General features: G+C 43.2%; 16 protein-coding genes, 8 non-coding genes and 2 pseudogenes across 55 annotated transcripts; 13 read left to right on the top strand and 13 right to left on the bottom strand.

Annotated features, from left to right (window-relative positions):
- Nucleotides 1–10731: 10731 nt before the first annotated feature.
- LOC135228364 (zinc finger protein 19-like) lies at nt 10732–20950 on the top strand. 2 transcript variants are annotated; one of them, XM_064273806.1, is made up of 5 exons: nt 10732–10830; nt 12438–12502; nt 15711–15837; nt 16343–16456; nt 19966–20950. In XM_064273806.1, exons 2-5 carry the CDS (start codon nt 12467–12469, stop codon nt 20727–20729), a joined length of 1041 nt encoding a protein of 346 aa, XP_064129876.1. In that variant the 5' UTR covers nt 10732–10830; nt 12438–12466; the 3' UTR covers nt 20730–20950. The 2 variants fall into 2 exon arrangements, with proteins under 2 accessions (XP_064129876.1, XP_064129877.1); XM_064273807.1 differs by lacking the exon at nt 10732–10830 and having other exon boundaries at nt 10844–12502.
- A 5578-nt stretch (nt 20951–26528) lies between these two features.
- On the top strand, nt 26529–39652 carry LOC100667522 (zinc finger protein 19). 4 transcript variants are annotated; one of them, XM_064273805.1, is made up of 6 exons: nt 26702–26957; nt 30259–30322; nt 31086–31323; nt 33128–33254; nt 33762–33875; nt 38148–39652. In XM_064273805.1, the coding sequence occupies exons 4-6, from the start codon at nt 33221–33223 to the stop codon at nt 39242–39244; spliced, it is 1245 nt and encodes a 414-aa protein (XP_064129875.1). In that variant the 5' UTR covers nt 26702–26957; nt 30259–30322; nt 31086–31323; nt 33128–33220; the 3' UTR covers nt 39245–39652. The 4 variants fall into 4 exon arrangements, with proteins under 4 accessions (XP_010595102.1, XP_064129875.1, XP_003417117.2 ...); XM_010596800.3 differs by lacking the exons at nt 26702–26957; nt 31086–31323 and adding an exon at nt 26529–26666; XM_003417069.3 differs by lacking the exon at nt 31086–31323.
- Nucleotides 39653–45241: 5589 nt separating this feature from the next.
- Nucleotides 45242–56971, top strand: ZNF23 (zinc finger protein 23). Of its 7 annotated transcripts, none has more exons than XM_023556661.2 (5): nt 45242–45297; nt 47047–47111; nt 48230–48356; nt 49013–49126; nt 52389–56971. In XM_023556661.2, the coding sequence occupies exons 2-5, from the start codon at nt 47088–47090 to the stop codon at nt 54182–54184; spliced, it is 2061 nt and encodes a 686-aa protein (XP_023412429.1). In that variant the 5' UTR covers nt 45242–45297; nt 47047–47087; the 3' UTR covers nt 54185–56971. The 7 variants fall into 7 exon arrangements, with proteins under 7 accessions (XP_023412429.1, XP_023412430.1, XP_064129872.1 ...); XM_023556662.2 differs by having other exon boundaries at nt 45271–45297; nt 48180–48356; XM_064273802.1 differs by having other exon boundaries at nt 45282–45297; nt 47047–47252.
- A 9668-nt stretch (nt 56972–66639) lies between these two features.
- TLE7 (TLE family member 7) lies at nt 66640–70560 on the top strand. Its single transcript, XM_064273485.1, has 9 exons — nt 66640–66953; nt 67075–67097; nt 67310–67365; nt 68303–68515; nt 68602–68843; nt 69067–69208; nt 69356–69512; nt 70064–70137; nt 70456–70560. The coding sequence occupies exons 1-9, from the start codon at nt 66640–66642 to the stop codon at nt 70558–70560; spliced, it is 1326 nt and encodes a 441-aa protein (XP_064129555.1).
- Nucleotides 70561–75975: 5415 nt separating this feature from the next.
- Nucleotides 75976–76048, bottom strand: TRNAM-CAU (transfer RNA methionine (anticodon CAU)). The gene has a single exon. It is a non-coding gene; the product is annotated as a tRNA-Met (tRNA).
- Nucleotides 76049–114927: 38879 nt separating this feature from the next.
- CALB2 (calbindin 2) lies at nt 114928–144173 on the bottom strand. The gene is made up of 11 exons (XM_003417070.3): nt 143723–144173; nt 129780–129856; nt 127217–127306; nt 126112–126192; nt 120450–120506; nt 119801–119878; nt 119279–119334; nt 118918–118957; nt 118714–118767; nt 117809–117880; nt 114928–115551 (listed from the first exon to the last, which is right to left on the bottom strand). The coding sequence occupies exons 1-11, from the start codon at nt 143814–143816 to the stop codon at nt 115435–115437; spliced, it is 816 nt and encodes a 271-aa protein (XP_003417118.1). The 5' UTR covers nt 143817–144173; the 3' UTR covers nt 114928–115434.
- A 46797-nt stretch (nt 144174–190970) lies between these two features.
- On the bottom strand, nt 190971–192465 carry LOC100671116 (elongation factor 1-alpha 1-like; annotated as a pseudogene).
- Nucleotides 192466–216853: 24388 nt separating this feature from the next.
- CMTR2 (cap methyltransferase 2) lies at nt 216854–226084 on the top strand. Of its 2 annotated transcripts, none has more exons than XM_003417155.4 (2): nt 216854–217092; nt 220767–226080. In XM_003417155.4, the coding sequence occupies exon 2, from the start codon at nt 220786–220788 to the stop codon at nt 223111–223113; it is 2328 nt and encodes a 775-aa protein (XP_003417203.2). In that variant the 5' UTR covers nt 216854–217092; nt 220767–220785; the 3' UTR covers nt 223114–226080. The 2 variants fall into 2 exon arrangements, with proteins under 2 accessions (XP_003417203.2, XP_023412432.2); XM_023556664.2 differs by lacking the exon at nt 216854–217092 and adding an exon at nt 217099–217250 and having other exon boundaries at nt 220767–226084.
- A 111951-nt stretch (nt 226085–338035) lies between these two features.
- On the top strand, nt 338036–740942 carry HYDIN (HYDIN axonemal central pair apparatus protein). The gene is made up of 85 exons (XM_064273799.1): nt 338036–338769; nt 340514–340639; nt 343566–343685; nt 356622–356756; nt 374201–374400; nt 384722–384846; nt 392977–393178; nt 405038–405221; nt 418303–418402; nt 442471–442589; nt 444429–444652; nt 458747–458814; nt 460710–460945; nt 463311–463411; nt 466865–467000; nt 469266–469430; nt 470765–470917; nt 517240–517478; nt 520778–521048; nt 522670–522813; nt 526937–527080; nt 528623–528936; nt 562734–562874; nt 563544–563625; nt 566704–566823; nt 567061–567270; nt 569549–569686; nt 575781–575958; nt 578630–578751; nt 581661–581794; nt 582246–582382; nt 582626–582753; nt 582914–583105; nt 583436–583585; nt 587191–587430; nt 592182–592350; nt 602495–602674; nt 604555–604728; nt 608716–608889; nt 612978–613192; nt 614629–614766; nt 624441–624624; nt 627284–627425; nt 629447–629609; nt 636042–636668; nt 643981–644202; nt 646542–646750; nt 646969–647151; nt 651480–651599; nt 652480–652639; nt 652743–652915; nt 654176–654374; nt 658566–658665; nt 660270–660369; nt 662034–662202; nt 662719–662957; nt 670569–670686; nt 685347–685551; nt 686407–686642; nt 689027–689178; nt 689282–689471; nt 691253–691355; nt 691581–691868; nt 693760–693902; nt 696116–696334; nt 699061–699221; nt 701608–701705; nt 702452–702659; nt 703881–704093; nt 704586–704724; nt 706595–706760; nt 711744–711891; nt 712334–712541; nt 713434–713655; nt 714244–714413; nt 716396–716594; nt 719731–719893; nt 722763–723036; nt 724315–724534; nt 730989–731201; nt 732056–732219; nt 733093–733243; nt 735490–735720; nt 738895–739119; nt 740284–740942. The coding sequence occupies exons 1-85, from the start codon at nt 338635–338637 to the stop codon at nt 740764–740766; spliced, it is 15363 nt and encodes a 5120-aa protein (XP_064129869.1). The 5' UTR covers nt 338036–338634; the 3' UTR covers nt 740767–740942.
- Nucleotides 672925–673527, top strand: LOC111752575 (ATP synthase subunit g, mitochondrial-like; annotated as a pseudogene).
- A 2991-nt stretch (nt 740943–743933) lies between the features above and the next one.
- Nucleotides 743934–847206, top strand: VAC14 (VAC14 component of PIKFYVE complex). Of its 3 annotated transcripts, XM_010596806.3 has the most exons (19): nt 743934–744304; nt 761226–761376; nt 761683–761850; nt 762689–762751; nt 763264–763371; nt 764074–764183; nt 764462–764568; nt 765564–765698; nt 766201–766353; nt 777530–777593; nt 783905–784049; nt 784320–784385; nt 798151–798307; nt 806449–806581; nt 836079–836253; nt 837583–837701; nt 839098–839177; nt 841354–841504; nt 846578–847206. In XM_010596806.3, the coding sequence occupies exons 1-19, from the start codon at nt 744201–744203 to the stop codon at nt 846738–846740; spliced, it is 2352 nt and encodes a 783-aa protein (XP_010595108.1). In that variant the 5' UTR covers nt 743934–744200; the 3' UTR covers nt 846741–847206. The 3 variants fall into 3 exon arrangements, 2 of the variants coding, with proteins under 2 accessions (XP_010595108.1, XP_023412433.1); XR_002787469.2 differs by lacking the exons at nt 839098–839177; nt 846578–847206 and adding an exon at nt 840434–840580 and having other exon boundaries at nt 743935–744304; nt 841354–841467; XM_023556665.2 differs by lacking the exon at nt 841354–841504 and having other exon boundaries at nt 743936–744304; nt 846578–846596.
- On the bottom strand, nt 756786–756856 carry TRNAG-GCC (transfer RNA glycine (anticodon GCC)). The gene has a single exon. It is a non-coding gene; the product is annotated as a tRNA-Gly (tRNA).
- On the bottom strand, nt 757450–757520 carry TRNAG-GCC (transfer RNA glycine (anticodon GCC)). The gene has a single exon. It is a non-coding gene; the product is annotated as a tRNA-Gly (tRNA).
- Nucleotides 758011–758081, bottom strand: TRNAD-GUC (transfer RNA aspartic acid (anticodon GUC)). The gene has a single exon. It is a non-coding gene; the product is annotated as a tRNA-Asp (tRNA).
- Nucleotides 766728–766798, top strand: TRNAG-GCC (transfer RNA glycine (anticodon GCC)). Its single transcript has one exon. It is a non-coding gene; the product is annotated as a tRNA-Gly (tRNA).
- TRNAG-GCC (transfer RNA glycine (anticodon GCC)) lies at nt 768215–768288 on the top strand. Its single transcript has one exon. It is a non-coding gene; the product is annotated as a tRNA-Gly (tRNA).
- Nucleotides 847207–848642: 1436 nt separating the features above from the next.
- On the top strand, nt 848643–869109 carry MTSS2 (MTSS I-BAR domain containing 2). Of its 4 annotated transcripts, none has more exons than XM_064273797.1 (14): nt 848643–848780; nt 853660–853721; nt 853812–853885; nt 854722–854806; nt 854897–854988; nt 855088–855162; nt 856395–856552; nt 856926–857033; nt 857857–857954; nt 859469–859688; nt 866215–866289; nt 866593–866769; nt 866954–867119; nt 867309–869109. In XM_064273797.1, exons 1-14 carry the CDS (start codon nt 848712–848714, stop codon nt 868082–868084), a joined length of 2235 nt encoding a protein of 744 aa, XP_064129867.1. In that variant the 5' UTR covers nt 848643–848711; the 3' UTR covers nt 868085–869109. The 4 variants fall into 4 exon arrangements, with proteins under 4 accessions (XP_064129867.1, XP_064129868.1, XP_023412435.2 ...); XM_064273798.1 differs by having other exon boundaries at nt 848644–848780; nt 859565–859688; XM_023556667.2 differs by lacking the exon at nt 848643–848780 and having other exon boundaries at nt 848856–853721.
- Nucleotides 869110–870383: 1274 nt separating this feature from the next.
- On the bottom strand, nt 870384–879460 carry IL34 (interleukin 34). The gene is made up of 5 exons (XM_003417073.2): nt 878281–879460; nt 877351–877428; nt 876894–877055; nt 872228–872357; nt 870384–871946 (listed from the first exon to the last, which is right to left on the bottom strand). The coding sequence occupies exons 1-5, from the start codon at nt 878392–878394 to the stop codon at nt 871756–871758; spliced, it is 675 nt and encodes a 224-aa protein (XP_003417121.2). The 5' UTR covers nt 878395–879460; the 3' UTR covers nt 870384–871755.
- Nucleotides 879461–952688: 73228 nt separating this feature from the next.
- On the bottom strand, nt 952689–1007343 carry SF3B3 (splicing factor 3b subunit 3). 6 transcript variants are annotated; one of them, XM_023556672.2, is made up of 28 exons: nt 1007255–1007343; nt 1004880–1005030; nt 1001309–1001635; nt 1000428–1000600; nt 999766–999907; nt 996499–996611; nt 994388–994525; nt 993230–993333; nt 985051–985216; nt 983076–983171; nt 979550–979622; nt 978406–978436; nt 977114–977142; nt 973784–973935; nt 973122–973277; nt 972167–972322; nt 971347–971490; nt 968167–968289; nt 967085–967239; nt 963897–964071; nt 962926–963131; nt 962669–962825; nt 959779–959904; nt 959166–959378; nt 958253–958351; nt 957193–957336; nt 956212–956316; nt 952689–955445 (listed from the first exon to the last, which is right to left on the bottom strand). In XM_023556672.2, exons 2-28 carry the CDS (start codon nt 1004947–1004949, stop codon nt 955305–955307), a joined length of 3714 nt encoding a protein of 1237 aa, XP_023412440.1. In that variant the 5' UTR covers nt 1004950–1005030; nt 1007255–1007343; the 3' UTR covers nt 952689–955304. The 6 variants fall into 6 exon arrangements, with proteins under 6 accessions (XP_023412440.1, XP_010595112.1, XP_010595111.1 ...); XM_010596810.3 differs by having other exon boundaries at nt 1007175–1007304; XM_010596809.3 differs by having other exon boundaries at nt 1007141–1007292.
- LOC100669495 (large ribosomal subunit protein uL30-like) lies at nt 988244–989157 on the bottom strand. Its single transcript, XM_064273795.1, has one exon. It carries the CDS (start codon nt 988898–988900, stop codon nt 988370–988372), a length of 531 nt encoding a protein of 176 aa, XP_064129865.1. The 5' UTR covers nt 988901–989157; the 3' UTR covers nt 988244–988369.
- Nucleotides 994724–994814, bottom strand: LOC111752579 (small nucleolar RNA SNORD111). The gene has a single exon (XR_002787474.1). It is a non-coding gene; the product is annotated as a small nucleolar RNA SNORD111 (small nucleolar RNA).
- Nucleotides 1000945–1001025, bottom strand: LOC111752580 (small nucleolar RNA SNORD111). Its single transcript, XR_002787475.1, has one exon. It is a non-coding gene; the product is annotated as a small nucleolar RNA SNORD111 (small nucleolar RNA).
- A 190-nt stretch (nt 1007344–1007533) lies between the features above and the next one.
- Nucleotides 1007534–1037583, top strand: COG4 (component of oligomeric golgi complex 4). Of its 3 annotated transcripts, none has more exons than XM_003417158.4 (19): nt 1007534–1007728; nt 1009383–1009465; nt 1010164–1010278; nt 1011921–1012095; nt 1013084–1013277; nt 1015304–1015409; nt 1018035–1018192; nt 1019288–1019346; nt 1021143–1021276; nt 1023229–1023347; nt 1023953–1024119; nt 1025445–1025610; nt 1029377–1029439; nt 1031412–1031528; nt 1032316–1032408; nt 1033189–1033272; nt 1033501–1033602; nt 1036637–1036765; nt 1036998–1037583. In XM_003417158.4, the coding sequence occupies exons 1-19, from the start codon at nt 1007570–1007572 to the stop codon at nt 1037130–1037132; spliced, it is 2358 nt and encodes a 785-aa protein (XP_003417206.4). In that variant the 5' UTR covers nt 1007534–1007569; the 3' UTR covers nt 1037133–1037583. The 3 variants fall into 3 exon arrangements, with proteins under 3 accessions (XP_003417206.4, XP_023412447.1, XP_064129860.1); XM_023556679.2 differs by having other exon boundaries at nt 1007535–1007703; XM_064273790.1 differs by lacking the exon at nt 1007534–1007728 and adding an exon at nt 1007735–1007995.
- Nucleotides 1037574–1081178, bottom strand: FCSK (fucose kinase). Of its 5 annotated transcripts, none has more exons than XM_064273785.1 (24): nt 1080367–1081178; nt 1053295–1053399; nt 1052794–1052945; nt 1051928–1051978; nt 1050197–1050322; nt 1049784–1049856; nt 1049261–1049358; nt 1048780–1048860; nt 1048026–1048145; nt 1047644–1047815; nt 1047131–1047243; nt 1046152–1046253; nt 1045863–1046033; nt 1045315–1045379; nt 1044250–1044620; nt 1043460–1043670; nt 1043120–1043286; nt 1042805–1043026; nt 1042268–1042411; nt 1041990–1042109; nt 1040114–1040301; nt 1039930–1040029; nt 1039169–1039392; nt 1037574–1038992 (listed from the first exon to the last, which is right to left on the bottom strand). In XM_064273785.1, the coding sequence occupies exons 1-24, from the start codon at nt 1080629–1080631 to the stop codon at nt 1038906–1038908; spliced, it is 3528 nt and encodes a 1175-aa protein (XP_064129855.1). In that variant the 5' UTR covers nt 1080632–1081178; the 3' UTR covers nt 1037574–1038905. The 5 variants fall into 5 exon arrangements, with proteins under 5 accessions (XP_064129855.1, XP_003417207.1, XP_064129857.1 ...); XM_003417159.4 differs by lacking the exon at nt 1080367–1081178 and adding an exon at nt 1060368–1060431; XM_064273787.1 differs by lacking the exon at nt 1041990–1042109.
- ST3GAL2 (ST3 beta-galactoside alpha-2,3-sialyltransferase 2) lies at nt 1080116–1139317 on the top strand. 4 transcript variants are annotated; one of them, XR_010318851.1, is made up of 8 exons: nt 1080116–1080236; nt 1116276–1117699; nt 1119760–1119953; nt 1123185–1123364; nt 1125028–1125073; nt 1125344–1125463; nt 1126512–1135107; nt 1135884–1139317. XR_010318851.1 is itself a non-coding variant. In XM_064273792.1 (7 exons), exons 2-7 carry the CDS (start codon nt 1117361–1117363, stop codon nt 1126683–1126685), a joined length of 1053 nt encoding a protein of 350 aa, XP_064129862.1. In that variant the 5' UTR covers nt 1080116–1080236; nt 1116276–1117360; the 3' UTR covers nt 1126686–1139317. The 4 variants fall into 4 exon arrangements, 3 of the variants coding, with proteins under 3 accessions (XP_064129862.1, XP_064129864.1, XP_064129863.1); XM_064273792.1 differs by having other exon boundaries at nt 1126512–1139317; XM_064273794.1 differs by lacking the exon at nt 1080116–1080236 and adding an exon at nt 1081302–1085155 and having other exon boundaries at nt 1126512–1139317.
- Nucleotides 1136075–1153198, bottom strand: LOC100672835 (ATP-dependent RNA helicase DDX19A). 2 transcript variants are annotated; one of them, XM_003417160.4, is made up of 12 exons: nt 1153046–1153198; nt 1150654–1150702; nt 1149844–1149894; nt 1148685–1148820; nt 1145865–1145957; nt 1143805–1143907; nt 1143314–1143428; nt 1139994–1140171; nt 1139358–1139595; nt 1138432–1138594; nt 1137708–1137899; nt 1136075–1137315 (listed from the first exon to the last, which is right to left on the bottom strand). In XM_003417160.4, the coding sequence occupies exons 1-12, from the start codon at nt 1153100–1153102 to the stop codon at nt 1137254–1137256; spliced, it is 1437 nt and encodes a 478-aa protein (XP_003417208.1). In that variant the 5' UTR covers nt 1153103–1153198; the 3' UTR covers nt 1136075–1137253. The 2 variants fall into 2 exon arrangements, with proteins under 2 accessions (XP_003417208.1, XP_010595115.1); XM_010596813.3 differs by lacking the exons at nt 1149844–1149894; nt 1150654–1150702; nt 1153046–1153198 and adding an exon at nt 1148331–1148391 and having other exon boundaries at nt 1148685–1148798.
- Nucleotides 1153199–1153433: the final 235 nt, after the last annotated feature.

Genomic DNA, 1153433 nt, shown 5'->3' with positions numbered 1-1153433 from the left:
ATGTAGAACAAAATTGAAATTCACAAAGACCAGGCTTACTGGTCTGACAGAGACTGGAGGAACCCCTGAGACAATGCTTCTGGACACCCTGCTAACTTAGGACTGAAGCCACTCATGAAGTTTACTTTTCAACCAAAGATTTGACAGGCCTGTAAAACAAACAATAACACCTGTGAGGAATGTGCTTCTTAGATCAGTCAAGTATGTGAGACCAAATGGGCAACACTTGCCCAAAAGAAAAGATGAGAAGGCAGGAATGGACAGGAAAACTGGACGAATGGAAACAGGGAATCCTGTGTGCAAAGGGGGAGAGTGCTGACACATTGTGGGGATTGCAACGAATGTCACGAAACAATTTGTGTATAAATTTTTGAATGAGAAACTAATTTGTTCTGTAAACCTTCACCTAAAGCACAATAAAATTTTTAAAAAATAAAAAAGGTTTACATTCATTTTTTTGAGGTAAAATACATTTAACGTAAAGTTTGTCATTTTAACCATTTTTAAGTGTATACTTCAGTGACATCAATTTCATTCACCATGTGGTGCTACTGTCACCATTATTCATTACCATCAACTTTAACTTTTTCTTTTAAGCTTTTGTGAGTATATATAGAAGAGAAAATAATTTTTCTAGTACTCATTTCTAGTTTGATTTCATTTTTTACACTTAAGTCTTTGACTAACTTAAAATTTGTTTAGCTAGATTTGGTGGTATAGTGGTTAAAGCTCGGCCGGTAACCAAAGGGTCAGCAGTTGGAATCCATCAGCTGTTCCGTGGACACACTATAGGACAGTTCTACTCTGTCCTATAGGGTCACTATGAGTTGGAATCAACTCGAAGGCAACAAATTTGGTTTTGGTTTGTTAAGAAGCTTTAGTTTTTAATAAATTTCCGTAATTTTATAAAATTCACAATTATCCTCTGAAGTTAATTTAGAAATTAATTTTTACAAGACAGAATGCTATTTTCCAGTAAAAAAAATACCTTAAGTGGTAGTTGAGGTCCCACCTAATAAATGAGTTCCCACCTGATAAATAAAAATCTGTTTCTTACATAATGGAGCAATTTTGCTGAATATGTGTAAAAAAAAGACAGTACAGGAAAAAAAACACAATGTTAATAAATAACAAAACTATTTCCTCTATTTCATTTTTTTTCTGGGTTTAAATCGTTTTTTTTTTCTTAATTGTGCTTTAAGTGAAATTTTATAAACCAAGTCAGCCTGTCCTACAAAAACTTACATACACCTTGTTATGTACTCCTAGTTGCTCTCTCTCTAATGAGACAGTACACTACTTCCCTCCCCTCTCTATTTCCGTGTCCATTTTGCCAGCTTCTGACCCCCTCTGCTCACTCATCTCCTTTCCAGACAGGAGCTGCCCACATAGTCTCATATGTCTACTTGATCCAAGAAACTCACTCTTCACTGGTATCATTTTCTATCCCGTAGCCCAATCCAATGCCTGTCTGAAGAGTTGGCTTTGGGAATGGTTCTTGTCTTGGGCTAACAGAAGGTCTGGAGACCATGACATCTGGGGTCCTTCTAGTCTCAGTCAGACCATTAAGTCTGGTCTTTTTACAAGAATTTGAGGTCTGCATCCCACTGCTCTCTTGCTCCCTCAGGGGTTCTCTGTTGTGTTCCCTGTCAGGGGAGTCATGGGTTGTAGCCAGGCACCACCTAGTTCTTCTGGTCTCAGGCTGATGTAGTCTCTGGTTTATGTGGCCCTTTCTGTCTCTTGGGCTCATAATTACCTTGTGCCTTTGGTGTTCTTCATTTTCCTTTGCTCCAGGTGGGTTGAGACCAATTCATGCATCTTAGATGGCCGCTTGCTAGCTTTTAAGACCCCAACGCCACTCTCCAAAGTGGGATGCAGAATGTTTTTTTTAATAGATTTTGTTGTGCCAGTTGACTTAGATGTCCCCTGAAACCATGGTCCCCAAACCCCCACCCCAGCTACACTGGCCTTCGAAGAGTTCAATTTATTCAGGAAACTTCTTTGCTTTAGGTTTAGTCCACTTGTGCTGACCTCTCCTGTATTGCGTGTTGTCTTTCCCTTCACCTAAAATAGTTCGTATCTACTATCTAATTAGTGAAAACCCCTCACCCTCCCTCCCTCCCTGCTCTATTAATGGTCAAAGAATATTTTCTTCTCTGTTTCAACTGTTTTTTGAGTTCTTATCATAGTGGTCTCATACAGTATTTGCCTTTTGCAACTGACTAATTTCACTCAGCATAATGCCTTCCAGATTCCTCCATGTTATGAAATGTTTCACAAATTCATCATTGTTCTTTATCGATGCATAATATTCCATTCTGTGGATATACCATAATTTATTTATCCATTCATCCTTTGAGGGGCATCTTGGTTGCTTCCATCTTTTTGCTATTGTAAACAGTGCTGCAGTGAACATGGGTGTGCATATATCTGTTTGTGTAAAGGCTCTTATTTCTTTAGGATATATTCCAAGGAGTGGGATTGCTGGATCATATGGCAGTTCTATTTCTAGCTTTTTAAGGAAGTGCCAAATCAATTTCCTAAGTGGTTGTACCATTTGACATTCCCACCAGCAGTGTGTAAGTGTTCCAGTCTCTCCACCTCTCCAACATTTATTATTTTGTGTTTTTTGGATTAATGCCAGCCTTGCTGGAGATGGAATCTCATTGCAGTTTTGATTTGCATTTCTCTAATGGCTAATTATCATGAGTATTTGCTCATGTATCTGTTAGCTACCTGAATGTCTTCTTTAGTGAAGTGTCTATTTATATCCTTTGCCATTTTTTAATTGGGTTATTTGTCTTTTTATTGTTGAGTTTTTGCAGGATCAAGTAGATTTTAGAGACCAGACACTGATTGGAAATATCATAGCTAAAAACTTTTTCCCAGTCTGTAGGTAATCTTTTTACTCTATTGATGAAGTCTTTGGATGAGCATAGGTGTTTGATTTTTAGGAGCACCCAGTTATCTAGTTTCTCTTCTGCGTTGTTAGTAATGTTTTCTATACTGTTTATACCAGGTATTAGGGCACCTAGTGTTGTCCCTATTTTTTCTTCCATGATCTTTATTGTTTTAGATTTTATATTTAGGTCTTTGATCCATTTTGAGTTGGTTTTTGTGCATGCTGTGAGGTATGGGTCTTGTTTTATTTTTTTGCAGATGAATATCCAGTTATGTCAGCGCCATTTTGTTAAAGAGACTCTTTTCCCCATTTACCTGACTTTGGGCCTTTGTCAAATATCAGCTGCTCATATGTGGATGGATTTATGTCTGGATTCTCAATTCTGTTCCGTTGGTCTATGTATCTGTTGTACCAGTACCAGGCTTTTTTGACTATTGTGGCAGTATTAATAGGTTCTAAAATCAGTTAGAGTGAGGCCTTCCACTTTCTTCCTCTTTTTCAGTAATGCTTTACCTATCAGGGGCTTCTTCCCTTTCCATATGAAGTCAGTCATTTGTTTCTCCATCTCATTAAAAAATGTCGTTGGAATTTGGATCGGAATTGCGTTTTATCTATGGATGGCATTTTGTAGAATAGACATTTTTACAATGTTAAGTCTTCCTATCCATGAGCAAGGTATGTTTTTCCACTTACGTAGGTCTCTTTTGGTTTCTTACAGCAGTTTCTTGTAGTTTTCTTTGTATAGGTATTTATGTCTCTGGTAAGATTTATTCCTAAGTATTTTATCTTCTTGGGGGCTACTGTAAATGGTATTAATTTGGTAATTTCCTCTTCAATGTTATTTTTCTTGGTGTAGAGGAACCCAACTGATTTTTGTATGTTTATCTTGTATCCTGATACTCTGCTGAACTCTTCTATTAGTTTCAGTCATTTTCTTGAGGATTCTTTAGGGTTTTCTGTGTATAAGTTCATGTTAGCTGCAAATAGAGATACTTCTACTTCTTCCTTATCAATGTCGATGCCTTTTATTTCTTCATCTAGCCTAATTGCTCTGGCTAGGACCTCTAGCACAATGTTGAATAAGAGTGGTGATAAAGGGCATCCTTGTCTGGTTTCCGATCTCAAGGGTAATGCTTTCAGACTCTGTCCCTTTAGGATGATGTTGGCTGTTGGCTTTGTATAAATGCCCTTTATTATGTTGAAGAATTTTTCTTCTATTCCTATTTTGCTGAGAGTTTTTATCTTGAATCGTTGTTGAACTTTGTCAAATGCCTTTTCTGCATCAGTTGATAAGATCATGTGGTTCTTGTCTTTTGTTTTATTTATATGATGCATTACATTAATTGTTCTTCTATTGTTGAACCATCCCTGGATACCTGGTATGAATTCCACTTGGTTATGGTGAATTATTTTTTTTGATATTTTGTTGAATTCTACTGGCTAGAATTTTGTTGAGGATTTTTGCATCTAAGTTCATGAGGGATATAGGTCTATAATTTTCTTTTTTTGTGGTATCTTTACCTAGTTTTGGTGTCAGGGATATACTGACTTCATAGAATGAGTTTGGGAGTATTCCAACCTTTTCTGTGCTCTGAAATACCTTTAGTAGTAGTGCTGTTAACTCTTCTCTGAATGTTTGGTAGAACTCTGCAAGTTCTGTGAAGCCGTCAGGGCCAGGGCTTTTTTTTGTTGGGAATTTTTAAATTACCTTTCCAATGTCTTCTTTTGTTATGGTTTATTTAGTTGTTCTACCTCTGTGTTAGTTTAGGTAGGTAGTGTGTTTCTAGGAATTCATCCATTTCTTCTAGGTTTTCAAATTTGTTAAGAGTATAATTTGTCATAGTAATCTGATATGACTTTTAACTTCAGTTGGGTCTGTTGCCATAGCGCCCATCTCATTTCTTATTTGGGTTATTTGCTTCCTCTCTTGTTTTTCTTTTGTCAGTTTGGCCAATGGCTTATTAATTTTGTTAATTTTTTCAAAGAACCAGCTTTTGGTCTTGTTAACTCTTTCAGTTGTTTTTCTGTTTTCTATTTCATTTAATCCTGCTCTAGTTTTTATTATTTGCTTTCTTCTGGTGCCTGAGGGTTTCTTTTGTTGCTCTCTTTCTATTTGTTCAAGTTTTAGGGGTAGTTCTTTGATTCTGGCCCTTTCCTCTTTTGTATGTGTGCATTTATTGATTTAAATTGACCTCTGAGCACTGCTTTAGCTGGGTTCCAAAGGTTCTGATATGAAGTGTTTTCATTCTCATTGGATTCTATGAATTTCTTTATTCCATCCTTGATGTCTTGTATAACCCAGTCATTTTTGAGCAGGGTATTGTTCTGTTTCCAAGTGTTTGATTTCTTTTCCCTGCTTTTTCTGTTATTGATTTCTATTTTTATTTATGGTCATAGAAGATGCTTTGTAATATTTCAATGTTTTGGATTTTGCTAAGGCTTGCTTTATGACCTGATATGTGGTCTATTCTAGAGAATGTTCCATGTGCACTAGAAAAGAAAGTATAGTTGGTTGCTGTTGGGCAGAGTGCTCTATATATGCCTATGAGGTCAAGGTGGTTGATTGTGGCATGAAGATCTTCCGTGTCTTTATCGAGCTTCTTTCTGGATGTTCTGTCCTTCACTGAAAGTGGTGTGTTAAAGTCTCCTACTATAATTGTGGCACTGTCTATCTCACTTTTCAATGCTGTTAGAGTTTGTTTTATGTATGTTGGAGCCCTATCATTGGGTGCATAAATATTTAATATGGTTATATCCTCCTGGTATATTGTCCCTTTAATCATTATATAGTGTCCTTCCTTATCCTTTGTGGTGGATTTAACTTTAAAATCTATTTTGTCAGAAATTAATATTGCCACTCCTGCTCTTTTTTTGATTGTTGTTTGCTTGATATGTTTTTTTTCTATCCTCTGAGTTCTGGTTTGTTTGTGTCTTTAAGTCTAAGGTGTGTCTCTTGTAGGCAGCATATAGATGGATTCTGTTTTTTTTTTTTTATCCATTCTGCCACTCCCTGTCTCTTTACTGGTGCATTTAGTCTATTTACATTCAGCATAATTATGGATAGGTATGAGTTTAGGGCTGTAATTTTAATGTCTTTTTTTGTGTTAATGACAGTTTCTTTTTCCCACTTAATTTTTTGTGCTGAGTAGTTTATCTTCATATATTGTCTTTTCGTCTTATTTGTTTTTGTTGATTTTGTTTCTGCTGAGTCTGTGTTTTTTTCTTGTATTTTATTTTGATGAGTGGGATAGTTAGTCTCCTTTGTGGTTACCTTAATATTTACCCCTATTTTTCTAAGTTTAAACCTAACTCTTATTTCTGTATATTGCCATGTCTTTCTCTCCATATGAAAGATCTATGACTACATTTCTTAGTCCCTCTTTATTGTTTTAATGTCGTCGTCTTTTACATAATGACATTGCTGTTTGTCCCTGTTTTGAGCTTTTTTAATCTTGATTTATTTTTGTGATTTCCCTATCCGGGTTGACATCTGATTGCTCTGTCCAGTGTTCTAGTCTTGGGTTGATATCTGATATTATTGATTTTCTAATCAGATAACTCTCTTTAGCATTTCTTGTAGTTTTGGTTTCCTTTGTACAAATTTCCTAAACTTCTGTTTATCTGGAAATGTCCTAATTTTGCCTTCATATTTTAGAGAGAGTTTTGCTGGATATATGATCCTTGGCTGGCAATTCTTTTCCTTCAGTGCTTTATGTAAGTCATCCCACTCCCTTCTTGCCTGCATGGTTTCTGCTGAGTAGTCCAAGCTTATTCTTATTGACTCTCCTTTGTAGGTGACTTTTCATTTATCCCTAGCTGCTCTTAAAGTTCTCTCTTTATCTTTGGTTTGTCAAGTTTGAGTATAATGTATCTTGGTGACTTTAAGATCTACCTTATGTGGAGTTGAATGAGCATCTTGGATAGGTATCTTCTCATCTTTCACAATGTCAGGGAAGTTTTCTGCCAACAAATCTTCAACAATTGTCTCTATATTTTCTGTTTTCCCTCCCTATCCTGGTACTCCAGTCACTTGTAGGTTATTTCTCTTGATAGAGTCCCCCGTGATTCTTAAGGTTTCTACATTTTTTTAAACTCTTTTATCTGATTTTTCTTCAAATATATTGGTGCCAAGTGGTTTATCCTCAGTCTCACCAATTCTGCCTTCTGCTTGCTCAATTCTGCTTTTCTGACTTTGTATTGAGTTGTCTAATTCTGTAATTTTATTGTTGATCTTCTGAATTTCTGATTGCTGTGTCTGTATGGATTCGTGCAGCTTATTAAATTTTTCATTATGTTCTTGAATAACCTTTTTAATTTCTTCAACTGCTTTATCTGTGTGTTCCTTGGCTTGTTCTGTGTATTGCCTGATCTCCTTGCTGATCTCATTCCTGATGTCTTGAAGGGTTCTGTATATTAATATTTTTTATTCTGCATTCCAGGAAGACACCTTCATCCAAGAGATCCCTTGATTCTTTGTTTTGAGAGCTTGTTGATGTGATCATGGTTTGCTTCTTTATGTGATTTGATATTGACTGCTGTCTCTGAGTTATGTATAAGTTTATTTTATGTTTCTTACTGTATTCTAGCTTCTCATTTTTTTTTGATATGTCCAAATAGGTTGCTTGTATGACCTAGCTTGATTATTTTCGCCTTTGAAGCTCTGTCGTGTCACCAGATGGCTAGAGCTATTATCAGGCATATGAGCCTAGGAGTCTATTCACTTTTCTTGTATGGATTCAGCTCAGGTATCCAGGTAGTTGGTCATGAGGTCTGTGGTACAGGCTCTGTCCTACAGACTTAGAGGGGCAGGGGTGATTGGTTTAGGCACCAGTATCTGGTTGCAGCAGGGGGTCACACTCTGAACAAGGCAGGGGGCTGACAGCTGCTCCCTGAGTGTCTGTGAGGAAAGCACATCCCTGTTCATTCCCTAGAGTACACAGGTGGGTGGTTTCTACAGACAGACCGTGGGTACCCAATGCTTTTTGTTTTAAGGACTGGGAGTTATCAGTTATCCTTGGACCCCTGTCGCAGGTGGATAGGTGACCTGAGTGGAGCCACCAGTCCTTAGGCCCCTGATGTGGGTACGTGAGGACCCTGTTTAATAGGGAAAGCAGTGTCAAACATCAAACACCCACCTCTCCACCGCACTGTTTAAACAGCTGCAGTCTGCCAACAAGGACCTGTTCTCCTGAAATAGGCTCACACAGGTCCATGCAGGGGGGAAAGGTATTCAAAGTCCACAGACAGTTTATACCTGGACAGGAGTCGCTTCTGTCCTGAGTTCCCAAGGTTAGTGGAGCTGGCAGATTATCTTTTCCCCAGTTGTGAATTTGTGCCTTCTCCAAGGCCAGGAAAATGGCTCAGGGTGCACAGCAGAACCTATCTTAGGCCCAGAGAAATCGACAGCCACCGAAGCCAGCTTGGGGGCTGGGGGCATGGTAAAATATACACAAGTACTTAGCTTTTGCCGAGAGCACTGTTCTTCTCTGTTTCTGGAGGTATGAGTAGGCTGTGCAACTTGCTGTTTCTCCGAGGAAACTGGCCGAATGCTTCCACCAGCTCACCACATTCTGAGGGTTCCCAGCAATTCATGTCTGACAACTCCTCTCCGCTTCTGAACCGTCTTTCCCTCCCCTGCCACTTAGTCTGTTTTGTAACTTTGTCTTTGATGTTCAGGGCTCTTAGTTTGTCATAAATATAATAATTTCACTTTTTTTTTTTCAGGTCTTTGTTGTAAGAGGATTCACAGGAAGCATCTGACTATTCTGCCATCTTGGCCCCACCTCTATTTCATTCTTTTTAAGCCGGCAAGCATAATGTGAGGAAAATTAATTCCATTATAAGGCAAGTTCTATAAGGGGAAGTTTTTTTAATCTTTTTTTTTCACTGCTGTATCCACAGAACAGTGCCAGGCACATAGCAGGCCCCCGGTAAATGTTTGTTGAATAAGTATTTGTTGAAGAGTTCAGAGTTTATTGAAGATGTTAGTGGCAGGACCTTCTGGGAATTTTTAAGGGCTTTTTAAGCAGCTGAGTGCATGAACTGGGACTCTATGTTAGAATAAACCAACGGTAAAAAATCATATTTTTGAGGCAACCAGAGAAAACTTATCGTGGACTTGGTATTAAGGGATATTAAGAATTATTTTTAATGGTAATATAGTTGTGTTTCCTTTAAAGCTCCTGCCTGTTAGAGATACACATGGACATACTGACAGGAGAAATTATATGATATCTGGGGTTTACTTTAAAATACTCCAGCAAAACAAAAACAATAACAACAAAATGTGTGTGTGTGTGTGTGTGTGTGTAGTAAATACAACAAGTAGGGCTTCATTGTTGAAGTTGGTGATGTGTATAAGGGGATTCATTATACTACCCTCTCTACTGTGTGATTTTTGAAATAAAGATTAGAAAATAAAAAAATAGCAACAGGCAACTCCAAAATAAGTATACACACATATGTACATGTAGATATATTTAGATAAAGAGTATGTGTGTATTTGTGAGAAAGAGACCACCAGAAGTGAGACCTCAGAGCTTTCGGTTATGCAAAGCCAAAGAACACAGGCTGACCAGACCTTAAGAAATGAAAAGCCAATTATTATGCTTCCCAGCATTTTCCATTAGGTGGTGCTCTTGCAGTCCTTATTTTATTAATACAGTATTTTTATTCACCAACCATCTGTAGTTTGTCTGCTGTGGTGGCTTGTGTGTTGCTACAATGATGGAAGCTATGCCACTAGCATTTTACATACCAGCAGGGTAATACATGGTAGACAGTTTTCAGCAGAGCTTCCAGACTAACACAGACTAGGAAGAAAGGTCTGGCAATCTACATCTGAAAAGTAGCCAATGAAAACCTTACGGATAACAACAGAACGCTGTCCAATTTGCTTGCTTTGGAAACATCATCAGGAGGGAATAATTACTGGAGGAAGACGTCACGTTTGGTGCAGCAGAGGGCCAACTATGGATTGGTACCATAGCCTCAACGATGGACTCGAAGATACTGGCGGTTATGTGGATAATGCAGGGTGGCTGGGAAATCCAAGGTTGCCATGAGTCAAGAGCTGACTCAAAGGCAGCTAAAACAATGTATTTTTATCTAAGTCCCTGGATGGTGCAAAGGGTTCAAGCTCTTGGCTGTTAACCAAAAGGCTGTAAATTCAAAGTCAATGCTGATGTGCCTTAAAGGCCTGGCATCTAATTAAAAAAAAAAATCAGCCATTAAAAACTTGATGGAGCATCAGTCTACTCTGGCATATATGGGGTCGCCATGATTTGGAACTGACTGGATGGCAAACGGTTCTTTTGGTTAACTGTGCCTTTGCCCTCTTAAATCCATTATCCGCACTGCAGTTACCATGATCCATGCATGTACAGTGAAATCTGACCCCATCCAACCCTCGTTGGATGGGGTCAGATTTCACTGTACATGAGGGGAGCAGAACCAGTTTGAGTACAGTCCAAAAAAATGGAAACCAAACCCACTGCCTCAAGTCGGTTCCAAATCATAGCCACCCTATGGGACAGGGTAGAACAGCCCCACAAAGTTTCCAAGGAGCGCCTGGTGGATTTGAACCGGCGACCTTCTGTTTAGTAACCTTAGCACTTAACCACTATGCCACCAGGGTCTATGTTCAAATGAAAGAATTCCCAACTGCTAGAGCTAATCCAGGTTGGCCTTTTGCTTTCCCAGTCCCGCCGAAGGCTGAACGGTGGTCTGCCACAGGCTTCAGATTAGGAAGGACCGAGAGAAGTATCCCGGAGTGGCCGCTTCCTCCTCGTAGGTGGTTAAAAAAAAAAAAAAAACAGCAAAAAGCGGGAGAACCAGCAACACGGTCCAGCTTCCTAGAGAGGAGACACCGAAGGGCCAATTAGGCGCGATGAGTGGTGACGCACTTCCGGAGCGCAGCGCCGGCGGAGGTGAGTGCGGGGTGGGAAAGCTTGTGTTTGCACCTCAGGTGAAGTTGGGATGGAGCTGGTGCACTGCTTCCCAGCGCTTCTGGGAGGCCGAGCCCGGGGAGCGAGCAGCGGCACCCAGGAGAGTGGGGGCGGGCGGCGGGTGGGTATCCCGCCCTTACTTGGAATTTCACTCCCCCGCTGCGACCGCCTTGAGAAATGGGGTCTGTGGATGTGGGCCGCCGCGTGAAGGTGGCCGTGTGTGACCGACGCAGCCATAGAACCTCTCGTTCACTTAGTCCGATACCTTTCGAGCACCTACTAAGTGCGGTGTTGTTCTAGGTTCCAGGGATGCAGCTGTGAATCAGACAGACCCAAGACACTTTCAGCCTAATGAGAAAGTCGTATGTTAAGTTCGATCGTTACTCTCTCCCGCACCACAACTTTAATGATGCGCTGTTGTGTTTAGGCTGAAGGCGAACCTTCGTAACGTTCGGAAGGCCTTGCATGTCGAGTGTATTGCAGCTTCTTCACTCTTGTCTGGCAGCACACTTCCCCTTAGCTCTGATACAGCCTCTTTGGCCATTTTACTTCTAGGACATGTTCTTTCAGCAAAGATTCCCCCTTGACCTAGTTAATTCCTCTACTTAAATGTCCCTCGACTAGGGCAACTCACCCTGGTTTCTGTGGCACAGCCTACCTCTTTAGGTTTTTCAGACCACTTTATGCCTCTTTCCTAGCACTTGACAAAATTGTAACCTCACAGTTGTTAAAAGAGAGAAACTGAGGCCCAAACTGAGATTCCTCTGAGTGTATAGGGGCATTCACAAAGGTCACTGACCAATGTGAAATGCATCCAAGAACAGATGGAAATAATGTAGAGACAGATAATCATAAAATCGCAGCTTCCCTCTGGGACAGGACAACTGTATAGCCATGAGGTCGTTTGAAGTTTATCTTCTGCAAAGAGTTTGACTTTAGGCAATTTCAGGTGAATGGAGGCCACAGAAACGAATGTGGCCTGATGTCAGCTAATCTCAGAAAGGAGGGCTTGATTTCAATCAGTCATGTTTAGATTAGCTGATAGTTAATTTCCTACTCCGTTTCCTCCTCTTTTTAAAAATGTCATTGTAAGTAGCCTGCACTGAGCCATTTGTTTTTTAGAAACATAATCGTCTCCCTGTATGCATACAGAATAACCGCTCAAATAAACCCTATATACTTTAACTTATTTGTGCTTTGGATGTATTTTTTAACAGTTATTTCAGTACAAGTTATAGGAGAGCAAGAATTTTTTTCCTTCAGTGTTTGAACCCCTAGTGCCAACCACATTGCCTGTCACAATATGCATCAAAAAATACTTACTGAATGAAGAGGTAAATAAATTTGTAATTCCAGTGTGACATACTTGGTATAAGGAAAGGGAAAACATGCCCAGCACATGTGATTTAATTTGGATCCTCCTGGATATTAGATATTACTTTCAAATTGAGGTCTGAAGGGTGAGCAGGAGTTGTTTAAAAAGGGGCATTTAGTAAATGATTGCTGCTGCTGTTATTGGCAGGTTTGTTGGTTCAAAGGAAAGCCTTTCATTAGGCTGGGCTCACTCTTGGTTCTCTTTGCCTCTTCAGCCCCTGCCCTTCTCTGAAAGGGAGCCCGGATGACAGCAGCTATGACCCTGAAAACCCGGCACCAGGTGAGCTGTGGATCCCTCAGGTCAGCCTTAGATCTGATTTGAAGGAAGTGGGCAATGATAGGGACGATTTTGGCAGGCCTTAGAGCCAACATAGTAGGAAGACCCCTATTAATTACTTCCATTGGGACTGGATGCTAGGGAGAGAGAGAGCTGGTGGTGAGGACCTGAGCAGGCAGAGACCCCAAGGTCCATGAAGTGGTGAATGGAGACAGCTGGAGAGAGTGTCCTGGGAATCAGAAGTGCATCTTCCTACACTCTGAGAATCTCTGCTGAGCCACAGGGTCCCCAGGTCCAGTAGTTCTTCCCAGCAGAGGGATCTGTGTGTATAAGGGACTCAGGGCGGTGATGTAGGTTATCCAGTATATAGAGGGAACAAGGTCATAAGGTTCTTGGGGGTTGAGGAAGTGAAGGCAGAGGAACAACAGGCAAAAGATAGGAAATAGGGGGTAAAAATGGTACAACCACTGTGGAAAATGGTATGGTTCTTCCTCAAAAAGCTAGAAATAAAAATACCTTATGATCCAGCAGTCCTATTCCTAGGTATATATCCAAGAGATGTAAGAGTAGGGACATGAATAGACATGTGCGTACCTATGTCCGCTGCAGCATTATTCACAATAGCAGAAAAATAGAAACAATCTAAGTGCCCATTAATGGATGAATAGATAAATTGTGGTACTTACATACAAAGGATTATTTTGCAACTATAAAGAAAAGCAAGGAGTTTGCAAAACATCTTATACATGGAAAATCTGGAGGACATTATGCTGAGTGAAGTAAGTCAATCACAGAAGAACAACTGTTGTATGGTCCCACTATAATAAAAAGTCAAGACTACATATATACACAGAAAGCGATGTTCTTTGATGGTTCCCAGGGATGGGAGGGGAAGGGAGGAGGAATCACTTGTCTTTTTTTTGAACATTTCATTGTTTAGGTGAAAGTTTAGAGAGCATATTAGTTTGCCATTCAACAATTTGTATGCAGCTTGTTTCAGGAATCACATTCTAGATAGTAGACACATGTTATTTTTGGTGATCGGAAAGGCAATACCATGGATGGGTGAAGTCTGCACAACTTGACCAAGGTAAATGAAGATGCTAAGAAGTACACAAGACAAAGGGATAATTTTGGTAAATGCCATAACATATACAATTTTGCAACAACAGTATTAACAATCAAAAAGTATGTGTATGGTTACATAGATATGTATGCATATATGTGTATGGGAGGGCATATGCGAGTAAATGCACGTGCATGTATAGTCGTATGTGTAGACGTGTGTATATATGTGTGTGTGTATATATATACATATGCACACACGTATATATTTATATATGTTTGTGTGTGTTGCATACGTATCCATATATGTAACAGAGCACATAGGGGGCACAGTCATGGAGGCTTCCTAGGCATTTCCAAACAACTTGTGGGATTGGTTTACTGGGTTAAAATGCTTAGGACCATAGTCTTGTGGGACAAGTTAGTCAATTGGTATAACATAGTTCATAAAGATAATGTTCTACATCCTGGTTTGGTGAGTAGTGTCTGGGGTCTTAAAATCTTGTAAGTCATGATCTAAGATACAAGTATTGGGCTGTACTTGTTTGGAGCAAAAGACAATGAAGGAAACCAAAGACTCAAAGAAGAAACCAGTCCATAGGACTAATAGGCCACACGAATCACACAGCTTCTTCTAACCAGAGACCAGAAGAACTAGATGGTGCCTGGCTATCAGTACCGACCGTCCTGACCGGGGACACAACGAAGGTCCCAGAGAGAATGGGACAAAAATGTAGAGTAAAATTCAAATTCCTAAAAAAAGGCCAGACCTACTGGACCAATAAAGACTAGAGGAACTCCTGGGACTATCGCCCTAAGGTACCCTTTGAACTTGGAACTGCGTCTATCTCTGGAGGTCGCCGTTCAGCCAAATAATAGATTGGCTTATAAAATAAACAGTACCACCTATGAGTAATGTGCTGCCTTAAACAATCAACTAAAAACAAACCCAGCAACTATATGAGACCAAATGGTTAACATTTATCCAAAAACAAAAATGAGACAGCGAGGAGGGGGAAGGATGCTATATCAATGAAAACAAACGGAATGAAAATGCTGACAGATTGCGAAAACTGAAACTTATGTCACGGAACATTTTCTATAAAAATTGTTAAATGGGAACCTAATTTGCAGTGTAAATTTTCACCTAAACCCAAAAACCATAGCCAGTGCCATCGAGTCGATTCCGACTCATAGCGACCCTGTAGGACGGTAGAACGGCCCCATAGAGTTTCCAAGGAGCACCTGGTGGATTCGAACTGCCAACCCTTTGGCTAGCAGCCGTAGCACTTAACCACTACGCCACGAGAGTTTCCAAATTTTCACCTAAACACAATAAAATATATATATTTTTAAATTCCATGGCAAGGAAAAAAAAAAATAGGGGCTTATACTACTTGTTCTCTGAAAAGGGGGCAGAAGTTGGGGGTTCAGGATCAAAGAGGGAAAGCATTGGTCAAAGAAGAGCACATAAATATCTTTCTTGTGAGTGAGTGCTGCTGGAGGTACTTGAGCAGAGGCAGCATAGGCCTACTGTTTTGGAGTGGGTAGGTGGCCTAAGAGGGTTCAAACATCTGATGAGGGTTGTTACAGGAGACCGAGGTCTATTTGTACAAACTATACCTCTGTTCTTAGTAGGTGGGAATGAAGATTGAGTAGAACGGCAGGTGTGGGAACACCCCAGGGCTCGGGGTCAGTGTCGGGAGCAGGATGGATGGGCTGGGCCTCCGGTCAGCAGGCAGGTCCTGAGATGGCACCAGTGAGAAGGGCAGTTGGGGGCCAACTGCTTCTAAGTGGAAGATCTGAAAGGCTAGAAGGGCATATGCAGAAATGAAGAGGCTTGCTTCAAGAAGGTGAATTCCTGAAAAACTTTCTCTGTTCCACTTTTCTATGATGTTTTCCTGCCCTTTGTAACAGTAAATCTTCTGTGCATATAGAAGCTTCTCTGATAGTGACAGGAGTTTCAGATTTTTTGATTGTAGATGTAGTCATTTGTCTAGTACTCATGTCCACATCCTTTCACCCTTTCTTCATGTCCTACTCCTCACAGGACCCTATCCCAAGCCCTCATACTATCCCCTCTGCCCCACACTCTGGCCCTGAGCCAGAGAATTGGCTCTGGGACAGCAGGAATCTGTTGTTTTAGGAGGTGGTGACCTTTGAAGACGTGGCTGTGCACTTCTCTCGGACAGAGTGGGCTGGCCTTTCTCCCACACAGAGGGCTCTGTACAGAAATGTGATGCTGGAGAATTATGGGAACTTGACTTTCCTGGGTAAGGCACTTTCTTTTTAGGACTCAAATCTGTGCTTTCTGGTTCCTTCCTTCTTTTCTTCTTACAGGCTGGGGTGTGGTGTGGTTATCCTCCACTGAATGGTGGCTCCAGGGCTGAGACTAAATGACCAGCCTCAGAGGCTGCTGAGTAGGGAGAGGTGTCAGGTTAGTTTGGTCCCAATGTAGGGAACTGGTGTTCCTGGTAAGAGCACGGCCCATTCTCTAAGAGGCTCTGCATGTGTTTCTAGTGCCAAAGACAAGTTCTCAGCTTGTTGCTACCCTCCTCATTGTCTAGAGAAGGGTGTGACCCCTTCCCTGGGTTTGCAGATGCTTTGCAGGATTTCACTGACTTTCCTACTCTTGAGTGGAAGTCACAAATATTCAGTTTCCTCTTGATCTAAATCTCTTTGGCTGTCCCCAGTGTTGAGTCCTGAGACATTTGGGTTTTCCTTCTTTTGACACTGCAAGCACAGGGCTGAAAGATGCCTTTTCTTCTCCCTTTTCAGGATACCCAGTTCCCAAGCCTTCTCTGATCTCACTTCTGGAGGGAGGGGATTTCCCTTGGGGCCTGGAGACACAGGATGATCTACCTGCAGAGCAGACCAGAGACATCTGTAAAGGTAAGCAAAATAGGCTCAGAACCTGCAACTGTAGAGCTTTCCAGAGCAGTGTATTTGAAAATGATTCATGCTGGGCAAGATTTGAATAAAATAGATGTTTTCTGCTCATGGGTAGAATTTGAAACCTTTCCCACAAATCTTAACTCTTACCAACATATTATCACCTAATACCTCCTCCGTACAGTTTGTGAATCCATTGCTCTTTCTGAGTTTTAATATGGCCTTAGTGTCCCTCCATCCTTGGATAGGAACAGTTTTTGAGTGTTTGCATGTGCCAAGCTTTGTTTAAGAAGCTCTGGAAAGAAGTCTGCACACCAATGTTCATTGCAGCACTTTTCATAATAGCCAAAAGGGGGAATCAACCAAAGTGTCCATCAACAGGTAAATGGATAAACAAAATGTGGTATATACACACAATGAAATATTACTCAGCCATACAGAGAAATGAAGTCCTGACGCATGCCACAACATGGATGAACCTTGGAAGCATGCTGAGCAAAGTAAGTCAGTTGCAAAAGAACAAATACTGTATGATCTTACTTAAATAAGCAGATATGTAGAAACCAAAGATTATTAGTGGTTGCCAGGGATAGGGAGGGGGAAAGAGGGAGTTTTTGCTTAGGGAGCAGTGAGTTTATGTTAATGATGATAGAGAAACTTGGAGAAGGGTAGCAAGAGTAGTTGCACAACTTGAAAAATGTAATCAATGTCACTGAATTATGCATGTAGAAATTTTTGAATTGGCCTATGTTGTGTATATTTTCACCATAATAATAAAAAAAGAGAAGACAGCCTGGAGGATTCTGGTTATGGAGACAGGTGTGAAGAGTTACAAAAGAGAACGTGTTAAGTGCTATTGCTGGTATATAAGCAGTGGGCTGTGGGAGCACAGCAGAAGGAGGGATTGGAGTGAGTTCAGTGGAGAAGTTTCCGATTTAGTAGATTACAGTGATTTCAGATGGGGACAAAAAAGGAAGCTAGTCTTCCCTGAGAAAGGGAATAGATGATCCAATAAATCATGAAGGATTTAGTAGGAGAATCCCCTGGAGAGCATGTTGAAAAATGGGTATCTCTGGAGGGCACTGGCAAGCTTTCTTCTGTCTTTTTTAGTAAGCTGTGCAAGAGTGAGAAGCTTAAGACTAGAAGCCAAGCAGGATTATATTTTCTTAATTTTCTCTATTTCTGTTATTAATGTCCCTTTTAATGTGGAGCACATGAAGTGGGGCTAATTCAAATTGAGTTGTACTGTAAGAATAAATCACATACTGGATTTTGAATGATTAGTATCAAAAAATGTGGATTATCCCAATACTTCTTATACTGATTACATTTTGAAATGATGATATTTTGGATATACTAAGTAAAATAAAATATATTATTAAAACTTATTTCACCATTTTCTGTTTACTTTTTCTAAATGTGGCTACCGGAATATTGTAAATTGCATGTGTGGTTTGCATTTATGGCTCACATTTTATTTCTCCTGGGCAGCCCTGCGCTACTACAGAGCATACTCATAAGCCGCCTTACTTAGCCAACCGTGGATAAACATCTTCGGTGCATCTTACTCAACCAGCCTTGTGTGGAAAGTCTAGATCACAGAGATCACAGAGCATATGGCAGACCTAAAGAGCTCTGTCCTAGTGAACTCACTGCAGGGAACAGGAAATGAGAAAACAGGCAAACAGACTTGGGGCAGGAGCAATGACCCTTACCATAGTGACTTTGCCACTAGTGACAGAGGCCCATAATTGCTGCGTTTTACAAATATTAATTTGACAAAATATATGGCTTGATTGGACTGAGGGGGAAATGAAAGCATAAAAACCTGTTTTATATATATATATTTTTTAATTTTTTTGTGCTTTAGATGAAAGTTTACAGAACAAATTAGTTTCTCCTTCAAAAATTTATACATAAATTGTTTTGCGACATTGGTTGCAATTCCTGCCATGTGTCAGCACTCTCCCTCTTTCCCTTTATATTCCAGGCTCCCTGTGTCCATTCATCTAGTTTTCCTGTCCCTTCCTGCATTCTCCTCTTTGCTTTTGGGCAGGTATTGTCCATTTGGTCTCATATACTTGATTGAACTAAGGACCAAGATCCTTACGTGTGTTGTTGTTTTAGAGGCCTGTCTAATCTTTGGCTGAAAGGTGGACTTTTAGATTGGCTTCAGTTCTGACTGAGCAGGGTGTCTGGGGGCCATAGTCTCGGGAATTCCTTCATTCTCTGTCAGACCAGTAAGGCTGGCCTTTTTTTGTGAAGTTGAATTTTGTTCTACATTTTTCTCCCATTCTGTCTGGGACCCTCTATTGTAAAACTTATTACATTGTTGTTATACTGCAGTTAGTAACTTTGAGGCCTCCACTAGGGTAATGACAGGGTAACATAGGGACGGAAAGGATCGTGAGGAGTGTGTGGTAGCACTGACAAAGCTTAGCAGTGGAAACGAGTCAGATAACATAAGGAAGTCATGGTATAAGAATAGCTTTTATGATGAAGATGACACAATAGATTTATCACATGAAGTTTGAGGGTTCTTTGGGACACACCTATCTGGGTTTAGCAGGCTGTTGAGAATGCAGGTCTGTAACATGGGGATGAGGTTAGGCCTGGAATTGGACAAGCTGTCAGAAAGTCTGGAAACAGGCAAATATACGTAATGGTGTCAAGGACACCTTCAGTCTATTTAAAAAATATATTTTTATCTGGGTTTCCAGATTTTATGGCCACCCTGTATATATGGGAGTCTTCTATGTCAGTAGTTCTCAACCAAGGGTGATTTTGCCCCCTAGGCACATTTGGCAATGTCTGGAGACATTTTTGGTTGTTTAAAACTGGGCCGGGGAGTAATGCTGCTTCAGCAGGGATGCTACTAAACATCCTACAATACGCAGGACACTTGTCTACAGCTAAGACTTATCTGGCCCCAAATGTCAGTGGTGCTGAGGTTGAGCAACCCTGCTCTATATAAAGGTCTCATGTAGCTGAAATTGCCCCAGAATAGAGTTGTTTCAGCACTTCCTCTCTGCTCTCCCACAACCCAGTGCCTTCAATGCTTAGTGTCTCAAGTCTTTTGGAAAATCTGTAGGATGTGGAATCTAAACAGACAAACAAAAGAACAGCATGTTCATTGCTCTTACCTCCTGATAACTTTTATTTTTGCCAGTGCCAGTGTTTCCTCTTGTTCTTAGATCCTGTGTCCCTTCTTCCGAAAGCATTTTCAAGCACTTAAGTACTAAGAAGTCACAAGTTACTAGGTATATATTAGGCATACATAGGAAGTAATCATCTGTGTTGAAAGTAGAGTGACCTGGGGTTCAAAATCTAGTTTCCTGTTCCACCTCTACCACTTTCTGCCTCTGTGATATTTGGCACTTTGATTTCAATAGCTTCCTATTTCTGGCAGGCTACCATGGAGATTGGAAAAGTAATCTCTAAAGCCCAATGCTCTATTGTTTCTAGTGTAATTCTCAGGTGACGTTTGTGGTTTCTCTTTCTCATGTCAGACGCTGAAATCAACATTGACAATGAGTCCACATCAACACAGGGAATCTCTGGAGAGAAAGACATGATATCATGTGGGCTGCAGAAGAGTGTTCCTCAGGGAACTGACCTTCCGGAAACATGTGAAGTGGAGAGGCATCAGGAAATCCCCACAGTGAAAAGTATTAGAGGAAAGTTTGGGAGAATCCACTGTGCAGGGAAACCCTTCAGATGTGACGAGTGCGGGAGATGCTTCAGCTCTTTTTCTTACTATGTTAGACACCAGAGAGTCCACACTGGGGAGAAACCCTATCCGTGTGAAGAATGTGGGAAATCCTTTAATGAGAGTTCTTCATTAATTCGTCATCAGAGAATCCACACCGGAGAGAAACCTTATCAGTGTGAGGAGTGCGGGAGAGCCTTTAATAATAGTGCAAGTCTGATCAGGCATCAGAGAATCCACAGTGGGGACAGACCCTATCACTGTAAAGAGTGTGGAAATGGCTTCCCCAGTAGTTCTGAGTTGGTTAGACATCAGCGAATCCACACGGGGGAGAAACCCTATAAGTGTAATGAGTGTGGAAAAGCTTTCACTGTTAAATCAACATTAAGTCGGCATCAGAGAATCCACAGTGGAGAGAAACCCTATGAATGTAGCAAGTGTGGGGAAACCTTTAGGACTTCCTCCCAGCTGTGTCATCATGAGCATGTGTACCCTGGAGAGAAGCCTGTGTTGGACCTTGGTTCGTTTGACCTCCCAGCATTTTTTACTCCTTTTTCATGGTAATACTGCCCTACTCTGTTTTTTTTTAATATATCTATCACACAAGTTTTGCGAATTCAACTTTTTACAGGTGTACAACTTATTGACAGCAATTAGAATAACCAGCTGTGCAACTCTACCCTTAATCAGTATGATATTTCCATCACCTTTAGACCATTAGTCCCCTTTTCCCCTTCCTCCTGCCCCTGGTAACCACTAATAAACTTTGTTGTCTATACAATTGCCTTTTCTTGTCTTTTTATATAAGTGAGGTCATACAGTCTTTGTCCACTTGGAATCGACTTATTTCACTCAGCATGTCTTTCAGCTCTGTCCATATTGTAGCATGTATATCAAATCTTAATTTCTCCTACTGGCTGAGAAGCAGTCCCTTGTATGTGCGTACCACATCGCCCTTCTCTTTTGGGAAGCCACCCTGCCCAAATTTAACAGTTCATGTCAGTTTAGGTGGGGCTCTATTCCCCACTGCATGGTGGGACATACGGCCTAGACTGGTCCATCTACACTGTTCCCTCTGCCTAGCCACAATGATGGTGACCTAAGCTTGTCCAGCCAAAATGGATCCTACCAAAACCAAACCCATTGCCATCGAGTTGATTGTGACTCATAGCAACCCTATAGGATAGAGTAGATCTGCCCCAGATGGTTTCCAAGGCTGTAAATCTTTATGGAAGCAGACTGCTATGTCTTTCTCCTGCGGAGCAGTTGGTGGGTTCAAACTGCTGACCTTTCGGTTAGCAGCTAAGTGCTTAACCACTGCACCACCAAAAAAACAAAAAACCCAAACCTGTTGCCTTCAAGTCTATTCTCAAGATGGATCCTAGGACCATATAAACCCTACCAGGAAGTAACATGCCTTTCTGCTAGACTTGGATGTTAGGCTTGATCCACATGAAGGATGGGAATGAAGCCAATCCTGCAGATGACAGACTGAGATGGAAAGAACTAAACACTACCTCTGGATTTTTCAATAACATGAATCAGTAAATTTTCTTTTTTTGCTTAAGTAGTTTTGATTTGGATTTTCGGAGGCATTTTAATGTCTCAAATGTTTCAGAGCTTTCAGAGGTAACATAAACCTGATTTGGCATCATTGAGTCCATTCTATAAAGAAACCTTTCATATGTGTGATGTGTCAGAAAGGATGTAGCAATGATTTTGATGGTTCACACGGTTAAACCCTTAAGTATTGTGGGAAAGCCATTGACACCCAATGAAGCCAAGTCAATGTGCAGGTATCCCAAGTAGGTGGAAGTTACAATTTAAGTTCTGTAATGGAAATTTCAAGTTGTTATAAAACTAAATATCAGTGACTATTCTGTAGAGAAGAACCCAGTGAGTTCGAGGGACATTTCAGGGGCAATCAAGAAAAAGATGACCATGAGGTGGTGGTAGTGCATGATGAGCCCAAAGCGAGGGGCAGTACTTGGACAGGTTTGTGTGTGAGGGAAGTCCCTCACTGCATAGGGCCTTTCAAAGGCAACATGTGGGGAGTAGGAGGGGCACCACTCAGAAGGGGAGAAGAGCAAGGGAACTTCTTGGGGAGAGAGGGACTGAAGAGCAGTCTTAGGTGTCTAGGTGATACCAGTCAGCAGCACCATGGAGAGCTGTGGGTCAAGAGAGCTCCAAAGGGCAGCAGTAGCAGCTTGGGGCCTTTTATGGCCCTGGGATTTATCTTACCCATGTTTTTTTTATGGCTAGCAGGGAAACCCTAGTGGCGTAGTAGTTAAGTGCTACGGCTGCTAACCAAAAGGTCAGCAGTTTGAATACACCAGGCACTCCTTGGAAACTCTATGGGGGCAGTTCTACTCCGTCCTATGGGGTTGCTAAGACTCGGAATCGACTCAATGGCAGCAGGTTTGGTTTTTTGGTTTGGTTGGCTAGCAGGTGTTGAGTGTAGTTTCATGGGGTATGGAAAGCAGGCAGACTCTAAATGGCTAAAAATGTGCTAATGTGGGCTATTTTAAAAGCAATTGGATGTGTAAAAATTGGAGCTTGGCACTGACGGGCTTTTGAACTAATAGGTCCCAGCCTTCTGTGAAGAAATGAACAACATAGGGTCAATATACAGAGTCCATCTTTGGTTCATTTACGTAATAAAGATGAATGTATTAAATAGAAAAGACTTTTAAAAGTTTTTATTTCCTATTTGGTTTCTAATGGGAATGAATGCTTCATGTTATATCTCTTTAGCTCTTTCAAGATGATATTTCTTTTTTCACCTATTTAGGTAATTAATTGGGGGCAGTGGTGGTTCAGTGTTAGAATTCTTGCCCTCCACGCAGGAGACTGAGGTTTGGTTTCTGGTGAATGCGCCTCACATGCAGCCACCACCCATCCACCAGTGGAGGCTTGCATGTTGCTAAGATGCTGAACAGGTTTCAGCGGAGCTTCCAGACTAGGAAGAAAGGCCTAGAGATCTACTTCTAAAAATCAGCCAGTGAAAACCCTCCAGATCACAATGGTCCAATCTGTAACCGATTATGGGGATGGCGCAGGATCAGGCAGTGTTCCGTTCCCTTGTGCATGGGGTCATCATAAGTCAAGGGCCAACTTGACAGCAGCTAACAACAAAATAACAGCATATGAGTAATCATATTAATGTTTTTCTTAATATCAAGCCATCATTATGCTCTTAGAATTTTAGTTGGATATGGTGTTTTAAATTTCTTTAAACCCTGCTGGATTATATTTAATATGCTTAGTATAGTGACATATGTATTCATAAGTGTGATTGCTCTGTATTTTCCATTTTTCTCAAGATCTGGGAACTGGATTATACCAGATTACTAAAAATAGCTTGGAGGCTCTTCTTTATCTGTGCTCCAGAACAGTTTAATCAGCCTAGCAGTTATCTGTTCTTTGGAAGCTTGGGGGAAAAAATCCACCTGTAAAGCTGTCTGGGCCACATGCTTTTGTTGGGGGTAGAGGTGGGGAGGAGTGTCTAATAAGGGGGCTTTACCTGGCCCGGGTCGGCAGTTCGAATCCGCCAGGCGCTCCTTGGAAACTCTATGGGGCAGTTCTATTCTGTCCTATAGGTTCGCTATAAGTGGGAATCGACTCGACGGCACTGGGTTGGTTTTTGGTTTTGGACCTGGCCCATAGAGGTGGGGGAGACTTCTGTGACTAAATGACCTTTAAGTTGAGATTTGAAGGATGACTAGGACACATACATTTAGATGCTGGACAGGCACCAAACACTCAGTATTTGATATTGTATAATATTGTATGATATTTATCACAAATTGTATGATTCCATTTATACTGGATTTCCAGAATAGGCAAATTTATAGAGACTGAAAGTAGGCTAGTGGTTGCGTAGGATTGTGGGAGTGGGGACGTGGGGGGATATTTTCTACTGCTGCTGCAACAAATTACCACAAGTAGCTTAAAACACAAATTTACTATAATTCTGGAGATCAGAAGTCCAAAATAGGTCTCACTGGGCTAAAATCAAGGTGTTGGTAGGACTGTGTTCCTTCCTAAGGCTTTAAGGGGTATCTTTTCCCTTGCCTTTTCCAGGTTCAAGAGGCCATCCTCTTTCCCTGACCCATGGTCCCCTTCCTACATCTTCAAAGCCCAGCAATGTTGGACCAAGTTGTTCTTTCACTGCTGTCTCTCTGATTCTCTCTTCCACTTCCCTCTTCCACTTTTAAGGACCCTTATGATTATACTGGGAAAGCCCTGAATGAGGCAGTTAAGCGCTCAGCTACTAACTGCAAGTTTGGGCACCCAGAGGCACCTTGGAAGAAAGCCCTGGCAATCTGCTTCCAGAAAGGTCATAACCATGAAAATCCTATGGAGTGCAGCTCTACTGTGCAATACATGGGGTTGCCAAGGGTCAGAATCGGCTCAGTGGTAACTGGTTTATGATTATATTGGGCACACCTGGATAATCCAGGACAATCTCCATTTTCAGATCCACTATTAGCAATATTTGTTTTTTCTGCAACCTCAATTCCTCTTTGTCATTTAACTTAACAGTCACAGATTCTGGGGATTAGGACTAGACATCTTAAAAAGGGCATTATTCCGCCTACCACAGGGAAAATGGGGAGTGACTGCTAATGGGTATGGGGTTTCTTTTTGGGGTGATGAAAATGTTCTAAAATTGATTATGGTGATCATTGCACATACTAAACGCCATTGAATTGTATACTTTAAATGAGCGTTTTGTATATAGTATGTGAATTATATCTTAATAAAGCAGATGTATGTCCATTTTATAAGGAGCCCTAGTGGCATAAACGGCTAAGTGCTTGGCTGCTAACTGAAAGGTTGGTGGTTTGAACCCACCCAGCAGCTCCTTGGGAGAAAGACCTGGCGATCTGCTTCCATAAAGATTATAGCCAAAAAAACCCTATGGAGCAGTTCTGCTCTGTCACTTTGGGTTGCTATGAGTCTCAATCAAACGCACCTAACAACAACAACATATCCAGTTTATAATATCGTGGGTATATAAATCCATTATATATTACAGTCATAATATAAATACATCTGTATATATATATATATATTTGTATTTCTAAACCAGATTCTGTAATCTTCCTGCTTGAAACCAGCTCCTCTTCCTGAATTTTTAAAAATAATATTTTATCGTGTTTTAGTTGAAAGTCTGGAAACCCTGGTGGTGTAGTGGTTAAGTGCTACAGCTGCTAACCAAAAGGTTGGCAGTTCAAATCTGCCAGGCGCCCCTTGGAAACTCTTTGGGACAGTTCTACTCTGGCCTATAGGGTCGCTATGAGTTGGAATCGACTCGATGGCACTGGCTTTGGTTTGGTTTAGTTTAAAGTCTACACAGCAAATTAGGTTCTCCTTTAACAATTTTTATACAAATTGTGCCATTGGTTATAATTTTCACAATGTGTCCACATTCTCATTATTTCCATTCTGTTTGTTCTGTTTCCATTGATCCTTCCCCTCCTTGCCTTTTCATCTTTGCTTTTGGGTATATGTTGACTATTTGGTTTTATACAGTTAATTGTTTAAGGGAGCACATTACTCATGGGTGTTATTGTTTATTTTATAAGCCAATCTATCATTTGGCCGAGAGGTGGACTGCAGAAATAGCTTCAATTCCAAGTTGAAAGTTTATCTCAGGGCAGTAGTCTCAGGGGTTCCTCTAATCTCTATCGGATCCCCCTGAATTCTTTATCTCAGTTAATGGCACTTTTATCCATCATATTATTCAACCTTTATGGCTGTTATAGATTGCTCCCTTTCTCTCATTTCTCTTTATTAAATAATTTATTACATCCAGTGTTTTCACTTCCTAAATAGTTCTTTAATGTGTCCCTTGTCTGTCCTGGTTTTACTTAACATAAATGGATTTTAGTCCTCCGGGGACAGCTTTTTTTGTACAATGATCTCTTTGACAGTCTGGTGACACCTGTAGACTCCCTTCTCAGAATAAGGCTTGTAAATGCATAATACGCATCAAATTACAAAGGAAACCAATTGTATTAAAATACAGTTAAATTGTTTAGAAATTTAATTTGTTCTACAGTAATATATGTGCTTCTTCAACAATGAGATGAAATGAAATGACAATATCTAAAAGTATATCTAATAACAAGGATGACAATGTCGAATTAGTGGTGAGATGAGCCCATTATTTTGAGATATCTGCATCAACTGCAACGTGATATGAAAATGCCTGTGATTTCAGTTGGCAACGTCACAGGAACTGCTGATACCCCTGCGGTTTGTAGCTAGGAAATGCTAAATTTCGGTTAGAGATTCGTGAAAACAATGATGGACTTTTTCTCCCTGACAAGATCTCTAAGGGTTCCAAGGTAGAGAGCCCAGCCTGCGATAGGCAGTAAAGGTAAAGCACCACTGAGATGAGCCCCCCCCTGGCATCCTAGAGCGCGAGGCTCCTGCGGCGCTGCCGACCTGGTGACGCACTTCCGCTCACGCTTCACGCTCTGTTTTCCTGAGGTGAGTGTTGGGGTTTGCCACTCGGGAGTCCCTGCTAGGCGCGCGCCCTGCACCCTGGGAGGAGGGTGTCCACTTCGTCGTCCCTGGTGCCGCGGAGAGCCGAGGGAGGGAGGCAGGGAGACGCCTTCGGGCCTCGGAGAGAGGCGGCGGCCTGCGGACCAGTCCCCCCTAACTCATGTGCCTTCACTCCCCCACCCCGCGGCGGCCTCTTCGGGAAATAGAGGCAGAAAATAGGGGTGGCTGAGTGGAAAGGACACGGCTGTAAAGCTCCTCCTCTCACTTGGTCAACAGGTATTTATTGAGCGGCTATAGGCCAGTTGCTGTTCTTGGGTCCGGGGATGCACTTAAAATGAGACATGACGAGGGCTTTCAGCCTAATGGGGGAAAAAAAAATGGGAAAGTCACGTATTAATCAAATCTGATAATTTACCTCCACCTACTCGTAACTCTGTAGAGACAGCCTACCGCTTTTAGTTAGAAGATGAAGTCCTTAGCGTGTACAAGGCCCTGCGTGGTATGATCTCTTGCAACTTAAGCCTCATCTTGCAACACACTCCCCTTGGCCCTTCATTTTTTTTTTTTTAATATTTTATTGTGCTTTAGGTGAAACTTTACACAGCAAATTAGATTCCCATTCAACAATTCATACACAGATTGTTTCATGACATTGGTTACAGTCCCCACAAGGTATCAACACTTTCACCATTTCTGCCCCACCTGCCGGGTTTCCATCCATCCAGTTTTCCTGCCCTTCCTTCTCTTCTCATCTTTGCTTTCCAGTAAATGTCGACTGTGGTCTCATATAGTTGATTGTATAAAGGAGCACGTTCCTCACGGGCATTGTTTATTTTATAGGCCAATCTATTATTTGGCTGAAAGGTGACCTGTGGGAGTGGCTTCAGTTCCAAGCTAAACGGGTATCTTAGGGTGATGGTCTCAGGGGTTCCTCTAGTCTGTATCAGTCCAGTAAGTCTGGTCTTTTTTTTATGGATTTGAGTTTTGTTCTACATTTTTCTCCCATTTTAACTGGGAACTTCTATTGTGTCCCTGTACTGGAGAGAATGATTGGTAGTGGTAGCTGGGCACCATCTAGTTCTTCTGGTCTCAGGCCAGTGTGGGCCATTAGTCCTGTGGACTAATTTCTTCCTTGAGTCTTTGGTTTCCTTCGTTCTCCTTTGCCACAGGTGAGAAGAGAGCAATAGTTATATCTTAAATTTGGCCCTTCATTTCTAGAACATGGTTTTTCATACTGTGTTATGTCTGTAAAGATTTCCCCTTTAACCTAGCTAATTCCTATTCTTAAGCGTTACCTGATTAGGATGGTTTCCCCCTTGCAGTTATCACAGTTGTGATCTTGAAGTTATTTGTGAGAGTCTTTGATTAATGTGTGCTTCTCCTTCAGTCTAGACTAAGCTTCATGAAGCTGTCCCTGGGTGGTGCAAATGGTTAAGTGTTTGGCTGCTAACCGAAAGGTTGGCAATTTTAGTTCACTCAGAGGCACCTGAGAAGAAAGGCCTGGCAATCTGTTTCCAAAAAATGAGCAATTGATAACTATGGAGCACAGTTCTACTCTTACACACATGGTATTGCCATAAGTTGGAATCGACTCCATGGCAACTTCCTGGTTTGGTTTTAAGCTCCCTGAAGGAAGGGACCATGTTCTTTTTTTCTCTCTCAGTTTCTCTCCCATGTCTCATACATGGCATAGCATGAAATATGTGTGCAATAAATGTTTATTAAATAAAGAAAGCCCAAATCAATGTATAATCTCAAACTGCGATAACTGGTATACAGGGAATACAGCATTGGTGAAGTGTGTAACAGAGAGTTGAGGTCTGAAGAATGAGTTGGCATTATCTAGGGAAAGACAGGCCAGGTTGCTGGAGAGTATTAGAGGCAGACAGAGTAGCAGTCACAAAGACTCTAAGGTTGGAGAAGGGTTCATACAGAGGAAACAGCAGGAAGACAGTTTCTGAATTAGCAGAGTAGAGGAAGCTGAAAGAAGGTTAGGGTGGCTGAAGGAAGAGAGGAAGGTGGCACAAGGAAACTATCATGCTGTGAGTCTCTGGTGAGGATGCTGACTTTTTGGTAGAATGTGACTGTAAGAAGTATACAAAGTATCTGTAGTGGGTGATGTAGTTAAAATAATAATCCAGACATTTTGGCATGTTGAGGTGGCTTTTGCTAATCGGTTTCTGGATGTCACTGGATACTAGAATGGGCAATAAAAAAAAAATGCCTCTCCCCAGGTCTAAGAAAAGAAGAATTTTACTCCGAGATTCTTTTTTTTAATTTTCTTGGCTATGGAGCCCTGGGGACGCAGTGATTTAAGCAATTGGCTGCTAACCAAAAGGTCCGCACTTCAAATCCACCAGCCGCCTCTTACAAACCCTTTGGGGCAGTTCTGCTGTGTCCTGTGGAGTCACTGTTAGTCGGAATTGACTCGACAGCAGTTGGTACTCTTTATCTATTCCATATTAACCTTAGAATCACTTTGTTGTTGTGTGCTGTTGAGTTGACAGCGTAGAACTGCCCCGTAGGGTTTCCTAGGCCGTAATCTTTATGGGAGCAGATCATCAGGTCATTTCTGCTGCAGAGCCGCTGGATGGATTTGAATTACTGACCTTTGATTAGTAGTCGAGTGCTTAACTGTTGTCCCACCAGGGCCCCTTAGAATTGCTTAAAACAAAACTAAACCTACTGCCATCAAGGCGATTCCAACTCATAGTGACCCCATAAGACAAGGTGGTTGAACTGCCCCATAGGATTTCCAAGGCAGTGATCTTTATGGAAGCAGACTACCATACTTTCTCCCAGGGAATGGCTGGTGGGTTCAAACTGCCTACCTTTCATTTAACCACTGTGCTACCAGGGCTCCCTAAAATCACTTTACCAAGTTGTAAAAAACCTGCTGGGATTATGATTAAAAGCAATATGGTGTAGTGATTAAAAGCAATATGGTGTCGTTATTAAAAGCATGGGTTTTGGAATCTGGTAGATCTGGTCTGAGATCCAAGCTCATTCATCTACCCTCTGAGAGAAAAAAATATTCTCATAGATTCAGTTTTCTCATTTGGGAAAAAGAAAAAAAAAAATTAGAGGATTATCGTGGAGACTGAATGAGGGGATAGATATTTTTCATCCAAAATGTGATACTCCTTCCTAATTTTTTTAACCTTTGATGTTTCTCAGTAAACTTTCACTTTTAAAAATAAAAATCTGGGTTTCCTCTTAAATTTTGCATAAGTTTTTTGGTGCCTTTTACTTGTTTTGCCCTTTGTGTACTCAGCTCACTCTCTCTCTCCCTTCCTCCCCCATATTATTTTACTAGGAAAGGTAACATTACCTGATGTTCATGAGTACAGGTTCTGGTGACCTAGGCAACTTACTTATGCTTTCAAAATCTCAGTTTCCTCAGAATTACAAACCTCATAGTATGGTTTGGATTAAAAGTGGAAATACTTATAAACCACTTTCCCACTGGGTGTTTAGTAAATGATTGCTGCTGCTGTTACTGGCAGGTTTGCAGGTTTAAAGAAAAGTCTTTGGCTGGGCTGGGCTCACTCTTGGTTCTCTTTGCTTCTTCCCTCAGCCCCTGACCTACCTGAGTGAGAGCCCAGATGATGGCAGCCACGCCCCTGCAAGCCCAGCACCAGGTGAGCTGTGCATCCTTCAAGTCAGCTTGAGAGAGATATGATTTGAAGGAGAATGATAGGGGCAATTCTACGGCCAGAATCTTAGAGCCAACACAGTAGGAAAACCCCTGTTGATTCCCTCCATTGAGACTGGATGCTGGGGAAAGAGGGCTGATGGTGAGGGACTGAGCAGCTAGACACCTCAGGACCCATGAAGTGGTGGATGGAGACAGCTGGAGAGAGTGTCTTGGGAAGCAGAAGAACAGCCTCCTGCACTCTGAGGATTTCTGCTGAGCCACAGGGTCCCCAGGTCCAGTAGTCTCCTCAGCAGAGGGATCTGTGTGAATGAGGGTGGTGATGTATGTTATCGAGTATGTGGCGGGAGCAAGGTCACAGAGTTCTTGGGGATTGAGGGAGTAGAGGCAGAGGAACAACAGGCAAAAGACAAGGAAAAGGAGTCTTCACCACTTGTTCTCCAAAAGAAAGAAGGATAGGTTTCAGGATCAGGGGAAGAACATATCCTTTAGGCCCTTATTGCTGGCTAAGGGAGGCTCTGGAATGGGGTGGAAGAATCTGCACTAGGAAGCAGGACAGCTGAAGTTTGGGATCCCATCAAGTGGCATTATAGCCTTGAGCCCATCACTTAATCTCTTTGTACCTTAACTAACTTCATTTGTAAAGCAAACAGAAGTACCTTGCATTTTTGGGATAGTAAAATTTATTTCTTGAGTTGTATTTTACTTTTTGAGATTGGTGAGTTGCATTACTGTGTCCTTTTTCCTAGGTGTTCTCTATCCAGTGGTTGTGCTACAGTAAAGAAGAGTCAGATTCCAGAAATGTTTAGTGTCCATGAACTGTATCCCAAGTCCCAATTCTGAATTTCCCACATCTGTCAGCTCCCTCTCCCTGACTACGTCACCGATGCATTGTCTTCCTTGTAGCTTCCAACCCTCTTCTGAATTTCTGCAGCTTCCTGGTATCACCGTATTGCAGTCCTGATCACTTAGTTCCTAGACTGCTGAGTAATTATTGACTCTGTTCTCCCTTGATAACACCTCCAGAGAGTCACCAAGACCCATGGTTTCTGCCCCCATCTCCTCCAATTGTCCTGTTTTATATATCACCCTCATTCATGGTTTGTCTTTCCTTCCTGGTATTTCGTTTGCACAGCTTCCCAGCTTTCTCCGGATACAGTCTTGTGCCTTCCCATCACCTTTGCCACTTACCTGATACAGCTCAGTTTATGAGTTTGAATTTTATCCTCCAGTTTAAGGTTTCCAAACTTCAGTGTGCATGAGAATCACTTGGAGGACTTCTTAAAAGACAGATTACTCTCAAGTGGGACCTGAGAATTTGCCTTTCTGACAAGTTCCCAGGTGATGCTGCTGATGGTCTGGAGACCACACTTGGAGAACCACTGCTCTAGTTAGTGATGATTCAAGCGGTTCATTGAGGAGCTGGCTGGGTCAGGTTGTCATTTTAAATAGATAATTGTCTGTGCTGGGCAGAGGATGGACTCAGTGCAGGATAAGCCTGGAATTGGAGCTCTTGAAGGATATAGCTGTTGAACTAATGTAGTGACTCTACCATGGTGAAGAGAAGTCAGATTCCAGAAATATTTAGGATATAAAACTGCTTGTAAGAAATGAGCTGTGATGGGGACAAGAAAGTCTAGAATGAATCTCAACTTTCTGGTATTGGAGACTAGCTCAAACTGGTGCTCTTAACTGAGATAGGAGGAAAATTGTCACTTACTGTGCAAATCCGTTTATATGAATTAGAAAGGGGATCTAGTTTGGGGGGTCTGAGGTAGTGCTGGAGCTAGTGGAATGTGGAGATCTGCAGAGTGAAATGGAATTGGGAGTTGGGAGGATATTCACTGCACCTTAGGTAGAGTAACCAAGGTGGATACTGAAATCTGAGGAGTGAATAGAGGGTCTAAACCAGTTTTCTGGAATGGCAAAGTTGGGACCAACAGGGAGGGGAAGGGTTGGCTATTAAGAAAGCATGAGGCTCGGTAGACAGGAGCTGTTACGGATTGCCTTTGAGGTGATAGTGGTTGCACAACATGATGTATGTAATCAATGCCACTGAATTATACATGGAAAGTTAATGAATTGGCAGATGTTTTGATATGTCTAGTGTTACCCCCCCCCACACACAGACACACACACAGACACACACACAGACACACACACACTACCCAGCAGCCATACGATTTAAGTAGTGCCTTCGACTCATCAGGAAGCAGAATGGACTGCTGCAGGTGGCATGGAGCTCCCTCTGCTGGAGGTTCTTGAGCAGAGGCAGCACAGCTTATTCAAAGTTAAGGCGGGGGTCGTTGGATGGAACAGGCTCATCTGGGCAAATCATAACTTTGTTCATGTTAGGTGGGCATGAGTTTTGGGGTAGTGAAGTGGAAACAGGTAGGTCCTGAAATGCAACCTGTGAGTGGGTGTCTGGACAGATTGAAGCTAATTGTTCACCTGTAGGTGAGACAGTGAAAGACTGAAAGTGCGTTTACAAAATCCAAGAGATTTTGCTCTAGGAGGTGAGTTCACGGGAGACTTTTTTCAGGATTTTCCAAAATACTATGCTTTGTAACAGTAAATCTTGCATCCTTGTGAAAGCCCTTATGGTAGTGAGAGAAGTTCCAGATTTTTGATTGTAGAAATAGTCATTTTATGGTCTAGTTCCTTTCACCTTTTCTCATTACCCATCCCTTATAGGACCCCTCCTTCAGGCCCTCATACTATCCGCTCTGCCTCACACTCTGGCCCTGAGCCAGAGAATTGGCTCTGGGGCAGCAGGAATCTGTTGTTTTAGGAGGTGGTGACCTTCGAGGACGTGGCTGTGTACTTCACTCGGACAGAATGGGCTGGCCTTTCTCCCACACAGAGGGCTCTGTACAGAAATGTGATGCTGGAGAATTATGGGAACTTGACTTTCCTGGGTAAGGCACTTTCTTTCTGGGACTCGGATCTATACTTTCTGGTTCCTTCCTTTTTTTCTTCTTACAGGCTGGGGTGTGGTGTGGTTATCCTCCACTGAATGGTGGCTCCAGGGCTGAGGCTAAGTGGCCAGCCTCAGAGGTTGCTGAATAGGGAGAGGTGTCAGGTTAGTTTGGTCCCATTGTAGGGAATTGGTGTTCCCTGGTAAGAGCACGGCCCATCCTCTAAGAGGCTCTGCATGTGTTTCTAGTGCCAAAGACAAGTTCTCAGCATGTTGCTACCCTCCTCGTTGTCTAGGGAGGGGTGGGACGCTTTCTCTGTGTTTGAACATGTCTTGCAGGATTTCACTAACTTTCCTGCTCATGAGCAGTTTTCAAGGAAGAGGTCACAAATACTCAGTTTCCTGAGTCCTCTTCTATGGGTCTTATTGTTATTGAGAATTTTGGGTTTTTCTTCTTTTGAGACAGCAAACACAGGGCCAAAAATACCGTTTTCTTCCCCCTTTTCAGGATACCCAGTTCCCAAACCTTCTCTGATCTCACTTCTGGAGGGAGGAGATTTACCTTGGGGGCTGGAGACACAGGGTGATCCACCTGCAGAGAAGACCAGAGACATCTGTAAAGGTAAGCGAAGCAGGGTCAGAACTGGCAACTGTAGAGCTTTCCAGAGCAGTGTATTTGAAAATGATTCATGCTGGGCAGGATTTGAATAAAATAGATGATTTCTGCTCATAGGTAGAATTTGAAGCCTTTTCCACAAATCTTAACTCTTACCTATATATTACCACCTAATACACCTTCTATATGATTCTTTTTTTTTTTTTAATTGCGCTTTAAGTGAAAGTTTACAATTCAAGTCAGTTTCTCATACAAAAACCTGTAAAAACATTGTTATGCGACCCTAGTTGCTCTCCATACAATGTGACAGCACACTCCCTCTCTCCACCCTGTATTTCCCAGGTCCATTCAACCAGCTCCTGTCCCCCTCTGTTTTCTCATCTCGCCTCCAGACAGGAGCTACCCACATAGTCTCATGTGTCTACTTGAGCTAAGAAGCACATTCCTCATCAGTATCATTTTATGTCTTATGGTCCAGTCTAATCTTTGTCTGAAGAGTTGGGTTCGAGAATGGTTTTAGTTTTGGGCTAACAGAGAGCCCAGGGGCCATGATCTCTGGGGTCCCTCCAGTCTGTCAGACCATTAAGTCTAGTCTTTTTACGAGAATTTGAGGCCTGTATCCCACTTTTCTCCTGCTCCATCAGGGATTCTCTGTTGTGTTCCCTGTCAGGGCGGTCATTGGTGGTCGCCGGACACCACCTAGTTCTTCGGATATCAGGCTGATGAAGTCTCTGGTTTATGTGGCCCTTTCTTTTTCTTGGGCTCATATTTTCCTTGTGTCTTTGGTGTTCTTTATTCTCCTTTGCTCCAGGTGGGTTGAGACGAATTGATGCATCTTAGGTGGCCGCTTGCTAGCTTTTAAGATCCCAGATGCCACTCACCAAAGTGGAATGCAGAACGTTTTCTTAATACCTTTGTTAGGCCCGTTGACCTAGATGTCCCCTGAAACTGTGGTCACCAGACCCCCATCGCTGCTACTTTGTCCCTCGAAGTGTTTGGTTGTATTCAGGAAGCTTCTTAGCTTTTGAATTAGTCCAGTTGTACTGACTTCCTCTCTATTGCATGTTGTCCTTACCTTCACCTAAAATAATTCTTGTCTACTAACTAGTTAACTTTCCTCTCCCTCCCTCCCTCCACACCCTTGTAACCATTGAAGAATGTTTTCTTCTGTGTTTAAACCTTTTCTTGAGTTCATATAATGGTGGTCTCATATAATATTTGTCCTTTTGCAACTGACTAATTTCACCCAGCATAATGCCTTCTAGATTCCTCCATGTAATGAGATGTTTCACAGACTCATCGTTGTTCTTTATTGATGTGTGATGCATTGTGTGAATATACCATAGTTTGTTTATCCTTTCATCCATTGATGGGTGCCTTGGTTGTTTGCATCTTTTTGTTATTGTGAACAGTGCTGCAGTGAACATGGATGTGCTTGTATCTGTTCTTGTGAAGGCTCTTATTTCTCTAGGATATATTTCAAGCAGTGGGATTTCTGGATCGTATGGTGCTTCTATTTCTAGCTTTCTAAGGAAGCGCCAAATAGATTTCCAAAGTGGTTGTACCATTTTACATTCCCACCGGCAGTGTATAAGTGTTCCAGTCTCTCCACAGCCTCTTCAACATTTATTATTTTGTGTTTTCTGGATTAATGCTAGCCTTGTTGGGGCGAGATGGAATCTTATTGTAGTTTTGATTTGCATTTCTCTAATGGCTAATGATTGTGAGCATTTCCTCATGTATTTATTAGCTGCCTGAATGTCGTCTTTGGTGAAGTGCCTGTTCATATCCTTTGCCCATTTTTTAATTGGGTTCTTTGTCTTTTTGTTGTTGAGGTTTTGCAGTATCTTGTAGATTTTAGACGCTGATCAGATTTGCCGTAGCCAAGAATTTTTTCCCAGTCCGTGGGCTGTCTTTTTACTCTTTCGGTGAAGTCTTTGGATGAGCATAAGTGTTTGATTTTGGGGGTCTCCCAGTTACCTAGTTTCTCTTCTGGTGTTTGTGCACTGTTAGTGATGTTTTGTGTTTATGCCATGTATTAAGGCTCCAGGCATTGTCCCTATTTTTTCTTCCATGATCTTTATTGTTTTAGATTTTATATTTAGGTCTTTGATCCATTTTGAGTTCATTTTTGTGCATGGTGTGAGGTATGGGACTTGTTTCATTTTTTGCAGATGGATACCCAGTTATGCCAGCACCATTTGTGAAACAGGTTGTCTTTTCCCCAATTAGTGGACCTTGGGCCTTTGTCAAATATCAGCTGCTCACAGGTGGATGAATTTACGTCTGGATTCTCAGTTCTTTTCCATTGGTCTGTGTATCTGTTGTACCAGTACCAGGCTGTTTTGACTACTGTGGCAATATAATAGGTTCTAAAATCAGGTAGAGCGAGGCCTCCCACTTTGTTCTTCTTTTTCAGTAATGCCGTAGTTATCTGGGGCTTCTTCCCTTGCCATATGAAGTTGGTGATTTGCTTCTCCATCTCATTAAAAAATGCCATTGGAAATTGGATTGGGATTGCATTGTATGTGTAGATGGCTTTGGGTCAAGTAGACATTTTCACAGTGCTGAGCCTTCCTATCCATGAGCCAGATCTATACGATTCTTGAATCTGTTGCTCTTTCTGAGTTTCAACATTGCCTTAGTGCCACTCCTTCCTTGGACAGGATGGATTTACTCAGGAGCAGTTTTTGAGTGTTTGCATGTGTCAGGCTTTGTTTAAGAAGGTCTAGAGAGAAATCTGTACACCCATGTTCATTGCAGCACTTTTCACAATAGCCAAAAGGGGGAACCAACCGAAGTATCCATCAACAGATAAATGGATAAACAAAATGTGGTTTACACGTACAATGAAATATTATTCAGCCATAAAGAGAAAGGAAGTCCTGATGCATGCCACAACATGGATGAGCCTTGAAAACATGCTGAGCAAAGTAAATCAGTTGTAAAAGGACAAATACTGTATGATCTCACTTAAATAAGCAAATATGTAGAAACCAAAGATTATTAGTAGTTGCCAGGGATGGTAGGCAGGGGGGAAGGGAGTTTTTGCTTAGGGGACAGTGAGCTTATGTTAATGATGATAGAGAAACTTGGAGAAGGGTAGCAAGAGTAGTTGCACAACTTGAAAAATATAATCAATGTCACTGAATTATGCATGTAGAAATTTTTGAATTGGCCTATGTTCTGTAGTGTATATTTTCATCATAATAATAAAAAAAAGGAGAAGACAGTCTGGAGGGTACTAGTTATGGAGACAGGTGTGAAGAGTTACAGAAGAGAGAACGTGTTAAGTGCTATTGCTGGTATATAAGCAGTGGGCTGTGGGACCACAGCAGAAGGAGGGGTTGGAGTGAATTCAATGGAGAAGTTTCCAATTTAATAGATTACAGTGATTTCAGATGGGGACAAAAAAGGATTTCAGATGCGGACAAAAAGGAAGCTAGTCTTCCTGAGGAAGGGAATAGAGGACCCAATAGATCGTTGTAAAGGGCTTTGCAGGCGAATCCCCTGGAGAGCATGTTTAAAAATGGGTATTTCCAGAGCCTACCTGCAAGTATTCTACTCTCTTTCTACTAAGATGTGTGAGAGCAAGAAGCTTAGGATGAGAAGCTTAAGCAGAACTTTCTGTTCTCTACTTCCTAGGATCTGTGGGTGGTAGAGCCTGCAGGGCATACCCCGGAGCCTCCTTGCTTAGCTAATGGTGTAGATGAGTGTGGTTGGTGCATCTTACCCATCCAGCCTCATGAGGAATATCTAGAATGCAGAGTTTGTTGAAGACCACTGTCCCGGAGAAATCACTGCATGGGAATTGGAAATGGAAGAGCAGGCAGAACAGAACGTGCAGCAGGAGCAGTGACCCTTACCACAATGATCTTGCCCCTTACCACAATGATCTTGCCCCTTACCTGCAGCAAAGAATGTCTGGACTAGTAGATCATGGAGTGTATTGGGGGTAATATCCTCTAAGCCCCTCTGTGATTTTCTTTTCTCTCTGCTGTGCCACAGCCTTGTGCCCTTAATGCTCAGTGAAGCTTAGGAAGCAGTCAGATGTGCTGTGTAAACTGGAAAGTATACTGTCAAAACCTAACATCCTGTTTTGTCTCAAACATTTTCTGCCTGAGTGGTATATGGCACTTTCATTTTAATAGCCTCATTTTCCCAGCAAGCTGCCATGGAGGTTAGAATGTTATCTCTAAAAGCTCTGTAGTTTTCAACGCTCTGTTGTTTCTAGAATAATTCTTAGCTGGCATTTGTGTTTTCTGTTTCTTGTGTCAGATGCTGGTAACAACATTCACAGCAAGTCCATATCAACACAAGGAATCTCTGGAGAAAGAGACATGATCGCATGTGGGCTGCAGAATAGTGTTCCTCAGGGAACTGATTTCCCAGAAACATGTGAACTGGAGAAGCACCAGAAGATCCCCACTGTGGAAAATATTGGAGGAAAGGTTGAGAGAATCCACTGTTCAAGGAAACCCTTCAGATGTGAGGAGTGTGGGAAATGCTTCAGCTATTTTTCTTACTATATTAGACACCAGAGAGTCCACACTGGGGAGAAACCCTTTGAGTGTAATGAGTGTGGAAAAGCCTTTAATGGCAATTCTTCACTAATTCGTCATCAGAGAATCCACACCGGAGAGAGACCCTATCAGTGTGAGGAGTGCGGGAGAGCCTTTAATGATAACGCAAATCTGATCAGGCATCAGAGAATCCACAGTGGGGACAGACCCTATCACTGTAAGGAGTGTGGAAATAGTTTCACCAGTAGTTCTGAGTTTGTCATACACCAGAGAATCCACACCGGGGAGAAACCCTATGAATGTAATGAGTGTGGAAAAGCTTTTGTTGGTAACTCACCACTAATTCGGCATCAGAAAATTCACACTGGAGAGAAACCATATGAGTGTAATGAGTGCGGCAAAAGCTTCGGAAGGACTTCCCATCTTAGCCAACATCAGCGTATTCACACAGGGGAAAAGCCTTATTCTTGTAAAGTATGTGGCCAAGCCTTCAATTTTCATACAAAACTAACTCGGCATCAGAGAATCCATAGTGAGGAGAGGCCCTTTGAGTGTGTGGATTGCGGAAAAGCCTTCAGTGCTAAGGAACAGTTAAAAAGGCATCTCAGAATCCATATTCAGGAGTCTTCCTATGTATGTGATGAGTGTGGAAAAGACTTCACTAGCAAAAGAAATCTTATTCAGCATCAGAAAATTCACACTGGTGAGAAACCCTATGAGTGTAGCAAGTATGATAAAACCTTCAGGACTTCTCAGCTAGGTTGTCATAAGCATGTCCAACCAGGAGAGAAGCCTGTGCTGGACATTTGTCGTTTTGGCCTCCCAGAATTTTTTACCCCTTTTTATTGGTAATAATATATACTAAATCACCTTTTGGACTCCATCCTCTAGTCAGGAGTAGAATGTGGGACACAGGCCTGGCTCAGCTACAAGTTTTTCTGCTTAGGCCAGTTATTGGTTCTAATGTCAGTGAGTGACCTAATATGGTACAATTAGAGTGAGTCCCAGGACTTGGCAAGAGCTAACTGGAATAAATACTCTTCTTTATGCATTGAACTTGAGCTGTGAGGAACTCCTTGGATTCTAGTAGAGTCTGAGAATAACGTCAGCACAGCAAAAGAGGTATCTGAGAGTTGAAGAGCAACCACATCTTGAAGACATTGTTTGAACAACTACATTAAACCATATCTGAGGCTAGAATTACATCTGGGGTTTTGAATTCCAGTAACCAATAAATTCCACTTTTGTTTTTATGCTTCATCAAGTCTGAGTTGGATTTTTCTTTTCTTGAAAGAGAATGTTGACTTATACAGAGCCTTATCAGTATAACAATTGTTTAACGTCTGCAGGGGTAAGAAACCTAATAATGGACAAATGATTTGTGTGTTTGTGTGTGTTGTATGGGAGGGTTTTTAACTATAGTCCTGGCAGTCCCCATAGGAGGAAACCCTGTGATTGTAATGAGAACGGGAAACCCTTCCATTGTAAGACTCAAGAGAACCCAGGCTGCATCCAGGCAACACCAGTGGATAGAAGTTCTAACCATTTAAGCTCTGTGACAAGAGTTTCAGTGTTACTATAAAACTATGTCTTCAGTGAATCCTTTCTCAAGAAGTCCTACTATGAAATTGAAACCCATCACTTCAAAAGCTTTCATTTTCTGTTTACTCTGTTCTTACTTGGAGTGGTTGCTATTCTGAAATTCAGCTGGTAAATGCCAGGCTCTTGTACCTTTTATAGCTTGGCATTTGCCATTTTTAATGCTTAGAGTAGCATGCCAACCCTGCCCTTTGACCTGGTTAGTGGACTGTTAAAACCAAGGAAATGCTCAGTGGAGAGGTTTCAGTAGGAAAACAAAGAGCTGGCCCTTTTCTTTGGATATTGAGTATAATCTGCACCTTTTTCTCCCACTCACCCTTCTGCTGCCAACCTGTTGGAATTACCCTACCTGGTTCCAGACTTCACCTTTTTACTAAGTCTATCCCCTGGGTGGCTTCACCACCTCTTTCTAACTTGTCAGCAGTTGGATAAGCAGTTCTATCACGTTTAGATTAAACAATGAAAAATAAGCCATGGAATCACTTTTTAAGTAAGCATTTTTTTCTTTATTGAAATACACCATATATACAGAGAAGTACACAAGTCATAGTTGTGCAGCTTGGAATTTTACAAAGAACATAGCCTTATAATCAGCCCCAGGATCAAGAAATAGAACATTACCAGCAATCCAGAAGTCTCTGCACCCTATTTCAGTCACTACTATTCTAACAATAACCTCTATTTTGACTTGTATCATCATAAATTATTTTGCCTGTCTTTGTATTTTATGGAAATGGAGTAATCAGTGTAGATTCATTTTCATTGCTGCATAGTAAGGTAGGTAGTCTTTGAGTTAGGACAAACCACACTTATGACCATCTCTTTTTTTTTTTGGTACATCATTAGTAATATGTACCATATACAATGTTGTGTGTAATTTGCTGACATTATTCTCAAAGATCAGATTTATAAAGACACTGATTAAAAAAAAGGCAAAAATAATGACTATTCAACTTATGTCAGAACTGACTTACAGTGGAGTCATTGGAATGGATCCTCATAAGTTGGGCACTACCTGTATTACGTTACGTGAATATACCATTGGTTGTAAACAGTACATAGTAATGCACTCTACTGTTAGTGAACATTTGGGTTATTTCTAGGGGATCATTTAACCAAAACTAAAACCAAACCCATTGCCATCGAGTTGATTCCAGCTTATAGTGGCTATAGAACTGAGTAGGACTGCCCCATAGGGTTTCCAAGGAGCAGCTGGTGGATTAGCCACTGTACTGCCAGGGCTCCGGGAGTCATTTAGAGGGCAGAAAATGTAAAACTCACTCAAAAGAAACTGAATAAAGTAACCAGAGAGCAGTGGGTTTGGTTTTTGGTTTGGTTAGTTTTACATGTTGCTGCACCAGCTACAGCTGCCCTTTAATAAATGGTAACAGCTGTAATATTTTTTTGATGCCACATGCCAGGCACTTTACTAATCACTACACTTAACCAATTCCACAACTTTACGAAGTAGTGCTGTGATAATCTTCATGTTACAATTGAAGAGACAGACACAAAGAGGTTAATTAGGTTTCCGAAAGACAGTGTAGTAGGAAGAAAAGTTTACAACAATGTCTTTATTCAGGTGCTGATTTATTTAATGCCTATCTTCCCCACTACACCCTAAGCTCTACAACAGCTGTAATCTGTAAATTTTGTTTTAACTCAGCTATAAAAGGGCTATAATACCTTCTGTACCCCCCTTCAAGATGATGTGAAGGAAAAAAAGCACATAATATACATAAAAGTGTTTATAACTAGTAAAGCATTTTTCAGATAAAAGGTGTTTTGTGGTTTACAACATCTGCATAAAGTAACTTGTTCAGGGAGAGAGTTTAAGGTGGTTGAATAAAGCCATTGAGCATATGAATTCTCCAGTTTTATTGTATTTTTATTACATTTAAACTGTATCGAGGTAATTTATAATTTTTATTGTTAGAAACAATACCCAACCCTCATCTATTCTTTTTAACTTTTCAAAGTGTGTGTGTGTATTCTGATGCATTTTATAACAACTTTTAAAGATGTAGTAAAATTCCCAGATGCCCCCCGTGAACATCTGGATCCATGATAAATTCCTTGAATTCTCTGGATTTTGAGGCAAGGAGAAAAGAAGAGAAAAACAGGGGCTGTGGCACTAGGTGATATTGGTCAGGTTCAGCCCAGTTGGGTTCAAAGAAAGAGATAGGGTTGAGAAGTATCTGGAGACCAGGGTTAAAATAGAGGACAAGCACCAGACTGGAGAGCAATGGTTCTGAGGTCAGATGCAGAACCTTGGAGAGCTCTGTAAACAAATGTCTGAGACAGAGCTAGCACCTTGGATAGCACCAAAGCTTACCTGTTTTCTACTGTAGTCCTCTTGTCCTTGGACAGTTCTGTAAACATTTATACTTTGGGGTGTTGCTAATTCCCTGGGACTTCTGACTCCTGTGTGCAGGGACTACTCCAAGGGTAACATCTTGCAAACTAGAGTATAAAACTAGAACCAGGATATTGACATTGATAAAGTTAAAATACAGAACGTTTTTATCACCACAATGATCTCTCATGTTTTCATAGCCACACCCATTTTTCTCCCACCCCATCCCACCCAGCCTTCTTCTTCACCGTGGAAACCACTAATCTTTCTTTCTCCACTTCTATAATTTTGTCATTTCGAGAACATTATATAAATAATATCTGACAGTATGTTCAAAAGTTGGATGGGCTTCTCTCCCCCCCCCCCCATTCAACATATTTCTCTGCAGATTCATTCAGGTTGTTGCATGTATCAATAGTTGACTCCTTTTTATTTCTGAGTAGTATTCCATGGTATGACTGTACCATAGTTTGTTTAGCAGTTTACCCATTGAAGGGCATCTAGATGGTTTCCAGTTTTGGGCTATTATGAATAAAGCTTCTATTAAACATTCATGTATAGATTTTTGTATGAACATAAAATTTTCATTTCTCTGGGATAAATGCCCAGAAGTGCAATTGCTGGGTTTTATGGTAGTTAGTTACACAGCCCTGGTGGCACAGTGGTTAAGAGTTTGACTGCTAGCCAAAAAGGTCAGCAGTTTAGAACTGCCAGCCACTCCTTGGAAACCCTATGGGGCAGTTCTACTCTGTATTATATGGTCACTGTGAGTTGGAACCGACTCAATGGCAATGGGTTTGGTTTGGTTTTTTTTTTTTTTTTTTTTTTTTTTGTCGAAACTGCTAAACTGTTTTCCAGAGTGGCAGTATCATTTTAATTTCCACCAGCAATGTATGCATGACCCAGATTCTCCACACCTTCACCAGCATTTGGTGCTGTAACTATTTTTTCTTTCAGTCACTTTGATACTTGTGTAGTGATATCTCATTGTGGCTTTAATTTGTATTTCCCTAATGGCTAATGAAGGAGCCCTGGTGGTGCAACAGTTAAATGCTTGGCTGCTAACTGAAAGGTTGGCAGTTCAAACTCACCCAGCCACGGAAAGACCTGGTGATTTAATCCTGTAAGGTTACATCCTAGAAAACTCTATGGGGGCAGCTCTGCTCTGTCACTCTGTTACATGGGGTATCTATGAGTTGAAATCAACTCCATGACAGCTAACAGCAAGAATGGCTAATGACCATCTAAGATGCATCAGTTGGTCTCAACCCACCTGGATCAAAGGAGAGTGAAGAACACCAAGGACACAAGGCGATTATGAGCCCAAGAGACAGAAAGGGCCACATGAACCGGAGACTACATCATCCTGAGACCAGAAGAACCAGATGGTGCCCGGCTACAACCAATGACTGCCCTGACAGGGAACACAACAGAGAACCCCTGAGGGAGCAGGAGAGCAGTGGGATGCAGACCCCAAGTTCTCATAAGACCAGACTTAATGGTCTGACTGAGGCTGGAAGGACCCCGGTGGTCATGGCCCCCAGACCTTCTGTTGGCCCAGGACAGGAACCATTCCTGAAGCCAACTCTTCAAACATGGATTGGACTGGACAACGGGTTGGAGAGGGATGCTGGTGAGAAGTGAGCTTCTTGGATCAGGTGGACACTTGAGACTATGTTGGCATCTCCTGCCTGGAGGGGAGATGAGAGGGTGGAGGGGGTTAGAAGCTGGCGAAATGGACACGAAAAGAGAGAGTGGAGGGAGAGAGCGGACTGTCTCATTAGGGGGACAGTAATTGGGAGTGTGTAGCAAGGTGTATATGGGTTTTTGTGTGAGAGACTGACTTGATTTGTAAACTTTCACTTAAAGCACAATAAAAATTGTAAAAATTAAAAAAAAAGAATGGCTAATGATGTTGAATATCTTTTCTTGTGCTTATTTGCCATCCATACATATTCTTTGGTGAAGTATCTTTTTTTTTTTAATTTTATTGTGCTTTAAGTGAAAGTTTACAGCTCAAGTTAATTTCTCATTCAAAAATTTACACACATATTGTTTTGTGACATTGGTTGCAATCCCCACAATGTGACAGCACCCTCCCTTTCCAGCCTGGGTTCCCCATGTCCATTTGTCCAGTTTTCCTGTCTTTCCTGCCTTCTTGTCTAGATTTTGGGCAGGCATTACCCATTTGGTCTTGAATATTTAATTGAACTAACAAGCACATTCCTCATGTGTGTTATTGTTTGTTTTACAGGCCTTTCTAACCTTTGTCTGAAAAGTGGGCCTTGGGAGTGGTTTCAGTTCTGAGTTAGCGGAGTGTCTGGAGACCATAGTCTCAGGTGTTTCTCCAGTCTCTGTCAGACCAGTAAGCCTGGTCTTTTTCTTTTTGTGAATTTGAATTTTGTTCCAAGTTTTTCTCCCACTCTGTCTGGGACTCTCTGTTGTGATCCCTGTCAGAGCAGTTGGTGGTGGCAGCCGGGCACTATCTAGTTCTGGGCTCAGGCTGGTGGAGGCTCTGGTTCACGTGGTCCTTTAGTTCTTTGGGCTACTATTTTCCTCGTGTCTTTGGTTTTCTTCATTCTCCTTTGCTCCCCATGGGATGGGACCAATAGATGTATCTTAGATGGCCGCTCCCAAGCTTTTAAGACCCCAGACACAACTCACCAAAGTAGGATGCAGAACATTTTCTTTATGAACTGTTATACCAATTGACTTTGATGAAGTATCTCTTCATGTTTTTGGCCTATTTTATAATTTTGTTGCTTACTTTTCTTACTGTTTACTTTTTAATGTTCTTTATGCCTCTAGGCCATGGATTCAAGCCTCCCTCTGAGAGAGGCTTTTGCGGGGGGGAGGTACCACCGAGAGGGAGGGACTCAGCTCCTAGAGAGGCTCGGCAGCGGCCTGGTGACGCACTTCCGGCCGCGCCGAGGAGCTGCTGGCTGCGGAGGTAAGTGCTGGGCTGCGGGCTTCGTGGGCGGTGTCCTGATGCCACGGTTCCTGTGGTTGGGACACGCCTCCACCCTGAGGAGGCTGTGTTTCCCGCCGTCGGGTGGCCGAGCCTGTGGGAGGGAGCTAGGCGGCGGCCCAGGGGCTTCTTTCGCCTCTTCTGGACTCCGGCTTTGCACATGATTGTCTAATAGGTTCCGTGTTGTGGAAGACGGAGCCTGTGTTACTGTCACAGCCATAAGGTCCCGAGCATTTAGTGTTTGATCTGTTCAGAGAAGATGATGCCGACTTTTGGGAAGATGTGTCAGTGCAGCCAGAGGGTGGAATATTTGCAGGCGTGAAGAGGTCTGAGGTAACATCACATGCCTTTTGACATGTTGAGGTCGTGCAGGGGCTTTTACCCAGGCGTTTCAAGTTTGGACAGTGTGCTCCCTGGTTCCTGGCATAGGGTTGTTAATCAGGGCCGAGACTGAGGGCAGAAAAAGCAGAGCCCCTCCCAGTCACCCGGGAGCAGAAGCCTGATTTTTGGAGGGCACTGTCCCCTGGAGCGGTGTCAGCTCCAAAAGGTAACTTCACCCTGCTTCTCTCAGGCTGTGGGGTGACAGTGACCTGGAAATGATTTGGCCTTTCCACAGGCCATTCCTGAGGGGATATGGGAATACTCTCCTGAGAATGTTCCATCCCCGGACAGAGGTTTAGTTCCAGGTAAGTGCGGAGGCTACGTCAGCCAGGCCATGTCTCTTGGACAATCCTTTGGTTAGTTTCCTTTCCTGAAAATGTTACTATTCTCCCACCTCACACTTATCTATTCTTCACTCACAAGATCTGTATTAGCTGTAGGCAATTAAGTCTATACTGTGTCCATTATTTCCCTCCAGAAGATATGTAGACCTACTCTTATCCCTGCCTCTGCTCCAGAACTAGTGGTCTCTTCTGTTCCCCCTTCCTCAAGATTCTGGGTTTTTTTTTTCCTTCTGTCTTCTCAGGATAACGATGTATCAGTTATCCTTTTTTACTTCTAACTGCCATTTTACTGGATCCTTTCAGTTTGTATATTTCTTATTTGGCATTTTTCACTTCTAAAAATTCTAGGAACCTATTATGCTAAGCAGGCATTTCTACATGGCTTACTATCTCTTTTCCAACTCTGCTAAGGTTTTTGAAAGCATACCTAGGGAACATAGCCAAGGTCTCCACAAAGGCATTAAGACCCTTGAGGACACCCAGAGCTCTATGAGGGAGTGGGGCAAGATGTGAGGAAGCAGCTGCCCCTTCTCCAGAAGCTGCCTCCCTGGGCTGACTTTGTAGCCTCTTTGCTGGGACTGCAGCCCAGCCAGCCTAGCTTCTCTTACAGTGTAGCCAAAGATGATGATGATTTAGAAAATGAAAAAGAAAAAAGTAGAGATATTGGTAATATTCTTTCTTGAGCTGAGTTGTGGATATATGAGTCTTTGTTTTATTATTCTTTATTCTCTGCATACATTTTACATATACTCTTTTGTATGTATGGTATGTGTCAGGATTGTAAAATCCCAGGGTTCCTGGCAGTGAGCATCAATGAATGTCAGAGCATCATTGTCAATGTCAGGGGCTGAGCCTGTGATGAGATCACTTCCCTCCTCCTGCTGCAGCACCTGGTCTCACTGCCATTTGGATATAGGCCACCCGCGTCTCAGATGTTCTGTGAGAGGCTGTACCACCCCTGATGGCGGTGGTTTGCCTCACATGTGTGTCTTTTTTTTTCCCTCAGCTGCAACCCTTCTCTGAGAGGGAATCCATGTGGCGACAGACATGCTCCTGACAGCCTGGCCCCAGGTGAGCTGTGGGTCCTTCAGTTCTTCCTCTAAGCAGCTTCAAATGGAGGAGAACTGAGAAGGGGAGCTGGTGAGCCTCAGGATGAAAGCTGGAGGTGGCTCCATGCTTCCGCCTGCAGGATTGGAGGCTGTGGAAAGAGAGGTGATGTATACAGAGACCCTGGACAGTGAGAGATGGAGGCCGCAGGAGAGTGTACTGAGAAGCACGCCCTAGCTGAGCTGAGGGTCCCCTCTGGTATAGGAGCTTCCCCAGCAGAGGGACCTGGGTGAGAGGGTATAGAAGTGTCCTTGCAGTCTGTTCTGTGTATGGGCCTGAGTGAAGAAGACTAGCAGAGCACTGGGACTCAGTAATGGACATGTAGGTGAGTGGGGTTGGCAGGGACAGATCAGTGTAAAGGAGAGCAGGGCTTCTAATTCGGAGAAAGAAGGGACAACAATGGGGAGTGGGGTCAAGTAGGGGAAAGGCAGGGAAGTCCTGTGGGACAGAATATCACATTGTGTCTTTGACAGGCTTTCAAGTACTGGGGTGCAGACCTTAATTTTTAGGTTTATGATAAGAAGGCTGGATCCTCTCCCCAGAAAAATAAACATGCAAGGCAAGTTTTCCATGCAATTTCAGGGACTTTGCAGACCCCCTGAGTAACTTGCCACAGGTCACAGTTATCATGTGATTCTTAACTGTTCAGCCAGATGAAGCTAGTGACGTTAATTTGGTCATATTTGTGATAACTATGCGTGGGAGGATTTTGAGGAGAAGTTCAAAACCAAGGTGACCACTTCAGAAAGTATTCCACTGGTCCAGGTGATGTGGACTTCAAGAAAAGTAGTTGTTAAAGGGGAAGAGTAGCTTCAAACAATATTTAAGACATAAAGATCTTTGGGATGCAGTCAAACTTATGTTAACTTTTATAAGTGAAAAATGGCATGAGGCTTCTTTGCTGAAACGGAATTTGGATATTCTGTTGTTCAGTTTCCAGGTGCCTTTTCTCAAATCTTTCCTGTTATTAATGTCGCGCTCTTCAAAAGCTCCCACCCCAGGCCCTTATACTGCCCTCTGCCCCTCACTTAGGGCCTGAGCCATGGAATTGGCCCTAGGGCAGCAGGAACCTGTTGTTTCAGAAGTTGGTGACCTTTGAGGATGTGGCTGTGTACTTCACGCAGACAGAATGGGATGGCCTGTCCCCCACACAGAGGGCCCTGTACAGGGATGTGATGCTGGAGAATTATGGGCACGTGGCCTCCCTGGGTAAGGCCTTCTTCCCCCTGGGGCCCAGATTCTTCATTTGGGATTTCCAGCTTAACTTCCCCCTTACAGGTTACAGGTAGGGTCTCTGGTAATTCTTTACCAAGTGGGAGCCTCAGGGGTGGAGAGTTCTAATTCCCTAGACTCAGAGGAAGGGCGAACCCCAAGTGCTTTCTGGGCCAGTATAGGACTTTGCTGGGACTGGTATGCACTTTTACTCTACCCTATAGAAGCTGTGTTTTAGACACAGTGTGGGAAAAAAGTAACTTCCTGTTACACAGCCATGCTTTCTACGTTTCCTCTCACTGTACCTATATTTTTCCAAGGATCTCAATGTGCCCCAAGAATATCTCAGGCCAAGGCCACAAAGTGGTATCCCTTGGAGCAGAATTTCCCTGGTTTGCCCTGCCTTAGGTCTCCAAGGCCAATAATCTGGGCTATTCCCCTCTCCCCCACACCTACCCAGGACCCCCAGATCTTCACAAGACCACTCCCACTTGCCCAAGACACCTTCCCCCATCTTTCCATAGTCCTTATGCATGGGGCCCCCTGGACTCTTACCTTCCCTCCCCATTGCTAAGACAATCTAAGAAGCAGCTTAGGAACTCACCTGTGGGGGATTATTCACCTGTCTCTCCTGTTTTCTTCCTCTGAACCAGGATTTCCACTTCTCAAACCTACCGTGATCTCACAACTGGAGGGAGGAGGTGAGCTGTGGGGCCCACCTCCAGTGCCCACTGGAATGGGAATTGGCCCTCAAGACCTCTGGACTGGTAAGGGAACACACATTGCCCTTATGTTGGAAAATTTAGCTCTGTAGGGAGAAAGCCAACTTAAGCAACATATAAGCATGCCACATTTTTCTGCTAGCCATACAGAGTGTAATATAAATAAGTTTCGATGATTTACAGACATAAGTACAATTGAGACCTTTCTTATAAACCCTATCTATTTTAGAAGTTTGCTGTTTCTTTCTAATCCCAAGAATAGATCGTTTTTTAGATGCCTCATTATAACTCTTTTTAATCTTACCTTTGGAATCCTACCTTTCTCAGACAATATTAATGGGTTCAGTAATTTTTTGGGTCATTGCTATTTTCTAAGTATTGTCCACTTAATGTGGAGGATACAGAATAAACAGTCTCACACAGACAGGAAGAACAGCCTGGTGGTTAAAAACAGTCTTTGCAGTGGACTTTCCTGAGTTCATATTCCAACTGTGCCACTTCCTGGTTGAATGGCTTTGAGCAGGTCACTTATTTGAGTTCCCAAAGACTCAATGTCCTCATCTCTGAAAATTTGATAATAAGTAAAATGAGGTAGTAGTACTAGTCTTAGAAATTGAGGATTAAATGAGATAACATCAAGGGCCTAGCTTATAGTGTGTGCTCAATTAAGTATTATATTTTATCATTATAATATTTTGGAAGGAGACAGCTGTACATAGTAAAGTAAGGTAGAGAGGAGGAAGTCCTCTAACTCAGTGATTCTCAAATGCATATGTACACACGAATCACCTTGGGGTCTTATAAATATGCAGATTGTGATTCGGTAAGTCTTGGATGTGGCCAAGATTCTGCATTTCTAATAAGTTCCCAGGTGATGCCAATGCTTCTGGTTCCCAGACTACACTTGGAGCAGCAGGGTTTTAATTGGTTTAGGTAGAGAAGCTGCCAGATGACTTCCCATACCCCATGATGGACAGCTTTCTTTCTGGCGTGTGGCATCCATGAGATGTTCTTATATCCTTTCAGTGAATCCTTTTTTTAATAGATAATTTCAGTGGATTTTTGTTCCTTTTTGACCATTTAACTATATGATCCTTAACAAAGGAAGACATATTTTAGAAATAGAGGGGTTGAAGGAAGTATAATGCGTTTGACAGTTAGAGGGGGAAATGCAGTATTGTGGAAGTCTTTGATCAGAGGAGGCTGGATTTCACCCTGTAGACAGCAGACAGTCCTGAAATCTTTCTGAAGTATTTAAACAGCCTATTATGATCTTGGGCCCTGGTGGTGCAGTGGTTAAGAGCTACGGTGTATTATGGCTGCTAACCAAAGTGTAGGCAGTTCAAATCCACCAGCTGCTCCTTGGAAACCCTATGGAACAGTTCTACTCTGTCCTATAGGGTCGCTATGAGTCGGAATCAACTTGACGGCAATGGGTTTTTTGGTTTATTGTGATCTTAGCTGAGGGTAAAAATAAAAAAACAAACCCTTTGCGGTCAAGTCAATTCTGCTTCATTGCAACCCTATAAAACAAAGTACAACTGCCCCGTAGGTGGGGCTGGTGGATTCGAACTGCTGACCTTTTGGTTAGCAGCTGAGCTCTTAACCACTGTGCCACCAGGGCTCCTAACTGAAGATAGGAAAGTTAATCTAGTCAATTTGTGTAGGTTAACTGGGGTGAGGAGTCAAATTGAGTTCTAGGCAGGCAGAAGGGGGAAGGGCAAAGGACAAAAGCTCATGTCAACAAAGTGACCTTTTTAAAAGCTTTCCTAGAATCTCCACCCAGTGGCTTCTGTTTAAATCTCAGTTGCTAGAACTGTGTCAAATGGCCATCACTCACTGCAAGAGAGGGTAGGGAACATAGCTGGGCATATTGCTATGTAGAAAAAAAAAAAAAAGATGTGCTAGTAAGGAGGAAGAGGAAAATGGATATTGGGTAAGCAACCAGTAACATCTGCCACACCATGGGATCTGATAAATAGGTCACTAGGATAGAAAAATTGGCAAAGAATATAAGTGGTTGATCCAAATGAGAAATACAAATTCTAACCAATGTGATTGAGGAAGGCGATACATCAGAAGATTAGCTGTAGTTATCATTAGTTGGTTGTAAATTCAGGTAATTTTAATTTTCTTTTTTGTAACTTTCTGGTAGTATAGATGAGTATGTATTCACTTTTTATAATTGGGAAAAGACTCATTATTTTGAAAATGGTTGCTATGGAAATCCAGGTCATTTGGGTCTACTGAGGGCAATGATAATGAAATACTGGTATGGGGGCATATTACACATAGTTAAGGAGAGAATGACAGACAAAAAATAGAGGCAGCATTTTGGGACATTTTTTGAGAAATTTGGGAGCAAATGAAGAAATCAGTAGCTCTAAAGAATATTGAGGTCATGGAAAGAATTTTATGGAATGATCAATTTTAGGTTTGGGGGAGAGAAAAGGAAAAGGCAGGAGTATCCTGGGAAAGGTGGAAAAGGTGAGATCGAAACGTCAGGGGGACCTTAAACAGACCCTTTCTGAAGTAGAGAAAAAAATTTGGAGGAATTTTGGGAAGTCTAGAGTTTAAGTTCTAAGGAAAGAAACAAAATTCTTTCCCTTTTGCTTCCTGGTGCTGCTCACACTTGCCATTCTCCTTAAGCATTTTTTATTTTTATTAACAAGAGACTCAAGTACATAGGGACAACTGAGAAGAAACTGCAGAGTGTAGAAAAGCATGGTGTGATAGAACCAGAACTGGTGGACAAGACCTGAAGTTTTATTCCACTGCTCTCACCTTTAACCTTCATGTTATTGTTTATGTCCTTTACAATGGTCTTGCCTTAGATTGCAAGAGACTGGTGATCTTTTTTAGTCATTACTTTAAGAATTATAACACTGACATGTATTCAAAATAGTATAGAAAGTGTACAAAGTGGGAACAATGTCTATCAAACATCCTGTTCCAGTTTGCCCAGTTTCTCGTGTATTCTTCCAGAAATTTTCTAGATTTTTTCTTTTTTATTTTACATAAACAGGATCTAATTTACATATTGTTTCTCAACTTGTTTTTTCACTTAACAGTGTATTTTTGCCATTTTTTTTTGGTGTGTGTGTGTCAGCATATATAGATATATTTCATTCTTTTACCAGCTATATATTATTATACCTTATGGACGAACCTTAGGTTCTTTAACCTAGTCTGGTGATTTTAAAGAGCCCCTAGATTATTATGATCCTTTATTCTTTCCAGCACAGTTCTTTTCTCTTTCTGATATGGTTCTTACATGATATTTTATGTTTTCTATTTTTTATTACAGATACTGATATCCAGACTGACAATAACTTGAAAAAGAAAATGTGTGAAGAAAAAGGCAGTACATCATTTAAACTTCAGAGGGACTTTTCCCAGAAAACAGACTTTCCAGAAGCTTATATTCCAGAGAAACAGCAGGAAGTCCACTCAGTAGGAAGTGTGAAGAAAGAAGATAGTAGTTTCCTTGATAGGACAGTGAAAGATGAGACAGGCCCCTCGGAGGAATGTTTCTTTATTCAAAACCCAAATTTGTATCACTGTCATACTGTCTCCACTGGAGAGCAGCCTCCTGAGTATACAGGATCAGGGAAAGCCTTCAGTGCTGACAGGAAGTTTACTCAGCATGAAATTGATATTGAGGAAAGACCTTTCAAATGTGAAGAATTAGTGGAAACCTTTAGGTGTGACTCTCAATGTAACGAACATCAAGACAGTGACACTGGAGAGAAGCCCTATCAGTGTAAGCAATGTGGCAAAGCCTTCAGTGTTAATGCAAAATTAATTTGGCACCAAAGACTTCATAGTGGGGATAAGCCCTTCAAATGTATAGAGTGCGGGAAAAGCTTTAGTTATAGTTCCCATTATATTACGCACCAGACAATCCACAGTGGGGAGAAGCCCTATCAGTGTAAGGTGTGTGGAAAAGCCTTCAGCGTTAATGGGAGTTTAAGTAGGCATCAGAGAATCCACACTGGAGAGAAGCCCTATCAGTGTAAGGAGTGTGGAAATGGCTTCAGCTGTAGCTCTGCATATATTACACATCAGAGAGTCCACACTGGAGAGAAACCTTATGAGTGTAATGACTGTGGGAAAGCTTTCAATGTAAATGCAAAATTAATTCAACATCAGAGAATCCATACTGGAGAGAAGCCCTATGAGTGTACTGAGTGTGGAAAAGGCTTCAGGTGCAGCTCCCAGCTTAGGCAGCACCAGAGCATCCACACTGGAGAGAAGCCCTATCAGTGTAAGGAGTGTGGGAAAGCCTTCCACAATAATGCGAAACTCATTCAGCATCAAAGAATCCACACTGGGGAGAAACCCTATGAGTGTACTGAATGTGGAAAAGCATTTAGTGTCAAAGGGAAATTAATCCAGCACCAGAGAATCCACACTGGGGAGAAGCCTTATGAGTGTAATGAATGTGGGAAAACCTTCCGGTGTAACTCCCAGCTTCGGCAGCATCTGAGAATCCACACTGGGGAGAAGCCCTACGAGTGTAATGAGTGTGGAAAGGCCTTCAATGTTAATGCAAAACTAATTCAGCATCAGAGAATTCACACTGGGGAGAAACCCTTTGAATGTAATGAGTGTGGGAAATGCTTTACTTCTAAAAGAAACCTGCTTGATCATCACAGAATCCATACTGGAGAAAAGCCATATCAATGTAAGGAATGTGGGAAAGCTTTCAGTATCAATGCCAAACTGACTAGGCATCAGAGAATACACACTGGAGAGAAGCCTTTCAAATGTATGGAGTGTGGAAAAGCGTTTAGCTGTAGTTCTGACTATATTGTGCATCAGAGAATCCACACTGGAGAGAAGCCCTTTCAATGTAAGGAGTGCGGAAAAGCCTTCCATGTTAATGCCCATTTAATCCGGCATCAAAGAAGCCACACTGGAGAGAAACCCTTCAGATGTGTGGAGTGTGGCAAAGGCTTCAGCTATAGTTCTGACTGCATTATACATCAGACTGTCCACACTTGGAAGAAACCCTATGTGTGTAATGTGTGTGGGAAAGCGTTTAGGTTTAGCTTCCAACTTATTCATCATCAGAGTGTCCATAGTGAGGGAAAATCCTAATAATGAGAAAGATACAGTGAACTCTCAAGGTTAATGCTGATATGGATCAAGTATCAGATCACCCTGGTGGAAAACCCTGAGAGGGAAATGAATTGACAGAGCCTTCACTTGGAAATATCTTCTCTGTTTGTTCAATATATAATCAGGGATGGATGACCAGTTAAAAAGTAACATCCAAAAATAACTTTGCTTTATACCAACAACCAATAGAAAATCTATGAAAGAAAATGTCCCATTCTCAGCAGAATCAAGAAAATAGGTTTTCTAGGAATAAACTTAATAAATACGCAGGACCCATATGGAGAAAATGATGAATCTCCACTGATGATCACCAGAGGAAAAACCCGAATAAATGGAGAGCGAGAAGGAGACAAACCTTGTTCTCAGATTGGAAACCCCATAATATAAAGACATTAACTATCTAAATTAATTTATTTCTGGTTAACTTTTTACAAGCATGCGTTACTTTTGTAGAGGAAAAACAATAAAAATTTCCTTTAAAAAGGAAAAATGATTTTATTATGCAATAGGGAAAACTTTTTCTAAGCATTAGATGAAAGAAATCATAAGCGAAAATATTGATAAATCAACTACTTAAAATTTAATCTTATATTTTTTAATAATCCCAAATAAGGCTAAAAGATAATGGGCAAAAAGTGGAAATACCTTTGTAAAACGTGATGTAAAAGTACAGGCAGTCCCTGGATTACGAATGTCCCACGTACAACCAGTACTTATGAACCAACCCCTGTAAAGCCTGTTAAAAATTTGAGGTACATAAATGGTTTGTAATAACAAATGGGTGCTACCTTGTGATGCACATCAAAACATTGTTATTACTGTATTATGTTAAAGATGTTTTAGAGTACCTGGAAGTGTTTAAATGCATGGAAAGGTACACTAGATACTATATACTAAGACATTTGACTGACATTAGATATGAATCATATCTGTTTCGATTTATGTACAAATTCGACTTAAAGATAGATTTACAAACGGAACTTTGGTCAAAATATTCAGTAATGGTAGCCAGGTACCATCTGGTTCTTCTGGTCTCATGACAAAGGAGGCAGTTATTCATGGAGGCAATTAGCCACACATTCCATATCCTCCTATTCCTGACTGCCCTTCTTTCTGTAGCTCTAGGTGAATAGAGACCAATGGTTGTGACTTTAATGGACGCTTGCAGGTTTTGTGACCACAGGCACTATGCAATGAACTAGGAGGTAGAAGCACTGAACACGTTCTTAGGCCAGTTAACTGGGATGTCCCTGTGGTGTTGTGGCTTAGTGAGATGAGTCACTGGTGGCCTATTTATACAAGGTTGAGGGCCCTTTGGGAGAAGATGTCACACTGAAGGGAGTCCAAGCCAGAGCAACAGAGACCAGTGTCGGGCTGCAGCAGTCACTGCCAGAAGGGCAGGTTTGTGAGTCCATATGCGCCACTCCCTGGGGATATGGGGGGAGGATTTAGCATGGTAGGAGGTCCTACAGCAGCAAGCAGGCTGGAGCCCCGGAGGATCGAGTCATTAGTGTCACCGAGACCCCTCTGTCCCATGCACAGGCTGAGGCAGCCTGGGGAATGCTCCCAACACCCTGCCCCACCCAACCTACATAGTTAGAATTGCCCTTTGGTTCTATGTTGCTTAAAAGGCATCTCCACATACAGAGATTCTGCTTTTCCTGTGGGCGCAAGGCTTCTCCGGCTTAGCCCAGGGCCACTGAGGGCATGGGTGCCTCCCCAGGATAGCCCATCACCTCTGGCCTGGCAGGTATGGGAAACCCTTGGATGCTTCTCTGATGAGCAGAGATTGCCCACCCTCTGCAAGCTCAAGACTGGCAACACGGGTGTATTTGCAGAAAGCTCCCGACACCACAACAAACCACAGACCACAGCTTGTATGTGCACACATGCCACACACACATGCAGCCCATGGGGCAACCAAACCCAGGCCCAAGACATGCAGGCCCATTCACAGTCCCCACATGTGACCCACAGAGTGGGTGCTTTCTGTCACACCCACAGCTCCCAAATATCCATCTACAGTGTATCAGACAGTCCTCTTTTTTTTTGCACACAGACGAAACTGGTCCTCCATTTTATCATCTGTAAAATGGAGTCATATTAGTACTAATGATACCCAACACCCCTACTAATGATAGTAATACTAATACTACTACTACCCATTGCCATTGCGTCAATTCCAACCCCTAGTGACCCTATAGGACAGAGTGGAACTGCCCCATAGAGTTTCCAAGGAGTGCCTGGTGGATTCAAACAGCCTATCTTTTCGTTAGCAGCTGAGCTCTTAACCACAACACCACCAAGGTTTCCAGTGATAGTAATGATAGGACTGAATGACTTGCGGCAGGTAAAGAGCTCAGTCAGAGCCTGGTCCAGAGTTAGTGCTTGGTGATCAGGGGCTGTTATCTGAACGTGAGCACACAGTCATTCACACACACAGACACACTGATATACACACAGCCCTACAAATATTGATGCACACACACAAACACCAATGGACACACAGTCCTGCACACACACACACACCGATGCACACACAGTCCTGTACACACACACTGATGCACAAACACACTGATGCACACACATGGACACAAGGTCAAACACAGGACTTCCCAAACCCCTGTTCCACAAACGCAAACAGGATGCACATACAGACCTTCCCATAGACACACAGAGAACCACCTAAACATAGACATACACAGACACACATAGTCACACACCCAGTACACTCCACAGGATTTCCCCACCCCTTTTTATACAGACACACCTGCTGCTGCTTTTTTTTCTCTCTAGCTCGAGTGATCAGTGTCAACCTTAAGTACTGTATTGAGTACTTCAAAGGAGTCATTCCTATCAGAAAGCTGACCTCGTGGTACTGGACCTACGCAGTGTTCCAAAGACACCATCGTGTAAGTCTGCCTGCCCAGGGCTTCTGGGAGCCGAGCATGGTGGAGGTGGGCCCTGGGGCACTCAGAATGCACACTGGGGACAGGGGAGAGGAGAGAGCTGGATCTTCTCCCCTTGACCATCCAGCCTTGCTTCTCTGGACAGTTCCTGCACCACGCACTGTGAGACCCAAGCTCTTCATTTACTTATGGAGAAACTGAGGCCCAGAGGACACCACCTGGTCACATAGCAGTCAGTGACTGATGCAGTCTCTCGCTTAGCCGGGGGAGAGGTCAGAGGCCTGCCTGGCCCCACCTTCCAGGTTCTTGATCAGCCCCTAGGTGGTCTCTGGGAGGTGGAGCAGGAAGTCCTGCAGCCCTGGCTCCAGGAGGGTCCATAAGTTTCTCTGCTATGGCAGGACTGAGGCAGGGACCCTGGGAGGTCGAGCATCACTGAGGACAGAGCCTGATGTCCCACGTCTGACATCCTGTGTGACCTTGGGCCTCTCGGGGCCTCAGGCTGTGGTCAGCGCAGGGCTGGGATGGCCCCAGAGTACTGGAAAGACCATCCTGCCCTGACAGTCCGTGACCATTTTCTCCCTGTGCACAAGTTTGTGACTGTCCAGGGCAGAGCCATCTGTATGGACCCAAAGGACACGAGAGTGAAGAAGGCAGGCACTTCAAGAGCCTCATGAAGTCATGTGGCCCCACCACCCAGGTCTCCTGATTTCCTCACTGGTCCTTCTGCAGACTTTCAGCTTCCGTGCTCACTACCCTACCCGTATCTACCCTAGTCCAGTGGAGGCCTTAGGAACACAAAGAGGACTCCCCTGTGGCTTTCTGGTCCTGTCTGTGGTCTGAGCCTTCTTCCTGCTCCAGCTTCAATCCCCTCTGCCCCTCCGCCCCCTGCAGTGGATCTAGAGGAAAGTTTTCCACAAAGAGCTCAGACCAGGTGCAGCTCGTTCAAGGGATACTACTCTGCATTAGGGTGGGGGAAGAGCCCAGTCTTGGCAGAGGGACCCCTGGGCAGCCTCATTACTGTCGCCCTGGTGGTGCAGCGATTAAGGGTTTGGCTGCTAACCAAAACGTCAGCAGTTTGAATCCACCAGCTGCTCCATGGAAGCCCTATGCAGCAACTCTACTCTGACCTTTGACCTATAGGGTCACTGTGAGTGGACTCCACGGCCATGGGTTTTTTTTTTTTTCCTACTGAAAAGTGGGCTTGGGTTGTCATTGGCCCTGCAATGAGCAAACTTGCCACAAGGTAGCAGCAGAAGGCAAAAGCTTTCAGAAAGTTCTTGAATTGCTTCCCTCTGTCAACAGGGCAGAAACACAGGGCTCAACATCCCTACCCATTTTTTTTTTTTTTTTTCCGTGTCCACCTGATTTAATTAGCTCACTCTTCATCAGTATCTCTCTCCCCCCCACTGACCAGTCCTTTTCATGCCTGATGATTTGTCTTCGGGGATGGTTCCTGTCCTGTGCCATCAGAAGTTCTGGGGAGCATTGTCTCTGGGATTCCTCTAGTCGCAATCATACCATTAGGTGTGGTCTTTTAATGAGAATTTGGGGTCTGTATCCCATTGGTCTCCTGCTCCCTCAGGAGTTGTCTGTTGTGTTCCCTGACAGGGCAGACATCGATTGTGGCCGGGCACCAACTAGTTCTTCTGGTCTCAGGATAATGTAGGTCTCTGGTTCAAGTGGCCCTTTCTGTCTCTTGGGTTCTTAGTTGTCGTGTGACCTTGGTGTTCTTCCTTTGCCTTTGCTCCCGGTGGGTTGAGACCAATTAATGTATTTTAGATGGCCGCTTGTTGGCATTTAGGACCCCAGGCGCCACAATTCAAAGTGGGATGCAGAGTGTTTTCATAATAGAATTGTTTTGCCCATTGACTTAGAAGTCCCCTCAAACCAAGTTCCCCAGACCCCAGCCCCTGCTTCGCTGACCTTTGAAGCTTTCATTTTATCTTGGAAACCTCTTTACTTTTAATCCAGTCCAATTAGGCTGACCTTCCTTGTTTTGAGTGTTGTCTTTCCCTTCACCCAAAGCAGTTCCCATCTACAGATTGATCAATAAAAAGCCCTCTCCCTCCCTCCCTCCCTCCCTCCCCCCTTTGTAACCACATAAGTATGTGTTCTTCTCCGTTTTTTCTATTTCTCAAGATCTTATAATAGTGGTCTTATACAATATTTGTCCTTTTGCAACTGACTCATTTCGCTCAGCATAATGCCTTCCAGACCTACCCATTTTTATACAGAAGCCAAAATTGAGTCCAAGAGAGAAAAGCCATGTGCCCAAAGCTGGCTGCAGAGTGAGACAGATGCAGAATGCAAAGACCCTGACTCTTCCCTTCAGAACATTGTGCCTTAGCCCTGAGCGGGGCCTCAGCAGAAATGGCAGCAGAGGGACCTGGGGTGGGATCCAGAACCTCCTGTCCCTACCCCTGTGAGCACATGGTCTGTGGGGCTCCTGGAATGGCTCCCAGTCTAATGCAGCAGTCAGAACTGACAGACGCAGGAATCAATGGCAGAACGACCCCCACCATAGTGGCTTCCCTAACTTCCCTAAGGGCTGGAGGAGGAGAGAGAGAACCAGGTGGGAAGCTGTAGTTGGGGTAGGTTTCCTGGAGGCTGGGCTTGGGGCTGAGAGTGGGTGGGATTTCAGTGGCTAGTAGGGGGTAGGGGCCATGCTTTAGGAGCAATGGGACTACTTGGGTACTAGCATGTCCAGGGCACAAGGCGAGGGCCAGGGACCAGTCATCACATTCTCCTGGGAAGGGGACATGTTAAGGAATCATGAGTTGGAGACTCCCCATGGATGTGGAGAATAGGGAGGGAGAAGAGAAGAAGCAGCAGGGACCAGTGAGGAGGGGCCTGGCCAGGCATTGTCCCTTTTCTCTGAGCTCCACACTGAGATCAGCTCAAATGCCACCCTGAGCCTTGCTGTCCTCCCTGGTCTCCTTGGTTTGCACTGGCCCCCAGCTCTGCCTCCGCCAGCTCTCTGCTGTCCCCAGGTTAGTCTTTACCAGATTCCACCCCATACCTGGAGCTGCTTGTATTCTGACTCCTGAACAGACCGTAAGCTTCCAGGGCAAGCTCACAGGGCAGGTGGTGCTACACCCGGCTCAGGAATAAATTTCACTTGAGTGGATGATGTGACTTTGTAAGGGAAAAAGTGCTTTGTGCCTGCGCGTATATGGTTTAAGCATTTTCAACAACAAGCACCCAGAACTGGGAGATGAGCACCAACCAACACCTTAGAGAAGGAAATCAAAATTGGGCTGCGCTCCAGGTGGCCACCAGAGGGCGGTCCAGCCCCAAATAAAGATCCGGAGGCTGCTGTTTGAGGTCCTGCCTCGAGAAGCCAGATTTAACGTTGGCCCCATAGGGCCTGGTTCAACACCCTCCCCTCCTCTATTTGACTATAGTTGCTAAGGGCCTCCAGGCAGGATCATCTGCAGCTGGCTGGCTCTTTTCCAGGGGGAGCAAAGATAAGGAAACCCCCAGCTAAACTGCCTGGAGTTTGCTGATAAAGAGGATGACGGAAATCTGGTGCTGGTACTGGTCCTGCCTCCAGCTCAAGATATATTGTCTTTTAACTGGTCTCCAGGCCTTCAGTCTTGCCCCCTCCCCCAGTCTATCCACTGAAGGGCAGAATCCTCCTCCTAAAACCCAGTTCTGATAATGTCATCTCCAGCTCAGAACCCCTGGGGCCTCCCCACTCTCCCTAGGACAAAGTCCCGCCTGCCCCCTGCCTCACAGCACAGGCCCTCTGTGCTCCAGCCCCTAGAAAGTTCACCCAGTTCCTAAAATGTACCAAAGACTCTCCTCGAAACCTTACACCTGCTGTTCTCTCTGCCTGGAATATTCTCCTCTGCTCTCCACCCGGTGCCCTCACCAGCTCCTTCCATCCTTAATATTAAGTCTCAGACCTCACTCACTCCCCACCTAGTCTCCTGACAACTTAATTCTCAGAAATCTAGTGTCAGCTCCAAGAGTGCACAGAAGTCACCCCTCCAGCTTGTTCAAGCCAAATGGCCCCACCTTCCTCGCTACCTTCCTCCATCTCTCTGCAACCTGGTGGAGCCTGCGTGGTTCAAACTCCAACTCCAGCACTTCCTTGCTGTGTGGCCTTGAGTAAAGTACTTAAACTCTGAGTCTCAGTTTACTTTTATGAAAACTTCCTCCTGGGGCAGTTGTGACAATGGGCTGTGACAATGCAGATAAGGCACACTCAGTGCTCAACAAGTGCTCACGTGCCTTCTAGAAACCCTCTCCTCCATGGGCTGCAAGGACCTACCACAGGGGTCTTCCCTCAGGCCTCTCTCATGACTTCTTTTCTCTCCTCAGGCCCCTAAGAATTGCTAACCATTAGTGAGCATTTGGAGCCCTGGTGGCCCACTGGTTAAGAGCTATGGCTGCTAACCAAAAGGCTGACAGTTCAAATCCACTAGCTGCTTCTTGGAAACCCTATGGGGCAGTTGTACTCTGTCCTGTAGGCTAGCTATGAGTCAGAATTGACTCGGTGGCAATGGGGTGGAGTGAACATTTGGAGTCCCTGGGTGATGCAAACAGTTAAAGTGCCCACTGCTAGCCGAAAAGTTGGAGATTCGAGTCCACCCAGAGACATCTTTGAAGAAAGGTCTGGTGATCTACTTTCAAAAAATCAGCCATTGAAAACCCTGCGAAGCACAGTTCTACAATGGGGCTGCCATGAGTCGGAATCTATTCAATGGCAACTGTAAAAAAACGAAAACAAAAATTCTTCACTTTCAGATATTTGGTAAAGAGGCAGGCACATTCCAGCCAGCACCGGGGAGAGAAAAGGTAAAAGTGCCTCCACTGGCTTCCAATAATCGCCATGATTGTCTTCAGCCTGAGACCAGCCTTCACGAGCAAAGGGGATCACCAGAGACGAGAATTTGAAACAGCCCTTGGGAACCTCAACGCAACCCTCCATCTCTGCCCAAACACTGGCTCTCGTAAGGCTCCTTAAACCCAACTCAAAGACTTGTTTCCCGAAAAATGTCTCACTCCACGTCTGCCTCCTGCCACGAACCGAGTTGTAGCTCCTTATCTTATCCTCTATCCAGGAGTTGGCCATCAGGAGCAGTTGTGGGTGTGGAAACAGCTGAGGTAGCCCAAGCAGGGTGATCGGCAAGCCACTCAGAGCTAGCACCTGACACAGGTTCAGCTTATCACCAGTGAGGGCTTGATTCTCAATTAGGCTATGGCTTAAAAATGGCAGCATCTGTGGGATAGGGCAGTGCCTGGGTGAGGAAGGCTGTGTCTGGGGTTAGCCGGGCCTTAGATCTGTGGGCCACCTGTCTCCAAGGCTTTGCCTTCTACCTTCAGAGGTGAGCTGTCACACCATGGGGGTCTGTGAGTGCTTATCTTGCTGGCAGGGTAGACCCAACACTAGCATTTTGTGCTGAGTCTTTGGAAAGAGAACTGCCTGGTAAGGGGAGGGGTCTCTGTATTCCCAACTGTAGGAAGGAGCAGAGGGGCAATTGGTGATATTGGCTCTAGCTTCTGCTCTTTCTAGAAAGCTTTGCTTATTCTTTTAGTGAAAGTCTTGGTTAAATGGCCTGGCTGCCTTAAAAGTGGCCTAAGTGGGCCTGGGCCACTTGTCCATCAATCTTTTGCTACTCTCATCACACTCTGCCCTACCCTTTCATCCTCACCTCCTTAAGGAGGACACAGAGCCGAGTCAGCCCTGGTGAACTCTGTTTAAGGAGGCCTGATGTGTGTCAGGGAGAGTTTGTTATTTAAACAACTAGTTAAGAATCATGAGGCCCCTGAATTATCATTTATGGGGTTATGAGAAAGGGCTTAGCTGAGAAAAAGGCTCAAGGTTTAACAATTTTTAAGCCAGGTTCAAATAACCCCAACTATGCAAAAACTATACCAAGTTATGCGATGACAAATCTCCCTCCTATCCTTGTTTCTCATCTGCTGACTTCCATTCCCTAAAGGCAGTCAGTCTTAATTTCTTATGTGTGTACAAACACATACAAAGATAGATTTTGATTTCCATCCTTCTTTTACACAGAAGTTGCGTATTATGCACACTGTTCCAAACCCTATTAACACACACTGAACTTTTCCATATCAATGCATAAGTGTGCTTGTTATTTTTAACAGCTGCACAGTATTCCACTATATGCATATACTATAATTTACTTCACCAGTCTCCTCCCTCCCCACCACAGCCATTTGTGTTTTATCCAATCATCTCTCACAAAAAAATTCTCTGAAAGTTTCAGCTTGTATATATGTTCTTTTGCGTATGTCCAAGTGCATCTGCAGGATGAATTCCTAAAAGTGCAAGTGCCAGGTCAATTATGGTAGATATTACCCAGTTGCCTCTGTATGTTTCAGCTTGGCCTAGAAGACATGCCTTGAATGAACAGTAAATGGAGAAAACATTCAAGAGTGAGGGTTTTGGGTGCACTGAGTTGGAGCTGAGACAGGGAGAAAGTTTGTTTCAAACTCCCCTTGCTGTGCTCCAAGGGACTGGGAAGAAATTCAGACTTGTTTCCTATTCTGGAGGATAGGTGGAGACTGGGAGGAAAGAAGCATTGATTGACACAGGCGAGTAGGTGGGATTTGAGGATGGTAGTGCATGGGCAGCTTGAGAGGGAAGAAAGCACAGAGGGAGCTGAGGGCCTGGGCTCAGTGTTTGGGTTATAGTGTGAGAGATGGAAATGAAGACAGTCTGGGAGGCTGCAGGGCTAGTACTGCAGGGGTACCATGTATGAATGTACAGGTTGTGCACTGTACCACTCCAGAGGTGACATTAACTTTATGTCCTTCTGCATGGCGCCTCCTGGAGTTGTGCGATATGGCAGCCCTTGAGTGTGTGCGTGTGGAGGGTAACCTTGTTTCGTCACTCTTACCAGCTTTCCACCTCCCCCTACTATTCGATTGATTACTACCCCTTCTAATCGTCAAACCAGGAAGACTTGTTTCACAATGTTCAAGTGGTGGAACTTTGCATCACTTTCTTTTACCTTTCTCTCCCACTCCCAATTAACATACCTTAATTTTTTTCTGATTATGTTCTTGTAAAACAAATTCAGGAAAGTATAAGGAAAAAAGTAAAAATGCCATGACTCAGATATAATCATCTTTGTGATTTTAGTGACAATCCCTCCTGCATCTTTCTGGGCTATATATAAATATTATACCTGAGGTTTTTATTTTCAACACCTTGTTTTCTTTTCACTATATACGTACATGTATATGCACACATAAATGTTTTTGTAATGGTTTATTTTTTCAAAGATGGGAACCTATTATACATATTGGAAACCCTGGTGGCGTAGTGGTTAAGTGCTATGGCTGCTAACCAAAAGGTCAGCAGTTGAAATCTACCAGGCGCTCCTTGGAAACCCTATGGGGCAGTTCTACTCTGTCCTATAGGGTCGCTATGGGGTTGGAATTGACTGGACGGCCACAGGTAATGGGTATTATATATATTCCTCTGTGTCTTACTTATCTAGTGCTGCTATAACAGAAATGCCACAAGCGAATGGCTTTAAAAAAGAAAAATTTATTCTCTCATAGTTTAGGAGGCTACAAGTCCTAATTCAGGGTGCCAGCTCTAGGGGAAGGCTTTCTCTCTCTGTTGGTTCTGGAGGAAGGTTCTTGTCATCAGTCTTCTCCGGTTGAGGAGCTTCTCAGTACAGGGATCCTAGATCCAAAGGACTTGCTATTCTTCTGGCTCTTTTTTCTTGGTGGTATGAGGTTCTCCCATCTCTCTGCTTGCTTCTCTTTTACATCTCAAAAAAGACTGATTTAAGACACAACCTAATCTTGTAGATTGAGTCCTGCCTCATTAACATCTTAGAGGTAGGATTTACAACACATAGGAAAATCACATCAGGTGACAAAATGGTGGACAGTCACGCAATACTGGGAATCATGGCCTAGCCAAGTTGACACATATTTTGGGGGGACACGATTCAATCCATGCCACTCTATATCTTGCTTGTCTCCTTTAAAAATACACTTTGGAAGTTCCTTCCAGGCAGCTTTCTAAGAAGGAGCCCTGGTGGCACAATGGTTAAGTGCTCAACTGCTAACCGAAAGGTCAGGAATTCAAACTCACCAGTGGCTCTGCAGAAGAAAAGACCTGGCAGTCTGCTCCCGTAAAGCTTACAGCCTAGGAATCCCTATGGGGCAGTAGTAGTCTGTCCTGTAGGGTTCCTGTGAGTTGGAATGATTTGATGGCATCCAGCAACAATAACAGCCTTCTAAGAGATGCATGTCATTCAATTATAGGACTGTAGTAAAGTATATTTGAATGTCTCCTTAGGAAAGTGCATTCAGACTGTTCTAGGTTCATAGTTTTCTTTGCAATGTGAATTAAGCATCCTGGCGTAGCTCTATTTATTTTCTGATATGTAAAAAAAAAAAAAATTTTTTTTTTATCGATATGGAATAGATTTCCAGGAGTGGAGCTGCTTAATCAAACGATATATATTATATAATTTGAATAGGTATTGAATAGGTTGAATTAGTTGTCACTGAGTCAATTCCAACTCATGGTGACTTCATGAATAGGGTTGTTAGGTGCCATCAAGTCAGTTCTGACTTGTAGCAACCCTATGTACAACAGAAAGAAACACTGCCTGGTCCTGTGCCATCCTTACAATTGTCGCCATGTTTGAGCCCATTGTTGCAGCCACTGTGTAAGCCTATCTCATCAAGGGTCTTCCTCTTTTTCACTGAGCCTCTACCTTACCAAGCATGATGTCCCTCTCCAGGGACTGGTCCCTCCGGATAACATGTCCAAAGTATGTGAGATAAGGTCTCGCCATCCTCGCTTCTAAAGAGAGTTCCGGCTGTACTCCTTCCAAGACAGATTTGTTTGCTCTTCTGGCAGTCCACGGTGTATTCAATATTCTTCACTGACACCATAATTCAAAGACATCAATTCTTCTTCAGTGTTCCTTCTTCATAGTCCAGCTTTTGCAAACATAGGGTAGGAAATATATCACCATAAGCCAAGTCCTTCATCACTATGCAATCTTACCCATCCAAATTGAACATCTAATATTGGCATGACCTCTTCTGGTTCCTGCATACTATCCCCTCCAGCAGGCAGGAGACCTTGGGATATGTGTGGGAAGTATCTGGTTGCCTCATGTTTCATTTACTTTGGGGATGAGCCTTCACTAAATGTATGTGGCCGGATTAAAGGGCGAATTGATTTTATATGGCCTAAAATTCCCTCCGTTTTTCAAAAGGAAAAACATAACACCTGGTACCAATATCTCAAAATGTCTGGAGAGAAACTTTCACCTTAACATTGTTGCTGCCAACATTTAGTATAAAAAATTATTTGGCAACAATTATTTTGAATCCTGTCACCAAAGGATACATTCTCTGATCCTTCTAAACACAACCCAAACAATACATATGCATATCCGAATCTGTTCTCTTTTTTGCTACAGGGGACCCAGATGCATTGGGATCCTAGAATCTGTTTGATGGCCCCATTTCTCAAACCCTAGAACTCAGGCAATTTGTTGATCTAACAACATGAGTGGAGAGAAGGAAGAGGCCTCCTCATTGAATGCACCCAGGGCTTATGGTGACCCAGAGGAGAGGAGGGATGTGCCAGAAAGCTCTGGCATTTCCTCCCAGCATGAGCGACAAGTACAGTACCAACTGGAAAGTCTACCCGGTATGTCCCAGCAGTCCCCAGGCCCCTCAGTGCAGTATGGCCTGGTTCACGAGGAGATGGGCTCTGTGGCCCAGCAGCAAAGGGCTTTCCAGACCCTAGAAAGATTTGAGCACCAGGCCACAAGCCTCTCTGCTGCGGAACAAGGAAAAGCAACAGAGCCTGGCCCAAGGTAGGTCTCCCTTGAGCAAGATTGGGTGGGGAACAGCGAATTGCCCTGGGGAGAGTGGATCCCAGCACGAAGTCACCCATTTCATGCTCTATTTCCTCTCTCTCTTCTCTATTTCTCATAGCTTCCTACCAGGATCCGAGTGTAGTAAGTACAGGCTGTGACAGGTGCAGGCGGCTCCATTGCCTGCCCCTTGGGGGTGTGGGGGTGGTAGCCCAAGGCTAGGCTACAGAGGTGGGCTAGGAATGGGTGCCAGGAGGCTAGCCTCCCTGAATCATATGACTTTCTGTTATTGCTAGATGCCCTGTCTGTCCTGCCTGCCTCTTTGTGAGCAGATGGGTCTTAATATTCTCCTGCAGGTCAGCCTTGCTCTTCATCCCTTTCCAGTGAAGGCCAGTCACTCCTCAGAGCACTTGTAAGTGTTTTTGTTTTTTTTTTAAACTCAGGATCCTTTCCGTTCCCTCATCTCCTTCCCCTCCCCCCCCCCCCCCCCACCAAGTAAGAAACCACTAGAAAGAAGTCAAGGGCACGGAATGTATCTTTGTTCTAGTTTCCTAGTGCTGCTGTAACAGAAATACCACAAGTGGTGGCTTTAAAAACCAATTTACTTTCTCACAGTTCAGGAGGCTAGAAGTCTGAATTCAGAGTGTGGCTCTAGGGGGAGGTCCTTCTTTGTCGATTTCAGCTTCCAGTAGCCCCAGCATTCCTTGGTTCCTTGGCAATCTTCATGGGGCATCTATCCCCCGCCCCACACCACCCCCAGTTTGTGTTTGCTTGTCCCTGTGTCTATGCTGCTCCTTATAACTGAAACAATTAGGTTTAGGACATGCCCTATACTAATAAGGCCTCATTAACATAATGAAGAAAGACCTATTCCCTAAAAGAATTACACCACAGGTATAGGGGTTAGGAATCCAGTACATATTTGGGTGGACATAATTCAATGCATGAGTCCCCGTTCTTGTTCCTCTGTGGTGGTGGGGACTTGGGGCTCCTGCTTCTTTCTTCTTTCAGGCTGCCTTCCTCCCACCATCCTCTATGTAGGGTCTTCAGCTCAGAGCTACTCCTTCAAGAGATCTGCCCTACGGATCTCTCAGACAGTCTCTGCTCTGATTGCTGGCACTCAGAATTATCTCAAAATGTGGCCCTGCTTATCGGGAAAAGAACCTGAGCACAACCTGGGCTAGAGCAGAAGGATGTTCAGTTGTCTGGGGAGCCCAGAGAAGGACATGGCAATGCTGTCTGGGGGTCAAAGAGGAGTTGTTGGATGGTTGGTTAGGAATTCAGTCAGGGGGTAAAGGCAGGCTATCCCTGGATGATGGTAGGCTAGGGCGTGCCTCTTTCCTTGGTAGCCCCCCATTCCAGAAGAAGCAGTGGTCAAGCACAGGATCCCACATGGGTCCTGGAAGGTTGGCACACTCTGCCATGGAGGGAAAGTCTATGCTGTTGCCATCAGCCGCTCTACCCAGCATGTGTACACGTGTGGCTCCAGATACATCAGGGTGTGGGATGAGAGTGCCCTGCATGCTTGGAACGAGACCCCTCTGGACCAGCTGGACTTTCAGGTGAGGGGTAGGGCTTGGGGAATCCCAGACAGGCCCTGTCATAAGACTCAGTGTTTCAAGGAGGTGATACAAGAATGTATCTACAGGACCATCGGAGCTGTGTTCTCACCTGCAAACTGCTTCCCGATGAGCAGAGCCTGATCACAGGGGGTTTGTTCCAAACGCTGACTCTTTGGGATCTGGCACCCAGCCCCCGCATCAGGGCACAGCTGGCCTCTACAGGCTCCAAGTGCTTTTCCCTGGTGATCTCCTCTGATGCCCATATCTGCTTGGCTTGTTTCAAGGGATTTGTTGAGATTTGGGATTTGCAGAACCAAATCATGATCAGGTATGACCTCTTTCCCCAGCCCTTTGGGTGCAATTGGGGGAGGAAGGCTTGATGGTGAAGCTTGGGGAAAGCATGTGTCTGCTTCTGGATCTTGCTTTCCTCTCTGTGCAGTAGAGGCAGGTGAGTTAGTCTAGAAAATATATGAGATATTCCTCAGGGCTCCTTGCCCTAAAACTTCCAGAACTCAGACGCAGACCCAGCCTCTGTGTTGTTTTCTTGCCAGGAAGCACCAAGTCCCTGTAAATGGGTCCAGATGTGTTGATATCACAGGCGATATGTTCTGGACAGGAGGTGAAGATGGAAACCTGTATTCCTGGGATCTGAGGACCTACCAGAAACTGCAGAAATACGATTTAAACCACGAGGTGCCTGGCTGGTTACCACTGGGGCCAAGCTCAACCTCCCTGTAGAATTGTAGATGAAGGCAGGAGTGGGGCCCACATTTGACAAGGTGCGCATGGATGATGGTATTGGTAACTTTGCGTGCTGACTCCACACCTTCTTCCAAACAGATTCTTGGCATCACCCATGACCCCAGTGAGGAATGGGTGTTAGTGGGTTTGAGAACAAGTGATGTAATAATCCAACACACTCACCGGGAGGAGAAGTTTAAGATGAACATACATTTAAGAGATAGCAGCCACTACAACCTCAAGTTTGCCTCCTGTGGTGAGTGGGAAACCAGGTGATACCCATAGATGTCCTGCTTTGAACTGTCTTGCAGAGTCTGGGCCCAGCCTTACTTCAGACTTTTAATTTCTCCCTCTTCAGCCCCAACGCTAGCCAAATGGAGATCCAGTGTCCACTTGACCCAGCCTGAGGGTAGAGCTAAAGGCTCTGGCCTTTGCATTAACTTTCTCCTCCCTCACCAGCATTTCTCCCTCTCCTGGCCTGGTTGCCTTTCCTATTTTCTTTCTCTACTCCCCTCTACTTTTCTGGCTGTCTCTGTAACCAGGAACTTCCTATGTAGACTGCTAATCTAAAGATGCAGGCAGACATGAGAGTCACAAGGCCACTTCTAATTGTCTTTTTGTTTAATGATATTCACCATGGTCTTGTGGGGGGGGGGGGTCAGATAAGGGAATGGCATGGGTAGTGTCTCTGATTTTTATAAATGGAGGAAACTGAAGCAGAGAAAGCCGTGCCCTTACCCCAGTCAGGGACAGAGCTGGACTAGAATGCAGACTTGGTCTTAGCTCTCCACTCCTTTCCTTCACCAGGGAGCTATTTTGTGGCTACAATGGACGAGTCAATCTACAGCTTGTCGGCACCTTCTCTTCAAAGGTTGTTTCAGGTACTGGAAGGAAGATGCACAAACCCAGGCATTCAGTGCTTATACCCCCAGATCCCAGTTGGCTGGATCCCAGAGATAATTCTGAATACTTCTGAGGTGGCATCCCGGGCCATTTTATCGATTGGGAGGAATGTGGATTTAAAGGTTGTGAACTCATGGGCTCCACCTTGAGCCCTAGGTTGAGATTTGGGGAGATGTCTCCTGTCTCTAGACCAACCCTTAGGTCTATGTTAAGCCTTTGAAACAGCCCCAAGACTTCGCTTCTGGCTTGTCTTGCCCCTGCATGCTGTCCCTCTTTGGTTCCCTCTTCCCCCTTAGGTAGAGGAGTCTTCAGAAATCCTGTGTTGTGATATGTCCTCGGACAACCAGTATCTGATCACGGGCTCCAAGGAGAGTGCTACTGTTTACCAGTTCTTATATTGAAGGTTTCATGACATGGCCCTGCCAGTGGAAGCCCAAGAAGGCAGCCACGTATGAGAGGATAACCTCCAAGTGCTGGACAACTTTAACACTCCCCTCCCCCTCTGCCCATCCAGCCTGCACTCCCAGGTTTTTATTATATGGCTTGGGGCTTTTCCTTTTGTTATTTTTCTACCACTGATTTCTGGGGTTGGGCTGGAAACATTTGTGAGATCTGGCCTTTGTAATTAATAAAACAGCAAAGCAAAACAAAACCAAAGTGGCTGGGATATGCGGCCAGTTCTTTCAAATAACAAACTCTTTGTGATTGTTTATGTCCTCATTCGGCAAATTCCAGAGTGGGGAAGAAATTTTAGACCATACAGTCTTGTTGGTAACCTTTTCCTGGGTCAGGGAATTCTTGGAATCTTTAATAAAGCTCAAGAAAAAAAAAATGTATGTACAAATAGACACTTGCAGATTATATCAGGTAGTCGATAGACAAACAAAGCCCAACCAACTCTTGGCATAGGTTAATAACTCCCATGAGCTGGCCTAATGATATCTTGAGGATGGCCTCTCTCTCTCTCCCCATTGGGTGCTGTTGTGGATTTAATTGAGTTCCCCCATAATGTATTAAAGTCCTGGCCCCTGTGCCGGTGGGTGTGATCCTGTTTGGAAATAGTTTTTCTTCTATTATATTAATGAAGTCATGGCAGAGTAGGGTGGGTTGTAACCTGAATCAATTCTGAGTTATAAAAAGGGCAGAAGAGACAAAGGTACACACAGGGGAAAGAGACTGAGGCTCCATCTATAAGCAAAGGAATGCCAAGGATCCCTGGCAAACACTAGAAACTAGAGATAAGCTCACAGAAGGAATTGACATGGTTGAGACCCTGATTTGGACTTTTACCCTCCAGAACTGTGAGAAAATAAATTCTTGTTCTTTAAAGCCACTCACATGGAGCTTCTCCGTGCAGAGACCCTGGGTCCGAAGGACATGCTTTGTTCCCAACACTGCATTCTTGGTGGTATGAAGTCCCCCCTCTCTGCTTGCTTTCCTTTCCTTTTACCTCTTGTAAGATAAAAGGTGGTTCAGGCCACACTCCAGCGAAACTCCCTTTACATTGGATCAGGGATGTGGCCTTAGTAAGGAAGTTACAATCCCACTCTAATCCTCTTTAACATAAAATTACAATCACAAAATGGAGGACAACCACACAATACTGGGAATCATGGCCTAACCAAGTTGACACATATTTTGGGGGGACACAATTCAATCCATGACAATAACCAAGACAGGTACCTAACTTTGGTAATAGAAGAGTTCCTTACCACACAAAACCTCGCTTTATCTGACTCTTCAGAAGCCCTACTTTGGATTATTACATGAGAGGGAAATAAACCTCTGTTGTATTTTTCCTTTGTATTTGAGCTGTTATAAGTTTTGGGACCTATTTGTCATTATAGCCCAGGAAATGACAAACTTTCTTAAAGGGCCAGATACCAAATATTTTAGGCTTTGTCATACAGTCTCTGTCACAACTACTCAATTCTGCTGTTGTGTATCTAAATCACACAGGACAGTGCCTGGTATATAACATCCTCAACAAGGGGAGGCTGTAATTATTGGAGGAGTCTGAGGCTAAGTCAGGAATTAAGACCTTTCTGGGAGATGAGGCATACATAGTACATAACTAAATGACTATGACTGTTCAAATAAAATCTTACTTACAAAACAGGCAGTGGGCCGGATGTGAGCCACTGGCTGTAGTTTGCTAAGCCATACTATAGCAGCGTGCCTCTAAACAATATAATTAGCATCCACTGAGTCAGAATTGACCCAACAGCAATGGGTAAGGGTTAAGAATAAAATACAGAGGGTAAAAGCCAACAGTAGATCTATTCTACTGGGTCCAGGCATTGGAAAGATGTGATCTAAAATGCACTTTTTGCGATTGTCTTTTACCCTTACATGGTTTGATTTTTGTCTGTCTCCGTAAAGATGACCAAGAAGGTCAGTGGTGAGGATAATCTGTTACTGATTCCAAATTATGTTTGTCTGATATAGAAGTCTGAGCCAGGACCATCCTATGCCACCTCCCAGAAAGGTCTTAATTCCTGACCTAGCCACAGGGTCCTCCAATAATAACAGCCTCCCCTTGTTGAGAATGTTAAATACCGGGCACTGTCCTTTGTGATTTAAATACATGTCTTCTTTTGTCCATTTTAACAGGACACCTAAAGACCTCTCCCTACTGAATATTGAATTTTAATACTGAACAATTTGGAACAAAATAGCTGGGGCTTAAAAGCACCTGAAAAGGCCTCTTTCGGTTTCTACTCCTGAGATTTCTGGAGCTTCCCTCTCTCCTGATTTTTTAAGTCTCGCTCTTTAGACATACTCTTGAGCCTCTGAACTCTGTTTTAAGATGAATTCCCTTTTCGCTTATATTAGAGCGAGTAGGGTGAGAAGGTGAACTCAAATGGCCACTAAAAACCAAAAAAAAACCTAAAAAACAAAAAACCCAAACCCATTGCCACTGAGTCAATTCTGACTCATAGCAACCCTGTAGGACAGAGTAGAACTGCCCCTAAGCAGGTGACAACGTGCTTGACCTCATGAGTAGTCTTGTTGTTAGGTGCTGTCGAGTTGGTTCCAACTCATAGCGATCCTATGCTCAACAGAACGAAACACTGCCCAGTCCTGAGCCATCCTCCCAATCGTTATGCTTGAGCTCATTGTTGCAGCCACTGTGTCAATCCACCTCCTTGAGGGTCTTCCTCTTTTCCACTGACCCTGCATTCTGCCAAGCATGATGTCCTTCTCCAGGGACTGATTCCTCCTGACAACATGTCCAAAGTATGTAAGACGCGGTCTCACCATCCTTGCTTCTAAAGAGCATTCTGGTTGAACTTCTTCCAAGACAGATTTGTTCGTTCTTTTGGCAGTGCATGGTATATTCAATGTTCTTCGCCAACACCACAATTCAAAGGCGTCAACTCTTCTTCGGTCTTCCTTATTCATTGTCCAGCTTTCACATGCATATGATGTGATTGAAAATACCGTGGCTCGGGTCAGGTGCACCTTAGTCTTCAGGGTGACGTCTTTGCTCTTCAACACTTTGAAGAGGTCCTTTGCAGCAGATTTGCCCAGTGCAATGTGTCTTTTGATTTCTTGACTGCTGCTTCCATGGCTGTTGATGGTGGATCCAAGTAAAATGAAATCCTTGACAACTTCAATCTTTTCTTCGTGTATCACAATGTTACTCATTGGTCCATTTGTGAGGATTTTTGTTTTCTTTATGTTGAGGTGCAATCCATACTGAAGGCTATGGTCTTTGATCTTCATTAGTAAGTGCTTCAAGTCCTCTTCACTTTCAGCAAGCAAGGTTGTGTGATCTGCATAGCGCAGGTTGTTAATGAGTCTTCCTCCAATCCTCATGCCCCGTTCTTTTTCATATAGCCCAGTTTCTCATATTATTTGCTCAGCATACAGATTGAATAGGTATGGTGAAAGAATACAACCCTGACGCACACCTTTCTTGACTTTAAACCAATCAGTATCCCCTTGTTCTGTCTGAACAACTGCCTGCTGATCTATGTAAAGGTTCCTCATGAGCACAATTAAGTGTTCTGGAATTCCCATTCTTTGCAATGTTATCCGTAATTTGTTATGATCCACACAGTCGAATGCCTTTGCATAGTCAATAAAACACAGGTAAACATCCTTCTGGTATTCTCTGCTTTTAGCTGGGATCCATCTGACATCAGCAATGATATCCCTGGTTCCACGTCCTCTTCTGAAACCGGCCTGAATTTCTGGCAGTTCCCTGTTGATACACTGCTGCAGCCAATTTTGAATGATCTTCAGCAAAGAATTGCTTGATTTTTTTTTGATTGATGAAGTAAAAGAACTGAACAGAAGATTTCAAAGGGTGTCTCGAGAAGACAAAGTACTATCGTGACATGTGCAAAGAGCTGGAGGTGGAAAACCAAAAGGGAAGAAGACGCTCGGCGTTTCTCAAGCTGAAAGAACTGAAGAAAAAATTGAAGGCTTGAGCTGCAATAGCGACGAATTCTATGGGGAAAATATTAAAAGATGCAGGAAGCATCAAAAGAAGATGGAAGGAATGCGCAGAGTCATTATACCAAAAAGAATTAGTCGGTGTTCAACCATTTCAAAAGGTTGCATATGATCAGGAACCGATGGTACTTAAGAAGTCCAAGCTGCTCTGACTGCATTGGTGAAAAACAAGGCTGCAAGAATTGATGGAATATCAATCGAGATGCTTCAACAAACAGATGGAGCGCTGGAGGTGCTCACTCATCTATGCCAAGAAATACGGAAGACAGCTTCCTGGCCAACTGACTGGAAGAGATTCATATTTATGCCTATTCTCAAGAAAGGTGATCCAACCGAATGTGGAATGAGTAGTCTAAGCAATGTAATTACACCAATGAGATTAAAAAAATTTTTTTCTTGTCAACAATTGTATTTAAAGAAGATACTAGATGTTATTTACAGAAGATGTACATACATACAATTCCCACACCTTAAATGTAGCATAAATTTTGAAAACAGGAAAAAAATGTACTCCAAAATTACATACTAAATAAAAGAAATAAAAAGTAGTTATTTGGCACAATATCTACTATATAGCAAATAAATAACTCTATACTGTTGATTGAATGTACTAGTTACAGTCTATTTGAAAGTGTAAAACAATGGCTGAAAATTAAGATATTTGTAATAACATTTAAGTTCAGAAAATATGTTTATTATTATTATTTTGATAATTCCAGGTACCGTCAGGAATGTGGAGAAATGGGAACTGAAGGTGTGGACACCCTGTGACCCAGCATTTCCATTCCGCAGCTGTAGCTACACTGCATGTTTTCTCATTGTGGGTTTTTATTCCTGGGATAGGGGGCAACGGTCATTCCCTGGGGCTGTGACTTCCCTGTCTTTTGTCATGAGTGAGGTGGGACGGTTTGTGTGTGGGATGTAAGCATTTACTTACGCAGTCCTTTGGCGGCAGCCTACCAGGAAATTGTGTCCGCTGTTCATGAACACCTGGGTCCCAGGTGACTGACTACACTGTCATCGCTGCAGCGGGATCCCCTGCCCCAGTACCAGGGATACCTGAGAAGGGGCTCACGAAAGGGGTCGCCTGTTCCAGGCTGGGGGGTCTCGGGGGCTCCTTGAGCCTTCGGGCAGCCCCTTCCCCGTGGACACCTGCTGTTGCCCGAGGATAGGAAGTCTTCCACGGGTGAGTAGAAGCGGATGCTTGGTCTGTAGAGGCAAACGTCCCTCTAGGATGCTTGGTATGTAAAGGCAAAAGTCCCTCTCCTTGTTGGACCCGCGGGATCTCTGGACACCTTCGCTGAAGGTTCATTATATCTGTTAAATTAAATTGTAATACAGCAAAAGAGCTCTGCCCTCTCTGAGGCTCGAACTCAGGACCTTCAGATTATGAGACTGACGCGCTACCCGCTGCGCTAAGAGGGCCGCTAGGAAGAGGTTTTCTTCATATACTGAAAGGAGAAGGCCTCACTCCCCTTCCGCTGGCCGAGCTGCTCCGGGGTGTGCCTCTCTCACATCTGAGACCGGCAGACGCTCAACCCTTCCTTAGAAGCCACGAGGCTCCCTGTTTCCCGCGGGCGGAGGGCCCAGTCCCCTAGGCAGGGCCGGACCGGAGAATGGGTCTAGTGGTCTCCCTGTGGGCAGAAAAGTCACTCTTCCCGGGTAGGGGCGGCCCCAGCTGAGGGAGACGTGCCCGCGCTGGGAGACCTAAGCCGCTGTGGGGCTCGATTGCGCCTGCCCGGACCGCACCCCCGTGTGGGTACCCGGGAAGAGGATGGGCGCAGCGCCTCCGGGCATCACCTGGGCCCTGAAGAGGGGGCGACGCCCAGCACGCAGACTTCTGAAGAGAGGGAGCGGCCGAGGTGGGGTTCTGAGCCGTGAACAGGAGTTGGTAGGGCCAGCAGAGTGGGGAGGGCGTTCTAGGCAGGGGCCCCCCAGGAGCAAAGGCTCCGAGGTCTGGCCCAGCCTTGCGCGGGGGAGCTTCGAGAACACTGGCCTGCCTTTGGCGGAAGGGGCTGGGGCTGGCACGACGGGACGCACGAAGGAGGATTCTGTGCGAGCAAGTCCGAGCTGGCGCGAGCTGTCCTTGCTGCGATGGTGGCTTGAACGCCTGGGAGACGCGCTCAGGCCTGCGTTGCTGACAAGTGACGGGTGTCCAGGTGGAGGAAAGCTAGAGGGGGTGAGGCCAACTGCGGTGGGCATCAGGGGGAGACCTCCGAGTGAGAAGTGGGTAGAGCCCTTGGGAACCAGGGGCTGGGGAGGAAGCAGGGTGAGCAGGAGAAAAGTGCTGAGAGTGGTTTGGGGCGTTAAATCTCCAGGACCTGGCTCTGGACTGCGGGGAGGTGGGAGGAGAAAGGGGAGATTTCAGATGGACTACTGGATGTGCGACTCATCTCATATAGGGTCGCTATGACTCGACGGCACTGGGTTTGGTTTTTTTGGTTTACTGGATGTGAATGCAGTAGGAAAATGGAGACAAGAAATTATGGTTATCTTGACTTGCCAATTTATTCCTTTACTAAATCCCGGTTTGTTTTCTCTGTACTTTGAAATAAGTTTTGCTTTCTCATACTCTTAGGGTCGTCTCATTTTGAAGGGCAGAAGAGTAGCCAGTGTTGTTATTGTTGTTAGGTGCCCTAAAGTGGGTTCTGACCCGTAGCAACCCTATGTAGAATAGAACAAAGCACTGCCAGGTCCTGTGCCATCCTCACATTGTTATGCTTGATTCCATTGTTGCAGCCACGGTGTCAATCCATTTCCTTGAGAGTCTTTCACATTTTCACTGACCCTCTACTTTACCAAGCATTATGTCCTTCTCCAGGGACTGGGCCCTCCTGATAACATGTCCAAAGTACATGAGATAAAGTCTCACCATCCTTTCTTCTAAGGAGCATTTTGTCTGCACTTCTTTCAAGACAGATTTGTTCGTTCTTCTGGCAGGCCATGGTATAGTCAATATTTTTTGCCTGCACCGTAATTCAAAGGGGTCACTTCTTTGGTCTCCCATATTCATTGTCCAGCTTTCACATGCATATGAGGTGATTGAAAATACCATGTATTGGGTCAGGTGTATCTTAGTCCCCAAAGTGGCATCTTTGTTTTTTTAACACCTTGAAGAAGTCTTTTGCAGCCGATTTGCCCAATTCAACGTGTCGTTTGATTTCTTGACTGCTGCTTCCATGGCTGTTAATTGTTGATTCGAGTAAAATGAAATTGTTTAAAACTTCAGTCTTTTTTCCATTTATCATGATGTTTGCTTATAGGTCCAGTTGTGAGAATTATGTCACGGTACAATCCATACTGAAAGCTATAGTCTTTGATCTTCACCAGTAAGTGCTTCAAGTCTCCTTCATTTTCAGCAAGCAAGGTTGTGTCTTCTGCATATTGCAGATTATTAATGAGTCTTCCTCTGATTCTGATGCCCTGTTCTTCTTCATATGGTCCAGCTTCTCAGATCATTTGCTCAGCATACAGATAGAATAAGTATGGTGAAAGAATAGAACCCTGACACACATCTTTCCTGACTTTAAACTATGCAGTATCACCTTTTTCTGTTCGAAGGACTGCGTCTTGGTCTATGTACAGGTTCCCCATGAGCACAACGAAGTGTTTTGAAATTTCTATTCTTCGAAATGTTATCCATACTTTGTTATGATCCGCACAGCCGAATGCCTTTGCATAGTCAATAAAACACAGGCAAACATCTTTTTGGCATTCTCTGCTTTCAGCCAAGATCCATCTGACATCAGCAGTGATACCCCTTATTCCACGACCTGTTCTGAATTCGGCTTGAATTTTTGGCAGTTCTGTGTTGATGTACTGCTGCAAATCTTTTTGAATGATGTTCAGCAAAATTGATATTAATGATATTGTTTGATAATTTCTGCATTCTGTTGGATCACCTTTCTTTGGAATGGGCACAAATATGGATCTCTTCCAGTTGGTTGCCTAGGAAGCTGTCTTACAAATTTCTTGACGTAGACAATTGAGCACCTCTAGCATGGCATATGTTTATTGAAACATCTCAGTTGGTATTCCATCAATTCCTAGAGCCTTGTTTTTCATCATTCCCTTCAGTGCAGCTTGGACTTCTTCTTTCAGTACCATCAGTTCTTAATTATATACTACCTCCTGAAATGGTTGAATGGTTGAACATCAACCAGTTCTTTTTGGTACAGTGACTCTGTGTATTCCATTCATTTTTTTTTTTATGCTTCCTGCAGCATTCAATATTTTCTCCATAGAATCCTTCAGTATTGCAACTCGAGGCTTGAGAAATGCCGAGTGTGTTCTTCTCTTTTGGTTTTCTAACTCCAGGTCTTTGCACGTTTTGTTATAATACTTTACTTTGTCTTCTTGAGCTGCCCTTTGGAATCTTCTGTTCAGCCCCTTTACTTCATCATTTCTTCCATTCACTTTAGCTGCTGTGCGTTCAAGAGCAAGTTTCAGATTCTCTCCTGACATTGATTTTGTTCTTTTCTTTCTCTCCTGTTTCCTTAATGACATTTTGCTTTCTTCACATATAATGTCTGTGATGGTTAAGATTGTGTGTCAAATTGGCTAGGCCATTATTCTCAGTGTTCATGTGTGATCACCCCCATAATGGGATCTGCTGTTAGTAGCCAGTCAGTTAAAAGGGAGTTTTCTTGGGCGTGTGACCTGCATCTGAATATAAGTAGATGTTCTGGCTTTTGCCTGCTCTGGATCCTTCAGCTGGCTCCTGTTCATCTGACCTCCGGTTCCTGGGACTTGAGCTAGCAATTTACCTACTGATTTTGGGATTCATTGATCTTCACAGCCTGTGAGCAAGAGCTCTGCCCTCTGACCTGCTGATCTTGGGTTCGCTAGCCCCTGTGGCTACATGAATCAGGAGAAGCCTCTATCCTGATCCATGGACTTGAGAGGTTCAAGCCTTTACAACCACGTGAGCCATTTCCTTGATATAAATCTCTGTCTGTATATATTTATACGCTTTACTGGTTTTGTTGGTCTGGGGAACCCAGCCTAAGACAGTGTCCTTAGGCTGATGTCATCCCACAACTCATCTGGTCATCGATCATTAGTGTCCAGTGCATCAAATCTGTTCTTGAGACGGTCTCTAAATTCAGGTGGGATATACTCAAGCTCATATTTTGGCTCTTATGGGCTTGCTCTAATTTTCTTTAGCTTTAGCTTGAACTTACATATGAGCAGTTGATGGTTTGTTCCCCAGTCGGCCTCTGGCCTTCTGACTGATAATATTGAACTTCTCCATTGTCTCTTTCCACATATGTAGTCTATTTGATTCCTGTGTATTCTATCTGGCGAGGTCCATGTGTATATAGTTGCCATTTATGTTGTTGAGAAAAGGTATTTGCAATGAAGAGGTCGTTGGTCTTGCAAAATTCTGTCATTTGATCTCTGATGTCATTTCTATCACCAAGGCCATATTTTCCAACTACTGATCCTTCTTTGTTTCCAACTTTCCCATTTCACTCACCAGTAATTATCAGTGCATCATGATTGCATGTTTGGTCAATTTCAGGCTGCAGAAGTTGAGAAAAATCTTCAGTTTCCCCATTTTTGACATGACTGGTTGGTGCATTAAAACAAACAAACCTGTTGCTGTCAAGTCAATTCCAACTCAGCAACTCTATAGGGCACAGTAGAACTTCCCCGTAGGGTTTCCAAGGAGAACCTGGTGGATCTGACCTGCCAACCTTTCGGTTAGCAGCTGTAGCAGGGTTGGTTGGTGTGTAGGGTTGTAAAATTCAATGTTATAAGAACATGCAATTAAAAAAGGGAGAGGGGTGGGTGGACAGATGACAGAACATATAACCATTTTTAAGAAGTCATTTCCTCCTTGCCTATTCAGGGAATGTTCTGCCACCACTGCCCAGTAGAAATGACTACCAAGGAATCTCTACCTCGTTCCATTTACTCAACAGTTGTTATGGGGGTAAGTTGACTTCCTTGCCAGCTTTATTTTCTAAGCCCTCATGAGTTTTTTTTTTTTTTAATTGTTTTTACCAGATTAATAATATATTTTAATATCTGGTAGGACTAGTTTCCCCCACCTGCCTTTGCTCTTCTTTTCAGGGTTTTGGTGCTTGACTGGAAGCAGGTTTCAGGATTATCCCTTTTGCAGCTGCTTACACTGAGTCTCTCTCCTTTCTCTGATTTCCTAGGATACTTAGTGACTGTAGCACATCCCATGTTTTGGAGTTGTTCTCAATTGTTCCCTGTGTGCAGAGAGTCTGTTTTTCTTGTATAAAATGGCAGGGTCATTCCTTTTCCAGTCCATTCTAGGATACCAGCATCCCATAAATCCACCCTGGGCTATGGCTATGCAATATGGAGAGTGGGGACTCAGTTACATGCTATTCTACCTCACACAGTGTTCCTAGAAGACCAGAGTGTTGGAAACAACCATGAGTGGTCTCTGGGGTGATATGCCTCTGCTCATTCCCAGGTCTGCCCATGACTGGCTGTGTGACCTGGGATAAGTTGTCTTAACTGAATCTACCTCACTGGGCTGCTGGGAGACTTAGGGAGATATTACAAAGTGCCCATACTACGCCTAACATGATTTTTATTGATTACGGGCTATTGTGACAACTCTGAGCCGCTCAGCTGGATGACCCCTAGCCTTGCTGGGCCCTCCCTACCTCACTGCCTGGTGCTGAGGGTTAGTTCTCAAGGGCCCCATGCTGGGGATTTAGGACAGCCTCCAGAGCTTCCAAATCCCAGTCTCCCTCTTTTACATTCCCATGGCTCTCAAACCTGGCGCCATATAAGAATAACCGGGGAACTCATCCACAAAAAGGATTTATTTACATTGTTAAATTTGTCATAAATTTCTAAGTCATTTATACTTATACAGCTGGTATGAATTAATTAAAAATAGATCATTCTGTAGGAGGAATGATTTTTATAGTGATCAAAACAGTTTTTTAACACTCTAAACCTCAGATTGTTGCCTGCATATACCTTCTTTGGCAAAAAAAAAAAAAAGTTCTTATTTGGGAAAAGCATAGATTCTATTTCCTCTAAGGGGAACCATAGGTAGGAGGAGGTGAGGCACATGAAGTTCCCCTGGGTGAGGCGGTGGTCTGAAAGGTCCTGGTGGGGTGGGCATCTTCACCTCAATATCATCATGAAAATAATGGAAATGACTTGGTGGCCTGTGAGGTCTAAATCTTTAGAAGAGAAAGGTTTCTTGCATCTATCGATATTACATAAACTGTCCCAGATACGAGGTACAAACTGTACTTGAGACCTCACATGACCACTTAGAATTGATGTAGGGGCTTCCAATCTCAGCCCACCTCCTCCATGGAGAGAAGAGAAAGGCCTTGCGGGTTGGCTCTTTGTTGGTGTTAGGAGGAAGATTTCACTTGCTTTGGTGGTTGGACCAAAAGGAACTTTCAGTTCTTTGAAGGGCCTCCTCCAGGAAGAGTGTGATGACTGGTTACTTCCTAGAACTAGTTTTAGGGACATGGTTTGTTGAAGAGTCTCTCTCTTTTGGTGTGCTTGCCCTAAAATGTATCTCCTTTGGCAGGACCTATCTCCTCTGTGGCAAGAGTTCTTTTAACATCCTGTGTATGAGTGAGAATTCATGGGCTTTCCTGTTTAGAATACAAATGTAAGTTTTATAGGACCTTTTTTCTACTTCTAGTTTTTGTTTCAGGTCTTGAATTTTTTGATCGTATATTTGCATTTTTTGGAAAGATTTTGCTATTTTACTTGCTGATCTTTTCCTCTCTAAATAAGCTTGTTTTGAAGATTCCATGTTTGCTGATGACCTTCATTAAGACTCTGCAGATTTTTTACATCAGTTTTCCAGGAGAGTGTTGGTCTGATGAAATAAGTAAATGCCATCTTTCAATTACGTCATTTGTTCTTTTAGCTCTTGCCTCACTGGCACTCTCCTCAGTGTTGTTTGGAAGGCTGCATCTTGCTCCTTTCTTTCTCTTCCAGGATCTTGCCTTGCAGACCATGATTTTCTGCTGGTGGCCTTCATGGATGGTCTGCAGGGATTCACATCTATTTTTCAGAAGAGTGTTGGCCTCGTGCAGTGAACAATCATCTCTTTCCAGGTGCTTTATTTGTTCTTTCAGGTGTTGCTTGGCTGACACATCTTCTCTCCATTTTACCTGGAAATAATTCTGCTTCCACCAGGGTTAACAAAGATTTGGTCTGGGAGACATGGGCCCTCTGACTTGTTAGACCCTCTGACTTGTTAGATGTGTCTTCTCACTCTCCTGATCTGACAGGTCTTCCCATGACGTAATGTAACCTTTCAAAAGTGCATTTTCTTTTATTTCATCAGCAAGGACTTCTAGGACCCTGAGATTGCTTATAGCGTTTGATCAGGTCGTGGCAGTAAGTGTGTTGCTTTCTCCACTGATCTTTTTCCTGTAGGATTTGCCCCTATAGCATTCTGAAGCCTCATATGTTGTTCCTGAGCCCAACAGAGGCCAGATCTGTTTCTCTCCTCTTATTTAAGGTCTTTAAGGCTCTTCTTACATTAGAAAGCTTCATTAAATCTTATGTAAAGTCCTATAATATTTTTATAGATTCCTGACTTTTCAACATCTCTATTTTCTTTTATTCTTCTGGCTCCAAATTAATAAGCAAGCCCAGACTCCTGAGATGAATTCCTGCTTTGTATCCTGATGACCTTAAAGAATGTCCCTGCATTTTTAATCTTTTGTTCAAAATCTGACAATGTATCTAGAACATGTCCTATTCCTTTGGAAATGTTTTTAAAAATCAGTTCATTCTAGGGACTACACTATGGATATCTTCTCCACCAGGAAGCAAGGAAAGTTGTTTCCCTGCCCCTCTCCCTTCTAGCTGAAGCTCCCCTCCTCTGAATCTGCAAAAGAGTGGGGCCATTGGTTTAGCACCGTAGACAGGTAAAAGAGGACATAGGTCCCCCTCTGCCTCAGTTTTGGCTGCTCTCTGTTCCGGGGCACTGTCTGAAACTAAAGAGTGTTGTTTGTCCATGGCCTGAGTGGTAATGGTCACAGGAGTAGAAGAATCCCTGAGTCAGTATCCTGTGGCCCAGCTTTTCTTCCTAAGAGTTGCATTGGTGGGCTAGGACATAGTAGAAGCCACTGTAAGGCTAAAGGAAAAACAAACAAACAAACTACACAGAGATGTACTTTCATTAGTAAATTTGTTTTTCACAGGGAAATAGTATAGCAATTCTGTAAGTCTATTTTTGTATATTTTAGGATTAAGCAAATAAGTGAATGCATTGTGGATGTGAGGACATAAGGGAAGTGAAAACCTCGTTTATAACAACTAAGAAAATTAAATACTTAGGAAAAAATTAAGAACTATACAAAATCAACAAAAGAAAAATTTTATACTTCTGAAAGACACAAAAGTACACTAAATGGAAAGAGATCCATGTTTTTGGGTATCATGACTCAATATCATTAAGATGCCAATACTCACTGCTAATTTATAATTTTAACTCAATTCCTATAAAAATATCAGCATGCTTTTTTTTATGGGGTTGATAAGTTAATACTAAAATTTGTATGGAAATAAATATGGTAGAATAGCCAGGGAAACACTGAAAAAAAGTAGGGGTGGGACCAAGTCCTATCTGACATTAAAGCAAACTATAGAGCTTCTATAATTAGAACAGTATAGTATTGGAACATGAACAGGAAGATAGACCAATGAATAGAAATTGACCTAAGTACAAATGGAAATTTAGTATATAATAAAGATGGCATAAGAAGCCCTGGTGGTTCAATGGTTAAAGGCTTGGCTACTAATTGAAAGGTTGGAGATTTGAACCCACCAGCTGCTCTGCAGGAGAAAAGACCTGGCAATCTGCTCCTGTAAGAGTTTCAGCCTAGGAGACCTTATGGGCAGTTCTGCTCTGTCCTAGGCTCTCTAGAAGACAGAATCAATTTGATGGCACACAACAAAGATGGCATCTCAAATCACAGAGGTGATGATAGACTTTTTAATAAATTGTGCTGGGACAACTAAGTACCCATTTTTAAAAAGATAAGATTTGATTCATACCTCACATCATACATAAGAATAAACTTGTATGGATCATGGACTTAAATATAACAAATGAAGCCACACAAGTACTAGTAAAAACCAACCAAACAAAAAAAGCAGATAATTCCTCTTTAACCCAGTGTAAGGAAAGGATTTCAAAACATGACTTGGACTCCAGAGGCAATTAAATAAAAGATTGGTAAATTGGATATGGAAAAAATACCATAAGCAAAGTCAGAAGGCAGATGAAAAACTGGGAGTAAATATTTACATTTTAATAAAATATTTAAATATTATATTCCAAGCAGATAATCCCAGAAATTGGGCTATATGAAGAAGAATGAGGCATCAGGATTGGAGGAAGACTCATTAACAACCTATGATATGCGGATGACACAACCTTGCTAGCTGAAAGTGAAAAGAACTTGAAGTACTTACTGATGAAAATCAAAGACTACAGCCTTCAGTATGGATTATACCACAATATAAAGAAAACTTAATTCTCACAACTGGACCAATAAACAACATCACGATAAATGGAGAAAAGATTCAAGTTGTCAAGGATTTCATTTTACTTCAATCCACAATTAATGCCCATGGAAGCAGCAGTCAAGAAATCAAATTATGTATTATTGCACTGGGCAAATCTGCTGCAAAAGACCTCTTTAAAGTGTTAAAAAAAACAAAGATGTCACTTGGAGGACTAAGGTGCGCCTGACCCAAACCATGGTATTTTCAGTTACCTCATCGTGTGCGTGCAAAAGCTGGACAATGAGTAAGGAAGACTGGAGAAAAACTGATGCATTTGAATTACGGTGTTGGCAAAAAATATTGAATATACCATAGACCGCCAGAAAAATAAATCTGTCCTGGAAGAAGTGCAGTCAGAATGCTCCTTAGAAGCAAGGATGGCAAAACTTCATCTCATGTACTTTGGACATGTTATCAGGAGGGCCCAGTCCCTGGAGAAGGACATCATGCTTGGTAAAGTAGAGGGTCACTGAAAAATGAGGAAGTCCCTTGAGGAGATGGATTGATACGTGGCTGCAATAAAGGGTTCAAACATAGAAACAATTGTAAGGATGGCACAGGACTGGGCAGAATTTCATTCTGTTTTTGTTGTACATAGGGTCACTATGAGCCAGAACCAACTCCATGGCACATAACAACAACAGCAACACAAATATTTGCAACATATACCACAGACAAAGCACTGATATCCCTAAGACATAGAGAGAACTCTTAAAAATTGAGGGACAGAGGGCCAAACACTCAAAAGAAAAATGAGTAAAACACAGACAATTCACACACACAAATATAAAAATATATGAAAAGATTCACATGTGCACTCATAATTAGAGAAATGCAAATCAAAACAACATTGAGATACCACTTCTATCAGAATGGCAAAAATTAAAAGTATGACATCTTTCTGTTGGAAAGACTGGGAAGAAACACATTTTCAAAAATCACTGGTGGGAATGTGAACTGATACAACCCTTTGGAAAAGGCAATATCATAACAAAACTACAAACATGCTTACCTTTTGACCTGGCCATTCAACTTCTAGGAATTTACCTTGAAGATACATCTTAACCAATATGAAAATACATATGCACAAGGTTATTCATTGCAGCATTGTTTATAATACTGGAAATAACTGAAAGGCCCATATGTAGGCAGTGGTTGAATAAACTATGGTATATCCACACAATGGTGTACTATGCAGGTGTAATAAAGAATAAGGAAGATTTCTATGAATTGATACGAGCTGAATTCCAGGATACTGATATTAAGGGAAAAAGACAAAGTGCAAGGGTATAGTATGCATGTAAAAAATAAAGGATAATAGGAAAATATGCATGTTTCTGCTCATTTGTGCAAAAAGAAACAGAAATGATAAACCAGAAACCATGAAGTCGGTTACCTATAGGATGGGGGTGGAAACAGTGGAAAAAATAGGTGAATGGGAATGGGGAAGAAGGGGTGAAGGCAGAGTGACATTTTTCCTTGTGCACCTCTTAATATAGTTCCAACATTTAAAAACATGCTGATGTTCCATATACCCCAATGCTAATCAAAATCGAGCAGAATGTGGAGGGAATCAAAAAGGGATAAAACAAGTAACACATGAACCTAACTGTATGCCAAATGAATAATTTGACCGTACTGAAGGGGGTGAGAAAAAGGAACACATCCAAGTTAACTTGTGAAAACAGTATTTGACCAGATGCTGTAAAGCTAAAGACAAAAAGAACTGCCCAGAGATGTTGTACAATAGTTAGTAAATTTGTTTACCGTGAGGGGAATGGTGTAGCAAGTCTATTTATGTATATTTTAGAATTAAGCAAATAAGTGAATGCATTGTGGATGTAAGCTTCTCACTGATGGAGGAAGGCGTTACCAATAAGGGAAGGAGGAAAGCTAGAGCGAATCCTTGATGTTGGATTGGAATCAGAGGCATTTGTGTGTTTTTGTAGTGCCATCAATTTAAGAACTGCTTACCTGGCAATCTGCTGTCCTAAAGATTATAGCCTAGAAAGCCCTATGGCGCAGTTCTGCTCTGTCACATGGGATTGCTATGAGTGAAAATCTACTCAACAGCACCTAACGACACCACCACCACGAAATGATGGGGATGTGCCAAAAGGATGTTGGACCTAACTTAAGAATGCTCCCAAATCTGGGATAATTTTAGTAACAAAACACTAATAGTAATGGATTATAACTCATATAATATTTTTTACTGCATTTTGGTGTAAATAAATAATTGAATGTGTACACACATTTGTGTGCATATGGTGTTGGGTGCTGTCAAGTTGACTCGGATTCACAGCAACCCTATATGACAGAGTAGAACTCCCCTATGGGTTTCTTAGGCTGTAATCTTTACAGGAGCAGGTCACCAGGTCTTTTTTCCTGCAGAATGGCTGGTGGGGTCAAACCCAGTAGATAAACTCAAACTGAGGGCCATTCTGTAAAATTATTGGTGAGTTCTCTTGGAAAGTGTCACGGTCAGGTGAGAGGCAGAATCTGTGGGGGAGTCTAAGGACACATGACAACTAAATATAGGATCCTGAATTAGATCCTGGAACAGAAAAAGGATATAAATGGAGAACTGGCTAATTTTGAATAAAGTATGTAAATTAGTCAACAGAGTCAATAGTATAATATCAGTGTTAATACAATTAATAATTGCCAATATTAATAATTTACTAATAGTAATAGTTGGTTTTGGTAATTGCATTATAGTTATGTAAAATGTTATCATTTGGGGAAGCTGGGTGAAGGGCGTATGGGAACTCTATTTTGTAAGTCAAATTATTTTAAAAGGAAGTTAAAAACAAATTAATAAAATGGAAGCCCTCAGGCCTTATACTAGAGATTCTGATTCAGCCCGTCTTGGAAATGGGCTTGGGGATTGTACTTTTAATAAACTTCTTACATGTTTCCAATATTCAGGTGTAAACTTCCCTGGATTAAGTGACCTTTAATATCTCATTAATTCATTCAAAAACTATTTGAATAGTCACCACATTTCAGTGGATGAAAAGAGAATAAAAAAATCCATAAAAATATGGCAGGCATGGCAAGAAGCAGTGATCTGGGCTGTGGTTGTGGGCAATTTTGTAAGTTTTCTTTGACAGTAAATACATATAACCTCCATGTTGTTAATTTTTTTTTTATCCAATGCCCACTATGTACCAGATTCTTTTTGCTCTAACTAAATTAATGGCTCTGTAGGACAGTCATTGGACGTTGTGGTGACAAAAAATAAGACACAGCACCTACCCCAAAGAGTTTATGGTTCTTTGGGTTAGGCAGTCACACTGAGAGCTATAATAGGGCGCAGAGTGTGGTAAAGATTCTGTGGGAGCAAAGGACAAGGAGAGAAGGGTGAAAGGAGGAGGTCTTCAAGGGGAGCTGGTGTTTGACCTGAGCTTATTGGAGTGCCGGATGAGGGTTGGCCTTTTGCAATGTGGGGGATGTGAAGAATCTAAGAGGCAGTTGGGAGGCAGCTCTGAGCAGAGAAGACTGTTGGGGGAATGAGGAGGATGTTGGAGAGAGATGGGCAAAGGGCAGAGTTTCAGATCACAGAGGACAGGATGAACAATAGTGCCATGAGTAGAAATAGGGGAGCTTTGAGAGGACGCAGGTTTGAGAGAGAGGTGAGTCTTGTATTTACTGTGCTTGGGTCTGTGAGAGGTACTGAGGACAGATTTCTGCTCTCTAGGATTCCATGGTCCAGGGTGGGAGACTAGCATGGCCACAATTAGCTAGACTTCTGGGTAGAATGAACTTACTGCTGTAATTGGACAAACTGTCCTAGGCTCAGGCTAGAGGAAGGTGCTAGAAGTTTGAGGGAATGACAGATATCTTTGTGGATATAGCACGCTGGCCTTCGGAAATGTGGGTCTGTTGATTAAAGGAGGGGAAAAGGCTCAGAAGGAAGAATTGAGATTTGTCCCATGACTGTTAGAGGAAGAGTTTAGGGCGGAGAAAGTGTGGCCTGAGGGCCACAGAGAGGCTGAAGACAGAGCCCTGGGTGGTCTCACAATAGGAGGCCAAATGAAAGAGTGGTCAGGAGAGGGGTGCTTGAGTCCTGTAACTTGATTCAAATTGTTGTGCTCATGTGCAGGCTTTGTCTTTGAGTTTTTTTTCCCCCCATCAAGTCAATTCTAACTCAGCGACCCTATAGGGCAGGGTAGAACAGCTCCACAGGGTTTCCAAGGCTGTAATCTTTACAAAAGCAGTTTGCCACATCTTCCTCCTGTGTAGTGGCTGGTGAGTTCCAATTGGTAACATTTTGGTTAGCAGCCAAGCACTTAACCATATACCACCAGGGCTCCTTCCTTGAGTTTAAAAAAAAAAAGGGGGGGGGGATTTTAAAACCTCTCTCAAAATGTTATTGTAGGATTTAGTTTATATATGTAAAGTGCTTTAATATATGTAAAATACTCAACAAATGCTACCATTAATTAGGGGGCAAGAGAAGATGGAAGGAGCAATTTAAGGGGCTGCAGAAAATGCCAAGATGGTGCAAAGGCACCAAGGCCCTGGGGAGAACAGGTCTTAAGTAGAATGGATATGTCATGATACTGAGCACCAGCTAGATGCCAGGTCCCTGGCATGTATTATCAGACAATTTTCACTATAATCTTATGACCTAGTTTTTATTATCATCCCCACTCTGTGACGTAACAAGCTCAGTCATAAGAGTAGGACTTATGTTTCCTTTTCTGAGCTGGACTTTGACTATTAAATGGTTCTTGGCTTAAAGACTGGTCTCCCTTAGAGATGGCCATGTGGATGCCACCTTTCAAGGATCAGGGCTTGGTGACCTTGAGATGAATGACCTTCAAGCCACATCCTCCATGAGCTCCTAGGCCTGAGGGTTCTTGTAGCCCTTTCCTCCACTGCTCCATGTCCAATACACATGATAAACAGGGCTGACCACAGAAGATCTTTCTAAGGCCTGGACTCCTACCCTGGCTCAAATACCTTCCATGGCTCCCTGTAGCCTACAACCCAGGGTCTGAACCAATTCTACTGGGTTATGAGTCCTCTGTCTGCTTTCAGGGTCTTGTCTGCCCTTAGCCTCCATCGCATTCCAGCTTCATCTTCCTCCCCTGTCTGGCCCTCACCTGGTGCCCCAGTCATGCTGACCTCTTTCCTGCCCTAGCAATACCCTTGGTCTTTTGTCCACTAGCCACCCTTCTCACAAGTCCAGCCTGCAGAAAGCCTTCCCTGGCTGCAGCTACCCACTCTGATCCCTTTCTCCTTTCTTTGTTTTTCTAGATTTAGAGACAGTATCATAGCCTAACATAAGGTAAGAGGTTGTTCTCAGCTGATATCATGGGTGTCTGTCCTGAGTTATATGTTAGAATGGAAGCTCCCTGATCCAGGGACAGTGTATCAGCCATCCCTGGGATTTCCAAAGACCATGTGTTACAGCTATGTGAGTTCCAGGAACCTACCAAACTCCTGCCACCATTTATTACCATATGGTGCCAGGCCCAGCTCAGGGATGGAGGAGCAGCGTTCTGTGGGAGAAAGAGCACTGAACTGGGAGTTAGGGCCTTGATGTCTGTGCATCCCACCCAACACTGGCCAGAAACTTTGAGCAAATTAATCCTTCCCTCTGATCCTTGATCCCTGTATCCAGAAACTGCAGATATGGCACTGGACTCGAATCTCCCCAAGGAACCTTCTGGTTGCTAGGATTGGTGATTCTCAGACCTGTGTACATGAACCCTCTGAAGATCCTGTTAAAATGCAGAATCTGATTCAAGAGGTATGGGCTGGGTCTTGAAGTTTTGCAGCTCTAACAAGTTTCCAGGTGATGCTGATGCTAGATTCAGGAACCACACTTTGAGTTACAAAGGACTAGCCCAGTGGTTCTCAACCTAGCTCAATAGTAGAATGGTCTGAGAGGTTGCTGCTCCTCTTTCTCCTCCTACCCCGCTTTTTAAAAAAAGTTCTTCTGGGGAATGTTTAAAAAGTGTTGCATCCTAGGCCAATTAAATCAGAATTTTGGGGGATGGGAAGCTGGTGTCGGTAGTGTTTGAAGCTCCCCAGGTGAATCCCATGTTTATCCAAGGTTGGAAACCATTGCTCTACCTCTTAATCGAAAAAAAAAAAAAAAGAAAACAAAACCCTATTGCTGTCAAGTCAATTTCAACTTATAGCGACTGTATAGGACAGAGTAAAACTGCCCCATAGAGTTTCCAAAGAGCACCTGGTGGATTCAAACTGCCAAACTTTTGGTTACCAGCCATAGCTCTTAACCACTGTGCCACCAGGGACTCTGCTCTACCGCTTAAGGACAAAATTTAAGACAAACTGAGTTTCAGGTAAAGTGGTCAGCTAGTTCACTCTCAGTCAGATTTCAGAATGAAACCGATTTCCTGGTAGAGGTAGGAGTATCAGAAAAATAAATAATGCTGCTGCCCGTGGTGACTGGCTTCTTCCTAGGACTCACCCTGACATAGGTGAGCTCCTCCCTCTGCTCTGCGGCTGAGGAGAATCTTTTTATTTTATTTTTTGTTGTTGTTGAGAATATTCACAACAGAACATACACTAATTTAGCAAATTCTCCATGAATAATTCAGTGGCATTGATTACGTTCCTTGAATTGTGCGACCGTACTCAACCTCCTTTTTCAAATTGTTCCTCCTCCATGAACATAAACTCACTGCCCCCTAAGTTTCCTATCTAATCTTCAGAGTTGCTGTTGTCAATCTGATCCCATATAGAGAGTTCTCGGGGCCCTGGTGGCACAGTGGTTAAGGGCTACTGTTTGCTACAGCTGCTAACTAAAAGGTTGGCAGTTCGAATCCATCAGTTGCTCTTTGGAAACCCTATAGAGCAGTTCTACCCTGTCGTATAAGGTCGCTATGAGTCAGAATCAACTGGATGGCAATGGGTTTGGTTTTGGTTAGATAGTTCTTGAAAGAGCATGGTGCTCAAGGCGGGCACCTTTACTAACTAAGCTAAACTATTGTTTGGTTTAAAGAAGATTCAGGTGATATTTTGGTTTAAGGTTTAAAGATTATCTCAGCGCAGTTGTTTGGGGGTTCATCTGATGAGAATCTTAAACAAGCGCCTCAGTCTTGAGTCCTGAGGGTAGCCAGAGGAACTGGAAAGACTGCGGTCAGCCTGGGGGGCAGGGAGGGTCAAGGAAAACAGTGAGGCCTAGAGGAGCAAAGCAGAGGCAGAGGCTGGAGCCTGGATCTCTGCTTCAGCTCGGGCCAGAGCTGAGGGGTGCAGAGGGTGGAGTGCAGGAGCTTGGCAAGTCTTTGTCTTTGTTTCTGTTTCCAGTGGCATTTTATGGAGAGCCCATGGTGTAATCCATAGCAGTGTAAAAGGGTGCTCATTGACTTTGAGCAGCTGGGGTACCTGTCAGCCGTGGAGACTGAGAAGAAAAGGGTTTACTAAAAGGTCATTTAGTGGTGAGTGGCAGTTTCAGGGTGAAGATCCAGCTGTCAGGGGCCTGCCTGGTGCTTCACCCCAGCTTCCCCTTCATTGGAGCCCTGAAGCCCCCAGTGAGGCTTCTTGGTGGCTGGGGCCAGCTGGGCACTGTTGTTCACTCACCCTGGGAAGCAGGGATGCTGCCCTCTGAAGAACTAGAGGCAAGGTCTGAGGGAAGGGGCGCAGCGCCCCCTCCCAGCAGGGAGGGACCCTCATGGAGAAGCTCACACTGAAGCTGTGGGCCCAGGACTGCCCTGCCCACCCCAGTTGGAGGTCTGTTTGACCACAGATGCTGCGGAGGGCCAGAGACAACCTTTGTTTTGGGATCTCTATAAGCACATGTTTTACGTCACTTTCCTTCTCTCAACTTTGAGTGGCTCTCAACTGCCCACCGGAAAATATTCCTCAGGCCCTCACAATGACCTTAGTGACCCAGCCCTACCACCCTGATAAAACCCGCCACAGACTCCTGAGCCTTCATGCTCCAGGCCTTTGCTGCCAACTCCCCTCTCTCTATCCCACTCATCCAAATCCCACCGCCATTGCCCGTGGAGTTCAAGTCCTTTTTTCCCTCCTCCCCTTACTACAGAGGCCCTGAGTGAACTTGTTACCTTCCCTGAACTTGAAGAGAAACTTCTCAACACGGCTCTCTGGCACCTTTTCTCCTTGCCTGAGATGACTTCTCTTTCTTAGGCTCAAAGGGTAGTTAAATTTTAATGAATCTTTTGAAGCAGGTGCACAAGAAATATTTTCTACTTAATTGAATTCTCCAATGTCTAGATTATGGACAGCCTCATGCAGGATTCAGGAAACCAAGTGTTCAGTGGCAGGGTTAGTGTAGCAGGGCTGGGAGAAATCCGGCCAGAGGAGGACATGGCCAGAGAGGGGAGGTCGAGCCAGTAGAGAACAGTGGGATTCATGAGGTTGAGGGTTGCTGTGACCGGTGGTGAGCTAGTAGGGAGGGACAAGGGGAATAGTGAGGAGGGGCATTGGCCGCGCTTTTTCCTTGCTCCATAAATGCCTCTTTCCTCTCTTCCCTGGCTACTTATATTTCCCCTCAAAGCTTAGCTCAAACCCCATCCTCCCCATTACAGCCCCTCTGATCGATTTAGATTTCGTTGACTGATCTTTGCCACACTCTGCTTGGCTGTCTGCCTCACTCATTAAACCCCTTGCTGGGCAGGAACAGGGTCCTCTTGTCATTTCTAGCCCCCAAAGTGCCAGTCCCAATACCTGGCATGCAGAAAGCCATCAGTAGGTGATGTTGAGTGGATACATTTAGGGATGCAGTAAGAGAAAAAAGGGTCAGGGCATTTTCCCCCCATCCACAGAGACCATGGGGATTCCCTGGAGGTGGTCTAGAGCAGAAGGAGAAACTCCCAAGGAGAGACAGTACCCTGGACCCAACCCTCAGCTCTACTGAGCTGGACCACAAGAAATCCTAGAAGTAGATGTTAGATTTGGATAGCTTAGCAATTAGCCAGGAGCCCTGGTAGCACAGTGGTCAAGAGCTACCACAAGCTATAGCTGCTAATCAAAAGGTTGACAGTTCAAATCCATGAGCCACTCTTTGGAAACTCTATGGGGCAGTTCTACTCTGTCCTATAGGATCACTATGAGTGGGAATCAACTCAGCATTAACGGGTTAGCAATTATCCAGCAGGGGGCACTGTGGCCCCACCTGGAGTTTCTGTCTGATTTTCTAGTCAGGCCTTCTTGATGACAAGCGGCTTTGTAGCTGCTCAGAGCCTCGGCATGGTTCCTCTGGGGAGGGTTCACAGCCTGCTTTGTATAGGATGAGAGATAAGGTTCTGACAATTCTGCTGACTCAAATGCGGTGTCAGCGCCCCATGTTGAGAGCGAATCACCAACAGGCTTACATGATCATGACACACTTACTTCCCCTCTCTGGGTCTGTTTCTCTTCCAACAAATAACAGGGTTCATCCCTTTCAGCCTGTTCTAAGATTTAGAGCATCTTCTGCCAAAACCATCCTGGGCTGTGGTGCTACCGAATGAACAACAGGGAGTTGGACCCAGGCTTTGTGCCATTTCAGGTTGCCCTTAGGGGAGTAGAGTCATGGAAATCAACCTCCTCCTGCTGTAGGGACTGGCCCCAAGCTGGGCATTTCCCATCCCCTTCCCTTTTTTTTTTTTTCCCGCCAAAGCCACCTGTGTACAACTGCAGGAATGAGATAACCTGGGGCCTCCTCAGGAGATGTCCCCACACAGGACCCAGATATGGACAGGATGACGTCTTTTCTGTAGAAACACACAGCAGGCGGTAATGACATACTGATTCTGGCTCCGAGACTGTCCTGTGAAAGCAGGAAATATTCAGGAAAGGGGTGCACATGAGGCTTAGGTAGTACCCGACAAGAAAGGAATGACAAGGTGGGGGTAGGGGACTTAGCTTTAAAGCAGTGCTTTACTTAATTCAAAAAAATTGGTCTGGTGCACATATGGCAAGTGAGTAACATCTGTTCAGTCTGGTTGGCTAATTTTTTCTAAAACCTTTTGGATTTCTGTAAGTGTTTTTTGTAAAATACAAGAAAAACGTGCCTCTGGACACAGTTTGGTGCAATGCAGTTTCTTCATGGTCACAGGCCTCCAGAGAAATGCAGGTCTCTTACTGGGTGGTTTTCAACAGGAAACCGGTGATCAGACCAAAGAAAAAAGCCATCACCAGAAAACGAGGACAGAGGACAAGACCTGGGGACAGATGCCAGGGCATTGGATGCTGGGTCATTCTGTCCACTGACCTGCAGGAGGTTGAAAGTGAAGTTGGTCCCTGCACAGCCGCAAACCTACTCTGTCCACATGTAGCCTCTTGAAAGCAAAGAAAGACTGAGGAAACGGTGAAGAGGTTCAATGGAGGAAAAACAACGAAGCCCTAGGAACTTACCCTTAACTCCTGTTTCAGCGATTAACAGATATCACAGGGCACTGGCTGCTGAGGGAGCACTGAGGGGTTTTCTGGACCCTCTGAGCAGACAGGTCTGGGCTCTGTAAATGCACGTGTGGCAGGCCTTTGAACTGACTTACTGCTCCATGAATCAGCGTTGGCGCCACTGCGCGTGTTCACTCTGAGCATGGTTAGAGATGAAAAAGAGCTGAACAAGGCTGTGAACACTCTGCTCACCCACCTCACCTCCTGGGGGTGGTGAGACAACCAGAATGGCACCTGCATGAGACTCAGGGCATTTACTGTGTCCCTGCAGACACCTGCGGCCTGTGCAGCTGCTGTGGCCTCTCGCCTGGTCTTGGCCACCACATTTGCCCAGAAGTGCCACTGTTGCCAGAGAAGGCAGTGTGGTAGGGATGGCCCAGCACATTTAATAACTCCTCTCAGCCTGGGCCTTCCCACCTCTTCACTCAGCAAGAGGGAGGCAGAGAACGGGTGGGGGAGGCCGAGAAGATGGAAAGCTGGGACAGAGTCAGAATATCTCATTTAGGAGGCTGTGGTCTTACTGCAGGGGTTCTACATGTGGTCTCCGAACTGGGGATGCCTGTGGACATTCCTGAATCTTGACCACTTACTGGCTGTGTTACCATGGTAAACCGCTCCGTACTCCAATCTTCTCTATCACATGGTGATCATTGTAGTACTCACCAGATTGGATGGATGTGAGGGTTAAATGAGATAATATGTGCAAAGGTTTATCTGGAATAGGGTTTCTTTTATTTGTAAGGATGAAACAAAACTGGAATGCTCCCTAAAAAGAGGGTACCTAACCTCAGTATCCTTTTGTGCCTGGGATTGGCAAAGTGTTCATGAACGGCATGAGGGATTGATGAACCCCCTCTCCCTTAAAGTGCAAAGCTTTGTGTCTGTGTATGCTTGTATAAACACTATTGTTTCCTAGGGACAGGGTCCATGGCCTTCCTAAGATGCTTGAGGGAGTCAATACTAAAGATTTGCATGCCTAGGAGGTTTCAAGTGACTTTATACCAGGCCAGGATTTCTCAGCCTGGGCACTATTGACATTTGGGGCCAGAAAATTCTTTGTTGTTGGGGGAGGGGCACTGGGGCTATCCTGTGCATGGCAGGGTGTTTAGCAGCATTCCTGTCTTTACCCACTAGATATCAATAGCACCCCCTCCCCCGAGTTGGGACAATCAAAAATGTCTGCAGATATTGCCAAATGTCTCCTGGGGTAGGGTGGAGCAAAATTGCCTCTGGTTGAGAATTACTGCTTTGCAGGGATGCCAGTGGGGTGAGCCTTCAGTGAGTGGTTATTATTAGTAGTGCTCAAGTTTAGCAAGATCACCTTTCTGAACCTTGGTAATCTCTGCCTACCTCTGTGTACTGTCTGGAGGATCAAATGAAGTCATGGGAAAGGATTTTCCAAAGTTGGTGGACCCCGGACTTTCCAGACCTCCCCCCACCCCCACCATTGATGTAACTCACTGGTTCCCAAATCTGGCCGGGCAGCCGAATAAACTGGGAAGTCAGTTTTTATTGTATTCTCTTTTACTTAAACCTAAAGGATTTTTTTTAAAGCATTAAGTATAGTATAAATTTCTAAGTCCTTTACTATTAATTAAACTATGAGCTACAATTAAACAGTTAGTTCTGTAGGAAGCAAGATCTTGAGGTAATCTCCTTTTATAGTGAATAGTTAAAAAACCAAACCAAACCAAACCACAAACCTCAGAATTGTCAGTTTTTCATTCAGAGGAAAGACGAGAAGGGTCTTAAGGAGCAGGCCCAGCAAGAAACAGAGGCAGAAGAAGTGTTGAAAGTATTTGAGGTCCCCACAATTGAGGAGGTAGTCTAAAGACTCCAGAGGTGGGTGGGAGTGGGCACTCTTCTTTTGGTACCCTCATGCCGAGGAGTCCTGGATATGATGAAAATCTTTGGCATTTGCAGAAACGTGAGGAGTTTCAGCAAAGCATAGGTGTGAAGTCAGGAGAGACCTCAGATGGGCCCTAGGACAAGGTGTAGAGGCTTCCCCAGCAGGTGCAGTCCTCTGCCGAGGCTGAACTCCTAAGGTGAGCGAAGAGAAGGACCTTGCAGTTTGGTTTATTGTTGGTAGTAGGGGGAAACAATATGGGGAGTGGTCTTTATAGTGGTCAAAATAGTTTCTTTAAACCCCAAACTTCAGATTGTTGTCTGCATATACCCTCTTAGGAAAAAAGAAGTTCTTATTTAGGGAAAGCACAGATTCTATTTCCTCAAGAAGGCCTTAATAGGAACTGTAGGTGAGAGGAGGGAAGACACATGAGGTTCCCCCAGTGAAACGGGCATCTTCACCTTGGTGTGATCATGAAAATGATGGGAATGACTGGTGATCTGGGAGGTGCAGCTTTTAGAAGAGAAGGGTTTCTTGCACCTATTGGTGTAACGTCAGCTGTCCTAGATATAAGCAGATACAAGGTACAGACTGCACTTGAGACTTCAGATGACCCCTAGGAACTTGGTGTAGGGGCTTCTAGTCTCGGCTAAAGAGAAAGGCCTCTCAGGTTGGCTCACTGTTTGTGGGAGGAAGACTTTACCTGCTTTGGTGGTTGGGCGGGAAGAACTCTTGGGTCTTTAAATGCATCTTCCAGGAAGTTTCTGATGAATGCTTACTTAGAGCTGTTTTTAAGGGACATGGTACGTTGAAGAGTCTCTTTTGGTGCACTTGTCCTAAAGCGTGTCTCAAGTTGGCAGCTCCCATCTTCTCTGTGGTAAGAACTCTTAACATGCCATGCTGTGAACGAGGGTTTGTGGTTTTTCCTGTTTGGAATGCAAATGTAAGTTTTATAGGATCTTGCTTGTTTTTCCAATTTCTCCTCCAGGTCTTGAGTTTTCTGCTTAGTCATTTTTGCTTTCTCAGGCAGCTTCTTCTCTTTCTACTTCCTGACTGGTTGGCTGTGCTCCGCATGGCTTGTGGCTGCTAGTCTTCATTAAGGCCCTGTGTGGTCTTGGCTTCGTGTTCCAGGTGAGCGTTGACCAAACGCAGGTCAATGACACTTGGCCTCCTTCACAGCTCTTATTCTTCCAACTCTTGCCTGTTGACATGTCGCTCCACTTGTGATTGGAAGACTGCATCGTTCTCCAAGCACTCTTTTTCTTCCTGACCCCGTTCGTTTTGCAGAGCCGTGGCTTGCTGCCGATGGCCTTCATCAAGGCTGTGTGAAGTTCCTGTTGATTTTTCAGTAGAGCGTTGGCTCTACACCTTCCCTTTTCTCCCTGCCAGGGTGTGGTGATACCTCTTCTCTCCATTTGGAAGGGAAAAAAAAAGGTCTCTTTTGAACTTTTGTGAACAATATTCTTTCCTGGGAGAGTGATGATATGACTCATCAGACTTTGTATCTTCTCACCCTGGGATTCAAATGCTTGCTGACTTGTGGTGCATTGGATGCTGGGGAGGTGGTGGGGCAGGGGGGATGTGAATGATAGCAAATGACACCAGAAAGTTGGGGTACTTACCTCTTGGCTCCAGTCTCTCATTGGTTGAGGGATTCTCTGGGGATGTTAACCCTTTAGAACTTTTGACCTCCTTGTGTGTTTGGACCTTTTCTTCACCTCTTTATACCTGTGCCTGTGGCTCTTCAGCTCCTTAGCTGTTAACCAGGCTGTGGTTTTAACTGCTCAGAGTTTGACGACATGTCCTGGCTTCTGAGGAGTGTATCCTGACTTCAGTGACTTTCATGAAACCAGGGGTAAAGAAAAGTTACAACTGGATGGGCATCCCAAGCCCCCCTCCTTCATGACCTCAGAGGCCACCTGGTAAGATGAAGATCTCTTGCTTGGGTTGTGTCCAGAACAGGTCATCCCTTAGCTTCTCTTTTCAGTGTGCTGACAGAAGCCCCCGCAGGTGCTCAGTGCTGGCCCTTCGGTTCCTGCCTTGGAGGCATCTGATGGTGCCCATGAGCCTCCAGACTTCCAGGAAGACTGGGGCTGACGTGAGGGCTTTTGTGATTTAGAGAGGAGTTTTGTGGCAAGAAAGGGTTCTTCAAAACTTTACTTTGGTTTTTAGAATTTTACGATGCATTTTATTAATGTTAGAGATTTAGAAACTTTGCTTTTGCTTCGCCTTTAAGTTCAATTTGCAATTTCTGCTCTAACAAATTTTAGCAGCCACTCTTAGGGGGAGTTGGTGAGATTCTGAGTGGCGTTTGGAGCAGTTGGTGATGAGAGTACCTTCCCTGCTCATGACCGGCTAAGAGATTCCAGGCTGGGCGGCGGTGCAGACAGGTGTGGTTCTGTTGTGCCTGGGGTTGCTTGTTGATAAGCTCCTTTCCCTGCACTCTAGTCAAGGCAAGTGGAGTCAGCTTTGTAGGTATGCAACCTGTGCAGTCATACAGGGCCCCTCGCTTGGGCTAATGCTTTGCTGTCACCATCTTGAAATTCTCAATTTTTGAAGAAGAAATTCTGAATTTTCTTTTAGCATCAGGTCCTACAAGTCAGGTAACTCATCCCAAAGAGGGACGGTCATAGACCAGCGTGTGTCCAGGGAAGATTAACGCAGGCAGTGAGAAGGAAGAGCTGTGGAAATAGCCTGAGGGTGAGCAGAGAGTGAGTGGAGGGTCGGTGCCGAAAGAAAGACGAAGAGGCTGCCTTAAAATGAATGAGATAAGAAGGATGAGAGACCAGGCACTTTGTATAGGATTCATGGAGGCAGAACTAGGGACCCATAATGAGGCATCCACTGACGTGATTATTTGCTTAATGTAGTCTCATTGGCCTGCTTTTGCTCGTCACTTTGACCCCCAGGATATGGGTAGCATAATGTGTGGCCTGTAGTAAATGCCCCCAAAATAGTTGTCAAGCTCAAGGAAAAACTTCACAGCTGAGCTGAATGACTGATGGTGGACTGGGTTTCTTTGACCAGCAGCAAGTTTCTAGTCAGCAGCCCTGGTTAAGCAAAAACCAGGGGATTATTTGGTGTTAACCACTAGTGTGTCTCATGAGTTTTAAGTTATGGAACACACACCTAGTGGGTTTGACCTCGTGGATCACCCTGTGCCTTTTGAAGGGCTTTTCTTTTCTCGGCTCCTGGCTCTCCACACTTGATTCTTTGTATCCCTGCTGTCCTCCTTTTTACTCCTTCCCCCTGACCATGGTCCCTGTGGCTCTTCCAACTCGTATGCCTTAAAAGTGTCCACTTGCCAAGGTGATGGCGTTGTTGGCCCTGACAACTGCTTTTGTTACTTTCTGTCTATTTTTGCATTACATACGATGATTCCCACTCGGCCAACACTCCCACCCCTATCCCTGCAGCTGAACGAACAAATATACTTGGGTGACCACTGTGTGTTGGACCCAACCCCGCTTGCCTTCCCTGTTCCGTGGAGCTGCTCCCTCCATGGGCGACACTTCCCCTGCATCTTACCTGCAAGCATTTGCTGGAGAAAATCCCCCAGGGTGAGGCATCTGCAGGCAGGTGATGATGCTGGGAGCCCAGGAGGGCATCTCTGGTGGCATCTCTGGCCTGGGCAAGCTATAGCTAAGAGCTGGTTGAAGCAGCTGTGGCAGAGAGGTTTGAATTAATCATACTTCTCAGTTCTTGACAGATCATTATCAACCATCATTGATATTTACTGTATTGGAAATTAAAACAGAGACATTTAAAACATACTTGTTTATTGATTCATTTGAAAACAGAAATGGTGCATACATTGCATGTTAACATAAATAAACATCCTAACATTATTATGAAAATAGTTTTGACTTTGCAGACTCCCTGTCCTAAAGTAAAATGTTAGTTTGTTCCAGAATATGAACGAGCATTATGAAGGACAAAAGTTGGAAAGTGAAATTTATTTGTTTCAGTGTATAATACCTGAGTCTGAGAAGAAATTATGAAATGTGTTAAAATTTTAGCAAAGTTTGTTCACTTTAATGGGCTTGCTTCTAGATAGCAGAGATTCTGTGTCTTACCAGAATACTTTTTGGTGCTTTATGTTAAATTTGTGATGTCCTAGGATAGATGATTTTAAAACACAAAGATCCTCACTTATGAAAGAGCTAAGCTTCTTTACAATTGTGCATGCTTTTCTGTTTCTCTTATTTACATAATATAAGCTTTTTAATATTAAGATATAATTAACCTTTTCAGAGAGTACAATTCAGTGAGGTTTTTTTCTTTTCATCCTTCTATTTTTTTTGGGGGGGGGTAAAATCTACATAATAAAACTTAACCTTTTTAATCATTTTTAAACATGTACTTTAGTGGTATTAAGAACAGTCATAATGTTGTATAACCATCGCCTCTATCTAACTCCAGAGCATTTTTCAAAATGAAACTCTGTGCACGTTTAGCAGTCACTGCTCTCCCACCCAAGTCCCTGGCAACCACTAATCTGTCTCTACGGATTTGCCTGTCCTGGACATTTCATATGACTGGAATCATACAATAAGCGGTCTTTTGCGTCTGGCTTCTTTCACTTCACATAACATCTTCAAGGCTCATCCATGGTGTATTAACATATATGAGTAGTATATCATTCCTTTTTATACCCAAAAATATTCCATTGAATGGATGTACCACAGTTTATCTTTTTATCAGTTGATGCACATTTGAGTTTCTACTTTTTTGGCTAGTATGAGTAATGCTAGTATGAAAATTTCTCTGTAAGTTTTTATGTGGACATATATCTTTAATTCTCTCAGGTTCGTTTATTCTTTAGTGTTTTCTTATCACTTGATTAAATAGGTAACCAAGGATTGTTTCTCAGGCTCCCATGATCATGTCTTAATCAAGTATCCAAATCTCCTCTGAAAACTCTTCAAATTTTACCTTCCCAAAATCAGATTATGCATATAGAAAAGAGGTTAAAAGGGAGCTTTCAGGATATCTTTTACACTTGCAGAGATCTTTGAAATTTCTTAGAGGACACTCCTGGGAAATCGCTAAGATTTGTTCTCTCGCCTTATAAAAGGGGAGACGCTAGGAGTAGTTAGATTTGTTTGACGTGCTGCTGTTTTAAGATTTGGATGAGAAGAGTTGTCAGACCAGAGGAGCCGCTCTGCCTTCCCGTGGTTAAACTGATGCAAGTAAAATGCCATTTATGTAAGTATTTCAGAAATTTTATGTTTAATGTATCAACTGTATAGAGATTTATCAATGCCTTCACTGTCCCTGGAGCCCTGGTGCCGTAGTGGTTAAGAGATTGGCTGCTAACTGAAGGGTTGGCAGTTCGAATCCACCAGCCACTCCTTGGAAAGCCTATGGAGCGATTCTACTCTGTCCTGTAGGGTCGCTATGAATTGGAATCAACTCGATGGCAACGGGCTTGGGTTTTTGGTTTTGGTTTCACCATCCCTAGTGTTTTTACCCTCTGGGGAAACTAATCAGAACTCTTGTGGGATAGTTCTGTACTTTATCCTGATAGAGAAATTTATTCCCCTCCATTCTGATGTATTAGTTACAGTAATAAATTAAGCACAGCTATTAAGTTCCTAAGGATCCCTGGCGGTGCAGTGGTTAAAGCACTCTGCTGCTAACCGTAAGGTTGGCTGTTCAAACCTATAGCCTCTCTGTGGAAGAAAGATGTGACAGTCTGCTTCTGTAAAAATTACAGCCTTGGAAACCCAATGGGGCAGTTCTACTGTGTCCTATAGGGTTGCTATGAGTTGGAATTGACTCGATGGCAACAGGATTAAGTTCCTGCCATCTGTAGATAGATTTTGGCTTACCCTGGTGCTTGCCTTAAGATTCTTCAATGAAGAGCCTTCTTTCATTGTGTCTTCGATGGAAAAGGCCAGCCTCAGAGCCTTGGGGAAAATAACAGTATCATGTACTTCAAATTGTCAACCCTCTAACGAGTAGACTGTTGGGTACGTTTTCAAGCAGGCAACTTTCAGATCATACCAGTGGACTGAGCCAAGATCTCCAGGATTCTTCAGAAGCAGATGGCGTCACGAAAGCAGACTACACATCCAAGCTTGAGTGGAAAAAGAATTAATTACATGGGACTGTATGAAGTGACATGGCATTTCATCGTGGTTATCTGTTTAAGATGTTGTTAATGTTGTTTGAATGTTCTACCTTCTGGCCATATGAGGAAGCCCTTTCTCTACTTAAGCTTCCTTAACCCACAAGAATTTAACAGACTGTGCTTTTGTAAACTAAAATAAAGTGTTTTAAAATGAGATTTGACTATTTTCATTGGCGTGCAGTGATGTCTCATTGTGGATTCAATTTGCATTTCTCAAATGGCTAATGCTGTCAAGCATCTTTTATGTGTTTATTTGCCATCCATGTGTCATTTTTGATGAAGTGTGAAGAGGTAGTTTTTTTTTTATCGTAGCAAAATATATAAAAACATTTGCCATTTCAACTGTTTTTGCATGTATAATTCAGTGACATTAATTACAGTCTCCATGTTGGGCAACCATCACCACTATCCATTCCCAAATGTTTTCATCACCCTGAACAGAAACTCAGTATCCCTCAAGCAATACCTCCCCATTACCCACTCCCATCCATCCTGATAATCACTAATAATCTTTGGTCTGTATGCATTTGACTATTCTGAACAGTTTATGTAAGTGGGATCTTATGGTTTTTGCCCTTTTGTGTCTGACTTATTTCACTCACATAATGTTTTCGAAGTTCAGTGTGGTAGCATATGTATTAGGATTTCATTTCCAGGAGGTAAGATTTTGAAGGACATTTGCATACCACCCTACAGATGGGAACTTGAGACCTTTAAAGGGATGTCTGCACAAGTTCTCACAGAGACTGTGGTCTCTGAATGGAAATAAAGGACAGATGTCAGGAGGACAGAACACTCACAGCCAGGCCCTTGGGTGGTTACCAGGATCCCCATCTCTTCAACTCCCTGCCCTACCATAGGATCAGTGTATGCAGGCCAGCTCTTAGGCAACTGTGGAGACAGTTGTCCCTAGGGGTCTCTGCCATGTTCAGAGGATTCACATCCCCTAAGCAGGAGGGAGAGCACCATGCAGGCTCTTGTTGAGGTGAGCACCTTCTTTGAGGGGCAGCAAGGATGAGTAGGACTTCCTGACCTTGGAATCCCCTGACTGATTCCCGGGGCAGCCACAGAGCATCCACCTAGAGGTACAGGAGGCACTTGGGACTTCAATCTAGCAGCAACATTACATGTCATCCCCATAGCTGTCAGTTAGTGACACTTTGTACTAGGTACTGTGCTAAGTGTATAACAAAGATGGTCTCGATCATAGAAAATACATTTTGAGGAAGAGTCATTCTTAAGCCCCGTTTCACAATGTGACGGTAACAAAAATGTTATGCATTTGTTTGTGTATTTGTTTCCCGTTGCTGCTGTGACAGATCACCATAAACTTGGTTTATGGCTTAAAACACACATTATCTTTCAGTTTTGGAAGTCAGAAGTCTGAAATGGGTCTCACTGGACTAAGGGTGTCAGCAGGGCTGGTTCCTTCTGGAGGTTCTTGGGGGGAATCTGTTTCCTTGCCTTTTCCAGCTCTGGATGCTACCCTCTTCTATCTTCAAAGCCAGCAATGGAGGGTTGAGTCTCATACCACTCTGACTCTTCTGCCTCCCTTTTCCACATTTAAGGACCCCTGTAATTACTGGGCCCACCTGGGTAATCCAGTATAATCACCCTATTTAAGGTCAGCTGATTAGCAACCTTAATCCCCCTTTGCCATGTGCATTAGTTTCCTAGGGCTGCTGTAACAAATTACCACAAACTGGGTCATTATGAATCAGGCTTATAGAGGCTAAAAGAGGAGCAGTCCATCTCTTGGAGCTTATTAGTTTTGAGAATTTGCATTCCTAAAAGGTACTCCAAAACCAAAACCATCCCCATTGAGTAGATTCATAGCAACTCATAGCAACCCTGTCGAACAGAGTAGAGCTGCTCCTTAGGGTTTCCAACGAGCAGCTGGTGGATTCAAACTGCTGACTTTTTGGTTAGCAGCAATAGCTTTTAACCAGTGCACCATTAGGGCTCCAACAAACTCCAACAAGTTATGGAGTAGGGACTAATTCTGAGAACCACTAGTAGAGCAGCAGTTCTCAAAATGTTTTATACGTAAGAATCACCTGGGGATCTTGTTAAAGCATAGATTCTAATTCAGTCTGACCCCCTGATTCTTGTGTGTCATAAATTTTGAGAACTGCTGCTGTGCTAATGGTTCTCAGAATTAGTCCCTAATGCCTAACCAGCAGCATTAGCATCACCTGGTACCTTGTTAGAAATGCAAATTCTCAGCAGGTGTGGGAAGTGGACCTCACCAGTTCAAAGCCCTGCTTAGAACTGGGTTTTTATCACTTCCATTCAAAGACCTGACTAATGCATGGATAATACAGTCTGAGTGGCTTGTATCCCAGTGTTCTTGGAGCAATTATTATTCCATTATGCCCTGAAAGATTTCCCAAATTAAGTTCAGACTCACACCCAGCCTCTTGCATGATGATGAAAGCATTCATTTACTTATTCACACATTCACTCTTGCATTCATGTTCTGTTAAGAAGACATAGCTCCCACCTCAAGGAGCTCCCATTGTCCTTGAGGAGGACTTGGACATGGGAAAAGTGGTCATTTAATTTTCATCCCTTATATATCTCAGCAGCAACTGATACCTTTGATTACTTGCTCCTTCTTGAAACACCTTGTTCAGTTGTATTTCAGGAAACCACACCTTGCTGGTTTCTCTCTACCTCACTGATCACACCCTCTCTCTGGCAGAGCTGTAATTTTTGGAGGACCTAGAGATGCTTTCTCAGGCCTTCCTGTCACTTCCTGGGTAATCGCATTGCATTCCCTTGACCTTCAACCCTATCTTTGAACTGATGTTTTACAAATTTATATCTGAAATCCCAATCTCTTTCAGAACTTCATATTCATATATTCAGGGTCTACTGAATATGTATGTTGTCTGAGTGTACCGGACATCTTCCATTTGCCCCTCCTCATCACTCTCTACCCTCCCCTAACTTGCTTTCTGTCCCTGAAGGCTGACCTGTATGGACTCCATCAGTAGGCTCCTGGCCCTCTGTTTTTGGGCTGGATTCAGCAATGGGGAGCCCTAGAAGGGAATGGGCGGGAAGGAGGGGAGAAGTGGAGGGTGGGGGGCTTAGTATTTACTTCCCATAAGGTGATTTCAAGTTGGCTGTGTGCCTTGGACCAAATATATGACATTTTCTACAAAATTCCTTTTGGGTTCTGGTTACCTCTTCCTTCTCTCATTCCTTCAGGCCTAGGATTTGTAACAGCAACTCCACTACTACTTGTTAGTTGCTGTCTAGTTGTCTATGACTCATAGTGACCTTACGTATAACAGAACAAAACACTGTCCAGTCCTATATCATCTTCAAGATTGTTGGTATGTTTGAGTCCATTGTTGTAGCCACTGTGTCTGTCAGTTGAGGGTTTCCCTCCTTTTCGCTGACTCTCTACTTTACCAAACATGATGTTATTTTCTAGTGACCACTGTTACTAGTCTCCAACTGTTTACTATCCCTTATGATCCCCCTGTATTTCACCCATAATTTGTAAAAATACTTTTGTAAACAAATTCTCCTTGATTGTATAATTTGATGGAAACCCTGGTGGCATAGTGGTTAACAGCTACAGCTGCTAACCAAAAGGTTGGCAGTTCAGATCCACCAGGCGCTCCTTGGAAACTCTATGGGGCAGTTCTACTCTGGCCTATAGGGTTGCTATGAGTTGGAATCGACCCGACAGCAATGGGTTTTTTTTTTTTTTTTTTTAAATATATGTTTCCTAATGAGACCTCTGCTGAATTAATTGACTAGAAATGGCCCTAGGAAACAGGACCCTAATATTCTGGGACCAGGTTGATCCGTTATCTGAGAAGGGCAGAGATAACCTCCTTGTCAGAGGGAAATGGAACATGGATTATCCATAGTAGCTGGTGACCTCACAATTTCTCAAATTATTACAGGTAGTAGACTGAGATGATATGCAGGTAGAGGGTAAAGCTTTGAGGTTTCAAGTGGCTGAGGCACTTAGTTTCTATGGTAACATAAATGAATTTTAAGATTTTGGAGTAACCTGGTATCGTGCATTGAATTGTGTCCCTCAAAAATATCTGTCAACTTGGCTAGGTCATGATTCCCAGTGTTGTATGATTGTCTACCATTTTGTCATCTGATGTGATTTCTCTGCGTTGTAAATTCTATCGTTATGATGTAATGAGATGGATTAGTGGCAGTTATATTGATGAAACCTACAAGATTACATAGTGTCTTAAGCCAATCTCTTTTGAGATATAAAAGAGAGAATGGAGCAGAGAGACGTGATGACCTCATACCACCAAGAAAGCAGTGCTGGGAGCAAGAGTGTCCTTTGGACCTGAGGTTCCTGTGCTGAGATGCTCCCAGACCAAGGCAAGACTGATGACAAAGACCTTCCTCCAGAGCCAACAGAGAGAGAAAGCCTTCCCCTGGAGCCAGCACCCCGAATTCAGGCTTCTAGCCTAGTGGACTGTGAAAGAATAAACTTCTCTTTGTTAAAGCCATCTTCTTGTGGTATTTCTGTTATGACCACTAGATAACTAAGACACCTGGCTTCTTCTTATGGCCCTAGAAAGCACACATAGGGAGAAAGGAGAATTAAAAAAAACTGTGAAATACAATTAAGAACACATGTAAAAAACCAAAAGACCTCTAGGGAGGCTTTAAAGGAATCTCTCATCTTTAATGGTTACAGGGCAGATATGGCTGACAGCCAAGCCTAGGCATGGATTATAAGGGTTGCATATTTGCAGAGCCAGGTTTCTTACACGAAGGTAAGGGCACCAGTAGGGAAAGAGTAGGACCCTAGGACATATGGTAGGAACATTTGAGCAGACATGGACAAGGGAATAAAATTAAATCCCCAATTTCCTTTGAATCCTTTGAAAGGTAGCCCTTTCTCCCCTCCCATCCTATCTGTGGGAACCAGCCCTCCCCTCATAAAACCTTTAAATGGCTGCACATGGGTCATCATCTCATCTACAAATGCCAGCCCCTGGTTACTGCACCATCTTCTGTGGTTCCCATATATCCACCTGTACCTTAGTAAATAGTCCCCATGTAAACAAGCCCTCCTCAGATTACCCTAATGTGAATGTTCCATCTGTTTTTTCTTGGAATCCCAAGAGATACACAAAATACCAGGCAGCATGTCCAAAATCCTGATTCTCCACCACCGTCTCCCAGTCTCCCCATCTCAGTGATGGCCCTCATTATGCACCCTGTTGCTCAAGCTAATAGCCTTGAAATCCTTCTTCACTCCTTTTCCCTTACTCATCTTTTATACAACCCTTAGCAAGTCTTTTTAACTCTTAAAAATAGATCTAGAATCTGGTATTTAATACCACTTCCTCTGCTACTTCCCTGGTCCATGTCAACAACACTTCTTAACTGTAATAGTACATCAGCCTCTTAACTAGTTTCTCTGCTCCTTTCTTGTCTTCTATAGTTTAGTGTCCACACAGAAGCCACAGTGACTTTAATAAGTCAAATTGTGTTGCTCCTCAGTGGCTTCCCTTGACATTTGTAATGAAATCCAAAGTCCTTTTTATTACGGTCTACAAGGTACCACATGACCTTATCTCACCTATTTCTCTAACCTCATCTATAGTTCACCCCTTCCTTTATTCTGCTGTAGCCCCAGTGACCTCCTTCCTGAGTAGGCCATGAGCTCCTCCCCTTGGAGCCTTTGAACTTGCTGTTTCCTCTGTGTGCACTCTTTCCCCCAGATAGCTGAGGCTCACTTCCTCACATCTTTCATGTCTCTGCTTGAACAGCACCTTTTCAGAGAATCCAAAGTAGTAATCCTTCCTTTCTGACTGCTTTCTCCTGTTTAACTTTTTTTTTTTAGAGCACGTATCACTACTTTACATTATGTGTATTTTGATTTATATGTTTGTTGTGTCTTCTACATTAGAGTAGCAACTCCATGAGGGCACACAGTAAATATTTGATATTGAATGAAAACAATAGAACAATACAAGGTGCCCATGGGTGTGGCACTCAACTAGTCCAGGGAAGGATTCCCAGTTGTTGTTGCTGTTGTTCAGTGCCACCAAGTCAGTTAATGACTCATGACTCATAGCAACCCTATGTACAGCAGAGTAAAACACTGCCCAGTCCTGCACCATCATCACAATCATTATGCTTGAGCACATTGTTGTAGCCGCTGTGTCAGTCCATCTCACTGAGGGTCTTCCTCTTTTTCGCTGACCTTCTACTTTACCAAGCATGATGTCTTTCTTCAGGGACTGGGCCCTCCTGATAACATGTCCAAAGTATGTGAGACAAAGTCTCACCATCCTTGCCTCTAAGGAGCATTCTGGCTGTACTTCTTCCAACACAGATTTGTTCATTCTTCTGGCAGTCCATGTTACATTCAACGTTCTTTGCCAACACCATAATTCAAAGGCATCAAATTTTCTTCAGTCTTCATTATTCATTGCCAGCTTTTCCATGCATAGAAGGTGATTAAAAACACCATGGCTTGGATCAGGTGCACTTTAGTCCTCCAAGTGACATCTTTGCTTTTTAACACTTTAAAGAGGTCCTTTGGAGTAGATTTTCCCAATGCAGTACGTCATTGGATTTCTTGACTGCTGCTTCCACGGGCGTTGATTGTGGATGCAAGTAAAATGAAATCCTTGTCAACTTTAGCCTTTTCTCTGTTTATCACAATGTTGCTTATTGGTCTAGTTGTGAGGATTTTTGTTTTCTTCATGTTGAGGTGTAATCCATACTGAAGGCTGTAGTCTTTGATCTTCATCAGTAAGTGCTTCAAGTCTTCTTCATTTTCAGCAAGCAAGGTTGTGTCATCTTCGTATTGCCGCAGATTGTTAATGAGCATTCCTCCAATCCTGATGCCCCATTCTTCTTCATACAGTCCAGCTTCTTGGATTATTTGCTGAGCATACAGATTGCATAAATACAGTGAGAGGATACAACTCTGACTCACATCTTTCCTGATTTTAAACCACTAAGTATCCTTTTACTCAGTTTGAATGACTGTCTCTTTGTCTGTACAGGTTTCTCATGAGTACAATTTAGTGTTCTGGAATTCCCATTCTTCACAATGTTATCCATAATTTTTTATAATCCAAACAGTGGAATGCCTTTGCATAATCGATAAAACACAAGTAAATATCTTTCTGGTATTCTGAGCTTTCAGCCAAGACCCACCTGACATCAGCTTGATATCCCTCATTCCATGTCCTCTTCTGAACCTGGCTTGAATTTCTGGCAGTTTCCTGTCAATGTACGGCTGCAACAGTATGATCTTCAGCAGAATTTTACTGCGTGTGGTATTAACGATATTGTTTGATGATTTGTGCATTCTGCTGGATCACGTTTCTTTGGAGTGGGCACAAATGTAGATCTCTTTCAGTTGATTGGCCAGGTAGCTGTCTTCCAAATTTCTTGGCATAGATAAGTGAGCACCTCCAGCACTGCATCTGTTTGTTGAAACATCTCAATTGGTATTCTGTCAATTCCTGGTTCCTTGTTTTTCACCAATGCCAGCAGTATAGCTTGGACTTTTTCCTTCAGTACCATTGGTTCTTGATCACATGCTACCTCCTGAGATGGCTGAACGTCAACCAGCTCTTTTTGGTACATTGACTCTGTGTATTCCTTCCATCTTCTTTTGATGCTTCCTGTGTCTTTTAATATTTTTCCCATAGAATCCTTCAATATTGCAATTCGAGGCTTGAAATTTTTCTTCCGTTCTTTCAGCTTGAGAAATGTTGAGTGTGTTCTAACCTTTTGGTTTTCTAACTCCAGGTCTTTGCACATTTCATCATAAAACTTTGTCTTCTTGAACTGCCCTTTGAAATCTTCTGTTCAGCTCTCTTACTGAATCATTTCTTCCCTCAGCTTTAGCTATTCTATGTTCAAGAGAGCAAGCTTCAGAGTCTCTTCTGACGTCCATTTTGGTCCTTTTCTTTCTTTCTTTCTTGACTTTTCAGTGACCTCTTGCTGTCTTCGCGTAAGATATCCTTGATGTCATTCCATAGCTTTTCCAAGGAAAAGTGCCAGTAATCTCTTTGGTACTACTGTCATGGGGGTCTGTGAACCACTCATTCAAGGTTACCAGGGCACACCCAGGGGGTTCTTCCTCATGGGATCCTTGTGTTCCCTGTGTGGTCACAGACATGCCTAGGCCACTAGACCTGTCCACTATGTCTTCATCTTCTCACTGTTTTCCTATTCAATATAAGGTAGAAAGTAGATTGTCAGGAAAACTTCTTTATTATTGGCATGTTTCCTTGGAAAAAAGAATTGCAGTGGTCTAAACCTTTTAAAGTTCTTCTGAGTGACCTGAATCTTGTGGTTTTGGTCACTTTACTCTAGGAATAGTCTCATCTTGGCCTTGGGTTCTAGAGGACACCAACTAGCTCCAGCTTGTTAAATTAAGGTCCTGAGCACTGTCTCCCTTGTCAGAACTTACTAAGCAGAGTTGATGGCCCTTGGTACTTTTTCTTTCTCTGAATGGTTTTTGTTGACCTTTTTTGTTTGAAGCTGGGGCAGTTGGTGGGTTTGCTGACAGAAGGTTAACACTCTTTAAAGGAAGTTTTGGCCATGGGGCCTCAGCCATTCCTGAGGTGAGCCTGAGAGTCTTGAACAGAACATACTGTTCTCCTCTCCAAAATAGAGAGCTATATGGATTTGTACCTGGCTTTCAAAAGAGAGTTGTGCCTGAGAATGTGCCCTAGAGACAATTGCCTTTAAGTTTGAAATCTTTGTGTTTGCATGTGGTGCTTAATTCCCTATCAGGTCCCAAGCTTCTATTTGGAATGGGAGATGTTAGAATCCTGGCCACTCTCAGGAATAGAACTGGGGTAGGATTTTTCCTCCGAAGGCTTGTGTTTGGAGTTCCAGGAACAGATAAGCCTACATGTGTGCTCCTAATACACCTGTGAATTAGGCAGTAACAAAGTCTGGTGTTCATGGGAGAAAAAGAAATGGCTAAAATAATCACAAATGCCACTCCATGTTCCTGCTTACTCCAGTCCCTATTCACCAGCATGGCCTCCTTAACACAGGAGAGTCTGGAGGAATCAGTATGTTGTGATTGTCTGCGGGATTGCTTTCCTCTCTCCCTTTGTCCCGATGGACAAAACACAACTACCTGCGCTCAGAATGAGCTAAATGGGCTCATTAAAAAGGACCAGCTCTTCTTGGGGCATGAGTCTCCTGGCTCCTCTGACCAGAAATCATGCCTGGGAGGAAGGACTCCAGCAAACCTGGGTCTAAGAAGCTTCACCCAGTTAGAGAAGGGCCCACCTCTGCCCCACCATAAATCCCAAACCATGGCAACTGTTCACCCATTGTACCTTGGGAGTCTTTGCCCTGAAGCACAGAAAGAGCAGTGTGTGTCTTGGAGGGGCAGGGGTGAAACCCACAGACTGGGGATGGGCACTAGTTGAAGACGAGGATGAAATGACCTCCTGTTCTCCTAGCCTGTGGGGACTGTGCGTAGTGGAGAAGAGATACCCTCTTAAGCTAGCTTTGTAATCAGGGATCTGTTGTAGAATACACAGAGATTGCAGGGAAATTGGTATTAGGAGCAAGCAGAGTCGCACAGGGGCTGGGATGCTGTCAGATGGCGTCTCTTTCTCTCCCACATGCATATAGTTGATGTCTCTGTGTTTCTCTGTCTCTGTCACTCATTCTGTCTCTCCCTCTCCCTCTTTGTCACTCACATTATCTCTCTCTCTGCCTCTGTCCCTCTATCTTCCCATCTCTCTCTTTTCTCTCTTCTCCCTCCCTCTCTCCTACCCTCCCTCCCTGGCATTTGGTTTCCCATCTGTGTTTTTCTCTGCACATCTTCTTCACTATTATCTGACTAGCTTCCTCTTTGAGGGTCTTAGTTTCTGTTCCTCCCTGCACCAGTTTGGGCCTGGCTTTTGGTTGTCATGGTGCTGTCTTAGTCTCCAAAGCCATGTTAATGCACAGCTTCAATGTCACCCCTCTACCTCACGGCCCCTGGTATCAATCCCAAATACTGAGAGAATCTTATTGTCCATCCTTGGCCCAGTCAGCTGTGTCAGGGGAACAGCGATCAGAAGGTTGGCTGGGCTGCATCATCCAGTCTGTGAGCAGGGCAGGTTCCCTCAGAAAGGGATTTGGCCAGGAAAGAAATGAGGGCTCTATCTGATTCAGGTGGTCAGCACCTTTGGATAGGCTCCAAATAGGCTCCTGAATATCAAATAGAGAGGGACATTTCCAAAGGTGACTTTGGAATCAGATAAGCCTGCATTTGAGTCTTAGCCCTGCTATTTAGGAGCTGTATCACCTTGAACAAGTTTTTTTAACGTGTTTGAGCCTTAGTTTCTTCATCTGTAAAACAGTGTCCATCTCATAGGATTGTTGTGAGTTTAAAGGGGGTAATGTATAAAAATGCATTTTGTAAACAATAAATAATTAAAAAAAAATAAGTTATCTATTTTAGGATCTCAAAGAGCTCTGTAGACCTAGAGGTTGAGCTGGCTCTATACCAAAGGCCATCTGGTCAGTTGTGGGAGAAAAGAAGTTAAGTTCGTGGTGGTCTAGCACTCCTGGCTGGAGCTCCCCCATTCTGTGGTGATTACTTAATCCCATCATCACCATACCCATTGGTATCTCTACTATAGAGGGAGGCTGAATGTGGTCTCAGTCTGCTGAATTCATACCCTGGCTCTTCCACCAAATGGTCACCAAACCTCGGGCTCATATCAGTTGCCACTGACTCCGACTCATGGTGACCCCATGTGTGTCAAGGTAGAACTGTGCTCCATAGAATTTTCAATCATTGATTTTTCAGAAGTAGATTGTCAGGCCTTTCTTCTGAGGTGCCTCTGGGTGGACTTGAACTTCCAACCTTTCGGTTAGTAGCCAAATGGGAACCAGCCAAGTGAGATTAACCATTTGCACTACTCAGGGACTCTGGGGCTCATACTCAATTTCTTTAATCTTCATTCTCCTTATCTGTACAGTGGAGATAATCACAGCACCTTTCTCAAAGGAGTAACGGAGATGCTCCATGTAAACTATTCAGCACAATACATGAAACTAAGTTAGCTTTCAATGAGTTGGTAACTTGCTATAATCTTGGAGATGTAGAAACAAACATGGAATAAGAAGTGACTCAGGTTGGTGAAGAGGCAGGTGGTGAACTGGGAGTGAAAGCCATAGAGTCCTGGGGTCTCTGCCTCTGCTTCTAATGACTATATCCCAGTTGGGTGGTCCTGGCCCCCTCCCCTACCCACATGAGAACAGGCCCTCTCTTTGTCAAGAAGAGCTGTTACCTGCAGAGAAAAAATTGACCATTTGGCAAGAACTGGGTGGGTTTACATGGCAGAATTTTTCATTTTATTGTGTGTAAACTCTTCTTTGGTAAACAAGAAGACAAGAAGCCAAAAGAGAAGAGGAACACACCAAATAAAGAGGGCAAGTTAAGGGTCAGTGCTCTCCACAAACAGGAACTCTGAGAAGACAGCTACACCATTAGCAAGGTGGCTGATGGAACTGGGAAGTTTGGGGTGGGTGGTGGCATAGGGGAAGGGCAGAGGGGGGCGAGAGGGAAGAGTCCACTCTGCTGAACATAGAAGCCTAAATCATACAGTGAATGAGTTCATGCATCACAGCGAAGAAGGTTAGGGAGCCTCCACCCGTGCCCCACACACCTCCCATGCAGTTGGTGATCCAGGCTGCAGGTTGAGCAGTATGTCTGGTCAGGATTGGGTTAGAGGTGCTCAAAAGAGGCCCATCAGTGGTCCATCCTCCATTTCTCCTTTCCTGCTCTGCTGGCTAGTGTGTGCGGGTTACAGGGGGGTGGGGGTGCTCATGATCTCTGGGTGTGGGCAATGTTAGGGCAGCAGGGGAAGGATTTGGGAAGGCGGAGAAGCAACACCTGTCCTCCCTTTACACAGGGGGCTCGCTGCAGAGCACAATCTCCAGGTCCTTGCGGTAGAGCTTCCCCGCCTCAGCCAAAGACATGACACTCTTCCTGTAGTTGGTGAGCTCTTGGATGTTCATTTCCTAGGAGACATAGAGAGAGGTAAGAGCAGGCTCAGTGGAGGGACCCAGCAACACACTCAGATATCTGCCTGAACCTCTCTCCTCCCACCCCAGTGTATGTGGTTTAGAGTGATACAAGGCGTGGGCCTTGGAGTTAGACCTACTTTAAAACTCTGTCACTTACTGGCTGCACTGCTTTGGGCAAAGTAGTCAACCTTTCTGAGACTCAGCTGCCTCACCTGTAAAATGGGTACACTAATAGTACCTGGAAACTCTGGTGGCATAGTGGTTAAGAGCTACAGCTGCTAACCAAAAAGTCAGCAGTTCAGCTCTGCCAGGTGCTCCTTGGAAACACTATGGGGCAGTTCTGCTCTGTCCTATAGTCCTATAGTGTTGCTATGAGTCAGAAGCCATTCAATGGCAATGTTTTGTTTGTTTTTTTTTAATAGTACCTACCTCATGGAGGTGTTATGAGGAGTAGATGAAGAAACAAATGAAACAACATTTAGCACAATGCCTAACACATAGCAAGCACTCCAAAAATGGTAGCTATTGTGATGATTAGTCATTATCTGTGCATAGCTTGTTGCCTCAGTCATCTAGTGCTGCTATTACAGAAATACCACAAGTAGTTGGCTTTAACAAAGAGAAGTTTATTTTCTCACAGTCTTTTAGTAGGCTAGAAGGCCAAATTCAGGGCTCCCAAGTAAACAAACTTAATTAATATCCTGTTCTTTAACCTTCATAGTTTCTTTCAAATCCCAGTACCTGGACCATTAATTTTGTTACCACATCTGGAGTCAATCTACACGAGGTGTCCTTTGTGTTAAGCAAGAGAGAGCCTAGTTAGTTGATGACAATGAACTTCAGGTCACTCTGGAGATTAAATGCAATGCCTTCAGGGTTTATCAGCCTCAGGTGGAAGGCAAGACCATATGAAGAATAATTATGCCTCCTTAATAGAGTTACAGTTAAAGATATTCTCCATTATGGCGCCTAACATTCTTGGACACATTAAAAAAACCAAACCCATTGCTGTCGAGTCGATTCTGACTCATAGTGACCCTGTAGGACAGAGTAGAACTGCCCCATAGAGTTTCTAAAGAGCACCTGGTAGATTCAAACTGCCAACCTTTTGGTTAGCAGACATAGCTCTTTACTACGCCACCAGGGATTCCTTTTGGACACATAAAAAAGGACACATAGGGGTGCTTAATAATTTTCTCCTAGAGTTTGGTGCCAGGAAAAATTTTGCCAAGTTCAAACATTGTAACGAATACTTTCTTCTTCCCAGAAAGTATTTGTTTACTTATAGTTTATTTTTTGCCTCCTTCAGTAAACAATTTTAGGTAACAGAAAAGAAAATAAATAAGTTTAGGATAAAATAAATGAAGAATGATACTTAGGATAAAGATAAAGAGCTCAGAAAGCACTTGGAAAGGAAGACAGATAGACCCAGAGGCTGCAAAGAATTTATTCCTGAAATTGAGCATTAAATTTAGCTCTTGCCTGGCAGCCAAGGCAATTAGGCAATGCAAGGAATTATAGAACTTTCATCGTCTAATTAAAGAAAGTAGACAAAACCATTTGCTGAGACATTTTCCAGGAGTGAAGGAAGCTGGCTGCAAAGACTTGTCTCTTGGTTCTTATCCCTCCCTGACCTCTCTCACCGGTGCACCAAGATGAGCCCACTTGAGGGTCTATGGAGGATGTCAGAGGCAACACGAAGGGCAAAGTGATGAAGTTCAGTACTCTGTCTTTTCCTCAAGGGGAACAAACATTTTGGTGGCTCCTTTTAACCCTTCTCCAGTTCCAGATTCTGCAGTTACCCAATTCAGAATAGCCCTCCCCTCCCACTGGCTCCCCGCCCTCCAAAATCTCTCCTTGTATAGCAAGTCTTTTTTTGTTGGCAATTTAGCTGATGATTCCATGAGATGTACCATGTTAAAACTACCATTGCCTTATGGCTGATCAAGGAGCCCTGGTGGCGCAGTGGTTAAAGCACTAGGCTGCTAACCAAAAGGTTAGTGGTTCAAACCTAGTAGTGGCTCTGCTGGAAAAAGATGTGGCAGTCTGCTTCCGTAAAAATTACAGCCTTGGAAACCCTATGGGGCAGTTCTACTCTGTCCTATAGGGTTGCTCTGAGTCAGAATTGACTTGTGGGCAGTGGTTTTGGTATGGCTGATCAGAGAGGAGCAAACTGCAGTTCCAGTGCACTCCTCTCCACTGCCTCCCTTCCCTGGAGACATCGCCCAGTCCCCTGGGTAAAGTCACTCACCTTCTTGTTTTTCTCATACAGATCCTTCAAAAGGGCATCCAGCTCATTCTCATCAATGTAGCCACTCCCGTCCTGGTGATGGGGAGCAGAGAATGAGCACAGAGCTCTGACCAGCGACCTTGACCTTACTCCTTCCTTCCACCCATCCCAGGGAGATCTAAGTGTCCAACTTTCCCATTGCTATGTACAAAAGGAGGTATTCAGACTGTGCGATGTCAAAATAACGCATCACTGCTGTCTACACTAGTTGACACAGGAACAAAACAAACTGCTCTTTTGGTAGCTTCTAGTTGTGCTGTCTTGTACTTGCATTAAAAATGTAAATGAATTTAAGAAGCATTTAGCTAACTCCCTGAGTGCCACATCCAAAATAAGGTGTCAGGGTGAACACAAGGGTTCTTTAAAGTTTACCCCCACCGCTTTGGTTGTAAAGAACATCTCCCACCATAACAGTCACATGAGCAGGAACAGGTAAGAAAGGGATGAAGGTATGTGTAAGGAGGTCAGCTCACTCCCACCTTCCTAGAAAACCAACTGGCTCTAGTGCAAAATTATGATGGCACCAGGGGAGTAGTACTGAGCACTTCCGTCCTTCTGCCCCAAACAACATAATCAAACCTTGATTCTAAGCATAACCATCTTCCTCTTTCACCAACTATTCTTTGTTGCATTTTTTAGAAACCAAAACCTTGGCCTCCAAGGTGGTGGGCCATGGATTGTAAATGACATTTATATTCTTACATAGCATAAGATGCTGCAGGGAAGGGACAAGAGGAAACCATGTGGCCCAAGCTGCCCCTCTGACTGCTGTTCCCTTCCTACCGATGAAGTTGACCCATTCTGGTTGGGGGCTCCCCTGTCTTGAAGACTCCAGCATTTCCAATCTGTAGTGTCCTCCTTCTTACCTTGTCATAAAATGTGAAGATCGCATTGAACTCCTCTGAGGTCAGCTTCATGCCCTATAAGGACCAAGGTAGTTAACAGAGAAGGAAAGGCACTGAATGTATTTGTGATTATGGTGGATTTGGGTGTATGTGTGTGTGGAAGGGCAGAGCTCAGTGGGACGAGGGGAAGGGAAGAAGAAGAGGAAAGCAAAGTGGGTCTTTTACCTGAAATTTAAGCAGGAAGTTTTCCTGAACGGGCAAGAGTCTGGAAAGGAAATGATAGAGCAGAGATTAGGAGGCAGAGCACAGGCAAGAGCAGCTTGGACTTAGTGGGGATGCAGAGGCAGGCTCTGTAGTTAGACAAAGCTCCCTGAGCACTTAATAATCAGGAGTTCATGGAAAGTTCAAAAAAGAGGGACACAGACAAATGGAGGTATTGAAGTTCACAATTCTATCTAGCTTTGTCTTGAGCTTCTTGACACCTGACCTGTTACTTTCACCACTCATTGATCTCAGAGATGGGGACAGTAGCACAGGAATGATAGCAGGAATCTTATTTTAAGTGACGCTGTCAGCAGGTACTTACCGGGACATCTCTGAGAGGCCCAATTTGCCATCCCCGTTTAAGTCAAACATCCTTAGCTGTTGGGGACAGAAAGAGGTGTCTGGATTATTTGCTTTGACCTTACATGTTGGGCCTTGACCTACTACCCCCTTAGTGGAAAGGAGAGGAAGGAGGACAGGAGGAGAGTTCTCCTGGTCTCCTCTGAGGTCACCTGGAGGCCAGGGACCACCATGGTTGAAGTCAGTCACTGGGAGAGACAGTGGGACTCAGTTACTGCTCCTTTCTCCCCTTTTTAGGGAGAGGGGTAACAGAGGCACTGCAAGCCAGCATCAAAGGCTCACCCTCTCCAAGTTCATCCTCTCCTAGAGCTACAGTGGTTGTCATGGGAACAAATGCTCCCCAGTCTCACACTGGTCTGGGAATCAGCTCAATGGGGATCTCAGAGAGAGGGTGTGTGGGGCCATGAACTAGCATCCATCTTTGCTATCTGTCACCATGAGTCACCTGCACTCCTGGGGAGGAGGGACACTTCTGTCTACTTACAATGGTCTGGGTGTACTCTTGGAGCTTGAATTCATCATAAGGCCGGTTTGCTTTCTTCAGCAGGTCTGACAGGAATCCCTGGAATACAAAAGGCCTCTTTCAGAGCTGATAAATCTTTCGTTCGTTCCCTCATTCACTTATTTATTTCCTGAGGTCTACCACTAGTGTAGCTCATAATTCCCTAACTGCTTGATCCTTGAAGCCCTAGAGGTGGCTCTGGGTACAACTTCACCCCACTGGAGAAGTGGTAGAGACTGGATCTACCTCCTCATAAGCACAGCACACAGAGGTAGCACACAGCACACAGAGCAGTGTCTGAGGATCACTGGTCAGTCAGACGAATTTGAGGGTAGACATATAAGCCTGAAGGCCAACAAACTACAATGAGCTGGAAGTGCCTCAAGCATGTCTGTCCTAGGCATGTGGTTTGGGTGAACTCTACGGCCCTGTAGCTCCATGTTGCTGATTTCACATGGCTGCCCTGAAGAAGTTCAACAATTCAGAGCCAGGCCTGGGTTTTCCTGAGCAGACTGCAAACCCATATTTCTCACCCAACTTCTGTTCCCTACTTAGGTTCCTTAAACCCACTGCCACTCGACCTTAGTCCCACTGTCCATGCCCTCCATACCCTTCCCAAGACCCATCCTACCTTGAGCTCATTGGCTTCAATGTAGCCACTTCTGTCTGTGTCATACCTCCGCCAAGCCTGTAACAGGAATGCCAACTTTTTTGCAAAGACATATCAGCATCTATACTCCTTCCTTCCATTTCCCTTTAGTATTCCTGGGCAGGTTTTGGTATTCAAGAATTAGAGAGGGGTGGCTTATGTGGAAATGGTCTAGTCCAGTCCCTTCATGTCACAGATGAGGAAACCAAGTAAAGTATCTTGGCCAAGGTCAAACAGAAAGGAGGAAAACTGCTGGGACTAGAATCAAGGCATCCTTACTCTAACTTGCTCCAGGAATGGGTCTCTTTTGGATCACCTTGTAACCAGGGGTGAGGTTTTCTAAGGTTCAACAGGCAGCTTCACCCAAGGCTAGAACAAAGATCTCGTGGTTCTACTTTTTGCTGTGGCAAAATAAGGTGTTCTTTCATTGTTCTAGAAACTTCTGTTACTCTGGGTAGGGGCTGGGAGGCAAGGGGAAGAACCCTCTGGAAGAACCCTTGGAATCAACTCAATGGCAATTTTTTTTTAAAATAAATAAATGTCACATATGCCATATATACATATATGTATATATTATATATATATAAAACTGACACAGTAGGAATGGGCTTTGGTTACTCTTCACTGTACTCACTTCTTCATCCCATTGCTTATGGTTGTCATGTCTGGCGGTGAGGCAAAATTGGTAGTGTAATCAAATTTTTAGACTCTCCACCACATTTCTAATAAAAAAAAAATCCCATCTCCCAATCTCCAAGTCTCAATCTGTCTGGTTCAAAGGAGGTTGATCCATCTCCAGAGACAGACATGTGACCTAGGCCTGGCCAGTTAGATCCCTTCCTGGATCCTACCCATACTGGTTCTGGGACCTGATCAGAGTCCCAATTATTTGGTGCATGCATTTGATCCCTTTAAGGAGCCAGGGCACAGTCTGCTGACCACAGCATTCAGAGGATCAAAGAGAATGAGAGTTTCAGCAGGTGATATGGTTCTGACTGCCTCCTTCCTCTCTCTTCTGGCTGTGTCTGAATAAAGGCAGACATTACACACGAGGAAGAAGGAAAAATAGTTGTAGTAGTCTAAAAATGTCCACAAATGCTCCAGCACACTCCCCTTCAAAAGGTGGAGTATAAGTTCCCTCTTCTTAAACGTGGGCTGGACTTAGTGACTCATTTCTAATGAATAGAATGTGACAGTGTGTGACTTTCGAGGCTAAGTCATAAACAGCATTGCAGCTTCCTTCTTGCTCTCTCTTGGATCACTCACTCTGGAGGAAGCCAACTGCCATGTCATGAGAATGCTCAAGCAACCTATGGAAATGCCCACGTGGTAAGCAAATGAGCTCTCCCGCCAACAGCCAGCAAGGAGCTGAGGCCTCTTGCCAACAGCTGTGTGAGTAAGCCATCTTGGCAGTGTACCTTCTGGCCCTAGTCAAGCATTCAGATGACTGCAGCCCAGCTGACATCTTGACTGCAATCCCATGAGAGACCCTGAGCCAAAACCACCACCTAAGATGTTCCTGATTCCTGACCCACAGAAGCTGTGAGAAAATAAATGTGTGTTGTTTTAAGCTGCTAAATTTGATGTGATTTTTTACACAGCAATAGGTAACTAATACAATGGTCCTGAGAAAATATGGTCCTCCTTTTTTTTTTTTTTTTTATACAACTGCCTTGAAACCTCAGCTGTTTCCCCAAACCATTTGGTGCAAAGAAGGGAATGCCACTTGGGGTGCTGCCTATATTTGTGGCTAAGAGGCCCAGGGAATCCCATTCCCTAAATCTTTGGTCTATTTTGGTGCCTAATCATATTTCTTGGATTTTCTTTCAAGATTCGTTCCTTGGACTTTTTGCCCAAACTGCACACCTGGACATCAGCAACATTGTCAGCAAGCACTAATCCTTTTCCTACATTTTATTCCTTCCTCCTCCACTTTTCCATACCACATCCCTGTTTTATTGCCAGGAGCGTGAGAATTTATGGCCACTTTAGGAACTTTCTTTCACACCAGCAAACAAGACTGTGGAATGCTCTTGGTAGGAGAGTAGTGCCAGGGCTCAGGAAATTTGGCCCTGATTTTCTTTCAGTTATGAGGCAAGAGAAAGTTCTAGCAAAAGGGTGGGCAAATATCAAATATAGATGGTACTTGATTAGGGGAGTATCTTTCCTCCAGTGAAAAAATGCTTTGGTGTCCATTATAATACTTCTTCCCTCTCCCAGAAAGCACACCCTTGGAAAAGTACTGGGAGAGGGATGCACAGGTTTCCAAATATGACTTCACCAACCACCTGCATAATCTAGTGCATTAGAAATTAGTTCATCTAAGTTGAGTCTTGGCTGGGAAAAGAAGATGTCTAAAAGGAGGATAATCCGAGTGGGCCCCAGTCCTCTCGAGGCAGGCCTAACCCTCCTCCCTCCCTGAGGCCACTCTCCCCACTCCCCCACCCCCCAGTGCTGGCTCTGGGGTCTTACACTAGATTTCTCTACCCTTCAGCACTTTGTGTTCAGCCATCACTGGGTCATTATTCTCTTCCCATTCAAGGAAAAGAGTTCAAGAGACTGAGCTTTTTGAAATCCCGAAGAAATCCTGAGGCTTCACTAAAATTAGAAATCAAAATGTCTGGCTAAGGGGTGGGATGGGGGAAATCTGAGAGCATGAGGCTTTCAGGGCTGCCCAGGGACTGTTGCATGTTTTCAGCTGATAGACATGGGACAAATGGACTGTAGGAGGGATGGTACTGCAGGAGTATGGGGTCTCAGGAAGCTGGGGAGGGGGTTGTTTGCTTTGTAGTTATGCTGGGACTTACAAATATAGAGGCAAGAATGAATAAGGACTTATGTCAACCACACACAGAGGAACTACTAATGATTTTGAGAGAGAGAGGAGAGAGGAAAGAGAAGAAGGGAGCAAGAGGGGGAGGGGGAGAGAGGAGAAGAAAGGGGGAGGAGAGGGGAGGAGGCGGGGGAGAGAGGAGAGGGTGCAGTGGGAAGGGGAGAAGGGAGAGACTTGAGGGGAGAGGAATGGGGGAGGGGAGAGGGAGAAAGAGGAGGGGAGGAGAGAGAGAGGGAAAGTTTCATTGAGTGCTAGATAGAGATGGGGAGGGGAAGGGGAAGAAGAGAGAAGAAAACGAGGGGAGAGGAGAAAGAGATATGGGGGAGGAAAGGGGGGGTGGAGAAAGAGAGGGAGAGAGCTGTTTTTTCAAGCACCTCGGACCTTGCAGGCTATCACTACCCTGGTTTTCCAGACCAGCTGTGGAACAAATATCAGTTTTTGGCTGCCGCCCATCAGGAAAAGCAGGGTCAGGCATATCACTCCCTTTTCTGTAGACAGAGAAACTGACACAGTAGTACCCTGACAAGTTATAAGTATATGCAGGACCCTACCTCCCCACTACCTCCACCCCAGAGAGACAAGAGAAGAACTAAGAACAGAGTCAGAGTATCAATTACCAGTTTATGGAATCTTGCCATCTTGTAAAAAACTGGAGAAAATCATTTAAAGCACCTTAAAATTAAACCCATTATCTGATGCTTAACTACCATTTACAAAAGGACTCTTCTGCCCTGAGAAATGGTTATTTCTAACCGACTTTCTATCCATGAGGGAGAACTCACTGCCATGTGGGTTTCTGGGCTAGCTCTCCAGATACTTCAGGCAGTGAGTCACGGAGAAGGGATTACCGGTGGCTGGAAATATATTTAACACGACAGAATGACAGTACCAGTCACGTGGAAGGCCAGTCATTATTTAACACAGCAGGCAGTGTATATGATGGGTATGGGTTGAGTTTCACTCTGAGGAACACATACACAGAATAGCTAAGGTGGAGAGTCCCAGAATAATTGCAAGAAATAACTGATAGTGGTCTCAACCCACCTGGAGGAAAGGAAAATGAAGAACACCAAAGACACAAGGTAATTATGAGCCCAAGAGACAGAAAGGGCCACATAAATCAGAGACATCACCCTGAGACCAGAAGAACTAGACAGTGCCCAGCTACAAGTGATGACTGCCCTGATAGGAAACACAGCAGAAAACCCCTGAGGGAGCAGGAGGGCAGTGGGATGAAGGCCTCAAATTCTCGTAAAAAGACCAGACTTAATGGTCTGTCTGAGACTAGAAGAACCCCAGATGTCATGGTCCCCAGACCTTCTGTTAGCCCAAGACTGGAACCATCCCCAAAGCCAACTCTTCAGACAGGGATTGGACTGGATTATAAAATAGAAAATGATACTGGTGAGGAGTGAGCTTCTTGGCTCAAGTAGATACATGAGACTATGTGGGCAGCTCCTGTCTGGAGGGGAGATAAGAAGGCAGAGGGGGACAGAAGCTGGCTGAATGGACATAGGAATACAGGGTAGAGAGAAGGAGTGTGCTGTCTTATTAGCAGGAGAGCAACTAGGAGTGTATAGTGAAGTGTATATAAATTTTTGTATGAAAGACTGACTTGATTTGTAAACTTTTACTTAAAGCACAATAAAAAAAATTGGTAGTTTGCTTGACATCAAGATTAATGTATTTGGTTGAACCATATGAAATCGCCATATTTATAAGCAAAAAAAGGTTGAATATAGGCAATTTCATATGGTTCAACCTAATACTATCTGGTTGAAGTAGGACATGGTGAATATTACTTAAAAGACACTTGAAATTGATGTTGTATTTCACATGAGGATCTCAAAAAAAATTATATTGCAAGGATGGTAATGTTCATTTTAAAGGGGAACACCGAAGCCCAGACCACAGTCAAAGATCAAGCCTGGAAGGTGTTGGAATTCTCACTGGGCATTCCCAGCATTGGGATGGGTACATTATTCCTTCTTTTCTTCATGGCAAATGTGGTAAAGGACGATGTGGTGTCAGCAGTACTCTGGCTACCTCAAGCAACACTTCCCCAAGCACACTCCTTGGAATTCTGACTCTGAGGGACAGTAATGTTATTGAGGAAACCCTGGTGGCGTAGTGGCTAAGTGCTACAGCCGCTAATCAAGAGGCAGTGGTTAATGTTATTGAATCCCTGGGTGGTACAAATGGTTAACACACTTGACAGCTAACCAAAAGGTTGGAAGTTGGAGTCTACCCAGAGGTGCCTTGGAAGAAAGGCCTGCCGATCTACTTCCCCCCCAAAAAACAAAAAAACACACATTGAAAACCCTACAGAGCACAGTCCTTCTCTGACACGCACAGGATCTCCATGAGTTGGAATTGACTGAATAGCAACTGGTAATGCTGTTGAATGAGAAGAAAGTATGGGAGATACCACAACCAAACCAAGTGAAACAGGTTCCTTTACTGCAGGATTTCTCAGAGCCTGTGATATACAAATGTCTATGACAAATCCCCAAAAGGGAGATAGTGTGTGTACAGCATTTCCCATGTTCTCGACTCAAGCTTCCTTCTCACCTTACTCCTCAGACTTTAATGTGCACACAGATCACCTGGGCTCTTGTTTCAATGCAGATTCTGATTTGGTAGGTCTGGGGTTCTGTATTTCTAACAAATTCCCAGGAGATGCTGATGCTGCTGGTCCACAGACCAGACTTAGAGTAGCAGAGTTCTAAGGGGTTAGGGTCTCCCAGGAACAATTCCTAGGGGAGGAAGGCAGGTCTCAAATGCAGAGAGAAGGCGGTGCCTTGGCCTCACCTCCATAAACTCAGCGCTGGAGCCCACGTGCTGCCTGAAGCATAGAAGGAAGTTCTCCTCGGTCGGCAGGATCTGCGCCAGCTGTGGGATACAGAGACACTAACATTACCTGCCAGGGAGCAGAGCAGTTTCCTGAAGGAAGGATGGTAAAACGGCTATGGAGAGGCAGCGTGGGAGTCACGTTTTGCTTGTCATATATACATCACAGGAGCCCTGGTGTGCAGTGGTTAAAGGGGCCCAGCTGCTAAGTTTGGCGGTATAAATCCACCAGCTGCACCGTAGGATAAAGATGTGGCGGTCTGCTTCCATAAAGATTTACAGCCTTGGAAGCCCTACTATAGGGTCATTGTGAGAATCGACTCAATGGCAACAGGTTTTTTGTTTTAAATAAACGTCACATATGTATCCTACATAAGCATCTATGTGTATGTATATGTATATATGGCTCATCACTTGTGTACAACACCCTGAAGGCATTTGAGCTCTCCACCCCTGCCTTAAACCATTGTTGGTTGCTTCCTCTTTTCTTGGGAAAGTAAAGTTCACACAGAAAAAGCCCCACTTGTTCTCTTGGTCATCCTTAGCGCTGGTGGCCAGGAGGAGAGGGTTGTTCGGGTTTTTTGTTTTTTTTAAACTCCCTCTTCCCCCTCCCCAATTCCCTGGTAACCACTAATCTTTTTTTGTCTTGATGTATTTACCTATTTGAGATTTCATATAAATGGGATCATACTATTTGTCCTTTTGTGTCAAACTTATTTCACTGAGCATAATGTTCATTCGCGTGGTGGCATGTATCAGAGCTTAATTTCTCTTTTAGCTGAATAACACTCCATTGTATGGATATAGCACGTTTTGTTTATTCACTCATCTGTTGATGGGCACTTGGGTGATTTCCACCTTTGGCTTTTATGAATAATGCCGCAAGGAATACTAGTGTACCTGTGTCGGTTTGAGTCACTGCTTTTCAGTCTTTTGGGTATATTCCTAGAGAGAGGGTTTTACGGCTCCTCATTTAGACCCCTGGAAGGATGCTTGGGGCATGGGGGAGGCACAGGGGAAGGGTGGCCCTTCCCACAGATCCCTCAGCCAGGACAGCAGGACTCACTTCTGCCATCTCGATTTTCCCATCTGAGTTCTTGTCATACTTCTGCATGAACTCCTTCATCTTCTCCCCAAAGTTGTCACTCTTTGACACCTGTAAAAAAACCACATGTGAACCATGAGTCTCACACCCTCTCAGTGTGGAAGTGGCAGGGGTCATTTTGTGTCCTGAATCCGTGGGCACGGAACCAGGCTGAGCCGATGCTCTGAGTGATAGGGCTGCCATCTTTTTCCTATTGCAGACTGCGCCAAATCCAAGTCATCTCTTCTTCAAGGCTCATCACAGAATTTTCAAAGGGGAACAGGATATGTAGGCATGCTTTCTACCATGTAATCAAACATGCACCTCTGCCTTGGAGATGGAGTAAACCACTACTGTATCAGAAGGGCGGGACTTATTCCCATTACTCAGATGTGAAAACTGAGAAGTTCTAACCACTCTGCTATAGCAAGGTGAATTGCTCATCTTCTTTAAAGACTGATCACCAACTCTGCAATATTTTTTCACTCTGATTTTATACCAAGGAGAATATGAAGAGGAGTAATTTAAGAAGTCCATTCAATTATTGTTACTAGCGACAAGGCAGTGAACTTTAAAAAAGTTCCTTTAGCCCATTGTTGCTTATCTTGAATCTTAGACTCTCTTGAAGTTCTAAAACCTTCCCCTGGTTTGGGGATGCTGCTGATGAATTTTTTGCATTAACGGGTTCCTCCTTACCGTGAGGTAAAGATGTATCCACCTTTGGTAGCCAATGCCTCTGCTTTACTTATCTGATGACTTCCGGGTAGTTGTGTGCTTGCTAGGATTGGGCCACAGAGAATTCTACCAATTCTTACTTTTTTCTGCATCCCTTCTATGCTTTATACCATTGGAGCTGGTCTCAAGTTTGCCAATATTTATGTGGTTATCAATATTTATTGATTTACGGTTACTAAGTGCTCACAATGTTCCTGGTATGGTCCTAGGCATTTCTTAGTAATGAGGTTGTCCAATTTAATTTTTACAATAGCCCTGTGAGGTTATGGTTCCTCCATTTTACACACAAATGGAGTATAAGATGAAGTGACTTTTCCCAAGGTCACCCAGTGAGTAGAGCCAGGATTTGAACCCATGACTCCCAGTTCCAAGTCCAATATTCCTTCTACCATATAACAGCTGCTCTGAGCATCAGTCCTGGATGGTATCAGCTGGGATTGTTGTTGATGGACTTGAAAATCACCCCTGATGCCACCTGAGGAAGGGGATGACTAAGAGATGGGATTTCAGATTTGAAGCACTTTGTGAAAACACACTCCCCTGCCTACTGATCCCAGGGTCAGTTTTGAAGCCTGTGTTTTCTGTGATCCAGGCTTCATTATCCTAGTAATGAGGGAGGCTGAGGGAGCTGTTGATAAACAAAACCATGAGTCACCTCAAACCCTCTTAAGCCCACAGCTCTGACCTCCTCTTGGTAGGGCACACTGCCGAGCTTGAACCAGGAGCTCACTGGTGCATTTGTGACTCATCTCCCGAATTGCTCCCTGAAGAGTTGCCAGTAAGTATGGAATTGGCCAACAGACTCACAGCAGGGGAAAGGAGAGAGACCCCCAAAGGATTCATGGGAGCTTGTAGGAGGGAGTGAGTCTGACTCCACATATTGCAGAACCAGACACGGGAATCACAAAGACCAGCTTCAGTCACTGTGGCACTCCAGTATTTCAAATACCCCCGCAAAAGGCCTCAGCAAATTTTATAATGTCAGCTGGGCACCAGGAGAAACGCCTTCTCTGCCATTAAGGGGCTGGGGTGTGATTTGGAGTCACTTAACTAAGGCAGGTCAACAAGAGCAGAGTGCCCCCTTCACAAACGAGACCAGCCAGTACCATCTGGCTCAGATACGGGTTCAGGACAATCCTGTTTTCCTTTAGGCTCTTGCTGAGGATTGGTCTAGAACAGTGGTTCCAACTGGGGTTGATTTTGCCACCACCCCCTGACCCCCACCCCGGGACATTTGGCGGTGTCTGAGAAGTGTTTGATTGTCAGAACTTGCACAGGGGAGGTGCTATTGCCATCCAGTAAGTAGGAGCCAGGGATGCTCCTGAACATTCTACAGTGCACAAGACAGCCCCCCTTCACAAGGAAGTTTCTGCCTCCAAACACCAATAGTGCTGAGGCTGAGAAACCCTGGTCTGGAATAAAGACACTAGAAACTAGCCTAGGCAGCCAATCTTGAGTTATGACCCTTTGAGTATCTTAGGAAGGCTGTGGACTCTTTCCCTAGGAAAAAACAACATTTATACTTGCATACACAGATACAAAGTTTTGCACTTTTGGGGGTTTATAAACCCCTGATGCCCATTCTTGAACATTCCCAATCCCAGGCACCCAAGGATATTAAGACGACGTATTCTTTTTAGAGAATATTCCAATTTTTTTCTACACTTACACATAAAAGAAAGACTCCAAGTGTCAAGACCAGTGATGTCAGGCCTGCTGATGGGATGCATATCCTGGGATAGACAGTGCTCAGAGGCAGAGGTCAGGGTGACAGAAAAACCTAAACAATAGAAAAGGGGGCTGGGCTTACCATGCCAGAGCCTTTTCTTGCTTTCTCCAGCTCTTGGAAAAAGTTTTCTAGTTCTTTGCCTTCAATATATCCATTTCCTGCAAAGATAACAAAGGGGGAGGGGGGAAAGCAGTGAATCTCCAAGCTAACAGGTAAGACTAACGTGGGGCAGGACAGGATGGGGAAGCTGGGGCCTCGGGGAGAACTTCTCCCCATTCTCATGTGTCAGAACCAGCCCTGGACTGCACAGTTCTAGGGATGTCGTTCCTGCATTTGGGGCATTTGCTGCCATAGAGATCCAAGACTGATAACAGCATGTTCTCGGAGTATACATTCAGCAGTCAGAGGATGCTGGGAGGTGCTAGCGTCTGGGATACACTGGCAGAAGCTGGGAGCTGCGAGGTGTATCCAACAGCGTCCAGGCAAGTAGAAAACCTGACAGGAGACAACAGATCATCAGGATTGATGGAGGTTTGTCAGCAGGTGGCAGGCAGGCCCTAATCCCCAGGGAGAATGTGGTCAGAGGCAGAATTTGGGTCTGCAGGGTAGGAAGCCAAGAGCGAAAAGAGAAAGGCAAGACCTCTGTTCTATGGGGTGGGGGCATGAGAGAGATTTGGTCACTGGGATCAAGCGAAGGGGAGGCAGGCCCAATGTAGGTTCAGACCCTGATTCTGCTGCACTCACCAGCTGTGTGACTCTAAAAAAGCAAACAAACAAAAAAAGCCGTTGCTGACTCAATTTTTGACTGATAGTGACCCTACAGAACAGAGCAGAACTGCCCCAAAGGGTTTCTAAGGCTGTAAATCTTTACAGGAGCAGACTGCCACATCTTTCTCCCATGGAGCGGCTGGTGGGATCAAATCTCTGACCTTCTGGTTAGCAGCTGAGAGCTTAACCATTGTGCCACCAGAGCTGCTGTGTGAGTCTAGGCAAGTTATTTAACCCATCTGAGCCTCTGTTTCCTCATCTGCAAAACTGGGGTGATAACGGTACCTCATAGGATTATTATAGGACAGTGGTGGTTCACTGGTAGAACTGCCTTCCATGCGGGAGACCTGGGTTTGATTCCCAGCCAGTGCACCTAATGTGCAGTCATCACCCGTCTGTCAGTGGGCTTGCATGTTGCTATGATGCTGAACAGGCTTCAGCAGAGCTTCCAGACTAAGACAAACTAGGAAGAAAGGCCTGACAACCTACTTCTGACAATCAGCCAGTGAAAACCATATGTATCACAATAGTTCCATCCTGTTGTGCATGGGGCCACCATGAGTCAGGGGCCACCTGGAAGGCACATAGTACCCAACTGGGGCTTATAATAACTGAAACCAAATCCGTTGTCGTCAAGTCGATTTCGACTCATAGCAACCGTATAGGACAGAGTAAAACTGCCCCACAGGGTTTCCAAGGCTGTACATCTTTGCGGAAGCAGACTGCCACATCTTTCTTCAACTGGGGCTTATAATAGTGCACCACAAGTGTTGCTATAGTTTCAGTTCAATTACTAGAACCTGTATAAGATGGGAATGAATCTGGGGAAAAAGTGCCATTATCATAACCAGGACCCAAAGTCAAAGCCTGAGTCGCAAGAAGAGTCCATCAATAGTGAGGGCTTGTTTAGATTCTCAAGCCTCAAGCCTGGATGGCCTAGAGTCTAGGGCTGAGCTGAGTTCTCAGCCAAGGGTTGCTGTGATGGCGAAGCAGCATTTGTGGGAGGGAGAGAAGACAGGGATTAAAGTAATGCTTCCCAGACTTGGCTGTACTATGCAATCTCCTGGGGGATCCTTAAAACATGGATGTCTGGCTCCTACCCCCAGACATTCTGACATTGTTAGTTTGGGGTGTGACCTAAGCATCATGATTTAAAAAAAAAAAAAAAAACTCCCCAGGTGATCTCAATGTGCAGGAAAGTTTGGAAATCACTGGCTTAAAGTCAAGTTCCAAATCTGGTCTAAAGCAGTTGAGGAAGGTTCCCATAGAGGATACTGAACAGAAAAGTTGGGGAGCAGGGTGAAGGGTGGTAGCTCTCTTCAGGGGCAAATGAAATTACAAAGCAAACAAAAGACAAAAAAAAAAAAAAAAAAAACTGGGAGAATTTACCCTGTCCTTTAGGGTCGCTATAAGTCCGAATTGACTGGATGGCAGTGGGTTTGGTTTGGTTTTTTTTCTAGGGAGAGGAGGAGTCTCCTTACAGCCTTTCTTCCTAGTGTCTCCTTGAGAATTTAAATTCTGAGCAAATAACTTTAGAAGAGCCCTCTAGTGGAGAAGACTCCCCTGTATAGAGAGAATCGCATTAGGATGAATTACGTATTTTTGTCCACAGGGAAAAAATGTGACTATAATATTGTAATGGGGTTGGGGGCATACCTGAGTGGTACAAATGGTGTTTAACACTCTGCTGCTGTTGGCTGTTTAAGTCTACCCAGAGGCACTTTGGAAGAAAGGCCTGGTGACCAACTTCTAAAACGTCAGCCATTGAAAACCCTGTGGAGCACAGTTCTACTCTGACACACACGGGGTCGTCATGGGCTGAAATCAACTCAATGGCAAATGGTTTTTTAATGGGGTGGGGCAAGACTTGTGTGCCTTTCTTTCCTAGGTGGGGGGGGGAGTCATCTTTCTTCTGAGATGTCCTTTAAAGATTTGTAGGAGAGTCAGAATTTCATGCATGTGTGACATCAGGTAGGAAAGGGAAGGAGGAGGAATGAGGGAGTAGAAAGGAGGAGGGGCTTTCTAGGTAAAAAGGCAGTTGTCTAGTTGATGATGCCTTTGAATTGAAGGAACGAGTGATTTTTTTCTCCCTGTCACTGTCAGGTGGTACAGTGGTTAAGCACTAGGCTGTTACCCAAAAGGTTGGCAGTTCAAACCTACCAGCCACTGCACGGAAGAAAGATGTGGCAGTCTGCTTCCGTAAAGATTACAGCCTTGGAAACCCTATGGGGCAGTTCTACTGTGTCCTATCGGATCACTATGAGTTGGAATAGACTTGATGACAGTGAGTTGATTTTTGGTTGGTTATCCCTTGCCATCATCTAGCTATTCTTCCATTTCTTCAGTGAACTTTCCTCTTGACTTAGAAGGCAAAGTCACCTCTGTCTCCTTGGAGGCATTGCAGGGTCAGACAGGGAGCTTAGCTCTGGGCCATCTATAGCTTCCAGAAGCCTGATGTTGGGGGCTCAGAGGTGGCACTGTAAGCTTGTGTCATGGTTCAGTGAGGTAGGGGCCACAAAGGCTGAGCGGGGAGCCGGGACTCAGGGGACACATGAGGTGAGTGAGTGCGTGGGTATGTGTCTGTCTCATGAATGTGTTAGGAGGCAGCTGGAAGGCGCTCAGAGGGGCCCAGCCCCAATGTCAGCATGCTACAAAGAGCAGCCACTCAGAGATGAATAATTCCCACCTGCCAATCTACGGGCCCCTGTCTTTGCACCAGGACTTTGATGCTCTGCCATGTCTTCTTCAGCCCCTTCACCTACTATTTAGAGGCTGGCAGAGTTACTGGCCCTTCTTGTTGATGCACTGACACCTGGCTCTTCTCCTGCCTCAGTCACACACACTATGGGACTCTGAGCCGGTCATATCACCTCTCTGAACCTCAGGTTTTTCATCTACAAAATGGGAATAATGATAGTGTCTTCCTCATACCTGTAAAATGTTTGCACATAGTGAGCCTCAACAGGACCAGCAGTCATCACTACCGTGGCTGGGGTTTCTGTCTGCTGCCCATGCCGGGGGACACCCTGGCCTTGGCTTCTTCTTTCTGGCTGGGGATATTTGGGGGTGCAGAGGGAGGCCAAAGCAGGCAAGGCTGGCATTGAACTATGCCCCAGTACACAATCTGAACAGCAAGAAGAAAAGTAGTAAAGTGCAGGAGCCACCTTTTCCATGGGCTTTTTCTGAGACTCACAAAGAATAAATACATTTATTTTTACCCTGCCTTGTTCTAGAAAGGTTTAAGGTAGTTTAACAACCTCAAGAAGCTCAGACAATCAGCCAGTGCCCTGCCCAGCAGGAAAGCATGGCCATTTCCTAACATCAAAAACTCCCTTACAGATATAACACCTCTAATTTTTTTTAATTGAGGTGAAATTCATATCAAATTAACCATTTTAAAGTGCAAACAATTCAGTGGCATTTAGCTCATTCACAATAATTGTGAAACTACCACCTCTATCTAGCTCCAAAATATTTTCGTCACCCGAAAAAGAAGCCCCATACCCATTAGTTTGCTCTCCACTCCCTGCTCCCACCTAGTCCCTGAAAACCACCAATCTGTATTGTCTCTGTGGACTTACCTATTCCAGATATTCCTATAAATGGGATCATACAATATGTGACCTTTTGTATCTGGCCTCTTTCACTTAGCATGATATTTTCAAAGTTCATCTACATTGTAGTGTGCATTAGTACTTCATTAAGAAAAAAAAAATTTTTTTTTTTTTTATTAGCACCTTCAATTTTTCAAAGCACTTTCACCCTCTTTTAAATCAGCAGATGAGTTGAGGCCTCACTTTATGTAAGGCCCTACGTGGGTTGCCGTGGAGGATATGAAGAGGTATAAGATCCAGACCTTGCCATCTAACTGGTCACAGTCCTTTCAGAATCACGCGATTACAACATGGCAGAGTAGAATCCTCTCCTTGTGACAGAAGAAGAAACTGAGGCACAGAGAATAAGCAACTTGCTCAGGATCACACAGTAAGGTGGAGGCAGAAGTGCGGAGTCCTAATTCCTGATCCAGGCTTCATTTACTCCTCTATTCACTTTGTGCTGAGCTCTGTGCAGGCATTGGGGATGCAAAGGTGAGCTAGACATGGTCTCATTATGGGGCTTATGTTCTAAGTGGGCAGAGGGGGCAGGAGGGAGACAATAAACAAGGACATGAATTTAAGCACTATATTTCCAGATAGCATCAACTGGCAATGAAGGAATGATGGTGTAATAGAAGAGGGGTTGCCTGGCAAGGCTACATCGACAGGACAGGTGGGGAAGTCCTCTCTGAAGCCCCAGTCACAGGGCAGAGGGAAGAAAAAGGGCAGGGAGAGGGTACCCAGAGCTGGGATGGTGACACTCTCGAAATAAGCTCCCTACTTCCAGAAGCTGGATGAGCCCCTTTCACCATGCTTACCTCTTTTCTGTCCACCCCCCAACAGAGGGACAGAAATGTGGTTAAAATCAACAAGTCTTTACTTGAACAAAAGTTCAATTCTGTGCCCTGTGCTACCATGTTTTCGAGATGAGCCTGTTCCCTGAGAGCATTTAATGGTCTACTGGGGTTGACGGCACTGGGTTTTTGGGGGTGAGAGGAAACCCTGGTTGCGTAGTGGTTAAATGCTATGGCTGCTAACCAACAGGCTGGCAGTTCAAATCTGCCAGGTGATCCTTGGAAACTCTATGGGGGCAGTTCCACTCTGTCCTACAGGGTCGTTTTAAGTCGGAATTGACTTGATGGCAGTGGGACTGGGGTGAAGCAGCCAGACAGGAATGGCCAGAGCCAACCAGTTCAAGGCAGAGGGTGAAGAGCAGAGATTAGATAAGTAGGCAGGGGCTGTGGGCTAAGAAGGGGGAAAAAGCCTTCAGTACCTTGGCCTCTCTCTCTAAGCAACTACCTGCAGTCTCCGACTATTATCTGAGGCTAGGGAAGAGGACTGGTTGGCCCACATCCTTCTAGGGAAGACGTCAGCATTGGACAAGGGGCTTGTTTTTTTTTCTATACCTGTCTTTGGCGGGGGGGGGGGGGGTGGGAGGGAGTGGAGCTTGGGATAACTGGCTACCAAGAAAATCTCATGCGGATGGGCATTGATAAGGATATGGTTACCATAGCAACCATCACTCCTAACCTCCTAATAAAACCACATCCTGAGAACCTTAGGAGGAGAGGGGGCTGGGCTGGCATCCAGGAACCTTTCATCCTTCTTTATTCCATTCTTGCTACCATTCTTTTTTTTTTTTTTTTATTCTCCATCTTTAATGTACAAAGAAGCACCCCAGGGAGTTTGTTTAAAATGCAGATTCCTGGAGCACAGCAACAGAGATTCTAATAGATTGGTCTGGAGTGGAACTCAGAAATCTACATTTTTTTTTTTTTTTAATTGTACTTTTATCTTGCTTCCATTCTTCACCACCACCGTGTCTCGGTTTCCCTAAATTTAAAATGAGACACTTCTTTCCAATTACTTTGATTGCAGACACCTGGAAAACCATAACTGAAGGCTGTTCCATCACTTGACTAAGTGCCCCCACAGTGGAAGGAGGTCTGCTTGTTTCTCCCTGAGACTGGCATTTACAGATCTTCTAAGAGTTGAACAGGTAAGAGGTTATCTGAGTAAGACATATAATTCTACCACCAGCTTTACCATTCTCCCTGTTGTGCTCAGGAAGTCAGTCTCTCTGAGTCTCAGTTTCTTTACCTCTAAAATGGGCATAACTATGTCTTCCTTCTCTATAGGGGTATTGTGAAAGCCATACAAGTTAATGCCGTGAAAACACTCTGGAAAATGTAAAATCTCACATAAATGGAAAGCATTTTTATAGTCTGTTCTCTTACAGTCTTCTGGATCAGTCCATGGCAAAAACTCTTCAGCCCGAAGAGTTCCAGCAATATTGCTTTCCCTAGAGTAGTGGTTCCCAGTCCAGGCTGTGTATTAGAACACTTGATGAGCTTGTACAACACCATTGCCTGGGCCCCACGCCCAGAGTTTCTGACTTGGTGGACAAGGTGGGGGACTTTGCGAGGTTTTTTTTGCAAAGCTCCCCAAGTGATGCAGTCAGGGTTAAGAACTGTGTTAGAGCAGCGTGTCTAAGGTGCCTAAGAATTACCTAGGGGATCTTGTTAAAATGAAGATTCCGATTAAGAAAATTTGGAGTATAAAGGCTTGCTGCCCAAATTGCGGTCCGTGGACCTGTAGCATCTGAATTACCTGAGAACTTGCTGGAAATGCATAATTCTAGGCCCCGCTCTAGACCTGCTGAATTAGAACCTGCATTTTAACAATGTATGAACATTGAAGCTTGGGAACTACTACTGCTTTTGAACATTTTCTGGGGAAGGAACTCTTAAGGGTTCAGATCCAAATGAATGAGAAATGGAATGTGGGGGTCCTTGAAGGTTTTAAATTAACACCCAATCCTATGGATTCTAAATCTTCCTCTATTTCTCAGTTTTTGTCCGACAAGTCCTTGGTGAAGGGACCATTTATGGAGGAAAGTGGTTTGGTGACTGAGGAGGAGCAGGCAAGCTTTCGCCACAGGGCTGATGAGCTTTAGGAAAGGAGGATGTGAAAACAAGCCAGAAGTGGTAGTTACCTGAGTGTGTATTGGAGCCCTGGTGGTGCAGTGGTTAAGAGCTTGGCTGCTAACCAAAAGATCGGCAGTTTGAATCCACCAGCCGCTCCTTGGAAACCCCATGGGGCAGTTCTACTCTGTCCTACAAGACGGCAATGGTTTTTTTTTTTTTTTTTGTACTTTGTGATAATTCATGGAACTTATGATTTGTATACATTTCTGTACATATGTTAAAAAACAAAAACAGTTGCCATCAAGGCAACTCTGATACATGGCAACCCCATGCATCTCAGAGTAGAACTGTGCTCCATAGGGTTTTCCATGGCTGATTCTTTGGAAGTAAATCGCCAGACCTTTCTTCCAGGTGCCTCTGGGTGGACTCAAACCTCCAACCTTTCTGTTAGCAGCCGAGCGCTTAACTGTTTGCACCACCCAGGGACTCCATGTACATGTATGTAGTACTTCAATAAAAAGTTTATTTAAAAGAAGTCAGAAATGACTCAAAGACATTGACATGTCTTTAAAGCTAGCAAGGTTAGTGTCTTCATTTTAGAAAGACAGTGCCTGTGGCTTCAAACATGTGAGGTTGAGGTGGCGGACCAGCATGAGCCCTGAGATGGGCAACTTGGGTTCTCAGTGTTGACCAGGGACTATACCTGTCCTGACTTGGGGGGCTTAGATCAGTGCTCCTCCAAGTGTAGTCTGGGGCCAACTGCATCAGCATCACCTGGTAGCTTATTAAAAATGCAGAGTCCCAGGCCCCACCTGGGACCTACCAAATCTGACTCTTCAGGGCAGGGCTCACCAAGATTGTTTATTTGTTTGATCTTGATTTCTAGGTGATGCTTCAGCAAGCTAAAGCCTGAGAAGCACTGATTTGATAGTTCTCACAGTGTGCAAATTCTCAGGCACCATGCCAGATGTACTGAACTCGAATCTCTCGGGGTGGGGCTAAGAAATTTGTGTTTTAACAAGCGCTCTTGGAGATTCTCACGCATGCTGACGTGTGAGAACTACTGGCCTAGATGTAGCTCACCAACCTGTGTAGCACTCTATAATGCACAGTTTAGAGAGAATCTGGTAGGGAAGCTATGCGGGTTTGAATGTCCTCATTCAGTTGCACAAGAAAACATTCATGAAGCCAGGCCACTTGGCGACTGTGTGGAGTTCAGACTGATCAAAAGGCAAATAACCCTCTACCCTCTGCCTGAGTACCCTCTGGGACAGTTAAATTCCACCTTTTTGGGCAAGAAACTGGTTGCCTCAGGCTCTGCCCTAATATTAATGTTACTTGACATGGTGCTCACCATTTACAAACAGCTTTCCATTTCCCTTCTTACCTGCACTTCACAACTCTGTCAGATAAGCAAGACAGGTACTATTGACCCCATCTTTGGAGGAATTTCAGGGGTACAGGGATTCAGTCACACAGCTAGCAGAGGTCCTGGACTGGCCTGGTTCCCTTTTGCTCATCCACAGGACAACCTGTGTCCGTGTCTGTTTTTGTCCCAGCTTCTTTCTGTCTCTTTCTCTCACCCCTCTCCCAGGGGCTCCTGGCGAGGGGGTTGGAGGGCGAGAACCCAGTGTAGGCAGCTAGTGGGTGAATGTTCAGACATTTGGATTTGAATCTGTGTTTCCAGCCTGTGCTGCTTCTGGACTAGGGGCTCTGGAGCCAGGCTGGGTCGTCTGAACCTGCAGACATCTGACAGCCTGATGCTGGACTGGTTCACAGGCCTGGGGGAAGCCAGAGGATGGGCAGATGGGGTGAGAGAGGAGGGGAGACAGCAGAGGGCCGAAGGGGAGGGGAGAGGGCTGAAGTCAGAGGCCCTAGATGGGACCAGCCTGGCAAAGGAGGGCACATGATGCAAACCCCCAGCAGAGCGGCCAGGCTGGGGCGGTGCTGTTCTCCAAGAGCTACATGCCTGCTCTATTAATTCTGGCTCCCTGAGGTTGAAGTAGATTTCCCTGAGGGGTCTCCTTAACCCTGGAAACCTCCCCGCACCGCCCCCCCCCCCCGCCCTGGGCTCAGCTAGTAAAACCCCTGATGTCTAGAGGGAGAATAAATGCGTGAGCTGGCCAGGGCCGCCCGGATTGACTGGGCTGTCGGCTGCCCTGGCGAAGCAGGCTGAACGTCTTGTTTGTAAAAACTTGTCCTCTCAGCTGCCTCCCCAGGGGAACCCAGGCTCTTCACAGACACAGCCACCACCCCCTGGCTGGTGCAATCACTGTCAGAGAGGCAGGATGCAGGGCATGAGATCCGAACCGAAGGCGCTTAGCATAGGCCAGCACTCCACCACCCAGGGGAGACTGTCTGGGCACAGGGTTCTGGCATGTGGTCCTCAGTGGTGTGTGAGTTTGAAGGGTACTTTTTTCTTTTTTTTTTACCATTGGGTTTAGGAGGACAGAGGCAGGAAGACGGGGCAGGGGCTTCCTTGGCCCTTTGTGGTCCTTCCTTCACTAATTTTCAAAGTGCTCAAGTGCTGGGGCCCTCAGAGATAAGGAACAAAGACTCAGTCCCTTGAGAGGCTTGGAGAAGGCCCTGCTTCACCAGGTACGTTTAGATGTGGACGAAGGCCCAGAAAAGTCTGGACAGATTCCCACACCTGGAGACCCAACATACAAACACACAGAGACATTTGTAGGGGAGGGTATCCATAAAATTATTTTCTTCTTACATCTTCATTGTTTTGCTGATTACAAGAGAAACACAACCTCCTGTAAAATTTTCAAACACTACGGAAGTTAGAAAGTAGAAGAAAATGTTCTTGAGTTTTACCTAATCTGCCCTTCACAGTAGATAACCAGCACTGCTCAGTTATATCATTTGAAATATTTTCCAACATCCAAATTTGCTAACAATAAAAAATAGGCTCACGTAATAGTGTTCTGCTACAGTTTTCTTTTTCTCTTACATCTTAGCCATTTTCCCATGTCAGTGCAGAAGCTCCCCATTCTTGATTTCATAATATTTCATTGTAGAAATTACTACAATGCCTAAGTGATAGGCATTCCCACCCCTTAAATTTTCAATATTTCAGAAAACACTGTAATAGATCCCCTTGTTCATATAACTTTTTGTGAGCATGTCTATGCAGGCTAGATTCTTAAAAATGAGTAGGATTCGCTACATGGTCTTGCTCCAAGGTCTTATGAACGTCTGTTGGCCTCTGGGGAGAACCACTGGCCCATCTGGCCCCTACTCTCTTACTTGATTCCAGAGGAGTAACAAAAGGTTAAGGTATTTCTCTTATGAGTCACAACCTCCCCCTTGCGTGGCTCTTCTATTGATGGCCCTCAGAATAGAAGCCCCTCGGCTCATCTAGTGGGGACCACGTAGCTGTCTGGATCTTGCAGAGTAAGAATGTTCCTGACAAAGACATGGCCAGGAAGCAACAGAACAGACTCAGGAATATAAGGACGTGTAAGCGTCAAAAAAAAAAAAAAAATTTTTTTTTTAAGGGTCATTCAGGAGTTTTGGTGGTACAGCGGTTAAGCACTCAACTGCTAATGGAAGGTCAGTGGTTCGAACCCAATAGGTACTCACTCCATGGGAGAAAGATGTGGCAGTCTGCTTCCATAAAGATTACAGCCGAGGAAACCCTATGGGCAGTTCTACTATGTTCTATAGGGTCACTATGAATCAGACTCCACTCAACGGCAACAGGTTTAAGGGTCATTCAGAGCATGGAAGTGATACGTGGAAGAGTCCCAACTCTCAACTCAGTCATAGAGTAGGGTTGGCTGCCACCTTCCCTATGCTTGCCTTTGAGAGACAACATCTGGATCTTTCCAAAGGCATAACCTTGGCTGACCCCTGAGCAAGAGTCCATGGAATAGTATAGGGGGCTGGGAGATAGGATTCCTGGGTTCCCTTTCCTGCTTTCCTGGGTGATCTTAAGAAAAGAACTTTGCCTCTTTGAGTCCCAATTTCTCACTCTCAAAACACCTGCTCCTTTCTCCACAGCAAGGCTCATGATCGTTTTGAAAATAATGTAATTCTTTTCTTCCTCCTGCTTAAGAATGGGCTGAGTTAAGGGCTGTACCCTCTTCCCTCCTGGCTCCCCTCCTTCCCTGGAGTCCAGCTTTCTCCTAAGGTCTCCTTTATTTACTACAGGATGTGGCAGTCCAGAGGGGTGGGGAAGTGGCTCTCTCTCACAGGTGGCTGTGATTAATTGGGCTCCAGTGAGCTAACTCCAGGGGCCTGGTAAGCAAGAAAGGCGAGTTCTCCCAGAGGTTTTTAAGGTTTTGAGTGGCAGGGCTACTCTTGGAGACGGAGAGAAAAACAGAAGCCAGAGGTAGTAAAAGAGAGGCCCAGAGTAGGGCAGGGAGCACAAGTGGTGAGGGGAGGGCTTGCTGGGAGCCTGCAGGTGGTCAGAAGGGGAAGGGAGAGAAGGAGGAAGGTCAGAGAGAAGGCACAGAGCAAGGCAGCCCAAAGCCTTGTTTTGGATCCTTCTGTGGAATTCTCAGTTGGCTGTGTCTGTATTTTCTTAAATCACCTTTCTCTTCAACCTTATTGGCATTTTCATTCTCTTTGCCTTTCTTCTCTGTTAGCCCCTGGTCCCTCCTTGGGACTTCCCTGAAGGTGTGACCCAGAGAGGGCAATGGGGAGCCCAGTGGACAAGAATGCCAAGAAGCAAGCTTTTAGCTCTCCTTTCAGATAGCATCAAGGGAAAGCCACAGGCACAGGACCACCTGTGGGGATCCTTAAAGACTCTTGGGTCTATTCTAGCTTAGCCATGCTCTAAGCCACAGACCCCTCTGGGATAAAAGAACTGCTGGTCACCTTCAAGGCTGGGTTGGGGCTCTTCTTTGGGAAATGGAAGGGAGACTTATACCTATCGTCATAGTAAACCCTTCTCCCAACCCAATCAAGTGTCCAGAATCCAGAGTGTGGGAATAAGCCCTGGTCAGAAATCAGCCCCTAACCTCCTACATGACCTTGGACAAGTCACTCCTTGTGTCTGTTTCCTTGTCTGTACAAGGAGAATCATAATCTTCCCAGCAGCCTTACAGGGTGAGACTCAAGAAGGTGCAATTGTGTTTTGAAAACTATGGCGTCTCATATAAATGTAAGGATTTGCATGATTATGGACAGCCCTACTTGTTGTCCCTATGAGAACAGAGAAAAAGTAGAATTGTAAAGTTCTGTTTATAGCTGACTCATCTGGCAGGAGGCTGGTGGTATAACCTTGCCACTTGGTAACTTTCCTTGAATCATGCAAGGTGCAGATAAACTGGCAGGAGCATCCTTAGGGAATGTGCATGTCATCTGGAATACTAAGAGGCTGTAAGTCTATTATAGCCCTTTTCACCAAGGGAGTTTTAGCTGCATGAGCCAGGGACTGGAAACACAACCCCTTCTTGGCCCCATTTTACAGATTTAACAATCTACCCAACCTCCTTCAGTAATTCATAGGCAGATGGGGGTCTTCAACCAGGTATCCAGCTGCCCAGTCCTCTGCCCCTCCAGGTTTTTCTCATGGGGGACAAAGCTTCACTGATTAGTGTCCCTAGACATTAATCCATACCTTCCCACTGTGCTGTGAGCAGAGGGCCTCTGTTTAGCCACTTCCACACCTCACTGAGGTGAGAAAGGTAGGCGGGAGGGATCAAGTAAACCACCGCCTGATTTTCTCTCTTATTCCCATCCCCCTCACTCTCAATCTTAGGATAAAAACTGTGAGCCACCACCCTGCCATTGGGCCAGAAATGCCAGAACATTTAGGATGCTCACCCCAGCCAAGGCCTCAGAGAAGAAGAGCAGATCACCTGTTTTTTTGGAGTAATGGAGAAAGACTGTCTAGTGATAGGAGAAGCCTCCAAACAGGGCCTTCCTTTATGCTCGAGTCGAAGCATCACAGACTCTTGGAATGCCAGTGCTGGAAGCCACCTCTAAAGGCTATTCAATCCAGCTCTTGCTCTGTGGGTGAGTCAGTGTCAAAACCACACAGAGAAGAGGGGCAGTCACTGATGCATTTAAGATTGTGCCTCCCCTTACCCAGGAACGGGGTCACCAAAAACATACAGGATCATCACCACAAGGGAGCAGGTCTGGGGCTGGAACCCCAGCCCTGCCTTCACCACACCCACTGCTGGGAAACCCAAATGTCTATAGAAATTGGAAAATGGGCAAAGGAAGCCTATGGGTTGCAAGGCCCGGAATGCCCTTCTCCACCCCTGCTCTCAGCCAGTCAGGCTGGGGAGGCCGAGGGTTTCCCTTCAGAGTCCCCAGCTTCCCTCAGCCCCCAAGGATGGTGATGGGGCTAACCTGGTATTAACAAAAGGAGAACCTGAGGAAAGATTTGAGTGGGCTTCTGAGACCTGTGGCTGCGGCAGCTGAAACCAACAAGTTACCTTGAAGAAAAGGGTGGGGAGATGGCAGGGAGAGTAATGGGGAGCCCTCCCAGCCCAGGCCTCCTCTCTGGGAAAGCTCCAACTTGCCCAGGATGGGGCTGCAAGAGCGGATGGGCTCTCAGTCGTCTATGTCAGGGAAGAAAAGTTACTGACAATTGTCATCTGAGCACCCAGATGTCTCCCAAACGCGAGACCCTGACTCCAGCAGACTCTGTGGCCAAAACCCCACCTGTGGCAAAGATGTACCCGTGCTTGCATTGAGCACTATCCCTTCCCCTCCACAGCAAGTCCCCTGGGGGCTGATGGGCACAGAAGTTGAGCGCTTTACTGACCGTCTGCGTCAAAGTGCTTCCAGATTTCCAGGAACTGGGAAGCCGTCAGCTCCGCAAGGTGCAGGTAAGGGGGATGCTGAGTTGCGCCAGCCATGGCGAGCCGCTCGGAGACCTCGGCCAGCACAGCGCTCTCCCTCCGCGCCGGCTCAGCTCTCGCTCGCGTCTTGGTCTTGCGCCCCACGCTGCCTTTATATACAGTCTGGAGGCTGTACCCGTGCCCAGCCTCCAGCAGGGGGCGTGCGGGCTCAGAGAATCGTGGCTTGGTCGCGGCGGGGCAGAAGAGGCTGGGGTCTGGGCCCGGTTTCGCGGGGCCCAGCACATCTGCTTCGAAGCCTCGAGACCGCTCAGCGCCTGGCCAGGGAAACCCAGATGCTGTTCAGTGAAAGTGGCAGAGAGGCCGCCTCTCTCCTCCCTCCCTCTCCCACCGTCTTTAAGTAAGGCACCACTTACATAGCAGTACCAATAGTAATAACAGTAATGATAATGACAGCAACAACAACATTGATTTTACAAGTATTTAGCATCTTAGTTCACTAGGTCCCCTGCCTGCTCTAATCTGACCCTTCCACAGCAGGAAGATAAGGAACCACTCTTCTGAGGAAGGACATAAAGCTTAAAATGCCTAAATGACTCAAAGTCGCACAGCAAATAAGTGGCAGCCTGGATTTCAACCCAGCTGTCTTTCCAGGAGCCACATGGCCCCTTAATGAGGTCCAGTCTTGGGGAGAGGCCGTGCATTGTCAAGGTTTCGCTAGGGGGCATCTGGAATCGGTGACCCCCACGGTAGAATCTGGATGGCAGTGGATGAGTGGCTCCCACTTCTCCTTGTGTCCTGGTTGTTGCTGTCCCCTGGGGGTACCTCCTCCCACCCACTGGTATCTGCCTCACTGTAGACATTTGTCCATTTTTTTTTTTTAGTAGAACTAATCCTTCCCTACCGGGTCTTTAACCACGCCCACCTAGGGGCTTCATGGCAGTTTCCCTACCCGGTCTTTAACCACGCCCACCTAGGGGCTTCATGGCAGTTTCCCTAGCCCAGTGAGCAGAGAATGTCCGACTCTGAGCAAAGGATGTTCTAAGCTAGTTTCAAAGCGAAGAGAAGCAGCCCCTGAAAACTCCTCCCGGGCACAGCAGAGCGGGACGCCTCCAGCTGGGAGCTGGGACGCCTGCCAAAGCCTCTGGCGGCCTGAGGCCCTGGGCTTGTCCTGGCCTTGTGGATTCCTTACCCCCAAAGTGGCAGCTTCATCCCTCCTGGTCCCCTCTCTGCAGAGTGGTGGAGAAATGAATGGATGCTCATTAACATGTGCTTGAGTGTTAGCTGAACTGCCTTCCAAAGGGAGAGAGAAAGGAAAGGAGGTAAGTGAGAATCAAAAGGAGGTCGCTGGGGAATGCCAGGAGGAGACCAAGAGGGGGAAGATTATCCTTTAGGGGGAGGTAAGGGACTCGAGTGAGCGTGGACGGGGCGATTAAAGGTGGTAGTTCAAAAACCCCTTGGCTTTTGGCCCAGGGCAAATGTGTAGGGAGAGAAAAGCGGTCATAAAAAGCCAGCGGTAGAGCCTGATGTGTGAGGGGGAGTTGCCTTTGGTATTAGTGATACGGTGGAGGTGGAAGGAAAGAGTCCTGGGCTGAGGAATTCACCAGAGCCACTGGGTCTGTCTTGCCTGGTTTGGGGACACCACCTCCCTACCTCTTGTTATTAGTTGCTGTTGAGTTAGCTCCAATTCTTGGTGACTTTATGTATGACAGAATGAAACCTTGCCCAGTCCTGAGCCATCCTCACGGATCGTTGGTATGCTCGCATCCATCGTTGCAGCTATCGTGTAGTGGCTTCTAACCTAGGGGGTTCATCTTCCAGTACGATATTCGGAGAATATTCTGTTGTGGTCCATAGGGTTTTCATTGGCTAATTTTCAGAATTAGATTGCCAGGTCCTTCTTTCTACGCTGGAAGCTCTGCTGAAACCTGTCCACTATGGATGACACTGATGGTATTTGAAATACCTGTGGCATAGCATGCAAGCCACCACAGTACTACAGACTGATGTATGAGCGGTAGTCCCTATCTCCAGGGGGGCAGAATGGCTCAGGATGATTAGAACTAAACTGCTTGGGTCCAGATCCCAGAATAAGCTGTGTGAACTTAGGCAAATTATGTAACCTATCTGTGCCTCAGTTTTTCTCTTCTGCAAAATGGGAAGGCAAGTATTTACCTCATAGAATTGTTCCTAGAATTAAATGAGTTCGTGTGCTCACTCATTTCATGATTCTTTGAGCTCCTGCTGCCCTTCATGAGCCAGCAATCAGTAGTAAGCTTGGCAAGAAATCCTTGACCAGCATTCTTTCCTGGGGCAGACAGATGCTGTCTCCACTGTGTTACACAGCCTCTCAAGGGGCCAGGCTAGCCCCTTCCAGCCCTGATGCCAGTCATCTGGACTCCTCTGACCACCTCCTGCTCCAGCCCCTGCCCCAGATCTGCGGGCTAAGGGCTTATCCTGGCTCTCTCAAGACCAAAGCCAGTATCTTCTTGCTTCTTCAGTTTTTCTTTGAGGGAAAGAGAATGGGGTTCCTGCCGTCTACTCTCCAGAGCTGCCAAGACCAGGGGGAGGATGTCGGCTTGACTGGGGAGGCCCTGGGTATGAGTGCAGGATAAACACAATGACCTCCAAATTCTGCATTTTCCAAACCTGCATCGTTTATTTTAAATGCATGGTTGGAGTCTCTTTCTGGAAGGCCCATCCCTGGCTCTCCGAAACACAGGCCTGAAGACTTAAGCAATTTCCCTTTTCACTTTGACCCCATGCTGAGTCCTGTAGAAGCAGTCAAGGTTAAAAGTTACAAGTCCCTGTTCTGAAATCAGGCAGACATGGGTCCAAAACCCACTTACTGGTTGTGAGACTTCGGGCAAGTTATTTAACCTCTTGAATCTTAGTAAAAGTAGAGGAAATGATACTATTAGTCTCACAAAGTCATTGTAAGAACCAAAAATAATATAATTAAGAGGTTTGTTAGCAAAAAGCCTGGCAGTGGTAAGTGCTTAATTAAAAGATAGTTGTATTAAAGTTAGCTTAACTAGTAAAAAATGTCTGCCTTGAGCATAAGCTCTTTTTTTTTTCTTAGTTTTATTGAGCTTTTGGAGAAAGTTTACAGCAAATTAGATTCCCATGTGACAATTTCCATGCAAATTGTTCAGTGACATTAGTTACATTTATTACAATGTGTCAATTCTCTTTAAATATGTTCTATTTGCTCCATTTCCAGTACCCTAATTTCCCTGCCCCTTCTTTTTTTTTTTAATTTTTATTATGCCTTAAGTGAAAGTTTACAAAAATGTATATACACCTTGCTATATACTCCAAATTGCTCTCCCCCTAATGAGACTTTAATGAGACAGCACACTCCTTCCCTGCACTCTTTATTTTCATGTTCATTCAGCCAGCTTCTGACCCCCTCCGCGCTCTCAACTCCCCTCTAGACAGGAGATCCCAACATAGTCTCATGTGTCTACTTGATCCAAGAAGCTCACTCTTCACCAGTATCATTTTCTATCCCATAGTCCAGTCCAATCTCTGTCTGAAGAGTTGGCTTTGGGAATGGTTCCTGTCTTGGGCTAACAGAAGGTCTGGGGACCATGACCTCCAGGGTCCTTCTAGTCTCAGTCAGACCGTTAAGTCTGGTCTTATTATCAGAATTTGAGGTCTGCATCCCACTGCTCTCCTTCTCCCTCAGGGGTTCTCTGTTGTGTTCCCTGTCAGGGCAGTCATCAGTTGTAGCCGGGCACCAGCTAGCTCTTCTGGTCTCAGGCGGATGTAGTCTCTGGTTTATATGGCCCTTTCTGTCTCTTGGGCTCATAATTACCTGGTGTCTTTGGTGTTCTTCTTTCTCCTTTGTTCCAGGTGGGTTGAGACCCATTGATGCATCTTAGATGGCTGCTTGCTAGCATTTAAGACCCCAGAAGCCACTCTCCAAAGTGGGATACAGAATGTTTTCTTAATAAATTTTATTAGGCCAATTGACTTAGATGTCCCCTGAAACCATAGATCCCAAACCCCTGCCCCTGCTATGCTGGCCTTCGAAGCGTTGAGTTCATTCAGGAAACTTCTTTGCTTTTAGTTTAGTCCAGTTGTGCTGACCTCGCCTGTATTGTGTTGTCTTTCCCTTTACCTAAAATAATTCTTATCTACTATCTAATTAGTGAAAACCCTTCTCCCTCCCTCCCTCCCTGGTCTTGTAACCATTAAAGAATATTTTCTCCTCTGTTTAAACTATTTCTCCAGTTATTATAATAGTGGTCTTGTACAATATTTGTCCTTTTGCAACTAATTAACTTCACTCAGCACAATGCCTTCCAAATTCCTCCACATTATGAAATGTTTCACAGATTCATCATTGTTCTTTATCAATATGTAGTATTCCACTGTGTGAATATAGTTTTTGTGCATGGTGTGAGGTATGGGTCTTTTTCATTTTTTTGCAGATGGATATCTAGTTATGCCAGCACCATTTGTTAAAAAGACTGTCTTTTCCCCATTTACCTGACTTTGGGCCTTTGTCAAATAGCAGCTGCTCGTATATGGATGGATTTATGTCTGGATTCTCAATTCTGTCCCATTGGTCTGTGTATCTGTTGTTGAACCAGTACCAGGCTGTTTTGACTCCTGTGGCAGTATAATAGGCTCCAAAATCAGGTAGCGTGAGGCCTCTCACTCTGCTCTTTTTCAGTAATGCTTTACTTATCCGGGGCCTCTTCCCTTCCATATGAAGTTGGTGATTTGTTTCCCCATTTTGTTAAAAATGCTGTTGGAATTTTAATTAGAATTGCATTGTATCTATAGAAGGCTTATGGTAGAATGAGTTTTTTTGCAATGTTAAGTCTTCCTATCCATGCGCAAGGTATGTTTTTCCACTTATGTAGGTCTCTTCTGGTTTCTTACAGTAGTGCCTTGTAGTTTTCTTTGTATAGGTCTTTTACATCTCTGATAAGATTTATTCCTAAGTGTTTTATCTTCTTGGGGGCTACTGTAAATGGTATTGATTTAGGGATTGCCTCCTCGATGTTCTTTTTGTTGGTGTAGAGGAATCCAACTGATTTTTGTATGTTTATCTTGTATCCTGATACTCTGTGAACTCTTCTATTAGTTTCAGTAGTTTTCTGGAGGATTCCTTAGGGTTTTCTGTGTATCAGATCATGTCATCTGCAAATAGAGATACTTTTACTTCTTTTTTACCAATCTGGATGCCCTTTATTTCTTTATCTAGCCTAATTGCTCTGGCTAGGACCACCAGCACAATGTTGAATAAGAGTGCTGATAAAGGGCATCCTTGTCTGGTTCCTGATCTCAGTGGGAACGTTTTCATACTCTTTCCATTTCGGATGATGCTGGCTATTGGCTTTGTGTAAATGCCGTTTATTATGTTGAAGAATTTTCCTTCTGTTCCTATTTTGCTGAGAGTTTTTATCATGAATGGGTGTTGACCTTTGTCAGATGCCTTTTCTGTATCAATTGATAAAATCACGTGGTTCTTGTCTTTTGTTTTATTTATATGATGGATTACACTGATTGTTTTTCTAATGTTGAATCATCCCTGCATATTTGGTATGAATCCCACTTAGTCATGATGAATGATTTTTTTGATATGTTGTTGAATTCTATTGATATGTTGTTGAATTCTATTGGCTAGAATTTTGTTGAGGAGTTTTGCATCTAAGTTCATGGGGGATATAGGTCTGTAATTTTCTTTTTTTGTGGAGTCTTTACCTGGTTTTAGTATCAGGAATACGCTGGCTTCATCAACTGAGTTTGGGAGTATTCTGTCCTTTTCTATGCTCTGAAATACCTTTAGTAGTAGTGGTGTTAACTCTTCTCTGAAAGTTTGGTAGAACTCTGCAGTGAAGCCATCTGGGCCAGAGATTTTTTTGTTGTTGTTGTTGGGAGTTTTTTGATTACCTTTTCAATCCCTTCTTTTGTTATGGGTCTGTTTAGTTGTTCTACCTCTGTTTGTGTTAGTTTGTGTTAGTTTAGCTAGGTAGTGTGTTTCTAGGAATTCATCCATTTCTTCTAGGTTTTCAAATTTGTACAATTGAGTACAATTTTTCATAGTAATCTGATATGATTCTTTTCATTTCAGTTGGATCTGTTGTAATATCACCCATCTCATTTCTTATTCAGGTTATTTGCTTCCTCTCCTGTTTTTCTTTTGTCAGTTTGGCCAATGGTTTATCAATTTTGTTAATTTTTTCAAAGAACCAGCTTTTGGTCTTGTTAATTCTTTCAATTGTTTTTCTGTTTTCTATTCCATTTAATTCTGCTCTAATTTTTATTTGCTTTTTTTCTGGTGCCCGAGAGTTTCTTTTGCTGCTCTCTTTCTATTTATTCAAGTTGTAGGTATAGTTCTTTGATTTTGGCCCTTTCTTCTTTTTGTATGTGTGCATTTATTGATATAAATTGACCTCTGAGCATTGCTTTCACTGTGTCTCAAAGGTTCTGACAGGACTTGTTTTCATTCTCATTGGATTCTATGAATTTCTTTATTTCATCCTTAATGGCTTCTGTGACCCAGTCGTTTTTGAGCAGGGTGTTGTTCAGTTTCCAAGTGTTTGATTTCTTTTCCCTGCTTTTTCTGTTATTGATTTCTACTTTTATGGCCTTATGGTCGGAGTAGCTGCTTTGTAATATTTCAGTGTTTTCGATTCTGCTAAGGCTTGCTTTATCACCTAATATGTGGTCTATTCTAGAGAATGTTCCATGTGCACTAGGAAAAGAAAGTATACTTGGCTGCTCTTGGGTGGAGCGTTCTGTATATGTCTATGAAGTCAAGTTGGTTGATTGTAGCTGGTTGAAAGTTGACTTTATTGAGTTTCTTTCTGGATGTCCTGTCCTTCATCGAAAGTGGTGTGTTGAAGTCTCCTACTATAATTGTGGAGCTGTTTATTTCACTCTTTGGTGCTCATAGAGTTTGTTTTATACATCTTGCAGCCCTGTCATTGGGTGCATAAATATTTGATATGGTTATATCCTTCTGGTATATTGTCCCTTTAATCATTATATAGTTCCCTGCCTTGTCCTTTGTGGTGGATTTAACTTTAAAGTCTATTTTGTCGGAAATTAATACTGCCACTCCTGTTCTTTTTTGATTGTTGTTTGCTTGATATATTCTTTTCCATCCTTTGAGTTTTAGTTTGTTTGTGTCTCTAAGTCTAAGGTGTGTCTCTTGTAGGCAACATATAGACGGATCATGTTTTTTTTGTCCATTCTGCCACTCTCTGTCTCTTTATTGGTGCATTTAGTCCATTCACATTCAGCATAATTATGGATAGGTATGATTTTAGTGCTGTCATTTTGATGTCTTTTTTTGTGTGTTGTTGACAGTTTCTTTTTCCCACTTAATTTTTTGTGCTGAGTGGTTTATCTTTATATATTGTCTTTTCCTCTTCTTTGTTGTTGTTGATTTTGTTTCTGCTGAGTCTATTTTTTTCTTGTATTTTATTTTGATGAATAGGGTAGTTAGTCTCCTTTGTGGTTACCTTAATATTTACCCCTATTTTTCTAAGTTTAAACCTAACTTTTATTTCTTTATATCGCCTTGTCTTCCTCTCCATGTAATAGATCTATGACTGCATTTCTTGCATTTCTTAGTCCCTCTTTATTGTTTTAATGTTGTCTTTTTTTTTTTTTCTTTTATAGAATGACATCCCTGTTTCCCTGTTTTGAGCGTTTTTTATCTTGATTTATTTTTTTGATTTCCCTGTCTGAGTTGACATCTGATTGTTCTGTCCAGTGTTCTAATCTTGGGGTGATACCTGATATTATTGTTCTTCTAACCAAAGAACTCCCTTTAGTATTTCTTGTTGTTTTTGTTTGGTTTTTACAAATTCCCTAAACTTCCGTTTATCTGGAAGTGTCCTAATTTCACCTTCATATTTGAGAGACAGTTTTGCTGGATTTATGATTCTTGCCTGGCAGTTTTTTTTTCCTTTAATGCTTTATATATGTCATCCCATTGCCTTCTTGCCTGCATGGTTTCTGCTGAATAGTCTGAGCTTATTCTTATTGATTCTCCTTCATAGGTGACTTTTTGTTTATCCCTACTTGCTCTTAAAATTCTCTCTTTATCTTTGGTTTTGGTGAGTTTGATTATAATACGTCTTGGTGACTTTCTTTTAGGACCTATCTTATGTGGAGTTCAATGAGCATCTTGGATAGGTATCTTCTCATCTTTCATGATATCACCAAAGTTTCCTACCAACAAATCTTCAACAATTCTCTCTGTATTTTTTGTTACCCCTCCCTGTTCTGGTACTCCAATCACTCGTAGATTATTTCTCTTGATGGAGTCCCACATGATTCTTAAGGTTTCTCCATTTTTTTAAATTCTTTTATCTGATTTTTCTTCAAATATATTGGTGCCAAGTGCTTTATCTTCAAGATCACCAATCCTGCCTTCTACTTGCTCAATTCTGTTTCTCTGACTTTCTGTTGAGTTCTTTTATTCTGTAATTTTATTGTTAATCTTCTTGATTTTCTGATTGCTGTCTCTCTATGGATTCTTGCAGCTTATTAAATTTTTCATTATGTTCTTGAATAACCTTTTTTAATTTCTTCAACTACTTTATCTGTGCATTCCTTGGCTGTTCTGCCTATTGCCTGATGTCCTTCCTAATCTCGTTCCTGATGTCTTGAAGAATTCTGTATATTAGTCTTTTGAATTCTGCATCTGGTAATTCCAGGAAGGCACCTTCATCCAGAAGATCCTTTGCTTCTTTGTTTTGAGAGCTTGTTGAGGCAATCATGGTCTGTTTTTTATGTGACTTGATATTGACTGTTGACTCCAAGCCATCTATAAGTTATAATATTAGTTTATTTTATGTCCGCTTACTGTATCCTAGCTTCTTGCTTTGTTTTGTTTTGATATGCCCAAATGGGTTGCTTGAGTGAGCTAACTTGATCATTTTCACCTTTGAAGCTCTGATGTCCTGTCACCAGACGGCTAGAGCTGTTATCAGGTATATTAGTCTAGGAGTCCGTTCACTTTTCTTGTATGAATTCAGCTCAGGTGTCCAGGTAGCTGATCATCAAGTGTGTGGTACAGGCTGTTTCCTACAGTCTTAGAAGGGCAGGGGTGATTAGTATAGGTAATGGTATCTGGTTGCAGCAGGGTGTCATGCTCTGAACAAGGCAGGGTGCTGATAACTCTCCCCCTATTGTCTGTGAGGAAAGTGCATCCCTGTTCCCTAGAGTGTACAAGTTGGTGGGTTCTACAGACGGACCGACCACAGGCACCCAGTGCTTTTGGTTGTAAGGACTGGGAGTTACCAGTTATCCTTGGACTGCTGTTGCAGATGGCTGGGTGACCTGAGCAGAGCTACCAGTGCTTATACCCCTGATGTGGGTAGGTGAGGACCCTATTTAATAGGCAAAGCAGTGCCACCTCTTCACTACACAGCTGAAATGGTTGCAGTCTGCCAACAAGGGCCCATTCTCCTGAAATAGGCTCACACAGGTCTGTGCAGGGGGGAAAGTATTCAAAGTCCATGGACCGTTTATGCCTGGACAGAAGCTGTTTCTGTCCCGAGCTCCCCCCATTGGTGGAGCAGGCAAATTATCTTTTCCACCAATTGTGAATTTATTACTTCAAGGCTGGGAGGATGGCTCAGGGCACTCAATATGGCTTATCTCAGCCCCAGGGAAATCAACAGCTACTGAAGCTGGCTTGGGTGCTGGGGGTGTGGTAAAATATACACAGGTACTTAGTTTTTACCAAAAGCACCATTCTTCTTTGGTTCCGGACGTGTGAGTAGGCTGTATGGCTGGCTGCTTCTCCCTCAGGAGACTGCAGCTGAACACTACCACCAGCCTACCATAACCACTCCTGGGAATGGTGCCTAAGGGATCCTGTGTTTCAGGTCTGATAACTCTTCTCCACTTCTGAACCATCTCTCCCTCCCCCTGCTGCTCAGTATGTTTTCTAACTTTGCCTTTGATGTTCAGGGCTCCTAGCTTGTCGTAAATGTAATCATTTCACTTGTTTTTTCGGGTCCTTGTTGTAAAAGGGATCACAGGAAGCATCTGGCTATTCCGCCATCATGGCCCTGCCTCCCATCTTGCTCTTTTAAGAACTGTCTATATGGGATCAAATAGACAACAGCAACTAGAAAGGTTAGATAGGAGCCTTAGGGGGCAGTGAGTTTATGTTAATGGGGGAGGAACAACTCGGAAAAGGAGGGTGAGAAAGCCTGTACAACTTAAAGAATGTAATCAGTGTCAATGAATTGGACATGTAGAATCTGTTGAATTGGGGTATGTTTTGCTGTATATATTCTCAACAACAGCAGCAAGAAAATAAATAAAAATTTTAAAAAGATGGTTATTAATATGAGATGTTAGGAGGAATTTTTCTTGAAGTCATGGCACTTCGAATGACAGCTGGAAACAAAAGGGACCCAATACCCTGCTTGTAAAGCTAGTCTTTCAGGAGCCACACAGCTCCCATCTGCTTGGCTTGCTAAGATGGCCCTCTACTTCCAATCATGGCCTTGCTGTAGACAAAAAGAAGACTGGGTAGGAGAGAGAAGGAGGAGCCTTAGCCTTTGGGGGTATAGCATTTGTGGCTCCCCTGAAGCCAAGTGTTATTGGGGGACCTCCAGAAAATCCCTGCAGGTCATGGAGAAATGCCTCAATAGGAGCACTGGAAGGCCCACCTGGTCCAGGAGTGGAAGAAGCTGGGGTGAGCAGAATTCTTGAGTTTGGTACACATGTGAATATGGAGCTGTGACTTGTTTCTGACTTAGAGCTCCCTGAAGGCTGATGGGGTGGCCCATGTTGGTGGGACTTGAAGAGACTATCCTGTGCCTAAAAGGAAGGTGAGGGCGACCATGCCCCATTCCAGGTCTCTGCAGACCTTGGAGGGTGCTGTGGCTCCTGGGGAAGGTGCATGAGTTTAAAGAAGGACCAGAAGCCAGGTAACTGCTGGCCAATCCTTGGTGTTGAAGGAGTCTGGGGTGAAGCTGACAACTGCTCCAAGAAAACTTCTACCTTGCTATGCAGAGACCCTTCCCATTTCTCCCCCTGCCAACCCCACACCCCCAAGGGAAGAGAAGTCTCAGAGCCAGCTCATCCATCTTCTCCATGCATAGCCCTGAAGCCAAGCAGCTTGTCCCATTTGCAGTAGGGGAGAATGGGAGCTTTACACTGGAGAAGAGATTGCAGTTTTAAACTGGACAGGACCAAGTTTAAATCACTGAATGTGAGAGGAAAAGTATGGTCTCTGACCAAGAAATCATTAAGGGATAGGAAAGGGAGATTCAATGAGCATATTTTAAAGTGGTGATGGTAAAACAAAAAACAAACAAACAAATAAAAAACCTCTTTTATGTTTGTCTCTCAATGAATTGAGACTTCTGCGATCATTTTTAGATATCTGACATTTTGCTATGTCTCCAGGACCCCTTCCATCAACAACAGTGATGATGAGAACACTTTCAAATGCCTTTAACGAGGACTTTAATGTGCCTCATGTTGTTTGGTTTTCCCAACTAGCCTGCCAGAATTGGACCCATTTTAAAGATGATGAAACAAAAGTCAGAGAGATTGATGCCCAGTCCAAGTCCTGGCAAAGGTGGGATATTGAGAATACTTTGGTTCCTCCAGTTTCCAGTATATATGGAGTCCTCATAGATGTGTTGCCAAACCCCTGGGTAATATGTACAAAATTCACCCCAGATTCTGGCCACCAGAGTCCCATAGTCCTCCCAGTGGTTTCCATGGTACCCATGAGTTTAGCTGATTACTAGTTCCTCCTTTCCCCAGAGGGAAAATGGAATACCCTCCTTACTTTCCCATCCCCAGCCCATCAGCTGCATCCTGAGTGCTGTGATTCAATACCAATGATTGGTGAAAGACTTGCTGTCTGTCCCAGGTGCATACTCTGACCCCCAGAGTCACTCTCCCAGGAGGAGGGGAGCCCTGGTGGTTGTAGATGGTAAGATGCAAGAGAACAGATGACAAACAACTTTCCAGCCAGGATCCAATGAGCCACAGTAATTGGCAGAGCTCCTCAGAGCACCTGGTGTTATTTTGGAGGACATCAAAGAAAAAAGCAGAAGCCCAACCTCGTTCCTTTCTCTGCCTGGAAATGTTTCTTGTGGATATTGCTTCTTAGGTCTTTATAATGGTCAGGCCTGGCTACTGAGGGTGCCAGAGAGCTGGCCTTGCTTCCCAGGAAAAAGGATGAAAGGAACGCAGGAGCCCAGCAGTTTCCATGGAAACGGATGGGAGGGAGGATGGATTGAGAGTTCAGAGGAACTCAGAGGTGGGAGCAGGACTTTTGAGTAACTCAGTCTGAGGCATGAGAGTCTGTGGACAAAATATGTCTCTCTTTGCAAAGGATTTGGGTTAACAGGATAGCAACAGGAGGTGGAATAACAGTATTTAGGGGCTGGGTGGAGACCCTTCCCCTAATAGGCAGGGTGCAGTTGATAAGAGCTTGGGTTCCAGAATCCCACAGGCTCCATTCAGCTCCCAGTTCCACTGCTTATTGGAAGTTCTGTCACCTGATGGTTGTGTGACCCTGGACAAGGTGTCCACTCTCTCTGAGCTTTGATTTCCTCATTGGTAAAATGGGGCTAATTCTAGTAGCTACCTTGTATGGCTTTTGTGAACATTAAAAGAGGTAAGGTATGTAAAATGTGACCCAGGTTATGTCTTTGAAGGTAACCAATTTACAAGGTTAAGGGCACAGTCCTCCAGACTTCTGACACCAGCTATAAGTTCAAGGGTTTTCTAAAATCACCTTTAGGTTCAACAATTCAGTAGAAATACTCATTGAAAGCTATTATACTCATGGTCACATTTATTACAAGGAAAGGAAACCAGTTAGAACCAGCCAAAGGAAGGGATGCATAGGGTAGAGTCTGGGAGGGCTCCAGACACAAAGCTTTCTATTTTCAGCATTTTTACCCTCCCAGTATCGATGTGTGACAATGCACACGGAGTGTGGCCAACCTGGAAAGCTCACCTGAGCTTCAGTGTCCAGAGTTTTTATTGGGGCTTTGGTACGTAAGAATGATTGATTCCCCACCTGGTCAAACTCAATATCCAGGAGCCCCCTCCCTGAAGATTGGGCTGCTATTGTGTGGCCCAAGGAGCCTACCATGAGTCACCTTGTTAGCATAAACTACCAGGTATGGTCCCAGGGACTCACCTTGCATAACAAAAATACTCCTATCACTTGGGAAATTCTAAGGGTTTAGAGGTTGCCTTTCAGAGCCAGGCTCAAACACCAGACCTCTCCTTAAAAAAAAAAATTGTGAGGCCAAATTCTTTACTACATAGCCTGGAACATAAAAAGCACTCAAAAGCTGTTACTGCAGGTGAGAAAACTGAGGCAAATGATGAGGAGTCTAATCTAATCAGTGCAGGCCATCCCCCTGGCCACAGTGATCGGTTCAGGAATAGGCATGTAACAAATTCCATCCAATGAGAGAAATCATATCCCAGAATATGGAGGAGGTACTGGGACTCCCTGTCTTCTTGCAGACATTCAGGTATGAATCTGGCAGGTCTGGAATTGCTTCAGCCATCTCAACACCATGAGGGAAGAATCTAGGGTTGCTAATAATGGGGTAGGGCACAGAGAGGAGACTGACAATGAAACTGATATTTCAAAAGTCAGGGCAGAGGGACTGCAAGAAACAAGGTCATGGGTGACATCATTTGAACTACTGGATCAAGCTGAACCTGGAGTACCGTGGACTTTTCAATTACAAAGCCAATATATACCCATTATTGTTTAAGCCCATTTGAGTTGGGTTTTCTGTCACTTGCAACCAAAAACTCTTAATCCAAGAAGACACAATTGTCTACAAGGGAGCTGGAATTGGGATACCTTTAGGAGCCAAGGCTTTTCTCTCCGTTTCTCTGTCAGGGCAGTAGGGCCTCTCTCACACGCATTCTGTCACCATCTGCATGACTCCTTCGTTTTCTTCTCTCCTTGCCAGCAGGCATCCTCACAACTCTGCCTTTTCCTGACCTAGCATAGTCTCCCAAACCTCAACTTGTCATCAAGACTTTATAGCTTCCATTTCCTTTAACAGTTCTGGTCTCTCTGTTTCCTTATTCGAATTCCCAAGAGAGGAATCTGTTTAGTCTGTTTCATCTTTTTATGTCAGGCCATTCAAATCCCAGGTTGCTGTCCAGTTGTGCATGCCCACTTAGGGTCTGCACCCACCCCTTGATCCAGTCAGCTATGGCTGGTGGTGGGGGTGAGGGGTGTGCTGGTCAGAAAGGGGCCTATTTCTTTTAGAGGGAGTTGTGGCCACTGCAGCGTTAATTGACACCTTTAGTATTTGTTATTCAACATGGAAAACTCAAAGGGGTAGTGGGACATGTTTGCTGTAAACCTGGGCAAAAATCACTCTGAGCAATGAGTTCAAATGTAAAAGGGAGAGCCTGGGGAGGGGGTATCATCTAGGACAGAGGTCAGCCAACTTTTTCTATAAAGGACCAGATAGTAATTTTTTTGCACCTGGTGGGCCACACGGTGTCTGTCTCAGCTATTCAATTCTGCTGTTGTAGCACGAAAGCAACCACAGATGATACATAAAATGGATGAATGTGGCCTTGTTTCAATAAAACTTTATTTACCAAAAGATACAGTAGGCCAGATCTGGCCTGTGAGATGCAGTTTGCTGACCTGTGATCTGGTAAAATGGATTCTAGTCTCTAACCTCTCCAAGTCCCAGTGTCTTCTATGAAATGCAAACACTGATAGTCTACCTATATGGAAGGATCGTTGTAATGATTAAATGAAATAACCCACGTAAATTACTGAGCACAGTGAACCGGCACAGTAGATAAACACAGATAAACGTTTGCTGATTTTGTTCCCTTTACTATTGGTTTAGAACTCAATATAACTGGATTCTAGATCTGGCATTACTCTCAATTTGCTTTGTGAGTCTGGGAGACTCCCTTCACCTTCTCCAAGCTGGAAGCTGGTAATCCGCCTTACTGTGGGGTGAGACAAGGATCACTAAAGAAAGGGGGTGGAGGAACCAGAGAAAGACAAAGCTCAGGTAAGGAGGACAAAGGGAAAAATAGCAGCAAATGAATCCAAACCTGCAGGGCCTCCAGTAAGAGCCTGGCTTGGCCCCTGCTTGGCAACCTGGCAGGGAGCCCTGGGCTTGATTTGCAAACCAACCTGCTCCATTTCCTGCCGGAACAGGACTTCCTGGTGGCCAGGAATTTGGATTCTTTCACCAATGTGAAAAGAGTCCCTAGAGGGGCAGTGCTCCATTTCTAGGATTCCCCAGGATAAAGCAGGGATGTTGAAATGGGGCACTAAATGATAGGGGCTACATTTCATTCATTTAATATTTTGTTCATTCATGCTGTTAAAAACATATTTATTAACCATATACTTTGTTCCAGGCACTGTACTAGTCCCTGGAGATTCAATGGTTAGCGAAACAGAAATGGTCCCTACCCTCAGAAGTTTAAAGTTGAGTGAGGGAGATAGGCTTTGGTCAAACCATGCAATTGAATATATAAGCACAAATTGAGTGTCTGACAGTGTTCTGGTCTTACCTAGCAGTTTCAGGAAGCCTGCCTGAGGATGAATTAACCAGGGCAAGGGAGGTGGTGAACATTCCTGGGATTTAAACCCTATGTACAAAGTCTTGGTCATGGAGAGACTTTAAGAAGGCTAATGTGACTGGAGACCAGAGCAGGTGGGGCATGTGGTGGGGCCACCCTGGGGAGGTACAAAGTCTTGGTCATGGAGAGACTTTAAGAAGGCTAATGTGACTGGAGACCAGAGCAGGTGGGGCATGTGGTGGGGCCACCCTGGGGAGGTAAGTAGGCAGGTATAAATCCTAGAGCACCAGGGATCCTTGAAGGGTTTTCTGTAGGAATAGACATGATCAGAAGTGCCTAGTGCTAGTAGTGGCACAGGTAACAGGTATTCTCACTGGACTAGTTCTTTGCACAATTTGAGGTATTATTCTCAGCTGTGTAGCCCTTAGCCTTCTGGAATTATGGGAACCACCCAATACCCTTTTAATAAATTTCTTCTTTGCATAAATCAGCCAGAGTAGGTTTCAGTTGCTTGCAAGTAGGAATCCTGACTCAATCTACAAAGAGTAAAACATGGACTAGTCAAGTACATACTTGCCATCACTCCTCCCCAGCCTGTCCACAGTAGACATCACTAATCAATCACAGTATTCTGTCTCCTGAACCCTGGGCCCGGCCTCAGAACCATTCTCAATCAAGGTCCCAGGCAGCCATTACCAATAAATTAGACTCATCATAAATGAAAGCTGTTTCCCATGCCTGGTTAGGCAGTGCTTATCTGAGAATCACTGAGAGCTGGTATTGGAGAGTTTAGCAGTATCAACATATGCAAGTCTACATGACTTCAAAAATTGCAATGTTCATTTTAAGCAGGTTCTCACACAAGGCAAGCTTGACATAAGTAGCTTGAGCCAGAAAACCTACCGAGCAAAATACAAAGATAGAGCTTCTTCCAGCTGGGAACTATTGCCCTTTTCTGATGTGGTTGCAGAACTAGGCTGGCATTTGGTGGCTGACAGGGTAGCCCGTGTGAGAGGAAGTTCCCAAGACCTTATCAGTCACCAAGTGGGTGAGAAGTGTGAGCTTTCCCAGGACATAAGGTTCAGCAGGTCAATAATTCTTCTCTCCAGCCTCACTGCCCCACCCCAGACCAAGCCACCATGGGGTCTCACCTGGATGACTACAGGAATGCCTTTAAGTGCAAGGAACAGAAAACTGGACTAGAGTGGATGAAACAAAAAAGAGCTTGCTCTTTTCACCTGACAATGAGTCTGGTGCTGACTGGGAAGCTCAGCCTTGCCAGTGGCCAGCACGTCTCCAACTCTCACGGCCTTTCGCCTTCCACGAATCCCAGCCACAGCAGTACTTACCTCTTTTACCAAGAAAGTAAAAGCATTCCCAGAAGTCTCCTCTCTTAAGTTCCCTGAGTTGAGGATTCCTGTACAAGTGATTTATTGAGGGAGGGCACTCAGGAGAAGCCTCTAAGGAAGGAGGGAAGCAGGATTGGGTGGGGAAGAAGCCAGGCAAAATTGTGGAATCAGCTGAAGTCTAGCCTTAGCCTGATCCCATGGAGCTCTGGAGCACCCAAAACTTTTCCTGCCCAAAGGCAAGAGGGCCAAGCTATTATACCCTGTTCCTTTCCTGTAACCCCTCACCCCCACCCCAACTGTGTATCAGCCACTGGCCAGAGTCCATCCTCAAGGATGGAGGGTGCCTCTGTTCCACTAAGGGTAAGCCCCTGAAGAAGGGCACAGGTGTGACAAGTTAGCAGCCAACTGTGTAGCAGCTGGAAGGGGGTGCCCTGGCCAGTAAAAAGGCGGATTGGGGCAGGAGCTTGAACAACAGAAGCTGCATCCCAGACAGGACCAGGTTTATCTCAGCAGTCCACACAGGGAGAGGTAAAACCAGCCACTCTGGAGCGGTGGCCAATAAGGAGGACCTGGGCTGCCCCCAAGTAACCCCTGCCCCTGCCACTAGTTGTCTAGTAATTCCCACCCTGCCTCACACTCAGAACTACCCTGGAGATGAAGGTGAGGAGAAAGTGGAAGAGACTGAGCATTTACACCATAGAAACCAAACAGCCTGTTTAAGCTAAATAACACTGTGAAACCATAAACTGGCAAGTTTGGAGTGTGTTTCTCCACCTCCCACCCCCACTTCCCAGCAGGGTGGGGGCACTTGAGGCAGATTAGACCAATTATGGAAAACAAAGGAGCTATATTTTACTTGCACATCTGAGTGAATTTGTAACCCACTACACTTAGTTCTTGTTTGTCTCCCCCACTTGTCTATCTTGTTTATCCCTTTTCCTGACTCTCAGCACCGTTCATAGGCCTGTGCACTCCGTGAATAATTGTTGGATGAATGAATGAATGCAGGGCAGAGGAGTGGAAGAGGATGTTTCTGCTTATAGAGACAGGACCCCTCTGGAGGCTCCAGAAATGACCACTCACGCTGACCTTGCCAGCCCAACTCCTGGCAGTCAGATGCCAGGCAGCGTGCCTACTTGGGTTGCCTCAAGAGGACAGCTGCTAGCGCTGCTGGGTGCCATAGCACCGGCTGGTGAGAGGGAGCTGCCTGGCTCTTGGTCTCTCTCTCATTCATTATCCACTAGGCCTGGCTCATAGCTGCTCCCCTGTCCTGCCTTCCAGACCACGTCAGTGGGAATCCCCCCACAGGCAGGCAGCAGGATGGGGCTCAGAGTGAGCAGGCCTAGGCCGAAAGGGGCCAAACTGGGACATTTCCTGGAGTCTTCAGTTCTGGCTGCAATTGCTGATGGCCTGACACAGAAGCCAGAAGCCTGGGCCAAGCCCTGGCCAGCCCATGCTGGAGGGTGCAAAGGACAAGGCTCGGAAGGGAGTAAGGAAGAGAGACAAGGGGAGAAGGGTGGGAAAGGGAAGGGAATGGATTTCCAGGAGTCGAAGAGCCAGTCACTGTTGTCTGGCCCTCCTGGGTCTCTTGCTCTTAGAAGATGCCAATAGTGCCGGCCAAGATCCCCTCTCTCTTCATTTCTAGAGGCTGGCAATCCTTGGAGTTCCTGAGCTTGTAGATGCATCTGTCTCCATTGTCAGATAGCATCTGCCTTCCCTCTGTTTGTACTTGTGTGTCTAATCTGCTCTTTTTTATAACTCAGAAGTGATTGCATTTAGAACTCAACTCTACTCATGTATGGTCTAATTAACACAACCCCAAAATACCCTTTCCAAATAGGATTATATCCACAGGTATATTCTCGTTGCGTGTGGTCAAGTTGATTCCGACTAATAGTGACCTGTTAGGGCAGAGTAGAACTCCCTCATGCAGGTTAGGATTTCAACACACATTTTGGGGGGACACAATTCAACTCATAACACTCTCTAATAACAATGTACCATTCACCATCTTCTGGGAGTGTTGACTGCTCAGACTCCAAGTTGGACTTTTCTTCAGAGAATTGCCACCTTGCCTAGAAATGCTCCTCCCCCCCACCGTGGGGCAGCTCACATTGGCTAAATGGCTGACCCTTATAGGTAGGGGCAGATTACCTAATAAAAAAGTAGGCACGGCATTACTTGTGCATACTTACTAATCTGTAGTGAACAATTTCACCAGTTTTTCATCACATTTTTGTGTGGTGAAACCCATGTGAAATTGTTCACTGTTGTTGTTGTCGTTAGGTGCCGTGGATTTGGTTCCGACTCATAGCGACCCTGTGCACAACAGAACAAAACACTGCCTGGTCCTGCGCCATCCTTACAATCATTGTTATGCCTGAGCTCATTGCAGCCACTGTCAATCCACCTTGTTGAGGGTCTTCCTCTTTTCTGCTGACTGGGTACTTTGCCAAGCATGATGCCCTTCTCCAGGTACTGATCCCTCCTGGCAACATGTCCAAAGTATGTAAGATGCAGTGTCGCCATCTTGCTTCTAGAGTTTGCTTGTCTAGAGTTTTTACATTGGGGCCTCATTATGTAGGCATGATTGATTGAATCACTGCCCACAAGGCTAAGCTCAATCTCCAGCCACCCCCCCATCCTGAGATCAAGGCTGATATCACACAGTGGGTCTTTCTGACCTGGCCGGCCCCCACCCAATAGTCACCTCATTAATATAAATTCTCAGGTGTGGTCCGGAGATACCATTGATAACAAAGACTCCAGTCACTGGGGAAACTCAAAAGTTTTAGAGGTTATCTCTTAGGAGCTGTGGACAAAAGACATATTCTTTGGGTAAAGGTCATTCATTATTAACCCCATAGTCACTTTCTAAGTTTCCAAGTGGACATGAATTTTGGGGGGACACTATTAACCCAGTGAGCTGAACAGAAGATTTCAAAGGGCAGATTGAGAAGACAGAGTAAAGTATTATAATGAAATGTGCAAAGACCTGGAGTTAGAAAACCAAAAGTTAAGAACATGCTTGACATTTCTCAAGCTGAAAGAGCTGAAGAAAAAATTCAAGCCTTAAGTTGCAATTTTGAAGGATTCTATGGGCAAAATATTGAATGATGCAGAAAGCATCAAAAGAAGATGGAAGGAATGCTCAGAGTCACTGTACCAAAAAGAATTGGTTGACATGCAACCATTTCAGGAGGTAGCATGTGATCAAGAACTGATGGTACTGAAAGAAGAAGTCCAAGCTGCACTGAAGGCATTGGTGAAAAACAAGGCTTCAGGAATTGATGGAATACCAATTGAGATGTTTCAACAAAGAGATACAGCACAGGAGGTACTCACTTGTCAATGCCAAGAAATTTGGAAGACAGCTGCCTGGCCAAACAACTGGAAGAGATCCATACTTGAGCCTATTTCAAAGAAAAATGATCTAACAGAATACGGAAATTATCAAACAATATCATCAGTATCACACAGAAGTAAAATTTTGCTGAAGGTCCTTCAAAAGTGGTTGCAGCAGTACATAGACAGGGAACTGAACTGCCAGAAATTCAAGTCAGGTTCAGAAGAGGACGTGGAACGAGGGCTATCATTGCTCATGTCAGATGGATCTTGGCTGAAAGCAGAGAATACCAGAAAGATGTTTTCCTGTGTTTTATTGACTATGCAAGACATTCAAATGTGTGGATCATTGCAAATTAAAGATAACATTGTGAAGAATGGGAATTCCATAACACTTAATCGTGCTTATGCAGAACCTGTACTTAGACCAAGAAGCAGTCACTTGAATAGAACAATGGGATACTGTATGGTTTAAAATCAGGAAGGGTGTACAACGGGGTTATATCCTTTCATCATACTTATTCCATCTGTATGCTGAACAAATAATCCAAGAAACTGGAGTGTATGAAGAAGAACACAGTAATAGGATTGCGGAAGACTCATTAACAACCTGCGATATGGAGGTGACACAGCCTTGCTTGCTAAAAGTGAAGAGAACTTGAAGTACTTGCTGATGAAGAGCAAAGACTACAGCCTTCCATATGAATTACATCTCAACATAAAGAAACAAAATCCTCACAAGTGGACCAATAAGCAGCATCAGGATAAACGGCAAAAATATTGAAGTTGTCAAGAATTTCATTTTACTTGGATCAACAATCAACACTCATGGAAGCAGCAGTCAGGAAATCAAACGACACATTGCATTAGGCAAATCTGCTACAAAAGACCTCTTTAAAGTGTTAAAAAAATAAAGATGTCGCTCTGAGGACTAAGGTGCGGCTGACCCAAGTCGTGATATTTTCAATCACCTCATATGCATGTGAAAGCTAGACAGTGAATTATGGTGTTGGCGAAACATATTGAATATACCATGGACTGCCAGAAGAAAGAACAAGTCTGTCTTGGAAGAAATATAGCCAGAGTGCTCCTTGGAAGCGTGGAGAGTGAGACTTCGTCTCACATACTTTGGACATGTTATCAGGAGAGACCAATCCCTGGAGAAGGACATCACGCTTGGTAAAGCAGAGGGTCAGTGAAAAAGAGGAAGACCCTCGATGAGACAGACTGACACAGGGGCTGTAACAATGGGCTCAAGGATAATAATTGTGAAGATGGCACAGGGCTGGGTAGTGTTTCATTTTGTTGTACATAGGATTGCTAAAAGTCAGAACCCCACTAGATGACACCTAACAACAGCATTAAGCCAGTACTAGCCACAGAAAGTTTGAATGGCACCTGACACAGCCTAAGTACTCAGTAAGAAGCAAGTATTATTGTTATTATTATTAATGGGGATGATATGTCTAAAGTCAGGTAGTGATTATAATAATAAATACCCTTGGTAATTTGGAAGAGGTGCCTAAAAAGTGCCCCAGAAGTGTGGCAGATGGAACCCATGCAGCCTGATATGTCAGGTGTGGGGCTGGGGAGGGGTAGACAGATGGAAGCCACTTGGTCTCGAGTCTCAGTCAGCTGGCATGAACCCTAAGGCCACAGTTCTGCAGCAGCCTGCTGCCTAGTGACTTGCCTGCATGCCAGCCCATTTGTCACCCTGTCATCTCCTCCACACTCGAGAGCAGATCCCCAGGGATCATAGACAAAGCACACAGAACGAAGAGCTACTATTTTTCTCTAGGCCAGGAGAAGGGGAGGCTAGGATGGTAAACAGCAAGGAAAGATCAAGGACGTGTCCTTGTGGAGGGGATGTTTTGACAGAATGTGTAGGGCCCAAGTTCTATATTTCTGTAAGAGGAGGGGTCAGCAAATGATGGTTTGGGCGCCAAATCCCCTGCCTGCTGTTTTTGTACGGCCTGCAAGCTAAGAACGGTTTTTATATTTGTAAATGGTTGGAAAAAAAATCCAAGGATAGCGTTTTATGATAGGCGAAAATTATTTGCAACTCAAATTCTTGTGTCTGTAAATCAAGTTTTATTGGAACACAGCCATACCCATTCATTTACTTTTTGCCTGTGGCAGCTTTTGCACTACAAAGGCAGATTTGAGTATTTGCCACAGAAGGCTGTATGTTGCGCAAATCCAGAAATGTTTACTCTCCAGCAGCCCTTTTCAGAAAAGGTTAGCTGACCTCTGATTAAGGGCATCAGGCTGACCAAGACTGGGTAGAAAGAAGAGTTGCTTCTCCCCTACTTAATTTTTTTTTCTTTTTTTCCTGCTATTTCATCTCTTATCAGCAAGCTTTCCTTTCAAATGCTTGGTGCTTTCTTAACACCTGGCTAATGCAGAGGGAAGAATATGATTGCTAAAGTCACACTAAGGTGTTGGTGACTTAATGTATTGCACCCTCCTTCTCCCAGGAGGTTGGACTAAAGGAATGAATCTTTGAATGCTGAAATTTTAGGAACTGTGGGACTTGTGTGTGTGTGTGCATGAGAGAAAAAAGATAGTGTGGAAAATGAGAGAGAGATGGGTTTGTAATCACAAAGCGTGGGAAGCTGCAGGGCCTTGACCCAAAGGAAATAGATAAATAGATTCTTGGGGGGATGAAATGAACCATCTGGAAATGAACCCTATGAAGTCCACCATTGCCAGCCCCCGGAACCTCTGGCGACAGGTTAAAAAACGTGGTGCCTTTCTGATGCGAACTCTAAACCTCTATGGTACAAGTCTCCTTTGATAACCAGGTAGCGCTGGGGAGAACACAGAATCTGCAAACAAGTCAGAACAGTGGGGGTGCCACTGCTCTCCCACAGCGCTGCCCAGGGGCTAACCCCCCTTGGCTTGGCCCAGAGGGTAGGTGACAGCTGGCTTTATGCCTTTGCTGGCCTTTACCCTTGCTCTCCAGGCCTTTGGTACTCTGGGTACCAGCTGCTTGCCTTTATTGAGCAGCATACCTTTGTCCTCCCAGTTTCTCTGCTCCCTGGATCTGAAGGTCAGGTGCAGCCAGAAGAGCAGGACCAGTTTAGCTACCCTACAGACTATGCAACATCCATTCTTACTTCAGGCCTTAATTGTCTGAGCAGCTACGATAGGCTTTCGCTCAGCTTCCTTGATGGTCTCTGTTCTCCTAGCTGCTCTCTCTATCAAATCCAGGGGGCACTTTCTGAAATGCCAGCCTAATCTGCCTATATTCTTCAATGGCACTCCATCATTTATGATTAATTCTCTGTACAGCCCTCCAAGAGCCACCCCAGCCTGTCCCTCTGGCCTCATCTCCTATCTCCAACCCTCTTGTCCTTCACTTCACCACCCCAAACTCCTTGTGGTTCCCAGAATGTAACACATTGTTCCCCATCGTCACGCCTTTGCTGTGCTGTGTTCTCTGTTGGAAAGCTCTTCCCTCTAACCTGGCAACTCCCATTGCTCCTTCCAGACTCCCTCCCAGAGCCTCCTTCTCTGACCTCCCTGATAGCAGCACCAACTAGAGCTCTGTTGGAAGTTTCTTCCTTTCATGCCAACTTCCCTAGCTACCAGCCAGATCGCTCTTGGAGGACAAAACTGTGCTTCATTTAGCTCTGTGTCCCCAGAGCTCAACACAGGCTAGATTCATGACATATTTAGTTTCCTCTAGTGAGTGTTTTCTATAAGGCGGGTGGTGGGTGAGTACCTCACCTGCATTATCTCATTTAATTCTCAGCTGTAATGCGGGCATCATATATGTCCCATCTCCAAGGACTGTGGTGAGGAGTAAACATTGTATGGCATGTAAAGAGCTTAGCACAATGCCTTGTGCATGTAAGAGCTAGGCCCAGAGGGCAGGTGGCAGCTGGCTTTATGTCTTTACTGGCTTTGGCTCTTGCTCTCCAGGCCTTTGACACACTGGGTATCATTTTTCGGAAGTGGAGGTACAGAGGTTAAGTGGTGAGCCTAAGGTCACACACTAGTGAGTGGCAGAGCAGGGCTTTGGAGCCAGCAGACTGGCTCTGAAACCTCTACGCTGAGCTGCTCTTTACGCAAAAACCAGCCCCTTGCATCAGGGGCTTATTAAGCATTGGGCCTGTGAATGGCTCCAGGTATCTTCCAGGAGGTGAAAGAAAATGGGGGTGCAGGTGAGGGGATGCATCTTCCCCTAAGGTTCTGCATGATTTCCACTAAATTATTAATCTGTTCAGTTGCCATCCTAAGGCACTGGATGGACTGAGGACTCCTGCAATCCTTTGTGAAACTTACCTGTTGGAAAGATTTTAAAAATAGCACCCAGTCCTTTGACAAGTTGAGTGCTAATTACCTTGATGCTCTGTCAGCCCAGCCGATGTGCCACTGTGTCTGTGCAAGCCCTCCCCACCGAGTCGTATCGTGAAGTCTTTGTTGCCAAGAGAGGTGAGGCTTCCAAGTATGCTCCGAATTTCTAGCGTTGGCCAAGGAGCTGCCACATTATAAGCATCTCCAACATGAAAGTGATTGTAACAGAGATGTGGTTTAACCTCAAATTCTTTGCACCTGCAGGAGTAGGGAGGACTCGTGAGGGGCCCATACGTGTCACTTTGAGAACCTCTGATCAGTGGTCAGACAGCCTGGGAAACTTTCTGGCCACCTTTATGGGTGTGTGTGTGTGTGTATGTGTGCACGCACGCCCATTTTTTCTTAGCAAAGCTCATTTATATTCATTGTAGGAAATGCTGCTAAACAAAAAAGAAAAACCACCCACAGTCCCACCCATTATTAAGGTTATTAACATTTTGGTGTAATTTTCTCTCTATCTTATGCCTATGCAAATATCTACACATTATTTATTTGTTACAAAAATAGGATTATACTGTGCAAATTGTTTAGTTTCAATGGTGTGTTTTGATGGCTTTCTATGACACTGCACACTCTTCTACAATGTCTTTTTAAATGACCGTGCATGATACATAGTTCACATGGATGTACCATAATTCCTTTATCTACCCATTCTTTGTTATTAGAGAGAAGGTAATGTTTCTGGCCATTTTGCTATTGTAAGCAAAGTAGCTAAATCTTTGTTCATGTCCTGATGATGCCCTTATATTTGTAGTCATGGAATTTCTGGGTTGGGGGTAACCTGGCTTACTTTGAATAGGTTGGAATCTTATTGAAATGTTATAAATTATGTACAGCTCCTTGACAAGAGTTGTAGATAACTATATGGGAATGATTATAAATACATTCTAGAGAACATGTTTTAGAGACTGAGTGGCTGGGTTTGAATCCCAGCTTTGCCTAGAAAAGGTCTGGGCTCGTGACTTATTGTTTAACCTCAGTTTCTTTATCTTAACATGGGACTCACAATAGTTTCCTACTTTGTTGTGTTACTGTGATAATAATCGGGCTCCCTGCCACTTGTCTGACCTTGTCCCCTCCTGTTCTCTCCCTTGCTCCTGCTCCCCAAGCCTCACTGGTCCTGTGGCAATTCCTGAAACACATCAGTGGCATGTCTACCACAGGGGCTTTGTACTTGCTGTTTTCTTGGTAGGTTACATGCTTCCCCCAGATTTCCACATGGTTCACCTCCCCATTTCCCTCAGGTCTTAGCTCAGATGTTTCCCCTTTCTTTACTTTCTTCAGACCACTTATGACCTCCTGACATATTACATGTTTATTTGTTTTATCTATGTCACCCCCAAGAATATAAGTTCCTTGAGATTAAGGAGTTTGCTATTTTGTTCACAGACATATCTGCAGTATCTGAATGATATCACTTGTTGCACAGAAGGTGCTCAAGGATAAATTTTGAGTGGATAAAATTTGCATCTAGAGTATTGAGCACAGTGCCAAGCCCAGGTTGGTGTGCAATAAATGATTCTTATTCACCTACTGGAATAGCCAAATGGAGTGGCTGGGAAGATGACATAGTGTGGTCCCTGGGTCTGAGCAGCGGTGATGCTCTGAGGGGACCGGAGGTAGGAGGGATGTCCTGTTGCGGCTGCTCCTCCAGCCTTTGGATGCGCTAGGCTTAGCCCCCGTAGCTGATGGGCAATGGTGAGGTGTGGCCGTGGTGCCGTTTCCTCTCCCCTTTCAGCTCCCTTCCTTCAGGGATACTGGCCCTCCTCTCCCAGACACAGAGCTTCCTCTCAACTAGTTCTCAGTCTCTTCTTGGGCTGTTTGATTTTAAACAGGAGCCTGGCAGTGGGAAGCCTGTGAAGGCCTCAAGCACCTTCCTTATCCCACACTTGCTTCCTCCTGAGCTGCATTTCTCCTCTCTTTCACCCTCTCTTTCCCTGCTCCAGCCACATGGGACCACTTGCTGTGCCCTGAATGTTCTCTCCCACCTCTGGGCTGTTGCACACTGTTCTTCCTGCCTGGAGCACTTTTCCTCTTTCCTAATTTTTTTATCCTCTCACTCACCCCATCCCCGTAACTCCTGCTCATCCTTCAAGGCTCAGGTTAGGTTGCACCTGAATAATATCCGTGACCTCCTCCCTAGTCTGGTCCCTCCTCAGCCCCCACCCTTCTGCTCCCGTAGATTTTTATTGCCAGTTGCCATTGAGTTGATTCCTACTCATGGCAACTCCACGTGTGCCAGAGTAGAACTGTGTGTGCTCAGTAGGGTTTTCAATGGCTGATATTTTGGAAGTAGATCACCAGGCCTTTCTCTAGGCGGACTCAAACCTCCAACCTGTCTGTTAGCAGCCAAGTGTGTTAATCATTTACACCATCAAAGGACTCCAGTTTTTATCACACTGAGTTGTAATTCTGTAAGCTGCCATGATGAACACAGGCATTGCTCACTATCCTCATGCTTTGCCTGACACAGAGAAGGTGCTTGGTACTGTTGAATGATAAATGAAAGAATGAATGAATGAATCCTTGATGATGAAATAGGGAGCCTAAGGGTCAGTGGGGAATGTCTCCTGGGTGGGACATCTGCTCACAGTCTTGTGGTAAATGGGTGCCAGGGCCTGGAGTCTCAGGTTCTGTCTCCTAGGCCAGGTGCTTTCTGGATACATTGTCCTTACGTGTCTGGGAGAGCAACAGCTTCCACTTTGTGCCTGGCCCCATCAAATGCTTTCAGCCAGTTTCTATAAATGGGAACATTTCAGTGGGGCAGCAGCTGCCATGGTAACTGGCTGAATCTTAGAACTGGGGTACTGGGACAGATCAGAGACCAAATAACTTTTAAGAGGCTCTGTTCAAACTCTGCTGGTGTTTGGAAGCTCACTAATAAGAACTGATTGGTCAAGTGTTCCCTCCCCCACCATGCCAGCCCTCAGTGCTCCCCTTTGTCTGGGACAGGATCTTCAAGGGCTTTCACTGGTTGTATGTGTGGTGTCTCTGATGTATCTTCTTGGGTTCTGGATTGTTTGGAGCTCAGACGAGGCAGGCTGAGAGATTTTCCTTGGTATATTGAAGTGTAAAAATTGGATAATGAATAAGAAAGACTGAAGAAAAATTGATCATTTGAATTATGGTGTTGGTGAAGAATATTGAATATACCACGGACTGCCAGAAGAACAAATCTATCTTGGAAGAAATACAGCCAGAATGCTCCTTAGAAGCAAGGATGGCGAGACATTGTCTCACTTACTTTGGACATGTTATCAGGAGGGGCCAATCTCTGGAGAAGGCCATCATACTTGGTAAAGTAGAGTAGAGGGTCAGTGAAAAAGAGGAAGACCCTCAATGAGGTGAATTGACACTGTGGCTGCAACAATGGCTCAAGCATAGCAATAATTGTGAGGATGGTGCAGGACCAGGCAGTGTTTCATTCTGTTGTACATGGGGTCACTATGAATTGGAGCCAACTCCACGGTACCTAACAACCATTATCAAGGTGATAAGATTGGGGCAGGGGCACAGTGAAGCAGGGAAATGAAGGTTGTACTGATTTTTAATGTTCTGTTCTAGCTGGACTTCCAAGTAACCACCCAGACTCATGGGCACGTCCTTCCCTTGACCTTTTCTTAAGAGTATGGACAGTGTTTTTGAAAACCTGATGTAACTTCCCCCTGGACATTTTTTTTCCTCCCCATTCAGACTGTCTAGCTGTGTGGTGAACGTTTCAGCAGCACATACATACACATACATACAGCTGTTCATGTTGTACACTGCATAACTCCACACAGATGGGTTCCTGGAATTGTGCAATGTGATAGCCCTCAGAAAGGATATAACAGCAAAGAAAAGGGAGATGCTGCTGGCTTTTACATTTGAAAGTCTAGGCGTTAGGGGAATAAAAGGTACCTGGAGACCAGATCAAAAGACAAGAAAATGTTGGGTACGTAAGAACAAGGACTTTCCACTTCTAGTCTAAGTAAAGATTCCTTAGGCTGTCAGAGGGAGAAGCAACAAGTGCATACAAGTCAGTGGCTCTCTGAGAAAGAGGCCCTGCACTCTGCACCCTGGGACAAGCCTCGGATGCAGCAGGGGTACGTGGCAGAAATCCTTAGGTCAGTTTGCAGAATCAAAGAGTCACGTGTGCCCCATTTCCCAGGTGGAGGTTAGATAAGAAAGGCCTGCATGGTGAATCTAAGCAGACAGAAACTCAGACTACTCCACAGAGCTCCCTGCTTTCTGTGCTGTGGGCATGGCATCAGAGCCAGCCACGGAGCTGCTAAAACTAAAGGGGTCCTGTGGCTGGGTTAGCCACGGTTTGGCAGCTTTCTATGTGGACCAATGATGAGGGGTCGATGTGGGTGATGGCTTCATCTAAGAAGGACTGAGTGGACAGGTGGTGGCAAGAATAAGACCCACCCCCCCACCCTTGATTCTCCTGGAAACTGAGATGCAAGTGTGTGCGGAAGAGGGGCTGGGGGTGTGTGTGTCTCAAATTGGCTAAGATTTAGTGTCTGCTTCTCTGATAGGAGAAGAGATTACAACAGAGATTATGTTGCATTAAAGAAAAATAAGGTAATGTTTCTTGCAGCCTTGAGTCTGTGTATAAGATTTGTTCCTGCTACAAGAAATTGCTTTGAGATTCTCACAAAGAAGCTTGATTGGCTGTCACTGGTTTATATTGGTGGTTATTCTCGGAATCACCTGGGGATTAAAAGTAGGGCCTTTTAGATTTAGAGAATCAGAATGTCTTGCTGATTCAAGGGCAGGGTGAGGGGGCAAGGGCAGGCTGGTGTGTACACTCCGTTGGGTAGATCAGTTCCTAAAAATTAGCCAGTGAGAATCTTAGCTGAATTTGCTGTGTGCTTGTGGGGAAGTTTTATTCCTCATTCTCTTGTTTCTCTACCCACAAAAATCCCCTCTGTTTTTGTGACTGACTCTGAAGACTCAGAAACTCTGAGAGGAAAGATCTCAAAAGACACATATAGCAGTGATTTCCATTAAAACTATTCCATGACTGTTATTTAGGAGGGAAGTCTTTGCCATTTAGAAATGCATTCCTAAGAATTAATAGATAAAATAGTAATAATGATGATAGTAACAATAATAAACAACTAGCTACCCATAGTTGCTATGATGCTGGAAGCTATGCCACTGGTATTTCAAATACCAGCAGTGTCACCCATGGTAGACAGGTTTCAGCAGAGCTTCCAGACTAAGACAGACTAGGAAGAAGGACTTGGAAGTCTACTTCTAAAAAAATTGGCCAGTGAAAACCTTATGAGCAGCAGAACATTGCCTGATATAGTACTGGAGGATGAACGCCTCAGATTGGAAGGCACTCAAAATACGACTGGGAACAGCTGCCTCCTCAAAGTATAGTCAACCTTAATAACATGGATGGAGTAAAGCCTTTGAGGCCTTCATTTGCTTATGTAACATGACTCAAAATAAGAAGAAACAGCTGTAAACATCCATTAATAATTGGAACATGGAATGCATGAAGTATGAATCTAGGAAAATTGGAAGTCATCAAAAATGAAATGGAACGCCTAAAGACTGATAACCTAGACATTAGTGAGCTGAAGTGGACTGATATTGGCCATTTTGAATCAGACAATCATACAGTCTACTATGCTGGGAATGACAAATTGAAGAGGAATGGCATTGCATTTGCTGTAAAAAAGAATATTTCAAGATCTGTCCTGAAGTACAACCCTGTCAGTGATAGGATAATATCCATACCTCTACAATGAAAGCCAGTTAATATGACTATTATTCAAATTTATGCATCAACCACTAATGCTGTAAAGGGGAAACAGGTTTTGTGAGGCTGAACATGGCTGTTCTCACACTGTTAGTTCACTGCTGTTTCTGTTAGTTCACTGCTATTTTCCATGCCTTTTGTTATGTGACCTTGCTAGGCAGCCTTATGTAACTCTCTGGCTCAGAATCACCTTTGTCCTTGACCACTATAAAACCTCTGCCATCCTACTGCTGGGTACTGAAATCTGCTTTGGTCCTCCTGCCACTAGGGACCACTGCCTTGGTATGTAAATCTCCCTAATAAAGACTCCTTTGCCCGTACACTGGAGTTTCCCACCTCTTTCTTTGGTCTCTTGGCACCCTCCAATTTCGGAGGCAAATTTCACATTACTGGTCCATGCCTAGACTTCCAAAGATGAGGAAATTGAAAATTTTTACCAATTTCAGCAGTCTGAAATTAATTATACATGCAATCAAAATGCATTTATAATTACTGGTGATTGGAATGCAAAAGTTGAAAACAAAGACGAAGAATCTGCAGTTGGAAAATATGGCCTTGGTGATAGAAATGATGTCAGAGATTGCATGGTAGAATTTTGCAAGACCAACGACTTATTTATTGCAAATACCTTTTCTCAGCAATGTAAATGGTGATGACACACATGGACCTTACCAGATGGAAAACACAGGAATCAAATCGACTACATCTGTGGAAAGAGACAATGGAAAAGCTCAATACCATCAGTCAGAACAAGGTCAGGGGCTGAATGCGGAACAGACGATCATCTGCTCAAATGCAAGTCAAGTTGAAGCCAAAGAAAATTAAAACAAGCCCATGAGAACCAAAATATGACCTTGAGTATATCTCACCTGAATTTGGAGACCATCTCAAGGACAGATTTGACTCATTGAACACTAATGACTGAAGACGAGATGAGTTGTGGGATGATATCAAGGGCATTATATGTAAAGAAAACAAAAGGTCATTAAAAAGGCAAGAAAGAAATAAAATACCAAAATGGACATCAGAAGAGACTCTGAAACTTGCTCTTGAACATAGAGTAGCTAAAGTGAATGGAAGAAATGATGAAATAAAAGAGCTGAACAGCAGATTACAAAGGACAGCCTGAGAAGACGAAGTAAAGTATTATATTGAAATGTGCAAAGACCTGGATTTAGAAAACCAAAAGGGAAGAACATGCTTAGCATTTCTTAAGCTGAAAGAACTGGAGGAAAAATTCAAGCCTTGAGTTGCAATATTGAAGGATTCTATGGGTAAAATATTTGAACGACACAGATAGCATCAAAAGAAGATGGAAGGAATACACGGAGTCACTGTACTGAAAAGAATTGATCGATGTTCAACCATTTCAGGAGGTAGCATATGATCAGGAACCAACGGCGCTGAAGGAAGAAGTCGAAGCTGCACTGAAGGCACTGGTGAAAAACAAGGCTCCAGGAATTGAAGAAATACCAATTGAGATGTTTCAACAAACAGATGCAGTGCTGGAGGTGCTCACTCATCTACGCCAAGAAATTTGGAAGACAGCTACTTGGTCAACTGACTGGAAGAGATTCATATTTGTGTCCATTCCAAAAAAAGATGATCTATCAGGATGCGGAAATTATTGAACAATATCATTAATGTCACATGCAAGTTATATTTGGCTGAAGATAACTCAAAAGTGGTTGTAGCAGTACACTGACAGGAAACTGCCTAAAATTCAAGCCAGGTTCAGAAGAGGACGTGGGACAAGGGCTATCATTGCTGATGTCAGATGGATCCTGGCTGAAAGTAGAAAATATGAGAAAGACGCTTACCTGTGTTTTATTGACTATGCAAAGGCATTTGACTGTGTGGATCATAATGAGTTATGAATAACATTGTGAAGAATGGGAATAGCACAACACTTAATTGTGCTCATGCAGAACCTGTACATAGACCAAGAGGTAGTCTTTTGAACAGAACAAGGGGATATTGCATGGTTTAAAATCAGGAAAGGTGTGCGATAGGGTTGTATCCTTTACCATACTAATTCAATTTGTATGCTGAGCAAATAATCCAAGAACCTGGACTATATGAAGAAGATCGGGGCATCAGGATCGGAGGAAGACTCATTAATAACCTTTAGTATGCAGATGACACAACCTTGCTTGCTGAAAGTGAGGAGGACTTGAAACACTTACTGATGAAGGTCAAAGACTGCAGCATTCGTTAAGGATTACACCCCAGCATAAAATGAAAATCCTCATGACTGGACCAATATGCAACATCATGATAAATGGCGAAAAGATTGAAGTTGTCAAGGATTTCATTTTACTTGGATCCACAATCAACACCCATGGAAGCAACAGTCAAGAAATCAAATGATGTTTTGCACTGGGCAAATCTGCTGCAAAAGACGTCTTTGAAGTGTTAGAGAGGAAAGATATTACTTTGAGGACTAAGTTGCGCATGACCCAAGCCATAGTATTTTCAATTGCTTCACGTGCATACGATAGCTGGATAACAAATAAGGAAGACCAAAGAAGTACTGATGACTTTGAATTATGGTGTGGTCAAAGAATATTAATATACTGTGGACTGCCACAAGAATGAACAAGTCTGTCTTGGAAAACATACAGCCAGAATGCTCCTTGAAAGTGACGATGGAGAGACTTTGTCTCACGTATTTGGGGATGTTATAAGGAGGGCCCTATCCTGGAGAAGGATATCATGCTTGATAAGGTAAATGGTCAGCAGAAAAGTGGAAGACCCTCAATGAGGTGGATTGACGCAATGGCTGCAACAATGGGTTCAAACATAGCAATGATTATGCAGATGGCAAAGGATGGGGCAGTGTTTTGTTCTTTGTACATAGCATTGCTGTAAGTTGGAACCGACTTGATGACACCTAACAACAAGTTACCTATAGTGGGAGGGAAGGAATAGCGCCAGGGACAGGGATGAAAGCAGGAATTTTTTGTAGATACGACTTTGTAACAGCGTGTTTTATATAATTATAAAACAAAAATTAACTGAAAAATGAAAATAACAATCTCTGGACATTGAAAAAACAGGAAACAAGTTAACCTAACTGTGTATCAAGTCAGAGGCTAACCTCACACAAAGGGAAATTATTTTAAATTAACGTTTAATAACACAGTAACTTACTTGTTGTTATTGTGTGCCATTGAGTCAGTTCTGACTCATAGTGACACTATAAGACAGAGTAGAACTTCCACCATAGGCTTTCCTAGGCTGTAATCTTTAGAGGAGCAGCCTGCCACATCTTTCTTCCTTGGAGCAGCTGGTGGGTTCAAACTGCCGACTTTTTTGGTTAGTAGCCAAGTGCTTTAACCCTTGGGCTATCAGTGCTTGTAACTTACCTACCACTGTATATACCTAGTGGGATACAACCTAAGGACAAAAGGACTGAAAACAAATCTGTTTTCAGTAAAAGCATCGCTAGAAATAATATTGGTGTAATTATTCCAAAACTATTTCACACACACACAAGTACAGTAAAATAAGGCAAATAAATAATGATGTTATTAGAAAACCAAGAGGTACAAACATAAAATTAGAGACTACAAATAAAAATTCTGTAATTTAAAGTTTGAATTGAAAATATGAGCATAAATTTTTTATGTATTTCCCCTTTGAAACACACACACACGCATGCGTGCACTTTTTGTACTTCCTACATTGTGAACCCCAAAAGACCTAGAAGCAATGACCAACTCCACAGCAGTCAGAAACCCAGCGCCCAGATTATCATCTCTAAATGTCACTCCCCACCAAAAGCGGGGGATTTTAAAATGCAATGTATGGACCTTGGTTAGACCCTCATTTGGACAAAACAACCGTAAAGGCAAAAATGTATAAAACATTTGTGAAAATGAGTACACTAATTTGATATTTGATGAAATTGAGTTCCGATCATTATATTGTGGCTATGTTTTTAAAAGGAAGCCTTACCTTTTAAATATGTATGCTGAAGTATTCATGGATGACAGATCTGAGATTTGCTTCAAAATAATCCAGTAGGGATGGAAGAAAAAGTGGATGGGGATAGAGCATAAAAAAGATTAGATATGCATTGGTCATTATTGAAGCTGCAAAATGGTTATGGGGGTTCAGGTTCATTATAGTATTCTCTTTGTTTATGTTTGAAAATTTCCATCAAAAAATTTTACAAAAGTAGGAAGAAGAAGAGAAAAGAGGGGAGCGGAGAGGAGAGAGAAGCATTCTGTAGGTCTCTCAAGTCACAGGACTCTTAGGTTACCCTCGAAGAGAGAAGCCCAGGCTCTTCCAAGGAGCACAGCAACTTCCCTCTGCCCAGTTGGGCCTAAAGGCCACAGTGTCCATGGGGCAGATAAACACCTGGTTGGTGACCCAGGCAGTGATTCAGAAACCATGGCAGTGAATTAGATAATCCATTTAGAGGTAACTTGCTGAGCTGGCCTGGTGGAAGGGCAGCTGTGAGCCAGACACAAGCAAAGAGAACAGAAAGGGGACCAGCTATGTGCCCTGGTCTCTCTTTTTTCTGGCCATGGCATTTAAAGTGAACAAATCCTAGTATTTTAGGTAGTTCCTTCTGCTTGGAAGACATCAACTGGAATCAAGAGTAAGGCTCTGATTCCAGGTTTAAAATATTTTATAACAATAATTTTTTTCCACATTCTCAAAATAATGTATTCTTAAGAACATAATGTTGAATGAAAGGAGTCAGACTCAACAGAATACGAACTGTATTATTCCATTTATATAAAATTCAGAAAGAGCAGATTTAAACTACATTGTTCTAAGATACATGATTAAGTAGTGATTTTAAAGAAAAACAAGGAAGTGAACAGCATAACAGTGAGGATAACCATTATCTTAGGATCACTATGAGTTGGAATTGACTGGATGGCAGTGGGTTTGGTTTTGGTTTAGGTGGGAAAGGGGGAGTTGTGACCAGGAAGGACAAGTGTAGAGCTTCTAGGGTGCTGATATGGGTGGTGGTTAAAAAAAAAATTACATGGGTGTTTATTCTACAATTTAAGCTATAAATTTATGTTCTATGTACTTTTGTATGTGTTATATTTCACAAAGAAATATAAAAATAATATATTTTCCTTGTAGAGAAGTAAGGAAATGGAAAAAGAAAAATCATTCATGATCCCTCCACCTAAAAGTAGCCACTGTTAACATTTTGGTGTAAATCATCTGGAAGGAGTCAAGCTTGGTGGTTAAGAAGATGGGCTCTGGAATTAAACAGACCTGTGGTTTAAACCCTGGCATTGAGACTTACTAAATGTGAGAATGTGGGCACGTTACTCAAGTTCATGCAGTCAAAGTAAGGGATAAAAACAATGCCTGTCTCAGAGGGCTCTCATAGGGATAAAATGAAATAATGCATGAAGAACACTGACATGGATTGAATTATGTCCCCCCCCAACCAAAATGTTTGTGTCAACTTGGTTAGGCCATGCTTTGCAATACTGTGTGGTTGTCCTCCATTTTGTGATGGTAATTTTATATTAGAGAGGATTAGGGTGGGATCTAACAACCTTATCAGGTCACATCCCTGATATGAGTAAAGGGAGTTTCCCTGGGGTGTGGCCTGCACCACCTTTTATCTTACAAGAGATAAAAGGAAAGGAAAGCAAGCAGAGAGTTGGGGACCTCATACCACCAAGAAAGCAGTGCCGGGAGCAGAGCGTGTCCATCGGACCCGAGGCTCCTGTGTTGAGATGCTCCCAGACCAAGGGAAGACTCCTCCAGAGCCAACAGAGACAGAAAGCCTTCCCCTGGAGCTGGCGCCCCGAATTTGGACTTCTAGCCTACTGAACTGTGAGAGAATCAATTTCTCTTTGTTAAAGCCACCCACTTGTGGTATTTCTGTTATAGCAGCGCCAGGTGACTAAGACAGACGTGCAGAATGAAATAAATGTTCAGTCGGTGGTAGCCTTTTTTATCTCATTCCAATCTTTTAAAAAGATTATGCATACATGTATTTTATATGGGTGTGTATGTATTGTATATATAATCTATATTTTTAAATAATTTTTAATATTCTGGATTAAGACAATTAAAAGAAAAAGCAATGATCCCTTATGGAACTTCGCAGAAGTACAGTTCTATATATTAAGCCCAAATAATCTGGTACAACTTCCAAAGGTACGTGTAGCCTGCTCTACTCCACCATTCTCCAAAACCTGGCTATCTGTCCTGTAGCTTGACTTACACTGTTCCCTTTGTCTAGCACCTCTTTTCCTTTTTTCTGGTTGAAATTCTACCCATTCTTCGAAATCTAGCCCAATTATTTCTCTGTAAAACTCTCCTTGATTCTTCCAGTTGGGACAGGAGAGAGTAATCCTCTACACAGGACTTTCCTGTGTTGTAGAAACCTTAGAAGAGAAGCCCACACTCTCTCCTACCTCCAAGGCACAGGTGAAGTCTTAGTCAATGCTTACCAATAAAAAAAAAAAAAAAAATGAAAATGTACCAAACTTGCTTTCTGCTGATCTGAAAGGCCCTGAAAATGTATCTCAGGCTGGGAATAACCTACCCAGATGCTTGGCCCTTGAATGGAATTTTAAACAGTTCAAGCTAGCATGACTCCTTTCCATCTTCTAAAAGCTGAAAAATAAATGCAGATTTAAACATACAGGGATTTATTCTCTCATAGATAAACAGTCCAGAAGTGTATAGTCCAGGCTTGATAATGTAAGCTCCACAGTACCATTAGACAGACTTCCATCTCTCTGCTTTGGCACCTCTAATGACTGTGTGCGTGGCTGTCATCTTTAAGATCACCTCATGGTCTAAGATGACTGCCAGTGCACCAGCCATTAGCTATCCATGCCAGGCCATATGGCAAGTCATAGAGGAAAATAAAACAGCATGCCTTCCTTTTTAAAGAGTCTTTCTGAATGTCTCCACAATACTTTCACTTACATCTCACTGGCCAAACATTTGTCACTTGGCCATAACTAGATTCAGGGGAGTCTGGGAAATATTGCTGCCCAGATAAAATCATCAACCTGTTATAAAGGAGGACGGTGAGATTGGCTGTTGGAATACTCAACGAGCAGTCCCTGCCACAGCCAGAAGTTTCTACTGGCAGGCAGTGTTACCTGCATGGCCCTTACCTGTAGGGGGAGTAGGTATGGTACAGTAGGATGAGGTGGGGAACATCAGTGTCACAGTCACATACAAAACACACAGGAGTCCTGGAAAGTCACCTGCCCTGCACTGTGGTGGTTTCTTGGGACCTGCTGCATCTTGCTCTGTCCTGCCCTTCTTTTGACCTCTCCTTGAGGGACACCCTCCCAAAGAATCTCCCAGCTCCAAAATGTGGATTGTGATATCCAGAAAGCTTTAGAGTTTTTAGTACTTTGTACATTTCCTAGTGCTTTTACATGCACAATTATCTTTTATGCTTACCGAAGCCCAATTTATGCTCATATAAGTCACAATGACCCTATTAGACTGGAACTGCTGGGAGCCCATTTTCCAGATGAAGAAATGGAGGCTTAGAGAAGCAAAGTGACTTGTCCAAGGTCAACATAGGACACAGATGGAATATGAACCCAATTCTGTTTGATTCCAAAGCCCCTGCTTCTTAACCAAAAGGCTAGATACCTCTTATCCCCACTTGATAATCGAGATAAAGAGATCTCAAAAAAGTTTAAGTGTCTTGGAAAAGGTATAAACTAAGGAGGTGGTAATGCCAACATTAGGACCCGAGCTTCCAGCCCTCTTGCCACTGAGCCGGATTGCTTTACCACCCGGCACCTCTGAGCACCAAGCATGTCCAAGCACTAATGTGGCCCCGATTACCCTCAGATCCCTGCCTGCTCCAGACCATTTCCAACCAAGAGGCATCCAGGCTAATCAAGGCTGAAGGAGGATTTGTGAGGTGTCTGGGAGAGGCTGCAGACTTAGCAGGAGGCAGAGATAAGCATCTTTTGATTTGTGAGCTGAACCCCTTTGATCTGAAAATCAATAGGAGTAAATTGGTTACAGCCAGGGAAGCCTTTCCCTGCCATAGCCCTGCTTACCGTAGCTCTTGAATTTGCTGCTATCCTCGAGCATCTTGACCTCCCCCCAAGGATGGCCCCTGCAGTGATCGCTGCGGAAATGCAAGCATCAGATAGAGTTATCATTCTGCCAGCACCAAATGGGCAGGTTTTTGCTAGTTTCAGCCCATGGTAAGACTTTGCTCTTTCTTCCCTACTTTTGGGCAGGGACAGCTGTCCCAGAGGCTCAGCTGTAAGATAAGGGCCTAGATTTAATAGATCTTTATAGCAAATGCAAACTGGACACTATCAAAGCTGCCTGGAGACCCTGCAGGGAACACCATGGGGCTAGCTCAAGACTCCTCAACCCCATTCAAGTGTGGAAACCAGGCTGAGCACTGGGGCCAGCCAGGCATCTGGAATGCATAGGCTGCTGTGTTCAAATGCAGTCCTGGAGCTTGTCATTTGCCCAGTCAATCACTCTGAACAGAAATTATAAGAAGGGCAGCAGGGGTGGCTTTCATGGCCAGTTTAACAGTTTCAGGAGCACCCAGGATCACCAGACCCAAGGACTAGAAGGTATTGCTGTATTGTCATCGTGTCCACTCCTGGATCTCCAGGTTGAACCATGGCAGACCAGGCCTACTAGGAATACTTCCCAGTTGTAAACAATTCTGCAGAGGGCCCTGTATCCTGTCTCAGTGTCTGGCACATACTAGGCACTTAATGGTTAAATGTTGAATGAATGAATACATGGATAAGTTGCCTCCGTAACTAATGACTTTAAAGCCAGAAAGTTCTGCAGGGAGCTCTTAAGATTTAATCATCAGCTGTACAGGAGTAAAATGCAAGCTCAAGCAATAGCATCTAGGTGTTCTCAGCACTCTCCCTCCTGACTATTGATCTGTTGCTTTATTTCCTCCCCCATTAGATAGGTGTCTTGGACTCTGGTGCCTATAGCATGACGGTCAAGACCAAGAGCTTTAGCATTAGATAGATCTGGGTTCAAGTCCAGGCACTTCCACCTGTTAGCTGTTTTACCTCAGGAAAATCACTTTATCTTTTTCAGACTCACTTTTCTCATCAGAAGAATGGGGAATAATTATACCTAACTCTTGGGCTATTTACGGGATTGTTTGCGACAATGCATATGAAGAGTCTTGCCACCTAGTAAGAGGGTTGATAAATGGTAGTGGTTACCATGACACCACCATGACAGTAGATTTCTGGGTCACCCTTTACTCCCCACCCCCAACTCTAATCCAGCCAGACTCTCCTGGCTTCCTTATAGACCTTACCATTTCTCATTTTCCTAAGGCCAGACGTTTCCTAATGAAGTTGCTTATTCCTTGACTAAGAAAAGAAGGGCTGATGAACTCTCTGGTGACTCACAATAAAAAATTAAGGAAATAAGCGTTTGTCTCTCATAAATTGATTTGGCTGGCTTAGCTTACCTGATTTATATCCCAGGAATTCTTCTCTCTTTTCATCCTTGTCTGAGGATCTTTAATAAAAATGATTTATTATTCATGGATTGATTTATTATTTATTGTGTGTCTACTGTCTTCTGAGCATGGAGGATGCAGTGCTGGGTTAGGCAGATAATAAGCAAACAGTTAAATATTTGGAACATCAGATGGCTCTTGATGACCTTCAGTCAAAGACCACCAGGAACACATCTCTATTTTGAACAAAGTTGGGTTTATTGGCTCTTGGCAATGAGGGAGAATGCAAGTTGTGGGGAACCATGGAGAATTTCAGTAAGATGTTAGAAAGGACTTATTATAGGATTTCGGATTGTGTTGGCTGGTTTTGGATGCTGCCAGGAAGCAGAAGTAATTCTTTACTGGGGTATCTAAATAATTCTTATCTAGAAGGCAAGAAGAATGGATTGAGGCTACAGCTGTAGTTGGTAAGGCAAGAGCAGTCACTCATATTAGCCAGAATATAGGATGTTTGGTCATTTTTGTGCTTTGAACAATGTGCATGTTTTTAACTGTGTTCAGACATGATTATGAAGTGGTATTGCTTTTGTATTGATCCATGGTGGTCACAGTGGCTGTGTCTTAATGTTCTGTGAAGTTACTTATTTCAACAGGAGAGCACTATACTCCAGCTGATAGTGTGAAGCCAGTTCCCAGCTGTCAAGTGCTGCTTTTCTCTTTCTGATGATGATGAGTGAGATGAAGAAAAGTAAGGCATTTGGAGGGGGAGAGGTAGTACTTTCTATCATCCATCTGCCAGTTTGTTGTACTGTGGTGGCTTCCATGTTGCTCTGATGCTGGAAGCTATGCCACCAGTAATATAAGTACCAGCAGGATCACACGTGGTGGACAGGATTGAGAAGAGTTTCCAAACTAAGACAGACTAAGAAGAAAGGCTTTAGCAGTCTATTTATGAAAATTGTTATTAGGTGCCGTCAAGTCAATTCCAACTCATAGAGGCCCTCTGTACAACAGAATGAAACACTGCTTGGTCATGCACCATCCTCACAATCGTTGCTGTGCTTGAGCCCATTGTTACAGCCATGTGTCAGTCCACCTTGTTGAGGGCCTTCCTCTTTTTTGCTGACCCTCTACTTTACCAAGCCTAATGTCCTTCTTTATGGACTGGGACCTCCTGATAACATGTCTGTCATGGATTGAATTATATCTTCCAAAAATATGTGTATCAATTTGGCTAGGCCATGATTCCCAGCATTGTGTAGTTGTCCACCATTTTGTCATCTGAGGTGATTTTCCTATGTGTTGTAAATCCTGTCTCTATGATGTTAATGAGATGGGATTAGTGGCAGTTGTGTTAATTAGGCAGGACTCAATCTACAAGATTAAATGTATTTTAAGGCAATCTCTTTTGAGATGTATAAAAGAGAAGCAAGCAGAGCGACAAGGGAATCTCATTCCACCAAGAAAGCAGCACTGGGAGCAGAGAGTGCATCATTTTGACCCAGGGTTCCTGCATGGAGAAGCTCTCAGACCAGGGGAAGATTGATGACAAATACCTTTCTTCAGAGCTGACAGAGAGAGAAAGCCTTCCTCTGGAGCTGATGCCTTGTATTCAGACTTCTAGCCTACTGGACTGTGAGAGAATAAACTTCTGTTTGTTAAATCCACCCACTTGTGGTATTTCTTTTATAGTAGCACTAGATAACCCAAGACATTATGTCTCAAGTATGTGAGATGAAGTCTCACCATCCTCACTTCTAAGGAGCATTCTGGATGTACTTCTTCCAGGACATTTGTTTTTTCTTCTGGCAGTCCATGGTATACTTAATATTCTTCACCAACACTGTAATTCAAAGGCATCAACTCTCCTTTGGTTTTCCTTATTCATTGTCCAGCTTTCACATGCATATGTGGTGACTGAAGATAGAACAGCTTGGGTCAGGTGTAACTTAGTCCTCAAAGTAACATCTTTGCTCTTTAACACTTTAAAGAGGTCCTTTGGAGTAGATTTTCCCAAAGCAATATGTCATCGGATTTCTTGACTGCTGCTTCCATGGGCATAGATTGTGGATCCAAGTAAAATGAAACCCTTGACAACTTCAGTCTTTTCTCTGTTTATCTCAATGTTGCCTATTGGTCCAGTTGTGAAGATTTTTGTTTTCTTCATGTTGAGGTGTAATCCATACTGAAGGCTGTAGTCTTTGATCTTCATCAGTAAGTGCTTCAAGTCCTCTTCACTTTCAGCAAACAAGGTTGTATTTTCTGCATAATGAGGGTTGTTAATGAGTCTTCCTCCAATCCTGATGCCCTGTTCTTCTTCATATAGTCCAGCTTCTTGGATTATTTGCTTAGCATACAGTTTGAATAAGTATGGTGAAAGGGTACAACCCTGATGCATACCTTTTCTGATTTTAAACCACACAGTATCCTTTTGTTCTGTCCAAACAACTGCCTCTTGGTCTATGTACGGGTTCCTCATGAGCACAATTAAGTGTTCTGGAATTCCCATTCTTTGCAATGTTATCCATAACTTATTATGATCCACACAGTCAAATGCCTTTGCATAGTCAATAAAACACAGGTAAACATCTTTCTGGTATTTTCTGCTTTCAGCCAGGATCCATCTGACATCAGCAATGATAGCCCTCATTCCACATCCTCTTCTGAATCAGGCTTGAATTTCTAGCAGTTCCCTGTTGATGTACTGCTGCAACCATTTTTGAATGATCTTCAGCAAAATTTTACTTGCATGTGATATTAATGATATTATTCTAATATTTCTGCATTCTGTTCAATCACCTTTCTTTGCAATGGGCACAAATATGGATCTCTTCCAGTCAGTTGGCCAGGCAGTTATCTTCCAAATTTCTTGGCACAGGTGAATGAGCACTTCCAGCACTGCATCTATTTGTTGAAACATCTCAATTTGTATTCCGTCAATTCCTGGAGCCTTGTTTTTTGCCAGTGCCTTCAGTGCAGCTGGGACTTCTTCTTTTAATATCGTTGGTTCTTGATCATATGCTACCTCCTGAAATGGTTGAACATTGACACATTTTTTTTGGTACAGTGACTCTGTGTATTTCTTCCATCTTCTTTTGATGCTTCCTGTGTCAGATTGAACCTATTGACACTGGAGGAGTCCCCAAGACTATGGGCCTGAGTTGCTCTTCAAACTTTGAAAATTGAAACTAGCCCCTGAAGTCACCTTTAAGTAACTGTTTAAGAGTTTAGCCCAAGAGTAAAAATTATCACCCTTGAGTACTGGTTTAAATATATATATATATATATATATATATATATATAAATGAAAGAGCCAACAGCTATTTTAAAGCATAGATGAGGTGGTTTGGGTATGGTGGTGGAGGGGAGATTAAGTAAATGGGAGTGAAACAACTAGAACAGAAACAATGAGAGAATGTTTACACAATATGAAGAATGTTAACCACTGTCGCTGATCATTATGTCTAGAAATTGCAGAATGGGAGTGGGTTTTGCTGTGTGTATTTTTACCAAAAATTAAATTTAAAAAGCTGAAAATTAACATTTTTTAATGTGAGAGCTCCCAATTTTAAAATTTGGGCAATTAGTTCTAATAAATCCTCCCCTGTCTGCCTCTTTCGTTTGTCACACACATCTATGCTTCTGATCCAAGTCTTGGGATTTTGGTTTGCAATTTTTGCTGAATAGAAGTCTAGCGGATTAGGTTAGAGGTCTCATTTTACAGATGAGGAAACTGATACTGTTTAGCTTTGTTCCTCTTTGGTCTTCTTTAAACTTCAGGTCTGGGACTTTAGCCCTGAAAGTATCACCTCTTAAAATCACTTCTCTCACATATGCCTTCTGTCTGGAAAGAGTACAGAGGAATGCCTAGAGAATGGGTGCATAAACATGCATTTAGCTTTGTTGGTGTTACTTTAATTTTTAAAGCCATCTTGTTTAAAAAAAAAAAGTTGGAGAGAAATGTATTATAGGGAAACTCTCTGTATTATAGGAAATAATACAATGTATTATAGGAAAACTCTTTTTGGGGGTCCCCTTTGCTATGAACAGTAAGAGCAGAAGGACAAGAAATACAACTCAGACACTTAGAACTGGGACACAGACAGTCTTTCATGTCTAGGTCACTGAATTGAATCCAGCCCAAGGCAAAACTGTCTAAAACTTGTGCGCATCAACAGCTGCTCAGTGGACCATGTGTAAAGGACTCAGGATCTCAATTTGTTATCATAATTGGGTTTTCTGTATCACTTTGTGACTGTGCTTAAGTGCTGCTCTTCATAGCAAATATATGAATACTGCCAGCATTGCCATTCCCCATTTAGTGGGTGGAAAGACTGAGGTAGAGGGAGGCGGGGATAGTATGCTTAGAGGTCCAAGAAGAAGCCAGAGTTCAAGTTCTGGTCTTGAGTTTAGGTTCTTTGCCTGCCATGTGTAGTCCCCGGGCAGTGCAAACAATCTGCGATTGTCTACTAACCTAAAGCTTGGCATTTCGAACACCCCCAGTGGCACTATGGAAGAAAGGTCAGGTAATCTGCTTCTGTGAAGATTGCTGTTGTTACACGCCGTTGAGTCAGTTCCAATTCATAGGGACCCCATGTATAACACAACGAAACGCTGCCTGGTCCTGCGCTATCCTCACAATCGTTGCTATGCTTGAACCCATCATTGCAGCCACTGCGTCAATCCATCTCATTGAGGGTCTTCCTCTCTTTTGCTGACCCTCTACTTTACCAAGCATGGTGTCCTTCTCCAGGGGCTGGCCCCTCCTGATAACATGTCCAAAGTATGTGAGATGAAGTCTTGCCATCCTTGCTTCTAATCTCACTGTGAAGATTACAGCCAAGAAAACCCTATGGAGCAGTTCTACACTGTAACAAATGGGGTTGCAGTGAGTCAGAATTAACTCAACAGCAATGGGTTTGGTTTTTTGGGTGTTTTATGTACCATGTGTAATACAATGTTTCCTAAGTGTCAGGTATTCCTGCCATATGAATCTTACTACATCTTTGTACCACTCATGCTTTTATTTACACAATTAAAAAAATTGATCCATACTTGTACTTTATTTTATTAGGAAAATTTGTCCCACTACCATTAATGGAAAATCAATATCACCTGCCATAAGTAGAAGGTAACAATGAAGTATGATAATAGGTTACATAACCATTACCCTTTTATGGATGTTTATCCATGTATTACTTATACTTATCTTGCATGCCTTTAGTAGAAAGCAGTCCACATTTTGGATGGCATGTATGTAATAGAGTGGGTGGCCTTGATCCTTCTGTAAGGAAAGAAGAGTATGTCTAGCTCTGGATTATACATAGGCAAAGGTCAGGTTCACCATTCATCTATATCTTTCTCTGAGAAGCTTTTAGTTCATTAATTCATTGACTCGACATTCATTAAACTCTGTGTCTGACAGAGGTTTCTATCATTGTGATCCCTCTTAAATGAGATCATTTCTGTGGATTGTGAATACCAGGGTGTTCTGTCCTGGGTTTTGGTTGGGTTTCTTTGGCTGCAAGCTGGAATCGTCTTCAGTTAGAATACACCAGAATAGTCACACCAGTTGTTTCTGGCTGATGCCTAGTCTGTCCCCTTAGCGCATCTGTTTGGATGGGTTAGTTGTTAAATGTTTTGAATGACACACTTAGGGGCAGGCATCGGAAATGGGTTCAAGCTAATTTAAGCAAAGGGGAGTTATTGGGAGACACTGGGAGCTCCCAGAACTTTTTGGAGCCTCAAGAACCAGGCTGGGGATGGGGCAGAATGAAGGCCAATCTGGAGTGCAGCAATGCAGGAGACACCGGCATGGTTGGTCACTGATGCTGGCAGGAGTGGGCTTCGCGAGGTTCAGTCTCTCTGCTTATGACTAAAATCACGGGAATGGAGTCTCTGGCTGCTCCTGGCTTTGGTCACATTGACGCACCTTGAATAAGAAAGGACAAGGTCCCTATGGTATTGCAAAGAGAAAAAAGGTAAGTTATCGAAATGAAATATGGGTGCTGTTAGAAAAGGAAGTGAATCATAGGTAGTCAAAAGGCAACAAATATCCAAATATATTGCCTTTTCGGATCTGGAGGAGAGAAGCCTAGGTCATTTTCTAATTAGTAGAATGATCAGTAGAATTTATTGTCGTAAATAATAAAGCTGGGAAATGTTGGTAATATTTACCATCTAATCACTTATAAGGAATAAGTGCCTTGTCTTTTTCTCTCTCAATGACTTCCTATCTTCATATTTCATGATTGTATTTAATGAGAAGGATCAAAGTACCTGAAGTGAAAGTTTTCTCATTTTGTCTCTATGCTCAACTCTGAGCTTAACATAGGTAAAACAAACAAACATTAAAATGTGGGATATAATATACAGGAGATTTAGCTCCAAATCCCATCTCTTTCACTGAACAACTGGGTGAGAAGAGATCTCTGGCCAGATGCTTTCTAAGTGCCTCTACAGTAATCTAAGACCAAGACAAATTGTTAAGGTAGAAGATGACTGTGTAGAGCCCCCCCTCCATTAATAAGCAGCCCACTGATGCCTGAACATAAGCCAACTCTTAGGAAGTACTCCCTAGTTTATCAGTTTTGTGTGAGGAAATAGTTCAGTTGATTATTTAGCATCAAGTAGATCAAACTTCAGGTATATGAATGAATTTTTAGCTCAATATTTTTTATATTTGGGGTACTATCTTAAGCTTTCTAGAGCTTTCTGGACCATTGGGGCTGTTTTGTTCATTATAGACAGACCAGGAGAAATGGTATATGTCACTTTAATCAGAGAGAGACAGCAATAGTCAGTCAAGCCAGAAATAATTTGGGAATGGGTTTTTCTAGAAAAAAGTGATTCAATTGATCAGTGGTTTTCTAGATTTTGACAGCTATACACACACACACATATGGAGTCCTGGTGGCACAGTGGTTAAGTGCTCATCTGCTAGCCAAAACGTCGGCAGTTTGAACACACCAGCCACTCTGCAGAGAAAGATGTAGCAGTCTGTTCCTATGAGGATTTGCAACCTTAGAAACCCTTGTGGGACAGCTCTACCCTGTCCTATAGGGTCGCTGTGAGTCAGAAGTGACTCGATGAAAATGGGTATATTTACGTATTTTAACTTCACTACACACAATCACACACAACAAAAGGTTTATGAAACAATACTTACCCTATGTGTAAATATACTGTTTTTTTTTTTTTCTCATTAAACATTGTTTTAATGGGTCTCAAAATTCTGTGCCAGATTTTTGGTCAAGTTGTTTCCATTTAAAAAGTACTGATTTTAAAAACTAATAACTTAAAACTGCCACACAAAAAATGAAACAAATGGTCCACCAAACATCCCTTTCCTTCCGAAGGTTTTAAGATGCCTTGTTATCATTAACCAGTCTTCTGCTATTAAACTTAAATGGCCAATTGAGACAAACAGTTCTGAGACTGTTCTTCCACCACTGATTAAGATTGGGGTGGCAGGTGTTATGGGTGACATTCATTTAGCCTTCTGAGCTTTCTGAGCAGACTTGGTGACCTTGTCAGCTCCAGCAGCATTTTTGTCCACTGCCTTGATGACACTCACAGCAACTGTCTCATATCACAAACAGCAAAATGACCCAGAGGAGGGTAGTCAGGGAAACTCTCAACATACAAGGGCTTGCCAGGAACCATGTCAATGATGGCAGCATCACCAGACTTCAAGAATTTGGGGCCATCTTCTAGTTTCTTACCAGAATGGTGATCAATCTTCTCTTTGAGCTCAGCAAACTTGCAAGCAATGTGAGCTGTGTGACAATTCAGCACAGGTGCATAGCCAGCACTGATTTGGCCTGGGTGGTTCAGGATGATCACCTGAGCAGTGAAACCAGCTGCTTCCATTGGTGGTTCATTTTTGCTGTCACCAGCTACATTGCCACAACAAACATCTTTGGCAGAGACATTCTTGACATTGAAGCCTACATTGTCCCCAGGCAGAGCTTCGCTCAAAGCTTCATGGTGCATTTCAACAGACTTTACTTCAGTGGTGACATTGACTGGAGCAAAGGTGACCACCATGCCAGGCTTGAGAACACCAGTCTCCACTCTGCCCACAGGGACAGTGCCAATACTACCAATTTTGTAGACAGCCTGGAGGGACAGACACAGGGGCTTGTCAGTTGGATGAGTTGGTGCCAGGATGCAATCCAGAGCTTCAAGCAGCATGGTTCCACTGGTATTGCCATCCTTACAGGTGACTTTCCATCCCTTGAACCAAGGCATGTTAGCACTTGGCTCCCATGTGTTGTCCCCATTCCAACCAGGAATTAGCACAAATGCTACTGTGTCAGGGTTGTAGCCAATTTTCTTAATATAGGTGCTGACTTCCCTAACGGTTTCCTTGTATTTCTTCTGGCTGTAGGGTGGCTCAGTGGAATCCATTTTGTTAACACCAACAATTAGTTGTTTCATACCCAGAGTGTGAGCCAGAAGGGTATGCTCATGGGTCTTCCCATTCTTGGAGACACCAGCTTCAAATTCACCAATGCCAGCAGCAACAATCAGGACAGCACAGTCAGCCTATGATGTTCCTGTGATCATGTTTTTGATGAAGTCTCTGTGTCCTGGGGCATCATGATGGTCACAAAATACTTGTGGGTCTCAAATTTCCACAGGGAGATATCAGTGGTGATGCCTCGCTCATGTTCAGCTTTCAGTTTATCCAAGACCCAAGCATAGTTGAAGGAGCCCTTTCCCATCTCAGCAGCTTCTTTCTCAAATTTTTTGATGGTTCTTTTGTCAATCCCACCACATTTGTAGATTAGGTGACCAGTAGTGGTGGACTTGCCTGAATCTACATGTGCAGTAACGACGATATTGATATGGTCTTTTTCTTTCCCATTTTGACTTAGGCTTTGCGATAGTTTTCACCAACACCTGTGTCCTGGCAGCAAAGCCGTTGCAAAGAAGCAGTTTTTTTTATTATTCCATTTTTAATCTTTTATTTTGTCTTTTTAAGCTGCTGGCCACAACCCCCTAGAATTGATTTTGCAAAGACTCATAGTTTAAAAAATACTGATATAGATGGTCCAAGTTCAACGCCAGCACCTTTAGACAGGTCGCTGTCTATGGAGCTGTCCACAGTGCTGATTTCTGTTCTCTAAATCGACGTGGTCTGTAAGAAAAAGGATCCCTAAGACCTCTTGAATTAGCCACCAGAGGATATGCTTTTTCTTTCTTTCTTTCTTTTTTTTGGTGAAAAAATTTATATTTAGAATTAGCCAGCTGGACTCAGTTTAGATGATCCAAATTTTGTTGGCAATATTCAAAGCATCACCACCAGGAGCCAGTCAAACCTATACCTTCTCTCCATCAGGCCTGATTAGGGTGTTGACCTTGGCCACATCCATGCCATAGAGCTTCTTCACAGCCTGTTCCATCTGGTGTTTGTTGGCGTTGACATCCACAACAAACACAAGTGTGTTGTTATCTTCGATCTTCTTCATGGCCGAGTCAACAGTCGGAGAAACTTGATGATGGCATAGTGGTCAAGCTTATTTCTCCTGGGGGCTCTCTTCGAGAATATTTGGGCTGCCTTCAGAGCTGCGGTGTCTTGGGCCACTGGAAGACAGGTGACATGCGGATATTTTTGTGTGTGTGGCTGTGAATGCCATTCAGCACTGCCCTCTTGGCCTTCAAAGCCTTTGCTTTGGTTCAGTTCTGGGAGGAGCAGGGGCTTCCTTCTTCACTTTTGGTGCCATCTTCATGAAAAGAGGAGATACACTTTTACGCTCAGTTTCTCCTCTTTACCACCCTGCAAAATATTCTCCAGCTGTAGGGCTGGATGCATCAATGTGGAATTATGTGCAACAGCACTTGTTCATGGCCAGCCACTGTCCTGAGCACTTTGTGTATATTATCTCTTCCAATCTTTGTAATAACTCATGATGTTAGGCATCATTCTTATCCTCATTTTTCAGATAAACTGATGCTTAAAGAAATTTTATAACATGCTCAAAGAAATTTTAAAACAAAATAACATAGTAGCAGTTGAGTTGAGATTTAAATCCAGATCTCTCTAACTTTGAAATTTCTTAATAAAATGTTATTCTTAAGATGTGCATGTAGGGGGGCTGGATAATTTCTGATTAACTCCAGAGCATTATATTTACTTGTGCAGGAAAGTTCTTAGTTTCCTGCCCAAATAACAGTGCCCACTCCCAGGGCCCAAAGCTGCTGGCAGATTGTCACAGTGCACAACTGCACGTGATGCTCAGTGTGGGTGACTGGCCAGCACTGACAACTAAGTCTTGCTGACGCCAAAAGTACATTCCCCTGGACTTCAAGCACCCCACCATCTGGAGAAATGCTTCTCTTATGTTATGAGGGATTGCTAAGCACAGCAGGCCCTGCATAGCAACAAGATATACTTTCCACATGCCTGTATGCTGGCTTACAGAAAATCCAGTCAAAGAGAAAATGCAGCCAACTCAAGAGAGTAGGAAGAGAGCATTCATGTTCAAAAAGCATCTATATTTGCAGTCCACATAAATACGCTCTCTAGGTCAAAACAGAGAGTTTAGCATATCTGTGTAAATGGCCAATAATATACCAGTGCAACATTTTCCAAGGTCACCTAGGCATTGCAATAGTTTACAGTCCAGACAACGGACATGAACCAGATGACCCTCTGCTTTTTTCATAATAATGTGTTTGCTTCTTCTCATTCTTTATCTGACATTTATGGAGTACCTGGTCAGATGAACAAAGAAAAATAAAAGAAGGCTCACCTGCTGTTGATGCTGATGCAATCTCCTACCTTCCGGAACTACCTATCATGGGGATTTGTGCATTGCCCGAGGCAGCACCTATCTATTTCTGTTTCTCTCTTCTCCTGCAAACTCCTCCCTACTCACCCTAGGGACAAATATGAATTAATGTATGCATTGGAGACCAGCACATGGTGACATCAGGACTTTAAGGAAGCCAGTTTTCCCTGTGTAGAAACAATAGGCTCAGCTCCTCATAGTTCCTTGACTTCTAATCAAACGTACTACTTAGAACCCCCTAAACAAGCATAGATTCAGAAGAGGGTGCTTCAAACAGGATTAAGGTGGGAAGCTATTCTGAACTCCACTTAAGTTGATTAATATTTCTTACCCTTTGTTAGTCATCAATAAGTATTTTCTGCCCTCTCAGCCTGAATTCTCTTACTTACTATGCAGCATAATAATCTATACTCCTTTTGTTTTTTAAAATATTTTTGCCATCATCTTTATCATAGCTAATAAATAGTATTCACGTATTTTTGGTGTTTGATTGGTTGATACTCCATAAGATCAGGTATTGATATCTCCTTTGACTGTACCTAATAGGTGCTCAATACATGTCTGATGAATCAATTAATTAAAAAATGATGTGGGAAAGTACACAAGTACTTGGTGCCAAGATGTTGAATAAAGCCCAGATCCATCTAGGAATCTTTCATTCTTTCTGCTTGGGATGGAAAGTTCTTGAGAGAAAATACTTACAACATGAAGATTTGACAGTAAACAAACATTAGCCAGTGGGCTGCTGCTGTCTTTTCTGATAATGCCCCTGCTGCTTGCCATGGAATGTGGAGTACTATGACGGTATAAGAGAGGTGAGAAAGCTGAACCCAAGAGAGGGTTGCTAAATATTATAGTGAGAGAAGTTTTTTGGGCCATTTGGAGAAAATGTATGTTTTTGTTTGGAAGATGACTATAGCCTTTTCCCCATTATCTGGCAAACATTGGTTATCAATAACATCTCCTAGAATTCCACAATTTAGACCTCTTTTCTCTACATTGTCTCAGGACCCCAAGGTGCCCCCAAGGTGATTAGAATTTTAGAGCTGGAAAGGACTTTTAATATCACCGAATCCAAATACTTTGTTTTATAATGAATCTTGGGCTAACTGAATTCACTCATTTATTCACTAATTCAGTATCTATGTATCAGAGATTTACTAGAAGCCGGACACTAAGATCATGGTGTACTACAAGGCTACAGTGGTTAAAAAAAAAAAAAAAGTTCTCCTACCTACACTCTTTAATCTTATATAGTTTACATTCTGGTGGAATGACACAAGTAAACCAGTCAATAAATAAATGAGCAAGATAATTTCGGATGATGGTAAATACTGTGATGAAGATAAAGTAAGGTGATGTGGCAGTGCCTGGGAGAAGGGATGAGCATGCTAATAAGTGAACATTACCTCCCCAAGGAATGATATTTGTGTTGGGATCTAAATGACAAGAAAGAACCAGCCTTGCAAAGTTCAGGGTGAAGAAATTTCTGGCTGTTTCTCTGGCAAATGCCACAGGTGGAAACGAGTTGTTATATTCAAGAACAGAAAGAAGGCCAGTGTAACTGGATCCCAGTGAGGGAGGATGAAGGTAGAGTGGATGTAAGGTGGGAGAGATGGGCAGGCGTCATATCATGTAGGGCTTTGCAGGTCATGGAAAGTGTTTTGGATTTCATTCACTGGGCAATGAGAAACCACTGGAAATCTCTAAGCAGGGGAGTAAAGTGATTCTATATTTATTTTTAAAGGACTACTCTAGCTGTCTATGGAAAATAGCCTATCTGGAGTAGTAAGGGAGAAGCAGTAAGTACAGGTTAGAAGCTGCTGCTATGATCCAAATGAGAGATAACGCCTCTACCATATAGTGAGTTAAGGGCAGAGCTAAGGGGGAAAAATTAGGTTTCTTCCAACAGAAATGGAATCAATACAGCCAGAAAATGTTAAAAGAGTAAAAAAAAAGAGTAGATATCATTTATTAAGAGCTTACAGTGTGCCAGGCCCTGTGCTAAGTACTTCATCTGCATAATATTTTTGTCTTTGTCCTAATTATCTGAAATAGGTTCTTCTATATTACAGAGGAGGAAACTGAAGCTTCAAGAATTTAAGTGTATTGTCCACAGATCACACAGATGACAAATGACAAAGTGGCAGAGTGGAGGTTAAAATCCAAACTAGTGTACTCCCGGAGCCCATAAGTCACAAAGATCAGTCTCATTACTTACAGTTAGGGACATTATAGCATAATGGTTTTGCAGGTGGGTGTTGGAGCCAGAAAGCCTGCATTCAATCCCAGCTCTCTTGCTTACTAACTCTGCGACATTGAGCATGTTGCTTCATTAATTTCCCAATGCCTCTGTTTCTTCCTATATAAACTCAGGATAATAATAACAGATTCTACTTCATAAGGATATTGAGTTAACAGAGGTAAAGTGCTTAGAACAGTGCTTGGTTCTATGCGCATAGTAAGTATTCAGCACATCTTAATTTTTACTTAGTCACACCACACGTGTGTGAGTCTCATTGTAGATTATAACCCAAGGAGGGCAGGGTCTTCTTCTTTGTAACCGAAATGTTTAGTGCAATGCAGAGGTTCAAGGGAGGTTTGTTGGAAGTTATAGACAAATATCTCACCCATTCTGACTCCAAAGGAGCTGGGAGAGGGTACCCCAAGTGATCCCTCCTTCTCGGCCAGAGTTTCCAAAGAATGGGCGTGTCCCTCCTAAGAGATCTACTCTAGCTAGGCAACAACTGAGGGTCAGCCATAGTCGCATTGTCAGAGCACGTGCTGGGTAAAGGAGCCATTTGAGAAAGGCAGCCCTGCTGAAATGTACTAAAAGTCAGATTTGAAAAAAAAAAAAAACAGCAGTTGCTATTGAGCCGACCCTGACTCGTGGCAACTCCATGCATTTCAGAGTACAGCTGTGCTCCAGACTGGGTCCCATGTTTACGCCACAGTTTATAGAGTGATGGGTGCCAGTGCTGAGGTGCTGATTCTTCGGATCCGCAAGAAGGAAGGAAAAGTGGGAGGAGGGTTGCTGAACTAGGCCTAAGAAATGGTCTTGGACTAGGAAGGTAGAAGGTCCTCAGAGGTTCCTTTTTTTTTTAAGAGACAAAAGGCCGGCCAGCCTTCCCATTCCCTTGCCGCCTCTGGAGAGCTCTGAAACACAAGTTCGTTCTTTTTAAGGGCTGTTCAGCGTCTGTGCTGTTACACGTCATGCTCAGCAGGGGGCAGTGTAGACAACACAACGTATTACCTACGAGTGAGGGGCTCTCTGCTTTTCACCCAAGGGTCTGGGGAAGAGTTTATTAATCTAAAACTGCACCTTTCCGAGCTGGTTCTGAATAGAATGCTCCACCTATTCACTTTTCTCCAGGATCCTATTCTTCCCTCTTTCCTCATCATCCTTGTTCTATTCTGCTCCCTTGTACCCGCTTCTCCATTCAATATCCCCATGCCTCAAATTTTATCTTTGTAAAGCATGCTCACACCTATTGCCTCCTTGAGTCCTTCCAAATATTCTGTGAGAGAGAATTGGATTAAATTACTGCCATTTGCAGATGAAAAAACAGAGACCTAGAGAAGTGGAAGATACAACCAGGTGCCTAGTCCCAAGCTCTCATGCTTTCTTCCAGTTTCCTAAAAGCATGTACTCAGCACACTTTCAGGATGTGAAAGCTGACAGCTGAGGCTCATATTGTTTATCACTGTAGGGAAGGCTATTATATCATCAGGCACCACACACACTTTGGAAAGGAATTAGAACAAAAGCTGCCAAAGCAATAAACGGAGAAAGGGTCTGTGCAGAGGCACAGGCTCTGGGGCACTATTGCATCCATGAGGTACTCCATGGAAAGGGTGAAAAGTCAGAGGGCTAAGCCCTTTGGATACACACTTGAGACCAGGTGAGAATAGATCTTTCTTTGTGCTTTTTATGAAAAGAAGCCACCAGAATTCCTGGATCAAGACCTAGTTGTCTGGGCCGAGCAAGCCCAAGCTAACTAAGACTAGCTCCTTTGTGAGAAATAGGACAGTCGTGGGAGCAACCTGGTGTTGGTGGGTTTATTCCCTTTGCCATAACACAGAACTGGATTTAAATCCTGGCTGTGCCACTCATGGCTGTGGGACCATGAGCACATTGCTTCAACTCTTTAAGCCTCGGTGTCCTGTCCTATAACGGAGACTATAATAGTGTCTATCTCATTGTGCAGTTGTGACAAAGTCCAGCACATACTCTGCACTCAAACAGTATAGCTATTGCTATCAAACTAGGAGATTTGCAGTTTCCACAGCTGCTCGTTGTGGAGGGAGTCCCTGGGTGGTACCATGACTAATGTGCTTGGCTGCTAACCAAAAGGCTGGAAGTCCAAGCCCACCGAGAGGTGCCTCCAAAGAAAGGCCTGGCAATCTACATTCAGAAAATCAGCCACTGAAAATCTTATGGAGCACAGTTCTACTTGGAGACACATGGGGTTACCATGACTCAGAATTGAATTGACAGCGACTGGTTTTTTTTCCCCCATTGTGGAAGACAGATAACACACCCTTTGCCGTGAGAATTTCTAATCCCTGCCCACTCTTAACTCTGGGCTGGTTGCTCTGGCCTATACAATGTGGCTGAAGTGATGGTGTGTTCATTTCAAGCCTTGGCATCAAAGGGCCTTGCTCTCTTCTGCTTGCTCTTGCTTACTCTTGCAACACCACAACTGTGTGAAAAAACTTCCAACACCACGTGAAAAAGCTCAGAGAAGCCTGCTGGAAGATGATAACCACGTGGAGCAGAGCCCAGTTGTCCTAGCGGACATTGTCCAAACCAGGCTACAGCCAATGGACCCCAAACATGTGAGAGAGCCCAGCTAAGAACAGAGAACAGCTCCATAGTTGACTTCAGGTACGTGAGTAACCCCAGCTGAGACAAGAACTGTTCAGCTGATGCCATGGGGAATAATTCTTATTGTTTAAGGCCACTTAGTTTTGGGGGAGTTTATTATGCAGCAATCGCTAACTGATATACTGCTTAAAGTTTTATATTAAGGCTAATTAAAGGAAGAGGGTGAGACTATTTGAGGGTTACTGACTATACAGCTGAATATTTAAGCCAGTGTAAAATTTTTGGAGTCTCAAATTTAGTGATAGTACATGGTGGTTCAGGGTAAACACCAGAATAAAACAGACCTGGCTCCAAATCCCTGCTCCACCCTTACTAAATATGTTCGTTTGGGTGGATTACTGAACCTCTCTATGCCTCAATTTCCTCTTCTGTAAAACGGAGAAAATAATAGCTGTTGGAGGGTTGTTGTGAGGATAAAATTAGATAATGTATGTAGAGTGTTTAGTACGGTGCCTGGCATATAGTGAGCTCTCAATTAAGCATTCTTTTTTTTTTCAATTGTGCTTTAGGTGAAAGTTCACAGCTCAAGTTAATGTCTCATACAAATATTTATACACATGTTGTTATGTGACCTGGTTGTAGTCCCTATAATGTGACAGAACATTCTGCCTTTCCTCCCCGTGTTTCCTGCATCCATTCAACCAGCTCCTATCCCTTTCTGCCTTCTCGTTCTGCCTCCAGACAGGAGCTGCCCATTTAGTTTTTTGTATCAACTTAAACTAAGAAGCACACTCTTCACAAGTATTATTTTATGTTTTATAGTCCAGTCTAACCTTTGTCTGAAGAGCTGGCTTCGGGAATGGTTTTAATTCTGGCTTAACAGAGGGTCTGAGAACCATGTCTTCTGGGGTTCTTCTAGTCTCAGTCAGACCATTAAGTCTGCTCTTTCTACCCGAATTTTAGCGCTGCACCCACTTTTCTCCTGCTCTGTCAGGGACTCTCTGTTGTGTTCCCTGTCAGGGCAGTGATTGGTTGTAGCCAGGCACCATCCAGTTCTTCTGGTCTCAGGCTGATGGAGTCTCTGATTTATGTAGCCCCTTTGTCTTCTGGGCTACTATTTTTCTTGTGTCTTTGGTATTCTTCATTCTCCTTCACTCCAGGTGGGTTGGGACAAATTGATGCATCTTAGATGGTCGCTTGCAGGCTTTTAAGACCCCAGATGCCACTCACCAAAGTAGGATGGAGAACATTTTCTTAATAAACTTTGATATGCCATCTGACCCAGACGTCCCCCAAAACCATGGTCCTCAGAGTCCAGCCCCTGCTACTATGTCCCTCGAAGTGTTTGGTTGTGTTCAGGAAACTTCTTAGCTTTTGGTTTAGTCCAGTTGTGCTGACTTCCCCTGTATTGTGTGTTGTCCTTCTCAATTAAGCGTTCTTGTTAATAATGATAAGTAAATCTCAAAAGGTCATCTCTACATACAACTGTGTTGTTGCTGCAGGTGCAATCGGTAATCCAGGACAGAATTTTGCAATTAATTCATCTAAAGCTTTGAAAACAGAAGAAATGCACGTATATTTTTTCCTTTTTTCTTCGATTAGAAAAGTAACACATACAGTACACCTTAACCCAAAATCTGTTCTAGGGCAGAAGTCCTGATTCAAAGAAAATTTGGATTGTGAGTTATGGCTTATAATTATGAATATTGAACTCTACTTCAGTGCATGGAGATAGACATTATTTTCTTAGGAAGGAAATGTGCACACTACGCTCAATTGTGAGGCAAGGGCATAGATCTCTCTCTGTTGCAAGTTGTAACAACTTACCTCATATTTTGTTGAACAAGGAAGGCAAGCAATTATCCACAATATCTAAGGTGGAAAAAAAATCATCTGACTATATAGCTCTGATGAAAAGGTTTAATTCAACAGGCAATCTCAAAAGGAAACCAGATTTAGATTCCATGTTCAGGTTGAAACTTCAATGATCAATTTCTTACCAGCTTTCAGATTGTATTCGTTGATGTTTATTCCTAATGGAGAAAGAAACTTGTCAGGAGGTGGGGGGAGTCAGGTTGGGAAATTCTTCCCAGTCTAGAGAACAATGCTATGTCAACTCCTTGTCCCTGAGCAGCGTTAGGATACATGAGCAGTCTTTGAATTTACTGACTCTCAGTTGATTTAATAATATATTTTTTAAAAACCTAAAAATAAACTTGACCTTTTTCGCCAAACACTGGTTCTTAGCTGGCTATCTATTTATTTATCTCTGTATCCATCCATCCTTCTTCGCCTTCTTCATCATCATCATCACTATTATCTATCAGAACTACCCCTGGTGGCGCAGTGGTTAAAGCACTCAGCTGCTAACTGAAAGGTCGGCAGTTCGAACCCTCTAGTGGCTCTGCAAGAGAAAGATGTAGCAGTCTGCTTCCGTAAAGATTACAGTCTTGGAAACCCTATGGGGCAGTTCTACTCTGTCCTGTAGGGTTGTTATTAGTCAGAATCAACTCTAAGGCAATGGGTTTGGTTTATGCATATCTATTTATCTACCAACCTACCTACCTATTCTGGTTATGCCATTGGAGTATGTGATATGAGCTACCAAACCAAATCAGTTTCCGTTGAGTCTATTCCAACTTATGGCAACCCCATGTGTGACAAGGCAGAACTGTGTTCCATAGGGTTTTCAACGGCTGTGATCTTTTGGAAGTAGATCACCAGGCCTTTCTCCCAATGCACCTCTGGGTGGATTTGAACTACCCGCCTTTCAGTTAGTAGCTGAGCACTTGACTGTTTGTGCCACCCAGTGACTCTAAGCTCAGCTACATAGCCCCAGAAAAATACACAGATGTGAATACCCACAAAATTTTACATATAATGTCAAGGGGTTCACAGTCCCTTGAGCTCATCAAGGAGTTCCATGGACCCAGATTACAAATCCTGTTTTAGACGAAGCGGCAAGTTTCCCAAATCCCATGGCTCAATGGTGGATCTTTAGAGCACTTTCTCACACAGATCAGATGTGGGCTTTTTATCCCTGCATAGGTCACTTGTGTGCATTCTTCTAGGGATCACAGTGAGTGAGCCAGAAAAACACTTGACCTTATCACAAAAACCTCATCTGTGAATTAACTGGCAGAGCCCACTGGACGGCCTAGTGGGCTTCTGAGGAAATCTGCAATCACACCACGGTTTCTGTGTCAGGCTGCCGCCATGACTCCACTCCTGGTAAGCCTGAGGTTCTTGGGTCCAACTTTCCTCCGGCCTCACTCCCTAACCACTGAGGGCAGTGGTGTGTCAAGGCCAGATTGGTGCAACTTGGAGTGGCAGACAGAGCTGGAGGGTACCCAGCATCCAGCACAAACCAGTTGCTTGTAATAAGTGACCTTCTAGAATGGTTGCTGTTTGGAACTTGTTAGGTACTGTCAAGTCACCACAGACTCATGGCAACCAAAATGTTGCCCAGTCCTGCACCATCTTCATGATCATTGATATGCTTGGAACCTACTGGTTGTTAAATAATTTGAATATCACCCCTGGTTACAAGTGACAGAAACCTTCTAGAGCTAGAATAAATCTTTATTATAAGGCTACATGGTACCTCGCCAAACTCAGGGGAGGCTCTATAGCCAATGTCTCTTTCTCTCTCATTCTCCCCTCTTCCTTCCATGTCCGCTACCTCTGAGTCTGCTTTATTCCTCTGTGTCTTGCTCACATCTTGTTCTCGCTACTCATCATTGAGCACAACAGAAGATGGCTGCTCCATAGCTCCTTATTGCAAGTTTCTAGGAGAAGCCAACCAGGGTCTCTGGATTGCAATTCAGAATTCCTGGAGGAGAGACTCTAATTGGTCCAGTTTGGGGCAGGTGCCCATCACTGGTCCAGTCAGCTATGGCTTGGGGGTCACAGTCATGTGGTACAAGCATACTATTTACCCTGCACCTGTGAGTGATGGGGAGCGGGGAGAAGTTATCTGAGAAGGAAGGCTTCTGAAATTTCCCCCACCTCCTGTATTATCTTCTTCCCTTAAGTAAAAGCTGAATCTAGTGACTTAATTCTAATGAACAGAATATGCCAAAAGTGATGAGATGTCACTTCCAAAATTATGTTACAAAAGACTGTGACTTCTGTCTTGCACAGACTCTTTCTTTCTGGTTCTTCTTGTTTTCTTGCTCTGATAAAGCAAGCTTCCAAGCTCTGTCCTACATGAGCTGTGCCCTTCCAAGCTTGCTACTTGAGGTCCATGTAACAAGGGGCTGAGGGTGGCCTCTGCCCAAGGGCCAGCAAGGACCTGACTCCTGCCCACAACCGCAGGAGTAAGCTTGGAAGAGCATCCTTCCCCAGCTGAATCTTGAGATGACTGCAGCCCTGGCTGACACCTTGGTTGCAGTCTTGTGAAGGACCTTGAAGCAGAAGCCCCAGCTAAGCCGTGCCCAGATATCTGACCCACAGACACTGTGAGATAATAACTGCTGTTTTCAGTCACTAAGTGTTACTCCATCATTCTTGAACTCTCACCCCAAAGCCATTAAATTTGTTATGCAGCAATAGATACCTAATACAGGTACCTCATGATTGGACAGGCTCTGGGGTCAGACGACCTGTGTCTTGCCCTTACTTCACTATCTACCAGCCATGTGGTCTTGTGCAAGTCATTGAACCTATTCAAGCCACATTCTTTTCTGTAATATAGAAAAAATGGTAATTATAAAGTTGTCTTGAGGACTAAATGGTATAATTAAGCCCAGTGCCTGCACTTAATCAGCACTCAGTAAAATGTAGCTGTTGCTACCGAGCTTTCACAGCTCTGCTAACCCTGTACCCTGGGTCATTGGTGCCTCAGTTTCTCCTTCAAAGAAGCCTGGTGAATTCAATGCCCCTTGCAGAGATTATATAGTGATGAACATAAACATGCCAAAATCTTCTTGAAGCAAATGACAATTACTGACTATTAAATATAGAGAATTATTTTCATTTTACTCATTTTGGTCGCAGTAAAAAATGATTTCCTATCATGGAGAAGTCATATAGAAACAGGATTAATGCTCTCAGATTCGAGATATCAAAAATGTTTGAATTGATAGAAGAGAATTCATTTTTACAGTTTCTTTCACACAAAGGCATCCAACAACCTTCTGTAGCCAGTTATTTTGTGTGTGGAAATGCCAGGGCACTATGCAGGTGGCAATCCATCACAGAGACAGAACCCAAAGATGAAGGCACGGTATAATCATTGGCGCTTAAAAGGCTTCTGCTTTCTGAGGCCCAAACCTGTGGTGTCAAACTTTTGATGGGATTTGCTCATTAATTCCAAGCTCATATGCTCAGTTACTGTTTTCATTACTCATTGGGGAAGTTGTTTTTTTCCACTGGGAGTGGGAGAAAGTCAGAGGTACAGATTGCCCACCCATCTTACCTGTATCTTTTCACCGCTCCATCCCAAGGCCACTGCTCAAGCTCAGATTTCCCACCTGCCTACTTCTGCCATCATTGTGCCTTTATTACAGGCACCAGGAGCTAAGCCTGCCTGCCCCTCTTCTCCATTCACTCACACTCCTAATCTCCTTCCTTCCTGGACCAGGCTGAGTGGCAGGCAGCTTCCTGAGCTTCCCCACCTTTGCTGCCTGAAGGTCAAGCACAACAGAAGTCCTTTCTGTTAAGGGTGACACTACTCCTTGCCGAGCAAACAAAAGGCAACAGAAAGAAAAAAGGAGAAGTGTGGTGGTCAAACATCCTGGGCAAGGCTTGCTGCTGCCCTGAGGCTGGGGTCTGCTGGGTCACCACATTTCATCTTCTCCCCCACCCCAACCCTGTCTCTATGGATGGTAGGGGGGAACTGCCAGTCTCCTCACAATTAAAAAAAAAAAAAAAAATTTTTTTTTTTGCTTCCAATGAACCGTTCTAAAAAATTACCAGTGAAAACCAAACAAGGAAAGAGGTTGTCTTTGTGCTATAATTTGAGAAGTGACCAAAAAGAGGAGAAACAGAAGATTTTGGTGTGACTTAGCTCCTACATCACCCTTTTCCCCAGAAGAGATACAAGGGGAAGGAAATGAGTTGAAAACCCTGGAGAATTCTCACCAATCTCCCCTGATTTGGATAGAAGCTGATGAACCTTTAAGTAGGGAATTGTTTTAGTTATCTAGTGCTGCTATAACAGAAATACTACAAGTGGGTGGCTTTAAAAAACAGAAACTTATTTTCTCACAGTTTAGGAGACTAGAAGTCCAAATTCAGGGTGCTGGCTCTGGGAGAAGACTTTCTCTCTCTGTCAGCTCTGGAGCAAGGTCCTTGCCTCTTTGTGCTTCGGTTCCTCTGCGACCTTCTTGTGGTGTGGCATCTATCTTCTTACATCTCTGCTTGCTTACTCAGTGGCTTGCTCTTTTTTATATCTCAAAAGAGATGGACTTAAGACATATCCTACACCAACACTGCCTCATTAATGTAACAAAGAAAACCTATTCCAAATAGGATTGTAGCCACAGGTATAAACCCCCCAAAATCAAACCCATTACCTTCAAGTTGATTCTGACTCATAGTGACCCTATAGGACAGAGTAGAACTGCCCCATAAGGTTTCCAAGGCCGGATCTTTATGGAAGCAGACTGCCACATCTTCCTCCCAAGGAGCGGCTAGTAGGTTTGAACCACCAACCTTTTGGTTAGCAGCAGATTACTTTAAACAGTATGCCGCCAGGGCTCCTTAATGAAAGATATAGGGGTTAGGATTTACAACACAATATTTTGGGAAACAAAATCGAGTCCATAACAGGAATTTAGAGAAAAGTCAAGGAAATCTCCCCAAGAGCAGGGGCTCCTACCTATGATTTCAGCATCACAGCTGAGCCAGGAAAAAATTCAAGGTCTTCCGATTTTCCAGGATACCTTGCTGGATCTGAAGACCAATTGAAAGTCTGTGGATATCCACCTATTGAAGAGAAGATACCCTAACCTGGACATTAGCAAAATCTTTAAAGAGAGGGTATGCCCAGTCCTGTACCTAAGACTAGGTGGGTACTAAAGTGGGTAGAATGCAATCCCTAGGCCCCAAAATGTAGCTGGAAGGGAAAAAAGAGTCCCAGATAAGGTGAGGAAGATATCAATGAAAATCCATCTCATTTCTATCAGAGCAAAAAGAACTGGGCAGAACTGTCTACTTAAAACATAAGCAAGATGAAAAGAAGAGACATGATAACTAAGCAAACATTCTGCAAGAGGATAAAATGAAAGAGAAGAATTAAATGAGCATTGCAGGCGTAAGACAGATGAAAGAATCCAAGAAAAAAAAAAATCCAAGGAACCTAAGAAAATTTCCCTGCAATTGCTTTGAGCTATATAGAGGAGATTAATAAGAACATGAATTCAATAAGACAACAACAAAAAAGAAAAATCCAGAACTCTTCGGTGATGAAATTCCGTCAACGAAAAGATTAATGGAGAAGTAAAAAAAAAAAAAAAAGGACTAATGTAACACTCATTTCCAGATGATCATGGAACAGCTTCGACAAACTTATGAGGGAGGGAAAGTATAAATGTCCTTTGAGGATGAAGGTTGTAGGAGATCTTTTAAGATTGCGCAAACTTGGGACCTAATGAGCCCTCTTGAAAAAAAATTATTGAAATCATGGTTTAAAAAAAGACATAAATGGAGAAACTATAGAAAAAGGACTCAAAATTATTCGATTTACATATAATAACACCAAGATTTTGACCTGCATTAGTGGGAGAATGAGGTCCCTTCTACTGACATGTGGGAGGCTGTGGGTGGAGGAGGTGTTTGGGACTGGAGTTTTATTTCAGTTCAATTTGAGATGCCTATGAGGCATCCCAGAGGAGATGTTGAGTAGGCAATTGGATATAAGAAGTTAGAGGTTGGAAGAGAGGTCAGGAATGAAGATAAACATTTGGGAATCATATGTGTACAGATGGTATTTATGGCTTGAAATTGGATGAGATTACTTAGGGAGTGAGTGAAGAGCCCAAGTAATGAATGTTGATTTACTCCAATATTAAGAAATCAGAAAGAAAAGGAGGAAACAACAATGAAGACTGAGATGGAAAGCCAGTGAAGTAGGAGGAAAGTCAGGAGAGGATGGTGTCTGGAAAGCAAAGTGAAGAAAGGGTTTCAGGAAAAGTAAGTGATCAGCTTTGTTAAATGCTGCTGAAAGGCAAAAATAAGAGGATACCTGAGCATTGTCCACTGCATTTAGCAATGCAGAAGTCATGGGTGACTTTGACAAGAGCCATGTCTGTGGACTTGTGTAGTTGAAAGACTGGAGAGCATTAAAGAGAGACAGTTGGAGAGAAATTGGAACAGTGGACGCAGACAATTTTTTTCAAGAAGTTTTGCCACAAATGGAGCAATGAGTTGGAGCAGTAGCTGACTAGGGTGGTGGAGTCAAGATATGTGTATATATATGTATGTATATGTATTTTTTAATGGCTGAAATCTCAGCATATTGCTAATGGTAATAATCCGGTAGCAAGTGAAAAGTTGATGACTTAGAAGAAGGGAAAATGCTGGAGTTATTCCTTCAATAGGTGAAAGGAGATGAGATTAAGTTAGCCAGTTGAAGGGTGGACTTTTTGGTTTTTTTTAATAATATTTTGCTGTGTTTTTGGTGATAGTTTACACAGCAAGTTAGGTTCCTGTTTGACAATTTCCACACGAATTGATTAATGACATTAGTTATATTTTCTACATTGTATCAACATTTTCCTTAATTGTATTCTGCTTGTTCCATTTCCAGTACTCTAGTTTCCCTGCCCCCTTAACCTCTCATCTTTCCTTTGGAATAATGTTGACCGTTTGGACTCCTGCAGATATTCTTTTAGTAGAGCACTGATCTAATGGGTAATATCCTTTATTTTGTGTATCGCTCTGCTTTTCTGCTAAAAGGTGGCCTCAGGGGATAGCCTTGGTTAAAGGTTTAAAGTACATCTCAGGGCAATAGTCTCAAGGAGTCCTCTTGTCTCAGATGGTCCAGTTAGTCTGGACTTTTCTAAGAATTTAAGTTTTGATCTGCATTTTTCTCCCATTCTAATCAAGATCATCTATTGTGCCCCTGGTGTGAATGATCGGTGGTTGTAGCCAGGTACCATCTAGTGCTCCTAATCTCAGGGTAGTTGAGGTTGTGGCTAGTGTAGGCTATTAGCTTTGTAGACTTGTTTCTTCTTGGTGATTTTGGTTACCTTCTTACTCTTTTGCTCCTGATGAGTTGAGACCAACAGTTATATCTTAGATGGCTGCTTGCAAGCTTTTAAAAGCCCAGATGTTACCCACTTCGCTAGGATACAGAACATGAGCTTTGTGAGCTCAATTATGCCAATTGACTGAGTTGTCCCATGATATGATAGTTGTAAGCTTTTAAACCTAGAATACTGATCTCTGAAGGTGTTTGATTATGTCTGAGGAGTATCTGTAGTTGTGTCTTCAATGAATGTATGTGTCTGCCCAGACATACCTGTATTTACACATACATATAGATGTGTAAATAGTCTGTTCTCATATATGAATACACCTGTATCTATCCACATACATATATACCATTACCCATCCATATGTGATCCTATACTCATTTTTTGTTCTTTGTTGGAGTCGTTGCCCCCTTATATATGTAAAATTCTTTGGTACAGGCATCCTTTTCTCACGAGTGCTACTCAGCGTCATCACTTACTTTGGTCATGCTATGTTTATTACACTCACATTCAGTGCCACTGTCTTAGGCAGGGTTCTCTAGAGAAGCAAAACCAGTAAAGTGTATAAATATATATATACACACACACACAGAGATTTATAGCAAGGAAATGGCTCACGCGGTTGTAGGGGCTGTAACGTCCCAAGGTTGTGGGTTAGGAAAGAGGCTTTTCCTGATTCACGTAGCTGCAAGGGCCGGCAAACCCGAGATTGGCAGGCTGAAGTGCAGGGCTGTTGCTCACAGGCTGTGAAGATTGATGAGTCCCAAGATCGGCAGGCAAGACCCCAGGTAAACTGCTAGCTCAAGTCCCAAGAACTGGAGGTCATATGAACAGGAGCCAGCTGCAGGATTCAGAACAAACAAAAGCCCCCCCAAGCACTGCCTAAAGGTCCTTCCACACTCAATGCAGGCTACAAGCCCAAGGAAACTCCCCTTAAACTGATTGGCTACTCACAGCAGATCCCATCATGGGGGTGATCATGTAACAAATCTCAACAGGGGAGTGATCACAACATTGTACAACTGCCAAAACACTGAGAATCATGGCCCAGCCAAGTTGACACACAATCTTAACCATCACAGTCCCTTTTTCCAACATCAACAATAGTGTCTATAATCTAGACCGTGCTTCCCCTTCCCTCCCCTCCTTGCCCTAATAACCACCAACAAACATTGGTCTCTTTATATATATCCATTCTTATTTTCTTATAAAAGAGGGATCATACAATATTTGTCCTTATGAGCTTGATTTATTTCACTTAACATTATGCTCTCAAGGTCCATCCATGTTAAAATATGTTTCATGGACTCGTCCTTGTTCTTTATGTTGTATAGTATTCCATTGTGTGTATATACCACATTTTGTTTATCCGTTCATCCGAGGGACTGACTTTTCATAGGACCGTGCAAGACGAGACCAGAAGGCCAGATGGGCAGATGGGTGAAATTCTGTGGAAGTTCTATTCTGATTGCTTTTCTTTGTATAGTGAAATAGAAAACAAGGTCATTTGCTGAGAGTGAGGATAGGGGAAGGAGGTCTTGGGGTTTGAGGAGGTAAAAAATAGCCTCTAAGGAGAATAGGGATGTGGATGTACTAAGAAAGTTCCAGATACTTACCTGGCAGCAGTAAAGAAAGTAAAGTAGCTTACATATTTCAGGGCTATTAAAAAAAATTATTTGAGACTGCGTTTAACCAAGATTGTTTTCCTTTCCTTCAAGAAAACATAATCTGGCTTAAAAAGTTGGGCAGTGTAAATTTCTGAGGTCCTATCAATTAATTAAAATTCTGTCCTGTTCCAGAATAATCCCATCTGGCCTTTTTCTTACATAATATATATAGTGCAAGTTGGGGTTTTGTGGCTTTGACTCTTCAATGATTTTTTAGTTCAGGCTGGCTCCTGACATAATTTAGTTCAATTCAACAAATATTGAGTTTCTTCTACATGTCAGGCACCATACCAGTTATCAGAGATTCACTGGTGAATAGGACAGAGCTGTCCTCTTGGAGTTAGAGTCTGATGGTGAAGAATAGGTGACTCAGAATGATAAAGGAATTTTAGTGTACTGTAGAAATAGATGGCTTCTATTCCTTTGCGAAGTAGGAGGTGAAGTCATCTCCTGCCAATGAGTGAAAGAACCTTGGTGTAGGATATATGAGAAGAATGGAATAAGTCTGAAATTGTCCCTATGAAGAAAATGGTTATTAGTCATTTGGAAACAGGGGTACGGGAATGGAGGGGAGTTATTTGTTCTACCTTCTTCTTTGTCTACTGCACCCAAGAAATGGACCCCTTTTCTTTTTAAAATGTTGCTTGAGAGTGTTCAAAATGAGTGGATAAAGGATCAGTGAATAAGATGGGCTTGAATTTGTCTATGTCTCTTAAGAGCTATCTTCAACAAATTGCTTTTCACCCTTCTAGTCTTAGCTTTGAAGCCAGTTCTTTTGTGAGTCTTTCTTAATTCTTTGGGAGTTTATGAGGGGATTGCCAATCTAACTCGAACTGAGGCTGTGGAAATATTGGATTGAGTCAAGGTGGGATCAGACGGGATGTTCAATGAAGAGACTAGACATGTAGGAGTGTTTTTTTTTTTAACCATCTTCTACAGTTTTTTTTTTCTACAGTAGGGTCCACAAACTATGGCCCACAGGTCAAATCCAGCCTACTGTTTTTGTAAATAAAGAACCATGTTTTTGTAAATAAAGTTTTATTGCAACATAGCCATGCCCATTTGGCTGCTTTTGAGCCAAACATCAGAATTGAGTAGTTAGGACAGAGACCTTATGGCTCCCAAAATGAAAAATATTTATGATCTGGCCCTTTACAGAAGATATTTGTCAACCCCATTCTAGAGGGAAGACGGGAAGGCTTGAGAGAGAGGATAACCTTGAAGAATATCCCAGCTTCTGAGTTTCTTTTCTGCAAAATAAGGAAACAATTCATTTAATCATTCTTTCATTTAACCAACATTTATTGATTGCTTACTGTGTGCCAGAAGCTGAGAATGCAGAGATCAATAAGACCCAGCCTTGTCCTTTCAAAACCCACAGTCTAGTAGCAGAGATTGATGGGTAAACAAATAGTTGGAATGCTTAGAGATAAATGCATTGGGGATGAAGGGAAGATGTCTCACCAGGCCTGGATAGGGCTTAGAAGGAATCAAAGAAAAACAGAACAAAAGATTCCCAACCAATGTACCTCCACTGCAGCCACCACCTGTCCCTCAGTGGAGGCTTACATGTTGCTATGATGCTCAAGAGGCTTCCGTGGAGCTGGGACTAAGGATGGACTAGGATGAAAGGCCTGGCATCTACTTCCGAAAATCATACAATGAAAACCCTATGGATCACAACAGTTTGATCCTGGGTTGGGGGCATCTCGAAGGCAGGGAACAAACACAGAGAGTCATCAGCATGTGGGGTTGCTGTGGTTGAGAATGAAATTGGCCAGAGATTGCTGTGATTATCTAGAAAGATGATCACTGTGTAGAAGTTGATGGGAGCCCTTGTGGTAAAGTGGTTAAGAGTTCAGATCCACCAGTCATTCCTTGGAAACCCTATGGGGCAGTTCTACAGTGTCCTATAGGGTCGCTATGAGTTGGAATTGACTCCATTGTATACAACAAGAAGTTAATGTGTATCCCCTTCATCCAGGTTTTTATATTTTTACTACCTCTGTATCAACAAACATCAAATAGAATTTTTTTAATATTACATAAATGGCAAGGTAGTGTAAAACTGTTATGCAACTTGCCTTTATCATTCCACATTTTTTAAATGCATTCATGTTGATTCGTGTGTTCATTGATTCACAGCCGGTCTTCTTTCTACTCTTTGAAATGTGCCCAAATTGTTGGAGACAGAAAGCAGATACCCCTGACAGCTTCTCAGTGGCAGCTATGAAATCATTTGGCTTCAATTGTCTTTTCTTTTTTCCCCTTTCTTCTCCTTATTCTCCCTCCCTCTTTTCCTCTCTTATTCTATTACAGATTTTGAAAATAAAAAGCAACAGCAGAAGAGGGAAAACTGCAAAGAGGGTTTGAATTTAGTGATTTCTGTTTCAGAAAAGAACAGACATTTTTTCAGGAGCAGCTAACATTCATCAGATATTGGCTAAGTGCAGGAGCAAATGGTTAACACACTTGGGTGCTAATTGAAAGGTTGGAGGTTCAAGTCCACACAGAGGCACCTTGGAAGAAAGCCCTGGTGATCTACTTCTGAAAAATGAGCTACTGAAAACCCTGTAGGAGCACAGCTGTACTCTAACACATACTGGGTCACCATGAATCAGAGTTAACTCCAGGGCAACTGGTTGGTTTTTTGGGCTAAGTGCAAGAACCTGTGCTAAGCACTTTACATTCACTTGGTAATCTTCAATAAGACCCTTGGAGGTCTTCACTGATCAAGGTCACATAGCTAGTAGTTGGAGGCTTTAACCCAGGCCCTCAGATGCCAGAGCTCATGTGCTTAACCATTCAAAAAGAGAAGCCCTATTTATCCCAATATTCAACAGTGTTAGGTAAGCTATTCACACTTGCTGAGTTCCCATGGCTGGGGCTTTTACCAACTTTCAGTATTGATTCCACTGCTAAATTAAGTGTCATAATGACTGTTCATAATAAATAAAAATAGATACTTGAAAATTCACAGAGTTGAGTGTTACTTGAGTTTAGTTTTCTCACCTGATCTGAAGTCAACCATTGATTGCCAACTCCCACCTGGATATTTCCACTTGACTATTCTACTTTCGGAAACCCTGATGGTGTAGTTGATTAAGCGTTTGGCTGCTAACCAAAAAGGTCAGCAGTTTCAATTCACCAGGCACTCCTTGGAAACACCACGTGGCAATGCTACTCTGTTCTATAGGGTCGCTATGAGATAGAATCGACTGAACAGCAATGGGTTTGGTTTTTGGTATTCTACTATCTTCCCTAACTCTGTGAGAACCAAACTTAGTTATTTCTTCCCCTCTTGACCATTTCCTATTGCAGCAAATTCTCAAGCCTGTCTGGCTTCCATGGCCCCCTACACCCTAACTCTTCACTACCTATGCAGCATTTTTAATCTTATTAATTTCCCAACCCCCTTCCCTTCTTTTTTGCAATCTACATCACCCTTCCTCTTGTCTGTTTTTCACCAATGTTATTTTCCTGAGATAGGCTGGTACTCCTCCTCCCCAAAGAACAGCAGACTTTTAAGACAAAAATTAAATTCCTCCTTTTCTCTAGTTCTTCCCCATCTTTTTCCTACTAATTCCCCCCTTTTTAGATTCTGTATTACTTTCCTAGGGCTTTTGTAACAAAGTACCACAAGTTGGGTGTCTTATAAAAGCAGAAATTTATTGTCTCACAGTTCTAGATGGTAGAAGCTAAATCAACATGTTAGCAGGTCCATGTTCCCTCTGAAGTCTCTAGGGAGTGATCTTTCCTTGTTTCTGGTAAAACCTAAAACCTAGTGCTGTCGAGTCGTTTCTGAATCATAGCAACCCTATAGGACAAGTAGAACTGGCCCAGGTAGCTACAGGTATTCCTTGACTTGCAGCTGCAACATAACCCCACCATCACAAGACCATCTTCTCTCTGTCCGTGTCTCTTCTCATCTTTTATAGGACACCATATGTAAAAACATACTTAATTTTGTACGCCATCAATTCCAGCTCATACTGATCCTGCGTGACAGAGTAGAACTGCCCCATAGGGTTTCCAAGACTGTAATCTTTTACGGGAGCAGATTGCTAGGTCTTTTCTTCCATGCTTGGAACCGATGACTTTGCAGTTAGCATCTGAGCTCTTAACCATTGCACCATCTGGGCTCCTTAAACACATATTTAGATCAGTATGCTATTAATGACTTTATTATAAAGTTTATTTTAAATATAATCTTTAATAATATTCATAACATATAAAAACGCATTTTGGCTTTTGCCCATTTAGTAACTGACTCACATTATTTAGTTAACTTTAACTATGTAAGGAAAAACATGAATTATTGAGAAATATATTTTAAGAAAGACATTTTGTTGTGCATTTTAGTCTTGAATATATAGTAAAACGCAGAATGAAGTTTAACTGTATTACAGCATCAAAAATAGACAAAACTGCTTTCATGACCTGATGTTTACGATTCTTGCATTACGCTTAAAAATCAATTGATTCATTTACATAATTTTGTTTAGTTTCTAAACAGCAAGAAAAATGATATTTCAGGCTACTGTAGGCAAACACTTCCCCACAAATATCATAGTATCAATGTTCTACCCAATAGTTGAATTGTTTTTTCTTTTTACTGTATGTTCTCTTAACATTATGTTTTGATATCTTAAGATGTTGGCTGGGAATTTCGATTGGATGAATGCTATTTAAAGATCTAGTGAGAGCATCTTGAGGGAAAGTAGAATTACTATTATCATGTTTATGACCTTCATCAACTTCTGAAATTTCATGGTCAGTGTTCCCTTTGGTTGCCTACCTTGAAGCAACAAAAGAAAAGAGTAAGTGGAACACTATCTGACAAAAAATAGGATCCATGTAAGATTGTGTAATAGTCAAAACCACCAAGACCACTGATGATAAATTGTTTGATTGAATGACTGAGTCAGGAGAACTTTGGCCTGGTCTCCACCTAGTCCAATGAGGCTCACTCAAAGGTCACACAGAGTCTCTAAGTTCCCTGTGTTAATGAGAAGTACAGGATTATCATTGTATTTTTTAAGCGGGAAGAGACGCCATTCCTCCCTTTCATGATGTGACTCTCTAATTCCCCCCAACATTTTTACTACAAAAAAATGTAAACGTAGAGAAAAGTTAAAAGAATTATACACAGCTTTGAGTCAGAATCGACTCGATGGCAACAGACTTGGGTTTTTTTGGTTTATCTAGAATTTACAATCACTAGCATTTTACTGTGTTCACTTTATCACCAATTCATCCGTCTATCCATCCACCAATCCATCTTATTTGTGATGCATTCCAAAGTAAGGCGCAGATGTCAGTGCACTTCTCCACCAAACACTTCAGCATGCATATCATTAACTAGAGTTCAATATTTGCTTATGGTTCTTTTTTTTCTTTTGAGGTAAAATTTATACACAGGGAAGTGTACTATTTGGTGAGTTTTGACAAATACATATACCTGTTAATCTAAACACCTACCAACATACAGAACTTCCCCGACCTGAGTGTTAGAGGTTTTCTTGGCTGTAATCTTTATGGAAGCAAATTGACAGGCTTTTCTTCTGACGCACAGCTGGGTGGGTTTGAACCACCAACCTTTCAGTTAGCAGCAGAGTGCAAACCATTTGCGACACCCAGAGACGTATATATGCATTTGCTTATATATGTTTACATAATGGTTGAACTCTGTATTCTATTTTTATGCAAAACTGTTTATCACCCAAGACTTTCCTTGTGGATACACACAGACATTAATCATTTTTAATGGCTGCATTGTATACCATTATATGGGTGCACCATAATCAATCCCCTTAAAGTGGATCTTTAGAGTGTTTCAAGTTTTTATTAAGGTGCTGAGATGAACATTTTGTCCAAAATGAGTGCCACCGTCTGATTATTTCCTAAGGGTAAATCGGTAGGCATGGGTTACAGTGCACGCCCATTTTAAAGGTTGCCTTCTGTAAGGTTTATACACCCCTGGCATATGAATTTATTTCTCCAAGACTTTTTGTCATTTTCAATTGCAATTTTTTATTTATAATTAAGGTTAGACAACTTTGTATAACCTTATTGTCTGCTTTCATTACTTTTCTGTAGACAATCCTTTTCTACTAGGTTGTTTTTTTCTTATTGGTTTGTAATTTATCTTTTATATATACATGTAAAAAAATTTTGGAAACCCTGGTGGCGTAGCTTTTAAGTGCTACAGCTGTTTTTTTTTTTTTTGGCCCAGCTGTTAACCAAGAGGTTGGCAGTTCAAATCCGCCAGGCGCTCCTTGGAAACTCCATGGGGGCAGTTATACTGTGTCCTACAGGATCGCTGAGTCGGAATCGACTCGACGGCAATGGGTTTTATGTAAATAACTGAGTGTTATCTTGCAGAGTTTCCAAGTTTGTCTTTTAACCTTTTCTTATCTTTTGAGGGACAGTTTTAACCCAGGCTGCACTTGAACTAATGTTTGCCCAACTGCACTGAAAGCCTCCTGGATCCACTTAGGTGGGCGGAGCCAGCATGTCCTGGACAGGTCTGCCCCTCCCCGCTTCACTTCTCCACCGTCTTAGGAGGAGGAGCCAAGAAGCGCTCCGCCTACGTGCACAGCTTCCGTTGCAATAGCAGCCGAAGGGCGGAAAGCTGGCGACTCCCAGCTCCAGTTCTCAGCGGAGAAACGAAACCTACAGAGGAAGACCTCGGCCCCGCGAGAGCCCCCGACGTGCGTAACGCTGACGTACGTGATGCCGGACCGCCCAGAGGGCGCGTGCGCAGTGTGTGTCAGGGTCCTCGGGCTCTCGTCCGGCGGAGGCGCGGCTTGCAGGTCGGCGCACGTTCCCTGGGTCGTGGGGCGCGTGTGGGCTGCCTTTCCGGCCTTCCGGCCCGCCGCCTCGCTACGCCGTGGCTAGGGGCGTCGCAGAGCCTAGGAGTGGCCACCCCAGGAAGCAGCCGCGGAGCGGAAGTGGAGCATGGTCCCCTCGGTTGAGGAGGGCTGGTGAAGCGCCTCGTCCCTAGACCCTGGGGGCCGAGGTGGGCGTGAGTGAAGGTAATCTAGGCTCGGGTTCTGAGGAGGCCCTCCCTTGACTTCCTAGTGGGTGACACGGGCTGGAGCTGAGTTTCTTTACCGTCAGGGACCGGGCCGCTGGAATGGAGCTGGAGACTCACTTCTAGATGAAATGAGAGCTTGGGTACCGCAGTCACAAAGTAAGCCCTCGTACATATTAGCCATCATTTTCAGAGTTGCTGAGAGAAGGAGTTGGCGGAAGCGCTTCTAAAACTCTCTGTTAACTGCAGAGGGATCAACTGTTAACGAGATTTTGTGTTAGGCCTACAAATTTTGTAGGAATTCTCTTTGAGGCTTTGGGCCCATGGCTGCAAACTTACTACCCTACTTTGCAAAATCAGTGTGGTAATACTGACTCATTTAACAATTGTGATGCCACAAAGCTCTCTAGAGTGTTTAGTGAGAGACTGGAACATATACTGAGAAAGTTTCCAATACACTCTGTAAACCACATCCATTTTTTTTTTGGTCACAAAGTGCTGAAGTGGAGTTGAAATGCATTATTACGACTCGTTCATGATCAGAGAAGTCATGGCCTTTTGTACTAGCTAAGTGTGATATCCATTCACACTTCTTGAGTGTACTGTATACTAAGCCCTGTTCTTAACCTCTTGGGATGATAGATGAGTAAATGAAACAAAGATTCCAGCGCTTGTGAAGCTTAGCATTATAGTTAGGGGAACACAATAAACAGTATATGTAAATACGTTAATTTTGTCAGAAGGAAATAAGTGCCATGGAAAAATGAAAAAAGGCACAGCAAGGTAAGGGACATTGGGAGTGCAAGGTGCCGTTTTAAATAAGCATGTCAGGGTAGGCTTCACTGAGGAAATTACGTTTGGGCAAATACTTAAAGGAGGTGGAGTTAGTTCTTCAGAGCATTCCATGCAGAGGAACTGACCAATGCAAAGGATTTGGGATGTGCCTGGTGTCTTCAGTGAAAACTAAGAAGGCCTGTGTGGCTGGGGCAGAATGAGTAAGGGCTGGGTAGTAATAGGAAAATGATCCCTGGTGGCACAGTGGTTAAGCACTGGGCTGCTAACCAAAAGGTCCCAGGTGTGAACCCACCAGTCCCTCCACCAGAGAAAACACCTGGAGATCAGCTTCTGTAAAGATTACAGCCTAGGAAACCCTATGGGACAGTTCTCTGTAGGGTCACCATGAGTCGGAATCAGCTCCATGTAACACAACAACAGTAATAGGAAAAAGGTTAAAGATAAAGGATGGGCCTGGAAGGCAAAAATTTTGTTGGCTCATAGGGTCGCTATGAGTTGGAATTGACTTGTTGGCAGTGGGCTTGGGTGGATCCCTAGTAGTGTAGTGATAGAGAGCTGGGTTGCTAATCAAAGGTTGGCAGTTCAAATCCATCAGCTGCTCTTTGGAAACCCCATGGGGCAGTTCTCCTCTGTTCTTTAGGGTCGACTATGAGTCAGAATCGACTCAACGGTAACAGGTTTGGTTTTTTTGTTCTGGTAGGCAACGGTAAGGTCTTTGGAATTTACTTTGAGTGAAATGGGGAGCCATTGCAGAAATTTGATCAGAGGAGTGCTGCAGTCTAAGTTTTACAAGATTACTGTGCTCATTATGTTTCAAAATAGACTGTAGGAGGCAAGGATAGAAACAGAGAGTCCCTATGGCAGTACTCTATGAAAGAGATAACAGTGTTTACGACCAGGAGTCTGGTAGGTTGGAGCTGAGTGAGAGGTGGTTGTGTTTGATAGTATGAAACATAATGTTTGGATAAGTACACATACAGTCATGGATTGTCAGCCTTTATGCTCTTCAATACAATTCATAATTTTGGTGTGTGTGCCACTGCTAAAGTATACTCAGGAAGGAGAATGGACTATTGAGTCACCTCAGTTCTCCTGTGAAGATAATTACCTATTAGCTTAGGTAAGACTTCAGAGCTTAATTTCAGTAATTAATTAGTATGTGAAGTTAGTGACTAAAATCAGACCTTTTCTGAAATAGAATGTGGTTGAAATCTAAACATGGTTGTAAGTTTCTAATAAGACAACAGACCTTATAATAAATAGAAGAGCTTATTGTAATAAACTTTTGACTATGTATAGGATTGTAGTGAATATGAATCTCCTCTTTGCCTTCCTTCAGAAATTTGTCTAAATATAACTTGTAACAGAAAAAAAAAGAAAACCTGATCTAAGGTTAGAAAAAGATATTGTGGAAATTAACCTCTATTTACAAATATTTAATAATTTGGAAATTTACTAAATAGATACTGTACGGCAAACAGAAATGACTAAGAAGATTCTTGTTGATTTAAGGAGTTTAGAAACTAGTGGACAGACTTGTAAATAATTTAAACAAAATAAGAAAGGATGAAAAAAGTGTGTTAAAAGAACAATACAAAGTAAATACCAGTAGAATGAAGACATCTGAATATTACTATATTTATTGTGGTGGTAGCATCTTTAATCATGAAACATCAACTTTTTGTGAGATGGTAATTTGTCAGTGTTTTCATGAAAATTTAGCTTTTTTGGAAAACTTGTAGAATGCATTGAATATGCTAAATAAAGGTAGAATTCATTAAACAGTTGATTAACAGTGCACTAACAGGTACCATGTAATTCTCATTGCTCTATCTGCGGGAATTTAGAACTTTTCCAACATTTTGCCATTAAGCCATAACTCCTTTCTCTTATGTCCCTTTCTCTCAACAGGCGACAGATGTTTTTGTTACCTTATGTAGTGTTAGAACACAGAATGCAGGGTGACTATTTCAATTTGTATATTCAGTAAGGATATTTCTTCAGTTTAAAATCCTGCTATCAAAATGTGTTAAGTTTTAGTGGCAAGAAAAAATAGTGATATTTTTAGTGTAAGCATGGAGGTTAGGAATTTAGTTGGTGGTTGTCTGAGCAGACCAAATGAGACATGAATCTGTAGTTTAGGTACATGTCAGTGCAAACCATAGGTCAATTTCAGCATCAAACAGGGGGAGGCTAGCCAGTCAGGTGAAGCACAGTACCCAAGCAGAATGGTGATGAATGTTAGTTGGTGGCCTAAACAGGAGATTGGCACCACCAAAGCACTTAGCATCAGAATGAAATCTGGATAGAGGATATATTCAGCAATCCTGGTACATGAGTGGGTGAGTGGTGGCAGAGAGGCCTGGTAGCAGGACCAGTCCTGGTTCGTGTGCAGGCTCCTGGCCCAGAGGGAAGTGAGGTGCAGAGGAAACTAAAAAAAGTTGGAGGTCAGTTGTTAGAACTTCATCAGAGATTATGTACATTGATGAACTTCTAAATAAGTGTATGTGTGGAGCAGTGTGGTGGTGTTACAGCCGTGGGTAGAGGAGAACTTCGGGGAGGAGCTAGATGGGTTAATATGGTAATAAGAGCTGCCATACACTGGTGACTCTTCTGTGTATGTTTTTTATATACTAGTATGTTTTATGTTTATTTAAAAAAATGGTATCTTCATTTTTTTAATGAAAAGAAACAGACTCAGAGATGTAGTCTGCCCAAGGCCACTTATGAAGCTGTAAGAAGCAAAGCTAGAGTTTGAACTCAGGGTAGTTGGATAACAAAGCCTATGCTCTTTATGGGGTTTGTCGCGAGTGTGATCAGGTTTGCTGCTGATTTCACTCACTAATAAATTCAATTTATTTATGTGTTTTCTTTTCCTAGATTTTAATTTAGTTTGAAAATGCGTAAGTGCAGAAAGCCACCAGTTCATCAGAGAGCAAGTCCTGAGACATTTAGCCCAGATGTTCCTGCTGACATTTTTGAACTCTTCACCAAGAACTTTTCTTATGGTAAGCCATCTAATAATGAATGGCAGTTACCAGATTCCAGTGAGATTTTCACCTGTGACCATGTGGAATTTAATTCATTTCTTGATTTGAAGAACTCTTTGAATGAAGTAAAAAACCTACTAAGTGATAAGAAACTTGACGAGTGGCATGAGCACACTGCTTTCACTAATAAAGCTGGAAAAATAATTTCCCATGTGAGAAAATCTGTGAACGCTGAACTTTGTACTCAAGCATGGTGTAAGTTTCATGAGATTTTGTGTAGCTTTCCACTTATTCCACAGGAAGCTTTTCAGAATGGAGAACTGAATTCCCTCCACCTTTGTGAAGCTCCTGGAGCTTTTATAACTAGTCTTAATCACTACTTAAAATCCCACTGGCTCCACTGTGATTGGAGTTGGGTAGCCAATACTCTGAATCCGTACCATGAAGCAAATGACACTCTAATGATGATTATGGATGATCGGCTTATTGCAAATACCTTAGGTTGCTGGTACTTTGGTCCAGATAACACCGGTAATATCATGACCCTGAAATATCTGACTGGACTTCAGAATTTCATAAGCAGCATGGCTGCCATTCACTTGGTCACTGCAGACGGGAGTTTTGATTGCCAAGGAAACCCAGGTGAACAAGAAGCTTTAGTCTCTTCTTTGCATTATTGTGAAGTTGTTACTGCTCTGACAACTCTTGGAAATGATGGCTCTTTTGTTCTAAAAATGTTTACTTTGTTTGAACATTGTTCCATAAACCTGATGTATCTGCTAAACTGTTCCTTTGACGAAGTCCACGTTTTCAAACCTGCCACTAGTAAGGCAGGAAACTCAGAAGTCTATGTGGTGTGTCTCCACTATAAAGGAAGAGAGGCCATCCATCCTCTGTTATCTAAGATGATGCTGAATTTTGGGACCGAAATGAGCAGCAAAGCTCTCTTTCCCCATCATGTGATTCCTGAATCTTTTCTTAAACGACATGAAGAATGTTGCGTGTTCTTTCATAAGTATCAGCTAGAGACTATTTCTGAGAACATTCGTCTGTTTGGGTGCATGGGAAAAGAGGAGCAAGCAAAGCTGAATAATTTAAGGGACTGTGCTGTACAATATTTCATGCAGAAGCTTCAGTTGAAGCCTCTTCCCAGAAATAATTGGTTAGTAAAAAGATCTAATATTGGTTGTAGTACAAATACAAAATGGTTTGGGCAGAGGAACAGGTATTTTAAAACCTATAATGAAAGGAAGATGCTGGAAGCCCTTTCATGGAAAGATAAAGTGGCTAAAGGATACTTTAATAGTTGGGCTGAAGAACATGCTGTATATCATCCTGGGCAAAGTTCTCGTTTAGAAGGGACAGGTTCCAGTCTTGAGTGTCCCTTATGGCATATCTTAGAGGGAAAGAAACTGCCAAAGGTAAAGTGTTCTCCTTTCTGCGATGGTGAAATTTTAAAGACTCTTAATGAAGCAATTGAAAAGTCATTAGAAGGGGCTTTGAATTTGGATTCCAAGTTTAGGCCGAAACAGCAGTATTACTGTTCTTGTCGTGTTTTTTCTGAGGAACTGATACTTTCTGAGTTGTTTAAACTTACCAAATGCCTGCAGGATGAGCATGTTGTAGGACCCAGCAGCCAAATAAAGTGCCTGCTTGTGGGTTTGCCAGCTCTCTGTGATAGCAAAACGAATGTACCTTTGGAAGTTCAGTTCCTGGAATCGGCTGAACTCATGACTTTTGGCTGCTCATTGCTTCATGATGGAGACCCAAAATACCAGCAGTTATTTTTGGATTGCCTTCTGTATTCATTGCAACAGCTTCATACAGGAGATGTTTTGATTTTGCCTATACTTTCTTGTTTCACAAGATTTATGGCTGGTTTGATCTTTGTACTCAACGGCTGTTTTAAATTCATTACATTTTTTTGTCCTACATCCTCTGAGCCTCTGAGGAGTTGCGCAGTCCTGCTATGTGTTGGTTTTCAGGACTTTCCAAGTCCGGTTTTCCAGTATCTGCAGAATGTGAATGAAGTGCTGAGCACATTGCTTAACTCTGAGGCACCTCAGCAGGTTTTACAGTTTGTGCCAATGGAGGTGCTTCTTAAAGGGGAACTACTTGATTTTTTGTGGGATTTGAATGCTGCCATTGCTAAAAGGCATTTGCATTTGATTATTCAAGGAGAAAGAGAAGAGATCATCAATGGCCTTCAGTTAGGAAATAGAGCATGTTCTTTCTGAGATTTAACTATGGCTGCTTACAGTTTGTAATATTATTTCATCCTTTTGCTCTGTTAGTTTAAAGCCTTAGCAGTTTTCATTTTGAGGAAGGACCAAATCACATCATTCAGAGTCTTACCAATTCTGAAAAACCACCAGCTAGTTCTGATTTCTGGCATATGCATACCCATAGCGTTCTTCCATGTGGTGGAATCTGTGCAGTGATGATATTCAGCCTCTAAACATGAGGGGTGTGTGTGTGCTTACGGTGGGCACACCCATGTTGCATATGCAGTTTCGTTGATATTATTTATCAGTTTAAGATTTACCTGTGTGCCTTCATTTGGGTTAGATTTTTTTCCCCAACTGATATTGTCTCAATATGGCACAATGGCTAAAGCTGTTAATGAATCAGTTTAGGTCATTGATGAAAGGAGGTGAGTCACTCAATACTACTGACTTCCTTTAACACTCAAAATATCAGTTGTGGATTTCAGGGAACTCATCTTGCCAGATTTCATGAAATGCACCGTTTATTGCTCTTAGGCCATTGACCCAGTTTACCTTTATGGTTCAAATGAAGTGTATGGTTTAATGAATATTTTATTAACTGCAACCATCCAACAAAAAGGATACCAGGACAGCTTGAAACCAGTGATCATGTTTAAAACAATGGAAAATTGTTTGCTGTGTTTAATACACTCCTGTATTGTGAAAAGCTTCATTTAGCAATGGTGTAATAATTTTAACTTCCAGGAAATAATCTGGGAACTAAAAGATTTTTTTAAATTGCAAAATAGTGTTTATGACCCCATACTGGGGACATAGGGATGTAATGAACAGTGAATACTGAAGACAGTTTCAATGCTTTCAGGAATGATGGTTTGGCATTTAAAAAATTTCTTTGATCTTAATTGTCTCTCTCAGTATGAAAATAGCACTTTACCAAGAAGATCAGCCATGAGATAGTTATTTTATCAGTTACATTTAATTGCCTTTGAATTATATGTATTTGACAGTATAATGATGAGCTTTTTGACAAACTATATTGAGCAAATCTCCACTACCTTGAAGTTCTACAAATGGAGAATATTTATATTGTCATATGTGTACTGGGTTGGGATGTGTATTTTAGACATTTTTGTTAGTTATATGAAAAATAGATGTATTCTTTGATGTATTTGTTTGATAAATGTTAAATCAGAAATTTTTTCGTGTTCTTTGCCATTTCGAGTTCCATTATAGATTGGAATAAAATCTGCGAATAAAATGAGTAAAATCATTAGCAGAGAGATTGTTTTCATCTTTTCTTTTTAAAAGGGAATCATGGGGGGAGTTAAAAATAATTTGAGAATAGACTTTTTAAAGAAAGGTTTGAATGGGAGCTAATAATTCCTCTGATTTCTATTCATTAGAATTTAGTCCTTAATATTATTTATAGAGATCTACTTAGGGAGAGAAATTAAGAACTTGATGGAACGGTATGGATTTAGTTCTGGCCACAGTGGGCATGGAGGCATGGAAGTAGATTTCCAAAGGAAATCTGTTTCCCAGTGGTGTTTTACAGGAATTTCTTTTTTGAGAAAAAGGGAAGGAAAAATACTGTCCAAGAAATGAATGAAAAAGTAGAAGAGGACAGTAAAATGTGAAAGATGATTTGTATAGTTTATCAAGTTACTGCTCTTTTTTTACATTTTTTAGTTGAGATTTTTAACTTAATTCTGATGCTTTCTGAAGAGTTTTTAGCAGCCAGAAAATTTAAACTTCACAAATGTGTTTCTTAAAAACTTGGGAGAAAAAGATGTTTTACAGATTTAATTTCTTCAATATTGACTTTTTTTCTCCCTGAGAAAGAAATTTAGTTTTGTATATTAGGGAGGGTTTTTGTGTATTGCCCCAATGTTGTGTAAATATTTAAATGTATTGACAATATCTTTTCTGAAATAAATTTAAAATACCAATTTATGGATTTTACTCCTGTCTTTAAGACTGTTGAAGGAGATTTGTGCTAAGATTTTTTTTGCGGGGGGGGGTGTTAGTTATTGAGTGTTGCTTTAACAGAAATACCACAAGAGGATGGCTTCAACAAACAAAAGTTTATTCTCTCACAGCCTAGTAGCCTAGAAGTTCAAATTCAGGGCATCGGTTCCAGGGGAAGGCTTTTCTGTTGGCTCTCGAGGAAGGTCCTTGTCATCAGTCTTCCCCTGGACTAGGACCTTCTCCACGCAGGAACCCCAGGTCCAAAAGACATGCTGTGCTCCCAGTGCTGCTTTTTTGGTGGTATGAGGTCCACCTGTCTCTCTGCTCGCTTCTCTCTTTTATATCTCAAAAGAGATTAGCTTAAGATACTAATTTTGTAGATCTCATCAATGTAACTATCACTAATGAATCTCATTACATCATAGTGTTAAGATTTACAACACATAGGGAAATCACATCAGATGACAAAATGGTAGACAGTCATACAATACTGGGAATCATGACCTAGCCAAGTTGGTGGGTATTTTGGGGGGACACAATTCAGTCCATGACAGTGGTTGTTTTTTATTCTTCTAATCCAAAGATCTTGGAATGCAATTAGAGAAGCAAGATTGCAATATTGGAAGAGATGAAAGAAACGTGACTATTGATACTGTTATTTTACTCAACTTTGGTTAGAATATGAAGTCTTTAAAAATATTCAAACTTCGTTTTCCAGATGCAGTTGTTAATTGAATACTTTTAGTTACAGTGCTTTGGTGAGGGTATATGAAATCAGTTAATTCCTCAACTTTTAGAAATGGAAATGTTGATTGTAAACACAAAATCTTATTTTCTGTTTAAATACTGTTCATTGATTTTTAAGAGGGCAACATTGGTAATTTCGTTTAGTATAATTTTGCTTTCTAAATTGAAAGTAAGAAATAGGACAGTTTTAGTCTTGTGTCAATTTTAAAAATTGTTTTAAATGATAAATGGTAATTGTTTTAGTAAAAGTTATGTTTGTAAAAGATTTTAAGTGAATCAAAATATGTTTTTGTTAATTTTTACATTCTAAAAAATAAAAACTTATGCACAAGAATATAATTGTCTTATTTAGGTTTCTTTAGTAATCTGGTTAAGATCATATGAACAATTTAGACAATGTAAATATCCTCTATTAAAATGATGAGATATTATTATATATAGGTGGTACAGATGTGGAAGGCCTGGCTCAGAATTTGTTTACTCCATAATTACTATTGAAAAGAGTTCAGTTCGATACTAGTCTCCCCCTTCTTTTATTATTACTGGATTGAAAACTCATTTCAGACAGATCTTAGGAGCAGCACTAACTACAAAACAACTTTCAACTTTCCCTAATGGATTTCCATTTGGATGGTAAACGTTCTTGAACTTGACCTATTGGCCAAGTAGCAAATAAAAAAACAGATGCTACATATTGTGGCCCACAGTACGTTTTGAATATGTAATTAAAATAATAGTACAGTTATAATGAGTTGCTTATTGTTTTGGACTTATAACCAATCTACTCTTCATAAAAATTGCGATTTTTAGATGAGTTTTTTTTCTATTCTGTTTTTACTAAATCTTGTACTGGAATGATACGGAAAGTGGTGAAGCTTCTCTATGACCACAGATAACATAATGATGCCTGTTGTTCTAAGCATAGGTTAGCATTTAATTTCTTTCAAGTGAAAATTTTATTTATAAGTCCAATCTGCTTGTATTCACCTATAGTTTGCATACTTTCTTACAGATTGTACCTGCAATAGTGCTTCCCTGATTTTCTTGAGATCTTGATCTTTCCGTCTTCCCACAGTGAAAGTACTAGTCTTAAAAGGTCAAGTGGTGTAATAATTCTGTGTTCGTTTATACCGAGTGCAGCAGCATCAGTTTAGCTTGTTATTAGGCATTGGTATTATTTAATATTTAACAATACAGCTGTACTGTTGATTTATGGCTTAAAGTTTTATTGTGATATAATACAGAAAAACACTTGCAAAGATTGTTCTTTTCCTCTAAACTGTACATTAGGTTGAGAAGATGTTTTTATTAAAAGAAATTCCCTGTTTTTGTGGACAAACCTCTTTGCACGTTTATCTGCATGTTTTTGCCGTTTAAGGTTGTGCTTAGCCACCAGATTGTTTCACTGGGCAAGGCAGAAGTGCTTTTTGCTGTCTATACTTTTGAGGGTTTCTCTTCTGTTTCCAGTGAATCTCAGAATTGAAAAAGAGTCTGCATACTAGATTAGCTGAGAAAAACGAAAACAAGCATAAACATTTCCTAGTGGATTTCTTTAAGCTTCAGTACTATGTACTGATCTCTTCCTGGACCTATTGCACTTAACTGTTTGTATTATTCAATATGAGCATTACTTTAAGCAATCTTATATGGTTCTTTTTTAATTCTCATATTTTTCCACCAGGATTATAAACTCATCAAGGGCAGGCACTATGACATGTACTTAGTTTGTACGCCATATTTTCAATATAGGTGTCTACAGAACACTTTTGTTTTGTGTTTTTTGTTATAGAAAAATTTCAAACATACAAAATTTTAAATTGTGTAACAAATCCACATGTACCCTTACCTGGGTTCAGTAATTAGCATTTTACTGAACTTGCTTTATCCTCCTACGCTCTTCTTGAGTATTTTAAAGCAATTTCATGAAATTCATATGTATGTATCTCTAACAGGACTTCATCATACCTAACAAAAATTACTCAGTATTACCCAGTGTTCAGTCCATGTTCAAATTTTCCAGATTGTCTCAAAAAATGCCTTTTTATACTTCATTTGTTCAAATAAGGTTCCAAATAAGGTTGACATGTTACATTTACTTACTATCTGTTAAGTTTCTATCTATTAACTGTTTTCCCACTTTCCACCCAACCCTAATACCTCTGACATTTTCTGTGCCATTTTAACTGTTGAAGAACTGTAGCCTTTTCCACATTCTGGATTTGGCTGATTATTCTTTTTATCTCTGTGCCACAAATTTCCTATAAATTGGTAGTTAGACCTAGGGGATTGATTACTTTTGGCAAGAATCCTTCGTAAGGGATGGTACGTACATCCTATCACATCATGAAACACAAGATTAATTAGAGGTTTACATGTTGTTGACCTGATTGATCTATTAAGTTTCATATGTCTTTCACTTAATAGTTTCAGCATCCGTTGAATATTGATACTTAGCTCTATTTACTAAAGTTGCAAAGTTATTTTCTAGCCATATTTCTTCTTTATTAGCTGGGCTTTTATGAAGATGTACTTGATATCAACTATTTACCCTGAAATAGTTTTTTTTTCCCACAAAAAGCAAACACTTAAAAAAAAAAATCCCTTATCAATTTTCAGAAAAAGAGTTGGTGCCTTAGCAACCTCCAAAGGTAACCAGTGAGGTTTTTTGTTTTTTTATTGTTATTTTTTAAGTATCTTTAGAAACTTATGGATGGTTATGTATTTGATGTATTTTAATCAATCACATTTTTCCATTTGGTGTGGATGGGGGGTTCCTTCAAGTTGATGCCTATGTCATTTTTACATGATGCAAACAGTCTGATAGCTTCCATACATTTTGGCCCACTATGTGCCAGTTGCATCTTGTGTATTTCCTGCCCAAATCTGATGTCATCCTGACATTAGTGGGAATGCAATAGTTCTCAGACTTTGAGGTCAGTATTGTTTTATCCTCTTAAAAATAATCGAGAAACCCAAAAAGCTTTTTTTTATAGGAGTTATAGCTATTGATATTTTCCATATCAGAGTTTAAAACAGAAAATACAAGTTTTATAGATTAATTTAAAAAGTAGCAATGGTATAACCATTACCTAATTTTGCCGAAGATCGTTCCAAAACGTCTGCAACAGTATATTCACAGGGAACTGCCAGAAATTCAGGCAGGTTTCAGAAGAGGACGTGGAACCAGGAATATCATTGCTGATGTCAGATGGATCCTGACTGAAAGCAGAGAATACCAGAAGGATGTTTACCTGTGTTTTATTGACTATGCAAAGGCATACGACTGTGTGGATCGTAACAAATTATGGATAACATTGTGCAGAATGGGAATTCCAGAACACTTAATTGTGCTCATGAGGAACCTTTGCATAGATCAAGAGGCAGTTGTTCAGACAGAACAAGGGGATACTGATTGGTTTAAAGTCAGGTAAGGTGTGCGCCAGGGTTGTATTCTTTCACCATACCTATTCAATCTGTATGCTGAGCAAGTAATCTGAGAAGCTGGACTATATGAAAAAGAATGGGGCATCAGGATTGGAGGAAGGCTCATTAACAACCTACGTTATGCAGATGACACAACCTTGCTTGCTGAAAGTGAAGAGGACTTGAAGCACTTACTAATGAAGATCAAAGACCACAGCCTTCAGTATGGATTGCACCTCAACATAAAACAAAAATCCTTACAACCGGACCAATGAGCGACACTATGATAAACGGAGAAAAGATTGAAGTTGTCAAGGATTTCATTTTACTTGGATCCACAATCAATGCCCATGGAAGCAGCAGTTAAGAAATCAAATGACTTCGCAGGCAAATCTGCTGCGAAGACCTCGTTAGAGCGTTAAAAAGCAAAGATGTCACCTTGAGGATGAGGGTGTGCCTGACCCAAGCCATGGTATTTTCACTTGCCTCATGTGCATGCAAAAGCTGGATAATAATAAAGGAAGACCGAAGAAGAATTGATGCCTTTGAATTGTGGTGTTAGTGAAGAATATCAAATATACCATGGACTGCCAGAAGAACGAATAAATCTGTCTTGGAAGAAGTACAACCAGAATGCTCCTGAGAAGCAAGGATGGCGAGACTGCATCTTACATACTTTGGACATGTCAGGAGGGATCAGTCTCTGGAGAAGGACATCATGCTTGGCAAAGTACAGGGTCAGCAAAAAAGAGGAATACCCTCAAAGAGGTGGATCGACACAGTGGCTGCAACAGTGGCCTCAAGCATAGCAACGATTGTAAGGATGGCACAGGACCAGGCAGTGTTTCGTTCTGCATGGGGTCACTATGAATTGGAACTGACTCGACGGCACCTAACAACAACAACAACAGCATTAACATAAATAACACATTTTTTAAGTGTTGCTTCCAATAACTTTTTTTATTGTGCTTTAGATGAAGGTTAACAGGGCAAATTAGTTTCTCATTAAACAATTAATACACATATTGTTTTGTGACATTGGTTGCCAACCCCACAACATGCCCTTGGGATCCCCATTACCAGCTTTCCTGTCCTTGCCTGCCTTCTCGTCCTTGCCCCTGGGCTGGTGTGCCTGTTTAATCTTTGCTTGAGAGGAGTAACTTCAGTACTGAGTTAAAAGGGTGTCCAGTGGTCATATGAGTGTGTGGTGGTGAAGAATACAATCACTGCTAATGCAGTTTGATGCCATTACCTTGCTTTGTGCTAAGGCATCAGCAGTTTGGGCCATCATTGCTTTTGCACCATCAGTGGGACTAGCAACTCAGTGAAAAGGGGAAATAATGTCTTGGTTTTGTCTTGAAGATAGTGTGGGTCTCAAGGGCCCGTTGAAAGAATCCATAGACCATATTCTGAGAACTGCTGCTCTATATCAACAGCATTGCTTGTTTTTTAGTTGCTAAACTTTTTTAGTTGATTCTTATTATTATTATTTAAAAAAAAAAAAAGAGGCATTAATTCCCATTAAGGGTTTTTAAAAACTTAAATGGGTGTTTAATTTTTCCATTCTTTATATTAGTGGAGATGAACATTTTTCTCTTTAGTTCAATTAATATGATTAATTGTATTAATAGATTTCCTAATATTGAACTACTCTTACATTTCTGGAATAAGCACAGCTTGATCATGATGGATTGTTGGTTTCTGTTTGCTAATATTTTATTTACAATTTTTGCACCAATATTTTTGAGTGAGGTTGGTCTACAGTTTTATTTTTCGTGTGCACAGTCTTTGGTTTTGGAGTCAGTGTTAAACTTGCTTTACAAAAACAGCTTAAACATTTTCATTTTTTTCTATTCTCTGAAATACTTTAAGTAGCATTTGGATATCTGATTTTTAAAGGTTTGATAGAATTCTTTGTGAAACCAGCTGAGCCTGATGTCTTTTGGGCAGGGGAGCTCTTTGACCTCCTTATTTCCTTTTACAAAATTCTTGTGTTTAGAGCTTTTATCTCTTATTAGTGTTCAGCATAGCTCATGATTTTTAAAACAAAAGAAATTGTTTCTTTTGTGTGTCCTTTCACCTCATTTTTTAAAAATTAGGTTAACTATTAGTTTTTTATTTTATTGATTCATTTTAAAAGAATCCACTTTTTGGCTTACTAATTAATTTCACTGTTTTCTAACTCATTAATTTCGGTTTTTAGTTTTTATTCCTTCCTTCTCCTCTCTTTTAGTTTTCTTTGTTCTTTAGTTTTAAAAGTGAGATAGTAAATTCATTTATTCTTTCTTTTTCTTTTTGTGATAAAATATTCATCTCTTCAGCTGTTACCCATAGATTCTGATATATCATGTGTTTATTATTATTTTCAAAAAATTCTACACATTTATACTTTTCCTTTGATCCAAGAATTAATTATATAAACAGTGTATACATGTGCTTAACTTCCTGGTGTCAGGGCCCATTGGTTTTTATAGTTTTGGTTTTGATTTCTGGTTTTGTTGCATTGTGATCAGTACATCCTATTTGTAGAATCTATTTTTTAGAATTTATTAAAGTTTTACTTTGGGCATAATACGTTGCCAATTTTTTGGCAAGTGTTCCATGTGTACTTGAAAATAAGGTGTATTCTGTATTATTGGGCTGGAATTGTGTATTTATTTAGCTTGTAACATCTATAATCTATTGGTTATGTTACTTAGGTCTTGTATATTCCTTCAGAATTTTTTCATGTATTTGACCTGTCTTGGACTGAGAGAAGTGTGTAACAGTCTCATATTTTAATGTGTTTAGGTCTGTTTCTCCTGCATTGCCTAAAGTTTCTGCTTTTGAAAGTTATTGCTGTGTTATTGGATTCATCGTTGCCGTTAGTTGCTGTCACGTCAGCTCCTACTTATGGTGACCTTATGTATAACAGAACTAAACACCGTCCAGTCCTATGACATCTTCATGAGTTGGTATGTTTGAATCCATTGTTTTGACTATTGTGGAAAATCATCAGGAAAGATCAGTCACTACTTTCGGTAAAGCAGAGGGCCAAAAAAATGAGGGAAACCCCCAATAAGATGGATTGAAACAATGGACTTTAACATACCAACGATTGGACTCATAAAAGACTCATAGATGTTAATAATTGTTATATCTTTACCATGAATATTAGCCTTTAGCAGTATGAACTGTCCTTTTATTGTACGTATGTATGTGTAAATGTGAAACAAAATTGTAACCCATTCTTTTTATTTGCATTTGCCTGATATATCTTTGCCTGTTTTATAGTATTAATCTCTGAATGCCTTTGTTTTAGGTGTCTTATTCATACATAGAGCATAGAGTTGGATTTTACTTTGAAGCCAGTTTGAAAATATTTTTCTTTTGCTAGGTGAGTTAAGCTCATTTACATTTATTTATTTGACCGATATATTTGGTCTTAATTCTGTCATGTTGATATTATTTCATGATACATGTTTATGTACATAGTATCTTTCACTATGCTGTCTGATTCTTTGCACTTGAACTTTCTCCTCCATGACCCTTTCTTATTTTATTTTGGTACTTAGAACAAATTTACAAACCTTCCTAATAGTTGTTGCTGTTGGGTGTTGTCGAGTCAGTTCCAACTAATAGTGACCATATGTGCAACAGAACAAAACACTGCCTTGTCCTGCATCATCCTCACAATCATTGCTACGTTTGAGCCCATAGTTGCAGCCACTGTGTCAATCCATCTCGTCAAGGATCTTGCTCTTTTTCACTGACCCTCATCCTTACCAAGCATGATGTCCTTCTCTAGGGATTGGTCCCAAGTATTTGAGACAAAGTCTTGCCATCCTCACTTTCAGTGAGCACTCTGTATGTACTTGTTCCAAGACAGACTTGTTCGTTCTTCTGGCAGTCCATGGCATATTCAATATTCTTCACCAACACCATAATTCAAAGATGTCAATTCTTCTTCAGTCTTCCTTATTCATTGTCCAGCTTTTGCATGCACATGAGGCAAGTGAAAATACCATGGCTTGGGTCAGGCACACCCTCATCTTCAAGGTGACGTCTTTGCTTTTTAACGCTTCAATGAGGTCTTTGCAGCAGATTTGCCCAATGCAGTACGTCATTTGATTTCTTAACTGCTGCTTCCATGGGCATTGATTGTGGATCCAAGTAAAATGAAATCCTTGACAACTTCGATCTTTTCTCCGTTTATCATGATATTGCTTATTGGTTCAGTTGTGAGGAATTTTGTTTGCTTTATGATGAGGTGCAATCCATACTGAAGGCCATAGTCTTTAATCTTCATCAGTAAGTGCTTCAAGTCCTCTTCACTTTCAGCAAGAAAGATTGTGTCATATGCATATTGCAGGTTGTTGATGAGACTTCCACCAATCCTGATACAAAGTTCTTCATGTAGTCCAGCTTCTCAGATTATTGCTCAGCAGACAGATTGAATAAGTATGGTGAAAGGATACAACCCTGTCACACACCTTTCCTGATTTTAAACCTTAAGTATCCCCTTGTTCTGTTTGAGCAATTGCCCTTTTGGTGTATGTACAGGTTCCTCATGAGCACAGTGAAGTGGCATTCCCATTCTTCGCAATGTTATCCGTAATTTGTTATGATCTACACAGTCAAATGCCTTTGCATAGTCAGTAAAATACAGGTAAACATCTTTCTGGTATTCTCTGCTTTCAGCCAAGATCCAACTGGCATCAGCAATGATATCCCTTGTTCCATGTCCTCTTCTAAATCTGGCTTGAATTTCTGGCAGTTCCCTGTCAATGTACTGCTACAACCCCTTTTGAATGATCTTCAGCAAAATTTTACTTGTGTGTGATATTAATGATATTGTTCAAAAATTTCCACATGTTGTTGGATCACCTTTCTTTGGAATGGGCACAAATATGAATTTTTTCCAGTTGGTTAGCTAGATAACTGTCTTCCCAATTCCTTGCCATAGACAAGTGAGCACCTCCAGCACACACCTGTTTGTTGAAACATCTCTATTGGTATTCCTTCGATTCGTGGAACCTTGTTTTTTGCAAATGCCTTCTGTGCAGCTTGGACTTCTTCCTTCAGCACCATTGGTTCTTAGATCATGTGCTACCTTCTGAAATGGTTGAATGTCGACCAGTTCTTTTGGTACGGTGATTCTGTGTATTCCTTCCATCTTCTTTTGATGAGTCAGGCGCCATTCAATATTTTGTTCATAGAATCCTTCAGTATTGCAACTGAAAGCTTGAATTTTTTCTTCAGTTCTTTCAGCTTGAGAAATGCCAAGCATGTTCTTCCCTTTTGTTTATCTAACTACAGGTCTTTGCACATTTCATTATAATACTTTCCTTTGTCTTCTTGAGCTGCCGTTTGAAATCTTGTATTTAGTTCTTTTACTTCATCATTTCTTCCATTCTCTTTATTTATTTATTGTACTTTAGATGAAGGTTTACGGAACAAACTAGCTTCTCCGTTAGTACACATATTGTTTTGTGACATTGGTTGCCAACCCCACGACATGTCAACACTCTCCCCTTCTTAACCTTGGGTTCCCTATTGCCAGCTCTCCTGTCCCCATCCTGCCTTCTCATCCTTGCCCCTGGGTTGGTGTGCCAATTTAGTCTTGTTTTGTTTTATGGGCCTGTCTAATCTTTGCCTGAAGGGTGAATTTCAGGAGCGACATCATAACTGAGCTAAAAGGGTGTCTTGGGGCTATATTCTCATGGTTTCTTCAGTCTCTGTCAGAACAGTAAGCCTGGCTGTTTTAGTCATCTAGTACTGCTATAATAGAAATACCAAAAGTGGATGGCTTTAACAAAGAGAAATTTATTCTCTCATGGTCTAGTAGGTTACAAGTCCCAATTCAAGGTACCAGCTCCAGGGGAAGGCTTTCTCTCTGTCTGCTCTGGAGGAAAGTCCTTGTCCTCAAACTTCCTCTGGTAGAGGAGCTTCTCAGGCACAGGAACCCCATGTCCAAAGGATGTGCTCTGCTCCTGGTGCTGCTTTCTTGGTGGTATGAGGTCCCCAACTGTCTGCTTCTCTTCCTTTTATCTCTTAAGATAAGGGATGGTGCAGGCCACACCCCAGGGAAACTCCCTGTATGTTGGATCGGGGAGGTGACCTGAGTAAGGGTGGTGTTACAATCCCACCCTAATCCTCTTAACATAAAATTACAATCACAAAATGGTGGACAACCACACAATACTGGGAATCATGGCCTAACCAAGTTGATACACCCATTTTTGGAGGGACATGATTCAATCCCTGACACTGGCCTTTTTTTGGTGTGCGTGTGAGTTTGAATTTTGTTCTTTATATTTCTCCAGCTATGTCTGGGATCCTCTATTTCGATCCCTGCCAGAGCAGTTGGTGGTGGTAGCCAGGCACCATCTAGTTGTGCTGGACTCAGTCTGGTGGAGGCTGTGGTAGTTGTGTTCCATTAGTCCTTTGGACTAATCTTTCCCTTTGTGTCTTTGGTTTTCTTCATTCTTCCTTGCTTCAGCTGGGGTAAGACCAGTGGAGTAGCTTAGATGACCACTCACAAGCTTTTAATACCCCAGACTCTCCTATTCGCTTTATCTACTCTACGTTTCAAGAGCAAGTTTTAGAGTCTCTTCTAACATTTTGGTCTTTTCTTTCTTTCCTGTCTTCTTAATGGCCTTTTTCTTTCTTCATATATGATATCCTTGATGTCATCTGACAACTTGTCTGTTCTTCCGTCATTAGTGTTCAGTGGGCCAATTCTATTCTTGAGATAGTCTCCAAATTCAGATGGGATATACTGAAGATCATATTTTGGTTCTTGTGAACTTGCTTTAATTTTCTTCAGCTTCAGCTTGAACTTGCATAGGAGCAATTGATGGTCAGTTCCATAGTCAGCCCCTGGTCTTGTTCTGACTGATTATGTTGAGCTTTTCCATCGTCTCCTTCCACAGATATAGTTGATTTGATTCCTGTGTTTTCCATCTGATGAGGTTCATGTGTATCATTGCCGTTTATGTTGTTGAAAAAAGGTATTTGCAATGAGTAAGTCCTTGGTCTTGCAAAATTCTATCATGTGATTTCCAGCATCATTTCTATCACTGAGGCCATGTTCTCCAACTACAGATCCTTCTTTGTTTTCAACTTTTGCATTCTTTTCATGAGTCATTATCAATGCATCTTGATTGCATGTTTGATCAATTTCAGATTGCGTAAGTTGATAAAAATCTTCAATTTCTTCATCTTTGGCCTCCGTGATTGGTGGGTAAATTTGAATAATAACTGTATTAACTGGTCTTCCTTGTAGGCTTGTGGATATTATGCCATCCCTGACAGCTTGGTACTTCAGGATAAATCTTGAAATGTTCTTTTTGACAATAAATGCGATGCCATTCCTCTTCAATTTGCCATTCCTGGTATAGTAGACCATATGATTGTGTGATTCAGAATGGCCAATACCAGTCCAATTTAGCTTACTAATGCCTAGGATGGCAATGTTTATGCATTTCATTTCATTTTTGATGACTTCCAATTTTCCTAGATTTATACTTTGTGCATTTCATGTTCATACTATTAGTGTATATTTGCAGCTGTTTCTTCTCATCTTGAGTCATGCCATATCAGTAAATGATGGTCCCAAAAGCTTGACTTCGTCCACATCATTAAGGTTGACTTTGAGGAGGCAGCTCTTCCTCAGTGGTATTTTGAGTGCCTTCCAACCTGAGGGGCTCATCTTCCTGCACTATATCAGTGTTTCATTGCTATTCATAAGGTTTTCACAGGCTAATTCTTTTCAAAAGTAGACCTAGTAGACCTTCTTCCTAGTCTGTTTTAGTCTGGAAGCTCCACTGAAAACTGAAACCCGTCCACGATGGACAGCCCTGCTGGTATTTGAAATACCGATGGCATAGCTTTGAGCACCACAGCAACATGCAAGGCACCACAGTATGACAAACTGACAGACATGTGATGGTCCTAATAGTTACCTTTGTAATAACACCTTTAAATAATACACTAAGGCCCCCCAATTTTTTGAGTCTGTCTATTGGCATTAAGCAGTAGTGAAATTAGATATTAATCTATTCTCCTGTATCCTCTTATTGTCCTCCAGTATGATTAGCAGGTTTTTCTGCTTTTCATATACTTGTCCCCTTATTTCATCTTTTTTTTGGAAAGTTGTGTTTATTGAAATTAACAAAGCATATATAACAATTTCTTTCTATTCTCCCACCTTTTAGTCTTAGTTCTACTGTTAGGTATTGTGGATTGAATTGTGTCCCCCCAAAATGTGTGTCAACTTAGCTAGTCCATTATTCACAGTATTGTGTGATTGTCCGCCATTTTGTCACTTGATGTAATTTTCCTGTGTGTAGTGATTCCTACCTGTGTGATGTTAATGAGGTGGAATTAGTGGCAGTTAATGTTGATGAGGTAGGACTCAGTCTAAAAGATTAGGTTGTGTCTTAAGTCAGCCTCTTTTGAGATATAAAAGAGTGAAGGGAACAGAGAGAGATGGGGACCTCATACCACTAAGAAATAAGAGCCAGGAGAATAACATGTCCTTTGGACCCCGGGTCCTTATGCTTAGAAGCACCTCGACCAGGGAAGATTGATGACAAGGACTTTCCTCCAGAGCTGAGAGAGAAAGCCTTTCCCAGGAGTTGGCACCCTGTATCCAGACTTCTAGACTACTAGACTGTGAGATGATAAATCTCTGTTAGAGCCATCCACTTGTGGTATTTCTGTTAGAGCAGCACCAGATGACTAAGACAGGTATATTTAAATGATAACCACCAGTCTTCATACTGAAACTTATCCAAATATTTCTTGATTGCCTAAAACTTGTTCTGTGGTAGACATTTCACAAAAAACTCATGGAAACATTCATTCTCTGAGATGTGGCAAGTTCATAGAGTTTGTTTGTGGCCTTTGTATTTGAACACCATTTTGGCTAGATATAAAATCTGGTGCTCACTTTTTTTTTCTTAAGCATCTCAAATCTAATACTAATCTCTTTCTCCTTCCCTTGTAAGTGATTTGTTTTTTGCATGGATACCCAAGGGTTTTTTTTTTTTTTTTTAAAGTATCTTTAAAGTCTAATAGATTTACTAGCATGTGTCTTGATGTTGACCATTCTGGATTGATTTTCTCCAAATAGTCCCTGTTCCTTGTCATTATAATGGTTCACATTTTTTATATCAGTAGGATTTTCTTAAATAATAGTATTTATTACCTGTTCTATTCTACTTCTTTAGAGACTCCTGTTAATGTATGTTTAGTGCCTGTCTTCCATATATATTACTTTCTCTCAGATGCTTTTTGTCTCTTTATTTTTGTTTTGATACTTTATTTTTTCCATCACTTATTTACCTTACTGTGCTTTCCATCCTGTCTAATAGCTTATGTTTCTTCTAGATTAGCATTCATATCTGAAGAAATTGTTTTTATTACCTTACTGAGCATTCTTAGTGACACTTTTTACATCTCTTTGTTGACTAATCATCTAATTTCTGACCTTTTGTATTTCTGATTAGTGTTTTTTTTTAATACCTTCTATTGTTTTCTTAACTTACTTTACATCACTTTTAGAGTTTTCATTTGTTTTGTGACAATATTATTTTAATGTGCTTTTTTTATTGGTATCTTTCTCAGATTTTCTGCTTTTTCCTTACAGCATCTCTGTGTCTAGGTTTCTATGGTTCATGTTTGAATGGGATGAGTTTTCCTCAACTTTAGGAGGAAGTTCTTGTGTTGGTAGTGGAAGTGACCAGTGTATCTGTCATAGTATAATGGTTTGAGACCTCTCTCCTTTATTATGATTGGCTTAAAATATGTTTTAAAAAACTCTCTCTGTGTGTAGATACCTCTTGTTGTGCTTTGCCTCCTCTGATCTCATCCCTCACTAGTATCTGAACCCTAACCTCTCTCTCTTTTTACCTAAAATTTTTTTGCTCATGTCATTTTGGATTATACTCCCAGCGTCACTTCCTCAGGGATGGGGCTATATACTCTTCTTCAGGAGATATTTTTAGATATTTGTGAAAGCCTCAAGTTTAGGCCACCCTGGCAATCTTTTATCTTTTTTTTCCCATTTAGTGCTTCCCTACAGTCATTTTGTACTCGCCCGAAAATTGAACCTGTGAAGTCTTCCAGTTCCAACAGTTGTTTCTGAGAGTATAATATTTAGATTTTGGTCCTTTTCTTTTGGGGGTGATGATTAGGTGGTGATTTTTTGTTCTGAGGTCCTTAGGACCCTGTAACTCCCATTTTCTTCCTTTCTTTCCTTCTGTACAGCTGCTGATTCTGCAAGGGTCTTGCTGCTGTCCTTGATTTGACCCTATACACATGTACCTCAGGTTTGAGGGACTACTTTATTACCTAATTTTATCAAAGATGTTGGTGATGAGTTCTTTTTTGTTTTCTAGTTGCACTGTTTTGGTAAGGGGATTTTGGAAAATTCAAAAAGTAAACTGTTGCTCCCCTCCTGACTTGTATAGAACCCTGGGTGCTTTTTTGTTTTTCTTTTTCTCTTTTTATTGTGGTGAAAACATACACACCAAAACATCTGCGAACACAATTTCCACATTTACAACTCGATGGCATCGATTATATCTTTCATATAATCAGTGATATTGATTACATTGTGCCACTGTTATCACTCTTTTCATCCAAAACATTCCATCACCAATATTAACATAATTTCAATACCCCAAACAAAAATTCTCCCCTTTCCCCTCCCTTCCATACCTGGTAACCATTAATTATCTTTAGTTTCTATATATTTGCCTATTTTATATACTTGTGATCATACAGTACTTGTCCTTTTGTGACTGACTTATTTCTCTCAGAATAATGTTTTCAAGGTTCCTGGATGCTGTTAGTTACATTCATTAGTGCCCCAGTGCTACTTCAGCAGTCTCACCTGTCATGCTACATCCTACACTCTGTTGTCATTGTTTGTTTCCTACATTTTCACAGATCTGTGGCTAAGCGCTGGGGCTCTGAAGTCAGTCTGTCTAGGTTAAATCCTTGTCCTACTATCTATTGGCTGTGTGATTTTAGGAAAATTTTTTAAATTCTCTGAGCCTGAGTTTCCTTGTATGGAAAATGGGAATAACAAAAATACCTACCTTGCAGAGCTCACATCAGACTTACATATAATAATGCTTTTATGGCACAATGACTGGCAGATAATGAGAGGTTAATTGGTGATATCTGTTCTAATTGTCACTATCACTCACCTCTGAGGATAGACAGAAAGCCAGGCATATATAGTGTTCTGTAATCTTACCAGAATCTTACCAGAATGGTCTAGTTGCCTAAACTCACATAACCTGTTGCTGTCAAGTCAATTCTGACTCATAGCGACCCTATAGGACAGAGTGGAACTGCCCCATAGCATATCCAAAGAGCGGTTGGTGGATTCAAACTACTGACCTTGTGGTGAGCAGCCGAGCTCCTAACCACTTTGCCATCAGGGCCCCAACACATAGCAAGTATTAAAAGAAGGGACTTTTGAGCATGCTATTATGTCTTCTGACATGTAGTTTAAAAAATGTAACACTGGTCATTTAGTTTAAAGAAAAGGAATATCTAGGGCAGACATAATGGAGTTGGTTAGCAGACCCAGCAAAGTCCAAGCTGTGTCTGCAGCTTCCTACGGGCCTTGGATTAGCACCCTGTGACACATACCATTTATCAAACTGTGGTCTATGGTCCACCTGATTCAGAATTACCTGTGGTGCCTTTTTAAAAAGTAGACTCTGAGGTTCTACTTCTTACTTGGCCATGTAGCTTCCTATGGCACCAACCCCCTCTGGACAAAATATGAATAACAACTATCTGAAGACTCTGAAAAAAAAAAAAAAAGAGTATACCAAATCAGGCAAACGCTGGAGGAGACTCAGCAGTTGGAAGAAGCTAAGGACACTGGGTTGATTTCCCATTTTTATTGTGTTTAGCCTGAAAACAGGTCTAGCCTTCACCAGGCCAAGTGGGGTTGCTTAAAACTCTGGTAGAAAACCCTTAATCTTACCGGGTTGAAGAACCAGAGAACAGAATTCAGGGCAATCACAGCCACTGGAGAATGAGGGGGAAAATTCCAGAAAGGAGACAGCAAAAGAGAGTGCATAAACTCTGCCCAAATCTCTGATATTTATAGAACAGCACACTCAACAACTGCAACATGTACATTTTTTTTCAAGTGCACATTGTGCCGTTACCAAGAGAGACCATATGCTGGGCCATAAAAGAAGTCTCAATAAATTCTAAAGGATTGAAATCATACAGAATATGTTCTCTGGCCACAATGTTGTGGGTGTCGGGCATTTTCAAGAGGGATGCAGTCTCTGCAGTTAGTAGGTGGTAGTATGAGAAGGGACTTATTTAGGCCAAAAATGATCACAAGCATGGGCGATGTTGGGAGGAGAATAAGCCGTTGAAAGATACGGCAGTCACCTGTCAAGATTTTAGGCTAGTCCTCTTCTTCGCCAACGTTGAATCAGTGTTATAGCATCTGTTGTTGCTTTTAGAGTTGCTTTCAGAGTTGCTTTCTAAATTAATTTGTCTATCTTCAATATAATCCCTTTTTGGACTTTGAATTTAAATAGCTAATCCTTTGTTTTTGAGACATCTGGGTTAGCAAGACGAAAAGAAAATGACTGCTCACCCTTCTTTCTGAAGTAGTGATAGGTAAATACAACTTAAGTGATACTGAACCAGGGAGAATTTTTTCTTAACCAAAGTTCAGATGAAGCCTTGAAACCATATGTTCAACAGTAAGGGAATGGGACATCCATTAATAAGATATATCATTTGGTCATTTAACGTTATGTTGGAAGCATCTTTTTAAGTATATCACAAGGTGTTCACCAAAATGTTTATTACGTTAAAATTGCAGGATATAAATAATTTTTACTTTGATACCAACTGTGTATTAAAAAAGATACAGACACATATAATGCATAAATATACACTGAAAGGATGCACACTGAAATGTTTTGATGGTTTAGGTTGTGTGTCAACTTGGCTGGGCCATGATTCTCAGTAGTATGGCAGTCGCATGATGTTGTGATCACTTCCATAATGAGATCTGATATAATGTGATCACCTCCATGATAGAATCTGCTATGAGTAGCCAATCAGTTGAAAGGGAGTTTCCTTGGGTGTGTGGCCTGAATCAAATATAAGTGGACATTCTGGCAGGGCTTGTAGGCTTTTGCTTGCTCTGGATTCTGCAGCTGGCTCCTGTTCGTCTGACCTCCAGTTCTTAGGACTTGAGCTAGCAGCTTACCTGCGGTCTTGCCTGCCAGTCTTGGGATTCCTCAATCTTTGCATCCTGTGAGAAAGAGCCCTGCTCTCTAACCTACTGATCTTGGGTTTGTCAGCCCCTGTGGCTACATGAATCAAGAGAGGCCTCTATTCTGACCCATGGGTTTGAGATGTTCCAGCCTCTACAACCTCGTGAGCCATTTCCTTGATATAATTCTCTCTGAACCAAAAACCTGTTGCTGTCAAGTGAATTCCGACTCATTGTGACCCTGTAGGACAGAGTAGAACTGCCCCATAGAGTTTCCAAGAAGCACCTGGTGGATTCGAACTGCTGACCTTTTGGTTAGCAGCCGTAACACCTAACCACTACTCCACCAGGTTTTCCATCATTCTCTCTCTGTATATATTTATACACTTTAGTGTTATTCCTTCTCTAGAGAACCCAGCCTAAGACATTTGGTACCGAGAGTGGTTCTAGATAAACAAAACTGTAAGGATGAGTTTTCTAAACTGGGTCTCAAGTCTGGTTAGTCTTAAAGATGTTGATGACTCTACTTCCAGGGCACTGCTAATTCATGGTGTGAGGTGGCAGTACAAATTGACAAAGTATCACCACCAATAGATAAGGTGTTGGTGAAAGGTGAGGCTTTGGGTGATTGCATGTGTGAAACCTTTCTACAATTTTGTCATAAATAGAAGTATAAGGAAGCTGGCTGGTTGGTCCTACTTTCACTGGACAAACTGGTGAAAGAAAGAGATGAGCTCAGGGCTTCAGAGTCAAAGCTCAAGTGCTGGATAAATGACCTAGAAGTTTCCACTTGTGCCTTTAAAGAAAGACTTATTTCTTGAGTAACAGAGCTGATATTGTGGAAAACTAAACCTAGAGTCTTATTGTAAGAGTGGCTGAATTACAACACCAACTCAATTGCCAACCTTGAGAAGTGTCTGAAGTTAAAGGGAAGGTGTTGATTGGGAAGAAACAGGATTCTGAAACTTGGGATGAGGACAAATGGGCAGATAATCAGGAAGCTGGAGACACTGAGCCCCTAAATTCTGCCAATAGAACCAGCCCTCTCACTCCCATCTGAAGAGATTGCTCCATGTTTATCTGCTAAATTACCCTCCCCAGTAAAATTATTAGCCCCTCCACACCCATCTAGTGAGATTAACCAGCTGTGCCTAAAGAGCCTTTGGAGTCATTGCCTGAGGCAGATGCTTTACAAGGCAATGGTAAATGTTCTCAAAACATTTCCCCGCTACTGATTTTGGCTTCTAGACCTATAACTAGATTAGGTCCCAGCGAGTCCCAAAAGGTGAAGTACACAGTGTGACCCAGGAGGAGGTATGCTATACTCCAAAAGAACTGCTTGACTTTTCTAATATGTACAAACAGAAACCTGGGGAATATGTGCAGGAATAGCTATTAAGGGTGTGGGATAATGGTGCAAGGAACATAAAGATGATCCATCTGAGTTTATTGATATGGGCCCACTAAGCACAGATTCTCCATTCAGTGCTTCAACTGAAGAAGTTAGAAAATGATCCAATAGTTTATTTGGTTGGGTTGCTGAAGCATAGATTATGTGGTGGCCTACACTACCTGTCTTGGTATACAGCAGAAGGTGTCCAAATTCTTAAGGAAATTGGCATGCTACAGTGAATTTATCAGGTTAGGCCCACAGACCCACACGTGGAGTATCCAGATGATGCACCTTTTACCACAACTGTGAGGAACATATTCGTGAAGGCAGCCCTAGCACCCTTGAAGACTGCTGTGATTGCCATTTTATGTAAGTTGGATTTGACAGTGGGAACTGCCCTAACTGAATTAAGACACCTAACTACAATGGGCCTGACTGGACCCCATGGTAGTAGGTGCCCAGTGGTGGCACTTAAATGACAAAGACTAGGTTGGTGTGGTTACCATAATGAACAGTGGAGTCAGAACAGTAGTCAGAGCAGTCTGACTTATATGGACTTATGGCATTGGCTACTTAGTCACGGTGTCCCTAGGAGTGAAATAGATAGGAAATCTGCTAAGTATTTACTTGATCTATATGAGTGGATGAATTCTAGGTCAAATGAATAGCAGTCTAACTCAAATTGCCAGGCTAGAGAATCATGGGCCCTCAATTGATTCCCAGACTTGAGCAAATTTAAAGACCCACAACGTCTTGAATGAAGGGGAAACCAGGTTCCCGTTGAGGAAAGACTCCAATTTACTGCCAAAAAGTTACATTGTTAATCTTTCTCCCAGCCTTTTCCAAAGGCATCTATGGCCTTTTATGAGAGTGACTGTTCAGTGGGGAAAAAGAAATCATCAGACTTTTGGGGGATTGCTAAATACTGGCCCTGAACTGACACTAGTTCCAGGAGACCCAAAATGTCACTGTGCCCCACCAGAGTGGGGGCACATGGAGTGTTAGCTCATAGTAGTCTCACAGTGAGTCCAGTGGGTTCCTGAACTCATCCGGTAGTGATTTCCCCAGTTCAGGAATGCATAATTGGAATAGATATACTCATCAACTGGCAGAACCCACACATTAGATACCTGACAAATGGAGTAAGGGCTATTATGGTAGGAAAAGCCACGTGGAAGCCATTAGAACTGTCCCTACCTAGGAAAATAGTAAACCAAAAGCAATACCACATTCCTGGAGGGATTGTGGAGATTACTGCCACCATCAAGTTCTTGATGTTGCAGGGGCCATATGATTCGGTTGATCCAATGGTGCTTGAAGTGTCAGTGGCAGATAGAGATGCTGTTTGGAGTCTTTGGCAGGCCCCTATTGGCAAATTACAGCACAGACCCTTAGGATTTTGGAGCAAAGCCTGCCATCCTCTGCAGATAACTACTCTCCTTTTGAGAAACAGCTTTTGCCTTATTACTGGGCCTTAGTGGAGACTGAATGCTTAATCATGGGGCACCAAGTCACCATGCAGCCTAAGCTGCCCATCATGAACTGGATGTTGTCTGACCCACAGTATCATAAAGTTGGATGCACACAGCAGCAGGCCATTGTTAAACGGAAGTGGTATATATGAGATCAGCCCCAAGGAGGACCTGAAGACACAAGTAAGTTGCATGAGGAAGTGGCCCAAGTGCCCATGGTCTCCACACCTGCCACATTTACCTTCCATCTCCCTGTCTGCACCTATGGCATCATGGGGAGTTCCTTATGATCAGCTAACTGAGGAAGAGAAACTCATGCCTGTTTACAGATGGTTCCGCGTGATATGCAGGCACTACTCGCAAGTGGATAGTCACAGCACCTACAGCCCCTTTCTGGGACCTTCCTGAAGAAGAGTGGTGAAGGGAAATCCTCCGGTTAGGAAGAGCTTGGAGCAGTGCACCTGGTTGTTCTCTTTGCTTGGGAGGAGAAATGGCCAGATGTACGATTGTATACTGATTCATGGGCTGTGGCCAATGGTTTGGCTGGATGGTCAGGGGCTTAGAAGGAACATGGTTGGGAAATTGGAGACAGGAAAGTATCGAGAAGAGGTATGTGAATAGACCTCTCTGAATGGGCCAAAAAAGTGAAGATATTTGTGTCCCATGTGAATCCTCGCCAAAGGGTGACCTCTGCAGAGGAGGATTTTAACAATCAAGTAGAGAGGATGATACGTTCTGTGGAAACCAGTCATCCTCTTTCCTCAGCCCTTCCCGTCATTGCTCAATGGGCTCATGAAAAAAGTGGCCATGGTGGCAGGGATGGAGGTTATGCATGGGCTCAGCAACCTGGACTTCCATTCACCAAGGCTGACTTGGCTGCAGCCACTGCTGAGTGCCCAATCTGCCAGTAGCAAAGACCAACACCGAATCCTTGATATGGCACCATCTTTTGAGGTGATCAGCCAGCACCCTGGTTGCAAGTTGATTATATTGGACCACTTCCATCATGGAAAGAGCAACATTTTGTCCTTACTGGAATAGACACTTACTCTGGATATTCATTTGGCTGCCTTTCATGCAATGCTTCTGCCAAATCTACTATCCATGTACTTGCAGAATGCCTTATCCACTATCGTGGTATCCCACACAGTATTGCCTTGGATCAAGGGATTCACTTCACAGCAAATGAGGTGTGGCAGTGGGCCCATGCTTATGGAATTCACTGGTCTCACTATGTTCCCCATCATCCTGAGGCAACTGGTTTTATATAATGATGGAATGGCCGCCCAAAGACACCGGTGCCAGCTAGGTGGCAATACCTTGCAGGGTTGTGGCAGTGTTCTCCTGTACAAGAGGCTGTATATGCTCTAAACCAGAGTCTAATATATGGTGCTGTTTGTCCCATAGCCAGGATTCATGGGTCCAGGAATTAAGGGGTGGGGATGGGAGTGCAACTACTCACTGTTACCCCTAGTGACCTACTCAAAAAATTTTTGCTTCTTGTCCCCGCAACCTTATGCTCTGTGGGTCTACAGGTCTTAGTTCCAAAAAGATGAGTGCTCCCGCCTGGAGACACACCACTGATTCCATTGAACTAGAAGCTAGGAATGCCATCTGGCCACTTTGGGCTCCTTATATCTCCTTGGGCAAAGATGGGAGTTACCGTTATTGGCTGGTGTGATTGATCCTAATTACCAATAGGAAATAGGATTGACATTACATAATGGAGGTAAAGAAAAGTATGTTTGGAATGCAGGAGATCCCTTAGGACATCTCTTAGTACTATCTTGTCCTGTGATTAAAGTCAATGAAAAGCTGCAGCAACCCAATCCCAACATGACTACTAATTGCCCAGACCCTTCGGGAATGAAGGTTTGGGTCACCCCACCAGGCAAAGCACCATGACCAGCTGAGGTGCTTGCTGAGGGCAAAGGGAATATGGAATGGACGGTGAAAGAAGGTAGCCCTAAGTACCAGTTGAGACCACATGGCTGTTGCAGAAAGGAGGACTGTAATTGTTAAGAGTATTTCTGCATTGTATGTGTGCATCAAATATTTTTGTTCTCTTCACTTATAAAATACAGGATGGTAAACAGGGCTAGTGCGTTTTCAGTTGTATGTGTGTTCATTGTACTATGTTAGACATAAGCATAACTATAATTGTCTTTATTCAGAGGTTATGTATAGTTGAATACATGTGTACAGGTACCAAGTCGACAAGAGCTGAACTGTGATGGTTAAGGTTGTGTGCCACCTTGGCTGGGCCATGATTTTCAGTGGTTTGGCAGTCTTATGATGTTGTGATCACTACCATGATGAGATCTGATACAATGTGATCACCTTCTTGATGGGATCTGCTGTGAGTTGCCAACCAGTTGAAAGGCAGTTTCCTTGGCCATGTGGCCTGCTCTGAATATAAGCGGACGTTCTGGCAGGGCTCGTGGGCTTTTGCTTACTCTGGATCCTGAAGCTAGCTCCTGCTCATCTGACCTCCAACTCTTAGGACTTGAGCTAGCAGCTTACCTGCGTCTTGCATGCCAATCTTGTGATTCGGCAATCTTTGCAGCCTGGGAGCAAGAGCCCCGTTGTCTAATCTGCTGATCTTGGGTTTGTCAGCCCCTGTGGCTACATGAACCAGGAGATGCCTCATCCCAACGTATGGACTTGGGATGTTCCAGCCTCTAGAACCGTGTGAGCCATTTCCTTCATATAAACCTCAGTATATATATTTATATATTTTTTTATATACTTACATGCTTTACTGATACTGCTCCTTTAGCCTAAATCAAATGTTAATGGTGTTCTTTTAGTGGTAAGTTGGAGGTGATTTTTAGTCTATTCTTTATATGCTTGTTTTTCAGCTTTTTTCTCCTTAGCTGAGATTTTTCTTCTTCGGAGTTTTTATTACAAAATCAATGTATTCATTGCTTATAAATACAGCATTATAGATGTGTATAGAGAAAAAAGTAATAATCCAACCCACCTGCTTCTTCAACTTCCATTTCTCAAGGGTCACCACTAAACTAAATAATAGTGCATATCTTTCCAGACCTTTTTCTGTGCATATGTATGTGTACATATGCAAATATATGTGGAATCAATGAGATTATATTACATTTTCTTCCTTTCTTCTTTCCCCCTTCCCTTTACCCCTTTCCCTCCCTCTTTCCCCTTCTCAATCCCCATTTCCTCTTCCCCTTCCCTTTTCCTCTCCCTTTTTTCCCATCCCCTGCCCCTCCCTTCACTTTCTTCGCATTGAGTACACGATTCCATGTCTGATGTCAGCTAAATTTCATGAGCTTCAGCTTAGTTTTTTCTTAACGCCTGCAATGATTCCCATATCTTAATTTTTAAATCAGAAAAAAAAAAAAATCCCTGTAAGAATTACTTTTTAACATTTTTTTTTTTTTTTTACCTACGCACATTACTTACACAGGTCGATGTTTCATTCATTCAATCATAGTGTAGACTGTATTTAGAAAATGATTAGGCAATGATTATATATAGGGTGAGTTTTTCAGGTGCATAGTGATTGTAATGGAACTATCAGGGTATAATTTTTTAAATTACCTTTTAATTGAACGGTATACAAACCACAGGTGTACAGCTCAGTAAATTTTCGCAGGGAATATACCTATGTAATCACCAGCCAGATCAAGAAGCAGAATATTACTAGCATTCCAAAAGCCCTTCATGTCTCCTCTTGGTCACTCCCAAAAGGTGACTACTCATCCTGACTTCGAACACCATAGATTGGTTGGTTTACATGTTTTGAACTTTTTATGAATAGAATCATACAATATGTACTCTTTAAACCGTCATCATATTTGTGAGATTTGTCTATGTTGTTTCATGTATAGTATCCCATTGTATAATTGTATAAATATATCATTCATTATTCATTCCGCTGTCAACTGACATTTAGAATATTTCCACTTTGGGGCTATTACAAACCGTGCTGCTATGAATATTTTACATACCACTTGTTGCACATATGAATGCATTTCCATTGGATATATAGGAGTAGAATTGCTAGGTCATGGAGTTGCTTTAGTAGATACTGCAACATTTTCCAAAGTCGTTGTATTAACCTATACTCTCAATAGCTGTGTGAGTTCCAATAGGGAACAGTAGTTTTTTTTTTTTAATATTAGCTATTTATTGAGTAGTAATAAAGTTTCACACCCTGGGCTAAACATTTTGTATGTATACTCCTTGGGTATTAGAAGATATTGAATCATTGTTATCTGTTAGGTCTTAGGGACATCGTGGTGGTGTAGTGGTTAAGTGCTACGGCTGCTAACCAAGAGGTCGGCAGTTCGAATCCACCAGGCACCAGGTGCTCCTTGGAAACTCTATCGGGCAGTTCTACTCTGTTCTATAGGGTTGCTATGAGTTGGAATTGAGTCCACGGCAATGGGTTTTGTTGTTGTTGTTGTTGTTAGGTGTTGCAGTGGTACTATAGTTATGTTTTTTAAAAGTGTATTTGTTAGAGATATATTCTAATGTATTTGGAGGTGAAATGGTAGGATGGCACGGATTTATTTAAAAATACCCCTCCCGCCAAAAAAAAGTGGAAGAAGAGGGAGGGGTGATAGATAAAAAATGAGAAAATGTTGATAATTACAGAAGCTAGGTGATGGGTACTTGGGAGTTCATTATTTTATTATCTCATCTTTTTTGTATGCCTGACAATTTCCATAACAAAAATTTTTATAATGAGAGGCAAGGGTATGATCAGGAAGCTAATTCTTTTAAAAATAAATTAACTTTCCTGAAGTTGAAACTGGTAAAGGTGACTTTTTCTTGTAGCAGGTCAGAGGCCAGGCAGCCACGTGATAGGTACAGGGGAAAAAAAAAAAAAAAAGAAGGTGAAATGCCATTTTCTCCATGCAGTTTAGTCCTGTAGACCCACACTGAACCACCAGGTGGGAATGAACTTTGTATCAATCCTATTAAACTGGACTCAGCTTATTGTCTATTTTTTGCAAACTTACCTTGGAAGGAAGACATTCTGTTTTTCTCTCCTTTTATCAAGTTTCTCACTTGTCTCTTTATTCTCCCTGTTCATAATGTGGAGAGGCAAATGCCTTGGAAAGGGTAGTAACAAGGCTATAAACTCCACAGGGACAAGGACTGTTCACTGTTTTGAGCAGTGAATGATAAGCCTAGTACGGTTGCTGGCCCACTAAAGGCATTGCATAAATATTTATGATAAAATGAATGAATAAATTCACATTTGCTGCCTGCCACTTAGAAGGAACTTAATAAATATTGCTTTGTTGAATTGAATTGTGAGTGACAGAGTTGAAAAGAGAGTTTTAGAGTTTTTGTCCATTTTGTGTTGAACCTCTTTGAAGTCTTTGAAAGATTCCAAATGAATAAGAATCAGCCAATGTGAACAGGCAAGGGAAGCCAAAATGAAGTGCAGACTTGTTTAAAACTAATAGAACAGGGTATAGTTATATATATACTATCTTTCTTTCAAATATATCCATAGAAATGATTAGGAGGGCACAGTGATTCTCACCTCCCCTCTAAAAGTCCTCATACTACAGTTTTGCAAAGAAATCAGGAGACTGTAACACCCTATGCACAAAAAGTTGGAATGACAACCACTCTTAAGTAAGCAAGAATAACTAATCATGGTGCTACTTGTTTTGATGAGCACGCAGGAGTGACAAGTTAATAATAAATCTCCAGCTCATATAGGAAAGGTGGCTAAGGAGGTACTGTGGTTTAATTTACATCTTTGGAAGACACAAAAGATTTAATAATCTCCCTGCCTCATACATCAGATTAATGCCCCTGAGGCAGAAAAGCAAAACATTTTTAACTGTTAATCTGAGAAGCAATAAAATCCTGTCTCAGGTCATGAATAAATTGAGTTTTGGTGATCCCAGTGGAGCCCTAGCACAGGTGATTTATTCAGATTCCAAAGCCATTCAGGACCACTGGGAGCCTTGGTTGCAATACTGGGCAAGCTGGGAAGGCCAAGGAAATTGCTAATCCAATCACAAGGTCTAGATGGAGGGCAATGACTGATCTTAGCTTAAATCTACCCAATAATTTATTTAACCTTCTAGCTATGAGTCGGAATCAACTCAACGGCACTGTGTTGTTTTTTCTGGGTAAAAAAAAAACCCAGTGCCATCGAGTTGGTTTTTCTGGGTAGATAGACTAAAATAGATTATGGAATACAAACAGATATGAATTTGAGATTAACTCCTAAATCGTTGGTTGTAATTGGGGTTGTAGCCATCTTTCTGCTAATGTAGTACTTGTTAAAAGACCAGAAGCTGTTTTTGAAGTTTTCACTTGGCTAACTATAGGATTTTAACCTGGATAGAGAAACTGGGATGTAGAAAGGAGAAATTACCCTTCATTTGTGGAACCTAAACAGTTTTCAGATTTACAGTTTTTCATTTCATAAGTGGCTAATCCGTGGGGTATATTGACTTCATTACTTTGCAAAACCTTCCTCATTTTGAAGCTCTGGTTTTATCTTACCAGCATCAAAAACCTCACCCTCCTTGTTTAAAAAGAGGAAAGTAGAGTTATATGCATTTACAGTATGCATATATATTCATTGCTCCAATTTGTCATGAAATAATTTTATAAAGAAATTAGATTATAAAATATGATCTCTGCTTATCTTTTCATTAATGCTGCTTGTAATTTCAACTGAGTCATTTGTGATGTTCAATGCACTGTTGTAGGGAAAGAAAAAGAGCCTAAGTTGGTAACATAAAAATAGCCAATTCCCCTCCTCCCCCTACCTCTCTCTGGCTCCCGTGGCTCTAAATCACAGCTGTGAATTAGGGTTGTATGTTGCTGTGTCTGCCAAGAGGCACACTGACTGACAGAGAATAAACTTCTGACTATAACTAGCTTCTCCATCCACTAGTAATAAGGAAAACATATCCCCTCAGATATGCTGGGTTGCTCCTGCCTGCATCTTAGGTAGGCTAGATTCTCCTGGCCACGAGTTCAGGTTGGGCCAGGTGGGAGATGCCTTAGAGGAAATTCTCTTCCTCCCACAGTAATTCATTTAGCAAACATCCATTGAGTGCTACTGTGTGTCAGGCACTGCCTTAGGTCTTGGGGATGTAAAGGCCATATAAGAATAGAGGCAAAGAGCACTGTATTAGTTTTCTTTTGCTGCTGTAACAAATTACCACAAATTTAATGACTTAAAATAACATAATTTTTTCATCTTAATAGCTCTGGAGGTCAGAAGTCTAAAACCCAGGTGTTGGCAGGGCTGCATTTCTTTCCAGAGGCCTTAGGGAAGAATCCATTTCCTTGCCTTTTCCTCCTGTAGACGCCACCTCCATTCCTTAGCTTCTGGCCCCTTTCCTCCATTTTCAAAGCCAGCGAAGTTGCATCTCTTTGACTCTTCCTTCATCATCCCTTTCTCTCTCTGACCACAGCCAGAAAAGGTTCTCTGCTTTTAACAACTCATGTGATTAGATTGGACCCATCCAGATAATCCACGATAATCTCCCATTTCAAGGTCTATATCTTTATTCACATCTGCAAAGTCCCTTTTGCCGTGGAAGATAATATATTCACAGATTCTGGGGATTAGGGAGTGGACTTTTTTTGGGACCCCATTATTCTGCCTATCACAATACTCCAAATATGTCTCCAGCCTAGACCATTCTCCTGAACGCCAGAACTGTATATTCAGCCACTTACTTACATCTCCATTTGGATATTTAATAGACATCTCAAACCTAATTTGTCCAAAACTGAGCGCCTAAACTCCTTCCCCAAAACCCACTTCTCTCACAGTCTTCATCATCTCAGGCGATGGAACCTCCACACTTTAAATTGCTGAGGCCAAACCCCTAATAATGATTATCCTTGACGCCTCTGTTTTGTTTGCACCTATATCTGCTTCTTCGGCAAATCTTGTTAGATCTACTTTTAAAAGATATCCATAATGTGACCACTTTTCACCTCCTTCACTACTGTCACTTTTGTTTTAGCCATCTCCAATTTAATTACTACAATAGCTTCCTAACTGGTCTCTCTGTGCCTGTGCTTGCTCCCCTTCAGTCTGTATTCAACACAGCAGCCAGTGCGATTCCATTAAAATGTAAACTGAATCATATTATTCCACTGCCCAAAGCTCTCCAGTGATTTCCCATGTCATTCACTGTAAAAGCCAAAGTCCTTAAAATGGCCCTCAGGGCTCTGCGTGCTCATTTTCCCCACCCTCACATTGCTTCTTCTACCTCTCCTAGTCTCTTCACCTTGTTCATTCCACTCCAGTCACAGTAGTCTTACTTTTTCATGAATATTCCAAACACATTTGTACCTCTGGACATTCCTACGGCTGTTTCTTCTGCCTTGTAATCTATCCCCCAGAAAACCACATGGATTGCCGTCTCAGCTTCTTCAAGTGTTTGCTCAAATGTGACCTTTTCACTGGGGTCCACCCTGAAACTCTTGATTTGAAATTGTATCTCCTTCCGCATTGCCCTTTCCTACTTTTCTTTTTCTTGTACTTTATGGTTTACTTATTTTCTTGTTATCATCTATCTCCTGTTACTAGAAAGTAAACTCCACGAGACCCAGAGCTTATTCCTATTGTGTTCATTGTTGTATCATCAGTACCAAGAACAGCGTTTGGTCCATAGTGGGTTCTCAACTAAATTTGTTGAACGAACTCATGAATTCTCCCTAGTATTAAGATCAGACTTGAATGTTGGGAGGCTGGAATAGACAGTACACCATCGAATAGCTTTAGCTGACAGACGTCTAAAAACTGACTGGCTTACTACTTGTAAATGTTTCTGTTAGAGAAATAAAATAAACAAGTAATCTCACAGGTCTGTCTCTCAATATTTGGAATGAAAAATGAAAAAATGTAATAAGATATAGTCATTGCCCATTATTTCAGATTGAAAGGAGTTAATAGAAGAATTAGAATACCCCCTGTCATGGATTGAATTGTGTCTCCCCAAAATTTGTGTCAACTCGGCTAGGCCATGATTCTTAGTATTGTGAAGTCATCCTCCATTTTGTGATCTGATATAATTATGTGTTGTAAATCCTAACCTCTATGCCTGTGGCTATGGTCCCATTTGGGAGTGAGTTGTCTGTTATGTTAATGAGGCATGATTAGGTTATGCTAATGAGGGCCAGGGAGGAATACACCACCCTTACTTAAGTCACCACCCTTACTCAGGTCACATACCTGACACGATGTAAGGGGAGTTTCCCCGGGGGTGTGGCCTGCATCATCTTTTATCTTACAAGAGATAAAAGGAGAGAGAAGCCAGCAGAGAGAGAGGGACCTCCTACCACCAAGAAAGAAGAGCTGAGATCGGAGACTGTCTTTTGGACCCAGAGTCCCTGTGCTGAGAACCTCCCAGACCTGGGGGAAGATTGATAAAAGACACATGGAGATTTCCAAGGAAAGCTGGGATCACAGATGTTGAAAGGAGGCAAGGATCTTTCCCCAGAGCCAAAAGAGACAGAAAGCCTTCCGCTGGAGCTGGTGACCTGAATTTGGACTTCTAGCCTCCTAAACCATAAGATCCCAGCTGTGATATTTTCAGTGGCCTCATATGTATGCAAAAGCTGGGCTATGAATAAGAAAGATTGAAGAATTGTTGATGCATTTGAATTATGGTGTTGGCAAAGAATATTGAATGTGCCATCGACTGCCAAAAGAACGAACAAGTCGGTCTTGGAAGAGGTATAGCCAGAGTGCTCTCTGGAAGTGAGGATGGCAAGAATTGTCTCACATACTTTGGACATGTTATCAGGAGGGACAAGTCCCTGGAGAAAGGACATCATGCTTGGTAAGGTAGAGGGTCAGTGAAAAAGAGGAAGACCCTCCATGAGATTGATTGACATAGTGGCTGCAACAAAGGGCTCAAACATAGCAACAAGTATCAGGATGATGCAGGACCAGGTAGTGTTTTATTCTATTGTACAGGGAGTCACTAAAGTTGGAACTGACTCGATGCACCTAACAACAACAACAACAAACTGTGAGAAAATAAATTTCTGTTTGTTAAAGCCATCCACTTGTGGCATTTCTGTTATAGCAGCACTAGATAACTAACACACCCCCCAACAACCCTCTCCCCTTGCACATTCTATGTAATGCCTGCAGAGCTCGACTTTCAGTATCCACGTTTTTGTATGTCATTCCTTTCAGAAGAACTCTAAAGTTAATGAGGCATTTGGGGGTGGGGAGGGAAGAAACTTCAACAGGGAATTGAGAAAAAAGGTGCTCTTAAATCTTTTTTTTTTTTTCTCTATTTTTAAGAAAGAATTAACTGAACTTGGAAGGGAAGGACTTATCTGAGTTCTTCAAGGTCCAAAAATGAACTGATTCCAGGTTTGGGGCAGGAAATATAAAAGATGAACATGGAATATCTTATGTACAGATGAAAGGAAACTCTTGACTCCAGAGTTGTGGGAAAAGGACACAGGGACAATTTAAGCATAAAAAGAATAATCACTGCAGTTGATTGAAGCACATCAAATATAACAATCCCTGAGTTCATAATAATACTTTAAAAATTTGTCACCATTGGAAATTGCTATGGCACCAACTGATTACTCTCAAAATTAATAAAGGGACAGAATATGTGTATGTATTTAGTATAATTTGAGATTAAACCTGAGCTTGGTATATAAATATCTGGAATCTCAGGACTTTACATTCAATGTCTATAGTTCATCTTATCTAAAAACTCTGTTAAAGTAAACTTTTATCACAGTATCCATTTTATAAGTCCCAGAAAGTTTTTGACCATGTTGGGAGGAGACTTGTCTCTTGACTTTTATCCCAAAGATAGAACTGATAATTTGTGATGTTGTAATATATTCTTGCCTTTGGTCCAGTTTTTGTGACACTAAAAGGTTATTTAGAACCAAATGCAAAACCTATCGTTTGTAGTCTTGTCTGTGAACTGTTGCTGGTATGACTGGAGAAGTCGATTTAGACATAAGAACTTCTGTCCCTCATTGGATGGGGACCTGGCCTCTATTCTCCAAGGGTGTTTCCTGCTGGAACAGCAATAGTTTTTGTGTGCTCTTTAACAACCTGAGCAGCTGGAGCAACAGCAAGCAATTTAGTGCAAAATAATCCATCAATTGATTTCTTTGTTATTGGACATTTTTAGACGCTTGGGGCTTGGTTAATACTGCAAAGGGTTTGGGGAGTGGCATGACTCTCGACAGTTAGAGACTATCTCCCAAGGTTATAGTTGTCCTGCCTACCCAACCAGTGACCCATGGGAAGCTCCAGAGCTTAGGAAAAAAGGACTTGACTGTGTCAGGAAGTGGCTAGACAAATAGCCTTCAGGTTATATACAGTTCCCTCAACACTGGCAGTAACTCTACCCTTTGTCTCCCACCCCAGGGAGCATATTAGAATGACTGTGAGTAAGAGGGTTAACCTGGGTCCTTTTTAACTATATATACATAAAAAAAGATTATTTGAAAACTTTAATACTTGGAATATTAGTAACAAACTAGTGTCACGATATCTTGGTTCAAAGCTACTGCTCTAGTGGAATATTTTTCATAAAGAAAAGAAATGAAAATATCTGCATGCTTAGTGAGAATTGTCCAGAGGCCTGACTCTTGCTGAAGCTGAAAAATCCCTTGGAAGTCTACAGCTTCGCACTTAATTACCACCTCCTTTAGCTGTTTCTGTTTTACTGCTTTTCTCTTCTCCCTCTGTGATTTCCTTCTTGTTGCCAAACACACTTTCCCTTCCAGACACCATCTGTTTTCCGAATATATTTGCATTTTCTTTTTCCTTTCCTAAGTGGCCCTACTTCATATGTTTTCACCTCACTTGGACTGTTGCGGGTTATTTCTCCTGTGTTACCAAATGGATTGATGGGAAGGAGATCTATGACTTGCAGAATTGAAAAAACTCTGGACTTGGAAATATACTTTACGTTCCCAGTGCACCTGCCTTCTTGAGGGCCTCAGGGCGCAGGAATTGGTTTGTGGTATGGCATTTTAAAATATCTTATTCAAGTAATACTTGCTTGTTACAAAACTGCAAAGAAGTCCAAAGTGCATAAAGGACAAGGTGAAAGTCATTCCTCAGAGGTACACAGCCATACGCAGCGACCAGAATGACTACCATCAACAGTGTGGTGCATAGCCTTTTAGTCTTTTTGCTGTGCGTGTGTTAACATGTGTGTATTAGTTTCCTGGGGCTGTTGCAACAAATTACCAAACAGAAATGTATTGCTTCACAGTTCTGGAGGCTAGTGGTCTAAATTCGGGGTTTCAGCAGGGCCATATTTTCTCCAAAGGCTCTAGGGGAAGACCCTTTCTGGTCTCTCCCAGATTCAAGTAGCTCAAGGCATTCCTTGGTTTGCAGCTGCAGCATAAGAGGCCATCTTCTTCCTGTGTTTCTCTCTGTGTCTTTTCTCTTTTGTAGGTCACCACTCAGATTGGATTAGAGCTCACCCTCCTCCAGTATGACCTCATATTAATTTAACTGATAATATCTTCAGAGACTCTATTTCAAAACAAGGTTATGTTCACAGGTACTAGGGGTTAGGACTTACTTCAACATATACTTTGGGAGGACTCAATTCAATGCATAACAATGTGTAATACGAACATATAGAAATTTAAAATAGAAATTTGATCACACTATATATACTGTCTATAACTTGCTTATTATTATTTTTTATATAATTATCATGGCCAACTTTTCATATTAGTACAAATAAATTATCTCATCACATTTAACAACAGGTATTCCAAGAAACTGGGAGGATAGCTACCTGGCCAACCAACTGGAAGAGATCTGTATTTGTGCCCATTCCAAAGAAAGGTGATCCAACAGAATGCGGAAATTATTGAACAATAATATCATAAATGTCAGCAAGTGAAATTTTACTGAAGATCATTCAGAAGTGGTTGCAGCAGTATATCAACAGGGAACTGCCAGAAATTCAAACTAAATTCAGAAAAGGATGTGGAAAGAGGGATATCATTGCTGATATCAGATGGATCTTGGCTGAAAGCAGAGAATACCAGAAAGATGTTTACCTGTGTTTTATTGACTATGCAAAGGCATTCGACTGTGTGGATCATAACAAATTATGGATAACATTGTGAAGAATGGGAATTCCAGAACATTTACTTGTGTTCATGTGGAACCTGTAAATAGATCAAGAAGCAGTTATTCAAACAGAGCAAGGGGATACTGCATGGTTTAAAATAAAAAAAGTTGTGCATCAGGGTTGTATCCTTTCACTTATTCAGTCTGTATGCTGAGCAAAGGACCTAAGAAGATGGACTATATGAAGAAAAATGTGGCATCAGAATTGGTGGAAGACTCATGAACAACCTGTGATATGCAGATGACACAAACTTGCTTGCTGAAAGCAAAGAGGACTTGAGGCACTTACTGATGAAGATCAAAGACTACAACCTTCAGTATGGATTACACTTCTGTGTAAAGAAAACAAAAATATTCACAAGTGGACCAATAAGCAACAGCATGATAAATGGAGAAAAGATTGAAGTTGTTAAGGATTTCATTTTACTTAGATCCGCAGTCAACACACATGAAAGCAGCAGTCAGGAAATAAAACGAAGTATTGCATCGGACAAATCTGCTCCAAAAGACCTCTTTAAAATGTTAAAAAGCAAAGATGTCACTGTGAGGACTAACGTGCACCTGACCCAAATCACAATATTTTCAATTGCCTCATATAAATGTGAAAGCTGGGCAATAAATAAGGAAGACCAAAGAAGAATTGATGCCTTTGAAGTATGGTGTTGGTGAATAACATTGAATATACCACGGACTGCCAAAAGAATGAACAAGTCTGTCTTGGAAGTTATACAGTTAGAGTGCTCCTTGGAAGCGAGGATTGCGAGACTTTGTCTTATGTACTTTGGACATATTATCAGGTGGGACCAGTCCCTCCTGATAATCATGCTTGGTAGAGTGTCAGGGAAAAAGAGGAAGACCCTCAACAAGATTGATTGACACAGTGGCTGCAACAATGGGCTCAAATATAGCAATGATGGTGAGGATGGTGCAGGACCTGGCAGTGTTTCATTATGTTGTACACAGAGCCACCATGCCAACTCAATGGCACCTAACAACAACAACATTCCATATATGGATGTACCATGATTTTTTTACTGATATATATACCATTACTGATATATATTATTTCCTATTTCTGGTTATTTTTACCAATGCCTAACACATTTATCTTTATACTTGTGTGATTATGCCCATAGGATAGTTGAAACTGCTGTGTCAAGAGTTATGTGCATTGTAAACATGGGTAGACACTGTCCTCAAATTTTTATCTAATCCCTAATAGAAGCACAGCATTTTCTCCCTAAAATTATCAGAGTTTATAATGAGATAAATGTTAATGATTTCCAAAGTGTAAATCACTTTACAAAGTATTTTTATTCATCTTATTTAATACTCACAGATATTCCTTAAGGGAGGTAATGTTATCTCCAATTTACAGGTGAAGAAACTGAGGCTCAGCCAAGATTAAGTGATTTAACCAAGGTCACACAGCTCGGGAAGTGACAGAGCTGATATTCTTTGTCCTACATCACTACTTCCTCCTCATGGAGCAGCACAAAACCTTTTGCAGTGAAGGACTGACCAAACATAGTGGATAAGAGGTAGAGGAATTACTAGCCAGTTAACTTCATTTTTAGTGAACATGCACACACTCATGGCTTTAAATACCATATATTTGTCAGTGACTCCCAAAGTTATATTTCCAGTCTAGAACTCTGTCTTTGACATAGTCCTTACTGAACTCCTGATTTTTCTCCCTAAGCCTACCCTACCTGCACCCTTTGCCTAATCAGTGGGTTGCTACCCCATCCTAGTTCTTTAGGACCGAATCCTTGATTCTTCTCTTTATCTCATACCCTTCATCCATTTCACAGGGAATTCTCTTGGCTCTACCTTAAAATATATATCTAGAATCTGACCACTCCTACCCATTTTACTGCTACTTCTGGGCTGAGTGACCATCATTGTTCACTGGATTAAGGCAATAGTCTAACTAGTCTCCTTGCTTCTTCCCTTGCTGCCTTATATACAGTCACAGAGGGGCACTTTTTAAATGCAAGCTTTGTATGTCACTCCCTTAATCCAAGCAAATCAGGGCTTTTCTGTTTCACTCAGAGTAATATCCAAAGACCTCTCTCAATGGCTTGAAAGGCCATGTGTTATCTGGCCCCTTATCTCTCTGACCTCATCTTCTACTTTCTTCATGTTGATTACTCCAGTCCAGTTACACTGACCTTTTTGCACTTTCTTGAACATACCAGGCACACTCTGTCCTCGTGGGGCCTTTGCACCAGCTGTTCCCTTTACCTGGAGTGTCATCCCTCAGATATCTGCATGGCTACATCTCAGATTTTTCAAATCCTTGCTCAATTTTCACTTTCTGATTCAAACCTTCTCCAAATTATCTATTTAAGATTTTGATCACCCCACCCCTGCAATCTCATTCTCCCTTGACCTGTTTTACTCTCCCCCAATATCGCTATCTCTTCTTTATTTCACCTTCATTTTTAGAAGCTAATTTTTGCTGAGCATAGAACACTAGCTTGACGGTGTTTCTTTAGTACTTTAAAGTTGTTGCTCCACTGTCTTTTCACTTGAACTGTTTCTGAAGAGAAATCTGCTGTCATCCTTATCTTTGTTCCTCAGTGTATTAAAAAAAAAAACCTGTTGTCATTGAGTTGATTCCAACTCATAGCAACCCTATAGGACAGAGTAGAACTGTCCCATAGGGTTTCCAAGGAGCCCCTGGTGGATTAGAACTGCTGACCTTTGGTTAGTAGCCATAGCTCTTAACCACTACACCACCAGGGTTTCCTCCTCAGTACTTAACAGGCCTTTTTTCCTCTGGCTGCTCTTAAGATCTTCCCTTTGTCTGAGCAATCTGATCATGACATGCATTGGTGTCGTTTTCTTCATGTTTCTTCTGCTAGAGGTTCATTGAACTTCTTAGATCTGTGGGTTTATAGATTTCATCAAGTTTGGGACACGTTGGGCCATTATTTCTTCAACGTTTTTTCTGTCCTATCTATATTCTCTCCTTCAGGGATTCTACCTACCTGTATATTACCAAAAACTCATTGCTGTTGAGTCAATTCTGACTCATCATGACCTGAAATTGTTCCACAGCTCACTGATACTCCCTTCTTTCTCTCTCTCTCTCTTTTTGCATTCTTTTTTTCTCTCGGTTTCATTTTGAGTAGTTTCTATTGCTATGCCTTCAAATCCACTAATCTTTTTTCCTGCAACATCTAATCTGCTGTTAGTTCCATTCGTTGTATTGTTCATCTCAGATATTGTAGTTTTCATCTCTCTAGAAGTTCAGTTTGAGTCGATTTTATATCTTCCACATTTCAACTTTTTGAAAATATGGAATATACTTATAATAACAGCCTTAATGTCTTTCTCTGCTAATTCTAACATCTGTATCAGTTCTGGGTCAGTTTCTATTGATTGATTATGCTCCTCATGCTGGGTTGTGTTTTTCTGCCCCTTTCCATGCCTAGTAATCTATTGACTGACTGTCAAACATTGCAGATTTGTAGGTGCTGGATATTTTTATATTTCTATGAATCTTCTTGAATTTTGTTCTGGGTTGCAGTTAAATTATAATACTTGGAAACATTTTAATCTTTTGGGGTCTTGCTTTATAATTTTTAGGTACTGGAGCAGTGCTCAGTGTAGGACTAATTATTCCCCACTACTGAGGCAAGACCTTCCTGAATTATGAGTTTTTCCAGTATAGCTAGTAGGAACAGGCCCCATTCTTGGCCTTGTGTGAGTGCTGGGCACTGTTCCCTCTTTTACATTGTTCCCGCCAATCCTTTCAGATGGTTCTTTGCACAGTTTTGTGTAATTTTCTCATATGCATGATCAGTTCTCTGCTGAATACTCAAGGGAGATCCTTTGCACATCTCTGGAATTGTCTCTCTGGCAGCTCTCTCCTCCTGATACTCTGTCCTATGACCTCTATCTGCCTTGGTTTCCCTGGTCTCTCAGCTCCATATCCTCTACTCAAGGAGTTTCTCAGGCTTTTTCTCACCCACTCTTCCTTGTGCCATGGTCTGGAAACTCTCTTTTGACAGTCAGTCAAAAGATCAGCAGGCATAAACTGGGGAAATCATAGGAATCATTTCATTTGTTTTACATCTCTCAGGGATCACTATCTTTTGTTACTTGTGGTGCATTGAATTACTTAATATGGCCCTTCTTGCCATATTCTCTGTGATTCCCATACCATGATTGCGTGGGACTATGCAATAAGGTGCTCAGGGCCCACAAGGGGATTAGACAGCTTGCTGCTAATGCAAATAAAGTGCACAGAACACTTGTAGGGGCAGGACCATGAAAATAAGGTATATGGAACCCTAACATGGAGATTGGTCAGTTTTACTATTCCACTAGGCTTAAAGGGAGACACAGAGAGAATGAGGAGCTGTAGCATACAAGACAGCTAGAGATGGCAGTACAGCAGTAGCAAGAGCGATAGCAGTACAAGATGGCAGGAACAGGAGACTGGTGCAAGACGGCTGTGGTGTGCCTTGCCAACCCACAGACCTAAGAGCTGTAACACTTACCTAAGAAGGCCCTGAGCAGGACCTAGCAGCAGAAGGCCCCAGGTGGAGCCTGGCGGCAGAGGATGAGAAGAAGCTGTCCCGATTGAGGATCTGTGTCCTGACATGTTGTTACTTCCAAGTTGATACTGATCCTGAGTTGTACCCTGTTACTTCCCTAGTAAACCACTTAACTGTGAGTATGGTTCATGAATTCTGTGAGATGTTGCAGTGAATTACTGAACCCAAAGATCAGAGAGAGAGAATGCTGAGGGGAGAGGGAGTGGTTGATATTAGAGATGTTGGAGTGGTACAGCAGTTTGGAAAAGTTGGACATTTGGGACATCTTTAGCCTCTGCTTCATAAGGATCAACTTTGTGCTGATCCTTATAAATTTTTCATTTATAACTGATATCTAGTGTCTTGACAACCATTGTTTCACATGTGTTGTCTGTTTTTTTTTTTTTTTTCAGTTGTTTCAGGTAGAAGGGTAAATCTAGTTTCTTTTATGCCATCTTTGCCAGAAGAGGAAGTCCCTGCCCTTATCTCTTTTAACATAGTATATTATTTATCTGTTGTTTTATTATGTCTGCTGTTTATTATCTATGTCCCTGTCCCCACCCCTTAAAATATAAGATCTATGAAGGTGCTGAATCTCAAGCACCTAGAGCAATGCCTGGCACATGGTGGGTGATCAATAATATATGTTGAATGTATGAATTAAATAACTATTCTCCCAATATACAGATGAGTTTAAATTATATTCCCCAGATCATACTGCCAGTTTGTGGCAGCTTTGGAATTAAAATCCACACATATCTTGCTCTAAAATACACCTAGATTATATTGCTTTATTCTAATTTCATTAGCTTGAAAATGGTATAATTCTGACCTGACCTTGGAATTTCTACACTAATTCAGAACTCCATGGGCTGAATGAATGTTTAGAGCTGAGATCACATTCTTAAATATATTTGTATGGGTTTCTAAAACTACAAAAGTCAGAAATATGAGTTAAACTTATTAAAAATGTAATTTAACCTTAGCTGAGGAGATCAGTGAGCCCAGACTCTTGAAAATACACAAGTTCTCCCCCATCCCATCAGTGCTTCCACACTGCATACAAGTGAGGAATGGGGGTGGGAGAGAAAATAAGAATACGAGGAACTCCAGAAGGGAGCATCTTCGTCTGCTGTTTGTTCTCTCCCTCTTAAAAGTACAGGATCAACCCTAAGGAGTCCTCCAGAAAACTACTGAAACTAATAGAAGAGTTTGGCAGAGTCTCAGGTTATAAGATAAACATACAAAAATCACTTGGATTCCTCTACATCAACAAAGAACATCGAAGAGGAAATAACCAAATCAATACCATTCACAGTAGCCCCCAAGAAGATAAAATACTTAGGAATAAATCTTACCAAGGATGTAAGAGACCTATACAAAGAAAACTACAAAGCTCTACTACAAGAAATTAAAAAGGACATACTTAAGTGGAAAAACATACCTTGCTCATGGACAGGAAGACTTAACATAGTAAAAATGTCTATTCTACCAAAAGCCATCTATACATACAATGCACTTCCGATCCAAATTCCAATGTCATTTTTTAAGGTGATAGAGAAACAAATCACCAATTTCATATGGAAGGGAAAGAAGCCTCGGCTAAGTAAAGCATTATTGAAAAAGAAGAAGAAAGTGGGAGGCCTCACTCTACCTGATTTCAGAACCTATTATACAGCCACAGTAGTCAAAACAGCCTGGTACTGGTACAACAACAGACACATAGACCAGTGGAACAGAATTGAGAACCCAGATATAAATCCATCCACATATGAGCAGCTGATATTTGACAAAGGGCCAGTGTCAGTTAATTGGGGAAAAGATAGTCTTTTTAACAAATGGTGCTGGCATAACTGGATATCCATTTGCAAAAAAATGAAACAGGACCCATACCTCACACCATGCACAAAAACTAACTCCAAGTGGATCAAAGACCTAAACATAAAGACTAAAACGATAAAGATCATGGAAGAAAAAATAGGGACAACCTTAGGAGCCCTAATACAAGGCATAAACAGAATACAAAACATTACCAAAAATGATGAAGAGAAACCCGATAACTGGGAGCTCCTAAAAATCAAACACCTATGCTCATCTAAAGACTTCACCAAAAAAGAGTAAAAAGACCACCTACAGACTGGGAAAGAATTTTCAGCTATGACATCTCCGACCAGCGCCTGATCTCTAAAATCTATATGATTCTGTCAAAACTCAACCACAAAAAGACAAACAACCCAATCAAGAAGTGGGCAAAGGATATGAACACACACTTCACTAAAGAAGATATTCAGGCAGCTAACAGATATATGAGAAAATGCTCTCGATCATTAGCCATTAGAGAAATGCAAATTAAAACTACGATGAGATTCCATCTCACTCCAACAAGGCTGGCATTAATCCAAAAAACACAAAATAATAAATGTTGGAAAGGCTGCGGAGAGGTTGGAACTCTTATACACTGCTGGTAGGAATGTAAAATGGTACAACCACTTTGGAAATCTATCTGGCGTTATCTTAAAATAGAACTACCATACAACCCAGAAATCCCACTCCTCGGAATATACCCTAGAGAAATAAGAGCCTTCACACAAACAGATATATGCACACCCATGTTTATTGCAGCTCTGTTTACAATAGCAAAAAGCTGGAAGCAACCAAGGTGTCCATCAACAGATGAATGGTTAAATGAATTGTGGTATATCCATACAGTGGAATACTACGCATTGTTAAAGAACAGTGACGAATCTGTGAAACATTTCACAACATGGAGGAACCTGGAAGGCATTATGCTGAGCGAAATTAGTCAGAGGCAAAAGCACAAATATTGTATAAGACCACTATTATAAGATCTTGAGAAATAGTATAAACTGAGAAGAACACATACTTTTGTGGTTACGAGGGGGAGAGGGAGGGAGGGAGGGAGAGGGTTTTTTACTGATTAATTAGTAGATAAGAACTGTTCTAGGTGAAGGGAAGGACAGTATTCAATACATGGAAGGTCAGCTCAACTGGACTGGACCAAAAGCAAAGAAGTTTCCGGGATAAAATGAATGCTTCAAAGGTCAGCGGAGCAAGGGCGGGGGTTTGGGGACCATGGTTTAAGGGGACTTCTAAGTCAATTGGCAAAATAATTCTATTATGAAAACATTCTGCATCCCACTTTGAAATGTGGCGTCTGGGGTCTTAAATGCTAACAAGCGGCCATCTAAGATGCAGCAATTGGTCTCAACCCACCTGGAGCAAATGAAAATGAAGAACACCAAGGTCACACGATAACTAAGAGCCCAAGAGACAGAAAGGGCCACATGAACCAGAGACCTACATCATCCTGAGACCAGAAGAACTAGTTGGTGCCTGGCCACAATCGATGACTGCCCTGACAGGGAGCACAACAGAGAACTCCTGAGGGAGCAGGAGATCAGTGGGATGCAGACCCCAAATTCTCACAAAAAGACCATACTTAATGGTCTGACTGAGACTAGAGAAATCCTGGCGGCCATGGTCCCCAGACCTTCTGTTGGCACAGGACAGGAACCATTCCCGAAGGCAACTCATCAGACATGAAAGGGACTGGACAGAGGGTAGGAGAGAGATGTTGATGAAGAGTGAGCTAATTATATCAGGTGGACACTTGAGACTGTGTTGGCATCTCCTGTCTGGAGGGGGGATGGGAGAATAGAGGGAGTTGGAAGCTGGCAAAATTGTCACAAAAGGAGAGACTGGAAGGGCTGACTCATCAAGGGGGAGAGCAAGTGGGAGTACGGAGTAAGGTGTATATAAACTTATATGTGACAGTCTGACTTGATTTGTAAACGTTCAGTTGAAGCTCAATAAAAGTTAATAATAATAAAAAAAAAAAGTACAAGATCAAAACGAACACCTTCCCATGGAAAGGCAGCTGAGATCTGGGAGTTTGAATAGGAGCTGAGGCAATGCTGTGGCCCTTTCTCAATGCCTAAAGGAAAGCAAATTCCTGAGTAAAACATGGTGTTAAACTTAAATTATTAATCAGGAAAGATATTTAATTTGTTCAGAAGCATTTATGTTAATTTTAGCTTATACTTTTGGTATTTGGGTTCTGTGTACATGTTTGTGTGTAGGAAGTTGTCATACTCAGAAGCCAGAAATTAAACAGTATTATTATGTGCTATTTTACTTATAACTGAGCTGTCAACTGAGACTTTTCTGGTCCTAGAAAATTTAGGGAAACTTAATTGAAATCCTCAATTTTCTGTCCTGGCTAGAGTTTTCCTGGGACTGAGGGATTTCCCAGGATATGAGACTTTCACTGCTAACACCAGAGAAATCCTGGACAAGTGGGGACAAATTGTTCACCCTAAGCTTGGCTGAGTCTAGAGCCCTCCCCACAATTTTTGCTAATTCCCAACAGCTTAATTTTTCTGTCCTCTTCTTTGTGACTCCTGTGTTCAGGCTTTCTTAATTCCACACTAGGGTGACCTGCATGCAAAGCTCAGTCCCCTCACAGATTTCCACAAAAGATTCACTTGTATTATGCATTTAATGAATTAAGCAGCTTTCCTAAAGACTTAAGGGATCACATATTCCACTGAGAAGCCTTTAACCATTGCCTTGGCTCCTCACCATCCCTCTCTTTCTTCCTCCTCCCTTCAATCAGTGTTGAATTAAGCAAATTTTTTCCCTTGTCTTATCCAGAGCATTTCTGCCCCTCAAAGTCCCTGTTGTGGTGGGGTCTGAAATTTTACTCCATGTGGGCATACTAAGAAATTTTCCAAACAAAGATGCAGTCTCATCTAAGAGAAATTCTTAACCTAGAATAAATTGTGTGTATTACATTACATCGTGAAGAATATTTTATATAAACACACATACAGTTTCTTCACATTGCTTGGAAATTATTGTGTCTTCCTTTTCTCTCTTTCCCAAGATCCTGTAAGATGCAACCTCACCGCCATTTACATAGTGCCTTTTTTTTTCTTTTCTCTTGGAGCTTACCAGTAGGGGCCAAACTAAGTACAACTTAACTGCTTGTTTTGGGGACATCATGGAATTTTCCTCAGAGGTGTGTGGCTTGATGCATTAACAACCCTCAAAGGATTCTGGCTTTGCAAGGGGAATTTTGTATGCGTCTTAAAAACTAAGTGATGCATCTTTCCTAATGGAAGGCATTACAGATTCAAGCCTGACTTGGACCATAATAATGAGAAAGTTGTCAAAGCCATTCATCAGGAAGGCGCTAGAGGGAGATCAGGTCAGGTGCATGAGAATTACACTCTTTGGGTGATGTGGAGTCTCCTGGGAAGGATTCTTTATGCTCCTCCTGGAACTAACACACCTGAGCAGGGGTGGGAACCTGTTTGTGGTGAAGGTCAGAAGTCTCGCCTAAAATTCATTTCCTCTTATTTAGCATGTCTGGACTCTGGGAGAGTCAAGGAATGTTATTTATAGAGAATTTAGACATGAGAAGAGGGAGGCATGGGGAAAGACACACATAGGAGATTAAAGATGATCTAAGAGAGTATAAAATGTTTTAAAAGCTTCCAGAAGTCTGCCCAAGTCCCCACTTGAAAAGTAGTGCTTCGGTAACCAAAGAGTGATAATAATGATGATGGCTAACATTTATTGAGTGCTTACTATATGCTAGACATTATGTCAAGTGCACATACGAAAAAGTGTTTGACTTTGTTAGTCGTCACAGAAAATGGGAATTGAGGTCACAATGAGATAACATTACATACTCAGTAGAATGGATAAAATGGAAACGTCGGAAAATACCAAGCTGATGAGGATATGGAGCAACTGAAGTGTTATACTTTGCTAGTAGGGACTTAAATTGGAGCAACCACTTTGGAAAACTGGTTGGCAGTATCTCTGACCCAGAAATAACATGCATATGTTCACCAAAAGGTATGCCCAAGAATTTTCATAAAATCATTATTTGTAATATCCCCAAACTGGAAACAACCCAGATGTCCATCAACAGTACAATGGATAAATAAATTGTGGTATATTCGCATATGGAATATTGTACAGTAGTGAGAATAAATGAGCTCCAACTACATGCAACACTGTGGATGAATTTCATTTAATCTATGAGATATGGTAGTTTTTCTTATTGCCCCCTGTCGTGGATTGAATTGTGCTCCCCGAAAATATGTGCATCAATTCAATTTGCCTAGGCCATGGTTCCCAGTATTGTGTGATTGTCCACCATTTTGTCTTCTGATGTGATTTTCCTATATGTTGAAAATCCTGTCTATATGATGTTGACGAGATGGGATTAGTGGCAGTTATGTTAATGATGCAGGACTCAATCTACAAGATTGGATTGTGTCTTGAGCCAATCTCTTTTGAGATATAAAAGAGAGAAGTGCACAGAAAGGCAGGGAGACCTCATACCACCAAGAAAGCAGCACTGGGAGCTGTTATAGCCACACTAAATGACTAAGACACCCTGTGTCTTAACAGAAATACCATAGTGGATGGCTTTAACAAACAGAAATTTATTCTCTCACAGTCTAGAAGTCCAAACTTAGGGCACCAGCTCCTGGGGAAGGCTTTCTCTCTCTGTAGGTTCTGGGGGAAGGTCCTTGTCATCAATCTTCCACTGGTCTACGAGTTTCTCAGTGCAGGAACCCCTGGTTCAAAGGACATGCAGTGCTCTGAGTGCTGCTTTTTTTTTTTTTTTATTGTGCTTTAAGAGACATTACAAATCATGTCAGTCTCTCACACACAAACTTACATTACACTTTGCTACATACTCCCAATTGCTCTCCCCCTAATGAGACAGCCCGCTCCCTCCCTCCATTCTCTCTTTTCATGTTCATTCCGCCAGCTTCTAACCTCTTCTACCCTCTCATCTCCCCTCCAGACAGGAGGTGCCAATATAGTCTAAAGAGTCCACCTGATCCAAGAAACTCACTCCTCAAACATCCCTCTCCATCCCATTGTCTAGTCCAATCCCTGTCTGAGGAGTTGGCTTTGGAATGGTTCCTATCCTCGGCCAAAAGAAGGTCTGGGGGCCATGACCACCAGGGTCCTTCTAGTCTCGGTCAGACTATTAAGTCTGGTCTTTTTATGAGAATTTTGGGTCTGCATCCCGCTGCTCTCCGGCTCCCTCAGGGGTTCTCTGTTGTGTTGCCTGTCAGGGCAGTCATCGGTTGTAGCTGGGCACCACCTAGTTCTTCTAGTCTCAGGCTGATGTAGTCTCTGGTTTATGTGGCCCTTTCTGTCTCTTGGGCTCATAATTACCATGTGTCCTTGGTGTTCTTCATTCTCCTTTGCTCCAGGTGGGTTGAGAACAATTGATGCATGTTAGATGACCGCTTGCTAGTGTTTAAGACCCCAGACACCACTCTCCAAAGTGGGATGCAGAATGTTTTCTTAACAGATTTTATTTTGCCAATTGACTTAGATGTTCCCTGAAACAATGGTCCCCAAACCCCCTCCCCTGCTATGCTGGCCTTTGAAGCATTCAGTAGTTTATTCAAGAAACTTCTTTGGTTTTTGTTTAGTCCAGTTGTGCTGACCTCACCTATATTGTGTGTTGTCTTTCCCGTCACCTAAAGTAGTTCTTATCTATTATCTAATTAGTGAATATCCCTCTCCCACCCTCCCTCTCTCGCCGCTCTTGTAACCATCAATGAATATTTTCTTCTCTGTTTAAACTATTTCTCAAGTTCTTATAATAGTGGTCTTATAAAATAGTTGTCCTTTTGCAACTGACTAATTTCACTCAGCATAATGCCTTCCAGATTCCTCCATGTTATGAAATGTTTCAGGTTCATCACTGTTGTTTATCAATGCATAGTATTCCACTGTGTGAATATACCGTAATTTATTTATCCATTCATCCATTGATGGGCACTTTGGTTGCTTCCATCTTTTTGTTGTCGTAAACAGTGCTGCAATGAACATGGGTGTGCATATATCTGCTTGTGTAAAGGCTCTTATTTCTCTAGGATATATTCCAAGGAGTGGGATTGCTAGATCTTATAGTAGTTCTATTTCTAGCTTTTTAAGGAAGCGCCAAATCAATTTCCAAAGTGGTTGTACCATCTGACATTCCCACCAGCAGTGTAGAAGTGTTCCAGTCTCTCCACAACCTCTCCAACATTTATTATTTTGTGTATTTTGGATTAATGCCAGCCTCGTTGGAGTGAGATGGAATCTCATTGCTGTTTTGATTTGCATTTCTCTAATGGCTAATGATAATGAGTATTTCCTCATGTATCTGTTAGCTACCTGAATGTCTTCTTTAGTGAAGTGCCTGTTCATATCTTTTGCCCATTTTTTAATTGGGTTATTTGTCTTTTTGTAGTTGAGTTTTTGCAGTATCATGTAGATTTTAGAGATCAGAAGCTGATCAGAAATGTCATAGCTAAAACCTTTTCCCAGTCTGTAGGTAGTCTTTTTATTTTTTGGTGAAGTCTTTAGATGAGCATAGGTGTTTGATTTTTAGGAGCTCCTACTAGTTTCTCTTCTGCATTGTTAGTAATGTTTTGTATACTGTTTATGCTATATATTAGGGCTCCTAGCGTTGTCCCTATTATTTCTTCCATGATCTTTATCGTTTTAGATTTTATATTTAGGTCTTTGATCCATTTTTAGTTAGTTTTTGTGCATGGTGTGAGGTATGAGTCTTGTTTTATTTTTTTGCAGATGGATATCAGTTATGCCAGAGCCATTTGTTATAAAGACTGCCTTTTCCCCATTTAACTGCTTTGGGGCCTTTGTCAAATATCATCTGCTCATCTGTGGATGGATTTATGTCTGGATTCTCAATTCTGTTCCATTGGTCTATGTATCTGTTGTTGTACCAGTACCAGGCTGTTTTGACTACTGTGGTGGTATAATAGGTTCTAAAAGCAGGTAGAGTGAGGCCTCCCACTTTGTTCTTCTTTTTCAGTAATGCTTTACTTATGTGGGACCTCTTTCCCTTCCATATGAAGTTCGTGATTTGTTTCTGCATCTCATTAAAAAATGTCATTGGAATTTGGATCAGAACTGCGTTAAATCTATAGATCACTTTTGGTAGAATAGACATTTTTATAATGTTAAGTCTTCTTATCCATGAACAAGGTATGTTTTTCCACTTACGTAAGTCTCTTTTGGTTTCTTGCAGAAGTGTTTTGTAGTTTTCTTTGTGTAAGTCTATTACATCTCTGGTAAGACTTATTCCTATTTTACCTTCTTGGGGGCTACTGTAAATGGTATTGATTTGGTGATTTCCTCTTTGATGTTCTTTTTGGTGGTGTAGAGGAATCCAACTGATTTTTGTATGTTTATCTTGTACCCTGATGTTTTGCTGAACTCTTCTATTAGTTTCAGTAGTTTTCTGGAGGATTCCTTAGGGTTTTCTGTGTATAAGGTCATGTCATCTGCAAATAGAGATACTTTTACTTCTTCCTTACCAATCTGGATGCCCTTTATTTCTTTATCTAGCCTAATTGCTCTGGCTAGGACTTCCAGCACAATGTTGAATAAGAGTGCTGATAAAGGGCACCCTTTCTGGTTCCTGATCTCAATGGGAATGCTTTCAGGCTCTCTCCATTTAGGATGATGTTGGCTATTGGCTTTGTACAAATGCCCTTTATTATGTTGAGGAATTTTCCTTCTATTCCTATTTTGCTGAGAGTTTTTATCATGAATGAGTGTTGAACTTTGTCAAATGCCTTTTCTGCATCAATTGATAAAATCATGTGATTCTTGTCTTTTGTTTTATTTATATGATGGATTACATTAATTGTTTTTATAATGTTGAGCCATCCTTGCATACCTGGTATGAATCCCACTTGGTCGTGGTGAATTTTTTTTTTTTTTGATATGTTGTTGAATTATTTCGTTAGAATTTTGTTGAGCATTTTTGCATCTAAGTTCATGAGGGATACAGGTCTATAATTTTCCTTTTTTGTGGTGTCGTTACCTGGTTTTGGTGTCAGGGATACGGTGGCTTCATACAATAAGTTTGGGAGTATTCCATCCTTTTCTATGCTCTGAAATACCTTTAGTAGCAATGGTGTTAACTCTCCTCTGAAAGTTTGGTAGAACTCTGGGTCGAAGCCCCCTGGACAGGGCTTTTTCTTTTTAGTTGGGAGTTTTTTGGTTACCTTTTCAATCTCATGTTTCTTTATGGGTCTATTTAGTTGTTCTGCCTCTGTTTGTGTTAGTTTAGGTAGGTAGTGTGTTTCTAGGAATTCATCCATTTCTTCAAGGTTTTCAAATTTGTTAGAGTACAATTTTTCATAGTCATCTGATATGATTCTTTAAATTTCAGTTGGGTCTGTTTGTAATATCGCCCATCTCATTTCTTGTTTGGGTTATTTGCTTCCTCTCCTGTTTTTTTTTTTTTTTTTTTTGTCAGTTTGGCAAATGGTTTATCAATGTTTTTGATTTTTTTTAGAGAACCAGCTTCTGGTCTTGTTAACTCTTTCAATTGTTTTTCTGTCTTCTATTTCATTAAGTTCTGCTCTAATTTTTATCATTTGCTTTCTTCTGGTGCCTGAGGGTTTCTTTTGTTGCTGTTTCTATTTGTTCAAGTTGTAGGGATAATTCTTTGATTTTGGCCCTTCTTTTTGTATGTGTGCATTTATTGATATAAATTGACCACTGAGCACTGCTTTCACTATGTCCCAAAGGTTCTGATAGGAAGTGTTTTTGTTCTCATTGGATTCTATGAACTTCTTTATTCCATCCTTAATGTCTTCTATAATTCAGTCTTTTTTGAGCAAGGTATTGTTCGGTTTCCAAGTGATTGATTTCTTTCCCTGATTTTTCTGTTACTGATTTCTATTTTTATGGCCTTATGGTCGAAGAAGACACTTTGTATATTTCAATGTTTTTGATTTTGCTAAGGCTTACTTTATCACCTAATACGTGGTCTATGCTAGAGAATGTTCCATGTGCATAGAAAAAAAAGTATACTTGGCTGTTGTTGGGTTGGAGCGTTCTGTGTATGTCTATGAGGTTATTTGTTGATTGTGGCATTTAGATCTTACATGTCTTTAAATGAGCTTCTTTCTGGATGTCCTGTCCTTCACCAAAAGTGGTGTGTTGAAGTCTCCTACTATTATTGTGGAGCTATCTCACTTGTTTTGTGTATCTTGCAGCCCTGTCACTGGGTGCATAAATATTTAATGTCGTTATATCTGCTTGGTATAAAAAAAACATATATTGTCCCTTTAATCATCATATAGTGTCCTTCCTCATCCTTTCTGATGGATTTAACTTTGAAGTCTATTTTGCCAGAAACTAATATCGCCACTCCTGCTCTTTTTTGATTGTTATTTGCTTGATATATTTTTTTCCATCCTTTGAGTTTTAGTTTGTTTGTGTCTCTTAGTGTAAGGCATGTCTCTTGTAGGCAGTTTATAGATAGATCGTGTTTTTTAATCCATTCTGCCACTCTCTGTCTCTTTGTTGTTGCATTTAGTCCGTTTACATTCAGTGAAATTATGGATAGGTATGAATTTAGTGCTATTATTTTGATGTCTTTTTTTGTGTGTTGTTGACAGTTTCTTTTTCCCTCTTAATTTTATTTGCTGAGTAGATTATCTTTATATATTGTCTTTTACTCATATTTGTTGTTGATTTTTTTTCTGCTGTCTCTATTTTTTTCTTGTTTTTTATTTTGATGTGTAGAATAGTTTGTCTCCTTTGTGGTTACCTTATTATTTACCCCTAGTTTTCTAAATTTAAACTTAACTTTCATTTCTTTGTAACACCTTGTCCTTTTCTCCATATGGGAGACCTAGGACCACATTTCTTAGCTCCTCTTTATTGTTTTAATGTTGTCTTCTTTTATGTAATAACATCGCTGTTTCCCTGTTTTGAGCATTTTTTTATCTTGATTTATTTTTGTGATTTCCCTGTCAGGGCTGATTTCTGATTGCCCTGCCCAGTGTTCTAGTCTTGGGTTGATACCTAATATTATTGATTTTTTAACCAAAGAACTCCCTTTAGTATTTCTTGTAGTTTTGGTTTGGTCTTTACAAATTCCCTAAAAGTCTGTTTATCTGGAAATGTCCTAATTTCACCTTCATATTTGAGAGATAGTGTTGCTGGATATATGATTCTTGGCTTGCATTTTTTTTCCTTCAGTTTTTTATATAAGTCATTGCATTGCCTTCTTGCCTGCATGGTTTCTGCCGAGTAGTTCAAGTTTATTCTTATTGACTCTCCTTTGTAGGTGACTTTTTGTTTATCCCTAGCTGCTCTTAAAATTCTCTTATCTTTCGTCTTCGCAAGTTTGATTATAATATGTCTTGATGACTTTCTTTTAAAATCTACCTTATGTGGAGTTCAATGAGCATCTTGGATAGATATTTTCTCATCTTTCACGATATCAGGGAAGTTTTCTGCCAACAAATCTTCAAGAATTCTCTCTGTATTCTCTGTTATCCCTTCCTGTTCTGGTACTCCAATCACTCGTAGGTTATTTCTCTTGATAAAGTCCCACATGATTCTTAAGGAGTCTTCATTTTTTTAAATTCTTTTATCAAATATATTGGTCCAAGGGCTTTATCTTCAAGTTCAGAAATTTTGCCTTCCCCTTGCTGAATTCTGCTCCTCTGACTTTCTATTGAGTTGTCTACTGCTGTAATTTTACTGTTAATCTTCTGAATTTCTGATTGCTTTCTGTCTGTGGATTTTTCTAGCTTATTAAATTTTTCATTATGTTCCTGAATAATCTTTTTAATTTCTTCAACTGCTTTATCTGTGTGTTTCTTGACTTTTTTTGCATATTGCCTGATTTCCTTCCTGATGTCTTGAAGGGTTCTGCATATTAATCTTTTGTATTCTACCTCCGGTAATTCCAGGAAGGTGCTTTCATCTAGAAGATCCCTTGATTCTTTGTTTTGACAGTTTGTTGAGGCGATCACACTCTCTTTCTTTATATGACCTGATACTGACTGTTGTCTCTGGACCATCTATAAGTTACTGTATTGGTTTATTTTATGTTTGCTTACTGTGTCATAGCTTCTTGCTTTGTTTTGTTTTGATATGCCCAGATGGGTTGCTTGAGTGAGCTAACTTGATTATTTTTGCCTTTGGGGCTCTGACGTCCTGTCCCCAGATGGCTAGACCTGTTATCAAGTATATCAGTCTAGGAGTCCATTCACTTTTCTTGTATGAATTCAGCTCAGGTGTCCAGTTAGCTGATCATCAAGTGCGTGGTACAGGCTCTCACCTACAGTCTTAGAGGGGCAGTGGTGATTGGTGTAGGTACCGGTATCTGGTTGCCGCAGGGGGTCATGCTCTGAACAAGGCAGGGGGCTGATAATCGTCCCCCAAGTGTCTTTGAGGAAAGCATGTCCCTGTTTCCTAGAGCATACGGGTGGGTAGGTTCTGCAGATGGACCATGGGTACCCTATGTTTTTGGTTGTAAGGACTGGGAGGTACCAGTTATCCTTGGACCCCTGTCACGGGTGGCTGGGTGACCTGAGTGGAGCCACCAGTCCTTAGGCCCCTGATGTGGGTAGGTGAGGACCCTGTTTAATAGGCAAAGCAATGTCAAACATCAAACACCCACCTCTCCACCGCACAACTGAAACAGTCGTAGTCTGCCAACAAGAGGCTAGTCTACTGAAATAGGCCCACACGGGTCCATGCAGAGGGGAAAGGTACTCAAAGTCCACAGACCGTTTATGCCTGGACAGGAATGGCTTCGGTCCTGAGCTCCCCTGGTTAGTGGCATTGGCAAATTATCTTTTCCCTAAATTGCAAATTTATTCCTCCTTCAAGGCTTTTTTTCTTTTTCAAGGCTGGGAGGATGGCCCTAGGTGCTCAACAGGGTCTATCTCGGGCCCAGGGATTGAGCCGCTGAAGCCGGCTTGGGAGGTTGGGGGGGGGCAAGGAGAGGGGGAGGCGTGGTAAAATATACACAAGTACTTAGCTTTTGCTGAGAGTGCCGTTCTTCTCTGGTTCCGGAGGTGTGAGTAGGCTGTGTGGCTGGCTGCTTCTCCCCGAGGAAACTGCAGCTGAACTCTAGTACCAGCCCACTGCAGCTGCTGCCAGGAATGGTGCCTGAGGGCTCCTGGCGATTCAGGTCCAGCAACTCCTCTCTGCTTCTGAACTGTCTCTTCCTCCCCTAGCCCCTCAGTTCATTTTCTGACCTCGCCTTTGATGTTCAGGGCTCCTAACTTGTCATAAATATACTCCTTTCACTTGTTTTTTCAGGTCTTTGTTGTAAGAGGGCTCGCCAGAAGCGTCTGTCTATTCTGCCATCTTGGCCCCCTCTCGGCGCTTCTTTTTTGGTGGTATGAGGTCCCTCTCCTCTCTGTTCCATTCTCTCTTTTATATCTCAAAAGAGATTGACTCAAGATACAACCTAATCCTGTAAATTGAGTCCTGCCTCATTAACATAGCTGCCTAAAATCCTGCATCATTAACATCATAGAGGTTCAGATTTACCACACATAGTATAATGACATCAGATGACAAAAGGTGGACAATTACAAAATACTGGGAATCACAGCCTAGCCAAGTTAACACACACTTTTAGGGGACACAATTCCATCCATAATACCCCCATTTTGTAGATGAGGGAACTGAGCACAGAGAGGATAATTTGCTTGTCTGAGGCCACACGACTAGGAAGTGGAGTAGCTTGGATTCAAACCCTGGCAGTTAAGAGTTCCAACCCTGAAACACGAAGTACCTCTGCCCCCAGGCTCCAGCCATAAAAGCAGCAGGCGTTTGGTGTGTGTGTTGCTTTGGTGTAACACATCAGGAGGTGTAGCGTAGAGCTGGTGCAGGTTGACCCTGCAAAAAGTGTCTACCACCTGACTTTGATTTTGTTGTTGTTAGGTGCCATCAAGTTGGTTCCAACTCATAGTGACTCTATGCATGACAGAACAAAACACCGCCCGGTCCTGCGCCATCCTTACAATTGTTGTTATGCTTGAGTACATTGTTGCAGCTGCTGTGTCAGTCCACCTCGTTCAGGGTCTTCCTCTTTTCCACTGACCTGTACTTTGCCAGGCATGATGTCCTTCTCCAGGGACTGATCCCTCCTGACAACATGTCCAAAATATGTAAGACGCAGTCTCGCCATTCTGGTTGCACTTCTTCCAAGACAGATTTGTTCGTTCTTTTGGCAGTCCATGGTATATTCAATATTCTTCACCAATACCACAATTCAAAGGCATCAATTCTTCTTTGGTCTTCCTTATTCATTGTTCATGTGCATATGATGCGATTGAAAATACCATGGCTTGGGTCAGGCTCACCTTAGTCTTCAAGGTGACATCTGTGCTTCTCAACACTTTAAAGAGATCCTTTGCAGCAGATTTACCCAGTGCAATGCGTCTTTTGATTTCTTGACTGCTGCTTCCATGGCTGTTGATTGTGGATCCAAGTAAAATGAAATCCTTGACAACTTCAACCTTTTCTCCGTTTATCATGATGTTGCTTATTGGTCCAGTTGTGAGGGTTTTTATTTTCTTTATGTTGATGAAGGCTGTGGTCTCTGATCTTCATTAGTAAGTGCTTCAAGTCCTCTTCACTTTCAGCAAGCAAGGTTGTGTCATCTGCATAATGCAGGTTGTTAATGAGTCTTCCTCCAATCCTGATGCCCCATTCTTCTTCATATAGTCCAGCTTCTCAGACTATTTGTTCAGCATACAGATTGAATAGGTATGGTGAAAGGATACAACCCTGACGGACACCTTTCCTAACTTTAAACCACTCAGTATACCCTTGTTCTGTCTGAACGACGAGCTCTTGATCTATGTAAAGGTTCCTCATGAACACAGTTAAGTGTTCTGAAATTCCCATTCTGCGCAATGTTATCCATAATTTGTTATGACCCACACAGTCAATGCCTTTGCATGGTGAATAAACAGAGGTAAACATCCTTCTGGTATTCTCTGCTTTCAGCCATGATCCATCTGACATCAGCAATGATATCCCTGGTTCCACGTCCTCTTCTGAAACCAGCCTGAATTTCTGGAATTTCCCTGTAGATATACTGCTGCAGCTGTTTTTGAATGATCTTCAGCAAAATTTTGCTTGTGTGTGATATTAATGACATTTTTCTGTAATTTACACGTTTGGTTGGATCACCTTTCTTGGGAATAGGCATAAATATGGATCTCTTCCAGTCAGATGGCCAGGAAACTGTCTTCCATATTTCTTGGCATAGACGAGTGAGCACCTCCAGTGCTGCATCTGTTTGTTGAAACACCTTAATTTATATTCCATCAATTTCTGGGGCCTTGTTTTTCACCAATGCCTTCAGAACAGCTTGGACGTCTTCCTTTATTACCATGGATTCCTGATCATATGCTACCTCTTGAAATGATGGAACAGCAACTAATTCTTTTTGGTATAATGACTCTGTGTAGTCCTTCCTTTTTTTTTTTTTTTATTTTGCTTTAAGTGAAAGTTTACAGTTCAACTCAGTCTCTCATACAAAAATTTATATACATCTTGCTATTTTTATATACTCCTAGTTGCTCTCCCCGCGATGAGACAGCACACTCCTTCCCTCCACTGTCTCTTCTCATGTCCCTTTGGCCAGCTTCTGACCCCCTCTGCCCTCTCATCTCGCCTCCAGATAGGAGCTGCCCACATAGTCTCATGTGTTTACTTGATTCAAGAAGCTGGCTCCTCACCAGAATCATTCTCTATCCCATAGTCCAGTCCAATCCCTGTCTGAAGAGTTGGCTCTGGAAATGGTTCCTGTCTTGGGCTAAGAGTAGGTCTGGGGACCATGACCTCTGGGGTCCTTATAGTCTCAGTCAGACCATTAAGTCTGGTCTTTTTACAAGAATTTGAGGCCTGCATCCCACTGCTCTCCTGCTCCCTCGGGGCTTCCCTCTTCTTTTAATGCTTCCTGCATCATTTAATAATTTCCCCATAGAATCCTTCACTATTCCAACTCAAGGCTTGAATTTTTTCTCAGTTTTTTCAGCTTGGGAAACGCTGAGCGTGTTCTTCCCTTTGGTTTTCTATCTCCAGCTCTTTGCACATGTCATTATAATACTTTACTTTGTCTTTTCGATCCACCCTTTGAAATCTTCTGTTCAGTTCTTTTACTTCATTATTTCTTCCTTTTGCTTTAGCTCCTCGATGTTCATTAGCAATATTCAGAGTCTCCTCTGACATCCATCTTGGTCTTTTCTTTCTTTCATGTGTTTTCAATGACTTCTTGCTTTTTCAGGTATGATGTCTTTGATGTCATTCCACAACTCAGTCACTAGTGTTCAGTGCATCAAATCTATTCTCGAGATGGTCTTTAAATTCAGGTGGGATATACTCAAGGTCATATTTTGGTTCTTGTGGACTTGCTCAAATTTTCTTCAGTTTCAGCTTGAACTTGCATAGGAGCAATTGATGGTCTGTTCCACAGTCAGCCCCTGGCCTTGTTCTGACTGATGATATTGAGCTTTTCCATTGTCTCTTTCCACAGATGTAGTCAGTTTGATTCCTGTGTGTTCCATCTGGTGAGGTTCATGTGTGTAGTCACCTTTAAAGTTGGTGAAAGAAGGTATTTGCAATGAAGAGGTCGCTGGTCTTGTAAAATTCTATCATTTGATCTTGGGCATTGTTTCTATCACCATGGCCATATTTTCCAACTACTGATCCTTCTTTGTTTCCAACTTTTGCATTCCAGTCATGAGTAGTTATCAATGCATCCTGATCACATGTATGATCAATTTCAGACTGCAGCAGCTGATAAAAGTCTTCTCTTTCTTCATCTTTGGCCTTGGTGGTTGGTGAGTAAATCTGAATAATAGTCATATTAATTAGTCATATTAATTGGTCTTCCTTGTAGGTGTATGGATATTATCCTATCACCGACAGCGTTGTACTTCAGGATAGATCTTGAAACGTTCTTTTTGATGATGAATGCAACATCATTCCTCTTCAAGGTGTCATTCCCAGCATAGTAATCTCTATGATTGTCATATTCAAAATGGCCAATACCAGTCCATTTCAGCTCACTAATGCGTAGGATATCAACCTCTATGTGTTCCATTTCATTTTTGACGATTTCCAATTTTCCTAGATTCATACTTTGTACATTCCAGATTCCAATTTTTAATGGATGTTTGCAGCTATTTCTTCTCATTTTGAGTCATGCCACATCAGCAAATGAAGGTCCCGAAAGCTTTTCTCCACCCACATCATTAAGGTCAAGTCTACTTTGAGGAGGCAGCTCTTCCCCAGTCGTTTTGTGAGTACCTTCCAACCTGGGGGGCCCATCATGTGACACTATATCAGGCAATGTTCCACTGTTATTCATAACGTTTTCACTGGCTAATGCTTTTCAGAAGTAGACTGCCATGCACACTAAATGCTTCACCTAGAGTATGTTTACTCCTCACAATAACTTTTTGCAGTGGGTAATATTATTATGCCCATTTTTGCAAATGGAAAAAACAGATACAGAGAGGTAAAGCAACTTGCCTAAGGTCATACATGATATATGATGGAGCCAGGATTCAAACCCAAGTCTGTGTAGTTACAGCATCTGCGCCCTTCACCATGATACCACATGTCTCATCTCAGCACCAACAAGGGGGGCCAAAGTCTTAACAGCAGCCAGTGCTGCTGGTCACAGAGCTGGAGTTCAATGAGCTATGTTCCTTGACAAAATGATGAAAATTTGAGACAAAACCTCTAGGGTTTCATGTGGCCGACTGGTTTCTGAGAAAACTATCTGCCATAGGTTGTTTCCACCCACTTTCAAGGGAAGAAGATGAAGAAACTTGCATGTCCACAGCCTTGCCTTTGTCTTCTGGCCTTCTGAGGGGAAAAAAAAGTTAGTTATCTCTGCAGCTTCTCAGCTTCAATATCAGAAGCTATGTGATGAAGTGCTCTAGGCAGACCGAGCACTGCCCTCTTCTAATAGCCAGAGCTGAGAGGACTGTTGTAGTGGTGAGAGAAAGACCTACCTTGAAGATGGCAAGCTTGTACATGGAATTCCCCAGTAAACCCTGAAACAGGCATGAATCAGCACCATAGGACTCTAATGAGAGGAGACTTGGGTACTGCCAACCTATGGCTACTCAAGAAACAGATGGTAGGTCTTCCTGCATTGCCAAAAGCAGAGGGCTTTGGAGACTCAAGGTTGTTTTGCTTGGATGTGTTTATGGAGGAATGAGGAAAGTGGGGGCATTTTTCATATTCTTCCTCATTTGTAGGGTTTCATCGTCTTCAGCCTAAGTAATTATAACAGCTTCATACCTGTACTTCCAAACTCCAGTCTTTCTCCTCCCTAATCCATCTTTCTTTCTTCTTTTGTTGTGCTTTAGGTGAAAGTTTACAGCTCAAGTTAATTTCTAATTCAAAAATTCACACACATATTGTTTTTTGACATTGATTGCAATCCCCACAATGTGACAGTATGCTCCCCCTTTCCACCTTGGATTGCCTGTGTCCGCTTGTCCAGTTCCTGTCCCTTCCTGCCTTCTCATCTTGCTTTTGGATAGGAGTTACTCATTTGGTCCCGTATATTTGATTGAACAAAGAAGCACATTCCTCACAGATGTTACTGTTTGTTTTATAGGCCTATCTAATCTTTGTCTGAAAAGCTGGCTTCCAGAGTGATTTCACTTTTGAGTTAGCAGAGTGTCGGGGGGCCATAGTCTTGGGGGGTTCCTCCAGCCACCATCTGGTCTAAGCCACCTTTCTTACAGCTCCCAAGCACACCACACTCTTTAATGTCACCATGTTATTGCAAACGCTGTCTTCTGCTTTTCCCACTTCACCTGGCAAGAGTCTACTTATTCTTCAAGGTCCAGTTTAAAAGCTCTTCCCTTGGTGTTGCCCTCCTTGACTGCCTCCCTAGGCACAGTTAATTGTTCCTTCCTCAGCACTCCCAAAACACTTTTTTTTTTTTTTTTTGCACATAACGTTTCTGTTCTATCAATGCACTGATTATTCGCAATCCTGACTCTAGGGTAGACTGTGAGCTCCTTCTGGGCAGGATCTGTGGCATATTCATCTTTGTATCCCTAGCATCTAACAGTACCCAGCACGTCAAAGTGCTGAATACATGTTTGCGCAGGGGCTGGAGGTATGAGTTTATAGTGTATTTGCAACCCCAATGCCCATAAACCCGTTGCCATTGAGTCAATTCTGACTCATAGCAACCCCATAGGACTGAGTAGAACAGCCCCATAGGGTTCCAAAGGAGTGGCTGGTGGATTCAGACTGCAAACCTTTGGTTAGCAACTGAGCTCTTAACCACTGTGCCACCAGGCCTGCAACCCCAACACAGACATTGGAAAAAATGTACTCTTCTCAGGTCAGTCTCCCTGTCCCTTCTCATCCACATGTGCCCTCTTCTTGCCATTTCAATATCAGTACTAGAAATTAGCATTTAAGGAGGAGGCAATGAGTTGCTTTCCCCCATCTCAGCATTCTCATTTGGAAAGGCGGTGGGAAGGTGATATAATTATCAGTGATGTGGTCTGCTATACAATGGAGTATTTGTGGGTACAGAAAGGGAACTTAGTTGCTCTGTATGCTGCCCAGCTCCCATCGTGGGTTAAAAAACAAAACACCAAACCCATTGCTGTCTAGTTGATTACAACTAATAGTGACCCTATCAGAGTAGAACTGCCCCAAGGGTTTCCAAGGCTGTAATCTTTACTGAAGCAGACTGCCACATCTTTCCCTGAAGGAACAGCTGGTAGATTCAAACCTCTGATCTTTTGGTTCTCTGCTGAGCGCTTAACCACTGTGCCACCAGAGCTGCTTCCATCACAGGTTAGGCGATATCAAAACTTTAATAAACAAACTTTTAAAATAGACTTCATTTTTTAGAACGGTTTTGAATTTACAGAGAAATTGAGTAAAGTACAGAGAGCCCCCATATACCTCCACCCCCCCTGCACAGTTTTTCCTGTAATTAACATCTTCCATTAATATGGTGCATTTGTTACAATTAATGAAGCAACACTGAAATATTATTATTAACTAAAGTTTATACCTTATTCAGAGTTCCTTAGTTTTTGCCTATTGTCCTTTTTCTGTTCCAGAATCCCATCCAGGATGCCATATTACATTTAGTTGTCATAGGTACTTTGGCTTTTCTTAACTGTGACAATTTCTCAGACTTCCCTTGTTTTTGGTGACCTTGACAGTTTTGAGGAGTACTGGTCAAGTGTATTGTAGGATGCCTTTCTACTAGAATTTGTCAGATATTTTTCTCATGATTATACTAGGGTTATAGGTTTTTGGAAGGAAGATCACAGAGGTAAAGTACCGTTTTTAGTCATATCAGGGGAATAAGCAAACTATTTAAAATGTTAAGAGCATTATTACTCCTCTCTCTTCCTCAAATCTGTGTTCCAGTCTGTATTTTATACCTCAGTGTCATTATCAGACGCACAGTCATGAAGGCTAGAAATAGCATCCACTTTTTCTTCTCCATCCTCCACGTCCAATCAGTCATCTATTTTCTAAGATGCTACTGCCCCAATAGCTTTTCTATTTTCGTCCTGCTCTCATTTTTTTTTTTTTTTTCATTTACCCTGCCTCTAGTTAACCCTGTATTTTTTCTTCTGTAAACTATTATAATTCTCTGACTGGACTCCCTGATTCCACTTTCTTATCTCTCCATTTTATTCTTCCTAATACTGTCATCAGCTCCATCCTTAGAAATCTCAGAATGGTTCCCCGTCACATAGAGAATAATGTTTAAATTTCTTAACATGAAATTCAAGGCTCTTCTGGTACCTCGGCCTCATTTACCAAGGTAAATATTAGTTTTCTTACTCTATATTTAATGGTTTATGAAATTTATTTATTTCAAAAAGAAATTAGTGTTTTTCTTAAAGTTAACGTTTTCTCCAGAAGAATCAACAAAAGTGTGTGTGTGTGTGTGTTTGTGTGTGTGTGTGGTGCAGCCCTCACTGGGGATGCACATCTGCAGGTCATGACTTTAGCTGGAAAAAGCAGCCGTCCGTAGCTGATGATTGACTGACACAGCCGATGACTAGGCCCTGTCCACTTGCTGCATAGTTTGTATCAAGTTGGAAAAGATGAGAGGAAAAAAAATGGTAGCGAGAAAATGCACTTACCCAGAAGTCTTCAACAAAAACTCCACTCATTTTATTTTTTAGTGGCTTTTTTAAACAACAGCACTTATTATCTCAGACTTTCTGTGAGTCAGGAATCCAGGCGTGGCTGAGCTGGGTTCTCTGTTTCAGCATCTCTCACAAAGTTGCCATCAAGGTATCCACTGTTCCACCCATTTTTGCACTTGCATCACACTTGCCAAAATTCACTGACTGCTCTGGATTGAATTGTGTCCCCCCAAAATACGTGTCAATTTGGCTAGGCCGTGATTCTCAGTACAGTGAGATTGTCTACCATTTTGTCATCTGATGTGATTTTCCTGTGTGTTGTAAATCCTACCTCTATGATGTTAATGAGGCAGGATTAGAGGCAGTTATGTTAATAAGGCAGGACTCAATCTATAAAATTAGATTGTATCTTGAGTCAATCTCTTTTTAAGATATAAAAGAGGGAATCTAGCAGAAAGGAGAGGGACCTTATGTCACCAAGAAAGAAGAACCAGGAGGGAAGTGAGTCCTTTAGACCTGGGATCTCTGCACTGAGAAGCTCCTAGAGCAGGGGAAGACTGATGACAAGGACATTCCCCCCAGAGCTGACAGAGAGAGAAAGACTTCCCCAGGATCTGGCACCCTGACTTTGGACTTCTAGTCTCCTAGACTGTGTGAAAATAAGTTTCTATTTGTTAAAGCCTTGCACTTGTGGTATTTCTATTATAGCAGCACTAGATAACTAAGACACTGACTGACTAAATCTCAACTTGTTCAAACTTCTGTAAGTTTGAACTTATATGCCATTCCTGGAGTGTGATAGACTCCAGGAATGGCATTTAAATGTAAATTGAATTCCTTCTTGCATGGGATAGCCAGTAGTCTTTTGTCACAGGATGTGACATGAGTACACTGTGTTCGATTGTGTAATATGGATGCCCTAAATATTAATGAACAAAATAAATTGGTTTTCAAGTTCCATCTGCCAATTATTCATATCAGTCCACATCTTCATTATTAAAGTTTAAAAGTGCCTGAGGAATTTGAGAAATTGTCTTAGGCAGTCTGCTGAAGAGTACAGGAACAGTCTAGACCAGTGACCTTTATTATGTTCAGCCTAATACTAGACAAAGAGGAGGGCAACTGGGGACGGGGTGGGGGAGGGAAGACAAGAGTGGAGGACAGGAACCACAGACTAGAGTACACACAGGTAATAGTTTGGATAGATCATTGGATTAATTAATCAGAAGATTAATGTGCAAATATTCATGAATATTGAACATTTAACAGCTTGGTGAAGATGTGCTATGGGAAAAGGCAGAGACTGTGCAAAAATAGTTCTGATATAGAAACTGTTTTCATTTCCTGACCTCCTAAAAAACAAAACTATTTTATGAAAGTGGAAAAAGAACTGTTATTCCGGGACAGGAAACATCCACATATCATCTGATAAAAGCAACAGCTGTAACCAAACCACTGGTGTTTTCATGCTCTTTGGGCATCACATTTATCCATGCTATAGAATGTTTTAGTCTTACACGACTCTTGATAACTCTGGGAGTTAGTGCAACCAGTAGTAAAAGGAAAGACCTCTTATTAAGGGTTTAGGTGGCATGGTGCAAACACAGACCAGGACAGTTGGTCAGAAATAGGAAGAGCACATGGACCATAGATGCCATGTAAGTCCACTCTACCCATGTGAACTTAGGCTTTATGGCCTCGTCTTCATTTTGGATCTCAAGAATTATGCATGTGTGCATTTATTGCCAGGTGAAAACCCCAGATTCTGCTCTGCCCGACTCGTCTCAGCCAATAAACGAGAGACTGAGGCAGGAGAGTAAAAAGGCCCCTTTATTTTGTTACACAAGGAAAGGAAAGTGTTGGAGCTGCTGGTGCCAAGGCTGCTTAGTGAGGGTGAGGGGGAAGTTTACTTTTAAAGGTTTACATGTAGGAAGTTCATACGAGTTATATCAGCAACATTCTTAATCGTACTACAAAGGCGCAATGGGGTTTACATATAACCCCATGCATCACATATTCGTAAAATGGCAGTTAAACTCCACCCAGAGGTGGGGAAGTTACTATGTATGAGGTAGTTTATTGAGCTAAAATGTTATATCAACATGGTACCTAAACTGGCATCCACCTATTTCTGCTAGTTTTGGGCAGCTGTTAAGAAGAGGGGGACTAGGATTTTAATGTAAATCTACAGGGTGTGTCAAGCAAAGAAACCAGGATTTTAATGTAAAGCTTTGGAGTGTGCTAAGCAAGCTGCTTGAGGCAGTGGAATTTTCCGCAGCCTGGGGACCTCTGTCTTAAGTATGCACGTGTGTGCATGCACACACACACACATGCACACACAGAGCATTACCTACCTATGCATATGTCAGCCATTCTTCTTAACTAGGCCCACAGTTTTGCCCTCATTAATGTAATATCTAACAATGTTTTGGAATGCTCTTTTTTGTATGTCTTATCTATGCCATTACTACCTTTATTAGTGCATGTAACTGGTATTTGATTTAAGAAATAGTCTGTAATATTGCTACTGCCCTGTTTTTATTTCTCCTTTTTTTTTCTGTTCATATTAGTTAGTCTTATTTTTCTTAAATCCTAACATAATGCTAGATTTTACCTTTTTCATTCCCGCCTGAAGTCAGTGCCTTCAGTTTTCAAAGTCATAACCATGTCTAGAGGTCAGCAGGTAGGAGAAAATCATGTCAGGGTCATCATTGGCTTCCATTAACCCCTCTGATACTTCCATCTGCTTTCCTAATGAGGCCAGGGGCCTGGGGATTCTCCAAAGCCTTTGGGTTGGCCTAAAGGGAAGATGAGGGCAATGGGGTGCTTTTAAGTTTAGCTTTCTTGTTTCTTCTTAATGTTCAGCTGGTTAGTTTGTAAATAACCACTGGCTCAGTGTCTACCTCAATTTCTAGCCCCCTCCCTTTAACACTTGGATCCTACATAATTGTCACTAACCTGGATAATGAGTCCATGGACAACCATGCTTTAATTAGAGTCAGTGCAAGGCAAGATTGTCAGGTAAGAGCTTCGCAGTTTACAAAGAACCTTCGTACCCATAACCCCCCTTAAGTTCACAAAACATTTGAAACAGAAAAGGCAAGTATTATTAGACCTGCTTAATAGACTTCAGAACTGATGCTCAGAGAGTTCAAGTGACTTGTCCAGAGTGACTTGGTTGTTAAGTAGTGGAGCAGGTTTTGAAGGTCTAAGGCTCTTTCCATTACGTTATGGCCTCTAGGGGAAGGGCCCATTTCTTATTAATCTTTGTATCCCCGATGGCTTTTACTGTGCCTGGGACTCAGAAGTACTCAAATAAATATTGGTTGGATGAATAAATAGATGAATGAATGATGTCCCTGATAGCCCAGGGCTTCCCTGCTGTGCTGTCTGTGAAGACCTTAAATCTATCAAAATGTACTTTTGTAAACCAAAAACACCACAGAAGACAATTACTATACTATGATTCCTCTTCCTCCAGGCTGAAGGGTACACCAGAGCTCACAGAGTGCCCTTTCAGAGAATAGAGTACTCCCCTATTGCTGTTGCCTTTGCCCCATCAGGGCAGGTTTGATCCCTTTAACTCAGTTGTAGAGCTTGTCTCAGGCAACAAATCTTTTTCTTGAGTGCTTTGTCTATCTCCCTATTCCTGATGACTCTCTCCCTAATGACTTTACTTAACATTTTTTTCCTGTTAATGAGGGAAGGCTATAACTCTTGGGGCTCCCATTAGGTTCCACTTGGAAGACAGACACGGTGCCCACCATCATATGGGACAGGATTGTGTTCAATAAGTTATAAACAGCTCCACTATTCAGCCTGTTAGAGTCCTCTGTGGCCTCGAGAACTTCCTGAACATTGTTGTTTAAAGATAAGGAAATGTAGAATAGTCTGAGCTTTTGATCAGTGAACTGCAAATTCCATTCTGAGCTCCTGTCTTAGTTATCTAGTGCTGCTATAACAGAGATACCACAAGTGGGTGGCTTTCAGAAACAGAAATTTATTTTCTTACAGTTTAGGAGGCTAGAAGTCCTAATTCAGGGCACCCTTGGTGGGCTCTGGGGAAGGTCCTTGTTCCCTGGTTCCTTGATGATCTTCATATGGTGTGGCATCTATCTTCCCCCATCTCTGCTTGCTCGCTTGCTTGTTCAATTTCTTTTATCTCAAAAAGTATTGACTCAAGATACATCCTACACTAACCTTGCTTCATTAACATAGCAAAGATAGCCCATTCCCAAATGGCGTTATAACCACAGGCATACAGGTTAGAATTTACAATACATTTTTGGGGGGGCACAATTCAATTCATAATAAAACAAACAAAAAATAAGCCCATTGCCATTGAATCAATTCTGACTCACAGCAACCCTGTAAGACAGAGTAGAATTGCCCCATAGGGTTTCCAAGAGCGGCTGGTGGATTCAAACTGCCAACCTTTTGGTTAGCAGCCATAGATCTTAGCCACTGTGCCACCTGGGCTCCTAATAGCTCCCCTAATAAATAAATAGCTAGGATTTAACTAAGTCCTTGATCCTTGCTTTCTTCACCTTTAAGCTAGAACGAATCTCACATGCTCTGCATTACTTCTCAAGTGAATTTTAAGGATGATCAACTCTATGATGACAGCTCTAAAGGGGATGGAAATATAGATGAATTTCTCAGGAACTGTGGCCATGTCACTACTGCTGAGATCATACCCCTTCATATTTAGTCTAGCTGGAAGATCCATAACTGAGAATTTTCTTCGTTTGTCTAGGTGCCTGAGAAATATGTGTTTGAGAGAATGGATGAGTTTTTACACATTCTTCTCCATTTCTGCAGTAGGATACTAAAATTGTCAAAGCAAAATATTTTTATTAATTAACTGCCTATCGGATCTCTATAATAATTTCCCTTTACATTTTTTCAAAATTCAGTCTTTTCTCTAAAATAGTTGATGTAAATTTGTGTTATATTATTGATAGTTGCATGTCTGTCTCTCTGTCTGTACTACTTCACACACAGATATATTCACTGTTTGCTGTACTGCTACACCCTTGGCCTCTACAAACACTGGTGTTCTATTTTGTGAGATTTTTATCAAAAAAGGAAAAGAAAGCGTAGTGCATTTATAGTCATACAGATTGCATTAGCAAGTATTTTCCTAACAGGAGACAACTTTGATTTTGCCTGGGTATCAACAAGAACCAACTCTTCTGCTTACAGTTGTATATGTCTGATGATTGGAAGAATTCTGCACAGACTAGCCTCTGGCTCCACCCCTTTTTAAATCTTAGGTCTTCTCTATCACATGCTCCCAGTTCCACAGCCATATGACCCTTCCATATCATGAATCAATCCCGGATCATGTGTGCTCATGTTTACTGCTCTGTAAATTATGTCTCACAACCACGAGAACAGTATGGTGTCTCCTCTTGAGCTTGATAACAGGCAGTCAGGTCCTGTGGGCAGTTTCCCTATTTATATTTTTAATAAATTCAAAAAATAAAATCTGCTTTTAAATCCTCTTCCAACCTAGACGTAGTTCACTTTAGGACATAATATAAGATATATTTCCCCTCACAAGCTTACAGTGGGTAATTATACATCGCTCCCACAGCTTTTATTCCTAGGACTTCTAAGAGCATTTTAATTAGTCTTTTAATTTTTTAGCTTGAATTTGATGTCCTGGAAGGAGAAGTCCAGTTCTAAGAATTGGTTAAATATAGATCATTGATAGCAGAGGGGCAAGGGGAGAAGATGGATTGTTGTGAAGAACTAGACGGTGTTGGGGGAAATGGAAGGTTGTGTCATTTTGGTTAAGACCTTAGGGCCAAGTCAGATAGACCTAAGTCTTGCCACTTACTATCTGTGTGCTTTTGGACAAGTCATTTACACTTTCTGAGCCACAGTTTCTCACTTGTGAAGTGAAAAGAAACCGCATGCGGTTGTGAGGATTCTAAGCACAGAAGAGTATAGTAAGCATTTAAGAAATGTTCAGTATCAATTCTTAACTTTTGGCATTTCTCTATCTTCTAGGTCTATACCAAGCTGATATCTTTGGTTGTTTTAACTTTTTATTCCCATAATTTAGTCTCTTTATTGGCTTTTCAAAGATAACTCTTTTTGATAGCAGGAGCCAGGTCTTAGTCATTTTCTGCTCATAGTACCTACATAGTAATAATCCCTCCCATTCATTTAGCAGTATACAATTTTCAAAGTGTTTTTCTACGCTGTTACTCAGTCTTTAAAATGACCCTCTGATAGTGATATCACCCCATGCTCACCATGCTCCAGCCATGTTGGCTGCCTTTCCATTCTCTCGCGCCAAGCTTGTGCCGACCAAAGGACCACTAAACTTCTGGTCCCCTTACCTGTGAGGCTTCTCCCTCATGAATGCATGGTTGCCTCTTCCTCCGTGATGGAGATCTCTCCATTATGGTCACTTCTTCAGAGTAGCATTCTGGCTCATCACCTCAGTCATTCTCTGTCATAGCATCTAATTTTACCATTTTCATAGTACTTTTCACTATCTGATATTTTACTTGTTTATTTATTTATTATCCAACCTCTCACCCTAGAATATAAGCTTTGCGAGAGCAGAAATATTATCTCTCATGTTAACTGCTGTCTCTGTGGGTCGGTGTTCTTAGTGGGGGCAAAACTGGTTTTTAAGGGAGCAAAAAATAATTTACCCTTTTTATGTACAAAACATATACATATAGTACATAAATAGGTATACAATATAGCTGTGGTATTAAAATTTCCTGAAGCGGGGATATTAGGGGGAAAAAAGTCTAAAAAAGCTTCTTGTGGGGGGTAATAACGAAAAAAGAAAAGTTTGAAAAACACTGCCTTAGGGTATAAACCTGTGCTGACCATATAGTAGACTCATAAATAACATTTTTTTTTTAAATGAATGAATGAATCATAGCCTTTAATAGCTGCAGAAACAGGTTCAGAAAAGTGAAGTAACTAGCCTCAGGACATAAAGTTAATAGATGGTGGAACTAGGCCTTCAATTGATGTTTTCTGGGTCTAGTGCTTTTTTTACTCTAAACCACTCAGTAAGTGCTCAACACATGCTTTTGAATTGACTTAAAGATATTAGACATTCTCGCAAAAGGAGGCAAAGAAAACTTCTGTGTCATTTAGAAAATATAAGTTTTCTAAGTGACACACAGGAAAGGATTTCAGAAAGTCATTCTATCAGAAGAGTCCATCTAGTCTCTTTCCCCAGGGGGCATTCATAATGGGTTATCATGGATCATCTTAAAATGGGAGTCAGTTCCATCTTCTATTCTCAGTAAAATAAGGGTGAAAATTTGAGCAACATTTTTACTGTCTTAGTAGTTATTTTACAGGGTTCCTTGGCCAAAAGAAATAACCAACAGTTCTATTTATTAAATAATAAGGTCCAAATAGCTCAGTATAAGCATTTATGTCCCAATAACTTAGCCCTTATTTGGCGCTGCACACTTTCTCAAGCCTTGGAATCTGATCGGACACCACCACTCTCATTTCTTGTTGCATTTTATGGGGTTGCTTTTCATCACAGGAATTGCTGTAAACCCAGCTTTGGAAAGATATGGCATCATGTAAAGAAATACAATAATCTAATGTTGAAACTGTGAACTACCTTGAGCTAGTAGTTTGCACAATGTTTAGCAAACGTTGCTAATAAATATTTCCTTGAAATTTTATAATATCCTGAGGCACCACTGTGGGTTTATAGTAGTACCCAGCAGTGCTTCAGTGCATAATTTGGAAGATGACAGTAAACCAAGGCAAGATATAATGCTGCCTTGAGGTAGAGTGCTGGCAAGGAAAATGGAAAAAAGTGGGAAAATTTGAAATGAAAGATTAGGGACAAGTAGAACTGGTCCAAAACTGTTGTGCCTATGTCAAAGTAAGAATGATCAGGATATGGAGACGGAGGGAAGAGGTTTGGAAAATGAGGTTTGAAACCTGGATGATTGGAGAACTACCCGTAGTAGTGCCTGTCCAGCCCACTTCCTCTTTCTTGAAAAGGACAACTATTCTCCATACAGGAGTGGGCCCTGGTAGCCATATTCACCCTATGTGACTCATCTTTCTATCTGAAGTTTATTGGAAAGATGGGAGAAAGGGTGTCACTTGAGTCAATCTAAGCCAATCAGATCCTCTTTCCCAAGAATTTGGAATTAAGACTTAGAGATACAGATGAACTGAGAGGATGTATATATGGGAGACTGGGTTGACTACTTTGTAATATTTGGGGAGAGACAGCCAGATGGAGAGACAAACTCTGCTTTGGTTCCTTTTAGCTTTTCAGTTCCTGGTTCCAATCCTCCTGGAAGCCTGGCCACCTTCAGGTTCTGAGATTTAACTGATTTCTTCAACAGATTCTTCTATTTGCTTAAGCTGGTTTGAGTGGGTTTTTCTAACTTGAAACCAAGAGCTTTGACTAAGACAAAAAAGCGCAATTGGAAGGGCAAGGAAGTTAGTCTCAATCTTGGCAAACCATCAGTCTTCTCAGATCTGTGATTTATGAAGCAAAAGAATCAACGGAAAATTCTGATGATGGCTACTCACAAAATGAGGCTGAGCAGAAAAAAAATCCTATAAAACAGGAAAAGGTGGTTTATTTCCCTCACACTCTCTGAATGTGAGGAATTATTTTTTCTTACAATACTCCCACTCCACACCCTACTTGGAGCACTTCAGAGAACTGTGTTCCGTTCTGAGCAATGATTAAGGAGGGCTTTAGCAAATTGGAGGTTGTGCAGTGAAGCATAACAAGGATGTAAACCAACCCAACCAACCAACCTATTGCTGTGGAGTCAATTCCAACTCATAGTGACCCTATAGGACAGAGTAGAACTGCCCCATGGAATTTCCAAGGAGCGCCTGGTGGATTTGAACTGCCAACCTTTCGGCTAGCAGCCTTAGCATTTAACCACTACCCCACCAGGGTTTCCACAAAGATGCAAGGGACTAGAAATCCTGCCATAGGAGAAACGGTTGAGAAGCTCAGGAAGTCTGAAAAGCCTGACTTGGAGGGCCATGGTGAATGATTTTTTTTAAAACTTGAAGTGCTTTCATGTGAAAGAGGAATTAGATGTATATTATTGGAAGTTACATTCTGAGTTAATTCAAGAAGTTTCCAAAAATTTTAGCTGTTCGAATATAGAGTGGCCTATTGACTTGATGGCAACGGGAAAAAATACCTGATATGAGGCTCAAGAAGTTGTGGGAAGTAAAAAAACAAAACAAAACAAAAACAAACTGTGAGCCCTTGAGGGCAGGGACTAAGCCTTATTCATCTTGGCATACTCAGTGTCTAACATAAAGTCAGTGCTTGGTAGGTCTCAGTCAAATCTTGATAAATGATAGAACTGAATAGCAGGAATTTAAATAGAGGCTGAGTGACTATTTGGGGGGGTGATGCTGAAGAGAAAGAAGACTGGAACTGACTGAAGTATAGTGATATTAATAAAATAGCTTTCATTTATTAAGCCCTTCATTTATGTTTTTATCTTATTCTTCAACAGTCCTATGCAATAGTTGCCCTATTTTTCAGAAGTGGGAACTGCAGTATAGAGAGTGTAAGTAGCAAACTCCACACCGGTAGTAAGTGGCAGAACTGGAGTCATCTCACAATAAAATCGTTGTTCTTGTACTGAGCAACTGCTATGTTCCAAGAGTTTTACACACATTACTCTTTAAGGCTCTTTACAATGACAAGTTCATGATTTCTGGGGTTCTGCCTCCCAGGTTCTTGCCCAGAGTCCTCCTCTGCATGGGTACAATGGACCAAGGTTGCTGAAGTAGACTCGGTAGATTGGCAACCTCAGGGTAGCTCACCTACTTCATCCACTTTGAAGTCTGAACAAGGTTCACTCTTTGCAGTGTGCTGCTCATTGGCTCAATTATCATTGGCTCACATCCTAGAAAGTACAAAGCCTTGCTTTCATCTCTCCTACGCAACCCAAGTATGAGGGCTCCTTTCTTAGCGATCAGGTAGCCCCAATTAAAAATGGAGAAGTCTTCAACTTTTCTACTAGCCTCTTTTCTTAAGGGGAAATATAAGTTCATAAAAATGATTCCCAAATTTGATCTACTTTTTAATACTACAATTAGCCTTCAGTGCGATGTCGATTTCCAGCTGAGTGGTTTTTGTGTTTGTTTATCCTGAAAAGGCCTGCTTGCCTGCCTTCCTATCTATCACAGAGGACAAACCAGTCTTCCACCATTGTGCAGCAGCTACAGATGGGACCCAGAGGAGCAGAGGCCAAGGCCACTGGCTGCCGATCTCAGTGGGGTGAGGGTGCAGGGAAAGAGCGCAAGGAGAGGTTTGTTGAAGGGAAAAAAGCTGGAAGCAAGGAATTCAGTGCTAGTCTTAGGTGTGAGGCTGAGGTGCTATGTGGCTTTAGATAATCTATTTTCCTCCCTGTAATAATATGCACCTTAATCTTAAATCTTGTACATTTTCCACTGTTCTGTATACTTCAAGAATAACACGTTTCTGTCTATATTTATAGTCTGTCTCCTATTTCTTATGTAACTATCATGTCAAACAAACATGGTTTGTAAGCTGCAGTCATAAAGCAACTTAACTGTTGTCTTCCAGTTCCTCTTTACATTTTCTGTGTAGGGCAATTTGTTCCCCTGTCCCTGGGTGAACTCAGGCAGGTACAAAGACTTTTTGGGCACTCATAGGTGTCAAAACATGGTCTCTATACAGTTATTGAAATGTCTGTCCTCAGTGATAATCAAAGCTTTGAACTTAATTCAAAGTTGTGGCTTCTCTCCTCCTCTGGCTTGGGTCTGTGGGCACAGGAAACCTACATTTAGGGAAAGAGAGGATGGTCACCTCCTTCTGTCTTTTCTGTCATCTTCTACTTGCGTTCATTGCAAGCCCCTATACCTGTTGTCCCCAACTGGGTAACTATCTTCTGGTCCCTCTAGGATTAGAGCAGGGGAGGGGGAAGAGGGAAAAAATAGTAAGAAAGTTGTTCCCTATCTGTTGCTGCTGTGATCTGGATTCGGCAGATGTTTAAGCTGGTATGTTCTCTCATGGAGCACTTCAGATTTTTTCAGGGCATTTGCCCTCATTGTTGGGAATCTGTACCCTGCAGTTCTCTTAATGGGGTTAAATGCATCTCCCTTTTGGTTCCTTGCCTTTCCTTTGCCCCTAGGAGCCTAACAATACCCTCAGCTTTCCTTTGCTTTCTTTGTCCCACTGAGTTGTCCTCTTAGAAAGGACTTAAAATGACCCTACGGAGTTTCTCCTGAGTGGCCCATATTTGCTCCATAGAAAACACAATTTTTTTTTTTTACCTTGATTAACCCTGGGGTGAGAAGTGGGGCAGATTGCTCCTAACCAAGCAATTCTTCCTGTGCTGCGTTGTCTGTTAACTAGCCAGCCCATCTCTTGCCCTTTAGAACTTCCAGGTGGAAGTCAGACGCAATTCTGCCATGCTCCCTAAACTGCAGGGGTCATATATTAAACTTGTCTAGTGGTTCCCGTAAAGCCACTTTCCTGTTGCTGGAGCTTAGGAGGTGGGATTCACATCTCAGCACTCTTTGGAGAAGTCCTCTCTGAAAATGCTCTTCAGAATCCTCCCTAATCTCCTGCTCCTGACTTTCTTGTTCACTCAGTGTGTGAAAGGTTTAAGAGTTGTCTAATTTGTTTTCTTTATAAATTCTTGCTCTACTTCCTGTACTTGAAATTTGTTACCTATTGTGCCTCAACTGAAATGTCTATTTTAACATCCGTGATAGGATATCACTTGTTTATTCAACTAGTATTATGCTCCAAAAAGACTACAGCTGTCCAATAAAAATATGATGCAAGCCACATAGGTAACTTAAAGTTTTCTAGAAGCCAGATTAAAAAACAAAAAAGAAACCTATTTTATTATTATATGAAAAGTCATTCATTCAACAGATATTTATTTAGTGCCCACGCTGTGCCAGTTACCATTTTAGGTGCTGGTGGTACAGTGATGAATAGCTCAGACAGAGTCTCTGTCTTCAGGAGCTTACGGACAAAAAAAAGTAACAAGAGCTATGAATAAAATAAGTGGGGTGATGTGATAAGGCCTGACTTGTGGCAAAGGAGCAAGGGAATAGGGATGAGAAGTAGCCAGTCCTAGGAAGAGCCAGGAGAAGGGCAATCTAATGGTGTCTTACCACAGTCCTACAAGCCCTCCTTGTTTCTGCCACATCTGCCTTTCAGTTTCTCTAACATTTCAAATTCAGTTCTGCCTTTAATATTGCTGTTTTCTTTGCCTGGGTGTCTCTGTCCTTTGCTCTTCTGTAGCTGATGTCTTCCCAGGTGTCTGCTCAAATGTCATCTCCTCAAAGAGGCCTTCCCTGGCCACCTGTATCTACAGGGCTCATTGCCCCAGTCACTCTCCACCATATCACCACGTTTTGTTTATTATCACAAATCTGAAATGATCCAGCTTATTAATCTGTTTTCTCCCACAGCAGAAGGAAAGCTCTAAGAAAGCAGGGACTCTGTCTTGACAATTGCTATCTTTCAGTGCCTGGGAAAATGCCTTTATGACAAATGTCTGTCCCATAATTAGTGATCAATAGATATTTATTAAATGAATGAATGAGTGAAGGCTGAAGAGTTGAAATCATCGGTAGCTGTCTCAAGGCATGGTTTAAATAAACCCACAGTCTAAATGAAGTCTGGGAAGAACTGTACTACATTTGTCTGCAGTCTCTGAGAAGGAAGATGGGGTTAATGCACGTAAATGGAAGTTATTTTATTGGACTGCCTTGGACATCTGGCAACCTGGGTTCTGGTTATAGCTCCTTTGAGAATTTGCAGCTATAGGCCATTTTACTGGATAAATAAACTTCTGAGTATAACTTCAGGAGGTTCATGGACCACCTGAAGAGGTCAAAGGACCCAAGGCAAAAAAAATCTCCATAGAAATGGGGATTCCCCACAGCAACACGGAAGATAACGAGATAATGCTTGAAGCGCCTTTCAACAACTAGGACAGGTGCCTGGTGAAGAGCGGCACTGCGGAAGGAGGGTGTCCGAAAAATTCCTGGAAACCAAATTCTTTCCTACCGTTGCACAGCGGTTGGCAAGGACGCTTTCCTTGTCCAATCATCGCCCAGCTTGCTAGGCTGTGCTGCCCTTCGTGGTTGCTGTGGCAACGGAATGCAACAGTTCTGGGACCAAGCGGCTCCAGAAGTGTGCCGGCGGAGTGGAGCTGGGTAGGGAGCCCCTCGGCGGCGGCGTCTGTGAGTTGGAGGCGAGGTCGTGACGGGAACTGGGCGCGGAATTGACCCCGGGGCAAGGGGAATCGGGAGTGGACCGATGTAGGAGGTCCTCGCAATGATGGGGAGGGGGGCGGGCTTAAAGTTCGGGGGGCATGGGGTCTGGCTGGGGAGTCGTCTCACGTTTACGCCCTTTGTCTCGGGAGAGACTCTTAGGGGGCCCCCCAAGCTTTGCGGACCCCTGCCTTCCTCCGCCTCCCCTGGCCCCTTCTCCCCATCCGCTTTAAAGTAGCTGGACCTCTGATTTCCGTCCTTGGGATTCCAAGGCCTGAGGTAGCAAGGGGCAGGCATCGGCTTGAAGGACCGGAAGACCTGGGTGTTCGTCTTGGTTCTGACTTCTAATTAGTTAGCCCTAAGGCCTTGGGCAAATCATTTTCCTTATTTCCTCACCAGGAAAATGAGGTGTCATGCCCCCTCAGTCTCCCCACTAACACCTCCACTCCCGCATCTTTCACATGACCAAATGTATGACAAATACATCCTCAGATGTACTTTGCCCATACAGTCTTATTTCATCCCCACAGCAGTCCTGTGAAGTGACTCCAATGATTGACCACTTTTATAGTTGAGCAATCTGGGCTCAGAAAATGCCCATGATCAGGGCTAGTGAGTGGCCGTTTGTAACTTTTAACCAACACCTGTTTTTATGCTGGTACACAATATCCTGTCCTCCACGCATGTCAACTGTTTACCTTGGGTTTGTTGTTCACTGTCTCTACTGGGGAACCCTGTGGCGCTGTGGTTAAGCATTTGGCTACTCAGCAAAAGGTCAGTAGTTTGAATCCTCCAGCATCTCCTTGGAAACCCTATGGGGCAGTTCTACTCTGTCCTATAGGGTCACTGTGGGTTGGAATCCACTCTACAGCAATGGGTTTTGGTCTCTGCTTGGTCTTTTTCATTTCAAAATATTTCAACAAGTAGTTATTTTATCAAGTGATTCCTTCCTGCTCTCCTTTCCTTTACCCCTTAAAGTAGTTGAGTCCTACCTCACACCTAGTACTAACCTAGGTGTTTTGCAGGCAGACAAAGAAAAGTAAGACAGGATCTGTGCTCTTGATGAGCTTATACACTGGAGTCACCTCTTACCCATGCTAGATTCAGAAGTCAGTACTTAAGGTCAAAGTTGAACACAATCAAAAATATCCCCAGGAAAATCTCTTAAATCACCCATGAGCAATCCAGTTCAGAAACTGAACCATTGAAATGCTTTCATCCTGGCAATAATTAAGCAAATTTTTCTAACTTACTGACTTTTCCTATTTATCATCATAAGCTATTGTTGTTAGGTGCCATCGAGTCAGTTCCAACTCATAGTGACCCTATGTACAGCAGAATGAAACACTGCCTGGTGCTGCACCATGCTCACAATCGTTATGCATAACACCACTCATTGTTGCGGCCACTGTGTCAATCCATCTCATTGAGGGTCTTCCTCTTTTTCACTGACCCTCTGCTTTACCAAGCATGATGTCCTTCTCCAGGGACTGATCCCTCCTGACAACATGTCCAAAGTATATGAGATGTAGTCTCACCATCCTTGCTTCTAAGGAACATTCTGGTTGCACTTCTTCCAAGACAGATTTGTTTGTTTTTTGGCAGTCCATGGCATATTCAGTATTCTTCGCCAGCACCACAATTCAAAGGTATCAGTTCTTCTTAAGTCTTCTTTACTCATCATCCAGCTTTCACATGCATAGGAGGCGATTGAAAACACCATGGCTTGGGTCAGGTGCAACTTAATCTTCAAGGTGACATCTTTGCTTTTCAACACTTTAAAGAGGTCTTTTACAGCAAATCTGTCTCTACAACGCACGTTTTGATTTCTTGACTGCTGCTTCCTTGGGTGTTGATTATGGATCCACGTAGAATGAAATCCTTGACAACTTCAGCCTTTCTCCCCTTTCTCATGATGTTGCTTATTGGTCCAGTTATGAGGATTTTTATTTTCTTTATGTTGAGGTGTAATCCATACTGAAGACTGTAGTCTTTGATCTTCATCAGTAAATGCTTCAAGTCCTCTTCACTTTCAGCAAACAAGGCTGTGTCATCTGCATAATGCGGGTTGTTAATGAGCCTTCCTCCAATTCTAATGCCCCGTTCTTCTTCACATACTCCAGCTTCTCAGATTATTTGCTCAGCATACAGATTAATTAGTACAATAATTTAGTACATTAAAAAAAAAAAAACCCAAACCCATTGCCATCGAGTCAATTCCGACTCATAGCAACCTTATAAAACAGAGTAGAACTGCCTCATATGGTTTCCAAGGAGCAGCTGGTGGATTTGAACTGCTGACCTTTTGGTTGGCAGCCAATCTCTTAACCAGTGTGTCACCAGGGCTCCAAGTTAGTACATAAAAGGATAAAATGGTCGGCTCTTCTCTGTTTTTGTTCCTCTAAATTTTGCCATTATGCTCACTTAGTACATTAATTTCTTCCTTGGGAATGTTGAGGAGGCGCTCACCATTTGTGTGGCCCTGCAAAAGAAATGTGGAACAAGGCTCTTTACTTCTTTGTCAGAAGTAGTTGGGTAAGTCCTTAGATGTTATTCATGCACACTTTTCATGGTTTCCCCAGTCTACATGGACTGACTATTCCAGCATTGATGTAACTGGCCGAGGCACCAGCATTTGCAGGACTATCATTTCATCCTCATTCTACCTGCCCACTGAGTTGGAACGACAATCACTGAAACTATTTATAATGTTATTTTTCAGTCTTTTGATTAAAAACTATATATATATATATAAATTCCATCATCCTCATTAATGCAACTCTTTTGGAACCTTATTGTAAAGTATGACAAACTGACAGACACGTGTGGGTGTAAAGATTGAATTTGCCCTAAGTGCTCATCAACACTTGACATTGTCATTTGTGATGATTAAGATTCTGTGTCGACTTGACTGGGCCATGATTCTTAGTATTTATATCACTCCCATGATGGAATCTGCTGTGAGTAGCCAGTCAGTTGAAAGGGAGTTTCCTTGGGGATGTGGCCTGCATCCGAATATAAGAAGATGTTCTGGATTTTTTCCTTACTCTGGATCCTACGGCTGCCTCCTGTTCATCTGACCTCTGAGTCTTGGGACTTGAACTTTCAGCTTATCTGCCAATCTTCACAGCCTAAGAGTGGGAGCCCTGCTCTCTGACCTGCCAATCTCAGGTTCGCCAGCCCCTCTAGCTGCGTGAATCAAGAGAAGCCTTTTGGTCTTGCCTGCCAATCTTGAGATCCGTCAATCTTCACAGCCCATAAGCAAGAGCCCTGCTGTCCTCAACCTGCTGATCTTGAATTTGCCAGCCTCTGTGGGTACGTGAACTGAGAGAAGCCTCGATCCTGATCCACAAACTTGGGACGTTCCAATCTCTACAATGCATGAACCGTTTCCTCTGTGTAAATCTCTCTCTCTATATATATTTATATGCTTTGCTGGTTTTGCTTCTCTAGAGAACCCAGCCTAAGACATCAGTCTTTTAAAATTTTATCTTTCTGATGGGAAAATAATTATTATTTTTTTTAATTTGCATTTCCCTGATTACTAGTGATGTAGAGAAGTTTATGTTTATTCGCCATTGGTAATTCCTATCCTGTGAATTGCCCGTTTTTTAATTCTTGTCATGTATGTGTATTGATTTGTTGCTTTTTGTATTGGTTTGTTGAAGCACTGTATATACAGTGCATATTAATACTTTGTATGTTATCTTGAAATATAATTGAAATTAAGATTTCATCCCAGTAGCTCCAGCTATTTTTAAAGTCGGCTTTATTGACATACATTTTATATACAGTAAAATTCTGCTCTTTTAAGTGTATAGTTGATTTTTGAGAAATATGTACATCCATGTAACCACGACCAATATTCTATAATACTCTATAGAATATTTTTGTTACCTAAAAAAGTTTCCTTTTCCCTGGCTGTAGCCAATCCTCTTCCACTACCTCAAGCCCTGGCAACCAGTGATTTGATTTCTGTCTCTATAGTTTTATTTTTTCCAGAATATCATGTAAATGGAATTATAAACTATGTGGCTGTTTTTGTCTGGCTTGTTTTGTTTAGCATATTGCTTTTGGGATTTATCCATGTGGGTGCATGGAGAGTTTGTTCCTATTTATTGCTGAGTAAGTGCTTGGCTAGTAACTGGAAGGTTGTTGATATGAACCCATCCAATGGCTCCACAGGAGAAAGGCCTGGTGATCTGCTTCCATGAAGACTACAGCCAAGAAAACCCTGTGGAGCAATTCTACTCTGACACATGGGGTCGCTGTGAGTTTGAATTGACTCGAGGGCACGCAACAACAACAAATATTCAATTGAATAGATTTACCACAACTATGCAAAGGCATTCGACTGTGTGTATCACAACACATTATGGATAACATTGTGAAGAATGGGAATTCCAGAACACTTAATTGTGCTCATGCAGAACCTGTACATAGACCAAGAGATAGTCATTCAAACAGAATAAGGGGATACTGCTGTGGTTTAAAGTCAGAAAGGTATGCATCAGGGTTGTATGCTTTCACCATATTTCTTCAATCTGTGTGCTGAACAAATAATCTGAGAAGCTGGGCTGTATGAAGAACTCAGCATCAGGACTGCAGGAAGGCTCATGTACAACCATCTTTGCTTCCAAAGAGCACTCTGGCTGTACTTTCTCCAAGACAAACCATGGACTGCCAGAAGAACGAACATGTTATCAGGAGGGACTAGTCCTGGGAGAAAGGACATCATGCTCGGTAAAGTAGAGGGTCAGTGAAAAAGAGGAAGACCCTCTACAAGATTGATTAACACAGTGGCTGCAACACTGGGCTCAAACATAGAAACAATTAAGAGGATGGTGCAGGGCTGGGCAGTGTTTCATTCTGTTGTACATAGGGTTGCTATGAGTCGGAATCCACTTGACAGCACCTACCAACAACAAGCACAAATTTGTTTATCCATTGACCAGCTGATGGACATTTTGGTTGCTTCCTGTTTTGAGTAACTATGAATAAAGCTACTATAAACAGTCTTTTTTTTTTTTTTTTTTTTAAACAGTCACATATAGGGTTTTATGTGGACATGTGTTATCACTTCTCTTGGGTAGATTCCTTGGAGTGGGATTGTTACCTTATGTAAGTGTATTTTAATTTTGTATAAGAAACTGGCAAGGTTTTCCAAAGTGACTGCACCATTTTGCTTTACTACCAATACAGTATAAGAATTTCACTTGCCCTGCATCCTTTCCAGCAGGTGACAGTTTTGAATTTTAACCATTCCTTAGGTGTGTGGTGGTGTCTCATTCTCATTTTACTTTGCATTTCCCTGATTACTGATGATTTTGAACCTCTTTTTCTGTGCTAATTTGTGCTCTGTATCTCTTCTTTGATGAAGTTCCTAATTAGATCTTTTCCCCGTATCTTATTTGGTTGTCTATTAAGTTTTAAGAAGTTTCATTGTTTTTTTTTTTTTTAATATACTCTGGACACAAGTCCTTCATCAGATGTTTGATTTACTCATATTTTCTACCAGTCTGCGGCTTGTTTTTTCATTTTCTTTATGCTGTCTTTTGAAGCTAGAACGTTTAAAAATTTTGATGAAGTTCAATCTATCATTTCTTTCTTTTTTAATGGATTGTGTTTTAATGTGATGTCTAAAACTCTGCATAACCATAGGCAATGCAGATTTTCCCTTGTATTTTCTTCTAGAAGCTTAGGTATTATATTTAGGTCTATGATAAATTTTGAATTAATTTTTGTATATAGCGTCAGGCAAGAGTCCAGGGCTTGGCAGCCACAACCAGAGCTCAGGGTATCCTGGGTTAGCAAATGATCTCGGAGCAAAAGCAGTTTCAGTGCTCCACTAGCCTCTCTTGGTTCCTGTTTTCAGTTGGGTGATTCCTCACTGTCTTGTAAGCTTGCTGATGCTTTTAAGAAGATTTAAAAAAGATTTTTTTTTTTTTAAACTGGAATTGTTAGTTGTTTTCAGCCAGAGGGTTGGTTCAAATAAAGTGTTGTTGTTAGTTGCTGTCAAGTTGATTCTGACTCATGGTGACCCCGTGTATGCAGAGTAGAAATGTGTTCCATTGGGTTTTCAAGGCTGTGACCCTTCAGAACCAGATCGCCTGGACTGTCTTTCTTTCTTTCTTTTTTCACTGTTGAAATACAGAACTTTATTTAGAAACTGTTTAAAGTAGGAAAAAAACCCTGTCAAGAAAGACCAAGTGGCAAATGGGTTCCCAATAAACTGGAATTTTAGGGTAACAAAAGCCTAAAATCGCCAGGCCTGTGTTTTAAGGCGCCTTCGAGTGGGTTCAAATCACCAGGCTTTCAGCTAGTAGTCGAACGCTTAACTGTTTGTGCCACCCAGGGACTACTCTAAATAAACTCACCTGTGAAACCCTGGTGGCATAGTGGTTAAGTGCTACAGCTGCTAACAAAAAGGTCGGCAGTTTGAATCTACCAGGCGCTCCTTGGAAACTCTACGGTGTGGTTCTACTCTGTCTATAGGGTCGCTGTGAGTCGGAATCGACTCAACGGCAGTGGGTTTTTGGTTTCGGCCATATATTAGGAAACAATGTATTACTTTTTTAATCTTAATTTTTAGCATTATAGTGATACATACTCCTTGTAAAAATTCAAATACTTTAGAAGTGCAAAAAATGAAAGACTCCTTGTTATTCTTCTCTCTCCCAACCTCATTTCCTAGCGGTAACCACTCTATAATTTGAACATTGCTTAGGATAAATCTTATCATGAAGTTTGGATCATTGGTTGTATACATTTGTGACAAGGATAGAAAAATGGTTTATTAAATGCAAACTGAAGAATATATACGTTCAGACTCCTGTCCTGTTGCCATCAAGTCAATTCTGACTCACGGCGACCCCATGTGTTACAGAGCAGAACTGCTTCTGAGGGTTTTCTTGGGTATAATCTTTACTAAAGCAGATCGTCAGGCCTTTCTTCTGGGACACTGCTGAGTGGGTTTGAACTGCCAACCTTTAGGTAAGCAGCTGAGCACAAACTATTTGCACCACCCAGGGACCTTACATTTAGACTAGGGGCTTCAATATGTATTTTCATGTAAATGGGGGTAATAATTTTATTCTGTATTACATTCAGAGATGTGAAAATAAATGGATGTCTAAAAAGCTCTTCAGAAAATGGTACTTGTAGTGTGTGATTTTATTTTGTGTTTTGTACATAAGGCAAATTTAGAATTTTTCTGGGAAGGCATGATCGTACCTCCGACTTATGTGTTAAAACGATTCATATAAGCACAAAGTGGAAGAAAGTTATTATTTGTTATTAATCAGTGGTATAGTTTCAAAGGCTTCAAGAATAGTTTTGAGAATTTTTTCTCCACTTGAGCAGCAAAAAAATTTAGAATATGAAAACTCATCAAATTTGACAGAAGCTCATACAGCCTATTGTTATTGCAATTATAGTTTAATTGGTACGTATTTGGGATCTGTGTAAGATAGGGATTCTTGACCTGGAGTGTGTAGACTTTCAAATTTTATGTTTATGTTCACCTTTTTTGGGGACATTGTTCATAACCTTCATCAGATTCTCAGTGGGACTTGGACTACAGATGTTAAAGGCTGCTGGTTTAGAATGAGCACATTTCAGAATGCAGTAGACTGCAATAAACTCAATCCCAGTTGCCATGATTTAAAGTAAAAAGCAGCCTTTTCCTGAGGGCAGACCCTTCCTCCCAAATGATTTCTTCCTAGAGATATTTTCTCAGTGTTAAGCCGTTAGCATTTGGCTACTTTCGTACAAAATGTCTTGTGAGAATGGGGGCTTGAAATAAGGCAAAAATAATTGTACGGCCATGGATGGAAGGATTTCTGGCCGGGCTGAGAAGGATAAGTGAACAACTGACGTATCGCGAAATGTTTCTAATGCAGTTTAATTTGAAAAACTGTGCCGTCTTCCCATTTCTTTGAGGATTTAATTTCATTCTCTGATTTTTTATTTTTAAGGGTCGTATTTATCCCCCGTGGTGGTAGGGAAGGAGAATGGGCTTTAATCTAATGCTCTGTGCTTGATTACAGGGCTTGTCAGAAAGTATATTATATCATTAACATGGTAATCTTCATGTTAAAAATGCATACCAAAAAGTCAACTTGCTTGATGCTAAAGAAAAATTCGTGTGAAATGGGTAAGAAAGAAATCACTTGTAGTTTCGCTGGCAGTTCATAAATCCTCTGTGTTTTTAAATGGAATTCGCTCGCTTTAATAGGCTGTCTGCAATGTCCCGAATGTAAGGTTGCCCTAGTAACATTATGGTCTGACTGCATCTGTGTCTGTTTTTATTTCTTTAAACTAATGTTGTGAGTCCAAGTCAAATAACTTTGCCTAATTCTATGTTCTGTGCAACTATGTTGTTTTTATTATAAACAAACCACCCAAGTTTGCAGCAGTAGCTTTGAAAAATCCCTAATTAAAATAAATTTCAAGGTTAAGCTATTTTTATTCATGCCTGAAAACAATTACCAATACTCGTGGCTTTTAAAATAATAACAGTGTGGTAAGTATATTTCAAAACTAGGAAGGCACAAATTTATGTTTACGAAAGCCAAAAAAATTAGTCGTGCAATACTTTGGAATGTCCCTGGTAATTAATTATAGGTGATGTGTATTATATGAAACCCCAAAGATTTGGGTGGGAAGTAGGAAAAAAAAGGGGCCTTAGATGTTTCATATTTGATATAATCCCTGCCACTCTCAGAGGGAATTAAGTTTTAATAAAAAGAAATAACAGGAAGGATGTAATCTGAGGATACTAATTAATAACCCTAGCTCTACCAGAACGATTTTCTGTTATAAATGGTAAGCTGTCAGTTGCTAAACCGTGAAATATTGCAGAGGGAAAAGGCAGCCCACTCTTTCACAATATGGGTTATTGTGTTAAAACTGTGAGGGATAGGGAAATTTTGTGCTTGTTAATCATTTGTGTTTTTATATCGCTATTGGTAATTACAATTAAACAGATGGTTCCTAAAAAGATAGTGTGTTCTTAGCAATTAAAACTACGGCAAGCAGCTTTTTCTCCTCCCCAACATACAATTAAGCTGAATAGAATCACATAGCTCCGTGGATTCTTCAGGGGAAAGTTCTGTGTAGATCCAAGTAGATTAGCATTCTGTTTCCCAGCCCTATAAATTTTTTTTTTTTTTTTTATCACCTTGACCCCTGCCAGACTGGGAGCTTTGCAGCTGCAGAGTACTTCCAACCGTGGCTTTTCTGAAGCAGTTACCCCTTCTCTGCTTTCTCTCCAAATCTTATTCTTGCCATACGGGAGTTAATAGAATGCCTTCTAAAGTCAGATCTCAGGAACAACCTCCAACAACCATGGGCTGTGTTGTACCTAGTATAATGTAAACAGTTGCTGTTGAGTTGGTTCCTACTCATAGTGACCCTATGGAACAAAGTAGAACTGCCCCATAGGGTTTCCAAGGCTATAAATCTTTATGAAAGTAGACTGCCACATCTTTCTCCTGTGGAGCAGCTGGTGGGTTTGAACTGCCAACCTTTTGGTTAGCAGCTAAGCGCTTAACCATTGCTCCACCAGGGCTCCTTGATCCTTATATCTAGTATAGCTTCCTAAATTCAGGGGGCCCAGCCACCATAAGAAATTGCTTAAGCATACAGGAAAATTAGTCTTATTCTTTTTTTCTTACTCGGAAATACTAGTGTTGGCATGCTTGCTTGTGAAAAACACAAATTCTTTGATTTCATCTTAGAGTTTTAATCTAAAGAACATGAAATTTACTTCTAGGGCAACCAAATTCTCACTTTAATTAGTTTGATTCTTATTACAGCAAGTTAACCTCAGGGGATTTTTTCAACAAGGATTCAGTACCCCAAGAAGTATTTCACCATTGAAATATGGCTTTGTGGGTAGTGGTCCCTGTCTTGAACCAGATTGCAGCAGTGTTAATGGCTGTCCCCAAAAGAAGTGGAGTTTGAGCCTGTGATGGTATGTTCACAGATGAAAGCTTGGAAATAAGTGTTTTGTTTGCAGGGGCATAAATAGGCCCAAGTACACTTTCAGTGATTTTAGGTGCAGGCTTTTGTGCCCGTGAGTAAGCAGTTATTTGCTGGTGCAATTAACCATCTGCACCTTATTATGAGGGAGCAGCTGGCTAATTATGCTCAGAGCCATAGGGCAGGTTAAAGTTCTCATCTGCATGAGAACTGTGTTTACACAAAGGACACTGACCTTTAAAAATTAGTCCTTAAATTTAACCAGTTCAGCTTGAGGTCACCAATCGTGGATATTTATTTATTTATTTCTTTGGTCCAAAAGAGAAATTTATCTATGGGTAATAATATTTTTATTTGGGTAAAGTAATTAATACAGAACAGTAGGACAGACTTCTAGCTTAGTTTAAATTATTTTGGTTCCTCATTTTGGAAAAGTGTTACATCAGTATGGATATACATGTATTCATGAACTTGTCTGCATGACATCTTGGAGCATGACTGAGACTTAAAATGGGCTGAATTTGTGTATTAACCACTTCAGTATAGATCATTTTCAGCAATGTAGTTGTACATTATTCTTCTGTGAATAGACTATTTGAAATATGACAGAACACTGGGGAGGATTATATATATATATATATATATATATATATATATATATATATATATATATATATATATAACTAAAACCAAAACCAAAACCATTGCCACTGAGTCAATTTTGACTCATAGCAACCCTATAGGACAGAGTAGAACTGTCCCACAGGGTTTCCAAGGAGTGGTTGGTGGATTCAAACTGCCAAGCTTTAAGTTAGAGAGAGAGAGAGAAAAATTTATCTCCAGAAAATGGCTCACATGGTTGTAGAGGCTGGTAAGTCCCAAGTTCGTTTGTCGGGTGTCAGGCTAGAGGCTTCTCCCGACTCATGTAGCTGCAGGGGCTGATGAACCTAAGATCAGCAAATCATACTGCAGGCCACTGGCTCACAGCGTGGAGGCTGACAAATCCAAGATCAGGACATAAGACAGTAGGCCACTGGCTAACAGGCTATGGAGGCTGAGGAATCCCAAGATTGGCAGGCAATATGGCAGGCCACTGGCTCAAGTCCCAGGACTGGAGGTCAGATGATGACAAGCTGGGTGAAGGATCCAGAGCAGCAAGTGAGCTTCTCCAGAATATCCGTATACATATTAGACACAGGCCACACCCTGAGGAAATGCCCTTTAAAACTGATTGCCTGATCACATCAGATCATGTTATGGAGGTGATTACATTATGCTACTTATAGGGTATCACAAACTGGAGGATAATTACATCAGATCACAAAATGGAGGATAAATACTTAATACTGAGAATCGTGGCCTAGCCAAGTTGACACATAGCATTAACCATTGCAGTGGGTTTGAACCACCAACGTTTAGGTTAGCAGTCAAGCACAAATTGTTTGTACCACCTATGGACTTTATGTACCATTTAACAAATAATTATAGAGAACAGAGGTATAACCACCTGCCTCCCCAGGCTGAGATTAGAACATAGGTACCTCAGAAGTGTTCTTGATTACAGCCTTTTCCTATTCAACCTCAGAGGTAATCACGTTTCTGGCTTTTATGATAATCTTTCTTGGCTTGTAATATAGTTTTACCATTTTATATATATTTCTAAAAAATATAATTTATCCTATGTTTGAACCTTGTTTAAGTTGAATCACATTGTATGTATTCATGTCTTGCTTTTTGTTGGTCTGACTGTAGAACATTTTCATTGATTTATGATATTCCATTATTTGAATACAACAATTTATCCATGATGAAAACATGGGCTACTTCTCATATTTCAATAGTATGACTAATGTCACTATGAACAGTTTTGTTCATGAACAGTATCTGTAATACATATATGCATGCATTTCTCTGGAGTATATACTGGAGTAGTATTGTTGAATCATAGAATATACATAATTTCAAGTTTACTAGATAATGCAAAATTGTTTTCTAAAGTAGTTGTACCAAGTTATAGTACCACCAAAAGTGTATGAGATTTCCCATCTCAACACATACTAGGCAATATTCAGTATTTTCAGACCCAGCTTTTGCTTATCTGTATATGTGTAGTGGATATCATTGTGATTTTAATTGCATTTCACTGATTTTTGATAAGGTTGAACATGTTACACATATTTATTGGCTATTTGGATATTTGCTTCTAAAGTGCCAGTTCAAGTCTTTTGCTTGTTTTTTTATATTGGGTTATCTTTTTTTCATATTGCTTTGTAGGGGTTCTTTAAATATTCTGGGTGCTAGAGTTTTGTTGGTTTTGTGTTGCAGTACCATTTCCCATTCTGAGCCTTGCCTTTTCACTCTTTTCTATGGTATCTTTTTTTTTTATTAACTTTTATTGAGCTTCAAGTGAACGTTTACAAATCAAGTCAGACTGTCACATCTAAGTTTATATACATCTTACTCCGTACTCCCACTTGCTCTCCCCCTAATGAGTCAGCCCTTCCAGTCTCTCCTTTCGTGACAATTTTGCCAGCTTCCAACTCTCTCTATCCTCCCATCCCCCCTCCAGACAGGAGACGCCAACACAGTCTCAAGTGTCCACCTGATATAATTAGCTCACTCTTTATCAGCATCTTTCTCCTACCCACTGTCCAGTCCCTTTCATGTCTGATGGGTTGTCTTCGGGGATGGTTCCTGTCCTGTGCCAACAGAAGGTTTGGGGACCATGACCGCCGGGATTCCTCTAGTCTCAGTCAGACCATTAAGTATGGTCTTTTTGTGAGAATTTGGGGTCTGCATCCCACTGATCTCCTGCTCCCTCAGGGGTTCTCTGTTGTGCTCCCTGTCAGGGCAGTCATCGATTGTGGCCGGGAACCAACTAGTTCTCCTGGTCTCAGGATGATGTAAGTCTCTGGTTCATGTGGCCCTTTCTGTCTCTTGGGCTCTTAGTTGTCGTGTGACCTTGGTGTTCTTCATTCTCCTTTGCTCCAGGTGGGTTGAGACCAATTGATGCATCTTAGATGGCCGCTTGTTAGCATTTAAGACCCCAGACGCCACATTTCAAAGTGGGATGCAGAATGTTTTCATAATAGAATTATTTTGCCAATTGACTTAGAAGTCCCCTTAAACCATGGTCCCCAAACCCCGCCCTTGCTCCGCTGACCTTTGAAGCATTCATTTTATCCCGGAAACTTCTTTGCTTTTGGTCCAGTCTGTGGTATCTTTTGATAAAACTTAGTTTTAACCTTATGTAATGTTAATTCCTGATTTTAATGTAGTCAGAGCTCTCTTTTTTTTTTTTTGGCAGTTTGTGTTTCTTGTGTTTGTTTAAGAAACCCTTGTGTATCCTCCCTTTAATGAAAATATTCTATATCATTTTCTAAAAGCTTTATTATTTTGCCTTTTACATCTAGGTTTGAATTCTACCTGGAATTCTACCCCTGTATGACGTAAGGTAGGAATTGAGTTCCTTTTTTTTTTTTCCTTATATGGATATCTACTTGTGCCAGCAACATTTATTGAAAAGTCCGTCATTTTCTTACTGTTCTGCAGTTTCACCTCAGTCATAAAGCAAGTATCCATATATCCGTTGGTCTCCTTCAGCTCCTTTGGTCATTTGTCCGTACTATGCCAACACCACACACTCACACACACACACAATTTTAATTATGGAATTTAGATTTACAAAAATCGGGAGAAAATGATAATAAAGTTCCATATACACGTCCCCCATCTTCAACAATGCCATTCTGATTATATCAATTCTCACTCTCTCCCTCTACCCCTTTTGAACTTTTGCCTGGACCTTTTATAGTAAGCTCCAGATAGCCTATCTTTTTTATAGGTAAGGATTTTTAAATAATTAAAATTTCATTAGTGTTGTTACTTTGCTAGGTGCTGTTGAGTCGGTTCCAACTCATAGCGACCCTATGTACAACAGAACAAAATACTGCCTGGCCCTGTGCCGTCCTCACAGTCATGGCTATGTTTGAGCCCATTGTTGCAGCCACTGTGTCAGTCCGTCTTATTAAGCGTCTCCCTGTTTTTTGCTGACCCTCTATTTTACCAAGCATGATGCCCTACTCCAGGAACTGGGCCCTCCTGATAACATGTCCCAAGTACATGAGACAAAGCCTCACCATCCTTGTTTCTAAGGAACATTATGTCTGTACTTCTTCTAAGACAGATGTGTTCATTCTTCTGACAGTTCATGGTATATTCAATGTTCTTTGCCAACACCATGATTTAAAGGCATCGGTTCTTTTTAGGTCTTCCTTATTTATTGTCCAGCTTTCAAATGCATAGAGGTGATTGAAAATATCATGGTTTGGGTCAGGTGCACCTTAGTCCTGAAGGTGACATCTTTGCTTTTTGAACACTTTAAAGAGGTCTTTTGCAGCAGATTTGCCCAATGCAATATGTCATTTGATTTCTTGACTGCTGCTTCCATGGGCGTTGATTTTGGGTCCAAGTAAAATGAAATCCTTGGCAACTTCAATCTTTTCTCCTTTTATCATTATGTTGCTTATTGGCCCAGTTATGAGGACTTTTGTTTTCTTCATGTCAAGGTGTAATCCATTCAGAAGGCTGTAGTCTTTGATCTTCATCAGTAAGTGCTTCAAATCCTCTTCACTTTCGGCAAACAAGGTTGTGTTATCTGTATATTGCAGGTTGCTAGTGAGTCTTCCTCCAGTCCTGATGCCCCTTTCTTCTTCATATTGTCCAGCTTCTCACATTATTTGCTCAGCATACAGACTGAATAGGTATGGTGAAAGGATACAACCCTGAAACACACCTATCCTGATTTTAAACCATGCCATATCCCCTTGTTCTGTTCGAACGACTGCCTCTTGGTCTATGTACAGATTCCACATGAGCGCAATTAAGTGTTCTGGAATTCCCAATCTTCCCAATGTTATCCATAATTTATTATGATCCATGTAGTTGAATGCCTTTGCATAGTCAATAAAATGCAGATAAATATCTTCCTGGTATTCTCTGCTTTCAGCCAAGATCCATTGGACATTGGCAATGATATCCCTCTTTCCACATTTTTTTTTGAATCCAGCTTGAATTTCTGACAGTTTTCTGTTGATGTACACCTACAAAATTAAAAGTAATTTTTGATATCTAATACATCTATGTCCCATTTTTCTTGATTGTCTCCAAAATGTTCTTGTTGTTTTTAGTATTCTTGGCTTGTTCAAATCATGATCAAAAAAAAAAAAGGTCCACAATTTGTATTTGGTTGGTATTTTCCTAAAACACTTTCTTTCTCTCTCTTTAACTTATGGAAAATTTCAAACATATACAAATAAGTAGAGAGAGTAGTATGTGCCTATCATCCACCTTCAACAGTTAAAATGTACGGAAATGACCCCAACTTCTTAGATATAATGTTTTTCTCTTTTTTCCTTTTCTTTTCTTCCTTTGCTCAGTACCATGGCAAGTTTTATTATAGCTTCCTGGGGGTATGACGGAGTAGCCAGTTTGACTTTTGAGCCCCAGCCTGTGGAAGAGAGGGTCTTTTATTATATTTCCCATCTCAAACGGGCTGTGATATTTGACTTCTATCCCCTTGACCAGCAAGGCCACCAAAACCAAGGCGCACCTTTTCCTGGATCAGCAGATGCCTGAAGGACAAAGTGACTATGGTGTTCTGGAGTTCTGCTTACTCCTCTAGTGCTTGATTTCTTTTAGGCTTTGGTCTGATAATGGCTTTTAGCTTGACAGCTCTTTAGTGCTTTTAAAGAGATTTAAAATTTTTTCACTTAGAGCTTTTTACTGCGTTCACATGGATGGTTGATCTAAGTAACCATTATCTGATGTTACTGGAAATGGAAGTCCTCCTCTCTTAAATTTTAGAGAAAATTGTATTGTTCTTATTAGAGATTTGGGCTAGATATAGATATTTTTCATATTTTAATGGGAATTGATCTAGCCAAGCCCTGTGAAAGCAACACACTAAGAATTTCCTAGGCAATATTTACCAGTGTGATATCTGAAAGAAAGAAAATAGCCCTGTTATATGCCAGAGAGCTTAAGTACGGTGTTATACTTTGCAACCAATCTCTGTCATTGGTTTTCATCACTGAATTCTGTTATGACAGCCATCCAATATGAATTAAAAGAATTAGATTTGACATTTTAATAAAAGTAGGACATGCATTTAATAAGTAGCTGCTAGTGAGAATGTACAAACCAGTGATCAGTGCTGAAAGCACTCAATTGAGAAGGGTCAAACTAGCTTGTTGTTCCCTTGCTTCTGGGAATTGCCACATTCCTAATGGCTGGAGAGGACTGATGAAAGCGCTAGTCCCTTTCTTCACTGATGTCAGTTGGAGCTGTGGAAGGGTCAGTGAGTAAATGCAAGTTTGCTCTGGTATATATGACTGGCTTTATTAAAGGAACTCTAAACATTGTCCATGAAAGGAAATCTGATTCCCAGGCATTATGTTTTGTTAGAGGGAACTGGTTAATGAATAGGATCATTTAAAATAATGTTCACAAATAACTGTTAAGTTGTTAGTACTTGGAGAAAATGCATGTAAAATGTATTCATTTTCTTTAAAGGATTTTTCTCAGTAACCCTCTACAGACTTTAAAATCTGAATATCAAGTATTTCTAGTTATCTCTTCTGGACTTAACACACTCTGAAAAACCAGGAACCTTAGGACACGTGTGAGCTTCTGTAGAGACCTTGCTATGTGGTACTTGTATTCAAATGTAGGCATGGTAGTAGCAGAATAATTGGGTATGGAATTACCTGTCCTATGTTACCTAACCCAGATATCTAGTGACTTTTGTTGATTTCCAGATTTTTAGGCATTGTAAAACACACTTGGCATCCTTGGTACAAATAAATAGTCTACAAATTACATACAAGCACAAAATGTATAAACTTATTATCTCCTATAGTGTTGCTATGAGTCAGAATCGACTCGATGGCAATGAGTTTTTTTTTTGGTTTTAGTATAAATGCAGTATTTTCAACTTGCTTGGAAATAGTAACTCAGTTTTTACCATTGACCAGTGGTTATTTGCAAATATTTCTAGTAAACTTCCAGCAATCAAGAAACAAATTTCAGGTAAATGTGTGTTTCCTAAAAATATAACAATTCTATAATAACAGAGTGCTAGGTTTCAAGTGACAGAGCCTTGCTTCAATTCGGCTTAATCAAAATAAGGGATTTATTAGTCCATTTAGTTGGGAAACTGGGATGGCTCACAGGATGAAGATGAGCCGCAAATACCATGACCTCAAAGATTAGAACTGTTCTCAATGACACTGTGATTCACTCATATTCATCTTTCTTCCCCCCTGCCATCCATCCATGCAACCATCCATCCTGCGCACATTTCTGCTTGGCTTTGTTCTGCAGAAAGCCATCTCTGTGTGGTGGGGAAAATAGCTATAAATTCATTTTTTAGTCCAGTGAGTCCAAAGAACTTCTCTCTCTAATGCCCACCTATCATTCAAGGGAAAGATCCTGATTGGCATTATTAGGGTCACATACCCCAAAATAAGTCAGAGCATAGAAGAATAGGGTGCTATGAATGGCTAGGTCTGCCTACCACTTCTGGCCAGGGCAGTGTATTTTTAACAGAAGAAGGAGAATTGGGAGGGTGGGGAGGAGGCAGGAAATTATACTGGACAGTTAAAAGAAATCCTTTAGGGAGTATATTGTTAAAAAGGGTTAAAAGCTGTTAAAGACTATTTCTAATGAGAATGTAAGGTAAATGGGTTTGAGCAAGTGATTCACTAAACTCATTATAGGCCTTTGAGAAGATATTTTCTCGTGTTAGAAAATTCTGTAGATTCAAAGAATCAATATAGTGCACTGGAGGAAAGGAAATTGAATTAGGGATTGTTGCAAGTGTTAGAGAAAGAAATTAATGTATCCACGATTTTCCTCTGCTTAGATTTTTCCACAAAGAAGTCATTGAGAAATGGTAAACTGCAGTTTATGTCTTTTTTGCTAAACTAGCAGGAGGGGACCATTATATTTATCATTTATATCATTGATTTGATGGTGAGAACCAAAGTAAGGAATTTTAGTTATTAGTGAATGGTAATTTCAGTATTTTTTCTTTGCCAATATGCAGTATGTATTTGTTTATGAGTTTGCTGCAGTGAAAACTATTTGAATTACTTTGCATAATAAAACAGATTACCTTGAGTGATGAGTGTGCGAGTGTGTGTATGCATTGAAGCAAATTTTCTAAATGAACATTCATCATGTTTAATAGAAGCCAAAGGCTTTCTCACTCTGACATACAATATTGTCTGACATAGTGCTGGAAGATGAGCTCCTAGGTTGGAAGGCACTCAAAATATACAGCAGCTGCAACAGTAGACTTGAGCATACCAACAATCATGAAGATGACACAGGGCCAGGCAACTTTTGTTTAATTGTACATGGGGTTGCCATGAGTCGGAGCTGACTCACAGCAACTAACAACTATATACATACCCTATGATCCAGCAATTCCATTCCTAAATATATATTCTGCTTGTGCTTGTGCAGAACAATTACAATGTATGAGAAACCCGGGTCTCCACATCCTTGTCATTATTTTTGTTTTAGCTATTCTGATGGGTGCGTAGTAATAGCTCATTGTAGTATTAATTTGCATTTCCCTGATAGCTAATGATATTGAACATTTTTCATATGCTTATTTGTTATCCATATATCCTCTTCAGTGAAATGTCTCTTTATGTATGTCTTTTGCCCATTTCCTAATTAGATTGTGTAGTAGGTAGGCAGTATAAGCCCTCCCCTCCCCTCCCCCCGCAAAAGATGTCTGTGATCTAATCCCTGGAACCAGTGAATATATTTTGTTACATGGCAAAGGGGAATTAAGGTTGCAGATGGAATTAATGTTGCTAATCAGCTGATCTTAAGATAGCGATAATATCCTGGGCAATCATTAAAAGTGTAAGAAGGAGGCAGATGAGGAGATGAGTGATGTGATATGAGAAGGACTTGACATACCATTACTGGCTTTGAAGATGAAGGGGGCATGGCCACAAGGCAAGGAATTTGGATGGCCTCTAGAATCTGGAAAAGGCAAAGAAATGGATTCTCCCCTAGAGCCTCCAGAAAGGAACACAGCTGTGCTGACATCGTGATTGTAGCCTAGTGAGATCCACGTCAGACACTAATCTCCAGGACTTCAAGATAATAACTTTGAGTTGTTTTAAGCCACTAAATTTGTGGCAATTTCTTGCAGTAGCAATAGAAAATCAATGCAGATTATATTCTTTACTGTTAAATATTGAGAGTTCTTTATGTATTATAGATATCAGTCTTTTGTATGGTTTGCAAATATTTTCTCTCAGTGTGTAGTCTTTTTATCTTCTAACTGGGTCTTTCACAGAGCAAAAGTTTTAAATTTTGATGTAACCATCTTGTCATTCCTCAGATTCTAAGGTCACTAGCTGGTCTGCATTCTTCTCTTCACCTTTCAGAATCTTCTTTTGTTTGTTTATATATATATATATATATATATATATATATATATATTTGTATACAGTCCGTGGTTTTTAGCTGTACTTAATTAGGAAGAATAGGAAAAAGTATATCTATTCCATTTGATCAGTAGTGGAAATTTTTTGCCAGTCTTTTAAATTGATTTCATGTATTAATATTTTTAATTATGAAAACTTTTAAACATGCACAGAAGTAGAGAAAGTAGTATAATTCAGCTTCAGCAGTTACCAACTGTGATGTTTAAGGTCGTGTGTCAATTCGGTTCTCAGTGGTTTGGCAGTTATGTAATGATGTAATTTGTCAGTTATATAATGATATAGTCATCCTCCATTTTGTCATCTGATGTAATCATCCTTCATTTTGTGATCTGACATGAGCAGTCAGTCAATTGAAAAGGGCATTTCTTTGGGTGTGTAGCCTGCATCCAATATATATGGACATTCAGGCATTGCTCTGGGTCCTGCATCAGGCTGATCATCACCTGACCTCCAGTTCTTGGGACTTGAGCTAGTAGCCTGCCATATTGTCTTCCAGTCTTGGGATTCATCAGTCTCTGCAGCCTGTGAGCCAGTGGCCTGCTGTCTTACCTGTTGATCTTCGGATTTGTGGATCTCCACAGCCTGTGAGCCAGCAGCCTGCCATCTTACCTTCCAGTCTTGGATTTGTCAGCTTCCAAAGCACCTGAGCCAGCAGCCTGCCATCTGACCTGCCAATCTTGGGTTCATTAGCCCCTGCAGCTATGTGAGTCAGGAGAAGTCTCTAGCCTGACACCTGACCCACGGACTTGGGACTTGCCAGCCTCTACAACTGTGTGAGCCATTTCCTTCAGATAAATCTCTCTCTCTCTATATGCTTCACTGGCTTTGCTACTCTAGAGAACCTAGCCTAAGACACCAACATTCTCCCATTCTTATTTCATCTACCCTCACCCCCAACTTTTTTGTTGTAGTATTTTGAAGCATATGTCAGACATAATATCTCTTTCCCTGTAAATACTTCACTAAGTATCTCTAACAGATAAGAATTTTCTTTAAGAAGACTCATACCCACAGTACCATTATCATGCCCAACAAAATGAATAAAGATTATTTTATTATCAACTATTTGTTTATTTGAATCATGATTTGACAAGGTCCATACTTGTATTTCATTGGTCTATCTTATAAGACAGAAACCCTGGTGGAGTAGTGGTTAAGTGCTACGGCTGCTAACCAAAAGATCAGTAGTTCGAACCCACCAGGCGCTTCTTGGAAACTCTATGGTGCAGTTCTACTCTGTCCTATAGGGTCTCTATGAGTCGGAATTGACTCAACAGCAACGGATATCTTATAAGACTGTTGTAATTAATTATAATTCTCTCTCTCTCTCTCATGCTGTTTATTAGTTGAGTTAACTAGGTCACTTTCTGTAATATTTCCCAGATTTTGGTTTGGCAGAATTGTACTGTTACAGAGTACAGCTCTCCCTCAGCATCTGTGGGGGTTTGGTTCCAAGACCCTCATAGATACCAAAATCCACATATGCTTATGTCCCTTATATGAAATGGCATAGTATTTGCAATCTATGCACATCCTCCTGTATACTTTAAATCATCCTAGATTACTTTTAATACCTAATACAATGTAAATGCTATATAAACAGTTGTTATACCATTTTGTTTAGGGAATAATGACAAGAAAAAAAGTCTGTACATGTTCAGTACAGATGCAACCATCGTAGGACTGACTACATAGTACACATCAGACGTGGTTCAAACAATGCTCAAACGAGTGCTGGAGAGAGTCTGAGGGCCTGTGAAATGGCAGAAGGCTACAGCAGGGTATGCGTACACATCATTTCATTCACGTGGATTCAGTGTAGTGCTTGGCGTGCAGCAAATTCAAGTTTTGCTTTTTGGAACTTTCTGGAATTTTTTTTTCCTAATATTTTCACCCCGCGGTTGGTTGAATCCATAGATGAGGAACCTGTGGATATGGAGGGCTGACTGTGTACGTGTTCCTCTATTCCATGTATCTCCTGCAACCTGGCTGGTAGGTCTAGAGGCTTAATTAGATTCAGGTTCAGATTTGGTAACAGTACTATAGATGGTGGTGTGTACTACCTCACATCAGGAGGCATATAATACCTGTTTTTCACTCTTTCAGTGTTATTAGTATTGATTTAAAGGGCTCAGGTTTTGTCAGCCTGACTGAGCCATTATAAATTTCTCAGTCAGCGTTTTACCTAATTGTTTTAGCATTGATGAGCCTTTATTTCATTAAAAGGGGCTGCAAAATGGTGATTATTTTTCTGTCATTTCTTTTGCATTTATCAGCTGGAATTCTATGAAGAATAACTTTCCCTTGTCAACTATTTGGTTAGCTACGATGTAGTTTGTACAAGAAAAAAGGGCAGGATAAGTGGTTGATTCTTTTTATTATTTACAAAATAATTAGATTGGTACCCTAGCAATTTCCAAAGGTGACCAGTGATTTTTTTTAAAAATCTGTTGCAGACATTTTTCTTTTCTTTTCTTTTTTATGCTCAAATTGTCCCATCTTTGGTAAATGGAAATTCCTTCAAACTGCTCCTGGGTCCTTATGGCAGAATCCCAGTAGCCTTTGATAACTTCCTTGTTTTATGGTATGATAGAATGTTCCAGGTTCATCTTATACATTTCCTGCCCCAGACTTCAAATTACCCATTTCTCCTAGCAGCTTTGGTTCTTTTTAGTAGTGAATGGTATTTGGAGACCACGATCTAGGTGCCTGGACTGTTATTGCTACTGGGCTTTCATTGCTTTCAGGCTCTTTTTGTGGGTAGAGCTAGGATATATGTTATTTTAAAAAATAAAAATCATCATGAGGTCACACAAATATTTTCAATTTGTATTTAAGATTGTAGGATATAAGATCTAATTTTTTTATTTTTTATTTATTTTGTTTTTTTTTGTTGAGAATATACACAGCAAAACATATACCAGTTCAGCATTTCTGCATGTACAATTTAGTGACATTGATTAATTTCTTTGAGTTGTGCAACCATTCTTACCCTCCTTCTCTGAGTTGTTCCTCCTCCAGTAATGTAAACTCACTGCCCCCTAAAGTTCCTTTCTTTCGAGTTGATGTCAGTTTGATCCCATATAGATAGTTCTTAAGAGAACATAATGCTTAAGGCAGACATTTTTTCCTAGTTAAGCTAAACTGTGGTTTTAAGAAGACTTTAGGGGATGTTTCTGGTTTAAGGTTTAAAGATTACCTCAGGGCAATAGTTTTGGGGATTCATCCAGCCTCCAAGGTCCAGAAAGTCTGGAGTCCATAAGAATTTGGAATTCAGTTCCGTATTTTTACTGTTTTGATCAGGATGCTTCTATACAATCTTTGACCAAAGTGTTCAGAAATGTTCAGTAATGGTAGCCTGGCACCATCCCGTTCTTCTGGTGTCATGGCAAAGGAGGCAGTTGTTCTTGGAGGCAATTAGCCACACTTTCCTTTTCGTCTTCCTATTCCTGACTCTCCTTCTGTTGCTCTGAGACCAATTGTTGTTCCTTGGATGGGCAATTGCAAGCACTATGATGCAGTGAACTAGGAGGTAGAGCAGAATCACGAAACACATTACTAGGCTGATTAACTGGGATGTCGCATGAAACCATGACCCTAAACCTCCAAACCAGGGAACCAAATCCCAAGAGGTGTTTACTTTAACATAAGCAGCCTTGGCATCTACTTTTTGTTGTTGTTGTTGCTATTGCAAATATATCTATCAGACAACTTTTTCCAGTTCGACTTTTTACAGGTGTAGAACTGCTTTGGTTTTATACTTTTTTTTAAATTCTAAAATGTCCCTGACAATATTGATGCAATGACTTATTTGTTCCAAAATATCTTATAACCAACATAAAGACTTATGAATGAAAAGTAAGATTTCTCTGCTATTTTCTTTGTCTTTAGAGCATATCCCATTGAGGCCATACAGTCAAAATACTGTGGAATAATTGTTTTCTCTTTGTGGTTATACCACCAACTTGATATAGAGCAAGGTTTTTTGTTTTACTTTGTTTTTAATTTTTAAAGATTGATTTTCCCCTTTTGTTTCTGCATTAATCTTTATTATTTGCTCCTTTATGGTTTCTTTTGATTTTGCTTTGTTCTTTTCTAGCTTTTTGAAATGGAATTTGATTCATTTATTTTTATTGATATAAATACTGAGAGCCATACATTTTCTTATACTTATGCCTTTAAATGTAGCCTATAGATTCTGCTACATAGTGTTTTCATTATTATTTTTCAGAAATTCTGCAATTTCTGTTTGTATTCCCTTTCACCCAAGAAGTATGTAATAGAAGGTTTTAAATTTCCAAGTGAAAGGACCTTTCTGGGTTTTTTTTGGTTTGGTTAGTTTTTTAGCTGGTTTTATTGCATTGTGATCATATATTGTTTGTGATATATCTAGCTTATGAAACTATTAATGTTTTCTTTCTTCTACAGTATATGACCAAATCTTTGTGAATGTTCCATATGCTCTTCAGGAGGTATATTTTCTTTTACTAGTATGTAATGTTTGATATATATCCCTAAGCCTATTTAATGCATTGTATTCTTTTGATATTTTTTTTATTAACTTTTATTGAGCTTCAAGTGAACGTTTACAAATCACGTCAGTCTGTCACATATAAATTTACATACATCTTACTCCATACTCCCACTTGCTCTCCTCCTAATGAGTCAGCCCTTCCAGTCTCTCCTTTCGTGACAATTTGCCAGCTTCCCACTCCCTCTATCCTCCCATCCCCCCTCCAGACAGGAGATGCCAACACAACCTCAAGTGTCCACCTGATATAATTAGCTCACTCCTCATCAGCATCTCTCTCCCACCCACCGTCCAGTCCCTTTCATGTCTGATGAGTTGTCTGCAGGGATGGTTCCTGTCCTGTGCCAACAGAAGGTCTGGGGACCATGGCCGCCGGGATTCCTCTAGTCTCAGTCAGACCATTAAGTATGGTCTTTTTATGAGAATTTGGGGTCTGCATCCCACTGATCTCCTGCTCCCTCAGGGGTTCTCTGTTGTGCTCCCTGTCAGGGCAGTCATCGATTGTGGCCAGGCACCAACTAGTTCTTCTGGTCTCAGGATGATGTAGGTCTCTGGTTCATGTGGCCCTTTCTGTCTCTTGGGCTCTTAGTTGTCGTGTGACCTTGGTGTTCTTCATTCTCCTTTGCTCCAGGTGGGTTGAGACCAATTGATGCATCTTAGATGGCCGCTTGTTAGCATTTAAGACCCCAGACGCCACATTTCAAAATGGGATGCAGAATGTTTTCATAATAGAATTATTTTGCCAATTGACTTAGAGGTCCCCTTAAACCATGGTCCCCAAACCCCCGCCCTTGCTCCGCTGACCTTTGAAGCATTCATTTTATCCCAGAAACTTCTTTGCTTTTGGTCCAGTCCAGTTGAGCTGACCTTCCATGTATTGAGTGTTGTCCTTCCCTTCACCTAAAGCAGTTCTTATCTACCAATTAATCAATAAAAAACCCTCTCCCTCCCTCCCTCCCTCTCCCCCTCGTAACCACAAAAGTATGTGTTCTTCTCAGTTTTTACTATTTCTCAAGATCTTATAATAGTGGTCTTATACAATATTTGTGCTTTTGCCTCTGACTAATTTCGCTCAGCATAATGCCTTCCAGGTTCCTCCATGTTATGAAATGTTTCACAGATTCGTCACTGTTCTTTATCGATGCGTAGTATTCCGTTGTGTGAATATACTGCAATTTATTTAACCATTCATCTGTTGATGGACACCTTGGTTGCTTCCAGCTTTTTGCTATTGTAAACAGAGCTGCAATAAACATGGATGTGCATATATCTGTTCGTGTGAAGGCTCTTCTTTCTCTAGGGTATATTCCGAGGAGTGGGATTTCTGGGTTGTATGGTAGTTCTATTTCTAACTGTTTAAGATAACGCCAGATAGATTTCCAAAGTGGTTGTACCATTTTACATTCCCACCAGCAGTGTATAAGAGTTCCAACCTCTCTGCAGCCTCTCTAACATTTATTATTTTGTGTTTTTTGGATTAATGCCGGCCTTGTTGGAGTGAGATGGAATCTCATCGTAGTTTTAATTTGCATTTCTCTAATGGCTAATGATTGAGAGCATTTTCTCATGTATCTGTTAGCTGCCTGAATATCTTCTTTAGTGAAGTGTGTGTTCATATCCTTTGCCCACTTCTTGACTGGGTTGTTTGTCTTTTTGCGGTTGAGTTTTGACAGAATCATGTAGATTTTAGAGATCAGGCGCTGGTCGGAGATGTGATAGCTGAAAATTCTTTCCCAGTCTGTAGGTGGTCTTTTTACTCTTTTGGTGAAGTCTTTAGATGAGCATAGGTGTTTGATTTTTAGGAGCTCCCAGTTATCTGGTTTCTCTTCGTCATTTTTGGTAATGTTTTGCATTCTGTTTATGCCTTGTATTAGGGCTCCTAAGGTTGTCCCTATTTTTTCTTCCATGATCTTTATCGTTTTAGTCTTTATGTTTAGGTCTTTGATCCACTTGGAGTTAGTTTTTGTGCATGGTGTGAGGTATGGGTCCTGTTTCATTTTTTTGCAAATGGATATCCAGTTATGCTGGCACCATTTGTTAAAAAGACTATCTTTTCTCCAATTAACTGACACTGGTCCTTTGTCAAATATCAGCTGCTCATATGTGGATGGATTTATATCTGGGTTCTCAATTCGGTTCCATTGGTGTATTCTTTTGATATTTTATGGTCTTACTTATTTTTTGTTCACTAATATGTCTTGTGCTGCGAGTAGTAAGTTAAAATCTATTATTTGTGTGTATCTATGTATTTTTTTCTATGTATATTTGATGCATAGATATTCATAACTGTTATATCTTCATTGTGAATTATAAATTTTACTAGTATAAATATTCTTATTTGTCTTTTTTTTTTTTTGCCTGAATTATATTTTTATATCAGGATCACAATCCCTGCTTTCGTATTTTTTCTGCTATCATCACCCTCTCATAGATGGGTACCCCCCCCCACTCAAAACCTTGTTTGGATGGCACCACTCACACATCAAAAAGATGTGAAAAAGTTTAATACTCACATAATGAGGCTTTCTGGGGAGAGCAGGGAAGGCTGTCAAGCAGTTTAGAAAATGCCTTGAGAGAGCAGTGAAAGAATGCCGGCTTGGCTTTTATCTTGGTTAGGGGCTTGAACTGGTGTGAGTGTTCCGGTGTGCATGGATGCTGGGGCTTGTGTGGTTTGAGCTTCCCGCTGGTGCCAAAGGAGAAAATTTCCAGGCTTTCTTATCACTTTGCCCAAATGCGGGGTATAAGAGGAAAGGGAGAGTAGTGGGCTTGAAAACTCTTAACAATGAAACATCAGAAATGGAATCTCTTTATGACAGTTTCTGTTTGTCTGGGAAATCTTTGTTCATGTATGTTTTGCGTTTTTGGCTCACTGTGTTTTAGTTGTATCTGTTGTATATATAATGAAGTTGGGTTTTCCTTCATGATCCAATTTGAAATATTTTTCTTCTGATTGACACACCAATTCACTTTTATTGCTATACCTGATATATTTGGTCTCAACTCTGCCATATTATTTTATATTATAATAACCGTGTTATTACATTTGATCGATTGTTTCTCTTTCTATATTTAGTGTGTCTTTATTTTTTTCTAGAATTTCTTTTGGTATTTAGGAAGGTTTATCTTTATGTTTCAGTAGTTTTCTTTGTACATAAACCCTTTATAGAGCCTGTATTATTTATGTAACTATTACCAAATTAATTATGTAACATATTATCAAAACTTAGTGGCTTAAAACAATGAACATTTATTTTCTTGCAGTTTCTGCGGGTGAGGAATCTGAATGAGGATTAACTTGGTACCTTCTGCTCAGAGTCTGGCCTGATCAAGATGTTGGCTAGGACTGTAGCCATCCCAAGGCTTACCTAGGGCTGGAAAGTCAGCCTCCAAGCTTATTTACGTGGTTGTTGGCAGGCCTCAGAAGATCCGTTTCCAAACTCACTTACATCGTTGCTGGCAGACCTTGGTTCCTCACTACATGGGTCTCTCTATAGGCTTCCCAAGTGTCCACACAACATGGTAACTGGTGATCCAAGAGAGAGAGAACCAGAGGGTGCCCAATAGGGAAGCTACAGTCCTTTTATAACCTAATTTCAGAAGTGACATCCCATCTCTTATGCCATATTCTGGTTTTTAGAAGTAAGTACTTAAGACAAGCCCACATTCAAGGGAAGGAGATTACACACGTGCATGCATACAAGGAAACAGGTATCATTGGCTGCCATCTTAGAAGTTTCCTACCCTAACGCCCTTAATCGTCGTATCTAGTCTATTGGTTTGACTCCTTCCTATTACTGATGCAATAGACAATGATCTTATTCTACTTTTTTCTTTCTCTTTTTTCCTTTCATTTGTTTTTAATTGTATTTTTTATGCTTTGTCAGAAAACATGCTTATGTACTGTACTTCTCATGTCTTCAACTTTGTTTTCATTTTACCTCTACAATTAAATACATAAAATGCTTATTGCCAGTTCAGTTATTTTTTTAGATTTTATTAATTTTGTTGTTTTTCTTGAGAATATACACAGCAAAATATACACCAATTCAACAATTTCTACCATTTGTTGTTGTTGTTGTTAGGTGCTGTCAAGTTAGTTCCGACTTATAGCATCCCCATGTAGAACAAAACAAAACACTGCCTGGTCCTGCGCCGTCTCACAATCATTGTTACGCTTGAGCCCATTGTTGCAGCCACTGTGTCAGTCCATCTCATTGAGGGTCTCCCTCTCTTCTGCTGACCCTATACTTTACCAAGCATGATGTCCTTCTCCTGGGACCAATCCCTCCTAATAACATGTCCAAAGTATGTGAGACTTCTCGCTATCCTTGCTTCTAAGGAGCATTCTGGTTGTATTTCTTCCCAGACAGATTTATTTGTTCTTTTGTCAATCCATGGTATATTCAATATTATTTGCCAACACCATAATTCAAAGGTGTACCATTTAGTGACATTGATTACATTCTTCGATTTGTGCAACTATTCTCACCCTTTTTTTCTTTTTATTATTTTACTTTAGATGAAGGTTTACAGAATGAGCTAAATAATTAAATAATTAGTACATATATTGTGACATTGACTACCAACCCCACGACATGTTAACACTCCCCTCTCCTCGACCTTCAGTTCCCCTCTAGTCCTTGTCCCTGGGCAGGTGTGCCCCTTTACTCTCATTTTGTTTTATTGGCTTGTTTTATGGCGTGTCTAATCTTTGGCAGAAGCATGAACTTTAGGAGTGACTTCATCACTGATCTAAAAGGATATCCAGGGGCCATACTCTCGGGATTTCTCCAGTCTCTGTCAGGCTAGTAAGCCTGGTCTTTTTTTTTTTTTTTTTAGTTAGAATTTTGTTCTACATTTTTCTCCAGCTCTGTCCAGGATCCTGTGTTGTGATCCCTGTGAGTGCAGTCAGTGGTGGTAGCTGGGTACCATCTAGTTGTACTGGACTTAGTCTGGTGGAGGCCATGGTAGTTGTGATCCATTAGTCCTCTGGACTAATCTTCCCCTTGTGTCTTTGGTTTTCTTCATTCTCCCTTGCTCCAGTCAGGGTGAGACCAGTGGAGTATCTTAGACGGCCACTCACAAGCTTTTAAGACCCCAGATGCTACTCACCAAAGTAGGATGTAGAACATTTTCCTTATAAACTGTTATACCAGTTGAGCTAGGTGTTCCCCAAGACCATTGTCCCCAGAGCCCTCGGCCCAGTAATTTGGTCCCTCTGTGAGTTTGGATGTGTCTGTGGAACTTCCATGATCTTGCCTTGGACAAGTTGTGCTGGCTTCCCCAGTATTGTGTACTGTCTTAACCTTCACCAAAGTTACCACTTATCTATTGCCTATTTGGTGATTTTCCATCCCAACCCTTCCCTTCCCTTGCAACCATCAAAGATTGTTTCTTTTAGTGTGTAAACTTTTTCATGAGGTTTTATAGTAGTGATCTCATACAATATTTTTCCTTTTGTGATTGACTTATTTCACTCAGCATAACACCCTCCAGATTTATCCATGTTGTGAGATGCTTTGCAGATTCATCATTGTTGTTTATTGTTGCATATTACTCCATTGTACGTATGCACCATTGTTTGTTTATCCATTCATCTGTTGATGGGCATCTAGGTTGCTTCCATCTTTTTTGTTATTGTGAACAATGCTGCAATGAACATGGATGTGCATATATCTATTCGTGTGATGGCTCTTATTTCTCTAGGATATATTTCTAGGAGTGGGATTACTGGATCATAAGGTATTTCTATTTCTAGCTTGCTAAGGAAGTGCCATATCGTTTTCCAAAGTGGTTGTATCATTTTGCATTCCCACTAGCACTGCATAAGAGTTCCAACCTCCTTGCAGCTTCTCCAACATTTATTTTCTGTTTTTTTGATTCGTGCCAGTAATGCTGGGATAAGATGGCATCTCATTGTGGTTTTGATTTGCGTTTCTTTAATGGCTAGTGGGAAACCCTGATAGCGTAGTGGTTAAGAGCTACTGCTGCTAACCAAAAGGTCAGCAGTTCAAATCCACCAGGTGCTCCTTGGAAACCATATAGGGCAGTTCTACTCTGTCCTATAGGGTTGCTATGAGTCAGAATCAACTTAACAGCAACGGGTCTGGTTTTTTTCTTTTTTTTGGTTTACTCGCTAGTGATCGCAAGCATTTCCTCATCTGTCTGTTAGCTGCTTGAATGTCTTCTTTGATGAAGTGTCTATTCAGTTTCTTTGCCCATTTTTTAAATTGGCTTGTTTGTCCTTTTGTTGTAGAGGTATTGGTTGGATTTCCCTGAAGATTTTAGAGATTAGACCTTTGTCAGATTTGTCATAGACAAAACTTTTTTCCCAGGCTGTAGGTTCTCTTTTTACTCGTTTGGTGAAGTCTTTTGGTGAGCATAAATGTTTAATTTTTAGAAGATCCCAGTTCTCTAGCTTATATTCTGGAGTTTGTGTGTTGTTAGTTATGGTTCGTACACTGTTAGATGTTGTGTATTAGGGTATTGTTCTATGATCTTTAGTTTTTGTTTTTATGTTTAGGTGTTTGATTCATTTTGAATTAGTTTTTATGTATGGTGTGAGGTATGGGTCCTGTTTCATTTTTTTTTTTTTTTTTGCAGGTGGACATCCAGTTTTGCCAGCACCACTTGTTAAAAAGACCATCTTTTCCCCACTTGATGGATGCTGGGCCCTTGTTGATCAGGTGGCCATAGATGGATGAATTTACATCTGGGCTCTCTTTTGGTCAGTGTATCTGTTGTTGTACCAGTACCAGACTGTTTCGACTACTGTAGCCATATAATAGGTTCTGAGGTCAGGTAGTGCGAGTCTTTTCATCTTCTTCAATAGTGTTCTACTTATTCAGGGCCTCTTCCCTTTCAGTATAAAGTTAATTAGTTTTTCCATCTCTTTAAAGAATGTTGTTGGTATTTGGGTAAGGATTGCTTTGTATTTGTAGATTGCTTTGGGTAGAATTGACGTTTTCATAATGTTGAGTCTGCCTATCCATGAGCATGGTATGTTTTTTCATTTATGGAGATCTCTTTTGGTTTCTTGCAGTAGTGTTTTGTAGTTTTCTTTGTATAGGTCTTTTACATTCCTGGTTAAGTTTCTTCCTAAGTATTTTATTTTTTTAGGGGCTATTGTAAATGGTATTCTTTTCTTCATTTCCTTTTCATTGTTCTGTTTATTGGTGTATAGGAATCCAACTAATTTCTGTATGTTTATCTTGTATTCTGCTACTTTGCTCTATCTTTCTATTACTTCCAGTAGCTGTCTCGTGGAGTCTTTTGGGTTTTCTATGTGTAGTATCATATCATCCACAAATAGGGACAGTTTTACTTCTTCATTACCAATTTGGTTGCCCTTTATTTCTTTTTCTTGCCTAATTGCTCTAGCGAGGACTTCCAGCACAATGATAAATAGGAGTGGTGATAAAGGGCATCCTTGTCTTGTGCCTGTTCTCAAGGGGAATGTTTTCAGCCTCTCTCCATTAAGAATGATGTTGGCCATTGGTTTTGTATAGATGCCCTTTATTATGTTGAGAAATTTCCCTTCTATACCTATTTTTTTGAGAGTTTTTATCAGGAATGGGTGTTGGACTTTGTTGAATGCCTTTTCTGTGTTGATTGAGATGATCATGTGATTCTTTTCTTTGTTTATGTGGTAGATTACATTGATTGATTTTCTAATGTTGAACCATCCTTGCATATCTGGTATAAATCCCAGTTGGTTGTGGTATATTACTTTTTTGATATGATAACTGAATTCTATTGGCTAGAATTTTGTTGAGAATTTTTGCATCTGTATTCATAAGAGATATTGATCTGTAATTTTCTGTTTTTGCAGTGTCTTTGCCTGGTTTTGGTATCAGGGTCATGCTGGCTTCGTAGAATGAATTCAGAAGTATCCCTTCCTTTTTTATGTTCTGAAATAGTTTGAGTAGTACTGGTGTAAGCTCTTCTCTGCACTTTTGGTAGAATTCTCCAGCGAAGCCATCTGGGCTAGGGCTTTTTTTTGTTGGGAGTTTTTTTTTTTTTTTAACCTTTTCAATCTCTTGTTATAGGTCTGTTCAGATTTTCAACTTCAGCTTGTGTTAGTTTGTGTAGGTAGTGCATTTCCAGAGATTTGTCCATTTCCTCCTAAGTTTTCAAATTTATTGGAGTATAGTTTTTCATAGTACTCTGTTGTGATCCTTTTTATTTCAGTTTGGTCCCCCATTTCATTTCTTATTTGGGTTTTTTGCATCCTCTTCTGTTTTTCTTTTGTCAATTTGGCTGGTGATTTGTCAATTTTGTTTATCTTTTCAGAGAACCAACTTTTGGTTTTGTTGATACTTTCTATTTTTCTATTTCATTCTTTTCTGCTGTGATCTTTATTATTCCTTTCTTCTGGTGGCTGTGGAATTCTTCTGCTGTTCCCTTTCTATTTGTTCAAGTTGTATAGTTGATGCTTTTGATCTTGTCCCTTTCTTCTTTTTCAATGTGTGCATCTATTGCTATAAATTGACCTCTGAGCACTGCCTTTGCTGTGTCCTAAAAGTTTTGGTATGGTGTGTTTTCATATTTGTTTGATTCTAGGAATTTTTTGATGCCATCTTTGATTTCTTCTATATTACCCAGTGTATTTTAAGCAAAAATACAAAAATAGTCTAAATGCACCATAAAGAGACAGAGAGTGACAGAATGGATAAAAAATAGAATCCATCAATATGCTGTCTACAAGAGACACACCTTAGAAACAAATAAATTTATTAAAAATGAAAGGATGGAAAAAATATATCAAGTAAACAGCTACCAGAAAATAGCAGGAGTGGCAATACTAATCTCAGATAAAATAGACTTAAAAAAAAATCCACCGTAAGGACAAAGAAGGGCATTATATAATGATTAAAGGCACGATCCATTGTGAAGAAGACATGACCATAATAAATATCTATGCACCCAATGACAGAGCTCCAAAATATGTAAAACAAACTAACAGTACTGCAAGGAGAAATGGACAGTTCCACAAAAACAGTAGGAGACTGCAACACACCACTCTCGGTAAAGGACAGAACATCTAGAAAGAAACTCAACAAAGATACAGAAGATCTAAAGTCCACAATCAGCCAACTTGACCTCATAGACATATGTAGAACACTCCATCCAACAGCAGCAAATTATACATTCTTTTCCAACACACATGGAGTGTTCTCCAGAATAGACCACATCTTAGGCCACAAAGCAACGGTCAACAAAATCCAAAACATTGAGATAATACAAAGTATCTTCTCTGATCACAATGCCATCAAAGTAGAAAATAACAACAGGAAAAGAGGTGAGATGATATCTCTTTGTAGTTTTGATTTGCATTTTTTTTTTAATGGCTAATAATTGCAAGCATCTCTTCATGCGTTTGTTGGCTGCCTGAATGCCTTCTTTGATGTCTGTTCATGTCTTCATATCCTTTGCCCATTTTTTAATTGGTGTTTTGTATTTTTGTTGTTGAGGTGTTGAATTTTCTATAAACATTAGATCTTTGTTGGATATGTCATAGCCAAAAATTTTTTCCCAGTCTGTAGGTTCTCTTTTTACTCTTGGTGAAGTCTTTTGATGAGCATAAGTGTTTAATTTTTAGGAGATCCAAGTTATCTAGTTTATCTTCTGTCATTTGTCCATTTTTAGTTATGTTTGGTATTCTATTTATACCATATATTAGGGCCCCTAGAGTTGCCCTTAACTTTTCTTGCCTGTTTATAGTTTTAGGTTTGACATTTAGGTCTTTGATCCATTTTGAGTTAGTTTTTGTGTATGGTTTGAAGTATGGGTCTTGTTTCATTTTTCTGCAAATGGATATTCAGTTTTGCCAGCAGCAGTTGTTAAAGAGACTTTCTGTTCCCCATTCAATGAAGTTCAACCCTTTGTCGAAGATAAGTTGTCCATAGGTGAGTGGATTTAATTCTGGGCTCTCAATTTCGTTCCATTGGCCTGTGTGTCTGTTGTTGTATTAGTACCTGGCTGTTTTGACTACCATAGTTGTATAGTAGGTTCTGAGATCAGGGAACGTGAGGCCTCCTACTTTGTTCTTTTTCTTCAGTAATGCTTTGCTTATGTGGGGCCTCTTTCCTTTCCATATAAAGTTGGTGATTAATTTTTCCATCTCAATAAAGAATGTTGTTGGATCCAGATTGTGTTCATTATATTTGTAGATCACTTTGGGTAGTAATGACATTTTCATAACGTTGTGTTCCTATCCATGAGCATGGCATGTTTTTCCATTTGTGTAGGTCTCTTATGTTGGTGTTTTGTAGTTTTCTCTGTATAAGTCCTTTACATCTCTAGTTTTATTCCTAAGTACTTTGTGAGGATTATTGTAAATGATACTGTTTTCCTAATTTCCCTTTAGGGGTTCTCTTTTCTGGTGTAGAGGGATCCAACTGATTTTCGTATGTTGATCTTGTACCCTGACACGTTGCTGAATTCTTCTGGTAGTTTCAGTAGCTTTCTTGTGGAGTCTTTAGGATTTTCTACATATATGACCACATCATCTGTGAATAGGGATAGTTTTAATTCTTCCTTACCAATTCGTATGCCCTTTATTTCCCCTTCTTGCCTTATTGCTATAGGTAAGACTTCAGTACAATATTGAGTAAGAGTGATGATAAAGAGCACCCTTGTCTGGTTCCCATTCTCAAGGGGAATGCTTTCAGTCTCTCTCCACTGAGAATAATGTTGACTGTTGGTTTTGTATAAATATATATATATATATGCCCTTAATTACGTTAAGGAATTTCCCTTCTATTCCTATTCTCAGAATTTTTATCAAGAATGGGTGTTGGACTTTGTCAAGTACCTTTTCGGTATCGATTGAGATCATCAGGTGATTCTTGTTCTTTGTTTTATTTATGTGGTAGATTACGTTGATTGATTTTCTAGTGTGGAACCATCCTTGCATTTTTTGGGGGGGGTAATTTTTGCATCTATATTCATGAGGGATGTTGGTCTATAATTTACTTTTTTAGTGGTGTCTTTGCCTGGTTTGGGTATCAGGGTTATTCTGGCTTCATAGAATGAATTCAGGAGTATTCCTTCTGCTTCTGTTCTGGAATAGCTTGAATAGTGTTGGTCATAGCACTTCTCTGAATGTTTGGTAGAATTCTCCCATGAATCTGTCCGAGCCAAGACTTTTTTGTTGTTGTTGGGAATTTTTTTTTTTAATGACCTCTTCAATTTCTTCTTTTGTTGTGGGTCTGTTCAAATTTCTACCTGTTTGTGTTAGTTTAGGTAGGTAGTGTGATTCCAGAAATTTGTCCATTTCTTCTAGGTTTTCAAATTTGTTGAAGTATAATTTTTCATAATCTTTTATGATCTTTTTTTTGGTTTTTTTTTAGTCTCAGTTGGTTCTGTTGTAATGTACCCATCTCATTTTTTATTTGGGTTATTTGCATCTTTTTGTCAATTTGGCCAGTGGTTTGTCTATTTTGTTGATGTTTTCAAAGAACCAACTTCTGATCTTGTTGATTCTTTTTGTTTTTCTGTTTTCTGATTCATTTATTTCTGCTCTGATCTTTATTATTTCCTTTATTCTGGCAGCTGTGGGCTTCTTTTGCTGCTCTTTCTTTTTGTTCTAGTTGTAGTATTACAGTATCGATATTGGCCCTTTCTTCTTTTTTGATGTGTGCGTTTATTGCTATAAACTGACCTCTGAGCACTGCTTTTGTTGTATACCACAAGTTTTGGTGTGTTGTGTTTTCATTCTTGTTTGATTCTAGGGATTTTTTAAATTTCATTTTTTATTTCTTCTATTGCCCATTGTTCTTTAAGAAAGGTGTTATTGTGTTTCCATATATTTGATTTTTTTACTTGTTCTTCCTGTTATTGATTTCTAATTTTATAGTGTTGCAATCTGAGAAGATGCTTTATATTATTTTGATATTTTCAAATTTGTTGAGGTTTGCTTTGTGGTCTAAAATATGGTCTATTCTGGAGAGTGATCCATGTCTGTTGGAGAAGAATTTGTACAGTGCTGCCCTCGGATGGAGTGTTCTGTATACGTCTGTGAGGTCGAGTTAGCTTGATTGTGATGTTTATATCTTCTGTATCTATGTTGTTTTTTTTTCTAGTTGTTCTGTCCTTCGTTGAAAGTGGTATGTTCAAGTCTCCTACTATTATTGTGGAATTATCTGTTTCTCTTTTCTGTTAGAGTTTGTTTTATGTATTTTGGAGCCCTGTCATTGGGTGCCTAAATATTTATTATGGTTATGTCCTCCTGGCGAATTGACCCTTTAGTCATTTTATAGTGCCCATCCTTGTCTCTTATGTTGGATTTTTGCTTTAAGGTCTATTTTATTAAAGATTAATATTGCCACTTCTGTTCTTTTTTGGTTAGTGTTTGCTTGATATATTTTTTTCCATCCTTTGATTTTTGGCTTATTTTTATTTTTGTGTCTGTAAATTGTGTCTCTTGTAGGCAACATATTGATGGACCATGTTTTTTTTAATCCATTCTGTTACTCTCTGTCTCTTTGACTGGTGCATTTAACCCATTTACATTCAGTGTGATTATCGATAGGTATGAATTTGCTGCTGTCATATTGTTGTGCTTTTTTGTGGTGTTAATGGTTTTTTTGTTGTTGTTCTGCTTACTTTTCTGTACTGAGTTCTTCTTGTTTATGGAGTTTCTTTTCATTTCCTTTATTGTTGTTGATTTTTTAGTTACTGAGTCTTTAGGTTTTCTTTTGGTATGTTTATTAATTTTCTTTGTGGTTACCCTGAGATTTAACTTTATCTTCCTAAGTTTAAAACATGTGTTATATCTTGATATCATCCTGGCTTCGTCTGCATATAGAAGTTCTGTAACTACACCATTTTTTCCCCCTTTTTGTTTTGAAATTGTTGTAGTTTACAGATTGATGTCTCTAGTTCCCTGTTTTTGGTCTTGTTGCTTTATTTTTGAGAATTCTTTGTCTTGGTTAGTTTCTAGGTGATGTCATGTGTCTTAGTCTCAGGTTGTTGTCTGATGTTGTTGGTTCTCTGATCAAAGAACTCCTTTTAATATTTCACGTAAGGTTGGTTTGGTTGATTCCTCTTTGTAGGTGATGTTTCATTTTCCCCGAGCTGCTCTCAAGATTCTTTGTCTTTGGTTTTACAAAGTTTGATTATGATATGTCTTCGTGATTTTCTTTTGGGGTCTATCTTGTATGGGGTTCATTTGTTGAGCTTCTTGTATGGATATCTTCTTGTCTTTCATGATATTAGGGATGTTTTCTACCAGCAAATATTCAAAAATTTTCTCTCTGCTTTTTTTTTTTTGAACTCCTCTTATTCTGGAATTCCTATCACACGTAAATTATTTCTCTTGATAATGTCCCACATAACGCTTAGGTTTTATTCATTTTTCTTCATTCTTTTTTCTGAATGTTCTACAAATTAGTATCAAGGGGTTTGTCCTCTATTTCTCTTATTCTACCTTCCACTCTACTTCTACTTCTACTCCTATATCCTTCCACTGAGTCATCTATTTCTGAAATTTTATTTTTAATCTTTCGGATTTCTAGTTGCTGTTTTTGTACAATTTCTAATTGTCTATTTATTTTGTCATTTTATTCTTGTTTTGTTTTCCTGAATTCTTCTAGAGTTTTTCTGTATTTTTTTGGTTTTGTCTGTGTTTTCCTTGATCTCTTGGAGGGTATTATATATATGTCTTTTGAATTCCTTATCAAGTAGTTTCATTACCATTTCTTCCTCAGGAAGGTTTTTCTGGCCCTTTATTTTGGTCACTTGCTTGAGCAATCTTGTCCTACTTCTTTATGTGAATTGATATTGTCTGTTGTCTCTGAGGTATTAAAGTGTTAGTATATTTGTTTATTGATTGTATGTTTCATCCTTTTGTTTTGTTTTGTTTTCTTTTGATATATCTGGGCGGGCGGGGGAGGCGTGCTGCTCTGGTCACTAGTCTGGCAGCACTGGAACGCTTATCATCTGTTTCTAGGTGGGTGGGGCAGTGGCTGAGAGTGTGAGCATGAGTCTCTATTTGCTGGTCATGCAGGGCAACTGAGAGCTGGCTGGGCAGGCATTGGCTGCTGTCTGTTGTCAATCCAGTGGCACAGGAGTGGGTAATGGTACTTGCCAAGTGGGTGGTAGGCAGGTGTGGTGAGTGTGGTGGCTGAGTGGGGGATGTGGTCACTGCCACTCACCAGGTCAGGAAGTGGGGTGTGGGGCAGGCAAGTGCATGCTCATTCATGAGGCCACCACTAGTCTCCAGGCTGGGTGGGATGTGTGGCAAGTGGGTGAGTACAGAGGCACATGGTCATTGCTGCTTGCTGAGTTGGGGGTTGGGATGTGATTGGTGGGTGGATAACGTGCGCGCAGTCACGCAATCACCACTGCTCGCCAGTTCAGGGGACGGAGGGTTGGTGCCAGGCAGGCAATTGCTGCTGCTTGCTGGTTTGGGGAGGAGTGGATGACTGGTGGGCATGCTTGCACGGCCACTGTCTCTTGCCAGGCCAGGTGGAGTGTTTGTCAGGCAGGTGAGCATGGGGGCGCGTGGTAGCCACCATTAACAAAGTCAGGGGTTGGTGATGGGTGGGTGCCCATGCATGGTTGCGCAGTTGCTGCCACTCAGCAGTTTGGGAGGGGTGTGGGTGGCGGGTGAGGGGACAGACATATGCACAATCACATGGTTGCTGCCACTCACCAAGTGGGAGGGTAAGTTGCTGGCGGGTGAGTTTGTGGGAGCACACTTATTGCCGCTCTTCAGATGGGTGGAGAGATGGCAGATGAGGCTGGCTTAGGGGGGAGAAGGAGGATCTTATGGTCTCTAGTTGGGGAGTATGGCAAGGTTATGGGACCCTCTGATGCTTCTGATCAGGAGGGTGGGGGAAGGGGGGTTGCGCCCCTTCAGTTAGCAGATGTGGGTGCCCAGGCACTACCCATCCACTGCAGCCAGCAGTTGGGACCTGCCCCCAACCAGTTGCAAGGAGGGGGGCACTCAGAGCCTAGTTTGGTGGGGGACCTCCTGCCAATCCACTGCCTCATGCACGCCACCTACCCTGGAGGTCATGGACCACCTGTCTTGCATAAACTTGACTCTGGATCTTGGTGCCCTCCCTGTTCTGTAGATTACAGGATCCCTGAAATTCTCACCCTCCTTTCTGTGTTTTCCTTCCTTAGATCCAGATCATGATCCACTCACCTTGTTTATCTCTGGGTATGTTTATTCAGTTTCTCTGTCTCTTATGGGAATGCCATGAAATTGCCTTCCTGTGCTCCTCACCTGGAGTCACTACTGGCTTTGTCTCAAGATGACCACATTGAGCTGGAACAGCTGTAGAGCCTCTTCACTCCTTGTCACTCTTCTTTTGCTGTGTTCTTCCAATTTTTATTTCCTGTCAGTGTTCGATTCAGTTCTTTATCCTTCCTTTTTGAAGATCAGGGTTCCAGGCTTCTTACCTGCATCTCTTTCACTTGGTTTCTCGGGTCTTTGCTGTAGATGGATGGTGTGGTGTGTCTGACTAAGCCGCGATCTTGGCTCCTCTCAGTGATAGGTTTTTTTATGTGTCATATTATCAAGTATTTTTAGTTTTTTTTTTTTCTTCATTAGAGTTGTTCTGAATAACCTAGCCTGCTATGAATGTATTAATGGAAATAAAAATCCCTACTGAGTCATAAATTGGTCCCTGGAGTTTCAAGTATCCTGCCAGAAGTCTGAGGAAGGATATGGAAAAGGGAGAGGTCATATTTCCTCGATTGGAGATATTGGGAGGCTACTTAATGGCTGATTCTATGACTATAAACTTCAGACATTTTTCCGAAACTTCTTTTTCCCTATATCATGCTGCCCTTTTGAGTCTCTGCCCTGCTGTGGAGGCCTGAAGCCTGGTGGTTATTCTCTTTGGAGAATTGTGTATCATCATAGAGAACTGTCAAATAAGCAGATAAAGTAGCAGTATTTAATTTATTTATTTTATCTCACTGAAACAACAAAGGTTGCAAAAAGCAAGAAATGCCCGTATTTCTATGTCTGGTTCCTAAGTTTATCCTAGGGTCTGCCTAAAATGAATTCTGAGATTTGGGATAAGGCTAAATCTAGACTAGTCAGGTGTAATGGACTCCTTTTTATTAACATGTTTGTTCTAAGTATTTGATGTATTTTTGAAGATCAGTATTTTCTAAACCTTTCCACTTTTGGAAAAGCTTAGAATTCAGTAATTTGTGACCTGTATTCAGGAATTAACTGTATTTGTTCTAAAACTTTTTTTTCCCCCACTCCTAGGTAAGCCAAGAAAATAACTAAAAATGAGAAGCAGCAGACTTGAGAAGTCCATGGGGGCTGTTCAGATGGGGTTAGTCAAAATGCTTAAAGAATTCCAAAGCAAGGTTTTGCCACCCTTGAGTCCAAAGCTGGTTACAGAAGAAGAAGCAAACAGAATGGTAATATATCAGAGAATTACTATGTGAAATACTTAATGCAGCCTCTTCAGGAGAATGACAGTTGCTACTTGGCATTCTCAGAATATCAATCAGAGAATTACTGACTGATTAATATGAATTTAGTTAACATGATAGCTTGCTGCAGAGCATAGGCCCTCTGAAAGCCTGAGAAGTTTATGAAATTATATACATGCTTCAAAGTAGAGGCTTGAATTGCTTCAGTTAGTCGTTGGAAAAAGATCACACAAACAATTAAGGTTTTCTAAATATTTGGTTGAACCATGTGAAACTGTAACTTGTGTAGTTCAAAAACTATTTGTAGGTTGAATATTGGAAATTTCATATGATTCAGGCTAATAATTTATTACCTTGTTGATTGGCAAGAGTTATTTTTGTTTGTATGTTTCATGCAGCATGAAAATAATGACTGTGGCATCTAGGAAAAAGACATTTTTCTCTTCTTTAAAATAAAAAAATTATGTTTGTAATGAATTATAATAATTTGGTGAGAACAAAATTATGAACCACATGCTATAGAAAATATTTGTAAAATTTGACAGTGCCAGTGATAGTATTCAGTTCATTTTAAATTCTGGTCTTAAGTTGCATTCTGATTAGAAAAATAAAATCAGTCGTAATTCTCTTTTGTGGTGATGGTGGTTGCATATTTAAAATTACTCCTGAGTTTTTTGCTTGTAATCGTAACACAGACAATATGTCTTAAAATTTTATTATTCTAATCTGGGTTCCCATCAAATAGAATTTAAAAACCAAGTTGAAAGCTATATTAGAAATATGTCTTCATTTTAATGTACTCAATCACAGAAATTAAATTTGTAGGGAAATAAGCATTTTTGAAGAACACTGGCTTTAACCTGAGGCAGAATGAATCAGCTAAATTATATATCTCTGAATGTTTTGAAAAGTCTTGGCACATACTTAAGCATTATGTTGTTACCAATGATAATAATCTCCTTGCATATAGAATAGGCCCTAGAACAATGTGAACATTCTAGAACAACAATAAGTAAATTACTGTTTCTGGCTACCTAATTTCTTTTTGGGTTAGTTTTATTTAAATGATAGATTACATTTTTTTCCTCATAACATTAGAAAATATTAAAAGCATATTGTGTTCTTATTTGGGTATATAAATATGACTGGCTGCTGGATTTGATGATTGATTTGGAGCTCTTTTAAAATGGTCTACATGTGCTCTTGTGATTTCTAAGAAGTTCAGACTCATTCCTGTGCAGTACAATCACTATTCCTAATCTTTTACATTTTATAAGGTCTCTTTTTAACCTGACGTAACATGATAGCTAAACCCAGTAACTTTGCTTGCATGTTTTAACTTCAGTTGAGAAATAGAAATATTTCAAACTTCTTAGCTCTGAAGTCCATAATTTTAGGAATTTAGCATTTTAAGCTAAATGTAATGTAATCTCTTCATTCCCCCTCCTCTCTCCGCCCCCCCCCCCCGCCTCAGGCTCTTTTATGTGATTCCTTCAAAATCGTAAGGAAACAGCCACCACCTGTCATTACAAGTTAATGGGGCTTAGAAATGCATGGGTATTTACCTTGTATAATTGAGTTGTTTTTAAATATTTTATGAGGGAATTTAGTGACATTCTTGAATTATTCTGAAAGCTGCAGACACAAATTATTCATTACAGGCACTTATGAAAATACTTTTTTAGTGTGTAATCATTTGTGAATCTTTGGCTCTTGTTTTAAATTCTAGCTGACGCCCTCTGAGTACTTGAAGGAAATGTCCCTTACCACAGAGCAGAGACTGGCAAATACCCATGTGATGTGCCGACCACAGATCATTGAACTTCTAGATATGGGGGAAACAACACATCAAAAGGTAGCTGCTTCCTGTCATATTTGCATATAAAGTAGGCCCTGGAACAATGTGAACATTCTAAAGCCACTAAATGGCGAACTAATAATCCATTTTTGGATTAGTTTTATACCCTCCTTTCTACTTCCGTTGATCTTGATACCTGTGATTTGGTATGGAGAAAATTACAATTAATGAAGGTAAACCTCATTTAAAGTGCCTTTTGACTAGTCATACTTCTTTCTTAGCTACTTCTGGACACTACTTGACACTATTGTTTACAAGTTAGGAGTAAGTCCAAAAACTACATTAAAAAAAAATAAACCAAACGCATTGCAATCGAGTTGATTCCAACTCACAGTGACCCTACAGGACAGAGTAGAACTGCCCCATTGGGTTTCCAAGGAGCACCTGCCTGGTGGATTCAAATTGCCGACCTTTTGGTTAGCAGCCATAGCTCTTAACCCCTGTGCCACCGGGGTTCCCAAAACTACATTAGCCAAGTCCAATTAAGTTATCTTCTTACCATAACAAGCAGTCTCTTCCTACCTGAGGTATCATCACTAGAAAGAAAGAAGGGAGAATTGTTTATTAAAGTAGGTATTTCTTGTCTATTCTGGCTTGTTTTTCATAACAAATGTATGGGTTTAGTCCATAAAAAATAGTTACTCATCTCAACAGACACCTCTAAAATCACTGCAGCAGGAGGGAACATGGTGAATTACATACTGACTTTTAAAGCTTTTACCTTGACGTGTCATATGTCCCTCCACTCATATTTCACTGAACCAAAAACAGAAGTCAATTCTGACTCATAGCAACCTTATAGGACAGAGTAGAACCGCCCCATAGGGTTTTCAAGGATTGTTTGGTGGATTCAAACTGGCAACCTTCTGGTTAGCTGCCAAGTTCTTAACCACTGCATCACCAGGGCTCCATATTTCACTGGCCAAATCAAATCTCATGACTATGCCCAATTTCAAAGGGAATGAGGAAGTGCAATCCTGCCATATGCCTAAAGGGCAGGAAGTCAGAAATATTTGATGACTACCACAAGTGGCTGCCCTAGAGATTGTGGAATGCATTTTTGACTTATCATAACCTTTTCCTGCATAATGCAAGATGTTAGAACCCATGGCCTCCATTTTATCCTACTCCTCACTTATATGCTATTAGTGCTTAAAAAAAAAATTCTGTAAAAGATTTTGAACTCTGCAAGTTAATATTATTCTTGTTTCATGTGGTCATATTCATTCAGATTAACCCCCATATTCACCCTTTTGTTGCTCTGCTTTCCTTCCTGCAGGTCCAAACTTCTGAGATCAATTTCTTTCTCCATAAAGAATGTTGTTTGGTATTTCCTTTAGAAGTTGATGACAATTTTTTTTTCCCATTTTTATCTCTCTGAAAATCTCCTTATTTTGACTTCATTCTTGAAGGGAATTTCCCTGAGTAAACAATACTGTGTCTGCAGAGGTTTTTATTTCAGTATTAAAAAAAAGTTATTCCACTGCCTTCTTATCTGATTTGTGTTGTTTATATGGAGAAGTCAGGTATCAATCTATTTTTTGCTCCTTAGAAATTAAAATATCTGTTTTTCTCTAGTTTCTTGTACAGCTTTTTTTTTTTTTTTCTGCCTTTCTTTTCAGTGGACTTATAATTATGTGCCTAGGTATGGATTTTTTGTTTATCCTGTTTAATTTTGTAAGACTTCCTGAATCAGTGTCTTAATGCTTTTGTCAGTTTTAGAAAATTCTCTCCCATTATTTCATCAAACATTGCTTCTGCCTAGTCTCTCCTGTGGGACTTCATTTATACGTATTTCAGACCTTTTTGTGTATCATCTATATATCTTACCCCTCTTCTGTATTTTCTTTCATTTTTTCAATCTACTTATAATTCTGGCTATTTTCTTCTGGCCTATCTCCAAAATCAGCAATTTTTTTTTTTAGTGATAGCTAATCTGATATTAAATATATCCACTAAACTCTTGATTTTAGTTTTTATAATTTCAAGTTGTAGAATTTACATTTGAACCTTTTTTTTTTATCATTTCCCTGTACAAATCCTCAATTTTGTCTTTTATTTCTGTGGTATAGTAAGTATGAATTATATCACTCTGTTTCTACTCTCTCATTTCTGTTGGTTTTCATTTTTTACAACTTATTGACTCATCCCTGGTCACTTTTTAATTTGCAAATTTTTGGTTGTTGCAAAGCTTTTTTTGGTAGTTGTAAAATTTTGTAATTATAGAAATTATTTGACCTTGTGATAATGTTCTCTTCTTTCAGTTTTCTAGTCGGCCACCATTTCATCCTTATTCTATGGTATATTCCGTCACAGACCAATGAGAGGGAAGTCCTTCAAAGTCCCTACCTTGATCATGCCTTGGACTCCAATCCCTGTCTCCCTAACCGTGCTAGGCTTTCAGAAATGCTCAGGATCTCAACCACCCTATCTAAAGCACATAGAAAGAAAGTAGTACAATTCTCTGTATTCACTCTATACAAACCCTCCCTTCCACCTCCATCTTCCACCCCAGTTCTCTGTCTTGCCCTGGATTCTGGCTGGTAATTCACTGTCTTGTTAGCTGTACAGTGCTTCCAGGTGGATATTTGTTGAATTAACTTTTCTAGTTATTATCGTAGGGGAGTTAGTTCAAATTACCACATTCACTATTATCAGAAATGGAAATTTGGGGTTAGTGTTCTTATTGGCCTTTTTTTTAAATTGAGGTCTAAAATTTCTACTTTCTCTTATATTAAAGCATTTGATGAAACTAACATCATCAGTAATTATAACTAATAATATTTATAGTGGTTAGCCCTTTTTTGAATATGCCCTGTGTTTTTAGTTTTAATGTCCATAGGTCTATCTAGTATTTTCTTACCTTCCAATAATAATCTTGCCACTGTGTGACTGTATGATTAATTTCTTCTTTGAACTGCAGTTTTCAGGAATTGACCTGGATCAGGCATTATTTCAACCCTTTCCATCAGAAATTATATTTCAGAACTATACTCCCTGTGAAGTCTATGAAGTTCCACTGATTTTGAGGAACAATGACAAAGTAAGTATGTTCACTGGGATGGCTGAACCTTTCCAGGATACATAAAAAGGGATTAAATAAAATGGGACCCTGTAGAATCTTAGACAAGTTCTTTAATTTGAAAGATCTAAAAAAAATAAACTGAAAAGCATGCCCTTTGACTGTAAGTTTAGTGAAGACAAGGTTGTATTCAATTGTTTGTTACTATGTGTTCAGTCCCAGAACAGTGCCGAAAAAAAGGTAAATCTCCAAAACATGCACTATCTATTGAATAAAGGATTGACTAAATGGATTGAATGAAGGTTTCAGATATGGCCAGTTGGGTTAGCTTTTCATTTAAGACAAGGCAATTACTATTAATGTTTACATACTCTGCACTAGAGCTACCAATTCCCTAATTCAGTGTTTGCGCTGTACTTACAGGAATTGCAATCACTGAGCCAATGCATTTACACAATTCTGCAAGTTCTTTTTTTTTTTTTTATTTCTTTTTTCTTATAAAAAATGTAAATCTTTTTCCTCCTATTCTGTCTCCTCCCTTCTACTTCACGTTTTGTCTGTAGATAGTTTGGAAAGTGTCTTCCACTGTCTTTACCTTCTCTCCTTGTGATTGCAGCTGAGGATTTCTTCTCTAGTCTCTGTCTTTTTCTTTAAAGATGACTTAGGGTTTATTTCAGGAAAAGGTATTAAATGCCTAAGGATTTCCTTGACATCTAACAAGAACGGAAGAAAGTATAACATGGAAGGTCAGCATGAAACACAGTTAAGTGTGAGAAGTAATCAGATGGGAAAGAAGGCATCTGAGAGATGCTAAACTTCGGGTATAAAGACATGTAGGACTATTTACGGGAGTAAAAAAAAAATTTTTTTTTTTTTTTAAAGATGTTGGGGGAAACCCTGGTAGCATACTGCTTAAGTGCTACGGCTGCAAACCAAAGGGTCAGCAGTTCGAATCTGCCAGGTGCTCCTTGTAAACTCTGTGGGGCAGTTCTACTCTGTCCTATAGGGTCTCTATGAGTTGGAATCAACTCGACGGCACTGGGTTTGGTTTGGTTTTTTGGTTAAAGATGTGGGGACAAAAAAATTCTAACTGTAAGAAAAAAGAGAAAAATAAGTGAAGACTATGCAAGAATCCAAGGTAAATGGGAAGACTTATATTCAGTGCAGTAGCTCATTAAAGAAATCAGTGATGCCTTTCAGAAACCAATGAGGTGATTTAGTGGCAGCAAAGTCAGACTCTAGAGAAAATGGTACATTTTGTTCTTTGCTGCAATGCTAGCAAGAGAAGCTCATGGGACAGAAGATAAAAGGGCAGGCAGAGAGAAGAAAAAGAATCTAAGGTACTCAGGGTTACATTCCTAGACCTCAAGAAGAGGTATGTTATATAGATATTAGGACTCTTCATCTTTTCATGTAGGGCAGCCAACTAATTCAGTTTCTCACTTCCAGTTCTCTTCTTCCCTTTCTCCATTTTGTTTGACTCTTGCTCAGGTAGTTTTAGGTTATTAAAGGCAGAGAGTAGCTAGTCCAAAGGAACTCTTGACCACTCATCCCTGACCCTAGACAAGGAATGATTAACACTAGGTGTATATGAGCCCAAATCAAGGGCAAGGAGCATCTGTAAGTTTTGTCTGCCAAAGAGCACTCAGTTCCTATAGGTAACATCTGGGTACAATACAGCCAGAATGTTGAAGGACACCCTCTGAAAAGGGAAAGTCCAGCTATTAATAAGTAGACTGCTTTCTCTCAGGGAGGCAGACTTGTTCTTAGGTGAGTTACTCCCAGGGCCCCAGTTCAAGGTGGCTGACATAAGCCTGCTTCTCTGCTGCCATAGTTCATGGTCTTAGAAGGAACCACTGGGTCAGATTTCAAGCACCGAGAAACTTTATGTGCCATTCCCTGTTTATCTGCTTTCTCACTGGCATGGAGTGCAAAAGATAGCCTGTTTGGTCATTAATTTTTGTCTCTTTCACACACAAGGTGAGAATAAGCCATGGCTGTTCTATAAGCCACAACGCAATTCGACTTCAATTACGATTATAAGCACCCACACTCCAGAGTCAGACTAGCTTGGGTTCATATTACAGCTGTGCCACCTCGCAGTTTAAGTCCTTGGGCAAGTCACTTCATTTCACCAAGGCATGGGATAATGACAGTACCTTTTTTGTTTACTTGAGTTTTTTTTTTTTTTGAGTTTTTTATTGTTAATTTCGTTGTGTTTTAGGTGACAGTTTACAGTGCAAATTAGTACCTCATTCAAAAATTTATACCCAAGCTATTTGTAACATTGGTTGCAATCATCACAAAGTGTCAGTACTCTCCCCCTTTCCCTTTATACCCCAGCTTCCCCATGGTCATTTGTCCAGGTTACCTGTCCTTTCCTGCCTTCTTGTCTTTGCTTTTGGACAGGTGTTACCCATTTGGTCTTGTATACATGGTTGAACTAAGAAACACATTCCTCATGTGTGTTATTGTTTGTTTTATAGGCCTGCCTAAATCTTTGGCTAAAAGGTGAACTTTGGGAGTGGCTTCAGTTCTGAGTGAGCAGGGTGCCGGGGGGCCATAGTCTTGGGGGTTCCTCCAGTCTCTGTCAGAGGAGTAAGTCTGGTCTTTTTTTATGAATTTAAATTTTGTTCTACATATTTCTCCCACTCTGTCTGGGACCCTCTATTGTGATCCCTGTCAGAGCAGTTGGTGGTGGTAGCCAGGCGCCATCTAGTTCTTCTGGGGTCAGGCTGGTGGAAGCTGTGGTTCATGTCATCCATTCGTCCTTTGGACCGATATTTTCCTTGTGTCTTTGGTTTTCTTCATTCTCCTTTGCTCCATACATGATGGGACCAATAGATGTATCTTAGATGGCTGCTTGCAAGCTTTCAACACCCTAGACACTACTTACCAAAGTAGAATGGAGAACATTTTCTTTATGAGCTATGTTATATCAATTGACCTAGATATCCCCTGAGACCGTGATCTCCAGTCCTCAGCCCCAGTAACTTGGTTCTTCAAGGTGTTTGGATGTATCTAGGAAGCTTCTATGGCTTTGCTGTGGTCAGGTTGTGCTAACTTCCCCTATATTGTGTGTTGTCTTTCCTTTTACCAAAGTTAACACTTACCTATTATCTAGTTAGTGACTTCTCACCCACCAAAGTTTTTTTTTTTTCTGTGTGTAAACCTTTTCTTGGGTTTTTATAATCATGGTCTCATACACTATTTGTTCTTTTGTGATTGACTTATTTTACTCAGCATAATTCTCTCCAGATTCATCCATGTTGTGAGATGTTTCATTGATTTATCATTATTCTTTATCATTGCGTAGTACTCCATCGTGTGTATGTACCATAATTTGTTTATCCATTCATCTGTTGGTAGGCCCCTACTTTGTGTCCATCTTTTTGCCATTGTGAATAATGCCACAATGAACATGGATGTGCATAAGTTTATTTGTGTGACAGCTCTTATTTCTCTAGGATGTATTCCCAGGTGTCAGATTCCTGGATCATATGATATTTCTATTTCTAGCTTTTTAAGGAGCTGCTGTATCATTTTGCATAGTGGCTGTACCATTTTACATTCCCACCGACAGTGCATAAGAATTCCAATCTCCCTACAACCTCTCCAACATTTGTTATTCTCTGTTTGTTTGTTTGTTTGTTTGTTTTTGTGCCAGTAATGTCAGGATGAGATGGTATCTCATTATAGTTTTGATTTGCATTTTTCTAATGGCTAATGATCCTGAGTAATTTCTCATGTGTCTGTTAGCTGCCTGAATGTCTTCTTTGGTGAAGTGTCTGTTCATATCCTTTGCCCTTTTTTTAATTAGATTACTTGTCTTTTTGTTATTGAGGTGTTGCAGTATCTTATAGATTTTAGAGATTAGACCCTCGTCAGATATATTGTAGCCAAAAACCTTTTCCCAGTCTCTAGGTTCTCTTTTTACTCTTTTGGTGAAGTCTTTTGATGAACATAAGTGTTTAATTTTTAGGAGCTCCCAGTTATCTAGTTTATCTTCTGGTGTTTGTGCATTGTTATTTATGGTTTGTATTGAATTTATGCCATGTATTAGGGCCCCTCTTTTTTTTTTTTTTTTTTATTATTAGGGCCCCTAGCTTTGTCCCTATTTTTTCTTCCACAATCTTTGTCATTTTAGGTTTTATATTTATGTCTTTGTCATTTTAGATTTTGTATTTAGGTCTTTGATCCATTTTAAGTTAGTTTTTGTGTATGGTGTGAGGTATGGGTCCTGTTTCATTTTTTTACAGATGAACATTCAGTTTTGCCAGCACCATTTGTTAAAACGACTGTCTTTTCCACATTTAATGGACTTTGGTCCTTTGTCAAGGACAAGCTGACCATAGGTGAATGGATTTATGTCTGGGTTCTCAATTCTTTTTTTTTTTTAATTTTTTATTGTACTTTAGATGAAGGTTTACAGAGCAAACAAGTTTCTCATTAAACATTAATACACATACTGTATTAATTGGTTTCCATACTGACATTGGTTTCCAACCCCACGACATGTCAATACTCTCTCCTTCTCGACCTTGGGTTCCCCATTACCAGCTTTCCTGTCCCCTCCTGCCATCTCATCCTTGCCCTTGGGCTGGTGTGCCCATTTAGTCTGGTTTTGTTTAATGGGCCTGTCTAATCTTTGGCGGAAGGGTGAACCTCAGGAGTGACTTCAGTACTGAGCTATGAAGGTGTCTGGGGTCCATATTCTTGGGGTTTCTCCAGTCTGTGTCAGACCGGTAAGTCTGGTCTTTTTGTGTGTGTGTGTGAGTTAGAATTTTGTTCTACATTTTTCTCTAGCTTTGTCCAGGACCCTCTGTTGTAATCCCTGTCAGAGCAGTCAGTAGTGGTAGCTGGGCACCATCTAGTTGTACTGGACTCAGTCTGGCGGAAGCTGTGGTAGTTGTGTTCCATTAATCCTTTGGACTAATCTTTCCTTTGTGTCTTTGGTTTTCTTCTTTCCCCCTTGCTCCAGATGGGGTGAGACCAGTAGAGTATCTTAAATGGCCGCTCGCAAGCTTGTAAGACCCCAGACGCTACTTGCCAAAGTAGGATGTAGAACATTTTCTTTATAAAATATGTTATGCCAGTTGAGCTAGATGTTCCCCAAGACCGTAGTCCCCAGAGCCCTCAGCTGGTAATTTGGTTCCTCAGGGAGTTTGAATGTATTTATGGAGCTTCCATGACCTTCCTAAGACAAGTTGTGCTGGCTCCCCAGTATTATGAACTGTCTTAACCTTCACCAAAGTTACCACTTACCTATTGTCTATTTAGTGTTCTTCCCTCCTACCCCTCCCCTCCCTCACAGCCATCAAGGATTGTTTCTTTTTTTGTGTAAACCTTTTCGTGAGTTTTTATAGTAGTGGTCTCCTGCAATATTTGTCCTTTTGTGATTGACTTATTTCACTCAGCATAATGCTCTCCCGATTCATCTATGTTGTGAGATGCTTTGCAGATTCATCATTGTTCTTTATCATTGCATAGTATTCCATTGTGTGTATGTACAATAGTTTGTTTATCCATTCATCTGTTGATGGGTGGGTTTGCAATTCTGTTCCTTTGGTCTATGTGCCTGTCGTACCAGTATCAGGCTGTTTTGACTACTGTAGCTGTGTAGTAGGTTCTGAGATCAGGTAGTGTGAGGCCTCCTACTTTGTTCTTTTTCTTCAATAATAATTTGCTCATCCAGAGCCTCTTCCCTTTCCATATAAAGTTAATGATTAGTTTTTCTCTCTCATTAGAGAATGCTGTTGGTATTTGGATTGGGATTGCATTATATTTTTATATCTCTTTGGGTAGATTTGACGTTTTTACAGTGTTGAGTCTTCCCATCCACGAGCATGGTATGTTTTTCCATTTATGTAGGTCTCTCTTGGTTTCTTTCAAGAGTGTTTTGTAATTTTCTTTGTATAGATCTTTTACATCCCTTGTTAGATTTATTCCTAAGTATTTTATCTTTTTAGGGGCTATTATAAATGGTATTGTTTTCCTGATTTCCTTTTCGAAGTTCTCATTGTTAATGTATAGGAATCCAACTGATTTTTATCTGTTAATCTTGTATCCTGCTATTCTGCCAAATCTTTCTGTTAGTTCCAGTAGTATTATTGTAGAATCTTTGGGATTCTCTGTGTATAGAATCATATCAGCTGTGAATAGGGATAGTTTTACTTCTTCCATTCCAATTTGAATGACCTTAATTTCTTTTTCTTGCTTTATTGCTCTAGCTAAGACTTCCAGCACAATGATAAATAGGAGTGGTGATAAAGGGCATACCTGTCTTGTTCCCATTCTCACGGGAAGTGCTTTCAGCCTCTCTCCATTGAGAATGATGTTGGCTGTTTGTTTTTGTATAGATGCCCTTAATTATTTTGAGGAATTTCCCTTCTATTCCTATTTTATTGATAGTTTTTCTCAGGAATAGGTGTTGGACTTTGTCGAATGCCTTTTCTGCATCAATTGAGATGGTCATATGATTCTTTTCTTTTGTTCTATTTATGTGGTGGATTACATTGATTGATTTTCTAGTGTTGAACCATCCTTGCATAAAAAAATCTAGTGTTAATCCCACTTGTTTGAGGTGTATTATTCTTTTTGATAAAATGCTGAATTCTGTTGGATAGATTTTTGTTGAAAATTTTTGCATCTGTATTCATGAAAGATATTCATTTGTAATTTTCTTTTTTTGTGTGTGTTGTCTTTGCCTGCCTTTGGTACCAGGGTATGCTGGCTTCATAGAATGAATTCAAGAATACTTCTTCCTTTTCTATGCTCTGAAATAGTTTTAGTAATACTGGTGTGAACTCTTCTCTGAATGTTTGTAGAATTCTCCAGTGAAGCCATCAGGGCTGGGGCTTTTGTTGGGAGTTTTTTTTTTTTTTTATTACCTCTTCCATCTCTTCTCTTGTTATGGGTATGTACAGATTTTCTATCTCAGTTTGTGTTAGCTTAGGTAGGTAGTCTATTTCTAGAAATTTGTCCACTTCCTCTAATTCTCAAATTTGTTGGAGTACAATTTTTGATAGTGTTCTGTTAAGATCCTTTTTATTTTAGTTGAGTCTGTTGTAATGTCCTCCATCTCATTTCTTATGTGGGTTATTCATTTCCTCTACTGTTTTTCTTCTGTCAGTTTGGCCCATTGTTGTCAATTTTGTTCATATTTTCAAAGAACTAACTTTCAGTCTTGTTGATTTTTTCTATTGTTTTTCTGTTCTTTATTTCTGCTCTAATCTTTACTATTTTTTTTCTTCTGGGGCCTGTGGGCTTCTTTTGCTGTTCTCTTTTTATTTGTTCAAGTTGTAGTGCTAACATTTTGATATTGGCCTGTTCTTCTTTTTTGATGTGTGCGTTAATTGCCATAAATTGACTTCTGAACAAAGGCAGTGTGTGTTCCAAAGGTTTTGGTATGATGTGTTTTCATTCTTATTTGCTTCTAGGGATTTTTTTGATTCCCTCTTTGGTTTCTTTTATTACCCAGTTGTTTTTAAGTAAGGTGTTATTTATTTTCCATGTAGTTGTGGTTTTTTTTTTTTTTTTTTTTTTTTGTCTCCTTGATCTTCCTATTACTGATTTCTACTTTTATGGTGTTATAATAAGAAAGAATGATTTGTATTATTTCATTGTTTAGGGTTTTATTGAAGGTTGCTTCGCGACCTAAGATGTGGTCTCTTCTAGAGAATGTTTCATGTGCATTTGTAAAGAATGTATACTTTGCTGCTGTTTGGTGGAGCATTCTATGTATGTCTATGAAGTGAAGTTCGTTGGTTTTGACCTTTAGATCTCCTGTGTCTTTGTTGTATTTCTTTCTAGATGTTCTGTACTTTACCAAGAGTGTTGTGTTGAAATCTCCTCCTACTATTATTATGAAATTCTCTATTTCTCTTTTCAGTGTGGTTAGAGTTCATTTTATGTATTTTGGAGTCCTATCCTGGGGTGTGTAGATATTTATTAAGGTTATGTCTTCTTGGTGGATTGTCCCTTTAATCATTATATAATGCCCTTCCTTGTCTTTTATGGTGGATTTTGCCTTAAAGTCTATTTTATCTGAGATTAGTATTGCCAGTAGTGCCCTTTTTTGGCTACTGTTTGCTTGATGTATTTTTTCCATCGTTTGATTTTTAATATATTTATGTCTTTGTGTCTAAGGTGTGTCTCTTGTAGACAGTGTATTAATGAGTCTTTTTTTTTTTTAATCCATTGTACCATTCTCTGTCTCCTCATGGGTGCTTTTAAGCTATTTACATTCAGTGTGATTATTGATAGGTATGAGTTTATTGCTGTCATACTGTTGTGCTTTTTTTTTGTGTGTGGTGCTGATGTTTTCTTTGTTCCTATTACTGTCCCGTGCTGAATTCCTTTTGTTTGTGGATTTTCTTCTTTTTCATTGTTATAAATTTTGTGTTTAGTGAGTCTTTATGTTTTTCTTCCTTTTTTTATTCTGATAAGTAGATTCGTTAACTTTCTTTGTGGTTACCTTGAAATTTACTCTTATCTTCCTAAGTTTGAACTAGTCTTTTATTACTTGATATTGCCTTGACTTCCTCTCCTTTTGAAAGTTCTATGCCTATGCTGTTTATTCCCCCTTTCATTGTTTTGATGTTGTTGTCATTTACAGATTGACATCTCTGTTTCCCTGTTTCAAGCCTTTTAGCTTTGTTTTATTATTGAGAATTCCTTGCCTAGGTTGGTATTTGGCTCATGCTGTCCTGTGTCATAGACTCTGGTTGTTGACTGATGTTGGTTCTCTAACGAAGGGATACCCTTTAATATTAATTGTAAATTTGGTTTGGTTTTTACAAATTCCCTTAATTTCTTTTTATCTGCCCATGTCCTAATTTTTGCCATCATATTTGAGAGTTTTGCAGAATGTATTATTCTTGGTTGGCAGTTTTTTTCTTTCAGTGCTTTATATATGTCATCCCATTGCCTTCTTGCCTGTGTAGTTTCTGCCAAGCAATCAGTGATTAGTCCTATCTTTTCTCCTTTGTAAGTGACTTTTCATTTTTCTCGAGCTGTTATCGGAATTCTTTCTCTGCCTTTGGTTTTGCAAGTATGGTTATGATATGTCTTGGTGACTTTCTTTTGGGGTATATCCTATAGGAGGTTCATTGAGCTTCTTGGATGGTCACTTTTTCATCTTTCATGATATTTGGGAAGTTTTCTGTAAGCAAATCTTCAACAGCCTTCTCTCTGTTTTCCATTTTCTCCCCCTGTTCTGGAACTCCAATTACATGCAGATTTTTGCTTTTCATTATGTCTCACATAGTTCTTAGGTTTTCTTCATTCTTTTCTCCAATTTTTCCTCAAAGTATCATCCACGGTTTTGTCTTCAGTCTCACTGATTCTGTCTTCCATTGTTTCAAATTTGCTCCGAAGACCTTCTAATAAGTTGTCCATTTCTGAAATTTTATTGTTTATCTTTTGGATTTCTAGTTGCTGTTTTTGTATGATTTCTAGTTGTTTATTTATTTTGACATTTTGTTCTGATATTATTTTCTTGAATTCTTCTATTGCTTTGTGTTTTCTTTGATTTTGGCTGTGTTTTTGTTGACTTTATCTGTGTTTTCAATGATTTTGTCTCTTTTTTTTCCTTGGTTTTGTCTGTCTTTTCCTTGATCTCTTTCCTAATCTCTTGGAAAGCCCTAAATATTAGTCTTTTGAATTCCATATCAAATAGTTCCACTGCTCTTTCTTCTACCAGAAGGTCATCTGGTTCTTTATTTTGGTCACTTGCTGGAGCCATCTTGTCCTCTTTTTTATACGTTTCGATATTGTCTGCTGCCTCTTAGACGTTAAGGTATTATTTTCTATATTAATTGTATGTTCATTTGTTTTGTCCTCCTTTTTTTTTTGTTCCAATATGTCAGTGTGGGCGGGCCAGTGCTTTGCTGCTTACTCATCTATGGGCACTATAGTTCTCACCACCTTGTCCAGGTGGGCAGGGTGGCAGCAGGCAGGGCAAGCCAGCTTCACAGTACACTGTTTTGACAAGGTGGCTGAAGACAGACTGAGCGGACACTATCTGCCTCCTGATGTTGGTCCAGTGGTTTGGGGGGTGTTCATAGCCCTTTGCCAGATAGGCAGGGGTGTCAGACGGAGTGTGGTATGGGCTTGCTCCCATCCATTCAGCAGCTGGTTTTGTAGTGGGAGGGGAGGTGTGGTGTGGGCCCAGTGTGGCAGCAGGCCTGAGTGCTGGGGATGCTGTAGCTGCAGCATCACAGTGGTGACTGGCAGGAAGAGAGGGTGGTGTACAGCACCAGGTGCAAGGGGAGAAAGAAAAAGGAATAAAGGGAAAAAAAGAAAAAATATGGTGGCGTGGTGGAGACCAGCCAGTTGAGGTGGGGTGAAGTCAGGGGCCAATGGGAAGGGATGGGACATGACATTCTGGCCTAGGTGGGAGAAAAAAAGTTGGAGAGGTGGTGGAGGCTGGTGGGGGGGGGCAGGGCAAACCTAGGTAGTGGCACGCTGGTGTGCTGGTGGCTTTTAGCTGTAGCGATGCAGTGGAGTCCAGTGGGAAGGTGGGGAGGTGGCATACAGGGCTAGGTGGGAAGGAAAAAGAAAAGGAAGAAAGAGAAAAGAAAAGAAATAATAAAAATATTGAAATAAATAAACTGGCAGGACAGTGAGGGCCAGCAAGTGGGGACTGGCAAGGGAGGGCAGGGCAGACCCAAGGGCAGGCTTGAAGGGAGGAGAGGTGACATATGGGGGTAGGTGGGAGGGAGAAAGAAGGGAAAGAAGAGAAAAAAAAATAGCACCATGGCAGGATCCAGTGGGTGGGGACATGGTGGACCCTGGGCAGTGGCAGCTGGTAGCTCTTTAGCCGAGGTTGTGCATTATGGCCCAGTGGCAAGGGATGGAGGTGGCATATAAGGCTAGGCGGGAGAAAGAAAGGGGAAAAAAGAAAACAAATTTTTTTTAAGTTAAAAAAATGATATGGTAGGAGCCAGCAGGTAGAGGCATGGCAGACCTGAGACAGCTGTGGGGAAGTGGCTCTATCAACAAGCAGCACAGTGTAGCCTTTTGGGAAGGTGTGGAGTTGGTATATTGGGCTAGGTGGGAGGGAGAAAGAAAAAGAAGAAAGGGAAAAAGAAGTGTTGTGGTGGGAACCAGCCAGTCGGGGTGCAGTGGACACGGTATGTCGGCAGGCTGGTGGCTCTCTAGCCAAGCCAGCGCGGCTTGTCCAGATGGGAAAGGGTAGAAGTGACATATGGGGCAGAAGGATGAGGGGGGTGGGAAAGCATGTTTCTCTTGTTAGCAGGTACTCTGTCTCCTGTTGGGAGCTCTATGAAGATGTCTTCCTGTACTCCATCTCTGGGGTCCTTGCTGGTTGTGATCCAAGGTGGCGACACTGTGCTGTGTTAGTTGGCAGGGGACCTCCACTCCATATCTCTCCTCATTCTGTTTTCCATCAGTTTGTTCTTCCATTCGGCGTTTGGTCTAGTTCTTTATCCCTCCATTTGATGCTTAAGTTTCCAGGATTGACATTTGTACCTGTTTTACTTAGTTTTTCAGGCCTTTGCTGCAGAGGGTCAACATGGTGCTTCTGTCTACGGCACCATGTTGGCTCCATCCCAATAGTACCTTTTTCAGTGGGTTGTTTTGAATATTAAATGAGATAATGAATATAAAGTACTTAGTTCAGTGCCTGTCATATAGTAAGCACTAAACCGATATTGTTATTGCTGTTATAGAGTTTATTGCTATTTTCCTTTCCAGTTTCTAATCCATAATGACTCTCTTACGAAAAATATTCCCAGCAAGTTTATGCAGCATCTTTCAGCATGTCATAAATGCCACTGCATCCTTCCGTTTGCAGTAAGCCCAGTCCATTGCTAGCAAACCTGCACACATCTCTTCCTCACCTCACCAACCTCTAGTCTTCTGATTGTCGCTGCCTGAGTTATTTCTGAATTTCTTCTTCTCTTCCCCACCTGAGTTACAGTCTTGAGAGGTTAAGGGAGTTCTCTTTTGCTCATTTTTCACCTGAGACTTCTTGGTCATATTTTATAGATAACCCTCCTCTGCCCTTTAGGACCTTTTTCTTTTTCTTTCTTTCTCTTTTTTTAATCCTTCTGCTTTTCTTATGCCCTTGAACTCTCCACCTTGACCACTTCTTCTCCTTTTAATTGCATTTCCTTTATTGCTTGATCTATCTGAGGTAGACAAAGAAATGTAGCTCTGGGTGAGGCAAGCAGAGCAGGGAAATACGACTTTAAAAGAATGAAACAGTTTGAAGCTGCTCGAGACTGGCCTTGGGAATACTACACTGCTCTCTTTGCTCTTCATGGCCTTGTTTAGTTAGGACAACCCATAGAGAGGCAGGGTGGAGGCAAGCCAGGACTTGACTCCCAACACTACTGTATGGTAAAGCTGTGCCACTTTGGGCAAATGTCTGTTTCCTCGTCATAGAATGGGAGTCACAGTGAAGCTCAGAGGTTATTGTGAGGATGTAATAACACATCAGGTATAGGGGATGCACCATAGGAGCAATGCAGTATGTTTGGTTTTTTCTCCAAGAACAATTCTTGAATGCTGGGAAATCCAGATTAACTCTGCTATGTGAGTGGGTTTTTTTTAGCTGATTAAGCAGTTAGTCTTTGAAGATAAAAAAAAAATTTTTTTGATTAAGCAGTTAGTCTTTGAAGATAAAAAAAAAAATTTGAAGATAGTTTCACCTAAATAATAAAATGAACAAAGAGTTGCAATAATATAATAACGTTAATAAAAATTAATACTAAAATGCATTGAGTGCTTACTTTGTGTGGAACACTGGGCTAAAGACAGGTACTGTCATCTCCCTTTGCAGTTGAGGCAACTGAAATTTAGACTTGACCAAGGTCGCACAGGTAATACGTAGTAGATGGAGACTTCAGTCTACGTTTAACTCCAAATCCTGTGCCTTTTCTTCTACTTTTGCACATGCACAACATCCATCATGGTATATTTTTCTTGCAGATTCCAAGGATGGTCAAAGTCATTGAGGAAAGCTCACCTTACTTTAAAGTAATCAGCCCCAAAGATATTGGCCACAAAGTTGCCCCAGGAGTGCCATCCACATTCCGAATCCTCTTCACTCCAGAGGAGAACAAGGTAACAGCAGCACTGGCTAGAAATTGGTACCAGTTCATGCTTGGTTGAATACGTGTTACCTACAGTTTGCAATTCCAAACATTCATGGAGATGATGGAGGGGGGAGGGGGAAGGAAGGAAGAGGGGAGGTAAGAGGAGGGGATAGTACACCCCTGGGAATGAGAAAAAGAACCTCCTTTAAGTAGGCAGGGTGTGAGAAAAGGTAACTCCCCTCAACTCTCCTCCCCACCCTGGCGTATTTATATTCCTTTATACAGCTGGAGGGACACTGAAAAAGGAAAAGGTGTGGTCCAGATGCTATGAGCTGAGACAAATGATAAAGATTATACCTTGTTGGAAGTTAGGGACCCTAGCTGGTTACATCTCTCCTCCCCAGAGTATGACTAGTTTAGGGAAGCGACACAAGACCCAAATGTTGATCACGGTGTCAGCCTCATCAAGGCAAAGAAATGTGCCTAGGACCCAAGGCCTTCCCAGAGCAGCATGCTCCCACCCCCCAATGGCTGATAGATGACCTGTCCTCAGTGAAGGGCTGACCTAACCTTCAGCCCCACTCAGTCACAAGTGGAGAAGTTAATCTCCTTACCCCTGTTTCCACACAAGTGATCTAGAAAGAGCCTAAGTTCAAAAGAAGGAGGCCATATACGCTCAGCACCACACACACACACAAAAAAAATTTAGCCCATTCTCAGACTCTCCTCAGCCTTAGAAATTCAAGTTCCTCCCTGGGAATGGGGTTGGGGGCAGATGAGGGGAACTGAGGGTGGAGGCTTCTCTACAGCCCTTCTCCAGGAGGGCAGAATTCTTGGTAGAATTTCCTTCTCTACAGGGTCGCATGAGTCGAAATCAACTTGACGTTAAAGGGTATGGGCTAAAGGGGGGACTTGTGGGAGAGAGGAGAGGGGTTTTACCAGCATGATTGAAGTGGCGAGGACAGAAAATAAGACTTAAATAGGCATAAGAAAATACCTTGTAAGAAAAAAAAAAATTTTTTTAAAGGTTATGTATAATGTTAGTAGCATGCATGTTTATCTGTATTGCTCCACAGTAGAGTTAGAGAGAACTACCTTTGAATCCCTTCTTCTCCACACTAGTATTTATTAGCTGCTCTTATTATCATTACCAGTATTCCTGCTGCTATTGCTCCTGTTACTACTTTTCTGGGGAACAGGTATTGAGGATTTAATGTCATCTGCCCAACATGTATCATTGTAGTGGGTGGTTAAAAATCCCATTATAATAATATTGCTGCTATTATTTTGCCACTTTGTATTTTATTATTACTATTTGTTTCTCCGGTTGTGTTTATGGACCTGTAATTTTGTTTGTGATACTATTGAGATAAATGAAAGGATAAATAGCTTTAGAAGTAGGGCTTTTTGTTATGTATTGTTTGAAGACCTCATTTGTTTTGTTTTGTTTTTTTCTCTTAAGATTCTGTCTGAATATTCTCTGTGAAGAGAATGGTACTTGGATTTAGTTTGAATGTCAAATTCTTGCACTGTCATTCCTGTAGGAAGCTGATTATAAAACTTTGAGCAGCTTGAAATATAAAGTGTGGTGGATTTGAGGAGTTGGCTTTCCTTAATTTTCATCTGTGCTGGAAAAAACATGTCTCTCTGGGATAAGCATTGTTGTACTCTGCAGATAGTCTGGCCGGGAAGGGGCACTGGAAGCTTTTTGAGGTGGTAGAGATGTTCCATATTGTGATAGGCAGATGGGTTACATGGATTCATTTGTCAAAATTGTATGTTTAATATTTGTGCTTTCCAATGTATCTAAATTTTGCCTAAAAAATGTAAAAACAATAACAACAGAGTGAGGAGTAGTTGAAGGTATAGATGAAACCAGAATAAGAAAATGTTAATAATTGTTGAGTCTGCGTGGTGGATACATTAGGATTTGTTATATTCTGTTTTCCTTGTATATGTTTTAAAATCTCCATAGTCAAAAGCTATAGAGAACTTTTTTTTTAACTGCTTATCTATAGAGCAAACAAATCACTGAACTATATTTTAGGTATACTTGCATTTACTTTATAAGTATGAAATGCTAACATTCCCACTGAGGATTACTGGCTACATGTTGTGGCTGCTCTTCTTACTCGTAGCTTTTCTATTTCATTTTACTATTCCATTTATCCAACATTGCATGTCTATTGGGAAATACTAAATTAAAAAAATTAACTATTGACATACTTTTCTTCTTCTAAATATTTGAAAGTTGTCAAAGGCTGCAAGCATGCATGAGGAGACACAGAGAGAATAATGGTTGAGGAGCCCTGGTGGCACGGTGGTTGCTCAGATGCTAACTGAAAGGTCAGCAGTTCGAACACAATAGCCACTCCATGGAAGAAAGATGTGGCAGTCTACTTCCATAAAGATTACAGCCTTGGAAACCCTATGGGGCAATTCTACTCTGTCCTACAGGGTTCCTATGAGTCAGAATAGACTCGATGGCAGTGGATAATGAGAAATTTAACTGTCGAATTTTAGATACATTAACATTTTATGCTGGGCTCGAGTATAACATATAAGCTGTAATATAATATTCAGAATTGATTTTCCTAAAAATGGTTTTGTTTTCTTCTTTTGATGACTGTCTAAGGCTGATGGACATTTTGGGAGAGAAAAAAAAAAGCTCCTGTCATTAGTTTTGGTCACCTTTTTCTGCAAAGATCCTGTTACACTTCCACTGCCAGCAGGGTTCCGTACTCAGTAGTTCTTCCAGTCATGGGCATCTATATTCACCCTTACCGTTGGAAATCCGAAAGGGGCTTACACAGAATGCCTGGCTAGTGTGAGGCGTGCTGTCCTCTGGGCCGCCCCAGAATGCAGCCAAGAAGTAACAAGAGCCAGATTTATTTTAGGAAGGATAAAAGTCAGTCATTTTACTACATGTCACTTTTTCTTCAGTTGGCCAAATTGATAGCCAAAGTATATACGTATATTTTCCTCCTTATCCCCTGCTGATCTGAGCACACCCCATTCTCATTTACCCTCCTCACATCTGGAGGATGAGATACGTAAATTGCAGCATGCCACAGCCTAATAAGCCAGTCCCCTTTCAGTTGGATTTTCAGCACCCATGTATATTAGCATGTTGAAGATGACAGTGCAGTTTTTTCTGTCGTCTACTCATCTGGCTTCCCGGGGATTTAACTTTTTAAGAATGCCAAATATTCCAAAAACAGGTGCAGTAAATCCGCTTTGGCTTTCCTTATCTCTGCTTCTCACACAGACTTTTTCTTTAATGAATGGATGTGTTACTAATCTAATAATCCTAGTATACATGTCATGCACTGTAGAAATATAATAGTCAATATTATCATAAAATAACAGTATAACATTCTGGAACCTAGACCTTTTAAATTGGTATTTTTACTACTAAAAGAAATGTGAAAAATATTAGGCTTACCTGAGAAAGCAAAATAGGGTACTTACTTGGGCTTAAGGAAACGTCTATTTATGATGGTATTGTCCTTGGGAAGGGTAGCAGTGGCTTGAAGAAAGGATGCAGTGAGGCAAATTCATTGCTCAATATGTCTTACAAAAATATCCAATTTGTTGTCAAAATAGTTTTCCCGATTTAATACTACAAAATTTAAAAACCATGACCCAAGAAGCATAAAAAAAGTTCACGGATTTTATGTTATTTTTTTTTTTTAGTTGTGTAATAATAAATTGTGTTGCCAGCATTTTGAATTATAACATAATGTTATATAGATATCATAAAACTTTCCGCAATCCAGTCATATTCCAGATTTTTGTTGGCTCTTAAACTAGAATAATGACAGGGGCTTTATTTTCTTTCTGCCTGGAATTAGCCATCCCTGTACCATTTGGGAGCCCTGGTGGTGCAGTGGTTAAGAGCTAGTAGTATTTAAGTCACCCCTGTAGCCCCAGTGCCTAACACAGTGCCTGACACATTGTAAGTGTAAATATTTGTTGAATGAAATAAGTAAGTGAAAGTTAATCTCAAGAAAATATAAAGAAGATTCTTTGACTTGAGTGTGGGGTACAGATGATAAAAGCATGAGCATATTTTAAAAAGCTCAAATATCTTTTGTATCATGAATGTATTAGATGTTAACTTTCTTACCATTTCTACCAGGGGAAAGATGTCTTAGAATTCTTCCCCAAGAAGAATGTTTCTATTTTGTTTCACATCTTCAGGGAATCTCATCACTACTTTTCAGCTTTCTGTACTTGATAAATAAGGCTAATGATGAACTTAGGCATTTTCTTTATAAAGAACTCTTCATAGTTTAGTACCCAAATAAAGGTATTAAAAATGAATAATATTCTTTTACTTAATCAACAAAAAACTGTTGGGCACCTGTTCCATGGCAGGACTAGTTCTGTATGCCAGGGATCCAATGGAGAGCAGAACAAACATTGGCCTTCATGGAGCTGTGTTCTGCAATGAATAAACAAATATATAATTTAATGTCAGGTATTAAGATGTGTTATGAAGAAAAATAACCACTATAGAGAATAGAAAGTGATGCTGTTTTCTTTTGCTAGAAAGGATGTCTTCTCTGATGGGGTGATATTTGGGGAAAAGAATTGAATTAAGCCATGTAAATAAATAACTCAGAGAAGAGCTGTCTGGGGAGAAAGAACAGTAAGCATGAAGGCCTTGTGGAAGAAACATGCTTGGGCACATGCTCAGGAAAGGGCAAGAAGGCCAGTGTGGATGGAGCAGAGGGAGCTGCTGGAAAAGTGATCGGAGACGAGAGGAGTTGAGGTTGCAGAGGACAAGATCACGCAGGGTTTTGGAGGCCATGCAAAATGTGATACGAAGCCACCATAAAGAAATTATTATATTTTTTTTTTATGTCAGTGATAGGCGGAAGTTTTCACAGATATGCAGAAGCAGAATAAACAGTATAGTGAACAACCCTCACCCAGCTTCAACAGCTATAGGTACATGATCAGTCTTGCTTGCTCAACCCTGCCCCTCCTCCCCAGTGAATTATTTTGAAGCAACCCTGTATGTTATATTTCTTCATCCATAAATACTTCATTATGTGTCTCTAAAAGACACCATACTGTCGTTTTCATACCTTAAGAAAGGAGCAGTTAATTCCTTATCATCAAATATCCACCTGGTATTCAGATCAGTTCCACCACTCATCTGCCACTTTGTCTTACTGTGGTGGCTTGCATGTTGCTGTGATGCTGGAAGCTATGTCACTGGTACTTCAAATACCAGCAGGGTCAACCATGGTGGACAGGTTTCAGCAGAGCTTCCAAACTGAGACAGACTAGGAACAAGGACCTGCTATTCTACTTCTGAAAGAATTGGCCAGGGAAAACCTTATGAATAGCAGCAGAACATTGTCTGATATAGTGCTGAAAGATTAGACCCTCAGGTTGGAAAGCACTTAAAATACGACTGGGAAGAGCTGCCTTCTCAAAGTAGAGTTGACTTTAATGACATGGATGGAGTCAAGCTTTCTGGACCTTTATTTGCTGATGTGGCATGACTCAAAATTAGAAGAAACAGCTGCAAATATCTATGAATAATCGGAACATGGAATGTATGAAGTATGAATCTAGGAAAATTGGAAGCCATCAAAAATGAAATGGAACACATAAAGATCAATATCTTAGGCATTAGTGAGCTGAAAAGGACTGGTATTGGCCATTTTGAATCAAATAATCATATGGTCTACTATGCCGGGAATGACACCTTGAAGAGGAATGGCATTGCATTCATCGTCCAAAAGAACATTTCAAGATCTATCCTGAAGTACAAAGCTGTCAGTGGTAATATGCATATGCCTAAAAAAAGACTAGTTAATACGACTGTTATTCAAATTTACGCTCCAACCACTAATGCCAAAAATGAAGACACTGAAGATTTTTACCAACTTCTGCAGCCTGCAATTGACCAAACATGCAATCAAGATGAATTAATAATTATTGGTGATTGGAATGCAAAAGTTGGAAACAAAGAAGACTTGGTAGTTGGAAAATATATATGGCCTTGGTAATAGAAACGATGCCAGAGATCACATGATAGAATTTTGCAAGACCAATGACTTATTCATTGCAAATACCTTTTTTCAACAGCATAAACAGTGATGATACACATGGACCTCACCAGGTGGAATACACAGGAATAAAATCAACTACATCTGTGGAAAAAGATGATGGAGAAGCTAAATGTCATCAGTCAGAAAAAGGCCAGGGGCGGACTGCAGAACAGACCATCAGTTGCTCCTATGCAAGTTCAAGCTGAAGCTGCAGAAACGTAAAACAAGTCCACGAGAGCCAAAGTACAACCTTGAGCATATCCTACCTGAATTTAGAGGGTATGTCAAGAATGGATTTGACACACTGAACACTAATGAGCAAAGACCAGACGAGTTGTGGGATGACATCAAGGACATGATACATGAAGAAAGAAAAAGGTCATTAAAAAGACAGGAAAGAAAATAAAAATGCTAAAATGGATGTCAGAAGAGACTCTGAAACTTGATCTTGAACATAGAGTAGCTAAAACAAATGGAAGAAATGAAGTAAAAGAGCTAAACAGATGATTTGAAAGAGTGGCTCGAGAAGACAAAGTATTGTAATGACATGTGCAAAGACCTGGATTTAGAAAACCAAAAGGGAAGAGCACGCTCAGCATTTCTCAAGATGAAAGAACTGAAGAAAAAATTCAAGCCTCAAGTTGCAATATTGAAGGATTCTATGGGTAAAATATTGAACAGGGCAGGAAGCATCAAAAGAAGATAGAAGGAGTGCTTAGAGTCACTGTACCAAAAAGAACTGGTCGATATTCAGCCATTTCAGGAGGCAACATATGATTAGGAACTGATGGTATTGAAGGAAGAATTCCAAGCTGCACTGAAACAGTGGCAAAAAACAAGGCTCCAGGAATTGGTGGAATACCAATTGAGATGTTTCAACAAATGAATGCAGCACAGTAAGTGCTCACTTGTTTATGCCAATAAATTTGGAAGAGAGCTACCTGGCCAACCAATTGGAAGAGATCCATATTTGTGCCCATTCTAAAGAATGGTGATGCAACAGAATGTGAAAGTTATCAAACAATATCATTCATATCACGTGGAAGTAAAATTTTGTTGAAGATCATTCAAAAGTGGTTGCAGCAGTACATCGACAGGGAACTGCCAGAAATTCAAGCCAGATTCAGAAGAGGATGTGGAAAAAGGGATATCATTGCTGATGCCAGATAGATCTTAGCTAAAAGCAGAGAATATCAGAAAGATGTTTGCTTGTGTTTTATTGACTATGCAAAGATGTTCGACCGTGTGAATCATAGCAAACTATGAATAACATTGTGAAGAATGGGAATTTCAGAACACTTTATTGTGCTCATGAGGAACCTGTACATAGACCAAAAGGGAGTGGTTCGAACAGAACAAGGGGATACTGCGTGGTGTAAAATCAGGTGAGGTGTGTGTCAGGGTTGTATCCTTTCACCATACTTATTCAATCTGTTTGCTGAACAAGTAATCTGAGAAACTGGGCTATGTGAAGATTGTCCAGGATTGGAGGAAGGCTCATTAATAACCTGCGACATGCAGATGACACAACCTCACTTGCTGAAAGTGAAGAGGACTCACTTACTGTAAGTACTTACTGATGAAGATCAGAGACCACAGCCTTCAGTATGGATTACGCTGAAACATCAAGAAAACAAAAGTCCTCACAACTGGACCAATTAGCAACATCGTGATAAATGGAGTAAAGATTGAAGCTTTCAAGAATTTCATTTTACTTGGATCCACAATCAATGCCCATGGAAGTAACAAGCAAGAAATCAAGCAACATTTTGCATTGGGCATATCTGCTACAGAAGACCTCTTTAAAGTGTTCAAAAGCAAAAATGTCACTTTGAGGAGTAGGTTGCATCTGATCCAAGCCATGGTATTTTCAGTCACCTCATATGCATGCGAAAGCTGGACAATGAATAAGGAAGACCGAAGCAGAATTGATGCCTTTGAATTATAGCATTGGCAAAGAATATTGAATATACCATGGACTGGCAGAAGAACGAACAAATCTGTCTTGGAAGAAGTATAGTAGAATGCTGTAGCAAGGATGGTGAGACTTCATCTCATGTACTTTGGACGTTGTCATGGATTGAATTATATACCCCCCAAAATGTGCCTATTAACTTGGTTAGGCCATGATTCCCAGTATTTTGTGATTGCCCTCCATTTTGTGATCGTAATTTTATGTTGAGAGGGCTAGGGTGGGATTGTAAGGTCACCTCCCTGATCCAATGTAAAGGGAGTTTCCCTGAGGTGGGGCCTGTACCACCTTTTATCTCTCAAGAAATGAAAGGAAAGGGAAGCAAGCACAGAGTTGGGGACCTCACACCACCAAGAAAGCAGTTCCAGGAGCAGAGCGTGTCCTTTGAACCTGGGGTCCCTGCTCCTGAGAAGCTCCTCGGCCAGGGGAAGATTGAGGACAAGGACCTTCTTCCAGAGCCAACACAGAGGAAACCCTTCCCCTGGAGCTGACACCTTGAATTTGGACTTTTAGCCTACTGTGAGAAAATAAACTTCTCTTTGTTAAAGCCATCCACTTATGGTATTTCTGTTACAGCAGCACTAGATAACCAAGACAGGTGTGTTATCAGGAGGGAACATTTCCTGGAAAAGGACATAGTGCTTAGTAGAGGGTCAGCAAAAAAGAGGAAGACCGTCAATGAGACAGATTGACGCAGTGACTGCAACAATGTGTTCAAACATTGCAATGATTGTAAGGATGGCACAGGACCAGGCAGTGTTTTGTTCTGTTGTATATAGGGTCTCTGTGAGTCAGAACTGACTCGATGGCACTTAACAACAACAACAACATTCAGATCAACTGAGCCATAAATTTTTTTTTGAAGTTGGTTTGCTCAAATCAAGATCCAAACTAGTTTGCTGATTGCATCCCTATTAGGTGGTTCAGAGTAGTCTTCTGTCTCCTCTGTTGTTATCGTTAGGTGCCATTTAGTCGATTCCTTGTAGGTGCATGGATATTATCCTATCATTGATAGTGTTATACTTCAGGATAGATCTCGAGATGTTCTTTTTGACAATTTGTCATCCCTTGCATAGTAGACGATGTGATTGTTTGATTCAAAATGGCCCTTACCAGTCCATTTCAGCTCACTAATGCCTATGATGTCAATCTTTGTCCATTCCGTTTTTGACAACTTCCAATTTTCCTAGATTCATACTTCGTACATTCCACCTTCCGATTATTAATGGATATTTGCAGCTGTTTCTTCTCATTTTGAGTCATGCCACATCAGCAAATGAAAGCCCCAAAAGCTTTACTCCATCCATGTCGTTAAGGTCGACTCAACTTTGAGGAGGCAGCTCTTCCCCAGTCATATTTTTAGTACCTTCCAACCTGAGGGGCTCATCTTTCAGCACTATATCAGACAATGTTCTGCTGCTATTCATCACATTTTCACTGACCAAGTTTTTCAGAAGTAGACCTCCATGTCCTTATTCCTAGTCTGTCTCAGTTTGGAAGCTTCGCTGAAACCTGTCCACCGTGGGTGACCCTGCTGGTGTTTGAAATACCGGTGGCATAACTTCCAGTATCACAGCAACATGCAAGCCACCACAGTAAGACAAACTGACAGACTCTGTCCCCCCTATTTCCTGTAAATGGTAGTTAGATCTAGAGGCCTGATTAAATTCATGTTTTCTTTTATTTTTTGCCAAGAATCCTTCATAGTTAGGTATGTCCTATTGCATCACATCAAAAGGCCGTTGTTACATTTCATTTTGTTTTTGTAATGATCAGATGAGGCTTATTGAAAGTTAAGTTTCTAATTCTGTAAGTTATTTTGCATTTATTATTTGGAATTATTATAAAAAAAAAAGAACTTTCCCTCATCAACTTTTTGGCTACCCTGAGGTACAGTTTATACAGGAATGATAGGATAACTTTATCTCCCCTGAAAGAGTTTGATTAGGAATGGCATGATCTGGCTCCCATTTTAGGATTACTCTGGTTGCTAAATAGAAAATAGAGAGAAAAGTATGTGAGGCATGACAGCTAGTTGCCTCCTCTGATATTCATTTTCTATTTCCTCATTGGTAAGTGAACCATAAATTTTGGTTGTATTCATTGCTCTCTGAAATAAAAGATGACGTTTCCTAGCCTCCTTTGCAGCTGGGTGTGTCTAAGTGTTGGCCAGTGAGATATAAACAGAAAGACTTTTAAGGCGACTGCTTGAAGAGAGCTGACAGCAGGGAGGTACTCTGTTTTGTCCTTCTGCCTTCTTCATCCTGGTCTGCAGCTTGGCTGTGGGAGGCAGCTGGCGTGCTAGGAGTCGCCCTTTACCATGAGGTGATGTTGAGAATAGAAGCCATGTGCTAGAATGATAGAGGAGGAATTTAGGAATTTGGGTCTCTGATAACACTATGGAACCACCATACCTACCTGGCCTGCCTACCTCTGGACTTTTTTATGTGAGAGAAATAAACTTCTATATAGTTTAAGCTATTTTGTTATTTTTTTTTTCTGTTGTGTGGAGCTGAAACAAATGCTGAAGAATACAGGAGCAAGAGGCTGTTGCAATAGGCAGGCAAAAGATAAGGATGGTTTGGACTGGGTTGGTTACAGTGAAGGTGATGAGAAGATGAATTAAGAATATATTTTTACTGTACAGCTGTCAGGATTTACTGATGGATTAGATGAAGGGTGTGAGAGAGAAAGAAAGGAATCTAGGTTGACTCAAAGAGTTTTGGCTATCAGCCAAATGATGGCACCGTTACTGAGTTAGGGAACAGTGGAAGAGCAGGTCAGTAGGGCTGGGGGTATGGTGGAGAAAGTGGTGATGAGGAATCAGGAGCTCTGTTAAGCTTGAACTTCCCTTTAGATATTCAAGTGGAAATGTCAAGGAAGCAATTGGACACATCTGCAGTAAAAGGGAGATGCTTAGAAGCTAGAGATAAATATTTGAAAGTCATAAGTGTAAATAAAGATGGTACTTTATACCAAGGGATAGAAGAGATGACATTGGGAGTGATAGAGAAGAGTTTGGGAAGAGGAGGAAACTAACAAAGAGTGGTCAGTGAAGTGAGAAAACAATGAAGAGGTCACAGTGAATAAATGAATAACTCAGCTGTGTCTAAGCTATGAAAAGTAGAACAAAATGAGGATGGGTAATTAACCATTAAATTTGGCAAGGTCATTAGTGACCTTGATAAGAAAAATTTCTGTGGAATGATAGATACAAAAGTCTGATTGGGGTAAATTAAAGAGAAATGAGAAAGTGAGGCAGTGGCAATATTGAGGAGTTTTGCTGTAAAGTATAACTGGAATAATGAAGAAATAGCTGGAGGTGGGTGTTGGGGGCAAGGGTAGGTTTTTTAATATTAAGATGGAGGCTATTTCAAGCATGATTATAAGCTGATGTGGGAATGATGTTCAGTAACGTGGGAAAGCTGATGATTCAGGAAAATCCTTGAGTAAGGGAGAAGGGTTGAGACACACAAGGAGAGGAGTTGGCCTTAGATAAAAATAAGAGTGAAGGCAGAGTATATGGGTGCAGGTGCATTAGAAGATTTGAGGGTACTGTAGAAAGCAAAAGAGCTAAAGAGGAAATTAGTTACCTTAAACCCCTTTCAAGACCCACAGAACATATGGTATCCCACTCAATTTTTATGCGTCTGGAGTTCTTTGGAAAGGGGGTAGTCCAGTTTTAATACATTTAGCCTCAAAGTGGGAGCCTTTTGAATGCATCAAACTAAAAAATCCTGAGGCAGAGCCTCATTTTTGTGTAGACTGAGCATTGTCTTAGGTGATGCCCCTTGGATATATGAATATTCTAAACTTTTGACAAGTGTGCTTTTATTTGTTTGAGATAAGCCTCCTGACTGTGTTTCCCAGTTACTATGTTCTCATGAGAATGTACTTATCATGAGAATAAGCTATTGCCAGTCTTCATTCAGTCATAATGGCCATTTTCTCCTTTATGCTATTCATTGTTTCCAGTGTTACTGGCTGCTTTCTTTTCTAGAGTCTGAACAGTAAATAATGGCTTTCCAAATGGAATAATGCATTGCAGTGGTAGTTTTAAAGAGATTGGAACTCCTGTAAGTTATTCTTACCCTGCAATTAATCTTTGCATCCACTTGTAGCAGGTGGAGTGCACCACTGTGAGCAGCTCTGCAGTATTCCAGGGCAGCTAATTCTGCTTCTTAGCTGTTAATACTGCTTTTGTTATAATAAAGAATGCATTGTAGTGGTAATTACCCTGAGATTCAAATTCCTTTAGTTTTATCTATTTTGCCTGTAAGGACTGCTTTTGCAGTAATGACGAAAGCATTGTAGTGGTAATTTTCCTGAGATTAAAAAAAAAAAAAAACCCTTGGCTTTATTTATTTGGGCTGTAAGTACTGCTTTTGCAGTAAGGAAGAATGTGTTGTATCATATTTTGAAAAGTTTCATGAGAAATAATAAAATAGGCTAAGAAGAAGGAGACTCAAATGAAATGTACATGCAGTTGTTGCCAAGTGCCTTCATGTTTTACCTCATGTTTTTTAAATTTTCAAGAAATAAAAGATTTTTAAAAACCCGATTTTATCATTGACTCATATCAGCAGGATTTATGTCATCCAGGGGCCACTGGGACATGTGGGATCCCAGATAATATGTATCAAAATTCATAACTCATAACAAATATTCTGAATTGGTCTGTTAATCAGCATGCTTTCATTAGTGAAAATACATAGTATCAACAAAAAATTCAAAGGAGAAAATAATTGGATCTTAAAAGGGCTAAGTGGATGATCTATACGTGAATCACGAAGCAACCATGTTATCATTGTATACCAAACATAACAATGGCTGAAATAAATCTGGAAGTCCCAGTCTCTTTTCAAGCCAAAGGTCAGAGGTCATTCTTTTTTTTAATAGATGGAGAAATCTAGATGCAGCTAGGAAGCTGAGACCCCAGCAAAATCATATGAAGACTAATAGCAGTAGAGGATAAGGCCCAAGATACCTAATCAACCTCGTTTTTAAACTAATTGGGGTTTCAGAAGTGATATGTCCTTTTTGGGAGGTTAATTTCAGGTTGAGACAATAATATATAATACAGGAAACCTGTGAGAGCCAGAACTCAATGAGATTGCCTTGTTTTTCCGGGTTTCACGAGTTTTCCACCTTTTGACAGGGTTCAGTCTTAAACCACTTTTCTCTTGTTCTCTATTAGTGGGAAATATTTGCGTTTTCCTTCTCTGACAGGTTTCCACCTTACACAGGTTCTGGCTTTTGCAGGTTTTACTGTATACACTTTTAACGAGTTAGGGAATTTATAAAATTTTTAAGGGACACTGAGTATTAAATTCCTGGAGTCCTAATCAGATCTGGTTTTACTCTGTGTTACCCTTTCCTCCATCAAGTATAGGAGTGGAGGAAAGGCAGAAGGAGGATGTGAAGGCTGAGCCACATTGACCTTGGCCTTGATTGCCACGGAGAGTCACATTTGCTGCAGTAGAAGACATCATTTTCCTTTGCTTGAGACTTTAAAGGATAGAATTATTGCCATGTTGCTTTCTATCATAGGGCTAATGTAAAATCAAGATTCTTTCTTCTCACTTCAGAGAAAGTCAAATCTGCTATTTTCATATTCTGCTGCTGGCTTTTTAAAGTTTGGAGGATGGGCATTTTGGAAGGAAGGCTAATGGACAAAACATGGACTGAACATTTCATCTGGAGAGCACTGTCATTTAGGATAACGTTACAGGATGTAAAGTAATTCATGGCTAAATCTCTCACAGTGGAGGGGAAAGAGCCCAGAATTAATATCTTGGCTTTGAGTGGTACCCTGACTGCCTCTGAATCTAAGTACGGTGGAAGAGAGTGTATCAGCTGAAGGAATTGCTTAGCTGCAGGCTGACATAGCCTCCCAGGTTATAACATCTGAATTAATTTTAAGCCAGTAGAGAAATATGTAATGATACATTGCATAATCTAATGCAATCATATTAAATACATAAAATCAGAGACTGGAATACATTTTTAAGATGTTGTTTAAAGTACTTCATATTGTTTTATGGATGTGTGAATTGATTATGAAAAAAATATTTAATTCTGATCAAACAGCAAACCTTCCTCATTCAGAAACTTGAAAAGGCTTGGATCTAAGATACAACTATTGATCTTTTACCATCCAGAGCAAAGGAAAGTGAAGAAAACTGAAGATTCAAGGGAGCAATTAGTCCAAAGGACTAGTGGACCACATGAACCACAGCCTGCACAACCCCAAGACCAGAAGAGCTAGATGGTACCTGACTACCACTACCGAATCACAACAGAGGGTCCCAGACAGAGCAGGAGAAAAATTATAGAACAAAAAATAAAATTCGCAAAAAAGACCAGACTTACTGGTCTGACAGAGACTGAAGGAACCCCAAAACTATAGCCCTAAGACGCCCTTCTGAACTGTAACTGAATTTAGTCCAGAAGACAGGCTCAAAATAAACAGTAACACCAGAGAGGAATGTGATCCTTAGAACAATCAATTCTAGGAGATTAAAAGGGCAACATTTGCCCAAAAGCAAAGATGAGAAGCAAGGAAGGGGTAGAAAATCAGGATGAAAGGAAACAGGGAATCTAGGATGGGAATAGAGTCCTGACACATTGTGGGGCATGAAACCAATGTCAGGGAAGACTTTTATGTACAGACTATCGAACGGGGAACTAATTTGCTCTGTAAACTTTTACCTAATGCACAATAAAAAAAATTTTTTTTAGTTGAAAATGTTTGAAAGCATCCCTGTGAACATTTCAGTTAGCCTTCTAAGCTATTTTCAGCTATCTTCAATTCCTTGTAAGTAAGGTGGACTAATGTAAATCTTCCATAAATTAAGACAAAACACTTTGGGAGCTCCTCCCCTGCTAGATTCAGCAGTATCTTTGGTCCTTTGTCTCAAAGCCTCAATTAATATTGAGTTTCCACATGTACCAGGTGCTTTCCAGTTTATAATTCCCAACAGAATCTTTGCTTGCTGGGTTTGATTTCCTAAGAAAAAATGAAAACAGTACTTATCTCTTAGGTTTCTGGTGCAATCAGGCTAGACTGCTTTATTGTTGAGTTCTGTGGGATTTTCTAGGATCAGTATGCTTAATGAAATTTGCACTTCCTCATGTCTGAGTAGCCTCATTGCTGAGCCTGGCATTACCATCTAGAAACCAGAATCAATTGCAGAGCTAAGAGCCCAACAACTCAATTTTAATACATTTCGTAAATAATGTCCATTAATTTTTATTACTCGTTCCTACCTTAGGACTTTTACATTTGGCAGTTTTCTTTGCCAGACATACTCCTTTCCTTGATTTCACCTGGCTGGCTCCTTTTGTTGTTCATGTGTCCATTCAAATATCACTCCTTGGTCATTCTAACCTAGATCAGCCCTCTCCCCCTTTCCTATATTTTCATCACAGCTCTTGTACCTTTCTGAAATTATCTAAGTCTATTATTATTTTAATGATCATTATTATCATGATTATTAGCCTAATAACTAGATAAAACATGTTGAGGTTTTCCTTTGTGCCTTACGCAAATCATCCTATTTAATATAAAATTTTGATATCAACAGCTAACATTCATTGGGAGCACTGGTGGCACAGTGGCTAAGAGCTTAGAATGCTAACTAAAAGGTCTGCAGTTTGAATCCACCAGCCACTCTTTGGAAACCCTGTAGGGCAGTTCTACTCTGTCCTAAAGGGTTGCTGTGAATTGGAATCGACTCAATGGCAAAAAAAAAAAAAAAATGGGTACAGGGTAACATTTATTGAGTACTTACTACTAGCCCAACACTGGGCTAAGCATTTTACCACACTGGTTGGAAACCCTGGTGGTGTAGTGGTTAAGAGCTATGGCTGCTAACCAAAAGGTCCACAGTTCAAATCCACCAGGTGCTCCTTGGAAACTGTATGGGGCAGTTCTACTCTGTCCTGTAGGGTCACTATGAGTTGAAATCGACTCAATGGCAATGGGTTTGGGTTGGTTGGTTTGGTCTAGGCCAGTGTCATCTCTTGCCTGATCTACTACAATAGCTTCCTAACTGGTCTCCCTTTTCCTGTTTTAGCTTTCTTACAGTCTGTTGCCCGCATAGCAGCCATTGATTTTTCTAAAATACAACTCAGCATCATTGATGCTTTCAGTCATACTTAGGACCTGACAGTGGCTTACAAAGTCCTGTGTGATCTTGCCCTTCACAACCTCTGTGCCTCATTTCTAACCACTTTACATTCCTGGCCTTCTTCTGGCCACAGGGTGTAAAACTCACTTCCCCCAGATAGCCATCTACATGGCTAAATTTCTCACTTCCTTCAGGTCTCTGCTGAAATGTCGCCTCCTCCTACGGACCTTTCCCAACCATCCCATATAAAACAGTACTCTGATTACTCTCTATTTCTTTATCATGCTTTGTTTTTCTCCGCCTACCTCTACCCAACATAGTTATACTCATTTTCCTTCAGCAAATATTTGTAGAATGTTTACTGAGTACTAGGCCTTGTTCTAGGCACTGGGTATAAGCAGTCGATAAAATGGGCAAGTATCCCTGTTGACGTGGGGGTATTCCATGTAGGAGGGAGACATACAATAAACTCAGTAAATAAGTAAAATGTATATAATATGTTAGATGACAATAAAGAAGGCAGGAAAAAAGGCTAGAGGACGATGGGGCCGGAGAAGGAGGGTTCATTTCAAAATAGGGCAACCAGGGGAGGCCTCAGGGAGAAAGTGGACCATTGTACAAAGTTCTGAAGGAGGTGAAGGAGGGAGCCGTATCTAGAGCATTCTGGACAGAGAAGGAATCATGTGCTGACACTCCAGAGGTGGGACACTTCTGGCATGTTCAAGAAGCAGCATGGAATCCTATATGGAGCAGTGTGAGCAAGGGCAGAGGGGCAGAGGCGAGAGATAATGGGCATTCCGGCTTTCAGTTTGGGTGATTTTGCACAGAGGAGCAACCTGAGCTGATGTACATTTTAGAAAGATCCCTCTGGCCATTGTATGGAAATAGAGTTTAGGGGAGCAAGGGTTGAATTAAGGAGGCCAATTAACCCAGGAAAGATTGGATGGGCCAGGACCAGAGTGGACCAAGGTGGCAAAAAGTGATCACAGTGTGAACCTCCTCTATCTAAAGAAAACTGTGCCTTGATGTCCACCTCCCCCCAGCCCCCACATATCTAGAAAACACATGAAGCAGACACTTCTCTACTGGCACATAGGTTTTAACACCTGAACTGGCTGTTCTTTCTCTTCCAGAAGAGGAAATCTCATTGAAAGTATACTTAAAATTGTTTCAGAAAATTTTTATAGACTATGCTAAGTTGTTTTGCAAAATATCTGGCCTACGGCCATATTTCTTGCACAGTTATCTTGACCACGTTCATTTTTCCACAAATAATAATGATATTCTTTCCTTGTAGGATTACACCCATCTGTTGACCTGTGTGACGGAAAGAGAAAAGTTCATTGTGCCAATTAAAGCTAGAGGTGCGCGAGCCATCCTAGATTTCCCCGACAAGCTGAATTTTTCCACTTGTCCTGTCAAGTACAACACTCAGAAGATTCTGCTGGTACGAAACATTGGCAACAAAGATGCTGTGTTTCACCTCAAAACTCATAGGTATGCATTCTTCCAGCTCTTGTTTTTGCTTGATTATAGCTAAATGCAATCAGCACAAGTAATTTGCTAGAATAGCAGTCAGGGCGGAACTGCGAACTGCTAGCTACAATATTCAGTGACATAGGGCAGACTGAGCATCCTTCATCCTAAGAGGAAACCAAAATCCAGTGCTTCATATCTTATACCCATTTCTAGCGAAATTATCCTACCTGGTTGGGTAGGGATGGTCTTCTGAAATACTGGATAAAAGTCCTTCTATTTAGCATAGAGAATGGCCCATGGGAATCTATTAGTGATGAACGTATTTTTTGACCAAGAATTTTATAAGTGGTTGTATTAGTTTTCCATTGCTATTGTTACAAATTGCCACACACTTAAAAAAAAAAAAACCCAACTCATTGCAGTCAAGTCCATTCCAACTCATAGCTACCCTATAGGACAGAGTAGAACTGTCCATCGGGTTTCCAGGGTTAAAAATCTTTACAGAAGCAAACTGCCACATCTTTTTCCCACAAAGTGGCTGGTGGGTTTGAAACACTGACCTTTCAGTTAGTTGCCAACTGCTTAACCATTGCACCAGCAGGATTCCTTGCCACACGTCTAGTGGCTTAAAACAATACTAATTTATTATCTTACAGCTCAGTAGGTTGGAAGTCTCACTGGGCTAAAATCAAGGTGTTGACAGGGCTGTGTTCTTTACTGAAGGCTTGAGGGGAGACTATTTCCTTGCCTTTTCTAGAATTAGAGGCTACCTGCATTCCATGGTTCACAGTCCCCTTCTTCTGTCTTCAAAGGCAGCTACAGTGAATCAAGTCCCTCTTATATCACATCACTCTGACCTCCTATTCTCTTCCTCTGCTACTTTTAAAGACCCTTGTGATTACATTGGGTCACCCAGATAATCCAAGATAATCTCCCCATCTAGGAGGAGAATTTAAAATAATAACAACAACAGCAGAAGCAGTGACATTGAGTGCTTACTATTAACAAGTGTGGCACAAATATTTTTGTATATAACTTCTCATTTAATCCTTACAGCAACTCAGGTAAATTTCCTTTTTATTACTAGGTTAGAAATTAGGAAACAGACTCAGAGAGTAACATGCCCAAGATTAAACAGCTGAAAAGCTGTGAAGGTGCAGTTGTAACCCAGGCAGTCTCAGCTCCAGAAACTCTTCTTTCATCACCAAACCATACTCCCAACATTGTACTGCCTGGATGGAGAGTATGCTGCGAGCGTTCACCATAGCTTTTTACCTGAGCACGAATAGAGGACTGCAAGGTCCACCTTATTGTCCCTCCTTTTTCATACAGCTTGCCCACTAGGTCTTTCTGACTCTTCTCAGTGTTGTCTTGCTAGATCCTTTCTATTGTAGACCCAATGTACTTTTAGGAAAGGCATCACTGAAAATCTAGGCAAGGTCAGTACATCTGAATTCAGAGAGCAATTTTGTGTGTGTGTGTGTGTGTGTGTGTGCGCGCTTAGCTGAAGGCTTACATGGCAAATTAGTTTCTCATTAAACAATTAATACACATTTTGTTTTGTGACATTGATTTCCAACCCTATGACCTGTCAACACTGTCCCCTTCTTGACCTCGGGTTCCCCGTGATCTGCTTTCCTGTCCCTTCCTGCCTTCTTGTCCTTGCCCCTGGTTTGGTGTGCCCATTTAGTCTCATTTTGTTTACTGGGCCTGTCTAATCTTTGGCTGAAGGGTAAACCTCAGGAGTGACTTCAGTATTGAGTTAAGAGTGTCGGGGGGCCATATTCTCGCGGTTTCTCCAGTCTCTGTCAGACCAGTAAGTCTGATCTTTTTTTGTGAGTTAGACTTTGGTTCTACATTTTTCTCCAGCTCTGTCTGGGACCCTGTTTTGTGATCCCTGTCAGAGCAGTCGGTGGTGGTAGCCAGGCACCATCTAGTTGTGCTGGACTCAGTCTGGTGGAGGCTGTGGTATTTTTGGTCCCTTAGTCCTTTGGACTAATCTTTCCCTTGTGTCTTTGGTTTTCTTCATTCTCCCTTGCTCCACATGGGGTGGGACCAGTGGAGTATCTTAGATGGCCACCCACAAGCTTTTTAAGACCCCGGAGGCTACTCACCAAAGTAGGATGTAGAGCATTTGAAGAGCAATTTCTTTTAAGACTGCTTTTGTAACCATGACAAACATCTTTTGTGCAATAATGAAAATGAAAATGGAATTTAGCATCTCCTCCTTTTCCCCTCCCATCTCTTGGAGTAGTATTAGTTATTGCAGATGGTACTGCTTGAGAAAAGAATAGAGGGATAGAGGTAAATCAGAGTCAGGGAAGTTATCTTTTGGTTTTCTTCCTGATGAATACTTAAAACAACATCCTGCACAAATGGTAATCCCTAGGATAAAGGAATTCCATTTAAACTTTTGCATGGAAGCATGAACTTTGATTCGTTGAAAGCAATGACATGTTGGCCAACATCCACTAGAATGCTGGTCAGCATTCCCTGGACTGAGAAAGGGTGGCCTTGGGGAAGTAGAAATGTGTGGTGTGAGAGCAGGCCCAGGTGATTAGCAAACTACTTTCGTTTCCATTCTAATTGCTCCCTTACCCACCTTCACTACTACGGACTCAATCATTCTTTACCCAAGGGAGAAGAGGATGAAAAAAAAGGAGAAAACAGGTAGAGAGAGATGGTAGATATTTAATCAAGTTACTTTGGCTGTACAAATTGAGGAAAATATATGTGTTAGAATGACTATTGCTGCATTGCAGTGAAACTAATTGCCTCAGACCTATTCTTCGCCCTTCCCCTGATCTGCTTAGTATCACTATGAGGCTGAGTCTACCTTCCTAGGCTCCTGTGGCAGCTGACTTCTGGTGGGGATTGACCAGTTGGAGCCACTAGAAGGATATTGGAGAGTAGGAAGAAGGAATATGCGAGGGTATTTCTCCTCCTTCCTCTCTGTCTTCAGTGGAGTCCCCAGCAGCAGCTGTGTCTCCTCCATGACTCTAGCTCTGCTAGACAGGTTCCAACTCTGCCAGGTGACTCCAAACCCCAAATCTGATAATACTTTCTCCTCTTCTTGCACCTTCAGCCCGAGGGTGGAAATGGATTATTGCTGTTATTTATCCCTGGGCTATCTCACCATTTTAAGTGGCCTTCTCATCTCTCCACTCTTCTTTGTAAGCAGTTCTCTTGATTAAATTCTCTGTGTTGTAAATATTTTTGTTTTCCTCTTTAGAGGCTGCTTGATACGTACATCTATGTTCTTTCCGTAAAATGCAAGTTTTCCTTGAAGTCTTTTTGTTCTCTTTTCTCTGAAGTTGAAGAGAGCTTCTTGAAAATAGCCTCTGGAAGAAGATTAATTTGCTTATTCTGTTTATTTATTTAGTAAAAATTGATTGAACTGTTTACAGTCACTAGAGTTATGTTGTTGTTAAGTGCCGTTGAGTTGATTTTCAACTCATAGTGACCCCGTGTGACAGAGTAGAACTGCCCCATAGGGTTTTCTTGGCTGTAATCTTCATGGAACCAGATGGCCAGGTTTTTCACACACGGAGTAGCTGGGTGGATTTGAACTGCCAATCTTTCCATCAGTAGCTGAGCGCTTCACTTTCTTAACTGTTGTACCACCAAGTAAGCAATACAAGGTTTCCATTCTTTTGGCATTTACATTCTAGCAAAGGGAGCCAGGCATTCAGCCATGCATATATCTGGAGAGATGGTGTTCCAAGTAGACAGAAGAGCAAGTACAAAGGCTTTGAGGTGGGAGTTAGCCCTGGGGTGTTTGAAAACCGTAAAGCAGGCCAGTGTGGCTGGAGAAGAGAGCGTGAGGGATATGTGAGGTTGAAAAGGTATACCTTTGAGGCTGGAAAAACAGAATTTGACTTTAATTCTAAGTGTAAGGGGAAAGCACTGGAGTGATGTGATCAGATTTAAGCGGACATACTTAATATTGGCCTTTCCCCCCTCTTGTTGCCGTAAATTCTTTTGCTATTTTAGGGGCAGCCCCCACTATGTGAGTCTTGGTGGGAGGCAAGGCCCAGCTTCTCCCTATGATAGCCAGAGGTGGCAGCCATGTCTTTACCACACACCTTGTCTGCTAGCGAATAGAACTGTGACCAAGAATTGACTAATCAAATGCTCCTACTCAGGACTTTGAAACTGGAGGAGCCACACACAAAGATACAAGGGCCCTTAGGAAGTGACTCCTGGTGTTGGCTGTGGTGTTGAGCAGCAAGGTGCAGTAGCCTCAAGAGCTGGCATCCAGTGGGTAGTTCTAGTAGCAGCAGTAACCACCTGATCAACTAGCCAGTCTAGTGATATTACTTTGGCTGAGTTCCCATCTATTGGTTCTGGACCTGGTTCTCCAACTATGCCATCCATTCTATGAGCTGCCCAAAATCCTTCCAATAAATTTCTGTTTAAGTTAGCCAGAGTTGGTTTCTGTTGTTTGCAGCTGAGAATCCTGATGGGTACAACGAGAAAGGATGTGGTTGAATTTGTGGTCATGTCATATTGAATCAGAATCTCTGGGGAGATCCCCTAACAAGTATCTATTCTAAAAAGTGCACAGGTGATTCTGTTGCCCAGACAGGGTTGAGGACCACTCTTTCAGTTAATATGATTGTAAATTGACATGACAGAGCCGTGGATATAGTTTGAGAAAATTTGGAGTCAAAAGCCTGGGTTCTACTGTTTAGTGTCAATATGCAACTAGAAACAATATCTCCCAGGAAATTGTTTAAAAATAGATTTTATTTTTCCCCACTGAAATAATGATTTAGTTAATGGTTAAATTTATAAAATGGTTACCCATTGACGTTGCCATCAAGACAATTACGACGCATGGCAACCCTGTAAAACAGAGTAGAACTGTCCCATAGGGTTTCCAAGGTTGTAATCTTTACTGAAACAGACTGCCACATCTTTCTCCTGTAGAGTGGCAGGTTTGAACTGCTGACCTTTTGATTAGCAGCTGAGTGCTTAACTGCTGCACCACCAGGGCACCTTTAAAATGGTTAAGTTTATATAAGTTATTTTTTTAAACTTTCTCTACATGTCTGTTGCCTCCATTAGAATGTGAGTGTCTCAAAGGCAAGATTGCGTCTTTTCATTTGTACGTCCTCAGCATCTAGCAAAGTGTCTAGAATAAACAAGTGCTCAATAAATGTTTATAGGATAACTAACCAACAATATATCACAAAGGCAAAGGTACAACAACCATAAACCTCTACAATAACTTAAAATAAAAAAAAATGCTCCAAGTACTATAAAATAAAAATGTTATTTACATAGATATCATAATAACTTTGACTATTAAAGTAAGATTAATTTTTGAAGGTGAAATAGAGTTAAGAAGCAATTTCAAAATCTAAAACCTCAATTTAGGATTTAGTAAGTAAGAAAGATTATCTGAATAAATACACTAAGATTATATTCAATAATTAATATAATCAATATTTAGTCTTCTGCTAAAATATTGAATCATTGGGATGGAATAGCTTTAGTACTTAAGAGCTGTTCATAGTTCTTTTTTGTCATTCATGATTTTTCACAGAACTGAATTCTCTTCCTAATCAAGTATTTGGTATTAATGAAGATGTGATATTAAAATCAAACATTTTTTTCTAGACAGAGCCAGTTTTATACCCTGGAGGAACAATACTCTTTGTCTCTTTGTAAGAGCAGTTTCTGGTACTTGATATTTTCTAGTCTGTTCAGCCTGTCTGCCTTTAGTAAAATGAAGTACAAAATCAAATTATAGAACAGTGTTTAAGCTCCAGAACTTAACACACTCTATCCAATTAAGTCTGATTTATTGAGAAAGCTCAGGCAACCCTAAGGGGTAATGGCTATCCCAGGTGTTTTTCCAACTACTGAAGAGGTTTAGTGTAATCTAAACCCAACAATTCACACAAATGCAAAGTATCTATTACCACTTTATGGAATTTGGATCGCAGGCAGTCCTAGAGGTAGGAAAGTGGTGTCACCTTCTCTGTAGAAAATTAGCTTAGTTTCTGTGGTATGATAACATCCAATTCAATGCAAAACTGTTCTTTTTCTACCAAGAAATGTTTGAAAAGAAAATGAAAGCACAGTGCAGGAAGAAAAATATTAAGAAGTAGGGAGGTGAGGATAGAAGAAAATATTACAATGTTATTCCCAAAGCCAGGAAATGAGGCCGTTTCTCAACTCTTTAGATTTACTGAGGCCGTAAGGAAGGAAAGAACTTTAAGACTGTGAGACTCACCTTCATCCTCCATGAAGTGGAGATTCTTGAGATACTTTACAGTTTGCTCCTTTTCTGTTTCACCTGTTGTTGTTACCTGCTGTTGAATTAGCCCCTGACTCATGGCAACCCCATGTACAAAAGGATTGCTTTGTTGTGATCCACGGGGTTTTCACTGGCTGATTTTTGGAAGCAGATCGCCAGGCCTTTCTTCTAGTTCATCTTAGTATGGACGCTCCTGTGAAACCTGTTCAGCCTCACAGTAACTTGCAAGCCTCCACTGCAGACAGGTGGTGGCTGTGCTTGAGGTGCACTGGCCAGGAATTGAACCTGGGGTCTCTTGCATGGAAGGCAAGAATTCTACCACTGCACCACTATTGCCCGCTCTTTCACCTAGATGTTATAAAGATTAATTAGTGATTACAGATACTTTAAATCTTCCTTTAAGAACTGATTTTAATTCAGTTCAACAACCTCTTCTCAGTGGCTCCTGTAACAGCCTGTACTTGGGGTTATGTGCAAAGACACAAAGTTGAATTTAACCATATGGCTTCCATGTTCAGAGCAGGCAGAAGGAACATAAACTTGAAGGCAAGCTTCTATCCCAGCTCCACCATTACCTAGCTGGGTAACTAGGTAATGTCTTATTCTTTTGGAGCATGTTTTCTCATGTCTTAAATGCAAATAACAATACAGTCACATGCCACGTCACATCTGTGGTCCCATACCAGAGTAAATAAATCAAAAACCAAACCTGTTACTGTTGAGTTGATTTCAACTCATAGGACCCTGTAGGACAGAGCAGAACTCCATAGAGTTTCCAAGGAGTGGCTGGTGAATTCAAACTGCCTACCTTTTTTTTTTTTTTTTTTTTTGTACCTTTTGGTTAGCAGCCAAGCTCTTAACCAGTATGCCCCAGAGTAAATAGAGGTAGTCAAACATGTAAAAGCCTGAGAAGTCAGAATGACAGGTGGAGATTCATGATTTTTTTTTTCCAGATATGCACTTTCAAATGCTGCTGAAAGGTCAAGCAATATGAAAAACAAAAAATCTGTTACATTTTCTGACATAGTGTCCATGCATATCTTGGCACCTGCTATGTTCCAGTCTCTCCTTTATAGTGTAAATTACCCCTGAGAAGATAAGACAAGTTGGGGTTTAGAGTATAGTTTAAGAAACTAGCCTAAGGCTGGAGGAATTGCTTCTGTTTCACCATAACTAGAGGACATTTATGCAATTGTAGGTTTCTTGGCTTCTGTTTACTCTGAGAAGTGGAGGAGAGTTGAAAATGGAACATTTGAGGAGACTAGAGGTTTGAAATTTCCATTGAGAAATTTGCAGCAGCAAGAGGCAAAGGAGAAGTATTGGTTTGGAAGTGAAACATGAGGTTACCAAACAACACGAAGGTGGAAAATCAGGGAATGCTATTGCTCATGAGTTAGGCATGTTTGCACAATGTCTGAGTCATGTAACGTCTTATTGCACAGAATGTATCATAGACGTTAAGAGACACATGACTGTACCTACTTTCTCACGGTTTCGAGGAGTAAAGGAATTAACATATGGAAAGTGCCCAGTGTAGCATCTCGTGTAAAACATGCTCAAGAAATGTTTCCTTTCCCTTTCCTTTCCTATCAAGAGTCATGAAAACTAACTATAGTATAAGGTAAACTGAAGTAAGGATGAAAAAGAAAATTATAGCCTCTGAGAAGACTGTGACATTTACAAGAGGGGGAATCAGGGACGATTCTGTTAAAATAGATGACATTGGGCCTGGGCTGTGATAGGAGACTTTGGAAGGAGTACAGCTTGTGAAAATGGTGAGTTCAAGGTGATCCTAACAATTCTGGAACACATAGGAGGGCACAATCTGGTTGGAAGGGAGAAGGGCAGTGCAGAGGGAGAATGTGGGTGAAGGGACTAAAGTTCTCCCATTCTGTCCCCCCCAGCACTGACTCAGAATGTGACCACTGAAGGTGGTTGAATGAAAGGTTAATGTGATTTGACCTGTGTGTGTGTTTTACAATATCTCAAGAGCAGTATGAAGTATTGAGGGGAGAATGAAAAAAACTTGAACTCATCTAAGCACCGAACCTCATCCTCAGGCACGTCCTCCAGGATCTAGGGGCTACCATTGAGGGAGAGAACAACAGCAATAACGTAATAATAAACACTGTATAACTCTTCCAGTGGAAACCCTGGTGGCATAGTGGTTAAGTGCTGTGGCTGCTAACCAAGAGGTCAGCAGTTCAAATCCACCAGGGGCTCCTTAGAAACTCTATGGGGGAGCTCTACTCTGTCCCATAGGGTTGCTAGGAGTCGGAATCGACTTGACGGCAGTGGGTTTTGGTTTTGTTGGTAACCCTTCCAGTGTGCCACGCATTAGTCTAAGCACTTTACCTACATCGCCTTCTTTAATTCTCACTACAACCTTATGAAGCAGGTGCTGTCCTTACCCTAATTTTACTGATGAGGAAATTGCGAGGTTAATAACTTGTCCAAGGTCATGTCAGAGTGGGTTTTGAACTCAATCAGTTGGCTCCAGAGTCTGGCCTAGAAAGCAGTACTTCATAGCGACTCTACAGCAGTGCCTGGGGGTTCACTCATATGGGACGGGACAGAAGAAGAACGTAAGAAATAAAGAAGTGAAAGGAGAGGGAGATTAAAGTAGAGAGCACCAGAGAGAAAATAAACAATTGCCCCACTAGAGGTATCGCAGTAATAATCTCAGGTACCACCTAGTGCTACCCTTGCCATAAGCTCCTTACCTTTATAGCAGAAAGCTTAGGTTTTCTGAATTTAGCTTCATTATCTAAGGAATGATTTAAGGAATAAAGAACCTAAAAACTGTTGTGATATATATAATCAGAAACAGCCTACCAGATAGACTGTGCAATACATTGCTTTGAAAAACTAGCAATTTAAAGAAGTGAAATGGGCCTTGAAAATAATTGGGCTGGGTTTCCTATTTAGAAGGAAGAACTCTGTAAGTTATTTAAGATCATTTATGATCAGATCCAGCTTCTCTTTTACTACTCCCTTCCAGGCAATTAAACTAAAATATTCCTGTTCCCAAATCCTGCCCTTCCTCCTCACCGTGTCCACATCCGCGAATTCTATTTTCAAGACACAGAACTTATCACCAGTTTGCTTTTCCAAATGCACTCTCCACCCTTCTCCAGCCTGTTGCCCAGGAAGCTGACCTGTATGGCCCAGGTCAACAGGCTTTCCTGTCTTCTGGATTCTGGTTGGATTCAGCCAGTGGGTACCCTGGCAGGCAATCTGAGGGAAGGGGGAATTCCAGAGCAGAATACCATTTTCCCTGGTCCCTTCGCTGTGAGGCCACCCGGGCTGGTTTTCTTCCTTGACCAAAGCTCCTTGCTCCTCATAAAGCAGACTTGTCTCAGGACTCTCCCATTCTGAGTTTCAAATCCATCCCTTCCCAGTGGTTCTTTGGGCCTAGAGGTGGTAACAGTTGCACCGTTACTAACCCTGGACTACTGCATCATCCCTTGTAGTTCCTGTATACCCCTCTACCCCTTTTAAATAGACCCCTTGTTAAACATCTTTGAATCATTCTAATGTGCATGTGCCACCTCTTTCCTTTTGAGACTTTGATATTTTTTTTTCTTTATGAATCTTTCTCTTCTCTGAACTCTTACAAAACTTGATATAATTCCTTTTGAAGGTACTGTTCTTTTGCCCTTTAATGACAATATTTGCATACATGTTTTATGTCTGCCTTTTAGTGGAATCTCAGTATCTTGAGGACAAAGGCTGGATTGTATTCATTTGCCATCATCCTAACAGAGATCTGGCCCCAGCAGGAACATTCAGAAATCTGGAATGAATGGCCGAATGGCAAGGACACCAACAAGAGTATTACTTATTGCATCATTTAATTTTCCCTTACGCTTGCTGACCTGTTGCTGTTACTTTATCATTAAAGCTGAAGTTCTTTTACTTTAGGGAGGAAAGTATACTTCACTTCTGGACCACCAAACTACAGTTTTGGGTCTGACCTGTCAGTTGCACTAGAACTCTCATCTCCTCTCTGCTCCCCTGCACACTACTCAAGAATGTATCATTATAGATGTGTCTCTATGTGTGCTGCAGGCCTTTCTCTGTAGAGCCATCCGTTGGAACACTTAACGTGGGAGATACCATGCAACTGGAAGTGGAGTTTGAGCCACAGACTGTGGGCAATCACAGTGAAAGACTTATCGTGTATTACGACACAGGTATGCATTATTCTCTGTTAAAGGTTCTGTATGTTAAGAGAGGTCAGAAGGGAAACATGAAGTAAAGTAGGAAATAGTTATTTTGACTGCGTTAGAGTAAGCTAAGAACCACAAAGTAAAGAACAAAAGAATAAATGCCTCCTATTTCTCATAGAAATGATGTTGAGCCAGATATCAATCTGACCTAGTTTCTCCAGGTCTTGAAAGACTAGGGAATACAGAGTTCAGGAAGGAACCTATACCCAGAAGTCCCACTGGTAGCTTGAGGTAACGCATGTGTAAATGGAAACTTGAGGGTAACTTAATAACCCATGGGCCTTCCATTTGATTTATAGCTTCAATCATCTACCATTATCAAATGTAACCCCCAGTTCAGAATGCCCTGTGTGTGCCTACTAGTCTGTGTACGATCCGGTTACTTTAATCCTTAGAACATGCAAATAGCTTACCTGATAAGTGTAAGACTGTGTATATTGCCACTAACATATTCTTAAGAGCCACATACTGCGTAGTCATGAAAATTATACATTGTTTTTGCAAATATTTAATTTGTAGTCATGTAGGCTACATGTACATTATGCAAGTCTCCAAAGTTGGTTTTCAAATTAATATTTTACCACTGCCATTTATTATTTCATGATTTTTCTCATTTCGTTCTTATTTCCTTTTTACCCATTCATCATGACTGACCCAAATTCTCTGCATTAGAAGGATATGGTAAGAGAAGAGCCAGGAAAAGAGCAGCAAAGGATATCCAGGTCACAGTTCAGAGTCACTGGCTTTTCAAGCCCATGCCTTGAGACCTCTGGTCAAGTGGTCCTGTCTTCCAACATAACAACAACCCATAACGAGTGGCACAAATCTATATGTCTTATTCCTACTGTTAGACATAACTCACTGACTGTTGCAAGAGAAACCTCACTTGAACTAGATTAAGCAAAAAGGGGAACTTTTTTGCCCATGTAGCCAAACTCTATTATTCATTTACTTTATTATTACTCTACGATGTATTCCCACATGTTTTTATATGTTGAATTTTCATTAACACTTGATTCAAAATATTTTAGAATTTCCTTTTTTTTTTCTTCTTTGACCCATGTTTAACAGTGTGTTACTTACTATTCAAACATTTGGGAATGTTCTAGTTATCTTTTTGTTATTGGCTCCTGGTTTAATTTTACGAGTGACAGAAAACAAATCCTCTATGATTTGTGGCTTCGATATTAGTTGAAACTTACTTTATACCCCAGAGTATGTTCCAGTTTGGTAAGTACACCCTGAAAAGGGTACAAGTTCCATGAATATCAGTTAAGTCAAATTTGTTAATAATCGTATTGTTCAATCTATATATCTACTAATTTTTTGTCTCCTCGTTTTAGAATTTGTTAGGAGATGATACTAAAATGTACAATTATGATTGTGATTTGGTGTTTCTCTTTATGGTGCTATTCTATTTTTGTTTTATATATATTGAGGCTATGATATTTGCATATACACTTAGGATTATTATAACTTCCTGTTGAAGTAACCATTTTATCATTATGAACTGTGCCTTTTTATGTCTAGTAAGATTTCTGACATTAAAGTCTACTTGATCTGACATTTGTATAGTATGGTAACTTTCTTTTGATTAATATGTACAGAGTATATTCCATCTATTCCTTTACTTTCAACTTTCTGTGACCTCACGTTTGAAGTGGGACATTTGTGTGTCACTTTGTTGTTGTTTTTTTAAATCCAGTCTCAAAATCTTTGTCTTTCGGTTTTACCATTCAGTCCTTTTATATTGAATGCTATTACTGGTATATTTGGGTTTGAATCTTTTGTCTGACTGTCAAATAATTAGTTACTCTTATGGAAAAATTATTAGCTCAGTTGTGGCAAAAAATTTGTATTATTAGTGTTAATAGTAGATGCAATTGAAAAAAAATGAGGCTTTGTAAACTCAGTGATATACTTCTTTTATCTAGATTTCTATATCTAGATAATGTGAGTTGTCATTTTTGTTTATGTCAGTTTCCTAAACTAAGTATTGAAAGAATATGTGGCCTTAGAATTACCTTTGAATCACTATAAAAAAAATAAGCATAATTAATTGTTTGTAAATATGTTAAATTATCTTTAAAATATTGTTTATTTCATCTTTATCTCATGTTTTTAATATTTTAGGTATATTTTAATTTAACATTAGTACTCTTGTAAATATGAATAATTTACAAATAAACAAGTTATATATATTTTTGGGTATAGTGTCACAAATTTTATTTGATTCAAAAAACTTTTGAGACCAGCTGGCTTAGATTGTTTATAGACTGATGAAATTAAAACTTGAGGGAAGCTTTCAGTAATCATCTAAGCCAGTCATTAGATTTTACAGATGAAAAACTGAAGCCCTAAGATATAAAGTAGTTTCTCCAAGGTCACATAACTAGTCAAAAGCACAATTAGAACCCAGACTCAGACTTAACTGCTGCATAATACCTTTTCCACCATAATGGATTGTCTTCCTCATCTTTCATATTACCACATAAGCATTTTTACTCCTTTTATCTGTTGACTTTGAAAACGATGTTGCATTCTCCCAATGGCGCTCACTCTGGATTTTACTTTTATGTAAGTATATGAAATGACACTCATCCTTTCCTGTGGGAAAGGAAAGGTAGATCAAACCATAGTGTATATTTGCGTATTAAAATTGAATTCATGCATGGAAAGTTAGTTTCCACACCCTGAGGTTCTAGCGGCAAGCTTGGTGCATAAATGAAGTTGTTTTCTGAAGACTGCAGACAGAGGTAAGATGTCTTGTAGCTTTTGCCTTATATAAAATGAACTGCTGGTAAGAATATGCTTTCATCTTTATTGTGGGTTATCAATGACCAGATCCTGTAACCTTCCATTAGCGGAAAACAGTACTGACTGCCTAACAATTAATTACGGAGCTTTTTCCAAGCAGCCGTGATCACTGGCTTCTTATTTCACTAAATAAGCATCTGATTGAACTTGCTGCAGCTGTTTGAAGTATGCATTGCTTTGAGGAGAGAGATTTTAACATAGGCTGTTGATGAAAGTCTTTTCTTCAAACTTCCCCAAAACAGCGTTTCAGAAGGAGAAGCATTGATAACCCTCAGCAGGAAGTGCTAAATCACATTTCTAACAGTTATTTTTGTGTTCTGCAGTCTTTGGTCCTCCGCTGGATATATTCTTAATTAAATGCAGCTTGAAAAGAAAAAAAAAAAGCATTGCTGTCAAGGCAATTCCGACTCATAGTGACCATATAGGACAGAGTAGAACTGCCCCATAGGATTTCTAGGGAACGGCTGGTGGATTCAAACTGCCGAGCTTTTGATTAAGACCTATGGCTGCTAACAGCTGTTAAACCACTGCGCCACCAGGGATCCACGAAATGCAGCTAGGAGGAGACATTGTGTTTTTCTGACATCCCATTTTGAACCAGTGTTCTAACAATTAAAGAGGTCAAGTGTAAAAAAAATAAAAAATAAATAAAAACAATAGCAGTATCTAATATTTTACTAACATCTTCTGGAACCAGAATTTTCTCTCCTTCCCTCCCCTGTCTCCCTGTGGGTTTCCTCGTGTAGTGAAATCAAGTTTGTTTAGGCAATTAAAAGAACTGGAATAACTCGATACGTTTTATGAACTAATCTCTCCAGAAGCGATTAAGAACACAACTGTAAAGCTACATTCTTAACAACAAAACAAAAACAGCAACCATTAAACTTGTTCTGTCATTTCAATAAAGCAGAAAAGTATTGAAATGATTATTTAGCTATTAAGAGACAAACAAACGGTTAATTGCTTAAATTTTCACTTTTCAACGAGATATTGAGAAACTTTATATAATCTAAGAGTTCAAGGGGCTGTTAGTATTCAGAACAGGCTTTAAAAAAAACTATCTTTCTGAGACTTTTAGTATTTGAAAGAGCACTAGAAGTCGAAGCACAGCAGAGTTTTCTTTCATGCCTAGTGAGGTTGCTGTCACCTTAGTGGTGACATTAACCACTAGTATAATCAGGAAATAGAGCTGATGTACTTAGTCAGCGTTTTTAAAAGGATTATGTCCCATACCAAACAGGAGGGAATTCAGGAGTCAGAAGTTGGCAAGTAGGCTCTTTCCCTAAGGGTGTGATGCACTACTACTAAAGATATTAGCAGCCATAATATTAGTACTTCAGAGGACAGCTTTACAGTCATTTATATATTTGACCCTAGTAAATTTTCTACAACTCTCAAGGAATTCATTTTTTTTCTCCTAAAGGCCAATAAAGGAATACCCAAGTTAAATATAGCTAATTTGGTATGATACATTTTTCAGTTGAAACTATTAGGTAATACCTATCTGAGCATACCTATACAAGCTTAGCATGAACTTTGTTTCAACTGTGTGATTATTACAAACATGTGACATTATAATTAGATAATCTTACAAAACATTCTTATTGTAAAAAATATAAATTTAAAAAATTATGATAAGTATATATTTAATAAAAAAAATTGCCATTTCAACACTTTGAATATATTCACTTCAGTGACATTAATTACATTCATGTGCCACCGGTGGTGAAGTGCTCAGCTGCTAACCGAAAGCAGTTTGAACCTAGCAGCTGCTCCATGGAAGAAAGATGTGTGTGGCAGTCTGCTTTCCTAAAGGGTACAGCTTTGGAAACCCTGTAGGGCTGTTCTACTCTGTCCTGTAGGGTTGCTATGAGTTGGAATTGACTCGATGGCAACGGGTTTTTTGGTTTTAATTACATTCATCATGTTGTACAACCATTGCCACTGTCCGTTTCCAAGTTTTTCCATCGTTCTTAACAGAAGCTCAGAGCTTTAAAGGCAACAGAATCATTCCTTGACATAATTTTTTTTTTCTTGTTTTTCGCATTTTGTAGTTTGGGAAAGAGAATTACAGAAATTATGACTCACAGATTGTTAGGGATTGTTTAGAGAAATGGAATTATGAGGCTTCTGTAAATTACATAGCAAGTAAAGACTCTCAAATCATTCCATACACCCCATGTGTGGTCAGAGTGGAACTGTGCTCCATAGGTTTTTCAATGGATGATATTTTGGAAGTAGTTTGTCAAGCCGTTCTTCCATGGTGCCTCTGGGTAGACTTGAGCTGCCAAACTTTTGTAGCGTCTAGCACATTAATCATTTGCAATACCCGGGGACTCCCTCAAATCATTAGGTGTTAGTATCTAAAGGGACATTAGAACCCATTGCCATCGAGCCAATTCCGACTCATAGTGACCTTATAGGACAGAATAGAACTGCCCCATAGGGTTTCCAAGGAGTGCCCAGTAGATTCAAACTGTCATCCTTTTGGTTAGCAGCTCTAGCTCTTAACCGCTATGCAATCAGGGTTTCCAAAGGGACATTGGAGGATATCTATTTAACTTCCTTCATTTTAGAGGTAAGTAAACTGAGGTTCAGAGACATTAAACGGCTTTACACCTAAGTGATAGAGCCAGGGTTTGAACCTGGGCCTTTGGGACCCTCTGAGGCCAGAATACTTTCCACAATCCCACAGTACCTTCTGTGCGGATTAAGAATTCTGATTTTGGCATTGCCGCTGGTGTGCTGGCTAACCTCAGTCAAGTTGCTTAATTTTAGATTCCTGAACTCTTCAAAGAAAGAGATGTCAAAGAAGTTTGGTTCAGCAATTCACTGGAGTGGTAAATTTGACCTGCTGTGACCAAAAGATGAGAAACTCACGTTCCATCAACTTGTTAGTTCCCTAGAGAATCTATGGTACCACTCATATATTTTATTTAGTGTCTTCCTCTATAGTCTGAAAGTACTGAGACCACAGTATATATATAAAATTAGTTTTGTTTGCATTTGTTTTTGCTTGACTAATAGTGGCAAAACTGGCAAGAGGTAATGAAACCTTCTACAAAATTTACCTTAACTGGGACATAATAAATAACTGTGGCTAACCCCATTTACAATGATTGCAGCACTCAACCCCAGAAACTGAGAAGGGGACAGACACTCCAAGGAGATAGAAAACACTAATGCTGAGCACAGCATCCTTACCCATTCCTGTAAGCATAGCACCCCTTTCATCCATTCTTCTAAGTAGCTAGGATGGGGGACCCTTTTTAAGGTTGTCTTCATGACATACTGAAAAAAAAAAAGCGTGTAAAAACACTAGGCAACTACTTCAACAGCTGTGATGGCAAAAGAAGAGTTATTGCTTCCTTCACTTTGTGCATCAGGAGGTTTTGGGAAAATAGAAATAAAAAAACTAATATTAGCTAGTTCTTGAAAGGACAGGTCTAGTGGCTCTGTTGCTGTATTTCTGGGATGGACGAGTTTGCAGTGAGCTCTCATAGAGATGACACTAGTCTCTCTGACCCCTATATCTATATGAAATTAACCCTTAGATCTTTTTCCTTGGTTATTTTTTTAATAATATTTTATTGTGTTTTCGGTGAAGGTTTACACAGAAGTTTAAGTTCCCATTCAACATTTTCTACACAAGTCGTTCATTGACATTGGTCACATTCTTTACAATGTGTGAATATGCTCATTAGTTCCATCTGATTGTTCCATTTCCATTAATCTAGTTCCCTGCCCCTTATATTCTTATCTTTATTTTAAGGTAATTGTTGACTGTTTGGGAGCCTTGGTGATGCAGTGGCTAAAGCACTCTACTGCTAGTGGAAAAGTCAGTGGTTTGAACCCACCAGTTGCTCTGTGAGAGAAAGATGTGGCACTCTGCTTCCATAAAGATTTACAGGCTTGGAAACACTGTGGGGCAGTTCTACTCTGTCCTACAAGGTTGTGAGTTGGAATCGACGTGGTTTTTGTTTTGGTTTTGGGTTGACCATTTGGCCTTATAGAGGTTATTTTTTTTTTTTTTTTGAAGAAGTGCAGTACTTATGGATGTCCTTGGTTAATTTTTTAAACAATGAAATATTTCAAATAACCACAAAATCACAGAGAATAATAAATAGCCTTTATGTTTAAAGGAAAACCAGGTGGCATAGTGGTTAAGTGCTATGGTTGCTAACCAAAAGGTCAGCAGTTCGAATCCACCGGACACTCCTTGGAAACTCTATGGGGCAGCTCTACTCTGTTCTATAGGGTCGCTATGAGTCGGAATTGACTCGACGGCAACGGGTTTGGGTTTTTTTGGTTTTGTTTTATGTTTACCACATCTCAACATTTTGCCATACACTTTTCCTTCAGCTGTTTTATTGTTTAGGTAATTAAACTGTTTATAGATTTGAAACCACCTTGTTAATCTTTCCAAATCCATTTCCCATGTTTTGTTCCTCAGAAGTGAATTGGGTATGGCTTTATACTATTTTTACATATTTACTTATCCATAAAAAAATATAGTATTGTCTCAAGTGGTTTTAAATTTCACATATATGGTGTCATGTTATACATACCATTTTCCAACTTCCTTTTTTTATTCAGTGTTGTATTTTAGAATTTAAGCATGTAGCTGCACATAGCTCTAATTCATTATAACTAATGCATCACATTCCAGTGTGTAAAAATACTACAATTTTTCTGTTCTCCTGTTGAATACTTAGGCTGGTCCTAGTTTTTCGCTATTATCAGTAGTGCTGTAAAGAGCATCTTTGTACATGTCTTCTTGTATAAATATGTGAGACTTGCCTTTAGGATAAATACCTAGAAGTGCAATTTGCTGGGTAGTAGGAAAAATATATCTTGAGATTGGTTGTTGTTGTTTTGTTAGCTGTCACCAAGTTGATCCCGACTCATGGCGACCCCATGTGTGCAGAGTAGAACTGCTCCATAGGGTTTTCAAGGCTGTGACTTTTTGAAAGCAGATCTCCAGGCCATCTTCTCAGGTGCCTCTGGGTGGGTTGGAACTGCCAACCTTTCAGCTAGTAAGTGAGTGCTTAACAGTTGAGATTTACTGGCTACTAAGTAGGTTTGATTCTCTGTAACTGCTCCAAGCATAATATTCAAGTTTTCTAATGATGTCTGATCCCTGGATTGATGGGGGGAAAAAAAGATAAAATGCCTAATGCTTGTGTTATATTCCTAACTTCAGCTTGAGGAGGAAAAAAAAGCCTAGAAATGTAATTCTAGAATAAATCTTAAAATGTGTATTTTGTTAATTCCTAGGTGAAAAAGTCTTTGTATCTCTGTATGGAGCTGCCATCGACATGAATATACGGCTAGACAAAAATTCCTTGTTCATTGAGAAAACCTACATATCTTTGGCCAGTCAGCGAACTGTAACCATTCACAACCGCAGTAACATCATCGCTCATTTCCAGTGGAAGATGTTTGCTAACAAGGATGAGGAGGATAGAGAAAAGAATAGGTTTGTAAGAAAAATCACCTAGATGCTGTGACATTAGGGAATATAAAGCTCAATTATTATGAAAAGCCAGTGGCTTTTTTAATATGTTTCCAAGCAACTCAAACAATGTCACATTTTCATAACTAGGTTCCAGTCAGTGCTTGATGCTCCCTTGGAGCTGTTCTTCTAACATCTCTGAGCTGAGCTATGTGGAACCATCTTCAGCTAACCTTAACCTTGCCATAACTTACCACTAGCTAAACTCCTAGACTTTGAAGACCAGATATGTTCTGCTTCATTATTCTTTCAAACTAATCTACATGTCTGCATTTCCTTCCAGAATCTTAACCTTGTTGATCAGGTTTAATAAGGAGTTTTTAAAAATAATGTCTTTTGGATCGGGACCAACGTGGAGTTTGTTTTTCCATAAAAAGATATTTCCAGAAAATATGAAGAATGAGGAAAAAGAAAGGCTTAGATATAACGGCTTTTATATTCTCAGTTTTAGTAGCAATGCTCCGTCCCTGCACACCGCCTAATTTAATAACGATTTCTTTTTGGTATCTTTAATCTCCTGCTTTTTGAAGCGATACTTCAGGCAGTGGAGAAAATTAATAAAATGTAAAATCAAAATGTTTTTAACTAATCTCATCACTGTTAAATTTTGAATATTTCTTTTTACTGAATCCATCCTTGCCTCCAATTTCATTTTTATCTCCTTCCAACCTTGAATTAGCACTTCTGCTGCTTTCATTGAAATTTCTTTCAGGTTTTTCCCCCTTTCCATTTTCATTAAAGATTAGCACTGCGAAGCTTCAAAGCTTTGTTTAAAATCAAGATAGTAAGTGATAAAAATAATAGCTCATAGATCCATGGAATCCAGGCAGACATCTCTCAGGGTGCTGCCCTAATTGAATTAGAGGGAACTGTGACAATGACAGGAGACAGTGGACCAAGAAGCCTTCTCATTCAGACAATGAGCATTAATCACCGGATTGCCACTGTGCCATCTTTAAAAAGTGGGAAAAGAAAAGCCTTTCCTGCCTAAAAACTTTATTTTGCCCTATGGTATTGAAATACCAGTGGTTTAAAAAGAGGAGACAGCTCATCCACTGCTTGATTTGTCCCATTTCCGGAGCTAACTTGAGCTTATCAGCCATCAGCATGGCCCAGGCATGTTTAAAAATAGTGTGGGAGCAGGTACAAAGAAAGAAAGAGGAACAGCAGTAAAAGTGGTGTTTTGATATCATACCTGCCCTGTGGGCGTAATGTTTTGGGGAGAACAGTACACATTTGATAAGAGGGAACCATGGGAAATTCTGTACTGCTTCAATCTGAAAACTGATTAACGTTTCATTTAGAAAAATAACTTGTATTCTTTTTACAAATTTTATGTATTATTTTGACTATCCATTGACTATGTTTTATTTGCTATTAACACGTAGTCAATGAATGTTGTTGCTGTTGTTGTTAGGTACTATCAAGACAGCTCCAGACTCATAGTAACCCTATGTACAACAGAATGAAACAATGCCCAGTCCTGTGCCATCCTCACAATCCTTGCTATGTTTGAGCCCATTGTTGTAGTCACTGTGTCAATCTGTCTCATTGAGGGTCTTCCTCTTATTCTCTGGCCCTCTACCAAGCATGCTGTTCTTCTTCAGGGACTGATCCCTTCTGATAACATGTCCAAAGTACGTGAGACAAAGTCTGCCGTCCTTGCTTCTAAGGAGCATTCTGGCTTCTTAGAATTTAGAAAACAAAGACAAGTACAAAGATAAAGATATAGATATATTATAATCTTACAACCTAGAAAAAACTACTCTTAAGATTTTGGTATATCTGTATCTGTTCTTTTTCCCATTGGTTTTTTTCTGCCTTTATTACAAAATTGGGATTACTCTATACATTCCATTTTGTAATTTGCTTTCTCACTTGAAAATATTTAAGACATCTGAAAATGCTGTTAAACATTCTTCTCTAATACCATTTTAGTAGCTGCCTAGCAGTCTATTGATACAGATGCATCACAGGAGGTGTGTAACATATTGGCTAACACCAGAGGATTCAGATTACCAAAAAAAAAAAAAAAAATCATAATTTGAACTCTTAAGTTCCATCTAAGGAGCCCTGGTGGCACAATGGTTAAGCGCCCAACTGCTAACTGAAAGGTCAGCAGTTTGAACCCATCAGCTGCACTCTGTGATAGAAAAGACCTGGCGATCTGCTCCTGTAAAGACTATAACCTAGGAAACCCCACAAAGCAGTTCTGTGCTGTCCTGTAGGATCTCTATGAGTTGGAATCAACTTGATGACACACAACAACAACAGGCTCCATATATTAGCTGTGTGAACTTGGACAAGTTACTTAACTATTCCAAGCCTCAGTTTCATCATCCATAAAATAGAAATGATGATGATAATAATAATAATTAATCTCATATTGAGTTGTTATGAGCACCAAATTATGTGATGCATATGAAAGGTTTACCAAAAAATAAAATTTACCAAGTACCCTATAAATGTTAGTGTTTATGATTCCCATTATTTGTTTAGCCAATTTCTCATTATCTTACATCAAATTTCCCCACATTTTTGTTTGGTATTTTTGCCAGCACTTAGATGAACATCTCTGTAGCTATGTGTTTGTTTATATCCATGACTGTTTCTTTAGAATTTATTCCTAGAAATGTAATTTATTGTTTCAAAGAGTATGCAGTGTATACGTCTTCCAGGTATGTATCAAATAACCAAAAAAAATCCTTTTTTAAAAAAAGGAACACTGAGCTGTCTTTAATTTGTCCTTGCTCTGCCTAGCAGTATAGAGGGACTGTTGCCCTGGTTACCTTGGACACTGCTTCCTACCTAGCAATCAAAAGGAAGCACACAATGCTTTCTTCATTGGAACCAGAACACACTGAACATATTCCTTCAATTTCTTTATTCTAGGTGACCAAAGGACTCTGGACAGTGAAATTAATTTAAAAAAAAGTGTTATTTGGCAGTGCTGAGCATGCATTTTGCATGAAATCATTTAAAAAACAGTTGGAGCTGGGACAGAAATTCATTGACCCTGAACTCCTACCCGGCATTCATGTTGCTAAATAATTTGTCTCTCACTACTGGTAATACCAGTAGAATGTTGGGATAATGGTCATGTGTCCTGGAAGGAGATAAAAATTCAGTCTGCAAAGTTCAGGTGAAGTAACTGATGCCAGGAGTAATATGAACACAGCTTCAGTGAGGGCAATAGTTGGGGGGCTGAGGGAAGCTGCTTTTTAACTTATGATACATATTAGGTGCTAGAGAGAGGGCAAAAAGGAGACATCTTTAGATGCAATTTGAGCATTTTATAAGCTTGACAGTTTGGTAATTGCTTATGGTTGACACAGGAGAAAAGTGGTATTTATTGGACACTTGATGTCTAAGGAATATATCACATTTAATTCTCAAAACATCTTTTTGATGGAGGAGTTTCTATTATTTCTGTTTTGTAGGTGAATACACTGAGGCTTAGAGGAATTGGATAACTCCCAAAGTCACAGAGCTAGTAAATAAATAGTAAAACCAGTTTCCACACCTAGTCGTTGCTGGCTCCAGAATCTATTCTCTAGGAAGCTAATAGCTGAGGAATAATTAAACCTAAGCAAGTTTAAAAGGTATGAAATCATTATTGAGAGCGTGAGTGGTAAGGCAGGTGTGAAGTATTTAAACAGTGCCCTAGAAGATACAGTTACCTAAAACAAAATATTTGTCTGTATATACATAAGGACCCTGGAGTAAGCAAATGGGCATTGAGTGGGAAGGGCAGCTAGGGAGGATTTATTGAAGGAGAAGTGCCTAAAGAGAGGAAGCTGAGGAGGCGGAGCCAACATAGCACTGTAGACAGAAGCACCACTCCGTCCCTCCACAGCAAAGACCCAAAAGACTAAGTAAAACAGAGACAAACATCAACCCTGGAACCCTAAGCATCAAGTGAAGAGATGAAGAACTCAGCCAAACACCGAATGGAATAAGAACCCGGCAGAGAACAGAGACTGAGGAGAGATATGTGTGGAGGTCCCACGTCATCTAACACAGGACAGATTCACCATCTTGGACTCCTGTTGGAGACCAGCAGACAGGGAGTACAGGAAAGCAGCTTCACAGAGCTCCCAGGAGGGAACAGAGCGCCTGGTAACCAGTGATATATTCTTTCCCAGCCCCCCATCCTTCTCCCCCCTGCTCAACCTCCCCTGCTTCATAGCTGACTGCAGTCGCTTGGCTGGCCAGGAAGTGCAGGAACTGTGCTGCTTGGATTTGGCCTGCCCACATCAGGTATCAATGAACAGGGAGTACGGGAAAGCAGCTGCATGGAGCTCCCAGCAGGAGACAAAATACCCAGTAACCAGTGATATGCACTTTCCCACCCCCGCCTTCTTCCGCCACTGCTGGGCCTCCACTGCTTCCCACTGGCCACAGTCTCTTGGCCAGGAAGCACCGGATCCAGCCCCGTGCCACTTGGATTCACCCTGCCCACACTGGCCAGCCCCATCAGTGCCATTTGTTTGTTGCTGGTATTGCTTTTTTCTGTTTCTTTTGGTTTTCTCCCTGCCTCTCACCACCTCCCCTTCCTTTCGCTCAACCACCTGGCTCCATGTGCCAGCTTTGCTTCTTCTTGAAAGGCTGTAAAGCACCGCTCCGCTGGGAAAGTGCTTCCCTGGACCGCACCACCTTGCTAGTGGGATCCCTCAGGACTTTTTTGTTTTTGTTTTCTTTTTCTTTTCACAGCTTGGGAGCCCCTTCTAGCCAGGCTGTACTGCCCAACTTGGGAGCCACTTCCCTGGTCTGCATAGCCACCCCAGTGGAAACCCCTGGGGCATTTCCTTTTTTTTGTTTTGTTTGTTTTCTTTCTCTTTGTGCAGCTTGGGAGCCCCTTCTATCCAGACTGTACTGTGTGGCCTGGGAGCCACTTCCCCGGTCTTCGCAGCCACACTGGTGGGATCCCTGAAAGCTTTACTTTTCTTTTCTCTAATTTGTATTTATTCTATTTTTTCTTTTTGTTTTTCTCCATTTCTTGGTTTCTTGTCTCTCCACTCCAATGGCAAGCTCCCTCAGCACTTTTCTGTTTGGTTGTTTAGGACCCTTGTTTCTCTCTCCTCTTTCCCATACCCATCTTATCTCCACACATGACAGCTTCCACCCTCCTTCCTGCCTACCTGAATCATGTGCTGTACGTCACACCCCTGAGCAGCACAGACATGCCCTACCAGAATCTGCCCTGCACTGATTCCTGGACCACCCTGTTGGACCTAATATATGCCACAAACAACCCATCCCAGCCCCTCCCCTTCAGCTGTACCTGCCCTGCTGCACCATAGCTAAACAACTGGCATTGCCCACTGGACAAGGAGGTGAAAGGCATCATGCCTACAGATGAGCAAACAAAAAAGAATGCACAGCCCACCTGCTCAGACATAACAAAATAAAACAAAAAAGCAGGATGAAACAAACAAATCTACAATCCATAAATGAGGAAAATAGCTACTGAATGTCCTGAAGACAGCAGACAATATCAGAACATATTTAAAAAAAAAAAAAAAAAAGGTTGGCTCCAGTAGGCATCCAAAATAAGACACCAGATGACTTTCCAGTAGAAGGAAAGGCACTAGAACTACCTGATAGGGCATTCCAATCTCTAATATTCAGAGCTATCCAAGAATTGAAGCAAAAAGCAGACAAAAATGAGGAAAAATAGACAAATTCATGGAAGTTACACACACACACACACAAAAATGGAAGAATTCAGGAAAATAATACAGGAACAAAATACCAAAATGAATTCACAACTAGAAATCATACAAACACAACAATTAGAAATCCAAAAGATAACAAGATTTCAGAAATGGACAGTGTCATAGAAGGGCTGAGAAGCAGGTTTGAAACAATGGAACACAAGATTGGTGAAATTGAAGACAAACACTAGGATACAACTTTGAGGAAAAATCAGAAAGAATGAAGAAAAATGAAGAAGCTCTGAGAATTATGTGGGATACAGTCAAAAGCAAAAATTTTTGAGTAATTGGAGCTCCAGAACAGGGGGAGAAAACGGAAAATACAGAGAGGATCATTGTGGAATTGCTGAGAGAAAACTTCCCTGATATCATGAAAGATGAAAAGTTGATCATCCAAGAAGCTCAACAAACCCCATGTAGGATAGACCCAAAAAGAAAATCACCAAGGCATATCATAATCACACTCACTAAAACCAAAGACAAAGAAACAATCCTGAGAGTAGCTTGAGAAAAACAAAAAGTCACCTACAGAGGGGAAACAATAAGACTAAGCTCTGATTATTTGACAGAAACCATGCAGGTAAGAAGGCAATGGGATGACATATATAAAGACTTGAAAGAAAAAAATTTCCGACCAAGAATGATATATCCTGTAAAATTCTTATTCAAATATGATGGTGAAATTAGGACATTTCCAGATAAACAGAAATTAAGGGAATATGTAAATATCAAACCTAACTTACAAGAATTATTAAAGGAAGTCCTTCAGTTTGAGAACCAACAACATCAGACCACAGCCTGAATCTAGGACACAAGCTCATACCAGCCAGATACCAACCTAGGAAATGAACTCTCAAGGACTATCCAAAGCCAAAAGAATTGCAACAGGGAGCCAGAGAGGTTAGTCTATAAACAATAACAACATCAGAACAATAAAAGAAGGAATAAACAGTGTAGGTATAGAATGTTCTAATGGAGAGGAAGGCAAGGCAATATCAAGTAATAATAGACTGATTCAAACCTAGGAAGATAAGGGTAAATTTCAAGGTAACTACAAGGAAAGTTAACAATCCTACTCATCAAAATAAAGAAGAAAAACATAAAGTCTCAGTAAACACAAAATCTACAAAACAAAAGAAATGGAAAAAAAATCCACAAACAAAAGGAATTCAGCACAGGAGAATAAGAGGAACAAAGAAAACATCAGCACCACAAAAAAAAAAAAAAAAAAAAAAAAAGCACTACAAAATGACAGCAATAAACTCACACCTATCGATAGTTACACTGAACAAAAATGGTCTAAATGCACCCATAAAGAGAGAGTGACAGAATGGGTGAAAAAAAACAGAATCCTTTAATATGCTGTCTACAAGAGACACACCTTAGAAACAAAGATGTAAATTTATTAAAAATCAAAGGATGGAAAAAAATATATCAAGCAAACAGCTACCAAAAAAAAAAAAAAATCCGGCGTGGCAATACTAATCTCAGATAAAACAGACTAAAACAAAATCCACCATAAAAGCCAAAGAAGGGCACTATATATGATTAAAGGAACAATCCATCATGAAGACATAACCATAATAAACATCTGCACACCCAGTGACAGGACTCCAAAATACGTAAAACAAACTCTAATAGCACTGAAAAGAGAAATTGACAGTTCCACATTAAAAGTAGGAAACTTCAACACACCACTGTCAGTAAAAGATAGAACATGTAGAAAGAAACTCAAAGATACAGAAGAGCTAAAGGGCACAATCAGCCAACTTGACCTCATAAACATATATAGAACACTCCACCCAACAGCTACAACGTACACATTCTTTTCCAATACACATGGAACAGTCGTCTCCATAATAGACCACATCTTAGGACACAGAGCAATCATTAACAAAATCAAAAATATTGAGATGATACAAAGTATCTACACTGACCAAAATGCCATCAGGGTAGAAATTAACAACAGGAAGAGCAAGGAAAAAAAAAATCAATTACATAGAAACTGAATAACACCTTGCTTAAAAACCACTGGCTAATAGAAGAAATCAGAGATAGAATCAAAAAATTCCTAGAATCAAATGAGAATGAAAACGCATCATACTAAAACCTCTGGGACACGACAAAGGCGGTGCTCAGAGGTCAATTTATAGCAATAGATGCACACATCAAAAAAGAAGAAAGGGACAAAAATCAAAGCATTAGCTACACAACTCGAACAAATAGAAACAGAAGAGCAACAAAAAGCACACAGCCGCCAGAAGAAAGGAAATAATAAAGATCAGAGTAGAAATAAATGAAATAGAGGATAGAAAAACAATAAAAAGAATCAGCAAAACCAGAAGTTGGTTCTCTGAAAAGATCAACAAACTACTGGCCAAAAAGAAAAACAGGAGAGAAGGCAAATAACCCAAATAAATAAAATGGGGGCCATAACAACAGACCCAACTGAAATGAAAGGGATCATAAGACAGTATTATGAAAAATTATACTCCAACAAATTTGAAAACCTAGAAGAAATGGACAAATTTCTGGAAACACACTACCTACCCAAACTAACGTAAAATGATACTGAAAATCTGAACAGACCTGTAATGAGAGAAGAGATTAAAAGGTAATTAAAAAAAACTAACAACAACAGCATAAAAAAGCCCTGGCCCAAATGGCTTTACTGGAGAATTCTGCCAAACATTCAGAGAAGAGCTTATACCAGTACTACTCGGACTATTTCAGAACACAGAAATGGAAGGAATATTTCCAAATTCATTCCATGAAGCCAACATAACCCTGATACCAAAACCAGGTGAAGGCACCGCAAAAAAAAAGATTACAGACCAATATCTCTGAAGAATATAGATGCAAAAATTCTCAACAAAATTCCAGCCAATAGAATTCAGCATCATATCAAAAAAATAATATACCACAATCAAGTACGGTTCATACCAGACATGCAAGGATGGTTCAACATAAGAAAATCAATCAACATAATCTACCACATAAAGAAAAGAATTACATGATCATCTCAATCAACACAGAAAAGGCATCAGTAAAGTGCAACACCCGTTCCTGATAAAAACTCTCAAAAAAATAGGTATAGAAGGGAAATTTCTCAACATAATAAAGTGTATCTATACAAAACCACAGCCAACATCATTCTAAATGGAGAGAGGCTGTAACATTCCTGTTTAGAACAGGAACAAGACAAGGATGCCCTTTGTCACCACTCCTATTTAACATTGTTCTGAAAGTTCTAGCTAAGGCAATACGGCAAAAAAAGAAAGGGCTTCAAATGATAACGAAGAAGTTAAATTTTCCCTATTTGCAGATGATATGATATTATACATAGAAAATCCAAAAGACTCCACGAGACAACTACTGGAACTAACAGAAAGATTCAGCAGAGGAGCAGGATACACGATAAACATACAAAAATCAGTTGGATTCCTATACAGCAATAAACAGAACCATGAAAAGGAAACCAGGAAAAGAATACCGTTTATAATAGCCCCTAAAAAAATTAAATGCTTAGGAATAAATCTAATGAGGAAGGTAAAAGACCTATACAAAGAAAACTACAAAACACTACTGCAAGAAACCAAGAGAGATCTACATAAATGGAAAAACATACCATGCTTATCGGTAGACTCAACATTGTGAAAATGACAATTCTACCAAAGCAATCTACAAATACAATATAATCCCAATCCAAATACCAACAACATTCTTTGAAGACATGGAAAAACTTATCGTTAACTTTATAGGGAAAAGGAAGAAGCCCCAGATAAACAAAGCACTACTGAAGAAGAAGAATAAAGTAGGAGGACTTGCACTACCTGACCTCAGAACCTACTATACAGCTATGGTAGTCAAAACAGCTTGGTACTGGTACAATGACAGATGCGTTGACCAATGGAATAGAATTGAGAACCCAGGTGTAAATCCATCCACCTGAGGTCACCTGATCTTTGACAAGGGCCCAAAGTCCATCAAATGGGGAAAAGACAGTCTTTTTAACAAATGGTGCTGGCAAAACTGGATGTCCATCTTCAAAAAAATGAAATAGGACCCATGCCTCACACCATACACAAAAACTAACTCAAAATGGATCAAAGACCTAAATATAAAGCCAAAAACTATAAAGTTCATAGAAGAAAAAATAGGATCAATGCTAGAGGCCCTAATACATGGCATTAACAGGATAAAAATCATAACCAGCAACACACAAACTCTGGGATCATCTAAAAATTAAAAATCAAAGGACTTCACCCATAGAGTAAAAAGAGAACCTACAGACTGGGAAAAAGTTTTTGGCTGTTACAAATTAGACAAAGTTCTCATCTGTAAAATCTACAGGAAAATCCAACACCTCTAAACAAAAAGACAAATAATCCAGTTAAAAAATGAGCAAAGGAAATGAACAGACACTTCACCAAAGAAGACATTCAAGTGGCCAACAGGCACATGAGGAAATGCTCTCGATCACTAGCCATTAAAAAAAAAAAACATTGGGGAAGTGCAAATCAAAACCATAATGAGATACCATCTCACCCTGGCATTACTGGCACAAATAAAAAAAAACAGGAAATAAATGTTGCAGAGGCCACAGGGAGATCGGAACTCTTATGCACTGCTGGTGGGAATGCAAAATGATACAGCCATTTTGGAAAAAGATATGGTGCTTTCTTAGAGAGCTAGAAGTAGAAATACCGTATGATGCAGCAATCTCACTCCTAGGAATATATCCTAGAGAAATAAGAGTCATCATACAAGTAGACATATGCACACCCATGTTCATTGCAGCATTGTTCACCATAGCAAAAGGATGGAAACAACTTAGATGCCCATCAACAGATGACTGGATAAACAAACTGTGGTACATACACACAATGGAGTATTATGCAACGATAATAAACAATGATGAATCTGCGAAACATCTCATAACCTGGATGAATCTGGAGGGCATTATGCTGAGTAAAATAAGTCAATCACAGAAGGACAAATATTTATGAGACTCATACAAAAAGAAAGAATCTTTGATGGTTATGAGGGAGGGGAGGGGTGGGAATGGAAAAACACTAAATAGGTAATAGATAAGTGGTAACTTTGGTGAAGGGTAAGACAGTACACAGTACTTGGGAAGCCAGCACAACTCATACAAGGTAAGGTCATGGAAGTGCCATAGACACATCCAAACTGCCTGAGGGACCAAATTGCTGGGCTGAGGGCTGTGGGGACCATGGTCTCGGGGAACATCTAGCTGAATTGGCATAACATAGCTTGTAAAGAAAATGCTCTACATTCTACTTGGCGAGTAGCATCTGGGGTCTTAAAAGCCTGTGAGTGAGCATCTAAGATACTCCATCTAAGATACTTGCTCCCCTTTGGAAGCAAGAAAGAATGAAGAAAACTAAACATACAAGGGAAAGATTAGTCCAAGGAACTAATGGACCACATCTACCATGGCCTCCATCAGACTGAGTCCGATACAGCTAGATGGTGCCCAGCAGAGCTGGAGAAAAATGTAGAACAAAATTCTAACTCACAAAAAAAGACCAGACTTGCTGGCCTGACAGAGACTGGAGAAAACCTGAGAGCATGGTGCCAGACACCCTTTTAGCTCAGTAATGAAGTTACTCCTGAGGTTCACCCTTCAGCCAAAGATTAGACAGGCCCATTAAAAGAAACGAGACTAGAGGTGCACAACAGCCCAGAGGCAAGGACTTGAAGGCAGGAGGGAACAGGAAAGCTGGTGATAAGAAACCCAAGGTCGAGAAGGGAGAGTGTTGACATGTTGTGGGGTTGTTAACCAATGCCATAAAACAATATGCGTACTAACTGTTTAATGAGAAACTAGTTTGTTCTGTAAACCTTCATCTAAAGTACAATAATAATAATAAATAAATAAAATAAAGATGAGGAAACTGAGACTCTGAGAGGTAAAAGCACAAGGTTGCCCAGCTAGGATGTTACAGACTCAGAGCAGGCAGTGACTATCCCACAGTGATAGATGAAGACATTTCTAGGAGGATGAACTGGAAGGCAACCTATTTACCAGTTTGTCCTGAGAGTACCAAAATGAATCTTACATCACCTGTATTTTCTTTAGGGTCTGTGATGATCTGATCAAAGAGGAAAAGAGTGAGACTGACGAGTTTCTTGAAGAGTGCATTATTGATCCATCACTCCGAGAACGTCTTTCCGTTCTCTCCCGCACCTTTGAGAATCAGAGAAGGCTGATTCAGGGAGACAACATGCTCTTCTTGAATAACATTTTCACTATTGAGCCTCTGGTGAGTACATGTATAAAATCTGATCCTATACCCAACATAAGTAGGAGTGCAGGACATGTTTCAACGGGAGCATTCAGTGGAGTGAACACACAACTAGTGATTTCCGAAATCCTGAAGATTCTGCCTGAAGAGCCTCGTCATCATTATGAGACATTGAATGAAGGTTAATGCTCACAGGTCACATTTATAGAGCATTTTCTATGTGCCAGTCACTGTGTTAAATAAGAAATTTGATAACTTACTCAAGGTCAGTAGTGAAAAATTCATCCCTCTACGATAGAGTTTCTCAATCTTGGCACTATTGACGTTTGGGGCTGAATGATTCTTTGTTATGGGAGCGACCTGTATATTGCAGGACCTTTAGTAGCATCTCTGACCCCCTACCCACTAGATGCTAGTTGTGACAACCAAAAACCTCTCCAGACATTGCCAAATGTCACCTGGTAGGCAAAATCACCTGGGTTGAGAACTGCTCAGTCCTTAATTCACTGAATAAATACCTGCATGTTCTGTACCAGATATTATGTGTGTACCAGGCACTGATGAACAAAACAGACATAGTCCTTACGGTCACAGGCTAGCTAGTGAGAGCTGAGACAGAATTAGAAAAGGGTCTGTCTGATTCGACATACCGAACTCTTAATCACTCTCCCCTGATGCTTCAAAATAAAAGTAGCTAGCATCTTCTATATTTACTGTGTGCTAGGCATTGTGGTAAAAGCTCTGGGAGCATTACCTCACACTTAGCAGGCATAGAATGATGTGTGGTAAAAAACTGACGGGAGTTGAGAAAGCCCACAACTAGTTAGAGCTTCTGGATTGTTACCTTTCAAACCACTCGGGGAGAAGACATGGGCACAGAGACACATTCAAACACAAGGTCGCTTGTGGGAAATGCCACTGAATTGTGTAGACCCATTTTCCTTACATCCATCCTTCCAAATTGTTATTAAGTGATGTAACATGGAAAAGAGGTTCTATGAGTTTGAGAAATACTAGGTTAAATATTGTTTGAAAGGTTTCTTTACTGTAAGATTTGTAAAAGTCTTTGATATGCTAATATGCATTGTAAATCTTCAAGAGAGAGCTTTCCCCAAACTTATTTGTCATGGAATCCTTTTATCCCTGAACATCCTCTGTGACTGATGTTTTGTGGGACCCGCTATGTGAATGCTGGTGAAGACAGTAAATTCAGAGGCTGACATGATTATCATAGACAACACGTTTTAGAAAAGGCTTGTTAAGAAGAAAGCCTTGAACTGGGCTTTGCAGGACAGGACTTTTGGAGAACAAAACTGGGGATGTGCATGCCATGACTCATCCTTGGTTTATGAGTGGGCCAGTTTGCTTTAAGTAAAGTGCTCAAGGTAGAGATGTAGATTGAAGCTGACTCTTTGTAAGAAGAGAAGACTGACAAAGTGATCTTCAGATATGATGGGTTAGACCACCAAGAGTTTAAAAAGGTGAACATACGGTCTTGGAAGGATAGGACAGGTTCCAAAAGTAAAAATAGATCAATTCCAGAGATGCTGAAAAGGGCAGAAGGGAATTATGGATCCACAAAGACAAGTGGCTGAGTCCAGCAACCTGGGTTGAGGCAGGGAAGAACAATCAGACCTGGTAATCTTAGATGTACCTACCAGAAAGTTCCACAATGTAGGCAGTTCAGGATTCTGCCCAGGTGGCTCTGGGACTCCGGGTTGTTGATTGTCGTTTCTGTTCCTCATTGCCTTCTGGAAGTAGATAGCTCTGGGGTCGCTGACATGGTGGTCAGGAGGAGGTGAGAAGCCCACAGGTGAGCCCTGAGCATTTCTAAAGCAGAAATAAAAAGACTAGGGTTACCTCAGATTTTCTTCTCCTCATGCACTCTTCCATAACCTAGTTTATTTCCAGGGCTTCGTGATGGAAATATCTGTGTGTTAAAATATGACATTTAATATGATTGCTTTTAGAGTCCAGATAGAAACTGAATTGGATATTCTCATCATAAGGCATCTTTTTAACCATTAGGGGAATTTTTTTTTTTAATAGCATACATGGAAATGGTATTTTTTTTTTAATTAAATTGGCTGATTTTGTTTATATTAAGTGAAAAAAAAAAAATGTCAGAAACAGAATAGTGCCCCTCTAAGGAGTCTGTGACTCAGAATATAAGTAGTCACTATGGAATCTGTAATGATTTTCTTTTCTGTGTGCTGTTCAGGTTTTCTTCTCAGAATAGCGTTCAGTAGCTGGATCTGACAGTTTTTGTAAGATGAAAATGAAGGCATGAAACTTTCCTGGTATCTTCCTAAGGCTATTCTGGTCGAAACGGCAGAACTGTGTCAGCTATTGTGAATTATTTACTGATGTTAAAAATCTTTTTTTTTTTCCTACTTGAAGATCTTGATGGTTTTATACGCTACAGTTCCTGAACATGAGTATAATATACTTTTACCTTATAAATTACTTTTGAAGGTATTTGATGGAAAAATTCTGCCATTTACTTGCATTTTAACTCAAATGTGAACTGTGGGTATTTGCCACAGTTGAGATTTTGGGTTTCCAGTGTAGGTAAATAAGTGCTACAGGAGTTGCTGATGAAAGGATGGGAAAAGAGATGAGATCTGTACTGAATCTTGAAGAAAGGGTAAGATTTTATTGAGTGGAAGGAAAGGAGGAGAATGTTCCCAGATGGAGAAATTATGAAAGCAAAGGAAAGAGAAACTGTTAGGTTCAGGTCATATTAAGTAACAATGAGTAGATTGTTACTTAATATGTAACAATTCTCAGTTTTTCTGAAGCAGAGGTTACAGAAAAAATAAGAAATGAGGCCTAGAGAGTAGAGAAAATCTGGGTTGCCATGCTAGCATGTAGTGCTTTAGCCTACAGATTGTTGTCTCCCGTGGTGCATTGCTGAAACCACTGGATGGTAATGTGTGTCCCCTGCAAAAAATAGTTTTGCTGTCAAATAAGTTTGGGAAATACTGGTTCAAAAGATTGATTCTTTTGATAGAGTGCAAGCAGTATTCCCCACGAACCCTTTTTCCTACAGAGCATACACCAGACTCAGTGTTCTGTAGATCATAGTTCGGTAAATGGTGCGGAGGGTATCAGACTCACTGCAGGGCTTGGAGCAGGAGCGTGATGTATTCAGGATGTTTTAGAAAGGTTATGCTGGCAGCCATGTATGGGTCGAAGGGTGGATAGCAGGTGAGATGGGTGGTTCAGGGAGGCAGGGGATATGTACTAAATAGTGCAGGAAGGTATCAGGGAGACTGGACATCTCTGCAGGTAAGTTCAGGGTGATGAGGACCTGGAACAGCTCAATAATGGCTGGAAAGCAAAGGCAGGTATGAGAAACCTTCGAAAGGAAGACACTAACGTGCTTTTTGATTGGCTGTTGAAAGTGAGACAGCGTGTGTCTCCTCAGATCCGGTGTGATTAAGAGAATTATGCTATCTTTGATAGAAATTAGCAAAGCCAGGAGTCCTGGCTTAAGTCCTAGCTTTGCCAATAGTAAATGTGATCTTAAAAAAGCCATTTGATCTCCCTTGGCCTCAGTTGTCTTGCACACAAAACAAAGGTATTGGAGTAGATCATTTTGATCCTTCCATCTCATTAATTCTGATTCTCCAATTGGGATGAAACTCTGAGTGCCTTAAGGTCAAGGAGTGCCTCCTCCTCATCTTGTGCCTAGTACCTAGCACAATGACAGTAAACAGATGAATGAATGAACAAATGAATGTCAATCTACTTGTTGATGTAATGAATTTGGTTTTAAACATGTTGAATTTGAGATGATAATAGATGTTCAGCAAAATTTTGGAAATGCATAACTAAAATTTGAGAGGGAAATCAAGACTAGGGCCAGATTTGTGAGCATCCTGTAGAGGTCTTTGTTGAAGCCATGAAAAGTGCATAGAAACTCTGAGAACAGAGCAAATAAAGGAGAATTGCAGAGGGCCCAACACTTGCCCCCTGATGCTCACCTTTAGAGATCCGGTGAAGAGAGTAGAAGCTGTGAATTCACAGAGAAGGATGGCCAAGAGGAGAACCTGGTCAGCCAAGGGCCTATCACCGTGGCAGAAATCAGGTCTTACATGTCATTCTACCTTATCGTGCCTGGCTCATCACCATTTTCCACTCAAGTTCTATTCTGAATCTTGCTCACATGCCAGATCAGTAACACCAAATGGCCATTACTTAATTTCTGACAGTTTAGCTATGCATTGGTGATTAGTTTTTTCTTAGGGTGTGATTCCCTTTTATTAGCTTCTCAGTGTGAGCTGAGTTCACAGGAGAAGCAGAGAAGATTAAAACCAAGCAATGTCACCTACTAATGATCAGTCTCTAATTGATATTCTGTTCAAAAATAAAATAAAAGATTGATGCTGGGCTTAGAGACCACTTCACTTTCAGACAGACTTTTTGGTTTTTGTGTTCACCGCAGGAAGCACAAGGTCTTTAAACAAGGTGAACTTAAAAAGAAAAACAACAACAATGTTAACTTAGAGTCTGAAAAGAAATGAGAAATATATGCTTATTTTCTCAGACCTATGCCTTTACTTTGTGGTTCTTCAGCTGCATCAGCTAAAACAACAAGGTTAATTTAGCCCTCATTCTCTGCGTATTGAATGTCTTATGGGAACCTGTTCCTGTTTTAGAGGCTCTTTCAGTTTAAAGCAAGGATATTCAAGATTAAGATATCAGTCGCTGTCCCTTATTACTCAGAGGTGGTGATGGGTTTGAATTTATATCAAATTTTATTAATATTATAATGTGAGAAGTAGTTTGACTCAATGCTATAAGAAATGAGTCTAGAACTATCAGTTCTTACTCTGTTCTGCCACCTGTTCACCACTTGGCCACAGGTTAGTTCCATTGTCTTGTCTCACTTTCTTCTCATCATGCTTATCGTATGACATTGCCATGGGTTCAGTTACTCAAACCTTGAAGAGTTATTCTGGGATGTCTTGGGTACTGATGCAGCTGCAGGGCACCAGGACTGTTTCTCTCCCCTCACGTTCTTGCAATCTGGACAGAAAGACCAACACGCTGCTCCACCAGTAGAAGTGGGACCTTGTCTTTTGAGAGACCCCAGATGTGTTCATTGGTGGAGAATGAGGATGGGCGAGGACCCAGAGTGACCACTGAGAGAAAGGAGCCCTGGGGAGATCACAGAACAGAAGACTTGCAGGAATGTTTTCTAGCTTTATTTGGTAATTTATTGGTATTTTAAAAGTAACCAGAATTGCTGTTCTAGTCATTATAAAAAAAAATGTGGCATATTACGATTATTTATTTCAAGTTCTTTAGGATTAATTCTTTTGTTAATGTCTTGGAGTATTAATGTCATTATCCTAAAATTTTCCATTTATTTGTTACTTAGGGAGGGTGCCGGATTCTGTAGAATACTGATCCTTTCTCAAGCCACCTGCTTCCATAACTGTTTTTCCCCTTTGGAAAAGAACTGCAAAATTGGGTCTATTATGCATGTTTTATGCCTTCCAGGAAAGCAAATGGAGTTGGCTACTTTCAGAAGTATAATGTTCTATGTACTAGATGGACCTTGGCTGTACAGAATTTTGACAGTCTCATTCTGTTATTTCCTCGGCTTAGGTCTCTTGGGTACCCTGAATGAGAGAGGTTCCAAGACAAAAAACACACTTCTGAAAATTGAGAAGCAGAAGAATATCACAGGCCAAAAAGAAAGTTAAGCTTTCGATTTCTGTGGGCCTCTAGGAGTCCTCTGAGAAATCACAGGACAGATGTGCTAGCCTTGCTTCTGAACTCTGCGTCTACTGGTTCAGGTCACACTTTTAAGATGCAGCAATTTTCCAACTATAGAACACTTGATATTTTCTCGAAAAGACAGATCTGAGAATGTAAAGGTATTTGCCCAAACTAGCTCTCATGTATTGGTGCACGTTAGTGAGCAGGGAAGATGTTTCTGCTCCCGTTAGCAAGTGTTTCTGCATCAGAGGAAACTTAATCCAGTGTTCCCAGGGAAGCTCAAGGTTAAATTAATTAATCCTTGAAAAGGGAGAGAAACTTTCTTTGTTAACATGTTAGTAATAGTAAACCATGCTTTGTCATCATCTAAGCCTGCAGAAAACATGCTGTCCCAGCAACTCAAGCTATGAGAGCACAGCTCAAATTTAGTTTATTTTTCCCAAATTGACATAGCCTGTGAGCTCAGCAGAATCAGCTTGGGTGGAAGCCCACATGGCTACCAAAAAAGAAAGATCTAGCTTTTTACTGCAAACCCCTTCTACTTCTTGTACCATTAGCCGCTGAGTCATGTTTGCAAACATGTGGGAGCTGACTCCTTGGAAATGGACACCAGAAAGGAGAAGGGAGGATTGGGATCTGCTGAGAGCAAACTGTCCTTGACAAGTCACAGCTCTTCCATCAGGATGGTTTTCCCATTCTTCGGTCTCCCTTTATTAGCATTTTTCCTTTCCTATCTCTTGCTCAGCCAAACATTTCCAATTGTGCTGGTACATTCACTATTGTATTGGAGAGCCAGCGTAGGTGGAGGAAGGCCTAGGGATGTCTTAGAAACAGCTAGGTTCCTCATGGCTCATTAAATGAGTTAACACCCATCCTTGCTAGAAGAGGCACAAATCTGTTCTCTCCAGAGAAAGACATGAACATCACACACAGCCCTATAAAAACCCCAGTGGAATTTTCACCGCATTTGGCTTGGAAGTGGGATCAAGATAGAACATACGTTTTGTGAAACTTCCTCTGGCAAATGGCCGAACCTTAGAGCCCTCTCTTAGAAACTCTCCTGGTCCTTATTTTGAGAATCAGAACTTTACTTGATTCAGTTTTCTGCACCAGGAGATATAATAGAGTAGCAGGGTTTCTGCATGCCATGTGCCAATTTTATCTCAGTGATAATTAAGATAGCGTACTTCCCATTCTTTTAGCTTCCATTTATTTTCTTATCTCTCTTTGAGACAACTGCCTTTTGTCCTGAATCAGGATAAAGAGAGCTACCACTTCTCAAATTGATCTGGAAGGTTCTGAAAGAGCAATTGTGGGTAGTGTAACAGAGGATAGCTTCTAATCAGTGCTTTTTAAAAAAAAATTAATTGATAGAATTTTGACTTTAAGAGTGTGTTTTCATTTCCCAAGAGAAATTCTTTATGTTGATATTTCTCTAGTATTTTATAGAGAACCATCAAATAGCTGAAAATATCTATTTACGTGATCAAGAATATTTCCATTTTGGTGGAACATGATAGAATTCATCACACCTTATAGCTGCTCTTGAAGTCATTATTCACCCATCCTGGTCTGAGCTGACTGAACCCTGACCCTCAGCCCAGCCAGGGTAGCTTGATAAGAATCCACCAATGCATTTCTCAAGAACTGTCCCATTCTGATGTTGATGGTGTCATACAAAAGAACCTCTTGTAAGTCACCTTGAAGCGGAACCTGAAAATGTGAGCATGCAGGTGTCTTATAATATTCACCAGACAGGAACACTTGCTTATCGGTTGTAGTGTTAATTTCTTCTGGCCTAACCTTTTGTTATAATTGCAGTGAGGTTAAAGAAGCTAGAAAAGAAATTTCTATAGAATCACAGCTCTGCCACTTACTACTGGTGTGGCCTCGGGTGAGATACTTAATTTTACTTTGCCTTGGTTTTCTTATCTTTAAAATGGGGATTATACTACTTCACTAAATAATATATATAAGCACTTAACATGGTGCTGGGAACATGAGCTCTCAGTAAATAGTTGCAAATACTATGATTTGAAGTTAGACACACTTCTCTTGTCAGGATAGATAATATGATTGGAAAGTATAACATTTGAGTGGGCAGACATTTAGATCACTCTTCTAAAAGTAAGTTGGGAATTAAAATGCAACCATTTTATATTATAAATGTAAGAGTTGAATCATCATTCTAAACTACTTTCCAGATAAACCAGTAAATTAAATGCACATATAACTCTCTTCTTGCACTTTGGATTTTGATTTGGCATAGTTTGCCAGAAATAATCCTTTTTTGGAAGGAAAGAAGAAGAAGGGAAGGGAGGAAGAAAAAGAGGGAAGGAATGAGGAAGGAGGGAACAGAAGGGAAGGGAAGAAAGAAGGAAAAGAAAGGAAGGCAAGTGAAGGAGAGAAATGGATTCTAGGAAGGGAAGAAAGTTTTTTTTTTTTCTATTTTATTTATGAATTTCCAAGTGAAAATTTTTGAAAGCTTCTTTAATTGTTGCCTTAATAGATAGATAGATAGATGATAGATAGAGATTGATTGATTGATTTAAGGAGATCATTTTTAAAGAACACCTTTCTCATGATCGTATTATCACTTATCGTGTCCCAGTGTCAGTATGTTCATGGGCAGCTTTCAGAAAGTCTCAGAACTGTTGCATCAAATCACTTGTTTAGTTGTTCTTGTTCCAGAAGGAAACATGAAGTTCTGTTTCCAGAAATATTTAATATTTGGGTAAAAATAGCAATGTGAGAGATAGTCTTAGACCTGGAAATTAAAAGTTGATTCCCTCCAGCAGGTCACTTGATTAATAAGTGAAATGCAATTACTTTACTTATGGATCTGAGGGGAAATACAAAACATTAGGACCAAGAAGGAAGATAATTATAACTGAAGGCCATTTTGACAATTATTTTCAACAGCTAAATAATAGTCACAGACTATACACTCAGTATCTCATTTGGTGAAAGAAAATGGACAATGGTGGGAGAGGGCTTATGTACAGAAGGAAAGCAGAATTGTAAGATATTCTGGCACTGAGGCAGGACTCATGGGACTGGGAGAAAGGGATATTGATGTCAGAACCAGTAGGGAAAATTCAGAATGTTTTGGTTGCAAATGCTAGAACTGCAACATTAAAAAAGATTTCTTTTCAGAGGCATAAATGACCTGGAAGTTAATTTCAGAAGTGTTGAAGTAGTAATATGAAATGTTTCAAAGGCATGTAAGTAAAAGTGCAGTCGTTTTAGGCTTGTTGCCTGTTTCTGGTGTTTGGTCTAAGATTTGCTGGGAAATGCTTTTTGCTCTAAAGAAATAGAAGTTCTTTAAATTTCATTTTAATCCCAGCTGAAAAATAAAAGTGTCCTTCTAAATGTTTCTAATGGAATCAGAGCACTCTTTCAAATGGCCTAACATTGAGAGCATCCCTCTGTGAGAGGAAACTGAATGACCACCCTCCTGTTTTTACAGATACACACAGCACTCTTAATACACTTTACCTGCTATAAGCCCAGGAGAGGGTTTTGTATAGGATTTGCTTTTGGATTATCTCTGGGGCCCCGAAAAGCTGCAGGTTTCTCAAAGATGTCATAGGCACAATAAAACAGCTGCAGCCCAGGATAAGAAAGCCTGAGGCCTAACTCCCATTCTATTAGTCAGAACACTGTAGACATAGACTTCCTTGCATTGGCCTTCCCTCACCAAGCAGAAGAGCTTCTCAGCTTTCAGGGCCTGCATATCAGATCATCCACTTCTCTATCAGAGCCAAATGTCAACATTTGTCTCCTCTAGGGTCTTCTGGTGGCCTTTCTGGAGTATGTCTAGCATCACACATTTGCAACCCACCGGTTCTGCTAATCAGGCTTGTTTAGTGATAAGATGTCAAAAGCGCTTCTGGAATAGAAATTTTTTTCAGTATGTTGCTTTGTTGTCTACAAATGGACCCTAGATTCTCTTCTGGGACCGTGCTGTTAAAAGAGATCTGGCCATCAAACCACAAGACCCTTGAATTTTTCCTTATGTACTGAGGTTATCTGATTTCCAGTATAGCCTTTTTTAGCATGACTTCTCTTAGGATCTGAGATGGCCCCTGGCCCTTCAGTCAGTCAGTGTGGATTTAGAGCAAAGTACATCCACCAGTGGAGTACATTGCCTCATGGGTTAGGAGGAAGCCCAGGTCTTCAATAGTTCTGAGATGGTATACCCACTGATACTCTATTGGCTGGCTGAAGATCTGAACAGGTAACCCACCTGGTATTCTTGGGCCTATCTGCCCATCCTAACCATGAGTATTCCTAACACTCCATAGCACTGAAACTCCCACCAACCAAAAATGGCCAGGAATTTTGCCATTTATCGTAAGGAAGCAGATGCTTGTCTCAAGCTTTTAGAAAAGTACCACAGTGAGATGCCTAAATAAGCAGAAGTGCTTAGGACTTCCCTGATCCCTACATGATCTCAAAGGCCCCTTTTGACTCTAAAATTTTATGAGTTGTGGTGCCAGTTGAGGAGAAAATTAGTTGCAAAGATGAGTAAGCATCTGCTAATAACTACAAAATGTGCAAACTGAGTGAATACAGCTAATTTAATAAATAAATATTGAGCACCTACCATAAGCCATCTCTGTTCTAGGTGCTGGAGGTAGGGCAGTGCTTGCACTCATGAAGCCTTCATTCCATCAGGCTATTCTGAGGATGTGGGAGAAAGCAAAGGCCCATGTGACAGTCACAGCCCTCAGTCCCTGCTACTTATGGGCTCTGTGCCCTCCATCATTCTGCAGTCAGGAGGGATGCTGTCTGAGACATGCACTGTCAGGCTGATTGAGTTCATAAATAAACCTAAATTGGTGCTAGTTTTCTGTTTTCCCTCACTTGTTCCATGTCTGCATTTTAAACCATTTGTCCTTTTCTCAGTTCTTTATTCCTGAAGTTTGCTCATTTCTAGCCAGACTGGTAATAGACTATGTATTGGGGAGTGTCTGAAGCTACAACCTGATTATTTATCAAGTTTTCTTTCTTTAGTTTTCAGTTAAGCTGGTGGAACCATTTATGTATTCAAGATTTTTGGATATATTTATCATTTATGTTCATTTGGCTCTGTTTACAGAAACTATAAACACATATTCCCCCCTCCTGCCCAATTTTTTCATCTTGGTCTTTCTAAGTGGCATAAAAATAACATCCATCACAGCAAACAGTTATGTACTGAGCTCTTAGTGTATACCAGTCTTGGGCAAAACACTTGACGTCCATGACCTTGTTCAAACCTTACAGAAACCCTTTGAAGAAGGTGCTGTTAGCATCTCCTTTTACAGACCCGAGAGGTTAATGAAGATGTACCAGGTTACATGGTTAGTACCAAAACTGTTATCAAAGAATACTTAACAGGGCTTCTGATATGTGGCATGTTGCATTGCAGTTTCAAAACTGGGTTTGACGTTGACTGGTTTGAATTAAAGTGAGAAATATTGCACTAGATTAGAACCAGGATTTGATCTGGTCATTGTTCTGCCATTGATATCAAGAGAGAGCTATGTTTTAGGAGAATAGAAGTGTTCCCTTACACTGACAACCTCAAAAGTTAGGAATGTGGTCTCTACACCAAAGAAGTTAGGTGCTTCTTTCTTTTTGACCCCTCTGGACACTTATCATGTATATTATGAAATATTATATATATATTTTTTTAACTTTTATTGAGCTTCAAATGAACGTTTACAAATCAGGTCAGACTGTCACATATAAGTTTATATACACCTTACTCCATACCCCCTCTTGCTCTCCCCCTAATGAGTCAGCGCTTCCAGTCTCTCCTTTCGTGACAATTTTGCCAGCTTCCAACTCCCTCTATCCTCCCATCCCCCCTCCAGACAGGAGATGCCAACACAGTCTCAAGTGTCCACCCGATACAAATAGCTCACTCTTCATCAGCATCTCTCTCCTACCCACTATCCAGTCGCTTCCATGTCTGATGAGTTGTCTTCGGGAATGGTTCCTGTCCTGGGCCAACAGAAGGTTTGGGGACCATGACCGCCAGGGTTCCTCTAGTCTCAGTCAGACCATTAAGTATGGTCTTTTTGTGAGAATTTGGGGTCTGCTTCCCACTGATCTCCTGCTCCCTCAGGGGTTCTCTGTTGTGCTCCCTGTCAAGGCAGTCATCGATTGTGGCCGGGCATCAACGAGTTCTTCTGGTCTCTGGTTCATGTGGCCCTTTCTGTCTCTTGGGCTCATAGTTACCATGTGACCTTGGTGTTCTTCATTCTCCTTTGCTCCAGATGGGTTGAGACCAATTGATGCATCTTAGATGGCCGCTTGTTAGCATTTAAGACCCCAGACGCCACATTTCAAAGTGGAATGCAGAATGTTTTCATAATAGAATTATTTTGCCAATTGACTTAGAGGTCCCTTTAAACCATGGTCCCCAAACCCCCGCCCTTGCTCCGCTGACCTTTGAAGCATTCATTTTATCCCGGAAACTTCTTTGCTTTTGGTCCAGTCCAGTTGAGCTGACCTTCCCTGTATTGAGTATTGTCCTTCCCTTCATCTAAAGTAGTTCTTATGTACTAACTAATCAGTAAAAAACCCTCTCCCACCCTCCCTCCCTCCACCCCTCGTAACCACAAAAGTATGTGTTCTTCTCAGTTTATACTATTTCTCAAGATCTTATAATAATGGTCTTGTATAATATTTGTCCTTTTGCCTCTGACTAATATCGCTCAGCATAATGCCTTCAAGGTTCTTCCAAGTTACGAAATGTTTCACAGATTCGTCACTGTTCTTTATTGATGCGTAGTATTCCATTGTGTGAATATACCACAATTTATTTAACCATTCATCTGTTGATGGACACCTTGGTTGCTTCCAGCTTTTTGCTATTGTAAACAGAGCTGCAATAAACATGGGTGTGCATATATCTGTTTGTGTGAAGGCTCTTATTTCTCTAGGGTATATTCCGAGGAGTGGGATTGAAATATTATATTTTTATACATAGTTATCTTTCTACTAAGATGTGAGCTCCCTGCAATAGTGGACCACACTTTTATTCACCTCTGAAGTCTTAGTGCTGGCCACACATTGGGCATAGGGGCAATCTTCACTGAACAGACAAAATTTTTAATTGCCCTAAACATCCTCATTTCCTTTAGTAATTGTTATATGTTCATGAACTTACTAAAATTATCTTTAGAACTCATTTTCAATTTGTACCACTCCTTAAGTTAACAAACAGTGTAAGTTTACTATCCGTGGGTGAAATTAATACTTTCTTTTATTTGTTGTAAAAATATTTCCTGCAATTATAACTTAATAACATTTAAAAGCAGTATCTTCCCTTCGTCATATTGTTTTTTAATGACTCTTCTATCTTTTTCAGGAAGGTGATGTCTGGCCCAACTCTTCAGCTGAAATCACTGTGTATTTTAACCCTGTGGAAGCCAAGCTCTACCAACATACTGTTTACTGCAACATTTCAGGTAGAGACTTCTTCCATGTGGTAAACTCAGCATATAAAATACAGTACCTGAGTGTGTGTGTGTGTGTGTGTGTGTGTGTGTGTGTTTGGTACAAGACATCAGTAGGGGAATAATGGAGCCAAGCCGTGAACCTCTCATTTCTTTCTAGAACAGTTCAAACTTTACAGCGCATTGCAATGGCGGAGTGGCGGGGGAGGGGGGAGAGTATGAAATGTAGATCTTTACTTCTCCCTGATTTCTTACAGCAGGAAGAATATTACCTGAGATGAAGTCTCTTCATGTTATTTTTTTTCTTTGATAATATTTGGCTTCTTAAATTTTTCTTTCTTTGTAAATTTTTATCAAAATAATGCATGCCAGTTAGAATGGGAAGGCAGCCTGGGAGTAGCCAGAATCCATGAAGAGGGTGTACAAATAGGGTGACAACCTGATGGCATCAGAAGATTGGCTACATACAGAGGGACTGAGCAAAGAAGTGAATGTGTTGAGGATAATGAGAGCCAGTTTTTTTGTTTTGTTTTCCTCTTGGAGGAGGAAGATACAAATATGGAAAGGGGAAGGGTAAAATGAACCCTTTGGTATTTGAATGGAATTGGAGTTACCATTGTGAACTCATGGTTTTTGATATGTATAGATAGATATAGAAGTAAATATACATGTAAATGTGTGACTATGTATATATACATACATATGTATATTTCCTAGCTATGTCCATTGAGAGGTGCTGGAAGCAGTGAGACCCTAATAGCAATGAGCACACCTAGCACTCAAAGCTTGGTTCCTAAATACCATTTTCTACTAAAAGGAACCCTGGAAAACTGACTGATTCCAGGATTGGGGCAGGGAAAGACCAAATGAGCCTGGAACATCCTCTTGTGCTAGAAAGTAAGGAAGTGTTCAAAGAACAACAGGAACATGTCAAAATGACACAGAAGCCAATAAAGAGAATCCTTTGGAATCTATGAGTCCACGTAGCAAAAATTTACATTTGGCAGCCATCATAAACCAAAACCAAACCAAACCCATTCCCATCAAGTTGATTCCATAGTAATCATCAGTTCAAATAAAAAGCATCAGTGGATCTTAAAACCAATGGATGAAAATGTGGTATGAAACAGGATTTTTAATTGTCTCAAAAGATTTTCCAAAAAAACTTATTAATTACAAAGGGGGGAAAAATCTAAATTATAGTGAAGAAATCTGGCAAACATGATTTTAGTTAATACCACCAATAATGGGACAAATCAACATCTGTAATTTTAAAAAAAGTTCAGAACTTTTTAAAATGCCAATAAACAAATAAATAAAGTATGTAGATAGTAAAATTTTTTAGGTAAAACAGCAGTCTGTTTCCCCAGTACTACCTCCCAGAGGAAGCACATTTAGCTATTTCTTCTGATGATTTCTCTTGCTAACTCTATGCTTATCTTTGTTGATTTATCAACTTCACACATTTTTTGGCTCCCCATTATGAAGGAGGAGGGTTTAATTTATTTATATTACCCCTCATCTCCTCCTCCCCTTCCACCCACCTACCAGGCTTCTTAATGGGTCTGGAAGAAATGTTGGTACATCAGCATCCAGACAGGGACTGGAAATGCTCCAGTGGCCCCCACGCCACAGGTGGTGGGACCTCCCTCCCACCAACAGCTCCCCTGGGATGTCATTCCTGGCCGTTTTCCAGGGGGGTTGGCTGCTCTCCAGGAGGTTCCCAAACATTATACAACTAGTTGTATTTATCTATTGTTTCGTTTGCAGTTCTGAATTCTGCCACAGAATTCACGTCCTGGTAAACTGAATAGTATAATTTTCCATCTGCATGACATTCTTCTTTATTTTGTTAGTTGTTTATTAAAAGATAAGATTACCAGAGAAGGGCTTTGTTTACACAGTAATTCCATATTATTTTCTCTGTAAATTCCATGTAATTCTGTGTGTCTTTTTAAGGGCTGGTGATGATTTCCTTACTATTATCTTCAAAGAGTTGGTAAAACCTCCTGGTCTTAGGTCACAAAGAAACACTTCTTAGGCAGATAGAACAGCTCTTTCCCTTATTTTGTTTTGTGTTGCTTTGCTATGCTTTGTTCTAAATATATATGTCTATATATTTTAGGCATATACAAGCTAATACATATAAATATACTTCCCCCTCACACCTTTTTACATAAATGATAGCATACTTTACACAATGGTTGTAACATTGCTTTAATAATATTTCTTAGAGATTATTCTATAACAATAAATACAAAGTCTTATTCTTTTTCATGGTTGTCTGGAAATCCTTGGTATTTACATACCACAGTTTAACTTTTAACCTTTTTTCATTTTTAAATATAACATAAATACAAAAATGTAAGTTTGTAGTAGTTTGTTATAGCAGCAATAGAATACTAATACACATACATATACATTATAACAAATAATTGTAAAGCAAACACTATAAAATTGCTACCAAGATCAATAATAGAATATTTCCAGCCCCCCAAAAGCCCCTCTGTGTCCCTTCCCTTCCCCTGAAGTAATCACCATCCTGTCCTTTATGATCATCATGTCCTTGCTTGCATTTATAGTTTTTATTCCTATGTATATATTCCTAAACAATACAACCTAATATTGCCTGTTTTTGAAATTTGTATAACTGGAATGAATCTGCATGTCTGATCCATGTTGTGGCTTGTACCTCTAATTGTATTTCCTTTTTGTTGCTTTATAATGTTCTATGATATGAACATATGTTCAGAGACAGGAAGAAGCATGGAAGGCTAACGTCATTGGTCTTGAGAGAAGCCTCTCAGGATGCATGAGATTTCAACAGGCTAACTAGCTCACATCTCGAAGTGCAACTTTCTTCTGAAAGCTTTTGTATCTAGGTGCCATGGGTACAAATATGTGTAAAAACATAGTCCCCACCCACAGAAAGCGTAGAAATCAGTGGGGGAAACTGACATATAAACCAACATTTATAGTGTAATGCTCTGCAGTGAATGAATGAATAATAGAAGAGGATATAGGGCACACAGCTCTGTCTTGGAATGTTAAGGAAGGCTTCCCAGAAAAAGTGACCCTTGAAGTATTTGTTAAAAACCCATTGCCATCAAGTTGATTCCAACTCATAGCAACCCTGTAGGACAGAGTAGAACCGTTCCATAGAGTTTCCAAGAAGCAGCTGGTGGATTCGAACTGCCGACCTGTTGGTTAGCAGTCGAGCTCTTAACCACTATACTACCAGGACTCCATTTGTTTTAGTCAAGTTAAAATGGTGGGGGGGTGGGGCAGGGACTGGGTACGTCAGGCAGGGAAACACTATGTGAAAATACGTAGAGATGTGAGAGCATGAAATGTCAAAGAATTTCAAGTTCTTACTGTGTGGCTGCCATGTTTGTGTTTGTGTGTGTGTGTGTGTGTGTGTGTGTGTGTGTGTATCTGTGTATGTGTGTGTTGGAAAGGGAGAGAGGCAGTAACAGGAAATGAAGTTGGAGCAGTAGGTAGGATCCAGTTCATGGACGGCAGCCTTTGAATGTTGGACTACGAACTTTGGACATTATGCTGAGGGCAGTGGGGATTCATTGAAGGGCTCTAAGCAGAGATGTGATCTGCTCAGGTCTGAATATGGCAAATACAGTCATTAAAATTTTGGTTCATCTGAAAATTATTTCTTCATTTTAAATCTTCGTATTTTCTTGGAATTAGTTAAACTCGTACTTTAGATATTTATAAATATCCAAGTTTTGAAACTGATCTTTCATCTCTCTTGACTTTCCAATGTTGTTGTTGTTGTTAGGTGCCATCGAGTCAGTTCCAACTCATAGCGACCCTATGCACAACAGAACGAAACACTGCCCGGTCCTGCGCCATCCTTAGAATCATTGTTATGCTTGAGCTCATTGTTGCAGCCACTGTGTATGTGGAAATTCCTAACTTAATCACAGAGGTTATCTTTTTTAAAAAACTCAAAAGGAAATAACACATATTTGGTTTGGATCAACATATGGTAACTTCAAAAGGAAGCAGCACTTTCTGATTTAAGCTGTGAAATATATTGCTAGATAACATTGTTAAAGGGTACTGTAGAGTCCAGTGCAGAAAGGCTACATGGCAGAAATGATTCCAGATGTACACACTTCTAAAGACCCCAATTAAGATGAAACTTTATTGTCCATTTTCATTCTGTACATTGTAAGAGAGAGACTTCTGAATTTTTAGGACAATTTAGGGATTTTGGTATTTTGATCCTAATTCAACTAAATAATGGAGATTTAATTAGATTTGGGAACTAGAAAGGTAAATCACTCTGATCTTGCTACATATCCGTAGGTTTTCTTTCTCAAAATTCATCACACTGCAACCTTATAATAAAATAATATTTCTTGATTATTGAAGTCATTAACAATTTCATTCTACTTGAGCCAACAATCAATGCCTATGGAAGCAGCAGTCAAGAAATCAAGCAACATATTTTACTGGGCAAGTGTGCTGTTAAAGACCTATTTAAAGTTTTAAAATGCAAAGATGTCATTCTGATGACTAAGGTGCATCTGAACCAAGCCATGGTCTTTTCAGTTGCTTCGTATGCATGTGACAGCTGGACAATGAAAAAGGAAGACAGAAAAAGAATTGATGCATTCAAAGTGTGGTGTTGGCGAAGACTGCCGGAAGAATGAACGAACCAGCCTTAGAGAAGATACGACACTCCTTAGAAGTGAGGATGGCAAGGCTTTGTCTTGCTTACTTTGGACACATCATCAGCAAAGACCAATTGCTATAAAAGGACATCATGTTTGGTAAAGTAGAAGATCACCCCAAACAAGGAAACCCTTAATGAAATGAATTGACATAATAGCCAGAACAATGGACTCAAACATGCCAATGATTGTAAAAACAGCACAAGACCAGGCAATGTTTCATTCTGTTATAGATAAGATTGCTGAGTTGGAGCCATCTCTGTGTGCCTAACAACAACAACATACTATTAAGAGTAATACTTCTATGAACATTCTTGAATATGTGTCTGGATATATGGTGTCAAGCTTTTCTAGGATATATCCCTAAAAGTGGAATTGCTGGAACACACAGGATGTGCATACTCAGGTTTACTAGACGATCATCCTTCCCCAAAGGAATTGTGCCAATTTACTTTCCTACCCACAGGTGTTCCCTAAGCTTGACTACTCTTAGTATTGATCAACTTTTCCACTTCTGTCTCTCTGGTAGGTGTGAAATGGCATCTCATTATGGCTTTGATGCACATGTATTTGTGCATCTACCCCAAGTTATTTATTCTGTGCCCTTGGTCTTTTTGCTCTTCCTGTCCCAATACCACATTATCTTAATTACTAAGGCTTTATAATAGATTTTAATATCTCAAAGAGCAAGTCCCCCCACTTTATTCTTCTTTTAGAATATCTAGCTTATTCTTAGCCCTTTTATTTTACGTTTAAAATTTATAGTCAACTTATCAAATTACATCTGTTTGCATTTTGTTTAGTAGTCCATTGAATTAATAGTAGATCAGTAGTACATTGATACAGATCATTTGGGTAAAAGTCAATTCCTCGGTTATATTGAGTCTTCTTAGCATAGCCTACCTCTCCATTTATTTAGTTCTTTACTAATATCTTTCAATAAAGTTTTATGATTTACTCATTGAAAGTCTTAAGTATATTTTGTTAGATTTATTTCTAGATTCTTTATATTTATAATACATAATTATCTTAAATTTTCTGATCGTTGCTGGACATAGAAATACAGTTGACTTTTTTATATTGATTTGGTAACCATCTACCTTACCAAACTGTCTTATTAATTTTAAAATTGTAGATTCTTTCAGATTTTCCAGGTTATTGTTGTTGTTAGCTGCCCTCGAATTGATTCCAACTCATAGAGACCTAGCTACAAATAAGACAAACTCCTTTGAGATAATTAATGATTCCCAAAGGAACATTGGTTCATTGCTTATTTCAACACATCTCCATTTTTTTAAAGGAAGGCAGTCAAGGTAACAGATGGGCAAAGCTATAGGTCTGACAGTTATAAATAGTCCTGCAGTTCATTCCATGATATATTTACAATTCTGTCTTGGCTATTCTGAAAGTTAGATTCTTATCAAAATACTTTTCTCTTGACTAATGAGTGCCAATTATTGGCAATAGATTAGAGCTCAAAAATAATGGAGACAGATGGTGAGCTTTGACATCCCAGAAAGTTTTAATTCTGTTCTAGAGTATTGTCATCACCAACACTTGCTCTTTAGAGGAAAGTCTTTTCCATGGATTAGTTGGAAATAACTCTTTCAATAAATCGGCTGTCCCAGCTACTGCTAGGATTACTTTCATTTCTTATAATCACATTAATACTTACATACTGATTGTTCACTCTGTTGCCAGGCAATGTGTCAATATGTTATGCACAAAAGAAATATAGTCTGTTTCTTTAAAGAACTTGAAATTTAAGCGGTAGAAATTTTGTTTTTAATTTTTATTGTGCTTTAAATGAAAGTTTACAAATCAAGTCGGACTCTCATACAAAAATTTATAAATACCTTGCTATATATTCCTAATTGCTCTCCCCCTAATGAGACAGCACACTCCTTCCCTCCACTGTCTCTTTTCATGTCCATTCAGCCAGCTTCTGAACCCCTCTACCCTCTCATCTCCACTTCAGACAGGAGATGCCAACATAGTATCATGTGTCTACCTGATCCAAAAAGCTCATTCTTCACCAATATCATGTCTATCCCATAGTCCAGTCCAATCCCTGTCTGAAGAGTTGGCTTTGGGAATGGTTCCTGTCTTGGGCTAACAGAAGGTCTGGGGACCATGACCTCCGGGGTCATTCTAGTCTGAGTCAGACCGTTAAGTCTGGCCTTCTTATGAGAATTTGGGGTCTGCATCCCACTGCTTTCCTGCCCCCTGAGGGGTTCTTTGTTGTGTTCCCTGTCAGGATAGTCATTGGTTGTAGCCAGGCACCATCTAGTTCTTCTGGTCTCAGGCTAATGTAATCTTTGCTTTATGTGGCCCTTTCTGCCTCTTGGGCTCATAATTACCTTGTGTCTTTGGTGTTCTTCATTCTCCTTTGCTCCAGGTGGGTTGAGACCAATTGATGCATCTTAGATGACCACTTGCTAGCGTTTAAGACCCCAGATACCACTCTCCAAAGTGGAATGCAGAATGTTTTCTTAATAGATTTTATTATGCCAATTGACTTAGATGTCCCCTGAAACCATGGTCCCTAAACCCCCGCCCCTGCTATGCTGGCCTTCGAAGCATTCAGTTTTTTCAGGAAACTTCTTTGCTTTTGGTTTAGTCCACATGTGCTGACCTCTGCTGTATTATGTGTTGTCTTTCCCTTCACCTAAAATAGTTCTTATCTACTATCTAATTAGTGAAAGCCCCTTTCCCTCCCTCCTTCCCTTCCCCCTCTCATAACCATCAAAGGATATTCTCTTCTCTGTTTAAACTATTCCTCGAGTTCTTATAAAAGTGGTCTTATACAATAGTTGCCCTTTTGCAGCTGACTGATTTCACTTAGCATAATGCCTTCCAGATTCCTCCAGGTTATGAAATGTTTCATGGATTCAGCATTGTTCTTTATCAATGTGTAATATTCCATTGTGTGAATACAGCATAATTTATCCATTCATCCGTTGATGGGTACCTTGGTTGCTTCCACCTTTTTGCTATTGTAAACAGTGCTGTAATGAACATGGGTGCACATATATATGTTCATGTAAAGGCTCGTATTTCTCTAGGATATATTCCAAGGAGTGGGATTGCTAGATCCTATGGTAGTTCTATTTCTAGATTTTTAAGGAAGTGCCAAATCAATTTCCAAAATGATTGTACCATTTTACATTCCCACCAGCAGTGTATAAGTGTTCCAGTCTCTCCACAACCTCTCCAACATTTATTATTTTGTGTTTTTTGGATTAATGCCAGCCTTGTTGGAGTGAGATGGAATCTCATTGTAGTTTTGGTTTCCATTTCTCTTATAGCTAATGATCCTGAGCATTTCCTCATGTATCTGTTACCTACCTGAATGTCTTCTTTAGTGAAGTGTCTGTTCATATCCTTTGCCCATTTTTAAACTGGGTTATTTGTGTTTTTGTAGTTGAGTTTTTGCAGTATCATATAGATTTTAGAGATCAGGCGCTGATCGGAAATGTCATAGCTGAAAACTTTTTCTCAGTCTGTAGGTAATCTTTTTACTCTTTTGGTGAAGTCTTTGGATGAGCATAGGCGTTTGATTTGTAGGAACTCCCAGTTATCTGGTTTCTCTTCTGCATCGTTAGTAATGTTTTGTACACTGTTTATGCCATATGTTAGGGCTCCTAGCATTGTCCCTATTTTTTCTTCCATGATCTTTATCGTTTTAGATTTTATATTTAGGTCTTTGATCCATTTTGAGTTTAGTTTTTGTGCATGGTGTGAGGTATGGGTCTTGTTTCTTTTTTTTTCCAGATGGATATCCAGTTATGCCAGTACCATTTGTTAAAAAGACTGTCTTTTCCCCATTTAACTGACTTTGGGCCTTTGTCAAATATCAGCTGCTCATATGTGGATGGATTTATGTCTGGATTCTCAATTTTGTTCCATTATTATCTGTTGTTGTACCAGTATCAGGCTGTTTAGACTACTGTGGTGGTATAATAGGTCCTAAAATCAGAGTGAGGCCTCCCACTTCGTTCTTCTTTTTCAGTAATGCTTTCCTTATCTGGGGCCTCTTTCCCTTCCATATGAAGTTGGCGATTTGTTTCTCCGTCTCATTAAAAAATGTCATTGCAGTTTGGATCAGAATTGCTTTGTATCTATAGATCGCATTTGGTAGAAGAGACATTTTTACAATGTTAAGCCTTCCTATCCATGACCAAGGTATGTTTTTCCGCTTATATAGGTCACTTTTGTTTTCTTGCAGTAGTGTCTTGAAGTTTTCTATATATAGGTCTTTTACATCTGTGGTAAGATTTAATCCTAAGTATTTTATCTTTTTGGAGGCTACTATAAATGGTATTGATTTGGTGATTTCCTCTTTAATGTTCTTTTTGTTGGTGTAGAGGAATCCAACTAATATTTGTATGCTTATCTTGTATCCTGATACTCTGCTGAACTCTTCTGTAGTTTCAGTAGTTTTCTTAAGGATTCTTTAGGGTTTTCTGTGTATAAGATCATGTCATCTGCAAATAGAGATACTTTTACTTCTTCCTTACCAGTCTGGATGCCCCTTATTTCTTTATCTAGCCTAATTGCTCTGGCTAGGACTTCCAACACAATGTTGAATAAGAGTGGTGATAAAGGGCATCCTTGTCTGGTTCCTGATCTCAAGGGGAATACTTTCAGGCTCTCTCCATTTAGGATGATGTTGGCTGTTGGCTTTGTATAAATGCCCTTTATTATACTGAGGAATTTTCATTCTATTCCTATTTTGCTGAGGGTTTTATCATGAATTGGTGTTGAACTTTGTCAGATGCTTTTTTTGCATCAATTGATAAAATCATGTAATTCTTGTCTTTTGTTTTATTTATGTGGTAGATTACATTAATTGTTTTCTAATGTTGAACCATCCCTGCATACCTGGTATGAATCCCACTTGGTCATGATGAATTTTTTTTTCTTTTGATATGTTGTTGAGTTCAGTTGGCTAGAATTTTATTGAGGATTTTTGCATTTAAGTCCATAAGGGATACAGGTGTATAATTTTCTTTTTTTGTGTTGTCTTTACCTGCTTTTGGTATCAGGGATATGCTGGCTTCAAGGACTGAGTTTGGGAGTGTTCCGTCCTTTTCTATGTTCTGAAATACCTTTAGTAGTAGTGGTGTTAATTCTTCTCAGAAAGTTTGGTAGAACTCTGCAACGAAGCCTTCTGGGCTGGGGCTTTTTTTCTTGGGAGTTTTTTTTATTACCTTTTCAATCTCTTCTTTTTTATGGGTCTATTTAGTTGTTCCAAATCTGTTTGTGTTAGTTTAGGTAGGTAGTGTGTTTCTAGGAATTTGTCCATTTCTTTAGGTTTTCAAATTTGAGTACAATTTTGCGTAGTAATCTGATATGATTCTTTTAATTTCAGTTGGGCCTGTTGTAATATCACCCATCTCATTCCTTGTTTGGGTTACTTGCTTCCTCTCTTGTTTTACTTTTGTCAGTTTGGCCAATGCTTTATCAATTTTGTTAATTTTTTCAAAGAACAAGCTTTTGGTCTTGTTAATTCTTTCAATTGTTTTTCTGTTTTCTCTTTCATTTAGTTCTGCTCTAATTTTTATCATTTCCTTTCTTCTAGTGCCTAAGGGTTTCTTTTGTTGCTCTGTTTCTATTTGTTCAAGTTGTAGGGACAATTCTTTGATTTTAGCCTTTTTTTCTTTTTGGACGTGTGCATTTGTTGATATAAATTGACCTCTGAGCACCGCTTTTGCTGTGTCCCAAAGGTTCTGATAGGAGGTGTTTTCATTCTCATTGGATTCTCTGAATTTCTTTATTCCATCCTTAATGTCTTCTATAACCCAGTCTTTTTTGAGCAGGGTATTGTTCAGTTTCCAAATGTTTGATTTCTTTTTCCTGCATTTTCTGTTATTGATTTCCACTTTTATGGCCTTATGGTCAGAGAAGATGCTTTGTAATATTTCAATGTTTTGGATTCTGCTAAGGCTTGCTTTATGACCTAATATATGGTCTATTCTAGAGAATATTCCATGTGCACTAGAAAAGGAAGTATACTTGGCTGCCATTGGGTGGAGTGTTCTGTACACGTCTCTAAGGTCGAGTTGGTTGATTGTGGCATTTAGATCTTCCGTGTCTTTATTGAGCTTTTCTGGATGTCCTGTCCTTCACGAAAAGTGGTGTGTTGAAGTTTTCTACTGTAATTGTGGAGCGGTCTATCTCACTTTTCAATGCTGTTAGAGTTTGTTTTTTTGTATCTTGCATCCCTGTCATTGGGTGCATAAATGTTTAATATGGTTATATCCTCCTCGTAGATTGTCCCTTTAATCATTATATTGTGTCCTTCCTTATCCTTTGTGGTGGATTTAACTTTAATGTCTGTTCTGTCAGGAATTAATATTGCCACTCCTGCCCTTTTTTGATTGTTGTTTGCTTGATATATTTTTTTCCCATCCTTTGAGTTTTAGTTTGTTTGTGTCTCTACGTCTAAGGTGTGTCTCCTGTAGGCAGTGTATAGATGGATCATATTTTTTTATCCATTCTGCCACTCTCTATTCTTTATTGGTGCATTGAGTCCATTAACATGCAGCGTAATTATGGATAGGTGCAAGTTTAGTGTTGTCGTTTTGATGTTTTTTTTGTGTGTTGTTGACAGTTTCTTTTTCCCACTTAATTTTTTGTGCTGAGTAGTTTGCCATTATATTTTGTCTTTTGCTCTTCTTTGTTGTTGTTGATTTTGTTTCTGCTGAGTCTCTATTTTTTTTCTTGTATTTTATTTTGATGTGTAGGATAGTTTATCTCCTTTGTGGTTACCTTAATATTCACCTCTATTTTTCTAAGTTTAAACCTAACTTTTATTTCTTTATATTGCCTTGTCTTCCTCTCCATATGAAAGATCTATGACTACATTTCTTAGTCCCTCTTTATTATTTTAATGTTGTCTTCTTTTACATAATGATATTGTTGTTTGCCTGTTATGAGCATTTTTTACCTTGATTTTTTTTGTGATTTCCCTGTCTGGGATAACATCTGATTGTTCTGTCCAGTGTTCTAGTCTTGAGTTGATACCTGATATTATTGATTTTCTAACCAAAAAAGTCTCTTTAGTAGTTTTTGTATTTTTGATTTGGTTTTTATGAATTCCCTAAACTTCTGTTTATCTGGAAATGTCCTAATTTCACCTTCATATATGAGAGACAGTTTTGCTGGGTATATGATCCTTGGCTGGCAATTTTTTTCCTTCAATGCTTTATATACATCATCCCATTGCCTGCTTGCCTGCATGGTTTCTGCCGAGTAGTCTGAGCTTATTCTTGTTGACTCTATTTTGTAGGTGACTTTTCATTTATCCCTAGCTGTTCTTAAAATTTTCTCTTTATCTTTGGTTTTGGCAAGTTTGATTATAATATGTCTTGGTGACTTTCTTTTGAAATATACCTTACGTGGAGTTCGTATTTTCTGTATTTTCTGTTATCCCTCCCTGTTCTGGTACTCCAGTCACTCATAGGTTATTTCTCTTAATAAAGTCCCACATGAATCTCAAGATTTCTTCATTTTTTAAAATTCTTTTTATCTGATTTTTCTTCAGATACATTGGTGCCAAGTGCTTTATCTTCAAGGTCACCAATTCTGCCTTCCACTTGCTCTATTGTGCTCCTCTGACTTTCTATGGAGTTGTCTAATTCTGTAATTATATTGTTAATCTTCTGAATTCCTGACTGCTCTCTCTCTATGGATTCTTACAGCTTATTAAATTGTTCATTATGTTCTTGAATAACCTTTTTAATTTCTTCAGCCATTTTATCTGAGCGTTCCTTGGTTTGCTCTGCATATTGCCCAATCTCCTTCCTGATGTCTTGAAGAGTTTTGTATATTAATCTTTTGAATTCTGCATTCAGTAATTCCAGGAAGGCACCTTCTTCCAGAAGATCCTTTGATTCTCTGTTTTGAGAGCTTGTTGAAGCAATCACGGCCTGTTTATGTGGTTTGATATTGACTGTTGTCTCTGAGCCATCTTTAAGTTATTGTATTAGTTTATTTTATGTTTCCTTACTGTATCCTAGTTTCTTGCTTTGTTTTGTTTTGATATTCCCAAATGGGTTACTTGAGTGAGCTACCTTGATTATTTTCTCCTTTGGAGCACTGACGTCTTGTCACCAGATGGCTAGAGCTGTTTTCAGATGCATGAGCTTATGAGTCATCTCACTTTTCTTGTGTGGATTCAGCTCAGGTGTCCAGGTAGCTGGTCATCAAGTGTGTGGTACAGGCTCTGTCCTTCAGTCTTAGAGGGGCAGGGGTGTTTGGTGTAGGTACTGTTATGTGGTTGCAGCAGGGGGTCATGCTCTGAACAAGGCAGGGAGTTTGAGAACCATCCCCCAGGTGTCTCTGAGGAAAGTGCGTCCTTGTTCCCTAGAGTGTACAGGTGGGTAGGCTCTGCAGATGGACCATAGACAACCAATGCTTTTGGTTGTAAGGACTGGGAGGTACCAGTTATCCTTGGACCCCTGTCACAGGTGGCTGGGTGATCTGAGTGGAGCCAGCAGTCCTTATGCCCCTGGTGTGGCTAGGTGGGGACCCTGTTTAATAGGCAAATTTTTGTCAAATATCAAACACCCACCTCTCCACCTCACAGCTTAAACAGTTGCAATCTGCCAGCAAGGGCCTATTCTCCTGAAATAGGCCCATACATATCCGTGTAAGGGGGAAAGTTATTCAAAGTTCACAGATTGTTTATGCCTCAACAGAAGCCACTTCTGTCCTAAGCTCCCCTGGTTAGTAGAACTGGCAAATTATCTTTTCCCTGTGTTGTGAATTTATTCCTTCTCCAAGTCCAGGAGCATGGCTCAGGGCACTCAACATGGCCTATTTCAGGCCCAGGGAAATCAACAGCCACTGAAGTGGCTTGAGGGCAGGGGGCACAGTAAAATATATGCAAGTACTTAGCTTTTGCCAAGAGCACTGTTCTTCTCTGGGTCCAGACGTGGGAGTAGGCTGTGTGGCTGACTGCTTCTCCCTGAGGAAACTGGGGCCGAATGCTACTATCAGCCCAGTGTAGCTGCTCCCAGGAATGATGCCCAAGGGATCCCAGCAATTCAGGTCCAGTAACTCTGAACCAACTCTCCCTCCCCCTGCGACTCAGTCCGTTTTCTAACTTTGCCTTTGATGTTCAAGGCTCCTAGCTTGTCATAAGTAAAATCGTTTCACTTGATTTTTTGGGTCTTTGTTGTTAGAGGGATTGCCAGAAGCATCTGGCTATTCCACTATCTTGGCCCCACCTTCTAAGTGGTAGAAATTTAAGGTAAACTTATCAAACTACCAAATATTTTCAAAAGTGGTATCTACTGCTGTGGAGGATGTGGGGAGACAAGAACACTTAAATACTGTTGATATGTGTATAAATTACTATAATCTTTCTGAAGGGCAGTACAGCTATAGCTGCTGCAGTATTAACGTGCACCCCTTTGTTCTGCTAGCTCTACTTACAATAATGATGGACGGGATAATTTGGATCAACCTTCTGTCTAAGAATAACTAGAAAAACTAGGCAAAATATTCATTAAATACTAGTATAGTGAAGGATTATGGGACCAAGATCTAGGAGAAGAAGGAACCCAAGACAGCCAGTCTTTAGGGACCACTTTATCCTTAGAGGCAATACAGAAAGGCTGAAAAGTAAATACGGCTGGGGAATAAAACATAGGAATTCATGGGATGCTCAAGGAGGAAGGGCCCCGGTAATCCCCCAGGCTATAGTATCAGATCCAATGAAATAGGACTGAAAATGGACTGGCCGTTGTAAGCACTGAAGTTCAGCTTTGAACTATTTTTCAATCATTAATTGGATTAAGATAGCTTTTCAGCACCAGGGTTCTGGGAGAGAATTAATCCTTCATGTTCTAAGGCATCTATTTTATATAAGGAATAACTTCTTTCTTTTGTATCTAGAATGGTACTAGCCATATAACCGTATGAAAGAACTGAGAAATAGTCACTCAGATAATTTTTCTGCATAGCTTAATTCTCTCATGAAATCATATTAAGTTAGATTAAGGTGACCCCGGATTGTGAATCCCCCCTAGTCACTAGACAGAAGCTGGGGGGAGGTGATATCTTCTTAGGAATTCAAATTATCACTACAATTTTTTATATTCACTGATCAGCAGTAAATCAGAAATAATAAGGTATATGGAAAGATACAAGATAAATAATAAAAATAAATTCACAGGGGACCAGATAATAAAATTATCAGAGATAGATTTTTTTAATGTTCTTAATAAAAAACATGGTTAAGAATTTCACCAGAGGCTCAGACACTACGTTTTAAAAATCTAATGGAAATTCTAGAAATCAAAAGCCACGCTAGCAAATCAAGAACCCACTGGATGTTTTTAATAGCATATTAGGTATAGCCAGAGATATATTTCATAAACTGAAATTTAGATAAATCAAAAGAAAATATCCACACCGAAGCAGATAGAGAAAAAATATAGAAAAGTAATGACATTCAAATGGAATGACAAAAAGACCATAGAGAGAGGGAGGGAGGGAGAGACAGTCTCAGAAGGACAGAAGAAAATGGAGATGTAATATTTGAACAGAGAATGACTGAAATTTTTCCAAAACTGATGAAAGTATTAATTCACAAGAAATGGATTAATACTTTCAAAAAGCACTAAAAATCCCAAGATGGATACATATAACCACATCGTAGTAAAACTGTTAAAAACTAAAGACAGAAAGAAAACCTTAAAAGCAGTCAAAAGAAAAGACATATTACTTTAAATGAACAATAAGACAACGAGCTGACTTCTCAAGAGCAATAATAGAAGACAAGAAACAATAGAACGATATCTTCAATGTGCTTAAAGAAAAGGTAGGACAACTGCTCATAGATACGTGTTCAAGGACGTTTATTATATCGTAGCTTGTTGTAGTAAAAAGCTGGAAATCAAGTAAGTGTCCAAAAGGAAGGACTACTGAAAAAATATTTACCTTGTGGGACTGTAAAATGATTCAATCATTGTGGAAAACTGGTTAACAGTTCCTAAAAAAAGTTAAACATATAATTACTATATAAGTCAACAATTACACTCTTAGGTATATACTCAAAAGAACTGAAAGTAGATATTCAAACAAATACATGTACATGCATGTTCATAGCAGCACTATTCGCAATCGCCAAAAGATAGAAACAACCCAAATGTCCATGACAGGATGAATAGATAAACAAAATGTATATCCATGCAATGGAATATTATTCAGCCGTAAAGAGAAATGAAGTTTTGATAGTACAACATGGATGAACCTCGAAAACACTATACTAAGTAAAAGTGGAAACTCTGGTGGCATAGCAGTTAAGTGCTACAGCTGCTAACCAAAAGGTCACCAGCTCAGATCCACCAGGCACTCCTTGGAAACTCTATGGGGCAGTTCTACTCTGTCCTATACGGTTGCTATAGGGTCAATAGGAGTCAGAACCGACCTGATGGCAACAGGTCTGGGTTTTTTTTTTTTTTTTGAGTGAAAGTAGCTACACTCAAAAGGTCACATATTATATGATTCATTTTTAAGAAATATACAGAATAGGTAAATCCATTGAGGCAGAATGTAGATTGGTAGTTGTCAGGAACTGTGGGGTGAAGACTGTGGAGCAATGAGTGTGAGGTTTTGTTTTGGAGTGATAAAAATGTTTTGGAACTAGATAGATGTGGTGATTGTACAACATATGAATGTACTAAATGCCACTGTTTTGTTCATGTTAAAATGGTTAATTTTATGTGAAATAAATTTTACCTCAATTAAAAAAAAAACCTTTTAATATTTACCTTCATACAGTCAACCATGTGGCCATTAAGTAGAATAAGATAGATCTCTAGGAGGTGATATGAAAAGATGTCCTAAATGCATTGTTAAGTGAAAAAAGCAGGTTACTCTAACTTACATTAACAATATTTAGATATGATTTAAGTATGAAGAGATAGGCACAAAATGTTAATAGTGCTTTATCTTTGGGTGGTGGAATTATGAGAAAATTTACCACATCTCTGTTATTTTTTAAGATGATCATGCATTATCAGACAAAGATATTTCCATTTCAGAAAAGAAAACAAGATTAGTCAGTGTTGCAAAGGGTATGTGCTCTTTATTCATCCTGGGTCCATCATGGTTGTGGTGTAATGGACACTGTTAAGTAGAGTCCATTCCCTCTATATGGAAGAAACTTTGCAAAGCAAGACTGCTGACTGAGATCCCTTAACACCCTGGATCTTCCTAGATCTGGGGAGGATCAAGGTGAACATTGCCCTTGGTGATGTGCAGCATAGTGGCTCTCATTTTATGAGAAGCATAAATCAGTGATTGTCCTTCTCTCAAATTGAGACAAATTACTTTCCTTATAGGAAGTTTCAAAATAATGTTAATACTTGGGTTAAGCAGGGGAGCTCAGGACAGAAATGGCTCCTGTCCAGACATAAACCGTCTGTGGACCTTGAGCACCTTTCCTTTCTGCATGGACCTGTGTGGCCCTATTTTGGGAGAATAGGCCCTTGTTGGCAGACTCCAACCATTTCAGCTGTGTGGTGGGTGTTTCACATTTGACACTGCTTTGCCTATTAAACAAGGTCCTCACCTACCCACATCAGGGACCTAAGGACTGGTAGCTCCACTCAGGTTACCCAACCACCTGCGACAGGGGTCCAAAGATAACTGGTACCTCCCCGTCCTTACAACCAAAACTTTTGGGTGCCCATGGTACCTCTGCAGAACCCACAGGACACCAGAGCTCCAAAGGCGAAAATAATCAAGCTAGCTCACTCAAGCAACCCATAGGGGTATACCAAAACAAAACAAAGCAAGCAGCTACGACACAATAAGCAAGCATAAACCAATACAATAACTTATAGATGGCTCAGAGACAACAGTCAATATCAAGTCACATAAAGAAACAGACCACGATCACCTGAACAGGCTCTCAAAACAAAGAATCCAGGGATCTTCTAGATGAAAGTGCATTCCTGGAATTACCAGATGCAGAATACAAAAGTTTAATATACAGAACCATTCAAGACATCAGGAAGGAAATGAGGCAATATGCAGAACAAGCCAAGGAACACAAAGATAAAGCAACTGAAGAAATTAGAAAGATTATTCAGGAACGTAATGAAAAGTTTAATAAGCTGGAAAAATCCATAGACAGCAATCAGAAATTCAGAAGCTTCACAAAATTACAGAAGTAGACAACTCAATAGAAAGTCAGAGGAGTAAGTAGAAACTAGAATATTTGAAGTCGAAGATAAATCACTTGGCACTAATATGTTTGAAGAAAAATCAGATAAAAGAATTTAAAAAAATGAAGAAACCTTAAGAATCATGTGGGACTCTATCAAGAGAAATAACCTATGAGTGATTGGAGCCTCAGCACAGGGAGGGATAACAGAAAATACAGAGAAAATTGTTGAAGATTTGTTGGCAGAAAACTTCCCTGATATTGTGAAAGATGAGAAGATATCTATCCAAGATGGTCATTGAACTCCATATAAGGTAGATCTTAAAAGAAAGTCACCAAGACATATTATAATCAAACTTGCCCAAACCAAAGATAAAGAGAGAATTATAAGAGCAGCAAGGGATAAATGAAAACTCACCTACAAAGGAGAGCCAATAAGAATAAGCTCAGACCACTCAGCAGAAACCATGCAGACAAGAAGGCAATGGGATGACATATTTAAAAAATTGAAGGAAAAAAATTGCCTGCCAAGAATCATATATCCAGCAAAACTGTCTCTTAAATATGAAGGGGAAATTAAGACATTTCCAGATAAATACAAGTTGAGGGAATTTGTAAAAACCAAACCAAAACTACAAGAAGTACTAAAGGGAGCTCTTTGGTTAGAAAATCAATAATATCAAGTATCAACCCAAGACTACAACATTGGGCAGAGCAACCAGAAGTCAACCCAGAGAAATCAAAAAAAAACAAAGCAAGATTATTTAAAAAAAAAAAGCCCCAAACAGGGTAACAGCAATGTTATTACATAAAAGAAGACAACATTAAAATAATAAAGAGGGACTAAGAAATGTAATCATACACCTTCCATATGGAGAGGAAGATACGGCGATACTAAGAAATAAAAGTTAGTTTTAAATTTAGAAAAATAGGGGTAAATAATAAGGTAACCACAAAGGAGACAAACTATCCTACTCATCAAAATAAAATACAAGGAAAAATAGAGACTCAGCAGAAACAAAATCAACAACAACTATGAGGAAAGTACAATATATAAAGAAAATCTACTCAGCACATAAAATCAAGTGGGAAAAAGAAACTGTCAACAACACATAAAAAAAGACATCAAAATGATAGCACTAAGTTCATAAAAAAAAAAAAGTTCATACTTATCCATAATTACCCTGAATGTAAATGGACTAAATGCACCAATAAAGAGACAGAGAGTGGCAGAATGGATTAAAACACAAGATCCGTCTATATGCTGCCTGCAAGAGACATACCTTAGATTTAGAGACACAAAAAAACTAAAACTGAAAGGATGGAAAAAAATATATCAAGCATACAACAATCAAAAAAGAGCAGGAGTGGCAATATTAATTTCTGACAAAATAGACTTTAAAGTTAAATCCATGAGAAAGCATAAGGAAGGACACTATCTGATGATTAAAGGGACAATACACCAAGAAGATATAACCATATTAAATATTTATGCACCCAATGACAGGGATGGAAGATACATAAAACAAACTCTATCAGCATTGAAAAGTGAGAGAGCCAGCTCCACAATAATAGTAGGAGACTTCAACACACCACTTTCGGTGAAGGACAGGACATCCAGAAAGAAGCTCAATAAAGACACGGAAGATCTAAATGCCACAATCAACCAACTTGACCTCATAGACATATACAGAACACTCCACCCAACAGCAACCAAGTAAACTTTCTTTTCTAGTGTACATGGAACATTCTCTACAATAGACAACATATTAGGTCATAAAGCAAGAATCCAAAACATTGAAATATTACAAAGCATCTTCTCTGACCATAAGGCCATAAAAGTGGAAATCAATAACAGAAAATGCAGAAAAAAGAAATCAAACATTTGGAAACTGAACAATACCCTGCTCAAAAAAGACTGGGTTATAGAAGACATTAAGGATGGAATAAAGAAATTCAGAGAATCCAGTGAGAATGAAAACACCTCCTATCAGAACCTCTGGGACACAGCAAAAGCGGTGCTCTGAGGTCAATTTATATCAATAAATGCACACATCCAAAAAGAAGAAAGGGCCAAAATCAAAGAATTGTCCCTACAACTTGAACAAATAGAAAGAGAGCATCAAAAGAAACCCACAGGCACCGAAAGAAAACAAATAATAAAAATTAAGCAGAACTAAGTGAAATAAAAAAAAAAAAAAAACAGAAAAACAATTGAAAGAATTAACAAGACCAAAAGCTGGTTTTTTGAAAAAATCAACAAAATTGATAAACCACTGGCCAAACTGACGAAAGAAAAACAGGAGAGGAAGCGAGGAAGCAAATAACCCAAATAAGAAATGAGATGGGCGATATTACACAGACCCAACTGAAATTAAAAGAATCATATCCAATTACTATGAAAAACTATACTCAAACAAATTTGAAAACCTAGAATAAATGGATGAATTCCTAGAAACACACTACCTACCTAAACTAACACAAACAGAGGTAGAACAAATAAATATACCCACAACAAAAGAAGAGATTGAAAAGGTAATCAAAAAACTCCCAACAAAAAAAAGCCCTGGTCTGAATGGCTACACTGCAGAGTTCTACCAAACTTTCAGAGAAGAGTTAACACCACTAATAACTACAAGTATTTCAGAGCATAGAAAAGGACAGAATACTGCCAAACTCATTCTATGAAGCCACCATATCCCTGATACCAAAACCAGGTAAAGAGACCACAAGAAAAGAAAATTATACACCTGTATCCCTCATGAATGTAGATGCAAAAATCCTCAACAAAATTCTAGCCAATAGAATTCAACAAAATATCAGAAATAATAATAATAATAATTCACCACAACCAAGTGGGATTCATACTAGGTATGCAGGGATGGCTCAACATTAGAAAAACAATTAATGTAATCCACCACATAAATAAAACAAAAGACAAGAATCATATGATTTTATCAATTGACGCAGAAAAGGCATTTGACAAAGTTCAACACTCATTTATGATAAAAACTCTCAGCAAAATAGGAATTGAGGGAAAACTCCTCAACGTAATAAAGGGCATTTATACAAAGCCAACATCACCCTAAATGGAGAGAGCCTGAAAGCATTCCCACTGAGATCAGGAACCAGACAAGGATGCCCTTTATCACCACTCTTATTCAACATCGTGCTGGAGGTCTTAGCCAGAGCAATTAGGCAAGATAAAGAAATGAAGGACATCCAGATTGACAAGGAAGAAGTAAAAGTATCTCTATTTGATCTTGTACACAGAAAACCCTAAGGAATCCTCCAGAAAACTACTGAAACTAATAGAAGAGCTCAGCGGAGTATTGGGATACAAGAGAAACATACAAAAATCAGTTGGATTCCTCTACACCAACAAAAAGAACATCGAAGAGGAAATCACCAAATCAATGCCATTTACAGTAGCCCCCAAGAAGATAAAATACTTAGAAATTAATCTTACTAGAGATGTAAAAGACTTATACAAAGAAAACTACAGTACACTTCTGCAAGAAACCGAAAGAGACTTACATAAGTGGAAGAACATACTGTGCTTGTGGATAGGAAGACTTAACATTATAAAAATATCTATTCTATCAAAAGCGATCTATACATTTAATGCAATTCCTATCCACATCCTAATGACAGTCTTTAATGAGATGGAGAAACAAATCACCAACTTCATATGGAAGGGAAAGAGGCCCCGGATAAATAAGGCATTACTGAAAAAGAAGAACAAAGTGGGAGGCCTTACTTTACCTGATTTTAGAACCTATTATACAGCCACAGTAGTCAAAAGAGCCTGGTACTGGTACAACAACGGATACATGGACCAATGGAACAGAAATGAGAATCCAGACATAAATCCATCCACATAAGAGCAGTTGGTATTTGACAAAGGCCCCAAAGCAGTTCAACGGGGAAAAGACAGTCTTTTTAACAAATGATGCTGGCATAACTGGATATCCATCTGCAAAAAAATGAAACAAGACCCATACCTCACTCCATGCACAAAAACTAACTCAAAATGGATCAAAGACCTAAATATAAAATTGAAAATGATAAAGATCATGGAAGAAAAAATAGGGGCAACGTTAGGAGCCCTAATACATGGCATAAACAGTATACAAAACATTATAAAGAATGTAGAAGAAAAACTAGATAACTGGGAGCTCCTAAAAATCAAACAGCTATGCTCATCCAAAGACTTCACCAAAAGAGTGAAAAGACTACCTACAGACTGTGAAAAAGCTTTTAGCTATTACATTTCTGATCAGCGCCTGATCTCTAAAATCTACATGATACTGCAAAAACTCAACTGCAAAAAGACAAATGACCCAATTAAAAAATGGTCAAAAGATATGAATAGATACTTCACTAAAGAGGACATTCAGGTAGCCACCAGATATATGAGGAAATGATCACAATCATTAGCCATTAGAGAAATGCAGATCAAAACCACAATGAGATTTCATCTCACTCCAACAAGGCTGGCATTAATCCAAAAAACACAAAATAATAAATGTTGGAGAGGCTGTGGAGAGATTGGAACACTTATACGCTGCTGGTGGGAATGTCAAATGGTACAACCACTTTGGAAATCGATTTGGCCCTTCCTTAAAAAGCTAGAAATAGAACTACCATAGGATTCAGCAATCCCACTTCTTGGAATATATCCTAGAGAAATAAGAGCCTTTACATGAACAGATATATGCACACCCATGTTTATTGCAGCACTGTTTACAATAGCAAAAAGATGGAAGCAACCAAGGTGCCCATAAACGGATGAATGGATAAATAAATTATGGTATATTCACAAAATGGAATACTACTCATTGAAAAAGAACAGTGAGGAATCTGTGAAACATTTCATAACATGGAGGAACCTGGAAGGCATTATCCTGAGTGAAATTAGTCACTTGCAAAAGGACAAATATTGTATAAGACCACTATTATAAGAACTTGAGAAATAGTTTAAACTGAGAAGAAAACATTCTTATGTGGTTTCAAGAGGTGGGCAGGGAGGCGGGGTGGGAGAGGGGCATTCACTAATTAGATAGTAGATAAGAACTACTTTAGATGAAGAGAAAGACAGCACACAATACAGGGGAGGTCCGCACAATTGGACTAAACCAAAAGCAAAGAAGTTTCCTGAATAAACTGAATGTTTCGAAGGAGAGCATAGCACCGGCAGGGGTCTGGGGACCATGGTTTACGTGGGACATCTAAGTCAATTGGCTTAATAAAATCTATTAAGAAAACATTCTGCATCCCGCTTTGAAGAGTGGCGTCTGAGGTCTTAAATGCTAGCAAGCAGCCATCTAAGATGCATCAATTGGTCTCAACCTACCTGGATCAAATGAGAATGAAGAACACCAAGGACACAAGGTGATTACGAGCCCAAGAGACAGAAAGGGCCACATGAACCAGAGACTACATCATCCTGAGACCAGAAGAGCTAGATGGTGCCTGGCTACAACCAATGACTGCCCTGACAGGAAACACAACAGAGAACCCCTGAGGGAGCAGGAGAGCAGTGGGATGCAGACCCCAAATTCTCATAAGACCAGTCTTAATGGTCTGACTGAGACTAGAAGGACCCCAGTGGTCATGGCCCCCAGACCTTCTGTTGGCTCAAGACAGGAACCATTCCCGAAGGAAACTCTTCAGACATGGATTGGACTGGACAATGGGTTGGAGACGGATGCTGGTGAGGAGTGAGCTTCTTGGATCAGGTGGACACTTGAGACTGTGTTGGCATCTCCTGCCTGGAGGGGAGATGAGAGTGTGGAGGGGGTTAGAAGCTGGAGAAATGGGCACGAAAAGAGAGAGTGGAGGGAGAGAGCAGGCTGTCTCATTAGGGGGAGGGTAATTGGGGTGTGTAGCAAGGTGTATATGGGTTTTTGTGTGAGAGACTGACTTGGTTTGTAAACTTTCACTTAGAAAAGCACAATAAAAATTATATATAAAAAAAAGAATTGGGTTAAGAAAAATTTTCCTTTTTTTTTTTCTTCCTGCTAAAATATCATCCTAAGGGTAAGAAACCAACATTATTCCCGTATCCTAAAGATAAGACAAATCTTCAGCATTGGAGAAATTGCACGGAAATGGTATAATAACCTTGGCCGTTTACATTGGTAACAAGTTAGGGTGCAGTGCCATTTTGGGTAATAAAGTCTGAATTGTTTTTATAGGCCGAGAGATCCGCCTGCCCCTCCGAATCAAAGGGGAAGGAATGGGACCTAAGATTCATTTCAACTTTGAATTGCTGGATATTGGGAAAGTTTTTGTTGGATCTATACATTGTTATGAGGTAAGCATTAGAATTTTTGAGACTTGCTCTCCTTTTTTTGTTGTTGTACTTTGTGCTTGTTTTCATTTCATAGAAAATGTGTTACAGTCACATTCATTTGCCCTTACTTGTACTAACTCTCTTTTATTCAGACTCTAAAATACTCTGACTCTTTCTCCTCTCTTCTGGCCTTGTTGGGGGAGCAACCTTTTCCATCCTCTGTATTCTGCTGTAATTTTACTAAGAGCTAAAAAACATCAAAGCCATCATTTAATTGGTCTTATCCTCATCATATTGCATATTGCAAAGGGAAGAACCATAAATACATCTCCCCATCTGTTTGGTGCTTGTTCACTGTCTACAAATTCTACAGATCAGAGGATAGAAACCTTTTACACTTTCCAGAATGTCCTAATGAGTATAGCTGTTTTCACACTTTAGAATTTTAACTGAATGCACTGTTCTCCAATCCACATTTTATAAAACCAGTCATTGTGGTTCCTGGAAGAGACCTCCCTTCTTTGTCTTTCTAAGAGAGCAGGAAATGATTCTTTTATATGATACAGTCATGGGTTCTTCAGGATCAGAGTTTTCTCAAAGTCACCTCATCACTAAATCTCTACCTAGGGCACTTTTTTGAACTATATCAAACTCTACTCATTAAAATTTTATTTTAGAAATGTTTCTAAATTGAATATGTTTGTGTTCTTTTAGAGGTAATAATAAAAGGATGAGAGGTTTTTTTTTCTTTTTTTATTATGCTTTAGGTGAAAGCCTACAGCTCAAGTTAGTTTCTCATACAAAGATTTATACACACATTGTTATGTGACCCTAGTGCTATCCCTATAATGTGACCACGCATTCCTCATTTCCACTCCAGATTTCCCATGTCCGTTCAACCAGCCCCTATCCCTTTCTGCCTTCTCAGCTTGCCTCTGGGCAGGAGCTGCCCATTTAGTCTGAGGTGTCTACTTGAACTAAGAAGCACACTCTTCATTTTATGTCTTATAGTCCAGTCTATTCTTTGTCTGAAGAGTTGGCTTCAGGAATGGTTTTAGTTCTGGATTAACAGAGTCCGGGGGCCATGTCTTCTGGGGTTCCTTCAGTCTCAGTCAAACCATTAAGTCTGGTCTTTTTTACTATAATTTGAATGGTGTACCCCAGTTTTCTCCTGCTCCATCAAAGACTCTCTGTTTTGTTCCCTGTCAGGGTGGTCATTGATGGTAGCCAGGCACCATTTAGTTCTTCTGGTCTCAGGCTGGTGTAGGCTCTGGTTTATGTGGCCCCTTCCATTTCTTGAGCTAATATTTTCCTTGTGTCTGGTGTTCTTCATTCTCCTTTGCTGCAGGTGGGGTGGGACCAAATGATGCACCTTAGATGGCCACTTGCAAGTTTCTAAGGCCCCAGACTCCACTCACCAAGGTGGGATGCAGAACATTTTCCTAATAAACTTTGTTATGCCAGTTGACGTAGATGCCCCCTGAGACCATGGTCCCCAGACCCACATCCCTGCTATAGTGTCCATCAAAGTGTTTGGTTGTATTCGGGAAACTTCTTCATCAGTAGATGTGATTACGATCAGTCTTTATAGCATTTGTATAATGTATGACAAACTCCATTCTAAAGAAGAGAGTAAAAATACAAGATTACTTTCTGGCTTGGGATTCCTACAAATATTCAAGACATCAGGCTGTTAATTTTTCCTCTAGAGCTTTTCTTTGGATCTAATTCCTGCAACTTTTCTCTGTGTTAACTGGTGTCAAACAACACAGCCACGTAATTATATGAATAGATCAATTTAAGGCTTGGAAAGAGAGGTTCGTTGTCTACCTTTTCATTCTTGCTTTTTTATTGATATAGACAATACTGTTCAACAAAGGGAGCATCGACGCTCTCTTCAACGTGATGCCTCCAACTACAGCTTTGGGGGCCTGCTTTGTTTTCGATCCCAGAGAAGGCATTATCGAACCAAGTGGAGTCCAAGCTATACAGATCTCCTTCAGTTCTGCCATCCTAGGGCACTTCGAAGAGGAGTTCCTGATCAATGTCAATGGGTCACCTGAGCCTGTGAAATTGATCATTAGGTAAGGTTCATCTATTACTAATGTGGAAACTAACTGCAGTTTTTTACTTACCACTTTCTTGAACTTCAAAAAACTAGATCACATCTTGAATATCTATAACTATTTTTGTTGATATGAACACATCAATATAATGGGGTATTTTAAATTTTTACCAGTATTTCTCTAGTGGAGATGTGTAACTTATTATTGTAATATGAATACCGGTGCTATACTTGAGATCTATTTTTTCTGTAAGCTATAACCTTATAAAATAAAGATTTAAACCTTAAGCTATTTTTTAATTACTCTGTACACTTCAGGATGTTCAGCGAAAATAAATGATTAGAGTAACACAAGAGAAATGCATTGTCTTGACTAAACTTTGGCTGTTATCACAGTTTCTCTAAACCTTTGACTTTCTTTTTTTTAAGAAAACTATTTACGTGTTCTTACCTCTGATGTCTGCAGGCATTACAAAAGAGTCTGCGTACAGTGTCAGTCAACCAAGTCTAGGCACTTACAGTTTTTGTGCTAGAAGACCTTTTATGGCTTCTCTAGCCACTTGTGGTAATTGAAAATCATTAACATCAGAGTTTGTCCTCAGGTTTTGAAAAGAAGTTCTCTGTGACTAACCCATTGGGCAGATCCATAACTATGATTTCTGGCATTTAGAAGTATCGTATCTTCAGAACACATTGCTCTGACTCTATTTGGATTCCCATAGGAACAGTTTGTTAATTACCATGGCAGACTTTTATTATGGTTACTGCTAGCAAGACCTCTTCATCTACAGCTCCGGTATCCCTAAGGGTCAGGGGGTAGCATAGAAAACAGACAGATACATTAGGATCCTAGGAAGCTTTATTGATCTCATGATGTCTACTGGAAATTCAGAATCTCAAGACCAACTCAAAGGTGATTACCGTTTCTTCTCAAACTCTTCCACCTAAATATTCCTAACAGCTATGGAGAGTGAATGCATGTACTAAAAGGGTTCTGTGGAGCCCTGGTGACAAAGTAGCTAAAAGCTTAGACTGCTAATCCAAAGGTTGGCAGTTCAAATCCATCAGCTGCTCCTTAGAACCCTATGGGGCAATTCTACTCTGTCATATGGGATCACTATGAGTCAGAATTGACTTGAAGGCACACAACAACAACAAACAGTTCTGTGGTTTGGCCAAAGCAACCTGCTACAGTCATAAACTCTTTTTTTAAGTCTCAAGACTTATCTTAAGATTGCATACATTTGTATTCTCTTTCATAATACATTTGTGTTTGTTATAATATTAAAAAAAAATGGGGTCGCTTTCCAAATATTTGAATAATGTTGAATCTTCAAAAATTGAGACCATTCTTATCCTCTCCATGATTGACATCCTTCAGGGGTGTGCATAATATGAGAAAGGTGGGAGTATAGTTTCATGTTGTGTGACCTTCAACCCACCTCCCACCTTCATAATAAGTCACATTTCATGAGCAGGAGTGGACACATCATAATCAAACTGTAGAAATCAAAGAGAAAAAGAGAATCTTGAGAATCTTGAAAGCAGCAGAGAAAATTCATCATGTAAAAGTGATCATCAATAAGATTGATAGCTTATTTCTTATCAGAAACTATGGAGAGCTGAGGACAGTGGGTTGAAGTATTCAAAGTGTCGAAAGAAAAAGACTGTCAGCTAGCAGTTCTATATCCAGAAAAACTAACCTTCAAAAATGAAGAAGAAATTAAGACATTCACAGATGAACAAAAATCTGTGAGAATTCATCACTAGTAAACCTGCCCTGCAAGAAATACTAAAGAGAGTCCACTAGACAGTAACTAAACTCCATATGGAGAAGTAAAGTGAACAAGTAAAGGCAACTACATAAGTGAATACAAAAGACATATAAATGTATATTTATAATGTTTCTAATTCCTTTTTTTCTCCTATCTGATTTAAAAGAAAACTACACAAAGCAATAAGTGAAAATCTGTGTTGATAACTATGCAGTGTATAAAGTTGCAGTTTGTATTACAATAACAGCACAAAGGAGGGGGAGCCAATGGAGCCATATAGAAGCAAGGTGTTTGTATACTATTGAAATTAGGTGGGTATTAATCCAAACTAGATTATCATAAATTAATTTATTATCTGTAATTCCCAGGCCAACCACTAATAAAACAACTTAAGAAAATATAAAAAATAAATGACAAGAGAATTTAAATGATATACTGGAAAAATGCATATTTAATACAAAAGACAGTAGTAAAAGAGTAGAAGGAAAAAAGACATAAGATGTGTAGAAAACAAATATCAAAATGGAAGAGGTAAATCTACCTTATAAGTAAAAGTAAATGAATTAAACACTCCAGTGTAATGGCAGAAATTATCAGAGTGGACTAAAACATGATTCAATGATATGCTGTCTACAAGAGACACAAATAAGTTGAAAGTGAAATGATGGAAAAAATATATCATGCAAAATAGAACTAGAGTGGCTATAAATATCAGACAAAATAGGCTTTAGGACAGGTTGTAATTAGATGAAAGAAAGGAATTTTATAATGATAAAAGGGTCAACCGATCAAGAAGATATAACAGTATAATCGTATATTCACCTAACAGCAAAATACATAAACAAAACTGAGAGAATTGAAGGGAGAAATATACAATGCAACAGCAATAGCTGGAAGCTTTAATACTTCACTTTCAATAATGGATAGAATAACTAGGCAAAAGATAATAAGGAAAGACATGATTCACACAACACTATAAACTAACTAGACCTAACAGACATATATGGAACATTCTACCCAACAACAGATGTAGTCAGTTTGATTTCTGTGTGTTCCATCTGGTGAGGTCCATGCATATAGTCACCGTTTATGTTGGTGAAAGAAGGTATTTGCAATGAAGAAGTCGTTGTTCTTGCAAAATTCTATCATTCGACCTCCAGCATTGTTTCTATCACCAAGGCCATGTTTTCCAATACTGATCCTTCTTCTTTGTTTCCCACTTTTGCATTCCAATCGCCAGTAATTATCAATGCATCTTGATTGCATGTTCAATCAATTTCAGACTACAGCAGCTGATAAAAATCTCCTATTTCTCCATCTTTGGCCCTAGTGGTTGGTGTGTAAATTTGAATAATAGTCGTATTAACTGGTCTTCCCTGTAGGAGTATGGATATTATCCTATCACTGACAGTGTTGTACTTCAGGATAGATCTTGAAACACCATTCCTCTTCAAGTTGTCATTCCCAGCATAGTAGACTATGTGATTGTCCGATTCAAAATGGCCAATACCAGTCCATTTCAGCTCACTAATGCCTAGGATATTGATGTTTATGCGTTCCATTTCATTTTTGATGATTTCCAATTTTCCTAGATTCATACTTCATACACTCCAGGTTCCCAGTATTAATGGATGTTTGCAGCTGTTTCTTCTCATTTTGAGTCATGCCACATCAGTGAATGAAGGTCCCGAAAGCTTTACTCCATCCACATCATTAAGGTCGACTCTACTTTGAGGAGGCAACTCTTCCCCAGTCATCTTTTGAGTGCCTTCCAATCTGGGGAGCTCATCTTCCAGCACTATATCAGACAGTGTTCCAATGGTATTCATAAGGTTTTCACTGGCTAATGCTTTTCAGAAGTAGACTGCAGGATCCTTCTTCCTAGTCTGTCTTAGTCTGGAAGCTCAGCTGAAACCTGACTACATCTGAGGAAAGAGACGATGGAAAAGCTCGATATCATCAATCAGAACAATGCGAGGGGCTGACTGTGGAACAGACCATCAATTGCTCATATGCAAGTTCAAGCTGAAACTGAAGAAAATCAGAGCAAGTCCACGAGAGCCAAAATATGACCTTGAGGACAACCCACCTGAATTTAGAGACCATCTGAAGAATAGATTTGATGCATTCAACACTAGTGACCAAAGACCAGACGAGTTGTGGAATGACATCAAGGACATCATCCATGAAGAAAGCAAGAGGTCATTGAAAAGACAGAAAAGAAAGAAAAGACCAAGACGGATGTCAGAGGAGACTCTGAAACTTGCTCTCGAACGTTGGGCAGCTAAGGCAAAAGGAAGAATTGATGAAGTAAAAGAACTGAACAGAAGATTTCAAAGAGCGTCTCGAGAAGACAAAGTAAAGTATTATAGTGACATGTGCAAAGAGCTGGAGATGGAAAACCAAAAGGGAAGAACACGCTTGGCGTTTCTCAAGCTAAAAGAACTGAAGAAAAAATTCAAGCCTCGAGTTGCAGTAGTGAAGAATTCTATGGGGAAAATATTAAATGACGCAGGAAACATCAAAAGAAGATAGAAGGAATACACAGAGTCATTATACCAAAAAGGATTAGTTGATGTTCAACCATTTCAAGAGGTGGCATATGATCAGGAACCAATTGATGGTACTGAAGGAAGAAGTCCAAGCTGCTCTGAAAGCATTGGTGAAAAACAAGGCTCCAGGAATTGATGGAATATCAATTGAGATGTTTCAACAAACACATGCAGCGCTGGAGGTGCTCACTCGTCTGTGCCAAGAAATATGGAAGGCAGCTTCTTGGCCAACTGACTGGAGGAGATCCATATTTATGCCTGTTCCCAAGAAAGGCGATCCAACAAAATGTGGAAATTATAGAACAATATCACTAATGTCACACGCAAGCAAAATTTTGCTGAAAATCATTCAAAAATGGCTGCAGCAGTATATCGACAGGGAACTGCCAGAAATTCAGGCCGGTTTTAGAAGAGGACGTGGAACCAGGGATATCATTGCTGATGTCAGATGGATCCTGGCTGAAAGCAGAGAATACCAGAAGGATGTTTAAAAAAAATTTTTTTTTTAATTTCTTTTTTTGAAGGACGTTTACCTGTGTTTTATTGACTATGCAAAGGCATTCGACTGTGTGGATCATAACAAATTATGGATAACATTGTGAAGAATGGGAATTCCAGAACACTTAATTGTGCTCATGAGGAACCTTTACATAGATCAAGGGGCAGTTGTCCGGACAGAACAAGGGGATACTGATTGATTTAAAGTCAGGAAAGGTGTGCGTCAGGGTTGTATTCTTTCACCATACCTATTCAACCTGTATGGTGAGCAAATAATCCGAGAAGCTGAACTATATGAAGAAGAACGGGGCATCAGGACTGGAGGAAGACTCATTAACGACCTGTGTTATGCAGATGACACAGCCTTGCTTGCTGAAAGTGAAGAGGACTTGAAGCACTTACTAATGAAGATCAAAGACCACAGCCTTCAGTATGGATTTCACCTCAACATAAAGAAAACAAAAATCCTCACAACTGGACCAATGAGCAACATCATGATAAACGGAGAAAAGATTGAAGTTGTCAAGGATTTCATTTTACTTGGATCCACCATCAACAGCCATGGAAGCAGCAGTCAAGAAATCAAAAGACACATTGTGTTGGGTAAATCTGCTGCAAAAGACCTCTTTAAAGTGTTGAAGAGCAAAGATGTCACCTCGAAGACTAAGGTGCACTTGACCCAAGCCATGGTATTTTCAGTCGCATCATATGCATGTGAAAGCTGGACAATGAATAAGGAAGACCGAAGAAGAATTGACCCTTTTGAATTGTGGTGTGGGCAAAGAATATTGAATTTACCATGGACTACCAAAAGAACGAACAAATCTGTCTTGGAAGAAGTACAGCCAGAATGCTGCTTAGAAGCAAGGATGGCGAGACTGCATCTTACACACTTTGGACATGTTGTCAGGAGGGATCAGTCCCTGAAAAAGGACATCATGCTTCGCAGAGTACAGGGTCAGCAGAAAAAGCGGAAGACCCTTAACGAGGTAGATTGATACAGTGGCCTCAACAATGAGCTTCAAGCATAACAATGATTATAGGGATGGCTCAGGACCAGGCATTGTTTCGTTCTGTTGTGCATAGGGTCGCTATGAGTCGGAACCTACTCAACGGTACCTAACAACAACAACAGAATACACATTCTTTTCAAATGTACATGGAACATTCTCCAGGGTAGATCATATGTTAGGCAATAAAACAAGTCTCCATAAATTTAAAAGAATTGAAATCGTACACAGTATGTTCTTTGCCCATAATGGAATGGAGTTACAAATTAATAACAGAAGGAAATTTGGAAACTCCCAAATTAGTGGAAATTGACACACTCTAAAAAACCAATGGGCATCAATCAGATGCATGGAAATAAAATGTGGTATATACACACATGGAATTCTACTCAGCCATAAAGAGAAGTGACATCCTGATGCCTGCCAAAACATGGACGAACCTTGAAAACGTCATTCTGAGTCCCAAAAGAACAAATTGTATATAATCTCACTTATATGAAAAAAAAAAGCAAATATATAGAAACCAAAGATTATTTGTGGTTATCAAGTGTAGGAGGAAGGGGGAAAGGAGGAGTTTTTGCTCAGGGAGCATTGAGTTTATGTTCATGGTAGTGGAATGATTTGGGAAAGGATAAAAAGAATGGTTTTGTATGACTTGAAGAATGTAATCAATGTCATCAAATTGTATATGTAGAAATTGTTGAGTTGGGTCTTCCATTCTGAACAATAAGATTTAGGAATCTCCCAGAATGCTGCTTACAAATGAACATGGACTAGTTAATACTTCAGTTGCGTTGTTGAGGTCAAGTCTCATGTTCTATCCTCTAGATATTTCTATTTTCACAAACTCCCATTCCCTCTCTTATTTTGGATTTTTATTCCTGGCCTCTTTCAAAGGAAAGGTCATACTGACTGTGGAAAAAATGTTTATGGGACTTTATGCCCAATCTAACCACAGATTGCTAAAAGAAATGTTGTTGTTTTAGGTGCTGTCAAGTCCGCTCTGACTCACAGTGACTTTATGTACAGCAGAACAAAACACTGCCAGGTCCTGTGCCAGTCTTATAATTGTTATTATGCTTGAACCCATTGTTGCAGCCACCATGTTAGTACATCTCATTGAGGGTCTTCCTCTTTTTCACTAACCCTCTACTTTACCAAGCATAATGTCCTTCTCCAGGGACTGGTCCCTCCTGGCAACATGTCCAAAGTATGTGAGATGAAGTCTCACCATCCTTGCTTCTAAGGAGCTTTCAGGCTGTACTTCTTCCAAGACAGACTTGTTTGTTCTTCTGAAAGCTCATGGTACATTCAATAGTCTTCTCCAGCACCGTAATTCAAAGGCATCAATTCTTCTTCCTTATTCATCGTCCATCTTTCACATGCATATGAAGTGGTTGAAAATACCATGGATTAGGTCAGGCACACATTAGTCCACATCTTTGCTTTCTAAAACTTTAGAGAAGTCTTTGCAGCAGATTAGCCCAGTGTGAAGCATCATTTGATTTCTTGACTGCTGCTTCCATGGGCATTGATTGTGGAACCAAGTAAAATGAAATCCTTGACAGCTTCAATCTTTTCTCCATTTATGGTGATGTTACTTACTGGTTCAGTTGTGAGGATTTTCGCTTTCTTTATGTTGAAGTGCAATCTGTGCTAAAGGCTGTAGACTTTGATCTTCATCAGTAAGTGCTTCACCACCTCTTCGCTTTCAGCAAGCAAGGTTGTGTCATCTGCATATTGCAGGTTATTAATGAGTCTTCCTCCAATTCTGATGCCTCGTTCTTCATCATATAATCCAGCTTCTTGAGTTATTTGCTCATCTTACAGATTGAATAGGTGTGGTGAAAGAATACAACCCTGACGCACACTGTTATGGATTGAATTATGTCCTCCAATAATGAGTGTCAATTTGGCTAGGTGTTGTCTGATTGCCCACCATTTTGTCATCTGACACAGTTTTCCTATGGGTCATAAATCCTACCTCTGTGAGATTAATGAGGCAGGATTACAAGCAGTTATGTTAAAGAGGCAGGACTCAGTCTACCAGATTAGGTTGTATTTTGAGTCAATCTCTTGAAATATAAAAGACAAGCAAGCAGAGAGACAGAGGGACCTCATTACCACCAAAAAAGAAGTGCCAGGAGCAGTGCTTCCTTTGGACCTGGGGTCCCTGCACAGAGACAGTCCTAGACCAGGGGAACATTGATGACAAAGACCTTCCCCCAGAGCCAACAGAGAGAGAAAGCCTTCCCCTGAAGCTGGCACCCTGAATTTGGACTTCTAACCTCCAGGACTGTGAGAGAATAAATTTCTGTTTGTTAAAGCCATCCACTTGTGGTATTTCTGTTATAGCAGCTCTAGATAATTAAGGTAACCCTGGTAGTATAGTGGTTAAGTGCTATGGCCGCTAACCAAAGGTCAGCAGTTCAGATCCACCAGGCACTCCCTGGAAACACTGTAGGGCAGTTCTACTCTGTCCTATAGGGTCACTATGAGTCACAATTGACTCGACCACAACCAGTTTGGTTTTGGTTTTTTAGATAACTAAGACACACACCTTTCCTGACTTTAAACCACGTAGTATTCCTTTGTTCTGTTCAAAGGACTGCCCCTTGGTCTATGTACAGGTTCCTCATGAGTACAGTTAAGTGTTCTGGAATTCACATTCTTCACAGTGTTATCCGTAATTTGTTATGATCCACATAGTTGAATGCCTTTGCGTAGTCAGTAAAACACAGATAAACATCTTTCTGCCATTCTCTGCTTCCAGCCATGATCCAGCTGACATCATCAGTGATACCCCTCATTCCACATCCTCTTCTGAATCTGGCTTGAATTTCTGGTAGTTCCCTGTCGATGTACTGTTACAACTACTTTCCAATGATCTTCAGCAAAATTTTTCTTGTGTATGATATTAATGATATTGTTCAGTAATTTCCACATTCTGTTGGATCACCTTAGGAATAGGCATAAATATAGATCTCTTCCAGTCAGTTGACCAGGTAGCTGTCTTCCAAATTTCTTGGCATAGATGAGTGAACACTTTCAGCACTACATCCATTTGTTGAAACATCTCAATTGATATTCCGTCAATTCCTGGAGCCTTGTTTTTTGCCAGTGCCTTCAGGGCCGCTTGGACTTCTTCCTTCGGTACCATCAGTTCTTGATCATGTGCTACCTCCTGAAATGGTTGAACATCAACCGACTCTTTTTGGTACAGTGACTTATGTATCTTCCTTCTTCTTTTGATACTTCTGCATCATTCAATATTTTGCCCATAGAATCCTTCACAAATTGCAACTCAAGGCTTGAATTTTTTCTTCAGTTCTTTCAGCTTGAGAAATGCTGAGCATATTCTTCCCTTTTAGTTTTCTAACTCCAGATCTTTGCACATGTCATTTAATGTTTTACTATGTCTTCTCGAGCCATCCTTTGAAATCTTCTGCTCAGCTGTTTTACTTCATCATTTGTTCCATTCACTTTAGCTACTTGACGTTCAAGAACGAGTTTCAGAGTCTCCCCTATTAACCATTTTGATCTTTTCTTTTTTTCTTGACTTCCTAATGACCTCTTGTTTTCTTCATGTACAGTGTCCTTGATGTCATTCCACCACTCATTTAGTCTTTGGTCATTATTGTTCAGTGCATCAAATCTACTCCTGAGGTGGTCTCTAAATTCAGATGGGATATACCCAAGGTCATACTTTGGCTCTTGTGGACTTGTTCTAATTTTCTTCAGCTTCACCTTGGACTTGCATATGAGCAACTGATGATCTGTTCCACAGTCAGCTCCTGGCATTATTCTGACTGATGATATTGAGCTTTTCCATCGTCTCTTTCCACAGATGTAGTCAATTCAATTCCTATGTATTTCATCCAGCGAGGTCCACATGTATAGTCACCATTTATGTTGTTGAAAAAAGGTATTTGCAATGAAGAATTCCCTGGTCTTGAGAAATTCTATCATGCAGTCTCTGACATTGTTTCTGTCACCGAGGCCATATTTTCCAGCTACTGATCCTTCTTTGTTTCCAACTTTTGCATTCCTATGACCAGTAATTATCAATGTATTTCGACTGCATGGCCAATATCAGACTGCAGAAGTTGGTAAAAATCTTCAATTTCTTCATCTTTGGACTTAGTGGTTGGTGTGTAAATTTGCATAATAGTCGTATTAACTGGCCTTCCTTGTAGACATCTGAATATTATCCTATCATTGACAGCGTTGTACTTCAGGATAGATCTTGAAATGTTCCTTTTGGCAATGAACGCAACGCCATTCCTCTTCAATTTGTCATTCCCGGCATAGTAGACCATATGATTGATTCAAAATGGCCAATACTAGTCCATTTCAGCTCAGTAATGCCTCAGGTATCAATCTGTATGGGCTCCATTTCATTTTTGACAGTTTCCAGTTTTCCTAGATTCATACTTTATACATTCCACATTCCTATTTTTAATGGAGGTTCGCAGCTGTTTCTTCACATTTTCAGTTGTACCACATCAGCAGGTGAAGGTCCCAAAAGCTTGACTCCGTCTACATCATTAAGATCGACTGTACTTTGAAGAGGCAGCTCTTTCCCAGTCGTATTTTGACTGCCTTCCAACCTGAGGGGCTCACCTTCTGGCACTATATCAGACAATGTTCCGCTGCTATTCATAAGGTTTTCACTGGCTAATTTTTTCCAAAAGTAGACTGCCAGGTCCTTCTTCCTAGTCTGTCTTAGTCTGGAAGCTCCGCTGAAACCTGTCCACCATGGGTGACCCTGCAGGTATCTGAATACCGGTGGCATAGCTTCCAGCATCACAGCAACACGTAAGCCACCATAGTACAACAAACTGACAGACACATGGGAAAGAGAAATATACTTGTCTAAATTTCCTTCCTCATTTCACTTTCTTTAAAGCTCAATATTTCACCTGTTCACAAATGTTCAAGTACTTCTAACCATAAATAATTTTGATACCTGGTAAATACCTATTTTCAAGAATGAATATGATCATAAATGGTGAAAATATGTGTGTAATATGTCATCTGGAAACCCTGGTAGCGTACTGGTTAAGTGCTACGACTGCTAACCAAGAGGTCGGCAGTTCGAATCCACCAGGCGCTCCTTGGAAACTCTATTGGGCAGTTCTACTCTGTCCTATAGGGTCGCTATCAGTCGGAATTGACTCGACAGCAGTGGGTTTTAATATGTCATCTGTTCCCAGCCCAACAGGTTAACACTGACTTTACTTGTGGCTTTGTCAGGAATACTTTCTTTGTCCTCATGACCCAAAAAAATCTCTGTAAAGTTAATATTACAGATTCTGGCAATTTGTTCATTACCATTTTGTTGTTAGGTACTCTTTTTTTAGTTGCATATAGTTTTAACTAGTAATCCTTGAAATATCAGAAAAATATAATATTTTTAGTGTTTCTATTTATTTTTCCAATTATATGACACAATCTTTTAAGAGACTAGATAAACAGCACTGTAAAATTGATGGAATTATTTTTTTTTAATTACACATGAGCAGATTTGTTCACTTCTGTTTTTACATCCATGATTTTATAAAATTTTAATCACACCATAGATATTTTTTAATTCAATTTGTTTTACTTAATATATAATAATGCAATCATTTTACTTCACAGTCTTTAAAATGATAAATTCAAGTGACCATTGTGTTGATGTCTGGCACAATCTTGGTAGAGGCTGTCCCAATATTCAGAGTTTCTGTTAAAATTAATCTAATCATATCTGAGCCTAGCTGTTATTATGCAGTCACAATTCCTACAGTTAAATGTGCCTTTGAACAATGTGATTCATCTCTGGTTCTTTCCATTTCTGCACTGATTAAATGACTTCTTTGTGCAATTTTATGAGCTTTTTTCCTAATTGCTTTAGACTTGAGCATTTCAGGCACTTTTGATCTATTCGTTACTTTTGCCCCCAGAAGATTCTTTTAACAAATCAAGCATCTCACCTGTAGGCTAGCTTGACTTCACGCTCAACTGATCCCAATTCATTGCTGAGTAACAACCACTCCTTTTGAAACCACTTTGAATCATTAACACAAAATAGAATGGATGATCATTTGAAAGGCTTTTGGAATTGAAGCTTGTTGCATTGAGCTCCTCCCAGTCTTGCAACAGCCTCTTTCCACATTGAGGTCAGATCTGTAGCAGCCAGAAGTATCACCGGGGAACCAGTGCAGTATGAATACACCCACATCACTAGCATCTGGAGCTTTGTGAATTAGGAGATTCATTTTTAGCATGTGTCTTAAACTTGGTTCTCTAGAGAAGTAAAACCAGTAAAGTATATAAATATAGAGAGACAGCGAATTATATCAAGGAAATGTCTCATGTGGTTGTACCAGCTGGAGTACCCCAAATCTGTGGATCAGGATAGAGGCTTCTCCTGATTCACACAGCCACAGAAGCTGGTGAACCCAAGATCGGCAGGTCAGACAGCAGGGCCCTTGCTCATAGGCTGCAAAGATCGATGAATCCTAAGATTGGCAAGCAAGATGGCAGGTAAACTGCTAGCTCAAGTCCCAAGAACCGGAGGTCATTCAAACAGAAGCCAACTGCAGGATCCAGAGTGAGCAAAAGCCCACGAGTCTTGCCAGAAAATCCACTTATATATTCGATTCAGGCCACACGCCCAAGGAAACTCCCTTCCAACTGATTGGCTACTCACAGCAGATCCCATTTTGGAGGCGATCACATTATCGTATGACTGCCGTACTACATCATAACTGCCAAACCACTGAGAATCCTGGCCCAGCCAAGCTGACGCATAACCTTAGCAATCACAGCATGTTTTCTGGTATCTGTGGTTCCATAACTTCTTTAAGCTTTGGCATACAAATGGGAAATTATTTCATTTCTAACCTCTGGTTTAGATATTTTAAAAGACATGAATAGTGGAGAAAAACAATTACTCCGAAGATAAATGAGATTAAACACTTGATTATTAGTTTCTTGTTGCTGCTGTAACAAATTTCCACAAACTTAGTAACTTAAAAAAAACCAAGTTTATTATTTTATAGCTTTGAAGATCAGAAGCCTAACATAGATCTTACTGGGCTAAAATCAAGGTGTCAGCAGGGCTGTATTTCTTTCTGGAGGCTCTAGGGGAGAATCCATTTTCTTGCCTTTTCCAACTAGGTTGCCCACATTCTTTGGCTCCTGGTCCCTTTCTCTATCTTCAAAGCCAGCGGTGATGAGTGGAATCTTTCTCACATTACATCACTCTGACCTCCTCTTCTGCCTTCCTTTTCTATGTTTAAGGACCCGTTTGATTATATTGGTCCCACCTGGATAATTGAGGGTCCTCTCCCTATTTTTTGGAGATCTGGTGGTGTAGTGGTTAAGAGCTTGGCTGCTAACCAAAAGGTCATCAGTTTTAATCCACCAGCCACTCCTTGGAAACCCTGTGGGGCAGTTCTGCTCTATTCTATAGGGTCACTATGAGTCGAAATCGACTCAACGGCAATGAGTCTGGTCTTTTGCTTTTTTTTCTTCCTATTTTAAAGTTAAATAATTAGCAATCTTGATTCTACCTAATGCCTGAATTCATCTTTGCCTTGTAACCTAACATATTCATGTGTTTCAGAGATATTCCAAGGATTAGGACGTGGACACCTGAAGTCAGCTAAAAGTTGTAGAATATCTCTATTATTTATTTTATGGTAGAGAATCACTCCAAGAGCATGAGGCCTCACATTGAAAGAGAAATAGATTGACGTTTAGAGCAAAGGGTCTGTAAAGGTCGCCTAGTCCCATCCCTTCTTTTACACATGAGAGAAAAAATTGAGGCCCATAGAGATAAAATAACTAGCCAAAATCATGCTTAGTTGGTAGTAAGGACTGGATTAAAACTGGATAAAAATTATTATGAAAGCATCGTCCAGGAATTACTGGTATTATTGGAAGTCTTTGATATATATTATATGATAAAACCTATAATTTCTATTTCTTCCTGAGTTAATAAGTTTTTATGATATGTGTCTCATCCAGAATAACATTTTGTGTCATTAATTAGGTGAGATGTCTGCTCTGCCTTCACCCCATTCATACTTAGGAATAAGGGAGTAAGTTAACCACAGCATCTTTTGCCAAAACCCAGTGACATCATCATAGGTCTTTAAGTCATAGATTCCGTAATTGATTTAATGCCAAATCGTGGTTTTCAGTGCTTAGCCTCTTTCCAGTTCCTGATTGTGACCCTGAATTCACTCAGCTCTCTCCTCACTCCCCGAATTTATATCCCTAATTCCAGAGGCTGTGTCACTGGACCTACCTTTCATTTTAATGTTCCTGCTCTGAATTTTGGTGATGTTTCCTTTGGTGAGTATCTTCTCATTTTAAATTAGAAATTGGGTGGAATTACTTTTCTTTCTAGGTGAGAGGAGGGAGATTTGCAAAGAACATCTTTTACTGTTTTTACTGGTAGTGCTAAGAGGGTCTAAAATTGTTCTTTCCTTCCTCTGTGGCAGTGGCATTTTGGTACCATTTTCTAGTTTATATGTGGAAGTTGTAACTGTATTCTGAGCACAAATAGCTCTCAGGCTTTGGCTGTCTCCCACTCTTCTAGTGGTGAAACAACAGAGAGGCTTATACTTCGTTCTACTCTCTGAATGTTATGGACATTCTACTTATATGCAGATTATTTACCAGTCTGGCTACACAGAGATGAAAAGAAATTAGTATCTCTGACCAAAGGGTTATTAATTAAAGTAGCTCTCAAATTTAAAGTGGGGAGGGGGGATGGGAGGATAGAGTTGGAAGCTGGCAAAATTGTCACAAAAGGAGAGACTGGAAGGGCTGACTCATTAGGGAGAGAGCAAGTGGGAGTACGGAGTAAGGTGTATATAAACTTGTATGTGACAGTCTGACTTGATTTGTAAACGTTCACTTGAAGCTCAATAAAAGTAAAAAAAAAAAAAAATTTAAAGTGAACTCAGTGATGGTTTGATTCAGGTGTTCTATCACTCCAAATTGAAGGCTCTGCTACATTTTTGCATTGTCTTCATACTCAGTTACTTCCCCCAGCCATTTCCCCCCTTCTAAGCTTCCCCATGTTTGGTAAAGTAGAGGGTCAGCAAGAAAGAGTAAGACCCTCAACAAGATGGATTGACACAGTGGCTGCAAGAATGGGCTCAAACATAGCAATGATTGTGAGGATGGCACAGAACTGGGTAGTGTTTTGTTCTGTTGTACATATGATGAGTGGGAACCGACTCAACAGCACCTAACAACAAGCTTCCCGGTAATAAAAATGGTAACAGTAGCAGCAGTAGCTGCAGAAGCACCTATTTATTGAACATTTCCTGTGTTCCAGGCACTGCTAAATGCATTACAACATTTAAACTTTTTAGCAATTCTGTGAGATAGGTACCATTTAATATCCCATTTTAGAGATGGGAGAACTGGGCCTTGGAACAGTTTAATGACTAAGGTCACAGAGTTAGACCGTCTTTTAACAAAATTGCGGCCTTATGATCTTTAGCCACTAATTTCTTTGAGTTTCTAGGTCAGGTGAGCATATACATATTGAATAAGAATTAAACCTCTTGAGAAGGCTCTGTCTTTTAAATCATTATGTAAAGTACTTGGAGAAGTGTGAAGGTGCTTCTGTCCAAACATATTATTAATTATTCCAAGAAAAGGCAAATAAATGCTGACTTTATATCTACTAGATGTTAAAGAAAAGCAGCATAGAGGTTTACAACTACAAAGCACTTGCTTTCAGGTGGAACTGTAGATAGAACAGTACTAGTATTTGGTGCAACCAGAAACCTAGGAACAAAAAAAAAGAACAGCATTCTCATTAATGACCTTTCAGTCTCTAGCAGACCAGTATCTCTTTCCTTTAGGCTTCTTAGTAACATGGGGTATTCCACATACTGGTGAAAGGAATTTTTCCAAACAGGAGGTTATAATTGGCTTTATTCTCTGAAAAACTTCTGGCTTCAGGGAAGTAGTCTGGGCAACGGTTTGGAAGATTTCATCTGAATCTTTGTATGATCCATTCCCATAGTACACCCTACGTTAGTAGAGAATTTAGCACATAAGTGGTCAGGTAAAATTAGGGTAAGGGATCTACAGATTCAAGAGTCATTGTTGGGCAAGTTCAGAAAAGTCAATTGACTAGACGGCAACTAACAACAGGGGAGGCCCTAGGATCAAGGGAGGAGAATATTGTGGGGCTTTTCTCTCTCACCTCCTATTTTGTTTTCTAGGGTTTCCTCACACTTTGATCTGTTCCCTCAATAATACCTCCTTGGTCCCCATGACCTTCAAACTGCGTGTCCCTGGGGATGGCCTTGGAAGTAAAAGCATTTCAAGTTTCAAGCAGAATTCAAACAATAAAAAACCATCTTTGAACAAGGAAGAAATACCGGCAATGAAACCAAGGGAATTCACCATCACACCTAGCTGTGGCACCATTCGCCCGCAGGGATTTGCTGCTATTCGGGTAAAGCTCAGAAACTCCCAGCACACATGACCAAGCACTTCAACTCTCTAATAGCAATTTGGACCACATCTAGGGTTTGCTCTGTTGTGCTCAGTGTCGTTGGGAGGAAATGCCTGACAACTCACATAGAAAAGGGGGCCTATAAAATTAAATAAATTAGGTAGCAAAAGAACCCAGATACAAATATATTGGGCAAAGGAACTCACAGTACTCCAGTGGATTTACATCAGTCTAGATGCCTGCATTCTCCAGAATATGGATTCTATGTATTTCTAGTGAAACCACTGCTCTGTACCGACATACACCCACCAAACCAGAAACCAATCCCATTGCCATTGAGTCGATGCCAACTCATAGCCACCTATAGGACAGCGTAGAACTGTCCCATGGAGTTGCCAAGGAGTGGCTGGTAGATTCAAAGTGCCAACCTCTTGGTTAGCAGCCATCACTCTTAACCACTATGCCACCAGGGTTTCCATACACCCAGCGGTCAGTACTAATATAAAAAGATGAAAGAACTCATTGAGAATTAGGTTCGCCTCTTCTTCAGACTTTATACCAATCAATGTCCAGATTTATGCCACAGATGAAATGTAGTTTATTCAGATTTTTAATGTGAGTCTGGGCTTCAGGGCCACCGTGGTTGTGATGTGGCTCACAGTGATTTCTCTTTAGGTCTCTAGGAATAGTAGTGAGGAGGGAGTTTATTCACCCTTCTATGCTCTGTCTGAAGTCAGGGCGGGGGGAGGGGGTGGTGCTATGGTGATGGCCAGGTGATGCTACCAGCAGAATATTTTCCCAGTTAACTGAGTAATGTTTTAGCTGTCTCCGCTCACTTATTTTTGCTTCTCCAAATAGTTAGGTCTAGCAATATTGAAAGCTACGTTAAATTGAACTGATTTTGTACCCTTTGGGAAAGAAAAAAAAAAAGATAAGAATTTGTAGCTGAGGTTGGTAATTGTCTTTTTAGTCATTATCATTGAATAGTTATCTATGTTTTATCTCCAAAATTTATTTTAAATGTTTCATAACATCTCACCATGAATCTACGCATCCTAACTCCCTTCTGGATGTTCTCTGCTCATCTGTGGGCTTCCCCACAGGTCCAATGAGGTTTGGTATTACGTATCATTATAACTTCTCGGAGTTGTTGACTGTGACTTTCATGGTAAAAAGAGCTTCTGCAATGGAATTATTATTTTTGTACTTAGTAATGCTAGGCCTTTATGTTACCTAGTTTTCTTTTTATTTTTTAGCATCTCCCGGATAGCACAGAAAGATTATAGAAGACATAGCATCTCTCTAGCAGCTTTTGGCCAGAACCTCTTACTTGTCTGCCTTCTAACCGTAGATAGAAACATGAACAACAAGGGGTTACAGGTGCATTGGGAATCTCTGTACCCTGGCACTGTGACTGCTCTCCAAATCTAACAAGTTTTCTTTCCAAATCAATGATTCCGTCTTCACTTTATTTTCCCTTTAAAGCTTTCTTTGAGCTTCTGTTTTCCCTCCCGATCTGTACTTTAACCAGGTCTATGTGGACTCAAATTTGCATCCAGTGATTCCCTTTGCAACCTGAAAAAATTTTAATTAGTATCTGATACATAATTTATAGACAGAAAAGCCTTAACCCAAGCCAGAAGCTGTTTTCTGTAATTACAAGTATCTCCTCCAGTACAAATCATTTTAAAGCAATTAAAATTTGTAACAAGGCTTTCAAAAGCCTACATGTAAAATTTTGGAACAGTAAATAAAAACTATGGTCTGATCAGATACTGCCTTAGATAGACCTTTCTTTGGAGCTTACCATTTTCTATTCTAATAATGAACATTTGGGATTGGGGTAAGGTTTTGAGTAAAACAAAGGCTATCTAATTGATCTCCTAGTCCTTCTATTGAATTTTTTGGAAATCAGGTAGTTACGTTCATTTATTTTGCCATAAGATAAATTTAGCTGTAGTTTTTGTCAGCATATTGAATGTTCTAATTCACACTGCCCAAAGATGTTAGGAACCAGTATAAATTGAAATTATTGAAGTTTGTTTGCTGTTTTCCATCCTTCATGGTCCTTTTTCCCTTCATGCCGGTATCTAACTTCTTTGATACAACCTCCCCAGAAATAAGCAAGCCTATTGTACTAAAAGCCTTTTGTTTTCTAACCTGGCCCTTAAAAGAAAGTCAGTGTGCCCTGACCCTGAAATTTAACCCGTTCAACTAAAAATGTAAAATGCTATACGTCCGATAAAGCACTTAAAAATCACACTGATCTGTGTAGTCCTTGCCCTTGGCTCCTTTCTCCCGTGTACAAGAGAAAGCTGGCCTTTTTAGAAGAGCAACTTTTCACCTTTTTTTTTTTCTTTTCCAGGTGACCTTATGCTCCAACACGGTGCAGAAATATGAGCTGGCCCTGGTGGTAGATGTGGAGGGCATTGGAGAAGAAGTGCTGGCGCTCTTAATTACAGCAAGGTATCAGACTCACCTGCTTTCTCTCTTCTGGAGCCTCCCCGGAGCCGCCAGTAATGGCCTGCCTCTTCATAAGGCAGCAGACTGCCATACAGTTCACATTGGATTTGTTCTGCATTCTTGGAAAATCAAATGACAAAGCTTTAAAACACTACTAAAGCACTTTTGGGGAAATCCTGGTGGTGCAGTGGTTAAGTGCTACGGCTGCTAACCAAGAAGTTGGCAGTTCGAATCCGCCAGGCTCTCCTTGGAAACTCTATTGGGCAGTTATACTCTGTCCTGTAGGGTCGCTATGAGTCAGAATCGACTCGACGGCAGTGGGTTTGGTTTTGGAAAGCACTTTTGGTAGAGATAAGAGAAGGAATATATGTGTGTTTGTTTGCTTTTTTTTTTTTTTTCGTACTTTAGATGAAGGTTTACAGAGCAAACTAGTTTCTCATTAAACAATTAGTACACATATTGTTTTGTGACATTGGCTGCCAACCCCTTCTCGAGCTTAGATTCCCTGTTACCAGCTTTCCTGTCCTCTCCTGCCTTCTAATCCTTGCCCCTGGGCTGGTGTGCCCATTTAGTCTTATTTGTTTTATGGGCTTGTCTAATCTTTAGCTGAAGGGTGAACCTCAGGAGTGACTTTGGTACTGAGTTAAAAGGGTGTCTGGGGGCCATATTCTCAGGGTTTCTCTAATCTCTGTCAGACCAGTAAGTCAGGTCTTTTTTTGTGAGTTAGAATTTTATTCTGCATTTTTCTCCAGCTCTGTCTGGGACCCTCTATTGTGATCCCTTTCAGAGCAGTTTGTGGTGGTAGCTGGGCACCATCTAGTTATGCTGGACTCAGTCTGGTGGAGGCTGTGGTAGTTGTGGTCTATTAGTCCTTTAGACTAATCTTTCCCTTGTGTCTTTGGTTTTCTTCATTCTCCCTCACTCCAGACAAGGTGGGACTAGTGGGGTATCTTAGATGGCCACTCAAAGCTTTTAAGACCCCAGACGCCACTCACCAAAGTAGGATATAGAACATTTCTTTATAAACTATGTTATGGCAGTTGAGCTAGATGTCCCTGGAGACCATGGCCCCCAGCCCTCAGCCCAGTAATTCGGTTCCTCAGGAAGTTTGGATGTGTCTGTGAAGCTTCCATGACCTTGCCTTGGTCAAGCTGTGCTGGTTTCCCCAGTATTGTGTTCTGTTTTAACCTTCACCAGGGATGTATGTGTTTTGCAGAGTGTTAAGAATAATAGTGCTCTTTCATGAGTCTAACTTTCCAAGTATGTAACAGAAAAGGTTTTAGCAGGAAGAGGTAAGCAGCTGCAGGTTCTTATTTTAATCTTAAAATATAGTACCCCAGAGTTGTGCAGCTGGGAGATGCAGTGGGGCTCTCAGTCCCCACTGGGGATGATCCGTTAGCAAAAGGTTCTGCTCCCAGATGCTGTCACTGTAACTTGTATTGCAGGCTGTGAGTGGGCCCCCAAAATGAGGCTCATCTCTAACAATGTAAACTCCTCAGAACCATCACCTACTTTTCTCTCTCTCTCTTTTTTTTTTTTAATAGCAGTAGACTTGTTAAAGTATCAGGTTAAAACCCTGGTTCTGCCATTTACTGATTATGTCTCCCTGACTAAGTTACAGAGGCTTTCTGAGGGTGGTGGTATTACCTACTGATGGTGACAGTGATCCTAAATAACATCTTGGGGCCACACTCTTCCCAAAGCAAACAGCGTCCAGATCTGGACTGTAGAATGTGTATATGAAAATTCTGTCTGTGGGACATAGGAAAAATGACAGTAAAATTCTGATAATGCTAATATGTCAATTCCTAGAATTTCGGTCTCCGGTGAATCTCATGAAGATGTAGCTTAAAGAAGGTGCACATATGCTGGTTGGTAGGGAGATAATAACTAGTACCATTTCGTGTGTCTTGGGCTTGGATGAGGTCAGATAGCAGCCCTAAAAAAAAACTTTAATTGGGGTTCCCTTTATCCAGAGGGAACTCCACTGCCTTGTCACTTAGTATTACCTCCAAAGACTTAACTGATTTGTGTGTGTGTTTGTGTGTGTTTAAAAATAGCAAAACTCTTTCTTCTGGTTCTCTCTATACCCAAGTTTGCCTTTTTCTCTTTCATTTTTTTTTTCTATGTGCGTTTATTCTCATATTTTTGAGATCTTTCCCCCTGTAGCTATCAAATGGAAATCCTGAATTTAAAAAAAAAAAAAAAAGTTTTTTAGAGTCTGTGAGTTTCCTACAACACATACCCTGTGACCTAAATCAAATACTGTAAACCCTCTTAGGCACGGTGTTTTGGGCAGTAAAGGGATAGCTTTAAGAAAGTTATTGGATCAACTAACAACTTTCATTCTAGCTCAAAGTGGACACTTCAACCTATGCTAAATGGGAAATGCAAACTTCAAGGCTGAAAAGAGACTCTTCCGTGTCATTACTTTTGATGTAATCTTTAAGAACTGCTTGCTGACTCTCAATAGAAGGGTAGCTTTCAGAATTTGCATCCTAAAGTAACTGTCTCCAAAGTGGTGGCTTGCTATGCCCTGTACTAGGCTAACTATTTCTTACTGAGCACTTACAGGTTGCTACTACACCCTTTCTTTACATTATCTCCTGTATTTCCCATGACAACCCTAAGAGTGTTATTACCTTCATTTTACGTATGAGGAAAATGGGACTCAGAGAGGGAAAGTAACTTGTCCACAGTCACACAGGTTACACTTAATAACATCAGCATTTGAACCTGGCTCTGTCTGGTTCAAAAATCCGTGCTTTTAACCATTACACTGTATCATTAGGTTAGACATTGAGAGTCACAGCCACAAAATAAAACCCAAGTCACCAATAATAAACCAGCTGTAAACACAGGGCTTCATTCCTCCCTTCCCTGTCCTCCCACGGCACCCCCTCGGTATTGAGAGCCACTGTCACAGTGCCAGTTCTGGGGTGAGCAGCTGCCTGTGTCTGCTCATCCAAGACAGCTGTTCTGCATAGGAATTAGAATCATTACCATTATTTAGATGGTGTGAGCTATTGCTAGTCCTTGGGGGTCTTTCTGAGTGGTCCGAAGTGTCACAGCTACTTAAGACCCCATGCTGGTGGCACTGGCCCTGTTCGACATGGGAACAGATCCACAACCCTAAGGAACTTGCACCGTGGGGGCCTCTTGCCAAAGGAAGGCCAAATACAAAAATAAATAGATAGCAATGGAAATATTAGTCATTACCCACAGAAGACAGCTGTTTAAGACACCCTGCTTCTAGTGCTTTTTTATTAAAAAAGTGGTGACTGGGGGCTAAGGGAGAGGGATAACGGGGAGACAATTTGAAAATGATTAATGTAGTTATTAGAGAAAAACTACTCTGTGACAATGACAAATGTGTTTAACTTGGGACTCTGCATTCTCTATATGTAAACAAGTTCTCTATCCTTTTTAAATTGTTAACTGGGCTCCTTCGAGCAGGTGTGTTGTACCTACCCTCGAAGTGGTTAATACAGAGGTGGATTTTGGGCGCTGCTTCCTGAAGTACCCGTATGAGAAAACCATCCAACTTGTCAATAATGATGACCTCCCAGGAAGCTATGAGGTGCTGCCTCAGGTAAGTTACTTTATCTTTTGTCAGTATTAATTTTTCAACAATTGGAGGCACTCGATGAGAAAGAGAAATTCTCCTAAAGAGCTGTATTCCTGAACACATGACCTTCTGTAATTCTTATTTTTAACCCTCGGATAATCTTGGTATATTGTAAAACCACAGCTGGATGGCCATCTGCATGGATGAGCAGCTGCAGGTGCCAACAGTTGTTCATTTCCTAGGGAGATTCCCTTGATAAGGAAGGGAAAGGGTTGATTAAGCCAACATCTAGAAGTTGCACCTGCAGATAATTGCCTGGGATTTACCCATGCGTGGAGAATGAGGCAGAGCCAGGAGTGTTCACTTATGTCCGCAGCTGTGACTTGAACAGCATTACAAAGATACAGTGATGCAATATTCGTCGATGGATTTGTGGGACCAGAAGGCTAGAAGAATGAGGAAAGAGGTATTATACCTTAAAGTTTTATGAAATTTTTCTGTCTACATGCCACAACACCTAGCTAGGTAAAAAAAGGAGACTAAAAAGTTAAACGTATAGATGAAAGATTCAAAGAGATCTGTACAGATAAGAGTAACAGAAGTTACTAATAAGATACAATTTGCCAGAAATATGTTTTGGTTTAAAACTCAGTTATGCAAGTATAGTGCTCTAATAAAAATCCATCCCAAAAAATCAAGTGGAGGTTTTATGTGGCTACAAGTTCAATATAAGGTAAAAGAGCAGTACAGGGGCCACAGGAGGCCACGTAACAGGTACAGGTTCAACTGAAACAAGGACACAGCCACCAGTCAAAGCACAGCCAGAACTTTGCTGATCCTGTCATTGTGCTTTTTATTTTAAATGGGAACTCGACAAAAATGAATCATATTCAGAGTAACCAGAAGGGCATTCCGTGTCATCTGGAAATCCAAGTCATATGAGGAACAAATGCAAACTCCATGCCCTGTGGGATCATTATTGTTGTTGCTGCATAAAAAGATAGTGATATGCTGTAGAACAGGGTGCTGAGGAACACATGTTGGTAAATACTGGATTACATTCATTCATTCATTCCCTCATTTAAAATGCATGCATTGATACGTATACATGAATCTTCATAGCAGCACTATTCACAATACTCGAAGATGGAAATAACCCAGATGTTCATCACCTGATGAGTGAATAAACAAAATGTGGCATATCCGTACAGTAGAATATCATTTGGCCATAAAAAAGGAAAGAAATACTGGTACATGCTACAATGCGGATGGACCTTGAAAATATTAGCTTAGTGAAAAAAGCCTGTCATAAAAGACCACATAATGTATAATTCCATTTATATGAAATATTCAGAATAGGTATATACCTAGAGAGAATGCAGATTGGTGGCTGCCAGGGGCTGTAGAGAGGGATAAATAGGGAGAAACTGCTTAATGGGTATTAGGTTTCCTTTTGGGGTGATAAAAATGTTTTGAAACTAGATAGAGGTGGAAGTTACCCAGCATTGTGAATGTGGTAAGTACCACTGAATTGTTCATTTTAAAATAGTTAATTTTATGTTAGATGAACCTTCCCTCAATTAAAATATATGTATTAAGCATCTGCTTTGGGCCAGGAAGTGGGCATGTAGAGAGGAGAGGCCCAGTCATGCCCCAAGAAGTTTACAGTCCCTGGAAGATAGACAAATAGACAGTGGCAGTGCTGCACAGTGCATGCTGTGGAAAAGGACCACAAGGGATGCTCCCTGGGGACAGAGGAAAAGCCCCCACCCCAGAGCCCCGGAGATACCTGGGCGGGGGGCAGGTAGTTGAAGGTAAGTATGCCAGGTAGGCTGAAAGGAAACAGCATTCCAGGAAGGGTAACTACACGTACCAAGGGTTATAGATGGGAAAAAGTGTAATGTGTTCAGGAAATACCAGGGCCTCTATTGATGGAATGCGAAGGGATGAGGTTGGAGTGGAGGTGTGAGGCCTGAAAGTGTAGGGGGCCAGGTTAAGGAATTCAGCAGTGGGAAGCTATTGTCTTGAACTAATTCATGTTTTGGATAATTTATACACCTTGCTATGTTATGAACTTTGGATTTGAGACCTTATGCACTCTCCATTTAACCAAAATTTCTTCTGGCTGAATTGGCGTGCTTATCCCCATTTTCTTGTTTGAGCAGTGATGCCTTTCTAAAAAGCCTCCATAGACTCAGGACAACACTTGTTTCAAAATAACTTAATATCATATTTATTCCATACCAGACCTTGGGCTCGATTATCCCTTTGACTTTTCTCTTCCACCAGCTATATGAGGATGTACCTGCTGTGCTGCTTTCAAGCCCCAACCCCTGTGGGGTCATTCCTCCCCACAGCACCATGGACATACCTCTGGCCCTGGAGACCCAGGTCCCTGGAGAACACAAATCCATTGTCTACATCTCCACCTTTGGGAGCCAAGACCCTCCTATGGTGAGAGCCAGATTTTCAGAATTGCAGTTGGAATTGCTGTACTTCTTGTGAAACATATCAAGCTTCCTCATTTAAGGCATATGCCATATTTGTACATCCTCCAGTTTGTAGTTCCAGTTTTACATTTCCATTCTGCAATGCTAAAATACTAGTGCTGTGTTATTTAGGGAATCAATTTGCCAATACATAAGGAAGTAGGGGAGTTTTATGACAATTGTTTTTAAACCTAGTTGAGTATCAAGTGTATCCCCCTCTGAGGGGAAGGGGCCAGCCCATCTGTTTTTTTTTTTAACAACCTCCCTGGGTGTTTCTGGTACAAAACTGGGTTTGGTGTCACTAGTGTGTGGCATGTGGTCTGTCAAATTGTTTCAGTGATTGTTCACCAGGTCTCTTTTTTTGTGTGTTGACTGGACTTACAGCCTAAATTAACCTACTTAAGCTTTTAGGAGAAATAGTCTGTCTTCAAGCGAGGGAAGAGGGATTATGGAAGGCTGTCTGCAGCTTGAGCTGGATTGAAGAATGAATCTTGAATCCTGAAGGAGTTTGTCCAGGAATATATGTATCCCTAGACCTTTGGTTTACTTGGAAGCAGGATGATGGCAGCTGACATTTGCTTGAATTGATTCTGATTACTTAAGAGAGTTTAATAAACTAGTATTTTGCTTTTCTCTTTTCCACTTAAGAGGCCATAGATAAGCCACCTGACTTATAAAGTAACATCACCAAGGCAGGCCAACCCTGAAACATGCCACCAGTCCTGGGCCCTGCTAGCCTACCCTGTGCTCCCCTCTACACAGATGCAGTCCCATGAGAGCGTGGTCCCAGCCCTTGGGCAGACACAGTACCCTGCCAAGGGAGCAGGACGAGGGAAGCAGAGCAAGGGATGGATTGCAGCATCCAACCTGTACCACTGTGTACAGTGGCCCTGCCCTTTCTTATGCTAGTAAAGCAACAGAACTGGAACTCAAACCCAGCCACGTCTAACTCCACAGTGCAGGTTCTTAACCCCATGTAAGTGTGCTTGAGGATAGAGTACCAGGAAGGATCCAGGAAACCAAAATCCTGTTTCTCCCTCAGTGTGTGGCTGTGGCCTGAGCTGGGGAAGCTGCCCATCCTCCTTGGGGAGGAATTCCAGCTGGGTGGACCACAGGTCTGACCCAGCCTCGCCATCCCTATGTCACTCTGTACCAGTGAGAAGGACTGTGTGTTCTAATGATCACCTTTTATGCCTCTACTTTTTATTAAAAGGATGGCTAGAAATATTTGTTTTAATTGACTTTAAAGGCCAGCCATTTTCATCTATTCTCGTGTTCTTTCTCTCTCGTGGAATGCAGGAATGTCACTTAAAGAGCATCGGAGAAGGCCCAGTTATTTACGTACATCCCACTAAAATTGATTTTGGCAATATCTACGCCCTAAAGGACTTCTCCAGGGTTCTCAATCTGTCCAACCAGTCCTTCATTCCTGCATTATTTCGGGCACGCATGGTGAGTAGGTTGTGGAAGTGCCATGTGATGAAAACACAGCTTTGGAAGATCTTTTATAGGCAGTGGCCCTATTTTTGCCACATCTTTGAAAATGATCACTGGAAACAGAGATTTACATGGTCAAACTGCACTAAACCATGCCATCCCCATCCCCAGTTCCTCTTTATTAGAATTCTCTTAGTGATTAAGAAGCACAATATGTGTATCTTTTTATAAACAAGTAAATAATATAATCCCAGTTTGGGAAGCTATTCCAGAGGTCAACAAGATCTGCTTATTGAGCTCTACCTAAGCCCAGGACCTCCCTCCAAAAATACTTGTTAAATGTCTTTGTAACTGAAAGCACTTCATTATATTTAATTTTAATCCCTCTGGCTACAAATATGTTGGTATGTTTATTCTATTTGTAGTCTCTCTTCCTTCTGGGAATATCTTAGTTTATAAGAATTTGCAAAATACAACAGAATAGTATTTACCAAAAGTAGAAATGAAAGAAAACAACAAAGCAAAAATAAATATAAAATGGTACCAGAAATGAGTGTAAGAGTGAATATCAAAATGACATTTACACCTACTAGTGTGCTATAACCTAACTTTTCTCCAGAAGATTGGAGATAATTTTGGTTTTTTTTACAGAGTTTAGGAATTTCTAATCTAGTAATTGAAAGTAGTCTTGATTTTAGAAATAATTTTCTAAATTTAAATATAAATGTTTAAATGGGATAGCCCTCCTCCTATTCCCAAATTATTGACATTTGAATGAGAGCTAACATTTTTTTAATTAATTTATTTATTGTGCTTTAAGTGAAAGTTTACAAATCAAGTCAGTCTCTCATACAAAAAAAGTTATACACACCTTGCTATGTACTCCTAGCTGCTCTCACCCTAATGAGACAACACATTCCTTCTCTCCACCCTGTATTCCCAGTGTCCATTCAACCAGCTCCCATCCCTCTCTTCCTTCTCAACTCGCCTCCAGACAGGAGTTGCCCACATAGTTGCATGTGTCTACTTGAGCCAAGAAGCTTACTCCTCACCAGCACCACTGTCCATCTTATAGTCTAGTCCAGTCCATGTCTGGAGAGTTGGCTTCGGGAATGGTTCCAATCTTGGGCTCATGAAGGGTCGAGGAACCATGACCTCCAGGGTCCCTCTAGTCTCAGACCATTAAGCCTGGTCTTTTTATGAGCATTTGAGATCTGCATCCCACTGCTCTCCTGCTCCATCAGGGATTCTCTGTTGTTTTCCCAGTCAGGGCAGCGATCAATGTGAGCCGGGCACCATCTAGTTCTTCCAGTCTCAGGCTGATGTAGTCTCTGGTTTATGTGGCCTTTTCTGTCTCTTGGGCTCATCTTTACCATATGTCTTTGGTGTTCTTCATTCTCCTTTGCTCCAGGTGGGTTGAGACCAACTGATGCATCTTAGATGGCTGCTTGCTAGTGTTTAAGACCCCAGACACCAATGAGAGCTAACGTTTAGTTTTACCACTTGTCAGATATTTCTGGAGAATAACATACTAGTAATTTTATAACAGCCATTATCAGAAGAAATGATATCAAACTTTTCTACTGACTTGTGATGGCTCATCAGAGAGTCATTAGTTCTAATTGGTAGCCATTTATCATTATCATTATTAATTTTTCATTATATTTATCGTTATTCTTTATAAAAACAGCCATTTCCATGTAACAGTTACTGCTCTTTTTAATATAAGGTTCTGACACAACCCCAGTGCTTTGTGGATCTTGTGTAAAGAGTAATGTTTAATAGTGTTTAAAGAAAAACATTATAGAAAAGATGCTTACCCTGGTCTTTTTCTAATTGATTAGTTGATGTGTTTAGGAAAAAGTATGAGGTATTGCTTAGGAAGTTTTGTTTCATGGTTCAGTTTTTTATGTGCAGAGTTGATGTTTGGAGAGAAAAAGAGTAAGAGACCTGTCCAGAACACAGAGGGGTTGACAAGGGAAGGTCTTAGTGGATTACAGAGGAAAGAGATGGCTAGAGACAACACGGAGACCTTAAGAAAGCTTAAAAGCAAATACAGCAACTTCTCCCTGTCTACCACCTTTCCTTTCCTTCTCAAATATCTTTTATGGCAACTGATAGTGACGTTTTTAAGAACAAAAGCATATGAAAGATCTCTTGTTTGTTATTAATATATTGAATGACCCAGCTGGTTTGTTAAAATGGGACTTTTCATTTTCCTCAAAGGTCTTACCCTCACGTGTCTGTCAGTTTGTCATACTGTGGGGGCTTGAGTCTTGCTGTGATGCTGGAAGCTATGCCACCAGTATTCAAACACCAGCAGAGTCACCCATGGCAGACAGGTTTCAGCTGAGTTTCCGGACTAAGACAGACTACGAAGAAGGACCTGACAGTCTACTTCTGAAACGATTTAGCCAATGAAAACCTTATGAATAGCGGCGGAACATTGTCTGATACAGTGCCAGAAGATAAACCCCTCAGGTTGGAAGGCACTCAAAATACAACTGGAGAAGAGCTGCCTCCTCAAAGAAAAGTCAACCTTAATGACATAAATGGAGTCAAGCTTTCGGGACCTTCATTTGTTGATGTGGCATGACTCAAAATGAGAAGAAACAGCTGCACACATCCATTAATAATCAGAACCTGGAATATGTACAAGTATGAATCTAAGAAAATTGGAAGCTGTCAAAAAAGAAATGGAACACATAAACATTGATATCCCAGGCATTAGTGAGCTGAAATGGACTAGTATTGGCCATTTTGAATAGGACAGTCATATATGGTCGACTATGCCAGGAATGAAAACGTGAAGAGGAATGACATTGAGTTCATTGTCAAAAAAACATTTCAAGATCTATCCTGAAGTACAATGCTGTCAGTGATAGCATGATATCTATATGCATACAAGGAAGACCAGTTAAGATGACTATTATTCAAACTTACACACCAACCACTGAGCCCAAAGATGAAGAAATTGAAGATTTTTACCAACTTCTGTAGTCTGAAATTGATCGAACGTGCAATCAGGATGCACTGTTAATTACTGGAGATTAGAATGTGAAAGTTGGAAACAAGAAGGATCAGTAGTTGGGAAATGAGGCCTTGGTGATAGAAACAATGCTGGAAGTCACATGATAGAATTTTGCAAGACCAACTACTTCATTACAAATACCTTTTTCACCAGCATACATGGTGACCATACACTAGGACCTCACCAGATGGAATACCCAGGAATCAAATCAACTACATCTGTGGAAAGAGATGATGGAAAAGCTCAATATCAATCAGTCAGAACAAGGCCAGCGGTTGACTGTAGGACAGACCATCAATTGCTTCTATGAAAGTTCAAGTTGAAACTGGAGAAAATTAAAACAAGTCGACAAGAGCCAAAGTACGACCTTGAGTATATCCAACCTGAACTTAGAGACCATCTCAAGAATAGATTCGACGTTTTGAACACTAATGACTGAAGACCAGACAAGTTGTAGAATGACATCAAGGACATCATACATAAAAAAAGTAAGAGATCATTAAAAAGACAAGAAAGAAAGAAGACCAAAATGGATGTCAGAAGAGACTCTGAAACTTGCCCTTGAACATCGAGTAGCTAAAGCAAAAGGAAGAAATGTGATGAAGTAAAAGAGTTGAACAGAAGATTTCAAGGCATGGCTTGAGAAGTCAAAGTAAAATATTATAATGACATGGGCAAAGACCTGGAGATGGAAAACCAAAAGAGAAGAACACGGTCTGCGTTTCTCAAGCTGAAGAACTGAAGAAAAAATTCAAGCCTCAAGTTGTAATACTGAAGGATTCTATGGGGGAAAATATTAAACAATGCAGGAAGTATCAAAAGAAGATGGAAGGAATACAGAGTCACTATACCAAAAAGAATTGGTCGACATTCAACCATTTCAGGAGGTACCATATGAGCAGGAACCACTTGTACTGAAGGAAGAAGTCCAAGCTGCACTGAAAGCATTGGCAAAAAAAAGGCTCCAGGAATTGATAGAATACCAATTGAGATGTTTCAACAAATGGATGCAGCACTGGAAGTACCCATTCGTCTATGCCAAGAAATTTGGAAGACAGCTACTTGGCCAACCAACAGGAAGAGATCCATATTTATTCCTATTCCCAAGAAAAGTGTCCCACTGAATGCAGAAATTATTGAAGAATATCATTAAAATCACACGCAAGTAAAATATTGCTGAAGATCATTCAAAACCGACTGCAGCAGTGTATCGACAGGAACTGCCTGAAATTCAAGCCAGATTCGGAAGAGGCTGTGAAACCAGTGATATCATTGCTGATGTCAGGTGGATCCTGGCTGAAAGCAGAGAATACCAGAAAGATGTTTAACTGTGTTTTATTGACTATGCAAAGGCATTCGACTTTGTGGATCATAACAAATTAAGGATAACATGGTGAAGAATGGGAATTCCAGAACACTTCATTGTACTCATGAGGAAACTGTACATAAATCAAGAAGCACTCGTTTGAAAAGAACAAGGGGATACTGAGTGGTTTAAAGTCAGGAAAGGTGTACGTCAGGGCTGTATCCTATCGCCATACCTATTCTATCTGTATGCTGAGCAAATAACCCGAGAAGCTGGACTATTTAAAGAAGAACGGGACATCAATATTGGAGGAAGACTCATTAACAACCTGTGTTATGCAGACGACACAACCTCACTTGCTGAAAATGAAGAGGACTTGAAGCACTTACTGATGAAGATCAAAGACCACAGCCTTCAGTATGGATTATGCCTCAACATTAAGAAAACAAAAAATCCTCACAACTGAACCAATAAGCAACATCATGATAAATGGAGAAAAGATTGAAGTTGTCAAGAATTTCATTTTACTTGGATCCACAATCAGCACCCATGGAAGTAGCAGTCAGGAAATCAAAAGACTCATTGAATTGGGTAAATCTGCTGCAAAAGACCTCTTTAAAGTGTTAAAAAGCAAAGTGTTGACTAACCTGCGCCTGACCCAAGCCATAGTGTTTTCAATCGCCTCCTATGCAAAGATGAAAGAAGAATTGATACCTTTGAATTGTGGTGTTGGAGAAGAATATTGAATATACCATGGACTGCCAAAAGAACGAACAAACCTGTCTTGGAAGAAGTACAACCAGAATGCTCCTTAGAAACAAGGATGGTGAGACTACATCTCACATACTTTGGACATGTTGTCAGGAGGATCAGTCCCTGGAGAAAGACATCACGCTTAGTGAAGTAGAAGGTCAGCAAAAAAGAGGAAGACCCTTAACGAGATGGTTTGACACAGTGGCCGCAAGAGTGGGCTTAAGCATAGCAACGATTGTGAGGATAGCGCAGGACTGGGCAATGTTTTGTTCTGTTGTACATAGGGTGGCTATGAGTCAGGACCGACTCAATAACACCTAACAAAAACAACACAAAGATTTTATGATCCTATCTTTTGATTCTTTAATGTCATCTGAAATCAATGTACTCTAGTTCCAGGGAACCAAAGTGTGATATGAGTGATCTGCTATAGAATATTTCCTTTTCCCTCAAACCTCTCTTGGACAGTGTGTTTGATTTGATTGCCCTTGTAGCATAAAAGTAGGAGTTCCGGTAGCACAGTGATTAAGCGCTCAGCTCTTAACCAAAAGGTCAATGACTTGAACCCACCAGCTGCTCTACAGGAAAAAGATGTGGCATTCTGTTTCCATACAGATATACAACCTTAGAAACCCTTTGGGGCAGTTCTGCTCTGTCCTACAGGGTCGCTATGAATTGGAATCAACAAAACAGGGTTTTTTTTGTTTTTTTAATATACAGTATAAAAGTAGTTTCAACTGTAGTTTTCTTAGGTGAAAATTAAACTCATTTCATATTTCAGCTAGAATTTTTGTTGGATTTTATAGTATATGTTATACATGTTAATATTATAGAAATTAAAGCTAACTTAGAAATTAACTACTGTGGGAAGATAGTGACATACCATTCATTAAATTTCAACTTCATACAGTACCGAACCTTCAAACTCATTCTCACAGAAATTGCTAAGCGTTAGGAGAGAGTTTCAATTCATTGTTTGTTTTGTGACCAAGCCTAGAGCTCAATACCCAGGTTAGTGGTGATGAAATACTTACTGCATTTAATTTCTAGCTCACTCGAAAATAAGTAGGGCCAAGAGCACATTCTTTACTCCTTGCATTTTTGCTACAAATTCAGTTGCTAGAAGTTGTTCTCCTCTTGTCTTGTTGGATGCCCTGCCAGGAGTGGTCATTCTCTCTCCTTTCTTGGCTGCCAGGAGCGTCAGCCCTTCCCACATGTGGCACCCACTTTCAGCTGACTGCCATGCTCTGCCATGTTCAGCCTTGTGAATGGTCCTTGCATCATGGCCACCACTGTGATTGGATTCTCCTTTAGCAAAAAACATCCGTTTGTTAGCAGCTGAAAGCCCACCTTTACAGTGGTGTTGGGAAGATAAATGACAGAGCTATTTTGAATTGCTCAGAAACAAATGCTATTCAAAAAAAGATTTAAAAAAGAAAGAGACAATGAAGAGTGTATTTTCTGTGCTGTTAAAGCTTAGCTTATCCTGAGTGTAAACATTTATTACTACAAGCAGTCAGTTCTTTGCTTGGAAGGCCTGAAATATTAGCCACCCCTAAAGGCTCCCAAGGGGCTGACTTATTTGGATTTAAGCTGAAGAACCCAAAACAACAGAATAAGTCACTTCTGGTTCAGAGGGACGGAAATAAATATCAGAACATGAGAACAGAACATAGAAAGCCCCCCCTTATTTTTAATTTTTTTTTACTGTACTTTAGATGAAGTTTTACAGAGCAAGCTAGTTTCTCATTAAACAATTAATACACATATCATTTTGTGACATTTGTTGCCAACCCCACAACATGACAACACTCTCCCCATTTCTACCTTGGGTTCCGCATTACCAGCTCTCCTGTCCCTTCCTGCCTTCTCATCCTTGCCCCTGGGCTGGTGTGCCCATTTAGTCTCATTTTGTTTTATGAGCCCGGCTAATCTTTGGCTGAAGGGTGAACCTCAGGAGTGACTTCAATACTGAGCTGTAAGGGTGTCCAGGGGCCGTACTCTTGGATTTTCTCCAGTCTCTATCAGACCAGCAAGTCTGGTCTTTTTTTTTTTTGGTGAGTTAGAATTTTGCTCTACATTTTTCTCCAGCCCTGTCCAGGACCCTCTGTTGTAATCCTTGTGAGATTATTATGATCCCTGTCAGAGCAGCTGGTGGTGGTAGCTGGAAGCCATCTAGTTGTGCTGGACTCAGTCTGGTGGAGGCTGTGGTAGTTGTGGGCCATTAGTCCTTTGGACTAATCTTGGAAAGGCCCTTTTGGCAGGAGGGTGTGGCTCCACTTGTATAGTGAGCTCTCCCCAGAAAACAGATTCCCTCTCTCTGGGTGAGTAGCAGAAACCAGGGCGAGGGAGTGGCACTGGGTTGGAAGGTAGATGCCTTCTTTGCGTGGGTGTCCCTTGCTAGGGCAAGCGCATTGCTCAGCACTTGTTTAGGAGCATTTGGAATCCTTTACATTTTACTCTTGGCTCTAATTCAGCCTTGTGTACAGTTAACAGAGCTTGTGTACAAATGTCAGTGACACTGGAATTCACCTGGCATTGACATCTTCATACTTATGGCTTTTAATGGGTAAATTTTAATTTAATTATATTGAAGTTGGAGCACGTGGCTTGTTTCTAGAGGATATAGCATATGATTGGGTTTTATAAGTATTCCACATGACCTAAAGAGAATATATATGCTCTAGATATTGAGTGTAATAGTCTATATAGCTGCCTCTATATGTGTGTATGTGTGTGTGTTAGATCAATCTTATTAATTATAGTGTTCAAATCTTCTATAGGCTTACTAATTATTTGTTTGATATACATTTCTGATACCATTTTATTAAAATCTCCTACTTTTCCATTTATTCTTATAATCATGTCAATTTTTGCTTTATATATTTCAAGGATATTTGATAGAGGCATATAAATTTGTAACTTTGATTCCTTTTTTCTCAATATATTATGTCCATCTTAATTCTAGTCATAATTTCTGATTTAAGTTCTATTTTGCCTGATAGTACTATCATTATATCAGTTTTGTTTTAGTTAGTATTTACCTGGTATATCTTTTTCTTTATTTTAAAATGTTTTGTGTGTTCATTTGTATAGATGAGTCTCTTTTAAACAGCATATGGTTGAATTTTTAATAATCTAATGATAAACTGAGTTTCAATTTGCATGTGTATTAATTTCCTATTGCTGTGTAACAAATGTATTGTCTTATAGTTCTAGAGGCCTGAAGTCTAAAATGTGTCCCTAAGACTTCATGTCTTTTTGAGACTCTAGGGGATAATCTGCTTCCTTGCCTGTTTCAGCGTCTGAAGACTACCTATACTTTTTGGTTCAAGGCTCCTTCCTCCATCTTCAAGCCAGCAGCAAAGCATCTTCTCTTCTCTCTGATCTCTTGCTTTTGTCTTTACTTTTTCTCTCTTTGTCTCTGATCCACCTGCTTCCTTCTTATAAGGACCCTTGTGATTACATTGGACCTATATTAGTCAGGGTTCTCCAGAGAAACAGACCAGTAAGATATGTGTGTATACACATATACATTCATGTATATATATATATATATATATACACACACAGACACACACAGAGAGATTAATTTATTTTAAGGAATTGGCTCGTGTGAATTTGGCTGGCAAATCCAAAATCCATAGGACAGACAACAGGCTAGAAACTCAGGCAGTCTTGTGTCTGAAATGAGTAGGCCAGGCAGTGGGCCAGACACCCCAGCAGGATAGCCATGTTACGGTTTTGAAGCAGAATTCTTTTCCCTTGAGAAACCTCAGTTTTTGCTCTTCAGCTGATTAGATGAGACCCATCCACATTATGGTTATTATAGTCAGTTCTTACCTACTTTTTACCATGTGAGCACTTACAAAAGGATGGTGAAATGTGTCTTGGTTGGTAAGAGAGCAGAGTTCTTATATCTTTGCCTTAATTGTGAAAAATCTGTAAAAGAAGCTCAAAGGAATAAGGAAAGAAGAGAATAAAATTCTAGCTTATTATGGTGGGCATCTTTTATTTTACCACATAAAAGTCATGGCCATTCCAAAATGGATTGGCTTCTCCTGAGCCATCCCAAGTGACCCATTCAGTCACAAGAGGATGCCAGTGATGACAACATCATGAGACTCCAGCAGCAAAGGTCTGTGCTTTGAGCCTCTAACCTCCACCCAGACCTCTTCCTCTTTCACTTTGGCAAAGCTAAGCATGCAACCCAGAAGACAGATTTAAACTGGGCATATCGATAAACCGCACTGAGAGAAAGAAAGCTATTGGTTGAATGTTAGGTAACGTGATGGTTCAGCACCTTCCCTGGATTTAGACTGACAGCATTACTGATTGACTACGATTAGTTTGAGGGCTATAAGCTGAAGCCAAAATGAAAGCAGAAAATTTGGTTCTCTTGTTGCTACAGAGTTACCCATAAAAGAGAAAAATATCCTGTTCCCTGCATGCTTTGCAAACCTTTCCATCTTCATTCTGCCTTTCCAGCTCTTAATTACTTTTGGCAAATTGTTTTTTCTAGTTAGTTATTATTTAGGTAGTATTTTTATATGATGTAGTTATTACTTGCCATCATAGAGGAATATTAAGGTAAAACTTCCTTTATATGGATCAAATATGGGGCTTTTTTCAAAATCTGACTTCCCTCCTCTGTAAAAATTCATAAGTGCTTCCCCATCACCAGCATCATGATTAACCCAACTCCTGTCACTTTTAAAGTCTGGCTATCACTGTCATTATCAACAAAAACATTTGGTCCGCCTATTTTGTGTACTAATGACGGACAGTAATATTCCATATTAAGCCAGTACAAAATGAAATAAACAGCTTTATATGATGACCAAAAACAGGAAGATGTGCATTAAGCAGCATGTTTGTTTGTTAATGTAAGTTTGTTCATGGGGTGAAATCTCCAGCAAACATCCAGCAAGATTAGATGATGCGTATCAGGAAGAAAATCATACTCTTTCTCCATATACATTACCTCTTTCCTGTCACAAGCAAAGGGATAGAGACTGGAGGGGTATGTGTGACATGGTGGAGTTTTCCATAGGACAGCACTTGGGTACATCTTTTTTTTGTTGTTCAATTTTTTGTTGTACTTTAGATGAAGGCTTACAGAGCAAACTAGTTTCTCAGTAAACAATACATGTATAGTTTTATGACATTGATTCCAAACCCACGACATGTCAACAACTCACCCCTTCTTGACCTTGGGTTCCGTATTACCAGCTCTCTTGTCACCTCACGCCTTCTAGTCCTTTTCCCTGGGCTGGTGTGCCCATTTAATCTCATCTTGTTTTATGGGCCTGTCTAAAAAAAATTAAAATTAAAAAAAAATTTTTTTTTTTAATCTTTGGTTGAAGCGTGAACCTCAGGAATGATTTCAGTACTGAGCTATAAAAATGTCCAGTGCCATATTCTTGGGGTTTCTCCACCCTGTCAGACCAGTAACTCTGGTCTTTTCTGTGTGCGTGTGAGTTAGAATTTTGTTCTATATTTTTCCTCCAGCTCTGTCCAGGACCCTCTATTGTGATCCCTGTCAGAGCAATCGGTGGTGGTAGCTGGGCACCATCTAGTTTTGCTGGACTCTGTCTGGTGGAGGCTGTGGTAGTTGTGGTCCATCAGTCCTTTGGACTAATCTTTCCCTTGTATCTTTGATTTTCTTCATTCTCCCTTGCTCTAGATGAGTGAGACCAGAGGAGTACCTTAGATGGCCACTGACAAGCTTTTAAGACCCCAGACACCACTAACCAAAGTAGAATGTAGAACATTTTCTTTATAAACTATGTTATACCAGCTGAGCTAGCTATTCCTCAATACTATGGTCCCCAAAGCCTTCAGCCCAGTAATTTGATCCCTCAGGGAGTTTGAAGGTGTCTATGGAGCTTCCATGATCTTCCCTTGCACAAAGTTGTGCTGGCTTCCCCGGTATTGTGTACTATCTTACCCTTCACCAAAGTTACCACTTATCTATTGTCTATTTATTGCTTTTTCCTTCCATCCCCTCCCTTCCTCATAACCATCAAAGATTTTTTTGTGTGTGTAAACGTTATCATGAGTTTTTATAGTAGTAGTCTCATACAATATTTGTCCTTTTGTGATTGACTTATTTCACTCAGCATAGGGCCCACCAGATTCATCCATGTGGTGAGATGCTTCAAAGATTACCATTGTTCTTTATCGTTGCACAGTGCTTCATTGTGTGTATGTACCAGAGTTTGTTTATCCATTCCTCAGTTGTTGGGCACCTAAGTTGTTTCTATCTTTTTGCTGTTGTGAACAATGCTGCAGTGAACATGGGTGTGCATATGTCTATTCGTGTGATGGCTCTTATTTCTCTAGGATATATTCCTAGGAGTGGGATTGCTGAATCATACAGTATTTCTACTTCTAGCTTTTTAAGGAAGCACTAGGTCGTTTTCCAAAATGGTTGTACCTTTTTGCGTTCCCACCAGCAATGCATAAGAGTTCCAATCTCCGCACAGTGCATAAGAGTTCCAATCTCCCCACAGCCACTCCAGCTTTTGTTATTTTCTGTTTTTTTGATTCATACCAGTGATGTCGGGGTGAGATGGTATCTCATTTCTCTAATAGCTAGTGATGGTGAGCATTTCCTCATGTATCTGTTAGCTGCTTGAATGCTATGATGGTTAGGATCGTGTGTCAACTTGGCTGGGCCACGATTCTCAGTGTTTTGGCAGTCATATAATGTGATTACATTGCTGTTGAGATTTGATATGTGATCTCCCCTCTGATGGAATCTGCTGTGAATAACCGATCAGTTGAAAGGAAATTTCATTGGGCATGTGGCCTGGATCCCTGCAGCTGGCTATTGTTCATCTGACTTCTGGTTCTTGGGACTTGAGCTAGCAGCTTACCTGCGGTGTTGCCTGCCAATCTTGGGATTCCTCAATCTTCACAGCCCATGAGCAAGAGCCCTGCTCTCTGACCTGCCAATCTTGGCTTTGCCAGGCCCTGTGGCTATGTGAATCAGGAGAAGCCTCTATCCTGACCCAAGAACTTGGGACATTCCAGCCTCCGACCACGTGAGCCATTTGCTTGATATAAATCTCTCTCTGCGTATGTATTTATACACTTTATTGGTTTTGCTTCTCTAGAGAACTCAGCCTAAGACAAATGTCTTCTTGGTGAGGTGTGTTCATATCCTTTGCCCATTTTTAATTGGATTATTTGTCTTTTTGTTGCAAGGATTTTCCTGTAGATTTTAGAATTAGACCTTTGTTGGATTTGTCATAGCCAAAATTTTTTTCCCAGTCTTCAGGTTCTCTTTTTACTCTTTTGGTGAAGTCTTTTAATGAGCATAAGTGTTTAATTTTTAGAAGATACCAGTTATCTGGAAACCCTGGTGGCGCAGTGGTTAAGTGCTACAGCTGCTAACCAAAGGGTCGGCAGTTCGAATCCACCGGGCGCTTCTTGGAAACTCTATGGGGAAGTTCTACCCTGTCCTCTAGGGTCGCTATGAGTCAGAATTGACTCGACAGCACTGGGTTTGGTTTTTTTTGGTACCAGTTATCTAGCTTATCTTCTGGTGTTTGTGTATTGTTAGTTATGTTTTTTATCCTGTTAATGCCGTGTATTAGGGCCTCTAGAGTTGACCCTATTTTTACTTCTGTGAGCTTTATAGTTTTTGGTTTTATATTTAGGTGTTTGATCCAGTTTTAATTAGTTTTTGTGTATGGTGTGAGGTATGGGTCCTGTTTCATTTTTTTGCAGATGGACATCCAGTTTTGCCATTTGTTAAAAAGACTGTCTTTTCCCCGTTTGATGGACTTTGGGACTTTGTCAGATGTCAGGTGAATGTCAGTGGGTGGATTTACATCTGGCTTCCCAATTCCGTTCCATTGGTCAAAGTGTCTATGGTACCAGTACCAGGCTGTTTTGACTACCGTAGCAATATAGTAGGTTCTGAGGTCAGGTAGTGTGAGTCCTCCTACTTTATTCTTCTTCAATAGTGCTGTACTTAGCCAAGGCTTCTTCCCTTTCCCTATAAAGTTATTTATTAGTTTTTCCATCTCTTTAAAGAATGCTGTTGGTATTTGGATTGGGATTGCATTGTATTTTGTAGATTGCTTTGGGTAGAAATGACATTTTCATAATGTTGAGTCTGTGTATCCATGAACATGGTATGTTTTGCCATTTATGTAAGTCTCTTTCAGTTTCTTGCAGTAGTGCTTTGTAGTTTTCTTTGTATAGGTCTTTTACATCCCTGGTTAGATTTATTCCTTAAGTTTTTTGTTTTTTTTGTTTAGGGGCTATTATAAATGGTATTGTTTTCCTGATTTCCTTTTCATAGTTTTCTTTATTGGTGTATAGGAATCCAACTGATTTTTCTATGTTTATCATGTATCCTGCTACTCTGCTGAATCTTTCTGGTAGCTCCAGTAGTTTTCTCATGGAGTCTTTCGGATTTTCTATGTATAGTATCATATCAGCCACAAATGGGGACAGTTTTACTTCTTCGTTCCAATTTGGATGCCCTTTATTTCTTTTTCTTACCTTATTGCTTTAGCTAGAACTTCCAGCCCAATGTTAAACAGGAGTGGTGATAAAGGACATCCTTATCTTGTTCTCAAGGGGAATGTTTTCAGCCTCTCTCCATTAAGAATGATGTTGGCTGTTGGTTTTGTAGAGGTGCCCTTTATTACATTGAGGAATTTCCTTTCTATTTCTATTTTATTGAGAGTATCAGGAATGGGTGTTGCACTTTGTTGAATGCCTTTTCTGCATCAATTGAGATGATCATGTGATTCTTTTATTTATGTGGTGGGTTACATTGGCTGATTTTCTGATGTTGAACCATCCTTGCATACCTGGTATGAATCCCACTTGGTCATGGTGTATTTTTTTTTTTTTTAATACATATGATGCTGAATTCTACTGGCTAGAATTTTGAGAATTTTTATATCTACTTCATAAGAGAGATTGGTCTGTAATTTTCTTTGTTGTTGTGTCTTTGCCTGGTTTTGATATCAGGGTTATGTTGGCTTCTTAGAATGAATTTGGAAATATTCCTTTCATTTCTGTGTGCTGAAATAGTTTGAGTAGTACTAGTGTAAGCTCATCTCTGAATGTTTGGTAGAATTCTCCAGTGAAGCTGTCTGGGCCAGGGGTTTTTTTTGTTGGAAGTCTTTTTTTTTTTTTTACCTTTTCAATTTCTTCTCTCATTATGGGTCTGTTCAGGTTTTCAACTTCGGTTAGTGTTAGTTTGGGTGGGTAGTGTGTTTCTAGAAATTTGTCCATTTACTCCAGGTTTTCAAATGTGTTGGAGTGTAGTTTTTCATAGTACTCTGTTATGATCCTTTTTATTTCAGTTGGGTCTGTTGTAATGTCCCCCATTTCATTTCTTATTTGGGTTATTTACGTTCTCCTGTTTTTCTTTTGTCAGCTTGGTCCATGGTTTGTAAATTTTGTTGATCTTTTCAAAGAACCAACTTTCGGTTTTGTTGATTCTTTCTATTGTTTTTCTATTCTCTATTTCATTTTTTTCTGCTCTGATCTTTATTATTTCCTTTCTTCTGGTGGCTGTGGGCTTCTTTTGCTGTTCTCTTTCTGTTTGTTCAAGTTGTGTGGCTAATGTTTTGATTTTTTCCCTTTCTTCTTTTTTGATGTGTGCTATGGAGTCCTGTTGGCACGATGGTTAAGAGTTGGGCTGCTAACCAAAAGGTCGGCAGTTTGAATCCACCAGCTGTTCCTTGGAAACCCTATAGGCCAGTTCTACTTTGTTGCTAAAGAACAAAGGCCACTATGAGTTGGAACCGACTCAACAGCACTTAACAACAACAATCTATTGCTGTAAATTGACCTCTGAGCACTGCCTTTGCTGTATCCCAAAGGTTTTGGTATGATGTGTTTTCATTCTCGTTTGATTCTAGGAATTTTTTTATTCCATCTTTGATTTCTTCTATTACCCAGTGGTTTTTAAGCAGGGTGTTGTTCAGTTTCCATGTATTTGACTTTTTTCCTTGCTTCTCCTGTTATTAATTTCTACTTTGATGGTGTTGTGATCAGAGAAGATACTTTGTATTATCTCTATGTTTTGGATTTTGTTGACAGTTGCTTTGTGGCCTAAGGTGTGGTCTATTCTGGAGGATGTTCCATGCACGTTGGAAAAGAGTGTGTACTTTCCTGCTGTTGGGTGGAGTTTTCTATATATGTCTATGAGGTCAAGTTGGTTGACTGTGGCCTTTAGATCTTCTGTATCATTGTTGAGTTTCTTTCCAGATGTTCTGTCCTTTACTGAATGTGGTGTGTTGAGGTCTTCTGCTATTATTATGGAACTAACAATTTCACTTTTTAGTGCTGCTAGAGTTTGCTTTATGTATTTTGGAGCCCTGTCATCGGAAGCGTAGATATCTATTACAGTTATGTGTTCATGGTGGATTGTCCCTTTAATCAGTATATAATGCCCTTCTTTGTCTTTTATGGTGGATTTTGTTTTGAAGTCTATTTTATCTGAGATTAGTATTGCCTCTCCTGCTCTTTTTTGGTACCTATTTGCTTGATATACTTTTTCCATCCTTTGATTTTTAATACATTTATGTCTTTGTTTCTGAAATGTGTCTCTTGTAGACAGCATGTGGATGGTTCCTGTTTTTTTATCCATTCTGTCACTCCCTGACTCTTCATGGTTGCATTTAAGCATTTATGTTCAGCATGATTATTGATAGGTGTGAGTTTATTGCTGTCATCTCATAGTGCTTTTTTTGTGGTGCTGACGTTTCCTTTGTTCCTTTTACTCTTCTGTGCTGAATTCCTTTTGTTTGTTTTTTCTTTTCTTTCGTTTTTATAGATTTTGTGTTGACTGAGACTTTATGTTTTTCTTCTTTATTTTGATGGGTAGGTTTATTAACTTTCTTTGTGGTTACCTTGAAATTTACCCCATCTTCCTAAGTTTTAACCAGTCTTTCATTACGTGATAATACCTTGACTTCCTGTCCATTTGGAGGTTCTATACCTATACCGTTATTCCCTCTTTCATTGTTTTAATGTTGTTGTCAATTGCAGATTGATGTCCCTGGTTCCCTGTTATGAATTTTTTAGTTTTGTTTCATCCTTGGAAGTTCATTATCTAGGTTGGCATCTGGCTGATGCTGTCTTATGTGCCAGATTCAGGTTGTTGTCTGATGTTGTTGGCTCTCTAACCAAAGGGCTCCCTTTAATAATTCTTGTAAGTTTGCTTTGGTTTTTATGTATTCCCTTAATTTCTGTTTATCTGGAAATGTCCTAATTTTGTCATCATATTCAGTGAAAGTTTTGCCAGATATATTATTCTTGGTTGGCAGGTTTTTTCTTTCAAGATTTTATATTTGTCTCCCATTGCCTTCCTACCTGCTTGGTTTCTCCCAAGTAATCAGAGCGTAGTCTTATTGTTTCCCCTTTGTATATGATTTTTCATTTTTCTCAAACTGCTCTCAGGATTCCTGCTTTGTCTTTGGTTTTAGCAGTATGATTGTGATACGTCTTGGTGATTTGCTTTTGCAATCGATCTTATATGGGGTTCTTTGAGCTTCTTGGATGGTTGGCTTTTCATATTTCATGATATTAGAGAAGCTTTCTGTCGGTAAATCTTCAATGATTCTTTCTGTGTTTTCTGTTTTCTCCACCTGTTCTGGAACTCCAATCACACATGTATTTTTGCTTTTGATTGTATCCCACATTGTTCTCAGGGTTTCTTCATTTTTCTCCATTCTTTTCTCTGATTTTTCCTCAAATAAACTGGTATCCAAGGATTTGTCTTCAGTTTCACTGATCTGTCTTCCATTGTTTCAAATTTGTTCCTAAAATCTTCTGTTGCATTGTCCATTTCTGAGATCTTGGTGTTTATCTTTTGGATTTCTAATTGCTGTTTTTGTATGATTTCTATTTGTTTATTTATTTTAACGTTTTGTTCCTGTATTATTTTCCTGATTTATTCCATTGTTTTGCCTGTATTTTCCATAAATTTGTCTATTTTTTCCTTACTTTTGTCTACATTACCCTTCCCCTGTTAGAAAACCTTGAATATTAGAGTTCTGAATTCCCTATCAGGTAGTCCCAGTGCTTTTTCTTCTAGCAGAAGGTCATCTGGCATTTTATTTTGTTCACTTTCTGGAGCTATACCTCTCCTGTTTGTTTGTTTAATACATTTTGATATTTTCTGCTATCTCTGGGACATTCAGGAATTATTTTCCTCATTTATTGACTGTAGATTTGATTGTTTCATCCTGCTTTTTTGTTTTATTATGTCTGAGCAGGCAGGCTGGGTGTGTTGTGTTGCTTGCACACCTGTGGGCACAGTACTTCTCACCACCTCATCCAGGTGGACAGGGCTGGTCACTCATCTATGGTGCAGCAGGGCAGGTCCAGTGGGGGTGAAGGGGTGGGTATGGGTAGTTTGCAGCATGAACTGGGGATTATGGGGCAGGGCTGAGGTGTGGTGCAGGGTGGTATCCAGGGGATTGTGTCAGTACTGCTTGGGGACATGGCACTGTGTGCACAGTGCCAATCGGCAAGAGGGAAAGGAGAGGATGTGATGTGCAGAGCTAAGTGGTGGGTGAAAGAAGAGAGAGAAACAAAGGCGGAAAAAAATGAAGTGAAAAATAAATAAATAAAAAGAAAATACTAAATAAAATGGTGATCTGGTAGGATTCAGTGGGTGGGAACAGGGAAGACCTAGTGAGGCCGTGTGCTGCTGAATCTCTAGCCAAGCAGTGTGGCTCAGACTGTTGAGAAGTGGTGTGGGTGGTACACAAAGCTAGGTGGGTGGAAGAAAGGAAAGGGGAAAGAGAGAGAAGAAACCAACAAACAAAATTTTTTTAATTAATAAATAATTAAAAAAATGAAAACAGCAACAAAAAATATGGTGTTGGAGGTGCTGGCCATTGGAGGTGGGGCAGAACTGGGATGGCAGCAAGCTGATGTCTCTCTGGCCAGTGGCATGGCACAGCCCATTAGGAAGGGGCAGAGACAGCACAAGGCCTAGGTGGGAGGGAGAAGAAAAAGGAGAAAGGGAAAGATAAATAAAAATTAAAAATATGGTGGTGAGGCAGCTGGCATGTAGGGATGGTGCAGACCCGGGGAGGCCATGTGCCAGAGGCTCTCCAGCAAAATGGTACACCCATTGCACCAAGAAGTTGGGGACAGCATACAAGGATGGATAGATGGAAGAAAGGAAAGGAAGGAAGGGAGAGAGAGAGAAGAAACAATAACAAAACAAAAAACCAACCAAACAAACAATAAAAAAGAAAATAAGGAAAAAATAGACAAAATTTTGGACAGCGGTGCAGACCCAGGGAGGCTGTGCACAGTCACTCTGCAACTGAGCTGTGCAGCACAGCCCCTCCAAAAGGGGCAGGGTCAGTGTACAGGGCTAGGTGGGTGGAAGAAAGGAAAGGAATGAAAGAGAGAGATAAAAGAAACAGAAAAAAAAAGGAAAAGAGCAAACAAACCAAAAAATCACAGCCCATCAAGAAGGGGAGGGGGGTGGAGCCAAGATGGCGGACTAGGCAGACACTACCTCGGATCCCTCTTACAATAAAGACACGGAAAAACAAGTGAATCGATCACATACATAACAATCTACGAACCCTGAACAACAAACATAGATTTAGAGACGGAGAACGAACTAATACGGGGAAGCAGCGATTGTTTCCAGAGCCTGGAGCCAGCGTACCAGTCAGGTACGGCACAAGCACAGAGACCTGCTCCACCCCCCTGAACTAACCCTGGGAGGGGGACCAGCCGGTTCCACAGGCGGCGTGGGACGCAGCCGGTAGGAGAAGTCCCCGGGAGGCAGTGACTGATCTTGGAGCAGAAAGAGCAGCATCCGAGCCAGGGAACCGTCCCGCAGGGATTTGGACTGCACGCAGGTACGCCATAAACACGGAGAGTTGCTCCACCCCCCTGAACTAACCCCGGGAAGGGGACCAGCCGGGTCGCGTGGGCGGCGTAGGACGCAGCCGGTAGGAGAAGTCCCTGGGAGGCAGCGACTGGTATTGGAGCGGGGAGAACAGCGTCCCAGCCAGGACACTCAGTCACGGCACAAGCACGGGGAGCTACTCCACCCATCTGAACTAACCCCGGGAGGAGGCCCAACTGGTTCTCGGGGGCAGCACGGCCACGTGGCTGGAGGGACGAGAAGTCCCCGGGAGGCAGCGACTGATTTTGGAGTCGAGAGTGCACCGTCCCAGTAGGGGAGCCTTGACGCTGGGCGTGGGGCTGGAAGCGGAGGATCTGACCGTGACTCCAGCAGGCCAGACCCCCGGGGGCAATCTCCACACAGCCAGCACACATAGGCGACGCGCCCGCGGGAATCTCAGATATAATAGTCATTCCAAGCAAGACAAGCAACTCTGGCTATATTCTGAGGTGCTACTCTCCTATCTCTCTGTTCCCTCCCCCACCCTCCCCAGGCGGCTTCATTAACATCTGAATAGCCTGAGCCAGAGGGAGAACTCTGATAGGGATCTGACTGCAGTTTTTTTTTAGCGGATTTTCTGGAAAAACTAGTTTCCCAGTGATGGCTCGGAGACAACAATCCATATCAAACCACTTAAAGAAGCAGACCGTAACAGCTTCTCCAACCCCCCAAACAAAAGAATCAAAATCTTTCCCAAATGAAGATACAATCTTGGAATTATCAGATACAGAATATAAAAAACTAATTATAGAATGCTTAATGATATCACAAATGAAATTAGGATAACTGCAGAAAAAGCCAAGGAACACACTGATAAAACTGTTGAAGAACTCAAAAAGATTATTCAAGAACATACTGGAAAAATTAATAAGTTGCAAGAATCCATAGAGAGACAACATGTAGAAATCCAAAAGATTAACAATAAAATAACAGAATTAGACAACACACTAGGAAGTCAGAGGAGCAGACTCGAGCAATTAGAATGCAGACTGGGACATCTGGAGGACCAGGGAATCGACACCAACATAGCTGGAAAAAAATCAGATAAAAGAATTTAAAAAAATGAAGAAACCCTAAGAATTATGTGGGACTCTATCAAGAAGGATAACCTGCGGGTGATTGGAGTCCCAGAACAGGGAGGGGGGACAGAAAACACAGAGAAAATAGTTGAAGAACTCCTGACAGAAAACTTCCCTGACATCATGAAAGACGAAAGGATATCTATCCAAGATGCTCATCGAACCCCATTTAAGATTGATACAAAAAGAAAAACACCAAGACATATTATCATCAAACTCACCAAAACCAAAGATAAACAGAAAATTTTAAAAGCAGCCAGGGAGAAAAGAAAGGTTTCCTTCAAGGGAGAATCAATAAGAATATGTTCTGACTACTCAGCAGAAACCATGCAGGCAAGAAGGGAATGGGACGACATATACAGAACACTGAAGGAGAAAAACTGCCAACCAAGGATCATATATCCAGCAAAACTCTCTCTGAAATATGAAGGCGAAATTAAGATATTTACAGACAAACGCAAGTTTAGAGAATTTGCAAAAACCAAACCAAAGCTACAAGAAATACTAAAGGATATTGTTTGGTCAGAGAACCAATAATATCAGATATCAGCACAACACAAGGTCACAAAACAGATCATCCTGATATCAACTCAAATAGGGAAATCACAAAAACAAACAAATTAAGATTAATTAAAAAAAAAAATACACATAACAGGGAATCATGGAACTCAATAGGTAAAAGATCACAATAATCAAAAAGAGGGACTAAATACAGGAGGCATTGAACTGCCATATGGAGAGTGATACAAGGCAATATAGAACAATACAAGTTAGGTTTTTACTTAGAAAAATAGGGGTAAATAATAAGGTAACCACAAAAAGGTATAACAACTCTATAACTCAAGATAAAAACCAAGAAAAACGTAACGACTCAACTAACATAAAGTCAAGCACTATGAAAATGAGGATCTCACAATTTACTAAGAAAAACGCCTCAGCACAAAAAAGTATGTGGAAAAATGAAATTGTCAACAACACACATAAAAAGGCATCAAAATGACAGCACTAAAAACTTATTTATCTATAATTACCCTGAATGTGAATGGACTAAATGCACCAATAAAGAGACAGAGAGTCACGGACTGGATAAAGAAACACGATCCATCTATATGCTGCCTATAAGAGACACACCTTAGACTTAGAGACACAAACAAACTAAAACTCAAAGGATGGAAAAAAGTATATCAAGCAAACAATAAGCAAAAAAGAAGAGGAGTAGCCATATTAATTTCTGACAAAATAGACTTTAGACTTAAATCCACCACAAAGGATAAAGAAGGACACTATATAATGATAAAAGGGACAATTGATCAGGAAGACATAACCATATTAAATATTTACGCACCCAATGACAGGGCTGCAAGATACATAAATCAAATTTTAACAGAATTGAAAAGCGAGATAGATACCACCACAATTATAGTAGGAGACTTCAACACACCACTTTCGGAGAAGGACAGGACATCCAGTAAGAAGCTCAACAGAGACACGGAAGATCTAATTACAACAATCAACCAACTTGACCTCATTGACTTATACAGAACTCTCCACCCAACTGCTGCAAAATATACTTTTTTTTCTAGCGCACATGGAACATTCTCTAGAATAGACCACATATTAGGTCATAAAACAAACCTTTGCAGAGTCCAAAACATCGAAATATTACAAAGCATCTTCTCAGACCACAAGGCAATAAAACTAGAGATCAATAACAGAAAAACGAGGGAAAAGAAATCAAATACTTGGAAAATGAACAATACCCTCCTGAAAAAAGACTGGGTTATAGAAGACATCAAGGAGGGAATAAGGAAATTCATAGAAAGCAACGAGAATGAAAATACTTCCTATCAAAACCTCTGGGACACAGCAAAAGCAGTGCTCAGAGGCCAATTTATATCAATAAATGCACACATACAAAAAGAAGAAAGAGCCAAAAGCAGAGAACTGTCCCTACAACTTGAACAAATAGAAAGTGAGCAACAAAAGAATCCATCAGGCACCAGAAGAAAACAAATAATAAAAATTAGAGCTGAACTAAATGAATTAGAGAACAGAAAAACAATCGAAAGAATTAACAAAGCCAAAAGCTGGTTCTTTGAAAAAATTAACAAAATTGATAAACCATTGGCTAGACTGACTAAAGAAATACAGGAAGGGAAACAAATAACCCGAATAAGAAATGAGAAGGACCACATCACAACAGAACCAAATGAAATTAAAAGAATCATTTCAGATTATTATGAAAAATTGTACTCTAACAAATTTGAAAACCTAGAAGAAATGGATGAATTCCTGGAAAAACACTACCTACCTAAACTAACACATTCAGAAGTAGAACAACTAAATAGACGCATAACAAAAAAAGAGATTGAAACGGTAATCAAAAACTCCCAACAAAAAAAAGCCCTGGCCCGGACGGCTTCACTGCAGAGTTCTACCAAACTTTCAGAGAAGAGTTAACACCACTACTACTAAAGGTATTCCAAAGCATAGAAAATGACGGAATACTACCCAACTCATTCTATGAAGCCACCATCTCCCTGATACCAAAACCAGGTAAAGACATTACAAAAAAAGAAAATTATAGACCTATATCCCTCATGAACATTGATGCAAAAATCCTCAACAAAATTCTAGTCAATAGAATCCAACAACACATCAAAAAAATAATTCACCCTGATCAAGGGGGATTTATACCAGGTATGCAAGGCTGCTTTAATATCAGAAAAACCATTAATGTAATCCATCACATAAATAAAACAAAAGACAAAAACCACATGATCTTATCAATTGATGCAGAAAAGGCATTTGACAAAGTCCAACACCCATTCATGATAAAAACTCTTACCAAAATAGGAATTGAAGGAAAATTCCTCAACATAATAAAGGGCATCTATGCAAAGCCAACAGCCAATATCACTCTAAGTGGAGAGAACCTGAAAGCATTTCCCTTGAGAACAGGAACCAGACAAGGATGCCCTTTATCACCGCTCTTATTCAACACCGTGTTGGAAGTCTTAGCCAGGGCAATTAGGCTAGACAAAGAAATAAAAGGTATCCGGATTGGCAAGGAAGAAGTAAAGTTATCACTATTTGCAGATGACATGATTATATACACAGAAAACCCTAAGGAATCCTCCAGAAAACTACTGAAACTAATAGAAGAGTTTGGCAGAGTCTCAGGTTATAAAATAAACATACAAAAATCACTTGGATTCCTCTACATCAACAAAAAGAACACCGAAGAGGAAATAACCAAATCAATACCATTCACAGTAGCCCCCAAGAAGATAAGATACTTAGGAATAAATCTTACCAAGGATGTAAAAGACCTATACAAAGAAAACTACAAAGCTCTACTACAAGAAATTCAAAAGGACATACTTAAGTGGAAAAACATACCTTGCTCATGGATAGGAAGACTTAACATAGTAAAAATGTCTATTCTACCAAAAGCCATCTATACATTTAACGCACTTCCGATCCAAATTCCAGTGTCATATTTTAAGGGGATAGAGAAACAAATCACCAATTTCATATGGAAGGGAAAGAAGCCCCGGATAAGCAAAGCACTACTGAAAAAGAAGAAAGTGGGAGGCCTCACCTTACCTGACTTCAGAACCTATTATACAGCCACAGTAGTCAAAACAGCCTGGTATTGGTACAACAACAGACACATAGACCAATGGAACAGAATTGAGAACCCAGACATAGATCCATCCACGTATGAGCAGCTGATATTTGACAAAGGACCAGTGTCAATTAACTGGGGAAAAGATAGCCTTTTTAACAAATGGTGCTGGCATAACTGGATATCCATTTGCAAAAAAATGAAACAGGACCCATACCTCACACCATGCACAAAAACTAACTCCAAGTGGATCAAAGACCTAAACATAAAGACTAAAACGATAAAGATCATGGAAGAAAAAATTGGGACAACCCTAGGAGCCCTAATACAAGGTATAAACAGAATACAAAACATTACCAAAAATGATGAAGAGAAACCCGATAACTGGGAGCTCCTAAAAATCAAACACCTATGCTCATCTAAAGACTTCACCAAAAGAGTAAAAAGACCACCTACAGATTGGGAAAGAATTTTCAGCTATGACATCTCCGACCAGCGCCTGATCTCTAAAATCTACATGATTCTGTCAAAACTCAACCACAAAAAGACAAACAACCCAATCAAGAAGTGGGCAAAGGATATGAACACACATTTCTCTAAAGAAGATATTCAGGCAGCCAACAGATACATGAGAAAATGCTCTCGATCATTAGCCATTAGAGAAATGCAAATTAAAACTACGATGAGATTCCATCTCACACCAACAAGGCTGGCATTAATCCAAAAAACACAAAATAATAAATGTTGGAGAGGCTGCGGAGAGATTGGAACTCTCATACACTGCTGGTGGGAATGTAAAATGGTACAACCACTTTGGAAATCTATCTGGCGTTATCTTAAACAGTTAGAAATAGAACTACCATACAATCCAGAAATCCCACTCCTAGGAATATACCCTAGAGATACAAGAGCCTTCATACAAACAGATATATGCACACCCATGTTTATTGCAGCTCTGTTTACAATAGCAAAAAGTTGGAAGCAACCAAGGTGTCCATCAACGGATGAATGGGTAAATAAATTGTGGTATATTCACACAATGTAATACTACGCGTCGATAAAGAACAGTGACGAATCTGTGAAACATTTCATAACATGGAGGAACCTGGAAGGCATTATGCTGAGCGAAATTAGTCAGAGGCAAAAGGACAAATATTGTACAAGACCACTATTATAAGATCTTGAGAAATAGTAAACCTGAGAAGAACACATACTTTTGTGGTTACGAGGCGGGGAGGGAGGGAGGGTGGGAGAGGGTTTTTTATTGATTAATCAGTAGATAAGAACTGCTTTAGGTGAAGGGAAAGACAACACTCAATACATGGAAGGTCAGCTCAATTGGACTGGACCAAAAGCAAAGAAGTTTCTGGGATAAAATGAATGCTTCAAAGCTCAGCGGAGCAAGCGCGGGGGTCTGGGGAACATGGTTTGCGGGGACTTCTAAGTCAATGGGCAAAATAATTCTATTATGAAATCATTGTGCATCCCACTTTGAAATGTGGCGTCTGGGGTCTTAAATGCTAACAAGCGGCCATCTAAGATGCAGCAATTGGTCTCAACCCACCTGGAGCAAAGGAAAATGAAGAACACCAAGGCCACACGACAACTAAGAGCCCAAGAGACAGAAAGGACCACATGAACCAGAGACCTACATCATCCTGAGACCAGAAGAACTAGTTGGTGCCCGGCCACAATCGATGACTGCCCTGACAGGGAGCACAGCAGAGGACCCCTGAGGGAGCAGGAGATCAGTGGGATGCAGACCCCAAATTCTCATAAAAAGACCAAACTTAATGGTCTGACTGAGACTGGAGGAATCCCGGCGGCCATGCTCTCCAGACCTTCTGTTGACACAGGACAGGAACCATCCCCGAAGACAACTCATCAGAAATGAAAGGGACTGGTTAGCGGGTGGGAGAGAGACGCTGATGAAGAGTGAGCTAATTATATCAGGTGGACACTTGAGATTGTGTTGGCAACTCTTGTCTGGAGGGGGGATGGGAGGATAGAGAGAGAGGGAAGCCGGCAAAATTGTCAAGAAAGGAGAGACTGAAAGGGCTGACTCAAGACGGGGAGAGTAAGTGGGAGTAGGGAGTGAGATGTATGTAAACTTATATGTGACAGACTGATTGGATTTGTAAACGTTCACTTGAAGCTTAATAAAAGTTATTAAAAAAAAAAAAAAAAGAAGGGGAGGGGATGGCCCACAGAGCTAGCTGGGTGGGAGAAAGAAAAGGAAGGAACAGAGAGAAAGAAACAACAGAAAAGCCATAAAAATAGTATTAAAAAAAAACATAAAAAGAAGAATAAAGCAAACAAACCAAAAAACCATAGCCCATTGAGAAGGGGAGGGAATGGCACACAGGGCTAGCTGGGCAGGAGAAAGAAAATGAAGGAAGGGAGAGAAAGACAATCAACCAAAAAAGCCAAAAAACAATAACAAAAAAAGAAACAAAAAATCACACACACACACGCACAAAAAACACAAAGCAAACAAACCAAAAAAATCACAGACCATCAAGGAGGGGAGGGGATAGCACACAGGGGCTAGCTGGATGAGAGAAAGGAAAGGAAGGAAGGAAGAGAGAAAGAAGCAACAACAAAAAAAAAAATGAAAATACAAACCAAAACAAACAAAAAAAATGGTGCTGAAGGGACCAGCAAGTGAGGGCAGGGTGGACTCCAGTGACAGTGAGCTAGTGACTCTCTGGTCAAACAACCATGGCCCATTGGCAAGCAGTGGAGGCCACATAGAGGGAGGAAGGATAGGGGTTGGGAACGCATATATCGCTGGTTACCGGGTGCTCTGTCTCCTGCTGGGAGCCCTGTGGAGTTGCCTTCCTATACTCCCTGTCCGACTTTTTCGGTAGCTGTAGCCCAAGATGGCAAATCGGCCACGTTAGCTTCTAGTATGGGACCTCCACTCCGTAGTTCTCCTTCTCCTATGATCTGTCAGTTTCTTATTCCGTTCGGTCAGTGCTTGATTCTTTATTCCTTCTTTTGGTATTTAGGGTTCCAGGATTGACATTCGTATCTGTTTTACTTAGTTTTTCAGGTCTTTGCTGCAGAGGGATGGCAGGTCCTTCTGTCTACAGTGCCATGTTGGCTGCACCTCTGAGTACATCTCTTTTTTAGTGTCAGTCATGATGGAATTGTTGCATGCAATATTAAGTTTTATAGTTTAGGGGAGAAAAAAAAATCCTTCCCTGGGATATTAGTAGATTAAATCATAATGTGTCTGGGAGGGAAGAGTAACATTATTTGAGGGTAGGCGTGGTCATATGTCATGCACAGTTGCCTTACATATGGTAGGCATTCAAGAAAGAGTTATTGAATATATGAGTACTGAGATAGTATACTGTACGATCCAGAGTAAGCATGTTGTATTTGGATTGATCTGGAATCAAGTCTTACCTATTTGTGTACTAACTCTGGGCAAATATTCAACTTTTCTGGGCCTTTCATTTCTTCTCTGTAAATGGAACTACTAATGGCACCTACAAGATAAGGTGAAGATTAATATATGTAGAAAGTGCCTGCTGAAAAATAAGCATTCAATAAATGATAACTTTGATTTTTCATGTTGACAAAGAAAAAAAAGCTAAGTGAAATGGCTTGTAAAAAGATTTAAATTTTTATAGCACTGTATCTTAAGGCCTTTTAGTTTTCTTTCTTAGGTAAGAAATGAAAGGAAATAACGCACACTCAGAGACACCCTAAGATTTTGAACTAGCTGATCCATATAGTTCAAAGCTGTGTGAAATGCAGGCCTTTAATGCTGCTTTTTCCTCACTCTTCATTTGTTTCTCTAAATTTTTTACAGTGATTCCATTTTATGAAACATAAACCATTTTTATTGTTTAATGTATATGTGTTCTTCCATACCAAAGAAGAAAGAAGATATATCAGCAAATAGGAGTTGCTGGGTGGCACAAACAGTTAATACACTCAGCTGCTAACTGAAAGTTTGGCGTTCAAGATCACCCAGGGGCACCTCAGAAGAAAGGTCTGGCAATCTATTTCTGAAAAATCAGCCACTGAAAACCCTATGGAGCACAGTTCTATCTGAAACACATGGGGTCTCCATGAGTTGATATTAGCAAGTAAATTGCTATTTAGAAATTTTAGGTTCATTAGCTTATGATTCTCTATATCCTTACAGCTTATTTATTTGTACAAATGCTTTTTAACACCACATAAATCATGCCTGTATGCTCAAGAGCTGTCCTATTTCCTTTTATTTAACTATCTTCATGCCTTATGTTAAATCTGACACTTTTCACTGAATCTTAAGGAGGCAAGTGACTCTCAGAAAGAACATACAGTCCTTCACCAATAGGGAAATCAAGAGATAAAGCAATTGCTTAACCAAATAGCCAAGTCCTTTATCTCAACCTATTATTCCCACCTTACCTTTAAGAACAAGGAGAAAAACTGGATAAAATATCATAAATTGAAAAATTGGTTTCTCCCTAATTTCTACAAGTTTGGGAATTGGGAGCAACCAAGGCAGTGACAATCCAGATTAAAAAGGAAACCCAGAGTTGTATGCCCAGTATTTGGGCCACTTTTCCCTGATGGTTCCAGAAGAGGCTGAGAAGTTGAAAAGAGCTTTCAAAACACAGGTCTAGGGGAATAAATATTGGAGTCAGGGCCTTCCAAGAAGGAAGGGTTCAGGTAAAACTCCCAGACTTTGGGTTGAGGCTCAGAAGGGCTATACCCTAGGAACAAGGATAAACTAGAAATAGATGCTCCCTCATTTCAAATCATTTCAATCCTGCCTGGATAAAGGAGATCCAGGATTGGTGGTTCCCCCTACAACTTTCCTAGAAGCAAACATGTATCCTTACTAGAGGGAGATATTATTCTATACCTCAAAATATCTCTATGATTTGTGTATACATTATCCAACCATCAATTTTAAAACAACCAGGCATATAAGGAGATAAAACAATTAAAAAAAAAACTTTAAAAACTAAGTTTAATATGTTCAAGAAAATAAAAAGCAAGATTTTAAAATTTGGTAGAAATCTAGAAATGATAAAAAAAGAACAAATGGAAAGTACAGTTATGAAAATACAACAATTGGAATTAAGGACTCATGGATGCATTTAACTGCATTTTTAGATACAAATGAAGAGAGAATTAGGAAATTGGAAGACACTACCCAAAACAAAACATAGAGAGACAAAAAATGAATAATACAGATGATATGGTAAAACAAGCAAACATAAAAACATGGTTACTGGAATACCAAAAGGAGAGGAGAGATGGGGCTGAAGAGATAATGGGTGAGAAGTATCCAAAATGATGAAACACATCAAGTCACAGATTCGAAAAGCATTATTAATGCTAAGCAAGGTAAATACAAAGAAAACCGTATTTAAGCAGCTCATAATAAAGCTGCAGAATACCAAAGAGATCTTAAAATCATCAAAAAAAAGATTATTTTAAAAGGAGCAATATTAAATATTAAATTGCCAGATGACTTCTCAGGCATTGCTGAAGATAGGTACCATTATGAAAACTAGAGTACTACAAAAAGTCTTCATACTGAAATGTGGAGGTTCACTCACTTTCCCACTTAATTCCCAGAACATTAGCGGAATATTAGAAGATTCTTCCCTTGGAAATTTGACTAGCCACAAGGAAAGGTGGAACTACACTGGTAGTCAGACACCTAAAATGTCTGGTGGCCTTTGGCTGGCTGCTGTCCAAGCACACAGAGGTTTAAGTGCTTCATTCTTAAACATAAGGGTTAACCAAGCTCTGCTAGGAAAGCCTGTAATACAGAAGTAAGAAACACAAGAAAACATAAAAATGAGAACTAGGAAGAAACAGACAATACAGTAATAAGAAAGCTTAAAACAAAACTGAGAATTAAAGAAGGCTTTGTACTTATGAAAAAGCAGGATTTTTTTTTAAAAGAAAGAACAAAATGTGTTCATTGAAATGAAAAATATGATCACAGAAATTTAAAATTTGAAAGTAGAACAAGGAAAAGATCTAGACAATAAGAGAGAAAATATTAGAAAATTAGACAATTTATTCAGGAGGTATAACATCCAAATAAGTGTTCCAGAAAGAGCAAATAAAAAATGGAGGTGAGAAAACTACCCAATAAATAATCCAAGGAATTATTGGATTCTTCTGTATCCAGGACAGAAGGAGAGGAATTTATGGAGAATATCCATTACACATCCTTTGACATGGTTGAAAATAGGACCATGTCAAAGTACACCACCGTTAAGTTTATAATCTCAAAGAGAAATTAATATACAAACAATACAGTATTACAGTGTGCTATGTCATGATATGTAAGCACAGAGAAGGAAGTGATAAATTCTTCTATAAAAATAACATTTTTCACAAGTAGGAACGTTTGAGTGGAGACTTAAAGGATAAGGAGGAGGAGGACAGAGAAATAGGGTGTATATTTCCACAGAACATCATATGTAAATTCAGTGATGATGTGCATACACTTTGGAGGGTGATGAATCTGGCGCGTGTTTCGAGAGTGCTGGAAGGTGAGGCTGGGAAAGTGCACTGGGGCACTCCTATGAAGAATTTGCAATACATCCTCCAGACCAGAGGCTCACATCTGCTACACCAGTCTTGGTTGCTAGCTGCCATGGTTCAGAGAGAGCCTAGGTGACTTCTCAAATGGAAATAGGGTCCTGACTCCTTCCATGACTCACACAAATGGTGGACTTCCCAAACATAAGAAGTGGGTTCACATGTTGATCAGACGAAAAAAGTGATAGATGTCCACTACATCTGGAGTCCATAAACCCTGGAAGTTGCATGCAAAGTTTGGTGTGTGTGTGCGTGTATGTGTGTGTGTGCATTTTTCAGTGGAGGGGTTCTATAGTTTTCTCAAAGAAGACAAAAGACTCAGCACCACTTATCCAAACACTGGTGAGCTCTCCAAAATCTTTAGCAGGAGAGGAGCAGTATCAGGCCTGTGGAAGATGACCATGTCAACAATGTAGGTTGGGGAAGATGTCAGCAGGAAGGAGGACTGGACTACCCATGAAGTTTTGAAAGATAACATTACTAACATCTACTATTTATTTACTTGTTTATTTCTTATAACTTTTATTGTGCTTTAAGTGAAAGTTTACAGATCAAGTCAGTGTCTCATACAAAAACTTACATACACCTTGCTACACACTCCCAATTACTCTCCCCCTAATGAGACAGCCCACTCTCTCCCTCCACTCTCTTTTCATGTCCATTTCGTCACCTTCTAACGCCCTCTACCCTTTCATCTCCCCTCCAGGCAGGAGATGCCAACATAGTCTCAAGTGTCCACCTGATCCAAGAAGCTCACTCATCACCAGCATCCCTCTCCAACCCATTGTCCACTCCAATCCATGTCTGAAGAGTTGGCTTTGAGAATGGTTCCTGTCCTGGGACAAGAGAGGGTCTCAAGGCCATGACCACCAGGGTCCTTCCAATCTCATTCAGACCATTAAGTCTGGTCTTTTTATGAGAATTTGGGGTCTGCATCCCACTGTTCTGCTGCTCCCTCAGGGGTTCTCTGTTGTGCTCCCTGTCAGGGCAGTCATTGGTTGTAGCCAGGCACCATCTAGTTCTTCTGGTCTCAGAATGATGTAGTCTCTGGTTCATGTGGCCCTTTCTGTCTCTTCGGCTCATAATAACCTTGTGTCCTTGGTGTTCTTCATTCTCCTTTAATCCAGGTGGGTAGAGACCAATTGATGCATCTTAGATGGCTGCTTCCTAGGGTGTAAGACCCCAGAAGCCACTCTTCAAAGTGGGATGCAGAATGTTTTCCTAATAGATTTTATTATGCCAATTGATTTAGATGTCCCCTGAAACCATGGTCCCCAAACCCCTGCCCCTGCTACACTGGCTTTTGAAGCATTCAGTTTATTCAGGAAACTTCTTTGCTTTTGGTTTAGTCCAGTTGTGCTGACCTCCCCTGTATTGTGTGTTGTCTTTCCCTTCACCTAAAGTAGTTCTTATCTACCATCTAATTAGTGAATACCCCTCTCCCACCCTTCCTCCCTCCCCCCTCTCGTAACCACAAAAGAATGTTTTCTTAGTTTAAACTATTTCTCAAGTTATTATAGTATTGGTCTTATACAATATTTGTCCTCTTGCAACTGACTAATTTCACTCAGCAAAATGCCTTCCAGGTTTCTCCATATTAGGAAATGTTTCACAGACTCCTCACTGTTCTTTATCGATGCGTAGTATTCCATTGTGTGAATATACCATAATTTATTTATCCTTTCATCCGTTGATGGGCACCTTGGTTGCTTCCATCTTTTTGCTATTGTAAACAGTGCTGCAATAAACATGGGTGTGCATATATCTGTTTGTGTAAAGGCTCTTATTTCTCTAGGATATATCCCGAGGAGTGGGATTGCTGCATCGTATGGCAGTTCTATTTCTAGCTTTTTAGGGAACCGCCAAATCGATTTCCAAAGTGGTTGTACCATTTGACATTCCCACCAGCAGTGTATAAGTGTTCCAGTCTCTCCACAGCCTCTCCAACATTTATTGTTTTGTGCTTTTTGGATTAATGCCAGCCTTGTTGGAGTGAGATGAAGTCTTGTTGTAGTTTTCATCTGCTTTCTCTAATGGCTGATGATCGTGAACATTTCCTCATGTATCTGTTAGCTACCTGAATGTCTTCTTTAGAGAAGTGCCTGTTCATATCCTTTGCCCATTTTTTAATTGGGTTATTTGTCTTTTTGTAGTTGAGTTTTTGCAGTATCGTGTAGATTTTAGAGATCAGGCACTGATCGGAAATGTCATAGCTAAAAACTTTTTCCTAGTCTGTAGGTAGTCTTTTTACTCTTTTGGTGAGGTCTTTGGATGAGCATATGTGTTTCATTTTTAGGAGCTCGCAGTTATCTAGTTTTTCTTCTGCATTCTTAATAATGTTTTGTATACTGTTTATGCCATGTATTACGGCTCCTAGCATTGTCCCTATTTTTTCTACCATGATCTTTATCATTTTAGATTTTATATTTAGGTGATTGATCCATTTTGAGTTCATTTTTGTGCATGGAGTGAGGTATGGGTCTTGTTTCATTTTTTTGCAGATGGATATCCAGTTATGCCAGCACCATTTGTTAAAAAGGCTGTCCTTTCCCCATTTAACTGCTTTGGGGCCTTTGCCAAATATCAACTGCTCAGATGTGAATGGATTTATGCCTGGATTCTCAATTTTGTTCCATTGGTCTATGTATCTGTTGTTGTACCAGTATCAGGCTGTTTTGACTACTGTGGCTGTATAATAGGTTCTAAAATCAGGTAAAGTAAGGTCTCCCACTTTGTTCTTCTTTTTCAGTAATGCCTTATTTATCCGGGACCTCTTTCCCTTCCATATGAAGTTGGTGATTTGTTTCTCCATCTCATTAAAGAATGTCGTTGGGATTTGGATCAGAATTTCATTAAATGTATAGATCGCTTTTGGTAGAATAGACATTTTTATAATGTTAAATCTTCCTATCCACGAGCAAGGTATGTTCTTCCAGTTACGTAAGTCTCTTTTGGTTTCTTGCAGAAGTGTACTGTAGTTTTCTTCTATGAGTCTTTTACATCTCTAGTAAGATTTATTCCTAAGTATTTTATCTTCTTCAGGGCTACTGTAAATGGCATGGATTTGGTGATTTCCTCTTCGATGCTCTTTTTGTTGATGTAGAGGAATCCAAGTGATTTTTGTATGTTTATCTTGTATCCTGATGTTTTGCTGAACTCTTCTGTTAGTTTCAGTAGTTTCTTGAGGATTCCTTAGGGTTTTCTGTGTACAAGATCATGTCATCTGCAAATAGAGATACTTTGACTTCTTTCTTGCCAATCTGGATGCCCTTTATTTCTTTATCCAGCCTAACTGCTCTGGCTAGGACCTCCAACACAATGTTGAATAAGAGTGGTGATAAAGGGCATCCTTGCTGGTTCCCGATCTCAGTGGGAATGCTTTCAGGCTCTCTCCATTTAGGTTGATGTTGGCTGTTGGCTTTGTATAAATGTCTTTTATTATGTTGAGGAATTTTCCTTCTATTCCCATTTTGCTGAGAGTTTTTATCATGAATGAGTCTTGAACTTTGTCAAATGCCTTTTCTGCATCAATTGATAAAATCATGTGATTCTTGTCTTTTGTTTTATTTATGTGGTGGATTACATTAATTGTTTTTCTAATGTTGTGAACCATACCTGGTATGAATCCCACTTGGTCATGGTGAATTATTTTTTTGATATGTTGTTGAATTCTGTTGGCTAGAATTTTGTTGTCATGGTGAATTACTTTTTTTGGATATGTTGTTGAATTCTGTTGGCTAGAATTTTGTGGAGGATTTTTGCATCTACGTTCATGAGGGATATAGGTCTATAATTTTCTTTTCTCGCAGTGTCCTTACTAGGTTTTGGTATTAGGAATATGGTGGCTTCATAGAATGAGTTTGGTAGTATTCCATCCTTTTCTATGCTCTGAAATACTTTTAGTAGTAGTGGTGTTAACTCGTCTCTGAAAGTTTGGTAGAACTCTGCAGTGAAGCCATCCAGACCAGAGCTTTTTTTTTGTTGGGAGTTTTTTTTTTTTTTTTAATATGTATATAATTTTTATCATGCTTTAAGTGAAAGCTTACAAATCAAGTCAGTCTCTCACACAAAAACCCATATACACCTTGCTACACACTCCCAATTACCCTCCCCCTAATGAGACAGCCTGCTCTTTCCCTCCACTCTCTGTTTTCGTGTCCATTTCTCCAGCTTCTAACTGCCTCCACCCTCTCATCTCCCCTCCAGGCAGGAGATGCCAACATAGTCTCAAGTGTCCACCTGACCCAAGAAGCTCACTCCTCACCAGCATCCCTCTCCAGCCCACTGTCCAGTCCAATCCATGTCGGAAGAGTTGGCTTCAGGAATGGTTCCTGTCCTGGGCCAATAGAAGGTCTGGGGGCCATGACCACAGGGGTCCTTCTAGCCTCAGTCAGACCATTAAGTCTGGTCTTATAAGAATTTGGGATCTGCATCCCAGTGGTCTCCTGATTGTTGGGAGTTTTTTGATTACCTTTTCAATCTCTTCTTTTGTTATGGGTCTGTTTAGTTGTTCTACCTCTGTTTGTGTTAGTTTAGGTAGGTATCATGTTTCTAGGGATTCATCCATTTCTTCTAGGTTGTCAAATTTGTTAGAGTACAGTTTTTCATCTGATATGATTCTTTTAATTTCAGTTGGTCTGTTGTAATATCGCCCATCTCATTTCTTATTTGGGGTATTTGCTTCCTCTCCTGTTTTTCTTTTGTCAGTTTGGCCAGTGGTTTATCAATTTTGTTGATTTTTTTCAAAAAACCAGCTTTCAGTCTTGTTAATTCTTTCAATTGTTTTTCTCTTTTCTGCTTCATTTAGTTCAGCTCTAATTTTTATTATTTGTTTTCTTCTGACGCCTGTGGGTTTCTTCTGTTGCTCTCTTTCTATTTGTTCAAGTTGTAGGGATAATTTTTTTTATTTTGGCCCTTTCTTCGTTTTCAATGTGTGCATTTATTGATATAAATTGGCCTGAGAGCACTGCTTTTGCTGCTCCTCAAAGGCTCTGATAAGAAGTGTTTTCATTCTCATTGGATTCTCTGAATTTCTTTATTCCATCCTTAATGATTTCTATAATCCAGTCTTTTTTGAGCAGAGTATTTTTCAGTTTCCAAGTGTTTAATTTCTTTTCCCTGCTTTTCCTGTTATTGATTTCCACTTTTATGGCCTTATGGTCAGAGAAGATGCTTTGTAATATTTCAATGTTTTGGATTCTGCTAAGGCTTGCTTTATGACCTAATATGTGGTCTATTCTAGGGAATGTTCCATGTGCACTAGAAAAGAACGTATAGTTGGTTGCTGTTAGGTGAAATGTTCTGTATATGTCTACGAGGTCAAGTTGGTTGATTGTGGCATTTAGATCTTCCATGTCTTTATCGAGCTTTTTTCTGGATGTCCTGTCCTTTACCAAAAGTGGTGTGTTGAAGTCTCCTACTGTTATTGTGGAGCTGTCTATCTCACTTTTCAGTGCTGATGGAGTTTTTTTTAATGTATCTTGCAGCCCTCTCATTGGGTGCATAAATATTTAATATGGTTATATCTTCTTGGTGTATTGTCCCTTTAATCATCATATAGTGTCCTTCCTTATCCTTTCTCATGGATTTAACTTTAAATTCTGTTTTGTCAGAAATTAATATTGCCACTCCTGCTCTTTTTTGATTGTTGTTTGCTTGATATATTTTTTTCCATCCTTTGAGTTTTAGCTTGTTTGTGTCTCTAAGTCTAAGGTTGTCTCTTGTAGGCAGCATATAGATGGATCTTATTTTTTAGTCCATTCTGCCACCCTCTGTCTCTTTATTGGTGCATTTAGTCCATTTACATTCAGGGTAATTATGGATAGGTATGAATTTAGTGCTATCATTTTGATGTCTTTTTTGTGTTTTGTTGACGGTTTCTTTTTCCCACTTAGTTTTATGTGCTGAGTAGATCATATATTGTCCTTTCCTCGTATTTGTTGTTGTTGATTTTGTTTCTGCTGAGTCTCTATTTTTCCTTTTATTTTATTTTGATGAGTAGGATAGTTTGTCTCCTTTGTGATTACCTTATTATTTACCCCTATTTTTCTAAATTTAAACCTTTTATTTTTTTGTATCACCATATCTTTCTCTCCATGTGGAAGGTGTATGATTACATTTCTTTGTCCCTCTTTATTATTTTAATGTTGTCTTCTTTTGTATAATAACATCGCTGTTACCCTGTTTTGAGCTTTATTTATTTATTTATTTATTTAAATTATCTAGCTGTGTTGTTTTGGATTTCCTTGTCTGGGTTAACTTCTGGTTGCTTGCCTGGTGTTGTAGTCTTGGGATACCTGATATAATTGATTTTCTAACCAAAGAACTCCCTTTAGTGTTTCTTGTAGTTTTGGTTTGGTTTTTACGAATTCCCTCAACTTGTGTTTATCTGGAAATGTCTTAATTTCCCCTTCATATTTAAGAGACAGTTTTGCTGGACATATGACTCTTGGCAGGCAATTTTTTTCCTTCTTTTTTTTTTTTTAAATATGTCATCCCATTGCCTTCTTCTCTGCATGGTTTGTGCTGAGTAGTCTGAGCTTATTCTTATTGACTCTCCTTTGTAGGTGACTTTTCGTTCATCCCTCGCTGCTCTTGTATTTCCCTCTTTACCTTTGGTTTTGGCAAGTTTGATTATAATATGTCTTGATGACTTTCTTTTAAGATCTACCTTATGTGGAGTTTGATGAGCATCTTGGATAGATATCTTCTCATCTTTCACAATGTCAGGAAAGCTTTCTGCCAACAAATCTTCAAAAATTATCTCTGTATTTTCTGTTATCCCTCCCTGTTCTGATAACTCCAGTCACTCATAGGTTATTTCTCTTGATAGAGTCCCACATGATTCTTAAGTTTTCTTCATTTTTTTTAATTCTGTTATCTGATTTTTCTTCAAATATATTGGTTCCAAGTGCTTTATCTTCAAGGTCACCAATTCTGTCTTGCACTTGTTCGATTCTACTCCTCTGACTTTCTATTGAATTGTCTAATTCTGTAATTTTATTGTTAATCTTCTGAATCCTGATTGCTGTCCGTCTATGGATTTTTCCAGCTTATTAAACTTTTCATTACGTTCCTGAATAATCTTTCTAATTTCTTCAGTTGCTTTATCTGTGTGTTCCTTGGCTTGTTCTGCATATTGCCTCATTTCCTTCCTGGTGTCTTGAAGGGTTATGTATGTTAAGCTTTTGTATTCTGCGTCTGGTAATTCCAGGACTGCACCTTCATCTAGAAGATCCCTGTATTCATTGTTCTGAGGGCCTGTTGAGGTGATCCTGGTCTGTTTCTTTACGTGACTTGATATTGACTGTTGTCTCTGAGCCATCTATAAGTTATTGTATTAGTTTATGCTTGCTTACTGTGTCGTAGCTGCTTGCTTTGTTTTGTTTGGTATACACCTATGATTTGGTTGAGTGAGCTAGATGGATTATTTTTACCTTTGGAGCTCTGACATCCTGTCCCCAGCTGGCTAGAGCTGTTATCAGGTATATCAGTATAGGAGTCTATTCAGTTTTCTTTTATGAATTCAGCTCTGGTTTCCAGGTAGCTGATCATCAAGTGTGTGGTACAGGCTCTGTCCTGTGGTCTGAGAGCAGCAGGGGTGATTGGCATATATACCAGTGTCTGATTGCAGCAGGGGGTCATGCTCTGAACAAGGCAGGGGGCTGAGAACCGACCCCTGAGTGTCTCTGAGGAAAGTGTGTCCCTGTTCCCTAATGCATGCAGGCGGGTGGGCTCTGCAGACAGACCATGGGCATCCAAATTTTTTGGTTGTAAGGACTGGGAGGTACCAGTTATCTTTGGACCCCTGTCGCAGGTGGCTGGGTGTCCTGAGTGGAGCTACCAGTCCTTAGGTCCCTGATGTGGGTAGGTGAGGACCTTGTTTAATAGGCAAAGCAATGTCAAACATCAAACACCCCCCTCACCACCACACAGCTGAAATGGTTGGAATGTGCCAACAAGGGCCTATTCTCCCGAAATAGGCCCACACAGGTCCATGTAGAAGTGAAAGGTGCTCAGAGTCCACGGATGGTTTATGCCTGGACAGGAGCAGCTTCTCTCCTGAGCTCCCCCATTTAGTGGAGCTAGCAAATTATCTTTTCCCCCAATTTCAATTTTTTTCCTTCCGCACGCCTGGGAGCATGGCTCTAGGTGCTCAACAGGGCCTATCTCAGGCCCAGGGAATTCAGCCGCTGAAGCCGGCTTGGTGGTGGGGGGGGAGTGGGAAAATACACACAAGTACTTAGCTTTTGCCGAGGGCGCCGTTCTTCTCAGGTTCCGGAAGTGTGAGTAGGCTGTGTGGCTGGCTGCTTCTCCCTGAGGAAACTGCAGCTAAACGCTAGTACCAGCCTGCCAACGTGGCTCCAGGACTGGTGCCTGAGGGCTCCCCCCATTCAGGTTCAGTAACTCCTCTCCACTTCTGAACGGGTGTGTTCCTCCCCCTACCCCTCAGTTCATTTTCTAAGCTTGCCTTTGAAGCTCAGGGCTCCCAGTTTGTCACAAATATACTCGTTTCACTTGTTTTTTCAGGTCTTTGTGGTAAAGAGGGCTCACCGGAAGCGTTTGTCTATTCCTCCGTCTTGGCTCCGCCTCCACATCCACTATTTATTATTTACTTTGTGATAGACACAGTGCTAGATGCTTGGCACCTATTTTATTTAATCTTCAAGTAGCACATTTAACAGGTGAGGAAACCAAAACCCGGGTTTTAAAATTAGGCAAAGGTTGCCTAGCAACAAATAGCAGAGCCCATATTTGACCCCCAGGTCATTTGACTCTAAAGCCCATGCTTTTAATCATGATGCTAAGTTGCCTCCCCTGTACAACTCAAGCACTGATTCTTTTCTTCTGCACTTCACCTCCTAATTTTCAGTTAATTATTTGAAACAGCAAAGTGACTCCAGAGAAGAGAGCCATATGATGTAGTGATTGTTCGTTGTCCTTGTTCCCCAAAGAATTGATTATCTGCCGAGATAATAGTATAAATCCAAAGAAATACCTCACTCTGAAGATTGGTTCTTGTTGTTGTTTGCTTCCTCTCATTCTGTGGAAGGAAATTCTTGCAGATTTCAGTTGGCAAATGAATTATTTTGAAAAGTGCACAGTGCTATTTTCTCCAGGCTTCTTAGTCATTAGTACATACAGAATAGCAGGTCTGTCTGAGCATAGTCACACTGTCAGTCATTGTTGAAATGACAAGAGCAAACGATAGCGTTTACTTCTGTCTTTCGTGGCAGATATTAAATACACAATGAGGAAATTTATAAAAGCTTTAGCTGATTTACCTTGGGAGTGAGTGCTGCATAAGAAGTGTGCTGATGTCCTATCGCCAAATAAAAAGCAAATGTTATCTTTACATATGTGAAACCTCAGGGAGGAGGGCTTACCACTAATCACCAGTGGACATGGAATTCTGATTTGCAAAAGATCACAGGTTTTTCCATCTTTCCCTAGTCATGTGCACATGCATGCATGCACACATCTCCTGTACATGTTCTTTATAAGCTGCTGAAATGACTCTGGCTCTTGCCTCAATTCACAGAAAAAACAGAGTAGGTATCGCTTAAGGTTTTTTTGTTTTGTTTGTTTTAATTTTTTTATTGTGATTTAGGTGAAAGCTTACAGAGCAAATTAATTTCTCATTCAAAAATTTATATACAAATTGTTTCGTGAGATTGGTCTCTCTCCCTTTCCACCCAGGCTTCCCATTTACATTTGTCCAATTTTCCTGTCCCTGCCTGCTGTCTCGTCTTTGCTTTTGGGCGGGTGTTGCCCATTTGGTCTCATATACTTGACTGATCTAAGAAGCACTTCCCTTACATGTGTTTTATAGGCTTGTCTAATAGTTGGGGGCTTTTTTTTTTTTATAGCCTCAGGGGTTCCTCCAGTCTCTGTCAGGCCAGTAAGTCTGGTGTTTTTTGTTAATTGAATTTTGTTCTACATTTTCCTCCTGCTCTGTCCCAGACCCTCTATTGTGATCCCTGTCAGAGCAGTAAGTGGTGGTAACCAGGCACCATCTAGTCCTTCTAGGCTCAAGCTGGTGGAGGATGTGGTCCACATGGTATGTTGCTTAAGTTTTGGTGGAAGGCTAAGGAAGGCTCATTTTTATCATCTTTGAAACAAATGAATGGAACCCTGTATTAGTTTCCAATTGCTGTGGAACAAATTACCACAAACTTAGTGGGTTAAAACAACACAAAGTTATTATCTCACAATTTCCGTGGATCAGGGGTCCAGGCATGGCTGGACTGGCTGCTCTGCTCAGGATCTCAGAAGGCTGAAATCAAGGTGTTGGTTGGGCTGCATTCTTTAAGAAGCCTTGACTAGGGAAAGACCCACTTCCAGGCCCCCTCAAGTTGCTACTAGAATTCATTTCTTTGCAGTTGAACCACTGAGGTCCCCAATTCCCTTGCTAGCTGTCATCAGGGACTGCTCTCAACTGCTGTAGAGGACCTGCAGTTCCTTGTCATGTGGCTCTCTTTGTAGGCCTTTTCATGCTTTGAATCTTTTCATTAGAAAGAGCCCAGTCCCTTCTAAGGGATCACCTGGTTAAGTCAGGCCCCCCAAGAATAACCTCCTTATGTTAAAGTCAGCTGATTTGGGACCTTAACTACATTTGTAAAACTCTTCACAGCAGCAGTGCTGGAGTAGCTAGGAGAATATGTTTGTACAACAGGGGATAGGGGTCTTGGGGCCATCTTAGAATTCTGCCTACTACAAACCCTCACAGGCTTCTTCTCTTCTGGTAAGAATACAAAAAAAAAAAAAAACTTGCTGTCGAGTCAATTCCTACTCATAGTGACCCTATAGGACAGAGTAGACCTGCCCCATAGGAGTGGCTGGTGAATTCAAACTGCCAGCCTTTTGGTTAGCAGCTGAGCTCTTAACCACTGCACCACCAGGGCTCCTTCTGGCAAGAATAAAAAAAAAAAAAAGTGTGTTAAATGCCTTTCTTAGCATACTTCTTTGTTTTCTCAGTTTTGAAATCTTTTTTTTTTTTCAGCAAATACTATTGAGTTCCTAATTATGTGTCATGTGGGGCATTCCAAATGTGTGTACAGTGATGACAATACCTTTCATTTATGAGGACTTACTATGTGCCAGACACTGTGCTGAGTGTTTTACATGCATTCCCTCATATAACCATCATCACAACTCCATGCGAAAGGCACAACCAATATTCTGAACTAAAGATGAGAAAACTAAGCCTGGGCACGGTTAAGTGACATGCCCAACATCCCACAGCTGGAAATTGGCAGAGCTGGGACTCAAGCCCACATCTGTTTTCCTTCAGATCCCTCCTTGCAAGCATAATTCCATCAGTTGTTATCTTGCTGTATTGTGGTTTTGAAAAGTTTACAAAATGCCTTCCATAGCTATGATGATTATCATCCATACATTCCGTCTTTAGCCAAGTCTGCCGTTTAATAACAAAAATGTCATATAGGCCAAGTCCTCCCTAAAAGCAAAAGGCCCCACAAAAGTCAAAGACCAAAGAGACACAAGGGCATTAATGAAGTTTAGAGCCTGGTGTTTGGTAAGGATAACCCAGCACCTTAGCATCTGGCATCTTAATGTGCCATATTGTTGGGTTCTGTGCTGCCTGGTTTTGTGCCAAGCATTGTTTAATAAGCTTTGTTAAAAAGAAAAAAAAAAAAAAAAACTCACCAATTCAACTCTGGAAAGCAGCGCTCAGGTCTTCTTTCCAGAGCAGCCAACTTGTATCAGCAGAAATCAGAAAAGGAATGGTACACATCAATCAAGAACTAATGTTCCCTGACTTGAAATAACACTACAGTGGCACCCACTCTTCTTTGTGGAGCAGAGGCTTGACCTGTGCTACTGACTAGAAGAAAATAAATTGTTAAACTAGGAAAGATGACATTGACAGTACCATCTTCTGGAAGGCATTTGGCTTTGATTAAAGAAGGGTGAAAATGGCACAGACTTGTTTTAATTGCAAGTCTAGTCTCATAATTGAGTGAAAACTATGTAGAGTACTTTGAGGCCACAATTTTGGGTAGAAGGACCAACCACAATTTCTTCTTGCCTAGAACATTCTAATTTTCTTTCCTGGCTGCCTCTCCTTCGTCTTAACAGCGGATGGAAATGAACTCTGGGCCCACAACTCATGGGCTTTAAAATTCTGAGTTACACTCCCATGTCTGTTCTGGTGGAGTGGACTCTTCACCTCTCCAAACCTGACATCTGGGAGGTTGGAGAAAGACCTGAGGATGTGGCAAAGTGGACTGAAACAACAAAGGAACTATGGCAGAGAATAGCTAGCAGTTCACCAAATCCATCTGCCTTTGCTCTTGGACACAGAGCTAGACTCCATATCCCAGCTTTCTCTTGAGTTGACCACATGACTGAGTGCTGGCAAATGGAAGTGGCCAGAAGTGATATATACCACTTCCAGGATTGGAGCATGTGATGGTTAAGGTTGTGTCAGCTTGGCTGGGCCGTGATTCTCAGTGATTTGGTAGTTATGATGTAGTTTGACCACTATGTAGTGCTGTAATCGCCTCCATGATAAGACCTGATATAGTGTGATCACCTCCATGATGAGATCTGTTGTGAGTAGCCAGTCAATTGAGAGGGGTTTTCCTTGGGGGTGTGGCCTGCATCCAGTGTTGGTGAACTTTCTGGCAGGTCTCACTGACTTTTGCTTTCTCTGGATCCTGCAGCTGGCTCTTGTGCATCTGAACTCTGGTTCTTGGGACTTGAGCTAGCAGCTTACCTGCCGTCTTACCTGCTGACTTTGGGATTCATTGGCCTCCACAGCCTGTGAGCCAGAGGCTTGCTGTTTGACCTGCCAATCTTGGGTTTGCCATCCCTTCAGCTGTATGAGTCAGGAGACTTACCACAGACTTGGGACTTTTCAACCTCTACAACCACATGAGCCATTTCCTTGAAACAAATTTCTCTATATACATATTTATACACTGCACTGGTTTTGTTTTTCTAGAGAACCCAGCCTAAGGCAGTGCATAAAATCCTCCCATGTGACCCTCCATTGTCCTTACTCACTTCTTTGACAGCTGGGTGTCAATATCCAGAAAAACCTAAAAGCTACAGGTTAAATATGGCATAATCTATTTAGCCAGGGTCTCTGACTGACTAAATGGAACAGAAGCTCATCCCAAATACTGCCATCAATTGGAATTCATGTAGCAACAAATAAGCTTCTGTTGGATTAAGCCACTGAGCTTCAGAGGTCTTTCTGTTACAGCAGCTAGCATTACCTTACCTAAAGTAGTAGCGTAGAATCTAAAAACTAAAAGTAAGAAAGATAAGTAGTTCTAAGGTACTCAAGTATGAGAAATCTATTTCCATGTATATATTGCTTTGACTATATAGGTCAGACTGAAAATTATATAAGCCAAAGACTCTTGTCTACAATAATAAAAACTTTAGATGAAATGAAGCTATATTGATCCATTTCAAAATAAAGATATAAATTGAAATGCATTTATACCTCTTGTAGAACTTGTTTTGTATCATTTTCTACGATTAATGTATTTTAGTGTTTTTTACTTTGGTATTGTAAAAAAAATTTGGATAAATTATGAAGATGCTCTGGAAGTTATTTCTTTATCGACAGGATATATGATTTACTCTCCTGGTAGTTTCTTCTGCCAATAATAATAGATCTACAATTCTGAAAATTAAATTTATGAATATTGTTCTTATCTCTTTGTCACTAATATTTTAATATAAAATTATAAACAAATGCAGGTTAATATTCTGGAAAGACAGACTTTATTTACTGTTTTCTTAATATTTTAATACCCTGATAGGGCCAGGTTACTATGAATAGAACAATTACAGAGAAAGCTTAGAAAAAACATTGACAAGATTCAGCAAGTAGGACAAGATTCAGCATTTTTTTCCAAAACTGTCCTTCGAATAGAGACAGTTATTACGCATATGTCCCCATCTGGGCCCTGGTTTATCTAGTGTGATATTTAATGTTTAATGGCCTTCTTCTATTTCTGTGTCTCTAGAAATGTCTCAAATTAAAATATCATGAGTAATAATAGGACTCTTGACTTAAAGTTAAATCTATAATTTCCATTAATGCCAAAATTAAAATTTCCTCAATATTCATATACATTCTCATTATATACAATTTGTAGTCTTGAGAATTGTTCTTCTTTGCTTCATTTATTTAGTCAAATTTAAAAATGCAATTTATTTATTATTTTCCATGTAGACTTTCAACATGGGAAACTAACACTCTGGTCTAACAGAATTTATCCTCATTTCTAAATTAAGAAATTGGCATTCTGGCTCAAATCTTAGATTCTCCTTATTTATGTACCTGTGAGCTCATTCCTAAGAGAGTAACCATCAGGAACCACTGACCAAATCCAATTTCTGGACTTGCAGTGGGGCCAGACCCAGATTTGGAGGACATTCCACGGCACTGCCACCATGTGAGATTCTGCCTGGCTGAAATCTCAAACTCATGCCTGTAAACTGCAGTGTTACATTTCATTTACAAATACCAGCAGTGCAACTCTATCCCAAACTGGACGTAAGGAAGTTTCTAATTTGTAGCCTTACGTTGTACCTCGGCCCCCATAGAGCTATAGGTGTTTTTATGTTTCCTCCTTTTTCCTTTTGCTAGAACTACACCTTAGAAATTAAATGGAAGAAGGATAATTTTGGATTGGAATGTCCTCTAAGTACCATCTCAAACGGTGTAGTTTACACTTGTTTTTCTCTGTACATTATTTTGGAGGGCCTCCATAGTCAGATGAGTATGAGGAACCAAGGAAGATTCACAAGGGAATAACCAAACTCTTTTGCAATAAACTGGAGAGTTTGGCTTTTTCTCCCAATTATTCTCAAAGTTTCTAATTAATTTCTACATCTCTTCCTGAAGGAGGGAGTGAGCTACGAGGATCTAAGTAGCTAAAGGTAACAGATTAAAAAAAAAAAAAAAAGTTTCCAACTCTGTAATTCAGTCCTATCATATATTCCAAAATAATCTCAAAATTTTAGCAAATGAAATTTTTTCATTTATAAATTGATTTATTATGGAAGAGTAAACAGATATAATTTACTAAGAAGAAAATTATACCAAAATACATTTAAGGGTTATACAGACAATATGAGATGATGAACAAGTAGACAGATTAAGTTGACTGGGCAGTGAGCTCACATTTAAGAGTTACTCTTTTTAATGGCTTTATTGAGATGTAATTCATATATCATAAAAGTCACCCCTTTAATACTGTGCAATTCAGTGAGTAGTTTTTGGTATATACACATGGTTTTGCGACTATCACCACTATCTAATTCCAGAACATTTTCCATCCCCCCGGAAAGGAACTCTGTTAATAGTCAGTCCTATTCCCCTCATCCTCATCTCCTGGCCACCGCTAATCTACTTTTGTCTCTATGAATTTGTCTATTCTGGACATTTCATGTGAAAAGAATCATACAATATGTGGCTTTTTGTGTCTGTCTTCTTTCACTTAGCATGTTTTCAAGGTTCATCCATATTGTAATGTGTACCTATATTTCATTTCTTTTTGTTGCGAATAATGAAATTCTATTGATTATTATGAAATGATAGAAACCAAGGTGACTTCTTATATTGTGTTTATTAATGGATGCTGCTTGTAATTACTGTAACATCATAGCAACTTTGAGTTTGAAAAATGTTTACTTTAAAAGTTCCAAATTACAGAAAGAATGTTGTACCTTCTGTTGGTATCTCAGAATTTAGAGATTACAGCAAATAATTAGTGTAAACTTGTTATATAACTGGGCTGTCATCTTGGGGAAGAGATGTAAAGAATCTTCACAGAGCCTTCAAAAGTAGAATCATAGGTTTGCTGTTCAGCAGATTGCTTCTTGAAAAACAGAAAAGCCAACCAACTCCCAGCTGCTTTGATATGAAAAAAATAATGTTTGCCTCTGATGTTGAATTCTTCCATGCCAGCCATTTGAAGTATAGAGGACTTTGACATGTCCAGAATGAAAAGCCAAGAATATCTTCACCGTTGACTTGTAATCTTGTGTTGCAGGCACACAAAAAGTCCCTTTGGACGGTTGAACCCAACGAAGGCGTGGTCCCGCCGGAATCTGATGTTCAGTTGGCAGTGACTGCCAACCTGAATGACATACTGACATTCAAAGACACGATCATTTTGGACATTGAAAATAGCGACACCTATCGGATTCCTGTCCAGGCTTCAGGAATTGGTTCCACCATTGTTTCAGATAAGCCCTTTGCTCCAGAACTCAATTTGGGAGCATATTTTAGGTAGGGAAATGTCATGGGCCAGTATTTACAGATATCATATATGTTGCATAAGTGACCCTCACCTCCACTTTAGACAATTATTTTTAAGGAAGCGGAACTGCCACCAGAGCCCCTCCCATTTTCCATTCTCACTTTTCCCCCTACTTTGCCCATCAGCCACACAAAGACATTTCGTAGGCATAGTTTGGGTACATTCTCCAAGCTGAGTCCCTCTTCACTAGAGAAGGAGATGGCTCGAAGGACATGTATTCTTCTCTCAAACTTATAGTACTTCTCTGGGACAAATTTAGAATCTCAACCATAATTTGTCCTCTTTGATTCTAATATACTGGAATCCCCTCTCCATGAACATAGAAAATACAAATATATCTTAGTGGTAACCTAAGTAAAATACACCTGAACCTATTGCCACTGAGGCAGTTCCAACTCATAGTGACCCTGTGGGACAGAGTAGAACTGCCCCATAGAGGCTGCAAGGCTGCAAATCCTTTGGGAAGCAGATTTCCACCTTTCTCCTATGGAGTAGCTGGTGGGTTCAAGCCACCAACCTTTTGGTTAGTAGCCGAGTGCTTAACCACTGTACCACCAGGTCTCCTTAATGTATAATTTGGAAGGCAAAAACGTATTGCAAATGTATCTTATCAGGTATTGTAAAGCCAGTAACTTTTTTGGTATTAAGTCCTCTGCTTGCCTCCCCACCATAGCACCACAAAAATGAGATTATTACAGTTGGCTTCAGCTGAGCATCAGGAAAAGCTACAAAGTCTAAATATTTAAATAAAAGGTAGTACAGTATAGACACCGCTGAGCAGAACAATCTAAATATGGCTCTAAAAATGTATCAGGTTTGAATGCTAAGGGTGGGGGAGGTGTGTGGGGACTTGTGGTTCCGTTGCTCAGGAGGGTATGAGCATTGACACACAGGGACCAGGTGAATTGTACCTATCCGATGCAAGACTGCAAACAGATCTCAAAAGGATGCTCCTGCATTCTGGTCTAACAGACCCTTAAACCAAGTTGGCAGCACTGTGCTTGGAAAGATGTGACCGATGATCGGTTAAGAAGCCTGCACACATCCCACCGATGCCACCTTTCCTCTGTACCATATATAAAACATGGAACTTGATTTTAAAAACCATAAACCAATAGATAATTAAGTAATGGGCAAATCAGATAGTTGAATTGTATATGTTTTCAGAGAAGTATTTGCAGTGTTTATGTCAACTAGATTAAAAATCCTCCTCTCTCCCTATCTATTGGCTATAAATTAGGGCATTTTGTCATTGCATACTAGTACTTCTGATTTCAAATTTTCTTTGTTAAGTGCACTCAGATATAAATATATGAAACAATATAATGCAAACCAGACTTAGTTACCCTTCTCCTTAATCTACAAGTAGTGTCAAATAGCCCCAGAGAATATCCTGACACTTGCCTGGAGTTGCAGAGTTAGCTAACAGTTTTTTAGGAATACTGAAGCAAACTGTAACTTTTAGCTGCCTATTTCCCTTTACCTAAACCCCATCATTATTCTTTTTGACATAAAAGTCTCCAGAAGAATCACCACAAGCAGGGGTCAGCCCACTACCTATTCCTGTAAATAAAGTTTTGTTAGAACACAGCCATGCCCGTTCATTTACATAATGTCTATGGCTACTTTCACACTATAACAGAGTTGAGTAGTTGTGACAGAGACCATGTGTCCCACGCGGTCTGAAATATTTATTACTTAGGACTTTTCAGAAAAAGCTTGCCCATCCCCGGTCTAAAGAAATACCCGTATACTACTCCTTTTGATTGTGTGTTTTTGGGCAACTGTCTTAGTTTTTCAGAGGTTCAGTTTCTTCATTTATAAAATGAGAAGAAGTATACTTATTATTACTGGGTTGTTGTGATGATTGAAAGACGTAATGTGAATAAGTGACAAGAGTCCCTGCCTAGTTTATAAACAGTAGATATTATTTATTATTATCCCCCAAACCTACTCTTAGTCATGAAGGCAAACTGAGCATAACTTGTAGACACATACTGAGACAGAAATGATTACACCTGAAAACTGACAAATAACCCCTTCTGATTATGTAGTTGATGCTCAACTCACTTATTAGATATAATGTCATTTCCTAAAGTGGAACAGATGGAATGGAAATATTAAAGCTTAACAAGATTAAAAGACAAAAAAAAAGTCCTGAGATAAGTTTTTTCCCTCAAAAAAATTAAGTAAGCCTCTATCAGTAAAAAAAAAAAAATTATATGTTATATATATATACACACACACATATACATACATATATATATGTATATACGCATATACCTATATAAGAATTTGGCTGCTAACCAAAAGGCCAGCAGTTTAAATCCACCAGCTACTCCTTGGAAACCCTATGAGGCAGTTCTACTCTTCCCTGTAGGGTTGCTGTGAGTCAGAATCAGCTGGATGGCGATGTTTTGTTTTTTTTTTTTTTTGTATACATATACATACATACATATATATGTGTGTATACATATATATATATATCCAAAACAAATGAAAACATGTTTGAATCTCCTCCAAGATCTTAAAAATCCCTGATAGAGCTAAGATCTGAGCAAATAGGGACTGAGTCTGTCTTGTTCAGGGTCTAAAGGGCCAGGGAATTAGGAAGTCCTTTATAATTATTTCTGCAATAGATGAATGAATGAGCGAACAAATGAGTGAAACAGTAACACCTTTAAAGCACATTAGTCTGAGAAAAGCAGTCAATCCAGGTGACATCCTAGCCCATTACAGCCCCTTGACCTTTGGTAAGACTTAGAGGATATGTGCTGTTTCTCTTGAACTAGACTGAGCCCAACACAAGACATTACACTCAGTCAATAGAGATTTAGTCAACATAACTTGAAATTTGCTTCTCCAGTAGATATTTTGTTTCCCTTTGACTCTTCAGAACCATTTTTCATAGAGTGTTTTTCACAGGAACTCTGTCTGTGTGTCCTGTGATGTGCTTCACCTGCTGGGAAAGACTGAGAATGGATGAGGCAACTTTCCCATAGCCCTTAGCTGGTGATGGCAACTCTGGGACCAAACCTAGGTCTCTGACTCTGAGTCTGTTGACTCTATGAGTAAATGCTACCTTGTCTCGTCACTGTAGTAATTCCCAGTAGTGTCATGATTTAGTCTTCCTACATTTTTTAAATAGTAATGTTTTATTTCATTGCCTACTTTTAAAATACTCTCAAATGAATAATCCCCAAGGGTGTATAGCAGAATAGAACATCACCAAATTGAATCCTCTAAACATCTGCCACCTTTTTTCCAGCCTGGATACCTATTATTACCGCTTCAAGTTGACCAACAAGGGACGTCGGGTCCAACAGCTCTTCTGGATGAATGACAGTTTTTGTCCCCAAGACAAGCTGAGCAAGAAAGGCCTGGTTAGGAAGGGCTGTGGTAATGGCCAAGGCTCCAAGGGTTCCCAGATGCTCAAGGATCCACAGAGCCCCGTGTTTCAACTCCACCCTGTCAGGATGGAGCTGTACCCAGGCCAGACAATTGATGTGATACTTGAAGGCTATTCTGCTACTCCCAGGGTAAGGGGACATCATTTTTAGAAGCTATTTTTCTCCTAAATAAATCTTTGCTATAGATATTTCTTAGGAGAGTCCTTTGACATTTATCTGTGGAAAGGATGTGGTATCTCAAGGATTGCATACAGCACTGAGTTACCATGGTAGCACCTATTGCTTTCAAAGTTCAGCTCTGCTCAGATTACTGTTTGTTTCCATAGCTACCAGGAACCCCCCCTTAAAGTACTCGTTAAAGCAGGTTCTTATCCCCAGAGTCAGCAGTGACCAGCCAGCAAGTTTCTGGTAGACGAACATCCAGATTTCAACCAAAGCTAATAATGCTCGTTAAGCTCCTGCTTAGGAGGTGATACTGAATTTTCTCCTCATGAAATAGGAAACAATAAGAAATGTGTCTCCCAGAAGACAATGGAAAATCTAGTCTATTGCTTAGTTCCTCTAGGGTTACAGATTCCACTTTATTTCATTTGCATTTTTTTTCCACAGAGCATTTTCTGGTAAAACACGTCCTCTATGCAAAAAAAGAGGCTATCTCCCACTATGGAGCATATAATACGCTCTTTGTTATTCAGAGGTTCAAACAATGTTTATTGAGTATGTACCATGTGACAAATTCTATGCTTGGCACCAAGGATGTAAAAAAGAGTAGAATGCAGCCCCTGATCTTAAGACACTTACAGCCTGTTGGAAGAACACAGTTACAACATGATTACCAAGAGTAAACCATATTTTTAAAAACATTAAATCTGAGCTTCTGGGAGAATAAATTTAGTTTAAGCTTTACGAAAAGCTTGCCTAAATGTCCTTGCAAATCATTCTACATAACTGAGAAGAGACTTGAATTCATGAACATCAGAATCTGGAGCACTGTCTTCAGCACAATCTGTTATTCATGATATAAGTTTCCTTTGGGTTCCTTCTGCGTTATAAAAATCTGGGCCCGTTGGGTCCAAAGGAAATGGTTTCTATAGCACAATTTTTAGATATACAAGTATGAAGTAAAAATTTTCACCCAGTTAGGTAAACCCTGTGGGGCAGTTCTACTTTGTCCTATAAGGTCGCAAAATCACATAACTACCATTGAACTGTAAGTCCCTTGAAGGACTTTATCACCTTGCTCATCACTATTATGCATACATTGCCCCTAACACAGTTTCTGATGCATAGTAAATGCTCCATAGATATTGGACAAACTGAATGTAAATTGATTATGTCCTCAGAGGCAGTAAGAAATAAACACAGGATCCACCAAGGACATATTTAACCAATCAGACTTTACTTGTGTGACAGAGACCAAAAAAAACAAAAACCAGACCCGTTGCCATCAAGTTGATTCCAACTCGTAGTGACCCTATATGACATTACAGAACTGCCCTGTAGAGTTTCCAAGGAGCGGCTATTGGATTCAAACTGCCAAACTTTCGGTTAGCAGCCAAGCTCTTAACCACTGTGCCACCAGCAAAGAAGGATCTCTGAAGTGTGCTATTTGGAAAAACATACTCTTCACAGGAGTTTTTTTCCCAGGAGTACCTAGGCAGGTAGTTTGAATCAATTTGCCTTCCGTAGGTGGTCATTAAGTTTTCTGAGTTACCATTGTTCCAAATATGCTAGTGTATTTTATCTGCAGATAGTCAAAGAGAAGCTGGTGTGCCATGCCATCATCGGGGCACAAAAGAGGAAGAGCCTGGTGATGACCGTGAATGTCATCTGTGAGTTCATAGCACCTCTTATCCAGCTCTCCACCAAGCAGCTCATATACCGACTGGAGAAGGTCAGCGGGGCAGTGCTGGGGAGGGTTGGGTTTCCTGACTGAGGGTCAGCATGTTCATACTTTCATTTTATAAGCTAAATTAACAGGAAGCCTATTACAGCCATTACCCAGCCAATATTTTTGAAGCTCAGAGGCCAGTACACATTAAACTAAAAATTCTGAACCTAAATCTACAATCCTTTGAAATGCAAATTTCTATGGAAATTCTACTTCCATTATTCCTAACGTAAAAGACCAAAGTGAGGGATGTTCTCCAGTGCACTGCAAATGCATTTTAGTCAACCATTCAACTCTAACTAGGTAAAATAAGCATCAAAGTGTGGAAAAGTTTGGAGTAAAATTACCAATAATTATAATAATCAGTGAGAATAACTACCATTTATTGATAAGTACCTGCTAGACATTGTGCAAGTTCATTACATACATTTTCCCAGTTGTCCTTTGCAACAACCCTATACAGTAGGTTCTATTATCATTCCCATGATATTCTTAAGGAAACTGAAATGCAAGTTAAGCTATTATATAGATCACCTAACACAGCTTGAGAATAATCAACTTAAACTATGTGATTCACTCTCTTTTCTTGGTCCATCCCTTAATATGGCCATTAAGGGCAAGTAATAAATGGGTGAGGCAGGGAAGAAGAAACAGGGATAGTGAAGGGGTGGGGAAGAGATCACAATAGGACTTGGCCTACTCCTGGGCAAGCTTCCATTGTAGAATTATTCACCATTCAAAACAGATGTGTATGGAAAGTCTGTTGAGTCGGGCACTGTGCTGGTTCTGAAAATTGAGTTAGACAGACATGATCAAAGCTAAGAGACTAGTTGAGATCACAGATTGTAAGGAAATTATTAAATTTTGATTATTTAAATTACAATCATATCAATGCTCTGAAAAAGTATAAGGTGCTGTGAGACCATGTATTAGGGGACACGGCCTTGTTTGTACACGTGGTCTTGGACAGCTTCCTTGAGGAAATGCCTCAAGTTGAGACTTGAAAAAATAGAAATTAGTATGGTAACAAGGGAGGGGAAGAGAATTGTAGGCCTGGATTAGGAAGAGCCTAGTTTAGGAAACAGCTTGACAAGCATAAACAACTGGAAAGCCACCTTGGATGGAGAACATTGAGTGGGGCCAAGAATTGCATGAAGTCAGTTTAGAGAGGTGGGCAGGGGCAGATGTGTGTGGCATGCCTGGGAGACGTTCTGGATTTTGGGTTTTATTCTGGGTTGCTCTTGCAGGGCTTCAGGGAGAGGGGTGACACAGTCAGATTTATTCATTAAAACAGTCACAGTGGCTACTGTGTAGAATATTTATTAAAACCTACCCTGCGGCAGGAAACCTGGTGGCGTAGTGGTTAAGTGCTATGGCTGCTAACCAAAGGGCCGCCAGTTTGAATCCACCAGGTGCTCCTTGGAAACTCTATGGGGCAGTTCTACTCTGTCCTATAGGGTCGCTATGAGTTGGAATCGACTCCACGGCACTGGATTTGGTTTTTTTGGGTTTACCGTGTGTCACACTTAACAGACTAGTGGGGAAGGTAGACATGGAAGAGGTGGATTGAGGGTTTCAGTTACAGGATACTAAACTGGCTGTGACAAGCTCCATGAGACACGTACAAAGCAAGTACTACAAGAGTTCCTGCTACAGTCATTAAGCTTTCATTTCTCTTTCTCTTTTTTTTAAATAGTCAGGAATGTATTTATTGGCAACAGCTTCTCTGAATTTGGTGGTGTCGTATTTTCTATATATAGTTCAGAGAAAATTCAGTGAATATATTTCGAATAGCTGTTATGTGCAAGACATTATAATAAATATTAAAATTGCCACTAGGTTTCTTATTAGGTTTTTTTTTAACCCCTAAACACTCATAAAAATGTGTAAGTAATCCTCCTTTTTTTCTCTTTAAATCCTTATGCCTTGTTCTTAAAGAAAATCATATTATTGTTTAAATGCCTACTGTCTACTTTTATCACTAGATTGAAATATGAAAATGTTTTGAAGATGGCAGTTACTTCCTGTTGACTTTTAAAAAATGAATTGAGTCACAACCCCCTGCTTATTTCTTTTCACCCTTCTTTCCTTCCTCCCAAATGTCAGAGGTTTGAAATTTCTCCTGTTTGTTGTTGTTACATGCTGTCTAGCTGATTCCAACTCACAGTGACCCTATACGACAGAGTAGAACCGCCCCATAGGGTTTCCTACCTCTGTATTTTTCATTGTTCATTTCCTGCTCATATTGAATCCATATCAGGGGCGCTGAAGACATGCAGCTTCATTTCTCAGTGTGTGCACAGGACCTGTCAGGTCTCACTATCCAGATTTAATTGTGTAACCCCCAATTATCTATTCTGTCTCCTTGTTTGCGGCTCAAGGCAGTATATCTAAGTTTTAGTACATTAGAATGTAATGATACCAAACCTGCCGAAGGGAAGAATTTTTTTTCTAACTTTCCCCAGATTTGATCTACTTTACAACTGTCATACCATTCATAAGCCGTGGAGATGGAACCACATCTCTGTGAGATTAAAAGATCAGTTAGAACTAGCATCTAGTTTGCTTCATGAAGCTCCAGCAACAAATTTTGTCAGTTGATACTTGGGGAGACAAACAACCCAGACAGAGGCGGGTCATTTTAAAAAAAGAACGGGTTCTCTCTGCATCAGCACCTTCTTATTACTAACCTCTGAATGGCCTCATGTCAAAACCAACCAGGTAGGGCTTCTTCACTTCAAAAGTTACCTGCAGTTGCACAGCAGCCTTCAGAAAGGTCATGGGGGACCCTTCTCCAGCCCAACGTAGTCTATTATTTTGTAGGCACACAATGCTGCTTCATCTCTCAAACTATGGCATGCAATCTGCAAATGCAAGGGGAGTCCAGTGTCTATATTACCACGTGAGAGGGAGGGGAATGAAGGCTGGCGCCTCACGATACGTGCCAGATCAAACCCCTGAAACAACTTTGGGAATCCAGATGGGGCTACTAGAGTACAACTGAGGCAAGAGACTTACCCAGAGCCAGGGGATCCAGGAGCCACAGTGGAAGGAAGACTGTGTTGGACAAGAACATGAAGACCGAGTCAGATCAGAAAATAGTGTCAAGTGGATCTAACTGAAATAGGAATACAGAGAAAAAGCAAACCTGGGAAAAACAGGCTAGAGATGCTGGAAGCACCAGCTCATTGAGACCTGGAATGCTTGGAGGAAGGTTCTCTTTGGAGGCCAGATATTGAGGCTTCTGGTCATATCCTGCTGATATCAAAGTCCCCACTTTCTAGGGCAGGTAGGAAATAATGCGGGTCCCGATATCAGAATGAAAAAGTCCAGTCTAACTAGAAACTTCTGGCCCAAGATCCATTTCTAATGCTTTCTCCAGTTGAAAAATTAAATCTGATAAGACTAACAGGATTAAAAAAAAAAAAAAAAAACCAAACCTGTTGGCATCAAGTTGATTCTGACTCATAGCGACCCTATAGGATGGAGCAGAACTGCCCCATAGGGTTTCCAAGGAGCGCCTGGTGGATTTGAACTGCCGACCTTTTGGTAAACAGCCATAGCTCTTAACCACTACGCCAACAGGGTGAAAAGATGCTTCTAGATCAACTATCCCAGTGTTATCAGGAAAATTTTACAGAAAATTTTCTGTTATGAGCATTTGTCAACATAAAAAGATAAGTATATTTGCAATTTGAGCATTTTAAGCATGGAAATAAAATACTGTGTAAGGGGAAAATGTTTTATTCATTATAATAATACCTAGATTCTTCCACAAGATCATTTCACTAATTCATTAGACTTTGTTTTGTGATATTATAGAAACTTCTAGAGAAATAGTTCTATGTAGAGGCATGGCTTGTGTTGGTTTTTTTCAACCAGGCAATAAAATCTAATCTGTGTTTTCTGGCCTGTGTAGGTGCACTTCTCAATAGCCCACCATACATTCCAAATGATTTATCTAACCCTCTGCCAAAATATATAAATAAATATATATATGTGTGTATATGTATGTATTTATGAAATTGCTAATTCTGCTATTGACAATGAATATGAAATTTTTGTCTCTATCAGCTTGCTGTGTTTACCCTAACTTGGTTTCGTTCCTCTTTTCCCTTTTTCACAGAAACCTAACACTCTCCTGGAACCTAATTACCAGCCTTTGGCCATAAAGAATATTTCCACCCTGCCTGTAAATGTGTTGCTCTCTACAACTGGACCCTTCTTTATATGTGAGACTGATAAATCCCCACTGCCCATAACTCCTAAGGTAACTTGACAGGGGGCTGTCATCACAAGCTCCTTGGGGGATTTGGGGTAATAAAGGAAGAGAATAATAGCAGTACACTGCCTTGTTTCAGTCAGGAAGAATGTGAGAAATCAAGGGCACAAACAGGAAAGAATATAGAATTTTTTAATGAGTCATAAACAAGTTCCAGTGACATTCAGTAGGAAAACTATTGTTGACAATGTAAGAACTGCAGCTCATTGTGATTACCCTTTCATTCCTACCCATTCTAATGAAGCCAGTCTTTAGGAAACAGTAGCTTCCTACTAGTGATAATAAAGATCTCTTCACTCTCCTCCTTCAGATCTGACCAAAAGTCCATATTCAGTGAAACAAAGAAATAGCCAAAGCAAGCACACATGCCGGCAGTAAGGTAAAAGGACAAGTGGCAGGGCTGGCTTTCAAATGGGATTAGGCCAGTTGAAGAGTCATTATCCTTTCTGTGATTCTTGAATCAGGTGATTGGCTTTATCAACCGAAGCCATCTAATCGTGTAACTGACGCACACAGTTAAATACCTGAGCCGTTCAAACCCAATGTAGACATGCCCTGTAAAGCAGACCCATTTTGTGTGCATTCCTCAAGACTCCCTCAGGGCACTTTATACAAAATCATGAGGTTCATGCCGTTTAGAGCAATGTCTAAAAAAAGCCAACTCATAAGCAGCCTTTCCATGGGAAGGTATTACCGTGGACACCAGCATCAAGGAACACATGGGGATTTGACTGAAAAAGAGAAAAGAGTGAATAAAATATCTACCAAACAAACTGTACAGCTCTGGAATGTCATTCTGAGTTGAATAGAAAACAGCGGAAAGTAGATAACAGTGCTTAAGAGTTAGGATTGCAGACGTTGGAAAAGAAGTGAAATTACCTAATCTGTCCCTTTCTGGGTCACTTTTTACAGATCCCCTCCCTCCCCACAGTGCTTTATAAAGCCTTTTTAAAAATTCTTAAGCAAAAAACTTTTCCCACTTGTCTAGAAAGAGCATTTCACAATCTAATCTACTTTTCATTAAGAATATTTTATAATCTTTATTGTAGACTCCCTTTTACAACTCATCAATGCTTATAACTCCACAACTGCTATTAAAATCTCTTCCTTCAAGAATTTCTCTCTTAAGATTTTCCTTCCTTTCGTTTTCACACTAATAAAACATATGTGTGTACATATGTATACATTTCATTCTAATATGTGTGTATGTATGTGTTTATGTGTTTGTGTGTATACCCACCAACCATATAGGACAGGGTACAACTGCCCATAGGGTTTCCAAGACTGTAATCTTTACAGAAGCAGACTGCCACATCTATCTCCCTCGGAGTGGCTGGTGGGTTCAAGCGGATGACCGTTCAGTTAGCAACAAAGCACTTAACAACTACACCACCAGGGCTCTACTTGTGTGTATACACATACATATATATCAATAAGTGTGTATCAGAAAAATTTTGGTTGTCTTGTTTCATGTATCAGGTTGGAATGCATTGTACAGAGGTTGGTAATTCCCTATTATCTTGTTTGTAGCCTATTAAACTGGAGATTGGTGGAGAAAAAAACCTGCTGGTCAAGTTTGACCCTTCCTATAGAAATGATTTCAACAACTGGGTGGCAGAAGAAATTCTAGCAATTAAGTATGTGGAGCACCCTCAGGTAGACAGCCTGAGTTTGCGTGGAGAAGTTCATTACCCCAACCTAAGCTTTGAGACCATGGAGCTGGATTTTGGCTGTATCCTGAATGACACGGAGGTGATTCGCTACATTACAATCACCAACTGCAGCCCACTGGTTGTGAAGTTCCGCTGGTCCTTCCTGGTGGATGATGAGGAAAATCAGATAAGGTACCTTAGCATAGAAATTCCTTAGAACCCTTTTCCTCTCTTCATATTTTTCTCTTTCAGGCTTTGTCCTGGGTTTCATGTATTCTTTGTATTAGTCTTTCATGAATATTTTCCTTTCTGATAAATAAACACTGACACAAATAACAGAGCTTAACATCTTGGTCCATCCAAGGTTTTCAAACAAGGAAGGCAGATAAAACATCTTTGGAAGCCTCTAATTTCCGCCAAATTAACAAAGTGATCTCAATTAAAAAAAAAAAAAAAAAAGCCTGCTTTAATTTAGAATCTAGTGGTTGAATCGTTAGAAAATTATCACTAAAAATCAGGTCTTTGTAGAGTTTTCTTAATAAGCATTTCAAGCCCAACACACAGACTGAGTAGGACACTACATTGAGTATGTGCCACATGGAGCTTCATGTTGTCTATTCTGCATATTTCCGTGAGCATTTCTGTTCTGACCCATATATATATAAAATAGTAGAAAGCAGTGAGTGCTGCAAGGGAAAAGTTGTCTTCACAATGTTTGTGTTTAGAGGAGTCTCTCCTGTTAAATTAGGTTTAAGCTCGATTAGAAGCTAAATCTGAATCTCAATTTAGAAAACACACTTAAAAAAATACGAACAGTCTGTTTTACTCAGACCTGAGTAATATTTTCACCGGGTTCAAGAGCTTTGTTGGCGACCAGGACAATTGGGCCTCTGTGTATTTCCCTTGTTTGGTGTTTTGGCAACTCAGTTTTCAGCAACTGAATATTGAATGGCCATTCTTAACTGAAGAAGCCTGTTTTCCTTAGTGCTTCCTGTGTTTAGTCCACATTTTATGTATGCTAGCTTTCCTTTCCTGTGCTTGTTACCACAGTAACGGCAGCTTGCTCTGAATATCTTCGTAGACATCTAATAATGACCCAGCGTAGCATTGAAGCTGCCAGCCAGGCCTGGGGCCTGAGTAACAGTCTGCTCATTAAGTGCCCTGGACTGTTTGAGTTTGGAATGAAATTCTTTTTAGATGGTGAACATTTAAAATAATTGTGGCAGAATCAATCAACCTGACTTAATGAGCTTTGAATATCAGATTTTGTGAAGTTATTCTAATGTAGTGCAGCTAAGTGACTTTATTCCATCTGGGAGCAAGGGATATCCTTTATTTACTTGTTATTCTGAGAGGCTGTTTCTATAATTAAAATAATGACATTTTGAAAATGCATTTGGCCAATACTTAATTTTTCATTGGTTTAAGCATTTGTGTAACTTTTTTTTCCTTCAGTCACTTCAGTATCTATCTCTTGATACTGAATATTTTGACGTTTGAGTTGTTTCTACAACAAAATATGGAAAAAGAATTCTACCACCTGTACTTATAATTCATTTGTTCATTCATTCATTCAATCAGAGAGTCATTTAAGAATCATTTGACAAGTGATTCTTATGCACTAGATACTGTGTGAGGCATCAGGGATATGAGTGAACAAGGCATGGTCCCTTCCCTGAGGAGAATCGGTCTAGTGAGGTGTCTTCAACTGGGCTCTCTAGAGAAGCAAAACCAGTAAAGTGTCTATGTATGTATATGTGTGTATAGAGAGAATGAGAAAGATTTATATCAAGGAAATGGCTCACACGGTTGTAGAGGCTGGGAAGTCCCAAGTCCATGGATCAGGCTGGAGGCTTCTCCTGACTCATGTGGCTGTGGAGGCTGATGAATCCCAAGATCAGCAGGTGTCTTAGTCATCTAGTGCTGCTATAACAGAAATCCCACAAGTGGATAGCTTTAACAAAGAGAAGTTTATTTTCTTACTGTCTGGTAGGGTGCAAATCCAAATTCAGGGCATCAGCCCCAGGGGAAGGCTTTCTATGTCTGTCGGCCTCTTTCTTGTCCAACTGCTTCCTCTCAGCTGGAATGTTCTTACTACTCTTCACTTAGCTAACCCCTGCTCCCTCTTCAAATCCTAGCTTAAATGTCCTTCCCCAGGGAAGCCTTCTCTGAGACCCTTCCCTAGGGGAGAGCCCCATCCTAGACATCATAGCCATGATCTCTGTGGTCACTCTCACCACACTTGTAATTGTGGTTCAGTGTCCATCTTGCAGCTGATTGTTAACCCCCATGAAGCCACTGGCTACATCTGTCCTTTGGATCCCCAGAGCCTCACACGGTACTTAACACAGTAAAAAATGTATTTTTTAATTAATCAAATGCTTCTGCTTGGGTATTTATAGCAAGATGGGAATCACTTCATGACTGATTGCAGTGCAGTGAATTATTTAAAATGGTCCTTCTAGCCATAATCTTTGTGACTCCTATCAAATGACTGGGTAGGACAATGCAATGAGATGTATGGAACCCTAACAAGGAGATTGGTCAGTTTTGCCATATGCTAGGCTTAAATGGAGACACTGAGAAAGAGATTAGGAGCTGTAACATGGAAGACAGAGAGAGAGAGTTGCAACACTGGAGATGGTGAGAAGCAGCAGCAGAGAAACAGCAGCAGCAGAACCAGGAGACTGGCAAGAGACCAGCACGAGATGGCGAAATGGGCTTCCCAGCCCACAGAATGAGAAAGTTGAGCACCTTTGGCCAGGAGGCTTGCTGGTGGAGTAGGGTGCCTCTGAGCACTTGGTGGAGTTAGGTTTGCTGACCCATGGAGCTAGACCTGAGTGCCTTTGGGCTTACTGGTGGAGTGGGGTGCCTCTGGACATTTATCAGCAGAGCTAAAAGAGCCTTGTAACACTTATCTGAGCAGGGCAGAGGCCAGGCCAAGGGACTAAGAGCCAGGGAGAGATCTGCCTGCAGGCACAACTGAGAAGAGACTTTCCTGATCAAAGAACTGTATCCTGAGCATCCCTTAACCTAAACTGTAACCTGTTACTTCCCTAGTAAACCCCATAATCATGAGTATTGTCTGTGAGTTCTTTGTGGCCATTGCAATGAATTATCAAACTCAACAAAGAAGTAGAATGTCTGTAGGAGGGACAGATGGTTCAAAGTTGGTAAAAAGGGCTGGTGAAAGGAGGTATACCTTGGGCTGTTGATCTTGATTCTTCCCGCTTGTGAAGTGAGAGGAGGTTGGACACCTCTGCCACACCATTTTTACACTGGTGTAAGATTCTTTTCTGTGGGCTTTTTGGCATCGTTTCCAATGGAAAACTTAAGAGAATAAATGTCACCTTGAATAGGTAGGTACACACTTCATAGGAAAAAATGCTATCTGCTCTCTAGACAGGTTCTCTCCTTGCAGACCTTCAGAAACACGTCAACCACTCATTGGCTAAAGGTCACTTTCACCAGATACACCAACACTGAACTTTCTTTCCCAATTAGAATTCTTCCAAGGCTCACAGTTAGTAAAAGGAAAAAAAGAACAAGAAAGGACACCTAGACACTTTCAACATTCTTGCCTGTCATAACACACATATATCTGCCATGTGTATTGTGTATATATTTGTGGTATGGGTGTGCATGCATACATGTGTGTACATGTGTGTCTGAGTCATCTTGTGCTACTGTAACAGAAATATCACAAGTGGATGGCTTTAACAAAGAGAAATTTATTCTTTCACAGTCCAGTAAGCTAGAAGTCCGAATTCAGGGTGCCGAATCCAGGGGAAGGCTTTATCTCTGTCAGCTCTGGAGGAAGGTCCTTGTCATCAGTCTTCCCTTAGTCTGAGAGCATCTCAGTGCAGGAACCTCAGGTCCAGAGGATGTGCTCTGCTCCCAGGGCTGCTTTCTTGGTGGAACGAGGTCCCCCTGTCTCTCTACTTGCTTCTCTCTTTTATATCTCAAAAGAGATCAAGATAAGATACTATCTAATCTTGCAGATCTCATCAATGTAACTGTCTCCAATCCATCTCATTACATCATAGTGATAGGATTTACAACATATAGGGAAATCACATCAGATGACAAAATGGTAGACAGTCGTACAATACTGGGAATCATGACCTAGCCACGTTGACAGATATTTCTGGGGGACACAATTCAATCCATGACAATGTGTGTGCACATGTGTGTGTGATTTTGTAGGCAATTCTGACACGTACATTTAAAGCATCTCTTGTTTGGGCATACATTTTTTTCCAAGTTGGCCCTTGTGTCACACTGTAAGAACAAAGAGAGAGGTAACACGGACAAGCAAGCTAAACAAGCACTCGATCAGAGGAAAAGCTGATCATTGCCTAGAAACATGTTCCTCCATGTGCATTGCTGTCCATGACAGGGTTCTAGATTGGCTTTGGTAAGTTAATCTAGATGTGTAGGGCCTGTTGGGGAAGAGTGAAGGGAGAGCAGGGGGTGGGAGCTGAAAAGCGTGGGGACCTGGGGTATCCAAAGCTGCCCCCGTGTGACGGGGCATGGGGACAGGTCTCAGCTCCATGCTATCCCCTGGCAAGCAGCTGGGTCTGGGGAGACTTCCCAGTAAAGGCCGTGGCCTGGGCCCTCTTGTTCCTGTGGTGGATCTATCTGTGTGTTGTGACAGGTAGGGATGTTGGGAGTGTCTAGGTGTCCAGGGGATAATATATTAAAATTTTACTTGCCTGTGCAATGGGGATAACGTATAAAGCTAGAAGAGTTGTGAGGATTAAATGAGATGTGCCTGTAAGGTACATATACATCCCCAAGACATGAGAAGCACTCTGTAATTGGTGATTGTGTAATCGGTGACTGTTTTCAGGTCCTCCAAGGGTCCTGTAATATGTTGAATTGTGTCCCCCCAAAAGAGATTTGTTGAAATCCTAACCCCTGTCGCCTTGTTCAGGGGTCATGTAATGCTTTATTTTTCTTTCAAAATAAAAAATAGCTTCATTGAGTTTGGGTGGGGGGCAGGTAATGTGTATCCTTCAACTCCACTGTGCCCAGGTAGTTCAGTTTCAGTGTGCTGGTTAAGAGCTTGTCTGCTGGAGTCAGGTGCCTTGCTCCCATGTGACCTTGGTGGATGTCTGAGCATCCCTGAGCCTCAGTTTCTTCGTATGAAGCGAGGATAATAATGGCACCTTCCACATACAGATTGGTGAGGATTGGATTAGTCCATACCTATGGAACACTTAGAACTCTGTCTAGTCACGTAATATGTGCTCAGTAAATGCTAGCTGGCCCAGCCATTTCTTCATTGAGCAAGTCGAGAACTAAGCTCAGAACCACTGTAATATTAATACCAGGCCATGTTTGAGAAGCAGCAGCCCAGAGACAGCTTTGAGATCTTTTCTCCTGAAATCAGATGAGGCTATTTCAGGAAAATGGGAGGGCCCCAAGGAGCCTGAGGGCTGCAGGTGCCCCTTGCTGGCTTAAACCTTTGTCACCTCCATAAATATCCCTGTCCTCTCCCCACCGCCTCCCGCATTGCTCAGAAGCCTTTAAGCTTCCACATTCTTTTTTCTTTTCCGCTTCCCAGAGCACAGTTTGGAGACAAAAGCAAGTATTGGAGCCCTACCTAGGGTTAGAGAGAAAACAGCTCTTGGGAGGGAGCTAAACAAGTCAAAAAAGGGGAAGCAGAATAAGCTGTCACCACTTGCCTTGGGCAAAGGTTGAGTCGATTTTTAATGCCTCTCCAGCCGCCTTCTACCTCTGCCCCTAATTGTGTCTGACCAGGTTTGACCAAGGTGACAGATTTCGCAGTCCAAAGAATGAACTCAGTGGGAATGGGGGTTACCTTCCCTGTATTAGTTTCCTATTGCCACAAAATTGGTGACTTAAAACAATACAAATTTATTTTTTTACAATTCTGAAGGCCAGAAGTCCAAAGTCACTTTCACTGGGCTGAAACAAAGGTGTCAGCAAGGCCAGGCTCCCTACACTCCCTCCAGAGGAACTCAGTGCTACCTCTAAGCCAGGCTGAAAGTAAGAGAGGAGTGACTTCCCAGAGAGAACCAGGCAGCAAAGAGCACAGATGTCCACTACGATGACTGATAAGGCCCATTGTATTTCCGATGCTGGTCCTGGGCCAAAGGGGTGGGCATCTAATTATGAATTAGGTAGGTGACAGCTGCTTGGAAGGGTATTTGGAGGACAGAATCACTTTACCAGTGCCCCTAAGTGTGACAAGCTGGTATACCATCAAACACAGTGGAAAAGCAACCGGCAGTAAGACTTTTCTGCTTGTTTTCAGCACTGCTGCCCTGTCACCATGGAGCCCCGAGCACCAGCTTGGTAGCCACCTTCACATTTTCTTGTTCTGCAGCTTTTGATCTTTCATATGAAAGACTCATTCTTTGTCTTTGAAGCCTTAGAATAAAGACCACCAACACAGCATGAACAAATTCATGTCCTTTTTATGGGAAAACCCTCTTTTAACAGTTGTAGTGGGTTCAGTAGTGCCTCTGCAAAATTCGTGTCCACCTGAAACTTCAGAATGTGACCTTATTTGAAAAACCTCTGCAGATAGAATCAAGTTAAGAGGAAGTCATACTAGATTAAGGTAGACCCTAAATCCAATGACTGGTGTCATTATAAGAAGAGGAGAGGATACACAGAGACACAGAAACACAGAGAAGTCAATGTAAAGGTGGAGACAGAAATTAGAGTGATGCATCTACAAGCCAAAGAATGCCAGGAGCCACCAGGAATAGAACAGTCAAGGAACAGTTCTCTCCTAGAGCCTTCAGAGGGAGTGTGGTCCTGCTGGCACCTTGATTTGGACTTTTGGGCTCCAAAATTGTGAGTAAATTTCTGTTGTTTTAAGCCACGAATTTGTGGTACTTTGCTGTGGCAGCCCTAGGAAACTAGTACAACAGTTTTCCAGAGCACAAAGAAGATGTCTTCAATAGGAAATATTTCCTGTAGACAGATGTGTAAAGCCAAACCTTCAATGTTGTTGTTTTTGTCAGTTGCCGTCAAGCCTATTCCGACTCATGATGATCCCATGTGTGCAGAGTAGAACTGCTCCACAGGTTTTTTAAGGCTGTGACCTTTTGGAATTAGATCGCCAGGGCTGTCTTCCAAGGCTTCTCTGAGTGAGTTCAAACCATCATCCTTTAGGCAAGTAGTCAAGCACTTAATTGTTTGCACCACCCAAGGACTCCAAACACTTAATATACTATTAGGAGCAATGAGAAGAAGTTCTGTAATTTTGACCAACAGCAATAACTACAATTGCCAGGCACAATTCTAAGCCCATTACATAGTTTGTGTCGTATTCACAGCAACCATGGAAAGTAATTATTAATAATTTCCCTTTGAACTATACCAAAAGCAAAGAAGTTTCCGGAATAAACTGAATGCTTCGAAGGCCAAAGTAGCAGGGGCAGGGGCTTGGGGACCGCAGTTGCAGGGGACATCTAGGTCAATTGACATAATAAAAACTATCAAGAAAACATTCTGCATCCCATTTTGGAGAGTGGCGTCTGGGATCTCAAACGCTAGCAAGAGGCCATCTAAGATGCAACAATTGGTCTCAATCTACCTGGAGCAAAGGAGAATGAAGAACACCAAAGACACAAGGTGAGTATGAGCCCAAGAGTCAGAATGGGCTGCATAAATCAAAGACTACATCAGCCTGAGACCAGAAGAACTAGATGGTGCCCAGCTACAACCGATGACTGCCATGACAGGGAGCACAACAGAGCATCCGTGAAGGAGCAGGAGAGCAGTGGGATGCAGACCCCAAATTCTAGTAAAAAGACCAGACTTAATGGTCTGACTGAGACCAGAGGGATCCAGGAGGTCATGGTCCCCAGACGTTCTGTTAGCCCAAGACAGGAACCATTCTCGAAGCCAACTCTTCAGACAGGGATTGGACTGGACTACAAGACAGAAAATGATACTGGCGAGGAGTGGGCTTCTTGGATCAAGTAGATACATGAGACTATCTGAGCAGCTCCTGTCTGGAGGGAAGGTATGAAGGCCAAGGGGGACAGAAGCAGGCTGAATGGACACCGAAACACAGGGTGGAGAGAAGGAATGTGCTGTCTCATTAGGGGGAGCGCAACTAGGAGTATATAGCAAGGCGTATATAAGGTTTTGTATGAGAGACTGACTTGATGTGTAAACTTTCACTTAAAGCATAATAAAAATTAAAATGATAGTAATAATTTCCCTTTGAAACCGAAGCTCGTGAGTACCTGAATCCACACAATGGGTCCAGGAGTCCAGTTCTACACTGACTGCCAAGTCCCTACCTTGCTATTGTCTTCTACTGACGTATCAAAGCACAATTTTCTGTACATTAGAGTATTGCACATTCATTTTCCACTGAAATGAGCCATTTGTGAATACTCTATCCAACATGTTGTGCTAGGTGCTATGAGGACTACGAAGATAAATGAGACTCATCTTTGTCCATGTGAATTTATAAGCCAGTGGAAACAGGAATGAAACTGCTTGCTGGAAGACAAGGCTGATGGATGAGTGCTCACTATGTGCCAGGCATTTACAAAGATCGCTGCATTTAGTCTTCACAGCAGCCTTATTTACATTTAGGAAACACTATCTTTTTTTTTTTTTTTTTTTATCATCATCCAGATTTTACAAATAAGGGATGGGAGGCACAGAGAAATATCCAGAATAACCACTAGATAAAGATGGACTGGTAGGAAGGAAGGGAGGGAGGGAGGGAAAGAATTAGAAAGCACAGTCTTTGCCCATCAAGAGTTTATAAGCTAAATGGGAAAGCAAGAGGCTCATTAAAACACATACACAGAGAGAGAGAGAGAGAGCTCCTGTTTGTTCCACATTTTAACACTTTGTTTCTACTTCTCAGCATTCTCCAAATATTATGTAGTGAAGAAATCTGGCTGGGATGCTAGCAGGTTCTCCTGGGGTGTGGTACATGATTCAGGTGAAGAGAAGCCAGCTATCCTTGGAAGGCTGGGTGGCAGGGCTTGGGGAGGAGTCTCTAGGGTGGTATTTCTCCCTAACCTCACCCCAGTCCATTCAGCGCCAGATAGCTGCAAGAGGTGGAGGGCCTCACATCAGGAAGTGGTGACCCCCGGGGCATTCTGAGTGGTGGCTCACATCCCAACTGACTGCTTCCAGGCTGCCACTGAGGATTTGAATTGGCTTGACTGAGCCCTCAGGTTATCCACCAAGGAGAGCCCCCCAGAGAGTATACTAGCTGCGGAGCATGCCGCTTGCTCTTCTTTGCCCACTAACTGACCCTCTCTTTGGTGTTCACAGCACCAGTGTCACAGGAGGTTTTAGGGGTGGTAGCAGTGGACAGGGTAGACTGTCACTGTGGACTGTCTCCTTTACTTGAGTCCTGCCATCACCAGTTTCTAACTGATCATCCTTGAAATGGGGGAAGGAGAAGGACCTAGGAGAAACCAACCTGCATCCATTCAGGAGGGCTTGAAATCTCTGACACTGTCCTTGTGTTAACAGAGTTGGAAATTCAGGTTCAGCCCCATGTCACAGGAGTTGAGTTGTTTTTCCTTTTGAGTATTAATCCTATAGCTGGTTCACTGCCTTGGAGCAAGTAGCAATACCTGCTAATTTCTCAGGCAAAGCTAACTGAAGAGAGGGGCAACAGCCCAAGGTCTAAGGGGCTACTTTATTTATTGAGAAAGAATAGCACTTATTTAAGTAGACTTCAAATATATATAGGATGTAATTATATCGGAGCCCTGGTGGTGCTGTGGTTAGGCATTCAGCTACTAATCAGAAGGTTGGCAGTTCAAATCCACCAGCTGCTCCTTGGAAACCCTATGGGGAAGTTCTACTTCGTCCTGTAAGGTTACTATGAGTGAGAACTGACTCAGCAGCAATGGGTTTATTTTTTATTTTGGTAATATACTTAAATATAATGTATATGTTTGTGTGTGATGCATTATATTAATTAATCAACAATAGTTTCTATATAGCAAATGTTTTTTAAATAAATACAGCTTATAGATAAACCAAAAAAACCAAACCCAGTGCCATCGAGTCGATTCCGACTCATAGCAACCCTATAGGACAGAGTAGAACTGCCCTCCCAGAGTTTCCAAGGAGCGCCTGGCAGATTCGAAGTGCCAACCCTTTGGTTAGCAGCTGTAGTGCTTAACCACTACGCCACCAGGGTTTCCAAACTTATAGATACACACATATAATTTAACTCGGTGGTTTTTAGACTTATAGCAGAACTCTCTTTTCAAATGAGCTCTTGACTTATATGTAAATCACCTAAAAGCAGAGATGGGGGGGTGGAGGTAGGGGGAGCCCTCCTTCCTTCTCCCCACGCTACCCCCATCAGTTCTTGGACTATCCTACTGGGAACAACTGGACCTGATTTAGCCAATCTCTAATTACCATTTAAGCTTTACATTAAGTCAAGTCACAAAGCACTGTAAAAAGAAATTCCTACATTTAAGCACACTAAATTCACAAAGGTACCAGTTACTCCTTACCTGGCTCTGCCTTTCCTTTCAACGCTGTGGAAAAATTTTGTCATTGTTTCACCCACCATGTTTCCAGGCACTGACATCCCTGGCTCTGCTGGAAAAGTGCTCAACACGTAACAAACACTCATTGTTGTTGTTGTATTAGTTTTCTGCCGTGACAAATTACCACAAATTTAGTGGCTTAAAACAACATAAATTTATTTCTTACAGTTCTGAAGGTCAGAAGTCTGACCCAGTCTCACTGGGCTAAGATCAAGGGCTGCATTCCTTTCTGGAATTCCTCTAGGGGGAAATCAATTTCCTTGCGAGCTACTAGAGGCTGCCCGCATCCCTTGGCTTATAGCACCCTTCCTCTATCTTCAAAGCGAGCGATATCACATCTCCCTGACCTTGCTTCTGTCATCACACCTCCTTCTCTGACTCTAACTCTCTCCTTCTGCCACCCTATTCCACTTTTAAGGGCCTACCTGAGAGGACCCACATTGGGCCCACCCAGATAATCTCCGCATCTGAAGCCCTTTTTGCCTTATAAGGTGTAACACTCATTGGTTCAGGGGATTAGGACTTGGCCACAACAACTGTTAATGCAGAATGTTAGTGTTGGTGGAAGCATATTACATCAGCTTGCTTGTGATTTTCATTTAGATGTAAAAATTAAATGCCTATCACATAGTAAGCATTCAAAATTGGTGGTAAAGTTTGTCATGGTAGTGGTTTTAATATTTCTTGAGTTCTTATCTTCGCTTCCTATCAAAAGCTCTGAAAAACACATGTCCACAGGGCACCACAGAGCCATTACAGAGCCTCATTTTAAATGTTTTTTTCTTTCAAGTGTCGAAATGTTCAGAGAAAAGCATGTTGACCTGTTTAAGAATCAAGTTGACCTAAGCAAGAAATGTAGAACCGAAAACATGCAAGTTGGAATAGCTAATGGGCTCACATAAAGAGAAGTGGGAAGCAAAAATTAACAAGATTCTGAAAATGAGCTAAATGTATAAGGACCTTGGTAACTTATGAAAATTGTGGTGGTCTGAAACAAGGTGGGAAGTATGTTACAAGAGGAAAGGATAAGACTGGCTGGATGTTGGAATTAAGGAGAAGGGTACATCAAAGTTGACGTCTGGATTTTTAAAGAATTAAGTAGATGATCATAGGTAGGTGAATTGAGGAACACTCCGGATTTGGTGGTGGAGGGGAAAAAAGGGCCTGTGACTGGAAAAAAATACGATAAATCTTCGTGAATATTTGGCAGCCTCATAAAGTAGGAACTAGCGTAGAATATAGAAACTTGGGCTCCTTCAGCAAGAGGCATAGTGAGTAGGTAGATGGTGTATGGCACAAGATTAACAGTAGAAACCGTTTGTTTCCAATAAACAGGACTTCAGGAATGCATTTAAAAAAAATTACACAGATTTGTAAATCTGTGTTATACAACCTTAGTTCCTTACAACATAGTGCTGCCCTGTGGCCTATAGCCCCATCTGTCCATTTAAGAACTTCTGAAAGGATCAGGAAATGGTATCCACAGGGCTGAATTTCTTTCCGGAGGCTCTAGGAAAGAATCGATTACCTGCTGATGCCACAAGATGAGGGTGAAAATTCCAGGTAATCCGAGTTCTTCTTGGTCCAATGAGAACATCCAGGAAGTTTGGTAGATGTGTGGTTTCTTCCTCAGTCTTTGCCCTTTGGATAAGATGCTAGAGATATCAGGATGATCCATACTTTCAGGATAATGTTAGCTTTTGCATGTTAACATTTTGTGACTCTAAAAAGACCAAGAATGGAATTTTTATTTAAAGGTAGGCAAAATTGGAGGACTTAACAAGTACGCTGAGAAAGAGACATGGTAAAAAAAGAAATCAGAAGAAAGTGGCTACCTAAACCAAGAAGAAGAAATTCCTAAAACAAACAGACAAAAAAAAAAAAAGGAAATTCTATTTCCAGTAATATGATAAGCTAAAATACCAATTTAAATGTTGTTAAGGCATGGATGAGCTAATAAGAGTCCCCATAGATCAAGGTCCAAGGAATGTGTTTAATAAATTCAAAAATCAGTAAATATAGAAGGACACATTGGAAGAATAAAAAGGCCATGGTGGCAGAAGCCTATGAGTCAGAGAGAGTGGTAAACGAAGTGGCTGGGAAGTTCTGCATGTTATAATCACTTACACAGAAAATCCAAAATCATCTACAGACTATTAGAGTCATTAAAAAAGTTAATAACAATAATGGATGAATATAAGCTATAAAAGTATATTGTACTTCTGTATACCAGTAACGAATAGAAAATAGAAGCAATAAAAAAAATTTTTTTACCTAGAAATAAATCTAAAAATAATCTGCAAAATATTTACGTTTAAAATAATTTCACTAAAAGGCATTGAGGAAGACCTAAATAAATGGTGAGACAACATTATGTTCATTAAGTTTAAAGGACTCAATTTGGTAATGATGTCTTCCCAAAATGATCTATAATTTGATTGCAATTCCAATAAAAATTCCAACAGGTTGATTCTAAATTATATGGAATTGCAAAAGGACAAGACTAGCCAAGCCTCTCCCAACTGGAAGGTCTTCCTACCAGATATCAAGGCTTATTATATAATTTTTAAAGTGTGATATTGGTGCACAGATAGGCGGATAGACTAAAGGAATGGAATAGAGAGCCCATAAAGAGAACCATAAATGCATGGGAACATGAAAGTTGGAATTGCAGAACAAAGGAGAAGAAATGGCTTATTTAGTAAATGGCCTGTGGACAGTTATCTATATAGAAAAAGAAAAATGGATCCCTAGACACATGCTCTACAAAAAGTAATCCTAAATGGGTTAAAGATATAAATGTGAAAGTCAATTTTTTTTAACTTTAAAAGAAAGTATAGGATAATGTCTTTATGATCTCTGAATAAGGAAGGATTTCTTAAATAATATACAAAAAGCACATGTTCATAATTTCTGCATTAAATTTGAGAAATTTTGCTCATAAAAATAATGGAAGGATAAGTCACAGACTAGTCATAATATACTATCTAATTATAACTTTTCAGACTCATCTGATCACCTGAGTAAGGTGTTAGCAATACAATACTACCTTCAAAGGATTAGTATACATAATATATAATGAATGCCTTTAAAGAAAAAGACATATAGCTCAGTAGAAAAAATGGGAGTAAATATGAACAAGTATTTCACAGAAAAGGAAGTATTAATGGTTAATAAAGATGTTCCACTTATTAGTAATCTTGGTAATGCAAATCAAAACAACTGGATATCATTGCATACCCATCAGATTGGCTAAAATTAGATATGACCGTACCAAATGTTCTTGAGGATGTGAAAGAATAGAATTCATATATTGCTGATGGAAGTGTAAATTGATACCATCTCTTTGAAAAGCAATTTGTCATTTGCTGGTAAAGCTGATCATGAATATTCCCAAGGCTATGCCCAGTCTCCTAGCCTGTCCGGTTGTGTTTTGTGTTTCCTGTGTACTGCTTCTCTCTCCAGTACCTACTTGCTCAGTACATTTCACCAGTTTTTCCTCAGCAGTGTTTCCTGGATTGGCTCTTCCTTTCAGCTTTACTAGGTCTTCTTACCCAGACATACCTCCCTCCTGGATTCCTACCAATCTTCTGGGTAACCTTCTTCCCTCTGGTCTCCCCTGGTTGCAGTCCCTTTTCTTTACTCACATCAAAGATTACTTTTCTTCAGACTACTGTTCATCATCCCATTCCCTTATCTCTGACTCAAGAGGAAGATGAACCCTTCCTTTTTTATTTTTAATTATCTTCATGAATGATTTCAGATTTACAGAAAATAACATCACTTCCTTTACAAGGCAAAACTCTCCATCTGTGCTTCTTTCTATCAATAATCTCTTCTTATATTGATATCTTCAAATGCTCTGGTCTGTTGCCCTCAGTACAAGTGTTCCATATCTCTGAAAGCCCTTCTCTCAATCCTCTTCTTGTACTAGTTACCAATTGTGTACTTCCAAGCAACATAAGAAAACAGAATACACTAATCACCCTTATTCACCCCCCAACCCAATTTAAGCTGGGTTTTGACATCATCATTTAACTGAAACTGCCTCTCTGGAAGGTCAGTAATTAATTTTTAAATTATCACCATGAAAAACCAAACCATTGCCATTGAGTTGATTCTGACTCATAGTGACTCTATAGGACAGAGTAGGACTGCCCCATAGGGTTTCCAAGGAGTAGCTGGTGAATTCCAACTGCCAACCTTTTGGTTAGCAGCCATAGCTCTTAACCACTGTGCCACCAGGGCTCCATCACCATGATTGTTGTTGTTGTTAGGTGCCATCGAGTCGGTTCCGACTCATAGTGACCCTATGCACAACAGAATGAAACACTGCCTGGTCCTGCGCCATCCTCACAATCGTTGTTATGCTTGAGCTCATTGTTGCAGCCACTGTGTCAGTCCACCTCACTGAGGATTTTCCTCTTTTCCACTGACCCTGTACTTTGCCAAGCATGATGTCCCTCTCCAGGGACTGATCCCTCCTGACAAGTCCAAAGTATGTAAGACCCAGTCTTGCCATCCTTGCTTCTAAGGAGCATTCTGGCCGTTCTTCTTCCAAGACAGATTTGTTCGTTCTTTTGGAACTCCATGGTATATTCAATATTTTTTGCCAACACCACAATTCAAAGGCATCAATTCTTCTTTGGTCTTCCTTATTCATTGTCCAGCTTTCACATGCATATGATGCGATTGAAAATACCATGGCTTGGGTCAGGTGCACCTTAGTCTTCAAGGTGACAGCTTTACTTTTCAACACTTTAAAGAGGTCCTTTGCAGCAGATTTGCCCAATGCAATGCATCTTTTGATTTCTTGACTGCCGCTTCCATGGCTGTTGACTGTTGACCGTAGACCCAAGTAAAATGAAATCCATGACAACTTCAATCTTTTCTCTGTTTATCATGAGGTTGCTCATTGGTCCAGTTGTGAGGATTTTTGTTTTCTTTATGTTGAGGTGCAATCCATACTGAAGGCTGTGGTCTTTGATCTTCATTAGTAAGTGCTTCAAGTCCTCACTTTCAGCAATCAAGGTTGTGTCATCTGCGTAACGCAGGTTGTTAGTGAGTCTTCCTCCAATCCTGATGCCCCGTTCTTCTTCAAATAGTCCGGCTTCTCGGGTTATTTATCTATAGGTTTGTATTAATTAAAACTCCCCAAAGCTAGCTACATCTACTGAAGGCCAAACTTTAAAAGAAATCGACCTAAAAAACTTCCCATTTTGAAAGCATTTCTAAAGAGCTTTGAAGGTGATTATAAGGGAGATTTCACAGTTTACCTGTTTGGCAGCCTTTCTGAGAGCATGTAGCAGTGGGGACACCTTCTGGATCTTTTATAGAATTGGCCATTTCATACAGAAATCCCTCCAGAGAGCTTCAATCAAGGTAGATTTGGTCACATTCTTCCACCACTTAAAGCAAAACTCTTTCTGGGAAGTGACTTCAAGCAAGGACAACAGTATCTTGATTTTCTTTATCTAAGTTACTGTTGGAATGGGTCTTTCTTTTTCCAAAAAAAAATTTCTAGACACTACATTGTATGTTCCTTATGTTGTGGGTTCCATTTATTTTTTAAATGAAAAGGTCTGCTTAGTGAGTTGTTGCCATGGGCATGGTGTTATGGATTGAATTGTGCCCCCCCCAAAATTCACGTCCTTGGCACATGTAAAACATATTCACCCCATCGTATCACAGCAGAAGTCTTAAATGAACTCCAAGTCCAAAATCCAAAAATTCTTCTTCATCTGTGAAATCTAGAATACAGGTTATCTGCTTCCAAAGTACAATGGTGGAACAGACACATGGTAGACATTTCCATTACAAATGGTAGACATTTCCATTACAAATGGGAGAAATTGGAGGGAAAGAAGAGATAACAGGCACCAAGCAAGTCAGCAGAACACATTACATTAGCTCTCAAGTCTTCAAAATAATCCTGTGTTCACTGAGACCTCTGCCCTCCAGAGATTCTGGGTGTTGGCCACACTCTCCGAATTCTGGGTGGAGGCCCCTTGGCCCTGTGCTTCAGCTCAGTCTTCCAGACCTACTGCGATGGTAACTCTTCTCCTTCAGATTTGGGCAGCTCCGTGCTCCTAATCTGTCTGAGTGGTGACCCTACCCCCTCAGACTCAGCAGGCCCCATTCTTCTGACCCTTGGACATGGCAGCCCCACCCCCTCAGTTTTAGGCAGTGGGTCCTGCCCCATCCCGCTGGTTCTTGTGAATGGCAGCCCCACACTCCAGAATTGAGTTGATGAAGATCTAACTCTTTGAAACCTAGGAGCCCATGGCCCTACCCTTTGAGACCCGGCAGGCCATGGTTCCACCCTTTGAGACCCCAGGAATCATGGCCCTTCCCTTTGAGACTGAGGCAGCTCTGCTTCCTGTGCTCCTTATCTCTTCAGCTTCTGCTTCCTGGTTCCTTGGCCCCTTGGCCTCTTGGGCCTGCCTGGCATCTGCCCAACTCGGGCAAGTGTTACAGAGCTTTCCAGCTCCACTGATAAGTGCCCAGAGGCACCTCACTCCACCAGTAAACCTCAGCTGGATGACACTCAACTCTCTTGCTCTGTAGCTCAGCTCCCACACCATCTCACACAGGTCTCCTGGTTCTGCTGCTGCCGTTTCTCTGTTGCTGCTTCTCACTGTCTGCACCATCTCCTGGTGTTACAGCTCTCCTCGCTTCCTTCTGAGCCCTCACCAGAATTGTCTTTGATGTCCATAATTCCACCAACAGTCTCTTCAAGGCAATCTAGGCTTTTACTATTAGGTGCTTTAAAACTCTTCCAGCCTGTACCCATTACTTAATTACAAAACTGCTTCCACAATGTAGGTATCTGTTAGAGCAGCACCCCATTCCTGGTACCAAATGTCTTAGGCTGGGTTCTCTAGAGAAGCAAAACCAGTGAAGCATATAAATATAAAGAGAGATTTATATCAAGGAAATGGCTCATGTGGTTGTAGAGACTGAAAAGTCCCAAGTCCATGGGTCAGGCTGGAGGCTTCTTGTGACTCGCATAGCTGCAGGGGCAGGTGAACCCAAGATCAGTAGGTAAGACAGCAGGCCTCTAGCTCACAGGCTGTGGAGGCAGACAAATCCCAAGATTGGCAGGTAAGCTGCTAGCTCAAGAACAGGAGGTCAGACGAACAGGAGCCAGCTGCAAGATGCAAAGCAAGCAAAAGCCCACAAGCTGTGCCAGAAAGTCCTCCTATATTGGATGCAGGCCACACCTCCAAGGAAACTCCCTTTCACCTGATTGGCTGCTTATAACGGATCTCATCATGGAGGTGATTACATTATACCAGATCTCATTATGGAGGCGATTACATAGCTACCAATCTACATCATAACTGCCAAACCACTGAGAATCATGGCCCAGCCAAGTTGACACACAACCTTAACCGTCACACATGGTATGGCATGACGTAGCCAAGGAATAGCTCTCCCCTGTTGATTGGCTAGAGTTTCCATCAAAGTTGTTAAAAGCATGAGCTTTGGAGTCAGGTTAACTTAGCTACTTGTTCTCAGAGCCTCGGTATTGTTTTCTGAAGACTGGGGATAATATAGTACCCACCTCCTCAACCTGGTGTAATGATTCAGTGAGGCAGTGCTTGTAAAGTGCTCAATATCATACCTGGTAAGTGAACCAACTCGACAGCACCTAACAACAACAGAGAGTAAGTGATGATTTAGTGTTGGCTGAAGTTATTCTATGACAGTTGCTTGATACACTTGTTTTACTGCCATTCTTTGTGACTTTCTTGATACTACCTTCTAGGTTACTACTTTTCAGCCTTGGACAGACATTAGAGTTATGTTGGGAGCTTTTAAATATCCTGTTGCCAAGTAAATCAGAATTTCTGCAGTTGGGACTCAGGCATCTGTACGTCTTAACATTCCTCAGGTGATTCCAGTTGGCATCCCACAGTGGGCACCACTGTTCCTAAAGCTCCAATTTTAGCATCTTTTGAGAGCCTTTAAAGATACGACTTTCATCTCCTAAGGTCTGAGTAACTTCCGTTTCAGCTACCTCAGTTCTCTCTCATCAACTTCTACCTTAGCACGGGTGGCCAGTTGGAAGCATTCTGGAACATAATAATGTCAGAGGGCTAAGGCAGGCTATTTTCCATAATGGGCTTGTGTCTGTAGTTTGCTTCCCCTTCTTATGTGGCAGAACTAGAACGTGCTGGTAAAGAAGGCACTGAGCCAGCCCCATCTGTTTCTGTCTGTCATTTGCTTCCCAGTGTGGGAGGACCACAAACCCAAGCTAAGACAATATAATATGGAAACATGGCAGAGACTTTCTATTTCTGCCTAGTAAAAACAAAAAAAAAACAAATTCATTGCCGTCGAGTCAATTCCAACTCATAGCGACCCTATCAGAGTAGAGCTGCCCTGTAGGGTTTCCAAGGAGCAGTTGGTGGATTCGAATGGCTAACGTTTTGGTTAGCACCCGTAGCTTTAACCACTGCTCCACCAGGGCTCCTTGTGCCTTGTGGGGCTCAGGAATTTGTTCATTTTTAATATTATTTAAAGCAGTTACTATATTCTTCTGTCTTTAGAAACAGGAGTCGGGGCTGTCTAATTTGGAGCAGGTTTGTAATGTGTAGACCAGAGGAAGAAAGGAAAGGAAGAAGGGATGAGGAGAAAAGAAAAAGTAAGAGAATCCCTTTTAAAAAAAAAAATAGATGAGGAAGGTGAGGCTCAAAGAGGCTAAGTTTTTTACACTTGGTTATGTAGCTAATAAGTGGCTGGGACTTGAACGCAGATATTCTGACTTTTCAAAGTTCAAAAGGCCAGAGCTTTTCCTGTTGCTCCACAGTAGGATAATGAGGGGTTAGGTTGTTCACCAGGGGAACAAGTTTCAGCTTCCAGAATGGCCACGTATCACTGTGATATGAGGCATTTCAGATGACAGTGAGAAGTGGGGCATGAGGTTCTGTGTGTCAATATGTCCACAGTCCTGCCCTGGGCAAAGTGTCTACCTAGAAGAACCTCTAGAAGTTTGTCTTCTCCTTCACAGCTTCTGCCCTTAACAGAACACGCACCATCCAGGTCCAATACATGCACACATATGTCCCTCAGGAGGCCTCTTCCAACCATTCTCAAATCTACTAAACAATTCCTTCTCTCAACTGGTACGGCATCTCTTACCTGTAACACTCTTTTAGCTACTGCATCAGTTAAGGTTCTTGGATTGCAAGCAACAGAAACTGATTCTGGTTAACTAAATCAATAAAGGATTTATTGAAAGGAAATCAGTCCTTACACAGATTTAAAAAGGCCTGCAGCAGCTACCATATATTGAATGCTCACTACGTATCAGTCCTGGCTCTAAGCCCTTTGGGTGTCTAACTCACCCAGTCTTCACAGCAGTTCAGTTAGTTGAATCTATTTTCTCCCCATTTTACAGATAAGGCAACTGAAAAAGAGAGGGAAAGTAGTTTAATTAAGGTAAGAGTGGCAGAGCTAAGCTTCAAACCCAGTCAGCCTGCCTTCTAATGAGTATTCTGGCTGTACTCCCTCCAAGATAGATTTGATCCTTCTACTGGCAGTCCGGAAACCCTGGTGGCAGTTCAAATTCACCAGGTGCTCCTTGGAAACTCTATGGGGCAGTCCTACTCTGTCCTATAGGGACGCTATAGGGCCACTATGAGTCGGAATTGACTCGACGGCAGTGGGCTTTGGGTTTTACTGGCAGTCCATGGTATATTTCAATATTCTTCACCAACACCATAATTCAAATGCATCAATTCTTCTTTGGTCTTCCTTATTCACTGTCCATCTTTCACATGCATATGAGGAGACTGAAACACCATGGCCTTGGGTCAGATGCACCTCTAAAGAGCATTCTGGTTGTACTTCTTCCAAGAAAGATTTATTCGTTCTTTTGGCAATCCATGGTATATTCGATATTCTTCAACAACACCACAATTCAAACGCATCAATTCTTCTTTCATCTTCCTTATTCATTGTCCAGCTTTCACATGCATATGAGGCAATTGAAAACACCATGGCCTGGGTCAGGTGTACCTTAGTCTTCAAGGTGACATCTTTGCTTTTCAACACTTTGAAAAGGTCTTTTGTAGCAGCAATACATCTTTTGATTTCTTGACTGCTGCTTCCAGGGATGCTGATTGTGGATGCAAGTAAAATGAAATCCTTGACAACTTCAGTCTTTTCTCCGTTTATCATCATGTTGCTTATTGATCCAGTTGTGAGGATTTTGGTTTTCTTTATGTTGAGATATAATTCATACAGAAGGCTGTAGTCTTTGGTCTTCATCAGTAAGTGTTTCAAGTCCTCTTCTCTTTCAGCAAGCAAGGTCGTGTCATCTCCGTAACACAATTATTAATGAGTCTTCCTTCAATATCGATGCCCCATTCTTCTTCGTGTAGTCCCACTTCTTGGATTATTTGCACAGCATACAGACTGAATAGATATGGTGAAAGGATACAACCCTGATACACACCTTTCCTGGCTTTAAACCACGCAGCGTCCCCTTCTTCTGTTCAAACGACTGCTTCTTGATCTATGTACAGGTTCCTCATGAGCACAATTAAGTGTTTTGGAATTCCCATTCTTCACAGTGGTGTCCATAATTTGATATGATCCACACAGTCTAATGCATTTGCATAGTCAATGAAACACAGGTAAACGTCTTTCTGCTGTTTTCTGCTTTCAGCCAGAATCCATCTGACATCAGCAATGATATCCCTCATTCCATACCCTCTTCTGAATCTGGCTTGAATCTCTGGTAGTTCTCTGTTGAGGTACTGTTGCAGCCACTTGAATGATTTTCAGCAAAATTTTACGTGTATAAATTCTACCCAAAGCGATTTACAAATGCAATGCGATACCCATCCAAATACCAACAGCATTCTTTAAAGAGATGGAAAAACTTACCACTAATTTTATACGGAGAGAGAAGCAGCCCCAGATAAGTAAAGCACTATTGAAGAAGAATAAAGTAGGAGGACTCGCACTGTGTGACCTCAGAAACTACTGTACAGCTACAGTAGTCAAAATAGCCTGGTACTGGTACAACGACAGATACATTGACCAGTGGAAGAGAATTGAGAACCCAGGTGTAAATCCATCTACCTATGGTCACCTGATCTTCAACAAGGGCCCAAAGTCCATCAAATGGGGAAAAGACAGTCTTGTTAACAAATGGTGCTGGCAAAGCTGGATGTCCATCTGCAAAAAAATGAGGCAGGACCCATACCTCTCACCATATACAAAAACTAACTCAAAATGGATGAAAGACCTAAATATAAAGCCAAAAACTATGAAGTTCTTAGAAGAAAAAATAGGATCAACGCTAGAGGCCCTAATACATGGCATTAACAGGATACAAATCGCAACCAACAACACATAAGCTCCAGAGGGTAAGCTAGATAACTGGGATCTTCTAAAAATTAAACACTTATGCTCATCAAAAGACTTCACCAAAAGAGTAAAAAGAGAACCTACAGACTGGGAAACAATTTTTAGCTATTACAAATCAGAAAAAGGTCTAATCTCTAAACTCTACAAGAAAATCCAACACCTCTACAATAAAAAGACAAATAATCCAATTAAAAAATGGGCAAGGGAAATGAACAGACCCTTCACCAAAGAAGACATTCAAGGAAATGCTCGGGATCACTAGCCGTTAGAGAAATACAATCAAAACCACAATGAAATACCATCTCACCCTGACATTACTGGCATGAATCAATAAAACAGGAAATAACGAATGTTGGAGAGGCTTCAGGGAGATCAGAACTCTTATGTGCTGCTGGTGGGAATGCAAAATGATACAACCATTCTGGAAAACAATATGGCACTTCCTTAGAAAGCTAGAAATAGAAATACCATATGATCCAGCAATCCCACTCCTAGGAATATATCCTAGAGAAATAAGAGGCGTCACAGGAATAGACAGATGCACACCCATGTTCATTGCAGCATTGTTCACAATAGCAAAAAGATGGAAAAACCTAGATGCCCATCAACAGATGAATGGATAATCAAACTGTGGTACATACACACAATGGAGTATTACACAATGCTAAAGAACAACGATGAAGCTGTGAAGCATCTCATAACATGCATGAATCTGGAAGACATTATGCTGAGTGAAATAAGTCAATCACAAAAGGACAAATATTGTATGAGACCATTACTGTAAAAACTCATGAAAAGGTTTACATGCAGAAAGAAATGATCTTTGATGGTTACGAGTGAGGGGAGGGGTGGGAATGGAAAAACACTAAATAGACAATTGATAAGTGGCAACTTTGGTGAAGGGTAAGACAGTACACAATACTGGGGAAGCCAGCACGACTGGTACAAGGCAAGGTCATGGTAACTCCATAGACACTACCAATCTCCCTGAGGGATTGAATTGCTGGGCTGAGGGCTGTGGGGACCATGGTCTCGGGGAATGTTTATAAAGAAAATGTTCTACATTCTACTTTGGTAAGTATTGTCTGGGGTCTTAAAAACCTATAAGCAGCCATCTAGAATACTCCACTGGTCTCACCTTTCGGGAGCAAAGAAGAATGAAGAAAACTAAAGATACAAGGAAAGATTAGTCCAAAGGACTAATGGACCACATCTACCACAGCCTCCACCAGACTAAGTCCAGCACAGCTAGATGGTTCCCAGCTACCACCGCTGACTGCTCTGACAGGGATCACAATAGAGGGTCCCAGACAGAGCTGGAGAAAAATGTAGAATAAAATTCTAACTCAAAAAGAAAGACCAGACTTGCTGGCCTGACAGAGACTGGAGAAACCCTGAGAGTATGGCCCCCGGACACCCTTTCAGCTCAGTAATGAGGTCACTTTTGAGGTTCACTCTTCAGCCAAAGATTTAACAGGCCCATGGAACAAAACAAGACTAAAGGGGCACACCAGCCTTGGGGCAGGGACTGGAAGGCAGGAGGGAACAGAAAAGCTGATAATAGGGAACTCAGGGTTGAGAGAGAGAGTGTTGACATGTCGTGGGTTTGTTAACTAATGTCACACGACAATGTGTGTACTAACTGTTTGATGAGAAACTAGTTTTTTCTGTAAACCATCTGAAGTTCAATTAAAAATTTTTTTTTACTTGTATGTGATATTAATGATATTGTTCGATAATTTGCATATCCAGTTGGATCACCCTTCTTGGGAATAGGTATAAATGTGGATGTCCTCCAGTTGGTTGGCCAGATAGCTGTCTTCCAAATTTCTTGGCACAGACAAGTGAGTACCTCCAGTGCTGCATCTGTTTGTTGAAACATCTCAACTGGTATTCCGTCAATTCCTGGAGCTTTGTTTTTCACCAGTGCCTTCAGTGCAGCCTGGACTTCTTCCTTCAGTACCACTGGTTCTTGATCATATGTTACCCTCTGAAATGGTTGAACGTCAACCAGTTCTTTTTGGTATAGTGACTCTGTGTATTCCTTCCATCTTCTTTTGATGCTTGCTGTGTTACTTAATATTTTCCCCATAGAATCCTTCAGTATTGCAGCTTGAGGCTTGAATTTTTTCTTCAGTTCTTCAGCTTGAGAAATGCTGAGCCTGTTCTTCCCTTTTGGTTTTCTATCTCCAGCTCTTTGCACATGTCATTATAACACTTTGTCTCCTCGAGCCACCCTTTGAAATCTTCTGTTCCGCTCTTTTACTTCATCTTTTTTCCTTTTGCTTTAGCTGCTTGACATTCAAGAGCAAATTTCAGAGCTTCTTGTGACAAAATCAAAGAATTATCTCTACAGTTTGAACAAATAGAAAGAGAGCAACATAAAAAAGTACAATAAAAAATTTAAATAAAAAAAAGAAAGAGAGCAACAAAAGAAACCCTCAGGTACCAGAAGAAAGCAAATAATAAAAATTAGAGCAGGATTAAATGAATAGAAAACAGAAAAACAATTGAAAGTATTAACAAGACCAAAAGCTGGTTCCTTGAAAAGATTAACAAAATCAATAAACCATTGGCCAAACTGACAAAAGAAAAACAGGAGAGGAAGCAAAAAACCCGAATAAGAAATAAGATAGGTGATATCACAACAGACCCAACTGAAATTAAAAGAATCATATCAGATTACTATGAAAAATTGTACTCTAACAAATTTGAAAACCTAGAAGAAATAGACAAATTTCTAGAAACACACTATTTACCTAAACTAACACAAACAGAGGTAGAACAACTAAATAACCATAACAAGAGAAGAGATTGAAAAGGTAATATAAAAAATTCCCAAAAAAGAAAAGCCCTGGCCCTGACAGGTTCGCTGGAGAAGTCTACCAATCTTTCAGAGAAGAGTTAACAGCACTACTACCAAAGGTATTTCAGAGCATAGAAGAGGATGGAATACTCCCAAATTCATTCTATGAAGAGCCTCTTGTGACATCCATTTTAGTCTTTTCTTTCTTTCCTGTCTTTTTAATGATCTCTTGCTTTCTTCGTTTGGGACGTCCTTGATGTCATTCCACAATTCATCTGGTCTTTAGTCATTAGTGTTCAACACATGAAATGTATTCTTGAGATGGTCTCTAAATTCAGATGGGATATATTCAGTGTTGTACTTTGGCTCTTGTGGACTTGTTCTAATTTTCTTCAGTTTCAACTTGAACTTGCATATGAGCAATTGATGGTCTGATCCATAGTCTGCCCCTAGCCCAGTTCTGACTGATGATATTGAGCTTTTCCATCATCTCTTTCCAAAGATGTAGTCAATTTGATTCCTGTATATTCCATCTGGTGAGGTCCATGTGTATATCCACTGTTTATGTTGATGAAAAAAGGTATTTGCAGTGAAGAAGTCATTGGTCTTGCAAAATTCTGTCATGCGATCTCTGGCTTTGTTTCTATCACCAAGGCTGTATTTTCCAACTACTCATCCTTCCTCTTTGTTTCCAGCTTTCACATTCAAATCACCAGTAATTGTCAATGCATAATGATTGCATATTCGATCAATTTCAGACTGCAGAAGTTGGTAAATATGTTCAGTTTCTTCATCTTTGGCCTTAATGGTTGGTGCATAAATTTGAATAATAGTCATATTAACTGGTCTTCCTTGTAGGCATATGGATATTATCCTATCACTGACAGCATTGTACTTCAGGATAGATCTTGAAATTTTTTCTTGACAATGAATGCAATGCCATTCCTCTTCAAGTTATCATCCTGGCATAGTCCATTTCAGCTCACTAGTGCCTAGGATATTGGTGTTTATGAGTTCCATTTCATTTTTGATGATGTCCGATTTTCCTAGATTCATACTTCATGCATTCTATGTTCCAGTTATTAATAGATGTTTGCAACTGTTTCTTCTCATTTTGAGGCCTGCCATGTCAGCAAAGGAAGGTCCTAAAAGCTTGACTCTATCCACGTCATTAAGGTCGACTCTGCTTGGAGGAGGCAGCTCTTCCCCAGTCATATTTTGAGTGCTTTCCAACCTGAGGGGCTCATCTTCCAGCACTATATCAGACAATGTTCCACTGCTATTCATAAGGTTTTTACTGGCTAATTCTTTTCAGAAGTAGACCACCGGGTCCTTCTTTCTAGTCTGTCTTAGTCGAGAAGCTCAGTTGAAACCTGTCCACTATGGGCGACCCTGCTGGCATTTGAATACCGGTGGCATAGCTTCCAGTATCACAGTAACATGCAAACCCCCACATTATGACAAACTTATGGACATGTAGGGGTACTCACTTTGAGGGTCCCTTAATTTCCTAGTACAGAGCAATGCGTGTAGTAGAGGTGGTGACCCATATTCGGATGCCTGCAGGAGCCCAATAGATAGCATGCATGGGTGAGATGGAGCCACAGGTAAGAATCACAGGGAGCGGTGAAGGTGTGACAGACTAATCATTGCTATGTGAAAATACAGGTTCAATGTTTGCTTATCTTCTGACATTTTAAAAGAAACCAGAAATCTGGATTTTTATGCAAAGTCTCTAATTTTAATTGTGGCAATTGTCTTAAATGGATTTCCCAGAAGCAGAGCCTGAGATGATGATTCTTGAGCTGCTGATTTATGGTTTGTTTGTTTGGGGGGGGGAGGGTGGAGTGACTGTGCTCTTAGGAGAAACTATAAGAGAATGAGAGAAGCAAAATAATGCAGGGAGAGAAACTAGGGAAAGATGTGATTGCACAAGGAGAGTCTAGCCTTGTCCCACGGGGAACTCTGAGTGGTAATTGCATCACAGAGTTGGTCCTTCTCAGAGACAAGGGGCTGGGCTCTTACAGCCCTCACCTCTATTAATTAGTCCTTGGCTATAGGTTACCCATTAACAGGAGGGAGGGCCTAATGGATGAGGCAGCTCCCATCAGTCAAGGGGACTGCTCTAGAGGAGGATGCAGGTGTGAGCCCTTTGCCAACACTCACAGCACCAGGGGGATGGGTGTATCATTCTGGTAAAGGGGTCCTGGAAAGTGTACCAACAGCGTCTGCTACTGTCATTAATTTTAAAACATATTAAACAGCATAGGAGCCAAATAAAACACATCTGCAGAGCCTTTTTATCCTGCCACTGACTGTTTTTACCCTCTGTCGCAGACACTTCCACAGTTCTGGCCTAGTGAATCAACAAATTATAAGCCATTGTGTCTACCACAAGCTGCCAGAATTTTTTTTTTCAGACTTTGACTACACTGCACAGACTTTAGCGATATCCAACATATAGGCTTCCATCTCCAAATATTATCTGAACTACATCACCAAATATTAACTGAAACACAAACATGTTCTTTGGGGTCTTGTTTTGGCACAACGCTACCTCCAGTGACGGGAGAACAGGAAATAAGTGTGGTGGATTTTTTTAATTTGTACCACAAAAGATTGTATTGATCCTGACTTACCCAAGAGTTGAAAATAAAATAGGAGGAGGGAAACTGCTGAGCCCCAGCCAGTGTTGCTGATGAACTGTGTTTCTGATATTCATGCGACTCTGTCACAGCTGAAGCTGATGTTTCTTTCCTGTTTCCTCCAGTGATTCCAACATGGCTAGCACAGGAATTAGAGCAATACTGATTTTCCTTGTTTGCTACACACTCTCTTTTAAAAATAACTGAATCTAATCCTGTTTGGGTCAGCATAACAGGAAAGTAATCATCTGTTCCTGGGAGTAAAGTGAAATCTGATTAAAAAAAAAAAAATCCACCAACATTCTATTTCACTGTTTTTGAGCAGGTTTTCCATTTTAGTAATAAGTTAAAGCCTTCATTGTGATAAAGGTTTCCCTGTCTCCTGTGGCTCAACCTGTTAGCAGCAAGATTCTTCACCCCTCTCCTCTGTTCGTTTCCAGAGACCTCTCACTTGCCAATTGTTCAGGTATCATTGTCAGCTAAAAAGGTGTTGTTTTCCTCAGGTATGCAAGCTGTCCACAGCTTTGTAGTTCTCCTTTTCAGATTTCCCCATATGCTTTTTTTTTCATCCAGCACAACATCCCAGGGGGTGCAAATGTTAGATGAGAGAGTACCGTTTATGTGGGGTAGCGATCTGACAGTCTCCCCAGGCATCTCTGCTGACCTGGGGTGATTTAATAAGTGCTCAAAATTTTTTCTCTGCTGGTTTTCACTGTCCTTAGCTGGTAAGACTGCAAATAACCCCATAATAATTATCAGCTCCAGTCCTAAACTGACATGTTGCCATTCCTACCCCTAAAAGTGGGCCCTAAATCTGGGAAGACTGTTAAAACATCAGACTCCTAGACCCTGCCTGAGACCTCCTGAGCCAGAATTTCCCCAAGGGCAAAATTCAGAAATCTGTATTTTAACATAGTTCCTAGTAGTTTCTCCAGCACCAAGCCCAACATGAATCCTCTGCCTAGAATGGTGTGGTTCTAGCCTGAGGTAAAGTTAGCTAGAGACATCTGGTCTGGACAAGCCAGATGGAAGCTTGTGGAAAAAGATAAAAAGAGCTTTTGCACATTTCTCTGAGGCCATCCCAGGTTGGGGTGAGGCTAGAGGAGGGGTGCCAAATAGCCAAACTACCCTGCATGCTGCTCTACCTGTTCTCATTCAACCAACCAACCAACCATCCATCCATCCGTCCACCTATCCATTCTTTCAAACATATATTGAGCTCATACCCTGTGTATAAGACCCTGTGCTATGGAGGCTGCAAAGAGGAAACACTCCAGCTCCTGCACTCCAAGATCTGTAGGGTAGTAAGACTGGCCACAGATGGTTCTAGCCTGGTGTTTGCTCAAGGGGAAAGTGAACTGATTTCTCTTCTTAAAAAGAACAAGTAGTGCTCAACTCAGAACTTTTCTCCTGGTGAGAAAATTTTTTTCCGTTGTATTGATTTTTTTCCTAAATTTAGTAGCTAATACTGGTTTTTTATTTATAGTAATGACATAGAGCTTTCTTTAAAAATAAGCTTGTTAATGAGCACTGCAGTGTACCACTACATACTTACTTGAATGGCTAAAATTAAAATAAATACCAAGTATGGGTGAGGAGGTGGACCAACCACAATGCTCATCCACTGTGGATGGGCATGTAAGAAAACACTTTGGAAAACTGTCAGTTTCTTATAATGTTAAACACACCAGATAACGCAGCAATTCTGCTTCTAGGAATTTACCCGAGAGAAATGAAAGCATATGTCTACACAAAGACTTGTACACAAATGTTCATAGCAACTTTATCCATAATATCCAAAAGCTGGAAACAGTGTAGGTGTACATTACCAGGAGGATGGATGGATGGATAAATACACTGTGATATTCCATACTATGTGATACTGCTCAGTATTAAAAAAAAAAAAGAGCAGACTACAACTACAGCACCATCATGGATGAATCTCAAAAGCATTATGCTGAGCAAAAGAAGTCAGACACAAAAGAGTACATGTTTATGATTCATTTATATGAAACTGTAGGCAAATCTAATCTCTGGCGATATAAAGCAGATGAGTGTTTTGCCTGGAGCCAGGGTGGGGAAAGTGACTAGGAAAGGGTCCAAGGGAACTTTTTAGGATGATGAAAGTATTTTGTATCTTAATTGTGGTGGTGGTTTCACAGGTATATATATTTTTCAAAACTCATCAAACTGTATTCTTAAAAGAGTATATGCTGTATGTCAATTATTCCTCAATAAAATTGATTTATTAGGTGATACTTAACATGGCAAGAATCATGAAGGTCGTAGTGGAATGCCTGAAGTTTAGGAAACAGCACCGTATCTAGTCCGTGGTAGAAAGTGAATAGGATCCTAAAAGAAATGCAGATGAAATGCTCTGAGACTTCAGAGGGAGGGGAGATTTCTTCCACTGGGGAGATGGGACAGTGATGGGAACTTCATATAAGAGATGGCATTTCCAGGCATTCAACAAAGTCCAACACCCATTCCTAATAAAAACTCTCAATAACATAGGTATAGAAGGGTAATTTCTCAATAAAGAACATCTATGCAAAACCAACAACCAATATCATTCTTAATGGAGAGAGGCTGAAAGCATTTCCCCTGAGAATGGGATCTCCTATTTAACATTGTACTGGAAGTTCTAGCTAAAGCAATAAGGCAAGAAAAAGAAATAAAGGGCATCCAAATTGGTAAGGAAGGAGTTAAACTGTCCTTATTTGTAGATGATATGATACTATACATAGAAAACTCAAAAGACTCCATGAGAAAACTACTGGAACTAATAGAAAGATTCAGCAGAGTAGCAGGATATAAGATAAACATATAAAAATCAGTTGGATTCCTATATACCAATAAAGAGAACAATGAAAAGGAAGTCAGGAAAACAATACCATTTATAATAGCTCCTAAAAAAATTAAATACTTAGGAATAAATCTAATGAGGAATGTAAAAGACCCATACAAAGAAAACTGCAAAACACTACTGCAAGAAACCAAGAGAGATCTACATAAATGGAAAAACGTACCGTGCTCATAGGTAGACTCAGCATTGTGAAAATGACAATTCTACCCAAAGCAATCTACAAATACAATATAATCCCGATCCAAATACCAACAACATTCTTTAAAGAGATGGAAAAACTTAACTTTATATGGAAAGGGAAGAAGCCCAGGATAAGTAAAGCACTATTGAAGAAGAATAAAGTAGGAGAACTTGTACTACCCGACCTCAGAACCTACTATACAGCTATGGTAGTCAAAATAGCCTGGTACTGGTACAACGACAGATACATTGACCAATGGAAGAGAATTGAGAACCCAGATGTAAATCCATCCGCCTATGGTCACCTAATCTTCAACAAGGGCCCAAAGTCCATCAAATGGGGAAAAGACAGTCTTGTTAACAAATGGTGCTGGCAAAGCTGGATGTCCATCTGCAAAAAAATGAAAACAGGACCCATACCTCTCACTATATACAAAAACTAACTCAAATGGATGAAAGACCTAAATATAAAGCCAAAAACTATGAAGTTCATAGAAGAAAAAATAGGATCAACACTAGAGGCCCTGATACACGGCATTAACAGGATACAAACCACAACCAACAACACACAAGCTCCAGAGGATAAGCTAGATAACTGGGATCTTCTAAAAATTAAATACTTATGCTCATCAAAAGACTTCACCAAAAGTGTAAAAAGAGAACCTACAGACTGGGAAACAATTTTTAGCTATTACAAATCAGAAAAAGGTCTAATCTCTAAACTCTACAAGAAAATCCAACACCTCTACAACAAAAAGACAAATAATCCAATTAAAAAATGGGCAAGGGAAATGAACAGCCCTTCACCAAAGAAGACATTCAAGAGGCCAATAGACACATAAGGAAATGCTCGGGATCACTAGCCGTTAGAGAAATACAATCAAAACCACAATGAGATACCATCTCACCCTGACATTACTGGCATGAATCAATAAAACAGGAAATAACGAATGTTGGAGAGGCTTCAGGGAGATCAGAACTCTTATGTGCTGCTGGTGGGAATGCAAAATGATACAACCATTCTGGAAAACAATATGGCACTTCCTTAGAAAGCTAGAAATAGAAATACCGTATGATCCAGCAATCCCACTCCTAGGAATATATCCTAGAGAAATAAGAGGCGTCACAGGAATAGACAGATGCACACCCATGTTCATTGCAGCATTGTTCACAATAGCAAAAAGATGGAAAAACCTAGATGCCCATCAACAGATGAATGGATAATCAAACTGTGGTACATACACACAATGGAGTATTACACAATGCTAAAGAACAACGATGAAGCTGTGAAGCATCTCATAACATGCATGAATCTGGAAGACATTATGCTGAGTGAAATAAGTCAATCACAAAAGGACAAATATTGTATGAGACCATTACTGTAAAAACTCATGAAAAGGTTTACACGCAAAAGAAACAATCTTTGATGGTTATGAGGGAGGGGAGGAGTGGGGATAGAAAAACACTAAATAGACAACAGATAAGTGGTAACTTTGGTGAAGGGTAAGGCAGTGCACAATAATGGAGAAGCCAGCACAACTTGTACAAGGCAAGGTCATGGAAGCTCCATAGACACATCCAAACTCCCTGGGGGACAGAATTGCTGGGCTGAGGGCTGTGGGGACCATGGTCTCGGGGAACATCTTGCTCAATTGACATAACATAGTTTATAAAGAAAATGTTCTACATTCTACTTTGGTAAGTAGTGTCTGGGGTCTTAAAAACCTATAAGCAGCCATCTAGAATACTCCACTGGTCTCACCATTTCGGGGGCAAAGAAGAATGAAGAAAACTAAAGATACAAGGGATAGATTAGTTCAAAGGACTAATGGACCACATCTACCAAGGCCTCCACCATACTGAGCCCAGTACAACTAGATAGTGCCTGGCTACTGCCACTGACTTCTTTAATAGGGATCACAATAGAAGGTCCCAGACAGAGCTGGAAAAAAATGTAGAACAAAATTCTAACTCAAAAAGAAAGACCAGACTTGCTGGCCTGACAGAGACTGGAGAAACCCTGAGAGTAGGGCTCCTGGACACTCTTTCAGCTCAGTAATGAAGTCACTCCTCAGGTTCACCCTTCAGCCAAAGATTGGACAGGCCCATAAAACAAAACAAAACAAAAGGGGCACACCAGCCCAGGGGCAAGGACTAGAATGCAGGAGGGAACAGGAAAGCTGGTAGTAGGGAACCCAAGGTTGAGAAGGGAGAGTGTTGACACGTCGTGGGGCTGTTAACCAATATAATGTGTGTACTAACTGTTTAATGAGACACTAGTTTGTTCTGTAAACCTTCATCTAAAGTACAATTAAAAAAATAAGAGAGATGGCATTTCCACTGAACCTCTGAGGAAAAGGAGAATGCACATGGAGCTAGAATGAATACATAAGTGACATCAGGTTGATACTATGATAGAGGGCTTTGCATGGAGAGAGGAGGGGAGTCCAGTCAGAGCCACTTGGTCCCTGAGGGGGGACAGGAGGAATAGGAGTGACCCCTCTCCTTGGCCTTTGTGATGTTTCAAGGCTTCGCTAAGGACTAAGGTGCACCTGGCCCAAACCATGGTGTTTTCAGTTGCCTCATATGCACGTGAAAGCTGGACAATGAATAAGGAAGATTGAAGATGAATTGATGCCTTCAAAACATCAATTGGTGGAGGGTACCAAATATGCCATGGACATCCAGAAGAACAAACAAATCTGTCTTGGAAGAAGTACAGCTAGAATACTTATTAGAAACAAAGATAGGAAGACTTATTCTCGCATACTTTGGACGTGTTATCAGGAGGGACCAGTCCCTGGAGAAGGACATCATCATGCTTGCTAAAATATAGCATCAGTGAAAAAAAGGAAGACCCTCAATAAAATAGATTTGACACAGTGACTGCAACAATGGGCTCAAATATAGCAACGATTGTGAGGATGGAACAGGACTGGGCAGTGTTTTATTCTCTTGTACATAGGGTCGTGATGAGTCAGAATCGATGCGATGGCACCTAACAACAACAAGGCATCTCTAATCAGTGAAAGCTGGCCATGTGGGCTTCAGCATCAGCTGTCCTTGTGCTTGGAGAACTTGAGTGTGGCAAAACTCATTGGCAGGGCCAGGACTGAGTGAGGCAAGCAAGACACCCAGGACTGAATATTTTAGGAGGCAAGGTCATGCAAAGGCCTTGAGATCGCTGGCTTTCTGGGAGCAGGATCCCTGGTAAAACTCAGTCATTCATAAACATGCGTGAGTGCTTACTCCATGCCACAATATCAGTCCTTAGGGAGTTCACAGTCCAGCAGAGATGGGAAAAATAAATCTGAGAGAGGAATACCAGCGGGCTGGGGGATGCTCAAGAAGAGACACTGGCAGAGGGTGGTCAGGAACCTTTCTAGAAGAAAATGAAACCTCAGCTAAGATTTGAAGAATGGGGTGAGGAAGGCTAGTCCAAGGGAGGGTGTAGGGCAGTATCTTCTGGACCTGCCTAGTCTAGGATTTGCAGCTTGGCCTTAGAAACTGAGAGCCCACCCAGGCACTGATTGGCAAAAGCTGGATGTGTACCAGTGTCCTGTGTGCCTTTGTAGGTTTGCGACATGGCTGAGGAAGCTCTACAGTGCCCCGCTGTCCCAGGTGGAGTCCATCCCAGCAACCTCAGCATCTCAGAGTTCACCAGCAGTTCCAGCTGCACTGGATTCCTTCGAGATTGATTTAAGTGATTTTGCTAAGTAAGTGCAGTTTCAAAAACAGCGTACACTTTTTGTTTGTTTGATTTTGATAGCTTTTCTCTACACTGACTTACATTCTCAGTACTCATCCCTCGTTTATTGGTTCAACCATTCACTGGTCAGCAGTTTAATGTGTGGCTTCTGTGTGTTAGACCCTGGGCTGGGCACCTGGGATACCCAGAAAAGAACATCGTCTCTGCTTTCAGGAGGTCAGAGCCTCCAGAGTCCTGGGAGCCTGAATCCTTCCTCTCACATTGTCTGCTCCATCTTCCCAAGATCTGCACCCAGGGTCAGGCCAAGAATAGCAAGCATTATATCCTCCAGAATGACGAAACTTTTTTAACACATCCACATCCACATTGTCTGGAGAAGTGTCAGGGCTTCCTAGGACTTTCCGTAAGTCAAACATGGGCTTGAGAGGAGAGTGAAGAAGAGCTGGGCCCCAGAGAGAACTGACCAACTAAGTTGGTGACCTAGAAGTTTTTGAGTGCATGTTGGGGGAAAGCAGGGAGTAACAGAGTACTGACCAGCTGACCTTTAGAGAAAGGGATCCCTTGAATGAGAACTTCCACTTACTCCTTGGGGGTGTGTTCAAGGGGGGACAGAAGACTGAAGACTGTTGCAATGGCTGCTAATTGAGTGATTCTCTGCCTTTTGTTAAACTCTGAGGACTGTCCTGGAGGATGAAGATGATGGGGACTATGAAAGAGAACACAGAAAAGCTCAGCTGGGAGCCATGGATATTCCAGAAGTACAGAGCACTTTCCCTGGGGTAGGTCCGCATCGAGAGTCTTGTGCATAAAACAACAGCAAACAGTGGCAAAGGCAGCACTGGGGTTTGGCTGGGATGAAGCTGCATAACTTTATCCAAGTTACTTCCCCACCAGATACCCACAGAGCCAACACGTGAGAGCCCAGGTGACCTCAGTAAATACATTTTCTCTATAATGGAAAAACCAGTTATCTCTAAACCTTGGTGACCTTCCCACCTCCCAGACAAAAGTTACTAAAGGGAGAAATGTTTACCTCAATAATCCCATAGTAAAAACAAAGGGGAGATCAAGAGTGTTTAAAAATGCATACCCTTTAATTCTCCTTCTAGAATGATGACCTAAGTAAATCCTCATAAACTCGTTGCCATCAAGTTAGTTCCAACTCATAAATACCAATATTTACATACAAAGGCATTTGTTATAGCACTATCAAAACCAAACCCACTGCCGTCCAGTCGATTCCAACTCATAGCAACCGTGTAGGACAGAGTAGAACTGCCCCATAGAGTTTCCAGGGAGTGGCTGATGGACTTGAACTGTCAGCCTTTTGGTTAGCAGCCGAATGCTTAACTGCTGTGCCACCAGGGCTCCTATAACACTGTAGTAATAGCAAAAAGATTGGGAAAACAAGGAAAGGTAAATTATTATATGTCCATGGTAATGGAATATTATACAATCTTTTAAAATAGTACTTGTCTCAGTAGTGGCAAAGAGTGGGATTAAAGAGGCATTCTCATATTTTGTAGGTAAGAGTATGAGTTGGCACCGCCTCTGGGGATGTAATTTGGCAGTGTGTATCAAAATCTAAAATGCACAATTCCTTGTCTAGGGAGTTATTCTCCAGCTACATCTTTTTGTTTGCATAAACATATATAGCTATCCTTGTACACTGTAGCTTTGGAAACACAAGAAAAACTGGAAACAGCTTAATTTCACCAACAGGAGGCTGGTTGAATAAGCTCAATTACATCATAACAATGGAATTCTATAAAATTCTTTAAAAGACTGAGAAAGTTCTCTGTATACTGATTTGGAGCAATCTTTGATACATTAAGTAAAAAATAGTAGGTGCAAAACAGGGTGGATAGTATGCTACCATTTGTGCACAGGAAAAAGAAAAAAGTATGTAAATCAACCACAGCTAACATTTACTGAACATTTACTCTATGCTTTGCACTGCTCTAAGAATTTTTTTTACATTAACTCTTCATTTTCCCAGCAACCCTGTGAAGTAGGTACTGTTACCTTTCCCCATTTTACTGTTGAGGGAGCACATCCATCAGGCAGTGGAGCTGGAATACTTGGCAGTCTGGCCTCAGAGTTTTGCTCTTAATCACTGTATTATCTCTCAGAGATGGACAGATTTGCATACACATTTGCATTCCAGAAATACCTCTGAAATGTAAGCCTCATGAAAGCAGGGTTTTTTTGGTTTTTTGTTTTTCCTGTTTTTGTTCACTATTATATCCCTAGGTCTAGCTCATAGTAAACTCTCAATATTAATCGAATGAAGAGAATAAATAAATCAAACATATAAGAAACAGTGACCATCTAGGGAAAGAGGACCTGGAGGACTGGGGAATAGGAATGAGAGTATTATTTTTTTTTTACCATATACCCTTGTGAATATTTTAAATTTATACCATATACGTTAATCATCATTTAAATATACTGTTTTTGTTGTTGTTAATTGCTGTCCAGTCAGTTCCAACTCATGCCAACCTTGTGTGTGTAGAGTAGAACTGCTTCATGGGGTTTTTGAGGCTGTGACCTTTCAGAAGCGGATCACCAGGCCTATCTCCTGAGGCACCTCTGAGTGGGTTCAAACCACCAACCTTTCAGCTCCTAGTACCATATTTTTGGACACCTTCTACATTTTTTTCCCAACTATGACCTCCCTCCACAAGGTATTTTCATAAGTACCACTGTGCCAATTTTTTTTTTAACATGTTGCTGTAAAAAAAAAAAAATTTAGCATAGTATGTTTAGGAAAATACTTCGAGGGGGTGGGCACAGCTGGCAAACAAACGTAGAAGGCGCATGTTATATTTGCGTAAAAATACAGCAGCCAAGCACTTAGCTGTCCACATATATATTTTTTTAATGATGCTCGTGAAGACTATTCAGTCACATGGGAAGGCAAGTATAATGTTAACTGAAGAATCAGGATACAAATACATATATACACACACACCCACGTACACATATACAGAGTACGATCTAATTGATTTTTATTTTTCTCTTTGAATCATTCTGTATTTTTCAGATTTTTTAGAATGAGTGTGTATGTACATAAAACACTTGGCTTTTAAGTGTTAATTCTTTTTTTTTCTATTTTCAAAGATGTTTATCATAAATAACTCTAGAATGCAAAAGAAAAAATCCTCAAAATCCCGCCACTCAGAGAAAAACGCTCTGAAACTTTAGCAAACAACCTCCCAGACATCTATTTGCGGCTGCTAATCTCTGAATGAATTTACACCCACTCATCCTTCAGATACTTAAAACCAAAAAAACCAAACCCGTTTCAGTGGAGTTGATTCTGACTCATAGCGACCCTATAGGACAGAGTAGAACTGCCCCATAGGGTTTCCAAAGAGCCACTGGTGGATTTGAACTGCCAACCTTTTGGTTAGCAGCCAAGCTCTTAACCACTGTGCCACCAGGACACCTCAGATATATAGGCATATATAATTCTACATGAATGGGAACTGCTTTTCACTCAATAATATGTTGTGAATATCATTCCTGGTTCATAAACGTACATTGCATCAACCTCCATGGAGAGAGGAACCACACACACTTCGTTTAAAGTGATCCCCTGTTGATGGACATTTGGTTTGCTTCCAAAGTTTTGCTGTTATAAATAACACTGCAGTAAACAGTCTTGTACGTACCTCTTTGGGTACTTATCCAGTCGTCTCCCTAGGGAAAAAAAGTACTGTTTTTATGATCATATACAATATACTTCATTTTTCTGTCAGTGATGGGGAGGAGCACATTGATGACCCATTTCATGATGCTTGCTAGCTTTTCCTCACAACTCTAATTTCTAGGCATTAAAAATGAATTCTGCTGAAACAGAAAGAATATGCCCAAGCCAGAGCCAGGTGGAGTTTCATGAATCCTTACGGATTTTTGGACAGGATGAAATGCTTTCCCTTGGGATAGAAGAGGTACGTAACACTTCATGGGTTCTTTCCCTACTGAACACCTGCCCTACTTTAGAAATTTAAATCTTGCCCGGCACCATCACCATCATTACCATCATTACAGGCAGGTGATAAATACCTACCTTTTCAGGGTGCTGGGCTAGTTAGCTTCCGTGGAGACATAAATTAAAGTTAGGAATTAATTTAATCTTTGAAGGCCCTGCAATCTGATAGTGCTCTCATATAGAACTTCTCCTGCAGGTGTTTGATATTTTGCCGCTTTATGGAGTATTGCAGCCACACAGTAGCCGCCAGATATCTTTCACCTTCTATGGACACTGTGACATCATCGCACATGCAAAAGCTCTGTGTGAAGTGGAAGGAGGGCCCACCTATGAAATAATACTGAAGGGAGAAGCATCCCTGGTCAACTATTGTTTTGACACCAAGGAAATCAACTATGGACTACAGGTATTGCAAACCAAGTGGAAGCTGCTCTGGTTTTGCCTTAAACATTGTCCATAGTCCTTGTCCTCTCATCCCTCCTGGAACCCCTGGAGAAATCACCAATCATCTTGTCTCACCATTACCACTGTCCTTGGTTTCCTAATCTGCCTCCCCACTCCTGATTTCCTCCAACTGCCAGGCATCTTCATTTGCTTTTCCCATTGTCTCCTAAAACACAGCATGTTAGACACTAAAATTTTCATCTTCCTTCTCAATCCAGAAGCCCATTCTAACCTCTTCATTTCTTTCAACAGTATTCTACCATCTTCCCAGGCCCTTGGGTGTATAATCTCCAAGGCATGTTCCACTGTACTCTCTCCTTCCCCTTCCCACATCCTTACAGTGTGCAGGGTTTGCCAACTCACCCACCAGTCTCTGAGGTAGTTTTCCCTTCCTATTACCACTGCTGTTCTCACGCTCCAGCCTCTCATCAAGCCATGCCTAAAGGATTATAGCAGTTCTTCTTAAACTGCAGCACACCTACAAATCACCTGTGAATCATGTTAAAATGCAGATTCTGATTCAGCAGATCCAGGGAGGCCCTGAGACTTTGGATTTCTTGTCTTTTTTTTTTTTTTTTTTCTTTCTTTCCTGAGAGTTTGCATTTCTCATGAGCTCCCAGGTGATGCCAATGCTGCAGGTCCATGGACCACATTTGAAGGATTACAATGCGTCCATAGCTTCTACCACTAACCCATATAAACCCATCATTTCCAGATCAATTTTCCCAAAATTGTATTTTCAGCCCATCCATCCCCTGGCCAAGTAACCTCAGCAGCATCAGGGTAAACAACATAGTATTGAGAAAAGAGCATGGCTTTATAGTCAGTAAATCCAGGATGCCATCCTGATTTTATTACCAACAGTGTGACCTTGGGCAAGTCACCTGACCTCTCCAAGTCTCAGTGTCCCTCATCTATACAGTGGGAATGGAGTAGCAATGCCTATCTCACCAGATGGCTGTGGTTACTTAAGTAAAGTACCTGATCAGTTCCATGCCTGGGTCATCAGTCATCATAAATTCCCTTCTCTATCACTCAGTGGATGACAGCTGGGCTCCCAAGCTTGGCTGAGGGTGACCAAGCCCCTCTGCTAACTCCTGCTAACTACTAAACTCCTCACACAGTAACTTTGTTTCTCAGAATTCTCCCAGTGTAGCCCATTCAATTGTAGCCAAGCCCCTAAGGCATCTCAGTCCTTCCTGCCTTCATACTTTCTCTTATGCTATCCTTCTCACCCGCCACTCTGCCAACCCCAAACCTAGGCATTCCACCATTATTTTCTTCTTACTTTACATTCCCCAGTACTTAAGTATAGTCCTTGTCAGGTTATATATTTTCTAATATTTGCTTTGTAGTAATTGTAAGTTAATTAATTGTATGTCTGAATATCTCTTTACAGTTAGATTTTGTATTCTTATAGGCAGAGATCATATCTCCTATCATATTTTAATGGGGATCGGGCCCCCACTGTACCACTACTACGTGTAAAATTACCGAATTTAACATGTCCATGTGTGTTTATAGGTTAAAGTTTGTACCTAAAATCCCTTCACCCATCACCTGTTGAGGAATTCTCCATTTTGTAGACCAAATAGAATTTTCCTTCCCTCCTTATCTCCAGGATTGTCTGGGCAATTGGTATTGGCCCAGCTCGGGATGTATTCATGGAAGCAGCTAGTCGTTGCCCTGGGTCCACCTAAAGAACCCTGGAAGTGGCCTCAGTTTATGACTATTGGGCCTGCTCGACCCTGCTGCTGAACTATGTTAGCAAAATCCCAGGGAAAAAAAAATATCTGGCTTATTTCCACCATAGACCCTCACTAAATGAAAAAGTTCATCCTAGAACATTGTGGACTTGACTCATCTTTTTCTCAAACTATGGAACCCAGAAAGCAAAGCTTCTTGCTGCAGAAAGCTTATTTTAAGATCCTCTAATATAAGTTCCTCATGATAAAGAAATTGGAGTTCAAAGAGGTTAGATGTTTAGCCACAGTCATACCTAAATAAATTAGTTATTAGTAGAACTAGGGCCAGAGCCAGGCTTCCAGAGTCTTGTGCTCTTTCCATCCCAATAGGCACCTTTTTGTGATACTGAAACGTGAGTCAGCTGCTGTCTATATCAGAAGAAACAAAAGCCAGGTCTGTGAGGTGGGTTTGTCTATTCACCTTTGTCAGGGTGGTAGCAGCATCCCAAAGAGTGGGGGATAGAGGAGTCACTCTCTTCCTTCTTCTCCTCTAAGCTGTTTGATCATGTCACGGAAACTGAAATCACGCTGAAGAACACTGGGAAAGTCGGCTTTGAGTTCAAGGTTCTGAATGACCACCTGTCTTTGCCAGAGAGCCTTCTGCCTGGAGTGCCACTAATCCTGCCCCTCTTAGTAAGTAGCCTGCCCACCTCTGATGGCCACAAGCTAATGGAGAGTGGGCCCCAAGTTCAAATCCACAAACCACGCCCCAGATGTGTATGGGATTAGGATAAGTACTCACTACCAGGATGATGAATGTAACTTTTTTTTAATTAGAACAAAAGGATACTCCGAAGCAAAAAAATAAGTCAACCCAGGCCACTTCACTCATTTTTGTAACAAATATTTATGGCGTACCCACGTTAGCTAGGTATTGTTCCAAACACCAGGGCAAAGCAGTGAACCAAACAGACATAAATCCATGCGCTCATGGAACATATATTCTATTCTAGTGGATTTTTTTTTTCATGAATAGAATAGTTTATTTCCAATTATGTCCTCACACTTCCACTGTAATCCCTTGAAGCCTAGGGCTTCCTCCAATGGCTACACCAAATAAAAGCAATCTTTCATTAGCAACTGTGAAAACACCAGTGGACTACAATGAGCCAAATTCCTTTTAGAAGTGAATGGAAGAGGTGTTCCTTGTTCAAATTAATGCTGGTTTATCAGTTTTAAAGAACATCGTGTTGAATTTTTCTCATGAAAATAACATAATCGTTGTGGGGAATATTGGAAAGTTCTTTTTTAAAAAAAGGAATAAAATCGTAGTTATTTTTAACCTTACAATCCAAAGATAACAACTGTTATCATCTTGGATAATAGAGCCTATCCACTCCCCGCTGCCATTGAGTCGAGTCCGACTCATAGCGACCCTATAAAACAGAGTAGAACTGCCCCATAGTGTTTCCAAGGAGCGCCTGGTGGATTTGAACTGCTGACCTCTTGGTTAGCAGCCATAGCACTTAACCACTACGCCACCAGGGTTTCCATAGAGCCTATAGTTCCCTTAATTATCCTATCGTTTGGGTTTATTTCTGATCTCCCTATCTGTTTCATTGGTCCGTTTGCCCTTATGTTAATAACATACTATTTTAATTGCTACAGCTTTAAAGTACATCTTGATACCTGTTAGATCAACCCCCTTTATTGCTCTTTTTCCAACTTGTCTCGGCGATTTTGCGTTTGCTCTTACAGTCGGTCTCTCTGAATTCCTCAGTTGCACGTCCCCTTTTCTTCTTTGATCAGTGAATACCGACAGAATGGGAGACCGTGGGTGCGGCTGTCTGACTGCACCTATGGGAGACCGCGGGTGCGGCTGTCTGACTGCACCTATGGGAGACCGCGGGTGCGGCTGTCTGGCTGCACCTTTAGTTTCATCCCATAATTTTTTAAGAAAATAAAACATTACAGATAAAAAAATTTACAATTATAATTGTTATTATTTTCTAAGTTGTCTAGAATTGTAGTTTTATTTCTTCTTTGGCATAACCAACTTAGAGGTATGTTCGTTTTTCTTTTTAATTTCCAAAGGACAAAGATTTTTGTTTTGTTATTTAAACTCTATTATTGAGGTTGAGTTTTTCATATCACGGTCAGACAACATCACCCCAAAATTCCCATTCTGTGAATTTATTAAGATATCTTAATGACCTAAAGTGATTTTTAATATCAACGAATGCTTGAAAATTATGTTTTCTGGTCTATAGGATATAGATTATCATCCATCTATTCTGCTTACTTTTTTTTTTCTGTTCAATTTTTCTAAGGCTTTCTTTAAGAGTAGTATGTGAAAGGTTTTCCCCATTCCCACCTATTGTTTTCTCCAAGTATATAAAAATATTTTATTTTATACATTTCCATTTCTATTTGACGTATATGATTACATATGTGCATTCATTTGCCCTGGCCCACCGAGGTGAATTCTCTAAACTTAACCACACTGGCTAGGTTCCATCATTGTTTCTTTCTAGCATTGGGATATTTTTTTTTCTTTCAAACTCAACTGTATATTCAAGAGATTTTTCTTGTCATCATTTTGCTGTTGTGCTTTATGCAGAATATCTGTGTGCTTATAGCATGAGAAGGAGCCATAACAATGCAGCCCTCAGTGCTGCCAGAAGTGAAGGTGGGAGGATATTTCATCCCCATATGCTCTTTCCTGGTTTTGGTGCTCCCTCTTCCTGACATTGTGCTCTTGCTATTGAGATACAGTGGCTTCTTGAATCTCATTAGGAATACTAAATAGATATTTTCATTTTCTTCTTTCTTATAGGAAATAATATTCATAGGACATATTTGCTGTTATTCCTCAGAATCATCCCTGTGTTGGGGACCCCCAAGACCACCCCCAGGTTTGATGATTCGGTAGGATGACTGACTCCCAGGACTCAGCATATAGCCTTACCCATGGCTATGATTTATTATAGCAAAAGGGTACAAAGCAAAATCAGCAAAAGGAAAGGTGCATGAAGCAAAGTCTAGAGGAAACCAGGCATAAGCTTCCAAGGACCCTCTCCTAGTAACAATCACACAGGACACACTTAAGTACCCCAGGAGCAAGTTGTGACAGCACATGTGAAATGCCTACCAGGGAAGCTCATTAGAAACTCAGTGCTTGGGCTGGTCACATGGGCAGCATGTGCCTGGCTGTATGAAAACTCCAGACTCCCAGAAAAAAAAGGTTTTCAGCATAAGCCATATTGTTTGCATAAACAGTACAAGCACAATGAACCATTCTTATCAGAAAATGGTGAGAACCTTCCCAAAATCTAAGTTCCCAGATGCCAGCCAAGGGCCAAATTTGCAGGCAGGTTTTTCTAAGAATAGCAGCCTCAGGCCTGCTGTGTTAACTGTTTTCCACAGTCCCCTTCTTTTGAACTGGATTTTCTTTTTAGGTGTGTAAGCAGATTTTTCTCTGTATTTTTTTCCTTTTCTGTATTTACCAGATTTTCTATTATTAAGCCAAATTCTTACAATGAAAACAAATGTTTACAGAGTCAAGCAGTATACATTAATACGTGAACATCTAACATGACAGAGAAGAATTCCCCCACTAGACTTCCACAAGAGAACTCTTTTTGTTGGAAAAATGCATTGTTACATGCTTGAGATAAAAGCTGACTCAACATTGTAAAAATGTCAGTTCTACCAAAAATAATCTACAGGTATAATGCAATCCCAATCCAAATACCAACAGTATTCTTTAACAAGACGGAAAAACTAATTATTAACTTTATATGTAAAGGAAGGAGGTCCCAGATAAGTAAAGCATTATTGAAAAAGAAGAACAAAATAAGAGACCTCACACCACCTGATCTCGGAACCAACTATACAGCCACAGTAGTCAAACAGCCTGGTACTGGTACAATGACAGACACATAGACCAATGGAATAAAATCGAGAACACAGACATAAATCCATCCACCTATGGTCAGCTGATCTTTGACAAGGGCCGAAAGTCCATTAAATGAGGAAGAGACAGTCTCTTTAACAAATTGGATGCCCATCTGTAAAAAAATGAAACAGGACCCATTCCTCACACCATGCACGGAAACTAATTCAAAATGAATCAAAGACCTAAATATAAAAGCTAAAACTATACAGATCATGAAATAAAAAATAGGGACAATGCTAGGGACCCTAATATATGGCACAAATAGGATAGAAACCATAACTAACAATGCACAAACACCAGAAACACCAGAAGATAAGCTAGATAACTGGGATCTCCTAAAAATTAAACACTTATGCTCGTCAAAAGACTTCACCAAAAAAGTAAAAAGAGAGCCTATAGACTGGGAAAAAAAAATTTTGGCTACGACATATCTGACAAGGGTCTCATCTCTAAAATCTATAAGATATTGTAACACCTTAATAACAAAAAGACAAATAATCCAATTAAAAAACAGGCAAAGGATATGAACAGACACTTCACCGAAGAAGAAATTCGGGTGGCTAACAGACACGTGAGGAATGTGATCATTAGCCATTAGAGCAATGCAAATCAAAATTACAGTGAGATACCATCTCACCCCTACATTACTAGCACTAATAAAAATTAAAAAAAAAAAAAAAAGAACAAATAAAAAGGCGTGGCGGAGAGATCGGAACTCTAATGCACTTCTGGTAGAATATAAAATTGTACAACCACTATGGAAAATGATATGGTACTTCCTTTAAAAAGCTATAAATGGAGATACCATATGATTCAGCAATCCAACTCCAAGGAATATATCCTAGAGAAATAAGAGCCGTCACACAAATAGACATATGCACACCCGTGTTCACTGCAGCATTATTCACAATGGCAAAAAGATGGAAACAACCTAAGCACCCATCAACAGATGAATGGATAAACAAATTATGATACATACACACAATGGAATGCTATACAACACTTAAAAACATGATGTATCCTTGAAACATCTCACTACATGAATGAATCTGGAGGGCATTATGCTAAGTGAAATAAGTCAATCGCAAAAGTTCAAATACTATATGAGACTGCTATTATAAAAACTTAAGAAAAGGTTTACATACAGAAAGAAAGAACGGTCAATGGTTATGAGAGAGGGGAGGGTTGAGGAGGGGAATCACTAACTAGATAGTAGATAAGTGGTAACTTTGGTGAAAAGAAAGACAGTACACATTATAGGGGATGTCAACACAGCTTGACCAAGGCAAAGTCATGGAAGCTTCATAGACACATCCAAACACCCTGAGGGATGGAGTTATTGGGCTGAGGACTGGAAACCATGGTCTTGGGGGACATCTAGGTCAACTGGCATGACATAGTTCATAAAGAAAATGTTCTACGACCAACTTTGGTGAGTAGCAACTGGGGTCTTAAAAGCTTGTGAGTGACCATCTAAGATACATCTACTGATCCCACCCCATCCGGAAGAAAGAGAATGAAGAATACCAAATACACAAGGAAAATGTTTAATTTACAAACCACAATAATAAAATGAACACCCACGAACCTACCAACCAGCTTTAAATCTAGAACATTACTAAATCTTTGCATCCACCTGTGGGCTCTTTCTATCTTGTGTCCCTGCTTCATACTCCCCAACCAGAAATCATTAGTCTGGATTTTATGTTTATCATTCCCTTTTAGAGAATAGTTTTATCACATATGTATGTATCTTTAAGCAAAGTTTGAGTTTATCAATTAAAACTTTTAAGCATCAACTATGACCAGGCATTTTTCTAGAATTAGGGACAGAGTAGTAAATAAAACAGACACATATGCTTGTTTTTATATTTTGTTCTGTGGGATTTTGCTTTATCTTAAGCTTTATAAAAATGACGTCATACTAATTGTAACCTTGTGCAATTTGCTTTTTTCACTCAATATTGTGTTTCTAAGACTTGTCCATATTGTTGCATGTAGCTATAGTTCATTTATTTTCACTGCTGAATAAATTCCATTTTATAACCATATTGAAAGTAATTTTCCATTTTCTCACCAAGGCATATTTGGTTTCTTCCCCAAATTTTTGCTATTTTGTGATAATCCTGCTACAAATATTTGTATACTTGTCTTCTGGTGAGCAGGTGGAAGAGTTTCCGTAGGGAATATTTTCAGGGGTAGAATGGCTGGGCCTATGGGTATGTGGAGCTCTGGTGGTGCAGTAGTTAAGCATTCAAGATTGACAGTTCAAATCCAATAGCCACTCTTTGGAAACTCCATGGGACAGCTCTACTCTGTCCTATAGAGTCGCTATAAGTTGGAATAGACTCAACAGCAATGGGTTTGGTTTTGGGTTTTTGGATGGGTACTATTCACTTTATAAGATGGAGCTAAGTGTTTTGTACATTGATTATTTCCATTGACATTTCCACCAGATATGTATAATAATCTCCTTTGGTGCATATTCTTATAAAAATTTGGTAAATTTTTCCAATCTTGGGGTTTAAAAAGAAACTTCATTATAATCTTAGTTTGCATTTCCCTGTTTACTAATAAGAGTAAGCATTTTTTACTGTGTTCATTTACTATTCATGTTTTCTCTTTTATGAAGTGCTTGTTCATATACATTGCCTATTTAGCTATTGGTTACTTGTCATTTTCTTAATCTTCATAGGACTAGATCTTGAAGAAGGGGTTGAGTGGAGAATAACCAACACAATAGGCCCTGTGGATTATCTAGTCCATCAAACTGCCAGAAGTAGAAGTCCATTTGTAAATGTTAATGTTCTCTCTGGTCTTTCTGCATAGGGTTTTATCGAGTCACACAAAGAACAGGTGCTGAAGGTTTACTACTTACCTGGAGTACCTGAGGTCTTTCATAGGAGTTTCCAGATACAGATCGCCCACTTGGACCCAGAAAATATCACTCTGAGTGGAGAGGGAATCTTTCCCCGAATCTGCCTCGATCTCCCCAGGAACCTCAAAGGTACTACTAACCCACTTAGAGTATTTACCCATTGGGGGACAACAGATAAATTTTAGCTTTGTTTATTTGAAGATTGGTGGCTACTCAATTTATTTGCTTGGATGTTCTCTCTAGTCCCCTTCTATGGTTATTCTTTAATGGCAAAAAAAAGAGAGAAAGTTGAATTTGACTTTTCGACCTGAGATTAGAGAGACAAGATAAGGTCCATGGCAGTCCCAAATTAGGACTGCTGGCCAATTTTGCCATCATTGAATTGCTTTCTCTCTATAAAGGGAGCAGAAAATCTAGCTTCCAAAGGCTTTTTCCTCCATTGCATGTTCCTTCCACTACAATCCCTCCCTGAGTTGTCTTTTCCCAGTAGCATACTCACAGATGGCCATTGAGAAGGCAAAGGATGGTTTAAGGAGTAGAATTCTCAAAATATAAACTCTATACAGAAAGGCAATCACAGATTCTGACTCCTTATTTTGGAACCCCTCAGTGGTGCAAATGCTTAAGGGCTTGGCTGCTAACCAAAAGGCTGAATGTTCCATTCACCCAGAGGTGCCTTGGAAGAAAGTCTTGGTGATCTACTTCCAAGAACTCAGACATTGAAAACCCTATGGAGTACAGTTCTACTCTGATAACCATGGGATAGCCATGAGTTGGAATCAACTCAGCAACTGGTTTGTTTGAGATTTTTTATTGTTGTTTATTTTGGAATTAGGAGCCCTGGTGGTAGAGAGGTTAAAACGTTCAGTGGTAACCCAAAAGTCAGTGGTTAGAATCTGACCACCAGTCACTCTGTGGGAGAAAGATAGGCAGTCTGCGTCCGTAAAGATTTACAGCCTCGGAAACCCTGTGGGGCAGCTCTACTCTGTCCTACAGGGTTACTGTGAGTCAGAATTAACTCGATGGCAGTGTGTTTGATTTTTAGTATTTTAGAATTGCACAGTTTGGAAGCTAAGTTAGACTTTTATTGTCTTCCCACAAGCTCAACTGGTAACATCTGGCCTCGGGGCCATCCCTCAATACCAGAATGGTACTTGTCTTGGCAGATCCTGAAGCTCAGCTAAGCAGCTCTTTTAGCCATATAATCTCCCTGGATTTTTCTTCCTGAAATAGGGTACAGGACAAAGGGTCAAGAGAAATTTCTCACTCTTCTTCATGAATCTCTCTTCAAGCGCCTTGAAATTCAGTTTCCCTAAAAACCTTCAGACTAAGTCTTCCTACCTCAATCTTTCCTCCTACCCCACTCCTTAAAGCCATTCACTCACCCATTGTTGATCATCCATTATGAATTCTAATTGTCTTTTCCCTGACAATATGAGCACAAATATTAGTAAAGCTAAAGCCAAGTTATGCTGTAGTATCTAGAGTTCCAGCCAGATGGAGATCACTGTAATTTCACATATAGTAGTCCGGGAGGAAAGCCTTTGCCACACAGTTGAAAATTGGGCACCCAGCTGGCCTCATCAGTGTAGTACATGGTTTGCTTGGCCAGTAGAGTGCTTTAAAATAATTTAAATTTGAATACCATTAGTTGGATCTTCTGTGCTCCAGTTCACCACAGTCAGAGCACTTCCTCCCAAATGTTCCTAGTTTGTTTACTTACTTTGACCCTGGAAGCATCTGACTTTGCACTGGCTTAGTGATGAATCTGGGTGTCTAAAATCTCTCCACTGATTGCCTACCTTCCCTGATATCAAGGATCGTGGTTTATTTGGTTTTAGCTAAGGCAACGTGACCCAAATGTATTCTTTTTGTGAAATGAAATTTAGTAAACATGAAAACTGACTTACAGGACGACCAACTGAGGAGGTTCCCAGGACACAGGACTTCAGCACTAAAGTCCCAACTAAGTTGGATGGAGTTAGTCATCCTGTGAGTGACTTAGGATGTTACTGCCATCAAGTTCTCGAGAACCAGCTAATAGCCCACTAAAGCATAACCTCATTAAACTCAGTGAGGTCTGAGATACAAATTCAACTCACTCACAAAGTATTTCATCCTCGGAAGCCAAGGAAACATGGCATGTGAAGTATCAAAAAGTTTGCTTCCCTTCTCACTTTATCCTGAGACTGAGAGTCAGTGTTTTTTGTTGTTTTGGTTTTTTAAATAATATTTTATTGAGTTTTTGGTGAAAGTTTACACAGCAAGTTTGGCTCCCACTTGACAATTTCTGCACAAATCGTTCAGTGACATTAGTTGTACTTTCCACAGTGCATCACCATTCTCTTTAATTGTGTTCTGTTTGTTCCATTTCCAGTACTCTAGTTTCCCTGTCATCTTGCTTTTGAGTAATTGTTGACCTTTTAGTCTCATACTGATGATGATTTTTAAGTAGGGCACTGATCTTATGAGTAATATTCTTTGTTTTGTATGTTACTCTTCTATTACACTAAAAGATCTCAGGGGATAGGTTCGGTTCTAGGTTTAAAGAGTGTCTCAGGGCGATAGTCTCAGGGAGTTACCTGTACTGTTCCAGTTTGTCTGGCTTTTTTTTTTTTTCTTTGAGAATTTGAATTCTGCTTCATATTTTTTTCACATTCTATCTGGGACCATCTATTGTAACCCTGGTCAGAACAGCCAGTGGTGGTAGCCAGGCACCATCTATTTCTTCAAGAGTTAGTGTTTTGGACATGATTTATGTTTTGCAATGAACTTTATACTCATCTTTCAATACCCACAGGAAATGAAAAGTATGAAACCTTCTTGAGTCAAGCCAAAAGAAACCTAGAGTATGACAAATATGATACTATTGATCACTTAGAGATAATAACTGAGGAGATACCTGAGTATGAAACTACTGAGGTAAGACTATCTTCACCCTGCATAGAATGTATGTTCAGGATAGTATGTGCAAAGGCCCAGGGGCAAGAAGGACACGGTATGTCTGAGGAACAGAAAGCAGGCAAGGATAGCTAAAGCCAGGAGGGGAGGGACAGGAAGGGAGGGAGATGAGCCTGGAGAGGTAGGCAGTGGCCTGGTGATCTCTGTTAAGGGTTTAGGCTTTATCCTGAGGGCAATAGGAAACTTCAGCAGTGTTTCAAGCAGGGGTATGGCATAATTGGATTTGTGTTTTTAAAAGATCCCTCTGTATGCTTGGTGGAGCTTGGAGGGAAGGAGAACTTGGGGGCATGAGAATAAATGTGGGGAGATCAATTTTTTTTTAAGCTGTTGGAGTAATTCTAAGTGAGAGATGATGGTGTCAACAAAGGTTATGACTGGGGTGGGGGTAGAGAGGAGTTGGCAGATTCAAAAAATGGTCAGGGGTTAAAAAACAGGGGTTAAGGATTGATTAAATTTGGGGGTGAGAGGATGGTGACCTCCTGTGTCTTGTTTGAGTGACAAGGTTAAGAGGAGGCACAGAGATAGAAAACTCAAGAGGAGAAGCAAGTTTTTTGGAGGGGGGATGAGGAGGAGAAATAAGTTCAGATTGTCCAGCATTGACCATGAGATTTCTGTGCATCATCCAAGTGGAGGCATCCAAGAGAGAGTTGAAACCACTACTGTGGGCCTAGTGGAGAGGACTAGGCTAGAGAAAGAGATTTGAGAGTCCTGGGGTAGCCGTAATCCCAGGAAGCAGTGAGATTCCCTAGGGAAGGTGTCGAGTGAACAGGGAAGAGGGTACACTTTCGGAATGGTGCCTTTAGGTACAACAATATTCAAGGGGCAAAGAAGGGCAGCCAGAGAGGTTGTGGAAAAATCAGGAGTGTGTGCTGCCACAGAGGCATTCTCTCAAGAGAGGGAGAAGCCCGGCTTGTAAATAGAGGCTGCCTATAAAAATGGCATGGGGGCAGTGTCTAACCTCCTCTAACTTCACAAGGGAGAAGGAGAATCAAAAGGAACAGCCCAAGTCTGATTCCTCTGAGGAAGAAGTCAAACATACCTCCACCCTCCCAACCTTTTTACCAATCCTGACACCAGCCATCCCTCCCATGGCACTCTCAACTTCTCTGCTGGATTTGATAATTTGTTACAATGGCCACAAAGAACTCACAAACCATACTTACAGTTATAGGGTTTATTAGGTAAGTAACAGGTTACAATCCAGGATCAGGGACAACTCAGAATACAGTTCTTCCATCAGGACAGCCACTTCTCAGTGTGCCCACAGGCAGGCCTCTCACTGGCCCTCAGTCCCTTGGCCCCTCAACCCAGCTTCTGTACTACTCAGGCAAGTGTTACAAAGCTCTTTAGCTCCACCAGTAAGTGCCCAGAGTCACCTCATTCTGCCAGCAAGCCTTGGTCAAAGGTGCTCAGCTCTCCAGCTCTGTGGGTTGGCAAACCTAGCTTCACCAAGTGCCTGGAGGCACCCAACTCCACCAGCAAGCCTCCTGCCCAAAGGCACGCAGCCTTCTCACTCCACGGTCCAAGAAGCCCACTGTGCCATCTCCTGCTGGTCTTCTGGTTCTGCTGCCTCTGCTGCCGCCACTTGTCTGCTACTACTTCTTGCCGTCTCTCGCTGTCTCCAGTGTTAGTGTTCTGTCTCCTGGGTCCAGGAGGTTCTCAGCACAGGAACCCCAGGTCCAAAGGACATGCTGTGCTCCTAGCTCTTCTTTCTTGGTGGTAGTGTGGCACCCCTCTCTGTCTCTGGGATCGCTCATTTCAAGCCTAGCAGGATGGCAAAACTGACCAATCCCCTTGTTAGGTTCCATATACCTTATCTGCATGGACCTACCCCTACAAGGGAGCCCTAGTGGTCAGTGGTTAAGAACTATGGTTGCTAACCAAAAGGTCAACACTTAGAATCCACCAGCTGCTCCTTGGAAACCTTATGGGGCAGTTCTACTCTGTCCCCCACAAGGGTGGCATGCACCTTATTTGTATTATTTAGCAAGCTGTCCAATCCCCTTGGTGGTACACAAGCACCTTATTTGCATATTCCTACCCAATCATTTGGTGGAAATTACAAGACCATGCTTGAAAGGCCATATAAAAGCAATCCATTCCACCACACTGCCCCTGTGGTATGATATGAAGGCAAAATCCCAAAATGTCCTCCCTCACCATTCCCTAAAATTCCTCTTGGTGGTCTATTCCTAATGATTAGTTAAGGCTGCTCTCTCCCTGTGCTCTTCTTTTAAAATGCTAATGTATATAGGAATATTGTCCTAAGGAAGAATTTCATATGTATAGCTAGAGAGCCCTAAGGCCTGGTTTAGAGGGATTCTAAAATTGGGAAGAAAAGTATAGCGAGTGAGACCCAAAGGTCACCAGCGAAAACCTGTTTTGCAGAAGCCTGGTTCACTACAAGATGCTACCCCTTAATAGCCACATTTAATCCCTTCTGCCCCCACCCCAGGGGCAACCACTAATGTGTTCTCCATTGCTATACTTTTGTTATTTCAAGAATGTTCTGTAAATGGAGTATGTAACCTTTTGAGATTGGCTTTTTCCACTCAGTATAATGCCCTTGTGATTTATCCAAGTTGTTGTGCATATCAATAGTTCATTCATTTTTATTGCTGAGTAGTATTCCATGGTTTGGGTATATCCCAATTTGTTTACTACCCCCTCCCCCATGCAATTTGTAATACCAGAAATAGACTGTAGATATGTTATATAATATCACTTTTTGGAAAGCCACAAACTATTGTAAAAGCTAAGATTTTTTCACCCTCCAAGAACTAATTTTCACCTCCTCAGGGTGATATCATCTCTGTTGAGGATACATGTTCCAGAAGAATGTGCTGACTTGGTCTTTTTTCTTGCTCTAGTTTACTGCTCAGCTCCAGATGGAAGTAGAGAGACTTATAGTCCAAGGATATGCCCTAGAACATCAGAAAACAATTATCCCTGATCCCATAGATGACTCCTGCCTCATCCATCGGAGTCGCTGCAAACTGGCCAAGTGAGTGCCCTTTCGTGTTTTGTTTGTTTTAGAGAGTGTCACAGCAGACATGCTTGTCTGTGCAGGGTGCTCCCCTGGAAATAATGCTTGACATTCTAGGAATGAAATCTACTAGCCTCGCTTACCTCCCATCCCCTAGCATCAAGCCAACAAGGCAGGTTTCTGCCTCTTAAAGTCAGAAAATTCCAACTTAGGGTAACGGACAGGCCCTGTTTTAGATCCATGAGGGCCCACACTGACGTGTTCTGAGATAATGGTTGAAATAGCAGTGTGGATTTCCACAGGAAATGTCTTGTTCCTAGTCTCTATTCTGGTAGCCATTGGTTGTTCACTACTCCAGAGAATAAAATCATGCATAGGTGATACAAGAGTATCTCACACTCTCACTTTTGGAAAAGAAACCTTCCATATCTGAAAGTGACTGATAAGGAGAGCTTCTTAACTGTTTCAGAGTCCAGCTGCCAGAGTATGTCTTGGACTTTGGCTGCATTATCCTTGGTGACGTTCGAACCCACATCATCAAAATCACCAACACCAGTAACTTTCCAGTGTCCTTTCAGGCAGAAAAGCGTGTCCTTCACGACACAGGTAACCAAGCTGGGGAGACCCTTTCCTATTGCATTTTGTCATTTCTAACAAGGTACCCATCTCTACTGTGCTTTTGGCTTAACGTTCATGCTTCTTCTGGGACCAACTGAAAGAATTTTGGGGCTATTATATGATGCTTTGAATAGTCATCCTGCCCCAGAGGGGGCTCTACATACATCATCTATTGTTCGCTATTTCTCTTTTCCACAAAGAAATTTTTGTTTTCTCACTGTCTTGGTCCAGGCTTCAGTACTGAGCTAGATCGTGTAAGGAATCTGCCTTACTGTGAAACGGAAACATTTGAAGTGAGGTTTGACCCACAAGGGGCCAATCTTTCTGTTGGAAACAAAGAAGTTACAATGCCCATCAAGGTAAGAAGCACCACTGGGCCAAATTATCCCTCCCCAGCCTCCAGCTTTGTATGCTGATCACCCCTAGGTGAGCTAGTTATTGTGTCAGAACCATGATTCTCCCTCCTCCCTTCCCCCAAACTCCTGCCACGTGGTAACAGTAATTCTGTGCCTGCTGTAGGTGGTTGGAGGGCCAACGGTTCACGTCTGTCTCAAAGCCAAGGTGACCATTCCAAGTATGACATTGTCTTGTGGAAAAGTGGAGTTTGCCACAGTTCAAAGTGGACAGTGCCTCATGGAAACTATTCAGCTTTTTAATCATCTCCAAGTCCCTTGTGAATGGTTTGTCCACACCCATAAGCCTGTTGACAAGGTAAATGATTTGTGACCCATTGGTCCCCTTTTCTCCATTGTCATTTCATCAGATTTGTAATTCTAGGCTTTCACTCTCATCATTTCACTCCCCTCAAAGTCTTTCAGTGACAACCATTACTTCCTGAATGAAATCTAGGCCTTTAGCCCAGCACTCAAGGTCCTATCAGGCCATGCTATCAGTCAAGTGTCTTATTGGTCTTTGTATCCCTGGTGTCTATAGTCCTTCGCACCTGGAAAGTACTCAGTAAATGTAGGTTGAATGAGTAGGGGATGGAATGAGTTCATTTTCCATAAAGAACGATCTAATTGGCTAATGTTTATAAACCAGCTGGGGAAGCACATGCCAAAATACTTGAGACGGAAACTACATGCTGAATTAAAGCCAAAGACACGGATCTTTGAGATTCAACCCACTTCTGGAGTATTGGACCCTGGTGAACGATCCAATGTGCAGGTGAAATTCATGCCAACAGAAGAGGTGAGCTTTGAAGAAATGTGATCTCATTCAGATTCTCTGGATCTCTTTGAGCTTTACTCAAAGTCCGTACTTGCTTGAGTCTCAGGGAAAGGTTTGAGTGACCTGAGCCTTGCTATCCTGAATTTGACATCTCAGGGCTTCTGGCTCACGTAGAAGCTGTGTGGCCTAGTGGTTAATAGCACAAGTGTCCCCTGCCTCTGCTCTTACAAGCTGCATGTCTTTGTGCAAATTATGGAGACTCCTAAAGCCTCAGTGTGCTCATAGGTAAAATAAAAACAATACTCTTACTTTTCAAAAATCCCTTAGTTGCTATTCTGAAATCCAGTAAGCTCTGAAAACTGAAAAAACATTTCATAAGTTTTAGACCAAAACTCATTTGGCAGAAAAACCTTGCTAAACTGACATGAGGTGATTTAGTTTGCAGAGGCAAACATTCCAACTGTGGAAATAGTAATGTGTTTTGATTACAGGAGACTTTTATTATCTAGACCCACTGAGGGAATTAGGTAATAAAGGGTATATACAGTGTGTTTTCCTTTTTAAAAATGTGAATTTGAAATTATCTGAGCCCTGAAGTTTCAAGTAGGAGATTACCAACCTGCAATAGCTACATCCTAGGATCATTTTGAAGATGAAACGAACTAATGTGAATAAAATACACAGCATTCTGCTCTACGTGTAGTGAGGGTCTCAATAACTGTTGATTATTATTATCAATTGTCATGATACTAATAAGCACTTCCTGGTGGAAAACCTTCCTGGGCTTCACAAATGTTTCTTTTCTGAATGCCATCAATGCAAAGCTACTCCTGACCAAGAACACAGTAAAAGTAATAAAACCCTAGAACCGGGATATCAAGAGGTTACTCTGTAAAGGCTTTTGCTCAGAGCCTAAGGCATTTCAGATATGCTTTTCTCTCTATTCTAGTCTTTCAAAAGAAAAATCGATGGGCATTTTATAAACTACCTATGATCAACTCCCATTTCCTGCTAACGGCTTTGAGGAAACATATAAGAATCTGCAGTGAGAATTGAAAAAGAGGGAAAGTCAGCGACTTCATACTTGATTCTAGCGTCAAGCCCATGTTTCTGTCACTATCAAAATCTCCCCCAACCCTTTTAAAAGAAAAGAGAATTAGTAATATCATGCTTGTCATTCTTAGAGTATTTTGACTGTCTAGTGGTTTACTCAAGATTTCAGATTTTTTTTTCCCATTACTGAATGAGCTATACAATATCAAGGAAATATCAATAAATATTGTAAAAATAGATTTATTCAGGACCATGGTCTCAGGGAACATCTAGCTCAATTGGCATAACGTAACTTATAAAGAAAATGTTCTACATTCTGCTTTGGTGAGTAGCATCTGGGGTCTTAAAAGCCTATGAGTGGCCATCTAGATACTCCACTGGTCTAACCCCTTAGGGAGCAAGGGAGAATGAAGAAAACTAAAGACACAAGGGAAAGATTAGTTCACAGGACTAATGGACCACAACTACCACAGCCTCCACCAGACTGAGTCCAGTATAACTAGATGGTGCCCAGCTATCACCACTGACTGCGCTGACAGGGATCACAGTAGAGAATCCTGGTCAGAGCTGGGGACAAATGTAGAGCAAAATCTAACTCACTAAAAAGACAGACTTACTGGCCTGACAGAGACTGGAGAAACCCCGAGAGTACGGCCCCCAGACACCCTTTTAGCTCAGTTATGAAGTCGCTCCTGAGGTTCACACTTCAGCCAAAGATTAGACAGGCCCATAAAACAAAACAAGACTAAAGGGGCACACCAGCTCAGGGGCAAGGATGAGAAGGCAGGAGGGGACAGAAAAGCTGGTAATAGGGAACTCAAGGTCGAGAAGGGAGAGTGTTGACATGGGGTTGTTAACCAATGTCATAAAACAATATGTATAACAAAAAAAAAAACCAAACCACTGCCGTCGAGTTGATTCCAACTCATAGCAACTCTATAGGACAGAGTAGAACTGCCCCATAGAGTTTCCAAGGAGCGCCTGACAGATTTGAACTGCCGACCTTTTGGTTAGCAGCCATAGCACTTAACCACTACACCACCAGCGTTTCCATAAGACAATATGTGTACTAACCGTTTAATGCGAAGCTGTTTTGTTCTGCAAACCTTCATCTAAAGTACAATTTTTAAAAAATGTCTTAAAAAAAATTAATAAATAGATTTATTCAGGCAGTTCCTTAAAACGTTTCCACCAATTGAGAGAAGAACTTATAAGAAATTGTTTAGCCCTACAGCCATACAATCCTCACCTACATCTCTGTCAACATCAGCAGCACAAGAGAAATCACTGACATCTACACTAACAGCTCTCAGTCATTAAGAGAAGGTTAAAATATGTTCAGAATACTCTGTTAGAAAACAAGGAACTGAATGAAATATTCTAGAAAGATTTCCTTCAAAATTATAATATAGTTTAGGTTATAAGGTGATAAATCCACAACTATACAAAACACCCTCTTAGCCAATAATTCATTCTCTGTTTCTAACAGTGTGTATGTATATGTATGTCCATACACATTCCATCCGTCTAGCTTTCTCCCTTGAGCTAAGATAGTTACAAAACCCTTTGCTGTCAAGTGGATTCCGACTCATAGCAATCCAATAGGACAGAGCAGAACTGCCCCATAGGGTTTCCAAGGAGCACTTGGTGCATTCGAACTCCGGGCCTTTTGGTTAGCAGCTGTAGCTCTTAATCACTGCACTACCAGGGTTTCCAGATAGTTGCAAGAACTTCAAATTTTGAAGCAAATCACTGTCCCCAAACCCAAGACATGAGCCCAATTGTATCAGAATGACCTGGGCTGGTTAAAAATGCAAAATCCCAAGTGTTAACCTACCCCTTTAAGAATGAGACCTGTGAATCTGTATTTTTAATAAGTTCTCCAGTGAGACTGTTACATTAGAAATCACTGACTGTAAAATAGATTTCTTACCATTTTGAAAATACTGAGTATGGTATCACTATCAACTGGTATTCTGATGGTGAATGAATGTCCTAGCTGATCAGTCCCAGACCTGCTGCATAACTTCATCTTCAAATAATAGAAATATGTTAATTTGGGTTCTCCCAGAAGCAGACCTGGAGACAAGGATTTGAGTGCAAGTAGACTGCACTGGTAGGGAAGTGGAGGGTGATAAAGGAAAGGGAGGCAGCCAACAAAGGGTGTGCACTGGGACTGAATCACACAAGGAAACTCTGGTAGAACATACAAACCATACATTTCAGAATCCTGGTGGCAAAAAGTTGGAGGTTCAAACCCACCCAGCAGCTCTGCAGTAGAAAGACCTGGCATTTTGTTCCCATAAAAATTATAGCTTAGAAAACCCTATGGGACAGCTCTACTCTGTCACATGGGGTCACTATGAGTCAAAAATCCACTTGACAGTACCCAACAACAATAGGAGTGAGGGAACTGGGGTATGTATACAGTAACTCCTGAGAGTCATTGGTTGAGGACTGCTCCAGCGGATATTACTTCTGGGCACCTCTGCCCTGCCATGCGCATGGTCTTTAATGTTTTACATGGCATGTGACAGAAAAATCAGATGTTTGTTTCATTTTATGTTTTCCAGAAATTCTACAGCCAAACGCTGGTGTTCCAGATTTCCCAGAGTGCTCAGAAACTTACACTACTGGCTCAGGGGCAAGGTCTGGAGCCTCATCTAGAATTTAATCCTTCAGTTCTGGAGCTGGGGCCACTGCTGCCTTATGCGCCTGGAGACGAGGCTGAGTTGGTGGTGAAAAATCCCTGCAGCTTTCCCATTGAGTTCTACTCTTTAGAATTTGACCAGCAATATCTCATAGATGAGAAGGTGAGCAGAGGTCAAACCAAATTTCACATTCCTACGCGTGCTGGGCCCTGCCACGCCATGCCCTTTTCTTGTGTTCTCCATCTGTATGGAATATCCTCTCGGCCTTTCCCATCCCCTTCTCCTTACTAAATCCAAGTACTAATTCTAAAGGTTTAGCTTTAGATTCTTTTGTATTTTCTATTTACACATTTAGATCATCATGGAATGACACTTATTTTTTCTTTACCAACCCTTACACCTTTTATTTAATCTTAGCGCACCAGCTAGGACCCCCAGTATAATAGTGAGTAGAAATGGTAATAAGCAGGCATTCTTGTCTCATTTCTGACCTCAGAGGGAAGCAATCAATATTTCACTATTAAATATGATGTTTGCTGTAGGTTTTTGTAGATAATTTTTAGCAGATTAAGGAAATTCCTTTCAGTTCTTAGTTTGCTAAAAGTTTGTTGTTGTTAATCATAAATGGGTGTTGGATCGTGTCAAATACTTTTTCTTCTTGCATTGAGATGATATGATTTTTCTGCCTTTTTGTAATATGATGAATTACTTTAATTTTTTATATTTTTGAAAATTTTCATACTGTAAAATGCACAAATATATAGTTTTGAGGAATGTAGGCACCTGTGTCTCTCACAGCCCTAACAAGATATAGAACACTTCTGAAATAACACAAAGGACCAGAATGTTAAATTAAAAAAAAAAATTAGAGCCATACAAATTAGAGATCTTTCTCAGTACCAAGCTTTACTAATAGTGGATGCTAATACAAGACCCTTTGAGTTGGAATTGACTCAACGACAACGGGTTTGGTAACACAAGACCCTGGTGAGCAGGAAAAGGTTCAGGACTGTCAGTACAGCTACCTAGGTTTTCTTGTCACATCAGGATAAGCTCTGGCCCAGATTAGGATATGAAATCTGTAAGTAGTGGGGTCACATGGGGTCACCATGAGTCGGAATCAACTTGACAGCAACAGCAACAAGCAATGTATACAGCATGTTACTTACACAGAAGGGAGGTGTTGTAATCATGAAATATATCCATTTTACACTTAGTTACATAGCTGATATCACATTTTCCATGGAGCTGTGTCCCAAGATGATCCACCTTGAATTAATCTTTGCATATGGTCTGAGGGAGGGGTCAAGGTTCTATTTTTAACTAATATTTGAATTTTAAAGCATTCATGCATCTCCTGGAATAAACCCCATTTGGTTATACATGTTATCATTTTTATATGTTGCTGTATGTGTTAGCATGTATTTAAAATGTTTTCATCTGTGTTGACAAGAGAGATTGTTCTGTACTTTCTTTGTTAAATTACATAAATTACACTTAGCTCTGTACCTTGCTTTTGTCACTTATTGTATTTTGGAGATATCTCTAAATTAGCACTTAAAATTTTACCTTTTAAGCAGTTCATAGAATGCCATTGTGTAAATGTATCATAATTTATTAACCAGTCCTCTGTTGATGGACTCTTAGGTTGTTTCTACCCTTGTGCTAGTAAAAGCAATGCTGCAAGAACTATTCCGCAAATAAAACTGTCAAAAAAGAGGCTACCAACTCAATATCTGAAACAAAAGACTAAATCTATCGCTTGCTTAAGTTAGGAAGAGCTGTACTAGTAGGACACAGTCTCTGTGAGTAATGCAGAGGGCTCATCTTTTATAGCGCTTTTGGGAAATATGGAGCTCTGGGATTGAGGAGCTGCTTAGGAACTGGCTAACCTTTAGCCATGGAAGTATTTTGTTGGGGTGTGGCTTTTGATGACTGGCTGACGTTCAGAAGTGTGAGACTGTTACTGATTGGCTAGCTTTCAAAAACTCACTGAACAGAATTGCCGGTAATTGATTAAGCAGATTAAAGTTGGTTCTGTGGTTCCTTGTTACCACTGGCAAGGAAGAAAGTCTTTTCCTAGGAGGATAAAAAATTTTATTCTCATAATTTTGCATACATGTTCTTGCATCTGTGTAAGGTAGATTCCTAGAAGTGGGTTTTCTAAGTCAAAGATGTCCATTTTTCATTTTGATAGATAGCCCCGAATTGTCTTTCAGAGAGGTTACACAATTTATACTGCTGTCTACAGTGTAGGAGATTACCTGTTTCTCCACATCCTTGCCAATACTATGACAAGTCTATGAGCAGGGCAGGCAGGATCTCATATACCCCAAAACACTTGCTCTTGTTTTGTCAAACCTTTCTCTATTCAAAGGGAAAAGGGATGGAGCTCTTTATTTTGGTCCCGTTTTCACATTGAGAAGATTACATTTCAAGCCAGTTAAAGCTGTTGTTTTGTTTGTTTTTGTTGGTGCTGCCTGCACCTTTTCTTTTAACATTTTATTTTGAAATCATCATGGATTCATAGGAAGTTGGAAAGATAGTACAGAGAAGTGCTTGTGTACCCTTCATCCAGGTTCCCCCAGTGGTTACATTTTACGTAACTATGGTACAATATCAAAATCAGGAAATTGACATTGGGAGAATGTGTGTATACTTCGGTGCCATTTTATCACATGTGTAGATTTGTGTAATCATCACCACAATCAAGATACAGAACTATTCCATCACCACAAAGATCTTCCTCATGCTACTCCTTTACTGTCACACTCACCCCCTACTCCTCCACCTCCAAACCCCCAGTCTCTAACCTCTAGCAACTACTAATCTGTTTTCCATATCTATAATGGAACATTCATGGCAGGTAGAGAAATGAATGCATCCATCCTGGAGGGGGTCCTAGGCAGCTCATCACAGTGTCCACTACACCTCTGATTTTCCTGTGTCCCTCTGTGGTCTTTTTGCCCCCACCCATAAACTTGAGCCTCTGTAGTCAGTCCTCTTTCAGTTTTATCAATTGTTCCCAAAGAGGCTGTGTAAGTCTCCAATCAAATCTTTCTTTACTCCAAAGTCAGAAATATATTCTCTTATATTTTAATAAAAGTCTTAAACTTTTGTTCTTAACAGTTCTTGATCCATCTGGAGTTGATCTTTATGAGTGATGTGAGTTAGAACTCCAAGTATATTTTTCCATATCAATAATTTATTGAATACCCATCCTTTCCTTTCCCCACTGATCTACCATCTGCCTCTGTCCTTTATCAAAGCTCCATTTATGAATAAGTCTATTCTGAGCTCTATCCTCTGTTTCATTTCTTAACATACCTATCCTTGTATCATTACTACCCTCTCTGTTACTACAGCTTTATAGTAAGTCCCGATATTTGGTAGGGCAAGTCCTCTCTCTTTAGTCTTCTCATTAGTGTTTTAACTAGTCTTGATCTTTTGCTCTTCTGCGTAAGTTTTAAAATCAACTCACTAGCAATGGTTTTGGAACAGCCAAAAATGATGATCCAGAGAAGGATTACCTACCAAAACATGTTTTTTAACACCAATAAATCAGATTGTATGGGAAGTAAATGTCTTCTCGAATTTTATTTTATTGTGTTTTATAAATATGTATACATGCTAGAGTTGCCAGGACATCATGCTTTGTAAAGTAGAGGTTCAGAGAAGAAGAGGAACAAGATGAATTGACACAGTAGCTACAACAATGGGCTCAAGCAGAACAACAATTGTGAGGATGGTCCAGGACCAGGCAGTATTTTGTTCTGTTATACATAGGGTCGCCATGAGTCAGAACCAACTTGACGGCATCTAACAACAGAGTTGCCAGGTTTAGAAAAACAAAAAACAGGCTGTCAAGTGAAATTTGAATCTCAGAAAAACACAAATTTTTTTTAGTGTGTCTCAAATAGGAACCCTGGTGGCACAATGGTTAAATGCTCGGCTGCTAACTGAAAGGTTGGTGGTTCAAACCCGCCAGCAGTTCCATGAGACAAAAGACCTGACAATCTGCTTCATAAAGATTTCAGCCTAGGAAACCCTATAGGGTAGTTTCACTCCGTGCTATAGGGTTGTGATGAGTCGGAATCGACTTGATAGCACATAACAACAATATGTCCCAAATACTGCATGAAGTATATTTATGCTAAAATAGTATTCATTGTTTATATGAAACTCAGATTTAACTTGGCAGCCTGTGTTTTATCTGGCAACTCTAACCCACACATGCAGCCACACATGCTTCATACAGTTAAACCTGTGTGAGCCGGAACTCGTCAGGACTGCCTTGTTTTTCCAGGTATCATAAGTTTTCCACCTTTAACAAGGTGCAGTCTTACCACTTTTCTATTGCTCATTTTAGTGGAAAGTATTTGAGTTTTCTTTCTCGGACAGGTTTCCACCTTACGCAGGTTCTGGCTTTCACAAGTTTTTCTGTACCATTTTACCTATTTTTCCCTGGATTTTCTATTTATGAGGCAACAACCTTGCCTAGCATAATAGTGTCAACCACAATACTTTTTACGTATGTCACCCTAAGTGAATAATGGGGTTCTGTACTTTTGTCATTGGAAAAAAAGCAAAAACAGTGTGCGTTATTTTTAAAACAAAAAGGAAATTATTTTCCACATATAAAATGCCCATGGTCAAATGGAGCAAAATAAAGATCCTATATCCCCACAGGTACAGAGCTCAGCCTTTATTTTTGGACCACTCCCTAGAACTCCACCCTTTGGAATCCAGAATATATTGTACAGACCCCAGCCTCAGACAGAAGCAAAGGCAGGGGCTTTTCAAGATGAATGAGCACATTTGGGCAGAAGAGCCTACCTAGCGCAGCAGCCTGGGGCCGTGGGGAGGCAACTTCCAGTGAGACCAACAGCAGTCCCTGTTCTCCCCTTGAGCAGATCTTACGGAAGCTGAAGGGCTATGATTCCTTCAACACGCTCCTGCTGCCTCCCCGCACCCCAGGGGAGAAGCTGCCCCCAGAGTTGTACGAGTTCTTTAAGGAGATGAAGCAGTCGAAAGAGGAGCAGATGAAGGCAAAGTATATGGAGTCCCTTGCTCAAGAGAATGGTAAGATCTCAACACCAGAACCCGGGGCTCCAGCCAGTGCCCTGGCCCCTTTGGACCACTCCTGCTGTAAGACTGACCGATTCCTGAGCACATGCTAGGTGCCAGACAGGTGCTAGGTGGTTTACATATTTTATTTATAACCCTTACAAAATAGTTCCTGTTATCCCCATTCAATGGATGCGGAGACTGGGGCACATTCTTCTGGATCTAGAGTCCAGCGAGGTGTTAAGACATATATATATACATACCTGTATATATATATATATATATATATATATATATATATATATATATCAAACAAAAACAAATCTGTTGCTGTCGAGTTAATCCTGAATCATAGTGACCCTATACGATAGAGTAGAACTGCCCCATAGGGTTTCCAAGGAGCCACTGGTGGATTTGAACTGCCAGCCTTTTGGTTAGCAGCCAAACTCTTAACCACCATGCCACCAGCGCTCCATATAGATAGATAGACAGACAGACATAGGTATAGATATACTCTAGTGGCACAGTGGTTAAAACGCGTGGGTGCTAACTGAAAGGTCGGAAGTTCAAACCTACCAGCAGCTTCACAGAAGAAAGACCTGGCAATCTGCTCCCATAAAGATTACAGCCCTGGAAACCCTACAGGGCAGTTTTACTCTGTCATATAGGGTCACTATACATCAGAATTGACTCAATGGCACACAAAAACAACAGTAGAATACTTACTAGACACCAAGCCCTGTGCTGAGAGCTTTACATGTACAGATGAGCAGATTGAAGCAGAGAGGTCAGGTCCACAGTTTTAAGTGGCACAATCAGGGTTTAAACTCAGGACTCCCTGACTCCATAGTCCATGACACTAACCATTATACAGTAGTACCCCTATGTGCATAACCATAAAAACAGGTAGAAATTAGCATCCTAGGAGATGTAGGGGATGAGAATTCAGGTCCGCCCAGTCACAAAGCTGGACTGCATTGTCATCATCTTACCCCAAGTTATCCTATTATCTGCCCAGGGGCTCACTGGTGTGCACTTGGGGATAGAGGCTCCTCCTGATCTTCAGGACTGTGGCTTGTCGTGGTGCACCCTTCTCCTTCCTGCCTCTCTGCTCCTGGAGATGCACTGACACTGCTCTTATTTGCTCTGTTCTTCTGTGGAACAGTTGTCACATGTGCAGTTATTTTCTTTATACATGTCTCCCCCAGTGGAAGAGAAGCCCCTACTTGTAAACCCAGTACTTGGAACAGCACCAGATACATTGCTGTACCCAGGAAATAGGTACTATATGAGGGAAGGAGTGAATTGGAATTCTTTTCTCACACCCTTGGCCTGTCTTGCTGTCTCTCAAGGAAAAAGAAGCTAGCCAGAGAATGCTAGTTTGGCATAAAAGGAGATGAGAGAAATCTGCACCCCGGCCATTATCATCACGTGCATTGAGCACTCCCTATGTTACAAGCACTGAGCTAAAGTGCTGGAAAAAAGATCAATGAAACCAGGCCCCTTGCCCGAGAGAGCTTCCAGGCTGGGGCGCGTAGACATTATACTGAGGACAGTCCAGTGGGCCAAGGCAGGGAGCTACTAGAGGCTCAGTGTACCAAGGGCCATATGAGGGCAGAGGCACCCCAGCCCTTACACACCACAGGTAGTGGGGGTAGTGGGTTTCTCTGTTTGGGCCACAGATGATGCCCTGGAGCAGAACCGGTAAGGGGGGGCCCAGGAGGCATACCTCTGCTTCTCACCAGTGCTTCTTTCTGAGCATCTGTACTTTCTCATCTCACATCATAAACCACCCTTCTTGCTTCCCAGAACATGGCCAGGGCAGGCCAGCAGCTCCAGTCACGTCTCTTCACTCATAGGAAAGCTGCAGCCTCTCAAGCTCCAGCTTCCAGATAGAGAGGATGCCTTGGCCCATACCGGCCAGGTACCTGCAGTTGACTGTCTCTTTGGGCAGGGGAGCCACCTTGTATAATCACAGCCCACTGACCCTACTGAAGCCCTGTGGAGTTGGGGCAATGAGAGGGTGCTAGGCTGACAAAATGTAAATGTGCTTAACAATGACATGGGGGATTGTTTGTTATAAATTAAGGGGGAAATCAGACTACAAGTTTGTACGTATAATATGATCCCAAGTTTACTTTTTAAAAATTACAAAGAAATGGCGACAGTGGAATTGCAGCTGAACTTTATAGTTTTTGCTTTTCTGAAGTTTCCAAATTTCCTGAAGCTAACATATAACTTTGGTATTAAAAATTATAAAATAGAGAGGCAGGGCCAAGATGGTGGAATGTCTAGATGCTTCCAGCGATCCCAAAAAATCACATGAAACAATTGTATTTATGACAAGCTAGGAGCCCTGAACATCAAAGGCAAAGTTAGAAAACAGACTGAATGGCAGGGGGAGGGAGAGACCGTTCAGAAGCAGAGAGGAATTACCAGACCTGAAATGTCATGATCCCTCAGGCACCATTCCCAGGAATGGCTGCACCGGGCTAGTGGTAGCGTTAGGCTACAGTTTCCTCAGGGAGAAGCAGCCAGCTGCACAGCCTACTCACACCTGCGGAACCAGAGAAGAACAGTGCTCTCGGCAAAAGCTAAGTACTTGCATATATTCTACCATGCCCCCTGCCTCCAAGCCAGCTTCAGTGGCTGTTGATTTCCCTGGGCCATAGATAAGCCCATTTGAGCACCCTGAGCCATGCTCCCGGCCTTGGAGAAAAAGTAAATTCACAACAGGGGGAAAAGATAATTTGCCAGCTCCACTAACCGGGGGAGCTCAGGACAGAAGTGCCTTCTGTCCAGGCGTAAACGGTCTGTGGACTTTAAATACCTTCCTCCCCTGCATGGACATTTGTGGGCCTATTTCAGGAGAATAAGCCCTTGCTGGCAGACTGAAACTATTTAAGCTGTGCAGTGGAGAAATGGGTGTTTGCTGTTTGACACTGCTTTACCTATTAAACAGGGTCCTCACCTACCCACTTCAGGAGCCTAAGGACTGGTGGCTCGACTCACGTCACCCAGCCACCCACAACAGGGATCCAAGGATAACTGGTAACTCCCAGTCCTTACAACCAAAAGTGGGACCATGGGTGACCATGGTCCGTCTGCAGAACCCACCCACCTGTATGCTCTAGGGAACAGGGACATGCTATCCTCAGAGACACTTGGAGGATGGTTCTCAGCCCCCTGCCTTATTCAGAGCGTGCACCCTTGCTGCAAACACATACCAGTACCTACATCAAACACCCCTGCCCCTCTGAGACTGTAGGACAGAGCCTGTACCACACACTTGATGATCAGATACCTGGACACCTGAGCTGAATCCACACAAGAAAAGTGAATGGGCTCATAAGCTCATATACCTGATAACAGCCCTAGCCATCTAAAGAAAGGAGGTCAGAATTCGAAAGGCAAAAATAATCAAGCTAGCTCACTGAAGCAACTCAATTGGGCATATCAAAACAAAACGAAGCAAGAAATTAGGATATAGTAAGCAAACATAAAATAAACTAATACAATAACTTATAGATGGCTTGGAGACAACAGTCAATATCAAACCACATAAAGAAACAGACCATGATTGCTTCAATAAGCTCTCAAAACAGAGAATCAAAGGATCTTCTGGTTGAAGGTGTCATCCTGGAATTACCAGATGCAGAATTCAAAAGATTAATATACAAAACTCTTCAAGACATCACGAAGGAGATCAGGCAATATGCAGAACAAGCCAAGGAACACAGAGTTAAAACAGTTGAAGAAACTAAAAAGGTTATTCAAGAACATAATGAAAAATTTAATAAGCTGCAAAAATCCATAGAGAGATACCAATCAGAAATTCAGAAGATTAACAGTAAAATTACAGAATTAGACAATTCCAAAGAAAGTCAGAGGAGCAGAATCAAGCAAGTGGAAGGAAGAATTGGTGACCTTGAAGATAAAGCACCTGGCACCAATATATTTGAAGAAAAATCAGATAAAAGAAGTTTTAAAAATGAAGAAACCTTAAGAATCATGTGGGACTCTATCAAGAGAAATAACCTATGAGTGATTGGAGTACCATAACAGGGAGGGATAACAGAAAATACAGGGACAATTGTTGAAGATTTGTTGGCAGAAAACTTCCCTGATATCATGAAAGATGAGAAGATATCAATCCAAGATGCTCATCAAACTCCACATAAGATAGATCTCAAAAGAAAGTCACCAAGACATATTATAATCAAACTTGCCAAAACCAAAGATAAAGAGAGAACTTTAACAGCAGCTAGGGATAAACAAAAAGTCACCTAAAAATGAGAGTTAATAAGATTAAGCTTGGAATACTCGGCAGAAACCATGCAGGCAAGAAGGCAATGGGATGACTTATATAAAGCATTGAAGGAAAAAAATTGCCAGCCAAGAATCATATATCCAGCAAAAGTGTCTCTTAATTATGAGGGGGATATTAAAGATATTTCCAGATAAACAGAAATTTAAGGAATTCGTAAAAACCAAACCAAAACTACAAGAACTACTAAAGGGAGTTTTTTTATTAGAAAATCAATAATATCAGCCATCAACCCAAGACTAGAATACTGGACAGAGTAAACCAGATGTTAACCCAGACAGGGAAATCATAAAAATAAATCAAGATAAAAAAATGCTCAAAACAGGGAAACAGTGATGTCATTATGTAAAAGAGGACAATATTAAAGTAATAAAGAAGAACTAAGAAATGTAGTCATAGATCTTTCATATGGAGAGGAAGACAGTGATATAAAGAAATAAAAGTTAGGTTTAAATTTAGAAAAATAGGGGTAAAAATTAAGGTAACCACAAAGGAGACTATACTACTCATCTAAATAAAATACAAGAAAAAAATAGAGACTCACCGGAAACAAAATCAGCAACAAATAAGAGGAAAAGACAATATATAAAGATAAACTACTCAGCACATAAAAATTAAATGGGAAAAAGAAGCTGTCAACAACACACAAAAAAAGACATCAAAATGACACCACTAAACTCATAAAAAAAAACTCATACCTATCCATAATTACATGGAATGTTAATGAACTAATTGCACTAAATTCTGCCACTGCACAGCAAGTGGCAGAATGGATTACAAAAATGATCCATCTATATGCTGCTACAAGCGACACATCTTAGACTTAAAGACACAAACAAACTAAAACTCAAAGATGGAAAAAAAATATCAAGCAAACAACAAGCAAAAAAGAGCAGGACTTTAAAATTAAATCCACCACAAAGGATGAGGAAGGACACTATATAATGATTAAAGGGACAATATACCAGGAGGATATAACCATGTTAAATATTTATGCAACCAATGACAGGGCTGCAAGATACATAAAACAAACTATGAGCATTGAAAAGTGAGATAGACAGCTCCACGATTATAGGAGGAGACTTCAACACACCACTTTCTATGAAGGACAGGACATCAGAAAGAAGCTCAGTAAAGACACAGAAGATCTGAATGCCACAATCAACCAACTCAACCTTATAGACATATAGAGAACACGTCACCCAACAGCAGCCAAGTATACTTTCTTTTCTAGTGCACATGGAACATTCTCTAGAATAGACCACGTATTAAGTCATAATGCAAGCCTCAGCAGAATACAAAACACTGAAATATTACAAAGCATCTTCTCTGACCATAAGGCCATAAAAGTGGAAATCAATAACAGAAAAAGCAGGGAAAAGAAATCAAACACTTGGAAACTGAACAATACCCTGCTCAAAAAAGACTGGGTTATAGAACACATTAAGGATGGAATAAAGAAATTCAGAGAATCCAGTGAGAATGAAAACACTTCCTATCAGAAGCTTTGGGACACATTGAAAGCAATGCTCACAGGTCAATTTATATCAATAAATGCATACATACAAAAGGAAGAAAGGGCCAAAATCAAAGAATTATCCCTACAACTTGAACAAATAGAAAGAAAGCAACAAAAGAAACCCTCAGGCAATAGAAGAAAGGAAATAATAAAAATTAGAGCAGAACTGAATGAAATAGAAAACAGAAAAACAATTGAAAGAATTAACAAGACCAAAAGCTGGTACTTTGAAAAAATTAACAAAATTGATAAACCATTGGCTAAACTGACAAAAGAAAAACAGAAGAAGCAAATAACCCGAATAAGAAATGAGATGGGTGATATTACAACAGACCCAACTGAAACTAAAAGAATCATATCAGATTATTATGAAAAATTGTACTGTAACAAATTTGAAAACCTAGAAGAAATGGATGAATTCCTAGAAACACACTACCTACCTAAACTAACACAAACAGAGGTAGAACAACGAAATAGACCCACAACAAAAGAAGAGATTGAAAAGGTATTCAAAACACTCCCAACAAAAAAGAGCCCTGGCCTAGACAGCTTCAGTGCATAGTTCTACCAAACTTTCAGAGAAGAATTAACACCATTACTACTAAAGGTATTTCAGAACATAGAAAAGGACAGAATACTCCCAAACTCATTTTATGAAGCCACCATATCCCTGATACCAAATCCAGGTAAAGACACCACAAAAAAAAGAAAATTACAGACCTATATCCCTCATGAACTTAGATGCAGAAATCCTCAACAAAATTCTAGCCAATAGAATTCAACAACATATCAAAAAAATAATTCACCATGACCAAGTAGGATTCATACCAGGTATGCAGGGATGGTTCAACATTAGAAGAACAATTAATGTAATCCATCATATAAATAAAAGAACCACATGATCTTATCAACTGATGCAGAAAAGGCATTTGACCAAGTTCAACACCCATTCATGATAAAAACTCTCGGCAAAATAGGAGTAGAAGGAAAATTCCTCAACATAATAAAGGGCATTTATAAAAAGCCAAAAGCCAACATGATCCTAAATGGAGGGAGTCTGAAGGCATTCCCCTTGAGATCGGGAACAAGACAAGGATGCCCTGTATCACCACTCTTATTTAACATTGTGCTGGAGGTCACAGCCAGAGCAATTAGCCTAGATAAAGAAATAAAGGACATCCACACTAGTAAGGAAGAACTAATAGTATTTCTATTTGCAGATGACATAATCTTATACACAGAAAACCCTACAGAATCCTCAAGAAAACTACTGAAGCTAAAAGAAGAGTTCAACAGAGTACCAGGATACAAGATAAACATACAAAAATCAGTTGGATTCCTCTGCACCAACAAAGAGAACATCGAAGAGGAAATCACCAAATCAATGCCATTTACAGTAGCCCCCAAGAAGATAAAATACTTAGGAATAAATCTTACCAGAGATGTAAAAGACCTATACAAAGGAAACTACAAGATGCTACTGAAAGGAACCAAAAGACACCTACGTAAGTGGAAAAAACATACCTTGCTCATGGATAGGATGACTTAACATTATAAAAATGTCTCTTCTACCAAAAGTGATCCATAGATGCAATGCAATTCTGATCCAAATTCCAATGACATTTCTTAATGAGATGGAGAAACAAATCACCAACTTCAAATGGAAGGGAAAGAGGCCCCAGATAAGTAAAGCATTGTTGAAAAAGAAGAATAAAGTGGGAGGCCTCACTCTACCTGATTTTAGAACCTATTATACCACCACAGTAGTCAAAACAGTCTGGCACTGGTACAACAACAGATACATAGACCAATGGAACAGAATTGATAATCTGGACATAAATCCATGCACATATGAGCAGCTGATATTTGAAAAACACCCAAAGTCAGTTAAATGGGGAAAAGACAGTCTCTTTAACAAATGGTGCTGGCATAAATGGATATCCACTTGCAAAAAAATGAGACAAGACCCATACCTCACACCATGCACAAAAACGAACTCAAAATGGATCAAAGACCTAAATATAAAATCTAATATAATAAAGATCATGGAAGAAAAAATAGGGACGATGCTAGGAGCCTAATACCTGGCATAAACAGTATACAAAACATTACTAACAATGTAGAAGAGAAACTAGATAACTGGGAGCTCCTAAAAATCAAACACCTATGCTCATCCAAAGACTTTACCAGAAGAGTAAAAAGATTACCTACAGACTAGGAAAAAGTTTTCAGCTGTGACATTTCCGATCAGCGTCTGATCTCTAAAATCTACATGACAGTGCAAAACTCAACTACAAAAAGACAACACAATTAAAAAATGGGCGAAGGATATGAACAGGCACTTCCTCAGAAATGCTCACAATCATTAGCCATTAGAGAAATGCAAATCAAAACTGCAATGAGATTTCATCTCACTCCAACAAGGCTGGCATTAATCCAAAAAACACAAAATAATAAATGTTGGAGGTTGTGGAGCGACTGGAACATTTATACACTGCTGGTGGGAATGTAAAATGGTACAACCACCTTGGAAATCGATTTGGCACTTCCTTAAAAAACTAGAAATAGAACTACCATATGATCCAGCAATCCCACTCCTTGGGATATATCCTAGAGAAATAAGAGCCTTACACAAACAGATATATGCACACCCATGTTCATTGCAGCACTGTTTACAAAGGCAAAAAGATAGAAGCAACCAAGGTGCCCATCAACAGATGAATGAATAAATAAATTATGGTATATTTACACAATGGAATATTATGCATCGAAAAAGAACAGTGATGAATCCGTGAAACATTTCATAACATGGAGGACTCTGGAAGGCATCATGCTGAGTGAAATTAGTCAGTTGCAAAAGGACAAATATTGTATGAGACCACTATTATAAGAACACGAGAAATAAACAAGAGAAGAGAATATTCTTTGATGGTTACGAGAGGGGGGAAGAGGGAGAGAGATGAGTTTTCACTAATTAGTAGATAAGAACTATTTTAGGTGAAGGGAAAGACCACACAATACAGAAGAGGTCAGCACAACTGAACTAAACCAAGAGCAAAGAAGCTTCCTGAATAAACTGAATGCTTCAAAGGCCAGCATAGCAGGGGCGGGGGTTTGGGGACCATGGTTTCAGGAGACATCTAAGTCAATTGGCATGATAAAATCTATTAAGAAAACATTCTGCATCCCACTTTGAAGAGTGGCATCTGGGGTCTTAAACAATAGCAAGCAGCCATCTAAGATGCATCAATTGATCTCAACCTACCTGGATCAAAGGAGCATGAAGAACACCAAAGACACAAGGTAAGTATGAGTCCAAGAGGCAGAAAGGACCACATAAAGCAGAGACTACCTCAGCCTGAGACCAGAAGAACTAGATGGTGCCTGGCTACAACCGATGACTGCCTTGACAGGGAACACAACAGAGAACCCCTGAGGGAACAGGAGAGCAGTGGGATGCAGACCCCAAATTCTCATAAGAAGACCAGACTTAATGGTCTGAGTGAGACTAGAATGACCCCGGAGATCATGGTCCCCAGACCTTCTGTTAGCCCAAGACAGGAACCATTCCCAAAGCCAACTCTTCAGACAGGGTTTGTACTGGACTATGGGTTAGAAAATGATACTGGTGAAGAATGAGCTTCTTGGATCAAGTAGACACATGAGACTATGTTAGCACCTCCTGTCTCAAGGGGAGATGAGAGGGTAGAGCGGGTCAGAAGCTGGCCAGATGGACACAACAAGAGAGAGTGGAGGGAAGGAGTATGCTGTCTCATTAGGGGGAGAGCAATTAGGAGTATACAGCCCGGTGTTTATAAGTTTTTGTGTGAGAGTCCGGCTTGATTTGTAAACTTTCTCTTAAAGCATAACGAAAAAAAAATTTTTAATGTAGAATCATGGTGATCTAGCAGTTTTTAGCCAATCGATGAAAAGCTTTCAATGATTTTATCCATTTGTGACGTTAATACACACTGACGATTCTGTGATGTTCCTCCTTCCTCGGGTTCTGTGACGTTCTTCCTTCCTTGGATTCAGGCAGACATCAGCTCTGGCAGGATGCTTGTCCTCTTCCTACTTCTGCACTTTTGAATACATGCCAAATAAAACTTTCTTTTTGCTTTAAAAAAATAATAATAAAATACAGAAACTTTCTGGGCAGAGGAACTTCTTAACAGCTGACTAACTGCAGTTTGTGTTTATTTTGTTTGGCTAGTCTAAGGTGATGTTAACCAGGTCTATCTTTCTTTCCTTTTCTGACTCTCTTTCCCTTATCCCACCTCCTCTCTGTGTTTTCATCTCTTGCTCCCTGGCAGAAGACGAAGACGGGCCCTCATCAGACCAGGGAACTTCGGCCAGCACGAAGAGGACCTCGCTCAGCCGAGGAATTTCTGTCACGTCCAACCTGGAAGAACAGCACATCCCTATGGTCGAATCCAAAACCTACCCAGATGAAGATGACAATGACGAGAGCTTGGAAAAAATCATGTTTCAAAGTAACCAAGCATTTTAATGTTTTGGTACCAGCTCCTTCTGAGTAGAATTGGAAAAGCAATTCAATGTCTTTTCACCTTTCTCCATAAAATGTATCCTCAGAGTCTCCTGGCACTGGCTCCCCACCCCAGCCCAGCCCCAGCCCTGACATACCCACTCATGCTAGAAGATAAGCACAGAAATATACTGAAGTACTTAACATAAAATATATTCTTCTTGCCACAATTATTTGCATTTTGACTGGTCTAAATATTAACTCAAAGGCCTGAGTCTTTAATGCTAGAATTCCAGGAGACTGGGCGGCAGCGGCTGGGGGGTTCCGAGAAACATTTCAGGGGTGCCATTCTTCCCAGTGTCCCTCCAATTGGACTATGTAGGTAACCCCCAAGCAGACTACAAATTGGTATGTATAGTTTGACCTCCCAGCTTTGTGGGCCCACTTCCTGGCATTGGTCTGGCCCAAGTTAAAAAAGACATTTAAACCATATATGGAAAATCAGATTCTGCAAAACTGGGTTCACTGGGCCATTCATTTGCCACGCATTAAAACATAAGCAACCTTGTCATTTTCCCCTCTCAAGGAGTAGGAGGCATCAGCAAGACTAATGAGCTCTTTAAAGAGTTTAGTTAAGTTGTCATTCTTAGCCCTCGTCAACAAGGTCAGTAAAGTAAGGCAAGAGTGTGTGATGGCGAAACTGGGATTGAAGTACAGAAATTTGTGCCTCATGTCCAATCCATTTTGGTTCTTCTGACCTGCCCCTAAGTGACCACCTTTCCTCACTCTGCTACTGTCCTCAGTCTCTGGGCTCTCCCAGATCGAGCCCCAGACATCCTACAGAGAAGAGGCACACCGTGATACTAAGGATGGAAAAAACTAGAAACCACCTAAATGCCCATCAGTAGGGAGCTAGTTAAATTATGAGAAATCCATAGAATGAAATAATTTAGCAGTTATTAATAAAGAACAAGCTAGATGTGTTTTCAAGTGAATAGGAAGATGTTCAAGTCATATTACATGAAAAATCAAGTTGCAGAACAAAATTTAGAGTATAATCCCAGTTGCATTATTAAAACATTGTGCATGTGTTTGGAGTGACCATATATATTTTGTTACGTACATGCATATATAGAGACAGTACACAGCAGCTTGCTCTTTCCCACCATAGACAGCCTTTCAGGCCAACACTTGGTCATCTAAACGAGGGATCAGCATGCTGTTTTCTGTTAAGAGGCCAGACCGTAAGTATTTTAAGTTTTGCGGGCCATGCAGTCTCTGCTACAACTACTCAGCTCTGCCTTTGTAATATGAAAGCAGCCATAGATAATGCATAGACAATGGTTGTGGACCAATAAAGCTTTATTTACGAAAACAAGCAGCAGGACAGATTTCCCTCTGGGCTGTAGTTTGCCAACATCTGATTTAAATCATTATTTTAATAGCTATTAAAAAAAAACCCACAACAAAACGTTGTGGGGTTTTTTTAGTAGCTATTAAAATAAAATAGCTACTACAGTATTTTAATTCCAAAATATAAATATGCCATCATTTATTTAACCATTTTGTCACTACACTCCTGAACTAAGCGTCTCCACACAAATGGCCTTTCTATTTTCAACAAGAGAGATTTCCCAAAAAATGGAATTAGAATCAGAGTATCTGTATTTTCAATTTTAGTAGCCGTGGACAAATTATTAGCCAAAAGGGCACTCTCATACACTACAGGGAGTGTGGACCACTGCAACATTTGCAGCAGATCACATTTGTCATTTTATAACAACAGTGTTTAAAAAGAAAATGTCTTTCCCGTTTCCATCAGAATCCGTGTAAGTTCTGGGTATGTACACATACATGCATATGCACATGTATGTTTTTAATTTGCAGCTGACCAGATACAGAGCATCGACAGCCACTCCATGGAGGAGGTTGGAGAAGTAGAAGACAACCCAGTGAGCAAGGCCATCGCCCGCCACCTGGGCATTGACATTTCTGCAGAAGGCCGCCTGGCCAAGAGCCGGAAGGGCATCGCTATTATTGTCCACGGGACACCCTTCTCAGGTAATGGACAACCCTGGGGGTAGGTAAAGACCAGGGATGCCATGTCTCCTCCAGAAGCTCCCTGACTTCCAGAATAACAACATCAGCTTCGTGAGCAGGAGAGATACTAGCAATTTCATTTGAGAAACAGCATAACAGAGTGTTTACAAGCATGTACCCTAGAGTCCAGCAACCCCATGTCAGTCCTCGCACCAGCTCTGTGCCTTTAGGGAGGTTCCTTAAATTCTCTGTGCTCCCTTTCCTTCATTGTAAAGTATTAGCAGTATATAGTGTAGACATGAGAATTAAATGAGAGCATTCCTATCGAATGTTTAGCCTAGTACTTACAAAAAAAACCAAACCCAGTGCCGTTGAGTCGATTCCGACTCATAGCGACCCTATAGGGCAGGGTGGAACTGCCCCATAGGGTTTCCAAGGAGTGTCTGGCGGATTTGAACTGCCGACCCTTTGGTTAGCAGCCATATCACTTAACCGCTACGCCACCAGGGTTTCCAGCCTAGTACTTGGCACATGATAAATACTCAAAAAGCTGTTGTCATTATTATCATTATTACGATGATGATGATAATTAATTGTCATTGTTAATTATAACCATATCTGGAATTTGAAATCCATTGGAAAAAAACAAAACCTCTAATCACATTCCACTCAGTAGTCTGAAGGAATGTGTTGCTAACAGTAAACCAAGCAAGAAGTGAACCATTCTTTAACAAAAGAGTCCCTTATTGCCTCCGAAAGTTACACACAGCAACTTCACCCTAAACCCAGAAGGGGCAAAGTCACCTACAATGAACAAGATCTTAAGCTTACATATTGGCTTACAGTTTACAAAACTCCTTCCATCCATTTCTCTGTTTAAACCTCACAATCACCCGGTGAAGAAAGTTTGATAGTCCCCACCTCAGGAAGTTAAAGTTGAGAGAAATCTGAGGACATTTCCCAAAGCTAGTAAGTGGCAGAGTGAAAGGGCCTGCAATTTTCTTAGCTCCAGCTTACTCAAAGGACTATGAAATCTTTTTCTGACTTGTCTTAGTTATCTAGTGCTGCTATAACAGAAATACCACAAGTGGTTGGCTTCAACAAATGAATTTATTCTGTCACAGTTTAGGAACCTAGAAATCTGAATTCAGGGTGCCAGCTCCAGGGGAAGGCTTCCTGTCTCTGATGGCTCTAGGGGAAAGTCTTTGTCATCAATCTTGCCGTGGTCTAGGAACTTCTCAGTGCAGGGACCCTGAGTCCAAAGTTCCTGGCACTTCTTGCTTGGTAATAATGAGGTCCCCATGATCAGGCTGAGTAAGGGTGAGTAAGGGTGTTGCATCCCGCCCTAATCCTCTTTAATGTAACCTAATCTTGCCTCATTAACCACAGGCAGAGATCAGGATTTATAACACATAGGAAAATTACATCAGATCACAAAATGGAGGACAATGGCACAATACTGGGAATCATGGCCTAGCCAAGTTGACACAGATTTTGGGGGGACACAGTTCAATTCCTGACATGAGCCAATTACTGTCACTCCTACTGAAAACATTTTTGGAGCATTTTCTATGTTCGAATCACTGTGAGAGGCCCTAGGAATCTTTAAATATGTGACAATTCATGACTTCCTCCCTTGAACCCACAGTCTGAGGAACCGTAGACCAGAACCTAAAAGATATAAGGCCAGATTTTGGGGGAACAGGTGGAAATCAAACAAGGCAAGTAAGGATGTGATTTTAAATGCCTTAAAGACCCCACCGCAGAAACCCTGGTGGTGTAATGGTTAAGTGCTACAGCTGCTAACCAAGAGGTCGGCAGTGCATATCTGCCAGGCACTCCTTGGAAACTCTATGGGGCAGTTCTACTCTGTCCTATAGGGTCACTATGAGTCGGAATCAACTCGACAGCAGTGGGTTTGGTTTTTGGTTTCAAGACCCCGCCACCCCCAGGAGCTCATGGCCATTTCTGCATTGCAGCATGAGGTATGCTGAGCAAACAATAACGGATCAGCAGAAATTTAAGACAGCAGGCATGTTCACCCTGAAAGTGTCCTTGACCTGGAAGGAGCCACTAAGCCCCATTCTAGGGTAGAGTTCACCCGCTTTCATCTGCAGATAAAAAGCTTACACAGAGTAGCCAACCATGGCACATAGACTACAGCAAAGACAGTTTTCAAAGAATATTCACAGAGAACAGTTTGGCAGTTTGTATCAAAATCAGACTGTACAGAGTAGGTGATTTGCTCCTTTTGGCTTTATGTTAAAGTTGGCACATATAATTTTTGGAGGCAATAAACAACTGTCTTGTTTAAAATTGATGTACCAAAGGATCATCCTCAAACTGTTAAACTGATGACCTCAGAGATACAGGGTTAGAAAAAAGGGAAGAATCTCATTTTTAATGTGTACATATCTGAATTTTTTTGAACTTGTATTCCTTTAATAATTTAAAAGCATTAAAATGTTAGAGAAAAATCCAAGGCATTAAATTAAAGATGGAGAAAATATACATATGCAAACCTTTTGACCTGGCAATGTTACTTCTAAAATTTTATCTTAGGAAAATAATTAATGATGCAGACAAAGATTAACTGTGAAAATGTTCACTGAAGCATTGCTTACCATCACAAAAAATTGGGAGCAATTGAAGTATTCAATATGGCAGAGTGGTTAAATAAACCATAGTACATTCAGAAAGTGAATTATATCACCATTAAAACCAGCATCACAGAAGTATATTGAATGAGCATAAAAGTGTTCATGATATATTGTTTTAAGTGAGGAAAATGCCATCCTGATGGTTTAAAACCTGCATGAGTTTCCTATCAGTGCTATAACAAATTGCCACAAACTTAGTAGCTTAAAGCAACACAGACTTATTCTCTTACATTTCTGGAGATCAGAAATCTAAAGTAAGTTGGCAGGGCTCAGTTTCTTCTGGAGGCGCTAGAGAGAATCTGTTTCCTTGTCTTTTCTAGCTTCTGTTGTTGTAGTTAGGTTCCAACAAGTCGATTTCAACTTCTGGTGATGCCATGTGACAGAGTAGAACTGCCCCATAGGGTTTTCTAGGGTTTTAGGAACAGATTGCCAAGTCTTTCTCCCGTGAAGCTGCTGGGTGGAATCAAACTGTCAATCTTTCTGTTAGCATTTGTGCGCTTAACCACGAGACTGCCTATTCGCTGGCTTGTGGCCCCTCCTCCATCTTTAAAGATATCAGCACAGCATCTCCCAATCTTTCTCCCTCTGCTTTCATCATCACATCACCTTTTCTGGCTCTGACCCTCCTGCCTCCCTCTTGTAAGGACCCCTGTGCTTATATCGGGCCCGCCGAAGAATCCAGAATAACCTTCCCATCTCAAGATCCTTAAGCTGATCATATCTACAAAGTCCCTTTATGTAAGATAACACTCACAGGTTCTGGGGATTAGGACATGGACATCGTTGGGTTGGGGAGCCATTATTTAGCTGACCATACAACCCATTTCTTTTTTGTAAAAAAGAAATATAAATAAAATACTCACATATGCATTCTCAAAAACCACATGCTAAAGTAATGTCTCTGGTGAGTGGATTGTGGATCTGTTTATCTTTTCTCTTGTCTCTTATTTCTGAATTTTCTGCTTTTTTTGTAATGAGCAAGTATTTTGAAATGAGAAAAAAAATCAAGTTATTTTTAAGACCAAAAAGCCTTCACCTTAGAGATAGTAAGAGAGACTGTATTTTGAAGATCATCTGGTAGACTTACTTTTTAAACTGAAAAGAAAACCAAGAGAGGATATGGGTCACCACAGCATACCCCACACAGTGATAGGATTAGGACCAGCATCTGGGGTCCTGACTCCTGGCTCTGGTCTTCCTTCTCTTTCCCACCACCACCTCTGCTGCATGTGAGACTTGGAGGCAGAGCAGCTGGAGAGATCACTTTGCAGCAACCTCTATTCTAGAAACTCCTGTCTAGGACTCAGAGTGAGCAAACATGAAATTTAACCCTTTGACTTTTCTCTAGGAAAGTCTGCCACCGCTATCAGCCTGGCCAAGTACTACAGTGCAGCCTGCTTGAGCATTGACTCCATCGTGCTAGAAGCCATCTCCGACGGGAACAACATCCCAGGCATCCGCGCCCGTGAGCTCTGCATCAAGGCCGCCATTGAGCAGTCCATAAAGGAAGGAGAGGAGTCTGGTAAGAGCCCATTTTCTCTTTCTGTGGTCCGTTGGCTGGCACCCCACTGATAACGCCCATCTTTTCTCTTCCTTCTGCTGAGCTGTTCCCTACAGCCCCATTGAAGGTTTATTTATAGCATGGTGCCAACTCAGTAGCCCAGATAATTCTCTTCACCAAGCATATATAGCCCTCCTGCCCTGCCCGAGGTAGGCATGCACGTGGTACTATCAGGAATAAAGCATTGAGTAAGATGTGGTCCACACCTCTGGAGGGCCAACATCCTCAAGGGGCTGGGGGAGCAGACATGTGCTCCTTCAGAAAGAGAAAAACAAATGTTGCAACAGAAGTATCAGATTCTGTGAAAAAGAGCAACTATGGGATGGAAGAGTTCCAACAAGGGTGATTTGTGGAAGTTTTCATGGAAATATTGCATTTACATGGACTTTGAAGGAGCAAGAGAATGTTGATCGGCAAAGATGGGAACAAGGACATCCCAGACTAAGAAAGCAGGGAAACTGACAGTAAACTAGGAATGGGAAGGCAGATAAAAACCAATCATAGTTGTGTTTGGGTTTTATTTTGTAAGAAAAGAGGCCTTGGGGCAGTTTTCACATTATGGAAGAAATGGTCAGAGTCACAGTAGAAAAGTAGCTTTTGTTATGTCTCATAAAGGAAGCAATAGCGACACTAAAGATAAATGGATGGTGCCAGCTGACCCGGTGTTCACCTGCATGGTGGGGACTTGAAGGAGTGGGAGGCAGTAAGATGGCCATGCCAACATTTGTAGCCACAGACACCAGAAGGAGAGTAGCATTAGTTACCAGGATAGAGAACACTGTAGGAAGAGAAAGTTTGCTGGAGAGGAAAGTGAACTGAAGCTTTGACACTCTGTACTAGTGAGGACTGGTGTGGTCTACCTGCCAGAGGTTGAGAAACTTGGCTCCATGCATTCATCTGAGCACCTCCAGGGCAGGAGACAGCTACTCAGGAGGAAAATAGATCGACTACAAAGCAGAGCACCTGCACAGAGCTGAATCATTTTTATTATTTTTCTCATAGTCCTTAGCAACCAAAAACCAAACCCAGTGTCATCAAGTTGATTCCGACTCATAGTGACCCTACAGGACAGAGTAGAACTGCCCCATAGAGTTTCCAAGGAGCGCCTGGTGGATTCAACCTGCTGACCCTCTGGTTAGCAGCCTTAGCACTTAACCACTACGCCACCGGGGTTTCCCATAGTCCTTAAAAAAATTAATTTTTTTTTTTAAGTCCTTAGCACTGGTTAATATGCTATTTACTTATTTTATTGCCTATCTCCCCCAACTAGAAGGTATTTTATTGCCTATCTCCCCCAACTAGAAAGTAAGCTTCAGAGGGCAGGGATTTGTGTTAGTTTTACACACATAATCAAGATTTAGAAAAACATATTGAATCAATAAATGAATATACTTGAAGACTGCTGAAAGCTCAAGTAGAAAGCCCTGAGAAGACAACACTATATTGAACAGTTCATGGGGTCACTGGTGATACTAGAGCCCTTCCAGTGGAGAGGTTAGGTCCAAACTTACACAGTCTGTATTAAAGTTTCTAGAAGTGGTAAGTCTACGCCTGCATATCCCATGTTGTAGCCACTAGCCACGTAGGGCTACTGAGCACCTAAAATATGGTTAGGCTGAATTGAGATGCACTGCAAGTATACAATCCACATTAGATTATAAAGATGTAGTAGGAATACAAGACTACAAAATTAACATCATATATAATGATTTTTATATGTTGTTTTCATGGTAGAATAATAGCATTTTAGATATATTGGATTAAATAAAATATATTATTAAAATTAGCTTTTACTCTTTTAATGTGCCTACTAGAAAATTTTAAATTACATACATGTGTTTATTGGACAGGGCTGGTCTAGACCACTGTTCAGAGAAATTTGGTAGTGAAGTAAAGAGAAGAGATAAAGTGATATCTTGAAAGCAATGAAGGGTCAAATGAAAACTTTCATTAGGGGTGTATCTGGAAGACCTTTTTTTTAAAGATATGGAGGAATGATGCCATTGCCGTGAGCAGAGGAAGGTTAGAGACACATGGAGACCGTAGAAGAGATTATACAGTAACCGGGGAAGGCCTGGTAGGGGCCAGGGAGGTGAACAGGTATCAGTGTGGCAGGAGGCCAGGAGCAGTCTTTATCAAGGCAAGATTCAAAAAAAAAAAAAAGACAACCCCATTGCCTCTGGGTCAATTCTGACTCATAGCAACCCTGTAGGACAGAGTAGAACTGCCCCCATAGGTTTTCCAAGGCTGTCATCTTTACAGACACAGATTGCCACATCTTTCTCCTGCAGAGCAGCTTGTGGGTTCAAACCGCTGACCTCTTAGTTGGCACCCCTTAACTACTGTGCCACCGGGGCTCCACTACAAGGCCAGATTACTGGTGTAAATGATTCCAAAGGAGGTGGGACAGAGCCTGGAGGGATCTGGGGTGACAAGGCATGGAATCAATTCCAGAATTGGGGCAGACACTATGGAGTCCTTGTATCTAAATGGGCTCCTGGGGGAGGAGTGGAGGAAGCATATGAAAAGACAAAGAGAGTTGAGAGTAAGTTACAGCAACAGCTCTCAAGGGAATTCTGGTGGCTTATTTGCTGAAATGGTTGTCAAGGAGTCATGAGTATGAATGAGTCTCCCTGAGAGCTAGAGAAATGTGGGAGCTGCCTGGCAAACAACTCCATCACCCCATCTTGCCAGTAGTGCACCCTGTTCTCCTTCAGGAATGCAAGCCCTATCTCAGAGGAGTCGGAGTCCCAGAGGACAGGATAAGACAGGACTTGACTTGGTGGGGGCGGGGTTGAGGGCTAGGGGATGGCAGGAGTTTATCATAAAAGTCAAAGGCACTTTAACGAACACCAAGGACACAAGGTAATTATGAGCCCAAGAGACAGAAAGGGCCACATAAACCAGAGACTACATCAGCCTGAGACCAGAAGAACTAGATGGTGCCCGGCTACAACCGATGATGGCCCTGAGAGGGAACACAACAGAGAACCCCTGAGGGAACAGGAGAGCAGTGGGATGCAGAACCCAAATTCTTGTAAAAAGACCAGACTTAGTGGTCTGACTGAGACTAGAAGGACTCCAGAGGTCATGGTCCCCAGACCTTCTGTTAGCCCAAGACAGGAACCATTCCCAAAGCCAACTCTTCAGACAGGGATTAGACTGGACTATGGGATAGAAAATGATACTGGTGAAGAGTGAGTTTCTTGGATCAAGTAGACACATGAGACTATGTGGGCAGCTCCTGTCTGGAAAAGAGATGAGAGGGCAGAGGGGGTCAGAAGCTGGCTGAATGGACATGAAAATAGAGAGTGGAGGGAAGGAGTGTGCTGTCTCATTAGAGGGAGAGCAACTAGGAGTGTATAGCAAGGTGTATATAAGTTTTTGTATGAGAGACTGACTTGGTTTGTAAACTTTCACTTAAAGCACAATAAAAATTAAGAAAAAAGGCACTCTAACAAGGGTTTTTTCTGAAGTCTGTCATGAAAACCCCTTTAAATAATTACATCAACCATTGATTCTGAAAGGGGACTTCTGCATGGGGAGGAGTGCTGAGGGGTGGCAATATGGCTGGCAGGGGGGCCAAGAGGTGTAGAGAAGAAATTTATCCTGAAGCTGTGTCTGCTACCAGGCACGCTGTTCTGACTTAGTTTGGGGGCTCTGCTGAGGAAGCAGAGAATGCCTCCCCAAGACACTGCCTAGAGCCACAAATGGTCAGGTATGAGGTTTCCAAGGCCAGGCTGTAATATGCCAGCAGTTTCAGAAATCGTTACTCTCTGGGCTGGAAGATAAAGTGGACACACATTAACCTGGGATCTACTGGGCAGATGAGGCGTGAAGAGCCCTGGGCCCTGAGTCAGGCTCCCACTGACCCATCATCTAATCTTGGTGGGCAATGCCTTTGCTCCCTGCCCAGCTCTGCTGGCTGCAGATAGAGATGGCTTCGTATTCCCTAATAGAACCACACTTGGTGTCAGCATCCCATCCCCACTGTTATTTCCTTATCATCCAAAGATGATGTTTAATAAAAACTCATCCTCTCCTTATAGCCCAGGAGACTACTTTGAACCCAAACATCACAGGACAAATACGACTGAGCAACGAGGCCTTGGGCAAGTTCACTTCAGAATCCACTCTGGCAACTCCCGAAACGAAACCTGGAAAGAATTTGCGTGGGAGTGTACTGATCGGCAAAAACAAGGCGGAGAGCCATGGCTCTGGGTCTCAGAAGCAGCATCATCTGCACCCATCTGAAACACCACAGGTACAATTCAGGGTCCTCAGGAAGGAAGGTGGGGACTCTTCCTTCTTCCCAGTATCTGGCAGCGAGGTCGGAGCACTTCATTCCTATGGTGCCCTCTCGGGGAAGGCGTGCTACTGACCCTGCATCATCATAACTAGTTCAGCAGGTGTTCAGCCCTGGACCCCAGTGCCCCAACTACTCCATGCAAAGTGGCTGAACGGAGCTGGAGAAAAACACTCAGCTCTCCTCATAGCCTCAATTTAAACCTAAGACCACCAATCTCAATCTCAAGTGGACCCTGCAATCTGCCCTGGCTTAGAGGCATCTCAAAGTTTGTATGTCCAAAAAGTGGCTCATGCTTACACGCACACACACACACACACACACAACCCAACCTGTTCTTCCCTTGGTAATAGCCTCATTATTTTCTTAGTTGCTCAAGTTACCCTAGGACCTGTCCTTGATGCCTAGCTTTCTCTCTCATCCCATCCCAAGTCCTATTGGCTCTACTTCCAGAATACACCCAGGATCAGCCGCTTCTCCCCATTTGCACCACCGCCATCCTCATCCCTGCTGCCATTGCCATTGCTTTGATCACAGCAATACCTTTCTAACTGGTCTTCTTTCTTCCATTCTTGTTGCCTCACGCAGGAGGTAGAGGAGTCTTTTAAAAATAAAAATCAGATCATTTGTCCGCATGAAACCTACCAGTGACTTCCTATAAGTCTTGGAATAAAATCTATTCTTTGCCATGGCCTACAAGGCGCTGCATATTCTGGCCCTGACTCTATTCGACTCTAAGCCTGACCCTCTCCCTCCTTCCTCTTTCAGTTCCAGCTACAGTGGCCCCCTGTGTGTTCCTCCAGATGCCTCCAAGTACACTCATATTGAGGGAACTTGCTCTCCACTCTCTGAAAGGCTCTTCCCTCAATCTTAGCTCATCCTTTCACATTACCCGGGTAATGTGACCACCCTCTCTGAAGAGCCATCCCCCAACTCTGTCATTGCTCCTCATTCCCTTACCCAGTCTATTTTTTCCCTAGAACTTTTTACTATCAGAAATTATAGCACTGATTTGTATATTAATGTGCCCTTCTTCTTTCCGTCCCCCCATTAGCATGTGAGCACCACACAGGTAACAGCATCATCAGCCTTGTCTGTTGTTGAATCCCTAGAATCTGGAGGGATATCTGGTGCATTGGAGGTGCTCAGTAAATATCTGTTGAATGAATAAACAAATATGTGCAGTTAGTGTATATGTATAAAGCACTTTCCACAAAATTCCCGTTTGATGCATACACCAATTTTTAAAGAAGATAGGTATTATAATCCCCATTTTACAGATGAGGCCCAGAGAGGCTATATGATTTTCTGGAGGTCACATGGCTTATAGGTGTGTAGGATTTGTTGAGATGCAAAGCTAGATTCTGACCCTTGATCCTTCTCCCTCTCCACAGATTTCCTCCAGCCCTCAACCCTTCGGGCCCACCCAGCGCCGGCTCAGTGTCAGTGTCAGCATCGGAGGCGAGACTGGGCTGATGAGCTGTGTGCTCCCTGAGGAGCTACTTGTGCAGATCCTGGCCGAGCGAATACAGGTGCATCCACTCCCCCATATATGAAGTTTCTTGCAGGGCTTGACATACTCACACACTATCCCCTTGAGTGAACTGAGATTCTAGGCCATAGATAGCCCACTCCAAGCAGCTCAGAGCCCAGGAGCCGTGGAGAGGAAAGATGGGGTTTTCCATCTTCAGTGGTCATTTATGTACTTACCCTTTTGACAACTCTTGTCAGTCCTGACTCTGGCCCAGGCTGCACCTGAAGCCATTCATCTTCTTACAGGACCAGAGAGCAGAAGGTTGTACATATGAAAATAGAGTCATGGTACAGCCCTACAGTGGTACGTTAGAAATTATAATGAAATTACCATTAAAAATTATCATTTAGACCTATGTTTATTGTTGAAGAAATATTTTCCGAGTATTTTATTAAGTGGAAAAAGCAAATTATGAATCGTATGTAAAGCACAATTGCATTTCTAGAATGTTTTTAAATGTATTATACATACATTGTAAAAAGTACACATTAATTGAGGTTATCTTTGGGTAGCAGGATTACAAATTTCTAGTCTTTATACATTTCTGAATTATTTTTACAATGACATTGCTTTTACAGTCAGAAATACAATAATGCTGTTTCCAGTTTTAGTTTTTTTAATTTTGTCTTTTTAAATACATGCTATACAATTAACCCCTATGTGTGTCAGTTTGTCATACTGTGGGGGCTCGTGTGTTGCTGTGATGCTGGAAGCTATGCCACCCATACCAGCAGGGTCACCCATGGCAGACAGGTTTCAGCTGAGCTTCCAGACTAAGACTAGGAAGAAGGACCTGGCGGTCTACTTCTGAGAAGAATTAGCCAGTGAAAACTTTATGAATAGCAGCAGAACAGTGTCTGATACAGTGCCAGGAGATGAGCGCCTCAAGTTGGAAGGCACTCAAAATACGACTGGGGAAGAGCTGCCACCTCAAAGTAGAGTTGACCTTAATGGCGTGGATGGAGTCAAGCTTCTGGGACCTTCATTTGCTGATGTGGCATGATTCAAAATGAGAAGAAACAGCTGCAAACATCCATAAATAATCAGAACTTGGAATGTACAAAGTATGAACTAGGAAAATTGGAAATTGTCAAAAATGGAGCACATAAAGATCAATGTCCTAGGCATTAGTGAACTGCAATGGACTGGTTTTGGTCATTTTGAATCAGACAATCATATGATCTACTATGCCAGGAACGACAACTTGAAGAGGAATGGTGTTGCATTTCAAGATCTATCCTGAAGTACACTGTCAGTGATAGGATAATATCCATATGCCTACAAGGAAGACCAGTTAATACGACTATTATGCAAATTTATCCACCAACCACTAAGGCCAAAGTTGAAGGAATGGAAGATTTTTACCAATTTCTGAGTCTGAAATCGATTGAACATGCAATCAAGATGAACTGATAATTACTGCTGATTAGAATGCAAAAGTTGGAAACGAAGAAGAAGAATCACTAGTTGGAAAACATGGCCTTGGTGATAGAAACGAAGCCAGAGACTGCATGATTGAATTTTCCAAGACCAAAGAATTCGTCATTGCAAAGACCTTTATTCCCCAACATAAATGGTGACTGTACACATGGACCTCGCCAGATGGAATACACAGAAATCAAATCAACTACATCTGTGGAAAGAGGTGATGGAAAATCTCAATATCATCAGTCAGAACAAGGTCAGGGGCCGACAGCGAATCAGACTATCGGTTACTCATATTTAAGTTCAAGTTGAAAATGAAGAAAATTAGAGCAAGTCCAGAGAGCCAAAGTACAACATTGAGGATACAACATTGAGGATAAAAAAAATACATATCCTACCTGAATTTAGAGACCATCTCAAGAATAGATTTGAGCGGAGCCAAGATGGCAAAATAGACGCTTCCAGCAAGCCCTCTTTACATAACAGACCTGAAGAAAAACAAGTGAAACGAGTATATTTGTGACAAGCTGGGAGCCCTGAGCTTCAAAGGCAAGCTTAGAAAATTAACTGAGGAGCAGGGGGAAGAAGAGACCATTCAGAAGCAGAGAGGAGTTACCAGACCTGAATCGCGAGGAGCCCTCAGGCACCATTCCCGGAGCGGTGGCAACGGCAGGCTGGTAGTAGCGTTTGGCTGCAGTTTCCTCAGGGAGAAGCAGCCAGCCACACAGCCTACTCACAGCTCTGGAACCTGAGGAGAACGGCGCTCACAGGAAAAACTAAGTACTTGCATATATTTTAACGCACCCCTGCACTGCACCCACAAACCGGCTTCAGCTTCTGAATTCCCTGGGCCTGAGATAGGCACTGTTGAGCACCTAGAGCCATCCTCCCAGCCTTGGGGAAGGAAAAAAAATTGCATTTGGGGAAAAGATAATCTGCTAGCTCCAATAACCGGGGAAGCTCAGGACAGAAGCAGCTCCTGTCCAGGCATAAACCGTCTCTGGACTTTGAGTACCTTTCCCTTCTGCATGGACCTGTGTGGGCCTATTTTGGGAGACTAGGCCCTTGTTGGCAGACTCCAACCATTTCAGTTGTGCGGTGGAAAGGTGGCTGTTTGACGTTTGACATTGCTTTGCCTATTCAACAAGGTCCTCACCTACCCACATCAGGGACCTAAGGACTATAGCTCCACTCAGGGCACCCAGCCACCCATGACAGGGGTCCAAAGATAACTGGTACCTCCCAGTCCTTACAACCAAAAAATTTGGGTGCCCATGGTCCGTCTGCAGAACCCCCCCACCTGCGTGCTCTGGGGAACAAAGACGTGCTTTCCTCAGAGACACTTGGGGGTCAGTTCCCAGCTCCCTGCCTTGTTCAGAGTGTAACCCCCTGCTGCAATCAGATACCGGTATATACACCAATCACCTCTGCCCCTCTAAGACTGTAGGACAGAACCTGTACCACACACTTGATCATCAGCTACCTGGAAACCTGAGCTGAATTCATACAAGAAAACTGAATGGACTCCTAGACTGATATACCTGATAACAGCTCTAGCCAGCTGGGGACAGGACACCAGAGCTTTAAAGGCAAAAATAATCAAGCTAGCTCACTCAAGCAACCCATAGGGGTATACCAAAACAAAACAAAGCAAGCAGGTACGACACAGTAAGCAAGCATAAACTAATACAATAACTTATTGATGGGTCAGAGACAACAGTCAATATCAAGTCACATAAAGAAACAGACCATGATCACCTCAACAGGCTCTCAAAATAAAGAATCCAGGGATGTTCTAGATGAAAGTGCATTCCTGGAATTACCAGATGCAGAATATAAAAGTTTAATATACAGAACCCTTTAAGACATCAGGAAGGAAATGAGACTATACGCAGAACAAGCCAAGGAACACACAGATAAAGCAATTGAAGAAATTAGAAAGATTACTCAGGAACATAATGAAAAGTTTAATAAGCTGGAAAAATCCATAGACAGACAGCAATCAGAAATTCAGAAGCTTAACAATAAAATTACAGAAGTAGACAACTCAATAGAAAGTCAGAGGAACAGAATTGAGCAAGTAGAAGCTAGAATTTCTGAACTCGAAGATAAATCGCTTGGCACTAATATATCTGAAGAAAAATCAGATAAAAGAATTTTAAAAAATGGAGAAACGTTAAGAATCATGTGGGACTCTCTCAAGAGAAATAACCTACGAGTGATTGGAGTACCAGAACAGACAGGGATAACAGAAAATACAGAGAGAATTGTGAAAGCTTTGTTGGCAGAAAACTTCCCTGATATCATGAAAGATGACAAGATATCTATCCAAGATGCTCATCGAATTCCACATAAGGTAGATGTTAAAAGAAAGTCACCAAGACATATTATAATCAAACTTGCCCAAACCAAAGATAAAGAGAGAATTATAAGAGCGGCGAGGGATAAACAAAAATCACCTACAAAGGAGAGCCAGTAAGAGTAAACTCAGACTACTCGGCAGAAACCATGCAGGCAAGAAGGCAATGGGATGACATATTTAAAAAATTGAAGGAAAAAAATTGCCTGCCAAGAATCATATATCAAGCAAAACTGTCTCTTAAATATGAAGGGTAAATTAAGACATTTCCAGATAAACACAAGTTTAGGGAATTCGTAAAAACCAAACCAAAACTACAGGAAATACTAAAGGGAGTTCTTTGGTTAGAAAAGCAGTGATAGGTATCAACCCAAGACTAGAACACTGGGCAGAGCAACCAGAAGTCAACCCAGACAGGGAAATCCAAAAAAACAAAGCAAGATTATTTAAAAAAAAAAAAAAAAGCCCCAAACAGGGTAACAGCGATGTTATTATATAAAAGAAGACAACATTAAAATAATAAAGAGGGACTAAGAAATGTAATCATACACCCTCCATATGGAGAGGAAGATACGGCGATATAAAGAAATAAATTTAGTTTTCAATTTAGAAAAGTAGAGGTAAATAATAAGGTAACCACAAAGGAGACAAACTATCCTACACATCAAAATAAAATACAAGGGAAAAATAGAGACTCAGCAGAAACAAAATCAACAACAACAAATATGAGGAAAGGACAATATATAAAGAAAATCTACTCAGCACATAAAATCAAGTGGGAAAAAGAAACTGTCAACAACACACAAAAAAAGACATCGAAATGACAGCACTAAATTCGTAACTATCTATAATTACCCTGAATGTAAATGGACTAAATGCACCAATAAAGGGACAGAGAGTGGCAGAATGGATTAAAAAACAAGATCCGTCTATATGCTGCCTTCAAGAGATACACCTTAGACTTAGAGACACAAACAAACTAAAACTCAAAGGATGGAAAAAAAATACATCAAGCAAACAACAATCAAAAAAGAGCAGGAGTGGCAATATTAATTTCTGACAAAATAGACTTTAAAGTTAAATCCATGAGAAAGGATAAGGAAGGACACTATATAATGATTAAAGGGACAATACACCAAGAAGATATAACCATATTAAATATTTATGCACCCAATGACAGGGCTGCAAGATATATAAAACAAACTCTGTCAGCATTGAAAAGTGAGATACACAGCTCCGCAATAATAGTAGGAGACTTCGACACACAACTTTTGGTGAAGGACAGGACATCCAGAAAGAAGCTAAATAAAGACACGGAAGATCTAAATGCCGCAATCAAACAACTTGACCTCATAGACATATACAGAACACTCCACCCAACAGCAACCAAGTATACTTTCTTTTCTAGTGCACATGGAACATTCAACATTCTCTAGAATAGACCATATATTAGGTCATAAAGCAAGCCTTAGTAGAATCCAAAACATAGAAATATTATAAAGCATCTTCTCTGTCCATAAGGCCATAAAACTGTAAATCAATAACAGGAAAAGCAGGGAAAAGAAATCAAACACTTGGAAACTGAACAATACCCTGCTCAAGAAAGACTGGACTGTAGAAAACATTAAGGATGGATTAAAGAAATTCAGAGAATTGAATGAGAATGAGAACACTTCCTATCAGAACCTTTGGGACACAGCAAAAGCAGTGCTCAGAAGCCAATTTATATCAATAAATGCACACATCCAAAAAGAAGAAAGGGCCAATATCAAAGAATTATCCCTACAACTTGAAAAAATAGAGAGCAACAAAAGAAACCCACAGGCACCAGAAGAAAACAAATAATAAATATTTGGGCTGAACTAAATGAAATAGAAAACAGAAAAACAATTGAAAGAATTAACAAGACCAAAAGCTGGTTTTTTGAAAAAATCAACAAAATTGATAAACCACTGGCCAAACTGACAAAAGAAAAACAGGAGAGGAAGTAAATAACCCAAATAAGAAATGAGATGGGTGATATTACAACAGACCCAACTGAAATTAAAAGAATCATATCAGATTAATATGAAAAATTGTACTCTAACAAATTTGAAAACCTAGAAGAAACGGATGAATTCCTAGAAACACACTACCTACCTAAACTAACACAAACACAGGTAGAACAAATAAATAGACCCAAAACAAAAGAAGAGGTTGAAAAGGTAATTATAAAACTCCCAACAAATAAAAGTCCTCGTCTGGACAGCTTCACTGCAGAGTTCTACCAAACTTTCAGAGAAGAGTTAACACCACTAGTGCTAAAGGTATTTCGGAGCATAGAAAAGGACGGAATACTACCAAACTCATTCTTTGAAGCCACCATATCCCTGATACCAAAACCAGGCAAAGACACCACAAGAAAATTATAGACCTATATTCCTCATGAACGTAGATGCAAAAATCCTCGGCAAAATTCTAGCCAATAGAATTCAACAACATATCAAAAAAATAATTCACCATGACCAAGTGGGATTCATACCAGGTATGGAGGGATGGTTCAACATTACAAAAACAATTAATGTAATCCACCACATAAATAAAACAAAAGACAAGAATCACATGATTTTATCAATTGATGCAGAAAAGGCATTTGACAAAGTTCAACACCCATTCATGATAAAAACTCTCAGCAAAATAGGAATAGAAGGAAAATTCCTCAACATAATAAAGGGTGTTTATACAAAGCCAACAGCCAACATCACCGTAAATGAAGAGAGCCTGAAAGCATTCCCATTGAGTTCAGGAACCAGACAAGGATGCCCTTTATCACCACTCTTGTTCAACATTGTGTTGGAAGTCCTAGCCAGAGCAATTAGGCTAGATAAAGAAATAAAGGGCATCCAGATTGGCAAGGAAGAAGTAAAAGTCTCTCTATTTGCAGATGACATGATCTTATACACAGAAAACCCTAAGGAATCCTCCAGAAAACTACTGAAACTAATAGAAGAGCTCAGCAGAATATCGGGATACAAGATAAACATACAAAAATCAGTTGGATTCCTCTACACCAACAAAAAGAACATCGAAGAGGAAATCACCAAATCAATGCCATTTACAGTAGACCCCAAGAAGATCAAATACTGAGGAATAAATCTTACCAGACATGTAAAAGACTTAGACAAAGAAAACTACAATACACTTCTGCACGAAACCAAAAGAGACATATGTAAGTGGAAAAACATACCTTGCTCATGGATAGGAAGACTTAACATTATAAAAATGTCTATTCTGCCAAAAGCAATCTATACATTTAATGCAATTCCGATCCAAATCCCAACGACATTCTTTAATGAGAAACAAATCACCAATTTCATATGGAATGGAAAGAGGCCCCGGATAAGTAAAGCATTGTTGAAAAAGAAGAATAAAGTGGGAGGCCTTACTTTACCTGATTTTGGAACCTATTATACCGCCACAGTAGTCAAAAGAGCCTGGTACTGGTACAACAACAGATAACATAGACCAATGGAACAGAATTGAGAATCCAGGCATAAATCCATCCACATATGAGCAGTTGATATTTGACAAAGGCCCAAAACAGTTAAATGGGGAAAAGACAGTCTTTTAACAAATGGTGCTGGCATAACTGGATATCCATCTGCAAAAAAATGAAACAAGACCCATACCTCACGCCATGCACAAAAACGAACTCAAAACGGATCAAAGACCGAAATATAAATTCTAAAATGATAAAGATCATGGAAGAAAAAATAGGGACAACGTTAGGAGCCCTAATACATGGCATAAACAGTATAAAAAACATTATTAAAAATGTAGAAGAAAAACTAGATAACTGGGAGCTTCTAAAAATCAAACACGTATGCTCATCCAAAGACTTCACCAGAAGAGTGAAAAGACTACCCACAGACTGGGAAATAGATTTTAGCTACAACGTTTCCTATCAGCGTCTGATCTCTAAAATCTATATGATACTGCAAAAACTCAACTACAAAAGGACAACCCAGTTAGAAAATGGGCAAAAGATATGAATAGACACTTCACTAAAGAAGACATTCAGGTAGCTAACAGATACCTGAGGAAATGTTTACGATCATTTGCCATTAGAGAAATGCAGATCAAAACTACAATGAGATTTCATCTCACTCCAACAAGGCTGGCATTAATCCAAAAAACACAAAATAATAAATGTTGGAGAGGCTGTGGAGAGATTGGAACACTTATACACTGCTGGTGGGAATGTCAAATGGTACAACCACTTTGGAAATCGATTTGGCACTTCCTTAAAAAGCTAGAAATTGAACTACCGTGTGATCCAGCAATCCCACTCCTCGGAATATATCCTAGAGGAATAAGAGCCTTTACACGAGTATGCACACCCATGTTTATTGCAGCACTGTTTACAATAGCAAAAAGATGGAAGCAATCAAGGTGCCCATCAATGGATGAATGGATAAATAAATTATATTGTATTCACACAATGGAATACTACGCATCGATAAAAAACAGTGAGGAACCTGTGAAACATTTCATAACATGGAGGAACCTGGAATGCATTATGCTGAGTGAAATTAGTCAGTTGCAAAAGGACAAATATTTTATAAGACCACTATTATAAGAACTTGAGAAATAGTTCAAACTGAGAAGAAAACATTCTTTTGTGGTTACGGGAGGAGGGAGGGAGGTAGGGTGGGAGAGGGGCATTTACTAATTAGATGGTAGATAAAAACTACTTTAGGTGAAGGGAAAGACAACACACAATACAGGGGAGGTCAGCACAACTGGAGTAAACCAAAAGCAAAGAAGTTTCCTGAATAAACTGAATGCTTCAAAGGCCAGTGTAGCAGGAGCAGGGGTTTGGGGACCGTAATTTCAGGGGACATCTAAGTCAATTGGCATAACAAAATCTATTAAGAAAACACTCTGCATCCCACTTTGAAGAGTGGTGTCTGGGGTATTAAACACTAGCAAGCAGCCATCTAAGATGCATCAATTGGTCTCAACCCACCTGGATCAAAGCAGAATGAAGAACACCAAGGACACAAAGTGATTATGAGCCCAAGAGACAGAAAGGGCCACATGAACCAGAGACTACATCATCTTGAGACCAGAAGAACTAGATGGTGCCCGGCTACAACCAGTGACTGCCCTGACAGGGAACACAACAGAGAACTCCTGAGGGAGCAGGAGAGCAGTGGGATGCAGACCCCAAATTCTCACAAGACCAGACTTAATGGTCTGACTGAGACTGGAAGGACCCCAGTGGTCATGGCCCCCAGACCTTCTGTTGGCCCAGGACAGGAACCATTCCCGAAGCCAAGTCTTCAGACATGGATTGGACTGGACAATGGGTTGGAGAGGGATGCTGGTGAGGAGTGAGCTACTTGGATCAGGTGGACACTTGAGACTGTGTTGGCATCTCCTGCCTGGAGGGGAGATGAGAGGGTAGAGGGGGTTAGAAGCTGGTGAAATGGACAGGAAAAGAGAGAGTGGAGGGAGGGAGCAGGCTGTCTCATTAGGGGGAGAGTAATTGGGAGTATGTAGTAAGGTGTATGTAAGTTTTTACGTGAGAGACTGACTTGATTTGTAAACTTTCACTTAAACCACAATAAAAATTATTAAAAAACAAAGAAAAATTCAAATGGCCTATCCTGCTACTGCTCCTCTTTTTGCCCATTTTTCTGTGCCGGGGGACATCTTTCCTTTGTATCTTCTTTCCCTGTACCTTCAGCAGGCAAAGGGCAGTTAATGGTGTTTTCATTGACGCCCAGTGGGTCTGTAGAACCCATTGAAGCACCAGTAGAAGCACCAACAGAAAAACAACCTTCTCCATAGAGAACAGATGATTTTGTGGCCATGGTAACTCTCTTTGCCATCTCTGGTTTCAGCTGAGTGACTGCTACCGAGGGGTAGTGTTTGATGGTCTTGAGACGCTCTTTGCTCGCAACGGGACTGCCGCTCTCCTCTGCCTGTTGAAGGCCATTGGCAACCGGGAGCACATCTACGTTATCAACATGGCTCAGGATTATGCAGCTATGAAGGCCCAGGAGAAAGCTAAAAAGGAGCAAGAAGGCAAGACCCCATACCTTCCTTGACTGTCCTCCTCAAACCCTCACAGGTCTCTCCTTTGAACAGAGCCTTAAGCTTTCAAAATGGCTCCTTGACATGATGATCCACTGGGCTTAGATGAAATTTTCACATTTGCCATCTCACTGGTGCCTCACCAGTGCCCTGTGAGGTGGCCAGGACTCGTACTTCTCCATGGCACCTGAGGAAACTGAGATCTAAGTAACCTGTTGAAAGGTTACATCATGAAGGAATGAACCCTACTCTTCTGAAAACAAAGGCATTCCTCTTTCTCCTAATGGTACACTGTACCCCCTGTTGCCTCACCTGTAATTACCGACCCCAGGAGAACAGATCATAAGTCCCATACTAACTCAGGTGACTGATCTTCTTGTAGGTTTTGTCTAAGCCAATAGTATATTTTCTATAAAACTAGAGACACTGATAATTTGTACAAAAACAATGTCTATATCTTATGAGAGTCTACTATACACCAGGCATTGTACTAGGCATTTTTTTTTACATGCTTGAGTCATTAAATCCTCACAATAACCTTGTGGAGATTATTGTCCCCATTTTATAGATAAGGAAAATAGGGCTCAGAGATATCAAAAAAGGTGTGTAAGGTCACACAGAAAATTAGCAAGGGAGCCAGGTCTGTGTAACTCTTAATATCTATGCTCTCTATTTCATTACACCAGTAGCCTGGAAAAACATTTCAGTGATTGAAAAAGAGATACACAAAGTAATGTTGGCTTAAGTTTCCAATTTAGTTAGAAGCACACTCAGCAAATCTTAGCCCCTGCCAGAGAGGGGGTGCACCTGCTAGTAACACTGTCACTGAAAGGCAGGGCCCTGCTTCCACTCTGGCCACACCACCGCTGTCCTCACTTGGGCTTACCTTTCTCTTCTGGCACAATCTACACAAACCATAATGCTTTTTCGCAATGTCCAGGCACCCCACTGCAGTATTACTGCCTCCAGCATCCTGTCTTTAAAGAAAGTTTATTTTCCCATAATGATCAACTTGAAAGAAATGATCACTTTTCGTTTTCTCAATTATCTTTGGATAACATTTCTCACTGTTGAATTGTAGGCTCCTCTCCCTGAATTATCTACATTTTAAAAAGTCCTAAGCCAAAGTGCAATAACATTATTATTATATTAAAATCTAATGTCTATTGAACGTGTATGAATCTTTTAGGCACTGTACTAAGTGCTTTACATCAGCATTTGTTTAGGCCTCACAACAGCCCTAGGAGAGAGGAGGTATTATTCTTATCTGATATTATCCCTAGGAAACCCTGGTGGCATAGTGGTTAAGTGCTATGGCTGCTAACCATAGGTTGGCAGTTTGAATCCGCCAGGGGCTCCTTGGAAACTCTATGGGGCAGTTCTACTCTGTCCTATAGGGTTGCTATGAGTCGGAATCGACTCAACGGCACTAGGTTTTTTCTGGGATATTATCCCTTAGTAAGCAGCAGAGAAAAACTCAAATGCAGGTTCCTGGATGCAAACCTCACACCTACTAGGATGTAAGGTAAGAATGTTATGCTGGTGAACTGTAAACCTGATTGTGAACCACCTGCCTGGGCCTGGAATCCACGAAGCATGGAGAGGGCTCTCCTTGCTCTCCAAATAGATCTTTGAGTGCTTATATGAGCACTTTGATGGCATATGCTCATAGGTAAACTCGATGTATGGTGTATCATATTTCCTATCACTATTACCATAAACTTGATCATTTAAAACAACACGGATTTATTATCTTTCAGTTCTGGAAGTCCAAAACCCACTCCCACTGCCGTCGAGTCGATTCCAACTCATAGCGAACCTATAGAACAGAGTAGAACTGCCCCATAGAGTTTCTGAGGAGCGTCTGGTGGATTTGAACTGCTGACCTCTTGGTTAGCAGCCGTAGCACTTAACCACTAGGCCACCAGGGTCTCCTTCTGGAAGTCAGAGGTACTAAAATCAAGGTGTCGGCACGGCTGCGTTCCTTCCAGAAGTTCTAAGGGAGAATCTGTTCCCCTTGCCTTTTCCAGCTTCTAGAGGCCACCCATATGCCTTGGCTTGTAGCCTCTTCCTCCCACCCCTCTGACCTTTGCTTCCATCTTCTTATCTCTTTTTCTGACTTTTGTGGTTATATTAGGCTCACTCGGAAACCCTGGTGGTTAAGTGCTGTGGCTGCTAACCAAAGGGTTGGCAGTTCAAATCTGCCAGACGCTCCTTGGAAGCTCTGTGGGGCAGTTCTACTCTGTCCTATAGGGTCACTATGAGTTGGAATCCGCTCGACGGCACTGGGCTTGGTTTTTTGGTTTTGGTTATTAAGCTCACTCAGATAATCCAGCATAATCTCCCCATTTTAAGATTCTTAACAATTATATCCAAGAAATACCTTTTGCCTTGTAAGGTAACATATTCCCAGGTTCCATGCATTAGGACATGACATCTTCAGGGTCCCTTATTCAGCCTACCACAGGTGGAGCCTGAATTTGGAACTGCACAAATGAAGGAAATCCCACTGGGAATTAGGGATATCAGCCGCCTCTCAGTGTCACAGGCCTTCTGCAGCCCGCCCAGCTGGAGAAAGCGCTAAGCCAGTGGAGACTCACTGCCAAAGGTGGCAGTGACTTCTCGCCTTCCCGTTTCTGTTCCTCCCCAGAGAGCAAACTCCGGGAAGCTTTTCTGAAAGAGAAGGAACGGCTCCAGAATATGGACGAGGAAGAATATGATGCCTTGACAGAAGAGGAGAAGATCTTGTTTGATAGAGAGGTTCAGCGAGCTCTCCGGGAGAGGAAGAAGAGGTCTGAACCAAGGGTCTGGCTGAGCAGGGGTCCCCCCCAGCCCACCTCAAGGAACTTGTGTAGGGCATCGTGCCCCTCTGGAGACCAGGGCTGGCATAGGGCATTCTCAGGTCTGCACCATCTACCAGGAGGGCACCAGTAACTGTAGGAAGATGGCCTGCAGAGAGCAGGAAACAGACCTTGTCCATCCAGGGCCCTGGTCTGGTTGCTGCAGCTGTTCAGGGCTTCTCCCAGCCCCTTTCCTCCCTTCTCTCTGGGAGGCATTTGGAGCCAGAGGGGAGCTCATGTAATGTAATGGCAGCAGTGGGAAGAGGGCCCCCCTGTGCTCCCCCTGACAGCTGCACCCCAGGTGTGGCTCAGCAGCTGCTGTCCTCACTGCCTCACTACATTCTGTCCACAGCTGGCGACCCAGGGTCCACTCTCAGCACAGGCACAGTGGCTGCTCCCTAGAGCTTAGATGCCTCTCCCCTTTCCAGCCCCATCTTGGCCTTTGGTGATATTGCCATTTCCCTGGGTCTGTCTTCCTCTCGCATTTGGTCCTCGGCCTAGGCAGTTCACCTGGGACCCTGGGTAGGCTCACAGGCCAGTACTTCAGCTATCTTCTATGACCCTCAGCAGGGACCACGCAGAAGCAGCTAGATCCCCTTGGGGTGCTATCCCAGGCTATGTCAAGTGAGATACATTTGTTGGGGGGAGGGGTCTATTGCCTTTTCCTGTCCCTAGGGTTTCAGCCATTGGAGGGGGCAGGGCCAAGATTTTCAACTACAACTTAACCTCCTTCTCTTCTCTCCTCCACCTCCTGACTCATCATATTGACCCCGAAAAGGCTTCTCCATCCTCCCTGCCCCTGCAGCATGTCTTCCTCCTCCGTCCGTTGTAAACACAGGATCCACAGTCCTCCAGGCACAGTCTTGGCATGAGAACCCCGGCTTTGGGACTTCAAAGGGAACACTGTTTTTTCTTTCCAAGGTGTTGCTTTCAGGTAGAGCCCTGGTGGCACAATGACTAAGAACTCGGCTGCTAACCAAAAGGTCAGCAGTTTGAATCCACCAGCCGCTCCTCGGAAACCCTATGGGGTAGTTCTACTCTGTCCTATAGGGTCACTATGAGTTGATGGCAACGGGTACTTTCAGATCCACCCGTGGACTTAGAAAGTGCAAATTTGAACCTCAAAGCAGAACAATGACTTACTTGCATCCCCTCCCCCAAGGTAACGGTGTGGGTAGTGGGCTTCAGGGAGTGGGGCAACCAGGGACAACTGGGGGTTACTGGGAATGGATGTGTGTTCAGAAATACTGTCACCTCCACACTCATCCGTACTTAGCACCCTGGCTATGGTGCCTGCTCAGACGTTAGCAGCAGGGGTAGACACAGCTGGACCCACAGCAGGAGGGGAAAGAGAGAGAATGGACGAGTGGGTGTGCAGAACCAGCACTGTGGCTCCAAGCTGGCCACAGCATGGACTGCTGTTGAAAGCAGCATGTCTTTTCATCTGCACGTCAGATGTGATGAGGTAGCAGGCTGGGCTTATCTATACTAACTCCAGAACAATCTTCAAAGTTGCTTTTAAAGAGTGCTAACGTCAAGCTTATGTTCAACCCTTGCCTCTCTCTCTTATGAAAGGAGATTGGAATAGAAACACAGATTAATTGAGAATTCTTCCTAGTTGACTTTCAGTTGCTCAGGGTTTTGTTGAATGACCATTTGAAGATGGTTATGTTTCCCTCCTTCTTTCTTTCCTTCCTTCTTGCCTTTTCTTAATTCATTTGTTCATTCTCCCTTCTTTCCTTTCCTGAATTCATTCATTCATTCTCCCTTCTTTCCTTTCCTTAATTCATTCACTCATTCTTCCTCCCTTCCTTCTTTATTTCTATCTTATCTGTCCATCTTTCACTCTTTCTTGCTTGCTTTTTATACCTAACACAGCTCTGCCCAGTGTCCCTCTGCCTGGCAAACTGGGGCAGGGAAGGGGCTCAGGCAGGAAGGTCTCTGAACTCGTTTTCTTTCCTGGTTTGATGAAGGGAGCTGGAGAGACTAGCAAAAGAGATGCAAGAAAAGAAGCTGCAGCAGGAGCTTGAGCGTCAGAGGGAAGAAGATGAGCTGAAACGGAAGATTAAAAAACCCAAGCAGGGCCCGATGAAGGAGGAACCCCCGCCAAAGAAACCTCAGTCTACAAGCCGGCAGGTAACAGCCTTACTTACCCTCCCCTTCCCCCCACCCACACACATATGCACAACCCCAGGAAGCAGAAGCAGAGGGGTCATATATTGTAACCAGCTAGTCAGTCCAGCGTGTTTCCCCTCCAGAAAATTGACCTAATAGTGTTTGGGTTTTGTGGGGGAGCAGAAGATAGGAAGAAAGGAGCCGACATCTGTTGAACACTTACTGTAAGCTAAGTGCTGTGCCAATCCTGACATACTTACTTCATTTCAGCATCCCAGCTACCTTGTGAGGTAGGCGTATTCTTCCCCCTCTGAGTTTCAGAGAGATGACATCACAGTTCCAGGACCTCACCTGGTTATGTCTCAGTGCAGAGCCTTACTCTGTCCACTGCTCCATGCAGGCCCCTGAGTGGTGCTAAATAAATGAGTAAACCAGTTGTCCTCAAATCACTTCCAACTCATGGCAACCTGATGTGTGTCAGAGAGGAATTGTGCTCTGTAGGGTTTTCAATGGATGATTTTTTCAGAAGTTGATCACCAGGCCTTTCTTCTGAGGTACCTCTGGCCAACTTGAACTGCCAACCTTTTGATTAGTAGCTGAGAGCATTAACCATTTGCACTACACAGAGACTCCTGGTGCTGAACAGGCTAGTATTAAAGATCTGCCTCCAGCAAAACAGTAAAGCCTCTGTGTTTAACCAAGAGCAAAATCCTTGCAACAGTCAAGAAGACGTACTGGCATAATCTTATCCTTGCAGAAGAGTACCAGCAGTCTTTTAGTTTGCCAAGTTTAGCAAACTTCTTTACCAGCGGTGAAGCAGGAAGAGCAGAATGGCTAGTGCAGTGGCCCCGATGGTGATTGCGGCTGAGAGGTGCGGCTAGCTACTATAGATAGAAAGTGTCTCAGCACCGTGAGTTCTGAGGATGAAGCCAAAGCTAGACTCTCAGACAAGGTGCAGACTGGTCTGAGTAGGTGAGCGAGAGACAGGGACCATAGCTAGGTAGACCTGAGAGCAGAGGCATCAGTGTCCAGTGTCTTAATCAGGTAGAGCTCAAGAAAGATCAGGGTCTAAGCATACAGAACTGAGTACAGCTTTGGGATTCAAAACAAGCACAAGAAACTGGCAGGCCTGGAGTTCAGACTGAGAGCCTAGGAACAGCCCCCACACATAACAACCTGGTGGTCGTGGGCAGTGACCTCTGCTGGCCTTTTCTGGCATGGAAAGGTAAAGGTCAGCAGGGGTGTGGCCTGGTGAGAGCTGTTGATGGCAGCAGAGATTGGGACTCCAGCAGGCCACAAGTGCCAGGATCACCAAAGCTTTGATGTCACTGACCCGTGGGAAGCATGAGGCATCTCAGGCTGAGGTCAAAAAAGGGTACCCACGAGACAGTTACAAGGACTGAATGATTTTGTGCATGAAGCCAGGGCTGAGAATTTGAGCAACTGTGTTTCAGCACTCTTTTTGTAGTTAACAAAGTCAGTTTATTTGAGAAAAGTTGAGAATAATCTATGCAGAAGTTATCTTCCCAAATTTGCTTTAAAAAGAAAAACCTTTCATCATTTAAAAAAGGATGTTTGGAGCACAGTTAACCCCAAATTATGCCCACTAACTTCATCACTGGAGTCTCCAGCAGGAATCTGTTGGAACTTTTAAGCACAGGCTTGTGGGTTTCCCCTGTTTTACTCACAACTCAAGTTGCTGTGACTTGAGTACTCATCCAAGTCGCCACTACAGGATATAGGCAAATACCTTCATGTGTGCTTGGTTGACCTTGGGAACAGGGAAGGACCACATCAACACCATCCCTCTGGGCCACAAGCTTGTGTACCATTTAACCTTAGCACAAAGTACAGTCAATCAGATTCCATAGGGGACCACTTAAAATTCTTCTTGGGATGAATGCAGTTGCCTGGTCTGAAAAAACTCTAGTTCAAGAAAAAATGCTGGGACTGGATATATTCTCAGGAAGTGAAAGGGAATTCCAGGAGGGTGCCAAAGTGAAAGGGAAGGACTGGAGAGAACAAATCTCAGTGGACTTCCTTGCTTTCTCATCAGGTCTGGTCTATCTCTTGGGCCATCTGAACATCTATTTCTCTCTCTGCTTGGGCTTCAGTCTCTCTTCCCACAGGCCACTTGTCTTCAGGACGTTCTCATGCTCAAGTATCACCCTCTTTTAAAGAAAAAGTCTCCCTTAACCCTGGGACCCTCTGATTACCACCTTATTTCTTTCCTCTCCTTCACAGGGTTGTCTTCACTTGCAGGCTCATTTGCTCACCTCCCATTCATGCCTCCACCTTTTCTAACCTGGCTTTTGTCTCTACCACTCCGTTAAGTCAAAGATCCAACCTCTCCACTTCCAGATCCAACATACACAGCTCTCTCCTTGACTTGCTGAATTTCCTTCTCTGGAAGTTGTGGATGCTTACTGTGCCCTCATTTGAATTATCTTCTTTCTCGGAGTCATGACCCCACCCTTTCTGACAGTCTTTCTTCCTTTCCCAGCCACTCCTCTGGCTCCTTTCTGCACAGGAAAAACTATAGAGATAATTTGAGACTCTAGATGTTGTTATCTCCCTCCAAAGAGAATCAGTGTTTGATTCTGGCAGATAGCTAGGCAAAGAGCACGAGAAGTCTTAATTTAATCAGGGATGGAGGTCATTTGAAGTCTTGGGAAGGCTAGACTATTTCTGCTTCACCTTACTCCTAGAATGCAGCCTTTCAGGGTCCTAAATCAAATCCCAGAAGATTTACCTGGGCCTTCTTTCCTTGGCAGAACTAAAGCCCAATTTTTGGACCTCAGCACATGAGTCTGTCAAAAGCTCTTCTCAGCTTCTCAGCCACACTTTCAGCTACAAATGCCTTGAGGGAAAAACAGCCCGAAATTCTAGGCTCACTTCTCTGTGTTTTGTTCCTCTCCCAACTACCTGTAGGCACTTATTACTGCCTTTATGGCTCTTTAATGGCTTTGAACAGACGTATTTTCTAGAATATTTTGTACAGCTTTTTATACTTCGGGGTGTTGAATTATATCAAATAGTTTTTCTGCCTCCATTGATATGATATGATTGTATTTGTTTTCTTCTTTAATTTGATCAAGTGGCAAATCACATCCATAGATTTTTCTAATATTAAGCATCTTTCCAAGTGTTAATCCTACTAGATAATGACTTAGTCTGTTTTAAAGGTATTGCTAGCTTCAGTTTGTGAATGTTGTTTAAGATTTTTGCGACGATGTTCGTAAATGAAATTGGCTTATGATTTTTTTCTCACTCTGTTCTTGTTTCATTTCGGTATCAGTGTTACATTAGCTTCATAAAATAAGTCGGGGAGCTTTTCCGCCTTTTCATTTTATAAAACATTTTGCATAAGATGGATTATCTATTCTTTAAAGTCTTTGTAGACGCTATCTATAAAACTGATGGGTATGATATACCTTGTAGGTGTATCTTTTAAATTGTTCAATCAATCTGTTTAAGGATTATTGGTCTATTCAGGGTTTCTTTTACCTTCCTAGTTAATTTGATCAATCATGTTTTCCTTTAAAAAAAGTCCTCTTCATCATTTTTCAAATTTATTAGTGTAAAGTAATTCATGTATTTTCTTATTATCTTTTTAATTTCTTCTGTACCTGTAGTTGGAGCCCCAGTGGTGCAGTGGTAAACAGCTCGGCTGCTAACCAAAAGGTTAGCAGTTAGAATCCACCAGCTGCTCCTTGGAAACCCTGTGAAGCAGTTCTATTCTGTCCTATAGAGTCGCTATAACTCAGAATCAACAACGACTTTGGTTTGGGTTGATGTCAATAGTTATGCCCCCTTTATCATTCCATAGGTCATTCATTTGTACCTTCTGTCTACTTTTTCCTTGATCAATCTAACTAGAAATTTGTCGTGTTTATTATCTTTCTGAAGAAACAACTTTTGCCCGTGTGAATCATCTCCATTGTATGTTTGTTTTCCATTTAATTAATTTCTGCTCCTATCTTTTAAAAGTTTTCTTCTACTTCCCTTGCGTTATTCTCCTGTTCTTTTTCTAACTTCTTTTTTAAGGTTAGATGCTTATTTATTTTCCATCATTCTTCGTGTCTAATTTATTGAGAGTTATAAAATTGTTAAAGATAAATATATTTCCAAGTACTATTTTATATATATTCTTCAAGTCTTGATAGATGTTTTTGTTGTTGTTCAGTTTTAAATATTTTCTAATTTCCTTATGGTTTCTTTTTTAACCCATGAATTATTTAAAATTGTGTTAAATAATTTCCAAATGAATGGCTTCATTTTGTGTCTTTTTTTATTTCTAATGTTAGAGTAGTATCTTCAGAGAACATGTTCTGTGTCCTATTGATCTTTAGCATTTGTAGAGTCTTGCTGTATGGTCTCATGTTCCATATATGTTCAAATAGTATGCATATTTTCTGATTTGTGTTGTTGTTAGGTGCCATCGAGTCAATTTTGATTCATGGAGACTGCATGTCTCAGAGTAGAACTGCCCCATAGGGTTTTCTAGGCTGTAATCTTTATAGAAGCAGATTGCCAAGTCTTTTTCCTGCAGAGCCACTGGGTAGGTTAGAACGCCAGCCTTTTGGTTGACAGCTGCACTTAACTATTGTGCCACTAGGGCTCCTTATTCTCTCATTATTGGGGGACAATGTTCTTTCTGCATCCATGCATTCAAGCTCATTAATCATGTTATTGCAACCTTCTATAGTCTTAGTAATTTACTGCCAGCCTTCAGCTGTTCTTTATTGGGCACCCACAATCTTCCAAATACAAGTCCTCCCCTCACCAGCCCCCTCTCTCCATGCAAAATCCACTTCTACATGGAATCAGATGTCCAAACAGAACTCTCAGTATCTTGGCAGTGTCTCTAAAAGCTGAGGACAATACAGTAGGAGCCAAACCTTTTCCCACCACAAGCTGAAGTATAGTGATAGACTCATGCATAAGACACTCTTGCTAGCACTAGCATGTTAGCTACCACTCCAGGCTGTGACAGAGAAGGTAAGGTAAGGTAGGAGAAGGTGGAGTGAGGTAAGGGAAAAACCAGCCTTGTTCCACCCCCGTCGCTCATGCCTCCAGGTCTGAAGCAGGCCTGAACTTAGGGAGGCAAAGAGCTTCTACAGGGAGAGAATTTCAATCGATATTCCACCGGGCTATACTAGCAATATGTAAACAATAGGATGAACTGAATTTCATGTCATCAAAGAATGACCCAAGCCGGAGAACAGTGGGACACAGACCCCAAATTCTCATAAAAAGACCAGACTTAATGGTCTGACTGAGCCTGGAAGGATCCCGGTGGTCATGGCCCCCAGACCCTCTCTTGGCCCAGGACAGGAACCATTCCCAAAGCCAACTCTTCAGACATGGATTGGACTGGACAATGGGTTGGAGAGGGATGCTGGTGAGGAGTGAGCTTCTTCGATCAGGCTGACACTTGAGACTATGTTAGCATCTCCTGCCCGGAGAGGAAATGGGAGGGTAGAGGGGGTTAGAAGCTGGCAAAATGGACATGAAAAGAGACAGTGGAAGGAGAGAGCAGGCTGTCTCATTAGGGGGAGAGTAATTGGGAGTATGTAACAAGGTATATATAAGCTTTTATATGAGTGACTTGATTTGTAAACTTACACTTAAAGCACGAAAAAAATTATAAAAAAAAAAAAAAAAAAAAAGAATGACCCAAAAAGCTATGGCACCTATCCGAGGATTTCTTCCAGGGGAGGAGAAAATCAGAACCCACAAAGCTAGTTTAAAGGGGTAATAGGAAAAAAAAAAAGAGTAAAGTTAACTTCTCCATGCATCCTCTGAGTCCCACTCATTAAATATATACATACATACAAAAGCCTGGAACACAGCCCAATTTTAAACTCCAGTTTGTTCCCTACAACACCCATTATGTACATGACCTGTGAAAAGATAATGCCTTAACTCTAATGGAACCCTTACTCTGCGGCAGGCCCTGTTGTAAGCTTTTTATGTGTTCACACATTTCATCTTTAGTCCACTGGGATAGTTATTAGTAGTACTACGCCTGTAATTCAAGTGAGACAGAGAGAGGGGAAGTCCTCACCTAGGTCAGTGCAGCTGCAATTGGACCACTATATTGCATCTGCGGTAGATGCCAAGGCACCTGAAAGCAGGTACCAAAGTGATCGTGTTTGTGTCTTTTTCTGTTATCTTCAGAATGGGGCTCTCAACAAGGAGTGCACATCAGTCACCTATGTCGCTGTTTCAAAATTCACATGCCTGGCCTCAGCCAGCTTTATAATAGAAGGACCGCAGGGTGGATATTTTGATAAAAGCTCCCAAGATGATTCTTAGGCACAACCCTAGCGTGCATAAGAGGCTCCTAGAATCCTAAGAGGCCTTCTTATGAAACAGAATGTTCTCATGCCTGTTCCCTATTCAATTTTCTTTCCCTTAAAGAACTGTTTTATGTGTTTTGCCTTCTAGGGTCTCACTCTTTCCAAACTAGAGATAAAGATGGAGGCAGTAGAAAGGAAAATATCTGTTAAGGAGCAAGGAGTATCTGAGAAGGAAGAACTAAACAAGAAAAGAAAGACCCAACCGACAGATGTCAATTTCCTTGGGTTTTCTCTTATCCAGGAAGAGGAAAGTGAAAAAGACTTCCTCCTGAAGGACACTGACAAGCACTTGGCCCACAGGTTCAAGAACTATGAATTGAGTTTAAAGGATATCCAAAGCGCCCTCATGTATTGGGACCGGAAGCAAGGAGTCCAGCTCCCTCACACAGGGACCGATGAGGTGCCTCATGAGCCCGACGACCAGCGCCAGGTCCCATCAGGTGGGCGCAGAGGCCGCAAGGACCGGGAGAGAGAGCGCTTGGAGAAGGAGCGAGCAGAGAAAGAACGCCAGGAACGGGAGAAGGCTGAGAGGGAGCGTCTAGAGAAGCTGCGGGCAATGGAGGAGCGCAGTGATGTGGGAGAGGGAGAAGGGGACGAGGACCACGAGGGGAAGAAGGACATAGGTGTGCCATTCATAAACATCCAGACTCCAGACTTCGAAGGCTCAAGTTGGAAGCAAGCCCTGGAGAATGACAGGCTTCCCAAAGGGGATCAGGTACAGACTTCTTCACCTGGGTGGACAGGTAACAAATCAGGTAGCAGGTACTATGCTTATCATCATAAAAATATTTCTTTCTACATAAAATCCACATTGCCTCTAATTCCATTCCTCTTCAATGCCCTCTTAGATATAAGACAGCAGTTACTAGAGGAAACCTTTTCTACTTGACAGAAAGTTCCACAGACTTAAATTATTCCGTCTAACCTTATAAGAAGCCATCTGTCCATGTGATTTTTAATATTGGCAATACTAGGGCTACAAGATGGCAAGGCCGTGTGCTTTGGGATAAAGCAAGATACTCATCTACTCTAAAACCTTTTCCCATGACTTTCCGACAGTGACAGAAAAAAAACCGTTAGATAAATTCTTGTTCCTATAAACAAAGTATTACATATCCAAAAATCACCTTTGGCAGTGTTTTGAAGGAGAGCATTATTATGTCCTTCTGTCCAGGGACAAACTTTTAATGTAAAGGGCCAAACGAGAATTTTTTTTATATATATACTTTTTATTGTACTTTACAAATCAAGTCAGTCCCTCACATAAAAACTGACATACACCTTGCTACATGCTCCCAATTACTCTCCCCCTAATGAGACAGCCCGCTCTCTCCTTCCACTGTCTCTTTTCATGTCCATTTCACCAGCTTCTAACCCCCTCTACCCTCTCATCTCCCCTCCAGGCAGCAGATGCCAACATAGTCTCAAGGGTCCACCTGATCCAAGTTGCTCACTCCTCACCAGCATCCCTCTCCAACCCATTGTCCATTCCAATCCATGTCTGAAGAGTTGCCTTTGGGAATGGTTCCTGTCCTGGGCCAACAGAAGGTCTGGGGGCCATGACCACCAGGGTCCTCCAAGTCTCAGTCAGACCATTAAGTCTGGTCTTTTTATGAGAATTTGGGGTCTGCATCCCACTGTTCTCCTGCTCCCTCAGGGGTTCTCTGTTGTGTTCCCTGTCAGGGCAGTCATCAGTTGTAGCCAGGCACCATCTAGTTCTTCTGGTCTCAGGATGATGTAACCTCTGATTCATGTGGCCCTTTCTGTCTCTTGGGCTCGTAATAACCTTGTGTTCTTGGTGTTCTCCATTCTCCTTTAATCCAGGTGGGTTGAGACCAATTGATGCATCTTAGATGGCTGCTTGCTAGTGTTTAGGACCCCAGACGTCACTCTTCAAAGTGGGATGCAGAATGTTTTCTTAATAGATTTTATTATGCCAATTGACTTAGATGTCCCCTGAAACCATGGTCCCGAGACCCCTGCTCCTGCTATACTGGCCTTTGAATCATTCAGTTTATTCAGGAAACTTCTTTGCTTTTGGTTTAGTCCAATTGTGCTGACCTCCCCTGTATTGTGTGCTGTCTTTCCCTTCACCTAAAGTAGTTCTTATCTACCATCTAATTAGTGAATGCCCCTCTCCCACCCCGCCTCCCTGCCCACCTCTTGAAACCACATAAGAATGTTTTCTTCTCAGTTTAAACTATTTCTCAGGTTCTTATAATAATGGCCTTATACAATATTTGACCTTTTGCAACTGACTAATTTCACTCAGCATAATGCCTTCCAGGTTCCTCCATGTTAGGAAATGTTTCACAGATTCATCCCTGTTCTTTATCGATGCATAGTATTCCACTGTGTGAATATACCATAATTTATTTATCCGTTCATCCATTGATGGGCACCTTGGATGCTTCCATCTTTTTGCTATAGTAAACAGTGCTACAATAAACATGGGTGTGCATATATCTGTTCATATGAAGGCTCTTATTTCTCTAGGATATATTCCAAGGAGTGGGAATGCTGGATCGTACGGTAGTTCAGTTTCTAGCTTTTTAAGGAAGCACCAAATCGATTTCCAAAGTGGTTGTACCATTTGACATTCCCACCAGCAGTGTATAAGTGTTCCAATCTCTCCACAGCCTCTCCAACATTTATTATTTTGTGTTTTTTGGATTAATGCCAGCCTTGTTGGAGTGGGATGAAATCTCATTGTAGTTTTGATCTGCATTTCTCTAATGGCCAATGATCGTGAACCTTTCCTCATATATCTATTAGCTACCTGAATGTCTTCTTTAGTGAAGTGTCTATTCATATCTTTTGCCCATTTTTTAATTGGGTCGTTTGTCTTTTTGCAGTTGAGTTTTTGCAGTATCATATAGATTTTAGAGATCAGGTGCTGGTCAGAAATGTCATAGCTAAAATCTTTTTCCCAGTCTGTGGGTAGTCTTTTTACTCTTTTGGTGAAGTCTTGGATGAGCATACATGTTTGATTTTTAGGAGCTCCCAGTTATCTAGTTTTTCTTCTATATTCTTAATAATGCTTTGTATACTGTTTATGCCATGTATTAGGGCTCCTAACGTTGTCCCTATTTTTTCTTCCATGATCTTTATCATTTTCAATTTTATATTTAGGTCTTTGATCCATTTTGAGTTCATTTTTGTGCATGGAGTGAGGTATGGGTCTTGTTTCATTTTTTTGCAGATAGATACCCAGTTATACCAGCACCATTTGTTAAAAAGACTGTCTTTTCCCCATTTAACTGTTTTGGGGCCTTTGTCAAATATCAACTGCTCATCTGTGGATGGATTTATGTCTGGATTCTCAATTTTGTTCCATTGGTCCATGTATCTGTTGTTGTACCAGTACCAGGCTCTTTTGACTACTGTGGTGGTATAATAGGTTCTAAAATCAGGTAAAGCAAGGCCTCCCACTTTGTTCTTCTTTTCCAGTAATGCCTTGTTTATGCAGGCCCTCCTTCCCCTCCATATGAAGTTCGTGATTTGTTTCTCCATCTCATTAAAGAATGTTGTTGAGATTTTGATCAGAATTGCATTAAACGTATAGATCCCTCTTGGTAGAATAGACATTTCTATAATGTTATGTCTTCCTATCCACGAGCAAGGTATGTTCTTCCAGTTATGTAAGTCTCTTTCGGTTTCTTGCAGAAGTGTACTGTAGTCTTCTTTGTATAAGTCTTTTACATGTCTGGTAAGATTTACTCCTAGGTATTTTATCTTCTTGGGGGCTACTGTAAATGGCATTGATTTGGTAATTTCCTCTTCGATGATCTCTTCCTTGATGTAGAGGAATCCAACTGATTTTTGTATGTTTATCTTGTATCCCGATATTCTGCTGAGCTCTTCTATTAGTTTCAGTAGTTTTCTGGAGGATTCCTTAGGGTTTTCTGTGTATAAGATCATGTCATATGCAAAGAGAGAGACTTTTACTTCTTCCTTGCCAATCTGGATGCTCTTTATTTCTTTATCTAGCCTAATTGCCCTGGCTAGGACTTCCAACACAATGTTGAACAAGAGTGGTGATAAAGGGCATCCTTGTCTGGTTTCCGATCTCAGTGGGAATGCTCAGGCTCTCTCCGTTTAGGGTGATGTTGGCTGTTGGCGTTGTATAAATGCCGTTTATTATGTTGAGGAATTTTCCTTCTATTCCTATTTTGCTGAGAGTTTTTATCATGAATGGGTGTTGAACTTTGTCAAATGCCTTTTCTGCATCAATTGATAAAATCATGTGATTCTTGTCTTTTGTTTTATTTATGTGGTGGATTACATTAATTGTTTTTCTAATGTTGAACCATCCCTGCATACGTGGTATGAATCCCACTTGGTCATGGTGAATTATTTTTTGGATATGTTGTTGAATTCTATTGGCTAGAATTTTGTTAAGGATTTTTGCATCTGCATTCATGAGGGATATAGGTCTATAATATTCTTTTCTTTTTACCTGGTTTTGGTATCAGGGATATGGTGGCTTCATAGAATGAGTTTGGTAGTATTCCGTCCTTTTCTATGCTCTGAAATACCTTTAGTAGTAGTGGTGTTAACTCTTCTCTGAAAGTTTGGTAGAACTCTGCAGTGAAGCCGTCCGGACCAGGGCTTTTTTTCGTTGGGAGTTTTTTGATTACCTTTTCAATCTCTTCTTTCGTTATGGGTCTATTTATTTGTTCTACCTGTGTTTGTGTTAGTTTAGATAGGTAGTGCATTTCTAGGAATTCATCCATTTCTTTAGGTTTTCAAATTTGTTAGAGTACAATTTTTCGTAATAATCTGATATGATTCTTTTAATTTCAGTTGGGTCTGTTGTAATATCGCCCATCTCATTTCTTATTCGGGTTATTTGCTTCCTCTTCTGTTTTTCTTTTGTCAGTTTGGCCAGTGGTTTATCAATTTTGTTGATTTTTTCAAAAAACCAGCTTTTGGTCTTGTTAATTCTTTCAATTGTTTTTCTGTTTTCTATTTCATTTAGTTCAGCTCTAATTTTTATTATTTGTTTTCTTCTGGTGCCTGTGGGTTTCTTTTGTTGCTCTCTATTTTTTCAAGTTGTAGGGATAATTCTTTGATTTTGGCCCTTTCTTCTTTTTGGATGTGTGCATTTATTGATATAAATTGGCCTCTGAGCACTGCTTTTGCTGTGTCCCAAAGGTTCTGATAGGAGGTGTTTTCATTCTCATTCAATTCTCTGAATTTCTTTATTCCATCCTGAATGTCTTCTATAATGCAGTCTTTTTTGAGCAGGGTATTGTTCAGTTTCCAAGTGTTTAATTTCTTTTCCCTGCTTTTCCTGTTATTGATTTCTACTTTTATGGCCTTATGGTCAGAGAAGATGCTTTGTAATATTTCAATGTTTTGGATTCTGCTAAGGCTTGCTTTATGACCTAATATGTGGTATATTCTAGAGAATGTTCCATGTGCACTAGAAAAGAAAGTGAGAAAATGTACTTGGTTGCTGTTAGGTGGAGTATTCTGTATATGTCTACGAGGTCAAGTTGATTGATTGTGGCATTTAGATCTTCCGTGTCTTTATTGAGCTTCTTTCTGGATGTCCTGTCCTTCACCGAAAGTGGTGCGTTGAAGCCTCCTACTGTTATTGTGGAGCTGTCTATCTCACTTTTCAATGCTGACAGAGTTTGTTTTATATATCTTGCAGCCCTGTCATTGGGTGCATAAATATTTAATATGGTTATATCTTCTTGGTGTATTGTCCCTTTAATCATTATATAGTGTCCTTCCTTATCCTTTCTCATGGATTTAACTTTAAAGTCTATTTTGTCAGAAATTAATATTGCCACTCCTGCTCTTTTTTGATTGTTGTTTGCTTGATGTATTTTTTTCCATCCTTTGAGTTTTAGTTTGTTTGTGTCTCTAAGTCTAAGGTGTATCTCTTGAAGGCAGCATATAGACGGATCTTGTTTTTTAATCCATTCTGCCACTCTCTGTCCCTTTATTGGTGCATTTAGTCCATTTACATTCAGGGTAATTATAGATAGTTACGAATTTAGTGCTGTCATTTCGATGTCTTTTTTTGTGTGTTGTTGACAGTTTCTTTTTCCCACTTGATTTTCTATCCCATAGTCCAGTCCAAACCCTGTCTGAAGACTTGGCCTTGATTTTATGTGCTGAGTAGATTATATAGTGTCCTTTCCTCATATTTGTTGTTGTTGATTTTGTTTCTGCTGAGTCTCTATTTTTTTCTTGTATTTTATTTTGATGAGTAGGATAGTTTGTCTCCTTTGTGGTTACCTTATTATTTACCCCTATTTTTCTAAACTTAAACCTAACTTTTACTTCTTTGTATCGCCGTATCTTCCTCTCCGTATGGAAGGTGTATGATTACATTTCTTAGTCCCTCTTTATTATTCTAATGTTGTCTTCTTTTATGTAATAACATCGCTGTTACCCTGTTTTGAGCTTTTCAAATGAGAATATTTTAAGCTAGAAATCATACAGTCTCATTTGCAACTACTCAACTCTGTTTTTATAGGGCAACAGCAACCATTAACAAATGTAAACGAATGGCAATATTCCAGTAAAATTCTATTTTAAAAAGCAGGCCAGATTTGGCCCACAGACCAGAGTTTACTGACCCCTGCTTTAGTTTATCAGAAACTAGGTGCAGCATTAGAAAGCAGGGCATAGAACCAGAGAGGGTAGGGTACATGGCAGGTAAGGGTTGATGAAAGGACAAGGGTAATTGCTAAAGAGGACGGACCTTGATGTGGCCTCACAGTAGTGTTGCCACCATGGTCTAGGGTGGGGCCAAAGAGAGGAAGGTAATTTGAGTGCACACCACCACTCCACTCATTTCATGATTTTACCTGAGACCAGCCTTATAGAAGCAATTTTTTTTTCCAGAAGTGTGAAAAATTGCAATAGACATTGAAAAAGTGCTGTAGCCAAGAACATCTTGCTTTGCTTTATACTCCAGTATCATAGCCAAGGGCATCTTCTTGCCTCGTTTAATACTCTCCACATTCCAAGCCACAGGTTAGACTGTTGCTTGAAGAACTCCTTGGCTCTGGTAATTTAACAATTGCTACAAATTATTCATCCCTTTCTTCACTGACATTCTAAATCCTAGGAGTTAACTCTAGCCATGCATTAGTCAGGAAACGTATTTAGCTGCCTAAACCACAGCATGGGTCTCACTTTAAAACACAGGGCTGCATGAAGATAGTATACCTGCTCAGCCTAAGAAGCCACTTGGCTCACAGAATGGGCACTCAGATGGGCTGTCACGTTTACTGTTGTGATGACAGCAGTTATATCTAGGAATTGCATGCTTATTGGAAGGGTTTTTACATGCTGGGAAGGAAGTCGTCACTAGATTGAGGCCACGTGCTCTGGAGAATGCCCATTCATTCTCTGCCAGGGCAGGATGGAGTAATGCTGTAGGACTAAACCTGCTCTCTGTCAGGATTCTTTCTGACTTCTTTACATCTACCTCCTACCCATCCCCAGAACTTTTGCTTTTTTCTTTATTGTTTTCAACCTGCTCCAATCTTAAGTTTCTTTCACTTTTGGAAGGAAAGCATGTTTAAAACAAAAGGAAAAATTAACATGGAAACCAAAAATAAATGGAACAACTCTAGTATAGACACCAGCATCTTAAGAGCTGGTCTCTTTCGATTAAATGGAGATTTGTTGAGTGCCTACTATGTGGTAGGCCATGTGTTATATCAACCTAGGTTTAGTCTTAATCAAGTTTACAGTCCAGTTACAAAGACAGGCAATTAAACAGTCACAATAAAGTGTGATAAATAAAAGAGGCATGTGGAGCCCAGAACCCACAGCAGGAGTGCCCAGCCTGGTCTGGGGGCAGAAGTGTGGAAAGACCTGCAGAGCTGTGTCAGAGATCCTTCACACCATCCTGACATGCTCTGTGCAGCAGTGTCTCCCAAGAATGCTGAGGGAAGGGGTTGGGGGAGGTCTGAACCACCCAGTGCTCACACAGAGGGGCTGTTAGGATTAGCCTGCTCTCCACACAGAGAATTAACGATAGGCTTTTCCTTTAGATCTTAGAACTCTTAGGTCTGGGTTCCTCTGGACCACCCATCCCGCCTCCCGCCTTGTTCTCAATAATCCCCTATCCTGTGAAGCGTCTGCCTTTGGCCCTAACGGACACTCTGAAGCATTTCATTTTTGTGATCCCACAATCGGAAGAGCTCTCCATAATGGAAGATAAAAAAGAAGTGGAGGCAGAAACAGAGCTCTTAACGCCCACGGTCACTGCGAAGGTAAAGCGAGTGGCTTGTTCTCCTGGCCTTGCAGGCCTTTAGGTGGGCAGGGAGGGAGGCCCACCCTCCACAGAGCCAGAAACAGTCTGGTTGAGGGTAGATGGATTTTCCCCAGACCCTCCCAGAACTTGGGGATCCTGCCTGAGGACCCTGAAGGAGCTTCCCTGGGCTGCACCTCCCCTGGATGTGACTTGTCCTATTTCCCAAGAGAGATTTAAAGTGATTGACTGTCATTTCTCAACCCTTCCAATCCCCACAGGATAGATTAGGGATCTTATTGAATTACTTTGAAGTTCATCTGCAAGAAAAAATAAGCAGAACTAGCTCTTTTGAAAAGATACTAAAATGTATACTGAATCTAAGGTAATTCAAACAGTCTGGCAGAATGGACAGATACAAGGGAACATATACCACCGAAGAAAGGATAGATTATTAAAGATATTATGATGAGAAGATTGGACATTTTTGGTAAAGTCACTTTTTAGCTCCTTGCCTTACATAATGCAGTAAAATAAATTCAAGTTGAGTTAAAAATATTTAAAAATCAAAATAAAATCATATAAAAATAGAAGGCAATATAGATTAAAATAATAGAATAAATCACAAAGAAAAAATAGACTTGACTACAATAATATGCAGAAAGTATTATATTAAAAATTATAGAGGGGCTTTCATTCCCATAGGATAATGGTGGCCAGAATTTGGGTTTTTCTATATGGCCTCCTAAAAACCATGCACATCAGCAAAGAGAGCAAATACAATCACCTGTAGGGCTTGCCTACAGCACAATTAGGTGGCAAAGAATACTAGAAACTTCAGTGTACAACTAAGTAAGAAAATCAACATCTGATGTCAGCAGCATTGGCAGGCTCATCACACCAGAGCAAAGAGTCCATGGTGAAATTCCAAATAAAAAACATAAAGAAGAAAAATGGCCACCATAAGAGATGACTATGACCACCTCCTTATTCTGAAGTTTGGCCTTTAGAGATTGGTCATGATAAGGAAGGTGATTATTTAACTCACCATCTTAGTAGGAACTCCAGTTCATCCCCATTGAGTTCATTCAAACTCATTGTTCTGGAAGAATGGCAACTAAAATTAAAAAATTACAGAATTAGGAAACCACAAGTTTGTTACCCCGTGAGTGAAATAACTGATTAGGGACCACCAGTGAATGCAAAATGCAGTAGGTGAAAGGATGTAAACAAGACATTCACACAGAGCCAGGAGCCATCCGACACGTGATTTGCTAACTGCAAAAGGAAAAGCCACTCTGCAAGAGAGGAGTCTCAAGGGAGCCAACCTACCATGTGGACACACGTCATATCTGTAATACAAAGCTCCAAGCCTAATTTTCAGTTTACAGGGAATGAAGAGATAAGTTAAATGACACTGTGAGAATAGTCAGAACAATTCAGAATGTGGGATGTTCAGTGAAAAAACAGATCTGGTCACTCTAAAAAGTCAGTGTGATGGGGAAGAAGGTTCTAGATTAAAAGGTATTAAAGGAATATAACCAAAAACAATATGGGAAACTTAATTAGATACTTACTTGGAAAAAATGGCAAGTAAAGACATACCTGAGACAAATGGGAAATCTTTAGTATGGACTGTGCTAGAAAAATATTAACTGAATTACTGTTGCTTTTCTTAGGTGTGATAATGGCCTTGTGGTAGTGTAGGAGACTGTCCTCAGAAGATATGCAAGCTAAAGTATTTAGAGGTCAAGTATCATCATGTCCACAAAGTACTTTAAATGATTCAGAAGAGAAAATCATAGACAAAACAAATAGGCTAACTGTTAATAACAGTTAAACCTACAAGTTCATTACACTATGCCTTCAACTTTGATAGTCTTCCAAAATAAAAAGTTAGAAAATGGTAAATAAATTAACAGGCAAAAAAATAAGAAGAATGAAATTGATCAGAAAACATTAATGAATGGAACTTCTTACTAATCATGACAGATTAAAACAATAAGGGACTTAAAGCATAAACCCTAAGGATAAAGAAAAGGGGAGAGGAGATGGTAGCAGATAGAATAAGTCAACAAAATATCAGAAAGTAGGCTGCAGTGGGCAGGGGACCTGCAATGCTGACAAAGCTTGTAAACCTAACCAGCTATGGTGGAGCTTCAAACTTTCTCAAGGGTTTCATCCTCCTTCTCAGGGAATAGGATGCTAAGGAATACAGCAGGCTTGTCACCCACAGGTGAGGCTGGGCCTTGCTCTACTCTAGACAGCAGCCACCATCCTAGGGCCCACACTGCAGATATGGTAAGCATCCAGGTCTTCTGTTCGTGTGTGTTTATGAAGGTGTGCTCATTTTTAATTAAGGCACAAGAGGAGCAGACCACCTCATCTAAAGGGAGCAGACAGAAACCGAAAGAAAAATCAGAGCAGTCCCGCGAGTCTCAGAAGGACAAACGTCGCATGGCTGTTAACAGGAAGGGCCTTACTGGGGGATCTCCTGGAACTATTGCCCCCCTGTCGGACATAGACCAGAACAACCTCACTGGGCAGCACTCCCAGGAAAAATTCAACAGGTGGGCCTCCAAGAAGCTAGGGAGAAAAATGCTGGGGCCCCAAAGCTGAGGCTGTGGCTGTCACAGCACCAGATGGGAGCAGGACTGTTCTTCCTGTGGGACCCGGTGGGCTGCCCATGCAGCCCCAGCAAGACAGGGTTTCTCCCAGGCAACTCTTATGTCTTCTGTTGGCCGAAAGGTAACATTCTTATTTTAAAAGCCTACATGGTCCACTGCAGGCTGAATCATTTCCGTTGGATCGTACCAGCCAATGGAGAGGTGACTTTGCGAGTGCACTTCTCTTCTAATGATCTCGGGAACTTTGACCAAACTTTTAACTTCGAGATCCTTGGAACTCGCCGCCAGTACCAGCTCTATTGCCGGGGTGTCTGCACTTACCCGTATATTTGCCAAGACCCAAAGTAAGTATATTTTATTTTGAAAAAAAAAGTTGTCAGATACGTTTTAGTTTTCCCCTATGATACTTTGAATAAGATGGGACAACATCCCGGACCCTCTCGTATTGGGTTTCGGTGCCTTGAACATTGGCTAAGAGCTGCAGGAATGACATGACACCATGTGGCATTCCCAGAGTAAGGTAAAGAGAATGTTAATTGGTGTATTCATTTGTTAGAGCTGTAATAACAAAATACCACAAATAGAGTGGTTTATAAGAACGGAAATGTATTGCCCCATGGTTCTGGAGGCTAGAAGTTAAAATCAACCTGTTGGCAGGGCATGCTTCTTCCAAAGGCCCTAGGGGAAGATTCTTTCTTGTCTCTCCCAGCTTCTGGTAGCCCCAAGTGGATCTTGGCTTGTAGATGCATCTTCACGTGCCCATCCTTCCTCTGTGTCACTTCTCTTATAAGGATACCATTCAGATAGGATTAGGGCCTATCATACTCCAATATGACCTCATGTTAATGTAACTGATAATATCTTCAAAGACCCTATTCCAAACAAGGTCATTTTCACAGGTACCAGAGATTCAGACTTCAACATATCTTTGGGAGGATGCAATTCAATCCATAACAACAGGTGTGAGGGGGGAAAAAAGTCTTCCTCTGACAAGTTTATTTTTTCATTAGTAAGTAAATTTGAACAAGTTTCATAGTTACTGTAGGACTTCTTATTCTTTCTGAGCTGCTGAGTAGCACTGTGCAGCTCACACACTCATAAAGGCACTTGGCTGGGCAAGCTAGTGAGGTTGACTCTGCCCAGAGGAAGGGGCCTTTGTAACTCATCCACCCAGAGAAGCATTATTGCACTTCTCAACGAGGACCCACATGGAACTCAAAGGCTAATTAATATCTCCAGAACTAGCTTTTCATAAGGATTTTTCTAGCTGGGAGCAGTAGAATAGGAAGTCCAACTCAGCTCTATCGTGGGCCCCCCTCTTTTTTTTTTTTTTAACTTTTATTGTGCTTTAAGTGAAGTTTACAAACCAAGTCAGTCCCTCATACAAAAACTTTATACTCCTTTTTGCTCTCCCTCTAATAAGACAGCACACTCCTTCCCTCCACTCTCTATTTTAGTGTCCATTCAGCCAGCTTCTGACACCCTCTGCCCTCTCATCTCCTCTCCAGACAGAAGCTGCCCGCACAGTCTCATGTGTCTACTTGATCCAAGAAGCTCACTCTTCACGAGTATCATTTTCTATCCCATAGTCCAGTCCAAACCCTGTCTGAAGACTTGGCCTTGAGAATGGTTCCTGTCTTGGGCTAACAGAAAGTCTGGGGACCATGACCTCTGGGGTTCTTCCAGTCTTCAGTCAGACCATTAAGTCTGGTCTTTCTATGAGAATTTGAGGTCTGCATCCCACTGCTCTCCTGCTCCCTCCGGAGCTCTCTGTTATGGTCCCTGTCAGGGCAGTCATAAGTTTTAGCTGGGCACCATCTAGTTCTTCTGGTCTCGGGCTCATGTAGTCTCTGGTTTATGTGGCCCTTCTTTCTCTTGGGCTCATAACTACCTGGTGCTTTGGTGTTCTTCATTCTCCTTTGCTCCAGGTGGGTTGAGACCAATTGATGCATCTTAGATGGCCGCTTGCTAGCATTTAAGACCCCAGACGCCACTCTACAAAGTGGGATGCACAATGTTTTCTTAATAGATTTTATTATGCCTATGGTCCCCTGAAACCATGGTCCTCACACCCCCATCACTGATATGCTGGACTTCGAAGCGTTCAGTTTATTCCAAAACTTCTTTGCTTTTTGGTTTAGTCCTGACCTCGCCTGTATTGTGTGTTGTCTTTCCCTTCACCTAAAATAGTTCTTATCTACTAATTAGTGAAAACCTCTCTCCCTCCCCACTCTCATAACCATGAAAGAATATTTTCTTCACTGTTTAAACTATTTTTCGAGTTCTTATAATAGTGGTCTCATATAATATTTGTCCTTTTGCAACTGACTAATTTCACTCAGCATAATGCCTTCCAGATTCCTCCATGTTATGAAATGTTTTGTAGATTCATCACTGTTCTTTATTGATGCGTAGTATTCCATTGTGTGAATATACCATAATTTATTTATCCATTCATCCATTGATGGGCACCTTGGCTGCTTCCATCTTTTTGCTATTGTAAACAGTGCCACAGTGAACATGGGTATGCATATATCTGTTCATGTAAAGGCTCTTATTTCCCTAGGATATAGTCTAAGGAGTGGGATTGCTGGATCCTGTAGTAGTTCTATTTCTAGCTTTTTAAAGAAGCACCAAATTGATTTCCAAAGTGGTTGTACCATTTTACATTCCCACCAGTAGTATATAAGTATTCCAGCCTCCCCACAACCACTTCAACATTTATTATTTTGTGTTTTTTTGGATTAATGCCAAAAAAAAAATATTTTTTTTTTTTGTTGTTGGAGTGAGGTGGAATCTCATCGTAGTTTTGATTTGCATTTCTCTAATGGCTAACGATCGTGAGCATTTCTTCATGTATCTGTTAGCTACCTGAATGTCTTCTTTAGTGAAGTATCTGTTCATATCCTTTGCCCATTTTTTAATTGGGTTATTTGTCTTTTTGTTGTTGACTTTTTGCAGTATCATGTAGATTTTACACATCAGACGCTGATCGGAAATGTCACAGCTGAAAACCTTTTCCCAGTCTGTAGGTAATCTTTTTACTCTTTTGGTAAAGTCTTTGGATGATCATAGGTGTTTGATTTTTAGGAGCTCCCAGTTATCTAGTTTCTCTTCTGCATTGTTAGTAACGTTTTGTATACTGTTTATGCCAGGTATTAGGCTCCTAGCATCGTCCCTATTTTTTCTTCCATGATCTTTATCATATTAGATTTTATATTTAGGCCTTTGATCCATTTTGAGTTCGTTTTTGTGCATGGTGTGAGGTATGGGTCTTGTTTCATTTTTTTTGCAGGTGGATATCCATTTATACCAGCACCATTTGTTAAAGAGACTGTCTTTTCCCCATTAACTGACTTTGGGCCTTTGTCAAATATCAACTGCTCATATGTGGATGGATTTATGTCCAGATTATCAATTCTGTTCCATTGGTCTATGTATCTGTTGTTGTACCAGTACCAGACTGTTTTGACTACTGTGGTGGTATAATAGGTTCTAAAATCAGGTAGAGTGAGGCCTCCCACTTTATTCTTCTTTTTCAACAATGCTTTACTTATCTGGGGCTTCTTTCCCTTCCATTTGAAGTTGGTGACTTGTTTCTCCATCTCATTAAGAAATGTCATTGGAATTTGGATCAGAATTGCATTGTATCTACGGATCACTTTTGGTAGAAGAGACATTTTTGTAATGTTAAGTCATCCTATCCATGAGCAAGGTATGTTTTTTTCCACTTACGTAGGTGTCTTTTGGTTCCTTTCAGTAGCATCTTGTAGTTTCCTTTGTATAGGTCTTTTACATCTCTGGTAAGATTTATTCCTAAGTATTTTATCTTCTTGGGGGCTACTGTAAATGGCATTGATTTGGTGATTTCCTCTTCGATGTTCTCTTTGTTGGTGCAGAGGAATCCAACTGATTTTTGTATGTTTATCTTGTATCCTGGTACTCTGTTGAACTCTTCTTTTAGCTTCAGTAGTTTTCTTGAGGATTCTGTAGGGTTTTCTGTGTATAAGATTATGTCATCTGCAAATAGAAATACTATTAGTTCTTCCTTACTAGTGTGGATGTCCCTTATTTCTTTATCTAGGCTAATTGCTCTGGCTGGGACCTCCAGCACAAAGTTGAATAAGAGTGGTGATACAGGGCATCCTTATCTGGTTTCCAGCATCAAAGGGAATGCTTTAAGACTCTCTCCATTTAGGATGATGTTGGCTGTTGGCCTTGTATAAATGCCCTTTATTATGTTGAAGAATTTTCCTTCTATTCCTATTTTGCTGAGAATTTTTATAATGAATGGGTGTTGAACTTTGTCAAATGCCTTTTCTGCATCAATTGATAAGATCATGTGGTTCTTTTCTTTTGTTTTATTTGTATGATGGGTTACATTAATTATTTTTCTAATGTTGAGCCATCCCTGCATACCTGGTATGAATCTCATGGGTCCCTCTTTATGGAAGACACCACTGAAAATCTTTTTCGCAAATTTGAACTGTACTAGCCTCACTCAGTGGGGGAAATAAAGGCTCAACCAGGTCCTCAAATTAAGAGTCATTCTGTCTCCAGATGGCTGGACCTTTTGCTGAACAAGGAATGTTGGGTTCAGGTAAACATCAAGTGGTGACATTGAAGTGTCATTCAGACAGCTGCTCCTCACCCCTTTCTGCCCTGTGTTTAGAGTGGTATTCCCTCAGCGGAAGAAGGACATAAAGACAAATGAGATCATCTTTAAGAAGTATATTATGAGCACGGACAGGTTTTACTTTGGGCCACTGCTTTGTGGAAAATCAAGAGACAAGTAAGTGCTCTATTTTATTGAAGCAGATTTAAGGCTCCTGGATTGAGCTGATGAATAATACAGGTGAGGTTCCTTGTTGACTTAGCTTTTACTAATGCCCCCTAACTAGTCCTGAAACACCAATTAGGAGACCTGGGTTCTAGTGCCTTCTCAGGGACTCACAACTGCTTGACCCTTGGCAAGCAATTCCTTTCAGTGGGCCTCAAAATGAAAAGAAGAGACAATATCCCTCTTGTATGTCCCTCTCTGCCAACTCCAAAAGTCTATAAAAATGATGACAACAAAAATAAGAGTGAGTGAACATTTATTTCTTATTATAAGTTACCCCAGGCTTTTCTGAATCCAGAGCCCCCATCCACTAAGCTGGGCTGCCTTGAATTAGTAAAGGTGAACATATGAATGTATGTGTATGTGTTGGGGGAAGGGTGTATGCCTGCCCTTTCATCCTTTCCTTCCCGTGTACACCCTGGAGTTTAAAAGCATAGGCAAATCTAGATCAAGCATCGCAGCCATGGGACCCTGAGCAAGTTTATTTGTTCATTCATTCATTCATTTACTCACTTCACTCATTCATTTGATAACCATTTATTAGAGAAGAGAAGGAAGTTCTACTGTGGCTGAGATGTACTGAGAAACATGAAAAGCATCCCACAGTGATGCAGGAGAGGAAGGCCAAGCTAGGGCCTTTGTGGCAGGGACTGCTGTAGTATAGTCAGATGCAAGTCTGCACAACTACAAAGCCTGTGTTCTTAGCCCCTATGCTACTACCTCTGTGTAACCACACTGTCCCTTTGAATTGCCTTGCCCTTTGCAATCTCCTTTTCTACCTGAATTCTCATTCAGTCCTCACAACCACATCTCTGTTTTTGCTCATTCCCAGGTACAAGTCACCCATCTTCCCAGGCAACATGGAGACGCTGACGATCCTGAACAGTTCCCCAATGCTTGTGGAGGTGTACTTCAGTTTTCAACATGATGTCAGAGCAAACACCTACTTCTTGGAGCCTACCACCATGATTCTCAAGCCCAACGAGAAACAGGTACAGTTGCATGGAAACAAGACTATTGGAAAAAGCCTTACTGGAAAATTTGGGGCATTGGCATCTTCAATTTAAATGTACTGTCTTTTGACTCTTCCATTAGATGCTAACCGTGTGGGCCTACCCAACTGCAGTTGGAGTCTTTGAAGATAGCATTGTCTGCTGCATCAAGGAGAACCCAGAGCCAGCTATCTTCAAATTAAGCTGCCAGGGTATCCGCCCTGAACTGGAGCTGGACCACAGGCAATTGCATTTTGACCGGCTCTTGCTACACAGGTCAGAGTTCTGGGTGATTCAGCAAAGGCCAGGACTAGAAAGGGATTTAGAGGCCATTTAGTTCCAGGATGACCAGTTCATCCTAGTTTGCTCTGGACTTTCTCAATTTTAGCACTGAAAGTTCTACATCCTGGGAAATTTCTCAACCCATGTAAACTGGGATTGTTAGTAACCTTATTGAAGTTCACAGATTGTCAATCTGGGCTCAGTGGAGGGACTTCATCAGGGTCAAAGTTTGCTCTAAAATCAAATACAAAGTGTGTGCCTATGTGCATTTTTCTCAGAATAGCTAGTTCTCAAGATTCTCAGAGGAATCCATTACACTAAAAAGGTAAGAATTTTTGCTCTAGAAATTAGTGTACGAACAGAGAAAGTTAGACCAAAACTAGAGCTTCATATTTATTCATTGGAATTGTGTCATTCTAAGTAGACAATGTTTATTTCTGAGGTCCTGGGAGAGAATTTTGTAAAGACATGTGTCTTGCATTCTTTGATCATCACCACTGGACCCCATTCCCTAATAAATATTGATTAGTGAATTTAAGTTAACAGTTGAAGTAGCAAGAGTGCTTTTTCTGGCCTGCCACAGATGGTTGCATATGGCTGTCAAGCAACTGGTCTGAGAAATAGCCCAAGCCTTGCCACTAAATCTGTGAGTTTGAAGCCATGAATTAACATCTCTGTGCCTCAGGGGGAAAATTTTTTTTTAAACGAACAGACCCTCGGTAAACTGTGGGACATCAAGCAGTCTAACATATTACCATATTTGTAATTGGTAATAGTATTGAATCAGTGTTAAATTTCCTGGGTTTAATACATGTTCTTGTTCTTAGGAAATATGCACCAAAATATTTAAAGGTAAAGGAGCACAATAGCTCCAACTTACTCTCAAATGGTTCAGAAAAAAAATCTGAATATGTATGAGAGAGAGAGAGTATGAATTTGAATACAAAGCCAAGAAGGCAAAATATAAACAATCGGTGAATCTGGGAAAGAGTGTAGAGGAATTCTTACAACTTTTCTCTAAGTTTAAAATTATATCATTAAATTTGGGTTAATTTGGGCTAACTTACGTGAGAAAAAAGTTAAGGATCATACAAATTAGCTCAGCCCCAAAAGCTAAAAGACCTAAATGAAACAAGCAGAAAAGAAGCGCTAAGAAATTTTAAACACAGACCCACACAAAAGAAAAATTGGGATTTTTTTTTTTTTTTTTTTTTAGTCAGTTGTGACTGATGAAATTTCTTATGGTCTCTGCAGAAAAGAATCCAAGGTAGTCCTTCTCCGCAACATCACGCCCCTGCCCGTGGCCTGGCGGATCTCCAGCCTGGAGCACTTGGGTGATGACTTCACTGTGTCCATGATGCAGGGAACCATCCCCCCCAAGTCTGAGTATGGCTTGCAGGTGCACTTCCAGCCCTCCAAGCCCATCAACATCAAGAAGGCTATTCGCCTGGAGGTGAGGCTCCGCACATCCCAGATGCATCATCAAAATGGGTGTACAGTGGATTCCCTGACACACACCCCAACACACAAACACGCACACACACTGAGCCAGTACTCCCTGTTCCCATCAGCTCCCCGTTTAATAGCCACAGACCACAATATCTTGCTCTGCTCAAGACTGGAAGCTCCTTAAAGGCAGGGACCATGTCTGTATTGTTCATGGCTAATTTCCCAGTGCCAGGAACAGAAGCAATCAATAAATGTGGAATGAATGGATGGATGGATGGATGGATGAGTGAATGATGTTACTACACTAGGTAACCACTACATTCCTAACGTCACGCCTCTAAACCTGTTACCCACCAGACTTCCCTATCTCAGTAAATGTCTCCAGTTTCCACCCAGTTGCTCCCGACAGATACCTGGAAATCATCCTTGATTCCCCCCTTTTCCTCACTGCCTCCCCTCCAACCCAGTCCTCCAACAAGTCTTGTTTACTCTGCCTTCAAAATCTATCTCCTTCCATTCAGTTCTCTGTCTGTGCTGCCATCACCCTCATCCAGACCCCCAGAAGCCTTTCTCACCTGGACTTCTGCAGAGGCCTCTTAACTGGTTTCCCACCTCCCGTTCCCCACAAGTATTCAGAAGGATACTTGTCAATCAGATAGCTTAATGTCAGTCAGATAAGCTCACTCTCCTTCATGAAGCACTTTGCTGGCCTCCCATTGCAGTAAGAAAAAAGCCTAGGATCTCACCTGCCTCTAAGACCCTGCCTGCCTCTATATCAGCATCTCCTTCCACCCTCACTTGCTAGCTCCCATCACGCTGTTGTCTTTTGGCTTTTCCCTCCCTCAGCCCCTTGCCTTGCCACACGCCTACTAGAAATTCTGTCCCTGGGCCCAGTGGGGAGCTAGCTGCTGCTTTAGAAGTCCCTAAACATCACTGCCCCCACATGTCTGTCAGTTTTTCATACCGTGGGGGCTTGTGTGTTGCTGTGATGCTGGAAGCTATGCCAGAAATTCAGGCCGGTTTCAGAAGAGGACGTGGAACCAGGGATATCATTGCTGATGTCAGATGGATCCTGGCTGAAAGCAGAGAATACCAGAAGGATGTTTACCTGTGTTCTATTGACTATGCAAAGGCATTCGACTGTGTGGATCATAACAAACTATGGATAACATTGCGAATAATGTGAATTCCAGAACACTTAATTGTGCTCATGAGGAACCTTTACATAGATCAAGAGGCAGTTGTTCAGACAGAACAAGGGGATACTGATTGGTTTAAAGTCAGGAAAGCTGTGTGTCAGGGTTGTATTCTTTCACCATACCTATTTAATCTGTATGCTGAACAAATAATACGAGAAGCTGGACTATATGAAGAAGAACGGGGCATCAGGATTGGAGGAAGACTCATTAACAACCTGTGTTATGCAGATGACACAACCTCACTTGCTGAAAGTGAAGAGGACCTGAAGCACTTACTACTGAAGATCAAAGACCACAGCCTTCAGTATGGACCGCACCTCAACATAAAGAAAACAAAAATCCTCACAACTGGACCAATGAGCAATGTCATGATAAATGGAGAAAAGATTGAAGTTGTCATGGATTTCATTTTACTTGGATCCACAATCAACAGCCATGGAAGGAGCAGTCAAGAAATCAAAAGACGCATTGCATTGGGCAAATCTGCTACAAAGGACCTCTTCAAAGTGTTGAAGAGCAAAGATGTCACCCTGAAGACTAAGGTCCGCCTGACCCAAGCCATGGTATTTTCAATCACATCATATGTATGTGAAAGCTGGACAATGAATAAGGAAGACCGAAGAAGAGTTGACGCTTTGAATTGTGGTGTTGGTGAAGAATATTGAATATACCATGGACCGCCAAAAGAACGAACAAATCTGTCTTGGAAGAAGTGCGACCAGAATGCTCCTTAGAGGCAAGGATGGCAAAACTTCATCTTACATACTTTGGACATGTTGTGAGGAGGGATCAGTCCCTGGAGAAGGACATCATGCTTGGCAGAGTACAGGGTCGGTGGAAAAGAGGAATACCCTCAACGAGGTGGATTGACACAGTGGCTGCAACAATGAGCTCAAGCATAACAACGATTGTAAGCATTTCGTTCTGCATAGGGTCACTATGAGTCGGAACCGACTCAACGGCACCTAACAACGACAACAAACATTACTGCTTCAGCTAGGACTTCCCTAACCACCCATCTAGGGAGTCCTCTGTCACGTGCAATCACCCTCCCTGTCTTCCATTCTTCAGAGCGCCTAACCCTTTCTGACATTAACCTGTTTCTTTCTTTAGTTATGTGAACTCCAGGAGGATAAGTTCCTGCCTAATTTCTTCACCATCTGTATTAGTTTCCTGTGGCTGCTGTAACATTACCACAAACTGGGTGGTTTAAAACAACACAATTTATTCTCTCACAGCTCTGGAGGCCAGAAGTCCAAAATCAAGGTGTCACCAGCGCCACACTCTCTCTGAAGCTGTAGGGAGGAATCCTTCCTTGCCAGCTTCTAGTGGCTCCAGGCATTCGTTGGCTTGTGGCTAGATCACTCCAATCTCTGTGCCTGCCTTCCCATGGCCTTCTCCAGCCTGTGTCTCCTATCTTTTATAAAAACATTTGTCATTGGATTTAGGTTCCACCTGCATAATCCAAGATGAGATCATCTTAAGGTACTTAATTATATCTGCAGAGACCATTTTCCTAATAAGGTCACATTCACAGGTTCTAGGGGTGAGGACATAGACATAGCTTTCGGGGGATTACCATTCAACCCACTACATCATCAGACCCGTACATAGTAGGCACTCAATAGAATCTATTGAATGAAGGAATATATATCACTGATTTTTTTATGCTTGAATTGATTCTGCAACATTCAAGGGATCATCCAAACTTCTATTTGAATATCTCCAAGGACAGAAAGCTTACTACCACTCAAAATATCCTGATCTTTTTTTGAACAGGTCTGACTTAATTCTTCCTTGGGTTGAGTGTAGATTTTCTCTGTGTAATTTACATTTATTAATCCTGTTGTACATTTTTAGGCCAGTCAGTGGATATAATCTCTGTTGCCCCCTACCCATGACAACCTTTCAGATATTTGAAAACAGGGATTGATAGATTCACTCAATGTACAAATATGTATGAAGTCCAGGGATGATAGTGAGAATCTTTAGCACCTATCTCTACATAGGCACTGGTCTATAACAGTGGACCCAGGCAACATGGCTGGTATCCCTAGGGTCCTGGAGTCCTCCAGCCAGACCAGCTTCATCCTTTAGTTGCTGGAACATGGGAGGTCCAGAGGCTCTTGTGGTAACCCTCTGTATCCCAGACAAAAAGCAGCTCTACATAAAGTAGGCTTTAAGAGTCTCCCCTCAGCCCACCTGCCCCACATGTTCTGAGGCTCCTCTGCCCCCAGATTATAATCTTTTAACATCTATACCAGGAAATGCCTTCTTTTCTGATCCCTTTGGCCAGTGAACTTGTTTTATTCTATCAGTATAACTCTTAAATTGTCCTTCCTATTTTCCTCAATTACAAAATTTATTCTTTTCCCCTCTACCCACCTTCCCCCAGGGGGAAGCAAAGGAAATTAAATGCTCTGGGTACTTGATATGCATCAGAAGAAAGGTACCATATAAATTCAGGGCCTGATAATTCAAGTTTTTTGTTCTGTTTTTTCCTCCTGCTGCCATCTCTTCTTGCCATCTGTTAGAGGGTGAGCAGCAAAAGAAGGAAGGTAAAACTCAAGTCAGTCCAGTTTGCTCTGTGAGACATTGGCAAAATGTTTGATGAGAGAACAGATGGAAAACCTGAATTAAAAGTTGAGTTTGGGGATAGCTGCAAATTTTTCCTTTGCACTCCAAACACAAGTATGTAGGGAGTTGGTGACTTAGTTTCTCAACTTTAGGCTTCAGCAGAGAGGCAGGTAGTCTCCAGCAGATGCAGGAGTGCCATGCCCACTACCCAGCAGCTCTTTCCCTTGACAAACACACCCCTCATCGCTCCCTTGTTAATCTCAAGAATCAATGGTTGGGTGGTGTTGGCCACTGATGCCAGTTTAGATGTTCCTCGAACAGGGAGAGGGATCACCAACAGAGATGAAAACAGAGGGGACAGTGAGCAGCTGGAGGACGTGGGTCTTTCTTTTACTGAAGAACTTTTCTCACTGTGACAGGTTTTAGATGCAGAAAATCTTGTTGGCATTGTTCAGATTGAAAACATCCTGATCTTTGCAGAATCCTACGACATTGCCCTGGACATCACCTTCCCCAAAGGTCTGTTCATCTCTTCAAAGAAAGGGCAGTTTTTCACCGATTAGAAGTTCTATGTAGATGAAAACTAGCGTGTTGTCAGTATTGTGTTGTAGGGGAAGGTTCTTTAAAGGATAATGCAAACTCCAAACTGATGTTAGCAGTGTTACTACAAAATCATAATTTCTCTAACTGGAGACAGCAAAGGGTGGTCATAAATATAAAATTTGCACAACTGTTCTCAGAGCAGTTGTTTGAGGGTGAGCACCTCTCTTCCTGCCAGTATTAGTTTTCTGTGACTGCCATAAAAAATTATTTACTTAGTGGCTTGAAGGAGCCCTGGTTGCACAGTGGTTAAGAGCTACGGCTACTAACAAAAGGTTGGCAGTTCAAATCCACCAGCCACTCCTTGGAAACTCAACGGGGCAATTCTACTCTGTCTTATAGGGCCACTGTGAGTCAGAATTGACTCAACTGGTTTGGTTTCAGTTTAGTCGCTTAAAACAATACAAATTTATTACCTGACAGTTCTGGAGGTCAGAAGTCTGGCATGGGTCTCACTGGGCTAAAATCACGGTGTCAGCAGGGCTGCATTCCTTGTTGGAAGCTCGAGGAGAGAATCCATTTCCTTGCCTTTTCTAGCTTCTAAAGGCCAACACCTTTGGCTCATAGTCCCTTCCTCCATATACTAAGCCAGCAACATCAAGCCAAGTCCTTCACACTCTGCCGTCTCTCTGGTTCTCCCACCTCTGCCTCCCTCTTCCATTTTAAGGACCCCTGTAATTACATTAGGCCCACCCAGATAATCCAGGATAATCTCCCTATTTAAGGTCAGCTGATTAGCAACCTTAATTCCACCTGTAACCTTAACTCCCCTTTGCTATGTAAGATAAAATATTCATAGATTACAGGGATTAGGGCATGGACATGTTTCGGAGGCCATTTTTCTCCCTCCCACAGTGCCCTGACACCTAGGTTAGATATCCGCTTTTAGAATGCAGTTCTCTACTATCCCTCCTTTTCCTATATTGTGTCTTCTCGGAAGATTCATAGTGTTAAAGCTACATGTTTGCTTAGCTGTTATTTGGCTTATATATAAAGCTATTTATTGCAGCATTATTTGTAATAATGGAAAATTCAAAGTAACCTGAATGTCTAGCAATAGTGGAATAATATTTTAGGGATAATATTTTTAATTATATAACAGCCATATGATGGAATATTATGCAGCCATTAAGATCACATTTATGAAGGGTTTTTAATTATGTGGAATGATGCTTATGACTTAATGATAAGTAAAACAATACAAATTTATATGTAATATCCCAACTCTGTAACGTATATACACAAAAATAGAAAACAGACTGGAAAGAGTTTTAGCTAGTGGAAGACATGAAAGGACGTTGATTCTAAGATAGAAAGCCAGAGGGAGCTGCCCCACTGAAGTGGGCAGAAGAGCCCTGTTTGTTGTCTGTTTGTAGAAACTCACTAAAGACTTCGAGCCACACTGTTTTCAGAAAAGGCTTTTAAGTTATCACCATGAGTTTTTCATGTGAACTTCAGTGAGAGAGTACAACACTTATTCCCCTGCCTGCTTCTCGCTCCCATGTCCACTCACCCCTCTGCAGGAGCTGAAGGAGGCCTCGATTTTGGGATTGTGCGAGTCATGGAGGAGGTGAAGCAGCCCCTGCAACTGAAGAACCGCGGGAAATATGAGATCATATTCAGGTAACCTGAATCCCTTCAGGCAAGGGACTGTGCACGTTACCTCATGGGGAAAAAAGTATTGCCGGGGAGATTTAAAAAAATCAATCAAGGAAGTTATAAGAACTATCTCTGTTTTTCATCTTCCTTGGCTTTAAATGAATGGAATCCCAGCTGCTAAGAGAGCAGAGACTTTCACACTGCTCTTAACTCTGCTGCTTTACAGGGACCCTAAAGGCCCCCTTAGATGTACCTGGGGCCACAGGGAGGCTGATGGTGGAGAAGAGACTGGAGGCATGAAGCTAGAGATGGGATAGAGAGACTGGAGGTGGGGAGACCCAGCTTCAGGCTCTCCTGCCCTCCCTCTGGCTCTTATCTGTTTTATAATTTGGTCCTCTGCATAAGATTTCATATGAAGGAAGGATTTTCCAATATAGTTTTTAAAAAACATTTTAAGAGCCACTGTATTATATAGCAGTCCACATAGTGCCTGGTAGAGTAGAGACCCATCTTGTGTGCATCCCTTAATTTTAAAAACAAAACATTAAACAAGAGCAGTTCCTCAAAGAGGAAAGGGTGGCTTGGTTAGTAGAGGAGGGAGAGGCAGTTACTCAGACAAGCACACTGCTCTTGGTGGCAGTGCCAGCACTCATGCCCAGTCAATTTCTATGAAAGGTCATCCTTCCCCAGAAGAATTCACAGTTGGTAAAGGGACTTCCCCTTTGCAGTCTTGCAGTAGACTTAGTGTATTCGTGATAATTTTATTTTAGCTAACGGAATGCTGAAATGAGAGAGCTCCCACCTCAATACTGCCGTTAGTTAAAAGCAATGAAAATGTAAGATTTAATAAATAAAAAACAAATGCTCCACAAACCTAGAAGAAAGCCATTGTGACTTTAGAATTAGTGTTAAATGGAATCTTTTCCATTTGTGAGCTTTGTTTTGGATTGTAATAGGGCTTTAGCTCTCCTCTTTAGGTTGCATGAGAAAAAGAGAGCCATCGACAAGTCAGGACAGGCGATCAGGGGTTCGTTGAAAGGATGTGCAGGGAAGTGAGGAGGCATTGGCACCATGCATGATGCAATTGGATGGCCAGATCTCCTGGAGAGTGGAAATGTCAGTTGGATCCCCACAGCAACCCAGATGTCGCGCTTCAATGAAATTCCTGCTTCTACTCCAGTCCCTTTGCCTTTCTCATGCCTTATCTTCTCACTGTGACTTCTCGCCTCACCCCATCAGGCCATGACCTCACTTCCTAGAGCCTTTGTTGCATGATTCTTCCCCCACTTTCTCTCTTTGGATCCTCTGGCTTCCGTATCACTCTTCCTTCTGTGTGTACTGCGTTCAGACTCCCTGAGAGAGAGAGACGAATTAATTTAGTTGGTGTTTTTCCAGTGTCAAGTGTTCCTGTTGGTTAGAGATCTCCTGTAAGAACACTTCTCCACCACAGACTAGCCTAGAGATGGCTCTTTGCCTCAAGCACCACCAATCCCTGGCCCAGTCAATGCTGGCTAAGGTGGGGATGGTCACAGAGTACAAAGCGCAGTGACCACTGTTAAGCATAGTGATTAAACAGAGCTTTTTTTTTTTAGAGGCATAGCAGACACTTAATGGTTTAGAGTCTCCTCTCTAGTATCTTGGATTCCCTAGATAATGACTTAAATGGACTTTTTATTCCTGCCTGCCAGCTTTTCTGTGGACTCGTTAGGGACATCGGTGACCAATTTAAATTCCATGATCTCAGTCCAACCCAAGAAGGGCTCACTGACCACAATGGAAAAGCCCACAAATGTCCAGGTGTTATTTCGTGCAAAAAAGGAAGTGAAGATTGAGCACCTGCCCGTCCTGCGCTGTCATGTAAGAGAGCTCAAAGGGAGGGCCTGGCTTGGTGGCAGGATTGTGGGGCAGCTTCTGTCAAAAAAGAAGGGTACATGTTTTATCCATGCTTTGGGGGAGGGCTGACCTGGGTGGCAGCTAGATAGAACATACCAGGGTTTTGTCCCAACTAGCAGGCAAGGGTGGGTCAGGTGATAGGTGTGCTAATTCATCAGAAATAGAGGTAGCAAGAAATGAAATGTGCCCCCCAGGTATTTGCAGAGTACCAGAGACAAGGAAGCTGAGTTCAGTCATCAAATGCAAAAGATGAGTAGGGACTTGAAAGTGAAAGAGTTGGTTCAAGTTGCTCAATGGCAGGCACACAGTAGGCTCTCTATAAGTGCTTGCTACTATTATTATTGGTGCAATAATAGAAAGAGAAGAAATAAGAACTTGGCTTCACTTCAGTGACGAAAGTAGGGAATGGAGTAGACAGTCATGGAAATTCTGGAGACATGCTGGCGCCTGATATCTTCCCAATCCTTCTTTCCTTTCTAGATTATTGAGCCTAATATTGCGGAAGGAGGTGAGATCATTGCCAGCATCCCAATCAAATTTTCTGTGAATGCAGTGTTCTCCAAATACAACATCAGCCCTTCCTCCATCATCAACTTTGGGGCTTTGATCTGTGGCACTCGTAAAAGCACCACCTTCACCATAGAAAATCAAGGTGTTACTGACTTCAAATACGTCCTCTATAGGCTGACAGGGGAGAGCTCCATTCATCAAAAAAAAGGGTAAAACAAGTATTTTAAGTCATGCCGTTCCATGGTTAATCATTGCTTTACATTTTTACAAAGAGCTTTCATATGTTTTATCTAAATTGATTTGATCCCCTTTTATGGGTGATGTCAACTAAGGCTTAGAAATGACTAACCCATGATTTTGCAGGAAATCACAGTAGATCTTGGTTCCGAACCCACATCTTCTGACTCCAGATTTCATACATTTTCTAACTGCTGTCAAATGTATGATACATTTTAGTTAGACAAATGTAAACAGTTCTGCTTGGGATTGTGTCTGCTGTCCTGGTGCTTCTGGTGTGCTGCAAGACTCACTAGTAAGTCATTGTCCTATCTATCATTCTACAGGATGTCAAGAGACTATTATATAATAAACAGCAAGTGAAATCAAAAAAATCAAAACTGTGCTTCAGGGAGGGGATGGAAAAAGGTAGCCCAGAAATGTGGGCGGGAGATGGCATGGTGATGCCTTTGGTCAACAAGGAACTGTTATTACCTCCTCCATTTTTTTTATGAAGGCACTTTATCACCACAGCTAACTTAATCACTGTTCCAACAGTAAACCTCAGTGTTCTACAGGTGGCTCTCATCAGTCACAAAAAACAATGGGCCGTTTCTCGATTCACAAAAACCAAATGACCTTTTTCAGTTCTTTGGCTTCCATTTGGTTGCCATGTATATATATATATATATATATATATATATATAGGTATATATATAGGTATATATATATGTGTGTGTGTGTATGGAAACCAAACCCGTTGCCATCAAGTCGATTCTGACTCATAGCGACCCTATAGGACAGAGGAGAACTGCCCCATAGGGTTTCTGAGGAGCACCTGGTGGATTCGAACTGCCGACCTTTTGGTTAAGCAGCCATAGCTCTTATCCACTATACCACCAGGGTTTCCATATATATAGATAGATAGATAGACAGACAGATATGATTTTTTTCACCAATTCCCAAGGCACTTCTGACTTAATGTTTACTTTCTAAATTTTTTTTAATCAGATGCACAGCATTTTCTTCTAATTTTTTTATATTCTTGTGGCTATCCTTTGCCATTTTGGTGAAGCTTGAACATATTAAGGAATTTTTTATTAAATTGTCTAAATTTTTTCTTTCTTCAGAATTTGATTTCAACATAATTCTTTATAATTTACTTTATAATTTAGTGTTCATTTATGATAATATAATTTCATTGTGTTTTTTTTATTTTGTGGTTGAAAATATACACAGCAAAAATACACCAATTTAACAGTTTCTTCATGTACAATTTAGTGATATTGATTACATTCAAATTTTGCAACCATTCCCACCTTCCTTTTCTGAGTTGTTCCTCCCTCATTAGCATAAACTCACTGCCCTCTAAGGTTCCTATCTAATCTTTCAGGTTGCTGTTGTCAATTTGATCCCATATCCAGAACCCAAAGAGCATAATGCTCAAGGCATACCTTTTTTATTAAGCTAAACTATTTTTTGGTTGTAAGATGACTTCGGGGAATATTTTTTGGTGTAAGGTTTAAAAATTATTCCAGGGCAATAGTTTCAGGGATTCATCCACCCTCCATGGCTCCAGAAAGCCTAGAATCCTTAAGAATTTGAAATTCTGTTCTGCATTTTCCCCCTTTTGATCAGGATTCTACTATGGAATCTTTGATCAAAATGTTCAATAATGGTAGCCGGGCACCATCCAGTTCTTCTGGTCTCGTGGTAAAGGAGACAATTGTTCATGGAGGCAATTAGCCACACATTCCATATGCTCTTCCTATTTCCTTTTTTTTTTTTCTTGACAAAAGTTTACTTTAGTAGATTAAGAAAATGGATACTTAAAAATATAGTGTATACACAAATTTCTTTCTTCTATTCTACCATTTTGAAGATATTTAAAATACACTAAAATAAAGGAAATGCCAGGCAGGAGATATAAGAGCAATGATATGAGGAAAAGACCTAACAAAACAAGTATTATCAGAATCTCCTTTTTTTTTTTTTTAAGAAATATATTCTCTTTATTTTGTTGTATAATTAGAATAAACTTATATGTTTCTTTTGTATATTTATAGCATCTTCTGTAGACAATTTTAGAGTTTTTTGGAGTAACAGTACAATAAAAATTCAAATCAACATACATTTTGATAATGGAAATATTAATTTTCTTTTTTATTATACTTCAGATGAAGGTTTACAGAGCAAATTAGTTTCTCATTAAACAACTAGTATGCATATTGTTTTGTGACATTGGTTGCCAACCCCACGACACGTCAACACTCTCCCCTTCTCAACTTTGGGTTTTTCATTACCAGCTTTCCTGTCCCCTACTGCTTTCTTGTCCTTGCCCCTGAGTCAGTGTGCCCATTTAATCTCATTTTGTTTTATGGGCCTGTCTAATCTTTGGCAAAGGGGTGAACCTCAGGAGTCACTTCAGTACTGAGTTAAAAGGGTATCTGGGAGCCATACTCCCGGGGTTTCTCCACTCTTTGTCAGACCAGTAGGCCTGGTCTTTTTGTTGTTGTTGTTGTTGTTGTTGTTCCTCCTATTTCTGACTCTCCTACTTTCTCTGTTGCTCCAGGTATTGCTGTACATTGTTTTTATTTTTATTTATTTATATTTTTTAGGATGCACAGATTCATGCAAAATACTCAAAAGGGGGTTACACTTTAGGTGTTCTGGTCATTAAGCAAATGAATATTTGAATATGTAAAAACTCTCAGAAGTTTAAGATACAACTCAAACATATTTGAATATTTTAGGTGAACTGCTCTCCAGACAACTAATTATTGGGTAAACTAGCTTCAAGTGAAGTGAGCAGTTACCAAAACCTATATTTGAACTATTGCTTGCACTAAGCCTTAAAGACATCATGACTGCAAATGTGGAGAAAAGGAACAGAATTTAACCTATTTGGGACTTCCAGCCAATATGGCACCATAGAAGCACCATGCCATCCCTCCACAGCAAAGACTCAAAAAACTAAGTAAAACAGAGACAAATGTCATTCCTGGAACCTGAAGTGCCAAATGAAGAGATAGAGAACTCAGCCAAGCACTGAATGGAATAAGAAACTGACAGAGGATGGAGAGTGAGGAGAGATATGTGTAGAGGGCCCCATCAGCTAATGCAGCACGGATCCACCATCTTGGACTCCAGTCAGGGATCAGCAGACAGGGAGCACAGGAAAGCAGCTTTGCAGAACTCCCAGCAGGAGACAGAGCAGCTGGTAACCAGCGATACACAATTTCCCACCCCCCATTCTCTCCCCACTGCTCTACCTCCAAGCTTCCTGGCTAGCTGCAGTGTCTCAGCCGGCCAGGAAGTGCAGCATCCATGCCACTTGAATTTGCCCCACTCACGTCAGAGATAGGCAGACAGGGAGTATGGGAAAGCAGCTTCACGAAGTTCCCAGCAGGAGACAAAGCACTAGGTAACTAGCGATATAAGCTTTCCTAGTCCCTTCCTTCTTCCCACCACCACCCCCGCCCACCAACTTTGGCCTCCTCTGCGTCCCACCAGCCACAGTCTCTTGACCAGGAGGCAACTGCTTTGGCCTCAGGCTGCTTGGATTTGCCCTGCCCACACTGGCTGGGCCCCTGAGCTGGTGTTGGTTCTTTCTGTCTCTTTTGGTTTCTTCTGTGTCTCCTACCATCTCCCCCTCCTTTCTCTGGAACACTTGGCTCCACGTGCCATCTTTGCTTCTTCTTGAAATGCTGTAAAGCCACACTCAACCCGGGAACCACTCCCCTGGCCTGTGATGCCACACTGGTGGGATCCCTGGGCCTTTTTTTTCCTTGTTTTGCTTTGTTCTGTTTTGTTTTGTTTGTTTTCTTTTTCTTTTCACAGCTTGGGAGCCCTTTCTAGCCCAGCTGCACTGCACAGCTCAGGAGCCACTCCCGCAATCTGCACAGCTGCATAGGTGGAATCCCTGGGGGCATTTCTTTTTTTCTTTCTTTTTTTTTTCTCTCTCTCTCTCTCTTTCTTCATTTCTCAGTTCTTGTCTCTCTATACTTATCTTCTTTTCCTGTCTCCTGAATACCTGGTGCTGTGTGACATCTATACCCCCTCTAGCCAAGCTATACTGCACAGCCTGGGAGCCACTTTCCTGATCTTAGCAGCCCCACGTGTGGGACTCCGGGAATCCTGGGGGCTTTTCTTTTCTTTTCCAGATTTTTATCTAGTTTTTTTTCTTTCTTTTTCCCTTTTTCTTCTTTTCTTTTCACTTTTCTCCATTTCTCAGTTTCTCATTTCTCCACTCCAACAGCAAACTCCCTTAGCACTCTTTTTTTTTTCCTCTTTCTTTGTTTCCTTGTTTGTTTGGGGCTCCTGTTTTATCTCCTCTCTCTCCTCTTTCCCATAGCCCTATTAGCTCCACACATCACAACCCCCTCCCCCTTTCCTGCCTACCCGAACCATCCACTGAACATCACACCCTGGAGCAGCACAGGCACAGCCTACTGGAACCTGCCAAACACTAATTCCTGACCCACCCTGTCGGCCCTAGTACATGCCACAAAGAACCCATCCCAGCCCCTCCCCTTCAGCTGGACCTGCCCTGCTGCACCATGGCTGAATGACTGGCCCTGTCCATTGGACAAGGAGGTGAAAAGTATTGTGACTACAGATGAACAAACAACAAAGAATGCACAGCCCGCCTGCTCAGACATAACCAACTAAAACAAAAAAGCAGGACAAAACAAATGAATCTACAATCAAGAAATGAAGAAAATAACTACTGTATGTCCCAAAGACAGCAGACAATATCAAAACATTTAAAAAACAGGACAGGATGGGCTCAGTAGGTGGCCAAAATAAAACACCAGGTGACTTTCCAGTAGAAGAAAAGGCATTAGAGCTACCTGACAGGGAATTCAAATCTCTAATATTCAGAGCAATCCGAGAGTTGAAGCAAAAAGCAGACAAAAATGAGAACAAAACAGACAAATTTTTAGAAAAGGCAGACAAATTCTTGGAAAATACAGACAAAAAAATGGAACAATTCAGGAAAGTAATACAGGCACAAAATGCCAAAATAAATTAACAACTAGAAATCATACAAAAACAACAATTAGAAATCCAAAAGATAAACAACAAGATTTCAGAAATGGACAGTGTCATCAAAGGGCTGAGGAGCGGGTTTGAAACAATGGAAGATAGAATCAGTGAAATTGAAGACAAACACTTGGATACAACCCTATTTGAGGAAAAGTCAGAAAAAAGAACAAATTAAAATGAAGAAACCCTGAGGATTATGCGGGATACAATCAAAAGCAAAAATTTGCAAGTGATTGGAGTTCCATAACAGGGAGAGAAAACGGAAAACACAGAGAGGATCATTGAAGAATTGCTGACAGAAAACTTCCCTAATATCATGAGTGATGAAAAGCTGACCATCCAAAAAGCTCAACAAACCCCATATAGGATAGACCCCAAAAGAAAAACACCAAGGCATGTCATAATCACACTCACTGAAACCAAAGACAAAGAAAAAATCCTGTGAGCAGCCCAAGAAAAACAAAAAGTCACATACACAGGAGAAACAATAAGACTAAACTCTGATTATTCAGCAGAAACCATGCAGGCAAGAAGGCAATGGGATGATATATATAAAACCTTGAAAGAAAAAAAATTGCCAACCAGGAATAATATATCCCGTGAGCTTCTTGGATTAAGTAGACACATGAGACTATGTGGGCAGCTTCTGAATGCAGGGGAGATGAGAGGGCAGAGGGGGTCAGAAGCTGGCCAAATGGACACAAAAATCAAGAGTGGAGGGAAGGAGTGCGCTGTCCCATTGGGGGAAGAGCAACTAGGAGTATATAGCAAGATGTATATGAATTTTTGTATGAGAGACTGACTTGATTTGTAAACTTTCATTTAGAGCACAATAAAAATAAATAAAAAAAAAGAATAATATATCCTGCAAAACTTTTGTTCAAATATGATGGTGAAATCAGGACATTTCCAGATAAACAGAAATTAAAGGAATATGTACAAACCATACCAAACTTACAATTATTAAAGAGAGTCCTTTGGTCTGAGAACAAACAACATCAGACCACAGCCTGAATCTAGGACACAAGATTGTACCAGTTAGATGCCAACCAGGAAATGAACTCTCAAGGACTATACAAAACCAAAACAGAGAGGTTAATCTGTAAATTACAACAACATCAGAACAATAAAAGAGGGAATAAATGATATAGATATAGAACTCTCTAAAGGAGAGGAAGGCAAGGCAAAATGAAAAAGAAATCCACAAACAAAAGGAACTCAGCACAGGACATTATGCTGAGTGAAATAAGTCAATCACAAAAGGACAAATATTGCATAAGACCACTACTGTAAAAACTCATGAAAAAGTTTACATACAAAAAGAAACAGTATTTGATGGTTACGAGGGAGTGGGGAGGAGGGGTGGGGATGGAAAGATAAGACAGTACACAATACTGGGGAAGCCAGCACAACCTGTACAAGGCCAGGCAGTGGTAGCTCCATAGACACATCCAAACTCCTTGAGACCCCAAATGCTGGGCTAAGGGCTGTGGGGACCATAGTCTCAGAGAACATCTAGCTCAATTGGTATAACATAGTTTATAAAGAAAATGTTCTACATTCCACTTTGGTGAGTAGCGTCTAGGGTCTTAAAAGCCTGTGAGCGACCGTCTAGGATACTCCACTGGACTCATGCCTTCGGGAGCAAGGAAGAATGAAGAAAACTAAAGACACAAAGGAAAGATTAGTCCAAATGACTAATGGACCACATCTACCACGCCCTCCACCAGACTGAGTCCACTACAACTAGATGGTGCCCAGCACCACCACCAGCTGCCTTGACAGGGATCACAATAGAGGGTCCCAGACAGAGCTGGAGAAAACGCAGAACAAAAATCTAACTCAAAAAGACCAGACTTGCCGGCCTGACAGGAAATGGAGAAACTCTGAGAGTATGGCCCCGGACACCCTTTCAGCTCAGTAATGAGGCTACTCCTGAGGTTCACCCTGCCAAAGATTGAAAAGGCCCAAGTAACAAAACAAGACTAAAGGGGTGCACCAGCCCTGGGGCAGGGACTGGAAGGGAGGACGGAATAGGAAAGCTGGTAATAGAGAACCCAGGGTTGAGAAATGAGAGTGTTGACAAATTGTTCGGTTGTTAACCAATGTCATACAACAATGTGTGTATTAATTGTTTAACGAGAAACTAGTTCTGTAAACCTTCATCTAAAGTTCAAGTTAAAAAAAAAAGAATTTAATCTATTTGCCATTTTTTTAATGAGATTAGGTAAAGGATTATTTGTCCAAAAATAATTTTCTACATAATGCTTTCCAGTGAACTCAAGTAAACATTTAAAAGTTATTATTTTCTTGCAGTAATTTTCAATATCCTTATGAATCATACATAATGAGTATAATTACTACAAAGTTCATGTGTGATTGTTAAATGATTTGGGATAATGGTTAACAAGCTGACTGTGTCACCCTGCTGCTGTCTTAGGCAAAGAAGGGCACTTTCCACCGTTCCCAAGAGAATGGGCCTTGTTAACAGACACACAGGTGGGGTCTGATATCACCACTTCAACCTCACTGTGTACTCTTGCTTCTTTAATCAGAACCGGTCATATTAAACATGCAAGATCCAGAGAAAGTGAGAGCTTCTACAAGACCGGCCCTTCCAAAGCTGCCAAATTCTCTGATACTATTCCAAAAGAAGTAAATATTTCAAACCAGGTGGGTGTAGATGCCCTTTTCTTTGCTCACAGAAACCCAGTGAGACAAACTTGCTCTTACAACCAAATACCTTCTCACGATAGTAGGGTTTGAATCTACTGTGGCAGGAATATTAAGTAATTACTTTGAAATATCATTTTCATTTTGAGATAAGGCATTATGACTTTTAATTTGAATATCCTCTTTGGCTTTAAAGTCTTCAATGGCTCCCCATTGCCTTAAAATTAAGCTTAAAACTCTTCATATGTATTTTAGTCAAGAATCATTTCCTTGTAAGAAACAGAAATCCATTCAAACCAGCTTATAAGAAAGAAGGTTTGAGGACTTCTGGTTCTGGTAAGATGAAGTAGATATACTTTTTTCTGTTCTTCCTGCTAAATAGAACTAAAAACCCCAGACATTATATATAAAACAAACATAAGTAGACTCTGTGGAGAGATGAAGTCACACCAGTTAGGGTCCTCAGGACTCAAGGAGCATCATGGTGATGAGTTCCCTGAGTTTTCTTTTTGCCACATATATCCCAGACTTGGAGCTGGAAAAGCTGACAACCCAGAAACATTAACAGGCACTGGCCAAAAAAAAAAAAAAAAAAGCAGGGTCTCGAACTGGTTTGTTCTGGTTGGAACTCCTGCTGATAATTTGCATTTCTAAGAAGTTCCCAGGTGATGCTAATGCTGCTGGTTAGGGACCAATTCTGAGAACCACTAACCTGTTGCCTTCGAGTCAACTCCAGACTTATAGTTACCCTAGAGGACAGAGTAGAACTGCCCCACAGAGTTTCTAAAGAGCGCCTGTTGGATTTGAACTGCTGACCTCTTGGTTAGCAGCTGTAGCACTTAACCACTACACCACCAGGGTTTCCTGAGAACCACTAGTAGAGCCAAAACCAAATCAAATTCATTGCCATCTAGTGGATTCCAACTTACAGCTACCTTGTAGGACAGAGTAAAATGCCCCATAGGAATTCCAAGGAGCAGCTGGTGGATTTGAACTGCCAACCTTTTGGTTAACAGTCCAGCTCTTAATCACTGTACCACCAGGGCTCCACTAGTAGAGCAGTAGTTCTCAAAATTTGTTATACGTAAGAATCACCTGGGGATCTTGTTAAAGTTTAGATTCTGATTCAGTATATCTAGAGTGGAAATGTAAGTTCTCGGCAGGGGTTTGAAACAGAATGAACGAGTTTGAAGCCCTGAGGGAAAAAACAACAACAACAAAAACCAACTCTCACTAGCCAAAGGGCCAGGAAAAGGACACCCTAATGAGATTGAAAACTTTTAGAAAATAACTGTTCTATTCTAGCCAAACACCACAAAAAAAAAAATCTGTGACCCCACCTTTACCCATGCTAGCAAAGGTCAAGTAGGGAGCCTAGACTTCCACCCCCTCCAGGCTGTAATGAGTTGCCCCAAGCCCCCTGATGAAGTAGTGTCAATAAAGGCCAAGTAGGGAGCCAGGACTTTTATTTCCACCAGGTGATAATGAGCACCCCTCTCCCACCTCAGTGTCAGTGGAGACATCACATGAGGAACCCTGACTTCCACCCTCACAGTGATAGCTACGCTACCACTGGAATGGTGCTATAGGAGGCCTAGTGCTAGGGAGGCCACCAGTCCCCTTTCCTCCCTTGGTATCAGTGGAACAGTAACAAGGCACTCCCACCTCTCCCAGCCAAGTGGGTATCAGTTGGTGCCTAGTGGAGAGCCAGAACTCCCACCCCTCCCAGGCAGTAATAAGGACTCCAAATGGGAAACCTAGACAATGACACCCACCTAACGGTAATGAGGTGATGACCCCCCTTTTCCTGACAGAGTAGTGTCGGAGAAAGCCAGCTCAAACAGAAGATCTAAATGAGACCTGGTGTTTCATAAAACATAAAATGATCAATTGAAAATCACTCATTATACCAAGAACTAGGAAGATCAAACTGAATGAAAATAGATAATCAATAGATGTCAACACTGAGATGACAAAGATTTTAGAATTATCTGACAAAGATGTTAAAGCAGCAGTTATGTATGTGCTTGAAACAAATGAAAAAATAGAAAGTCTCAGCAAAGAAATAGAAGGTATGAAGAAGAACCAAATGGAAATTTTGGAACAGAAAAATAAACAAAATTAAGAACTCAATGGATAGAAGAGAACTTTGAAAGAGGAACAGGGTCCTGCAGCAGGTCCTTCTCGGGTGTGACATTCAGCAGACGTTGGGGGCAAGAGGATTTCCATCCTAGAACCATGGCCCAATTTGTCTGTAACCTGGTGAAGAAGGCTCCGGTGATGGGAAACACTGCTACAACTTACACGAAGCCTTGACTGGCCACATTTTGGCACTATGCCAAGGAGAAGCTTGTTCCTCTTATTCCTGCTGAGATACCTGCAGCTATTCAGAGCCTAAAAAAAAAAAGTCAAGAGCACTCAACCTGGTCACTTGAAACAGCACATGGTTACAGAAGCTCTGCTGATTGGTGGCCACTGAGGTGTAGGTGTGCTTTTATATCTGCAAGATTATAGGCAAGCATGACATCATTGGCTATGATGTTTGAAGACCAATCTTTAATATCTGATTATATTTGGTTTACTGGTTGAGTGTTCTTGGACCATGTGTCATCAGACTGCTATCTGAATAAAACAGATAATGTATGAAATTTTTTTTTAAACCTCAATGGATGGGCTCAAACAGCAGAATGGAACGGACAGAGGAAAGAATCATTGAACTTGAAAACAGAACGGTAGAAATTACAAGTATCCAGGGAACATGCACCAAGATAGGTCATATCCTGGGCCATGAAACAAAACTCAACAAATTTAAAAGAATTGAAATCATACGAAGTGTATTAACTGAACACAATGAAATTAAACTAGAAATACCATAACAGAAAGATAACAGGAAACTCTCCAAATACGTGGAAACTAAACAACATATTTCAAAATAATCCATGGGTCAAAGAGGAAGTCTCAAGGAAAAAAATTTTTTAATTATATTGAATTAAAATTAAAAATACCACATCTCAAAAGTTGTGGGACATAAATAAAGCAGTGCTGAGAGGAAAATTTATAGCACTAAATGTTTATGTTAGTAAAGAGGAAAACAATAATCTAAGATCCCACTTCAAGAATATGAAAAATACGGAGGCAGGGCTAAGATGGCAGAGTAGTCAGATGCTTCCAGTAATGCCTTTTACAACGAAGACCCAAAAAAACAAGTGAAATAATTATATATATGACAATCCAGGAGCCCTAAACATCAAAGGCAAAGTTAGAAAATGGACTGGTGGCAGGGGGACAGAGAGATGGTTCCGAAGTGGCAAGGAGTTGACGGACCTGACTCAGTGGGAACCCTCAGGCATGATCCCCTGGAGCAACCACGGTGGGACTAGTGGTAGCATTCCAGGCACAGTTTCCTCAGGGAGAGACGGTGACCCACACAGCCTACTCACACCTCCAGAACCAGAAAAGAATGGCACTCTGGTCAAAAGCTAAGTACTTGTGTTCATTTTACCACGCCCCCAGCACCCAAGCCGACTTCAGTGGCTTTCAATTTCCCTGGGCCTGAGATAGGTCCTGCCACATGTCCTGATCCATTCTCCCAGCCTTAGAGAAGGAATAAATTAACAATTGGGACAAAAGATAACCTGCCAGCTCCACTAAGCTGGGGAGCTCGTGACAGAAGCGGCTCCTGTCCAGGCACAAATGGTCCATGGACTTTGAATACCTTTCACCCCTGCGTGGTCCTGTGTGGGCCTATTTCAGGGGAATAGGTACTTGTTGGCGGACTGCAACTGTTTCAGCTGTGCAGTGGAGAGGTGAGTTTTTGATGTTTGGCACTGCTTTGCCTATTAAACAGGGTCCTTACCTACCCACATCAGGGACCTAAGGACTGATGGCTCCACCCATGTCACCTAGCTACCCATGACAGGGGTCCAGGGATAAGTGGTACCTCCAATCCTTACAACCAAAAGCATTGGGTGCTCATGGTCTGGCTGCAAAAGCCACCCACCTGTGTGTTCTAGGGAACAAGGGATGCGCTTTCCTCACAGACACTCGGAGGATGGAGGTCAGACCCCTGCCTTGTTCAGAGCATGACACCCTGCTGCAACCAGATACCTATACATACACCAATCATCCCTGCCCCTCTAAGACTGTAGAACAGAGCCTTGATGACCAACTACCCGGACACCTGAGCTGAATCCATACAGGAAAAGTGAATGGGCTCCTAGGCTCATATACCTAGTAATAGCTCTACCCATCTGGTGACAGGACGTTAGAGCTTCAGTAGGCAAAAATAATCAAGCTAGCTCACTCAAGCAGCCTATTTGGGCATATCAAAACAAAACAAAGCAAGAAGCTAGGATACAGTAAGCAAACATAAAATAAATCAATCCAGTAACTTATAGATGGCTCAGAGAAAACAGTCAATATAACATCACATAAAGAAGCAGACCATGATTGCTTCCATAAGCTCTCAAAACAAAGAATCAAGGAATCCTCCAGATGAAGGTGTGTTCCTGGAATTACCAGATGTAGAATATAGAAGATTAATATACAGAACTCTCCAAGACATCGGGAAGGAGATCAGGCAAAATGCAGAACAAGCCAAGGAACACACAGATAAAGCTGCTGAATAAATTAAAAACACTAGTCAAGAACATAATGAAAAATTTAACAGGCTGAAAGAATCCATAGACAGCAATCAGAAATTCAGAAGATTAACAAGAAAATTATAGAATTAGACAACTCAGTAGAAAGTAAGAGAAGCAGATTTGAGCAAGTGGAAGGCAGGATTAGTGAGACTGAAGATAAAACACTTAGGACCAATATATTTGGAGAAAAATCAGATAAAACCATTTTTAAAAAATGAAGAAACTCTAAGAATGATGTGGGACTCAACCAAGAGAAATAACCTTGAAGTGATTGGAGTACCACAACAGGGAAGGATAACAGAAAATACGGGAAGAATTGTTAAAGATTTGTTGGCAGAAAACTTCCCTGATATCATGAAAGATGAGAAGATATCTATGCAAGATGCTCATTGAACTCCAAATAAGGTAGATCTCAAAAGAAAGTCACCAAGACATATTATAATCAAACTTGCCAAAGCCAAAGATAAAGAGAGAATTTTAAGAGCAGCTACAGATGAATGAAAAGTCACCTGCAAACGAGAGTCAGTAAGAATAAACTTGGGCTACTCAGCAGAAACCATACCGGCAAGAAGGCAATGGGATGACTTATGTAAAGTAATGATGGAAAAAAATTACCAGCCAAGAATCATATATCCAGCAAAACTGTCTCTCAAATATGAAGGCAAAATTAGGATATTTCCAGATAAACAAAATTTAGGGAATTTGTAAAAACCAAACCAAACCACAAGAAATACTAAAGAGAGTTCACTGGTTAGAAAATCAATAATATCAAAAACCACTCAAGATTAGAACACAGGACAGAGCAACCAGATGTCAACCCAGACAGGGAAATTACAAAAATAAATCAAGATTAAAAAACCCTCAAAACAGGGAAACAGCAATGTCATTATGTAAAAGAAGACAACATTAAAACAATAAAGAGGGACTAAAAAAATGTAGCCATAACTCTTTCATACGGAGAGGAAGTCAAGGCAATACAAATAAATAAAAGTTAGGTTTAAACTTAGAAAAATAGAGGCAAATATAAAGGTAACCACAAAGGAGACTAACAATCCTACATACTGAAATAAAATACCAGAAAAAAATAAAGACTTAGCAAAAACAAAATCAACAATGAATAAGAAGAAAAGACAATATATAAAAATGAACTACTCGGCACAAAAAAAAAATAAGTAGGAAAAAGAAAACTGTCAACAACACAAAAAAAAAGAAATCAAAATGATAGCACCAAACTCATACCTATCCATAATTACACTGAATGTAAATGGACTAAATGCACCAATAAAGAGATAGAGAGTGGCAGAATGGATTAAAAAAAACACGATCCATCTATATGCTGCCTACAAGAGACACATCTTACACTTAAAGACACAAACAAAAATTCAAAGGATAGAAAAAATATATATCAAGCAAACAACAATCAAAAAAGACCAGGAGTGGCAATATTAATTTCTGACAAAATAAACTTTAAAGTTAAATCCATGAGAAAGGATAAGGGAGGACACTATATAATGGTTAAAGGGACAATATACCAGGAGGATATAACCATATCAAATATTTATGCACTCAATGTCAGGGCTGCAAGATACATAAAACAAACTCTCACAGCTTTGAAAAGTGAGATAGACAGCTCCACGATAACAATAGAAAACCAACACACCACTTGTGCTGAAGGACAGGACATCCAGAAAGAAGCTCAATAAAGACACAGAAGATCTGAATGCCACAATCAACCAACTCGACCTTATAGACACATACAGAACACTCCACCCAACAGCAGCCAAGTATACTTTCTTTTGCAGTGCACATGGAACATTCTTTAAAATAGACCACGTATTAGGTCATAAAGCAAGCCTTAACAGAATCCAAAACATTGAAATATTACAAAGCATCTTCTCTGACCACAAGGCAATAAAAGTAGAAAGCAATAACAGAAAAAGCAGGGAGAAGAAATCAAACACTTGAAAACTGAACAATAAAAAAAAAAAAAATTTTTTTTTTTTTACCCTTTCAAAAACGACTGGATTATAGAAGACATTAAGGATGGAATAAAGAAATTCATAGATTCCACTGAGAATGAAAACACTTCCTATCAGAACCTTTGGGACATAGCTAAAGCAGTGCTCTGAGGTCAATTTATATCAATAAATCCACACATACAAAAAGAAGAAAGGGCCAAAATCAAAAAATTATCCCTACAACTTGAACAAATAGAAAGAGAGCAACAAAAGAAATGCCCAGGCACCAGAAGAAAGCGAATAATAAAAATTAGAGCAGAATTGAACAAAATAGAGAACAGAAAAACAATCAAAAGAGTTAACAAGACCAAAAGCTGTTCTTTGAAAAAATTAACAAAGCTGATAAACCATTGGCCAAACTGACAAAAGAAAAACAGGAGAGGAAGCAAATAACCTAAATAAGAAATGAGAGGGGCGGTATTACAACAGACCCAACAGAAATTAAAAGAATCATATTAGATTAATATGAAAAATTGCACTCTAACAAATTGGAAAATCTAGAAGAAATGGATGAATTTCTAGAAACACATTACCTACCTAAACTAACACAATCAGAGGTAGAACAACTAAATAAACCTGTAACAAAAGAAGAGATTGAAAAGGTAATTTAAAAACTCCTAACAACAACGACAAAAAAAAAAAACCCAGGCCCGGATGGCTTCACTCCAGAGTTCTACCAAACTTTCAGAGAAGAATTAACACCACTACTACTAAAGGTATTTCAGAGCATAGAAAAGGGTGGAATACTCCCAAACTCATTCTGTGAAGCCACCATATGCCTGATACCAAAACCGGATAAAGACACCACAAAAAAAGAGAAAATTACAGACCTATATTCCTCATGAACTTAGATGCAAAAATCCTCAACAAAATTCTAATCTATAGAATTCAACAACATACCAAAAAAATAATTCACAATGACCAAGTGGGATTCATACCAGGTATGCAGGGATGGTTCAACATTAGAAAAACAATCAGTGTAATCCATCATATAAATAAAACAAAAGACAAGAACCACATGATCTTATCAACTGATGCAGAAAAGGCATTTGACAAAGTCCCATTCATGATAAAAACTCTCAGCAAAATAGGAACAGAAGGAAAATTCCTTAACCTAATAAGGGGCATTTATACAAAGCCAGCAGCCAACGTCATCCTAAATGGAGAGTCTGAAAGCATTCCCCTTGAGAACGGGAACCAGACAAGGATGCCCTTTATCACCACTCTTATTCAACATTGTGCTGGAGGTCCTAGCCCAAGCAGTTAGGCTAGAAAAAGAAATAAAGGGCATTCAGATTGGTAAGGAAGAAGTAAAAGTATCTCTATTTGCAGATAACATGATCTTATACACAGAAAACCCTAAAGAATCCTCAAGGAAACTACTGAAATGAATAGAAGAGTTCAGCAGAATATCAGGATACAAGATAAACATGTAAACATCAGTTGGATTCCTATACACCAACAAAGAGAACATCAAAGAAGAAATCACCAAGTCAATACTATTTACAGTAGCCCTTAAGAAGATTAAAAACTTAGGAATAAATCTAGCCAGAGATGTAAAATACCTATACAAAGAAAACTAAAAGACACTACTGCAGGAATCCGAAAGAGACCTACCCATTGCCATTGAGTCAATTCCGACTTATAGCGACCCTATAGGACAGGGTAGAACTGCCCCATAGAGTTTCCAAGGAGCGCCTGGTGTATTTGAACTGCTGACCTTTTGGTTAGCAGCTGAAAAAAGACCTACATTAAGTGGAAAAATATACCTTGCTCATGGATAGGAAGACTCAACATTATAAAAATGTCTCTTCTACCAAAAGCAATCTTTGGCTACAGTGCAATTCTGATCTAATTTCCAGTAACATTTTTTAATGAGATGGAAAAATAAATCACTGGCTTCATATGAAAGGGAAAGAGACCCTGGATAAGTAAAGCATTACTGAAAAAGAAGAACAAAGTGAGAGGCCTCACACTACCTGATTTTAGAAACTATTATACTGCCACAGTGGTCAAAACAGCCTGGTACTGGTACAACATAGACCAATGGAACAGAATTGAGAATCTAGACATAAATCCATCCACATATGAGCAGCTGATATTTGACAAAGGCCCAAAGTCAATTAAATGAGGAAAAGACAATTTCTAACAAATGGTGTTGGCATAAATGGATATCCATCTGCAAAAAAATGAAACAAGACCCATACCTCACACCATGCACAAAAACTAACTCAAAATTGATCAAAGACCTAAATATAAAATCTAAAACAATAAACATCATGGAAAAAAAAACAGGGACAATGCTAGGAGGCCTAATACATGGCATAAAAAGTATACAAAACGTTACTAACAGTGCACAGACGCCAGAAGAGAAACTAGATAACTGGGAGCTCCTAAAAATCAAACACCTGTGCTCATCCAAAGACTTCACCAGGAGAGTAAAAAGATTACCTCCAGACTGGGAAAAAGTTTTTAGCTGTGAGATTTCTAATCAGTGTCTGATCCCTAAAATCTACATGATACTGCAAAAACTCAACAACAAAAAGACAAATAACCCAATAAAAAATGGACAAAGGATATGAACAGGTACTTCACTAAAGAAGACATTCAGGTAGCTAACAGATACATGAGGAAATGCTCACAATCATTAACCATTAGAGAAATGCAAATCAAAACTACAATGAGATTCCACCTCACTCCAACAAGGTTGGCATTAATGCAAAAAACACAAAATAATAAATGTTGAAGAGATTGTGGAGAGACTGGAACACTTCTACACTGCTGGTGGGAATGTAAAATGGTACAACCACTTTGGAGATCAATTTGGCACTTCCTTAAAAAGTTAGAAATAGAACTACTGTACGATCCAGCAATCCCACTCCTTAGGATATATCCTAGAGAAATAAGAGCCTTTACGCAAACAGATATATGCACACCCATGTTCATTGCAGCACTGTTTACAATAGCAAAAAGATGGAAGCAACCAAGGTGCCCATCAATGGATGAATGGATAAATAAATTATGGTATATTCACACAATGGAATACTGCACATCGATAAAGAACAGTGATGACTCCAGGAAACATTTCATAACATGGAGGAATCTGGAAGGCATTATGCTGAGTGAATTAGTCAGCTGCAAAAGGACAAATATTGTATAAGACCACTATTATAAGAACTCAAGAAATAGTTTAAACAGTGAAGAAAATATTCTTTAATGGTTACGAGTAGGGAAGGAAGGAGGGAGAGGGGTATTCACTAATTAGATAGTAGACAAGAACTATTTTAGGTGAAGGGAAAGAGAACAGACAATACAGGAGAAGTCAGCACAACTGGACTAAATCAAAATCAAAGAAGTTTCCTGAATAAACTGAACACTTCAAAGTCCAGTGTATCAGGTATGGGGGTTTGGGGATCGTGGTTTCAGGGGACATCTAAGTCAACTGGCATAATAAAATCTGTTAAGAAAACATTCTGTATCCCACTTTGGTGAGTGGCGTCTGTGATCTTAAATGCTTACAAGCAGCCATCTGGGATGTATCAATTGGTATCAACCCCCTGGAGCAAAGGAGAATGAAGAACACCAAAGACACAAGGTAATTATGAGCCCAAGAGAAAGAAAGGGCCACATAAACCTGACTACATCAGCCTGAGACCAGAAGAACTAGATGGTGCCTGGCTACAACCGATGACTGCCCTGACAGGGAACACAACAGAGAACCCCTGAGGGAGCAGGAGAGCAGTGGGATGCAGACCTCAAATTCTCGTAAAAAGACCAGACTTAATGGTCTGACTGAGACTAGAAGGACGGCAGATCCTCTGCTAGCCCAAGACTGGAACCATTCCCAAAGTCAACTCATCAGGCAGGGATTGGACTGGACTATAAGATAGAAAATGATACTGGTGAGGAGTGAGCTTCTTGGCTGAAGTAGACACAAGAGACTATGTGGGCAGCTCCTGTCTGGAGGGGAGATGAGAAGGCAGAAGGGAACAGAAGCTGGCTGAATGGACACAGGAATACAGGGTAGAGAGAAGGAGTGTGCTGTCTCATTAGGAGGAGAGCAACTAGTAGTACATAGCAAGGTGTATATAAATTTTTGAATGAGAGACCGACTTGATTTGTAAACTTTTGCTTAAAACACAATAAAAATTAAAATGAAAAAAGAATATGAAAAATAAGAGCAAAATAAAAAAAAAAAGAATAAGAACAAAATAAACCCAAAGCAAGCAGATGTAAGGCAATAATAAAGAGGAGAAATCAATGGAATTGAAAACAAAAATAATGGAGAAAATCAATGATATTGGCAAAATTATTCTAAAATTATATGGGAATGCAAAGGAACTAGTTTAATTGCAAGTAACAGAAAATTTCATGTTAGTAGTTTAAACAGATAACCAGGGATATCATTGCTGATGTCAGATGGATCTTGGCTGAAAGCAGAGAATAGCAGAAAGATGTTTACCTGTGTTTTATTGACTATGCAAAAGCATTCGACTGTGCAGCTCATAATAAATTACAGATAATTTTGCAAAGAATGGGAATTCCAGAACACTTAATTGTGCTCATGAGGAACATATACAGAGACCAAGAGTCAGTCTTTCAAAAAGAGGCAGTCTTTCAAACATAACAAGGGGATACTGTGTGATTTAAAGTCAAGAAAGGTGTGCATCAGGGTTGTATCCTTTCACCATACTTATTAAATCTCTATGCTGAGGAAATAATCTGAGAAGCAGGACTATATGAAGAAGAATTTGGCATCAGGATTGGAGGAAGACTAATTAACAACCTATGATATGCAAATGACACAGTCTTTCATGTTGAAAGTAAAGAGGACTTGAAGCACTTACTGATGAAAATCAAAGACTACAGCCTTCAGTATGGATTACACCTCAACATAAAACAAAAATCCTCACAACTGGACCAATAAACAACATCCTGATAAACAGAGGAAAGTTTGTAGTTGGAAGGATTTCTTTTTTCATGGATCCATAGTCAACAACAACGCCCACGGAAATCAAGAAAACAAACAAGGTGTCGCTTTGGGCAAATCTGTTGGCACAGGACTGGGCAGTGTTTCATTCTGTTTTACATGGGGTCACTATGAGTCGGAACTGACTCGACAGCACCTAACAACAACAATAACAGGAAGTTGCTAGTATTGGTTTAGTGCCTTATTGATAGTTGTGATTTGTAGTCTTTCCCTCATAGTTCCAAGATGGCTGTGTCACCTCCAACCACCACATCTGCGTCAAAGGCAGAAATAGCTAGAAGTAGGTACTCTTCCCTTTGTGGACACCAATAATTATTGACTGAATTGGATTGAGTTTTCTCATGTTAGTTTGTATCTCTTTTTAGACAGTTTCCTCATCTTTTCAACAGATAGCTTCTATTTAATTAACGTACATAATTTTCTGCATATATATATATGTATATATATTTGCCTTCTTCACCTACTGTATCTTCTCAACCCTCAGTGAAACAGCCTCTCGCCAACACCCTTCATTTCACTTCCAATGACTTTCTCCTTTCCTCTACCTTGGCTACTTTTTCCTGTGGTTATACCCTGAACCTTGTATCACAGGAAACTGAGGTGCTTCTGAAGTCTTGATTTCCCAGATTCCTTACTCTGACCACCACATCTATTTTTCCCCGCTCACTAGCTCAAGTCCACCCATTTCAGCTGTTCTTTGCTCCTTTGAGACAACACCCTATCATTTTCTTACTATGCACCAACCTCTTTGCTTCACTCCATCATTGTCCAGCCTGGATTCTGTAGACCAACTCTAGAATCACTCCCTCACAAACACTTGCAACTCGCTTTCTCCTCTCTCTCCCTCCCTTGTTCTGGCCCAGAAAAAAACCCTTATCTGGACCCATCCTACCATCCATCTGCAGTCAGGTATTGAGTGTGGCTGATGGATTCTGCTCTGAATTCATGACCACAAGCCTCACTAGAATGGGCCCTCAGCACTCCCCAGCAGGCCCCATGTGTCTCTCTCAAGGCTCACTTTCCCAGTCCCTTGGTGACTCTGCTACATTGTTTTCCCTCCCCTCGAGCCTGTAAGCCTTCCTCTTCACCCCATCTCTCTCCCCACTAATCATTGATGAGGACCCTATACACAATAGAGCAAACTTTCTGAAACATGATTTTGCACCATATCACTTTCCTGATTAAAAATGTGCAGCGGCTTCTTGTAAAAAAAAAAAAAAAAAAAGCCCAGCTCCTCCCTGAGACCTACAGGCCTCTGCATATACTCGCCCTTGCATCCCCCTCTAGTCAAGCCTGAAGCCTCCATCACCCTCCTACTCACCCATGCTGCCCTCTGGGCCTCTTGTAGTTCCTCAGATAGGCTAGGCTATTTCCTGCCTCGAGCCCTTTGCACATGTTCTTCCCATACACACTCCCCCACATCTGCTTTTTGCTTGGCTGGCTTCCTCTCATCATTCAAATCTCAGCTTAGATATAACCTCCTTGGAGAGAGTTCCCTGATCACACTGTCACTCTCTGTTATCTTTTATCTTAACTCCCTTTTATCTCCTCTGTAGCCTTCTTCCCAGTATGTTGATATTTATTTGTTTATTTGCTTTCTATCTGCCATCTGCAAACAGAATGAGGTCATGGTAAATTCCTGCCGAGAATTACCAGTGCCTCCACTACCCATCTGTCAGTTTGCTGTACTGTGGTGGCTCACGTGTTACCCTGATGCTAGAAGCTGTGCCACCACCATTTCAAATACCAGCAGGGTCACCCATTGTGGACAGGTTTCTGCAGAGCTTACAGACTAAGACAGGTAGAAGGGCCTGGTGATCTACTTCCAAAAATGAGCCAATGAAAACCCTAAAAACCACAACAGAATATTGTCCAGTATAGTGCTAGAAGATGAGCCCCCTAGATTGAAAGGCACTCAGAATACACAGTGGACACAACAGTGGACTCAAGCATGTCAATGATCATGAAGATGGTGTGGGACCAGACAACGTGTTGTACACATGGTTGCCAGGAGTCAAAGCCAACTCGACAGCAACTAACCACAACAAACCAGTGCCTAGTACAGTCCCTGACACATACTAGGTGTCCACTAAATATTGACTGAATTAGGTCAGTAACAGCCTCCTGTACACTATGCAGTTGCACACTGCCCAGCACTAGAACACCTGTGTAAAGAGTGCCTGCTAGAAGTGTGTGTTGAGCTAGCCTGCCCAGCCACCTGCATCAGCATGGTAAGAATTTAGGGAAGTTCCTGAATCCTGAATCCATGTCTGAGCATTGTCAGAATTAATCACTTCTTAATACAGTATTACTAAAGTATAAGCTTAAAGGGATTTAGGAGAGAGGGAAAGGCTAGTGGGGAGAGTACGTCTCTGCAGGAAGGAAGAGCAGGAGTTGGTTGGAACAAGGTCCCCACCCACTACTGTGGCAGCTTCCAAGTATGGTAGAGCAGGTGTCCCAGAGAAGGACATCCTATGTCAGACCACTTCTTGGCAGCTTTCTGACACTGGGCAAGGGCAGAACCAGAGGAGTGCATGCTGATGTTCCATTTTTTGAACACTAATTTTGTTTCAGATGCTATGCCAAGAGCTTTACACACATTCTCTCATTTAAGCCTCCAGAAATCTCAGGTTAGTACATAGCAGGTCTGGTGTTCAAACCCAGGCCTATCTGACTCAAAAGTCTGTAATCTTAAACATTATTCCATGCTGGAAGATTTCTACTGGATAAGTTGATATGAGGTAGAGAATGCTCCCTTAAACCTCCCACTTAATCATGATTGGTCAGAGGAAAGTACATATAAAGAAGCACAGAGGGAGCCCATCCATGGAGACCCCCAGCCATTCCTGGGCGCTCACCCTGGCCCTCTTCCTTCCAGGCCCAGAGAGTGCCTTTGGGGAGACACCTCCACCTAGCCCTCTTGACACCATCTCATAGCTCTGGGGCGGGTCTCAGACTCTATCATCCACTCTGCCTCCAGCCTTCCACTTTTCCCACCTTGTCCTGCAGGCTCGCTTCACCCATGGTATGTTCACCGTGTACCCTGGGTTTGGTTCCATTCCTTCCGGAGGACAGCAGGTCATCACTGTTGACTGTGTGGCTGACCCCGTGGGAAGGTGTGAGGAGTTTATAGCCATCGACATCTCCGACCGTGACCCTAGAGACCAGCCTGCTGGTATTCCTTACACTCTGTTGGCTGAAGCCTGTGTGCCAGGTACTAAGCACACACACACAAAAAAAAAAAAAAAAAACCACTGCCTTCGAGTCAATTCTGACTCATAATGACCCTATAGAACAGAGTAGAACTGCCCCGTAGAGTTTCCAAGGAGCACCTGGCAGATTGGAACTGCTGAACTCTTGGTTAGCAGCCGTAGCACTTAACCACTACGCCACCAGGGTTTCCACTGGGCACACAGCACCCCTTAAAAGATGTACATTTTTACACTGCCCCTCCCCCAGGCACATCTCTCCAGTGGGGTCTAGCTGACGGGCATGGCTGCTTCCTTTGGGACCTTAGGCCTTAGAGTCTTCAGCCATATTTGTCACTAAAGACAAGGTCTATACACCTAGGTAAGAACATGCAGCTTTAAACTTTTAGCCCTCCTGGCTTAAGGTCCTGTGTTCTCGGATGAGTAGTCCACTCCTATGGACAACATATGCACAGAGAACAATGGTCAGTAGCTGAGCACACTCTAACTTTCCATTAGGTTCAGCTCTAAGCCCCAGCAAGAGCTGAGATGAAGCACAGGGAGAACACCTCCTGCTTTAGCTATAAGCATCCTGCAGCCTTGAACCAAAGGCATCCTTCTCTGCCAAGCCCAGCCCAGATCTCACATTGCACCCCTCCTCGTTGGAAGGAAAAGGCTGGTCAAAGAATGGTGACCAAAAAGAATAATACAAAAGAGGGAGAGAAGATAGAATTGTGCTGTCACTCACGCCCCCTTGTGCTATTCCCCCACCTCTCCTCTATGATTCTCTGTTTTCAGAACCCAAACCTCCAAATTAGGAATCACAGAGCCAGGAACTTGGCAGTCAGGCACCTCCTCACCTTCTTCCCTCCATTCTCTAGCCTTCGTGACAGACAACAACGCCTTGATATTTGAGGAGCACCAGATCTGCTCCAGCCCCAACCTGTACCATATCCTGCAGACCATAGAGAGTGGAGGGCTGTTCGTGGAGGATGAGAACAAGTTCATCTTCTGCAATGTCCTGGTGGGCCATCAGGCCAAGGCCCGGTTCAAAATCAGCAATGTGGGAAAGATTGCCTGTGATGTGAACATTGTAGTTAAGCCTGTCTCCAATAAGGTAAGATGCTAGTAGCCCACCTTGGTTGGTGTACAGCCAGGGAAAGAGCTCTTGGAAACCCCTGCTCTATACATGAGTGGAAATTGTCTGGCTCCCAGACCTTGCTGGAAGTTATGTGAGGTAACCAGGCAGTTTCCCCTAAACCAAGGACCATACGTTTGTCCCATTGGTATCTTGTCTGGGTACCTCTGTGATAAGCTAGCAACTCCTTTATCCATCAAGCCCTCACTGAGTGCCTAGGGTAGACGGAGCATTGTGGGTAGACCCACGAATCTCTCCAAAGGTATCTAGTGGATGTGGCTGGGCTAGCCACATCACCATGATATATCTAAGTGTGGGTTTATTTTCGTGTATCCTTCTTGGAATTCACTAGACTTCTTGATTCAACAGATTGAGGTCTTGAATCAATTTTGGAAAATTTCTAGACATGTCTTCAAAGGTTTTTCTGCATATTCTTTGTGTATGGGAGATGTGGGGGCTGGCAAATTACAAGGATGAGGTGAAATGGTAAACATTTATAGAGTCCCTCCTTGTGCTAGGCACTGTGCTAAATGATTTATATTCACTGTTTCATTTAATCCTCATAACTCTTTCAGAGCTTATATGTTATTGTTGTTGTTAGTTGCCAGAGTTTATATTATTATCCCCATTTTAACAGTTAATGATGCTCAGAAAGGCTAAGTTCTCCCTGCAGGTTCCAGAGCCTAGGGATGTAGGCCGAGGTTTGAAGCCAAGCTTCATCCACATAAGAGGTAGATAATAAACGTCCATCTCAGGGTCTGCCTGGCCCAAAACTGCCTTAGCTCTGAGTCACACCATACTCACATCCTTTTTCCTCACAATGGAATAAAAAATTCGGGATACTGAGAGAGAGGGCTTAGTTGACAGGTTTCCCTTACTCAGCGTTAATTTCCAATCAAATGTGCTGCAAATATTAGTCTTATGTTGGCTGCCTCCAGCTCTCTGCCCAAAGGTGGAATCTTGGTCCAAGTGGCTCTTGTGCCCCAGAGCTGGCATTGTTCGCTGGGTGATGGCAATGGGGAGGTCACATGGGGTTGACCTCAGCCTAGAGCCAAATATAGGTGCATTCCTGGGTGACTCTCACTGGTGAAGGGTAGGGTTGGGGGTACTATCTAACTCCTTTTATGATGCCATTACTCTCTGACCTCATTTGGGACACTGAGAAGCAGGTTTCTTTTTATTCTGTACCAGAAACATAAAAAAAGAGAGCAAACCTGACTCCTAAACAAAAAGAGACTTTTAAGGAGATTTGCAGACATTATATGTTCTCCTCCCTAATTTGAAGACTTAAGGTTATCCCTTGAAAAGAGCAAAAAACCCTTAGTGCTCTCAGCCTAAGAACAAGGGGTAATAGTCTTGAATTCACTTGCTTCCCATGAAAACAAACAAACAAAAAAAATCCTTTTAAGGCTGTGCCAGGGGCTTCAGCCCCCGCGGTGTGGATTGTGTCTACAGTCTCCCCAAAATGCTGCCACAAGAAGGGAACACATAAAGTGCTGTGGGAGGTTGTTCTAGCCAAGGCTCTTGGAGTTTCAAGAAGCAGAAACTCACTCAGGTGAGCCCAAACAAAGCAAAGTTTGCGACAATGAATCAGAGATCTCAGACACACCATGTAGCCAGACCTCTTTGGAACTGGAACTGTCACCTGAAGTCTAGCCTTCAGAAGACCAGAAGACACTCCAACCACCCTTCAGGGGCTACATGTGGTCTCTCACTCGTGGTGTCTCTGCTTCTCTCTGTGCATTTGCTCCAGTCTCTAGTCTGTCTTCCTCATCATGCATGTGGTTCATGCTGCCAGCTCAGCTTTGCATCAGCAACCACCGATCTCTGGGCAGTTCAATTTTGGTGAGATAGAAAGATGAAGACATAAAGATAGATATATACACAGAGAGAGAGAATAACTGTCTGATTGGCTTAGTTCACCCATTTGAATCAACATTCGTGGGCTTACCTTGCTTACCAGGTCATCTTTAGTGAACAATTTCATGTTTTTTCACCACATCAAAGATTCAGCTTCTAGGTACTGCTGGCATCTCTCTCTCTCCCAACCCCACAGCACCTTCTTCTTTTCAAATTTACTTACTAATCTGTAGTGAAATGATCTGGTAAGCAAGCTTACTTTACTTATTGGATAATCCACCCCTGCTCATGGGCCTAGCCAAGTTCAGACAGTTATTACTCGAGGTTGGGTCCCAGAGTATCTAGGCTGCTCCTTCCAGGAGCCATGACTACACAGGCAATGGAATGTCTACCACAAAGCTTAGAGAAGGGGAGTTCACAACAGAGGCAGTAGAGATGAGCAGAAAGTCATGTGTAAATGCAAAGCAGCTAACACACCCTGGTCCTTGCTCCCCTTTTCCCAGGCCATTGCTCGCATCACCGACATCTTTGAAGTGGAACCCAACAAAATGTGTGTTGCCAGTCGCTCACATGCCTTTGCCACGGTGTCCTTCACCCCGCAAACCATGCAGACCTATCAGTGTATCTTTGAGGCAGCACTGGATGGCTTGCCCAGGTACAGCTCCCTCTCCTACAGCGAGAATGCAGGTTACACTCTCTATGAAATGCCAGTCCTGCCAGGCCAGGCTGACAGACCTTGATCTTACTGTTCCCTGCAGCAACCTGGCCAAGAACCGAAGCCTCATGTTTGATATCATGGGAGAGGGGAACCTCCCTCGTGTGATCGTTGTACGGCCTGTTCTCTGTAACCAACTTGGAAACCCCTTTCTCCTCTTTAAGAGGCTTCTGCTTGGTCAGTCAGAGAAACTTCCTCTCATCCTCAAGAACAATGGCACCATCCCAGCCCAGGTAATACTACAGGGTGAAGCATGGGGTGGGAAGGGAGAGGAATCATTCAGCAGTTAAACTTCTTACACTGATGTCTCTCCCGTCCCTAATATACCGTGCTCTTCGATGGTCTTATACATTAACCTGACTGAAGACATGGGACATGCAGAGGGGAGTCAGGCATGGTCTCTGCCATCAAGGAATGTAGGAAAGCAGGTTACACAGTACACCAGTAACTACTGTGCAAGTCAGTGTGCAATGGTATACACCAAGTCAAGTAGGATTATGGGTATTCTTAGCGTAGCGGTTTTTTGTTTGTTTGTTTCATCTTCTTTTCATTTTCTTTCTGTCATGAACATTTCTTTTGTCATAAGAAAAACACAGTGAAAGAAACTTCATGGGAGGGGGAGTGGAAATGCAGCATCTAAAAGGACTTTGGTCCTACAGTTAATTATGTTTTTGTTTTATTTTTTAAAAGTGATATATTTTGTAAGTGTTATACAAAAAACTCTAGAACTTTTGAAATGGACATACTTCTAACGAGGGGATCAAGGAAAAATTCACTGAAGTAATGGCATTTGAGCTGGGCATTAAAGGACAGCTGGTTGTCTGTCTTCTCCTGTGATACAGTCTCTGGTATACCCACTTGATTAAAAACTCTGTGACACTTTTAAGATATTTTATGTATTTAGTCTAGCATTTTTTTTTTTCCTTCTCTTGAGTTCAGGTTACCTAGTTTACCATTATTCTGTGCTGCTTTCATTATTGTGGCTTTGTAAAAAGTTTCAGCATTTAGTTCCGTGAATTTCTGCCCACCTACTCTCTTTTTTTTTTCTTAATGATTTTTGACTGTTTAGTCTCTAAGATGAGCACTGAAATAATTTTATAATGTTCCTCAAGAAAATACTATTGAGAAGCCTGTGAATAATTTGTGAAGAATTTCTACTTCTGGAGTACCTAGGCCCTCTGTCAGGAGCAATATTTCAGGTTCTCACCCATTTATTTACATCTTCTGTTATCTCAATTTTTTCATGTAATTTCTCCACATAGTTTCTTTTATTAAGGTTTTTTTTTAATATTTAATGCCTTTTTATCTCAGAAGCTTCCTTTTTTGATGTCAGTATTTCTTCGTTATTCCTCATCCTTCACCTTTATATTATTTGATCTCATTCATGATGATGCCAGTATTTCTATCATCTAAAAATGTCTGCTGATTTCTGATACCTAAAGTCAGAGAAATAACTTTAATCTTATCTTCATTCCAGTGATCTGTGAACCACTCCTTTTCTTCAAGTTGGTCAGATGCACACTTTGGTTTTGTTCTTACCTTGGTAGTATGCTCAGTGTTACACTATCGGACAACTAATACTAAGTATCCAGGAGATAATTGGCTTTTACTGGGTTTTAGGAACTCACATTCATGCAAGTCTTCATAGAATTTTGAGTATTCCTTTCCATTTTATTAGCCTAGCATGTATTTTACTACTGCCTCTGTCAGTAACAAAGGCCTTGGCAACCCCGTTTTGACACTATTTAGCTGTGTGACCTGGAAAGTCACCTTTACTCCCTGGGTCTCAGGTTCCTCACCTGGATAACATGGGCTGGCCTGACTAAATTTTCTTCTGTCCTCTTCAGGTCTAATATTTATTCTATCTTTCTCTTAATAAGAAACTTTAAAAAGTGAGCGTTAGCCATGATAACTTTTTGGGGTACCGCCCCAAACAGTGCAACATCTCACCCCAGACTGAAAATCCATGAGTAGCCTATAAACCTAATGCTCAATCCTGCTTTCCTTCTGCCAGCTGCATGTTGACCTGCGGGACCAACTAGGAGTCTTCTCCCTGAAAGGAAGGCCTACTACCTCCTACATCTACATCGTAGAAGAAAACAAACCAAATGAAAAAGGTGAGTGGAGAGGGACCACATTCTGGAGGACAGTGTGGATCTCAGTAGCTGTTTTTGTTACGGGATTAGTTATGACCCCAGCCAGAGTAGGATGCCGCTTCTTGTCACAGTGGCCTCTCTAGCCGAGGTGCATTCCCATGTAAGGGCTGCTTTCCTTTGAGTCAGGCCCTTTACTGATGCATCTTCTTTAACCTGATTCTGAATCATATGTTTTTTTCTTTGCAGCAAAGAAACCTCACACAGCTTCCCTCATTGTTTCTCCTGGAGAGACAGCTGAATTTGACGTAGTTTTCCACCCCCAGAAAGTTGGGAGAATGGCAGGCACCATCCACTTGTCAGTGGTTGACAACCAATACGAGGAGACCATCATCCACATGGTGGGAGAGGGCTATGAGGACGACATCACTTTGGACAACATCCATGGGCTGGTGGCTTCCAACAGCCAGGAGGCTTCAGATATCTCTGAGATCACAGAGGTCTCTGAGGAAAACATTATGGAAGACGTGGTAGCAGGTGGGAGAAGCAGCAGTGAGGTGTCAACAACTGTTGACTCATGGGTCATTTCAAAAGGAGAGTAAAGTTTAGTAGCAGACTGACTGGCTTCCTGGGAATTTAGGGATGGATCTCGTCTTCATCACTGTATGCTCTGTTGTTCCTGGCACAGTCACTGCATTCATTCACCTATTTATTTATGTGCTCAGTAAATGCTTATTGAGCACTCATTGTGCATGTGCCAGGCACTACACTAAACCCTGGAGTTGCAAAAACTGATAAGAAACAGTCTCTGCCCTTAAGGAGCTTATAGTTTAATAAACCAAACCAAACCCGTTGCCATCTCAAGTTGATTCTGACCAATAGACACCCTATAGGACAGAGTAGAACTGCCCCATAGGGTTTCCAAGGAGTGGCTGGTGAATTCTAACTCCCAACCTTTTGATTAGCAGCCAAATGCTTAACCATTGCACCACCAGGGCCCCTATAGTTTAATAGATATTACAGTTCCAGTTCAGCTAATAAGTGAATGAATATCTCTTTGTGTAGTTTTTCCAGGCCAAAGCATTTATCTGTCTGCTCATGTGAACCATGTCTCCTAGATATTCTAAGGGAACCGATGGGCTTGCTTCATTAGAGGGGTGGGTTTGTGTCCCCTCTGCAGCAGCATCCCCTACAGCCTCACTACTCAAGGTGCCGACCGCATCACCTGGGAGCTTGTTAAAAAACAAAAACCAAACCCAGTGCCATCGAGCTGATTCTGACTCAGCAGCCCTGCAGGACACCATAGAGCTGCCCCATAGGATTTCCAAGGCTGTAATCTTTACGGAAGCAGACTGCCAAATTTTTCTCCCAAGAAGTGGCTGGTGAGTCCAAACCTTAACCTTTCGGTTAGCAGCCAAGCGCTTAACCTCTGCGCCACCAGGGCTCCTTGGGAGTTTGTTAGAAGCGGAACTTATTAGGCCCCATCTCAGACCTATTGAATCAGAGTCTGCATTTTAACAAGGTTCCCAGGTGATCTGTGTACATAGTAAAGCTTAAGAAGTGCTGTTCTACCACAGCTTCACTTGATTGACTGTATTCCTTGAGATTGGAAAAAAATTTACTTCGTTATTGTAAAGCAATTGTTAAGCACCCTAATTGTGTGGCTAATTGTTATGTAGTGAGTTATAAACACAGTCCAAAAGTTTTTCTAGAACCTTAATTACAGTTCTGGAGTGTAGCATTAGATAGTGTACAACAAGGATTAAACTTAATGCCCCTTATGTATTTAGTATTTCACCACTGTTTCCTACTACAGGATGACATCTCTCGTCAGGGCCCACACAAGAGTCAGTAGTGAAGCCTAGTTCAGAAATCCAATTTCATACCTTTAATATGGTTGCCAGATTTAGCAGATAAGAATAAATTTGAATTTCAGATAAACAGTGAATACATTTTCAGTATAAGTATGTCCCATGCAATATTTTGGGATATACTTACACTAAAGAATTATTTGTTGTTTTTCTGATATTCAAATGTAACTGGGCCTCCTGTGTTTTTATCTGGCAACCTAACCCTTAATAGTGTTGTCTCACCAAACAAATGGAGTTGGAGGTATACGTTTTCTCTTGTTCAAATGGAGCTGAGGGTCAAGGCAGACCAGTAAATGGATGGATGGATGGATGGATGGATGGAGGGGAGGGGAGGAGGGAGGGAGGGATGGATGGATAGATTAATAGGTAGGTAGATTCCCCTGGGGTGGGAGCATAATCTTGCTGTTCAGGGGTTTCAAGTTTTCAAATACGACAGTCCAAGAAGGGGGGGATTCATGAGGATAAGGCACAATCCCTATCAAGTACTGCCTCTTCAGGGAGTAGAGCCCTAGGAGAAGACCAGGGAGGACTCACTGGCCTTCTGTTTCTTCCCCTAGCTGCTCTGGTGGACCACATCCACTTTGGGGACTGCCACATTGGCAACGGCTATACCGTGAGTTTCACAATCACTAACCACAGCCACGTGAATGTGATACGGTTTGAATGGCCTGTTTTAGCCACACTTTCTTTCTCCCCACAGGTAAGTGAAAGCCATTCACTATTTTCTGGACTCCCTCAGGCCTGAGCAACCCTGATTTGATTGTCACTTGTTCCCATGGATGCAGAGTCTGCTTCCCCAGGCTGGGGGACAACCTAGAAACCATCCCTCACTCAGACTTGGTGCTGGAAAACACTGTTCATGTCCCCTTGGTCTAAGAGGGGAAGAGGAGAGAATAAAGTCTGCCAAGACTGTTGCTAGGCTGATGTTGAGGAATTCCAAGAAGGCTTATATGGATAAATACAGGTCCCTGTCTTCGTATCCCAGAATGTAAACCTGTGTTTCCCTAGGTGTGTGTTCTTTAGAATACTAGTCCTGCAAAAGTAGTTGGCCAAAAGCTAAAAGGTGGATGGTAGGTTCTGTGGACAAGTGAGGTTCAGAAAATGTTGCAAGTTACATCTTTCTCTTAGAGGTTCTCAGTGCTCTTGAGCATATTAAAACCTAGTCAACTTGGTTTTACATGGGTTTCCCCAAACTTATTTACCTTCAGAGTCCCCTTTTCTAACTCCTTTTAGCATTTTACAGCCCACATTTTATGAATTGCTCACTGGAACTCCACGTTGAACAAGGCTTAGGACAACACTGTAGCAGATTGTACCCCCAGGTCATAATATAAATTGCTTTTGGCAGACAGTTCACTTCTCATTTCCCAGTGTGCTAGTATTCACTGCCTCCTACTCGAAGTCTGCTGAACCATAGAACTCCAGGGGAGGAGTACAGAGGGTTGCAGACCCTGATTTGTCACCTTTAAATCTTTGAGTGCTGTCAGGAAGAAGTTTTGCTTCCTGGAGAAATGTAAAGTTCATCTTAATCCTACTGACAGATTCCGTATCTAACCCTGAGTAGTAACTAGTGTGAATTGAGTACTTATTATATGCCAGAGGTAGTTCCAAGATCTTTACATGGATTAATTCATTTAATCCTCACAACAGCCCTGTATGGTAAGTACTGTTATTATCTGCATTTTGCAGATGAAGAAACAGACACAGTATAATCTAACAGGGCAATCTAATTTTGAGCATTATCTTTGTTAGCAAAGTGTTCGTCAAAGAGATAAGCTTCTTAAGGTCCATTTACACATCCCTGCACACACACATACATACCTGCATAAAATATACACACATGCACACACATGCATTCATGGCCTTGGGAAGTGCTAGGCATTCTTCTCCCTTCACTTTTCAGAGGGGGAAGAGTTTTTTTTTTTTTTTTTTAACTATCAGAAGCATGATAGGACTTTGATATATTTATATGTAGGTATATGTATGTATGTGTGTTTTATATGCTAAATTAATATTTACCATATTAGAAATAAAACTGAGAATGTTTAAAAATATGTATTTGTCTATTTAAAAACACAATAATAAACCCATTACTTGTTAATATAATACCATATTCTTATGAAAATGGCTGTACTTTCCCCCAAAAAAATCTAGTGAGAAAAAAGGCATTATTTTGCATTTTTGCAAATCTCTTTAATTGCCAACTTAATGGAAGGCAACTGGATTCTCATCTCTGCTTCTGATGCAGTAGCATATGCCATGTAGCCTCTGGAAAGTTCCACTGTATACTTATGAGAAAATGAGATTGAAAAACTCAAATAGCATCTTAGTATTATCATAAAAATAGTTTTGACCTCATGGGCCACCTGAGAAGGTCTTGAAGATCCCAAGAGTCCCCAGACCACACTTTTAGAACCACTGGTGTACTGCATTCATCTATCCATAATTTGCATAAAAACCCAAAGATCATATTGATTAAGAAGTGCAAAGTGGTTAAGAATGTAGCATGTGGAGCCGTGCTGCCTGAGTGTTCACTAGCTCTTCTAATACCAATGGTATAATCTTGAGCAAGTTATTCAATCTCTATGTCCAGTTTCCTTGTCTGTAAAATGGGGGCAATAGCTGTACATTTCACACAGGGTTGTTGTGAAGATCTACAGAATTGTATAAGTGCTTAGAGTAGTACCTGACATGAGTAACAGTTTGATAAATGTTAGTTGCTGTTGTTATCATGATTGTATTTCTATCTAAAAGCCTCTTGAATATATTTTAGTCAGTCTACATATACAGCCTCGAATGATACATTTTTGCCAAGGCTTTTGACTTTCACTAGTTCTCTAGACTGTCACCACCAGATAGCAAAAGTTTTCAAGATTGAATTCCTAAAAATACTAATACCAGGCTCTTCCTCAGGTGGGCCACCTCCACCCTGGATGTGCCAAGGACATAGTGGTGACCCTGAAGTCAGACTTACCCATCATCCTGAAGAAGATGGGGGTCAAGTGCAAGCTCTCCAAAATAGTATTTCAGCTCCTTGCAGACCAGGTCCCTGACTGGGATGACCGCATGCGCACAGTCAAGTGGGTGGACGTGTTGAGGAACACACCTGGGACTTTCACCACGAAAAGAAAAGTGAGTAGGGACATTGAGCATAAATCTGACCAGGCTTCCGTACTTGAGTGCCCACTGCTTTCAGGTTCAGTTTCTGATTATTTCTTTCTTTTATGGAAAAAGGCCGCCATTCTACTTTACCTTGATTTTAAAAGTGACAAACTGAACTTCCAAGCTTGCTACTGTCATTCATACCAAATGCTCCAAAAGTACCACACATCTTCATTGGTAGAGCTTACCAAGTCTTGATATCTGTTGAGCAAGTCCCCCCACCTGGTTCTTCTTTAAGAATGCCATGGCTAGTCTTTCAGTTGTTTCCTTTTCTCTCAGGTACACAGAATTGGACTAATTGTAATCTTTGGTCCATGATAGGATCTTATTCTTGGTCCATACATGCCCCTTTTTTATTTCTTCCTTGGTTAGTTTCTTTTTAGTGATATAATAAACACAGACAAACCCATACCCAACACAGGAAGTAGAACATTGACTACCTGTATGGTTTTCACCCAGTCCATCCTCCTGCCTCCCTCCTAGTGGTAATCACTATCATGAATTTTGTCTTGCTCATTCTTTAGTTTATTTGTTTGTTTAACCTATGTATCTGAGAAGGTATGTCGTTTGGTTGTATTTAACTCGATTTTTTAAAAAGATTATTCCATGTGATCGTCCAAATTGTTCATATGGCTGTAGTTCATCCATTTTCCCTGCTATATAAAATGCCATTATTATCCACCACTCTTCTTTTGAAAATTATTTTGAGTTTTACTATATAGACATTGCTGCTATGAGCATTCTTTTTCAAGTCACACGGTGTTCATGTGCAAGATTTTATATTACTAGAAGTACAGTTGATGAATGTGAATGTTCAACTTTTCAAGATAATGCCCAAGTGTTTTCTGAAGTGGCTGTACCAATTTAAAATCCTACTAGAAAAGAGATCTTATAGATCCACATCCTCTCTAACACTTGGCAATAGTCACAACTCTTGATTTTCATCATTTGAATGGATGTGAAATGGTATCTCATTATGGGGCTCATCTGCATTTCTCTGATCACTAATAAGATTGAACATTACTTCTTGTGGTTACTGACCAGGCAAGTTATCTCTTCTGTGATCCCTTTTCATGCCTTTTGCCCATTTTTCAATTATGAAGGTTGTCCTTTGTACAAGTTATTTTTAATAAATTCTTTTGTTTGTATTATTTTTCTGTAAATATCTACCCAGTTTATACCTTATCTTTTCGTTTCCTTTAATGGATGAACAAAAGTGTTCTTTATTTTAATATAGTCAAATTTATCAATCTTTTCTCTTGTATTTACCACTTTTTCTGTCTTGTTTTTAAAATCCTTCTTTATCAGAACAGAAAGATATTCAGTATTTTAAAAAAAAATATAAGAGCTGCATTTTTGGTATTTAAGCCCATGACCTGTCTGGATTTTATGTATGGTGTGAGGCAGGGATCCAATTTTATTTTTTTCAGTATAGAGAACTAATCTTGCCAGCTCCCTTTTTTTGTTTATTCCTCTGTTTCCTAGTGACCTGCCATGACTTCATTGTCATAGGTATATTTTATATGTGCCTAGGCTGTGTCTAGAGTCCTGGTAACACGGTGGTTAAGAGCTGAGCTGCTAACCAGAAGGAGTTTGAATCTACCAGCCACTCCTTGGGAACCCTATGGGGCAGTTCTACTCTGTCCTATAGGGTCACTATGAGTCAAAATCAATTCAGTGGCAATAGGTTTGTTACTTTCTCTGAGTTATGCAACCATTCTCACCCTCCTTTTTCTGAGTTGTTCCTCCCTCATTAACATAAACTCACTGCCCTCTAGTCTTTTGAGTTGCTGTAGTTAATTTGATCCCATATAGATAGCCCTTAAAAGGGCATAATGCTCAAGGCGGACATTTTTTACTAGTTAAGCTAAACTACTATTTGGTTTTAAGAAGACTTCAGGGAATATTTTTGGTTTAAAGTTTAAAGATAATCTCAGGGCCATAGTTTCAGGGGTCCATCCACCCTCCATGACTCCAGAAAGTCTGGAGTCCAAGGAATTGACATTTTTATAATATTAATTTGTCTTTTCTATTAACAAGTTTTATTTCTACATTTATTTAGGTTTTGTTTTTAGATTTCTTTACTACTATTTAGTTTCTCTGACAGTTACAGGACATTTCAGTGTTTCTATTTCTTCTTAGGTCAACTTTATTAACTTATTTTTTCTAGGAATTTGTCCTTCAACTAAATTTTCATATGCGTTTTCTTAAAATATTCATAATATTTTCTTTCCATCTGTATAAATCTGTACAATCTTTGCTTATACCCACCTTCTTACTCCTGATATTGATTATTTGTATTTTCTCTTTATTTCTTGCTCAGTCTCACCAAAGGTTTAATTTTTTTTTTTTCAATGTGAATCTCTTTTGGCTTTGTTGTGTTGAGTGGCTTATTTGTGTTGGGTTTGTTTTCTATGTCATTAATTTCTGTTCCTATCTTTATGATTTCCTTTCTCCCACCTTTTTTGGACTCCATCTGATTCCAAAACTTACACCAGTACAGTCCTAATATTCTCAATAACTTGTTATTTAATTTCTTCCTTTTCCATTCTAGAAATAATTTAGGTTTGCATTTATAATTTATTCTGGATTGGTGTTAATTTGCATGGATAGAATAAAGCACTGTATTATTCCATCATTATTCCCGTGAAGGGGCTGGCTCTGCATAACTGAGGACATGGCTGCCTTCGTTACAGGTGATAGAGACAGATCCTGAGCCTGCCCACACCATACTGGAAGAAAACTACCGAGAACTGCGACTACAGATCAGTGCCAATGTGGATTTTGCTTCATACCGGTGCCAGACGAGTGATGTGTGCTTTAAAGAAACACTGGTTTACCAGACTCGAGTGTTTGAGTGAGTCATCAAAAGCCTCACAACACTTATTAGAGAGGTTATTTTACTACATCATTCATTTACTCACTCATCAAACATTTATTCAGTGTCTACTACAGCATATGCCAAGCATCGTATTAGTGCGGCACCCACCAAGGGAACTTTTTGGGCCCAATGAAACATTCAGACTCACAAAGCTATTGAAGACCACACTTGACATCAGAATGTAGGCTAGAAAACAAAGCCTACCAGGAGGGTTACGTTAGGCAGCCCTTTTTCGTGAGAGTAGTCCTTGCAAGCAATCCAGACAGCCCCCCAGGAACTATTCTCAATGCCACCCTCCCAGGAGACAACCCAAAACCGTTGCCGTTGAGTCGACAGCTCAGACAATATCTACACTAGTGAATATGAAGTCCACCTTGGTTTAGAAACACCATGCCCAGCAGAAACCAACATTTCTCATACCCATCCCATAGTCACATCTCTGAGGTATCCTGCAGGGAGCATGCCCAATTATAAGAGTAACTACACTCAGAGAGCCCCACAGCTATGACTTCCTTCTAGATACTCATAGTTTCTCCCCATCTAGATGTGATTTACCAATCAGAGGTCATTTTTACTGTAAACAATGTTGCCTAATAATACAGCTGACATTTCTTCTTTGTCATGTTTCCAGAGGAACAGGACTAGGAAGTTAATTGAAGGTCAGATTTGTTTTCAGAAGGAGAAAGGGTTATGTTACCCCTTCACCCACACTCAGATGAAGGGATACAAAGATGTCATGAGCGCTGCCCTCCAAGAGTTCATAGGCTGGGGACAAGGTTGGGGGAATGAGTAGAAATGGGTGAAATAATCATTGTAGTATGGTGGTGTCCTATGCATATAGCAAAAGAGAACCTAAAACAGACCAAGATACAGGAGAGACAGTCTGTAGGGCAAGGCCTTCCAGACATGCTGGTGCCCAAGCTGAATTTTGGAGGACAAGTAGGAGGTAGCCAGATGAAGAAGTAAGAGAAAAAAAGAGCTACACATACAAAGACAGATAAAGAGAGGAGGCCTGTAACTATTTTTTGAGAATTACAAACACAAAATAGCAAACCACTGATGCTTCTATTTTGTAAAATTATCATTAGTTATAAACCTTTTTAACAGATTTTGTATTTGTTGAAAGCACTTTAAATGTCCTCTGTAAGTATTATAAAACCAAAAGATACAAGTCAGGAAGCAGGATCTTCTGCTGATGGACATTTCACTTAAGGGAGGTGTTAGCAAATTATGGCCCATGGGCCAAATTCAGCCAGCCCCTTGTTTTTGTAAATAAAGTTTTATTGGAACACAGCCATACCCATTTGTTTATGTATCATCTGTGGTTGCTTTCATGCTACAACAGCAAAGCTGAATAGTTGCTATGGAGACTGTATAGCCCACAAAGTCAAAAATGTTTACTATTTGGCCCTTTACAAAAACATTTGCCAACCCCTGACCTAACAAATAACTCCTTTTATGAAAAGTTGTCTGTGCCACTGAGATTTCTCCACATTATAAAATTTTTCTCTTCCCTAGGATAAAGATCAGTGCTCATAAATCCACACAATAATCACAAGCCCCAGTGGTCAAAGCACTTGATTTCAGGCATACCTACGTGGTCTCCCTGGATTGAACCACGGAACTCTAATCCCTACACCCCATTCTAGACCTACTCCTCACCAAACTCAACTTGTACTGCTCCCCTAAAACGAGAAGAGCATGTATGTGCATATATTTCATTTTCTTGTGCCAAGGCCTCATCCTCTTGCTGTGGTTGTGATCAAGTTTAATAGTGATTCAAGAAAAGGCTTCTCTCTCCATGTTTTTGTCTTAGAGCAGGGAAAATGGAGGCAAAGAAAGGCTCAGCTGATTCAGAATCTGAGTTCAAAGCAACTAACATCCAAATCTGTTTCTCAGCCAGGGGTAAAATGGCTTCTGATCACTAGGACACTGTTTCTGGTGGACGGTAATTTCAGGAAGGGAGGGGCTTCTGAATTTGTGCCTGACGGAGGCACCGTCACATAAAATAGATTTTGTTTCCTCTCTCAGGGAAATTTTTCAGATGAACAGCCTAACTCCAGGATGACAGGGATTCACACTGAGGGCTCATTGCATAGTGCCGTACAGTGCAGATGTCACAAGATGGATTTCAAGTGCTAAACACTGGGATATTTTTATATACAAATATGTATATTTGTGCATTTCAGAAGGAAATATGACTAGTACATCAAATGCATGCTTTCAGATAAAATTGCTTGTAAAAATATTTAAGAACCAAAGTGATTGACTTAAAGAAGTAAGTAACAGTATAGTTGGGGTGCAGACAGGACAAAAATCACCTTCAGCACATTTCTCAAATCCATCCCTGATGTATTTGCAGGCTTGATCTGATTAATTCAGGAAATGTGCAGCTGGAGTTCAGCTGGGTCTCCGAAGAGACCGGGAAAGCTGTCAGCTTTGCGATGCCAGAAAACCAAGGTAAATGCAATGACATGTAAAACCAAGGACTTGAATTGAGCCCCTGTTAGAAGAAGGATCTTGGTCATGAAGAAGCCAGTGCTGGTCAGATGCCCTCCTAAGTAGCTCACAGAAAGCAGGGCCTCATGGTGTCTGCAAAGAGACTACAGAACGAGCCTTGCCCTTCTGGAGCCTGATCCCAGGTCCCCCACTAGGCCAGCACTCTCTCTCACAGATCCTAGGAATCCCCTCTTTTAGGTCTTAAACTTCTGAGGGTGACAGGCCCCTTGGAGAAGCGATGAAAGCTGTGAACTCTCTCCCCCAGGGAAATACACTCACATCCAAGTTTGCGGTTATCATGCATGAAGCATTTAGTAGAGGGCCCAGGGCTTGGTAGGCAAGTGTTCATTATTATGATTACTGCAATTTTGGAGATCCACAGACCTTTTGAACCTGTCCAAGATTATGAACACTTACTGTAGAGCAATGATTCTCCAAAAACCATATCCACAGTCTATTATTCTGAGGCAGAAAATCCATCCACAGACACCTATTTAATCTGCCCCCTTGAGTCACAAGAAAAACAAAACAAAAGGAAACAAACTTGAAACCGTTACGAAATTAACGGAAGAGTTTTTCAAGAATCATCTTCGAGATATTTGAGCCCATTCCTTACCCATTTGCCCCAGGTTAAGTATACCTGCCTCCGTCACTCCCACAGATCTCACTGCAAATGGGGAATATCCCCACTCTCTGTCTGCCCCCAGGTTCCTCTAATAAGGATCAACTCAGCCAGGGCACGCTGCACACGGGCAGCTCTCTGGATAGTGCCATGGACCACTGGAATGACAGCTCCCCGTCACCCTTCTCTGTGGATCCCCCCTCAGGCATCGTGCCTGTGGGGAAACATCAGAAGCTCAAAGTGAAATTTTCCCCACTGGAAGTTGGAGACTTTGAGAGTAACCTTTTCTGCCAGTAAGAAAACTTACTAGCCCCCATCTTTGCAGGGACAAAGCTCCACAGTTCTTATTCCCTCTTCTCTCCCTCTACCATTCTTTCAACCCCTAACCCCCCTCCCGCCCCTGCCCCCCCCCCACACATACACAGACAGCCCCAAATTTTACTTTTCCCTTTGGAAAATTGAATGGGGCCAGCCTTTGGAGAACAAGGAGACTTTTGTTTTTGTTCTGCAAAACAACATTCTCTAGACTCTTCTCCCTGCCCACCTCCCGCTTCCCAGGCACACACAAGATTACTCTGAGTAACAGGCAGAAAACCAGGTGGATTCCACTCCTCGGGAGAGCACAGACTTGTGAAATCTTTCTTGTACCTTCCCTAAGACTCAATGTCCTCATATATAAAATGGAGATAACAATACCCAACTTGTAGAGTTATAAGTGAGGATTAAATGAATTAATTCAAGTAAAGAGCTTAGGATAGTGCCTGGCACTCAGTAAGCACAGGAAGCATTAGATAGTGGGGGAACAGGTACATAGGTAAGCAAGGTTTAGAAGATGATAAGGCACATTCAGATAAAAGCGAATCCAATAACATTTAACAATGAGAGTAGTACTTGTTGTAGTACCCACTCCCAGGAGGTCTCCAAGGAGAACACCCACCCTATAGCGAAATTCTGTGAACTATGGTTAGGGTGGCAAAGACCTATGTGAGCCATCATAGCCTCCAGGAGTCCCTCCAATCACACCACAGGAACCCCTCCAACATCTGAGCCACCCCAGCTTGGTCCTGGGACTGGGAGTCTACTCACATCCAGTTTACCTTCTCCAAGGAGCTCAGTATACTTTTTTACTATTTCTGGGCCAGTCTTCATATTCCACCAACTACCTATACGAGGTCTGGGAGGATAAGATTCTGTACTCATTTCACAGCAGGAAGATTTTCTCACCCCTGAGGGAGGATATAACTTGTGATCATAGTTAGGGACACAGAAGGAGCCGTAATTCAGGTTCCCCATACTCAGTCCATGCATACATTCATCCATTCAACGATTAATTAATGAGCACCTTCTGTATACCACACACTATCCAAGGTTCTGAGGTCATGGTGTAGACCAAGACAGACCCACCTCTGCTCTCATGGAGCTCACATTCTTGGCTATAATGTTCATTTCCAACCAACTACAGAAGCAGCAACTGAGGGAGAAATTAATAAATAAAAATAACCTTCTCCTCTCAGGATTCCCAACCTGCCACCTGGAGAACAAGGCCCGGTCCTGGTAGCAAAAGGGCGAAGCTTCTTACCCTTCTGCCATTTTGACCTAAAAGACTCAGACTATATCAGCGGTCATCGGCGCAACCCAGAGCTCCGAGGACCTAACGGTGGGGCAGTAGATCCGAACACCCGAGTGATTGAGTTCACCACTGTGGGCATAGGAGGGAAGAATCTCCGGTGAGTTGCTTAGATTTGCATTGGTTGGATTCATAGCAGTCAATCCTTCTAAAGAACTCAGAGGAAAACTTCAGAGATGCAAGCTAGACTGATTTCCTAGAAGCAGGCTTGATATCCTGGGGTTTGACATGAATTTTAAAAATTTAGCTTTAGAGAGCTGCTAAATTAAGGAGGCTGAATTTTGCCTCCTTGGTTTTCACACTGGTGAAAATTTAGAAGACATAAAAATACAGTCCCTGAAATACCACCTTGACCACAGAGGAGCATTGAAAAGGAAGTGCCCTTGGTGTCACTGTTACCCCAAAGTCCAGAGTCATAGCCATACTTTGGATTCCCAGATGAGATGGAGTTTTCATTTCTACAGTAATAAAGAGCTCAGAATAGTTCTGTCCCCCAGATAGCCCACTGCACTAGGGCCAGGCTGTGAGAAAGTTTTCCTAATTCTCAACCCCCCTCACACTCTCTGCTGTCTACTCTTTTCCCCTTGGCCAGGACCTTCACAATAATGAACCCAACCAGTAGCACCTACTCCTTCTGCTGGATCTCTGATGAAGTTGAAAGTCTCCAGAACCCTCCAGCTTTTACATGCCTTACAGAGAAGGGCTTCGTCCACCCTGAAAAGAAAGCTGAGGTGTGTACAACCACTCAACCCAGGGTTTAAATCATTCAGGTCTTCTCTGTGTACCAAATGTGTTGTAAATCATAGGTGGAGAACAGCCTAAGGGTACTTCATTCAATAGGTATTTACTGAGTGACTACCATATGCATTAGGCAATCCTGATGAATAAGACAGACAGAGCTTTCTTGGCTGGCCATAAAGAATCAAAAAACTCTGGTGTATACAGTTTAAAAAATTGAAAATATTAAAGCAGGAAAGGAGAGCTGGACACCAATGGACGGAGACCCTAGGATCCAGACAGTAGCATGAAATAAAGAATTATTTTTGCCAAGGAACTGACATCAGTGAAAAGAGACAGATGTAGTCCTCCTCAGTCAGGCCGAAAGACAAAACAGAAGGGTGGTGTTGCTGTCCCATGACTTAGTTCTAAAAGTTTACACAGTAATATTGGGTAGGGGGTCAAGCTTAAAGAAATATTAACTTGATGGCCAAAACAGATGTGTGGGCCCCATATCTAATAAGTCAGAGAATCTCGACTACAGAAATAAACCCATAAAACAGAAACTACAAAGCCAGATGCCTTCAGGAAGGTCACACAAATAAATGAAGCAGGGCAGAGAGACAATGACAGGGAATGCTGGGCCCCAGAGCCAGATGGCCATAGCACTTCTCTGCAGATGACCACCACGCAGAAATGCAGGCACAGGTTACCAACTCTCCCAAACTTTCGAGGAGAAACCAAAATTCCAGATTTCTATGTGAATCTCCCCATTTTTACACATTGGTAGATAATTCACTATTTTAACATTTTACAAACCAACCAAAAAATAGGTGTGGTTCTCTGCTTGTTTTTTACCTCTGTATATTGTCAAAATTCAGGCCATCAGTTAAGCATGACAGAATCCAGGGGCTGGGTACACTGCAGACAGAGTCTTACTTGGATCTGGCCCCCTCCACAGCCCAGAATATATCAAAGATCCTTCCTGATTCCAGGTGAGGCAAGTTGCAGAATTCATTCATCCAGGATCATGCTAGTCTTTGGGTGATGGTAGCATCGTTGAGGTAACACACACCTCCAGAACACCCCTCCTATACCATCCTCTGGAGTCAACATGGACCATGCATTTTTACCTGTCTGCTTCACTTTTGACCAAATGCCATTGATCTTCCAATCAGGTCTTGATTGGTTGTATTTGTTCTTCCAATCAAGTCTGATTAGTTGCAAAGAGACTCAAGTTAGCTCAAAGAAAAAAGGGCCTGGGGTAGCTTTTGGAATTGGGCTTTCCTTTCAGGTCTCTACTTCTCTCTACTTATGTACTCCATTCTATGTCCACGTCGGCTTCTCTCTCTTTTTTTTTATTTTTGTCGGGGGTGGGGTTCCTTTGTAACTTCTCTTAGCAAATGGCTTATGGCATGCCATGGCCCAACTCAACCTCATGGGATCTTTCACCTTCAGCTCCACTGCCAGCTATCCCAGTCACTTGATTTTCTAATTCTAAATTCCCGAGATGGAAATCTGGTTGACCCAGCTGATCATGTGGGCTGTGTGCCAGGATGTTGTCAAGGATGTGGATTGTCTTTCCTTGACAGAGGTGCCAACTCTTTGGCCTAGCTGGCTATGGCACAACTATGCCATCCAAACACATGGCACACAATATGGCAACATAGGCAGCAGAGGCTGTGGGCATGTGGGCAGGGCAAACAGGCATTGCTGTTGCTGGTGCAGCCACACCTACATACCCCTACAGACACTGTTTGTACAAGGGTAGAGATAACTGGTAATGTCAGCCATCATGGCTCTGGTGCTGACAGAGCTCTAAGGGCACATGGGGTAAGCAAATAGAAGGGCCTCTTACCACTCATTTCCAAATTGTTTCCTTAGATTGTGTTCCAGTTTACACCTTTCCATCTAGACATCACAGAATCATTCTGGACTTTCTTAATCCTGGAACATAACATCAAAGTTCCTTTCCTGCTGGTCGGCAAAACCACTGACCCTCTTATCTCACTGGACCATTCACACCTCAACTTCAGTTGTCTCCTCATTGGTAAGGCTGTCCTGTCGGTTTATATTTAAAGTTGACACAACCTAGAAGAGGGGTCCCAGCACTGAGCTCTGGGAGCGGACATGGGTGGAGAACATTTCCTGGTACTTTTCAGAAGCATATCAGGACCTTATTGCCTTTCACAAAGCCACAAAATGTTTACCTCTCAATCTAATTTCCATCAAGTACCTTTTAAATGCAAACACTAATAACCTAAGGAAATTTAGGAGTCTTGTTACAGTTTGTATTTATCATGTAATTAGATTTCCTACTTGGCAGGTTCCTTTAATGCCTGGATGGACTAAGCTTATTTCCAGAGTCTTCTGTCAGCCTCATCCTTATTTATCTGTGCCCCCAGAGTACAGGTTCTATTTGTTTGCTTCTTAGTCTGTGCCACAGTGATTGGATTTCACTGCCATTCTTTCACACATTTATTCAGTTCCATAAATATTATTGAGCCCCTAAGATGAACCAAGTACTTGTCTATGGGCTGGAAATACACCAATGGACAAAACACAAAGTTTCTGCCCTCCTGATATTTACATTCTAGTAATAGGAGGCAGACAACAAAAAAATAAATAAGTGAAATTTATAGTATGTCAGAGGTTGATAGGTGCTCTTGAGAATAATAAAGCAGGGTAGGGAATAAGGAATGCCAATAGTCAGTGGAGTTTGATAAGAGTAGCCAGAGAAGGTGACATCTGAGCGGAGACCTGAAGGAAATCAAGGAAGCGATGGCCAGGTTCCTTATAACTGCAAACCTAATACACGGATGTGATGTCTGTGTGTGTATGTCAATTCTAACTCATGGCAACCCTAAGTGTGCAGAGTAGAACTGCTTCATAGGGTTTTCTAAGGCTGTGACCTTTCAGAAGCAGGTCACCAGCCTATCTTCTGAGGTACCTCTGATGAGTTCAAACTGCCAACCTTTCTGCTAACAGTCGAGTGCTTAACCATCTATGCCACCCAGGCTGTGTATGCTAAATGCATGTAAATGTCCATGGTAGTTAAAATCAGTGGTAGCCAGGAAAAGTTCCAGCTTTGTAAGGTAGGAAAATGACAACTAAAGCCAAAGGACTTTTTAATTTTTTTTATTTATAAAAATAATATTGTTTGCAATATAGTCAGTCAATGTAGCATTATATAAAGAAAATGTAATAATCTCTCTGCACTCATCCAATTCCATGCTTCCCTTTCCATTAAAGGAATGCATATTATTTCCGTACATTTCTCATACTCAAACATAAAGGTTGGTAGGGAGTTTTTTTATTAAGTATATTAAGTTTTTTGAACAACAAATACATGCAGTCACACCATATACATTTCTCTGCATTAATTTAAGCTTTTAAAAATGTCATGGACAATTGCCAGATAAATACATGTAGCATTAACTATTATTTTAAAGGCATAAAATCCATACTGATTGAAAATAATAGGCTGAATTTTATAGAATAATCTTATTTCATTTTTTAATCACCCTATAAACAACGTATTTATGGAAAGAACTTTAAAAAAAAAAAACTCTAGTAATCTATAGTGTGGGTATACCAAAATTGTTTCAATAATTCACCAACTGAGGAGCATAAAGGTTGTTGCCAATTTTTTTGCCACACAAATAATGCTACAATAAACATCCTTGTATATGTGTCTTCTATCAATAGGTGTTCGATGGCACTGGGTTTTTTGTTATCAATAGGTGAGATTTCCAAAGGTGGGATTTCTGGGGCAAAAGATCTGTGTATTTGTCATTTTAATAGATATTACCAGATTACTTTCCCTTAAAATTAATAGCAGTTCATATTCCCAACAGCAGGGTTTGAAAGTATCCATAGTAGGTATTCAATTCAGTTTTTGGAATGAGTTCTGTTTGTGAAACAGTGAGAGTTGATTCTACAGGTACCCTTGGAGGTACAGCAGAGACTAAGATAAAGTCCCTGCTATTAGGAGATTACAGTGTAGTGGGTGGGGATGGAATGTTGACAGTTATAAGTAAGACTGAAAAACAAGAGAGAGAAAGAGAAGCACAGCGTACACAGGGCTGTAAAGGCTCAAAGAAAAAAAAAGATCATGTCCAGTTTGGAGGAAACCAGGGATGATTTAATAGAAAAGGTGGAGTTTGAGATGGGCCTTGAAAGATAGGATTTCAATAAATAGAGGTGAGGGGTGTTTATGTCAGATAAGAATGTATTTTGCTATAAGTAACAAAAAAACCTACTGAGAGTACTTAAATAGGAGTTTTTGTTTGTTTTTTTATCACAAACAAGAAACCTGGAGAAAGGCAATTACGGGCCTTAATTCAACAGCTCAGTGGTGTTAGGGACAACATCTCTAACCCTCTTGGCCTTTCACTCTTATATGTCACTGCATGGTCACAAGATGGCTGTGAAGGCACTAGACATCTGAACCACATTTAAGGCAGAAAGGAGAGAAATGACAAAAGTTTTTTTCTCCCATCTTCCTGAACAAATCAGGGTACAATTATTAGGAAATTGAGGTGGGAATGGCTGTTGGGTAGGAAACAGTGCCCACAGCAGTGCTCCAGGCACTGTGTGCAGCATCATCAAAGGAAGGAGGTAGAACTCGACAAGGCATAGTCCAGGAAGTGCAAACAGTTTGAGATGACATAGGATGCATGTAGGCTGGAAAGGTGGGTAGGTCTAGTTCATGAAAAGCCTTGTGCTTCAGTAGGCAATAGGGAGCCACTGAAGGATTCTGAACTGAGAAGAGATCTGATCGGTATTGTTTTAGGAAGCTTAATGGGTTGAATTAGATTTGTAATACATCGGGCTCCCATAGTTTATTAATCAATAAGCTAAACTCTCTGAAATCCCAAAACCTAACACAACAAGAGTTTTTCTGTCACTGCATTAAGGTATAGTCACTGGGAGCCTCAGGCTGATGGGAGCTCCACCAACTTGTGGCTATATCATCTATAACATGTGGCCTCCTCGGTCACCACAGCAGAGGAAGAGTTGCTGAAGGGTCTCACACCAGCAATTACATGCTTTGGCCTGGAAGAGACATGTATCCATTGGCCAGAACAATCCCGTGGCCCCACCTAACTGTAAGGGGGTAGTGAAGTGTATTACTCCTACCAGCCTGTCGATAAACAAAGGAGAGGAAAAGCAGGTGGGGGTAAGCCCTAAATGAGAGACCAATTAGAGGGCATTAGAGCATTCTGGGAGGGGAGCCCTGAGGGCCTGAAGTAGGAGGGAGATACTGAGGATGCCAAGGAAGAGACTGATTCAGGAAGTATTTTGGAGGTGAAATGTACAGAACTTGGCAAGTATGAATATACAGCCAAAGAAGGGGCGGGGGGGGTGCTGAAAATTGGCTCTGAGATTTGGAGATCCATCAGGAAAACTGGTACCATTAATGTAAATAGTCACTAGTCCAGAAAGAAAGATGGAGGATTTGGTATGAGACTGTTGTGTTGATGGTAGAACATCAAAGTGGAGGAGTTAAATAGGCAGTTGGAAAGGAAGATCAAAAGGTGATAAATAGATATATAGATAAGCAGAAAGATTATTTCCAGATTTGGCAGACCTCCCTCCATGAGTAGCCTTGACTCTCATCCTGTACCAAACTTGAGTTGGGTCAGAATCCTTTAGCATAACCACAGAACAGAACCAATTCCATAATGCATTGGCAATAAAAAAAATATTGTGCTAAAGATTTTGTGGAGAGACAAGGAAAAGTTTTTATATTGTACACTGCATAGTAAGACATTTTAATACTAGACTCTTTTTCCTAGGTGGGAAGTCACCTTATCCCTCGTTTATTCCCTACCCTTCACTCCATGCCAACTGTCCAATATCTTTTATTGTCCCCAGCAATTTAGTATTGGCCCTTAGTTTGCATACATCTCTAAGTAAAACAAAACCCAGCAGTTAACCCAGCTCACCTTGCTTAGAAAGCAATCAAGCATCTAGCCATTGGGACCCCTTAGGGGTCTTACACCCTCTACCCAAAGTGGCTTATCAAAAACAGGATTCTGCATAGAGAAGAGTTCTCTCTGTGTCACATCCATATAAATGATATTTGCGTAGGAATGATAGTTGAAGTCTTGATAGTAGATGATATTGGTTCCTCTTAGCCCTCCCTTGCAAACACCATAAAAGGGAGTCAATGCTAGTACTGATAATGAAGAAAACTATAAAATCTTGTTAAAATGCCCCAAATAAGATCTGAACATTTGTCAGTTCTCCCAAAATTAAATGTAAATTTAGTCAAGTTCCAACTAGAATCCCAACTAGAGTTACCAAATGAAATGCAAGACAATTAAATTTAAATTTCATATAAACAACAAATAAGTATATACGATGTGAAATTTGAGATATACTAGAAAGATTTATTTTCTAAATCTGGCAGCCATAATTCCCAACAGAATTTTGTGGGGAAGTTGCTAAAATGATTCTAAAGTTTATGTGGGAAAATAAATGCTCTGCAATAGCCAAGGAAAGTGAAAAAAAAGCAAAATAGTCGGGGGAGACGTATTAGTTAGTGCTCTGGCAGTAACTTGCAGTATACCCAAGGCCTAACTCAAAAAGAGTTCGATGCCGGGATGATTTACAGAAATGTGAGAAGAATTAAGGAGGGAAGGCAAAGACCCCCATCATTAACAAAAGCAGGAAGCCTTTACAATTCCTGGTTCTGAAGAAGCAAGGAGACAACATGGTTTCATCAGAATAGAGGAGAACTGTGACAGGACTGAGGAGCTACCCAGCAGGAGCAGGCAACTGATGAAGTAAAGTTCTAGAAGGAAGGTCTGGAGTCTTCCCAGGGAGGGGGTTGGGGAAATGTCACTTGTAGAGCATAGGGAGGAAGAGAGGCCATCAAAGTCTGAGAAGTTTGGAAGAAGAGAGAAAAGAAGTCAGGGAATCTCTTCTAGCGCGGCTTCCTCTTGCCCACGGGAGCAGTATCTCCTGAGAAACTTCAGAGAACAGGCAAGAGGACTCCACTGAGGGCCCTTTGTTTCCTCCACAGGTAGAGAAGCCAGGGAAACTGTGCAGATCATCAACAAGGAGGAGGAGGGATTCAGTTTTGCTTTCCAGGACAACTCTCGGTATTCCGAAGGCTTCAGCAATAGCCTGACCGTATCCCCCATGGAAGGCTGGGTCCCACCACTATCCAGGTAAAAAGAAAGAGGAAATCCCCAGTACTGTTCTTTCCCATAATGGCAAGAGTCCCAGGCCTGCCAGCCAGGAGAATTAATTTCTCTTAGAGTCCCCCATTTCTAAAGTCTCTTCTAACTCTAAAGTTTAGGTATTAACAATTCCCATCTCTGTCCTACTTATTCCCTATTGCTTATTTTCCTGATGAATTGTGTAGCATTGAGAATTCTAATCCCGTTTGTCATATTTTCTCTTGTGTTTGTTTTCTTTTCTTTGCCATCTACTGTGTTTGTGAATCCACTGAGCAATGTCTCACCTTGTCTGGTAAATCAAACACTCATCATAATTTGGGGCTATAGTGCCTTTCCTCAGAGTGTATCTGCTAACCCATTGGACCCATATATTTTAGCAGGTTTTAGCAATTTGGCCCAGTAAGCTAACCTGGTTGTATTCCTCAACCAGGTTGCCTATTGATATTTTCTTCACACCTAAGCATGAAGGAGATGTGAACTTTAATTTGATCTGCAATGTGAAAAGGAAAGCCCATCCTCTCACTTTAAATGTCAAGGCTGAGGGCTACACTATGAATGTGGAGATCAAGTGCAAGGACAGGACTGGCTCAGTCACTCTCTTGACCCCCAACCAGACCAACATCATCAACTTTTATGAGGTAAGGGTGTAAAAGAGCCTCACTGTCTCTCGATTTCTATACTGGCTAGGGAAGGTGGTATGAGTGAATATTAATGGAGCTTTCTGTTTCAAATGCCAAGGAGACTAGAACAGGAACATGTCAGGAGCAACTCCGTCCAGATTGTGTATGGTTATGATGAGAAGGATTTTTTATTTTATTTTTCAGGGTGTGGAGAGATGAATGCTTACATTAAACATATGAAAAGGATGTCTGACAACCAAGAGAGTTCTAAGAATGAAACTATCATGTTACTTTTGAAATATGAGGGTCCCTCAATACTTAATCACTCTTGCTGGAATATCTAATTGCATTAAGCTAATGATGCTCAACTCTTGATATCCCCTGAGATCCTTATTTCCCAAAACATATTTTCCCCTGATATATTATGTCTTGGTGACCTACTGCTGCCATAACAAAAAATACCAAGAGTGGGTAACTTTAAAGAACATAGATTTATTTTCTCAAACCAGGGTCTCACCCATATTGAGTGTTCCTGTGAGTATCTCTCTTAGTTTCTGGTGTTTGCTGACAATCCTTAACGTTCCTTTGTTTGTAGACAGGTCCTCACATGGCATCTATCTTTCCCCTGTGTGTGTGTCTCTATGTCTAGTCTGCTCTTTTTAGAAGACATCACTTAGAAGTGATTAGGTTTAGGACCCATCCTACTCTGGTATGACCTAATTAACATACAAAAGAAAACTTCTGTTCCAAACAGGGTAACATTCATTGGTACAGGGGTTAGGATTTCAACAAAACTTTGAGGGGGAGAGGGGACACAATTTAATCCATAACATGTTACATAGCCTGATCACAGAGAATGGAACCATTGTTTGCAGTCGCTCAACATAATACTCTGTTCTCTGTCTCTCAGGTGGAGTTAAATGAATGTGTCCAGTGTGAATTCAGCTTTATCAACACTGGAAAATTCAACTTCAGCTTCCAGGCAGAGCTATCTGGTTCCAAAGCCCTGCTGCAGTACTTGGAATTCTCTCCTGTCGATGGCACTGTGGATGTGGGGCAGAGTGTACATGCCACCCTGTCTTTCCAGTCATTTAAGAAGTGTGTCTTGAAGGGCCTGGAACTCAGAATCAAGGTGAGACCATTTAACATTGTTCAAACACTGAAAGCACATAGAGCATCCTGTCTTGAGAGGTTAATTCTCCTGCATGCTCCCCGTCTTTTGTGCTCAGCCAGAAGTTCCTGGCAGATGGTCATATTGGAGACTGTCCCACTATCTCTAGTGCAAAGTTCTCATGCATGGTTGAGGTACCTGGTGAATACCTGGCCAGAACCATGTCCCATGGCCACCTCTAGCTGCAGTGAGGATGGAAAATCAAGCCTTTTCACCTAGGCATATTGGCAGCCATCAGAGTACTGTTAGTAAGGAACCCATGGGGAGTGGGTATTGGGTCATAACTAGCAGTGTCTGCCTCAATCCTCAGCCTTCAAGTTGAATCAGTGCTGCTAGAGGGAAGCCAGAGCCAAGGAAGGGTCTGACTGCAGAGTAACCCACCTTGCTTTCTTAAACAATACTTTGACCTACTCTCAGATTCTCTGAGGATGGAGCCCTGAGACTCATATTTTTTAAAGCACCCTACTGCGTCCCTCATTCGCCCAAGTACTTAGTGCACTTACCTCCCACTTGCCATAATCACACTGTCCCTGCCATCCCTCCCCACAGATCAGCCACGGCCCAACATTTACATGCAGCATCACAGGCTGTTCTGTGAGCCCAGCCGTTCATTTCTCCTTTACCAGCTACAACTTTGGGACCTGCTTCATTTACCAAGCAGGAATGCCGCCCTACAAACAAACCCTGGCTGTCACCAACAAGGAAGAAACGTCCATGAGGTAAGTAGGCTTCACAGAGCCTCCAGATGATCCTACAGCTCCTGGTGGCTCCATACAGGTGAAGTCCTGCCAAGGCAGAAAAAGGAAAATTGTAGGAAAGAGGTGGGCATGAATCTTAGGCCCCCTTTTCCCACCACTAATACTTGGAATGCCTTGAGCTACTCTGCTAAAAATCCTTTTCTTAAAGTGGGTAGGGCAATGCCGAATGACCTGACGAGAGGTTCGATGGCTCCCATTTGCTTTCCCTATGTGGAAACTGAGGTCCAGAGAGTAAAAAACTAAACTTCTCAGACCAGTGACCTCGCAGTAAATGGCAGATCTGTACTGAGCCCAAGCCTTCTCATTCAAACCCAACCTCTCTGCACTACCCCTGTGTGGAATGTTTTAGTCCAGGCTCTAGGCCCTATTCCAGACCTAATGAAACAGAATCTCTAAGGACTGGCCCAGAGACCTGTGTTCACTCAAAGCCCTTTAGATTAGTACCATGCAGTAGAACTTTATGCTGTGATGGAAATGTTCTACACCCGCACCATCCAATATGGTAGTCTGTAGCTACATGTGGTTGTGGAGTACTTTAAATGTGGCTAATGCAACTGAAGAACCAAGTTTTTTATTCTAATTAATTTCAATTTAAATATATATATATATGTCTCCTGGATAGCACAGCTCTAGGTTCAAATCCAGGCTCTTCCCTAGCTATGTAATCTTGGGAAAAATTTTTAAACTTCCCATGCCTCTGCCACCTTGTCTGATATGGGAGCTAATAATAGTACCTCCTGTACAAGACTATTATGAGGGTTAAATTCGTTCATCTAGAGAGAGTACTTAAAACAGTACCTGGGACATAGGAAATTTTCATTGTTGTTAACAGCTACTGTTGTCAGTATTACCATTATTCTGAATATTAAATTGCTACAAAAATATCAGGTAGTTTTTAAATACTGATTAAAAATCTTATCTACCTACACTCTTGTATGATTTAATTTAATCTAAGTCTTACTTTGTTTAAAGCACTGACTTCTATTAATTGATCTAGCTAGACTCCTTCTCTAAATACTTATAAGGAAGACAGGAGTCCTGGTAGCACAGTGATTAAGAGCTAGGCTACTAACCAAAAGGTTGGCAGTTCAACTCCACCACCTGCTCCTTAGAAACCCCATGGCGCAGTTCTCTGTCCTATAAGGTCACTATGAGTCTGAGTTGACTCGACAGCAATGGGTTGGGTTGGGTTGGGTTTTATACGGCAGATAAAGAGAGGTTGTAACGGAGAGGTCTATGTGCCTTTCTACCCACAGGTGGAGTGGGATGGACATGGTCTTTCAAGATCCCTTCTAGTTGAGTAACTAGTAATCATAATAATAATAGTTCACCATTATGGAGTGTTTCTTCTGTGCCCTATTTACTGACTGCTTTAGTCACTGTTCCGCTGCTATTCATAAGGTAGTCACTGTATCTAATGTAATCCTCACAACAACCCTGTGAGGTAGCTACCACCACCTCCATTTTACAGATGAGGAAACAGAGGCTGAGTAATTTGTCCAGAGTCACATAGCTAGTTAGTGGTAGAGCCTGGATCAGACTCCTGCCCGACTCCAGAACACACACTCCTCTCCACCATGCTTTGCTGCCTGATTACTTCTGGAAGCATTTCCTTCTTATGAGAGGGTACAAACCCACGAGCTGCATTATCAAGAAAGAGAGGATCAGTGGAGTGAAAGGAGCACAGGGCAAAGGATCATGAGATTTGAGTTTGAGACTTGGTCGGCCAGGATCTCAGGGTGTAATTTGGGATCATTTGACAGTGGCAAGGAGAGGGTGGATCATTTCTGAGGTCCCTTCCAGCTCTTAAATCCTAGGACTCCAGCAAACTGGGCAGCACGTCCACCAGTGCCCAGTCCTGGCAGAAAGGCAAGGGGAAGAAATCAGGTCCTTCAGGATCAGCCTGCTCAGAGCTCATACTTCTTCCTCTTGATTTTCTCCAGCATAGATTGTTTGTACACTAACACCACCTACCTCGAGGTGAACTTCCGAGTTGATGTGATAAAGCCAGGGAAGACACTGATGATTCCAATCACCTTCTATCCTCGAGAAAGTATCAGTTATCGAGAACTCATCCCCTTTGAAATAAATGGGCTTTCGCAACAGATCATTGAAATTAAAGGGAAAGGCACTGAAATGAAGGTAAGGGGCAGCTGGGTGGGGTGTTGGGAGTGGAGTCCTCAGGCTTGGTACCATCCTTCCTGCCTTTCCAGCCATCCTTGCCCACCTGAGCCCAGGCACACTTCTCCCCTCTGCACATTTACTCCCAGGCAGGTCTATTAGAGGCCAACCAGTCCCACGGAGGTGGTATCTGTAATAACACAAAGGGCAAGATATCAAATCAAACTCAGGTGAATCAGAGACCTTATCCAATGGCAGACTTCACTAGTTAATTCAAGAAATACAGGTAATCACAGGCACTGGAGAAATATTCTTTTCTTGGAGGAGTCAAAGGCTATCAAATGTAGCATCCCAAGAACATCCTTTAGTCCCGCGTTAGAACACATTTTATTTTGAGTAACGTATGCAGAGATATATGTTTCAGTTAAAGAATATCTTTTCTTTATACTCTTTTGAATAACTTTCTCCAGCCAGCAACAAATGCCGGGATTATATCTGATTAAGGTCATTCCTTCTATCCAGGAGCACCTGGTAGAGAGGAAGTGGGACATCCTGCTACTAATCCCTTTCTTCCCAGAGTCTGGTACATGCTCAAGGTGTCACATCTGGTGGGAGTATTTGCATTTTAATGGGGGGTTTTGGAAGATCCGAAAACCTTCCAAGATGCTCAGGAATAAATGGGACATTTCATCAACCAAGAGAAAATGGGAAAAGGGTATTCCTGGGAGCCTTTTCACAAGCCACAGGAGCAACTCTGGAGATGGTAGAGCACAGGGGTGTCTGGACCCAAGCCAGAGAAAGGATCTTTCCTGATAGCATTTTTTCATTCATTTGTTCATTCAGCTTTCACTGAGTGTTGGGTTCTTTGGGAGATCCGGTGGTGACTTAAATATGTGTTCACCAGCTCACAGGCTGGTGGGGGAGAAGCTGTTGGTTTTTTTAGAGCAAATGGAAACATGTAGGCTAGATTTAAAGATAGCTGGAAGGGAGGGGTACAGTTTAGTGACCTGTGGGAAGCTTTCATTGTGGGCCAGTGTCACCCTGAGGGCAAAGTGCGCCTTGACCTTGGTCTGATCTGGGCCAACATTTAGATCAGTGCCTTAGATAGTAAGGACTTGAGGTGTATCTAGTTCTCTCCACTTCTACTGCCACCATTCCAGTCCAAATCACTGTCATCGGCTCATGACTTTCTCTCATGTCCTCTTCCTGTCCATTCTCCACAGAGGAGCAAACCAGAGCACTCCCACAAAATACACATTTTTTTTTGAAAATAGAGTTATGTTTCATAACATACATCATTTATGCTAAAGTTAAGCTCACAGGTAATGGGTTTATTATTGTTATCTTTTTTTTTACTCTTTTAAAAATTTTTATTGTGCTTTAAGTGAAAGTTGACAAACCAAGTCAGTCTCTCATACAAAAATTTATATACACCTCCTAATCACTCTCCCCCTGACGAGACAGCACACTCCTTCTCTCCAGCATCTATTTCCGTGTCCATTCAGCCAGCTTCTGCTCCCCTCTGCCTTCTCATCTCTCTTCCAGACAGGAGCTGCCCACATAGTCTCATATGTCTACTTGAGCCAGGAAGCTCACACCTCACCAGTATCATTTCCTATCCTATAGTTCAGTTCAATCCCTGTCTGAAGAGTTGGCTTTGGGAATGGTTCCTGTCTTGGGCTAACAGAACGTCTGGACACCATGACCTCCAGGGTCCTTCCAGTCTCAGTCAGACTATTAAGTCTGGTCTTTTTATGAGAATTTGAGGTCTGTATCCCACTGCTGTCCTGCTCCATCAGGGGTTCTCTGTTGTGTTCCCTGTCAGGGCAGTCATCGGTTGTAGCCAGGCACCATCTAGTTCTTCTGGTCTCAGGCTGAGGTAGTCAGGTTTATGTGGCCCTTTCTGTCTGTTGGGCTCATAATTACCTTGTGTCTTTGGTGTTCTTCATTCTCCTTTGCTCCAGGGGAGTGGAGACCAATTGATGCATCTCAGATGGCCACTTGCTAGTGTTCAAGACCCCAGACGCCACTCTCCAAAGTGGGATGCAGAATGTTTTCTTAATAGATTTTGTTATGTCATTTGACCTAGATGTCCCCTGAAACCATGGTCCCCAAACCCTTGCCCCCACTACACTGGCCTTCGAAGCATTCAGTTTATTCAGGAAACTTCTTTGCTTTTGGTTTAGTCCAGTTGTGCTGACCGTTCCTGTGTTGTATGTTGTCTTTCCCTTGACCTAAAATAGTTCTTGTCTACTATCTAATTAGTGAATATCTCTCTCCCTCCCTCCCTCCCCACTCTTGTAACCATCAAAGAATATTTCTTTCTCTGTTCAAACTGTTTCTTGAGTTCTTATAATAGTGGTCTCATACAAAATTTGTTCTTTTGCAACTGACTAATTTCACTCAGCATAATGCCTTCCAGATTCCTCCATGTTATGAAATGTTTCATGGATTCATCATCAAAATACACATTTGATTGGATCACTCAGGCTTCACTGGCTTCCCATTTCTCCCAGAACAACGCCCAACCCTCCCACCCCGAATGGCCTACAAGACCTTTTGCAACTGGCCACCTCGCTCCTCTCCAAACTCATATTCTCCCGCCACAGGCCTTGACTGGTCCATTTCCTCCAACTCAGGGCCTTGCCACAGGCTGTTGCCCTCTCTAGAGTACTCCCCAACCACATGGCCACTCTGACCCTTAAACTAACTAGATCCAACCCTCCCTTTGGCAATCAGTGTAAGCACGGCTTCCTCAGGGAGGCCTCCCCTGACTCCCAAGTCTTCAGTCCTCTGTAATGTGCTCTGAAAATACCCTGGGCTTTTCCGTCATCTCTCTTAACCCAGTTGTAATTATTTAATTGTGTGTGATGAGTTGTCTAGACGACATTTTACACACAGAAATGCGCATCCAAAATGAAAAAGACAAACAGGCCTGACAAGCTACTTCTGAAAAACCTGCCTTTGTAAACCTTATGGAACACAGTTCTACTCTGATACACACAGGGTGGCCATGATTCAGAATCTACTCTACAATGAAAAAGGCAGACACCAAAAGAGGAGGAACCACCCTTGTCTCACCAGGATAGACACAGCATAATATTTATTTTTCTCATGAACTAACTAATCCTTTCCTGCTCTTTTTCTTGCCCCACAGATATTAGTCCTAGATCCAGCAAATAGGATTGTGAAGTTAGGAGCTGTTCTGCCAGGACAGGTTGTGAAAAAGACAGTTTCCATCATGAACAACAGTCTCACCCAGCTTACATTTAACCAGTCAGTCCTGTTCTCAATTCCAGAACTCCAGGAACCCAAGGTCAGTGGTTGGGCTCCCAGTGGCCTCTTCGTGCTTCCCAGTGATAAGGATGCGGGGTTAGCTGCTCAAACTCGTGGTGCATCTACAGTGTGCCAGACCATTCTAAGAGCTTTCCATGAGCTGTCTCTGTTAATCTTCACAAAGCTGTGTCGGGTTAGTGCTTTCATTATTCTCATTTTACATACAAGGAAACTGAGGCTTAGAAAGATCATATACTTCTAAAATGCAACAAAAGGAAGCAGAAAGAGAACTGGACAAGATGGGATTTCACTGACGATATATCCTCATTGTAGAAAATTTGAAAAATAGAGAAAATCATAAAGATAAAAGTAAAATTTGCCCTTAATCTCAAACCCAGAATAACCACTGTAACATTCTGGGCCTATTTTACCGGTATTTATCCCGTGCATTTTTTTTACAAAAGCAAAATTATGATGTCTGTATTGTTTTTGAAAACTGCTTTTGCAATCTAGCAATATTTCATTAACATTCTCCATGTCATTAAATGTCATATGTTCATTTACAGTTCCATTATGGAGATGGACCAATTTTCTATTTGTGGCCATTTCACATCTTTTTAATTTTTCGTGTTAAAACAGCATTGTAATATCCATGTATCTGAACCTTTGTGTGTATCCATGACTCTGCTCAAGACACATTCCTAGAAGTGGGCTTGTCGGGTCAAATGAAGACTATGTTTTCAATGCACATTGCCAGTCTGCCCCTGAAAGGTTGTCCCACTTTACACTCCCACCAGCAGTGAGAGAATCATCCTTGTCCACCTCCTCGAGTTCCCCGGATAGAGACACTGCAGTCCTAACAACCTGCTGCCCATCTTACAATCATCAGTATCTAGGTGGCCCTTTGACAGTACACTGGATGTGTTTCATTCCAAGGCAGAGAGGCTGTATCCATTCCTTCATTCATTTCGCTCTTGCATTTATTCAATAAATATGTGCTAGATGCTGGAAATATTAATGTGAATATGATGTAGAGATTGGCCTGGTGGAGTTCACAGTCTTTTGGAGTTACAGACACATAAGCAATCCTAGGACAGCATGAAAATGCATAGTCTGAGTGTGGATTGGGAGCAGGGCTACTCAGGGGAGGGATGAAACAGGTGTGGATCTGGGAGGAGGGCTCAAGGGGCCATGGAAGGCCTCACAGTAGAGAGAGGCCTGTACCGCGTTTTACAGGATAAAGAGGGGTCTCCCCGGCAGGCAGGTTGTGGAAGGGCATTCCTGCCAGGCAAAGGTGTGTAGGCTCCAAAGGGTCCAGTGCTGTTGGAAAACTCGATGTGGTTCAGTATGGCAGGAGCACTGTGGACCATCCGGGGATTTCAGGATACAGAAGAATTGCCTTTGAAAGTCCAGCCAAAGCCAGAAACTCAAGGGCCCATGTTGCCTACTTGGCTGTTCAGGGAAGGAGAGCAAACTTGTCACTTCCTTTTCCTCATTAATTCAAATAAAAGTCCTTGGCTCCAGTGGTCCAGGGCTCCTAACAGATTGGCCTTACCAGTGCTGCCTCTTTAGGTGATCATATTAAAGTTGCCAAATGGCCTGTCCTGGCACCATCACCTCGAGGGCAGCTCCAACATCGTTATGCTGGAGAAATCTCTAAGACCACTTTCCTATTTCAGCTTCTCAGCCCATTATCTCACTCCCTGCTGCCACTTTCCACTTGATTGTCAAAAACCTAAATGCTCAGAGAAATACCAAAAATCAGTGTATCCGAATATATTTATTGTGAGTAGATACATTTCAAATCAGGGACAGTGAAAGCAGGTTGTATAGGTTATTACTATGTTAATCTATCAGGAGATAACATCAAAGCAGGAGCAGGATTTCAGGGACCACTGGTTACAGAAACAGAATCACCAAAGACATACCATACATCCTAAAACACAGCCTCTAGTCAGCCCTTGGAGTTCCTGCTTCTGGAATCTGGCCACACATAGACAGTTTTCCAAGAGAACCCAAGGCCTAAGGCCAAATGATCTCCACTAAGCTGCTTACTAGGCTATCATTTGACCTGAAGTTAACTCCAGGGAACCAGTTCCTTCAAGGTACAAAAGGATACCTAAGGGCGATGGCCTGGGTGGGTCACCCCAATTCCATGAACCCAGAAATCTGGATTCCAGGAGAATCAAAATGATTTTTTCATGATGTTGACCACTCCACACTCTGAACCAAAGAGGGCTTAAGGATAAAGAAAATGTTGGCTTCCTTACAGTTTATTTTGATTTGATTTTTACCTGGACTAAGGAGAAAGAAAAGGCCATAGAAATTCAAGTAGTGGTTCTCAAACTTTAGAATTCTTGAGTCACCCAGGGTACTTTTGGAAATGCAAGTTCCCAGCTCTCCAAGGAGATTCTGATTTGGTTGGCTTGGGGCAGGGCCCAGGAAACTGCAAGCTCACGGAAGTCTAGTGCAGGTAGCCCAGGTACCAGGCTTTGAGAAACATTGGAGTGCTGAATGTTTTCTATTCCCAGTTACTATTTCTTCCCCAAGGGAGTTGGAAGGAAGAATGAGAAGTTCTCCTGTTATGAACAGGAGAGACATCTAGCTGCCCAAAATGGGTTGGAAAAGGAGTAGGAAAGGGAGTTAGCATTTATCAAGTTGCCTGTTATGTCCCACACATTTTATAGAGATGATCTCAGTCTTCACCACAGGTAAGTCTGTGGTACTATCCCTAGTGTACAGGTGAGGAAACAGAGGCTCAGAAAGCCTAAGTAACTTCCCCATGATTACACACCTGGTTACAGAGCAGGCATGGGATTTGACCCCAGGGCTATGGCAGCCCAGGAGCAAGGCCTCTGAGGCCTCCTTGCCCTCCACTTCCAAGCCTAGTTGTCTATCATTCTGTCCAGGTAGTCACCTTGACACCCTTCAACAACATCAGCCTGAAGCCCAAGGAAGTCATTAAGCTGGACGTGGTCTTTGCCCCGAAGAAACGTGTCCCTCCCTTCTCCGAGGAGGTATTCATGGAATGTATGGGGCTCCTGCGCCCACTATTCCTTCTCAGCGGCTGCTGCCAGGCCCTGGAGATCTCCCTGGACCAGGATCATCTTCCCTTTGGACCTGTCGTGTACCAGACGCAAGCCACGCGTCGCATCCTCATGTTGAACACGGGCGATGTGGGTGCCAGGTAGGAGATTGGTGCCCCACCCCTATGCTGGAACAGAGATGTCTGTCCCTGGATTTCACCTAGACTAAACACTTGTTTCGCAAGTGCAGCCATTTTTTATTTTTTCCCCCTCCTTCCATCTCTATGACCCCATTCCTAAAATGTAACAGTGGTGGCTTCACCAGGGGGTTGCTGTTGCCATGATTACTAAAATTAATGTGATAGAGAACATTTGTTTAGTGCCTGTCATATGCCAGGCACTGTTCTAACAAGACCTTTACATGGCTCACTCATTTAATCCCAACAGTAATTCTATGAGATTGATACTAATACTAATCCATTTTACACACAGTGTACACTGAGGTACAAAGAAATAATGGTTCCAAGATTATACATTTAGCAAGAATTTACTATATGCAGGTACAATGCTGAGCGTTTTTATATACACTATCCCATTTAATTATCACAGACCCCTCTAAGATAAATGCTGTATTGTCCCCGTTGCACAGATGAAGTTGAGGCTCAAAGAGATTAGGCGACTTGCCCAAGGTCACACAGCCATGAAGTGAAAAAGACAGGATTGGAACCCAGGTAGATCCCTGCAGTTCTCCTTTCCAGTTTCACTCGGGCATGCTGACACAGCCACACAGGCTGCACCCCACACGCCTCCAGGGGACACTCTTCACTCAGACCTCAGTGTGAATGGGCCCTGGAGGGGTGCAATGGGACAACCCTGGTGCTAGATGCACTGGCCTCACTGTCCACCTGTCTCCTGCTGGACCAAGTACCAGACCACAGAAGGAGGAAGACAAGGCCATCACAAAGAACACGCGCAACTGTCAGATGAAGGGATGTCCCCACCCTCCAGGAACTGTTCTCAGAGGCAGTGCAGGGAGTGCAACCATGTTCTCAGGAGAGCTTCAGTCTTAGGAGCCCAGCCACTTACTAGCTATGTGACCTTGGGTACATGTGTGTATGCATGTTCACATATGTGTTCTCCAGTGTGTCACTTATGGGATTTCACTATTCAGGGTGATAGGTAAGATACAGCCACTTCTCACCCATGATGCAGCTCTAAGAGCAAGCTGAATCAACTTATGCAGGAAGTGACCTTGGCCCATGTTCCCCACCTGCCTCTGCTTTGCCTGGCAGAATCATCTTCCTCCCAGGTCCCAGGACTCCAGGAAGGTTACTTTCCTAGCTCAGAGCTCAAGCAAAGTCTCTTGTTCTCAGTAGGACTGAGGACACCCTTGGGATAGTGATAAACTGCCTTCCTTGTCTTCTTTTGTCTTGGAAAAGGTTTAAATGGGATGCCAGAAAATTTGAGCCTCATTTCTCCATCAACCCAGAAGAAGGCTATATCACCGCGGGCATGGAGGTTTCTTTCGAAGTAACCTACCATCCCACAGAGGTGGGAAAGGAGAGTCTCTATAAAAACATGGTCTGCTTCATCCAGGGAGGCAATCCTCTGACTCTCACTCTGTCTGGAGTCTGTGTGGGACCACCTGCAGTAAAAGAGGTTAGTAACTGTCCAGGGACAGGCCAATAGCCAGAGTGAGCCCAGCAGGCCCTCTCATTCCTAGAACTCAGCCCGGCCTCCTAGAAACAAGTGGCTCTGTCTAATCAGTCTTCCATGCCTGGATCAAACTTTCAGGCCTGCTCCCTCCCACCACAGGGCCTTCGTACATGCTATTCCCTTTGCTGAACTATTCTTTCTCCCTTCTTCATTTAGTTATTTCCTATTCATTCTTCAGCTCTCAGCTTGAGTATTATGTTCTCAAGGAAGCCTATTGACTTCCCTGGCTAGATCAAATTCCATTACACACTCTATGAGTAAGGAGTTAACACCTTTCTCTTTCTCTATGGGGGAAAAATGACCTCTGCTTGGGTTAACCCTCTGCTAACCTTGTTCCTAGAAACCTAACAGTAGACTGTTAGCTTTGTTACTTGGCAGCATTGCTTCAGGTAAACCTGACACCTGATCTCCGTCTCTATAATTTCGTTATTTCAAGAACATTACATAAATGGAATCATACAGTGTGCTGTGAACATGTATGTACAAGTCTTTGTAAGGAAATATGCTTTCATTTCTCTTGGGTAGATGCCTAAGAGTACAATGTCTAGGTCATGTGATAGATCTATGTTTATGTTTTTCAAGAAACCGCCAAACTGTCTTCCAAAGTTGTTTGATTTTGCATTCCCATCAGCAATATCTGAGATTTCGAGTTGCTCCGCATCCTCACCAGCACTTAGTATGGTCAGTTTTTAAAATTTTAGCCACACTAATAGGTGTGTAGCGATACCTCACTATAGTTTTAGTTTACATTTTCCTAATGACTAATGATGTTAAGCATCTTTTCAGGTATTTATTTGCCATCTATGTATCTTCTGAAGTGTCTGTTAAAATCTTTTGCCTATTTTTAATTGGGGCTGTTTTTTTCTTATTACCAAATTTTAAGAGTTCTTTTTACATTTAGATCTTCAATCTAATTGAATTAATTTTTGTGAGTTCAAGGTATGAATCAAAATTTGTTTGTTTTTACGTATGGATATCCCATTATTCCAGCACAGATTATCTTTCTCCATTGAATTGCCTTTGAACCTTTGTAAAGAAATCAATTGACTCTGTATGTATGAATCTACTTTGGACCTCTGTTTTGTCCATCTGACTATTTTTACACCACCACCACACTGTCTGTATTGCTAAATCCAATGTTTGGTTCTCATTCCCCATCTTACTTAAACTGTCAATAGCTTTTGACATCCTGAATCAATCTCTCCTCCTGGAAGTCCCTCTATCGCTTGGCTTCCAGGGAACCACCCTCTCCTGGTTTTCCTCCTGCCTCACTGGCTACTCCTTCTCATCTCCTGATTTTTCTTAACATTGGTGTACACCAGCCAGGAATTAGTCCTTAGATTTCTTCTTTTTTCTAAATACGCTCACTTCCTGATGAAAGAATCTAGTTTCTTGTCCTGAAAAAATATCACTAGAGTGACAACTCCCAAGTCTACAGCCTCAACTTGAACCTTTCTCTTGAACTTGAGATTTATAAATTCCACCGCCCGCTTGATGTCTCCACTTAGTGTCTAATTGGTATCTCACACTTAACATGTCCAAACCAGAACTCCTGGTCTCTCCCCCAAATCTGCTCCTTCCACAGTTAACCTACCTTATTAAGTGACAACTCTGTCCTTGTAGTTGCTTAAGCTAAAAATGTTGAACTCATCCACAAATCTTCTTTTTTTTTAATAATTTTTATTGTGCTTTAAGTGAAAGTTTACAAATCAAGTCAGTCTCTCGCACAAAAACCCACATACACCTTGCTACACACTCCCAGTTACTCTGCCTCCACTCTCTCTTTTCGTGTCCATTTCGCCAGCTTCTAACCCCCTCCACCCTCTCATCTCCCCTCCAGGCAGGAGATGGCAACATAGTCTCAAGTATCCACCTGATCCAAGAAACTCACTCCTCACCAGCATCCCTCTCCAACCCATTGTCCAGTCCAATCCATGTCTGAAGACTTGGCTTCGGGAATGGTTCCTGTCCTGGGCCAACAGAAGGTCTGGGGACCATGACCACTGGGGTCCCTCCAGTCTCAGTCAGACCATTAAGTCTGGTCTTATGAGAATTTGGGGTCTGCATCTCACTGCTCTCCTGCTCCCTCAGGGCTTCTCTGTTGTGTTCCCTGTCAGAATAGTCATTGGTTATAGCCAGGCACCATCTAGCTCTTCTGGTCTCAGGATGATGTAGTCTCTGGTTCATGTGGCCCTTTCTGTCTCTTGGGCTCATAATAACCTTGTGTCCTTGGTGTTCTTCATTCTCCTTTGATCCAGGTGGGTTGAGACCAATTGATGCATCTTAGATGGCTGCTTGCTAGCGTTTAAGACCCCAGATGCAGGATGTTTTCTTAATAGATTTTATTATGCCAACTGACTTAGATGTCCCCTGAAACCATGGTCCCCAGACCCCTGCCCCTGCTATGCTGACCTTCGAAGCATTCAGTTTATTCAGGAAACTTCTTTGCTTTTGGCTTAGTACAGTTGTGCTGACCTCCCCTGTATTGTGTGCTGTCTTTCCCTTCACCTAAAGTAGTTCTTATCTACTAATTAGTGAATGCCCCTCTCCTACTCTCCCTCCCTCCCCCCCCACCTCGTAACCACAAAAGAGTATTTTCTTCTCAGTTTAAACTATTTCTCAAGTTCTTATAATAGTGGTCTTATACAATATTTGTCCTTTTGCAACTGACTAATTTCACTCAGCATAATGCCTTCCGGGTTCCTCCATGTTATGAAATGTTTTACAGATTCATTACTGTTCTTTATCGATGCATAGTATTCCATTGTGTGAATATACCATAATTTATCCATTCATCCATTAATGGGCACCTTGGTTGCTTCCATCTTTTTGCTATTGTAAACAGTGCTGCAATGAACATGGGTGTGCATATATCTGTTTGTGTAAAGGCTCTTATTTCTCTAGGATATATTCCAGGGAGTGGGATTGCTGGATCGAATGGTAGTTCTATTTCTAGCTTTTTAAGGGAGCGCCAAATCGATTTCCATAGTGGTTGTACCATTTTACATTCCCACCAGCAGTGTAGAAGTGTTCCAATCTCTCCACAGCCTCTCCAACATTTATTATTTTGTGTTTTTTGGATTAACGCCAGCCTTGTTGGAGTGGGATTAAATCTCATTGTAGTTTTGATCTGCATTTCTCTAATGGCTAAAGATGGTGAACATTTCCTCATGTATCTGTTAGCTACCTGAATGTCTTCTTTAGTGAAGTGTCTATTCATATCTTTTGCCCATTTTTTAATTGGGTTATTTGTCTTTTTGTAGTTGAGTTTTTGCAGTATCATGTAGATTTTAGAGATCAGGCGCTGATCAGAAATGTCATAGCTAAAAGCTTTTTCCCAGTCTGTAGGTAGTCTTTTCACTCTTCTGGTGAAGTCTTTGGATGAGGATAGGTGTTTGATTTTTAGGAGCTCCCAGTTATCTAGTTTTTCTTCTGCATTCTTAATAATGTTTTATATACTGTTTATGCCATGTATTAGGGCTCCTAATGTTGTCCCTATTTTTTCTTCCATGATCTTTATCTTTTTAGATTTTATATTTAGGTCTTTGATCCATTTTGAATTAGTTTTTGTGCATGGAGTGAGGTATAGGACTTGTTTCGTTTTTTTGCAGATGGATATCCAGTTATGCCAGCACCATTTGTTAAAAAGACTGTCTTTTCCCCATTTAACTGTTTTGGGGCCTTTGTCAAATAACAACTGCTCATATGTGAATGGATTTATGTCTGGATTCTCAATTCTGTTCCATTGGTCTATGTATCTGTTGTTGTACCAGTACCAGGCTGTATTGACTACTGTGGCGGTATAACAGGTTATAAAATCAGGTAAAGTAAGGCCTCCCACTTTGTTCTTCTTTTTCAGTAATGCTTTACTTATCCAGGGCCTCTTTCCCTTCCATATGAAGTTGGTGATTTGTTTTTCCATCTCATTAAAGAATGTAATTGGGATTTGGATCAGAATTGCATTAAATGTGTAAATCGCTTTTGGTAGAATAGACATTTTTTTAATGTTGAGTCTTCCTGTCCATGAGCAAGGTATGTTTTTCCCCTTATATAAGTCTCTTTTGGTTTCTTGCAGAAGTGTACTGTAGTTTTCCTTGTATAAGTCTTTTACATCTCTGGTTAAGATTTATTCCTAAGTATTTTATCTTCTTGGGGGCCACTGTAAATGGCATTGATTTGGTGATTTCCTCTTTGATACTCTTTTTGTTGGTGTAGAGGAATCCAGCTGATTTTTGTATGTTTATGTTGTATCCCGATACTCTGCTGAACTCTTCTATTAGTTTCAGCAGTTTTCTAGAGGATTCCTTAGGGTTTTCTGCATGTAAGATCATGTCATCTGCAAATAGAGATACTTTTACTTCTTCCTTGCCAATCTGGATGCCCTTTATTTCTTTATCTAGCCTAACTGCTCTGGTTAGGACCTCCAGCACAATGTTGAATAAGAGTGGTGATAAAGGGCATCCTTGTCTGGTTTCCGACCTCAGTGGGAATGCTTTCGGGCTCTCTCCATTTAGGGTGATGTTGGCTGTTGGCTTTGTATAAATGTCCTTTATTATGTTGAGGAATTTTCCTTCTATTCCTATTTTGCTGAGAGTTTTTATCATGAATGAGTGTTGAACTTTGTCAAATGCCTTTTCTGCATCAATTGATAAAATCATGTGATTCTTGTCTTTTGTTTTATTTATGTGGTGGATTACATTAATTGTTTTTCTAATGTTGAACCATCCCTGCATACCTGGTATGAATCCCACTTGGTCATGGTGAATTATTTTTTGGATATGTTGTTGAATTCTATTGGCTAGAATTTTGTTAAGGATTTTTGCATCTACATTCATGAGGGATATAGGTCTATAATTTTCTTTTCTTGTGGTGTCTTTACCTGTTTTTGGTATCAGGGATATGGTAGCTTCATAGAATGAATTTGGTAGTATTCCGTCCTTTTCTATGCTCTGAAATACCTTTAGTAGTAGTGGTGTTAACTCTTCTCTGAAAGTTTGGTAGAACTCTGCAGTGAAGCCATCCGGACCAGGGCTTTTTTTGTTGGGAGTTTTTTGATTACCTTTTCAATCTCTTCTTTTGTTGTGGGTCTATTTAGTTGTTCTACCTCTGTTTGTGTTAGTTTAGGTAGGTAGTTTGTTTCTAGGAATTCATCCATTTCTTCTAGGTTTTCAAATTTGTTTGAGTACAGTTTTTCATAGTAATCTGGGCCTGTTGTAATATCACCCATCTCATTTCTTATTCAGGTAATTTGCTTCCTCTCCTGTTTTTCTTTTGTCAGTTTGGCCAGTGGTTTATCAATTTTGTTGATTTTTTTCAAAAAACCAGCTTTCGGTCTTGTTAATTCTTTCAATTGTTTTTCTGTTTTCTATTTCATTTAGTTCAGCTCTAATTTTTATTATTTGTTTTTTTCTGGTGCCTGTGGGTTTCTTTTGTTGCTCTCTTTCTATTTGTTCAAATTGTAGGGATAATTCTTTGATTTTGGCCCTCAAATCTTCTTTAACTTACACCCAAGACTCAATACATCAGTAAATCCTATTGGCTCTTCAAAATACAACTGGAATCTACTCACTTCCCACCATTTCCACTGCTACCGGTGCTGGTCCATGCCAGCCCAGGCCAGTCCACAATGTCTCTGACCTGGCCTATTGTGAGCGTCTCCTCACTGGTCTCTCTTTATCTGTTCCCACGTGTCTACTGCCCTCAGCACAGCATCCAGATCAAATCCTGACTCTTCTCTACTCAAAACTCCCTAAGCCCTATTTCAGTAGAAGGAAAAACAAACTCCTTACCATGACCCACAAGACCCTACATACTCTCATTCCCTGTTGTTTATCTCCCCCACACTCACTTAATACCTGTCACACTGGCTCCTTGCCGTTTCTCAAATATCAGGATTTTTCCAGTGGTTGTTTCCTCTGCTTGGGATGATCTTCCCCCAGGCATTTCATGACTTCATCCTTCTAGGTCTTTAATCAAATACGTCTTCTCAGTGAGCATCACACTATTTAAGATTGTATACCATTCCCTAATCTGGCATTCCCTGTAGCCCTCCCTGCTTGTTTTTTCTCCGTAGTATTTATTCCTATCCTATATATTCTATATTATACTTATTTATCTATTGTCTGACTCACCCCTGCTAGACTATAAGCTCTTTGAGAGTAAGAATTGTTATTTTGTTCACTGTTGTTTATCTACCACTGAGAACACTGTTTGGCACATAGAAAATGCCCAATAGATATTTGTTGAATGAGTGAAAGGAAAAGAAAATTATCAAGTAAAACTCCTGATGGGAAGCTTTGCTAACACCAGTCCTCCTCAGCCCCTTCTCTGCATCTCTGGCCCCTGAAGGGAGACCAGGGAGAACTGCATGGAAGGTAAGGTGCCCGCTTGCTTCCAGGTGGTGAACTTCACATGTCAGGTGCGCTCCAAGCACACGCAGACCATCCTGCTTTCCAATCGCACCAACCAGACCTGGAATCTCCACCCCATCTTTGAGGGTGAGCACTGGGAGGGGCCCGAGTTCATCACCCTGGAGGCCCATCAGCAGAACAAGCCCTATGAGATCACCTACAAGCCACGCACAATGAATGTAGAAAATCGTAAGCATCAGGTAGGTCAAGGACTCCCCATGGGTTCCTGGCATAGTTGAAGGGCAGCAGTTTTGCAAGAATGACTAGGAGATAAAGTCTGAGCTCAAAGAATGTTAGAATCAGGAGGGAGCCTGCAGATCACAGTGGAACAGTGGGGAAGCAGTGCAGTGAGGAACCATACAGATTACCAAGTCAAAAGCTCCCATTTCCGTCCATATGTTTTCACATAGGGGGGATTCTTTTGGAGCCAGGGCTCTGTTCTGAAATGGAGTCCTGCACCAAGTACCAAGCAATTTGTAGTTAGCTTAATTGCACAAATAACATTATGGCAACTGTAATAAAAATCCAAAAAGAAAAGGAACTTACAAAAAAATGAACCTTTCTATTTCTTTTTTCACTCTCAGTCCTTATACAGATGCAGCCATAGCTGTCATCGTAGCATAGCCAATTTTGCATTCTGTTTTATTTTCACTTTACATTATATCACGAGCATTTTTCTTCCTAATCATATGTCTTTATGGTAACAATTTTTAATGGCTGCTTAATATCGTATCAAGTGAGAGCGTCACAATTTATCTAACATCTCCCTATTGCTGAATGTTTAATTTACCTCTAGATTGTCATCAGTGTCATAAGTGGTTCTACAGTAAATATACACATGCATGTATCTTTTTCCTTTGGAGGGATTTTTCTTCAATAAGTTCCCTGGAGTGCGATTCCTGGTCCAAAAAAATATGCGCATTTTTATGACCCTTGAAATATGTTGCAAGCTGCTTTTCAAAAGTGATCCACTAATCCTGTGTCACCACCATGCTGATAGAATCTAATAAAGGGCCCTCTGTGCCATTCTCATCACATTTCTTCTTCCCCTTAGGGAACCCTCTTCTTCCCCCTTCCAGATGGCACTGGCTGGCTATATTCTCTGCATGGGACTTCCGAGCTCCCCAAAGCTGTAGCCAATATCTACCGTGAAGTGCCATGTAAGACACCCTACACAGAGCTCCTGCCGATCACCAACTGGCTGAACAAGCCCCAGAGGTGAGTGAGTAAGGGAAAGGATAGGGAGCAGGGGACAGGGAATGGAGGGAGGATTTCCACTGTCTGGCCTGGCCCCTTCCCTTGTCAGGACCTCTAGAGGGCTTTGCGGAGGTCAGGGGGATTCAATGAGTCAGAGATGTAGTTCCCTGGTGTGGCCAGACATAGCCTGAACTCTAAGCCTCCAGAGAGTTTTTGTTCAGTGCAGTCTGTGTGTTAACTGATTAGTTATAACTTCCCTGGAGCAATGCTTGGCACAAAATACATGCTCAATAAATGTTAGCTCTTAGTATTATTATCATAAATAACAATAATCATCATTGTTATTATTGAGTGCTCTGTCTTATCATCTCAGCTGCCAGCTAGAGAAAGCTGTCCCTTGTACTTACAGCGGGAGGAGAGTAGAATGTGAGAACTGGTGGAACTTAAGGCCAACCAGCCTAGTCCCCTTCTTTTACAGAGGAGGAACTAAAGGCTGGGAGAAGAGATGTAACTTGCCAAACACCACCTGCTTAGCATAATGGATGAAGGTCCAGATCTGAGTGTGAATCCCAGTTCTGCCGGTTACTAGTCATGTTACCTCAGCACATTGTCTTGCTTTTCTTGGCCTCTATTTCCTCATCAGTAAAACAGGGATAGTAGTGATGTATTTCCTGTAGACACTAGAAGAATGAAATGCCTGTAACACATGCAAAGCACATAACTGGTGGTTAAGAAATAATAGTTATTGTTATGGTTGGTGACCAACTGAAGACTAGAACCCTGGACCCACACACTTCTCATAAAATGAAGGGTAAAGAGCACTTTTCCATCTCTTCTTTGGGCAAATGGTCTCATTTTCTGTACCCTCTTTTCATGTGCTCCTGTGTTCTCCAGATTCCGAGTCATTGTGGAAATGACGAAACCAGAGAAGACGGACTTAAGCATCACCCTAAAGGGGCTTGATTACATTGATGTGCTGTCTGCTTCAAAGAAGGACTACAAGTTGAACTTCTTTTCTTACAAGGAGGGACTGTATGCTGCAAAGGTACCACATGTCAAAGACACTGCCTACACTGGAGCCCTGCAGGTTTGACCCTGAATCTGGTGTTAGGGAGTTCAGCCTTTGCTGAGCAACTTCAGACATCTTGTCCTGTTGGGCTGACCAGTCAGACTGACCTGGCCCTATGCCCCTGGCAAGAGTATGCAGAGCTCTCAGATTCTTTAAGATGAGCCCAGCTTGCAGGGCCAGCCACCCATCATCTAAGCCTTTGACAAGCCTTCAGTGCAGCAGAATCATGAAAACCCTTAGGCATTGGGGTCTTAAAAGCTTGCAAGTGGCCATTCAAGGCCCAACAATTGGTCTGTATCCACCTGGAGCAACAGAGGAAGAAGGAGAGCCAGGAATAGGAGGAGGATATGGAATGTGTGGCTAATTGCCTCCATAAACAACTGCCTCCTTTGTCATGAGACCAGAAGACCTGGCTACCATTTTGATCAAAGATTCCATAGAAGAATCCTGATTAAAACAGGGAAAATGCAGAAGGGAATTCCAAATTTTCATGGACTCCAGACATCCTGGAGCCAGGAAGTTTGGAAGAACCCCTGAAACTATTGCCCTGAGGTAATCTTTGAACCTTAAGCCAAAAATATCCCCTGAAGTCTTCTTAAAACCAAACAATAGTTTAGCTTAACTAGTAAAAATGTCTGCCTTGAGCGTTATGCTCTTCTAAGAACTATCCATATGGGATCAAATCCACAACAGCAACTCAAAAGATTGGGGTGGGTAGGTAGAGAGTTTATATTAATGGGGGAGGAACAACTCAGAAAAAGAGGGTGAGAATGGTTACACAACTCGAAGAATATAATCAGTGTCACTAAAAGGTACATATAGAAACTGTTGAATTGCTGTATGTTTTGCTATGTATATTCTCAACAACAAAATAAATAAAATTATTAAAAAAAAAAAGAAACGAAAAGAAAACCCTTAGACATTAGTTAACCCTGGACTAGCAAACACCAGACCACAACATAGGATCCCATTTTCTGAGCACTTACACGGTGTCAGCCATCATGCTGAGCACTTGAGACACACAGCTAGTAATGTCCGAGGAGGATTCAAACTCAGAGCCATGTACTTGGAGATAACCCAGGGTCTTTCATACAAGTCTTCTACTGGCAGCGGCAAGAGCTGTTTTTCCTAATTCATTCATTCATTCAACAAATATTTATTGAGCATATGCCATGCACTACACTAAGTTTGGGTAACACAGGAGTAACCAGAAATAGGCATAATCTCTGTTCTCATGGAACACACAGTCTACTGGGGGGAGAATGACGTTAATCCAATACTGCACTATAAACATATAATTACTAAACGAGGTGAAAGAAAAGAGACTATATGGATCTGTAGTTCAGAGGAGAGGTCAGGGTTGAAGATAATATTTGAATTATTCCTCTATAGATGGCATTTGAAGCTATAGTGGAAGATGAGTCACCTAGGGGAAGATCATAAAATGAGGGGAAAAAAAATATCTAGGAACACACCTTCCCTCTTCCCCTCAGGAGGGGAACTTGCAAACTCCACCCAGCAGTCTGTGATCTCCTCCTCCACAATCTTAAGATAGCCCACTCAGATCAGATCACCATTCCCAGACAGGAGAACAGACGATCTTAAAATCAAGGAATAACCAAATATCTGAAGGGAAAAAAAACATAAAATAGAAACACCAACTCAACAAGTGAGAACCTCTGAGAGAAAAGTTATTAAAGCAAACAGAAAAAGGCCTTAAATGAGTATTTTTAATATACTCAAAGGAATAAAGGAAAGTAGTCATATCCATGAACTAAGAACAGGATATGTGAACACAGAATCAATTAGGAACCCTAGAAATGAAAACTGGAACACTTGTAGTAGAAACCCATATAGGAATGCTGACTAGTGTAATGGACTATGGAGAAGGGCATACTAGTACATTAGGAGACGGAGCTGAGTAGTATCCCCAGACTTTCACACATGAGAATAAAGAAATGTAAAGATTGAAAAAAAACAGCAAGTGATATCATGTATGTAGAGAAATTGAAACCCTTGTATTTTGCTCCTGGGAACGAAAAGTAGTGTAGCCACTGTGGAAAATAATTTGGCAGTTACTCAAAAAGTTAGCCATACAAGCATGAAATTACCATATGACCCAGGCCACACTAACAGGTGGAAGTGTCACCTGTAAATGTGCAGAGGACAATAGCTAACCTGTCTGCTCTTGCCTGATTCCTCCCCTCTCCCCGCGAATTCAGGTGATCTTCCGAAATGAAATGACCAACGAGTTCTTATACTACACAGTGAGTTTTAGGGTCATCCCTTCAGGCATCATCAAAACCATCGAGATGGTGAGCGTGGTCCGGCAGAGTACATCGGCCTCCATCAAGCTGGAGAACCCCCTGCCCTACTCAGTGACCTTCTCCACAGAATGCAGGGTGCCTGAAATCAGCCTGCCCTCCCAATTTGCGGTGCCAGCCAACTGCGAGGTACGACACTGGCTTCCAGGGTCCCCTGTATCTGTGACAGGGATTTCTCTCCATGGGACCTCTGGATCCACGTTCTGCATCCTCTGAGGTTGGGCCAGCCCTGGTGGTGGTCAGGATGGCAGGGGACCATCACACGCATGTCCTCCTCTTTCCTCTTCCACCAAAGTCCTCACATGAACTAGGGGGACATAAGAGGGTTCAGCCAGGGAAATGGATTTCTCTATTATGAACCTGGTTTTCTATTATTTGCTTGTGTGACATAATCAAACTAAAAATACTTCGTTTTTGCTAATTATAAAAGTAGCTGTCTTCGTCGTCTAGTGTTGCTACAACAGAAATGCCACAAGTGGATGGCTTTAACAAAGAAAAGTTTATTCTCTCACAGTCCAGTAGGCTAGAAGTCCAAATTTAGGGCACCAGCTCCAGGGGAAGGCTTTCTCTCTGACACTTCTGGAGAAGAGTCCTTGTGATGCATCAGTCTTCACTTGGTCTGGGAGCACCTCAATGCAGGAACCTCAGGGCCAGAGGATGCGCTGTGCTCCTGGCACTGCTTTCTTTGCAGTATGAAGTCCCCGTGTCTCTCTGCTCACTTCTCTCTTTTATATCTCAAAAGAGATTGGTTTAACACACTATCTAATCACATAGATTTCATCAGTATAACTGCCGCTTATCTATTAACATCATAGTGATAGGATTTATAATACATAGGGAAATCACATCAGATGACAGAATGGTAGACAGTCATATAATACTGGGAATCATGACCTAGCCAAGTTAACAAATATTTTGGGGGGACACAATTCAGTCCACTACAGTAGCACAGAATATGTTGTGAAAAGAAAAGCAAGATACATAATAATGTGTCAAGTGTACACCACACACACATGTATATATGCTTATTTATGCACAGTTTCAGGAAGGGTACACAAGAAGCCTTTGACAGTGGCTCGGGGGACATGGCATGGAATTTCAGGCTGTTGGGAGATGAATTCTCTTTTTATTCTTTTTATCAATTTATCGTTCAAAACTGTCACTCGCTAGAGTAGTAATTCCATCAAAATCTCTCTTCTATTTCCCCAACTCAGCCCAGCTGACTGGTTCCCCTTACTCCCACTCTAGCTTTTCCTTCACCTTCACAATCTAGATTCCATTTTCTTCTTCAGAGGCAGTCTCCATGCCCTTTATTTTATTCTTTATTTTTCATTGTGAACTATATAAAATCTATACAGGAAAGTAGAAATAATATGTATGTAAAAAAAAAGAAAGTACATATATATTAAAACATGTATATTTTAAACAAATAATTATGAAATATAAGATTCCCATCACCCCAGGAACCCGTCAGTCGTGTGCTCCTCCCCAATCACAGCACCCTCCCTCCCTCACCCCTAAAAATTACCGTTGTATCTCCTGATAATCATCTCTTGCTTTCAAATATAGTTTAGATTTACCTGTTTGAACTTTCTGTGAAAGAAACCATAATGTATGCATTCTTTAAAATTGGATTTCTTTTACTCAGTAGTACGATTATGAGAGCCATCCACTTTGTTGCACATAGCTGAGGCTCATTCATCTTCACTGCTAATATTCTGTCAATGTGGCAATTGCTTGGTTTCTCTAATATTAAACCAACTTTGCATTCATGGAATAAACCCAACTTAAAAACCAAAAAACCCACTGCTGTTGAGTCGATTCCGACTCATAGTGACCCTGTAGGATAGAGTAGAACTGCCCCATAGAGTTTCCAAGGAGCACCTGGCGGATTTGAACTGCCGACCTCTTGGTTAGCAGCCGTAGCACTTAACCACTACGCCACCGGGGTTTCCGAACTCAGCTTAGTCATGTTTTATTCTCTTATTTTACACATTGCTAGATTCGGTATGGTAACATTTTTATCAGGAGTTTTGCATCTATGTTCACGGAGAAGAACGGGATCCAGTATTTCTTTCTTCCATTATCCTTGTTGGATTTTTAGTATCAGTGTTACATTAGTTGAGGTGGGCTCCCTCTTTTTCTTTCCTCCGGAAGAACTCGTGGAAGACTAGAATTCTTTCAACCTTGATGGTCTGGTTGAACCTGCAAGTAAAGTTTTATGATCCTGGAATTTTATTAAGGGCTGATTTCTGACTATTGATTCGATTTCTTTAATAGTTCAGGACTATGTAGGTTTTCTATACCTTCTTGTGCTTGTTTTTGTAAGTTATATTTGCTTATACATTTGTCCATTTAATCTAAATTTTTATAGTATATTCTTTTCTATTAAACATCTGCAACGACTTAATGATACCCTGTTTTTATTCTATTTTTTCAATAATAAGAACTAGTTATTTAAAAAATAATAATAATATCTACACATGGTAAAAACAAAATTTTAACTATACAAAAGTGTATGAAATAGAAAATAAAAGTGCCCCACAATCCTATTTCCCCCAACCTGAGATAACTACTGGTAACAGTTTGGTACATATCCTTGCAGTCTCATTTCTGTACATATATAGATGTATCGGAATCGACTCGACGGCACTGGGACTGGGATAGATGTATTCTCCACAAAAATAAGCTCCTACTTTACTCTTTATTTTCTGAACCTCCTTTCTTCCATTTATGATATCATCAACACATTCATTTCAATACTTTTAGCTCTCCCTCATCTTTTTTATTGACTACATAATATCCCACTGAAGTGGGTAAACTATAATTTACTTTACCAACCTCCTACTCCTCGATCTTTGAATCATTCTTTGGTTTTGTTTTGCTATCAGTAATGGTAGAGGAAGGACAAAGCTTCTCCCAAAAGAAGGCAGAGACCAGGAAGCTGGTCTGAGATTGGCTGTGAGCAAGAAGGAGCTGCCTGACCTTCATCCCTCCTGCTGACAGTACCCCAAACCCCATCTCCATAAGTGTGCTTCTCAGGAGAGGAACTTGAGTTACTATATTTCGATTCAGAAAATTCCACATATAGAAACACCTGGACCAGAGAAAACCAAAGGGCTATAGAGGAGGGAAGCTGGGTCTGATTGGACAGAGGGACCCCAGGCTTAAGATCAGTGTGAGCATTTGCTTGTGAAGCACTATTTCTGCCACCACCCTGCTATGAGGCCTTGGACAGGGCACTGGGTGGCCAGGGATGGGTCAGACTCTCAGCATCACGGGAGCTTCTGTCTTTTCTTTCAGGGCACATTCTCGTTTGAGTTCCAGCCCCTGAAAGCTGGAGAAACCTTTGGGAGACTGTCTTTGCACAACAGTGAATTGGGTTACTACCTGTATGAGCTCAGTTTGAAAGCCATCCCCGCACTACCTGAAAAGCCTGTCCACTTCCAGACTGTTATTGGCAGCAGCCAGAGCATCTTTGCCAAGTTCACCAATTATACCCGACAGAAGACAGAATACCTCTGCAGGGTGAGCAGCCCCTGCCCCACCCTCTGCCCTTCCCTTGCCAGAAGTCTGAGCTCAAAAATAATGAGAGGAAGACACAGCAGGTGCAGGAACCTGAAACTCAGAGAGAGTCGGGTGCTTGTCACAGCAGCCCCCTCCTCAGAGGCCTGAATCTAGCCTGGAAACTCCCAGCTAGAAACAAATCGTTCCAGGCCTGGGTTCTCTTCCTTTACTGACTTTCTAGCTTAAGCTAGGAGGGAAACATTCTGCTTCCCACAGCATGCTCAGTAGTCAATAACAGGAACAGTAGATCAGTGGCCATGAGTACAGGCTGTACTTGAATCCTGGCTTCATCACTTACTCATTGTGTGAATAATTTACTTAAGCTTTCTGGACTCATCTGGAGGTAATACTCCTGACCTCCCAGGATTGCTGGCAGGATTTTTTTAATGCACATAAAGCAGTTTTCATAGTGCCTGACCCATAATAAATGTTCCATACATATTAGCTATTATATCAGTTGGAATACAGGTTTTACTACTGAAAAAGAAACCCAAAATAGAAGTTTATTCCTCTCTCAAATAACAGTCTGGGCATAAGTAGTAGGGGGAAAAAGGGGGGAGTTACACACATCACTTCTACTCACAGTCCATTGAACGAAGCTTCTTCACAGGGCCACACCAAATGTCTTAGTCAGGGTTCTCTAGAAAAACAGAACCAGTGATGTTTCCAGTCACGGTTCCAGAAGGAAAGACACTAGAGGGGCTTGCTTATGCTCCAGCATAAAAGTGACACCTGTCACTTGCGCTCACAACTTATTGTCCAGAACTAGACCCACCCAGGCACCAGAAGCCAGGAAGTCCCATCTTCCACGTGCATGGAAAGAAAGTAGAACCAGTTGTAGACATGCAGACCAACAACTGCCCCACCAACATAATCTAGCTGTATGTCTTTGGGCAAGTAACTTAACATCTGTGTGCCTCAGTTTCTTCATAGTAAAATAGGGATAATAAGTATCAATACCTCCTCTTCAAGGTAGTTACAAGGATACAGCTTTATAACCTGCCCAGCCTCACACGAGCGTAACTCGCTTGATGTCCACAAGCAGAGGTCTGGGGTGGTCTTGGGCTCCTCTTCATATGCTCTTCAGGATCTTGTGTGAGCCGAGCGCACTTGTTCCCCTTGCAGACCAACTGTCCAGACTTCCACACGGAAAGAGTCATTAACGCAGCCCCAGGAGCCCAGGGAGGCACCGAGATCAGCGTGGAAGTCATCTTCGAGCCCAGTCACCTGGGTGAGACCAGGGGCACCCTGACCCTGTCGTCGCTCATAGGAGGGGAGTATATCATCCCCCTCTTTGGAATGTCTCTGCCCCCCAAGCCCCAGGGGCCCTTCCTGGTCCGAGCTGGGTACAACATCATCATCCCCTTCAAGAATGTTTTCTACCGTACCGTGACCTTCTCCGTCATTGTGGAGAACCCAGCCTTCACCATCCGCGCTGGAGACTCCGTGCGGCCCAAGAAGATCAACAACATCACAGTCTACTTTGAAGGAAATCCCTCAGGCAGCAAAACACCCATCACCAGCAAGCTGATTGTATCCTGCCCTCCTGGGGAAGGCAGCGAAACAGGAATTAAGTGGGTGTACTATCTGAAGGGGATCACCCCTTAGAGGTAACCAGGGTCAGCTGCATCAATGAAAAGCCGTCTCCTCAGCCTTAGTATCTCCGTACTGTTCTAGCCTGACAAAAGATAAAGAATAAGAATTCTAAAGGTACTCTTTTATCTTCCTCATTCAATTATAGGTGCAGTTACTTCCATAGTATATGTATTCCATATAGATATAAGGATAGAGATGGTAGCTACACACAGCAAACCTCTATTTTAGATAACTGGCTCCTTGTGAGCCCCTGAGTTTAATTAATTAACGTATCCCCAAGGCTCAGGTATTCTGTAAAAATCCCCATTTTCAACAAGAAGACCCAATTATCACGCTCATGACCTTGTATCAGAGAGCACTCAGCAGTTCATGATCTGGAGCACTGCGTTTTCTTTTTAAAATCCAATGTTTTAAAGAGTCTTTAGATGTGACTCTGTGTGTTATTTTATTCTGCTTTCACATAAAAGCAAATAAGTAACTATTTTCAAAACAACAAACAGGTAACTTTAGGGCAACCATGGCAGGGACAGGGACCAGCGTAGGTCCCATGTGCTTTTTTCTTGGCTTTTCTGTCAGTTTCTGAATCCCATGCCTGTTCCTGCTGATGGCTAGGTTCTGGAGAAGCACTAATGGAAATCCCAGTCCCCTGCCCCCACCCAACCCCATGCGCAGCATTCAGCCTGCGGAGCAGGGATTGGTGAGACAGAATCACCTAAACCTGATCCAGAATCCCCCTCGCTCAGCCATGATTTACTTGGTCTTGGAGGGGCATGAGCATCATATTTTTTCTTTTTTGAAAACTTACACAGCAGGGCTGAGGGCCAGTGCTACAGAGCATGCATCCACCCAGCCACTTGTGCTGCAACTGAATTGGAATCTCCTTCCAGGGGAAGGATCGTGTCCATATTTGATATGTTTAAACTGCAACTATCTTGTGTGCACGTAAAGGGTGATGATCTATCTCAATGCCTTTCTTAGGAAGGGAAACCTCACAGGGAAAGCACTATGAAACCTCCGCCTCCACCTCCATGGAGCAGTGGGGCATGTCCCTGAGCCCAGAGCCATGGCTCCACAGCCCTCTCTTCCTTGGGTCTTGCTGTATGTGTTAACAGGACCACTTCCCTGTTGGCACCACAAAAGTACATTTTGAAATAAAGATGGTTAAAGAATAGCCCTGGAGTGGATTTGTGTCTGAGATATACACCAATGACTGAGAATCCTCCCCCCACCCCACCCCCATCCTTACTCCCTTCTCCCTTCACCCAAACAAAGCCCATGCAGGAGAGAGAAGAACTTTTGACCTAAATGTAGGACAAAACACTGACCTGGGCCTTTAGTAAAAATCTGGTTTCTTAGCAACCTAATTCAGAATGTAATTTTAGGAGAAAAGAGTTCCTTCTGGTAAAAACATGTCTTTTGCAGTTAATAAAAAACTGTATAATATTATAACTCTTGGGAAATTCAGTTCACCTTTAAGAAAAAGCCAAACCAAGAAGCAAAAGAAACAGATGAAATGTTATATTAGCTATAGGTCCAGTGGAAATGAATACACATTGGAGAAATTGATCCAAATCATCTGTTGATTTAATTTTTTTCATAGCATTGCATCAACCATCACCAAAATCCTAGACATAAACTTGACAAAACATTTGGAAAAGTCCTTGACAGTGCTACCTGGTTTCAAGTAAAGAGGAGGAATCTATATTGGGGACAGTTTTCAGATTGTTGGTAGACACCCCTTCACTCATTGAATTGTACTGGCAATGGTTTTAACACCTGTGAGAAATCCACCAGTAAAGGAAAAAATATTTTTCCAGGATTTTTCTAGACATAATTCCTCCATGACTTACTGAATTTTAGGTTAGCCTGTGTGTTAGTTTTCTATGGCTGCATAACAAATTACAACACACATTTATTATCTCAGTTTCTGTGGGTCCAGACTCTGAAATGGGTGGTGGTGGGTCCTTGGCTGAGGGTCTTAACAGGCTGAAATCACAGGTGTCAGCCAGCTGCATCCTCATCAGCTAGCCTCAGTTTGAGGTATGGATTCATTAACATAAGAAAAACCCTACTTCCAAACAGGGTCATATCCACAAGTGCAGGGGCCAAGATTTCAATAAATATTTGGGGGGAACACAATTCAATCCACAACCTGCAAATGAAGCGATGCAGCAGAGTTATATAAAGTAAGCTTCCAGAGTAGAGCGGGGCTTAGAACAAAAGCTGGACCATAGTGGACCTGGCCCACAGAAAAATCAACAGCGCGAAGACCCTGATTTGGACTCTTACCCTCCAGAACTTTGAGAAAATAAATTTCTGTTCTTTAATGCCACCCATGTGTGGTATTTTTTGTTAGGACATCACTAGGTGACTAGGACACTGTATCTTTAGCCACCCTGCATCCACGAGTTGCTTCCTAAAATTTCACCACAGAGCCTCAATTTCTGCTCCACGAACGCACTCCGGAGGGGGAGCTCTGCAGTGGATCCATGTGGATACCCTGCAATCGATTTGGGGTTTCTGCCCTCTGTCATCTAGCCCTTCTAGGTATCAGTATGGTCAGTCAGCACACCCTGATTCCCAAACCGTGGGGTGACGACCATTGTTTCTGAGGTTTTAGGTTGTAGACAAGTAGCACCACTTTACAATTAAGAACTTATTTTAGTGTGTCTTAAAAACATATAACTAGCTATTCAAACCCGTGATTTTAGGACAGAAGCAAAGCTAAAATAACTTTTTTTTTAGTGAGTTGATTTCAAAAACGAGTAACAGTACAAGCGGCTACGATATGGCGAATATACGGTGGCGTTACTCAATTTTGTGAACATTGGCATATACGATAACTAATTGGAAACCAAGTACTTAATAATTTCGGTACGTTTTTACTGAATACATTACGCTAATTGTACCAAGTTCCAAAAGCCTCGGTCTCCTGAGTAGCTACACAACGCCCACCACGTTGCCAGCCGCAGAGCGTGATACAGCCGTAAAGCACGTCTCACGTCGCACCAATGCCACCGGGACGGAGAGCGGACTTGTGTGAAAAGAGGGGGTGGAGCCTTTGGGGGCATGGCCAACCCACATGCGGCCAGCGTCCGGGGCGTGGCTGGCGGGGGGCGGGTCCTCGCAGCGGAAGGCGGAAGCTGTTTCGGAGGCATGTGATACGAGTAATATGGCCGCGGTTCTATGAGTACGGCTGGCTCTGGGCGGGAGTGGGTCGCGTGAGCCATTAGGCGGCCGGGAGCAGGTGTGCAGGGGCGGGGTTCGGGTCCGGGTTCTGAGGCGGCGCGCGGCGGCTGAAAGAAGCAGGAGGGCCCGGGGAGGCGTGGCCCATGAACTGGTGCCGGGGGCAGCGCGGAGCTGCAGACTCCCCTGACCACGGTGCTGACCCGGCGGCCGCGGGCTGAGGAGTCGCGGGGCTCCGAAGCCCGCCCCGACCTGCTACCATGAACCCGGAGAAGGACTTCGCGCCGCTTACCCCCAACATCGTGCGCGCCCTCAATGACAAGCTGTACGAAAAGCGGAAGGTTGCAGCGCTGGAGATCGAGAAGTAAGAGCCACTGGTACCCCGGGCCAGCCATGGGGAGCGGGGCCAGGACCCCGCCCTAGCTGTGCAGCCCCCTCGCTGATTTGCTCCGCGGGGGGTGGGGGGGACTCCTCACGCTTTCCTAGCCGATGTTGCTTTTCCTTAATGACTTTTCCAGGTTTTGGGCAGTTAGCACAGTGCTTAAGAGCAGATTTGGAGTCCCACCTGAATTCGAGTCCCACCTGAATTCGAGTCCCACATTGGCTTCTGACTGGCTGTGTGACTTGAACAAAGTTCTTTAACCTCCTGGTGCCCAACGAAGTGACTTAATGTGTGTGTAGTGTTTAATTAGCACAGTACCTGGCACATAGTGGTCTCCATCAAAACTAGCAAATCGCAGAGCGGCCTCTGTGAAGGTAGAGATGTCGGAGGCGTAAGAATTTTTTAGTGTTGACCTGCCTTGTATCTTATCCAGCCTTGTATCTTACCAAGTTTTGAGAATTGAAAAGGGATTGTTAAATGTGACTGAGCGGAGAAGTCAGTTGGAATCTTCATGAACTCAAGACTCAGAAGGTTGTTTTATTTCTGTCACATCGCCTTTCCCTACAAGTGGAAGTAGGAATAATCAGACTTTTCTTGCTTCTGCAATTTTATTACACGTATGTGTTACTGTGATCTAACATTTTACTTTATTTCCCAGCGCAGAAAACAGGGTATTTAACAGGGAATGCTTTATTAAGATTTTATTATTGTCATTATTATTTTACTTATGTATTTTTTGCCAGCTAAATCTTAGTGATAAAATTAGAAGAATAGAAAGAAGCAGACTGTGTAGCTGGAAGACTCAGGATATATGAATTCTAGTTCTGCCCTGTCCAGCAGGACAGCCACCGACAATGTGTGGCTATTCAAACTATTAAAGGTTAAATAAGATTAAAAAATTTCATCCCGCTAGCTGTATTTCAAGTGTGCAGTGCGTGCATGTGGATGTTGTTGTTGTTAGTTCCCATTGAGTCAGCTCCAACTCATGGCAACCTTATGTGTAACAGAACAAAACATGGAATGGTCCTGCGTCATCTTCTTAATCGTTTGTATGTTTGAGTCCATTGTTCTGGCTGTTGTGTCAGTCCATACCCTTGAGGGTTTCCCTCATTTTTACTGACCCTTTACCGAACATGATGTCCTTTTCTAGCAATTGGTCTTTCCTCATGACATGTCCTAAATAAGTGAGTCGAAGCCTCGCCATGAAGTCTCACCATCTTCACTTCTAAGGAGCATTCTGGTTGTATTTCTTCTAAGAATGATTTATTCATTCTTTTGGCAGTCCACGGTGTATTCAGTATTTGCCAGCGTCACAGTTTAAATGCATCAATTTTTCTGTCTTCTCTTTTCATTGTCCAACTTTCGCATGCTTATGAGGCAGTTGAAAAGATCATGGCATAGGTCAGATGCACCTTAGTCATCAAAGTGACATTTTGTTTTTTAAAACTTGAGAAAGATCTTTTGCAGCAGATTTTCCCAATGCTGCTTTCACATACCTCAGTTATTGATCTGAGTAGGGTGAAATCATTGACAACTTCAATTTTTTCTCCATTTATCATGATGTTTATCTGTCCAGTTGAGGATTTTCGTTCTCTTCACATTCAGATGTGAATCCATAGTGGAGTAGTTTTTGACTTCATCAGTAAGTGCTTCAAGTTGTCTTCACTTTTCAACAAGCAAGGTTGTGTCATCTGCATATCACAGGCTGTTAATGAGTCTTCCTCAAATCCTGATGTCTCATTCTTCTTCAGATTATTTGTTTAGCATACAGATTGAATAAGTACAGTAAAAGGATACAACCTTGCTGCATACTTTTCCAGTTTTGAGCCACACAATACCCCTTGTTCAGTTTGAACAACTGCCTCTTGTTCCATGTACACGTCCCACGTGAGCACAATTAAGTGCTAGTTAGAACACGTCCATCACTACAGAAAGCACTGTAGGACAGCACTAATCTAGTCCATGTTGTGATACTTGTTCTTTGACCTTGGACAGATTCCTTAACTCAGAGTTTCTTGAGCTTAGCATGGGTTGCATTTGGGACAGATTGACTCTTGCAAACAATTCTTTGTTGTGGTGGGCTATCCTATGCATTGTAGGAATTTTAGCAGGATCCCTGGCCCCTACCCACTAGATGCCAGTAGGGCTCCATCAGTTGTGACAGTCAAACCACTGCTTTAACTGCTTTGGGTTTTAGTGTACTCCTAAACAAGGGGCTTGAACTTTACTAACAGGATCTCTGAAGCACCCTCCCGTTCAGCACTAACGTTCAGTATGCTCCAAACCATCTAGCTTCTTCTCTCCTCAGACACCACTTTCTTGACTCTTCCCATTTCATACTGCTTCTTGCTTATGTCCTGGCTCATGCTAATACTAACAAGTCTTAATGATAAGTATTGCCACACTGAGCAGGGGAACCCAGAGATGGCTTATACACATGGCTTCATGTCCATGGGTTTTATTGGTTTTAAAGCTGCAGTGACACTCAGTTTCGTCTGTCGCCCACTCTGCTTCTCAGGAATATCTGGTTTTATCGTAGCTTGCATCACCTGTTGAGTCCATGAATAGAGGTATTCCTCTCAGCACTGTTGTCGCTTCTAGCTCAACCTGTGTGAGTACTCTCATTCTGCAGGCTGTACCACAAGGTTTTTGTCTTTAATGGGGTTCGTTTTGTATTTCTCACTGCCAATGATTTGTGTAATTCAGAGAAACTCCCCAAGACTCTGGACTTAGAGCTGCAGAAGAGCGGAGACCCTGCTTTTTGTATCCTCGGTGCTACCGTAGTGCCTGGTGACATTTGACATTGAGTGTTGGATGAATGAATGACTGTAAAGTTTTGTTGGGGAAATAACACTGCAGTCTAAGGACCTCACTACTCAAAGGGTGGTCCACAGACCAGCAGCATAGGCATCACCTGGAGCTCGTTCAAAAAATACACCCAGGCCCCATCCCAGACCTAAGAAATTAAAATCTGCATTTTTAACAAGATCCCGAGTGATTTGTGTGCACGTTAAAGTCTGAGAAGCACTAGTCTAGAAGACCCTCAGATCAGTGTCCAGCATTCTGTAGCCATATTAGGAAGGAGGATGCTCATTTGGCATATTCCTCTGAATATGTTTCATCAGTTGCCCAGGGGCTGGAACCAACTTATTTATTTATCTGTGCTTTACCAGCAGTTTGCATGTCCAAGCATGTCCTACATGTGCAAGACACAGAAAGTGCTCAGATGCTTGAGCATGCTCTTCATCGGACATGGTTAGTATGTCCCACAACACAGACTGCTGACCTCTTGTATAGACTGCAGATGCCCCAGGGAAGAAAAGGCAGAATCCTGGCAGTTATCTGTATAGTAAGGAACCCTGGTGGCACAGTAGTTAAGCACTTAACCAGTAACTGAAAGATCAACAGTTCGAACCCCCCAGCCACTCCACAGAAGGATGTGACAGTCTGCTTCCGTAAAGATTACAGCTTTGGAAACACTATGGAGCAGTTCTGCGCTATCACATGGGGTCACGATGAGTCGTAATCGACTTGACCACCTACAACAACAACAACATCTGTTTAGTGTACGTGAGTCAGTGCGCATGCTCCAGAATGAAAGGGCTTCGTTCTGTTCTGAGGCGAGTAACCTGTGGCCCCGTTGGGTTTCACTGCTGCTTCAGAGGCTGCGTAGACTAGTGGTTTAGAGCAAGCTCTGGAGCCAGACAGCCGGTATTTAGGCTCCCATTTCTGAGCTGGATGATTCTGGACAAGCTAATTGACCTCTCCTTATCTCACTTTCTTCATCAGTAAATTTGGGGATGATAATAGTACCCACAGGGTTGCTTGATTATTTGAGCTAATGTTGGAAAGTGCCCTGTGTAGTATTGGGCACATTGTAACACTGTATAACTGTTAGCTCTCAGTATGGTTCTCATCACTCTTCTGGTGAGCAGAATAATGGCCTCCAAAGATGTCCACATCCTAATGTCCAGAGCCAGTGATTATGTCACATTACATGGCAGTGGGGAATTAGGGGAGTGGAGGAAATTAAGGTTGCTAATCAGCTGATCTTAAAATAGGGAGGTTATCCAAGGTTATCCAGTTGTGCCCAACATAATTACATGAGTCCTTAATTGTGAGAGGAGGAGGCAGGAGAGTCAATGTCAGCTTGATGCCATGTGAGAAAGATTTGGCTGGCTGTTGCTGGCTTAGAAGACGGAAGAGGGCCCTCAGCCAAGGAGTGTGGGCAGCCTCTAGAAGATGGTAAGGAAATGGATTCTCCCCTAGACCCTCCAGAAAGGAACACAGCCTTTCCCACACCTTGATTTTAGCCTAGCAAGACCTATTTTGGACTTCTGACCTCCAGAACTGTAAGATAGTAAACTTGTGATGTTTTAAGACATAAGTTTTTGGTAATTTGTGAAAAATTGAACCACCTCTGTGTTGTCATTTTTTCTAAATCTGTGCCCTTTCTTGACTGTGATATCCCTGAAGGCAGGTTCACACTTTATTCTTCATGTCCTTTATGCTTACCAGATGTGGAGGGTGTCAGTAGAAGGCTGAGGGAATAGCTGTCCACTGGGTTTGCCCCTCGCCTTCCCAGACCAAGTCATAGGCCCAGCAGTCCTGGTAAGATTTTATTAGGGATCACTTAAAGAGAAGCTCTGGAGAATGACATACACATTGAGAAGGCAGAGATTGAGAAGGGTTTGGTTTGTGTCTTCCAAGGAGGTGGAGGTCTCAGTCTTTCCTGGTCCAGTGGCATTCCTTAGCTGGATTTGTCCTCACTGGCGTATAAGGGAAGGGGTCCACAATCAACAGCCATGGAAGCAGCAGTCAAGAAATCAAAAGACGCGTTGCATTGGGCAAATCTGCCTCAAAGAATCTCTTTGAAGTGTTGAAAAGCAAAGATGTCACCTTGAAGACTAAGGTGCACCTGACCCAAGCCATGGTATTTTCAATTGCATCATATGCATGTGAAAGCTGGACAATGAATAAGGAAGACTGAAGAAGAATTGACGCCTTTGAATTGTGGTGTTGGTGAAGAATATTGACTATACCATGGGCTGCCAGAAGAACAAACAAATCTGTCATGGAAGAAGTACAACCAGAATGCTGCTTAGAAGCAAGGATGGCGAGACTGCGTCTTATATACCTTGGACATGTTGTCAGGAGGGATCAGTCCCTGGAGAAGGACATCATGCTTGGCAAAGTACAGAGTCAGTGGAAAAGAGGAAGCCCCTCAACGAGGTGGATTGACACAGTGGCTGCAACAGTGAGCTCAAGCATAACAATGATTATAAGGATGGCACAGGACTGGGCAGTGTTTCGTTCTGTTGTGCACAGGGTCGCTATGAGGTGGAACCAACTCGGCAGCACCTAACAACAACACACTCCTCATCTCATTAGTTTGCACAGCTCCCCTATGAGCAAGGTGATGTTATCCCCATTTCACAGATGAGAAACAGATGCTATCAGAGGTTAAGTAATCTCGCCAAAGTTTCACAGCTAGACCATCACCAGTTGGTGTTGAGTCGATTCCAACTCATGGCAACCCTTTGGGTACCAGAGTAGAACTGTGCTCCATAGGGTTTTCAATGCTGATTTTTCAGAAGTAGATCACCAGGCCTTTCTTCTGTGGTGCCTCTGGATGAATTTGAACCTCCAACCACCTTTCAGGGAACAGCCAAATACATTAACCATTTGCACTACCTAGGGACCCAAGTTCATCTGTCTCAAAAGGCTTTTCCTACTACAATGAATGGTTTCCCCTACCAAAAAAAGGCACATATACTGTCTAATAAAATTAATTTTATACTTGATCTCCACAGTTGTTTTAGCTGCTGCTTTCTGGAGTTTTCCAGAGCCCATGTGTCTTCAGGTGACAGGGCCAGTAATGCATAGGGTGTTCCCTTGAGGGATTAAAACCTCAAATAAGAGGGTTTTATCTGCATGGCAGGCCTCTCAGACACTAAAAACGCAAGAGACAGATGCTTGGATCATTGAAGGGCGCCTGGACTCTAGAATCTCAAGACCACTAATGTGGTGTTAAGTGACTAGGATCTGGTGATTAAATGTTGTGAGTCTGTTGTGCCTCACTCTGACATTACCACACTAGTTTCTAAAGCCTCGGGCATTTTGGCTAAGGTTTTAGAATGTCTCTTTCAGGTTTTATGGGCTCTCTCTTTCAGGGGATATAGGTGCCAATGAAAACGCTCCAATACCCCCCAGTCTCTCCTCTCCCAAACCCCATAGTCTGCTGTGGGGGAGAGATGTCAGCAGGTGCTCCAAACATGGTGGGTGTTCTGCTGTGATACTGTGCCAGGCGCTGGAGGCAGGGCCACCCCTGTCTGACTGCTGGCTGGGAGAGGCAATGCCCCTGGTGGTGATGAGGAATGGGCCCAGTGCCAAGCCTCTAGTGTTCCTGAGGTTTGAGTTTTAAAAAAATGGCAAGTGTAGGTAGCATGTAGGAAGGCCCAGACTGTACCCCCTGAGAGTACTGAAGCCCAAGGGTGGGCATGTGGGGCAAAAGCCCTTGATTTAGCACATCCTCACCTGTTTGGTGTGGGGGAGGGATCCCTGGAGCTCTGTGATCAGCGAAAGGATCACTGTCAAGTTTACCTAGCTTTTTGGTGCCTCCCATTTCTTTTGGGAGACAAAATTCATTACCCAGTGACTTAAGCACTTTTTGAAGTACGAGTCAGAATTCCATCCAGCTGTGCTACTTACTAGCCGTGGGCCTGTCAGCAGAGTACTTAACCCACAGACCTGTTTGCTTTGGCCTGAATCCCGGGCTTCTTTAAATTGAGAAATTTCACAGAGGAATTCAGGTTTCTGGCTTCCCTTAAGAAACTGGAAACTGTGGTGGTCCCATGGGCCCCACATTCCCGCATAGCGGATCAGGGGGCAAGGAACCTCCCTCCCCTGTAACCAGGATGCATACTCTCCTTTGCTCCCTGTGTTGGCAAATTCAGCGCAGCCTGTTACCACCCTTGGCCTCCTCACTTATGTCTCCAGCCTGGCCCCAGTGAGCACTGAAGTTTGTAACCTCCAGTTTAACCTCTGTGCCACAGTTTTCTCATCTTAAAACAAAAAAATGCTGCTATATTGCAGTTGTGAGAATTAAGTAAAGATATATAAAAACACACAGCTGACAGTGGTGGGAGACTGAAAGCTTTCTCCCTAAGCTCAGGAACAAACCACTTCTTTTTAACATTGTACTGGAGGATCTAGCCGTGACAGTTGTCTTTCCACCTTTCCAGTTTGGAAAAAAAGAAGTAAAACTGTCTTTACAGATGACCTAATCTTGTATACAGAAAATCCTGAAGAATCTACAAAAAACTGTTAGAGCTAATAAACAAGTTCAGCAGGGATGGTGAATGGATAAGGAAAATGTGGTTCATCTGTATAATGGAATATAAATTCAGACATAAAGAGGAATGAATACATGCCAACATAGATGAACCTAAAAAGCTTTATACTAAGTGAAAGAGACCAGTCACAAAGGACCACGTATCGTATGATCCCATGTATGTGAAATGTCCAGAACGGGCAAATCTACAAAGACGGAGAGTAGATTAATGGTTGCCTTGGGCTGAAACCCTATGGAGTGGTTCTACTCTGCAACACGTGGGGTCTCCATGAGTTAAAATCAACTCTATAGCAGCTGGTTTAGGGCTGGGAGTGGAGGTTGGGGGGAAACAGGGGACTAACTTCTAGTGGGTACTGGTTCCTTTTCGCTGATAAAATGTTTTCAAATTTATTATGGTGGTGGTTGCACAATTTTGGGAATATTCTAAAATCCACTGAATTGTACACTTTGAAAGAGTTAATTTCATGGTATGTAAATATATTATTTTTTTAAAAAATGGGTGGAGTGTTTTGGGATAGTGTGAGGTCAGCACTCATTAAGTGGTCATGTCTGGGATCAGAGCATCTGTGTGGCTCTGTCTGTGACTCTTGTTTCTCCTAACACTCTTTCCATGGATTCTAACCAGTGGAGGCTCCGAATATGTTTTGTCAGTTAACTCTTAGGTCATTTCAGTGGGGTTTTGGCCCCTTCTCTGGGGCATCCACTCAGCTTTCCCAGTTCAGTTATTGGAGCCGAGTGGGCATGTGAAAACCAGATTACTCACTTGGCAGGGCAGATGGAGATGTTTACCCAACTTCACTTTGGGAAATTGCTGCCTGGATATACTGTCTGAATATGGTACACGTACAGCTACTTGGAGAACTGGGATTGGTAACTGGGCTTGCCAGTAAAAAAAAATAAAGAAAGAAAGAAGTGGCTCCAAATCCATGTGGAAAGTTTTGTGGCACTGGAAGAAATGTTCAACTTTGGAGTCATCTTTACATCCTTCTTGGAGCCAGGAGCAGAGCGGGTGCTCAGTAAACATTTGTTGAATGAGTACAGTCTTGTATGGCATTTATGATTTACACTAACGGTGTGATCTGAGCATGTGCAGTGCAGAGCACATTACATGCATTATCTAACTCAGTTCTCTAAAAACCATGTAAAGTCATTGTGATTATTAACTCCACCTTACGACTGCTGATATGTTCTCTCTAGACATGGTTACTTGAGTGCAGTAGCTAAAACCCCTGCCACCTGCTGGCCTGGACAGTTGGATACTGCCAGGCCTTCTCTGTGAACTAAAGATAGACCATGTCATAGGGTTGTTGGAGTTAAGTGATACAATAAATGTAAAGGGCCTGGTGCCTAGTGGACAGTCAACAAATGGGAGCTATAATCACCAGACAGGGGGATAGTGTAGCATAGCAGTTTAGATTTCAGACCTTAGGGTCAGAAAAACCTAGGTTTGATTTCTTGACCCACCACCTACAAGGTGTGTGACCTTGGGGATGTTTCTTAACTTCTCTGAGCCTCTTGCCATAGAGTTGATTCTGACTCATGGAGACCCCATGTGTTACAGAGTAGAATTGCTCCATAGAGTTTCAGCCCAAGGCAGTCACTGCTCTACTTTCTGTCTTTATAGATTTGCCATCTGTAAAATAAGAATACTACTTTACTAGGTGGCTTGTTTTCAAATTTTCAATTAGATAATGCAGGTAAAGCATCCAGCACGTTGCCTAGCTTATTGTTTAACTGCTCAAGATGCGATCATCTACTTCCTGCATTCACAGTAGGAAAAGGCCAACTCTAAAGCTTCATTTCACAACATCTCAAGTGTGCACCTCATCCGTATTACCTGTGTGTGGCAGAGGAATGCTTCCAGGATGTCTGGACACTGAAAGCATGGGACAGGTATGGAGAAGGCCGCATCTCATTTGGGGGCCTCAGTTCTGCCCAGGGGAATTGCCCTCTGTAATAGGGTGTGTCCAGTTTGCATCTGGAATTCAGAAAATAGAAGGGAGGAACTGTGGTATGGTCACAGGTGCATGAGCTTTGTAGGTGTGGAGGGTCCAGATCCCGTGTGACCTTGGGAACATGACTTGATTCCTCTGCACCTCTGTTTCACATCTGGGGTTGGTTAACCCCAAAATACTTAGCATGGAGTGGGTACTTGGCATACAGTCCACTCACCAGCCCCTGGGCCTGTGATGGTCACAGTACTGGTGGTAGAGGCCTCGGGGTCCAGTACCGGGCTGTGGTTGTGTTGCTGAGGTGGTGGCCCGGATTCTCTGTTGGCTGATGATGATTCCCATGCGGTCCTATTCTGTGTGCCACACTTTTTCCTATCAGGGAGGGGATAGTTGGCGTGGCAACATTTGTGGCTTGCCAGCTTTCTCAGAGTTTTGGTTCCTGAAAACAGAGACTCTGAGCAGCTTCTAGAGGGCGCTTCGCCAGGCAGGGTTTCCAGCACTTTGGAGGGAAGCCGGCAGAAGCAGATTACCTGGTTGACAGAGCACTATGCTTGTGACCTTTATTCAGTGGAGGCCCCCAGGCATTTTTGAGAGTGAGAGTTTCTGGGTCAAATACTAACTTCAAAACTGGTTCAGCTTCAGATCCCCCACCTCTGGCTCCCAACCTGTGATGAAAGTAAAGACAGAAAGGTCTTTTGAAGAGAGACTAGGCCTGAAACTGGGGATGCTTGGATCTTCAATTTCACCTACTCTGCCTCCTCGTAGTTGCTTTTTCTCTGCACTTCCCCCATGGAGTAAGAAGCCAAGCTATAGTCAGGTAGACAGGGGCATTTGGGGAACAACTGGCGGTGGGGGGTGGGTGGTTAGAGCACTCTTCCAGCCCCTCCCAGGCTCACTTCAGTTCACATCCTGACATCTGCAGCTTTCCCAGCCATCAGCCACAGTTCTTGTGACCTGGGCCTTTCTCATTTTGGGATCCTGGTGATGGTGCCCTTTGGTCCTACAAATCAGTTAACCAGTTAGTTACTCCAGCTTGAACTGTAAGAGTGGACGCATAGGACCATCCAGATACGATACTGATGAACCACCCACCACCACTACTCCCTGCTCCGCCCCCCCCACCCCGGCCCTGGGCAGCGTGGCCTCTGCCTGTGCTTGCCCGACTCTCCAGGCCCAGGCTGGCAATCGGCTCTGTTGCTTTCCCAGACTCCATCCCCTGGCGGATGTTCACTGATATATGCAAAGCACTCAGTCTGGAGAGGGGACTGGTATGGAGATGCAGCAGAATGTGGCCTTGCCCTGTCCTTGTCCTCTAGGACTTTACCAAGGACCCATGGAGATCAGAAATACACCAGTGGGAAGGTAACTGGTGGCATCGATAGTGCACTGCTGGCACAGAATGGTGGGGGCACCAAGTCCCACAGAGTTCAGAGGTGGCATGGCCACTCCAGGCATGGTCAGGAAGAGGGGGAGTTGGGTTTGGGCCGGGCTTTGAAGGCTAGATAGGTGGTGTAAAGGAGGGGGAAATTTTCCAGGGGGTGGGGCCCACATGGCATGTGGAAGGCATATAATGAGTAGGGGCCAGTAAGGAGGTGAGTCTGGCTGGAATGGAAGGTTCTGCCAGGGGCCAGGCAGTAAGGCCAGTGGGGTCCACTGGGCCCTGTTTTGATCACTCTGAGTACCAGGTAAGGAGTGTGGGTCTGATCCTTGGGGCCGACTCTTCCTGCCTATGGCCAGGGTTGACCCACTGGGCAAGGCCCAGTGCCCACCTGGCTGATGATGTTGGCAAGAACATATTCTCACCATTTCCCCTCCAGAGGGAGCATCATTTGTCTTCCTGGAGGTGAAGAACATTCTACTCTATAGTGCAAGGGTGCAGACAGTGGAGACTAGGGTTCTCAGGGCCACAGTACTTGAACTTAATTGAGCTTTGGTGGAATTGGGCGAGAGGCCTTACAGCTGGCGAAGCACAAAGGAGAGGGGTGCCCCTGGGCCTGCAGGGAAGGGAGCGCTGAGCTCACACAGTCCCCACACTCATCTCCCTTCAGGAGACCCTGCTACTCTTGCCAGCAGCCGCTGACCTTAAAGCTCCATTTCTTATACTCGTTCACAATTTGATTGCTTCTTAAGCCACCGTAGTCTTCACAGCTCCCTAAGCGCCATGCAAAGCCACACCACTGCAGGTTTTTAAAGTTTGTGTCACTCACCTGCTCAAAAACCTTCCATGACTTCTCCCTGCCACCACACTGACATGCCAGCTCTTTTGCCAGACACTGGAGGTCCTGTACCACATGACAGGCAGCAGCTTCTCCAGCCCTGTCACCCACTTCTCCAGTGCCCTTTGTTTCTGCCAACCCGGTGCCTTACTCATCCTTCCTCTGCGCCTTTGCCATGCTGTTCTCTCTGTCTGGGCTGCCTCCTCTTGAACAGCTCCAGAGCAAACACCCACTCATCCTCCCGAGCCCCTCTCAAATGCTGACTCTTATGAAGCACCTAATTCCTTCTGCACCAGCCACAGTGGTCCTGCTCTTTCTTGACCAATTTGTCAAAGATACTGGTCCTGCCCCCTCGTAACTCATAGCATTTTGTGTCCTTTTTGTCTTGTTCCCTGTCTTGCTTCCTTCCCTTAACCTGGCAGAGAGCCCCTGAGGCCCGAGAATGTGCCCCTTATGCTCGAAAATGTGTCCCTTATGCTGGCTCTCACACGCTCTCGGAGCCATGCCCTGTCAGTGCATGTTTGTGGCCTGAAGCCAGGAGGCAGGAAGGAGGGGGTTTCAGGACGGCCTGTGTGCAGAGCAGGGCCGGGTCTTCTTCCCGACCCATGCTGGTGGTCTAGGACATGCTCATGTCCACGCCCTGTGCTGCTCTAGTTTGTACTGAGCAGAAATGGGCCCTGGCTCCCCAGGTGGGCAGGCACAGCAGCTCTCAGCGGGCTTTCACGCACCTGCCTCCGACGCCCCTCCACCCCCAGCTGAGACTCTTCAGGAACAGGGAGTTGTGTTCAGGATCTTTGTGGAATTTAGAAAACAGTAGTTTTTCATCATTGGCATTTAAAACTCAAGCTAGAAAACAGTCATACTCAGTTCTCAGCATTCATCACGGACTTGAGACAGTACGAAATTTTAGATTCAATAACACGATTGAAAAAGTCAACTGCTGCATTGGCCGGGAATCGAACCCGGGCCTCCCGCGTGGCAGGCGAGAATTCTACCACTGAACCACCAATGCGCCAGATGTCAGCAGCTGTGGAGCAACTCCTTTTAACCCCAGCCTTGAGCCTCCTTGTGTCTGTGCTGCTTTACATTTGAGGCTGGGCTCTGATGCTGCCACATCAACACAGCTACAGGAATAGAAAGCTGGGCCCCTGAACAGGAGGAGGGAGTGCGTGTGTGTCAGAAGTTATTTGCCTCCAGACCTCAGGGCAGAAGCTAGAGCTCAAGTCCATCCTCTCAGTAGCAAAAAGCATTGAGACTTAAGGTGACTTTCTTTTGTCTGAGGCTTGGGCCCTCCCGTTCCGCTTTTTCTTTGGTGTTTGGCAGTTTTACAGTTCTCAGGTTTCACGTCCGCTTCCTGCTGGAGACTGGCCAAGACTGAGGTGCACAGCAGGGAGCAAAAAGCCCCTCAGGGAATGAAGAACATGAAGCTCTGGTTCACAGTCAGTGGTTCTCTGGAAGACCCAGCAGCTGTTTTTGTACTCGCTTGCTAAGTGTGGTCCCAGATGCACAGGCACCCTTGCGCTACGGGCTGGTGTGGTTAGGAGTCTGGCTCCAGCAGCAGCTTCTCCAGGTGAGAAACTTGCATGAAAAGGCAAAAAGCAGCCCTGCATTGGCCGGGAATCGAACCCGGGCCTCCCGCGTGGCAGGCGAGAATTCTACCACTGAACCACCAATGCTCCAGCTGTCAGCAGCTGTGGAGCAACTCCTTTTAACCCCAGCCCGGAGCCTCCTTGTATCTGCTGGTTTACAACATATGAGACCGGGCTCCAAGGCTGCCACATCAACACAGTTGCATAAGCAGAAAGCTGGGCCCCTGAGCAGGAGGGAGTGTGTGTGTGTGTGTGTGTGTGTCAGAAGCTGATTTGCCTTCAGACCTTGGGGCAGAAGCTAGGGCTCAGGTCTGTCCTTCTCAGTAGCAAAAAGCATTGAGACTTAGGGTGACTGGCCCATCTGAGGTTTGGGTCCTCTCATTGCACTTTTTCTTTAGTTTTTTGCTGTTTTACATTTCTCAGGGGCACAGCAGGGGGCCCTTTAAGGGTTAAGGGCGTGAAAAAAGCCCTGGTTCACATCCAGTGGTTCTCTGGAGACCCAGCTACTGTTCATGTGCTTGCTCGCTAAGTGTAGTCACAGACTCACAGGTGAGAAACTTGTTAAAAAAAAAAAATCTGCATTGGCCAGGAATCGAACCTGGGCCTCCCACATGACAGGCAAGAATTCTGCCACTGAACCACTAATGCTCCAGCTGTCCTGCAGAGCATCTGCCTATGGCAGATTGCTGGGCCTTCTCTGGCTGGTTTTTCTGACTAAGAGCTGGGACAGGTTTATGAAGAACCAGGCTTGCTGGGCAGGATTACGCTGCTCTGGGAGTTGGGGCCTGTATACTGGCATTCCACTTCCACTGGAGGCCCTTGGCTCATCCACAACCCTCGGCCTCATAAAGATTAGAGCCTGAGGGACCTCACAGGCCGCTTGTGCGAGCCCTTCCTTGTGCGGTTCCAATTCATAGCAACCATATATACAACAGAAGAAAACACTGCCTGGCCCTGTGCTGTCCTCACAGTCACTGCTATGTTTGAGCCCACTGTTGCAGCCACTGTGTCAGTCCATCTCATCGAGGTTCTTCATCTTTTTCACTGACACTCAACCTTACCAGGTATGATGTCCTTCCCCAGGGACTGGTCCCTCCTGATAACACGTCCAAAGTACGTGAGACGAAGTCTTGCCATCCTCGCATCCAAGGAGCTCTCTGGCTGTACTTCTTCCAAGACAGACTTGTTCGTTCAGTTATGTATAAAAGTCCATAATCCAGACTGCCCTCTTCACACCTACAGCTGCTACGCTTGTCTCCATCCCTCCTTCCTGGGTGACCAAGGGCCCCCCATCCATCTCACAAGCATCTCCAGGCTTCAGAGACTCTTTCCTCATGCCCCGCAAAAACCATAAGAAACATATTCCCAGAGATAACGGAGATGGAAAAATCACAGTGATGACGAGTAGGGTTGCACAGCCAGTTACTGTAATTGCTGTCATTAAGTTGTACAGCTATACAAAGTTGAATTGGCAAGAGTTGTGTGATAGATATATTTACAACAACAACAAAAAAGAGTAACTGCTGAGACGGCTTAGGTACACCCAAACACCTCACAGAATTTGGCTTCTTGATTTGGAGGTTTAGGGTCATGGTTTCATGGGACATCCTCATTAATTGGCCTAGTAATGTGTTTAATGCTTCTGTTCTACCTCCTAGTTTGTCGCGTAGTACCTGGGGTCATAAGGGCTTGCAGGCAACTATCCAAGGCACAGCAATTGATCTCTATTCACCTGGAACAACAGAGGAAAAGGAGAGCCAAGAATAGGAGGAGGATATGGAATGTGTGGCCAAGTGCCTCCATGAACAACTGCCTCCTTTGCCATGAGACCAGACGCACTAGATGGTCCCTGGCTACCGTTATGAACATTTTGATCAAAGACTGCATAGAAGAATCTTTGATCAAAATGGGGAAAATGCAGAACAGATTTTCAGATTCTCATGGGAGCTGGATGAACCCCTGAAACTGTTGCCCTGAGATAATCTTTAAATCTTAAACCAAATATATCCCCTGAAGTCTTCTTAAAACCAAACAGTAGTTTACCTAAACTAGTAAAAAATGTCTTCCTTGAGCATTATGCTCTTTTAAGAACTATGTCTATGGGATCAAATTGACAACAGCAACTGGGAAGCTTAGGTAGGAACCTCAGGGGGCAGTGAGTTTATGTTAGTGGGGAAGAAACAACTCAGAAAACGAAGGTGAGGAAGGTTGCACAACTCGAATGTAATCAGTGTCACGTGTGGAAGTGGTTGAGTTGGTATATGTTTTGCTGTGTATACTCTAAACAACAGAATAATTTTTTTTAAAAAAAGAGATTTAGAAAAAAAAAGCTTATGCCAATGGTGAGAAATCCCTTCTCTCTAATTTGGCATTTCCGAATCCCATAGCCAGCCAGTCCGGGTTGATATCCCGTTGCTGTTCAGTTCTCTGGGTTCCCCTCCCTACCTTTGTTTACACAGTTCCTCTGTCCACAGTGCCGGTCTCCTTCTCTCTCCCAGCCTCCTTCAAGATCTGGCTCACATTCTACCCAAGCCGCAACCCATCAGTTCTGTGGGTCACTCATGCCACCATTTCTCAAGTGAGGCCTCTTGCTGCAGGGAGGCTGTGAGCTTCTAAAGGGCAGAGTCTTGGTCTTTATGCCCACGGGGCTCTGGAAACGGGCTGGTCTGTTACAGAGCCAGACCTCCCCCTGCTTTCCTACCCTCTGGCCAGGGCTTTCCCTGGGAGGCCTTCCCTGGCATGGCCTGTGGGGGTCCTCACGCATGACAGTTGGCATGGAGTTCGCTGGACCCCTCCCACCCTGCTCCTTCTCCCTGTCAGCATCACTCCTCAGGTTGAGACCTGGAGGTACCATCTGCTCTTCCTCCCCTCCCCACATCCCCGTTACATGGCTGCTGATGCCTTTCTGCTGCGTTTTACAACAGCCCCTTTTTGTTCAGTCCCTCCTTCCTTCCCTGGTGGCTGCAGTGTTCTCCCATGAGGCCAGCCTCTCCAGGCTGTGCCCAGAGTTACCTCCTCACAGCACAGGGCCGGTCGTACCTTCAACTGCTGGAGACCTTTCACTGGGTCATCTGTCCCTTTACCTGTCATCAGCCACCCCTTGCACGTGCCAAACTCCATGTCTTTCCCTAAATATGCCAACCTTTTCAGAGCTCTTTGCTTCCGACCAGCTCTCCCCTTTGCCTGAGATTCCCTTCCTTCCTTCACCTGGAAAATGCCTGTTAGTGTTTTAAGATCGCCTTCTTCTTCAGCTCTTCTGGACACCCCAGGGAGAGTTAACTCATTGTGTTTCATGCTTCTGTGATATCACTTGGTGCCACTTTGCTTCAGTTTGCTACAAGTACAGTATGAATTTGCTACAATTACTTGTTTGTATGTATATCTTACCAGTTGGACTGGGGTTGGATTCAGCTTGTGTGGCCCCATTCTGGGGTGCTAGAATGGAAAGTTGAGCAAGTGTTGAATAAAGACTTGGTTGATCAGAGGATAATGCATTGCATTTTTTGGTCCCCAAAAAGACGTTCATTTTCACTCTCTCAGATTCCCAGAACTGAAATCACACCTCTGTTCCTCATTCCATTGTACACAAAGGGAAACTGAGACCAGAGTAGGGAAACAACTATGTCCAACCCAGCATCTCCCAGGCAGCAGCAGAACTGGGAAAGACCTGCCCTGAAATGCCTGCTCGCCGTTCCTCTTTCTGAATAAGTCACCATCTCACCCCAGCCCCGGGCCCTGGAGCCAGCAGCTTGGTTCCATTGAACCTGTAGCCCCTCTTTCCTCTCTTTTTAGGCTGGTCCGGGAGTTCGTGGCCCAGAACAACACTGTTCAGATCAAGCATGTGATCCAGACCCTGTCTCAGGAGTTTGCCCTGTCTCAGCACCCCCACAGTCGGAAAGGGGGCCTCATCGGCCTGGCTGCCTGCTCCATCGCACTGGGCAAGGTGGGCCTTTCCCCTGGAGGGATGCACATGCCTGTGATGGCCTTGACTCCAACCAAGACCCAGCAAGCCTTGGCAGACCTATGTTTTTTCTTTCCATGTCTAAGACCAGCCCTGCTGGCTTTGTGGCTTGGCAGCCCAGTTCCAGGGCATGGCTCCTATCCTGGGAGGCAGACTTGGGAAGGGTCTTTGAGCCTAGCCCTCATGGAAACCTGAGCATGTCTGAGAGCGGGGGTGCCGGCTACACAGCCGGCTTGGGGGCCTGGGCCTGACCCATTCTGAGTGTCTTCCACTCCCTGCCCTCGGCAGGACTCAGGGCTCTACCTGAAGGAGCTGATCGAGCCGGTGTTGACCTGCTTCAATGATGCGGACAGCAGGCTGCGCTACTACGCCTGCGAGGCCCTCTACAACATCGTCAAGGTGGCCCGGGGCGCTGTGCTGCCGCACTTCAACGTGCTCTTTGACGGGCTGAGCAAGGTAACCTCCTTCTAGCTGGGCTGAGCTTGGCCCGGCCACCTACCTCGACCCTCTGGGACCTGGAGTGCGGATAAGTACGTGGCAGCAAGGAACACTGATTGTCTGTTGAATCTAATTTTTTTTTTTAAGGACTTATTTGTGGTTTATTTTTTTTTTTCATTTCTCTAGTAATTCATTTTTATTGCATTTTACAAAAGTATTGGTCCACTATGGATTGAAGGAAAAAAAATGATAGTTTGAGAAGCATCAGTCTCCCTGGAAGGTGCTGACAGTGAATTCAAAGGACAGACTATATTTTCCCTGTGAGGAGGGCAGCTGATTATTCCAGCTTGTAAGTGCTCTAGAAAAAGCTCTATTTAGAAAGGTCTTGAAGTCTCCACAGCTCCTCTCAGCTTCAAAGAGTTCCCCCTCCCAGGACCATAGTAGCCAGGAAGCTCTGCTGCCACTGCTGAATCCCACAGACCTTTCCAAGCAGCTGCCCTGGTCCGCTCCTCCAGATAGAGAGAGGACCCAGCATTTTCAGATTGAACACCCCTGAGGAAGGCCAATGGGAAATAACCACTTGGCCCAGTCACAGCAGGGGAGAGGACATCTCTCAGTCACAGGAGCAGCCCCTGATCAGACTGAGGAATTCCACTATGTTTTGGTTCCCTATCCAAGTTTCATCCTGCCCACCCTTGCTCCCCTAGCTTTCTTAGGTTTATCCTCTGAAAAAGATGACTGTTAGACACTCCAGGCTGTGCTGTGGCCTGGGCCATGGGTTTTCAGTAGATTGTTTGTCTTAAACACTGACGCTGGTCATCTACTCCATTTCCCTCCTGTTTCTGTGCCTCTCTAGTTGGCTGCTGATCCAGACCCCAATGTGAAAAGTGGATCTGAGCTCCTAGACCGCCTTCTAAAGGTATTTGTACTTTGCCCCCACTTTTATTTTTAGAATCTGTCTCTTCCATTTGTACAGCTTATAATTCTATCACTGGAAATAACTGTTTCTAATCTTAATGTTTAAATTTATATACAGTAAAATTTACTCTTTGGTTTACAGTTCTGTAAGTTTGACAAGTCCATAAAGTTATTTTGCCACAACAATCAAAGTACAGAACTAGCCTATCACCCCTAAAAATTCCCTCATGTACGCCCACCAAGGTGTGGACAAGGATGACAGGGGGCTGGTTATACTGAGCTCATATTGGCATTTGATCCAGGCCACAGAGATGTTTTGTCAGTTATTAGTTCTCTTGACCTTGATTCCTGCTTTCACTCTCATTTCTGCTTGTCCCCTGGCCTGTGAGAAGACGGATGTCCCTGGGACCTCTCCTGCCGTTCCCCTCCCTGGCTGCCTGGGGCAGGATGTGGGCCAGGTCTGGAAGCCCCAGGTCTCTGCTTTCAGCAGCTCACACACCTTTTGATCCGCAGGACATCGTGACTGAGAGCAACAAGTTTGACCTGGTGGGCTTCATCCCCTTGTTGCGGGAGAGGATTTACTCCAATAACCAGTATGCCCGGCAGTTCATCATCTCCTGGGTGAGAGTCTGACCCCTCAACACTGTTTCTGCAGCCATAACAAGCCTTTGGTTTAGGACAGTCTGCTCACCCAAACATCCTTGGAAGGTCCTTTGACTAGAGAGAGAACCTGTTGCCGTTGAGTTGATTCCAGCTCATAGTGATCCTATAGAACAGAGTAGAACTGCCCCATGGAGTTTTCTAGGCTGTAATCTTTACAACAGCAGATCACCAGGTCTTTCTCCCGCAGAGCCACTGGGTAGATTGGAACCGCCGATCTTCCAGTGAGCGGCCAAACACTTAACCACTGTGCCACCAGGGCTCCTTGGCTAGAGAGAAGGCCTCATTATTATCCTTCTAATAACCATTGACAGTAGATTATCAGAGAACACATTCACTCAGATTTTCCCCCAAGGATACGATCCTTTCCTTGCCCAGGAAACACCCAGATTGCCCTTTGACGCTAGTAGTGCTGCTTCCAGCAGTCACACCTCACGTAGCTACGCATTCCCGTCTCCCCTCAGCACCTGAGTTCCCTGGCACAGCCTTTTTTGGAGTTAAATTGCCATTCCCCTGCACATTCGACAGAAATGAGAGCTGCTAGGCAGTGAAATGCTGCTCACTGGGGCTCCATTCTTATGACTTGGTCCCGAGGATTGGCCGAGGAGGGCACGACGGTTCCTGGGCTGATGGGACTTTCTCTGTTTTCTTCCTCTGGGTCAGATCCTGGTTCTAGAGTCAGTGCCAGACATCAACCTGCTGGATTACCTGCCAGAGATCCTGGATGGGCTCTTCCAGATCCTGGGAGACAACGGCAAAGAGATTCGGAAAATGTGAGTGGAGGAAAGAGGTAGGCAGGTGACCCATATCCCACACCCAGCAGACAGGCAGTGGGAGGAGAACAAGAAATTCCCTCTTTGTCTTCTGCCAGCATGCCTTCCACTTTGCGGAACTAAGATCTCACCAAACCCCAGACTCTGAAAAATGTTCGTCTGACAAGTCTCAGGTGTAGTCACCCTCTAGGTGGCCACCCTAGAACAGAAATGGACATGGAGGCCCCTCCAAACCTGGCTGACATGAGCTGTTTCAGTTCTCCTTTCCTCATTGGTAGGTGTGAGGTGGTTCTTGGAGAATTCTTGAAAGAAATTAAGAAAAACCCCTCCAGTGTAAAGTTCGCTGAGATGGCCAACATCCTGGTGATCCACTGCCAGACCACAGGTGAGTCTGTGGAGGCCCCTTGGAGATAGCTTTTCTCGCACCATCTCAGGGCTTCAGTGAGGGTAAGACAGAGGCCCGGAAGGTGTACTAGCCAGTGTGGCACTGGACCCTGGGAGAAGTGGAGCTTGGGTCCTGAGAGAGTGACTCAGATGCTCTATCAACGTGGAGGTGCTTTCCCTTGATCTGGCTCTGAAGGAGAGTAAGACCTGGAGACCTTGCTGGCAAGTGTGGCATTCATGCTGAGAGTTAAAATGCTTGGAGGTTGGAATAGTGTGTATGTTAGCTTCTGTTGAGCAACAAAATACCGCAAAACTTAATTACTTAAAACAAGAGTCACTTATTGGCCATGAAACTATAGGCCAACTGGGTGGTTCTGCTTACCTGGGCCAGGCCAGGCTGGGCTTTGTCAGGTGTCTACAGTCAGCTGGAGGGTTGGTTGAGGCTGGGTGGTCTAGGATGGCTGAGGTCATGTCTGGTGGTTGGCAGCTGTCAGCTATCAGCTGGCTGATGGGGGTGATTGGGCCACATGTCTCATCATCCAGCAGGCTACCCTGGGCACGTTCATGCAGCAGTGGCAGGGTTACAAGAGAGAGTAGAGTGAGCAAGGCCTCTTGAAGCCTAGGCTTGAACCAGGCACACTATCGTTTCTACCACAGTCTGTTGGCCACAGTACCAAGGCCAGTCCACAATCAAGGAGTAGAGGAATAAACTCTACCTCTTAAGGGGCGGGGCTGCACAATCACATTACAGGAGGGCATGAACACAGGAAGGGGAAGAGGATGGTGCCCATTTTTTGCAAACTAGCATAGGATTGTTGCTCCATTCCCACCTGGCATCTGTGTACCTGTGGAAGGCAAAAAGCGAGGGTGAAAAAGGTGGTGACGCTGGAAGCAGTTCGATCCTTGGGCTTCCCCTTAATCTCTCCTGTGTGGTCAGTGGGAGGGGAGCACTGGGCTGTTCGGGCCAACCCTACTGAACCCACTGTCCTCCTCCAGACGACCTGATCCAGCTGACAGCCATGTGCTGGATGCGGGAGTTCATCCAGCTGGCAGGCCGTGTGATGCTGCCCTACTCCTCTGGGATCCTGACCGCCGTATTGCCCTGCCTGGCCTATGACGACCGCAAGAAAAATATCCTTAGCTCTAGGGGAGAAGACCCCAACACGGCCCCAAAGGGGGCTATGAAGTTGAGGGGCCTTTAGAACCTGTTACACCTCCATATAGTCCCTGGCATTGAGAACGAGCAATGGAGCTGAATGTGGATTGGGAAAGCCGGGAAGCACTGGGGACGTGTAGCTAATGCTGGCTGTCCCCAAGCCCCACCTGGTTACTTAGAGATCTGGAGCGGCTCTCCCAGGTCCCTAGGTCCCAACCCCCTGAGCTGACACTGCGTCACCCTGGGTGGGGGAAATCCTGTTGATGGGAGGGTTACCAGAAAGGGGGCCTGCAAGAAGAAATAGGGGCATCTTGCCGGGGCACAGGTATGGCAAAGAGAAGGGAACTCAGTCAGACTGCTTGTCTGCCTGCTCACAGAGCCTCTGGGAGGACAGAGCCCCTGACCAGGAGCACCAGTGGCCCGGGTGTAGGGAAGACCTCCACTGGGCAGGGCTGCTCCTTTCATCAGTGGCCTCAGGCATCAAGGAGGTTGCCAATGTGTGCAACCAGAGCCTGATGAAGCTGGTCACCACGGAGGACGACGAGCCGGATGAGCCAAAGCCAGTGGTGCAGCGGCAGGCCAAGCCCAACCCCGATGACTCCCAGGCAAAGCAGGAGAGGACTGCCAGTGGTGAGTAGAGTCTGCCTCCCAGGGGTCCCTAACCCCCAGGGCTGCAGCTGGTATTGCCACAGCACTGGGACAGGCTCCCGTTGCCTTCCTGCTGCATCAGGGCCCTGTGTGACGTGAGGCCAGACCTCAGGGCCCTAGGAAGCAGGTATTCCAAATGCACCTTTGCCATCAGCGTGCCCCACGCCTGTGAGGCCTTGCCTGGCTCATCACTGGGGTCTCTTGGTTTGAGTCACCAGTATTGAGTAACAATCGCTTATATTGAGTAGCATACCATGCTGGCTGTCTCAGGTGTCATGTTACAGCTGTGCCGATCCCACTGTGAGCCAGAGCCCAGAGGGGTAAAACAGCTGGAGACAGGGCAGCACTCAGCTGGAGCATTGGTGGTTCAGTGGTAGAATTCTCGCCTGCCACGTGGGAGGCCCAGGTTCGACTCCTGACCAATGCAGCAGTTGAAAACTTTTTGACAGTTGCTTGAGGGAGAAAACATGGGGAGATAAGTTAGTGTGTCTCTCCTAAGCTGGAAGCTGTTCTTACTGGGAGCAACTAAAGGAATCTCAAGGATAGACATTTTGTGACCTTTTACCAGTGTACAGGTATTGTATTTATTTTTTTTTTAATAATTTTTATTGTGCTTTAAGTGAAAGTTTACAAATCAAGTCAGTCTCTCACATAAAAACTTATATACACCTTGCTACATATTCCCAATTACTCCCCCCCGTAAGACAGCCCGCTCCCTCCTCCTACTCTCTCTTTTCGTGACCATTTTGCCAGCTGCCCCTCTACCCTCCCAGCTCCCCTCCAGGCAGGAGATGCCAACATAGTCTCACACCTCACCAGCATCCCTCTCCAACCCATTGTCCCGTCCAATCCATGTCTGACGAGTTGGTTTCGGGGACGGTTCCTGTCATGGGCCAACAGAAGGTCTGGGGGCCATGATCACTGGGGTCCTTCTAGTCTCAGTCAGACCATTAAGTCTGGTCTTTTTATGAGAATTTGGGGTCTGCATCCCACTGTTCTCCTGCTCCCTCGGGGTTGTCTGTTGTGTTTTTGGTTTTCTTTTTCTGTCTCCCATTTGAGAAAATTTGGAAAGCAGATTAAAATACTAAAAAGCAGGACTATCCCCAACAATGGTTAAGCACTCCGCTGCTAACGAAAAGGTCACCAGTTCAAGCCCACTAGCCACGGTGCAGGAGAAAGAAGTGGCAGTCTGCTTCCATAAAGATTACAGTCTCGGAAGTCCTTTAGGGCAGCTCTACGCTGTCCTGTAGGGTTGCTGTGAGTCGGAATCGACTCTATGGCAAGGTTTTTTGGTGTCCCCACCAAGAGACAATCAGTATTAGATGACTGAGATCATGCAACTTACGTAATTCCACATCCTGCTTTTTTTGGTTTATTGATGGGTTTTGGTTTTGTTTTTTTCCCTTTTTTTGCTTAACAAGCTACAACATGCAGATGTTTTGCATATTTTATACTGATTTAAGAGTTAGAGCCTCTTAATCCATAGAGACAGAAAGTAGATTAGCGGTTGCCAGGGTGTGGGGGAATGGGAGGATTGGGAGTGACTACTGACAGGTACAAGTTTTCTAGAGCAGATAATGGGAATGTTCTAGAATCGGATAGCAGTGATGGTTGCACAACCTTATGAATATCCTGAAAACCACCAAATTGTAACTTTAAAATGGTGAATTTTTATGTTATGTGAATAATGTTTTTTTTTCCTAAATGCCTCTTCACCTAAATTGGAACCTGGCAGCCTCTGCCCCACCCTTTCTGCTTATGTGGCAAGTGTCCAGCTCTCTGGGAAGGCATCGTTCCATTCTGTGGGTTGTGGCAGCTGCTAAAAACCTCTCTGCTAGCTGGAGCATTGGTGGTTCAGTGGTAGAATTCTCGCCTGCCACGTGGGAGGCCTGGGTTCAATTCCCAGCCAGTTCTGCTTGTTTACCTTTTTCATGGTTTTCCTGAGCATTCTTCAGACAGCTGCTTACTCAGGAGAGAATCACCCTGCAGCCAGGACCATTCAGGCAGCTTGGCTTCTGATTTTACTGCCTCATAAACAGCATTTCAGCAGGTGAAAAGCTCACTTTATAGTAGTTCCCAGAGATGGCAACAGCTGATTTTTAGGCTTCACACCCACTGTCAAGCCTGCTCAGCTTGTAACTATGAGTCTTCACCAAGGTGCCCAGGAGAATGTCACAGCAAGCAAAGCATCAAGACAGGTTAGCTAGTCAGCCAACAAGTTCACCCCACAGTCTCCTAGTTGCTCTCCCCCCCACCAACCCCCATCTACTCTGGCTGTTCAAATCCTCTCCCACCTGGCTAAAGATGGGAATCTCTGGGCTGGTTGTCCTTGTTTCAGTGTCTTCCTCTGCAACTCAGATCTGGGCATTCCGTCCCAGGACACAGAACCTCACAGGAAGCTTTAGGGCAGGAGGGGGATATAGAGGGAATTGGGGCTGCAAAGGTGGGTGAGAGTTTCCTTCAATGGTAGGCACTTCAGGAGCCAGCACCTGTTCCACTTTGGACCCCTCGGGTCCCTTCACTGGCTTGGCCCAAGGTACCAAACCAAAAAAGCCAAACCTGTTGCCATTGAGTCAATTCCAACTCATAACGACCCATAGCACAGAGTAAAACTGCTCCATAGGGTTGCCAAGGAGCAGCTGGTGTATTTCAACTGCTGACCTTTTGATTAGCAGCCAACTCTTAACCACTGCGCCACCAGAGCCCAAAGTAGGTACTCCATAAATAACAATGGATTCCTCCAGTAAGTCTGCCTACTCTGTGCCGTGTCCTCTATGTGGAGATGCAGCAGTGGAACAGACACCCCCACCCTCTCAGAGCTGGCACTTCTGCTGGGTGAAGGCAGGCGGTAACAAGTTAAGTGTATAGTCTGGCAGATACACTTGGCAGCATATATCAAAAGACTTAAAAGTTTTAATAATTTATCCTTAGGAAATAATCATGGATGTATGTAAGGTTTTTCTATACCAGAGTTCTTTTTAGCAGATAAATACTGTGGGAAACACCAAGTAGAGAAGGAGGCATGGTATTATCCAGGAGCAGGGCCCCCAGAGAAGGCCTCACTGCAGATGTGAAGTTTGAGCAAAGACTCGAAAGAGATTGGGGAGTGAGCTTGGCAGCGTCCAGGAGCATTCCAAGCAGAAGGAATAGCAGTGCAGGTGCCCTGTGGTAGTGTGCGTCACAATCCCCAAGGGCAAGGAGAGCAGTGTTCCTGGTGCAGAGCAAGCGATCCAGGGGGCTGGCAGTCTGAGATGAGGCCAGAGAGGAACGAGGGCCTGAGCATAAAGCCAGCCATTGGATGGGCTTTGGCTCTTGTTCGGGAAGGCTCAGGGAGTCATTTCAGGGTTTTGAACAGAGGAATACAATTGGACCTACATTTTTGAAGAGCCACTCTGGCTGCTCTGTTGAAAATAGACTGTAGCAGGGCAAGGCAGACACAGGGAGCTCAGTTAAGAGCTACTGCAGTAACCCAGGCGGGAGATGGCAGTACGTAGTAGAGATTGTGAGATGGGATCAGTTCTGGGTATACTCTGAAGATAGAACCAACAAGATTGCCGATGGGTTGAGTGTGAGGTATGGAAGGAAAGAATGTCTAGAAGGGTGGAGTTGCCATTTACTGAGATGGGGAAGCCCAAGGAAGGAGCAGATTGGTGGGAGATGAAGAGTTTAGTATAGAACTAAACTAATGTGCTCAGTTGATGATGCCTGTCAGCCTGGCGCTCAGGGAAGAGATTAGGCTGGAGGTAAGAATTTGGGAATCATCAGTGCACAGATAGTATGAAGCCATGAGAGTGGGTGAGATACCGGGAAGCCAGTGTAGATAGAGAAGCTGTAAGGGCCAGGGACTGGCCCCCGGGGCACACTAACATTTAGAGCTGGGGAGATGAGAAGGAGCTGTGAATAATCGGCCCGTGGGGTAGAAACCAGGTCTAGAAAATTGTCAAGGAGAATGGAGCACTGGGCTGTGTCAGCTGCTGCTCATAGACCAGATAAGGCCTGAGACCTGAATGCCAAAGTTAACACTGTGGAGGGCGGCAGCAATGTTATAGAGCTGTGGAGATAAATGCCTGATGAGTGTGGGGTCACTCAAGAGTGGGAGAAGGGAAGTGGACATGGGGAAGGGTGAGATCCTTTTGAGGAGTGTACCTGTAAACTGAAATAGGGTGATAGCTGACAGATACGGTGAGGTCAAGAGAGATTTTTCTTTTTATAATTGGAGAAATTAAAGCAGGTGATTAGTTGCCTGTTGCTGCCATAACAAATTACCACAAACTTAGTAGCCTAAAACAATACAGATTTATTCTCTTACACTTGTAGAGGTCAGAAATCCAAAATGGATTGTCAGGGCTGTACTCCATCTGGAAGCTCTTAATGAGAGAGATTAAGTAACTAGCCAAGGTCACACAGCCATCTCTGGGAACTACTGTAGTAATTTGTCTGCTACAATGCTGTTTATGAGGCAGTAAAGTTAGGAAGGAGCCAAGCTGGCTGAACGTTCCTGGCTGTAGCATGTCTCCCCTGAGCAGAGTAAGAGACTCCATTTCCTTGCCTTCTGTGGCCTCTAGAGGCCATGTGCATTACTTGGCTCATGGCCCCCTCCATCATCTTCAAAAACAACTCTGCAGGATCCTCAAGTCTCTCCTTGTCTCCTTCTTACCAGGACTCTTGTAGTTACATTGGGCCCACCAACTAATATGGGATAATCTCCTCGTCTCAAGATCCTTAACTTAATCACATCTACAAAGTCACTTTTGTCTTGTAAGGCAATGTTCACAGGTTTCAGGGATTAAGATGTGGGCTGCTTTGGGAGGCATTATTCAGCCAACCACAGCAGGTTTGTATGCTGATGGGAGAGATCTAGCGGAGGGAAAACTTGATGATGTAGGAGGAAGGGGAGAGAACTCCTGGAACAGTGCCCCAAGAAGTGTGGAGCTAATGCAGCAATGGAGGGTTGGCCTTAGCCGGAGGACTGTGTGGAGGCGCAGGCAGGTGGGCAGCTGTGCCGAGAGCTAGTGAAATTCTCTGCTGCTGTGTCCATGTTAGGAGACAGCAGGGTCATCAGCTGAGAGCGAGGATGGGAAGGAGGAGAAAGGAAAAGATATGAAATAGTCACGTAAGAACATGGGGAGAGAAGAGGCCAGGGACATGTGATGTCATTATCTGTTCAGTATGTGTTGAACTGAACTGACGAGGCTCCTATGCCATGATGAGATGTTTGCAACTTGTCCTGTGTCCATTGAGGCCTCTGACTGAAGGTACAGGGCCCTGAGGGATTCATTTTGGAGGTTTAAGTTGTTGGATGGGTTCCTTCTGTGTTGAAAGTTGACTTGCTTCTAACGTCTCAGCATGCTAAGATCTAACAGTGACTGCAGAAGCTGCGCAAGCGTAGAGACCCAACCTCACGGAGTAATGTCTTTCTCCCAGCTTTTTAAAATTGTTTAATTTTTCACAAATCATCTAATGATATTACAGATAATTTGGAAAACAGAGAAGAGAAAGAATCACTCTTGATCTTATCACATTAACATAATAGCTATTAGCATTTAAATTTTTTCCATATTCCTGTGGAAAACAGCCCTTCCAGTCTCTCTCTCCCTCTCAGAAGGACCTTTGTGATTACGTTGAGCCCACCTGGGTAATACAGGATTATCTCCTCACCTCAAGGGGAAAGACTGGACCAGCACCCTCCAGTAGCAATAGGACATGAGCCATGTACTACATTAAACAAAATGAAAAGAAACAGATGAAATTAACTTTAGTCGTATATGTTATTTAACCCAAAATATCCAAAATGTTATCTGTTGTCTTAGTCTGAGTCCTCTAGAGCAGCAAAATCAGTGAACCGTGTATAAATATATAGAGAGAGAAGTTTCCTTCAAGAAAATGGCTCACACAGTTGGGGTGCTCGCAAGTCCCAGATCTCTGGGTGGCAGGCTGAAGACCCCTGCTGGCTCACGTGGTTACAGGGGCCGATGAACCCAAAATCTGCAGGTCAGGCAGCAGGCTGGAAGCTTTTGCTGGCTTGTGGGGTTGCAGGGGCTGGTGAATGCAGAATCTGCAAAACAGGCAGCAGGCCAGAGACTTCTGCAGGCTTACATCTCGAGAACCAGAGGTCATGCAACAGGAGGTGTGCAGGGTGGAGAAAGGGGAAGCTTTGCCAGAACGTACATTTATGTACTGGAGTCAGGCCCCACTCCCAAGGAAACTCCCCATTCAACTGATCAGCTGCTTGTATCAGATCACAAAATAGAAGGTGATTACACAGTGTCAGCCAAACCGTGAGGAGCCCTGGTGACACTGTGGTTAAAGTGCCCGACTGCTAACTGAAAGATCGGCAGTTCAAACCCACCAGCCACTCCTCAGGAGAAAGATGTGGCAGTCTGCTTTCATAAAGATGTACATTCTTGGAAACCTATGGGGTCACTGTGAGTTGGAATCTACCCAAGGGCAGTGGGTTGGTTGGGTTTGCCAAATCACGGAGAATCATAGCCTAGCCAAGTTGACACCTAGCATTCACCACCACATATGTCAACATGTGATGAATAATTTAAAAATTATTAATGAGATATTTTACTTTTTTTGCCATATTAAGTCTTTGAAATCTGTTGTGTGTATTTTATACTCAAAGCACATCTCAGTTCAGGCTAGCCACATTTCGTGGGCTTAATAGTCTCAGATGGCCAGTGGTTACTGTTGTTGGACAGTGCAGATCTAGCCTGCTCTAAAAATGGAACCGGAACAATTGGTTATCCAGAGAGATAAGAAATAAAATTATATTTCTGCTTCACATAAAAGTAAATTCTGGTGTACTAAAACCTAAATGCAAGAGGCTGAGTAATGAAGTCTTATCAGCACAGAATTCAGAGATACACTGTCTGTGCTCCACCATTTATCAGCTGGGTGACCTTGGCTAGTTACTTAACCTCTCTGTCCTCAGTTTCTTCATCCATAAAATGGAGATAATAATACTATCTACCTCATAACGTCGTTAAGAGAGTTAAAAACATTTGTAAAGACCACCATCACACCTCAGGAAAAAAAAATTAAGTCCTTAATATTATTAAATATCTATTCAGGATTCATGTTTCCCCAACCGACTCAAGGTTTTTGTTTTGGGGGTTTTTGTTTTTTTTTAATTCCTTGCAGTTTACTTTTTAAGAAGCTGGGTCATTTGTCCTGCGGAGTTTCCCTTGGTGTCCTTATGGTCCTCTGTCTTCTGTATTTCCTGTAAATTAGTGAAGCTACTTGATTAGGTTTAAATTCAATTTTTTTTTTTTGCAAGAATACTTTATAGATACTAAGAATTTCTTAAATAAGACCCACAAGCAAAAATTATAAAGAAAAGGATTGATATACTATATCTCAAGTAAAAACTTTGGTATGACTGAAAACAGGTTAAAAGCTACAAGACAAGCCACAGATTGGGAGAAGATATTTGCAATGTATTTAACTATCAAAGAATTAGTATCCAAAAAAAAAAAAAGAATATGTATATATATAAAGAGCTCCTACAAATCAAGAAGAAAAAAAAACAACCCAATGGAAGAAAAATGTGCCAAGTTCATGAAGAGATTAGCTGATCCCTTTATATAACAAATGCTTGTGTAGCTCTTACAGTGCCAAGCATCATTTTAAGCACCTGACAGATGTCAACTTACTAATTGTCATAACATCTCTGTGGTGTAGGTGCTGTCATTATCCCTATAATGACACTATCCCCACTGTACATGTGAAGAAACTGAGGCAAAGTCAAGGTCACAGAGCTGGTAAGTAGCAGAGTCAGGGCTCACACCCAGGCAGAGGCCCCAGAGTCCATGCTCAGACCACATGTTGCACTTGCAGTTCTCTGAAGAGGGAGTTAATATAAGCAGCCAACAAAGATGCTCAGCTTGACCGTGAATCGAGAGAATTGCAAAGTAAAACAATGTCCCATTTTTACTCATCAATTGACAAACATGTAAAAGATTACTGGTATCCTGTGTGAGGCGGCTTTGGAGGGACAACTGTGCCTTTGTGCTTGAAAGTAAATGTAAATCGGCAGCGCCTTCCTGAAGGACAGCTTGGTGGTATGTACCTGGGAGCCTAGAGAAGTGCTTGCGCTCATGCATAAGGAAGCATGTGAGAGTGAACGTTGAGAGACCATCTAAGTTGATTTGTGGCAAATTTCTAACATGGTATCGTTTCATCTATAAACGTGTGTTTTTAAAAGATACAGAGCAAGGGAGGCTGCCAGGAGGCTGCCGGGAGTGTGGAGTCCTGGCTTATGTTCCAGTCTGGCCTGCCCAGAGACTCCCCTGGTGGCCTGCCCTGTGTGTGAGCATCTGCCCAGGACTCCCAGCACTTCCTCTTCACCTTTCCTGGGCCCTCTTCCAGCAGGCTCCATGCTTTTCTAGCCTGGGTGCTGGAGGCTGGGCACTCAGCAGGCCCAGCCCACTCCCATGGCTCCTCCTGCCCCATTACAAGCTGTGCCCCATCCTCCAGAGCACATCTGGGATGAGAAGGAACAGGCAACAGCAGTGTACAGCTCTTCTGTTTCACATGGAAATAAAAGGCCTCCCTGGGTGGTGCAAAGGGTTAACATACTTGGTTGCTAACCGAAAGGTTGGCGCCTCAGAAGAAAGGCCTGGTGAACTACTTCCAGAAGAATCTGCCGTTGAAAACCCTGTAGAACACAGTTCTGCTGTGACCCACATGGAGTCACCATGAGTCAGAATTGACTTGATGGCAACTGGTTAGCCCACACCTGGAGCAGCACGCTCTAAGACATAGTACAAAGTGAAAACACATTGCAGAAGAATATACTGTGACAAAAGGTAGGATAGCCAAAGACATAGAGGCTAAAATCAGCTGGAGAATGTTTGAGGAGAAACAAAGAATCTTCCCCAAGATGGGTATTAATTAGAAAGAGAAAAAGGTAACTTTACAGGGGAGAAACCCAGCAGATACTACCTTACTCAGGTGACAAGGTTAACATCCCCAATAATGAGACAGATAAACAGCACCTACCTGCTGCTACGATGCCCTGAAAAGGAGCACAGTAGCACTTCTGTAGGATTCTTGCCAAATCTAATGGTGAGAAATCGTCAGACAAAGCCAGATTGAGGGGCATTCTACAAAGTAACTGACCAGCACTTCAAAACTGTCAGGTTCATGAAAGACAAGGAAAGACTGAGGAACTGTCACAGAGCAGAGGAAGCTAAGGAGACATGACCACTAAATGCAATGTGGGGTCCTGGGTTGGATCCTGGAATAGAAAAAGAAACATAGTGGAAAAGCTATTGAAATTAGATCAGGTCTGTAGTTAATTAATGGTATTGTACCAATGTTACTTTCCTGGTTCGATAATTGAACTATGGTTATGTGAGATATTAACATTAGGGCCAGCTGGATGAAGGGTATACAGGGAATTCTGTACTATTTTTGCTGTTTTTCTGTAAATCTAAAATTATTTCAAGATTTAAAAAATTATATATAAAATCTGGATCAGGCCATGCCAGAGGTATTGGTCTCATTGTACAGATAAGAAAACTGAGGACAGAAAAGGTTACATGACCTGCTTTAAACCACACAATGGGTATTAGGAGTCCTGAATTTTTTCCAGAGCTCCACCGTCCCTGAGTACCCAACGCTGCCAGCTTCCTATTCCCTGTGGCCAGCATCCGGACTGGGACTGAACTTGGAATAGGGTCCTACTAGGGGCCTCCTAGATCCAGAATGCCTTGGCTGTTTAGGAAACTTAATTAGACGCCAAAAGAAAAAGGTTAGAATTTTAAGGTATTCCTCAAGTGGAAAAAATAGTTGGTGTCACATTGGTCCTTTCCTATCCTAGGTCATGCTGTCAAAGTTAAATACTAATAACAAATACTGGGTTGGCCATATGGGGACAGAGTGCAGAGCCATAGCCCTTGCCCCAAAAACCCAAAATCCGTTGCCATCAAGTTGAGTAGAGCTGTGCTGTAGGGTTTCCAAGGCTGTAATCTTTTTAGAAGCAGACTGCCACATCTTTGTCCCGTAGAGTGGCTAGTGGGTTCTAATTGCCCCAAAGTCATTTTTTTTAAACTGCTTTATTGAGATAGTCACATACCATACAATTGACTCATTTAAAGTGTACAGTTCAGTTTTAGTATACGCACAGAGTTGTGCAACCATCGCCACGGTCAATTTTAGAACATTTTCATCACCCCAAAAAGAAATCACATACCCATTAGCAGTCATTGCCCACTCTCTCCTCCCTGCAGCCCTTGGCAACCACTAATCTACTTTCTGTCTCTATGGATTTGCCTATTCTGAACATTTCATATAAATGCAATCATAATACGTGGTCTTTTGTGTCTGGCTTCTTTCCCTTCGCATAATGTTTTCAAGGTTCGTCCATGTTGTGACAGGTATCAGTCCTTCATTTCTTTTATTGCCAAATAATACTCCATTGTTTAGATATGCCACATTTTGTTTAGCCATTCATCAGTTAATGGACTTTTGAGTTCTTGCTACATTTTGGACATTATGAATAATGCTGCTGTGAACATTTGTGTACAAGTTTTTGTGTGGATATAAAGTTTTCATTTCTCTTTGGTTTATAGCTAGGAGTGGAATTGCTGGGTCATATGGTAACTCTATATTTAGCCTTTTGACGAACTACCAGACTGTTTTCCAAAGTAGCTGCTCCATTTTACCTTCCACCAGCAGTGTATGAGGGTTCCATTTTTTCCACATCCTTGTCAACACTTGTTATTATCCATCTCTTGTATTGTAGCCATCCTAGTCGATGTGAAGTGGTATGTCATTGTGGTTTTGGTTTGCATTTCCTTGATAGCTAATGAAGTGGAACATCTCAAAGTCATTTCTAGCATCCCTTGCACCTGGGCTGGGCCAAGGGTCTCTTCTGAAATTTCCCAAATGTGTTCAGCACTAGTGTCCCTTTCCTCCCCTGCTATGAGATCACTGTGCCTAAAAACTTAAAAGCATTGCTGCCATCTCAGAATCTTTGAGAAGTGAGCAGGCATTGGGTCCTCAGGGCTCCAGAGCCACATTCCTTTTCAGGAGCCCTGAACCAAGGTGTGGGGGACCAGGTAGTCAGTGTGTTCTTGAGGCAGGGGTCTGTTCTTCCAGAAGAGCCCAGCAGCTTTAGTGTGACGCTTGTTCCTCTTACTCTCCCTAGGAGGTCCAGATGGTTCCTGTGACTCTGGCTTCAGTAGCAGCATCAGTGTCTTCACTCCAGCCAGGTAAGTGGTTTGTTCCAGCCAGAGGTGTCTGTAGAAAGCGAGTGGCCTAGATCTTCCCTGGGTGCAGGAGACTGCAGCCAAGACCCGGGGCAAACTCTGCTCAGGGCCACTGCCTCTGGGGTGCCCTGGTACCCATAGGAGCTGCTTGCTGAGGGAGCCTGAAGGACACTGAGCAAACCCAACCCACCCAGTTCTGATAGACAGCCTTTTGGGAAAGAGTAGAAGCCATTGGAGATGAGTGAACACAGGTTGTAAAAGTGTAACTAGTGCCTGGTGTCCGCAATGCAGCACTTGCGGATACCTTTGTTCACACCTTTTCCTTGTCACAGATGACATGGGCTGACAAGACCCCAGCTCCAGGGGAAGGCTATTTGAGGACTGTCTAGAGGTAGGCAGTAATCAATTGGGATGGAAACCCTGGTGGCGTAGCGGTTAAGTGCTACGGCTGCTAACCAAGAGGTCGGCAGTTCAAATCCGCCAGGCGCTCCTTGGAAACTCTATGGGGCAGTTCTGCTCTGTTCTATAGGGTCGCTATGAGTCAGAATCAACTCTACAGCAGTGGGTTTGGGTGGTTGGTTTGAGAGTACAGATGGACAGTCCTCTCCTGCCGTCCCGGGTCAGCTGTAATAGTGCAGCCTTCCACGTGGGGGCAGTGCAGGCCAGACAGTGAAGCCATCCCCTTCCTTCCGGCTTTCTAGACTCACTACATGGTGATGTGATTCCCCAGGAGGCCTGTCACAGCTCTGCCCATCTGAGTCCTCTGAGCTTGCCCCATGTCACGTTTTCTTTGGGTGGAATTGGCATCTGCGGGGCTGGAGTGGATGGCAGTATTCCTCTGGGGCTTTTCTTCCCTCAGATTGTGACGCTTGGCTGGGGCCCTGGGGAGGCAGTCACTTAGGAAGAGGAAATACACATCCTTAGGAGCTTTCCTCCCTTTGATATTTTTTAAATTTACTTTTATCTTTAAGGATCCTGTGTATGTTTTTCAAAGTCTGCAAGTGCCAGTTATAAATATGTACTACTCCTAGGACCTGTTGTTGTCATGTGCCACTGTTGTGAGTCAATTCCCATGCATAGCAACGCTGTAGGACGAAGTAGAACTGCTCCATAGGGTTTCCGAGGCTATAATCTTTACAGGAGCAGGTCACCAGGTCTTTTCTCCCATGAAGCCCCTGGGGGCTTCAAAGTGCCAACCTTTCAGTTAACAACTGAGCGTTTTAACCATTGCATCACCAGGGACCTACCTCTCCCAAATTATCCAAGAAAATCAGTCAGTGTTATTTATTCATTTGTTCATTTTCAGTTAGCTGTCACATATTTCCAGAGCACTGGGTAGGGTGGGAACACAGAAGGCCTCTGGTCCTGTACTAAGACCAGAAACCATCCGACTGGAACCAGTGGTTTAGACCTATCATTCAGGAACCAATGCTGGAGCCTCCTCTTTTAAAATTAAAAAACCGAACAAGAACCAATTGTCCTGTGATTTCTCTTCCTCAGTGAGTGGAGGTTTCCTCGTCACAGCTGTGCAGCCTGAGCCTCATGAGCTGTGCTGAGGAGGCGGCCTTTGTAGCTGAAACTAGAGCCAGGGTGCCTGAGCCCCGGGTTGTGGGGTGTGGGCTGCTGGCCCCACAGGCAGGAAGGAATTCTCCATCCGCTGGAGCAGCTGAGTCAGGGCGGAGGTGTCTGCTTCCTCCGGTTTCACTGAGGCGCTGTTGGTGCTGCCAAAGGAAAGCTAATCATGGGCAAGATGTCATCTTGCAGGGTCACCAAAAAACAAAACCTGTCCTGCAATGTTCAGGTGCATTGCCTGTCTAGAGCACTGCCCTCAGGGCTGCGGCTGGATTGGGGAGCTCTTCCAGGGCAGAAAGGCATGCCCATCTGACAGAAAACTGACGGCAGTAGTGGTGGTCCTGAAAGCGGGTGCTGACCCTTGAATATACTGCTGAGAGCGGTGGATGCTCTTCCCAGAAGAGTGCACATGCGCACAGTGTTCTGAATATACTTTCTGAGTCTCAGGAATCTCCCTGAAGCCCATTTTTGCACCCTAGATTTAAAAAAAAAAAAAAAAATCTTCATTTGAACCAAAACGGAAACCCTGGTGGCATAATGGTTGAGAGTTCGGCTGGTAATCAAAAGGTCCTCAGTTCGAATCCACCAGCTGCTCCTTGGAAACCCTGCAGGGCAGTTTTACTCTGTCTTTTCAGGTTTCTATGAGTCGAAATCTACTCAACCGCGATGGGTTTTTTTGGTAGTATCACAAGCATTATTCGGCCCATCTGTACTTTAATAGCCACAGTCGTGCCACACGTGGAAGTGGAAGTACATACATGTGTAGGACATACGTTATGCTGTATAAGAAAATGCTCCCTGAAAGTGGAGTTTTGCTGACACCTTGAAATAACTCAGAAGCCCCCAGGAATGACTAGTGTAGACATTTTGGAACCAGTGCAGAAGTGTATTTTAAACTGAGTGAATTCCATCCTGTTCTCTGGGTGAGGTAAGCCAGAGTGGAGGGTGCCGTGGCTTGGGAGCAGCTGCCCTACTGAGCAGCTGAGAGCTGCCTCCTCAAGGGTGGTGAGAGCAGCGATCCTGTCCTTGCTCAGGCACCAAGACCAGCATCCCTGGCACCACATGGTGTACCTTCTTGCCATGACCTTCATCTCCAGCCAGCCCAGGGCAATCAGACCCAGGGAGTACATTTGCAGCTGAGGAAATGATTTCTCCGTTCGTGGTCTCCTGGCCATGGATGGGCCCATCCTGTCTCCAGACCTAAGTTTCTTCTTCTGTGGATGGAACAGTTGTGTGGCACAAACGATGAGGTCCCTTTCATTTACGAAGTCCTTTGGTGGGTTGATGCTGATACCTGCCTCACTGGCGGTCTCAAAGATGCCCAAAGCTGGGCAAGTTTGGCTGGAGTTGGCCTTTGCTATGGGAAAAGTAAGAGAATGTTAGGACACAAAATGCTGTCAGTTCACCCACAAACACATCAGCGCCATGAAATCCTGGCACAGTGCCACCTGGGGGAGATGCCACCATGAGCTTGCCCTTGCTTTCTCCCCTCAATGGAGACACTAAGCTTGCAGAAGCATCTAATGCTGCTATCAGCTGAGGAGCTCAGGTTGCCAAGACAACATCCAGCCTGGTCGCTCAGGGCCCCTTTGGGCTGCTTGGATTTGGAGCCCAACCCACACAGGTCAGCAGCAGACCACCAGGTATCTTCTCCTCACGTGGAAACTCAGCCCTTCTACAAGAAAATATATTGCAAAGCATGTACGCTAGCCTCCTTTTTCCACCAGTACGTGGGGCTGCCAGGTCTGACCTGGCCGGAGAGTATTCGGTCCGCTCAAAGGGCTGCCATTCTGCTGCCCCTCCCTGCAGGAGGTGGTTGAAAGTGATGGCATAGACTTCCCTGAGCCTACCGCTCTGAGGAGACAGTGTCATGTGGTAGGGCAGGCCCTTGCTCTGGAGTCAGATCCTCAGATTCAGACTTCTAGCTCCACCACTTCCTAGCTGTGTCACCTTGGACAAGTCACGTAATGTCTCCGTGCCTCAATTCCTTCATCTCCAAAGTGGAAGTAATAACATTGCTTATCTTAGAGGCCTTTTGTGGGAATTAAATGAGGCTATTTTATTTTTTTTTACCCAGGTATTTTTTTACCCAGGTAAAGAGCTCAGCATGGTGCCCGGCACAGGGTGTTTACCCAAGAAATGTTGCCTGTAATCACTTTTAATACCATCATCACCATTGTTGTTACTGGAGCCCCTGCCCACTGGAGGCTTATACACACCACTGGGCCTGACCTGCTGGGTGGGGTAGGAGGAACTAGTCTGGCTCTGCCTTTCTCCCTACCAGCAGCTCCAGGGCAAGGGCGTTGCTAGGCTAGTGAGGTCTGGAGTCCCCGAGGTAGATTTTGGGGAAAAAAAAAAAAGGCCTTCCTCCCAAGGGTGCTAGTTCAGGCAGTGGCCTGCCAGGCAGGGGTACTCGTGATGCCCAGGGCCCTGGATAGCCACTTGGACATGCTGCTGCTCACTGCAGACCTTGGGACTCACAGCCCAGGAAAGAGCAGGCAGGCTGGAGGTGGATGCTCCTTGTCTGCTGCTCTGTGCAAGGCCTTAGCCTGTGGGAGGCGTCTCTCTACCACCAAGACCCCAGTTTCTCCAGCCACAGGATCCTGCTGGCCCACCGGAAAGAGCCCCCAGGAAACCAGAGAGAGAGAGGAACTTAAGATTAGACAGTAAATCCTGGCCATTTAAGACAGGGGAGCATCTAGGAAATTGTCAGAGATGAAAGGAGAATATTGAGGAAGCTCAGGGTTGATGCTGGCCTGATGCCCTGGAGCTGCACTGGCCACTGCGCACGTGAGCCGGTCGGGTCCGAACTGAGATGCGCTGTAAGTGTAAAATACACACTGGGCTTTGAAGACTTGCTACACACAACAAACATAAACTATCTCATTAATAATTTTATATCGATTACATGTTGAAAATGGGAATGTATTTGGGTTAACTGTATTATTGAAATTAATTTCATCTGTTTCCTTTTACTTTTTAATGTGGCTACTAGAAAATTTAAAATTACATACGTGGCTTGCATGATATTTCTGCTGGACAGTGAACCCTAGAGAGAGAGAGTGACTGAGAACCCATGTGTGCCAACCTGGGTTCTAACGTCAATGCTTTAGTTTGCCCATCTGTCTTAAGCGACCAAAGAATATAGATGTTTTGATAACCTTAAACGGCACAAGGAACTTCCCACCATGTGACAGCACTGTTGTGCTCCATGTGGGGGAGGCTCTGCAGCAACTCTGTGCAGAAGCTCAGCTCTGCTGGGCTGTTGCTCACACGCCCAGGTTTTCTGGCCACCAGAGGAATAGAAGTGCCCGCTCTCACCCCTGAAACGGGCACCATGGGGCTCATCAAACCATATTAAATAGCAATTCCGTCTGGCAATTAAAAAGCTCAGAATCGTGCCCTTTAGGAATTCACATCAAATGAGCTTCAGAGGGGCTGCAGGCGGATTAGGAGTGCGCAGCCAAGTTCCTGATGCCAATGAATAATTGAGCAGCCTGGAAATACCATGAAAGACCATTTTTACAGGCAGGGAAGAACCGCCAGGCAGATCTATAGGGAAAGCAGTCCCTAGTCTGCACTGTCCCGTCAGCATGAGACAGATACAGTAAAATGTGTCGGGAGGAAGGGAGGCTTCCTGCCCACACTGTCCCCACCCCTGAAGACCCCAGCCTCTGCCTGCAAAGAAACTGCTAAGGTACAGTTTTCTGGCAGCACCAAACCTTCCCCAGGTTGTTCCACAGGACTTTTTTCTGACTGAACGCCAGCAGGGTTCAGTCCCAAAAACCCCAGGGCCTGTGCCCCCACTGGAGCAAAAGCACATTTTAAACAGTCTCGGCTTTGCTCTCAGTCAGAGGTTCTGCTGTCTCTTCCTCAACTCAGAAGGGTGTCATAATTTCAGATGGAACTATCGAGGTGCCTGTACTAGGCCAAAAACTGTGCCAAGTGCTCGAGTTCTCAGGTGAAAAGCCATGAGCCCTGCTCTCGCTCAGCAAATGTTCTTCAGTTGGTTGGTAAAGGGCCCTGTCGGAGGTTAAGAGGTATTATCAAGCCCTACCCCTGTAATTTGTGGACATGGGCTTTTTGCTTTATCAGTAAACCAGTTGCTATGGAGTTGACCTCAACTCTTGGTGACCTCATGTGTGTCAGAGAAGAACTGTGCTCCATAGGGTTTTCAATGGCTGATTTTTCAGAAGTAGATCACCAGGCCTTTCTTCCAAAGCACCTGTAGGTGGACTTGAGCCTCCAGCCTCTCAGCAGCTCAGCATGTTAACTGCACTACCCAAGGACTCCCTGATGAAAACAGGGTCTGGAATTAAATTCCCTGAGGACGCTTAAACAGCCTTTAGGCCTTGAGGCCTGGTTGGGACCAAATCAGTGACATTGGAGAGGTTTTCTCCTGTCTAAGCCAGGCTAGTGCTGGAAAAAAAAAGGGGGGGGGGGAGTTGTTGGGAGCCTAGCAGACTGGCCCTTCTCCCCTAAACTGCAGTGATAGCACTGACCCAGCAAGAAACCCTAAGCTCCTTGGAATAGGAGGAGGAACATGAGACCCTGGGCTGGGCTGGTATGAGGTGTGTCCCTGAGACGTTGCAGGGGAGTGTACAGTCTGCTCACCTGTCGCTGGTCTCCGGGTAGTCGGGGAAGGTGTGTGGTTTAAGTACTTGGGGTCTGGGAAGGTTCAGTGGCTTGGTGGAAGAGGGGCACAGTGGGCTTTAACTCACTTCTTCCTGGTCTCGCCACAGTACTGAAACGGCCCCAGTGACCCTGCACCTCGATGGGATCGTGCAGGTCCTGAACTGCCACCTCAGTGACATGGCCATCGGGATGATGGCCAGGATCGCCGTCCTGAAGTGGCTCTACCACCTCTACATCAAGACTCCCCGGAAGGTGAGCCCCAACCCATCCACCCAGTGGGTTCCTCCCAGCCCTGGCACTCCTTCAGGTCACACTGGGCTTAGACGGTCTTCCCATGTTTGGGCGGGGTTTGGGTCATTGCTGTTCTAGAGAAAGCCTGGAGCACAGTAGGGACCGATACCATGAGGACCACTCAGTGCCTGGGGGAGGGAAGTGGCCTGTGCAGATGAGGGGACACTGTCCATGCTGAGGCAGTCCTGGGTGAGGAGAGAGCTCATGAGCGCCCCACTCTTCTGCCTCCAGATGTTCCGGCACACAGACAGCCTCTTCCCCATCCTGCTGCAGACGTTATCGGATGAATCCGACGAGGTAGGGTGCCGCCCCCTGCCTTGACTGGCTGCCCAGCCTCCCGCCTTTTCAATGACTGGTGGTATCTTGGAGCTCAGAGGGGCTTGTTTTGTTGTTCTCTTAAAGCAGAAACCCTGGTGGCGTAGTGGTTAAGTGCTACAGCTGCTAACCAAAGGGTTGGCAGTTTGAATCTGCCAGGTGCTCCTTGGAAACTCTATGGGGCAGTTCTACCCTGTCCTATAAGGGTCGCTATGAGGCTATGAGTCGGAATCGACTTGATGGCAGTGGGTTTGGAGTGGGTTTTCTCTTAAAGCAGCACCGAAACATTTACCCTGTTCTTCAGACCTGGCAAGGAGCATCTTTTAGAGGAAAAGCTGTGTTTAAAACTCTCGGCTTTGCGAATAAGGGCTGTTGCTCTGTAGCCCCTTCTGAAAAGGGCCCTGGGACAGGCCTCGCGGAGGAAGCAGGCTGCACCAGGACTGTCCATGGACTTTCTGTGTCCTCACTGGCAGGCAGTGAAGAATGGTGGCCTGAGGGCACAGGCGACCGTGTCAGGCTACTGAGTCTAGAGTGTGGCTGGGCACCTGCTAGAACTTGAGCAGGTAACTTCTCTGCACCGTAGATTGCCCTCTACCTGTCCAGTGGGGTGGCAGCAGTACATGGGGTTGTGAGAATGCGTGACCTGTGTAAAATACTAAATGCTGTGCTGGGCACATGGTGAGTACTCCGTGAGCGTCAGTTGTTTTATTCATTTGAGCTGGACTCCATTTTGACCGCTAGTATGAAATTAGACCCTTAAACTTTTGCACCAAATGCTGCTGGTGCAAAAGGGAGAGGCTGGCCCAGACCCCAGGCAGCAGGAGTAGCCCCTCTGAGAGGACCAGAATGGGGAGGCCGGCCCAGGAGGCAGAGAACCTGGGCCCTGGGTCCTTCTGTAGTCTGGCAGAGGGCTGCTAGCCACACGCCATGCTAGCCAGTGTTCCTTTCTGTGGAGTTAGGGTAGGGTGGTTCTCTGTCGGGACTCCCCCGCCTCCCAGCCACCCTCTAAACCCGCTGCCGTCGAGTCAGTTCTGACTCATAGCGACCCTACAGGGCAGAGTAGAACTGCAAGGGGACAGAATTTGCAGGTGGGCGTTTCCTCCCTCTGTACTAGCTCCTCAGGCTTCATGTTGGATGCTGAGGATCTGAGCCTTGACCTGCCCCCTGCTCCCCTTCTGCTGGGTCGAGGCAGTAGGCACATGGATCTGCAGACCTGCCCACACTGCCCAGTACGAGCATGGGAGTGGACAGGGCTGGGGGTGGGGGGATAAGGAGCAGAGTGTTGCTTACCTGTACTCCGGTCTTCCCTGGGCTGGTACAGGCTTGTGTGAGGTCCCAGGGCAGCTATCCTGCCACGTGAGTTTGCTTTCCTGAACCTGGGCTGGACATAGTAGATTCAGAAACGGACAGACAGGAATCAGCCTCTAGATGCTCTAGGTAGAGATACTGAATTTCCAGAAAAAAATCCAAGACCTGTAGTCTTGAATGTGCCCTTGACCCTGCCTGCCTGCCCATCCTCTCCTTACCTCCCCCCACACACCCTCCCTCCCTTTCCCTTCCTGTACCCGCTTTACCAGGCCCAGGTGGACTTGGCCCAGTTTTGCCTGTGACTCATTGCTCAGTCACGGCCCTCATTTCAATATGAAAAGGAAGAGAAGAACTCAGCTGATTGGTTCCTTCCCAAGGACTTCACTGGAAGCCGCTGAGTTTTTAGTCCTTTGAATTAAGTTGTTTAATCCCATCTAGCTTCCTTTGCTGGAAATTGGTTTTGGTGTGCGTGTGCATTTAAAGGGAGCAGGAGATGCAGGCCATTGAGCAGTTCTCTTCAGGTAGCCGCTGGGAACTCAATTTGCTGAAATGGCAAATGCTGTCAGGGCGTTGGACGCATCTCATGGGCCTCCCCTGGTGGGGGAATTGAAGTCACTTTGGGGACATGTTGAAGGGTGGTGTGACAGAGAAAAGCCCCTGCCTTCCCACCTCCAGGAAAGGGGCTTAGGGACTTTGGTCATTGGGGATGAGTCCTGATTCTGCAAAATCCTGTTCTTCCCCAGAATCACGTTCCTAAGTGTCACCTGCCCCATCTCTTTGGTGACCTTTAGGGCCTACTGCAACTCAGCAATGGGTTATAGCCGTGAACCAGGAAAAGTCTTTTCTCCTAGAGCTCCTTTCTAGGATGTCCCTTCCATACCTGGTATGTTCAGAGTGCCAGTCTCTGGGCAGTTAGGGCTGATCTCGAACTAGGCTCCTTGGAGCTCAAATCTGTTTGTATATTCGGTCAAACAAGAGCACCCACAGCCTGGCAGGGAGAAGCCCCTTTCTTGTTTGAGGGCTTCGTGGAAGCTTCCTTCACTAACCTAGCATCTAGCATAGGCGCCTCAGGCACAGGTTATCCTATTGTCTTGGATGATTCTTGATAATAGTTTATATGTATGAAGTCCCTGGTCTGTGGGTGGCATAGTTTATGCTTTGCTGCTCACTGAAAGGTTGGCAGTCCGCATCCACCCAGCAGTGCTGCAGAAGAAAGGCCTGGTGGTCTACTTCATAAGATCCCTATTGCTGTCGAGTTGATTCCTACTCACGGCAACCTTATGGGACAGGTTAGAACGGCCCCATGAGATTTCCAAGGCTGTAGTCTTTACCGATAGAGCAGCTGGTAGGTTCGAACCACTGATCTTTCGGTTAGTGGAGCTTTAACCATTGCACCACCAGGACTCCCTTCCGTGAGATTACAGCCATTGAAAACCCTATGGAGCAGTTCTGCTCTAACATGCAGGGGTCACCATGAGTTGGCATCTACTTGATGGCGATGGGTTTGGGTTTTTTTTTTTTTTTTTTTAAGGAAGCCCTTACAGTTAGCTAGGAACTGTGCTGGGCCCTTCACTGGAAGTGTCTGCAGACCTTCACAACAACTCTGGGGAAGTACTCTTTTGTTATTCGCATTTTATAGCTCAGAGAACTAAGGCCTAGAGAGGTTAAGTAACATGCGCACAGCTAAGAAGTGGTGGAGCCCAAACTCAAAGCCAGATGTGTTTGACTCCAAGGCCCGTCCTCTTAACTGCTTAACCTCCACGCTGTATGTCAACAAGTATAGTCCGAGGCGCCATGTCAGAACCAGCTGGGGAGGTGGGGAGCTTGTGTTTAGTTACAGCATCATCCTCGTTTCCTCATGAGCTTTCTAAACAAAAAGGCTTTCTAGCGTTTTATTCCACAGTTCTTGAGAAGGATTCTCAATTAGGCATATGTTTTGAAAAAAATTTCCCTTCCACCTCCATACTCTTTGTCCTTTTTTCTTATTGATTTGTAGAAGCTCTTTGTATATTTGGGACATTAAATTTTGTCGTGTATGTTACCAGTGTTTTTCTCTTCCAGTAAGATGGTGATAAATCTCATACTCCTCACCCTTGGTGAAAGCCAGTGCCCTCAGGGAACAGATTGTGCCCAGGTGTTAATGATGCAAGAGCTTGGAGACCAAGCTCTCCTCCACCGCTGAGTTCAGCAGTCCCATTGGCATGTGACTTACTCGGGTGACTTGCCTGCCACTGTTCCTCTGCCATCCACACCCCCTAGCATTCTCTGTTGTCTCTGCTTTTCCTTTATTCAGGATAAGTGGCTGTTTCCTCGGTGTCACTTGCTCCTTGCAGGCCTCATCTGAAAATCCCTTTTGTCTAAAGGAGTTTGCAGGTGTCAAATTAATATTCTTGACACAGAGTAGAAATCCTCCCATTAGCCAGAGATCCAATGACTTATTTTCACATGAAAATGTGACCCTGATTTGAGTGGCATGGCACGCAGGGAGTATACTCAAGGCTGTCCTGCAAGACCTGAGTTGGGAGGTGGGACTGCTTTCCCACCACCCAGACAGTGCGCCTTGTTGGCTGCCTCGTGAGCCGGGCAGCTGCCATGTGACCTCGCTGAGCTTTTTCCGTGAGGGTGGCCATGCTCCCAGCTGTGAGCACTGAGGGCACTGGGGTGTCTCCATGTTCCTAACAGTGCTGCTACCCTGGGAGAAACTTCAGAATGATCCCCTACTCCCAAGTACAGTTGCCTCCCAACCCACATTTAAAATTCTCAGGGTAATCTTGGTCCTGGAAGAGACCTAGATAGACAGCTGGCTGCCAGAGCTGGGTTTGAATCCCAGCTCTGATCCTTCACAGCGGGGACTTGGGCACAGAATTCAGCTTCAGTGAACCTGCGAAATGGGACTAATGGTGTCTACGCCTGCCTCATAGCTTCTTGTTGTAGAGACAGAGCATAAACTACCAGCACAGACCCTGGCCTTTAGTGACAACCCCTTAAAATGGCTGCTGTGTCTTTGGTTGCAAATTAATTTAGGGAAAATTGACCTTTTGACTGCGTTGAACTCTCCCGTCCAGAGCAGGGCTCGTCCCCGCTTATGGAAGTCAGGTTGCTATCCCTCAGGAATGCTTTAGGGTCTTTATTTGTAGACCTTAATTTATTGTTAAGTTTACTTTCGTTATTTTGTGGTTTTGAATGGCATCCCTTTCCCAGTACTACTTGCTCCCCAGGTAGCAGTGCGGTTTGGTGGTTCAGAATACAGGCTTTGGTGTCAGGTAATCCAGGAGTTGAGTCCTGACTGTGCCACTTAAGCACGTCCCCATGTCTGTTCTTAAAACCTTCTTGCCTCAGTTGCAGCAGCAGAAGCTGGAACAGAGCTGGCCTCTGTCCTATTTTCCTGCCTGTCTTTAGAGGCCTAAGGCCCACACAGACCCCCTGCAGGTGGCCAGGGTAGGCAGGGGCGTTGGAGTGAGTCCTGTTCAGCCTCCTAGTCATAGAAAGTGGAGAACTAAGATGGCAGTAAGACCAGAGCCCCCTCTGTACTTTTCTCCCTTTCTCATCTAGCCTCCCAGCACCCTGGAGTCACAGCTGCTAACTCTGACTTGGGCCCCTGGCCCAGAGCAGGGAGCAAGGCTGCACTCAGCACCAGCCTCACCCCTTGTCCACCAGGCAGCTCTTCATCCTTGCCTCCCTGGCTGTGCAGGTGGAAGGGCTCCCAGTTGGCTGCCTGTGTCCAGGGCAAGGAGGAGATGTGGCATCATCTTTGAAGACCTGTATGGGGGCCACTCTCTGCCACATCATCTCAACTCAGAGTAAAATCTTAAGATTCGTTGAGTTCCAAAAGGGCCCAGTTGTGTTTACAAATTGTTTACTCTGCGGTCAGTCCTTCAGAGCCATTCTCCCCAGAGTCTTCTCAACATCCTGGAAGCTAGGCATCCTTAACACTACAGAGCAGAGACTCTCAACCCAGGAGGAGCCTCACCGCCCCCCACCCCCCCCCCCCCCCCCGCCCAACACACACACACTTCCTTCTCTCTTCTCCCCTAGCTTTAGAGTAACTATGAAAAGGAAGTCCCCCTGTCGACTCCTTCCTCGAGGAACCCTTGCACTGTGGTCTGGTGGGTCAGTCAGCTGGGCCGGGGGCTCATCTCCCTGCTCTAAAGGGATTTTGTGAGTGACAGCAGAGACTTCCTCAAGGGGTCCCACTCAGAGGGAGGGAGGCCCCACACCCGAGAGCTGCGCCGTGAGGAATGATGGGGAGGCTCTGAGTCCCTCCTCCAACTTATGTGGCTGCCAGGTGACTCTCTCCCGTCCCTGGGTGGGTCATCTCTCAGAATGAAGTAGAGGTGCTACATGTGTGTAGAGCATAGGTTGGACCCCCCTCATCTGGGAGGAGACTGGAAGCAGGACAGAAGCCAGCACTTAGGGAGCATCTGCTCTGCCAGAGGGCTCTGCGTCTGCAATCATGATGAATCTGCACGCAGTCCACCGTCCCCGATCTGGTGTGTGAGGGAACTCAGGCGTGAGGGAGGAGAGTAACTTGCCGAAGGTCACACCGCCAGGAGCCAGAAATGGAAGTCGGGGCTACGTGATTCCAGAGCATCTGAATCCCCACTGAGTATCCTAGCTTGATGCAACGTGGGTGTCTTAGTCATCTAGTGCTGCTGTAACAGAAATGCCACAAGTGGATGGCTTTAACAAAGAGAAATGTATTCTCTCACAGTCCAGAAGGCTACAAGTCTGAATTCAGGGTGCCAGCTCTAAGGGAAGGTCTCTTCCTGGCAGCTCTGCACCTTCCCGGGCCCCATGCGCTGCCTCTAGGCTGTTCACTGGCCTGCCCGGCTCCCCTCCAGCGCCTTGTTTCCAGAAGTCTCTTCACCCTCCTCCTGTCTGGTCCTCGCCTACAAGAAAAGCTGGGGCTAGGCTGGGACCACCGGTGGAAAATGGGAAGCTGCCCGAGTGGGGAGTGGGAGCCATCACCCAACCTCTGCGGGACCCCGAGCAGGCTGCAGAACATCCCCGCACCTTGGGCTCTACTGTGAGTGCTGGGCTGGACCAGATCATCCCAGGTCCCATCCAGCTCTGAATCTGTGTGGTCTGGACTTCTCTCCCTGGAATACTAATGCTGTCTGCTCAAAAGTGGACAGTCTTTTCTAAGAATGGGGCTTGTTTTTCTCCTCATATCCTTGCTTCTGTTTTTATTTCGCTCCAATTTTCATTCCATCCACTCTCTAAAACAAACAAAACACCACTGCCACAACCCGCGTCACTTCTGCAGATTTTTCTACAATCAGATGCAGTGATAAGGTGAAACCTCAGCCCCAAGAACTGAGGGGCCAGATATCTGTGCCAGAATGTGATTCCTCTTGCCAGGAGCCCCCCACATGAGAAGATAAGCCGGCCCAGCCCAGGCAGCCCGACCCTGGACTCAGGAACACAGGGACCCTCTTCCTGTTGCGTTCCTCCTCCTCTGGGGCCCCTGCCAGGGACACTCGCCCTTTCTCAGCTCTCCCTGCAGCTTCTTCTGGAGGCTTCTGAGAGAAAGTGGCGGGGAGCAGGAAGAAGAGGAAGAACAGCCACCGGCCAGCAAGCAAAAGGAGCTGGACTGCAGTCACAGCCCCCAGGCCTTCTTCCTGGGAACAGCCAGATGCCCCAGGCCCAACCTCCTTGGCCTCTGTACTCCCACAGCCCAGCATAGGGCCTTCAGCCCCCATGAGAGTCCTGGGGGACTATGGTCTTGTTGCCAGGGAGAAGGAGGGGCACAGGCAGGGTAGCAGTCCCAGGACGGCCTGGTGAGAAGGCCTCTGCTCGCCTGCTCCTTCCATATTTCTGCACTTTTGTGTTGCAGTGGCCCCATCAGCGCCCCCTCAGAGCAAAGGGCAAATCTGTGAGAGCCACTGTAGCTGGCGGTGTTCCACTCTGGAAGACAGGTTGTATATTGGGAGGTTTTAGTGTCTGTCTGTCTAGATTCTTTGCCCTGGGCAGATGAGCACATGAGGACCCAAAGCTGGGTACAGTCACTGGTTGATTAAGCAGGTAGGGTGAGGCCCTGCTGCCTGGCCCCCAAGGCCCCCCATGAAGGCAGAGGTTGGCCCTGAGAGGGGTGGGAGAAAGTGAGGCTCACTTTCTCAAAGTAGGGCCCCTCTGGGGCAGGAGGAATTGCACTAAGGGGACTTACCAAGAGCCGAGCTACAGGGTAGAGCTGCCTACAGGGCCTCCCATAACCTGACTGACCTGAGTACCCAGGAAGTGATCTCACATAGAGGGGCCCAAGGTCACACCTGCTCAGAAGCTCCACGGTGGAGCCATTCCAATGAGGGCTACCATCAGAATCCTCTGGAAACCAAAAAAACCAAACCCCTTGCCGTTGAGTCAATTCCAACTCATACTGACCCTATAGGACAGAGTAGAACTGCCCCATAGAGTTTCCAAGGAGCACCTGGTGGATTCGAACTGTTGACCTTTCCTCTGGAGCTTTTTAAAATACAGCTGTTGAGCCTCACCCCAGACTTCCTGAATTTACTACACTCAGGTGGGGCCTGTGGCCTGGAGGCTAGTATTATCATGCTTCCCAGGCAATTTTGATGCACACCTCAGGTTGAGAACCATAATATGGACCAGTGTACAAAACCACTTGCAGTGCCCCAGCTCTGAACCAGAAAGTGTCCTTGGGGCCAGGCAAGGGCCCCTGTTCTCAGCCCGCACCCTGCCCAGTGCTCTTTCCAAGCCATGTGGTATTTTTCCTCCTTCCTGAGATGGCCAGAGTGAAATGCGCTACAAGTCTCTGGCAGCTCCCCACTGGCAGTGCACAAGGCCTCAGGCCTGGAAGGAGTGCTGATGAGCCCAGCAGGCCGAGGCCTGGGGCCATCCCTACTCTTAACAGGAGCCCGCACTTCAGACTTCTTGCTCTGGGCCAGGCCCATGCTGGGCATCACATTTGCATGATCTTTAATCTTTGTAATGACCTCTTCAGAGGAGGCCCTGTTGTTTTTCCCATTTTACATGAGAGCAAACAGAGGCTCATAGAAGTTAAGGAACTTAGTCAAGGTCTCAGTTTAGATGCTCCAGGAAGCCTTATTTGTTGGCCCTCCAAGCCTGCCCTCAGCACTCAAGACTGGGCTAGTTTCCTCTGTGTCATTATGCCCCCTGTATATTCATTACACCCTTCATAGCCATTGTCCCACTCTGAAGGCCTTCCAATATGAGTTCCAGAGGACAGAGGCTGGGTCTGGTACACAGTAGGTGCTCAGAAGCACCCTACAAACATGAGGTCAGGGGATGATGAGTTGATCCCATCCCAGCCTGGCCCCTTGCTGAGGAGCTGATAGGAGGCTCCACTGGAGGGAGGGTGTGAAGAGGCCAGCCTGTGCCACTCTCAGCTCTCCAGGTTGCCATGCAGAGTGGATTAACCAGTAAGCACAGTATGCGCTGGTTTACAGTAAGCAACGTATGCGTTGGGCTTCATTGTGTTTACTTACTAATCTGTAGCAAACAATTTCACATTTGTGCAAGTAAGCACAACGAAGCCCATGCATACCTTGCTTATTGGGTAATCTGTCTCTGTTGCCATGGACTGGTGCCCCGGAGACAGCCAGCCCTCAGCTATAGCTGTGTGTATGCAGCCCTCGTGCTGCTGGGCCCTGCCCGGTTTATGGGGAGAATTTATTGCGCTGAGATTGAACCCTCCTGGTTAGGGGCCTGGGATGATGCAAAAGAGCAGTGGCTTGAGTCAGCAGGAAAGAGGCCCTGGGGGCAGGGGCAGGTACCTGTTCTCCCAGTTGTCTCACCCCAGCCAGGTCATCCTTTATGTTCTTTACCTGCAGAGGATTACTGCTAGGGGAACTGTGTATCGCTGTTAATTAGTGCAATTTAAAAATAAACATCAGGTGCTGGCCTTTTGCGTCTATGGCACAGTACTAGGCACTTAGGAAAGACTTTCAAAGCCTTCTTTAAAAAAAAAAAAAAAAAAGCAGTCCTGATCCCTAAGGGCTTGCATTCAAAGCCAGACAATACCAACAGAGAGATAATCCATTTTTTTGTTGTTGTTGATTTTGTTGTTTTATCAAGACATAAAAAGTTTTCAGTCAGAGTGTTTTTTCTTTTCTTTTCCTCAGTGGGAAAATAAATAGGTCTAATTTTTTTTTTTTTAAGCCTCAGCAATCCATCTGTCCCCACCCCCAAATGTAAGTGCCCTCTTTTCTGGCCATCCTTTCTTTCCTTGTTGCAGAAGGACATGCTGGGCATGGCACTGGGTGGGGAGAGGGGAGAGGACAGGTAGACCAGCATGTTTCTCAGAAGCACCACCCCCTTTCCTGGGCAGGCAGGCAAGTTGCACCTTGTGTCTAGGCAGAGGTCCCTGGGCACGACTGCTCTGGGTCCTGTGGGAGCCCCTGTGGCTTTCACTCGGGCCCTGCAGGGTCCACTCTGCATGTGGTCAGGGACTGAGAGGGCAGGCTTTACACACTGTAACCCCTCAGGAAGGCAGGACAGGCAGAGGGCCAAGGGTCCCATGGATGCCTGTCCTCGGTCAGTTCCGTGTCACAAGAATAAGGAGCAACGGAACCTGACCTGGGTCTCAGCCAAGGCCATAGCTCTCCACCCTGCTGCTCCCAGCAGAGGCATCAGATGGCCCTAGACAGTGGCCCGCACCAGCCAGACCTCAGCCTCCTAGGCCTTTAGACTGAATTCACCCCTCCTGCCAGCACCATACCCGTCGTATAGAAACAATCTTGCAAGTCTCCTGACTGGGACCTCTGAGGCCCCAGCATGGAGGAGAGTCCCCTCCTTGGGAGGCTAGAAGGCTAAGCTGGTTATATCCAGGGCCTGATCAGCCGAGCAGTGGCCCATCAAAACCTTGGACAAAAGTTCCTTAAAGATAAGAGGGTGGAGTGAAGTGGAGGCCCCTCCAGCCATCCACCTCAGCCGGGGTCACTCACAGCCATTTTTCTCCACTTCCTGCCTGCTGCTGCCACTCGGCAACACTTATTCCACATCTGCTGAGTTCCTCCCTACAACTTCGTGCTCAGGAGGTTTATAGGAGGTGGGGATGAGCCTCTTGGCCTAGTGACTTGGCACCACAGAGCTGGCAGGTCTCCAGCTACTCCCAGGGCACCGAGGAGCCGCCAGGTGCAAGTGGTTTTCCAGAGCTGTCTGTGGCGGGGGGTGGTGGCCCAGTAAAAGAAGGGAGGGTACACCCAGCCTCCTGGAGAAATTGTCCTTGGCCACAAAGATAGAGTGGGGCCTATAGCCTGCATGGCCCCTCCAGATACTGATGCCTTCCCAGAGAAACAGGCTCTGTGCTGGTGAAACCCTACTGTGTAAAATCACCTCCAAAAAGCAGGGCTTTTGCAGGAATCCTCTGGCCTCCTGGTCTTTGCTGGCCAAGCCATTTTGGGCACGAAGCCCCCTCCTCTCGCCCCTGAGGTCTTACCCCCAGAGTTGTTTTGTCAGAGGTTTTCCACACCCAGTGGCCCCCTAGCCCTTTCCTTCCACCTTTGGCCCGCTCACTCCAGAAGCAGGGACCAGCTGATGGCCTTCCCCACCAGAACCAGGGGCCAGCTGATGGCCCTCTCCACCCCCAGCCCGTTGCCATGGAAACGGCAGGCGCTCCTGCTCCTGCAGAATATTGCTTCTTCCCTCCCTCTCTTTCCCCCCCTTCTTTCTCTCACACAAAAAGAAAGCACAAGTGTTTTATATTCATTTTGTAAAAGGCTGTGTAGTGCATACTAATTGGGGTGGCTTCCTCCTGCTTCCTTTGAGCCTTTCCCGTTCTCAGAGCCAGGGGCTGCAGGCCAGCACTGGCACGAGCCCAGTAGCCTGTGCAATGGACGTCAGTGGGATCTGGTTTTCCAGAGGCCAAAGAAAGCAGGGGTGGTAGCACAGTGCACCGGCAGTGCTCCATAACCTAGGCCGCTGAGGCCACCTTTGTCCCTCCTCCCAGAGGTTCTTGCCCTCACCTGAGGGTCTGCGAGTCCCCAGGTGGGTGAGGCGCCAAAACCCTGGCCTGGGGACAGACATGCAAAGTCAGGCCCAGCTAGAAGGACAGTGCCTCAGCCGTCCCAGGCCCCTGCTGGCATTGCCTACTTGTGCTCTCCCTTCTGCCAGTGCCCCTTCTCCTCCCTTGGCAGGGGCCGAGGCTTGCTCTACATCAGGCTCGTCGCTCCAAAGCCTTTAAGTTAATTCAGCTCCTGGGCTGAGTCAGGCTTAGTGGTGGGCTGGGAGACAGGCAGAGGCTGGGATCCATGGGAATGGTAGCCTGGATGTCAGGGCCGCCTAGTGTCCCCGATTGGCTCCCCTCAGGCTCCCCGACCCTGCCTCGAGCCATTCCTGGCCCTCCATTCTAGGAGATGTGTGGCTGAAGGAGGTGGCGATCCTGTTCCTGACTCCCTGCGAAGGGGCAGAAGGGGCGCTATGTGCACACATGCACACAGGGTATCGCCTAAGGCAGGGCTTCAGGATTTTTTGCCAGCCACTGGGGACCAGAGCCAAATCTTTTGATATGTGAGCACAGAGGAGTGGCTGGGATTCCTGAAGGAACCTGTAGACAGCGTTTCCAGCTTTAATTGTGCAGTTTGCACTCATTTGCCATTTGGTGTTAAACTCTAAAATAAGAGAATCAAAATGTAAAATATGCAGCCTTTCTGGCTGAGCTCTCCACTGGGGGCTGGAGGAGGTGGGACAGAGAAGGGGTGAGGCCATCTCTGTGGCGTGGAAAAAGGGAGGCCTGCACCCCCTCAGTGCCTGCCCCACTGTCTCTGCCCAGCCACGGCAGCCGGGGCTGTGGAGTCAGGGCCACTGAACAAGTTGGCTGTAGCTTGAAAACCTCACAGTGGGAGTGAGGAGCCAGCCTTCCTGGTGGGCCTGTTCTTTGTGCTCTGCTCTGCATGTACAGTGTCTCCTATGATTGTTACAACTGCCTTGCAAGGTGGAAGTTTCCATCTTCACATACAAGGAAACGGAGGCCCCCATCACCGCAAAGCCAGTTCGCACGCCTCTGCCTGTGTCTTAAGATCAGCCCCTGCCTGCCACTTGCTCCTGATCTCTAGCCATACCCTGCTCTCCCCCGCCTCTCCCCGCTGCCACTCTCCCAAGCTGCAAAGGCTTAGTTTCCTAAAATGTGCCACATGGGCCTGTGTGTCCATGAATGGCTCATGCTAGGTCAGGAAAAGTTTCAGATACCTCTCCGTACCCTCATTCCCTAGGCAAACTCCTCCTTAAGTATGTCCACAGCTTCCCTGGCTCCCCGCAGGCCGAGTTGCTAATGCCTGTTGCACATAGCTGTATCTTCGGTATTTGTTCACCAGCCTCTCCCCCAGGAGATGGGGACCTCAAAGTCACAACTAGCCGAGCTCCGGATCCACAGGTGGTGCTCAGGAGATGGGTGGGTGTGTGCGTGCGCGCATGTGTTGTGGGGGACAGGACTTGTAGATGAAGTTAACTGGTCCGGGGTCAGGATTTGAGGTCAGGATTTGAAGTCAGGACTGTCTGACTCCAAAGCCCAATATAGCTTAACAGGCTCACATTTGGGGATCAGAGCTGGTCTTGAAGTACACTTGCAGTTGCCTTGAGTAGGTAACTGTTCAACCCTCAGAGTCCTCACGCATAAGATGAGGCTAATGACAAGTGAGGGCATTATTTCTGGCCAGGATCAAGGGCAGCTTCCTCCTCTGGCCTCTCCACCTCAGCATCCTGGTCCTGGAAGCCTCTCAAGGTGAGGCAGACCTCAGGTAGGCCAGGCCCCGCAGGTACTGGTGGTTCTTCCCCAGCACCTTTTCTGACAGGAAAATAGGCACCTGGTGGACACCTCAGATGTTCATTGTGTCCAGCGTGGTCTCAGGGCCCTCACCCAGAGCAATCCTGGCCCCATCCGCCATGCGGGCTCACTTGCCTCATTTGACCATAAGGGTTTGCTGCCCTTGTGTACCTCAGAGGACATGAACTATCTGTCCATCTACACAAACAGGCCTGAGTGGAGTAGCCATCGCTTGAAGGAGCAGGCAGGACAAGTGGGTGAAGTGGAGCCTGTGGATCCAGAGACCTTGTGTCTCCTGTGGAATCAGAGCAGGCCCCACCACCTCAGGCACACTGGTGCCTCAGTTCCTCGTGTCATGGAGACCTGTTAGGTACCAGGCCCCCAGCCATACAATCCAGAGAGGAAGGTCATGGAAAGGTGCCTTGCCAGGCATCAGGTTCTGGCTTCTTTTTTCAGTTGCCCGGTCCATTGCCTGTTAATATTCTCTTAAATCCACATCCTTTGTTAAACTTTCCTAGGCTCTTCTATAGCATAGAAGCAGCTCTGCTCTCTCCAGACCTCGCAACTACCGCTGCCTGCTGTCCTCTGTGTAGCCCCCTCTCCACCCTGTGGAAGCAGTTCTCTGTCTCCAGCCTCACCCCTGCTCAGCACATCTCTCGAGGGAGGTCCATCCCTTACCCTCTCCTTCTCTCCTTGCAGGTTATCCTGAAGGATCTGGAGGTGTTAGCAGAAATTGCTTCCTCCCCCGCAGGTCAGACAGATGACCCAGGCCCACTTGATGGCCCTGACCTGCGGGCTGGCCACCCAGAGCTCCAGGTACCCACCCCTGGTAGAGCCAGCCTGCTGCACATTCCTGGTAAGTGTCCCCATTGGTGCCAGCCTCGGGCACCCTAGAAATGCCAGTTCTGGTTCTCTGGTTCTCATCCTGGACTAAGGCAGTCCTTTGGGCTGCCCTTCTTGAGTCTGGAGCTCGCCAAGACATAAGGGATCACTGAGTTTCCTACCAGCAAGCCATTGCTCTGCAGGTGGACCCCTCCTTCTACCTCATCATGGCCCACACTCCAGCAACCCTCCGGGAAAGACCGTCATATCCCTTCTTCCTCATCTTTCTGCATATCTAGACAAAGTACCCTTTTATACTTTTGAGCCATCTGACTCAGCTGATCATCTCCCCAGTCAGGTGATGGGGGCTTTAGAGTCTCAGGTCTCACAGGTGGAAGAAGGCTAGGCAGCCATTTCCTTTCTCACCAAGCAACTAAAAATAGCCCACAACATGGCAGGCAGCCCAGGGAAGGACAAGACAATTCCAACAGGCTGTCTCTGGGCAGCTCTTGGACATGGAGGTGGCCGTGCGTTCCTAGTGCTCATCCCGTGACTTCCTTTCCCCATACCTGACCAAGTCTTCTTCCAGACAGTGGACTCCAGCTTCTTTCCTCCCAGGCACATGCCCGCTTCCTCCAGCAATCCAATGCTGGAAAACACCCAAGGACACAAGTCAGTAGGAAAGCACCACACAGTCTCGGGTGTCTGCTTGGGTGTCCATTGAGCAGCTCTTGACATCCGACATGGGTCCCTAGACAGCTCATCCTTTGATACAGAAGCCAAGTGTCAACTTGCTTTGGATGCTTTTCAGCCTCCCCCATTACCCCACCTCACTGAGCCCTGAGGGCATCAGATGCCTGGCTCTGAGAACCTTGTCTCAGGAGTCTTTCAGCCTGGTTTTGCCCAGGACCTAGGGCCTGTACATGAGAAGCACAAGGAGTCCCTGGGAGTTGCCAGGGCCCTGCAGGCTGGACTACACTCTAGGAGCCACCAGGCCAAGTCTCAGAAGACCCATGCATTGAAGACGTCTTGCCAGTAACACTAAAAGACAAGGGCTCCCCAACCCTCTGCAGCAGATTTCCCAGGGGCCCCATGGTCCTCAGGCCACCTCCACTGTGTGTGTGTTGCCCTCAAGTCCCAAGCTCCGGCTGTCTCTGACCACGGCTAGGAAGACAGAAAGGGGCCCAGGCGACAGAGCAGCTTCCTTTTCTCCTGTTCCCAGGATGCAGTTGTTTCCTGGCCAGTGAGCCCCGTTTCCTCCAGACGGTCAGTGGCCATGGCCGGGCAGCAGGCCCCATATCCTGATCCCTGCTGGGGTGTGTGCCCACCTTCAGCGCCACAGCCCAGGGGTCTATCCTCCATTCTGGGTCCCAAAGTTAGCCACTGTGGTCAATCTGAAGTCCCTGGGATGGATGGCTGGAATGCGAGAGATTGGGTGTGAGGACCAAAAAGGGGGAGGGGAAGCCTCGACAGGAGGGAGAACTGATGGGGGCAGCAGCCAAGAGAAGGTAGCCTATAGGGAGGAGGCCTTGAGTGTAGGCCCTAGGATCTCCCTTCCCAGGAGGCATCTGTCATAGAGTCATGTCTCCTCAGGTGCTAGAAGCAAAAACCTCTCTGAGGCAGCCCAGCCCTGGGGAAGGGGAAGGACACCTTGATCCTCCCAGGATCTGTGATCTGTCCTTTCATCTCTGAGGGGTTTTGTTCCTTTCTCTCAGGCACAGAGACATTACTGACTGTGAAATGGGTACCCGATGGTGGAGGGATGTGCAGGAAAACCCGCTATAGGCCCGCCAAGACCCAAGGGGCTGCTCAGGCTAGGGCAGCTCCAGGCCATGGCCCATCCCCACTGGAGAGGTGGGTATATGCCCTTGGGCAGGGGTCCCTGGAAGCCCTGCAACATCACACCCCCTCGTCACTCCCAGTGATCTCATGCTGTAAGAGGCCCTGGGGCCCCAGGCTACTTGGGAAGAAGGACTGAGAGGGACTTGTTTGGTATAGTGCTCTGAAACCCAGCTCCTGGCCCTGCCAGGATGGGCAGTTGCTAACAAGAAGTGTGGCAATGGTAACTCTTGTCCCAGCTCACCAAGGCAGGCAGACATCATCCAGGGACTTGTCCTGAATTCATAGAAAAACAAAGGCTGCCAGATGGGAAGGAGTTCATCCTGTAAAGAACACCAAGGAAGTGGCTGTAGCCAACCAGCCTTCTTCCTCCAAGGACACACAACGTCGTGGACCATAGGTTCTTTACTTGAGGCCCACAGTGAACTTCAAGGAGTGTGAGAACCACCAACATCCCACACAAATGTATATATATGTATGTGTGACCACGGCCCAGCAGAGCCACATGTGGACACGCATGCATGTACACAGCTGTCATCAGATTTTTTCAACAGGTCCATGATCTCAAAAGGTCAAGATCAAACCAGTAGCAGAAGACCATGAGAAGCCAGGGCTATTACTGTCCCTGGCCCTGCCCCCTCTCCCGTCTTCCCTGGCACTGAGGCTGTCTGGGGTGGCTGTCTGGGTCAGGAAGCAGGCAGGAAGTGTACACTCCTTCTTCTGCTAGCTCACTTGCTCTCGTTGCTCCGCAGACTGTTTCCATCTGGCTGAGCACATGGACAGAGGCTGCAGAGCCAGACCCTCTTCCTGTTTGGAAACTGCTTTCCTTGCACTCTCTGGAGCACAGCTTTGAGAGCTCACAGGCTGCAGCGCTGTATACCTTTGGGGAAGATAGCCCGCCCCTACCACCTGCTCATGCCAATGTTCCATGCAGGTCCCTCTGGTCCCAGGTGGAGTTTTAACCCCTAGCTTTGAAAACATGGGCCAAAACGAAATGTTCTGATTCTGTGCTGTTCCTTTATAACCCAGGCAAGAGTGGCCAAATGTCAGCAGCCTCTTCCTGCCCCCAGACAGAAACAAGTTCTTGAAGAAATCCAGAAAACCCTCTCTGGGGCATTTTGCCTAATAATAGCAGTGACAGTGATAATGGCTGCCTGCTTGTTATGGGCTCTTACTAGCCCCAGGCACTGTTGTAAGCACTTTATGTGCATACTTGAGCCCTCACCTGATGAGCTCCTTGACTCTTCATGACATCTACTAAGATGTAGGTGGTAGCCAGGAGTGGCTTGAGCATCTGCTCCCTTCACCACCTCAGGATGCAGAGCACAGGAAGCCTTCCTCTGGGTGTAGGCCATGGCCCCTGCCTGGCACTTCTTAGGGCTGCATTCCAGTCTTCACAGTGATTTCAGGGACCCCCATTCTGTCCTCAGCTCTTTGTTTCTTGCCCTTGTACGACCTCCAGCTGCACCAGACCCTTTCCACCCCCAAGGAACCTCACCTGTTGCCCTTTGAGCCTTGGAGGCCCTCCTTCCCACACACAGGAGACGGTGCTAAGGTCTGAGAGACCTAGGCCGGCAGGCCAGCCCAGCCTCCCACCCGCCCTTGACCTCTGTGTGTCACTGCATGTCCCCCACTGTCAAGGAGGGTGAAGGGTGGTTGGGATTCTGTCCACCGCCATGGATAGCACTAAGGTGAGTGCACAGTATGTGTGAAGTACTGCCTTTGCCTTCGTCCTTGCCTTACAAGATTGTGTGCATGCTTAAGGCCAGCTCAGAGGCCCCTCCTCTCGGTTCCTCCTGCCCATCACACTGAACATGGGTGGTGGGGCGCACACCCAGTTCTCTCTTGGCTTTGACTTCTTAGACCCTTGCTGTTCAGAGTACAGGTGGTGGCAGCACCAGCATCACCCAGGAGCTCTCAAAACAAGGGAGTTCGGGTCCCACCCCAAATGCTTAGGATCCCACATGGGAAAAGCCCCCTCTCAGACTTCAGGGGTCAGGTTTTGCTTATCACTGGACCTCCAGCATCAGATAGTCAGTAAGGGTCAATACCCATTTTTCAGAGTTAATTAAAATGATGGGAGGAGGGGCCCAGGGCTAATTGTCCAAGCTCTACAAGGTCTGAGGCTCCCCCAGCACTCTGCCCCGGAAGGTGTCCTCTCGTGTCCTTGCCCCAGGCCTTCACTTGTCACCAGATGGAACCCCCCCATCCATGCCCCTGACCTGGGGCACATCCCTCCTTCCTCCTCGTTGCTGTCCCAGAGCTGCCAGGGCCCCAGCCCTAGCTCCCGCAGCTTTCCTGTGACAGGCGCTGTTCAGCCCCTCCACTGCCTCTCAGCAAGAAAGCTCCTGGGCCCTGCTGCGACCCATTAGCTTCTTTCTCACTCTGAACCGCGCAGCTGGAGCTCCCGCTGGATCTGGCAATTGTGCCAGGCGGGCAGAGGGCACTTGTCCTCGCCAACCTCAGCTGAACCTGCCCACAGATAAGAATGTGGTCACTTCTTGGATTGTGTTCCAAAGATGCCATTACTACCACATTTTAACTACTCTTTTGTCCACACTGCATGAGGGGCATTGCATCCTCTCCAATTCACCAGACCCTACACCCCTCCAGCCCCTTCCTTGGCCTCGCCTTCCTCCATGCCACTTGAATCTAGAGGGAAGCCACCTTCCCAGCCCTGTCTCCTTGGTTCCATAGCCACCTCCTAATCACACAGCCCTTCCATGGAGCTGCCCCATCCTGCAATGCCTTGCAGATGGAGACCCGCATCAGAGAAGCCGTCCCTTACCCAGGACTGCCCTGCTAGTCAGCAGCAGGACTGGGGCTGGTCCTGGGGGTCCTAGACTACAGTGTCTGTGCTCTGGCCAGCCTCTGACCCTCCCCAGCAGGGAGGCAGGCGGGCAGCGGAGCAGGGCCTCTTTGGGCCTGAGCTGGGCGACTAATGTTTTCACATCTGGTTTTGTTGAACTGTAACTTGCGTTGTGCATTGAGGCAGAGCTATTTTTATCCTGACATGTGAGGTTCCTTCACGTCATAGCCACAAAACTCAATCCAAAACATCCCTGGGAAGGTTGTTTGTGAGACGTTCTGCAGATTCCCATGTCGCCCCATCAGGTTTCACTTAGCAACATCTGCAGAGCTGCTCCCCCACCCCTGCCCATCACCACACCAGTCTGGTTCTATGTACAGAGAGCTCCCGACAGCATCTGTCTGCCCCACGGCCAGGCGTCATGTCACGTGAACTTTCTGCTGGAGCTCAGTAAGGAGAGGCTCCTGGCTGGCCAAACCATAACTGCAGCACTGGCATTTGGCCTTGTCCGTAGCTGCTGGCCAGCACTGCACTCCCCTCACACCGTGGTCCTCCATGCCTCCAAGGAAGCCCATCTCCCAGGGCACATGCCAGGTCGCTCCTCATTCTATTCTCCGCACTCCTGTGCCTGAGCCAGACCAGCTCACCACGCCCCCCCGCCCATCTCTAGTGGTTGGAAGGTTCTGGTGCTGTCAGGTGTGCCACTGAATTGGGTCCTCCCGATCCTGTAGTCTGCAGGCCCTTGGGCACAGTGTTGGAGGGCATGTATTCTACCGCCTGAGTACCCATTCCTCGAGCTCTGCCCCTTCTTGCCCTGCTCTCCTGGAGTGACACTCTACCTCCCCAAATGTAGAAGGGGTAGCTGTGGTGTCCACGAGCAATGTGCACACAGCCCAGAGCCCAGCACGTTGGGAAGGCTCAGCAGAGTTGGCTTCTGTCAGAGCTGCTGAGCAGGGGCTGGCTGCCAAGCCCAGCTTGTCAGGTGTGTGGAGGCTTAAGTACAGGAGCTGTTGCTCAAATGTGGGTGGAAGTGCCTCAACTGCAGCACTTTGAGTGCTCCCTCAGGGAGGAGGCAGACTACCCTAGGGAGAAATTACTTCAGATGAGAGAATCCTGCCATTCCAGTAGTAACACTCCCGGAGTGAATTCCTTCTTCTCTCTCAGCCCTCTCCTCCTCCATGCTACAGCCCTGCCTGAGAACATCTTTTCTCAGGTTCCATCTCAGGCCACCTAGGCCGAGGGCTGTTTAGATCAAAGAAAAGCTGGTGGATGAGGAGGGAAACTGAGGCTAGGGGAGATCCAGTTGGCCCTCACCTGTACGAGTGAGCACTGGGACAGCTCCTGTCCACTCCTGGGGCTTCCCTGGCCACCCTACCCTGGGCAGGATAGGAACTTGCAGATCCTTGACCAACCCACCCACAAGTGCCAAGGATTGCCGTATTGGGCCTGTAGTCCCTCCCTGTTGAGCTAGTGTCTCAGCCAGGCTCTCCAAGGCTCAGGCCCCATCTTGGAGAGGCTCCTTTGCTCAGAGGGCAGTGGTTTGGCAGGTGGGAGCCCAGGGTCACCCCTGCCTGGAGGGTGAAAGGCCTCATTCCCGAGAGCAGCAGGCCAGGCTGAGCAGCGCCTCAAAGCTGCAGCTCTGGCCTCCCAAGAGCCAAGTCTCGGAAGGGTGCCCGGCCCCCGTCACAGTGTCCGGCCTCTTGCTATTTGTATCTTTAAAGGTTGGGAGCACAGCAAGGGGCAAGCCGAGGAAGCTCTCCCAACATCCATAGTGCTGGGAGAGTAGGAATTGTTGGCGGAGTTTTGTGCAGAATGAGCATTGCCCTCCTCCCTCCCACGTAAGGGCCTTGGCTCCAGGGTCTCTGTGTGGCATGGACGTTGAGACCTTGGTGTGTGGAAGGCGAAGGGCAGTGTGACCAGAGAGAAGGTGGTAGCTAAGGAGTCTGGGGCTGTGTCCAGAGCAGTCCAGGCCTTTTCTTCTGCCATCTTTGGGAAGCCTGCCTGCCGAAGTGGGCTGATTTCCTTTCCGGTGGAGACAAAAGGTCACAGGTGACTCCTTGTCCTCCTTGTACCCTCTGTCCCTCCTGGCAGGGCACTATGAAATTGTCCCAGGTCTGGCGTTTCCCTACCCAGACATCTCCAGACTCTTCCCCAAGCCCCAGCCATCCATTTTGAGATGCAGCCTGCACAGACTCTCTGGAAGGAGGTGCCAGTGAGAGTATCTGCCCATGCAGCGCTCTGCCGTGGGATGTGTGCTCGCCTCAGCAGCCCCAGTTGTTGAGCACAGACTGTGGCAGCCCAGGCTGAGTGCATTCCATGCATGTGCCGTTTCATAGAGACCCATTGCCTCCACTCTACAGATGAGGAAGCCGAGGCTTAGAGAGGTTAAGAAATCTGCCCAAAGTTGCACAGCTACTGCAAGTCTGACCCCGGGTCTGACGGACTCCCAAGCCTGGCTCTTATACCATGCTCAATAATGCCTCCGACCAGCTCTGGGAGGCTAGAACCAGCAGCTCACCTGGTGCCTGCCAGAGGCACCCTGGTCCTCAGGAATGGAGACTGGCCCCAGATAGCCCCAGGTGGGGAGCATTTCTTTGTGGTCACTGCCTGTATTAGACACTTTGTCCTTTGGAATACTTCAGAACCTAAATGGCCTGATGCCTGAAGGGGGGAGAAGTGGGAAGGGGACAGGACACAAGCAGCTGTCACAAATAAGCACCTAGGGTACACTGGTGCAAGGCCTCACTCACTTCCGGTGTGAGATGTGTAGCCAGTGCCCATCCTGGCCACCACCCATGCAGCTGAGCTTGTATCATGAGTGTGGGGATGGTGTGGGGGCTGAGGGGCAGCAGGGCCACCTCAACAGCTGTATCTGCAGCCACGTCTTCAGAGATCAGCCCCAGCTGGGCCCGAGGTAACTCATCCCCAGCTGATCCCAGGGTAACTCAATCTGTAAGAATGTGACACTTGATTCTACAAACAGCCCCTCTGGGCAAGGGAGCAGAGACTGTCTGCCATTCCAGAGTCACTCAGGACCTCCCAGGCCAGGCTGTTCTGGGCAAGGGCCCGGAACAACACACCCCAAACAATAAGAAGTTAAATGAGGCCTGTCCTGGAGCTGTGTTTCTCATCCAAGGCTTGCCCAATACAGGTTGACCGGAGCCATCTAGGAGGTTCTCTGGGAGAGGACAGGACGGTATAGAGGTGGCTCCTGGTGCAGAATCCTCAGAGTAATTCACAACTGAGAAACACAGAACAGAAAAACACTGCTTCCCCACAGGGACAATGAGAAGACAGAAGGGAGGTCTGAGTTTAGCAGAAGGAGACAGTTGCTGGGAGGAGGCTTTGTGCTGCCTTCTTGCCATTGGCGCCTAATGAAATCAGCCCGGAGATGCTCCACTCACACTTGTTTGTAACCCTCTGAATGGTTTGGCACGTTCCTGTTTTGTGCTTTGGTCTGATGCTTCTGGGAGCTGATACCCCCTCCCGTTGCCAAGCTTGAATCCCAAATGTCCCTTTCTCTACAGGTACCAAAGGCTTAGAATGTTCTCCTTCTACTCCCACCATGAACTCCTACTTCTATAAGTTCATGATCAACCTTCTCAAGAGGTTCAGCAGTGAGCAGAAACTCCTGGAGACCAGAGGCGCCTTCATAATCAGGTCAGCCTTGCGGGCCTCTCTTCCTATACCATCCCACGTGTCAAAGCAACCCTTTGCTTGCCTCCTTTGTGTTTGTTTGTAAAAGAAACTAAGAAGATTCGCACCTCACACCAGGTTGCTGGTACTACCAACATGAAGCAGGTCAATGTTGGCATTTTTCCAAACAAACCAATTTATTTTTCACTTCTTGAGACAATATTTTCCCTCAAGGTTAAATATTCTCGTTAAATACCATTGGCAGAGTCTTTTTGGGGAGGAAAGGGAGGCTGTACTCTGGAGCCAGGCCAGTGCAGGGTTTGGCCAGTGTTGGTGGCAGCAGTGGCTCGCCAATGGAGCCTGGTTCCGGAGCAACACGAGTCTGGTCCTGGACAGTCCCCGGGTACCAATCCCTGGTTGCTTGAGGCCTCTAGAACTTCTACCTGAAAGAGCATGGCTGGGTCTGGCTCTTAGCCTCCTACTCAGCTGCAGAAACATGGCCCAGTGTCACCCCCAGGCTAGCACAATGTAGATCAGGAGCACAGATTCTTCCAGGCTCCCAACAAAGCCAGACAAGAATTTTTTGGCATAGTCTTTGTGGCCCCAGTACTCCCCAGCAGTGGTTCTCAGCTCTGGCTGCTTGTTAGAATTTTAAAAAGAATAAAGAAGATGCCTGTGCCTCATCCCTGACCTGTGAAAGTAGAACCCCTAGAGGTGGTGGGGCTATTAAAGTGCCCAGGTCACTCGGGGAGCAGATGAGACAGATGTGGTCAGAGTTGTTGGGAGGATTTCTAGCAGAGGGTCCTGCCTGGCAGGCTTCAAGGCAGAAAAGAGCATGGAGAGTTCATTTTCCTGTAAACCAGAAAGCAGGGGGGAGAGGGTCCAGTCTTGTGGGCCACACTAAGGATTGGGGACTTACCCAGAGGTCAGTGAGAAGCCAGTGAAAAGGCTTGAGCAAGGGAATGGCATGATCACCCTTCTAAGTTACACAGATTACTGTGTTGCTGGTGGGGAATGGGGTGGGGGGACAAGATGGACTTACGGGGAGTCCAGTTGAGAGACTGTTGTCAGGTGAGGGACAGTGGCAGCTTGTTCACTTGGATGGGAAGAGGCATTAGGATTCAGTAGCGAGTAGAAGGCATAACTGGTTGGTGATTGGTTGCATGAGGGAGTGAGGGGAGAGGGAGTTGGAAGTGACCCCAGCTCTCTGATTTGAGCAGCTGGGGTAGTGGTATCATTCCCTGAGATAGGAGCCCTAGGGGAGGAGCAGGAGGGAGGAAGGTCAGATGCTGGAGTTTGAATTGCTTTGGGGATGTCAAAGGAGAGATGGTGAAGAAGCAGTTTGCTGTACTTCTCAAAAGAGGGACCTGAGGCCTGAGGTACAAATCTGAGAAGTGATGGCATATTCATTCATTTGTTCGTTTATTCAGCAAATACTTAAAGATCACCAATTCTGTGCAAGAAACCTTTCTAGGGGCTTCTTCCCTCGTGGAAGGTGAGATTGAAGCTCTGGGAGTAAGAGTGGTCAGTGGTGAGGCCAAGCTCTGAGGAGCCTCAGTATGAAATAATGGGTAAAGAAGAAGGGGGAAAAGGAAACTGAGAAGAAGGGCCAGAGATGGAGCTTGCGGAAGGCAGGGAAGGGAGGGGATGAGGGGTCCAGCTCAGGCACAGGGTGGGGTCTGAGAGCAAGTGATGGAGCTGAGGAGTGGGAAATGGAGGTAGTAGATACAGACACCTTGATCTAGGAGCTTCCCTGTGAAAGGAAAGAGAGCAGGAGGCCCCAGCTCAAGGGCTGAGGGTGAGGTTGAGGGCACCCTGCTGGGGAATGGGCCAAAGGATTAAGGTGTGGCCAGGGACAGACCTGCCTGATCAGAAAGACAAACAGTATGGAGGAAGGGGCCAAGAGTCTAGCCTACCAGAAGGATGCCCTATGGCATGGGGGAGGGAGGGTTGGGTCACCACCCTCTTACTTTTCTGGGCTTTTATACAGCAGTGTTTTTCAACTTCTGCACTGTTGGCATTTGGGGCCAGATCCATCTGTGTTGTGGGGGCTGTCCCGTGCATTGTAGAATGTTTAGCAGCATCCCTGTGCTCTACCCAGTAGGTGCTGGTAGCACCCCCTCACCCACCCAGTTGTAACAACCACAGATGTCCACAGACATTGCCAAATGTCCGCTGAGGGGCAAAATCACCCCCAGTTGAGAACCACTGTCTCAGAGGAACAGAAACAGATTCGTTGACCCGAAGAGGAAGCGTTCCGTGATTTTTCTTCACATCGAATTGGGCAGTTTTCAGTCAGGGGATTGAAGCGGAGAGTAGATGTGGTGCAGGAGATCCCCACCAGGAAAACAGTGGAATATCCCCACAGGAGTGACAGTGCACTTTGTGCGGTTTTCCAAATTGCAGAGGTGTCAGCACATGGTACGTTCTCCTTGCCTGAAAGATTTGCGGGGAGCCAGCGGGGAGAGGTCTTTGAAAACACATTCGTCACCAGCATCCTCTCTCTGGAGAGCTGGGCTATCATGGGTTTTCCCATCCTGTATCAGCCTCCCATGCCCGATCAATGACTGGGGAGAGGGCTTCAGGGTAGTAAGGTAATAACCACCCCAGACTACACAGAGCAAGAATACAGGCAGTGTGGGTATGCTTGGGCATGAGGTGTTGTGGGCTCAGTGTCTCCATGGGAATCCTGACTTGGCAGAAGAGAAAATGAGAGGAAGCAGTACACACCTCTGGTCAGGGTTACAGCGAGGCTGTGGACCCCTGCACTGAGCTAAGTCCACAGCTGCCACTTCATCCCTTCTGTGGGTGAGTGCAAAGCCAGGTGCCTGGAGGTTCAGCAAGGCCCAAAACAAGCTGGGGTTCAGGAGCTGAGCCCATGAGTCCTCCCTCCTCATCCTGCTGAGGCCTCTGTGTATCCAGCTGCATGGTGATCACTCACTATTCCAGGGCTCAGACCCCACATGGATGACACGGGGCCCCAGTGGTACTGAGCCTGGCCTCACTCCCACTCACCATAGTGGCACAGCATTTGCTAAACCATGGCACTAGTACAAAGAACCCAGGGGATGGGATGGCAGGAACCTTGGGGCCAGCCCCTCATACATGGTGTCTTTCCTAGTTATTTACCTCCTCTGCCCAGCCTGCCATCCCCAGAGCAGCACTCAGCACCTGTCGTCACATGCTATAGCTCACAGCCTCCCAGCCCAGCCTCCTCAGGGCCATGCCAGCTCTGTGAACTGGCTACCTGCTGCTTGCTAAGCCAGTGTGCCAGCCTGCTTCTGACCAGCCACTGGTCACAGTCCAGGCCACCAAGTTGAGCTCTCAGGACCCACACAGCACAGTGTCTGCCATAGAAGAGGCCTCCCAAACCTGTGGCTTCCTTCTCCTTCCTGTGGTCATGCAAGGGGCTAAAGCCCTTCCACAGAGATTTGCTGGGGAAGAGCCCTTGGGAGTGGCCGCCTTCTCCATCCCCTCCCACTGGCCCCCCACCCCGCTTCTCAGGGTCATTTCCTCTTTTTCTGCTGACAGCTTTAAAGAAGGCATACTAATGGTACCTGCAGACTGCCAGGTGAAGCCAGGAGCCTGATAAGAAATGCAGTTAGTGATTTCCTAACCCTCTCCTTAAGGCAGTCTGTGGTATGCAGACTATAAGTCGTGTCCCTGCCCCGCAGCCTCCAAGATTGAGCATTGAGACAGAAAGGGAGCAGGTCCTTCTGGCAAATCAGTTAAAAGCCAGTTATTTCTGCAGTAGTGTATTTAGCTCAGAGCTCAGGAGCAGCTGCTGTAGGGTAGAGAAGGGCTGACTTAGAAGGATAAAGGCACCCAGAGTTCTTGAAGACAAACATCTGGTGGGGTTCTTGGCAGTTGAGGAAGATGCATGATTACCCTTAGGACCCCGGGAACCTTTCCTCTCCCACACGCCTTTCCCAGGCCTATACCTTAATGCGGGAGTGGGGGATCTGGGAACGGACACCCAAATCCAGCCAGGCCCCTCTCTGGACATCATCTCTCCACCTCCAGGTGGTCTCGTTATCTGGTGGCCATGACAGTTCAGACACACATCGAGGCTTGGAAAGCCAACAGCTCCAAAACCCTCCTCTCTCAGCCAAACTCGCTGATTCTTGCACCAGTCTGGACTCTCTGGCAGTGGGTGCTTGAGGCCAGGATAGAGAGGGGGCAAGGGAGCTGTGGGGACCCTGGCACTGGTCACCTTTGTTCAGGCTCCTGAATCCCCAGCTGTGCCCACACCCACACTCCCTCTCAGGATGCCCACAGACTTTGGAGAGCAAAATTAAGAGTGTAGCTTCTGGAGTCAAACAGACTTAAGTTCGAATCCCAAGTCCTCCAGGTGTTAGCTGTTTGTAGGCGCTTTTTGCTTTGTCCATCAAACGGAGATGCTGATGGTGGCTGCCTTGTCAAGTTGGGAGAATTACATAAAGACGTGCATGTTAGAGCACTCTGTGCAGCCTGAGCACTATGGGGCTGATAAAGGGGAGCTCTTGTTTGGTCTCTTGCTCCACTTCCCATGGTGGTGGTGGTAGGGGGCGGGGGGCACTAGAATCAGGAGAAGGGGTGAAATCATTGGATCTTCTGTGCCAAGAGCTGGCCCCATGCACCAAGCTACCGCCCAGCACCGAGGACACCCTCCTGCAGCCTGGCTTGTCCCTGCTGAAACAACTCTGCTCAGAGTAGGTGTTCGTGTACATTTCCCTCATCCGGCTTTTTCCCACCCTTCATGCTAATGTGGCTAAACAAGCATGGAGTTTGTTTCCCAGTGAACCAGTCCACTTATTCTTTGCAGAAACGGAGAGAGGGAGAAAGGCCAGCCTCTTTGATAAACTGTGATATGGACTATAGCGTCAGCCAACAGCTGTGATCCTTACAAGGCCTGCTTTTGTACTGGGAATTGAGCGGGTCAGAGGATGTCGCTCTGCCTGCCAAGACGGCCCTCAGGCCAGCCGGCCTCTGGCTTCATCGATGTGCGTTTCCCTTCCTCTTCCTCCCCACTGCCTAGTATGGAGGACTTGCCAGAGAATGTATTCATTTTTAGCGAGAGACTGTATGTTGTCAACTCCAGGGCTCGACTTGAATCACCCAGGGGATGGTGGCTGAGGCCTGGAGCACCCTCCAGGGAAGAGGGCCACTCCTAGGAGGAGGACAGGCTGGGGGCTGAGTGGAAAGGGAAGAACCGGTCACAGGGACTCTCATGAGACTTGATCCAGGGAGGCCCCAACAGTCAGGCTTCTGGTCTACCCTGGGCATCCTCTCGCCTGATACCGACAGGCCTGGTAGCCTCTCCAATCCAACACTTGCTCAGGACTCCTATTATGTGCTCCTGCTAATACTGCCCACCCACCCCCCACACCACTGCCACCACTGCCGCCACCACCACCACCGCAGTTCTGGGTTTGCGTAACAGCTCTTATCTTGGGGGAGTGGAGTTGGGAATTGATTGGCTAGCGGAGTGGTAGAGGTGGGTGGTAGGACAGAGGAGCCTGGGCCTAGGAAGCCACTGGAAGCTGGATTTGTTTTTAATTGTGGGGCCTGGGGCCGGGGAGGGGGCGGCCTCAAGAGAAGAAGCTCTCTTTCATGCCGTAGCTGGGAAATTTCACTTTGCTGGCCTTGTATATTCTGCTGTATGAAACAGGGCGCTCAGTTGGGCCAAATTGCCATTGCGGCTGGAAGGCAGCCAACACACAGACCACCCCCCGCCCCCACACACACACCCCAGCCCCACTCCTTCCTCTAACCCTTCCACCTTCCCAGTTTCTAGTGGCCATTGGTATCAGTACACCTCCCCCCGCCACCCTGTTTGTCTGTGCTTGCTACCTGATCTGCCAGGGGGCTTCGGTCAGGCCCCCAAAAGTTCATTGTACTAATGCTAATGGAAGGTGAATTGAGGGTAATGTGGGAAGGCTCACATCCCTGGTTTTGTTTTCATTGTCCCTGTCCATGGTAAAGTGACCAGCATCCCTGAACTTCACAGGATTCTGGAGAAGGGCAGAGAGGTGAGGCTGGAAGGCCCAGGGCTCAGGCCAGTCCCACACTGTCTGCAGAGTCCGCTGTCAAGACGCCAGTGCTATGCTGGCACACAGTTTACGCCACGCTCCCTCTGAAAAGTGATGTTAGTTAGGGCCCATCACATGGAAACCGCATGTGATGGGCCCTATTGGGCCAGGCTGGGATCAATTAGTTCCAAGTCGGGGAGGAGGGGGAGAGAGGAAGTCCTGGCCAGAGAGAGCCTGCACAATCTACTCAGGAAGCTGAGGGGCTTTAAAGTTTAAGGACAGCATCCCCATTTTTCAAGGGTCCTCCTGGATCTTTGTGACAAGGAGGCTGGGAGAAGGCCAAGGGACTGCTCACTTTCAGCAGGGCTCAGGAGAGGTTAGAGATCACAGACAAATGGGCAGCAGAGGGGTTGTGTGTGACAGGCCCCTGTCACCTGCCACCCAAGCAGCCACCCTCCCACTGAGCGAGCTGTTTGTCCCTGTATCCAAAACCCACATGGTAGAGGTAAGGACTCAGCAATAGGTGTGAACAACAGGTGTGAAGTGGGTGACCTTCCCTGGCTGTGCCCTGCCCACCACCAAATCCTCATCATACTGATGCCGGCACCTGCTCAGCCCTTTTTGCAGTCTCAATTGAAAACGCTTCCCCTGTCGTCTACACACCTAAGCAGCATTGCCCCCTACTCCAACCATCTCTCCGTAGCCACTAGGGCTGTGGGATGATGGTCAGGAACTGTTCACAGGCCCCGAGCACTTGGAAATGAATGTCATTCTGAAGCTCGAGAGGTGGCTCCATAAGGAACCTGCAGCACTCTGTGGCCTGATGGACCGTTCACCCTTTACTTCAGGATGCCAGGAGACTCAGAGGGTTTCGACATTGGTAACTCAGACAGCTTGATTAATGAGCAAGAAGCTAATGTGTATCATATTGTAGCATCTTTAGAAAATAGCAACAGGTTTGGAATTGGCCACTAGAAGTTGTTTTCCACCGTCCTACCTCCTTGTATTTCCTTGGCCTGACCTTGGACACTCTGTGAGGTCCTCCCTTTTCTCTCCTTGAGTGGTTTTTCACAGTAGGTAACCTCTGCACCTTTGTCTTCAGAAAAATACACAGAAGAGTTTGTCACACGCAGTGTGTGAGGCTGTCTAGACCAGCTGACCCTTCAAGCAGAAGGAGAGTTTCCAGTCTCAGCATGTGTGATGGTTGAGCTTTGAATGAGCCTGGCCAGGGGGACTTGGTGCTGAATGCAGCCCAAGGTGGCCAGCCAGTCATAAGCCCATGTGAAATAGCATCGGACAGCTCCCAGGAAGGGTCTGGGCAGGCCAGATACCTGTTTATAACCTGGTCTGCAATGGCTCACCAAAGCAGCTCTTAGGATCTGAAGTGAATAATGGAACTTTCTTTAAAAGTTCACTGCTTCAGCACCCAGAGGAGTGTGGGCTTTGGTTTCATTGTCTTTTAAGTGCCTGTGTAGCATCAGAGTATTTGCTCCTCAACTCGCTCACCCCATGTTGGTTATGATCCACGGGGATGCCGTGTAGCCGTTCAGAGACCCCAAGGCTGAGGTTCTTGAGAGTCTTCCAGACTGGGGGTAGAGGCCGTTTGGGAAAACTGCCTGTTGTTGATTCTCCCTGCCAGGCCTGGGGTCGGAGTGTTGTGGAAGGGAAAACAATGGGCTGGAAAGACGAACATGGCGGGAAGTGTTCAGAGGGCCGTGTGCTGGACCCACCTGCCTCAGAGCCATCAGCACTGGCACCAAGGAGTCCCTTACCTGTCTGCACAGCAAACCCAGGCCCACCAGCCCAGAAGCCTCAATTCGAAGGGCCTGGATAGCTCTTGTTGCCCAGCCCAGGGATGTCAAAGCTCCTGGAGGTGCAGTGGCTTCCCCGACACCACTGCAGGAGCAGATGTCTAATCTGGACCCTGCTTTTCCACACACCAGGCAGGCTCCCATATGCGGCAGCCAGGACCCTGGGAGGGTATTAGCCCCTATTGGAAAGAAGCTGTGCTCTCACATGGCATCCGCCTTCCACCCACAGTCCTTAACTCATAGAAAATCCCCTTCAAAGACCCCCTCCTGATGTAATCTCCTCCTCCTCCTCCATATCCCAGTGCTCTGACCCATCTTGTGTGGCTGTCACCCCTCTGAGCCAGAGGTGAAATGCTGAGCGAATCCCAGCGCCTCTCCCTGTGTTCCTTCCCAGCCCCCAGTGGCCACCCCCTCACCCCCACCCCTGGGCTCTTGCCCATCTATTATCCTGGCCTACTCCTGGTCTATATTTAGACACATAATCTCATTGGAACTATCCAGTGGAACTCTTTGGCACCTTGACAGTGAACGTATTTCTTGGTCTAAATCTCCCTTTTGACTCTTGCTCAAGAGGACATGTCTTGCCCCTCCTTCCTCCCAGATTGTTTATTTTTCCTTCTGGCCTATTAGTCACTCACATTAACCATACTGGCCTGTCCTTCTTTCTGAAGGCAAACTAAGATGGATTTCAAGTGCACCCCAGCAGTGTCTCTCATTTTCTTTCTCATTCTCCATTGAGTGTCCTGTGCTATCTGGTTTGAGCCTCCTCTTTCACACTTTGAGAAGCTGCACTCCTGAGTGCTAAGTTGAGCCTGTCTTTCTCCATTCCCTCAGAAAGTCTCTCTGGTGTGTGCCCCCTTACCATCCCCAGTCACATGCCACAGTCACATGCCCATCTCCAGCCCTCACACTTAGCTCACCTCCTGCACAGTGGGGCCATCTGAGCCTCCTTGTTGCTCTCCCAGAGCGCGTCTTCTTTAGCCCAGTAACGGTGCTATGTCTCCATTTCACCCTCGGCTTTGTTATCAGTAACGTCATGGCCTTGGATGAGCCCTCTTGACTCAATAAGTTTGCATATCCAGTCTCTTCCCTATAAGGGAAGAACAGTCATTCAAACTCGAAGACTCCCAGCCCTCCACATTGCTTCAGAAAAGAACATGTGTTGGAAGTTCTTCTGTGTCCCAAGAGTTTCTGACTTGTTTTCAGCTTGATTTTGCCACCTCTTTGATAAAGCCTTCTCCCTTTTTTAGCCAAGTGAAGCTTTTTTTCATAATGTGCCAGACCTTCGTTCTTTGGAAGGATAACATGGCTGCATCACCACCCTCCATGCAGCCACACCCATGACACTTTGTTTTTTAAGCACACACATCGTAAGTGTGCAGCTCAGTTAATTTTTACTAATTTGACTACACAGATCAAGAAACAGAATATCTCCAGCCTGCAGAGGTCCCATTAAAGTCTCCTCCCAGTCACTACTCCTGCCCTCTTCCCCAAAGTAACCACTGCCCTGATATCTAAAACCATGGGTTAGTTTTGCCTGATTTTGAACTTGATGTAAAAGAGCACAGTCTGTGCTCTTTCTCGTTTAATTTCTTTTGATCCACACTATGTGAGATTCATCTGTGTTAGGTGTAGCAGTAGTTCACATTTCTATATAATATTCCATTGAACAAATGTACCACGATCTATTTGTATATTTCATTCTACTAGTAGATGGCATTTATCTTCAGTTTGGCTCTGTTAGGAATAATGCTGCTATGAACATTCTTTTATGTGTCTTTTGGTGAATATTTGTATACATTTCTCTTAGGTGTGTAACTAGGAGAAGCTGAATCAGAGAGTTAATATACATCTGTTCAGACTTAGTAGATTTGGTTCCAAGTGATTACAGCAATTTCCACTCTCAGCAGCAGTGTTATGAAAGTTCCAGTTGCCCCACGTCCTCACCAACACTTACTATCATCAGTCTTTGATGTCAGCCATTCTAGTAGGTGTGTGGAAACCCTGGCAGTGTGTAGTGGTTAAGAGTTATGGCTGCTAACCAAAAGGTCGGCAGTTTGAATCCACCGGATGTTCCTTAGAAACTGTGGGGCAGTTCTACTCAGTCCTACAGAGTCGCTAGGAGTCAGAATCGACTAGAGGGTAACAGGTTTGGTTTTAGTTAGAAGGTATGTAGTGGTATCACCTTGTAATTTGCATTTTCCTGAAGACTAATGAAATTGAACAGCTTTTCATAATTTATTGGCCTTTTGGATATTCTCTTTTGTAAGGAGCCTATCCAAGTCATTTGTACATTTTCCTATTGGGTTTTCAATGTTTTTCTTACTGATTTGTGGAAGTTCTTTACATATTCTGGTTTTGAGTCTTTGTCATATATATGACTGTAATTATCTTGTCCCACTCTGTGGCATGCCTTATCACTCTCTTAATGATGACTTTTGATGCACAGAAGTTCTTTATTTTAATGTAGTCCAGGTGATCAGCTTTTCTTCATGGTTAGTACTTTTTATGTTTCCTGGAAATTTTTCAAGGATTCAGGAGCTCATGGGAGCATAACCATAAAGTAGCGTATTTCTGGTCGGTGTATGTTAAATATTCCCAGTGAGTTGGGCACTGAGTATAATCCACCTAAAACCCAGAGGCATTATTTCTTAGCTCTGGACAGGGTCTTGGAGACCACCTAGTCCAGCCTCCTTGTACTTTGTAAAAAGCAAAAATTCCTAGCCACTCCACCCACCCGCTACCTCACTGAATCCAAGGGGCTTCTGATGCGGCCTGGCCAGCAGTGGTTTAAGTTGGGAACCACTTATCTGTGTCAGTCACATTCTTTGGGTGGCAAGTGGTAGGAACCCAGGCCACAGGCACCAAAATGAGTGAGGAGACTTGACTGACCTGTGTAGCCAGACCATGGCAGCAAGAGCCAGGAGCTCAGACATTATCTCCTTGTGGTTCTGCGTCTTCCTAGCCCTTATCTGAGGGTCAGCCTTGTTTTGGTCTCTTCAGAGTGGCCACCGCCAACTCAGGGATCACATCCCTGCAGTCATGATCCAGGAGGAAGGTGAGATTGGCCCAGAGAGGATCATGTGCTGACCCTGGTGGGGACAGCAGTGGCAGGGAAGTGGGGCTGTGGGTACTGTGAGTGGCAGCCCTACCTGAGCCCCACATGGAGTGGCAGGGGAGCAACAGCTCTCCAAAGAAAGGAGCCGTTCTCACCACAAGAAAGGCAAAGAGACGCCAAGCAGTGCAAACAACAGGGGCCCACCACATAGCTGCTTTCCTAGGCACAGTTCTCTTATATGAAATGAGGGCAGTGATCATTACTGTCTCCTAAAGGTGGTTGTGAGAATTAAATAACATAGTATCTGGAAAGTGCTTAGAAGAGAATTTGGCACATAGGAGCTCAGCTTCTGAGAGGCAGATGCTCTGATGTTGGCTGTCACTTTTCTCTTGTTTTCTAGAGAAGGGTAAAAGAGAAGGCCATTGAATAAACTAAGACTTGAACCCAGACATCCTCCCTTCCTCTGCACCCCCCATTCTTGCTGCTCTTTGTCAGTGTTGCCCACTCAGGACTCGTGATTGCAAGTGACAAAAAACCGACTCTCACCCTCACTTACTTTAAAGAGTAAAAGTTGTGTGGAGGCAGGATCAGGGATCGGCTCATTAAAAACTCAAAGTCCAAGGCTAGCACTCATCTTCTGTTCTCAGACTCAGTCTTACTCCACCCCCTCCACAGCTGGCTCTTATTTCTCCTCTGTCGGCCTTCTTGAGCAGGCCTTCCCTACTCAGACAGATCGTGACCGGCAGGCCCCTCAGCTCACCCCTGCCCTCACAGCATCCCATTCTTCAGCAGTAATCCTGGGCTTGAGCCTCACTGGGCCTGTCACTGTGGCCAGAGAACGGTGGTGCCCCAATTGTCTACCTACAGAGGCAGGAGCAAGAGCAGTTGGTCACAGGAAATCACAGCTCTGGAACCAGAACTCAAGGCAGTGGACGCCAGGGAGGCAGACCAACCAGCGTCCACTTTGTGGCCTGGGTTCAAATGCTGACTGAAGGGGGCTTTGAAACATGCCCACCAAAGGCGCCTGGAATGACAGGAGCAGCAGAAGGAATGACATGCTGTCTCCTTTGCAACAGCCAAGTCCTCCATCTCTCTAGAAACAATGAGGGTGAAGCTGTACAGGGGACTCTCGACCTTCCTGAAGGTCTCACTGTGAAAGCACAGTGAGAGCAGAAGAGTAGGGGTGGGGTGAGAGCCTTCCTTGCGTTTGCAGCATTGCATCTTGCTAGAGACTGGAAATTGTCCGCCATGTTGTTTTTGGCAGAGCGGACAGCTTTTTCCCTTGTAATGTGTGGAGTTAGGGTCAAAACAGTGGCCATGGGACACTGGATTTTAGGCTCAGCTTAGAGAATGCTGAAAGGGACCTTAAGGATCACCCAGGTTTTTTGCACAGAAGGAAGCTGAGGCCCTGACCTTCCCAGTAAATGTTTGCCCCATGCCGCCTCCACGGAGCTGGCCATTCTGGGAGAGCAAGCCTCTGACAAGTCATTTCTGGTATGATGGTAGCTTGGTTGGGAGGAGTTGGGAGGTAAACAAGAGCTCCAGGGAGCTTGCAATAAAAGAGCTAACCTGGTTTGGGGCAGGGGTCAAAGATCCATTCAGCACAGAACTTGAGTCTTTGCACCTTCTTGGAGCACCTAGAACCACCCCATGCCAGCCCTGGGCACAGATGGTTGACCAAAAAGCTTCCATCCCTGCCTTCATTGTGGTTGCAATCTAATGGAATAGGCAGACAGGTGACAAAAAAAAAAAAAAACAGGCGACAGGTAACTAATAAATATGTGAGCCAGTGTTGGGAACGTGCTTGGAGGAGAACAAGGGGCAGGGTCCCTCAGGTGCAGGCCCATCAGGGTGGGGGGTTGGTGGGTGGTGCCCTACAGCGTCCACAGAGCTGGAAAGCTGTGACCTGGATCTGATGTTTTCTCAAAGCATAAAAGTGCCCTAGTTTTCCTCTCCTCGGGCTCAGCTGAAGCTGCGCCAAGAATTGGCTTTTAAAGGCTGCCTGAAATGTGGTTTGGAGCCAAAAATCTATAGAGCCAGTGCAGTTGTGACCTTGTCAAAAATGCTTACTGAGGAAAATAAAAGGGGTGGGAGCTCGGATTTTTCGCCCCCTTTTAAAATTAAAAAAAAAAAAAACGGATTTGGACTAGCCCCACCCCATCCCTTTCCCACCTGGCCCATGCCTTTCTGCACTGCCAGAGCCCCCCAGCTCCACAGTGCTGTTTCTCCCATTTGTCCGTGCCTCCCCCGGCTCCCCACTCCTGTCTATCCCCCATGCAACAGTAATGAAAATACCAAGTGGGTAAAAATAAGGAGCATGGTTATAGCCCTGGAAATTAGGCCACAGCTGTCAGGCCAGACAAGAGTCCTTGCGTGTCTCTGAGAATGGAACTGCTGAGAGCAAGCGCTCAGCCCCCTCTCCTTTAATAAAGGAGAGCTGAGTCTCCACCCAGCACCCACCGGGAAGTGGGAAGCAGGGCTGGGGTCGAGCTGGCCTAGGGAGCGGACGGAGGCCTGGGAGTATCCACGTACTCACTGAGTAGACCCACCCCGTGTGTCCCGGGTGCCAGGCCCAGTGCTCACTGATGGGGACACTGCCATGAGCAGAGCTAGTTCCCACCCTCAGGGGCATAGTCACCAGCCCCAGCAGTAATAGCGCAGCATGATATGATGCTCTATGGGAGCAGATGGGGGGTGCCCAGTAGCCACCAGCGGTGGGGGTCCAGGAAAGCTTCTGGAAAGAGACAATGTGTAAGCTGAGCCATGAAAGATAAGTAGGAATTAGCAGGGGGTGGAGATGGGGAGGAGAAGGTGTTGCTGGTACAGAAAAGAGTCTGCTTTGGAGCCCAGAGCCAGTTCCCTGGACACCTTGGGAACCGGAGGTGGCTGGGAGGGAGGCAGGGCGAGCCGAGCAGTGAGGCTGCACTGGTGCGAGAAATGGAGGCCAGATGATGGGCTGCAGGTGGGGCCCTGGGCCCACCAGGGAGGGTTGGAGGCAGTGGAGGGGCCCATACTCATCTCTGTGACAGGTAAGGCCTTATGTCTGCTCCCCTGCCATTAGCATCATAAAACATCAAAGGCACCTGGAATTAACCGACTGAAACCATGTCCTCTGAAGAGCCAGACAAGTCCAGGCAGGGGTTGTAGGGGCATCAACGAAGTTTTAAATCTAGTTCAGATTATTTGCTCAAATCACCTGTTCCAGTAGTGCTGAACCTTCTAGAATGGTGTAGCAGTACAATCTCTTGTCGGCAAGCTTCCAGAGCTGTGCCCATGAATTCAGCTGACTTTCCTTATCCCATCTTTTCTCTGAGCCCCTCCTTCGCTTCCCTGAAGGGTACTCCCACCCACGTCTTCTAGTAGCCCCTGGCCCTAACAGTTGGCGGGTCTGTAGAGCTGCCACACTTTCTTCTTGCCCTTGAAGCCTGAGCATCTGCCCAGTCAGTTCCTTTCGCTTCTCCTGGGCCCCCCAGTAACACGGTAATTGGATTTTCAGATCTGCTGTGCACCCCGTCTGTGAGTGTTTCCCGGTCCCCTGACCCTCTGCAGGAACACCTGTGATCTCAGCACCGAGGGAAGCCCCCGCGGGGAAAGGGTGACAGAGAAATGACTGATCTTCATCCCCCTACCCCCCATCCCTCTTCTCTCATTCCTGCCTAAAACAGACAGTAAAGACGCTGCCACCTTCTGCCCCCAGCCCGTCCCTGCTGCCAAGCTTACACGCCCACAGGATGGGGCTCTGGGCCTAGAGTAAGAGTGCAAAGGAGAGCAGTGCTCAGAGTAGCCATCGCATGCTGTCTGTCTCCAGCTCGGCTCCAGAGATGAGTATCTGTAATTATAGCTTTTGGAAGGTCACAGCTTTCATTTCATTTTTGTGGTGTTGGGAGAAAAGTTCAAGCCTCTCTTCACATGTGTACAACTCCAGGTCTGGTCTTCCTAAGCCCATTAATAGGTTCCTAGGAGAGAAAATTCATTGCCATCAAGTCAATTCTGACTCATAGTGACCCTGGTGGGTTTTTAGGAGAGAAAAAACAGCAATCAGAGATTTGCCCACAGGCCAAGCATGGGGTGGGGAGGGCGGGGGAGTGGGGAGAGGATAGCAGGACAGATAGAACTGATGGGCGTGAGTACCCGAGGGGGCGAAGATGGCCGGCAATCTGGTGGCTTCTCCTCAAGGACCCAGAGTCCCAGCGCAGCCTATGAGGAGGAGAGGAGAACTCTCCTGAGATTACTCCATCCGAGTCCTCCAGGCTGTGATTGTCTCGCCTGCCATGGCCTCCTGGGTCCATCACTCTTGCTCAGCCTTGACTTGGCTCTGTCCCCCTCCCTGCCATCAGAAAGGACGTCTGAACCGGCAGCCCCAACACCGTTGGTACTTAAAAGTAGAATGAAGTGGGTTGTAGAGACACAAATGGTATATAAAGAATAGCCCAGAAGGGTGGCTTTTCAGTAGCAAGCCGTGGTCCCATTCAGACTCTTAGCGGCCTCACTCACCAGTGGCTTCACTCTTCCCAGAATGCCATGCAGTTGGAGCAAGTCAACGTTGTTGCTGTAATGGAGACAGGGCCATCATCTCCATTGATAAGACTTGCCTCGCGCCTCACAGTTCTATTTCAGGAGCAAGCAGCCCATGTAGTAGGCATCTTCCCCTGCTCATATTATGCTAATCGCTCCGTGCAAACAGGCAGACTTTGTAGGAGGTTTGCCTGGTTTTAAATGAAACATACTCCTTTGAAGCAAAGAACCCCAGTAGCTAAAAATACCATTTCCCTGCTGTTGATCCTCTCGTTTGTAAAATGCATGTTTCCATTGTTAAATCTGCAACGGCCGCCAGTCCTGGAGAGGAAACTGCCACCCTCACCGGCCAGGGACATGGACTTCACAGGGAGGGGCACCTTAAAGGAGCGGGTCCATAAATGAGCACAGGAGGAGCCCCGAACATATAGCTCCATAAACACTTTCTTATCCATTGCTAAAAAATATTTTAAGCTCTGTCAAATACAAATTGACATAATGCGGAGGAATCTAGAGTAAGATGTGGAAGACCCTTCACCACTACTTCCTCCCGAGAAGTAGCTTCTGTTTCCAATTTCATACATTTCCTTCCAAAACTTTCTCTCTGCATTTATAAACATACGGCTTGGTTTGGTTTGGGGATTGGTTTTGGTTTTTCTGATTCTGGACTAAGTATTGTTTTGCAGATTGCCTTTCCTCATGTACAACCACTTCTCGGAGGCCTTTCCATGTCAGTTCAGCACACCTCCCTCGGGATTCTGAGCCCATATGGACTCTGCCCTCTGATCTCTGGGCCAAAGCAGAGCAGCTCCGGGCCTCTCTCCCTCCTCACCAAGGCCTCCCCATCTCAGTGTTGAATCCCACCCCTGTGTTACTCTGTGCATGGTTGTTGGTCTTGTCTGTTCAGATTGGGCAGTGAGGGGAGGCTGGTCCAGGGCTGGCTGTTCTGTGCTAAGGCGGGGTTCCAGTGTCCCTGAGACCTGGGACTCCTCAGATGCCTACAGTAGATATCCCCAGAATGACTTCCACGGCTGCCTCAGGCTGGGGCCCTTTCTCATTCTCACACATTGAATCCAGTGCAATTTCCTGGGCTGGAAAGGAACATTTTTACGAAAAGCCTATTTCATGCATCTTACAATTCCCTGAAAATGACTGATCACAAAGGGAATTTTTTTAGACCCTGGCGGGGGTGGGGGAGGGTACAAATAAGAGAAACCACCCCTTCCTTTTGACCACAAATAACTCAAGCAGTTCCCTCCTTGCTGTCTTTGTCCCCCGACTTCTGCAGCCCTTTCAGATTCTGATCTTCTTGCCATTTTCCAAAAGGCTTTGCAGTGAGTCCGCTCTGATATTTGCTCTTTGTTACCAGTAGCGGGTCTTAGTGTTTAACTTCCCATTCTGTTTTCTGACGTTTATCTGGGTGCCCTTTAAGTGGGCCCTTGTGAAGAGCTACGGAAAACAATCACAGTTCAGAAAATCTCATAAAACCCCCAGACTAAAGACATGAAGACCAGAAAAGCACTAATCTTTCTAGCTCCTCAGTCGGGACTGTTCTGAGAAAATCAAATGTACCCAGAAAGGCTGGAATGGCATATGCCCAATGCAGCAGCTGGGGAGGTGAGCTTCCTCCCCAAGGACCCATGGATATGGGAGGTGAGCCCAGTCATGTGCGTTGCCTAAGGGGAGGACAGCCACAAACCTGGGGCCCAGGAAGAGGTGTGGGCAGGCATAGGTCATACCTGAGAGCTGAGCTCTTTGCCCTTCTATTTTGAATGGAAGAAGTTGGTGCTGTACACAATAGGCTGGGGAACGTTGAGGTAGAGACCAGCAGGGAAATAGTGAAATGTACGTAATTTGTGAAAAAGCAGGACCAGGCTCCTGGGGAGGGGAAGGTGGGACCACGAGAAGGGAAGCAACTGGGCCTGAAGCCAAAAGCTCCAAGGCCCGGCCCAGCTATGTGGCCAGACATCCTCTAGGACTCCTAGCAGAATCTCCCGTTCACACCTAGAGAACAGTACTGCTGGCAAGTACCAGCAGCCCACCCTGATGAGACGTTGGGGCAGTGGACCTCAGCCCTGACAGGGAAGCTTGTTAAGAATGCAGACTGCTAACTTCCTCAAGGGAGGGCCTGAGCACAGCATTGGTGTCCAGGCGATCTTCAAGTGGCTGCAATGGACAGTCAGATCCAGAGATCTCTCAATTAGAGGGTGCTCCTTGCATGGAATGCCCTTCTGGTTCTGGAGGGTAAATGTGCTACCTTCTGATTGGATGAGGACCTGGGTGGAACCAGGGTGGTGTTACCCACTGTACAAGGGCAGAATGCTCAAGGCAACCACCAGAAATCAAAATGGCAGCCCTGGTTGGAACTCCTTCAGAGCATATGAAGTTCTTTGGAGGAAAGTCACCACGGAGACATGAGACATAGCAAATCCCTATGAGCACCCAGTGCCCACAGCCACGAGGATGGCCCTTTGAGCAAGGGAGGGATTCTTGCCTCCTTGTAAGGCCTCTCCTGTGACTACATGAGCACTGGGCTGCTTTAAGGCAGAGGAGCACAGTTGTGGAACCTGTCACAGCCACAGGGTCTGGGCCAAACGCTGACTAAATTGATGAGATGTGCTCACCATCTGTTAACGTTCGTGGTTGTATAAACATCAGCAGAGAGTGATTCCTTGGCCTAGAACAAAGGGACTAGTTTGGAAATACAGTTGTCCTTCAGTATCCATGGGGGGATTGGTTCCAGGACCCCGACAGATACCAAAATCTGAGGATGCTCAAGTCCCTTATATAAAATGACATAGTATTTGCATATGATCTACGCACATCCTCCTGTATACTTTAAATCACCATAGACTACTTATAACAATGCAGTGTAAATGCTGTGTGAATAGATGTTAATGCTTATACTTAACATGTAACTTGAGACCGGAAGCTAACCATGCTCAAACAAGGACTGCCGGAGAGAGACAGGATCTGTGAAATGGCAGGAGGCTGTAGCAGCCTATGCCTACACATCATTTCATTCACATGGATTCAGCATAGTGCTCAGCACTCAGCAAATTCACGTTTTACTTTTTGGACGCCCCCCTCCCTGAATATTTTCGCTCCACGGTTGGTTGAGTCTGTGGATGCGGAACCCGTGGATGTGGAGAGCCAACTGTAATAGGATGAAGTACAGGAAAATGCGAACTGGGCCCCTCAGATCGTGGGGAGAAGGCTCGGTCAGGAAGGAGAGGCCTGTGCCCCTCTGCACGGGATATACAGCATGGGGCTATGGCAGAATGGGAGTGTGAACTCTGACTCAGGGGCCCAAGTCCTCGCCCCCACTGTGGCTGTGGCTGTATGACATCTGGCTAGTCCTTGGTGTCAGTGTCTCCTCTGTCCAGTGAGAGAGTTGGAGCACGTGATACCCAAGGGCTTTCCACCCCTAATACTCCATGGGCCTGGCTAGAAGGTGGCAGGGGCATGGATAGGTGTAGGGCCCAGGAGTGCATGCCGGGGCATGCCAGTGTTGGCACGGGGACAGTGTGATAGCTACACAGGCAGGTCCTACCTCTGTGGGGAAACAGCATTCTTGGGAGGAAGTCCACCACCCGCTTGGAGAGGCAGGAGCTCAGGGCTTCAAAGGAAGAGAAAGGTCACATCAGTAGTTCTCTTAATGGGCAGCCCAGGGGCCTCCAGAGCATTTGGAGCTCTGGGGTACTCCTTCCCCAGCAGGATCAGCCATGGATTCAGAGCACTCGCTCTGGCCACATCTCCCTGGGCACCGGGAGGGAGTCATCATACTGAAACTCCTCCCCCCCCCCCCCCCCCCCCGCCCCGGACCTCAGGTGACAGCTGGCCTGAAACCCTAGCTCAGGAGCCATTGCTGCTAACAGGCTTCTGGGAGTGTGCTGTTGGATCCCTCAGAATGGCATTTGGGTCCTGGCCCAGAGCTGTGCTCCCATCCATCCACTCAGAGACAGCCATTACCCCAGCAGGACAGAACTAAGTGGGGGCGGCAGGTCAGCATCATCCCTTCCAGGTGTGGTCAGTGTCTAGCCCTTAGAGGTGGCCCCAGGGGACAAAAGGAGCTGGTTTGTTGATAGGCTATGCAGGAAGGCACCAGAGAAACTTGGCCCATCAGAATGCCCCAGTGATATCTGTAGCAAACGTGCCCCGGACCATCTCTCGAGATGCTGTGCCCCTGGCCTGGGAGCCACTGAATGAATATATGGTAAGGCAGGAGCTGAGAGCTTGGGTGCTGGAGTCAGCTGACTAGATGGGTGAGCTTGGCAAGGCATCTAATCCATCTGTGTGTCACCTTCATCATCTGTTCAAAAAAAGGGTGGAGTGGGGGCAGAAATAATACCTGTCTCATGTGAAAGGATTTCACGTACACAATGTGCCTAATGTAGACAAACCACCCCACAGTGTGTGTTGGTGGTGGCCATTATCAGGAAGGAAGCAGCGGTTCCAGCTCGGAGGGAACCGCTGTGACAGTGGAAGGTTGTGCTTGGGCAGGACTTGAGGGCTTGACAAGGGTCACGTCAGCATTTCTCAGAGCTGATTGTCATGGAGACGGCAGGCTTTCTTCTAGTCACACACACGTCCCTTGGTTTTCGTTTGTTCTCATATGCCAAGGGGTTGAGGCCTGGGGAGCAGTGGTGTCCATGCCAGGTCCAGAGTACATGGCGGGGAGGGCTAGCCCGGGCACTCACACTGCATTGGCCTCCCAACACGGCCTTTTCCTCTAGTGCCTGAGACATCTTCTCAGCCAGTCCCCAGTGTCTTCCCTGCTTCTCTTCAGCCTCAGAGCCTGTAGCGTGGGTGCTGCTTCCCTACTCCCTGGCCCAGTCATCTTCCCTATCTCCCTCCTGACCCACAGCTGTATTCAGGGATATCTCTATGTGAGGTAGAAAGTGCAGCTTCTTTTCTGGGATACAACCTGAACCAAGTCTGAATCAGGTGCCCACGGAGTGCCCTCAGGTGGCCTCTTCTCTCTCAAGTTATGAAAGTACTTCAGCCAGAACAGACACCTCACAAAAACCCACCTGGCTCCCTGGATTCCATGACCACAGTGACCCAGGCCATCTTGCCCCATCCTGGTCATTCATGTTCTGTTTTAAACAAGCGTTTCTCTCCCGTCGCTCACATCAGGTCCAGCCTAGGTCAGGCTTGTGGGGTTACCAGACACATCCTGTCCTGGACAGCTTGCAGTCTGGGTAGAGGAGACACACCCGCAGGTGGTTATCAGAGACAGAGCACGAGGAGGGGCAAGGGCCAAGCACAGCTGTATAAAGGAGATGGTGCTTGTAGAAGATTGTTGGGAACTAGCAGCTGGGAGGCAGGAGAGGTGAAGAACCCTCGGGGTGGGGGTTTTGCAACAGAGTGAGCAGAAGCCCACAGGGAGTTGAAGCAGGGCCTGTGGATGGGCCAGTGGGGCGCGGGCCTAGCCAGGATTGCTGGGAGCATGTGAAGTGCAAAGCCAGGGACAGAGAGGACTGTCCTAGGGAAGATGCGGGGCCCTGCACCAGCAGGAAGGGCCACCAAGCACCTCCCTCATGGTGGGAGAAAACAGGAGACCCTCTCCTGCTCAGTTCCGTTCTCAGCATGGTCCTGGGAGCAAGCCCCAGCCCGGAAGTGGGGCCACTGCACACTGGGCCTGAGGCCTGGCTGCAGATGAGACCGCTGTTTTTTTGTGGCAGCTCATGTCCAAGTGAGGCCTTCCTGGGGCTCTCTTAACCAGGTGCCTGTGACTCTCCAGAGCCTGGCAGTGCCCTGTTGAACAGAGGGACAGAAGGCTATGTGGACATAACGTTCTCTTCTCCCCCGCCCCGCTTCCTCTTCCCCTTTATCCTGTGCCCCTCCATCCCCTTTCCACCAGCTCCCAGCAAGACCCAGAAAAACAAATCTTCCTTCCTGCTCCTCCTGCCACCACCCCCTCAAGAAACTTCTAAGTGTATCAGACACATCGACTGCATTAAACATGATGAATTTTTAAAGCCTGAGCTGGCAGGGTTACCATGGCTGCCTTTACCCTGAGGGGCATGCTGCTGAGGATTGATTGAAATAAATAAAACAGATTTACAGTGTTCATACATGGGAAGCAGAGAGTTGGAAGGAAGAGGAGCAAGGGTGGGAGGATGCAGTGAAACTCTGGAGCCTTCTGAACTTTAGATGGGAAGCCACGTTCCCTGCCCCCCCCCCCCCGCCCCGCCCCATTGTATACTGACCTTGAGAGCAGCTTTCTTTTTAAATTCCTAAAGGATCCCAGCTGTGGGGCTGGCTGGAGGTGGGAGGGGGCCCTTTTCCCCTGGAATAGCTCTGAGCCTCTGTTTTCTAGCCTTGATATTAGGTTGCGCTTCAAAATTTATTTCCTTGAGCCTCCAGGCATCTTCTAGAAAAGTGCCATTTGGCCTTGGACCACCGCGGGGGATGTGGACACCAACTGTGGCCAGTGCAGAGTGAAACAAGGCCTGTCCCTCTGTGCTCTGGTTCTGGCCTGGTCAGGAGCAGCTGGCAGCTCAGGATGAGATGGAGGAGTCCCAGCTAGAGGGACCCAGGAGGAGGCTCCGAGCAGGAATGCCATGGGAAGGGACTGGGAAGCCAGGGTGGAGGGGGAGGCAGAAACGATTTTACCCTGCCCTTGAGAATGCTGGACAAGAAGCACCCGCAGTGGGTTGCGTCCTTGCAGTGTGCCCAGCCTGAGTGTCGTTCCACCTGTGCCTCCAGGCTAGCCTCCGAAACATCCCTGAACCAGGACTACCTGTCTGGTGAGCCTTTGGAGCACCTCCCCTCCCCTAAATTCTGGAGGATTTGGACCTGCCTGGGTGGGGTTTGGTAGCCACTGGATGGTCCTGCCCCAGAGGGCACAGAAGCAGAGGGGGAATGGGCCAGACAGGGGCAGCATTTAGGGGTGAGGGGCTTCTGCTGAGGGTTTGGGCCATTCGAGGAGGCTGCACATAGGCCTTCCCTGTGTTGGGTGAAGCGCTGGCTTGGCCCTGTCCTTCACAAGGGGCATATGCAGGGGGAGGTTAAAGATCTGGGACCCAGCCAAGACCCTGCCGGCTAAGGCTTATTCTGAGTTCTTGGTAGGTGGTTGGACATGGGCACTGAGCACTGGAGGTAGCAGAGGCTAGGGTAGAAGTGGCTGCTTGATAACAGCAGACATAGTGTGGGGCAGGAGGTGGCTCTTCTAGTGCCTACGTCACCTCTCAACATTGGCCTCTCTTTCTACTCAAGAGGCTTGGCCACCAGTCTCCACACCAGGCAGCTGCTCTATGTTCTCTGTGGTGGCCGTCATGTTGGTATGCTGAGCTGACTTTTATGGACAATCAGGAGTTTCAGAGGCTCCTGGGATGATACTTTTACTTCTGCCTCCATTTCTTCTCCAACTTACCTTGAGTTGAAATTCCTTTCCTCGTCCCTGTCCAGTAGCTTTGGATTGACTGCCACAGGGGCAGGTTGTGCCCGCCAGCCTGAACTTCCCTCCCCGTGGTCACACACATCACTCGCTTCTGCCTCTTGTCACTCTCTTCAAAAGGGCTCTTGGCCAGGGCTGAGGAAGGAGGGCAGGGAAGAGAGGAGGGCAGAGCCCGTACCATCTGAACCATGCGTGTAGATGAGATCATGTTCCTAGCAGCCCTCAGCCCACAATTATGAGGCCAGGGTATCAGTGTGTCCTTATTTGGTGACGAGAGCCAAGAGGATTCCTAGAAGGGAGCCAGCATGAGTGTCCCAAGCAAATGGCTGAGGGACCTGGGCAGGGCTGGCTGGCAGTGCAGAGGGAGGAGGCAGTTTCTGGCCTCATGACTTTGCTGCTCCTGTTTTCAAGGGGTGCAGGGAAGTGGGGTCATAGGAAGAAGTCCTACGTCTTCCCTGGAGCCACATGGCAGTGTCCAAATTTCTCAGAGTGCAGCATGGCAAGGAGTCCAAGAAGGCCACAGTGGTCCAGTCACCGCCCTCTAGGGCCACATGGCACCTGGGAGCCCCTGCCCATGCTGGCTGGTCCTATGAGGAGCCGTTTCCCCTACCCACCGCCCTCCACACCCACCGCATGCCCTGTACTCCTCCAAGACCCTGGGATGAGTCTGTTCTGAAGGGAACTGCCTGCCCTCCCCTGCCAGCACCCATACTTCCGAGATGGGCATCCCCAAAGCTCATGTCCTCATGCTCTGCCTAGCTTGGAGCATGAACCCCAGCCACAGAGGCAAGTCCTGCCCCTTGGAGAGCAGCATCTCTTCTCCCTGCTCTGCAGACAGGCCCACACCACAGTAGGGAGTGGCTCACAACCATGGGCAGGTCTTGTCCAAGCCCAGGCTTGGTGGCCTGTCCAGGCCCTGGAGACGAAGCAGTATGTGTGGCCCCTGGCTCTTCTCCCCTCCTGTCTTCTCTTACCCTGAGTTGGGAGCAACTTTCGCCTCATCAGGCGCATGGCCTCCTGCTGAGCCATGACTGCCCAGATGACCAGTAGAGACCCCAGAGGACCAGGCACCAGGGAGGAAGAGCAAGTCCAGAGGGCCCCTGGTGGGACTGCAGGTGGGACTCCAGCTTGGCCAAGCACCCCACTGCCACCAGGTGAGGCACCCTCCCTTCCAGGCCCTTCCCTCCTGCCCCTTCTCGAGTCAGGGCTACACACACTGGCCTGCACACACACATGAGCCCCTGCCCTCCTCTAGCCCAAGGTGGGCCCCCAGAAGAGCAAAGAGGCCCCTGTTCACTCCTGGGCCTGTTCAGGTTTCTTCCCACCGCACACTCTGCCTTGTCCCCAAGTACTTTCCAGGCCACTGTCTCGTATGAAAAGCACTTTAATATAGGTATTGTCATGAAAGAGCTAGGCAGTGAATAAGGAGCACCACATTAGAATTGATGCATTTGAATTATGATGCTGGTGAAGAATGTACCATGGACTGTCAGAAGAACAAACAAGAAGTACAACCAGAACGCTCCTTAGAAGCAAGAATGGCGAGACTTCCTTCATCTCACATACCTTGGACATGTTATCAGGAGGGACCAGTCCCTGGAGAAGGACATCATACTTGGTAAAGTAGAGGGTCAGGGAAAAAGAGGAAGACCCTCAACAAGATGGTTCGACACAGTGGCTGCAACAATGGGCTCAAGCATAACGACAATTGTGAGGATGGCGCAGGACCGGGTAGTGTTTCATTCTGTTATACATAGGGTCAATATGAGTTGGAACCAACTCGAGGGTACCTAACAACAACAACAACATTTTTTAAAAATGGGCAAATGTTTAATGCTTCCACGCTGTGTTCCATTATCGATGCTGTGCTTGAGAGCCAGGCAGGCAGCTCCGGCAAGGCTGGGGCTCAGCAGAGAAGCAATGACAAAGCAGCCCTGAGAGACAGCCATCTGCTGGGCCCCCACTGGGCAGGAGACAGCCCCCCAGGGCCCACTGACAATGGGCAGAGCAGTGAGGAGTAGCTCAGGTTGGCTCTGGAATTCAACTCTTCTAGGGTTGAATCCTCTGTTCCTCCTCCCCTGGTCAGTTGGGTGATTGTTGGCGTGGGTCTCTCTGAACATTGGCTGGTGCTTCTTTGGATGTGTGGGCACTCAGTGAGATGTGGCAGGAAAAGCTGAGCAGCAACCCTAAGGCTGCCAGTGCAGGTCCTGTCAGGGACTCTGGGGATTGGAGTGAAAAGTAAGCCCTATTTCCTCCCCCATGGCTTTCTTGACTGGTGTCTCCATCCTCTCAGAAGGCATGGTCCTCCCGTTATGGCAATCAGAGCTCTTCAGAATGCCGGCTGGCTGTCCAACCCAGACTCACCCTGCCCTCCCCCTGAATGTCCAGGCCAGTGCCCTAGGCCCAGCCAGCACCCGTGGTATGTACCACTGTTCTCCCATCTCCCTTGCCTGATGTGTGCAAGGGCTCCCCGTAAGACCACCACCGTTCCACTGTTACCCCTGTCTTCTTGAGGCTTCCAGACCCAGCAGGCCAGGAGGTATTCTCCCAAACCACGAGTGACATTGGGGTGGGCCTGGCAGGGGCTTGGAGAGGCCCCTGCCTCCGCCTCCTCACCTGCCCCCAGCTGCAGGGACAAAGCCACCCCTTGGTGAGCTGCTGTCCTGAGGATGGGGACCCCAGAGCAGCTCCTCCAGGGCAGGGGCGACACCCCCCTGAAGCACAGGTTGTTCGCACATAACAGAGCCAGGCAGGAGCTCACAGGCGAGGTGATGAGCTTGCTTCTAAGGAGCGTTCTGTGGTGTTTGCCCTTCAGCTGCTCCTATCTGCAGGGGCCCTTCCTAGCTTTCCTCTCCCCTCCACCCCATGGTGTTTTAATTAGTGGAGCTCAGAGGGAGACTCCTTGTGAGGTGGCCCGGTACGATATATTGTCCTTCCTCAGGCTAATGGAAGCCCAGGCACAGGAGGTGCCTAAGATGAGCAGGCCTCCCTTGGTGGGGAGGAGAGGCAGGGTGTCAAATAGCCAGGTCACAGGCTCGACCTTTGGGTGATAGGGCAAAGATGTAGCACTGGAGACAAAGGAAACTGGTTTCTGTGGAGCAGGGTACACACAGCCTGCAGGAACCTGCTTGGAGGAGGGGGAGGAGTGTATCCGGCCTGTCCCTGATACCTTTGACCAGGATCAACAGCGTTCCTTCATGCAGTACTGTCAACAGTACTTACTGAGCAGCTACTGAGCACTAGACCTCTCCTTGGTCCGAGGGATTTGAGGCTCACAGACAAGGCCTGGCTCTTCACAGCTTACATCCTAGTGGGACAAACAAGAACTCAGTGAACAGTACAGCACCCAATGACCTCTGTTACAAAGGGCTGGGGGAGGACTGTGCACATTAGACAGAAGACCTCACCCAGGATCCCATGGTTGAGTTGAGGCCTAGTGGCTGGGAGGAGACAGCCATGTGCCGATCCCTGGGGCAGAGCAGTCCAGGCCCTAGAAGGAGCAGGCCAAGCCTCTGGGGCTGACGCAAGAAGAGAAGAAAGACCAGGGGAGCTGGACCACCGTAAGATTCGAAGGCTGGAGTGGAACCGGCTAGCAAATGTAGAGTCTTGTAGGCCATGAGAGGAGTGTGATCTTATTTTAGACCCCGTAGGAAGCCTTTGGAGCCCTGATGGCACAGTGGTTAAGAGCTCAGCTGCTAGCCAAAAGGTCAGAAGTTTTGATTCACCAGCTGCTTCTTGGAAACCCTATGGGGCACTTCGGCTCTGTTCTATAGGGTCACTATGAGTTGAAATTGACTCGACAGCAACAGTTTTGGTTTTTTGGGTTTAGGAAGTTTTCGAAAGTCTTGTACGCTGGTTTGCCTCTTTTAAAGATTGCCTCAGTTGGTGTGTGGAGGATGAATGGCAGGGAGTAAGAGAAGCCACAGGGAGGCAGATTGGGAAATGTCTAAAGCTCACCCAGGGCAGTGGTGGTGACTGTAGTGCCAGGATGTCGAGGCTGGATGTACTTTGAAGGTGGAGCTCAGGCATGGCCACAGACTGGAAGGGGAAGGCTGGGGGTCCAGGACAACTGCTGCTTTGGGGCTTGGGCAGCTGGATGGGCAGCGATGCTGTTCACTGACATAGGAGAGGCTGTAGACCTGTGATTTTTGAAATGCCTGTCAGGCAGGCAAGCAGAGCTGTCCATTGGCAGGCTGTCCCAACTTGAGCTCAGGGGACTCAGGGTGGGGGAGGCACACGTGGGAGCAGGTGACCTCAAATTAGTCATGGGACCAGCTGAGGCCTCCCCCCACCCCACCCACCCTACCCCCACCCACCTTTAGAGAGAAGCAAAGAAGAGGAACAGTCCGTGAGGCAGGAGGAAAACCGAGAGAGTGTAGTGTCACTGTGCAAGAGAAGAGTGTTTCCAGAAAACTCTGCTTTCCTGTAACCTGGTCTGTATTACCAGGGTCTCTGGGGCTCCAGGAGGCCTCGGTGCTGCCCTCCTCACTAGCTACCCTGCCTCTTTGCCTGTCCCCCAGCACCCTCCCCACCATCCTTACGTGCATGCCACCCCCGCAGTCTGTTGCGCCTTGACCCCGGGAGAGCGCTGCCTGGCAGCAGCCTCAGCTGTCACCCTCTGTCATGGAGACAGTAGCAGCTGCAGGCGACGGGCACATGTGGTCGTTTGTCAGAATGCCCCCCTGCTTTCAGCCTCCTTCTGGAACATTTCTGTCCCATGGCCCTGGAGACAGGGCTCATCTTGGGCTGGGCAGGACCAGAAGGGGACAGGAAGAGCCAAGGGAAGAAAGCTAGCGCCGCCACCTTCAACCTTTGACTGAGGCTACGATCCACCTCTTGTCTCACTGTGGGGGCTCCAGCCTCAGTGGTACCATTTACCAGAAACTGTGTCCCTTAAATGAATCATCTCCAGGCTTCACAGCTGCCCCATGAGTATTCTCTTCGTGGTACAGGTAGGGAATATCCCCAGATATAGACAGTGACGTTGCACAGACTGGTTAAGATCACTCACTGGGCATTGGGGTCACCAGCTCTGAGGCCTTCGCCCCTGCATGTAGCCAGGCAAATTGGAGCTACCAGGCAATGGAAGAGTCCTGGGAGTCCGTGTGACCTTGTTCCAGTGTCCAGTCCACTCTCCCTCCCCACATCTACCACCCACCCCAGCCCTGGGCCTTGTTTTCATTTTTTGGGTGGTTTCTTGCCCAAGTCAGCTGGTCCCAGCTAAGGCTGGGCTGGAAACGGCCTGCCCACTCTTTGCACTTCATGGTTTGGCCTCTTCGTTACCAAATGCTTGGAGATTTTGCCAGAGCCAGCCTGAGGCAGTCTTCTGCCTGGCCCCAGGGCTGAGCCAGGAATTCCAAGGGAAGCAGGAAACTAGTCCCTGGTAATGCTGAGTTTAGTGCCAGTTCAGTGACCTGGGAGGACATAGACATGTTTCAGGCTTGTTGGCTCAAAATGTGGCTTAGGTCTGTTCATACAAGTCCTTGAGGCCTTGGACTCAGCTCCACAAGCCCAAGGCATACTCTGGGGAGGGTGCTTCCCAGGAGCAGAGACTAAAGGGAATCAGGCCAGCAGATGGCAGCCCCAGATGGGACAGTGAGGGTAGGGGGCCGTGCCAGCACAGCCCCCAGAGGTCGAGAGCCTGGGAGGGCGAGGAACCAGGTCTGTGTGCCCCTGCACCACATACATACCCCCACACTGACCGCCGGCCTGCCCCTACATGGGCTTAATCCCAGGACCCCAGGTGGGAAGCTGAAGCCTAGGCTGTCTTCAGGGACCTCTTCTCAAAAGCCAAGCCTCTGTGGGCACAGTGGCAGCCTGAGCAGGTTGAGGGCTTCCTCTGAGTCCATCTTAGAGACCTGCTTGTCGCCGATAATATCACCACCCTGCCCCAGGGGACCCTGGAAGAAGTGCCTTTCTTATTCTCTGGGCTCCCTGTGTTCCTTTTCTATAAGATGGAGAATCCTTTTCCACAACCTCAATCATCATTCCACAAAGACTCTAAGAGGAGAGATGGTGGAAAGAAAATGTGGCTCAAGGGTCCCTGCAGCCAGGCCCTGGCCCTGACTCACTGTCTGACCTTGGCCGGTCACTTACCCCCCTGAGCCAGAGTTTCAGTGTCTGCACAGTGACGATCCAGGTCTTTGGCTGCCTCACTCAGCCTTGTCCCAAGGATTCATTCATTTACCAAGGGTCCATGGAGCCACTGCTCCCTGCAGGCACCACAACAGCACAGACCTAGCCTACGTCCAGAGGGCTTTCATGGGGGTGGGGGGCAGGAAGCAGATGACCAGGGTGTGCACAGTTTGTCAGCTGGAGATCAGCTCTGTGGAGAGACATAAAGCCAGGAAGGGGGCAGGGAATGCCTTGGCAAGTGGGGCATTGCCATTGCATGTGGGAGGCCTGTGGCCTCAGTGGTAGCTAGAGCCCCAGCTGCTTCTCTTAGAACTCCATCTTCTGCCCTGGGGTGGGGCAGAGGGCCTGGCAAGGAGGAGAGGGATAAATTTAGCCTCTGAGGTTCTGACTTGCTGAGTGGAAGTGGGCATTGTTGGGAGGGGTGGGGGCTAGGCTTTCTTTCATCCGAGCCCTCATTCCCCCCGCCAACACTGCAGATTCAGGGTTCCACACAAGCCCCAAGAAAGAGCAGGTTTCCCCTGGACACTGACCCCACAAGAAGCTCTAGGTGGCCTGAGCCGTAACCTCCACTGTGACTCTTCTCTAGGCAGCTCTGTCTCCTGCTGAACGCAGAAAACATCTTCCACTCGATGGCAGACATCCTGCTCCGAGAGGAGGACCTCAAGTTTGCCTCGACCATGGTCCACACCCTCAACACCATCCTGCTGACCTCCACAGAACTTTTCCAGCTGAGGAACCAGCTCAAGGACCTGAAGACTCTGGTACTCCGTGCCTTTGGGCTCTGACCGGGTATTGTCCTGAGGGCAAGCCAGCTAACAGTGGCGCCAGCCCAGCCCTCAACCCAGCAGGCTTGTGGGGAGTGCATGGGGTGACATATACACCCCCGGGACGAAGGGCTGCTTGTCAGCTCCAGCTCCAGCTCCAACCATTTGGAGATACCCACGCTGAGGTCTCTACCTACCTCCGGGGTCTCCATACCCACCTCCAGTGGCCACATCTTTCCCACTCATCGACACCCCCACCCTATGTACCTTCCCCATACACTGGGGCTCCGGTGGCTGTGGTTCCGGAGCCTAGGCCAGCTGAGGCCTCTCAGAACTGGGCCTGTGGATTATAGCCTGGAGGGGAACAGCTGGACACATAACCCAGGTGTCACACTGCTGCCTATCCTGGGCTTTGGTGAGAGCTCACCAGGGCTGGTCAGAGGGAGCAGGGAAGGCACTGTGACTCCCCTGTTCACAGAGCAGGACAGGGAGATGCAGGTCGAGGGCATCCCTCGCTCATCACAGGGGGAATGGGCTAAGAGGGCCTCCCGGGTGAGTGCCATATAGAAGTGCCCATGGCTCCGTAGGTTCTATCCCCCCAGTCTAGGCTGTGGTCATCCCTCCGTGCCCTTCTCCCACCTCAGACCCTGCAGACCCTGCCTCCTCCCCCTTCCCCGGGAGTCTCAAGGACATACAAGTGTCTGAGGGCATCTGGGGCCTAGAGACTTGGAATGATTCAGGCCACAAGCCCTGCCTTCATCCTGCGGTTCCTTCCAGACATTCGCAGAGGCCTTAAGAATTTTCCTCAAGGGCAGGGGCTCCCCCAAGTTTGGTCTCAGCTCCTGGGCTGTTTCCCAAGTACACAAGGTGGGTTGCAGAGGAGGGAGGGGTGCAGCTGGAGAGCCTGGCCCCTGCAGAAGCTTCCTTTTGCTGTACCCCTTACCCGCCTTGCCCTCCCAGCCCCAAGCTGAGACCACAGGGTTCTGGAGAAGACAATGACTGTTACTTTTCTGAGGGCAGAAATGCCAGCACAAATGAGAGGGTTCCCTCCCGACCAGACCCTCGCCACTGCCACACGGCTCAGCAAGCCCTGCCGGCTCTGTGGAACAGGGAGGTAATGACAGGGTCTGAGGAGGAGCTGTCAGCATTTCCTTTGTGACGACTCGTTCACAGCTGCACTGCCAAACACAGTACGGGTGCTGAGCTGGCTCCCCAGCCCCGCTCACAAGGGCCCCTGGTTCTTGGACACCCCTGGCCCTTCCCTCTGCAGGTCCCCTCTGCAGCAGCAGGCCTTCTTAACTTCTCACATCTCCCAACCCTTCTCAGGAGAGCCAGAACCTGTTCTGCTGCCTGTACCGCTCCTGGTGCCACAACCCAGTCACCACGGTGTCCCTCTGCTTCCTCACCCAGAACTACCAGCATGCCTATGACCTCATCCAGAAGTTGTATCCTTCATTCTGAGTGTTCTTCAGGTCTGGCCACTGAGGGACAGGAGGGAGCCAGGTGCTCCCTTCCACCCAGCCAGTGGGCCCTGCTGCCTCACACCCCATGCGCTTCCACCTCTGCCTCCAGGGCTGGGACATCATGGCCGAGGTGGGGGAGGTGTACAGATGTATTTCGGGGCACTGTCAGCAGCAAATCAGATGTTTGGAGGCCTCCTGGGGGAAAGCTGACTCTGGAGAAACCTGTGCCCACAGCATACAATTCCTAATTCCTGTACCAGGCCTGGAGCAGGGGGTAGATGAGGATGAGGAAGTCTTGGTTCTCATCCTAAAGGACATCTCAGCCAAGGGAGGGGACAGGTGCCTCAGAGGACAGCATCAGAACCAGGTGATGTGGCAGCAATCAAGGTCTGCAGGTGGCCAGGCTGAGTCTGGAAGGGTGAGCAGGAAGGACAGGGCTGCCCTGGGATGTGGCGTGGTGTGGCGTGAGGTGGAAGGAGCCAGCCTCAGTGGGCACCCCTGGCAACACTGCGGAGCCGGCCTCATGGGCTGTAGGGCTTTGGAGCAGAGGAGGAGCCTTGCCAGGTTTGCTTTAGAAAAGCTGGTCAGAGACATTGTTGGGGGGGGTGCCTGGGGAGCAGGGAGATGGGGGACTGCTACAGGCGCTCAGGTGAGGCCTACAGGCTCAGGTGTCATCGGTGGGGCAGGTGAGGAGAAAAGGGACTTTCAGGGGCCACAGATCCAGAGCCCAATGGGGCTTTTCCTTTGCATGACCCTGAGACTGACCAGCGGGCCTCTCCCCTGCTCTACATGCTGTGGCCCCAACATTGGCACTGCTGTGCACTGTCCCCTCAGGCAGGAGCAGGCCCTTCCAGCCCAGCTCAGCCCTGCCCCCAGTTGTTCCCCATCAGGTTGCAGGGTTGTGATAAGAGCCTTTCAGAGCCCAGGCAGGCACAGGGGAGATGGAGCAGAACCCAGGGCTCCAGTGCGGAAGAAACTATGCACTTGCCCTTGAGAGGGGCAGAGATGCAAAGAGGGGAAGAGAATTATGACCTTTGTGTGCAGAATCCTGCTTAGCCAGAGCCAGGTTCTGTGCACCAGAAACCAGCAGCAGGCAGAGAAAGGGGGCAAGGTACTTAGAGCTCCGGGCCCACCCCTGGGGTCTAGCCTCAGTGTCATCTCTTTGCCAGGTGTGGCCGGCCTGGCCCCAGCTCTCCAGGTGCCCCCACCCCCTACCCCAACTAGGGCTAGGGGCAATGTGGGAACGGAGAGTTGACAAAGACTGTGCCCACAGTGCTCCACCCCCCCCACCCCCCACCCCCCCCACCCCCGCCGAGGCCCCTCATAGGGGCAGGGGCTGCCTAGGCGAGTGGTCAGACTTCCTTGACCACCCACTCAGTGGGGACCTGGAGGTCACTGTGGATTTCCTCACAGAGGTGGACAAGCTGGTGCAGCTGATTGAGTGTCCCATCTTCACATGTAAGAGTCCTGCTCTGGCCGCACGTTACCCAGCATGGCGGTGCCTGCAGAGAAATGGGGTGGAGCCAAGCTCAGAGAGGGAGGGTAGGCCATAGTTACTCCAGGATGCTTCTGGAATGTCAAGAATGTAAGATGGGGAATGACAGAGATGAGAAGACCAACTGAGCAGAGTTTGCCCATGTGCGTCAGAACCTGGATCCTGCCTGTGCCCTAATCGTGGACACAAGCCAGAGCTGGTGGTCAGACCCATTTGCAGGTGACTATCAGTCCCCGGTGGCGTAGTGGTTAAGTGCTACAGCTGCTAACCAAAAGGGTCGGCAGTTCGAATCCACCAGGCACTCCTCGGAAACTCTATGGGGCAGTTCTGCTCTGTCCTATAGGGTCGCTATGAGTCGGAATCGACTCCACGGCACTGGGTTTTTTATCAGTCCCCACCGGGGGGGGGCTGTACCAGCGCTGTAGTGTCCTACTATACCTCCCAAGCATGCTGCCCTCCGCCCTGGCTCTCAGAAGTTGTGGGGCATCCTAGGCCACCCGCGGGCGCTCCTGTTTGCTAGGAGCTACACCCTCCTTCTCCTCTCTGGAAAGGAGAGTTGGCATTTGTTGGGAGCTGATGGGCAGGGGCTGCCTGATTAGTAACACCCCGGCAGGATGTGCAAAAGAGGCAATTGGCTGGAAGAGCACAGCGCTTGGCACCTCAACACATACAACACCTGCTCCCTGAAGCCTGCCACACTCTGACACGCATGTGTTCACAGCATGTGAGGGAAGATGGAGCCAGCCCGCCAGGGGCCACCTTCCCTGCCAAGCTGGTCACCCAGGCTGCCACTCGGTAGCGTCTCTGACCTGCCCAACTGAGCCCGCCAGCCTTCACCCTGGAGCCCAAAAGCAAGTGCAGGGACTGAGGCACCCACCTCCCCTGGCCTTCCCTAGCACCCGTTAAAACAGCCAGTGTCCCCAAACAATGGAAGCACAGTGACAGATGCCCTGGAGAAGACGAGCAGGAGAGGGACCTGATTCCCAGCAGAGTGCATTAAAGCCTGGTGGTCCCCTGGGCTGACATTTCACTTCCCACTGGCCTCGTCCCAAGGGTCTCCTGGGGCCACCAGGCCAACACGCACTCACCCAGGGCCGGGGCCAGCCTGACCCTGGAGAGCCAGGAGCCTTCTCAGGTCCAGGGCTTTGTTAGAACAAGGTGACCACAGCGTCTTGTGGACTGGCACAGCCCTTAACCCATCACCAACTTTTTTCGGAAGTTTGTGGCTCATTCTCCAAAAAGGATTCCCTGACTGGCCAAGAGACATAAGAAGCCAGTGATTGTCCTACAAGGGCTCATAGGAGAGAGACCATGTCACCCCAGCAGCAGCCACGCAGTGTGGCCAAGCCTGAGGCACAGAGTGTTGGTGAGCCAGGAAGTAGGGGGCCCAGGGGGTGCAGGAGCCAGTAGACTGTCTAGGCCTGGCTGTTCCAGCAGAAGCATGATCCTGTTTGAGTCCAGTCTCGCCTATGGGCCTTGGGGAAGCTGGGACTCCTGTGGCAAAGCCAGCCCCCAGTGGGGTCCAGGCACCTCAGAGTTGGCTGGGTGCTGGGCAGAGACCAGGGGTGCATCTCCTCCCCTTCTGGCAGGGTGGTGGCAGGGCTGGCATTTGAGTAGGGTTTCAGGAGCACCTGCCTGACACTCCTGGACTTCATGTGTGTTTAGCTGCACACAAAAGCGTTTTCCATCCTGCCCTCCCTGAAAGCTGTCCTAATCCACTGTCTTTCTCTCCAGCTCCCCTATTTATAGTTCTCTGTGCTGGCACATGCGGAGCAGATGGGAATCTGCTCCACTGCATGCCCTGAGCCCTCTCATGACGAGGGAGGTGGCTCTGCACGGGCGGGAGGGGACCAGGCCCAGCAGCAGGGTTGGGGTCACCAGGCCGAGGTAGCTATTGCAAAGACCAGACAGATGGGCAGGTGGGTAGTACAAACAAAGATGAGATCATGGAAACCGCCAAGACAGTCCTGGGGGGGAGCAGGAGAACAGCCTTGTCTGGCTTTAAAGGACCCCCTGCCTTGCCCCCAGGCACACCGCCAGGCTGAGTCCTCGGGCTGTAGGGGCACCAGTCCAGGGGGTCTGGGCCCAGTGGAGTCCAGGCCAGTGCCCACCCTGAGCCTGCCCTCTGCCCTGCCACAGATCTGCGCCTGCAGCTGCTGGACGTGAAGAACAACCCGTACCTGATCAAGGCCCTCTATGGCCTGCTTATGCTGCTACCCCAGAGCAGCGCCTTCCAGCTGCTGTCACACCGGCTCCAGTGTGTGCCCAACCCCGAGCTGCTGCAGACCGAGTGAGTGCCGCCAGGGGCCAGGCCAGAGGGGCCCACTGAGGGAGACTGCCATCCACACTACAGCACATTTCCACATCAGAGCTGGGCTGGGGGACTCTGGGAGTGTTTACAAGGTGGCAAGGCAGTGGCAGTACCTTCTCTAAGCAATCAGGGTTAAGATTAGGAGGACAGCATTTAATCTAGGAATCAGAGGGCATCCTGGAGTTACCCAGAAAGAGGCCTCAGGAGAGAAACTCCTTCCCCTCAGAGCAGTGGGGCACGAGAGCCAGGAAGGGCCTAGTTGTGGGCACCTCCCAGACCTCAGACAGGCCTTCCCATCCCAGCTGTGGCAGGGCCTCCAACCTAGGGCGCTGAGACCCCAGCATCCTTGAGATCTGCCCCTGGAAGAACAAGAACCAGGTGTGCCTCCACCCAGAGACCTAGCCTGGCAGCCTCTGGGCAGAAGGGTTTCAGCCCTTGGGGGTGTCCAGGCTCCCACCCTGAACCCACTGCTGGCCCAGGCCCGAGAGTCTGTTGGGCTGTGTCTATATTTGGTAACCCTTGGAGGCTCTGCCTCATCCACAGGCATTTGGCATCCGAGATGGAAAATTTCACTTGTCAGGTCGCCATGGAAACAAGCAGAGCCACTGAGAAGATTTACGCTGAATGGAGTGTGCCCAGCTTGCATCAGATGCCCTGGGTGTCTAGAATTCCCTCCCAGGCAGTGAGAGCCACTCAGCAGGCCTGGCGCCATGCTCCAGTGCAGGGCTTCTGGCATTAACCCTGGGGTGGACACAGGCAGCTTTGGGGCCTGCCGGGCACTCAGCACCTGACCGCGACCCCCTGTGCACTCCGTATGCCTGAGATTGGGTCTCTATCACCCACTCCCACCTGACCTGGCCCGCCATCCCCAGAGGTGGGTGTGGGGACCGATGGATCGTCTGCCTCAGGTCCCAGCTCCTACTGCCCCTTCCCCCACCCTAGACAGTGCTGCAGGATAGCAGGGCTGGGCCTGTCCCAGCTGCCACCCCAACTGCCCACCGTGCCAAACAGGTAATCCCCAGAATAGCTTTAGGCATACTGAGTTTCCCAGAGGAGCAGCTTTGGAGTTGGGTTTGCATTTATTCCTCAGCCACTGCTCCTGAGACCCAGAGGGAGGCCGAAGCTGGTCGGGCCTTGCTGGCCCCGGGTATTAGGATTGCCCTGGCAGACATTCAGAAGGGGAGGAGGCAGGAGGCCGCAGGAGGCCACAGGAGCCCAGCCTGCCTTCCTGGGGCAGCCCCTTGACCAGGCAGTGGCCCTCCCATGGTGAGGGCCGCTGCTCCCCTCTGAGTTCAGTGTGCTACACCCCTCGTTGTGAGGAGGTGGGGCTCAGCCCCTGGGCCCTCTCCTGGGGGCTTCCAGTACTTGAGAGCTTGGATTTAGGGCCACCTTGACTAAAAATAAATAATTTTTTTTTTTTTTTGACTAGGGAGGGAAACCCTCGTGGCGTAGTAGTTAAGTGCTATGACTGCTAACCAAAAGGCCAGCAGTTCAAATCTACCAGGTGCTCCTTAGAAACTATGGGGAGTTCTACTCTGTCGTATAGAGTCACTATGAGTTGGAATCCACTTGATGGCACTGGGTTTGGTTTTTTGGGTTTTGACCAGGGAGGGAGCCTACCACCTCCAGCAGACTCTTGGAGTCCTTCCACTGGCCTCAGGCTTCTCCATCAGTGTATAAAGCCCACCTAGCCCTGGGCTCATTGTATCAGACCCGGGATCAAGGAGAAGTAGCCTCCAGGAGAGATTGCTGACATTGTGTGCCCAAAGGAAGTGGGCCCCATGGTCGAAGATAGCTCCAAACCACAGGCCTCTGAGAGTCTTAACCCCAGGTGTGTTGGCTCAGGGTAGTAGGTCAGACAGTGAGTCCTGAGGGGGGCTATGAAAATGCTGAATCCCGCCTCAGCAGGCCTACTGGGTCCCCATCTGGGGAACCGCATTTGGCGAACTCCCCATGTGTTTTGGTTATAGTCAGCCCGGCTTTGGGGAGGCAGCGGCAGTGCCAGAGGGGCTGCCCCACTGACCACTGGCCCCAGGCCCCATCACCTCCCAGAACTCCCCATGGCTGGGCTGAGCAGGTTTGCAGAGGGGAGCTGGGAAAGTGAGGGTTCCCTCCAAATATCCCATGGTCAGGGCCAAGGTTGCAGCTCTGGGTAGAGGGTTCTCTGGGCCAGAGGGCAGTGCCAGCCTGGACTGGGATCTCCAGTGGCCCTACACCAGTCTCAGCCGTTTCATCATCAGTAAGTGCACATTTGGGTTAAGCTGGTCCTTAAACTCTGCCTAGCCTCCAGAGCCTTGGCTTCCCAGCCTTCCTAGCAAGGATCTGGGAAGAGAGAGAGATTTGGGCAGGGGGCAGGGGTAAGAAGGGGCCCCGAAACAGCTGGGGAGGGTCAGGTTGCAGGGCAGGGCATAGAGGGGCATCACATACCCTGGGAAGGGGCTGAGGCCAGGCTCAGCCCTGGGAGGGCCAGGCAGCTGGAAGGCAGCATCAGGTTGCCTGACAGGCATGCCAGCCGGGAGCAGCTGGGACGTCTGTGCTCCTCACCCTCTATCACTGGGTGTGCAAAAGGCACCAACAGGGCTATGGCCTTGGCCTCCCTCAGGCTTCCAGGCCATTCCTGAGGGGGCGTCTCCTCAGTGAGGCAGGAGAACCTCTGAAGGAAAGGCTGGTGATGCTCAGCTTTAGCCTGGTAACAGGTGTTATGGGTGGGGTGGCAGGAGAGAGCAGGCTTTGGGTTCTGGAATCCCAGCTCTGCGGTGGCCTCCAGTAACTCACTGCCCGAGGGTTGTTGTCAACATAGAACGTAGAGGGCCTGAGCTGCTGCCATGCCTATCATGGCAGGCAGGGAGAAGAGGGGCTGTCCTGGCCTCCATGCTCAGCTGCCCCCCACCCTCATGGGGCACATACCTCTGCCTTCCCTCCCCTGCTCCCAAGACCTCAGGCCAGGAAAGGTATGCCCACAGAGAGACTGGGAGAAGTCCTGCCCATTACAGGGGCTGCCGTGCCTTGTCACCAGAAGAGCCCAGGCAGCCCTCCCTACCCCACCCTGGCCTCATCTGCACACATCACCCTGGGTCTGCCAACCATTGCTAGCATCTTCCAAGAAACCCCTAACCTCGGTTCCTCCTGTGGACCTGATGTCCTTGGCTTGCCAGGAGTTGGGGGCGGGGGGACAATTTAGGGGTTGAGACAGTACAGCACCATGGGCACCCAGCATCAAATGACATACTTCGGTGTCATCCTGTGGCCTCGTGTTTCCAGGCCAGCACATCTCTACCTATCTCCCCTGGGTTGGGGCTAGCATCTGGCCACCCCTTGAGTCAGGGCTCCGAGCTCCAGGGTGTCCCTTGGCCTCCTCAGAAGCCCAGGTTGCTCTCAGGGCTATGGCACCTGAGCCACAGGGTTACTGTGATGGGGGGTCCCCCCCCATTGCCAGGGAAGTTGAAAGCAGCAGTGTTCAGAGCCCAGCGTGCTGCCCACAGTCTGGTCCCCAAGAGCCACCTGGCTCCGTTTGATCCTAATATTAAGTTGACTGAGCCCCAGGAAGGAGGCAGCCCCAGACACCACCACCCATGATATTTTTAGGTGGTGCATCTTCAGCAGGGAGGCAGGAAGGGAAGAGCTGTGGGCCCAGGCGAGGTCAAGTAGGGGCGTAGGATGCCACCTCCAAGCTCCAGGTGGGCGTCTGATCATTGGCGGGGTTCCCACTGCCTCCCAGCAGCCCAGTGGCTGGTCAGATTCTGTCTGGCTCTAACTATTGATTGTCCATGCTTGGCCAAGTTGTGTTACCAGCAGCCAAGCTCATTGGTGAGGTTCTGCCTGGCAAAAGCTGCATTGTATTTCCCCCAGAATAGACTGAGCAGCTGACGTGTGCCAGGCCTCAAGCTGCTAGGCTTTGGCTGGCCTTATCTCAGAGGGGCAGGGTGGCCACAGTGGCCAGCATCGGGAAACTAGGTGGGGCACCGGGCTAAGCTCTTACACATCCTCACAACCAACCTGGGAAGGGGTCTCTATGGTTGACATCTCTTTAACATGAGGAAACTGAGTCACATGCCAAAAGTCAGATAGCTAAGAAATGATTATGGTTGGGTTCAAGTTCGTCTCTTCATGAACTCATGTCGGGGCCTCTTCATGAATTCTAGGGCTCAGGGTTCTCTGCTTAGCTGACTAGCCCACTAGGCCCTGGGGGCGGGAAGCAGTTACTTTCTAACCCACACAGATCTAGTTCCAAGCTAGCAAAAGCAGAGTGAAGAAACCGAACATTTCACAAGACTCTGCTAGAAAGATGGTTAGGAATGGGACAGGAGGCCCAAGGGGATCCAGTCCTCAGGAGCAAGGTGAATGCTGGGCTTGAGGTGTGGGTGGGGTACAGCAAGGCTACTGCACTGCACAGCTGTAGGGAGCACACTGTAGTTGTGCAGTGCACAACCCATGTTGCTGTACAGACCAACTGTGGGGAGGATGGTGGCAGTAGGAGGTGTAGGAGCTGTCAACATTCCCAGTGGTGAGAACAGCTCTCCTTTCCCAGGGATAGAGGACTGTGGGCCTCAGGCCCCAACACTCAAAAACAGATGCCCTGCCCAGAACAAGGGCCAGGCTGCCTCCTCCCCCTTCTCCTCAGACCCTGTTCCAGGTCCCAGCTGGCTTCCTGGCTGGCTGCTAGCCCTGGCTTTCACCCCAAAGGGAGCTACTCGTAAACAGGAAATGCTTCCCGATGAGATGCCTGCTCTGGGAGCCGTCACCAACCCACAGGCTGAGGGTGATATCCAAGCTGCCAGGCAGCAGTACTGGCTAATCCCACCAACTGTGGCGGGGAGAGGTGCTCATAGGGATCCCTGACTTTGGGGCCGCAGAGATTATGGGGCTGTGGCTGACTGTTGGAGAAAGGTTGCCAGGCCTAAGGCAGACAGACAGACTCTGAGGCTGAGCTCCAGACCCCACTGCCCTCCTATGGTAGGCACAAGTAGGTCCACCCTGTGGCAAGGTGTTCTCCCCTCAGCCCCACATTGTGCTGATACACTGACCCCAACTCCTTCTGCTTCCCCTTCCCAGAGATAGTCTGAAGGCAGCCCCCAAGTCCCAGAGGACCAACGCCCCCAGCATTGACTATGCAGAGCTGCTGCAGCACTTCGAGAAGGTCCAAAATAAGCACCTGGAAGTGAGGCATCAGCGGAGTGGGCGTGGGGACCACCTGGACCGGAGGATCGTCCTCTGACACACCTGGCATGGTGAAGGGCCCATGAAGTGGTCCCATGAAGCACTGGGGCCTTCAAGCCCCCTTCCTCAGGAGCCCAACCAAGGACCTGCCTCTCAGGGGCAGGGCTAGGCTTGGCTACCAGCCAAGGGCAGGGTAGGGGGACAGAGGTTGCTCTATCCACCCAGGCTCCTCTCACAGCCCATTTCCCCAGGCACTCAACTGCAACCTGGCACTCAGCTGGCTTCCCACCCAGGGTAGAGCCACAGCCTAAGATGTCATCACCCATCCTTGAAATCAGTCTCTTTCTAACACCCTCTTGTACAAGAGCTTGGCCTCCCCAGCCCACCAGAGCTCTGTCCTTGTGCATCTGTGTGTATACATCCGTGAACATGCATGTATACATGTAGGGGCCAGGGGCCAGCACAAAGGTCTGTACTGAATGACACACTCCCTGCCCTAATAAAGAAATGAGAGCAAACCCTCATCCTGCTAACCGCCTGCTCCTTCCCAGGTGGCACTAGCCCCCTGCCTGATGCTGCAGCTGCCACAGGGGCTGGCCTCTTGTCCTGGAGACCTGGTTTCATGGTGGCCACGGGTGGGCTTGCTGAGCCAGGTCCCTGGATACTCGCCTGACTGGGGTCGTGGTCCTGAGCCCAGGTCTTAGCCTCTAGGATGGGACCTTCTTCCTGGATAGCACCAGAAGCAACTTCCCAGGCTTGTGACCCTGAACCCTGTCTTTCCGCAGCACCTAATCCAACTTTTCCATCAGGGGCGGTGCAACATCTCTCCATCGGACAGGTGGAAACTGAACCTCAGGAGTTTCCAAAAGAAGGGGTAGTGCACCCCAGAGAACACTGCAGATTACTGAGTGATGGAAGGGAGGCCCAGACCAGTCCAGGGAGAATGGAGGCTTCCCAAGGGCCCCCCACCCTTGGTTTGGCTCAATGAGCCCCGTCTCGCTGGCACATCAATCCGCAACCCTGGGCTTCGGGAAGCTTCGGTTTGACCTAAACAGCTGTAAGGTGGCTCACGCAGCCCCTGGAGTGGAGAAGAAGCTTGTGCCTGCTTTTCCCCAGAAGCCCGGCTTCATGCGCCCCACGAAGGTGGGGTTGCCTGCCTCGAGTCTTCAAGACTTAAGGCTGAACGTGCCGTCGCCCACGTGCACACGGTGCGTCCCCACGCACAGGTATTGGGACCCCCACCACCCAGAGGGGATGTTGCCGGAGGGTCGGGGCACAATCTCTCAAAAGCCCAGCCCCGGGCAGCTCATTCGAGTGGCATCAGAACCAAAGAACTTATGGAGAAGGGTCTGAACTCTTCTGAGCCCACGGCGGGCGGCCCCAGTACGTCCTCCACCGCTGCTCTGTCTCCTTCCCGGGGGATGTACTCAGAGGACCCCGTCCCGTCGCTGTGCGGGGGTGCTACCCTCCGACAGCCTGTTGGAAGCGCGAGAAACCCCGGTTCCAAGACCAGAGGTTAGAGAGTGGCTGAGCCCCTCGCTGGGGGGTGGGAGCAGGGCGGCCCCGCCTCAGCGCCGCCCCCGGCCCGCTGTGGCGCCCGCGCCGCGCCGGCCCCGCTCGCCGGACCAGTCTGGCAGCGCCGGGCTCGGATTTCAAAGCCCTGGTTTCGGCCGTGAATGGGCCTGCGCCGCCCGCCGTTCCCACAGCCCCTCCCGGCCCCCCCGGCCCCCTCCGCCGAGCCCACGTGACCGAGCCTCGGCCTCCGATTACCGCCGCCGCTTTAGTGCCGGCGACGAGCTGTGCGGCGAGCTGCCCGCTGCGCCCCCAGCGCTGCCCCACAGCCCGCAGCGACATGGCCCGCGCTACCCGGCGGCGGCCGGCGACTCCGGAGCGCGGCGCGGCCGGCCGCTGAGCACGGCCAGGAGGCGGGAGGCGCGGCCCGGCTCCGGAACGAGCTCCAGCCGCTGCCCGGCTGCCTCCCTCCGCAGCTCCCCGCGCTCTGCCGCCGCCGCGGCGGCCAGGCCTGAGCATGGAGACGGCGGAGAAGGAGTGCGGCGCCTTGGGCGGGCTCTTCCAGGCCATCGTCAACGACATGAAGGTAACGGGGCGCGGCGGAGCCGGCCGGGGGCGTCGTGCGGGCCGCATGGGTGGGTGCGGGTGCGTGTTCCTTCGGGGTGCGTGGTGGCGGGCAGCCGCCCCCCCCCCACCGTGTCCACGCGCCGCGGTGTCTGTGTGTCCTTGGCTGCGTGTCCTGCCTGCCTCTGCTGGGCGTCCGGGTCTCCGGGTGGCTGTCTGGGAGGTGTGGGTGCCTGTGTGTCGGCATGTCCGTGCGGGGCCGTCTATGCCGGGGTCGCCCGGGTCGCAGCGCCCCCGTGGGGTCCGGACCTGAGCCTCCGCTCACGCGGGCTGCCCGCAGCCCAGGCCCCCAGATCGTGATTGGGGTTTGGTTCCGGGATGATTCTGAGGCCCTTCAATGGGTCCGGGGTCTCGCCGGTCTCCGCCCCCTTCCACATCTTTCTCACCCACTCACCCCCCCCCTCACCCCCGCGCCTCGCGCGGCCCCAGAGTCCAGACAATGCTGTCACCGCCAAAGCAGGAAAAAATAATAAAGCGAAGAACCTTTAACTCTTTCCCCACCGGAGTCGGCCTGTGCTCCCGAACCAGCCCCTCCGCCCACGAGCCCCAGGGAGCCCTGGGCCCCCCAAGGTCTCCAGGCCAAGTGTAGCTCCATCCCAAGGGTAGCTCCATCCCAAGGATAGGCCTCTATCCTCGCTTGGGGGCGGGGTGCGGCGGGGGGAGAAGGCTGGGGTTGGTAGGCAACCCCCAGGAAGCACCTTCCCTACTCCATTCCGGTTCCCCCTCCCCCTAGGCTGTCAGCTCCAACCCACCATCCCCATTCTTTGCCCAAGGTCAGGTTGGAACAGGCTACCACATCCTGGCTCTCCACTGGCTCACCAGGTGGGGAAACTGAGGCCTGGGACTGGCTCAGGGTGGTTAAAGAGAGGTTAGACTCTGTCTCCAACCTCGGCTCATTGTTCATCTACGGGGCAGGGAGACCCTCTGCCCCCAGTGAGGGCAGAGTCTGGCAGGGCTGTTGGGCTGACTAGTCAGAGGCGAGGCTCCAGCGACAGGGTGTGGGCCAGGAACCACCTTTCCTACCTTCTCCTCAGGAGCCCCCACCCCCTGCTTTGGCCTAGGATGAAGAGGCAGGATTGGTAAGGGCAGGTAGAGCAGGAGAAAATACTGGGCTCCCACAGGAACTCCTGAGAGCCCCCACCCCCACAGCCTATCACAGGCTTGCCAAGTACACAACATAGAATCCCTCAGTGACATCGAAAGCCTAGGAGGAAACACCATGCACCATGGAAAAACTGGGGCCGGGCCCTAAAGTGATGGTGCAGGCAGGCCAGAGATGGGGGCTCCCGTGCCTGTCGGGCAGCTGCCAGATCCTGGCCACCTGAGAAAGAGCTTGAAACCGCTCTGGCTTGGGACTACTGGATTAACTGCATGCGGGCGCCCCCCGTGGCTTGGGACCTCCTTCCCTTGCAATTCCACCTCCATGCCCTTTCTACAGGCCTTTGGAAGTCGGAGCCTCTTCTGCCCTCAGCAGACCCCACCTGCCCTGTAGCCATCACAGCCCTGACACCAGGATCCATTCTGGGACCTGGGACCAAGCAGTCCAGACCACCCTCCCCAGGCCACTCCCAGGGAATGGCTGGGGTAGGACCTCCCCCTGCCACCACCCCTGCCCCTGCAGTCTCACAGCAAACACTGCAGAGAGCTGCAGGAGGGGCAAGGCTGAGGCCATCCCTCTTCAGTCAATTTGTAAGGAATTTAGGGAAGAGACCCAAGGAAATGGGCCCAGATCCTAATACAAGATTCAGATTAGACTTCAGGCAGGATTTTTGGACACGTGGAGACAAAATGGGAGGGATCTCACCTGGGGTGATGCCAAGCACCAATGTCTCCTTGCCCATGACGCATGCATGCATGGCTGAGAAGGGGCCAGGCCACTGAAAACCCATCACCTGCGTTTTGGGGGCAGCTTCTGGTCAATTCCCTCAGTGGCCTGAGCCACAGAAGCAAGCGGGGCTTCCAAAGAGAGGGACTGTGGCTGCTGGCAGGGTTGAGGAGACTGAGCTTTCCCATGAGGCCACTCCATGGTAAGTCCGTAGGCCCCACAACAGGCCCCCCTTGCCTCTAGGAGGCCTGGACCCTGGCTGAGGGGAGGCAGAGTCAGGGGCAAGTGAGGTGGGGAGGGCCTCCCCGAGTTACAGCTGGGGGAAAGCACCATTCAACTCAGGACAGATGCCCCCCAGGTGCCAGGCTGCCACTTCATGAAGCCCAGAGAAGGGCAAGGATTTGCCAAGGTGTCAGGACTGCTCACAGCCCAGGCAGCACCTTCAGCAGAGCAAATCAGGCCTCCGCTCTGCACCAGGGTCATCCAAAAAATAGGGTCATAGTCTTTGTCTTCCTCCACAGTGGGAAGTCTTGGCCGTGTTTGTAGGGGCTCTTGGCCCAGACAGAAGTTGTGCGTCATCTCTTTCTAGCTAGCATTTACCGAGTACTTACTAGGTGTTGTGCTAAGTGCTTTCCATCCAGCGCCTCCTGAGTTCCCACACTGACCCCATGATGGAAGTGCTGCTCCTATCCTGATTTCACAGGTGAGAAAACTGAGGCTCAGAGAGGGGGCCCTTGCCTAGGGTCACCTGGAAAGCCCCCTGTATCTGGGATTGGAGTGTGGGCTGCTTGTCTGCACAGCCCACATCTGAACCACCACCACCAAAGTCTGCATGCCTTGGCAGCCTCCTCATGGCGCTCATCCCCATCTGTTGGGCACCTCTAATGACAAGCAGCCTGCCGGGGCAAAACCAGGCATCCTTCCATCCCTGCAGCTCCTGCCACCTCCCCTCCTTGATGCCCAGGTGCCCATCTCCCTGTACATAGTAACCAGTCACACGTGGGGCCTGATCCTGACCCTGCCACTCTGTGGCCTTGGGCAAGTCAGTTAATCTCTCTGGGCCTCAGTTTCCTCATCTGTAAAATGGGGGCAAAACACTATTCCTGTCACAGGGCTGTTACTAGGATTCATTGAGATCACACATTGGAACACTAGTGCCTGGCCCATGGGAAGCACTTGACCAACAGCATCAATTACTGTTAGTAGTGATAATAAGCCAGCTGTAGAGGCTGACATGTGGGGTGAAGGCTGAGGATGGCTTTCCCTGGGGCATGGCTGCTTCAGCTCCTCAGCCTTGTCATTGAAATGGGCTGCTGCTTTGAGAAGCTGGAAGCTCATGGCCTGACTCTCTGAGGTCCGGTGGGAGGGAGAGGGGAACCCCAGGTCCTTAGAAACTGAGGTGCCAAACCATCTTCAAGGTGGAAGCAGGCCTGGCCTCCCCCATGCCCTATTTCGTCCCGCTTCCCACTTGGGGAGCTGAAGTGTGAAGGTCTGGGATGGCATGAAGGTCCCGCTGGCCATGGCGAGGCTAAGGGAATGGGCTGGCTAAGGGAATGGGCGCTCAGCCCAGGGGCATAATGGGGATGGGACCTGGCTCTACCCAACTTCTCCCAGCTCTGTCCCTTGCTCTCTGGGACTGCCCAAGGGCTGTGGAGGCAGCTAAGGAAGCCTCTTGGGGGAGAGGACAGCTAGCTCTAACCCTCACCCCTTCAGTATCTTTTCCTCTCCCTGAAGGTATTAGCAAGGCTCTAGGGCTGGGGGAGCCTAGGTGGTGGGACTGAGTCCCCTTGAGAAGGCCTCTGGGGATTTCAGAACTGCTCAGGACGACCTCCTGGACCTTTTGCTACTGGAGACAGCCCTCCCACAGCCTTCCGCTCCCACTCCAGCCTGTGTGAACTTCTCAAATATTTGCTCTCCCTGGGCACTGTTTTGGCTGAGCTAGGAGGAGAGAGCATCCTGAGGTTCCCTAAGGCTGCCCTGTCCCTTTCGCATGCAGTGTCCTTTAGAGCTGCCATGGTCCCTGCATCCTCTCGGTAGGGGAGGACCCACAGAACACCCACCGCCCAGGCTCCTGCCAGCAGAGCCCTCAGAGGCTGGGTTTCCTGCCTTCCTCTTTCCTTAGGAAAAGCTCCACCCCCTTGCCCCATCCTGCATGGGAGATTGGACACACTTTGGAGCTGGGGCTTTGCTGGCCCAAGGCCTCCCTTCAAGGATCGAGACCTCCACAGGGCCTTTGGGCCAGGGCTGAGATTTCTCCAGGACCCAGCAGTTGAGGGCCAGGCCCATTAGCCAGAAAAGCCTCTTGATCATACTGGACAAGTCGGTCCCCAGGAGCCCAATCTCCCTAGTGGGAAACCCCCTCCCAACTCAGAGCCTTGGGCCAGACTGGGATAAAGACCACACTGTTCCCCTAGGAGGGGAGGAGGGCTGGGGCTGGAGAAAGGTAGCTCTGTTGGCCGCACAAGGCCCCATTCAGCCTGGGGCCTGGCTGTCCCGGGCAGGCTGGCCAGACTCGAAGCAGCCTCGGCCTCCTCAGGCCTGGGATGGCTGGCCAGGCCAGGCAGCAGCTTCCAGAGCATAGGGTGGAGGCCCCAGTTTAGGCCTGGTGCATCTTGAGCCCTGCCAGCACTCCACTGCCTCTAACCCCTATGCCAGGTGGGCAGGTTGGTGCTCACCAGGCTGAGCGTGTGTCCAGGGGGACAGGGTACCCCTCAAGGGGCTCAGCCTAGATCCCCTGCCAGGTCCCTGGGGAGCCTGAGGAGACCAGACCCGCAATGGACTGTTTTCCATCTCCCCTGAGGGACCAAGGCAGTAGGATGGACTTCCTGACCATCAGGTGGCAGGGATGAGGCAGAGTCCCTGTTCTGGGGTAGGCTTCCTCCTGCTTACCCCTCTCTGGAGGAGTGGGGCTGCTCTGTCAGAAGCCGCCCAGAGTTGGGCCAGAGGCATAAGGGGAGCCTGCCTGAGTGGAGCCCCACCTACAAGGTCTGACAGCCTCTCCCATCTCCCCGGGCAGAGCTCCTACCCCATCTGGGAGGACTTCAACTCCAAGGCCACAAAGCTGCATTCCCAGCTGAGGTGAGACCACTGAGGGTGCCCCAGCTGGGGAGGGGAGCGTGGGGAAAGAGGACCTCACAGCCACAGAGGGCCCCATTGTCATCTCCCCAGGACCACCGTGCTGGCTGCTGTAGCCTTCCTGGATGCCTTCCAGAAAGTGGCCGACATGGCCACCAACACCCGAGGTGGGGAGGGGGCATGGTTGGAGGTGGGCTTGGAGGCTGGAAAGGCTGGGTGAGGTGTGGGCCAGGGAGAGGACACCAGAGCTGGGACCTTGAATTCTGCTCCCTAATGGAATGAGCTGGCTGTGGAGAAGTGAGCCCCTCGTCACTAGAGGTGTGCAAGCAGGAGTAGGTGAACCAGGACAAGGATGTTGCAGCAGGATGCCATTTTTGCAATGGGCAACTCACTTGATCCTCTCAGCCACGATTGTTTACCCACCTGTACAGTGAGTCTGGTTATGGCTTCTGCCCACTCACCCTCACCCCATCTGCCTTTTGGGAGCACACAGGGCACAAGGGAGCCTTCCTGTTGGGCTTGGGGTCACCTCTGCCTTCTGGTCTGAGCAGCGAGGAGCTGGGCCCCTGTTCTTCAGATGGAGGGAGCAGAGGGCAGTGGGAGGGCTTGCACTCACACCTGCACCTGGGCACACCTGGAGGGGAGTTCCCAGCAGGCTGGAGGGGGCTTTACTGGCTCTGCCTTGGACGGTCTGGCACTGGCCTCTACCAGCTTGGCTACGGTGGAAGGAACGCCAGGACACCCACAACCACAGGAGGCTGGCATGGCCGGTCCTGCACAGAGAAGGAGCTCTGTAAATATTGACGAATGATAAACCCACGCAGGGCCGGTTGGGAGCAGCCCTGCCCCGGGATTGCGGAATGATGGGGGCGGGGGCTGAGAGGCTGCAGGCAAGGGCTGTGGGCGAGGCCCTCCCGGGCCGGCGCGCCCCCTTGTGGCCCAAGGCCAGGACTTCAGCGGCCTCAAGCGCGCCCCTTCCCACGCTGCGCGCTTGCCTCGCCAGGGGCCACGCGAGATATCGGCTCGGCGCTCACGCGCATGTGCATGCGCCACCGCAGCATCGAGACCAAGCTGCGGCAGTTCACCAAGTGAGTGGGCGCAGAGGGTGGGCTGGCGGGGGATGTTCGCAGGAGACCTGGGCCTGGCTGCACTGGTAACACGCCCCTGCCCACCCGCAGCGCGCTGCTGGAAAGCCTCATAAACCCACTGCAGGAGCGCATTGAGGACTGGAAGAAGTCGGCCAACCAACTGGACAAGGACCACGCGAAAGGTGGGGATGGGGCTTCAGTTGGGCTGGGCTAGCCCGGCCCGCCCCTACTCTGCAGGGATGGACGCTTGTAATAGCAGTCTACCGTTATCCTCCTCACAGAGTACAAACGTGCCCGGCACGAGATCAAGAAGAAATCGTCCGACACGCTGAAGCTGCAGAAGAAAGCACGCAAAGGTAGGGCCCTGAAAGGCCCATCGAGGCACAGCCGCAGGGGGCTTGACAGGAGCCCCCGGGCCCGTCTCCGTGGCCCCCACACCCTCGGGGCTCCCCAGGGCATTCTTCTGGCCAGAGGGGCCCCATCTCCACACAGAACCCTTTCAACTGTTGGGCGGGACAGTGGGAGCCTCCCTGAACCCCAGACATGGCCCAGGGCCTTCCCTCCCTGGGAGACTGAGAAGGCCAGGCCCTGCCCCACCCCAGGAGGGGCTCTGTCCATCCGCCTGTCTTTCACACATTCTTTCTCTCTGTCTCTCCTCTCTTCCCACATCCTTCCTGTAGAGCTACTTGGTAAGTCAAATGTCGCTCCCTCCAGCTGCTCCTCCTGTCCTTGTCGCATTTGTCTGTCTCCCCCAGCTCAGGGCCATTGGAAGGAGACTCCAGGCCAAGAAGGAGCAGGAAGGTGGTTGGTCAGCGAGCAGGGGGACTAGGGTACAGGCCCTGGGGATGAGTCCGGGACCACCACTGGGTCAGTCTGCCAGGTCAAGTGGGGTTGGCCAAAGTGGGGTGGGGAGCACAGGCCCTGGCTGTCCCACTCCACCAGGCTGCCTACATTCCCTACAGGTCACCTCATCCATCTCCTCATCCTGCTACCGCCTCTCTCTGTCTCTCTCGCTGCTGCTTCCTTGTGCTGTTGTCCTTGTGCATTGCTTCCTGAACTGAGTGGTAGCCACATTGAGACACTTTCCTTCCCTGCCCCCTAGAGCCTAGCCCCTGCTTCTCCTGATTCTTGGACAATGACAGCTAAGCCCCCATGTTCCATTCAGGCCCTGCTTCCATCCACCCTGTGATGCAAGGGGCACCATCCCACAGGCAGTGAGGGTACCCTCTGGCATGGAAGTAGTGCTTGTGGGTTCTGCAGGGCTGGCCGTGCTCCCAGGTTCCCCTGAGCACATCTCAGCTCTGCCCCCCTACCCCTCCCCCCAGGCTTTGGGTGGCTTTGTAGCTTTGGTATCTTTCCTGTGTGTGTGTGTGTGTATGTGTGTGTGTGTGTGTGTGTGTGTGTCTTTGCCTGCTCCGATGGGACCAGACCCCCATAAGCCCCCAGTGTCCCAACTGTCCTCCCCAGTCCTCTGATCCCCATGCAGTACCCAGCCCCACAGCCAGGGATGCCACCACGGGGGCCTGAGCCATCAGTACCTCGAGCCAGGCCAGCGTCCCCAGCGCGGCCTCTCCTCCCAACTCTCCAGGGAAGGGAGACCTGCAGCCCCAGCTGGACAGCGCTCTGCAGGACGTTAACGACATGTACTTGCTGCTGGAGGAGACAGAGAAGCAGGCTGTGCGCCGGGCCCTGATCGAGGAACGCAGCCGCTTCTGTACCTTCATCACCTTCCTGCAGCCAGTGGTGGTGGGTGTCCAGGGTGGGGGGGCCCTCTGAGCAACGCTACGATCATGCCAGTTGAGGGGTCCCTTGAGAGAGAGAGTCCCAAGAATTGGGGCTCAGGAACTGCTGGGTCTTGATGACCTGGAGGCCCAGACAGGTTGGGCTGGGGCCCAGGGTTGACCCTTGGACCTCCAAGAAAGGCTGCTTTTCAGTGATCGGTGGTTGAGTGCCATGTGCTTCTGGCCCATAGGCAGATTTGGTAGCTCATCTACTGATTTGGTAAGGGCCATGCTTTTATCAACCCTGGGTGGCATGGGTCAGTGGGGAGGATGGTCGAGGAGGGGCCTAGTGAGGCCTGCTCCTGCAGGGTGGGCGGGCTGACTTGCTGCCTCCTCAGAACAACGAGCTGACCATGCTGGGGGAGATCACCCACCTGCAGGGCATCATTGACGACCTGGTGGTACTGACTGCAGAGCCCCACAAGCTGCCTCCCGCCAGCGAGCAGGTGCGGCCAGCCCTGGGCCAAGGGACGGGGAGGAGAGGGGAGAGCCTACCCTTGGTTGGGGACAAGAGGAGAGGAGACAAGGGACAGCATTTGGGGGCAGAGCCCAGGCATGTCCTGAAACAAACTGTGAGCTGGCCAGGAGCATGTGCCCAGTTGAGGGGTGGTATGCCCTGGCTGATGGGGAGCACAGGCTGAGGGCAGATGGGGAAAGTCCCATAGGCTACACCTGGGCAAACCCCCTACCAAACCGGACCCCCATCACCTCCTGTAGCTTAGGCACAAGCGAGCACACCTGCCACCTGTGCTGACCCTGCCTACCTCGTCTCACCACACTGGGAGCAGTTCATGTGCCATTGCACTCATTACACACTTACTGCCTGCCCACACCATCTTCCCACATCAGCTCAATGAATCAGCCCAACAGCCTCTATAACAGGAAGGGTAGGCTCCTTTTCACAAGAGAAAATTGAGGCCCAGAGAGGTTAAGCAGCTTGCCTGAGGTGACACAGCAGAGCCTACATTTGAACCCTGTGGTGTCATGGTCAGTCTTGCCTGCTAGCCTGACCCCAGCTTCGGTCAGTGCCCCTGAGAATCATAGAGGGCTGAATCTCTCCAGGGGACCTACCCCCCAGGAAGGAGCTTGCACTAGGACAAGACTGGGCGGCTCTCAGACTCCCCAGGACCACTTCCTGTAGCTGGTTCATGATTGGGAAGAACATGGGGGCCTCTGGCTTTACCCTCCCTCTGGGAGCCCCGAGAAAGTGATAAGGCTCTCTACAGGGCAGGGGCTGCCTCCTTGACTCCCATCCGTGTCCTCATCCAGGTGATCAAAGACCTGAAGGGCTCAGACTACAGCTGGTCCTACCAGACACCACCCTCATCGCCCAGCAGCTCCAGCTCCCGCAAGTCCAGCATGTGCAGGTCAGTGGGGTTGGGGGGCCGTCCCAGGAAGGGATGGCAGAAGCTTCCACCTACACTGCATCAAGAATTGCTCTGGGCCCCAGAATTCACACAATTTCTACATCATCCAAAGAACTTGCAAGTGGAGAGGAGAGACTGTGCCCCAGTCACATTTGTCGGGGGTGGGGAAGGAACAGTAGTAGCTTTAATTTTGGACCCTTAACTGTGCACCTGGCACTGTGCTCTGTGCTTTAGGCATTTTCTTCCTTGAATTCTAACACCACCATGTGAGGTATGGTGTTGTCACCATTTCAAAGAAAGGGAAACTGAGGCATGGAGTCACAGTGTCCAACCATGAGCTCTGCCAGGCCCTGCAGTCTGGGGAAATAGTAAGAATCTAAGGCCAGGGAGAGGTGTGGGAGCTCCTGGGAAGGTATGCTGAGGCCACAAGGTAAGGGCAGTCTTACCTGGCTGGTTCCTGAGAGCTGGTGCCCAGGCAGCTGGCATAGGCTCAAACCCTGGCCCAGGCTGGCCCCCGAGGCCTCAGAGCCAAAGACAGGCCAGAGATCTCTCTGTCACAGAGCAGGCTCAGGACCGGGGCCCCTTCCTCGGGATGGCACTGGGGCTCAATTTGGTGGAGACGTTTAAGATGCAAGGTGCCTCGGGTGGGCAAGGCAGTGAACACAGAGCAGGTTCTGGGTGGGGGAGGCCCCTGCTCTGTGCCAGGTACCCCCTTTCCCAGAACCACCTCAGGCTGGGCACCCAGGGCATGGGAGGTAAGCCAAGTACAGGGACCTGCTCCTGCTGCAGGGAGCAGAGAGGACAGGTCTGCAGGAGGCTCTTTAGACCCTGGGCAGCGGTATCACAGAAAGGAGGATTGATTGCAGGGACAGACCAAGGGCAGGAGCTGGGGGCGTCAGAGCAACACTTAAGAGGAGGGTGACCTTTACTGCGGGAACACCACCCCAGAGTGAAACAGCTACGCAGGGCTGGACACCCCACAGAGGGTGTGAGCTACCCGGGGCTGGACAACCCATAAGGAGCGGAAAGGAGAGGGTGATGGTGGGCCCAGGACCCACCTGAGGGCTAGACACCCCATTAGAATGTGATGACAAACGCCAGACTTGGAGAAGGCAGTTTAGAGCTTGCTTGTTTTGGGTTCTAGCCCAACTGGGAAACTGTTTGGCTCTTAGTGACTTGGTTTCCTCATTACTATGTAAGGATTACTGTTCCATGGCAAAATTGGAGACAGAGAGATGGCTTTGCCCTGGGCTTGCCTTGATGAGTGGCTCCCCTGGGCACTGGGGCATACAGGGCAGGGGCTGGGCCGACCAACTGGTGCTCTGTTCCCTGCCTCCTATAGCTTCCCAGAACCCAGCTCCTCTCCAGCACCTAAGTTTCAGAACTTGTAGTCTGACATTATTTTTTCCTTCCTTGCCCCTCACCTCTCTCCTCCACCCTTGTCTGTCACCCTTCGTCCACACACACCCTGTGTCTCCCTCTCTGGCTACTGTGCCCCCTTTTCACTCCCCTAGTGCCCCCAGCAGCGGTAGCAGTGCCAAGGGTGGCGGAGCCCCATGGCCTGGGGGCACCCAAACATACTCACCCAGTTCCACCTGTCGCTACCGCAGCCTGGCACAGCCAGCCGCCACCGCCCGCCTCTCCAGTGTTTCCTCCCACGACTCTGGCTTCGTCTCCCAGGATGCCACCTATTCCAAGCCCCCCTCGCCCATGCCTTCAGACATCACCAGCCAGGTGAGGGGCATCAGAGGACCACTCGGGTGGGGTGCAGTGGCCTCATCACAGCCTCTAGCTATCTAGGTGTGGGGCCACCTACAGCTTTTGAGACTGGCCTGGGGTTCCCCAGGACCGCCACAGAAGGGACCGACCTGAGCTCACTACCTAGGAGGGCTTGGGGAAGTCTTGGAGCCACCAGTGTCTCCCAGCAAGCGTCAGGCAGGGTGAAGCAGCGTCAGCGAGGGCTTTTGTCACCCCACTTCCTCCCCATTGCTTATTATCTGTCCCCTCCTCCAGCCATAGGAATCAGGAGAGGGCAGCTTGCCACCTCTGACCCTTGTGACCCTCCCCCTGCTTAGGCATACAGTGATTGAGTGGCTGGCCACATGAGGCGTGGGGCACAGGGGCAGGGGCCCCAGGATCTGTAGACATCCTCTCCTCAAACTTAGGCCAGCTTGCTGTGAACCCAGAGACCAGCCCAGAATCTCCCCAGCAACACCCGCCCCCGACTGCTGACACCTGGGCATATGGCCCTACCTCCCTTTGTCCTCTGCTGTGGTCTCTTCATTTGTCCATCTCACTGAGGCTGCAGATAGCCGGCCAGGAGGCTCAAGGCAGACATCATCCCTCTCAGCTTGCTTCCCCAGCCCCTGTCTACTCTGCGCCAGGTTTCTGCATGCCTTCACAGTAAGGTTTCTCCATGAAGGAGAACGTACGATATGTCAACAGTGAACTGGGAGGCTACTGTCCATAGAGTGGACAAGCCCACCTAGTCGCTGGGCGCAGGTGACGAGCACCCTATGAACATGCCTTAGGTGTTAATGGAGTGCTGAGTGATTGTCAGGTCACTGAATTGTGGTTTTTAAATGTATGTGTGAGTTAGGGGAGGTTCCCATGTATTTGTATTCACAGAGGCGTGTGCCTACAGTAGGAATCCTGTGTAGGTCAGTGTAGCCAACCCACCCATATATCCCCCAATTTCAGCCAATGATCTCACCTCATAGAAGATAGAAGTCACCAGACAAAAACTTGTTCATCTTCCATGACCAAATCCATAACCCTACCTGCATTTGCATTCACTCTTCTGTCCCTGCCCATCAATGGCTAGTGCCTCCATTTGTGCTCAGCATTCTGTATGCTCCACTCTTGCCCAGTGATTTCCCCACTTCATTGCCAGTCTCCTCCTGTTCTGGGTCATTCCTATCAGTATACAGATATGCTCTAGAATCATCCATCTTGCCCCCTCCCTTGGCCCTACATCCTCCTCCAAAACCTGGTCTCTTTCACAGCAAAATTTCTCAAGAGTTGTCTGCCGTGATCATCTCTACTTCATTTCCCATTCACTCCTGTCTACTTGATCTGTCCATAATTGAGAAATGGTGGACTTGTTAGTTTCTCCCCTATACATAGTTCTATCAGTGTTTGCTTTATATGTTTTAAGAGTATTTTTATTAGGTGCATACAAGTTTAGAAATGTTAACTCCTCATACAGTGAATGATTCTTTTATCATGATGTAGTTGACCCTTTCTGTGCCTATAATGCTTTCTGTCTTAATGTCTATTTTGATAGTTGTTTGATATTACAACTATCTTAGCTTTATTTTGTTCAATATTTATATTATCATTTTCCAGCTCTTTACTTTTAAACTCCAATACCCTTATGTTTGAGATGAGTCTTTTATAAACAACATATGCCTAGATTTTCTTTCTTTATTCAATCTAACTATCTCTATCTTTCAGTTGGTATTTCTCGGTCCATTTACATTTATTATGATTACGGACATACTTGGACTTCTGTCTTACCTTTTTCTGTTCTCCTTTTTCTGTGCTTTTTTTCTCTTTCCTTGCCTTTTGTTTGTTTTTCTTTTTCCAATTACTTCCCCTCTCTTGGATTGTAGGAGCCTTGGTGGTAGTTAAGAGCTCAGCTGCCAACCAAAAGGTTGGCAGTTTGAATCCACCAACCGCTCCTTAGAAACCTTATGGGGCAGTTCCACTCTGTCCTGTAGGATCACTATGAGTTGGAATTGACTCAACAGCAATGGGTATGGTTTGGATTGGATTGTAAATTATAGTGTTTCTATTCTCTTAGGAGTTACCTTGAAATTTTACCATACGAACTTAGTAAAGTCATACTTCTATCTCCTAAATAATTCAAGGATCTTAATATACTTTAACTGCTGTCACCCGCTCTCTCCCAGCTTATAAGCTATTATATTTTAGTTCCCTCCTCTTTTATAAAAAAAAACTATTTTATAGCATCCACAAATTAGACTTTTTTTCTTCTTATATCATCATTATGATTACTGTTGTTATTTTACAAATATAGTACTCATTTAGATTTATACGTTTCTTTGTTTATCATTTCTTCTTGCATCTTAAACCTTTCTTCTAAGGCCATTTTCTTTCTAAAGTAAGTACATCCTTTAGAAGTTCTTTTAGAATAGGTTAGTAAATTCTCAGTTTTTGTTTACTTATAAACATGCTTTATTTTGTCCTTTTTCTAGAAAGTTAGTTTTGCTAGGGACACAATTCTGGAGTGACAAGTATTTTCTCTTCATATTTTGAGATATTTTCCCCACTGTATTCTGGCTTTCATTGTTTTGGCTTTTTTGTCCTTTATATACACAGAATCGCACAGTGTATTTCCTTTATGTCTGACTTCTCTCGTTCAACATTATGTTTGTGAGATTGATCCATGTTTTGTGTGTGGTTGTATAGCATTCTCATTGCCAAATAGCATTCCATTGTGTGACTATGCCACAATTTATTTAACATATCTATATTTAATGGACATTTGAATAGTTTGTAGTTTGGGCTATGAACATTCTAGTATGCATTTCTGCTGAGTACATACCTGGGAGTGGAATTTGTGAGTCACAGAATGGGCATATATTCAGGTTTAGTAGTTACTACCAAAGTTTTCCAAAGTGGTTGTGCAGTTTACATTCCTTCTAGCAAGATTATGACAGTTTTTGCTATTTCACATCCTCACCAGCACTTAGTATTTTACACCTTTTTCATTTTAGCCATTCAGGTAGGTGTATAGTAGTAGTGCCATGTCATTTCCCTTATGACTAATGAGGTTGAACAACTTTTCATACTTTTAAAGTCCAGTTAGATATCCTTTTTTGTGAAGGACTTCTTCAACTGTTTTGCTCATTCTTCTACTAGTTTGTCTGTCTTTTTCTTATTGATTTGTATACTGTCTTTATATATTATGGATTGAAGTATTTCACTGGAATACCTTTTCTGATTTTGTGAGTTACCTGTTAGTCTCTTAATGGAGTCTTTTACTGTCCAGAAGCTATTTTTATGTTTTAATACAGTCAGATTTATCCATTTTTTGAATTTTTAGTGCTTTTGTGCTCTTTATAGAAGTTTTTACATACTCCAAGGTCACAAAGATGTTTTCCTCTACAAACCTTTTTGTCCTACCTTTTTCACTTAGATCTGGAGCTCATCTGGAATTGTGTGTGTGTTGTGTGAGGTAGGGGTCAAGATAACATTTTTTTCCCCCCATATGAATATCTAATTGACCCAGAACAATGTACGGAAAAGACCGTCTCTTCCTCACTGTACTACAGTGTTGCCTTTGTCATTAATCCGGTGTCTGTATATGTGTGCGTATTTCTGGACTTAGTAGTCTGTTCCGTGGTCGATTTGTTTGTCCTTGTGCCAATACCACACTGTTTTATTTATTGTAGCTTTCTAGAAAACCTTGATACCTGGTAGTAAAAGTTCTCCAGCTTTCTTAGTCTTTAACGTAGCTGTATTATTCTTGGCGCTTTCAATTTTCGTACAAATTTTAAAATTAACTTTTCAATTTCCACTAAAAACAAAGCTTGGGTTTTGACTGGCATTGCATATGTCTCTATTTAGGCTGTACCTTCTCTCAATAATGTTTTGGAGTTTTCAGTGTAAAGATCTTCCACATCTCTCGTTGGATTTATTCCTAGATATTTGATGTTTATTAATGCTACTGTTTTTTATATACTTTTTAGGGTTTTTTTTCTTGTTGCTGGTATTTAGATATACAGTTGATTTTTTTGTAAATTAGCTTTGCATCTAGTAACCTTGTTAAAATGACTTATTAATCATAATAATTTCTAGATTCTTTTGGATTTTTATACATACATAATCACATTGTTTGTAAATAATGACTGTTCTTTTTCTTCCTTTCCAGTGTTTTTATTTCTTATTGCCATATTGCACTGGCTAGAACTTCTAATATTAAATAGAAATGGTGACAGCGGGCATCCTTATCTTTTTCCCAACCTCAAAGGAGAAAGTATCAATATGTTAGATATTCTTTATCAGATTAAATTCCTAGTTTAAATGGAGTTTTTTATTTATTTGCTCACAAATGGGTGATGAATTTTGTCATTGAATGTTTTCCATTGAATTTTTTAATTTAACAGTTATACTGCCAAAGGTCAAATTTGTTTATTGTTTCCCCTGAATCTCCTATGGTGCCTTATTTCCTTGTATGTTGGTGATCTCGTTCATCATAATCTGGAGAAAGGCAGGGGCCTAAGTCAAGGATGATTTAGAGAATCTGTCAGGAGCTGGGAGGTGCTGCTGATCCCCTTCGAGGTATCCTGGCTTGATTTGGGTAGGCATAGGGTGGCTGCTCACCCTGCCAATTGCCCAGTCTCCCAGCTGCTATGCTGAAGTCAGTGTCTGCCCTCGGGAACACCACCCATCACATAGGTACAGAAGTCACAGTCCTGTTTCTAATTTTGTTGGGTTTTTTCCTTCTTTATTTATTTATTTATTTTTGGTCTTCTTGGACACGTCTTCTTTCCTTCCTCTCCAGAGTCCCTTACTTTCTCTGAACCTGGACATGCTAAAATCAAGAATTACATCTTCTGCAGGATTTAGTTGAAGTAGGAGGGGTCGTCCTAGGGTATCTAGTTCACCTTACTGCTGAGAGTTGGACTCTCCCATTCACACCTCAGTCCACTCTTAAATGGGCTTCTGCCCTAAGGTATGTCTTCTGATACCAACTCTAAAGATCTTCTCTGACACCAGCTGAAAGTGCAGTTCTTCCTCTGACCCTAACCATCCAAAGCAGGGTCAGCTCTCGCAAGTTCAAGGGCACAGTCCTCCAGACTGCCAAGTCTGCCCAAGACCTCAGACACCACCCACAAGCTCAGGGATCCCTAGGACACCATACTTTTGATGAGCTGGCTACAAATTCAGGGGTTCCCACTACCCTCTTGATTTGATAATTTACTAGAACAACTCACAGAACTCAGGAAAGCACATATACTTAAGATTATATTTTATTATAAAGGATACAAGTCAAGAGCAGCGTGTAGAAGAAACTCATAGGGTGAAAGTCTTGGGGGTAGGGAGCCTTGGATCCCCAATGCAAAGCTTTCCATATCCCCAAGGATGTGTCACTCTCCCACACGTCAATGCTTCTCACCAACCAGGAAGTTCACCTGAGTGTCAGTGTCCAGAGTTTTTATGGGGATTCATTACACAGGCATGATTGATTGAATCATTGTCCACATGGTTGAACTCTTATTTCCAGCCCTCTCCCCTCTCTGGAGGTCAGGCTGATCTTTCTGGCATGACCATTCCCCATCCAACATGAGTCACCTCATGTAGTATAACTTGTCTAGTGTGGTCTGGAGCCCTCCATGAATAATAAAGACATAAAGCAATTCTTCACCCTAAGTACCCCTACCGTTCTACTGAAATAGTTCTTGTCTCCATGACCTTCTGTGGCCAGATCCAACGGACACTTCTCCACCTCCATCTGCCAGACCCCAGCAGCATCCGCACGCTGACTGCCTTCCTTCCCAGAACAGGCTTTCTACCTGATTTCTGAGATACCAGCTGCTGGTGCATTCCCACCCACTTCTCTGGCTTCTTGTCACTCTCCTTTGCTGGATGCGCCTCTTCTTTACAGCCACTAAATGTTGGCACACCGGGGCCTTGGTTCTTGAATCTCTTCTCTAACTGCACTGCTACCTAGTGACCTTATCCTGTCCCACAGCTGCCAGATTTGTGGCTGCAACCCTGACATCTCCTAAACTGCGGCCTCGAAAATGCAGTTGCCTCCACTGCATCTCCTCACTTAGGTACCTAGTAGGTAGCTCAGCATCACACGTGCACAATGGTGTTCTCGACTCTGTGCTTGGACCAGAATTCTTCTCAGAGACAACAGTGACAGGCTCTATCTGCCTGCTCCAGCCAAACCCCCAGCTGCCATCCTTAATACCTCTCTGTCCTTCGCCCACCACATCCAGGCCATCAGCAGAAAGCCCTGCTGTTTGTCCTCAAGATGCGTGGTTCTTAGGCTGAGGCTGAGGCATCGGGGTGGTCAGTGTGGCGTGTGCTCTGGGCTGCATTCTGCTGCCATGCTCGGTGACCATGACCCTGGGGGGCACAGGTGGGGTGCTGAACCAGACCACTGCATGCCAGTGCCGTGACTGCATCTCTTCTCTCCTCTCCCTGCCTCTCCCGCCTGCCCTGTCTGCCCACCGGCCCGTCTGTCTGGGCGACTGACTACCTCCTCGCCTCTGCATGGCAGAAGTCCTCCAGCTCCGCGTCCTCTGAGGCCTCGGAAACCTGCCAGTCTGTTAGCGAGTGCAGCTCCCCCACCTCGGTCAGTGCCCCCTGCCCGCAGCAGAAGACAGCCCAGCCCCGGCCTGTCACCAGCTGGTCCCTGCCCTGCTGCCCTGGTACCACCCACAGGGGTGGGTGCACCCAGCACTGTCCCTGGCGGCCACTCCTCACACCACACCCTCCAGGGATGCCTGCCTGCCCTGGGCCTGGGAGACCAAGGGGTCACATGGCCACCTTCCTGCTCTGCTCAGCCTCTGCCCTTGGCCACCGTTGTGAGCCTGAGTTACAGGGAGGGAGCTTGGCTGAAGGTAGCATGGCCCTGATCCGCCCTTCACGCCCACAGGACTGGTCTAAGGCCGGCCCCCACGAGCAGCCTGCAGGCACCACCCTGCAGCGGAGGAAGGACCGAGTGGAGCTCCTCCGAGATGCAGAGCCAGGCCCCACCAGCGGGGGCACCGTGGGCCCCGGTGGGGAGGAGGTGCCACGGCCCCGGATGTCCCCTGCCACCATTGCAGCCAAGGTAGGCAACAGCTCCCCTGGCAGCCCACCCAGGCCCCAGCTTCACCCCAGGTAAATGCCAGGAGGCCTGAGAAGCAGTCTTCAGGGCCAGCTCTGACCACTTGTTCGGGCTGCCTGCAATCTGGGATGAGGGTTGGAGTGGGAGCGGCTCCAGGTTCTAGCCTGCGGTCTCGCCTCTCCCCCAGCACGGTGAGGAGGTGTCTCCTGCGGCCAGTGACCTGGCCATGGTGTTGACCCGCGGCCTGAGCCTCGAGCACCAGAAGAGCAGTCGGGACTCACTACAGTACTCAAGTGGCTACAGCACACAGACCACCACACCCTCCTGTTCCGAGGACACCATCCCCTCCCAAGGTGGGCTCTGGAGCCTAGGGACCTTGGGGACTCCTTCACCGACCTTCGGCCTACCCCCACCAGGGACAGCTGAGGCTCCGCTTCGAGAGAGGGCCCAGTCCTTTCTGCTGCGGGTCGCCTGGGTGGGGGGGCAGGGCCAGGCTCGGTGGGGACCTGGGCGCCCAGGCTCAACGCATCCCGTGCCCCCAGGCTCCGACTACGACTGCTACTCAGTGAACGGGGACGCAGACAGTGAGGGCCCGCCCGAGTTCGACAAGTCATCCACCATTCCCCGCAACAGCAACATCGCCCAGAACTACCGCCGCCTGATCCAGACCAAGCGCCCGGCCTCCACCGCAGGGCTGCCCACTGCCTCGGGCACGGGCCTGCCGTCGGGTGCACCCCCTGGCGTGGCCACCATCCGCCGCACACCCTCCACCAAGCCCACCGTGCGCCGCACCCTCTCCAGCGCTGGCCCCATCCCCATCCGGCCGCCCATTGTGCCTGTGAAGACGCCCACAGTGCCCGACTCACCCGGCTACACGGGGCCTGTGCGGGCGGGCAGCGAGGAGTGTGTCTTTTATACTGACGAGGCTGCCTCACCCCTGGCAGTGGACCTGGCCAAGTCTTCCCCAAAGAGGCTCAGCCTGCCCAACACGGCCTGGGGCAGCCCCTCTCCGGAGACAGCCGGCTACGCAGGACCGGGGGCTGAGGATGACGAGGAGCAGCAGCAGCAGCAGCTGGCCGCCAACCGGCACAGCCTGGTGGAGAAGCTCGGGGAGCTAGTGGCAGGTGCCCACGCCCTGGGTGAGGGCCAGTTTCCCTTCCCCACGGCCCTGTCGGCCACCCCAGCAGAGGAGACACCCACCCCACCCCCTGCCGCCACCAGTGACCCCCCAGCCGAAGACATGCTGGTGGCCATCCGGCGCGGGGTGCGGCTCCGCAGGACCGTCACCAACGACAGGTCGGCGCCCCGCATCTTGTGATGGTACCATCCACGACTCTGACCTCGGCTGAGGCAGGTGGCCTGGTCTGCTTGAAGCAGCACAGAGGAAGGCAGGGGAAGGAGCCACGTGGAGGGGGAACACAGCCAGGAAAGCATTTTTTTAAGTCACAGGCAAAGCCACTTTATGGAAACACACCCAGCTTAGATTTCAGCATCGAAACAAGAAGTGACTTCTTTAATCCCCCTTGCCAGGACGCGCCTGCAGGCCTTGAACTGGTTTGGGAGCCTGTTTTATACTTGCTATTCTGTTCCCTCCTCTCCCTCCTGGCAGGCTCCGCCTTTCCCATGTCTCTGTGAGCCCCCAGGTGTACCCCACACCCACAGCAGAGGGGTTGGGGCCACGTCCACGCCATCTCAACCTGCGGTCTGAAGTGCCACAGCTCAGCTGACCTGGCCCACTCTCCCCAGGTGGGCAGTGCCTCGCCCTCTGCTGTGAATCCTGGCCCTCCTCTTGTCCCGACTCTTCCTCCTCTTCCCCTCCCTCTGCCTCTCCTGAGCACCTCCATCTGGGAGGCAGAGTGGCTGTTGAGAGGCCTGGGGCCCAGTCAGCTAAGGTATCTGATTGGACCAGAAAGAAAGTTCCACAGATTGAAAAGCAGGTTGAAGCTGGGAGGCTGGCTGGCTGTAGGGGAGGGGGCTTTGGGGCCCAAATGGAGTCTGGGGAGGAAATGCAGGAGGGCTGCCTGGAGGCGGCTCAGGGGGCAAAGGCAGCCTTCCCTCCCCTGTGAGCTGTGGCTAGAGGGCACAGAGAGCCCCTCAGAAACTAGAGAACGACGGGAGAAGGTGAGGGCCCCAGAGATGTGGCCAGCCAGTGGGACTGTTCTCAGGTGTCCAGTTTTCATCTGGGCACATCATACTTTAACTCTGGTGGCACCTTGGGGTCACAGTTTCAGCTACCTTTGAGGTGGGGGCTGGAGTTGTACAGGGTTGTGTGCGGGGGGCGGGTATTTTATGAACAAAATAAAGTGGAGCTGACTCTGGACGAGGACAGCGTGAGTAAAGTGACAGGGTGTGTCTGCGAGTATCCAAGGGGCAGGGGCCCCACAGCAGCGGTGGAGGGGGGTGCAGCAGGAAGAGGGAGGAACTGGTTCCCCAGAAGCTGGGGGGCAGCCGTTATCCTCTCCAGAGTCTGGAATGTTGCCAAAATACGGTCCAAGAGGGCTGAGGGCAGTGTCTCCAGGGCTGTCTGCCGTGGTTGAGCCACGGGGCTGCAGGCCAAGGGTCCGGCCCAGGCGGGTCACATCCAGGGAGGTTGGCTTTGACTCTGTTGCCAGAGGAGAAGCCATCCTTGGGCGGTGCCCACCAAAGTCCTGGTCCTGTGCTGGCAGCAGGGGCTGGTAGGTGGGGGGGGGCCTCCACCTCCAGGATGGTTCCCGAGTCTAAGCAGGTCAGAGCACGTGAGACTAGGGCGAGCAGAGGGGTTCCTCAGGGTCCCAAAGACTTGGGCCACAGGGCAGGGGCCTCCCCAGGGTCAGGAGAGCAGGCTTTTCGTGGTCTCAATGGAACGGAACTGGTGTGAGGCTCCCGGCACCAGGCTTGAGCTCCTGGTAGTTCTTTGGGCTATGAGCTAAAGGAGGGCTAGGATCCAGGCAGCCAAGGAAGCCCCTGGGTGGACTGAGCCCATGGCTCACTGAGGGCTGGGAAGCAGGTACTGTTAAGTGTAGGTCATAGGGCAGCCCCACTGGGGTTTGCCCAGGTGGGCTGATGGTTTGAGGTGCAGGGTATGTGAGAAGGGGTGGGGGGGAGCACACTGGGGCCTTGCCCACTCCCCGTGGGGCATGACAGTTCTGAGGGTCTCATGAAGAAGAGCTGCCTCCCCCTCGGGGAGTGGGCACTGCCCACCCCTCTGCCCTGGCTCCAGAGGTGTAGGGGAGCCCTACGCTTTGGAGCTTCCCAAGGAAGAAGCAGGTATGCGCCCCGCCCCCTCCCTCCTCCAAGCCACCTGGGGCTGTACATACTCCACCCCCCATGACTCACTCCCCCACCCTCTCCTCAACTTAGCAACCACCTCGTAGGCCCACCCCCTCAGAATCCGAGCCAACCATCCGCACCATAGACTTTGGGAGACTTCTTTTCGTTCCTTTTATTTTTCATTTTGTACAGAAAAATATTCTTTTCAAATGGGTCTTTTGACTGAAGTAACTTTTCTGGTGCTGTTGTTAACCTGTTCCTTAATTTATTTTCCCACTCCAGTCCTCCCTTCCTGGTCCCTACTCACCTTCCCCGCCCCCACCCCCCCCAACCCCGGCCATCTCATCTGAACCGTTTTGTTTCTTTTCTTTCTGTCGGTTTTTGGATAAATTATCCTCTCCTCCCCACTACACCCCATCCTCCCCTTGATTTAAATAGTCACTGCTACAAGTAACAAATGCACTGTGAAGATTCCAGTATTAATAAAGTTGTACTGTAATTAACAGCCCTGCCTCTGCCTGGCTTCACTCAGCTGCTGCTCACCTGTCCCACCTGCCTCCCCTGTACCCCAGGGACCACCTGGCCCCAGCCCTTTCCCATCCCAGATCCTGGCCAGAGGGGCTCCTGGGAATCTTCAGGGGTGGAGGGACCAGGCACTGTGCCAGGACCTATGCCTTTGAAATGCCACTGCTCCATCCCTGCTGGGGGCTGGGAGGGAGCCTGGTCAGGAGTCACTGCCAGGAGAATCCTGACACCCCTGACCCCACCCATCCCTGTGAAGGAACAAGTTGAGGTGACATGGGCTGGGGCGGGGCTGTGAGGAACTCAAGCCCTAAATATCTGCCATACCATGCTCTCTGGCTAAGGCTTTGTCCATTCCAAATCCTCAAACCCAGACCCCGAAGGCCAAGAGTCTGGGAAGGACCAGCCCCAGCCCCCTCCACCCACCTTCTGCCCTTGGCCAGCGGGCCACTCAGTGAGGGCAGGGCAGGTGCCACAGAGGGTCTCCAAGCCCACCCCAGACTTACAGATGCAAAGCAAATCAAGCCAAACCAAACCGAAACGAAGCGGATGTTTAATAGAAAAAATAAAAGCAACTGGAAGAGCGCCCACTGTGGCAAGATGTGGCATTTGGCTCTGCCCTCTGCCCAGCACCCCTGCTCGGGAGGGGCTGGTTGTGGAGTCCCTACATTGTCCCCTGTCCCCACCTGCCCACCAGGCACAGCTGTCGCCTCTGCAGACCATGGGAGACATTCAGCACCTTCAGGAGTTCCTGGGTGGTGCAAATGGTCAACATGCTCTGGCTGCTAACCAAAAGTTAGAGGTTTGAGCCCACCCAGAGGTGCCTTGGAAGGCCTGGCGATCTACTTTAAAAAAATCAGCCATCAAAAATCTTATGGAGTGCAGTTCTACACTGACACACATGGAGGCGCCATGAGTTGGCATGAACTCCAGGGCAGCTAGCTCCTTCAGGCAAGGGGAGGTACTGAGGGTGCTGCCAGGGGGGACTGTGAACTCTGTCCTCATCCACCTTCAGGTTCCCCCAGCGCCCGACACTGCTGGTGAGACCATGATGGGTGCAAGCTGAGCCTTTCTCTGGCACTGAACCCCTCAAAGAAAAAAAGCCTTGCCAGGGTTCCTCTCCCAAAGCAGGCTGCCCCAGCAGAGTCTTAGGCCCAGCCTGACTTCTGTGTGCATGGAGGACCCCTCACTGCCCCCCCAGGGCCACCATGCAGGCCATCAGGGCAGGAGGCCTTCGTCCTGCGCCCTCACCTGCTCCACTGCGCCTGGGAAGCCCGGCAGGGAGGTGGAAGGCTGCTGGGGTGGAAGGTACAGCCGGGCGGCTGCATGCTGTGACGGAGGCTGTGGACCGCGGGGCTGAGGGCTTGGCACCTCACAGTCCTGCCAGATTTGGAGGGAGCTTTGCTTACCTGCAGAGAGCAGGAAAAAAAAAGAAAATAGTGCAGGGGTAGCCAAGTGTTTTCCCTTGGGAACACACAGCCCTGCCCCCACGCACAAGACCAAGCCACACTGCTAGTCCCTCTACCCAGGGCTGTATCAGTTTCCAGAAATGACCTGCAGTTCTGGGGAACAGAGGAAATTCCAGGAGATGCGGCTCTGCTGCAGGTTTGAACCCAGATGCCTGTCCTGCCCCCGCACCCCCCCCCGCCACCCCCCCCCCCAACACACCCATCCTCTCAGAGCTCCTTACAGCAAGAGCAGTACAGCAAGTCCATGACCCGGAAGCAGTTGTCCAGCAGGGCTTTGGGCCGCACCAGCTTCAGCCCGGGGGCACTCAGTAGGGACAGCACTGCCTCCACCTCAGGGCTGGCCTCCACATCCTGGAAAGAAGGACACCGTTAGGACCCACCAGCCAGGGAACAGGCAGGGACACATCACAGGAGAACCACGGAGGCTGCTGAGAATCATGGAAGAAGGACAAGATTTCCCATAGACAGAGGCAGAGCAGGGCCTGCGGCCAATATCTCACATTCTTCTTCCTATAGGTGCCAAGTTTCCTAGGAGCGTCCTAATAGACGCCACTCACCCAAGAACAATGCAAAGGCTTCTCTTTTTCCATCTTTGGACATATGACTGCAGGGCCAGAGCCAGGACAGGAGGAAGCTGGGGGCCTCTTTTCCGTTTTAGCTCAAGCATGGCCACAAGCCACAAGAGGAGCTCCCTGACCCTGGAGGAAACTGGCCTTCAAGAGGCAAAGCCCTCCGTCCACTCCCAAGAATAGGGGAAAGGATCTTAGCATGAGGGCACTGAGGAACCAGGTCCTACAGGCAGGGCCAGGCTCTGACTCCAAGCTCAGGCAGCTTCTCTTCACACAGTTAACAGGAGGAGCTCCTGGCCCATATGGTGGGGCAGAGCCACCGTACAAAGCATTGTGGGGAATGTGGAGCCTGCGCTGGGGGGAGGGAGGGCGTTTACCCAGGGAGGACCACCGTGAAAGCGGCAACAACCTGGCAAAGGCTGAGAAATACCCTGGAGGGCGCCTTAAAGCAACTTCCTTAACCTACCCTGCCAGGAAGCACCTGCAGGCCTTGAACTGGTTTGAGGGCGTGTTTTATACTACTACTTTGTTCCCTCCTCTCACTCCTGGTAGGTCTCACCTTTCCCACACTGAACCATGCCTCTGCCCATGGCAAGGGCCTGAGCGACCATCCCTGCTGCCTGGCCTGAGGTCCACAGTGCCACAGCTCAGCTGACCTGGCCGGTTCTCCCCAGGTGGGCAGTACCTCAGGTTTCTCCTTGAATGCCAACCCCTCTTCCTGTCCCCTGACTTAGCCCCTTTTCCTTCTTTCTCCCCTCTCTCTGCCTCTCCTGAGCTTCTCCATCTGGGAGGCAGGGTGGCTGCGGAGGGGCCTGGGGCCTAATCGGCTAAGATGTCTGGACTAGAAAGATCCACAGATTGGCTGGGGTTTGGGGGAACAGATTGAAGTTGGGAGGCCGGGCCACCCCTGGGGCCCAAATGGAGTCTGAGGAGGAAATGCAAGAGGGCTGCCTGAAGGTAGATCACAAGACCCTAAGGCAGCCTCCCCTCCCCTATGAGGTGTGGCTAGAGGGTGGGGGCAGGCAGAGCAGCCCCTCAGAAACTAGGTAAAGCAGGGACCCAGAGGCCCCGGGGCTCATGTGGCCAGCCAGGCAGAGCCGTTCTTCGACTTTAACTCTGGTGAATGAGGACGGTGGGTGGGAAAAGTGGCCCCTCTCCCATAGGCCAGTCCCAGAGAACCCAACTCTTCAGTAAATGTGTCCCCTCCCCACAAGAAGCCATAGCACTCCCAGGCCCCAGTGCCATCCACAGATCCTCGAAGTCAAGGACAACTGGGCTGGAGACCTCTTCCAAAAGCCTCTGACAGGAAAACAGTTTGGCAGTTCCTCAAAAAGTTAAACATAGAATTACTGTTCAAAAAAAGCCATAATCCCTTTCAGCAAGTTGTTACCAACTCAAGGCAGCCCCGTTTGTTAGAGCAGAACTGCTCCTTAGGGTTTTCTTGGCTGTAATTTTTATGGAAGCAGATTGCCAGGCCTTTCTTCCACATTTTTCCTGGGTGGGTTTGAACCACCAACGTCTAGGTTAGTAGTCTAGCACCAACCGTTTATGCCACTCAGGGACCAGAATTACCATATGACCTAGCAATTCCACTCTTGGATATGTACCCGAAGAACTGAAAGCAGGTTCTTGTCCACCAGTGTTCACTGCAGCAGTATTCACAATAGCCAAAAGGTAGAAGCAACCCAAGTGTCCATCAACACATAAATAGATAAACAAAGTGTAGTATATCCATACACCAAAAAAAGAACACAGAATAACCCTAAGAAAAAAACCAAACGTGTAGAGTCAGTTCCAACTCATGGTGACCTCATATGTTTCAGAGCAGAACTGTACTCCATAGGGTTTTTAATAGCTGTGATTTTTTGGAAGTAGATGCAAGCACTGATACATGCTACCACATGGATGAACCTTAAAAACATGGTAATGCTGAGTGAAACAAGCCAGACACAAAAGGACAAATACTGTGTGATCTCATTTATATGAAATACACAGAATAGGCAAATGCATAGAGACAGAAGGTAGGTTAGAGGTGACTAGGGGCTGGGAGGAGGAGGAATGGGATTTATTGCTTAATGCCTACAGAGTTTCTGCTGGGGTGCACAACACAGTGAATGTCATTAATGGTCTGAGTTGTACATTTAAAATATGGTTAAAATGGCAAATTTTGTTATAAACAATTTACCACAGTTACAAAAAAAAAAGCCTGTGCCAAACAGCTCCACCCACCAGGCAACAGGGAGGCTGGCTTGCTTCAGAGTCAGGAATCCAGCTCACTCACTCACCCCAAACCCTCCTGTCCAGCACTGCCCCCGGGGTCTCCAGGACTTTTTCTTGTTGTGTTTTCAAGAAATTTCAATGAAAGCCAGAAAACATGTGGAGCAAAAGCAATGCGGGTGCTCTGCTCCAGGCAGCAGTGTTGCCCCAGCCAGGAAGATGGGAGGTAGGATGACCTCATCGATTCAGAGGTTTAGAGCTGGGTACAATTTCAGGCCCCAACCAGCTCCTTCTCTTTAGAAGTGATGAGTCTGAAGCCCAGATGTGAAGTGTTCAAGGTCACACAACTAGAAGCAGGGCTGCAGCCAGACCCTGGATCCCACTACCTGGCCAGAGCCCCTCTATTATATCACAGCATCACTGGGTGACTTTGAAAGGAAAAGGGAAGTCTGAAAGGCGATTTTAACACAAATTAAGTCAATTCTAAAAGCTAGGCGTATTTGGAGAGGGTCATAGACTACTCACATCATTAAGGAGAAGAGAGATTTAAAAGCTGGTTAAAGACCAAACTTAATGGTCTGACTGAGACTAGAGGAATCCCGGCAGCCATGGTCCCCAGACCTTCTGTTGGCACAGGACAGGAACCATCCCCGAAGACAACTCATCAGACATGAAAGGGACTGGTCAGCGGGTGGGAGAGAGACGCTGATGAAGAGTGAGCTAATTATATCAGGTGGACACTTGAGATTGTGTTGGCAACTCTTGTCTGGAGGGGGGATGGGAGGATAGAGAGAGAGAGAAGCCGGCAAAATTGTCACGAAAAGAGAGACTGAAAGGGCTGACTCAAGAAGGGGAGAGCAAGTGGGAGTAGGGAGTGAGATGTATGTAAACTTATATGTGACAGACTGATTGGATTTGTAAACGTTCACTTGAAGCTTAATAAAAGTTAATAAAAAAAAAAAAAGCTGGTTAAATAGGAATAATAAAAAATATCCACAGGGACAATGTTTTAAAAAAGAGGACTTCAGGGTCTCAACAAGTCCCAGGCCCTGGTGGGTAGGGCAAGGCCCTCACAGTCCTCCTTCCCAAGGCCCCCGAACCTGGCTCTGGAGAGCCTCACAGAGGCAGAAACCAGGTCAGCTCCATCACCCGCCTGTCCCACAGGCACAAAAGAGCCACCAAGGAAATGATAGTGTCTGTTGACCTCTGCCAGGAACTGGAGACCCTCCCACTGCTCTGGCGGGGGAAAATTCTAGGCAGCTGCAAAAACAGTTGCTCATCCCTAAGCCCTTTTGCAGGCAGAGCTCGCAGTTGGTGTTTGAGGTTCTGGCAACGGAGCCTCTTTCGCAGAGGAGACCAAGCATCGGGCTGGGCAGGGGCAGCAGGTGGGTGTCTGAGGACAAGTGTGTACAGAGTCCTGAAAAGGGTTGCTGAGGGTGGGTAGCTGGGGGTGGAGAGGGGTCCCACAGCACACACATGGCATGTATCGACATACACTAATCCCGTCACCTGACTTTTGGGTAAACGACTTGGGGTTTTGGGGGGATACATACCCGCAAGAGTCCCTGGGTGGCACAATTGCTTAACACACCCAGCTACTAACTGAAAGTGTGGAGGTTGGACTCCACCCAGAGGCACCTCGGGATAGAGGCCTGGTGATCTACTTTTGAAAAATCAGCCATTGAAAATACCATGAAGCACAGTTCTACTCTGACACACGTGGGGTCGCCATGAGTCAGAACTGACTCAACAGCAACTTGTTTTCTATCCCTGAGGCCACTGAGCAGGCCGGTATCCAGAACCTCCCATTTTTTAGATGTAGAGACAAAGTCCAAGAGGTTCAGTGACGTGCCCAGTACCCCAGAAGGAGAGACATAACCAGGTCTCATGAGTATCTCCTGCTCCAGGCTAGCTCACCTCCCAGTTACATCCGCCTTCTTTTCCTTCCCGGGACTCCTTTTCCCACACCCTTCAAGACATGCTGGAACTTTCCATCTGTCCACCTCCTCCCTCACCACCCCTTGGCCACAGTTCTCCAACACACACACACACACACAGTGTGCACGCAGGCTTGCCTGCCCCACACCTCTGCATGGCTCACCATGAGGCCTTGCTGAATAGTGACCAGCAGCGTCTGGACCTCATCCAGGTACTTCCAGGATGGGTGGTTCTTGAGCAGCACATCCTGTACTGACTCAGTGGCACTGAGACTCACCAAGACCCACAGGTACCGCAGCTCCTGCTCACTCACCTGGGCCCTCTGCTGTGGGGACAGGAGAAATCATGGAAACCTCCAGGCACAGGCCTCTCTGCTCTGACCCACTTGCTTTGACACCGCACCACCCCCCCGCCCCAGGACTTGTCCCTGCCTAGGGAGCCAACCTGAGGGCTGCAGACGCACTGGAAGGGCCTGTCCACTGTGGACGGCAGGAAACCCTGGGCCTGGGCCTGGGCCAAGGGGCAGGGGAGCCCTTGGCAACATGACATGTGCCAAGACCAATGTGCCTCAGTGACGCCCCCATGTCCAGGGGTCTCCCGAGCCCAGAAGGGATCCTCACCAGCCTTGTGATGTTGGCAACTCGGAGCACCGCCTCATAAGGCACACTGATCCTGTAGTTGATGGGAAAGTTGTATTTCTGGGAAGGTGGAAAGGACAAAACTCGAGGTGAGAGGCAGAAATGGCTGAGACAGGCTCCTCCAACCTCCCAGACAAACTCTGATGCAGGAGGAGAGGCCCTGAGGACCAGCAGCCCTTCCATGGCAGAGCTGGCTGCCAACTGGGGGATGAAGACAGCTCTTTCCTCTGGGACACGGAAGGCCGGAACAAAATACTCAGTTCTTGTTATGGCTGAAGCTTCAGGCCAGGTGGTAAGAATGTATTACTTCAAGGAAGACTTACTTTCTTTTGCAGATGGTAAAAATGTTCTTAAAATTGATTGTGGTGATGGTTGCACATACCTGTGAATATACTAAAAGCCATTGTATTGTACACTTTAAATGGGCGAATTATATACTATGTGAATTCTATCTCAATAAAGCTTTTTTTTTAAGGAACCACTGAAATGTACAATTAAAAATGGCTAAAAAAAAGGGGGGGGGCGGGGAAGAGGGAGAAGAACTTACAGAGCCAGGCAGGCTTCTCCACCTTACAAAGGGAGCTGAACATTCCAATTTCTAGGCCTTTACCGCCCCTGCTAATAAGTGCCTGGGGTTCCCCAATCAATTCTGGAGTCCATTCCTGAGTCAGAGTGAGTGCCATGTGGAAGTGGGATCAAAGGTCAGAGCAGGTAGGAGATGGGGGAGGGCCTTGTTAAGTGCAGACAGACTGGGCGTGTGTACAGACCAGGTATGTGTACTGAAGGCAGAGAAAGGGCCATGATAAGCTCAGGGCTAACACAGGTCCAAGGGGGACCTGAGTGTTCCGGATACAATGCCAAATGAGCCCTGGGACTGGGGAACAGGGACACAGTTGGAGCTCAGGTGATTACCATGTACTGCAGCCGGTTTTTGTACTGCAGCTTGTCCCGCAGGTAGCCTGTGAAGGTGCACTCCTCTCCCTGGGTCAATGGCCACACCTCCAAGCCCTCGTTCCCCAAGGCCATGCCAAGGAGGATGCCGACATCTGTGGAGCACAGACAACAAGAGTGTGTGAGCAACACCGTGCACGTTGCCCCTCACCTGCAGAGCACAAAAAACAGTCACAACTTCCTCGGGTTACAAGCACTCATGGGAGAGGCAGTGACGGAGGCACAGAGCCCCAAGGAGCCCTTCTCACCAGGAGTGCTTTCCCAGGGGTCTGAGATGTCCAGCAGAGTCCCCCAGGCTCCTTCTCACTCCTGTCCCTGAGGCAGGCATGTCCCCCCTCCCATTCCTGCTCCCTGGGTGAGCACAGCCCCTCCACTCCTGTCCCCTGGATGAGCACAGCCCCCAATTCCTGTACCTGGGGCAGGCCTGGCCCCCCGACTCCTGTCCCTGAGGTGGGCATAGCCTCCATCAGCCCTGCATCTAGGAAGTGACATGTTTTCAAATCCTGTAGCTGGACTTCCCATCCAGGGATTCAGGAGGCATGGCTTCTAGTTCCAACTTTACAAATGACTCTATTGACCCAAGCCATTTTCTTCCCTGCTCTACCTGACTACTAGCATCTCTCTCAGTTAAATGTTCCAGATGATTCAGAACAGCCCTTCCAGCTGGCTCATTCTGGGTTGCTGAGGGAATGGGTCTCACACAAGCTGTTTCCCTCTCCCTGCCCCATCCTGAACTATTACCAGCCTTTACCACTGGGAGTCGCTGTGACTCCAAAAACAGCCTTTGTGATTTCTAAGGAGCCCAAGGGAATTGGAAAGACAAAAAAATATGAGAGAATTTGCAACAAATACAGGACAAGGGCTAAGTTGACAAAGGGCAGAGAGAACAAAATATCAATAGGCAAGAGACGCATCCAAAAAATCAACCTCACTAGTAAAAAAGATACACGAAGTAAAATTAAATCAGACGTCATGGACGATGTTTTATTTCATTTTAACAATACTTGACACTGGCAGCGTAAGTGGGCAGGTGCTCTCATCCTGGAAAGCAACTTGGCAATTTTTGTTATTAATGGACTTAGTAATGTCCACACCCTTTGATTCGCTAAGCCTTAAAAATGTCTACACCCTTTCGCCTACTAAACTTACTTCTAGGAACAAATCTTAAGACGAAAAAGAGACGGACATAGTTAAAAGTCTTATGGACAAAGACTTACACTGAGGCATTATTTTATAATAGGGAAAACCTGTCAATGACCTACATGCTCAGTAATCAAGAATGTGGTCAATAAAAACCACATTGTTAAAGAATGTTTATGATAGGCTTATATGAAGGAGATAAACTTCTGATATGCTTAGTAAAGTTTTTTTTTTTTTAAAGCATGCTTCAACACCCTGTATCTGCATACATGGCTTGAATTCTGTTAAATATATACATGGGCACATAGAAAATGTGGCAGAAAGAAATGCTCTACATCTCTGGAGATGTTTATATTCTTCATATTTTTCAGAACATTTTTATGTGCTACAATCAATATTTATTATTGCTATAGCCCAAAGCAATAATTATTCTTTTTTTATACAAAAATAGAACAATAATGCTAACATTGTGAATGTACTAAATGCCAGTGAATTGCAGACTTTAAAGTGGTTAATTTTATGTTCTGTGAATTTTGCCTCAATTAAAAAATAATTAGATGAATAAAACAGTTGGGAGCTCCCAGGAGGAGCCAGGGAGGCTGAGTCATCGCCCTGGCCCACCCCTGTCTTTGTGAGTGGGAACTACTGACTGGACTTTTCCCATTCACTTCCCTGGCACTTCTCCTAGCCTGGGCCACACTACCTGTCCACCGTCACTTCCCCTGCTTCCTTCTCTGAACACACCCTGCTCAGTCCTCCCCACCACAGCCTTTGTTCCTGCTGGGCCCCTCACCAGGAACACCCTCACCTAACTCAAATCCCCAGGTCTACTTGAGCCCTGTGCCCGTATGGATTCCAGCTGGCCAGCCCATCCCCTTCGAGGAATCCTGGCAATCACGCTTTTTGCAAGGTTGCAAGTTTGCAAGATCTTGGAAGGCAGGACCATGTCTCCCATTTCGTTCCCCTCTTTCCCTCAGTGCCCCACATAGTATCGGGACAAGGGAACAGATAAATGCGAGAGAACCTGCGTTTTCTCGTTCCACTTCTGGTTACTTGTATCTTATCTCCAAGTCATACACCCTCTGAGTTTGGTACCCCTGCAGATCAAGACTATTCCTGCCTCTGGGCTTTTGCTGATGCTTTGCCCCCATGCCCTGGGCATCCTCTCACACTGCTGACCTCCTTAGAGCCCTTGCCCAAGACTCCCCTCCCCAGGGTCTCCCTTGCCCTCATGGCCCGCACTTATGTCTCCAGCACCATCTACTGACATGCATCCAAAACCCCCGGAGAGGCACCAATAGCCACACCCACCCCAGGGTGTCTGATTCGGAGGTCTGGGGTCTGGGGCCCGAGAATTTGCATTTCTAATAAGTTCCTAGGTGAAGTTGGTGGTGCTGCTCGTCAGGGGACCACACTTTGAGCACCACTGACCTAGAGTGATGATTCCAAGAGCCACATCTGGTCCACAGAGAATTCACACAGAAATCCCAATTTCCATCTTTTCTTTAAAATCACTGTCTCCACCCTGGGTCTTCCTTCCCATATGGAAGTCACCGAACAGCCCAAAGCACCCACTGCAGTCCACTCTACTGCCACATGCTACCCCTGCTGCCCTTGTCTGTGGCCCTGGCCTGGGGACTCCGGGGTGCCGCCTTGTAGCCAGGGGCTGTACCCTAGAGCAAGCGATGCCTCCCAGCCTGGCCCTGGTGGGCACACCACTGCCTCAGAAGCCCTCCATCACGGATGATCAGTCTTCCCCAAACTGGGCAGCCTTTCTCCAAGTCAGCAACCCTAGTACCATTTCTAATTTTAAGCTTCTTTTCCGCTGCCTCCAACACTTATCTCTCTGCTTTTAATTTTGCTCCATTATAGTGAGGAAGGGGCAGAGGGGACCTGGATACACCTCTCCCACATGTCCTGGGACCCTGATACTCTCACAAGGCCCCCTCCCTGGCTGGCCACACTCAAGGAAACAGGGAATCCTCTCCCTGCCCACCTCTGCTCTCACAGTACTTACAGTGCCAACAAGTCTGAGAAGGTGAGATGCTGCCACCTGTCCCAGCCCCATGACCACCTGTTAGCTGTGCCCACCCAGCCTAAGACCCATCCACCCAGCACGCCTGTCTGGGAGCCTGGGGTCAGCTGGAGACAGGGCAGGGGGCAGAGAAACAGGCCAACAAACAAGTGACCAGTTGTGGGCTGCATGGCCACAGCCTCAGGGCCACTCCTCACCCCCAGACTCTGCTCCTGGGGGGCCACACAGCCAGTGAGGCTCCGGACCCCAGAAAGGGGGTTCGTCTTGCCCCTCTTCCTCTCCAGAAGTAAGAGACCCGCACAGACAGAACAGGAGGCTGAAAAAAGATCAAGGTAGATAAGGAGCTGCCTTCCTAGCTGGGGTGGGGTGGTACACACAAATGAGGGTCACCCACTGCCCCTACCCCAGCAGAGGCCAATCCTAAGCCAGCCCTTTTCCAGCCCCTCTGGTGGCCCCTGCCCTTGATCTGTAACTCCTCCCTCTCCCTTGCCCCCCTCCCCAGTCTTTACAAGTTCAAAGATCCTGCCTTCTCACGTCTACATTCCTTTGCATTCTCTCCTCCACCTCCAGAACTGACCCTTGTTCCCTCCTGCCCACACCTTTGCAACAGCGACTCCTACAAGCACCAGCGGCTTGATCTTCCAGAAGCAGGGTAACTTCCAATCACATCCCTACCCCAGCTCAAGAACCTTCCAGGGCTCCCTATTACCTAGGGAATTATGTACATACTCCTCACCCTGGCACTCAAGGCCTTGGCAATCTGGGCCCAAGCCAGCTCTCCAGCCAAGCCTCCCTCTGTCCGACCACTGGGCCTTTGCCCACACTGTTTCCTCTACCTGGAACAGTGTCCTTGCCACCCTACGTCTGTCTACCCATATGAACCCTGCCCCACCTTTGAAACCGTTCCAGGTGGTGCCTCTCCTGGGCTGTCCACGCCCCCCTCCCACCACCCTAAGGACCTTGAGGCCTCCAGAACACAGGGTCTGGGTCCTTCCATCCGATCTGAGTGCCCTGACCCTTTGCCATATCCCCACCAGGGCCAGGTATGGGGAACAGAGGAAGAAGACAGACAAGGTCCTTGTTGTCATGGCAGTGACTTTCCAGTGGGCATGTGGGAGGCACCAGAAAAATGTGCTGAATTCAACTCAAATTGAATCTTGGAGTCTGAGGGGATCTTGATCTGGCCTCTCACCCAGAAGGCTTGAGAAGCTTCCAGATCCCTTCTTTTAAATTCTCATTTTCAAGGTATTTTTCTTTTTACCAACAACACTTATCTCTCTGCTTTTAATTTTTCTCCACTGTAGGGAGAAGGGGGCAGAGGGGACCTGGATACACCTCTCCCACATGTCCCAGGGCCCTGACACTCTCACAAGGCCCCCTTCCTGGCTGGCCACACCCAAGGATACAGGGAATCCTCTCTCTGTCCACCTCTGCTCTCACAGTACAGTGCCAACAAGTCTGAGAAGGTGAGATGACCACCCTGTTGGCTGTGCCCACCCAGTGTAAGACCCACCCACCCAGCATGCCTGTCTGGGACCCTGGCGTCAGCTGGAGACAGCACAGGGGGCAGGCGTCCCAGAGGAAGGCTGCAGTTAAGCTGGGAAGCATCTCAACTTCTCAACAGCAAGAATGCCCCGGTTGTCATGGTGATGGCAGAGCCCAGCTCTGGGCCAAGGCCTCCTGGGGCTGGTCCTCATGGACACCCAGTACTCACAGTGCAGCCAAGCATGTCCCCGGGGCATGATGGTGCGTTGGGTCCCTCAGAGAGCAGAGGCAGCTGTCGCCGACGCTGGGTCCACAGAGGTCCAAGTGGGGGCTACATGGCCTCGGGTCAGCAAAGGTGGCCACAGAGGAGGAGCTGAGCGTCTGGGCAGGTGCTTCTTGGGCCAGCACCCCACCCTTATCTGCCGGGCAGTGAGGAGGGCAGGCAGGGGGCAGCGGCTGCCAGTCCCATCACAGCCCAGGAACAGGTCTGAGACAAGCGGCCTTGGGGTCTTCCCTCCCGAGAAGCAGAGTCCCCTGCAGGCCCCTTGGAATCTGGGGCTGGATTGCGATTCCTCCTCTGCAGCTGCTCAGTGTGAGAAATCTGGCTCTGGGGAGAGAGGAGGAGAGAAACCGATTATGTAAGAACAGAGCTGCCACTCAGCCATCTCAGCTCACGAGGAGAACCTGCTGTGCACTGGGCACCCACAGCCTCCCCGGTGCCAACGGGGAAGGCCAGGGGTGCCAGCCCACCCTGGCAGCCTGGCTACTCAGGGTCACAGCCTCACAAGCGAGAGGTGACTTTAGAACAGCAAGACTGCAGCACCAGCCCAGAAGTGAGTTATGATGACACGGGATGGGACAGAACAAAAGGAGGATCCAGGAATGAATGAGCTGTGCAGGTTAAATCAAGGGAAATTTCTCGAAGGAGGTGAGTTAAAGGGTAAAGTACATGAGCCCTGGTGGCGCAATGGTTAATAGCTCGGCTGCTAACTAAAAGGCCAGTTGTTCTCGGGCCCGCCCAGGAGCTCCATGGGAGAAAGACCCGGTGATATGCTCCCGTAAAGATTATGGGTTCCTGTAAAGAAACTCTACGGGGCAGCTCTACTCTGTTTTATAAAGTCGCTATGAGTCACAATCGACTCGACGGTACCTAACAACAAGGTCAGTGACTCAGGCTGTAGGGCAGGTTTAAAAAGCAGAAGTGGACCACTCACCCTTCCATCCACCTTCAGGCTTAGTCCTACCCTCATATTATCCCAAATCTGCTCTCCCTATTAATAGGGTTGCCAGACAAAATACTGGGACACCCAGTTAATTTTGAATTTCAGATAAACAACAAATACTTTTAGTATAAATATGTCACAAATAGTTTTTCAGTATAAGTATATCCTAAATAGTGCATGGGCAATACTTATACTGAAAAGCTATTTCTTGTTTACTGCAATTCAAAATTAACCATTTGTCCTGTATTTTTCTTGCTAAATCTGGCAACCCTATGATAATAATGAAGGTAGCTCTTTCTGAGTTCTCATTACTATATGTTAGGCCCAGGGCTAAGGCCTTTACGTTTGTTGAATCCTCACAAAAATTTTATGGGACCATAAAATCTCATTTTATCAATGAGAAATCGAGGCCCAGAAAGGGTAAGAGACTTGTCCACGGTCACACAGTTTATAGAAAGTGCAGCAGGAATTCAAACCCGGCCTGCTGGATGGAGACCACCCACATGCCCACAGGAGTCCAGGAGCTTTTACCAGCCAGGCACTGGGCTCAGCACTCACACACAGTCATCTCATCTATCCCTCACTTGACTCTGCATGATACAGACCATTGTCCTCATGTAACAGATGGGGAAACTGCAGCTCAGAGAGGTTATGTAGGCTAGCAGCAAAGCCAGCTCTGAAATTCAGTCTCTGACTTGTCTCTGTTCCATCCCTCTCCCCTTTCCTTCTGGTTGGGGGAAATGGCCACAGGTAGATGGCATAAAAGGAAAGTAGGTATGATTTGGGGGTCTTCTCCACTGTGGTATCCATGGCATCCCCCATAGAATGCACCAGAAGTGCTGGCCCTGACCCTCAGGGGTTCCAGCACAGGCAAGCAGAGCCTTACCCAGAGAACACAGGTGTGTTTGCACTTACTGCCTGTGTGAAGTCAACCCGGAATCAGTCAGTATCTGGACAGGGCAGGAGGGCTCTCAGCCTAAGCCACCACCTGCTGCTCCTCCTCCCCTCGTCTCTCCCTGTGATTTCCCTGTTACAGTTTCACTAGGAACACGAACTTAACTTTAACTTTTTGTTGTACTTAGTATTTTGTTTTTCTTGGTTTTGTTGTTGTGGTTGCATTCTGTCGAGTTGGTTCCGAGTCACAGCGACCTCACATGACAGAGTAGAACTGCCCCATAGGGTTTTCTTGGCTGTAATCTTCACAGAAGCAGATCGCTAGGTCTTTCTCCCACGGAGCTGCTAGATAGGTTTAAACTACCAATCTTCTGGTTAGCAGTTGAGCACTTATCCTAGGCACCACCAGGGCTCCTTTTTATTGAGGTATAATTTACACGTAGTAAAATTTACCTTTTTAGCATATAATTCTAGGAGTTTTGACAAATGCATTCAGTCACATAACTACTACAATAATCAAGATATAAAACGTTGCCATCCCAATCAAAAAATGGGCAAGGGACTTGAATAGGCATTTTTCCAAAGAAGATATGCAAATGGCCAATAAGCACATGAAAACATGTTCGACACCATTAGTTGCTAGGGAAACACACTTCACACCCACTATAATAAAGAAAAATGGGTATTGGTGAGTGTCTTAGGCTAGGTTCTCTAGGGAAGCAAAAACAGTGAAGAGTGTATATATAGAGAGAGAGACAGAAAGAGATTTATCTAAAGGAAATGGCTCATGAGGTTGTACAGGCTGGCAAGTCCCAAGCCTGTGGCTTAGGTGTCAGGCAGAAGGCTTTTCCTGACTCACATAGCTGCAGAGAGTGATGAATCCAAGATCAGCAGGTAAAACAGCAGGCTGCTCGCTCACAGGCCGAGGAGGCCAATGAATCCCAAGATCGGCAGGTAATGCCACAGGCTCAGGTCCCAAGAACCAGAGGTCAGATGATGACATGCCAGATGCAGGATCCAGAGCTAGCAAAAGCCAGCAAGCTTTGCCAGAACATCCATATATATTGGATGCAGACCACACTCCTGAGGAAACTTCCCTTTCAACTGATTGGCTGATTATCTCAGATCATATCATGGAGGTAATTACATTATATCACAAAATGGAGGATAACTACATCATTACATAACTGCCAAATGACACCATTACATAACTGGCAAACTACTTCATTACATAACTGCCAAACCACTGTGAATCATGGCCCATCCAAGTTGACACACAACCTTAACCATCACAGTGAGGATGTAGAGAAATTCAAACCCTTGTATATTGCTGGTAGGAATGTAAAATGGTACCAAACAAAAACCAAATCCATTGCCATCATGTTGATTCCAGCTCACAACAACCCTATAAGACAGAGTAGAACTGCCCCATAGGGTTTCCAAGGCTGTAAATCTTTACGGAAGCAGACAGCCACATCTTTCTCCCACAGAGCAGCTGGCGGGCTTGGACTACCATCCTTTCAGTTAGCAGCCAAGTGTTTAGCCACTGCACCATCAGGACTCCTTGTAAAATGGTGCAACCACTGTGGCTGCTTAGTGGTTCCTAAACAAGTTAAAAACATAGAATTATCATAGGAACCTGCAATTCCATTCTTAGGTCAATAATCAAGAGAAATGAAAATAGGAATTCAAACAAATGTATGCACATACATGTTCACAGCAGCACTATTCACAATAGTCAAAAGGTGGAAACAACCCAAAAGGCTATCAACAGATGAATGGATAAACAAATCATGCTATTACAATGGACTATTATTTGGTAATACAAAGGAATTAAGTGTTGAGATATGCTACAAGGTTTCCTGGTCCTCCACTGGTAGCTGTGTCCCTGGGCTCTGCTGTGCACAGGACCATGGATCCCACAGTCGGAGCCTCCCGCCCCCCATTCACACCCAGAATTGAGTGCTTTGGCGTGTCAATAACCCACAAAACTCTCTCCACAACCTCCTCGGTCCAAAATCTCCCAGGATGCCTCCACTCCATGCTGAACCCCACCACGCACCCTGGACCACCAGACCCTGATGGAGAAGCCAAGACAGTGACAGATGAGGTCACAGTCACTGTCATGCCACACCAGAATCCTGAACCTGGGTACCATCAGTGGTCCCACCGCTTGAGCCTCACTGAAACCCCAGAAATGGGGAGAATGTGTGAAAGCCTGAGGGGTGTGCAAAGTGAGAGTCACCTGATAGCACAGGAGCCAAGCATGGGGGGCAGCGGGAGCCTACCTGCAGCTAGGAAACCAGGCCTGCTCACAGAGGACAGACACAGACACTCCCCAAAACCTCAGGGTCACTCCCAGCCAAATGAGGCCCAATCATTCCTGGGAGGGCCCAGGGCATCTCTCTCTCTCTTTCAGGGGTAGGGGTGGGGGTGAATGAAGAGTTTCAAATATGGCCCCCCAAGACAGTCATTGGGAAGCTCATACAGGAAAAAGTAGTGCAAAAAAGTAAAAGTTTGGGGAGAGCAAGCTAGCTGAAAGCAAATGTAGAAGTAAACAACACGTGAAGAAAGGAGGTAAGGAAGACTATGCAACCTAGAGAAGAAAAACAACCTTATCAACAGAAGACACCGGGACCAACTAAGTCACAATCAAGGACTTATCAATACTAACCAAACAGGCTCAAAGAGCTCCAACATGTACAAAAGAAGGGACACTAAAACTCAGCTTTGCTCGGAGTCATAACCAGAGCCAACTGGGTCATATGTCACAGACTGGGAAGCAGTGGGTTGCAGCAGCTCACCCAGGCTTACTCCCAGGTCCTAGAGATGTTGCTAACTCAGTCATACATTGCAGACTGGGACTAGGAAGTGATTCAGTGAGCTAGGAAGCAGTGGGCTGCGGCAGCTCGCCTGGGCTTACTCTCAGTTCACTCCTGACCCAACACATGTTGCTTTGGCCATACGTTGGGAGCTAAGGGATAATAAGCCTTGTGCTCAAGAGACGTGACAGAGATCCACAAGAGATTCTCCGAGATCGAGGCTGATCTGACATCCGAGGTATCGACAACGGCATAGTCAAGAGTTGCCCCGGACCAGAAAACAACAATGCCCGAAGAGCGTCCTCATTTGCCATAAGCTTGCTTGCTTTCCGTCTCCTTCTCCCTGGTGAATTGAGATCTCTGGCATCCAGGGTAGCCAAGAACCTGTGTGCCTAATAACTAATAAAGACATTGTGGAAAGACACAAATTGTTTGGAGTAGTCATTGCGACTCCCTCCTCACGACAAAGTTGGCACGTTATTCTACAAGATTCAGTGGTGAACAGCATCTTCAAAGGCAGAGCAAGTAACCAGTACTAGGAGGACAAGGAGTCAGCAGGGTTCAGGTGTATGGGGAGGGAGGGGGTGAAACAGATACACCATCCATGGTAGGAAGTCAACAGATAAAAAAGCAGCCACATAGGCCTGTTATTCAGACATAGCAAAGTCAATACAAAAAATAAATAAATAAAACTTTTTTAAAAAGTTGTAAGTCTTGTGTCTGGGGAGCAGAAAATGGGGAGAAGTGAACAGGTAAAGCCAGCTGTTTTTTTTTTTTTTTTTTTTTTACTACGTAAATGGCATTTGGACATAATACGATGTCTTAACACTTTTTTTTTCATTGTGCCTTAAGTGAAAGTTTACTAATCACGTCAGTCCCTCATACAAAAACTTATACTCTCCCCCTAACGAGACAGCACATTCCTCCTCTCCACCCCGTAATCCCATGTCCATTCAGCCAGCTCCTGTCCCCCTCTTCCTTCCCATCTTGCCTCCAGACAGGAGGTGTCCACATAGTCTCATGTGTCTACTCCAGCCAAGAAGCTTCCTCCTCATCGGTATCTGTTTTATAATCCAGTCCAATCCCTGTCTGAAGAGTTGGCTTCAGGAATGGTTCCAGTCTTGGAGCCAGCTGGTTTTTATCACCCCATATTGAATTATTTGATTCTTTAATTTAGGTGCAGCTATAACTTTGATAAATCATAAAAATGAAGTTTAGGGAGAGGAATTTCTGCATGGGGTCCATGACGCATGTTTATCTTGGTTGGGCTGCAAGGACCCGCTCACCCTGGGACTTCAGTGGTCTCTCCTTTCCGAAGTACCTGCTTTGGCTCCTCTTCCCTGCCTAGGAACCAAAACCACTCCCCCTACCCAGGCAGGGAGCAATGGGACCCAGACTGGAATCCTACACCCCAGGCCTGAAGAGGAGATGCAATTTAATGTTCAGCACACACACAAGCCAGTGAAAGACCCCCAAGAGCCTACTCTATCAGTTAGCTGTGTAACAAACCAATCCAAATTTTAGTTGCTGTAAACATCAATTATTTATTATTTTTCATTAGTCCACAGGTTGGATGGGAGGCTCTGCTGATCTAGGCTGGGCTTGCTCATGTGGTTGGCTGGCATGGGGCAGGGTGGTCCCAACTGGGGTGACTCATCCTCCAGCAGGCTAGCCTGGGCTTGTTCTCCTGGCAGAGGCAGGGTCCCAAGAAAGAGAGTGAAAGTATCAAGGCCTCAGGCTCAGAATAATCACATCACTTCCTTCACATTCTATTGGTTAAAGCAGATTCAAGAGGTGGAAGAATAGACTACGTCTTTCGGTGCAACCAGGTGCTGTTGAGGCAATTCTGACTCATGGTGACCCCATGAGTGTCAGAGCCGAATTGATCTCTACAGGTTTTTCAGTGGCTGATTTTTCAGAAACAGATCACCAGATCTTTCTTCCGAGGACTTCTGGGTGGACTCAGACCTCCAATCTTTCAGTCAGAATATAAGAGCGTTAATCATTTGCACCACCCAGGGACTTCTCTCAGTGGAAGGAGTTGCAAAATATCATTGAAAAGTGCATAGACGGGGGAGGTGTGAAGAACTGGGGCCACTTTTGCAACCAATCCATTACATCCACCCAGAGCATTCTTGTCCCCATGGTGGCCAGGCCTGACCTAACAGGCCCAAGGGACAGAGCACTGGATCACCTGCTCCAGCCTTACCACTTCTCTGTAAACAGGGCAGAGCCAGAAGAAGGGCCTCAGAGCCATTCCATACAACTCCCACATCCTAGAGATAAGGACACAGGGGCTCACGGGGAAGAGAGCTGGTACAAGTCCACACAGCCATCAGGCCACGAACCCCATTCTCTTCCTGTGAATCAAGCCACTCTGCCCTTTAGAAAGCGAGAAGATGAAGTCTTGATACATGCTCCGATATGGACGGAGCTGGAAGACATTTTGCTGAGTGAAATAAGTCAATCATAAAAGAACAAATATTGTATGATCTTACTTATATAAAAAGACAAGAAAAAGCAAATGTATAGAAAACAAAATTTATTAGTGGTTACCAGGGGCGGGAGAAAGGGGGAAAGGGAGGGTTAATGGTGATGGAAATATCGTGTTGATTAAGGGTAGGGTTGCATAGCTGATTCCTGTAATTGCTGTCACTAAGTTGTACACGTGTAAAAAGTTGTGTGATAGATATATTTATAAAAACGACAAAAAAAAAAAAGAGCTGCTGAGGCTGCTTATGTACAACCAAAAACCTCATGGGATTTGGTTCTTTGGTTTGGAGGTTTAGGGTCATGGTTTCATGGGACATCCCAGTTAATTGGCCAAATAACACATTCAGTGCTTTTTTCTACCTCCTAGTTTGATGCTTACTGCCTGGGTCTTAAAAGCTTACAAGTGGTCATTCAAGGCACAACAACTGGTCTGTGTTCACCTGGAGCAAAACAGGAAGGAGGAGAGTCAGCAAGAGGAGGAGGATATGGAATGTGTGGCTAATTGCCTCCATAAACAACTGCCTCTTTTGCCATGAAACCAAAAGAACTGAATGATGCCCAGCTACCATTATGGAACATTTTGATCAAAGATTCCACAGAATAATCCTGATCAAAAGGGGGTAAATGCAGAACAGAATTTCAAATTCTCATGAACTCCAGACTTCCTGGAGCCATGAAGGTTGGATGAAACCCTGAAACTATTGCCCTGAGATAACCTTTAAACCCTAAACCAAAAATACACTCTGAAGTCTTCTTAAAATCAAATAATTAGTTTAACTAGTAAAAAATTTCTGCCTTGAGCATTATGCCCTTTTAAGATCTATAAGGGATCAAAGTGACAACAGCAACTCCAAAGATTACATAGGAACCTTAGGGGGCAGAGAGGTTATGTTAATGGGGGAGGAACAACTCAGAAAAGGAGGGTGAGAATGGTTACACAACTCAAAGAATATAATCAATATGACTGGTACATACAGAAACTGCTGAATTGGTGTATGTTTTGCTGCATATACTCTCAACAAGAAAAGCAAAATAAAAAAATTATATTTAAAAAAACAGAATGTGGGGAGGGACAACAACAAAGCAGCCAAAAGAAGTGAGTTACAATGTTCTATATAAGGAGGTGAGAGAGAAACTGGACTGAGTTGAGGCCACAGAAAGAGTGAGACAAAAAATAGCAGAAAGAGAACCTATTTGTTCTAGGTAGTTCCATTAGCCCAGAATCTATACTTCTAGGTAATATTTTACCCACCACCCTAGTTCTACCAGTGGAAATAGGATCCCAGACCTGGGACACATGCATAATGCAGGACCCACACTCAAGATGTCCATCTCTTCAGAGAGGTAGCCTGTGTCAGGCTCTGGCTAGCATCCTTGCTTCCCATTCAGTAAAATCTCATCTGCAAAAGAGTCTATATTTCTCCCCCCTTGAATCTGAGCTTGGCTGTAACTTGTTTTGACCAAGGGGACAGGCTTACGCATCGGGGCTTGCCCTCTCTCTGCCAGGAAAGCTTCTCATGTAAATAAGTCTGGGCCAGCCTCCTGGACCCCACACATCTGTCAGTTTGTCATACTACGATGGTCTGCAGGTTGCTGTGATGCTGGAAGCTATGCCACCAATATTTAAATACCAGCACCGTCACCCATAGTGGGCAGGTTTCAGTGGAGCTTCCAGACTAGGACAGACTAGGAAGAAGGACCTGGCAGTCTACTTTAGAAAAAATTGGCCAGTGAAACTCTTAAGAATTGCAGTGGAACATTGTCTGGTATAGTGTCAAAAGATGAGTCCCTCAGATTGGAAGGCACTCAAAATACGACTGGGGAAGAGCTGCCTCCTCAAAGTGGAGTCAACCTTAATGACATGGAGACAGTCAAGTTTTTGGAACCTTCATTTGCTGATGTGGCATGACTCAAAATAAGAAGAAACAGCTGCAAATCAGAATATAGAATGTATGAAATATGAATCTAGGAAAATTGGAAGTCATCAAAAATGAAATCGATATCCTAGGCATTAGTGAGCTGAAATGGACTGGTATTGGCCATTTTGAATTGGACAATCATATGATCTACTCTACTGGGAATGACAAGTTGAAGAAGAATGGTGTCACATTCATCGTCAAAAAGGACATTTCAATATCTGTCCTGAAGTACAACACTGTCAGTGATAGGATAATATTCATCATTTACAAGGAAGATCAGTTAATACGACTATGATTCAAATTTACCCACCAACCACTAAGGCCAAAACTGAGGAAATTAAGATTTTTACCAACTTCTGCAGTCTGAAATTGACCAAACACGCAATCAAGATGCAATGATAATTACTAGCGATTGGAATGCGAAAGTTGGAAACAAAGAAGAAGGATCGGTAGTTGGAAAATATGGCCTTGGTGAAAGAAACAATGCCAGAGATAGCACGATAGAATTTTGCAAGACCAACAACTTCTTCACTGCAAATGTCTCTTCTCAACAATATAAACAGCGACTATACACATGGACCTCACCAGAAGGAATACATAGGAGTCAACTTGACTACATCTGTGGAAAGAGACAATGGAGAAGCTCAATATCATCTGTCAAAACAAGGCCAGGGGCCAACTGCAGAACAGACCATCAATTGTTCATATGGAAGTTCAAGTTGAAGCTCAAGAAAATTAAAACAACCCCATGAGAGCCAAAATACAACCTTGAGAATATTCCACCTGAATTTAGAGACCATCTCAAGAACAGATTTGATGCACTGAACACTAATGACTGAAGACCAGACGAGTGACATCAAGGACATCATACATGAAGAAAGCAAAAGGTTATTAAAAAGACAGGAAAGAAAGAAAAGACCAAAAGGGATGTCACGAGAGACTCTGAAACTTGCTCTTGAACATAGAGTAGCTAAAGCAAAAGGAAGAAATGATGAAGTAAAAGATCTGAACAGAAGATTTCAAAGGGCAAATAGAAGAGACAAAATAAAGCATTATAATGAAATGTGCAATGACCTGAAGTTAGAAAACCAAAAGGGAAGAACATGCTCGGCATTTCTCAAGCTGGATGAACTGAAGAAAAAATTCAAGCCATGAGTTGCAATACTGAAGGATTCTACAGAGAAAATACTGAATGATGCAGGAAGCATCAAAAGAAGATGGAAGGAATACACAAAATCACTGTACCAAAAAGAATTGGTCAACTTTCAACTATTTCAGGAGATAGCATATGATCAAGAACTGATGGTATTGAAGGAAGAAGTCCAAGCTGTACTGGAAGGAATGACGAAAAACAAGACTCCAGAAATTGACAGAATACCAACTGAGATGTTTCAACAAACTGATGCAGCACTGGAGTTGCTCACTTGTCTACGTCAAGAAATTTGGAAGACAGCCACCTGGCCAACCAACTGGAAAAGATCCATATTAATGCCCATTCCAAAGAAAGGCAATTCAACAGAATGTGGAAATTATTGAACGATATCATTAATATCACACATGAGTAAAATTTTGCTAAAGATCATTCAAAAGCCATTGCAGCACTATATTGACAGGGAACTGCAGAAGTTCAAGCTGGATCAGAAGAGGATGTGGAATAAGGGATATCATTGCTGATATCAAACGGATCTTGGCTGAAAGCAGGGAATACCACAAAGATGTTTACCTGTTTTATTGACTTTGTAAAGGTATTTGACTGTGTAGATCATGACAAATTATGGATAACATTGCAAAGAATGGGACTTTCAGAAAACTAAATTGTGTTCGTGAGGAATCTGTACATAGACTAGGAGGCAGTCGCTCAAACAGAACAAGGGGATACTGCGTGTTTTAAAGTCAGGGAAGGTGTGCGTCAGGGTTGTATTCTTTCACCATGCTTATTCAATCCGTATGCTGAGCAAATAATCTCGGCATCAGGATTGGACGAAGACTCATTAACAACCTGTCGTATGCAGGTGACACAACCTTGCTTGCAGAAAGTGAAGAGGACTTAAAGCACTTATTGATGAAGATCAAAGATTACAGCCTTCAGTATGGATTGGACTTTAATGGAAAGAAAACAAAAATCCTCACAATTGGACCAATAAGCAACATCATTATAAACAGAGAAAAGACTGAAGTTGTCAGGATTTCATCTTACTTGGATTCACAATCAAGACCCATGGAAGCAGCAGTCATAAGACCTCTTTAAAGTGCTGAAAAGCAAAGATGTCACTTTGAGTATTAAGGTGCACCAGTCCCAAGCCATGATATTTTCAAAAATCTCATATGCATTCGAAAGCTGAAGAGCGAATAAAGAAGACCAAGAAATTGACACCTTTGAATTATGGTGTCGGTGAAGAATATCACTGACATACCATGGACTGCCAGAAAAATGAACAAATCTGTCTCGGAAGAAGTACAGCCAGAATGCTACTTAGAAGCAAGGACGGTGAAACTTCCTCTCATGTCCTTTGGACATGTTATCAGGAGGTACCAGTTCCTGGAGAAGGACATCGGGCTTAGTAAAGTAGAGGGTCAGCAAAAAAAGAGGAAGATCCTTGTGTTAGTCATCTAGTGCTGCTATAACAGAAATACCAAAAGTGGATGGTTTTAACAAAGAGAAATTTATTCTCTCACAGGCTAGTAGGCTAAATGCAGGGCGCCAGCTCCCGGGGAAGGCTTTCTCTCTGTGTCAGCTCTGAAAAAAGGTCCTTGTAATCAATCTTTCCCTGGCCTAGGAGCTTCTTAGAGCAGGGACTCCAGGTTCAAAGGACGTGCTATGTTCCCAGTGCTCCTTTCTTGGTGTTATGAGGTCCCTATATCTCTCGCTGGCTTCTCTCTTTTATATCTCAAAAGAGATTGGCTTAAAACACCATCTAATTTCGTAGATTGAGTCCTGGCTCATTACCATAACTGCCAATAATCCCATCTCATTAACATCATAGAGATAGGATTTACAACACCTAGGAAAATCACATCAGATGTCAAAATGGTGGACAATCACACTGGGAATCACGGCCTAGCCAAATTGATATGCATATTTTTGGGGGACAAAATTCAATCCATGACAACCCTCAGCAAGGTGGATTGAAACAACAGCTACAACAATGGGATCAAGCAAAGACTGTGAGGAATGCGCAGGTCTGGGCAGTGTTTCATTCTTTTGTACATAAGGTTGCTATGAGTTGGAACCAATGGCACCTAACAACAACAAAAAGAGTTCTTCATGTATTCTTGAATCTAGACCCTTATCAGATATATGATTTGTAAATCTTTTCTCCCATTCCGAGGGCTGTCTTTTCACTTTCTTGATAATGTTCCTTAATGTACTAAAAGTTACTAATTTTGATGAAGTGCAATTATCTTTTTTTTTTTTTTTTGGTTGCTTGTGCTTTTAGTATCATATCTAAAAAGACACTGTCTAATCCAAAGTCAAGAAGACTTACATCTATGTCTTCTAAGAGTTCTGTAGTTCTAGCACTTATGTTTAGGTCTTTGATCTATTTTGAGTTAACATTTGTATACGGAATAAGGTAGAGGTCCAACTTCATTGTTTTGCATGTAGCTATCCAGTTTTTTTTTTATCCAGTTGTCCCAGCACCATTTGTTAAAAAAAAACTACTCTTTCCCCATTCTCTTTCTGGTCTTGGCACCCTTGCCAAAAATCAGTTGTTCATAGACACATGGATTTATTTCTGTACTCTCAATTGTAGCCCACTGATTCAATTCCATTGATTTATATGTTTATCTTTATGTCAATATCACTGGGCCTTGATCCCTGTAGTTTTATAGTAAGTTTTGCTCTCTTTGGTCTTTTAACTCTGTAATAGTTCCTTTTTTCTTTCTTTTTTTTTTTTTTTTCTTTCTCTTTTCTTTACATGCATTTTGTTGAAGAAACTGGGGTCATTTGTCCTGTAACTTTTCACATTCTGGATTTGGCAGATTGCATACTTGGGATGTCAATGAACATATTTCTTTATCTCTGTATTTCTAATACTTAGATTGAGAGGCTTGATTGGGCTCAGGTATAATTTTCAAGAAGGTGCTCTGTATTTCCCATTACATCACATCAGGAAGCACATAAATTCTGCTTTTCCACTTTAGTGAGCTAACGTCATAGTCTTCCGGCCTGCGTCACCCATTACAAGGTTCTCCATCAACCTCATACCTCTTGGTTTTAGCAGACATTGATCCAGTATTTCATCAGGAGGTGCAAAATAATGATTTTCTAATTCTATATTTTCTTTTTCATTTATTACTGTGATTCTTCCATAAAGCAGGACTTGCCCTCATCAATTTTCTTACTTTTAAATTTAGTCTGTGTAGGAAAAGCAGGATAAAAGCTTGATTCTTTCAGAATGAGTTGTTCCCTAGCATCCTCCAATGGTAACTAATGAAGATATTTTAGTATCACTTTGATTTCATGGATTTTTATGTATTTATAACATATGATTTATTATTTATGTATGTACGAAGTTAATTTTAAGTCAGATTTATTGACATAGAGCAATTTGCACTCTTTAAGTGTACAGTTTGATGAGTTCTGAAAGATATATATGTCACCACTACATTCAAGATATATGTATTAAAAAAAACCTTGCCATCGAGTGGATTCCGACTCACAGTGACCCTATAGGACAGAGTAGAACTGCCCCGTAGGGTTTCCAAGGAGTGGCTGGTGGATTTGAACTGCCGACATTTTGGTTAGCAGCTGGGCTTTTACCCACTATGTCACCAGGGCCCCATTCAAGATAAGGAATGCCCCTATCACCCCAAAAATTCCCTCATGACTCTTTGCAGTCAATCCTGTTCCCCAGCCTCTACCTCTGGCAATCACTGAACTAATTTCTGTCCCTAGAGTTTTACCTTTTCCAAAATGATATATAAATAGCATCATATACTGTGCTGCCATTTTTGTCCTGGTGTCTTTTACTCAGCAAATGTTTTGGGGATTCATCCACAGTACTGAATATATCAGTAGTCTGTTCCTTTTTATTGCTGAGTAGTATTTCACAGTGCCACAATTTGTTTATCAGTTGATAGATATTTGAGTCGCTTCCAGTTTTTGGTTTTTTTTTTTGCAATTATGAATAAAGCTGCTATACACATTTGTGAACAGGTCTTTGTGTGGACATGTTTTCATTTCCCTTGGGTAAATACCTAGGAGTAAGTTGCTGGGTCATTTGATAGCTGTAGATTTAACTATAAGAAACTGCCTAACTGTTTTCCAAAATGGCTGTGAGTTATTCTTTTTTCCGGTTCCAATTATTCCATCATTTGGCCCGGGGAGACTTCAAATAGGTGCCTGTCCTTTTGATAGGACATTAGTAGGCTTCACAGCTTTTGTGGCTCTTTTACCTTAGGATATAGTCCCACAAGGATGTACAGTCAAAATACCATGTGTTTCAGTTTGGTGGGGTTTTGTTGTTATTGTTTTTTCAATTTGGTTTTGATGTTTACAGATTATTTTGTTTTTGGCATTTTGAGGGTGTCATGGATTGAACTGTGTCCCCCAAAAATATACGTCAACTTGGTTAGGCCATGATTCCCAGTATTGTGTGGTTGTCCTCCATTTTGTGATTTTCTTACGTGTTATAAATCATAATCTCTGCCTGTGGTTAAAGAGAATTAGGGTGGGATGTAACACCCTTGCTCAGGTCACATTCCTGATTCAATGTAAAGGAAGTTTCCCTGGGGTATGGCCTGTACTACCTTTTATCTTACAAGAGATAAAAGGAAAGGGAAGCAAGCAGAGAGTTGGGGACCTCATACCACCAAGAAAGCAGTGCCAGGAGCAGAGCGTGTCCTCTGGACCTGGGGTTCCCGTGCAAGAAGCTCCTGGTGTAAAGGAAGATTGATGACAAGGGCCTTCTGTCAGAGCTGACACAGAGAGAAAGCCTTCCCCTGGAGCTGATACCCTGAATTTGGACTTCTAGCCTACTAGACTGTGAGAAAATTAATTTCTCTTTTTTAAAGCCATTCACTTGTGGTATTTCTGTTATAGCAGCACTAGATGACTAAGACAGAGGGAGCCTTCTATAGGGTCACTAGGAGTCAGAATCGACTCAACGGCAACAGGTTTGGTTTGGTTTGGTTCAAGTAAGCACCTGTCCTTTTGATAGGAATCCAATCCTTTTAACTAGCTTCCTTGCTTTCAGGCAAGTCAGGATGTTCCAGGCTCATCGTGTCCATTTCCTACCTCAGACTCAAAATCAGTTAGTTTTCCAAGGAATCCTTATAGTGAGAAATGGTACTTAGTTACCACAGCCTGGATACTAGAGGTGTTTAGTATTACAGATTGACATTACTTACAGGCCTTTTCAGGTGGATAAAAAAAAAATAGGCCTAGGAAATTAATATTTTTTAGCAAAAGAAAAATAAATCATCAACTCATAGATAAATTATTAGAATTACAGGGTTTCAACTTCTTTAGTTTATTATTTGCAGCTCTTTTTCTTATGCTAAAATTCTTATTCCTTAATGATATTTAAAATAATTATTTGCTCTACTGTAGTTTCAAAATAGTAATGCCAATGTTATAACTTAATAAGTCTGTACAGTTTAATATTTCTTTGAGGCTCTTTTTATCTTAGGATATATTCCCACTAGGGATATACATTTAAAGTGCCCTGTGTTCCAATTTGTTTGTTTTTCATCAATTTGGTTTTAGCTTTAATTCTTAGGGATTTTTTTCTTTTTGATATGCATTTGTCTTTTAATTATATAAATATTTACATCATTTCAAAGTAAAAATTATAGAACAAGGTCTGTTCAGAAAGGTCTAGCTTCCAGTCCCTGTCTTTTCCTCCATTCTCTCCCTCACCAATAAATAACCATTTTTATTAGTTTTTGGTTTATCCTTCTGTCTTAGTTACCTAGTGCTGCTATCACAGAAATATAAGTGGAAATTTATTAACGAACAGAAATTTGTTCTCTCACAGTTTAAGAGGCTAAAAGTCCAAATTCAGGGTGTCAGCTCTAGAGGAAAGCTTTCTCTCTCTCTATCAGCTCTGGGGGAAGGTCCTTGTCATCAGTCTTTCCCTAATGTGGGAGCTTCTCAGTGCAGGGATCCCGTGTCCAAAGGATGCACTTGGCTCCCAGTGCTGCTTTCTTGGTGGTATGAGGTTCCTCTCCCCTCTGTTCGATTCTGTCTTTCACATCTCAAAAGGAATTGACTCAAAATACAACCTAATTCTGTAGATTGAGTCCTGTCTCACTCACACAACTGCCTCTAACCCTACCTCATTAACATCATAGAGGTTAGGATTTACAACATGTAGGATAATCACATCAGATCACAAAATGGTGGACAACCACACAACACTGCAACACTGAGAATCGTGGCCTAGCCAAGTTGACACACACCTCTGGGAGACACAGTTCAATCCATAACACCTTCCATTGTTCATTTTTTTTAATAGAAGCATTTTTTTTGTATTTCCTCTCTTTTTATCTGTAAAAGATATCATACTACACATATTCTTTTCCACCTGCTTTTTAAAAGCTTTTTATTTTAAAACAATGCCAAACAAACATAGAGCTGAATGAATTATTGAGACAAACACACCCCTGTAACTACCACTGGGTAGAGAAATAGAACCCTGCCAGCTGCCCTAGAAACCCCTCCAGGTGCCCAACCCAATCACAACACCCCCCAAAAGTAACCACGCACTGACTGTTATGGCAATTGTCTTGTTGCATTTCTTTATGGCTTTATCACCAAGTATGTTTCCCCAGGCATTACAGCTTAGCTTTTCAGCTGTGTTCATTCTTTACATTTGATAGTGGTTAAGAGCTACAGCTACTAACCAAAAGTTCAGCAGTTTGAATCCACCAGGCGTTCCCTGGAAACCCTATGGGACAGTTCTACTCTGTCCTATACGGTCGCTATGAGTCAGAATCAACTCAATGGCAATGGGTTTGGTTTGGGTTTTAAGTTTCTTTTAACCTACAGGTCTCCCCTGCATCCTACTCTCTTCCTTACAGTTCATTTATTTAAGAACTCAGGCTGTTTGTCTTGTAGTGTGTCCCACAGTCTACATGGGACACTCAAAGTGTGGTTCTACATGTTCCTCTGTCCTTTCTATTTCTGTACATTGGCAGCTGGATGCAGCGGCTGGATCAGACGTAAGCTCGAACCCTTTGCCAAAACTATTGGTTCTTGCCACAAGAGGCATATAAGGCCTGGTGCTCACCCTTTTTTGATGTTAGCGGTCACTGATGCTTAATGCCCAGACCCATTGATTCGTTACCCATTGATTCGTTACCCATTGCCATCGAGTCAATTCTGACTCACAGCAACCCTGTAAGACAGTAGGACTGTCCCATAGGGTTTCCAAGGAGGGGCTGGTGGATTTGAACTGCCAACTTTTTGGTTTGCAGCCCAACACTTAACCAGTGCGTCACCAGGGCTCCATCAGTTCGTTGGGGGTTGCTAAATGTGATACCCTAACTCACTTGGCTTTCTGATGGAGCCTTTTCCCATGGAGCAAGTAGGTGCACTATCAGATGGGTGGCTTTACCAAGATGTCTGATATGAATGAGTACTGTGTTCCCCTCCTACTTCTGGCCTCTCTATGAAATCAGAAAGGCTCCAGGTCTGTGGGATTTGTCTTTCCAAATGCCTGCTTCTCAAAGAGGGCATACTTATACCTGCTTATACCTATGTGACCCAAAGCCACCTGGATGATTGTAGATTTTATCATTAAACCCTGGGCCCCACTCCTGGGTCCAAGGACCAAATGCTTGGAGCAGGTAGTTCACTTCTGGCTGGCACCACGTGTCTGTAATCAATGTCAGCACATCTGGGAAGCTTGGTGCCTACACCGTGCCCCTAAGGCACCTGCCAAGCTGAAGCGTTGTCTTAAAAAACAAAAAACAGGAAAATTTGCCCCAGTGCTACCAGAGATGGAATCACCAAAACAGGGAGCTGCCCTTACTCGGCATTTCCTACCTGGGAGCCAAGTGCCTACCACACCACCATTTTAGCCGTATCCACCTACACTTAGATATAGTTCTGTAAATCCACTCACCTTTTTCCCTCAAACAAATTCATTTATAAAGAAAACTTTAGAACACTTTCATTAAGAGAAAAATGGTTTTCACTTGCCAAAAACATTGTTTCAAGGAAAATAAAACAATGTACTTAAATTCTAGTTATATCTTTGCCCACTGAAGGCTTTGAGCCAGAGATGTGCTCTCTCTTTTTGGAAAAGGGAAACTGGTCAGGGTTAAAAGGTGATTAAAATATATTAGCATCAGAAGGAGTCTTTCTCTAAGAGCTGTAGTTCTCAAACAGGCGTAATTTTGTCCTGTAGGGGAGATTTGGCTTTGTCTGGAGACATCTTTGGTTGTCACAACTGGGGGGTGGGGTGGTAGTGGAGAGAAGCCAGGGATGCTGCAAGGCACAGGACAGCCACCACAACAAAGAATTATCCTGCCCCAAATGTCAATAGCACTGAGGCTGAAAAGCTCTGTTTAGAAAAACAAGAAGAATTGAAAAAGAACTGAAAAGTAATTTCCTCACTCTCGGATTTGATGTTATTTCACGCAGGACCCGTTACCCTTGAGGAAACACAGGAAAGTAGTTAGCAAAACCTGACAACTAATTGCTGTTTATTGAGGGCTAATCATGTGCCAATTCCAACTCATAGCATCCCTACAGGACAGAGTAGAACTGCCCCATAGGATTTCCAGGGAGGGGCTGGTGGATTGGAACTGCTGACCTCTTGGTTAGCAGCCAAGCTCTTAACCACTGAGCCACCAGGGCTCTATGCAGGATCCCAGTAAGACATAAAACTATCCAATACTAACTACTAACAACCCACACTTTGAAAAAGTATCTACATAATGAAATGTCACAGAACTGAAGGGTTACACCAGTCACTCCTGCTAAAAGACCACAATTACCAGAAGGTCTATCTGGGAGGACTCCAGAGTCCACAGATCCAGTGCAGCAGCACCAGTGAAGGGACACTGGACACCATTCTTGCAGTCAATGTTTATGGGTATCTGCCAGGCACTGTGCTGGGGACTGGTAAGGCATGATTCTAGTAAGGGGCATGCAGGCCAATGGGAGATGCTAAGAGGTAAATAAAGGAACAGAAAACAGTATCATGAGAAAGTGTGTGCTGCTCCAGAAGGATGAGAAATCACCTACCAGGTGGCAAGGGGGTGAGTGGGGGTTCGGAGGCAGGAAAGGTTTCCCAGGAAAGGTGATGATTCCAGCTCTTAAATGGTTAGAAAAAATCCAAAACCAAACCCATCACCATCAAGTCAATTCCAACTCATAGCAACTCTATAGGACAGAGAAGAACTGCCCCATAAGGTTTCCAAAGAACAGGCGTGCCTGGTGGATTCCAACTGCCAGCCTTTTGGTTGGCAGCTGCACTCTTAACCAGGGTTTCCTAAATGGTTGGAGCAGGGCTAATTCAAAAGCAATGCAGAACGCATGGATCCAAACCTCTTTAACGTTAATTTGCAGTATGGATAAAGATCCATAAATACACCCTAAAATAATTTTAAAGAAGAAAAGAGAGCTGCACACCTGAAATATCCATTGCATCGCGGTTTACACTTGCAGAAAGAAACTGGAGACAACCTAAATGCCGAACCACAGGAAAGCAGTTAGCAAAATCTGAGAACAAATTGATATTTATTGAGGGCTGATCATGTGCTGGCTGCTTTACATACAGTGTAGCAAAATAACTCAGCAACTGTGTGGTGCATATTAGTTCTCCCATCTTCTGAGAAAAGCAAGGCTCAGAGAAGATGGGAAAAGGAGAGTCTTTTCAACTAACAGTGCTGAAAGTATTGGACGTCCTTACACAGAAGAAATGAGCCACACACATACCTCACACCATGTAAAAAATTAACTCAAACATCCCATAGACCTAATTGTATGACCTTAACCTATAAAGCTTGCAGGAGAAAATCTCTGAGTTGGGCAAAATGTTCATAGGTATGACACCATTAATAAAAAAAAAAAAATGAGGGAGGAACAACAGGATTAGTTAGGATATCATTACTTTGTTACCTGAGTATTATTTTTTAGGGTTTACCTATTTATGGCAAATGCTGTGGCTCTTTCATTTACGGTAGTGATATAAGGTTTCCTTTTTAAGTAAATCTGTTTGAGTTTCTAAAATGTGAGTGATCCTAAGGGAAAATGTGCAGGTGAGATACCGACTCTGAAGCTGGACCACCAGGGTTCAAATTCTTCCACTTAACTATGTGACCTTGGCCACGGTGAGGAATCCCTCCTTGGCTCAGCCTCTTCACTGGTAAAATGAGCATCATACCACATTGTGACCTCAAAGTTATGTGAGGATTTACTGAGTTTCTATAATATGTAGAGAGCTTAGAACAAGAGTTGGAATATGGTACCCATGATCTTGGCATTTACTATTATTATTATGCTTTTTCTACTCTTTTTGAATTATTCCCTTCATCACTATTGTTTTTTGGTGAAAACAGTTAACATGTGCAGCTGCTAACTGAAAGGTTGGCAGTTCAAGTTCACCCAAAGGCACCTCAGAAGAAAAATCTGGTGATCTATAACCAAAAAATCAGCCATGAAATACCCTATGGAGCACAGTTCTACTCTGACACACATGGAGCCTCCATGCATCGGAGTCAACTCAGCGGCAACTGTTTCGGGTTTTTTTTCTGCCATCAAGAGAAATCTGTGGGAAAAATATTTGATTGTGAAATTAAAAAAGAAAGAAGTCCACTGTAGAACTAGTCACATGGGACCCTTGAATACCCTAAACAGCTCTTGCTTCAAAAGCTGCTGATGTCATTCGGAAGGGCTCCAACTTTTGACCTCCAACCTCTGACGGTCCACACTGGAGCTGAAAAAATGAAAACAGTGCTGAAACTACTGGACATTTGACAAAAGAACATAGTGAACAAAGTGATTCTGGGCAGGCTTCTCTGGAGCAACAGGGTTAAAAAAAAAAAAGGAGTGAGGTGGAAGTCAGTCATTGAAGAGTCTTTAGCAGGACAGCTCTGTGGATGGACACCTCAGCAGAGGGGTTATCCCATCTATGCACCAAAGAGCACCACTAACAAAATAACTATTTAAGTTCACAAGGATATGGAGCAAGTGGGATTCCCATATGTTGCTGGTGGGTGTATAAGTTGGCAGAATCATTTTGGAAGATGGTTTGGCAATTTCTAATAAAGTTAAACATCCACCTACCCTAGGGTGCAGCAATTCTACTCCTAGGTATTTAACCTAGAAAAATCAAGATATATGTCCACAAAAGGAATGAACAAGAATGTAGATTGCTGCTATATTCATATTATGAATATCACACAGTTCCAAAAACTTAAAACACTCCAAATGTCCATCAATAGAGGAATGGATATACAAACTGTAGTATAATCATACAACAGGATACTAAAAAAAAAAAACCAAAAACCAAACCCACTGCTGTCAACTCCAACTCATAGTGATCCTATGGGACAGGGCAGAACTGCCCCTTAGAGTTTCCAAGGAGCACCTGGTGGATTCGAACTGCTGACCTTTTGGTTAGCAGCCGTAGCATTTAACCACTATGCAGCCAGGTTACTCATTAATAAAAAGAACTGACTAATGATCCATACCTACCACAGTCTGTCAGTTTGTCCTACTGTGGTGGCTTGTGTGTTGCTATGATGCTGGAATCTATGTCACTGGTATTTCAAATACCAGCAGGGTCACCCATGGTGGACAGGTTTCAAGAGAGCTTACAGACTAAGGTAGACTAGGAAGGAAGGCCTGGTGATCTGCTTCCAACAGAATACTGTCCAGGATAGTGCTAAAGATGACCCCCTGATCTGGAAGAAGAAAGATCTGGAAGGCACTCAAAATACACAGTGGCCTCAACAATGGACTCAAACACACCACTGATCACAAAGATGGGGCAGGACTGGGTGACGTTTCGTTCTGCTGTACATGGGGTTGCCATGAGTCGGAGCTGACTCGATAGCAACTCACAATAACACTGATCCATGCAACAACATGGATGAATCTCAAAAACATGATTTTGAGCAGAAGAGGCCAGACGCAAGAGGGCACAGACTGTATAAATCCACTGTTTGATGTTAAGAAGAGGCAAAATTCATCTATGGTGAAGAAATCAGAACAGTTGTCTGGAGTGGGTGACGGAGGTAGTAATTGACTGGAGAGCAGAACAGAGGATTTTCTGGGGGTGATGGAAGTGTTCTCTCTCTTGACTTGGGTGATGCTCATGTGGGTACACATACTTGTCAAAAGGCATTAAACTGAGCGCTTCAATCTGTGCATTTTAATTATACTCCAATTTTAAAAATAGAAAACAGCTAATTGGAAATGGGAAGCTGGCGATGAAGGCTCCATCCTGGCTCACGTTTCACCAATGAGACAACACTGGAAGGAGAGCTAGCCCAATGCTGTTCAGAATTCACATTTAATGGGAGTCCCCAGCACTGTCGCCCAGCTGGACCCATCCAAGGCCCTCCTTCACACTCCTCCACCACGCATACCTATGCCCTCTGCACACAGAAAATAAACCCCCTGCACCTTCTCAGACACAAAAATCATAGGAATCATGGGCAGACCCACCTTGCCAATATCCCAAAATGAACTGGCCAACTTTTATTATTTTAATGTGTGAAGCTGTTTGTTTGTTTCTAATTATTTTTAATTATTGCAGTAAAATATATATAACATAAAGTGTGCTGCTTAACCATTGTTAAGTATACTATTCCATGGTATTAAATATATTCACAATATTGTGCAACCATTATCGCTATTTATTTCCAAAACTTCCATCACCTTAATTAAACAGAAACCCTGTACCCATTAAGCAATAACTTCCCATTCTCTGTTCCCCAAGCCTTGGTAACTAAAAATCTATCTTCTGTCTCTATTTATTTGCCTATACTGGCTATAACAGATATAAAAGGGAATCCTGCTGACGCAGTGGTTAAGCACTCAGCTGCTAACTGAAAGGTCAGCGGTCGGAGCCCACCAGCTGTTTTGCAGCAGGAAGATGTGGCAGTCTGCTTCCATAAAAATTACAGCATTAGAAACCCTACGGGGCAGTTCTACTCTGTCCTATAGGGTTGTTACGACTTCATGACAACAGGTTTGATTTTTTTGGTTTCTACCTCATTTTTTTTTTTTTCATATAAGTGGAATCATACATTTGCTCTTTTGTGTCTGGCTTATTTCACATAGTATGTTTTCAAGGTTCATCCATGTCGTAGCATGTATTGGAACGTCATTTCTCTTTATGGCTGAATAACGTTCCATTGCATGGATACACCACATTTTTTTTTTAATAATTTTTATTGTGCTTTAAGTGAAAGTTTACAAATCGAGTCAGTCTCTCACACAAAAACTTATATACACCTTACTACACACTCCCAATTACTCTCCCCTTAAAGAGACAGCCCACTCCCTCCTTCCACTCTCTCTTTTCACATCCATTTCGCCAGCTTCTAAGCCCCTCTACCCTCTCATCTCCCTTCCAGGCAGGAGATGCCAACATAGTCTCAGGTGTCCACCTGATCCAAGAAGCTCACCTCTCACCAGCATCCCTCTCCAACCCACTGTCCAGTCCAATCCATGTCTGAAGAGAAGGTCTGGGGGCCAAGACCACCAGGGTCCTTCTAGTCTCAGTCAGACATTAGATACACCACATTTTGTTTACCATTTATCTGTTAATGGACACTTGGGATGTTTCCACCTTTAGGCTATTGTGAATAGCTGCAGCAGTAAACATTAGTGGACAAGTACCTGTTTGAGTCCATACTTTCAATTCTTTTGGGTATATACTTAGCAGTAAAACTGCTGGGCCATATGGTAATTCTATATTTAAGTTTTTGAGGAATAACTATACAATTTTATATTCTCACCAGTAATGGACGAGGGTTCAAATTTCTCCATATCTTCACCAACACTTGTTATTTTTCTTCTTTGTTTTAAATCATAGCCATACTACTGGGTTTGAAGTGGTATCTCATTATAATTTTGATTTGCATTTCCCTAATGCTAATGCTAATGATGGTGAGCATATTTTCATAGGTTTACTGGACATTTACATATCTTCTCTGGAGTATGTCTATTCAAGTTTTCTGCCCATTTTTTAATTGGCCGGCCCACTTTTGAGGATGCTCCAAGCTCCAGAATTAAAGGCTGTAGGAAAGCCTATTTAGGGGTCAAGAGCATTGGCTCAACTCTTCTTCCCATTAACTCACACATTTATTATCCTTACTTAAGGATTCTTCAGCTCCATTCCTTTGCTTTCTGCAGCTCAGACACTTACTTCATTATTCTGCATCATCTTAGAAGTCCCTAACCTTGAGAACTGGTCTGTTGCTTGTTTAAGCACCCCTTCAGCCATCTGCTTGAGGGTCTGGATCAGCAAAGGTCAGGAATGAACAGCGAATGCCGAGACCACTAGCCCTACTCCTCACAGATGTTCTAAATCTCAGGAACGCTCGCCCACATTTATTGGATCCTACCACATTCCAAGGAACTTTCCAAACCAATTACTTTACGTCCATTAACCCAGTGAACCCTTGCAACAATGCTAAAGGTAGGAACAATGATCATCCCCACTTTCGGATGAGGAAACTAGGACCCAGAGGGTTTAAGTAACTGGTCCAAGATCACAGGAGCAGTAAGCTGCAGAGTAGGGGTTGAGCCCAGACAATCAGGCCCAGAGACCACTCTCTTAACCACCATGCGTCACTGCCAAGTGGATGCCTGCCTCTGTGGAAGGGGCACCCATCCGTCAGTGGCCAAGACTTCAAGGGCTGTTCTTTGTTATAGACCCAGACACTTTTTTTTTTTTTTTTAATATTTTATTGTGTTTTCAGTGAAGGTTTACACAGCAGTTTAGGTTCCCATTCAGCAATTTCTACACAAGTTGTTCAGTGACCAATGTTACATTCTTTTACAATGCCTGAACATTCTCTTTATTTCTGTTCTGGTTGTTCCATTTCCATTAATCTAGTTTCCCTGCCCCCTTAGGTTCTCGACCCAGAGACTTTTTGCTTTTTTTTTTCCCCTCTTGAGAAACATTAGGGCAGTGAGACCCAATCTTAGTTTTCTAATAGCCCAGAGACTCAAAAAGGATATTATTGGAACATCCTATAAAACATGACATAAATAAAACTAAGTATAACAGGATAGAAGTTGTTTGGTTTGAGGTTTTGGTGAGTCTTGTTTTGTTTTTAAATGAAAGTTAACAAAAACAATAACAGAGCTATACTGGGAAAGGCAGAAACCAGAATCATGAAGTTTTCCCTGACTCAGTGGGAAACCCCAGTTTCCCTACTTACTGCCCATTAACCAGGGAAGAGTTTAGAGCTGAATGTCCTGCTCCAAACCAACAGCTCCTTAGCTCAGGAAACGAGACTTCAGCCCCTATGTACCGACTCTGTACATATCCAAGGCCCTGTCCAGAGGAGTCCACAATAGCTGTCAGCTCAGTCAAAGAAGCTTCTCCAGTAGGCAGTGCAGCACACTGAAGGGCCAAAGGGAATTTATTCCAAGAGTGCAAGTACGGTTCAATATTAGGAAATTTTTTTTTATTAACTTTTATTAAGCTTCAAGTGAATGTTTACAAATCCAATCAGTCTGTCACATATAAGTTTACATACATCTTACTCCATACTCCCACCTGCTCTTCCCCTATTGAGTCAGCCCTTTCAGTCTCTCCTTTCATGACAATTTTGCCAGCTTCCCTCTCTCTCTATCCTCCCATCCTCCTTCCAGACAAGAGCTGCCAACATACTCTCAAGTGTTGATATAATTATCTCACTCTTCATCAGCGTCTCTCTCCCACCCACTGACCAGTCCCTTTCATGTCTGATGAGTTGTCTTCGGGGATGGTTCCTCTCCTGTGCCGACAGAAGGTCTGGGGAGCATGGCCGCCGGGATTCCTCTAGTCTCAGTCAGACCATTAAGTATGGTCTTTTTATGAGAATTTGGGGTCTGCATCCCACTGATCTCCTGCTCCCTCAGGGGTTCTCTGTTGTGCTCCCTGTCAGGGCAGTCATCGATTGTGGCCGGGCACCAACTAGTTCTTCTGGTCTCAGGATGATGTAGGTCTCTGGTTCATGTGGCTCTTTCTGTCTCTTGGGCTCTTAGTTGTCGTGTGACCTTGGTGTTCTTCATTTTCCTTTGCTCCAGGTGGGTTGAGACCAATTGATGCATCTTAGATGGCCGCTTGTTAGCATTTAAGACCCCAGACACCACATTTCAAAGTGGGATGCAGAATGTTTTCATAATAGAACTATTTTGCCAGTTGACTTAGAAGTCCCCTCAAACCATGTTCCCCAGACCCCCGCCCCTACTCCGCTGACCTTTGAAGCATTCATTTTATCCCGGAAACTTCTTTGCTTTTGGTCCAGTCCAATTGAGCTGACCTTCCATGTATTGAGTGTTGTCTTTCCCTTCACTTAAAGCAGTTCTTATCTACTGATTAATCAATAAAAAACCCTCTCCCTCCCTCCCTCCCTGCCTCGTAACCACAAAAGTATGTGTTCTTCTCAGTTTTTACTATTTCTCAAGATCTTATAATAGTGGTCTTATACAATATTTGTCCTTTTGCCTCTGACTAATTTTGCTCAGCATAATGCCTTCCAGGTTCCTTCATGTTATGAAATGTTTCACAGATTCGTCACTGTTCTTTATCGATGCGTAGTATTCCATTGTGTGAATATACCACAATTTATTTACCCATTCATCCTTTGATGGACACCTTGGTTGCTTCCAGCTTTTTGCTATTGTAAACAGAGCTGCAATAAACATGGGTGTGCATATATCTGTTTGTGTGAAGGCTCTTGTTTCTCTAGGGTATATTCCGAGGAGTGGGATTTCTGGGTTGTATGGTAGTTCTATTTCTAACTGTTTAAGATAACGCCAGATAGATTTCCAAAGTGGTTGTACCATTTTACATTCCCACCAGCAGTGTATAAGAGTTCCAATCTCTCCGCAGCCTCTCCAACATTTATTATTTTGTGTTTTTTGGATTAATGCCAGCCTTGTTGGTGTGAGATGGAATCTCATCGTAGTTTTAATTTGCATTTCTTTTTTTTTAATGGCTAATGATCGAGAGCATTTTCTCATGTATCTGTTGGCTGCCTGAATATCTTCTTTAGTGAAGTGTGTGTTCATATCCTTTGCCCACTTCTTGATTGGGTTGTTTGTCTTTTTGTGGTTGAGTTTTGACAGAATCATGTAGATTTTAGAGATCAGGTGCTGGTCGGAGATGTCATAGCTGAAAATTCTTTCCCAATCTGTAGGTGGTCTTTTTACTCTTTTGGTGAAGTCTTTAGATGAGCATAGATGTTTGATTTTTAGGAGCTCCCGGTTATCGGGTTTCTCTTCATCATTTTTAGTAATGTTTTGTATTCTGTTTATGCCTTGTATTAGGGCTCCTAGGGTTGTCCCTATTTTTTGTTCCATGATCTTTATCGTTTTAGTCTTTATGTTTAGGTCTTTGATCCACTTGGAGTTAGTTTTTGTGCATGGTGTGAGGTATGGGTCCTGTTTCATTCTTTTGCAAATGGATATCCAGTTATGCCAGCACCATTTGTTAAAAAGACTATCTTTTCCCCAATTTACTGACACTGGTCCTTTGTCAAATATCAGCTGCTCATACGTGGATGGATTTATATCTGGGTTCTCAATTCTGTTCCATTGGTCTATGTGCCTGTTGTTCTACCAGTAGCAGGCTGTTTTGACTACTGTGGCTGTGTAATAGCTTCTGAAATCAGGTAGAGTGAGGCCTCCCACTTTCTTCTTCTTTTTCAGTAATGCTTTGCTTATCCGGGGCTTCTTTCCCTTCCATATGAAATTGGTGATTTGTTTCTAAGAGGATATATTAAATGGCCAACAAACACATAACCCAACCCACTGCCGTCGACCTTATAGCGACCCTATAGGACAGAGTAGAACTTCCCCATAGAGTTTCCAAGGAGCGCCTGGAGGATTTGAACTGCCAACCCTTTGGTTAGCAGCTGTAGCACTTAACCACTATGCCACCAGGGTTTCCTAACAAACATATAAAGACCTCATTAGGCTCTTGGATCAGGTGAACACTTGAGACTATGTTGGCATCTCCCGCCTGGAGGGGAGATGAGAGGGTGGAGGGGATTAGAACCTGGTGAAATGGACACAAAAAGAGAGAGTGGAGGGAGAGAGTGGGCTGTCTCATTAGGAGGAGAGTAATTGGGAGTGTGTAGCAAGGTGTATATGGGTTTTTGTGTGAGAGACCGACTTGATTTGTAAACTTTCACTTAAAGCACAATAAAAATTACTTTAAAAAAAAAAAGCCTCATTAGTCATTAGAAAAGTGAAAGTTAAATCCACAATTAAATACCACTATACACACACACAGGAGGATCCCTGGTGGCAGAGTGGTTAAAAGATCAGCTGCTAACCAAAGGGTCAGCAGTTCAAATCCACCAGCCATTCCTTGAAAACACTCTGGGGCAATTCTACTCTGTTGTATAGAGTTGTTATGAGTCGGAATCGACTTGTTCGCAAAGGGCTTGGATTTTTTTTTTTTATTTATACACACACAGAGAGCCCTGGGGGTGCAGTGGTTAAAGTGTTAGACTGTTAACCAAAAGGTTGGCAATTCGAAACTACAAGCAGTTCCACAGGAGAAAGATGTGGCAGTCTGCTTCTATAAAGATTTTCAGCCTTGGAAACTCTATGGGGCTGCCATAAGTCCAAATCAACTTGACGACAGTAGGTTTAGCTATACACACACAAACTGCACTGAAGGCACTGCCAGAAAAGAAGGCTTCAGGAATTGATGAAATACCGATTGCAATGTTTCAACAAATGTATGCAGCACTGGAAGCACTCATTCATCTCTAAGCCAAGAAATTTGGAAGACAGCTACCTGACCAATCAACAGTAAAAGATCCATATTTGTGCCCATTCCAAAGAAAGGTGACGTGGGAATTATTGAACAGTATCATTAATATCATATGCAAGTAAAATTTTGCTGAAGATAATTAAAAAATGGTTGCAGCAGCAGGGAACTGCCAGGTGTAAAAGCTAGATTCAGGAGAGGACATGGAACAAGGGATATCATTGCTAATGACAGATGGATCTTGGCTGAAAGCAGAGAATACCAGAAAGATGTTTACCTGTGTTTTACTGATTATGCAAAGGCATTCAACTGTGTGGATCATAACAAATTATGGATGACACTGGGAAGAATGGGAATTTCAGAACACTTAACTGTGCTTGTGAGGAACTTGTACATAGACCAAAATGCAGTCACTTGAACAGAACAGATACTGCTCAGTTTAAAATTAGGAAAGGTGTGTGACAGGGTTGTATTCTTTCACCACACTTATTCAATCTGTATGCTGAGTAAATAATCTGAGAAGGTGGGCTATATAAAGAATTTGGCAACAGGATTAGAGGAAGACTCATTAACAACGTGCGATATACAGAAGACACAACCTTGCTTGCAGAAAGTGAAGAGGACTTAAAGCACTTACTGATGAAGATTAAAGACTATAGCCTTCCGTATGGATTACACCTCAACATAAAGAAAACAAAAATCCTCACAACTGGACCAATAAGCAACATCATGATAAATGGGGTAAATATTGAAGTTGTCAAGGATTTCATTTTACTTGGATTCACAATCAACACCCATGGAAGTAGCAGTCGAGAAATCTAAGGAGACATTGCATCAGGCAAGTCTGCTGCAAAAGACCTCTTTAAAGTGTTAAAAAGCAAAGATGTCAAGGGGGGACAGAAACCACAGAGAAAAGAGTTGAAGAACTCCTGACACAAAACTTCCCTGACATCATGAAAGACGAAAGGATATCTATCCAAGATGCTCATCGAACCCCATTTAAGATTGATCCAAAAAGAAAAACACCAAGACATATTATCATCAAACTCGCCAAAACCAAAGATAAACAGAAAATTTTAAAAGCAGCCAGGGAGAAAAGAAACGTTTCCTTCAAGGGAGAATCAATAAGAATAAGTTCAGACTACTCAGCAGAAACCATGCAGGCAAGAAGGGAATGGGACGACATATACAGAGCACTGAAGGAGAAAAACTGCCAGCCAAGGATCATATATCCAGCAAAACTCTCTCTGAAATATGAAGGCGAAATTTAGATATTTACAGATAAACACAAGTTTAGAGAATTTGCAAAAACCAAACCAAAGCTACAAGAAATACTAAAGGATATTGTTTGGGCAGAAAACCAATAATATCAGATACCAGCACAACACAAGGTCACAAAACAGAACGTCCTGATATCAACTCAAATAGGGAAATCACAAAAACAAATTAAGATTAATTAAAAAAAAAATACTCATAACAGGGAATCACGGAAGTCAATATGTAAAAAAATCACAATAATCAAAAAGAGGGACTAAATACAGGAGGCATAGGACTGCCATATGGAGAGTGATACAAGGCGATATAGAACAATACAAGTTAGGTTTTTACTTAGAAAAATAGGGGTAAATAATAAGGTAACCACAAAGAGGTATAACAACTCCATAACTCAAGATAAAAGCCAAGACAAACGTAACGACTCAACAAACATAAAGTCAAACACTACGAAAATGAGGATCTCACAATTTACTAAGAAAAACGCCTCAGCACAAAAAAGTATGTGGAAAAATGAAATTGTCAACGACACACATAAAAAGGCATCAAAATGACAGCACTAAACACTTATTTATCTATAATTATGCTGAATATAAATGGACTAAATGCACCAATAAAGAGACAGAAAGTCACGGACTGCATAAAGAAACACGATCCATCTATATGCTGCCTACAAGAGACACACCTTAGACTTAGAGACACAAACAAACTAAAACTCAAAGGTTGGAAAAAAATATATCAAGCAAACAATAAGCAAAAAAGAAGAGGAGTAGCAATATTAATTTCTGACAAAATAGACTTTAGACTTAAATCCACCACAAAGGATAAAGAAGGACACTATATAATGATAAAAGGGACAATTGATCAGGAAGACATAACCATATTAAATATTTATGCACCCAATGACAGGGCTGCAAGATACATAAATCAAATTTTAACAGAATTGAAAAGTGAGATAGACACCTCCACAATTATAGTAGGAGACTTCAACACACCACTTTCGGAGAAGGACAGGACATCCAGTAAGAAGCTCAATAGAGACACGGAAGACCTACTTACAACAATCAACCAACTTGACCTCATTGACTTATACAGAACTCTCCACCCAACTGCTGCAAAGTATACTTTTTTTTCTAGCGCACATGGAACATTCTCTAGAATAGACTACATATTAGGTCATAAAACAAACCTTTGCAGAGTCGAAAACATCAAAATATTACAAAGCATCTTCTCAGACCACAAGGCAATAAAACTAGAAATCAATAACAGAAAAACTAGGGAAAAGAAATCAAATACTTGGAAACTGAACAATATCCTCCTGAAAAAAGACTGGGTTATAGAAGACATCAAGGAGGGAATAAGGAAATTCATAGAATGCAACGAGAATGAAAATACTTCCTATCAAAACCTCTGGGACACAGCAAAAGCAGTGCTCAGAGGCCAATTTATATCGATAAATGCACACATACAAAAAGAAGAAAGAGCCAAAAGCAGAGAACTGTCCCTACAACTTGAACGAATAGAAAGTGAGCAACAAAAGAATCCATCAGGTACCAGAAGAAAACACAAAATAAAAATTAGAGCTGAACTAAATGAATTAGAGAACAGAAAAACAATTGAAAGAATTAACAAAGCCAAAAGCTGGTTCTTTGAAAAAATTAACAAAATTGATAAACCATTGGCTAGACTGACTAAAGAAATACAGGAAAGGAAACAAATAACCCGAATAAGAAACGAGAAGGACCACATCACAACAGAACCAAATGAAATTAAAAGAATCATTTCAGATTATTACGAAAAATTGTACTCTAACAAATTTGCAAACCTAGAAGAAATGGATGAATTCCTGGAAAAACACTACCTACCTAAACTAACACATTCAGAAGTAGAACAACTAAATAGACCCATAACAAAAAAAGAGATTGAAACGGTAATCAAAAAACTCCCAACAAAAAAAAGCCCTGGCCCGGACGGCTTCCCTGCAGAGTTCTACCAAACTTTCAGAGAAGAGTTAACCCCACTACTACTGAAGGTATTTCAAAGCATAGAAAATGACGGAATACTACCCAACTCATTCTATGAAGCCACCATCTCCCTGATACCAAAACCAGGTAAAGACATTACAAAAAAAGAAAATTATAGACCTCTTTATCCCTCATGAACATAGATGCAAAAATCCTCAACAAAATTCTAGCCAATAGAATACAACAACATATCAAAAAAATAATTCACCACGATCAAGTGGGATTTATACCAGGTATGCAAAAAAAAAAAAAAATGCAAGGCTGGTTTAATATCAGAAAAACCATTAATGTAATTCATCACATAAATAAAACAAAAGACAAAAACCACATGATCTTATCAATTGATGCAGAAAAGGCATTTGACAAAGTTCAACACCCATTTATGATAAAAACTCTCACCAAAATAGGAATTGAAGGAAAATTCCTCAACATAATAAAGGGCATCTATGCAAAGCCAACAGCCAATATCACTCTAAATGGAGAGAACCTGAAAGCATTTCCCTTGAGAACAGGAACCAGACAAGGATGCCCTTTATCACCGCTCTTATTCAACATCGTACTAGAAGTCCTAGCCAGGGCAATTAGGCTAGACAAAGAAATAAAAGGCATCCGGATTGGCAAGGAGGAAGTAAAATTATCTCTATTTGCAGATGACATGATCTTATACACAGAAAACCCTAAGGAATCCTCCAGAAAACTACTGAAACTAATAGAAGAGTTTGGCAGAGTCTCAGGTTATAAAATAAACATACAAAAATCACTTGGATTCCTCTACATCAACAAAAAGAACCCTGAAGAGGAAATAACCAAATCAATACCATTCACAGTAGCCCCCAAGAAGATAAAATACTTAGGAATAAATCTTACCAAGGATGTAAAAGACCTATACAAAGAAAACTACAAAGCTCTACTACAAGAAATTCAAAAGGACATACTTAAGTGGAAAAACATACCTTGCTCATGGATAGGAAGACTTAACATAGTAAAAATGTCTATTCTACCAAAAGCCATCTATACATACAATGCACTTCCGATCCAAATTCCAATGTCATTTTTTAAGGTGATAGAGAAACAAATCACCAATTTCATATGGAAGGGAAAGAAGCCCCGGATAAGCAAAGCATTACTGAAAAAGAAGAAGAAAGTGGGAGGCCTCACTCTACCTGATTTCAGAAGCTATTACACAGCCACAGTAGTCAAAACAGCCTGCTACTGGTAGAACAACAGGCACATAGGCCAATGGAACAGAATTGAGAACCCAGATATAAATCCATCCACGTATGAGCAGCTGATATTTGACAAAGGACCAGTGTCAGTTAATTGGGGAAAAGATAGTCTTCTTAACAAATGGTGCTGGCATAACTGGATATCCATTTGCAAAAGAATGAAACAGGACCCATACCTCACACCATGCACAAAAACTAACTCCAAGTGGATCAAAGACCTAAACATAAAGACTAAAACGATAAAGATCATGGAACAAAAAATAGGGACAACCCTAGGAGCCCTAACACAAGGCATAAACAGAATACAAAACATTACCAAAAATGATGAAGAGAAACCCGATAACTGGGAGCTCCTAAAAATCAAACATCTATGCTCATCTAAAGACTTCACCAAAAGAGTAAAAAGACCACCTACAGATTGGGAAAGAATTTTCAGCTATGACATCTCCGACCAGCACCTGATCTCTAAAATCTACATGATTCTGTCAAAACTCAACCACAAAAAGACAAACAACCCAATCAAGAAGTGGGCAAAGGATATGAACACACACTTCACTAAAGAAGATATTCAGGCAGCCAACAGATACATGAGAAAATGCTCTCGATCATTAGCCATTAAAAAAAAAGAAATGCAAATTAAAACTACGATGAGATTCCATCTCACTCCAACAAGGCTGGCATTAATCCAAAAAACACAAAACAATAAATGTTGGAGAGGCTGCGGAGAGACTGGAACTCTTATACACTGCTGGTGGGAATGTAAAATGGTACAACCACTTTGGATCTCTATCTGGCGTTATCTTAAACAGTTAGAAATAGAACTACCATACAACCCAGAAATCTCACTCCTCAGAATATACCCTAGAGAAACAAGAGCCTTTACACGAACAGATATATGCACACCCATGTTTATTGCAGCTCTGTTTACAATAGCAAAAAGCTGGAAGCAACCAAGGTGTCCATCAAAGGATGAATGGGTAAATAAATTGTGGTATATTCACACAATGGAATACTACGCATCGATAAAGAATAGTGACGAATCTGTGAAACATTTCATAACATGAAGGAACCTGGAAGGCATTATGCTGAGCGAAATTAGTCAGAGGCAAAAGGACAAATATTGTATAAGACCACTATTATAAGATCTTGAGAAATAGTAAAAACTGAGAAGAACACATACTTTTGTGGTTACGAGGAGGGGAGGGAGAGGGTTTTTTATTGATTAATTAGTAGATAAGAACTGCTTTAAGTGAAGGGAAAGACAACACTCCATACATGGAAGGTCAGCTCAATTGGACTGGACCAAAAGCAAAGAAGTTTCTGGGATAAAATGAATGCTTCAGAGGTCAGCGGAGCAAGGGCGGGGGTCTGGGGAACATGGTTTAAGGGGACTTCTAAGTCAACTGGCAAAATAGTTCTATTATGAAAACATTCTGCATTCCACTTTGAAATGTGGCATCTGGGGTCTTAAATGCTAACAAGCGGCCATCTAAGATGCATCAATTGGTCTCAACCCACCTGGAGCAAAGGAGAATGAAGAACACCAAGGTCACACGACAACTAAGAGCCCAAGAGACAGAAAGGGCCACATGAACTAGAGACCTACATCATCCTGAGACCAGAAGAACTAGTTGGTGCCCGGCCACAGTCAATGACTGCCCTGACAGGGAGCACAACAGAGAACTCCTGAGGGAGCAGGAGTTCAGTGGGATGCAGACCCCAAATTCTCACAAAAAGACCATACTTAATGGTCTGACTGAGACTAGAGGAATCCCGGCGGCCATGGTCCCCAGACCTTCTATTGGCACAGGAGAGGAACCATCCCCGAAGACAACTCATCAGACATGAAAGGAACTGGACAGTGGGTGGGAGAGAGATGCTGATGAAGAGTGAGCTAATTATATCAGGTGGACACTTGAGATTGTGCTGGCATCTCATGTCTGGAGCGGGGATGGGAGGATAGAGAGAGTGGGAAGCTGGCAAAATTGTAACGAGAGGAGAGACTGGAAGGGCTAACTCATTAGGGGGAGAGCAAGTGGGAGTACAGAGTAAGATGTATGTAAACTTATATGTGACAGACTGACTTGATTTGTAAACCTTCACTTGAAGCTCAATAAAAGTTAAAAAAAAAAAATTGATAAACTGTGATATAGAAAGAGCTGGGGCAACTCACTTACCTCCCTAGAACCTCAGTTTTCTCTCTGGCAGAGCAAAGGTAAGGAAGCAAACATTACAGAATTGCTGCGAAGTGCAGGCGTGTGAACACTTCAGGCACAGAGCAGCACAAAAGAAGCTCTGCCCACAGCAGCTGCTTCACAGCCACGCCTCAACTACAGTGAATTTTAGAACTCAACTTCTGAGCATGCAAACATCAGTGTGCCTAAGAAACACCTGGAGAAGGTGTTAAAATACAGGCTCCCAGGCTGCACCCTCAGAGATGAGATTCTGCAGGCCTGGGCCCATGAATTTGCATTTTCAAGGAGATGCTTCTCCCAAGTGGAGCTGCTGCTGCTGACTCAAAGACCACATTTAAAGGGCACTGGTCTAGGTACTGGTCTAGGCACTGGGGTGGGCTGGTCTAGAGCAGCAGGAGAAAGATGTGGCAGTCTGCTTCCATAAAGATTTACAGTGTTGGAAACCCTATGGTGCAGTTCTACTCTGTCCTATAGGGTTGCTATGAGTTACAACTGACTTGACAGCAATGAGTTTGGTTTTGGTTGCTCCATGGAGTCCTTAGATGCTGCAGAAGGTTAATACGCTCACCAAAAAGTTGGAAATTTGAGCCCACCCAGAGGCTACTTGAAAGAAAGGCCTGGCGACCTGCTTCTGAAAAATCAGCCATTGAAAACCCTATGGAGCACAGTTCTACTCTGATACACATTGCGTTGCCATGAGTCAGAGTTGACTCAAAGGGAATTAGTTTGGTGTTTTGGTCTAGCACAGGACTCCTCAAACTGATGTGGACCAGATTCACGTGAAGATCTTGTTAAAATACAGATTCTGATTCAGAAGGTCCATAGTGGGGCCTGGAAGTCCGCATTTCTAACAAGCTCCCAGGTGTTACAGATGCTACTGTCTGTGAACCACACTTGGAGTACCATGGCTCTGGAATATTTAGCCCTGTTTCCTTTTACAGACAAGGAAACCATGCCTTGGAAAAAAATAAATGACTTGCTCAAGGCCACTAAGACAAGTAAAGGCAGAGACTGGGTGAGGCCACATGCAGTGTAGTCACCATTCGTTAGCACTGCCACCCCCCTCCTGCCTCCCTCCCCAGACCTATGCATTGAACCTGCCTGAGCCAATTAAGTGATACCAACCCTTTAGGAAATGACCCAAAAACTTACTAAATCATCATTGCCCTCTGGTCTTCTAAGCAGGGCTTTAAACTGGTTCAGTCATGGCCCACGAAGTGAAACTAGGACACGCTTGAATTTTTACAATTTGAGTGATGTGGAATGGTAACCAGAAAGGGAAAAATTACGGGTTGAACCCCTGGAATGGGAAACTCAGAAAAGGAGTGAGCCCTTTCAGGAGCCTGATGTGCGAGACTGGATTGTTGGCAGGACTTTGGAGAGTGATGGACATTCAAAGCAAAGTGGTAGGCCACCATCTTTGAGCTGGGCAGTTCTGTTTCCAGCTCTGCTCAAAATCTGACAGGTAAGAGATTTGGTTGCTGCTAATGGGAATCTAAAATGGTACAACTGAAACAGGCTGCTCGGCCATACTGAAAACCCCAATCAACACCCCTTCCCCCCCTCTTTGTCTTGCTAACCACAAGCTTGTTTTGAGCAGGAAGTCGCAGCAGGTAGTGGCTCTGTCCACTGACTAGCCCTAGTTACACCTTGAAGCATACACAGATTGAAATCACATCCTTCAGCTGACCCCCCACCCACCCCCAAACATAGGCACGGGAGGGCTAAAGGCAGAAAATTCCGGGTACCAAACCCAACCCCCTGACGCCATTGGAAACAAAAAGTTCCCCAGACCCCTTAGTCAGCGAGCACGTGGCCTTAACGTCTCTAGACCCCACGCGCCCCTTGTATGCGCAGACAATGAACTTGCCACTTTCTGTTTCCGTTGCAATCAGTGTCCGTCTTATTTCAATCAGCTAATAAGACAGGACGAGAACCCGAGTGGCGTTAGGTTACACAACCACTACTGAATATAATATGGCAAAACCTAGAAATAGAAATACCCTACTATCCAGCAATCCTACTCCTAGGGATATACCCTAGAGAAATAAGAGCCCTCATGCAAATAGACATATACACACCCATATTCACTGCAGCATTATTCACAATAGCAAAAATACGGACACAACCTATGTGCTCATCAACAGATGAATGGATCAACAAATTATGGTACATAAACACAATGGAATACTACGCAATGATAAAGAACAATGATGACTCTCCGAAACATCTCACAACATGGATGAATCTGGGGGGCATTATGCTGAGTGAAATAAGTCAATCATTACAAGACAAATATTGTATGAGACCACTATATTAAAAACCCAAGAAAAGGTTTACACACAGAAAAAAACAATCTTTGATGGTTATGAGGGAGAGGAGGTGTGATGGTTAAGGTTGTGTGTCAACTTGGCTGGGCCATGATTCTCAGTGGTTTGCCAGTTATGATGTAGTTTGGCTGTCATATAATGATGTAATCACTTCCAGGATGAGATCTGATATAATGTGATCACCTCCACGATGGGATCTGCTGTGAGTAGTCAATCAGTTGAAAGGGAGTTTCCTTGGGGGCGTGGCCTGTATCCAATATAGGTGGACTTTCTGGGTTTATGGGCTTTTGCTCCTTCTGGATCCTGCAGCTGGCTCCTCTTCATCTGAACTTCGGTTCTTGAGACTTGAGCTAGCAGCTGACCTGCTGGTCTTGGGATTTGTCAGCCTCTACAACCTGTGAGCCAAAGGCCTGTTGTCTGACCTGCCGTCTGACCTGCCAATCTTGGGCTTGCCAGCCCCTGCAGCTACATAAGTTAGGAAAAGCCTCCAGCCTGATCCATGGACTTGGGACTTCCCAGCCTCAACAACTGCGTGAGCCATTTCCTTGATATAAATGTCTCTCTCTTTATATATATATATATATATATATATGTAGTGAAGCCTCTGTAGAGAGAGAGATAATGAGAGAGGCATCACTGGTTTTGCTTCTCTAGAGAACCCAGCCTAAGACAGGAAGGATGAAGAGAAACAAACAAACAAAAAAAAGAGATCTGGCTGCTATACAACATGTATGCTGCCCTTGTTTTCTAAGAGGGAGATTAAGTTTCTAGCAGGGATTCAACTTGTAATTTTTGCCATTCCGGTTACCATTCCAGTTCACCCAACTTATAAAAATTTGCATCTGTTCCAGTTTCACTTTCTTGGCCATGATTAAACCAGCCATGACTGAACCCGGAAAAACCTGCTCAAAGCCCTGCTTCTAAGAAATAAACCACTTACCAGCGAGCTTATCTCAAACCACCAGTCTGTTCTTTAGGACAAAAAAAAAACAAAACACTTTTGACAAAATTATTTCCTTAGCTGAGTCAGCTTTCATTCTGGTGACTCACACCTTTGGCAAGTCCGGCTATGGAAACCTGAAGAAGACACCCAGGATTTCTCAACAAGTGTGGTCGCCAAGTAAAGGAGGAGGGCCGGGAGCAAAGATGGGGGTGGGAAAGCCCATCCTTAGGACAGCTGAGGAATCTCCTGATATATATAGCTCCTTCAAGACCCTCAAAATGCAACCTATGCATTTTTTCAACTGTCACCCTGACAAAAAAAAAAATCTATCAAATTACAGGTTTATTTGTGTTAAGCATCTTCTTTTTATGGATGCATTGTCTCTGGTAGGGTTAGGAGCAGCCAAGTTTTCACACTATAATGCGAATTATTTTAACAAAACAAAACCTACTGGCTGTTGAGTCAATTCAGACCCATAGCGGCCCTATACAACAGAGTAGAACTGCCCCGTATGGTTTCCAAAGCTGTAATCTTTACAGAAGCAGACTGCCACATCTTTCTCCTGCAGAGTGGCTGGTGGGGTTGAACCACCAACCTTTAGGCTAGCAGCTAAGCACTTCAACCACTGCAACACCAGGGCTCCTTACACAGAGAAAATGGGGTAGAAATTCAGGAAACAAAGGTTTCTGAAATAATTAATTAAGGCAGAGGAGGCTTTAACACAAGGATGAAAGCTTATCTGGGGGCACAGCTGCTGGTAAACCTCTGCAACATGTTCACCAGCAGCCCTCTTCCCCCCAGTCCAGGGCTACCAGACTGTCAGTGGTTTATGGGCCTGGCTCTGCCATTAACTTGCTGTGTGACTTGAGTACATCACACAGTTTTAGAGACTTTCAGAGCTGGAATGAAGAACCCTCAAGGATCACCTGATATATTTGTTATAAGTGATGAACCATTGTTTACATCAGGGTTCCCTCTGGTACAGTTCTATAAGCTTCAGCATGCTCTGAAGCATTTTTGTTGTTGTTTTAATAGACTTTTTTAGAGCAGTTTTAGACTTTCAGGACAACTGTGCAGAAAGTACAGAGAGTTTTCATATACCCTTTTCCCCCTGCACCTTGTTTTCCCTAGTAACATCTTGCATTCCCATGGTACATTTGTTAAAACTGATGAGCCAGTGTTGATATAGGTCCCATTAGGGTCACTCTTTGTACTGTGCAGCTCTATGATCTCAGAAGGCTCTGATGCATTTTTAGAGCACCACAAAGTCACCCACCCAGAGGCAAGGAGGCCCAGCTTTTGCAACTCTGATTCAGTCAATGGCCACCCTGGGGGGGGGGGTGGTAGTGGTATAACCTCCCAAGTATCTTCCACAAGATGGTTCTTGGGAGTCAAGGCAGATCTTAAGAAAAGACACGGGTTCAGCTGTTCCCACCCCTTAGAAGCTAGGAAATGGGTGAGCTCCAACCCTTCCTCCTAATTCCGTGAGCCTCTCAGAGAAGGACAGTGAAGAAACAAGTTCTTTTTTTTTTTTTTTCATTTCCAGAGGAATCTTGGAATCTGCACTGAGAGTAAAATCCTTACTGCTCCCCAGGGCTCTTCATAGCTGTGAGGTAATCAGCTCACCTCCTCCACCCCAACTCCACCCACTGTTCCTGCACTGATGCCCAGCCAGGCCAGTCCTCCTACTCTTTGAACACATCAGACTGACTCCTCCTTAAGGACTTTGCCTGTTGCCTCTTCCAGTAATGTTCCACCCAGATTTTTCCCTGACTGGCTCCTTATCTACTCAAGCATCACCTCCACAGAGAGGCCTTCCCTGCCCACCAACCCTGGAGCAGCCCTCCCAGTCCCTCCTGGGCACCCCACCCCCAAACCCAATGTCTCCACAGCACTTGCCACTCTCTATGTTACTTAAGCTCCTTCACTTGTATGTTGTCTGTCTCGCTACGAGAAGGCCTCCCTGGGGCAGAGCCTGGTTCTGGTCTCAGCACTGTGTTGCAGTGGCTCTGGCTCTGCGACATCTGGTGGATGATGTCCCAGTGAATGAACTGGGTATTTGAGCCAAACACTGAACCTGAACCACCAACAGAGAAAAACTAGAGAAGAGATCAGCTAGATACTTGGCCCCCCAGGAGCTGGAAGACAACAAAAGGGCAGGTTGAGGAAGGAGAGAATCCACCAAGGATTGCCTCGGCTATTTGATTCCTTTCTTCCCTCCCAGCTCCCTCAGTTCCTACAGCTCAACTGAGAGTCAGAGTTTGCATGTTTTTTTTTTTTTTTAGGGGAAATGGGTCACGCTTAGGAAGGATGCAAAAATCTCAGAACAGTAGGAGCATCTTGCTTCCAGTTCTAGCTCCAGCTCTGAGTCTCCTCACCGGTACCTGAGGGGCTCACTGCTCATACTCGCCTCACCGGCGCTGGGAGCGCCAGCCTTGGGGTCATCCTCGCTCAGGCACACACCTCTGCATACTTAAGCCAAACCAAAAAAAAAAAAAAAAAAAACCAGGGCCGGATAAATTCTTCCCTTTGGATTGTACCATTCCCCCCTCACCCGCCCCCCACCCCCCCACTCCCCCCACCCCCGCCTCCTGTTGGGACGCTCCGGTCCCAGGACAGTTTCTCACGCAGCTGCCCTCCGTCTGGGTGCCTGTAAGGTCCGGCGAACCGGCGAACATGACCCGGCATTTCCTGCGTGCCCGCCACGCACGTGTTCGTTCGATCTGCACAATGACACCGACTGGTCACCATAAACCCACATCTTGTGGTATCGTTGTTTCCATTTTACAGATAGGAGACTAAGGCTGAGAGAGGTTAGGTCTCTTAGGACGCACAGCCAGTGAGCAGTGGCATCCGGATTCAGACCTCAGCCGTTTGACGCAGTCATCTCATTTGTTGAAATGGTTTATCGACGCCTCATTTAATACACCGGTGAGTGGAAGCTATTCGTGCCTTCATTACTGACGGAAGGGAGCCGCGCTTCCCACCAGGTCCGCCAGCCGCGCTGCATGCGGGACCCTTGATCCTGGCGCGCACACCGGCCAGGGGCCCCCTCCGCGCCCACTCGTGCGCTCCCGACCCCTCTGGCAGGCGCTGCTGGCCCACCTAAGGCTGGGCAGCCGCCTCCCATGTACAAGGCCCCCCTCCAGGCCCCAAGCCCCCACCCCAAGTCGCCGCCGCGCCGCTGCTCCAGCACCCTGGCTGCACTCGACCCTCGCACTTGCCGAGCGCCTTCCTGCCTTCCAAGCGCTTCTGCAACCTCGATTTTCGCCTGCACCTCCCAGGTACCGACTCGGTTTCCCAGGTGCTGAAACGGAGGCTCCAGGAGGCGCCAGGCTGCGCGCTGGCCCATGGCGAGCCCCGGAAGCCTTCCAGGGCAAGAGACCGCAAAAGCCAAGGCTGCTCCACCCGGCAGAGGCTGGGAGAGTCGGCCTGCGGCTCATCTGAGGCTCCCGGGGCCTGGACGGGCGGAGGCTCTGGCCTCTGGCGGTCCGCACTCTCCCAGTTCTTGCCCTATGCCCTCTCCCTGCCTCTCCTGGGACCAAGGGACCCAAAACCGGGTTCTCACAGGGGTGCCAGACCCAGGATGCGCTGAAGGCGCCTGGATTCCCACATCTTGTTCTAATACATGCAATCCCAGGAATGGATTGGTTTAACATTAGAAAACCAGTCCATGTAATTCACCATGTTAACGAACTAAAAAAGAAAAACCATATGATCATCTCAGTGGACGCTAAAAAGCCTTTGACAAAATCCAACATCCATTTCGGATAAAAACTCTCAGCAAATTTGGACTAGAAGGAAACTTCCTCAACGTGATAAAAGGCAGTTAACAAAAAAACCTACAGCTAAATGGTGAAAGGCCAGTCTCTAGAAAAGGACACCATGTTTCATAAAGTGGAGTGTCATGTTTCCTGAAGTGGACGGTCAGTGAAAATGGGGGAAACCCTCCATCAGGTGGACTGACACCGTGACTACAACAATGGGCGCACACATACCAATCACTGTGAGGATGACACAGAACCAGACAATGTTTCATTCTGTTATACATAAGGTCACCATGAGTTGGAGCCAAGTGCACGGCAACTAATGACAAATGGTGAAAGACTGAATAATTTTCCCTAAGATCGGAAGCAAGACAGGGTTGTGTCCACTCACACCACTGCTATTCAACATGGTACTGCACACCCCAGCCAGTAATCAGGCACAAAAAAAAAAAGGCATGCAAATTGCAAAGGAAGAAGTAAAACTGTCTTTACTCTCAGATGACATAATCATCTATGGAAAGGCCTAAGGACTCCACAAAAATACTATAAACCCATACCTAATGCTGTCGAGTCGATTCCAACTCATAGCGACCCTATAGGCCAGAGTAGAACTGCCCCATACAGTTTCCAAGGAGCGCCTGGCAGATTTGAACTGCCAACCCTTTGGTTAGCACTGTAGCACTTAACCACTATGCCACCAGGGTTTCCAAAAATACTATAGAGCTTATAAATACTATACACATTAAACCAAACCAAACCCGTTGTCGTTGAGTCAGTTCCGACTCACAGCTACCCTATAGGACGGAGTAGAGCTGCCCCATAGGGTTTCCAAGGAGCAGCTGGTGGATTCAAACTGCTGACCTTTTGGTTAGCAGCCTAACTCTTAACTACTGGGCTTATAAAAATACTGTAACAAGTTCAGTAAGGTTGCAGGATACATGATCAACACACAAAAATCAATTGTACACTATATACTAGCACCAAAAATTGGGCACAATCCAAATGTCCATCAGCAGGTGAATGGATAAACAGCGGTATATTTAATGGCATATTCATATAACAGAGTACTGCTCAGCAATAAAAAGAATGAATTATTGATACACACAGCAACATGAAGGAATCACAAGATAATTACAATGTCGAATGAAAGAAACCAGACCATAAGAGAGAAAGAGTGTATCTACTGCATGATTCCATTTATACAAAATTCTAGAAAATCTAAAATAATCTATAGCAGCAGAAAGCAGAGCAGTGGCTGCCTGGGGAGAGGGACTGTGAGGCATAATAAGCTATTTTGTTGTTCTTGTTAATCAAATACAAGTGGACACTTGCACTTGGGATAGAGGAGGGTCCTCCCTTGGCTTTTCTCAGCCTCCCAAGGGGTTTCAGAACAGCCTTCCAACCCTATCCCCATGGGACAGAACTGTCTTCCCTGCTCAAGGGACAAGGCCTTCATGGGCCTCAATTCAGGATCACCAGGGGGTCAGACCCCTACCCCTGCAGCACCTATCCCCTCCAGGGTGACTGACTGACCGACCTCTGCACTTGCTGTTCCCCATGAGCAGAATGCCCTTTCACTTTCACCTGCCGGCCTAATTCCTGCTCTAAGAGGCCTTCCCTGCCCCCCACACACACACATCTGGCAGGATCCCCCACCCCCCTCCCCAATACACACACTCAGGCTTTCTTGAATGTGACTATTGACTCAAAGGAGGGCAGGAGCCATGTTTGCTCCAGCTGCCCCCACTTCCAAGGGGCACTGCGCCTCTCTGCTCCCCAGACCCCTGGTGTCTCATCTTCATTTAACCTGGTGATGCTGTCCTGAGCACCCACTTAATGTCTCAGCTCCAGGCTTGGAGCTCCTTGAAGCCTGGGACTTTGCCTGACTTCCCCATTTCTTTTTCTTCTCATTTCAAAAACATTTTTTTCATCATCCTTAATTCATAGGGTTGCTATGAGTCAGAATCAATTCAACAACACACAACAACAGAAACTCAGTACGCCTTATTAGGCAATACCTCCCCATTCCCCCCTCCCGCCTCCCAATTCCTTGATTGCAGTCTAGAATTGGCACAGATGATCAACTGCCCGGGACATGGGCTGACCCAGTCCCTTTTTAACTAATTCAGGAATGTCCCTAGTGGAGAACAATAGGGTAAATGGAATTCTTGGTGAACAGAGAGGCATTGTTTCAGATTTTTCAGCATGAGGAAGATGGAGTGTGGGGACTTGGGTAGGCACACTCAGGGTGCCAGGAAACCTGGATTTGGTTCCCAATTCTTAGTGATTTGGGAACTGGAGACAGCAAATAGTTTCCTTTCTCTAGGCCTCACTTTACCTATCTGAGAAATACAGCCTGGGAAACTCTTCCTGAAGTTGGGTGGCAGGGAGTGGTATAGGGGAGAGGGGAACTGGGTGTTCACAGAGTTCCCCACTGCAAAGGTTTTGTTCCTGGGTTTGGCTTCACGCTTGTTGACTTTGGGTTCAAGTCTTGCTCTTTCCAGGATACCAGCTAGCTCACCCCTGTCCTTCTCAGACCCTGCCTGCAGGCACTGCTGTTCTGCTCCTTGTCCTGCCGCTAGCTTGTGACACCTCCCAGAAGCAATGAGGACCTGTGCTTCCAGGCAAGGATCACAAGAATTAACAATATATCACTCATTAGTAGTTTCTCAGCTGTCTCCCCTGCTAGAACTTAAGCCCCACTGGATTCCCGGCGCCTAGCTCAGTACTGGCATGAGGAGAATTCAATCATTGAGTCTAACTGATTAGCACAGGGTGGCCTGCAATGGGGGGTTTGGAAAGACTTCTTTTGAACAGCTAACCAGGGAATGAGAAGCAGCCCCCCTGTCCCCAAGCCACTTAGAAAAGGGAAGGTCTGGGGCTGGAAAAGTCAGCACCCACCTGGCCAGGCCCCATCCCCTCCTCCTGACACATCACTCACAGCTGACTCAGGACCTGCCCGGTTACACACCACCACCCACCATCCCCCCATATTCACTTTGTATGAGAACACAACATTTTTTTTTTGACAGAATCATGAAGTCTCCACATCAGAGTTTTTAAAATTCTATTCCATATGCATTTTTTCTGTGGTAAAAATGTATATAATAAAACATTTGCCATTTCAACATTTTTGACATGTACAATTTAGTGACATTAATTACTTTCATCATGTTGTACACTCATCACCACTATTTATTTCCAAAGTTTTTCATCACTTTAACAGAAATTCAGTGTCCCTTCACCAGAAAAATCTCCCATTTGCCTTCCCTCCCAGCCCTAGTAACCACTTATAAATTTTGGTCTCTGTACATTCACCTAAGATGTGGCAGTCTGCTTCCATAAAGATTTACAGCCCTTGGAAACCCTATGGGGCAATTCTGCTTTGTCTTACAGGGTTGCTATGAGTTGGAATTGACTAAATGGCAGTAGGTAGTGGTACATTTGCCTATTCTAGGTATTTAATATAAGTGAGAACATAAAATATTTGTCCTTTTGTAACTGACTTATTTCACTTAGCATGTTTTCAAGGTTCACCCATGTTCAGGACTTCATTTCCCTTTATGGCTGAGTAATATCCCATTGTATACTATATACCATATTGTGTTTATTCATTCATCTGTTGATGGGCATTTAGTTTGTTTCTACCTTTTTGCTATTGTGAATAGTACTTCAATGAATAGTGGCATACAGTTTTCTGCTTGCATTCCTGTTTTCAGGTCTTTTGAGTCTCTACCTAATAGTGGAATTGCTGGGTCATATGGTCATTCTCGGTTTAACTTTTTGAGAAATTGCCACATGCATTTTTGACCAGAGCCTCTCCTGTATGCTGGGGCTTGGCACACAAAGATAAAAATGCTAGGAGTCCAGCCTGCAGGAGCTGACCCTGGTGGGAGGCTGGATCACAGTGCAGGGTGGTGAGAGCAAGAAATGGGGTGGGCACGAGGTCCATCCACCCAGGATGCACAGGGGCAGGCTTCCAGAACCTAAAGAGGCTCTCGCTACCGTTCACACAATCAATGAGAAACAAAACTAAATGTCCCCCAAGAGGTGACTCCTCCCCTCATCCCTTCCACTGACCACCTACAAGAATCTGTGAGAAGAAACAAAATCCAAAATTCAGGGTAGCTTAACTCTTCCCAAGGAGTGGAGGATGGTGATCCCCTCAAGATGGGACACAGCCTGGGCATGGCTTGGGGCTCACACCTTGAGCTTCCAGAGTATTTGTTACCAGAGTCTGTGGCCTGCAGGATCCGGGACTCAGCTGTTTCTACTCAACAACAAGGCAGAATGAGTGGGCGGCCCCAGGTTCTACCAGCTCCCCAGCCTCCCTCCTCCTTACCCAGTCCCTGAGCCTTCCCCAGGGCAGGCATACCTGCAGTGCACTAGACCTCAGACCTAAAGGCAGGCTGAAGAACCTTGGGCTGCATTCCTCTTCCCTGCAGTTTCCTGTCATGGTCCTGCTTCTGGCTTCTCTGTGCTTTCTTCCAGAGCTATACCTCACATGCGTACTTCCACCAGCCTCCGTCTACCATTTCAGAGTGCCCAGGCTTAAACAAGCATCTCTTTCTCTTTTACTTTTTAATCCAAGTGGTAGTACACCATACATGTTTGCCGCCCCGCCCCCGCCCCCCCACCACTGCCAAGTTCATATGTACCAGGAACCTCAGAATGTAATTTCATTTGGAAACAGCGTTATTGCAGAGTGAGTCTTAAATCTAATGACCGGTGTCCTTATGAGAGACACACAGGGAAGAAGGCCATGTGAAGGCAAAGGCAGAGATTGGAATGATGTAGCTACAAGCCAAGAAACACCAAGGATAGCTAGGAGCCACCAGGAGCTAGGAAGAAGCAAGGAGGGATTCTTCCCTCCAGCCTTCAGAGGGAGCATGGCCCTGTTGACATCTTGATTTCACTCAGACTTCTAGCCTTCAGAACTGTGAGAGAATAAGTGTCTGTGGTTTTAAGCCACCCATGACAGCCCTAGTAAACTAATACAATGCTGGCTTGCACCGACTTTTCTCACTCAATCTATTTTGAAGACTGTGATGCTGCCTCATTTTTTTTTTATCCGCTGTATTCTACTGTGTATGGACCATAATTTATTTAATCTACCTCCTGCTGGCAGACATTTTCCTGCTGACAGACATTTAGGCCGTTGCCAATCTGTAACTTCTACCAGCAATGCTGCAATGATGGTTGTCTTAGTTACCTAGTGCTGCTATAACAGAAATACCACAAGTGGATGGCTTCAACAAAGAGAAATTTATTCTGTCACAGTTTAGGAGGCCAGAAGTCCAAATTCAGGGTGCCAGCTCTAGGGGAAGGCTTTCTTTCTCCATGGGTTCTGGGGGAAGGTCCTTGTCAACAATTTTCCCCTAGTCCAGGAGCTTCTCAGAGCAGGAACCCTGGGTACAGAGGACAAGCTCTGCTCCCAGACTTAACATACAACCTAATCTTGTAGATTGAGTCCTGCTCCATTAACATAACTGCTACTAATCCCACCTCATTAGCATCATAGAGGTAAGAGTTACAACCCATAGAAAAATCACTTCAGATAACAAAATGTCGAACAATCACACAATACCGGGAATCATGGACTAGCCAAGTTGATACACATTTTTGTGGGGAGGACACAATTCAATCCATAACGATAGTCTTTGTGCTAACCTACAAATTCTTATGTAAAAACAGAATTACTGGGTAGATTAACAGGTACATTCAGTACATTTAAATGTTTGAAAGCTATTGCCAAAGGGCCCTCCAAGGAGATGGGAACAATTTAAACTCATAGAAGCAATGTATGAGAGTTTTTCATTGGATTTTTTGCTTTTGTCTTTACTGGTTATTTTTCATGCTCCAAATCAATGCAAGTTTGTTGTCACAAGTGAAGCAAAACAAATTACGCAAAAATGAAGACCTGGGCCTGGTCAGTGGTAAATTATTATTATTACATGCATGACACACATGCATCTGTCCAGACAATAAAAGCTCTGCCCTCATTGTAACTGGACACACATACTTTTGGCAGGATTGGGGGAGACGTGGAGGGTGTCCACTGGCTCCAGTGTCTGAGGCAAAGGTGGGAATAGAATTTCAGAGAGCCCATTGCGCAGGTGGAGTCACCTCAGCCTGGGAGGGAGATGGAGGCGGGGACACCGACTTGGCCCCAATCTGCCACTCAGGCTCCTGGTTCAAAGCAGCTCACTGCCTCTCTACCACAGCCTATCCTGGTCAGGGTCCCTCTGTGTCTCTGGGGACACCCTGGCCACCTCCCCCAGCAGTCTTGGTCTCAGTGTGGACAAATTCATTTCCTCCTGAGGTCAGCAAAATAAGGTTAGACTCTTCCTCAGAAAATGTTAACAAAGAAACTAGAGAAGAAACAGGAGGGCTTCCAAGCTCTGGAGTCATTATTCTGATATGAATCAAGATCTAGACTGAACTGGTGGCCTCCCAAAGCCTCCTCCTCATCTCCACCTCATTTGCCTTGGCAGGATGCCCTCCCTTCCAGAACCTGCTTCCTCTGGCCTTGAGCTGAGCTTGAAAAGCAGCATCACCCCTACCCCTACCTCTGAGAAGATCTGCTTGATCTCTTGGGGAGGAAGGTTGACCCCAGAGAGTCCCCCCTCAGCCCTCAGCCCTGCCAGTAGTTCTCCCTGAGGGATAATACCATCTGCCAGGCAGGGTTTTTGTGAGGATTAGAGACACAGTCGGTTACGCTAACTGAAATGAATGTGAGCTCTGTGACAGCAGGACTTTGTTTTGTTCTCAGCTCCATCTCCTGTGCCTGGCCCACAGTAAATGCGCATAGAGGTTTGTTGAATTAATATAATATGCACAGGTAATCCCTGGAAGGACACACAAGAACCTGTCATCAGTGATTTTGAATAGATGGAAATGGAGCCCTAGGGAATGGGATATGGAGAGAAAGGTACTTTTCACTGTAAGCTGATCTGTATATTTTGATTTTTTTTTTTTTTTAATGTGTGCATATATTACCTGGAAACCCTGGCAGCATAGTGGTTAAGTGCTACGGCTGCTAACCAAAAGGCTGGCAGTCTGAAACTACCAGGCGCTCCTTGGAAACTCTATGGGGCAGTTCTATTCTGTCCTATAGGGTCACTATGAGTCAGAATCAACTCCACAGCAACGGGTTTGGTTCGGTTTTTTATATATTACTGATTTTACATTAAAAACACAGTACCAGGTGGAACTATCTAAGTGACCATCAACAGATGAATGGATAAACAAAATGTGGTATATCCATGTAATGGAATACTATTTGGCCATAAAAAGAAGTAAAGTTTTGACATGGATAAACCATGAAAGCATTATGCTGAGTGAAATCAGTCATATACAAAAGGACAGAAATTGCATGATCCTACTTATATGAAATATCTACAATAGGCAAATGCATAGAGACCAAACTTTATTAGTGGTTACCAGGGGCTGGGGGAAGGGAAGAACGGGGGGGTTATTGCTCTCTGTTTGGGGTGATGGAAAACTTTTAGAAAAAGATAATGGTGATAGTTGCACAACATTGTGAATATAATTAATGTCACTGACTTGTACACTTAAAATGATTAAAATGACAATTTTTTGTTATATATATTTTACTGCAATAATTTTTTTTTTTTAAATGACGATACCATTTACATTGTTGTTGTGGATGTTAGGTGTCATCAACTTGGTTCTGACTCACAGCAACCCTATGTACAATAGAATGAAACACTGCCTGGTCCTGCGCCATCCTCACAACAGTTGCTGTGTTTGAACTCATTGTTGCTGCCACTGTGTCAGTCCATCTTGTCGAGGGTCTTCCTCTTTTGTGCTGACCCTCTACTTTACAGAGTATGACGTCCTTCTCCAGGGACTGGTACTTCCTGACAACATGTCCAAAGTATATGAGATGAAGTCTTGCCATCTTGGCTTCCAAGGAGCACTCTGGCTGTACTTCTTCCAAGACAGACAATCTTCTGACAGTCCATAGTCTATTCAATATTCTTCGCCAACATCATTATTCAAAGGCATCAATTCTTCTTTGGTCTCCCTTATTCGTTGTCTAGATTTTGCATGCTAATAAGGTGATTGAAAATACCATGGCTTGGGTCAGATGCACCTTAGTCCATTTACATTATCACCAAAAAAAAAAAAAATACTGAGGTAGAAATCTAAAAAATCTGTACAGGGTCCATATGAGGAAAACTTACAAAACTCTAATGAAACAAATCAAAGAAGATCTATATAAATGGAGATACATTCCATGTTCATGAATAGGAAGGGTTGCTATTGTAAAGATGCCAGTTCTTCCCAACTTGATCTATAGATTCAAAGCAATCTCAATCAAATTTTCAGCAAGTTATTTGGTGGATATTGACAAACCGATTCTAAAGCTTATATGGAAAGGCAAAAGGCCCAGAAAAGCCAACACAATGCTGAAGAACAAAGTCAAGGAACTGACACCAGCTAATACTATCTGACTTTAGGACTGACACTACCTGTCTTAAACAGCACGCAGCAATCGACACAGTGTAGTACTAGTGAAAGAACAGACACACTAATCAAAGGAATAGAACCAAGAGCCCAGGAATAGAACCGAGAGCCCAGAAATAGACCCACACAAATACAGTCACTTCACTCTGACAACGGAGCAAAGGCAATTCAATGGAGAAAGGATAGTCTTCTCAACAAATAATACTGGAACAACTGAACAAGTATTCGCCAAAAAAAGGAGCCCTGGTGGCACAGCAGTTAAGCACTCAGCTTCTGAAAGGTCAGCAGTTTGAACCCATCAGCCGCTCTGCAGGAGAATGATATGGCAGTCTGCTTCTGCAAAGATTACAGGCTTGGAAACCTTATGAGGCAGTTCTACTCTGTCCTACAGGCTAGCTATGAGTCAGATTCGACTCAATGGCAGTGGGTTTATGCCAAAAAGGAAAGGACTCTAGACACAGACCTTACACCTTTTACAAAAATTAACTCAAAATGGATCTTAGACCTAAATGTACAACTCAAAACTATAAAACTTCTTTAAGATAACATAGGAGAAAATCTAGGTAATATTCGGTTTGGTGATGCATTGTTAGATACAACACCAAGAGCACAATCCATGAAAGAAAAAATTGATAAGTAGACTTTATTAAAATTAAAAACTTCTTCTGCTCTGCAAAACACACTGCTAAGAAAATGAAGAGACGAGCCACAGACTGGAAGAAAACCTTTACAAAACATATAGCTCATAAAGGACTTGATCCAAAATATACAAAGGACTCAAAAATAAGAAGAAAAAAAAAACCCCAATTACAAAAGGAGCAAAGGATCTAAATAGACAGCTCACCAAAGAAGATATACAGACAGCAAACAGCACACGGAAAAATGCTCAATAGCATATGTCATTAGGGAATTGCAAATTAAAACAACAATGAGGTACCACTACACACCGATTACCCATACCCATTGCCTTCGAGTTGATTCCGACTCATAAAAAGGGTAAAATCCAAAACACTGACAACACCAAATGCTAGTGAGGACCACAGAGCAATAGGAACTCTCATTCATTGCTGGTGGGAATGCAAAGTGGTAAAGCAACTTTAGAGGACAGTCTGGAAGTTTCTTACAAAGCTAAACATAGGCTTACCATATGATCCAGAAATCGAGTTCCCAAATATTTGCCCAATTGAGTTGAAAATTTATGTCCACACAAAAACTTGCACACAAATGTTTACAGCAGCTTTATTCATAATCTCCGAAACCTGGAAGCAATCGAGATGCCCTTCGATAAGTGAATGGATAAACACACTGTGGTACATCCATCCATACAATGGAGTATTATTCAGTGATAAAAAGAAATGAGCTATCGAGTCATGAGAAGACATGGAGAAACCTTAAATACATATACCACAGTCAAAGAAGCTAGTCTTAAAAGGTTACATACTATATGATTCCAACTATACAACATTTCGGAAAATGCAAAACTACTGAGACAGTGAAAAGGATCAGTGGTTGCTAGGGGCTCAGAGGGAGAGAGGGAAGGATGAATAGCGGAGTACAGGATATTTTTAGAACAGTGAAACTGTTCTGCATGGTACTATAATGACATTATTCATTTGTCAAAACCCGTAGGACTGTACAACACAAAGAGTAAGCCTAACATGAATTACGGCCTTTAGTTAATAATAACGTACTGATATTTGTTCATCAACTGTAACATGAAGGCAAGATGTTAATAATAAGGCAAACTGTGTGTGCCGGCGTAGGGGGGTGGAAGATGTGGACTGGGTATAGGGCACTCTGTACTATCTGCTTAATTTTCCTGTAAATCCAAAACTGTATTTTAAAAAATCTATTTTTTTTAAATGAAAACTGTAAAAAGTATCTTAAAAATTAATTTATAAGCAAATGTCGTGGGCTTTGTTAGCAGACACCTGAGGGTTCAAGCCCCAGATCTGCCTCTGGAATAGCCTGAATGAGCCTTGATTTCTTTCTCTGGGGGTAAACACGGCAGTGGGTTTGGTTTTGGTTTTGGGGGGGTTAACAGTCATGCCTATGGGGTTGGGTTAAGGGCTCCAGAACTCTGTCACTGTAGTGTGGCAGTCAAAACTTAGGTTGCCTATGTGACATCCATGCCCTGGGTCAGGAGTGACCTTCTGGCTCTCAGGAGGTGGTAGGGGGTGGGCTGGGGACCAGGAGGCACTTCTCCAGAGATGTGGCTCAAAGAAGGATTCCTGGCTTTGGGAAAAACCATGGAAAGATGCAGCCTCAGCTGGGCCAGCTGGTCCCCAGTTTCACTGGGACTTGGGACAGGCCCTCCAACAAGGCAAGAGGGAAGACTATGTAACCTGTGACCCAGCCTTGGTGGAGGTGGGAAGGAGTTTGGAGAGCCGGGAAGCCAGAAGAACCACCACCCTGCCCCAGTCTACCCCTTTTCACTGTGGGGCCTTGGGACAGCCCCTAATCACCTTCACCATAAAATAGCTACAAAGGCCACCTCCAGGCTGGTGGTGGGGTATAAGGAGGCAACGGAAGAGAAGGTTTAAATGTATTTTATTCCACCAAGCATCCAGAGGCACTAATATTACTACTGTCAGACCCAGAAGCCAGCACAGAGCTCAAAGGGCAGCAGCAGGGAGAGGAACAACATGCAGGTGCCTGAGCATGACTTCACCTTTCTGAGCCTGTTTCCTCATCTGTAATATGGAAATAACAACAGTACTTCACCCCCCAGTGAAGTAAGTAGTACTTGCACAGGGCTTAGCAACTGCCTGGCACCAAGGTGCTCCTTAAACAATCGCTCCTCCTGCCCCCCATCCACCTTCGTAAGAGGTGAATGTCACCCAAGTTCACTAGGTCATTCTGGAAGAATCGCGGTCCCTGCCAGGGCTTCTTCCACCCCAGTTATAAGTGTTCTCAGATCTGAGGACTAAGGACGCCACCCCATCACTACTATTATGGCTGGTGTCTATTACCAATCTTACTAGGCTGGGAGCTGGACGAATTAAATCACATGGACAAGATGTTGGCACCCACACAGCTTGCAACGTAAGACACATGAAAAACACGTGGTTACCAAAAAGGCAAAATGAACTCGACATCCATGAAAAGACTTGACTTCAAGCCCTGGAAGAGTTAACAAGGGTCTCATTTAATGGAAGGAAAAGGGAGGCCCTGAGTGACAGAGAGCCTGCCCTCCAGTCAAGGTCAGTGGTGTCTTGACAGAGTTGTCCTTGGACCCAGGGTTTAAGTCAGCCAGAGGGAAGGGGAACAGCAGTGACTCACTGGAAGGGGGGACACAGCAGCAGGTAAATCCATGCCTGTGAGAGCATTAGCGCTCCCCCAGCCCCAACAGGAATCAAGAACTGTCTGCCAGAGTAGGGTAGCAGGGAGTGGCGAGCTTGTGGGAGGTGGATTTTGGACACTTCCACACCAGCACAGACGACTGGAGACATACTGGCTGGGTTCAAATCCCAGCTCCATCACTTGTTGACTGCAAATGTGGGCAGAAGACTTAACCCCTGGGCCTCAGCTCCCAGCTATAAAATGGCCAGCCCTCCCACCTGCCTCACCCCCATCCCCATCCTTCACACAGCCTTCAGCCCCAGCCTTTCCACAATATGGAGGACAGAGCCTCGGGGAACCCCAACTCCACCCCCATCTCATACAGGAGTCTCCTCTGAGCTTGTCCAGCTTCTCGTTGCATGCTTCTACTAACACGGAGGTCACCACTCCAAAAGGCAGCCTGCTCCATGTTCAGACAGTTCTGATCAAAAGTTCTTCTTTTGGCCAAAAGCTGGTTCTTTGAAAAAAATAACAAAATTGATAAACCACTGGCCAGACAGACTAAAGAAATACAGGAAAGGAAACAAATAACCTGAATAAGAAATGAGATGGGCCATATAACAACAGACCCAACTGAAATTAAAAGAATCATATCAGATTAATATGAAAAATTGTACTCTAACAAATTTGCAAACCTAGAAGAAATGGATGAATTCCTAGAAAAACACTACCTACCTAAACTAAAACAATCAGAAGTAGAACAACTAAATAGACCCATAACAAAAAAAGGGATTGAAGAGGTAATCAAAAACTCCCAACAAAAAAAAGCCCTGGCCCAGACGGCTTCACTGCAGAGTTCTACCAAACTTTCAGAGAAGAGTTAACACCACTAAATACTAAAGGTATTTCAAAGCATAGAAAATGATGGCACACTACCTAACTCATTCTATGAAGCCAGCATATCCCTGATACCAAAACCAGGTAAAGACACCATAAAAGAAGAAAATTACAGACCTATATCCCTCATGAACATAGATGCAAAAATCCTCAGCAAAATTCTAGCCAATAGAATTCAACAACATATCAAAAAAAAATCCACCATGACCAAGTGGGATTTATACCAGGTATGACAGGTTAGTTCAATATTAGAAAAACTATTAATGTAATCCACCATATAAATAAAACAAAAGACAAGAATCATATGATCTTATCAATTGATGCAGAAAAGGCATTTGACAAAGTCCAACACCCATTCATGATAAAAACTCTCAGCAAAATAGGAATTGAAGGAAAATTCCTCAACATGATAAAGGGCATCTATACAAAGCCAACAGCCAACATCATTCTAAATGGAGAGAGCCTGAAAGCATTTCCCTTGAGAACGGGGACCAGACAAGGATGCCCTTCACCACCACTCTTATTCAATATTGTGCTGGAAGTCCTAGCCAGAGCAATTAGGCTAGACAAAGAAATAAAGGGCATCCAGATTGGCAAGGAAGAAGTAAAATTATCTCTATTTGCAGATGACATGATCTTATACACAGAAAACCCTAAGGAATCCTCCAGAAAACTACTGAAACTAATAGAAGAGTTTGGCAGAGTTTCAGGTTACAAGATAAACATACAAAAATCACTTGGATTCCTCTACATCAACAAAAAGAACATCGAAGAGGAAATCACCAAATCAAGACCATTCATAGTAGCCCCCAAGAAGATAAAATACTTAGGAATAAATCTTACCAAAGATGTAAAAGACCTATACAAAGAAAACTACAAAGTACTAGTGCAAGAAACTAAAAGGGACCTACATAAGTGGAAAAACATACCTTGCTCATGGATAGGAAGACTTAACATAGTAAAAATGTCTATTCTACCAAAAGCCATCTATATATACAATGCACTTCCGATCCAAATTCTAACAACATTTTTTTAATGTGATGGAGAATCAAATCACAAACTTCATATGGAAGGGAAAGAAGCCCCGGATAAGTAAAGCATTACTGAAAAAGAAGAATAAAGTGGGAAGCCTCACTCTACCTGATTTTAGAACATATTATACAGCCACAGTACTCAAAACAGCCTGCTACTGGTACAACAACAGGCACATAGACCAATGGAACAGAATTGAGAACCCAGATATAAATCCATCCACATATGAGCAGCTGATATTTGACAAAGGCCCAGTGTCAGTTAATTGGGGAAAAGATAGTCTTTTTAACAAATGGTGCTGGCATAACTGGATATCCATTTGCAAAAAAATGAAACAGGACCCATACCTCATGCCATGCTCAAAAACTAACTCCAAGTGGATCAAAGACCTAAACATAAAGGCTAAAACGATAAAGATCATGGAAGAAAAAATAGGGACAATGTTAGGAGCCCTAATACAAGGCATAAACAGAATACAAAACATTACTAAAAATGATGAAGAAAAACCAGATAACTGGGAGCTCCTAAAAATCAAACAACTATGCTCATCTAAAGACTTTACCAAAAGAGTAAAAATACCACCTACAGATTGGGAAAAAATTTTCAGCTATGACATCCCCGACCAGTGCCTGATCTCTAAAATCTATATGATTCTGTTAAAACTCAACCACAAAAAGACAAACAACCCAATTAAAACTTGGGCAAAGGATATGAACACGCACTTCACTAAAGAAGATATTCAGGCAGCTAACAGATACATGAGAAAATGCTCTCGATCATTAGCCATTACAGAAATGTAAATTAAAACTATGATGAGATTCCATCTCACTCCAACGAGGCTGGCATTAATCCAAAAAACACAAAATAATAAATGTTGGAGAGGCTGCAGAGACATTGGAACTCTTATACGCTGCTGGTGGGAATGTAAAATGGTACAACCACTTTGGAAATCTATCTGGTGTTTCCTTAAAAAGTTAGAAATATAACTACCGTACAACCCAGAAATCCCACTCCTTGGAATATATCCTAGAGAAATAAGAGCCTTTACACGAACAGATATATGCACACCCATGTTTATTGCAGCACTGTTTACAACAAAAAGCTGGAAGTAACCAAGGTGTCCATCAACGGATGAATGGATAAATAAATTATGGTATATTCACACAATGGAATACTATGCATCGATAAAGAACAGTGATGAATCTGTGAAACATTTCATAACATGGAGGAACCTGGAAGGAATTATGCTGAGTGAAATTAGTCAGATGCAAAAGGACAAATATTGGATAAGACCACTATTATAAGATCTTGAGAAATAGTTTTAACTGAGAAGAACACATTCTTTTGTGGTTACAAGAGGGCGGAGGGAGGGAGGGTGGGAGAGGGTTATTTACTGATTAGATAGTAGATAAGAACTACTTTAGGTAAAGGGAAGGACAACACTCAATACAGGGAAGGTCAGCTCAACTGGACTGGACCAAAAGCAAAGAAGTTTCCTGGATAAACTGAATGCTTCAAAGGTCAGCGGAGCAAGGGCGGGGGTTTGGGGACTATGGCTTCAGGGGACATCTAAGTCAATTGGCAAAATAAATTCTATTAAGAAAACATTCTGCATCCCACTTTGAAGTGTGGCATCTGGGGTCTTAAATCCTAACAAGCGGCCATCTAAGATGCATCAATTGGTCTCAACCCACCTGGATCAAGGGAGAATGAAGAACACCAAGGTCACAAGATAATTATGAGCCCAAGAGACAGAAAGGGCCACATGAACCAGAGACTTACATCATCCTGAGATCAGAAGAACTAGATGGTGCTTGGCCACAACCAATGACTGCCCTGACAGGGAGCACAACAGAGAACCCCTGAGGGAGCAGGAGAACAGTGGGATACAGACTCCAAATTCTCATAAAAAGACCAGACTTAATGGTCTGACTGAGACGAGAAGAATCCCGGCAGTCATGGTCCCCAAACCTTCTGTTGGCCCAGGACGGAAACCATTCCCGAAGACAACTCATCAGGCATGGATTGGACTGGACAATGGGTTGGAGAGAGACGCTGATGAGGAGTGAGCTACTTGTATCAGATGGACACTTGAGACTGTGTTGGCATCTCCTGTCTAGAGGGGAGATGGGAGGGTAGAGAGGGTTAGAAACTGGCAAAACGGTCACGAAAGGAGAGGCTGGAAGGAAGGAGTGGGCTGACTCATTAGGGGGAGAGTAAAGGGGAGTAGGTAGTAAGGTGTGTATAAGTTTATATGTGAGAGACTGACTTGATTTGTAAACTTTCACTTAAAGCATAATAAAAATTATTAAAAAAAAAAAGTTCTTCTTTTGGCTGAGCCAAAATCTCCTCTTTGCAAACTGTCTGTCTTAGTTACCTAGTGCTGCTATAACAGAAATACCACACTGTGGAACCAAATTGGCAAGATCCAACTCTTCAAAACCTAGGAGATCCCGGAGACCGTGGCCCCACACTTTGAAACTGAGAAGGCCCTGCTTTCTGTGCTCCTTCTAACAGTTTTGCTGATCCCTGAGCTGCTCCAGGGGTCCTTTTCTTTTCTTAGAGGACAACAGATACAGCTCCTTTGGCCTGTTCCCTTCTTATAGAATTCCAAGAGGCAGACAGCATTCTTTCCTTTAGTTCTTTCTCTGTCCCCTTGAGTCTAAGCTGATGGGTTTTCTGCTGTGATAGTAGGTTAGATCCATCAGTCACAGGCTTAGTCTCTTTAACAAAAGGTTGTATAGCCACATCCTTGGTCAACATTCTAGAACACATGTCCTTAGTTTGCACAACAGAATTTCCCAAACCTTTTAAGTTCTGTTTTCATTTTGCACATTTTATTTTTAAGTCCATCTCTTTCCTCTTGCATTTTACTATAAGCAGCAAGGAGAAACCACATGGCCCCTTTAAGATCTTACTTAGAAATCTCCTCAGCCAGATGTCTAAGTTCATCACTTCTACCTTCCACCAAACATTTGAACATAATTCAGACGAGTTCTTTGCCACCACATAAAAAGCAGTGCCCTTCCTCCACTGTCCAATCGCATGTTCATCGTTTTCTTTTAAAGCCTCACCAGAAGCACATTTAACATTCACATTTCTAGCAACATTCTGTTCTTGGTGCCATATGTATTCTCTAAGGTGAAAGAGATTTTCTATAGCGCTCCTCACTTCTTTGTGAGCCCTCACCAGAATTGCCTTTGACACCCATAATTCTATCAACAGTCTTTTCAAGGAGGCACCTTAAAACTCTTCCAGCCTCCACCCATTACCCAATTCTAAAACCACTTCCACACTGTAGGTATTTGTTAGAGCAGCATCCTTACTTCTCAGTACCAAATTCTGTCTTAGTTATCTAGTGCTGCTATAACAGATATACTCAAGTGAATGGCTTTAACAAACAGAAATGTATTTTCTCACAGTTTAGGAGGCTAGAAGTTCAATGTCTGCCAAACCACTGAGATCACAGCCTAGCCAAGTTGACACATAACATTAACCATCACACTGCCCCTTAGTGGAAGCAACTTTTCTCCCAGGGGCTTTCCATTGCCTGGAATCTGCCTATTCCTCAGATACTGGGAACTCATCCAGCAGGCTCCCCAACCACCCCACCCCCACCCTCCAAGTCACTCCTCCAGCAAGTTTCCCCTGAACCCCAAACCCCTCCCATGTGCGCCTGGACCTGTTGCCATCTCTGCAATGACACTTACTTGCAGACAGAAAGCCTTGGATTTCCCAGCCCTGATACTAATGGTAGCTAGTTCACATACACTGCCTCACTCCATCCTCAAAAATCCCTGTGAGGGAGGCACTATTTTTATCCCCATTTACAGTGAGGAAAGTGGGGCTCAGAGGGGCATGGTGCCTGGCCCAGAGTCCCCCAGCCAGCACGTGGCAGAGCTAGAATTCAAGCTCGGGGCTTGCCCCAGGCCTCAGGCAACCCGCCTTCCCGCCTTGGAGCGCAAGGCAAGGGCCCGCTGGTGCGCTCCTCCACGCAGCTGAATCGGTCAGGGGCCTCTTTGGGGCCTCCAACACTGTCTGTGCCCCTTCAGGGCCTGGCCTGTGAGGAGGCGGTGACCTCGGAGAGGCACTCCCGCCGGGAGGTGCATGACTAATCCCAGCCCCCTTGGTTCCCCTGACCCTGACGACCCTAAAACTAGCATTTCAGTAAAGGCCTTACCCTGTGCTGGGCGGCCGCAGAGCCGACTGCCTAGAGCGCAGGGAGGCTGCTTCGGGCCTGGCCGCGCGCCGTCCGGTGGCGACCCCCGCCCTTCGCCAAGCTGGGCCGCCCTCAGCGCCGGGCCTCGGGGCTGGCTTTGCCGCCAGCCAGATAGGCGGGTTGCGTCTCGGATTATTTTGCGCGAGAGCAGGGTAGGCGCGGGGGCGGCGGCGGCGCGGGGATTCTCGAATCAGTTAGGGCCGGGGCGGGCGGCCAGAACCTGGGCGGGGAGGGCCGCCCCTGCCTGGCCAGGAGCACGGTGTGGCCGGAGGGACCAGGCAGCAGACATGAACCCAGGCAGATCCGAAGGCCACATTCCTGCTGCCGCAGCGATCCGCGTAACCCTGAGCAAGCTAGGAAACGTCCCTCTATGCCTCGGTTTTTTAATCTGTAAAATAGGGAGATAAATTCAACTCTTGCAAGGGAGCTGTGAGCATTAAGTGAGCATGAACAAGCAGTGCCAGGCTGAAAAGTGGGCGGCGAATAGTGCTCGCTCCCACTGCCTTCTTCCACACAGCTACGGCACACCTATCCTGCACCTATCCCTCAACGCTGTACCCTTCATCACTGGAGAAGTTGAGGGAGCCTTGCGATTAAGGGTCCAGCCTCCCAAGTGACTCCTTTGCGGAGTAACACATTTGGATGTATTAATTCTGATCTGCTTCTAAGGTAACGCACACACACAAAAAAAATTCCTTCAGGTAAACAAAGATACGGGCACAGGGATATTTATTATTATTTGTAACAGTGATAATTTGGTAGCACTCCAAAATTAACATACAGGGACTAGTTAGGTAAATTATGGTTCCACCATACAATGTAATACTACATAAAAAAAAAAATACTACATAGTCACTATAAATGATGATGGCTTCTACCTTTATGCAAAGATTTCCATGTCATACTATATTGAGTAAAAAAAATAAAGCAGTGGGTTATAAGAAAAACAATGTATAGATGATCCTATAGGAAATAGGGCTGTGTGTTTGTATGTACAGACCCTTGCTACTCCAAGTGGTTTCCTGACCAGCAGAAGTAGGATCATGTGAGAGCTTGTTAGGAATATAGCATCTTGAGCCCCACCCCAGGACTTTGGAATCAGAACCTGCATTTTAACAAAATCCCCAGGTGATTTGTGTGCAGGTTGCAACTGGAGAAGCCATGAAGGAAGGCACTATCCAGAGAATTGCCCCATAAAAACACGGTCACCCTGGGGTGGGCGGGGGGGGTTGGGATTTTCTTGTCTTCTTTGTGCTATTCTGAATGGTAGGTATTTTTCATAATAAGCCTGCATCATAAAAACAATAACCAAAAACCAAACCCATTGCCATTGAGTGGAGTCCAACTCATAGTAACTCTATAGGACAGAGTAGAGCTGCCTCATAGGGTTTCCAAAGAGCACCTGGTGGATTCGAACTGCTGACCTTTTGGTTAGCAGCTGATCTCTTAACCACTGCACCACCAGGGCTCTATAACCATAAAAACAATAAAGCTATTAAAAAGCTTGCAAGGAGATTTTAATGACATGAGGAAGTCAGAAGACGAGGAAGCATGAAAAGTGCTGGCTCTTGCAGCAGAGGGAAGCCTGGTGTGGCTGGAGGGAAGGGAGACTGTTGAGGGGATGCATGAGTGATGAAGCCTGAGTGGGGCTGGGCCTTGGTGATGGAAGGCCCTGCCTTCCTAGGCTAGAGAGTATACTTTCTCATGCTGTGATGGGCAGCAGGCAGCCTGGAAAGCTTTAGGGCAGGGGCCTAACCTGACCTGTCCAAATAGCTGTCAGGCAAGTATATATCACTTTGGCCTTTCATACTCATCACCTTGACCTGAACCTTCCTAACTATAGCCAAGTCCCAATCCCACCTACCTGGAGAGGCTACAAGAGGGAAGTCCTGGCTGGTTGTCCAGGCGTGATCAGTGGGCCCTTCCTTTGGGGATGTACAGATGGTGCTCTTCCGGCAGCCCCTGGGACATGTGGCATGTACATTCCCTTCAGACTACAACCCAGTTCCTGCTGGACAATCCCAAGCCCTCTAATCTCATGATATATGGCCCTCACGCACAAGTCTGTAGGACAGCCAGAACCCAGGATCCTCCTGGGATCATCCAGGGCCTGGAGGCCAGACCTCCTCAGAGTCTCACAAGGTCAAAGGGTCAGACCTCCTATTTCAGAGATGCCTCTTCCTCCCAAGGCTAGGTCAGGGAAGGCCATAGAACAGTACCGCCTTGTGGAGGGGGGCAGCTAGGGCCTCCAGATACACATTGCAGATCTCTAGAAGGAAGGAGCTATAAGAAGACTAACTGCCCTAAGCCCTTATCTAATAAGCAAGGGAAGACCGACCTACTCTGATGGTGGAACTCAGACCAGAACCCAGGCCCCAAGTCTGGGCCGGGAAAGAACCCCACCCTCCACAGTTATTGATTTTGAATGCCACCAAAGCCCCTGAGTTGGGGTGGAAGGATGGGGCCATTTGAGACCTCAAACACCATCCCCTGTCCCCAAAACCTGCCTGAATCCCCACATCCTTGAGATATCAAGTCCAAATTCTTGCTTGACCTTCAAGGTTCTTCAAACTCTGATCCACTTGGACTTCTGTCATCTCCTACTCTCCCTTTTCCTATACCCAGCCTGGAGCCTTCCCGGAACTTCTCACCATTCCCCAAACATGACTCAGCCTTGCCACTTGCTGTTCTTATTTCCTTCCTTCTGCCTAATAAATTGTTGTTATTCTTAAGCATGGAGCTGTTTCCTGAGTGACCAGGCAGACTTGGTCAGTGTCTCCTCTGCCCCCATGGTACAAGCCTATATCAAGAACAGGGAGGCTCTCTTCCCAGTTTCCAGCACCATGCCCAGCCAGTCCAATAAATGTTGACTGAGAAAACTAACACGAGTTTTATGCCTTTCTTTTATGGCTAATTCTAGTCCTTTCCTAATGGCTCTGGAGCCTAGCCTTGACCTTTCACAGTAAAGGCCACCTAAGTGCCAGCTGCTTGATCTATGTTATCTCATGTAATTCTGTGGCACGGTATCAACATTTCCATTTTACAGATGAGGAAAGTGAAGCTCAGAGAAATCCAACGACTGTCCACAGCTGGGAAGTAATGGGGCCAGGACTAGAATCTAATCTGACCAGCCTGGAGCCTGTGCTCAGTCTGCTGTGCCACAATGTATGGTCTCCCAGTAACATACCATGGCAGAAAGTGTGCTCACAGACTTCCCAGGACTCTCCACTCAGTCCAGGGATCTTTTAAACATGAACTCTGAGGAAGGTAGCTGAGATGGGAAGGGTGGTACCCAGATTTGATGGCAGTGGGAGGCTGAGAGCCTGGGGACCCTCTGAAGGAGGCCAATCTGACGTGCTGCCCCCTGCTGCCCAGCCCTCCACCTCTAGAACACATAGGGGTCATCCCACCTCCGTGTCTAAGCCAAAAAAATCCTCTAAAAGGTGATGGAGATTTGTATTCCAGTTACAATGGGGCCGGGTAAGAAGATGCCCAGCTTGTAAAATGGCCCAGAGAAAGCTCCAGACTTGGGAGAGCCCTCCAGGGGTGCTTATCAATTGCCAGACATGGTGTGAAGTGCTTTACAAACACTACCTCTCTTTCCAATACCTCTAAAATGTTTTATAATCTCTATTTACATATGAGCTAACTGAGACACAATGAAGCTATTAGGTGGGTGTTCAAGGTCAACTCAGGCTAGCCTGCCTTCAAAGGCCAAGATCTTAACCATTCTGCTAGACTGCCTCCATCCCCATTTCTGAAAATTCCCCAGAGAAAACAAGCCCACCTCCCCCATCTTCCTCTCATCATTGACCTGGAAGTTAATCTGGTAATTTTTAGAGTGATCTGACCCCATGTGTAACATGAGCTGAGCTACGAAAATGTAAAATGTTCTTGCTCTTTGCCCTAACCATTCTTCCTGGATGGAGAATAAATTCCAAAGAGAGTGGGAAAAACCCTAAAAGACCAAAAGTTATTTCCACAGAATTGTCCATAAAAACCTTACTCATTAATTGCAAAACCCCTGGAAGCAATCCAGATTCACAACAGAGCGACAAAGGCTGCACATCCAGGGTGGGTTTGTTAACAGAGCACACAGTGTGGACCTTAAAAATGACACAGAATTAATTGGTTTAGGTGCATTCGGAGTAAATGCAAAGTGTAAAACCCAAAACCTCATTTTTAATTACAGCATAGTCTTAATGAGGAAGGCTCACCTATGCCCTTTTTTTCACCTTTCCTTTGAAGAATTTTAAATCAATGTTTTTCAAATCTCAGCTTTAATAAGTTTCTCTACACATACACTTGCTACTGAAAATTGAAATAGCACATAAATCAGTTAATTTTTGGTGACGTAATTCATGCACATGGTAATTCATGTACATGGTACGTTACAGTCTACAGACCTAAAGCAGTGTATGGTGAGCAGTCCCTGGTAGCCTATTGACAACCATTTCAGAATGTGGGCTCACCTATTTACAAAACTCAGAAGGGACAGAAAGAGGTCATGTTTTATGGTTCTTCAGCTTAGCTCTTTCCTGCAAGGCTGATGAAGGCAAAGATTATAAAATGAAACCCAGAGCAGGGAATATACAGCATTTCTCAGAGATACTTCAGAGCATCTTGGCTGGACTGTTTTTCTCATGTCTAGCTCGAGTCCCTTGTACCATGGTCTCGGTGAGGAAGCAGCTGAGTCCGGGTGGAGAGAGAGGCTGGGCCACCAGAAACAGAAAGAGCAAGGCATGTCAGAAAACCAACTCCCTTCTTACCTGCTCAAGTACCACGATACGGTCTTCTAGGACTGCTGGTGGCTTTAAGGGCCTCTAGAGTGCAGAGCAGGTGCCAAGTGGCTGGAGGCACTGGGTGCCAGGTGGGAAGAGGCTCTGGCTTCCCCTTTAGTCTGCTTCCTGTCTGATGGGAAGGCAGGGGAAGCTGGAGGCTGCAGATCCACTTCAGGAACTGCGGCAGCAAGGGCGGGGCAGGGCCACGTGGCCCCACCCTGTCTGGGAGTCCGGAGTAGGAGGCAGCCCCAGCCGAGGAGCCATCAGAGGAAGTATTCTGACCCACCAGGCAACTAATGGCAGGAATCCCCTGGAGCCCAAGACCTCCTCCCAGCCAGGCTGGATTGTTTTAAGGAGCTACTCCAGCTCCTCTCCAGAACACATGCAACCTGACAAAAACTCTTCTTACAAAATTTAATTAGGTGATGTGGTAGTGCCCAGTGTGTGTCTATGAGACAATGAGATAATGATCACACAAGACCTTTCTATGAGATTAGATCACTGAGGACTGATAAATCACCCAGCTTACAGATGTAACACAAGCTTCGAGTGGTAAAATGTCTTACCCAAGATTACACAGATGGTTACTGAGGTCTAAGCCCAAAGCCTGGGCTTTTCCCACTTGACTCAGGAGACATCGTGGCATGATGTGTGGCCTCAAACGCAGCACTGAAAGGTCCTGGGGAGAGCAGAGAGAGGTTCTTTGCCCTCAGGCCTTTCTCCAAAGACAACGGCCACGTTGCCTTGGTCAGAGTTCTGTGCACATCCAGGGGCAGCTCCATCATCGCCACTGAGGAACTAGTCTTTGAAGTTGTTTTCACAGGAAGTTCCCTGATATTATTTACACTGTATTTCTGTTTGTAGTAGTTGGGGTGGGTCAACCCCCAAGGGATCCTTTGGCTCCTCCACCACTAGACATTACAAGGGGCAGGAGACAGGGCTATGTTCAAATCATCAAAATATCCAAGAGGACAGTTTGCAGTTTCCCTAAATGTGAGCACAGAATCCTTTATTAAAGGGCCCTATTAACATCCGGGGAAACCCTGGTGGCATAGTGGTTAAGAGCTAAGGCAGCTAACCAAAAGGTCAGCAATTTGAATCCACCAGGCACTCTTTGGAGACTCATGGTCCCCCGGACACCTTCTCAGCTCAGGAATGAGGCCACTCTTGAGGTTCACCCCTACAGCCAAAGACTGAACAGGCCCATGGAACAAAACAAGACTAAACGGGCGCACCAGCGCTGGAGGAGGTACTGGGAAGTAGGTAAAAAAAAAAAAAAAAAAAAAACAGGAAATCTGGTAATAGGCAACCCAGGGTTGAGAAGGGAGAGTGTTGACATGTCATGGGGTTCTTAACCAAGGCCATGAAACAATGTGTGTACCGTCTGATGAGAAACTAGTTTATAAACCTTCACCTAAAGCTCAATAAAAAATAATAATAATAAAAGGAAAGAAAAAAAAGAAACCCTATCGGGCAGTTCTACTCTTTCCTATAGGGTCACTATGAGTCGGAATCGACTCGAAGGCAATGGGTTTGGTTTTTTATTATCTGGAGCCCTGGTACACAGTGGTTCAGCGTTCTGGCTGCTAACCAAAAGGTCAGCAATTCAAATCCATCAGCTGCTCCTTGGAAACCATGGGACAGTTCTACTCTGTCCTATAGGGTCACTATAAGTTGGAATCGACTCAACTTACGGTTCTTTTTGTTATAAGTATCTAGGATTCCACAGCCATCTAGTTTAGAAAATGATTGCCCCTTGTCTTATTCTGAATGTCAACATCTGGCACAAGAGGTTGTTCAAGAAATGCTTTCTCATTTAGACTGGCAAACTGGATTCCTAGTTTGGCCCTCAACTTCCAGCAGGACAGTAATACCCACGCTGGAATGATTTTGGCTAACTCTCCCACCCCCAGCGTGTCTGAGACAGTGGCTACACTGGCCACACCTTCTAACATGGCCCTGCTAGAGCTTTGCCAAGGGGTTGATTTATACCAATCAGGTAGCTTGTGGGATGGGAGGGCGAGTGACTGGAGATGGCGGTGGAGGTGATGGGGACATAGCAGCAGGACCTCACAAAAGCCTGAACAAAGCCCACTGTGCTCTCTCTAGGGCCTCTTTGCTTGGAAAGATGCCCCTTTCTGTCTCACATACACGGCAACAGTTCAGCAGGGAGGGGGCTCCAGAGATGCACTTCAGTGGCCACAATCCCTCAGAGCTCCTGGGTGCTGAGTGTGCTTCCCAGTGACCTGGACCCCCTGGAGGTTGGTCTACTCTTCCGTCTTTATAGACAGGGAACAGATCCTGCTAAGCAGCTGGTGAGCCCACGTCATCTGACTCCATGTCCAGTGCTCTTTTCAGGATTTCACTCCTTCTTGGATTGCTATGTGCCTAACTCTCTTCTCCAGTAACAGCATCAGCTCCTTAAAGGCAAAAGACCTCCCAGCATGACTTCCTAACAGCACTGGGCCCTAATAGCCCCAGGAAATTGTTAATAGTTCTCAATTATCACGTTACACTCTATACACAGTTTTATTCATGACCTGATATTAATAACTTGTGAAAACTACCCAAATGACCTAATCAAAAGAAACTTTCCCATCACTCCCTAAGATTTTGTTCAGTCAGAGAGCAGGTTCTGCTGGGTGGGGCCTATAGACTGAAAATTTTGAGGGCCAGGGCTCCGGAAGGCAGTTCAGAGTTGAAAGTAGGGAGCTCAGGAGGAAATGTCTCTGGGATTACAAAAAATCTCACTGGGTATCAACAGAGCTGCTGGATATGGCGGTGGTATCGAATAGGGGCCTTTAGCTACTTCCAGTTGAGCTGCCAAGCTAACTCTGCCAGATTGTCCTAAAACTGGAATTTCCAAACATGGTTGTTTCTCTCATTTTTTTTTTTTTGTTGTTGTTTGTTTGTTTCACTTTGAACAAGGAGCAATGTTCTTTGATGATTAATACTCATTCCCCTACCAGGTGTGATCATCACCAAATTGTGACATATGTCAGGGGTTTGCAACCAATGTTATAAAACAAGCTGTGTATATTGCTGAATGAGAAACTAATTTGCTCTGTGAACAACAATAAAACCTAAACAATAAAATGTTCCCCCCCGCCAAAACTAAGAGACATTAATACAAAAGGAATGCAGTGAAAAATCTCTTCCCACTTTGGTTACCAGCTACCTTGTTACTCCCTTAGAGGCACTGATGTTTTCTACTTTTGTGTATCTTTCCTGAGAAATGCCATAAATAGTTATATATTATATATAACATACATATACATCCACACACAGATACAAGTACATACATATGCAATATTTTTTAAAAATTGATGCCCAGACATCACCAGTAGATGTTCTTAAGAGTAACGTGGGGCAGAAACCAGGAATCTGTATTCTGATGAACTCAGGCGATTCTGATGTCCCCTGGGCTTCAGAACCACTGCTACAGATTTCCTATCATGTCCAGACCTATAACCCTTGGCTGCCCATTCCACCTCCATTTTTCAGTCCTGGGACCTGCTGAAAGTTCCAAGGCTAAGACACAGGTCATAGGCTCTTCTGAAACTAAACTGCCAGGCACCCTGGAAGACTCCACTGCAAGCCTCAGACGGACAGAAACTGCTAGGTTCTAAAACCTCTCCCCCTACTTCTGGGTGCAGAGCAGACCGGAGAGGAGATGGCACATAGGTCCTCAGTAAATACTTGTTGAACAAATGAACTTTGCAACCTGTTCTAGTGCGTTAGACGTGTCTCCTGATTTTGGCTTACAAGGCTTCTGAAGAAGCAGCTTTCGGTTGTGCTGGTTAGAGTTGTGAACGTGATTTCTCTGACTAGTCTGTAGTCTACACTTGCTGATTTACAAGTTCATCTGAACTTCATAAGAGCCCCGTGCCTTGGGCTACCAGATTCTCAAATGGAAACCAACCACTGACCAAGTAGGTGCTCATTTGAGAATCTGGTAGCCCAAGGCACAAATAAGCAAATAGATGAATCATATAAACACAGGTCATTTCTATTTTGAATAAACAGAACACAGGAATTAAAACAATCTGAAGGCCAGGTTGGTCGCCATCTGAGAGTGGCTCCCAGCATTTCCAGCTTTCCTCTAAAGGGGCTCAAGAAAGACTGCAGAATCATACAGCAGCAAGCATCTGGAGACAAGCACCTCCCCGTGAGACGCACAGGCCCCAAGAGGTTTTCCCAGCCCTGGCAGCTGGACTGCTAACATTTACAAACCAACATTCCATCCACAACCCAACTTGGACTCCCCACCCCCTCCTCTAAAGAATGCTTTTCTTGGCAAGAGATTTTTCCAAAGGAAAGAACATCTGCAGAACCTCTGCCGGTAGGGTCAGGCGAAAGCTGAGGCAGCTAAAAAGTTTTTAGTTCTTTCTTAGACCCAAGTCACAGGAACCTAACAGATAAGGAACAGGATAGGAGCAAGCCTCATGACCAAGGGCAAATGCCTCAGGGTCCTAACATTACCTCTGAGCTCTATCCAGCCTCTAATATGTTTTGCAACGCTGGAGAGAGCTCCCTATTTACCTGGTCGCCAACCAAACCAAAGAAGTTGATTAGGTCCCCTTAACAATTACACAGATGGGATCTGTAATTAAGCCTCGTTCAACCACTAAATATTTACTGCACATGTGTTGTAAGTCCTGGGGCAACAGCTATGAATAAGACAGAATTCCTACTTCAACACACTCAAGCTTCATTCCTTGTACCTGTCTTCCAGAAATTCCACTTACCAGAGTACCCCCTCTTGCAAAGAACAAGACAACCAATGGAAGCTCAATGGTGACAATTCCCAATTCTGTGCAGTTAATTTTCCTTTCTTACAAAAACACCCTATTACAGTAGGAAGAATGAGGTTAAGTGTTTCAAACTCGGGTCAGAAAAGAGCCTAGGAATAAGGAGCCACTGCTCAAATACCTATGCTGAGTTTCTCAGATGACTGCATGTCAGCATCATAGAGATTGACAGATTAAACAGAGTAGGTTTAGGTGGGGAAACACAGGCCCTGGAATTAAAGCTTTCACACTGGATGGAAACGCAATTCACAAGTATTACTATGAGAATCTGTGTGCTAATAAAGGAGCAAGAAAAGCACTATTTAGGAATTCAATTCTTGACAAAACCTGGGTCTCTACTGACTGACCTAAAAACCAAGTCATGATTAAAGAGATAATCATTTGTAGGAGAAAGCACCAGGAACCCCTCTTGACTGGATCATGAGCTCTTCGGGGTCAGAGATTATGGCTCATTGTTTCCATTCCTAATTCTAACCCAGTCCTGGCCACAGAAAACCTGTTAATATAAGGTGGCTGAACACACGCACACAAAATTTTTACTTTATGAATTTGTGAAAACCACCAAGAGCTCAGGTTACTCCAGGCTCAATGAACTGCTTCCTTACTTTGGAGTTTCCTTCAAGTGTGTGGAAGATCTGGGCTTCCCACATAGCTAGGCAGGAAGAAGGCCAAATTCTTAGATGTAGGCTGGAAAGTTTCTGAGATCAGGCCTACTTAAAGAGTTGACATGCTCCCAAGAGCTCCCTCCTCATAACCCCCTAGGGTCCTGGCCAAGATGTTAGTTACACTGAAGACAGGCCTCCCCTGGTTAAGCCATATGCCTTTAAACAGGGCCCACGTACACATTGTTCTCAAGAGCAGGTTAGTATCTGAGTTCTTCTGTACTTACTGAGCCCCTTCTGGTAGTCATAAGGGAAAAGATCATTTCAGGATCCAGAGAGACAAAGGGAACATCTGTTCAATTAGACTACTCAGCTGGAATTCATGCTAAATCTCCTTCACCCCAAGACCTAAAAGTAGAAGAAAGCTAAAACAGGAGAGGAGAAATCAACCACCCTTTCTCAACATCCAGCAGCAAAAAGCAAAGATCACAATATGGCTATTATTGACCCTGTTTCATCTGCAAAGCAGAAAGGGTGAAGAAAAGTCAAAGAAACCATCATAGAATTTGAGGCAGGTGAGGAGGCAGGAATGGGCTACAGAGTGCCAGAGAAGGAAGTATGCTCAGTCCTTCCTGTTTGACTCAGGCTCAAATCTCCCACCTAATTCCTCACCCCCAAAAATGACACGTGTACATCAGCCACCTGAAAAACTAAGTTTGTATTTCTGGTTAGGTTCCAGAGTAGCAGAACTCAGGAGTTATACTATATCTAACCCGGTCCCCGCTTCAGCTTGCCCCTCTCCCTCCCACAAAAATAACATTGTACAAAAAACTATATTTACAGGAAAACCAGTTAAAAATTAAGAGTGTGTACAAAAGTAGACAAGAGAGCCAGAAATCAGAAATATCAATGCAGGGAGAGGCCGTGGGAAAAGGGGACGATCTTATTCCACACTGGAACCTGGAGCAAGGTATTTTATACCTGGAAGGGAGAAGTGTAGCAATCTCAGTGCCAGTTTTAGGGGGAACCAATCATTCCAGGGGAGGAGTTGACGGGAAAGAGCTATTAGCTTTAATATTCACAAAGTCTGAATTACCCAGCCACCTTCTGCCACGTGGGTGCAGAACCAGGTGGTTGTGGTGGTGGGAATAGGACATAGAGTCCCTGGCAAGCCCCACAAGTAAAGGAGGAGCTCAGAAGGCATAACGGGTTCGGATATCCTCAAGCTTCTTGGACACCTCTGGTGGGGTCCGGTCCAGTTCTTCAGAGACATTCTTCTGTTTGTTGGGCTCCATGGAGTTGAACTGCTCACAGAGATCTCCATCAATCACATTCTAAGAGGTGGAGAAATAAAAGCAGCAGCACAGGTTAAATGCCCAAAGGAAACAGCACATGTTAAAGGAGTAGCTTTAGAGAATGCCTTTTATCCTCCCCTGATACCTAAACCCCACTTGGAGAGCCAGGAACTCTAAGATGATCTTTCGCAGCCAGAGTTCAGACTAGCAAAGCTGGGTATAAAGTCTTTTCTGACTGTGGTGTACCCTGAGGGGAGAGGATGCTGACCATCACTAGCCATCCAGCCCCCACTACTGCCTCCATCAGCTCACTCAGTGGTGCCACTGTCAGAGGGGGTGACATCAAAATGACCCCAGGGTCCATGGCACTGGGTGGACTGGTGCTGCTGGGGAGGGGCTGCCAAGGCAGTGGCCTGTCACTAGGGTTGGTGTCACCCATCACCCAGTGTGGTAACTTGTCACCACAACCCCACCCCCATCACCCACCAGTCACTGGGGTTGGAGTCACCCAGTGCAGTAACTTTATCACCACCCCTTCCCACTGTCAGCCAGGGTGTGAGTGGGAGGGGCAGGAGCTCCAGGGAGCTACGGTGGGCAGGGCCAAAATGGGCAGGGACTCACAGGGCCACTCCACCTAGGGGAGTGAAAGAGAGAGACACCAATCCCACTGATTCCATTGAGACCACTCCCTTGCTGCTCCTTCATTCAGGATTATTCTAATTTTTTAATAGAGAGAAGCAGAGAAAAAAGACCAGCTGAACAGGCTGAGAATCCCCTTCAACGGAGATTTTCAACAAAGACCTACCTTAACTGGAAAGTAATAGGAACGAAAGCTGAGATGGTCCCGCCCACACAAAGGAGGATGCTCTGACCTTAGGTGCATCTCCACATGTTGGAAGAAGTCATGGTCCTGGAGGAAGAAACAGACTTTGTCACTACAAGAAAAGTGATTTCAACTACCATTCTATGGTTTCCAGACACACAACAAACAATGACTTTACCAAAGAGATGGTAAAATCACTCCTCTGATGATTGCAGGTTTTTCTGCTACAATAAAAGGATAGCTAAAAACTATAAAGGGTCTTAACTTATTTGTAGTACAAGAACCTCATATGTAAAAAGAGCTGTCTGTGAAGTCAGATTCCTGGCCCAGCTTCCTTAGCTAGAATAACACAAAACAATCTTAGACAATTCTACGAGGCAATCAATGCCGCAGTAAGCATCAGCCCATCATTCCTATCCTGTGGTGTTCATTTCTTAGGCTTTGGTCTCAGACTAGGTCCCTGGAGCAAATGATTTGTACTCAACTACTATGTAATCTAAAGGCTGGCAATTCCAATCCATCTAGTGGTGCCAAGAAGAAAGGCCTGGTGATTTGTGTCTGTAAAGATTACAGCCAAGAAAACCCTATGGAGCAGTTCTACTGTGTAACACAAGGGGTCGCCATGAGTCAGAAACAACTCAAGGGCAATAGTTTTGTTGGGGGGTGTGTGTGTGTGTGTGTGTGTGTGTGTGTATGTATGTGTCTGTGTGTCTGTGTCTCAGACTAACCCTGTACTGATATCAGAATAGAATCACATCTTATTACAGTGTGAAAACTACTGGCTGCCCCCAGAGACAAAAATCAAGTCTCCTATCTTGGCAAGGCACTTCTAACTGTAGTCTTATAAAACTTCCAGAACACTTCTACTTGGAGATAGGAACAGATGAATTTGCCTCCTTGGCAGATTCAGCACCAAGAAATGTCCCTGAGAAGGCAAAGCCAGAGTAGTGTGGCAACTCTCACCTCATGGGATGTGAATGGAACAAGAATGCCAATTCCACCTGACAAGGTGGTATAGACAAGTGATTCGGAGCCTCCAGGGATCAGTGTAGTCTTCTGTAATGACAGAACTGTCTCCCCAACATGGTAGTTCATGATTACCTCTGCCTGCAAGTTGAAGACGGATTAGTTACTACCTGTGCTTCGGGAAACCTGTTCTAGGTTCCCAAGAGCAAGCAGTGCCACCAACAAGTAGGTGTCAGTATCTATGAAAATTCAAAAAATTATAAAAACTCAAAAATACTTAAAAATGTTTTCATCATTTACTTAAAGTTGGTGCCTCACAAACATATTGATGTTGGATGATTTCTCATAAGCAATCTACAAATCACAATCTACAAATCTTTTTGATAAATTGACAAATTTGCAATTAAAAAAAAATTTAAAAAACAGGAATCACACCTGAGTTTCTGTTAAGAGTGACGAAAATATTTGGAAACAGTGGTGACGGTTGTACAAAGTGAACGTACTTAATATGACTGAATTATTACATGTAAAAACTGCTGAAATGGCCAATGTTTTGTTATTTTGTTACATATAATTTTCACCACAATTAAAAAAAAAAAAAACAGCAATCACTAAGCTTAAACTCTAAACTGGATTTAAAGTCCAGAGAGTCTCTACTTAAGAAGTACCTGCCTAGCTGAGAAGGATAAAGCCCAGCACACATCTCAGAGAAGACTGCGTTAGTACTAGAAATGAACATGTACAATTACTATTCTCCAAAAAGATTTTACACTGATTGCTAAAATGTTTCTGAAAAGTTTCCATTTTCCAGATAGAAAAGAAGGCATAAAGATGGGATAGTGTCTTGTGTCAAACCCAAAATCGATCCATTACAGGCTGTGTGCTGTCTGCTTCGGAATTTCCAGAAAGAAAAGGCCAGGTACGGGAAAGCATTCAGCATAGTCAGTACACCATGAATAATTCACTAAAGTATGTTTCTTCAGTGAGGGCAATGGGCAATGGGGAATATACTATGTGGGTCAACACCCGTCCTTCTGGGCCCCTTCTGGAATCTTACCTTTTGTGAGGCCCCATTGAGCAAGCCTCGGTCCCAAAGGGCTTTGTTTCCTGTGGGATCCTCATCCACCTCATCATTGGTGTTAGGTGGGAGCCTCACCTGCAAGAAAGTGACACAATTCAAAGGGCTGGGTTACACCCCTGCTCACCTGGGTCACCACGCAACATGTCTGCCCCAGATCCTTGCAAACAAGCCTAGAGGCACCACCCAGGCAGTGGCCTGAGCCCAGGTCTCCTGCACCTGTCTGGTGGGGCAGGAGCTGTGTCTAACCGAGGAACTTCAAAGAGAATCAACTCATGAGTGAGGGTCTAACGCTGCCAAGAGCAAAAAACAAAGACCACGGAACATAAACAAGACAAGTCAGATTGAGCTTAACAAGACCAGTCAGAATTGAAGCAAAATTTAAGTAGCCTTTAGCCCAAACTAAACCTATCATTATTAAATCATTTTCTTTGGGCCGGGAGGGTGATTAACCAGGGAGGGGGAAAACCCAAAGGCTGGCAAGAAGGCTTTAAAGCACAAAGATTTCTTTTTAAAGCTGGCCTTAGTAGGACTAAATTTTATAACCCATTTTGACTTTCCATGGAGTTCCTGGGTGGTGCAAATAGTGAATGTACTTGGCTGCTGACCAAAAGGTGAGAAGTTCAAGTCTACCCAGAGGAGCCTTGAAATAAAGGCCTGGCAATCTACTTCCAAAAATCCAACCACTGAAAACTCCATGGAGCACAGTTCTACTCTGACACACGTGGGGTTGCCCTGAGTCAGAGTCAACTTGATGGAAACTGGTTACTAGTTTTACTTTCCATACTGAAGATCATAATCCTGGGTCCTTGGCTTTACCCAAAACACTAAGAACTGAGTCAGCTTTCCTACACATTTCTCACTGTAACCCAAGGAGACAGCATCAACTCACCACACAAATGTTGCCAAACTTGTCTGCACCAGCCACAGTGTCATAGTCAAGGAGGCTAGCTGTAGTGACCCATCGGGGATAAGTATCATCAGCAAAGATGATGAGCTGATTCTCATTACGCTTGTAGCGGACCCAGATGAAACTTTCTTGGACGTCAGACACAATTACCCTGTGCCCAATGGTCTGGATCCCAGAGATGTAATTGGCAATATGCTAGAAAACAAGAACAGCATAGGGTGTAATCTTGGAGGTCAAAACCCACAAAAACCCCAGCTTACCCTGACTGCAAAATATATAAGATTGGAATGGCACACACCATGTAACTGCTGTCAGCAATAAATTTCTACAAGACAGGAAAAAGTGCTAAATGGTTTTTAATGTATATAGTAGACATATAAGCCCTTCTTCTACAAGTAAGCAGGCTAGAAACCTGGTTCTTGGTTTAAAGAAGCCAAGAAATGAAACCCATCTACTCCTGCCATTCTCAAGTATGTAATTCTGGGCCTGGAATTGGGAAAATACATCACAGTCCTAATAAAGACATGGTTTTTAACAGTTAATGTTCACCACCCTGGCTGGCTCATTAGATCTAGCCCCTCTACAACATATTTACCTTATTCTCACACTTTCGAAGTAATTTCTTCTTCCCTAAGTCATAGACTCGCAGAAGCTTCCCCACACCAATCAACACCCTCCCCTGGAATGGGGCAATGGCAGCAGGAACCTCTTCAACTGGAGTCTGTGAGAGAAAAAGCAAGTAATAGGGCTACTAGAAGAACATACAGCCATACACTAGTCCCACCCCTTTGACCCAGAAATCAATTCCTTCCGCAAGCATCTGGCAGTTAAGACACACAGCTAGGGATAAATCTTTGGCTCATTAGCGAAATCAACTATGCACATAGCAGTCTCTGAAACACAGTGTCTTTGGGTAAACAGATCCCACAATGCTGCATTTCACCCAGCAAGTAGATCAATGTCACTAGTGAAAGAAGTTCTGGTGCCTCACGAATGCTGCCCCAGAGCCCATGTTGGTTTAAATGGCAACATTAAATAATAGCAAAACCTCAGTATCTAAAAAAATGACCATGGTTTGTGGAGGGATGAAAAAGGAATGACAGCAAAAAGTGACTAATGGGTTGCTGTTGTTGTTGTCCGGTGTCGTCGAGTCAGTTCCTCAGTTCTGACTCATGGCGACCCTATGCACAACAGAACAAAACACTGCCTGGTCCTGCGTCATCCTTACAATCGCTGTTATGCTTAAGCTCATTGTTGCAACCACTGTGTCAATCCACCTCGTTGAGGGTCTTCCTCTTTTCCGCTGACCCTGTACTCTGCCAAGCATGATGTCCTTCTCCAGGGACTGATCCCTCCTGACAACATGTCCAAAGTATTTAAGACGCAGTCTCGCCATTCTTGCCTCTAAGGAACATTCTGGCCACACTTTCAAGACAGATTTATTAGTTCTTTTGGCAGTCCGTGGTATATTCAATATTCTTTGCCAACACAATTCAAAGGCATCAACTCTTCTTCAGTCTTCCTTATTCATTGTCTAGCTTTCACATGGATATGATGTGACTGAAAATACCATGGCTTGGGTCAGGAGCACCTTAGTCTTCAAGGTGACATCTTTGCTCTTCAACACTTTGAAGACATCCTTTGCAGCAGATTTGCCCAATGCAACGCGTCTTTTGATTTCTTGACTGCTGCTTCCATGGCTGTTGATCGTGGATCCAAGTAAAATGAAATCCTTGACAATTTCAGTCTTTTCATGAAGTTGCTCATTGGTCCAGTTGTGAGGATTTTTGTTTTATGTTGAGATGTAATCCATACTGAAGGCTGTGGTCTTTGATCTTCATGAGGAAGTGCTTCAGGTCCTCTTCACTTTCAGCAAGCAAGGTTGTGTCATCTGAATAACAGCAGGTTGTTAATGAGTCTTCCTCCAATTCTGATGCCCCGTTCTTCATATAGTCCAGCTTCTCGGATTATTTGCTCAGCATACAGATTAAATAGGTATGGTGGAAGGATACAACCCTGAAGCACACCTTTCCTGACTTTAAACCAATCAGTATCCCCTTGTTCTGTCTAAACAACTGCCTCTTGATCTATGTAAAGGTTCCTCATGAGCACAATTAAGTGTTCTGGAATTCCCATTCTTTGCAGTGTTATCCATAGTTTGTTATGATCCACAGTCAAATGCCTTTGCATAGTCAATAAAACACAGGTAAACATCCTTCTGGTATTCTCTGCTTTCAGCCAGGATCTATCTGACATCAGCAATGATATCTCTGATTCCATGTCCTCTTCTGAAACCGGCCTGAATTTCTGGCAGTTCCCTGTCAATATACTGCTGCAGCCGTTTTTGAATGATCTTCAGCAAAATTTCACTTGCCTGTGATATTAATGATATTGTTCTATAATTTCCACATTCAGTTGGATCACCTTTGTTGGGAATAGGCATAAATATGGATCTCTTCCAGTCAGTTATAGGGTTGCTATAAGTTGGAATCGACTCAACGGCAGTGGGTTTGGTTTTTTGGTCCAGTCAGTTGGCCACAAAGCTGTCTTCCATATTTCTTGGCATAGACGAGTGAGCACCTCCAGTGCTGCATCTGTCAGTTTGTCCTACTGTGGGGGCTTGTGTGTTGCTGTGATGCTGGAAGCTATGCCATCGGTATTCAGACACCAGCAGGGTCACCCATAGGGGACAGGTTTCAGCTGAACTTCCAGACTAAGACAGAGGAGGAAGGAGGACTCGGCAGTCTACTTCTGAAAAGCATTAGCCAGTGAATACCTTATGAATAGCAGCAAACATTGTCTGATATAGTGCTGGAAGGTGAACCCCCCCAGGTTGGAAGGTACTCAAAAGATGACTGGGGAAGAGCTGCCTCCTCAAAGTAGGGTCGACTAATGGGTTATGGAGCTCTAAAGACTGAGATATTCACTTGCTGGGTCTTTTATAGCTCAGGTATTAATTAAATTAGACTTTACCACCTTATAACTCGTTAAATCACATGGAATTTAAACTTATAGGGAAATATTACCCAATCCTACTTCTGTGAGCACAATCTAGATCCATCCTAGTTTTGGGGGAGATAATAATTTTAGCAAAAAGAAGGGGACGCAGAGTATTTACTTCCTAGAGGATACTCCCTTAAGGTAGGGCTGAATGAGTTATATTCATGTGCCATTAGTGTGCAGAAGCATACTAATTTTTTAAAACTGATGAATTTTGGTCAGAAATTGCTGCCTGCTTAATAAGACGAGTAAATGAGAGGCTGATTCATATACAACTCCCCACTGTGTTAGTACACAGGCTTCCTGGGGGACTCAGGCATTGGAGCACGACAGCGCCAACATTTTCCCTGGGCTCCCAAGATATGGATTACAATTCATGAGCCAACCCCCAAAATGATCACTAAAAAACCTGGCCCACAAACTTAGCAAAAGTGGGAGAGATCAGTGGGACGTAAGATCTAGGAGAACCACTGGCTAGTTCCTACCTTGTGCAAAAACTCCAGTTTTTCCCCATTGTTCACAAGCTTGTAGGTATAGACAAAGCCTCCCGCCACAGATCGGGGGTTCAGGATTAGGTCCTTGGCCACTCCCACTAGCACATACCAGTCATCACCAGTGTTGGAGAACCTGCACACAGCCACACTGCACATACAGAAGGAAGCAGAAAGAGTCAGGCATCAGTTGCAAACCTAGAAAATTTCTATTCCAGCCTATAAAACCCTGGATGTCCTGGGTCCCTTACCTAAAAGCTGCCTCATTCTGCTCCAGCTGGACTAGGTCCAATGTGTTCCCTTGAATAGGATTCATCACACGGATCACAGAGGCCCACTGTCCATTGCCAGCCTTGGGAGCTCCAAAAATGGACTCGGGGAGGTTTTCATTGAGGAATGCTGCTGCCATCTCTGCAGCCAGCTCTCGCTCATCCTCCCCTGCCGCTTCCACCATTTCCTAAGTCCAAAGAGCAAAGATGAGTCAGTGTGTTCAGATGCAAGTGCTGGGTGAGAAGTAGATGAATAGTAAGAACACCTCTGGGGGGAGATCATAATATATAAAGCAGCAAGTATGTCTACCAAAACCAGGACTTCCCAAAATAAAAAATAAATGCAGAGGTGTACAGACAAGCAAAAGGGGGAATATCACTAGAGAGAAAATCTGGTCTTTCCCATGGTTTTATTCTACTATTCACTATTAGTAGAAAGTGCCAAAAAGAACAACTAACATCAGCTGTGAACTCCTGACTAGTGGTCTAAGTAGCATGAACATAAAAACACCATTTTCTACCTAACAGATCTGATTTCCCTTGGTAAGACTACTACTTGTCTCCTGTCTTCTAGGCAGGATATGGTTCCACATGGTTATAGCTATTTGGTTTTTGCTGGGATTTCTGGGAAGAACTGGTGCTGTGGGGAAAATTAAACTGTCTCATTTGGGGTCAAATCCAGGAAACATTTAACAGCCTGGCACAGCAGCTCAAGGACTGAAGAACTTCTTCCAGAGATGGAGCTTAATGCCGAATAAACCCAAGCCAGTTTATTAGTCCTGGGTCACAAGAAAGCCTGTGAGACGAAGGACTCGGCAAAGGGCCCTATACAAAGGACCTGAATTCTTTAAAAATAACAAAGAATATAATCAATTGTTATAGGAGTTTAAATTTTTCAACACAATTTCACATGAATACCTTTTAATTTAGCCCGTGAAGGCCAATCTCATTACCTCTGCCATCTGCTGCTTCCTCTGAGCTTTTGTGGCCTCAGTGTAGGCGTTGTGGTCAGTCTCAATGATGATGAGGTTGTTACTCTCAGGGTGGATGACAAATTTTCTGGGCGTGTACTGCAGTGGAAAGGCTACTTGATTGAAGACAGCACCTAGCTTCTCCAATGCCAAAATCCTATGGCAAAAAACAAGGTACTTAAAGGGTCACTCACTCAGGACCCAGAAACTGGTGTTGAAATGGACCATGAATGGTCACTGTAAACCCATCATTCCCTGAAGCTCTAATATTAGCATTAAAAAAAAAAAAAAAAACCTGTTGCTGTTGAGTCAAACAGAGTAGAACTGCTCTATACGGTTGTCATGGCTATAATCTTCATAGAAGCAGATAGCCAGGCCTTTCTCCCATGGCACCACTGGATGGATTCAAACTACCAACCTTTAGGTTAGTAGACAAGCATGAATCACTTGCACCACCAAGGGACTTTACAACATGAAACTACAGCCTTCTAATAGGGAAGCTTCTGCATAGGAGACAAGATCTGAGAAAGGGCCCTCCTCTCAGGCAACACCCCATCACATTTTACGACGATTCTAGCTTTTACTAGTGAAACCCTCATTAAAACAGTCAAAACAATCTTTTATCACCCCAATAATGTGATAGAATTACATCAGAACTAAGATTTTGTCTCATGACTGACAAACCCTGCAATAAAGAGTGCCAATTCCAAACTTGTTCTCAACTACAATTACCTGAACACATGGTATTTGTGCTGATGGTGTTTCATAGGTTAAGGTGAATGCCTTTAAGAATGAAAATTACCTCAGCTTTGGAAATTCTGATAGAGAAGGCAAATAGGGAAAATACAAGCTTCTGTCAGATGGGATATAGAGATACATCTAGGCGAAGTCATGTGGAAAATGAGCTGAATCCAGGTACTCTTAAAAATATAGTTACTTGATCTCTGGTGATGGTGTTTTATTTGTTGTTTAAATTACAAGGTTAAAAAAACCCCAAAAACTATAAGGACAAAGAGAATGATGACAAGAGCAAAACCCCAAATAAAAATTGAGCCCCCAAACCAACAAAAGTTTAAGACTTCAGATTTAGAGGATATCTCAGTTAAGTCTTAAAGGAACGAGAAAAGACAGGCAAGTATAATTTCCTAAAATGATAAATGGATGTACCCTTTGTCCCAGCAACTCCACATCTAAAAATTTATCTTATATTCATAGACATGTGGAATGATATATGTATCGGGTTTTTTCATTGCAGCAGAATTAAAAGCACATTGTTAAAATAACGTAAATGTCGATCAAATATGGACTAGTTAAATCAATTATGGTACATCTATACAACAGAACACTCCATGGCTACAAACTGCATGTGGGGGCCATATAGTTCTGATACTGAGTGATTTACAAGACATAACGTTAAGGGAGAAAAGCATGCTGTAAAGCAATATATGTAGTATGCACTCTATGTAAAAAGGAGGAAAACAAATATACGGACATACTTATTAGTATGGAATCCCCCATACACTACAACTGGGAATGTAAGAAGAAGTCACTCTGGAAAACGGTTCCAAAAAAGTTAAATACAGTTACTTATAAATACCCACTGCCGTCAAGTCGATCCTGACTCATAGCTCATAGAGTTTCCAAGGAGCACCTGGTGGATTCGAACTGCAGACCTTTTAGTTAGCAGCTGCAGCACTTAATCACTATGCCACCAGGGTTTCCAAAGACACACGTTTTCATTTCTCTTGGGAACACATCTTAAGAAAGGAATTACTGGGTCATGATAGTTACCATATTACCCGGCAATTCCTTTCTTAAGATATAAACCCAAGGGAAAGGAAAATATACGTCTGTACAAAAACGTCTACACAAATGTTCATAGCAACATTATTTCTAATAGCCAAAAAGGGAAAACAATTGATTCTGACAGCGGGTACTATGAACAGTGGTATTTAAAGTACACTCCAAAGAGCTTTGCTTTTATCTGTTTCAAACAGAGGCTGTCCCTGATTTTTTTTTTTTTTTTTTTTGGGAAAAAAAGTTCTGCTGCTGTGAAAACCTGTGAGGATTGTCTAATTTCGGATGAGTTAGGGAACACAACCACACAAAACAATCAGAGGGAACATGGATGAGGTTACATTGAGGCTGAGCCTCAAAGGAGGGGTGCGATGCTAACAGGTGAGATGCCCATGGGGGCAGTACTCCAGGAGGAGGTGCAGATAGAAGAAAGATGCATGACCAATTTTCCTGGAATTGAAGGTATATAAAGATGCTGTAAGGTTAGAGAGAGGAAGATGATTGTGAAAAAATACTGAAAGCTATGTAAAGACATTTGGAAATTTACCTGATAAGCAACGGGGATTAATTTATTAAGAGGTCACAATTCCACTGTGAACAGCCAAAAGTTATAGCCAAGACATAAACAACTTGGACTGCATTACAAGTTTAGAAAAATGAAGTGAAAAATCAAACTGAATAGGTTATTTTCCATCTTGTTAGGAATGCTATATAGATAGTGCTCACTCTTCAAGTCCACTTTATCAATATAAATAGTTCCATCAACTTGAAAAAGCCTGTTGATGTGTGCTGTCAAGTTAATCCCAACTCATAAGACAGGGTAGAACCGCTCCATAGGGTTTTCAAGGCTGTAAACCTTTACAGCAGCAAACTGCAACATCCTTCTCCTGTGGAGTGACTGGTGGCTTGAGCCAGCGACTTTCCAGTTAGCAGTTGAGCGCTTAACCACTGCAACACCAGGGCCTAGGTAACGTATATTGAGGTTGGAATTTAAGATATAATACTGGAAATGACAAGATAATGAGAAAAGTTATCAGTGATCCAAAACTTATTCTAATCCAACAGTACTACCCTTTTGTTAGAAAACAAGAAGCTTGGATCTCAAGAAGACTGGACTGCACCGCTAAATACTTAAAACTTGGCCCTGGAAGTCTAAACAGAAGCTAGAACCCCAAACACCGAAACTTGGCTACCAGGTACTTCAAACCCTGAACAGGAGCCAAATGAAGGTTTCAATTACAACACACTAGTCCCATGGTGAAGGGTTGGCTCCCTGCCATCTCTTCACCACCTCCTCCAATGTTCTGACAGAATCAAAGTATAATCCCTTGGCAGAAGGGCTTCCTGCTGATCTCAACACAGGGCTCACTCACCTCAGCGTATTGGTGGAGATAGCTACGATGCCTTCAGGACACTGTTCAGAGGCGAAGCCAGATGCAAATTCCAACGTCTCATAAGACAGGGGAGTGAGATGAAAACGAGACTGGTAAGAATAGCTCAACCATGAGCGGCTTGACATGGCTAACACCTGAGGAAAGAAAAACATCTCTGATAAGCTTAGGAAAAACTCAAAAGCACAGCATGTAGACCAACAACTATCTCCAAATTTCAGTCACAAGAATTCTCTAAGGAATTTAGGACACCTAAAAGGCTATCTTAAGAAAAAGATGCCTAGAGAGGAGATGCTTAGTGTTTGCTAAAAGCATGGGCTACTATTAGCCATGTGACCTAGGCTAATCACTTAATCTCTCTGAGCCTCAGTTTCCACACATGTAAATACTATCACAAAACTAGACATATGCAAGAATTAAAAAACGTGTTAAGAACTAGCACAGTACACAACACCAATACCCTTAGCTACAAAGGACACAGGAGTCCTGGGTGTTGTAAACAGTTAACACACTTGGCTGTTAACTGAAAGGCTGGAGGTTTGAGTCTACCTAGAGTCACCTCTGAAGAACGACCTAGCAACCTACCTCCAAAAAATCAGGCACTGAAAACCCTACAAAGCACAGTTCTACTCTGACATGCATAGGGTCACCATGAGTAGAACTCCACAGCAACTACCCTTCTCCCCCTTTAAAACAAAGGACACAATATTTCCTAGCTTCTTTCATATTATGTAATAAATTATGAAAAAATGACAATGACAAGATTGCTCATGGCCAGTGGTGCCTTAGATGCAAGGTTTCCAGCCATCCTCAGTCCCATTTGCACAGCCTGACGGCTGAAGGGATCAGTATTCCAATAATCAATTTATGGTACAGTACTGTGGAGCCCCAGTTAAGGAAGCTCTGGATTAAGGGACCCAAGAATACCCACGTGAAGATAAGGTAATGTCTAACTTGCTAAATGCTGGTGGATTAGTGAAGAGTAAAAATTTATACCAAGGGAATTTTTCTCTGCTGGTAGCAACATCAGAACATACTGCCCACCACCCCCTTTTATTACTTACTGCCTCCTGGCCTTGCATCCGGACACGAAAAAGTTTCACAGGACGGGACCCCAGGTATCTAGTGCGTGTGTCAGACAGATCCCCAGTGACAGGGTCCAGGACCGTTCTTAGCAGCACACCATTCTGATCGAAAGGAGAGAATTACGTGATGGGAGCTCAGCAGCTGTGGTGAAAAAAACCTCTGCCTTGAGTACTTTGTATAATAAGCTCAGAGCAGATGGAGGATAATGCCTTGGGAGTTTGAAGAAGATTCTAATAATCTGACAGTCTTTCGTTCACTCTCTTACTAAATCACTCCCATTCATTCAAAAAGTTATCAAGAGTGAAATTAGTCGAAAAAGAGCAAATATAGTATGCGATGACTATTATAAGAACTCAAGAAAAAGTTTAAACATAGAAGAAAACATTCTTTGATGGTTATGAGGGCAGGGAGGGAAGAAGAGGGGAATTCACTACCTAGACAGTAGACAACAATTATCTTAGGTGAATGGAAGGACAACACACGATACAGGGCAAGTCGACACAACTGGACTAAACCAAAAGCTACAAAGTTTCCTAAATACAGCCAAACACTTCGAGGGACAAAGTAGCAGGGGTGGGGGCTGGGGATCATGGTTTCAGGGGCCATCTAGATCAACTGGCATAACAAAGTTTATTAAGAAAATGTTCCGCACCCTACTTCGGTGAGCAGGGTCTGGGGTCTTAAAAGCTTGCAAGCAGCCATCTAAGATCCATCAATTGGTCTCAACCTACCTGGAGCAAAGGAGAATAAAGAACACTAAAGATATAGGGAAAATATTAGCCCAAAGCAGAAAGGGCCACATAAGTCAGAGACTCCATCGGCTTGAGATCAGAAGAACTAGATGGTGCCTGGCTACCACCAATGACCACCTGACAGGGAACACAACAGAGAGTCCCTGATGGAGCAGGAAAAAAGTGGGACGCAGAACTCAAATTCACGTAAAAGGACCAGACTTGATGGTCTGACAGACTAGGGGAACCCCAGAAGACATGGCCTCTGGACTCTGTTAACCCAGACCTAAACCATTCCCGAAGCCAACTCTTCAGACAAAGACTGGACTGGACTATAAAACAAAATAATACTCTTGAAGAGTGTGCTTCTTAGTTCAAGCAGATACATGAGACTAAATGGGCAGCTCCTGTCCAGAGGCGGGATAAGAGTACAGAAAGCGACAGGAGCTGGCTGAATGAACTCAGGAAAACAGGAGTGGAAAGGGCGAGTGTGCTGTCAGATTATAGGGACTGCCAACTAGGGTCACATAACAATATGTGTGTAAAACTTTTATATGACAAATTAACTTGAGCTTAGACTTTCACCTAAAGCACACACAAAAAAAGGCACTGAGCATCAATAAGTGAAAGCACTTTACTGTACATTAGATTTTTTTTTTCTTTTAAACCATGTATGTTAAACTCTTTACACTCACTAAAAGCAACAAGGCTTCTGAGAGAAAAGGCTAACTCAGGCCTCAGGCAAGATGTTTCAGAAGGCAAGGTAGCCACCAAAGGTAGTTAAAGTCATGATAAAAAGACAAAAAAGCCAACTTGAAATTTGAAAGGGGAGCTTGCACTGGTCTAAAATCAGGCAATTTAGGGATCAAAAAAAAAAAGAAAAAGATTATAACAGTCTGAAGCATAAATACATAAAGGCATAGGTTCATAATATTACTTTAAAAAATAAACAAAAAAATCATAAACCACTTTGTCACAATTGCTATGGCATCAACTCCTTATCTGAAAACAGGTTAAAAAACAAAGAGAAATTAAAAAAAAGTATTTATTCTTTTCCTGTACAAAAAGTATTTCATGGTAAGCAAAGAGATAATGAAACAAATTTTGTCTTTAAAGAAAAATTCCAGCTAATTAAATGCAGAAGGAAATGGCAAATCATTTTTCAACCCCTAATAAACAATGAATCTAGGCAATATGTATCAATGAATGTTATCCTTGCCCCCGCACCCGCAATTAAATGTGAACTGAATCAATCTCTCAGTCTGTGATGCCTAATACAACAGTCACTGGCCACAGGTGGCTAGTCAGAAGTGAGACGACGTGATGTAAGCATAAAGCGCAAAGTACAAACCAGATTTTAAAGACTTAGTACAAAAAAATAAATAAATAAACTATCTCAGTAATTATTACATGATTATATGTTAAAATGGTATTTTGGATATGAAGTTAAATCAGACATATTAAAATCAACTTCATCTGTTTATGTGTCTACTAGAAAGTTTAAATTACATAGGTGCCTCACATTATATTTCTATTGGAAAGCACTGGTCTAGATCTCACTACAAGTTTACAGGAACATGAAAACCACCATTAGGAGTAAATCTGCCAAATCCAGAAAGCAGGAAATTCTACAGAACAAAAGACCTTAAAAAAAATTTTTTTTTTAAGGAGGGGAAGGGAACAGTTATACAGAGACATAAAAAGACATATCAAGCAAATACTAGTGTGCAAGGCTTTGTTGGGATACTGAGGAGAACCAACCGTAAAAAAAATTTTTTTGGGGGGTGGGGGGAGAACAACATGGACAAGATACCAGATGATATTAGGGAGTAATTGTTAAATTGTTGGGTATGATGATATTAAGGCCTTAAAAAAAAAAAAACACAGGTTAGAACTTCATTCTCAAGTGTTTATGGATGAAATATGTCATCTTCAAATAGAGGAATAGATAAAACAGGAATTGGAGGATGTCAACTGTTAAAACCAGGTGATGGGTACATGGATGTTCATTATATTAGTCTCTAACTTCTGTGTATGTTTGAGAATTTCTAAATTAGAATGTAAAATTAAAAAGGAAAAAATACTTGAATACCACGTTGCAAACAACAGAGAACACCTTCAGGCCCTTTATTGTTAATGGAGCCCATCATGACCATTGTAACGCCCATCATGGCGTTTAGTTTCATAAGATGCATATTGTGGGAACTACAGGTGACCTTGGAGGCCCCCATCTAATTCTGACCCAGAGCAGTGGTTTCAATGTATTTTTAACAGATGTGAAGACTCTTTATAAGATAAGTGAAAGGCAGAACAGTACCATAGGCTTTTCATAAGGCAGATACCTGAAACCATGGGTACAGAAAATGCTTATATTCAAACAAAGAAGAGCATGAAACCTAAAGAAGGTCTGACATCTGGATTCCTTACCTGCAGCCCAATATTGAGGTAGAGGAAGCCAATAGAGCCCCTCTCACCCAGCTCATCCTGCTTCTCAGTCCCACCCATTTCCACGATACACAAGGACTCAGGCTGGGCGGGGAGAGCCTGCATGCTCAGAGGTTGCAAACAGTCCTAAGGATGAAAGAGAGCAAACAGTAAGAACACAGGAAGTGACCAACTTGGGAGAAAAACATACCTAAAGGAAACTAATTCTAGGAGTAAAGAAAACCTGAGGAGTGCAATCTAAGAGTCGTGGATTACCAAGTGGCTTTCAAGGAGCCCTGGTGGCACAGTGGTTAAATGCTTGGCTGCTAACCAAAAGGCTGGCAGTTAGAACCCATAAGCCGCTCCATGGGAGAAGACTTGTAACCCAGTCCCCTAAAGAATTCAGCGTAGGAAACCCTAAGGGGCAGTTCTACTCTGTCCTATAGGGTTGTTGAGTCTGAATCTACAGCACATAACAAGGTGACTTTCAGAATAAGCTCTGGGAAGACCTTTTTGATAAAGTGAATAGTGGTAAATGTAAATAAAAGGCACCTCCCTGAAAGTCATCTGAAGCCCTGGAATGAGTTTCTTTTATATGTAGGTTTTTTGTTTTTTAAACTACAAAAGGGAGTTAAGGCTTACTTAAGCCAAAAAAGCTTTTAGTGGCCTCAGATCAGTATTCTTAAACCACAGCAAAAGACTCCTGAGGGATGCTGATATAATGTCAGAGTCCAGCCCAGGTGATCTCAGAGATGGACATCAGGAGTGGGCCAGGTACTCAGGCTGCAACTGGAAGATCCTTAAGTCAATGGTCGACACTCACTGAGGGATCCAGGGAGATGATTCTGACGGTGTTGTCCACCAGCCCCACAGCCAGGAATCGAGACCGCTGCTCTCCAGGGGGTACATTGGCCAGGCTCATGCACACCACATCTGCCGACATCTCTTTTCGCTCTGTGTACTCATTCAGCTGCCCTGACTACAGGAGTGAGGACAGAGAGTGGTCACAAACCAGAAGGCGATGCGCTAAGATGCTCAAACTCACCCCCAAACTCTGGAACTGGGCAAGGAGGGCATTTAGGTTTCTTTCTGCTTTCTCTCAATCCTCTTACTATAGACAAAGAACTTCCCCATTTGAGATCCCAACTCTGAACCAAAAAAGCTAATAGCAAGCAAAATTACTGCCTCCTACTGACAAAAGAATCAAGAGGCCTTTGACAATTTCATTGATTCACAAATTTTCTAAGTCAATCTCCCTCTCAAGAAACTGGAAATACATAAATATGTTTATCTATTGATGAGAATTCTTTGGATAAAAGGGAATTAAAATATAAAGGTTAAAGATAAAGCAATCTCAACCATAGGTGCACAGTTAGACTAACAGACATCTTAGTTGTTCTACAAGTTGACCACATCCTCAGACGTCCTGAAAGCAAGATAATTAAGTATACCCAACATCCTTCCACACAGAAAAGCAAGAGAACTTCTAAAATGGATTCACCATTGCGGAAACTGTTATCTATGCCAAATATTAGGTGGAAAAGTAGAGTGTGAAGAGCAGGAGAGCAAGTATTTCATTTCCAAAATGGCATTTCATGATCACAATTGGACTTCAACTTTCCCCACGCTGGGGAAAAGGGGTCACAGATGGGCTTGTGGATGGACACTTGCACTCCCCAATTCTCTTTCTTGTGAATGTAAACGCCTGAACCTACAACTCCTATCTTTATCTCTGGGCCCTGCATGAAGTCCCATCATTGAATGTTAAAATAACATACGGGATCCATCTCAAAGTAGACCAGCTCTCCTCCTGTCAGGGCAATCACCACTTGCCGCTGGTTCACTGCACACTTCACAATTGTTTTTTTACCCGGAGTCTTCCACTCATTGACTCTCTTGTCTGCTCGTATGTGCCGAATGCCATCTGGATACACCTAGAACCAATAACAGAAGGAAGGCTGACTTTAGCCACCTGATTCATCACTCAGAATGAACCTCAGCCCTATCAGATCTGGAGGCATTGGTATTAAGGCACCAGTTGGGTCAATTACAAAGAGTTAATAAGCCCCAGGCAAGGTCAACTTAAAAAAAGTTTTGCAATGTCCACGTCAAAGAAGTTCAAAGTTCATTAATAAAATACTTATAAAAATCTTTGAGATAAAAGCAGGAACAATGTGTCTCTCTCTATAACAAAGAGGGAAATGGCCAGAGAGGGGATGTTTAAGTGCCAAAAATTCTACAAGTGAACCCCTAAGTTATTTAAAATCTGAAAGACCTAATTCTCATGCAACTCTTCATGCTGAAAAAAATATGTTTCCTTCTCCCTAAGGCTTTCTGGCAGGTGAGAATAGGGAGACATGAATAAAGCAACTTATACCACTAGGACAAAAAGAAGACAAAGTAAGGTGAGTAGGCATGCAAGCTCTCTGAGAACCCTCACCTGCACCAAGGCATCATCTCCTAACAAGGAGCACGATAATGTTGGAGTGGTGCCAAGGAACCCGGAATCAGTCACTTCTTCTACAGTCTCTCCAATGGACAACACAAGGGTGGCATTCACGAAAGACACAATGATGTAGGCATCAAACTCATCTGAAAAATGAAAACAGAAGGAGTTGGTTAGCTAAGAACTCATTAGAGTTACAAAGCCAAATGAGACACATTAAGAGTTTTCTCTTAGAAACCTTCCAAGGAACTTCTTTTATGTGTAGTCACCACACAGAGTCATGTGACAAACAGCACAGGATGGTCCAAAAGATAACTCAGGGTCATAATAGCCTGCAGATATGACTTGCTTTTACTTCAGTATCCAACACCTCATAAATTAATATTTTCTTGAGACATTCACTGGAGAAATGAGAGAGGATATGGCAAGGGATTCAGCAGTGTGAGGAAATTTTGAATACTACAATATTTATATATATTGAAGCTGCTGTTGTTGTTAGGTGCCGTCGAGTCAATTCCAGCTCAGTGACCCACACGTGACAGAGTAGAACTGCCCCATAGGATTTTCTAGGCCGCAACCTTTAAAGAACAGATCACCAGGTCTTTCTCCTGCAGAGCCACTGAGTGGTTCAAATCGCCAGTCTGTCAGTTAGCAGCTGAGTACTTAACCATTGAGCCACCAGGGCTCTTTATACTGAAGACAGAGTTTATTTATTTGTGTTATTTGCCAATAATAACCCATTCTTAACCAGGAAAAATTCCCAGCTTCCTCCAAAAGAAGCTAATGAATAAACCAGAGATTACTTAAGCTTCTGTGAACTGTCATTCTACAGTTGGAAACTGAGAATCCTAGCATATTGTCATATTCTAATAGTAAGAACGCTAGATAACTGGGAAGTAGAGGGTAGAGGGGAACTGTTTATTTAAAAAATACAATTCCCCAGTGATCATGAGCAATCCAATTAGGATTTGCTTTTCATTTAATGAAATATAGTTGGATAAACACTGAGTTGCTCAAGGAGGTCAGAGAACCTGAGGTATAAGGAAACCTCAAAAGTTTCTCATGCAAATTTCATAGTTTAAAGGTCATCTATTTCCCATATAATCCATTACATAATATGAAACAGCCTCTGTATGTCTCCTGTATCGAGCATAATTCTAGCATAAAGCTTGATAAATACTAAATAAAGCCATGTTTATTTTTTAGAGTTGAGATTTTCTAACTTTACACTTGAATTTTCTGTATCAACTCCCCCCTTTCTATCCTCTGTACCCCAAAACCAGGTAAACAAGGTACTGAGTAACAAGCCAACCAGATATTAAATAGGAGTGGCTGCCTCACTCCTAGCAGAAGCAGCTAAACGACCCTCTATTTGGCTGAGTACCTATCAGAGCCCAGCCACAGCACTGGCCTTCCCCACCCACATGGAGAGGAGTTTTGATTTTGATGGCTCCAAATGCAGTTTAGCTGAACTAACGTTACTAGATCAACTCAGCAGAATCGGCGTTCTTTACTGGAAAGAGGGCCCAAGTGAAGATCTATCATTGGTGTATCCTACAGCGTGTTCTGACCTTGTAATAGGACATAAAATCAATTTCATGGGCCAGATTCAGCATTTTTATATAGAAAGCTATTAAACTTTCGTTCTAGTTAATACATGTTGTGCTGGGCGGCTAAAGGCAAAGATCAGGAGATGTTTCCCAGTGGGTGTGCTCTAATGGCCAGAACCAGGAATCCACAGAATAAGGGTTCAATTCCCAAATCACAAGGAGTAACACTGGATGAGCTGACACGTGCTTTTGGTTATTTGTTATAACCATCAACACGTATCAAATACTTTTGGGGATACCCGATAGGATAGCTTTTTAAGACTTAGCACTATTCACTATTAGAAAATATGAGTAAGGACATGGTTGTCCCTGAAATGGATGTCTTTTAATAGCTTTCAACAAAACCAAAATCTGTTTGCACGTGGCACCAACTTTGGTGCCTTGATTCTAGCTGTTTTTGAACAGGAAGTTCTGGTGGGTAAAAGTAACAAAAATTGCTTAAATTTTATCACTACATAAACATTGTATCCTTTCCCGTTTTCATTATTGGAATCTAATGCCTTAAAAGCTGTGTCAGAGGAAATTAAAGCTAAACCAAGGGCTTTAATTGGTCTCTTCCTTGGGCCAAGGAAAAAAAAGTGGCTTCCAGAAAGAGACCAGTAAACCTTGACTTATACACAAGAGACTGGTAGGAGGGAAGAGAGAAGGCTGCTTGGGCCCTTATCTTCCACTTGACCGAGGTCCCACACCACTAAGGTATAAAGGAAAAGAAATGGCCAGTGGACTTAAATAGGGTCATGCTTTTGCTAATAAACTCCAACGAACAGGAGAACAATGGCTGGTATTTGAAAGCCGCTTTCCATCACATATTCCCTCAAAATACCCATTTACCCTGTGAATACTAAGAACACTATAATTTTCACCTCTCCCATTCTATAGCTAGTAGAACTGGCAGATTAGTTGCTTTTATGTCCCATTAAGGTGACAGGTTAAAAGCTGGAGTTCAGAACAAAATTAAGCTGCAGTTATGGTGAATGACTAGGAACTATAAATATCCATGTAGCATTTTTCTAGGGGTTCCAAGTCTCATCAAAGGGCGCTAGAATCTGTAAGGGTGTGAGAATGAATCTTTAGGTGTCAATTAAATAGGAAATATACCTGTATTAGCACTGTTAAAGGACTCTACAGAGGAAATACTTCACTTCGCCTGCCTTAGTATCTATATCTAAGACTCAATAAGCAGCTCACTCCAAAACGGAAAGTGAGATCATCCAGATGATTTAACCCTCTAATACCTCATTCTCTCTCTCAAAACTGCCTGTCAGGCCTTAGTGCAGTCCTGAATATACTCAAGTTTTCTCTAGGGACTGAGTTTTCATTCTTCCTTTACATTCAGACTACCTGGTGCTTGTCTTGCCTTAATGCAGTCCTGAATATATTCAAAAGTTTTCTCTAGAGACTGATCTTTCAGTCAGTATATCTGGAATATACAAAACTCTACAGGAGAGTGTGAAGCTAAGGTTTTCTAGCTCAGCTTAGAAAGACAAATTAGTCATTCTTTTCCAAGTTCTGTGGGAGAAGCCAAGAGAAACTGATTCTTGCCTCAGACCACTTAATATACAGGCAGATGGGTGTGCATCATTATAATGCACATGGATGGCCAGCTGCAAAGTTACCCTCTAAGAGATACCATCAGGCCTCAATATTTTACGCAGGTCCCTCTCCCTGGGTAAACTACAAGGCCCCAAGGTAGACCCTAGCAGTAGGTACACACCTGTGGTGATCAGCACCTTCACCAGCCACCTGTGGAAGAGAAAAAAAGGCTTGGTATTGGTAGTGTGCATCACCAAGTACCAGCCAACATTAGTATTTGCCTGGAAGACTGCAGCATGTGTGAACAGAAGGGATGTTCACTGAACTGTAACTTGGGGTATCTGGAAAAAGAATTAACAGAGACAGCCTGACCCGATTTTGTGGGTGATTAGTCATAATTGTAGTTTTTGAAGAGTACAATTTATCAGAATGTAGTTCTTTCCTAGATCTTGATATTTAACGGGGAAAAAAATTTTCAGCTACAAGTACCATCATGCAACATACTGTCTACCACTAACTTTTCAAATGTCATCTCTTCCAAAAAGCTTTCTGTGACTCTCAATGGTATGTCCAAATGTTCTCCTCTCACCCCTCCTGCAATATGCTGTGCCTCTCATCACATCAGAACACAAAATAGTTTTGTATACTAGTCTTTTTTGGATGGCAAGTGCTGTCAGGCAGGGATCGTATCTTAATCACTCTGAGTACGTGGGCAAGCACTCAAACAACTGTAGGGTGAGCATATAGAACTTATCCTGATAAAAACCAGCAGGACCCAGAGATTCCCACTGCAGTCAGTCAAAATGAGCACTGGATTGGGATTTAGGAGACAGGATTTTCAGTCCCTATTTTTTTTTTATTACCTAGATGTGCTGGCTTGGGAGTCAACCCCTGTGAGCCATCATTTCTGCCTTCTTAAAAATAAAGGGTTAATTTGGTACATCTAAATCTATTTTAAAATTAAAAGTTTATTTAAAAAGAAAAAGTGTGTATGTATATATGTATATACGTATATATATACACGAAGAGTACATTAGGTTATGCCAAAGGATCTTCCAACAGTACAGGCAATGTTTTCAAGAGCCATAATACCAATAAGTTAGCAATCTAACAGGTGAATATCAACACTGACCAGCTGCTTCTTTACGTGGACATTATAAACAATTTGGAAATCTTTCAAAACCAATTACCAATTATCTTCTTATGTATCAAGGTCTCACAGATAAAATGAGCCTAACTTACTATTCACTTTTGCTTTTCTTTCTATGCAACTCAGATTTTATTCCAATGCCTACATGAAAACAAAACCCATCAAAATGTGTATCCCACTAATATAAAGAAGTCTAGCTCCTACACATTTCCTAGCTCCCTTAAATTTGTTTCACACAACCAAAACATGTAAATACCAGAAAGAAGACTTTTTAAAAAAAAAAAAAAAAAGCTTTGTATGCTGGCCAGCATGACCTTACTCACCATTCCTGAGGGAGTAAGAAGGTGACAAAGTCTAGGAAATGAAATGACCTATAGTCACAAAGTGAATCAGAGGGAAAATGAGAACTGAGTTCTATTTGTCTGACACTGAAACTCAATTGTCACAAGATTTTTCTTCTGTTGCACTACAGCGCAGAAACCCTGGTGGCGTAATGGTTAAGTGCTATGGCTGCTAACCAAAGCTGCTAGCCAAAAGGTCGGCAGTTTGACTCCATCAGGTGCTCTTTGGAAACTCTAAGGGGCAGTTCTACCCTCTCCTGTGGGGTCGCTATGAGTCAGAATCGACTCAACAGCAATGAGTTTGGTGTTTTTTTTTTTTTTTTTTTAGTTTTTAAAAGTTTTAGAATAAGGTGACCATTTTTAACCAGGAATTCATCAGACTCCCTTTCCTCTCCCTACTCTCCACCTTTCAACTGGCTCTAAAATTCTTATTTCATTCAATCTATCTCTGCTTTCCTTAAGCATAACTACACCCATGAATAGAACTAGTTAATAAACTTTACCAAATCTCTTAATACCTGGAAGAACACCTTCAATTTCACTGCTTACTTTGGTTTCAGCACATTAGAGAACATATTGAAGAAAAATGAGGAAGCAACAACTTTTCCCCCATACCACAGCTCTTACATAGAAGGAATCAGTGCTTTAAAGACGAATATAAAGCCAAAGGACACCACATATGACCAAAAAAATAAACAAACCAAACCCATTGCTGTCGAGTTGATTCCAACTCATAGCGACTCTACAGGTCAGAGTAGAACTGCCCCATACAGTTACCAAGGAGCGCCTAGAGGACATGAACTGCCAACCTCTTGGTTTACCAGCCATAGCAGTTAACCACTGCGCCACCAGGGTTTCTGCCACATATGATAGCTCTACAATACTAAGTGTATATGCACTCAGAATGTTCACAGCTACCCTATGCCCCCTCACCCACTTCCACAAAAAGAGGTAGATGAAGGCATGCTGACTGGAAGATTCAAAAGCATGGTGTTGGGCCAGAAAAAAGTCTCTAATAAATGGTGCTAGATGAAAGTGACAGAATTACTGTGAATGCAGCCTCTTAAGCATTCTTCATCAACGGCACCCTAATCCTCATTAGGACTGTTGGGAACAGGCTGCTTACCTTCAATGTGACGACGTACTGTCCAGACAGCATTGGGATTACCGGGTAGCTCAGAGACGGCCATTTCTGACACCTGACAGGAGATGAGGCAAGTCACAAATCCAATGAGCACGGAACACAGCTGCTTGTTTACAACTATACTAGAAAAAGGTCACAAAGGCAATGCTAAGACTGTATGTTGGATTAATAGAACTGGAAATGGAACGTGTGGCTAAATGCCTCCATGAACAACTGCCTCCTCTGTCATGAGACCGAAGAACTGAATGCTGCCCCGCTACCATTACTGAACATTTTGATCAAAGAGTCCATAGAAGAATCCTGATCAAAGGGGGGAAGATGCAGAACAGTATTTCAAATTCTCATGGACTCCAGGCTTCCTGGAACCATGGATAAACCCCTGAAATTACTGTCCTGAGATAATCTTTAAAACTTTAACCAAAAATATCCCCTGAAGTCTTCTTAAAACCAAATGGTCTAGCTTAGCTAGTAAAAAAGGCCTGCCTTGAGCATTATACTCTTTTAAGAACTATCTATATGGATCAAATCAACAACTGTAACTTGAAAAATTAGGTAAGAACCTAAGAGAGCAGAGAGCTTATGTTAGTGGGGGGGCAACAACTCAGAAAAGGAGGATGAGAATGGTTGCACAATTTGGCGAATATGATCAACGTCACTGAATTGTACATGCAGAAATTGCTGAATTGGATGGTGTATGTTCTGCTGCAAATATTCTCAACAACAAAAAAGAATGGAACCAGCTACTTGAAAGAGAATGTAAGAACCAAAAAAATTAGAGATGCTGGCAGTGCCCAGGACCAACTTTAGCAAGAAGTCATGGAATATTTCCGTGGGCACAGCTGTTGCAGGCAAACACGTATGCTTCCTTTGGGTATGGCATGCTTACATCCTCCTCAGAAAGGAGAGTAAGCACTTGGGAAAGAAACAGGCAATCTAAGTTAGCATCCCATTTCTTTCCCTAGCTTCCATAAGGCCAAATCCTACCTCTCTTTATGGACCAATTCAAATGCTGTATCCCTTAAAAAACTATTCCCTTATCTACTTGGTGGACAGCCGTATCTTCCTCCTATAAACTCTCAAGTATCACTACCTCTTAGGGCACTTATCTACAGAAGTGATTTCAGGAATTGTTTCTTTCTTACAAGACTTGTGCTTTTAAAGTTTAGATTCTGTATCTCCCTGAATGTTCTGTAGGCCCTCCAACAACAGGGTGAATGAACTATCCAAAATTAACTAAAATAATCTAGAAGGGAATACTGGGCACGGGTTACACATGAACTCTGTACTATCTTTGTAACTCTTCTGTAAATCTAAAACCATTCCAAGATAAAAAGTTTATGGCCTAGAGAATAAATTAAACAGTTTAACACATTATATGGTTCAACAGTATTTTGTAGAAAGAACTCAAGTACATTCATGAAAAGCATTAATCTTTTCATAGTTTACTGCTATAATAATTTCAGGGAGAAGACCTGATCATGGCTAAGAGAATCCTGGAAAACTTCATCATCAAAAAAGTCCAACACACTTTCATGATAAACACTCAACAAACTAGAAATATAAGGAAAATTCTACAGAATGATAAAGGACATTTACTAAAAACATAGCTAATCATACTCAAGTGGGGAAAGACTGAAAGGTTTCTCCCTAAGATCAGTAAGATAAAGATGCCCATTTTCACCACTGCTATTGAACACTATACTGGAAGTTCAAGCCAGGGCAATTAGGGAAAAGGAAATGAAAGAGATCAAAATCAGAAAGGAAGAAGTAAAACTGTTTCCAGTCACACATGACATGATCTTATACAGAAAATTTCAAAGAATTCACAAGAAAGCCAGTAGAGCTAATAAACAAATCCAGCAAAATTATAGGGTAAAAAAAAAAGCAACACACAAAAATCAGTTCTTTCTATACACCAACAATGAACAATCTGAAAAGAAAATTAAGAGAACAATTCCATTTGCAATAACAGCTAAGAGAATAAAATACCTAGGAACGAATTTAATAAAGGAGGTAAAAAACTTGTACACTGAAAACTATAAAACATTGCTGAAAGAAATTAAAGACCTAAATAAATGAGAATATACCCTGCGTTTAACATTGTTAAGATACTAATACCTACATCAATTGGTTCCATCCTATTTGGAGCAAGGGAGAATGAAGAAAACCAGATACAAGGAAAATATTAGCTCAAGAGACTCTAAAGGTCCACATAAACCAGAGACCCCAGCAGTCTGAGACAAGAGCTAGATGGTGTCTGGCTACCACCAATGACCTCCCTGACAGGAAACCCAACAGAGAGTCCCAGATGGAGCTGGAGAAAAGTATGGAGCAGAAAACCCAAATTCATATAAAAAGACCAGACTTAATGGTCTGACAGACTGGAGGAACCCCCGAAACTATGGTCCCGGACACTCTATTAACCCAGAACTAAAACTGTTCCCAAAGACCACTCTTCAGACAGAGATTAGACAGGACTATAAAACAAAAAATAATACATGTGACAGGTGTGCTTCTTAGTTCAATCAGTACATGAGACCAAATGGGCAGCTCCTGTCCGGAGGCAAGATGAGAAGGCAGAATGGGACAGCAACTGGCTGAATGGACACAGGGAACCCAGGATGGAAAGGGGGAGTGTGCTGTCTCATTGTGGGGATGGCAACTAATGCCACAAAACAATATGTGTATAAGTCTTTGTATGAGAAATTAACTTGAAATGTAAACTGTCACATAAAGCACACACATACAAAAACACACAATAAAAGACATCAATACCACCCAAAGTAATCTATAGGTTCAACGCAATCCCTATCAAAATTCCAACAGGTTTTTTTTTTTTTTTCTTACAGAAATGGAAAAGCCAATCCCAAACTCATACGGAATTGGAAAGGGTACAAACAGCCAAGAGAATCTTGAACAAGAAAAACAAAGCAGAAGGATTCACACTTCCTGTTTTCAAAATGTACTATAAAGCTATAGTAATCAAAGCCCTCTTAAGACATACAGATCAATGGAACAGAACTGAGAGTTCAGAAATAAACCATCTATGGCCAAATGATTTTCAACAAGGATGTCAAAAAAATCCATTCAATGGGGGAAGAACAGTCTCAAACAAATGCTGGAACAAATGGATAGCCACATTCGAAAGAATGAAGTTGGACCCATGCCTCATACCATACATAAAGGTTAACTCAGAATGGATCAATTACCCAAATATAACAATAAACCTCTTAGAAAAAAACAGCAGTCAAGTGCCAAGATCTTGGTTTTGCCAATGGGTTCTTACATGACACCAAAAATGGGAACAACAAAAGAAAAAACAGATAATTTGGACTTCATCAAAACCAAAAACTTTTGTACATCAAAGGATTTTATCAAGAAACTTTAGGGAAATGTGGGGAAGAAAATAATCTTTCTTTCATAGAAACATTAAATACATCAAAGCCATAGGCTGCCCGGGCAATTCTTTCCCCAAAACCTAGAGATGGTCTGGAAATTCCAATCTTACCTCAAGTCCATGCCTTAAGACTCTCAAAGATGATCGAGGTCCCCTACCACAAGCCACATATAGCTGTGGAGTGTCTTCATTGGCCAGATCGGCTATCTGCAAAGGAAGTAGAAGAAAAAAAGATGTCTACTTGTGCTAAGTCTTTCACACCCAACCCTGATTTTCAAGGGACAAACTTTGAGTTTACTGAACTTATCAACTGGCCTTGGGAAAAAACGTGAATCAGTTTGAAGCAGCAAGAGTTTTTCTAACGACAAAAGGCTTAAATCAGTTCTGAAGCTAACAACCTTTTACAGTTGGTGACATGAAGTGTTATATAATAACCTCTACCTGGAATTTGGAAACCCTGGTGGCAGAGTGGTTAAGTGCTACAGCTGCTAACCAAAAGGTCAGCAGTTCGAATCCGCCAGGTGCTCCTTGGAAACTCTATGGGGCAGTTCTACTCTGCCCTATAGGGTCGCTACGAGTCGGGATCGACTTGACGGCAACAGGTTTGGTTTGCTTTGGTTTTTAACTGGAATTTAGCATTAAAGGTAATAAACTACAGTATTATTAGTACCTGTGACTTTGTCACTAATACAAACCAAATCTATTCATATCACATTAAAGTCTGCAGGTACCTCCAATTATCATTTATCCTCATCACTACTTCAAAATTTTACTCGTTAGACCTGCTGCTAGATTGCATATGACCACAGTTGCCTTATTTACTTATCTACAGACGCTCCTATGATGTAACTGGCCAACTCTGCATCTGGTTGTTTAGTCACCAAATGGGGAAGCCATGTGTTTTCATACTGATAACCTGGACATTTAGCTGCTTTCCTGTATAATTAAATTGTTAATTTTACTCTTAATCTGCAAATTATTTACACAATTATTTCTTCAAATTCCAATGATGGGAGAAAAATCACTAACAATCAAATTAGGGATTACTCATACTTATTTCTTGCTAGGAAACCCTGGTGGCATAGCGGTTAAGTGCTACGGCTGCTAACCAATGGGTAGGCAGTTCAAATCTGCCAGGCGCTCTTTGGAAACTCTATGGGGCCGTTCTACCCTGTCCTGTAGGGTTGCTATGAGTCGGAATTGACTTGATGGCACTGCGTTTGGTTTTTTTGGCTTTACTTCTTGCTGCCCTTAGAACTAACCCCACTCTCAAAAAGGAAGAACAAAAGCAGTTTATTTCAAACTGGTTAATGACACCAGGGAGTGCCTGAATGATGATTTCTTGTTTCCCCAACACAATGAGCAAGCATCTCTCCCACTGAAGTGTGATCAACTAGACAGGGTGGTCCTCAGTGGTCACTTCAACCCCTGCAATCCAGAACACAATGCCATGGTAAAATCCCTAGCTGCTACAATTGAGTGTACAATCTTCATCTGTACCACCTCAGGTTCCTCCCTGAGGATGTGATTAAAAAGTTATTGACTGATCCCAGTGTCTCTGAAATATTTTCGAGAGGAACTGAGTGTTAAAATGAGATATAAGTGTTAAAATACAGCTATACATAGACAGCTAAATGATACAAGGTCAATTTCAGAATACTGTGCAGTGTATGAGCCAATTTACATTAAATTAAAAAGAAAAAGATTTCATACAAATATATATACGCTTGTAGATGCAGAGAAAATACCTGGAAGCAATCACAAGAACTTAACACCAACTGTCTCAGTGGAGTGGAAGGTGAAGAAGATCCAAGCCCCTCATCTTTTGTATGTTAATATTTTACACTTCATAAGTTTTATAATTAAAAAAGAAAAAAAGAGCCTAAGGATTTATGCAGTGGGTCTTAGCTCCCAAATTTCTATCTCTAGCTGCTTCACCTTTACACTTTGGAGATTTCATGAGCATGCTAACAAACCTATTTCACAGACTAGACTTTAACTGGAGTAAAAACTTTAACCTCATTAAACTATAGATTCAAAAATAGTCATCTCTGCTCATTATGGAGGTGACTGGAAAGGCCCACACCTGGCAAAACAGAATAGGAGAGAGGCTATCCAACTCGTCGACCAGCACAAGGTTTTTGAGCGGTCTTGGCTGAAAGAAGAACGTGTCTCCTTCTTCCAGAGGCATAGCAGATGAAAACTCAGGTTCTTCATCATCATCTCCAAGGTGTGCAATCTGATATAAGTAACTACGAAGACAGGAAGAGAGAATTTAGTTAGAACATTTTAAGATGTCTGACACCAACACAATGCCCATAAAGCATTTTACAAATACCTAATCAGAATTATAGCATGCATTATCGAATCAGTATCTATGGCTTGCCATCTTTCCCTCTCTGAATTGGATTTTCTCCTTCTTTTTCTTAAGAACAGGGATGAAGAGACAAGATTACTGAATTCAAACTGGTACAGTGGAAGGATTTTAGTATCATAGCAGTTAAAAGTAGTCTCTGGAGCTAGACTACCTAGACAAACCCCAGCTCTGCCCCTTAACTAGCCACCTAACCTTAAGCTCGTTAGTTAACCTTTCTGTGCCTCACTTGCCTCACTTATAAAATAGAAATAACAATATCTTCCCAAAAGATTAAATGAGTTAATATGTATCAAGTACTTAGAATAATGCATGATACGTAATAAGCAGCGTTTACCAAATCAAATAGATAAATGAAACGCAAAGAAAATCCACAACCACTTCCTACTTTAACCAATACCCAGCCCACACCTACCAAAAACCAAGATTTGGTGATGGTCTTATAAAACTATACAGATATTACAGTATTACTGCCCAAACAAAGAGACTCAGATATCTCTGCATCTAAGCAACAAAATCATCTTGCCATTTTCCAGTTTGTCCTCTGGCTAATAATGCTTCATAACTGATTCAAAGGCAAACCATGAAAGAGAAAGCAATTTGAGAATAGATAAACTATAATAAAATATAATCATAAACTGATGCTCAACACACCAACATATACCAACATACAACAAGCTTTTCAGAAGCAGCTCAACTAAAATAAAACACTAAATCACTGGTCATGTTGATTCTTTAAGCAATGTACCAGACCTTCAATACAGAGCACTGTGCATACTACTGAGTGCAGCCTTTTAGAAGCAGGATAAAAACGACTAAATCAGTGTCTGAAATACAGAAAGTACTCAATAAATGCTAACCAAATAAACCATAGCATTTAACGCTTTCAGTAAACACTAGAGTCTATACTAAATCATGAAAAAAATAAATGGGGTCATTATCCTTGAGAGACTGATACTAGAACTGAGAAAACCTACACATATAAAAAATTAACTAATACAAACTCCTTATTCAGATAAGATGTCTATGTACAGATGACAAGACCAGCCTGTCAAAGATACCTTCAGTGTCCTACTAACTGCCAGATAACCAAGTGGATGCTGGGCTCATTACTTCCATCACAGTAAAGTTTGCTTTGGCTCAATCCCAATAAAATAGCTTCCATGACTTTAGTGTAATACTTAACAGCAGGGACTTTGGAGCCAAACCATCTGGGTTTGATTTAGATCCAGTTATACGATCTTACTCAAGTTTCTTAAATGCTGTGACCCAGTTTCCTAAACTATAAATAGAATAATGGGACTATCTCACAGGCAACGTTATGTACGAATATTTATAAAGTACTCAGAACAGTGCCTGGGCCATAGTAAATGCTGTATATCAGTGTTTGATAAAAATAGGTTGTTGGAAGAATTAAAGTAAGTTAACACCCACAGCAGATGATTCTGATGCCCCAAATCACAAGTCTTTAGCCTTCCAGATTTCAGCAGCAATGCGTAATTTCTCATGAGCTCAACTCATCTCACTGTAACAAGTATCCCATCTGATACTGTAGACTTTCTATACTCCATCCCTAAGACCTTCTCCTATCTTGTGGGAGGTTGCCTGAGCACCAGAATGTGCAGCGGGGTAACTGTGCACCAAGGAGAGAGAGGAACTCGTGGGTTCCCACCTTCAGGTGGATAATTCTGGGAGGCATTCTGTACGCCTCTCCGTAGGTCCAAAGGAACCCGAGCTCCTGTTATCCACAGCAGAAACCTCAGTAACACGCCCTTATGTTGGCTTTTCCTCCTTCACTCTCTCCCCACTGATCCCCCACTCCTGCTTCCAACAACTGTCTCCCAATAATCTGTCTGCACCTAAGTCCTTATCTCAGGCTCTGTTTGCAGGGGAACCTAAACTAAGACAATACAAGAAAAGCATTAAAACAGTGCCAGACAAGCACTCAAAAAATGTTCACTAATACCAGCGACTACATCATCCTGAGACCAGAACAACAAGATGGTGCCTGGCTACAACCGATTACTGCCCTGACGGGGAAGACAACAGAGAGCCCCCGAGGGAGCAGGAGAGCTGTGGGATGCAGACCCCAAATTCTCCTAAGACCAGACTTAACGGTCTGACTGAGATTGGAAGGACCCCGGGGGTCATGGCCCCCAGACCTCCTGTTGCCTCAGGACAGGAACCATTCCCGAAGCCAACTCTTCAGACATGGATTGGACTGGACAATGGTTTGGATAGGGATGTTGGTGAGGTGGACACTTGAGACCATGTTGGCATCTCCTGCCTAGAGGGGAGATGAGAGGGTGGAGGGGGTTAGAAGCTGGTGAAATGGACACAAAAGGAGAGAGTAGAGGGAGAGAGCGGGCTCTCTCATTAGGGGGAGAGTAATTGGGAATGTGTAGCGGGGTGTATATGGGTTTTTGTGTGAGAGACTGGCTTGATTTGTAGGCTTTCACTTAAAGCACAATAAAAATTATTTTAAAAAAGTGTTCACTATTTTTCTTCACAACTAAAAGACTCCTTGTATTATTCCTAAATCCTTTTAGATTTTTTAATAGAAAATCAGGATGTATAATCTTAGCAAACAATCTGCACGATTTAATGAGCAAGAAGATACTATCACCTGTGTCTGCACCTAACTGCTTCCAAACATACCTAATAAAGACAGATTATTATCTAAGTTTTTAATGTCTGCCAATCTGCTGAGTGAAAACTGGCATTCCTTCAATTATGAAGGAGCTTGAAATCTTTCTATACATTTCTAGACAACTTACATGTCTTTCACTGTGAAAGGCGTGCTCAAAATCTGTGCTCATCTTTCTACTGACTGAAGTGCTGTCTTTATTTCACAAATTTTTTTTTTTTTTCCAATTTGAAAGCAGTTACGGTTTTACTCACTGACCAGATTACAAAAATAATCACGGTAGACACCTTAGTTCATCCTTCTAATAAACCTGTTGATCTGGTCTTCCCTGTTGCCAGCATCTCCACCTTCTACAAAATGGGTGGTCTTTTTCTTCATTCTACCTCATGGAGAAGATAATTTGAAGGGCCAAAGGAAGTTGTTTGCTTCTTTGAAGCGTTTCCCAACAGTATAGATCTCATGAATCAGATCCTCCATGCAGATGATGCCATATTTACCAAGAGATCGTGCAATCAAAGTGTTATCTGTCAGGGCAATTCGCTTCTTATTGATCTTGCCATACCCACGCTTACAGATCAGTTCATTCACTGACTTCGGGTTTGGGTATCCCCATGCAACATATAGTTCCACAATTCTCAGCATGTTAACTGAAGCCTTGTTGAGCTTAACAAAGGTGCCATTGAAGATCTGGCGAAGGCGAAGAAGCTGCAACACCTTTCGAACCTTTGGGCTCACACCATTGATACCTCTGATCCTGATAACAAATGCCAACTTGGGTTCTGCAGGTACATAGAAGTTGCCAGCTTTTCTTGCCATCCTAGCCACTCGAATTTCAGTCCTGTACATCTGCCTATATTCCTTGTGATAGTGCTTAGCTTTTTCATAGATAAGCTTCCTCCCTGCCTTTCGAAGCATCTTTTGGGCAAACTTCTTTCTCAGGCGCTTGATCTTTGGTTCTATGAAATTCCTTCACTTTTTCTTAAGAGTTTCTGGCACATCAGGAACCTTCTTTTTCTTCTCTTTGGCACCCTCCATGGTTCCAGCCGGAAAAAGAGCTATTTCACAAATTTTTAAGGCTATTAATTAATCCTTTGTCATGTAATGAGAGGAAAAAACTCTCATACGTGTTAGTGAGAATGCAAACTGATGCCACCTTTTTGGACCAAAATTTGGCAGTACCTATCAAAATTTCACCCCACCTTTTTTCTACAACTTCATTTACCAAACACAAAGATACATCTACAAGGATGTTCACTGCAGCATTGTTTATAATAACAAAAGAAGTATAAACACCCTAACTACCCATAAATAGAGGACATGGCCATAAAATAAAACATGAAGCCATTAAAAATCATATTTCACAGAAACCAAATACAAAGTGGGTCTTGAAGGAATCCTAATTTAAACAAATCAGCTTCAAAAATATTAAGGCAGTGGGGAAATTAGAATACTGGCTAGATATTTTATAAGAAGTTATTGGTTTTTTAAGGGATTTGTTTCAAAATAATTCAAGAGTTTGGGTGACTAAGTAGAAATGTTTTAAAACAAGACTAGTGATGGACTGATCTTTGTTGACACTGGATGACGGTTCATTATACTATTCTCCCTTATGTATAAGTTTGAAATTCTCCATAATAAAGTAAAAATATTAAGTACTCCTAATCTAAAAAAGCAGACTAACAGATTTTTACACAAAGATGCAGCTCTCTTTAAAAAAAAAAAGTCACATATAAGTACTAGAAAGTAAAAATATTCGAAGTAGATAGAAGAAAATATTAAAGTGAGTATTCTGAGATACTAGGATTAACAGTGAATTTTATTATTTATTTGATCTTTCTTCATTTTCAAGCTTTCTACAGTACCAGAATAAAACCAATAAAAATGGTAGTAATCAACATTTACTAAATGCTTCCAACATAAAGAATTTATCAGTGCTTATCCTCATATCTGATGAGAAAAATGAGGCACAATGCTAAAAGATGAAAGTCAAGACTATAGTTCAAGCAGTGACTCCAGAGTTTATACTATGCTATACTGCCTTCATAAAGCATCCCTCACTGTTAAGAGATACTAAAGGAAAACAGGCACAGATGTGACTAAGCAATTCACAAGACATACTAGGCAAATGAAGTCCAATCTCTTCAATAAAATGTTCACCCAACAAGTTGGCAAAGCTATATATACTTATGATACCCATCCAGTGTTGACAATAGGAAGCAAAAGGGATACACACACTGCTGTAAAAGTAGAAATCAGTACAAACTTTTAGGAAAATAACATAGCAATATGTCAAAAGCTTTGAAAATGTACATATTCTGATCCAGAAACCATATTTTTAAGAAAGTCTATCCATAACAGACTGAGTCCAGCACAACTAGATGGTGCCTGGCTACCACCAACAACTGCTCTGACAGGGATCACAACAGAGGGTCCCAGACAGAGCTGGAAACAAATACAGAACAAAATTCTAACTCACAAAAAATAGACCAGACTTACTGGTCAACTCCTGAGGTTCACCCTTCAGCCAAAGATTAGACAGGCCCATAAAACAAAATGAGACTAAAGGGGCACACCAGCCCAGGGGCAAGGACAAGAACCCAGGAGGGGGCAGGAAAGCTGGTAACGGGAAACTGAAGGTCAAGAAGGGGAGTGTGTTGACATGTTGGGGGGTTGGCAACCCATGTCCCAATATACTTATTATTGTTTAATGAGAAACTAATTTATTCTGAAAACCTTCATCTAAAGTACAATAAAAAAAATCTACCCAGCAATAAAGCTTGTTTAAATAAATAACTATACACACATATAACAGAATATTAGCTGAACATTAAAAACAATGCTACCAAAAAAAAAAAAAACCCTATAGATCTGTTTATCAGTACAGAAAAATATTCACTGTAAATATTCACTGTGTAAAAAAAAAAAAGTTACAAAATGGTATATAATGCATTACTGTACTTCTGTAAAAAATTTACATACATATACACAAGTCACAAAACAATGTTACCTTTGGGTGGAAAGATTATTGGGTAACATTTTTCTTGCGTGCACTTCATAATTTTTATACAATAAAAATTCCTTGCATAAAAAACTAAAAAAAAAATTGAGAAACTGATGAAAATAGACATAAATAATAAAAGGATACAGATGGAAAGTATCACATCAGAGCTATAAACCAGGAAAAAATACAAAAACAGTAGGAACAAAGTAAAAGAAGTAAAACTAATGCTTATGGGAGAAGAATTCAACTTGACTGGGCAAAAGATAGGCCTATAGATGGAGACAGGGCAGAAACGAAAGAGGATCACAGAATCCTAGCCAATATCTTCATTTTAATTACGAGAAAACTGAGCATTAGTTGAGTGGTCTACACAGACTTCAGTAGACCCTGGCCAAACCTCAACTAAAAAGCAAAATCTTGTCATGCTACCTCATATAAGTAACTTGCATTATCTAATGGTCTTAAATTCAAGGATGAAGAGTTCAGAGGTTCAGAGCTACGGCTGCTGACCAAAAAGTCTGGCAGTTTGAATCCACTAGCCACTCCTCAAAAACTCTATGGGGTAGTTCTACTCTGTTCTATATAGGATCACTGAGTCAGAATCAATTCAACTGCAAGGGGTTTCTATTTTACAATGCAAAAGCTGTAACACAGGGAGAGAGAAAATGACTTTGTCAGGGTTATGTCTTCTTTGCTTAATGAGATGACTCTATAAAGGTTGAGTTTTGCAGGAAAGGCAGTGAAATGTAGTAAGACTAGTACAGAGTGAAGAATTGTTATGTGGCCTTTCTCACCAGTCTTGTGACTCTTACAAAATGACTGGGTGGGACTATGCAGATAAGGTGCTTGTGGCCCACCAAGGGGATTGGACAACTTGGTAATAACGCAAATTAAGATGCATGAAGTCCCAGGTGGGTTAGGCCATGCAAATAAGGTGTATGAAACATTAAAGAGAGGACTGGTCATGCCATCCCACTAGGCTTAAAAGAAAGCCAATCCCAGAGCAGAGAGGGGACCTCGCTAACACAAAGTAATAAGAAGAGCTAGAAGTAGGGTGCATCCTACGGACCTAGGGTCCCTGTGCTGAGTACCTCCTAGACCCAGGAGACAGAGAGCACTATAACACTGGAGACAGTGCAAAGCAGTGGCAGAAAAACTGCGGCAGCAGGACCCGGAGAAGGACAGCACAGTGGGCTTCCCAGATGACAGAGTGAGGCGGCTACAGTTGTCAAGCCAACCCAGAGTAAGAGAGCTGAGCACCTTCGGGCAGGCTTCCTGGAGGAGTCAGATGTCTCTGGGCACTTACGGGCAGAGCTAAAGAGCTTTGTAACACTTTACCTAGCAGGGCAGAGGCCAGGCCGAGGGGCCCAGGAACCCAGGGGCTGAAGGTGAGGCCTGCCTGTAGGCACAACAGAAAAGCCATCCTGACCGAAAAAATTATATCCTGAGTCATTCCTGATTCTGGATTATAACCTGTTACTTTCCTAATAAACCTCAAAATCCTAAGAATTGTCTGAGTTTTGTGTGTGGCCATTGCAGTGAATTAAACCCAGCAGAGTACAGTATCATGGGAGGGATGGCTAGTCAGAAGTGGTTAAAGCGTTGGAGAGGGAAGGCATGTCTGACCCCCATCTCATAGGAAATCAAACTTGGGCTATTGATCTTGATTCTCTTCCCCCTCGCGAAGTCAGAGGAGGTCAGATGCCCTAGCGCCACTTTTACAACTAGTGCACTAGTTCAGACTAGCACCTCAAAAAAGAGCTACAGGAGAAAAAACAAAACTTAGTACTTGAAAGTGGTGCAGGACAACACAAGTTGAGGTTATATACTTGAAGAGCTAGAACCGCCCTGTTAGTTACTACAAAAATACTGAGGTTGGGAGGGCTGCTGATTTGAGCAGAGAATACTGATAGGTTTCAACTTTAGATTTGTACAAGTGAGGTGTTTATGGAACTTATGTTTAAATATTAAGTATTCTGATAAATATTTACTCAGTAAAATAACCAGCTAATGGAAGCTATCATTTCTAAAGACATTTTTACAGCCACCCACAGAGGTATTGAGTGAAGTCAGTGAAGCAAATGAAGATAAATATGAGAAGGAACGCAATGCTGGAAGGAGGACAAAACTTCTGTTTCGAAAAGACTAAGACATTCTTGTGAAAAACTCTGGTCTTAAAGTCACACTTCCTGTCGATTTTAACAATATCTAGGATGAACTATGGTAATAAAAGGATTACTCACTGGTTTCCAAATTCTGATGCTACAAAGAGGAAGCCTGTTTTAAGCACACACATGGCAGCAGCAACAGGCACAGTATCAAAATACTTGAGCCGGATCTCAGTAACCTGGAGTGGGAGGAAAAAGAAAAAAGATTCCAATGTGTAGGCAATTGCAGCTAGACCACAGACAGCCCAGTGCTATCATAAGTTAGCAACAGACAGAGTAGGAAAAAAATGCTGTACTTAGCATCTAAACCAACCAGTAAACCCAGCTGCCTTCAGTGGATTCTGACTCACGGCAACCACGTGTGTCAGAGCAGAATTGTGCCCCATAGGCTTTTTAATTGCTGATTTTTCTGAAGTAGATCGCCAGGCCTATCTTTCAAGGAGCCTCTGGGTGGACTCAAACCTCCAGCCTCTCAGCAGCCAACCATGTCAACCACTTGTACCCCCCAGGGACTCTATTATCTAAACCGGGGGGCGGGGGGGAGCAAATACGCCTGCCGTGCATATTTCTTTACATACTGTCCATGGCTGCTTTTGTGCTACAATGACAGAGTTGAGTAGTTGAAAAGAGCGTATGGCCCACAAAAACTGAAAATATTCACTGTCTGGCCTTAATAATAAGCAAAGTTTGCAGACTCCCTGATCTAACAGTTATCTAAGGAACTGGACAGTTGTTCAAGGAGCTCCTGTGTAAGACAAAAGAAGTAAACAGATCATATGTATTACCAGTTTTCAGTAAACATGGAGAGCTTGCTCTTGTTATTCAAACCAATTTCTACCACCTGAAAATAATCACTAGAAAGTTCTATGACATTACTCAGTCTTATAACACATGAGGGTGTAAGAACAGAAATCCATTAACCAGAGGGAGAAAACCTACATTTATATACCGGTCCCAAACTAGGCTTTAACACCTTAGTTGCAACCATTTTCCAAGGCATTCTGTTTTCATTAACTTGTAAAGTATTAAACTGTCCTATCTCAGACAAGGGTTGTAAACAAAAACGGTGTATGAAACAGCTTTGTAGGCCTTAAACGTACATAGAAATGACATCTTTAAAAAAGATTACTTAATTATATTAAAATAAGATTACCAGCACTTTTATTAAACTAGATTAACAACAACAAAGGGGTTTTTTCATTTTTTCCCCCCCTCCATCCACGCTTTGCTTACCATATCTTCATCTGTCTCCAAAGTGATCTTGAAGATATCTCCTTGCTCGGTTTGGGCCAAAAAGAAAAACATCGATTTGGTCTTATGGGTGGCAGAGCAGACAAAAATCATTCCTCTCTCAGGGTCATCCAGGTCATTCTAGAAAGGTCAGACACACGAACATCTTAGGAATAAGTATTTCTTATTCAGAGGCACCTGGGGCTTCTCTATACAAGCTTTGACCCAGAGAAGCCTGCCAGCCTAGACAGTAAAACATGGTAATTGAAAATTATTGTCTGCTCCAACTATGTAACAAAGCCTGGGCATCAAAAAATGGCCACAGTTGCACTCTACATACAGCCTGATCAGATCAGTAAGGCAAGCAGTATCTCCAGAGAAACATGTCAGAGAAGAGACATGAAATTTAAAGAATCATCATTTCAGGCTGTGAATAAACACTCACATACAACCACAACATTCCATCCAAACTATCTATCATCAGCTCTGTTCTACAGTAACTTAATGATTCCCAAATGCCTCCCACAATGACTCCCCTTGGTTAAGATTTGAAAAATTGTTTAAAACATTTTCAACATTTTGTACTTCTCTCACTAAGCAAGCTCTCAAGGGCAAAACATGTTTTATATTTCTTTGTATCCGCAAAGCCAAGTGCACTGCCTAGTACAGTGAGGTACTCAGTAAACGTGTGATCAACCAAACCGAGTGACTACCCACAGCTTCATACCTAACTTGACAAATTTCCCATCAGGTTTTCTAAAATTCACAGAATCTCACTCAGATACCATATGCTAGATCAGCTAAATTCTAAAAGGCTTAACCCCAAGGCCTATAAATATTCAAAGGACCATATATAATCGGGGGGGAAGGGAGACTGGGGAAGCAGAGATAAAACAACATTGCTGATGTGTTGGTAATTGTTGAAGCTGGATTATGAGTACACAGGAGTTCATTATATTCTATTTTGGGATATGGTTAGTCATTTCCATAGTATAGTTAAAAGACAACAAAATATCATTTTGCAAACACCAGTGTAACAACCAATTTAGGGAAAAGATCAATCAATACCAAAACCACTGGGTGAAGGGGATGTTCAGTCACAAAGATCACCCCTATACTTTCCATATTAATTATAAAAAGAAAAAGATACCTTTATAATAAAGAGATTACCGAAACATCACAAAATGACCAAAATTTAGTGTCATCAATGAAACGAACCAATGTTGTTAGGTGTCGAGTCATTTTTGACCCAGCTGATGTGTCCTGAATGGCACCTACGTAATAATGCTATCAAAAAGATTAACCTGGATATAATCATGACATAACAGATTGTGGCACAGTCTATATGAAAATTATTGTAAACTTCAAAACTGCCAATATAATAAAAGACCAAAGACAAACAGACCAACCAACCAACCGGTAAGAGGAAATGCTCTAAATTAAAGTAAACTAAAAAGACACTACAATCAAATTTAATGTGTGATCCCTGATTGGATTCTGGATTAAAATAGGCAGAACTTAAACATGAACTATACATAAAGATAGTGGTATTATACAAAATGTTAAATTTCTTAGGCATGATATTACTAGTATGGCTATGCAGAAAAATATCCTTTCTTAGGAACTACATCTTAGAGGATTCTTGAACTGTCTGTAACATATTTTCAAATATTTTAGCCTAATACATGTGATAATGTAGATATATCGTGAGGAAGAAAAAGCAAATATGGCAAAACATTAATGGTGAATCTTAGTGAATGGCATACAGGCATTCATTACTCTATTCTTTTTAAATTTTCTGTACACTGGAATTTTTCAAAATGTAAAGTTGGTGGAAATGGGGTAAAAAAACAAAAGACAATTTATTTTCAACAAAGACGTCTGGCTTCTCCAAACTAGAAATCTTCAGAAATTTCAAAATGACAGTGCCCATGAGTTCCTCTTAACTAATAAGCTTTAGTTTTTAATTTCTTTTCTCAAAAAATTCGCTTTACTTTTACTAAAATAATCCTCTCACTTTATTAAAAACAGCATTTATAAAGAAACAAACTCGATAATAGATAAATTAAGAGATCACACACTACCTTGAAAAAAAAAGAAAATAAGAGCCTTACCCTTCTCCTGGGAATAGGACAACGGATATCTGGTTGGTCACCAAAGTTCTTGTAGGTGATATAGTTTTCAGAGCAGATCAGTACTCCACTTGGACCATCTGACCCTCCTGGAACTGTCAAAGAAAATTTAGCAGTGATTTGATAAAACCATGAATTACAAGAATTTAGCTTTTACTTCCTTTTCTCCTTCAGCACAACGTGATGAAGGTACACTGTGCCCAAGGCCGAGAAACATCTCAAGTGTTTTTTTCTTCCTGATATTCATGCCAGACATGGATATAGCAGTTTGTTTATATGGAAGGTTTGGGGAATCTCACTCAGCACTTGCTCAGATTTTTAAAATTGCATCCAATCTTTTACCTCCAAGCCCAGAACTCAGTTGTCAGATTATGACCAATAATCAACTGCCTACCGGACACTTCCACATGGATGTTCCACCAAAAAAACCAAACCAAGCCCATTGCCATCGAGTCAATTCCAACTCATAGCAACTTGAAAGGACAGAGCAGAAATGCCCCATAGGGTTTCTGAGCAACAGCTGGTAGATTCGAACTGCTGAATTTTTAGTTAGCAGCCGAGATCTTAAACACTGTACCACCAGGGTCCGGGTGTTCCGCAGGCACCTCAAAAATACAATGTGTTCATAAACTAACTCAAGTTTGTTCCCAACAGTTCCACCTTCTGGAGTCTCCATCTTAGGAGAACACTACCATCTACCAGTAGGCCAAACCAGAAACATGGGTGTCATTCTTCAACTCTCTCCCCTCCCACACCTTTCTCCCAGCCCTTTTCACTCTACATCCTTAGCAACTCTTAAGTTCATCTATTTCTCTCATGTTGCCACTATCTTACTTGGATTACTGAAATAGCTTCCTGAACAGTCTCCCCTGCTTAGTCTTAAGTTATCTTCCATTCCATCAGACAAAATGTCAGTAATCCTTCTAAAATGTCAATCTTACCAGGTTATTATTCCCCTGTCTAAAATCCTTCAGTAGCTAACCACACCAACCCCTACTCCTAGAACTCTAATGGTCCAGTCATAATGAGCTTTCAGTTCTCAGACTGGATTGTGTTCTTCCTTGCATTTGGGCCTTTGTATGTGCTGTCTGTTCCCTTTAACAGACACCCTCCAGACATCCTCCTCTACCACCCCTAATTGTACCTAGCTAGCTCCTACTAGTCCTCAGGTCTCAGCTTAAGACAGCACAGAAAGCTTTTACCAGCATACTCCCTTCCTTTCCCTGGGTTACTTCTCTCCGCCACATGCTGTCATGGCACTTGGCATTCTCGATGGCAATTTTTTTGTTACTTGACTATATCCCCCATATTGCACAAAGGAAGGCAACAGCCAATTTTTCACTACTGTAATCCCAAGACCTAGTAGACTGGCTTGGCATATACTAATAGTAGACACTCAAAAAGTATTTGTTGACTGAACTAAGTCGCCATAATTTGAAAGTATGATAATAGGTTGAAGTAAGGAATGAGATGTGTAATACACTTTCCAAGGTTCACCTGCTTAGTTTAAGTCTCTTCCCAAGGTTTAATGCTCAAAGAAAAGTAATGTCTTGTATTAGTCTTCTTCAAAATCCTCCCCCAAGACAGTTGTCAATTAAAGTGCAACTGATTAAAAAACAGAAAGGACTGGAATCATTGTCTTCCCCAAGTCTAACGAAATGTAAATGACTACGAATACAGCTCTCTTTCTTTAGTCTTTTAATATAATGAATTAAACTAATTTTCCAATGCTAAATAATCTTTGAGTTCCTACAAAAATCTAACTTAGTTATGATGTATCTAAAACACTGAATTTAATTTGCTAAAATTTTATATTTTTTTATCTATAATTATAAATAGAACCATCCTGTAAATTTTTGTTACTGCCCTTTGGTAATGAAATTATGTCAGGCTCATGAAGTGGCTCAGTAGCTTTTCATTTTCTATACTCTAGAAAAATCTGTCTTAAAAGGCAATATGTACCTTTTACAACATGATAAAAGCTTCCCTCAAAATTCTGGACCTACTTAAATGCCAAGCAAGCAGCCATCTAAGATGAATCAATTGGTCTCAACCCACCTGGAGCAAAGGAGAATGAAGAACACCAAGGACACGAGGTAATTATGAGCCCAAAAACCAGAAAGGGCCACATAAACCAGAGACTCCATCAGCCTGAGACAAAAAGAACTAGACGGTGCCTGGCTACCACCGATGACTGTCCTGACAGGGAACACAACAGAGAACCCCCAAGGGAACAGGAGAGCAGTGGGATGCAGACCCCAAATTCTCTTAAAAAGACCAGACTTAATGGTCTGAATGAAACTAGTATGACCCTGGTGGTCCTGGCCCCCAGACTGAGACTAGAAGGACCCCGGTAGTCATGGCCCCGAGACCCTCTGTTAGCCCAAGACAGGAAAGCCAACTCTTCAGACAGGGATTGGACTGGACAATGGGATAGAAAACGATGCTGGTGAAGAATGAGTTTCTTGGATCAAGTATACACTTGAGACTATGTTGGCATCTCCTATCTGGAGGGGAGATGAGAGGGCAGAGGGGGTCAGAAGCTGGTGGAATGGACATGAAAAGAGAGCAGAGGGAAGAAGCGGGCTGCCTCATTAGGGGGAGAGCAATTAGGAGTACATAGCAAGGCGGTATATAAATTTTTGTATGAGAGACTGACTTGATTTGTAAACTTTCACTTAAAAAAAAAGCACATTAAAAAAAAAAACCCTCTGGACCTAATCCTCTTGGGTGTAGGAAATTTTTTTACTACTGTTCCAATTTTCTTTAATGTATGTTGGTTTGTTCAAGCTCTTAATTTCTTTAGACCAACTCTGACAAGTTTTCAAATTTCATCTAAGTTTTCAAATTCACTGACCTATAGTTTTATCTTGATGGGTTTGCCTATTTCACTTATATTTTCAAAGAACCAGATTTTGACTTTTCTTAACAAGAGGAAAAGTGACTATAATCAAATATAGAGGTTATCGATATTCTAAGCTGAATGCTCTCCTGGTGCTTTCCTTTCCGCCCCCACTAGAGTATAAGAGTTACTAAGGACACAGATTCTCTTTTTCCATACAAGGCTTCTTTCATCACTCCATCATGCAAACTTCTAACCTAGCCATAAACTTCTACAGAAGCATAGAAAAGTTATACGAGTTTACTACAAATGGATTAATTTTCAAATTATATTTAAATAAACCCTCCTATGCCTGGGGCATAAAACGAACCAAGTAGAAGGGTACGAAGCAGTTCTGAGAAAAGTACCTGTAATAAGGAAGTTGCCATGTTCCTCCAAAGGTTCACTGTATTTTCGGACCACGTGGTTTAAACCAAGGTCTAACTCATAGAAAGTAAGTGTCTGCTGGGTATTAGCTGCTGCTTCGCCTGTTGGATCATTGTCAGCTTCCTACAGAGGAACACAGTGGCAAAAAGGCTAATCCAATACAGAAAAATCAAAGAAATCTTAGAGCTGGAAAAGAAGGACTTCAGGACCCCTCCATTATGCAAACGAGGATTCAGGGTCCACAGATGCCAAATGGTTTGCCAAAGCTCATACTACTAGGTAATGGCAGAGCTGAAACAGGAACCCTGAGTTACCCATATTAGAGATCACTGCCTTCTATTCAAAGCAAAGCATGGTATACTCTGGTTTTCACTATCTTCCTGTGAAATAATTCCCCAAATACAATTTTACCTCTTCATGCAATTTTTCTCAATAGATACCTTGTCTCTATAGGGAGACTGTTCAACTCAGAGCAAAGTGCTGTTATATTGCCATTTCAAAGAATTTCAACAAGGCATTTGGAATACAGAAAAGAACTACTGGTAAGATAGTTAAAAGACACGCACATAGAGGAAAACAACCCTATGAAAGCACAGAAGTAACTGGAAGAACCCCAAAGAGAAAGAGACACGGTCCCCATTACCTCATAATCCATTTCCAGACAAGCAAACATTGGATTTTCAAATCCCACATCTACTCCAACCACATGATACACTAAAGTGTTTGCTTTGTGAGCTTCCAGGGGAGATGAAATGGTAAGCCGGGCTGCAGCATCTCTGTTCAAAATATATACCAATTTCTGTTTCTCAATGGCACCTGTAGTCAAAGGAGATAAAATATATAAGATCTCCAGATAATAAGAGGTACTCACCGAACGTAATGATTCAAAAAAAAAAAAAAAGTCATTATTAACAGCCAGCACTAACTCATAAAGTATTTTAACTCAGAATTCTACTATCATTAGAATAGAGGGAGCACCACTTTTTGCCCCCTATTCCTAATAGGGATCTTAGTATCTCACTAAGTCTTTGGAATTTTTTTAATGTGTCACTTAGATTTAAGAATACTGAAAAACTAAACAGTAGATCATAAAATTGCTAGCTTTATTCTTTGAATTAGAGCTAATGATTTGGGAACTGCTCAGAGAAGGTTGCCCTCAAAAGTCCTGGTCAGATACACAAAAATTTCTTCAAGACATCCATCAGAGAAGAGACATGAATGTGAGTCATCACTTCAGGCTGAAGAAAGCAACCATATCCACTGCCTAATAATGAAAGATCACTTCATTGCAGTCTTTTTGGAGATAAACTAAAAAATTAATTTTTTTATTCGACCTGAAAAACATCTATTTCCTCATTGTTTTAAAAGGAAAATGCAACTTTAAACCATGGAGTTCATTCAAATATGATGGCAAACTTTCCCAGCTAAGTGCTGCACTGGCACACAGCCAAGATCACAGCATTGCTATCCTAAACTGAGCACCTGGAAGAGCCAGAGATGCACTCAACAGAGCAAGGCACTCACTGATCATAACAGCTCGTCCTTTGGGATCTACAGCTAAGAACTGGCCAGGAACGATGCGGCGGCATCCACTCTTGCCAAAGGTCTCTTGGTGAATTTTCTCAAACATATTCTTAGATGGCTGGTACTCCAGGATAACAATCCGGCCTGAGTCACTGCCAACCACAATGTAGTCTTTGGTGCCACCTGTCAGCCTAAAGGCCATGAGAGATCGGATAACACCAAATACTTCCACAGTTAGAAGGGTGTGTACTTTGCCAGTGTTGGGATCAGGGCGAAGCAGCTCCAAGATCTTTCCACGAGAAACAACAATTTCCTGTTGTTTGGTTCCTAGATCACCAAAGACAGAAAAATTATAAGCAACCAGAACTAGTATATAAAGTAACCTGGACATATACAAAACACCAATTGGGGGCTCTGTGTTTTAAGTTAGTTTCTTATGTTTGAAAATGTACTTTTCATAGAACTGAAATGCTCTAATAGAAGTACTAACAGAGGCTTTTTAAAAATGTTCCTATAAATTTTTTTAAAGCTTCTATTCTACTATCTACTCTTTTCATTTTTCTAAGATTTTTCACAAACTTGAATAACTGGGAGTTGTCTAAAATGGTATTAACGTATAACGTTTAGCTTTATAAAGTTTGAATGTTCCAAAGGCGGCTTCTTTCTAGCACATCTTTAAGGCTACCGTTCTTAGAAATTTTCTGTGTGGTTTGATGTATTGTCTCAAACATATCTTAAAGCTAGTGCATCTAACGTATTTTATTTCTAAATTCACTCCTAAAAAATCCATTAGCTTTCATAACTGTAATCAACACCTCCAAATGCATAAAAGCCAATTTTGTCAAAATATTTTTCTACCTGCTACATAATTCCACCTACATGAGTTGTTATTAACTTTAAACTAAATGTTTAAAATAAGCTACCCTACTTTCCAAATATCCTTTGGAATCCAAATAAGACCAAGTACTCCAAAGTGCTTTAGAAATTGTAAAGCATTATATAAATTACAATGTTCTCTCAATGGCACAAATAACTCTTTCTATAATTTGTTTAAGGGGAAAAAAAAGTTTGGTTTTGAAGCATAAAAGCAGTATTAAAAATACTTTTTCAGAAACTCTCCTATTCAAACACCAAGAATCATTGCATTATATACCCAAATTCATATCTACCAAAACTATATAAAACTTTCTTCATAAAATGTAGGACAGAATAACTAAATTATCCCAGTAAGCCATTCAGACCCTTATAAAAGTAATAATGATGATCAAAGAAAATAACACATGTGGTCAGACAGCTAGGCTCCTGCTCAGTACCACAACAGGTATTCAGATTTGAATCTCAGCAAAATTATATACTACTCCATAAAATCACAAACCTTCTGTGTTAATTAGAATTAACTTCACTCACAAATATTTAATCTGCAAATTGTAAAAGGCTGTTTTATGCACATCCCAATCCATCGCCGTCGAGTCGATCCCAACTCACAGTGACCCCATAGGACAGAGTAGAACTGCCCCATAAGGTTTCCAAGGAGCAGCTGGTAGATTCGAACTGCTGACCTTTTGGTTAGCAGCTTAACGTTTAACCACTGCACCACCAGGGCTCCCATTTTCTATAATTTTCTACTGCCTAATGTTTCTTTTCTTAAACTGGTATTTGAAATTTCCCACAACCTGATCTTAATTCATCTTTCCAAACATATCCCCCGCCATTCCAGCTCATTATGTAAGGCACAAAGTAGAAGATGAACAAACATTAGCAAATGATCTCCTGCCTCTACTCAAGCTGCACCCCCTACCTAAATTTCACTTTCTAATCTCTATCCTAGTAAAAGTCCTACTATCCGTTCAAGCACCAAGCCAAAGTTCAGTCTCCCTTTCTTAACAATACTTTCTTTACAGCTTGACAAACACCTTTAGACACTCTTTCTCCCCAACCTGATGTCAAATTCAAGATCAAGGATCATGTCTCTTTATGTCTCACAGCAACAAGCACACAACCTGGCACAAAATAAGCATTGAGAAATGTACATCCCTGATAAAATTACACCCACAGACTAGGAAATGTATCTGGTATTAGATAACAACAGATAATGTCCCTCAATTTCACACCAAATCTCATACCCGATAAGCTGTATTTCGTTCATTCATACTTACCAACTCTTGTTTTCAGTTAGTCTCGTGAACGAAAAAAAAGGCCTCCATGAAAAATAAGCAACAGGGGCCCAAGAATAAGTGGTGCCTCCCAATCCTCACAGCCAACAACAGTGGGTGCTCACGGTCTGCTTGCAAAACCCACCCACCTATGCACTCTAGGGAACAGGGACACGCTTTCCTCTCAGACACTCAGGGGCAGCCGTCAGCCCCCTACATTGGTCAGCGCATGACCCCCTACTGCAACCAGATATCTGTGCCTACTCCAATCACCCCTGCTCGTCTAAGACTGTAGGTGAGAGCCTGCACCACACACTTGGTGACCGACTACCTGGACACCTGAACTCAATCCATACAAGGAGAGTAAGCAAACTCCTGGGCTCACATACCTAGTAACAGCTCTAACTGCCTGGTGACAGGACATGAGTGCTTCAAAGATGCCAAAAATCAAACTAGCTCACACGACCAGCCTATTTGGGCATATCAAAACAAAACAAGAAGCTAGGACCCAGTATGCAAACACAAAATAACTTATTGATGGCTCGGAGTCAACAGTCAATATCAAATCCCATAAAGAGGCAGACCACAACGGCTTCAGCAAGCACCCAGAACAAAGAATCAAGAAACCTTCCAGAGGAAGAGAACTTTCTGAAATACCAGAGGGAAAATTCAAAGGATTAATATACAATGGTCTGCATCCCACTTTGGTGAGTGGCATCCAGGGTCTTAAAAGCTAGTGAGTGCATCAATTGGTCCCAACCCACCTGGAGCAAAGGAGAACGAAGAACACCAGAGTGAAGGAAAATATGAGCCCAAGAGACAGAAAGGGCCACATAAACCAGAGACTCCATCAGCCTGAGACCAGAAGAACTAGATGGTGCCTGGCTACCACCAATGACCACCCTGACAGGGAACACAACAGAGTCCCTGACGGAGCAAGAAAAAAGTGAGTTGCAGAACTGAAATTCTAGTAAAACGACCAGACTTAATGGTTTGACAGAGACTGGAAGAACCCCAGAAGACATGGCCCCAGACGCTCTCGGAACCCAGAACTAAAATCACTGCCGAAGCTAACTCTTCAGATAAAGACTGGACTATAAAATGTAAAATGATACTCGTAAACAGTGTGCTTCTTAGTTCAAGTAGACACATGAGACTAAATTGGCAGCTCCTGTCCAGAAGTGAGAAGGCAAAAAGGGACAGGAGCCAGCTGAACAGACACGGGAAATACGAGGTGGAAGAGAGAAGTGTGCTGACATGCTATAGGGATAGCAAAAAGGGTCCCATAACAATGTGTGTACAAAATTTTTTATGAGAAACTTGAGATGTAAACTTCCATTTAAAACACAATAAAAATAAATAGACACAATATGTACAACTGTACTTCAATTCGGAGAAACAGTAACTGGAGAACTTACCAGAAAAGTTGCCATGAATGGCAAAGCTGATGCCAGTGGCTCGCTGCAAGGTCAAGTTATACAGGAACATGGTGGCGGTGGCAGCAAAACTGAGCCACCTTAGTCCAGAATCCAGGCCTTAGTTATACCAACAGTTCTGAGTCAAAGCAAGCTAATGGCATATGAAAGCAGAAAAAATATCAGCTGGGAAATGGTTATTTTAGCAGACACATCTGTATGGAAACTTCTGACTGAAGGCAGCAGAACCAGTAAGGCCTACTGAGGAATAATGTATAGGCACTGTGCTATAAACTTTGTCTTTAATTCCACAAGAAACCTTTAAAGTATGTGGTATTACATTCATTTTATAGACAAGGAAACTAAAGTTCAGAAATTAAATCACTTGCCCAGGGTCTCATAACAAGTAATGGGAATATTGGGAACTAGGATGTGTATTGCCTATTTGCCTTTTGTCACAGACGCTAGATCTTTATCTTTGTATTTAAATAGGTCATACATTCACACAGTTGAGGATTCATAAGTACAGCAAAAGCTTCCTCCAACCCTGTTCCCGCCCCGGAAGAGAATTAATTTCATGCTACAGCACAGCCTTTCAGACGTATAAAAAAGCAAAAACATTCATTTATACTGCATTTTATTCTCCTTCAATCAAAGGTTGGGTACTACACACAATCACACTACCCTGCACTTTATTATTTTACCTATCTTGGAGATAGCAATAAACAAAGGGCTTTTTCATTTATAGTTTACAGTTGCAGTCACAGGAAACTGAAGACTACATAAACGGAGGTGTCTCTATACACAATTACAGCTAAGAAATAAACTTGTTATTTTTCCTCAACGTGCCTATTTACAAACAAAAGGAAACTTGAGAAATCCAAGATGGTGTGTAATTAACATGTGAATTTCATTTTGTTGTTAAATCTGAAGAGAGAATTATGAGTAAATCTTTTCATAATCATTTCTCAGCAGGGCAAAAGCAGGGTGACCAAAAGAGGAAAAGAGTGGTTAATGACTCTTGATATAAAATTTTTCTACTTGAAACTAAGGAACATCTTCAAATGTTCTTCTAGGATCACAGCAAAAACAAAGGAAAACGTCCACGGTGGAAAAAGAAGAGAATGGCCCAACCAACTGACAAGAAAAATAAAGCTAATTTTGTGCCGCTGCTGAAGAAGCGGTTAAGTGCTACGACTGCTAACCAAAGGGTCAGCAGCTCGAATCTACCAGGTGCTCCTTGGAAACCCTATGGGGCAGTTCAACTCTTGTTCTCTAGGGTCGCTATGGGTCGGAATCGACTCGATGGCAAGGGTGCTTTTTTTTTTCTTTTTGCTTAAGTCCTAAACAGCTCCCGCCCAGGTTATTTTCATTCCTCCTAGCGGTTCCGAAGAACACAGCCTACTTTCCCGTTTCTTCATAATGATGCCATCCATTACAACCCCAAGCCCAGTTGTATCCAAGCTCCCCTGCTACTCCCTCGGATATGGAAAAAGGTACATTTTGGAGGAAAATCAACCTAAAACCACAGGAACTACTGTACCAGGAACCATCAACAGCCAAACCCGTTGCCGTCGAGTTGATTCCGAGTCATAGCGACCCTATAGAACAGACAGGAACTGCCCCACAGGGTTTCCAAGGACCGGCTGGTAGATTTGAACTGCTGCTGACCTTTTGGCTGGCAGTCGAGCTCTTGAACACTGCGCCACCAGGGCTTCATTAACTCCCAAAATTTGGTAAACTTTGTGACTTCCTCCACTTCTGTTTTATAGAAAAAGAGCTAGCTCCGCACCTTCTCCACGTGCCAAGACAGTGTATCTCCAGAGATTATTTTTCCCCATTTTGGAAGTGAGACAACAGAACCTCACAAGAGGCAACAAGCTGTCCAAGGCTGACGAGTACCAAAGCGGAAATTCAAATCAAGGTCTTGATTCCAGTAACTGTTTCCGTTATTTACGCTTTTAACACGCAGCGTCTTAATACCTTTCCGTCGTTCACACTTTCCATGGGGAGACCTCGCTACTGCTCCCCCGAACCTCTCCTGCCTCCGAAGTCACTGGGACTAAAAGCAAGTTATCTCTCTAGAAGGTTTATTTCGAGCCAAGACTCGTTCCCAGTCTACAGACGGTAGCGGAAAAGGGTTTCAGATTCGCGCCCCAAGAGTTCCCCACATTGCCCCCTGCCCGGACCTCTAGGGCCTAGGTTACCTCAGACCCCCACCAAAGGTTCGGCCCACCCTCCCACAAGGTCGCTTTCCGGCTCACCGGGCCCGGGAAAGTGACGAGGCCGCTCTTTTACCCTGCAGCGGTAAGGATGGCGTAGATAGCCGACGGATGGTGAATCCTTTCAAGGCCTAAGTCACAACCAACACCAGCCACCTGGCGTTCCCCATTAGCTCTCAAATCGGAGACCTTCCGGTGGCGCGCGGCGGGAAAAGGACCCCAACCCGCGCCTGAAAAATATATATATAATTTTATTAACTGTTTCAGTCTTGTTTCCACACCCCATTAAAAACTATCTGAACATAGTTTATGCCCGTTACCGTCACAGGAGAATAGAAAAGCAATATACTTTTAAGAAGTAAACTTAAAAATAAATAAATTCGTCGGGCACTTAAGCGGGCAGCCCCAATGACCTGGCGCGCCAACGGGGAGGGGGCCTCGCGGGACCGGAAGCAACGAATTGGGACCAACATGGCGGATCTCGAGTCTCCTCAAAAGCTGTCAGGGGTTCCTCCACCGTCTGAGAGGGTGGGAGGAAGCCGATGCTCGGAAATCTCCACCGAGCTCATTCGCTCCCTGACAGAGCTGCAGGAGCTGGAGGCTGTGTACGAACGGCTCTGCGGCGAGGAGGTGGGGGGCTGAGCCTCCATTTCCAGGAGGATCAGGGACAGTGGGCGTAGGAGCCGTCAGTCTTGGAAATCTGGGCTGTGGGAAGTTCTCGCCTTGCCTGGGGAAACAAAAAAGCACTTTCCGAGAAGCAGGAGTGTAGCTGGATAGCTGGGGAGACCTGTCATACCTTTTCACTCGGTTGGAGGCCCCCAGGTTGATCTTCCGTGGTATCTACGCGATCTGGGGATTTTCGCCGCCCCCTGCCCTCCCTCGCTATTGATTTTCCAGGTCTATAGGCACTTTTTATAGGCACTAGATTTCTCCACCATAGTGAAGTAAGACTGAGAGTATATGCCAGCTTGCTTGGTTCACAGAATAAGAATAGAGGCTCTTTTGTCTTGGTTTAGCAATTGAAAAATTACGAAACGTTTTTACCCCTTTATGTCATTTAAGCGGGAAGTCATTGTAAATAAACTTGTTGAATTTTTTTAAGACTTCCTCTTGTAGAGAATGATTTCGGGGTGTAATTTGAGCATTTCGATTAAGTGCACAACTTTGTAGAAGCTTGAGCTTTTAAGACCCTAGCTCAACTGTCTAATCTTGGATGAGTTAATCTCTTGGACCTCTATCGGTCCCCCTGACATTGTGTCAAATGCGGGACATGGACTAGATTCCAAGGTTCCTTTAAACTCATAGTAGTCTAGCTCCTTTCTGCCTTTGCTTTTCCATTGCAACTTCATGATGTCAGTTGACTTTCCAATGTCTGTCTTGGGGTTCCTTGCCAGTCAGAAGAAAGGTCTAAGCTCTCATCTAAGAAATTAGCAGCTGTTCCCTAAGCCAACTTTTCAAGTAAGGTTGAGTACAAAAGGCAGTTTAGGGGTGAAGGATTAGGATCATTGTTATACCTTTGAAGATTTTCAAACACTAACTTGACCAACTAGTTAGCACCGACACTAAATTGCAACAACTTGCAGTTCTGATTTTTTAGCAAGTTACACTTTAAAATTCAGTATTCTTGACCTAACACTCCTAAACTCCTATTGAGTCAGTCGTACTTTAGGGAAAGATTAAAGAGATCTTACAGAAAGAACAGTATTTGTGGTAATGAATGTCAGGGGGAAGTTTCCCTCTGAATTCTAGTGGGCTGTTTTAATAAAAATGGATAGCTAATATTAATGGCTAACTTATTGAAAACTACCATACACCACGTACTATCTTAAGCATTTTATGTCTGTTATCCAGTTTGACTCGGTCAATAATCCTAGGGCGTAGGTATTAATATCTCTATTTTACAGATGAAGAAACTGGAAGGAGTTTACATAAATTGTTTGATAACACAGTAAATGGCTTGGCTGAGATAGATTTGCATTGCCACTTTGGAAGTTTCTTTTGTTTAGTCATTATGATTTAAATACATTCCTGTTACACTCTATGCTAATGGTACTGAGTAAAGGTTTATTTTCTCCTTTTGTGGTGGTAATGTAGATGTAATAAGAATCACATAAAGTAATCATTATTCAATGTGATAAGTGCAAAAATGGAGTTGTTCGTTATAATCTTAGTAGAAGGAATGAAGAAATTTGAAATGGGATTCACACTTCAGCTAAGTGATTATGTTAGATAATTCTTAAGGTTCCTCTGACCATTCTAATGACAAGACATTTCTCTGTTTCAGAAAGTGGTAGAGAGAGAACTGGATGCTCTTTTGGAACAGCAAAACACCATTGAAAGTAAGATGGTCAGTCTCCACCGAATGGGGTAAGTCTGCATCTCAGTAAGAGCTGTTGTAAATTCCTGCAGGATCCACTGCATAAGGTGTTATTTTTCCTAACTTTCTCTTACAAATTTTCAGTTGAAATGTAGAGGAACATAACATCAAGGTAAAGTGAATATTAAAGGATATGGTTCAGTGATTCTCAAAGTGTGCCCCTCCACTAGCAGCACCAGCATCACATGGAAACTTGTTAGAAATGCAAATTCTGGGGCCCAAACCCAAAAGTGCTGAATCGAAAACTCTTGGTTGGGGCGAGTCCTGGGAATCTGTGCTTTAACAAGCCAGCCAGGTGATTTTGATGCATGGCTAAAGTTTGAGAACCACTGTTTTTACAGACTGTATTTGCTAGTCATAAAACTTGCTCTTTGATCTCATCCTCTCAGATTGTTGGTTAGTGCATTTTTTGGTCACTTAACAATTAGGAGACTCTGTTGTCTGGTTCTTTGTACCTACTAGAAGTATCTTTAGTAGTTACAGAAATTACTTTTCTGTTAAGTATAGGTTTGAATTTACAGTAAAACAGTCTAGAAAAGCTGTGTGTAGAGCAAACTCAGCTATGGGTTGTGTGGAGGTACAAAAGAAGAAGAAGACATAGTTTCTATCTGTAAAATAAAATTTTCCATCTCTCATTCCCACCCTCTGCCCCTATGAATATGTGTGTGGTGACAATGTGTGTCTCCAGTCCCAACCTGCAATTGATTGAGGGAGATGCAAAGCAACTGGCTGGAATGATCACCTTTACCTGCAACCTAGCTGAGAATGTATCTAGCAAAGTCCGTCAGCTTGACCTGGCCAAGGTAATCCCATTGAACTTTTTTTTCCCCTCCTTTAATGGCTGATTTTTTGGAAGTAGATCTCCAAGCCTCTCTTCTGAGATGCCTCTGGGTGGACTTAAACCTCCAACCTTTCAGTTAGCAGCTGAGTGGTATAACTATTTATACCACCCAGGGACTCCCCTACTGAGCTTTAGGTGTTTAAGTTAGTAGAGAACAGTACAGATTAGAATAGCATCATCCAATAGGAATCAAATGTGAGATACCAAAGCCAGACAAATACATCACAAGAAAATTCTAAACTAATATCTGTGAGTGTAAACACAAAAATCTTCGATAAAATATTAGCAAACCAAATCCAGCAACATAAAAAAAAAGGTTTATTCGCCATGACCAAGTGGGATTTATCCCAGGAATGCAAAATTGGTTTAAAAATCAGTTAATATAAACACTATATTGATAGGACAAGGAATAAAAATTGCATGATCATCTGAGTAAATGCAGAAAAAGCATTTGACATAATTCAACATCTTTCATGGTAAAAACATTCAACAAACTAGAAATAGGAGGGAACTTCCTCAACCTTTAAAAAGGATATTTATATAAAATGCACAGCTAGCATCATACTTAATTTTAAAAGACCGAATGCTTTCCCTCTAAGATCAGCAAGAAGACAAGGATGTCTGCTCTCCCTACTTCTATTAGAATTTGTACTGGAGGTCCTAGCCAGGGCAAATGGGCAAATTCTATTATATGGCCAAATGATTTATTTTAGCAGAAGTAGAAACAGGAATAATGCATATTTATATTTGGCATATATTGTTACATTTATCTAGATCATTCAGATTGGAAAAGAAGAAATTTAATGTGAATCACATACGTAATTTGAAACTTTTTAATAGCCATTTTTAAAAAGTAAAAAGAAGTAGATGAAATTAACTTTAACAGTGTATTTGTTTAACCCTTATCTAAAATGCCATTTCAACATGTAATGGCTATAAAACAGTATTATTGAGATATTTTACCTTTTTTTTTTTTGGTACTAAGTCTTTGAAGTCCGGTGTGTACTTTACACCTATAGCACATCTCAATAGCCACATGTGGTTAATGGCTAATGTATTGGATAGCACAGGGTCCGAGCTCTTTAACAAGTCAGTGCTAACCTCAATTTGCATCTGTGAAATAGCACAACTCTTCCTAACTTGTTCAGATTCTGCAAAAAATAACTTCACCACAGAACACCATATCCACACAGCCACCAAGTCACATACTATTTTTTCTTAAATCATGATACTTATTCTGAAAGAAGATACCTTCTACATGTTTTAATTACTTTATTACTAAGCTTTACCGTGTCTTGTTCCCAAAATGTCAAATATATTCTGCCTCTATATGCCAGGTTTAAATATGAATTATTTCTGTTCCTGCTTATGTTAAAATAAATCATTTGACCACAGAAATAGACTTGTGTGATAACTGTCAGTGTTCTCAATCATCACCAATAACAGTTTTGTGAGTGGTAGTGGTGGTGCTTGTGAGCTCACCAGTGAAAGCTGAAAAGGACCTATGGTTAACTGAATTCAGCTCCTGAATCTTCTTAAGTCCTAGAAAAAAAGATGTTTTTGTAAGAACAGAACATTGTTTCTGAACCCTAAGTCTTTTGCAGAATCGCCTCTATCAGGCCATCCAGAGAGCTGATGACATCTTGGACCTGAAGTTCTGCATGGATGGAGTTCAGACTGCTTTGAGGAACGAAGATTATGAGCAAGCTGCAGCCCACATTCATCGCTACTTATGCCTGGACAAGTCGGTCATTGAGCTCAGCCGACAGGGCAAAGAAGGTCGGCATCCCAAACTATTGATTTCTAGTTTGGTCACGGCATCTATAATCTGAACATAACAAACAACCAGGAAAAAGGGGTCATTGTTAGGAAGCTTCCTTGTCTAGTACTCATTGCCACTGAGGCAATTCTGACTCAGTACAACTCTATGGGACAGAGTAGAATTCTGCCCTATAGGGTTTCTGAGAAGCGGCTGGTGGATTCATACTGCAGACATTTTCGTTAGCAGCCGAGCTCTTAACCACTGTGCCACAAGGGCTCCCTTGTCTGGTAAAAGTAGGCCCTAAATAGGCCCTGTACCATCCCAGGACAGATGTTGTTATTCCCGTTTTATGGAAAAGGAAACTGAATCCAAATCTACTGATTCTCTGGCCAGAGGGTTCTTTCCACTTGATCATATTGCCTACTTATAAAATGAAATTCTTACCTGATATTCTAGGTTCTCCATGATCTTGACTCATTCTGTCTTTCTAGTCTTGTTTCGTGTATTCATTCATCCACTCATTCATTGTTCAAATGTTTGTTGAACCTATTCCGGAAATAGTCTTTTACCTTTCTGTTTGTATCCTTTTCCTCATTTCATTCTTTTTGCCTGGAATGTATATCCTTCCTATTCAGATGCCAAAACTCTTAAAAAAAAAATCCTGCCCATCTTTGAGAGACTGCTTTTCTATGAAGGCTTTTCTGATTCCTTCAAACAGAAGTATGACTTTTTGGCACCTTTCTTATGGCACTTATCGTACAATAAATTTTATTATAGTTATTCATGCGCAGACTTTATTTCTTTTACTTGATTGTAATTTCTATGATAAATAGGGTAATGGCTGACTCATCTTTTAATCACCCATATTAGCTAGTACAGTATTGTGACACATAGTAGGTGCTTGATATATGTTTATTGAACAAATAGTAGTGCACAGACTAAGTGGCATGGACCTGACGTGTTATCATTCTTGACATTAATTCTCATTTTCTCCCCTTTGAGCAGGCAGCATGATTGATGCCAACCTGAAATTGCTGCAGGAAGCTGAGCAGCGTCTCAAAGCCATTGTGACAGAGAAGTTTGCCATTGCCACCAAAGAAGGGGATCTGCCCCAGGTGGAGCGCTTCTTCAAGATCTTCCCTTTACTGGGATTGCATGAGGAGGGATTAAGCAAGTTCTCAGAATACCTTTGCAAGCAGGTATGGATCCTGATTACTTGGCAGGATAGTGGTATGGTTCTCTGTCTGCAGATTGGGGCACTGGATAGATCCAGTTTTTGTGTATCCTTTCTCTCTTCTGGATATGACTCCCCTCTCTGCTTTTGCGATTGTCTGGCAGAGCTGGCTGGAACCATTCCACACTTGTTTACTTCCAGCCTGCTGAGTGCCGGGCAGTGCTGAGACATCTAGGGATGCACATTCATTTTCAACACACCAGGTGGAGTATAGAAAAATTAAAATGCAAGTTCTCTACAAGTTAAACATTCCTTTGCAAACTGTCAGTCAGGACTCAGCTTCTTTTAAGAGCAATTTGAGTTCTTGGTTAATGGTTTTAAGGCTTTATAACCAGGCCTGAGTCTCAAAATAAGCTACGTTGAGTTGAAGCAGATGAGGTCACTTAAGATTAAATCCTGGGAAGGAGGGGGACAGACAAACTTGAGTTAAAGTCTCAAGTGAGCCATTTTCCCCTTAGTTGTTGTTGTTAGGTCCCCTCAAGTTGATACCAACTCATAGTGACCCCATGTGACAGAGTAGAACTGCCCCATAGCGTTTCCTAGACCGTAATCTTTACGGGAATAGATCAGCAGGTCTTTTTCCCACGGGGCCAATAGGTGGATTTGAACTGCCAATCTTTTAGTTAGCAACTGAGCGCTTAACCATTACAACACCAGGGCTCCTTCCCTTTAGTTGGAGAGAAGTAAATCTCAGCAGGCATGTGTGCGTAGGGTTGTTTGTTTATTTTTTAACTATATATCAGGGTACATCCTGCCCTCTCCCCTAGTTTCTATAATGGAACACTCTTCTGCCGTTAGGAAAAAATGTGTGCTAATGTATTTTACTCTCCAACATAACGTTGTTAAGTCAAACAAGGTGCAAAACAATGTACTGTCATTTCTGTTTAAGATGAGGGGGGATGCCAACAAAGATATATGCTTGTATAACCCAAAACCACCAAATCCATTGCCGTTGAGCTGATCCCGACCCATAGCCATTCTACAGGACAGAGTAGAACTGCCCCGTGGGGTTTCCAAGGTGTGGCTGGTGGATTCAAACTGTCGAGCTTTTGGTTAGCAGCTGTATCACTTAACCACTGCACCACCAGGGCTCCATATGCTTGCGTAAGCATAGGATATTTTTGAAAGGCTTAATAATAGTTGCCTCTGAAGAGCAGAATTAGGAGATCAAGAGACAGGTAACGGGAAGGATCACTTTTCACTGAACACTGCTTTGTTACTGTTGAATGTTTAAATGTGTGTATTTTTACCCATTCTAAAAAATTAATTAATTAATATTAAATACAACTACTTTATTAGTACTCTGCCACCAAGGACCTAGAAACAGCTTCTGCTTTTTTAATTTTTTTAAAGTAAGATTATGCATTTTATTCATTCATTCCATGAGCCAAGAATTGTTCTATCGTACAAATACAGTATATACAAAAGTCACAAAATATTATAAAATTAAAAAGTACCAACTGCTTTACTTAATAAATACGAGTAAAAGTAGTTGAAGTGGAAATGAAATACATTTTCGGTTGGAAACATTGTTTGACCCAACAACATTTTTATATAACACAGGGCAATCCTATTTTGCCTTTTGAGGATATACTTTTAACGTCCCTTCCACCATACCCAGATTCCTTGTCCTGCTCAACCAAGTACCATTAATAATGACGATTTATACTTGGAGAAGATTATTAAAAGTGGAGACTCTCTGCCTTGGCTAATGGCAGTACATATTTTCAAAGAGAAAAAAAGAATTATACCTCTGAATAGAAGAAGAGCTACCACCATATTCAAGTCCTTTGTCCTGCCTGGGCTCAGGCAACACAGAGCCTTCCAAGAGAAGTCCCAGTGTGCTGCCCAGGCTTCCAAGCATCAAGGAAAACATAACCATAGGAAAAAAAAAAAAGCCAATGGGAGGCCTTTTCTGGAAAACTGAAACATACCTGGTGTGAGGTTGGCATTTCATCTGAGAAATATATGTTGTTTTCTACTTTTATCAGGTGGCCAGTAAAGCTGAGGAGAACCTACTCTTAGTGCTGGGGACGGACATGAGTGATCGAAGAGCTGCAGTCATCTTTGCAGATACACTCACTCTCCTGTTTGAAGGTGAGCCCTTTCTGCACTCAGACATTTCTGATTCCTTCATCCTAGCCTTTCTTCTCGCTGCCTATTATGATCCCTTTAATTCCGTCCTGTAGCTTACTGTGTATTGATTTTTTAGATATTAATTCAGTATCTGATTAATAAAGATTAGTTAGAGTCTGTCAGGTGTTCGCAGTCCCTGAGTGGTGCGAACAGTTAACACACTTGTATGCTAACTGAAAGGTTGTTGGTTCAAGTTCACCCAAATGCACCTCGGAAGAATGGCCCGCCATTCTACTTTTGAAAAATCAGCCCTTGAAAACCCTATGGAACATGCAGAAATTGTTAAATTGTCATATGTTTTGTTGTGTATATTTTCACCACAATTAAAAAAAAATGCTGTCGATAAGTTGTACACCTTTAAAAAGTTGAATTGGCAAAAATCATGTAATAGATATATTTACAACAACAACAAAAAAAGGAGTAGCTAAGGCTGCTAATGTACAACCAAATACCTCGTGGGATTTGGTTCCTTGGTTTCGAGGTTTAGGGTCATGATTTCATGGGACATCCTAGTTAATTGACATAATGTGTTTTAGTGCTTCTGCTCTACCTCCTATTTTGTTGTGTAGTGCCTGGGGTCTTAAAAGCTTGTGTCTTAGTCATCTAGTGCTGCTATAACAAATACCACAAGTGGTTGGCTTTAAAAAAGAGAAATTTATTTTCTCAGTCTAGTAGTCTAGAAGCCCAAATTCAGGGCATCAGCTCCAGGGGAAGGCTTTCTTTCTGTCGGCTCTGGAGGAAGGTGCTTCTTGTCAATCTTCCCCCAGACTGGGAGCTTCTCCGTGCAGGAACCCTAGGCACAAAGGACATGCTCTGCTCCCAGCACTGCTTTCTTGGCGGTATGAGGCCCCCAACTCTCTGCTTGCTTCCCTTTCCTTTTATCTTTTGTGAGATTAGAGGTGGTGCAAGCAACACTCCCCGGAAACTCCTTTTACATTGGATCAGGGATGTGACCTTAGTAAGGGTGTTATAATTCCCACCCTAATCCTCTTTAACATAAACTTGCAATGACAAAACAGAGGACAACCACACAATACTGGGAATCATAGCCTAACCAAGTTGACACATATTTTGGGAGGACACAATTCAATCCATGACAGCCTGGAAGTGGCTATCCAAGGCACAATTAGTCACTGTTCACCTGGAGCAACAGAGGAGAAAGGAGAGTTAGGAATTGGAGGAGGATATGGAATGTGTGGCTAATTGCTTCCGTGAATAACTGCCTCCTTTCCCATGAGACCAGAAGAACTGCATGGTGCCCAGCTACCATTACTGAATATTTTAATCAAAAATTCCATGGAAGAATCTTGATCAAAAAGGGGGGAATGCAGAAGAGAATTCAAATTCTTATGGACTCTAGACTTTCTGGAGCCATGGAGAGTGGATGAACCCATGAAACTATTGCCCTGAGATAATCTTTAAACTTTAAATATCCCCTGAAGTCATCTTAAAACCGAGCAATAGTTTAGCTTAACTAGTAAAAAAAAAAAAAAAGGTCTGCCTTGAGCATTATGCTCTTTTAAGAACTGTCTATATGGTATCAAATTGACAACAGCAACTGGAAAAATTAAATAGGAGCCTTACATGGCAGTGAGTTTATTTTAATGAGGGTTAAACAACTCAGAAAGGGAGGGTGAGAATGGTTGCACAACTCGAAAAATGTGATCAGTGTCACTAAATGGTATATGTAGAAAGTGTTGAATTGGTTTATGTTTTGCTGTGTATATTCACAACAACAAAAAAGTAAATGAAATTTAGAAAAAGAAAACCCTATGGAGCAGTTCTACTCTGACCCACATAGGGTCTCCGTGAGTTGCAATCAACTGGCAACAACTAGCAACTGGTGGTCAGCTGTTTTGATCCTCTGTAGCCCTTAAGGAAACCCTGGTGGCGTAGTGGTTAAGAGCTATGGCTGCTAACCCAAAGATTGGCAGTTCACATCCACCAGGCACTCCTTGGAAGCTGTGTGGGGCAGTTCCACTCTGTCCTATAGGGTCACTATGAGTCAGAATCGACTCAACGGCAATGGTTTTGGTTTGGTTTGGTTTTTGGTTTAGCGCTTAAGACGGAACTCTAAGAGGAGCCCTGGTGGCATAGTGGTTAAAGCGCTCAGCTGTTAACCAGAAGGTTAGTAGTTCAAACCCACTAGCCATTCAGTGGGAGAAAGATGTGGCAGTGAGCTTCCATTAAGATTACAGACTTAGAAACTCTATGAGGATGTGGCAGTTCCGTTCTGTCCCACAGGGTCACTATAAGTCAGAATCGACTTGATGCAATTTCAATGGGTGTTTTTTTTTTTTAAGATCAGTGACTGGAAAGAGGGTGACACCGATTTCCAAAGATGCTCCTGAAGAAAACAGTATCAATATAACTTACCAAATGCCTGCTGTAATACCAAGGACTATGCATATTTAACAAACAAATCTACTTAACAACTCTCATAAATGACTAGAAGTATTTGTATTCTTTTTGGGAGGTGAAGCAGCCAAAAAGGGTTGAGCCCTGGGTTAGTCCTGGATGAAAGAAAAGAGTTTATTTTGTTAGAATCCTGTTTGGAATTTAACCCGCTCACTTTCTCCCTTCTAGGGATTGCCCGCATTGTGGAAACCCACCAACCAATCGTGGAGACTTACTATGGGCCAGGGAGACTTTATACCCTCATAAAATATCTGCAGGTGGAATGTGACAGACAGGTGGAGAAGGTGGTGGACAAGTTCATCAAGCAGAGAGACTACCACCAGCAGGTGAGCTAGGGGAGCTACAAAGGGCTTGGAAGCAGCTTTAGCCAGGGACATTGAACAGAAAAAAATGAAAAATTAAAAAGTGACAAAAGGTACAGACAGGAGGAAAATAAATGCAAACTGCTCTGCACCTTGCCTATCACCAGCTTACTTTGGACTTGAGGTGTTGATGAGATGATGATGGCCTCAGTACAGGACTGAGAAGGAAATAGGAAGGGCTTCTTGTTTGACCAATTCTCTATCACAGAACGCACAACAGTGCCCTCTAGTGATGGAATAAAGGATTTTATTTCTTAATGTCCTATTAAGTGTAATTTGTCTCAAGGAGCCCTGATGGTGCAGTGGTTAAATCGCTCAGCTGCTAACTGAAAGTTCAGACATTCTAATCCACCAGCCACTCCAAGGGAGAAAGATGTGGCAGTCTGCTTCCGTAAAGATTTACAGCCTTGGAAACCCTATGCGGCAGTTCCACTCTGTCCTATACAGTTGCTGTGAGTTGGAAATCAACTCGATGGCAGTGGGTTTGGTTTTTTGGGTTTAATTTGTCTCAGGAGTCACCTCAGAAGAAAGGGCTGATAATCAGCTGCTGAGAAGTCAGCCATCAAAAATTCTATGGAGCACAGGTCTACTCCGGCACACATGGGGTTGCCATAAGTCAAAACTGACTTCAAGGGTTGGTTTGTTTTTTTAATTTGTCTTAAATTTCCCCGTAGTTCCTTAAGTGTTTACAATAATGTTTTTTTACAGAACTTTATTTCCTCATTCCTTTGATCAGAGAGAGTAAGAGTAGGAATAGAAATAGGAGTGACCCCCATAAAATTTTATTTCTAAAACTCCAGACTAGGAGACTCCAGACAGCAGTCCACTGGAACACCATTAGTATCTCTTTTAAGTCCAGTAGGGAGATGAGCATTAGAGTCTAAACGAAAAGTAAACTGTTGGCCCGTCATCCTGAAAGCTTTCCTTTGGCTTGCCAGAAAGGTAAGCTGAGTAAGCAAACTAAACCTAAATGTTCTTATATGCCAAAAGTTTGGAGTGACTAGCAAGAGGCAGATAGGTGGGTCCTGGGGGGTATCTCATTTCTGTGGTGTATTGCAGTTCCGGCATGTCCAGAACAACTTGATGAGAAATTCCTTAACAGAAAAAATTGAGCCAAGGTAATAATTCTTTTCTTTTCTTCAGCTCATAGGAGTTTGAGTTGGTAATCATGTTTGATTCAGAGTATACACTGTTACACTGTGGTATATGTTTTTAAAATATTTTATTGATTATTTCTTATTGTAATGTATAATGCTTATAAAAGAGTGTATATAATGCATGTGTGGTTTGCAAAGAATAAAACAATCACTGTACTAACCAGCTATTTAAGAAATAGATCATTACCAATACTTTTGAAGGCCCCAGATTGACTCTCATCCTCCCCGCCAGAGGTATATGTTGTTAGAAGAAATGCAAAGATTATACTCATTCAGTCAAGAAATCTTTACCCTAGATAAAATGATTTGCCTTCTGGCATATCCCCAGTACCAAGGACCAGTATCTGACACATAACGTGTACTCAGTAAAAATCTGTTGATTGAATGAATATGTTTTTATGTTTGGATTTTCTTTTAACAACATACATTATTTTTACTATAAAAAAGTAAAAGTTTAAAATTTTAGGAGAGTAGTAGTTACCTGTCAGGGAGGAGAAAGAGGAGAGTCAAATAAGGAAGTTTGAGAACTTAACTTTTTCTTTTTCAAAATTGTTTTGGCTAACCTGAGTCCCTTGAATTTCTGTATGAATTTTAAGATCAGTTTATCAGTTTCTGCAGAGAAGTCAGCTGGAATTTTTATGGGAATTGTACTGATTAATAGTAGCTTTTGAAGAGCAAAAGTTTTTAAATTTAATAAAGTCCAATCAATTTTTTCTTTTATGGTTTTCCTTTTTCTGTTCTTAGAAACCTTTGCCTATTCCAAGTCCGCAGATTTTTTTTTCTTTTAGAAGTTTCATAGTTTTAGGTTTCCATTATGTCCTTGATCCCTTGGAGTTAATTTTGGGGTATGATGTGAGGCAAAGGTCAATGTTCATTTTTCTCCCTACGAATAGAGGGCAGAATTTAATACTAGAAAAAGTCCTTAGCACTCATCCATCCAGCCCCCTTGTTATGTAGGTGAGGAAATGGAATTATCCAGGGTCACACAGGTGTGTTAGTAGTATTTGTCTCTGACTTTTCTCCCTCACATCCCTCCATAAAATAAAAATGTTGGTTCTGTGAGTTTCTGTTTAGTTGAATTGGAAATTCTGAATCTTACACCCTTGCTACTGAAAGTGTGGTAGCAGTATTGGCACCTGAGAACTTGTTAGAAATGTAGGATCTCAGGCCACCCCTGATGTACTGAATCAGAGTCTGCATTTTAACAAGATGCTGAAGTGATTTTTTTGCACATTAGAAATTGAAAAGCACTGTTCCTAGTACCCAGAATCATGGCACCTGAGTATTGACACCCCAGTTGACTCTACTATCCAAGCCCTAGCAGCAAACCCCACTGGATTATATGAATATAAGGTGGTATTGCCTACTCTTTAGGGCCTGATGTTTCCTTTATTCGCTGTAAATTAGAGATCTAAATAAACCACAACCAAAGCTTTTTAAGATGACAGCACTTCTAAATGTTATTTTGCTTCCATCTTTAGTTTTTGTGGTTTAAATTAAAAATTGTCTATGCCTCATGTGAAAGAAAATCTCCAGCCTCTTGACTAGCTCTGGTGGGATTTTAGGAAGTGAATGATTCAGGTGAAACATATAAATAGAAAATATGGTTGACAGCTGTCTCTGATTATAATTGGGCCAGCAGACCCAGGATGACCCCTCCCAGTGGGGAGGGGAGTTGGAACTGTTTGCCCTATAGCTATCCTATCTGAGGGAATCCTGTGTACTCCTGCTTAGCCCTTCTGCCCCTTGTGCCTCAGGGAACTGGACCCCATCCTGACTGAGGTCACCCTGATGAATGCCCGCAGTGAGCTGTACCTGCGCTTTCTCAGGAAGAGGGTCAGCTCAGATTTCGAGGTGGGGGACTCCATGGCCTCAGAAGAAGTAAAGCAAGGTAAAATGTGTTTCCTGTATTCCCTGGGTGGTCTGGGCCATATAGTTTTCACTGTTTTTATGAGAGTTAAGCCACAGATCTCTTATGAAGGAAATCGCTGAGGCTTGTTATCCTCTGGGGATCTACAGACAAAATGACTTCCAGGAGGAAACCTAAACTTACCGCATTTTAGAATCGGACTGGACCTTTGAGATCACCTTGTCATTTTACAGATGAGGAAAACTGATGCCCAGAACCATTAAATGATCTTCCTGTGCTCTTTTTCCCACACCATGCTTCTTCACCAGCCCTGGTGTGGTGTTTTGTTCTTTGGTTTAGGTAGGTGATATGTGCACATAGTAAATAAATAGACAGATTAAACACTTAAACAGTCCAAATAGGTTATACATAACTACAGATGCACATGAGGGAACTTTTGGGAGCAATGGAAATATTCTAAAAATGGAATGTGATGATTGTTGCACAACTCTATAAAGTTACTAAAACATAGTGAGCTATACATGTAAGATAGGTAAATTTTATGACACATAAATTCTGCGCCAATAAAGCTTAAAAATAAATAAAGTCTTTTGCTACCTCCCTCAGTCTTCCATCTCCCCCAACCACAATTTTTGAAGGGATAAGTGACATCAGAAAAAAAAGGTATGCTGCAACCCAGTCTCATTACAAACTGACTGTTTAGGTTTTTAAGATCATCTAATTCCTGCTGGGCAAGTATATGCAGGGTTTCCTGAACTGGAGACTCATGACCAAGACAGCATCTATGGCATTTTGCCATGGCTTATAATACATGGCAGGGGAGTTGTTCATATGACCCAGGTAGCATTGCCATGAATTGGTGTTTAAAGGAAGATGCATGCTCATTTGGGGCTTGGCACTCTTTGTGTTAATAATGGCCATCATGGTTCAGAGCTGTGCTGTCCAATGCAGTAGCCACCAGCCACATGTGATCATTTAAATTTAAATCCATTAAAATTAAATAAAATTTACAACTCAGCTCCTCAGTCACATTTAGCCACATTTCAAGTGCTCAATAGCTACCATGGCTAGTGGCTACCAGAGTAGACAGCACATTTCCATCATTACAGAAAATTCTGCTGGACAGCACTGGTTGAGAGAATGAAATGTTCTATACCCAATATGGAAACCCAGGCGGCATAGTGGTTAAGTGCTACGGCTGCTAACCTAGAGGTCGCCAGTTCAAATCTGCCAGGTGTTCCTTGGAAACTCTATGGTGCAGTTCTACTCTGTCCTATAGGGTCACTATGAGTCGAAATCTACTCGACGGCAGTAGGTTATACCCAATATACTACCGTTTCTGCCCTGAAATGTTACATCTTTTCACTCTTATTAATTAATTTTAAGGAAATAATGGAAAAGAAGTAAAAAAGTTCTTTGTACAAAAATGTTCACTGTAGTCTCCAATAATTATCATCTCCAATTATCTGGAGCAATGGCAAAACATTTGGAAATAACCCAGATCTCTAAAAATAAGAGAGAGTTTTTAAAAAATGTGTATTATTCATCTGATAAAATATCACACAGCCATTATAAATAAGAAGGGTAAAAAGAAAAAAAAAATATCAAGCTATATAGAAACATGGAAAATATTTATGATATACATTTTAAAAGAATACAAAATTATACCCATACTCTGAAAACTATGGAGCCCTGGTGGCGCAATGGTTAAGAGCTCGGCTGCTAACCAAAAGGTCAGCTATTTGGATCCACCAGCTGCTCCTTGGAAACCCTGTGGGACAGTTCTACTCTGTCCTATAGGGTTGCTATGAGTCGGAATTGACTCAAAGGCAACAGGTACAGGATATGATAACTATGTGAAATATGTGCATATTTGGAACAAAGACTATAAACGAACCTGGAAAAGATGAAAAAAGTTGGCTTAATTGCCTTGATGAAGAAAAATGAGTCTTCATTTCTTGTCTCTCCCTTAGAGCATCAGAAGTGTCTGGACAAACTCCTCAATAACTGCCTGTTGAGCTGTACCATGCAGGAGCTAATTGGCGTATATATCACCATGGAGGAGTACTTCATGAGGGAAACTGTCAATAAGGTAGGACAGGATACAGTCTCTTGGAAATGGGGCTTCCTGTCCAAGAAGCCAGGCTCAAGGAAATGGCTGAGGCATGTCACATTTCCATGAGAATACTCTTGCATGCAGACTGAGTGTCACTTCTTTTTATCGTTAAAGGACATCTTTGGAGTTGTCATGCTCTTCATATATCCAGCTGGGACTTTTTTCCCAAGGATCTCAAAAAGACACCTTAGCTCCTCAGGGAGACTTCGAGTTCCCTACCTTCCTGGAAGTACCTAAGTGAGGAGCCTTGGGAAAGAAGGGCCTCTCCTGATGTCTTATGGGCTCAGGTTACGGATCTCCCCAAGACATAGGCCCTAAATGTCCAATTTCCTAACACAGTGATCAATACGGAGTGAGCTATTTTTTTGAATTAGAAGTCCAATGCGCTATCCATTGTGCTACAGACCCAGATGGAGTGAGCTATTTTGGTAAAAAGGATCCATTCCAAGTTGTGACCAGCATAAGCCATGTTGGGGGGAAAAATACGGGTAAAGCATAGAAAAGGGAGCAGAGCCAGGGCCAGTGTAACCAGAACAATCTTAGAACAGCAGCCCTCACTGGGTGCTTTGCCTTTTGGGTAGGCTGTGGCTCTGGACAGCTATGAGAAGGGCCAGTTGACATCCAGCATGGTGGATGACGTCTTCTACATCGTTAAGAAGTGCATTGGGAGGGCTCTGTCCAGCTCCAGCATCGACTGTCTCTGTGCCATGATCAACCTCGCCACTACAGAGCTAGAGTCTGATTTCAGGTACGGCTGACTCCTTTTCCAGAGGCAGAAAATCTCTAGTCATGATTGATTCCTGAGCCACATTTATTTCTTCCTTTTTTTTCCCACCTTATGATTCTAGCTCATTTCTATACCGGACATAACTCCTGTCCATGCCACAACATCTTTGGCTCCAGGCAGTTGTCCAGCAGCCAGGTGTCTTCTGGGTCACGTCTGTGGTCCTTGGGATGGATTGAAGGGGATATTGGCCCTCAGGCCCTAGGAAAGAGAACAGGTGGTTCAGATGAAGGCAGTAGTTGTAATAACAATCATAGTCACCGTTGCTACAGGCTGGGCACTTTGTTAATCTGTTTTTATTTGGTCTTAATAACAATCCTATGAGGTAGGAATTATTAGCTCTGTTTTGTAGATTAGGAAACTAGGAGAAGATTCAATCAATTGTCAAAGCTCACATACCTCTTAAGTGGTGGAATAAGGAATAGAGTCCAGACTGACTGACTCAAAATCTATTCTTTCAACTCTTACATGGTCTCAACTCTTACATGGAACTGCCTTTCACTAAGCTATACTGCCTTCTCTTGAGTTTGTTGGAGCTCAGTGGTGATAACCAAAAGCCTCTTTAGGAAGTGTCTTAGTTATCTAGTGGTGCTACAACAGAAATACCACAAGTGGATGGCTTTAACAAAAAGAAATTTATTTCCTCACAGTAAAGTAGGCTAAAAGTCCAAATTCAGGGCATAAGTTCCAGGGGAAGGCTTTTTCTCTCTGTCGGCCTTCTCATCAATCTTTCCCCGGACTAGGAGCTTCTCGCAGGGACCTCGGGTCCAAAGGACGCGCTTCCTTGGTGGTATGGGGGTCCTGCTTTACTCACTTCCCTTTCCTTTTTATCTCTTGAGAGATAAAAGATGGCGCAGGCGACAACCCAGGGAAACTCTCTTTACATTCGATCAGGGATGTGACCTGGGTAAGGGTGTTACAATCCCACCCTAATCTTCTTTAACATAAAATTACAATCACCAAATAGAAGACAATCACACAATACTGGGAATCATGGCCTAACCAAGTTGACACATATTTTGGGGGAGAAACAGTTCACTGCATTACAGGGAGTAAAAAATTGGCCAAGCTCCTCTGTGTGTTCTTGCCACATCTGGCCCTTGAGAGTTATTGCTGGCTCTTGTATCCTGGCTCCTGAAAGTCTCCAACAGTGTTCTCAAGGATTGGTTATTCCTCCAAAAGAGGAACCCCTGCTCTTGGATCAAGATAGTGGACACTTGGGTCCTGCTATTCTGAAGACTAGATTGAGTGCTGTCAGGCTTGACCCCATATCCCATTCTGCCCCCCAGGGACGTTCTGTGTAACAAGCTGCGGATGGGCTTCCCGGCTACCACCTTACAGGACATCCAGCGTGGGGTGACGAGTGCGGTGAACATCATGCACAGCAGCCTCCAGCAGGGCAAATTTGACACAAAAGGCATCGAGAGCACTGATGAAGCCAAGCTGTCCTTCCTGGTAGGTAGCCTCACAGGTCAGGAGCTGGGTTGGTTTATCTTAAGAGGTAAAACAATGACTTCTAAGCCACAGTGTGCTCAGCCTTGAGGTGGAGACTTTTCCTCCAGTGTCTGTGTAGAAGGAAACTTCCTTCTTTAAGGAAAGCTCTTCCTAAAGATTTCCAAATCATTTCTTACCCTAGAACCCATTTCCAAGCAGCCTGAGCCGGAGTATATACTACCCAGCTGTTCAGGGCAGCACTGAGTACCAAGCTTGGCTTGTACCTGCCACTGAACTAACTGTAACATCTATGCTACATCTCCAGACCTCTTCTCTGAGAGTCTCACACAGCATGATGGGCCAATCCCCTAAGGCTTAAAAGGGCTGCTTTTCTAGCATACTTCTTCTTAGGCTTTCAGCTTTCTCTGGAAAGGTGACCCTCTTAAAGCCCTTAGCTCCCCAGAATGACAGATATGATGAGGCAGTGAGTCTTACCAGTTGCGTGACAGCTGGAGAAGAAGAAGCATGGAAGGAAGAAAGGTTTATACAAGGTAACAGCCAGTCTGAGATGAGTCAAAAAAAAAAAAAAACATATATGCATCCCAAGCTCGTGATCAGGCCTCTCCAGCATGTGCCATGTCAGGCATGAATGGAAACAGTGCTATCAGAGGTCCGTCCTGCTGCGTTCCCCTACACTGGCTAGGCTGTGCATCTCCTTGGCTCCTGGGGCCCAGAGCCTGAAGGAAGCATCCAACAGCAGAGCTCTCAACCAATAGTCCACAGAAGGTGTCTCTGAACACCCTGGGATTGCTTATAAAAATTTCGTACATGCATTTTTTGGGAAACAGGGTTCTTAGTTTTTATCAGATTCTTAAAGGAATCTATAACCCCAGAAGAGTTAAGAACTGTTACTTTCAGACTCGGACACCTAACCATGCTAATATCTATCCTGTTCCTGCACAGGGCAGCCCACAGTAACTAGTCATCTGACTGATCAGAAGGAAGACTGTTTAGGCAGCCTCTGTCTCTTCCTGTCATTGAAAATATGCTTCCTGAGCATGGGGTCTGTCAATCTGGGATGTCACAGTGGCTGCCAAAAAAAGAGAATCAGCTCCAAGAAACTGTTGCCTCTGAAATATGGTTCCTTTGGAGAACTTTGCCAAAGGTCTGATAACCAGTCTCCTATGGTCATGAGCTCATGTAAATATTTCATTTTGTGTTCTATTTCATTTTTTAGCAGAACTTAGTTTCATTCTTTTCATTCCTCCGCTCAGACAAACTCCTTGGCTCCTTGCTATTTACTACATCAAAGCTAGACTTCCTTTGCTTAAGTCCTCCAGAATCTGACCTGACCTGCTGATGTGGTCTTATTTTCACCACTTCACTACACAACCCTTAGTTCTAAGTAGTTCCCCTGCCAGCCTGTGTACATTTGCTCATTCACTCTCTCTCTGCCGGGGCCTCCCAGTCAAACAGTTTGATTGTTCAAGGTTACAGGAGATAAGGCCAATGAGGAAGGTGATGCTAAATGCTTGCTGACAGGTTTCCAGTTTTCCTGACACCAAGTACTTAAAATGTCATCACTCCCAGCACAGGGCCTATTTCTTACGTGACCTTGACTCATTTGGCAATGAAGATGAATTCCCCATTGTTCCGAAACATCATTCATTGTGAGCAGGGGATAAGCTGAGTGCATCCATGCAGGACTATCGGCACAGGAGAAACTTTGAAATCCATACCATTTGAACCCAAATCCATTTTCCCCTCATGACAAATTATTCTTGATGCCCTTAACTGCCTTGAAAACATTTATTTTGTGGCTTTCATCCTTCAGCTGTTCTGACACTAGTTATTTCTCTGGCAACCTGTGGTGTCAGTGGCCTTTGTTTTGGCATGCCCTATGCTTGGAACCACAGAATGGCCTTAGCAGCACTGTCACCAACATGGTTTTTTAATATTGAGCATTCACAAGAAAAGCACTCTTGGGAAGATGAGGGAGATTCTCTAATCTCAATCTATAAGTTTACATTAATGGGGGAAGAACAGTTCAGAAAAGGAGGACGAGAATGGTTGCACAACTTAAAGAATGCAATTAGTGTTTTCGAATTGTACATGTAGAAATTGTTGAATTGGTATGTTTTGTTGTATATATTCTTAACAACAACAACAAATCCTCAGTGCCACCCCATTATCCACAGGGCAAAGGGCTGACTTTTCAGCCTAGCACCCAATTCATTCACCTCTGCAGCTCTGCCTCTTGCCACTTCCCTGCACGTGTCTGCGAACTGATCCTGCCGATCCCCAAACACCTTTTATCCTTTCTCCAGAACACATTTGTTCACTCATTCATTCGTTCAACAAATGAGGAACTTCTATGTATCAGGCACAGTTCTCCGTAGCCACTAGCCACATGTAGCTACTTAAATTGAAATTAAAAATCCAGTCCCTCAGTCATACTAGCAACATTTTAAGTGCTCAAGAACATTTCCATCATCACAGAACTTTCTGTTGGATGGTGCTGCCCGAGCAATAAAACTATGTAACAGACTAGATCCCTGCCCTAATGGAGCTCTCAGTCTAGTGGGGAAGGCTGAGAGCAAACAAGATAATGGGTAATCCTAAGTACTGTTAAGAAAATATCTAAGAGGACAATGAGCTAGAGAGAATGGTGGGGGTGGAGGAGTGGACACGCCCTCATCTCCTGTTAGAGTTGTGTTCCAGGCTTTTTAGTTCAGCTCAGATACCAACTCTGCTGTGGAACCTCCTTGAATACCTCAGATGAAAACGTTTTTTATTTCCTCTAAAGTGGCCATAGCAGTTTGTGCCTTAATTACCACTTTTGTCATGTGCTACTTTTTATGATTGGTATTTCTGTACCTAGATTATAAGGCAGGTGAGTTATAACAGAAGCAGCCCTGGGACCGGAGAAGGAGCACTAGGCCTAAGCCAGAGCCTGAACTGGTATTCTGGCTCTAGCTTTGTGACCTTGTCACAAAGTTTCTTTCCTTTTCTCTGCTTTATTTTTCTTCATGGCATTCTCACTATCTGATATGATGTAATGCATATAGAATATTATATAGAATACATATAGTCATATTTGTTTATTATCTGACTTCCTTTCTGATATGTAAACTCACATGAGGGAGTAGATTTTGTGTATTTTGTTAACTGCTTTATCCCCAATGCCTAGAACAGTGCCTCGCACATACCAGACGTTCAGTAAGTATTTGCTGATTCACCTGTTGATTGGCCTTGGTGAGTCATTTCACCTTCTAAGGAGTCTCATTTCCTCCTATAAGATAGATTTAATGCTTCTTTTGCATGGGTATCAGGAAGGGTCAGTGAGATAATGTACAGGAAAACGGCTCCTAGGTGTAGGCCCACAGAAGCATTTCTTGAATGAGTGTCAACCTTTACATCACGGACCTGGGCTGGAGGTTTGGAGCCCAGGACTTACCACAGAGCTGTGTGTCTAAGTCATTTCTGGTCTGTAGCTAACGTGGAGCAAAAAGACCTGAAACCTGGGGTCTCTACCTCAGAGATCCAGATGGCTTTGCTGCCTTGGTGTCAGGAACAGCAGAAAGGGAGAGCCTGGTTCACCATTCTGCCAACACTAGAGCAGAGCATCCTGCTGGATGACAGTAGTGTGTGCTTTCCTTAACTTGAGTTTGAACTCCAGGTAGCCCATCTCTGAGCCACATGGAGTGTAACTGTCAACAAATCTGGCATTGGAGGGCAGCAAGTACCAATGAGCAGGAAGTCATGTTCTTCTGTCTTCATCTCCTAGGTGACTCTGAACAACGTGGAGGTATGCAGTGAAAACATATCCACTCTGAAGAAGACGCTGGAGGTACAGGGGAAGTAACCTATCTGCTTTCAGCAGCTGTAGCCTCCCCAAGGCCTCATTTTGGGAGCGAGCCCTGTGCACTCATCCTGGTAGAGATCGTGGCATCCCCTGGCATGAGCCAGGTCTCCTTCAGACCACTCGAAGGTGTCTACTAGTGACTGACCATATGGCAAGAGCTCTGGCCCAAGATTTGGAAGAATTAATTAATTAGTTAATTAATTAGAATTCAAATTAAATCTCCCAGCAAATGCTTGGACAAGTCCCTTAACTCTCTGAGCCTCAGTTCTCTTGTCTATAAAATGAGATACAGATCTCTGTACGTTACTTTTGGTTTGTTGGGTGGCATAACAAAAAAATATAGTTGAAAGCACTTTAAAAAGTGATAACAACTTCTATAAATTTAAGAAGTTAAGATGGTATAGGATTCACCACACTCTGTACAAAGCTGGTTGCTGTTGTTATTTCTGAAAGGAAGACAGCATAATATAACGGAAATTGCTTGGGCTTTGAAATCAGAGACGCCTAAGTTCAAATCTTCACTTGCCCAGTGACCAGCTGTGTAGTCTTAGGCAAGTTCTGTAACTCCCCTGAGCCTCAGTTTCTTCATTTATAAAACAGAGATAATGATCTCTACCCCAAAAGGTTGTTGTGAGAATTGAATGAAATAATGATATAAAACACCTGGTACATGATAGGCACGCAGTGATATTTATTGTTTTAATAATTAAAAATAACAGTATGTATCAGTTACTTTATTATTAGAAAATGAGGAGCCCAGCTCTTCCCCACTCCCAAACTCTGCCTCTGGAGAAAGGGAGGAGGCCAGGAGTCCTGTATCCAGGTGGGCACTTGTAGAGACGAGGGGGCTTTACAGCAGAGGCAAAGGGCCCAAAGCTAGTGAGCTCAAAGCTGGTGTTAAATGTTGGCTTTAGGGCTAGGCAGACTGAGGAGAAGGCTGGGAGCCAGCACACAGGGAAGAGAGGCCTAACAGCTAGCAGATTTCTAAGGGAGGCTCACAGAGAGCAGTCAGATGAGAATTTACAGTAGTACATACCCCAAGTGAGGCTTTGGCTTCTCCTGCTGTAGCCAACACAGCACAAACTTTCTAAGGCAGCTACAAGAAATGTGAGCAGCTCCTGGCCACCTAAAGCATCTTGAGCTTTAAGCCATTCCCCCTGTGGCGTTCTCGACCTAAGGCTCTAGTGCAGTGTTCAGGATCAGGCCCTCTGGAGCCAGCATCCCTGGGCTTGAATCCCAGCTCTGTGACTTTACTGCTGTGTGGCTTTGGGTAAGTTATTTACTTCTCTGTGCCTCAGTTTCTTCATCTGTACAATGCAGCACTACTTTATAGGGTAGGAACTTTAATTAATAAAAGTAAATGCCTTGAGCACAGCCTGGTACACAGTAAGCCTTAGTTATGATCATGATGATCTCCCTTTGTCAGCCAGACCAAAACGTTGAAGAAGGAGAAACCATGTCAGCAATAGCTTGTATCTCCTCAATATCTACTGTGTGCCAAGCAGTGGCCTAAGCAATTTATGCATCATCTCATACAACTCTCACAACACCCGTGGGAGCTGGAATTCGTGTTCCCATTTTATAAACAGGGAAATTTAAACTCAGGAACCTTAAATCATTTGTCCAAGGTCCCTCAACTAATCCATGGCTGAGCCAGGATTTGAACTTAGAACTGTCTGACTTAAGGTTAGAAAAATTTTCTGGTATTTTTGTTTCTTATTCACACCCCTCAGATATTGGTACCCCTATATTACAAAGTGGGGAGTGGGAGACAAACTGGGTAGGACAGAATCCAGATTTTCTGAAACTCCTCTGAGGCTCTTACCTAGGATAGGCCCTAGGCTGCTCCCAAAGAAGGCTGGAGTAGGAGAAAAGACTGGCTGCACATTGGCCTCCTTTCCTCCCTCCTCACATTCCTATGTCCCAGGCATGCTCAATGCTGGGTGTTCTCTCCTAGAGTGACTGCACCAAGCTTTTCAGCCAGGGCATTGGAGGGGAGCAGGCCCAGGCCAAGTTTGACAGCTGCCTTTCTGACTTGGCTGCCGTGTCCAACAAATTCCGAGATCTCTTGCAGGTAAGCCCCAGGTTCAACTGCTAACAGAACCCAGTACCTGCATGTTGCTCTGAGAAAATTGTTACTGGCTTATAATGGGCCCCATGGTGTACAAGGAAACAGGAGACAGGGTTAGTAGCGTCCGAGCCACTGAAGTACGCATCCCTTGAGACTAAAGGAACAGTTGGTTTTTCAGCAGTACAGTTCTCTCCCTCTTGTCAGGTTGATAAGCCAGAGTTCTGATCTTCCCTTGGCCCCCACTATGCCAAAGGACCCTCAGAGGAAATGGATCCATGTGGTTATTCAGACCTGCTCCTTGGCCTTACCCATAGTGCTGCCTACTACAAAAAAAAAAAAAAAAACCCACTGGCTTCAAGTCAATTCTGACTCATAACAACCCCATTGTGTTTCCAAGGCTATAAATCTCTGTGGAAACAGACTGCCACGTCTTTCTTCTGTGGAGCCGCTGATAGTTTCGAACAGCCAATCTTTCAGTTAGCAGTTGATCACTTTAACCACTGCACCATCAGGGCTCAAAAATGTCTCTTTTGAGTTTACCAGTTTACGTTAAGAGCTTCAAGGCTTCAACTCTGGCCCGGACCTGAATCAGCACAAATCTGGAAAGGGACAGGTTATTCCTGGCCTCTTTTATTAGCATTATTTCTGCCATGCTTCAGGCAGGGCCTGCAGAAAGCCTCAGAGCTAGAAGAATGCCCTGGCAGTCAAAGACTGAATGGGGGAGAAGAAAGAGAAGGGATGGGACGTACGCCTCCTGTGTCTGACATGTCACTGCCTTGTCCTTATGCAGGAAGGGTTGACAGAGCTAAACAGCACAGCAGTCAAGCCGCAGGTGCAACCCTGGATCAATACCTTTCTTTCCGTCTCCCACAACATCGAGGAGGTCAGCCTGACCAGAAGCAGCCATCAAGCCCAGGATTACCCTTTGCTCCCCCACTCCCCAGCTGAGGGCAGTGGAGCTGTCTGAACAGATTAGACCTCCCTTTGCTTCCCAAGCCTACTTCCCTCACCCTCAGAAGGCCAGTTTCCTCCCCAGTTTGTTCCTGCGATCAAGAGGGCTCAGGGAGGAGGGGAGACGAGAGGGAAGAGGAGGTTAGAAGCTGGCGAAATGGACAGGAAAAGAGAGAGTGGAGGGAGGGAGCAGGCTATCTCATTAGGGGGAGAGCAACTGGGAGTATGTAGCAAGGTGTATATAAGTTTTTGTGTGAGAGACTGACTTGATTTGTAAACTTTCACTTAAAGCACAATAAAAATTAAAAAAAAAAAAGGGCTCAGGGAGAGGCATCTAAAGGGAGTTTGCCTTGACCAGACTCATCCCCTTTTATTTTGCCCCACCTATCATAGACTTTTATCATAGACTTACAAGCTTTTTTCCCTAGCCTAGTGATTTCATTCCCGTTGAACATGAACTGTCAGAAGGAATGAAATGCCACCATGTTATCTGAGCCACTACTGTGGTGCAAGGCTGTTTGCTGGCTGGAAGTGTTATGCAGAAGCAGCAGCAGTGTCTGCCGGCCTGGGTATCCAAGCTGTTTTTAAGCCGGATTTGTCAGAAGCTACAGGGGAAGAAGGACTGCTTGCATTGTTTTCCTTAGAGAGGTGAGAGTGAATGATACTTCCTGGAGAGAGGCCCACAGTGACCCACCTTGCTTTCTGATAATAGGAAGAATTCAACGACTATGAGGCCAACGACCCTTGGGTACAACAGTTCATCCTTAACCTGGAGCAGCAAATGGCAGAGTTCAAGGTGAGCAGGGGTTCTAGGGACCAGCTTATGGAATTGTCCATCTCTGCCCAAACCAGCAGCTGTAGCTTCTCATCTCAGTCCTTCTGGGAATTCTGAAAGCCTTTCCAAGCTCCAGCCTGCAGAAATAATCCCAGTGGCCTCATGTAACAGCTCCCACTCCCAAAGACTCCCCTGTGGAAGCAGAGGGCCAGAAAAGGGCTCTCATTAATGTCTCCCTTCTGTGTGCAGGCCAGCCTGTCCCCAGTCATCTATGACAGCCTGACCAGCCTCATGACCAGCCTTGTTGCAGTTGAGTTGGAGAAAGTGGTGCTGAAATCTACCTTCAACCGGGTAAGGCTATGTTCTCCTCTGACGGAGACGTCCTGCCACCCCAGGACTTCTCTCCCCTCTCTGCCACCTCCAGGCCTACATATCTGGCCCAGTCCTGCCCTGGCTTCTGAGGCACTGGAGCAACCAGAGCCACAGGGCACCTCAGAGGCCCAGCTGGCTGCGCAGCCCAGCTCTGGGGAGATTAGGGGGCAGTTCTTCGTGTCCAGGTGGCCAGTGTTACGGATTGAATTGTGTCCTCCAGAAATAGATGTTGTAAATCCTAACCTCTATGGCTGTGTTAGTCGGCTTCCATAAAGATTACACCTTGGAGGCCCTCTGAGGCAGTTCTCCTGTGTCCTATAGGAATTGATTTGATGGTACACAACAGCATACCTGTGGTTATAATCCCATTTGGGAATGGATTATCTTTGTAACGTTAATGAGGCAGGATTAGCGTAAGGTGTCTTTTGAGTCAATCTCTTACAGGATATAAAAAAGCAGGTTAGGACAAGCAAGCAAGCAGATGGGGAGAGAGAGATGCCGGGGTACACGAGGATCACCCAGGAGCAGAAGCTCAAAGAGACAGGGATCTTCCCCCAGAGCCCACAGAGACAAACCCTTCCCCTAGAGCCGTCACCCTGAATTTAGACTATTAGCCTCCTAAACTTGAGAAAATAAATTTCTGTTGGTTAGAGCCACCCACTTGTACCCACATGTGGTATTTCTGTTACAGCAGCACTAGATAACTAAGACAGAATTTGGTACTGGAAGAGTGGGGTGCTGCTCTAACATACCTGAAATGTGGAAGCAGTTTTGGAATTAGGTAATGGGGAAAGGCTGGAAGAGTTTTAAGGTGCCTATTTTTTTTAGTAGTAAAAGCCTAGATTGCCCTGAAGAGATTGTTGGTAGAATTGTGGATCTGAGAGGCAGTTCTGGTGAGGGCTCAGAAGGAAGTGAGGAGAGCTATAGAGAAGGTCTCTGTCATCTGGAGAGTACATATGGCACTAGCAATAGAATGGTGCTAGAAAGGTGGATGTTAAATGTGCTTCTGGTGAGTCTTTAAAAGAAAATGATGAACACGTGATTGGACAACGGAGGAAGGGCATTGCTTTTTATGCAGTCACAAAGAACTTGTCAGAATTATGTTCAAAGGTTTGGTGGAAGTAGAACTTATAAATAACGAATTTGAATGGCCTAAGGAAATTTCTAAGCAAGTTCTTAAAGGGGCCACGCGGTTTCTCCTTGCTGTTTATAGTAAAATGCAAGAGGAAACAGATGGACTTGAAAATGAATTGTGCAAAATGAAAACAAAACATAAAGATTTGGAAAATTATGTACAAACTAAGGACACATGTCCTAGAATTTTTACCAAGGACGTGGCTACACAATCTTTTGTTAAAGAGATTAAGCCTGTGACTGATGGATCTAACCAACTACCACAGCAGAAAACATCAGCTTAAACTGAAGGGGACAGGGAAAGAACAATATCTGCCTCTTGGAATTCTATAGGCAGGAAACGTGCCAAAGGAGCTACATCGGTTGTTCTCCAAGAAAAGAACAGAACTATCCCTGGAGCAAGGAGATGAACAGAAGTTTTGGAAGAAGCACAAGAAGCAGAGCTGCCTTGGTCTCAAAGGGTGGAGCCACAGCCTCTGGGGTCTCAAAGGGTGGGGCTGCTGCCTCTGGGGTTTCAAAGGGTAGAGCCACGGCCTCCTAGGTTTCAAAGAGTCAGATCTTTACCAACTCAGTTCCAGAGTGTCAGGCTGCCATTCAGGCCATTCAGTTTGGCCAAGAGGATAGGGCTGATGCCCAAAGCTGAGGGGACTGGGCTGCCATGCCCAAGGGGCAGAAGAATGGGGCCTGCCGGGGCTGAGCGGTTGGAGTTGCCACTCAAATGGACTAGGGAGAATGGGCCCGCCTCAAACCACCGGAGCAGAGTTGCCTTCCCAGTGGGCCTGGAAGGTGTAGCTGAAGCTCAGGGCCCACCAGGGGCCTCCACTCAGAATCCAAGAGCATGGCCAACACCCAGAGTATGGAGGCAGAGTTCTTGCCTAGATGGTCCCAAAGAACACAGGATTATTTTCAAGCCTTGAAAGGTAATGTAAATTGTTCTGCTGGGTTTTGGACTTGCTTGGTGCCTTCTTTCCCTCCAGTTTTTCCCACTTGTAATGGAAATGTATACCTTGTAGGTGTTCCACCATTGTATTTTGGAAGCAGATAACCTGTATTCTAGATTGCAGAGGTTCTCAGATGAAGAATTTTGTCCCAGGATGGAATATGCCTAGTATCACCCACATATGATTCAAAACCAAAAAAACCAAACCCATGGCCATTGAGTTGATTCTGACTCATAGCAACCCTATAGGACAGAGTAGAACTGCCTCATAGGGTTTCCAAGGAGTAGCTGGTGGATTCAAACTGCTGACCTTTTGGTTAGCAGCCGTAGCTCTTAACCACTGTGCCACCAGGGCTCTGCGTATGATTCAGAAGATGAGATTTTGGACTTGGAGTCGATTTAATACTTTAAGGATGATGTGATAAAGTAAATCCATTTTGCATGTGGGAAGGTATTGAATTTTGAGGGACCAAAGGGTAGAATGTTATGGATTGAATTGTCCCCCAAAAATATGTGTTGTAAGTCCTAACCTCTATGCCTGTGGTTATAATTCCATTTGGGAATGGGTTGTCTTTGTTATGCTAATGAGGCAGGATTAGTGTAGGGTGCGTTTTGAGTCAATCTTTTACAAGATATAAAAAGAGCAGATTAGGACAAGTAAGCAAGCACAGATGGGGGAAGAGAGATGCCAAGCCACATAAAGATTGCCCAGGAGCAGAAGCTCAAAGAGACATGGACCTTCCCCCAGAGCTGACGGAGAAAGAAATCCTTCCCCTAGTGCTGGCAGCCTCAATTCAGACTTCTAGCCTCCCAAACTGTGAGAAAATAAATTTCTGTTTGTTAAAGCCGCCCACTTGTACCCACTTGTGGTCTTTCTAGCAGCACTAGGTAACTAAGACAGTCAGGCCTTAAAAGAATGATGGCTCTGTTCTCCTGCAGCTGGGCGGCCTGCAGTTTGACAAGGAGCTGAGGTCACTCATTGCCTACCTTACCACAGTGACCACCTGGACCATCCGAGACAAGTTCGCCCGGCTCTCCCAGATGGCCACAATCCTCAATCTAGAACGGGTACGTGAGGCGGCCTCCCTAGTGCAGCTCATCAGCCTGGCCTTTGGAAGGTGACTGGGAAGAGAGGCAGAGGCAGCGTTTGGATCCCTGCCACTTTCTCCAAACCATGTCTACACTGGTGGCCAAGCCCTGCAGGGCACCTTCTTCCTGAGCAACCCTGCTGTGCCTCTCATGAAGCCTTCCCTCAGGCTGGCCCTCTCTTTGCTAACTTTTCTCTGTGCCTTTCCCACAGGTGACCGAGATCCTGGACTACTGGGGTGCCAACTCCGGCCCCTTAACATGGCGCCTTACCCCTGCTGAAGTCCGCCAGGTGCTAGCTCTGCGCATAGACTTCCGAAGTGAGGACATCAAGAGGCTGCGCCTATAGCTGCCAGGGTGAGCCCACCTGGGCCAGACGGGTCAGGGCTCATTCTCTAAGCAGCTATGGCCAAGCGCTGAGAAAGGCTGTCTGGGCTCGGGGAGCTCTGACAGCCCAGACCATCTACAACAGGGAAACAAGGCCTGGGCTCACTCCATTCTTCTGCCCTCAGACCTAGCTGGGTGCCGCGTTCAGGGCAACCTGTTCTCCTCCACGAGAGGCCAGTCCCCCAAGGCTCCTAATTAGGTGGGAAAGCCAGGGTAGACAGCATGATGACGAGGCCAGCTTTCTGAATGGGCAGCATTCCCTCATCCTCAGACACTACAGCAAACAGGCCGCTTCCTGGCAGCCTTTAGAGCACTTGGGTACGATCTGGGGACCTAGGAGATTAGGTTTGACTTATAATGTTTATGAGACTGTAATGTTTATGATCACCCTGAATAAAGATACTCCTTTGAGAGATGCCAGTGTGCTATTCCCAGGGAGGCCTGAGTGCTGCTAGGCAGGCGAGTCCACACTTGCATGGAATGTGAAGGCGAAAGCCTAAAACATCTGCCTCCTCCCATACCCAGAGAGATGCATGGCCACCTCTGGGGACCCACGTGAGATCAGGAGCCCTCACCCAATCCTGGACCTTTATCCCCCCTCTTGGATCCTCACGACAACATCCAGGGGCAGTTTCCCTCAGTGCCAGGGGAAAGTGAGAACTGCTCCCAGCAGGATCAAAAAAGACAACCTTGAAGGGCAAGGTGAATTTATTCCAAGAAGGTTGGAGTCTTGAGAAGCGATTGTCCATAGGCACTGGGTGACTTGGCACAGTCCACAGTGTCACTGGCTAAGACCTGGGTTGGCAGTGGCTTGCTTCGAGACTGCACTGGCTCATTGACACGGACCTGGGTATGGACTCCCCACCCACCCCCCATCAAAAGTGAAAGCTGGGGCCTCAGCAGTTATGCTCCCCAGCTCAAGCAGGGGATGAGAGAAAGCAGTGACATGGACCCATGGGAGTACAAGAAGGGAGCAAGGCCCAGAGCTAGGAGGAGGAACATCTGGAGTCAGATGATAGAGGGGAGGGAGCAGCTGAGGATGGACCACTGAGGCTTCAGGGCAAAGGCATGCCAGGTCCTGGGTCACCTCCATTATGGGCACCTGTTACTTGCTATAGGCTTTGAAAGGAGCGGTGTCCCAAAAGTATCTGCAAAGTCTTCAGGCAAATCTGCAGTCTCAGCCAGAGGGCACCAGTCCTTCCTGCCTTCCCTGTCTAAACCCCTGAATATTCTCTCCTCCTAACAAATTCAAATAATTCTATGGCTAGACTGAGACTTTGCAAACTGCAGCAAGTCAGCCTAGGGAGGGAGTGTTGAGCATGAAGTCTGTACTCATGCAGAAGCCTGAACTCTAAAAATGCTTCAAAAATGGCCTCTTTAGAGCAAGCCTTATCACAGGACCCCAGTCATTTGCTAAGTGAGAAGGCCATGGCCCAAGTTAGGCCATGGGATTTGTAAAGGCCACATGGAATACTGAGCTTAGAACTTTCCTATGTCCAGATGGGACAGAGGCCAAACCTAGGCCACTGTCAGCCTGGTCGCAGTGCTGCTCCCAAGCACTGTTTGCTGCACCAATCTCCAGAAAGGCTGTCTAACTCAGGTCGCCTTCCTTTGGAAGCCGATTTGCAAAGTGATGGGTGGTGAGGAAAGGGCTGTGAGCTCTCGTGGGGGAAGGGAGGGGCCGCTGCAGCAACAGGTTTTCCCCTCTTGCAGACAAGCCTCGTGGGACTGATCATCATGTTGAGGCTCCCCTCTCCAACAGCTGCAGGCTCAGGCCCTGAGTGTCCACTTCTACCAAGTGGATGCTGTAGTTCCCGAGGCCCTGCGAACAAAGGACAGGAAGTGTTTAGAGGGTTCTGGGCAAATCTTGGGTCTTCTGGAGGCTGAACAAAGGCTAAAGGGCCGGGGGGCTTGCAGGAGTAGCTCCTGGTTAGCTGGTGGGCTATAGGGAGGTCTGCCAGCCCCCACCATCTACTGTACCCCAACAACATCAGGTACCTCAGTCTTTGCCAGCACAGCCTCCAGAGTCTCCTTTTGCCGTGGCTCCTTAGTCAACAGATAGAGAAACCCCCCGCCACCTGCACCTGCCAGGCTCTGGCCATGCACGTGAGGCGCGAGGACATCCATCATCCGCCGCACTGCCAGGGGCTCACACCCTGGAGCCATGAGCTTCTTCTGCGCCCAGTATGAGGTCAGGTACTGGCCTAGGAGAGGCAGGTTTCCTGGTGGGGGCAGAAGGATATGATGTGCCTGGGCCAGGATATTCTCTCAATGCCTATTTGTTGATTGAACGAAGTGCCGTGAGGCATACTTAACCAGTGTCATGGTTAAGAACCTGGTTTCCAGTGCTAGCTGGAAAACAGGAGTAAGAAAGCCTACCTCACAGGGTAGTTTTAAAGACTGATTAGCATAAAGTGGCTGGCACAGTGCCTAGCACACACTTGGAACCCTACTCAGCTGACTTCCCTAGAACTGTTATGGGGCCAAGCCTCTTCCTTCATCTGCATCTGGGTGGGAGGAGAGGGGGCTTGAGGGCCTTCCATATGATGCAAGTTTTGTCCTGAGATTGGCTCCCACCCAGGTTTGAGACCCTCAAGAGCTCAAACAGAGGGCTTCTGTTCCCAGAAAGCTAGTCAAGAGCTCCTGCCCAGTGGCCTAATACCTGGGGCCTATACCAAGCCTGCAAAGGCCCTGGTCTCTGAGACCCACAGAGACAAGGCCCTCCTGCTGCCCTGATTGCCCCTGGAGAAAGTCCTCACCTTGGCGGAAGGCTTCAGCACATTCTTCTGTTTGCCGCACCAGGCTGTGGGCATTCTGCACCACAGCAGGCAGCCGGGCATACCAGCTCCTCAGCACATCCTGCAGATGGGACAGGAGAGGTGGCATGAGGACCTGGGCCCAGCTGAGCCACCTGCCTCCCTTCCTCCTGGGGCTGTGGCTCACCTGCAGCAGGTTTCGGGCCAGGCGGGTCTTGCCCGTGTACACCAGGAGCAGGTGGTCATTGAGCTTCTGGACAAAGCCCTCAGGCACAGTGATCTCCTCCACCTCCACCTTCAGGGGCAGCTGAGCCCGGGAGCGCCCCATCTTGATGCCAGGCATCAGGCCACCCACTTGGTCTTGCCAGCCACCTCCTGCAATCCATCCCAGGGCCCTGTCACTCTTGGAGTCTACCTTCCCCAGCTTCGTTTTCCCAACCCAGGCTCCTGGCTTGCACCCCTGGCTGGGACTTGTGTGGGAAGACAGCTTCCCCTAACCGTAGGTGGGGCAGGTGGGCTCTGCAGTTTCTGCCCTCAGCCCTGGGAGCAGGACAATCCCAGCGCGGGAAAGCATTTTCACCCTGGAGCCAAGCCTGGAATTTACAAGGCCTGAGTTTTGTTTCAGATCTTATGTGTAACTGGCACTTGGGTAAACATCATTGAAGGATAAAGATTTTACACTAACCTCTCCCCCTCCTACGGGAGCTCTAGCCAGAGATGGAGGTGATACAGGACTTTCTCTGTAGCCTAGCAGTCCCCTTGTACTCTGTCTTTTCTGATAGAAAGTTTGTTAAGAGTAAGTTTTTAGCATCTCTTAACTAACATGAGATTGTGTGCATCTTAACTTTAATAATGAAAGGTACAGATCTCTTTTCCTCTTGCAGCTATATAAAAACTATAAAACTTGAGATGGTTCTGGGATGTCCCTCGATATTAGGGGAAGGACCAGCAAAGATTAAAAGTATAAAATGCAAATGGCAGGAGGCAACTAGAACTTTACAGCCGGAAAATGGTGGTGTTGCAGGGCCCAGAATGCCAAGAACTCCTTAAACATGCCCCTCTGCACCAGAGCATCAGAGCGTTATACATTCATTCATGTGCTTATTGATTGATGTCTTCCTCCAATAAACGAGATAACTTTTGAGAGCAAGGATGCTGTTTTTGGTAATTTTATCCCCAGGGCCCAATGCAGAGTGGACACACAATACATAGTCATCAGTGGACTGAATAAAGATTTGATTGGTATACCTCAAAAGGAAACTGAAAAGACCTCCCCATCTGTCCCTGTTGCTAATGACTACTTATTATGGGATGTGAGTCATTACAAGGAAAGAGGGAGCTGGCTGCAGAGTGACTAGAAGATACCATATTATCTACACGTCTGTGGAAGTTTCCTTCCCAGAGACAAGGACTGGCCTCCCGAGGTGAACAGGATACCCTAGGATCTGGAGCCAGACAAACCTCTGGCTGCTCTACATTAGGCATCGATTCCTAGGGGCCCCAGTGGCAAAGAGGAGAGAGAAGTCTGGTGCTGGTAACATTCCATTATGATCACAGCCACATGCCAGAGTAGGGGCATGGAGTGGGGACAAGGGGGAGTGGTACAAATGATCATAAGCCAAGGGAAGGGCAAGTTACCAGAAGGGCAGGCTGACAATCCTGTCCCCTACTCCAAGTCCAGCTCTCCCCAGCCTCGCCCTCGAGGGACAGTCATGAAGAACAGCACCTAGTGAAAACAGGTGCCTAATACAAGTCATAGGTGTGGCACAGAATCTAGCACTTAGTCCAAACCAAAACCAAACCCATTGCCGTCAAGTCGATTGCAACTCATAGCGGCCCTATAGGACAGAAGCACTTAGTAGATGCTCATCAAATACTAGCTTTGAAGTAGAAATATTTCAAGTTGAAAACCAACGGAGAGTCAGAGTCAGTGCTCTGATAAGAAAAAACTAAGCATTTTAAGGGGCAGCAGTTATGTGGCTGTTGGCAAATCACATGCAAATCCAGGGGAGCCTCCGGAGACCCTTAAAGTGCCAGTGACCTCTCTCCCACACAGGACATACCTGTGGTGAGCACCTGCTCCAGGTGCAGCACGGCATGAATCAGGGACTCTGTACCCACCGCCCGGCCAGCAGCCCGCTGCAAGGCAGCCAGGGCAGTGCCCGCCAGGATGCTGCTGGTGCCTGCAGGGAGTGGAGGAGGGGGCCAGGCATGAAATGGTAGTGTCCTACCCAGTCCTGCCCTACTCCCTCTGTGCTGGGAGAAGGGGAATGGAGGTGAGGCTAGAGTGTGAGGACAGAGGTGATGGGCAAGAGGGCAGCTGGGGGTAGGGTCCACTTACCGAGGCCAGAGCCATGGGGCAGCTCAGACCAGGTGTGCAGCTCGAAGCCACCCCCAAAGGCGCGCAGCAACTGCTCGCTCAGCGGGATCTTGGAGCAGACATCGATGGTCCCCGCACAGATAAAAGCCGCCTTCAGTAGGGCCCCTGTGGAGGGATAGACCCCAGCCAGGAGATTGGTCTCTTGAGGGCAGAAGTGGACACCCCTAGACCAGCTGTTTCCCAGCCCAGCATAGGGCTCATCTGATGGGACGAAAGCCCAGCAGCATAAAAGCCTTATCCCCAAGCCACAAAAGGGCCTCTGGACTTGAGGTCATAGGGTGTTCCCCAACATGAACAAATATGTCATCTGTACCTTTCTGTACCTGAATGTGCCTAGGCAGGATGACTTCAGCCCTTTCCTTTCTCCGGGCCCCTCAGCCAGACTGGGTAGCCCCCCAGGTCAGGGCCCCAGTCCGTGGAGAGTTCCACAGGTTCCACCCCCATCCCCAGCTAGCTGTGTGTGCCATCCCCACCACAGATGTACAGGGGTGCCCTAACCTGGGGCGTGGGGCTGGCAGTAATCCTGCAGGTCGTCCAGGCTCTGGCAAACTATCTTCACAGTCATGTCGTCCGGCTGAGGCCCCAGTGCCAGCCTCAGCTCTGGCTCAGGAATGCGGCGTGCTCTGGCCCCAATGGGCCGACGGCCGTCCACTCTCACAGCCAGGCCCAGCACTGCCCCACCAAGCTCATAGGCGAGGGGTGGTGTGTCACTCCAGCCGCCTGCGGCAGTATGGCAAAACCAAGGTGGTCACAGGGACTGCCAACCTGGCTCTGGGTGGCTACCCTCACCCCCAGCCACCAGAAGAGGCTCACCAGAGAAGTCCACACGGGCAGGGCACTCAGTCACCACCCACTGCCCATGTGCTGGCAGCTCCACCAGCTCTGTAGAGACAAACTGCTGGGCCGACATCACAGCCTGGCGGATCAGAATTTGCTCAGCTCCCTCATAGTGGCGGGCAGCTCGAACCAGCAAGGCTGGCCTGCCAAGAGGGGGAGAGATGGTAGTATGGAGGCCCAAGCTGGGGGTGGACAGCCTGGGCTTGGGGACTCTACTGCCCTGGATGACCCAGAGAAGTCCCCAACTCTATTCAGATTTCAGTCTCCAAGGATGGCCCACACTTCTCAAAGGTCTCTGACTCCCATTAGCACCCACCTGCTCAGCCACTTGTCCCGCTCTTGGGCAAGCGCCTCCACACCCCCTGCCAGGTCACCACGTTCCAGGTAGGAGAAGGACCGTGTCCACTCAGGATTGGCAGCTGGTCCGCTCCGCAGACCTCCACAACCCCCTGCCATGCAGCCCAGCACATCTGCCACACAGGCCAGCGCCCGCGCTGCTACACCAGGGTCTCCTGCACCAGCTGCAACTGAGGGACAAGGAATTAAGAGTAGATGGGAAGGGAGTCGACCCCCAATTCCACTGCCCGCCAAGAGAAGGCAGCTACTGAACAGTCCCCAAAGACTCCAGGACCTTCCTACCACTTTGCTTTTGCCCAAGATGTTTCCTCGCCAGTGAGTGCGTTCCCCGTTCCTTTGCCTGGCAAAGTTCTCATCCTGCCAGCCCCAGCCGTTTTACTCCCCACCCAGCATTATCTCGGGGTCAAACTGCCTGTGTGGCTGTTAGTGAATGGCTTAAGTGGGGATAATTTTCCACAGTCACTGGGGCCACATATGAGGCTACAGCTCTGAACCCCCAGGCATTCTGCTGGAACCTCAGGTAGAGCTGGCCACACTACCACATCCCCGACCCAGGACAAAGTATGCAGGGTTTGCTGATGCTAACAGGCCCCAGCCTCTGACCCAATTAAAAGTAAATTCCAGTTGCCTCTCTCCCCTGCTTTTACAGTCTCCTGTGGCTCCCTAGCACCCTCAGGTTGATGGCCCAGATGGCAGGCCAGCAGATAACGTGGGTCTGGCTCCCTAGCACTTATGCCTAGCACTCTCACCCTGGTCCAGCGTGGTCAGCAGGGGTCCAGGGCAGCCCTCACGGACAGCAGCCCGGATCAGCGGGTGCAGGCTGAGGTCCTGCCGTGCCTCCAGCACATGCCGTGCTTTATGCAGGGCCTGGTGAAAGAACAGGTCCCGGCGGGAGGCCAGCGTGGCACCCCGGTCCAGACACGGCTGCAGCTGCTCCCAGGACAGACGCCAGGCAGCTCGCCAGGCCCGCAGGGCCTCACCCTCATCCTGTTTGGGATCCAGCATCCACAGCAGGTCACAGGGCCCCACGGCCCTCAAGGGGTGGAATACAGGGAAGAGGCGGGCACTGAGAAGGCAGCGCTCTGTGGGAGGCGTGTCCGGGTCCCACAGGTCCCAATCTCTGACAGGAGGAGAGGGCACATTAGGGGGAGGGAATCGAGGGCTCCTGCCCCCTTGCCAAGCCCTGACCTGCCTGTCAGAGGGGGCCTTCAGCTGGGGGCTGAGGACAGGACAAATTCCTTCAGTTGCTACTACCAAGAGGTGGCACAAGGTTGCACAACTTGAAGAAGAATGTAATTAATGTCACTGAATTGTGCATGTCAAAGTTATTAAACTGGTATATGTTCTGCTGTGTATATTCCCAACAACAAAAATAAATTATATTAAAAAAAAGAAGCCACACCAGGGATGACAATTCAGCCTTGGCTCCTCTCCCAGGCCACTGAACAAAAATCCCCAAGCCTGAGATTGCCAGAGATTTAGGGGTACCCAGAGGGAGGGTGGAGTCCAGGTGGCACAGTGGTTAAGCGTTTGGCTGCTAAAAAAAGGTTGGCAGTTTGAATCCATCAACTGCTCCTTGGAAATCCTATGGGGCAGTTCTACTCTGTCCTATAGGGTTGCTATGAGTTGGAATTGACTCAATGGCAATGGTTTGTTTTTTTTTTAAGAGGGTGCTGAGGAGAACCAGTCTGCCCCCAAACTACCCCAGGTCCAGTGGGAGGGTAAAGGGCTGGGTGCTGTTCTGGGCCAGGGGAAGGAATGAGCCTCAGGGAAACTCCCTAGGTCTAGAGGCCCATGGGCACCATCAACCTTACCGGATGCCTGTCTTCTGGAAGAATTCACTCCAAGGCATGTTGAGATATGTGCCTGTTCCCTGTCTCTGGGGGAAGAGGAGGAAGCCATAAGGGATGAGGGGCAACAGGTAGGGATTAGGGACGTTAGGCCAGCGAGCTCCTCAAGGAGGACAGGAAGAGAAACATGGGTATATAGTGCTTTAAGCCCTAAGGCCCCAGCACTCCTGCCCAGGTGCCTGGAATTTGGGAGTAGAGCCCTGGGTTCCAAGCCTGATCCACCAAACCTGGCTGTGTGGCCCAAAGCAGGTTACCTCCCCTCTCTGCACCTCAGTCTCCAGCCTGTAAAATGGGGATAAAAATCCCCACCCAGCCTAGCAGAGCAGAAGAGAGGAGAGGGTAAAGGCCTGTTGAGACTCTATTGGCCACACCGTCCTCACAGCCTATCCCTCAGGCCAGCACTCAGAGAGCCCTGGAGTGTCCTCCAACACCCCATGGTGTAGTGGGAACTAGAGCCCCCCGGAGCTCCCCAAAGTCTGAAGACAGAGGTGGGGGAGATGTAGGGCACCTACTTCCCAATTGTCCAGACGGCCAGTGAGGGTGAAGACCCGGCCCAGAGAGCCGTGCAGCCGCATGTGGTGTCCCTGCAGGATGAGGTCACGCAGCTCCATGCCATGCAGTGCTTCCGACTGGGCTATGTCCAGGCCACTCAGGAAGCAGCCAGTACTGATGTGAATGGGGCCCTGGCAGGGGAGAGTGCAGGCATCCTGGGTGGGCAGTGCAGCCCCAGGCATTCCCCCTGCACAGGACCCCAGCCCCCCTACCCCTGCCCTCCTTCCTGCCCATGATCTCAGGCCTCACCCGCAGGTGGCAGTGCTGCAGGACACTCCCAGGACCCAGCCAAACAGGACCCTCCAGCACGCAGCTGACCACAGAGCTCCCAGGCTCCAGGAGCTCTAGCTCCTGTGAAGCCAGGGTGGAAGGTCATGAGGGCCAAGGGCAGGAGAGGGGAACTTCCTCCAGTCCTGCTCCATTCCCAAGCATCTGGCATTCAAGGCCTCTGCCAGAATTCCTGCCGAACCCCATGCCCTTCAGTCAGCCAGACCCCTCTCTGTACCTACCCCAATGCCAGCCTAAGGCCTATTCTCACCCCCAGCCTTGTTCATGCTGTTCCCCCAAGGGGCACGTTCTCGCTACATTCTCCTCCAGAGCAAATCTGAACTCGAATAATAGAGGTCCCACTGAGATGACAGCTCTTCCAGAAAACCTTTCCCACCTGTCCAGCTACCCTCTCCCAGTGCCCCAAGGGCCACCTTTGTACTCTATCTGCCCCCTTCTTCCATGCCATGGCACTGGCCCTGCCACCCAGACCCATTACTTCGAGTATGTTTGTCTCCCCAAGAGACCCTACATAAAGTGTGAGAAGGGGTCTTCTTTAGCTCCTCAATCAGGCTGACTTGGATTTTAGAATCCTGGTTTAGCCACTTACTGCCTCTGTGGCCTCAGGCCTCTGAGCCTCCAGTACCTTACCTGCAACGGGAATAACATCAACACCTATACTCACAGGGAAGCCCTAGCAGCACAGTAGTTAACAGCTCGGCTGCTAACCAAAAGGTCAGCAGTTCAAATCCCCAGCCATTTCTTGGAAATCCTATGGGGCAGTTCTACTCTGTCATACAGGGTCACTATGAGTCAGAACTGACTCAACAGCAACACATTTGGTTTTGGTTTTATTCTCATAGGTAATCTGAGCATGGGCCATCTTTCCCTTCCTCAAAGTCCCCATCCCACCTGACCCCAGGTACCCAGCGAGCACTTCTGAGGGTAAGGCAGCTCTCACCTCTACCTGGGAGTGCACAGTCTGGGCCCTGGGGGTACTGGGGACCGTGAGGCTGTGCAGGAGCTCACTGGCTAAGGAGGTCATGTAGCTGTAGCTGCCGTCAGGAACATAAGCTGTAAAGACACAAGTACCAACCCCAGCCCCACGCCTGCTGCAGGACTGGTGCCAGGCTGGGCTTCTCGCCAACAGACATATCCTCATCATGCCCAGGGAAGGCAGGCATAGTGATGAGGCTGTTGTGCTGATAGGGAAGCTGAGAACCAGAGAGGTTCAGCAACTTGCTCAAAGTCAAACAGCCAGAGAGTGGAAGGACTGGAACTGGAGCCCGGGAATGAGACAAAAGGAGAAAGGGAAGAGTTATCACATTGGGAGGCTCTAGATGGGGTAGGGTAATTGTCCAGTCCATCCATAGGCTTCCTTCAGGAACCCAGGAACCAGGTGGAGGCAGCTTCATTCTGGTGGTCCTCACTCCCATGGTCTCCCCACCCAAGGAAGCCGACAAGCAGTACCCACCCATGGTGAGGGGCTGATCACGGAGCTCTCTCCATAGCTCGGCCCGGGCACCCTGGAGATAGGCTGCTATGCCCACGTCGCCTTGCCCCATCTCTGGAGGCCGCCCCACCAGGAAGTCCTCCTTGCTCACATTCCGAGCCATGGAGAGCACGATGTCGAAAAACAGAGACAGCTGGAGCAAGGGTGGGAAACACAGCTATTAGGGGGGCAGGGATTAGGCCTCACAGTTCCTAGGCTGAGCTGGGGCAGTCCCACCCCAGAGATGTTGACCCAGAGAGGGGAAGGGCTAGCCGGAGGTCACACAGCCAAGTGGCCAGTGTTAGGGCCAGTGTTGGGCTGTCTTCTTTCCCAGGCCAGGACCCCCAGCCCCATCCCCAGTCACCTGAACAGGCCGGGCTCCAGAGTCCAAGCCCATATAGGTACAGGCATCCAGGGGTGGGCTCACGTGGGTGGCCAGGAGGCGCTCAGCAGTCTCCACAGAGAAGAAGACAATCCCAGAGACCTGGAGGGGCCACCACAAGAGTCAGGTAAGGAGGCCTTGAGGGCAGGCATGGGCATGAGTCAGGAAGGATATACGTAGATGGGCCAAGCAAGGCCAATCGCCATATAAGGCAGGGATCTTCGGCTTTAGAGCCTCCAGCAACCAGATCCCAGGCTTACTTGAGGCAGCTCCTACCAAGGGAGCCCTTGGCAGGTACCCTCTAGGATTCCCCTCAATTTTCAGAACTCCTCCCAAACCCAGTTCTCCATCTTCCCATGGCCCAGTCCCAAACCCCTCCCCATCACTCCTATCCTTGTCCTTCACTCTAGAACATCCCCAGGCATCTGGTCTAGGCCTCCTCCCAACTGCATTCCCTACCCTTGCTCATATTCTGGATCTAGGCCTTGTGGTTTAGACCAGTTCCCTAAATTCCAAGGCTGCCTCTTCCTCAGACTCTGCTTCTAGCTGGTCCTCTAAATGTCAGTTCTAGATTTTCCTCAAATTCCAGGTCCAGATCTTCCTCAGATGCTGGCTCTGGCCTGCCCCAGAATGCTTCTTGAAAAAATGGGGCTCTGCCCCGGGCAGGAAGGCAAGCTCTCCCTTCCCAACCCCACAAAGTCCCCAAAGGCCCCCACTCCGCGCTTGGCAGCCATACCAGTGGCACCCTCCCATCAGGCCTGGCACAGCGTTGTATTTCTGCCTCAGTGCCCTGGTAGTAAATGTCCAAAACGAAACCCTATGTTGGGGGAGAAAACAGAGTTAGGGAAGGGGCAAGAAAGGATCGGGAAGGTGGACAGAGCCGTAGAAGTCAGCACTGATGTTCTCCAAATGAAAGCTCAGGACACAAGTCTGACAGACACCAGCGTACTCATGGTGACACAAGCCCCCAAGACTGCCACGGGGAGGGGAAAGGACAGGCTTTAAATGTCTTTATAGCGTCTAAGCCTGAGCACAGAGCGTGGCCCACAGTCAGTATGAATCATGCTTGCCAAAACAGCAAGGGAGCACGAGATCTATTACCATGGAGGAAATCAAGGACCTCAGAAACCCAGGAAAAGAGGTTGCCCAGAGCATGGAATAGAGGGCTGACCCAGGCCTGCTCTGCTGCCCCTTGCCACAGCTCCCAGGGGCTTTACCTGGGAGTCACTGAGGTAGATGCCGTGATTCCGAGCGTAGGCCGAGCTCCCTGGAAGGGCGATCACTCTGGCTCCCCGGAAGCCGTCCCAGCTGATCCCTGTAGGGGTGGAGCAGTCAGGAAGCTTCCCAGGGGCCCCAAACCAAGGTAGGGAGTTCCCGGCTAGTAGGAGGCAAGAGCTCAGAGCTGGGGCATCTGGGCACCTCCAAAAGGAAAAGATGGCTTCCAAAGCCAAGTGGACATTCCTCTGGAAGAATGACAACCCCTCTTCCTCCCAAAGTTCTTCCACAAAGTCCTGTGTGGCAGAAAGGGCCAGACTGGAATGATTATCTCCATTCTACAGACAGGCAGGCTGAGGGCCAGCAGGGGAAGCTCTGTCTCTTGGTCCAGCTTCATTCTTCTCACCCTACAGCTTCTCTTCTGAATAGAGCTATGGGGCTGGACCAGAGACAGAGGGAGAGAAAAGGCAGAAGTAGCCTTCAGCTGTGGCTAGGCAGGATTGTCCCAGGCTGAGCCCAGCTCACCTGGGTTTGGAGGAACAGAGAGCAGCATGTCGGTGCTGCAGACCCACACGCCTGGCGGGGAGCCTGGGCCCAGCTGCAGAGACAAAGAACGCAGCTGGTAGCCTGGCCCAGCCTTCCCTCTGTCCCCTCACAGCCCAAGTTCAGGCCTGCTCTGCTACTCCAGCAGCTGTCTGGTCCCAGGGGCCTCTGCTGCTGACGTGCTGATGCTGGCCCTCCCCCATCCTACCTGATGACCCCTCTTCCCCTAGTTGTAGCCAAGACTAACTTCTCAAAACTCTAACTAACCCTGAGTACCCCCTAAGCCATTCTCCCCAGGATGCCCAGTCTAAGCCGCATAGACTACAGCTGGTAGTATAGTGGGAGAGACAAGGTTATATCTGGGAAGAGGCCCATGGGCTGTTGCCTGGCCTCACCCGGTGGGTCATGATGTCCAGTAAGCAGTCCAGGTTGCAGACCACAGCCTCCACGGGGGCCTGGGGATTCTCCACAGGGAGGCAGATAAAAGCTCGCCCACAGTCATCGAAAGGAAAGTCTCGGCCCTGATGGGAACAGGGACTGGTGAGAGAGCCCTTGGAGCACTGAGCCTGGGGAACTCCACATTAGCTGTACAAGGACGGAAAGCCATCAAGCTAGAGAACTTTCTTAAAGTGTTCTCTTAGTGTTCTCGCTTACAATTTTTTTAATTATGAGATTACTGTAAAAAATTAGGAAGTTTTAGTTCTGCAGATATGCAAATAAAAATCCCTCAGAGATAACAACCACTGCCCTCATTTTGATGTATATCCTATCAGACTTTTATTCGTACGTTCTCATAAAATTTTTTTTTTTTTTACAAAAAATAAGACCATTCTGAAAAGGTAGAGACAAAAGAAAATACACACACACAAACGAGTATAATTAAACAGAAAACATGAGTAAGATGGCGGAAGGACTGTACCAATGTCAATATCTTGGTTGTGACCAAAATATAGCTTTACAAAATGTTATCATTAGGGGAATCTCGGCAAAGTTTACAAGAGATTCTCTCTGTATTATTTCTAAAAAATACTGATGTATACAGATCTACAATTATCTCAATAGAAAATTTAATTATAAAAATGAGATCATTCTATACAAACTTCTGTTGTGGTGTTTTTCACTTTCCAATGAAAATACATTCACTGACTCGTTTACCCTGCGACCAGAAGAACTAGATGGTACCCAGTCATCATGACTGTCTATTCTGACCAGAGTCACAATAGTTGGTTCTAGACAGAATGGGAGAAAAATATGGAGCAGAATTCAAATTCTTATTAAAAAAAAAAAGAAAGAAAGAAACCAGACAAACTGGAACAGCAGAGAACAGAGGACTCCCTGAGGCTATCGCCCTAACACACTCTTTAAGCCTAGAACCAAATCTATCCCGAGATCACCTTTTAGTGATGGCATACCAAATAAATGATATTACCCTGCCCTACTTAAAAACCATCAGTACAAGACCAAAAGGTCAACAATTACTCAAAAGCAAAGATGAGAAGATAAGGGGGCAGGGAAACTAAACTACTGGAAAGAAACAAACTGAATACAAAGAGAATATTGATACATTGTGATAAATGTAACTAATGTCACTGAAAAATTGGTATGAAAATTGTCAAATGGGAACCTAACTTTCAGCAAAAGCTCAATAAAATATTATTTTTTAAAAACTCAATAAAATATTATTTAAAAAAATAAATATATTCACTGAGCACTTACAATGATCCAGGACCTGTTTTAAACATTTATATTACATGGATCATCTCAGCACATCCATATGAGATAGGAACTATTGCCATTTCATTTTACAGATGAGGAAACTGAGGCCAAGTGACTTGGCAAAGTCACAGAGCAGGTTAAGTCTTTCTAGACCAATGCATAGAGTTAGACGGACCTTTTTAACCTTTTCAATTGCTATCTAATATTTCAACAGGAAGATATGCCACATATACTTACTTAGCCAGTCCCCTATCTGTTGGACATTTAGACCAATTCTCCTTGTGGTTCTTCTAAATTTGCACAATGAACACCCTGCGTACACACAAAGGTACAACACCCGAAGGCCCCATCCAGCCCTGAAAATTGCTGTTCCAGCCTTCTGTATGGCTCCTACCCTGGACTCTGCTTACCATGTGCAGGATGAGGATCCAGGCTGATTGCAGAACGTCAGACGTGACCACCTGTCAGGGACAGTAGAGCACTCTGAATGGAGCTCTCAGGGGACCCACCCTGAGAGGACAGCACCCTCCAGGAAGGGTCCCCAACACAAATGCACTCAGGTACCAAAGGAACAAAAGGCAAGGTCAAGATGGGTGGCCACAGGCAGGCAAGGGCAGCCCTGGCCCTCCTGGAAAAGGAAGCCCAGAGGCCCTCAGCCTGGGCCACTTGCTTTGAGGGGAGGCTGTAGGCAGGAACATGGGGCTGGCTAGGTGACTCAGGGTAAGTCAGCCCAGTGGCAACAATACAGTGGTCTCCTCCCCTGCTGGTGCTGCCTCCATCACCACAGCATGTACATGCCTGTGACCACCTTCATGTCCTATGTCAGGGTAGGCCACATGGGCAATGTGGCTCAATGGAGTGGCTGGGTGTGTGTGACATAACCCAGATAACCCAGTGGAGACACTGACTCTCAGGCCCTGCCCAGGGGGGCACCACTCCTCAGTTCCCACCAACAGTAGCCATGTGGTAAAGATAGCCCAGGGAAGCAAGATCTTCAAACTTTTCAAGAGAAGCCAGAAAGTCTGACTTTGAGATATTGGCTCCAACTTACAAAAAACCATTGGAGACGTTAACCTTTCGTTCTGCGCTCACCTGGATAACAAGGCTAAGATGTTTCTACCCACTTGACAGATGTGAAAACTGAAGTCAAATGCTGGGCTGGCTGGGGCAATGGAGCCAGAGGAGCTGGGGACCTTGGACATCATCTGGTTTAACTCTCATCCCTGTACTTACGGGGACGTGAGCACAGGAGGAGATGCACTTCATGAAAACTCACAGTAAAGCCTGCCTGGGCACTCAGGTGTTCAGCAGCTACCAGCAGGGCATTAAGGGTGGCTCCTCCGCTGCCCACACGCGTCTCAGGGTCCTCCACAGCCAGTAACAGTGTCCCAGCAGGGATCTGCTCCCGCTTCTGCCGTACCTCCAGCTCTGTGGATATAACACATGCTAGAACTTCCCCCCAGCCTCCCCACCCCAGTCTAAAGCACCTGGAGTAAGCCTACTGATAGTTGTTATATTACTTTCTTTGACTTATTAGTTTTTTACATACTAGCTCATTAGATCTTTGCCCAACTCTGAGGTATCATTATTCCCATTTTGCAGATGAGAAAACTAAGGCTCAATGAAGTGATATGACATATCTGAAGTCACACAGTTAGGAAGAAGTGGAATCTGAGTTTGAATCCAGGTCTGCCCAGACCTAGAGCCTACAGCGATAGGGCAAGGGAATGTGGGCTAAGGGTTCTTTACATTAGGGGCAAAGGAGGGAGTCACCTACCTCTCTGAAAGACCTGGACACTGTCTTTGTACTGGCATGTCAGGATGATGACTGTCCAATCAACACCTTTCGGCTGCTCCATTCTGGTCAAAATGGAGGGGCTGCCTGAGACAGAGACATGGGTATACGTAAATTTTTTTTTTTAATTTTCATATAGTAAAATTAATTCTTTTTTGGTGTACAGTCAATGAATTTTAACACAGGTATAGCTTCTTGTAGCCACCATCACAATCCATCACCCCCCAAAATTCCCTCATGATAACCCTTTATAGTCACACCCTACCCCATTCCTAACCCCAGCAACCACTGATCTGTTCTCTGCAGGTGTAGTTTTGTCATTTAAAAAAATGTCAGATAAACAAATTGTAATCTTTTGCTCCCTATGCGTCTGTCAGTTTGTCATACCATGGTGGCTTGCAGGTTGCTGTGATGCTGGAAGCTGTGCAACCGGTATTTAAAATACCAGCAGGGTCACCCATGGTGGTATGGTCTACTATGCCGGGAATGACAAATTGAAGAGGAATGGCATTGCATTCGTTGTCAAAAAGAACATTTTGAGATCTATACTGAAGTACAACGCTGTCAGTTATAGGATAATATCCATATGCCCACAAGGAAAGCCACTTAAAACAACTATTATTCAAATTTACACACCAACCGCTAAGGCCAAAGATGAAGAAATTGAAGTTTTTACCAACTTCTGCAGTCTGAAATCAATCAAACATGAAATCAAGATACGTTGATAATTACCAGTGATTGGAATGTCAAAGTTGGAAACAAAGAACAAGGAACAGTAGTTGGAAAATATGGCCTTGGAGATACAAATGATGCTGGAGATTGCATGACAGAATTTTGCAAGACCAACAACTTCTTCATTGCAGATACATTTTTTCAACAACATAAATGGCAACTCTACACACGAACATCACCAAATGGAATACACAGGAATAAATCAACTACATCTGTGGAAAGAGATGATGGAAAAGTTCAATATCATCAGTCAGAACAAAGGCTGAATGCAGAACAGACCATCAATTGCTCACATGCAAGGTCAATTTGAAGCTGAAGAAAATGAAAGCAAGTCCACGAGAGTCAAAATATGACCTTAAGTATATCCCAACTGAATTTAGAGACCACCTCAAGAATAGATTTGACACATTCAACACTAATGACTGAAGACTAGACTAGTTGTGGAATGACACCAAGGACATTATGAAGAAGGTCATTAAAAAGAAAGAAAAGAAAGAAAAGACCAAAATGGATGTCAGAAGAAACTCTGAAACTTGTTCTGGAATGTAGAGTAGCTAAAGCAAGTGGAAAAAATGATGAAGTAAAAGAGCTGAGCAGGAATTGACTTGATGGCAATGTGTTAATTACAGACAGTTCCTGGATTATGAATGAGTTCCATCCCTAAATCTGTCATTAAGTTGAATTTGTACATAAATCAGAATAGGTAATGTTCATGTCTAACATTAGTCAAATGTCTGTCTTAGTATATAGTATATAATGTACCTTTCTATGCATTAAAAACATTAAAGAAACATTTTCCGATATACTAAAACAGCTTTAACATAATAATACAATAATAATATTATTAGCTTCCATTTGTTATTATGAACCATTGTATGTATCTCGAATTTGTAATATAATCGGCTTTATGGGGGTTGGTTTGTAACTATGGGTTGTATGTAAGTCAGATGTTTGTAACCCAGGGACTGCCTGTAATTCAACCATTATCAAGAAACCAAAGACGATCTATGGGGTCTATCCATCCCCCCCACCCATTTTTCCTGCATACTTCCTAAAAGAAATTAATACCTTACCTCTAATTAAATCTCTATATGTATTGGGGAAAAAAAAGAGCTGAACAGAAGATTTCAAAGGGTGGCTTGAGAGACAAAGTAAAATACTATAAAGAAATGAGCAAAGTCCTAGAGCTGGAAAACCAAAGTAGAAGAACACACTCAGCATTTCTCAAGCAGATAGAACTGAAGAAAAAATTCAAGCCTTGAGTTGCAACAATGAAGGATTCTATGGCCAAAATATTAAACAATGCATGAAGCATCAAAAGGAAATGGAAGGAATACACAGAGTCACTGTACCAAAAAGAACTGGTCAACGTTCAACCATTTCAGGAGGCAAACAAGGCTCCAGGAATTGACGGAATACAAATTGAGATGTTTCAACAAATGGATGTAGGGCTGGAAGTGCTCACTGATCTGTGCCAAGAAATTTGGAAGACAGCTACCTGGCCAGCCAACTGGAAGAGATTCATATTTGTGTCCATCCCAAAGAAAGGTGATCCAACAGAAAGTAGAAATTATCAATTATTAATATTAATATCAACACACAAGTAAAATTTTGCTGAAAATCATTCAAAAGCAGCTGCAGCAGTACATTAGCAGGGAACTGCCAGAAATTCAAGCTGGATTCAGAAGAGGACTTCGAACAAGGGATATCATTGCCGATGTCAGATGGATCATGGCTGAAAAGCAGAGAATACCAGAAAGATGTTTACCTGTGTTTCATTGACTATGCAAAGGAATTCAACTGTGTGGACCATAACAAATTATAGATAACATTGCAAAGAACGGGAATTCCAGAACACTGAATTGTGCTCCTGAGGAACCTGTACATGGACCAAGAGACAGTTGTTCAAAGAGAACAAGGAGGAAAAGTGTGCATCAGGGTTGTATCCTTTCACCAAACTTATCCAATCTTTATGTGAAGCAAAAATACGAGAAGCGGGGCTATACGAAGAAGGATGTGGCATCAGGACTGGAGGAGGACTCATTAACAACCTGCAATATGCAGATGACACAACCTTGTTTGCTGAAAGTGAAGAGGACCTGAAGCACTTACCGATGAATATCAAAGACTACAGCCTTCAGTATGGATTGCAACTCAACATAAAGAAAATAAAAATCCTCACAACTGGACTAAAAAGCAACATCATGATAAATGGAGAAAATATTGAAGTTGTCAAGGGTTTCATTTTATTTGGATCCATAATCAACATTCATGGAAGCAGCAGTCAAGAAATCAAACAACGTATTGCATTGGGTAAATCTGCTGCAAAAGACCCCTTTAAAGTGTTAAAAAGTAAAAATGTCACTTTAAGGACTAAGGTGCTCCTGACCCAAGCCATGGTGTTTTCAATCATCTTGTATGCACACAAAAGCTGGACAATGAATAAGGAAGACCGAAGAAGAATTGACGTCTTTCAATTATGGTGTTGGCAAAGAATATTGAATATACTATGGACTACCAGAAGAACGAACCAATGTCTTAGAAGAAGTACAGCCAGAATGCTCCTTAGAAGGACGGTGAGACTTCATCTGACTTATTTTGGACATGTTATCAGGAGGGATCAGATCCTGGAGAAGGACATCATGCTTGGTAGACAGCCAGCAAAAAAGAGGAAGACCCTCAATGAGATGGACTGATAGAGTGGCTGCAACAATGGGCTCAAGCATAACAATGACTGTGAGGATGGTGCAGGACCAGTGTTTCATTCTATTGTACATGGGGTTCCTATGAGTTGGAACTGACTCCACAGCTCCTAACAACAAGTTTTGGCTTCTTTTGCTCAGCATAATGCCTAATTCACCCAAGCTGTTTGTGTGTATCAATAGTTCGTTCCTTTTAATTGTTGAGTAATATTCCATTGCATGAATACACCACCATCTGCTTATCCATTCACCCATCAAAGGGCCTTTGAACTGTGTCCAGATTTTGGCGACTGGGAATAGAGTTGCTATCAACGTTCATATGCAGGTTTTGTGTGAACATAAGGCTTCATTTCTCTGTACCCAGGAGCAGGACTGCTGGATCATGCAGTAAGTGTGTGTTTAACTTTATAAAATCTGGATGCATGTGATTTCCAAGGGAGTATGTCAGGAGTGAGGGAGTGAGGGAAGGAGGATGGGTTTTAGAGTTGCTCCTACCTTAAGGCAAGGGGATGCCGTTTCTGGACCACCATCCCCTCACCATTTAGTCATTAGCTGTGATTTGGTGGAGGGCGGGGAGTTATAACCTCCAGGCCAGGAATCTCTTTCAGCTGAGGGTAATTCTCTGGAGAAGGGGGCAGCTGGGAGCAGCCAACATCACACGGCTACAGAATGTATGCACCACCCTGTTAAAGTGGTGCCCATTACAGGGACCTCAGAGGAGGCCTCTCCTCCTAGAGGCTCCAAGTCAGGGGAATGCAACCCCCACCTTTCAGCCACCTTTCCTCCAGGGCACTCTGAGCAAAGAGGAGAAAGTGAGGCCAGAGCTATCACTTCACCTCTGCCCCTTGCAAAAGGAAGGCTCACTCCCACCAGATGGGAAATCAGCTGGACTCCAGAACCCCTGGCCTACCCAAGACCGTCTGTTGATGAGTTCCCAGGAGTGCCCTGGCCTCCGCCTTTGGCAGGGCTCTAGCTGCCATCCAGGAAGCAACCTACCCCCCACCTCTTCCCTCCAACCCCCAAACCTCAGTGCAGGGAGGGGCCATGCCATCAGAGATGTGCTCTGAACACATGTTCAGTAGTCAGCCCATGCCCCCACGGAACACCAACAGGAAACCTGAGCCTCAGCAAGTCTATTCTTGTGCCAGACTCTGCTGCCATCGAGCCTATGGTTAAAGCTGACACAATAGCATTTAGCACCACCCACACTCCCACAAACTTTGAGGAGAAGCCTCCATCAGTAACAGAAATCGCTCTGTTCACTGCTCAGCCCAGAAGCGAACTCCAGAGGGGAAATCTGAGCTAGAGGTCTGGGCCAGGCACCTGAGGACAAAGGCATTACCCAGGACACCCACATGGCCTTCCCCATGAAGGGGAAGTGAGGGATCCCAGCTGTGTGGCCTTAGGCACCCCTACACCTCTCAGGGCTCTTGTGTCAGGGACTGTAATTGATAGATGCCCCAACTGCTATGCTCTGAAACCACCACCTTGTTCATGCCAAGGTCACACTTCCCAGCCAATGACTGCGCAGAACAGGGATACTAAGACAGACCCACTTCTGTGAGATTTAAGACTCCTTTCTGACAGGCCTCCCCATGTCCTGACTGAAACTTTTGTAGAAGTGCACCGTGATCTGAGACTCTACTTAACCATCCCTCCTCCTTTCCTGCTGTCCTTTACAGGGCTCAGACCTGCAGCTTACCTATTTCCTCCAGCTCCCTCTCCTTCTTCCTCCCCCAATAAATCTCTTGCACATCTAATCCCAGCTCAGTGTCTGGATTCTTCAAAGGCGAAATCACTGTAAGAACCTCTGATCTAATGTCTGTCTAAGTACCATCTTTACGTCTTCATCTTTTAAGATGACGAAACTGAAGCACAGAGATTAAGTAACTTGCCCAAGTCACACGGCTAGCAAGTTGCAGAGACAAATTTGAACCTAGACACTTTTTTGTCAGAGTTCATGCTCTTAATCACTACACTGAACCTACGTCATATCACTGCAGAACAAAGAGTAAATATGTATGTAAAGTGCTTAATAAATATCAGCTATTATAATTATGATAAAGCCTAAACAAATACAATGTGACAACAGGATGGGGGTGATACTGATAACAACAGCCACTGGGACGAAGTTCACCCACTCTGGGCCACACTTGAGACAATATGATTTTTCATCTTCACAACACCTCTGCAAGGTAAGTGTTATTATCTGCCCTTTACAGAGGTAGAAACCGAGGCTCAGGGAAATTATTTAAGTTGCCCAAAACCAATCAGCTATAGATGCTACAGCCATGAATGGGACCTGGGGCACTCAGCTTCTTACTAGGTGATAATTATAATAATGTTGGACCCCAGACAAAGGGGCTGAATGACAGAGAGAAGAAATGCCCCAAGGAGAGTCTGATGGCTCAGGTCCAAGACCACTCTTTGTCTCAGCATCGTGACTTAGAGACATGGGCAGGTAACAGCTTGTGGCTACAGTAGGGAGGACAGCCCCCAGGGCTCTGTCCCCATATTTGCCTCTTCCTGTGTGATCCTGGGCAGATTATTTAACCTCTCTGGGCATCAATTTCCTAATCTGAAAATTAGGGCCCAAGATACCAACCTCCTAGGGCTATTGTAAGCATTAAATAAAACGTAAATTATGTGGCACACAGCAGGGGCTCAAAGAATGGTAGCTCTCTTCTGCAGGAAAGGGAACAGCAGAGTTTACCTGCCCTAAAGCATCTGGGAGTTGAAGGCTCTGAGCTGTTCTGTGCCTGAGATGTCCCTAGAGAAGAAAAAATAAGGGAAGGCCTGGGGGAATCAAACAAGGCTGAGGGACATCTCCTGCCAGACCAACCAAGAGAGTATTTTATGATAACACAAAAGGGAGAATGATCCACAGAGCTAACACATATGGAGTCCTTTATTCAGACACTATGTCCACGGCACTGAATTTTTGAGATGCCGAAGGCAGGAGCCCTGGCCTTGGAGTGGTTAAGCACTGGGCTGCTAGCCAAAAGGTCATGATTGGAACCCATCAGATGCTCTGTGGTAGAAAGATGTGACAGCCTGTTTCCTTAAATATCACATCCTAGGAGACCCTATGGGGTAGTTCTCCTCTGTCCTATAAGGTCTCTATGAGCCAGAATCCACTCCACTGCACCGCACACAACAACAAGCCAAAAAGCATTGTTCAATGTATCACACAACCCACCAACAGCCCTGAGTTGGTGCTTATTATCACCGCCCCCCCCCCATTATAAATAAGGAAACTACAATTTAAGAGATGAAACAATCACAATCGACACAAGAGCACATACGGGGCAGGCTAGGTGTGCCTAATCCCAAGGTTTATGCAGTAGAAACAAGGCATTTCTGCCCTCTGTGACACCTAACGTTTGTACAGAAATCTTGGAAAAGAATACAGGCTTCAGAATAGTTTCCGGGTCTCGCAGCACCGGCCTGGCCCCGGGGTATTTCTTGAAAGACCCAGGCCAAGGGGAAGCAGGACCACGGGGTCACCAGTAGGATCCCCGGAAGGACACTCTTCCCAGTCTGGACCCGCCCGGCTCGTCCTCCTGGGCCAAGAGTGCTGACCCAAGACTTGAGAGAGCACACGCGGCCCCACGTACCTACCTGCGCTCGGCGCTCCGCAGAGCGGGCGCCTTAACGCGGGGCTGTGTGTCCCTCGCGGCGCACCCTGGGAAGTGTAGTTTTATCCGTGTCCGCCCTGGCGTGTGCTCCTAAAAAGACCTAATCCTAGCTAGCGCATGGGCAAGCAGATGTGGTCAGGGCAGCGCTTTCCTAAAAGGCAGTGAGTCCCCAGATCGGAAAGGGAAGGTGAGGCGAGAGGGCCCTCTGTTAGCCAACAAAACCACAACTCCCAGTGGAGACAAGCCATCTTAGAGACACAGGAAAGTTTTCTGGGAATCGGGGTGCCAGAGTGTTTTGTTTGTTTTGAACTCCCTGGAATGGGCCAGTATCACCGCTTCTCTTGCGGAAAAAAAAAATCCACCTGGGAGGAAAAAAAAATCACACAAGAGCGTGAGCTGCTATCCTTGGATTGGCAATTAGCAGTGGTTGTTGCTAGTTTTGGAAACCCCGGTGGCGTAGTGGTTAAGTGCTACAGCTACTAACCAAAGGGTTGGCCGTTCAAATCCACCAGGCGCTCCTTGGAAACCCTATGGGGCAGTTCTACTCTGTCCTATAGGATCACTATGAGTCGGAATCGACTCGACAGCACTGGGTTTTGGGGTTTGTTTGTTTTTTTTATTAACTTTTATTGAGCTTCAAGTGAACGTTTACAAATCAAGTCAAACTGTCACATATAAGTTTATATACACCTTACTCCGTACTCCCACTTGCTCTCCCCCTAATGAGTCAGCTCTTCCAGTCTCTCTTGACAATTTTGCCAGCTTCCAACTCTCTCTATCCTCCCATCCCCCCTCCAGACAGGAGATGCCAACACAGTCTCAAGTGTCCACCTGATACAAATAGCTCACTCTTCATCAGCATCTCTCTCCAACCCACTGTCCAGTCCCTTTCATGTCTGATGAGTAGTCTTCGGGAATGGTTCCTGTCCTGGGCCAACAGAAGGTTTGGGGACCATGACTGCCAGGATTCCTCTAGTCTCAGTCAGACCATTAAGTATGGTCTTTTTATGAGAATTTGGGGTCTGCATCCCACTGATCTCCTGCTGCCTCAGGGGTTCTCTGTTGTGCTCCCTGTCAGGGCAGTCATCAGTTGTGGCCGGGCACCAACTAGTTCTTCCAGTCTCAGGATGATGTAGGTCTCTGGTTCATGTGGCCCTTTCTGTCTCTTGGGCTCTTAGTTATCGTGTGACCTTGGTGTTCTTCATTTTCCTTTGCTCCAGGTGGGTTGAGACCAATTGATGCATCTTAGATGGCCGCTTGTTAGCATTTAAGACCCCAGACGCCACATTTCAAAGTGGGATGCAGAATGTTTTCATAATAGAATTATTTTGCAAATTGACTTAGAAGTCTTGGGTTTTTTTTTTTTTTTGGTTGCTAGTTTCATCACGTTGGTTCTTCTAGAAGAAACTGTCCAACTCTGTAGTGGGAAGAGGATCTGCAGAGCTTTGGGGAAAGTTGTGAATGGCAGCGCTGTAATAGCGGAAAATTGGAAAGAGCCTGAATGTCTCTATTTTGGGGGTACTGGAAAAATAAACTAGGAACACCATTCAGTGGAACACTATGCATGTATACAGTACAATATATACGATAGGGAATGATATTCAAGACATTTCATTAGTGGAAAAGAAGCAACTTGTACTACAACATGTACAGGAAGCCACTTATGTCAAAAAAATTCTGGGGGTACAGGTGGGGATGGAGAAAAACTTGAACTTTGTCTATATTTTTTGAATTTTTCTTACAATAGTGTATTTTAAGGTTGGAGGTTCAAGTCCACCCAGAGACACCTGGGAAGAAAAGTCAGGAGATCTACTTCTGAAAAATCGGACATTGAAAACCCTATGGAGCACAGTTCTACTCTGATACATTGGGGCTCCATGAGTTGGAGTAGACTGGATGACAACTGGTTTTTATTGGTTTTACTGTCAGTAATTGGGAGCCTGGGCGGCCCCGGGGTCAGTGTCAGCAGAGATGGGAGACCCAATTCTAACTCTGTGTAACCTTGTCCAGTCACTTGGCCACTCTATGGCTCTCTGTTTCCATCTGTAAAATGGGATTAATAATAGTATTAAATGCTTGTGCTTGTTATGAGGATTAAATAAGTGATTGGCTCCACAGTAAATGCTCAAAATATATTTGTGCTGTTATTAGGTGTCGTCAAGTCATTCCACCTGATAGCGACCCCTATGTACAACAGAATAAAACACTGCCCAGTCCTGCACCATCCTCACAATTGTTGCTATGTTCGAGCCCATTGTTGCAGCCACTGTGACAATCCATCTCGAGGGTCTTCCTCTTTTTCACTGACCTTCTATTTTACCAGGTATGATGTCCTTGTCCAGGGACTGATCCCTCCTGACAACATGTCCAAAGTACATGAGATAAAGCCTCACCATCCTCACTTCCAAGGAGCACTGTAGCTGTACTTCTTCCAAGACAGACTTGTTCATTCTTCTGGCAGTCCACAGTCTACTCAATATTCTTCACCAACACCATAATTCAAAGGCATCAGTTCTCCAGTCTTCCTTATTCATTGTTCAGCTTTCACATGCATATGCAGTGACTGAAAATATCACGGCTTGGATCAGGCGCACCTTAAACTTCAAAGTGTCGTGTTTGCTTTTCAATACTTAAAAGAGACCTTTTTGCAAAATACACATTAGCCATTATTATTATTGCTGTTCCCATCCCAGAATGTAAGCTCCATGATAGCAGGATCTTTGGTTTATTCACCGTTGAATCATCAACCCCTAGAACAGTGACTAGCACACTGTAGGTAGTTAAAAACAATTTGCTGAATGATTGAATAAAGACCAGCCTCCTCCCAACAATCTCTCTCCCCCTCTGTCTTTTCCTGCAGGAGTCATAGCCCTGTTTTCACTTGTCCCAGGGCTCACCCTTCTCCTAGTTCAGTGTCTACCCATTCTTCTGGAAACCCAGGAGGCTTCTAGGGAAGTGATGAGTAGTCTCCAACTGCTGCTGTTCCAGCAATGCAGCTCCTGGGCTCTGCAGTGGAGTGGGAGGCGGGGATGCCTGCAGCTGCAGCTTTGGCAGGGCCTCAGGGAAACCTGTCCCAAAATGGAAACCAGCCTACCTTGTAGGGCAGGCATGGGGGGTAGGGCCCCCAGCCACCCTTGTACCTTTCCAGCCTGAGAGAAGCAAAGTTACTGAAGGAAACGTTTTATTAAGATAAAGCCCTCAGTGCAATCTGTCAGCAGCAGACACACAAATGCCTAGCTCTCTGCTCTACACATAGCGCCACTGTCTGGAAGAGACAGAGCCATAAAAACCACTCCAATGTTATAATACAGGGTAGAGTCTACTGGTTAAATCCCAGGGCTTTGAAATCTAACAAATCTTCCCCAGCTCCCATCACTTCCTGTGTGAGTAAGACATTCAGCCTCTTTGACCCTCGATTTCTTCATCTGTTAGATAATAATAGCATTTACTAATCAGGTTGTTGTGAGGCTTTAATGAGCTAATGCACATAATCATAGCCAGTTTAGCACAGTGTCTGGCTCAGAATAGATATCTAATCTTATTATTATTAAACAAGGTCCCTGGGTTATACAAACAGTTTGCATTCCTCTACTAACCTAAAAGTTGGCAGTTTGAACCCACCCAGTGGCACCATGGAAGAAAGACCTGGCAATCTGCTTCCATAAAGATTACAGCTTATAATACCCTAAAACAAGTCAACAAATAAACATGCTGCCAGAGTGTGAGAGTCCAGGTTTGGGAAGGCATCTCAGAGGAGGTAAAATCTACAGTACCCTGGATGAGGTGTGTGGCTGTCACTGGTAGCAGGAAGTCCCTGTAGGAACGAGGGCTGCCCATAGGGATATGTTAGGTTGGGTTTTCTAGGTCCAGAGCCTGAGTTGCTGATTCTTGTGCAAGCGACATATTGGGAAAGTGAGGAAAGCAGATAGAGCAGGGGAAGAAACCAAGCAAAGATGTGGGTTCACAGGTATGCAGGGATGGTTCAACATTAGAAAACAATGAATGTAACCCATTATATACAAATAAAACAAGACAAGAACCACATGATCTTATCAATTGATGCAGAAAAGGCATTTCACAAAGTCCAACACCCATTCATGATAAAAACTCTCAGCAAAATAGGAGGAAAATTCCTCCACATAATAAAGGGCATTTATACAAAGCCAACAGCCGACATCATCCTAAGTGGAAAGAGTCTGAAAGCATTCCCCTTGAGATCGGGAACCAGACAAGGATGTCCTTTATCACCACTCTTATTCAACTTCCTGCTGGAAGTCCTAGCCAGAGCGCTTAGGCTAGATAAAGAAATAAAGGACATCCAGATTGGTAAGGAAGAAGTTATCTCTATTTGCAGATGACATGATCTTATACACAGAAAACCCTAAAGAATCCTCAGGAAAACTACTGAAACTAATAGAAGAGTCCAGCAGAGTATCAGGATACAAGATAAACATACAAAAATCAGTTGGATTCCTCTACACAAACAAAAAGAACATTGAAGAGGGAATCATCAAATCAATACCATGTACAGTAGCCCCCAAGAAGATAAAATACTTAGGAATAAATCTTGCCAAAGACATAAAAGACCTATACAAAGAAAACTACAAGACACTACTGCAAGAAACCAAAAGAGACCTATATAAGTGGAAAAACATACTTTGCTCATGGATAGGGAGACTCAACATTGTGAAAATGACTATTCTACCAAAAGTGATCTATAGATACAATGCAATTCCGATCCACATTCCAGCAACATTTTTTAATGAGATGGAGAAACAAATCACCAGCTTCACATGGAAGGGAAAAAGGCCCCGGATAAGTGAAGCATTACTGAAAAAGAACAATGTGGGAGGCCTCACACTATCTGATTTTAGAACCTATTATACCACCATAGTAGTCAAAACAGCCTGGTACCGGTACAAAAACAGACACATGACCAATGGAACAGAATTGAGAATCCAGACATAAATCCATTCACATATGAGCAGCTTATATTTGACAAAGGCCCAAAGTCAGTTAAATGGGGAAAAGACAGTCTCTTTAACAAATGTTGTGGGCATAACTGGATATCCATCTGCAAAGAAGTGAAACAAGACCCATACCTCACACCATGCACAAAAACTAACTCAAAATGGATCAAAGACCTAAATATAAAATATAAAACTATAAAAATCATTGAAGAAAAAATAGGGACAATGCTAGGAGCCCTAATACATGGCATCAACAGTATACAAAACATTACTAAAAATGCACGAACACCAGAAGAAAAACTAGATAACTGGGAGCTCCTAAAAATCATACACCTATGCTCATTCAAAGACTTCACCAAAAGAGTAAAAAGACTACCTACAGATTGGGAAAAAGTTTTTAGCTATGACATCTCCAATCAGCTTCTGATCTCTAAAATCTACATGATACTGCAAAAAGTCAACTACAAAAAGACAAATAACCCAATTAAAAAACGGGCAAAGGATAGCAATAGGCACTTCATTAAAGAAGACATTCAGGTAGCTAACAGATACTTGAGGAAATGCTCATGATCATTAGCCATTAGAGAAATGCAAATCGAAACTACAATGAGATTCCATCTCACCCCAGCAAGTCTGGCGTTAATCCAAAAAACACAAAATAATAAATGTAGGAGAGATTGTGGAGAGACTGGAACCCTTATACACTGCTGGTGGGAATGTAAAATGGTACAACCACTTTGGAAATTGATTTGGCACTTCCTTAAAAAACTGGAAATAGAACTACCACATGATCCAGCAATCCCGCTCCATGGACTATATCCTAGAGAAGCAAGAGCCTTTACATGAACAGATATATGCACACCCACATTCATTGCAGCACTGTCTACAATAGCAAAAAAGATGGAAGCAACCAAGGTGCCCATTAATGGGTGAATGGATAAATAAATTATAGTATATTCACACAATGGAATGCTATGCATCAATAAAGAACAACAATGAATCTGTTAGACATTTCATAACATGGAGGAATCTGGAAGGCATTATGCTGAGTGAAATTAGTCAGTTGCAAAAGGACAAATATTGTATGAGACCACTATTATAAGAACTCAAGAAATAGTTTAAACAGAGAAGAAAGTATTCTTTGAAGGTTACAAGAGTGGGGAGGGAGGGAGGGAGACGGGTATTCACTATTTAGATAGTGGACAAGAACTAATTTAGGTGAAGAGAAAGACAACACACAATACAGGAGAGGTCAGAACAACTGGACTAAACCAGAAACAAAGAAGTTTCCTGAATAAACTGAATGATTCGAAGGCCAGTGTAGCAGGGGAGGGGGTTTGGGGACCATGGTTTCAGGGGACAACGAGATCACTTGGCATCTACAATGCATCAGCGGACACCTAAGATGTATCAATTGGTCTCAACCCACATGGAGCAAGGGAGAATGAAGAACACCAAAGACACAACCTAATTATGAGCCCAGGAGTCACAAAGGGCCACATAAATCAGAGACTACATCAGCCTGAGACCAGAAATAGATGGTGCCCGGCTATAACCGATGACTACCCTAACAGGGAACACAACAGAGAATCCCTGAAGGAGCAGGAGAGCAGTGAGATGCAGACCTCAAATTCTTGTAAAAAGACCAGACTTAATCGTCTGACTGAAACCAGAAGGACCCTAGAGGTCATGGTCCCCAGACCTTCTGTTAGCCCAAGACAGGAACCATTCCCAAAGCCAACTCTTCAGACAGAGATTGGACTGGACTACAAGATAGAAAATGATAATTGTGAGGAGTGAGCTTCTTGGATCACATAGACACATGAGACTATGCGGGCAGCTCCTGTCTGGAGGGGAGATGAGAAGGCAGAGGGGGACTGAAGTTGGCTGAATGGACAAGGAATACAAGGAAATAGTGCTGTCTCATTAGGGGGAGAGAAACTAGGAGTATATAGCAATATGTATGTAAATTTTTGCATGAAAGACTAATGTAAACTTTCACTTAAAGCACAGTAAAAAAAAAAAAAGATGTGGGTTCAGCTAAGTGTAGCCTCAGGCTGATCCCATGGGAGCTCTGGAGCATAAAATGCATCATAAAGTTTATCCCTCTCAGAAGCAGGGAGCTGAGAATTTGTACCCCAAATCAGTTATTCATGGATTATGGGCCACTGGGAGGTGGGGAAAAGGGGAGCATAACTTCCCAGGCATCTCTGGTCAAAGCAGCTCCTGTAGACAGAGAACGCTTCTCTGGAGGAGGATGAAGCTGTGAGCCATTAGCAGCCAACACTCAAAACAACTGAGGAATAGGTGCGCTGCACCTGTAAAAGGGCCCTGGTTGGGGGGCACCAACAGCATTTGCTACAGAGGACTGGCATGTAGTAATGAAAACTGGGTAAAGAAAATGGGGACAGGACCTTAACCTCTTGTCATGGGTCTTCCAAGGAGAAGCAAGCCACATGTAAAACACATTCACCCCATCATATCATAGCAAAAGTCTTAAATCAACTCCAAGTTCAAAATCCAAAAATTCTAGATTCATCTGTGAAATCTAGAATACAAATTATTTGCTTCCAAAGTACAATGGTGCAACAGCCACAGGGTAGATATTTCCATTACAAATGCGAGGATTTGGGGGGAAAGAAGGCATAACAGGCAACAAGCAAGTTAGCAGAACACATTACATTAGCCTGCAAGGCTTGAAAATAATCCTCTGTTCTCTGAGACCATTCACACAACAGCCCTGCCCTCCAGAGTCTAGGTGTTGGCCACACTCTGGATTCTAAGTGGAGGCCCCTCGGCCCTGTGCTTCAGCTCCACCTTCCAGGCCCACTGGGATGGCAACTCTGCTCGCTTGGCTTTAGGTGCACCATTCTCCTATTCCATCTGAGTGGCGACTCCACCTTTAGAAACATCACAGGCCACGGCTCCACCCTTTGAAACCCAAAGGTCCTGGCCATACCTTTGGAGACTGAGGCAGCTCAGCTTCCTGTGTTCCTTGTCTCTTTACTTTCTGCTTCCTCGTTCCTTGGCCTTCTGGCCCTCAGGCCTCACATTCACGTCTGCCCTGCTGGGGCAAGTGTTCCAAAGTTCTGTAGCTCCACTGATAAGTCCCTGGAGGCACCCCACTCCACCAGTAAACTTTGGCCAGAAGGCACTCAGCTCTCTTGCTCTGTGGGTTGGCAAGCTTAGCTCCACCGATAAGTGCCCAGAGGTACCCCCCTCCACCAGGAAGCCTACTGCGCATAGCCACTCAGCTCTCTTGTTCTGTGGGTCAGCTCCAGCGCTGTCTGGCATTGGTCTCCTGGTTCTGCTTCTGCCAGTTCTCTGCTGCAGCTGGTCCTCTGCTACTGCTGCTTCTCTGCTGCTGTCAGTTCTCTGATGCTGCTGGTCCTGTATCCATTCACAGTTTTAAACCGCTTTCACATTTTAGGTATCTGTTAGAGCACCACCCCAGTCTTGGCACCAAATTCTGTCTTAGTTATCTAGTGCTGCTATAACAGAAATACCACAAGTGGATGGCTTTAACAAAGAGAAATTTGTTTTATCACAGTCTAAGTCCAAGTTCAGGGCATCAGCTTCAGGCAAAGGCTTCCTCTGTGAGCTGTGGAGGAAGGTGCTTGTCATCAGTCTTTCCCTGGACTAGGAGATTCTCGGCACAGGAACCTCAGGTCCAAAGAACACAGTCCGTTCCCGGCACTGCTTTCTTGGTGGTATGAGGTTCCCATGTCTCTCTGCTGGCTCCTCTCTTTTATATCTCAAAAGAGATTGGCTTAGGGGGAGAGTAATTGGGAGTGTGTAGCAAGGTGTGTATATGGGTTTTTGTGTGAGAGACTAACTTGATTTGTAAACATTCACTTAAAGCACAATAAAAATTATTAAAAAAAAAAGAGATCGGCTTAAGACACTATCTAATCTTGTAGATCTCATCAAAATAATTGCCACTAATCCATCTCATTACGTCATAGAGATAGGATCTACAACACATAGGGAAATCATATCAGATGACAAAATGGTAGACAATCATACAATATTGGGAATCATGACCTAGCCAAGTTGACAGATATTTTGGGGGGACACAATTCAATCCATGACAGTTACTATGACTTTCTCAGATATTTGCTGAGCGTACAGAGCAAATAATCTGAGAAGCTGAACTATAGGAAAAATAACGCAGTATCAGGGTTGCAGGAAGTCTCATTAACTGCCCGGAATATGCAGATGACACAACCTTGCTTGCTGGAAGTGAAGATTTCTTAAAGCACTTACTAATGAAGGTAAAATACTACAGCCTTCAGTATGGATTACACCTAAACATAAAATGGAAACACTCACAATGGGACTAATAAACAATACCATGATAAATGGCAAAGAAATTGAAGTTGTCACGGATTTCATTCTACTTGGATCAACAATCAATGCCTATAGAAGCAGCAGTCTAGAAATCAAAGGATGTATTGCATTGGGAAAATCTACTGCAAAAGACCTCTTTACAATGTTAAAAAGCAAAGATATCACTTTGACAACTAAGGTGCACCATGGTCTTTTCACTAGCCTCATATTTCATGTGAAAGCTGAACAACAGAAAAAGAAAGATGGAAGGCAGATCAACGTATTTGAATTGTGGTGTTGATAAAGAATACTGAGTCTACTGTAGAATGCCAGAAGAACAAACAAATCAATCTTGAAGGGAGTACAGCCAGAATGTTCCTTCAAAGTGAGGATGGGGAGACTTCATCATGCTTACCTTGAACACATCATCAGCAAAAGCCAATCACTAGAAATGTAGATGTTTGGTAAAGCTGAGGGTCAGTGAAAGCTAGAGAAACTCTCCATGAGATGAAATGACGTGGTAGTTGCAAAAATGAGCTCAAACATACAAACAATGTGAGGATGGCACAGGACTGGGCAATGTTTCATTCTGTTATACATAAGGTCGCCATGAGTAGAAGCCAACTTCACAGCAATTAACAACAAGAAGTGTGGTTTTAAATAATCAAAACACAAAACTGATAGGATAACCAAACAACAAGCTAGTAAGTCACTTAGTCATTAAGTGGCTTCTCTACCCAGAAGCCTGACCATTGCCAAAACCAAATATCTTGCGCAGTATTTTCCTAAGAGTCTGCGGAGCAAATAGTCAAACGCTGAGCTACTAACTGAAAGGTTAACAGTTTGTATTCACCCAGAGGTGCCTGGCAACCTACTCCCAAAGGTCACAGCCATTGAAAACCCTACATAGCACAGTTCTGCTCTGAAACACATGGACTTAGCATGAGTCAAAATCAACTCGATGGCAACTGGTTTGGTTTTTGGTTTTATTTTCCAAAAAGCAGTTCATTAGGATGTTAATAATTGTTGCTAAAGAGGCAATGCAGATCCACTAAACCAATGTAGACAAGTTTTTTTTTTTTCTTACAGCTTTTAAAAACCTATATGCACGGGGAAACTTCTAACATATTAGGCCAGTGAATCCTTTTCTAGAGGAGCTCTCACAGGAGGTACAATGTAACACACTTTGGAGAATGCTAACCTAGTGGATGATACATTGGTGGGGAGTGGAGTTCCTGGGAATGAGTCCCCCAGGGCACTAAGGCTGGGGTACAAATGAAAGGGTGATTTCTGTTTTAATAACCACCCTACTTCGCCTTTTTGTATTGCCTTTGAGAAATTGCTTCCTTGATCTCTGCCTCAGTTTATCTGAGACAGGCAGGAGATCAGGCTGGCTGAATTAAATAGCCTCTGACTCAGTATTCTTGAAATCTAAACCCACGTGCAGAACACCATATAACCCTTGCTGCTGGCGCCAGAGAACTGCTTGTAATTAACAAATGAGGTGTTTAGGCAAGATAAGGGGCCATATTTCCTATCCCTACATGCTTGACCAACTATAAATTACTGATAACCCTCCTGAGTTGTTTTTCAAGTCCCCCACCAGATGAAGAGCACGCCCAGTAAAAATCAATGTAACCTAGGAGTGGCCTTCCACATGAGATAATCATGAGCAGGATCCAGAGATATCACGCATGTGCAACATCCCAGAATAAGCCCTGTTCGACACTCTAGCAGCCCTCATGACAGACTCCATCTTTGTTCCGACAGCCTTTTGGGGAACTCCATCTTGAATTCCAGCTGCACATGCATTAGATTTTAATAATCCCTCCCCTTCTCTTGGAAAGCTGCATCCATTTCATGAAGAAAGATAATGCCTTTTTTCCCCTCCCTCCACCCCCCTCCAACCCCCGCCTAAAAGCCTTTATAAATCCTAGGAAATCCTTTGTTCGGGGAGAGACTGGAGGCTAGCGCCTAGGTGGAAGCCCCTCTTGTCTCTGCCTCAGGAGCCTCTGCCTTCTTTCTGCCACTAATAAACCTTTTGTTTGTGTGGAACCTCTGAGCCTCTCCTGGTCATTCTTAGTCAGATGAAGGCAAGAACCTAGGTGAGGGCTTAGTCCTGAGCTGGGAAGCCCTACCCTGCAACATATCCACCAGAACAACGGTGTCTTAGTTTTTTAGGGTTGCCTTAACAGAATGCTGTAAAGTGGGTGTCTTTAAAGAACAGAAATTTATTGTTGCAGTTCTGGAGGCTAGAAGTCTGAATTCAGGGTGTCAACAGGGCCAAGTTCTCTCTGTCCCCTCTAGGGAAAGATTCTTCCATATCTCTTCCAGCTTCTGGTGGTGCCAGGTGTCTCTTGGCATGCCTTAGCTTGTAAATGTATCTTCACAGGGCATTTTCCTTTCTCCTGTGTAACTGTTTCCATGTCTGTTCTCTAATTTTATAAGATACTACTCAGAAGGAATTATTATGACCCACCCTATTCTGGTCAGTATCACTCAATCAATAACAAATGGGTTCCACTGGTATAATAGAAAATACAATATAAAGCCTTGATATTTTTGACATTTGCCAGAGTGATTAACTAGATTGCAAGCTCTTAGAGGGCAGAGTCCAATTTTTCTATTTCAATATATTTCATAGTGCCTAGGACTGTGCTCTGTACATAGGAATATGTAGCACATGCTATATGAGTGATGTCGGAGAAGCCACTTAACCTCCCTCAGCCCCTGCCTGCCAAATGTTAAGAAATAATTTAATTAATTTAACTAATATTTCTTGAAGGCCTATTTGGACCTACAAAAGCCAGTTCCCTGTTCTCCAGTAGCTTATTATCTAGTAATGTAATAAAAGCAAAAGGAAAATACCTTTACTGGAAGCTTCCTTAGCTCTACTCATTTAATCTTTAATTTGGATAATCAACATTTGGATCATTCTCAATCTTTTGCTCTCACAATGCTTGTCTGTGAGTAACTTCATACCTGTGCAAGAAAGGATAGGTTCTAGGAAGAGGAATTTCTAGGTCAAATGGTGAGTATATTTGTAATTTCAAAGATATTACCAAGTTGTTCTTCATAGTGGTTGTACTGATTTCCTGTCACACTAGTCGTGTATGAGAATTCCTGTTCCCAACACTCTTGCCAAGATAGTCATCAAGCTTTTTGATCTTTTCCAATCTGATAGGTGAAAAATGATATCTCACTTGGTGTGGCTAATTTCTTTTATTTTATTAAGAGTGAAGCTCTGCATCTTTTCATGTCAGAGCCATTTGTGTTTCCTATTCTGTGAACTGTCTGTTCATATCCCTTGCACATTTCCTATCGGCTTCTTGGCCATTTTCTTACTGATCTACAGGAGCACTTCATATAGCCCTTTGCCTCTGATATAAACTGCAAAAATTTCTTCTTTTTCTCTATTGATTTGTTTTTTGTTGTTTGGCTAGGTATGAGGAAGCCATCTGACTTAAACTTTTAGAAACATTTTACCATGGAAAATTTCAAATACATGTAAAAGTAGAGAGGATACTTATGTGAATCAATATAAATATCAAATCCATTCACTTTTTCCATCACTTTAAATTCTGACACCAGCTGCAATATGCGGCACATCTTCCTTTGACCCTAACTACCCAGAGCTAGGTCAGAGGTCACAAGCTAAGGACACAGTCTTAGAGACTGCCAAACGGGGCCAAGACTTCGGGTGCCAGCCACAAGCTTGGGAGTCCCCATGGGTCCCCTCACTTCTAGGCTGCTGACCACAAATTTGAGGGTTCCCTCTACCCCCTTCAGGGAGCCAGCCATAATCTCAGAGGTCCCCAGCTCCCTCACTTCTGACCTACTGGCTCCCAGTACTTCTCCAGGTTTAATAATTCACTGGAATGATACATAGAACTCACGGAAAGATCTATACCTACAAATCAGAATCACCATAAAGAAGAGATGCACAAGGTGAGGTCTGGGAAAGTTCCTAATACAAAACTTCCATGTCCCTTGAAGCTTCCATGCAAGCTATCCTCTCACATGCAGTGGTGTTGTTTACCAGCCAGGAAGTCCATGGAACTTTCATGTCTAGAGCCTTTATTAGGGACCTCATTACATAAGCATGATTGATTGAATCAGCCCACTTTCCCTGAGGTCAGCTGATATCCGAAAGTGGTCTTTCTGGTCTGGCCAGCCTGTATCTTATTAACATAAACTCTCAGGTGTGGTCTGGAGACCTCCTAGATAATGAAGACATTTCAGTAACAGGAAATTCTAAGTATTTAGAGGTTAAGACAAGGACAAAATTTTTGAGTAAACTTGATATACAAAAAACAAAAAACCCATAGTTGCCGTCAAGTTGAGTCTGACTCATGGCAACCGCATGTATTCCAAAAAACTGCTCCATAGTGTTTACTTAGCTGTAATCCTTACAGAAGCAGATTGTCAGACCTTTCTTCCAAGATGCTGCTGGATGGGTTCAAGCCACCAACTGTTAGGTTAGTAGTTGACTGCAAACCACTTGCACCACACGGGGACCTATAAAGTTAATGTAAACCCCACAATACTATAATGAATCCCGAGTAACCGTCATCTCTCAGCTTCAACAATTACCAACTTTGCCAACCTTGTTGTATCTATACCTCCAACCACCCACCCCCTAAATCCCACCCAAACTCCTGGATTATTTTGAAGCAAACCCAAGACATCTTATTTCAGCATATATCACTAAATAAAAACCTAACCACACCACCATCTAAAAAAGAAAAGGAAAAAAAAAACTTGTTGCCACTGAGTTAATTCCAATTTATGCTGACCCCATGTGTTACTTGTGTAGTACTGCTCCATAAAGTTTTCTTGGCTATAATTGAAACTGAAGCAGATTGCCAGGCCTTTCTTCCAAGGCACTGTTGTGTGCGTTCAAGGGGTTGCAGGGAGGGCTCAAACCACCATCCTTTAGATTAGTAGATGAGCACAAACCATTCATACCACCCAGGGACCTGCACAACCACTACCTAAAATTAAAAATTGCTTAATATCAAATAGTTAGTGTTCAAATCTCCTCTATTCACATACAATCTTTTTAATAGTTTCTTTGAATCAAGATTCAAATAACGTCCATACATTGCAACTGGTTGACTTGTCTCTTTTTAATTTATGGGTTCCCTTCCCCAAGTTTCCTTTGTTTTTTGTTTGCAATGTTTCTAGGACTTGAAAATCAACTTGATAACGTCTAACAACAACATTGATTGAAGAAACTGTGTCGTTTGTCCTGTAGAGTTTCCCACTGAATTTTGTTGACTGCATCCCTGTGGCATCCCTTAATATGTTCCTCTGATACCTGTATTTTCTATGCACTGGTAGTTGTCAATTTAGGGGTGACTTTTAGGGAACCCCTGCTGGCACAGGAACCCTGGTGGCGTAGTGGTTAAGTGCTATAGCTGTTAACCAAGAGGACAGCAGTTCGAATCCGCCAGGCACTCCTTGGAAACTCTATGGGGCAATTCTACTCTGTCCTATAGGGTTGCTAGCTATGAGTCGGAATCGACTCGACGGCAGTGGGTTTGGTTTTTTAGGGCGATTTTTTTTTTAAGACTTACAGAGTACCATGTACTTCCATCGGGAGACAATGAGTTGTCTTTTTTTTTTCTTTTTTTTCGTGATGTTTGGTAGTCATTGGCGATTATTGCCTAGAACAATTAATATATTCAGGGTTGACTTAATTTTTTAAGCAGGTGACTTCCTAGTTGCCCCTACACCATTTATGGAATACTTAATCTTTTCCCCCACTTATTTGACATGCTTCTTTACCTAATGGCAAATTTCCATGTGAATTTGCTATATGTAAAGAACTTTCTTTCTGAACTTTCTGGTCTGTTCCATTGATCTCCCAAACTATTTTAACTGTAGCTTTATACAGTTATAACTGTCTGGCTTGTTTATTCTTTCAAATAAATTTATTTACTTTTTACAGTTAAAATTTTTTTTATTGTGCATTAGGTGAAAGTTAGAGTATATTCAAATCCCATTTGATAGTTTGTACATAAAGTGTTTCATGGCCTTGCCTTCATTCCCCACTACTGGAACATGTGTGAGTGTGTGTGTACAAGCACGCATGTGCTTTAGGTTAAAGTTTAGAGCAAATTAGTTTCCCATTTGATAGCTTGTATGTAAAGTGTTTCATGACCTTGGTTTCATTTCCCACAGCGTGTCAGCAGTCTCCCCATTTCCTCCTTGGTTTTTTTTTTCCCCATTTTTTTTGGTCCTGATTATCTACCCCTTCCTGTCTTCTCATTTTTATAACTGATTGTTCTACGGAGTATTTTCCTCTCAGTGTTATTGTTTATCTTACTTGCTTGTCTCTTGTTTGGCTGGGAGTTGGTCTCCGGGAATGGCTTAATTTCTAGGTCAGGATGTATCTTAGGGCCTTAGTCTCGGGGGTCCCTCTAGTTTCTGTCAGACCAGCAAGTTTGGTCTTTTTTCTGAATTTGATTTTTTTGCTCTACAATTTTTTTCCCACTCTGTCTTTTCTGTCTAGGACCCTTTGTTATGATGTCAGTCAGAGCAGTTGGTAGTGGTAGCTAGGCACCATCTAGTTCTTCTGGTCCTGAAGTCCAAATAAATTTTCACATCAACTTATCGAGTCTTCCCCTACCCACTTCAAAAAAATCATATTTGTATTCAGATCACATTAAATTTATAAATTAACTTGATTTTTTTTTTTTTTTAATATTGAGTCTTCCTATCCAAGAACATAGTATTTCTTTCATTTAATCTTTACAACAACTCTGTGAGATAGAGGCTATTATTACTATGATTCGCATTTTACAGGTGAAAGAACTGAGGCTCGGATGTGGCGTAATTTGATCAAGGTCACACAAACTTTTAGGTGTGGGAGGCTGCCAGGTTTTTCTGAAACCCAGGGAAGGAGGGAGCCAGCTCCTCTTTGCTCCTTGCTTTTTTTTTTTTTTTTACTTAGTAGCTGTCTGGCCTCAAAGCCCTTGGCTCTCATCAACCATGTTCCATTGCCTTTCTTGCACTCCACAGCTCACCAGGAAAGCTAGGCTTTTAAATGAATGATGCAAATATGAGTGTATAGAAAGGGCGAAGTTCACATGGAGCTAAGACAGTCCGGGAGAAACTTTTGGAGGAAGGAAAACTCAAGGTGGACTTTGAATAGTCAGAGCAGTATTTGGATTCATGGAGAGAGCAAGGAAAAGCACATCTGGCAGGGACTGGGTGAGCCAAGGCATGGATTCAACATCTAATTGGGAGGTAGTGAGGGTGACTCTGGGGCTTCCTCTTAGAGCTGAAAGCTAGAGAGAGTCTCTTACTCCTGCTCAGTAAAAGGTATTCTCATTCCCCCCAAATAACGTGCTAAGAGAGATTTAGGAGATGGATGTAACCTCAGAAAGGCTCATTTAACTTCTGCCTTCACGGCAATGTTGCCGTTGCATGTGACTCAGCTACAGAGACAAAGCCCTGGTAGCTGATTTTATGGGCAGAGATGGGTCTGTATGAGTATTACCTGACGCCTGTCCCCCCCACTCCCCCCAGCCTGTGTTGGGGACACAAATGTAAAGGAAACAGAAAAACATTCCTGAATCAACCTCAGTCAGGGTCCAAGACTTCTGGTCGCCACTGGCTATTTGCTCAAGGACATAGGTAGAAGTAACATACACTTTTGGCCCTTGGTGGGTGGGGGGAAGGAAGGAGCCTGGGCCCCCAGAGCTTGAGAATGCATACCCCCTTATAGCCGAAAGAGTCTGGGATCATGCTTGCGGGTGGTGCTCACCAAGCTGCCCCATCATAGGTTTGTAACTCTAAGAATAGCAAGAAGATAGGTAGCAAGGAGGGTCTATTCCTGGGTAAGAATCCCTGGGTGGTACAAAAGATTAGCTTGGCCGCTGTCATGGATTGAATTATGTCCCTCCAAAAAATGTGTGTATCAGTTTGGCTGGGCCATGATTTCTGGTACTGTGTGATTTTCCTGTATGTTGTAAATCCTGCCTCTGTGATGTTAATGAGGGAAGATGGGTGAGTTTTGTTAGTGAGGCAGGACTCAACCTACAAGATCGGGTTGTGTCTTGAGGTAATCTCTTGAGACATAAAAGAAGCAAGCAGAGAGACAGGGGACCTCACACCACCAAGAGTGTAGTGCTGGGAGCAGACCCAGACCCTGTGCATACAGAAGCCCCTAGTCTGGGGGAAGATTGATGAGAAGGCCGACCAAGAAAAAGCCTTTCCCTGGAGCTGACACCCTGAATTTGGACTTTTAGCTCACTTTACTGTGAGAAAATAAACTTCTCTTTGTTAAAGCCATCCACTTGTGGTATTTCTGTTATAGCAGCACTACATAACTAAGCTGCTAATCAAAAGGTTGGCAGTTCGAGTTCACCTAGAACATCCTGATGACCTGCTTCCCAAAAATCATCCATTAAAAACCCTATGGAGCACAGTTCTACTCTGACACACATGGAGTCACCACGAGATGGAAATCAACTCGATGGCAACTGGTTTATTGGTTTATTCCTGGGTAGGAATGAGAGCCACTCCCAGATACCTGACAGGCCAGAACTCTACCTCCCCATCCCACCTCACCCTCAGCCTGTTTTAGACCATAATTCACCCAGAGGCAGAGAATTCTACTGTGCTGATTCTGTCCTAGGGGTTTGAGATCACAATGTCAAGGGCTTGGTAGGTGACACCTGGTATACCTCAGCTACCCCACCCCCCCCACCCCAACCCAAAGAAAGCCTTCTCAGTTTTAGTGGGAAATGTCAGGGTCCAAGGACTAAGGTTTGCAACAGGGGGCAGTGGTAGTTCAGTGATAGAATTCTCACCTTCCATGTGGGAGACCCAGATTCAATTCCTGGCCAATGTACCTCAGCACAGCGACCTCCTGTCTGTCAGTGGAGGCTTGCATATTGCTAGGATACTGAACAGGTTTCAGCAGAGATTTCAGACTAATATAGACTAGGAAGAAAGGCCTGGCAACCTACTTCCAAAAAATCAATCAATGAAACTCTATGGATCACATCGTGCTTGGGGTTGCCATGAGTCAGGGGGCCAACTTGAAGGCAGCTGACAACAAAGTCTGGAACACCTTTCAGTCAGATGGCCCATGCAGTGTCTTCCTTTTACTGGGTGACTGACTCGATTAAGAGTGTTCTCTTCAGGCACTATTCATTATCTTACAGCAGACCCTTCCTTGAAGGACAATGCCAGAATTCCAGCCAAAGCTGACAGCACCCATGGCAGTGGTTCTCAAAGTGTGGTCCCCATACCAGCAGTTATCAGCATCACCCGGGAACTTGTTAGAAATGCAAGTTCTCAGGCCCACTTCAGAGCTAGTGAATCAGAAAGTAGGGCTCAGAGCCAGCAATCTGTACATTTGAAGGAGCTCTCCATGTGAATCTGAAGCACACCAAAGTTTGTTCTCAGACTTTGACCTACAGGCCTCCTCCAACCAGAGGAGAAGAAGCTTTCAAGGCGAAGCCGTGAGCCACCTGGAGCTTCGTAAAGGGTTAGAGCCAGGTTAGGTTTGGAAGCTGAGGAAAGGACATGCTAATAGAGGACACGGAAGAATATCTAAAACGCAAGCACTTTACCCTGAACAACTGTGGGCTAAAGGAAACTGAGAAAAGGTGCGCCTGAAGTGAGGAGGTGTTCCTGTGGGCGAGGGCTTCGGGAAACCCCCAGACTCTCGCCCCCCTTTCCCAGGCGTGGAAAACAAGTCTGCAGAGGCCAAACCCAAGCTCACACCGCTACTGGGGCCGCTCTACTCGAGCCATGGCAGCACCGTGTTGCAACAGCCCAGGCATGAAGCCAAGCTAGCCTTAGATCGTGCTTGTTTCGGGCGATAAGCAGAAAGGGACCCGGGGCGCGGTTCGCAGGCCACCTCTGCCCCCCAGTCGGGTTCAGCCGCCGCTGGCAACAGCCAGGTCTCAGAAGCATCCAGGACAAGTTTGCGCCTTCCTGGGGATCTAGGTATCCAACCTTGGCCCGGGGTACCACAGACTCCACGTCCTCAGCTTCAACCGAAGGGAGCCCGGCCTTTTGGGAATGGAGATTTCCAATCCTCCCCCTGCGCCGGAGACAACCTCCACCCCAGCTCCGGGCGAACTACAAAACCCACAATCCCTAGGGCAGTCGCGCGCTCTCTTCTGGGAGTGGTAGTTCCGGGACCCGGGGCGCCCCCAGCAGCCTAGCGCCAGGCGGACTCCATTTCCCAGCACGTCCACACACGTGGGGCGGGGTAGTGAGGGGAGAGACGGGGAGGATGTGAATGGGGAGGGGGCAGTCGCCCCCCTCCCCCACTCTTTCCATCGGGCCCGGCTGGGGCGGGAGGAGGGGCCGGGCCGAGGCGCGGCGGCAGTGCTTGCGGAGGGCAGGGCCGGGCAAGGGCGGGACTGGCCCGCGGCGGGCGGGCGGACGACAAGAGCCGCAAAGCTAACGGGTCCGGACGCCGGCGGCGGCTTCTGCTAGGGCGGCGGCGACGGCGACGGCGACGGCGACGGCGACGACGGCAGGAGCAGCGAGCATGGCCCGCGCGGCGGCCCGCGCTGACTGAGGTGCGCGGGTGGGATGCTAGCGGGCGGGATGCGGAGCGCCCCGGGCCCTTAGCAGCTCCAGACCTCCTCCGCGCAGGTAGCTGGCTCGGCCCTGCGACTCAGAACGGCCCGGTGCACCCCGGCAACTTACCCCAGGTTGGGGCGCTGGGCTCCCCGTGTGGGCAGGGGTCGCCTGCCTTGGCCTCAGTCCGGATGCCCGCCTTCTGCTTCCACACATCAAGCCGCTCCCACCCAGCCTGGCGCTCCCCTTCCACTCCTTGCAGGCAGCCTCCGATCCCAGCCCTTGGATGAGCTCCCTGCCCCAGTCCTGACTTCCAGTTCCTGGCGCTCCGGGCCTCTTCTCTACCTGAAGCGCCCTGCCCGCTTTTCTTGGCCAGAGGCTGTCTTTGCGCCATCAGAACCTCTCTCCTCGTATCCCTGCCTGGTACTGCCTCCTGGGTACCTCCGGGGGCCCAGTTCTCTCTGATAAGACCTAACAGCTTGACCTCCTTCCCACTTTGGAGAACCCGAGGCACTGCACTAGCTAGGAACTTGGCCAAGGCCGTGCCTCAGTCCTGAGCAGGTGGCCCATGCCTCTCGGCCCATGCCTCTCCTCCCATGCCCTGGACTGAAAGAGTCATTTCTCCCCTCTGGTCATTCCCTTGTGGCTGGACCAAACTTTTGGCCCTCTGCTACAGCTTGGGCTGAGCTCACTTTGCTCTCCCCTTCTGCTCTCTACCACTTGTGTTTCCCCTCCTCCCTCCCATACTCTACTCCCGCCCTCTATATCTGTAGAGGAGTCACCCACCCATTCCTTGTTAGCTCATTTGCCTTTCTATTTCTTGCCACTGCATCCATTTCCCATTTTGCCTCCTGCTTTACACTGTGTAAAGGACTGTAGAAGAGAACTACGGTGGTGTTGGGAAGGAGGGAGAGAGGTGCTGGTGGCACAAAGAGGACCTGCGGCCTCTTTCAGCTGAAACCACTGAGGGGGTTCTGGAAACCCCAGGGCCTCTGGGAAACAGTCATTGCTAGCCAGTAACGTACCATCTTATCTGGTCTTTGGGACAGTTGTCTAGAGAGCTGGTTGAGCGTCCCTTCCTCACACTACGCCTGGTGGGCTTATACCTTAAGGAGATGGCAGCATAAAAGAAGGCTGGGAAACCACACCCCTAAGCCTCATCTGGCTTCTGCTGCTAACTTTGGAGGGGGCTGCCAGTTCAGGGAGGGATGGCTGCTAGGTACTCTGAGCTCTTTGTGGAGGAAGGCGTGGCGTCTGTAGGCGGTGACCTCAAGTTTAGTCATGGTGTTTAGGATTTGAAGGGAAGGGGGAACCAGGGTGCAGAGAGGTAGCACAGACTTGCCTGTATAATTCAGTTTTTTTTTGTTCTTTTTTCTTCCTTTGGCAACTTTTCCTTTGGGTTGTCCCTTTCTAGACTCATCCCCAGTTTCCCAGTGGGAAACCTATGAGCTATCCAGAAAGGTTGGGAGGCTTCAGGAGTTTGGTGGGGTTCTGAATGAGCAATCTTGATCTGAACCAGATGGTTTCCTGCTTCAGCATACTCTCACCCTTCCCCTATAGCTGTGAATAGGGTGCTTTTAACCTTGTAACTTGAGAATGGAGGAATGGAGGCCAGGGGGCCAACTGTCGGCACGTGTTTATGTCTGCATCTGCACACTTGTGGTGCAAGCTTGCCAGGGGCCTGTGGGAGTGACCCTGCCCAGGAATGCGCTGTTGTGATATGCTGGCTGTGGCATGCTCATGGGCCCCTAGAAACTTTCTGAACCCAGTCCTCAGATAGAGCCATTTTGAAAGCCCCTAAGAACCACTAGAGGAGCACTAGTGGTGCCGTGGTTAAGTGTGGCTGCTAACCAAAAGGTCGGCAGTTTGAACCCACCAGCTGCTCCTCAGGGGAAAGATGTGGCAGTCTGCGTCCATAAAGATTTGCAGCATTGGAAGACTTATGAGGCAGTTCTGCTCTGTCCTATAGGGTCACTATGAGTTGGAATCCACTCGATGGCAATGACTTAAAAACCACTGGGTGTGGTCTCATGGAAGCATCCCTTTCCCCCCAAGTATGTGGACTTTCGAAATGCCTCCTTGTAGTGAGGGTCACCTTTCTTGAGAAGGCCACCTAGGATTGACAAAACTGAAACGGAGATTTGGGGGTGAGGGAGGTGAGGCAGCTTGGTCTTCCCAGAACTGGTGTTCTCTTTCCCCCAGTCATGGCAAGAGAACATCTGAAGAGTAGGGTCTGGAGAGAGAGTTGGGAATGGATTTCTTTCCATTGTCCTATATGACATTCTGCCTTTTCGTGGCGGTATTTGTGTAGTTGATTTTGGCCCCCATTAGACTGTGGAAGTTCTTCAATGCAGGGTGGTATCTTTATTTCTGAAGTACCATCACCTAGCTCAGATCATGTTACTTAGTTATTGTTAGCTGCCGTTGAGTTGGCCCCAATTCTTGGTGACCCCATGCACAATGGAACGAAACGCTGCGTGGTCTTGCACCATCTCCATAAGTTGCTGATCGGACCGTTGTGATCTATAGGTTTTTCATTAACTGATTTTCAGAAATAGATCACTAGGTTTTTCTTCCTAGCATGTTTAGTCTGAAAACTCTGCTGAAACCCATTCAGCATCATAGCAACATGCAAGCTTCCACTGACAGATGGGTGATAGCTGGGCTTGAGGTGAATTGACCAGGACTCAAACCCAAGTCTCCCTCATGAAAGGCAAGAATTCTAACACTGAACGAACCACCACTGTCCCCACTGTCACATAGTAGGTGTTCAGTAAATATTTGAGTTAAAGTGGAGGGACTTATGGTAAAGACCTAGGGCAGTGTTCCTTATACCTGAGCATGCATTAGAATCCCCTGGAAAGCTTGTTGAGGCACAGATGGCTGGGTCTCACTCTCAGTTTCTGATTCAGTGGGTCTGGGTGGAGCCCGAGAATTTGCATTTCTACCCAACTTCCTGGTGATTATACTTTGAGAACCACTGCTTTGGGGCCATTACAGATGCTTGGGAGATTAATCCAGAGAGACCTAAAGTCTTAAGGGAGACTTCTCTCTCCTTCATTTCCCACCGGAGCTTGTTCTGGCAGCTGCGCTGCTTTGGCTTTTTCCTTTCATAGCAGACACTGCCTCATGGTCAGTTGAAGGAAGGCCCTGTGACCAAATAGGACAGTTAGGAACCAGGGCTCTGGAAAAGGATGGTCATGTGGACATGATGAAGCAGATGTGAAGCCAGGTCCTCATTTGTCCTGCGCCTGTGTCCTGGACCAAGCAGGTTGGGGTGCTTGCCCAGTGAAGTCCTGCCATGGCTAGACACTGGACAGAACACTAGGGAATCTCTGAATGTTGGAAAAAGCAGGAGGAATCTGTCCTCTGGGTGGGGGATAAAACGAGTACATTAGTACAAGTATATTGTGCTTGTACTTTGCAAAACAATTTCTACCTGTTGTTATTTGTGCCAGAGATTTATAAGGCAGATATAGATCCAGGTAGGGTTACTTAGGAAAAGATATATGCTCTGTGAGTCATACAACAGCCTCAGGTTTCATGCTTCTAGACCTGCCATGAAGCAGCTGTTAAACTAGTAGCTCAGATAATGGCTGCTGTTCATCAAGTGCTTATTACTTACTTGCCAGGCATTGTGCTAGATGCACTCATGTGTTATTGAGTCCTCACAGCAACATTGCAAGTTTGACTTACAGAACTTATGAGGCTTGCCCAAACTTAGCTAGTAGGTGGGGGGATCTGGGATTCAGACCCAGGTTTTTCTGATGGCAAACCCTATGCTATTAGCCACTTACTAGCTTGTCTTGTCCAGCAAATGTGTAATTGTCCTTTGGTGTTGTCTGCATCTCCAGTTTGATGAAAGTTATTGAGCCTGAAATTATGCTGGGTGCTGTGGAGGCTGCAACAATGTCTTCTGGGAGGGAGATAAGACAAGTATACCAGTATCTACAGTGGGAGGCAGAAGGTACAGGCATTGGCTTGTAGGTTTAAAGGAGGTAGAAGTTATCCCTGTATAGGGCTCAAGAGAGGCATTTGGGTTGGACCTTGAAGGAGCAGATAGGGTTCCAGCAGCTCCCATGGGCTGGAAAGGTGTGCAGGCCAACAGGTGCAAAGAGAGGCCATCACAGAGCATGGGTAGGGATTCCCCCTTTTGGATGGAGTTTAGGGGGCATATTTCAGAAAGCAGTGGGAAAATCCTGTTTGGTTGGAAGTGACAACTTGGCAAACTTCAGTAGGAAATGTCTTCCTTGGAAGGCTTTGGGAGCTCACAGAATCAGACAGATGACTGGAAACCCAGGTCTGCTCTAGGGGCCCTCGAGTGGGTTCAGCAGGAGCCAAAGGTCACCCTCTTAAGGGTATCACTGTCACCAGGATAAATATGCTCCAGCTGTTCTCAGTAATTTTGTTATCACTGCTTGGGATTCAAATCCCAGGGAGAAAATGTCTCATTGGCCCATAAGAAGAGGAAATGGACACTACAAGAGATCGGTCCAGAAAGGTGCTAGAAAAGGACTAGCTAAGCATGGGGAGGACGTGCTTAGTTCTGACAAATTTCTGAGCAGGCAGCGGGAGACTGGCAGTGAGGCATGGCTGGGTTGGGATGGGACGAAGAAAATGGGGAAGGAGAACACAGAAAAGTAGGAAGGGAGTTACTTGGTTCAGTTGAGATGTAATGATGGCTTGAACTTGGCAGTGAAAATGGTAAAGAGGGGACTGATTCTAGAGTGATTGCAAAAGTAGATATCATCTACCAGAACAGACAGTTGGCTCGGGTTTGGTATTTCAGTGCCTGGGTGGGTAAGAATTGGTTCCTTTAAAATGGGCAGTCAGAAGGAGGAAGTTTGCAGGAGAAGATGATGTGCCCTTGGTTTGCAGTAGCTGCATGTGGGATGCTGACAGCACACCCAGAATCCTGGTGAGCTCATTATTTCTGAACCTAAACTTCCTGATGTTTGGAGCCTCAGCCCTGAGGCGGTGGGACTACAAGCCCTGGGGGCTCTCAACGTCCTGAAAGCAGCTGGGGCTCAGCATGTTTGTGGTCTTTCTGTTTTCATACTTGGAGGAAAATCTGCAGCCAGGGATCGGGGTTCTATTTCCTTCCCCTTTCCCTTCTTTCAGTTCCCAGGCCCCAGCTTCCCCCACGCCATATTGCCACATACCTGAGCCCTTACCAGTTAAATGACCTGCTTTCTGGGGACTTCGGTTTTCCTTCCTTTCTGCTCTGAATGCTTGTTATCAATAAGTTGTTGCTTACTACTAGGGTAAACACCTCCAAGTGACATTTCACAAGGAGTGGATTTGAACTTTGCCTGCTCTCTGGGGGAAGCAGACTTTTCCTCCAGTTAGGCAGTGCACACCAGGGACTCTTCTATGTGTATCCCTAACCAGCCATTCCAAAGTACTTTTTGTTTGTTTAGACATCATTATGTGTAATTACAACATATTGTCTATGAGCTTTCATGTTGCCATTGCAGATTTCTCGTAGGACTCCAGGGCACAGACTGGGCTTTGGGCCACCCCGGCTTTCAAGCTAGATCTAGAACTGGGGAAATTCCCTCCTACAGGAGCAGTCACCATTCTCTGGGGTGGGGGAGGAAGAGCTGTGCTCAAAGTACTTTGATAAACCACAGCTTCTCAGAGCACAAGGTCATTTTCCTGGAGGGAAGAGGAGTGTGTCCCTAATTCCAGCTGTTGGCATTCAAATATATGCAGTATTTTCCCATTGAGGAACCCTAGTGGCACAGTGGTTAAGCACTTGGTTGCTACCTCGAAGGTTGGCAGTTTGAACCCACCAGCCGCTCCATGGGAGAAACATATGGCAGTTGGCTTCTGTAAAGATGTACAGCCCTGGAAACCCTTTGGGGCAGTTTTACTCTGCCCTATAGGGTAGCTGAATTGCATTCGACTCAACAGCAGCTGGTTTTATTTTGCCGTAAATTAATGCAGTGGATACTACCATGTACAATCAGGTGAACCCAGAAGCCAGGGAAGCTAGGAAAAAAAGACCAAAAACGTTGATCTCTCAGAGTAGCAAGGATTGTCTGTAATTTTTCTTTATTTTTGTGTCGATTAATTTTTTTTAAATAATTTTTATTGTGCTTTAAGTGAAAGGTTACAAATCAAATCAGTCTCTCACACAAAAACTTTATACGCCTTGCCACCTGCTCCCAATTACTCTCCCCCTAATGTGACAGCCTGCTCCCTCCCTCCACTCTCTCTTTTCGTATTCATTTCGCCAGCTTCTAACCCCCTCTACCCTCTCATCTCCCCTCCAGGCAGGAGATACCAACATAGTCTCAAGTGTCCACCTGATCCAACAAGCTCACTCCTCACCAGCATCCCTCTCCAACCCATTGTCCCGTCCAATCCATGCCTGAAGAGTTGGCTTCAGGAATGGTTCCTGTCCTGGACCAACAGAAGGTCTGAGGGCCATGACCACTGGGGTCCTTCTAGTCTCAGTCAGACCATTAAGTCTGGTCTTTTTATGAGAATTTGGGGTCTGCATCCCACTGGTCTCTTGCTCCCTCAGGGGTTCTCTGTTGTGTTCCCTGTCAGGGCAGTCATCGGTTATAGCCGGGCACCATCTAGCTCTTCTGGTCTCAGGATGATGTCGTCTCTGGTTCATGTGGCCCCTTCTGTCTCTTGGGCTTGTGTCGATTAATATTAAATTTTTATGTGTACAGTGGTAATATTAACACAAAACAAAGTTCTAGTGTCAGATATTGAAGAAGCTGAAGAGGATCCTCAACCCAGTTCTTCCTTCAGGTGGATGTGATCCTCTGTGCAAATGAGGAAGCCTAGAGAGGGAAACAGATTTACTCAGTCACCCAGCTGCTTGGGGTGGGGAGGGGTGTGGAGCAGGGAGGGAGATGGGGAAGAAGCGGGAGGTTACTGCACAGCAGGACGTGGGTCTCTGACCTTGAGGGGCATTGTTCTTTAGCCAGTAGTTCTTTGTTCAGGTCCTGTCTCTGGGTTATGATGTTTGCCCATTAGCATCCTTTCTGTTTCTTTCCCTTCTTCATTTCTGGGATTGGGGGGAAAACATACTAAAAAGAACATAGAAAACAATCCTACTTTTATGTGGTCAAGGCAGAGGCTATTAGCAGAGGGTGTGAGGGTGTCCTCAGGCAACAAGGCCTTTCGTGCCCCTAAATGTCAGCTGATGCAGGGCTCAAGGGAGGGGAGGAGACCCCAAGGTGTTGGGGAATGATCCAGGGATCCTGGAGGAGCAGATTCTCATGCTGCTCTGCTTTTTCTGTCTTGAATCCTTCAGGTGTTAAGTCTTGGCACTGTGGGCAGGAAACAATTTCCCAGCCTTAGCAGGCCTGCTGTCTTTTGAGGAAGAAAATCAGCAACAAATACAAATAGCTATTTTTTTTTTTTTTTTAATTGGTCTAGAGGCAACTGTTCTGGTGAGGAAAAATCAACAAGTTATTTATTTTTGTGGAAGTTATTTGTTTTTATGGCTAAAAGAGGGGAAGGGGGAAGACCAGAGGAGGAATGTAGGAAGAGGCACAGGTAAGGGAATTGTGACCAAGGGGGATTCCCTCTCTCCTAAACTCCTACAGCTCCACCCAGTGCCTCCTCCTTCCTCCTCTGCAGTGTAGCTCCTTTGGGCTTGAAAGGGACATTTGTATAACTTTGACATCTCCCCTACCCACATAAGTGAGAGGTTCACCCCAACCTTCAATCCTACCTAAGCTCAGCTAAGGAAAAAATACCTATATGTGATAACACATGGTGAATTAGAACCAGCTTGTCAGGAGGAAATGAAAGTTTCTGTGGGCTTTTGTTGAAATCTTTTGATTGCGCAAGCAAAACAGACAGCGACTGAAGGGAATTCTTCGGGTGTGTGGGAAAGGCAAGGGAGGGAGAGAGAGCCCTGAGGTTCTCTTGAGTCCTCCATCTTATCTGTCTTCGGAATGGGAGTGTTTCTAGGAGCAGTGTGGGTCCCAGGTTGCCAGGCCACTAGGGAGTTTCTACGGGTAGACCTTCTTAGTGTTCCTTCCTGCCCCAGACCAAAAAAACCAAACCCAACCCAGTGCCACTGAGTCGATTCCGACTCATAGCGACTCTATAGGACAGTGTAGAACTGCCCCACAGAGTTTCCAAGGAGCGCCTGGTGGATTCGAACTGCTACCAACTCTTTGGTTGGCAGCCGTAGCACTTGACCACTATGGCACCAGGGTTTCCCCTGCCCCAGAGGGTTTGGCATTTCCCAGAACCCATGCTTGTTTAGCCCTGGCTGGTTGCTGGGGCCTCCAACTTAGCTCAGGAGGGGCCCCCACGTACCACAGGTAGGGGGACATGGTTCTAGAGATGGGAAAACCTGAAGGGGATGAGGAAGGGGGAGCCACCATTGGCACTCCTTAGGAAGATACAGTAAAGTGGGGAGCAGGGTAGACAGTTTGTGTCAGGGAGGCCAAGTGGCAGCTGTTTGAAGGAATTTCCTTAATGCCTGAAAAGTAAGTTGTACTTGACCTTAAAGCAGCAGTGGGCAAACATGTAGGGCAAATGTGAATTTTAATCTCTCAGGAGGCATTTCCTGTGGTTAGGATAGAGGATATATACCCAGTTGTCTGGGTTCCTCACCTCCTTCATGCCTGGATGAGGTTTTGAAGGGTGACTTCTTCCACCCATACCACCTGTTTTAGTAGTTCTTGCCCATCCTACCTTGGATCTGTGGGCCTACCTTGCCATTCGTCCTGTGGGAACAGGGAAAGGAGCCAGTAGGCCCTCTGTGGGCAGCCAGCAAGGCCCAGGTGAAGGCCTAATCTGGCTGAGGGCCTGAGAGCCTCAGCACAGGGCTGTTTGGCTCTTCCAAAGAGGAAGCAAGCACCTTGTTTGATCAGGGGGCACCTCGATGATTTTCACAGTCCAGGGCCCAGTCTGGTCAGATGCATACAGGGTTCTTGCTGCCTTAGCTGCCCAGAGGTAGTTTGGTGGGTGTGACTCAGAGGGGGTTTGGTGCTGTGTGACCCATGGCAAGTTGCTGCCCCTCTCTGGCCCTCAGATTCCTCATCTATGAATAAAGAATTTAAAGGCCTGCTCAGGGATTCCCTCTCCCACACTCTGGTAGACCTGACAGAGGAGCACAATATCCTGAGTGGGAGATGGGACTGGGGGCCAGGATGCCACCGTGAGGCCTAGTTGTCTGTGGGAATTGGTTCTGGCCTGCCTCTAACCTGCTTAGATGCGCTAACGGCAGCCATCCTGCTCTGGTATCTTGGGAGAGCTTGGGCTCCTGCAGCAAAGGGAGCTGTTTCCGTGCCTCCCATTCCCAGTAGTTTCTCATTACCACCTCCTAGCCCTTGTCTGGCTCAGTCCTGGGTTCACACAGAGGCACCCAGCAGGTCTCATTGCATTCTTCCCTTCCCACACTGGCTACCTCGTAGACCCTGGGGTGACTGTTTATTGGGTTTCTGTTTTTTTCTGCTCCAAATTGCCCCACCCATCACTCCCTGTACTCTGCTTTAGCCAGGTTTTTTCACAGAGCCAGAGTGGGGATGGGATCACAGGCTGATCGTGGGAGCTGCCTGGTCAGACGTACATACACATGTTGAGTCCTCTAGGAGTTGAGAACATGCCTGGAATGGGTGGGGTAGGTGGAGGAGAGAAGGAAGGGGTGGGGCCTTGGGGCCCTTGAGGAGACTGGTTTGAGCAGAGCATAATGTTTCTTGGATCATTGCCCAATAAGGAGGGGCAGGATGGAGGGGTAGGATGGAGGGGCCTGGCTGAGAAATGGGCCCCAAGACCCACCCTGGCAGGAAGGGAAGTGCAGGCTTTCAGACTGGCCTTTGGCTGGGCTGGTCATACAAGGATTGTGCTCGTAGGAAGTGTGGGAGGGGTTGTTAATGGCCCTGTTTGTTCTCCACGGGCTGTGAGGCTGCCCAAGAGTCAGTCTGATAAGAGGGAAGAGATAGACTCCTTGAGTTTTATACTCTCTACAGCTGCTGTCTCTTAGACAGCCCCACAGATGCTGACAGTCTATTGTAGTGCTGTTCTTGCTGCTCTCCTTCCTGAAATACACAGTGCCTGGCTTCAACCCAGCTGGGCTTCCCCTGCCTGGCCACCAGCTTTCCTATCTGTGGTCAGATGAGGTCTGCACTGGGGGAGGAGTCTATCCTGACAAGACTGAACCGATTTGAAGCCTGACCTGGGTGTTTGGGAGCCCTGGTGGCGCAGTGGTTAAGAGCTCGTCTACTAACCAAAAGGTCGCAGTTCGAATCCACCAGCAGCTCCTTGGAAACCCTATGGGGCAGTTCTCCTCCGACTCTAGAGTCACTATGAGTCAGAATCGACTCAATGGGAACAGGGTTTTTGGGTGTTTCAGGGGTGGGACCAGGGCTTACAGGCTTTTCCTGTCCCATTTTGGTCTGAGTTGCCCTGATCCTCAGCCAGCTCAACTCGGGGCCACTGAGGAGAGGGCCAGGCCTCTCACCACCTAGAAATCTGTATCTTTAGGGTTCAAAGCCAGGCCAGCCTCTGAGGTATGGAAGCAGAGTGCTTCAGGGGGCCTGTGGGGAGTTCCACCTTTGCCCCAGAGCACTGGGAAGCTGTCCCAGGGAGGGCTGGCTCTTTTGCTGGGAGGGGTTGGAGATGGGGGCCTGAGGGTTGCATTTCTGAAAAGCACTTTGGCTTCCCTGTGGAAAATGAAATGGAGGGATCTTTTCAGTAGATGTGAGGGTTTTAGGTGAAGGATGGCAGTCCCTTGGACTAGTGGTAGATACTGAGAGAAACAGAGAGATTAGAGAGAGACTTAGGTGGTAAACCTTAGTTGGATTGCGTAGTGGATTGGATCTGGGAGATCACAGGAAGAAGTGGTCACAGATGACCCCCAGGTTTCAGAATTGGATGGGCGGGGTCCCTTTCCCAGAAATTGGGGCACAAAAAGAAGGTTGAGCTTGAGGTACTTTTGGGTACCCTTTTTTTTTATGTAAGGAGTGGGATCAAGAGGATTAAATTGTGTCTCCCAAAAATGTGTGTCAACTTGGCTAGGCCATGATTCCCAGTATTGTGTGGTTGTCCATCATTTTGTGATCTGATGTGATTTTCCTGTGCCTTGTAAATCCTACCTCTGATGTTAATGAGGCGGGATTAGAGGAAGTTATGCTAATGAGGCAGGACTCAATCTACAGGATTAGGTTGTATCTTGAGTCAGTCTCTTTTGAGATATAAAAGAATCAGCAGAGAGGATGGGGACCTCCTACCACCAAGAATGAAGAACCAGGAGGGAAGTACATCCTTTGGACCCAGGTGCCTGTGCTAAGAAGCTCCTAGACCAGGGGAAGATTGATGACAAGGACCTTCCCCCAGAATCAACAGAGAGAGAAAGCCTTCCCCTAGAGCTGGCACCCTGAATTCAGACTTGTAGCCTCCTAGACTGTGAGAGAATAGATTTCTCTTTGTTAAAGTCATCCACTTGTGGTATTTCTGTTTTAGTAGCACTAGATAACTAAGACAGTGGGCTATAGAGGTCTGGAGTTCAGGCAAGGATCTGGCATTATTTGAAAACCCAGATTGAGAAACAGGCTTGGCAAGGATTCTCCCCAAAATCCATTGCAAGAGGAGGAATGGAACCTAGGGTCCTGACTTTTGATTGCCTGCCATGTCTGGGGTCATCTCTTTCCCTGACTAAATAGCTCAGTTGACCTGAACCACTTTAGCTGGTTCAGGGTCTGGCTGGACAGCAAAAGACAGAGCCCCTTGCTGAGTCTTCTCTGTGGTTGGGGACTCTGGCAGTGGGCAGTGCTGACCCCAGGCCACTCTGGAAGGCCACGCTTTTCAGAGCCTCTCTCACCATCTGCAAGTCTGGGCAATGTCTCTGGCTGGAGAAGGACTTGGGTCTTGGCCAGAACTGAACCACTGACTAGAATCCCAGAACCTCCACACCCTGGCCAGGTCCTCTGAGGGCAGTTCTACTTCTGTTCTTGTGGGTTTGTGCCCCCTTGAGCTGAGTTGACCTCTTAAGGACAGGAGTTCTTGGAACAAATTCATGGTACCCCTTCTGCATCAGATGGCAAGCAATACAGTAAGTCGCTTTTAAAAATTATTTTAAGTGAAGTGGAAAGTAGTTGTAGGTGTGGGCAAGATTGTATCACTTGGACTCTTTCAGTTACTAGGGCCAAAAATCCAACTCAAAGTGGCATTTGATAAAAGGGAATCTATTGACTCACATACCTGAGGGTATGGCTGGCCTCATGCCAGGTGGATGAGGGCCTCAAACAGCATCTATCTCACCTCTGCTCTTCTCCATGTTGATGCCACTTCTAATTCCCATATAGTATGAGGTGCCTGCCTGTAGTGGCAGGCCTCCATCCTTTCAGCATCTCCACCCAGGATTCCAGAGGAGTCCTAGGAGTCACTCTGAATTGGGGCCCATGCCCAGCCCCTGGACGAAGTACTCTGGCTGGATGTATTTGGTGCTGTGATCATCCAGGCCTCAGTTATATTGCACAGAGATGGAAAATTTGGGGAAAGATGGTTCCCCAAAGGAAAATGGGGTTGTTGTTGTTAATAAAAGGGGAGATGGATGCTAGGCTCCACCATAAAGACATCATGTATGGGGGTAGCAGACAGTGCTAGGTTGCATTTGGATACATGGAGACCTTGCAGTAACTCTGTGGACTGACTTATGTGTCAGAAACATTCCTGTAGACAACTAATAAGGATTTATTGCCATTTATTAATTTACCTTGTTAAAAACCACATGCTAGAATGTAGAACGGAACTTAGAATCATTGAGTCATCCCATTCATCCCATTCAGGAAGTGGAGGTTAAGAAATTTGCTCAATGGCTTGCTGGCCTGGCAGAGACTAGAGAAACCCTGAGAGTATGGCCCGCAGGTACCCTTTCAGCTCAGTAATGAAATCACTCCTGAGGTTCACCCTTCAGCCAAGATTGGACAGGCCCATAAAACAAAATGAGACTAAAGGGCACACCAGCCCAGGGGCAAGGAGGGAGGGAACAGGAAAACTGGTAATGGGGAACCCAAGGTTGAGAAGGGAGAGTGTTGACATGTCATAGGGTTGTTAACCAATGTCATAAAACAGTATGTGTACTAACTGCTTAATGAGAGTCTAGTTTGTCCTGTAAACCTTCATCTACTGTACAATTAAAAAAAAAAAAAAGAAAAAGAAATTTGCCTGAGATCTTAAAACCAAAAGGTAGAACTGAGACCAGAACACAGGTCTTCTGCCTTGTAGGCTGGAAGCTGTTTCCAGTATGAAGTGGAGTCTTTTAGGGAGGAGCTTCCTTGTCTCCCCAGGTGCCCATGCACAAGAAGTGATTGATTTAACCCCTGGACCATAGGACAGAGAGGTGGCATGACAAGTTATAGGAAATGGTCCCTTCCTCCTGTTGGCCCAAGGTGATCTGCATGGTGGTTGGCATTATGAAGGGGTCTGAGATGGAAAAGACACTCACTCACTGTGGCTTCAACCAGGTCCCAGTAAGTAGAGGAGGCATTGACCCAACTCTGTCCAGATTCTATCCTGGTGCTGCCTCCTCCCACTTTCTGTCTGCTGGCTCATCTTGGCTTTCTAAATGTTCATTGCTCACCCTTTTCTTGTGTTGTTTCTTGCTTGGGCCTGATATAAGAGTAGCTCTAGGGCTCTTGTGCTTTCTCATTATGTTGGGATATTTTTCTCTAGGGCAAGTTGTGTCCCTCTATCTTCTCTTTTGGAAGAGAATGCACTTATCCTGTGGCCTAGAACAGTGGTGGCAGTTTCAGGTACAGAAAGACAAATAGCACTAGTTTGGTCCCAGTTCCCCATCATCTTCAATTTGTGACAATACAAAAGTTTGACCCAGCTTGGCAGAACCAGGAGTAGGTGTTGTAGGTGCCAGCCTGGTGCCATCTGGTGCCACTGTCACTAATGTTTGGCTCCAGGAGGCAGGGCAGGTGGCTGATGAACTGAGAGTTCAGCTCTGGGGCTGAGCCACACCCAACACACTTTTGTTTTTATTCCTCCCTTTCTGGGGCTGAGCAGTCTTCCTCTTCAAAGAGGAGCTGATAATATGCTACCACCTACTCAGGCAAGGCCCCTGGGCGGAAAAAACATTCCCAATGTTGCTAGGTAATCACTTTACCAATGGCAATGTCAGCTGCTATGAGTAAGAGGGAGGGAGGCTTCTTTTTGTACTGCCTCTGACCCTCACCCCCACCACCTCCACTGAGGGGAGCCAGGGCGGGTGAAGCGAGGAGCACCTCTGCCCCTGTTGTTCGTTCACAAGAGTGATTCATCCTCCTAGATCTGGCCTGCGTGATAAGCCCTCTGCCAAAATGATATCCATCCTGACATGCATTATGGCTATCAACTTTTGTGGGATGTGGAGCAGAGGAATACACAGACTGTGGTCTTTGTTATCTGGCTTTATTATGTACCTTGGATTGCTAGCATGATGGTGCTTGTTTGGGACTGGGGCTGTGCAAGGGTGACCTGGGGTTGTGAAAAGTTAGGCCCAGGGCCTGCCTTCAAGCTCCTTGCCTTGCCTTGGTGAGGCTGGGGCATCCCTACCCCAACCTGAACCTGTGAGTTAACACTTCTGTAGTAAACTATGGCCTAGAGCCAGAGGATCTCAGTTGCAAGACTAGCTCTGCTACCCAACAGTTGTGCATCTTTGGACAAATTGCAACGTCCCTGGGCCTCAGTATTCTCATCTGTAAAATGGACATAATAATGCCTGACCAACTTACCTGTGTGGTCCTTGCCAAGATTAAATATGCAAGGTCTGTGAAAGCACCTAGTAAACTGTGAAGCACCACACACCTGAGGCATCAGCACTGCATTTCAGCCTCACAGAGGAGGAGGGAGGCCACGAGAAGAATAGATACTGTGGCCAAGCTAAGGAAACAAGGGTGGGTGACCACTTAGCACCCGGACCCAGGCAGAAACAGGCAGACCAGGGGGCTTCTGAGAGCTGAGCAGGAGGGGCAGAGAGAGCACGCTGGTTAGTCTGGGCAGGCAGACAGTTCAGGAGAGAAGAACTGACTGTCAGCGAATCTCTGAAGAGCAGAAGAAAGATGCATGAGAGAGATGGTCAGAATGAAAGAGGAATTCAGTTCCAAACTTGAAAGAGCCCCGCCTCACTTCCTGAGCACAACAGAGCTCACTTCCTGAGCACAGCCCCACAGCCCCAGGATCTCCAGCATGTTGTTAATACATAATTCCCCACTCAAATTGCTCAAAGCCCCTCATGGGGACAGCCTTCCCTTTCTGGACCAGAGGCCCCAGGGAGGTGATCTACCCAAGGCAAGAAGGCTGTGCAAGATTGAACTTGAAGTCTCCTCTTGCTAAGCAACGAGACCCCAAGCCCAGAGTACATTGCTGAGCTCAGGTACTACTCTTCCTAACTAGAACAACTGCTGAGGTCTCTGTTGGAAAGGAGACATTCATGGGATACGGTGACTGAGCAAGGGGCCCAGCTCTGCTCTCCTCCATCCTTTTACTCCTTTTCTCTCTACCTCCACTCCTTTTTGGGGTGGGGTGGGGGGAGACAGCAGGCAATGGCTTCCCTTTAGGCTTCTGGTTCAAACCCGATACATACACCTTCTTTGGGTTTTCGTTAGCATAGTGGCCACAGGCTGACCTTTACAAAACACATTACTAAATATAAAAGGAGAACAAAAGAAAGCTAAAGATAGGGTGTACGAAGAGTGAAAACAGCCTGGTTCACAAAGGCTCACAAACTGATTTGTTTCCAGGGCTTTGTGACCCTGCTGTGTTCTACCTACTTCTAGGGCTGGCTTACCTGTGCATGCCCTTTTGCCAGGATCTCTGGTTCCTAGCATCTGGCCTGTCTCCCTAAGGCACTGTCTGACCCATACTATCATGAATCCTCTTCAAAACAACTCGACACCTCATGGTCCCAGTCCCAACTCTTCTTTACTTGGGCTCCTTCCTTGGGCTCCCCCAGTGGATTGGCACCTAAGTGGCTGTACATTCTAGGAGAGTGGATTTTATTCTAAGTAAGCTTTATACTCTGATCCACCTCTTGACATGGCACCCAGGCCCCAGCTTAGCCCATTAGCTGCCATATTAAAGGGCCAGTGGCTCCCTAACATCTATTTTGGCAGGAATTGCAGATGACTGCCTACCTGGTTCCTTCCTCCCATTGGGCCACAAGAATGGAAACTGATAAGTTGGCCTGGTTGGTAGAACTTTTTTGGGTGGGTAGGGAAAAAGATTGTTCTGGGTTAAAAACAAAAAATTAAAAAAACAACACTTTGAAGTTATCCAGTCTTGATGAACCAAGTAGATAAGAACCTGACCACAAAGGTGGGTTTCAAGCCTGTAACACCACTTTCTGCATCCCACCTGGCATTTGGGCAGGGCCCGGGAGCCTTACACGTATCCAGATGCCAAATTGCTGCCTGCCAGCCAGCAAGCACAACACTCTCATTTCTTACCAAATGTTCGGATGAAGTTGCAAAAAATCAAAAGAACCACTGCCTCACAAAGAGATATCAGTGGGGGGTAGATAGGAAAAGGGAGGTTGTATTGTTAGGTACAGCCACCTGTTCCCACCTGACTACGGTTGGAGCCCTTTGGAGTAATTTGCCCAGTGCTAAGTCTTCTTGAAACCTGGGTATTCACCTTTGTGGTCGTCCTGGGTCCCAGAGGCTCTGGAAGACATTCTACCTGGGTAGCTTGGCTGGGCCTCAAGAACTGAAATTCTACAAGGGCTGATGACAGATAACCCTGTTCTCATCTACACCTTTCAGCGCGATGCTGACAGTAGCCTAGCCAAGTGAACATGCTGCTCCTGACTCTCAGCCGAAAAGAATCTCTGAACCGGGGTTGCCACCCTCTGGATCCTTCAAACCAAAAAACCCATTGCCATCCAGTTGATTCCGACTCATTGTGACCCTATAGGACAGGGTAGAACTGCCCCATAGAGTTTCCAAGGAATGCCTGGTGGATTCGAACTGCAGACCTCTTGATTAGCAGCCGTAGCACTTAACCACTACGCCACCAGGATTTCCTCTGGATCCTTATGTCCCAGCATTCTCAGGGGTGTAGCATTCTCAGAGCTTTGGGCGAAGCCTGTCCCAGTATCAACCAGGATGCTCTGGTGTCTGCCCTCTTGTTTGCTGAGGGCCCTGGGATCCTGCTGGATTGTGCATATGCAATGACTCCCCAGACCCCAGTCTTGTGATGTGACTTCCAAAGAAGCAGTGAGTCACCCTCCTTCACATGCCCCTTTCTTACAAGTTCAGAGTGCTACCCTTTTCCCCATCGCACTTTCCCCTCTTCTCTCCCACAGAGGAGCTGGGGATAGGTGGTCAATTTTTTTTCTTTTTTTTGGACTTTTTAGGTACTTTATTTAATGACAAAAATTACAACTTTCTTATGCAGTAAGACTTAAAACAAGTCACAAAATATGAACTTTAAGGTACAAATTGTAATGCTTTAGAGTTACTTCCTTGTGAGAGGGTCATACAACTGGGAAGTAGCAACTTTATTTTTTCCCCAAACTGGATAAGATGACTCACTGCCATCTGAGGTTGCTTATTCACCTAAGCATGAAGCTTATGTCATTTTTTTTCTTTTAAAAGATATTTATTTCCTTTTTCTTTTTTATTGTTTTTTAGATGAAAGTTTTCAGAGCAAAGTAGTTTCTCATTAAACAGTACACATATCGTTTTGTAACATTGGTTGCCAACTTCGCAGTGTGTTAATGCTGTCTTCATCTCAACTTCAGGTTTCCCGTTTCCATTCAAGTCCAGCTTTCCTGTCGCTTCCCACCTTCCCGTCCTTACGCCTGGGCTGGTGTGCGCATTTAGTCTTGTATACATGGTTGAACTACGTGTGTTGTTTGTTTTATAGGCCTGTCTAATATTTGGCTGTAGGGTGACCCTCAGGAGTGACTTCAGTATGAGTTAAAACGGTGGCCAGGGGCTGTACTCTTGGGGTTAGATGCTCAATTTTTTTTTTTTTTTCTTTTAGAACAAATATATTTTCTCACAGTTTTGGAGGCAAAAAGCCCAACTCAGGGTCTTAACTATGTCAGTTTTCTGAGGCCTCTCTCCTAGTTTCTGGTGTCTGCTGGCGATCTGTGGTGTTCCTTTGGCTTGAAGATGGGTCCTCACATGGCATTGTTTTCTTCCTGTGTGTCTCTGTCTATTCTGCTCTTTTTATAACTCAAAAGTGATTGGGTTTAGGACCCACCCTACACTGGTAAATTTCTTCATTAACATAACAAAAATCTATTTCCAAATAGGATCACATCCATAGGTACAGGGGCCAGGACTTCAGTTTATATTTTAGGGAGGCAGAATTAAATCCATAACACCCCTCTCCATCTATCTCCCCAATGCCAGCAAGAACAATTGTTTTAAAATACAGATTAGTCCATGTCACTCCCTTGCTTAGAAATTTTCATTGGCTTTCTTTAAATAACACTCAAACTTGGCTATAAAGCACTATATGGTGTAGCACTCTCAGCTCTCCCCCTGGTATCTCCAGTCCAGCCACTCTGGACTCTTTGTAGACTTTAGAGATCAGGCGCTGATCAGAAATGTCATAGCTAAAAACTTTTTCCCAGTCTGTAGGTAAAAAGATTCCGATCACCGTCTGATCTGATCAGAAATGTCATAGCTAAAAACTTTTTCCCAGTCTGTAGGTAAAAAGATTCTGATCAGCGCCTGATCTCTAAAATCTACATGATACTGCAAAAACTCAACTATAAAAAGACAACCCAATTAAAAAATGGGCAAAGGATATGAACAGACACTTCACTAAAGAAGACATTCAGGTAACTAACAGATACATGAGGATATGTTCATGATCATTAGCCATTAGAGAAATGCAAATCGAAACTACAATGAGATTCCATCTCACTCCAACAAGGCTGGCATTAATCCAAAAAACACAAAAATAATAAATGTTAGAGAGGTTGTGGAGAGACTGGAACACTTATACATTGCTGGTGGGAATGTAAAATGGTACAACCACTTTGGAAATCGATTTGGCACTACCTTAAAAAACTGGAAATAGAACTACCATACGATCCTGCAATCCCACTCCTTGGAATATATCCTAGAGAAACCCTGGTGGCGTAGTGGTTAAGTGCTACGGCTGCTAACCAAAGGGTTGGCAGTTCGAATCCACCAGGCGCTCCTTGGAAACTCTACGGGGCAGTTCTACTCTGTCTTATGGGGTCGCTATGAGTCGGAATTGACTTGACAGCACTGGGCTTTTTTTCTGGGTTAGGTAATCTTTTTACTTTTTTGGTGAAGTCTTTGGATGAGTATAGGTGTTTGATTTTTTAGGAGCTCCCAGTTGTCTTGTTTCTCTTCTGCATTTTTAGTAATGTTTTGTTATACTGTTTATGCCATGTATTAGGGCTCCTAGCGTTGTTCCCATTTTTTCTTCTATGATCTTTTTTGTTTTAGATTTTATATTTAGGTCTTTGATCCATTTTGAGTTAGTTTTGGTACAGGGTGTGAGGTAAGGGACTTATTTCATTTTTTTTGCAGATGGATGTCTGGTTATGCCAGCACCATTTGTTAAAAAGGCTGACTTTTCCACATTTAACTGACTTTGGGCCTTTGTCAAATATCAGCTGCTCATATGTGAATGGATTTATGTCTGGATTCTCAATTCTGTTCCACTGGTCTATGTATCCGTTGTTGTACCAGTACTAGGCTGTTTTGACTACTGTGGCGCTATAATAGGTTCTAAAATCAGGTAGAGTGAGACCTCCCAGTTTGTTCTTTTTCAGTAATGCTTTTACTTATCTGGGGCCTCTTTCATTTCCATATGAAGTTGGTGATTTGTTTTTCCATGTCATTAAAAAATGTTGCTGGAATGTGGATCAGAATTGCATTGTATCTATAGATCGCTTTTGGTAGAATGACATTTTTACAATGTTAAGTCTTCCTTAGATGCTCAATTTTTGACTTAGGTTTTTTAACTCGGCCTGGACCAAGGCCTGGCTGGAATTTCGAGCTCCAGAGACTGTGGCCTGGAGGATTCCAGAGGCCTAGCTTCTCTCTTCCCTAAGTACACACCAGCTCAGCCCCTCTCCATCAGCCCTGGCTGCGGTCTAGCAGGATTGAGCCTTCTCCAGGGTGACCAACCTTCCAGTGTTTACAGGAGGGGGAAGGAATAGAATCCAGACTAGGGCCCCTTGCACAGGCCGGGCTTGGGAAGGGGCCAGAGAGCAATAGTAGAAAGCACAGGCCCCGTCCTATCCTTTCCCCCTAGGTGAGGGAGAACTGATCAGATTTGGGAATTCTTGGTATTGGTATTTAAGAGTTGGGAGAAAAAACTTGGAAGTTAGGGAGGGAATGCCCTGCGCCCTCTCCACTGTTTTATATAAGTCACCCTGGCACAGCTCCTTCAAGAAGACATTTGCCTTTTTGTCACCTGGAGCTTCTCTCAGTCTACATGCCCTTGTCCAGGACTGTTCTGGAGCCCCTCTGGGTGTGATGTGCTGTATTATCACTGGCTGATTTCTAGCCAGTTGGGTACATGGGTTGAAGAGGAGAGGGTTGACGGTTATGAAGGTCATATGGAGAAACCATGTACATCTTTTCCTTTTCACCCTTCTTCTGGAGAGGGTGATGGAGTGCAGTGGGGGACTCCTGCAAGCCTTCTCTTAGACCCAGGCTGGTCCTCTGAAACCAGGGGAGAGAGTGTGTATGTGTGTTTGGGGAAGTCAGGGGTTGAGGGGAATCGGATTAACCAATATTTCTGAGAAGAGCAAAGAGGGCTCTTTTGATGAGAGTGAATTCGACAGGGAGCATGGTCCTTGTCTCCAAGTGATGCTAAAAGTTGAGCATTGAATTTATCTCTTCCTTCTTGAAGCCCTAGGCTCTGCCTTCGGCTCTAATGCTGTGGTAGTGGTTATTGCTTTGGTTATATCCCAACAAAGGCCTCTAGGATAGGCTGTGAAAACACCTCACCAACTCTCACCTCTTGAAAGAGGGTGAGGCCTGGCGTTGAGACCTGGGATCTGTTCTCTGAGGTCAGCTGTCCCTTGACATACCCTTGGAAGGGCAACCCTCCTTGGAGGAAGGCTGGCTATGGGCAGGTGACAGGCTGGAAAAGCTGGAGGGAATCCTTAACACAGAGGAACTCTATTGCTGTGCTCCTTGAAAGAGGAAGAAGCTGACCTGATTGTTTCTAGAGAGAATGCACAAGGCCCTAGAAAGAAGGGCTTTGCCAAGGAGCAGTGATGTGGGCCCTGACAAGGAGGGAGAAGACTAGGGCTCTTCCTGTGCTGACTTCCACCCCCTGGTATTGATCAATAAACATTTGCTGATTGAACACATTCTTTGCTTTTCTCTTGAGATTCAAAGCATACTCCAGTGACCTAGACAAGTGCAGAAGGAAAATGAGGACCTTGAGCATCTTCTCTGTTGTTCTTCATTATACTTTGTGCTATGATTAAGTTAAGGATCATGAACAGTGATGAATAGCCAGCTCACCTGGTACTTTGAGTCTTATCTTTTTTTTTAAATAATATTTTACTGAGGTTTTGGTGAAAGTTTACACAAGTTAGGTTCCCATTTGACAATTTCCACACAAATTGTTTCATGACATTAGTTACATTTATCACAACATGTCAACATTCTTTTTAATTGTATTCAGTTTGTTCCCTTCTAGTGCTCTATAATTTCCCTGCCCCCTTATCCTCTCACCTTTGGTTTTTAGTAATTGTTGACTTTCTGGTCTTGTACTGATGGTTTTTAAGTAGGGCACTGATCTTACCGGTAATATCCTTTATTTTGTGTGCCACTCTGCAATTTCACTAAAAGGCGATCTCAGGGGATAGGCTCAGTTCCAGGTTTAATGAGTGTTTCAGGGCAATAGCCTCAGGGAGTCCTCTGTTTTCTTTTGTTCCAGTTTGTCTATAAGCCTTATCTTTAGAGGAAGTCAGACCAACTGTAAGCATTATAGTCTCTTGACCCTGGGAATAGTGTGGTAAAGTTTAATTGCTCCTTGGAGGCAGATTGTCAGAGGGTAGAGATGTGGCAAGGAAGATGAAGGTCTAAAGCCTGAGCTCTCCAGACTCCTCTGGCTCCCCAGTACCACCATTTATTCATCTCCCAGACTCCTGCAAAAGTCCCCAAAGGAACTTAGAGTTCTCTCCCAAACTTCTACCTTTAGTAATCTCCCACCCATCTCCTGCCTCTCTTAATATATGAGGCTTTCAGCCTGGGGAGAAACCCCTTATTAACTTTGTCTTTTCGGAAATCTTGCTGCTGACCTGTGGCTGGAGATGGGTGGACAACTGGGGATGTTTAGAACGAGCTCAGGTCAGGTGTCTGTTCTATGTGACCTGGTGAAGTGTCACCTGGGGAAGAGGTGACAGACTCAATGGCCTGTGAGCTCTGCCACAGATGTACACACACAGGACTCTTCTCTGCTCAGCCTAAGGGTAAGGGTCTACTGAGGTAGTGCTGACTCTTGAGTCCTTAAGTCTACTCTATCCACTCAGCCTGCCTGGCAGCTGCTGCCTGCCACTGGGGCAGCAAAAGGGGGTAGGGCAGTGCCTGTGATTTCCCAGGAAATGAAGAAAGACAGTGGCAGTGCTGACCTGGGAGAGGCAGGAGTGGAGAGTGGTGCTGGTGACCCTGAGCCAGGGCTGTGCAGGAGGGGTTATGCCTTGGGATACCTGTGCAGGGTCACGGACTCTAGTCCAGAAGGAATCATCCAAGTTGGGGCTGGGGCTAATAGAGCTGTGGCCCTCAGCCCTGCCCAACCCAGGACCACAAGTCCTGAGCTAGGAGGTTTATACCTTAATCCTTACAGAAACCCTTCAAGGTGGGTGATATTCCCATTTTATAGATAATGAAACAGATCGGAGACATTAAATGGTTAACAGTCAGCAAGTAGAAAAGCTAGAATTTTAATCCAAGGTTAGACACTTTTTTTATTTTGGAAGACTTGTGGAAAGCTACTTTGAGCTGGGGAGAAAAGATGCAAGATCTGGAAAGCCTAGTTAGGGAGGACTACAGGCAGTAGCTTGACGTACTTCGGGGAGTAATCAGAGAGAGTTCCAGTTTAGCAGCCCTAATGTGTCTGCTGACGTAAACTTAAGAGCAGAACATTTAAGTTTGTCTGTTCCCACAGTCCAAGTAGCTTCTGTAGCTTCTACACACACCCTCCCTTTCCCATTGCCTCAGATTTACTAAATCTGGTTTGTTCCTGATGATTTTTGGTGGTCCAGGAGAAGTTAGAGAAAGCTCTCATTTTTATAATGTCAGAGTTGGAAGAGTGGGGGCAGAATATAATTATTACTTCCATTGGCGCACTTGTGTAGGATTTATAAAAATGGTTTCAAAGCACTTTTTCATAACTGTTATGTCTTCTCATTCTTATAACCCTGGGGAGCAGATATATAGAGATTATACTCAACTAAGCAAATATTTATTGATGCCTAGGTCACTATGAGTCAAAATCGACTTGATTGCACCTAACCACAAAACAACAACTATACGTAGAGCAATGTTAAGTCCTACAGTGATACAGAGATGAAGAATAAAATAACATGGTCTGTACTCATGGAGCTTATATTTGAAGCAAGGAGGATAGACACGTGTCTTTTTAGCTTCAGTGTAGGATCTTAATAAATGTGTTCCAAATTAGTTCATGACCCCTAGAGGGTAGGGTATGGTGAGAGATGAGGTGTGGGCATGGAGCCTGGTTTGGGGATCTTTTTATAAAGGACGAAGGTGAGAATGGTTGTTGAGCTAAGCAGTGAGCAGTCCATGCAAGGAGCCCTGGTGGCATAATGGTTAAATGCTTAGGTGCTAATCAAAAGGTTGGTAGTTGGCATCCACCCAGCGGCTCCGTGGGAGAAAGACCTGGTGATCTGTTCTCGTAAAGATTACAGCCTAGAAAACCCCATGGGGCAGTTCTACCCTGTCACATGGGGCCGCTGTGAAGCAAATTGACTAGACGGCACCTACCAACAACAACGCTAGGTTATCTCAATCAGCTTCCTTCAATCTGCTGGCCGGAGTTCTATGAATCATCTTAGAGATGGTTTGATATCCCCTCCCAGGGGACTGATATTGGTAGGTACCCCCAGTTCCCTGGTACAGATAGTTTAATTCAATTCATCCAGTCAAGATAATCCTGTAAATTTAAGCTCCAAATACATAGCGGTAATACAGGAAAAGATGAAATGCACCCCCGCCACACACAAAGATAAACATCCTTGTGGAGAGACTGCAACAGGAACACAAAGATGAAAGCAGGATGAAGCTGTGCAGTGCAGTGAATTACTTAATATGGCTCTTCTAGCCATAGACTTTGTGACTCCCATGCAGTGATTGGGTGGGACTATGCAAATAAGATATATGAAACTGTGATAGTTAAGGTTATGTGTCATCTTGGCTGGGCCATGATTTTCACTGGTTTGGAGTTATATAATGATATAATTTGGCAGTTATGTAATGATGTAGCCATCCTCCATTTTGTGATCTGATATAATTATCCTCCATTTTGTGATGTGTTATAAATCCTAGCCTCTATACCTGTGGTTATGGTCCCGTTTCACAGTGAGTTGTCCACTATGTTAATGAGGCAGGGTTAGGGTGGGATGTATTGAGCCACTGCCTTATTAGAGGATGTGACTCAAGTCACCACCTTTACCACCCTTATTCAAGTCATACTCTTACTTGAGTCACACCTTTTATCTTACAAGAAATAAAAGAAGAAAGAAGTCCCTCAGGCGTTGGGGAAGGGGACCCAGTACCACCAAGGAGAAGAGCTCAGAGTGGAGCATGTCCTTTGGACCTAGGATCCCTGTGCTGAGAACCTTCTAGATCTGGGAGACAGAGGAATTGTAACATGGAAGACAGCAAGAGATGGCAAGAAGCAGTGGCAGAGAAACGGTGGCAGCAAAGGCAGCAGGCTTGCTGACCCATGGAACGAGGAAGCTGAGTGCCTTCTGACTGAGTCTTTCTGGCAGAGTGGGGTGGCCCCAGATACTTGGTGGAGCTAAAGAGCTTGGTGACACTTGCCCTAGCAGGGCAGAGGCTGGGCCAAGGGACTAAGGGGCCAAGCACCAGAGAGAGGCCTACCTGAGGGCCTGGCTGAAAAGAGGCTGTACTGATTGAAGAACTGTATCCTGAATCCTTCCTGATCCTGAATTATAACCTATTACTTCCCTAATAAACCCCATAACTGTGAGTATGCTCTGTGAGTTTTGTATGGCCATTGCAGTGAATCATTGAATCCAGCAGAGAAGTAGAGTGCCATGGGAGGAATGGCTGGTGTCAGAATTTGTAAAAAGGTTGGGGAGAGGAGGTATGTCTGGCCTCTGCCTCGTAGGAATCAGCCTTGGGCTCTTGTGAAGTTAAAGGAGGTCACATGCCTCCACCACCCTGTTTTTATAAGCTGCAGGCTTGCTGGTTCCTGAGCCTGGAACCAGGCATAAGGGCTGGAAATTTGGGGTAGCAAGGCTGTAAAGTGCTCCACATATTGCTTGAACTTAGGACCTGGGATGGGGTTCTCGAAAGTAGGCTGAAAAAAGTTGCTGTCAACTATTCCCTTGGGCTGTGGCTTAAAATGATGCTTACTTAGGCCTTACAGCCTACACTTAAGCTGAACTGCTTGTAGAAGACTTTGGTTCTAGACTGGGGAAGCGAAGGGACGTGCGTAAGACAGCTATGAGAACTCCTAGATAGGGAGGGAAAAGTAACGTTTCTAGTAATACAAGAGATAAGTGTATGGGAAAAATCAAATCCCACCTTTGTCTTAACTACACTGTATGCATTGATCAAATCAATTCTGTTCTGTTCTACTTTTGTTCTGGTAACAGGTGCACAAGCAGTGCTTCTTCCTCTGACCCTAACTACCTGGAGCTAGGTCAGGTCTCATAGGTTGAAAGACACAGTCCTCCAGACTGCCAAGTCTACTCAAGACCTCAGATGCTAGCCACAGGTCTGGGAGTCCTAATGACGACGCCCTTACTTCTGACCTGCTGGCTACAAATTTGAAGTTTTTCCACCATTGCTTTAGGATGCCAGCTGTAAGTTCAGGGACCCTAAGGGTCCCTCACTTCAGATCTGCAGGATACAAATTTGGGGGTTCCTGCTATCCCCTCAGAATGTCAATCCCATCACTTCTGACATGTTGCCTCTCGCTACTCCCTTGGATTTGATAATTTGCTTAAACGACTCACAGAATTTACAGAAAATGCTCTACTTATGATTATGGTTTTATTACAACAAAAAGGATACAAATGAAGAGGGCAGGTCTGGGAGGGTTCTAGCTCCAATGTGAAGCTTCTGTTTCTCAAAAAGGGACGCACTACCCTCCCATGTGCATTTATATGTTTCACCAACCAGGAGGCCCATGAAGCTTTCATGTCCAGAGCCTCTGTTGGGCTTCATTATGTAGTCATGATTGATTGAATCAGCCTACCTCCCTGAGGTCAATGGATAGCATATCAAGTGGTGGTCTTTCTGGCCTGGCCAGCCCCTGTCTGAGTCACCTCATCAGGTGTGGTCTGAAGGCCTAGGAAATTCCAAGGACTTAGTTCTCTCTCAGGCAGGGCTTCAAACTAGTTCTTCCCGGTTGGATCATGGCCAAGGAAGCAAAACTAGAACAGACCTGAGTTTTCAAAATTTGGTTGAATTGGAATGATAGCTGGAACTGGAAAAATTACATGTCGAAGCCCTGCTAGACACTTAATCTCCCTCAAGGAAACATGGGCAGCATACACATTACATGGAAATAAATAAATAGGCATCTAGACATTTAAAAAAAAATGAGTTTTTGGTGAAAGTTTACACAGCGAGTTAGGTTCCTATTGTCTTGCCCATCAGATTTTGAACACAGTCAGAAACAGCAGTGCCCCACTCAAAGATGGAGGCAGACTGCACTGCTTTGAATGCGTGTCACTCTCCACAGTCCTGCCAGTAATTCAGTCTTATGCATAGGGCTTCTGCAAGGGCTCACTATGCCTCTTCTGGGTCTCTCATTTTGGGGCTTTGACCCATAATTTTTCCTGTTCCGGTTATCATTCTGGATTAACCAAATTTTACAACTTCAAGTCTGTTCTGGTTTTACTTAGTCTTCATGACTGAACCAGGAAGAACCAGTTCAAAGCCCTGCTCTCAGGAATCAAGAACAAAGACCAAATTACTTTAGGTAAAATTAATTCGAACTCCACAATAAGCTTAAACATTAAAGTTCTAAAACATGCAAAGAAAACTAATGTGAAAAATAGTAAGATCAAAAAAGAATTTATCCTACAAGAAATGAAAATAACAGAGTAATTGGGAAATGTCTTTGATATAAATAGGTTTAGGACCCTCGAAGAGATAAGGAAACACTAAATCCATTACAGAAAAGAAAGGGAAGTTATGAAAGGAAACAAAACAAGAAAGTGTGAATATGAAAAAATGCCTATTAAAAATTCTAGAAATGAAAAATCATGTCATTAGAATTTGAAATTCAAGAGTTAATGTTAGCATGGATAGAGAATTCATGAGTTGGAAGATAGTACTGAGGAATTCGTCTAGAATGCAGTGCAGATATGGAGGACAGATTGAAAGGCTTCAGCATGTTTCTAGTAGGAATTCCAGATATGAATAGAGGAAATAGCAGAGAAATAATAGTTGAAGCAGTAACGGCTGAGCGTTTCAGAAGAGAAAAAACAGCATGAACACTGGACAAATAGACACCTAGACTTTTTTTTTTTTTTTTAATAATATTGAGTTTTTGGTGAAAGTTTACACAGCAAGTTAGGGTTCTATTTGAATTTCCACACAGATTGTTCCCTGACATTAGTTACATTTATCACAATGTGTCAGCATTCTCTTTAGTTGTGTTCAGTTTGTTCCTTTTCCAGTACTCCAGTTTCCTTGCTCCCTTATCTTCTCATCTTTGCTTTTGAGTAATTGTTGACCTTTTGGTCTCATACTGATGGTTTTTAAGTAGCGCACTGATCTTACTGGTAATACCCTATTTTGTGTGTCACTCTGCTGTTTCACCAAAAGGTGATCTCCAGGGATAGGTTCAGTTCTAGATTTAAAACTGTCTCAGGGCCATAGTCTCAGGGAGTCTCTGTTCTCTACTGTTCCAGTTTGTCTGGCGTTTTTTTTTTTTTTTAATAAGAATTTGAGTTCTCCATATTTTTCTCATTCTGCCCGGGACTAACTATTGTGACCCCATTCAGAACAGTCAGTGGTGGTAGTCGGGCACCATCTAGTTCTTCTGGTCTCAGGGTAGATGAGGTTGTGGCTCATGTAGACTTCTTTCTTCTCTATGCTTTTGATTGATTACCTTCTTACTGTTTTCTCCTGGTGCGTAGAGACCGGTAATTGTGCCTTAGTTGAATGCTTGAAAGCTTTTAAGACCCCAGATGCTACTCACTTCACTAGGAAGCAGATCATGTTTTTTGTGAACTATGTTATGCCAGTTGACTGAGTTGTCCCGTGAAACTATGGTCCTAAGCCTTCAAGCCCAGAAAACCAATGTTGGAAGGTATTTGGTTATATCTGAGGAGTATCCATATTTGTGTCTTCTATGAATATATGTGCCTGCACCCACATATTTGTACATGTTCCTGTGGATAACTTCTGTCTGTTCTAACCTATGTACACATCTGTACCTAACCATATACTAATTTCTCTGTACCCATCCATATATGTTCAAATGCTTGATTTTACTTTGGTTGTGCTGTTCTCATTACATCCACATTCAGTGCCACTTTTCCCATCACCAAAAATAACTGGTCTCTACTGTGTAAAGTGTACTTCCCCCCCACCCCTCTCCTTGGTAACCACCAGTGAACATTTGTCTCTCTCCCTATTTATGTATTCTTGTCTTCTTATAAAAGAGAGATCATACAATATTTGTCCTTATATGCTTGACTTATTTTATTTAGCGTTATGTCTTCCAGGTCCAGTCACATTACAGTATGTTTTGCAGACTAATCATTGTTCTTCATGGTTGTGTGGTATTCCATTGTATGTATGTACCACAGTTTGCTTCATCTGTTGATAGACATTTCAGTTATTTCCATTTATTTGCTACTGTGAATAAAGCAGCAGTAAACACAGGTGTGCATATGTCTGTTTGTGTCATTATTTTTAGGTCTGTAGGGTGTATACCGGAAACCCTGGTAGCGTAGTGGTTAAGTGCTACGGCTGCTAATCAAGAGGTCGGCAGTTCGAATCAGCCAGGCACTCCTTGGAAACTCTATGGGGCAGTTCTACTCTGTCCTGTAGGGTCACTATGAGTAGGAATCGACTTGAAGGCAGTGGGTTTGGTTTTGGTTTTTGGTTTTAGGGTATATACCTAGGAGTGGGATTGCTGGTAAGGTAGTTCTATTTCAGATTTTTTGAGAAAGTGCCATATCATTTTCCATAGTGGTTTTCCCATTTTACAGTCCCACCAGCAATGGATAAGGGTTCCAGTCTCCCCACATCCACGACAACATTTCCTGCTATGTGTTTTTTTTTTTTTTTTTAATCCATGCCATTTTAGCCAGGGGTAAGATGGTATCTCATTGTAGTTTTGATTTACATCTCTCTAGTGGCTAATGGGAAACCCTGGTGGTGTAGTAGTTAAGAGCTACAGCTGCTAACCAAAAGGTCGGCAGTTTGAATTCACCAGGTGCTCCTTGGAAACCATATGGGGCAGTTCTTCTCTCTCCTATAGGGCTGCTATGAGTTGGAATTGACTCGACAGCAATGGGTTGGGTTTGGTTTTGGAATGGTTAATGATTGTGAACTTCTTTTCATACGCTTGTTGGCTGCTTGGATGTCCTCTTTGGTGAAGGTTCTATTCATGTCCTTTGCCCATTTTGTGATTGGGTGTTTATCTTTTTTTTATTGCGTTAATGCAGATTTCTATAGATTTTAGAGATTAGACCATTATATGTTTCCAAAGATTTTTTTCCCAGCCTGTAGGTTGTCTATTTACTCTTTTAATAAAGTCTTTTGATGAGCATAAGTTTTTAATTTTTATGTGGTCCCATTTATCTATTTTCTTCTATTTGTGCATTTGTTTTAATGTTTGTTATCCTATTTTTACAAAAGATTAAATCTCATGGTTTTCTTCCTATATTGTTTTTCCAGGAATTTTATTATTTTAAGTTTAACATTTAGATCTTTTATGCATTCTGAGTTAGTTTTTGCGTATGGTGTGAGGTATGGGTCCTGTTTCATTTTTCTATAGGTGGATATCCAGTTTTGCCAGCATCCTTTATTAAAGAGACTGTTTCTGCCCCACTGAATGGACCTTGACCCCTTGTTGAAAATCAGTTGTCCATAGATGGCTGGGTTTAATTCTGAGTTCTTAATTCTATTCCATGTTCTATGTGTCCATCGTTGAACCAATACCAGGTTGTTTTGATTACAGTGGCTGTATAGTATGTTTTGATATTGGGAAGTGTGAGGCCTCCTGCTTTGTTCTTTTTCTTCAATATTGCTTTCACTATTCAGGGTTTCTTTCCTTTCCATATGAAGCTGGTGACCCCTGGACATTTTATAGTGAAACTGTAGACAAGAATAAAGAGAAAATGCTAAAAACTACCAGAGAAAAAAAGAATTCAAAGAAGTGACAATTAGACTGGCAGACAACATCTCATCAATGTTAGATGCCAGAAGATATTAGAGCTTTGGTGGCGCAGTGGTTAAGCTCTTGTCTGCTGACTGAAAGGTCGGACTGTTTAATCCACCAGCTGCTCTGCAGGAGAACAACGTGGAAATCTACTTCTGTAGAGTTTACAGCCTTGGAAACCCAGTGGGACAGTTCAACTCTGTACTGTAGGGTTGCTGTGAGTCAGAATTGACTTGATGGCAAGGAGTTTGGCTTTTTTTTTTTAGTTTTATCTTAGTGAAACTACTTGTCAACCTAGAAGTCCCATATCCAGCTGGACACCCTAGTTTTACCACCTATTAAAAACAAAGAGACAAACCCACTGCTGTCGTGTGGATTCCTATTCATAGTGACCCTATAAGACAGAGTATAGTGCCCCACCGGGCTTCTAAGGCTGTAATCTTTATGGAAGCAAACTGCCACATCTTTTTCTGTGGTAGCGGCTGGTGGGTTCAGGCCGTCAACTATTCGGTTAGCAGCTGAGTGCCTAACCACTGCACCACCAGAGCTCCTTTTTAATCGCCAATAGACCCTTGCTAAAAGAACTACTAAAGGTATACTTCAGTAAGAAGAAAAGTAAACCTAGAGGAAAGGAGCCAACAGCAAGCACAGAAATTAATAATGTTGGTAAGTTTGACTGTCAACAGTATATCACAATGCTTTCTGTTACAAGTAACAGAATAACTTACAGTGACTTAAACTATAAAAAAATATATATTTAATTAGTCCATAATGAGAAGTCTATAGGTAGGGAGGTCCAGGCCTGGGGCAGTGGTCCAGTAATGACATGAAGGATGCTGGATCATTCCATCTTTCTGCTGTGCCATCCTAGTGGTGTAAGGTGTCCCGTCTATGGTCGTGAGATGACGCTGCAGCTCCAAATGCTGGTATCAGCACCCTATATCTTCCCAAGCAAGAAGGCAAGGAGATGCTAGAGAAAGGAAGTTTTCTCCTCGTGTGCTGCTTTTTCAAGGAGGACAGCCTTTCCAAGAAAACCCCAGCAAACATCCCCTTATGTCTCATTGGCCCAAAGTGGCCCATCCTTAGATGAATTCCTGATGAAAGGGAACAGGCTTACTGCAGCTGGCTTTGACCAAGCTTGCTTCATCTCCTGGGACTGAGTCCTCAGCCGCCTGAACAAAATCAGGATTCTGTGGGCAAGGAAGAAGGGGGAATGGCACTTGGTAGGCAACCAACAGGGTCTGCCACAGATGGCAAAACACAGCAACAGAAAAACAGTATCTGATTTGTTTTTTTGATTAAAAAAAAGATAAAATTGTGGACCACATTATCAAGGTAGAATAAAGTAGGGAATTTCATCATTAAATCTCACCAAGATTCTGCCCTGTTTAAGAGAAGAGCACTACTGAAAAACTGTAGACTTTGTTAGAAAAATGTCTGTATGCTAACAACTTAAGTTAACTGTTAAAAGAAGAGGAGGGAAAAGAAGGGGTGGGCGTGGGAATAATGTGTCAATCCAACAGAAGTCATGAAAAGAGAAAAAAGCTGAAAAAAAAAAAGAGGAAACAAAGAATAAGTAACATAAGTCCAATTACGTAAATATAGTGAATTAAACTCACATATTAGAAAATCACCAGACTATCAGACTGAATAAATAGCAAATAAGAGCATGGAACATGGAGAAATCTGGTCAGCTGGAAACAGGGACTTAAAAGGAGCCATTTTGTATTCTTTCCCCATCTTTTTCCTTCTCTCCTTAACTATTTTTCTCTGACCTACCTGCCTAGCTATTGAGATAACTTTGTTTTTCTAGGTTTTGCTTCCTGCCCTAATATTAATATGCATTAAAACAAATTCCAGGACTTCCGTCCCCTATAAGACACAAACCAAACCATCTTGGGGCTCCCTCCTGAGGGAGTAAGTATGGTGTAGAGCTGGCCTGGGCAGAGCAGACGGTTGATCTGAGGAACCCTAGATCCCACTTTTCTCCCAGTCCCACCCCTTCCCCCTGCCTCTGAGCCCAGCATTGCTCCCCTAACTAAGAGGCTCTTCCTTAGGGTACAACACTGGTCCTCTTGTAGTGGAGACTAATGGTTTATATCTGTAGGACTTTACACTGGGTTTTTTTGGGTTACATTGAAAGCAGTAGTTATGATCATTAGTTTGAACATGTTTGTCAGGTCTTCTGATATTTCCTGACTCTGGGCAATATCAGAGATAGGTAAAATGAGATTTCAGACTGGATGAACAAGCCGTGGCTAGGTGTCTTGCAGGAAGGCAGGGGCTGGACAGGAGGAAACTGCCTGAGGGTTTGTAACTGGGGAGCGGGGAGGGGCTAAGCCATTAGGATAGCTGTGAGGGGTCTGAGCCAGAGGCTGGTGCCAGGATGTTGCAATGCAGATGATGTCAGTGAGGCCAGCATTCTATGGCGAAATGACTAGATCTCACACACACGGCGAGGACATGCCTCCCTGGGTTTGTGTGGTGTGTGTGTGTGTGTGTGTGTGGTGTGTGTGGTGTGTTGTGTGCTTATGTAAGGGAGGGGCTATGTGTGGTATATGTGTGTGTGTGGTGTGTTGTGTGCTTGTGTAAGGGAGGGGCTATCAGGCCTCTTCCTCACGATAGTGACTGGCTCCACTGGGAACCTTCTGCTAGGGTTGGCTGTTGCCATACCCAGGAAGCAGGGAGTTTGCTGGGTCGATAAGTTGGCAGAGGTTTGGGCCAGTGGGAACCCTTCAATGGTCATACCCCTCTTAGTGTGGAAAAGCTGCTTTGGAAGGCAGTGGACGGCTGTGGAAGGAGTGCTGCACTTGGAACCATCACATCTGAAGTGACATTAAAGCATTCTTGGCTGGCCTTATCCTCTTTGCCTGGGGACTTCTGTGAACACCGGATGAGAGACTGTACCCAAAGATACTCTGAAACTCATGAAACATCATGTAATCCGAGTAATCTAATCTGTGGTTGACACCTTTAGAAAGAGCCTGGGCTGGGTGTTTTTTCATTCTCCCCACAACTCCCAGGGGCAAGCATCTCCCATCCCCCCATCCCAAGCCCATCTCAGGGGCCTTATTTTGATGTTTCTTTTCTCTGCCTGCCAAGAAGATTGTGTCCAGCTGTGCTGGCCTGAGGCCTGCTGTCCTGTGCTTCATTAGGTTAATTCTGCAGCTCATCTCCCCGGAACTGACAGGAGGATGGCTCTAAAACCGACACAGCCTCCAAAACACAGCCACCCCCAGACTGTTCTCTTGGGGTACCCTTTGTTCCTCAGCCCATTGCTCTCCTGATTTTCCTTTACTTTACCTGAAGGTAGCCTGGGCTTCCTCTGAGCTTCCATGGTTCCCTGTCCTCGGTGCAATTACTCACGTGTGTACCCCCTGATTGGTGGAAGGCTCTGGGGAAGGGAGATGGCCTCATCTACTCTTCAAGGCCCTTGCTAGCCCTGACCTTTTGGATCTCAGTTCAGCGTCATCATCTTGAGTGGCCAGCCATTCAGGGGATGTTTATCGTTAAATGGTCTCACCAAATTTGCCTAATTTGTGACCCACAAACCTCTTATAAGACCATTATATTGCCTTACGACCCTACTAAATTTCTCTAGTTACTCCCCTTCTCTCTTAGATGACTGTTTCACGTCTCATCTCTCTGAATTTCCAACCCCAGCAGTAAGCCCTGAATGATCAGCCCCGCTGTGCCTGTGGCCCTGTGCTCTGCTTTCCTCCTGTTACACACACACACCCGCTCCACTTACGCACGGACGGCCCCCATCTCCTCTTGTTACTCAAGGACTTTCCCTCTCAGTTATTCTCTTTCCTGCGTGATTAACTTCACCCTCTCTATTAAATCATTCCCCTCAGTGTGCAAGCGTTCTGTAATGTCTCCCAACTTAACCCTTCATTCTCCTTTCTTATATTCAGCTCACTCTTTTGAACACCTTTATTCACATACCATACAGTTGACCATTTAAAGTGTTCAGTTGCTTTAAAAATATTCATACGGTTGTGCAACCATCACTACAATCTAAGTTTAGAATATTTCATCACTCCAAAAAGAAACTCCATATCCATGAGCAGTAGCTTCCCATTCTTCCTTACCCTCTACGCCCTCCCCGGGCCCTAATCAATAACCAGCTGCCATTGAGTTGATTCCAACTCATGGCGACCCCATGTGCGTCAGAGTAGGACTGTGCTCCATAGGGTTTTTGGTGGCTGATTTTTTTGGAAGTAGATCGCCCAGCCTTTCTTCTGAGGCACTTCTTGACGTGACCTTAGGCAAGTCCCTTCACGTCTCTGAGCATCGTTTTTCACCCAAAATATTGTCCCCCTTATTGCAACATGCTAGTTCTGTTCCCTGGTGGCTTTGTGGTTTGGCTTGGCCCCAGGAAGCTGAGCTTCCAGGAACAGAGAGGGCAGCTGGTTCCTTGAATGCAGGGGCCTGAGGGATCTACTGCAGCTGCTGGCTGCAGCCAGAGGACTCTGGATGGACTGGCCCCAGCTGGAGCTTTCAACAAGGAGGTGGGTGGGTGGGGCTGCAGCCCCAGGGGCCGGGTCAAAACTGGAGCAAGCCAGATTTGAAGAGGAGATGTGGGAGAGGAGAGACAGCCAGGTCTGAGTGATTCCTGTGGCCTGGAGCCAGGGCTCCCCTGTCAGCTCTGTCCCTGACTCTTGGTGCAGCTCCTTTGTATGTGGCATGGCTTTAAGTTCCTGTCCTTAGGGCTAGTAGCTAAATCACCCCGGGCAGGTGGCCACTTGTCTCAGCTCTTGTCCTACTGGGCCACATAGAAGCCTCAGGCTGGGTGCTACCTGGGACCCTGGGGTTCATGTAGTTGCAATACAGAGAAGAAGGCAACTGAGGCCCAGAGGGGTGGGTGGTGGTATTAAACCCAACAACCTGGTTCTCCTGATGCAGGTTCTTTCCCTGAACCAGAGCTGGAGCACTCTTAGTGGCTCACAGATCTGCCCCAGAAATGCCTCAGGGGTAATCCACAACCGGGAGATAAGAAGAGGAGCAAAATCACAGGGACTGGGCCCAGCTTTCCCTTCTCACTCTGAGAGGCCTCACACAGGCACTTAGAGGAGATGGAGACTCCCGTGTCAGGGCAAAGGAGTCAGTACTCGCAGTCCCCTGGGATCTTCTCCTGGCTATTTTCTCTAGGTCTCACCTGAAATTAACTGCATATAGCCTGACTAGGAACCCTCTAAATCTGGTTCTTTCAGTGGTTTGCTGTATGACTCTGGGGAGTCACTTTACCTTTTTGTTTACCTACTGGCTAATCAGTGAGAATGCAGGGCTAATCTCATCCTCTGAGGCCTGGGAATTGCAGACAGCGATGCTGTCTGTGGATAGAGAGGGAGAAACCTTTGTTTTGTCCACCCTCTGGTTAAGTGAGCGTCTCCTCTCCTGCCAGCTGTATCCTCTCTGGGCTTTGGAAGTGGGGCTGGGGAGAGCAGGTGTGCAAGTGTGATTTATCTGCACATTATTTTTCTTCTCTGCAGTTTCAGGCTCATGCTGTGGCAGCCCAGGAGCGCCTGACAAGTGAGGGGAAGTCTGCCAGGGAATTACTGCTAGTTCAAGCTAACGGCAGGACAGGACAGCCTCAGGGGAGTGGGGATGGGCAGAGGAGTGGCCGAACCTGGGCCAGCAGCACCAGAAAGGAGGCCGCAGCCCTGGCGGGGAGCCTGGCACACACTCGGCTGACCCAGACGACAGACGTTCCAAGCAGCACCCCACTGAGCAGCAGCTGTTCCCAAGCCCCAGAGGATCCCACAGCAGGAATGGGAGCTCTGCAACCCCCTATACAACTGGAATTGAGACTGTGACCTTTGAGACAAGAGGCCAGCACCTGTGATAGGACCCAGAAGGGCAGAACCTAACGCAAGGAGGATCTTTGTCTCTGCAGCAGAGTTTCCTGACACCTACTGAGTTTCCTGGCTTTCTTCTCTCAGGGTTGGGGCCTAGTTTCCTTCCCCTGGCAGAGGGGTTGGGCCAGAAGGGCCACAGTGGGCAACACAATTGCCTGGAATCCAGGCCCCTTGAAGCCCATGTGCTCTCTGTTGTGATTGAGGTTCTAGGACTTCCCCACTGCAGGGGACGAGGGGTCGCCTCGGTGTCTGCTCATGAGCCACAAGGACCCCAGCTGCTCCAGACTGGACTGTTTCAAGCTGCCAAAGAGGGGGGCCCTCATAGCTGGCAGTCAGCAACCTCAAGGGACTAGAAGGCTGGAAAGGACTGACCTTCCCCTTACCAGGGTGGTGGGCAAGGCAGAGCCTCTGTGGCCCAGCTAGTGACGGGGAGTCCTGATGAAGCCATAGCAGGGACCTGAGCGGCTCAGGGTATCAAGTGGCAGAGACAGGGGAGTCACTCCTGCTGACCTTGCTTTTTCCTTACACTAAGGGAAAAGTGGTGTGGGACCTCTCCTGCTGTCCCCTGCTGCAGCACGTGCCCCTATGCCCTTTGCACACAGCGCCAGAATAGGTAGGCTACACCGTGGCTGGTCCCTCAGTGGACTGGAAAAGGAGTGGCCACGGTGACCCCTGCCTAACCTCCACGCTGGTGGTCCAGCCCCCAACCACTCCACACCATGAAGTGCTCCCTGAGGTTCTGGTTCCTCTCCATGGCCTTCCTGTTGGTGTTCATCATGTCACTACTCTTCACCTACTCACACCACAGCATGACCACCCTACCCTACTTGGACTCGGGGGCCCTGGATGGCACCCACCGGGTGAAGCTGGTGCCCGGCTATGCTGGTCTACAGCGCCTCAGCAAGGAGGGGCTGGTGGGCAAGAGCTGTGCATGCCGCCGCTGCATGGGCGATACTGGGGCCTCCAGCTGGTTTGACAGCCACTTCGACAGCAACATCTCCCCAGTTTGGACCAGAGAGAACATGGATCTACCCCCGGATGTGCAGAGGTGGTGGATGGTGAGAACCATTACCCCTCCTACCACCCCTTTGGAGCCCCCTCTCCAGGCGTCTGTCCCTGCCTGCTTTGAAGTCACTCCCAGAGCCCCTCTTGGGCGTGTGCTATCTGCCGTATGGCTCCCAGAGCCGTGACAAGGCTGAGGCCTATTTGATGAAGGCCGTGGACTAAGATGACATGATTAGTGAAGGGAAGAGCTGAGCTTTGGCCTGGAAGAGGGGAGAACTAATGTCTTCTAGTGCCTGTAGGGACCAAGCATCGTGTAGATCAGAAATGCTACTGGGCCAGGCAGGTGACATAGACAAGTAAAGCAGGTCATGAGTGAGAAAGTAGCGAGAAGTGAGGACCATGGGAAGGTGGAGACCTGCCCTTTATAAAGGGGGCAGCACTTCGGCTCCAGCTAATTACTGCTGTGCAAGAATGTAACCCATTACTGCTGGTTCTTCTGACCTTTTAAGAGAAACCGGAAATCCAAATTTTTTTGCTAAAATATCCTAAGTTATAAATGTTGGCTCAAAGTAATTTTAAACACCGCGTGTGCCACCCACTTGGCTCTTTACAATTACTTGAAAGCATCTTCTTCCAGGTCCCAATATGGAAGCCTTGTAAACTGGGAGCTAAGGAAGGCCATGGCGAAGGGTGAAGGGGGCAGGTGTGCCCAAGTCTGTGCAGGCTGGTCCTCCCCATCCTGGGTCCTGCCATCTTTCTGCAAAATCCCTTCACCTCACCTTTTCCTCTCAGGAGCATCCCCTGCCCCCCACCACCACCCCAGCTCTGCCAGAGCCATCTGATTATCACACAGGTTGAGGGTGGAGCAGCATCAGTACTTATCCCTGAAGCTAGTGGGCACGTGGTTGCAGAAATTCCCCCTTGAGGGACTTGGAAGACAGCCGTGTTCTCTTGGCTTTTCCAGCTGGGAAGTGTAGAAGATGGTGATGTCCCCTTTTTCTCACATTCAGGGATGCTGTAAGGATGAACACATGTTATCAGGCTTAGCAGAGCAGCTCCACATAACCTGCTTTCCAGCCTGGCTGCCAGAGTCCATAAGGACTGGGAGGTCTACATAACGGAGGCCCCGGGAACCCCCCAGTCCCTTCCTGTGGCAGCCTGGAGCCCTTTAAGGGTCCTGTTGTTTATAGTCACAGCCCTCATTTTATGGGGGAAATCAAGGTTCAAAGGGTGCCCAGCCTTGCCCAAGGTCATAGGTGTCAGTGGTGGCCAAGTAGTGCCAGATAGGACTTGGGCGGGTACTAGTAGATGCTTCCTGCCTGTGGGAATGCAGCAGCTGATACAGAACCAAACATGTCCCTGGGCAGAGACTCAGTAGAACCCTAGAACCCCTTCTCCCCGGCTCTCCACACCCACTCCCCTCACGTCCTCCCACCTCCCATTGCCAGGAACTTAGGAATTCTTATCTTGGAGCCTTTGCAGCCGGGCTCCCTCTCCAGACTGAGGTTAGATTCCGGTTTCAGTGGTGGTGGTGGGTGGTGGGAGTGCAGGGGACCAGTTTGATTCTAAAAGAATTTATATGCCTCCCAGCCTTTCCCCGAGGGCTCAGAGACTGGTTCCAGACACCGTTAATATTGCTTGCCCCTAGCCGGTATGCTGAGTCCAGGAGCGCCCCCTGTAGGTGATTGAGAACAAGCCCCTGCCGCCCTACAGGGTTTTCCACTTGAACTGGACCTTGAAATTAACTCTGTGTGACTCAGAGCTGCCCAAGAGGCCAGCAGAACAGGGGCCTCTGCATACATGATGATCCCAGGAAGTTTCTCTGCTTCATGGGTCAGGCCTGCAGGTCCCTTGAGCATGGGAAGATAGCATCTCGATCAGTAGACCCTCCAGTGCACCCCAGAGGCTCAAGAGCTATCAGGGAGCTAGGTCTCCTAACAGTGAGCCTTGGGAGACTTTGCTGTTGAGAAAGAATCCTGTTCCCTGCCAGCCCTAGATCAGGAGGCCTGTGTGGTTTAGATGCTGGAGGGTAAGGGCAGGGTGGGGGAGGCAGGTGTCTTTCCCTGCTCACACCCCTTCTCTCCTCGCCTCACCTCTCCCCTCCCCTCCACAGATGCTGCAGCCTCAGTTCAAGTCACACAACACCAATGAGGTGCTGGAGAAGCTGTTCCAGATAGTACCGGGCGAGAACCCCTACCGTTTCCGGGACCCCCACCAGTGTCGGCGCTGTGCGGTGGTGGGAAACTCAGGCAACCTGCGGGGCTCTGGCTATGGGCAGGATGTGGATGGGCACAACTTCATCATGAGGTAAGCCCTGGGGAGCCCGAGGATGGACCCAGGACAAGCCTCCAGGAGGGGCACTGGCTTTCTTTGGCCCTGCCTGGTAGTGTAGGAGCTGCTGGCTGCCAGGGGATGTTGTGGGACCCAACACTGTTCAGGCAATCTGCGCTCTCCTCAGAGCCTTCTGTGACAGGCTCAGATCTCTCCTTTGTCTGCTTGGGGTGGATGAAGCAGCAGAATTCCAATTCCAGACTTTGCTTGAGGACTGCATTCAGTTTCCAAGGCTCTGAATTCCTCTGAAAAGAGCTGAAATGGACTCCTGGCTGATGATTGGTGAAAACTCCCACCAGGGTCCCTTCCTAGCAGCCCTTCCCGTCAGCAGATGGGCTCGGAGCGAGGATTCCAAACCCAACTCAGTGTCTTGTTCCATAGCCACAGGTGATTTTTTTCTGCTGGCTGACTTACAAAAGGCAGGTGGCCTGGGCAGAAAAGGGAGCTGTCCAATGCTTTGTTTGGCCTGCTGCTCCTTACCTGCATTTCGAGGGCTTTAGATTGCAATGGCTCTGCCTATCAGAGTGATTCGTTCAACAGATGTGTGCCTGGCCTTGAGGAAAGGGGCAGGGTGTTCATTCCAGGCAAAGGCACAGAGCAGGGTAGGCCTGGGCATGAGCAGGGAATAGCAGGTAGACATGACCAGAACATGAGCTGCTCATTCTGCTCCAGAATCTATGGCTTTTCTGACGTCATGCCTACCATTGGCTGGGGACAGAAATGCCACAGCAGGATCCTTCCACCCCACTCATTTGGAAGAGACTTAAGAATAAAGATACTGAATATGCCCAGTTTTCACTAAGCATCTTTTAGGATGAGCATTGCAGAAAGGCCAGGTTTCCCAGGAGGTGGGAGGAAGGGCTTTGTCTTAGAAACTGTTGCTGTCTCCATAGCAACACCAAGGCAGCAATATGTCTCTGAGGCTTTCACATTCCTTGCAAAACCTTTCTTATGTTGGAAAATGGTGTGTGTGGGGGGCGGGGAGGGGTAGATGGTGAGGTGATACTAGGTCCCATCCAGGAACTCAGAACTACCTGAAATTGTTTCCATCTTCCAATTGCTAGCACCCAGAACGGGAGAGATGCAAGGTGGGAGCTGGAGAGAGGCTTCTCTCCGCCCAGAGTTGGTGGCTGAAATTGGGGAATGAGGCTTCCATTGCAGGAGTCTGTCTATGGAAAATAGCATCTATGGCAATTAGTTTTAGATTGCTGAAAGATCTCTCACAACTGGTGAGGAACGTGCAGTGGCCGATAGAAATTGCTCATTAGTATCCCTCCTTAAGCGGTGCCCAGGGCACCTACCCTACCTGCCATGTCTTAGTTACACCTCTGTTCCACTGCAGCCCCTGGAGCACTTGGGAAGCCAAGGAAAATGTGATTATCCAGTGCCTGAAACTCCTGCCTCCTCGCCTTCCTGTACTGAGTGGGAGCTTTCGCTTAGTGATGGCTGAGAATTTCCATGGTTAGAAGCACTGCAGACCCAAAAGGCATGGCTGCTTTGGCTAGCTGGGCATAACCTGGCCAGGCCACACTGCCAAGAGGAATCCGTAGATGCTCCCTTGCAGGGGCTAGGCTAAGAGATGTGGTATTGGAGTAGACCCCGGAATAGCTTTCTGGGAGTCATGATCCGAATGGTAGTTGGCTGTCTGCTGATCTACAGGAGCCAGGTGGCGGTGGAGGTGACTCTGCTTGTAGGCAAATTTTGGTTTGGAACCAATGGGGACACCTCCCATCCTGGAAGCAGGACCAATGTCACACCCACTGGGAGAGCTGAGTTATAGTGAGAAGATGGCTCTTCCCACCTGTCCCCTGTGGCCTCCTCCCTCCTATACACCCCCTGAGCACTGCTGACTACTATAAATGGAGCTGAGCTCTTCCTGCCTCTGCTGGCCTGCAGATAGATCCACAACCTCTACAACGGCATCTAGTAGACAGTGCCAGTACCAGTTGCCATCAAGTCGACTTCAACTCATAGAGGCCCCATGTGTGTCAGAGTAGAACTGTGCCTCATAGGGTTTTAAATGGCTGATTTTTTGGAATAAGATTGCCAGGCCTTTCTTCAGAGGCACTTCTGGGTGGACTGAAACCTCCAACCTTTTGGTTAATAACCAAAAAGGTTAACCATTTGTACCATCCAGGGACTCCAACAGACACACCAAAATATTATATGAATGAATGAAAGGGACTGGGCAACCAGGTGCCAAACTCTAAACAAGAATGCATGTCCACCCTGCCCTGCCTTCAAGTGTCCTCAAGTCAGGGACAGATAGAATTCTCACCCTCTCATCCTGCTCTGGCCTCCGTTCAGAGCTTGGCCTCTCCAGAATGAGTCAGAGCCTCAAAACAAAATCCTGTCGTCAGAAGAATGCCACGTTCCTTCTCTTCCCCTTGGAGGGTATGAGACATCTTTCTGGACTTCTTACTCCATTCATTCCCAGACTTTTGGGAGCTGGTGCCTGCTCAGCAAGTGGAAGGGAACTGAGGGAGGTGGAGGCTCTGCAACAGGGCTGTCTGAAGGTCTGGAGGCAGAGTGGTCCTGGCAGACTGGCCTAAAAAGGACCTCATGAAAGCTCTGGCTGCCAGCTCAGTGGAAAAGGCAGATGTTGGGCTTTCAGAAGCTAATCTGGGGACAGTGGCCCTTTGATCTGCAGAATCAGCTTGTCTTCTCCATCCCAGGTGACATGAGGTTTGTTTCTTAGAGTGAGTCTTGGCTCCAGCTCTCAGTCCAGGCCCCAGCCAACTTGAATGTCACTGATTCAATTGTTATACCTCCTGCTACCCCTTTCTATACCCCACGCAGGTGAGAGACACTTTTCTACTGGCTCTGGCACCATACCCTGTTAAGTTTTCCTATCCAACCCATTCTGTTCCTTATAAAAAAAACACTAAATATATCACGGACTTCTTTCTTATCAGTGCATGTAAATCTACTTCATTCCTTTTCATGGCTACATGATATTCCACTATGAATAGAATGTGCCAACATTTGTTAATCAGTTCTTTAGCACTTTTCAGTATTGTAAATACCACAGTGAACATCCTTGTCTTTGCACACTTGTGCAACTATTTTTATAGGATAGATTTCTAGAAATGGAATTGCGGGGTCAAAGTGTACACCCATTTAAATCTTGCACCAAATTGTCCTCTAAAACTCTGGTACCAGTTTCGATGGTGGCTTCTTCTCAATATCACCCTCTTGTCCCTGCAGGATGAATCAGGCGCCAACTGTGGGCTTTGAGCAGGATGTTGGCAGCCGAACCACCCACCATTTCATGTACCCTGAGAGTGCCAAGAACTTGCCTGCCAATGTCAGCTTTGTGTTGGTGCCCTTCAAGGCCCTGGACCTACTGTGGATCGCCAGCGCCCTGTCCACAGGGCAGATCCGATTGTGAGCCTCCTTGCTCGCTGGGAGTAGAATATGGGTGACAAGAGCACCTTGGGAGGAGTCTTCCTGGGACTGGATCTGAGAATTCCTTTAACTGAACTTTTTGGCCAGAAGGGGTTAGGGAGGAGGGAGGCAATATAGGGAGGATCCAAAATGGTGGGTTAGCTGAGGGCACAGCTTGTTCTGTGCCACTTCCTGAATGGTGACATCCAGTATCCTGGTGGTGGAAAGGTGAGAGAAGGCCAGTCTTGTCTTGGTCTCCTTTCCAGATGGTAGCTACTAACTGTGGGAATACTGCCTTCTGAGCACTTTCTTTGGGGAGCAGCTACCCCAGCATAGCTGGGAACCATGGGAAATTCAATTCACCTTGTATTTCTTAAAAAGCTTTATTGATCGAGATATAATTCACATACCATACAATTCACACATTTAAGTGTACAATTCAATGGCTTTTAGTATATTTTTAGAGTTGTGCAGTCATCACCACAGTTAATCTTAGAATGTTTTCATCACTCCAAAAAGATACACCCCACACCTCTTAGCCATCATCCCCGCCTCCCTCCACCACCACCCCCAGCCCTATTGTTGTTAGCTGCCATTGAGTTGACTAGGACTCATGGTGACTTTATGTACAACAGAACAAAACACTGCCCAGTCCTGCACCATCCTTACAATTGCCAGCATGTTCAGGTCCATTGTTGTGGCTGTTGTGCCAGTCCATCTCATCAAGGGTCTCCCTCGCTGACCCTCTGCTTCACCAAACATGATGTCCTCCTCTAGCGATTGATCCCTCCTGATGACATGTCCAGAGCAAGCAAGTCGGACAATCTGTAAGGTTTTCATTGGCTAATTTTTGGAAGTAGTTCACCAGACCTTTCTTCCTAAGTCTGTCTTAGTCTGGAAGCTCTGCTGAAACCTGTCCGCCATGGGCGACCCTGTTGGAATTTGAAATACCAGTGCCATAGCTTCCAGAGTCACAGCAATACACAAGCCACCACAGTACAACAAACTGACACATGTATACCCACACCGCTCAGCCATCACTCCCATCCGTCTACCGCCCCCCGCCCCCCCCAGGCCTGGACAACCACTAATCTGTTTTCTCTCTCACCATACATTTTTTAAAAAAGAAGTAGAAGATAAAATTTCCTGGCTTTCAGATGTTCATTATCTTATGTTTGGGAGAAATATGGCTAAATACCATATTTTTACACAAATAATGTGCACTCTCTACGTTTGTTTGCCAACTGCTCCCTCCTCCAGTGAAGTATTTTCTTAAGCGCCATTATGCCAGTTTAGTTTTACATGTTGCTGTGAAAAAAATTAGCATAGCACAGGGTCATGCTAGGCAGAGGAAAGAGCACAGACATGGTGGGTTTGAGAGGATCAGCTGACTCTAGTGGAGAGTTCACAGCAAAGAGTGTGGGAAGAAAAGTTGGGGCTAGATTATGGAAGGCCCCAACACTTGTCTGAAACATCCCTATTCCACCCTGAAGTATATGGGGAGCCATTGAAGGTTTCTGAGCAGGCGGTGAGGGTGCTGTGGGAGATCCCTGGAAGCAGGGAAGCCTGTTGTGAGGCTGTTATCACTCAGGCCTGAGGGGGAGAAAGGCCTCCCTGGGTCCCATGAGGCCACCTGAAGTATGACCTTTCTGTCTGCTTGCAGCACCTATGCCCCAGTGAAGTCCTTCCTTCGAGTGGATAAAGAAAAGGTAAGCTCCCCACCTCTTTAATGGAAACAGTGCTGGCCTGACTTGTGGTGTGCCCGGTCCTGTGGCTCAGGTATCTCCTGGTTCCCTTCCAGAACCTTCAGTCTCCATCTGGTAAACCCAGCAGACCCCAGTAGAGGCTATAGGAACCAGGACACAGGAGGCACAGGTCCACTGACAGGGTTGGAGGAACTGGTAGAAGCTGCCCAGAGCCTGGCCTGGGTCTCCAGGCCCCAAAAGCCCCTCACATGCTTGTTGCCCTTTCCCCTCCAGGTCCAGATCTACAACCCAGCCTTCTTCAAGTACATCCACGACCGGTGGACAGAGCACCATGGCCGCTACCCTTCCACAGGGATGCTGGTGCTCTTCTTCGCCCTGCATGTGTGTGATGAGGTGGGTAGGAGAAACTGGGCCCACGGAACGGGGGGATGCCATCCTTCTCAGATCTTAGCAGCAGCACCTCAAAGGGGAATGTGTTTTTGTAGGCAGAAGCCAAGCAGTTTTGATTGCCCCCATTTTTAGGCTCTGAAGTATAGATCTGCATTTCCCAAACTGTTACCACTTTCATGATTGTACCAAACCTGAAATCACTTTGTACAAGTTAAATTTACTTTGAAATTGAATTCTACTATCATAGTTGTAAGCAGCCCTGTTGGTGCAGTGGTTAAAGCGCTCTGCTGCTAACTGTCCTGTGAATCCACCAGGCCCTCCAAGGGAAAAAGATGTGGCAGTTTGCTTCCATAAAAGTTGCAGCCTTGGAAACCCCCTATGAGTCAGCACGGACTCCACTGCAAGGAGTTTTTTAGGTTACCATAATTGCTATAACTTGCCACGAAGAAAAAGAAACTATAAACATAAGTAGAATGGAAACAGTATAGTTAAATTTTAGCCTGGTGATTGTCTCCTGTGGCTCAGAGCCAGGCTCCCTCTCTGCTAAAGACAGGGGAGTCGTTCAAGTAACCACATTTCTCTAGTGGACAGAGCTCCTGTGCCATGAAGGTCAGTGCTCACGCTCAGCACACCCACCTTTACCAGTAAATTCTTTCGTGTGTGGTATTGGGCCCTTGACTGTATTTAAAAAAAAAATTAACAAAGGATGTTAGCATATACTGGGGAGGAGTCATATGCTAGTTCCAAGCCGAGAAGTTCTTCCTGATGTAATGAGGTGGGGGAAGTAGAACTGAAAAGGAAGCAACAGTAACCCCTGTGGGAGCCGATGTCCTTAATGCCAGGCTTGGGTGTCCCCTACGTCTCTCACGCTGGGGACTGATGAGGGGGACTGATGAGGGGGACTGATGACCCGTCAGCCTCCCTGGCTGTTGTCCTGCGTCCTCTTTCTCCTCCCCTACTAGCGTGGGTCAGGGCGCGAGACACTCATGGCTGCCCCGCGCCCTTTCTCCACTGTCACCGACGCAGCGGCCCTCCCTGCACTTCCCCGCAGGTGAACGTGTACGGGTTCGGGGCTGACAGCCGGGGCAACTGGCACCACTACTGGGAGAATAACCGGTACGCGGGCGAGTTCCGCAAGACGGGCGTGCACGACGCAGACTTCGAGGCGCACATCATCGACATGCTGGCCAAGGCCAGCAAGATCGAGGTCTACCGGGGCAACTGAGCCGGCCTTGCCGCCACCCTTCCGGACCAGCCGCGAGGTGCTGCGCTCTGCGCCAGGACTGCGGGCCACCCCAGGGCGGCGGCCTGGGCCCTGCGCTGCCCCTCCAGGCAACCGGGAGCAGCCCGGGGCTGGACCAATCATGCTGCAGTCGAGCGGGTGCCCGCTGTCCCCGCCAATCACGAGACTCGGGGGGCCGGCCGGGGGTGGTGCCAATCAGCCCGCAGTCGAGTGGGGCTCGGGTTCTTTCAGTCAATCATGCGACTCAAGGAGAACTGCCAGCGTTGGGGCCCGTCTCCTCCAATCAATGGCCTTGGGAGGCGGGTCAGCGGCGGCTCTCTCCCCACTCCCTCACGCTTTTGGATAGGTTTTTATTTTATGCTTTTTAAGGCAAAGTTAAGGAGCCCCGGTGGCATAGCGGTAAAGCGCTCGGTTGCCGACCGGAAGGTCGGCGGTTCGAACCCACAGAGCTGGTCCACGGGAGAACGATGTGGCAGTCTGTTTCCGTAAAGGTTACAGCTTTGGAAACCCTATGGGCAGTTCTGCGAAGCCCTACAGGGTCGCTGTGAGTCGGAATAGAATCGACTTGATGCAAGTGGGTCTGAGTTTTTTTTTTTTTTTTAAGAAATTGTCCCGGCCTCGGTGAGGTACTTTTCTCAGGCTCGCTAAAAGGAGCGTGTCAGCCGCTTGCCGGTCTGACCCCATCGGGGGTGTGGAGGAGGAGATGGTGGGGAAGGCTCGGGGCAGGACCTCCTCAGTGGGTATGGAAGGTGGAGATGGTAAGGCGACTCCCCTTCCCCGCATAAGGGGGCTTCCGCGGGGAGGCCTCCCCCGCCCGTGGCCTCAGGATGGGGTTTGAGGTGGGGTTCGTCGACGCCTTCTGGTGGTTGAGGCGCAGCGGTCTAAGTGGTTTCCAGAAGTTCGCTTTAACGCTAGGAGGAAAGTTAGAGCCCCCCAAATCTCCCCAGACCTCGGAGAGGATTTCAGACTCCACGTTTTCTTTATCAGGCCAGTTGGGCGAGTGTAAACCCACCAAAGAAATGCAATCACCGTGAAAATATAGAGGGCACGTGGGTCCCCTCGTCCTTTCTCCCCCCTCCCAGCCTTTGGCCACCCTATGGTTTGGCCTTTCTGACCAGGGCATTTAGTGTCTCACCAGAAAAATTAGACAATTTTATTCACCCCGTGCTTGGGGCAGAGTTCGCTTAGGGCATAACTCTGGAATATAGGTGTAAGGAACAGTGCAGGGGACAAGGAAGCCTGTCACATCAAATTAGGTGCTTCTCACTGAAGTGTATGCTCAGCCCCTACTACTCACCCCCGTCTTTTTTAGTGTTTCTCCTTAGGCTCTGGGCCTCCTCACTAGCCTACTTGTTAATCTGAAAATAATCAGAAAACTTGCCCTGGGATTAAGCCCCAGCTGCTTCTTTCAGAACCCACCCCCCCCCCCCCACACACACACAGGAAGAACAACAGGTTGAACGGAAGGCTGGAGATGGGGTGCCTAGCTGTCTGGTGTATGTACCTTCCTCCTTCACCCATTGCCCCAAAGAGCAGTAGGAAACCTTTTGCTTAGGGGTGGAACTTGCTTTGGGCACATAGTTTAGTTAACCTGAAGTTGCCAGGTCTGGCTAACCAACAAAGATTCTTTTTAAATTCTAAGCTGGCCATGCAAATAGCCAGGGGCCTAGCTGGGAGGAATAGACTTGCCCCCCTGCATGCTTCTTCCCCCAACACCTCATGGTCCCCTGGCCCATGCTGTCCTGCCTTCTCTGCCCACTTTCCATTTCCAGCTCTAGGAGGACTGGGAAGCTAACAATCAGGGGTTACAACTGGAAGCTGTTTGCATGACTGAACCCAGCTTAAGTCCCAAGAGGAAGCTGCTGGATACTATTGTAACCCTTCAAGGTTGGGGAAGTTTGGGGGGGGGAAGGGCTTCTGTGAAGTTTCCAAACCACTAAAAAGACTCCCCCTCCCGATAGTGACTGACACAGATCCCACCCTTTTTCTTAGTGAGTTGACATCACCAGGCAGCCTCCTGGCCATTGGTGTAGTTCCTGCAGCTGGCTGGGGGAATGGTAATCAGCAGGGGAGTTTACTGGATGGAGGAGGGTTGGGGTGGGGCAGTGGGCACACCTAAGTTAATATATTGAGATCTTTGCTTGAGTCTGTTTCTTCCTAATTCCCGAAGTGGGAGGAGTAAAGAATGGGGATGGGTTTGGGAGGCCATTAGTGGAATGTCTCTCTCAGGACTCCCCACAATGTTAGAGTCAAGGCACCAGCCATTCTTGCCAGTCGCGTCTCAGTGCTTCCAGAAGAGGCTATTTTGAATGTTTAGAAAATGAAAAACAATGCAATTATGCCAAACAGTATTGAGCAGAATAATTTATTCCTTTTTTGTTCCTTTATCTTTTTGTTTAAACTATTATTAAATCCTTGTTCTGGAAGAGGTAGGTCCCAGCATTCAGCCCAGATTTCCTTTTCAGCAATAGTTATTTAAACAAATATTTTTTATTTTCTTTTCTTTCTCTTTCTGAATTAAAACAACAACAACAACAACAAAATGATATAGTCAGTTTTCTGTTCTGAAATGCATTGAATCATGGAAAGGTATATCTGAGAATGGGCAGATGTGACTGAGTAATGGCTAAGAATGTTCCGAGGTCGGAGTGGGGAAGGTTAGTGGGGTTGGGAAATTACTCTAGACACCCTTCCCTTAAGGAGCCTAGTTCCATTGAACCTGTGCTCTGAAGTTCCTAAGACATTTAAATCTGAGGGTCTGTGACTCTTCATAAAAATCAACTCATTGTCTCCTCTGTAGTTGTCTCCAGAAGAGGAATTAATTGGAAAGAGTTCCTGGCAGCAGCTTTTCACAGTGGCTGTCCTGTAGCCATTTGACTGGCACCTCTCCATAAATGCTTTATTACCAAGGTCTCCATCAGCGTCTCTGCTGCATTTGGGCATGTCACAACATTAGTCAAACTGAGAATTTGTGCCACAAGCTTGGCCACCCAGACCTCTCTGGGGGGTGAGCTTAGGAGAGGTTTTCTGCATTTTTGCATGGCCCCTGCTGTTTCTCCATGCCTCACTCCTCCCATGCCACAAAGGAAACCAACATCTTAACTAGGCAGAAGGCAAGAACCTTCTTGGGCAGAGCTACTGCTAGCAGATGGGGTTTCACCCTTGGCCATCTTTGCCCGTGTTTGTACCTGAGCATTGAGAACCCAGGTGGCAGGGTAGTGTGCAGCACAACCTGGACCTGCTGCAGAATGTTGTCCAGGGTGCAACCCAAAGCTGGTGGCCTTACCGGGTTACTCTAACTGGTTGGAGCAGCATACTCAAATGCTGTACATGTTGCCCCCAGAATCCACAGGGTCTCACCAAGCATTGCGTTGTTTCTTCATGGTGGCCAGGGACTGTGTTGCTTTGATCCACTGAAGATACCACATCTGGAGCTGTAAGTTGGCATGAGCACTTGATTAAGTTTGCATTAATCTATTGTCATTCTCCATGAGACCCATGTGGCTTTGACATCAATCAAATAGGTGAGTAAATAGGATGAGGTAGGAATTACCTGCCCTTGCATAACTCAGGTTTTGATGGTGGCACCTATCTCTGCAAGTCCTACAGAGATGTGTTATTGACTTTGGACTTAATGTCTTGGAGATGAGGCGGAGGGCAGTTCTAGGGGCTCCTGTTTGGCCTGTTCAATCATAATAATCCTGACTCTACAGGTCAGGTTGCCAGTATGGGGATTTTGCCAGATAGTAAATAGACCGCTTTCCTTCTGGGACTGAGGAAATTACCCAATATCAGCCTGTGGTCTCACTGGATCCACTTTTAAATAGACTTGGGCCAAGGCTCCATCTGTCATTTGCCCTACATAAACTCCTACCCTAACTGGTGGACAACAATGGCATTTCAGGTCTCAGGGGCAGTAGCTAAAAATCAGGAATGTCTGGGTGTTTCCCTTTCCCAACTGCACTGTCACTTCAGTGAATAGATGCAGACTTCTCTGGAAAGCCTTCATGCTGTGCACCTGAGCACAGCAAATGACTGTTCCTCAAAGAACCCTTGACAAAGGGACTCCAGGTCTGGGAGCTGGCTTAGGTCTGGGAAATGGGTAAGAAGCTGCAAATTCCCTTCTCTACTCACGTTAGGTTTCTTTTCAGCACACCTAGAATTTTACCTCTCAGACACGTGAAGCAGTACCATAGCAGGCTGCCCACCACCTACTTCATTTCTAAGCACCCCTATGATCAGTAAGCTATTGCTCCAAATCCCTGTAAGCCAAAACTCTGCCACACTGAAGCTTGTTATGGTAAACGTGCCTACCTTATCCGGGACAGTTGTCTTCCTGGCCTTTACTGTGCTGCGATCCCATTATTCTCAGTGAGGTCAAGGAACCAATTCTGGGCAGCACCTCCCACTGTTACTCCCACTTACAGAGGACAGCCACCATAGAGCTCTTCAGTGATATTGGTGTCCCTGTCACGAATACATTCTTTAAAATTAATTTTTAAAAGCTTTTTTATTGTGGAGTATAATACATGTACAGAAAAAGCATAAAAATAAATGTGCAAAAATATAGAGCTTAATGAATTATTTTAATATGAAAACACCCACAGAACCACCAGCAGTTTGTGTGTGCATCCCAGAAGCCTCCCACTGCCCCATCCCCCTTGCCAAGCACAAGCCCCTCTCACCTTCCAGGTAACCACTGTCCTGACAGTCCATGGTAATTACTTCCTCAGTTTTCTGTATACTTTCATCATCTGAACACATGGACAATAGGAACGTGTTTATGTATTCATCCCTAAACACTATGGTTTTGTTCTTCACTCTTGAGCTTTTTGTAAGTGGAATCATACAGTATGTGTTTTGTGCGTGTGCATTTTTTGACTGTATGTGGCTTGGTTTCACTATATTTGTGAGATCCACCCATGTTGTTGTATGTAGCTGTAATTATTGTTTTCATTTTCGTTGTTGTATAGGATATTATCACAGGACTATCTATTGGAATGAAGATGGCTATTCTGAATACTGCTGCTACGAACATTGTACACATCTCCTGGTGCACTTGTGCCTCTCTGATGGTTATAAAGGCAACAGTATATGTTATCCTGTTGAATGCAATCGTTAGTTCATAGACCACATGTGTCTTCAACTTGCTTTCCAAAGTGGTTATACCAATTGATACTCTTCAAGAAGTTCCAGTTGTTCCACATCCTTGCCAACATGTGGTATTGTAAATCTTGCAGGTTTTAGCCATTCTGCGGGCTATGTAATGATATATCATTTTGGTTTCGATCTGCACTGATGATCAAGGTAGTTAAACACCTATCACATGACTATCGGCCATTTGGATATCTTTTGTGAAGTGCCTGTTCAGGCCTTTTGCCTATTTTTCTACTAGGTTGCTTCTCTTTTTCTTAATGATTTATAGAAGTTTTAAAAATATATTATGGGTAAGAGCCCTTTGTCAGTTATATGTGTTGCAATTATTTTCTCCCGCTCCGTGACTTTTTCATTGTCTTAATGGTGGCTTTTGATAACCAGCAATTCTTAATTTGAATATAGCTCAATTTATCAACTGTTTGCCATGATTCAAGTGTCCGTGTATGTGTCTGGGTCTGTGTCTGGGCTGCTTTGTTTCAGTGGTGTGTGTGCCCCGATATTACAGGGAATTATTTATTCTCATTTTATAATTGTTCTCCCACCTTATTGTTCTTCTATATGGATTTTAGAATGAGCCTGTTGATTCCCCCTGCACATCAATAATGATGGTGTTTGTATACATGGAGGTGGTTACCAACATCGGGATCAGCACTCGGTGGCTGGACAGGGAACAGCCATTGCATGGGGCGGAGGGAGTCGTGTTAGGATAAGCTGTAGGTTAGGTTGCACTAAGAAAAAGCCTCAAAATCCCAATGGGTTAAACAACAAAGTGTATTTCTCACTCAAGCCACACGTCCATCCCAGGGCTCTGCTCATCGTGGTCATGCAGGGGCCCAAGCTAACATGTGAATCTGTGGTCTCAGGGCCAGAGGAAAGAGAACCTGATAAACCACACACTGGCTCTTAAAGCTTCTGTAGCTTCTGTCGAGGCTTTCATTTCCTTGATGCTAAACAAGTTGCATAGCCACGGCTCAGTATGGCCAGGAAGTTTAAGCCTCTTTCAGGAGGGGCACCACATCAAGGTGAACAGTAATGCCTTCTACAGCACAGAGGGCTCTTTTGGGGAGAAACCCTTGGATTTATGGCCTGGGAGGGATGCTCACCTGGTTGGCTTGCTGGCTTCCTGCCAAGGGTAGCAATTACTTTACCTGTGAACAGCTGCAGGCAAGGAACTGCTTTTTGTGACAAATTTGGCAGTTGTAAGAAAGCATCACTTCTTGCTAGGTGAGGGGAAGGGCAGAATCCCAAAACTATACAAAATTTCTATATAACTGTATTAAAAAATCAGATTATTGCTGAGTATGAATTAGAAATCAACGCTCCTTCTCACTACCCTTCCTGAAAATCACAGCTTCTACAGCAAGTCTCTGCCTAGGTAACAATCAACCCGAAGATGCAAGAGGATCCCCCACCCCATGATGCCTGCTGAACCATGGGTGTGTAGGAAGCAGCCTAGTCCTCTGAGAACACAGAATTAACACCTTCCATCCAACAACTGTTTTTGCTCCTGAGAATACAGGCTTTTTTTTTTTTACAGTGTGGTTTCTCCAGGGAGAAATCTTGGTTAAGTAGAAAAGGCATATGGCATCTGCACTCAGCGGGATATTTCTCTTTTTATATAGACTTCAGAGCAGTTTTAGGCTTACAGAAAAATTGTGCAGAAAGTAACAACTGGTTAGTTCAGTGCCCTCCAACCGAGCCTCAACTGGTTGGGCCCATTCATATGTTCATTCTGTAATCAGAACTTCAAACAGAGGCCGCGGCTGTTCCCTCCCTGTCCTATTTCACGGAAGGATCCATCTGCTCGGCCCCACTCAGGCCCCCCTCATTTCTAACCCGCTGGTTCTGGCTCTCTCGGGTTCAGTAACTCACTAAAATGACTCAGAGATGGAAAATGCTACACTTAATTTCAGCAAAAAAAAAAAAAAGTATACACACACAAAATGAAGACACACACAGGACAGGACTAGGAGGGTCCTAAGCTCTGACATGGAGTTTGTCCCAAAAATGGACGCATTTACCCTCCCACGTGTCTTTCACTAACCAGGAAGCCCATGGAGCTTCCATACCCAGAGTCTTCGTTGGGCACGTTACATAGTCGTGGTTGATTGAATCATGCCCTTCTACCCTGAGTTCAGTTGAAATCAGGAGGTAGTCTTTCTGGCCTGGCCAGCCCGACCAGAGTCACCTCATTTAGTCTGTCAGGTCTCTTCTGGAGCCCTATATAGATAAAAAATATAAAGGCATCTCAATTACTCAGAAAATTCCAAGGGTTGAGAGTTATCTCCCAGGAACCAAGGACAAAGACCAAATTAAGTTACATTCTTTACTCTGTTACCTTTACGTACCTTTACTCACCGATCTAAACATCCTGTAGCTAATCCTTGTTTCTGGACTGGAGACCAAAAGCTTTTGTCTCCTGCCCTACTCTCCGCTTTGCATTTTTGCTCCGTTACTAGTCCATGGAAATTTCTTATTTTCTGTTTTAACATTTTATGTGTCACTGTTGTGTGTTTGGATCAGAGCAGGTGTCAAGCATGTGTCCTCTGAACTGGAATGCCCATACTTTGGCTGCCTTTGTCTCTCCCTTTCCCCCCAGCTCCCTCCTTGACATGTCCTACCTGGCCTGTCTCCCTTTATGTCATCCACCTCACATTGCTTCCCAGTCCCCCTCATTTCACCTTGTCCCCTGCCCATGACTTTCCATAACTGCACCCTCAGCCCCCACCTTCCTTCTGTCTTCCACCCTCAGCTGTGGCTTGCATCTGCCCCTCACATGTACCTGCAGTCACTCTCTTATACCTAACTCAGCCACCCAAGCTCACTTTACGCACAGAACCCTCCGTGTCTTTCATTCACAGGCACGCAATCCCCATGAGGAGTTGTGATGACTCAGCTTTGTGCTCACCCTCACAGGTAACGTTAGTTGCTCACAGCTGAACAGGCAGGGCTGAACAACAACATTTTAAGACCTATAAGAATTAGCAAATTTACTGTCCAAGAATTGCCTCTATAACAGAGAACTCCTGAGGGAGCAGGAGAACAGTGGGATGCAGACCCCAAATTCTCATAAAAAGACCAGACCTAATGGTCTGACTGAGGCTAGAAGAATCCCGGTGGTCATGGTCCCCAAACCTTCTGTTGGCCCAGGACAGGAACCATTCCCGAAGACTACTCATCAGACATGGAAGGGACTGGACAATGGGTTGGAGAGAGACGCTGATGAAGAGTGAGCTACTTGTATCAGGTGAACACTTGAGACTGTATTGGCATCTCCTGTCTGGAGGGGAGATGGGAGGGTAGAGGGGGTTAGAAACTGGCAAAACGGTCAGGAAAGGAGAGACTGGAAGAAGGGAGCGGGCTGACTCATTGGGGGAGAGTAAGTGGGAGTATGTAGTAAGGCGTATATAAGCTTATATGTGACAGACTGACTTGATTTGTAACTTTCACCTAAAGCACAATAAAAATTATTTTTTTTAAAAAAGAATTGCCTCTATAGAGAAACACGAGGAAATTTTTTATAATGCTGGAATGAGGACAGCTTTTCTAACCATGATGTGAAATTGATTTCTTTAAAATCAAAATGAAATCTGACATCATTAAATTAACATTAAAAAACTGGGTTTGTAAAAACAAACTAGGAAAATATCCACCACTCATGACAAAGTCAAGTCTTCCTAATACACAAAGATGGCTAAAAGTCATTAAGGATTGACAATCCAATAGTAAAACGGTGAGACAAGAACGGGTAATTCCCCAGAAGAGAAATACAAATATCCAGTGAACTGAGAATGTGCCAAACCTCACTAAATAAAAAACAAAAAAGCAATGATTTTTTTTTTTTTTTACCACTCAAACTGGCAAAGTTTTAAAAATTGATGAGTTTTGGCAAACAGGTGAGGTAAGAGGTATTTTTATATATCACTGCCATCATAAATTGGTAAAAACTTTTTGGCAGGTGAAATTGCCAGTGCATCATATCTTAAATGTCCCCATTCTTTGACCCAACAATTCTACTTCTAGGAATGTATATATCCCGGAGCGATTCACATGAGTGCCCAAAGTAAGTAAGAGGACGGTAATACCAACATGCTGAAAATAACCCAGATGCCTGTCACTAGAGGCTGGGACATCTACACACCAGAGTGAGGTGGACACTGGTGCGCAGACAGAGCAACAAGGTCTACTGATGAGTGAAAAAGCAGGCTGTACAATACCATGAATAGAATGTTCATATTTTTGTAAAACAGTGGACTGATATATGCAAATAGAAAGCACAAAGCTGCTAACAAGGATGGGAGATGCAGGGATAGAAAGCGTTTTCACTTCATATATTTTTAAATGAACATTAGTCTAATAAACAAAAATAAAATCATCATTAGTACTGCATTTCATGATTCTTCAATCTCAGCATAATCAGTGATGCATACAGCTGTAACCTACCAGTCCTTATCGATATAACCTATGAATTAAAGCCGCCAACAAAGTCCACTATTCAGGATGAACATCGTCATCAGAGCTTACAGTTGGTCACAACTTCCTCCCCAAGCCCGGCTGCTCAGCTACAGGAATACTGTGCCATCTGATGGTTAAGAATCCACTAGCTAGGCCCAGCAGGTGCCCAGAAAATCACTGGCGACCCCATCTGCCGTGACTGACCGCTAGGAGCCTCAGCACAGACTCAGGAAGATGGAGAACAAAGGCCCAGATCTTTGAAGGGCTCATCTACCCACGCCAAGAAGACTTCTGTGATGAGCTCAGACTCGGTGGCTTCTGTGTTTCTTCCCAAGTCAGGTTTACAAAGATAGCCAGTGCACACCCAGGGAGAGACAGGAATATCTTCTGCCACAGAGAAGAGGTAGAGGGAACCAGAAGGAAAGTTTCTAGATTTTAGAAGAAATAAGATGAGTGCCAGGGCAGGAGAAGCATTCGTGTGGCATTCCAGTAAAGGCACAGGGGAGGGGACAGCTCACAGCCTCCTTACTGCACACCCCTCATGCTCCAGACAGGGTGGTGAGGCTGACGCTGTGCTTGGGGCCCCCTCGAGTCTATTCTTCAGGGGCTGGAGGCGGGTGCAAGCAACCCCAGTTAGAAGGCAAGCAGGGAACCCTGGGGCTGGAGGTCACCAACAGCAACCAAGTTACTATAAAGTGGGAAAACACTGGCTTAGGAAAGGGGGAAAAGGACTAAACTCTTCTACAATGCAAAAATTCTCCGCCTCCTCCCTGTAATTTGCACAAATTTTTGTCAAGTCCAAATGTAATTTAAAATGAGGTAGGTAGTTTTCACTATTCGCGCCTTCATCTCTGTGGTGGCTGTGGTCCTACGCTGTGAAAGCACTCATCTCCTGAGCAGGGGAGTCCAAGGGTGGGCACCATTCCAGGTGGAGCTTCTCAGTTGGTGATTTTCTCAATCTCGTCTAAATCATCTGTGTCCAATCTTTCTATCTTCTTATCTGGGAAAAAAAATGCAAAGAGAAATCAACATGTGGAGACATGGCTAAAGTCACCTGGGGCAGGGAGAGGACAGACACAGGTCTCTGCATGCCTCCAGCTACAGCAATCCTTCATTTCACCCCACAGGCTTGCAGGGCACAAACAGGAGTCGGCAGGGTGCTGGTCGCTGCTACAGCAACAGAGTCCCAGCCCCATCAGCCCGGCCAAGAAGGCACTGTCAGTTGAGCCCCGGGGCCTCCATGTGTGGTCTTTGAGAATGTTCCTATCTTAGGAAAGGAGGAGAATGTGGTCGGGAACAAAGGCCTCTCTTGGGGTCGCAGGAAAACCCCCCCTTTTCCCCACCCCCATGGCTGGCAAAGGGCACCTGGCAGAGGACACGCCAGGGACTCACTAAAATGCTCCTGGATCCTGTTCAGGATGTTCATGCTGTGCTTGCTGTCTACCATGTTCACGGCCAGGCCCCTCTTGCCAAAGCGGCCAGTGCGCCCGATCCGGTGCAGGTAGGTCTCGTTGTCCGGGTTCCCATCCTTGTCCACGGGAAGGTCAAAGTTGATGACGACAGACACTTGTTCCACATCAATACCTGTATGAAGCAGAGTTGGCGATAGAGTAAGACTAGGGACACAAGACAAAATCACTGTCGCCCAAAGTTAGGCTGAGATCCACCAACGTTGGGGGAGGGAAGAGTCTGGGGTGGGTCAGCTCTGGGACCTGGGGACCCGGTAGCATAGAGGCATGTAGCACAACCCAGAGGAACAGGCCAGGACTTTGGCAAGTGCTAACAACATTATGAAACCAGTAAGACAGCTTTGCTGATACAGGTATCTGGAGATGCAGCTAAAACCTTACCGGGTACCCTGAGGAGAGCAGGCTCCGTCCTCAGCCAGTCAGATGGCTCTACCTTTGCTCCCACCGAGCCAGGACTCCTGGCTCTTGTGAAAGTTCCTAACTGCTGAGGGAAATCCAAACAGTTTCTCCCAGAAAATAATGTCACCACCAACCTGCTCCTCCCCGCTGTCCCCCCAGACCATCTGAGTTTCCCATAAACAAGGATTTCTCTCTCTAAGGGGGCCTGGGAACCCAAGCCTGGCAGACCAGGACCTATTATTGCTCACCACGGGCACACACATTGGTGGTCACCAGAACCTTCTCTTTGCCTTCTCTGAAGCGCTCAATTACTGCAGCTCTCTGCTCCACCATCATTTCACCACTCAGCAGAGCCACCTGGTGGCCTTCTTTTGAGAGCTCTGCTGCCAGCCAACTAGCTGTCTTGCGTGTCTGGAGAGAAGAAAACATTTTGAGAACTGAAGGTACCCGAAGAGACTAGTTTTCATCTGGAAGACTCTACCTGAAACTTAGCAGCTAAGGGTTAAATTTCCTAAAAGTGCCAAATTCTTGAGATGTTTCAAAAGTCACTCAAGTTACATCAAGAAATGGAAATGTAAGATAATACAAAACTAAAAAAAACCAAACCCAGTGCTGTCCAGTCGATTCTGACTCATAGAGACCCTAGAAGACAGAGCAGAACTGCCCCATAGAGTCTCCAAGGAGCGCCTGGCAGATCTGAACTGCTGACCCTATGGTTAACAGCCACAGCTCTTAACCACTACACCACAGGGTTTCTAAGATAATACGTATATGCAAATATATACATAAATCTTATTTAATTACTATTTTAAAACAACTTTATAACCCTACTGATTCCTTGTTAACATACACACAGAAAGGCACCTTTACAATGGAATTATCTGGCAGAGCCCATGGTAACCCAGTGAGCATACTTAACACCAATAATGAAAACGCCTGGTATGGTCCGATGGGAAGTAACAATGTCACCTGGGTAGCAACCTTACAAAGATATTTACCCTAAATATAATCATGAGGGGGAAAAAAAAATTCAGAGAAATCCTGAAACACTATTAGCCTAAACTTTTGAAGATGTCCATGTCAAGAAACGAATAAAAAAAAAAAAAAAGGGAAGAGACTGTTGCTCTTCCCCCACAGACAGGCAGGTGGTGCTGTTGTTGCCGCTGCTACTCACATGGCAGAAGATCATGGCTTGAGCAATGGTGATGGCCCCGTAGAGGTTACACAAGGCCTGGAACTTTTCGTCTCTGTTACTGCATAGGACGTAATACTGCTTGATGGTGTCCAATGTCTCCTCCTCACGCTTCAATTTGATAATATTTGGGTCTGGGACCACTTTCTGGGCAAACTTCCATACAGAGTCTTCGAAGGTGGCAGAGAAAAGCAGCATCTGGCAGTTCCTGGGCAGCATCCTGTAAGGCAAGTCCCAGGTATTTTGCATGACCCTGAGTTTTTGACTGGTAGAAATAGAAGAATGGCCTCCCCAGGCCAGGATGGCCCCAAGAAGGGTGCAAAGGGGAATGAAGGACCGCAGGGAGGAGGTAGGAGACATGGGGTAGGCAAGGGGATGGTAGATTTCCAAAAGATCCTTTCTCAACCCCGGCTTGGGACTACGGTCAGTGCTGACATGGAAATGGCTGATCAAACAAATGCTTCTGAAGGTTCTGAAGCAAAGAAAACAGCAGGAGAGAAAAAAGTGTTGGAGAGAGAAGAGAGTTAGATGTAATGGAGGAAAACAACACAGAACAAGAAGACATTTACTTGCAGATCAGGAGGCTGAGGACGTCCACTTTACTCAAGCAGTTCCTACCTCTGGATGCGGATGCTCTGATCTTGGTGGCCCTGAGTGGCTATCATCACATCAGCCTCATCTAGAACAAACACCTTGATCTTCTTGGGGTCAATGAACTTGAGCTTGGCGCACCAGTCCAGGACAGTCCCAGGGGTGCCAATGACAATCTGCTCACTGATCTTCTGTCCTCTTTCCACTGTGTAGACAAGAAGATGTTTTCTGTGTTTTGGTGGCAAAACCAGCTCTGGAAATCAAAGTGCGCCCATTCCTCCAGAGCTAGCAGAAAAGGGTTAATTCCAGATTTCAAAACATACATGAACATTATCCTCAAGTCTTGGTTTCTTCTTCTATAAAATGAGCATAATGATACCTATCTCACTGCACTGTGGTCAGATTAAAGCCCACACAGTAAACCCTCAATAAGTGTTAGCGCCCTCCTACTTTCTCCTATAATTCAACACTGTCTATGACTTTTCTTTACCGTTACTCTCATTCTTTTCTATCCTCCATTCACTCACAGTTCAGTGATTCCGTCCTAAATTGTAGTTTTCAGTCAGGATCTTGGCGCAATGAGTTTTTTTTTGCTTTGATATCTGGTATGTAGACATTCTACTTGTACAGTTTTGCTATGTACAAATTCTCTTTGATTGAAAAAAAAAACTATTTTCAAACTAGAGCTGGTAGGAGGTGAAAATGATTTAACCATTTTGATGACACCAATAAAGGTATAAGGCAATTGTTTCGGAGCTGGTATGGATCAACCTCTAAAATACATATGCGTACGTACATGCATATATACCATCACTTGCTTGTAACTGCACAGAGTCCCGCTGGCAGGACGCAGGAGACAGTGGCTAGCAGTGGTTGCTGTGAGGAAGGAAGACTGGGAGAAAACCTACCATACAGCTTTTCCAGTTGTGAAATACATGAATGTCTTAATTATTTTAAAAATAAATAGAATTAAAAATTGAAGTATATTTTAAAATAAAATCACTGGAGAAATTGAGCCCTGGTGATGTAGTGGTTAAGCATTAGGCTGCTAACCCAGGTCGGCAGTTCAATCTACCAGCTGCTCCTTGGAAACCCTATGGGACAATTCTCCTGTCCTATAGGGTTGCTATGAGTCGGAAATGACTTGACAGTAAGGGGTTTTTGGCCTTTCTTTAGGATTCATCAACTATTCATTGGGAAAGAGTTTTAAATTAACCCTTAAAAACACTGTGGGTCTCCAATGCCCACTGTCTGACAGTCAAAACTGAACTTTAAACCAACACATGAATACCCACCCTCATCATTTCTGGATGAAGTGCTTCTGCTGCACACCAAAGCACGAAGGTTATCTCAAGGAAATGCACTTTTACGATTGTGTGGTGAACTGAACTATCCATTTTTGTCTGTTGACTGACGAAGTATAGATACTCAACTTTGGAATCTGATGCACATTTTCATAAAAATGAACAAAGTAGGCTTATGTCTTCAATTAAAACAATCAATTGTATTTGTTGCCAGGATAACCTTTGGTCTTTCAAGAGATAAAGAGAATTCGGGAAAACTTGCATCTGATAACCTTGACCTGGACAGCTTCCCAATACTAATGAGGTCCTCTGATGTGATCAGTGGTGATATAACGCTCGCAATTTTTTGATACTGAATAATGAAGTGTAAACCAACACTTTCCAAATGACCAAACATGATGTTAGAAAATCATTCATGGGCAAAAAAGCCATTCAAAGCGCAAGAGGCAGCAAGGGATGTTAATGTAACAGAATACAAAAAGTTCATTAATATGGTTTCAGAAGCCACTCTGTAACTACCTTTTATGCAATTACCATTTGTCAATTTTTGGTGAAACATCAGAAAAGAATCTCTAAATATCTGAAAAGGACAGATTTTCTTCATCTGCCTCAAGAAAAATTACAGCTCACAACAGATTGTATACATAAGCAGATTTAGAAAAATGAAAAACAATGCTAAGCTTGTATTTTTCACTTCGGAAATATAGTTATTTTTCATAAACATACAGTGAAACCTGTGAAAGCCAGAACGTGTTTGTAAGGCGGAAACCCGCCAGAGAAAGGAAATTCAAATATTTTCCACTAAAACAAGTAACAGAAAAGTGGCAAGAATACACCCTGTCAAAGGCAGAAACTTGCAATACCTGGACAAACATGGAAGTCCTATCGAGTTCTAGCTCTCACAGGTGTCACTGTACATTTCTTATATTAATCTGTAATGAGTTTTTTATTGTTATTTTTTAAGTTTCTCAGTTTTAACTTTTCATATGGCAAATATAGATATACCCTGTATAAACAAAAACTCTTTGGGCTTCCCAATAATGTTTGCGTGTAAGGAAGTGCTAAGACCATGAGAACTGCTGCTCTGAGCAATTATAAATGTTTGGTCAAAGGGATCTCTCTCTTCCATTTTTCTAGGTAGTGCCAAATTGTTTCCTGAAGAGACTGTGCTGATGTATACGCTCACCAGGAAAAGAAAAAAAAAAAAATTTTTTTTTTTGAGTGGATGAATATTCCACTCGTCCTACATCTGTACGACTACTTGGTATTATCAGGCTTCATAATTTTTATCCATCCGAGAGGTATATGGTAGTTTCAACTTATGTTTCCCTGTAATGAGGCTCATCACCTTTTCATGTTTATTGGCTGTCAGAGTTCCGTCTTTTGTGAAGTGCCTGTTCAACTGGGCCTCTTTTGTCCATCTTCCTACTAGACTGCTTGCTGTTTTCTTGCCGATCTGTAGGCATTTTCTACATTCTGATAACTTTCAATGACCCATTTAATGATTCATTCAAAACCTTTGCTTCCTCCCTATTTTAACCCACATTCTCTACGTGACATTCTGCAGAACACATGGAAGAAACAACTGAACGGTTTCCGATGTTGATAAAACCAAGTGAACTGTACATTCTCTCAGTTTACTCTTACTGAAGTTGTGCTTACCTTTAAAGTAAGGGATCTCACCCCAACCTACTGTCCTTGATGTTGTTAATCCCACTCTAGTAAACAGCTTCCAGAACTCTGGATGCTGAGTTCAAAACCTTCTCAGTGGAGACTCATTGAGTCTTTTTGGTCAAGAATGCTAGATTTAAAAAATACATGCCATGACCTGTGCAGGTATTTTATAACAACCTGAAGTCTTATTTGATATAAAGAAGACTATTAACAAATTAGCAAGTATTTAAATAGATTTTCTAAAAGCAATGCAGTTGGGCTCTAGGGTCAGACTAAACTACAAAGTTGAATATCAGCATTACATCTTCAAAATTCAAACGCCCAACCACATCCCCACCCACTGCTTTGGTCTCACCCCTTGATACTCACATTTATTGCCTCGAACAGCATAGGCAAGCTTTAGCTCTGGATAAAATTTGCCCATCTGTTCAATCACTTTTCCAGTTTGAAGAGCCAGCTCGTATGTTGGGGAGAGGCACAAACACTGATTGGAAAATCAAAGGATGAGTCTGAGAGAACCATTTAGCAACACATAATAGGTTCTAAACAACAAAGCATGTTGTTGTTACTACTACCTAAGTAGTGCAGGGGACCACAGTGTCTGCAGCCAGGCCTACCTTTTGGCTGCAGACCGAAGCCCTGGCTACTTAGGGAGCCCTGGCTTTACAGAGGCCTTGGGGTGTTGTTTCCAAGTGATTTCTACCCAGGCCAGGGCTCAGTGTACTAACCTTCTTTGCCTGAGCCACAGTCTGAGACATCAGAAATGTTCAGACCCCTCCAGAGCACCCTAATCCCCACCAGATGGTGCTGCCCATCCCAGGGCAGGCCAGCCAGTGCCCTTAGGCTCCCCAAACCCTCACCTGGGCATATCTGTCTGCTGGTTCCACTCTGCTGAGCATGGCCAAGACAAAGGCAGCCGTTTTACCAGTACCAGACTGAGACTGGGCAATCAGGTTCTGTGGGCTGGATTAAAGAAGGACAGAAGTAAAAATAACACCGGTTAAAACAAATATTGCCCAAGCATTTCCACTCCTAGGTATATACCCAGAAGAACTGAAAGCAGGAATGCAAACAGATACTCATACTTGTACACCAGTGTTTGTCGCAGCACTACTCACAACAGCCAAAAGGTGGAAACAACCCTTGTGCCCAACCACAAAGGAATGGATAAATAAAATGTGGTATATACCTAGGATGGAATACTGCTCAGCCATAAGTAGAAATGAAGTCCTAATATATGCTACAACATGGGTGAGCCTTGAAAACATTATGCTGAGTGATCTAAGTCAATCACAAAAAAGGACAAATATTATATGATCCACTTACATGAAATATCTAGAATAGACAAATATATAGAGATCAAATTTTATTAGTGGTTATTGAGGGCAGGAGGGAAGGGGAAAGAGGGTACCATTGCTTAGGCAACACCGAGTTTCTGTTAAGGGTAATGGAAAAAATTGGAAATGGATAGTGGTGATGGTTGTACAAGATGATGAACGTAATTAATGTCACTGAATTGTACACAGAAAAACTAGTTAAATAGTAAATGTTTTGTTATATATACTTTTACCACCAAAAAAAAAAAAAATGAAAGGTCTCAAAAATGGGGGACTGCTGACATAACAGTTAAAATTGAGGCAGATCTTGAAAATTACATACGGCCCATCCAAACCCCAAAACAAACCACGATTTCAACTTTTTAAACTAGACCCTTTGGTGCCAATAATGACAAAGACTGTCTAATGAGTCAATCACCCTCGCAATTTCAAAACTGCAGTTTTCATCTTACGGTTAACCCTGGAACAAACACCAAAAAGGTGGCAAAGTGGGAAAAAAAACAAGAACAACAACAAAAAACAGATATCATGTCAAAATGTTCTTTTTGGGTGTCAGAAATATGGGTCCTCTCCCTTTATGTCTCTCTATATTATGCAGGCTTTCTGCATTCAGCACAACTTACTTTGATAAACTTTTTATATATTGCTTAAAAAAAAACCCGCTTAAAAATTAAGGGAAATGGCTGTTTTAAATGAGTTCACACCAAGAAATCCTTATCCTAGACTCCAGCACAACTTTATTCCCTGAAGGTGTGCCATACTTTTGTGTCCCAGGGGCTCCAAGGAAATCAAGACTGCAGAGGAAGATCTGTGCCCAGACAAGCCCCCAGTGACATTTTCTGCCGAGCAGTAATAAGTTTCGGGGACTAGGTGCTTTCTGCATGTTCCCTTTTCCCATCTTCATGGAACATGCAAGATACCAAGTCAGATGTATTTTGTTGTGGTAATTATACACGTTAACAAAACATTTGCTATTTCAATATCCTTCACATGTAGAGTTCAGAGACATTAATTGTATTCAACATGTTGTACAAGCATCACCATTACTGATTTCCAAATTTTTCCAGACAGATGTTTTACAGGGAACTTTTACATTTCACTTCATGTAACCCACTATCAAGGAAACAGGTGGTGTTTTTGTCATTAAAATAATAATAAAGTTGAGTGAAAAAAATGGCTATGTAATTATGATACCATTTAGGTAAGGTTTAAAAACATGTGGACTACTCTTCAGGTTCTGAAGGACACACACACATGGAACAGAAGTGAAAGAAAGTGTGAGGGATTTCATGATGGTGCTACCTTCTGCAGAGGTGTGAGAGGGTAGGGAAACACAGTGGCTCCAACTGCCCACTAGATTAATGACATTTTATTTCTTGGCTGGACAGGGCTGCAGAGGTGTTCTTGGTATTGTTCTTCATACTTTTTTGCAGGCTTGAAAAAGTTTAAAATAATGACCAAGCTGCTTCCCTGGAGAAACATATTGGTCCAAATGGGCCACTCTGTTCTCAGGAACAATAATAGTTGTGGAAGATGTTAAACCAAACTCTCAAAAGGAGCACTCTGGGTTTCTGCATACTCACGGTTCAGCAAGCATCATGGGTAATGCATTCTCTTGTATCTTGGAGGGTCGATTGAAGCCCATGGCATAGACTCCCTGGAGAAGCTGTGGTTTCCTACGAGGCCGAGGAGAGAGAGGATGGATTCCTAGTTGTTGAAATTGTTTTCAAAGCCTAGAGTTTTCCCTTTCCGTATATCTAGCAAGGAATGGTGTTTCCTAGCTCTGTCCTGTTTTTCTACGTCTTAAAAGACGCTATCTAAAACCAAACCACTATCTTTCCAAACTGAATCTCAATCTGAAACTATTATGTAAATCATAAAATACAAACAGGTTCCTCTCTTGGAGAAATTCATGTTTTCAGCATACCCACAAATCTGGTTGGCGTTGGACGACAAGTGTTCCCTGGGCACAGCAAGAGAGTGGTATTTATTAATTCACAGCATAAAATAAATTATTAAAAATATCTAAAAATAAACCCCGGTGGCGTAGTGGTTAAGGGCTACAGCTGCTAACCAAAAGGTCGGCAGTTCAAATCCACCAGGTGCTCCTTGGAAACTCTATGGGGCAGTTCTACTCTGTCATATAGGGTCACTATGAGTTGGAATCGACCTGATGGCAATGGGTTTGTTTTTTTTTCAGTTTACTATGCCACTAAGATTTAGGAATCTCTTCATAGAATGGGATTATAGTTTTAATTCTTTATGCAGATGTTAAATTGAACTACAATCCTCTTGTGTTCCACTGTCTGCCCAAATCAGCTGAGCAATACTTGGGACAATCAACAGGTAAGAACATTGATTAAGCCAGTTTCTAGTAGCTGATCAATGGTAAGTAGGCACGGGGGATTCAGTTATCACACTGACTTTATAAATGTTCTGATTCAGTTACTATGTCTAGTCAAAATCAAGAAAAGAAAAGCATTAACTTTTTAAATAAGTGGCTCCATAACAAGTATCGAAGCTGCTCTTATGTCACATTTACAATAAGCTATCTACTACCTCTACACTGACAGGGTGTTTAACAAAAATCAGGAGCCTTGGTGGCACAGTGGTTAAAAAGCTTGGCTGCTAACTGCTAGGTTGGCGGTTTGAACCCACCAGCCACTGTGTAGGAAAAAAGATGTGGCAGTCTGCTTTCGTAAAGATTTATTGCCTTGGAAACCCTATGAAGCAGTACTACTCTGTCCTATAAGGTCGCTACGAGTTGGAAGTGACTTCACGGCAACGGGTTTGGTTAACAAAAATCACACATGATCGTTTCTAAAGAAAAGTCAAAACAGGTCAAGACTTCTAAGCTGTTCCTTGGTATTTAACAGACTCTCTAAAAGGCAAATTTTTCTCACACGTTTGTTTTCACACACAAAGAACTTTGAAAACATAAGCTTTGATGTCTTCTGTTTGGAAGGAAAGGCTGTAAAGCTCTGCAGCTTCTGATTTGTTGCCAAGGAAACAGTCACTACCAAGTCAAGACTCAAGTGATTCAAGTGCCTCCACCTGCTAAATACTTTTATTTTGCAGATAAATTCAAATTTTTAAGCCCATAACAGACCAAGTATATTAGGTGACCTTGGTCTCATTCTTTGTTTCCTTTGGCAACCAACAACTAAATCAGAGAGAACTTGTCTTCCAAAGAGGACAACTCATCAGTGGTAGATATGAAAGCTCAAGTCTTTTAAATGATAGGAATTTAGAAAAAACCCAAACCACTGACACCTAGAAAAGCAAACTGCCAGAATCAGGAAACAATAAGGCACATCTAACCTCCCTGCTACAGTTTTTGAGCAGAAGTAAAGGAGAGGAGACAATTTTTTTGAAAAAAGCCCCCAACACAGGAACACACATAGACAAGTAAAATTTCCTGAAGTTGAAATTAAATAGTTGGAACATGGGCCACACTTTAAAAAGCTGCTTCTTAGCTATTATTTGATTTGGTTCTAGTTAGCTATTTTAACTGTCTTTCAATCTAAAGCAATGGTAGTAGTTGGCAGGAATGTGGCCCCTATTTGCCCACAGGAGACATACTACAGATGTTTGCTGAACAAAGGCAAAGAACCCATTTATCCCACCACTGTCATATTCACCAGCTACTCTCTACCTATGATCCACATCCTGGCTGGTAACAATAATACACGTCTTGTGTTCCTCATAAGACCCAGCCCAGTGGCATGTGCACAAGCTAATAATCCACAAACACTTCTCTACTAACTTACTAAAAATAAAAAATAAACTTGATATGACCTTTCATAAATACAATCTTAATAAGCTCCGTTCTCTGTCTTAAAAATAATGACATCTTAGAAGTCATCCTGGGCACAATGCCATATACACATATACTCGTAAGTCTCAACTCTGGGTTTTTTTTTTTTTTAATTCCAGAACTGTCCAAGGCAGCTTTCCATTATGAGTACTTGGCTCTCTTGACAGATTTTATAAAAGCAGATAAACTGTTATTAAGACTGTAGACCCTAGAGTCTAACAAAAGGGCTTACCTAATAAGAAATGTTCCTGACATCCAGAAATCACCTGTCAGCCAATATTTTATTGAAAGTTCTAAGAGCATAAAAGAAAAAAGACTTTCAGCTATGATGAATAAATCTGTGGCATTTAAAAATCCCTACCAAAAGAAGTTGAACTAGGTAGCCAAGATACAAGGATGGGAGGGAAACTATTACTGTAAACACTTTCATATTTTTTGACTTTGAATCATGTGAATTATTACCTATTAAAAGACGTAAACACATTAAAGTTTTTCCTTTTTTTTTAAAGGAACAGACCCATCTCTAAGACGCTAAGTTTTATAGAGAAGGGACAAAGAACAGAAGTTAGAGAGAACAAATACTCACAGCCGGAGCTCTTCAAAAGACTTCACAGAGTAGAGGGGAGAATTTGGATCCCGCTGCAGGACTTCCACCTGGTTTGTGTTATCGACAAGGTTGCTTCTGATTAGCTTGTTGAGTAAGGACTGGGCAGCTCTGTCCTCTGTCAGGAAGAAAACATGTTTTCTTCATACTCATCTGGCCAACCCCACCTCTCAGCACCTGGACAACCAAGCACCGCTGGAGAAAAATCATAACCACACTGACAGGCCTCACTTTAACTTCTTGACCACCAGACCCGAGTGGGGTCTGAGATGCCCAGTAAGCCTTTCCATTTCCATAGTCCACTCATTGGCTCTCCGTCTCTTCACTAATACCACTGATACCTTCTCCTCGCACCTCTAAACCCTCCACATTCTCACTCATGTGATGGCTCTGTTTCCAAGTGAGAAATACTCAGAAGCAATTCCATACGCTTCCAAGACCACACCCACCCGCATTTGTGCCCATATTCTCAGCCTTTTCCCTGTAACTACGGATGCACAGCCTGTGTTCCAGTCTAAGGCTACCCTCCCTGCCCCGTACGAAAGATCCCATCGCTTCTTGCCTACAAAGATATTTCTCCCGACACTGACCCTCTCTCTTGCACTACCAATTTTCCCACTCTTCTGGATCATTCCCATCAGCAAATGAACATGTTTTCACACTTCTCATCATAAATCTGCCTCCTCCTTTACTCCACACCCCATCCAATTACTGTTCCAGCTCACTGCTTCCCTTTATAAAACCCAAGAGGGTTGTCTATTCTTGTTGTCTCCACTGCCTTTCCTCCCTTTCTCTCTGAAGGCACACTGAGTAGTTTTTTTAACCTCTCCACTCTACTTCAATAGCCCTTCTCACACTCACCAATGGCTTCCACATTGCCTAATCAATCTAATGATCAACTTTTAGTTTTTCTCTTATCAACTTATTACCAATATTTGGCTCCCTAACTTGTGAAACACTTTTTCCTCCTGGCTTCTTGGATACCACACTCTTTTGATTCTCCTTTGAATGCTCCTTCTCAATCTCCTTTGCAATTTTCCTTGTCTCCTTGATCTTACAATTCAGAGTGCCTCTGGGCTCCGTAACGCCAAATCTTGTGTCATACTCTATCTCTGGTGATAGGACTTCAAAGAGCAGTTACCTTTCTCTTCTTCGTATGTTTTTTCTGAAGTGGCATTGGTTTTGATAACACCTACACAAAAAGAGTTGTCATAATTAGGCTAATATTAAACCCACCCAAAAGGTGGGACAATATAAATACTAAAACTTATTTAAGTGATCAAACAAATAGTTCACATTTCTTTATGTTTAATGAACTTTTATTTCTAGAAAGTTTTTAAATGCATAAGAAAATTTTAAATTTCTAGAAATTTTGGCCAATTTCACAATGATCAGAATGTCACCTCTAACTTATCCTTATTTAAAATACAGCATTATATTAGCAAACACAGTTTGCTAATTGTGAGAAAGAAAATGGGAATATAAATCTATATTTATATTTCTTTTGCTTAAAGAAACTTCAAAAGAATATTAATAAGACAAATAACAGCGATTACTTATGGGATGGGGTGGGGAGTGGGACCTCGGTAAATGAGGGACCACAATGGGAAGAAGGGCTTTCAACTTTTTATACTTTGAGTTTTGGACCCAAATTATCTTTCAAAAAATTAAACAAAAATAATTTTCCAAAGAAACCATCTCCAGTAAAGAGTAGCAGTATACTCCAGTGCTGATTGTTGGATTTAAGGAATGAGAGGCTGGATCAAATCTGGAAAACATCACACATCCCTTTCAGTAATTAAGCCTAATTTACTGGCTCTCTAATCCAGTGCTCTCTAATCATTTACCAAATGTTGGGCTAAGTGAAAACTCCTATTCACACTGCAGCAATGAGTGCAAAACAGAAGCACATGTGTAGCTTGTGCCTGGCTTGTAGTTACTACTCACTCACCATTGGTATCTGGTTTGATTTTCTCTTCCTTGATCTGCAAGCTGCTCAGCTGAATGGGAATGAAAGGAAGTAGAGTTAAGCAAGTGACCCAGTTAAAGGAAGACTTTTGGGCACAGGGGAGGTCTCTAGTAAAAGCCTAGCAGGAGCTACTTCAACACCCATCTTCAGGGGCCAGGTTTGTTTTGCTTGATGTAGAATTGACTGGGTGTAAACATCATTTCAAATCTCTTCTACAGCCTAAAAAACAGGGGGAAGGGCAAACTAAATGTAATAGTAGGAAGAAAAAGTATGTCAGCAATCTCAAACCTCTGCTCTTCTCCCAACTCATGCTCTTCCCAGGACATCTAACCTTCAATAAACATATATCAAATATAAACTTTCAAAGGCACAAACACAGCTTGTTTCTAGGTAAAGAATGATACGATGTAAATATCTCATAAGTTTGGTTTTTTTTTTTTTTAACCCCTAAAACCCATGCTGTATTCAGGCAACACTCAGCAAATAAATTACAGCCCTCTTTCTTGTCTTATCAACCTCCTAGATTATAAATTAGGGAGAAACTTATTTTTTATAATGAAAGTATTGACAAACCCAAGTTCCTGATTTAAAAATCTTACAGAAGCTTGAACAAAATGATTTCTCCTTTACTCCTGGCCACGTACTCCTAGTCAATACAAACTTGCTAAGTTGCAAGCAGAGCAATAATTCATAAATTTGCAAACAACTCTCCACTGTCATGAGAACTATTTTTCTATATTGGAAGAGTAAAGTGTGATATTCAGATGGTATTGTAAAGGTATGTTGTCGGGTTCTGAGGAATACTCAAATCAAGCCCTGGACCACAAGCCTACTAAATAAAGCCCCCTCTCCTTCAGTTTTTAGTCAAGGTCTAAAGTATACTCCCTGCGATATTTTCTATACTGCCCCACTCCAACCCAATCACCTTAAGTTGCAGCCAAAATTATTTGATTCCTGTTCTCTAGGCAAGTCCAGCACTTTGGCACATTTTCTCCTCCTAAAATGTCTTTCGCCGTCATCTCTATCTTAAATATGACTCGATCTCTAAAATCCAGCTCAAATATAAGTTTCTTCACAAGAAATTTCCAGCATTTTCCCACTCATAAATGTCCTCTCCCTCTTCAGAGGTCATTTAAGATGTTGTTCTTACTTCTTTCATAGCACTTCCCACATTGCAGTCTTCCTGGCTAAGACTATAAAGCTTCTTCCTATACTCCACCAGGTTTAACCCATTTTATTTATCTGCTGATGAACTGATAGTACTCCCAAATCAACAAAGCATAGCTGGAGAAGAAACGTAATTTAGGCATTAAAAAGTTATAGAATTCAGCCAAAGATCAGAAAGCTAATAAAACAAAATCAGACTAGATGGGCATACCAGCCCAGGGGCAAGGACAAGAAAGCAAGAGGGAACAGGAAAGCTAGTAATGGGAAACCCAAGGTTGAGAAGGGGAGAGTGTTGACGTGTAGTGGAGTTGGCAACCAATGTCACAAAACAATGTGTATTAACTGTTTAAAGAAACTAATTTGCTTTGTAAACCTTCATCTGAAGTACAATGAAAAAATACACTGAGTAGATTTAAAAAAAAAAAAGCTATAGAAGGCTTCAGACTACAGGAAAAGTCTTCAGTAAATAGTCTATATTGTCACTACCAACAGTCCATTGTCTCTAAACAAATCTAAACTTTATCTTACCTTTACAGTACACTGAGACATTAAATCTAAACCTGTAAATGTGTTATTTCAATGAAACAGAATGACCATCTACGTTTGCCTTTGTTTACAAACGCCACTGGGAAACAGGTGCAACACAGGAATGGTAATAATATATAGTGAAGAGATATTTGCGCTGCGCTGTTAACCTGAAGGTTGGAGGTCCGCGGGGAAAAGACCGGGTTATCTGCTCCCATAAAAATTATAGCCAAGAAAATCCTATGGGGCAGTTCTATTCTGTCACATGGGGTCGCTACGAATAGATGGCATCTAACAACAACAAGTCTTTAACTGGATTAGATGATGATCAAAAGCTCAATGTTGGTCTTTTTAGCCGCAGAGGCAAATTAAAACCAAACCCACTGCCATCGAGTTGACTCGACTCAGTGACCCTATAAGACAGAGTAGAACTGCCCCGTAGAGTTTCCAAGGAGCGCCAGGAGGATTCGAACTGCCGACCTTTTTATTACCAGAAGCAGCTCTTAACCACTAAGCCACCAGGGTTTCCAGAAGCAAATTTAGGGCGCAGTTATTCCCCACGGCAGCAGTGCAGGTCGTGCTGGCCAAAGGCCTGCTCTACCACTCCCTCTCTCTGGGCCTCGAGCCCAGGTCCACCTGGGCCTCTGCTACGTTCTTGCCCCTTTGAGCAGAATCCACTGACCGACTTGACAGCTGCTTCTTGCTCGTCAACCGCCAGAGCCCAGGAGTCGGTGGCCATGGTGCCGGGGGCAGGAGGTGGACACGAGGAAAGATACTGAAGACCACGAGACAACACCGGCCAGACTCTGTCGCCGGCACGAAAACGTCACTCACACGGGCCGGAAGCGGAGGCGCGCGAGAACGACGTCCGATCCGTCAGGTGCGAAAACGTCACCATTCGGCGCCACGTCGCGCCGGCCCTATGTTTCAGCCCTATTCCGGCGTGGTTAAACCTCCCGCGTTGTATTTGTAGTTCCCTGCTCCTGCCTCGTAGTGCCTTAAATCCGTAAGTTCTTCAAAGTAAAACTGTTTTGCCCTCACTTCACTACCTTACTTCACACTGAAATAAC

The sequence above is a fragment of the Loxodonta africana genome, chromosome 21 (genome assembly GCF_030014295.1).
Source record: "Loxodonta africana isolate mLoxAfr1 chromosome 21, mLoxAfr1.hap2, whole genome shotgun sequence".
Classification (NCBI taxonomy): domain Eukaryota; kingdom Metazoa; phylum Chordata; class Mammalia; order Proboscidea; family Elephantidae; genus Loxodonta; species Loxodonta africana.
The sequence above is the reverse complement of the archived record's forward strand: the minus strand, read 5'-3'. Positions and strand labels throughout refer to the sequence as shown.

Excerpts from the sequence above, each read along its gene's own strand:
- LOC135228364 (XM_064273806.1), top strand. The coding sequence starts at position 12,467 with ATGACAGCAGCTATGACCCTGAAAACCCGGCACCAG. Across the intron at positions 12,503-15,710 it reads CCCTGAAAACCCGGCACCAG|GAGGTGGTGACCTTTGAAGA; the intron begins GTGAGCTGTGGA and ends CTGTTGTTTTAG. Across the intron at positions 15,838-16,342 it reads TGGGAACTTGACTTTCCTGG|GATACCCAGTTCCCAAGCCT; the intron begins GTAAGGCACTTT and ends CTCCCTTTTCAG.
- LOC100667522 (XM_010596800.3), top strand. The coding sequence starts at position 30,287 with ATGATGGCAGCCACGCCCCTGCAAGCCCAGCACCAG. Across the intron at positions 33,255-33,761 it reads TGGGAACTTGACTTTCCTGG|GATACCCAGTTCCCAAACCT; the intron begins GTAAGGCACTTT and ends CCCCCTTTTCAG. Across the intron at positions 33,876-38,147 it reads GACCAGAGACATCTGTAAAG|ATGCTGGTAACAACATTCAC; the intron begins GTAAGCGAAGCA and ends TTCTTGTGTCAG.
- ZNF23 (XM_064273802.1), top strand. The coding sequence starts at position 47,193 with ATGAAAGCTGGAGGTGGCTCCATGCTTCCGCCTGCAGGATTGGAGGCT. Across the intron at positions 47,253-48,229 it reads TGGAGGCTGTGGAAAGAGAG|AAGTTGGTGACCTTTGAGGA; the intron begins GTGATGTATACA and ends CTGTTGTTTCAG. Across the intron at positions 48,357-49,012 it reads TGGGCACGTGGCCTCCCTGG|GATTTCCACTTCTCAAACCT; the intron begins GTAAGGCCTTCT and ends CCTCTGAACCAG.
- TLE7 (XM_064273485.1), top strand. The coding sequence starts at position 66,640 with ATGAGTGGAGAGAAGGAAGAGGCCTCCTCATTGAATGCACCCAGGGCT. Across the intron at positions 67,366-68,302 it reads AGTCACTCCTCAGAGCACTT|CCCCCCATTCCAGAAGAAGC; the intron begins GTAAGTGTTTTT and ends TTTCCTTGGTAG. Across the intron at positions 68,516-68,601 it reads TGGACCAGCTGGACTTTCAG|GACCATCGGAGCTGTGTTCT; the intron begins GTGAGGGGTAGG and ends ATGTATCTACAG.
- CALB2 (XM_003417070.3), bottom strand. The coding sequence starts at position 143,816 with ATGGCTGGCGCAACTCAGCATCCCCCTTACCTGCACCTTGCGGAGCTG. Across the intron at positions 119,879-120,449 it reads TTGAAGCCAATGAGCTCAAG|GGATTCCTGTCAGACCTGCT; the intron begins GTAGGATGGGTC and ends TTTGTATTCCAG. Across the intron at positions 117,881-118,713 it reads TCTTCACATTTTATGACAAG|GACGGGAGTGGCTACATTGA; the intron begins GTAAGAAGGAGG and ends CCCCATCACCAG.
- CMTR2 (XM_023556664.2), top strand. The coding sequence starts at position 220,786 with ATGCGTAAGTGCAGAAAGCCACCAGTTCATCAGAGAGCAAGTCCTGAG.
- HYDIN (XM_064273799.1), top strand. The coding sequence starts at position 338,635 with ATGAGAAGCAGCAGACTTGAGAAGTCCATGGGGGCTGTTCAGATGGGG. Across the intron at positions 463,412-466,864 it reads GCGCTCTTAATTACAGCAAG|GTGTGTTGTACCTACCCTCG; the intron begins GTATCAGACTCA and ends TCCTTCGAGCAG. Across the intron at positions 660,370-662,033 it reads AAATATGAGATCATATTCAG|CTTTTCTGTGGACTCGTTAG; the intron begins GTAACCTGAATC and ends CCTGCCTGCCAG.
- VAC14 (XM_010596806.3), top strand. The coding sequence starts at position 744,201 with ATGAACCCGGAGAAGGACTTCGCGCCGCTTACCCCCAACATCGTGCGC. Across the intron at positions 784,050-784,319 it reads ACATCAAGACTCCCCGGAAG|ATGTTCCGGCACACAGACAG; the intron begins GTGAGCCCCAAC and ends TTCTGCCTCCAG. Across the intron at positions 839,178-841,353 it reads TGAGTGTCCCATCTTCACAT|ATCTGCGCCTGCAGCTGCTG; the intron begins GTAAGAGTCCTG and ends GCCCTGCCACAG.
- MTSS2 (XM_023556667.2), top strand. The coding sequence starts at position 853,489 with ATGAGGCAGAGTCCCTGTTCTGGGGTAGGCTTCCTCCTGCTTACCCCT. Across the intron at positions 853,886-854,721 it reads CATGGCCACCAACACCCGAG|GGGCCACGCGAGATATCGGC; the intron begins GTGGGGAGGGGG and ends TTGCCTCGCCAG. Across the intron at positions 855,163-856,394 it reads GCAGAAGAAAGCACGCAAAG|GGAAGGGAGACCTGCAGCCC; the intron begins GTAGGGCCCTGA and ends CCAACTCTCCAG.
- IL34 (XM_003417073.2), bottom strand. The coding sequence starts at position 878,394 with ATGGCCTTGGGGAACGAGGGCTTGGAGGTGTGGCCATTGACCCAGGGA. Across the intron at positions 877,429-878,280 it reads AAAACCGGCTGCAGTACATG|AAATACAACTTTCCCATCAA; the intron begins GTAATCACCTGA and ends CCACCTTCCCAG. Across the intron at positions 877,056-877,350 it reads TTGCCAACATCACAAGGCTG|CAGAGGGCCCAGGTGAGTGA; the intron begins GTGAGGATCCCT and ends CTGTCCCCACAG.
- LOC100669495 (XM_064273795.1), bottom strand. The coding sequence starts at position 988,900 with ATGCTTCGAAAGGCAGGGAGGAAGCTTATCTATGAAAAAGCTAAGCAC.
- SF3B3 (XM_023556672.2), bottom strand. The coding sequence starts at position 1,004,949 with ATGTTCCTGTATAACTTGACCTTGCAGCGAGCCACTGGCATCAGCTTT. Across the intron at positions 985,217-993,229 it reads GCATCAGAATTTGGAAACCA|TTACTTATATCAGATTGCAC; the intron begins GTGAGTAATCCT and ends CTGTCTTCGTAG. Across the intron at positions 973,278-973,783 it reads GAGATGATGCCTTGGTGCAG|GTGTATCCAGATGGCATTCG; the intron begins GTGAGGGTTCTC and ends TATTGGTTCTAG.
- COG4 (XM_003417158.4), top strand. The coding sequence starts at position 1,007,570 with ATGGCGGATCTCGAGTCTCCTCAAAAGCTGTCAGGGGTTCCTCCACCG. Across the intron at positions 1,019,347-1,021,142 it reads ACAGAAAAAATTGAGCCAAG|GGAACTGGACCCCATCCTGA; the intron begins GTAATAATTCTT and ends CTTGTGCCTCAG. Across the intron at positions 1,033,603-1,036,636 it reads TGAAATCTACCTTCAACCGG|CTGGGCGGCCTGCAGTTTGA; the intron begins GTAAGGCTATGT and ends GTTCTCCTGCAG.
- FCSK (XM_064273785.1), bottom strand. The coding sequence starts at position 1,080,631 with ATGGCGCAAAGACAGCCTCTGGCCAAGAAAAGCGGGCAGGGCGCTTCA. Across the intron at positions 1,051,979-1,052,793 it reads GTGCCCAGGCAGGCTTTACT|GTGGTCACGTCTGACGTTCT; the intron begins GTGAGTTTTCAT and ends TGTCCCTGACAG. Across the intron at positions 1,048,861-1,049,260 it reads TCTACCTCAGTGACTCCCAG|GGTTTCGTTTTGGACATTTA; the intron begins GTAAAGCCCCTG and ends CCCCCAACATAG.
- ST3GAL2 (XM_064273792.1), top strand. The coding sequence starts at position 1,117,361 with ATGAAGTGCTCCCTGAGGTTCTGGTTCCTCTCCATGGCCTTCCTGTTG. Across the intron at positions 1,123,365-1,125,027 it reads TCCACAGGGCAGATCCGATT|CACCTATGCCCCAGTGAAGT; the intron begins GTGAGCCTCCTT and ends GTCTGCTTGCAG. Across the intron at positions 1,125,464-1,126,511 it reads CCCTGCATGTGTGTGATGAG|GTGAACGTGTACGGGTTCGG; the intron begins GTGGGTAGGAGA and ends ACTTCCCCGCAG.
- LOC100672835 (XM_003417160.4), bottom strand. The coding sequence starts at position 1,153,102 with ATGGCCACCGACTCCTGGGCTCTGGCGGTTGACGAGCAAGAAGCAGCT. Across the intron at positions 1,149,895-1,150,653 it reads AATCAAACCAGATACCAATG|GTGTTATCAAAACCAATGCC; the intron begins GTGAGTGAGTAG and ends CTTTTTGTGTAG. Across the intron at positions 1,143,429-1,143,804 it reads CAGCAGACAGATATGCCCAG|TGTTTGTGCCTCTCCCCAAC; the intron begins GTGAGGGTTTGG and ends TTTTCCAATCAG.